Source organism: Lissotriton vulgaris, chromosome 4_1 (genome assembly GCF_964263255.1).
Source record: "Lissotriton vulgaris chromosome 4_1, aLisVul1.2, whole genome shotgun sequence".
Taxonomy (NCBI): Eukaryota; Metazoa; Chordata; class Amphibia; order Caudata; family Salamandridae; genus Lissotriton; species Lissotriton vulgaris.
Genome location: NC_141691.1, coordinates 305,331,131 through 306,484,563, shown reverse-complemented (window position 1 = coordinate 306,484,563; position 1,153,433 = coordinate 305,331,131).

Sequence of the window (1,153,433 nt, the reverse complement as noted above, 5' to 3'; positions counted from 1 at the left end):
GAGCATATTCTCTTCTTAACCTATTATACTCTTTCACACAATTTAGATCTGCACTACTCTTTGTCTCATCAAAATCAATCAAGTATAATCTAGATAAAGTTCTGACTCGAGATAAAGCAACATATGCCATACCCTCCTTGAACACAGTACTTCCAATATTCACCAAAGCACTATCTACACTTAAACCTTGAAATTTATGAATAGTCACTGCATATGCCAAACAAACAGGAAACTGTTTTCGGCGGACATATAAATCTTTTACAAGTAAAAATCGAGTCAAAGAACGACTCAATTGTTGTACTTCAATTTCATCAAATTTGATTTTCAAAAATTCAATATCATCTCTATTTAGATAATTTACAAAATCAACAACATAACCCATTGCCACATTTACTAAACCTCTTTCCACATGTAAATTACGTCGTAAAATTATCCGACAATTTAAACATGCATATAGATTATTTTCTAAACCAGCTGTTTTAGATCTTGATTTGTCTAAAGAATCCAATTTTAACTTTAACTTTTCTGACAAAACAATAGTAGCTCCTTCATGCTCTATTCTGTCAATAGCTTCCAGTTTAATAATTTCTTGATTTTCTAACTTTACAATTTTTTCTTCGAATATTGAACATTCTTTCAGAGTTGGCATCAAACATATTACGGATTGCTTTTCAGCAATTTTTCGAAATATATTCTCTGGAACAATATTTTAATTCGGAAACAAATTAGAAAGTAATCGTGCCAGTAAAGCTTCTTTGCCATGTTCACTAACTTTTCCAATTCTTATATCTTGAAGAATACTTTTATAATCAGCATTCTTTGCTTGTCGCACATTTTGAATGCGTTCTGAATATTCAAAATATGAGCAAATATTAACATTTCCTATGCTTCCCAGGAACTTCTGGTATCTTCATGTGTAAGGTTTTTAAACACTCGTTGTCCTTTCACAGGAGTTAGCTGTAGTGAATCTCCAAAAACGATGATGTGTTTGCCTCCAAATAACACATCATACTCTGTTTTAAGAATTTGTTGCATTCTTAAATGCACAAAGGCAAGCATTAAATTTGATACCATGCTTACCTCATCAATAATGAGAAGTTTCATTTTTTTTAGGACTCTAGATACTTCACAACAAGCTTCTCTAGATAGCTTGTGGTATTCTAATTTATTTTTGTGCTATACTGGCAGCATCAATAAACGATGTAAAGTAATCCCTTTAATGTTATGCGCTGCCAATCCTGTTGGAGCGGTAACAACACAAGAGAGTGCTGACTTCTTTTCTGTAGATAAGTTGCAATTGCTTTAAAAAGAAAACTTTTTCCAGTTCCTGCTTCTCCACTCACGTACAGTCGGACAGGTTTAAATGACGTACATGAGCACTCTTTTTTTCTCATGACATAAACCATGACCAAATCTGCTCTGTCACTTCATCGTATATTTGTTTTTGCTCAACATTTAGCTGTTTTTCCAATTCTTCTAAGTTTATTACATCCTCCTGAGCTTGTTCCATTGCTCTTTCCACCTCATCCATGGCAGTGGCTGCTTCGTTTTGAATAATTGGTCCTCCTTGTGGATCCTGACTCAACGAAGAAGAACTTTGACTATCTTGAGAACTGTCTCTAGCAATCTCTGCTGCAGTTGTAGCTTCTTGCTTTATTTCCTCGTTCAACATTTTCAATAATTAGTAAAAACAGGACATTCTATAGTATTTTTGCTTGCGTTGAATGAACCTTCATAACTGTCAAAATTTCAAAGTAGTTCCTCTTCTGTACACCACGGCTTAAAGAGTTGCAAAAGAGCGAAATAGTAAAATTCCCTTTTATCAAGAGTTTCGCAACTCAGTTTTTGATGATTAATCAAATGTCCTTTTCTTTTTTCACCAGACATCCTTCGGATCCAATCACAGCATATACTCCTTTATTGATATCTTCTGTAATATTCCTCTTAAAAGTATAGCTTTGCAGTACTTCATAGAGACAAACAATTTCAAGATGAATACTTCTATTTGGATAGTATGTATCCAACATATATGTCTTCAAAATATCTGTACTGTCTGGTTCGCTCTCTGCTAAATACTCAATTTCTTGTACAGATTTAAAAACTCCGTTTCGTGTTCTTGCAAGACTTAAACTCACCCAAATGATTGTTGTAGATTTGGAGTATAGACTTGCAGATGATAAGCAATCTGAACATTCATATGCTCCGATTTCTTGATGAGACAACATCTTCAAACTGTAGCTGTACAATTTCTTGCTTAGGCTCTTTTCATGAGAAATTTCTTCCCACATTTCCTTTAGCTCCGTCTTTTCAGATTTCGTAATGTAAGAAGTTACATATCAAGCCACAGCAATGAAGTTGTCTGCAACATATTGAATATCCATGTTCGCATTCCACATGGACAAAATGACTGGGTTATAGTCATTTATGTATTTTGACTCTTCATTTCTTCTTAGGATATAGGTATTTTTAGGTGATTTTCGTGTCACAGTATGTCGCAAAGATGACAAAAAATTGTTCACTCTTCCTTTTGATATTACTGGTCGTGGAAATCCAAAACGACATTTTGTGTAGAACTTATCCTTAGATTTGAACTTTCGACGACAGTATTTTCCACAACGATGGGTTTGAAACCGTAAAACTTGATGTCTTAAAGTGTTTTGTTCTGTACTTTTTGGTACAGCACATGTAGAATATTGTTCAATAAAACTCATCACTGTGTCATTCGAATCTGTTCCAAATTCGGGGGCATCTTTGATCCATAGCAGCATATGTATGTGAGGAGCACCTCTTGCTTGATACTCCTTTCTCCAAAAGAAATCCAGAACCTCTCCAAGAGGATGATTTTTGTTTGTTTGTGATAAAAGACACATTAGCTTCAAATCTATGATTAAAATACCTGCATACATTAACTGGACCCAAAGAGTACAGTTCTACAGGTGTTTTGAATTCTATATTTTTTATGTTTGCATTTCTCGAAGAAATTGAAGTAAGTCTTCCCAAGCATACTTGGCACAGCTAATAGTAAGGAACCATGTAGGAGTTCCTAAGTTTCTTATCATACATTTCAGTTCTTCATCACGATGGTACCAATACTCGTTAGTACCACGCTGACATGCCATGAGATTAATTAGCTGAGATTCCAAAACAGTGTCTTTCTGTTGGACTTTATCCATAAAGTCCCTTGCCGAAACATTTTGCAGATGTACTCCACGTTTTAGTATATGGTTCGCTGCAAGCTGCCAGCGCCATTCTAAAATATCTAGAAATAGCTTCAACAGGAATCACTAATAGATAAAGTAAAGCAGGTGCTCCAGTTGAAGGTTGTTAGACCTGTCTGCCTTTGGGTAGTCCCTCCAATTTATTATTTATTTTGTCCCCTTTTTGCCCCTCAAAACCCTTTCAATTTGTTTGTGTCCACTGGATTATTTTTACGGTGTTGTCCTGGGGGTTAGGTGCTCTTTGCCCTCATGGTTTTTTTCCTTGAGGCCTAGGCGCCTTTTCTGAATAAAAACTGAGGATACGTAAAATGGTGGCTACTAACTGCCATAACTGCCAACCTCTGAGAAAGCCCCATAGGATAACATAGAGCCCTTCCAGAACCTTCTGGACCCTACGGGACCCTGGGTGGACAGGCTATAAAAGGGCAGAGGTCAGTAAGCCATTTTGTGCAGTTCATTGAGCTTGAGGAGAGAGGCAGTGGTGTGGGGAGGTGGACGCGCAAGAAGTAGTTAGCTTGTCAATGGGATAGGCAGCCTCTTCGTGGAGACGTTCCCCCACTCGCCCCTGACCAAACCCTCTTGCTGGAGTCGCTGACTGGAGGAATCGGTTGATAACCGATTGGCCCCTTTCGACCCTCCGACTCCTGCTTTCTGAGTCGCTGACTAGAGGAAGCCCCCCCTCGCCAGATCACCTTACCGATTATTCAAAAGAAGACCGGAGAGAATCGAGGCGCCCTGCGCTGCCCGAGGAGCCTCTGAAGTGGAGGTGTGTGTCTTCTGAGACAGTGCCAGGCTTGGCGCATGGGCGAGGGAGCGCTGAACCTCACGCAGGCTCCGTGGTGCTAACATTTGTGAGGAGTTGGAGTAGTGCTGGGCGCTGCGCAGGCCAGGAAGCGAAGCAGATTCCTGCGCGGCTGAGGCGGCACCGGTCGGAGACGCTATTCTTCCGCGCATGGGCAGAGGCACCAACGACGAGGGATCAACGAGAGCAGCGCGGGTGACTGGTTCACCGGCAGCCCCAGTCTGGTCTCCCTTCGCTGCTGGCGTGAGTGTGCTGGTCCCGTTATCCGGATGAGGAGCAGCTGAGAAACGAGAGCGAAAGGACTGTGCCTCGCTCTACGCCAAGTAGCCCCAAGTAAGGTGGAGAAAGGGGGGAAAGATTGATGAGTGACTGGGGGAAGCGGGCCCCGTCTCCAGAGACCTCCGTAGTCCTGCCGGCTGAGAACTGCAGCTAGGATCGGCGGAAGTGAGTGAGAGGAGGAGTGCTCCCTGTTAACCCGGCCGGCTGTCAGCGGCTGAGTGAACTAAACCGCCCCAGCTGTATAAGACTGGTGGGCTCCCACTGTTGTAGCGGAGGTATTACCACATGGCTAGAGGTGAAGTCCTTTGAGGGCGACTGGTTAAAAGGGTTTCACCTGACAAAAGCATAAAGCTTAGAGATAACAGGGACAGTGAATAAACCGTCTTCATTAACAGGCCTTCCAGGAGCTATGAAAAGAGAACAGTTCCTTCTTGAGGGCAGAGTGAAAATTATCCTGCACAAAGTTTACAAAACAAGATATGTTCCTTATTCTGTTTACCTGAGCTGTGAAAGATCCCTGTGGGAGAATTCCTGTGTTATTGGAAACTGAGGCAGACATAACATGAGCTAGCCTTTGGTAAAAGTTAGATTTGGCTTGTCTGTCTCCAGTTATCATTGAGCGGGGTGAGAGTTAAAATTCAAAGGAATCAACTGTGAAAGTTCCTGAAATCACCTTTAGAATGCCAATGCTTTACTGAGGGAACTTTGTAGATTGATTTCTTTTAACCACTCCCATTTTCCATTGACTGTGTAGCACTGTTAGAAAACTGGTGGGTGAAGGAGTGTTGAACTTTGATGAAACTGACAACATAAGCATGATATGAATTTGTAAAGTGTTATTTAATAATCAAAGTGAAAAGGAATATAAGGAGAAATACTGGTGTAAAAGAAATATAGTGAAACAAATCTATTTTTATAAATCAATCCATATGTTTCCAAAACATTGGCGTCGTGTCATTTTTAGTGTGGAAGTGCACTAAGTTACATGGTGTTGCTCAACCTTTACACTTGTGTTTCTTGGAACTGACTGTCTTGCCCCAGGCCAGGCTACCCTATCTGATCTAGTAACAAAAGGTCCAACAAAGGTCAACTTAAGTTACACAATCATTAATCACCCCAAGTTTGGGGGTGAATAATGATTGTGTAACTGAATTTGAGCAGCACCTGCTTTACTTTATCTATTAGAGCTTCCTGTTTAAGCTGACTTTTTTAAATTATTTTAGAATGGCTCTGGCAGCTTGCTGGCGCCATTCTAAAAGAGTTACAAAAGTCAGCTTGAATTTTTGACCTAATCCCCGTTCGTGGATTTCCGTTTGCGGATTTTGCGGGAAATTCGCGAATCTCGTGGATTGCGAATTTACCGAAAATCCGCGGGTGGAACGGATTTTCCGCCCATGCTTATTCACTATCTCCCCCTCTGTGTAGGCCATTTAGCCTCTGCATGTAACTTTAATATCACCAAAATAGAATTAATCATATCATAATAGGCCTGTGCCGGCACTGACAAGGTACACACAGATGATAAAATAGTACAACACAGAATAAATGCTGGAAACAGTGACACAAATGCTACATGCAGAGAAACATTGGAGCATTTAGAGGGGGAGATAGTGAAGACAGACATAAAATGGTACACACAGAGGTTGCAAGACTTCAGGCAGAGAAAGAAAAGATTTAACATGATACTGCTGCGTAATACACACCAACAGCCATATCATAATAGGCCTCTGCAGATGCACATGAAAGAGGGCAGGCAGAGGGTTCAGGCAGAGGGAGAAGGTTGGTGCACACACAAAATGAGATAATGCAGGCAGAGACTAAACTGGTACAGCAGAAGATAGATGGTGCAGGGCTGCAGGCAGAGGGCCGGATGGTGCAGCTAGAAAAAAGACGGTGCAGAGAGAGGGTGAGATGTTTCGAGCAGAGACACAGATAGTGCAAGCAGACACAGACATGGTACACTCAGAGTATAAAATGGTAGAACACAGAAGAAATGCTAGAAATAGTGAGACAAATGCTACATGCAGAGGTAAATTGGAGCACACAGAGGGGGAAAAAGTGAAAACAGAGATAAAACAATACACGCAGAAGGAACAAGACCTCAGGCAGAGAAGGAAAAGATTTAACATGGTAGCGCTGTCTAATACACACCAGCAGCCATATCATAATACGCCTCTGCAGATGCACACGAGAGGGTGCAAGCAGGCAACAACACTGTTTCCCATAGCTCCCTGGTCAGTCTTGGACCTAGCTATCGTGACTACCATCGAATCACCCCTAATTAGGATGTGATCCCTGCACAAGCCTCCCTCCACATCTTTCTTATTCCTTGCGACCAGTTTGCTCACCCGCATAGCCCCATGGAACGTTAATGCGAAATCTGCCCGGAACAGAACTGCTTCGAATTGGGAGGAGCATGTCGTGACTAGTTTCGCCATGAGTAGGGACAACCTTTCTAAGCCAATCGGGTGCCTCTCGTCTTGCTTGCGAACCTCGAGGCGCTGCCAGCCGCGAAGGGCTTTTTTCGCCAAAAAGGAACCTGTTGGGTCTTTGATGCCATGCACCTGCGCCATGAATGAGATGGCCGCCCTGTGTCTATTGGCCGTTGCCGCTGATCGGCCTTCTCTGTGCAGTGCTACCAGGAACCCTAGGAAGTAATCCTCCTGACCCCAGTTCTGATTCCCTGTCGGACCCAAAAATGCACAATAGGAACAAAACGCTCCTTCGTATGCCTTCCTCGTCCTGGGGGCTAAGCTTGCTGCCACGAGGTCTTGTAATCCGGGGCACCGATTAGCCAGAGTGCTTCGGGGAATGGTGCCGCCGCTAGGTCCGCTGTAGGTAGATAACCCCTGAACGCCTGCATATGTGAACGAGAGAGTGCATCAGCCGCATGATTCAGTACACCCGGCACATGTTTCGCCCTGAACTGTACATTCAGTCTCATGCAAAGCAGCACAACTTCCTTCAACAATCTCAAGATCCATTTGCAGCGTGCTGCCTGATTGTTAATGCATTCGACAACAGTCATATTATCAGACCAAAATACAACAGAGCGGTCTCTGAACTCGTCCGGCCATGCCATCAGAGCAACAAAAATAGGGAATAGCTCAAGTAACCCTATGTTACCTGTGAGACCGCTGGTGTGCCACCACGTCGGCCATGTTTGCGCCGACCATCGATTACCAAAGATGGCGCCAAATCCCACGCTCCCCGCTGAGTCAGTCCACAAACGCAGCTCGTCCGAAGATGCTGGCGGCTTGTTCCACACTACTCGACCGTTGAAGTCCGCCAGAAATGCCAACCAAATGCGCATATCCTGGCGAACCTCTGCAGACAGTCTCGTGCGGTGGTGTCCTTCCTTGAGACCAACCATAGCTTGTGCAATAGAGCGTGAAAAGGGGCGGGATATTGGTATCACTCTCAAGTCAAAGTTAAGCTGACCCACTGTTTGCTGTAACTGGTGCAGGGTCACTTTCTCCTTACTAAGGCAAAGTTCCAAGGAAGCCCTAAATTTAGCTACCTTTCCCACTGGCAAACGGAAACATCCCTCCACAGAATCGAGCTCAATTCCCAGAAACTCCAGTGAAGTAGATGGTCCAACCGTCTTACCTGGTGCCAATGGCACTCCAAACTCCCTCATGAGCATGCAAAAGTCCTGTAGCGCCTGCGCACATTTCGTGTCGCCGGCTGCTCCCAAGAACAGAAAGTCATCTAGATAATGCATAACATGCCTATGCCCTGTGGCCTCGGTGAATGCCCACTCTAAAAAAGAGCTGAATTTTTCAAAATAGGCACAAGAAATGGAGCAACCCATCGGCATGCATTTATCCATGTAATAACTCCCTTGGAACGCAAAACCTAGCAAACGCTGATCCTGTGGGTGTACCGGGAGCAACCGGAACGCTGATTCGATATCTGATTTCGCCATCAGCGCCCCGGGGCCCAGGCGATTTAACATGGTGACGGCATCATCGAATGATGCGTACCGCACCGAACAAACTTCTGGGTCAATAGCATCGTTTACCGAGAAACCCCTTGGAGCAGACAGATTATGGATCAGCCTAAACTCCCCCGGGTCCTTCTTGAGGACCACCCCTAATGGGGAACAGATGAAACCCGCCACTGGTGGGCGCTGAAAAGGCCCAGCCACTTGGCCTAGGCTCACTTCTTTAGCAATTTTTCTCTCCACCACACCTGGATTATGCTGTGCCGAAAGCTGGTTTTTACAAAAAGGTTCCCCACGAAAATCCCCCGTCGGGATGTGGAAGCCATATAAGAATCCCTTCCTCAACACCCCAGAGACATAATCAGGGTATTTGTTTAACCAAGGAGTCATAGCCATGAGATCAACGGGAGTAGGCAATTGTACACAACGATCCACCTCAGTCTTGCTTGGACCCTCCTTTTCCTCCCGACCCGCTATTTTTCGATCTGCATGAACTCTCCGGGTGTGAGGAATTCCCACAACCCGCACACACATGCTTGAACCTACATGTACCTTGTGGTCTGTTACAGTTGCCTCTATTGAAGCCCCAACAGACCCCCCGCTTTCCACCATTCCCGCCGGTTTTCGGCTGGTGATCACCACCGGTGCCTGCTCGAAAGGGCACCGCGGGCTTTTGGCGGGAAACCCCCGACCCATTCCCACCTGGCGAGGATGTCCCTGCCGTCCCAGGCAGGAGCTGCTTATGCCAAGAAATTGAGTCGAGGCAATCCCATGTCAGAGAGGAATCATACTCTTTCGCTTTACGAAATTTCATGTCGTAACCTTTCCATTCGTCCCCCTCATACATTTCATAAAAATCCATTATACGTGCCTGATAACAAGACAGTTCGGTCAATACCTCGGGCTTACGTTCACCAATAATCGCAGTAAACATTGCAAAGGCCTTCGCCCAATTCGTTATCGTCTCCTCCACCCTGAACTCCGCCATCTTGGCGCGCCAGACGCTCGGGTGCCACAAATCTTTCTGTGTTTTAGCATATTCCATCTCGCGATGGTCAGTCAACAACGAAAACATATTGACATACTTGTCTGCCCATATCAATTCTTTCGTGGCCATCGGGATATGTTGAACCACCCTCTCCCACCTTGAGGGTAATGAGCCCTCCCCCGCCACTGGCAAAGCGAGCTTACCCGGTTCGGTCGTTGTTCCCGCCGTTTTCTCGAGACCAGCTGCCGGTCCTTCCGGTGTCACCTGTGGGGAAACAAGAGGGAGATTCACCTTCGTGGCATCTCGCGACTGCCGCAACTGCTGGATTAGTAATTTGGCCTCTTCGGCCGTGTCTCCGGGCGCCGTAGCACCCCCTGCCTTCTTATTGAGCCAGGCGGCCAACTGGATGGCCAATTCAGGAGGCATATCCTCATCGTTAGCGGGCGTAATCACAACCGGAATCGGTTGACCCGCGTCTGGGGTTGGTACTGGGTCATCAGCTGGTATGGCAGGGATGACCGGGGGCACCTCAGGGACCGGAACCTCCCCTGCAACCGCCCTCCTCTTGACCCGTTTCCCTCTACCCTCGGGGACGACTCCCGGCAATGCCGGGCCTATTACCTTCTTCGGGTTACCAGGCTTGTTCATTGCGGCCAGTTGGTTCTTGACGCCCGCCAAATCATGACCAAGCGCTGGGACTTGTCCGATGTTTCGTTCCATTCTCGCCATTCTGTTCACCAACATGCGAAGCATCTTGTCTGTCTCGGAACCCTTTCCTGCCTTCTTGCCAGACATGGTTTCGATTATCCACTCCGAGTCGATCAACACAGTCCTGGATCCTTCGCTGTAAAGTCACTGAAAGAGAAACACAAGAATTACAAGTTCTCAAAATTGCTCATTGTTCCGTCGAGGGCTCACGAGCAACGAGTGGGTGCAGCCTTCCAAGCACAGGAACAAGAGGACGCTTCTTCGGATTCCCGCTCTATTTATTCTTCTTCGGGAGGGCGTGTACCCTCCTCCGGTACGCCTACTGGGCGTGGCCATCGGTGTAGGTGTCTAGGACAACCCCTCTTGGGCGGGAAAAGGCGCGCCCCGGCTACGCCGCTTCGGGCATACCAGCCGAGACACGCCCCCTGCCCAAAATGGTTTCCCGGGAGGATCGGGGCACCCAACCATACGCTCGGGGGGACCGAGTGGTCGCCCCTTTCCATTTTCATCTCTCTGCTTATGGGGTACTCTTTCTTTTGATACTGTGTCTCATGTTTTGATTAAATGCTGTTATAGAAGTAGTGCTGTAAATTGGAAATGTATTTTCTGTCTGCACCATCACTCTCTCTCTGCCTGCACTCTCTGCCTGCATCCTCTCATGTGCATCTGCCGAGGCCTATTATGGGCTGGCTGCTGGTCTGTATTAGACAGCGCTACCAAGTGAAATATTTTCCTTGTCTGCCTGTAGTCTCACACCCTCTGTGTGTACTATTTTATCTCTGTCTTCACTATCTGCCCCTCTGTGTGCTCCAATTTGCCTCTGCATGTAGCATTTGTGTTTCTATTTCCAGCATTTCTTCTGTGTTCTACCATTTTATCCTCTAAGTGTACCATGTCTGTGTCTGATTGCACTATCTGTGTCTCTGCTTGAAACATCTAACCCTCTCTCTGCACCATCTTTTTCTGACTGCACCATCTGGCCCTCTGCCTGCAGCCCTACACCATCTATCCTCTGCTTGTGCCAGTTTAGTCTCTGCCTGCATTATCTCATTTGGTGTGTGCACCAACCTTCTCCCTCTGCCTCCACCCTCTTTTCTCTGACTGCACTTTATGTTTGTCTGCATACAGCCCTGTACCATCTATCCTCTGCCTGTACCAGTTTAGTCTCTGCCTACATTATCTCATTTTCTGTCTGCATCATCCCTCTACCTCTGCCTGTAACCTCTGCCTACACCCTCTCAAGTGCTTTCTTCATACTACTCTCTGTTTTATTAGACCTCCTCCTAGCAATGATCCAATTAATATAGATAGAGTACTGTGTACACTCTTGGGCAGATTAACACGCATATCTGTCCTCTTTCTTCTTGCATTGTGTCTCATGTTTGTCTGCAGTGCTGGCAAAAAACTAATGGTGCATATTGGAAATGTATTTTAGAGATGAGTCAGGTTTCTGCACTGTAATGTAGTGGTCATTTACATGGGCTGTGTTCTGTCTCTTAAACGATTTACTGTGGTAAATGTGTTTTGGTAAAATGTATGGTTTTAACATTTTTGACTGGGATCTCACTGATTGTCTGTGTAAATTAAAGAATTATATTTGCATCTTTTTCTATAATTGGCACATGTGTTTCCTCACAGTCTGCATCTCTCTGCTTATAGGGTAGTCTTTCTTTTGATATTGTGTTTCATGTTTTGATTAAATGCTGGTATAGAAGTAGTGCTGTAAATTGGAAATGTATTTTCTGTCTGCACCATCCCTCTCCCTCTGCCTGCACTTTCTGCCTGCACCCTGTCATGTGCACTGCAGCGGCCTATTATGATATGGCTGCTGGTGTGTATTAGACAGCGCTACCATGTTAAATCATTTCCTTGTCTGCCTGTAGTCTCACACACCCTCTGCGTGCACCAATATATCTCTGTCTTCACTATCTCCCCCTCAGTGTGCTCCAATTTGCCTCTTCATGTAGCATTTGTGTCTCTATTTCCAGCATTTCTTCTGTGTTCTACCATTTTATCCTCTGAGTGTACCATATCTGTGTCTGCTTGCACTATCTGTGTCCCTGCTTGAAACATCTCACCCTCTCTCTGCACCATCTTAATTCTGACTGCACCATCTGGCCATCTGCGCATCTATCCTCTGCTTGTACCAGTTTAGTCTCTGCCTGCATTATCTTATTTTGTGTGTGCACCAACCTTCTCCCTCTGCCTGCACCCTCTTTTCTCTGACTGCACTATATGTTTCTCTGCAAACAGCCCTGTACCATCTATCTGCTGCCTGTACTAGTTTAGTCTCTGCCTACATTATCTATTTTCTGTCTGCACCATCCATCTACCTCTGCCTGTAACCTCTGCCTGCACCCTCTCATGTGCTCTCTTCTTAATACTCTGTTTTATTAAACCTCCTCTTAGCAATGATCCAATTAATATAGATAGAGTACTGTATACACTCTTGGGCAGATTAACAAGCATATTGGGCCACTGTCTTCTTGCATTGTGTCTCATGTTTGGATGTAATGCTGGCAAAAAACTAATGGTGCATATTGGAAATGTATTTTAGAAATGAGTCAGGTTTCTGCATTGTAATGTAGTGGTCATTTACATGGGTTGTGTTCTGTCTCTTAAACGATTTACATGGTACACTCAGAGTATAAAATGGTAGAACACAGAAGAAATGTTATGTTATGTTATGTTATGCGTTTTTTATTTGGCGCACAGATGCTCCAGCTAAGGAGCGTCCTGGCGCCCGACAAGGCAGCTGCACAACACAACTAAATAATAAACAACATAAGTATACAACTAAGGGAATAAAAACGTTTTCACCGCGCGACGAAAGGAAAGCAAATCGCTCATAGCGCGAATTGCCGGGGGTAAGGAGTTCCACAGAGCAGCTGCACGCACTCGAAATGAGCGTCCACCGGCCCTACTTCGCTTGAAGCGCGGCACAACAGCCAGTTCGAGGTCTGCCGATCTTAAGGGTCGCGCTGGGATGTAATTGGCCAGGAGGGCCGTAAGGATCGTTGCCGGGGACCCCTTCAAGATTTTATAGGCGACGCAGAGGACCTTAAACTGGATCCGCTGGGCCACCGGAAGCCAATGAAGGTGCTAGAAATAGTGAGACAAATGCTACATGCAGAGGTAAATTGGAGCACACAGAGGGGGAAAAAGTGAAAACAGAGATAAAACAATACACGCAGAAGGAACAAGACCTCAGGCAGAGAAGGAAAAGATTTAACATGGTAGCGCTGTCTAATACACACCAGCAGCCATATCATAATAGGCCTCTGCAGATGCACACGAGAGGGTGCAAGCAGAGGGTGCAGACAAAAGAAGAGGGTTGCTGCAGAAAAAAAAATACATTTCCAAATTACAGCACTATCTGTGTACCAGCATTTATTCAAAACATAAGACACCATATCAAAACAAAGACTACTTTATAAGCAGAGAGATGCAAACTGTGAGGAGACACGAGTGACATTATAGAAAAAGGTGCAAATATGATTCTTTAATTTACACAGACACTCAGTGAGAACCTAGTAAAAACATACATTTTACCAAAACACATATACCACAGTAAATCGTTTAGGAGACAGAACACAACCCATGTAAATGACCACTACATTACAATGCAGAAACCTGACTCATTTCTAAAATACATTTCCAATATGCACCATTAGTTTTTTGCCAGCATTACATCCAAACATGAGACACAATGCAAGAAGACAGTGGCCCAATATGCTTGTTAATCTGCCCAAGAGTGTATACAGTACTCTATCTATATTAATTGGATCATTGCTAAGAGGAGGTTTAATAAAACAGAGTATTAAGAAGAGAGCACATGAGAGGGTGCAGGCAGAGGTTACAGGCAGAGGTAGATGGATGGTGCAGACAGAAAATAGATAATGTAGGCAGAGACTAAACTAGTACAGGCAGCAGATAGATGGTACAGGGCTGTTTGCAGAGAAACATATAGTGCAGTCAGAGAAAAGAGGGTGCAGGCAGAGGGAGAAGGTTGGTGCACACACAAAATAAGATAATGCAGGCAGAGACTAAACTGGTACAAGCAGAGGATAGATGCGCAGAGGGCCAGATGGTGCAGTTAGAATTAAGATGGTGCAGAGAGAGGGTGAGATGTTTCAAGCAGGGACACAGATAGTGCAAGCAGACACAGATATGGTACACTCAGAGGATAAAATGGTAGAACACAGAAGAAATGCTGGAAATAGAGACACAAATGCTACATGAAGAGGCAAATTGGAGCACACTGAGGGGGAGATAGTGAAGACAGAGATATATTGGTGCACGCAGAGGGTGTGTGAGACTACAGGCAGACAAGGAAATGATTTAACATGGTAGCGCTGTCTAATACACACCAGCAGCCATATCATAATAGGCCGCTGCAGTGCACATGACAGGGTGCAGGCAGAAAGTGCAGGCAGAGGGAGAGGGATGGTGCAGACAGAAAATACATTTCCAATTTACAGCACTACTTCTATACCAGCATTTAATCAAAACATGAAACACAATATCAAAAGAAAGACTACCCTATAAGCAGAGAGATGCAGACTGTGAGGAAACACATGTGCCAATTATAGAAAAAGATGCAAATATAATTCTTTCATTTACACAGACAATCAGTGAGATCCCAGTCAAAAATGTTAAAACTATACATTTTACCAAAACACATTTACCACAGTAAATCGTTTAAGAGACAGAACACAGCCCATGTAAATGACCACTACATTACAGTGCAGAAACCTGACTCATCTCTAAAATACATTTCCAATATGCACCATTAGTTTTTTGCCAGCACTGCAGACAAACATGAGACACAATGCAAGAAGAAAGAGGACAGATATGCGTGTTAATCTGCCCAAGAGTGTACACAGTACTCTATCTATATTAATTGGATCATTGCTAGGAGGAGGTCTAATAAAACAGAGAGTAGTATGAAGAAAGCACTTGAGAGGGTGTAGGCAGAGGTTACAGGCAGAGGTAGAGGGATGATGCAGACAGAAAATGAGATAATGTAGGCAGAGACTAAACTGGTACAGGCAGAGGATAGATGGTACAGGGCTGTATGCAGACAAACATAAAGTGCAGTCAGAGAAAAGAGGGTGGAGGCAGAGGGAGAAGGTTGGTGCACACACCAAATGAGATAATGCAGGCAGAGACTAAACTGGCACAAGCAGAGGATAGATGGTGTAGGGCTGCAGGCAGAGGGCCAGATGGTGCAGTCAGAAAAAGATGGTGCAGAGAGAGGGTTAGATGTTTCAAGCAGAGACACAGATAGTGCAATCAGACACAGACATGGTACACTTAGAGGATAAAATGGTAGAACACAGAAGAAATGCTGGAAATAGAAACACAAATGCTACATGCAGAGGCAAATTGGAGCACACAGAGGGGCAGATAGTGAAGACAGAGATAAAATAGTACACACAGAGGGTGTTAGACTACAGGCAGACAAGGAAAATATTTCACTTGGTAGCGCTGTCTAATACACACCAGCAGCCAGCCCATAATAGGCCTCGGCAGATGCACATGAGAGGATGCAGGCAGAGAGTGCAGGCAGAGAGAGAGTGATGGTGCAGACAGAAAATACATTTCCAATTTACAGCACTACTTCTATAACAGCATTTAATCAAAACATGAGACACAGTATCAAAAGAAAGAGTACCCCATAAGCAGAGAGATGAAAATGGAAAGGGGCGACCACTCGGTCCCCCCGAGCGTATGGTTGGGTGCCCCGATCCTCCCGGGAAACCATTTTGGGCAGGGGGCGTGTCTCGGCTGGTATGCCCGAAGCGGTGTAGCCGGGGCGTGCCTTTTCCCGCCCAAGAGGGGTTGTCCTAGACACCTACACCGATGGCCACGCCCAGTAGGCGTACCGGAGGAGGGTACACGCCCTCCCGAAGAAGAATAAATAGAGCGGGAATCCGAAGAAGCGTCCTCTTGTTCCTGTGCTTGGAAGGCTGCACCCACTCGTTGCTCGTGAGCCCTCGACGGAACAATGAGCAATTTTGAGAACTTGTAATTCTTGTGTTTCTCTTTCAGTGACTTTACAGCGAAGGATCCAGGACCGTGTTGATCGACTCGGAGTGGATAATCGAAACCATGTCTGGCAAGAAGGCAGGAAAGGGTTCCGAGACAGACAAGATGCTTCGCATGTTGGTGAACAGAATGGCGAGAATGGAACGAAACATCGGACAAGTCCCAGCGCTTGGTCGTGATTTGGCGGGCGTCAAGAACCAACTGGCCGCAATGAACAAGCCTGGTAACCCGAAGAAGGTAATAGACCGGGCATTGCCGGGAGTCGTCCCCGAGGGTAGAGGGAAACGGGTCAAGAGGAGGGCGGTTGCAGGGGAGGTTCCGGTCCCTGAGGTGCCCCCGGTCATCCCTGCCATACCAGCTGATGACCCAGTACCAACCCCAGACGCGGGTCAACCGATTCCGGTTGTGATTACGCCCGCTAACGATGAGGATATGCCTCCTGAATTGGCCATCCAGTTGGCCGCCTGGCTCAATAAGAAGGCAGGGGGTGCTACGGCGCCCGGAGACACGGCCGAAGAGGCCAAATTACTAATCCAGCAGTTGCGGCAGTCGCGAGATGCCGCGAAGGTGAATCTCCCTCTTGTTTCCCCACAGGTGACACCGGAAGGACCGGCAGCTGGTCTCGAGAAAACGGCGGGAACAACGACCGAACCGGGTAAGCTCGCTTTGCCAGTGGCGGGGGAGGGCTCATTACCCTCAAGGCGGGAGAGGGTGGTTCAACATATCCCGATGGCCACGAAAGAATTGATATGGGCAGACAAGTATGTCAATATGTTTTCGTTGTTGACTGACCATCGCGAGATGGAATATGCTAAAACACAGAAAGATTTGTGGCACCCGAGCGTCTGGCGCGCCAAGATGGCGGAGTTCAGGGTGGAGGAGACGATAACGAATTGGGCGAAGGCCTTTGCAATGTTTACTGCGATTATTGGTGAACGTAAGCCCGAGGTATTGACCGAACTGTCTTGTTATCAGGCACGTATAATGGATTTTTATGAAATGTATGAGGGGGACGAATGGAAAGGTTACGACATGAAATTTCGTAAAGCGAAAGAGTATGATTCCTCTCTGACATGGGATTGCCTCGACTCAATTTCTTGGCATAAGCAGCTCCTGCCTGGGACGGCAGGGACATCCTCGCCAGGTGGGAATGGGTCGGGGGTTTCCCGCCAAAAGCCCGCGGTGCCCTTTCGAGCAGGCACCGGTGGTGATCACCAGCCGAAAACCGGCGGGAATGGTGGAAAGCGGGGGGTCTGTTGGGGCTTCAATAGAGGCAACTGTAACAGACCACAAGGTACATGTAGGTTCAAGCATGTGTGTGCAGGTTGTGGGAATTCCTCACACCCGGAGAGTTCATGCAGATCGAAAAATAGCGGGTCGGGAGGTAAAGGAGGGTCCAAGCAAGACTGAGGTGGATCGTTGTGTACAATTGCCTACTCCCGTTGATCTCATGGCTATGACTCCTTGGTTAAACAAATACCCTGATTATGTCTCTGGGGTGTTGAGGGAGGGATTCTTATTTGGCTTCCACATCCCAACGGGGGATTTTCGTGGGGAACCTTTTTGTAAAAACCAGCTTTCGGCACAGCATAATCCAGGTGTGGTGGAGAGAAAAATTGCTAAAGAAGTGAGCCTAGGCCGAGTGGCTGGGCCTTTTCAGCGCCCGCCAGTGGCGGGTTTCATCTGTTCCCCATTAGGGGTGGTCCCCAAGAAGGACCCGGGGGAGTTTAGGCTGATCCATAATCTGTCTGCTCCAAGGGGTTTCTCGGTAAACGATGCTATTGACCCAGAAGTTTGTTCGGTGCGGTACGCATCATTCGATGATGCCGTCACCATGTTAAATCGCCTGGGCCCCGGGGCGCTGATGGCAAAATCAGATATCGAATCAGCGTTCCGGTTGCTCCCGGTACACCCACAGGATCAGCGTTTGCTAGGTTTTGTGTTCCAAGGGAGTTATTACATGGATAAATGCATGCCGATGGGTTGCTCCATTTCTTGTGCCTATTTTGAAAAATTCAGCTGTTTTTTAGAGTGGGCATTCACCGAGGCCACAGGGCATAGGCATGTTATGCATTATCTAGATGACTTTCTGTTCTTGGGAGCAGCCGGCGACACGAAATGTGCGCAGGCGCTACAGGACTTTTGCATGCTCATGAGGGAGTTTGGAGTGCCATTGGCACCAGGTAAGACGGTTGGACCATCTACTTCACTGGAGTTTCTGGGAATTGAGCTCGATTCTGTGGAGGGATGTTTCCGTTTGCCAGTGGGAAAGGTAGCTAAATTTAGGGCTTCCTTGGAACTTTGCCTTAGTAAGGAGAAAGTGACCCTGCACCAGTTACAGCAAACAGTGGGTCAGCTTAACTTTGCCTTGAGAGTGATACCAATATCCCGCCCCTTTTCACGCTCTATTGCACAAGCTATGGTTGGTCTCAAGGAAGGACACCACCGCACGAGACTGTCTGCAGAGGTTCGCCAGGATATGCGCATTTGGTTGGCATTTCTGGCGGACTTCAACGGTCGAGTAGTGTGGAACAAGCCGCCAGCATCTTCGGACGAGCTGCGTTTGTGGACTGACTCAGCGGGGAGCGTGGGATTTGGCGCCATCTTTGGTAATCGATGGTCGGCGCAAACATGGCCGACGTGGTGGCACACCAGCGGTCTCACAGGTAACATAGGGTTACTTGAGCTTTTCCCTATTTTTGTTGCTCTGATGGCATGGCCGGACGAGTTCAGAGACCGCTCTGTTGTATTTTGGTCTGATAATATGACTGTTGTCGAATGCATTAACAATCAGGCAGCACGCTGCAAATGGATCTTGAGATTGTTGAAGGAAGTTGTGCTGCTTTGCATGAGACTGAATGTACAGTTCAGGGCAAAACATGTCCCGCTTGTACTGAATCATGCGGCTGATGCACTCTCTCGTTCACATATGCAGGCGTTCAGGGGTTATCTACCTACAGCGGACCTAGCGGCGGCACCATTCCCGGAAGCACTCTGGCTAATCGGTGCCCCGGATTACAAGACCTCGTGGCAGCAAGCTTAGCCCCCAGGACGAGGAAGGCATACGAAGGAGCGTTTCGTTCCTATTGTGCATTTTTGGGTCCGACAGGGAATCAGAACTGGGGTCAGGAGGATTACTTCCTAGGGTTCCTGGTAGCACTGCACAGAGAAGGCCGATCAGCGGCAACGGCCAATAGACACAGGGCGGCCATCTCATTCATGGCGCAGGTGCATGGCATCAAAGACCCAACAGGTTCCTTTTTGGCGAAAAAAGCCCTTCGCGGCTGGCAGCGCCTCGAGGTTCGCAAGCAAGACGAGAGGCACCCGTTTGGCTTAGAAAGGTTGTCCCTACTCATGGCGAAACTAGTCACGACATGCTCCTCCCAATTCGAAGCAGTTCTGTTCCGGGCAGATTTCGCATTAACGTTCCATGGGGCTATGCGGGTGAGCGAACTGGTCGCAAGGAATAGGAAAGATGTGGAGGGAGGCTTGTGCAGGGATCACATCCTAATTAGGGGTGATTCGATGGTAGTCACGATAGCTAGGTCCAAGACTGACCAGGGAGCTATGGGAAACAGTGTTGTTGTCCAGCGCGTGCGAGGGTCCCCCACGTGCCCGATAATGTGTATAGAGGAATACTTGGCACTGAGGGCGGATACATGGGGGGGGAGTTTGCTGAGGCACATCGATGGCACCCCACTGACGAGGTTTCAGTTCCAGAGGGTGCTAGCACTGACAATCGCTGCGGCGGGCATGGACCCGTGCGATTTTGGGACCCACTCCTTTAGGATAGGGGCTGCTACTGAGGCTACAGCCAGGGGTCAGAGTGCAGAGGAAGTGAAACAGTTGGGACGATGGTCCTCGAATTGCTTCAAAAGGTATGTGCGATTGAACATGTTGTGAAGTCAAGTGACATGCACTCACGCTTCTTGTCTTCTGTTTGATTTACAGTTTCGCGAGCATGCCATGCGGGGTGGAATTTGCAGTCGACCCAGTACCAGGGGACCAGCGGTCATGGATCACCGTCTGAGGAGAGAGTGGTTTGGGTCGTGGGCCACTCATACGTGAGGCGGGCCGGGGACGTATTCAAAGCAGGTGACGCGACTCGCGCAGCTGGGGAATACGGGTACAGAGTGGCCTTCCACGGAAGGAGCGCACTCTGTATTGACCAATTCGAATCTTTTGTTGAGGGTCTCCTAGGGCGGCAGAGGTCACCGCCATCTGTAGTCATAGTACACCTGGGGGGCAATGACTTGGTGACACTGGGTAGACGAGTATTACTCGAGCAAGTTTTGTCTGCCGTTAGCTGGTTGGCAAAAAGAATCCCGGGGTGCACGATTGCCTGGTCCCACATGATTCCCAGGAAGGTATGGCGGGGGGGCCTTTCAGTGTCAGCACTGAACCATTCGGTGAAGAAGGTTAACAACAAAATTGGTAGATTGTTTCGCTCTGAGCAGTTGCATAGCATTCCTCATGGGTGTATTCGGGGTGATCACATGTATCTGAATGATGGGGTTCACCTGTCCCGGGAGGGGAATGTTTTACTCATAGGAGACTTCATAGCATGGCTAAGGGGTTTGAGGAAGCATGACCTTTAGGAGGAGTTTGGGGGGTGGTGGATAGCCGGTCAACAATCCGGCCTGTGGTGGTAAGGTCATGATCGGTGAGCAGTAATTTCAAGGTCCCTAGAGGGGGGCGCCACCCACTATGGATGGGAGCGCCCGGGGGGGAGGCGGCCATTGGCCCCTCCCACTGGGAGGCGGCACCCACTAAGGATGGGTCGCCTAAGGGGAGACGGCCATAGGCCCCTTCCAGGGGAGGAGGCGGCTATATGCCCCTCCTACGAATTTCCCGGGGCCCGGTTATCCGCGACGGCGGATATGATAGAGAGTGTGGGGATGGGGGGGAGTCCACGCTGTCCTTCCTACAGATACCTCACACGGGAGCTCGGACGACCTTTAAGATGGCGTCGAGCGGAAAGGGGGGCCCCCAACAAGACAAGGGAAATTAGAGTTGGCAAGGAGGGTACAGTCCTCTGCGCGGCCGCCACTCACACCGTGAGGGCGAGAGTTTTTGGTAGTAGGGATCTGACACCGGTTAAGACCTTGCCGTTGGCCCTTAATGCTAGGATGTACAATTTTAATTTAGAATGTATGCATTTGCAGGATGTTAGACTCGGCTAGGAAACCTTTGTATTAGAGATTTGTTAAGGTTAGCCAAAGAACATGTCTTCATCGAAATGTAATAAATGAAAATTGTACATGATTATGAAACTTTTATTTAATGTTTTAAATTTTGTTTCATATTTTAATAAATACGGCCGGGAGGGTGACTCCCTCCCGCCTTCCAAAAGTTCAGAACTGCGTCCGACTTCCCATCCTTGGGGATTGTGTTGGGAGGGGGTGACGGGCATCCCGGCCATACTGTGAGGAAACACAGGTGACATTATAGAAAAAGGTGCAAATATAATTCTTTAATTTACACAGACACTCAGTGAGATCCTAGTCTATAATGTTAAAACCATACATTTTACCAAAACACATATACCACAGTAAATCGTTAAAGAGACAGAACACAGCCCATGTAAATGACCACTACATTACAGTGCAGGAACCTGACTCATTTCTAAAATACATTTCCAATATGCACCATTAGTTTTTTTGCCAGCATTACATCCAAACATGAGACACAATGCAAGAAGACAGTGGCCCAATATGCTTGTTAATCTGCCCAAGAGTGTATACAGTACTCTATCTATATTAATTGGATCATGGCTAAGAGGAGGTCTAATAAAACAGAGAGTATTAAGAAGAAAGCACATGAGAGGGTGCAGGCAGAGGTTACAGGCAGAGGTAGAGGGATGGTGCAGACAGAAAATGAGATAATGCAGGCAGAGACTAAACTAGTACAGGCAGCAGATAGATGGTACAGGGCTGTATGCAGAGAAACATATATGGTTAACAACTAATCATCTGAAACTAAATGCCCACAAAACTGAATTCCTGCTAATCTCACCAACAAGGAGCCAACCTGAAGTAAAGGAATGGGTGAAATTGGTGACTGCGTTAAATTGCACTCCGACCCTAGTTAACTCAGCTAAATCACTGGGAATCACGTTAGATGAGAACCTCGACATGAAAGACCACATTAACTCAACGGCTAAGAGCGCCCGCTTCCATTTGAACTATTTACGAAAACTAAAACCCTTTATCTCTGAGGCGGATCTAAAACTGGCCACCCAATCGCTAGTTATCTCGAGGATTGAATATGGTTGTACCACATTAGCTGGCCTACCCAAGACATCCATAGCACCACTAAAAGCCTGCCTCAACGCAGCGGCAAGACTCATCACGGGAACGAAGAAATTCGATCATATATCGCCCCACCTGAAAGCCCTAAACTGGCTACCGTACGAGGCCAGAATTCAAATGAGAATGGCCTGTATAACCCACAAGGCGGTTCACTACAACATGCCTAGATACCTAGCCAAGAAAATTAAACTTTCGGGAGGCAACAGACCAAGCAGAAGTGCCAAAGAGCTGCTATTGCGACCGGCCTTCTTCCGCAAGAAAAGGACCTACGATCGGGCCTTCTCCGGAGCTGCACCCAGAATTTGGAATTCACTCCCTCCAAACATCAGGAAAATTCAAAATACGGAAATATTCAAACGGGAACTAAAAAGCCACTTGATGAGTAAATACCCTACGTAGAGAAACTACAGTATTGATATGAACATCTACGCCAAAGAGGAGGTACTCATCATGAATAATTGGAAGTTCAATATCAAACAAATGAAAGACTACCGTCCGAGCCTCGGCTACACACTGAACTGCTACCTCATATATTTGGGAGCCTATATACTGTATCTCACAGCTCAAACTATATAACCTCTACCTCACTTTATTATGTTTATGACTACTATGACAAGCTATATACTGTATCTCACAGCTCAAACTATATAACCTCTACCTCACTTTATTATGTTTATGACTACTATGACAAGCTAAACCTATGCAATTCCTAGTGGCTAACTAGATAGCCAATGATATTGATAATGTTATATAACCCTACCTCAACGAGCTTGAAGATATGACTATGACACAATCTGAGACCAATGCACCTCTCAATGCCTTTTATCTAGTCACCCTTTTACCTCACCGCTTCTACCTCATAACTGTCTGTTGTTATAATTGATGTGATAAGTGTCAAGTCTGTAATCTTTTATGTTAAGCGCTCTGATACCCACGGGTCTTGTTCGCGCTATACAAAACACTATAAATAAATAAATAAATAAATAAATAAATATGCAGTCAGAGAAAAGAGGGTGCAGGCAGAGGGAGAAGGTTGGTGCACACACAAAATGAGATAATGTAGGCAGAGACTAAACTGGTACAAGCAGAGGATAGATGGTGCAGGGGGATCTATGACAGAATTTCGACAGACAGAATTTCGACCTACACAAATATCGGCATAATTATATAGATTGCAAACATATCGACGCCCTATGTACAACATGGTAAGTACCAAAATATCGAAAAAATAATATCGATGTTCAAAATATCGTTGTCAAATATATCGGGTTTTTTTGGGTTTAAAATAACATAAAAAATACTTTAAATAATACTTATAAATTACTTAAACATATTTAAATATATTTAATAATGGTAAAAAAAATAATAACACATATTTATTAAAAAAATAATATTTACAAATCATATATAATATATACTTACTTAACAATAATTACTATTCCCACTCCAGTGGGTGCAACAATAGGGAAAACTGACCCTGAACCCAAAAAATATCCCTTTACCCAAGAACTGAAAACTGACCCTGAACCCTAAAAATACCCCTTTACCCAAAAACCCCAAACTGACCCTGAACCCTAAAAATACCCCTTTACCCAAAAACTGAAAACTGACCCTGAACCCAAAAAATACCCCTTTACCCAAAAACTGAAAACTGACCCTGAACCCTAAAAATACCCCTTTACCCAAAAACTGAAAACTGACCCTGAACCCTAAAAATACCCCTTTACCCAAAAACTGAAAACTGACCCTGAACCCAAAAAATACCCCTTTACCCAAGAACTGAAAACTGACCCTGAACCCTAAAAATACCCCTTTACCCAAAAACTGAAAACTGACCCTGAACCCTAAAAATACCCCTTTACCCAAAAACTGAAAACTGACCCTGAACCCTAAAAATACCCCTTCACCCAAAAACTGAAAACTGACCATGAACCCTAAAAATACCCCTTTACCCAAAAACTGAAAACTGACCCTGAACCCTAAAAATACCCCTTTACCCAAAAAACCAAAACTGACCCTGAACCCTAAAAATACCCCTTTACCCAAAAACTGAAAACTGACCCTGAACCCTAAAAATACCCCTTTACCCAAAAAACCAAAACTGACCCTGAACCCTAAAAATACCCCTTTACCCAAAAACCCCAAACTGACCCTGAACCCTAAAAATACTCCTTTACCCAAAATTAATTAATATTACGATTAAATTACTTCCCACCCTATTCCCCTATAAACCCACAACCCGCTCCAGTAGTAAAACATATAATTTAGTTAAAAATATACATAAATTATCAATTAATTATTCAATTATTCAATAAAAATAATTCATTGCCAATTAATATTTAATTGCAAAATAAATTAATCATTAAAAAATAATTATTTAATTACAAATAAATTACTTCCCACCCTATTCCCCTATAAACCCACAACCCGCTCCAGTAGTAAAACATATAATTTACTTAAAAATATACATAAATTATCAATTAATTAATCAATTAATCAATTAAAATAATTCATTGCCAATTAATATTTAATTGCAAAATAAATTAATCATTAAAAAATAATTATTTAATTACAAATAAATTACTTCCCACCCTATTCCCCTATAAACCCACAACCCGCTCCAGTAGTAAAACATATAATTTACTTAAAAATATACATAAATTATTAATTAATCAATTAATCAATTAAAATAATTCATTGCCAATTAATATTTAATTGCAAAATAAATTAATCATTAAAAAATAATTATTTAATTACAAATAAATTACTTCCCACCCTATTCCCCTATAAACCCACAACCCGCTCCAGTAGTAAAACATATAATTTACTTAAAAATATACATAAATTATCAATTAATTAATCAATTAATCAATTAAAATAATTCATTGCCAATTAATATTTAATTGCAAAGTAAATTAATCATTAAAAAATAATTATTTAATTACAAATAAATTACTTCCCACCCTATTCCCCTATAAACCCACAACACGCTCCAGTAGTAAATTAATCATTAAAAAATAATTATTTAATTACAAATAAATTACTTCCCACCCTATTCCCCTAAAAACCCACAACCCGCTCTGGTAGTAAAACATATTATTTACTTTTATATATTTTTTATTTATAAAAACATATTAAACACATATTATAACAATTAATTTAAATACTTAACAAAAATTTCTAACACATATTAGTAAATCGAAATTACTTACATCGATATATATGCTATCGATATAAGTAATTTCGATATTACTTACCTTAGGGTCGATATTCTGGCCATCGATATTCTGGACATCGATATTCTGTCCCTTCGATATTAGCAACTCGATATAAGTGTAAGTCGAAATTAAAGATTCGACATTTGACTGTATACCGGTGCAGGGCTCCAGGCAGAGGACCAGATGGTGCAGTCAGAAAAAAGATGGTGCAGAGAGAAGGTTAAATGTTTCAAGCAGAGACACAGATAGTGCAAGCAAACACAGATATGGTACACTCAGAGGATAAAATGGTAGAATACAGAAGAAATGCTGGAAATAGAGACACAAATGCTATATGCAGAGGCAAATTTGAGCACACAGAGGGGCAGATAGTGAAGACAGAGATAAAATGGTACACGCAGAGGGTGCGAGACTACAGGCAGACAAGGAAAAGATTTCACATGGTAGCGCTATCTAATACACACCAGCAACCATATCATAATAGGCCTCTGCAGATGCACATGAGAGGGTGCAGGCAGAGAGTGCAGGCACTGGGAGAGGAATGGTGCAGACAGAAATACATTTCCAATTTACAGCACTACTTCTATACTAGCATTTATTCAAAACATGAGACACAATATCAATAGAAACAGTACCCTATAAGCAGAGAGACTCAGACTGTGAGGAGACACAGGTGACATTATAGAAAAAGGTGCAAATATAATTATTTAATTTACACAGACACTCAGTGTGATCCTAGTCAAAAAATGTAAAACCATACATATTACCAAAACACATATACCTCAGTAAATCAGCAAGACAGCAAGAATGAGGGAGAGAGAAAGAGGGAGTAAATCACATGGAGAGAGGGGGTTAGAAAACAGGAGTAAAGGAAAGGGATAATGACAGTGATGAAAGAGATATGAGGGTAAGGAAAGGGGAGTGAGAAAAAAAAAACATATTAAGAAAAAAATATTAGGGAGTAAGTGAAACAGACGAATTTATAGAAAAAAAGAGGAAGAAAAAACAACAGTGGTGGAGAGAAAGGTAGACAGTGAGACAGAGTGAAAAAAAGAAAGTGAGTAACTTCCACATTAGAACTCATTTTTATTATTAACTTACACTGCACAACATATATCACCTTACAAATTAATAACTCACCCTTACATATGCTTTTGAAGATTTAGAACAGTGTCAATCACACACCAGATTTTCTTAAGCAGAATCTCTGAAATGTACCTCAGCCACTGCAACCACAAAATGGCCCTGATTCCCTCTAATTTTTACACATATGCCTATACTTGACCAATTAAATTTCTGCCCTCACAAATTTAAAACTAAACTAAAATTTTAATTGATTGTACATTTCAACACTATCAACCTTCCCCCACTGCTCTCTCCGCCTGTTACCATGGTAAATCTCCATAGAACACCTAACTCAAGTCAAAAGGTGAAAAGTGCATCTCTCAATGTTGCAAACCAAAGCAGCAAGTGTGTTTGACTTCTCAATATTCCAGCTTATCCTGTGCAATGTTCTTTTCAATTACTTTTTATAAACCAATAGAATTATTCCTTTTAAAAACCAGTAGTATGCACCCTAGTTTTCAATGTTAAATTATAAGAAACCACCAATCATTGCTTTTCTTTCAAGTGCACTGAATATCATCCACATTTTTTTCTAAACTCCAAGTTTTCAAACTGCCATTTCATTTCCACAGCCCATCTAAGTACAATCAGATCTGCCTTCAAGATGCTTAAAGTATAGATTGTAGGACACAGTTTTTTATTCTGGAGTGAAAGGTATGCAGCAAATAGATGCTTTCTCAACCTTGATTTACCAAATGTGGATATTATGTGGATTGGCCAGAGAGGATTGAGATGTCACCAATTGATGCCATTGGTAAAATCCTTTTTACATCTCCCACACCCTGACCTCATAATTGTGCACTGTGGTGGCAATGTCCTGTGAACTTTGACTGGGGTAGGTCTGGAAATGCTTTTAAAGGACACCTTTTGGCAATTGATGTCACTTTTTCCACAAACTGCCTTTGTATATTCTAATATATACCAAAGGCAAAAATGGAACTGGTCCAACCAATATTGTCCACAGATAGAGAAAGCAAGGAAACATGTGAATAAGTCTGTTTCTGCTTTCCTCAGAGACAATGGTATGGGTTCTATATACCACAACAACTTGCGCTACAACATGCAAGGCATCAATAGGAGAGATGGTGTACATTTCACAGATGAGGGGAACAGAATCTTCCTTTTAAACGTTAAACTCTGCATTCAAACTTATTATTTAGCTCCTTTTTGTTGTTTTTTTTCCCACCGTGCGGGCACCGTGCGTGCACCTCGCGATTTCTTTCAAGAAAAAAAATGTTTTTTTTACCTTTGGGGTCCTTTAGGGCCCCCCGAGAAGGCTTAGTGGGTTAGAGAGACTCTACCTTGCCCCCTTTTCCCGTTTTTCACTTTCGTTTCTCACTCTTTTCTGAAACTACACTAAATGAGGCTAGAGGGTGCGAGCACCGTGCGTGCACCTCGCGATTTTTTTTACATTTGGGGTCCTTTAGGGACCCCCTGAGGAGGCCTAAGGGGTCAGGGAGACTCTACCTTGCCCCCTTTTCACGATTTTTATCGTTCGTTTTTCACTCTTTTCTGAAACTACACAAAATGGCAGCTGAAAGGGTGCGACCACCGTGCGCGCACCTCACGACTTTAAAAAAAAAATGTTTTCTTTACCCTTAATGGTCCTTCAGGGACCCTCTGAGAAGACATAGAGGGTCAGGGAGACTCTACCCTACCCCCTTTTCACGGTTTCCACTATTAATTTTCACTCTATTTTGCCTATGCAAGTGCGAGCACCATGCGCGCACCTCGTGATTTAAAAAAATATATATATTATGTAGGGCCTTCAGGGTCCTACAGGGACCCCCTGAGAAAGCCTAGGGGGTCAGGGACTCTCTACCCTGCCCCCTTTTCATGTTCTACACCTTAATTTTGCCCTCTTTGCTGCCTAGAACTAACTAACTGCCGGCAAACACTTCCTGGTTTCCACTGATTAGAATGTTGACAGACGTCTAACAGCAAATCAGAACGGTGCGTGCTTATAGATATATATGTGTTTTCAAATTTATTTTTCTCAGCAACTACTGGAGAGATTAACACCATTTAAACAAAAGGGCGATTTGCAAATCAGACTCTAACATTTTTCCAAATTTATAGTAATCATGTTGAGCCGTTCGGACTGTAGCCGTGTCTAATCGTCCTATGGAAAATAACATGGGGAAAACACGTTTTGGGACCCCCCTTTTTTCTCAGCCCCCGCTTGACGAATCTTCCCAAGGCTTTCAGGGAAGGAGCGGGCCATCTTCTTTGCGAAATTCACAAAGATTAATCCACCGGCGCCAAAGTTATTCCCAATAGAATGTTGTGGATTTCCTATGGAAACTAGGTCCTAACTATAACTACCTACTGGCGACCACCAGTAGGTAATATATATATATGTATATATAAAACATGTTTTGGGACCCCCCTTTTTTCTCATCCCCCACATGACGAATCCCACCGAAACTTCTAGGGACGAAGCGGAGGGAAGCTGGGCTAAATTTTGGAAAATTTCACATTCATTCCTCAACAGGCGCCAAAGTTATTCCCAATAGAATTTTCCGGATTTCCTATGGAAACTAGGTCCTAACTATAACTACCTACTGGCGACCACCAGTAGGATATATATATATATATATATATTACCTACTGGCGGTCGCCAGTAGGTATATATAGTTAGGATTTTTTCTCTATGGGATTTTTGAAAATTCTATGTCTAATAACTTTGGCGTTTGTGGACGGAATTGGCTGAAATTTTCAGGAAAATGGAACATATTGTTTCTGAGCAGCCCCTGACAATTTGGGGGGGGTTTCATCAAGGGGGGGCCGAGAAAAAAGGGGGGTCCCAAAACGCGTTTTTCCCATGTTAATTTCCATAGGGCGGTTGGCCTCACTTTTAGCTCGAACGGCTGAATGGATTTGCACGAAACTTGGCAAAATTGTAGGGACTGTTAGCCCGATGTGCCTTTGCTAGGTCTCAATATATGTGCTCCAGTGGATTTTGAGTAATTTAGGTTCAAAAAAATATATATATCTGGGCGGAGCCTAACCACACATCTGATCTGATTGGCTGTCAGCACTTCATCCAAGAAGTGTTGGCAGCCATCTTGGGACCAATATACATGATAGCACCTCATTAAAAAGCATTGTAGTTAATAGAGGGTTTTAGGACTTTAGTTACATTATAAATCATTTGTTGATGGTACCATACTCGTTTTAGGAATTGTGGTGGGTTCTAAGGTGATTTTACCATGTGAAAAAGCCTTCTGCTGTGATATCATGAATATTGTTTGAAAGAAAACTAATATCTCATGATTTTCCCACAGTGGTTTGGAAGGGGATCTATAAGCTAAACTGAAAGCATATTTTCTGTAAATTCACATTATCTTTCTCAGTCATGTGAGAATGAAGTCTGACATTCTCAGTAAAACATGTACATCCAACAAGGACAGAGACTGTCAGTTGATTCCTTTGTGCTCTACTGCAGCCTCCTAAAGTGTTCTAAAGAACAACTAGAGCGCTAACAGTCCTACGTATTACAAAGGTATAGCACACCTGGAGCCATCGTGATGGGAATAAAGTGGTAACTCTTAAAACATTTAATTTAAAAAGGAACAAAATGAGGGGGTATATTATGCAATAGAAGGTATTATTAGTGCTGCAGAAAGAAAAATTAGGGCACATTTTGAGTGACTTTTCAAATCCTCTTCTATTTCATTAAAAAATTCTGACATGCAGTCTCCCAAAATGGCCACCAGAGACAAAAGAGCCCAAATGTAGCCCAAATATCACCCAGATGTAGCCCAAGTATAGCCCAATGACAGAATGTCCCAGAGTGTTCTAAAGAACAACTAGAGCGCTAACAGTCCTACTTATTACAAAGGTATGGCACACCTGAAGCCATCTTGATTGGAATAAAGTGGTAACTCTTAAAACATTTAATTTAAAAAGGAACAAAATGAGGGGGTATATTTTGCCATATGAATTATGATTAGTGCTGCAGAAAGAAAAATTAGGGCACATTTTGAGTGACTTCTCAAACCGTCTTCAATTTCATTAAAAAATTCTGACATACAGTCTCCCAAGATGGCCACCAGAGACAAAAGAGCCTAAATGTAGCCCAAATATCACCCAGATGTACCCCAAGTATAGCCCAATGACAGAATGTCCCAGAGTGTTCTAAAGAACAACTAGAGCGCTAACAGTCTTACTTATGACAAAAGTATGGCACACCAGAAGCCATCTTGATTGGAATGAAGTGGTAAGTCTGAAAACACTCAATTTAAAAAGGAACAACATGAGGGGGTTAATTTTGCCATAGAAAGTATGATTAGTGCTTCAGAAAGAAAAATTAGGGATCATTTTGAGTGACTTCTCAAATCCTCTTCTATTTCATTAAAAACATTCTGACATGCAGACTGAAACATGCACTTTGAATACCAGCAGCAGACGTCCCTGGTGAGCAGTAGCTTTACTACAGTGATCTAATGTGCAACTAGAGTGCTAACATTCAGAATTTATGGCAAATGTGTGACACATCTGAATGCCTTCTTGATGGAACCAAAGTAAACAAGCATTGAAAATGCAATAGATCTCGCCCTCGTTTAAGTTAAAGCCATTCTGTTTGTAATGAGGTGGCTTTTTAGCTTTGCTTTTATTAGTGTTTTTTCAACTTTCATGTAAATAACATGCATCTGTATGCATATAAGTATATGTATGCATACATTTATGTTTGTATTTATATAGATATACAGATGATATATGTTTATATATGTATGTATATATATATATTCACTGAAAAAACCATAGGTTATAAACCATATATAGTTAGGAATTAGCATTTACAAAACCTTGAAAATTCACTGAAAAAACCATAGGTTATAGACCATATATAGTTAGGAATAAGCATTTACAAAACCTTGAAAATTCACTGAAAAAACCATAGGTTATAGACCATATATAGTTAGGAATTCGCATTTACAAAACCTTATTTTACTCACACAAAACCATTGAAATTCCATATATAGTTAGTTGCACTAACTATATATCGCGCACCCGCAATCCACTGCTGATGATGTCACATATTACATCATTCATGACATGGTCAGTGACATCACTGATGACATCACTGATGACATCTCAAATGACATCACTGATGACAACATCCAGTGACTGTATGTTTCCGTAAAGTTAAAATATGTCTTACATATTGAAGAATGAGTGGATGTATAAGTGTCTGGATGAAGGATTTAGTAGGTGCATGACTGACTGTATGAGTGAGTGATTAAATGTGTCTCACTGAGTGCATGGGTTAGTGACTAAACTGTCTTAATTTGTGCATCATTATGTCTGTTGTTCTGTAAACTGTTGCATGTGTTGATAAGTAGCTATATGAGTAACTATATGGGTTATTGATTGGTTGCCCAAGTATTTGTATGGGAGACTGAGTGTGTGTGTGGGTGGCTGAGAGGTGTGTGACTCTGTGCATACATGTGTGAACAGTTGATTCACTAGATCTATGGGTTCAAAACTGCATGTGGAAACAGCTGTATGGGTGGTTGACTGTGTACGAGTGTATTGGTGAGTGAATGGATATCTCAGTGCTACATGTCAAAGTAAGTACATATGTAAAACACAGTACATGTGAGAGTTCACATATATAAATTACTGTGTATAAGAGCCAGTGAATGTGTGAGTGGCTGCATGGATCATTGTAAACTTGTATCAGTGATTGTATAAGACAGTAAATATGTGTTAGAATATGTTTGAATAAGTAAGGTGTGTATAACTGTATAGTTGAGCAATGGAGGTGTGATTGATTCTTAGCCGTGGGACGTCGGCGCGCTCATGCCGGCGCCGGCCTCAGTCTTGAAATGACCAAAATCCTGCAAGACTACCAACTTGATCAGTTCCGGTGGGACACCAGTATGACCCGGTAAGAGAGATTGTTGCCTCCCACCCCACTTTGACTGATGGTTCATGTCGGCAGTCCCCTCTGCTACCCTTCAACGAAAACTTTTGGACTGCCGAAAGAGGTCCCGGTCCAACCACGAGTTGGTGGAGACATTTTGACTATACTTGGACCTTCCTGACCTCACCCAAAATGGCGCCGGTACAAATGAAACTCTCAACTCCTTGTTGTGCCCCGATTGCTCAGCCTTGATATCATGAGATATGTATGCAGTTTTTAGCACATGAATTGATATGGGATAAGACTGATTATATGTTCGGACAATGAATTGATCCGGGATGGGTATTGATTATACGTTCGAACAATGAATTGACATGGGACGGGTACTGATTACACGTTCGGACAATGAATTGATATTAAGTTCTAATGCATCATTGATTACTGTATTTATTATTGAAGGTTCGAATTGTCGACACTTTTGGAACTTGCTCACAATGAATTATCGATATGATTTTGTTGCACTTGTCGCACTTTTTACTATGAAATCAACGACCACTGACTCTGTTATGTTTTCCACAAATAAATCCCCCCCCCCCCATTTACAGTTCCAGCCTGCTCCGTGGCCGGCCAACGGGGTTGTAGGCCCGTATTTGTGCACCAACATTTTTATTAAAGGTTTTTGAAAAAGCAAACGTAGTTGTAACGCGTAGACTGGTAAGTTTCGAATAAATGGCCACCGTTTCCGATTTTTTTTTTTTTTTTAAAAAGCAGGTGAAATGAAGCAGGTCAATTAGTTAAGGGTTAAAAAGTATAGTACGCAGAAACATTGAAAATATGAATGGTCCAGGTTTGTTGTATGTGTTTTTCATTTTTGTACAGCATAAAGCAATCGATAAAGATCCTGGTATTTAGCCTCTACTTTATATGCTACCTGTATCAGGGAAGTTGTTTTAAATGCCCCTAAGCCACCCCGAAGGAATGTCACCTGGCCCCCCTAGTACGAACGAAAACGACCCCGTACCACTGTAGGTTATCTCTCTTCCTCAAAAATGACAAAAATTACTTTCTAGGACGTTTTGGACATTGATGATTTTCATAGGATCTATTTATTAAAGTAATACTCATCTCTCCACATGAAATTAATTTTCCACATGCTACACAAGTCAATCTCATCTGCCCAAAGTTCTTTTGCAGATTTGGGACTGTTTCCCTTGCCTCTGACTCACTTATTGCTAAGTCATTGGTGGATGTTTTTGCCGGTCGGGGGTTATCCACCAAATCTCGAAGTTGCGCTTTAGAATAATTAAAAGGGTGCCACCTTTCCATGTGCCGATGCATGGTATGATTACCATAGCTATATTTTTTTTTGGTCCCTCTCGAGAGTTTTTTTTTGCAGATGAGGCAGGTAACGAACCTGGCATTAACTTTCTTTTCATGAGAAGGAAAAGAAAAAAATTGCCAGATAAAATTCACTTTTACATGGGACGTTCTTGGCATTTCTTTCAGAAACTTTTACATCACTGTGTCATTTCTTTGTCTATCCTGGTTAAAGCAATGTCCTGTTTAATATAAGCACTTCCACATAGGATTGGGTGCATTGTTATAAGGCATGCTTTAAAAGTGATTTAATGAAATGAGCGACATTTCACTGAGTGAGTTCAGCAACACTGATATATGAAAACATTGGTGGAAAATGATATTAAATGTTACATGGTGTTCTTTGCAGGAGTTTAAGTCCTTTGTTGCCGTGGCAATTCTGCCTCAGGATTAGGGGGCCGGGGGGCTGAGTGGTACTTGTATGATATGTAGAGTGAAATAAAAGGCTCTCCTCATGAGAAATAAAACTCTGTTCTTGTGTTCCTGCTCCCAGCGCCCGTCTCTTTATTTGGTAACCGTTCAAGATGGGAACTAAGTGGCATCTTGGGCCAGCAGCCTGGGCATCGGTTGTAATCTGGGCTGAATTTTCCACAGCACGGGGTGTGATTCTCAGGGAAGAGCAGCGCATATGGGAGGAGGTTTATGGCCCATACATGAGAGAGAGAGCGTGGGTGACCAGTGCATGGGGGAGATGCTTGCGAGGGTGGGGAGCCATGCTGGGGATCGGCGGCGTGCAGAGAGTGGGTCTGGTCAAGGCATCTAAAATGGCTGCCGTGCACGACAAAAGTGTGGCATTAGAAAAAAAGCAAGATGGCGCAGACAATGTTTATCAATACGGATTAATTTATAACAATTATTTTTAACAGTATATTTACTCGCAGTGTCAAAATGGCGGTCAACACTTCCTGATTTCCTTCGAATCGAATGTTAACAGAAGTCAAGCAGCAAAAAAAAAAAAAAATGCTCACGCGCAACCGCTGGAAGACAAGTATCAACATATATGAGCCTCCTCAACCACCCTCAGAAAACATAGGGGGTCAGGATACGTCTCCCATACCCCCTTATACCCAATACTCACATTGCTTTTCCTCCATCTTGTAATTTAATTAAATCGAAACACAAAATGGCGAATTCCCGTTTCGCTACCAGTTTGCGACCCGGTTCGCGAACCGAGAAGCGCTTCTACCGCGAAAAATCAATTTTTTTTTATTTGCCCCACGGGACCCTTTAATAACCCCAACATCATTCCTAGGGGGTCAAGAGGAGTCTACCTTGCCCCCTTTCATTAAATTCCCCCTTCGTTTTTCTCCTCCTCTTGTCTCTCGATCCTACCAAGAGACAAGATGGTGGCCGCACCGGACTGTTTAGAATGTTGACAGACACCGGAGAGCCAATCAGCTTCGCTTCGCAAAGCTCCATTACGCGAAAAGTACGCGATCTGGAGCGCTATCCAGGACGCTGTCACAGATATATCTGTTTTTTTAAACGTTAATTTCTCAAAATCCACTGGAGCACATATATTGAGACCCAGCAAAGGCACATCGGGCTAACAGTCCCTACAATTTTGCCAAGTTTCATGTAAATCCATTCAGCTGTTTGAGCTAAAAGTGAGGCCAAACGCCCTATGGAAAAATGAATGGGAAAAACGCGTTTTGGGATCCCCCTTTTTGGCTGCTGGCAGTCTGTTTGTACAAAATAATTGCTAATCATGGGGGTGTCATCACAATCTTCCCCCAATGCTGCCTAATGTCAAAAGGTCCCGCCCGCCGAACAACAGTCCAGCACAGGAACCGCTAAGTTCTGCAGCAGTGCTCCCCTCGACAGAGCCGGCCGAAATTTATCAGGTTCCACAAGTTTCCCATTGCGGGGTGCACTCCACATTCAACAATCCATAGGGTCAGAGAAGAACCAGGCACACTCGACGTCAGCAGAATCCTGACGTGTTTCAGGATAAACTCCCTTCCTCAAAGGCTGTCTGCAGCACAATAAAAGCCACCATACGGATTTCCCAGCGTTTTCCCTTCGTATTTATTTAAATGCATTTCAACATTCAATACAGGTGAGTAAGTGCACCAATGCTTTCTGGGATTGGGAGTCCATAAGTAAAACCCATGTGGGCTGCTGGCAGTCTGTTTGTACAAAATATTTGCTAATCACGGGTTTCTCATCACAATCTTCCCCCAATGCTGCCTAATGTCAAAAGGTCCCGCCCGCCGAACAACAGTCCAGCACAGGAACCGCTAAGTTCTGCAGCGGTGCTCCCCTCGACCGAGCCGGCCAAAATTTATCAAGTTCCACAAGTTGCCCATTGCGGGGGGCACTCCACATTCAACAATCCATAGGGTCAGAGAAGAACCAGGCACAATCGACGTCAGCAGAATCCTGACGCGTTTCGGGATAAACTTCCTTCCTCAAAGGCTGTCTGCTGCACAATGAAAGCCACCATACGGATTTCCAAGCGTTTTTCCCTCGTATTTATTTAAATGCATTTCAACATTCAATACAGGTGAGTAAGTGCACCAATGCTTTCTGGGACTAGGAGTCCATAAGTAAAACCCTTGTTGGCTGCTGGCAGTCTGTTTGTACAAAATAATAGCTAATCACGGGTGTGTCATCACAATCTTCCCCCAATGCTACCTAATGTCAAAAGGTCCAGCCCGCCGAACAACAGTCCAGCACAGGAACCGCTAAGTTCTGCAGCGGTGCTCCCCTCGACCAAGCCGGCCGAAATTGAGCAAGTTCCACAAGTTGCCCATTGCGGGGTGCACTCCACAATCAACTATCCATAGGGTCAGAGAAGAACCAGGCACACTCGACGTCAGCAGAATCCTGACGCGTTTCGGGATAAACTCCCTTCCTCAAAGGCTGTCTGCTGCACAATGAAAGCCACCATACGGATTTCACAGCATTTTTTCCTCGTATTTATTTAAATGCATTTCAACATTCAATACAGGTGAGTAAGTGCACCAATGCTTTCTGGGACTGGGAGTCCATAAGTAAAACTCTTGTGGGCTGCTGGCAGTCTGTTTGTACAAAATAATTGCTAATCACGGGTGAGTCATCACAATCTTCCCCCAATGCTGCCTAATGTCAAAAGGTCCCGCCCGCCGAACAACAGTCCAGCACAGGAACCGCTAAGTTCTGCAGCGGTGCTCCCCTCGACCGAGCCGGCTGAAATTTATCAAGTTCCACAAGTTAACCATTGCGGGGTGCACTCCACATTCAACAATCCATAGGGTCAGAGAAGAACCAGGCACACTCGACGTCAGCAGAATCCTGACGCGTTTCGGGATAAACTCCCTTCCTCGAAGGCTGTCTGCTGCACAATGAAAGCCACCATATGGATTTCCCAGCGTTTTTCCCTCGTATTTATTTAAATGCATTTGAACATTCAATACAGGTGAGTAAGTGCACCAATGCTTTCTGGGACTGGGAGTCCATAAGTAAAACTCTTGTGGGCTGCTGGCAGTCTGTTTGTACAAAATAATTGCTAATCACGGGTGAGTCATCACAATCTTCCCCCAATGCTGCCTAATGTCAAAAGGTCCCGCCCGCCGAACAACAGTCCAGCACAGGAACCGCTAAGTTCTGCAGCGGTGCTCCCCTCGACCGAGCCGGCCAAAATTTAGCAAGTTCCACAAGTTGCCCATTGCGGGGTGCACTCCACATTCAACAATCCATAGGGTCAGAGAAGAACCAGGCACACTCGACATCAGCAGAATCCTGACGCGTTTTGGGATAAACTCCCTTCCTCAAAGGCTGTCTGCTGCACAATGAAAGCCACCATATGGATTTCCCAGCGTTTTTCCCTTCGTATTTATTTAAATGCATTTCAACATTCAATACAGGTGAGTAAGTGCACCAATGCTTTCTGGGACTGGGAGTCCATGAGTAAAACCCTTGTGGGCTGCTGACAGTCTGTTTGAACCAAAATATTTGCTTATCACGGGTGTCTTATCACAATCTTCCCCCAATGCTGCCTAATGTCAAAAGGTCCCGCCCGCTGAACAACAGTCCAGCACAGGAACCGCTAAGTTTTGCAGCGGTGCTCCCTTCGATCAAGCCAGCCAAAATTCAGCAAGTTCCATAAGTTGCCCATTGCGGGGTGCACTCCACATTCAACAATCCATAGGGTCAGAAAAGAACCAGGCACACTCGATGTCAGCAGAATCCTGACGCGTTTCGGGATAAACTCCCTTCCTCGAAGGCTGTCTGCTGCACAATGAAAGCCACCATATGGATTTCCCAGCGTTTTTCCCTCGTATTTATTTAAATGCATTTGAACATTCAATACAGGTGAGTAAGTGCACCAATGCTTTCTGGGACTGGGAGTCCATAAGTAAAACTCTTGTGGGCTGCTGGCAGTCTGTTTGTACAAAATAATTGCTAATCACGGGTGAGTCATCACAATCTTCCCCCAATGCTGCCTAATGTCAAAAGGTCCCGCCCGCCGAACAACAGTCCAGCACAGGAACCGCTAAGTTCTGCAGCGGTGCTCCCCTCGACCGAGCCGGCCAAAATTTAGCAAGTTCCACAAGTTGCCCATTGCGGGGTGCACTCCACATTCAACAATCCATAGGGTCAGAGAAGAACCAGGCACACTCGACATCAGCAGAATCCTGACGCGTTTTGGGATAAACTCCCTTCCTCAAAGGCTGTCTGCTGCACAATGAAAGCCACCATATGGATTTCCCAGCGTTTTTCCCTTCGTATTTATTTAAATGCATTTCAACATTCAATACAGGTGAGTAAGTGCACCAATGCTTTCTGGGACTGGGAGTCCATGAGTAAAACCCTTGTGGGCTGCTGACAGTCTGTTTGAACCAAAATATTTGCTTATCACGGGTGTCTTATCACAATCTTCCCCCAATGCTGCCTAATGTCAAAAGGTCCCGCCCGCTGAACAACAGTCCAGCACAGGAACCGCTAAGTTTTGCAGCGGTGCTCCCTTCGATCAAGCCAGCCAAAATTCAGCAAGTTCCATAAGTTGCCCATTGCGGGGTGCACTCCACATTCAACAATCCATAGGGTCAGAAAAGAACCAGGCACACTCGATGTCAGCAGAATCCTGACGCGTTTCGGGATAAACTCCCTTCCTCAAAGGCTGTCTGTTGCACAATGAAAGCCACCATACGGATTTCCCAGCGTTTTTTCCTCGTATTTATTTAAATGGATTTCAACATTCAATACAGGTGAGTAAGTGCACCAATGCTTTCTGGGACTGGGAGTCCATAAGTAAAACCCTTGTGGGCTGCTGGCAGTCTGTTTGTACAAAATAATTGCTAATCACGGGTGTGTCATCACAATCTTCCCGCAATGCTGCCTAATGTCGAAAGGTCCCGCCCGCCGAACAACAGTCCAGCACAGGAACCGCTAAGTTCTGCAGCAGTGCTCCCCTCGACCGAGCCGGCTGAAATTAATCAAGTGCCACAAGTTGCCCATTGCGGGGTGCACTCCACATTCAACAATCCATGGGGTCAGAGAAGAACCAGACACACTCAACGTCAGCAGAATCCTGACACGTTTGGGGATAAACTCCCTTCCTAAAAGGCTGTTTGCTGCACAATGAAAGCCACCATACGGATTTCCCAGCGTTTTTCCCTCGTATTTATTTAAATGCATTTCAACATTCAATACAGGTGAGTAAGTGCACCAAAGCTTTCTGGGACTTGGAGTCCATAAGTAAAACCTTTGGGGGCTGCTGGCAGTCTGTTTGTACAAAATAATTGCTAATCACGGGTGTGTCATCACAATCTTCCCTTAATGCTGCCTAATGTCAAAAGGTCCCGCCCGCCGAACAACAGTCCAGCACAGGAACCGCTAAGTTCTGCAACGGTGCTCCCCTCGACCGAGCCGGCCGAAATGTATCAAGTTCCACAAGTTGCCCATTGAGGGGTGCACTCCACATTCAACAATCCATAGGGTCAGAGAAGAACCAGGCACACTCGACGTCAGCAGAATCCTGACGCGTTTCGGGATAAACTCCCTTCCTCAAAGGCTGTCTGCTGCACAATGAAAGCCACTGTACGGATTTCCCAGCATTTTTCCCTCGTATTTATCTAAATGCATTTCAACATTCAATACAGGTGAGTAAGTGCACCAATGCTTTCTGGGACTGGGAGTCCATAAGTAAAACCCTTGTGGGCTGCTGGCAGTCTGTTTGTACAAAATAATTGCTAATCACGTGTGTGTCATCACAATCTTCCCCCAATGCTGCCTAATGTCAAAAGGTCCCGCCGGCCAAACAGCAGTCCAGCACAGGAACCGCTAGGTTCTGCAGCTGTGCTCCCCTCGACTGAGCCGGCTGAAATTTAGCAAGTTCCACAAGTTGCCCATTGCGGGGTGCACTCCACATTCAACAATCCATAGGGTCAGAGATGAACCAGGCACACTCGACATCAGCAGAATCCTGACGCGTTTCGGGATAAACTCCCTTCCTCAAAGGCTGTCTGCTGCACAATGAAAGCCAACATACGGATTTCCCAGCCTTTTTCCCTCGTATTTATTTAAATGCATTTCAACATTCAATACAGGTGAGTAAGTGCACCAGTGCTTTCTGGGACTGGGAGTCCATAAGTAAAACCCTTGTGGGCTGCTGGCAGTCTGTTTGTACAAAATAATTGCTAATCACGGTGTGTCATCACAATCTTCCCCCAATGCTGCCTAATGTCAAAAGGTCCCGCCCGCCGAACAACAGTCCAGCACGGGAACCGCTAAGTTCAGCAGAGGTGCTCACTTCGACCGAGCCTGCTGAAATGTATCAAGTTCCACAAGTTGCCCATTGCGGGGTGCACTCCACATTCAACAATCCATAGGGTCAGAGAAGAACCAGGCACACTCGACGTCAGCAGAATCCTGACGCTTTTCGGGATAAACTCCCTTCCTCAAAGGCTGTCTGCTGCACAATGAAAGCCACCATACGGATTTCCCAGCGTTTTTCCCTCGTATTTATTTAAATGCATTTCAACATTCAATACAGGTGAGTAAGTGCACCAATGCTTTCTGGGACTGGGAACCCATAAGTAAAACCCTTGTGGGCTGCTGGCAGTCTGTTTGTACAAAATAATTGCTAATCATGGGGGTGTCATCTCAATCTTCCCCCAATGCTGCCTAATGTCAAAAGGTCCATCCCGCCGAACAACAGTCCAGCACAGGAACCGCTAAGTTCTGCAGCGGTGCTCCCCTCGACCAAGCCGGCCGAAATTGAGCAAGTTCCACAAGTTTCCCATTGCGGGGTGCACTCCACATTCAACAATCCATAGGGTCAGAGAAGAACCAGGCACACTCGACGTCAGCAGAATCCTGACGCGTTTCGGGATAAACTCCCTTCCTCAAAGGCTGTCTGCTGCACAATGAAAGCCACCATACGGATTTCCCAGCGTTTTTCCCTCGTATTTATTTAAATGCATTTGAACATTCAATACAGGTGAGTAAGTGCACCAATGCTTTCTGGGACTGGGAGTCCATAAATAAAACCCTTGTGGGCTGCTGGCAGTCTGTTTGTACAAAATAATTGCTAATCACGGGTTTGTCATCACAATCTTCCCCCAATGCTGCCTAATGTCAAAAGGTCCCGCCCACCGAACAACAGTCCAGCACAGGAACCGCTAAGTTCTGCAGCGGTGCTCCCCTCGACCGAGCCGGCTGAAATTTATCAAGTTCCACAAGTTGCCCATTGCGGGGTGCACTCCACATTCAACAATCCATAGGGTCAGAGAAGAACCAGGCACACTCGACGTCAGCAGAATCCTGACGCGTTTCGGGATAAACTCCCTTCCTCGAAGGCTGTCTGCTGCACAATGAAAGCCACCATACGGATTTCCCAGCGTTTTTCCCTCGTATTTATTTAAATGCATTTGAACATTCAATACAGGTGAGTAAGTGCACCAATGCTTTCTGGGACTGGGAGTCCATAAGTAAAACTCTTGTGGGCTGCTGGCAGTCTGTTTGTACAAAATAATTGCTAATCACGGGTGAGTCATCACAATCTTCCCCCAATGCTGCCTAATGTCAAAAGGTCCCGCCCGCCGAACAACAGTCCAGCACAGGAACCGCTAAGTTCTGCAGCGGTGCTCCCCTCGACCGAGCCGGCTGAAATTTATCAAGTTCCACAAGTTGCCCATTGCGGGGTGCACTCCACATTCAACAATCCATAGGGTCAGAGAAGAACCAGGCACACTCGACGTCAGCAGAATCCTGACGCGTTTCGGGATAAACTCCCGTCCTCGAAGGCTGTCTGAAGCACAATGAAAGCCACCATATGGATTTCCCAGCGTTTTTCCCTCGTATTTATTTAAATGCATTTGAACATTCAATACAGGTGAGTAAGTGCACCAATGCTTTCTGGGACTGGGAGTCCATAAGTAAAACTCTTGTGGGCTGCTGGCAGTCTGTTTGTACAAAATAATTGCTAATCACGGGTGAGTCATCACAATCTTCCCCCAATGCTGCCTAATGTCAAAAGGTCCCGCCCGCCGAACAACAGTCCAGCACAGGAACCGCTAAGTTCTGCAGCGGTGCTCCCCTCGACCGAGCCGGCTGAAATTTATCAAGTTCCACAAGTTGCCCATTGCGGGGTGCACTCCACATTCAACAATCCATAGGGTCAGAGAAGAACCAGGCACACTCGACGTCAGCAGAATCCTGACGCGTTTCGGGATAAACTCCCTTCCTCGAAGGCTGTCTGCTGCACAATGAAAGCCACCATACGGATTTCCCAGCGTTTTTCCCTCGTATTTATTTAAATGCATTTGAACATTCAATACAGGTGAGTAAGTGCACCAATGCTTTCTGGGACTGGGAGTCCATAAGTAAAACTCTTGTGGGCTGCTGGCAGTCTGTTTGTACAAAATAATTGCTAATCACGGGTGAGTCATCACAATCTTCCCCCAATGCTGCCTAATGTCAAAAGGTCCCGCCCGCCGAACAACAGTCCAGCACAGGAACCGCTAAGTTCTGCAGCGGTGCTCCCCTCGACCGAGCCGGCTGAAATTTATCAAGTTCCACAAGTTGCCCATTGCGGGGTGCACTCCACATTCAACAATCCATAGGGTCAGAGAAGAACCAGGCACACTCGACGTCAGCAGAATCCTGACGCGTTTCGGGATAAACTCCCGTCCTCGAAGGCTGTCTGAAGCACAATGAAAGCCACCATATGGATTTCCCAGCGTTTTTCCCTCGTATTTATTTAAATGCATTTGAACATTCAATACAGGTGAGTAAGTGCACCAATGCTTTCTGGGACTGGGAGTCCATAAGTAAAACTCTTGTGGGCTGCTGGCAGTCTGTTTGTACAAAATAATTGCTAATCACGGGTGAGTCATCACAATCTTCCCCCAATGCTGCCTAATGTCAAAAGGTCCCGCCCGCCGAACAACAGTCCAGCACAGGAACCGCTAAGTTCTGCAGCGGTGCTCCCCTCGACCGAGCCGGCCGAAATTTAGCAAGTTCCACAAGTTGCCCATTGCGGGGTGCACTCCACATTCAACAATCCATAGGGTCAGAGAAGAACCAGGCACACTCGACATCAGCAGAATCCTGACGCGTTTTGGGATAAACTCCCTTCCTCAAAGGCTGTCTGCTGCACAATGAAAGCCACCATATGGATTTCCCAGCGTTTTTCCCTTCGTATTTATTTAAATGCATTTCAACATTCAATACAGGTGAGTAAGTGCACCAATGCATTCTGGGACTGGGAGTCCATGAGTAAAACCCTTGTGGGCTGCTGGCAGTCTGTTTGTACAAAATATTTGCTTATCACGGGTGTCTTATCACAATCTTCCCCCAATGCTGCCTAATGTCAAAAGGTCCCGCCCGCTGAACAACAGTCCAGCACAGGAACCGCTAAGTTTTGCAGCGGTGCTCCCTTCGACCAAGCCAGCCGAAATTCAGCAAGTTCCATAAGTTGCCCATTGCGGGGTGCACTCCACATTCAACAGTCCATAGGGTCAGAAAAGAACCAGGCACACTCGATGTCAGCAGAATCCTGACGCGTTTCGGGATAAACTCCCTTCCTCAAAGGCTGTCTGTTGCACAATGAAAGCCACCATACGGATTTCCCAGCGTTTTTTCCTCGTATTTATTTAAATGGATTTCAACATTCAATACAGGTGAGTAAGTGCACCAATGCTTTCTGGGACTGGGAGTCCATAAGTAAAACCCTTGTGGGCTGCTGGCAGTCTGTTTGTACAAAATATTTGCTAATCACGGGTGTGTCATCACAATCTTCCCGCAATGCTGCCTAATGTCGAAAGGTCCCGCCCGCGGAACAACAGTCCAGCACAGGAACCGCTAAGTTCTGCAGCAGTGCTCCCCTCGACCGAGCCGGCCGAAATTAATCAAGTGCCACAAGTTGCCCATTGCGGGGTGCACTCCACATTCAACAATCCATGGGGTCAGAGAAGAACCAGACACACTCAACGTCAGCAGAATCCTGACACGTTTGGGGATAAACTCCCTTCCTCAAAGGCTGTCTGTTGCACAATGAAAGCCACCATACGGATTTCCCAGCGTTTTTCCCTCGTATTTATTTAAATGCATTTCAACATTCAATACAGGTGAGTAAGTGCACCAAAGCTTTCTGGGACTTGGAGTCCATAAGTAAAACCTTTGGGGGCTGATGGGAGTCTGTTTGTACAAAATAATTGCTAATCACGGGTGTGTCATCACAATCTTCCCCCAATGCTGCCTAATGTCAAAAGGTCCCGCCCGCCGAACAACAGTCCAGCACAGGAACCGCTGAGTTCTGCAACGGTGCGCCCCTCGACCGATCCGGCCGAAATGTATCAAGTTCCACAAGTTGCCCATTGAGGGGTGCACTCCACATTCAACAATCCATAGGGTCAGAGAAGAACCAGGCACACTCGACGTCAGCAGAATCCTGACACGTTTCGGGATAAACTCCCTTCCTCAAAGGCTGTCTGCTGCACAATGAAAGCCACCGTACGGATTTCCCAGCATATTTCCCTCGTATTTATCTAAATGCATTTCAACATTCAATACAGGTGAGTAAGTGCATCAATGCTTTCTGGGACTGGGAGTCCATAAGTAAAACCCTTGTGGGCTGCTGGCAGTCTGTTTGTACAAAATAATTGCTAATCACGGGTGTGTCATCACAATCTTCCCCCAATGCTGCCTAATGTCAAAAGGTCCCGCCGGCCAAACAGCAGTCCAGCACAGGAACCGCTAGGTTCTGCAGCTGTGCTCCCCTCGACTGAGCCGGCCGAAATTTAGCAAGTTCCACAAGTTGCCCATTGCGGGGTGCACTCCACATTCAACAATCCATAGGGTCAGAGATGAACCAGGCACACTCGACATCAGCAGAATCCTGACGCGTTTCGGGATAAACTCCCTTCCTCAAAGGCTGTCTGCTGCACAATGAAAGCCAACATACGGATTTCCCAGCCTTTTTCCCTCGTATTTATTTAAATGCATTTCAACATTCAATACAGGTGAGTAAGTGCACCAGTGCTTTCTGGGACTGGGAGTCCATAAGTAAAACCCTTGTGGGCTGCTGGCAGTCTGTTTGTACAAAATAATTGCTAATCACGGTGTGTCATCACAATCTTCCCCCAATGCTGCCTAATGTCAAAAGGTCCCGCCCGCCGAACAACAGTCCAGCACGGGAACCGCTAAGTTCAGCAGAGGTGCTCACTTCGACCGAGCCTGCTGAAATGTATCAAGTTCCACAAGTTGCCCATTGCGGGGTGCACTCCACATTCAACAATCCATAGGGTCAGAGAAGAACCAGGCACACTCGACGTCAGCAGAATCCTGACGCTTTTCGGGATAAACTCCCTTCCTCAAAGGCTGTCTGCTGCACAATGAAAGCCACCATACGGATTTCCCAGCGTTTTTCCCTCGTATTTTTTTAAATGCATTTCAACATTAAATACAGGTGAGTAAGTGCACCAATGCTTTCTGGGACTGGGAACCCATAAGTAAAACCCTTGTGGGCTGCTGGCAGTCTGTTTGTACAAAATAATTGCTAATCATGGGGGTGTCATTACAATCTTCCCCCAATGCTGCCTAATGTCAAAAGGTCCAGCCCGCCGAACAACAGTCCAGCACAGGAACCGCTAAGTTCTGCAGCGGTGCTCCCCTCGACCAAGCCGGCCGAAATTGAGCAAGTTCCACAAGTTGCCCATTGCGGGGTGCACTCCACATTCAACAATCCATAGGGTCAGAGAAGAAACAGGCACACTCGACATCAGCAGAATCCTGACGCGTTTCGGGATAAACTCCCTTCCTCGAAGGCTGTCTGCTGCACAATGAAAGCCACCATACGGATTTCCCAGCGTTTTTCCCTCGTATTTATTTAAATGCATTTGAACATTCAATACAGGTGAGTAAGTGCACCAATGCTTTCTGGGACTGGGAGTCCATAAGTAAAACTCTTGTGGGCTGCTGGCAGTCTGTTTGTACAAAATAATTGCTAATCACGGGTGAGTCATCACAATCTTCCCCCAATGCTGCCTAATGTCAAAAGGTCCCGCCCGCCGAACAACAGTCCAGCACAGGAACCGCTAAGTTCTGCAGCGGTGCTCCCCTCGACCGAGCTGGCTGAAATTTATCAAGTTCCACAAGTTGCCCATTGCGGGGTGCACTCCACATTCAACAATCCATAGGGTCAGAGAAGAACCAGGCACACTCGACGTCAGCAGAATCCTGACGCGTTTCGGGATAAACTCCCTTCCTCGAAGGCTGTCTGCTGCACAATGAAAGCCACCATATGGATTTCCCAGCGTTTTTCCCTCGTATTTATTTAAATGCATTTGAACATTCAATACAGGTGAGTAAGTGCACCAATGCTTTCTGGGACTGGGAGTCCATAAGTAAAACTCTTGTGGGCTGCTGGCAGTCTGTTTGTACAAAATAATTGCTAATCACGGGTGAGTCATCACAATCTTCCCCCGATTCTGCCTAATGTCAAAAGGTCCCGCCCGCCGAACAACAGTCCAGCACAGGAACCGCTAAGTTCTGCAGCGGTGCTCCCCTCGACCGAGCCGGCCAAAATTTAGCAAGTTCCACAAGTTGCCCATTGCGGGGTGCACTCCACATTCAACAATCCATAGGGTCAGAGAAGAACCAGGCACACTCGACATCAGCAGAATCCTGACGCGTTTTGGGATAAACTCCCTTCCTCAAAGGCTGTCTGCTGCACAATGAAAGCCACCATATGGATTTCCCTGCGTTTTTCCCTTCGTATTTATTTAAATGCATTTCAACATTCAATACAGGTGAGTAAGTGCACCAATGCTTTCTGGGACTGGGAGTCCATGAGTAAAACCCTTGTGGGCTGCTGGCAGTCTGTTTGTACAAAATATTTGCTTATCACGGGTGTCTTATCACAATCTTCCCCCAATGCTGCCTAATGTCAAAAGGTCCCGCCCGCTGAACAACAGTCCAGCACAGGAACCGCTAAGTTTTGCAGCGGTGCTCCCTTCGACCAAGCCAGCCGAAATTCAGCAAGTTCCATAAGTTGCCCATTGCGGGGTGCACTCCACATTCAACAATCCATAGGGTCAGAAAAGAACCAGGCACACTCGATGTCAGCAGAATCCTGACGCGTTTCGGGATAAACTCCCTTCCTCAAAGGCTGTCTGTTGCACAATGAAAGCCACCATACGGATTTCCCAGCGTTTTTTCCTCGTATTTATTTAAATGGATTTCAACATTCAATACAGGTGAGTAAGTGCACCAATGCTTTCTGGGACTGGGAGTCCATAAGTAAAACCCTTGTGGGCTGCTGGCAGTCTGTTTGTACAAAATAATTGCTAATCACGGGTGTGTCATCACAATCTTCCCGCAATGCTGCCTAATGTCGAAAGGTCCCGCCCGCCGAACAACAGTCCAGCACAGGAACCGCTAAGTTCTGCAGCAGTGCTCCCCTCGACCGAGCCGGCCGAAATTAATCAAGTGCCACAAGTTGCCCATTGCGGGGTGCACTCCACATTCAACAATCCATGGGGTCAGAGAAGAACCAGACACACTCAACGTCAGCAGAATCCTGACACGTTTGGGGATAAACTCCCTTCCTAAAAGGCTGTCTGCTGCACAATGAAAGCCACCATACGGATTTCCCAGCGTTTTTCCCTCGTATTTATTTAAATGCATTTCAACATTCAATACAGGTGAGTAAGTGCACCAAAGCTTTCTGGGACTTGGAGTCCATAAGTAAAACCTTTGGGGGCTGCTGGCAGTCTGTTTGTACAAAATAATTGCTAATCACGGGTGTGTCATCACAATCTTCCCCCAATGCTGCCTAATGTCAAAAGGTCCCGCCCGCCGAACAACAGTCCAGCACAGGAACCGCTAAGTTCTGCAACGGTGCTCCCCTCGACCGAGCCGGCCGAAATGTATCAAGTTCCACAAGTTGCCCATTGAGGGGTGCACTCCACATTCAACAATCCATAGGGTCAGAGAAGAACCAGGCACACTCGACGTCAGCAGAATCCTGACGCGTTTCGGGATAAACTCCCTTCCTCAAAGGCTGTCTGCTGCACAATAAAAACCACCGTACGGATTTCCCAGCATTTTTCCCTCGTATTTATCTAAATGCATTTCAACATTCAATACAGGTGAGTAAGTGCACCAATGCTTTCTGGGACTGGGAGTCCATAAGTAAAACCCTTGTGGGCTGCTGGCAGTCTGTTTGTACAAAATAATTGCTAATCACGGGTGTGTCATCACAATCTTCCCCCAATGCTGCCTAATGTCAAAAGGTCCCGCCGGCCAAACAGCAGTCCAGCACAGGAACCGCTAGGTTCTGCAGCTTTGCTCCCCTCGACTGAGCCGGCCGAAATTTAGCAAGTTCCACAAGTTGCCCATTGCGGGGTGCACTCCACATTCAACAATCCATAGGGTCAGAGATGAACCAGGCACACTCGACATCAGCAGAATCCTGACGCGTTTCGGGATAAACTCCCTTCCTCAAAGGCTGTCTGCTGCACAATGAAAGCCAACATACGGATATCCCAGCCTTTTTCCCTCGTATTTATTTAAATGCATTTCAACATTCAATACAGGTGAGTAAGTGCACCAGTGCTTTCTGGGACTGGGAGTCCATAAGTAAAACCCTTGTGGGCTGCTGGCAGTCTGTTTGTACAAAATAATTGCTAATCACGGTGTGTCATCACAATCTTCCCCCAATGCTGCCTAATGTCAAAAGGTCCCGCCCGCCGAACAACAGTCCAGCACGGGAACCGCTAAGTTCAGCAGAGGTGCTCACTTCGACCGAGCCTGCTGAAATGTATCAAGTTCCACAAGTTGCCCATTGCGGGGTGCACTCCACATTCAACAATCCATAGGGTCAGAGAAGAACCAGGCACACTCGACGTCAGCAGAATCCTGACGCTTTTCGGGATAAACTCCCTTCCTCAAAGGCTGTCTGCTGCACAATGAAAGCCACCATACGGATTTCCCAGCGTTTTTCCCTCGTATTTATTTAAATGCATTTCAACATTCAATACAGGTGAGTAAGTGCACCAATGCTTTCTGGGACTGGGAACCCATAAGTAAAACCCTTGTGGGCTGCTGGCAGTCTGTTTGTACAAAATAATTGCTAATCATGGGGGTGTCATCACAATCTTCCCCCAATGCTGCCTAATGTCAAAAGGTCCAGCCCGCCGAACAACAGTCCAGCACAGGAACCGCTAAGTTCTGCAGCGGTGCTCCCCTCGACCAAGCCGGCCGAAATTGAGCAAGTTCCACAAGTTTCCCATTGCGGGGTGCACTCCACATTCAACAATCCATAGGGTCAGAGATGAACCAGGCACACTCGACATCAGCAGAATCCTGACGCGTTTCGGGATAAACTCCCTTCCTCAAAGGCTGTCTGCTGCACAATGAAAGCCAACATATGGATTTCCCAGCCTTTTTCCCTCGTATTTATTTAAATGCATTTCAACATTCAATACAGGTGAGTAAGTGCACCAGTGCTTTCTGGGACTGGGAGTCCATAAGTAAAACCCTTGTGGGCTGCTGGCAGTCTGTTTGTACAAAATAATTGCTAATCACGGTGTGTCATCACAATCTTCCCCCAATGCTGCCTAATGTCAAAAGGTCCCGCCCGCCGAACAACAGTCCAGCACGGGAACCGCTAAGTTCAGCAGAGGTGCTCACTTCGACCGAGCCTGCTGAAATGTATCAAGTTCCACAAGTTGCCCATTGCGGGGTGCACTCCACATTCAACAATCCATAGGGTCAGAGAAGAACCAGGCACACTCGACGTCAGCAGAATCCTGACGCTTTTCGGGATAAACTCCCTTCCTCAAAGGCTGTCTGCTGCACAATGAAAGCCACCATACGGATTTCCCAGCGTTTTCCCCTCGTATTTATTTAAATGCATTTCAACATTCAATACAGGTGAGTAAGTGCACCAATGCTTTCTGGGACTGGGAACCCATAAGTAAAACCCTTGTGGGCTGCTGGCAGTCTGTTTGTACAAAATAATTGCTAATCATGGGGGTGTCATCACAATCTTCCCCCAATGCTGCCTAATGTCAAAAGGTCCAGCCCGCCGAACAACAGTCCAGCACAGGAACCGCTAAGTTCTGCAGTGGTGCTCCCCTCTACCAAGCCGGCCGAAATTGAGCAAGTTCCACAAGTTTTCCATTGCGGGGTGCACTCCACATTCAACAATCCATAGGGTCAGAGAAGAACCAGGCACACTCGACGTCAGCAGAATCCTGACGCGTTTCGGGATAAACCCCCTTCCTCAAAGGCTGTCTGCTGCACAATGAAAGCCACCATACGGATTTCCCAGCGTTTTTCCCTCGTATTTATTTAAATGCATTTGAACATTCAATACAGGTGAGTAAGTGCACCAATGCTTTCTGGGACTGGGAGTCCATAAATAAAACCCTTGTGGGCTGCTGGCAGTCTGTTTGTACAAAATAATTGCTAATCACGGGTTTGTCATCACAATCTTCCCCCAATGCTGCCTAATGTCAAAAGGTCCCGCCCACCGAACAACAGTCCAGCACAGGAACCGCTAAGTTCTGCAGCGGTGCTCCCCTCGACCGAGCCGGCTGAAATTTATCAAGTTCCACAAGTTGCCCATTGCGGGGTGCACTCCACATTCAACAATCCATAGGGTCAGAGAAGAACCAGGCACACTCGACGTCAGCAGAATCCTGACGCGTTTCGGGATAAACTCCCTTCCTCGAAGGCTGTCTGCTGCACAATGAAAGCCACCATACGGATTTCCCAGCGTTTTTCCCTCGTATTTATTTAAATGCATTTGAACATTCAATACAGGTGAGTAAGTGCACCAATGCTTTCTGGGACTGGGAGTCCATAAGTAAAACTCTTGTGGGCTGCTGGCAGTCTGTTTGTACAAAATAATTGCTAATCACGGGTGAGTCATCACAATCTTCCCCCAATGCTGCCTAATGTCAAAAGGTCCCGCCCGCCGAACAACAGTCCAGCACAGGAACCGCTAAGTTCTGCAGCGGTGCTCCCCTCGACCGAGCCGGCCGAAATTTAGCAAGTTCCACAAGTTGCCCATTGCGGGGTGCACTCCACATTCAACAATCCATAGGGTCAGAGAAGAACCAGGCACACTCGACATCAGCAGAATCCTGACGCGTTTTGGGATAAACTCCCTTACTCAAAGGCTGTCTGCTGCACAATGAAAGCCACCATATGGATTTCCCAGCGTTTTTCCCTTCGTATTTATTCAAATGCATTTCAACATTCAATACAGGTGAGTAAGTGCACCAATGCTTTCTGGGACTGGGAGTCCATGAGTAAAACCCTTGTGGGCTGCTGGCAGTCTGTTTGTACAAAATATTTGCTTATCACGGGTGTCTTATCACAATCTTCCCCCAATGCTGCCTAATGTCAAAAGGTCCCGCCCGCTGAACAACAGTCCAGCACAGGAACCGCTAAGTTTTGCAGCGGTGCTCCCTTCGACCAAGCCAGCCGAAATTCAGCAAGTTCCATAAGTTGCCCATTGCGGGGTGCACTCCACATTCAACAATCCATAGGGTCAGAAAAGAACCAGGCACACTCGATGTCAGCAGAATCCTGACGCGTTTCGGGATAAACTCCCTTCCTCAAAGGCTGTCTGTTGCACAATGAAAGCCACCATACGGATTTCCCAGCGTTTTTTCCTCGTATTTATTTAAATGGATTTCAACATTCAATACAGGTGAGTAAGTGCACCAATGCTTTCTGGGACTGGGAGTCCATAAGTAAAACCCTTGTGGGCTGCTGGCAGTCTGTTTGTACAAAATATTTGCTAATCACGGGTGTGTCATCACAATCTTCCCGCAATGCTGCCTAATGTCGAAAGGTCCCGCCCGCGGAACAACAGTCCAGCACAGGAACCGCTAAGTTCTGCAGCAGTGCTCACCTCGACCGAGCCGGCCGAAATTAATCAAGTGCCACAAGTTGCCCATTGCGGGGTGCACTCCACATTCAACAATCCATGGGGTCAGAGAAGAACCAGACACACTCAACGTCAGCAGAATCCTGACACGTTTGGGGATAAACTCCCTTCCTCAAAGGCTGTCTGTTGCACAATGAAAGCCACCATACGGATTTCCCAGCGTTTTTCCCTCGTATTTATTTAAATGCATTTCAACATTCAATACAGGTGAGTAAGTGCACCAAAGCTTTCTGGGACTTGGAGTCCATAAGTAAAACCTTTGGGGGCTGCTGGCAGTCTGTTTGTACAAAATAATTGCTAATCACGGGTGTGTCATCACAATCTTCCCCCAATGCTGCCTAATGTCAAAAGGTCCCGCCCGCCGAACAACAGTCCAGCACAGGAACCGCTAAGTTCTGCAACGGTGCTCCCTTCGACCGAGCCGGCCGAAATGTATCAAGTTCCACAAGTTGCCCATTGAGGGGTGCACTCCACATTCAACAATCCATAGGGTCAGAGAAGAACCAGGCACCCTCGACATCACCAGAATCCTGACACGTTTCGGGATAAACTCCCTTCCTCAAAGGCTGTCTGCTGCACAATGAAAGCCACCGTACGGATTTCCCAGCATATTTCCCTCGTATTTATCTAAATGCATTTCAACATTCAATACAGGTGAGTAAGTGCACCAATGCTTTCTGGGACTGGGAGTCCATAAGTAAAACCCTTGTGGGCTGCTGGCAGTCTGTTTGTACAAAATAATTGCTAATCACGGGTGTGTCATCACAATCTTCCCCCAATGCTGCCTAATGTCAAAAGGTCCCGCCGGCCAAACAGCAGTCCAGCACAGGAACCGCTAGGTTCTGCAGCTGTGCTCCCCTCGACTGAGCCGGCCGAAATTTAGCAAGTTCCACAAGTTGCCCATTGCGGGGTGCACTCCACATTCAACAATCCATAGGGTCAGAGATGAACCAGGCACACTCGACATCAGCAGAATCCTGACGCGTTTCGGGATAAACTCCCTTCCTCAAAGGCTGTCTGCTGCACAATGAAAGCCAACATACGGATTTCCCAGCCTTTTTCCCTCGTATTTATTTAAATGCATTTCAACATTCAATACAGGTGAGTAAGTGCACCAGTGCTTTCTGGGACTGGGAGTCCATAAGTAAAACCCTTGTGGGCTGCTGGCAGTCTGTTTGTACAAAATAATTGCTAATCACGGTGTGTCATCACAATCTTCCCCCAATGCTGCCTAATGTCAAAAGGTCCCGCCCGCCGAACAACAGTCCAGCACGGGAACCGCTAAGTTCAGCAGAGGTGCTCACTTCGACCGAGCCTGCTGAAATGTATCAAGTTCCACAAGTTGCCCATTGCGGGGTGCACTCCACATTCAACAATCCATAGGGTCAGAGAAGAACCAGGCACACTCGACGTCAGCAGAATCCTGACGCTTTTCGGGATAAACTCCCTTCCTCAAAGGCTGTCTGCTGCACAATAAAAGCCACCATACGGATTTCCCAGCGTTTTTCCCTCGTATTTTTTTAAATGCATTTCAACATTAAATACAGGTGAGTAAGTGCACCAATGCTTTCTGGGACTGGGAACCCATAAGTAAAACCCTTGTGGGCTGCTGGCAGTCTGTTTGTACAAAATAATTGCTAATCATGGGGGTGTCATCACAATCTTCCCCCAATGCTGCCTAATGTCAAAAGGTCCAGCCCGCCGAACAACAGTCCAGCACAGGAACCGCTAAGTTCTGCAGCGGTGCTCCCCTCGACCAAGCCGGCCGAAATTGAGCAAGTTCCACAAGTTGCCCATTGCGGGGTGCACTCCACATTCAACAATCCATAGGGTCAGAGAAGAAACAGGCACACTCGACATCAGCAGAATCCTGACGCGTTTCGGGATAAACTCCCTTCCTCGAAGGCTGTCTGCTGCACAATGAAAGCCACCATACGGATTTCCCAGCGTTTTTCCCTCGTATTTATTTAAATGCATTTGAACATTCAATACAGGTGAGTAAGTGCACCAATGCTTTCTGGGACTGGGAGTCCATAAGTAAAACTCTTGTGGGCTGCTGGCAGTCTGTTTGTACAAAATAATTGCTAATCACGGGTGAGTCATCACAATCTTCCCCCAATGCTGCCTAATGTCAAAAGGTCCCGCCCGCCGAACAACAGTCCAGCACAGGAACCGCTAAGTTCTGCAGCGGTGCTCCCCTCGACCGAGCTGGCTGAAATTTATCAAGTTCCACAAGTTGCCCATTGCGGGGTGCACTCCACATTCAACAATCCATAGGGTCAGAGAAGAACCAGGCACACTCGACGTCAGCAGAATCCTGACGCGTTTCAGGATAAACTCCCTTCCTCGAAGGCTGTCTGCTGCACAATGAAAGCCACCATATGGATTTCCCAGCGTTTTTCCCTCGTATTTATTTAAATGCATTTGAACATTCAATACAGGTGAGTAAGTGCACTAATGCTTTCTGGGACTGGGAGTCCATAAGTAAAACTCTTGTGGGCTGCTGGCAGTCTGTTTGTACAAAATAATTGCTAATCACGGGTGAGTCATCACAATCTTCCCCCGATTCTGCCTAATGTCAAAAGGTCCCGCCCGCCGAACAACAGTCCAGCACAGGAACCGCTAAGTTCTGCAGCGGTGCTCCCCTCGACCGAGCCGGCCAAAATTTAGCAAGTTCCACAAGTTGCCCATTGCGGGGTGCACTCCACATTCAACAATCCATAGGGTCAGAGAAGAACCAGGCACACTCGACATCAGCAGAATCCTGACGCGTTTTGGGATAAACTCCCTTCCTCAAAGGCTGTCTGCTGCACAATGAAAGCCACCATACGGATTTCCCAGCGTTTTTCCCTCGTATTTATTTAAATGCATTTCAACATTCAATACAGGTGAGTAAGTGCACCAAAGCTTTCTGGGACTTGGAGTCCATAAGTAAAACCTTTGGGGGCTGCTGGCAGTCTGTTTGTACAAAATAATTGCTAATCACGGGTGTGTCATCACAATCTTCCCCCAATGCTGCCTAATGTCAAAAGGTCCCGCCCGCCGAACAACAGTCCAGCACAGGAACCGCTAAGTTCTGCAACGGTGCTCCCCTCGACCGAGCCGGCCGAAATTTAGCAAGTTCCACAAGTTGCCCATTGCGGGGTGCACTCCACATTCAACAATCCATAGGGTCAGAGAAGAACCAGGCACACTCGACATCAGCAGAATCCTGACGAGTTTTGGGATAAACTCCCTTCCTCAAAGGCTGTCTGCTGCACAATGAAAGCCACCATATGGATTTCCCAGCGTTTTTCCCTTCGTATTTATTTAAATGCATTTCAACATTCAATACAGGTGAGTAAGTGCACCAATGCTTTCTGGGACTGGGAGTCCATGAGTAAAACCCTTGTGGGCTGCTGGCAGTCTGTGTGTACAAAATATTTGCTTATCACGGGTGTCTTATCACAATCTTCCCCCAATGCTGCCTAATGTCAAAAGGTCCCGCCCGCTGAACAACAGTCCAGCACAGGAACCGCTAAGTTTTGCAGCGGTGCTCCCTTCGACCAAGCCAGCCGAAATTCAGCAAGTTCCATAAGTTGCCCATTGCGGGGTGCACTCCACATTCAACAATCCATAGGGTCAGAAAAGAACCAGGCACACTCGATGTCAGCAGAATCCTGACGCGTTTCGGGATAAACTCCCTTCCTCAAAGGCTGTCTGTTGCACAATGAAAGCCACCATACGGATTTCCCAGCGTTTTTTCCTCATATTTATTTAAATGGATTTCAACATTCAATACAGGTGAGTAAGTGCACCAATGCTTTCTGGGACTGGGAGTCCATAAGTAAAACCCTTGTGGGCTGCTGGCAGTCTGTTTGTACAAAATATTTGCTAATCACGGGTGTGTCATCACAATCTTCCCGCAATGCTGCCTAATGTCGAAAGGTCCCGCCCGCGGAACAACAGTCCAGCACAGGAACCGCTAAGTTCTGCAGCAGTGCTCCCCTCGACCGAGCCGGCCGAAATTAATCAAGTGCCACAAGTTGCCCATTGCGGGGTGCACTCCACATTCAACAATCCATGGGGTCAGAGAAGAACCAGACACACTCAACGTCAGCAGAATCCTGACACGTTTGGGGATAAACTCCCTTCCTAAAAGGCTGTCTGCTGCACAATGAAAGCCACCATACGGATTTCCCAGCGTTTTTCCCTCGTATTTATTTAAATGCATTTCAACATTCAATACAGGTGAGTAAGTGCACCAAAGCTTTCTGGGACTTGGAGTCCATAAGTAAAACCTTTGGGGGCTGCTGGCAGTCTGTTTGTACAAAATAATTGCTAATCACGGGTGTGTCATCACAATCTTCCCCCAATGCTGCCTAATGTCAAAAGATCCCGCCCGCCGAACAACAGTCCAGCACAGGAACCGCTAAGTTCTGCAACGGTGCTCCCCTCGACCGAGCCGGCCGAAATGTATCAAGTTCCACAAGTTGCCCATTGAGGGGTGCACTCCACATTCAACAATCCATAGGGTCAGAGAAGAACCAGGCACACTCGACGTCAGCAGAATCCTGACACGTTTCGGGATAAACTCCCTTCCTCAAAGGCTGTCTGCTGCACAATGAAAGCCACCGTACGGATTTCCCAGCATTTTTCCCTCGTATTTATCTAAATGCATTTCAACATTCAATACAGGTGAGTAAGTGCACCAATGCTTTCTGGGACTGGGAGTCCATAAGTAAAACCCTTGTGGGCTGCTGGCAGTCTGTTTGTACAAAATAATTGCTAATCACGGGTGTGTCATCACAATCTTCCCCCTATGCTGCCTAATGTCAAAAGGTCCCGCCGGCCAAACAGCAGTCCAGCACAGGAACCGCTAGGTTCTGCAGCTGTGCTCCCCTCGACTGAGCCGGACGAAATTTAGCAAGTTCCACAAGTTGCCCATTGCGGGGTGCACTCCACATTCAACAATCCATAGGGTCAGAGATGAACCAGGCACACTCGACATCAGCAGAATCCTGACGCGTTTCGGGATAAACTCCCTTCCTCAAAGGCTGTCTGCTGCACAATGAAAGCCAACATACGGATTTCCCAGCCTTTTTCCCTCGTATTTATTTAAATGCATTTCAACATTCAATACAGGTGAGTAAGTGCACCAGTGCTTTCTGGGACTGGGAGTCCATAAGTAAAACCCTTGTGGGCTGCTGGCAGTCTGTTTGTACAAAATAATTGCTAATCACGGTGTGTCATCACAATCTTCCCCCAATGCTGCCTAATGTCAAAAGGTCCCGCCCGCCGAACAACAGTCCAGCACGGGAACCGCTAAGTTCAGCAGAGGTGCTCACTTCGACCGAGCCTGCTGAAATGTATCAAGTTCCACAAGTTGCCCATTGCGGGGTGCACTCCACATTCAACAATCCATAGGGTCAGAGAAGAACCAGGCACACTCGACGTCAGCAGAATCCTGACGCTTTTCAGGATAAACTCCCTTCCTCAAAGGCTGTCTGCTGCACAATGAAAGCCACCATACGGATTTCCCAGCGTTTTTCCCTCGTATTTATTTAAATGCATTTCAACATTCAATACAGGTGAGTAAGTGCACCAATGCTTTCTGGGACTGGGAACCCATAAGTAAAACCCTTGTGGGCTGCTGGCAGTCTGTTTGTACAAAATAATTGCTAATCATGGGGGTGTCATCACAATCTTCCCCCAATGCTGCCTAATGTCAAAAGGTCCAGCCCGCCGAACAACAGTCCAGCACAGGAACCGCTAAGTTCTGCAGCGGTGCTCCCCTCGACCAAGCCGGCCGAAATTGAGCAAGTTCCACAAGTTGCCCATTGCGGGGTGCACTCCACATTCAACAATCCATAGGGTCAGAGAAGAACCAGGCACACTCGACGTCAGCAGAATCCTGACGCGTTTCGGGATAAACTCCCTTCCTCAAAGGCTGTCTGCTGCACAATGAAAGCCACCATACGGATTTCCCAGCGTTTTTCCCTCGTATTTATTTAAATGCATTTGAACATTCAATACAGGTGAGTAAGTGCACCAATGCTTTCTGGGACTGGGAGTCCATAAGTAAAACTCTTGTGGGCTGCTGGCAGTCTGTTTGTACAAAATATTTGCTAATCACGGGTGTGTCATCACAATCTTCCCCCAATGCTGCCTAATGTCAAAAGGTCCCGCCCGCCGAACAACAGTCCAGCACAGGAACCGCTAAGTTCTGCAGTGGTGCTCCCCTCGACCGAGCCGGCTGAAATTTATCAAGTTCCACAAGTTGCCCATTGCGGGGTGCACTCCACATTCAACAAACCATAGGGTCAGAGAAGAACCAGGCACACTTGACGTCAGCAGAATCCTGACGCGTTTTGGGATAAACTCCCTTCCTCAAAGGCTGTTGCTGCACAATGAAAGCCACCATACGGATTTCCCAGCGTTTTTCCCTCGTATTTATTTAAATGCATTTCAACATTCAATACAGGTGAGTAAGTGCACCAATGCTTTCTGGGACTGGGAGTCCATAAGTAAAACCCTTGTGGGCTGCTGGCAGTCTGTTTGTACAAAATAATTGCTAATCACAGGTGTGTCATCACAATCTTCCCCCATTGTTGCCTAATGTCAAAAGGTCCCGCCCGCCGAACAACAGTCCAGCACAGGAACCGCTAAGTTCTGCAGCGGTGCTCCCCTCGACCGAGCCGGCAGAAATTTATCAAGTTCCACAAGTTGCCCATTGCGGGGTGCACTCCACATTCAACAATCCATAGGGTCAGAGAAGAACCAGGCACACACGACGTCAGCAGAATCCTGACGCGTTTCGGGATAAACTCCCTTCCTCAAAGGTTGTCTGCTGCACAATGAAAGCCACCATACGGATTTCCCAGCGTTTTCCCCTCGTATTTATTTAAATGCATTTCAACATTCAATACAGGTGAGTAAGTGCACCAATGCTTTCTGGGACTGGGAGTCCATAAGTAAAACCCTTGTGGGCTGCTGACAGTCTGTTTGCACAAAATAATTGCTAATCACGGGTGAGTCATCACAATCTTCCCCCAATGCTGCCTAATGTCAAAAGGTCCAGCCCGCCGAACAACAGTCCAGCACAGGAACCGCTAAGTTCTGCAGCGGTGCTCTCCTCGACCGAGCCGGCCGAAATTTAGCAAGTTCCACAAGTTGCCCATTGCGGGGTGCACTCCACATTCAACAATCCATAGGGTCAGAGAAGAACCAGGCACACTCGACATCAGCAGAATCCTGACGCGTTTTGGGATAAACTCCCTTCCTCAAAGGCTGTCTGCTGCACAATGAAAGCCACCATATGGATTTCCCAGCGTTTTTCCCTTCGTATTTATTTAAATGCATTTCAACATTCAATACAGGTGAGTAAGTGCACCAATGCCCTCTGGGACTGGGAGTCCATGAGTAAAACCCTTGTGGGCTGCTGGCAGTCTGTTTGTACAAAATATTTGCTTATCACGGGTGTCTTATCACAATCTTCCCCCAATGCTGCCTAATGTCAAAAGGTCCCGCCCGCCGAACAACAGTCCAGCACAGGAACCGCTAAGTTTTGCAGCGGTGCTCCCTTCGACCAAGCCAGCCGAAATTCAGCAAGTTCCATAAGTTGCCCATTGCGGGGTGAACTCCACATTCAACAATCCATAGGGTCAGAAAAGAACCAGGCACACTCGATGTCAGCAGAATCCTGACGCGTTTCGGGATAAACTACCTTCCTCAAAGGCTGTCTGTTGCACAATGAAAGCCACCATATGGATTTCCCAGCGTTTTTTCCTCGTATTTATTTAAATGCATTTCAACATTCAATACAGGTGAGTAAGTGCACCAATGCTTTCTGGGACTGGGAGTCCATAAGTAAAACCCTTGTGGGCTGCTGGCAGTCTGTTTGTACAAAATAATTGCTAATCACGGGTGTGTCATCACAATCTTCCCGCAATGCTGCCTAATGTCAAAAGGTCCCGCCCGCCGAACAACAGTCCAGCACAGGAACCGCTAAGTTCTGCAGCAGTGCTCCCCTCGACCGAGCCGGCCGAAATTAATCAAGTGCCACAAGTTGCCCATTGCGGGGTGCACTCCACATTCAACAATCCATGGGGTCAGAGAAGAACCAGACACACTCAACGTCAGCAGAATCCTGACACGTTTTGGGATAAACTCCCTTCCTAAAAGGCTGTCTGCTGCACAATGAAAGCCACCATACGGATTTCCCAGCGTTTTTCCCTCGTATTTATTTAAATGCATTTCAACATTCAATACAGGTGAGTAAGTGCACCAAAGCTTTCTGGGACTTGGAGTCCATAATTAAAACCCTTGTGGGCTGCTGGCAGTCTGTTTGTACAAAATAATTGCTAATCACGGGTGTGTCATCACAATCTTCCCCCAATGCTGCCTAATGTCAAAAGGTCCCGCCCGCCGAACAACAGTCCAGCACAGGAACCGCTAAGTTCTGCAACGGTGCTCCCCTCGACCGAGCCGGCCGAAATGTATCAAGTTCCACAAGTTGCCCATTGAGGGGTGCACTCCACATTCAACAATCCATAGGGTCAGAGAAGAACCAGGCACACTCGACGTCAGCAGAATCCTGACGCGTTTCGGGATAAACTCCCTTCCTCAAAGGCTGTCTGCTGCACAATGAAAGCCACCATACGGATTTCCCAGCATTTTTCCCTCGTATTTATCTAAATGCTTTTCAACATTCAATACAGGTGAGTAAGTGCACCAATGCTTTCTGGGACTGGGAGTCCATAAGTAAAACCCTTGTGGGCTGCTGGCAGTCTGTTTGTACAAAATAATTGCTAATCACGGGTGTGTCATCACAATCTTCCCCCAATGCTGCCTAATGTCAAAAGGTCCCGCCGGCCAAACAGCAGTCCAGCACAGGAACCGCTAGGTTCTGCAGCTGTGCTCCCCTCGACTGAGCCGGCCGAAATTTAGCAAGTTCCACAAGTTGCCCATTGCGGGGTGCACTCCACATTCAACAATCCATAGGGTCAGAGATGAACCAGGCACACTCGACATCAGCAGAATCCTGACGCGTTTCGGGATAAACTCCCTTCCTCAAAGGCTGTCTGCTGCACAATGAAAGCCACCATACGGATTTCCAAGCGTTTTTTCCTCGTATTTATTTAAATGCATTTCAACATTCAATACAGGTGAGTAAGTGCACCAATGCTTTCTGGGACTAGGAGTCCATAAGTAAAACCCTTGTTGGCTGCTGGCAGTCTTTTTGTACAAAATAATAGCTAATCACGGGTGTGTCATCACAATCTTCCCCCAATGCTACCTAATGTCAAAAGGTCCAGCCCGCCGAACAACAGTCCAGCACAGGAACCGCTAAGTTCTGCAGCGGTGCTCCCCTCGACCAAGCCGGCCAAAATTGAGCAAGTTCCACAAGTTGCCCATTGCGGGGTGCACTCCACCATCAACAATCCATAGGGTCAGAGAAGAACCAGGCACACTCGACATCAGCAGAATCCTGACGCGTTTCGGGATAAACTCCCTTCCTCAAAGGCTGTCTGCTGCACAATGAAAGCCACCATACGGATTTCACAGCATTTTTCCCTCGTATTTATTTAAATGCATTTCAACATTCAATACAGGTGAGTAAGTGCACCAATGCTTTCTGGGACTGGGAGTCCATAAGTAAAACTCTTGTGGGCTGCTGGCAGTCTGTTTGTACAAAATAATTGCTAATCACGGGTGTGTCATCACAATCTTCCCCCAATGCTGCCTAATGTCAAAAGGTCCCGCCCGCCGAACAACAGTCCAGCACAGGAACCGCTAAGTTCTGCAGTGGTGCTCCCCTCGACCGAGCCGGCTGAAATTTATCAAGTTCCACAAGTTGCCCATTGCGGGGTGCACTCCACATTCAACAAACCATAGGGTCAGAGAAGAACCAGGCACACTTGACGTCAGCAGAATCCTGACGCGTTTTGGGATAAACTCCCTTCCTCAAAGGCTGTTGCTGCACAATGAAAGCCACCATACGGATTTCCCAGCGTTTTTCGCTCGTATTTATTTAAATGCATTTCAACATTCAATACAGGTGAGTAAGTGCACCAATGCTTTCTGGGACTGGGAGTCCATAAGTAAAACCCTTGTGGGCTGCTGGCAGTCTGTTTGTACAAAATAATTGCTAATCACAGGTGTGTCATCACAATCTTCCCCCATTGCTGCCTAATGTCAAAAGTTCCCGCCCGCCGAACAACAGTCCAGCACAGGAACTGCTAAGTTCTGCAGCGGTGCTCCCCTCGACCGAGCCGGCAGAAATTTATCAAGTTCCACAAGTTGCCCATTGCGGGGTGCACTCCACATTCAACAATCCATAGGGTCAGAGAAGAACCAGACACACTCGACGTCAGCAGAATCCTGATGCGTTTCGGGATAAACTCCCTTCCTCAAAGGCTGTCTGCTGCACAATGAAAGCCACCATACGGATTTCTCAGCGTTTTTCCTCTCGTATTTATTTAAATGCATTTCAACATTCAATACAGGTGAGTAAGTGCACCAATGCTTTCTGGGACTGGGAGTCCATGAATAAAACCCTTGTGGGCTGCTGGCAGTCTGTTTGTACAAAATAATTGCTAATCACGGGTTTGTCATCACAATCTTCCCCCAATGCTGCCTAATGTCAAAAGGTCCCGCCCGCCGAACAACAGTCCAGCACAGGAACCGCTAAGTTCTGCAGCGGTGCTCCCCTCGACCGAGCCGGCTGAAATTTATCAAGTTCCACAAGTTGCCCATTGCGGGGTGCACTCCACATTCAACAATCCATAGGGTCAGAGAAGAACCAGGCACACTCGACGTCAGCAGAATCCTGACGCGTTTCGGGATAAACTCCCTTCCTCGAAGGCTGTCTGCTGCACAATGAAAGCCACCATACGGATTTCCCAGCGTTTTTCCCTCGTATTTATTTAAATGCATTTGAACATTCAATACAGGTGAGTAAGTGCACCAATGCTTTCTGGGACTGGGAGTCCATAAGTAAAACTCTTGTGGGCTGCTGGCAGTCTGTTTGTACAAAATATTTGCTTATCACGGGTGTCTTATCACAATCTTCCCCCAATGCTGCCTAATGTCAAAAGGTCCCGCCCGCTGAACAACAGTCCAGCACAGGAACCGCTAAGTTTTGCAGCGGTGCTCCCTTCGACCAAGCCAGCCGAAATTCAGCAAGTTCCATAAGTTGCCCATTGCGGGGTGCACTCCACATTCAACAATCTATAGGGTCAGAAAAGAACCAGGCACACTCAATGTCAGCAGAATCCTGACGCGTTTCGGGATAAACTCCCTTCCTCAAAGGCTGTCTGTTGCACAATAAAAGCCACCATACGGATTTCCCAGCGTTTTTTCCTCGTATTTATTTAAATGCATTTCAACATTCAATACAGGTGAGTAAGTGCACCAATGCTTTCTGGGACTGGGAGCCCATAAGTAAAACCCTTGTGGGCTGCTGGCAGTCTGTTTGTACAAAATAATTGCTAATCACGGGTGTGTCATCACAATCTACCCGCAATGCTGCCTAATGTCAAAAGGTCCCGCCCGCTGAACAACAGTCCAGCACAGGAACTGCTAAGTTCTGCAGCAGTGCTCCCCTCGACCGAGCCGGCCGAAATTAATCAAGTGCCAAAAGTTGCCCATTGAGGGGTGCACTCCACATTCAACAATCCATGGGGTCAGAGAAGAACCAGACACACTCAACGTCAGCAGAATCCTGACACGTTTGGGGATAAACTTCCTTCCTAAAAGGCTGTCTGCTGCACAATGAAAGCCACCATACGGATTTCCCAGCGTTTTTCCCTCGTATTTATTTAAATGCATTTCAACATTCAATACAGGTGAGTAAGTGCACCAAAGCTTTCTGGGACTTGGAGTCCATAAGTAAAACCCTTGTGGGCTGCTGGCAGTCTGTTTGTACAAAATAATTGCCAATCACGGGTGTGTCATCACAATCCTCCCCCAATGCTGCCTAATGTCAAAAGGTCCCGCCCGCCGAACAACAGTCCAGCACAGGAACCGCTAAGTTCTGCAACGGTGCTCCCCTCGACCGAGCCGGCCGAAATGTATCAAGTTCCACAAGTTGCCCATTGAGGGGTGCACTCCACATTCAACAATCCATAGGGTCAGAGAAGAACCAGGCACACTCGACGTCAGCAGAATCCTGACGCGTTTCGGGATAAACTCCCTTCCTCAAAGGCTGTCTGCTGCACAATGAAAGCCACCGTACGGATTTCCCAGCATTTTTCCCTCGTATTTATCTAAATGCATTTCAACATTCAATACAGGTGAGTAAGTGCACCAATGCTTTCTGGGACTGGGAGTCCATAAGTAAAACCCTTGTGGGCTGCTGGCAGTCTGTTTGTACAAAATAATTGCTAATCACGGGTGTGTCATCACAATCTTCCCCCAATGCTGCCTAATGTCAAAAGGTCCCGCCGGCCAAACAGCAGTCCAGCACAGGAACCGCTAGGTTCTGCAGCTGTGCTCCCCTCGACTGAGCCGGCCGAAATTTAGCAAGTTCCACAAGTTGCCCATTGCGAGTGCACTCCACATTCAACAATCCATAGGGTCAGAGAAGAACCAGGCACACTTGACGTCAGCAGAATCCTGACGCGTTTTGGGATAAACTCCCTTCCTCAAAGGCTGTTGCTGCACAATGAAAGCCACCATACGGATTTCCCAGCGTTTTTCCCTCGTATTTATTTAAATGCATTTCAACATTCAATACAGGTGAGTAAGTGCACCAATGCTTTCTGGGACTGGGAGTCCATAAGTAAAACCCTTGTGGGCTGCTGGCAGTCTGTTTGTACAAAATAATTGCTAATCACAGGTGTGTCATCACAATCTTCCCCCATTGCTGCCTAATGTCAAAAGTTCCCGCCCGCCGAACAACAGTCCAGCACAGGAACCGCTAAGTTCTGCAGCGGTGCTCCCCTCGACCGAGCCGGCAGAAATTTATCAAGTTCCACAAGTTGCCCATTGCGGGGTGCACTCCACATTCAACAATCCATAGGGTCAGAGAAGAACCAGACACACTCGACGTCAGCAGAATCCTGATGCGTTTCGGGATAAACTCCCTTCCTCAAAGGCTGTCTGCTGCACAATGAAAGCCACCATACGGATTTCTCAGCGTTTTTCCTCTCGTATTTATTTAAATGCATTTCAACATTCAATACAGGTGAGTAAGTGCACCAATGCTTTCTGGGACTGGGAGTCCATAAATAAAACCCTTGTGGGCTGCTGGCAGTCTGTTTGTACAAAATAATTGCTAATCACGGGTTTGTCATCACAATCTTCCCCCAATGCTGCCTAATGTCAAAAGGTCCCGCCCGCCGAAAAACAGTCCAGCACAGGAACCGCTAAGTTCTGCAGCGGTGCTCCCCTCGACCGAGCCGGCTGAAATTTATCAAGTTCCACAAGTTGCCCATTGCGGGGTGCACTCCACATTCAACAATCCATAGGGTCAGAGAAGAACCAGGCACACTCGACGTCAGCAGAATCCTGACGCGTTTCGGGATAAACTCCCTTCCTCGAAGGCTGTCTGCTGCACAATGAAAGCCACCATACGGATTTCCCAGCGTTTTTCCCTCGTATTTATTTAAATGCATTTGAACATTCAATACAGGTGAGTAAGTGCACCAATGCTTTCTGGGACTGGGAGTCCATAAGTAAAACTCTTGTGGGCTGCTGGCAGTCTGTTTATACAAAATAATTGCTAATCACGGGTGAGTGATCACAATCTTCCCCCAATGCTGCCTAATGTCAAAAGGTCCCGCCCGCCGAACAACAGTCCAGCACAGGAACTGCTAAGTTCTGCAGCGGTGCTCCCCTCGACCGAGCCGGCCGAAATTTAGCAAGTTCCAAAAGTTGCCCATTGCGGGGTGCACTCCACATTCAACAATCCATAGGGTCAGAGAAGAACCAGGCACACTCGACATCAGCAGAATCCTGACGCGTTTTGGGATACACTCCCTTCCTCAAAGGCTGTTGCTGCACAATGAAAGCCACCATACGGATTTCCCAGCGTTTTTCCCTCGTATTTATTTAAATGCATTTCAACATTCAATACAGGTGAGTAAGTGCACCAATGCTTTCTGGGACTGGGAGTCCATAAGTAAAACCCTTGTGGGCTGCTGGCAGTCTGTTTGTACAAAATAATTGCTAATCACAGGTGTGTCATCACAATCTTCCCCCATTGCTGCCTAATGTCAAAAGGTCCAGCCCGCCGAACAACAGTCCAGCACAGGAACCGCTAAGTTCTGCAGCGGTGCTCCCCTCGACCGAGCCGGCAGACATTTATCAAGCTCCACAAGTTGCCCATTGCGGGGTGCACTCCACATTCAACAATCCATAGGGTCAGAGAAGAACCAGACATACTCGACGTCAGCAGAATCCTGATACGTTTCGGGATAAACTCCCTTCCTCAAAGGCTGTCTGCTGCACAATGAAAGCCACCATACGGATTTCTCAGCGTTTTTCCTCTCGTATTTATTTAAATGCATTTCAACATTCAATACAGGTGAGTAAGTGCACCAATGCTTTCTGGGACTGGGAGTCCATAAATAAAACCCTTGTGGGCTGCTGGCAGTCTGTTTGTACAAAATAATTGCTAATCACGGGTTTGTCATCACAATCTTCCCACAATGCTGCCTAATGTCAAAAGGTCCCGCCCGCCGAACAACAGTCCAGCACAGGAACCGCTAAGTTCTGCAGCGGTGCTCCCCTCGACCGAGCCGGCTGAAATTTATCAAGTTCCACAAGTTGCCCATTGCGGGGTGCACTCCACATTCAACAATCCATAGGGTCAGAGAAGAACCAGGCACACTCGACGTCAGCAGAATCCTGACGCGTTTCGGGATAAACTCCCTTCCTCGAAGGCTGTCTGCTGCACAATGAAATCCACCATACGGATTTCCCAGCGTTTTTCCCTCGTATTTATTTAAATGCATTTGAACATTCAATACAGGTGAGTAAGTGCACCAATGCTTTCTGGGACTGGGAGTCCATAAGTAAAACTCTTGTGGGCTGCTGGCAGTCTGTTTGTACAAAATAATTGCTAATCATGGGTGAGTCATCACAATCTTCCCCCAATGCTGCCTAATGTCAAAAGGTCCCGCCCGCCGAACAACAGTCCAGCACAGGAACTGCTAAGTTCTGCAGCGGTGCTCCCCTCGACCGAGCCGGCCGAAATTTAGCAAGTTCCAAAAGTTGCCCATTGCGGGGTGCACTCCACATTCAACAATCCATAGGGTCAGAGAAGAACCAGGCACACTCGACATCAGCAGAATCCTGACGCGTTTTGGGATACACTCCCTTCCTCAAAGGCTGTCTGCTGCACAATGAAAGCCACCATATGGATTTCCCAGCGTTTTTCCCTTCGTATTTATTTAAATGCATTTCAACATTCAATACAGGTGAGTAAGTGCACCAATGCTTTCTGGGACTGGGAGTCCATGAGTAAAACCCTTGTGGGCTGTTGGCAGTCTGTTTGTACAAAATATTTGCTTATCACGGGTGTCTTATCACAATCTTCCCCCAATGCTGCCTAATGTCAAAAGGTCCCGCCCGCTGAACAACAGTCCAGCACAGGAACCGCTAAGTTTTGCAGCGGTGCTCCCTTCGACCAAGCCAGCCGAAATTCAGCAAGTTCCATAAGTTGCCCATTGCGGGGTGCACTCCACATTCAACAATCTATAGGGTCAGAAAAGAACCAGGCACACTCGATGTCAGCAGAATCCTGACGCGTTTCGGGATAAACTGCCTTCCTCAAAGGCTGTCTGTTGCACAATGAAAGCCACCATACGGATTTCCCAGCGTTTTTTCCTCGTATTTATTTAAATGCATTTCAACATTCAATACAGGTGAGTAAGTGCACCAATGCTTTCTTGGACTGGGAGTCCATAAGTAAAACCCTTGTGGGCTGCTGGCAGTCTGTTTGTACAAAATAATTGCTAATCACGGGTGTGTCATCACAATCTTCCCGCAATGCTGCCTAATGTCAAAAGGTCCCGCCCGCTGAACAACAGTCCAGCACAGGAACTGCTAAGTTCTGCAGCAGTGCTCCCCTCGACCGAGCCGGCCGAAATTAATCAAGTGCCAAAAGTTGCCCATTGCTGGGTGCACTCCACATTCAACAATCCATGGGGTCAGAGAAGAACCAGACACACTCAACGTCAGCAGAATCCTGACACGTTTGGGGATAAACTCCCTTCCTAAAAGGCTGTCTGCTGCACAATGAAAGCCACCATACGGATTTCCCATCGTTTTTCCCTCGTATTTATTTAAATGCATTTCAACATTCAATACAGGTGAGTAAGTGCACCAAAGCTTTCTGGGACTTGGAGTCCATAAGTAAAACCCTTGTGGGCTGCTGGCAGTCTGTTTGTACAAAATAATTGCTAATCACGGGTGTGTCATCACAATCTTCCCCCAATGCTGCCTAATGTCAAAAGGTCCCGCCCGCCGAACAACAGTCCAGCACAGGAACCGCTAAGTTCTGCAACGGTGCTCCCCTCGACCGAGCCGGCTGAAATGTATCAAGTTCCACAAGTTGCCCATTGAGGGGTGCACTCCACATTCAACAATCCATAGGGTCAGAGAAGAACCAGGCACACTCGACGTCAGCAGAATCCTGACGCGTTTCGGGATAAACTCCCTTCCTCAAAGGCTGTCTGCTGCACAATGAAAGCCACCGTACGGATTTCCCAGCATTTTTCCCTCGTATTTGTCTAAATGCATTTCAACATTCAATACAGGTGAGTAAGTGCACCAATGCTTTCTGGGACTGGGAGTCCATAAGTAAAACCCTTGTGGGCTGCTGGCAGTCTGTTTGTACAAAATAATTGCTAATCACGGGTGTGTCATCACAATCTTCCCCCAATGCTGCCTAATGTCAAAAGGTCCCGCCGGCCAAACAGCAGTCCAGCACAGGAACCGCTAGGTTCTGCAGCTGTGCTCCCCTCGACTGAGCCGGCCGAAATTTAGCAAGTTCCACAAGTTGCCCATTGCGAGTGCACTCCACATTCAACAATCCATAGGGTCAGAGATGAACCAGGCACACTCGACATCAGCAGAATCCTGACGCGTTTTGGGATAAACTCCCTTCCTCAAAGGCTGTCTGCTGCACAATGAAAGCCAACATACGGATTTCCCAGCCTTTTCCCCTCGTATTTATTTAAATGCATTTCAACATTCAATACAGGTGAGTAAGTGCACCAGTGCTTTCTGGGACTGGGAGTCCATAAGTAAAACCCTTGTGGGCTGCTGGCAGTCTGTTTGTACAAAATAATTGCTAATCACGGTGTGTCATCACAATCTTCCCCCAATGCTGCCTAATGTCAAAAGGTCCCGCCCGCCGAACAACAGTCCAGCACGGGAACCGCTAAGTTCAGCAGAGGTGCTCACTTCGACCGAGCCTGCTGAAATGTATCAAGTTCCACAAGTTGCCCATTGCGGGGTGCACTCCACATTCAACAATCCATAGGGTCAGAGAAGAACCAGGCACACTCGACGTCAGCAGAATCCTGACGCTTTTCGGGATAAACTCCCTTCCTCAAAGGCTGTCTGCTGCACAATGAAAGCCACCATACGGATTTCCCAGCGTTTTTCCCTCGTATTTATTTAAATGCATTTCAACATTCAATACAGGTGAGTAAGTGCACCAATGCTTTCTGGGACTGGGAGTCCATAAGTAAAACCCTTGTGGGCTGCTGACAGTCTGTTTGCACAAAATAATTGCTAATCACGGGTGAGTCATCACAATCTTCCCCCAATGCTGCCTAATGTCAAAAGGTCCCGCCCGCCGAACAACAGTCCAGCACAGGAACCGCTAAGTTCTGCAGCGGTGCTCTCCTCGACCGAGCCGGCCGAAATTTAGTAAGTTCCACAAGTTGCCCATTGCGGGGTGCACTCCACATTCAACAATCCATAGGGTCAGAGAAGAACCAGGCACACTCGACATCAGCAGAATCCTGACGCGTTTTGGGATAAACTCCCTTCCTCAAAGGCTGTCTGCTGCACAATGAAAGCCACCGTACGGATTTCCCAGCATTTTTCCCTCGTATTTATCTAAATGCATTTCAACATTCAATACAGGTGAGTAAGTGCACCAATGCTTTCTGGGACTGGGAGTCCATAAGTAAAACCCTTGTAGGCTGCTGGCAGTCTGTTTGTACAAAATAATTGCTAATCACGGGTGTGTCATCACAATCTTCCCCCAATGCTGCCTAATGTCAAAAGGTCCCGCCGGCCAAACAGCAGTCCAGCACAGGAACCGCTAGGTTCTGCAGCTGTGCTCCCCTCGACTGAGCCGGCCGAAATTTAGCAAGTTCCACAAGTTGCCCATTGCGAGTGCACTCCACATTCAACAATCCATAGGGTCAGAGATGAACCAGGCACACTCGACATCAGCAGAATCCTGACGCGTTTCGGGATAAACTCCCTTCCTCAAAGGCTGTCTGCTGCACAATGAAAGCCAACATACGGATTTCCCAGCCTTTTTCCCTCGTGTTTATTTAAATGCATTTCAACATTCAATACAGGTGAGTAAGTGCACCAGTGCTTTCTGGGACTGGGAGTCCATATGTAAAACCCTTGTGGGCTGCTGGCAGTCTGTTTGTACAAAATAATTGCTAATCACGGTGTGTCATCACAATCTTCCCCCAATGCTGCCTAATGTCAAAAGGTCCCGCCCGCCGAACAACATTCCAGCACGGGAACCGCTAAGTTCAGCAGAGGTGCTCACTTCGACCGAGCCTGCTGAAATGTATCAAGTTCCACAAGTTGCCCATTGCGGGGTGCACTCCACATTCAACAATCCATAGGGTCAGTGAAGAACCAGGCACACTCGACGTTAGCAGAATCCTGACGCTTTTCGGGATAAACTCCCTTCCTCAAAGGCTGTCTGCTGCACAATGAAAGCCACCATACGGATTTCCCAGCGTTTTTCCCTCGTATTTATTTAAATGCATTTCAACATTCAATACAGGTGAGTAAGTGCACCAATGCTTTCTGGGACTGGGAACCCATAAGTAAAACCCTTGTGGGCTGCTGGCAGTCTGTTTGTACAAAATAATTGCTAATCATGGGGGTGTCATCACAATCTTCCCCCAATGCTGCCTAATGTCAAAAGGTCCAGCCCGCCGAACAACAGTCCAGCACAGGAACCGCTAAGTTCTGCAGCGGTGCTCCCCTCGACCAAGCCGGCCGAAATTGAGCAAGTTCCACAAGTTGCCCATTGCGGGGTGCACTCCACATTCAACAATCTATAGGGTCAGAGAAAAACCAGGCACACTCGACGTCAGCAGAATCCTGACGCGTTTCGGGATAAACTCCCTTCCTCAAAGGCTGTCTGCTGCACAATGAAAGCCACCATACGGATTTCCCAGCGTTTTTCATTCGTATTTATTTAAATGCATTTGAACATTCAATACAGGTGAGTAAGTGCACCAATGCTTTCTGGGACTGGGAGTCCATAAGTAAAACTCTTGTGGGCTGCTGGCAGTCTGTTTGTACAAAATAATTGCTAATCACGGGTGTGTCATCACAATCTTCCCCCAATGCTGCCTAATGTCAAAAGGTCCCGCCCGCCGAACAACAGTCCAGCACAGGAACAGCTAAGTTCTGCAGTGGTGCTCCCCTCGACCGAGCCAGCTGAAATTTATCAAGTTCCACAAGTTGCCCATTGCGGGGTGCACTCCACATTCAACAAACCATAGGGTCAGAGAAGAACCAGGCACACTTGACGTCAGCAGAATCCTGACGAGTTTTGGGATAAACTCCCTTCCTCAAAGGCTGTTGCTGCACAATGAAAGCCACCATACGGATTTCCCAGCGTTTTTCCCTCGTATTTATTTAAATGCATTTCAACATTCAATACAGGTGAGTAAGTGCACCAATGCTTTCTGGGACTGGGAGTCCATAAGTAAAACCCTTGTGTGCTGCTGGCAGTCTGTTTGTACAAAATAATTGCTAATCACAGGTGTGTCATCACAATCTTCCCCCATTGCTGCCTAATGTCAAAAGGTCCCGCCCGCCGAACAACAGTCCAGCACAGGAACCGCTAAGTTCTGCAGCGGTGCTCCCCTCGACCGAGCCGGCAGAAATTTATCAAGTTCCACAAGTTGCCCATTGCGGGGTGCACTCCACATTCAACAATCCATAGGGTCAGAGAAGAACCAGGCACACTCGACGTCAGCAGAATCCTGACGCTTTTCGGGATAAACTCCCTTCCTCAAAGGCTGTCTGCTGCACAATGAAAGCCACCATACGGATTTCCCAGCGTTTTTCCCTCGTATTTATTTAAATGCATTTCAACATTCAATACAGGTGAGTAAGTGCACCAATGCTTTCTGGGACTGGGAACCCATAAGTAAAACCCTTGTGGGCTGCTGGCAGTCTGTTTGTACAAAATATTTGCTAATCATGGGGGTGTCATCACAATCTTCCCCCAATGCTGCCTAATGTCAAAAGGTCCAGCCCGCCGAACAACAGTCCAGCACAGGAACCGCTAAGTTCTGCAGTGGTGCTCCCCTCGACCAAGCCGGCCGAAATTGAGCAAGTTCCACAAGTTGCCCATTGCGGGGTGCACTCTACATTCAACAATCTATAGGGTCAGAGAAAAACCAGGCACACTCGACGTCAGCAGAATCCTGACGCGTTTCGGGATAAACTCCCTTCCTCAAAGGCTGTCTGCTGCACAATGAAAGCCACCATACGGATTTCCCAGCGTTTTTCATTCGTATTTATTTAAATGCATTTGAACATTCAATACAGGTGAGTAAGTGCACCAATGCTTTCTGGGACTGGGAGTCCATAAGTAAAACTCTTGTGGGCTGCTGGCAGTCTGTTTGTACAAAATAATTGCTAATCACGGGTGTGTCATCACAATCTTCCCCCAATGCTGCCTAATGTCAAAAGGTCCCGCCCGCCGAACAACAGTCCAGCACAGGAACAGCTAAGTTCTGCAGTGGTGCTCCCCTCGACCGAGCCGGCTGAAATTTATCAAGTTCCACAAGTTGCCCATTGCCGGGTGCACTCCACATTCAACAAACCATAGGGTCAGAGAAGAACCAGGCACACTTGACGTCAGCAGAATCCTGACGCGTTTTGGGATAAACTCCCTTCCTCAAAGGCTGTTGCTGCACAATGAAAGCCACCATACGGATTTCCCAGCGTTTTTCCCTCGTATTTATTTAAATGCATTTCAACATTCAATACAGGTGAGTAAGTGCACCAATGCTTTCTGGGACTGGGAGTCCATAAGTAAAACCCTTGTGTGCTGCTGGCAGTCTGTTTGTACAAAATAATTGCTAATCACAGGTGTGTCATCACAATCTTCCCCCATTGCTGCCTAATGTCAAAAGGTCCCGCCCGCCGAACAACAGTCCAGCACAGGAACCGCTAAGTTCTGCAGCGGTGCTCCCCTCGACCGAGCCGGCAGAAATTTATCAAGTTCCACAAGTTGCCCATTGCGGGGTGCACTCCACATTCAACAATCCATAGGGTCAGAGAAGAACCAGGCACACTCGACGTCAGCAGAATCCTGATGCGTTTCGGGATAAATTCCCTTCCTCGAAGGTTGTCTGCTGCACAATGAAAGCCACCATACGGATTTCCCAGCATTTTTTCCTCGTATTTATCTAAATGCATTTCAACATTCAATACAGGTGAGTAAGTGCACCAATGCTTTCTGGGACTGGGAGTCCATAAGTAAAACCCTTGTGGGCTGCTGGCAGTCTGTTTGTACAAAATAATTGCTAATCACGGGTGTGTCATCACAATCTTCCCGCAATGCTGCCTAATGTCAAAGGGTCCCGCCCGCCGAACAACAGTCCAGCACAGGAACCGCTAAGTTCTGCAACGGTGCTCCCCTCGACCGAGCCGGCCGAAATGTATCAAGTTCCACAAGTTGCCCATTGAGGGGTGCACTTCACATTCAACAATCCATAGGGTCAGAGAAGAACCAGGCACACTCGACGTCAGCAGAATCCTGACGCGTTTCGGGATAAACTCCCTTCCTCAAAGGCTGTCTGTTGCACAATGAAAGCCACCATACGGATTTCCCAGCATTTTTCCCTCGTATTTATCTAAATGCATTTCAACATTCAATGAAGGTGAGTAAGTGCACCAATGCTTTCTGGGACTGGAAGTCCATAAGTAAAACCCTTGTGGGCTGCTGGCAGTCTGTTTGTACAAAATAATTGCTAATCACGGGTGTGTCATCACAATCTTCCCCCAATGCTGCCTAATGTCAAAAGGTCCCGCCGGCCAAACAGCAGTCCAGCACAGGAACCGCTAGGTTCTGCAGCTGTGCTCCCCTCGACTGAGCCGGCCGAAATTTAGCAAGTTCCACAAGTTGCCCATTGCGGGGTGCACTCCACATTCAACAATCCATAGGGTCAGAGATGAACCAGGCACACTCGACATCAGCAGAATCCTGACGCGTTTCGGGATAAACTCCCTTCCTCAAAGGCTGTCTGCTGCACAATGAAAGCCAACATACGGATTTCCCAGCCTTTTTCCCTCGTATTTATTTAAATGCATTTCAACATTCAATACAGGTGAGTAAGTGCACCAATGCTTACTGGGACTGGGAGTCCATAAGTAAAACCCTTGTGGGCTGCTGGCAGTCTGTTTGTACAAAATAATTGCTAATCACGGGTGTGTCATCACAATCTTCCCGCAATGCTGCCTAATGTCAAAAGGTCCCGCCCGCCGAACAACAGTCCAGCACAGGAACCGCTAAGTTCTGCAGCAGTGCTCCCCTCGACCGAGCCGGCCGAAATTAATCAAGTGCCACAAGTTGCCCATTGCGGGGTGCACTCCACATTCAACAATTCATGGGGTCAGAGAAGAACCAGACACACTCAACGTCAGCAGAATCCTGACACGTTTGGGGATAAGCTCCCTTCCTAAAAGGCTGTCTGCTGCACAATGAAAGCCACCATACGGATTTCCCAGTGTTTTTCCCTCGTATTTATTTAAATGCATTTCAACATTCAATACAGGTGAGTAAGTGCACCAATGCTTTCTGGGACTGGGAGTCCATAAGTAAAACTCTTGTGGGCTGCTGGCAGTCTGTTTGTACAAAATAATTGCTAATCACGGGTGTGTCATCACAATCTTCCCCCAATGCTGCCTAATGTCAAAAGGTCCCGCCCGCCGAACAACAGTCCAGCACAGGAACAGCTAAGTTCTGCAGTGGTGCTCCCCTCGACCGAGCCGGCTGAAATTTATCAAGTTCCACAAGTTGCCCATTGCGGGGTGCACTCCACATTCAACAAACCATAGGGTCAGAGAAGAACCAGGCACACTTGACGTCAGCAGAATACTGACGAGTTTTGGGATAAACTCCCTTCCTCAAAGGCTGTTGCTGCACAATGAAAGCCACCATACGGATTTCCCAGCGTTTTTCCCTCGTATTTATTTAAATGCATTTCAACATTCAATACAGGTGAGTAAGTGCACCAATGCTTTCTGGGACTGGGAGTCCATAAGTAAAACCCTTGTGTGCTGCTGGCAGTCTGTTTGTACAAAATAATTGCTAATCACAGGTGTGTCATCACAATCTTCCCCCATTGCTGCCTAATGTCAAAAGGTCCCGCCCGCCGAACAACAGTCCAGCACAGGAACCGCTAAGTTCTGCAGCGGTGCTCCCCTCGACCGAGCCGGCAGAAATTTATCAAGTTCCACAAGTTGCCCATTGCGGGGTGCACTCCACATTCAACAATCCATAGGGTCAGAGAAGAACCAGGCACACTCGACGTCAGCAGAATCCTGACGCTTTTCGGGATAAACTCCCTTCCTCAAAGGCTGTCTGCTGCACAATGAAAGCCACCATACGGATTTCCCAGCGTTTTTCCCTCGTATTTATTTAAATGCATTTCAACATTCAATACAGGTGAGTAAGTGCACCAATGCTTTCTGGGACTGGGAACCCATAAGTAAAACCCTTGTGGGCTGCTGGCAGTCTGTTTGTACAAAATGATTGCTAATCATGGGGGTGTCATCACAATCTTCCCCCAATGCTGCCTAATGTCAAAAGGTCCAGCCCGCCGAACAACAGTCCAGCACAGGAACCGCTAAGTTCTGCAGCGGTGCTCCCCTCGACCAAGCCGGCCGAAATTGAACAAGTTCCACAAGTTGCCCATTGCGGGGTGCACTCTACATTCAACAATCTATAGGGTCAGAGAAAAACCAGGCACACTCGACGTCAGCAGAATCCTGACGCGTTTCGGGATAAACTCCCTTCCTCAAAGGCTGTCTGCTGCACAATGAAAGCCACCATACGGATTTCCCAGCGTTTTTCATTCGTATTTATTTAAATGCATTTGAACATTCAATACAGGTGAGTAAGTGCACCAATGCTTTCTGGGACCGGGAACCCATAAGTAAAACCCCTGTGGGCTGCTGGCAGTCTGTTTGTACAAAATAATTGCTAATCATGGGGGTGTCATCACAATCTTCCCCCAATGCTGCCTAATGTCAAAAGGTCCAGCCCGCCGAACAACAGTCCAGCACAGGAACCGCTAAGTTCTGCAGCGGTGCTCCCCTCGACCAAGCCGGCCGAAATTGAGCAAGTTCCACAAGTTGCCCATTGCGGGGTGCACTCCACATTCAACAATCTATAGGGTCAGAGAAAAACCAGGCACACTCGACGTCAGCAGAATCCTGACGCGTTTCGGGATAAACTCCCTTCCTCAAAGGCTGTCTGCTGCACAATGAAAGCCACCATACGGATTTCCCAGCGTTTTTCATTCGTATTTATTTAAATGCATTTGAACATTCAATACAGGTGAGTAAGTGCACCAATGCTTTCTGGGACTGGGAGTCCATAAGTAAAACTCTTGTGGGCTGCTGGCAGTCTGTTTGTACAAAATAATTGCTAATCACGGGTGTGTCATCACAATCTTCCCCCAATGCTGCCTAATGTCAAAAGGTCCCGCCCGCCGAACAACAGTCCAGCACAGGAACAGCTAAGTTCTGCAGTGGTGCTCCCCTCGACCGAGCCGGCTGAAATTTATCAAGTTCCACAAGTTGCCCATTGCGGGGTGCACTCCACATTCAACAAACCATAGGGTCAGAGAAGAACCAGGCACACTTGACGTCAGCAGAATCCTGACGAGTTTTGGGATAAACTCCCTTCCTCAAAGGCTGTTGCTGCACAATGAAAGCCACCATACGGATTTCCCAGCGTTTTTCCCTCGTATTTATTTAAATGCATTTCAACATTCAATACAGGTGAGTAAGTGCACCAATGCTTTCTGGGACTGGGAGTCCATAAGTAAAACCCTTGTGTGCTGCTGGCAGTCTGTTTGTACAAAATAATTGCTAATCACAGGTGTGTCATCACAATCTTCCCCCATTGCTGCCTAATGTCAAAAGGTCCCGCCCGCCGAACAACAGTCCAGCACAGGAACCGCTAAGTTCTGCAGCGGTGCTCCCCTCGACCGAGCCGGCAGAAATTTATCAAGTTCCACAAGTTGCCCATTGCGGGGTGCACTCCACATTCAACAATCCATAGGGTCAGAGAAGAACCAGGCACACTCGACGTCAGCAGAATCCTGACGCTTTTCGGGATAAACTCCCTTCCTCAAAGGCTGTCTGCTGCACAATGAAAGCCACCATACGGATTTCCCAGCGTTTTTCCCTCGTATTTATTTAAATGTATTTCAACATTCAATACAGGTGAGTAAGTGCACCAATGCTTTCTGGGACTGGGAACCCATAAGTAAAACCCTTGTGGGCTGCTGGCAGTCTGTTTGTACAAAATATTTGCTAATCATGGGGGTGTCATCACAATCTTCCCCCAATGCTGCCTAATGTCAAAAGGTCCAGCCCGCCGAACAACAGTCCAGCACAGGAACCGCTAAGTTCTGCAGCGGTGCTCCCCTCGACCAAGCCGGCCGAAATTGAGCAAGTTCCACAAGTTGCCCATTGCGGGGTGCACTCTACATTCAACAATCTATAGGGTCAGAGAAAAACCAGGCACACTCGACGTCAGCAGAATCCTGACGCGTTTCGGGATAAACTCCCTTCCTCAAAGGCTGTCTGCTGCACAATGAAAGCCACCATACGGATTTCCCAGCGTTTTTCATTCGTATTTATTTAAATGCATTTGAACATTCAATACAGGTGAGTAAGTGCACCAATGCTTTCTGGGACTGGGAGTCCATAAGTAAAACTCTTGTGGGCTGCTGGCAGTCTGTTTGTACAAAATAATTGCTAATCACGGGTGTGTCATCACAATCTTCCCCCAATGCTGCCTAATGTCAAAAGGTCCCGCCCGCCGAACAACAGTCCAGCACAGGAACAGCTAAGTTCTGCAGTGGTGCTCCCCTCGACCGAGCCGGCTGAAATTTATCAAGTTCCACAAGTTGCCCATTGCCGGGTGCACTCCACATTCAACAAACCATAGGGTCAGAGAAGAACCAGGCACACTTGACGTCAGCAGAATCCTGACGCGTTTTGGGATAAACTCCCTTCCTCAAAGGCTGTTGCTGCACAATGAAAGCCACCATACGGATTTCCCAGCGTTTTTCCCTCGTATTTATTTAAATGCATTTCAACATTCAATACAGGTGAGTAAGTGCACCAATGCTTTCTGGGACTGGGAGTCCATAAGTAAAACCCTTGTGGGCTGCTGGCAGTCTGTTTGTACAAAATAATTGCTAATCACGGGTGTGTCATCACAATCTTCCCGCAATGCTGCCTAATGTCAAAGGGTCCCGCCCGCCGAACAACAGTCCAGCACAGGAACCGCTAAGTTCTGCAACGGTGCTCCCCTCGACCGAGCTGGCCGAAATGTATCAAGTTCCACAAGTTGCCCATTGAGGGGTGCACTTCACATTCAACAATCCATAGGGTCAGAGAAGAACCAGGCACACTCGACGTCAGCAGAATCCTGACGCGTTTCGGGATAAACTCCCTTCCTCAAAGGCTGTCTGTTGCACAATGAAAGCCACCATACGGATTTCCCAGCATTTTTCCCTCGTATTTATCTAAATGCATTTCAACATTCAATACAGGTGAGTAAGTGCACCAATGCTTTCTGGGACTGGGAGTCCATAAGTAAAACCCTTGTGGGCTGCTGGCAGTCTGTTTGTACAAAATAATTGCTAATCACGGGTGTGTCATCACAATCTTCCCCCAATGCTGCCTAATGTCAAAAGGTCCCGCCGGCCAAACAGCAGTCCAGCACAGGAACCGCTAGGTTCTGCAGCTGTGCTCCCCTCGACTGAGCCGGCCGAAATTTAGCAAGTTCCACAAGTTGCCCATTGCGGGGTGCACTCCACATTCAACAATCCATAGGGTCAGAGATGAACCAGGCACACTCGACATCAGCAGAATCCTGACGCGTTTCGGGATAAACTCCCTTCCTCAAAGGCTGTCTGCTGCACAATGAAAGCCAACATACGGATTTCCCAGCCTTTTTCCCCTCGTATTTATCTAAATGCATTTCAACATTCAATACAGGTGAGTAAGTGCACCAATGCTGCCTAATGTCAAAAGGTCCCGCCCGCCGAACAACAGTCCAGCACAGGAACCGCTAAGTTCTGCAGCAGTGCTCCCCTCGACCGAGCCGGCCGAAATTAATCAAGTGCCACAAGTTGCCCATTGCGGGGTGCACTCCACATTCAACAATTCATGGGGTCAGAAAAGAACCAGACACACTCAACGTCAGCAGAATCCTGACACGTTTGGGGATAAGCTCCCTTCCTAAAAGGCTGTCTGCTGCACAATGAAAGCCACCATACGGATTTCCCAGTGTTTTTCCCTCGTATTTATTTAAATGCATTTCAACATTCAATACAGGTGAGTAAGTGCACCAATGCTTTCTGGGACTGGGAGTCCATAAGTAAAACCCTTGTGTGCTGCTGGCAGTCTGTTTGTACAAAATAATTGCTAATCACAGGTGTGTCATCACAATCTTCCCCCATTGCTGCCTAATGTCAAAAGGTCCCGCCCGCCGAACAACAGTCCAGCACAGGAACCGCTAAGTTCTGCAGCGGTGCACCCCTCGACCGAGCCGGACAAAATTTATCAAGTTCCACAAGTTGCCCATTGCGGGGTGCACTCCACATTCAACAATCCATAGGGTCAGAGAAGAACCAGGCACACTCGACGTCAGCAGAATCCTGACGCGTTTCAGGATAAACTCCCTTCCTCGAAGGTTGTCTGCTGCACAATGAAAGCCACCATACGGATTTCCCAGCGTTTTCCCCTCGTATTTATCTAAATGCATTTCAACATTCAATACAGGTGAGTAAGTGCACCAATGCTTTCTGGGACTGGGAGTCCATAAGTAAAACCCTTGTGGGCTGCTGGCAGTCTGTTTGTACAAAATAATTGCTAATCACGGGTGTGTCATCACAATCTTCCCCCAATGCTGCCTAATGTCAAAAGGTCCCGCCGGCCAAACAGCAGTCCAGCACAGGAACCGCTAGGTTCTGCAGCTGTGCTCCCCTCGACTGAGCCGGCCGAAATTTAGCAAGTTCCACAAGTTGCCCATTGCGAGTGCACTCCACATTCAACAATCCATAGGGTCAGAGAAGAACCAGGCACACTTGACGTCAGCAGAATCCTGACGCGTTTTGGGATAAACTCCCTTCCTCAAAGGCTGTTGCTGCACAATGAAAGCCACCATACGGATTTCCCAGCGTTTTTCCCTCGTATTTATTTAAATGCATTTCAACATTCAATACAGGTGAGTAAGTGCACCAATGCTTTCTGGGACTGGGAGTCCATAAGTAAAACCCTTGTGGGCTGCTGGCAGTCTGTTTGTACAAAATAATTGCTAATCACAGGTGTGTCATCACAATCTTCCCCCATTGCTGCCTAATGTCAAAAGTTCCCGCCCGCCGAACAACAGTCCAGCACAGGAACCGCTAAGTTCTGCAGCGGTGCTCCCCTCGACCGAGCCGGCAGAAATTTATCAAGTTCCACAAGTTGCCCATTGCGGGGTGCACTCCACATTCAACAATCCATAGGGTCAGAGAAGAACCAGACACACTCGACGTCAGCAGAATCCTGATGCGTTTCGGGATAAACTCCCTTCCTCAAAGGCTGTCTGCTGCACAATGAAAGCCACCATACGGATTTCTCAGCGTTTTTCCTCTCGTATTTATTTAAATGCATTTCAACATTCAATACAGGTGAGTAAGTGCACCAATGCTTTCTGGGACTGGGAGTCCATAAATAAAACCCTTGTGGGCTGCTGGCAGTCTGTTTGTACAATATAATTGCTAATCACGGGTTTGTCATCACAATCTTCCCCCAATGCTGCCTAATGTCAAAAGGTCCCGCCCGCCGAAAAACAGTCCAGCACAGGAACCGCTAAGTTCTGCAGCGGTGCTCCCCTCGACCGAGCCGGCTGAAATTTATCAAGTTCCACAAGTTGCCCATTGCGGGGTGCACTCCACATTCAACAATCCATAGGGTCAGAGAAGAACCAGGCACACTCGACGTCAGCAGAATCCTGACGCGTTTCGGGATAAACTCCCTTCCTCGAAGGCTGTCTGCTGCACAATGAAAGCCACCATACGGATTTCCCAGCGTTTTTCCCTCGTATTTATTTAAATGCATTTGAACATTCAATACAGGTGAGTAAGTGCACCAATGCATTCTGGGACTGGGAGTCCATAAGTAAAACTCTTGTAGGCTGCTGGCAGTCTGTTTATACAAAATAATTGCTAATCACGGGTGAGTCATCACAATCTTCCCCCAATGCTGCCTAATGTCAAAAGGTCCCGCCCGCCGAACAACAGTCCAGCACAGGAACTGCTAAGTTCTGCAGCGGTGCTCCCCTCGACCGAGCCGGCCGAAATTTAGCAAGTTCCAAAAGTTGCCCATTGCGGGGTGCACTCCATATTCAACAATCCATAGGGTCAGAGAAGAACCAGGCACACTCGACATCAGCAGAATCCTGACGCGTTTTGGGATACACTCCCTTCCTCAAAGGTTGTTGCTGCACAATGAAAGCCACCATACGGATTTCCCAGCGTTTTTCCCTCGTATTTATTTAAATGCATTTCAACATTCAATACAGGTGAGTAAGTGCACCAATGCTTTCTGGGACTGGGAGTCCATAAGTAAAACCCTTGTGGGCTGCTGGCAGTCTGTTTGTACAAAATAATGGCTAATCACAGGTGTGTCATCACAATCTTCCCCCATTGCTGCCTAATGTCAAAAGGTCCAGCCCGCCGAACAACAGTCCAGCACAGGAACCGCTAAGTTCTGCAGCGGTGCTCCCCTCGACCGAGCCGGCAGAAATTTATCAAGCTCCACAAGTTGCCCATTGCGGGGTGCACTCCACATTCAACAATCCATAGGGTCAGAGAAGAACCAGACACACTCGACGTCAGCAGAATCCTGATACGTTTCGGGATAAACTCCCTTCCTCAAAGGCTGTCTGCTGCACAATGAAAGCCACCATACGGATTTCTCAGCGTTTTTCCTCTCGTATTTATTTAAATGCATTTCAACATTCAATACAGGTGAGTAAGTGCACCAATGCTTTCTGGGACTGGGAGTCCATAAATAAAACCCTTGTGGGCTGCTGGCAGTCTGTTTGTACAAAATAATTGCTAATCACGGGTTTGTCATCACAATCTTCCCACAATGCTGCCTAATGTCAAAAGGTCCCGCCCGCCGAACAACAGTCCAGCACAGGAACCGCTAAGTTCTGCAGCGGTGCTCCCCTCGACCGAGCCGGCTGAAATTTATCAAGTTCCACAAGTTGCCCATTGCGGGGTGCACTCCACATTCAACAATCCATAGGGTCAGAGAAGAACCAGGCACACTCGACGTCAGCAGAATCCTGACGCGTTTCGGGATAAACTCCCTTCCTCGAAGGCTGTCTGCTGCACAATGAAATCCACCATACGGATTTCCCAGCGTTTTTCCCTCGTATTTATTTAAATGCATTTGAACATTCAATACAGGTGAGTAAGTGCACCAATGCTTTCTGGGACTGGGAGTCCATAAGTAAAACTCTTGTGGGCTGCTGGCAGTCTGTTTGTACAAAATAATTGCTAATCACGGGTGAGTCATCACAATCTTCCCCCAATGCTGCCTAATGTCAAAAGGTCCCGCCCGCCGAACAACAGTCCAGCACAGGAACTGCTAAGTTCTGCAGCGTTGCTCCCCTCGACCGAGCCGGCCTAAATTTAGCAAGTTCCAAAAGTTGCCCATTGCGGGGTGCACTCCACATTCAACAATCCATAGGGTCAGAGAAGAACCAGGCACACTCGACATCAGCAGAATCCTGACGCGTTTTGGGATACACTCCCTTCCTTAAAGGCTGTCTGCTGCACAATGAAAGCCACCATATGGATTTCCCAGCGTTTTTCCCTTCGTATTTATTTAAATGCATTTCAACATTCAATACAGGTGAGTAAGTGCACCAATGCTTTCTGGGACTGGGAGTCCATGAGTAAAACCCTTGTGGGCTGTTGGCAGTCTGTTTGTACAAAATATTTGCTTATCACGGGTGTCTTATCACAATCTTCCCCCAATGCTGCCTAATGTCAAAAGGTCCCGCCCGCTGAACAACAGTCCAGCACAGGAACCGCTAAGTTTTGCAGCGGTGCTCCCTTCGACCAAGCCAGCCGAAATTCAGCAAGTTCCATAAGTTGCCCATTGCGGGGTGCACTCCACATTCAACAATCTATAGGGTCAGAAAAGAACCAGGCACACTCGATGTCAGCAGAATCCTGACGCGTTTCGGGATAAACTGCCTTCCTCAAAGGCTGTCTGTTGCACAATGAAAGCCACCATACGGATTTCCCAGCGTTTTTTCCTCGTATTTATTTAAATGCATTTCAACATTCAATACAGGTGAGTAAGTGCACCAATGCTTTCTGGGACTGGGAGTCCATAAGTAAAACCCTTGTGGGCTGCTGGCAGTCTGTTTGTACAAAATAATTGCTAATCACGGGTGTGTCATCACAATCTTCCCGCAATGCTGCCTAATGTCAAAAGGTCCCGCCCGCTGAACAACAGTCCAGCACAGGAACTGCTAAGTTCTGCAGCAGTGCTCCCCTCGACCGAGCCGGCCGAAATTAATCAAGTGCCAAAAGTTGCCCATTGCGGGGTGCACTCCACATTCAACAATCCATGGGGTCAGAGAAGAACCAGACACACTCAACGTCAGCAGAATCCTGACACGTTTGGGGATAAACTCCCTTCCTAAAAGGCTGTCTGCTGCACAATGAAAGCCACCATACGGATTTCCCATCGTTTTTCCCTCGTATTTATTTAAATGCATTTCAACATTCAATACAGGTGAGTAAGTGCACCAAAGCTTTCTGGGACTTGGAGTCCATAAGTAAAACCCTTGTGGGCTGCTGGCAGTCTGTTTGTACAAAATAATTGCTAATCACGGGTGTGTCATCACAATCTTCCCCCAATGCTGCCTAATGTCAAAAGGTCCCGCCCGCCGAACAACAGTCCAGCACAGGAACCGCTAAGTTCTGCAACGGTGCTCCCCTCGACCGAGCCGGCTGAAATGTATCAAGTTCCACAAGTTGCCCATTGAGGGGTGCACTCCACATTCAACAATCCATAGGGTCAGAGAAGAACCAGGCACACTCGACGTCAGCAGAATCCTGACGCGTTTCGGGATAAACTCCCTTCCTCAAAGGCTGTCTGCTGCACAATGAAAGCCACCGTACGGATTTCCCAGCATTTTTCCCTCGTATTTGTCTAAATGCATTTCAACATTCAATACAGGTGAGTAAGTGCACCAATGCTTTCTGGGACTGGGAGTCCATAAGTAAAACCCTTGTGGGCTGCTGGCAGTCTGTTTGTACAAAATAATTGCTAATCACGGGTGTGTCATCACAATCTTCCCCCAATGCTGCCTAATGTCAAAAGGTCCCGCCGGCCAAACAGCAGTCCAGCACAGGAACCGCTAGGTTCTGCAGCTGTGCTCCCCTCGACTGAGCCGGCCGAAATTTAGCAAGTTCCACAAGTTGCCCATTGCGAGTGCACTCCACATTCAACAATCCATAGGGTCAGAGATGAACCAGGCACACTCGACATCAGCAGAATCCTGACGCGTTTCGGGATAAACTCCCTTCCTCAAAGGCTGTCTGCTGCACAATGAAAGCCAACATACGGATTTCCCAGCCTTTTTCCCTCGTATTTATTTAAATGCATTTCAACATTCAATACAGGTGAGTAAGTGCACCAGTGCTTTCTGGGACTGGGAGTCCATAAGTAAAACCCTTGTGGGCTGCTGGCAGTCTGTTTGTACAAAATAATTGCTAATCACGGTGTGTCATCACAATCTTCCCCCAATGCTGCCTAATGTCAAAAGGTCCCGCCCGCCGAACAACAGTCCAGCACGGGAACCGCTAAGTTCAGCAGAGGTGCTCACTTCGACCGAGCCTGCTGAAATGTATCAAGTTCCACAAGTTGCCCATTGCGGGGTGCACTCCACATTCAACAATCCATAGGGTCAGAGAAGAACCAGGCACACTCGACGTCAGCAGAATCCTGACGCTTTTCGGGATAAACTCCCTTCCTCAAAGGCTGTCTGCTGCACAATGAAAGCCACCATACGGATTTCCCAGCGTTTTTCCCTCGTATTTATTTAAATGCATTTCAACATTCAATACAGGTGAGTAAGTGCACCAATGCTTTCTGGGACTGGGAGTCCATAAGTAAAACCCTTGTGGGCTGCTGACAGTCTGTTTGCACAAAATAATTGCTAATCACGGGTGAGTCATCACAATCTTCCCCCAATGCTGCCTAATGTCAAAAGGTCCCGCCCGCCGAACAACAGTCCAGCACAGGAACCGCTAAGTTCTGCAGCGGTGCTCTCCTCGACCGAGCCGGCCGAAATTTAGTAAGTTCCACAAGTTGCCCATTGCGGGGTGCACTCCACATTCAACAATCCATAGGGTCAGAGAAGAACCAGGCACACTCGACATCAGCAGAATCCTGACGCGTTTTGGGATAAACTCCCTTCCTCAAAGGCTGTCTGCTGCACAATGAAAGCCACCGTACGGATTTCCCAGCATTTTTCCCTCGTATTTATCTAAATGCATTTCAACATTCAATACAGGTGAGTAAGTGCACCAATGCTTTCTGGGACTGGGAGTCCATAAGTAAAACCCTTGTGGGCTGCTGGCAGTCTGTTTGTACAAAATAATTGCTAATCACGGGTGTGTCATCACAATCTTCCCCCAATGCTGCCTAATGTCAAAAGGTCCCGCCGGCCAAACAGCAGTCCAGCACAGGAACCGCTAGGTTCTGCAGCTGTGCTCCCCTCGACTGAGCCGGCCGAAATTTAGCAAGTTCCACAAGTTGCCCATTGCGAGTGCACTCCACATTCAACAATCCATAGGGTCAGAGATGAACCAGGCACACTCGACATCAGCAGAATCCTGACGCGTTTCGGGATAAACTCCCTTCCTCAAAGGCTGTCTGCTGCACAATGAAAGCCAACATACGGATTTCCCAGCCTTTTTCCCTCGTGTTTATTTAAATGCATTTCAACATTCAATACAGGTGAGTAAGTGCACCAGTGCTTTCTGGGACTGGGAGTCCATATGTAAAACCCTTGTGGGCTGCTGGCAGTCTGTTTGTACAAAATAATTGCTAATCACGGTGTGTCATCACAATCTTCCCCCAATGCTGCCTAATGTCAAAAGGTCCCGCCCGCCGAACAACAGTCCAGCACGGGAACCGCTAAGTTCAGCAGAGGTGCTCCCTTCGACCGAGCCTGCTGAAATGTATCAAGTTCCACAAGTTGCCCATTGCGGGGTGCACTCCACATTCAACAATCCATAGGGTCAGTGAAGAACCAGGCACACTCGACGTTAGCAGAATCCTGACGCTTTTCGGGATAAACTCCCTTCCTCAAAGGCTGTCTGCTGCACAATGAAAGCCACCATACGGATTTCCCAGCGTTTTTCCCTCGTATTTATTTAAATGCATTTCAACATTCAATACAGGTGAGTAAGTGCACCAATGCTTTCTGGGACTGGGAACCCATAAGTAAAACCCTTGTGGGCTGCTGGCAGTCTGTTTGTACAAAATAATTGCTAATCATGGGGGTGTCATCACAATCTTCCCCCAATGCTGCCTAATGTCAAAAGGTCCAGCCCGCCGAACAACAGTCCAGCACAGGAACCGCTAAGTTCTGCAGCGGTGCTCCCCTCGACCAAGCCGGCCGAAATTGAGCAAGTTCCACAAGTTGCCCATTGCGGGGTGCACTCCACATTCAACAATCTATAGGGTCAGAGAAAAACCAGGCACACTCGACGTCAGCAGAATCCTGACGCGTTTCGGGATAAACTCCCTTCCTCAAAGGCTGTCTGCTGCACAATGAAAGCCACCATACGGATTTCCCAGCGTTTTTCATTCGTATTTATTTAAATGCATTTGAACATTCAATACAGGTGAGTAAGTGCACCAATGCTTTCTGGGACTGGGAGTCCATAAGTAAAACTCTTGTGGGCTGCTGGCAGTCTGTTTGTACAAAATAATTGCTAATCACGGGTGTGTCATCACAATCTTCCCCCAATGCTGCCTAATGTCAAAAGGTCCCGCCCGCCGAACAACAGTCCAGCACAGGAACAGCTAAGTTCTGCAGTGGTGCTCCCCTCGACCGAGCCAGCTGAAATTTATCAAGTTCCACAAGTTGCCCATTGCGGGGTGCACTCCACATTCAACAAACCATAGGGTCAGAGAAGAACCAGGCACACTTGACGTCAGCAGAATCCTGACGAGTTTTGGGATAAACTCCCTTCCTCAAAGGCTGTTGCTGCACAATGAAAGCCACCATACGGATTTCCCAGCGTTTTTCCCTCGTATTTATTTAAATGCATTTCAACATTCAATACAGGTGAGTAAGTGCACCAATGCTTTCTGGGACTGGGAGTCCATAAGTAAAACCCTTGTGTGCTGCTGGCAGTCTGTTTGTACAAAATAATTGCTAATCACAGGTGTGTCATCACAATCTTCCCCCATTGCTGCCTAATGTCAAAAGGTCCCGCCCGCCGAACAACAGTCCAGCACAGGAACCGCTAAGTTCTGCAGCGGTGCTCCCCTCGACCGAGCCGGCAGAAATTTATCAAGTTCCACAAGTTGCCCATTGCGGGGTGCACTCCACATTCAACAATCCATAGGGTCAGAGAAGAACCAGACACACTCGACGTCAGCAGAATCCTGACGCTTTTCGGGATAAACTCCCTTCCTCAAAGGCTGTCTGCTGCACAATGAAAGCCACCATACGGATTTCCCAGCGTTTTTCCCTCGTATTTATTTAAATGCATTTCAACATTCAATACAGGTGAGTAAGTGCACCAATGCTTTCTGGGACTGGGAACCCATAAGTAAAACCCTTGTGGGCTGCTGGCAGTCTGTTTGTACAAAATAATTGCTAATCATGGGGGTGTCATCACAATCTTCCCCCAATGCTGCCTAATGTCAAAAGGTCCAGCCCGCCGAACAACAGTCCAGCACAGGAACCGCTAAGTTCTGCAGCGGTGCTCCCCTCGACCAAGCCGGCCGAAATTGAGCAAGTTCCACAAGTTGCCCATTGCGGGGTGCACTCTACATTCAACAATCTATAGGGTCAGAGAAAAACCAGGCACACTCGACGTCAGCAGAATCCTGACGCGTTTCGGGATAAACTCCCTTCCTCAAAGGCTGTCTGCTGCACAATGAAAGCCACCATACGGATTTCCCAGCGTTTTTCATTCGTATTTATTTAAATGCATTTGAACATTCAATACAGGTGAGTAAGTGCACCAATGCTTTCTGGGACCGGGAACCCATAAGTAAAACCCTTGTGGGCTGCTGGCAGTCTGTTTGTACAAAATAATTGCTAATCATGGGGGTGTCATCACAATCTTCCCCCAATGCTGCCTAATGTCAAAAGGTCCAGCCCGCCGAACAACAGTCCAGCACAGGAACCGCTAAGTTCTGCAGCGGTGCTCCCCTCGACCAAGCCGGCCGAAATTGAGCAAGTTCCACAAGTTGCCCATTGCGGGGTGCACTCCACATTCAACAATCTATAGGGTCAGAGAAAAACCAGGCACACTCGACGTCAGCAGAATCCTGACGCGTTTCGGGATAAACTCCCTTCCTCAAAGGCTGTCTGCTGCACAATGAAAGCCACCATACGGATTTCCCAGCGTTTTTCATTCGTATTTATTTAAATGCATTTGAACATTCAATACAGTTGAGTAAGTGCACCAATGCTTTCTGGGACTGGGAGTCCATAAGTAAAACTCTTGTGGGCTGCTGGCAGTCTGTTTGTACAAAATAATTGCTAATCACGGGTGTGTCATCACAATCTTCCCCCAATGCTGCCTAATGTCAAAAGGTCCCGCCCGCCGAACAACAGTCCAGCACAGGAACAGCTAAGTTCTGCAGTGGTGCTCCCCTCGACCGAGCCGGCTGAAATTTATCAAGTTCCACAAGTTGCCCATTGCGGGGTGCACTCCACATTCAACAAACCATAGGGTCAGAGAAGAACCAGGCACACTTGACGTCAGCAGAATCCTGACGAGTTTTGGGATAAACTCCCTTCCTCAAAGGCTGTTGCTGCACAATGAAAGCCACCATACGGATTTCCCAGCGTTTTTCCCTCGTATTTATTTAAATGCATTTCAACATTCAATACAGGTGAGTAAGTGTACCAATGCTTTCTGGGACTGGGAGTCCATAAGTAAAACCCTTGTGTGCTGCTGGCAGTCTGTTTGTACAAAATAATTGCTAATCACAGGTGTGTCATCACAATCTTCCCCCATTGCTGCCTAATGTCAAAAGGTCCCGCCCGCCGAACAACAGTCCAGCACAGGAACCGCTAAGTTCTGCAGCGGTGCTCCCCTCGACCGAGCCGGCAGAAATTTATCAAGTTCCACAAGTTGCCCATTGCGGGGTGCACTCCACATTCAACAATCCATAGGGTCAGAGAAGAACCAGGCACACTCGACGTCAGCAGAATCCTGACGCTTTTCGGGGTAAACTCCCTTCCTCAAAGGCTGTCTGCTGCACAATGAAAGCCACCATACGGATTTCCCAGCGTTTTTCCCTCGTATTTATTTAAATGCATTTCAACATTCAATACAGGTGAGTAAGTGCACCAATGCTTTCTGGGACTGGGAACCCATAAGTAAAACCCTTGTGGGCTGCTGGCAGTCTGTTTGTACAAAATATTTGCTAATCATGGGGGTGTCATCACAATCTTCCCCCAATGCTGCCTAATGTCAAAAGGTCCAGCCCGCCGAACAACAGTCCAGCACAGGAACCGCTAAGTTCTGCAGCGGTGCTCCCCTCGACCAAGCCGGCCGAAATTGAGCAAGTTCCACAAGTTGCCCATTGCGGGGTGCACTCTACATTCAACAATCTATAGGGTCAGAGAAAAACCAGGCACACTCGACGTCAGCAGAATCCTGACGCGTTTCGGGATAAACTCCCTTCCTCAAAGGCTGTCTGCTGCACAATGAAAGCCACCATACGGATTTCCCAGCGTTTTTCATTCGTATTTATTTAAATGCATTTGAACATTCAATACAGGTGAGTAAGTGCACCAATGCTTTCTGGGACTGGGAGTCCATAAGTAAAACTCTTGTGGGCTGCTGGCAGTCTGTTTGTACAAAATAATTGCTAATCACGGGTGTGTCATCACAATCTTCCCCCAATGCTGCCTAATGTCAAAAGGTCCCGCCCGCCGAACAACAGTCCAGCACAGGAACAGCTAAGTTCTGCAGTGGTGCTCCCCTCGACCGAGCCGGCTGAAATTTATCAAGTTCCACAAGTTGCCCATTGCCGGGTGCACTCCACATTCAACAAACCATAGGGTCAGAGAAGAACCAGGCACACTTGACGTCAGCAGAATCCTGACGCGTTTTGGGATAAACTCCCTTCCTCAAAGGCTGTTGCTGCACAATGAAAGCCACCATACGGATTTCCCAGCGTTTTTCCCTCGTATTTATTTAAATGCATTTCAACATTCAATACAGGTGAGTAAGTGCACCAATGCTTTCTGGGACTGGGAGTCCATAAGTAAAACCCTTGTGTGCTGCTGGCAGTCTGTTTGTACAAAATAATTGCTAATCACAGGTGTGTCATCACAATCTTCCCCCATTGCTGCCTAATGTCAAAAGGTCCCGCCCGCCGAACAGCAGTCCAGCACAGGAACCGCTAAGTTCTGCAGCGGTGCTCCCCTCGACCGAGCCGGCAGAAATTTATCAAGTTCCACAAGTTGCCCATTGCGGGGTGCACTCCACATTCAACAATCCATAGGGTCAGAGAAGAACCAGGCACACTCGACGTCAGCAGAATCCTGATGCGTTTCGGGATAAATTCCCTTCCTCGAAGGTTGTCTGCTGCACAATGAAAGCCACCATACGGATTTCCCAGAATTTTTTCCTCGTATTTATCTAAATGCATTTCAACATTCAATACAGGTGAGTAAGTGCACCAATGCTTTCTGGGACTGGGAGTCCATAAGTAAAACCCTTGTGGGCTGCTGGCAGTCTGTTTGTACAAAATAATTGCTAATCACGGGTGTGTCATCACAATCTTCCCGCAATGCTGCCTAATGTCAAAGGGTCCCGCCCGCCGAACAACAGTCCAGCACAGGAACCGCTAAGTTCTGCAACGGTGCTCCCCTCGACCGAGCCGGCCGAAATGTATCAAGTTCCACAAGTTGCCCATTGAGGGGTGCACTTCACATTCAACAATCCATAGGGTCAGAGAAGAACCAGGCACACTCGACGTCAGCAGAATCCTGACGCGTTTCGGGATAAACTCCCTTCCTCAAAGGCTGTCTGTTGCACAATGAAAGCCACCATACGGATTTCCCAGCATTTTTCCCTCGTATTTATCTAAATGCATTTCAACATTCAATACAGGTGAGTAAGTGCACCAATGCTTTCTGGGACTGGGAGTCCATAAGTAAAACCCTTGTGGGCTGCTGGCAGTCTGTTTGTACAAAATAATTGCTAATCACGGGTGTGTCATCACAATCTTCCCCCAATGCTGCCTAATGTCAAAAGGTCCCGCCGGCCAAACAGCAGTCCAGCACAGGAACCGCTAGGTTCTGCAGCTGTGCTCCCCTCGACTGAGCCGGCCGAAATTTAGCAAGTTCCACAAGTTGCCCATTGCGGGGTGCACTCCACATTCAACAATCCATAGGGTCAGAGATGAACCAGGCACACTCGACATCAGCAGAATCCTGACGCGTTTCGGGATAAACTCCCTTCCTCAAAGGCTGTCTGCTGCACAATGAAAGCCAACATACGGATTTCCCAGCCTTTTTCCCTCGTATTTATTTAAATGCATTTCAACATTCAATACAGGTGAGTAAGTGCACCAATGCTTACTGGGACTGGGAGTCCATAAGTAAAACCCTTGTGGGCTGCTGGCAGTCTGTTTGTACAAAATAATTGCTAATCACGGGTGTGTCATCACAATCTTCCCGCAATGCTGCCTAATGTCAAAAGGTCCCGCCCGCCGAACAACCGTTCAGCACAGGAACCGCTAAGTTCTGCAGCAGTGCTCCCCTCGACCGAGCCGGCCGAAATTAATCAAGTGCCACAAGTTGCCCATTGCGGGGTGCACTCCACATTCAACAATTCATGGGGTCAGAGAAGAACCAGACACACTCAATGTCAGCAGAATCCTGACACGTTTGGGGATAAGCTCCCTTCCTAAAAGGCTGTCTGCTGCACAATGAAAGCCACCATACGGATTTCCCAGTGTTTTTCCCTCGTATTTATTTAAATGCATTTCAACATTCAATACAGGTGAGTAAGTGCACCAATGCTTTCTGGGACTGGGAGTCCATAAGTAAAACCCTTGTGTGCTGCTGGCAGTCTGTTTGTACAAAATAATTGCTAATCACAGGTGTGTCATCACAATCTTCCCCCATTGCTGCCTAATGTCAAAAGGTCCCGCCCGCCGAACAACAGTCCAGCACAGGAACCGCTAAGTTCTGCAGCGGTGCACCCCTCGACCGAGCCGGACAAAATTTATCAAGTTCCACAAGTTGCCCATTGCGGGGTGCACTCCACATTCAACAATCCATAGGGTCAGAGAAGAACCAGGCACACTCGACGTCAGCAGAATCCTGACGCGTTTCAGGATAAACTCCCTTCCTCGAAGGTTGTCTGCTGCACAATGAAAGCCACCATACGGATTTCCCAGCGTTTTCCCCTCGTATTTATTTAAATGCATTTCAACATTCAATACAGGTGAGTAAGTGCACCAATGCTTTCTGGGACTGGGAGTCCATAAGTAAAACCCTTGTGGGCTGCTGACAGTCTGTTTGCACAAAATAATTGCTAATCACGGGTGAGTCATCACAATCTTCCCCCAATGCTGCCTAATGTCAAAAGGTCCCGCCCGCCGAACAACAGTCCAGCACAGGAACCGCTAAGTTCTACAGCGGTGCTCCCCTCGACCGAGCCGGCCGAAATTTAGCAAGTTCCACAAGTTGCCCTTTGCGGGGTGCACTCCACATTCAACAATCCATAGGGTCAGAGAAGAACCAGGCACACTCGACATCAGCAGAATCCTGACGCGTTTTGGGATAAACTCCCTTCCTCAAAGGCTGTCTGCTGCACAATGAAAGCCACCATATGGATTTCCCAGCGTTTTTCCCTTCGTATTTATTTAAATGCATTTCAACATTCAATACAGGTGAGTAAGTGCACCAATGCTTTCTGGGACTGGGAGTCCATGAGTAAAACCCTTGTGGGCTGCTGACAGTCTGTTTGCACAAAATAATTGCTAATCACGGGTGAGTCATCACAATCTTCCCCCAATGCTGCCTAATGTCAAAAGGTCCCGCCCGCTGAACAACAGTCCAGCACAGGAACCGCTAAGTTCTACAGCGGTGCTCCCCTCGACCGAGCCGGCCGAAATTTAGCAAGTTCCACAAGTTGCCCTTTGCGGGGTGCACTCCACATTCAACAATCCATAGGGTCAGAGAAGAACCAGGCACACTCGACATCAGCAGAATCCTGACGCGTTTTGGGATAAACTCCCTTCCTCAAAGGCTGTCTGCTGCACAATGAAAGCCACCATATGGATTTCCCAGCGTTTTTCCCTTCGTATTTATTTAAATGCATTTCAACATTCAATACAGGTGAGTAAGTGCACCAATGCTTTCTGGGACTGGGAGTCCATAAGTAAAACCCTTGTGGGCTGCTGGCAGTCTGTTTGTACAAAATAATTGCTAATCACGGGTGTGTCATCACAATCTTCCCCCAATGCTGCCTAATGTCAAAAGGTCCCGCCGGCCAAACAGCAGTCCAGCACAGGAACCGCTAGGTTCTGCAGCTGTGCTCCCCTCGACTGAGCCGGCCGAAATTTAGCAAGTTCCACAAGTTGCCCATTGCGGGGTGCACTCCACATTCAACAATCCATAGGGTCAGAGATGAACCAGGCACACTCGACATCAGCAGAATCCTGACGCGTTTCGGGATAAACTCCCTTCCTCAAAGGCTGTCTGCTGCACAATGAAAGCCAACATACGGATTTCCCAGCCTTTTTCCCTCGTATTTATTTAAATGCATTTCAACATTCAATACAGGTGAGTAAGTGCACCAATGCTTTCTGGGACTGGGAGTCCATAAGTAAAACCCTTGTGGGCTGCTGGCAGTCTGTTTGTACAAAATAATTGCTAATCACTGGTGTGTCATCACAATCTTCCCGCAATGCTGCCTAATGTCAAAAGGTCCCGCCCGCCGAACAACAGTCCAGCACAGGAACCGCTAAGTTCTGCAGCAGTGCTCCCCTCGACCGAGCCGGCCGAAATTAATCAAGTGCCACAAGTTGCCCATTGCGGGGTGCACTCCACATTCAACAATCCATGGGGTCAGAGAAGAACCAGACACACTCGACGTAAGCAGAATCCTGACGCGTTTCGGGATAAACTCCCTTCCTCAAAGGCTGTCTGCTGCACAATGAAAGCCACCATACGGATTTCCCAGCATTTTTCCCTCGTATTTATCTAAATGCATTTCAACATTCAATACAGGTGAGTAAGTGCACCAATGCTTTCTGTGACTGGGAGTCCATAAGTAAAACCCTTGTGGGCTGCTGGCAGTCTGTTTGTACAAAATAATTGCTAATCACGGGTGTGTCATCACAATCTTCCCCCAATGCTGCCTAATGTCAAAAGGTCCCGCCGGCCAAACAGCAGTCCAGCACAGGAACCGCTAGGTTCTGCAGCTGTGCTCCCCTCGACTGAGCCGGCCGAAATTTAGCAAGTTCCACAAGTTGCCCATTGCGGGGTACACTCCACATTCAACAATCCATAGGGTCAGAGATGAAACCAGGCACACTCGACATCAGCAGAATCCTGACGCGTTTCGGGATAAACTCCCTTCCTCAAAGGCTGTCTGCTGCACAATGAAAGCCAACATACGGATTTCCCAGCCTTTTTCCCTCGTATTTATTTAAATGCATTTCAACATTCAATACAGGTGAGTAAGTGCACCAGTGCTTTCTGGGACTGGGAGTCCATAAGTAAAACCCTTGTGGGCTGCTGGCAGTCTGTTTGTACAAAATAATTGCTAATCACGGTGTGTCATCACAATCTTCCCCCAATGCTGCCTAATGTCAAAAGGTCCCGCCCGCCGAACAACAGTCCAGCACGGGAACCGCTAAGTTCAGCAGAGGTGCTCCCCTCAACCGAGCCTGCTGAAATGTATCAAGTTCCACAAGTTGCCCATTGCGGGGTGCACTCCACATTCAACAATCCATAGGGTCAGAGAAGAACCAGGCACACTCGACGTCAGCAGAATCCTGACGCTTTTTGGGATAAACTCCCTTCCTCAAAGGCTGTCTGCTGCACAATGAAAGCCACCATACGGATTTCCCAGCGTTTTTCCCTCGTATTTATCTAAATGCATTTCAACATTCAATACAGGTGAGTAAGTGCACCAATGCTTTCTGGGACTGGGAACCCATAAGTAAAACCCTTGTGGGCTGCTGGCAGTCTGTTTGTACAAACTAATTGCTAATCATGGGGGTGTCATCACAATCTTCCCCCAATGCTGCCTAATGTCAAAAGGTCCCGCCCGCCGAACAACAGTCCAGCACAGGAACCGCTAAGTTCTGCAGCGGTGCTCCCCTCGACCGAGCCGGCTGAAATTTATCAAGTTCCACAAGTTGTCCATTGCGGGGTGCACTCCACATTCAACAATCCATAGGGTCAGAGAAGAACCAGGCACACTCGACGTCAGCAGAATCCTGACGCGTTTCGGGATAAACTCCCTTCCTCAAAGGCTGTCTGCTGCACAATGAAAGCCACCATACGGATTTCCCAGCGTTTTTCCCTCGTATTTATTTAAATGCATTTGAACATTCAATACAGGTGAGTAAGTGCACCAATGCTTTCTGGGACTGGGAGTCCATAAATAAAACACTTGTGGGCTGCTGGCAGTCTGTTTGTACATAATAATTGCTAATCACGGGTGTGTCATCACAATCTTCCCCCAATGCTGCCTAATGTCAAAAGGTCCCGCCCGCCGAACAAGAGTCCAGCACAGGAACCGCTAAGTTCTGCAGCGGTCTTTCCCTCGACCGAGCCGGCCGAAATTGATCAACTTCCACAAGTTGCCCATTGCGGGGTGCACTCCACATTCAAAAATCCATAGGGTCAGAGAAGAACCAGGCACACTCGACGTCAGCAGAATCCTGACGCGTTTCGGGATAAACTCCCTTCCTCAAAGGCTGTCTGCTTCACAATGAAAGCCACCATACGGATTTCCCAGCGTTTTTCCCTCGTATTTATTTAAATGCATTTCAACATTTAATACAGGTGAGTAAGTGCACCAATGCTTTCTGGGACTGGGAGTCCATAAGTGAAACACTTGTGGGCTGCTGGCAGTCTGTTTGTTCATAATAATTGCTAATCACGGGTGTGTCATCACAATCTTCCCCCAATGCTGCCTAATCTCAAAAGGTCCCGCCCACCGAACAAGAGTCCAGCACAGGAACCTCTAAGTTCTGCAGCAGTGCTCCCCTCGACCGAGCCAGCCAAAATTTATCAATTTCCACAAGTTGCCCATTGCGGGGTGCACTCCACATTTAACAATCCATAGGGTCAGAGAAGAACCAGGCACACTTGACGTCAGCAGAATCCGGACGCGTTTCGGGATAAACTCCCTTCCTCAAAGGCTGTCTGCTGCACAATGAAAGCCACCATACGGATTTCCCAGCATTTTCCCCTCGTATTTATTTAAATGCATTTCAACATTCAATACAGGTGAGTAAGTGTACCAATGCTTTCTGGGTCTGGGAGTCCATAAGTAAAACCCTTGAGGGCTGCTGGCAGTCTGTTTGTACAAACTAATTGCTAATCACGGGTGTGTCATCTTCCCCCAATGCTGAATAATGTCAAAACGTCCTGCCCGCCGAACAACAGTCCAGCACAGGAACCGCTAAGTTCTGCAGCGGTGCTACCCTCGACCGAGCCGACTGAAATTTATCAAGTTCCACAAGTTGCCCATTACGGGGTGCACTCCACATTCAACAATCCATAGGGTCAGAGAAGAACCAGGCACACTCGACATCAGCAGAATCCTGACGCGTTTTGGGATAAACTCCCTTCCTCAAAGGCTGTCTGTTGCACAATGAAAGCCACCATACGGATTTCCAAGCGTTTTTCCCTCGTATTTATTTAAATGCATTTCAACATTCAATACAGGTGTGTAAGTGCACCAATGCTTTCTGGGACTGGGAGTCCATAAGTAAAACACGTGTGGGCTGCTGGCAGTTTGTTTGTACAAAATAATTGCTAATCACGGGTGTGTCATCACAATCTTCCCCCAAAGCTGCCTAATGTCAAAAGGTCCCGCCCGCCGAAGAACAGTCCAGCAAAGGAACCTCTAAGTTCTGCAGCGGTGCTCCCCTCGGCTGAGCCGGCCGAAATTTACAAAGTTCCACAAGTTGCCCATTGTGGGGTGCACTCCACATTTAACAATTCATAGGGTCAGAGAAGAACCAGGCACGCTCGACGTCAGCAGAATCCGGACGCGTTTCGGGATAAACTCCCTTCCTCAAAGGCTGTCTGCTGCACAATGAAAGCCAACATATGGATTTCCCAGCATTTTCCCCTCGTATTTATTTAAATGCATTTCAACATTCAATACAGGTGAGTAAGTGTGCCAATGCTTTTTGGGTCTGGGAGTCCATAAGTAAAACCCTTGTGGGCTGCTGGCAGTCTGTTTGTACAAACTAATTGCTAATCACGGGTTTGTCATCACAATCTTCCCCCAATGCTGCCTAATGTCAAAACGTCCGGGCGGTCGAACAACAGTCCAGCACAGGAACCGCTAAGTTCTGCAGTGGTGCTCCCCTCGACCGAGCCGGCCGAAATTTATCAAGTTCCACAAGTTTCCCATTGCGGGTTGCACTCCACATTCAACAATCCATAGGGTCAGAGAAGAACCAGGCACACTCGACGTCAGCAGAATCCTGACGCGTTTCGGGATAAACTCCCTTCCTCAAAGGCTGTCTGCTGCACAATGAAAGCCACCATACGGATTTCCCAGCGTTTTCCCTCATATTTCTTTAAATGCATTTCAACATTCAATACAGGTGAGTAAGTGCACCAATGCTTTCTGAGACTGGGAATCCATAAGTAAAACCCTTGTGGGCTGCTGGCAGTCTGTTTATACAAAATAATTGCTAATCTTGGGGGTGTCATCACAATCGTCCCCCAATGCTGCCTAATGTCAAAAGGTCCCGCCCGCCGAACAACAGTCCAGCACAGGAACCGCTAAGTTCTGCAGCGGTGCTCCCCTCGACCGAGCCGGTCGAAATTTATCAAGTTCCACAAGTTGACCATTGCGGGGTGCAGTCCCCTTTCAAGAAGAAGGAGAAGTGTGGCTCACTGGTTAGAGCAGGCATACCCTGAAGCAGAGGTCAGACCCGGGACCAGGGTTAAATTCCCGACACAGCAGGGTGTTGAGCTCAAATGTCCACGGACTCGATAATTCTCGCTTCGGTGCCTGACCTAATCATGGGTTCACACTCTGCAACTCTGGGCATTAAGCTTCCTTAATCTCCACAATGGCCCCCCGCGGCGGGATGCCTGGCTTTCACCTTGGGGATGCCCTTTAGGGGCTATCTCACAGGGAAAAACCAGGACGGGTTCCCAAGGCAAGCGCGGAGATACCCCTTCGGGGGTCAATTCGGGCGCTATATAAGAAACATAATAACAATCCATAGGGTCAGAGAAGAACCAGGCACACTCGACGTCAGCAGAATCCTGACGCGTTTCGGGATAAACTCCCTTCCTCAAAGGCTGTCTGCTGCACAATGAAAGCCACCATATGGATTTCCCAGCGTTTTCCCCTCGTATTTATCTAAATGCATTTCAACATTCAATACAGGGGAGTAAGTGCACCAATGCTTTCTGGGACTTGGAGTCCATAATTAAAACCCTTGTGGGCTGCTGGCAGTCTGTTTGTACAAAATAATTGCTAATCACTGGTGTGTCATCACAATCTTCCCCCAATGCTGCCTAATGTCAAAAGGTCCCGCCCGCCGAACAACAGTCCAGCACAGGAACCGCTCAGTTCTGCAGTGGTGCTCCCCTCGACCAAGCCGGCCGAAATTTATCAAGTTCCACAAGTTGCCCATTGCGGGGTGCACTCCACATTCAACAATCTATAGGGTCAGAGAAGAACCAGGCACACTCGACATCAGCAGAATCCTGACGAGTTTTGGGATAAACTCCCTTTCTCAAAGGCTGTCTGTTGCACAATGAAAGCCACCATACGGATTTCCCAGCGTTTTTCCCTCGTATTTATTTAAATGCATTTCAACATTCAATACAGGTGTGTAAGTGCACCAATGCTTTCTGGGACTGGGAGTCCATAAGTAAAACCCTTTTGGGCTGCTGGCAGTCTGTTTGTACAAAATAATTGCTAATCACTGGTGTGTCATCACAATCTTCCCCCAATGCTGCCTAATGTCAAAAGGTCCCGCCCGCCGAACAACAGTCCAGTACAGGAACCGCTCAGTTCTGCAGTGGTGCTCCCCTCGACCGAGCCGGCCGAAATTTATCAAGTTCCACAAGTTGCCCATTGCGGGGTGCACTCCACATTTAACAATCCATAGGGTCAGAGAAGAACCAGGCACACTCGACGTCAGCAGAATCCGGACACGTTTCGGGATAAACTCCCTTCCTCAAAGGCTGTCAGTTGCACAATGAAAGCCACCATACGGATTTCCCAGCTTTTTCCCCTCGTATTTATTTAAATGCATTTCAACATTCAATACAGGTGAGTAAGTGTGCCAATGCTTTTTGGGTCTGGGAGTCCATAAGTAAAACCCTTGTGGGCTGCTGGCAGTCTGTTTGTACAAACTAATTGCTAATCACGGGTGTGTCATCACAATCTTCCCCCAATGCTGCCTAATGTCAAAACGTCCCGCCCGCCGAACAACAGTCCAGCACAGGAACCGCTAAGTTCTGCAGCGGTGCTCCCCTCGACCGAGCCGGCCGAAATTTATCAAGTTCCACAAGTTTCCCATTGCGGGGTGCACTCCACATTCAACAATCCATAGGGTCAGAGAAGAACCAGGCACACTCGACGTCAGCAGAATCCTGACGAGTTTCGGGATAAACTCCCTTCCTCAAAGGCTGTCTGCTGCACAATGAAAGCCACCATACGGATTTCCCAGCGTTTTTCCCTCGTATTTATTTAAATGCATTTCAACATTCAATACAGGTGAGTAAGTGCACCAATGCTTTTTGGGACTGGGAGTCCATAAGTAAAACCCTTGTGGGCTGCTGGCAATCTGTTTGTACAAAATAATTGCTAATCACGGGTGTGTCATCACAATCTTCCCCCAAAGCTGCCTAATGTCAAAAGGTCCCGCCCGCCGAAGAACAGTCCAGCAAAGGAACCTCTAAGTTCTGTAGCGGTGCTCCCCTCGACCGAGCCGGCCGAAATTTAGCAAGTTCCACAAGTTGCCCATTGCGGGGTGCACTCGACATTTAACAATCCATAGGGTCAGAGAAGAACCAGGCACACTCAACGTCAGCAGAATCCAGACGCGTTTCGAGATAAACTCCCTTCCTCAAAGGCTGTTTGCTGCACAATGAAAGCCACCGTACGGATTTCCCAGCATTTTCCCCTCGTATTTATTTAAATGCATTTCAACATTCAATACAGGTGAGTAAGTGTAACAATGCTTTTTGGGTCTGGGAGTCCATAAGTAAAACCCTTGTGGGCTGCTGGCAGTCTGTTTGTACAAACTAATTGCTAATCACGGGTGTGTCATCACAATCTTCCCCCAATGCTGCCTAATGTCAAAACGTCCCGCCCGCTGAACAACAGTCCAGCACAGGAACCGCTAAGTTCTGCAGCGGTGCTCCCTCGGCCGAGCCAGCCGAAATTAATCAAGTTCCACAAGTTGCCCATTTGCGGGGTGCACTCCACATTCAACAATCCATAGGGTCAGAGAAGAACCATATTTACAACAAGGGGTGGTGAGGGACAGAGTCTCTGAATTAAACAGAATACTCTCACCCAGTCAAGAGATCAGGGCTAGATCCAACACCGTTTTTTAGCTCACTGCACCATCCCAGTTTCAGAACCTGGCTGTATGCAAATTAGTCTGTTCCTGTCCCAGTGCATGATGGGAACAGGGCAAACCAAATGCCAGAAACCGGTCCCCGGTAGCTTGTCTCCTTTCTGGTGAAGAATTGGCTTGGTAGTTTAGTCTGCCCTGTTCCCATGATGCACTGGGCCAGGGACAGACTGATTTGCATATAGCCAGGTTCTGAGCTGGGATGGGGCAGTGAGATAAATAACGGTGATGGATCAAGCCCTGATCTTTGGACTGGGTAAGAGTGGTCTGTTTAACTCAGACACTCTGTTCATCACCACCCCCTTTTTGTAAATCGTTTTTGGCCACTATAGGTGTGGCAGGGTATACTCAGACATGAGTCCCTTTCTCACTGCTCCATCAGGATTCAAGCAAGCCGGGCCGAAGAAGGCTGAAATGCCAGAAACCGGTCCCCGGTAGCTTGTCTCCTTTCTGGTGAAGAATTGGCTTGGTAGTTTAGTCTGCCCTGTTCCCATGATGCACTGGGCCAGGGACAGACTGATTTGCATATAGCCAGGTTCTGAGCTGGGATGGGGCAGTGAGATAAATAACGGTGATGGATCAAGCCCTGATCTTTGGACTGGGTAAGAGTGGTCTGTTTAACTCAGACACTCTGTTCATCACCACCCCCTTTTTGTAAATCGTTTTTGGCCACTATAGGTGTGGCAGGGTATACTCAGACATGAGTCCCTTTCTCACTGCTCCATCAGGATTCAAGCAAGCCGGGCCGAAGAAGGCTGAAATGCCAGAAACCGGTCCCCGGTAGCTTGTCTCCTTTCTGGTGAAGAATTGGCTTGGTAGTTTAGTCTGCCCTGTTCCCATGATGCACTGGGCCAGGGACAGACTGATTTGCATATAGCCAGGTTCTGAGCTGGGATGGGGCAGTGAGATAAATAACGGTGATGGATCAAGCCCTGATCTTTGGACTGGGTAAGAGTGGTCTGTTTAACTCAGACACTCTGTTCATCACCACCCCCTTTTTGTAAATCGTTTTTGGCCACTATAGGTGTGGCAGGGTATACTCAGACATGAGTCCCTTTCTCACTGCTCCATCAGGATTCAAGCAAGCCGGGCCGAAGAAGGCTGAAATGCCAGAAACCGGTCCCCGGTAGCTTGTCTCCTTTCTGGTGAAGAATTGGCTTGGTAGTTTAGTCTGCCCTGTTCCCATGATGCACTGGGCCAGGGACAGACTGATTTGCATATAGCCAGGTTCTGAGCTGGGATGGGGCAGTGAGATAAATAACAGTGATGGATCAAGCCCTGATCTTTGGACTGGGTAAGAGTGGTCTGTTTAACTCAGACACTCTGTTCATCACCACCCCCTTTTTGTAAATCGTTTTTGGCCACTATAGGTGTGGCAGGGTATACTCAGACATGAGTCCCTTTCTCACTGCTCCATCAGGATTCAAGCAAGCCGGGCCGAAGAAGGCTGAAATGCCAGAAACCGGTCCCCGGTAGCTTGTCTCCTTTCTGGTAAAGAATTGGCTTGGTAGTTTAGTCTGCCCTGTTCCCATGATGCACTGGGCCAGGGTCAGACTGATTTGCATATAGCCAGGTTCTGAGCTGGGATGGGGCAGTGAGATAAATAACGGTGATGGATCAAGCCCTGATCTTTGGACTGGGTAAGAGTGGTCTGTTTAACTCAGACACTCTGTTCATCACCACCCCCTTTTTGTAAATCGTTTTTGGCCACTATAGGTGTGGCAGGGTATACTCAGACATGAGTCCCTTTCTCACTGCTCCATCAGGATTCAAGCAAGCCGGGCCGAAGAAGGCTGAAATGCCAGAAACCGGTCCCCGGTAGCTTGTCTCCTTTCTGGTGAAGAATTGGCTTGGTAGTTTAGTCTACCCTGTTCCCATGATGCACTGGGCCAGGGACAGACTGATTTGCATATAGCCAGGTTCTGAGCTGGGATGGGGCAGTGAGATAAATAACGGTGATGGATCAAGCCCTGATCTTTGGACTGGGTAAGAGTGGTCTGTTTAACTCAGACACTCTGTTCATCACCACCCCCTTTTTGTAAATCGTTTTTGGCCACTATAGGTGTGGCAGGGTATACTCAGACATGAGTCCCTTTCTCACTGCTCCATCAGGATTCAAGCAAGCCGGGCCGAAGAAGGCTGAAATGCCAGAAACCGGTCCCCGGTAGCTTGTCTCCTTTCTGGTGAAGAATTGGCTTGGTAGTTTAGTCTGCCCTGTTCCCATGATGCACTGGGCCAGGGACAGACTGATTTGCATATAGCCAGGTTCTGAGCTGGGATGGGGCAGTGAGATAAATAACGGTGATGGATCAAGCCCTGATCTTTGGACTGGGTAAGAGTGGTCTGTTTAACTCAGACACTCTGTTCATCACCACCCCCTTTTTGTAAATCGTTTTTGGCCACTATAGGTGTGGCAGGGTATACTCAGACATGAGTCCCTTTCTCACTGCTCCATCAGGATTCAAGTAAGCCGGGCCGAAGAAGGCTGAAATGCCAGAAACCGGTCCCCGGTAGCTTGTCTCCTTTCTGGTGAAGAATTGGCTTGGTAGTTTAGTCTGCCCTGTTCCCATGATGCACTGGGCCAGGGACAGACTGATTTGCATATAGCCAGGTTCTGAGCTGGGATGGGGCAGTGAGATAAATAACGGTGATGGATCAAGCCCTGATCTTTGGACTGGGTAAGAGTGGTCTGTTTAACTCAGACACTCTGTTCATCACCACCCCCTTTTTGTAAATCAGAGAAGAACCAGGCACACTCGACGTCAGCAGAGTCCTGACGCGTTTCGGGATAAACTCCCTTCCTCAAAGGCAGTCTGCTGCACAATGAAAGCCACCATATGGTTTTCCCAGCGTTTTTCCCTCGTATTTATTTAAATGCATCTCAACATTCAATACAGGTGAGTAAGTGTACCAACGCTTTCTGGGACTGGGAGTCCATAAGTAAAACCCTTGTGGGCTGTAGGTAATATATATATATATATATATTCACAGAAAAAACCATAGGTTATAGACCATATATAGTTAGGAATTTGCATTTACAAAACCTTGAAAATTCACTGAAAAAACCATAGGTTATAGACCATATATAGTTAGGGATTAGCATTTAAAAAACCTTATTTTATTTGCACAAAACCATTGAAATTCCATATATAGTTAGTTGCACTAACTATATATCGCGGACCCGCAATCCACTGCTAATGATGTCACATATTACATCATTCATGACATGGTCAGTGACATTACTGATAACATCACTGATGACATCTCAAATGACATCACTGATGACATCACTGATGACAACACCCAGTGACTGTATGTTTCTGTAAAGTTAAAATATGTCTTACATATTGAAGAATGAGTGGATGTATAAGTGTCTGGATGAAGGATTTAGTAGGTGCATGACTGACTGTATGAGAGAATGATTAAATGTGTCTCACTGAGTGCATGGGTTAGTGATTAAAGTGTCTTAATTTGGCAATTCTTATTTATGTTGTTCTGTAAACTGCTGCATGTTTAAATCAGTAGCTATATCAGAAACTATATGGGTTATTGAATGGTTGCCCAAGTATTTGTATGGGAGACTGAGTATGTGTGTGGGTGGCTGGGAGGTGTATAAATCTGTGCATAGATGTGTGAGCAGTTGATTCCCTAGGTGTATGGGTTCAAAAGTGCATGTAGAAACAGCTGTATGGACAGTTGACTGTGTGCATGAGTATATTGGTGAGTGAATGGATATCTCAGTGCTACATGTCAAAGTAAGTACATATGTAAAACACACTCCATGTGAGAGTTGACATATATAAATAACTGAACATAAGAGCCAGTGAATGTGAGAGTGGCTGTATGAATCATTGTGAACTTGTATCAAGGATTGTATAAGAGAGTAAATATGTGTTAGTATATATTTGAATAAGTAAGGTGTGTATAACTGTATAGTTGAGGAAATGGAGATGTGATTGATTCTTTGCATGACTGACTAGGTGTGTGAGTAACTCCATGGATGTGTGACAGTCTGTGAGTGCCTGTTTACACTGAGTGTATCTAAGGTTATATTAGAGTCTGAAGATGTATTATCACATAAATGATATCATCAGTGATGTAATCAGTAATGTCAAATGAGATGTCAGTGATGTCATCAGTGATGTCATTTGAGATGTCATCAGTGATGTCATCAGTGATGTCATTTGAGATGTCATCAGTGATGTTATCAGTGATGTCACTGACCATGTCATGAATGATGTAATATGTGACATCATTAGCAGTGGATTGCGGGTCCGCGATATATAGTTAGTGCAACTAACTATATATGGAATTTCAATGGTTTTGTGCAAATAAATTAAGGTTTTTTAAATGCTAATCCCTAACTATATATGGTCTATAACCTATGGTTTTTTCAGTGAATTTTCAAGGTTTTGTAAATGCAAATTCCTAACTATATATGGTCTATAACCTATGGTTTTTTCTGTGAATTTCATTGGTTTTTTAAAAGCTAATATCTATAGTTGTAAAATATATTCTTCATTAAGTGACGTATCACGTAGCCCGTGAGACGCCTCATGATGCATCGCATAACAGTGACGTATCGTCTCTGCAGCGCAAACCAAACCCAAAACGTAAGCGCGCCAGAACACGCTTAAAGATATATATATATTTTTTTAACCTTAATTAGACAAAATCCACACGTGCACATATCACAAACGTTCAAAAAACACAATATGTCGGACTCCCGTTACGCTGCCGGTTAGCTGCCCAGTTAACGTACCAGGAAGCACCTTTACCACGAAAAATCGCAATTTTTTTTTCTTTTGCCCCGCAGGGAACTTTAATAGCCCCCTCATCAATCCTAGGGGTTCAGGAGGGGTCTGCCTTACCCCTTTCATTCATTTACACCTTTTTTTTTTCCACCTCTTGTCTCTCGATCCCACAGAGAGACAAGATGGCGGCCGCTCCAGACTGTTTACAATGATAACAGCCAATCAGCTTCTCCTCAGACTCCCGTTACACTGCCGGTTAGCTTCCCGATTAGCTGCCCGGTTAGCTGCCCGGTTCGCGTACCAAGACGCGTCTCTACGGCGAAAAAATCCGATTTTTTTTTTTTTTTGGCCCCGCGTGGCTTTATAATATCCCCCTCATCAATCCTAGGCGGTCAGAAGGGGTCTACCTTGCCCTCTTTCCTTCATTTCCCCCTTTGTTTTGGCCTCCTCTTGTCTCTCGATCCTACCGAGAGACAAGATGGCGGCCGCTCCGGAATGTTTACAATGTTGACAGCCAATCAGCTACTCCTCAGACTCCCGTTACACTGCCGGTTAGCTTCCCGGTTAGCTGCCCGGTTAGCTGCCCGGTTTGCGTACCGGGGCGCGCCTCTACGGCGAAAAAATCGGATTTTTTTTTTTTTTTGGGGCCCCGCGTGGCTCTATAATATCCCCCTCATCAATCCTAGGGGGTCAGAAGGGGTCTACCTTGCCCCCTTTCCTTCATTTCCCCCTTTGTTTTGGCATCCTCTTGTCTCTCGATCCTACCGAGAGGCAAGATGGCGGCCGCTCCGGACTGTTTAGAATGTTTACAGACATCGGAGAGCCAATCAGCTTCGTATCGCAAAGTTCCGTTACGCGAAAAGTACGCGAACCGGAGCGCTGCCCGGAGCGCTGTTACAGATATATATCTTATTTTAAACGTTAATTTCTCAAAATCCACTGAAGCACATATATTGAGACCTAGCAAAGGCACATCGGGCTAACAGTCCCTACAATTTTGCCAAGTTTCGTGCAAATCCATTCAGCCGTTCGAGCTAAAAGTGAGGCCAACCGCCCTATGGAAAACTCAATGTTAAAAACGCGTTTTGGGACCCCCCTTTTTTCTCGGCCCCCCCTTGACGACCCCCCCCAAATTTTCAGGGGCTGCTCAGAAACAAAATGTGCCATTTTCCTGAAAATTTCAGCCAATTCCGTCCACAAACGCCAAAGTTATTAGACATAGAATTTTCAAAAGTTCCATAGAGAAAAAATCCTAACTATATAGAGACAAGATGGCGGCCGCTCCGGACTGTTTACAATGTTGACAGCCAATCAGCTACTCCTCAGACTCCCGTTACACTGCCGGTTAGCTTCCCGGTTAGCTGCCCGGTTAGCTGCCCGGTTAGCTGCCCGGTTCGCGTACCGGGGCGCGCCTCTACGGCGAAAAAATCGGATTTTTTTTTTTTTTTTTGGGCCCCGCGTGGCTCTATAATATCCCCCTCATCAATCCTAGGGGGTCAGAAGGGGTCTACCTTGCCCCCTTTCCTTCATTTCCCCCTTTGTTTTGGCCTCCTCTTGTCTCTCGATCCTACCGAGAGACAAGATGGCGGCCGCTCCGGACTGTTTAGAATGTTGACAGACACCGGAGAGCCAATCAGCTTCGCATCGCAAAGTTCCGTTACGCGAAAAGTACGCGAAAAGTACGCGAAAAGTACGCGAACCGGAGCGCTGCCCGGAGCGCTGTTACAGATATATATCTTGTTTTAAACGTTAATTTCTCAAAAACCACTGGAGCACATATATTGAGACCCAGCAAAGGCACATCGGGCTAACAGTCCCTACAATTTTGCCAAGTTTGGTGGAAATCCATTCAGCCGTTCGGGCTAAAAGTGAGGCCAACCGCCCTATGGAAATTAACATGGGAAAAACGCGTTTTGGGACCCCCCTTTTTTCTCGGCCCCCCCTTGACGACCCCCCCCAAATTTTCAGGGGCTGCTCAGAAACAAAATGTGCCATTTTCCTGAAAATTTCAGCCGATTCCGTCCACAAACGCCAAAGTTATTAGACATAGAATTTTCAAAAGTTCCATAGAGAAAAAATCCTAACTATATATACCTACTGGCTATCGCCAGTAGGTAATATATATATATATACTATATATATATATATATATATATATATATATATATATTTATATATATATATATATATATATATATATATATATTCACAGAAAAAACCATAGGTTATAGTGGATATATAGTTAGGAATTTGCATTTACAAAACCTTGAAAATTCAATGAAAAAACCATTGGTTTTAGGCCATATATAGTTAGGGATTTGCATTTACAAAACCTTATTTTACTCGCATAAAACCATTGAAATTCCATATATAGTTAGATGCGCTAACTATATATCGCGCACCCGCAATCCACTGCTGATGATGTCACATATTACATCATTCATGACATGGTCAGTGACATCACTGATGACATCACTGATCACAACATCCAGTGACTGTATGTTTCTGTAAAGTTAAAATATGTCTTACATATTGAAGAATGAGTGGATGTATAAATGTCTGGATGAAGGATTTAGTAGGTGCATGACTGATTGTATGAGGGAGTGATTAAATGTGTCTCACTGAGTGCATGGGTTAGTGATTAAACTGTATTAATTTGTGCATCATTATATCTGTTGTTCTATGAAGTGCTGCATGTGTTAATCAGTAGCTATATGAGTAACTATATGGGTTATTGATTGGTTGCCTAAGTATTTCTATGGGAGAGTAAGTGTGTGTGTGGGGGTGGCTGGGAGGTGTGTGACTCTGTGCATAGATGTGTGAGCAGTTGATTCACTAGATGTATGGTTTCAAAAGTGCATGTGGAAACAGCTGTATGGGCGGTTGACTGTGTGCATGAGTGTATTGGTGAGTGAATGGATATCTCAGTGCTACATGTCAAAGTAAGTACATATGTAAAACACACTCCATGTGAGAGTTGACATATATAAATAACTGTGCATTAGAGCCAGTGAATGTGTGAGTGGCTGTATGGATCATTGTGAACTTTTATTAGGGATTATATAAGAGAGTAAATATGTGTTAGAATGTTTCAATAAGTAAGGTTTGTATAACTGTATAGTTGAGGAATTGGAGGTGTGATTGATTCTTTGCATGACTGTCTAGGTGTATGAGTAACTCCATGGATGAGTGACAATCTGTGAGTGTCTGTTTTCACTGAGTGTATCTAAGGATATATCAGAGTCTGTAGAGGTTCATCGTATTAACACATGAATGATGTCATCTGTGATGTTGTCAGTGATGTCATTTGAGTTGTCATCAGTGATGTCATCAGTGATGTCATTTGAGATGTCATCAGTGATGTCATTTGAGTTGTCATCAGTGATGTCATCAGTGATGTCACTGACCATGTCATGAATGATGTAATATGTCACATCATCAGCAGTGGATTGCGGGTGCGCGATATATAGTTAGCGCATCTAACTATATATGGAATTTCAATGGTTTTATGCGAGTAAAATAAGGTTTTGTAAATGCAAATCCCTAACTATATATGGCCTAAAACCAATGGTTTTGTCATTGAATTTTCAAGGTTTTGTAAATGCAAATTCCTAACTATATATCCACTATAACCTATGGTTTTTTCTGTGAATTTCATTGGTTTTTTAATAGCAAATATGAAAAGCTTTAAAATGTCAAGTACGTGATAGATAAAAACATTTTCGTATTTATGCACGCTGATGTGCTTTGAACGCTGCCCCCCCCCCCCCCTCCCCTCTTTTCTCTTAGTAGTACTCTCTCTTTGCAGATAGTGAACGGTAGTTAACGCAGGCCTTTGCCCCCGTTGTAATCCGTCGTGCCTGCTTGTCTCTCCATTTGATTGATTGTTATCCAAGCATTTACTGTTTTAGAATTGGTTCTCTTTGGATCATTCTCTATTTACAAACAAGCACAAAGTCGCAATACTCTGTTTAGTCTTTGCAGATAGTGAAAAATCGTGTAAAAAAATAAAAGTAATCGAGCAAAATCAGTAGGCCACTAATTGGATCTGTTTTTGACCTCGCTAAAATAGAAATATTAGGAACAACCCTTCATGAGAAATACGAAAATATTGAGATGAACTGAGCTCCACACCATGAGGGCTGCAAGACAGCTCGACTCCGTCACCCACCCCGCCCAAAATAACGACAAACCCTATGCAAATATTAAAAATATAGACAACACACCAGCAAAGAAACAGGGTAAAACATTTTATTAAATAACTATTTACATAACTATTTTATACTTTTTATTGCCCGATCCGGCTAGCTCAATCGATCGAGCATGAAACTCATGCACTCTGATAGCAAGCGTTGCTACTGATGCTATGCAGACCAAAACTGGTTTTCAGTTTGTACATTTTTCTAGATTTTTCAATCCAAGGTTGGTTGACTTTGTAGAACGATGGCTTCAGATTTTCAACATACGGTGTGGTGGCGCGGACTGGGAGGGGGCGCTTCGCTCCTGCCCCCTCCCCAAGTAAGATTTTCATACGTGAAAGTACGTTAATGGTTTTGGTCCCTGAGTTGCTTCAATGTCACTGCCATTCTCAAATGGCATAAGTTCTGGATGTTGGGTGCCATAGTTAAGAGTTCTGAGCAGTGCTTGTAACACTGTCTGAAGCTTATTTCCACCTACTGCAGCTTCACTATTCTCAAAGTAAATGAGTGTCGTTTGTGGACCTGACTGCATTTGAAAACAATGTTATATGGTACCTTCCTAAACCGCTTGACGGAGGCCCCTGAGGGGCGGTGTGATGGCCATGGACTCGGAGAAGACGCTTGGCTCCGACACCCTCCCCAAGTCTTATAGCACTGGTGTAGCCTGAGATCGCCCCCGACATACGCGGCCGGCTCCCGGGGTCCGGCGGAACTTTTTGCCTTTTGATGACTCTTCAATTCTGGACCTTGTCCCACAATCCGTTTGACCTGAAGACACGCTGTAGTGGGGCGCCCCTTTACCGTTTTAGTTGCCATTCCGCCCGCTTTTGCTACACTGTGCCTCTTCCGCCATTCAGCTGTTTACCGCCCGCTCTTGCGACTACAGCGTCTCGCTCACCATGTAGTTAAGTTGCTCCCGCTCTTGCGGTGCAGCGATAGGCGGCTGCCACAGGACTCTCAAAATGGCGGCCGGCTCTTCGGTTTTGGGCCTGGTCCAGTAAAATGGCCCTGGGACACCTTGGAACTCGGACGCTTCCCTGATAGGGCTTGGGTCCCATTCTCGAAAGCGTCCCCTCAGCCGTGAAGATTCTACAAAAGTCTTGGGGGCCTCCGACTCCCGCAGGCTTCTGGTGGGGAGCGGCTGCCATGATTGCTCGTGGAATGGCCACGACGGAGCTACGAGATGGTAGTGCTCTCATGCTGACGCCAGCTTTAATCTGAAACATCCAGAAACACTGTAGACTACCAATTCGATCAGTTCCGGTAGCGCCCAAACATGACCCGGAAGAGAAGAACTTGCCCTCCCCTCTTTGACTGATGGTTCTTGTTGCCTGTCCCCTCTGTTGTCATTTAACAGAACTTTTTGGACTGCTGAAAGGGGTTGTGTTCCGAACGCTGGTTGGTGGAGACATTTTGACTATATTCTTGACCTACGTTGTCGCGTAATGCGTTATATGACACGCCGCGTTAGCGCACCCGGAAGTGATCCGAGGCGCGGCGCGCAGCGCGTAACGTAAGCATAACAGGTCATGTAACTTGTTAATAAAACTTTTCATTGGTTCATTTTACTTTTGTTATTTTAATGATGAAAAGCTTGGTCATATGACCTAAAAATTACGCTTTTTATTGTTTTCGAACATTATTTTTTTTTAAACATATGTTATAATATTCCAGGCTAATGTACTTTCCCGGAAAATTTACAACTGTCCTGCAAGTAAAATATATTCCTTTTTCGAGAAAAAGGGCGTTTCTTCCTTCCATGACGGAGCCGTTGAGTAAAAGAGATTCGGCCTGCTGTCTTAGTCGCCGATACGCCTGATTATCAGATTCTTATCGATCACTTTATGTTGCAGAAATGAAAAACACAACTGCCCTTGACCATTTATCTTTACTGCGTTCCTACATATTATACCTTTTATCCGTCATGTAATTGGACTGCTTTATTTCACTTGCCTTTTACTGATTCGAAAACAGTGACTAAAAGTAAAAACTTTACCAATGTAAATACTACTACCGTGTTTTGTTTTAAAAACCTTTATTGTGAAAATGTCAGTATACAAATACGGGCCTATAACCACGTGGGCCGGCCATGGAGCAAACTGAAATCGTATATGATGAGGAGATATTTACACTGTAGAGGAACGTAACGAGCGGGCCATTAGGTTGCAAGAACAAAGGTGTCTAACAGTTGCGGAATCGGTGGACGTATATTTTGTAATTAAAATACGACAGGGCCACTTACAATAACATTTTCTAGATATACATTTGCGGGCAAGGAGTTACGAGTCCCATTTATACCGGCGCCATTTTGGGCGAGGCCGGGCAGGTCCAAGATATAGTAAAAATGTCTCCACCAACCATCGGCCAGACCAGAACCCCTTTCGGCCCTTTATGCTACAAGATGGTGTCTTCCATTCAGAAAATATTGTTGGCAGCATTTTGAAAGGAAACAGAAACAGCCATTCTCCTAGTGAGTTTCACATTGTTACATTTAGGAAGAATGTTGAAGAGTAGTATGTGGAAAATCTGAAGCCATTTTTCTACAAACTCTCAATCAGACTTGGATGGAAAAAAAAATCCTGAAGAATGTACAAACTGAAAACCAATTTTTGTCTGTATAGCATCAACAGCAACGCTTGAGTCAGCTTTGTGTCAAGCCGCCATTTTCATTCAATCAATAGCGTCCCCCTGCACACATTCAGGGACCTGGTCGTGTCTTCAGATGAAACGGATTGTAGGAAAAGAAGCAGAAAGGAAAAGGAAAAAAGTTCCGCCGGACCTCGGGAGCCGGCCGCCTATGTCATGTGCGACCTTTGGCCACACCAGGGCAATAGTGAAGCTGCAGCAGGTGCAAATAAGCTTCAGACAGTCTTACAAGCACTGCTCAGAACTCTCAACTGAGGCACTCAACGTCCAGGACTTGCCATTCGGATCTTGGCGCCTTGTGCTGGTTCCGACCTATTCACACATCGGTCCACTACTGACATCACCTCATAAGCCAACGGGGCACCCCACGCCGACTTTCGGCGCAGCATTGTAGGATGGCCACACCAGTGCGGCAACTTGCTGGACACAACCTCGGTGCCATCCGGATCTCGGCGCGTTCGAGTCACTGTGCCGGAAGAGTGACCGGAACTCAGCTGAACACGCCGACTTTCGGCACAGCATTGTAGGATGGCCACACCAGTGCGGCAACTTGCTAGACACAACCTCGGTGCCATCCGGATCTCGGCGCGTTCGACTCACTATACCGCAAGAGTGACCGGAACTCAGCTGGACACGCCGTCTTTCGGCGCAGCATTGTAGGATGGCCACACCAGTGCGGCAATTTGCTGGACACCACCTCGGTGCCATCCGGATCTCAGCGCGTTGTGCTGCCTTCGGCCTATTCGCACATCGGTCCGCTACTGACGCCGCCTCACGTGCCAACGGATTTTCTACGCTTTTTGTAGCCCTATGCCGCATAACAGGTCATGTGACTTGTTTATAAAACTTTTCATTGGTTCATTTTACTTTTGGTTTCCTAAAGATGGAAGGCTTGGTCATATGACCTAAAAATAACACTTTTCATTGGTTTAGAACATTTTTTTTTCCCAAACGATGAAAGCCCCACCTTGTTTCTGGATGTTTCAGACTAAAGCTGGCGTCAGCATGAGAGCACCACCATCTCGTAGCTCCGTCGTGGTCATTCCGCGAGCAATCATGGCAGCCGCTCCCCACCGGAAGCCTGCGGGAGTCGGGGGCCCCCAAGACTTTTGTAGAATCTTCACGGCTGAGGGGACGCTTTTCGAGAATGGAGGCCAAGCCCTAGCAGGCAAGCGTCCGAGTTCCAAGGTGTCCCAGGGCCATTTCAGTGGACCAGGCCCAAAACCGAAGAGCCGTCCGCCATTTTAAGAGTCATGTGGCAGCCGCCTATCGCTGCACTGCAAGAGTGGGAGCAACTCAACAACATGGTGAGCGAGACGCTGTAGCCGCAAGAGCGGGCGCAACTCAGCTGGATGGCCGCCACCTGGGGAGGCCCGTTCACGCCGCCTCCCCCACGCCCGGGCCGCCCCACGCCAATTTTCGGAGCAGCATTGTAGGATACCAAAACCAGTGCGGCAGTTTACTGGACATCACCTGGGTGCCATCAACATCTCAGCGCGTTCTGCTGCCTTGGGACTATTCGCACAACAGACCGCTACTGACGAGGCCTCCCCCCGCCCCACCCGGGACGCCCCACGCCAATTTTCGGAGCAGCATTGTAGGATACCAAAACCAGTGCGGCACCCAGGCGACATCACCTGGGTGCCGTCCAGATTTCAGCACGTTGTGCTGCCTTGGGACTATTCGCACAAAAGACAGCTTCTGACAATTGTTGCTTTTTTGGGTGAAAAATGTTTAAATGTTTTTACAGTTTTTGTTCCGTTCATTATAGTTAAAAGTTAATAAAGTTTTAAAATCTAACTTTGTTGGAGTGCTATATATGTTTAAAAAATCGGGTGAATGGGGCCTTGAATCGGGTTATTGTCATGTGTGGGCTTTGCAAGTGTACTGCTACAAGATCGGACATTTCAAACTCAAATGCACGTTCTTTTTCTTACCTTTCCGAAGCATGGAGCGCAATAGCAGGCAGAGAAAGGGTGATGCACGTGTTGAACACTGCCTGGCCTGGCAAGTTGCTGGCAGTGCCACCCCCGCCCGCTCCTGAAAGAGGGCACACACACACCGCCGCCCCGAGTACTTCACAAATCTTTAAAAGACCATGCGCTTGTTCATGAGGCTTAAATGGTTTATCACCCCTTCTAGAACCCCTGCATCGACCCTCTGACGTTTCCTGGAAGAATTAGCACGTAACACAATACCAAGCCCTGTCAGCTGAAACCCCCGAGAAATCATGGGGCATATTATCAAGGGGGTTTATTTCCGCTTTTTGGGCTTTAAAAGCCAAAAAAAAAGAGATAAAATTATCTCCCTATTACCAAGCTGTCGCTAACACCAGTTAGTGACATCTAAAAGGAGATAGCGACCATCTTGGGCCCCGCTTTGCATATCAGTGATATTTATCACTAATGACATGCAAAGTGGGCGTGCCAAGATTTTAGCGACTGGAAACAGTCCCTAACCATCGCTATCTCCTATTACCAACTTTTGGAGATATTCGCGCTAAGCGCGAATATCTCCAAAACCTAACACCTGCCCTGAGCAGTTTTAGCCATGTTATCCAATGGGAAGTGGATAACATGGCTAAGAGCATTTGCTGGATAATGCATGAATATCACTGACTTTTCAACGATATTCATGCATTGCGGCCGTTTTTTATCGCATTTGCGATAAACCTTGCTAATAGCAAGGTTTATGTGCGATAAAATTCGCCGATGTGCGGCGATAATTTTTGTCTCTAAACAAGTTAGAGACAAAAATTATCGCTAGTTGTTGGTAATATGCCCCCGGGTTTTTGCTTGCAGGAATCGGGAGGCGGGAGACTAGCACTGAAATCAGTAGTCTCACGCCTGAATCGGGAGGGTTGGCATGTCTGGATACTCTACAGCTGGGGCCATAAACTACATCCGCAGGGCTAGGTGATAGCCTGGGTCCGAACTGGACAATCGGACACAGAGGAAGAGGAGTGTCAGAGGGTGCGGTAGTGAATAGGGTGAAAGGGAGGTGTCGGGCGGGCACAGGGTGTGATTCTCAGAGAAGAGCAGCGCAGATGGGGGGAAGTATATGGCCCATGCATGAGAGAAAGAGCGGGGTGACCAGTGCGTGGGGGAGATGCTTGCGAGGGTGGGGAGCCATGCTGAGGATCGGCGGCGTGCAGAGAGTGGCCCTGGTCAAGGCATCTAAAATGGCTGCCGTGCACGACAAAATTGTGGCATTGGACAAAAACGCAAGATGGCGCAGACAATGTTTATCAATAAGGATTCATTTATAACAAAATATTTACTCGCAGTGACAAAATGGTGGTCAACACTTCCTGATTTCCATCGAATCGAACGTTAACAAACGTCACGCAGCAAAAAAAAAAAAAAAAGCTCACGCACAGAGCAGTTTTTAGCCATGTTATCCAATGGAAGGTGGATAACATGGCTAAGAGCATTTGCTGGATAATGCATGAATATCGCTGACTTTTCAGCGATATTCATGCATTGTGGCCGATGTGCGGCGATAATTTTTGTCTCTAAACAATTAAAACGAAGCACAAAATGGCGAATTCCCGTTTCGCTACCAGTTTGCGGCCCAGTTCGCGGCCCGTGAAGCGCTTCTACCGTGAAAAATCATTTTTTTTTTATTTTCCCCACGGGACCCTTTAATAACCCCAACAACATTCCTAGGGGGTCAAGAGGGGTATACCTTGCCCCCTTTCAATAAATTCCCCCTTCGTTTTTCACCTCTTCTTCTCTCTCGATCCTACCGAGAGATAAGATGGCGGCCGCTCCAGACTGTTTAGAATGTTGACAGACACCGGAGAGCCAATCAGCTTTCTGCGCGCAAAGTTCCGTTTCGCGAAAAGTAAGCGGACCGGATCGCTGCCCGGAGCGCTGTTACAGATATATATCTTGTTTTGAACGTTAATTTCTCAAAAACTACTGGAGCACATATATTGAGACCTAGCAAAGGCACATCGGGCTAACAGTCCCTACAATTTTGCCAAGTTTCGTGCAAATCCATTCAGCTGTTCGAGCTAAAAGTGAGTCCAACCGCCCTATGGAAATTAACATGGGAAAAACGCGTTTTGGGACCCCCCTTTTTTCTCGGCCCCCCCTTGACAAAACCCCCCCAAATTTTCAAGGGCTGCTCAGTAACAAAATGTGCCATTTTCCTGAAAATTTCAGCCGATTCCGTCCACAAACGCCAAAGTTATTAGACATAGAATTTTCAAAAATGCCATAGGGAAAAAATCCTAACTATATATACCTACTGGCGACCGCCAGTAGGTAATATATATATATATATATATATATATATATATATATATATATATATATATATATATATATATATATATATATATATTCACTGAAAAAACCATAGGTTATACACTATATATAGTTAGGAATTAGCCTTTAAAAAACCAATGAAATTCACTAAAAAAACTATAGGTTTTAGGCCTTATATAGTTAGGAATTAACATATAAAAAAACCATTGAAATTCCTCCTATATAGTTAGCTGGACATTTTATTGACATAAAACCCAATGAAATTCCATATATAGTTAGTTGCAATAACTATATATCGCGCACCCGCAATCCACTGCTAATGATGTCACATATTACATCATTCATGACATGGTCAGTGACATCACTGATGACATCACTGATGACATCATCCAGTGACTGTGTGTTTCTGTAAAGTTTAAAAATGTTTTACATATTGAAGAATGAGTGGATGTATAAGTGTCTGGATGAAGGATTTAGTAGGTGCGTGACTGACTGAGCGAGTGAATGAATGTGTCTTACTGAATGCATGGGTTAATGACTAAACTGTCTGAAAGTGTGCATCAATATGTCTGTTGTTGTGCAAGCTGCTGCATGTGTTGATCAGTAGCTATATGAGTGGCTATATAGCTTATTGATTGGTTGCCCAAGTATTTGTATGGAAGACTGAGTGTGTGTGTAACTGGCTGGGAGGCGAGTGGCTCTGTGCAGATCAATGTGTACTTGTATCAGTAATTGTATAAGAGAGTAAGTATGTGTTAGTATATGTTTGAAAAAGTAAGGTGTTCTGTGTTTAACTGTATAGATGAGGAAATCGAAGTGTGATTGATTCTTTACAGGACTGACTAGGTGTGTGAGTAACTCCATGGATGAGTGGCAGTGTGTGAGTGTCTGCATAGGTGTATGAGTGCATATGACAGTGTTGTAATAATGAGTGACTGTATGTACGAGTGATTGTATGGGTGAATGAGTGAATGTGTGCGTAGACGTAGGAATCAGTGAGTGCGTATGTAGTAACTGGTATTGGTGTGTCATGATGTCATCAGTGATGTCATTTGAGATGTCATCAGTTATGTCATCAGTGATGTCATTTGAGGTGTCATCAGTGATGTCATCAGTGATGTCACTGACCATGTCATGAATGATGTAATATGTGACATCATTAGCAGTGGATTGCGGGTGCGCGATATATAGTTATTGCAACTAACTATATATGGAATTTCATTGGGTTTTATGTCAATAAAATGTCCAGCTAACTATATAGGAGGAATTTCAATGGTTTTTTTATATGTTAATTCCTAACTATATAAGGCCTAAAACCTATGTTTTTTTTAGTGAATTTCATTGTTTTTTTAAAGGCTAATTCCTAACTATATATAGTGTATAACCTATGGTTTTTTCAGTGAATTTCATTGGTTTTTTAAATGCTAATATCTATAGCTTTAAAATATATTCTTTATTATACGACGCGTCGCATAACCGTGACGTATCAGCTCTGGAGCACAAACAAAACCCGTAACGTAAGCGCGCCGGTGCACGCTTACAGATATATATATTTTTTTAACCTTAATTAGACAAAATCCACCAAGCAAAAATCCTAACTATAGATGAACTTTTTAATATGCATTTTATCCAGAATTGTGGTTTTAATTCTTGTTTGCATTTTGACTTATATATTATGCAATGCCTATTTTATATAAATAAATATTTATTTATATATTTATTGCGCCGCACTTGCAGCGCTCAGTTATAGTTCCACCCTATGGGATTGCCCTGCACATGGCATTTTGGTTTTCGTAGTGAGCAGGTTTGTGAGTCCATAGTAGTTTTATTTTTCTCACACCTGACCTTTGACTCCCAGGTGAAGGTAGCAGTCAAGAAGACACGCTTCCAGATGTTCATACTGAAGAAGGTCTTCCTTCTTGTATTTAAAGACTGATAATGGACCTTTTGAACTTAGTAGGAAACATTTTGTGGTCCATGGGAGAATGAGATGGCATAGCTTGAATTCGAACCCATGGCCTGCTGGTAGCAACAGATTTCTGTAGCTAGAATGCAAACCCACGGTTTACTGTACTCTTAGTGCAGCCATCAAAAGTGCCCAATTGTAGAATTGGTGTTTTCTTAGCTTGAATTCCATGTTCTTATGGACTCATTATACCAATATTTCTCTCTGACTGAATCTAAATGTCCTTCTCTGTGGCTCTCTGTTCTCTGTATGATCCAATATCCATTGTATTTCACTCATTCTAATCTCTATTCTGTCGGGCTCTTTCTTTTTGTCAATTCTCTCCTGTTTCCTAACACTGTTTTCTATGCATCTCTTATCTCGTTTTCTCTGTTTCCTCGGCCCCCTTTCCTCTGCCCCCCTCTGTAGCTTATCTGTTTTCTCTCTGATTCTTCTATCAGGGTTCTCTCTGTCACTCGCGACCTATATCCGTTCTCTCTCTAGATTACTCTATTCTCTGTGTCTCCTTCCTCTGCTGCTGCTTCTTTTTTCATTGTGAACGTGTCCTTCCCTTTTCCTTTCTTCCGTCTCCTCTTCTTCCTCCTCAAATCATTGGTGCTCCCTTTTTTCCCCTTCATAGTTCACTAGTCTGTTTCCTATGTATCCTTCCATTTTCTCACTTTCCTGTCTCTTAGATTGCCGGCCTTTCTTTCTTGGCACTTCAAACAACTCTCTTTGAATTTGGCTCCGTCTTTCTCATGAACTGATTCAAGTTTTCAGGATCTTTGTGTGACTTGAAGAATTCAGCAATGGCATGGCACTTTGTTGAAGCGAGGTGTATATCGCCCAGATTAGGGCACGCGCCTGAGGTGTATATCGCCCAGATTAGGGCACGCGCCTGAGCTCCCTTCTGCTGCTGTCCAGGTGGTCCCTTGAGAAGAGGATGAACTTGGATTAGTGGTATCGGACCACGTGACCGGGCAGAGCAGCGAGCAGGGAAGAGAGGCCGGATGAGCATCTTCCTGCAGTCAGCTGCAGGCAGAGGCTGCCGTACCCTCTCTGAGGTGCTTTCAGACCCGGGCACCCGGCGCTAGGGAGACGGAGGCAGGGAGTGCAGCTCTGTTGACCGATAAGTCGTTCCCGCCTCATACTTGGAAAACGAGGGTGAAGCAGGCCGAGGCAGCAGGCCCTGCTCTGGTTACACGCTGAGGGTGCAACTTGCTGAGGCTCTCAGGTTGTAGGTACTGTTACCCATACACAAAGGCTTCCGAAACACGCCTTGGCACAAAGCGCCAGAAAGCCAGCGGAAGGTGCTTCGGGGCTGGCAGGTTCAGGGCAGGGCCACGCTGGATCCCGTGTGGAGAAACAGCACCGAAAGGAGACACGCGTGGGTGGAGGAAGTGCGGGAGGAAGGAGTGGACTAATGTGACCATGCTCTGGTCTGTGTCCGAGAGAGGAAGTCCTCGTCCTCGCTGTCCAGAGACCAGCCCTAAAGGTATGTTTTTTTACTAGGATAGTACGCAAAGGTTTGGGCACTCACTCCCATCACATTATATGCACCTACACAGGGTGGGATGCTTACTTCTGTCACAGTATATGCTCTTCCATCTCCAGGCAGCCCAGGAGCACGCACCTCCTCGTCAGGGATATTTGCAAAGATAGAAGCGGCTCCCGAAGGCTCTAGCTGCAACGGACAGCTCAGCAGCTCCGGCCTCGGGAGCACTGCAGAGTCATCCGCCGTCTTCCTTCCTCTCCCCTCGCGGCGGGGGCGGGCATTCCCGGCCGGCCGCGCTGGGATTGGCCGGCCGGCCCCAGCACTTCCGGGTCGCCGCGGGCAGCGCGGCGGCCCGATTTTAGGCAGGCAGGCGGAGACAAAAACGAGGTGGGCACTTAGCCGCTTCTCTTGCGAATGGGAGGGCTCCCTCCCATCACGGAGTCAGCCGCCATCATCCTTCTTCCCCCTCGCGGCGGGGGCGGACATTTACAGCCGGCCGCGCAGCACTTCCGGGTCGCCGCGGGCAGCGCAGCGGCCCAATTTCAGGCAGGCAGGCAGGCGGGGACAGTGCGCGCACGTGTGCGCGCTTATAGATATATAATTGAATTCAAATGCAATTTTCTCAGCAAATACTGGACGGATTTACACCATTTAAAGAAAAGCGTAATCTGCGAACCAGTCTCTTCCATTTTACCAAATGTCAAATAATTCCGTTCAGCCGTTCGGGCTGTAGCCGAGTCTAAAGGTCCTATGGAAATTAACATGGGGAAAACACGTTTTGGGACCCCCCTTTTTTCTCAGCCCCCACTTGACGAATCCCCCCCAAACTTTCAGGGAAGGAGCGGAGCGAGGTGTATATCGCCCAGATTAGGGCACGCGCCTGAGGTGTATATCGCCCAGATTAGGGCACGCGCCTGAGCTCCCTTCTGCTGCTGTCCAGGTGGTCCCTTGAGAAGAGGATGAACTTGGATTAGTGGTATCGGACCACGTGACCGGGCAGAGCAGCGAGCAGGGAAGAGAGGCCGGATGAGCATCTTCCTGCAGTCAGCTGCAGGCAGAGGCTGCCGTACCCTCTCTGAGGTGCTTTCAGACCCGGGCACCCGGCGCTAGGGAGACGGAGGCAGGGAGTGCAGCTCTGTTGACCGATAAGTCGTTCCCGCCTCATACTTCTAAAACAAGGGTGAAGCAGGCCGAGGCAGCAGGCCCTGCTCTGGTTACACGCTGAGGGTGCAACTTGCTGAGGCTCTCAGGCTGTAGGTACTGTTACCCATACACAAAGGCTTCCGAAACACGGCTTGGCACAAAGCGCCAGAAAGCCAGCGGAAGGCGCTTCGGGGCTGGCAGGTTCAGGGCAGGGCCACGCTGGATCCTGTGTGGAGAAACAGCACCGAAAGGAGACACGCGTGGGTGGAGGAAGTGTGGGAGGAAGGAGTGGACTAATGTGACCATGCTCTGGTCTGTGTCCGAGAGAGGAAGTCCTCGTCCTCGCTGTCCAGAGACCAGCCCTAAAGGTATGTTTCTTACTAGAATAGTACGCAAAGGGTTGGGCACTCACTCCCATCACATTATATGCACCTACACAGGGTGGGATGCTTACTTCTGTCACAGTATATGCTCTTCCATCTCCAGGCAGCCCAGGAGCACGCACCTCCTCGTCAGGGATATTTGCAAAGATAGAAGCGGCTCCCGAAGGCTCTAGCTGCAACGGACAGCTCAGCAGCTCCGGCCTCGGGAGCACTGCAGAGTCATCCGCCGTCTTCCTTCCTCTCCCCTCGCGGCGGGGGCGGGCATTCCCGGCCGGCCGCGCTGGGATTGGCCGGCCGGCCCTAGCACTTCCGGGTCACCGCGGGCAGCGCGGCGGCCCGATTTTAGGCAGGCAGGCGGAGACAAAAACGAGGTGGGCACTTAGCCGCTTCTCTTGCGAATGGGAGGGCTCCCTCCCATCACGGAGTCAGCCGCCATCATCCTTCTTCCCCCTCGCGGCGGGGGCGGACATTTACAGCCGGCCGCGCAGCACTTCCGGGTCGCCGCGGGCAGCGCGGCGGCCCAATTTCAGGCAGGCAGGCAGGCGGGGACAGTGCGCGCACGTGTGCGCGCTTATAGATATATAATTGAATTCAAATGCAATTTTCTCAGCAAATACTGGACGGATTTACACCATTTAAAGAAAAGCGTAATCTGTGAACCAGTCTCTTCCATTTTACCAAATTTCAAATAATTCCGTTCAGCCGTTCGGGCTGTAGCCGAGTCTAAAGGTCCTATGGAAATTAACATGGGGAAAACACGTTTTGGGACCCCCCTTTTTTCTCAGCCCCCACTTGACGAATCCCCCCCAAACTTTCAGGGAAGGAGCGGAGCGGAGCGAGCCATCTTCTTTGAGAAATTTGTGAAGATTCATCAACCAGGGCCAAAGTTATTCCCAATAGAATGTTGGGGATTTCCTATGGGAAACCGTCCTAACTATATATACCTACTGGCTATCCCCAGTAGGTAATATATATATATATTATATATATATATATTATATATATATATATATGTATATTACCTACTGGCGATAGCCAGTAGGTATATATAGTTAGGACGGTTTCCCATAGGAAATCCCCAACATTCTATTGGGAATAACTTTGGCCCTGGTTGATGAATCTTCACAAATTTCTCAAAGAAGATGGCTCGCTCCGCTCCGCTCCTTCCCTGAAAGTTTGGGGGGGATTCGTTAAGTGGGGGCTGAGAAAAAAGGGGGGTCCCAAAACGTGTTTTCCCCATGTTCATTTCCATAGGACCTTTAGACTCAGCTACAGCTTAAACCGCTGAAGGGAATTACACCAAACTTGTCAAAATGGTAGTGTCTGGTATGCAGATCACGCTTTTGGTAAAATTGTGTAAATCCCTCCAGTGGTTCCTGAGAAAATTAGAAGAGAAATCAATTATATATCTATAAGCGCGAACGCGTGCGCGCACCCCGCGATTTTTCGCGATTTTTTTTTTTGGGGGGGGGCTTGGGGGGTTTCTCTCTTTCATTTTAACGTTTTTATTTTAATTTCGAGGGTGCCCAACCCTCGTTTTGGCCCCCGAGATCACCGCCGCCGCCCGAGCTGCCTTAAGATGGCCGCCGCCTGGTTGTGGGCGGGGCCGGCGAAGGAGCCGCGCTCCGATTGGTCAAGGAGCTCTGACGGCGCGCACTCCACCCGAAAAGCTTACCTTTGTTGTCCTGATTTTTGTATTTTTCCTGTGTCCCACGTCGCAAGTAGTCAGATTTCAAAAAGGAATTTCTGATTGGCCTGCTGCTTCCCCTTTCTCCAATCAGCACGCAGGAACACGTTCCACCAATGAGACTGGAAGGAGCTGAGATTGCAGGAAGTGCCGCGAAATGTGCAGCCACAAAGCCCCTGCATTCTACTTTTGCTGCCTTTTCTTCCTGCTTTTATTTGAACGTTTTCCCGTAGTCTTGCTGGGAAGGACTGCTGGAATCTGCATGTGCCCCTCATCGCCGGGAAGGACTGTGTGCCCCTCATCGCCTCTCCTCGCTGAGAAGTGCTGTGGGTAAGAGGGCTTCTCGTAGGCAGGGGGGAGGAGAGGGGGGTTGTACTGATGTTCGCCCGTATTTATTTGTTCATTTGCAACCGAGGCGATATGTTGAGTGTAATAATGAGTCGCGTTTATGTAAATCCGCCACGTTTGGAAGGTCGCATTCCGAGGTGTAATCGCTCGGTTATGGCGCAGGCTGGCTGCTTTGCCTGTGTTTATGTATGCCGCTGCCTGGGTGATATATTGCCAGTTGCAGGGGCATAAACAATGCTGGCTCGCATTAGCGCTCCACAGATGCTTCTTAGTTATATATAAAGGTAATTGATGCGCATTTCGGCCTCATCTCACACCCACAATCCCCAATGCAAGATCCTGGAGAAGGAATCTATCAATAAAGCACGAGGGTACAAGAGCTTCCCTTTGCAGGCCCGCCCTGCCCCCCTCCTTGCACTAACCTTTTTATTTACCAAGTGCACTTATGATCACACTTGCTGCCTTCACAGAGAACCGGGCGCTTCTTGTGAGCAGAGCACAAACTCGTCCTGGCTGCTGCTCTTACTTAACACATACAATTATATTTTATTTCATGTGTAATTGTTCAGCAATACTGGGGCTGATTTATAATTGGCTATCGAGTTTTGCCTGTGCTTCCACCTATGTACAGTGCTGGTGTTTTATTGATCGCTGCTTTCATTATTTCAAAGTGTTGGCACATAAAGCAGTAAGTAGTTGAAGGGCTCTCTAGACAAGACAGGTAGGCCATCTTGTGTCACCTCCTCAGAGCACTGAGGGCCGGACTGCACATCACTGAAGCCAGGCAGCTGAAATGTTGGGACTCTGACCAATAAATAATTTTAGCCACATTCCAGAGGGCAGATCTTTGTATTACCTCTTTCTCATTCGTGAACATTATGATGCTGCGAGACTTAAACTACTTGTCAGACCCATGAAGTCGTCTTTCTGCAGCCACGCCAGCAGAACCCATTCCAGGACAGGAAAGTGAGTCACTTCTGCAAGATCACACAGACTGTTAGGAGACAACGAGGAGTCAAATTATCATCTAGCTAAAAAGTCTTGGTCATTGACCACCACTGCACTATTCCCAAGTGGTATTTGCCGTTTGAATAATGAAGACTGCTGTCTCAATGCAATTTCTTTTGCCTCAAATATAGCAATGTTTTGTGAAATAATAATTGTCTTACAAATAATGTTTACTCCATGGGCACTCTGAGCACATAACACAGGCATTACACCCAAGAAATGCAGGCTAGAATTGGTTCAGCATATACCCCACATACACCATGGCCAATGGTCCCACTTGTGGGGTGCTATAGTCTTTCAGTATTTCGCTGCAGGTCTGGAGTGGCTTCACAGATAAAGTGTGTGGGGAATGCACAAAGTACATCAACATAAGGCACCAAAGCCCCCAGGTTTTCCTTTGCACAGTTTTCACTTTTTCCCCTACAAAATTCTTCAAAGTAGCTGAACATATACTTTTCTTTCCACAACATAAATCTACGTATGTATCACAAATCTGTAGCCCACATGGTATGCACCCATTGTGTTGGACGGGCCCTGTGGCATTGGCTTCTCTAAGAATGTAGCGTGAAACTCTCCTACTCAAGTAGGTTTAGAAAGAATTGTACTTCTTCACTTTGTATTTCCTATTTGAAATGGCACAGACAAGACGGTATTAGTAAGCTGCTCTCTTAGCCCTGCAGGCAGGGGCAGGCATGTTACAGAAGAAACTAGAGCAGCAGGACCATCATCGTCGCGGGCCACACATCCTCCTGGGTCCTGGCCTTTCCTCTCACTATGTGTACATGGCGCCTGGCCATTGTGTCACTGGGGGCCGGCGGGCATGTCAGCAACTGGCGGGTTGCACCACTGCCAGACAAGGCAATGTGGAAGTATCAAAAGCAAACAAAATGCAATAGGTAGCAAACAGTACATTACAAGAGGAAAAAGTGACGTGTGCAAGTAACAAAAGCATACAAAGTACAATACAATGTGGCGAAAAAGAGGCACACCGTAACATTAATGTTGGTGGTGTTATTATCAATATGTCATGTGTAAAACAAAGCATCCTAGTAAAAACAATTTGCGCACATTTTATCTTGGAAAATTTTGTTATGCGACGCGTCATATAATAAAGAATATATTTTACAGCTATAGATATTAGCATTTAAAAAACCAATGAAATTCACTGAAAAAAACATAGGTTATACACTATATATAGTTAGGAATTAGCCTTTAAAAAACCAATGAAATTCACTAAAAAAACCATAGGTTTTAGGCCTTATATAGTTAGGAATTAACATATAAAAAAACCATTGAAATTCCTCCTATATAGTTAGCTGGACATTTTATTGACATAAAACCCAATGAAATTCCATATATAGTTAGTTGCAATAACTATATATCGCGCACCCGCAATCCACTGCTGATGATGTCACATATTACATCATTCATGGCATGGTCAGTGACATCACTGATGACATCACTGATGACATCTCAAATGACATCACTGATGACATCATGACACACCAATACCAGTTACTACATACGCACTCACTGATTCCTACGTCTACGCACACATTCACTCATTCACCCATACAATCACTCGTACATACAGTCACTCATTATTACAACACTGTCATATGCACTCATACACCTATGCAGACACTCACACACTGCCACTCATCCATGGAGTTACTCACACACCTAGTCAGTCCTGTAAAGAATCAATCACACTTCGATTTCCTCATCTATACAGTTAAACACAGAACACCTTACTTTTTCAAACATATACTAACACATACTTACTCTTTTATACAATTACTGATACAAGTACACATTGATCTGCACAGAGTCACTCGCCTCCCAGCCAGTTACACACACACTCAGTCTTCCATACAAATACTTGGGCAACCAATCAATAAGCTATATAGCCACTCATATAGCTACTGATCAACACATGCAGCAGCTTGCACAACAACAGACATATTGATGCACACTTTCAGACAGTTTAGTCATTAACCCATGCATTCAGTAAGACACATTCATTCACTCGCTCAGTCAGTCACGCACCTACTAAATCCTTCATCCAGACACTTATACATCCACTCATTCTTCAATATGTAAAACATATTTAAACTTTACAGAAACACACAGTCACTGGATGATGTCATCAGTGATGTCATCAGTGATGTCACTGACCATGTCATGAATGATGTAATATGTGACATCATCAGCAGTCGATTGCGGGTGCGCGATATATAGTTATTGCAACTAACTATATATGGAATTTCATTGGGTTTTATGTCAATAAGATGTCCAGCTAACTATATAGGAGGAATTTCAATGGTTTTTTTATATGTTAATTCCTAACTATATATGGCCTAAAACCTATGTTTTTTTTAGTGAATTTCATTGGTTTTTTAAAGGCTAATTCCTAACTATATATAGTGTATAACCTATGGTTTTTTCAGTGAATATATATATATATATATATATATATATATATATATATATTACCTACTGGCTATCGCCAGTAGGTATATATAGTTAGAATTTTTTCCCTATGGGACTTTTGAAAATTCTATGTCTAATAACTTTGGCGTTTGTGGACGGAATCGGCTGAAATTTTCAGGAAAATGGCACATTTTGTTTCTGAGCAGCCCCTGAAAATGTGGTGGGGTTTCGTCAAGGGGGGGCTGAGAAAAAAGGGGGGTCCCAAAACGCGTTTTTTGCATTGAGTTCTCCATAGGGCGGTTGGACTCACTTTTAGCTCGAACGGCTGAATGGATTTGCACGAAACTTGGCAAAATTGTAGGGACTGTTAGCCCGATGTGCCTTTGCTAGGTCTCAATATATGTGCTCCAGTAGTTTTTGAGAAATTAACGTTCAAACCAAGATATATATCTGTAACAGCGCTCTGGGCAGCGATCCGGTCCGCTTACTTTTCGCTTATCGGAACTTTGCGCGCAGAAAGCTGATTGGCTCTCCGGTGTCTGTCAACATTCTAAACAGTCCGGAGCGGACGCCATCTTGTCTCTCGGTAGGATCGAGAGAGAAGAAGAGGTGGAAAACGAAGGGGGAATTTAATGAAAGGGGGCAAGGTATCCCCCTCTTGACCCCCTAGGAATGTTGTTGGGGTTATTAAAGGGTCCCGTGGGGAAAATAAAAAAAAAATGATTTTTCACGGTAGAAGCGCGGCCGCGAACTGGTAGCGAAATGGGAATTCGCCATTTTGTGCTTCGTAAATTAAATTACTAGTTATAAGTGGGTGCGGGAGACGTATCCTAATCCCCTATGTTTCCTGAGGGTGGGTGAGGAGGCTGATATATGTTGATACATCTCTTCCAGCGGCTGTGCGTGAGCTTTTTTTTTTTTTTTGCTGCGTGACAGTCCGGAGCGGCCGCCATCTTGTCTCTCGGTAGGATCGAGAGAGAAGAAAAGGTGAAAAACTAAGGGGGAATTTAATGAAAGGGGGCAAGGTATCCCCCTCTTGACCCCCTAGGAATGTTGTTGGGGTTATTAAAGGGTCCCGTGGGGAAAATAAAAAAAAAATGATTTTTCACGGTAGAAGCGCTTCACGGGCCGCGAACTGGGCCGCAAACTGGTAGCGAAACGGGAATTCGCCATTTTGTGCTTCGTTAATTAAAGTACTAGGTATAAGGGGGTGCGGGAGACATATCCTAATCCCCTATGTTTCCTGAGGGTGGCTGAGGAGGCTGATATATGTTGGTACATCTCTTCCAGCGGCTGCGCCATCTTGCCTTTTTTCGAATGCCACAATTTTGTCGTGCACGGCAGCCATTTTAGATGCCAGGCTGGTTCCAGGCTATCACCTAACCCTGCGGATGTAGTTTATGGCCCCAGCTGTAGAGAATTCAGACATGCCAATCCTCCTGATTCAGGCGTGTGAGTACTGATTTCAGTGCTAGTCTCCCGCCTCCCGATTTCTGCAAGCAAAAACCCGGGGGCATATTACGAACAACTAGCGATAATTTTTGTCTCTAACTTGTTTAGAGACAAAAATTATCGCCGCACATCGGCGATTTTTATCGCAGATAAACCTTGCTATTATCGCAGAAAAGTCAGCGATATTCATGTATTATCGACCTAATGCTCTTAGCCATGTTATCCACCTCCCATTGGATAACATGGCTAAGAACTGCTCAGGGCAGGTGTTAGATTTTGGAGATATTCGCGCTTAGCGCGAATATCTCCAAAAGTTGGTAATAGAAGGTAGCGATGTTAGGGACTGTTTCCAGTCGCTAACATCTTGGCACGCCACTTTGCATGTCATTAGTGATAAGTATCACTGACATGCAAAGCGGGGCCCAAGATGGTCGCTATCTCCTTTTAGCTGTCACTAACTGGTGTTAGCGACAGCTTGATAATAGGGAAATAATTTTATCTCCGCTTTCATGGTTTTTAAAGCCAAAAAAGCGGAGATAAACCCCCTTGATAATATGCCCCACGATTCCTTGGGGGTTTCAGCTGACAGGGCTTGGTATTGTGTTACATGGTAATTTTTCCAGGAAACGTCAGAGGGTCGATGCAGGGGTTCTAGAAGAGGTGATAAACCATTTAAGCCTCATGAACAAGCGCATGGTCTTTTAAAGATTTGTGAAGTACTCGGGGCGGCGGTGTGTGTGTGCCCTCTTTCAGGAGCGGGCGGGGGGGCACTGCCAGCAACTTGCCAGGTCAGGTAGTGTTCAACACGTGCATCACCCTTTCTCTGCCTGCTATTGCGCTCCATGCTTCGGAAAGGTAAGAAAAAGAACGTGCATTTGAGTTTGAAATGTCCGATCCTGCAGCAGCACACTTCCAAAGCCCACACATGACAATAACCCGATTCAAGGCCCCATTCACCCATTTTTAAAAAAATAGATAACACTCCAACAATGTAAGGTTATAAAACTTTATTAACTACTAACTTTAACAAACGGAACAAAAACTAAAAACATTTAAACATTTCTCAACACAAAAAGCAACAATGGTTAGAAGCTGTCTTTTGTGCGAATAGTCCCAAGGCAGCACAACGTGCAGAGTTCTGGACGGCACCCAGGTGATGTCGCCTGGGTGCCGCACTGGTTTAGGGATCCTACAATGCTGCTCCGAAAATTGGCGTGGGGCGTCCCGGGTGGGGCGGGGGGAGGCCTCGTCAGTAGCGGTCTGTTGTGCGAATAGTCCCAAGGCAGCACAACGTGCAGAGTTCTGGACGGCACCCAGGTGATGTCGCCTGGGTGCCGCACTGGTTTAGGGATCCTACAATGCAGCACAGAAAAACAGCGTGGGGCGTCCCGGGTGGTGCGGGGGGAGGCCTCGTCAGTAGCGGTCTGTGTCCAGTGTCACATGGCTGACACAACATGTACGACAGGCACCCAGGTGATGTCCAGTAAACTGCCGCACTGGTTTTGGTATCCTACAATGCTGCTCCGAAAATTGGCGTGCGGCGGCCCAGGGGGGGGGGCGTGGGGGAGCCGGCGTGAACGGGCCTCCCCAGGTGGCGGCCATCTAGCTGAGTTGCGCTCGCTCTTGCGGCCACAGCGTCTCGCTCACCATGTTGTTGAGTTGCTCCCACTCTTGCAGTGCAGCGATAGGCGGCTGCCACATGGCTCTTAAAATGGCGGACAGCTCCTCGGTTTTAGGCCTGGTCCACTGAAATGGTCCTGGGACACTTTGGAACTCGGACGCTTGCCTGCTAGGGCTTGGGTTCCATTCTCGAAAAGCGTCCCCTCAGCCGTGAAGATTGTATAAAAGTCTTGGGGGCCCCCGACTCCCGCAGGCTTCCGGTGGGGAGCGGCTGCCATGATTGCTCGCGGAATGACCACGACGGAGCCACGAGATGGTGGTGCTCTCATGCTGACGCCAGCTTCAGTCTGAATGATCCAGAAACAAGGTGGGGCTTTCATCGTTTGGGAAAAAAAAATGTTCTAAACCAATGAAAAGTGTTATTTTTAGGTCATATGACCAAGCCTTCCATCTTTAGGAAACCAAAAGTAAAATGAACCAATGAAAAGTTTTATAAACAAGTCACATGACCTGTTATGCTTACGTTACGCGCTGCGCGCCGCGCCTCGGATCACTTCCGGGTGCGCTAACGCGGCGTGTCATAAAACGCATTACGCGACAACGTAGGTCAAGAATATAGTCTAAATGTCTCCACCAACCAGCGTTCAGAACACAACCCCTTTCAGCAGTCCAAAAAGTTCTGTTAAATGACAACAGAGGGGACAGGCAACAAGAACCATCAGTCAAAGAGGGGAGGGCAAGTTCTTCTCTTCCGGGTCAAGTTGGGGCGCTACCGGAACTGATCGAATTGGTAGTCTACAGTGTTTCTGGATGTTTCAGACTAAAGCTGGCGTCAGCATGAGACCACTACCATCTCGTAGCTCCGTCGTGGCCATTCCACGAGCAATCATGGCAGCCGCTCCCCACCAGAAGCCTGCGGGAGTCGGAGGCCCCCAAGACTTTTGTAGAATCTTCACGGCTGAGGGGACGCTTTTCGAGAATGGGACCCAAGCCCTAGCAGACAAGCGTCCGAGTTCCAAGGTGTCCCAGGGCCATTTTAGTGGACCAGGCCCAAAACCGAAGAGCCGGCCGCCATTTTGAGAGTCCTGTGGCAGCCGCCTATCGCTGCACCGCAAGAGCGGGCGCATCTCAACTACATGGTGAGCGAGACGCTGTAGTCGCAAGAGCGGGCGGAAAACAGCTGAATGGCGGAAGAGGCACAGTGTAGCAAAAGCGGGCGGAATGGCAACTAAAACGATAAAGGGGCGCCCCACTACAGCTTGTCTTCAGGTCAAACGGATTGTGGGACAAGGTCCAGAATTGAAGAGTCATCAAAAGGCAAAAAGTTCCGCCGGACCCCGGGAGCCGGCCGCCTATGTCGGGGGCGATCTCAGGCTACACCAGTGCTATAAGACTTGGGGAGGGTGTCGGAGCCAAGCGTCTTCTCCGAGTCCATGGCCATCACACCGCCCCTCAGGGGCCTCCGTCAAGCTGTTTAGGAAGGTAACATATCACATTGTTTTCTAATGCAGTCAGGTCCACAAACGACACTCACTTACTTTGAGAATAGTGAAGCTGCAGTAGGTGGAAATAAGCTTCAGACAGTGTTACAAGCACTGCTCAGAACTCTTAACTATGGCACCCAACATCCAGAACTTATGCTATTTGAGAATGGTAGTGACATCGAAGCATCTCAGGGATCAAAACCATTAACGTACTTTCACGTATGAAAATCTTACTTGGGGAGGGGGCTGGAGCGAAGCGCCCCCTCCCAGTCAGCGCCACCACACCGTATGTTGAAAATCTGAAGCCATCGTTCTACAAAGTCAACCAAACTTGGATTGAAAAATCTAGAAAAATGTACAAACTGAAAACCAGTTTTGGTCTGCATAGCATCAGTAACAACGTTTGAGTCAGCTTTGTGTCAAGCCGCCATTTTGATTCAACAAAGCACAGGCATTGAAAAAGGCTGAAATTCAGAACTCTAAACTATGGCACCCAACATCCAGGAGCTTGCTATCCGGATCTTGGAGCCTTGTGCTGTTTTCGATCTATTCACACATCGGTCCACTACTGACATCATCTTATAGACCAACGTTATGTAAATAGTTTTTTAATAAAATGTTTTACCCTGTTTCTTTGCTGGTGTGTTGTCTATATTTTTAATATTTGCATAGGGTTTGTCGTTATTTTGTGCGGGATGGGTGATGGAGCCGAGCTGTCTTGCAGCCCTCATGGTGTGGAGCTCAGTTCATCTCACTATTTTCGTATTTCTCAAGAAGGGTTGTTCCTAATATTTCTATTTTAGCGAGGTCAAAAAGAGATCCAATTAGTGGCCTACTGATTTTGTTCGATTACTTTTATTTTTTTACACGATTTTTCACTATCTGCAAAGACTAAACAGAGTATTGCGACTTTGTGCTTGTTTGTAAATAGAGAATGATCCAAAGAGAACCAATTCTAAAACAGTAAATGCTTGGACAACAATCAATCAAATGGAGAGACAAGGAGGCACGACGGATTACAACGGGGGTAAAGGCCTGCGTTAACTACCCTTCAGTATCTGCAAAGAGAGAGTACTACTAAGGCAAAAGAGGGGAGGGGGGGGGGGCAGCGTTCAAAGCACATCAGCGTGCATAAATACGAAAATGTTTTTATCTATCACGTACTTGACATTTTAAAGCTTTTCATATTTGCTATTAAAAAACCAATGAAATTCACAGAAAAAACCATAGGTTATAGTGGATATATAGTTAGGAATTTGCATTTACAAAACCTTGAAAATTCAATGAAAAAACCATAGGTTATAGGCCATATATAGTTAGGAATTAGCATTTACAAAACCTTATTTTACTCGCATAAAACCATTGAAATTCCATATATAGTTAGCTAACTATAAGCGCTAACTATATATCGCGCACCCGCAATCCACTGCTGATGATGTCACATATTACATCATTCATGACATGGTCAGTGACATCACTGATGACATCACTGATGACATCTCAAATGACATCACTGATGACAACTCAAATGATATCAATGATGACATCTCAAATGACATCACTGATGACATCACTGATGACAACTCAAATGACATCACTGATGACATCTCATTTGTCATCACTGATCACATCACTCATGTGATAATACAATGAACCTCTTCAGACTCTAATATAACCTTACATACACTCAGTATAAACAGACACTCACAGACTGTCACTCATCCATGGAGTTACTCACACACCTAGTCAGTCATGCAAAGAATCAATCACACCTCCATTTCCTCAACTATACAGTTATACACATCTTACTTATTCAAACATATAATAACACATATTTACTCTCTTATATAATCCCTGATACAAGCTCACAGTGATCGATACAGCCACTCACACATTCACTGGCTCTTATGTTCAGTTATTTATATATCTCAACTCTCACATGTATTGTGTTTTACATACGTACTTACTTGCACATGTAGCAATGAGAAATCCATTCACTCACCAACACACCCATGCACAGTCAACCGCCCATATAGCTGTTTCCACATGCACTCTTGAACTCATACTCCTAGTGAATCAACTGCTTACACATCTATGCACAGAGTCACGCACCTCCCAGCCACCCACACACACACTCAGCCTCCCATTCAAATACTTGGGCAACCAATCAATAACCCATATGGCCACTCTTATAGCTACTGATCAACACATGCAGCAGCTTACACAACAACAAACATACTGATGCACGAATTAAGACAGTTTAGTCACTAACCCATGTACTCAGTGAGACACATTTAATCACTCACTCATACAGTCAGTCATGCACCTACTAAATTCTTCATCCAGACACTTATACATCCACTCATTCTTCAATATGTGAAACATATTTAAACTTTACAGACACATACAATCACTGGATGTTGTGATCAGTGATGTCATCAGTGATGTCATTTGAGATGTCATCAGTGATGTCATCAGTGATGTCACTGACCATGTCATGAATGATGTAATATGTGACATCATCAGCAGTGGATTGCGGGTGCGCGATATATAGTTAGCGCTTATAGTTAGCTAACTATATATGGAATTTCAATGGTTTTATGCGAGTAAAATAAGGTTTTGTAAATGCTAATTCCTAACTATATATGGCCTATAACCTATGGTTTTTTCATTGAATATATATATATATATATTACCTACAGCCCACAAGAATTTTACTTATGGACTCCCAGTCCCAGAAAGCATTGGTACACTTACTCACCTGTATTGAATGTTGAAATGCATTTAAATAAATACGAGGGAAAAACGCTGGGAAATCCATATGGTGGCTTTCATTTTGCAGCAGACTGCCTTTGAGGAAGGGAGTTTATCCCGAAACGCGCCAGGACTCTGCTGACGTCGAGTGTGCCTGGTTCTTCTCTGACCCTATGGATTGTTGAATGTGGAGTGCACCCCGCAAATGGGCAACTTGTGGAACTTGATGAATTTCGGCCGGCTCGGTCGAGGGGAGCACCGCTGCAGAACTTAGCGGTTCCTGTGCTGGACTGTTGTTCGGCGGGCGGGACGTTTTGACATTAGGCAGCATTGGGGGAAGATTGTGATGACACACCCGTGATTAGCAATTAGTTTGTACAAACAGACTGCCAGCAGCCCACAAGGGTTTTACTTATGGACTCCCAGACCCAAAAAGCATTGTTACACTTACTCACCTGTATTGAATGTTGAAATGCATTTAAATAAATACGAGGGGAAAATGCTGGGAAATCCGTACGGTGGCTTTCATTGTGCAGCAGACAGCCTTTGAGGAAGGGAGTTTATCCCGAAACGCGTCTGGATTCTGCTGACGTTGAGTGTGCCTGGTTCTTCTCTGACCCTATGGATTGTTAAATGTCGAGTGCACCCCGCAATGGGCAACTTGTGGAACTTGCTAAATTTGCTAATACATATATATATATATGTATATATATATATATATATATATATATATATATATATATATATATATATATATATATATATATATATATATATATATATATATATATTACCTACTGGCGGTCGCCAGTAGGTAGTTATAGTTAGGATAATTTTCAATGTTAAATCTCAACATTCTATTTTGAATAACTTTGGCGCCGGTTGACGAATCTGCCTGAAATTTTCAGGAAAATGGTCTCATGGCGGTCCGGTCCTTCCCTGAAAGTTTGGGGGGGATTCGTCAAGCGGGGGCCGAGATAAAAGGGGGGTCCCAAAACGCGTTTTCCCCATGTTAATTTCCATAGGGCGGTCGATTTCACTTTTAGCTCGAACGGCTGAATGGATTTCCACCAAACTTGGCAAAATTGTAGGGACTGGTAGCCCGATGTGCCTTTGCTATGTCTCAAGATATGTGCTCCAGTGGATTTTGAGTAATTTAGGTCCAAAAAAATATATATATCTATAGCAGCGCACAGGTGCGCGCACCGGAGTGCGCTCCAGGCGCGACACGCGAGGTGCGCATGGAAAGCTGATTGGCTCTCGGGTGTCTGTAAACATTCCAAACAGTCCAGAGCGGTCGCCATCTTGTGTCTCGGTAAAATCGAGACATAAGAGGTGGCTAAAACAAAGTGGGAACTGACCATAAGGCGTCAGGGATAGACCCCTTTGACCCCCTAGGTTTGATGTGGGGGCTATAAAAGGGCCCCGCGGGGCATTTAAAATATTTTTTTTTTTTTCTTTTTGCGCGGGGGAAGCGCTCGGTGCGCGCACCAGGTAGCGCACCGGGGAGCGTAAAATGAGGGAAAAAGATGACAGAGTTTTAAAAAAATGAAGTTTTCATTTAGAAATTGGAGGTAGTTCTTAAAAGAACTTTTTTTTTTCTTCTTTTTGTTGTTTTATATTTTTTTTGTGTTTTTGGAACTTTTTAAACTTTTTTTGGCTTTTCAAAACAGTTTTATATTTTTTTTGTATTTTTTAGGGGGAGAAACAAAAAAAGGGAATTGAAACTGGCTCAACTGGAGCAAAAAAACAAAAAACCCAAAAAATTATTTCTTTTTGGGGCACTTGTGATTATCACCTGCAAGGACGATGAGCTTAACACTTTGTTCCCCATAGGAGATAAGCTTGCCACAAGCCTTACAAGTAATTTTAAAATCAGCAAATCTTGGCTGAATGGAAGGCATCACCTCAGATGTTTCTGGTTGCGAGGAAGAGGGTTGTTTTCTTTGGGAGGGGGTCCTTGATGACTGGGGGAGGTTACTGGCCAGTTCCCGGAACTCTGCGCGAGAGTAGTTGTTTGGATGCTTTCTTGTCATGTGCCGAATCATGGTATAGTTACCAAAAGAATATTTCTTATTTGGGTTGCCCCGTGAAAGTTCATCATTGCAGATGAGGCAAGTGACTTTGGGCGCATTCACCTTTTTTTGCCCCTCTGGGATTGAAAAAAACTGCCAAATGAAGTGTGGTTTGGGTTTATAAGGTGTGTTTTCTTCAGGCAGCCATCTTCTTCTCCCCTCCTCCTCTTCCTCTTCCTCCTCCTCCTGTTCTTGACCACCAATATAATTTGGAGCTGGTCCTCTTGGTGGTGGTGGTGGTGGTGGTGGCTGAGATGCACCTGCTGCTGCTGCTACTGAAGCCATTTTAAAGTACAAAAAGGTACAGAGAGTTCCAAACAGATCTTCCTCAGTCAAAGGACAAAGTCAGAATAAGGAAAAAAGGTGGGGGCTTTCATCATTTGGAAAACAAAACTGTCCTGAACCAATGAGAAGTGTTATTTTCAGGTCACAAGACCAGGGGCTTCATCATTATGAAACTAAAACTGTTATGAACCAATGAAAAGTGTTATTTTCTGCTCACATGACCCGACGCGCTTACGCTACGCGCACGGGGGCGCGCAGCGTAAGCGCGTCGGAAGTTTACGTTTTGCGATCGTATTCGTTCGAGTACTTCCGGGTGCGCTTACGCCGTGCGTATCACGCGGTCGCGGCTACGCGATACGTCACGATCATGTTTTCGTTTGCGATATTGGCGCTCACGAGACGCTCCCCGGAGCGCGCCCGGGGGCGCTTTTCAGAAATACGCTTTTCGGGGCGCACTCCGGGGCGCGCTCTGGGAGCGCTCCCCCCAAAAATTAAAAAAAAAAAATGGGTTAATTGTAGAGACAGGTAGCCCTATTTTGAAGTGGTTTGTAAAAAAATTAACTTTATAAAAATATGTATTGTGCTACATTGGGCTTAATATATGTTAGAGCCAAAATGTAGCCCAAATGTAGCCCAAAGTAGCCCAATGAAGCCCAAAGATGGCCACCAGAGATCAAAAATTGTAAATGTAGCCCAAAATTCAACTAGATGTAGCACAACTGTAGCCCAATGACAGAATGTACCAGAGTGTTAAAAAGAACAACTAGAGTGCTAACAGTCTTATTTATAAAGTGAAACTTATAGTAAGGAATTAGCATTTAAAAAACCTATGAAATTCACTGAAAAAAACCATAGGTTTCACACCAGTTATAGTTAGGAATTAGCATTTAAAAAACCTATTAAATTCACTGAAAAAAACATAGGTTTCACACCAGTTATAGTTAGCTGGAAATTTTACTGATATAAAACCATTGAAATTCCCACGTTATAGTTAGTCGGACTCACTATAACTTGCGCGTGCAATGCACTGCTGATGACATCACATATTACATCACTCATGACATGGTCAGTGACATCACTCATGACATCACTGATGACACCATCCTTGTGACACAGTGACAGACCTCCTTTCAGTGTAATGTAACCCATGAAACACATATTCAAAAATAGAAACTAATATTTTCAAAAAAGTGGATATACCCATACCAGTTACAACAACCAATTCAGTAATACCACCATCTAATACACATCCACTCATGTGTATGTATATGGGTTATTAGATATTTTTATTAGTATCAGTATGAGTGTCTATATGGTTTGGTGGGGGTATTACTTAGCACATAGATGCATGAGTGACTGACTCTTTGTTTGTATGTGTTTTGAAGACAACATATGTACAGGACTGTATGGGTGGATGAGTGTCTATATGTGTTTGTTAGTGAGTGAATGACTGTCTCACTAGTGTCTTTATCAGTAACTACATATGTTTTAATCTAGTATATATGAATATTGATGTATATAAGTGAGTATATGTGAGAGTAAGAGATTGTAAGAGTTCCTGTTTAAATAAGTATGTGTTTCTATAAGTGATTGTTTAAGAGAATAAATATGTGTAATTTTAAATAGAAGTAAGGTGGAAGTGTGTGTATAACTCTATATTCAAATAAATGGATGTCCAATAGTTTATTTGCACGTGTGAATATGTGTGTGAGTAACTTTTGGATGAATGTCGGTGTGTAACAGGATGTATAGGTGTATCACTTCATATGATGAGTGAGTATATGTATGAGTGACTATATAGAACTGTTGGTGAATGAGTGGATGTGTATATAGATAGTGGAATTACTGAATTGCTTGTTGTAACTGATATAGGTATCTCCATTTTTTTAAAAATTTCAGTTTCTATTTTTGAATATGAGTCTCAAGGGTTACATTATAGTGAAAGGAGGTCTGTCACTATGTCACAAGGATGGTGTCATGAGTGATGTCACTGACCATGTCATGAGTGATGTAATATGTGATGTCATCAGCAGTGCATTGCACGCGCAAGTTATAGTGAGTCCGACTAACTATAACGTGGGAATTTCAATGGTTTTATATCAGTAAAATTTCCAGCTAACTATAACTGGTGTGAAACCTATGTTTTTTTCAGTGAATTTAATAGGTTTTTTAAATGCTAATTCCTAACTATAACTGGTGTGAAACCTATGGTTTTTTTCAGTGAATATATATATACATTCTGTCCTTTAGTGACAATGTTCTATCAGCCTTATAGCCCTTCGTAGATGGGCAATACCTCTATTAAAGTCCCTCTCCCTTGTTAAAGGCCCTCGCATTCGGCTCGGGGCCTTTAACGCTGGAGAGGGCCTTTAATAGCCGGTATAGCCCTCTACGGCGGGCTATAAGGCTATATTAGATGTTTTTTTAGTATCAGTATGAGTGTCCGTATGGTTTAGTGGGGGTATTATTTAGCACATAGATGCATCAATGACCGACTCATTGTTTGTATGTATTTGGAAGACGGCATATGTGCCGGACTGTATGGATGGATGAGTGTGTATATGTGTGTGTTAGTGAGTGAATGACTGTCTCACTAGTGTCTTTATCAGTAACTACATATGTTTTAATCTAGTATATGTGAGTATTGATGTATATAAGTGAGTATATGTGAGAGTGAGAGATTGTAAGAGTTCCTGTTTAAATAAGTATGTGTTTCTATACGTGATTGTTTAAGAGAGTAAGTATCTGTAAGTTTCCTTAGAAGTAAGGTGGTAGTGTGTGTATAGCTGTATATGCAAATAAATGGATGTTCAATAGTTTATTTGCATGTGTGAGTATGTGTGTGAGCAACTTTTGGAAGACTGTCAATGTGTTACAGGATGAATAGGTGTATCACTACATATGATGAGTGAGTATATGTATGAGTGACTATATAGAACTGTTGGTGAATTAGTGGATGTGTATATAAATGGTGGAATTACTGAATTGGTTGTTGTAACTGGTAAGGGTATCTCCACTTTTTTGAAAATGTTAGTTTCTATTTTTGAATATGTGTTTCAAGGGTTACTTTACAGTGAAAGGAGGTCTGTCACTCTGTCACAAGGATGGTGTCATCAGTGATGTCATGAGTGATGTCACTGACCATGTCATGAGTGATGTAATATGTGACGTCATCAGCAGTGCATTACACGTGCAAGTTATAGTGAGTCCAACTAACTATAACGTGGAATTTCATTAATTTTATGTCAGTAAAATTTCCAGCTAACTATAACTGGTGTGAAACCTATGTTTTTTTCAGTGAATTTAATAGGTTTTTTAAATGCTAATTCCTAACTATAACTGGTGTGAAACCTATGTTTTTTTTTGTGAATTTAATAGGTTTTTTAAATGCTAATTCCTAACTATAACTGGTGTGAAACCTATAGTTTTTTCAGTGAATTTCATAGGTTCTTTAATAGCAAATTTTTATAGCTATGAAATGTAATATTTTCTAAAATGAATCCTATATTGTATATTTATGTAATACTATTTTTTATATATATTGTTCATGGTTTTTTTTAAAAACATTTTTTACCTTTGAGCGCTCCCGGTACGCGTACCGGTGTGCGCACCGGTAAGTGCATATTTTTGGGCGCGCCCCGTTGCGCGTACCGGGTCGCGTCCCGTTTGCGCACCCCCAAAAAGAGAAAAAAAAATAATGAAGGAGTGAGCATAAGGAAAGGGACAGAGAGAGTGGTGTAAAGAGAAAGAAAGCTAGAGGTAGGAACACACAGGGACTGTGTAATAGGTAGTAAGACAGAGAAAAGGTTTAAGAGGAAGTAACTGAGAAAAGGAAAATGAATAAGGGAGCAAAAGAAGAGAAGAAAGAGGAAGAAGACTAAAGCAGAGGTTCTGGGAGAATGTGAATGGGTGATGAAAGTAAAAGGAAGGAAAGTAAAGGATGGAGAATGACAGGTAGTGACCGAACTAGAGAAAAGGAACAGCGGTGAGTGAGGGAAAGATAAGAGCAGTGAGTGAAAGTAAAGAGGGGTGAAAGAGGGTGGAAAAAAGTGCAAGACATGGGGAGTCACAGAGAAAAAGAACAGAGAGAGTAAAGGAAGGAGTGACAGAAAGGCACTAAGTGAACTAGAAAAAAAAGGTAAGTGAGGGAGTGTGGGTGAGCACTGGCACTAAAAGAAGTTGAATGTGGTAGGAAAGTTAGGAAAAGAGTAACTGAGGGAAACAGACTAAGGAAACAAGGGTGAGGTAGGGTGAGAGAAAAGTAGTGAGGTTAAAACAAAAGGTGATGAGAAATAGTCACACTTACCATTTAATTAATGTAAACTTACTTTTATGTTTAAACTACACTTTAAATCTGTGAAAGACAAAAGAAAAACAATTATAATTAGTAAAATATATATTTTAAAAAAGAAGTAAAGGGTCAAGAGGTTAAAAATCTAAAAAAATATACTAAGAAATATAGCAAGAGTGAAGGATACAGAAACGAAAATAAAGTAATGTACAAGGACAAAAAAAGGGAAAAAGAAATAGAAGGAGAGCAAATTACTGAAGGTAAGTAAGATACCAAAACTAAATCAGGAAAGAGAAGTAAGTAAAAGGAGAATGAGTGAAAGGGAAAGGAGTCTAAATGAGGACCTATTTACAAGAAAGAGGAATGGAAGATGACTGAGAGTGACTAAAGGGGAGTCACAGAGTGAAGGGATGAAGGGAATGAGGTTAATATAGAATGATAGTGGAAAAAGGAGTGAGAAAGTAAGTACAAATAAAGACTAAGGGAAGGACTGAATGAAGTGCAGTACAATGAGTGAAGAAAGGAAAAAGAGTAAAGGAGCAAAACAAGGATAGAGAGGGGAAGAGAACTAAAGCAGTGGTACTGAGAGAATGTGAGAAAGCTGAAAAGTGGTGCAAGGGACAGAGGAAATGCAGACAGTTGAAATTGGATTGAGGGGTTGTGAACGAAGTGGAGTAAAGAAACAGCGATGAAACAAAATGAAAAAAAGGCAGTGTAAGTGAGTAAAGAGAGCTAAAAGTGGGTGGAAAAATGGAAAATGAGTGTGAGACAATGGGAATACAATAAAAATTACACAATGCAAACTACAGAATTATGTATAGAACATGTTAGATAGTTTATTTTTGCTGTTCTCAGAATATATTGAATTTCACTAAAAACAGTGAGTTCAATTTCTTCATCATATAACAGCGGGGAAAAAAACCCACAATCTAAAAGATTGTATTTTAAAAAACCCATATAAACTTACAAATTATATATGTACACTAATCTTTGATTCACTTACTTTTCCATGAGGCCAAATAGTAGATAATGAAGGTCCTTTTCGTAGGAACATTTTTCTGCTGTTCTCTTAAACTTCCATTTCATCGACTTTCTATAAAAAAAGCTCTAAGAACATCTGTAATAATTGTCAATGTTTTCATTTTCCTCCTTGTGTTAACTAAAAACTTATTGCTCATACCTTCAACTATCCTTACGGCCAAATAGTGTCAGATATATGAGTATATTTTGAAATTTCTCTAATTAAACTCTGAAATTACCGTTTACCCGAAGTTTTAAAAAAAAGCACATATAACATTTTCACAATCTTTTTAAATTCATATTCCCTTTTTTGATCACTCATGTTGAACATTTCCTATAATACTGATATCACTTACTATGAGATCCACTTACAGTACCTATTTGACATAAATAATTTTAAACATTAGACTAACTGAGTAACTAACTTTTATTAACTGCACCCGTCTTCATAGACCAATTACCTTTGCTAAAATTTTGGCTTTAAAAACACTAGGTAAGAATTTTTTAAGTCAAAAGGCAAACGTTGTTTATAAGTCAAATGAGAATAATTGCAGTAACTCCAACCTTTTTGACATTTTAAGTAGCATGTATAATGTCCTGATGTTGTTGAAGGACCATCATGATAAATAATAGCTACAGTTGTAAAAGTTCTTCCTGCAATTGATAACTGAGAAGCCACAACATTTTTGATACAAGTTGTCAATTTAGTTCCATCAGGTCTACATCGTTTAAAAACTAAAATCACATACTGACCATAACTTTGTATAAATAATGTGGACAGCATTGGACACTTACATTGGATGCACACCATATTATGATCAGCTGCTTTACCTAGATTATTAAATGGCACTGATTTGCAGTCTGGTAAAGTTAAACATATAAATCTTTCAGTGTCTATTCTCGTAGTACTTGATAAACTACAATTCTCGCAGTCATGCTGCCTTTGATAATAAAGGCTAAAAAGATTTTCTACATCTACACCTTCATCTTCCAAAACACCAAACATATATATTAAAAATTCCTGACAATCCTGCTGAATGTTCTGTGAAAATTTTTCTTGACCAGAACACATATCTAAAATATTTCGAATTTCTGTTAAACTTTCTATTATTGCTCTATCACTGCTACATTTCTCAAACACAGAATTCAATTAACCACACAATCTTTGATCCCGATTTTCAACAATCTGTTCTTGTAAAGTTTTAAGAAAAAAAACAACATTAACCACTACATTAGCATAGCAGTTGACACCAGAACTGTTTTCAAATTGAAATCCAACCACATCTTGAAAAGAACCCTTTTTTCTTTCTGCTTACAATTACATTTTCATCTACTTTTTGTCTTTTTGCTACTACCTCACTACAATTACTCTCATTTCTTCTTTTTCGGCCTACCACACGTTTTTCAATCAGAGGATATTGTGGCAAATGTGGAGCATACTCTCTTCTTAATCTATTGTATTCTTTAACACAATCTAGATCTGCACAAATCTGTGTCATGACACTTAATCAAGTACAATCCTGATAAAGTTCTGACTCGTGATAATGCCACATATGCCATACCCTCTTTAAACACTTCCAATGTTCACCAAAGCACTATCTACACTTTAACCTTGAGATTTATGAATTGTCGCCGCATATGCCAAAGAAACAGGAAACTGTTTTCGGTGAACATATACGTCTTTTACAAGCAAAAACCTAGCAGAACAATGACTGATTTGTTGAACTTGCTCAATGCCATCAAATTTAATTTTTAAAAATTCAATTCCATCTCTATTTCTATAATTCATAAAATCAACAACATGACCCATTGCTCCATTTACCAGACCTCTTTCAACATTTAAATTCCTTCTCAAAATGATACGACAATTAAAACACACATTCAGAGTCTTTTCAAAACCAGCTGTTTTAGATATACTCTTCTCTAATGAATCCAATTTTGGTTTCAAATTTTCTGACAAAATAATTGTTGCTCCCTATGCTCAATTTTATCTATTGCTTCTAGTTTTACAATCTCTTTATTTTTTAACTCTAACATTTTGTTGTTGAAGATGGAACATTCTTGCAGAGTTGGCATCAAACATATTCCAGATTTGTTCTCAGTAATTTTCTTAAAAATATTCTCTGGATGAATGTTTTCATTTGGATACAAATTTGAAATTAATCGTGCATGTAAAGCTTCTTTCGCATGCTCGCTTACTTTTCCGATTCTTACATCTTGTAGAATTTTTTTATAATCTTCATCCTTTGCCTGTCGCATATTTTGAAACAGTTCTGCATATTTGAAATTTAGCCATATATTAACGTTACCAATGCTTCCAAGGGATTTCCTGGTATCTTCATGCGTGAGCATTTTAAACGCTGGTTGTCCTTTTACTGGAGTCAACTGCAATAGATCTCCAAAAACAATAATGTGTTTTCCTACAAATAACACATCATACTCTGTTCTAAGAATTTTTTGCATTCTCAAATGAACAAAAGCAAGCATTAGATTTGAGACCATGCTTACTTCATCAATGATAAGAAGTTTCATTTTCTTCAGGACTCTTGAAACTTCAGAACACGCATCTCCAGATAACTTGTTGTAATGGAATGTATTATCATGCTCAACTGGCAGCATCAGTAAACGATGTAGAGTAATCCCTTTAATGTTATGTGCTGCCAGTCCAGTTGGAGCAGTTACAACACAAGACAGCGGGGAATCAGTCCTTTTCTGCAGATAAGTTGAAATTGCTTTAATTAGAAAACTTTTTCCCCGCTTCTCCACTTACGTACAGTCGGATAGGCTCAAATGATGTACATGAGCACTCTTTTTTCTCATGTCTGAATCCATGTTCAATCTGTTCTGTGACTTCATCATATATCTTTTTCTGCTCAACGTTTAGTTGCTTTACCAAATCTTCTAAGTTAACTACATCCTCTTGAGCTTGTTCCATAGCTCTTTCCACCTCATTCATGGCAGTGGCAGCTTCATTTTGGATAATTGGTCCTCCTAGTGGATCCTGACTCAATGAAGTAGAACTCTGACTATCTTGAGAACTGTTTCTGGCAATCTCTTCAGCAATTGTGGCTTCTTGCTCTATTTCTTCTGTCAACATTTGCAGATAATTTGGAAAAACAGGACATTCTATGGTATCCTTTGTTGCATTAAAAGAATCTTCGTAAAAGAGAAAATCTCCAAGGAGTTCCTCTTCTATACGCCATGGCTTAAAGAGTTGCAAAAGAGCTAAATAGTAAAATTCTCTTCTGTCAGGAGATTCACAACTCAATTTTCGATGATTAATCAAATGGCCTTCACTAGACATCCTTCATTTCCAATGACAGCATATTTTTCATTATTGATATCTTCTGTGATGTTCCTTTTATAACTATAGTTTTGCAGAACTTCATTCATACAAACAAGCGTTCTCAAGGTGACTACTTCTATTTGGATAGTATGTATCCAACATTTTTGTCTTCAAAATATCTGTACTAATTGGTTCTTTCTCCGCCAAATACTCAATTTCTTGTACAGATTTCAAAACTCGGTTTCGTGTTGCAGCAAGACCTAGACTCACCCAAATGATTGTTCTCGATTTGGCATAGAGACTTGCTGATGATAACCGATCAGAACATTCATATTCTCCAATTTCTCGATGCGACAACATCTTCAGACTGTAACTGTATAATTTCTTGCTTAGACTCTTTTCATGTGAAATGTCCTCCCACATTTCCTTTAGTTCTGTCTTTTCTTTTTGTGTGATGTAAGATGTCACATATCGAGCCACAGCAATAGAGTTGTCAGCAACGAACTGAATATCCATGTTAGCATTCCACATGAACAAAATCACTAGGTTGTAGTCGTTGATGTACTTGGACTCTTCGTTTCTTTTTAAATTGTATGTATTTTTGAGTGATTTCCTCGTCACAGTATGTCGTAGAGATGACATCAAATTATTTACTCTTCCCTTAGAAATCACTGGTCGTGGAAAAGCAAAACGACATTTTATGTAGAACTTTTCCTTGTTTTTGAATTTTCGACGACAGTACTTCCCACACCGATGGGATTGGAAGCGTAAAACTTGTCGCCTTAAATTATTTTCTTCAGTACTTTTAGGAACAGCACATGTTGCATACTCTTCAATGAAACTCATCACTGTTTCATCCGAATCTGATCCAAATTTGAGTGCATCTTTAATCCACAACAACATATGTATATGAGGAGCACCTCTCGCTTGATACTCCTTTCTCCAAAAGAAATCCAAAACCTCTCCAAGAGGAGGATTTTTTTTATTGGTAATAACAGACATCATAGCTTCAAATCTATGATTGAAATATCTGCATACATTCACTGGATCCAAAGAACACAGTTCTCCTGGTGTTTTCAATTCTATATTTTGTATATTAGCATTTGCCTCGCGTAGAAATTCAAGTAAGTCATCTCATGCATACTCAGCACAGCTAAGAGTGAGGAACCATGTAGGAGTTCCTAAGTTTCTTAGCATACATTTCAATTCCCCATGGCGACGGTACCAATACTCGTTTGTACCACGCTGACATGCCATGAGATTGATTAGATGAGATTCCAAAATATTATCTTGTAGATTGACATTTTCCATAAAGTCCCTTGCCGAAACATTTTGCAGATGTGCTCCACTTTAAAGTATATGATTTACTGCATATGAAAGTCCAGACAAGTCACTTTCATACAGTAGATGAAACAAATATGGAATGCATTGACGAAACCTTGAATCTTCAGCATATAATCTTAAAGTCCGGTATTCAGAAGCAGGAATTTGAACTGGTCGATTGTCATATCGTCCACCTCGACCTGTAGGAAATAGCTGTGGAAAACAACGAGCTTCCAAACTTTCTTCCCATACACTAATGGGCCTTCCTTTTGCTGCTTTCATTTGAAACAAGCCAATTGCATTCCCTATTACTTCTTTGGAATGCAAAGGATGAACAGTATAATGTTCATATATTTCTTCACCTCTAGACACATCAACTTTTTAAATTTGGCCGAGTGAACAATCACTGTCTTCTTCTGCAGCTATTTCCTCTGCTTCAACACATACATGTTTGTAGTACTCATTGTTTTTGACCAAATACAACGTTGCCTTTTTGACTTTCCTAACATCCACTAAATCTTGCCAGATATTCTTACTCTTTGTTGGAACCCCATTAACTAGAATAACTAAAGGTTCCTCTTCCACTTTTTCTACACCAATAATATCAATATTTTTCTTGAAATCTAGAGGGAAATAAACAACTCTTCCCTTTAATCCTCTCTGTAAATCTGAAGGAGGCAATTTCCCTGTCTTAGGCTCCATGCGAACAATTGCCTGAAAAGGATGGACACAATGAATCAAAATAGATTCATATGTATTTAAATCCATCAATTCAGAAGGAATGTCTACCAACTCCAGATTATTATAAACAGCTCTAGCAGGCATTCTGTTTTCATTTAATTTATTATAACAATATTTACAAATACGCTGATCAAAACTCAAATCAAAACAATTCTCTACCAACAAATAAGTAGCAAAATTCCTCCATTCACTATTATTTTCCATTTCACTTTTTGCATATAAATCAACTAACCTAGTCTGAATCTTATAATGAGTCTGTCGACAACACACACAAGTAAAATTAGGCCTTTCACATGATTTCAACTGAAACTTGCTAATTTCCTGGTCAAACTTTTCTGTACTTGAAATCTGTGCATTGTCTTCCACATTACCTTGTATTACTGTGTCAATTTCTACACTGTCCTCTTTTTCACAAAAATAACAAATCTCAATTTCTTCACAAATCTTCTTCACATGTAATTCAGTTCCATGCAAAAGAGCACTGTTTAACTGTTTAAGCTTAAGTGCTGGACTTTTTGCAAAATACAACCTTCTCACTAATTTCCTCATTTTGTTATGATGCACTGCTAACATCCTAAAATGATGAAAAACACTCTGACATACTTTTCTAGAAAGACAAGCCAATGAATGTCCATGAAAACCTGTGTTTTCTCTCACTCTGCAAGGATCTAAGTCTTGCAATATCTTCATTTTTTGTTTTAGACTATTCTTACTATATGTACGTAAGAAATTACGAAGCACATCAATAGAATCCTGTCGCACACTACAAATACTACTACATTTCCAATTGTACACTGGACCCTTAGTACATCTTCCTAAAACTTCATCACTTAATACCTCTTCTTCATCTCTAGACACAAGTTTCTCTTTTTCAATCGGACAACCATCTTTCACCTCATATGCTCGACCACTGGTGTCAACTGCATGCACTAAATCATTCTCCTGGAAGTAACTCTCCTCATTAAAAAATGGCTCACAACTTGAACTATGCATCCATTCTCCAGAAAAAACTTTACAAAAATGTGTTCGATTAATTACTCTTTTGAATCTACTGTTTGATTTGAAAACATCAATTGTCTTGTTAAGTGTCCTAATTCTATTGATTACTAAAATAAATAATTTGTTCTTAACTTCGAAAGCTTGATCAACAATCTTCTCTACATTTTTCTTTTTCTTATAAAAAGCAGCTCTCTGTGTACCTTTCCGAATGTTTTTTAATAAATTTAAAACTACCCTATTGCGAAACATTCGTTTATGTATATCCCTAAATTCATTTTGTCTTCTATTCCTATAAATAATATTGTCTCCTGCTGCAGTAGTAAGATTTTGGGGAGACCTCTCCTTTCTCTTCAAATTTACTGTCTCCTTCAGTAAACTCACATGTATATTTACATTTTTCTTTTATCTATAAATATTCCGAAGAAAGGACTATGGCCGGGATGCCCGCCACCCCCTCCCAACACAATCCCCTAAGGGCCAACGGCAAGGTCTTAACCGGTGTCAGATCCCTACTACCAAAACTCTCGCCCTCACGGTGTGAGTGGCGCATGCGCAGAGGACTCTACCCTCATTGCCAACTGTAACTTCCCTTGTCGTGGTGGGGGCCCCCTTTCCACTCAACGCCATCTTAAAGGTCGTCCGAGTTCCCGTGTGAGGTATCTGTAGGAAGGACAGCGTGGACTTCCCCCATCCTCACACTTTCTATCCGCCGTCGTGGATATCCGGCCCCCGGGAAATTAGTAGGAGGGGCATCTAGCCACCTCCCCCCTGGGAGGGGCCTATGGCCATCTACCCCTAGGCGACCCATCCTTAGTGGGTGCCGCCTCCCCGTGGAAGGGGCCAATGGCCGCCTACCCCCGGGCGCTCCCATCCATTCTGGGTGGCGCCCCCCTCTAGGGACCTTGAAATTACTGCTCATTGATCATGACCTTACCGCCCGACAAAAAAAAAAATACGACAGTTGTTTACCTACTAAGGAAGGAAAAAATTCTGACATAGCTTTGATGTGTCATCAACTGCTCTCTCCTACAAAGAAAAAACATTATCCTACAGGCAGAAGTCACATCCATATCTTAAACATTCCTTTAATTTTTCTACAAAGGAAAAAAGGCCTATCTCAGCAAAACTTTATTTAAACCAAACATTGCCATAAGGGGCTGGTGGGTGGGTCAAAATTGCCGCTTGTTCCGTCGAGGGCTCACGAGCAACGAGTGGGTGCAGCCTTCAGAGCACAGGAACAAGAGGACACTTCTTCGGATACCCGCTCTATTTATTCTTCTGCGGGAGGGCGTGTACCCTCCTCCGGTACGCCTACTGGGCGTGGTCTTCAGTGTAGGTGTCTAGGACAACCCCTCTTGGGCGGGAAAAGGCGCTTCGGGCATACCAGCCGAGCCACGCCCCCGCCCAAAATGGTTTCCCGGGGGGATTGGGGCACGTTCGGGGGAACCGAGTGGTTGCCCCTTTCCATATGGCCGGGATGCCCGCCACCCCCTCCCAACACAATCCCCAAGGATGGGAGAAGTCGGACACAGGTTTGAACTTTTGGAAGGCGGGAGGGAGTCACCCTCCTGGCCGTATTTATTAAAATATGAAACAAAATTTAAAATATTAAATAAAAGTTTCATCATTATGTACAATTTTACATTTATTACATTTCGATGAAGACATGTTCTTTGGCTAACCTTAACAGATCTCTAATACAAAGGTTTCCTAGCCGAGTCTAACATCCTGAAAATGCATACATTCTAAATTAAAATTGTACATCCTAGCATTAAGGGCCAACGGCAAGGTCTTAACCGGTGTCAGATCCCTACTACCAAAACTCTCGCCCTCACGGTGTGAGTGGCGCATGCGCAGAGGACTCTACCCTCATTGCCAACTGTAACTTCCCTTGTCGTCCGAGTTCCCGTGTGAGGTATCTGTAGGAAGGAGAGCGTGGACTCCCCCCCATCCCCAAACTTTCTATCCGCCGTCGCGGATATCCGGCCCCCGGGAAATTAGTAAGAGGGGCATATAGCCACCTCCCCCCTGGGAGGAACCTATGGCCGTCTCCCCCTAGGCGACCCATCCTTAGTGGGTGCCGCCTCCCCGTGGAAGGGGCCAATGGCCGCCTCCCCCGGGCGCTCCCATCCATTCTGGGTGGCGCCCCCCTCTAGGGACCTTGAAATTACTGCTCACCGATCATGACCTTACCGCCACAGGCCGGATAGTTGACCGACTATCCGGCCCCCCCTACTCCTCCTAAAGGTCATGCTTCCTTAAACCCCTTAGCCATGCTATGAAGTCTCCTATGAGTAAGTCATTCCCCTCCCTGGACAGGTGCACCCCATCATTCAGATACATGTGATCACCCCGAATACACCCGTGAGGAATGCTATGCAACTGCGAAGAGCGAAACAATTTACCAATTTTATTGTTAACCCTTTTCACTGAATGGTTCAGTGCTGACACCGAAAGGTCCCCCCGCCACACCTTCCTGGGAATCATGTGGGACCAGGCAATCGTGCACCCCGGGATTCTTTTAGCCAACCAGCTAACAGCCGACAAAATTTGTTCTAATAACACAGGTCTACCCAGTGTCACCAAGTCATTGCCCCCCAGGTGTACTATGACTACAGATGGCGGTGACCTTTGCTGCCCTAAGAGACCCTCAAAAAATGATTTGAATTGGTCAAAACAGAGCCCGCCTTTCCCATGGAAGGCCACTGTGTACCCGTATTCCCCAGCTGCGTGAGTCGCGTCACCTGCTTTGAATACGTCCCCGGTGCGCCTCACATATGAGTGGCCCACGACCCATACCACTCTCTCTCCAGACGGTGATCCTTGACCGCTGGTCTCCTGGTGCTGGGTCGACTGCAAATTCCGCCCCGCGTGACAGGCTCGCGAAACTGTAATTCAAACAAAAGACAAGAAGCGTGAGTGCATGTCAATTGATCTCTACAACATGTGCAATTGCACATACCTTTCGAAGCAATTCGAGGACCAACGTCCCAACTGTTTTACTTCCTCCGCACTCTGACCCCTGGCTGTAGCCTCAGTAGCAGCCCCTATCCTAAAGGAGTGGGTCCCAAAATCGCACGGGTCCATGCCCGCAGCAGCGATTGTCAGTGCTAGCACCCTCTGGAACTGAAACCTCGTCAGTGGGGTGCCATCCTTGTGCCTCAGAAACCCCCCCCCATGTAGCCGCCCTTAGTGCCAAGTATTCCTCTATACACTTTATCGGGCACGTGGGGGTCCCTCACGCGCGCTGCACAACAACACTATTTCCCATAGCCCCCTGGTCAGTTTTGGACCTGGCTATCGAGACCACCATTGAATCACCCCTAATTTGGACGTGAGCCCTGCACAAGCCTCCCTCAACATCTTTCTTATTCCTTGCGACCAGTTCGCTTACCCGCATAGCCCCATGGGACGCCAATGCAAAAGCTGCGCGGAACAGAACTGCTTCGAAATGGGAGGAGCACGTCTCATCCAGTTTTGCTACGAGTAGAGACAACCTATCTAAGCCAATCGGGCGCCTCGCATCTTGCTTGCGACCCTCGAGGCGCTGCCAGCCGCGAAGGGCTTTCTTAACCAAAAAGGACCCCATCGGGTCTTTTATGCCATGCACCTGCGCCATGAATTAAATGGCCGCCCTATGCCTACTGGCCGTTGCCGCTGATCGGCCTTCTCTGTGCAGCGCTACCAGGAACCCCAGGAAGGATTCCTCCTGACCCCAGCTCTGACTCCCTGTTGGACCCAAAAATGTGCAGTAGGAATGAAACGCTCCTTCGTATGCCTTCCTTGTCCTGGGGGCTAAGCTTGCTGCCACGAGGTCTTGTAATCCGGGGCACCGATTACCCATAGCGCTTCGGGGAATGGTGCCGCCACTAGGTCCGCTGTAGGTAGATAACCCCTGAACGCCTGCATATGTGAACGAGAGAGTGCATCAGCTGCATGATTCAGTACGCCTGGCACATGTTTCGCCCTGAACTGTACATTCAATCTCATGCAAAGCAGTACAACTTCTTTCAACAATCTCAAGATCCATTTGCAGCGTGCTGCCTGTTGGTTAATGCACTCGACAACAGTCATATTATCAGACCAAAACACCACCGAGCGGTCTCTGAAGTCGTCTGGCCATGCCATCAGAGCAACCCAAATGGGGAATAACTCCAAGAACCCAATGTTACCTGTGAGGCCGCTGGAGTGCCACCACGTCGGCCATGTTGGCGCCGACCATCGGTTACCAAAGATGGCGCCAAATCCCACGCTCCCAGCTGAGTCAGTCCACAGACCTAGTTCATCTGAAGACGCTGGTGGCTTGTTCCACACAACTCGACCGTTGAAGTCCGCCAGAAATGCCAACCAAATGCGCATATCCTGGCGAACCTCTGCCGACAGTCTCGTACGGTGGTGTCCCTCCTTGAGACCAACCATAGCTTGTGCAATAGAGCGCGAGAAGGGGCGGGCCATTGGTATCACCCTCAAAGCAAAGTTAAGCTGACCCACTGTTTGCTGTAACTGGTGCAGGGTCACTTTCTCCTTGCCCAGGCATTGCGTCAAGGAAGCCCTAAACTTGGCCACCTTTTCTATCGGTAAACGGAAACATCCCTCCACAGAATCGAGCTCAATTACCAGAAACTCCAGTGAAGTAGATGGTCCAACCGTCTTACCTGGTGCCAATGGGACTCCGAACTCCCACATGAGGATGCAGAAGTCCTGCAGCGCCTGCGCACATTCCGTATCACCGGCTGCTCCCAAAAACAGGAAGTCATCCAGATAGTGCATAACATGCCTATGCCCTGTGGCCTCGGTGAATGCCCACTCTAAAAAACAGCTGAACATTTCAAAATAGGCACAAGAAATGGAGCAACCCATAGGCATGCATTTATCCATGTAATAACTCCCTTGAAATGCAAAACCTAGCAAGCGCTGATCCTGTGGGTGTACCAGGAGCAACCGGAACGCCGATTCGATATCTGATTTCGCCATCAGCGCCCCGGGGCCCAGGCGATTTAACATGGCCACGGCATCATCGAACGATGCGTACCGTACTGAACAAACTTCTGAGTCAATGGCTTCGTTCACTGAGGAACCCCTTGGAGCAGACAGGTTGTGAATAAGTCTAAACTCCCCAGGGTCTTTCTTCGGGACAACCCCCAATGGGGAACAGATGAACTCTGCCACCGGGGGGTGATGAAAAGGCCCTGCCACCCGCCCTAAGCTGATATGGGATATCGTTGGGGTCCGGTTCAGAGGCTGAACACAGGTTTTCAGCGGGCTGCGAGCGTTGAGGGCGATGTGCCAGGTACGCTCCAACCCCCCTCCCGAGACCCATGGTGCAAGTAGCGCCCATTTTTAAAGTGCTGGTATACTCCTGATTTTGGAGTATTTTTGGAATGAGCAACCCGCTCTTCCTTTTTTCCTAAAGCACTTTTTCACTCCCCTTTTCACTTTCACGCCCCCAGGTTAGGGTGGACTATTAGAGTGTCCATACCGCCGGGGTATAGTCCTGACGAATGCCTTGGTAAATTGAAACCACCCTTATGGCAGAAACATGTTGACTGATTGTATTCTCTGAATTTAACCAATCCTAAACCTTGGCATCTAAATTCAGACACATAATACTCCACATTCGTGTCTTAGGGATCACATATTAAATTTCCTTTTTTTGATACCCTTTTAGACACTTTTAATTTTATTTACCCTCACAACACATCCCTCTTCACACAACTAGCTCCGTAGTCTTTCTGGCGTTGCAGCACACCATAGAGGCACTCGGCCTCTGTGGTGGGGCCCAGTGATGAAGCATGACACTGACTATGTCGGTGTGTGAGGACTTTCTTATCCACCCGAAGTGAGTGTGTGATCCTTATCCATCTCGCTCCAATTCGTGGCAGTACTGAGACTGACCGTACCTCTCTTTCATTGTTTAATTATATTCCAATATATGCCAAAGACAGAAATGGAACTGGTCCAACCAATTTTGTCCACAATTTGAGAAAGCACGGAAACATGTGAATAAATCTGTTTCTGCTTACATGAGAGACTATGGAATGGGCTCAATATACAACAATAACTTGCGTTACAACATGCAAGACATCTACAGAGGAGATGGTGTGCACTTCTCAGATGAGGGGAATAGAATATTCCTCCTGAATTTAAGACTGTGCATTGGAACCTACTTGTAGGTACCTAAATCAGTCACAGAACCCAAAAGCTCTTTTCTGAGCTACCCTACCTTTGATCACTCAAATGATTATCTTTTTCTAACTTTTTTCACTATTTTTCACCAGGGTACGCTCCCCTGTACGCTCCCCGGTGCGCGTACCGGGCGCTCCCCCCGCGAAATTGAATTTTTTTATTTTTATTTTGGCATATATACCCCTCCTAAACTCCCCTCAGAAAACCTAGATGGTCAGGAAGTGTCTACCGTGCCTTCCTTTTACCCATTCCCAACATTGTTTTTCCTCCATCTTGTGTCTCAATTCGACCGAAACACAAAAAGGCGGACTCCTGTAGCGCTAACCGGTGCGCGTACCGGGGCGTGCATCTGGAAGCGCTCCTAAAAAAATGTGGGAAATGTAATTACATAAAAACCACTGAACACACTTTCACCAAATATAGAATATGCCCTACTACATACCAGTCCCTACCATTTTCCCAAATTTGGTTAAATTCTATTGACACATTTAGGCTGTAGCTCTGTCTAAATATCCTGAGGTAAATTACATGACAAAAACACATATGAAAGTGTTAGAATTTACAACCAATTAAAATGTGACTTAAATTTTTTACTTTTATGTGCTGACATTTGATTGGTTATGTACATGAATATATATGAAAAATGAGAGGGAAACACAGCCATTTTGACTAATAGTACCTGAGGGACATTTCAAAAGAATTTTCACAGAAAACTTCAACTACTTTTAAAAAGGTAAGTTAATATTTTTGAAGGGGAACTATGTTGTGCACTCTAAGTTAATTTGACAAAACGTTTTCAGATAGTTATATACTGTCCCTCTGTAAGAGTAAGAGATTGAGATAGGCTTCACTGTTATAATTATGGATTGAGTTGGGATTCTCTGATATAATTATGAATTTACTTAGGCTTCATCACAGGTACTTTTTAATAGTTCTACTTCCTGCCTGAAACCATACACTGCCCAAAGATAACTTCACTTTTAAAAACTCACAAGTACCTGTCTGATCTTAAACCCAACAGTGCCCTATCTCTACTGATATATTTATTTTTTATGCAATTTACAGCAAGAAAATGGAAGAACAAAAGAAAATTAATATTTCATTTGAAATTAATATGGAAAACAATCCCAAGGAAGACAAAGATGAAATAGACTTTTTGGATCACTCTCTGGACCAAGACTTAATTTATTGTGCAGAAGAAATTGAATCATGGAATCCAAATGAGGACATACCTGATGAATTATTGTTGGAAATTCTTTTAGATTTTGAAAAATGACAGCAATAAATTGTTATTTAAAAATTTAAAGACATTATTCTTTTTAATATGTAAATTATGAAATAGTACCAAAATAGATATAATATAAAGTGAGACTTAAAATATACTGTGCAACTTTTTTATGTTACATAGTAATTTTGCTCATAGTTACTTCCATTCTCCCACTATATTATCTCCAATGTGTATTTAACATCTCTTTATCATCTCCTGCCTCCATGTTGTTTCTGCTTTCCTGACAGACTATGGTATGAATTCCATATACCACAACAACTTCTGTAACAACATGCAAGATATCTACAGCGGAGACAGTGTATAATAAATTTTAGACTCTGCATTGGTACCTACATGTTGGTACTGAATAATAAAAAAAAAACAACAAAATGAACAATTAATAAACATACAGTTTTTGAAAAGTCTGTCATTCTTTTTTCCTCATGGTACGCTCCTGGGTGCGCTCCCCGGTGCGCGTACCGGGGCCTCCCCCCGCCAAAATCGAATTATTTTTTATAATTTTGACCCTGGGGGGCCCTTTTATGGCCCCCATATCAAACTTAGGGGGATAGGGGGGGTCAACCCTGCCACCTTATGGTCAATTCCCCTCTTTGTTTTTGCCACCTCTTGTGTCTCGATTTTACAGAGATACAAGATGGCGGCCGCTCCGGACTATTTAGAATGTTTACAGACACCCGAGAGCCAATCAGCTTTCCGTGCGCAAGTCGCGTGGCGCACCTGGTATGCGCCCCGGTGCGCGTACCGAGGCGCTGCCATAGATATATATGTATTTTTTTGAACTTAAATTACTCAAAATCCACTGGAGCACATATCTTAAGACATAGCAAAGGCACATCAGGCTACCAGTCCCTACAATTTTGCCAAGTTTGGTGGAAATCCATTCAGCCGTTCGGGCTAAAAGTGAAACCGACCGCCCTATGGAAATTAACATGGGGAAAACACGTTTTGAGACCCCCTTTTATCTCGGCCCCCACTTGACGAATCCCCCCCAAACTTTCAGGGAAGGAGCAGGCCATTTTCTTGGAGAAATTCACGAAGATTCGTCCACCGGCGCCAAAGTTATTCCCAATAGAATGTTGCGGATTTCCTATGGAAAGTAGATCCTAACTATAACTACCTACTGGCGACCGCCAGTAGGTAATATATATATATATATATATATATATATATATATATATATATATATTTTTTTTTTTTTTTTCAATGAAACATGGTAAACACCTTTGATCTTTTCTATTCTAAAAGGCACTATGCCGGTATTATGTTGAAAATAAATTTCTGGGTTTGTTGTACCTCTCAAATGAAATATTCAACATTTATTTGTTTATATCATTGATTAATGAATTGTACATCCATTGTTTATATTTAATCCTTGGTTATTTTTTGATCACACTCATCACACATGAATTGTATATTGTTCTTGTAATTAGCAGTCTGTCTTTTTCATTCTCTTGCACTTGCAGGGTAGTCAGTCTATTTACTATTTCTATTATAAAATGAAGAGAGGGTGTGTACACTTTTCTGTATTGTCCCACCTTTATTTCCACTATATATGTGTCTAAAATGGCTCTGAGCGCGCTATGTGAACAAGCTCCCGAGTAGAGTTAAACGCGTCATCTCTTATTGAATAAATCGCCATTCTGCAACTCACTTGAGGCTTGATTGGTTTCTTGGCCTGATTTTCGCTGCACTCTGTGGGGCCATTGGAGGTCTAAACCTGTTGTGTTCCGCCGACCATTGACGGAACAGGGACTGCTTTTTTCATACATCTGCTTCTGGCTTTTGGATCCTCCTGTATGCTGAGCACGGCGTCGGCGCAGCTACTGGCGCCTTCGGTGCCTATTGGATTGGATTCGTTGGAATTGGCTCTCTGCTGTGCCCCCCGCTCGAGTGAGACTATCTGCAATCGAGGAGCTGAATTTTGTCAGTGAGGACCTGCGCTATTCCCTGCGCTCCCGGCAACCTCAAACAAAACAAGGCAATCAATCAGCCAGCGCAGGCACACCAGGAGGAGGATCTTCAAACGCAAGTACCTCGCGAGAGAGAACAAAAAAGAACTGGTAAAAATGACAAGCCTGATGGATAATACTGTCATCAACCTAACTAATCTCACTTTGACAAAATCCGAACAACAGTTACTCTCTCTTGGGCTGTCTTATTGTCCACCTAACAGATTTTCTTACAATCAGACACGCATAGATGTCTACAAGTTTATCCGCAAAATTAAGTTAATCAAATATTTCAAATTAGAATCAAAAAGGAATAAAACTCCACTTGCGGATACCTCTGAAGTATCAAGATCATCACTTCAGGTACATGACACTGCGGACTTACAGAATCTGTTAGACTTAGCCTATGAAAATGATTCTCAAACAAATCCCAGTGTGAGCCAAAGCACTGATGTTCATTGTTCAGTTGCTACACCTTTCCGCCCTAGATCTACTTTTTTACCGATCATGCCACGCGATGCAGTTGATGTATTCATCGATAGGGTGATTATAGAACTAAAAACACTGAATGGACTAACCTCTAATCAAAGGAGACAAGAAAACTATAATGACAACCAATACCACAAGCTTGTGAGTAAACTACATAAGGATGTCATAATTAAAAATGCCGATAAGGGGTTGTGGCAAACTAAGGATTACATTATCGAAGCTGAGAGACATTTACTCGACTCTTCATGTTACCTCATTTCAACCCAATTTGCCATGACACAGAGCCATGCTACAACTCGTAAAAAAATTAATGCATGGAAAAGACTGGGACTATTAACAAAAGATGAATGTAACTATCTCAACAACGAACATCCAGTCACGCCAGTTCTTTACTTCCTCCCGAAAGTACACAAACAATTGACACCCACTCCAGGTCGCCCCATCATTGCCGCCATTGGCAGCATGAACGAAAACCTCTAAAAGTACGTGGATTATTTTCTGCAACCCCACATGACAAATCTCCCATCATATCTGAAGGACACTACGGACTTTTTAAATAAACTTATGAATGTTGAATGGTGTGATAATTATCTTTTCCTGGGTATGAATATCGAGTCGCTCTATACCTCAATCCACCATCAGCAAGGAATCAATGCCTGTGAACAATATCTGAGCAGAAGAGACATTTGTTTTCGAGAGCATAACAGAATGATGCTCGAAATGATTAAAATCTGTCTCACCACTAACTTTTTCCGTTTTCAGGGCCAGATATACCAGCAGTTGCGAGGTGTGGCGATGGGCTCGTGTTTCTCCCCCAGCTACTCATGTTTACATGTGGGCTGGTGGGAGGAACACAAGCTCAAAACCACGCACCAACGATGGTTACCCAACATTGTCAACTACTGGCGTTTTATTGACGATGTTTGTATAATTTGGAGAGGTACAGTGGTGGAAGCTAATGCATTAGTGATGGATATAAATACAAATGAATTGAATCTCAAATTTACATCTACCATCACAACTGATACAGCAGAGTTTCTAGATGTTCGAGTGTTCATCAAAAATAACAAAATTGAAACCTGTCTTCACCGCAAGTCTACAGCAGGCAATGCAATTTTGTATGCTCAGAGCGCTCATCCTGCTCACACTATCAGCAGCATCCCCTATGGGGAGTTTATCCGCATCTGCAGGATTTGTAGTGACAAAGAGTCACTTGATGACTGTCTCAGAGAGTCCAAACAACGTTTTCTTAAGAGAGGCTATTCTGCTAAAATTCTAGAACAAGCCCTTCAGAAAGCATGTTCAATTGGACGAGATACATTCCTTGCACCAAAGGCCACTAACATTCCAGCCTCCGAATGTACTGTGAGACTTATAACCAATTTCAGCACACAGGAACGCAAGAAAAGACGTATCATCTGTACAGAATGATGTCATTCTTGGACCATTACTTTCAAAAACACCGACCATAACATTCAGAAGGGCACCCTCTATGCATGATGCAATAGACAGGCCAATGACAGAGGGTCCACTCAAAAAGAGTCTCGTGTATAAAACGGGATTCTTTAAGTGCACCTCCTGCCGCGCCTGCACATTCGCCAAAAACAGTACACACTATGTTACTGCTTTCAGTACAACACCTATACCCATTCGTGAATACCTTACCTGCAGGTCTGAATTTGTTGTGTATAAACTAAGATGCACTTGCAATCTTGAATACATCGGGAGCACTAAGCTCCCAGTACATCAACGTATTCTTCAGCACATTTGTGCAATCATCAACAGCGACAGCAATTATCCTGTAGCCAGGCATTTTCGTGCGATACATGACAAAAAACTCAAAGACTTTGAGTATACTGTTTTATGTTCGGTACCTCAGCCCAGTCGGGGTGGTGACCGGATGAAGCTACTTAGACAGAAAGAGTCACATCTTATACTGTCCTTGGATACCAAGGCCCCAAATGGCCTTAATCTGACGGAAGATCTGCGTAACTTCCTATAAACTGGCTTCCGTGCTGCCTTATCTATTGTCTTTGCCTTTCCTTAGGGCGCCCCCTTTTTCTCATTGTTACCATCTTGTTTCCACATTATTGTTGGCCTCTAGGGTGTGACTGCCTTGGATCAGTCACCAGCTGGTGACTATCCCACTTGTACATTTTTGTAAATAGAAATACATTGAAATATGATTCGGGAATAGAGTGTTCTATTACACTATTGCTATAGTAGCTTATATTAGTTGGTATTAAGATTGTCTTTCATTTACCATATTTTTTCGCTGTGTGCTTTCTTTAGATTAAGATTTTCTCAATTTTGTGGTTTAGTACATTACAATACTGTTTGTCTATTATGCTTTTTCAACATGTTATTTTTCACCACATCTCTGTCTTAGATCATCTTTATTAGACAGACAAGTTATCTCAGTTTGAATTTTATAATGTGATCATTGCTTAAATTATAGAATAAGTCACTATGTCGCAACATAAGCTGTGCTGTTATTCAATGAAACATGGTAAACACCTTTGATATTTTCTATTCTAAAAGGCACTATGCCGGTATTATGTTGATACGAAATTTCTGGGTTTGTTTTATCTATCAAATTAAATATTCAACATTTATTTGTTTAGAACATTGATTAATGAATTGTACATCCATTGTTTATATTTAATCCTGGTTATTTTTTGATCACACTCATTACACATGAATTGTATATTGTTCTTGTAATTAGCAGTCTCTCTTTTTTTATTCTCTTGCACTTGCAGGGTAGTCAGTCTATTTACTATTTCTATTATAAAATGCAGAGAGGGTGTGTACACTTTTTTGTGTTTCCACTATATATGTGTCTAAAATGGCTCTGAGCGCGCTATGTGAACAAGCTCCAGAGTGGAGTGAAACGCGTCATCTCTTATTGAATAAATCGCCATTCTGCAACTCACTTGAGGCTTGATGGGTTTCTTGGCCTGATTTTCGCTGCACTCTGTGGGGCCATTGGAGGTCTAAACCTGTTGTGCTCCACCGACCATTGACGGAACAGGGACTGCTTTTTTCATATATATATATATATATATATATGAAGAAAACGCCATTCTCATCCAAAGTCGAGTAGAATAACGAGAGTGAGCCCAGATTTAGTGCTGATTTTTCGGTGATTTATTTAAATATTCCACCAGCCATCCGCCATAACGCGTTTCACCTCCAAAAGAGGCTTGATCACATGACGTTAATCGAAACAAACAAGGGTTTTAAATACACCAAGACATGGGAGCGGCTTTGCGCTTAAAGTGACAAGTGCATATTTGGCATGATACTTTCATTTTTGCAAAATTGAGGGCAAGTGCCCAACATTTTCATATTCCAATCAAATCAAAGTAACGGTATAACGTATATCTATCAGTATTCAATTCATACATTGAAGAAAAGCATGTATACTCCAAGCACAATTCATAGAAAAAGGAAATGGATTGTCCCCTCTTATCAAAAATATATCTCTATATACAAGTGACTATTTCATACTATATACAATCTATTTATAAGAAGTGTTCCTTGAGAACTACCACAAAGTATATCACTGTATTATAAGTTCATATATATACACATCAATTGGTATTTACATATTTACACATTGGACAGATTTCCCATTACATAAAGAATCTATAAAAGCATGTGCATTCATGTATTACTCGTTGAAGTATAATTTCAATGAAAATTGTTTGTAATTTAATGCTGGATAGAGATTGCTTATTCTATAAAAGATTTATACCGTTACGACTGGACAAAATCAAATCATGACTGTTTGAGGCACCTTCCTTCTAAGTAATGTGTATAACCCTTGCAAGTAGCTGTGAACTCCAAAATATGAAAAAATTATAAATAAAGTGCCCGTGTGTGCATGAAAAAAATGAGAAAAACAATATATATCAGAAATGGATAGGTATTTCACAGAAAAATAGGGAAGAGGATTGCAGGGAACCCCAAGGAAAAATTGTTAAAAGTGTAATAGTTATAATAAACAATGAATTCTGAACAGTGTAAAAGAGCCTACTACAGCTGGAAATGACGAAGGAGGCCACCTTCAATCATAAAGTATAGGGTCAGGTCAAAAGGTACATCTGATTTAGAAAGTGACATTCATCTAAATCTCGGTTTTTCAAGATGATGGGAAGGCAGTTAAACGACCTTGAGACAAGTGTAAAGATCTTCACGATCATTTAATCCATTCGGGCTCTTGGTGTTCATTTCAAGAATGTATCTTGTCTCAAGTAAGCGCAATCTGCCCTCTCTGTCACCCCCCCGTTTTAGCGGCATCACCGTGTCTACCAGGTAGTATTGTAGAACACTCGGATCACTGTTGTGCACAGCCTCAAAGTGGCGTGCCACCGGGTATGCCTGGTCCTTGCTGCCTATGGCCCTAATATGTTGGAGTATCCGTTTATGTGCTGCTGGACGGGTACTGCCCACATAACTCAGGCCACATGGGCATTGTAGCACATAAACGACAAACTCCATCTTACATGTGAGCCTTTTCGAAATGGGGATTGGATTGTCTCTAAAGGGACTCATGTAATGGGTCTTGTTTATTCCTATTTTGCACGCTTTACAGAAGGCACATTTCTTGAAACCCGTGCTTAGTGCTTCCCATGTTCCTGAGATGGCGGGTTCAAGAAGGCTGCTAGTGAGTGCACTCGCCATTGAGGGGGATTTACGGAAGGTGATCTCCGGTCTGAGTGAAACATCACTCCCAATTACAGGGTCCCCCCTTATCAAGTTCCAATTTTTTGAAAATATCTTTATAATAGCAGAATGCTGTTGGCAGTATGGAACTATTACCCTAGAATTCACGTGGGTGTCAGCTACACTATCAGTGGGGTCTTTGCTCCTGGGTGTTAGAGCCTGCTCTCTGTAGACGGAAATCGTTTTTCTTATGGCCGTCTCAAGAACCCTGTCACTGTAGCCCCTTTCAAGGAGGCGTTTCCTGCACTCCTGCTGTGCTATTTGAAAGTCTGATTCTGTACTGCAGATTCTTTTCATTCTTAGCATTTCCCCATAGGGGATGCTATTAATTAAATGGCGGGGATGCTGACTGGTGGCATGTAGCACTGTATTGCCTGCAGTGTCCTTCCTGTGCAATCTAGTTTGTATTTTGTGGTTGTCAACATATACCTGGACATCAAGAAAATTTACAGTTATTTCATCAACATGGGAAGTAAAATTCAGGTTATACGAGTTAGCATTAAGTTGTTCTACAAAATGTTCGGCATCCGATTTTACGCCCTTCCAGACCATAAAGAGGTCGTCAATGTAGCGCAGGTATAGTGGCACATGTGATGTCATAATGTTGCCAAAAGTGCCCATCAGGACCCGCTCCTCCCAAAGCCCCATATGGAGGCATGCAAAACTTGGGGAGAAGCAAGCCCCCATTGCGACCCCTCTCATCTGTTGGTATGCCTGCCCATTAAAGAGAAAATAGTTTTGTTCCAAGCAAAGTTTTAACATGTCAAGGAGCATGCGATTATGATTGGAGCAGTTCTCTGATCGTTTAGACAGGTAATACTCAGCTGCTTTGATTCCATCACGATGTCTAATGGAAGTGTAAAGGGCAGTGACGTCCAGAGTCATTAAAATGTAATCACCTTCCCAGATGAGGTTGTTCAATTTACAGATGAAATCAGTAGTGTCCTTGACATATGATGGTAATCTTAGGACCCATTCCTTTAGAAAAAAATCTATATATTTGGAGATGTTCTCAGTTGCGCTGTTGATTGCCGAAAGTATGGGTCTACCCGGTGGTGAATTTAGGTTCTTATGTACTTTCGGCAACAAATATAAGGTGGGTATAACCGGACAGTCTTTTTTGAGGAATTTAAATTCGTCATTCGAAATTAATCCTGCACTTTTCCAGGCTACAAGTTTGGCATTCAGGTCAGACCAGGCTGCTTTAATGACAATGAGGTTACCTTTTCTGTAGCAGTCCAGATTACTGAGCTGTAATTCTGCTTCCTTGATATAGTCGTCCCGATGCCAAAAGACGATATTTCCCCCTTTGTCCGCCTGTTTTACAATAATGTCTTTATCTGCCCTCAATTTTCTAACCAGGCTATTGTAACGTTGGTTCTGTCGACTCAGAATGACATGTTTTTTGTTTGTGGCCGTATATAGATGTTTTAAGTCTTTGATGATAAGATCCTGGTAGAGGTCAATATTATCCTGGGTCATGATGGGAAAGAAAGTTGATTTTTTCCTGAAGGGTGTGGATGTTTGAGTTTCCATATTTTCCCTTTCAGCTTGTTGAAGCTGTGTATTTGTTAGCCCCTCCTGCTGCAAATTCCAGATCTCATTAAACGTTGTGTCCGCTTCCATTGAGAGAAGTGTAGGGCTGGCTGCCGCCACATTATCCCGTTGTTTGTATGGATGTGTACGGTGGTACTTGCTCAATTTGAGCTTTCTAACAAAACGGTAAGTGTCCATTCTGGTATTTGCATAATTCATGTTGCTGGGGGGGCAGTAAGACAAACCTAAGCATAAAATTTGTTTTTCTGTATCGCTTAAGATAATGTCTGTCAGGTTTATGATTGAGGTGCCGATGTTGAGGGTTGAGTTTGAAACCTGTTCCAACTTCCTCCTTTTCCCCGATTGCCCCTCTTTACTCCCGCAGAATTTCCTCTCGTTACATTTCCGGCGTTGGGAGCGTTTGAAATTTGCCCTCTGACGTTTTGTTGGGGAGTTTACTTTCGATTTCGATCTGAGAGTATCTCGGCGGCTCTCGCAGAGGCAATTTACCTCTTGTGCCGGCGATAATTTTGTAAACCCCTCTTGTAAGTTTTTTCTTCTCCTTTGCTCGTTATCAGAATCGCTTTCCGCCGCTGAACTCAGGTACGTAGATGAGGCCGATGCTGTTGCCTCCTGTCTTGCCTTGTGGTTGTTTTTGCCCACTTGTGCTTTTATGTTATCAAAGCGGCGCGCAAAGGTGAAGATTTGGCCGTGTAGGTATTCCAGCCTGTCCCTCTCAAATTTGAAGGTTTTCCGTTTTTTAATTATTTCTTCTTCTTTATATATATATATATATATATATATATATATATATATATATATATATATATATATATATATAAAGCAATCCTCTACCCACAGGCACAGGAAGACGACGCCATGTTCTGCTTTTGTCAAAAAAGTTTTACTTTACAAGTCGGCTGCTGGGACGCGTTTCGCCTGTTCACCAGGCTTGTTCACCACAGTGCGAGTAAAGTTTGCATTACTTAAAGCCCACTTACGTACAAGTACCCGGGAGGTCTTAACATGGAAGAAGATCAAAAGCAGAACATGGCGTCGTCTTCCTGTGCCTGTGGGTAGAGGATTGCTTTATACATAAGGATTTGGTCGAGTCAGTCCTTGACGACGACGCACTCTTCGATTTGGTGCTGCGGTGGTTGTGACTCAGCAGTGGATTGCGGGTGCGCGATATATAGTTAGTGCAACTAACTATATATGCGAATTTCAATGGTTTTGTGCGAGTAAAATAAGGTTTTGTAAATGCTAATCCCTAACTATATATGGTCTAAAACCTATGGTTTTTTCAGTGAATTTTCAAGGTTTTGTAAATGCTAATTCCTAACTATATATGGTCTATAACCTATGGTTTTTTTCAGTGAATATATATATATATATATATATATATATATATATATATATATATATATATATATATATATATATATATATGTCAACTCTCACATGTACTGTGTTTTACATATGTACTTACTTTGACATGTAGCACTGAGATATCCATTCACTCACCAATACACTCATGCACACAGTCAACCGCCCATACAGCTGTTTCCACATGCACTTTTGAACACATACATCTAGTGAATTAACTGCTCACACATCTATGCAGAGAGTCATACACCTCCCAGCCACCCACACACACACTCAGTCTCCCATACAAATACTTGGGCAACCAATCAATAACCCATATACTTAATCATAAAGCTACTGATCAACACATGCAGCAGTTTACAGAACAACAGACATAATGATGCACAAATTAAGACAGTTTAGTCACTAACCCATACACTCAGTGAGACACATTTAATCACTCACTCATACAGTCAGTCATGCACCTACTAAATCCTTCATCCAGACACTTATACATCCACTCATTCTTCAATATGTAAGACATATTTTGAAATTTCAGAAACATACAGTCACTGGATGTTGTCATCAGTGATGTCATCAGTGATGTCATTTGAGATAGTGATGTCATCAGTGATGTCATCAGTGATGTCATTGATCATGTCATGAATGATGTAATATGTTACATGATCAGCAGTGGATTGCGGGTGCGCGATATATAGTTAGTGCAACTAACCATATATGAAACTTCAATGGTTTTGAGTGAGTAAAATAAGGTTTTGTAAATGCTAATTCCTAACTATATATGGTCTATAACCCATGGTTTTTTCAGTGAATATATATATATATATATATATATATATATATATATATATATATATATATTACCTACTGGCGGTCGCCAGTAGGTATATATAGTTAGGATTTTTTCCCTATGGGATTTCTGAAAATTCTATGTCTAATAACTTTGGCGTTTGTGGACGGAATTGGCTGAAATTTTCAGGAAAATGGCACATTTTGTTTCTGAGCAGCCCCTGAAAATTTGGGGGGTGTTCAGCAAGGGGGGGCCGAGAAAAAAGGGGGGTCCCAAAACGCGTTTTTCCCTTGTTAATTTCCATAGGGCGGTTGGCCTCACTTTTAGCCCGAACGGCTGAATGGATTTGCATGAAACTTGGCAAAATTGTAGGGACTGTTAGCCCGATGTGCCTTTGCTAGGTCTCAATATATGTGCTCCATTGGATTTTGAAAAATTAACGTTCAAAGTAAGATATATATCTGTAACAGCGCTCCGGGTAGCGATCCGGTTCGCGTACTTTTCGCGTAACGGAACTTTGCGATGCGAAGCTGATTGGCTTTCCGGTGTCTGTCAACATTCTAAACAGTCCGGAGCGGCCTCCATATTGTCTCCCGGTAGGATCGAGAGACAAGAGGAGGCCAAAACAAAGGGGGAAATTACCATAAGGGGGCATAGTAGATCCTCGTTGACCCCCTAGGTTTTATGTGGAGGTTTTAAAAGGTCCCAGCAGGGCAAAAAAAAAATGATTTTTTTTTTTTTTGCGTGGTGAGCGCCTAGTACGCGAACCGGAAAGCGTTCTGGGCAGCGTACTATAAGGATAAAAGAATGATAGACTTTTCTAATACTGTATGTTAATTGTTTGTTGTTTTTGTTGATTTTTTTTTGTTTTCTTTATTTTTAAAGTATTTTTTTTTATTTTGATTGTGTTTCATAATTCATTAAACTTTCTAACATTTCATTGTCAGAAATTTCAAAATTGAATATATTTTGTATTCTATGAGGGTGTAACATGTCCTCATTTTTAAGCAGGTTATCCACTGCTTCAACACATTGTAGTAGTTCCTGGTCTCTACTTTGATCCATAAAATCATTGATTTGATTTACGAACTTGCTAGCTCCCACTCCAAGCTACTGATTCTTGGAGATTTTAATCTGTGGGCAGGCAGTTCCCTGGATAATGCATTTTTCTCCCTCAGCCAAGCTTGTATAGATATCAACTTAGAACAGCTGGTGAACGCTTCCACGCATCGGAAAGGCCATACTCTGGACTTGGTGTTTGCGGACCCTCAGTGGGTATCATTAGTTGACATCAAGTGCCAGTTTTGGACGGATCACTCTTTGATTAGGTTTTCCCTCTGTCCGGAGGACCCTACTTCGCGAAAGGCTGGACTACCCTTAGCTAAGCTAGAGAGACCTTGGTCCCGAATCCTCAAAACCTCTCCATTGCCGAACATTTTAGGTGAGGACTTCAAGCTTGGCAACACAGCCAAAGAAAGTTATACTCTCTTCTGCCAGTCCATATCGAGCTCGCTGGATAAGTTGGCACCCCTTCGGAAGTCTCGAGGGAGGGTGAACCGAGCCAGCCCTTGGTACACGAGTGAACTACGCCAGCTTAAACTTGACTGTAAACGCGCAGAAAGGGTCTGGAGGAAACAGTACCTAGACTCTGAGAAAATTGCATTTAGGTCTGCCATGCAAAAATACAAAGCTCAAATCAAGACGGCGAAAGCGACCTTTCTTGAATTTACTTTGAATCAGGCCCCAAACAAGACACAGGCCCTCTTTAAAATCGTTAAGGACCTTGCCCACCCCACGTGTGTGGCTAGTGCAGTCCCTTCATCGCAAGCTCTTTGTGATTCACTTGCGGACGCCTTTGAGGAAAAAATCCGTAAAATCTTAACAGGTCTGCAGGATCCACGGAATTCCACTACTGAGGAGGGAGCTACGGAGGAGGTGGCCAGTCGACCCCTGCAGAGGGTCACTCACCTCTGTCAGGAAGCTCCGGCCACGTCCTCTAGTCGACTCCGACCAGACGAGCAGCCCCCCAACTTGGGAGCTCCGGCGACGGAAGCCAGTCGACCCCAGCTGAGTAGCTCTCCTTCCCCTCTCTTGGATCAGGCCCTCGGCTTGGGAGCTCCGGCGATTGTGGCCAGTCGACCCCAGCCGAGTAGCTTTTCCTCTCCAGTCCTGGATCCGGCTCTCTGCTTGGGAGCTCCGGCGACTGTGGCCAGTCGACCCCAGTTGAGTAGCTCTTCCCTTCCCTCTTTGGATCCGGCTCTCTGTCTGGGAGCTCCGGCGATTGTGGCCAGTCGACCCCAGTCTAGCAGTCTCTCTCCTTCTTCTCTGGTTCTGGCTCTCTGCTTGGGAGCTCCGGCGACGGTGGCTAGTCGACCCCAGCTGAGTAGCTCTTCCCCTTCCTTTCTGGATCAGGCTTTCTGCTTGGGAGCTCCGGCGTCTGTGGCCAGTCGACCCCAGCAGAGTAGTCCCTCTCCTTCTTCCTTGGATCCGGCTCTCAGCTTGGGAGCTCCGGCGAGTGAAGCCAGTCGACCCCAGCTGAGTAGCTTTGCCCTTCCCTCTCTGAAGGAGTTTGGAGACTTAGCCCTTACGATTTCATCTGGTTCGCCTCTGGATCCTCTTCCTCCAAAACTATGGAAGGTGTTTCAAGAGGATCTCTTCCAGCCCTTGCATGCCATCTGCTGCCAGTCATTTGAGACAGGTATTGTACCGAGTTGCTGGAAGAAGGCAGTGGTATCTCCGCTTTTAAAAAAACCTACGCTCGACCCTGCGTGCTTATCTAACTACCGGCCAATCTCCCTGCTCCCTTTTCCGGTTAAAATCATGGAAAGATTGGTCACCCGCACTCTGTCCGGCTTTTTAGAAGGGAACACCTGGTTGGATGAGATGCAATTTGGTTTTCGCCCAGCGCATGGGACGGAATCTGCGCTGGTGACCGTGCTAGACAATCTGCGGGTGCGAGTTGACAGTGGTCGGGCAGCATTTTTGGTGCTGCTCGACATGTCGGCCGCGTTCGACACGGTCAGTCATCCCACCTTGATCTCTAGGCTGGAAGAATGCGGGGTCAAAGACAGGGCTAGGGATTGGTTAATCTCCTACTTGGACTGCCGTCAGCAACGGGTTTCGCTACCCCCCTTCAGTTCAGAGGAGCGGAGAGTGGGACAAGGTGTACCCCAGGGCTCAGCCATCAGCCCCATACTCTTTAATATCTACCTCCGCCCTCTAGTCCAGCTCATTAAATCTTTTGGTATCTCCGCATTTAACTATGCGGATGATACCCAGCTGGTCTTTTCTCTGGAGGGACAGGATGCAGTCACACTGGAGACTTTTCACCGGTGCATGCAGGCGACAGCGGAATGGCTCCGTTTGAACTCGTTACAGTTCAACGGAACCAAGACAGAGGTCTTGCACTGCTCCACCGATCGAGTTCCTCGAGATCTCCCAGCTGACTTTTGGCCTCCGTCCTTTTCAGAGACGGTGTCAGCCGCACAATCTGTGCGCAATCTGGGCGTGATTTTTGGGCCTAACCTGCAGCTGGATCTACATGTAAATAAGACCACCTCCACATGTATGATGCTGATTCGTATGCTGCGTAAGGTTCTACCCCTCCTCCCTGAGCAAGCCAGACCAGAAGTAGTGCGTTGTACCATCCGAAGTCGACTTGACTATTGTAACGCACTGCTTCTGGAGGCCCCGGTAACACTTCTGGGCAAGCTGCAAAGGGTGCAGAACATTGCTGCCAAACTCGCCCTCTCTCGCCCCTACCATAGCTCTTCTACGGCAGCGCTGCGAGAACTTCATTGGCTGCCGGTCCATCTGCGGGTGCGCTACAAAGCAGCGTGTATTGTGTTTAGGGCTATTCATGGCCTGGGCCCAATTCCTTTGGGGCAAATGTTTGCCTGGTATTGTCCATCTCGAGCTTTACGCTACTCGTCGTCCAGGCTACTGGTAGTTCCGCGCTTCCAGAGAGTGAGGATGGGCGGCCGCTCGTTCAGAGTAGCGGCGGCCAAACTCTGGAACTCTCTGCCAATATCCTTGAGAAGCCTTGAAGATCTTTTAGCCTTTAGAAAGGCTTTGAAAACTCACCTTTTTCCCAGGATAGGTTGAGCTACTGTTTTCGCTGGATCATGGGTCAAAAGCGCCAGGATGCCCTTGGTGGTGACAGGTTGCGCTATACAAGTATGCTACAATACAATACAATACAATAAAATCATCAATTTTTCCTTGGCTGCTCTCTTCCAGTATTTTTCTCAGTCCCTCTCTTCTCATACTTCTTCATTCTTATTCACTCATTCTGTCTCTATTAATGTTACTGTTTCTGAATGATCTCAAAAATTTTTTTAAAACAAGAACAGTAAGTATAAGGGTAGGAAACAGACAGTTATGTTACAAGAAAGACAGCTATAGGAAGTAAACAAAAGATACTGTTACTCGCAATCCACTGCTGATGATGTAACTGACCATGTCAAGAATGATGTAATATGTGACATGATCAGAAGTGGATTGCGGGTAACAGTATCTTTTCTTTACTCCCTATAGCTGTCTTTCTTGTAACATAACTGTCTGTTTCCTTCCCTTATACTTACTGTTCTTTTAAAAAAAAAAAATTTTTGGTTCGCTCCTGGTTCGCGTATTGGAGTGCGAACTGGGAGCGAACTAAAAGAAATAGAGGTTGGCAGAGTTTCAAAAATTCTACCAATTTTTTTTATAATGGGGAGGTAGTTCTGAAAAGAACTTTTTTTTTGGTTTTTGTTGTTTTAAATTTTTTTTATTATTTTTCTGAACATTTTTTATATTTTTTTTGTTTTTTCTGAACATTTTGTAATTTTTTTGTTTTTTGGGGGGAGGGGGGAAACAAAAATGATTTATTGAAAAGGGCTCAACAGGAGCAACGAAAAAAAGAAGAATTTATTTTTTGGGGCGTTTCGGGCAAACATGATTATTGATAGCTTTCACTATAAGAGTAATGCTACTTTCTCGGTAGCATATTAATTGGTTGCACCGCACGCACACTTGCTTTACTTCCCCCATGTCCATTTGAATGTTCGGGACCACCTCCCTCGCCTCTGGTCCCGATACTTCTTGGATGACAGATCTTCTCGCCATTGCCGGGGGATTTTGCTGTTCATCACGAAGCTGGGCAGCACTATAATTGTTTGGGTGCCACCTACTCATATGCCTGTGCATCATGTAATTTCCGAAACTGTATTTCTTGTCAGTCCCCCTTGAAAGTCGATCGTCGCAAATACGGCAAAACACATATCTGGCATTGACTTTTTTTTGCCCTTCTGGAAATTTAAAAAATTGCCAGATGAAGTTTTCTTTTCTATTGTACCTCCTGGGCTCCTCTGGCAAAAACTCAGGCTCTTCCTGTTCTTCCTCCTCTTCTTGATCTTCCTCTTCTTCAAAGATTGCTTGAGCAGGTGGTCCACTCTTCCCATGAGGAGGTGGAGGTGGTGGTGGGGGAACACTAGCTGAAGCAACTATTGAAGCCATTGCTCAACAATGAAAAAGGGTCTTTCTCTCACCAAGATGAAAATCAGAGTGAGGAAAGAAGGAGGGGTTTTCATCATTTGGGAAAAGCAAAAGTTCTAAACCAATGAAAAGTGTTAATTTTAGATCACATGACCTAGTATTACATCATTAGGAAACCAAAAGTGAAATGAACCAATGAAAAGTGTTATTACCGAGTCACATGACCTGCTGTGTTTACGTTTCGCGCTTTGCGCCGCTTTCCGGTCCGCTTCCGGGTCCGCTAACTTGGCGCGTCCAATGACGTATTACGCGACAACGCAAAACGTCATGCTAACGTAACAGTTACGCTAAAGGAACGTTTACCGGTTCGCGGACCGAGCCGCGGCTTTAAATTGAGCTAACGGAAAGCTGACCGGTTCGCGGACTGGGAGCGAAACATAAAAAAATTAAAAAAAAAAAAATTGTCTAAAAAACATGTAAAATATATTTTAAGATTTAAAGAAGAATACATTTTACAGCTACAGATATTAGCTTTTAAAAAACCATTGAAATTCAATGAAAAAACCATAGGTTAAAGACCATATATAGTTAGGAATTTGCATTTACAAAACCTTGAAAATTCACTGAAAAAACCATAGGTTATAGACCATATATAGTTAGGAATTAGCATTTACAAAACCTTGAAAATTCACTGAAAAAAACATAGGTTATAGACCATATATAGTTAGGAATTTGCATTTACAAAACCTTGAAAATTCACTGAAAAAACCATAGGTTATAGACCATATATAGTTAGGGATTAGCATTTACAAAACCTTATTTTATTCGCACAAAACCATTGAAATTCCATATATAGTTAGTTGCACTAACTATATATCGCGCACCCGCAATCCACTGCTGATGATGTCACATATTACATCATTCATGACATGGTCAGTGACATCACTGATGACATCACTGATGACATCTCAAATGACATCACTGATGACATCACTGATGACAACACCCAGTGACTATATGTTTCTGTAAAGTTAAAATATGTCTTACATATTGAAGAATGAGTAGATGTATAAGTGTCTGGATGAAGGATTTAGTAGGTGCATGACTGACTGTATGAGAGAATGATTAAATGTGTCTCACTTAGTGCATGGGTTAGTGACTAAAGTGTCTTAATTTGGCAATCATTATATATGTTGTTCTGTAAACTGCTGCATGTTCAAATCAGTAGCTATATCAGTAACTATATGGGTTATTGAATGGTTGCCCAAGTATTTGTATGGGAGACTGAATGTGTGTGTGGGTGGCTGGGAGGTGTGTGACTCTGTGCATAGATGTGTGAGCAGTTGATTCCCTAGGTGTATGGGTTCAAAAGTGCATGTAGAAACAGCTGTATGGACAGTTGACTGTGTGCATGAGTGTATTGGTGAGTGAATGGATATCTCAGTGCTACATTTCAAAGTAAGTACATATGTAAAACACAGTCCATGTGAGAGTTGACATATATAAATAACTGAACATAAGAGCCAGTGAATGTGAGAGTGGCTGTATGGATCATTGTGAACTTGTATCAGGGATTGTATAAGAGAGTAAATATGTGTTAGTATATGTTTGAATAAGTAAGGTGTGTATAACTGTATAGTTGAGGAAATGGAGGTGTGATTGATTCTTTGCATGACTGACTAGGTGTGTGAGTAACTCCATGGATGTGTGACAGTCTGTGAGTGTCTGTTTACACTGAGTGTATCTAAGGTTATATTACAGTCTGAAGATGTTCATTGTATTATCACATAAATGATATCATCAGTGATGTCATCAATAATGTCGAATGAGATGTCAGTGATGTCATCAGTGATGTCATTTGAGATGTCATCAGTGATGTCATCAGTGATGTCATTTGAGATGTCATCAGTGATGTCATCAGTGATGTCACTGACCATGTCATGAATGATGTAATATGTGACATCATCAGCAGTGGATTGCGGGTGCGCGATATATAGTTAGTGCAACTAACTATATATGGAATTTCAATGGTTTTGTGCGAATAAAATAAGGTTTTGTAAATGCTAATCCCTAACTATATATGGTCTATAACCTATGGTTTTTTCAGTGAATATATATATATATATATATATATATATATATATATGACAAGCAAGTCCTAAGAAACAGCATACCAGGCAAAAGTCTCCCCCAGCGCTTCTTAACAGGAACGGACCACAACGAAAGGTAGTTCTTTTAAAGTGCTGTTTTATTTTCCATCAACATGACGCGTTTCGACTAGGTCACCCCAGTCTTGATCACATGACATGCTTGAAAAGCCCACACCCTTAAATACCTAGTGGCTACAATGCACACACTCCCCCAATTTGGTATAGAAATAGAAAGCAGACTATAATTTTAAAGTGCTAAATAAATAACACACAATGTCATAAAAAAGCAATGAAAATGGAAAATCCAGGGCAAGTGCCCTAATCAACTATGAATATCCGCAAATGACTATTTCACAATAAAATTAATATACCAGGGAAGAAAACAAAGAGCCAACAATAAGGTACACCCAAAGTGAAGGGACTAAATGTAAAAATTATCACACTGTTAGCCCCAAAAAAATCCAATTAAAATCAGATGAGCAGATGCGAAAAAACATATCAAAATACAGCAACACTTGATGTCATAGGCCAATCGAAAAAATATTTTTGGGAAATTACAGTGATATAAATTTTGGAGTTATATCTAGTCATTCAGTATCTGTAATATAACTATCATATGTATAGAGAATATAGATCACAATAAACATTTGTGTATTTGGCCAATTCACTATACCCCTGCCAGAGAATCATTAGTAAAACTAGAACCCAGTTAAACCAAAAAAACTCATAAAACTAGAGTAAAATACATATAGCCAATAAATACAATAAATATTACATTTAAATATCTAAAACTCAACACTGATATATATACACACACAACAGTGTTCAATTATGAATAAAACTCCAAATTTGATTAATATTAAAAATCCATTCAATAAGCAGCAGAATCACAAAGATAATATTTCATCATATAGATAAAAAATAGATAGAAACATCTCAAAATTGATTGTAAACATAACAGACTATAATGCGTAGTTTAGAGAAAGTTGACTAAATCTTCCCCAGTGTTGAGCCCATTCGGCATTTTAGTATTGAGGCGCACAATATATTGACTTTCTAATTGACGAAGTTTCTTTTCACGATTTCCTCCTCTTATAGACTTCGGAACTGAGTCAATAACATAATATTTCAAATCCTGAAGTTTATTTTGATGCACAAGTTTAAAATGACGGGCAACCGGATAAGAGGGGTCTGAATTAACGATTGCCCGTAAGTGCTGCAAAATACGATTAAAAACAGGAAGTTTTGTGCTGCCGACATAGCATAGTTGACAACTACATTCTAAAATATAAACCGCAAAATCAGTTTTACACGTAAAATAGCCTGCAATTTGGTTAGGCATATTAGAAAAAGGATCAGTAAAAGTCTGTTTGTTTGTCCCAAACTTGCATGCCCGGCATGAACTGCATTTAAAAAAACCTTTCTTATTAGTGAGCCAGTTAACAGAACCAACTGACTCAGGGCTTGTTCTAACCAAAGCATCCCTCATAGAGGGTGCTCTCCTAAAAGTAATTGTAGGTTGTGTTGCAAGTTCCGGTGCTAATACTAGATCCGTTTTTAAAATAGGCCAATGTTTATTAACAATCTTTCTTACTTCTCTTTCTTGACTACTAAACGTGGTAATGAGCCTCACCACAGGTTTTGTTTGAACCAAAGAAATTGGAGAAACTTCTTCTGAATGTCACTGACCATGTCATGAATGATGTAATATGTGACATCATCAGCAGTGGATTGCGGGTGCGCGATATATAGTTAGCGCATCTAACTATATATGGAATTTCAATGGTTTTATGCGAGTAAAATAAGGTTTTGTAAATGCAAATCCCTAACCATATATGGCCTAAAACCAATGGTTTTTTCATTGAATTTTCAAGGTTTTGTAAATGCAAATTCCTAACTATATATCCACTATAACCTATGGTTTTTTCTGTGAATTTCATTGGTTTTTTAATAGCAAATATGAAAAGCTTTAAAATGTCAAGTACGTGATAGATAAAAACATTTTCGTATTTATGCACGCTGATGTGCTTTGAACGCTGCCCCCCCCCCTCCCCTCTTTTCTCTTAGTAGTACTCTCTCTTTGCAGATAGTGAACGGTAGTTAACGCAGGCCTTTGCCCCCGTTGTAATCCGTCGTGCCTGCTTGTCTCTCCATTTGATTGATTGTTATCCAAGCATTTACTGTTTTAGAATTGGTTCTCTTTGGATCATTCTCTATTTACAAACAAGCACAAAGTCGCAATACTCTGTTTAGTCTTTGCAGATAGTGAAAAATCGTGTAAAAAAATAAAAGTAATCGAGCAAAATCAGTAGGCCACTAATTGGATCTGTTTTTGACCTCGCTAAAATAGAAATATTAGGAACAACCCTTCATGAGAAATACGAAAATATTGAGATGAACTGAGCTCCACACCATGAGGGCTGCAAGACAGCTCGACTCCGTCACCCACCCCGCCCAAAATAACGACAAACCCTATGCAAATATTAAAAATATAGACAACACACCAGCAAAGAAACAGGGTAAAACATTTTATTAAATAACTATTTACATAACTATTTTATACTTTTTATTGCCCGATCCGGCTAGCTCAATCGATCGAGCATGAAACTCATGCACTCTGATAGCAAGCGTTGCTACTGATGCTATGCAGACCAAAACTGGTTTTCAGTTTGTACATTTTTCTAGATTTTTCAATCCAAGGTTGGTTGACTTTGTAGAACGATGGCTTCAGATTTTCAACATACGGTGTGGTGGCGCGGACTGGGAGGGGGCGCTTCGCTCCTGCCCCCTCCCCAAGTAAGATTTTCATACGTGAAAGTACGTTAATGGTTTTGGTCCCTGAGTTGCTTCAATGTCACTGCCATTCTCAAATGGCATAAGTTCTGGATGTTGGGTGCCATAGTTAGGAGTTCTGAGCAGTGCTTGTAACACTGTCTGAAGCTTATTTCCACCTACTGCAGCTTCACTATTCTCAAACTAAGTGAGTGTTGTTTGTGGACCTGACTGCATTAGAAAACAATGTGATATGTTACCTTCCTAAACAGCTTGACGGAGGCCCCTGAGGGGCGGTGTGATGGCCATGGACTCGGAGAAGACGCTTGGCTCCGACACCCTCCCCAAGTCTTATAGCACTGCTGTAGCCTGAGATCGCCCCCGACATAGGCGGCCGGCTCCCGGGGTCCGGCGGAACTTTTTGCCTTTTGATGACTCTTCAATTCTGGACCTTGTCCCACAATCCGTTTGACCTGAAGACACGCTGTAGTGGGGCGCCCCTTTACCGTTTCAGTTGCCATTCCGCCCGCTTTTGCTACACTGTGCCTCTTCCGCCATTCAGCTGTTTACCGCCCGCTCTTGCGACTACAGCGTCTCGCTCATCATGTAGTTGAGTTGCTCCCGCTCTTGCGGTGCAGCGATAGGCGGCTGCCACAGGACTCTCAAAATGGCGGCCGGCTCTTCGGTTTTGGGCCTGGTCCACTAAAATGGCCCTGGGACACCTTTGAACTCGGACGCTTGCCTGATAGGGCTTGGACTCCATTCTCAAAAAGCGTCCCCTCAGCCGTGAAGATTCTACAAAAGTCTTGGGGGCCTCCGACTCCCGCAGGCTTCTGGTGGGGAGCGGCTGCCATGATTGCTCGTGGAATGGCCACGACGGAGCTACGAGATGGTAGTGCTCTCATGCTGACGCCAGCTTTAGTCTGAAACATCCAGAAACACTGTAGACTACCAATTCGATCAGTTCCGGTAGCGCCCCAACATGACCCGGAAGAGAAGAACTTGCCCTCCCCTCTTTGACTGATGGTTCTTGTTGCCTGTCCCCTCTGTTGTCATTTAACAGAACTTTTTGGACTGCTGAAAGGGGTTGTGTTCCGAACGCTGGTTGGTGGAGACATTTTGACTATATTCTTGACCTACGTTGTCGCGTAATGCGTTATATGACACGCCGCGTTAGCGCACCCGGAAGTGATCCGAGGCGCGGCGCGCAGCGCGTAACGTAAGCATAACAGGTCATGTGACTTGTTAATAAAACTTTTCATTGGTTCATTTTACTTTTGTTATTTTAATGATGAAAAGCTTGGTCATATGACCTAAAAATTACGCTTTTTATTGTTTTCGAACATTATTTTTTTTTAAACATATGTTATAATATTCCAGGCTAATGTACTTTCCCGGAAAATTTACAACTGTCCTGCAAGTAAAATATATTCCTTTTTCGAGAAAAAGGGCGTTTCTTCCTTCCATGACGGAGCCGTTGAGTAAAAGAGATTCGGCCTGCTGTCTTAGTCGCCGATACGCCTGATTATCAGATTCTTATCGATCACTTTATGTTGCAGAAATGAAAAACACAACTGCCCTTGACCATTTATCTTTACTGCGTTCCTACATATTATACCTTTTATCCGTCATGTAATTGGACTGCTTTATTTCACTTGCCTTTTACTGATTCGAAAACAGTGACTAAAAGTAAAAACTTTACCAATGTAAATACTACTACCGTGTTTTGTTTTAAAAACCTTTATTGTGAAAATGTCAGTATACAAAAACGGGCCTATAACCACGTGGGCCGGCCACGGAGCAAACTGAAATCGTATATGATGAGGAGACATTTACACTGTAGAGGAACGTAACGAGCGGGCCATTAGGTTGCAAGAACAAAGGTGTCTAACAGTTGCGGAATCGGTGGACGTACATTTTGTAATTAAAATACGACAGGGCCACTTACAATAACATTTTCTAGATATACATTTGCGGGCAAGGAGTTACGAGTCCCATTTATACCGGCGCCATTTTGGGCGAGGCCGGGCAGGTCCAAGATATAGTCAAAATGTCTCCACCAAACATCGGCCAGACCAGAACCCCTTTCGGCCCTTTATGCTACAAGATGGTGTCTTCCATTCAGAAAATATTGTTGGCAGCATTTTGAAAGGAAACAGAAACAGCCGTTCTCCTAGTGAGTTTCACATTGTTACATTTAGGAAGAATGTTGAAGAGTAGTATGTGGAAAATCTGAAGCCATTTTTCTACAAACTCTCAATCAGAATTGGATGGAAAAAAAAATCCTGAAGAATGTACAAACTGAAAACCAATTTTTGTCTGTATAGCATCAACAGCAACGCTTGAGTCAGCTTTGTGTCAAACCGCCATTTTCATTCAATCAATAGCGTCCCCCTGCACACATTCAGGGACCTGGTCGTGTCTTCAGATGAAACGGATTGTAGGAAAAGAAGCAGAAAGGAAAAGGAAAAAAGTTCCGCCGGACCTCGGGAGCCGGCCACCTATGTCATGTGCGACCTTTGGCCACACCAGGGCAATAGTGAAGCTGCAGCAGGTGCAAATAAGCTTCAGACAGTCTTACAAGCACTGCTCAGAACTCTCAACTGAGGCACTCAACGTCCAGGACTTGCCATTCGGATCTTGGCGCCTTGTGCTGGTTCCGACCTATTCACACATCGGTCCACTACTGACATCACCTCATAAGCCAACGGGGCACCCCACGCCGACTTTCGGCGCTGCATTGTAGGATGGCCACACCAGTGCGGCAACTTGCTGGACACAACCTCGGTGCCATCCGGATCTCGGCGCGTTCGACTCACTGTACCGCAAGAGTGACCGGAACTCAGCTGGACACGCCGTCTTTCGGCGCAGCATTGTAGGATGGCCACACCACTGCAGCAATTTGCTGGACACCACCTTGGGCAACAGTGAAGCTGCAGCAGGTGCAAATAAGCTTCAGATAGTCTTACAAGCACTGCTCAGAACTCTCAACTATGGCACTCAACATCCAGGACTTGCCATTCGGATCTTGGCGCCTTGTGCTGGTTCCGACCTATTCACACATCGGTCCACTACTGACATCACCTCATAAGCCAACGGGGCACCCCACGCCGACTTTCGGCACAGCATTGTAGGATGGCCACACCAGTGCGGCAACTTGCTGGACACAACCTCGGTGCCATCCGGATCTCGGCGCGTTCGACTCACTGTACCGCAAGAGTGACCGGAACTCAGCTGGACACGCCGTCTTTCGGCGCAGCATTGTAGGATGGCCACACCTGTGCGGCAATTTGCTGGACACCACCTCGGTGCCATCCGGATCTCAGCGCGTTGTGCTGCCTTCGGCCTATTCGCACATCGGTCCGCTACTGATGCCGCCTCACGTGCCAACGGATTTTCTACGCTTTTTGTAGCCCTATGCCGCATAACAGGTCATGTGACTTGTTTATAAAACTTTTCATTGGTTCATTTTACTTTTGGTTTCCTAAAGATGGAAGGCTTGGTCATATGACCTAAAAATAACACTTTTCATTGGTTTAGAACATTTTTTTTCCCAAACGATGAAAGCCCCACCTTGTTTCTGGATGTTTCAGACTAAAGCTGGCGTCAGCATGAGAGCACCACCATCTCGTAGCTCCGTCGTGGTCATTCCGCGAGCAATCATGGCAGCCGCTCCCCACCGGAAGCCTGCGGGAGTCGGGGGCCCCCAAGACTTTTGTAGAATCTTCACGGCTGAGGGGACGCTTTTCGAGAATGGAGCCCAAGCCCTAGCAGGCAAGCGTCCGAGTTCCAAGGTGTCCCAGGGCCATTTCAGTGGACCAGGCCCAAAACCGAAGAGCCGTCCGCCATTTTAAGAGTCATGTGGCAGCCGCCTATCGCTGCACTGCAAGAGTGGGAGCAACTCAACAACATGGTGAGCGAGACGCTGTAGCCGCAAGAGCGGGCGCAACTCAGCTGGATGGCTGCCACCTGGGGAGGCCCGTTCACGCCGCCTCCCCCACGCCCCCCCCCCTCCGGGCCGCCCCACGCCAATTTTCGGAGCAGCATTGTAGGATACCAAAACCAGTGCGGCAGTTTACTGGACATCACCTGGGTGCCATCAACATCTCAGCGCGTTCTGCTGCCTTGGGACTATTCGCACAACAGACCGCTACTGACGAGGCCTCCCCCCGCCCCACCCGGGACGCCCCACGCCAATTTTCGGAGCAGCATTGTAGGATACCAAAACCAGTGCGGCACCCAGGCGACATCACCTGGGTGCCGTCCAGAACTCAGCACGTTGTGCTGCCTTGGGACTATTCGCACAAAAGACAGCTTCTGACAATTGTTGCTTTTTTGGGTGAAAAATGTTTAAATGTTTTTACAGTTTTTGTTCCGTTCATTATAGTTAAAAGTTAATAAAGTTTTAAAATCTAACTTTGTTGGAGTGCTATATATGTTTAAAAAATCGGGTGAATGGGCCCTTGAATCGGGTTATTGTCATGTGTGGGCTTTGCAAGTGTACTGCTACAAGATCGGACATTTCAAACTCAAATGCACGTTCTTTTTCTTACCTTTCCGAAGCATGGAGCGCAATAGCAGGCAGAGAAAGGGTGATGCACGTGTTGAACACTGCCTGGCCTGGCAAGTTGCTGGCAGTGCCCCCCCCGCCCGCTCCTGAAAGAGGGCACACACACACCGCCGCCCCGAGTACTTCACAAATCTTTAAAAGACCATGCGCTTGTTCATGAGGCTTAAATGGTTTATCACCCCTTCTAGAACCCCTGCATCGACCCGCTGACGTTTCCTGGAAGAATTAGCACGTAACACAATACCAAGCCCTGTCAGCTGAAACCCCCGAGAAATCATGGGGCATATTATCAAGGGGGTTTATTTCCGCTTTTTGGGCTTTAAAAGCCAAAAAAAAAAGAGATAAAATTATCTCCCTATTACCAAGCTGTCGCTAACACCAGTTAGTGACATCTAAAAGGAGATAGCGACCATCTTGGGCCCCGCTTTGCATATCAGTGATATTTATCACTAATGACATGCAAAGTGGGCGTGCCAAGATTTTAGCGACTGGAAACAGTCCCTAACCATCGCTATCTCCTATTACCAACTTTTGGAGATATTCGCGCTAAGCGCAAATATCTCCAAAACCTAACACCTGCCCTGAGCAGTTTTAGCCATGTTATCCAATGGGAAGTGGATAACATGGCTAAGAGCATTTGCTGGATAATGCATGAATATCGCTGACTTTTCAACGATATTCATGAATTCCGGCTGTTTTTTATCTTATTTGCGATAAACCTTGCTAATAGCAAGGTTTATGTGCGATAAAATTCGCCGATGTGCGGCGATAATTTTTGTCTCTAAACAAGTTAGAGACAAAAATTATCGCTAGTTGTTGATAATATGCCCCCGGGTTTTTGCTTGCAGGAATCGGGAGGCGGGAGACTAGCACTGAAATCAGTAGTCTCACGCCTGAATCGGGAGGGTTGGCATGTCTGGATACTTTACAGCTGGGGCCATAAACTACATCAGCAGGGCTAGGTGATAGCCTAGGTCCGGCCTGGACAATCGGACACAGAGGAAGAGGAGTGTCAGAGGGTGCGGTAGTGAATAGGGTGAAAGGGAGGTGTCGGGCGGGCACAGGGTGTGATTCTCAGAGAAGAGCAGCGCAGATGGGGGGAAGTATATGGCCCATGCATGAGAGAAAGAGCGGGGGTGACCAGTGCGTGGGGGAGATGCTTGCGAGGGTGGGGAGCCATGCTGAGGATCGGCGGCGTGCAGAGAGTGGCCCTGGTCAAGGCATCTAAAATGGCTGCTGTGCACGACAAAATTGTGGCATATATAGTTAGGATTTTTTCTCTATGGAACTTTTGAAAATTCTATGTCTAATAACTTTGGCGTTTGTGGACGGAATCGGCTGAAAGTTTCAGGAAAATGGCACATTTTGTTTCTGATCAGCCCCTGAAAATTTGGTGGGGTTTCGTCAAGGGGGGGCCGAGAAAAAAGGGGGGTCCCAAAACGCGTTTTTCCCATTCATTTTTCCATAGGGCGTTTGGCCTCACTTTTAGCTCGAACGGCTGAATGGATTTACACGAAAGTTGGCAAAATTGTAGGGACTGTTAGCCCGATGTGCCTTTGCTGGGTCTCAATATATGTGCTCCAGTGGATTTTGAGAAATTAACGTTTTAAAAAACAGATAAATCTGTGACAGCGTCCTAGATAGCGGACTAGTTCGCGTACTATTCGCATAACGGAGCTTTGCAAAGCGATGCTGATTGGCTGTCCGGTGTCTGTCAACATTCTAAACAGTCCGGAGCGGCCGCCATCTTGTCTCTTGGTAGGATCGAGAGACAAGAGGAGGCCAAAACGAAGGGGGAAATGAAGGAAAGGGGGCAAGGTAGACCTCTTTTGACCCCCTAGGATTGATGAGGGGGATATTAAAGTGCCCCGCGGGGCAAAAGAAAAAAAAAGAAAAATGCGATTTTTCGCGGTAGAGGCGCTTCCCGGTACGCCAACCGGGCAGCTAACCGGCAGCGTAACGGGAGTCCGACATCTTGTGTTTTTGGAGCGTCCGGTTTGCGTACCGGGTAGCGTTCCGGTAAGCATAACAAGGGGAAAACCAAGAGAAACAGTAAAATAAAATTTAAAGGAATAGATTGCCACCAAACTTGGCAAAATTGTAGGGACTGTTTGTTTGATGTGCCTTTGCAAGGCCTCAAGATATGTGCACGTGTGGATTTTGTCTAATTAAGGTTAAAAAAATATATATATATCTGTAAGCGTGCTCTGGCGCGCTTACGTTACGGGTTTTGTTTGCGCTGCAGAGACGATACGTCACGTTTATGCGACGCATCATGAGGCGTCTCACGTGGCTACGTGATACGTCACGTAATAAAGAATATATTTTACAGCTATAGATATTAGCTTTTAAAAAACCAATGAAATTCACTGAAAAAACCATTGGTTATAGACCATATATAGTTAGGAATTTGCATTTACAAAACCATGAAAATTCACTGAAAGAACCATTGGTTATAGACCATATATAGTTAGGGATTAGCATTTACAAAGCCTTAATTTACTCGCACAAAACCATAGAAATTCGCATATATAGTTAGTTGCAATACCTATATATCGCGCACCCGCAATACACTGCTGATGATGTCACATATTACATCATTCATGACATGGTCAGTGACATCACTGATGACATCCCTGATGACATCTCAAATGACATCACTGATGACATCTCAAATAACATCACTGATGACATCACTGATGACAACATCCAGTGACTGTATGTTTCTGTAAAGTTAAAATATGTCTTACATATTGAATAATGAGTGGATGTATAAGTGTTTGGATGAAGGATTTAGTAGGTGCATGACTGACTGTATGAGAGAATGATTAAATGTGTCTCACTGAGTGCATGGGTTAGTAACTAAACTGTCTTAATTTGTGCATCATTATTTCTGTAGTTCTGTAAACTGCTGCATGTGTTGATCAGTAGCTATATGAGTAACTATATGGGTTATTGATTGGTTGCCCAAATATTTGTATGGGAGAGTGAGTGTGTGTGTGGGGGTGGCTGGGAGGTATGTGACTCTGTGCATAGATGTGTGAGCAGTTGATTCACTAGATGTATGGGTTCAAAAGTGCATGTGGAAACAGCTGTATGGGCGGTTGACTGTCTGCATGAGTGTATTGGTGAGTGATTGGATTTCTCAGTGCTACATGTCAAAGTAAGTACATTTGTAAAACACAGTCCATGTAAGAGTTGACATATATAAATAACTGTGCATAAGAGCCAGTGAATGTGTGAGTGGCTGTATGGATCATTGTGAACTTGTATCAGTGATTGTATAAGAGAGTAAATATGTGTTAGTATATGCTTGATTAAGTAAGGTGTGTATAACTGTATAGTTGAGGAAATGGAGGTGTGATTGATTCTTTGCATGACTGACTAGGTGTGTGAGTAACTCCATGGATGAGTGACAGTCTGTGAGTGTCTGTTTACACTGATTGTATCTAAGGTTATATTAGAGTCTGAAGAGGTTCATCCTATTATCACATGAATGATAATGTGATCAGTAATGTCAAATGAGATGTTATCAGTGATTTCATTAGTGATGTCATTTGAGATGTCATCAGTGATGTCATCAGTGATGTCATTTGAGATGTCATCAGTGATGTCATTTGAGATGTCATCAGTGATGTCATCAGTGATGTCACTGACCATGTCATGAATGATGTAATATGTGACATCATCAGCAGTGGATTGCGGGTGCGTGATATATAGTTATTGCAACTAACTATATATGCGAATTTCAATGGTTTTGTGCGAGTAAATTAAGGTTTTGTAAATGCTAATCCCTAACTATATATGGTCTATACCCAATGGTTTTTTCAGTGAATATATATATATATATTTAGGTACTTATAGTTAGGACATAGCTACCATAGGAAATCCGCAACATTCTATTGGGAATAACTTTGGCGCCTGTTGAGGAATGAATGTGAAATTTTCCCAAATTTAGGCCAGCTCCGCTCTGCTCCTTCCCTCAAAGATTTCGGTGGGATTCGTCATGTGGGGGCGAGAGAAAAAAGGGGGGTCCTAAAACATGTTTTCCCCATGTTATTTTCCATAGGACGTTTAGGCACGGCTACAGCCCGAACCGCTGAACGGAATTACAGCAAACTTGGTAAAATTGTAGGGACTGGTAGGCAGAAGTGCCTTTTCTATATTTGGTGAAAATTGCTCCAGTGGTTTTTATGAAAAGCAAATTCAAAAACACATATATATCTATATGCCCGCTTTGAGCGCTAACCGGTACGCATACCGGGGAGCACACCCGGCGTGCCACGGAAGTGCGCGAGCGGAAAGCTGATTGGCTCTCGGGTGTCTGTCAACATTCCAAACAGTCCGGAGAGTCCGCCATCTTGTGTCTCGGTAGAATCAAGACACAAGAGGTAAAAAAAGGGGGAAATGATTAAAGGGGGGCAGGGTAGACACCCACTGACCCCCTAGATTTTCTGAGGGGGGCCTTAAATGACCAAGAAGGGCAAAAAAACTTTTTTTTTTTAAAAAATTCACGGAGTGCGCTCCTGGTGCTCGTACAGGTACGCGTACCACAAGGAAAAACAGAGGAGAAAAATGTAGTTTAAATAATGAATTTAGGGTGTTTAGAGGTAGGGTAGCTCTGAAAAGAGCTGTTGTGTTATATGGGTGAATTAAGTACCTACAAGTAGTATTTGTAAAAAAATAAAAATTTTAACAATTTTTAATTACTAAATATAAATTTATTGTTCTGAATTTCTGTGATTTGAAAGAACTTCTAACATTAATTCATCAGATATTTCGTCATTGGTAGTGTCCAAAAAAGAATCCTGGGACTCCATGAACTCCAAATATTCAATTAATTCTGATTCCAAAGATTCATCGTAAAAATCCCCCATGCCATCTCCTTCTTTAATAAGGTCTTCATTATGTGTATTCACATCAACTGGATCATTCAATTTGTCTATAATAGACGCAGAAATTTCAAAAACAATGTCAACTGACTCCTCATTAAGACCCATCATTACTCTTAGGGTAGTATAAAAAGAGAGAGAGAGAAAGACAGTGAGAGTAAGACATTTTTATATCAAAAAGCATTATTCCTATTAACTTAACCTGTGCAACATAGTACCCCTTACAAATTAACAACTAACCTTTTAGAATGCTGTTGAAAATTCTCACACCAGAAACTGAAAACCAAAAACTCCTCACAAATATTCCTCAGACACTGCAATCACAAAATGGCCGTCATTCTCTCTCATTCTTCACACTTGTATCCGTCCCTAACCAATCAAATTTCTTCACACACAAATACTAAACCTAACTAAAATTTTTATTGGTTATACAGATCAACACTTTCAAACTCACATAATCTTTACCCTACCCAAAAGGGGCTGGATAGAGACATCACTGATGACATCACTGATGACATCATCAACTGACAGCACTGATCACAACACTGATGACATCATTCATGTGATAATATGATGCACCTCCTCACACTCTAATCTAATCTTTGATTCACCCAGTGTTAAATACATACAGTCACTCATCAATACAACACTATCATATGCAATCAATCACACTCCCATTTTCTCATCTATATAGTTATATACACAAAACCTTACTTATTCAAACATATACTAACACATACTTACTCTCTTTTACAATCACTGATACAAGTACACATTGATCCATACAGCCACTTGCACAATCACCGGCTCTCATGTATAGTCATTTATATATGCCAACTCACACATGTACTGTGTTTTACATATGTACTTATTGAACATGTAGCACTGAGATATCCATTAACTCACCAACACACCCATGCACACAGTCAACCACCCATACAGCTGTTTCTACATGCACCCTTGAACCCATACACCAAGTGAATCATCTGCTCACACATCTATGCACAGAGTCACACACCTACCAGCCACCCACACACACACTCAGCCTCACATACAAATACTTGGGCAACCAATCAATAACCCATATAGCCACTCATATAGCTACTGATCAACACATGCAACAGCTTACACAACAACAGACTTAATGATGCACACATTCAGATAGTTTAGTCACTAACCCATGCATTCAGTAAGACACATTTAATCACTCACTCATATAGTAAGTCACGCACCTACTAAATCCTTCATCCAGACACTTATACATCCACTCATTCTTAAAACATATTTAAACTTTACAGAAACACACAGACACTGGATGATGTCATCAGTGATGACATTTGAGATGTCATCAGTGATGTCATCAGTGATGTCATTTGAGATGTCATCAGTGATGTCATCAGTGATGTCACTGACCATGTCATGAATGTTGTAATATGTGACATCATCAGCAGTGGATTGTGGGCGCGCAAGTTATAGTGAGTCCAACTAACTATAACGTGGGAATTTCAATGGTTTTGTATGAGTAAATTGTTCAGCTAACTATAACTGGTGTGAAACCTATGTTTTTTCAGTGAATTTCAAAGGTTTTTTAAATGCTAATTCCTAACTATAACGAGTGTTAAACCTATGGTTTTGTCAGTGAAAATATATATATATATATATGTATATATGCAAGTAAATTCGCCACATAAACTGAAGCAGCCGCCTCAGCCCTGGAATTGAATGACGAAAGAACAGACCCAATGTTGAGTGATTAATCGAGGTGTTTTATTTTCTCCAGCAAGCCTGCCGCCGCCATTACGTGTTTCGCTTCTTACAAAGCTTGATCACATGGCGAGTTGCTGAGAGCCAATGCCGATACTTAAAATGCAAATGCGCGCGCAAATTTCAAAATGGGTAACAACAACATGGAAAAAATACTTAATTCACATGTGTTACATCAAAATGCATATTCGCAATACAATGTTAGATGCACATACGACCAAAATATAAAATATATAAATACGTATTTAAATATTTTAAAACTCTGATATCTATCTCTGTATAAATACAGGTAAAACAATGAGTAAGGATGATAAAATCTGACATCCACCTAGTTCATACGATCTTTTGGTCTCACTGATAATCTCACATCCACGAATGTACAGTGAACATTGTAAACAATTGAGCCCAAGTGGTCTAAGACCCTAAGAAAATTGCTCTCATTTTTCAGTTATTTTCTTACTATCGGCAAATAAAGAAGTGCAAAATTTTATTATTCAAAAGTGCTGGTGCAAGTGCTGATTAAAATTAACAAAAACTATTCTTCAAATATAGAGCTAATAATAGATCCCCCAGATACCGCTCCGGGGTTGCCCTCTTTACTGCAAAGCTCATTAAATCAACATGTGAGGTAAAATCGGCACCTAAATATTATGAAAAAATTCATCAAATACAAACTAATACCATACTGAAAGTGCAAACTAACAATAGAGATACCCAATTCCCTGAGTCCAGAAACAACTCTTGAATATTATGTGCTGTTGTGAATCAAACCTATGGGATATTCCTGGCTACGTTTTACCAAGGTTGTATATCATCACTTTGTTGTAAACACTACAGGAACACCCTACTAGAATTCAATGCAGATGAGGTCTATAAAGTAGCAAATCGAAAACAATTTACAAACAAGTATATAGATCCACCGTTGCATTCAGCCCATAAGGTTGCTTACTGTCTAACTCCAAGATGTATCTCGTTTTGAGAAGGCGAAGCCTCGCATCTCGATTTCCACCTCTCTTCATTGGCCAAATTGAATCAATCACATAATAAGACAGATGCATGGGATTAGAACTATGCTTGTGTTCAAAGTGCCTAGCCACAGGGTAGGCCTGATCTTTGTTGTTTATAGCTCTAATGTGCTGGAGCACACGTTTGTGGACCGGCAGGCGAGTACTACCCACATAACTGAGTCCACAAGTGCACTCCAGCACAAAGACCGCATAGTCTGTTTTACAATTTAGGCATTTGGTCATTTCTCTAGGTGTTTGTGAGAATGGGACAACATACTTAGTCTTGTTGACCCCGTGTTTACACGCCTTACACTGTGTGCATTTCCTAAAGCCGCTGCCTAGAGCCTTCCAAGTGGTCGAAATTTGTGGTTCCGAGGTATTTTTGAGCAATGATTTGGCCATAGATATTGATTTCCTGAATGTGAGGAGTGGTTTGTTCAACACTTTATTGCCAATAATTGGATCCCCCAATATGAGGTTCCAATTCTGATTAAATATTTTTCTGATGGCTGAGTGTTGCCGGCTGTACGCTACAATCATGCGAGGTCTGATTACTTCCCCAGCCGGGGTTGTATCAACATCCTTGTTTTTAGGGATGAGTGCAATGTCTCGGGATATAAGCTGCGTATATATCCCAAGAACTCCGATCTCCTGAACAAGCGAATTTCCAGGCAAAGAAGCGGATAAGGACCACAAAATCGGTGCAGGTGAATTTTATTCGGTGCAGTCAGTCGCGATGACACGTTTCGCGCTACCAAGAGCGCTTGATCACATGACACAGTGAATCACTAGAGCATTGGTTTAAGTATACTGTCAACAAATCACGTGATACAGCCTACAAGTTACATTGATATAGAAAAGATACTATCTGTGTTGAAACTACAAATTATCGTAATATACATTGTATTCGATTTAGCGTGTTGTGCAACATTTGTAATAAATAAACACAAGCTAAAAACACAGTTCACTCCAAAATTATAAAATCACAATATAATTTGATATCTGTATAAAAAACCAATAACTCTAATAAATATGTGCAAAATGGTGCAAAATAGTGCAAGTTTAAAATTATTCAAATCATAAAGGATAGCAGCAATAGATTGTAATATGTGTGTTCCTTCACTGATTCTTAACTGTTTTAGTGTATTTACACAGTTATTTTGGACCAGAGAGTGAAACCACAATAACATCGGGCCCCCATGTTATCTAGATTTAAAGGAACCAGATTTTTAGTTTCATATGTAAAGTGCAGGTGCTTTAAGTAAATTAGGACTTTTGATCATTATGCCGGTATAAATACCGCAATTAAATAAAGAGGGGAATCACAGTGTTTATTCATGATGTATATTTGGTTTGTGATAGATGACATGAAAGGGTCCCCTATCTGTCATGGGTATGTCTAAAGAGATCGTCATATGCACCATCCACTGAATATGATGATTACACAAGAGATAATAAATAAGCCATAAAATGTAAAACCTTAAAATGGTTTGATAATAGCTAAAATTATTATTATTGCAATCTATTCACATAAAAGTGGTGCATAAAAGATCTCTTCACTTAAAATTCCATGAATATAAATATAAATATAATCTATATTTAAAACCCCAATTTATAAAAACATTCCTAAAATGTCTTGTTATTGTTTAGTACTCAACTTTTCAGGATCCCTATAGGTTACAAGAAGACACCTGATTATTGTTTACATGCTAGTGTGTTTAAAGACAAGTAAACAAATCTTCTGTCATGTTGAGACCTGACATATGTTTTGTATTTAATTCTAAAATGTATCTAGTTTCAAGGCGGTGTAATTTTTCTTTATTATTTTTGCCTCTCCTACTTGCAGGGACATAGTCAATGACAAAATATTTCAGCTCGCGGCTTTTTGAGTCATGCTTGGCTTTAAAATGTCTCGCAACCGGCTATGTATTGTCCCGGTTATTCATTGCTCTAAGGTGTTGCAGAATTCTTTTATGGACAGGGAGCTTAGTGCTCCCTACATAGAGCAAATTACACGGGCAAGACAGAACGTAAAATGCATATTCAGTTTTACATGCAAGTAGTCTGCCAATTTTGTGTTCCTTCAAATCAAAGGATGAAAAATAAGTGGTTCTTTTTTCACCTTGAGGGTAGGCTTTACATGATTTGCAGTTAAAAAAGCCTGTGTGTGTTTGTAACCAGCTTGATGACTCAATAACTTCCGGGCTGATTTTTACTAGCTCATCTTTCAATGACTGCCCTCTGCTGTAGGTTATCGATGGTCTTTTTGATAATTCTGCACCTATAATGGGATCACTTAGGACTAAGGGCCGGTTCTTTTTCATAATAGACTCAATTTTCCTGTGTTGCTTACTATACTGGACAATAATCCTAAATTCCTTGTTAGTCTCTGTATTGTTTATTTCCATAACTGTGTTGTTGGTATTATCTCCTATGCCTAATAGTTCTGACCTGTCTTTTTGCATTGATTTGGAAATAGCAGCGTTGAATATTTAATCTGAATAGCCTCTTTCCTTAAACCTCTTTTTACTTTCTTCTTGGGCTAATATTAGGTCGCATTCCTTACTGCGAATGCGTTTTAACCTCAGCATTCTCCGTAAGGAATACTGCTAACCAAATTGTTTACATATGAACTATTGGAATGGAGTGTGGAATTTCCTGCAGTTGACTTTCGGTGGAGCTTTGTCTCAATTTTGTTTTGTTCAACGAAAACCTCTGTATCTAAAAAGTTACTGCTGAGGAGCTTATATTGGCAGTAAAATGCAAATTGAGGCTGACTCCAAGCTCCCGTCTCATATCACAAATAAATCATCTATGAAACGTAGCCAAGTATTGATCTTGGTAGTCATTGTCTCTGCGTGTTCCTTCATGAGGACCAGCTCCTCCCACCAACCCATGTGAAGACATGCGTAGCTGGGGGAGAAGTTGGTCCCAATGGCAACACTCTGTAGTTGTCTATACAGAAGATTGTTGAACATAAAAACATTGTTGTTCAGACAAAAACCCACCATTTCCAATAACACATTCTTGTGTTTTGGCATGCTTCCCAAGGACTTTTCCAAATAAAAATCAAGTGCTCTAAGACCATCTGAAAGTAAAATACTGGTATATAGTGAACTGACATCTAAAGCTATCAGTAAGAAATTTGCTTCCCAATTGATGTCCTTTATTTTACGCAGGAAGTCACTGGTATCACTCACGTATGATGGAAGAGCTTTCACATGATTTTGCAAAAAGAAATCCACATATTGGGACGTATGTTAAAGGCACCCTTTTCTTGCCGAGTTAATGGGCCGGCCCGGGGGATTTCTCAAGTCCTTGTGCAATTTAGGTAAAAAATATATTGTTGGTACTACAAGAAAGGTATTTAATATATATATATATGTTAAATTTGTGTGGAACCGAGTCACAAGAAAACTGTAAAACAAAGTTGAAAAATAAGGAAAGGGGGCAGGGTAGAGACATCCTGACCCTCTAGGCCTACTCAGGGGGACCCACATGGATCTATAGGCCCCAAATTATTATTATTTTTTTAAATAAGAAATCGCGGGGTATGTTTATTGTACGCGTACGCGGTGGAAAAGGAAAAAAAACTAGAAGTCCATTTTATTCCTAATTAGCCCCCAGGGGGGCCAAATAGCGGGGGCATTTTATTTCCGTAATGGGGGACTTGTAAGGCCTCCGGAGACCCGTACAAAGCCACCGGGGTTTTATTTTGAAGTATGCGGGGGTCTAACGGCCCCCCTCCTCGCAGCCCCGGGGATCGGCACCCCCTCGGGGCTTATTTATAAATATTTTTTTTAAAAGAATGTTTTCAGCTCCCCCTCCGTCTCCCCCCGTAAATGTCCTGGGTACCGCCACCTTCCTGGGGCAGTAATATGTAAAAGTACCTTCCAGCCCCGGGGACCTGCACCCTCCGGGAATTTTTAATGTTGGGAGGGGTCACACAGCCCCCCTTCTGAAGCCCTTGATGGCCCTGGGGACCACCCACCTCCCAGGGTCAGCTCTTGCACGAGGTCCGCGTTTTGGGTGAAAAAGAAAAAAACGTGAAGCCCTCCTTATTGTTAATTAGCCTCCGGGGGGCCAAATACCGGGCGCAATATTTTTTTCATAATGGGGGGCCCAGAGGGTCTCCCCTGGGCGGGGATCGCTACCCCTGTGTCTTTAACTATATGTATGTGGGGAGGCTCATGGCCCCCTAGAGTTCCGGGGACCGCCTCCCCCCGAGGCCCTTCCCCCAGGCCTTATTTTTAAAAAAAATGTGCAAGGGGGTTGTAAATGTGGTATTTTGCTTTCCTTTCTGTCTTGTAGAGGATCCAGTGTAAATATAACGTTTTTTTTGTACAGCCAGTACCTTTCTGCTTGTTACCATAGTAACAGTTCATGGATCACTTGTGAGTACAGAGGTTAGAAGTTCACCACAATATGTTGCTAATTGAAATAGTAACTGTGCTGGAGACTTATATTTATTTTTTTCATAGGAACCGTTAGTCGTAGAAGAAGTCTTTGGAAAAGTTTTGTAAGCGATTCCTTCCTGTTCGGGGAGTATTAGGGTAACATGCTCCAGGGTATCATGCTCCAAGCAGGACTTTACATAGCTTTATGTTCATTGACTGTGAAGTATTAAAAGTATAAGTTTTGGCAGTCATTCCTTCCTCCTGTGAGGAGCAACATGGACATTTTATTGGCTAAAGTGTTCCGAGCACAAGCTTGCTCTTTATTGGGTGGGAACGGTTCACTGTTGTCAGTGATATTGTGATGCAGTTTCCAAAGGAGTATGGGGAAAGAAAGTAGTAGAGGGCAGGTTAGGAACACTATTAACTCTGTACAGTGGCCATAAGGTGGTGGAGAGGAATTATGAGGGAAACAATTTTTTTATATATTTCAAGGGCCATTTATATAATTTCCGTGTGGTGTATAAATCACGGCGGAAAAATGATAGTGTCTTGCGCTGTTTTTTTTAATCAAGTTTGTAGGTGATATACTTCTTAGGAGTACTATGTATTTATAATGTGGTGTTTACTTTCCTGATGGGGAGGTGTGGTTGCGCAGCAATTAAATCAGTCTAGGTTTGAAACAGTTTTTATTAAGCAAATACAAATAAACTTTCTTCAGAAACTGTTGCTGTATATATGAAAGGGGTGACAGTTAAATGAAATTTCATAAAATATCAGTTAAGCGTAGCCATACCCTCTTTTTTCTGCTATAATTTGTAAAAGTGTTGCCCCATATTCTTGATAATGTAAGAGGGCATCAGTTACTTTTAGATAAAGTAGAATAGAAGTGCTACAACAAACACTCCCGCACTACATTATCTCAGACCAAGAGAACAAGTAAAAAACACTTAAATACAAATGATTACATATTACATAGAAATTCATGCATTATTATTTGAAATTTGTATTCTGTACAATTCAGGAACGTGCTGTCGTAGTGCTTATAGGTTGCAGACTGTTCCACTAATAAATCACAAACTCAGTAAAGAAGATATAGGATGGTACTCTTATAATATAAATTACAGGTCCTATATATTCTTTAGGGAGAAGGTAAATAGGAACCGCAAATAAGAATAGAAATTAGAAAATAACATTAAACAATGTTGGGTTTATTAAATATTTAAAGTAACAAAGTATACATGATAGCTATATTTTTTGTTCTGCTGTTTTGTAAAATATCGTTCTTGAAAAAATATCTTTTAATATTTTAAAGTTATATTACAGATGGCGCTGACAAATCTCCCATTCCTCTTCTGGAGCAATAGGACAATCTATTACAATTTAACGATTTTTGACAACGGATCGTGAAGTCCACTAAGATCACCAAGACTGTTAATGTTAAAATATACATATTAACAGTATGTGATCTCTAGGGGAAAACACAATAATAAGTCAAAGATGGTGACGTTGATTGTAAATGTTTAGGGTTTGCGTCGACGGGTCACCAACACCTCTCAAGCTAAGTACAGTGTCAATATTATAATATAAAAACTCACTATGTATAAGTGAAAAGAAGCCAGAAAAGGAGCAATGTTTGTTATAATCAATCTGTTTCTAAAAAGAAGCTGCTGACGTTACAGAGTAAAAGCAAAAAACATGCAATAACATTTTTTTCTACATATAAATGTTCAAATATTGATAAATAGCCACAAATTATAACTAAGTACTATGCCCATGTCATATTGAAACAACTTACAACTCCAGATTATGTTTGTTGACGGAAAAAAAGAATACGATTTTAGAAAACGGAACCTGCAACATAGATTGGCGACTCAGAAATACCTCGCGAAAACAAAACTAATTGCACAGTAGGTGTGGTTTATATAGTTTCTGGTTGTTAAGTAGTCTACAGAAGGAAGATGTGGGTACGCCTATTCAGATGGCATGTTTTGCAGTTTACACGTGCCCGTGTTTTAACTGTTTTTGTTCTGCACATGTTCGGAAAAATTACAAACTCTGAAGCTGTAAAGGCTTCGATTTCTATCGTAACACGTATAAGGTAATATTATCTACATACGTTGGAGAGTTTAAAAATTGTTACTCGATAAAAAGTGTTCTTTGCATTTTCATCATTAAAAACATGTAAACAGAAGATATAAAAAAAATATCATTATCATTAGAAGAAAAAAAGATTAATAATTGTTATTATTATCCTTTTTAATTTAAAAAATGTTAGCATTTGTAAATCGTAAACCTGCCCTCGGAAAGGTGTGCTGGCGCTTCGGGCATTGGGAAGATTCATAAATAATAAATGATTTTTTGTATGCACCTGCAAACTTGGCTTTTAAACTTTCAATTGCCCAGTCTGTATCTTTACACTTCCTCCAAACAGTCTGCTACTGCTATTTTAGTATTGTGGTGAGCCTTACAGCAGTATGTGTTTATCTATACACTGTTTTAAAAGTGAAGCAGTTATACATTCAGCTCGACACCCTCCTTGGACAACTGTAATCATCCAGTCAGTATCTAAGTAGTCATGAAGGAAAGTAGACCATGGACTGTTTTAAACTCTTATAGACTATGCATGCAGTGTTCTATGCACCGGCAAACTTGTGTTTTATGGTTCAAGCCAGCAGAGGGGATTAAGGCTATTATGCCCGTACCGGTGACCAAGTTCCTAATGTATGTGTGGGTGCAGATGGTCTGGGATACAATCCCCTAGATCCCAAAGTTAGAAAACAAAAAATCCTTTTTGTTTTACACATCAAAATGCACAAGATGACCCTGCACACCCCAACAATTAGTTAATACAATATAAATGCTTAATATGCATATGTTCACAGAAGATCCAATTGTTCTCCCAAGAATATCCAAAGTCAGGTTTCTTCTTTAAGCAATCCTTTTATTCACAAATGAAGATAAAAACTAATAGCCAACGCATTTCGTCCATGACCGGACTTCTTCAGGGCTTAATTTAAATATATCTGTATTGCACAGCTTGAGATTGGTCTTCAAATTTGTGTTTTCAAAAATAGTTTTCAGTAAAAAAGGGGGAGATCATATGTTCGAGATGTGCCAAAGGTCCAATATTTTCAATAAGAATAAGGAAAAGTAAGTGCCGTACATAGGATACCGGCATCTCGTGGTTCGTGCGGTCGTCTGGTGTAAGACGCCACCAGACGACCGCACGAACCACGAGACGCCGGTGGTGTAAAGGTGGTGCATTGTTTGAGTTATGTTGCAAGTGCAACGCATCTCCAGCAATGCCCTGGGGCCCCTATGCTCAGAATGCTTTGTCAATCCTTACACCTGCTTCAAGCTAGTGCAGGGTTTTGACACAGCATGAGCCCAAAAGTGACAAAGTGAACCACTTTTAGGAGGTGTTCCTGCGCCAAAACGCCCCCATGTAGGAATGTCTCCTTCTGGTACCGGGATTTACAATAGACGCACCTCCCAGATACGTCACATTCTAAATACCACGCACCAGCAAATCAAATCAAATAAAATCATTTTTTTTTTATAAAGCGCGCTACTCACCCGCTAGGGTCTCAACGCGTAGGGAGGAGGGGTGGGGGGGAGTCGCTACTGCTCGAACAGCCAGGTCTTGAGTTGTTTCCTGAAGGAGAGATGGTCGTTGGTCAGCCGTAGGTGGGTGGGGAGGGAGTTCCATGTCTTGGCCACCAGGTAGGAGAAGGATCTTTCTCCGGTGGTGGCTTTGCGAATTCGTGGGATAGTGGTGAGGGCGAGGCTGGTGGAACAGAGCTGGCGGCTGAGAGTGTAGAATGTGAGGTGGCTGTTGAGGCATTTGGGGCCCATGTCGTTGGGAGCCTTGTGTGTGTGGGTGAGGAGTCTGAATGTGATCCTCTTGCTGACGGGAGCCAGTGCAGTTCTTTCAGATGGGCAGAGATGTGGCTGTGACGAGGGATGTCGTGCAGAAGCATTTTGTAAGCGCTGGAGTTCCTTCAGTAGTTTGGCCGTGGCTCCAGCGTAGAGGGTGTTCCCGTAGTCCAGTCGGCTGGTGACGAGGGCCTGGGTGACCGTCTTCCTGGTTTCGGTGGGCATCCATCGGAAGATCTTTTGGAGCATGCGTAGGGTGTTGAAACAGGATGATGAGATGGCGTTGACTTGCTTGGTCATCGTGAGGGATGAGTCCAGGATGATGCCCAGGTTGCGTGCATGGTCCGTGGGCTTGGGTGCGGTGCCCAGTGCAGAGGGCCACCAGGAGTCGTTCCAAGCAGAGGGGGTTGGTCCCAGGACAAAGACTTCCGGTTTGTCTGAGTTCAGTTTCTGGCGGCTGAGCTTCATCCATTCCGCGACGGAGGCTGGGTTTGGCGGTGGCAGGTCGTTGGTGAGGGAGAGGATCATCTGGGTGTTGTCAGCGTAGGGGATGATGCTTAGGTTGTGTTGGCATGGGATGGCTGCGAGAGGGCTCATGTAGACGTTGAAGAGGGTGGGCTGAGTGAGGGTCCTTGAGGAACGCCACAGAATACTTTGGAGGCTGTGGATCGGAAGGGGGGGAGGCGGACTCTCTGGGTTCTTCCGGCGAGGAACGAGATGATCCACTCCAGGGCCGTTCCTTGGATTCCGGTGTTGCTGAGGCGCTGTATCAGGGTGTGGTGGCATACGGTGTTGAAGGCTGCTGAGAGGTCCAGGAGGATGAGGGCAGCTGTTTCCCTGTTGTCAAGCAGGGACCTAATGTTGTTGGTGGCTGCGATGAGGGCGGTTTTGGTGCTGTGGTTTGCTTGGAAGCTGGACTGCGAGGGGTCGAGGGATCCGTTATTCTCGAGGAAGGCGGAGAGTTGTTTGTTGACAGTCTTTGATGACCATGGCAGGAAAAGGGAGGAGCGAGATGGGGCGGAGGTTCTTAAGGTCCGTGGGGTCCGCAGTGGGTTTCTTTAGGAGGGCGCTGAGCTCGGCATGTTTCCAGCTCTCCGGGAAGGTGGCAGATGCGAAGGAGCTGTTAATGATGTCCCGGAGTTGGGGTGCGATGATGGAGTCAGTTTTGTTGAAGATGTGGTGTGGACAGGGGTCGGTTGGGGAACCGGAGTAGATGGTGTTCATCATGCGGGTGGTGTCATCGGTGCTGACTGAGGTCCAGGTGCAGAGGGTGGTGCTGGGGGGCGCTGGTTCACTGGTTGGGTGCGTTGTCTGCACGCCGAAGCTGTTGTGTATGTCGGCGATCTTGCGATGAAAGAACGAGGCGATTGAGTCGCAGAGGTCTTGCGAGGGGGTGATGTCATTGTTGCAGGCGCTGGGGTTGGAGAGCTCTTTAACGATGCTGAAGAGTTCCTTGCTGTTGTGGGAGTTGTTGTCCAGTCGTTCTTTGAATGTTGTCCTCTTGGTGGTGCAGATCAGGTGGTGGTGTTTGCGGGTGGCGTTCTTGAGGACTGTCATGTTTTCTGTTGTCTGGATGCGGCGCCAGGCTTTTTCGAAGGTGCAGCAAGTTTTCTTAGAGTTTTTGAGGTCGTTGGTGAACCACAAAGTTTTCTTGCTGCCAGGTCTGGTGGGAGGGTTTTTCAGTGGTGCTGTTATGGTAGGCGTCCTCGGGATCGGTTTGAAGATTATGTTCCACCTCTCAATCTATCCAACGACTGGAATTGCCATTAAGGCACAGCACGTTGAACGGATTAAGCGAGGGACGTTTGGAAGGGGAGTTTAGGAGCCAGGAAGGAAAGGAAGGGGACAGCAGGGAGGGAGATCTGGAAAAGACAGAAAGAGAACAACAACTCATGAGTAACTGTTTTTTTTCGCTCCTTAATACAATAATAACAATTGTACCTTATACTGACTAAATACCTGTAAAGAAAAAGAATTCTTCAGGGGAGAGATAAATGATGTTGGATGTAGGGATATAGGTGCAGCTGCAATAACACAAAAAAGGACAGTGACTTGTAACCTCCTGTATACTGACATTTATAATAACAGTCACCCAGATACTATTCAGGACATGACATACCCCTAGCTCACTCCTTGTGCGCTTCACAGGGCTCGAGAGTTGAATACCACTCCAGATCAATCCCTGTTAATTAAAGGAGTAAAGAGATATAGGGATTACAACACCATCCTATTAGAACACCTCTTCATCACAATGCAAACAACAAAAGAAGTCGTCTAAGTGTTGGAATCACACAGAAACGCTGGCCGTTCAGTTTCAATCCCCTGGACTGAACTTCAAAGGTGGAGCAAAGTTTTTTCCCCACAAAGCAAATGAAGATTGAGCACAAAAGTATTTAGAAACCTCCGTGGATTATACACCATCCACAACACCGTCGGCCGACAATACCGCCCGGGACAATCCCAGAGAACCAAGGAAGGACTTAACCCTCGTAAACCACAAGTCAGCAATAGCCCTGGAAAGCCTCCTTCAGGACTCTAGAAAGTTGTAAAAACACCAAGAACACAAGCTGTCTAGGTGCAAGCACCCTTACCGCACCAAACACGAACTGCCAAAGGACGAACAGCTCGGACCGGAGAATTCCCGATGCTGAGCGCTGCGCCCCGTCTTCCTTATGCTTCCGCGATCAACCTCTCGCGAGAAAGCAAAGGATCATGGGAGTGGTAGTTCTCTTGCCGCGCCTGCCAGGAACTGTAGTCCATTCGCGCAGTGCGATCATGACAGTACATCCCCCTTACAGAGAAGGCGAAGTCAAGGCCCTGGTTTAGCAGGATGCTTCCTATGAAAGGCCACCACCTTTGCAGGGGAATGGAGCCCAGCCGCCGGCTCCCACGAATTCTCCACAGGACCGTAACCCTTCCAGGAAACCAAATACCACAGTTTACGACCGCGATACTTGGAATCCAACAGACGCTGGACCTCGTACTCAAGCACTCCATCCACCACCACCGGAGGAGGCCGCGAGTGACCCTTTCCTTGTGCGGGTTTCAACAGGGACACATGAAAGACAGGGTGGATCCGCAGATGAGAAGGAAGTTTCAGTTTCACAGCCACCGGATTCACCCTTTTTTCAATGGCATAGGGCCCAATGTAGTTAGGGTTGAACATGCTTAATTTCTTGAACCGTAGATTACGAGTAGACAACCACACCATGTCCCCTCTGCCATACAATGGTCCCTGTCTTCGGTGTCTATCGGCAGCAGTCTTGTATTGCGCCTTGGCCTTTGCAAGATGAGACTGAACCTTGGACAAAGTGTCACGAATGTGTACCACCCTACGTGCAACCTCAGGCAACGCAGGATCAGCTCGCGGATGGACAAATGGAAGGAACCTCGGATGCCTGCCATAGTTACAGTAAAAAGGCGTCTCCTTGGTGGAACCATGGATGGCGTTGTTATACGCCACCTCCGCCAGCCACAAGTGATCCACCCACGCCTCTGTACTTTGATCCACATAACACCTGAGATACTGTTTGAGTGTCTGATTCAGGCGCTCTGCTTGCCCGTCTGTTTGTGGGTGGAAGCTAGTAGAAAGGGCGGTCTGAATGTGGAGCATCGAACACCATGTCCTCCAGAATTGGGCCGTAAACTGCGCACCTCTATCGGACATGATCACGCTGGGCAATCCATGAAGACGAACCACTTGTGACATAAGCATATCCGCCAACTGCCCCGCAGTGGGCACTTGTGCACAAGCGATGAACTGCCCCATCTCGGTCAAGTAATCGACCACAACCAGAATCGCTGTACATCCTTGGTCTTTGGGCAGGCCAACTACAAAATCCAATGATATCCTATCCCAAGGAACAGAGGGAGTAGGAAGAGGTTGTAACAAACCTTGTGGACGTCCGTGATCGGACTTCATCCTAGCACATTGTTCGCACTCAGAAACCCACTTCCTGATATCAAGTCTCACAGAGGGCCACCAGAAATGACGGAGAACATGTTCAACAGTCTTGGCTTCTCCAAAAGGACCAGCACACGGGGAGTCATGGCACCATACAAACACCTGCCTCCGCAGCTGCACAGTTGGTATTAGTAACCTTTTGTTATGCAATGGAAGGCCCCCATGCATTGTCCATTCAGGATGTTTCTGTAGCCACATCTTCCATGAAAACGAGGAAATGCCTCTCTCCACACCCTTCAGAAAGGTGTCCGGCTGCAAAGCACACAGTACTTTACCAGGGTCGATGATGCTGGCCACCGGTGCCCCCTCAGGAAGAACCACGGACGACTGACGGGTAAGAGCATCTGCCTTGCGGTTCTCTACTCCAGGCCTGTAGGTGATGACGAAGTGGAAACCTGAAAAGAACATCATCCATCTTAGTTGTCTGGGGGAAAGATGACGGGCTGCCGTCATAAATTGTAGATTGCGGTGGTCTGTATACACAGTGACTATATGTTTGGCACCCATTAAAAAGTGTCGCCACTCCAGGAAGGAGTCACGGACCGCCAATAGTTCTTTCTCTGATATATGATAGTTCTTTTCCGCGGCGTTCAACTTCCGAGACATAAAAGCCACCGGATGAAGTTGCCCTGTATCAGCGTTTCTTTGGGACAAAACCGCTCCGATTGCCACTTCCGACGCATCAGCCTCCACTACATAGGCCTTGTCCGGATCAGGATGGGCCAAGATCGGAGCAGACACAAATGCATGTTTGAGAGCAGAGAAAGCAGTCTGTGCCTCCTCGGTCCATTTGAATGCAGTGCTTTTCTTTAGGAGATGTGTTATAGGGGCCACCAACTTTGAGAAGTGACCGATGAAGCGCCTATAAAAATTAGCAAATCCAATGAAGCACTGAACATCACGGACATTGCAGGGAACAGGCCAATTCGTTATTGCCGAAACCTTACGTTCTGCCATCTCCTGACCCTCCGGACTTAGGATCACCCCCAGGAACTCCACAGAACGTACATGAAAATCACACTTACTCAATTTACAATATAAGTGGTGCACTTGAAGTATACTCAATACTGTCTCTACATGATGGAGATGAAGTTCCTCAGACTCAGAGTACACCAATATGTCATCTATATTCACGATGACATATCGATCCAAAATCTCACGAAGGACGTCGTTAAGGAAGAATTGAAATGCCGCAGGGGCATTGCAAAGCCCAAACGGCATAACCAGGTACTCAAAAAGACCATACCTGGTTTTAAAGGCAGTCTTCCACTCGTCCCCCTGCCTCATGCGGACCAAGTGGTAAGCCCCTTTTAGATCCAACTTGGTGAACACAGTAGCTCCATTGACTTGTTCCAGTAGAACACTGATGAGAGGGAGAGGGTATCTGTTTTTAATAGTGATGGCATTTAATGCGCGAAAATCCACACAGGCCCTCAATTCTCCATTGGTCTTAGGAATAAAGAAAAGGGGCGATGCTGCTGGTGATTTGGACGGACGGATGAATCCCAATCCTAGCAACTTGTCAAGATAGGACCTCAAATGCTGTGTCTCGGGTTCGGTCAATGCATAAATACGCCCTGTAGGTACCACTGCCCCAGGTATTAGATCTATTTGGCAATCGTACTGCCTGTGAGGGGGAAGTTCTTCGGCATGGGTTTCACTGAATACCTTTGTGAACTTAGAGTATGCTGCCGGGAGTAACACACATTTTTCTGCAGCAGTAGCAATACTGGAGCCTCTAGACAACGCTCTAGCAGGAATCAGAGATGCCGCATGACAGTGCTCCAAACAGTGGTCAGAATCCATGATCAAAGTTCTGCTGCCCCAGTCTATGCTCGGATTGTGTTTCTCCAACCAGGGTATACCAAAAATCACTCCATACTGAGGGGCCCTGATCACGCTAAAGGTAATCATTTCCACATGTGCTTCCCCATACCACACCTCCAATGCTTCAGTTCTATACTCCACTGGACCCGTACTCAACCTCCTCCCATCCACCGCATAAACCACCTCAGGGGACTCGTTCTGTATCAATTCGATACCCTTGCTCTGGGCTTCCTGAATGTCCATAAACTTACCCGTAGCTCCCGAGTCAACCATGGCAGACATGACCACTTGTACACCTTCCACTACCATCCTAATGGGAAGAAAAAAATGTCCTTTTGATCCCACCTTAACGTCATGTAACGAAGGGACAGATAAAGGACTCCAAGACACCCCTTCTTGTGACCTAGAGTCCGTCAGTTTCCCGCCCCTGTGCTGTGGTTGAGGCTGCTCTGGGGGAGCGAAAACGGTTACCTTTGGGCTTGACGGGACACTCCCGTACAAAATGCCCACGTTTCCCACAATAGAGACAGAGACCCTGCTTGCGACGGGACTCTCTTTCAGCTGGGGTGAGGGCCTGTCTGACAGCTCCTATATCCATCGGTTCAGGGGCAGAAGCCGAAGGAGTTTCAGTTGGTTTGCTCCGCTCAACAGGAGGTTTTCTGCGAGTATCCCCTCTCCGTTCGCTCAACCTGTGATCTAGCCTCAACATCAGATTGATCAGATCCTCAACAGTAGCAGGTTGCGGATCAATCTGTGCTATGACATCTTTTAACTCCTCGCTTACTCCCTGATGGAACAAGGAGGCTTGTTTGTTCTCGGGCCAACTGGTCTCTGCTACTAACCTTCGGAAAGCGTTAATATAACCCACCAAATTTTAGCTACCCTGTTTCAACTCCAATAACTCACGATCTGCCGTGTAGGAGTCCGCCCTTCTATCAAAAACTCTTATAAACTCCTGTCTGAAGGATTCCCAATCATGTAACAGGGGGTCGTTACGATTGGCAAGTGGTACAGCCCACTGCACTGCATTCCCCACCAAATAAGAGATTGCAAAGGCCACTTTAGCCTGGTTGGTTGGGAAGGATTTAGGCTTACATGAGAAATGAAGTGCTACCTGCGTGAGAAACACCTGCACCTTCTCTGAATCCCCCTGAAAGCGCTCGGGGGAGGCCAAAGGGATAGAAACTGGCATTTCCACTACCACAGCAGTGGAAGGAGCAGGTACGCCCGCATCAAACGGGTTTCTTGGTAGACCATCAAACCTGGCCCGAAGGTCAGCTGTCTCTTGTCTGGATGCTGCTACTTCTATCTGTAAACTAGCCAAAGCAGCTATCACTTCCTCCATGGTAGCCATAAGGTTCAACCCGACCGGGAGGACAATATTCGTGGATCGGGAATTCTGTTATGGTAGGCGTCCTCGGGATCGGTTTGAAGATTATGTTCCACCTCTCAATCTATCCAACGACTGGAATTGCCATTAAGGCACAGCACGTTGAACGGATTAATCGAGGGACGTTTGGAAGGGGAGTTTAGGAGCCAGGAAGGAAAGGAAGGGGACAGCAGGGAGGGAGATCTGGAAAAGACAGAAAGAGAACAACAACTCATGGGTAACTGTCTTTTTTCGCTCCTTAATACAATAATAACAACTGTACCTTATACTGACTAAATACCTGTAAAGAAAAATAATTCTTCAGGGGAGAGATAAATGATGTCGGATGTAGGGATATAGGTGCAGCTGCAATAACACAAAAAAGGACAGTGACTTGTAACCTCCTGTATACTGACATTTATAATAACAGTCACCCAGATACTATTCAGGACATGACATACCCCTAGCTCACTCCTTGTGCGCATCACAGGGATCGAGAGTTGAATACCACTCCAGATCAATCCCTGTTAATTAAAGGAGTAAAGAGATATAGGGATTACAACACCATCCTATTAGAACACCTCTTCATCACAATGCAAACAACAAAAGAAGTCGTCTAAGTGTTGGAATCATACAGAAACGCCGGCCATTCAGTTTCAATCCCCTGGACTGAACTTCAAAGGTGGAGCAAAGTTTTTTCTCCACAAAGCAAATGAAGATTGAGCACAAAAGTATTTCGAAACCTCCGTGGATTATACACCATCCACAACACCGTCGGCCGACAATACCGACCGGGACAATCCCAGAGAACCAAGGAAGGACTTAACCCTCGTAAACCACAAGTCAGCAATAGCCCTGAAAAGCCTCCTTCAGGACTCTAGAAAGTTGTAAAAACGCCAAGAACACAAGCTGTCTAGGTGCAAGCACCCTTACCGCACCAAACACGAACTGCCAAAGGACGAACAGCTCGGACCGGAGAATTCCTGATGCTGAGCGCTGCGCCCCGTCTTCCTTATGCTTCCGCGATCAACCTCTCGCGTGAAAGCAAAGGATCATGGGAGTGGTAGTTCTCTTGCCGCGCCTGCCGGGAACTGTAGTCCATTCACGCAGCGCGATCATGACAGGTGCAAGGTCATTGGCGCAGTTGGTGAGCCACTGTGTGAGGTTGCGGGCTGCTTTGATGGGGTCTGTCGTGTTGGTTCGAGGGTTCTGGATGAGAGAGGTGGTGAGCTGGTCTGCGGTGATCTTGCTCCAGCTTCTGCGGGGAGACTGTTGCGGTTGGTGGTGGTGGGTTGTGGTTCTATTGAAGTTGATATGGACGCAGCTGTGATCTGTCAAGTGTAGTCCGGTGGAGTGGCTGAAGGAGATGTGCTTTCTGGAGGAGAAGATGGGGTCGAGCGTGTGGCCAGCGTAGTGGGTGGGGGTGTTCACCTGTTGCTTGAGTCCGAGGTTGGCGAGGTTGTCCAGCAGAGCGGCGATGTTGCAGTCATGCACCATGGTGCATCTTTTGCACCACCGCTGCGTCAGAAAAGTGATGCAACGGCGGTGTAAAAGGGGCACAAGGGGTTTGTAAATCTGCCCCTAACAAACACTTACAAATTCACCCAGGCAGTTTCACTGGCAGTGCATTCTTTTCGAATTGACTTTTATTATTATTTTACATAAAAAATATGAAATGTAACTTAAAAAATAAAATAAATATATTTATTTATAATAAAAATGTAGGAAATTAGTACAAAAAGAAAGAAATATAATAATTAGTACATTTTAAAATTATTTACAAAACCTTTCAAATTCACTGAAAAAACCATAGGTTTCAGGTACGTTATAGTTAGGAATTAGCATTTAAAAAACCTTAGAAATTATCTGAAAAAACCATAGGTTTCACACATGTTATAGTTAGCTGGATATTTCACTCATACAAAACCATTGAAATTCCCCTGTTATAGTTAGTTCAGCTAACTATGACTCGAACGCCCGCAATGCACTGCTGATGACGTCACATTTTACATCACTCATGATATGGTTAGTGACATCACTCATAACATCACTGATGACATCTCAAATGACATCACTGATGACATCACTCATGACATCATCCTTGTGAAAAAGTGGCAGACCTCCTCTCACCGTAATATAACCTTTGAGACATACATTCTAAAATCTAAACTAAAATGTTCAAAACAATGGAGATACCAATACCAGTTACAACAACCTATTCAGTAATTCCAATCTCTACAAACACTTCCACTCATTCACCTACAGTTCTTTATAGTCACTCAGACATGTACTCACTCATCATATGTACTGATACACCTACACATCCTGTTACACAATGACACTCATCCATAGAGTTACTCACGCACATACTCACACATGCAAATAAACTATCAAACGCCCATTTACTTGCATATGCAGCTATACACACACCACTACACTTACTTCTACAGAAACATACACATACTTACACTCTTAAACAATCGCTTATAGAAACACATATTTATTTATGCAGGAACTCTTCCAATCTCTTACTCTCACATATACTCACTTATATACTTCAATACTCACATATACTAGTTTAAAACATATGTAGTTACTCATAAAGATACTATTGAGACAGTCATTCACTCACTAACACACCCATACACACACTCATCCACCCATGCAATCCTGCACACATGCTGTCTTCAACATACGCACAGTCAATCAGTCATTCATGCATCTATGCACTAAGTATTATCCCCCACCGAACCATACAGACACTCATACTGATAGTCAAAAAAAACTAATAACCCATATACACTCTCATGTAGCTACTCACCAACCCATGCAGCCACTTATGCACAAAGTGAGACACTGATACAGATATTTACATATTTAAACAATACTCGCAAATACATGTTTTCACTAAGATACACTTAATAAGTCAGTTATACAATCAATTTTACAAAAAAACATTCATTTAGACACTTATTTACCAGGTAATTATTCCATCGAACTTTAGATATACATATATAAAAAATATTCATTTTTCAGAAAGACACACATTCACTGGATGATGTTATCAGCGATGACATTAATGATGTCATTTGAGATGTCATCAGTGATGTCATGAGTGATGTCACTGACCATGTCATAAATGATGTAATATGTGACATCATCAGCAGTGCATTGCGGGCGCGCAAGTTATAGTAAGCGTAACTAACTATAACAGGGGAATTTCAATGGTTGTATGAGTAAAATGTCCAGCTAACTATAACATGTGTGAAATCTATGGTTTTTTCAGTGAATTTCTAAGGTTTTTTAAATGCTAATTCCTAACTATAACGTGACTGAAACCTATGTTTTTTCCAGTGAATTTCAAAGGTTTTATCAATGATAATTTTAAAATGTATTAATTATTATATTTCTTTCTTTTTATACTAATTTCCTACATTTTTATTATAAATATGTATATTTATTTCATTTGTTAAGTTATATTTCATATTATTAATGCAGAAAAATCCAAGTTTTCAATCGGTTATGAAACGTACTCACTTGTGTGTTATTTTAAAGAATTTCCAGCGGCTTTATTTACTAAAGTTTGTAGCCAAAGCCCAAAGCGTTTCACCTCATCCAAAGGCGTGATTAAGCCTTTGGATAAGGTGAAACGCGTTGGGCTTTGGCTAAAAACTTTGGTAAATAAAGCAAGTGGAAATTCTTTAAAATAACACACGAGTGAGTGCGTTTCATTACGATTGAAAAATTGGATTTCGCTGCATATTTATCGTCTGACCCTGTCGATGAAAACGCACTGCTCTAAAATGTGAGCGCTGGCGTCACCTCGGGTCAAACTTGTTTTGCTTCATATTATTAATGTAAAATAATAACAAAACTAAATTCAATTTTTTTATTTATTAATTAAATAATTTTTTTCAATATATTAAAATTAAATTCTATATAATTCCTTTTTCATTTTTGTGGTTGTGATAATCGTACCGTACGCGTACGGTGATCGCACCATACTTTGTACAGGTAATTGTACTCTGCGCATACCAGCGCACACATTACGAATACACTTTGACATTACCCTTCACATTAATGCTTCCGTGTGACGTCATGTACGGCGCCCGGTACGCGTATGGCGCAAAAGTTTTTAATTGTTCAAAAACATATATTTATGTATTTAACGTACACATTAAGGGAAGATATTATCTAGGATAATCATGAAAATAGTTTTTTTTAACTTTTAATAAGCGTATATTACTTTTAGAAGCATTTACGCAAATCGCGGTGGTGCGTCGTAGATACTCGCATCGTAAGAGCAACGTAAGCGCACCGTAAGCGTACGCAAAGCCATGTGACTTTAAAAGAAGAGATTTGATTGGTTTATCACACTTCCTATTCCAACTGTTAAAAGACCCCTCTCACTTTAATCATTCTACTTTGACTTTCTAAGGAGAAGCATCTCTTCTGTGAAACTTGTCAAAAGAGAGAGAAGATCACCATGACTACACCAGTGGAGTCTTCTTCTAATCATTCTTCCGAGGAAGAATTTATTCCTGAAGAGCCTCCAGGGAAAAAAAAGAAGCTTTAATTTGGACATTTTTTACTTTCCCTGAAGGGGAAAAAAAGGTTAATGCACCCAAAGTAACTTACAAAATATGCAAGACTACTCTTTTGAGGGGCGATCCAACCAAAAAGTACTCGTTTGGGACAGCGAGTATGGTGCAACACGTAAAAACTCTGCACCCCAACAACTTTGCAAGAGCTGCAACATGAAGGATGCAGGAGAACCCACCGCCTGCTGTACCAAGTACATCAACTGCACCACCACCACCTTCGGCAAGCAGTCCACATCCTAACATTGATCCTGATTTTGGAGAACTAAAAATTCTTTGCATTTATAGCAATGAATTATTGTGTTATGGGGAACAGTCAATTGACCACATCAAAGGAAGGAAACAAGAACATTGTTGTCCACAACATTAATTTTTTATTTCATTGCTTTGTTCTCGTTGGACACTTTTTGGGTTGCAGTTTAATTTTTTTGTTTAAAAAAAAAACTTGGTTAAAAAAATACAATACAATACAAAACTAAAAAGACAAAAAAAACAGTTATTCTCAGAACTACCTCCACATGTCAAAGAAAGAGCTATACTTTTATGATAATGTGTAAAATTTTGTCTGAATGAATGTGTAGTGCATAAATGAATGAATGAATACATTCGTAGTGTATGGTGAATGTGAAAGTTCACAACTATAAGGAAATGCTACTGCATAAATCTTTAAGGTGTTTACCTATAGTATACTGTATTACTTCCGAAGCACTTGAATGTAACATATGCACATAAATATGTTACAAGTCTGTGCTTCAATTGGCACTGCTGGTGAAACTGCCTGGGTGAATTTGCCTGTGTTAGGGGTGGATGGATTTACAACCCCCTTGTGCCTCTTTTACACAGCTGTTGCATCACTTTATGATGCAGCGGTGGTGCAAAAGATGTGCATGTGGTATTTATAATGTAACACATCTGGAAGGTGCATCACATTGTAAAACCCTGCACCAGAAGGAGGCTTTCCTCCGTAGGGTGGGGGGGGGGGGTGTTCTGGCACAGAAACGCCTCCTAAAAGTGAAATCTTTAAGATTCCATTTAGTCACTTTTGGGCATATACTGTGTCAAAACCCTGCACCTGCTTGAAGTAGGTGTAAGGATTGACACAGCATTGTGAGCATAGGGCCCCAAGTGCATTGCTGGAGCTGCGTTGTGCTTGCAATGAAAGCCAAGCACTGCGCTGCATTCACAGCACAGATACATCACAAATCTGTGCCGTTTTTACCCCATAATGCACCACATTGTAAATATGAAGCATCCATGATGGTAATATCACAGTGCATAATAACTGGCATATCCCTAAGGATGTACCACTTATTGTACATCTGCCGATTAGTGTTTTAATGTAGTGAATGAATTATTACACGCTGATCAATGAGTCACTACAAAACTATAACAGGAGTGACAAAGTGTTTGGTGGAAGTGAAAGGATAGAGACTGAGATTTGAACATATAAAAGGCAAGTTTGCAGGTGCATAGAAGATTGCAAGCATATTCTATAGGAGTTTAAAGCAGTCCATGGCCAAAGGCCTACTTTGCCCCATATTACTTGGGTACTGACTGCATGATTACAGTTCTGTAAGGAGAGTGCATGACTGAATTTATAAGAGCTTCATTTTTAGCACAGTGCATAGATAAGGACATTTCTGCTGAATAGCTCAGTACAATACTAAATCAGCAATCACAGAGAGTTTGATTGAAGTGTAGGGATACAGACTGGGGAATTTAAGGTATATAAGACAAGTTTGCTGGTCCATAGAAGAGTGCATGCATAGTCTATAGGTTTTTGTAGCAGTCAATGCCCTAAGGCCCACTTTTCACCATGAGTACTTGGGTACTGTCTGAATAATTACAGTTCTGTAAGGAGAGTGTCTGGTTGAATGTATAGCAGCGTGTGTAAAAAAAGGAGGTATCCCCGACTAGAGTTCCTAAATCGGGATCATTAAGAAAGAACAAATATTTAGGAACATAGATTTCAAATGGACATACACTGACAACAAAAAGTTACAATACACATTGGAACATATTGTAAAAAAGGCGGTATTTTATTTAATAATGTGATTATTAAGGATCTGACTTTTTAACATTCATTGTTTATCAAACTTAGATTCTCATAATAAGCACTGTACATTTATCATACATCACAATACATTTTTATATAAAGATATACATTTCATAAATAGATTCAAGAGATACAAACAGTGATATATATATGAGGATATATGGTGTTGATCAAAAGAACATGGCTAAGAATAGTTGAACATTGCGTAAAATAGCAGTAGCAGAATGTTTGGAGGAAGTATAAGGATACAGACTGGGCAATGGAAAGTTTAAACGCCAAGTTTGCAGATATTTAGAAAAGTGCATTTATTATCTATAGGTTTTTGAAGCAGTCCATGCCCTTAGGCAGATTCTGCTGCATGACTTCTTGGGTAGTGGCTGAATGATCACAGTTCTCCAAGGAGAGTGTAGAGCAGAATGTATAACTGCTTCACTTATTTTACAGTGTATAGATAAGCACATATTGCTGTATGGCTCACTACAATGTTGAAACAGTAGTGGCAAAGTGTTTGTAGGGAGTTTAAGGATAGAGACTGGATAATTGAAGGTTTAAAGACAGGTTTTCAAGTGCATAGAAGAGTACATGCATAGTAAGTAGGAGTTTGAAGCAGTCCATATTCTAAGGCCTACTTTACTGCATTAATATTTGGGTACTGACTGGATGATAACAGTTCTGCAAGCAGTATCAAGCTGAATGTATAACTGCTTCACTTTTAGAACAGTATATTCATAACCACATTCTGCTGTATGGTTCACTACAATACTGAAACAGTAGTGTGAGAGTGTTTGGTGAAAGTGTAACTTACAGACTGGGGAATTGAAGGTATAAAAGGCAAGTTTGCAGGTGCATAAAAGACTGCATTGCATAGTCTATAGAGGTTTGAAGCAGTCTATGGCCTAAGGCCTGTTTTAATGCAGGAGTTCTTAGGTAGTGAGTGGATGATTACAGTTCTACAAGGAAAGTGTGTAACTGAATTTATTACAGCTTCAGTTTTACCACAGTGCATTGATAAGCAAATACTGCTGAATGTCTCACTACAATATTGAAACAGTAGTGTGAGCGTGTTCGGTGAAAGTGTAAGGATATAGACTGGGGAATTGAAAGTATAAAAACAAGTTTGCAGGTACATAGAAGACTGCAAGCATAGTATATAGAGGTTTAAAGCATTCCATTGTCCAAAGCCTACTTTGCTCCATAATTACTTGGGTACTGACTGGATGATTACACTTCTGCAAGGAGAGTGCCTAACTGAATTTAAAAATGCTTCATTTTTAGAACAGTGCACAGATAAGAACATTCTACTGAATGGTTCTGTACAATACTAAATCAGCAATGACAGAGTATTTCCTGCAAGTGTAAGGATGCAGACTGGGGAATTGAAGGTATAAAAGACAAGTTTGCAGGTGCATAAAAGACTGCAAGCATAGTCTATAGGGGTTTAAAGCAGTCCATGGCCTAAGGCCTACTTTGTTCCATAATTACTTGGTTACTGACTCGATAATTACAGTTCTGCAAGGAGAGTGTCTGACTGAATTTTAAAGAGCTTCATTTTTAGCACAGTGCATAGATAAGGACATTCTGCTGAATGGCTCACTATAATACTAAAACAACAGTAACAGCGTGTTTGAAGGAGGTGTAGTGGATACAGACTGGCAAAGAATTAAAAAAAGTATAAGAGAATCTATAAGTGCTATACTTTTATTACAGTGAATATTTTAATGCATAGTACTCAAACCATTATTATTATGTAATAATACATTTATTCTTGTAATATCTCTTAATAGAGCTTCTAAAATTATTTCATCAAGTATTTCATTTTCCTGGTTATCAATTTCGGAGGTTATATGATCAAACACAATATCATCTAATGCTTCCACAAAATCAGCATCCAAGCTTTCATCTAGGAAATCACAGCTGATATCTGCAGCACTAACTTCTTCATGTTCTTTCTCGCTGCCTGTGAAACGTATGTTTAGCTCTTCTATGAGACTGTTGCTAATTTCGAAACTGTCTTCCATATTGTTCTGTTGTTTTTCCATAATAAATTTCTTATGTTGTAGGTCCTTGTACAAAAACATAAACACTTCATGTTATTATTTTTTCCTAATACATAACACAAAACTAGGTTTATCAACTAGTTTGCCTTTTAAAAAATATTATACAAATAACATTCTCAACTACTTTATAAGATTATATAAATATAATTATTTATATGAATGTTCAGTTTTTAAAATTTCCAACATTTTCAAACCAGTCACTCCTTATCACTATAGGAAAAATCTCAGGCTGTTATAATAAAATGCAGTACTAAAAAAAGTACAATATGTCTATTCATCTTACCTGTCTCTAATAGTAGATGTGTTGTAGTAAAATACAAAGAATACTGGTACACTCAGTATATTTATTGTAAGTTTTTCAAATGCCTTTAAAAGATACAAACCATCTTTGCACACTGATGTACTCCATCCATGTTTTGTTACTTCAACTCTGTAGAAGCACATCCCATTGACCATTTTTAACAGTTACTTATACTTACCTTAAACATAATAAGTAATAAAAAAATGATATATTATAAAATTAGCATCTGTGGAAGACAAAAAAAACCAGTTACAATATATCTTTCACAACACAAAATAATTGGTAAAGCATTTAATTTGCCTTTTTGCTGTTCTCAGAATATATTGAATTTCACTAGAAACAGTGAGTTCAATAGTACTCATCACATTATAGCGGGCAAAAAAAGACAATCAATAAGATTATCTTAAAAAAACCATTCAACATTCTCAATAACAATCTATAAATAGAAATAAAACATATGTTAAATGTTTTTTCTAACAACAATTTCTTAAGTAACTATAAGATATCTCAAACAATCTTAAAAAAACAAAATACTATCATTAATTTTCATATACTGAAAGTAAATGAACTTACAAATATATGCTGACAAAATATACAACAAATAGTCCTTAATGGTTTTACATACTTTTCCTCATGGCAAAATAGTATATCTCAAATTCTTAGTTCAGAAGTTCCTCAGTAGTAATGCTCAGCATCCGTTTTCCACCTGTCTGATCCAAAACCACTGACATCATTTGTAATGTCCCCCAGGGCTTATCCCTCAACTTGACGCCATTCAACATCTACATGGCACCCTCACACAAGTGGCCCGCCATCATAACCTGTACATTATCTGCTAAGACAACGACACCCAACTCATCTTCTCCCTCACCAAAGAGCCACATTCCACCGAAAGATGTCACCAACTGCATAAGGATCAACTCTCTAAATCTCAACTCAGACAAACACCTACAACGAGTGCAACGAGTACGAAACACTTCCGCCCGAATGATCATCAATGTCCCCTGCTGCAGCCACATCACCCATCACCTGAGAGATCTACACTGGCTTCACGTTGACAAGAGGATCACCTTCAAGCTCCTCACCCTCACTTACAAAGTACTCTACAACACCAGACCAACCTACTTTAACAGCAGTTATCCTAAAAGGCCAACATTTTGTTCCTAAAATTTTGGCTTTAAAAATATTAGGTAAGAATATGGTAACTCTTTAGGCAAACGTTGTTTAAAAACCAATTGATTATCATTACAATGCATCTAACCTTTCAGACATTTTAAATAAAAACTGTCATTTCCAGATGTTGTAGAAGGTCCATCATGAAAAATAATTGCTACAGTTACAAAAGTTCTTCCTGATATTGATAGTTGAGTAGCTAGAATATTTTTGATTAAAGTTTCCAATTTCCTTTCATCAGCTCTACAACGTTGCAGCATTAAAATGACATAATGTACACATCTTTGTATAAATAATGTTGATGACATTTCTTATTTACCTTGGCTACACTCCATGTTTTGACTTGCTCCTCTAACTTGATTGTTAAAAGACACTGCTTCACAGTCTGGTAAAGTCAAATATATAAATCTTTCAGTGTCTATGTTAGTGCTACATGTAAACAAACAATTTTCACAGTCATGTTGCCATTTATAAGAAAGGCCAAAAAGGTTTTCAATATCTATACCTTCATCTTCTAAAACAACAATCTTGCCGAATAAATTGAGTACAACCAGAAAATTTGTCCAAAACATTTTGAGTATCAGAAACACTTTGGATTTTACTTTTATCACTACTACGTTTCTCATAAACAGAATACAGCAATGAACAGAATCTTTCTTCCTGATTTTCAGCAATTTCCTGTTGCAAACTTTCAAGAAAAAAAACCATTAACAACTACATTAGCATAGCAGTTAACACCAGAACTATTTTCAAACTGATAACCAACATTCTCTTCAACACTGTCCTTTTTCTTTTTTGCTTGCAATCACAACTTCATCTTGTTTTTTTCTTTCTCTACAACTTCACTACAGATATTCTCAAATCTTCTTATTCTACCTACCACATGCTTTTCAAATACTGGATATTGACCTAAATTGGGTGCATATTCTCTTCTTCACCTATTATACTCTTTCACACAATTCGCATCTGCACCAATTTTTGTCTCATCAAAATCAATCAAGTACAATCCAGATAAAGTTCTCATTCGAGACAAAGCAACATATTCCATACCCTCTTTAAACATGGTACTTCCAATATTCACTAAAGCACTATCTACACTTAAACCTTGAGATTTATGAATTGTCACCGGATACGCCAAAGAAATAGGAAACTGTTTTCTGTGAACATACAAATCTTTTACAAGCAAAAACCGAGCTGAACAACGACTAAACTGTTGTACTTCTCCAATTTCATCAAATTTGATTTTCAAAAATTCAATACCATCTCTATTTACATAATTAACAAAATCAACTAATTTACCCATTGCTCCATTTACTAAACCTTTTTCCACATTCAAATTATGTCGTAAAATTACCTTACAGTTTACACATGCATATAAATTATTTTCTAAGCCAGAAGTTATACTTATCGATTTCTCTAAAAAATCCAACTTCCTTTTTAACTTTTCAGTCAAAATAATAGTGATTCCTTTATGTTCTTTTTTATCAATAGCTTCCAATTTGATAATTTCTTCATTTTCCAACTTTAAAATTTCTTCATTGAATGTAGAACATTTACGCAGTGTTGGCATTAGGCAGATTACAGATTTTTTTTCTGCAATTCTCATATATATTTTCTCTGGAACAATATTTTCATTTGGAAACAAATTGGAAAGTAACCGTCTCTGTAAAGCTTATTTGCCATGTTCAGTCACTTTTCTTATATCTTGAAAAATACTTCCATAATCAGCATAATTTGCCTGTCGCATATTTGTAATAAGTTCCTTCTATTAAAAAAAAGACCAAATGTTAACGTTTCCAATGCTACCCAAAGACTTTCTGGTATCTTCATGCGCCAGTGTTTTGAACACTGGTTGTCCTTTTACAGGAGTAAGTTGTAGTATATCTCCAAAAACTATGACGTGCTTACCTCCAAATAATACGTCATACTTTGTTTTAAGAATTTGCTGCATTCTTAAATGCACAAAGGCAAGTATTAACTTGTCCACTGATGTACATTTGGATACGTTGAAATGATGAGCAAGAGCAATCTTTCTTTTCATGAAGTAATCAGTGGTCAATCTGTTCTCTCACTTGCTCATATATTAGTTTCTGCTCAATATTTAGTTGTTCTTCCAAGTTTCCTAAGTTTGTTACATCTTCTTGAGCTTGATACATTGCTGTTTCCACCTCTTCCATAGCAGTTGCCCCTCTCCCTGTATACCCACATCAACCCAGAACACAACGACACGAACAGGATTTGTCTTTGGAAGGCGGGGGGTTGCAAGACCCCCCGGCCGTATTTATTAAGATACAAAATATTAAAATTGTTAAACAAAATATAAAAATGTTATGCAAAAATATTCAGGAACATTTAGATACATTCATATCGACAATTGTGATCGGCTAGCCTTAACAAGATTCTAATACAGCTTGTTTTCTAACCGAATCTAACATCCTCATCTGAAAATTTTTACATACTAACATTTATGGCCATATGGCAAGGTCACTAACCGGTGTCAGGTCTTCCAAGCTGCGCCCTTACGCCGGTGCGCATGCGCAGCCGGGCCCGTTAATTTCCCGGTTCACCCCTGCAGCCGAGCCCGTTAATTACTCGGTCCAGCCATGCAGCCGAGCCCGTTAATTACTCGGTCCACCCATGCAGCCGAGCCCGTTAATTACTCGGTCCACCACATGAACTCCATATAACCAGTGAAGGAGGGCCCTAACTTGCGTTACCAGCTGCCCCTGAAGTTCTAGGAGGGGCCAGTGACCCCTCCTCCCCCTGGGCGGACACCTCCAAAGGATGATGCTGCCCCGTCAGACCTTAAAATAGCTGCTCACCGGTCATGACCTTACCGCATGTCCAATACCCTAATAAATACGACGACCTATGGAAAAAAGGAACTAAAGGACAGGTACGCTATCTACAACAACATCTCATGACATACCATCATCAAGCTACTATGGGAAAAAAGGCCTAAACAAAAAGCAAACATTAATATTACATTATAACACTTCTCCCCCAAACTCAGTACACAAGAGATATACACAAATACAGTCTACATTAAACATTCTAAGCGACATTTATGCTTCAATTATACATCCTAAAAGGGAAACACTTGAATAATACAAAACAGGTATACATAATGTGCAACACAGCTTTGTTCCAGGGATGGTGGGTGGGGAAAATTAGGAGTCCCCGAGCGCGGGGCACGACTCGGTGGGGGAGCGTCATGCGACAAGAAGAAGGGCCAACTGAGCGCTCCCCCCTCCTATATTCCCAGGGACGTGGGTAGAGGGCGGGCCGCCCCCTCCCCTCACCCCTCGGTGCCTGCCCCTTTGACCCGGAAGACTGCACCACGCCTCACGGATCATGGATTGGGCGCCGGCCGACCGGTGGTGTGGCGCACACCTCCCGTGTAATCATTGGACACTGGGAGATCACGCCCCCACACCACCGGGAGGCAAGGGGAGAGGGGATTGCAGCACCGCCATGCAGCGGGGGGGCCAAGGGCCCCCCTTTTCACATGGTCAGTGACGGCTACCGCCCCTCTCCCTGTATACCCACATCAACCCAGAACACAATGACACGGAACAGGATTTGTCTTTGGAAGGCGGGGGTCGCAAGACCCCCCGGCCGTATTTATTAAGATACAAAATAATAAAATTGTTAAACAAAATATACAATTTTTATGCAAAAATATTCAGGAACATTTAGATACATTCATATCAACAATTGTGATCGGCTAGCCTTAACAAGATTCTAATACAGCTTGTTTCCTAACCAAATCTAACATCCTCATCTGAAAATTTTTGCATACTAACATTTATGGCCATATGGCAAGGTCGCTAACCGGTGTCAGGTCTTACAAGCTGCGCCTTACGCAGGTGCGCATGCGCAGCCGGGCCCGTTAATTACCCGAGCCACCCCTGCAGCCGAGCCTGTTAATTACTCGGTCCACCCATGCAGCCAAGCCCGTTAATTACTCGGTCCACCCATGCAGCCGAGCCCGTTAATTACTCGGTCCACCACGTGAACTCCATTTAACCAGTGAAGGAGGGCCCTAACTTGCGTTACCAGCTGCCCCTGAAGTTCTAGGAGGGGCCAGTGACCCCTCCTCCCCCTGGGCGGACACCTCCAAAGGATGATGCCGCCCCCTCAGACCTTAAAATAGCTGCTCACCGGTCATGACCTTACCGCCACAGGCCAGCATTGTTACCCGACGATCTGGCCTCCCCCCTTCCTAGTCCTCAGAAAGGTCATGTTCACATCGCAAATCCCTCTAGCCATGCTAATATGTTGTTCAACCACAGAACATTCCCAGCCTCAGTCAAGTGCACCCCGTCCCGCAGGTAGAAATGCTCCCCCCAAATACACCCTTGAGGAATCGTCTGCAACCTGGGGGCTCGAAACAATTTGTCCAGCTGTGTGTTGATCCTCTTTACCGAGTGATTCAACGCCTTGACCGAGTCCCCCCTCGCCACTGCCAACGAGGAATAAGTTGCGACCAGACTACCGTGCAACCCGCGCATGATCTAGACACCCACCAGTGGATATGATTTCGTCTATCAGGATGCGCCTCCCTAGTTTGATCAAATCGTTCTCCCCCAGGTGAAGTATCACCACTGACGGGGGAGCGGGTTGCTGCGATAATATTTCCGCAAAGTAGATTGATTGATTGATTGATAAAAATTTATAACGCGCAGAACAATAACCCGCAGGTATCAAGGCGCCTAACAATACCATCAGAAAATTGAAACATACATCCTTACGCATAGGCTTGAAGAAAGAGGTGAGTTTTAAGGGCACATCGGAATTTCTGTAGGGAAGGCAGAGATCTAAGATCCAAAGGAAGATCATTCCACCATTTAGGAGCTAGGGTGGAGAAGGCTCTGCCACCCCACTTGGCTCTCCGTGTGCGGGGAACTGTCAGGAGCGATTTCTCGGAGGAACGCAAGTTCCTTCCGGGAATGCAATGGGAGATAATGGAGCAGACTCCCCTGTCGCTGTTTTGTGCAATGGCTCTATAGGTCATGCATAGGACTTTGAACCGTACTCGGTGTTCTACCGGTAGCCAGTGCAGCAATTTCCTGGCCAGCGTGGCCGAGGAGCGTCTGGGAATATCCAGAACAAATCTGGCTGTGGCATTCTGAACTACCTGTAAGCGCTGCAGGAGGCTCCTATTTAGCCCCGCATACAGCGCATTACAGTAGTCCAGACGTGAGCCAATGAGTGCGACAGCTATTTGATTTCTGGACTGCAAAGAGAGGTATTTCCTGATCCTTCGCAGGGTGTGAATTAAGCCCCAGCAGGTGGAGATGGTTCTACTCACCTGCCTCCTCATATCCAGGGCAGGGTCTATCATCACCCCAAGATTCTTAGCAGATGTTGTGGGGGAAGGGCACTGTCCTAGCGAGTCAGGCCACCAACTGGCTGACCAGATGTTCTCTTTCCCTCCAAACACCATCACCTCAGTCTTCTCCCCATTCAGTTTAAGTGAATTCTGGATCATCCAGTGACCGACCGCCTCCATACAGGATCTAAACTTGGAGGCAGTTTGTACATCTGAATGGGAAAGAGAGACGAGTATTTGGGTGTCGTCTGCATAAGAAACTACCTCCATCCCGAAAGTTCTTATTAGTCTGGCTAGTGGGGTCACGTAGATGTTGAATAGGGTCGGGCTAAGAGCCGACCCTTGAGGGACCCCACACAGCACTGGTCGGGATGGAGATAGGAACTCCCTCAGCTTGACTCTTTGTTCCCGCCCATCAAGGAAGGAAGTCAATAGATCTAGAGCTGCGTCCTTCACCCCCACATCCCTCAGGCGAGATGTAAGTACTGAGGGGGAGAGGGTATCAAAGGCGGCAGTTAGATCTAGCAGGACCAGGAGGGTGGTCTGGCCCCCATCCACTTGGGCATTAGGCAGTTCAAGTAGTCCTTGAACTGCCTAATGCCCAAGCCTCCCCTACCGAAGAAGGAAATGGAGAACCCCTTTTCCTCAGCCCTTCTCATCCTGTCACCTGAAAGAAATACATTTTTTGCACGCCGAACGTAGGAGTGGCCCACGATCCAAGTCACCACTGTCCGTCGATCTTCTTGTTGCTTGTGATGTGAAGCTGCTGTTTCTTGCTGACATTCGGTGAGTTCCTCTCCCGCGTGACAGGTTCGAGAAACTGCAAAACCAAGAGATACCAAGCGTAAGTCATCTGGCTATGTCACGAAATGTCAATACGTACATAACGTTTGTAACACTCAGAAGACCACCTCCCAATCCTTTTAACCTTTTTGACTGGGAGGCCCCTTACAACTGCCTCAGTTGCTACCCCGATTCTGAAAGAATGGGAGCCAAATTCTGTGGGATCCAGACCTGCTTTTGTGACCGCCAGATCCAGGACTCTCCTAAACTGATACCTAGTCAAAGGTGTACCATCCGTGTGACACAATAGTGCCCCCCCAGTATACCCTCCCGCTGCCTTCTGAAAGCCTAGACATGAGAGACTGGGCAACAAGGGTTGGTCCGACCCCGGTGAAGCACTATGGTATCTCCCCTTCCCTCCTGGTCGGTTTTCGATCTTTGAATTGTTACCCACATTGTATCATCCTGGATCACTACACAGCCCACTTGAAGGCCACCTATTTTGTCACCCTTTGATGCAGCTACTAGCTCGCCTATTCTTAGATCCCCATAGAACGCTGCTTTGAAAAGCAGCACCTCCCATGTCAAGCTACAGATGCCCTGGAGTGCTAACCATAGGGCTGTGAGCCTTAGCAGCCCAATTGGCTTTCTCGAATCTGTCGAGTATCCCTGCATGCGACGCCAGACCCTCAAAGCCTTATGTACTACAAACGTGTTCATAGGGTCCCTTAGGCCCCTGGCTTGTGCGAAGAAGGAAACTGCCGCTCTGTGCCTTTTTGCGGTGGCCACCGAGCGCCCTTCCTTGTGCATAAACTCTAGGTATGCAACAAAACTGTCCTGCGCCCAGCTAGCCTCCCAATTGCGCCCTAAGAAAGTACAGTAAGACAAGAACGCCCCTTCGTATGCTGTCTTGGTCCGGGGGGCTAAGCTAGATGCCACGAGGTACGGTAGTCTGGGGCACCAATCCGCCAGAGAGCAACCGGAAAAGGTGCTGGCGATGGGTCTGCCGCTGGAAGCTGCTCCCTGAATACCAGCATGTTAAAGCGAGAAAGGGCATCAGCTGCATTGTTGAGAACGCCTGGCACATGTTTGGCCCTGACATCCACACATTCCATTTCAAACATTGTAGCACAATTTCTTTTACCAAGCACAGTATGAATGGACACCGTGCCGCTTGCTGGTTAATGCATTCTACCACGCTCATGTTATCCGACCAGAACACCACCGATTGATTGCTAAGGTGCTCCGGCCAGACCATCAGTGCTACCCATATTGGGAATAGTTCCAGCAATCCGATGTTGGTGGTCAATCCCCACGACCCCCATTCTTGAGGCCATTTCTGGGTGACCCACTTGGTCCCCAGGATGGCGCCAAAGCCCACGCTACCAGCAGCGTCCGTCCATAAACCCAAGTATGCTGATGTCCTGGGGGGGCCCGGCCACACTATCCTGCCATTGAAATGCTCCAGGAATGCCGTCCATATCCGCATATCCTGGCGAACCTTGGCTGACAACCTAGTGCGGTGATGTTTCTCTCTCAAACCTCTCATAGCTTGGGCAATCGACCAAGAGAAGGGGCGTGCCATTGGGATGACTCGCAATGCAAAGTTCAATGGACCCACAGTCTCCTGTAGCTGCGGTAAGGTAACCCTCTCCTTGAGTAGGCACTGGCGCATGGCAGCCCTGAACTTAAACACTTTGTCCTTGGGTAACCTGAAGCACCCTTCCAATGAATCAATCTCGATGCCCAAAAATTCCAAACAGGTGGATGGGCCAACTGTCTTCCCAGGCGCTAGCGGAACAACAAAAGCCCGCATGAGCACGCAAAATTCCTGCAATGCCCAGGCACACTCCCGAGTCCTTACCGCTCCCAGAAAAAGGAAGTCGTCCAAATAATGCATGACCTGTTTGTGGCCCGTGGATTGTCTCATGACCCACTCTAAAAAAGAGCTAAAAGTCTCAAAATATGCATAAGAAATCGAACAACCCATAGGCATGCATTTGTCAATGTAAAATTTCCCATCAAAAGCTAAACCGAGTAAGTGGTGGTCCAAAGGATGCACCGGCAGCAAACGGAATTCCCTCGTCTATCGCATCATTCAAGGACGCCCCTCTTGGTGCCGATAAGTTGTGGATCAGACTAAACTCGCCCTTTTCTTTCTTGGGGACTACACCCAATGGTGAACACACAAAGTCGGGCACTGGGACTTCCAGGAATGGCCCAGCTATCCTGCCCAAGGACAATTCTTCTTGGATCTTAGCCATAACTACTGCAGGATTATGTTGTACTGATAACTGATTCCTACTGTGCGCACTGCCTGTGTATCCCCTTGCTGGGATCCGGAAACCTTGAGAGAAACCTTCATGTATTAGGGCAGCCGCAGCGTGGTCTGTGTATCTGTTCAACCATGGGATCATTGCCAGGACATTAATGGGGGAGGGGCCAACTGTGCATTCTACGCTATTCTGTTTTCTTTCCCCCTCTCTGATTCTGATTCCCACTTTTGGATCTGCATGTTGTCTTGGGATGGGAGGTGTGACCGCAGATTGTGCAGGCATGTCTGAATCTACATGTGCCGGCCGGCCTCGTATAGGAGCACTTATTAAAGTCCCAACACACACCCTTCCTTTCCCCGCCGCCTCCCCTATTCTTCCCTGGGAACTCATTCCCCGGCGCCGAACGCAAGGGCTGCTGGATTTTTGCGGGAAACACACTGGCTACGCTAGTGGGCTGGGCAGGAGCCGTGTTCCCTGAGAACTGCTTTTCCCACGACAGCGAGTCAACCTTGTCCCATGCCAATGACAAGTCAAATTCCTTCGCTTTCCTGAAATTAATATCATATTCCTTCCATGCTTCCCCAGGGTACTGCTCGCTCCACCATACAATCCTGCTCTGATAGCAAGCCATTGCCGCATGTACATTTGGAGGACGTTCAACAGTGATAGCCGTAAGGATGGAGAAGGCCCTGATCCAATTGCGCAGAGTTTCCTCCACCCTAAACTTCACACACTGTACTCTCCATTCACTAGGGTTCATCCATTATTTAAGCATTTTGGCATTTTCCATTTCCCTATTGTCTAATAGCAAAGAGAAAATATATATGTACTTTCCCGCCCAAATCATTTCTTTCACTGCCCGAGAAACATGTTGCGCTAAATCTTCGCTCCTAGACGGGATCGTACCGTCACCTAAGAGAGGCAGGGCCACTTCCTTACCATTACCGGACACTGGGACCGGTCCTGCGTCGCTTCAGTTGAGTGGCATCCGATCCTGCAGAAGAAGGAGAAACAGAGGCCACAGCTGCACTCGCAACTGTTCCCGCCCTAATCTTTTCCACCATCTTGGCCACCTCGGCGGCATGGTCGAGTGTTGAGGGCATCATACCCCCCTTCTGCAGCCAAGGAAGTAAAGCCGCTATCTGCGCCGTTAGCTCGGGTGGGATCAGAGCTTCGCAATTCGGCACTGCTGCCGGCACCACCGGCGGGGGGGGCCCCATGGGTGCCGGCACGGGAGGCAACGGAAGTGGACAAACAGGGGCGAGCGGTGCCGGCCCCACCGGAGGGGCCCCTGATGGCAAGGCAGGAACCGGTGCCATGGGAGCCGGGACTACCGGCTACGGAGTAGTGGGCACAGCCACAGGTGCAGGAGCAGGTGCACTGCACCTCGATCTCTTGGACTTGCTCCTTTTCGGCGAGGAGTCGGAATCTCCCTCTGGCAAAGGCGCAGCAATCTGCCGCTTGGGTCTACCGCATGGGCCTGTGATATCATCAATCCTTTCCATCACGCGAGCCTCTAGGCTGTCTACCTTATCCAATCTCTTATCCATGGCATTCATTTTACACATCATGGCCTGTAACATCAACTCCATTTTTGTCCCCTTAGCACCCTTGGCTCCCATCATTTTATCTATTGATCGACTCGCTTACTGCTCGGATTGGGAACCCGTGCACCCAGTACCTTCACGAGACGGAGGATGCGCAGGGGGCTATGAGCACCACGCAACTGCAACCGCAACACCGGCTATTCTGATTGTTAGGGGTGGCCAAACTCTAACGTAGACCCACCAGGCGGCCACACGAAGCAATGAAATGCAAGCCCTCCGCTCTCCTCTTACTGTCTACATCCTGCGTGTCCTACGTCCAGTACTCTACAGATCCACTGTACACCAGTATACCACATGAACGCTTCAGTCTGTACGATCCACGCTCCGTCTGTCTGCTTCTACTGTCGCGCTACCACACACTCCTAACAGCAATCCTTGACCTGAAAGATAAAACAGAAAATTAGGAGGCCCTGAGCGCGGGGCACGACCAGTGTGGGGGAGCGTCAGGCGACAAGAAGGGCCAACTGAGAGCTCACCCCTTCTTTATTCCTGAGGACACGGGGGAGGGCGGCCGCCCCCTCCCCTCACCCGTCCGCGCCCACCCCTTTGACCCGGAAGACTGCACCAGGCCTCACGGATCATGGATTGGGCGCCAGCCGACTTGTGGTGTGGCGCACATCTCCCGTGTAATCATTGGACGCCGGGAGATTACACCCCCACACCACCGGGTGGCAAGGGGAGAGGGGATCGTAGCACCGCCATGCGTGCAGGGGGGCCGAGGGCCCCCCTTTTCATTTTGAACAATTGGCTCTCCTAGTGGATCCTGACTCAACGGAGCAGAAGTTTGACTGTCTTGAGAACTTTGTCTATCAATCTCAGCTGCAATTGTAGCTTCTTGCTCAATTTCGTCTTTTCAACATTTTCACATAATTACAAAAATAGGACATTCTATAGTATCTTTATTTGCGTTGAAGGAATCTTCATAGCTCTCAAAATCTTCAAGTAATTCCAATTCTGACGCCACGGTTTGAATTGTTGCAAAAGAGCTAAATAGTAAAATTCCCTTTTGTCTGGAGTTTCACAACTCAGTTTACGGTGATTAATCAAATGTCCTTTTCTTTGTTTTACCAAACAACCGTCAGAACCAATCACGGCATATATACCATTATTGATGTTTTCTGTAATATTCCGTTTAAAAATATAGTTTTGCAGCACTTCATAGAGACAACTGTTCTCAAGATGATGACTTCTATTTGGATAATATGTATCCAACATATTAGTTTTCACAAGATCTGTACTTTTTGGCTCTTTTTCAGCTAAATATTCAATTTCTTATTCAGATTTAAGTACTCGATTTCGTGTTGCAGCAAGACCTACACTCACCCAAATGATTCTTCTACATTTGGAGTATAGATTTGCAGATGATAAGCGATCCGAGCATTCATATGCTCCAATTTCTTGATGAGATAACATCTTCAAACTGTAAGTATATAATTTAATTTCTTACTAGACTCTTCTCGTGGGAAATCTCTTCCCACATTTCTGATTTTGTTATGTAGGATATTACATATTGAGCAACATCATTAGAATTGTCCACAACATATTGAATATCCATGTTAGCATTCCATATGGACATGGATTGTAGTAATTTATGTATTTGCACTCTTCATTTCTTCTCAAGGTGTAGGTATTTTTTGGAGACTTTCTTGTGATAGTATGTTGCAAAGTTGACATAAAACTGTTCACTCTTCCTTTCGATATTACAGGACGTGGAAATCCAAAATGACATTTGGTGTAGAATTTTTCCTTAGATTTGTACTTTCGACGACAGTATTTCCCACAACGATGGCTTTGGAATCGTAACACTTGATGTCTTAAGTCCTTATCTTCTGTATTTTGGGTATGTCACATGGAGCATATTCTTCAATAAAAGACAACACAGTCTCATCTGAGTCTAATCCAAAGCATCTTTGATCCATATTAGCATATGTATGTGAGGAGCACCTCTCGCTTGATACTCCTTTCTCCAAAAGAAATCCAGAACCTCTCCAAGAGGAGGATTTCTTTTTATTGGTGATAAAAGACATCATAGCTTCAAATCTATGATTGAAATATCTGCATACATTAACTGGATCCAAAGAGCACAATTCTCCAGTTGTCTTGTATTTAATATTTAGTATACTTGGATTTGCCTCTCAAAGAAATTGAAGTAAATCATCCCAAGCATATTCAGCACAGCTTAGAGTAAGGAACCATGTGGGAGTTCCTAAGTTCCTTAGCATACATTTAAGTTGTCCATGGCGACGGTACCAGTACTGAATAGTACCACGCTGACATGCCATGAGATTAATTAGCTGACATTCCAAAACATTATCTTTCTGCTGTACTTTATCCATAAATTCCTTTGCTGAAACATTTTGATGATGTACACCTGTTTTCAATATATGGTTCACTGCATAAGAAAGTCTAGACACTCAAACAAAAGATAAAAAAAATACGGAATACATTGTCAAAATCTTGGATCTTCTGCATATAATCTTGATGTCCGATATTCAGATACAGGAATCTGCACAGGTCGGTCATCATATCGTCCTCCTTTTCCTGTTGGAAACAACTGAGGGAAAAAACGAGCTTCCAAGCTTTTTTTCCATACACTGATGTGACTTTCCTTTGCTTCTTTCATTTGAAATAACTCTATGGTATTCCCCATCACTTCTTTGGAATGAAGTGGATGAACACTGTAATGTTCATAGATTTCTTCAGTTCTGGACACATCCACTTTTTCAATTTGTCCAAATGGCGAGTCACTATCTTCTTCTACAGTTATTTTATCTTCTCCCACATACACATTGTTATAGTATTGATTATTTTTTACCAGATACAATGTTGCCTTTTTCACTTTCCTAACATCCACTAATTCTTGCCAGATTTTCTTACTCTCAGTAGGAACGCCATTACCAAGAATAACTAAAGGTTCATCTTGTACATTTTCAACACAAATTGTTTCAATATTTTTCTTTAAATCTAGAGGCAAATATACAACTCTTCCCTTAAATCCTCTCTGTAAATCTGAAGGAGGCAATTTTCCTGTCTTATGCTCCATACAAACAATAGCCTGAAATGAATGCACACATTGAATAAGAGTAGACTCATAGATATTTAAATCCATCAGTTCAAAAGGAATAGTTACCAACTCAAGAATATTATGCACAGCACTAGCAGACATTTTGTTCTTGTCTAATTTGTTATAAAATATTTACAAATACACTGATCAGACCTCAAATCAAAACAATTCTCTACCAACAAATAAGTTGCAAATTCCATCCACTCATTATTATTTTCCTTTTCACTTTTTAAATACAGATCAACAGTTGTGGTCTAATTTTAATAATGAGTTTGTCAACAACAAATTCAAGAATAATTTGGCCTTTCACCTGAAATCACCTTAAACTTTGTAATTTCTTGCTCAACATTTTCTGTACTATGATGTTGTACATTCTCTTCCACATTTCCTTCTATTAATATATCAATTTCTGCACTGTCTTCCTCAGGACCAAAGTAACTAACCTGAATTTCATCACAAACATTCATTACATCTGATACAGATCCACGCAAAAAAGCATTGTTCAACTTTTTTAACATTAGTGCTGTACTTTTTGCATAATACAATGTTCTGACTAAATTCCTCATTTGAGTATGATTTACTGCTAACATCCTGAAATGGTGAAAAACACTTCGACATTCTTTGTTAGAAAGACAAGCCAGAAAATGATCTTGAAAACCAGTATTTTCTCTCACTCTGCAGGGGTCTTGTCCTTGCAACATCGTAATCTTTTATTTAACACTTTTCTTAGTATAGTTACGTAAGAAATTGTGCATTAAATCAATAGATTCCTGTCGTACACTACAAATACTACTGCAATTCCAAGTATACACTGGAGCCTTAGGACGTCTCCCTAAAACTTCATCAGCTAACACCTCTTCTGCATTTCGAGGAACAATTTTCTCTTTCTCAATAGGACAACCATTTCTAACCTCATAAGCACGACCACTGCATGCAACAAATCATTACTCTGAAAATAACTCTCTTCATTAAAAAAGGCTCAGAACTTGAACTATGTTTCCATTCACCCAAAAAAACCTCAGAAAAACTACTTCTGGTAATTATTCTTTTCCACTTACTTTTGGCCTTCATTAAATGGATTGGCTTATCTGGGGATCGAATTCTATTGAATACTAAAATAAACATTTTGTTTTCAAAAATTCACTTAGCAGGTAAGTAGTGTTATTGTTACTTTTTCTTTCTCAGTGGTGGATCCTGGATCCAGAGCTGGTGCATCTCTTGTAAACAGTTGAAAGAATGCGTTTAAGTCATACAGGCGATTTTTAAGGAATATTTTTCGTTTGTAAAAATAAACACTTAGAAACTTTTCTGGTGGAAACCAGACAATGGATTCCTATGGAAGGAAATACAAGTTACTGGTAAGTATGGTTAGAATTACTTTTCAGGGGCAGTGCTGGGCTAAAAGAAGCAGCACTGAGATCACTCCTGATAACAGGTGAGTACCAGGTACCTCTAGTAAGCGCCACAGAGGTGTGTTGCAGAGAGGTGTAAAAAGGGGCATGGCCTCAGAACCCCACTCTGCAACGCAGCCCATTGGTGCATACTGGAGGTTCCTTGTGGGCTAGTTGGCCCCCAGGGACCCCCAGTATTCCAGGGTAATTCACTCCCCCCTCTGCAAATGTGCCAGGGGGAGCGTTTGGAGAGTGCTGCATGAAGGGGGCGTGGCCTCTGGTGCGATGCCAGTGTTTTTCTTCTTTTTTCTTTTTTTAGAAGGGGTGCTTTTTATGAAAAAGATGGGGAGGGGGGCTGTGTTGCCCCCCTTCTGAGGATTCTTTTAGCCCTGGGGACCCAATCCCCCAGGGCTCTGCCTCCTTTTTTCTTAAAAAACATTTGTTGTGGAGGGTTCCACGTGGCCCCCCTCCTGGGCCACCTCTGGCCCCGGGGGCCCCATTCCCCGGGGCCGGCCATTGATTTATTTATGTAGTTATTATTTTTTTCTTAATGGGATAGGTGGGCCATGTGGCCCACTCCAGGGCCACTTCTGGCCCCGTGGACCCCATCCTCTGGGGCCTAGCCTCTCGTTGGGGACCGTGGGGTGGTCCCCAATCCCCACCCGGTTCCTGCCGGCTCCCCGTGTCCTGCAGGAGCCGGCATTGCTTTTCTACTTGGGGAGCAGCTAACGTGCTGCTCCCCATGTTGAAAAGCAATAGTCTTTGTTTTTTGGAAGAGAGAGCAGGTTTCCAAAGTGGTTTGTTGTGGTAGGGCGGGAACCTGAGGCTTCCGCCCTACCATAGCAAACTACAGTGTCCCGGGGGTGGGCACCCTGGGACACTGCAAGGCTCCAGGAGGAGCAACACTTAACATTTAAAAGCCCCGGGGGAGGTGGTCCCCGGGGTTGGGGGTCCATCACGGACCCCCCAATTTAAAAATGTTATGCCCCGTGGAGGTGGTGATCCCCGGGGCATGTGGAGGGGCTTGAGCACCCCCACACAGGTTTTTTTTTTTAAAGAAGCACCGGGGGTGGCGGTCCCCGGGGCTGAGGGGGACCGTGAGCCTCCCCGCATACATAATGTTAAAGCCCCGGGGCTGGGGGCCCCCCTCTGGGCGCCCCATTATTATAAAAAAAAGAAGCCCCGGGGGGTGGTGGTCCCCTGGACTCTGGGGGAGCTGTGAGCCCCCTGCATATGTAACATTAAAGCCCCTGGGGTGGTGGTCCTTGGGGCTGGGGGGCCCCTCCTGTATCCCGGTTACTATTACCTACATTGCCCCCGGGGATTTGGCACCCCTAGGGGCCAATTACAAATAAAGCGGGCTTCTGGGGTGTTTTTTCACTGAATACGCGTATCCTACGTGCATATCACAAAAGTCCTTGTGGGACCCTCTGAGCAGGCCTAGGGGGTCAGGGTGTTTCTACCGAGCCCCCTTAGCGTCTTTTGCACACTTGTTTTTCAGCTGCATGGCTGCAAACACTTCCTGGTTTGTAGTGTTGACAGACAGTTGACAGCCAATTAGCATGCAGCTTGTGCTCGTAAAGCTACACGCATGCTCCTCGGAGGATACGCGTACCCTTCTTCATCCATAGATATATCTATTACTTTACTTTTTTTTCTCAGGAACTACTGCACAGATTTACACAATTTAACAAAAAGCATGAAGAGTGAACCAAACTCTACCTTTTTGCCAAATTTGGTGTAATTCCGTTCAGCAGTTCGGGCTGTAGCCGTGTCTAAAAGTCCCTAAGGAAAATTACATGGATAAAACAGGTTTTGATACCCCCCTCTTTTCTCGGCCCCCACTTGACGAATCACCTCAAAACTTTCAGGATAGGAGTGGAGCAGAGCGCCCCATCTTCTTGGACCGGCGCCAGTTATTTTAAATAAAATGTTGCGGTTTTCTTATGGGAACAAGGTCCTACTAACTAACTAGAACTACCTGCTCACAGTGAAGCGCCCACACGACGTTTTCAACTTGCACCTTTATTAGCATCAACTGGCAGCAACGATTCCAGCGCACAGGCACATGCAAGATTACTTTCAGCCTTCTGCAACGCGTTTCTGGAAACATTTATCCCTTCTTCATAGCTGGCTGTGGGGGCAAAATCCAGCTGCCTTACGTTCTCATCCTTATGACTCAGTGCGTAGTCCCACCCCCTGGGGCGTGCTCTAAAGTAGCATTGTGGTTCTTGTTGTGAAGATAAGTAAAATCCACAGTGGTATGGGCAACAATCCGTTAACCTCCCAAAATATGAAACCCATCAGGTTGCTTGCACCTCATTGCACCACACGCATTGCTTTACTTGCACCAAATTGACAGGTATCATCGTTCCTTTGGCGGTATCCCAGAAACAGGACACCAGGACCTGCCTCTTCAGCAGGGGGGCTGGTTCGTGACCGGAGCAGGCCACTATACATCCACAAACAAACTGCTCTCACAGTGAAGCGCCCACTCGACATTTTCAACTTGCACCATTATTCGCACCATTATTCGCATCAACTGGCAGTAATAAGTCTAGCGCACAGGCACATGCATGATTACTTTCAGCCTTCTGCGACACATTTCTGGAGACATTTCTCCCTTCTTGAACGTTTTGTGCGGTGTCCTCACTTGGGAGCAAGTAAATTTGGAAAATTGGGAGGCCTGCTCTGGCCACGAGGACGACCCCACTGCGGTAGCAGGTCCATGTGCCGCATACTGCGGTGCAACAATGGAACAACGTGCCTGCAGGCAAGGCATGCCCTGAATACGACCTGATGGGACAGGATGAAATTGTAGGGAGAAAAGAGGCATCCACTATGGAGTTTTTTTGCTGGAACCTACACTTACCAGAGTGCTTAGCGGGCACACGCCCAGGTGGGCGGGACTATAAATGAAAGTTTGCCCAACTACTACTTTGTGCCACAACTTCCCACATCACACCAGGCCGCCGAAGAAGGAAGGAATTCCGATACATGTATTGCCGATCACAGCGCTGAACTTCGCTGAAAGAACGTGCTTATAACCTGCAGTTGCATAACAAATAAAAAGGAACAAACGACCATTGTGTGCGGTGTCCTCACTTGGGAGGAAGTGCATTTGGAATATTTGGTGGCCCGCTCTGGCCACGAGGACGACCCCACTGTGGTAGCAGGTCCGTGTGCCGCATACTGGCGCGACAATGGAACAACGTGCCTGTTTGGGATGGCGAAAGTATAACTGTAGGCAAGGCATGCCCTGAATGCGACCTGATGGGACAGGATGAAATTGTAGGGAGAAATGCAGCATCCACTACGGATTTATTTTGCTGGAAACTACACTTACCAGAGTGCTTAGCGGGCACACGCCCAGGTGGGCGGGACTATAAATGAAAGTTTGCCCAATTACTACTTTGTGCCACAACTTCCAACATCAAGCCAGGCCACCGAAGAAGGAAGGAATTCTGAAACATGTATGGCCGATCACGACACTGAACTTCGCTGAAAGAAAGTGCTTTTAACCTGCAGTTTCCTAACAAACAAAAAGAAACAAACGAACGTTGTGTGCGTTGTCCTCACTTGGGAGCAAGTGCATTTGGAATATTTGGTGGCCCGCTCTGCCCACGAAGATGACCCCACTGCGGTAGCAGTTCATTGAGCCGCATACTCCAGCGCAACAACGGAACAACGTGCCTGTTTGGGATGGTGCAAGTATAACTGCAGGCAAGGCATTCCCTGAATGCAACCTGATGGGACAGGATGAAATTGTAGGGAGAAAAGCGGCATCCACTACGGAGTTATTTCGCTGGAAACTACACTTACCAGAGTGCTTAGCGGTCACACGCCCAGGTGGGCGGCACTATAAATGAAAGTTTGCCCAATTACTACTTTGTGCCACAACTTCTCACATCACGCCAGGCCGCCGAAGAAGGAAGGAATTCCGAAACATGTATGGCCGATCACGGCGCTGAACTTCACTGAAAGAAAGTGCTTTTAACCTGCAGTTTCCTAACAAACAAAAAGAAACAAACGAACGTTGTGTGTGGTGCCCTCGCTTGGGAGCAAGTGCATTTGGAATATTTGGTGGCCTGCTCTGGCCACGAGGTTGACCCCACTGCGGTAGCAGGTCCATGTGGTGCATACTGTGGCGCGACAACGGAACAACTTGCCTGTTTGGGATGGCGCAAGTATAACTGCAGGCAAGGCATGCTCTGAATGCAACCTGATGGGACAGGATGAAATTGTAGGGAGAAAAGCGGCATCCACTACGGAGTTATTTCGCTGGAAACTACACTTACCAGAGTGCTTAGCGGGCACACGCCGTGTGGGCGGGACTATAAATGAAAGTTTGCTCAATTACTACTTTGTGCCACAACTTCCCACATCACGCCAGGCCGCAGATGAAGGAAGGAATTCTGAAACATGTATGGCGATCACGGTGCTGAACTTCGCTGAAAGAACGTGCTCTTAACCTGCAGTTGCCTAACAAATAAAAAGGAACAAACGAACGTTGTGTGCAATGTCCTCACTTTGGGAGCAAGTGCATTTGGAATATATATATATCTATATATATATGCAGAAAATGTCAGTTCTCTCCCGAAGGCAACCCAGAAACAACGAACCACCAGACAGTGTGGAATGTGAGCAGAAAGATTTATTATCCCTTTTCTAAGCTCAGCATGATGCGTTTCGGGTAACCAGTACCCTTGATCACATGATGAGTCAGCAGTGCAAAGCAGGTTTTTATATACATTTTTTTCATTTTCGTTTTTTTCTCTCTTTCCTCTATTAACCATGTGACCATAGATAGTGTAAAAATACTTGTTGTGTAAAACACGCAAATCCACAAAGTTCATAATACAACATTACATCAGTTTTTAGCAGTATTTAACTTATTATCCAAACCTCATATAGCAGCATAAATAATAATATGCAAAGTGCAGGAATATTGCAAATTAATAACATGTAACTGGCAGTCAACCTTGTATAGCAGCATAAATGCATAATTTAGTTGTGCAAATCTCGCAATTGACAATAGTGCAAATATCAGAAATAAATAGTAATAAATATTGTTAAATAATATGTAAAACCCTATATTTACATAATCAATTAGCATAACTCAACGCAATAAGATATATTAATAATAATAAAATTGACTGGCTTCACTTTTATATGTCTGCATAAATGCTGAAATTCCGCGCTAGAGTCCCATAAAGGATATATATATATATATATATATATATATATATATATATATATATATATATATATATATATATATATATATATATATATATATATATATTACCTACTGGCGGTCGCCAGTAGGTATATATAGTTAGGATTTTTTCTCTATGGGACTTCTGAAAATTCTATGTCTAATAACTTTGGCGTTTGTGGACGGAATCGGCTGAAATTTTCAGGAAAATGGCACATTTTGATTCTGAGCAGCCCTTGAAAATTTGGGGGGGTTTCGTCGAGGGGGGGCTGAGAAAAAAGGGGGGTCCCAAAACGCGTTTTTTCCATTCATTTTTCCATAGGGCGGTTGGACTCACTTTTAGCTCGAACGGCTGAATGGATTTGCACGAAACTTGGCAAAATTGTAGGGACTGTTAGCCCGATGTGCCTTTGCTAGGTCTCAATATATGTGCTTCAGTGGATTTTGAGAAATTAACGTTTAAATCAAGATATATATCTGTAACAGCGCTCTGGGCAGCGATCCGGTCCGCTTACTTTTCGCTTATCGGAACTTTGCGCGCAGAAAGCTGATTGGCTCTCCGGTGTCTGTCAACATTCTAAACAGTCCGGAGCGGCCGCCATCTTGTCTCTCGGTAGGATCGAGAGAGAAGAAGAGGTGAAAAACGAAAGGGGAATTTAATGAAAGGGGGCAAGGTATCCCCCTCTTGACCCCCTAGGAATGTTGTTGGGGTTATTAAAGGGTCCCGTGGGGAAAATAAAAAAAAAATGATTTTTCACGGTAGAAGCGTTTCACGGGCCGCGAACTGGGCCGCAAACTGGTAGCGGCCGCCATCTTGTCTCTCGGTAGGATCGAGAGAGAAGAAAAGGTAAAAAACTAAGGGGGAATTTAATGAAAGGGGGCAAGGTATCCCCCTCTTGACCCCCTAGGAATGTTGTTGGGGTTATTAAAGGGTCCCGTGGGGAAAATAAAAAAAAAAATGATTTTTCACGGTAGAAGCGCTTCACGGGCCGCGAACTGGGCCGCAAACTGGTAGCGAAACGGGAATTCGCCATTTTGTGCTTCGTTTTAATTGTTTAGAGACAAAAATTATCGCCGCACATCGGCCACAATGCATGAATATCGCTGAAAAGTCAGCGATATTCATGCATTATCCAGCAAATGCTCTTAGCCATGTTATCCACCTCCCATTGGATAACATGGCTAAGAACTGCTCAGGGCAGGTGTTAGATTTTGGAGATATTCGCGCTTAGCGCGAATATCTCCAAAAGTTGGTAATAGAAGGTAGCGATGTTAGGGACTGTTTCCAGTCGCTAACATCTTGGCACGCCACTTTGCATGTCATTAGTGATAAGTATCACTGACATGCAAAGCGGGGCCCAAGATGGTCGCTATCTCCTTTTAGCTGTCACTAACTGGTGGGCCGCAAACTGGTAGCGAAACGGGAATTCGCCATTTTGGGCTTCGTTAATTAAATTACTAGGTATAAGTGGGTGCGGGAGACGTATCCTAATCCCCTATGTTTCCTGAGGGTGGCTGAGGAGGCTGATATATGTTGATACATCTCTTCCAGCGGCTGTGCGTGAGCTTTTTTTTTTTTTTGCTGCGTGACAGTCCGGAGCGGCCGCCATCTTGTCTCTCGGTAGGATCGAGAGAGAAGAAAAGGTGAAAAACTAAGGGGGAATTTAATGAAAGGGGGCAAGGTATCCCCCTCTTGACCCCCTAGGAATGTTGTTGGGGTTATTAAAGGGTCCCGTGGGGAAAATAAAAAAAAATGATTTTTCACGGTAGAAGCGCTTCACGGGCCGCGAACTGGGCCGCAAACTGGTAGCGAAACGGGAATTCGCCATTTTGTGCTTCGTTAATTAAAGTACTAGGTATAAGGGGGTGCGGGAGACGTATCCTAATCCCCTATGTTTCCTGAGGGTGGCTGAGGAGGCTGATATATGTTGATACATCTCTTCCAGCGGCTGCGCCATCTTGCCTTTTTTCCAATGCCACAATTTTGTCGTGCACGGCAGCCATTTTAGATGCCAGGCTGGTCCCAGGCTATCACCTAACCCTGCGGATGTAGTTTATGGCCCCAGCTGTAGAGAATTCAGACATGCCAATCCTCCCGATTCAGGCGTGTGACTACTGATTTCAGTGCTAGTCTCCCGCCTCCCGATTTCTGCAAGCAAAAACCCGGGGGCATATTACGAACAACTAGCGTTAATTTTTGTCTCTAACTTGTTTAGAGACAAAAATTATCGCCGTACATCGGCGATTTTTATCGCAGATAAACCTTGCTATTATCGCAGAAAAGTCAGCGATATTCATGTATTATCGAGCAAATGCTCTTAGCCATGTTATCCACCTCCCATTGGATAACATGGCTAAGAACTGCTCAGGGCAGGTGTTAGATTTTGGAGATATTCGCGCTTAGCGCGAATATCTCCAAAAGTTGGTAATAGAAGGTAGCGATGTTAGGGACTGTTTCCAGTCGCTAACATCTTGGCACGCCACTTTGCATGTCATTAGTGATAAGTATCACTGACATGCAAAGCGGGGCCCAAGATGGTCGCTATCTCCTTTTAGCTGTCACTAACTGGTGTTAGCGACAGCTTGGTAATAGGGAAATAATTTTATCTCCGCTTTCATGGCTTTTAAAGCCAAAAAAGCGGAGATAAACTGTGGTAAACACTATCTTCACTGTTCCTCTCTGGCTAGACAATACTACAATACCTATGACATCATAGAATGCCAGAGTATCTCTCTAGCTGGTTGTACCTCTCTATTGCCTGGTTGTGGCAGTTGGTCACCTGAGGCCCGCATCTTCATTTATTACATAAACCCCCTTGATAAAATGCCCCACGATTCCTTGGGGTTTCAGTTGACAGGGCTTGGTATTGTGTTACATGGTAATTTTTCCATGAAACGTCAGAGGGTCGATGCAGGAGTTCTAGAAGAGGTGATAAACCATTTAAGCCTCATGAACAAGCGCATGGTCTTTTAAAGATTTGTGAAGTACTCGGGGCGGCGGTGTGTGTGTGCCCTCTTTCAGGAGCGGGCGGGGGGGACTGCCAGCAACTTGCCAGGCCAGGCAGTGTTCAACACGTGCATCACCATTTCTCTGCTTGCTATTGCGCTCCATGCTTCGGAAAGGTAAGAAAAAGAACGTGCATTTGAGTTTGAAATGTCCGATCCTGCAGCAGCACACTTCCAAAGCCCACACATGACAATAACCCGATTCAAGGCCCCATTCACCCGTTTTTAAAAAAATAGATAACACTCCAACAAAGTAAGGTTATAAAACTTTATTAACTATTAACTTTAACGAACGGAACAAAAACTAAAAACATTTAAACATTTCTCAACACAAAAAGCAACAATGGTTAGAAGCTGTCTTTTGTGCGAATAGTCCCAAGGCAGCACAACGTGCAGAGTTCTGGACGGCACCCAGGTGATGTCGCCTGGGTGCCGCACTGGTTTAGGGATCCTACAATGCAGCACAGAAAAACAGCGTGGGGCGTCCCGGGTGGGGCGGGGGGAGGCCTCGTCAGTAGCGGTCTGTTGTGCGAATAGTCCCAAGGCAGCACAACGTGCAGAGTTCTGGACGGCACCCAGGTGATGTCGCCTGGGTGCCGCACTGGTTTAGGGATCCTACAATGCAGCACAGAAAAACAGCGTGGGGCGTCCCGGGTGGTGCGGGGGGAGGCCTCGTCAGTAGCGGTCTGTGTCCAGTGTCACATGGCTGACACAACATGTACGACAGGCACCCAGGTGATGTCCAGTAAACTGCCGCACTGGTTTTGGTATCCTACAATGCTGCTCCGAAAATTGGCGTGCGGCGGCCCGGGGGGGGCGTGGGGGAGGCGGCGTGAACGGGCCTCCCCAGGTGGCGGCCATCTAGCTGAGTTGCGCCCGCTCTTGCGGCTACAGCGTCTCGCTCACCATGTTGTTGAGTTGCTTCCACTCTTGCAGTGCAGCGATAGGCGGCTGCCACATGGCTCTTAAAATGGCGGACGGCTCCTCGGTTTTGGGCCTGGTCCACTGAAATGGCCCTGGGACACTTTGGAACTCGGACGGTTGCCTGCTAGGGCTTGGGCTCCATTCTCGAAAAGCGTCCCCTCAGCCGTGAAGATTGTACAAAAGTCTTGGGGGCCCCCGACTCCCGCAGGCTTCCGGTGGGGAGCGGCTGCCATGATTGCTCGCGGAATGACCACGACGGAGCCACAAGATGGTGGTGCTCTCATGCCGACGCCAGCTTCAGTCTGAATGATCCAGAAACAAGGTGGGGCTTTCATCGTTTGGGAAAAAAAAATGTTCTAAACCAATGAAAAGTGTTATTTTTAGGTCATATGACCAAGCCTTCCATCTTTAGGAAACCAAAAGTAAAATGAACCAATGAAAAGTTTTATAAAGAAGTCACATGACCTGTTATGCGGCATAGGGCTACAAAAACCGTAGAAAATCCGTTGGCACGTGAGGCGGCGTCAGTAGCGGACCGATGTGCGAATAGGCCGAAGGCAGCACAACGCGCTGAGATCCGGATGGCACCGAGGTGGTGTCAAGCAAATTGCCGTACTGGTGTGGCCATCCTACAATGCTGCGCCGAAAGACGGCGTGTCCAGCTGAGTTCCGGTCACTCTTGCGGTACAGTGAGTCGAACGCGCCGAGATCCGGATGGCACCGAGGTTGTGTCCAGCAAGTTGCTGCACTGGTGTGGCCATCCTACAATGCTGTGCCGAAAGTCGGCGTGGGGTGCCCCGTTGGCTTATGAGGTGATGTCAGTAGTGGACCGATGTGTGAATAGGTCGGAACCAGCACAAGGCGCCAAGATCCGAATGGCAAGTCCTGGATATTGAGTGCCATAGTTGAGAGTTCTGAGCTGTGCTTGTAAGACTATCTGAAGCTTATTTGCACCTGCTGCAGTTTCACTGTTGCCCAAGGTGGTGTCCAGCAAATTGCTGCAGTGGTGTGGCCATCCTACAATGCTGTGCCGAAAGACGGCGTGTCCAGCTGAGTTCCGGTCACTCTTGCGGTACAGTGAGTCGAACGCGCCGAGATCCGGATGGCACCGAGGTTGTGTCCAGCAAGTTGCCGCACTGGTGTGGCCATCCTACAATGCTGCGCCGAAAGACGGTGTGACCAGCTGAGTTCCGGTCACTCTTGCGGTACAGTGACTCGAACGCTCCGAGATCCGGATGGCACCGAGGTGGTGTCCAGCAAGTTGCCGCACTGGTGTGGCCATCCTACAATGCTGCGCCGAAAGTCAGTGTGGGGTGCCCCGTTGGCCTATGAGGTGATGTCAGTAGTGGACCGATGTGTGAATAGGTCGGAAGCAGCACAAGGCGCCCTGCACTGTTGAGCTTTTTTCAATGCCTGTTTTTTGTTGTTTCCCCTCCATCAAAAACAAAAAAAAATATATAAAACTGTGCAAAAATACAAAAAAATGTTTAGAAAAGCAGTGCTTGTAAGACTGTCTGAAGCTCCTTTGCACCTGCTGCAGCTTCACTATTGCCCTGGTGTGGACAAAGATCGCCCATGACTTAGGCTGATTGAGAGTTTGTAGAAAAATGGCTTCAGATTTTCCACATATTACTCTTCAACATTCTTCCTAAATGTAACAATGTGAGACTCACTAGGAGAACGGCTGTTTATCTTTCCTTTCAAAATGCTGCCAACAATATTTTCTGAATGGAAGACACCATCTTGTAGCATAAAGGGCCGAAAGGGGTTCTGGTCTGGCCGATTGTTGGTGAAGACATTTTGACTATATCTTGGACCTGCCCGGCCTCGCCCAAAATGGCGCCGGTATAAATGGGACTCGTAACTCCTTGCCCGCAAATGTATATCTAGAAAATGTTATTGTAAGTGGCCCTGTCTTATTTTAATTACAAAATGTACGTCCACCGATTCCGCAACTGTTAGACACCTTAGTTCTTGCAACCTAATGGCCCGCTCGTTACGTTCCTCTACAGTGTAAATGTCTCCTCATCATATACGATTTCAGTTTGCTCCGTGGCCGGCCCACGTGGTTATAGGCCCGTATTTGTATACTGATATTTTCACAATAAAGGTGTTTAAAACAAAACACGGTAGTAGTATTTACATTGGTAAAGTTTTTACTTTTAGTCACTGTTTTCGAATCAGTAAAAGGCAAGTGAAATAAAGCAGTCCAATTACATGACGGATAAAAGGTATAATATGTAGGAACGCAGTGAAGATAAATGGTCAAGGGCAGTTGTGTTTTTCATTTCTGCAACATAAAGTGATCGATAAGAATCTGATAATCAGGCGTATCGGCGACTAAGACAGCAGGCCGAGTCTCTCTTACTCAACGGCTCCGTCATGGAACGAAGAAACGCCCTTTTTGTCGAAAAAGGAATATATTTTACTTGCAGGACAGTTGTAAATTTTCCGGGAAAGTACATTAGCCTGGAATATTATAACATATATGTTTGAAAAAAAAATTATGTTCGAAAAAAATAAAAAGCGTAATTTTTAGGTCATATGACCAAGCTTTTCATCATTAAATTAACAAAAGTAAAATGAACCAATGAAAATTTTTATTAACAAGTCACATGACCTGTTATGCTTACGTTACGCGCTGCGCGCCGCGCCTCGGATCACTTCCGGGTGCGCTAACGCGGCGTGTCATAAAACGCATTACGCGACAACGTAGGTCAAGAATATAGTCTAAATGTCTCCACCAACCAGCGTTCAGAACACAACCCCTTTCAGCAGTCCAAAAAGTTCTGTTAAATGACAACAGAGGGGACAGGCAACAAGAACCATCAGTCAAAGAGGGGAGGGCAAGTTCTTCTCTTCCGGTTCATGTTGGGGCGGTACCGGAACTGATCGAATTGGTAGTCTATAGTGTTTCTGGATGTTTCAGACTAAAGCTGGCGTCAGCATGAGACCACTACCATCTCGTAGCTCCGTCGTGGCCATTCCACGAGCAATCATGGCAGCCGCTCCCCACCAGAAGCCTGCGGGAGTCGGAGGCCCCCAAGACTTTTGTAGAATCTTCACGGCTGAGGGGACGCTTTTCGAGAATGGGACCCAAGCCCTAGCAGACAAGCGTCCGAGTTCCAAGGTGTCCCAGGGCCATTTTAGTGGACCAGGCCCAAAACCGAAGAGCCGGCCGCCATTTTGAGAGTCCTGTGGCAGCCGTCTATCGCTGCACCGCAAGAGCGGGCGCATCTCAACTACATGGTGAGCGAGACGCTGTAGTCGCAAGAGCGGGCGGTAAACAGCTGAATGGCGGAAGAGGCACAGTGTAGCAAAAGCGGGCGGAATGGCAACTAAAACGATAAAGGGGCGCCCCACTACAGCTTGTCTTCAGGTCAAACGGATTGTGGGACAAGGTCCAGAATTGAAGAGTCATCAAAAGGCAAAAAGTTCCGCCGGACCCCGGGAGCCGGCCGCCTATGTCGGGGGCGATCTCAGGCTACACCAGTGCTATAAGACTTGGGGAGGGTGTCGGAGCCAAGCGTCTTCTCCGAGTCCATGGCCATCACACCGCCCCTCGGGGGCCTCCGTCAAGCGGTTTAGGGAGGTACCATATAACATTGTTTTCAAATGCAGTCAGGTCCACAAACGACCCTCAGTTACTTTGGAATAGTGAAGCTGCAGTAGGTGGAAATAAGCTTCAGACAGTCTTACAAGCACTGCTTTTGTAAACATTTTTTTTTTTTGTATTTTTGCACAGTTTTATATATTTTTTTTTGTTTTTGATGGAGGGGAAACAACGAAGCACAGGCATTGAAAAAGGCTCAAACTCAGAACTCTGAACTATGGCACCCAATATCCAGGACTTTCCATCCGGATCTTGGCGCCTTGTGCTGCTTCCGACCTATTCACACATCGGTCCACTACTGACATCATCTTATAAACCAACGTTATGTAAATAGTTATTTAATAAAATGTTTTACCCTGTTTCTTTGCTGGTGTGTTGTCTATATTTTTAATATTTGCATAGGGTTTGTCGTTATTTTGGGCGGGGTGGGTGACGGAGCCGAGCTGTCTTGCAGCCCTCATGGTGTGGAGCTCAGTTCATCTCACTATTTTCGTATTTCTCATGAAGGGTTGTTTATAATATTTCTATTTTAGCGAGGTCAAAAAGAGATCCAATTAGTGGCCTACTGATTTTGCTCGATTACTTTTATTTTTTTACACGATTTTTCACGATCTGCAAAGACTAAACAGAGTATTGCGACTTTGTGCTTGTTTGTAAATAGAGAATGAACCAAAGAGAATCAATTGAAAAACAGTAAATGCTTGGATAATAATCAATCAAATGGAGAGACAAGCAGGCAGGACGGATTACAACGGGGGTAAAGGCCTGCGTTAACTACTCTTCACTATCTGCAAAGAGAGAGTACTACTAAGAGAAAAGAGGGGAGGGGGGCAGCGTTCAAAGCACATCAGCGTGCATAAATACGAAAATGTTTTTATCTATCACGTACTTTACATTTTAATGCTTTTCATATTTGCTATTAAAAAACCAATGAAATTCACAGAAAAAACCATAGGTTATAGTGGATATATAGTTAGGAATTTGCATTTACAAAACCTTGAAAATTCAATGAAAAAAACATTGGTTTTAGGCCATATATAGTTAGAAATTAGCATTTACAAAACCTTATTTTACTCGCATAAAACCATTGAAATTCCATATATAGTTAGAAGCGCTAACTATATATCGCGCACCCGCAATCCACTGCTGATGATGTCACATATTACATCATTCATGACATGGTCAGTGACATCACTGATGACATCACTGATGACATCTCAAATGACATCACTGATAACATCACTGATGACAACTCAAATGACATCACTGATGACATCTCAAATGACATCACTGATGACATCACTGATGACAACTCAAATGACATCACTGATGACATCTCATTTGTCATCACTGATCACATCACTCATGTGATAATACAATGAACCTCTTCATACTCTAATATAACCTTACATACACTCAGTATAAACAGACACCCACAGACTGTCACTCATCCATGGAGTTACTCACACACCTAGTCAGTCATGCAAAGAATCAATCACACCTCCATTTCCTCAACTTTACAGTTATACACATCTTACTTATTCAAACATATAATAACACATATTTACTCTCTTATATAATCCCTGATACAAGCTCACAGTGATCGATACAGCCACTCACACATTCACTGGCTCTTATGTTCAGTTATTTATATATGTCAACTCTCACATGTATTGTGTTTTACATACGTACTTACTTGCACATGTAGCAATGAGAAATCCATTCACTCACCAACACACCCATGCACAGTCAACCGCCCATATAGCTGTTTCCACATGCACTCTTGAACTCATACTCCTAGTGAATCAACTGCTTACACGTCTATGCACAGAGTCACGCACCTCCCAGCCACCCACACACACACTCAGCCTCCCATTCAAATACTTGGGCAACCAATCAATAACCCATATGGCCACTCTTATAGCTACTGATCAACACATGCAGCAGCTTACACAACAACAAACATACTGATGCACAAATTAAGACAGTTTAGTCACTAACCCATGCACTCAGTGAGACACATTTAATCAGTCTTTCATACAGTCAGTCATGCACCTACTAAATTCTTCATCCAGACACTTATACATCCACTCATTCTTCAATATGTAAAACATATTTAAACTTTACAGACACATACAATCACTGGATGTTGTGATCAGTGATGTCATCAGTGATGTCATTTGAGATGTCATCAGTGATGTCATTTGAGTTGTCATCAGTGATGTCATCAGTGATGTCATTTGAGATGTCATCAGTGATGTCATCAGTGATGTCACTGACCATGTCATGAATGATGTAATATGTGACATCATCAGCAGTGGATTGCGGGTGCGCGATATATAGTTAGCGCTTCTAACTATATATGGAATTTCAATGGTTTTATGCGAGTAAAATAAGGTTTTGTAAATGCTAATTTCTAACTATATATGGCCTAAAACCAATGGTTTTTTCATTGAATTTTCAAGGTTTTGTAAATGCAAATTCCTAACTATATATCCACTATAACCTATGGTTTTTTCTGTGAATTTATATATATATATATATATATATATATATATATATATATATATATATATATATATATATATATATATATATATATATATATATTCACTGAAAAACCCATAGGTTATAGACCATATATAGTTAGGAATTAGCATTTACAAAACCTTGACAGTTCACTGAAAAAACCATAGGTTATAGACCATATATAGTTAGGGATTAGCATTTTCAAAACCTTATTTTACTCGCACAAAACCATTGAAATTTGCATATATAGTTAGATGCACTAACTATATATCGCGCACCCACAATCCACTGCTGATGATGTCACATATTACATCATTCATGACATGCTCAGTGACATCACTGATGACATCACTGATGACAACATCCAGTGACTGTATGTTTCTGTAAAGTTAAAATATGTCTTACATATTGAAGAATGAGTGGATGTATAAGTGTCTGGATGAAGGATTTAGTAGGTGCATGACTGACTGTATGAGTGAGGGATTAAATGTGTCTCACTGAGTGAATGGGTTAGTGACTAAACTGTCTTAATTTGTGCATCATTATGTCTTTTGTTCTGTAAACTGCTGCATGTGTTGATCAGTAGCTATATGAGTAACTATATGGGTTATTGATTGGTTGCCCAAGTATTTGTATGGGAGACTGAGTGTGTGTGGGTGGCTGGGAGGTGTATGACTCTGTGCATAGATGTGTGAGCAGTTGATTCACTAGATGTATGGGTTCAAAAGTGCATGTGGAAACAGCTGTATGGGCGGTTGACTGTGTGCATGAGTGTATTGGTGAGTGAATGGATATCTCAGTGCTACATGTCAAAGTAAGTACATATGTAAAACACAGTACGTGTGAGACTTGACATATATAAATAACTGTTGTACAGAACAGAGGACCCTAGTAATTAAGGATCGTGTGAGAAATAGACATACACTAAATAGTATGTATGACCTCTGTCCAGCCGGACAGCCGGAGCTATCCCTTCCTAGATATCCCAGACTCGGGATCTTCGGACTGCCGTAATGGCACGCATGGAGCCACTTATTTAACTCACTGTAATTTCTTCCTGCCGGCAAAGTTGTGTTTACATATCCATGCAGTCCGTATTATCCTAATACCGCCGAACACCAGTCTGGGACTCTAAACTATACACCAAGTTGCTTTGATAATGTTGAAATACTTTCCAAGACAAACATGATACATTGTTTTTGTCCTGATGATGATGCATGTATTCTCAAGCTGCATCGAAACGTCGTCGACCTTAATGCACCATATGTTTATTTGAATTCAAGAAATGTCTAGAACAATGGATTGCTACAAAAGTATTCTAGTCTGCAAAACTGAATAATAGTACAGACCGCTTTGTGCGCTTTTTTCGAAAAAATGTTGTCACTTGTTTTGTCTTGTCTCCTGTGGGTCACAGGTTGTGCCCACTTTTGTATAAATGTTGTATATATGAATTAATATAAAAAAGCTAATAAATTAAATCCTGTCCTGCTGGACAGAGGTCATACATACTATTTAGTGTATGTCTATTTCTCACACGATCCTTAATTACTAGGGTCCTCTGTTCTGTACAATAGCTTACTGCCCAAGGACCCTAGTGCTAATCCTTTTGGGTTTCCCTTGTCCCTCTAAAACAATATATAAATAACTGTGCATAAGAGCCAGTGAATGTGTGAGTGGCTGTATGGATCATTGTGAACTTGTATCAGGGATTGTATAAGAGAGTAAATATGTGTTAGTATATGTTTGAATAAGTAAGGTGTGTATAACTGTATAGTTGAGGAAATGGAGGTGTGATTGATTCTTTGCATGACTGACTAGGTGTGTGAGTAACTCCATGGATGAGTGACAGTCTGTGAGTGTCTGTTTACACTGAGTGTATCTAAGGTTATATTAGAGTCTGAAGAGGTTCATCGTATTATCACATGAATGATGTCATCAGTGATGTGCTCAGTAATGTCAAATGAGATGTCAAATGAGATGTCATCAGTGATGTCATTTGAGATGTCTTCAGTGATGTCATCAGTGATGTCATCAGTGATGTCATCAGTGATGTCATCTGAGATGTCATCAGTGATGTCATCAGTGATGTCATTTGAGATGTCATCAGTGATGTCATCAGTGATGTCACTGAGCATGTCATGAATGATGTAATATGTGACATCATTAGCAGTGGATTGCGGGTGCGCGATATATAGATAGTGCATCTAACTATATATGCGAATTTCAATGGTTTTGTGCGAGTAAAATAAGGTTTTGAAAATGCTAATCCCTAACTATATATGGTCTATAACCTATGGTTTTTTCAGTGAATTTTCAAGGTTTTGTAAATGCTAATTCCTAACTATATATGGTCCATAACCTATGGTTTTTTCAGTGAATTTCAATGGTTTTTTAATAGCAAATATCAAAAGCTGTCAAATGTCAAGTACGTGATAGGTAAAAACATTTTCGTGTTTATGCACGCTGATGTGCTTTGAACGCTGCCCCCCTCCCCCCCCCCTCTTTTCTCTTAGGAGTACACTCTCTTTGCAGATAGTGAAGGGTAGTTAACGCAGGCCTTTGCCCCCGTTGTAATCCGTCGTGCCTGCTTCTCTCTCTATTTGATTGATTGTTATCCAAGCATTTACTGTTTTAGAATTGGTTCTCTTTGGTTCATTCTCTATTTACAAACAAGCACAGTTGCAATACTCTGTTTAGTCTTTGCAGATAGTGAAAAATCGTTTTAAAAAACAAAAGGAATCGAGCAAAATCAGTAGGCCACTAATGGGATCTCTTTTTGACCTCGCTAAAATAGAAACATTAAGAACAACCCCTCACGAGAAATACGAAACTAGTGAGATGAACTGAGCTCCACACCATGATGGCTGCAAGACAGCTCGGCTCCACCACCCACCCCACCCAAAATAACGACAAACCCTATGCAAATATTATAAATATATACAACACACCAGCAAAGTAACAGGGTAAAAGATTTTATTAAATAACTATTTACATAACTATTTTATACTTTTTGTTGCCCGATCCGGCTAGCTCAATCGATCGAGCATGAAACTCATGCACTCTGATCTCCTTGGCCTCAGTCAAGCATTAATAGTAAGATTTTCATACATGAGTGTACTTTTTGCCTTTTGGTGACTCTTCCATTCTGAACATTTTTCAACAATCCGTTTGACCTGAAACTATTACACAAATAAAACATTTGTGAGTTTTAAATTTCCGGAGAAGTATAATTCACCAATAGCTTTCTCTGTAGATCTTTTTCCATTAACAATCCCAGTTCCATCACCCGCCCAGGATATCACTACTGTTAGTTGTCATTGTTGCTTCTGTTTTAATAAAAAATGTTTTAAGGTGTTTACTGTTTTTGTTGCGATGTATATATTTATAAGTTATTAAAGTGTTATAATCCTACTAATTTTTTATCGATTATTGCTCTTTGAGATATTCCCTGTCTACAAACAGAGAAGAATAGGAATATTCTGTCTCCCTTTGCAGATAGTGAAGGATAGGTAATGCGGACTTTTGTCCCCCGTTGAAATCCGTCATGCCTGTTTTTCTCCCCACTGATTGATTGATTGGCTGGACATTTATTGTTCAAGGAATAGTTCTTTCGAGGTATTCTCTGTTTACAAATAACGTGGAATAGAAATATTCTGTCTAGTCTTTGCAAGTAGTGATGGGTGGGTAATGCGGACCTTTGTCCCCCGTTGTAATCTGTCATGCCCATCTACTCCCCACTGATTGAGAAACTAGTTCCACCCGGACCATTTATTAGAGGTACATCATCTGGCTCAACCGGAGAGTACCCCTAATAAAGAAGACATATGTAAAATACAAAGTAATCACTGTATCCTGTTAAACAGAAACTTTAGCATGAAACACACTTGAAAAGGAAGGGAAAGAAATCGAACAAAATCAGTAGGCCACTGATGAGTTTTTGACTTCGCTAGAAATAAGAAACATGGAAGTGGTGAAAGAAGCCAAGCTTGATGTTACGGCAGCCACGAGGTAGCTAGGCTCAGCCACCCCCCCACTGCTCCAAGCATATCTGTCCCACCGCCCGCCACGCCCATTAACGGTAACATGAAATAGATACAAATCAGCAGATACCTACCCCCATTCCGGAAATTCCCGAAGTGCAACACGGCCACGGTTACGCCCATCCGGAAGATGAGGCCTCGACACGTGCAGGGCGGGGCCCAGCTAACCGCCATCAGCCGTGGGGTGGATGGCCCAAAATGTACTGGTCTCCCGATTCCCTTCTTCTGCCGCCTTGCAGGCCACGGGGGGATGTCTTGCCTCTGCCTCCGACCACCCCCCTCTTATTGCCTGGTCCGGACATCACGGATATCAACGCCAGATGTCGGCGTGGGGTGCGCTGGGAGGGAGAGGCGGCGCGAACGAGCCTCTCCCACCCCCACAGGTGGGGGCCCCTCAGCTGCACCCCCAACGCTCCACTCACCCAACAAAAGGGTCGTCGCATAAGGTGGACCAGGAGAGGAGCCGAGGCCGACGGTATCTTCTTCTTTTTTCAATAATGGCTGGGACAACACTGGGGGGATGTCTTGCACATGCCACCGACCCCCCCCCTGGGCCAGGAGAGGAGCCGACGCCGACGGGATCCCTCTTCTTTCCTTAATGGCTGCGACAACACTGGGGGGAGATGTCTTGCACATGCCACCGACACCCCCCCTCCCCTCGTATTTCCTGGTCTGGCCCGGCTTGGTATGAGCTCCCCGTTCGGTCCTGAAGCGGCGCCCTGCAGGCCACGGTGGGGGGATGTCTTGCCTCTGCCTCCGACCCCCTCCCCCCCTCTTATCGCCTGGTCCGGACATCACGGATATCAACGCCAGGTGTCGGCGTGGGGTGCGCTGGGAGGGAGAGGCGGCGCGAACGAGCCTCTCCCACCCCCCCAGGTGGGGGCCCCTCATCTGTACCCCCAACGCTCCACTCACCCGACAAGGGTTCCTCCACTCTTGCGATGCAGCGGCGCTGCACTCACCCGACAAAAGGTCTCGTCCACTATTGCGAGACAATGATGCTCCGCTCACCCAGCGGGGGTCTCGTCCACTGTTGCGGTGCAACGGCGCTTCTGAGTTCAACTAGAAAATGAGTCCTGCGTCCAGAAACGTTCTCCTCAACTTTGAAGATTCTATAAGAGCCACGGGGGCCTCCGACCCCCGCAGACACCCCCGATGGGGAATGACTGCCATGATCACCCACGGAACGACCACGACGTAGCCGCGGGACGTCGGCGCGCTCATGCCGGCGCCGGCCTCAGTCTTGAAATGACCAAAATCCTGCAAGACTACCAACTTGATCAGTTCCTTTGGGACACCAGTATGACCCGGTAGGAGAGATTGTTGCCTCCCACCCCACTTTGACTGATGGTTCATGTCGGCAGTCCCCTCTGCTACCCCTCAACGAAAACTTTTGGACTGCCGAAAGAGGTCCCGGTCCAACCACGAGTTGGTGGGGACATTTTGACTATACTTGGACCTTCCTGACCTCACCCAAAATGGCGCCGGTACAAATGAAACTCTCAACTCCTTGTTGTGCCCCGATTGCTCAGCCTTAATATCATGAGATGAGATATGTATGCAGTTTTTAGCACATGAATTGATATGGGATAAGACTGATTATATGTTCGGACAATGAATTGATCCAGGATGGGTATTGATTATACGTTCGAACAATGAATTGACATGGGATGGGTACTGATTACACGTTCGAACAATGAATTGATATTAAGTTCTAATGCATCATTGATTACTATATTTATTATTGAAGGTTCGAATTGTCGACACTTTTGGTACTTGCTCACAATGAATTATCGATATGATTTTGTTGCACTTGTCGCACTTTTTACTATGAAATCAACGACCACTGACTCTCTGTTATGTTTTCCACAAATAAATACCCCCCCCCCCATTTACAGTTCCAGCCTGCTCCGTGGCCGGCCCACGGGGTTCTAGGCCCGTATTTGGGCACCAACATTTTTATTAAAGGTTTTTGAAAAAGCAAACGTAGTTGTAACGCGTAGATTGGTAAGTTTCGAATAAATGGCCACTGTTTCCGATTTTTTTTTTTTTTTTTTAAAAGCAGGTGAAATGAAGCAGCTCAATTAGTTAAGGGTTAAAAAGTATAGTACGCAGAAAAATTGAAAATATGAATGGTCCAGATTTGTTGTATGTGTTTTTCATTTTTGTACAGCATAAAGCAATCGATAAAGATCCTGGTATTTAGCCTCTACTTTATATGCTACCTGTATCAGGAAAGTTGTTTTAAATGCCCCTAAGCCACCCCGAAGGAATGTCACCTGGCCCCCCTAGTACAAACGAAAACGACCCTGTACCACTGTAGGTTATCTCTCTTCCTCAAAAATGACAAAAATTACTTTCTATAACGTTTTGGACATTGATGATTTTCATATGATCTATTTATTAAAGTAATACTCATCTCTCCGCATGAAATTAATTTTCCACATGCTACACAAGTCAATCTCATCTGCCCAAAGTTCTTTTGCTGATTTGGGACCGTTTCCCTTGCCTCTGACTCACTTATTGCTAAGTCATTGGTGGATGTTTTTGCCGGTCGGGGGTTATCCACCAAATCTCGAAGTTGTGCTTTAGAATAATTAAGAGGGTGCCACCTCTCCATGTGCCGATGCATGGTATGATTACCATAGCTATATTTTTTTTCGGTCCCTCTCGAGAGTTTTTTTTTTGCAGATGAGGCAGGTAACGAACCTGGCTTTAACTTTCTTTTCATGGGAAGGAAAAGAAAAAAATTGCCAGATAAAATTCACTTTCACATGGGACGTTCTTGGCATTTCTTTCAGAAACTTTTATATCACTGTGTCATTTCTTTGTCTATCCTGGTTAAAGCAATGTCATGTAAATAGTTGTTTAAAAAGTTTTTTTTTAACGTGTTTACTTTGTTGGAGCGTTGTATATATTTATAAGTTATTAAAGTGTTATAATCCTACTACTTTGTTGGAGTGCTATATATTTTTAATGTGACACATAATTGTGAAGACTTTGAAGTACAAAAAGGCATCCCTGGAATCTTCCGCTTCAGGCTCGGTCCCACACACCCTTACAGTGAGAATCCCCTCCCCAATCACAATACAGGATCGTTATCAGATAGTAGGAACGCGTGTGGTGTGACGGATCTCATGAGGTGGGGGCCTTGATCTACTGTAACTCCTTTGAACAGGGGTGATTCTTTACAGTTGGGGCCATAAACTACATCCGCAGAGCTAGGTGATAGCCTGGGACCGGCCTGGACAATCAGACACAGAGGAAGAGGAGTGTCAGAGGGTGCGGTAGTGAATAGGGTGAAAGGGAGGTTTCGGGCGGGCACAGGGTGTGATACTCAGGGAAGAGCAGCGCAGATGGGGGGAGGTTTATGGCCCATGCATGAGAGAGAGAGCAGGGGTGACCAGTGCGTGGGGGAGATGCTTGCGAGGGTGGGGAGCCATGCTGAGGATTGGCGGCGTGCAGAGAGTGGGTCTGGTCAAGGCATCTAAAATGGCTGCCGTGCACGACAAAAATGTGGCATTGGAAAAAAAGCAAGATGGCGCAGACAATGTTTATCAATACGAATTAATTTATAACAATTATTTTTAACAATACATTTACTCGCAGTGTCAAAATGGCGGTCAACACTTCCTGATTTCCTTCTAATCGAACGTTAACAGAAGTCAAGCGGCAAACAAAAAAAAAAAAAACGCTCACGCGCAGCCGCTGGAAGACAAGTATCAACATATATGAGCCTCCTCAACCCCCCTCAGAAAACATAGGGGGTCAGGATACGTCTCCCATACCCACTTATACCCAATACTCACTTTGATTTTCCTCCATCTTGTAATTTAATTAAATCGAAACACAAAATGGCATAATTTCCGTTTCGCTACCAGTTTGCGACCCGGTTCGCGAACCGAGAAGCGCTTCTACCGCGAAAAATCCAATTTTTTTTATTTGCCCCACGGGACCCTTTAATAACCCCAACATCATTCCTAGGGGGTCAAGAGGAGTCTACCTTGCCCCCTTTCATTAAATTCCCCCTTCGTTTTTCTCCTCCTCTTGTCTCTCGATCCTACCGAGAGACAAGATGGCGGCCGCACCAGACTGTTTAGAATGTTGACAGACACCGGAGAGCCAATCAGCTTTGCTTCGCAAAGCTCCGTTACGCGAAAAGTACGCGATCTGGAGCGCTATCCGGGACGTAGTCACAGATATATCTGTTTTTTTAAACGTTAATTTCTCAAAATCCACTGGAGCACATATATTGAGACCCAGCAAAGGCACATCGGGCTAACAGTCCCTACAATTTTGCCAAGTTTCGTGTAAATCCATTCAGCCGTTCGAGCTAAAAGTGAGGCCAAACGCCCTATGGAAAAATGAATGGGAAAAACGCGTTTTGGGACCCCTCTTTTTTCTCGGCCCCCCCTTGACGGAACCCCCCCAAATTTCTCAGGGGCTGCTCAGAAACAAAATGTGCCATTTTTCTGAAAATTTCAGCCGATTCCGTCCACAAACGCCAAAGTTATTAGACATAGAATTTTCAAAAGTTCCATAGAGAAAAAATCCTAACTATATATACCTACTGGCGACCGCCAGTAGGTAATATATATATATATATTCACTGAAAAAACCATAGGCTTCACACCACTTATAGTTAGCTGGAAATTTGACTGACATAAAACCATTGAAATTCCACGTTATAGTTATTTGGACTCACTATAACTTGCGTGTGTAATGCACTGCTGATGACGTCACATATTACATCACTCATTACATGGTCAGTGACATCACTCATGACATCACTGATGGCACCATCCAGTGAATGAGTGCCTTTCTGAAAAATAAATATGTTTTATATATGTATATGTAAAGGTCGATGGAAGAATAAATGTTTAAATAAGTATTTCAATGAATGTTTTTTTAAAAAAAATTGATTGTTTAACTGGCTTATTAAGTGTATCTTAGTAAATACATTTATTAGCGAGTAATGTTTAAATATTTAAATACATGTATCAGTGTTTCACTTTGTGTATAATTGGCTGCATGGGTTGGTGAGTAGCTACATGTGTGTGTATATGGGTTATTAGATGTTTTTTTAGTATCAATATGAGTGTCTGTATGGTTTGGTGGGGGTATTACTTAGCATATAGATGCATCAATGACTGACTCACTGTATGTGTTTTGAAGACAGCATATGTGCAGGACTGTATGGGTGGATGAGTGTGTATATGTGTGTGTTAGTGAGTGAATGACTGTCTCACTAGTGTCTTTATCAGTAACGACATATGTTTTAATCTAGTATATGTGAGTATTGATGTTTATAAGTGAGTATATGTGAGATTGTAAGAGTTCCTGTTTAAATAAGTATGTGTTTCTATAAGTAATTGTTTAAGAGAGTGAGTATGTGTAAGTTTCCTTAGAAGTAAGGTGGTAGTGTGTGTATAGCTGTATATGCAAATTAATGGATGCTCAATAGTTTATTTGCATGTGTGATTATGTGTGTGAGTAACTTTTGGAAGACTGTCGGTGTGTAATAGGATGTATAGGTGTTTCACTACATATGATGAGTGAATATATGTATGAGTGACTATGTAGAACTGTTGGTGAATGAGTGGATGTGTATATAGATGGTGGTATTACTGAATTGGTTGTTGTAACTGGTATGGGTATCACCACTTTTTTGGAAAATGTTAGTTTTTATTTTTGAATATATGTTTCAAGGGTTACTTTACAGTGAAAGGAGGTCTGTCACTCTGTCATAAGGATGGTGTCATCAGTGATGTCATGAGTGATGTCACTGACCATGTCATGAGTGATGTAATATGTGACGTCATCAGCAGTGCATTACACGCGCAAGTTATAGTGAGTCCAACTAACTATAACGTGGAATTTCAATGGTTTTATGTCAGTAAAATTTCCAGCTAACTACAACTGGTGTGAAACCTATGGTTTGTTCAGTGAATTTAATAGGTTTTTAAATGCTAATTCCTAACTATAACTGGTGTGAAACCTATGGTTTTTTCAGTGAATTTCATGGGTTTTTTAACTGCTAATTCCTAACTATAACTGGTGTGAAACCTTTGGTTTTTTCTGTGAATTTCTTAGGTTTTTTAACTGCTAATTTCTAACTTTTTATAGGGCTTCATACCTATTTATTTTTTTGTGAATTTCTAAGGTTTTTTTTTCGCAAATGTCTATAGCGGAGAAAGGTATGTTTTTCTAAAAATGAACCCTATATTGTATATTAATACAATATATTTTTTTAAAAGTGTATTCATTTTTTTTTATATTTCACTTTGGTGCGCTCCCGGTGCGCGTACCGGGGCGCCCCGTCAGCGCACTTTTAAAAAAAAGAGAAAAAAATTATAATGAAGGAGTGAGCATGAGGAATGGGGACATAGAGAGTGGTGTACAGAGAAAGAGAGCTAGAGGGAGAAACACAGAGGGACTAACATTTCTAACATTTTAGAAACACAACACAGGACCTATGTACAAGTATTCACTTACACTACTGAAACTTAACTATCTGCTTTAAAATATTCTCCATAGAGCAAACAAGTCTCTATCTAAATTAAATAAATCATTACTTACCTTTACAAATGCTTTGGGAGATTGAAAACAGTGTCAGACACACACACCAATTTTTCTTTAGCAGAGCAAAAGGTGTGCACTCAATACACTGAAACCAAGACTAGCATAGAAAATCTCTAACTTTATACACATATGCCTTATTTCAACCAATCAAAAGTCTTCCCTCACTATTTTCAAACCAACACCCTTCCCCTCTCAGACCTTTCTATCTGTTACCATAGCAACTCCCTCCTAACTGAACTCTCAGGTTCAAAAGTTTATTCTACAATGTTGCAAATTAAGTCAGCAAGGATGTTTGACCTCTCAATACACCAGCTTTCCAGGGCATTATTGCTTTTAGTGACTTTTTCTTAAGAATTCAAATTGCTTCTTACACACAACACAACCATGCACCCTAACTTTCTGTTTTCAACTAACTGAATCCACCAATCATTGCTTGTGATTCAACAGCAGGGAAACTCCACAATTATTTTTCTGTAAACTCCTACTGTTCCAACTGCCATTTCATTCCCACACTTCATCTGACTGCACCAGAACCTTCTCACATCATGTATTCTGTATGGATTATTGGACATAGCTACATCCACTGGGCTCAAAGGTATGCAGCAAGCAGAAATTATCACAACCTTGATTTATCAAATGTGGAAATCAAGTGGATTGGCCAGAGAGGATTGAGATGTCATCAATTGATACCATTGGTGAAAACCTTTTTGCATCTGCCAAACCCTGACCTCTTAATAGTGCACTGTGGTGGAAATGATTTGGGCACTATGACTGGGGTTGGTCTGGAAATGCTTTTAAAGGACACCTTAGATCAATTGATGACACTTTTTCTGCCTTGGTATATTCCAATATATGCCAAAGACAGAAATGGAACTGGTCCAACCAATTTTGTCCACAATTTGAGAAAGCACGGAAACATATGAATAAATCTGTTTCTGCTTACATGAGAGACCGTGGAATGGGTTCAATATACAATAATAACTTTTGTTACAACATGCAAGACATCTACAGAGAAGATGGTGTGCACTTCTCAGATGAGGGGAATAGAATATTCCTCCTGAATTTAAGACTGTGCATTGGAACCTACTTGTAGGTACCTAAATCAGCCACAGAACCCAAAAGCTCTTTTCAGAGCTACCCTACCTCGGATCATTCAAAACGTTTATCTTTTTCTAACTTTTTTCACTATTTTTCACCAAAGTACGCTCCCCGGTACGCTTGCCGGTGCGCGTACCGAGCGCTTCTCCCGCAAAATTTTTCAATTTATTTTTTATTTTTTGTCTATATGAACGTCCTAAGCCCCCCTCAGAAAACCTAGAGGGTCAGGAAGTGACTACAGTGCCCCTTCTACCCATTCCCAACGTTGTTTGTGCTCCATCTTGTGTCTCGATTGAACCGAAACACAAAATGGAGGACTCCCGTAACGCTGCCGGTGCGCGTACCGGGGCGCACAATTGTAAGCGCTCCCTAAAAAAAGGTGGGAACGTAATTTACAGAAAAACCACTGGAGACACTTTCATCAAATAGAGAATAGGCCCTACTACATAGCAGTCCCTACCATTTACCCAAATTTGGTGGAATTCCATTGAGACATTTAGGCTACAGGCCTGTCTAAATATCCTGAGATAAATTACATGACCCAAACACATATGAAGTGTTAGAATTTACAACCAATTAAAAAGTTACTTTCATTTTCTACGAATATTTCCTGACATTTGATTGGTTATGTACATGAATATATATAAAAAAAAGAGAAGGAAACACAGCCATTTTGACTACTACTTCCTGAAGTACATTTGAAAAGAAATTACACTGACAAATTCAACTGCTTTCTCAAAGGTAAGTTGTTATTTTGGAAAGTGAAGTATGTTGTGCACTTTAAGTTAATTTGAGAAAAAATATTCTGTTAGTTATATACTATCCCACTGTAATAGATATAGATTGAGAAAGGCTTCTCTGTTATAGTTATAGATTGAGTTAGGCTTCCCTTGTATTATTATAAATTTACTTAGGCTTTATCACATACACTTTTTTATATTTCAAATTCCAGCCTGATACCATAAACTACCCAAAGATAGCTTCACTGTTAAAAAATCCAAACTGCCTGTCTGAACTTAAACCCAACAGTGCCCTATCTCTACTGATATATTTATTTTTTATGCAATTTACAGCAACAAAATGGAAGGAGAACAGGATATTTCTTTTGAAATTGTTTTGGACAACAACACAGAAGAAAGAATTGCTGAAAATGATGACTTTGATTTTATGGAGTCTCTGGACCATGAATTAGTTCACTGTGTGGAATCAATGGAAGCACAGAATGAAAATGAGGACATTCCAGACAATATATTGTTAGAAGTTTTATTAAATTATGAAAAAGAATCAGAAGAATAAATGTATATCTAATAATCAAAAATTGTTCGAGCCATTATTCATTTTTATATGTAATTCATCAAGTAGTTCCAAAATGTTTAAAATATAAAGTGAGACTTATAGTATACTGTGCAACTTTTTTGTATTACATAGTAAGTTTGCTCATAGTTACTTCCTTTCTCCCACTATATTATCTCCAATGTGTAATTAACATCTCTTTATCATCTCCTGCCTCCATGTTGTTTCTGCTTTCCTGACAGACTACGCTATGAATTCCATATACCACAATAACTTCTGTAACAACATGAAAGATATCTAAAAAGGAGACGGTGTATATTAAATTATAGACTCTGCATTGGTACCTACATGTTGGTACTTAAATAAAAAAATAAAAAAACGACAAAAAGAACAATTAATAAACATACAATTTTTAAAAGTGTCATTCTTTTTTCCCCATAGTACACTCCCCGGTCTGCTCCCCGGTGCGCGTACCGGGCGCTTCCCCTGCAAAAATCGAAAAAAACATTATTTTTTGTTTGGCCCCACAGGGCCCTTTTAAAGGCCCCACATCAAACCTAGGGGGTCAGGGAGGGTCTACTCTGCCCCCTTATGGTCATTTCCCCCTTTGTTTTGGCCACCTCTCATGTCTCGATCCTACCGAGACACAGGATGGCGGCTGCTCCGGACTGTTTAGAATGTTTACAGACACCCGTGCCCAATCAGCTTTCCATGCGCAAGTCGCGTGGCGCGCCCGGTGCGCTCCCCGGTGCGCGTGCCGGGGCGCGCTTACAGATATATATATTTATTTTAACCTAAATTACTCAAAATCCACTGGAGCACATATCTTGAGACATAGCAAAGGCACATCGGGCAACCAGTCCCTACAATTTTGCCAAGTTTGGTGGAAATCCATTCAGCCGTTCCGGCTAAAAGTGAGGTCAACCGCCCTATGGAAATTAACATGGGGAAAATGCGTTTTGGGAACCCCCTTTTATCTCGGGCCCACTTGACGAATCCCCCCAAACTTTCAGGGAAGGACCGGAGCTCAAAGAGGCCATTTTGAGGAAATTTTCAGGCAGATTCGTCAACCGGCGTTAAAGTTATTCCAAATAGAATTTTGAGATTTAACATTGAAAAAAATCCTAACTATAACTACCTACTGGTGACCGCCAGTAGGTAATATATATATATACATATATATATATATCACAAGAAATCTTCAGACCTCCACTTGCGCGCCGAAAGAAGAGGCGGACCCCACGATATCCAGGCAAGTTAATTTTATTCACAAGCCTTCAAAATGCAACCTTTCGAGTACTGGCGTACTCTTGTTCACACACCACATTTGTATTTTTGATTTTCTTTTATGTTGTTGGTTCTGACCCCACCTATGGGCCACACCTCCCATACGTGCATCACATGATCCAACCTGCGGCCCAGATTAAGTAATTTAAAGCAACAGTGCACCACTATGTATATAATGAAAATCACAGATGTTGGACTATGTCGCAATAGTACATTTAAAATCAATAGCGATAAACATAATGCCGCTAATGTCAATTCCACCACAGTGAACACTGTTGGGTAGATACAAATATATATTACTGTATGAATACATTAATAACTTTTTTATCTTTGCTGCCTAAATGCAGAAAATGATCCACTAACTGATTTAAAATGATATGCCTACATGCATAATTCATAACTCAATAAGCTAAATATATAATGGACCAATCAAATGTATAGACATATAATGACATTAGAAGCAAATTTAAATGCTAGGCCTGACGCAGTGCTGTTGAAACTTAAAACAGAGCTCAGCTGGATTATGTGCAGAAAAGGAATTGCCCCTAAATGCACCTTAGTGTACAACCGTGACTATAAGCTACAGTCCTATATATTTATTAAAATTTATACATTTATAAATTTCATACTTCATAAATATTAAGACCTAATCACAAAAAATTATTTACAATAATAAAAAAGTGCTCCTATATATTCACAGTGTAAAATAACCACCAAAAAGTAACCAAATACTATTTAAAAGACCGCATTGTTTGAAAACATAAACAACCAATCTAAAAACGGTAGAAGGACTGTAAGTCACCATACTAGAGTACAATATTGTTTATGTCATAATGTATATCTTGTGGATTACTCATATGTACTCCGTTGTAATGTACACAGTGAAAATTGCTGAAACCTCCAACATGGAGGTATGGCGGCCTGACTGTAGTGTGGATGCGATTGAACAGTAATTCTACAAAAAATTGGGCAAATCCTCAGTCGCAATCAACCCATCGGGTTGTTTGCTGTCAAGCTTGATTATGTACCGCGTCTCCAATCTGCGTATTAATTTATCGCGGTCGCCACCGCGTCTAAGAGGGGCAACAGCGTCAATTACATAATATGTAAGACAAGACAGATCCCTGTTATGTCTGATGTTAAAATGACGCGCCACTGGATATGCCCCATCGTGATTGACAATGGCACCTAGGTGCTGCAATATCCTGATATGCACCTGGGCGCCGGTACTGCCCACATAGCGCAGACCGCAGGTGCATGTCAGGACATATACAGCGAACTCCGTGCGGCAATTGTAATTGCCATGAATGGGTATTTCCGTGTTGGAGAATGGAGTGCTGTAATGGGTGATGTTTTTGCCATATTTACAAGCTCGACAGGAGAAACATTTATGGAAGCCTTTGCCTCCAAACAACTCATTGGCCCTGGGAAGTTCAGGGCTGGATTTAACCAGCTTATTGTGCATACTAACTGCACGTCTGAATGTCACCACTGGTCTATCAGGGGTCCTATCACAAAGAACACCATCTGTCTTGAGTATTGCCCAGTGTTTGTTGACAATGGATTGGATTTGGCGATGTTGCCTGCTGTAAGTTGTTATTAGTCTAACAGTGTCTGCACTGGCGTTAACGTCATGGGGTTTGGGTGCCAGCAGAGAGACTCTTGACCATTCTCTGCTCTTTTCTAATGCGTTGGATAAGCAACTTTTGCTGTAACCCCTTGCTTGGAGTCTTGCCATCATGGCAACTGCTCCCTCCTCAAATTTCTCCTGAGTGTTGCAAATTCTTTTTAAACGCAACAACTCACCCAGAGGGATACTGCTTATGACGTGTCTAGGATGACCACTGCTGGCGTGTAGAATGCTATTGCCAGAAGTGGGTTTCCGGTGCAATGATGTACCAATCACTGCAACATTAATGCTAATGCAGACATCTAGAAATTCAGCAGATGAAGTGCTGACGTTTGATGTAAAAAATAAATTGAAATGGTTGATTTTGAGAGCATCAACAAAAATGTTTGCACTATTTGTATCGCCCTCCCATACACAGAAAACATCGTCGATAAATTGCATCCAGTGCTTAATATGTTCAATACCAGGGAAGCTTATAGATCCCGCTCCTCCCACAGCCCCACGTGCAAGCACGTGTAGCTGGGAGAGAAGCAGGATCCCATAGCAACACCGTGTACCTGTCTCCAAATGTCCTTACCAAACAAAAAATAATTATGGTTAAGGCACCACTGCACCAAGTCACATAATATTTTGTTATGACTGTAGTATGCACAGGATTTTCGTCCCAAGAAATGTCTAATTGCCTCAATGCCCTGAGTGTGTTGGATACACGTATACAGTGACTCAATATCTAACGTGATAATGCACCAATTGTCTTGCCACTGTATGGACTCCAGCTTGGTCAAAAAGTCCCCTGTGTCCTTAATATAGCTGGGCAACATTTGGACGTGCTCCTGTAAATAAAAATCAATGTAACGTGAAATGTTCTCACCCATACTTTTAATCGCTGAAATGATGGGTCTCCCCGGTGTTGGATCTTTCATTTTATGCACCTTGGGAATAAGATACAAATGTGGCATAACTGGATGTTCCACCAAGAGGAAAGCACATTCAGTTGCTGAAATCAAGTTGCTTCTTTTGTAGGATAACAACATGTTTTTTGACTTTGTCCTTAGCATGCTTGTATTGGACACCATTGCTTTTCACATAGCAATTAACGTCTTCAAGTTGTCTCAATGCTTCCTTGATGTATTGTTCCTTTTGCCACAAAACAATGTTTCCTCCTTTATCAGAAGAATTCACAATTACTTCTTGGTTTTTTGACAGTTTTGCCATCAAATTGTGGTATTGTTTGGTTTGAAAACTGGACATATTGTTTGTACTTTGGATTTGTCTATTGAGTTTTTTCAAATCCTCGATGATGCACTCGTGGAAAATGTCCACTGCATCCTTTGGCATAACGGGGACGAATTTGCTTTTGGTTTTAAGGGGCTATCACCGGCCCCCTTTTGTTGAATGTCGATCGCTCGCAGCTCGCACTGCGTGTCAGGAATGTCCATATTGGTTGTCGGAGGAGCTGTTCCCATATTCAGATTGCAAAGTGTTATAAGCGTTCTGACCTCACTGGCTGCAACCAAGATAGATATAAGGCAGATATAATACACTGCCTTAGCTCTCTATATGTTACACATTACAAAATGGATGCCATTTGACTATGTGAAAGTGTACCTTTTTATTGGTCCTACATTTGTTTCTTACATGCCTATGTAATGCTTTCATTTTCCCCGGTCACATTGTGTGACCAAGCTCGCCTGGCGAGCGAAAGGCGTAACCTGGAATAAATATCATCACTGGTGCATGCCTTATCTCTGCGTGATCGCATTATTACAATTTGGTGAACTGGATATATATATATATATATATATATATATATATATATATATATATATATATATATATATATATATATCTCTATCTATCTATATATATATATATATATATATATATATATATATATATATATATAGATAGAGATATATATATATATATATATATATATATATATATATATATATATATATATATTTTCACTGAAAAAACCATTGGTTATAGACCATATATAGTTAGGGATTAGCATTTACAAAACCTTAATTTACTCGCACAAAACCATAGAAATTCGCATATATAGTTAGTTGCAATAACTATATATCGCGCACCCGCAATCCACTGCTGATGATGTCACATATTACATCATTCATGACATGGTCAGTGTTATCACTGATGACATCACTGATGACATCTCAAATGACATCACTGATGACATCTCAAATGACATCACTGATGACATCACTGATGACAACATCCAGTGACTGTATGTTTCTGTAAAGTTAAAATATGTCTTCATATTGAACAATGGAAGCATGTATAAGTGTTTGGATGAAGGATTTAGTAGGTGCATGACTGACTGTATGAGAGAATGATTAAATGTGTCTCACTGAGTGCATGGGTTAGTGACTAAACAGTCTTAATTTGTGCATCATTATTTCTGTAGTTCTGTAAACTGCTGCATGTGTTGATCAGTAGCTATATGAGTAACTATATGGGTTATTGATTGGTTGCCCAAATATTTGTATGGGAGAGTGAGGGTGTGTGTGGGGGTGGCTGGGAGGTATGTGACTCTGTGCATAGATGTGTGAGCAGTTGATTCACTAGATGTATGGGTTCAAAAGTGCATGTGGAAACAGCTGTATGGGCAGTTGATTGTCTGCATGAGTGTATTGGTGAGTGATTGGATTTCTCAGTGCTACATGTCAAAGTAAGTACATATGTAAAACACAGTACATGTAAGAGTTGACATATATAAATAACTGTGCATAAGAGCCAGTGAATGTGTGAGTGGCTGTATGGATCATTGTGAACTTGTATCAGTGATTGTATAAGAGAGTAAATATGTGTTAGTATATGTTTGATTAAGTAAGGTGTGTATAACTGTATAGTTGAGAAAATGGAGGTGTGATTGATTCTTTGCATGACTGACTAGGTGTGTGAGTAACTCCATGGATGAGTGACAGTCTGTGAGTGTCTGTTTACACTGATTGTATCTAAGGTAATATTATAGTCGGAAGAGGTTCATCGTATTATCATATGAATGATATCATCAGTGATGTGATCAGTAATGTCAAATGAGATGTCATCAGTGATGTCATCAGTGAAGTCATTTGAGATGTCATCAGTGATGTCATCAGTGATGTCATTTGAGATGTCATCAGTGATGTCATTTGAGATGTCATCAGTGATGTCATCAGTGATGTCACTGACCATGTCATGAATGATGTAATATGTGACATCATCAGCAGTGGATTGCGGGTGCGCGATATATAGTTATTGCAACTAACTATATATGCGAATTTCTATGGTTTTGTGCGAGTAAATTAAGGTTTTGTAAATGCTAATCCCTAACTATATATGGTCTATAACCAATGGTTTTTTCAGTGAATTTTCATGGTTTTGTAAATGCAAATTCCTAACTATATATGGTCTATAACCTATGTTTTTTTCAGTGAATTTCATTGGTTTTTTAAAAGCTAATATCTGTAGCTGTAAAATATATTCTTTATTATGTGACGTATCACGTAGCCATGTGAGACGCCTCATGACACGTCGCATAAACGTGACGTATCGTCTCTGCAGCGCAAACAAAACCCGTAATGTAAGCGCGCCAGAGCACGCTTACAGATATATATATATTTTTTTTAACCTTAATTAGACAAAATCCACACGTGCACATATCTTGAGGCCTTGCAAAGGCACATCAAACAAACAGTCCCTACAATTTTGCCAAGTTTGGTGGAAATCTATTCCTTTTAATTTTATTTTACTGTTTCTCTTGGTTTTCCCCTTGTTACGCTTACCGGAACGCTACCCGGTACGCAAACACTCCAAAAACACAAGATGTCGGACTCCCGTTACGCTGCCGGTTAGCGCCTCTACCGCGAAAAATCGCAATTTTTTTTTCTTTTGCCCCGCGGGGCACTTTAATATCCCCCTCATCAATCCTAGGGGGTCAGGAGGGGTCTACCTTGCCCCCTTTCCTTCATTTCCCCCTTCGTTTTTCACCACCTCTTGTCTCTCGATTCTACCGAGAGACAAGATGGCGGCCACTCCAGACTGTTTACAATGTTGACAGCCAATCAGCTTCTCCTCAGACTACCGTTACGCTGCCGGTTAGCTGCCCGGTTAGCTGCCCGGTTCACGTACCGATTTGCGCCTCTACGAGAAAAATCGCAATTTTTTTTTTTGGGCCCCGCGGGGCACTTTAATATCCCCCTCATCAATCCTAGGGGGTCAGGAGGGGTCTACCTTGCCCCCTTTCCTTCATTTCCCCCGTCGTTTTGGCCTCCTCTTGTCTCTCGATCCTACCGAGAGACAAGATGGCGGCCGCTCCGGACTGTTTAGAATGTTGACAAACACCGGAGAGCCAATCAGCTTCGCTTCGCAAAGCTCCGTTACGCGAAAAGTACGCGAACTGGTGCGTTATCCGGTACGCTGTCACAGATATATCTGTTTTTTAAACGTTAATTTCTCAAAATCCACTGGAGCACATATATTGAGACCCAGCAAAGGCACATCGGGCTAACAGTCTCTACAATTTTCCAAGTTTCGTGCAAATCCATTCAGCCGTTCGAGCTAAAAGTGAGGCCAAACGCCCTATGGAAAAATGAATGGGAAAAACGCGTTTTGGGACCCCCCTTTTTTCTCGGCCCCCCCTTGACGGAACCCCCCCCCAATTTTCAGGGGCTGCTCAGAAACAAAGTGTGCCATTTTCCTGAAAATTTCAGCCGATTCCGTCCACAAACGCCAAAGTTATTAGACATAGAATTTTCAAAAGTTCCATAGAGAAAAAATCCTAACTATATATACCTACTGGCTATCGCCAGTAGGTAATATATATATATATACATATATATTCACTAAAAAAACCATAGGTTTCACACTCGTTATAATGAGGAATTAGCATTTAAAAAACCTTTGAAATTCACTGAAAACACCATAGGTTTCACACAAGTTATAGTTAGCTGAACATTTTACTCATACAAACCATTGAAATTCCCACGTTATAGTTAGTTGGACTCACCATAACTCGCGCGCCCGCAATCCACTGCTGATGATGTCACATATTACAATTATGACATGGTCAGTAACATCACTGATGACATCACTGATGACATCTCAAATGACATCACTGATGACATCACTGATGACATCATCCATGTGATAATACGATGCACCTCCTCACACTCTAATCTAACCTTTGATATACCCAGTGTTAAATACAAACTACCATTCCTGAAATTATCGACACACCAATACCAGTTACTACATAAGCACCAATCAGCATGCCTTTCGCAGGAAAGCAGCATGCTCATTGGCTGTCAACACTTCTAACCAGGAAGTGTTGGCATTCATCTTGTGCTAGGTAGACCGAGGCACAAAAGAAGCTGAAAAGCAAACGTGTAGAATGCAAAATGGGGGCAGGGTAGAAAGAACGTGACCCCCTAGGTCTGCTCAGGTGGTCCCACAAGGATATTAACATATTTAAACGTTATCCGCTAATAGAATTAGCATTTAAAAAACCTTGTGAATTCACTGAAAAATTCATAGGTTTCAGGCCTTATATAGTTAGGAATTAGCATTAAAAAAACCTTGCAAATTCACTGAAAAACCATAGGTTTCAGGCCTTATATAGTTAGGAATTAGCATATAAAAAACCTTTGAAATTCACTGAAAAAACCATAGGTTTCAGGCCTTATATAGTTAGGAATTAGCATTTAAAAAACCTTGCAAATTCACTTAAAAAACCATAGGCAAATTTCTCCAAGAAAATGGCCTGCTCGGTTCCGCTTCTTCCCTGAAAGTTTGGGGGTGATTCGTCAAGTGGGGGCAAGAAAAAAGGGGGTCCCAAAACGTGTTTTGCCCATGCAATTTTCCATAGGGACCTTTAGTCAGGGCTACAGCCCGAATGGCTGAACGGAATTACACCAAACTCAGCAGAGAGGTTCGCAGATTGTGCTTTTTGTTAAATGGTGTAAATCCGTTCAGTAGTTTCTGAGAAAATTACAAGTAAAATCATAACGATATCTAGAGACGGAGTACGGCACGCGTACGGAAATCCGTACAATTACGAGCACGAGCTGCATGCTAATTGGTTGTCAACTGTCTCTCAACAATCCAAACCAGGAAGTGTTGGCAGCCATCTTGTTTGTCGCTAGAACCGAGTCACAAGAAAATAGTAAAACAAAGTTGAGAAATAAGGAAAGGGGGCAGGGTAGAAACATCCTAACGCTCTAGGCTTGCTCAGGAGGCCGTTCATGAATTTTTAGGATATATATATATATTTTTTTTTAAATAGAAAAATCGTTGGGTACGCATACGGAAATCCGTACAATTACAAGCACGAGCTGCATGCTGATTGGCTGTCAACTGTCTGTCAACACTGCAAACTAGGAAGTGTTGGCTGCCATCTTGTTGGTTGCAAGAACCGAGTCACAAGAAAATAGTTAAACAAAGTTTTGAAATAAGGAAAGGGGCAGGGTAGAAACATCCTGAATCACTAGGGTTGCTCAGGGGGTCGTTCATGGATTTTTAGGCTATATATTCGAATTTTTTTTAAAAAAAAGAAAAATCGCGGCGTACGCGTACGGAAATCCATACAGTTACGAGCACGAGCTGCATGCTGATTGGCTGTCAATGCTCCAAACTAGGGAGTGTTGGCAGTCATCTTTTAATGAAGTATGTGGGGGGGCTCATGGCCCTCCTACATGCCCCGGGACCGCCACCTTCCTGGGGCAGTAATATTTAAAAAAGGGGGGTCCGTGACGGCACGGACCTCCAAGCCCCAGTGATTACCACTTTTCGGGGCTTTTTAATGTTGCGAGGGGGTCGCCCGGTCTCCGTCCTGGAGCTCTTGATGGCTCTGGGGACCACCATTTCTCAGTTCCGACTCCTGCAGTGTCCCGGGGTGTCTACCCCGGGACACTGCCATTTGGTATGGTAAGGCGGGACCGTCGTGGCTCCCACTTTAGCACAGGAAACCGGTTTCCTATTTGCAAGAGAGAGCAAGTTAAGCTGCTGTGTCTTTCAAGTAGGAAAGCAGACTGCTTATCGTTAGAGAGAGCAGAATATAAACTGCTCTCACTGACAAAGCAATGCCGGCTCTCGAAGGATGCGGGGAGCCGGCTGGGACCGTGGGGGTATTGGTGTTTCCTACACGGTCCCTAATGATATTTTTTGATTCCCGGGGAATGAGTTCCTTTGCAGCTCCTTAAACATTCGTACATTTAATTTCTGCGAAATTCTTTTTTGTGTTGTGGAACAGAGTATTCCTCTAGTGACTTTGTCATCCATGTATGTTTTTTACTTTTTCTTTATTTGAATTGCGTTTTATTTACAGCATGTTTCTACCTCTCTTAAGAATGAGTTCGACAGCGTAGCGTCCGTTGCAGTGTTTTTAGTTTTTTGTTTTTTTTGCTTACTTACCAGTTTGTGTTTAAGATTCAGTGTCCTCTTTGTGTAGCTTTCCTTTGTGTATCTTTTGTGCAGCCTTATTTTGTGTATGTTGTTTTTTAATCTGAGTTTTTTTTATTCAGTGCTTCATCCAGTGCTCTGAATATAGCATTTTGCACATTGCGTGGGTTAGAGATAAACTTGGATAAGACTAAGTTTATGATTTTAAATCCCCCTAAACAGACCCGCCCAAACCCGGTCTTGAATGGTACTCCTCTGGAAAGAGTCAAGATCTTTGAGTACCTAGGTATTACTCTAACGGAAAATTACGATTGGGGTTCTCAGACAGTAAAGGCGGCTCTTAGGTTATCCCAAGTGGTGGGTGGAATCGGTAAAGTGCAGAAAACTTCCAATTCTAAGCCAGCGGTTCCGGTCATTGAAATTTATCGTCTCCAGGCCAGAATGGCTTCTATGTACGGGGCAGAATTATGGGGACATCAACGAATACCCAGCCTCATAAAGGTGGAACATACCTTCATGCGGAATTTACTGGGTGTCCCTGACAGCACACCACTTATCCCATTGTGTATGGACCTGGGGCTAGATCCTATAGAGGAGGCAGTAGCAGCAAGGTCAATGCGATACTGGAAGAGACTATGGTCAGTGCCTGAATTGTTTTTTTACAAAAAAGAATTTACAGAGGTATGGGCCCTCCTAAAAACAAAGAATATCCTGTGGCTTTTACATATCAGGGCACTTAGCAATCGGATTGGACTACCTGAGTTGTGGGACAATCCCAAAGAAAGTTGCCCAGGGATAACTAAGGCAGACCTGTTACGTCATCTAAGGCACTATGATTTATTAGCTTTGCATAGGAGTACAACTGTGGGAAGACTGACGGTAGAGTTCCTCCAAGTAAAGACTGAATCTAAAAAAGAGGATTTTTTGGATGTAATTTATCCCCCTATTGTTTTTGCTGTCTCACGGTTCTTATTTGGTGTGTGGCATAGACGGACACGTTTCCTAAAATAATCATGTTTATTTTTATACTCTATTCTGTGTATATTGATAACTACTAAGGTTTAATGCATTTTACATCTACATTTTATTGTTATTTATTGTTTTATCTATTTTATGCTTGCATGTATGTTTTTTATCTGCACTTTTATGGTCTGTGGTGACCGAGATAAAGTTATTAATGAATGAATGAGTATAGCAGTACATCTGTAGACATGTACTTTACTCCTTTTCTTTGCCTCCCTCCACCCTAATTGACAACGTAATGGGGTGAGTCAAAGCATGGCACTGGTGTCGTCATTGTTTTAAGTTTGCAACACAGTAGGTAGGATAAATAAATAAAGCACTTGACACAATGCAGAGTGAAACTATTTATTGTATTTCATTTTCAAATGTTTTCAAAATAAAATACACTCATGTGCAAAATATTGTTGCTTTATTTTCAAGATAAATATCTAATATAATTCATATGAATCACCACATATGCTGATATTACAGTAAAGACAAAATGAAGTGTTTATGCTTTTGTACAAGGACCTACAACATAAGAAATTTAGGGCCTCATTAGGATCGCGGATGGACTTGCGTCCGTCCGCGACCCCAGAGGATGAGGGAACGTCCGCATGGGCTGCGGCGTTCCCTCATGTGCGATTAGGATGTGACCGCCACCCTGGCGGTCACAACCTGGATATTTAACATTTACATGCACAAAGCGGCAGGCACCGCGCGGTGCCTGCCGCTTTGTGCAAGTAAATGCTGGGGGGTACCATAGGTACCCCCCATGTGCACCCCCACCCGCCAACACCCTGGGGGCCCGCAACGGGCCCCCAAAATCAAAAGTACACATGCTTTTCCACGGCGGAAAAACCGCAGCGGAAAAGCATGTTTACAAATGCTTCCTAATTTGGCTGGCGGTGTCTGATAGACACTGCCAGCCAAACGAGAGCTTTTCCGCCGTAGTTGTAATCTGACAGCGGCGGAAAAGCAGCGGACAGTAACCAAGACCCACCAGCCATCGTAATGCGGCGGTGGATCTTTGGTGAGTCCGCAGAGGATATTCCGCCTCCTCCGGGCCGGAGGTGGCTTCCCCCGGCCCGGAGGAGGCGGAAAATCCTCCATAATAATGAGGCCCTTAGTATGGAAAATCAACAAAACAATTTGGAAGACAGTTACACTCATGTACAAAATATTGTTGCTTTATTTGTGAGATAAATATTTAATATAATTCATATGAATCACCACATATACTGTTATTACAGTAGAGATAAAATGAAATGTTTACGTTTTTGTACAAGGACCTACAACATAAGAAATTCAGTATGGAAAATCAACAAAACAATTTGGAAGACAGTTTCGAAATTAGTAACAGTGTCATAGAAGAGCTGAACATACTTTTTACAAGTAGCGAGAATGAAGAGGAAGATATAAAAGCTGCAGATATTAGCTGTGATTTCCTAGACTAAACCTTAGATGTTGATTTTCTGGAAGCATTAGATGACATCGAGTATGATCATATGACTTTTGAAATTGATAATCAGGAATATGAAATACATGATGATATTATTTTAGAAGCTCTATTAAGTTATATGTTTTAAGAATACATTTATTAAAATGGTTTGAGACATTCATCTTGCAGAATTGTAATCATTCAGCTAGTACTGAAGTACTCATGTTACAAAGTGGGCCTTAGGGCATGGACTGCTCCAAACCCATATAAACTATGTATGCACTTTTTCATGCACCGACAAATTTGTCTTTTATACCTTTAATTGCCCAGTCTGTTTCCTTACACTTCCAGGAAACACTAATACACTTCTAAAAAGGCAGCAAGTGTGCAAATTTCTTACTGCCTTCGACTGGGGTAGTTGTTACAACAAAAAGGCTCGATAAAGGGCCTGCACTTTAAATAAAAATATGATATAGAATAGTTGATAACCATTGCCAAGAAAGGCAGCAAGTAGGTGTGTGTACGTGTAGATGGTATGTTGATTGAGTGGAAGATGAATAATGTAAAAAATAATAAAAGGCAGCAAGTGTGCAAATTACCCACTGCCATTCACGGGTAGTTGTTACCAAGAAGGCTCAATAAAAGGCCTGTACTTTGAATTAGAATAACAAAGAGAAGATTTGATAACCATAGACCATACTGGTTCTTTTTTAATATTGGTAGACTTTTATTGAGCTTTTAATTATACATGAACGGCAGGAAGTGTGCGAATTACCCACTGCCTTTCACGAGTAATAGTTACCAAGAAGGCTCAATAAAGGGCCTGTACTTTGAATTTTATTAAAAGAAGAATAATTGATAACCCCAGCCAAGAAAGGCAGCAAGTGTGCACATTTTTCACTGCCTTTGGCCGGGGTAGTAGCTATAACCAAAAGGCATGATAAAGGGCTATGACTTTTAATCACAATATGAAATTCAAGAATAATTGATAACCCCAGCCAAGAAAGGCGGCAAGTGCGCCAATTTCTCACTGCCTTCGTCCGGGGTAGTATCTCCATTAAAAAGGCTCGATAAAGGGCGTACAGTTTGAATCAGAATATGAAATTCAAGAATAATTGATAACCCCAGCCAAGAAAGGCAGCAAGTAGGTGTGTGTACATGTGGATGCTGTGTTCATTGATTGGAAGATGAATAAGGTAAAAAGTTAGAAATGTTGAAGATGCCCAAAGTAAGCATTGTCTTATCATGGAAGTAGATATTTGGATACTGAGCTCATTACAGACTGTGCATCAGAAGAAAGGATGCAAGTGTGGAAATTACGCACTACAAATTACGGGAAGAGGTTAAAAAGAAGGCTGAATAAAGGGTGTGCACTTTAAATTTGTATTAGAAGAAGAATCATTTATAACCCCAGTCAAGAAAGGCAGCAAGTGTGCATATTTCCAACTGCATTTGGTGGGAGTAGTTACAACAGAAAAGGTTGATACATGTCTAATGAGTAATGTTGAGGACAGATATGTTCCTGTTTTTTATGAAGTTGATAGACTGTTTCACATAACAGAAAACTTCACGCAATAAATGTATAGAAATGTAAGTTTACTAAAATGAAGATTAATATGTGAGTATGGACTGCTTGCTGAAGATGGTGCAGCAGCAGGTGGGTTGCCCTGCAATTTTTGTGTTGCAGCTAAAGCAAAGTTGTTGTGGTGCAAGTTCTTCACGTGTCACACTATATTTGCTGTGTCAAAGAAGTCTTTTTTGGATGGATTACCCTTTGAAAGAGTTGTTTGGTAAATTTGACAGATTACTTTTGGAGCATTAACCTTCGGCTGGAGTATTAGCTATGACAAAAAGATTTGATAAAGGGCTTTGACGTTCAATCAGAATATGAAATTGAAGAATGATTGTTAATTCCAGTCAAGAAAGGCAGAAAGTGTGCAAATTAAGCACTGCTTTTGGCTGGGGTACTTGGTACCAATTACATGACAATGTCAAAAAAGTAATGTTGAGCATAGCGATGCTCCTGCTCCCTGTATTTTATTAGCTCTGCAAAGTTATTTGGGGGCAAGTTCTTGATATATCGTATCATACTTGGTGTGTCAAAGGAGTATTTTTTGGATGCATCACTCCTTTAAAGAGTTGTTTGGCAAATTTTGCAGTTTACTAATGGACCATTACCCTTTTTGTGCTCTTCAGGTATAGTAAATAAGTTCCAAATTAGAGCTTTTTTTTCTTCTTTGGAGGGTCTTCAGGAATGAAATTTCTTTTTGAAGAAAAGCTGGAAGAGGAGTGCATTGCTTTTATTATGGTGATCTTCTTTCTATTTGACAGGATTCTCAGAAGAGATGGTCCTTCTTAGGAATTCAAAGTAGAATGAATAAAAAGGAAGGTATCTTTGAACAGTTGGAATAGGAAGTGTTATGAACGAATACACTATAATACATATACTTTCTGGCTTTTTTCAGTTAAATATTCAATTTCTTGTACAGATTTAAGTACTCAATTTTGTGTTGCATGAAGACTTAAACTCACCCAAATGATTCTTCTAGATTTGGAGTAAAGACTTGCAGATGATAAGCGATCTCAACACACATAGGCTCCAATTTCTCGATGATATAAAATTTTTAAACTGTAACTATATAATTTTTTAGTTAGACTTTTCTTGTAGGAAATCTCTTTTCACATCTCCTTCAATTCTGTCTTTTCTCATGTTGTTATGTAGGGTGTTAGATATCGAGCAACAGAATTGTTTGCAATATATTGAATGTCTATGTTAGCATTCCACATGGACAAAATGACTGGGTTGTAGTCATTTATATATTTTGACTTTTCATTTCTTTTTAAGTTGTATGTATTTTTTGGAGACTTTTTTGTGATAGTTTGTAGCAAAGATGACATAAAACTGGTCACTCTTCCTTACAATATTACAGGATGTGGAAATCCAAAACGACATTTGGTGTAGAACTTGTTCTTAAATTTGTAGTTTCGATGACAGTATTTCCCACAACGATGGCTTTGTAATCGTAATACTTGTTGTTTTCAGTCCTTATCTTGTGTACTTTTCGGTATATTACATGTGGCATATTTTCCAATCAAAGACAGTACAGTATCATCTGATTCAGTTGTAAATTTGGGAGCATATTTGATTCATATTAGCATATGTGTGTGAGGAGCATGTTTTGGTTGATACTCTTTTCTCCAAGAGAAATCGAAAACCTTTCCAAGAGGAGAATTTTTTTTTATTGGTGATAAAAGATATTATAGCTTTGAATCTATGATTGAAATACCTGTACACATTAACTAGATCCAAAGAGCACAATTCTCCAGGTGTCTTGTATTCAATATTTAGTATCTTTGGATTTGAGTCTCGAAGAAATTGAAGTAAATCTTCCCAAGCGTACTCAGCACAGCTCACATACACATTTTTATAATATTGATTAGTTTTTTTGTAGATACGTTGCCTTTTACACTTTCCTAACATCCACTAATTCTTGCCAGATTTTCATACTCCTAGTAGGAACGCCATTAACAAGAATAACTAAAGGTTGATTTTCTTCATTTTTTACACCAATTGTTTACATTTTTTATAAAAAAAATCTACAGGTAAATATACAACTCTTCCCTTTAAACCTGTTTGTAAATCTGAAGGAGGCGATTTTCCTGTCTTAGGCTCCATATGAACAAAAGCCTGAAATGGTGCACACATTTAATAAGAATAGACTCATAGGTATTTAGATCCATCAGTTCCAAAGGAATAATTACGAACTCAAGGTTATTATGCACAGCTCTAGCAGGCATTTTGCTCTCATCTAATCTGTTATAACAATATTTACAAATACGCTGATCAGAACCCAAATCAAAAGATTTCTTTACCAAAAAATAGGTTGCGAAATGCTTTCATTCATTAGTATTTTCCTTTTTAAATACAGATGAACAGTCCTGGTTTGATTTTTATAATGAGTTCGTTGAAAACAAATAGAGGAATAATTTGGCGTTTGAAGTGAAATCACCTTAAACTTTGTAATATCTTGCTCAAAATATTCTACAGTAGAACATTGTACATTCTCTTTCACATTTTCTTCTATTAATATCTCAGTTTCTGCACTGTCTTCCTGAAGACCAAAGTAGGTAAGCTGAATTTCATGAGAGTCATTCGTTACATCTGATACAGATGCACCGAAAAGAGTACTGTTCAACTATTTTTAACATTACGGCTGGAATTTTTGCATAATACAATGTTCTGACTAATTTCCTCATTTGAGTCTGATGAACTGGTAACATTCTGAATTGGTGAAAAACACTTCACCATACTTTTTTAGAAAGACAAGCTAGAGAATGACCTTGCAAATCAGTATTTTCTCTCACTCTACAAGACCATAGTCCTTGCAACATCTTAATCTTTTGTTTAACACTTTTCTTAATATAGTTATTTAAGAAATTGCATAACAAATCAATAGATTCTTGAGTTACAGTATAAATACTACTGCAATTGCAAGTGTTCCCTGAGCTTTAGGATGTTTCCCTAAAACTTCCTCAGCTAACACCACTTTTGCATTTTTAGGAAAAATGTTGTCTTTCACAATAGCACAACCATTTCTAAGCTCATAGGCACCACCACTAGTGTCAACTGCATGTAAGAAATCATTACTCTGAAGATAGCTGTCATCATTAAAAAAAGGCTCAGAACTTGAACTATGGCTGCATTCAAACAAAAAAGCCTCTGAAAAATTACTTCTGTTACTTACTATTTTCCACTTACTTTTGCCCTTCATTGAAGGGATTGGTTTATCTAGTGATCAAATTGTATTGATTACTATAACAAATAAAAAAATATTCAATTTGAAAACCATGTCAAGTAGATTTTCTAGTTTTCTTTTTTTTAGAAAATGCGTTTAAAAAAAATCTTCACTTTCTTAATTAAATTCATCACAACTGTATTATAAAATACAAGAATAATTTATAACCCTAGCCAAGAGAGGCAGTAAGTGTACAAATTTCTTACTGCGTTCGGCTGGGGTAGTTGTTACAATAAAAAAGGCTTGATAAAGGGTGTGTACTTTGAATACAGGTATGAAATAGAAGAATAGTTGATAACCGTAGCCAAGAAAGGTAGCAAGTAGGTGTGTGTACGTGTAGATGATGTGTTGATTGAGTGGAAGATGAATTATGTCAAAAATAAGAAAGGCTGGAAGTGTGCAAATAAATCAGTATATTCAGCTGGGGAAGTAGTTACAACAAAACGGCTAGATAAAGGGCCTTGACTTTGAATCAGAATATCAAATTGAACAATAGTTCATAACCTCTGCGAAGAAAGGCAGTAAATGTGCAAATTTCGCACTGCCTTCTGCCGGGGTAGTATATATGAAAAAGGCTTGATAACAATAATTGATAACTCCAGCTAAGAAAGGCAGAAAGTGTGCACATTTCCCACTGCCTTTGGACGGGGTAGTTCTTAAAACAAAAAAGCTTGATGAATGTGCAGTGACTGATGTTGAAGACAGCAATGCTCCTGTTTCTTGTTTTTGATGAGGTTGATAGACTGTTTCATGTAACACAAAAGTTGATCGCAATAAATGCATAGAAATTTAAAGTTTACCACAATCAAGATTATAATGTCAATATGGACTGGTTGCCGAAGATGCTGTTACAGCAGTTGATGTGCTTGGTGGAGCAGCAGGTGGGTTGCCCTTCAATCTTTGTGTTTCAGCTCAAGCAAAGTTGTTGGGGTGCAAGTTCTTCATGTGTCGCACTATATTTGCTGTGCTAAAGAAGTCTTTTTTGTATGGATCACACTTTGAAAGAGTTCTTTGGCAAATTTTACAGATTACTTTGGAGTATTAACCTTCGGCTGGGGTAGTAGCTATTACAAAAAGGTTTGATAAAAGGCCTTGATGTTCAATCAGAATAATAAATTAAGGAATAATTGATAATCCCAGCCAAGAAAGGCAGCAAGTGTGTATGTAAAGCAACAACGTTCTGTGGATTGTATTGATGCATGGTCCAAGCACAGCACATTAGTAGCAAAGTCTTTAAAATCAAGTTTTCTAATAAATAATAAATATTGGTTGTCTATTCACAGAAGTTAAAGTACATCTTTAAAAAGTATGATATATTGTTTTCTAAAAAAGTCATCTCATTCAATACGGTCACGTGGTGATGAGTTGTGGTGCACTGAGTTAGTAATACCTTTGGCGCTGAGCTTGAATGTACCTTGTGATGATGTGTGGTTGGGGGGAGGTACAGTGATTGAAGTAATGACTTTTGTTGATTGAATTCTGTAAGTTCCTCTCCGTGCCCAGACTCTGTATCAATTCCATTTAAAAAGACAGTATGTTTCATAAAACTGTTCACTCTTCTTTGTGATGATTTATGGTGCACTGAGTAAGTAGTATCTTTGGCGTTGAGCTTGTACGTTCCTTGTGCAGCGTAGATTGAAGGCAGTTGTTAACAGACATAGACAAATGGTTTTTGTCACTTATTTAAACAAAATGTGAACACATATAGTAGAATTGTGTCTGCATTAAATAATTGAAGGCTGAATTTCCTAGTGTTCAAACTTTAAGAAAATCCAAGGACATTGTGCAATTGTCTCTGTTTTAAGTAAATCAAGATTGTATTGAATGTTTTCAGTAGTGCTGGCACTCATGGTATCTAGTTGTGAACTCTTCTGAGTGCAGAATTGATTGAAGGCACTTATAAGCACCCATAATGAAGAGAGATTTACATGCAAAACTCAATTGAAGTGGTGGACCCTGCTGTCCGTAATGTACATTGAAGGTACTAATTGACACAAACATCAATGAATGCTATTTTGTACAGTTAACAGAATGTGAGGACACAGTATAATTGTCTCTGCCTTAAGGAAATTAAGGCTGAATACAATGCTGTAGTCTGTCGTCCTCCGCACAAGCTGATTCCATTATCTACTGGCTCCTGACAGCCTGCGATTTGGTCGCTCCCCTCAGGCGGGTGTCCTCCAGGCGTGCGAACGACGCAAACCGTTGGTTCAATGAGGAACTGAAGGCCATAAAATTAACTGTGCGCCACACTGAGCGGGCTTGGAGGCGATATTGTTGCCCTAACCTCAAAACCCAGTATGTCATCCTCCATTCTCAGTACAAAAAATCTATTTTGGCTGCTAAGACTGCTTACTTCTCCTCAAAAATCCTGGCAGCCGAAAATCAGCCTAGGGAAATTTTTTCTATTGTACACAATCTTGCCTTTTCCGACAGAGTCACCCTAAAACCCTCCCCTTCCCAGGACCTATGTGACTGCCTCAATACTTATTTTTTGGACAAAATTTCCAAAATTAAAGCCAATATCCCTCCCCCTTCTTTCCTTTGTTGACCCACAGTGTCCGTCAGTCGGGGCACGCCTGGATTCGTTCCCCCTCTTGACGGAAGAGTCTTTTCTCTCCCTCCTCCCCATGGTCAAATTAGGTTCCCCTTTAGACATCTGCCCTGCCCACATCCTCAAGCACATTTACTCGATTTGTGTTCAGCCCCCTCTCAATTTTCTTAACAGCTCACTGTCTCAGGGCATTGTTATTCAACCACTTAAAGCGGCCATCATTGTCCCCATCCTTAAAAAGCCTGGCGCGGACCCCTCCGCTCTTGTCAACTACCGCCCCATTTCTTTGTTGCCTTTTCTGGGGAAGGTACTGGAGCGCCATGTGACCAGAGCGCTCAGTACTTTTGTGGATGAGAACGGCGTTTTAGCCTCCCGTCACGCTGGCTTTCGCCCCGCAGACTCTACGGAGTCCGTGGTGTTATCGGTCCTCGACAACTTCGGGGAGGGTATGGACACTAACCATCCCCAGGCCCTGGTCCTCCTTGACCTCTCTGCCGCCTTTGGCACGGTTGACTATTCCATCTTACTCTCACGTGTCAGGGCAGCGGGGGTTGGAGGTTCGGCCCTGGTCTGGCTGTCTTCCTTCCTGAGGAACCGCACCCAGGCAGTGCGCCTGGGTGACTTTTTGGCGGACTTCCGGAAGGTACAATGCGGGGTTCCTCAGGGCTCCTCCCTTTGTCCCTTTTATTTAACTTGTATATCGACCCTCTTATTTTTGCCCTTCAGCAAATGGAGGTCTCCATCTACAATTATGCAGATGACCTTCAGCTTATTTTTAATTTGTCCCCATCCCCTGACTCCATGCTTAAGTTTCAGTCTGTTATGATTTTTATCCGGGACTAGATGAATTACAACCACCTAAACTCAGACAAAACTGAGCTTGTTTTGACAGGTGGTTGCTCCAGTCCTTGGACCTCCTTTTTTTGGCCCCCCTCCCTGGGTCCCTTCCCTTCTCCATTCTCTTCTGTGAAAACCCTTGGGATTAAGTTGAACGACCAACTCACTTTGCACTCCCAGGTTAGTCTAGTGGTGTCCTCCTCCTTTCTTTCACTCCGCACTATCCGTAAAGTTTCCCGTTTTTTTTCATTTTCTGCTTTAAAACTCATAGTCCTGGCGATGGTAATTTCTCGCCTCGATTATGGCAATGCACTATATTGTGGCATGCCCGCTTACAGTTTGCGGCGATTACAGCTCGTTCAAAACCAGGCCACTCACCTGGTTTATAATCTGGCTAAGTCCCACCATGTCACCCCTCTCCTTAAGTCCTTGCACTGGCTCCCTATCCGAGAACGAGCTGAGTTCAAGATGGGCTGCATTACTTTTCAGGCACGGGTTGGCGCAGCCCCTGCTTTCATTTCTTCGGAAATCAAAGTCTCTGCCCCTGTCAGGGAGCTGCGCTCTTCCTCCCAATATATGTTGCCAGTTCCCCGCTTTAGGCGTAAAAAGTGGGGGGGCACAACATTTTCTACACTTGCCCCCGCCTTCTGGAACTCTCTCCCTGCCCAGCTCAGATCTTCCACTCAATATTTACATTTCCGAAAGGAGTTAAAACTTTTCTCTTTGCACAAGCCTTTCCACTGTAATTGGTTTGTTCTGCTTCTCCCCTGATCTCTTTGTTCTCTGGGTTCTGCATACTACAGCGCCATGAAACCTCCAGGTGAACGCGCGCTCTATAAATGTTTTAAACTCAAACTCAAACTCAATGTAGAAGGAAAGCTAAATTCAAGTTGTGAACCCAGCTGTCCGCAGTGTAGATTGAAGGCCGTTGTTGACACAAAGATTGATGAATGCTGTTTTGTCACAGTTAACAGAATATGAGGACACAGTGCAAATGTCTGTCTTAAATAAAGCAAGGCTGAATTCAATGTTGTCCTTAGTGTAGATGGAAAGGTGAATTTAAGTTGTGAACCCTGCTGTCCGTAGTGTAGATTGAAGGCTCTAGTGAGCACAGTTATAGATGAATGCTTTTTTGGACATTTTTTTTACAAAATAGGAAGACATAAAATCCATTAGTCTCTACCTTAAAAAAGCAAGGCTGAATTGAATGTTTTCTGTAGTAGTGGAGCTCCTGCTATCAAGTATTGATTTGTTCTGGCCGCAGAATATATTGAAGGTAGTTGTCAGCACAGATATTGAAGACAAATTTAGTTCCAAAGCTGAATTCAAGCTGTGAACCCAGCTGTCCGCAGTGTAGATTGAAGGCAGTTGTTGACACAAAGATCAATGAATGCTGTTTTGTCACAGTTAACAGAATCTGAGGACACAGTACAATTGTCTGTCTTAAATAAAGCAAGGCTAGATTCAATATTGTCCTTAGTGTAGATGGAAAGGTGAATTCAAGTTGTGAACCCTACTGTCGGCAGTGTATATTGAAGGCTCTAGTGAGCACAGTTATAGATGAATACTATTTGTGAGATTCTTTTACAAAATCGGAAGACATAAAATCCATTAGTCTCTACCTTAAATAAAGAAAGGCTGAATTGAATGTTTTCTGTAGTAGTGGAGCTCCTGCTATCAAGTTTTGATTTTTACTGGCCGTAGAATATATTGAAGGTAGTTGTCAGCACAGATATTGAAGACAAATTTAGTTCTAAAGCTGAATTCAAGTTGTGAACCCAGCTGTCCGCAGTGTAGATTGAAGGCAGTTCTTGACACAAAGATGATGAATGCTGATTTGTCACAGTTAACAGAATCTGAGGACACAGTGCAGTTGTCTTTCTTAAATAAAGCAAGGCTGGATTCAATGTTGTCCTTAGTGTAGATGGAAAGGTGAATTCAAGTTGTGAAATCTGCTGCCTGCATGGTAGATTGAAGGGTTTAGTGAGCACAGTTATAGATGAATACTATTTGTCACATTCTTTTACAAAAAAGGAAATATAGAATCCATTAGTCTCTACCTTAAATAAAGAAAGGCTGGATTCAATGTTTTCTGTAGTAATGATTAACCCTGGGCGGAGGACTTCGCTACGCCCACGGAATGGGCGTAGTGCTGCCTACTCCGCCCTTTGCGAAGTAGGCGTAGCTGGCAGCACTACGCCCACTCCGTGGGTGTAGCGGAATTGGCCGCCACCTGCCTCCCTCCCGCCTTCCCCTACTACTCTATTTGTGTCACCAGAGCATTAATAAAGTAAATAAAACGCACTTACCTTGTCCGCAGGTCCGGGGCTCCCTCTTTTAATCGTGCGCCGCCATCTTGGATCCCAATGCGCATGCAACAAGCAAATGATGTTGAATATGGAACTTTTCTACAAGAAATAAAAATTGGAGAAATGAGTGAACATGGCAAAGAAGTTTTACACAGACGATTACTTTGAAATTTGTTTCCAAAAGAAAATATTGTTCCTAAGCTGGTAGCTACTTCTAAAATAATTGACAACCCCAGTGAAGAAAAGCAGCAAGTGTGACAATATTCTACTGCATTCGGCCAGGGTATTAGCTACAACAAAAAGGCTTGATAAAGGACCTTGACTTTGAATCAGAAAATTAAATTAAACAATAATTGGTAACCCAAGCCAAGAAAGGCAGTTAGTGTGCACATTTTTCACTGCCTTCAGCCGGGGTCATAGGTACTACAAAAAGGCTCAAAAAAGGGCCACGAGTTTGTATCAGAATATGAAATTCACAAATAATTGATAACCCCAGCCAAGAAAGTCAGCAAGTGTGCAAATTTCCCACTGCCTTCGGCCGGGGTAGTAGCTACAACAAAAAGGCTCAATAAAGGGCCACGAGTTTGAATCAGAATATGAAATTCATGAATATTTGATAACCCCAGCCAAAAACGGTAGCAAGTTGGTGTGTGTTATGTGTAGATGATGTGTTGATTGAGTGGAAGACAAAAAAGGTGAAAAATTAGAAAGGCTGCAGACGTGCAAACAATCCACTGACTTGTCTGGGAAGTGGATCTTTGGATTTCCACCTCATTATACGGATAGGGCGTCAAATTTTGCAGTTGGATGCTAAGAAATGGCTACCACAATGAAGGAAGCAATGTAAGTGCATTAAGGTACAATTGTGGGTGGTAGGGCTGAAAAATTACAACACCGTGCCCATTTCAGGGACTCTAGTTTGAATTAGAATAATACTTGGGAAAGGCTTCAAGAAAGTTAGCAGGTAGATGTGTTTGAGGTAGTGGATGCAGAATAAGGTGAAAAAGAAGAAAGGTAGCAGATGCAGAAAGAACCCACTGCCTAATAAAGAAAATGGGTGTTTGGTTTTCTAGTGCATTACAGACTGTGAGTCGGATTCCGCAGTGGGAGCCTGAGAAAGGGGTATCTCATCTAAGGAGTTAAGCAAGTGCACAAAGTGCACACACTGTGCGGTGGAAAGGACGCAAGTGTGCAAATTAGCCATTGCTATTCACGGGCAGTAGTTACCAAGAAGGTTCAATAAAGGGTCTGAACTTTGAATTACTTGAAGAATAATGGATAACCCCAGCCAAGAAAAGCAGCAAGTGTGAAAATTTCCTACTGCCTTCGGCCGGGGTATTAGCTACAACAAAAAGGCTTGATAAAGGGCCTTGACTTTTAATCAAAATATGAAATTCAAGATTAATTGATAACCCCAGCCAAGAAAGGCAGCAAGTGTGTAAATTTGTTACTGCCTTTGGACAGGGTAGTTGTTGCAACAAAAAGGCTTGATAAAGGGCCATGACTTTGAATCAGAATATACAATTCAAGAATAATTGATAACTCCAGCCAAGAAAGGCTGCAAGTGTGCACATTTCCCCATTTGCTTGTGCTGGGGTAGTATCTACATGAAAAAGGCTTAAGAAAAGGCCTTGACTTTGAATAAGAATATCAAATTGAACACTAATTGACAACTGCTGCCAAGAAAGGCAGCAAGTGTGCAAATATCCCACTGCCTTCGGACGATGTTGTTCTTGGAACAAAAAACCTTGATAAATGTCTAATGACTAATGTTGAAGACAGCGATTCTCCTGTTTGTTTTTGATGAGGTTGATAGACTGTTTCACATAACAGAAAAGTTCATCGCAATAAATGCATAGAAATTTAGGTTTAACAAAATCAAGATTTATATGTGATTATGGACTGCTTGCTGAAGATGCTGTTGCAGCAGTTGATGTGCTTGGTGCTGCAGGAAGTGGGTTTCCCTTCCATCTTTATGTTGCAGCTCCAGCAAAGTTGTTGAGGTGCGAGTTCTTCCCGTGTTGCACTATATTTGGTGTGCGAAAGAAGTATTTTTTGGATGTATCACCCTTTGAAAGAGTTGTTTGGCAAATTTTAGAGATTACTTTTGCAGTATTAATCTTCGGCAGGGGTAGTAGGTACAACAAAAAGGCTTGATAAGGGGTCATGACTTTGAATCAGAATATCAAATTTAACAATAATTAATAACCCTAGTCAAAAAAGGTAGCAAGTGTGCAAATTGCCCACTGTCTTCGGCCGGGGTAGTAGCTACAACAAAAATGCTCGATAAAGGGCTTGCACTTTTAATAGAAACATGAAATTGAACAATAGTTCATAACCTCTGTGAAGAAAGGCTGAAAGTGCGCAAATTTCCCACTGCCTTCGGTTGGGCTAGTTGATACAACAAAAAAGGTTGATAAAGGGCTTGCACTTTTAATAGGAATATGAAATTGAACAATAGTTGATAACTCTTGCAAAGAAAGGCAACAAGTGTACACATTTCCCACTGACTTCTACCGGGGTAGTATGTACATGAAAAAGGCTTGATAAAGAGCCTTGACTTCGAATCAGAATATGAAATTGAACAATAGTTGATAATCCTTGCAAAGAAAGGCAGCAAGTGTGTACATTTCCTACTGCCTTCGGACAGGTTAGTAGCTACAACAAAAAGGCTCGATACAGGGCCTGCACTTTGAATACAGATATGAAATTGAAGAATAGTTGATAACCATAGCCAAGAAAAGCAGTAAGTAGGTATGTGTACGTGTAGATGATATGTTGATTGAGTGGTAGATGAATAATGTAAAAAATAGAAAAGGCTGCAAGTGTGCAAAATATCCACTGCCATTCACGGGTAGTAGTTATCAAGAAGGCTCAATAAAGAGCCTGTACTTTGAATTAGAATAACAAACAGAAGATTTGATAACCATAGAGTATACTGGCTTTTTTAAAAAAAATATTGGTAGAGGAGAGTTTTGTCAAGCTTTTTTTTAAACATGAACGTCAGGAAGTGCGCCAATTACCCATTGCCATTCACGAGTAATAGTTACTAAGAAGGCTCAATAAAAGCCCTGCACTTTGAATTTGTATTACAAGGATAATTGATAACCCCAGTCAAGAAAGGCTGCAAGTGTGCAAATTTCCCACTGCCTTCGACCGGGTTAGTAGCTACAACAATAAGGCTTGATAAAGGGCCTTGACTTTTAATCAGAATATGAAATTGAACAATAATTGATAACCCCAGCCAAGAAAGGCAGTAAGTGTCCAAATTTACCACTGCCTTCGGCCTGGGTAGTAGCTACTTCAAAAAGGCTCAATAAAGGGCCACGTGTTTGAATCAGAATATGAAATTCAAAAATAATTGATAACCCCAGCCAAAAACGGTAGCAAGTTGGTGTGTGTTATGTGTAGATGATGTGTTGGTTGAGTGGAAAATAAAAAAGGTGAAGAATTAGAAAGGCTGCAGACGTGCAAACTATCCATTGACTTGTCAGGGAAGTTGATCTTTGGATTTCCACCTCATTACATGGATAGGGCGTCTAACTTTGTAGTGGGATCCTAAGAAATGGTTACCACATCGAAGGAAGCAATGTAAGTGCATTAAGTTACAACTGTGGGCTGTAAGGCTGAAAAATTACAACACTGGGCCCATTTCAGGGACTCTACTTTGAATTAGAATAATACCTGGCAAAGGCTGCAAGAAAGGTAGCAGGTAGGTGTGTTTGAGGTAGTGGATGCAGAATAAGGTGAAAAGGAAGAAAGGTAGCAGACGCGGAAACAAGTCACTGCCTTGTAAAGGAAATGGGTGTTTGGTTTTCCAGTGCATTATAGACTGTGAGTCGAATTCTGCAGTGGGAGCCTGAGAAAGGGGTATCTCATCTAAGGAGTTAAGCAAGTGCACAAAGTACACACACTGTGCGGTGGAAAGGACGCAAGTGTGCAAATTAACAACTGCCATTCATGGGTAGTAGTTACCAAGAAGGTGTATGTATATGTAGATGATGTGTTGATTGAGTGGAAGATGAATAATGTAAAAAATAGGTAAGGCTAGAAATGTACAAATTAACCACTGCCTTTAGCGGGGAAGTGTTACAACAAAAAGGCTCGATATAGGGCCATGACTTTGAATTAGAATAGTAAATTCAATAATAATTGATAACCCCAGCCAAGAAAGGCAGCGAATATGGGTGTGTACGTCTAGATGATGTGTTGATTGAGAGTAAGATAAAAAAAGGTGAAAAATAAGAAAGGCTACAGATGCGCAAAGTACCCACTGCCTTGTGAGGGAAGTGGATGTTTGGATTTCCAGTCCATTATACAGACTGTGCATCGGATTCTGCAGTGGGAACTTGAGAAAGGGGTAGCACATCTAAGCAACCAATGCAAGTGGACAAAGTACACGCACTGTTTGATAGAAAGGACGCAAGAAAGGTGGCAAGTGTGCAAATTTCTTACTGCCTTTGGACGGATTAGTTCTTACAACAAAAAAGCTTGATAAATGTCTAATGACTAATGTTGAGGACAGCAATGGTCCAGTTTCTTGTTTTTGAGATATTGTTTCATGTAACACAAAAGTTGATCGCAATAAATGCATAGAAATTTAAGTTTACCAAATTCAAGCTCAATATGTGAGTATAGACTGTTTGCTGAAGATGCTGTTGCAGCAGTTGATGTGCTTGGTGCAGCAGCAAGTGGGTTGTCCTGCAATATCTATGTTGCAGCTCAAGGAAAGTTGTTGGGGTGCAAGTTGTTTACGTGTTGCACTATATTTGCTGTGCCAAAGGATTATTTTTTGGATTGATCACACCTTGAAAGAGTTGTTTGGCAAATTTTACAGGTTATTAATGGTTGGTGTGTTTCAGTTAGTATGTGTCTGGACTTCGCTGGAATCTTGAAGGGACACATTAGGGCTTGCATAATACAGAAATACTTTGTACTTAGTGACATCCAATTCTATTTTATGATGAACGGTTGAATTCTACATCCGCCTTTAGGACTAGTGGGAGGGTAGCATTTTATAGTGTTTGACAGGTTACACTACATGTGTCCATGCAGCTAAAGAAAACTTAGCATGGTTATGCATGGGCACCCTCTCACACAAAACGTAGTACACAGTATTCAGGATTGTAAAAGCTTGCAATAGGAGTGACTGATGTGTTTATATATGTCAGTGAGAAAAGAAAAAAAGTACGCTTGTTTTACATTAGAGATATACAGACCTGAAAGAATATGCATGTCAATGCATGACATCTTTTTTGAAGGTATGGAAGAAAGCAGTGAAAAGGTGTTTAGAAACAATACTGTCCAGCTTAAAAAGTGTTCAATTGTTCTTTTTGTTGAGTGTAAACACACCTTTTTGATTATGACCATGGAATAGTGGTGTAACCATATCATAGATTCTATTGTCAGATATCTACCATAGTGATTGTGGAATTACCACTACTTTTTAGACTGCCATGAACAATCATGTGTAGAGGAGCGGTATTGCTTCTTGACTTTCAAAGAGGAGGAAGATTTAAATTTATATTTCAACACCTAAACAAAATAATTGTTGAATTTCAAAAAAAAAATTAAGTAGCAATGTTAGAGGAAGCCTGGTCCAACTCTAAAAGGATTGTGCAAATCGTGACAGCTAAAAGAAGTTTGTCTCAACATTAGTTTTTAACATAATTCAGACACAGCACTAGATTGCAGGAGTGTGCAAATGTCTACTTAGACATGTTGCATGCAATCATATGTTACTTAAAAAGATACATTTTTTAAATATCTAACCAGTAAAAGGTAAGTAAGATTTACATTTGGTTTTATAAAGTCAAGGTGGAGTCATCTGCTGCATTCCAGACATTGGGCCTGTTGGGAAGATAGTGTAAAGTAACTTGGTATTAAGATTGCATTGTTTAAAGGTCAATAGCTTTTTGAAATGAAAACTTTAAATGTATTTACATGGTAAACATATTAACTCTCATCACTTAGTGGAAACGTGGTGACAACTCCATTAATTTGAAGGGTGCATAGCTAGCTTTCCAACATGGTGGACTTAACTGTAAAAAGACCCTTGCAAATGCCTCAGTTATCTGAGGGAGAGTAACATAGCTTCTGTATTATACAAATGTGAACTTGAGAGTTAATGCGTTCTAAAGACTCCAAGGACTAATATCACTTAATTTTTAAATTCCGCATTTTCAGTCATTGAGGGTACTTACCATTAACCTTTGCACATATGTTGTTGAAGTATCTTGGTTGCAGAGAACAATACCTTTCAACAGTCTCTAAATGTAAAAAAAGATGTACATTAGGACATCATAACAGCAATGCTAACAATTGAAAACTTAGTTTGCAATATATTATGCATGAGTCTAGCTGTTTTTAGATCCAGGATTAGAGACAGTTACAACTATTGCAAACATATTCAAATGGCTTTATTACTAACAATATTGAAAATTCACAACTATGACAATATCTTACTATACTATGTTAAAAAGTAATGATATGTATTTATTTATGAAAGATCTTGTATGGAAAAACAAAATAAAGAAGAATCCAATGTTGAGGACAACACTAGAGTGTGAGATCTTATTTATCATTGAAATGTTAAAGTTAAACGTATGTATTACAGCTACACCAGAGCACACTCTATCATTATATCTGTAATCCTAAGCACAACCCAGGTCAGTCCAGAGAACAGAGATCACTGTGGGGCAGTCTCCCACCAGTGTACTTCTGGTGGGAGAGTGCCCCACAGTGATCTCTGTTCTATGGACTGACCTGGGTTGGGTTTAGGATTACAGATATAATAATAGAGTGTGCTCTGGTGTAGCTGTAATAATTTTTTGTTCTGGGCGTTCTTTGGTATTGAATATTATCGTTACCCTGGTGGGTGGGTACGTAAACACCATCTTTTGAGCACCTCCAACCAATAGGATTATACACTGGATATATAGACCTTGAATGTCCCAAGATGTGGAGACCATACAGCAAACTCACAACTTGTGTCATATTATTGTTTAAAGTCAAACGTGATGACTCCATTAGGTTCATTGCAATTTTCAGTCCATAATTCTTCAGAAATATTACATTAGTAAAAATCTGGGATACTGGCTGCTGAGTTGGGTAGCATTCTGCAAACTTAAAACATAATAACAAATGTATATGTTGAGCAAAAGTCGAACCTGAATGTCATACCAATCATAGGTTTTAGAGTAGAGAATTTCAGTACACACTTTGATGGGAAATTATTACTTAAAGATAAGTAACTGTGTAAGGAATGAAAATATACATACATTTGGTGTTGAGAGACATATGTTTGAGAGGAAGGTATCGATTAGTTGTAAAAATATATGAAAGCACACAAACTTCTAAAGACGAACCAATATGTACATCATACGCAATTGGGTATAGTATACACAGTTTACATGTAGCAGAATGTGGTGTACCTGGTACAGGTTGTGAAGATTGATCACGTTGTGAAAATTGATCACGTTGTGGAGATTGATCATGTGATGGTGAATTATCACTGGTTATGCTTCCTGCAACTTAATTTTGAAAAATTAACATTTCTTAAAGAAGAAATTCGTTTAACAACCTAACAGAAAAGTTTCTTAAACACAGTTAATCCAAAATAACTTTCTTACATTAATGTAATTTGAAAAATATGTTGTTTGCAGAAAGTTTAAGCGAGGGATATAGAGTACAGTCTATACAAATACAGAGGTAAGGGCTGTCAAATGGATGCACTTTGAAAAAATGACAGTTTAACAAAGGGCGCTCAGGCCCTGCAGTGATAGGCTTGATTTTTATATTTAGAGTTTCTTGTGTGGGTGGCACAGTTACTGTTGTAGGCCCAGTAGTAGCATGTACATGAGCAGTCTTGGTATACGTAACTATCAAGAGTAACATTTTAATCATGGACAAACAATTACTATTACACTTTCAAAAAAGGCAGCAATTGCACTTAAAGACTGATCATGAAGTGGTGAAGTGTCGAAAACATGTATATTGGCGAAAGCATGTTGTAAAAAGATGTACGATATAGGGAAAAATGGTTAGGTAACCAAAGACAAATAAAGGGTTCATACAACACCGTAGTGTCAAAGTTATAAATCCAACAAATATTATGAATTAAATCCATGGTAGTCTGAGGAGGCAAAACTTTCGTAGGCCAACTAGAGCACAGAAAAAAAACAACTATAGGTCACCTGAGGAAGCAAGAAATGCTAGGCCAGTGGAGGATTGAAAGGGAGCAAATATGATGATTACTTTTTGTTTAGTACACTCTGAAAGCATAGCCCATGTGCTTTTTGTGTGCCCAGTGTATAAAGCTCCTCGCCACAAATGGATCAGGCCGATCTGTATACAAAAGGGTATTCAGAGTGGGACTGTAGCACTCAGAATTCTCAAAACCGATTGCTCTGAAAGTATGGTGGTTGCGCTTGCCAAATTTCTAAAGTGGATGTGGCTAATACGAAGGGACAAGCTGAAAGTATTGCAGCCTCCATAAATAAAATCTGGTATTTATGCAGGAAAACAAATGGTATTAATTTTAATGATTTTATCAAACACATTATTTTTTTTTTAATCAGTCGTGTTGGAACACCCAATATGTGGATAATATCAATTGGATGATTAAATGATGTATTCCCCTGTAAATATCTAAAACAGATGTAATAATGATGAAATGTTGATTTTAATATGTTTATGTATGTCTTTTATTACTAAAAGTCGAAATAAAGACTTATTTGAATTAGAATTTGATTACGAGAGAGTATGTATGTTGAAACACAAAGCAGGTGGCGTAGCACAAAAATGCAACATATATATTTATGAAAGCACAATATGTATGAAAACAGGCCTTGGAAGGCCATGTGAGGCAGTAATAAATATTAAAATTCATGGGTGAAAAAAAAAGGAAAATAGAGCTGGGAGGGACACGTGGCACAGTAAAAAAATAATACTAATATGAATGCACAAATTGGACCTATACAGGCTAAAGCACAAGGCACAGTTCAAAAACAAGACACAGAAATTCATGCATGCACAATTTAGTTAGAAAAGGCCTAGTAGGGTCCCGTGACACAAAAGGTTATATGATGATCAACCATATATGATCAATAAGAATAGAGGGCCACGTGAGGTAGCAATAATTATTAAAAGTTACAGGACGATTAGGAGGGAACAAATACGATGAAGTACAAAGGACATGGAGCAAAAAATAAAGCAAAACAGAGCTGGGAGGGCCACATGATGCAGTCAAAAAATAATATTATTATGAACGCACAATTTATAAGAATACAGGCTAAAGCATGTGACACTTCAAAAATACGACACAGAAATTCATGCGCGTACATGTTATTTAGAAAAGGCCAAGGCGGGCTCCTTGACGCAGAAGGAAATATTATGATTAATTATATATAATGAATAATATTAGAGGCCTGGAAAGGCCACGTGAGGTAGCAATAAACATTAAAAGTCACGGGAGGATTAGGAGGGAGCAAATACGATGAAGCACAGAGCATGTGCCGCAGAAAAGTCAAGTAAAACGGCTGGGAGGGGCACGTGACGCAGCAAAAAAATAATATTAATATGAATGCACAAATTGGACCAATACAGGCTAAAGCGTGGGGCACAGTTCAAAAATAGTACACAGAAATTTGTGCACGCACAATTTATTTAGAATAGGCCTACAAGGGCCCTGTGATGCAGAAGGTAATATTACGATCAACCATATACGATCAATAACAATAGAGGCCCGGGAAGGCCATGTGAGGAAGCAATAATTAATAAAAGTTACAGGACAATTTGGAGGGAACAAATTCGATGAAATACAAAGCACATGGAGCAAAAAAATAAAGCAAAACGGAGCTGGGAGGGCCACATGAGGCAGTCCAAAAATAATACTATTATGAACACACAATTTAAAAGAATACAGGCTAAAGCACGGGACACGTCAAAAATACGACACAGAAATTCATGCACGTACAATTTATTTAGAAAAGGCCAAGGAGGGCTTCTTGACCCAGAAGGAAATATTATGATCAATTATATATGATAAATAATATTAGAGGCCTGGGAAGGCCATGTGAGGAAGCCATAAAAATTAAATGTCACGGGAGTATTAGGAGGGAGCAAATACGATGAAGCACAGAGCATGTGCTGCAGAAAAGTAAAGCAAAACTGATGGGAGGGGCACGTGACTCAGTAAAAAAGATACTACTAATATGAATGCACAAATTGGACAAATAAAGGCTACAGCATGGGGCACAGTTCAAAAATAGTACACAGAAATTCATGCACGCAGAATTTATTTAGAAAAGGCTTACTAGGGCCCTGTGACGCAGAAGGTAATATTACGATCAACCATACACTATCAATACGAATAGAGGCCTGGGAAGGCCACGTGAGGTAGCAATAAATATTTAAAGTCATGGGAGGATTAGGAGGGAGCAAATACAATGAAGTCCAAAGTATGTGTCGCACAAAAATAAAGCAAACCAGAGCTTTGAGGGCCATGTGACAGTAAAAAAAAACTATCATGCAGGTACAATGTATAGCTGCTTCTCCTACCTTTGCTTTTGTCGTCTCTTGTCTTGTCTTCAAAGGCTGGGGCTTTGGCTGGGCCTGGGTGGGTGGGCGTGGGCGACGCCGGCACTGTGGCTATGAAGGCCTGGCTGGAAGACAGCAGCAGTGACACCACGTTGAGTGTCACGAGTCCTCCTCCGCTCGAGCAAACAGTTTGTACAACAATTAACGACGATGAGAGTCTGTCTGTCACTGGAGCAAAGGCAAAAGAGAGCGTGGTTAGGTCACTATCCATTTTATATGGGAACTGCGGGGGTTGACCAAACTAAGTCCAGGGTCATCATTGGTAGCGTTTTCATGGTCTAGAAGAATGACGAACCTGGGGGACCTCCCATTGCTAATGTATTGGGTTCCAGGCTTAGTAATAGCAAGAAAGGTACGTGGTGATATATGGAAAAGTGTGGGCGGGCAAGGTTTTCATGTGCACATTGGCAGACCTAGAATCCGATCTCCAATGAGTGACCACTTGTAACTATTCTCGTAGCGTGCTCTGCCCTCTGATTTGACAGTGCAAGAGTGATTGCACATTAGTTTGTTTTGCTAAGCATTCTCACCGCATACTCACGCATGCGCTACGAATGCGATCCGACGTTACGCGTTGAATGAAAGCTCCCGTGTGGCGTCATGTACGGTGCCCCGTATGCGAAAGGCGCAAATGTTTTTAATTGCTTAAAAACATATATTTATGTTTTTAATGAACATACTAACAGGATACATTGTGTAGAATAGTTATGCAAATAGTTTTTTTAAACTTTAAACAATCATATATTACTTTTAAAAGCAATTACACAAATCGCGGTGGAACATTATGTGTACTTGCATCGTAAGCTCAGCGTAAGCGTACACAAAGCCATGTGACTTTAAAAGAAGGGATTTGATTGGTTAATAATAGTTCCTATTACAATTGTTGAAAGTTCCGTCCCATTTTAATCATTCTACTTTGTCTTTCTAAGAATAAGCATCTGTTCTGAGAATCCTGTCAAATAGAAGGAAGATTACCATAATAACAGCAATGGACTCATCTTCCAGCTATTCTTCAGAGGAATATTTCATTCCTGAAGAACCTCCGAAGAAGAGGAAAGAAGCTCTAATTTGGCAATTTTTTACTTTTCCAGAATGGCAAAAAAGGTTAAATCTCCAAAAGTAACCTGTAAAATTTGCCAGACAAGTCTTTCAAGGGGTGATCCATCTAAAAAATCAAGTATGGTGTGACACATGAAGAACTTGCACCGCAATAACTTTGCTTGAGCTGCAACACGGAGGTTGCAGGAGAACCCACCTGCTTTTGCACCAAGCACATCAACTACTGCAGCAGAATTTTCAGCAAGCAGTCCACACCCACAAATTGATCCTGATTTTAAGGACGTAAAAATTGTATGCATTTAATGTGATAAACTTTTGTGTTATAGGGAACAGTCTATTGATCTTATAAAACACAGGATGCAGGAGCATCGCTGTCCTCGACATTAGTTTTTTTTTTCATTCTTTTGTTCCGGTTGGACATTTTTTGGGCTCCAGTTAAATTTTTTTGGTTTAAAAAAAAAGTTTTGACAAAACACTCACAAAAAAGAAAACTAAAAACACATGAAAACCCAGTTATTTTAAGAACTACCTTCACTGATCAAAGAAAGAACTATGGGGTCGATTAGGATGGCGGACGGAAACGTGTTACGTCCGCCATGGTCGCGGAAAAATACTCCCGACCGCTCCGCGGATAATCCGCGGTAGCGATTATGATATAACTGACAGCAAACACCGACCGCGGCGGACGGATCACATCAAACACCGACCGCGGCAGGCGGATCACATGAAAAACCGCCAAAGGCGGACGGTACAACCTAAATTCCCTCCACTGTGGATGCAAACACCGTGGAAACAGGGCGAACCGCTGCGCGACCTGCAGAGGGTCCGGCCGCACGATCGGAAAATGGAGCCTGACTGCGGAAGGACCAAACAAACATCACCCCTGCCGTCAAACCGATTCTGTAACGGAAGTAAATGGAAAACACACAAAACAGGACACCCACCCACCTGACACACCCACCACCAACAACTAAACGCCCCAAGGCCTTCCCCCAACACAAACAAGTGCACCCAAGTCACCACACCCACAGAGCACCTGACTGCCAACAACCATTCCGACACAAGAACCACACAGAGTATAAAAGGAATCCCTCCCATTACCACGTTCCTTTGCATCATAGCACAGCTTGAAGAAAGAGGCAGAATACCACAAACAGCAGACACACACACACAAACACACACACACATAGACCTGCACACCAGCACACCCACCACACAAACCCCCACAACACCATCCCTACATACCACACACCTGCACACCCCGCCCCACACCACCCACACCTTGCACATCACACACCATGGCACCCAAGAAAACCCCCAAATTCACAGACGCTGAGTTGAAGGTCATGGTGGATAAAATCATCCATGTCAAACCACATCTATTCAGCAACTTAGTCCAGCAGACCACCTTGGCAACCAAAACCAGCATGTGGAACAGGATAGTGACCAGAGTGAATGCTTCAGGGACCGTGCCACGCACCAACCACGAGATCCAGAGGCGGTGGCATGACCTCAAGGCAAGGGTGAAAGGCATCAGGGCCAAGGACCACCTGCGGGCACACCACACTGGCAGCGGCACTCCCCCGGAGCCCATATCAATTTCAGAATGGGAGAAGAAGGTGCTGGGCATACTGCACCCTGAGAGCCTGGAAGGAATAGAAAGGGACTTGAACCTGGTAAGTACAAACCAATGACCACTATCACACAGCACTACAACTCCTAACAGGCCACCATGTTCACAGGGAGGGTGGGGTAGGGTGTGAGTCCAGCACTACAACTCCCAACAGGCCCCCATGTTCACAGAGAGGGTGGGGGAGGGTGTGGGTCCAGCACTACAACTCCCAACAGGCCCCATGTTCACAGGTAGGGTAGGGGTGGGGGGGAGGGTGTGGGTCCAGCACTACAACTCCCAACAGGCCCCCATGTTCACATGGAGGGTGGGGGTGGGGGGAGGGTGTGGGTCCAATACTACAACTCCCAACAGGCCCCCATGTTCACAGGGAGGGTAGGGGAGGGTGTGGGTCCAGCACTACAACTCCCAACAGGCCAGCACGTCTACAGGGAGGGTGGGGGTGGGGGGGATTGGTCCAGCACTACAACTTCCAACAGGCCCCCATGTTCGCAGGGAGGGTGGTGGTGGGTGGGGTGGTAGGTCCAGCACTACAACTCCCAACAGGCCCCCATGTTCACAGGGAGGGTGAGGGGGTGTGTGGGTCCAGCACTACAACTCCCAACAGGCCCCCCATGTTCACTGGGAGGGTTGGGGAGGGTGTGGGTCCATCACTACAACTCCCAACAGGCCCTTATGTCTACAGGGAGGGTGGGGGTAGGGAGGGGGATTGGTCCAGCATTACAACTCCCAACAGGCCCCCATGTTCACAGGGAGGGTAGTGGTGGGTGGAGTGGTAGGTCTAGCACTACAACTCCCAACAGGCCCCCATGTTCACAGGGAGGGTGGGGGAGGGTGTGGGTCCAGAACTACAACTCCCAACAGGCCCCCATGTTCACAGGGAGGGTGGGGGAGGGTGTGAGTTCAGCACTACAACTCCCAACAGGCTCCCACGTCTAGAGGGAGGGTGGGGGTTGGGGGAGGATTGGTCCAGCACTACAACTCCCAACAGGCCCCCATGTTCATAGGGAGGGTGGCGTAGGGTGTGGGGTGTGGGTCCAGCACTACAACTCCCAACAGGACCCAAGTTCACAGGGAGGGTGGGGAGGGTGTGGGTCCAGCACTACAACTCCCAACAGGCCCCCATGTTCACAGGGAAGGTGGGGGTGGGGGGGAGGGTTTGGGTCCAGCACTACAACTCCCAAAAAGCCCCCATGTTCACAGGGAGGGTGTGGGTCCAGCACTACAACTCCCAGCAGGCCCCCACGTCTACAGGGAGGATGGGGTTGGGGGGGATTGGTCCAGCACTACAACTCCCAACAGGCCCCCATGTTCACAGGGAGGGTGGGGGAGTGTGTGGGTCCAGCACTACAATTCCCAACAGGCCCCCATATCCCATCCCAGAGCAAGATGGAGTCTGCCTACCATGTGCTGACCACTGCATCTCCCTCTTCAAACTCATATGTAGGTAGCCATCTTCACAGGGGCACCATCCAATAGCAGGACAGGCCCACACATATCCAAGTATTGTCTCCCCACCCCACCCCACACCACCATAGTGCCCAGTACTGTCTAACACATAAATTTGGTGCCACCAACAACCATATCCTCATTCCCTACAAAATAGAAATGTAAAAACAACAAACCTGTCATGTCCACAGCATTGATTTATATACTTTTGTCCTTCAGGTGACCGAGACTTGACAGGAGAAACCAGCAGCCGCCAGCACCAGTCACATCCCTCACAGCCTGGACTCTCATGTGATGATCCGGTGGACACATCGGGTGCGGAGGATGAAGCTGGCCCAACTACACTCTCAGGGCCATCAGGCTCACAGGACATCCCTGCCTCCACCACCATCAACACTGGACCAACAGCAACTACTGCCACTGTGACCTGTGCAGCTACCACCACCACCACCACCACCACCACTCCTGCCACTGCCATCCTGCCTGACCCATCGGACGATGATGGACCATCAACATCACTGGCTAGTAGGGAGAGTGGACGGGTGAGGACACAGGTGACAGCCGAGGTCACAAACAGGAGTGCAGCTGCAAGATGAGGCCGTGAACAACACCCAGCCCATCCTGGGACAGAGACACTAGATGCCATCGCCAGAGTGGAAGCCTCCTACGAGCGGTCGCAGGCACAGGCTGATCGTGCACACCAAGACTCCATAGACTCCTGCCAGCTGTTGCGGTCCATGGACACCCGATTGGAACAAATTGTTGACATCATGGGGGAGCAAACAGCTCTTTGGAGGGAGTGGTTATCCCGCACTACACCACCACCCCCTCGCCCAAGTTGCCAGCGGGACAAGCCACCAACACCACCTCCCCCTCCCCCAAGTGGCCAGTGGGACAGGGTGGGCACCAACACCACCTCCCCCTCCCTCAAGTGGCCAGCAGGACAGGCCACCAACACCACCCCCCCTCCCCCAAGTGGCCAGCGGGACAGGGCACCAATACCACCGCCACCATCACCTAAGGCCACTGACAGGGAGGTTGTCCCAGAACAACCTGCCCCCACAGCTGGCACCGCTCCGGCTCCAAGACCGAGGGGCTGTCCGAGGCTGGATCCAGCTCACAGCAGTGGCAATGCACCATCAAAGAGGGGCCGCCACTGACTTCACCCTTTCTTGAGCCTGGCATTCACTCTGCGAACTATCTTGCACCACAAGGCCAAGAATTGGCACACGTCTGTTGGACTAGGTGTACATCACACAATGTGTTGTCCTCACAGTGTTTTCTTCTGATATGACCTTCAACTCTCACTTCCCCACCAGCAGCTATTTGTAAATATGCACAAACAGTAATGCACACCCTGTAAATAAACACCACGTAAACACTCAATGTTGTGTGACCTCCATGCTTCAATCAAAGGTTTGTCTTAGTATTTGTCATTACCAGGTGCAGGTATCAATGTACTTGACAATCATGTCTCTGTGGGAGTGACCTAGGGATAATGAGAGAACAACAAGCACAGGTCAGGAAACTGAATCACAACCATCACACCACACCATAAAGCAACATCCCACAAACCACACTCATCACAAATTAAGCGGATCACAGGACACACATCAGGGAGCATTGGACGTACACCATCTCCCACACCCATTTGCAAACAGAACATACCATAACAGGCACCATCCACACACCACATCCACACATCACCAGCGAACATACATCACGCTTTGAACACCAGCACAAGAGGTAGATACTCACATTCAAGTGAAGTAGTGAGCAATGAGCTGACGCCCCTGGTCCACACCTTCTTCCTCCTCACTATCCTCATCACTAGACATGGGTGGTATAGGAGGGGGAGCAACCTGTTGGTCTGCAGGGTCCATGATCAGTGTAATGTTATTGCATAAGGCCAGGTTGTGGAGCATGCAGCAGGCAACCACGATTTTGTATACTTTGCCGGGTGAGTTTGGCAGGGCCCCTCCGGTTTTATCTAGGCAGTGAAACCTAGACTTCAGCAGTCCAAATGTACGTTCCACCACCCAACGTGTCCTCTCATGGGTCTCATTGTAGCGCATTTCTCCTGGGGTAGTTGGATTCCGTAGGGGGCTCAGCAGCCACGGTCGGTTTGGGTATGCAGAGTCGCCTAGGTGGGGGGATGACAGACACATACATCATTACCAGGATTGGTGGGAACAGCATGGCACACATACAACACATTAGTCATCACAGCACACTCACCTACTAGCCATGCACGTTCTTGACGCAAATTAGCCATCAGTTGGGGGACAATGCTGCTCCGCAGGATGTGGGAGTCATGTGCGGACCCTGGAAACCTTGCACATACATGGGAGATGATGTTGTCAGCCAGGCACACCACTCGCATATTTATAGAGTGGTAGTGCTTCCTATTACGATAGACGGCTTCACGTGCCTGGGGTGGAATCAGACCAATATGTGTCCCATCAATGGCACCCACTACGTGTGGGATCTGGGCCAGGGCATAGAAGTCACCCTTCATTGCAGCCAGCTCTGCCGGACTTGGGAAATGGATGTAATCATCCTTGTAAGACATCATGGCAACCAGCACATCCCGCAGTACCATGCTGAACATGGATTGGGACATCCTCCCCGGCATGTCCAACTGTGTACTGGAAAGTGCAAGTTGCAAAGAAGTGAAGTGCCGCCATCACCTTTGCTGTGGGTGTAAATGCTCCTGGATATGGCCTGCGTGGCTGCAGATGAGGTGACAATTGGCCTACAAGGTCCTGCAATCTCCGTCTGTCCAGCCAGAATTTGCAAATTACCTCCTCTTCAACCATGTCCTCCAACACAGTGTATGGTCTATGCACATTTGGAGCCAACCTGTGTGGGAGTACATGGGAGCAGATGTCAATTGACCAACAACGCACATCTGGGCCACACCATCACATTTAGAACAATACAATACAAATTATACATGTTGCAGACACTGATTGTATGTGTGACGTGACCAAAATATAAGGCACTAAAGCTGACTACACACACAATGTACATCCACAAACAACATCCAGTGTGCAAAAATGTTGAATGTTACGTGCCTCTGACCCTCTGGGCCGGTCACCCCACGCACCGCGCTCGCTCCTCCTGTGTGAGGCCAGGCTGCCCCCGAGTGCCGCCGCTGCCCGCAGCTGTGCCCCTGGTTCCCGCCGAGGACCGCCGCTGCCTGCAGCTGTGCTGCTGACCGCTGCTGCTTGTGCTACCTTGCTGCCTGAGCTACCTTGCTCTGCAATCCTCCAGTTTTCGACTTGTGCGCTGATTGTGCCTGTACTTTATTTTTTTGTCTCTCTGTGATTGTATCCCCTCCCTGTGGCATATAGTCTTACTTGTTCATCGCCTTGTCCCCTGTTGCCCCTGTTGTGCTTAGCCCCAGCCGCGTTTTCCCGCCCCTCCCCGCTCCCCGCCGCTGCCCCCCTGCGGCCCCACCCCCTTCCCTCGGACGCACTTCCCATCGCCACCCTGCTCCCACCTCCCAGCTGCTCCTCCCTCGCTCCGCCCACCTCACTCTCCACTTATGGCAAAGTGGCAAACGCGCAGCGTTGACACGCAGCGAGCGCGCCGATTGTGCGCCGAAGGCGTGCCAAAGGTAAGCCTGTCTGCGCCCATCCGCACCTGGACCGGGCCCAGTGCCAGGACCCCTGGCTCCCGCCGACACCAGCCCACCCGCCGGACCTACGACGCCGCCGAACTCCACGCACTCAATGCCGGCCGTTTCCCGGGTTGCTACCGAGCCACCCCGAGACGCACCCATGGACCCTTCTGCTGCAACTCCTGCAAGTTCATCTGCATCCGGACCTGCACCACTCCAGCAGTGCCCAAGACAACGACGAACAACAGCAGCAGCCACCTGAAGCGCATCCTGCTCAACACCCGCTCCGTCCACAGACACGCCATCGAGCTCTGGAACCTGCTCGACACCACAGCCCCAGACGTCGCCTTCCTCACGGAAACCTGGATGAACGCCTCCTCAGCGCCGGACATCGCCATCGCCATCCCGGACGGCTACAAGATCATCCGGAGGGACCGCATCAACCAGACAGGAGGAGGCATCGCCATCATCCACAGGAACTCCATCCGCATCACGACCAACACCAATGACGCCCTCGCACCTGCCGAGCACCTGCACTTCCAGATCCACATCAACCCCAAGACCACCCTCAGAGGCACCCTCCTCTACAGACCCCCGGGACCACGCACACAATTCAGCGAGGACATCGCCGACTACGTCATTCCGCATGCCCTCCCCTCTGCTGACTACATCCTCCTCGGGGACCTCATCTTCCACCGGGAGAACAACAATGACCGCAATACCACCACCCTGCTGGACAACCTCGCTAACCTCGGACTCAAGCAACTGGTGACCACCCCCACCCACTACACCGGACACACAGTCGACCCCGTCTGCTCATCCAGCAAGGACATCGCCTTCAGCCACGCCACCGGACTCCACTGGACGGACCACAGCTGCGTCCACTTCAGCTTCAGAAGGACCACAATCCACCACCAACAGCAACAGATCGCACGCAGAAGCTGGAAGAAGATCACAGCCGACCAGCTCGTGACTTCCCTGAGCATGAACCCACCCACCAGCGCAACGAACCCCAGCCAAGCGGCCACCAACCTCACGAAGTGGATCAGCAACTGCGCAGACGACCTCGCCCCTCTGAGGACCCCGCCTAGCAGACTGGGCAGCAAGAAAGCCCCATGGTTCACCGACGAACTTAAGAGCTCCAAGAAGAACTGCAGAGCCCTTGAGAAAGCCTGGCGCAGAGACTCAACACCGGACAACATGACTGCCCTCAAGCTCGCCACCCAAAAACACCACCAACTGATCCACATCACCAAGAAAACTGCATTCAAGGAACGACTGGACAACAACGCACACAACAGCAAGGAACTCTTCAACATCGTTAAAGAGCTCACCAACCCCAACGCCGGAAACAACATCAGCCCTTCGCAAGACCTCTGCAACTCCCTCGGCTCCCACTTCCACAATAAGATCACGGACATACACAACAGCTTCCTCACTCAACCGACGCACGCCACGACCGAACCACCGCCCCCCACCACCACCCTCCGCGCCTGGACCCCGATCAGCACCGAAGACACCGTCCGCACGAAGACTCCATCCACTCCGGATCTCCGACCGACCCTTGCCCTCACCACATCTTCAACAAGGCCGACGCTGTCATCGCACCCCACCTGCGAGACATCATCAACATCTCCTTCAACACCGCTACCTTCCCGGAGAGCTGGAAGCACGCCGAACTCAGCGCTCTACTAAAGAAGCCATCAGCCGACCCCACCAACCTCAAGAACTACCGGCCCATCTCGCTGCTCCCGTTTCCTGCAAAAGTCATTGAGAAGACCGTAAACAAGCAGCTGGCTGCCTTCCTCGAGACGAACGGATCCCTCGACCTCTCACAGTCTGGCTTCCGTGCCAACCACAGCACCGAGACCGCCCTGATCGCAGCAACCGATGACATCCGAGCACTGCTCGACAACGGAGAAACAGCGGCCCTCATCCTCCTAGACCTCTCCGCGGCCTTCGACACTGTCTGCCACCGTACCCTAGTACAGCGTCTCAGCAACGTCGGAATCCAGGAGAAGGCACGGGAGTGGATCATCTCCTTCCTCGCCGGAAGGACACAGAGAGTCCGCCTCCCCCCGTTCAGATCAGAAGCCACCGAAGTCATCTGCGGCGTCCCTCAAGGCTCCTCGCTCAGCCCAACCCTCTTCAACGTCTACATGAGTCCCCTCGCAGCCATCGCACGCCAGCACAACCTCAACATCATCTCCTATGCCGACGACACCCAGCTGATCCTCTCCCTCACCAACGACCCCACCACCACCAGAGCCAACCTACACGAAGGGATGAAAGAGGTAGCCGATTGGATGTAGAACAGCCGCCTGAAACTGAACTCGGACAAGACGGAAGTCCTCATCCTGGGATCCTCACCCTCCGCCTGTGACGACTCCTGGTGGCCCCCCGCCCTAGGCAGCGCACCCAAACCAACAGACCACGCACGCAACCTGGGCTTCATCCTGGACTCCTCCCTCTCCATGACCAGACAAGTCAACGCCTTCTCCTCGTCATGCTTCAACATCCTACGCATGCTACGCAAGATCTTCTGGTGTATCCCCACCGAGGCCAGAAAGATGGTCACCCAGGCCCTCGTCACCAGCCGACTGGACTACGGCAACTCCCTCTACGCCGGAACCACCGCCAAACTCCAGAAAAGACTCCAGCGGATGCAGAATGCCTCAGCACGACTCATCCTGGACAACCCCGTCGCAACCACATCTCCGGACACCTAAGAGACCTGCACTGGCTCCCGGTCAACAAGAGAATCACCTTCCGTCTCCTCACCCATGCACACAAAGCCCTGCACAACCAAGGCCCAGTATACCTCAACAGCCGCCTCAACTTCTACGCTCCCAAACGCCAGCTTCGATCGACCGGCCACGCCCTCACCGCCGTTCCCCACATCCGAAGAGCCACCACATGGGGTAGGTCCTTCTCCTACCTCGCTGCCAAGACCTGGAACTCCCTCCCGACCCACCTCCGCCTGACCCAGGACCACCTCGCCTTCAGGAAGCAGCTCAAGACCTGGCTGTTCGAGCAGTAGCGGACCCCCCTCCCCTAGCGCCTTGAGACCCTCCGGGTGAGTAGTGCGCTATACAAATGCTTTGATTGATTGATTGATTGATTGATTGCAGACATGTTGAAAGGACTGCCAACATAACATGACTGATTGCTCAAGTGTGGAGAAGCGTCCCCAGAGACTCACCTTGACATGCACACACAACAAGAACATGGACCACACCTTCATTGACATCATGCACCCATGACCCCACCTACAATGCTCTGCATCCTCACATGACAGGCTTGGGCATACAACGAGCCACACACTAACGCATACCCAGTATGCATGTATACCACCATCAATGCGACTTGCACACACAAACCACACACTCACGACAGCTTCTGGATGTGGGTACACAGCCGTGATGTACTGTGTAGATGTGTACCAATAGAAACGTGTGACCTCAAAACCAAGACGTAAACACATAGCCATGCACATCTGACGCAACTTGGGCTTACCTCACTAGCCTATGTTCAACACTGGCAAGGTCAATAGTATGGCCACACATGTCAACAATGGACATAACTTATACACGTGTACACGGGCCATTGACATGACATAATGATTACTGACGCATTCCGGACATGTCCTGACACACATGTACAACTATGAACATTACATGTGTGTGGAGACATGCATTGTGTGTACACAAGACATCCGGTAAGCTTTCCCCCAACACATAAGATGATCCTTGACACTGCAATAGTGCATTACATTTTCTGAGTTGACAAGGACCATCACGGTCACACCCCGCAAACCGCATGTGCGCACTACCAAGACGGTGCATCATTTGAAAATCATCACTCACTGGCATCGCAATGGCGGACACGCATTCTGCGTGGGCGGGGCAGGCTAACACATACATTTGAATGGTCAAGTCGAAATGCCAGTTGGTATCCCCCCTTACAGTCACATAGCAGCACCCACCACAGACCGCCGGGTGCAGGCGGTGGGTGACCGCCCGGTGCAGTCGGTGGCTGACCGCCCTGTGTAGTGATATTTAAATTTTTATTTATTTGAGTCTCTTATATAGCGTGCAGCTACCCCAACGGGGTGTCCCGGTGCTCCAGAGGATGTAATGGCTCTTTCTTCCTGAGTGATTAGCAGAACAGGTATGTTTTTAATGCCTTACGAAAGGGACGTTCTTCTGGGATTGAGCGGATGGCCTGCGGACGTTTTTTCCAGTGGGATGCAGCACATGTTTGAAAAGTTTCCCGCATCTTTTTTAATCTCGGAGTAGTCAGGAGGTTTTTAGAACTGGATCGCATGGATCTGATGTTTTTATAGGGGCGTAAACAGGAGGAAAGATAAGCAGAACCCTTCCCCTTGATTGCCCTATGAGCCAATGTAAGGGCTTTGAATTCCACCCTTTTCTGTATCGGAAGCCAGTGAAGAGAGAGGCGATGTGGGGAGATGTGTTCTCTGTTGGAAATCCCACACACCAATTGGACTGCTGCATTCTGCACTGTTTGAAGCCGATGGCAAAGGCCTGCAGCAAGTCCGGTATATAGACCGTTGGCGTAGTCCAAATGCAATGTGATCAAGGCTTGGACAATAGTTTTCCTTGTATTACTGGGTAGGAAATTAATACGTTTCTTGACCATCCTTATTTTAGAGAAACAGGCGGCAGAAACCGTTTGAACTTGGTTGGGAAAGGAGAGAGAGGAATTCCACCTGACTCCAAGATTTTTTACAGATTCTTTTGGGGTGGGGGGTGTGCTTAAGTCATGTGGCCACCACAGATTAGAGTCCAGGGGGGATGATTGGTAGGAAAAAAGGACCTCTGTCTTTCCAGCATTAAGTCGGAGACAGTTTTGATCCATCCAACATGCGACTTTGCGTAAGCAGTCCTTTAAAGGATCAAATGTAGACTCAGAGATGCTATCATAAGAAAATATCAGCCAGGCATGGTTGCCCCTGGCTGCTTACGGGTGCAGGCGGTGGGTGACCGCCGGGTCCAGGCGGCGGCTGACCGCCCTGTGCAGTGATATTAGCATGGCATGGTTGCCCGTGGCCGCTCACCCACTGCCGGGTGCAGGCAGTGGGTTGACCGCCGGGTGCAGGCGGTGTCTGACCGCCCTGTGTAGTGATATCAGCCTGGCATGGTTGCCCCTGGCCGCTCACCCACCACCGGGTGCAGGCGGTGGGTGACCGCCGGATGCAGGCGGTGGCTGACTGCCCTCTGTAGTAATATCAGCCTGGCATGGTTCCCCCTGGCCGCTCACCCACTGCCGGGTGCAGGCGGTGGGTTGACCGCTGGGTGCAGGCGGTGTCTGACCGCCCTGTGTAGTGATATCAGCCAGGCATAGTTTCCCCTGGCCGCTCACCCACCGCCGGGTGCATGCGGTGGGTGACCGCCGGGTGCAGCCAGTGGGTGACCACCGGGTGCAGGCAGTGGGTAACTGCTGGATGCGGCCAGTGGGTGACCACGGGGAGCGGCTGGTGGGTGACCACGGGTGCGGGCGGTGGCTGACCGCCCTGTGTAGTGATATCAGATTGGCATGGATGCCCCTGGCTGCTCACCCACCACCGGGTGCAGGCAATGGCTTACCGTGGGATGCAAGCAGTGGGTGACCGCGGGGTGCGGGCGGTGTGTGAGCGGCCAGGGGCAAGCATGCCAGGCTGATATCACTACACAGGGCGGTCAGCCACCGCCTGCACCTGGCGGTCAGCCACCGCCTGCACCCGGTGGTGGGTGAGCAGCCAGGGGCAACCATGCCAGGCTCATATCACCACACAGGGCGGTCAGCCCCCGCCTGCACCCGGCGGTCACCCACCGCCTGCACCCGGCGGTGGGTGACCGGCCAGGACCTGCAGTCTGCAGTAGGTGCTGGAATGTGACTATAAGGGGGTACCAACTGCCATTCCCACTTGCACATTCAAATGTATGTGTTAGCCTGCCCTGCCCCTGTGGAATGCGTGCTCCGCCATTGCGACGCCAGTGAGTGAATTTCAAATGATGCACCATCGCGGTAGCGCACACATGCGGTTGCCGGTGTGTGACCGTGACGGTCCTTACACATGTAGCCAATGGAAACAGGTAACGTGGGGCGCGTAAGCTATTTCAAAAAATAGCGGAGGCCGTGCACCGCCACAGCAGGGCCAGTCATTGGCTCTTTTTGAATGAGGCAGCCCGGTAAAACCAATTGCTGCAGACGTGTGCCACTGATATCAGATCAGGACCATATATATGTGTGAATCTCTGCAGCACACATCCACTGCTTCCAGCCACTGCTGCCTGCACCTATCACCTGTACCTGCTGCTGCTGAGCAATCCACCAACTGCTGCCTGCACCCATCACCTCTACCTGCTGCTGCTGACCAATCCACCAACTGCTGCCTGCACCCTTCACCTCTACCTGCTGCTGCTGACCAATCCACCAAATGCTGCCTGCACCCATCTCCTCTACCAGCTGCTGCTGACCAATCCTCCAACTGCTGCTGTTGTGCCACAGTCCGGGACCCTGCCATGTCGAGAGTGCGAGAGATACGGTCTCGTCTCTTCACCTCAGTGGAGCTGGATGTACTTGTGGACGGTGTGCTCTGCCACTATGACCGGCTCTACGGTGCCCCTGGACAAGTGGTAAGTGCAGTGGGGGACATGTTGGTGTGCATGAGGTGGTCACTGACTCCTGGCTTCTGCAATCTTGGTGGTGTGCTGTGGGACCTTCACATGTGCTGTACTGTGCATGGCTGCTGAAGGATACGTGTTGCTCCTATCTGTGTGAATGTCCAAATGTCCACTGACTTTCCCCTTTTGTCTCCCATCATGGTAGGTCAAGCTGCACCTTCGCAAGGCCGTGTGGAGGACCATAGCACATGATGTACGGGCATTGGTGGTGTGCAAAAGGTGACACACACAGTGCCACAAGCGCTGGGACAACATCTCCAGGCTCAGCAAGAATGTGGCGTAGATGACAATGGGGCAGATTCCACCTTCATCCTGGCTTACACGATGCACCATGAACCCTCTGATGCTCTGTATCATTGCAGTGATGCATCCTGACCTGTTTGCCCGGTTGAGAGGGGATCAGCAGCAAACTAACGGTAAGCACACTGAATGTGTTTGTGACTTGTGAATGCATGCATGTATTGATGCCAGACGCAGTAGTGACATCCGTGGTGTGTATGTTGTGCTGCAATAGCATGTTGGTGCCATTATCGGAGTGTGCGTTGGCATCCATGTCAGCCAGGTGGACATACCAGTTGCATTGTAGTGCAGGGTCCCAGGACATGCCCTTGAGGTCTGTGTTCTCATGGCAACTGTTAGACCGGCCTCGTGGCGTTGTCCTCCCTGACCCGTAGCGACCCAAACCTGACCCGTGCACCACACCAGGCCTCTGATTATCACAGCCTACCCGGCCCACTCCTTCCATAACCCCACAGACCGCACTGGACTGCACCCGTCCTCACCCCCAATCGTCCAGGTCCCAGACGCACCCAAACCCTATCGGCCCGAAGGCCTCCGGTGACCAGTCCCCTGCACCTAAGATGGCCGCCCGGCTGGGGGGTAGAGAGCTCCCAGTGAGCGATAGAGAGAGAAGCAGTTTCTATCACACCTCCGGCCTCCCCCTGAGAGATGGGTTTCAATCGCCCCTCCGGCCTCCCTGAGGTCTGGCTCCAGGCCTGCTGTGTGTCTGGGATCCCTCCAGACCCAACTTGAAAGGATCAAAGGGCCGCATGGCAAGAAACCCTGACAAGCGACCCCCAGGTGCTAAGACCCCTGCCTGCGAGGACTCCGGACATCAAAGAGGAGCAGACCTATAACAAGGGGTGCTCTGGGACTATCGGCAGATTGAATCCTGGAACTAAGAAGCCCTACTGAAGTGGTCGCGGCTCAATGAAATCGAAGAAGAAATGACTCGGACCTTGGAACCTTGATGAGCCCTGCTGACATCGTCGCGGCTACCATCTGGTGGAGACGGACTTCTGCCTGAACCATCTGAGCCCTGCTGACGTGGTCGCGGATCCCTTGCAACCTTGAGAACACCTGAGCCCTGCTGATTGGATCGCGGCTCCCCAAAAGATCGTAAGACCTCCTATAACCTTGCTCGAGCCCTGCTGACTTGGTTGCGGCTCAGAGACTGTTCTGGTCCGGCTGGACCCAAGATCGTATCGTATCCCCCGGCTCGAGGATTGAGAGCACTACTGAACAAAGACGGCAGAAGAATTCACCATGAGTTCCACTGAAACCGATGCGAGTCCTAAATTCTGTGCGGAGCAATTAGAAGAGTATACACACAAAGAACTGAAGCAATTTTGTAAAGAACGAAAAATCGCTACCACTGGTCTAAACACCAAAGAAGATATGCAGAAAACACTGAAAGCCTGGGTGGAGTCCGGAGCCCCCCTTCCCCAAACAGAAGGAAATGGCGGAGAGGCAGAGCAGCCGGACGAAACCGAACTCTTCCAAAGGGGAAGCAGCAGCAGCACCCAGGTACGAAGCAGTGCACCAGATGGGGGCCTATCCCCGGAAGAGCTAGCGGACAGAGAGAGAAGCCGCAATCACAAACTTGAAATGGCCAAACTAAAAATCTAGGGCAAAATAAAATTGGCATAGAAAAAGCTAGCAGTAGAACAATTGCGAGTACAAGGGGAGTTAGAGGAGAAGAAACTCCAACGAGAGCACGAAGGGAAAAGACTTCAGCTGGAGCATGAGTGCAGCTTAAAGGAGATCGAGCTCAAAGCAAGGAGCAAAGAATCCCGGCCCCCGGGGAACCGAGAGACCGTTCCCCCGGTAGAGTCGAAAGTCCACATCCCAAAGGATGTGGTCAAAGAGTACTACAAGAACGATGACATCCGGCGAAGGTTGAAGGCCTACGAGGTAGCCATGACCTCCCACCGAGTCCCACAAAAGGATTGGGGGGCCGGGTTGTGGGGTCGATTCCTGAGCAAGGGGAGAAACACCTTGCTCGACCTGCCGTCCACCATGCAGACCTCCTACAGCCACATGAAAGAGGCCCTCTTAACTCGATACGGGCTCACCCCCGAGATGTATCGCCAGCGGTTCCAAGACTGCAAGAAGATCCCTGGCACCACGTGGGAGGAGTATGTGAACTTTTACAGTCGAGCCTTAGAAGGGTGGATCAAGGGCAGCAAGGTCACCACCTTCAAAGAACTATTTGATCTCATTGCTTGGGCACACTTGTCCACAAACTGCTTTGTGGAACTACACCAGCATCTGCTCAAAAGCAAGCGGCAGATCCAAGGAAGCTGGCCATCGAAGCAGATCGCTGGGTGAACACCCGGGTCCCCCGGGGCCCAGTAGGAGAATACCCCCGAAACAGTCAGGGACTGCCTCGCCAGAGAGAGGGGGAAACCACGGAAGACAGAGGGAATTCCTGTCAGGTCCCCAGGGTAGCCCCCTGAGAAACCAACCCCCAGGCTTCCCAGCCCCTCCTCCAGCCAATACCAGTCCTCCAGGTAGGCCAGGACCCCGAGTGAATATCACCTGCTTCCGCTGTCAACAGCTCGGGCATGACGCCAGTGTCCCCCAGTGTCCTATGGCCCAGCGATCCACCACAACAGTGCCCCCAGCCCGACAGATCTCCACCGTAGCCCTGGTGGAAGAGTTTGAGGACCCCCAAGAGTGGGAACCCACTGCCATGGCCCTAGTCTCCCTAGGAGATTGAGAAATGGTTCCCGGAGCCCCCCTACCTGCAAACACAAGAAATACCGGCAGCTAGTGACGGTTAATGGCCACCGAGTGGAGGCCCATCATGACACCGGGCCGAGCATCACCGGTGTCCTCGGTCATTTAAGAGGACCAAATCATCCCCAATGTAAATTAATAGTCGAATACCAACAGACTACTGGGCGCTCTACACTTAACTTTCAGGGTATAGTTTCTCTGGTATATCTGATTGGTGCTTCAAGAGCATGGATGTGTATCCAGCATCCACAACTCCCGCAAATGCAGAAACAAGCTAAACAATACCCTCTGAGCACTCTAATATCAATTTCCACTATGTTTAATTCTCTGGCAAGTGTCACTTAAATTTGTCCTCAGAAAAAATAGTCCAAATCTTCTCCAATCAAGGTTTCACAATTCTTCCATATTTATTAAATCTTCTGATATTCAATTTTGATGGCACATCAGCCAACACGTGCTTCGTCGTGCATCAATACAACACATTGACTTCCTCAGGGCAGCAACCAGATAAACAGTACCCAAAATTGCTACACGATCGACGTATGGCATACAATTAGAGGTGAAAAGAATACCAATCACCCACGGCATTGTGTCAGCTCTGCATAAATAAATAGAAAAAAGATGGAAGGTAGCTTTACCACTCCAAGTTTAATTTTCACCCATAGTATGTGAGTAAAGTTAGTGCAGTCCCATTCCAGAGGAGGGGAGTAAAGAGCACCTAATTCTATTCAGTTAAGTATGATATTCACCTAAATATCCAAAGGTTTCTCAAAGTCAATAAAATCCACAAACTCGATCCATATATCCAATCTAAGAGAGAAAACCAAAATAAATCTGTGCTCTTATCGCTACTCCTCTTTCATGTCCTATATACCCGTAGGTAATCCACTAGTTAAGTTCTATAAGCAGGGTCCCTCACAGGTGTTCTCACCACCCCCAGTTCATGTCCCTACCTAATTCGATATTGACATCTACAAGTTACCTTATAATTAGCTCGTAATGTCTTTTGTTGATTATATTTACATCAACACTTCTTATTTTTTTACTATTCTCCTCTAGCAGTTTCGCTAAACAAATATAGTCGCATTACTGGTTATGTTATACTCATTGTCGGTAATATATTGAAATTACACTCACCATATAAGTGTAAACCTTTTATCAAAATAGATTTCCTCCTGTCTTCATGTGTACACTAGTAATCACTACCACTGCAATGATAAGTAACTTCTATTATTGTCAACAATTACATATTCTTTCCAATTCAGATGTCATACGTGTAAGTTGATAGCACTCACGATCGGCATATAGCTCCTTACGTTAAGGGGTCCTCAGTCTCTCATGTATATCTACGGCAACAGTGCTCCTAAAACATAGTGCACAATTCTAAATTAATTATTCTCATACTTGAACATATCATTCCCTTAGTCCCACTGCTCACCTTATTACTTTTTTCAAGGTTATTTGGACCCCAACCAGTTGTTATATTATGTTCCTCTTATCTAAAATAACAGTAAGATAGTATAAGCCCTTGTCCTCTCTTTACTAACTCATTACTGTATAGATGCTGCTAGCACTCACCATCGGCAAAAGTCAACTTTGGTGTGGAGGTCTATTCTCCCATACTTTGCTAATATTCTCCCTGTAATGACATAGAGTAAAGAAATCTATGAAATCTACATTTATTTTGCCAACAATATCAAAAGGCCTCTATATCGTATGCTCACCAAATCTGTCTTTGGACGTTTTTCCAGACCACAACCGCTATATCAACGATTCCCTAAAGTTAAATATCAGAAGGCAATAATGAAGATGGGCATGTCTAATACTAATCAAGTTATTGCATCTGATAAAGAGCCGAGGATACGTTCTGTTACACGTACCTGACTCAGGGCAGCAACTATCCTTACTGCTCCGTTTGGCGTTCTACGTCCGTGCCATCTTGTAATGTATATTTATCCCTGACTATAACGGGCGCCATATTGTAGTTTGTCAATACGTCTCCGTGAAAGTAACATCTAAGAGTACTTAAGTCCCTCTTCGGTATTTATATTAGATAAGCTAATATTCCTACTGAAAACCAATCTATTCTCATACGCCTTCAATTTCATAAATTGTTGTCACACCCCATATTCTAACCAGCCAGAAACGCTATACTTTGTCTTTTAGTACACATAATTTTTAGTATATGCCAACAGCCAATAGCGCTTCTGATCAAGTACTATCTATCACGGCCACCATTAGCCTATATTACAAAGTCTCCATCCTACATTACTGCCCCTTACTAGATTTTCCATAATTAGGTTACATGTACCATGCATAAGAAGGTGAACAATGTGCATACACCCATATCCAAATTACTCATAATCTAATGATCTAAGTATAGGAGTGTAGTTATTCTTATTAGTCGTTAGGTAAAAGGAGAGTGAGAAAATGAAGGGTGCCTGTGCATGCCGGTTTCCCATGAGTCACAATCATAGTACAATTCTCTATTAGTTCATTTCCAAACTTTCAAGGACACATTCATGTATACATGACATGGTTATTCATATTCATATGCCTATTACCAATAGGAATCTATTACCCTGATACCTATTTTTCAATAATGATACAAGACATAATGTAATATACTCAGTATCCAATGCCAAAAGACAGGGTTTTGGTTTCGTGCATATGTGCTCTACCCATATGGCAAAATCCATTACATCTCTGATTTATACTCTCACCACATCAGTTTCCAGCTTCTTACATAGTATACATATATCTTCTACATATCCCAAGGCACATCCAATACCTTTAGTTGTGTACTCATACTAGTTCGTACATATGTCTCTCATTCTTGTCCCAGAAAAAATTGATATTCATTATCAATGTTAAGGCCCCTTTCTACCGCTTTAAGCTTCATAATCCAAATCACTTCTTTACGCCTAAGTTTCAGTCGTCTATTTCCCCCCCCGGGGTCTTGAGTCACTTGTTTAATTCCATGGTAACTAAATTGGTGTTCATGTTTCATCTCACTATTTTGTATGTAGTGTGCAGCTATGGGGTACCTCGTGTCTCCATTCTTCAAGGCTTGGAAGTGCTCCATCATTCTTTCTCTCAACCTTCTAATTGTGCTGCCTACATAGATTTTTCCGCATGTTCATGCTATTACATATACCACAAAAGTGGTTTCACAATTTTTAAAGGTGTCAATCTGGTATGTCTCTGATCCATTATACCTGAAATTCTGTACTTTTTTCTTGGCCCATCTGCATGAGTTACAGCGTCCACATTTGTGGAATCCTTTTGTCTTACTCAGTAGCCAAATACTCTGAGTTTTAACCGGGTAACTCGGGCTCAAGTCATTAGCCAGAGTTTTGCCCTTCTTAAAGGTAATTGAAGGTCTCTTGCTAATATGTGGCAACAAATCTTTATCCGCTTTAAGCAGATGCCAATGTCTATTAATAATAGAATATAACTTGTTAGATTCAGTATTATAATGAGTCACCAAGTGGACCTTTCGCTCTCTTTTATCAACATTCTTTTTCGGTATAAGAGTCTGTGGCCGTTTGAGTGCACATGCCCGCCTCCTGGCCTTGTCTATCACACCCATCTCATAACCTCTAGCTTCAAATCTCCTTGCCATGTCATGAATATTCTTGTGGAAATCCTTATCTTCAGAACAGTTCCTCCTGGCTCTAACCATCTCCCCATAAGGTATCGATTTAATCTGGCAATTAGGGTGACAGCTTGTTGCATGTAAAATTGAGTTGCAACTTGTTTCTTTTCGATACATTCTCGAACAAAGTCTCATATCCTGAATGTTAAGCTCTACATCTAAAAAAGTAATCTTCATCTAATCAAATTGTGTAGTAAATCGTAGGTTTACATTATTGTCGTTTAAATATTCAAAGAAACCATTCAATTGATCAAGGGTCCCAGTCCAGATCTTCAGGCAGTCGTCTATAAATCGAGCCCAGTATTGGATATATTCGACCCATTTGCGGCTCCCTGACCCGTAGCGACCCAATCCTGACCCGTGCACCACACCAGGCCCCTGATTATCACGGCCTACCCGGCCCACTCCCTCCATAGCCCCGCAGACCACACTGGACTTCCCTCTCCTCACCCCCCATCGTCCCGGTCCCGGACGCACCCAAACCCTATCGGCGCGAAGGCATCCGGTGACCAGTCCCCAGCACCTAAGATGGCTGCCCCAGCCCCAGCGTGACCTCGGCCCTAGACGCGACATGCCTGGCTGGGGGGTAGAGAGCTCCCAGTGAGTGAGAGAGGAAGGAGCAGTTTCATCACACCTCCGGCCTCCCCCTTGAGAGATGGGTTTCGATCGCCCCTCCGGCCTACCTGAGGTCTGGCTCCAGGCCTGCTGTGTGTCTGGGATCCCTCCAGACCCAACTTGAAAGGATCAAAGGGCCGCATAATGACAAGAAACCCCAACAAGCGACCCCCAGATGCTAAGACCCCTGCCTGCGAGGACTACGGACATCAAAGAAGAGCAGATCTATAACAAGGGGCGCTCTGGGACTATCGGCTGATTGAATCCTGGAACTAAGAGAGCCCTGCTGACGTGGTCGCGGCTCAATGAAACATTGAAGAAGAAACGACTCGGACCTTGGCACCTTGGTGAGCCCTGCTGACATCGTCGCAGCTACCATCTGGCGGAGACGGACTTCTGTCTGAACCATCTGAGCCCTGCTGACGTGGTTGCGGCTCCCCAAAAGATCGTAAGACCTCCGATATCCTTGCTCGAGCCCTGCTGACTTGGTCAACGCTCAGAGACTGTTGTGGTCCGGCTGGACCCAAGATCGTATCGTATCCCCGGCTCGAGGATTGAGAGCTGTGCGCCGTATATGCACCTGCATTGACCCTGATCCTTAAGACTGTCCCGCTACCCCTACCCTTACCGAGACTTTATGAGCCCTTGCTCTACTTGTAAATACGAACCTTGCGGATAATAAAGATCCTGAGATCTTGCTAGATAAAGATTACGTTCTTCAGAACCTATGGTGTGGTGTCTCTTTGTCGGGTGGTGCTAGCTCAGCGAGTACGATCCTAGATACGAGACTCTCCCACAGAAGGGTCTCCCGCCAGTGCTTGGCTGTATTCCTAGGAGAGGTGGGTCACGGGGTGGTCAGGCACAGATTCTGTCCTCTCCTCTGATCGCCCCTTCTAATAGCAACACATGTGTGGTAGTCTGCCTGCACTTGCCCTGTTTGTTAGAAGTACATGTTTCACAGGCACCCCCGGTTCTTTGACATGGAGATGTCTGGTTGGGGTGGTTCTTGTGCAGGATGGGGGCTACATGTTGGTCAGCAGTCAAGGTGTTTTGTTTTTGCAATTTACAGTACGTGAGTGTGGCACTTACGTATACCTCTTTTCTCTCTTTCAGCTTTGGCCGAAGGCACTGACCCACAAACGACAGAGCTACGTGGTGGCAAAGCATCAGAATCCGAAATCACACACACGTACACTGAGACTAAAGAGAGCAGCCCCGGAGAGGGGGACAGGACTGTCCCTGTAGGCTCACATGTGGAGACACCATCGTCCTCATCTTCAGACAGTGCTGGTGAGTCAGCACTGTTGGTAGACACAGGGAGTGGGCAATCTACACCTTCAGTCGGTACACAGCACACAGGGCCAACACTGCCAGCAACTGCCCCAAGTACTGCTCGTGCTTGCCAGAGTAAGGGGAGCAGAGTGGCCTTCGGTGCAGGCACCTCTGCCCCTGCCCCTGTGACACAAAGTGCCCTTTGTGCTGAGGCGGTTGATCTGCTGCGACAGCTGTGTGTAGGGCAGACCAACATGATCAATGCATTCCTAGACCACGATAGGAAGTCGGGCAGGTGGTAGCATTCATGGAGGGGATGCATGGCAATGTTGCTGGTCTACACAGAACAGTTCAGTCGTTATCCAACGCAGTGTCTGCAGCCATTCAAAAGTCGCAGACACAAGGTTCTACTTCAGTTCCCCCATCCACACCACTTGATGTCTCAGCGGAGAGTGACATTTCTGAGCAGGGCTCATTTTCGTGATATTGCACTAGAAGCAGCCACAGGCAGCAAGGCAGGGCATGGAGGGCACAGACACCATCCCCTAGGACAGGGAACTCTTTCACAGACCACAACATCATCTACCCTGGAGTTGACACACAGGATAATCAAGGGGTGTTGGGTGACAGGGATTCACATGTAACATAGGCACCCCCCTCCAAAGGTACTCCGAAGGCAAGGTCACCACCCAAGGCCAAGGACACTGCAAAGGACAAGGACACTGCAAAGGAAAAGGCACCTCCCAAGGCCAGGGACACTGCAAAGGACAAGGACACTGCAAAGGAAAGGGCCCCTCCCAAGGCCAGAGACACTGCAAAGGACAAGGACACAGCAAAGTAAAGGGCACCTCCCAAGGCCAGGGACACTCCCAAGGACAAGGACACAGCAAAGGAAAGGGCACCTCCCAAGGCCAGGGACACTCCCAAGGACAAGGACACAGCAAAGGAAATGGCACCTCCCAAGGCCAGGGACACTCCAAAGGACAAGGACACTGCAAAGGAAAGGGCAGCTCCCAAGGACAGGGACAGTGCAAAGGACAAGGACACTGCAAAGGAAAGCGGACCTCCCAAGGCCAGGGACACTCCCAAGGACATAGCAAAGGAAAGGGCACCTCCCAAGGCCAGGGACAATCCCAAGGACAAGGACACTGCGAAGGAAAGGGACACTACAATGTACCGGGATACTACAAAGGACAAGCCAACTCCCAGGGACAGGGCACCGCCCACGGATCAGGCACATTCCAGAGACAGGACACATCCTACAGGCAAGGCACCTCCCAGGGCCAAGGGTTCTCCCATGGACACGAGCTCCTTCAAGGACAGGCATACATCACCCCTGCATGCCCTGAGGCTGATGTTGGAGAAGGAACGTAAAACACATGTGTCAGCGGTGGAGTCCCCCCATACCTCTACTCCCATCCACAACCCGCAGAAGCAGAGGAAGGAGTACACTGTTGTTGCATCACCCATTACACATGATGCAGAGGGCAGAAGGCAGGGCCACGGAAACATCAAGCAGGGTCCAGCAGGTCCCCAGAGAGCAGACCCACACCAGCACATGATCCACCTTTGATGGGTGATGTTCATGATGAGGCCACACCACTCACCAGTCCAGTCATGTCCAGGGTGCCCTTCCATATCTCAAAGAAACGGAGACACACACCTATGACACCTGCCCACTCCACTGTCGCTCCAGTGCAGCTGTCCCCAGCTCCCAAGGGCACCCTGCCTCCTGGCCCATACAGCCCTGTGGCTCATCATTTTAGTGGTCCTAGTGGATCAGCTGCAGTTCACTCTCATGTGTCAAATAGTGGCACTGTGTCTGTTGTTCGCTGTCATACCTCATGTAGTAGCACTGTGTCAGTTGTGCCCTCTCCTGTTTCAGGTACTACCACTGAGTGTGTCCGCCACTCTCATGTCTCAGATGCTGGCAAGGTATTTGTTAGTCACTGTGCACGGTCATGTCCTGGCAGTGTGTCTGGGTCTATGGCTCATGTGTCAGTCACTAGAGCTGTGGCTGTGTCTCACACTCCTGTATCTGGTGCTGGCAGTGTGTCTGGGTCTATGGCTCATGTGTAAGTTACTACATTTGTGGCTGTGTCCCACACTACGGTTTCTGGTGCTGGCAGTGTGTCTGGGTCTATGGCTCATGTGTCAGTCACTGGAGCTGTGGCTGTGTCCCACACTCCTGTTTCTGGTGTTGGCAGTGTGTCTGGGTCTATGGCTCATGTGTCAGTCATTAGAGCTATGGCTGTGTCTCCCAATCCGGTATCAGATCCTGCCACTGTGTCCGAGGATACTAGGTCGAGCAGTCCACCAGATTCAGTGCTGTGAGGTGTAGTTCCCATCACTCACATGTCATTTTACTTGGTGTGTAGATAGTCCATTGTAACCACCCTTGCATTATTTATGTCCATGGGACGGGCTGCTTCACACACGTCCTTGTGCTGCCTCTGATGTAGCTGCTCTGTTACGAACACTGCCCTGTTGCTGTTAGGATGCTGCATTGTGCCCTCTCATGTGCTGCCTCTGATGTAACTGTTCTTTGCCATGGACTGTTGGTGCTCTGTGCCCCTCTCATGTGCTGCCTCAGATGTCCCTTCTGTGTGCTATGGACTGTTGATGCACTTGGCCCCTCTCATGTGCTGCCTCTGATGTACCTGTGCCTTGCCATGGACTGTTGAGGCTCAGTGCCCCTCTCATGTGCTGCCTCTGATGTACCTGTTCTTTGCCATGGACGGTTGATACTCTGTGCCCCTCTCATGTGCTGCCTCAGATGTACCTGCTCAGTGCCATGGTCTGTTGATGCACTTGGCCCCTCTCATGTGCTGCCTCAGTTGTACCTGCTCAGTGCCATAGACTTGTGATGCACTTCACCCCTCTCATGTGCTGCCTCAGATGTGCCTGTTCTTTGCCATGAACTGTTGATGCACTTGGCCCCTCTCATGTGCTGCCTCAGATGTCCTTGCTGTGTGCCATGGACTGTTGAGGCACTTGGCCCCTCTCATGTGCTGCCACTGATGTACCCGCTCTGTTACGAACACTGGCCTGTTGCTGTTAGGATGCTGCATTGTGCCCTCTCATGTGCTGCCTCTGAAGTACCTGTTCTTTGCCATGGACTGTTGATGCTCTGTGTCCCTCTCATGTGCTGCCTCAGATGTCCCCGCTGTGTGCCATGGACTGTTGATGCACTTGGCCCCTCTCATGTGCTGCCTGAGTTGTACCTGCTCAGTGCCATGGACTGTTGATGCACTTCACCCCTCTCATGTGCTGCATCTGATGTACCTGCTCTGTGCCTTGCCATGGACTGTTGATGCACTTGGCCCCTCTCATGTGCTGCCACTTGTGTCCCTGCTGTGTGCCAAGGACTGTTGATGCTCTGTGCCCCTCTCATGTGCTGCCTCTGATGTACCTGCTCTGTTATGAACACTGCCCTGTTGCTGTTAGGATGCTGCATGTTGGCCCCTCTCATGTGCTGCCTCTGATGTACCTGTGCTTGCCATGGACTGTTGATGCTCTGTGCCCCTCTCATGTGCTGCCTCTGATGTACCTGTTCTTTGCCATGGACTGTTGATGCTCTGTGCCCCTCTCATGTGCTGCCTCAGATGTACCTGCTCAGTGCCATGGACTGTTGATGCACTTGGCCCCTCTCATGTCCTGCCTCAGTTGTACCTGCTCAGTGCCATGGACTGTTGATGCACTTCACCCGTCTCATGTGCTGCCTCAGATGTACCTGTTCTTTTTCATGGACTGTTAATGCACTTGGCCCCTCTCATGTGCTGCCTCAGATGACCCTGCTGTGTGCCATGGACTGTTGAGGCACTTGGCCCCTCTCATGGGCTGCCACTGATGTACCTGCTCTGTTACAAAAAACACTGGCCTGTTGCTGTTAGGATGCTGTATTGTGCCCTCTCATGTGCTGCCTCTGATGTACCTGTTCTTTGCCATGGACTATTGATGCTCTGTGCCCCTCTCATGTGCTGCATCAGATGTACCTGCTCTGTTCTGAACACTGCCCTGTTGCTGCTATGATACTGCACTGTGCCCTCTCATGTGCTAGCTCAGATGTACCTTTTCTGTTGTATCCAGTACCCATGCTCCTGCCTACTCTAGGAGTTATTTACTAATATGTGCAATAAAACAATTTATTCATGTGTAGTGGTTTCTGTGTGTCATTCCTGGTTGTCTACTTGCATTGTTGATATATTGGTGGTATCGTAAATGCTGTTTTCCCAACATGCACCTCCCCCCTCCCGTCACAGCCCCGGCAGGTACTCCCCTTCCGGCAGCGATTGTTGTGTTTGCGTACCTGCGTCGTTGGCGGCGACGGTCCATGACTTGGTGGTGGTGGAGCACGAAGAGGATCGGAAATGCATTCAGAGCTGGGTCCATGACGGAGATCTGCCTGTGGTGGGTATCTCTCTGCAATGTTTTGCCTCTCCGCTGTGGTGAATCCGCCGTGTTCAGGCTGGTGGTTTTTCCACTGCAATTTGCTGTGTCTTATCCGCTATCGTAATTACATGATCAGTTGGAGACGTCATTCCGTACGGCGGTGTCTCTGGTTGGTTACGTCCACCCCGGGGTCGGGTGTATTTCCGCGGCGGTGCTTGTTCTTCCGCGGCGTACGTAAATTTGACAGTGATTCCCATCCTAATGTGGCGGACGGACTCAAAAAAGGAATTTTCCGCCTACTTCATGCCGGCGGACGTCCTTCCGTCTGCCATCCTAATGACTCCCTATATTTCTATGTTAGTGTATAAAAGTTTGTCGGAATGAATGTGTAGTTCATAAATGAATGAATGAAAACATTACTAGTGTATGGTGAATGTGAAAGTGCAGAACTATAAGGAAGTGCTACAGCATACATCTATAAGGTGTTTACCTATAGTATACTGTAGTACCTCTGAAGCACTTGAATGTAACATATCCATATAAATATGTTACAAGTCCATGCTTCAGGTTGCACTGCTGGTGAAACTGCCTGGCTGAATTTGTATGTGTTAGGGGTAGATATACAACCCCCTTATGCCTCTTTTAACACAGCCGTTATGTCACTTTTGTGATGCCCTGGTGGTGTAAAAGATGTGCCATGGTGTGTGGAAGGTGCATCACATTATAAAGCCCTGCGCCAGAAGGAGGTGATATCATAGTACACAATAACTGTCATATCTCTGGGAATGTACAACTTATTGTACATCTGCTGATTAGTGTTTTAATTTAGTGAATGGATTCTATTAAAGTAGTGTACAGATATGAACATAGTGCTGTATGGTCTGTACAATACTAAAACAGAAGTGTAATAGTGTTTATTGGAAGTGTAAGGATACAGATTGGGGAATTGAAGGTATAAAAGACAAGTTTGTCGGTGCATGGAAGACTACATGCATAGTCTATTAGGGTTTTCTCATGAACTACTTAACGGATTTACTCCATTTAACAAAAAGCACAATCTACAAACCGAACTCTACCTCTATGCCAAATTTGGTGTAATTACATTAGTGTATGCGTATGGTACGATGTTAAAGGAATTATAAAGAATTCAATTGTAATATATTGGGAAAAAAATTATTAATTTAAAAAAATAGTTCTCGATTTAGTTTTGTTAATATTTTATATTAAGAATATGAAATATTATGTAAAAAATGAAATAAATATAAATATTTATATTACAAATATAAGAAATTGGTATAAAAAGAAATAAATATAATTATTAATACAATTAATGATTAACATTTACAAAACCTTTGAAATTCACTGAAAAAACCCTAGGTTTCACACCTGTTATAGTTAGGAATTAGCATTTAAAAAACCTTTGAAATTCACTGAAAAAACCATAGGTTTCAGCCACGTTATAGTTAAGAATTAGCTTTTAAAAAACCTTAGAAATTCACGTTAAAAAACCATAGGTTTCACAGATGTTATGGTTAGCTGGACATTTCACTCAGACAAAACCATAGAAATTCCCCCTTTATGGTTATTTCAGCTAACTATAACTCTCGCGCCCGCAATGCACTGCTGATGATGTCACATATTACATCACTCATGACATGGTCAGTGACATCACTCATGACATCACTTGTTTGTGACCGGAGCTACATGGGCATCCGCTTCACAGCTTTCCTGGACTCCAACGTATTGGAAAGCTCTGGCCCCCGCATGAAGGAACAGTGCTCACATTGTTGGCATCGTTTGTGATTACATGGAGAGACCTACACATTGCTGCTGAGTCTCAGGATTTGCATGGGCCTTCACTTATGCGGTGAGACGTCTAAGGGGGCCCGGGAGGGGTCTTTGTGCTAAGAGGACACTTGTAATTTTAATCTGCACCTACACTCGTCATGTCTCTGATCGCCAGCACTCACCATGAGTTACAAGGAGTCAACAGCCAAAACACCTACCTGCAAGCCGAGATGGTGCATGCTGGGAGTTGGAGTCTGTCAAGTGGGACTACAATGAGGTTTTCACGCTATTGGTTGACTCTGCTGGGCCCCCACCAATGGGAGTAAGATGGATCGTTTGAATGCCGGCAGGCGTCAGTTTCTGGTATTTGGCATTTGAAAAAGTCAATTAAGACGAAACGCGTCATGCCAGCAATGCTGCAATAAAGATTTCCTCCTTGGATCCCCGTTGTGTCCCTTTGGTTTCTCTTTCTGTTGAGTGAGTGAGGAATTGTGTTGTGGCTATATATATATATATATATATATATATATATATATATATGTATATATATATATATATATATATATATATATATATATATATATATATATATATATATATATAGATATATATTACCTACTGGCGTGTCGCCAGTAGGTATATATAGTTAGCATTTTTTCCCTATGGGATTTTTGAAAATTCTATGTCTAATAACTTTGGCGTTTGTGGACAGAATCGGCTGACATTTTCAGGAAAATGGCACATTTTGTTTCTGAGCAGCCCCTGAAAATTTGGGGGGGTTTCCTCAAGGGGGGGCCGAGAAAAAAGGGGGGTCCCAAAACGCGTTTTCCCCATGTTAATTTCCATAGGGCGGTTGGCCTCACTTTTAGCTCGAACGGCTGAATGGATTTGCACGAAAGTTGGCAAAATTGTAGGGACTGTTAGCCCGATGTGCCTTTGCTAGGTCTCAATATATGTGCTCCAGTGGATTTTGAGAAATTAACGTTCAAAACAAGATATATATCTGTAACAGCGCTCCGGGCTGCGCTCCGGTCCGCTTACTTTTCGCGAAACGGAACTTTGCGATGCGAAGCTGATTGGCTCCCCGGTGTCTGTCAACATTCTAAACAGTCCGGAGCGGCCGCCATCTTATCTCTCGGTAGGATCGAGAGAGAAGAAGAGGTGAAAAACGAAGGGGGAATTTAATGAAAGGGGGCAAGGTATACCCCTCTTGACCCCCTAGGAATGTTGTTGGGGTTATTAAAGGGTCCCGTGGGGAAAATAAAAAAAAAATTATTTTTCACGGTAGAAGCGCTTCCCGGGCCGCGAACTGGGCCGCAAACTGGTAGCGAAACGGGAATTCGCCATTTTGTGCTTCGTTTTAATTAAATTACTAGGTATAAGGGGGTGCGGGAGACGTATCCTAATCCCTTATGTTTTCTGAGGGTGGCTGAGGAGGCTCATATATGTTGATGTATGTCTTCCTGCGGCTGTGCGTGCGCCATCTTGTCTCTCGGTAGGATCGAGAGAGAAGAAGAGGTGAAAAACGAAGTGGGAATTTAATGAAAGGGGGCAAGGTATTCCCCTCTTGACCCCCTAGGAATGATGTTGGGGTTATTAAAGGGTCCCGTGGGGAAAAAAAAATTGATTTTTCACGGTAGAAGCGCTTCCCGGGCCGCAAACTGGTAGCGAAACGGGAATTCGCCATTTTGTGTTTTGTTTTAATTAAATTACTAGGTATAAGGGGGTGCGGGAGACGTATCCTGATCCCTTATGTTTTCTGAGGGTGGCTGAGGAGGCTCATATATGTTGATACATGTCTTCCAGCGGCTGTGCGTGAGCTTTTTTTTTTTTTGCTGCGTGACGTCTGTTAACGTTCGATTCGATGGAAATCAGGAAGTGTTGACCGCCAATTTGTCAGTTCGATAAAATATTTTGTTATAAATGAATCCTTATTGATAAACATTGTCTGCGCCATCTTGCCTTTTTTCCAATGCCACAATTTTGTCGTGCACGGCAGCCATTTTAGATGCCAGGCCGGTCCCAGGCTATCACCTAGCCCTGCGGATGTAGTTTATGGCCCCAGCTGTAGAGAATCCAGACATGCCAACCCTCCCGATTCAGGCGTGAGACTACTGATTTCAGTGCTAGTCTCCCGCCTCCCGATTTCTGCAAGCAAAAACCCGGGGGCATATTACCAACAACTAGCGATAATTTTTGTCTCTAACTTGTTTAGAGACAAAAATTATCGCCGCACATCGGCGATTTTTATCGCAGATAAACTTTGCTATTAGCAAGGTTTATCGCAATGCGATAAAAAACGGCCGCAATGCATGAATATCGCTGAAAAGTCAGCGATATTCATGCATTATTGAGCAAATGCTCTTAGCCATGTTATCCACCTCCCATTGGATAACATGGCTAAGAACTGCTCAGGGCAGGTGTTAGCTTTTGGAGATATTCGCGCTTAGCGCGAATATCTCCAAAAGTTGGTAATAGGAGATAGCGATGTTAGGGACTGTTTCCAGTCGCTAACATCTTGGCACGCCCACTTTGCATGTCATTAGTGATAAATATCACTGACATGCAAAGCGGGGCCCAAGATGGTCGCTATCTCCTTTTAGCTGTCACTAACTGGTGTTAGCGACAGCTTGGTAATAGGGAGATAATTTTATCTCCGCTTTCTTGGCTTTTAAAGCCAAAAAAGCGGAGATAAACCCCCTTGATAATATGCCTCACGATTCCTCGGGGGTTTCAGGTGACAGGGCTTGGTATTGTGTTACGTGGTAATTCTTCCAGGAAACGTCAGAGGGTCGATGCAGGGGTTCTAGAAGGGGTGATAAACCATTTAAGCCTCATGAACAAGCGCATGGTCTTTTAAAGATCTGTGAAGCACTCGGGGCGGCGGTGTGTGTGTGTCCTCTTTCAGGAGCGGGCAGGGGGGGGGGGCACTGCCAGCAACTTGCCAGGCCAGGCAGTGTTCAACACTTGCATCACCCTTTCTCTGCCTGCTATTGCGCTCCATGCTTCGGAAAGGTAAGAAAAAGAACGTGCATTTGAGTTTGAAATGTCCGATCCTGTAGCAGTACAATTGCAAAGCCCACACATGACAATAACCCGATTCAAGGCCCCATTCACCCGATTTGTTAAAAATATATAGCACTCCAACAAAGTAGGATTATAAAACTTTATTAACTTTTAAATATAACGAACGCAACAAAAACTGTAAATACATTTAAACATTTTTTGACAAAAAAAAGCAACAATGGTCAGAAGCTGTCTTTTGTGCGAATAGTCCCAAGGCAGCACAACGAGTTCTGGACGGCACCCAGGTGATGTCACCTGGGTGCCGCACTGGTTTTTGGTTTCCTACAATGCAGCTCAGAAAAACAGCGTGGGGCGTCCCGGGGGAGGCCTCGTCAGTAGCGGTCTGTTGTGCGAATAGTCCCAAGGCAGCAGAACGCGCTGAGATGTGGATGGCACCCAGGTGATGTCCAGTAAACTGCCGCACTGGTTTTGGTATCCTACAATGCTGCTCCGAAAATTGGCGTGGGGCGGCCCGGGGAGGGGCGTGGGGGAGGCGGCGTGAACGGGCCTCCCCAGGTGGCGGCCATCCAGCTGAGTTGCGCCCGCTCTTGCGGCTACAGCGTCTCGCTCACCATGTAGTTGACTTCCGCCCACTCTTGCAGTGCAGCGATAGGCGGCTGCCACAGGACTCTTAAAATGGCGGACGGCTCTTCGGTTTTGGGCCTGGTCCACTAAAATGGCCCTGGGACACCTTGGAACTCGGACGCTTGCCTGCTGGGGCTTGGGCTCCATTCTCGAAAGCGTCCCCTCAGCCGTGAAGATTCTACAAAAGTCTTGGGGGCCCTCGACTCCTGCAGGCTTCCAGTGGGGAGCGGCTGCCATGATTGCTCGCGGAATGACCACGACGGAGCCACGAGATGGTGGTGCTCTCATGCTGACGCCAGCTTCAGTCTGAAACATCCAGAAACAAGGTGGGGCTTTCATCGTTTGGGAAAAATTATTTTCTAAACCAATGAAAAGTGTTATTTTTAGGTCATATGACCAAGCCTTCCATCTTTAGGAAACCAAAAAGTAAAATGAACCAATGAAAAGTTTTATAAACAAGTCACATGACCTGTTATGCGGCATAGGGCTACAAAAAGCGTAGAAAATCCGTTGGCACGTGAGGCGGCGTCAGTAGCGGACCGATGTGCGAATAGGCCGAAGGCAGCACAACGCGCCGAGATCCGGATGGCACCGAGTTAGTGTCCAGCAAGTTGCTGCACTGGTGTGGCTATCCTACAATGCTGCGCCGAAAGTCAGCGTGGGGCGCCCCATTGGCCTGTGAGGTCGCGTCAGTCAGTGGGGGCTGTGCGTCTCCCCCAAGATGGAGGCTCCTCGGCTGCAGTGGGGCGCCCTTTATCTTTTCACTCGCCGTCCAACTGAGTTGCGTCCGCACTTGCGGCTACAGTAGGCCGAAGGCAGCACAACGCGCCGAGATCCGGATGGCACCGAGGTGGTGTCCAGCAAGTTGCCGCACTGGTGTGGCCATCCTACAATGCTGCGCCGAAAGACGGCGTGTCCAGCTGAGTTGCGGTCACTCTTGCGGTACAGTGACTCGAACGCGCAGAGATCCGGATGGCACCGAGGTGGTGTCCAGCAAATTGCCGCACTGGTGTGGCCATCCTACAATGCTGCGCCGAAAGACGGCGTGTCCAGCTGAGTTTCTCCCGCTCTTGCGGTACAGTGACTCCAACGCGCCGAGATCCGGATGGCACCGAGGTGGTGTCCAGCAAGTTGCCGCACTGGTTTGGCCATCCTACAATGCTGCGCCGAAAGTCGGCGTGGGGTGCCCCGTTGGCTTATGAGGTGATGTCAGTAGTGGACCGATGTGTGAATAGGTCGGAACCAGCACAAGGCGCCAAGATCCGAATGGCAAGTCCTGGATGTTGAGTGCCATAGTTGAGAGTTCTGAGCAGTGCTTGTAAGACTGTCTGAAGCTTATTTGCACCTGCTGCAGCTTCACTATTGCCCTGGTGTGGCCAAAGATCGCACATGACATAGGCGGCCGGCTCCTGAGGTCCGGCGGAACTTTTTTCCTTTTCCTTTTTGCTTCTTGTCCCACAATCCGTTTCAACTGAAGACACGACCAGGTCCCTGAATGTGTGCAGGGGGACGTTATTGATTGAATCAAAATGGCGGCTTCACACAAAGCTGACTCAAGCGTTGCTGTTGATGCTTTACAGACAAAAATTGGTTTTCAGTTTGTACATTCTTCAGGATTTTTTTTTCCATCCAAGGCTGATTGAGAGTTTGTAGATAAATGGCTTCACATTTTCCACATACTACTCTTCAACATTCTTCCTAAATGTAACAATGTGAGACTCACTAGGAGAACGGCTGTTTATCTTTCCTTTCAAAATGCTGCCAACAATATTTTCTGAATGGAAGACACCATCTTGTAGCATAAAGGGCCGAAATGGGTTCTTGTCTGGCCGATGGTTGGTGGAGACATTTTGACTATATCTTGGACCTGCCCGGCCTCGCCCAAAATGGCGCCGGTATAAATGGGACTCGTAACTCCTTGTTGTGTACTGGTTGAACAACTTTGATATCACGAGATATGAATGCAGTTTTGATGCTCATGGCGGGCGGGGACGAGAATTGATTGAATATTTTGACATCCCTATTGATATTAAGTTCTGATGTGTTATTGATTACTGTAGTATTGAAAGTTCGAATTAACGTCACCCATGGTACTTGCCCGCAAATGTATATCTAGATGATTTTTTTGTAAGTGGCCCTGTCGTAATTTAATTACAAAATGTACGTCCACCGATTCCGCAACTGTTAGACACCTTAGTTCTTGCAACCTAATGGCCCGCTCGTTACGTTCCTCTATAATGTAAATGTCTCCTCATCATATACGATTTCAGTTTGCTCCGTGGCCGGCCCACGTGGTTATAGGCCCGTATTTGTATACTGACATTTTCACAATAAAGGTTTTTAAAACAAAACATGGTAGTAGTATTTACATTGGTAAAGTTTTTACTTTTAGTCACTGTTTTCGAATCAGTAAAAGGCAAGTGAAATAAAGCAGTCCAATTACATGACGGATAAAAGGTATAATACGTAGGAACGCAGTAAAGATAAATGGTCAAGGGCAGTTGTGTTTTCCACTCCTGCAACATAAAGTGATCGATAAGAATCTGATAATCAGGCGTATCGGCGACTAAGACAGCAGGCCGAGTCTCTTTTACTCAACGGCTCCGTCATGGAATGAAGAAACGCCCTTTTTCTCGAAAAAGGAATATATTTTACTTGCAGGACAGTTCTAAATTTTCCGGGAAAGTACATTAGCCTGGAATATTATAATATATATGTTTCAAAAAAAAAAGTTCGAAATCAATAAAAAGCGTATTTTTTAGGTCATATGACCAAGCTTTTCATTATTAAAATAACAAAAGTAAAATGAACCAATAAAAAGTTTTATTAACAAGTCACATGACCTGTTATGCTTACGTTACGCGCTGCGCGCCGCGCCCCGGACCACTTCCGGGTGCGCTAACGCGGCGTGTCATATAACGCATTACGCGACAACGTAGGTCAAGAATATAGTCAAAATGTCTCCACCAACCAGCGTTCGGAACACAACCCCTTTCAGCAGTCCAAAAAGTTCTGTTAAATGACAACAGAGGGGACAGGCAACAAGAACCATCAGTCAAAGAGGGGAGGGCAAGTTCTTCTCTACCGGGTCATGTTGGGGCTATACCGGAACTGATCGAATTGGTAGTCTACAGTGTTTCTGGATGTTTCAGACTAAAGCTGGCGTCAGCATGAGAGCACTACCATCTCGTAGGTCCGTCGTGGCCATTCCACGAGCAAACATGGCAGCCGCTCCCCACCAGAAGCCTGCGGGAGTCGGGGGCCCCCAAGACTTTTGTAGAATCTTCACGGCTGAGGGGACGCTTTCGAGAATGGGACCCAAGCCCTATCAGGGAAGCGTCCGAGTTCCAAGGTGTCCCAGGGCCATTTTAGTGGACCACGCCCAAATCTGAAGAGCCGGCCGCCATTTTGAGAGTCCTGTGGCAGTCGCTTATCGTTGCATCGCAAGAGCGGGAGCAACTCAACTACATGGTGAGCGAGACGCTGTAGTCGCAAGAGCGGGCGGTAAACAGCTGAATGGCGGAAGAGGCACAGTGTAGCAAAAGCAGGCGGAATGGCAACTAAAACGGTAAAGGGGCGCCCCACTACAGCGTGTCTTCAGGTCAAACGGATTGTGGGACAAGGTCCAGAATAGAAGAGTCATCAAAAGGCAAAAAGTTCCGCCGGACCCTGGGAGCCGGCCGCCTATGTCGGGGGCGATCTCAGGCTAAACCGGTGCTATAAGACTTGGGGAGGGGGTCGGAGCCAAGCGTCTTCTCCGAGTCCGTGCCATCACACCGCCCCTCGGGGGCCTCCGTCAAGCGGTTTAGGGAGGTACCATATCACATTGTTTTCAAATGCAGTCAGGTCCACAAACGACCCTCACTTACTTTGAGAATAGTGAAGCTGCAGTAGGTGGAAATAAGCTTCAGACAGTGTTACAAGCGCTGCTCAGAACTCTGAACTATGGCACCCAACATCCAGAACTTATGCCATTTGAGAATGGCAGTGACATCGAAGCAACTCAGGGACCAAAACCATTAACGTACTTTCACGTATGAAAATCTTACTTGGGGAGGGGGCAGGAGCGAACCGCCCCCTCCCAGTCCGCGCCACCACACCGTATGTTGAAAATCTGAAGCCATCGTTCTACAAACTCAACCAACCTTGGATGGAAAAATCAAGAAAAATGTACAAACTGAAAACCAGTTTTGGTCTGCATAGCATCAGTAGCAACGCTTGCTATCAGAGTGCATGAGTTTCATGCTCGATCGATTGAGCTAGCCGGATCGGGCAATAAAAAGTATAAAATAGTTATGTAAATAGTTATTTAATAAAATGTTTTACCCTGTTTCTTTGCTGGTGTGTTGTATATATTTTTAATATTTGCATAGGGTTTGTCGTTATTTTGGGCGGGGTGGGTGACGGAGTTGAGCTGTCTTGCAGCCCTCATGGTGTGGAGCTCAGTTCATCTCACTATTTTCGTATTTCTCATGAAGGGTTGTTCCTAATATTTCTATTTTAGCGAGGTCAAAAAGAGATCCAATTAGTGGCCTACTGATTTTGCTCGATTAATTTTATTTTTTTACACGATTTTTCACGATTTTTCACTATCTGCAAAGACTAAACAGAGTATTGCGACTTTGTGCTTGTTTGTAAATAGAGAATGAACCAAAGAGAATCAATTGTAAAACAGTAAATGCTTGGATAACAATCAATCAAATGGAGAGACAAGCAGGCACGACGGATTACAACGGGGGTAAAGGCCTGCGTTAACTACTCTTCACTATCTGCAAAGAGAGAGTACTACTAAGAGAAAAGGGGGGGGGGCAGCGTTCAAAGCACATCAGCGTGCATAAACACAAAAAAGTTTTTACCTATCACGTACTTGACATTTGACAGCTTTTGATATTTGCTATTAAAAAACCATTGAAATTCACAGAAAAAACCATAGGTTTTATGCCATATATAGTTAGGAATTTGCATTTACAAAACCTTGAAAATTCACTGAAAAAACCATTGGTTATAGACCATATATAGTTAGGGATTAGCCTTTTCAAAACCTTATTTTACTCACACAAAACCATTGAAATTTCATATATAGTTAGTTGCACTAACTATATATCGCGCACCCGCAATCCACTGCTGATGATGTCACATATTACATCATTCATGACATGGTTAGTGACATCACTGATGACATCACTGATGACATCTCAAATGACATCACTGATGACATCTCAAATGACATCACTGATGACATCTCAAATGACATCACTGATAAAATCACTGATAACATCTCATTTGACATGACTGATCACATCACTGATGATATCATTCATGTGATAATACCATGAACCTCTTCAGACTCTAATATAACCTTAGATACAATCAGTGTAAACAGACAGTCACAGACTGTCACTCATCCATGGAGTTACTCACACACCTAGTCAGTTATGCAAAAAATCAATCACACCTCCATTTTCTCAATTATACAGTTATACACACCTTACTTATTCAAACATATACTAACACATATTTACTCTCTTATACAATCCCTGATACATGTTCACAATGATCCATACAGCCACTCACACATTCACTGGCTCTTATGCTCAGTTATTTATATATGTCAACTCTCACATGTACTGTGTTTTACATATGTACTTACTTTGACATGTAGCACTGAGATATCCATTCACTCACTAATACACTCATGCACAGTCAACCGCACATACAGTTGTTTCCACATGCACTTTTGAACCCATACATATAGTGAATCAACTACTCACACATCTATGTACAGAGTCACACACCTCCCAGCCACCCATACACACACACTCAGTTTCCCATACAAATACTTGGACAACCAATGAATAACCCATACAGTTACTCATATAGCTACTGATCAACATATGCAGCAGTTTGTAGAACAACAGATATAATGATGCACAAATTAAAACAGTTTAGTCACTAACCCATGCACTCAGTGAGACACATTTAATCACTCACTCATACAGTCAGTCATGCACCTACCAAATCCTTCATCCAGACACTTATACATCCACTCATTCTTCAATATGTAAGACATATTTTAACTTTACAGAAACATACAGTCACTGGATGTTGTCATCAGTGATGTCATCAGTGATGTCATTTGAGATGTCATCAGTGATGTCATCAGTGATGTCACTAACCATGTCATGAATGATGTAATATGTGACATCATCAGCAGTGGATTGCGGGTGCGCGATATATAGTTAGTGCAACTAACTATATATAAAATTTCAATGGTTTTGTGTGAGTAAAGTAAGGTCTTGAAAAGGCTAATCCCTAACTATATATGGTCTATAACCAATGGTTTTTTCAGTGAATTTTCAAGGTTTTGTAAATTCAAATTCCTAACTATATATGGCCTAAAACCTATGTTTTTTTCTGTGAATATATATATAAATATCACCTACTGGCGGTTGCTAGTAGGTAGTTATAGTTAGGATTGTTTTCTATAGGAAATCCGCAACATTCTATTGGGAATAACTTTGGTGCCGGTTGAGGAATCTGCCTGTAATTTTCCTTAAATTTGCCTCGCTGCAATCCGCTCCTTCCCTGAAAGTTTGGGGGGATTCGTAAAGCGGGGGCCAAGATAAAAGGGGGGTCCCAAAATGTGTTTTCCCCATGTTAATTTCCATAGGGAGGTTGGACTCACTTTTAGCCCGAACGGCTGAATGGATTTCCACAAAACTTGGCAAAATTGTAGGGACTGGTAGCCCGATGTGCCTTTGCTATGTCTCAAGATATGTGCTCCAGTGGATTTTGAGTAATTTAGGTTCAAAAAAATATATATATCTGGGCCGAGCCTAACCACACATCTGATCTGATTGGCTGTCAGCACTTCATCCAAGAAGTGTTGGCAGCCATCTTGGGACCAATATACATGATAGCACCTCATTAAAAAGCATTGTAGTTAATAGAGGGTTTTAGGACTTTAGTTACATTATAAATCATTTGTTGATGGTACCATACTCATTTTAGGAATTGTGGTGTGCTCTAAGGTAATTTTACCATGTGAAAAAGCCTTCTGCTGTGATATCATGAATCATGTTTGAAAGAAAACTAATATCTCATGATTTTCCCACAGTGGTTTGGAAGGGGATCTATAAGCTAAACTGAAAGCATATTTTCTGTAAATTCACATTATCTTTCTCAGTCATGTGAGAATGAAGTCTGACATTCTCAGTAAAACATGTACATCCAACAAGGACAGAGACTGTCAGTTGATTCCTTTGTGTTCTACTGCAGCCTCCCAGAGTGTTCTAAAGAACAACTAGAGCGCTAACAGTCCTACTTATTACAATGGTATAGCACACCTGAAGCCATCGTGATGGGAATAAAGTGGTAACTCTTAAAATATTTAATTTAAAAAGGAACAAAATGAGTGGTATATTATGCCACAGAAAGTATTATTAGTGCTGCAGAAAGAAAAATTAGGGCACATTTTAAGTGACTTCTCAAATCCTCTTCTATTTCGTTAAAAAATACTGACATGCAGTCTCCCAAGATGGCCACCAGAGACAAAAGAGCCCAAATGTAGCCCAAATATCACCCAGATGTAGCCCAAGTATAGCCCAATGACGGAATGTCCCAGAGTGTTCTAAAGAACAACTAGAGCGCTAACAGTCCTACTTATTACAAAGGTATGGCACACCTGAAGCCATCTTGATTGGAATAAAGTGGTAACTCTTAAAACATTTAATTTAAAAAGGAACAAAATGAGGGGGTATATTTTGCCATTGAAAGTATGATTAGTGCTGCAGAAAGAAAAATTAGGGCACATTTTGAGTGACTTCTCAAATCCTCTTCAATTTCATAAAAAAATTCTGACATGCAGTCTCCCAAGATGGCCACCAGAGACAAAAGAGCCTAAATGTAGCCCAAATATCACCCAGATGTAGCCCAAGTATAGCCCAATGACAGAATGTCCCAGAGTGTTCTGAAGAACAACTAGAGCGCTAACAGTCTTACTTATGACAAAAGTATGGCACACCAGAAGCCATCTTGATTGGAATGAAGTGGTAAGTCTGAAAACATTTAATTTAAAAAGAACAAAATTAGGGGGTTCATTTTGCCATAGAAAGTATGATTAGTCCTTCAGAAAGAAAAATTAGGGATCATTTTGAGTGACTTCTCAAATCCTCTTCTATTTCATTAAAAAAATTCTGACATGCAGACTGAAACATGCACTTTGAATACCAGCAGCAGACTTCCCTGGTGAGCAGTAGCTTTACTACAGTGATCTAATGAGCAACTAGAGTGCTAACATTCAGAATTTATGGCAAATGTCTGACACATCTGAATGCCTTCTTGATGGAACCAAAGTAAACAAGCATTGAAAATGCAATAGATCTCGCCCTTGTTTAAGTTAAAGCCATTCTGGTTGTAATGAGGTGGCTTTTTAGCTTTGCTTTCATTAGTGTTTTATAAACTTTCATGTAAATAACATGCATCTGTATGCATATATGTATATGTTTTGGGGTGCCGAGAACACCAAGACCCTGGCCACTGCGGAGAATAAGTTCATTAGGGACTTAGTCTCACTCCCAGTTTCAACCCCTTTGTTACCACTATTTTTTGATATGGGTAAAAAATCAATTACAGATAAAGTCCAACTAAGGCCGCTGTTATACTGGGTACGCCTTAGAAGGACACAAGAACTTGCACAATATGCTCTAGTGTTGGATGAGTTAATTTCCCTAAATGTCGCAAATAAAATAAAGTGGCTAAACAAGCTCAAAACGCTGGTAATATCTATAGGTTTGGGAGAGTCCTGGGTCTCACAATGCCCCCCTGCCAAACAAGTTGTTAAAAAACTTTATTGGGATTGGGTTGAGGCTAAGGTTAACTCTAACTCAAATCAGGGAACCCTGACGTCCAACTTTTTGGATCATAAACCCTCAATGAAGCTAGAGCCTTTTTTGGATTTCATCCAATTACCCAGAGAAAGAACTTTGTTTTTGAAACTACGATATGGTATCCTGCCCCTTAAAAAATGTATGGAGGGGTGGAAGATCAAGGGAGGGCATGACTTAAATTGCCCTGGTTGCCCATGTCCAGAGGAAACCATTAGCCACTTTCTGTATGCATGTACAGCTTACAAGCATGTTAGAGCCAAATGGTTGAAACCAGTATGCAGGGAATTGGGAGTGAGGGATCATAGATCAGCCCTGCGTATTATTTCAACTAATACTGTCTCCATGTTTATTATCTGCGGGGTTGCCAAATATCTAGCGGGTGCTTGGTTAATTCGCTCAAGGTTGTTGGGCAATGTATAACTTTCTTTTTAGAAAGAATGTATTGTTTTTAACTTTGTTTTACCCTTGCTGTTCTGGATGGAATAGTAGTACTATTGGATGGGTTGTTTTATGTATTTCTTAAATGTTTGTACTTTTATGATATATATCTATCGAATAAAGTATGTACATATATGTATATGTATGCATGCATTTATATTTGTATTTATATAGATATACAGATTATATATGTTTATATATGTATGTGTGTATATATATATATATATATATATATATATATATATATATATATATATATATATATATATATATATATATATATATTACAACAATGTTTAAATCCCCAGAGGGAAAAAAACGATGGTCACACCTGAAAACTCGGTTTCTGCTCCTTTATTGATGAAAAAACAGCGGCTTGTAGCATAGTCCTGACATGTTTCGTTCCAACATGGAACTTCTTCGGAGGTAAGCCTTGCTCTGAGCACAACCAACGCCCGATGTTTTAAAATCATTTTGTTTGCCCCAATGGCATTCTTTCGTGGAATCACTTCCGTTTTTGAAATGGCTTGTGGGACTTGTGGTTGTGCTTTTTTCCGTTTATTTTGTTTCACAGTTCGATTTTTTTGCGTTGCTTTTCCTTTATTGGGTGTCTCTCTGCCGTTCTTTATCCATGTTGCCTTTAGATCTTGAGACATCTGTTCGAACCTGTGATCCAAAAAGAAACAGTTTTTAATTACGACCCTCCAGTGGGTAGAGCATTGTGCTGTTGATTTTTCCAGCGCGTGTTTGCACTGTGTGTTTGTTACAGTCCTTTTGTTTCCCCATCCGATTTGTTTCAAGTTCTGTTTCCATTTCTTTCATGTGTCTGCTCATGGCGTGGTTTTCCCATGTTGATTTAGGATTTCAAGACACTTACTCGGATGCGTGATTCAGAAGGCTGATTGCTTCCATCATTTTGGCAGAGAGTTTTCACGGGTCAGTCCACGTTTGGAACTGACGGGAGAGTCCTGGGTCTCACAATGCCCCCCTGCCAAACAAGTTGTTAAAAAACTTTATTGGGATTGGGTTGAGGCTAAGGTTAACTCTAACTCAAATCAGGGAACCCTGACGTCCAACTTTTTGGATCATAAACCCTCAATTAAGCTAGAGCCTTTTTTGGATTTCATCCAATTACCCAGAGAAAGAACTTTGTTTTTGAAACTACGATATGGTATCCTGCCCCTTAAAAAATGTATGGAGGGGTGGAAGATCAAGGGAGGGCATGACTTAAATTGCCCTGGTTGCCCATGTCCAGAGGAAACCATTGGCCACTTTCTGTATGCATGTACAGCTTACAAGCATGTTAGAGCCAAATGGTTGAAACCAGTATGCAGGGAATTGGGAGTGAGGAATCATAGATCAGCCCTGGGTATTATTTCAACTAATACTGTCTCCATGTTTATTATCTGCGGGGCTGCCAAATATCTAGAGGGTGCTTGGTTAATTCGCTCAAGGTTGTTGGGCAATGTATAACTTTCTTTTTAGAAAGAATGTATTGTTTTTAACTTTGTTTTACCCTTGCTGTTCTGGATGGAATAGTAGTACTATTGGATGGGTTGTTTTATGTATTTCTTAAATGTTTTTACTTTTATGATATATATCTATCGAATAAAGTATGTACATATATGTATATGTATGCATGCATTTATATTTGTATTTATATAGATATACAGATTATATATGTTTATATATGTATATATATATATATATATATATACACATACACATACATATATATAAATGCATATGCATATATATGCATATATATATGTGTATATGTGTGCGTGTAGAGAGAGGTAGAGAGGTAGAGGTTTAGAGGTAGAGAGGTAGAGGTAGAGAGGTATGGACTAGAAGAGAGAAGTAGAGAGAGGTAGAGAGGTAGAGAGTAGAGAGTGAGTAATAGAGAGTAGAGAGTGAGTAGTAGAGAGTAGTAGAGAGCAGTAGAGAGAGTAGCAGAGAGTGAGTAGTAGAGAGTAGTAGAGTGAATAGTAGAGTGAGTAGTAGAGAGTAGTAGAGAGTGAGTAGTAGAGAGTGAGTAGTAGAGAGTGAGTAGTAGAGAGTAAGTAGTAGAGCAAGTAGTAGAGAGCAGTAGAGAGTGAGTAGTAGAGAGTAGTAGAAAGTGAGTAGTAGAGAGTGAGTAGTAGAGAGTAGTAGAGAGTGAGTAGCAGAGAGAGAGAATAGTAGAGAGTAGTAGAGAGTGAGTAGTAGAGTGAGTAGTAGAGACTAGTAGAGAGAGAGTAGCAGAGAGTGAGTAGTAGAGAGTAGTAGAGAGTGAGTAATAGTTTGAGTAGTAGAGAGTGAGTAGTAGAGAGAGAGTAGTAGAGAGTGAGTAGTAGAGAGTAGTAGAGTGTGAGAAGTAGAGAGTGAGTAGTAGAGAGTAGTAGAGAGTGAGTAGTAAAGAGTGAGTAGTAGAGAGAGAGTAGTAGAGAGTGAGTAGTAGAGAGTAGTAGATAGTGAGTAGTAGAGAGTGAGTAGTAGAGAGAGAGTAGTAGAGAGTAGTAGAGTAGTAGAGAATTAGTATTAGAGAGTAGGGGAGTAGGAGAGAATAAGTAGTAGAGAGTAGTGGAGAATATTCCAAAGTTTGGCACAGCACCACTTGCACAATAAGTCCAATCAAATCATATCACTTAGAGTCCTTATTGAAGCGCTGAATCTTGGTGTATATTCAAATGCTTTTATTTTCCTTAAGTTTATGTACCAAAGCCAGCCGAAACATTTCGTTCTGTACAACAGAACTTCTTCAGGGCGTTCTATTTCCTTCAAGTTATGTTGGTATCCTATTGTCATATAACTAGATATTTCTTCCAAATGTTAGACGAGACGTAAGTACATTCTTATTCAAAGTGACTAGGTATCAATTTTACCCAGACAATGCGGGCAGACTTGAGTAATTTATAGCATCCTCAAAATCAGTCTTTCAAAAATTCCAAAGTATAGGACATGATAATCCAAATCCAAATGTTTCTCAAGAAAAGTCATTTTCAATCATTCGGAATATCGGTGTTTGGGCAGCTATGAGCCAGTATGCAAGGGGAATTAGTCCCCCCTCTGCAAAGGCGCCAGTGGCCTCCGTTGCAGAGAGGTGTAAAAAGGGGCATAGCCTCATTACACCTCTGTGCAATGCAGCCCCCTGGCGAATACTGGAGGTTCCAGGTGGGCTAGTTGGCCCCCAGGGACCCCTAGTATGCAAGGGGAATTAGTTCCCCTTCTTCAAACATGCACGGGGGCCGCGTTGCAGAGAGATGTAAAAAAGGGTGTGGCCTCATTACACCTCTCTGAAATGCAGCCCCCTGGTGCATTATGGAGGCTCCTGGTGGGTTAGTTGGCCCCCAGGAACCCCCAGTATGCAAGGGGAATTAGTTCCCCCTCTGCAAACGTGGCAGGGGGCTGCGTTTCAGAGAGTCAAGTCAAGTCAAGTCAAAAGATTTATATAGCGCGCTACATACCCAGAGGGTCTCAAGGCGCTTGAAGAAGGGTGGGGAATTACTTGTCGAATATCCAAGTTATAAGTTGCTTTCTGAATGCTAGGTGGTTCTGAGTGAGGCGAAGGTGAGTGGGAAGTGAGTTCCAGGTTTTAGCTGCCAGGTAGGAGAAGGACCTACCTCCCATGGTGGTTTTGTTGATGCGAGGTACAGTAGCAAGGGCTTGGTTGGAGGATCGTAGCTGGCGGAAGGGGGTGTAGAAGGAAAGTCGTGTGTTGAGGCATTCGGGTCCAAGTTCGTAAAGTGCTTTGTGTGCGTGGGTTAGGAGGCGGAAAGTAATCCTCTTATTGACGGGGAGCCAGTGGAGGTTTTTCAGGTGACCAGAGATGTGGTCTTTACGCGGGATGTCTAGTATGAATCTGGCTGAAGCGTTCTGGATGCGTTGGAGTTTTTTCTGGAGTTTTGCGGTGGTACCGGCGTATAGGGTGTTTCCGTAGTCCAGGCGGCTCGTGAACAGTGCGTGGGTGACTGTTTTTCTAGTTTCGGTGGGGATCCAGCGAAATGTTTTTTTGAGCATGCGAAGAATGTTGAAGCAAGATGATGAAACAGCGTTGACTTGTCTGTTCATAGAGAGTGAGGAGTCCAGGATGACACCCAGGTTCCGTGCGTGGTCCGTCGGGATGGGTGCTTTTTCAAGGGCCTCTGGCCACCAAGAGTCATCCCAGGCGGAGGGGGAGGTACCTAAGATAAGGACTTCTGTTTTGTCTGAGTTCAGTTTCAGACGGCTGTGCTTCATCCACTCGGCTACTTCTTTCATTCCTTCATGTAGGTTGGTTTTGGCAGTGTTAGGGTCTCTGGTGAGTGATAGGATCAGTTGAGTGTCATCAGCGTAGGAGATGATGTTGAGGTTGTGTTGGCGTGCGATGACCGCGAGGGGGCTCATGTATACGTTGAAGAGGGTGGGGCTGAGTGAAGATCCTTGTGGTACGCCGCAGATGACTTCAGTGGCCTCTGACTTGAATGGTGGGAGGCAGACTCTCTGGGTTCTTCCGGTGAGGAACGAGGTGATCCATTCCAGTGCTTTTCCTTGGATTCCGATGTTTCTGAGGCGCTGTAAAAGGGTGCTGTGACAGACTGTGTCGAAGGCTGCAGAGAGGTCGAGGAGGATGAGGGCGACTGTGTCTCCATTGTCCAGTAGAGTTCGAATGTCGTCTGTTGCTGCGATGAGGGCGGTCTCAGTGCTGTGTTTGGCTCGGAAGCCGGACTGTGAGGAGTCGAGGGATTTGTTGGTTTCGAGGAAGGCGGCGAGCTGGTTGTTGACAGCTTTCTCGATGACTTTGGCCGGGAATGGAAGGAGCGAGATGGGGCGGTAGTTTTTGAGTTCGGTGGGGTCAGCTGTGGGTTTTTTCAGAAGGGCGCTGAGTTCTGCGTGTTTCCAGCTTTCCGGGAAGGTGGCGGAGTTGAGGGAGCAGTTGATGACGTCTCGGAGGTGTGGTGCTATGATGGAGTCTGCTTTGTTGAAGATGGGGTGAGGGCATGGGTCTGTTGGGGATCCTGAGTGGATGGAGTTCATCAGGCAGATGGTGTCCTCAGTGGAGATTGGGTTCCAGTCATTAAGGATGTTCAAGGGGGGTGAAGGTCCTGCAGAAGGTTGGGTGGGTTGGTCTCCGGGTCGGTTGTCGAAGCTCTTGTGGATGTCTGCGATTTTGTTGTGGAAGAATGAAGCTAGGGAGTCGCAGAGGGCTTGAGAGGGGGTGATGTCGTTGGAGTTGGCTGATGGGTTGGCAAATTCTTTGACGATGTTGAATAATTCCTTGCTGTTGTGGGCGTTGTTATCTAGTCGGTCTTTGAATGCGGCTTTCTGGGCAGACCGGATTAGTTGGTGGTGTATGCGGGTGGCGTTTTTGAAGGCGTCCCTGGTGCTGGTGTTTGGGTCTTTTTTCCAGGCCTTCTCGAGGGAGCGACAGAGTTTCTTTGATTTCTTAAGATCATCGTTGAACCAGGAGGCGTTTTTGCTGCCGAGTTTGATTTGACGTTTTTTCAACTGTGCTAGGATGTCGGCGCTGTTGGATAGCCATTGGGTGAGGTTAATGGCTGCTTGGTCGGGGTTTGAGGAGTGGGCAGGGGGGTTTTGAAGAAGCGATGAGGAGATCTGGTCGATGGTGATTTTGTTCCAGTTTCTTGGCAGAGTAGGTTGAGGATGGTTGTGGGTTGTGGTCTTTTTGTAGATAAAGTGAACGCAGCTGTGGTCCGTCCAATGGAGAGCTGTGGTGTGACTGAATGAGACATGTTTACTGGAGGTGAAGATAGGGTCGAGTGTGTGACCTGCAATGTGGGTGGGGGTATTGACAAGTTGTTTGAGTCTGAGGTTGGCGAGATTGTCCAGAAGGGTGGTGGCGTTGCTGTCATTGCTCTTTTCCAGGTGAAAGTTGAGGTCTCCCAATAGAATGTATTCCTCGGAGGGGAGGGCGTGTGGGGTGATAAAGTCAATGATGTCGTCACTGAATTGTGCACGGGGTCCTGGAGGCCGGTAGAGGAGGGTGCCTCTGAGTGTGGTCTTGGGGTCGGTGTGGATCTGGAAGTGAAGGTGTTCGGCGCTGGCAAGGTTGACATCTGAGCTGGTTGAGATGCGGATGGAATTCTTATGGACAATAGCAATGCCTCCTCCTGTTTGGTCGGTGCGGTCCTTACGGATGATCTTGTAGCCTTCCGGGATGGCAATGGTGATGTCTGGGGCTGATGAGGCGTTCATCCATGTTTCTGTTAGGAAGGGGACGTCCGGGGAGATGGTGTCTAGTAGATTCCAGAGGTCGATGGCGTGCCTGTGGACCGAGCGGGTGTTGAGCAGGACGCATTGTAGGTGGTTGGTGTCAGATATCTGTTGTGTGTTCGTGGATGAGGAGTTGTTCTTGGTGCCCTCGAACTTACAGGTGTTGCAAGAGAAGGGTCCATGGGTGTGTCCAGGAGCGGCTTGGACGCAGTTGGGGGGACGGCCGGGGTTTAGGGCTAAGAGGGTGGTGGCGTCGTATGTAATGCGGGAGGGGTGGGTGGTACGAGGGCCAGGGGGTCTGGCGCTGGGCGCGGTCCAGGCGCGGACGGGCGTAGACGGGCTTACCTTTGGCGCACCTTCGGCGCGCATGGGGCGCGACCGCTGCGCGTGAACGCTGCGCGCAAGAGCATCTGACATAAATGGGTGGAGGGGGAGGGGCGAGGGAGGCTCAGCTGGGAGGCGGGGCGTGCTCTAAAGGACGGCCTTGCAGTGAAAACAACAACAACGAAATGGCGGCGGATGGTCAAGCACTATCAGCAAAGCGCCAGAGATGAGTGAACGAAGGCACAATGAAAGTGAATGCGCAGCAGTTATTTGTAAGCTGAAGGAATGAGGCAGACTTCAATACTTATCGTCCCAGTAGTCACAGTGCAATTATCGCGCAACAGGTTAAAATGCCAGATCCCAAGCGCAGCCCACCGAGAGAGTCACAGTGCAATTATTACGTTACAAGTTAAAATGCAGATCCCAAGCGCAGCACAACGATACCAATACAAGCAGGGAGCCAGGGGAGCGACCGCTCACAGCAGCGATGAGACAGTCACAGCGCTTCCGGGGACGGGAGCGCTGTATGTAGTCAGTGGGAGGGAGGCTCAGCTGGGAGGCGGGGCGTGCTCTAAAGGACGGCCTTGCAGTGAAAACAACAACAACGAAATGGCGGCGGATGGTCAAGCACTATCAGCAAAGGGCCAGAGATGAGTGAACGAAGGCACAATGAAAGTGAATGCGCAGCAGTTATTTGTAAGCTAAAGGAATGAGGCAGACTTCAATACTTATCGTCCCAGCAGTCACAGTGCAATTATCGCGCAACAGGTTAAAATGCCAGATCCCAAGCGCAGCCCACCGAGAGAGTCACAGTGCAATTATTACGTTACAAGTTAAAATGCAGATCCCAAGCGCAGCACGACGATACCAATACAAGCAGGGAGCCAGGGGAGCGACCGCTCACAGCAGCGATGAGACAGGTGTAACAAGGGGCTTAGCCTCATTACACCTCTGCAATGCAGCCCCCCTGGCACATACTGGAGGTTTCAGGTGGGCTAGTTGGCCCCCAGGGGCCCCCAGTATGCAAGGAGAATTAGTTCTCCCTCTTCAAACATGCACGGGGGATGCGTTGCAGAGAGGTGTAAAAAGGGGCGTGGCTTCATTACACCTCTCTGCAATGCAGTCCCCTGGCGCATACTGGAGATTCCTAGTGGGCTTTCAGGTCTTATATAGTTAGGAATTAGCATTAAAAAAACCTTTGAATTTCACTGAAAAAACATAGGTTTCAGGCCTTATATAGTTAAGAATTAACATTTAAAAAACCTTGCAAATTCACTGAAAAAACTATAGGTTTCAGGCCTTATATAGTTAGGAATTAGCATTTTAAAAACCTTTAAAATTCACTAAAAAAACTATACGTTTTAGAGGTGTTATAGTTAGCTGGACATTTCACTCATACAAAACCATTGGAATTGCTCCTATATAGTTAGTTGTACTAACTATATTTTGCGCTTATATCGTATGATCTCGGGTGCTTCCGGGTGCGCTTACGCCGTGCGTATCACGCAGACGCGGCTACGCGATACGTCACGATGATGTTTTTGTTCGCGGCAACAGCGCAAACGGGACGCTCACCGGTACGTGCACCGGGGCGCGCCGCAAGACTGCGCTTTCCGGTGCGCACACCGGTACACGCATCGGGAGCGCTACAGGGCAAAAAAAAAGGAAAAAAATGAAGAATATACATAAAAAATAGTATTACATAAATATACAATATAGGATTCATTATAAAAAATATTATATTTGATAGCAATAGAAATTTCCTATTAAAAAACCTTTGAAATTCACTGAAAAAAACATAGGTTTGAGGCACTATATATAGTTAGGAATTAGCATTTAAAAAACCTATTATGTCATGAGTGATGTCACTGACCATGTCATGAGTGATGTAATATGTGACGTCATCCACAGTGCATTGCAGGCGCGCAAGTTATAGTGAGTTAGTGAGTCCAACTAACTATAACGTGGAATTTCAATAGTTTTATGTCAGTAAAATTTCCAGCTAACTATAACTGGTGTGAAACCTATGGTTTTTTCAGTGAATATATATATATATATATATATATATATATATATATATATATATATATATATATATATATATATACATATATATATATATACATACATGAAACAAACAACCACCTCCCACAGAAGCTCTATGGAAGAAGGCACGGACTCGAGGTGGTTCCAGATTCAAATACAACTGTGGGCTCACCCATTAGCACTCCAGTACTCCTCCACAAACATATACATACATATATATATATATATATATACATATATATATATATATATATATATATATATATATATATATATATATATATATATATATAAAAACCTATGGTTTTTTCAGTGAATTTAATAGGTTTTTTAAATGCTAATTCCTAACTATAACTGGTGTGAAACCTCTGTTTTTTTCAGTGAATTTCAAAGGTTTTTTAAAAACTAATTCCTTTCTATATCGAGTTTCTAACCTACGATTTTTTTTATAAATTTGCTGTTTTGTGTAAGTATCAATTATTTATTTTTTATTTTTTATGATAATATTTAAAAAAAAACATTTTTATCATTTTTTCCTGGGGCGCTCTGGGTGCGCGCACCGGTAAGCTCTCCGGAAAGCGCACCCAGAGCGCTACTTGCGTTCGTGAAAAAAAATATGAATGAAAAGTAAATAATAAGGCAAGACATTTAGTACCATACATATAAAAGCAGTTTTTTTGAATAAGGAAATGAAAAGGATTTTGCATTTCCGTGAAACTATCAAAACGTCACTTAGGCGTGCCGCGTAAGCGTCCCCGGAAGCGCCTTCAATCGCGCCGCGTATGCGCCCCCGGAAGCGACTACGTTTGCGCCGCGTTAGCTCCCCCGGAAGCACTTTGGTGCGCGCAGCGTAAGCGCGTCAAGTCATGTGACCTTAAAATAACACTTTTCATTGGTTGCTAACAGTTTTTTTTACAAAGAATGAAATCCCCACCCATTTCCTTCACTTCTTCTTTCACTTTTGTGACTGAAAGACCTGCCTTTTTGCTCTCGGTTCTTTGTTGGATATCTTGGATTATCGTGGCTGCCAGAGCATCCAGCAGTGAAGATGACTCCAATGATTTAATTGATGAAGAGCCTCCTCAGCCGAATGTCAAAGAACATTTCATCTGGAATTTTTTTCCATACCTGATGACCAGAAGAAGGTAAATGCTCCAAAAGTGGAGTGCAGGATCTGTCACACAGTCCTTTCACGGGGTGACCCCACTAAAAAATATTCTTTTGGGAACTCCACAATGATTCGCTATGTGGAGAGGAGGCACCCCCAGAATTTTGCCCGGGAAAGTGTCAGGGCTCTGGCACAAGAGGTTCCCAGTGATGGGGCCTCTACATCAACCGGAGGACCAACAACATCGGTGAGGGGGAGATCACAAGAGCTGGTTCTGAACATTCAGCCTGCATTTAACAAAGGCGTCCTTAAATGCAGATACGGTGATCAGCTACTTTGCTATGGGGAGCAAAGTGTTCTGCTCATGATTCGAGCATTGGAGAACCATCGCTGCCGTTTCCAGCCCTAAATATTTTTTTTTTGCTCCTGTTGAGCAGTTTCCATTCCCTGTTTTTGTTTTTGTTCTGAAAAAAGAAAAAAGAAAAAAAAGGTTATTTTCAGAACTACCTCCAATTCCCATCAAAGAGCTATATTCTTAAAAAAATGAAAAAGAGTAAGTGAAGTGGAGTGCATTGATAAAGGAAAGGAAAATGAGTAAGAAAGAACAGAAAGGTATGAGAGGAGAAAGGAAGTGAAGTAGGGGGACTGAAAGAAGGTGAGTGTTGGGAAGGAAAGTAAGGAGAAGAAGAGTGAACATGGGGAATGTAGATATTCAAAGAAAATGTTGAAAAGGAACAGGGGTGTGGAAGGGTAGGAAAAGATGCACTGCTGGAGTTGCATCATTTTTGTGACACACTCCAGCAATGCATCACTTTTGCGCTTACAGATACATCTGAAATACTGACGTATCTGTAAGTACTTGCGACATAATACGTCATATATTTAATATGACGCATGACTAGAAGACTGAAGGCCTCATTTATGAGGCCATGCGTCACTTTTACGCCCCCGGTGCGTCACTTTTGTGACGCACCAGTGCTGTAAAAAATGCACCTTATTCAGTCATATTTACAAAGTGACGCATCTAGGTAGATGCGTCACTTTGTAAACCCCTGCGCCACATTATACCTACATCAGGTGTAATGTATGCAAAAGGGACGAATTGATGCAAGAAAGGGTCGTAGAGGTGACGCAGTGAAATCTATGAGATATCACTGCGTCACTTTTATGATGCTGTTGCGTCCAAATCTTGCGCCTGTTTCACAGCAGGCGTAAGACTGATGCAGGCCCTTTCACATGGGCCTGGTCCCATGTGAAAGGATGCATTGCTGGAGTTGCATCATTTTTGTGACACTCTCCAGCAATGCATCACTTTTGCGCTTACAGATACGTCTGAAATACTGACGTATCTGTAAGTACTTGCGACATAATGCGTCATATATTTAATATGACGCATGAGTAGAAGACTGAAGGCCTCATTTATGAGGCCATGTGTCACTTTTACGCCACCGCTACGTCACTTTTTGTGACGCACCAGTGCTGTAAAAAATGCACCTTATTGAGTCATATTTACAAAGTGACGCATCTAGGTAGATGCGTCACTTTGTAAACCCCTGCGCCACATTATACCTCCGTCAGGTGTAATGTATGTAAAAGGGACGTATTGATGCAAGAAAGGGTCGTAGAGGTGACGCAGTGAAATCTATGAGATATCACTGCGTCACTTTTATGACGCTGTTGCGTCCAAATCTTGCGCCTGTTTCACAGCAGGCGTAAGACTGATGCAGGCCGTTTCACATGGGCCTGGCCCCATGTGAAAGGATGCATTGCTGGAGTTGCATCCTTTTTTGTGACACACTCCAGCAATGCATCACTTTTGCGCTTACAGATACGTCTGAAATACTGACGTATCTGTAAGTACTTGCGACAAAATACGTCATGAGTAGAAGACTGAAGGCCTCATTTATGAGGCCATGCGTCACTTTTACGCCACTGGTACCTCACTTTTTGTGACGCACCAGTGCTGTTAAAAATGCACCTTATTGAGTCATATTTACAAAGTGACGCATCTAGGTAGATGCGTCACTTTGTACTTTTACGCCACCGGTACGTCACTTTTTGTGATGCATCAGCAGCGTAAAACATGCACCTTATTGAGTTATATTTACAAAGTGACGCATCTAGGTAGATGAGTCACTTTGTAAACCCCTTTGCCACATTATACCTAGGTCAGGTGTAATGTATGCAAAAGTGTCATATTGACGCAAGAAAGGGTCATAGAGGTGACGCAGTAAATAAACTGTGTATTCCCCATGCTACGGTCCCCGGTCCGCTCCCCGGTGCGCGTACCGGGCGCTCCCCCCGCGCAAATCGAAAAAAAAAAAATGTTTGTCCCACGAGGCCCTTTTATAGACCCCACATCAAACCTAGGGGGTCAGGGGGGTCTACTCTGCCCCCTTATGGTCATTTCCCGCTTTGTTTTTGCCACCTCTTGTGTCTCGATCCTACCGAGACACAAGATGGCAGCCGCTCCGGACTGTTTGGAATGTTTACAGACACCCGAGAGCCAATCAGCTTTCCGCACGCGAACTCGCGTAGCGCGCTGGTTCGCGCCCCGGTGCGCGTACCGGGGCGCGTTTATAGATATATATATTTTTTTGAACCTAAATTACTCAAAATCCACTGGAGCATATATCTTGAGACATAGCAAAGGTACATCGGGCTACCAGTCCCTACAATTTTGCCAAGTTCGGTGGAAATCCATGCAGCCGTTCGGGCTAAAAGTGAGGTCGACCGCCCTATGGAAATTAACATGGGGAAAACACGTTTTGGGACCCCCTTTTATCTCGGCCCCCGCTTGACAAATCCCCCCCAAACTTTCAGGGAAGGATCGAAACGCCGCGAGGCAAATTTTAGGAAATTTTCAGGCAGATTCCTCAACCGGCGCCAAAGTTATTCACAATAGAATGTTGAGATTTCTATTGAAAATAATCCTAACTATAACTACCTACTGGCGACCGCCAGTAGGTTATATATATATATATACTTATGTATGGATGCCGAGTCCAAGGACTGGGGGAAAACAGAAACCCAGCAGGTAGGAGTAAGACGCGAAATTACGGGGTGAGGAGGTGTGCAATACATTGCTCAGTATTCAATAACTGTTTAACACTGTGAGCAACGAAAGTCTTTTATATAATCTCCTCATGTTGGCCGATGTGGTAAGAGTGCAGGAGATGGCGGCAATGGAGATGTTCTCCAACACCCTCCCAACAACAAGTAAAGCCATGGAACCAAATAAAGAAAACCCACACATTAATATCGCAGTTCAAAGATCTATTTAAAAAACTTGATAAGAAAATGAGATCAGAACAAAACAAGTGATGGGAATCAAGGTCATTGCAGCGATATACTGATGTTGAAAGGATACCCAGAGGTCTGCGTATTTTAACTGTACCACGTTATGACGAGCCCAACACTGAGCTAATGAAGGAGTCGGCTGAATATAATCTAGAATCGTCACGCAGATTAACACTCAGCCAATTTATTGAAGGAAATAGAGGAAATTGACTCCCACTCTACTGAAAATAAATTAAAATCATTCACATAATTATCAATTAATCAATTAATAACATTTAATTACCAATTAAGAATTAATTAATTACCAATTAAATATTAATTAACAACTTATTCAAAATAAATAACAATAAATAAACATATTTATTAATTATAATTAAATTATTTCCCACCCTATTCCCCTATAACCCCACAACCCACTACAGAAAATAAATTAATATTATTCACATAATTATCAATTAATAAAAATGAATTATCAATCAAGAATTAATTAATTACCAATTAAAAATTAATTAACAATTTATTCAAATAAATACCAATAAATTCATTAACATATTTAATTAATTATAATTAAATTACTTCCCACCCTATTCCCCTATAAACCCACAACCTGCTACAGAATTAAACTACGCAAAAATTAAATAACCTAAAATTAATTACTTCAAATAAATTACAAAAAATATACACTTTTCTCACATATACTAACATACAAAACACTTTAAAAAATTCAATATTATTAAAAATTCGATATTTTTTATAACCTATATTATATACTTCGATATTTTGAATTTCTATATTTTAAAAATCGATATAACGTTAGTTACTTTAAAAAGCATTGTCAAAGAGCTCTCCAATCCCAGCGCCAGCAACAACATCTCACCGTCACAAGACCTCTGCAACTCCCTCACCACATTCTTTCACCGCAAGATCACAGACATATACGACAGCTTTGGACCCCAGACCCCGCCCCCAACCACCAAACCAACGACCCCCACCTCCAGCCTCAACGCATGGACCCCCATCAGCATTGAAGACACCAACCGCGTCATGAACAGCATCCACTCCGGCTCCCCCTCTGACCCTGTCCTCATCATATCTTCAACAAAGCCGACACCATCATCGCACCCCACCTTCGGAACGTCATTAACAACTTCCTCTCGTCAGCCACATTCCCTGAAAGCTGGAAACACGCAGAAATCAACGCCCTACTGAAGAAACCAACAGCGGACCCCAAAGACCTCAAGAACTTCTGCCCCATCTCTTCCCGGCTAAAGTCATTGAGAAGACCGTCAACAAACAGCTGAAAGCATTCCTCGAAGAAAATAACTTGTTCGACCCATCCCAGTCCGGAAACCGAGCCAACCACAGCACCGATACCGCCCTCATCACAGCCACCCATGACATCAGGACCCTGATGGACAACGGAGAGACAGCCACCCTCATCCTCCTCGACCTCTCGGCAGCCTTTGACACCGTCTGCCAACGCACCCTAATAACCCTCCTCTACAACACTAGGATCCAAGGAAAGGCCCTAGACTGGATCACATCGTTTCTCTCCGACAGAACCCAGAGAGTCTGCCTCCCACCCTTCCGCATCCGAGGCCTCCAAGATCATCTGCGGAGTACCCCAGAGCTCCTCACTCAACCCTCTTCAACATCTACATGAGCCCCCTTACCGCCATCGCACGCAAGCACAACATGAACATCATCTCTTACGCCGACGACACCCAACTGATACTCTCCCTCACCAAAGACCCCCTCACCGCCAAAGCCAACTTCCAGGACGGAATGAAAGATGTCGCAGAATGGATGAATCTCAGCCGTCTGAAGCTTAACTCGGACAAGACGGAAGTCCTCATCCTCGGACAATCCCCATCCGCCTGGGACGACTCCTGGTGGCCCATGATGCTGGGCACCGCACCGATAACCACGGACCACGCACGCAACCTGGGATTCATCCTGGACTCCTCCCTCACGATGACAAAGCAAGTCAAAGCAGTCTCGTCCTCATGTTTCAACACCCTGCACATGCTCCGAAAGATCTTCCGGTGGATCCTCACCGAAACCAGAAAGACGGTCACCCAGGCCCTCGTCACCAGCCGGCTGGACTACGGAAACGCCCTCTACGTAGGAACCACAGCCAAACTTCAGAAACGCCTACAACGTATACAGAACGCCCCTGCACGACTCATCCTTGACATCCCTCGCCACAGCCACATATCTGCCCACCTGAGAAACCTGCACTGGCTCACCGTCAGCAAGAGGATCACGTTCAGGCTGCTCACCCACGCACAAAAAGCGCTCCATGACTCGGGCCCGAATACCTCAACAACCGCCTGTCGTTCTACACTCCTACCCACCAGCTCCGCTCTACTAGCCTCGCCCTCGCCACCGTCCCTCGGATTCTCAGAACCACCACCGGAGGAAGATCGTTCTCCTACCTGGCAGCCAAGACATGGAACTTCCTCCCCGCACACCTAAGACTGACCAAGGACCATCTCACCTTCAGGAAACACCTCAAGACCTGGCTATTCGAGCAGTAGCGGCACCCCTCCCCCTCCCTTCAGCCTCTTGAGACCCTCACGGGTGAGTAGCACACTTTACAAATTGATTGATTGATTGATTGATTGATTGATTGATTGATTGATAGGTCAGATATTCACTTTTGCAAAACTTTATGACGCAATAAGGAAATCCAAGTTTTATGTTGATGACGGACTCACAAAATAGCCCTCAACAGCTGCAAAGGAGTTTGATCGCACAATTAACACCTCACAATCTGAAATCAGTTCAGGAGGAAGTGAATCTGATTCAGATATGCGTAAAGCAGCATCGATGGGACAAAAGCCCAAACCCTCACCAGGGGAGAAATTAAATTTTTTATGCTATGAAAGATGCCAAACACTACGCCCAAGGCCGCCCAGGAATCCAGAAGTACAAACTTAAAACAACGGCAGAGGCGCAAGGCATGCACAAGGAGAGCGGCCATGATGCAGATGCCGATAGGTGCAGTTGACAAATTGAACGGTGAGCGGTTAAATAAATATTTATGTACATATTCTACTGGCATTACTGGCAGGTAGTTACAGTTAGGACATAGTTTCCATAGGAAGAGCATTTTTAGCTTTGCTAATAACTTTGGCACCGTTTGACATATTCTCATGAAATGTTCAAAACTAGTGTGTCATTCACTTCAGTTGCTGTGTGAACTGTTTTAGGGTAATTCGTCAGCATTGGCTAAGAAAAATGGGAGGTCACAAAACACGTTTTCCCAATGCAATATTCTGTAGGGATTTTAGAAAGAACTATAGCCTGAAACACTGAACAGAGTTGCACCAAATTTTGGAAAAACCTAGATCTTGGTCCGGAAGGAGTACTTTTTTCTAGTTTGGTTTAAATCTGTCCAGTAGGTTTGGCGTTATTAAAGAAAAAAGATATATGTTTATGTAGAGACATGGATCCACAGTGGATTCACGTGCAAACAGCAATTCTGTGATTGGCTGGCCACAACCTGAGAGAAAAGTTGCACCCACCATTTTGTGAAATGGGACACGGTTCCTGGGGGGGGGCGATAAAGTAGACAAATGATATAAGGGTTCAGGAAGGATGTACCATTACCCAATGGACTGATGGAGGAATCCATAGGGAACCCTTCATGGGAAACAGTTTGAGGCTGAGTTAGAGTATTCTTGGATTTGTATTTTGTACAAGGGTTTGTTCTTGTGCTTTGTCTCTGTTTTAAGTACAAGACCAACGTGTCTGCATTGTCCGTGTAATGATTTGCCAGTTTGTCAGTGAAATCTTGAGTAATGGGATGGGTTCTTTCTAGGCAATTTGGTTTACAAAATTCATTGAGTATTTTAGAGAATTCTTTATTTGCACATTTAGCATTTAGAATTCTGTCTGAATAGTACTTTTCCTTCGCTTTTTTGATAGCTGACAGTAAATTTTCTGTAGGTGAAGTCTGTCTTGTTTGTTTTTTGTTTTGACCCAGGCATATTGTAGCTTTCTAATTTGTAGTTTTATGTATTTTATCTCTGTATTTCTCCAAGGTGCTTGTTTTCTTTTGTTCTCCTGTGTGATCTTGAGTGGCATCAGAATATCAAAAGCTTCATGTAGCCACTCATATAGTTTTTTAATAAAATGTATTGTTTTCAGATCTGTACTGGATGTTAGTTGTGTTTCTAAGTGTTCCAAATTGTGTTTGTTCCTCGGTCAAAAGGTGGATACATGTAAGGTGGTTTTAGTGTAGATCCTGAATGATTCAACAAGTGTGTGACTAATGCTTCAATAATTCAATACATGCATAGAGTGACCAGAAGCCTAAAGTGGTTGCTAAGAAACTACTCAGAATGGTCTCAAAGTGCTTATGACTTCTTTATTTAGGCGTATACAAGTATTTTTATTTGGTCTATTGAGCACAATCCCTGTTCAGGTTTTCCAACGTCTTCTTCTCTTTCAGGGTCTTTGGAGTTCCTTTCCGCCAGCACCCTCGACAGAAACAAAGAAGCAGGTAAGAGTCTGCCCTTGTTTTCTATAAGTATGTGTTACTCGTCCTACTATAAAGAGGGGAATATGCATTTAGCTACCTTTTTTAACTGAACATAAAATATATATATGAAAGCCTCAGACACCTATTAAGCTGCCTTTGGGCCTTCTGTCCCTCTTCTTTTAACCTGCAGAGGAAGGCATCTATCTGTTCATCCTTCTTTCTTTGTCTTATACTCTATTCTCTCTATCCCTCCCTTTTCTTTTCCTTTGTTTTCATTATTTGGTTAGCTTCTTATCTTGGAGATATCCTTTTCTTCCTTTCCTGCTCTGTGTTTTCCCCTTCTTTTTCTTTTCCTTTTCTCCTCCACTCTCCTCTCGTAGTTTGGCCCTAGTGATGGTTTCTTTCAAAGAAACGGGCACGCACCTTGCGTAGCCTTGCCCCTCCTGGGATGCAACGGGAACCTTTGGTCGACTGGCAGGGAGGGGACTCCTTCTCGGCTGGGTCTTCCTGTAGTCTCATGTACAGCACAGGCTCACTCTGCTTTGCTCCTTCCCGTGTTCTTCCCCAGGGGACATTCTCTTGTACCGCTTCCTCCTGCATCCCATCCTTAGTCTCTGTCTTCTCTTTCGTCTCTCTCCCGGTGTGTGCTTCCATCTCCTTCTTGATCTGGGTCAGATGCTACAACGTGACTCCTCCCATGTGCCTCACTTCCGGGCAGGCAAGGAAGAATGGACTGTCTGTTGCGTTGCCATCACCGGGCTGGTAGAATGAATAAATGAGTGCAATTCGAGTGCCTGTATTATTGCAAGAGTGCGTACATAGAATATAGGTGATTTATGCAGTGCATGGATAGTGCATACATGATTGTTTAATCCCATGCATGGCACCTAGCCTATTGGATGAGTGGATGAATAGTGTTTCAGTGATTAGATGCTGCCCGTTTCTTTTTGGCTGAGTGAACAGGTAGTGCCTTGATGCTTAAAAAACTACATGGATAGTGCCTGGTGAATTGCATAAGTGCATCAGTAGTGCCTGGCTAATTAGATGAGTGCATGTCTAGTGTCTGAGTGACTGCACAATTCCATTGTTAAAGCTTGAGAGATTGGATGAAATTAAATGTACTGCTGGGGTGACCATATAAGTGCAAGACTATTGACTCAGTAATTAAATTACTGCACAGGTACTGAATGGGTGATAGGTTTATCACGATGGTGACCTCTACATAATTAGATGAGTGCATGAGTTGTAAGTGGATGTTTAGATGGCTGCATAGGTTAAGCGCACTGTTATAATGATTGAATAGTTACAGCCTTGTTAATTGCATAAGTCAATAGTTAGTACTTAGGTGATTAGATGAATGTATGGGTAGTGCCTGCATAAGTCCTGCATGCCTGATTGTAAGAGTATATGTGTAGTGTCTGTGTAACAGAATATCGCCATGAATAGCGAATCACTGATTAGATGACTGCCGAGCAGTGGCTGGGTGATTTCATGAGTGCCTGAATACTGCCTGACTGACTGACTGTGAAAGTACCTTCATTGCTGTCAGACACATAACAGTTGGCACTATATTTCTGACTCATTGGTTATCTTCTGTCAGTATCAAACTGCCTGTTTTACTGTATATTTGTTTTTTCTGTGCTATGTGTGAGTGAAATCTAGGTATCACACTTGATATATAATTGCATACATGGCTCTCTATAAACATACATTGCTTTTTTACTGAGCATGCACGTGCATCAGTAAATTTCTAAAACGGAAAACAACATTTTGAAGTTTTTCAAGGCTCAAAACCTTTTGCAAATGGCATACCGACATCATTTCTCAAACTCTTCTTCTGCTTCTTCAGCATATCTCAAACAAAAGTTACACTTGAAATTAAGCTAGTACAAAAACTCCCAAGGCATTCTGCTCTATTAATCCTTTTCAATTTTAAACAAACAATGTTTAAAGAAAAACACTACCCTCGCCCTATACATGAACGTTTCATCACCCTTACTGAACATAGAACACCAGGTAAACAGCTATGTAATTTCTTAATAGAAGCCATCTTGCCAAAAATATATACCTCTCTGAATCTTTAAGTAAACTCCAAAGTCCCACTGTATATATAGCTATGTGCAAGTACCAAAACCATATCTCATCATCTAAGCACATGCAAAGCCGTCATATAAGTTAAAACCCACATTAACAAACACTTCCTAATACATAACTAACACGTATTACTTCTTTCTAATTCTAAACCGGTGGGCAAAATGTTCTCAGCTTTTATTTCTCACTACACTATTCCTGTTTAACAATGTTACTATAAGTACTACAACTCCCAGAATGCAAATAACATGTATCTATTGTGCACATGATGCTTAGACATTTACAACATTTACAACATTCTTAGTTCCTCATTGTAACTTCCAACAACACTATACAGCTGTTTTTCAATAAAATACACAATGTAATAAAGAGGCACTTATTAATTTGTTTCTGTTACTTTCCAAAACATTCACCACTAACCTCTTAAACAATACCCTCTAATAGATATAGTTTATCTCATATATGTTTCACATCACCGTGATACTCCTTTTAATCAAACTCCCAGATACATCTTAATTTCTAATGTACATGTTTAAAATAATTACAAAGGTATATACATACCAGTGAATTGAGTTTGTAGATTGTATTGTTGTTTTAGCTCTTTCTGGATAGTTTTGACATTATTAAGATTTGTAAAAACTTAGCCCAAGAATGGTACCCCACTCTCACACAAAACCACTCTAAAATGGCAACCTCTTTTAGACTACTGCATCTCCACTTGTGAATGGTTAGCATCTGTTAACCATTTCCTTCTCTCTCAAAACAAGGTTCCTGTAGGTACGTTTTCATAATCATCACAGAGTAATCGTGAATAAAACGTGAGTTCAAACCTTTATCTAGCTTCATTTTTCTAAAATGTAAATACTACAGAACAGTTTATTTCAAAGTCCTGAGTTGGAAATTAAAACTTGTCATTACTTACATTGTGTCATCACTTCTCAAATTTTTAAAAATTATTCTGTCTCCTTAACACCCATTCCCTAATAGAGTCTTCGCTCACTGTACCTTTGGAATCAGTAGGTCACAAGTTCACAACAAATTCTAGAAGGAGCATGCTGCTTCCAAATAAGGTAAAACAGGTGAGCTTTACTCCACAGATTCAAAATATATCCATGTCTGTATTTCATTTCTTTTCTCAAACAACAGCCACTGATAAGACTTCTTGCTAAGGCATTCAACACACTACCTAATTTTATTCACTTTCATTCTGACCTCATACAATTAAATATATAATAAAAAAGCCCTCCATTTAAACTGCTTTGGAAAACAACCTCATTCAGCTCCAGCCATCTCCTCACTACTATTGCTCTTTCACTTCAAAATGCTTTTCGTATGGAGTGTGAACCACAGCTATATCTAGTGGGCTAAAGAGGCTGCAAAAAAGAGAGGTCTTTACAGGGACTTGTGCTAAGCAAACAAATGATGGACGGAGTGCTGAATAAATCATACATTCACCACCAGTCAAGAGATGTGGGTTATTTCCTTCATTCTTTTGCTCACTATGCCACCCCAGTTTAGACCCAGCCATATGCAAATCAGTCTTGACCCTGTGCCTCATGGGAACAGTCCAGACCGAACTGCCAAACCAGGTCCTCCCTGGACGGAAACAAGCATCCTGGGACTGGTTTCTGGGTATTATCCTTCATCAGCCTGGCCAGCTTGAATCCAGTAGCACAGTGAGCAAGGGACCCACGTCTGGGAAAACCCATCCTACTTAGGGCAAAAAGTGCTACACAAACAAACTTTGGGATTGACAAATGTGCAGTTTACTTGGATTGGCCAGAGAGGGTGAAAGTTTCATCAGTTGCTGGCTTTGCTTAAATCCATTGTGGATTCCCAACCTCTTCAACTCATGATTGTGCACTGTGGTGGCAATGACTTAGGCACACTGACTGGGGGGCTGGAAATCCTAATGAAACAAACCTTTGCAGAACTGATGTTGTTTCTCCCTCATGCAGTCTTGGTGTACTCAAATAATTGCCAAAGACAGAAATGGAAGTGGTCAAATCAATTCTGTCCACAGATTGACAAAGATTGACAAAGCCAGGAAACATGTTAATAAAACTGTTTCTGCATTCCTCAGAGACCATTGCATGAAGGCAACAGGGTCTTTCTAAGTAACATGAAACTCTGCATCCATTGTTAAGTGTAGCAGCCATATACACACAACCAACAATCTTCGCGACGACGTTGAGATCCCTGCGGACACATCGCAAAAATGGAAAACAAAAGCAGACATTCAATGACCACCAACATATCAAAAAATAATGTGTAAAAAAATCCATTCTGAACATTGCCTTACACATACTACTATATACATAGTTCTTTCACAGTATATTTAAACTCATATTTTTACACTACGTTTCTTTAAAATCAATGTTTCATACCTATTTTCAGTTTTTGTGGTTATTAGGGACTTCTCGATGACGTTGTTAACCGAGACAATTACGCCTTTTTCATAAATTAAAAACACATATATGCACACATAATACAGTATTTTACACACTAGGGGTTTATTACTGTACACGTCAAACTCATGTTTTTCGAGTATATTTCTAGAACAACCATCTCTATAACCTATTTTCCGTTTTCGTGGTGAGGCCCAAGATTAATCAATCAATCAATCAATCAATCAATCAATCAATCAATAAATCATGGCATTTGTAAAGCGCACTACAGACCCGCGAGGGTCTCAAGGTGCTTGGGGGGAGGAGGGAAGCTGCTACTTTTCGAAGGTCAAGAGGTCTTTGGTCTGCCGCAGGCAGATGGGGAAGGTTTTCAATGTCTTGGCGGCCAGCTGGGAGAATGATCTGCCGCCGGTGGTCACTCTTCGGATGAAGGGGGATGGTGGTGAGGGCGCGGTCTGTGGAGCAGAGCTGGCGGGTGGGGGTGTAGAGTCTGAGACGGCTGTTGGGGTATGTTGGTCCAGTGTTGTGGAGTACCTTGTGCGCGTGGGTTAGGAGTTCGAAGGTTATCCTCTTGTTGATAGGGAGTCAGTGCAGGTTCTCTCAGGTGGGGTGTGATGTGTCTGAGGCGAGGGATGTCGAGGATCTGGCGTGTGGAGGCGTTCTGGATACGTTGACACCGTTTCAGGAGTTTGGCTGGGGTTCCTGCGTAGAGTGCATTTCCGTAGTCCAATTTACTGCTGACGAGGGCCTGGGTGACCATCCTTTTTGTTTCGGTAGGGGAGCCACCTGAAGATCCTGACAGCATGTGGAGAGTGTTGAAGCCGGAGGAGGAGACGGTATTGACCTGTTTCGTCATGGAGAGGATAGAGTTGAGGATGACCCCGAGGTTGCGTGCATGGTTGGTAGGTGTTGGGGGTGTTCCTAGTGCAGTCGGCCACCAGAATCGTCCCAGGCCGAGGGGTGGATCCGAGGATGAGGATCTCTGTCTTTTCCGAGTTCAGCTTCAGTCGACTGTTCCTCATCCAGTTGGCGACGGCCTTCATTCCTTCGTGGAGGTTGGTTTTGGCGATATGGTGGTCTTTGGTGAGGGAGAGGATCAGCTGGGTGTCGTCGGGGTAGGAGATGATGTTGAGGTTGTGCCGTCATGTGATGTGGGTGAGCGGTGCCATGTAAACGTTGAACAACGTTGGGCTGAGAGATGAGCCTTGGGGTATGCCGCAGATGATTTCGGTGGCTTAGGAGCAGAAGGGGGGGAGGCGGACGCTCTGTGTTCTGCCAGAGAGGAAGGAGGTAGTCCAGGGCCTTCTCTTGGATTCCGGCGTCATAGTGGTGTGTTCATAGTGTGTGGTGGCAGACCGTGTCACAGGTGGCTGACAGTTCCAGGAGGATGAGGGCCGTGGTTTCTCTGTTGTCTAGCAGGGACCTGATGTCATCGCTGGCAGCGATGAGGGCAGTTTCAGTGCTGTGATTGCTGCAGAACCCAGACTGGGACGGGTCTAGGATGCTGTTCTCCTCGAGGAAGCTGGTCAGTTGTTTGTTGACTGCCTTTTCGATGATCTTCATCGGGAACGAGAGCAGGGAGATGGGTCGGAAGTTCTTGAGGTCCTTGGGGTCCGCCTTGGGTTTCTTGAGTAAGGCATTGATCTATGCGTTCTTCCATCTCTCTCCGGGAAGGTCGCTGTCTCGAAGTAGATGTTGATTGTTTTCCGGAGAATAGTTGCGATAGTGCTGCTGGCTTTTTTGAAGATGTGGTGTGGCAGGGGTCTTCCGGGGATCCGGAGTGGATGGTGTTCATGATCTTGATGGAGTCGTCGTCGTTGATGTTGGTCAGGAGATCAGGCTGTTGGTCCGGGTTGTGGTCATGGTAGCAGGGGTCTCAGTGGTTGCCGGGGTGGTGGTGGCATTGAAGCTGTTGTGGATGTCTGTACCTGGTGATGGAAGAAGGTGGCAAGCGAGTAGCAGAGGTCTTGTGAATGTTGGGATGTCATTGGTGTTGGAGCTGGGGTTGGAGATTTCCTTCACGATGTTGAAGAACTCTTTGCTGTTGTGTGCGTTGTTGTCTAGGCAATCTTTGAAGAAGGTCCTTTTGGCAGATCTGATGAGGTGGTGGTGTCTGTGGGTTTGCGTTCTTGTGAGCAGTGTAGCTTTCGGGTGTTCATTCATCGGTCCAGGTTTTTTCAAGTTTTTGGCAGGTTGGTTTGGAGGCCTGGAGGTCTTTTGTGAACCAGCTGGCTTTCTTCCTAGTGTGGGGGTTGGAGGGCTTCCTGAGGGGGGCGAGGGTGTTGGCGCAGTCATTGATCCACAGTTTGACGTTGTGGGCGGCAGTGTCGGGGTCGGTCGGATCTGTGGTTGGGTTCCGGGCGAGGGTGGTGGAAAGCTGGTCTTCTGTGACTTTGCTCCAGCAGCGGTTCTGCATTTGTTGGGTGCAGTGGTGCATGGTGGGTTTCCGAAAGGTGAAGTGGATGCATCAGTGACCGGTCCAGTGGAGCTCGGTGTTGTGGTCGAAGGAGACGTGGGAGCTTGCAGAGAAGATGGAGTCAAGCATGTGGCCGGCGGAGTGGGTGGGTGTAGTGATGAGTTATCTGAGTCCGAGGTTGGCGAGTTTGTCGATCAGGGTGGAGGAGTTGGTGTTGTTGTTGTTTTAGAGGTGGAAGTTCAGGTCCCCGAGAAGGATGTAGTCCATTGAGGTGAGGGCATGTGTGCTGACAAGGTCGGTGATGGAGTCACTGAACTGTGCCCTGTGGTCCGGGTGTCTGTAGATGAGGGTTCCACTGAGGGTGGTGTTCGGATCGGTGAGGATCTGGAAGTGCAGGTGTTCTGCGGTGCTGAGGGTGTCGTCAGTGTTGGTTGAGACTTTGAGAGTGTTCCTGTGGACGATGGCGATTCCTCCTACTACTCCATTGGTGCGGTCCCTTCATGGGATCTTATAGCCTTCCGGTATGGCTATGGCCATGTTGGGTGCTGAGGAGGGGTTTAGCCAGGTCCCCGTCACGAAGGCGACATCTGGGGTTTTGGAGTCCAGTAGGTCCCAGAGTTCCACGGCATGTTTGCGTGCGGAGCGGTGTTGAGAAGGATGCATCTGAGGTGGTTGGCTTCTTTGGTAGGTGGGTTGGCGGGCCAGATCCTGGTGAAGATGCAGATCCGGCAGGAGAATGCTCCATGGGTGCACTTCGGGGTGGCCAGGCAGCAGCTGCGTGATCGTCCGGTGTTGAGTGCGCGGAGGTCACTGGCGTTGTAGCGGAGGCGTGCGTTGTGGCATTTGTGAGGGCCAGGGGACCTGGCGCTTGGTACAGTCCAGGCGAACACGTGCGCCGAACGGGCTTGCCTTCAGCACACCAGTGGCGCACCCGCTGAGCGCAGCCGCTGCGTGCCTGGGGAGGAGGGAGGGAGGAGCAGCTTCTGAGCGGGACGTAGGGGCAGCGAATGGCAGTCTGGGGGGTGGGCCGCAGGGGGATGCAGTGGCAGGAAAGGGAGTGGTGGACATCGCAGGGGCAAGGGCACAGAATTCCGGGGGCACAGGGGAGAAAAATGGGGCACAGAGCAAGAGGCACAGAGGAAAAAAACGGGGCACAGAGCAAGTGGCCCAGAGGCAAAAACGGAGCACAGAGCAAGAGGCAGAGAGGAAAAAAACAGGGCACAGAGGAAAAAACGGGGCACAGAGCAAGAGGCACAGTGGAAAAAACAGGGCACAGAGCAAGTGGCACAGAGAAAAAAAGGGGCACAGAGCAAGAGGCACAGAGGAAAAAACGGTGCACAGAGGAAAAAAAGGGCACAGAGCAAGTGGCACAGAGGGAAAAATGGGGCACAGACCAAGAGGCACAGAGGAAAAAAGGGGCACAGAGCAAGTGACACAGTGGAAAAACGGTTAAGAAAAGGGGGTGGTGATGAACAGAGTGTCTGAATTAAACAGACCACTCTTACCCAGTCCAAAGATCAGGGCTTGATCCATCACCGTTATTTATCTCACTGCACCATCCCAGCTCAGAACCTGGCTATATGCAAATCAGTCTGTCCCTGGCCCAGTGCATCATGGGAACAGGGCAGACTAAACTACCAAGCCAATTCTTCACCAGAAAGGAGACAAGCTACCGGGGAACGGTTTCTGGCATTTCAGCCGTCTTCGGCCCGGCTTGCTTGAATCCTGATGGTGCAGTGAGAAAGGGACTCATGTCTGAGTATACCCTGCCACACCTATAGTGGCCAAAAACGATTAAGAAAAGGGGGTGGTGATGAACAGAGTGTCTGAATTAAACAGACCACTCTTTCCCAGTCCAAAGATCAGGGCTTGATCCAACACCGTTATTTATCTCACTGCACCATCCCAGCTCAGAACTTGGCTATATGCAAATCAGTCTGTCCCTGGCCCAGTGCATCATGGGAACAGGGCAGACTAAACTACCAAGCCAATTCTTCACCAGAAAGGAGACAAACTACGGGGGACCGGTTTCTGGCATTTCAGCCGTCTTCGGCCCGGCTTGCTTGAATCCTGATGGTACAGTGAGAAAAGGACTCATGTCTGAGTATACCCTGCCACACCTATAGTGGCCAAAAACGATTAAGAAAAGGGGGTGGTGATGAACAGGGTGTCTGAATTAAACAGACCACTCTTACCCAGTCCAAAGATCAGGGCTTGATCCATCACCGTTATTTATCTCACTGCACCATCCTAGCTCAGAACCTGGCTATATGCAAATCAGTCTGTCCCTGGCCCAGTGCATCATGGGAACAGGGCAGACTAAACTACCAAGCCAATTCTTCACCAGAAAGGAGACAAGCTACCGGGGACCGGTTTCTGGCATTTCAGCTGTCTTCGGCCCGGCTTGCTTGAATCCTGATGGTGCAGTGAGAAAGGGACTCATGTCTGAGTATACCCTGCCACACCTATAGTGGCCAAAAACGATTAAGAAAAGGGGGTGGTGATGAACAGAGTGTCTGAATTAAACAGACCACTCTTTCCCAGTCCAAAGATCAGGGCTTGATCCATCACCGTTATTTATCTCACTACACCATCCCAGCTCAGAACCTGGCTATATGCAAATCAGTCTGTCCCTGGCCCAGTGCATCATGGGAACAGGGCAGACTAAACTACCAAGCCAATTCTTCACCAGAAAGGAGACAAGCTACCGGGGACCAATTTCTGGCATTTCAGCCGTCTTCGGCCCGGCTTGCTTGAACCCTGATGGTGCAGTGAGAAAGGGACTCATGTCTGAGTATACCCTGCCACACCTATAGTGGCCAAAAACGATTAAGAAAAGGGGGTGGTGATGAACAGAGTGTCTGAATTAAACAGACCACTCTTACCCAGTCCAAAGATCAGGGCTTGATCCATCACCGTTATTTATCTCACTGCACCATCCTAGCTCAGAACCTGGCTATATGCAAATCAGTCTTTCCCTGACCCTTGGTTCTGCCCTGCTTTTTGTATGCTGCAAGCATTTACAGCCAGTGTTCCAAGTCTAAACAGTCTCTGCTCTGATTTTAGATATTTCATAATGAAAGAACAACCTCTAAAGTCTCAGTGCTTAATTGATAAAAGTGAATAAGTTCAATGTCCAAGGTTCATCTTAGGAGCTGTTGCTGCCAAATACCGGGATGGGCAAATGCCAGGTGTACCGAATACCAAAACAGCTGACTTTGATCTGATGCTTCTTTATTTGCCCACCCTACACTTCCTGTCTCTTTATCTTATACTTGCAGGTTAATTTTACAATCCTGCTTTTACCATTTGTCGTGTTTTCCCTATCTTTCTTTTATCCTTCTTAATTTTCTCCTTTATTTCCCTGAATCGAAGTCTGAAGAAGGAAAATATGTTTTAGTGGCCAAAAATAAATGCAGGTACAACCCACCTGCAATCACCAGCACAAATAAAGTAGTGAAATAAACCGTTTTCCTTTCCTGATGCTTGATATGGTGAGGTAAGGATGAAGACATTAATGAGTTCAGTGCATAGCGATCATCCGATTTCACATTTGATGTTTATAGTTTGCACATAAAGGACTTTAGACACAGAGAGAGCTCTAGTGTTTTTATATGCTGGAACACCACCGAATAACAGCTACTCCAGCTCTGGCCAATGTAAGAAGATGACCCATTGAAAATACGCAAACATTATAGTCTTTTGCCCACATGCATCAAACTGAATTGCATTCGCAAACGGTGCAAATCACAAAATTCGGCCGTTTGCGAATGCATTTCCTGTTTTTGAGATGCATCATTCAAAATTGTATTTTTCTCAATGTGAGAATTTGCAATTGGTTTTGCGATTCCTTAAAAACTCGCAATTTTAAGGAATCGCAAAAAAATCTCAAAAAAGTGTATGCATCAAAAATCGCAAATTGCGATTTTTCAAGGAATCGCATTTAGGAATCTCTAAATTTAGAAGTACTGGGAGCAGGTGGTAAATTTTTTTATTTTAAGGGAAACATGTGAAATCAATTATTTGGGTACTTAAGGGGTTGTTCATTTGCAGTACACCTCTTGGCAGCAGTCATTTTTCTTGCACGTCGCTGGAGGTTGAGAGCAGCAGGAAGGAGAAGGAGGATGCTTAGTGAAAGGATATTTAGATTGCGCATTACTTTGTTTGGTCAGACACAGGCAGAAAGATATGACAAGTATAGGTTGAATGCTGACTCCATAATAGATCTAATTGCTGAATTAGACCCAATATTACGCAGAGAAACACGTAGGACCCTAGCCATACCCACCCATGTGAAGGTCTTATGTTGTCTACACCTTTTAGCCTCAGGTTCCTTCCAGGGAGTAATAGCAATTGCTGGAGGGGTTTCACAGAGTGCACTTTCAAGATTTTTCCAAGATTTCCTTAATGCAATACTGATAAGGATACAGCATCACATTCATTTCACTAGAAATCAACAAGAGTTGTTGGAAACCAAGTTGGACTTCTACAACATGGCTAATTTCCCTCATGGCATAGGTTGCATAGATGGAACCCATATTCCCATTTGTCCACCATCTACCAATGAGTATATTTTTCGCAACAGAAAAAACTACCACTCTTTAAACATCCAAGTAATTTGCAATTCAAAAACAATAATCACAGACCTAGTTGCAAGTTTCCCTGGGAGTGCCCATGACTCCTATATATTCAAACATAGTGCCATCCATGGGCGACTGTTGTCTGGGGAATTTGGAGATGGATATTTGCTTGGTAAGTCATGCTCTATTGCTCAAATTACATTTCTTTCACATTCTGTTACATGATAACTTAACTGCCATTACAATTTTTTTAACTCTCATAGGAGACAGTGCATATGGTGTGAGATCATATATACTGACACCATACCTCAATCCATCAACCCGTAAGCAGCAGAACTACAACCATGCCCATATTTCAACTAGAAATGTAGTGGAGCGGACCTTTGGGGTCATGAAGTCTAGGTTCAGGATACTGCACAAAACCGGTGGAGCATTGCAATATCGTCCTGATGTATGCTGCAAAATAGTAGCGACATGTGCCATCCTGCACAACATTGCCACACGGAGAGGCTTGGAACTGGATGTAGATGACATTCTACCAAATAATGACAACCAGCCACAACAACCACATGCAAGAATGCGCGGTCCAGATGCCGCTGAAGGAAGGCGAAGACGAGCAGAAATCACAGAGCATTATTTTTAAAAACAGGTAAGAAGCCAGGTTATGTTCATGAATTCAGATTGACTTTAATTCAAAATGAGAAGAGCAATAATGATAAACCAAGGAAACATGAAAGCAAAAGAAGTTGAAAAGAAAACAACATGTAGCTTTTAATTTTCAGCTGTTTCAGGCCAGTATTGGCAAGTTGTCAATCATTCATTAGTCTTTAAATTTATTTTCCCCCTCTCACACCTAAAGCTTTGCTTTTAGTATTCCTCAAAGCTGTAGATGTGTTGCCCTGCAGTGTGACATGTCTTGTACTGCGTCGTCCAACCACTGTTTGAGTTTTTGATGCTGTTCTTGCTTCTGCACCATCATTTGCATTGCCCCCATGTGTTGATGGAAGCACACGCATGTCTTCCTGCATGACCTCCTTTGAATTAGTGTTGGAAAGCATTCTTTTAGACAGGGCCTTGCAACATTTCCTTAAGTCCTTTTGCATACACAGTGTAGTAGTAATAACTTTGCCATTGGTATTGCATAAGCGATGGATAGCTCTGGTGTAAGTGTGTATGCTAGAGAAGATTATCAGGTGCCTATTGGCATTAGCAATGTTCTGTGCCTCTATTGCATCACACATTCTTTCCATGGCTGTTGCCATGCGCTCAAGTTTTGTACTAGTCTCCACATGTGCATTTTCCATCACAGAAGTCATTCTGACAAGGCTGTCACTCATGGTGCTAATGTTGCTTTTGATGTGGTTCAGTTGGCCCTTCATGACCCTGATGCCTTTGCCTTGCAGCCTTTGAACTTTGAGGAGCTTCTTCTCCACCACACTGGCCTGGCTCTCATCTTGTGAGGACATTGCCTGGCTTGCAGGACGTGATCTTCTCCTGTAAAATTGTTGCAGTCTACTGCGCTGATTTACAGTTTTTTTTTACATTACTTCCAACTGCTTGTTGCAAATGTTCATGTGTATTTATCTGTTCATCACTATCAGAGTCTTGCAGTTGCTGAACCCTTTTATTTTTTTTATTTTTTCCTACTGTTGGTGATGAAATATTTTGAGTTTGGACTTGCATTTCCTCTATGTCTGTATTTACATTGTTGTCCAAATCCATGCTTTCCCTCTCTTTCAGAAAATCTACAAATTGAAAATATATGTATAGTTAACATTATTAATTGTATGTGATTTCCCTTCTAACTTTAATAAATTACATTTTAAATTCAAAATAAACATTTTCTTTATGTTGAAATTCGTGTATTCTCATATGCTGTGACTTCTTAAGTAATTTGGAATCATTCAATTTAAAGAAATTGAAAAAAAAAAGTTCAAGGAAACTACATCTCCCACAATGCAATGCTGCAATGCAGACTCCCATTAATTACTATGACTCTTTTTGTGTGTGTTTCAGAGTACATGCTGGGGATTAATTATATCATTTGAGTTAGAATCAAAAAGCAAGTGTCTGTGACATATTTTCAGTAATGACATTTAAAATTACAACCTTACCTTGCGAAGTACCAGGTTGTTCAGAGGTATCTATGTTGGTCACTCCTACCACTGCTTCAGTGAGCAGGGTCCCCTCAACCATCTCCTCCAGTGGGGTGTTTGGTTTATCCTTTGGGGGCCCTCCACCTGTCTTGTTAGCATGTTTAATCCTGCTTGCAATTTTGTCTTTAGCACGGCTGCGCAAGTCATACCAGCGTTTTTGTAAATTTGTGTTATCTCTGTGGGCAACCCCCACAGCATTCACTTTTGATTGAATGGCCTGCCACAGTCTTCTCTTCACTCCTTCGGGGACCTTCAAGGAATCCTTGCCAAAAAGCTGGTCATGCCTCAGAGTGACCTCTTCAATTAATATTTCAAGTTCCTGGTCACTAAACTTTAATTTTCGTTTTCTTGCATGCAGGTCTTCCACCGCACTTTCTGCAGCCATTTCTCCTTCAAGGGCACACCAAACACACTCCTCCTGTAGCTGAAAGCAGAGCTCCAACTGCCAACAGCCACTCCTGCAGTTTAAAGTGAACTTCAGCTGTGTGTAATCAGTGTACTGGTTTCCTCGGTGTGTCCTCATTGGTATGCATCAAATTGCGAATTCGCAATTTGCGATTTCGCAATTTGCGAAATCGCACTGAAAAAAATTGCAATTTTCTTGCGATTCGGTAAAAAATGCGATTTTTACCGAATCGCAAAAAAATTGCGAAAAAAATGATGCATACCATTATGCGATTCGTAATTTGCGATTCGGTAATTTTCGCAAATTAGGAATCGCATAAAATAACTTTGATGCATGTGCCCGTTAGCCTGGGTTTCAGATGGTAGCACTTGTGAGAAAGCAAACCACTTATGCTAAACCACATAACTCCAAATAAACATTATAATAGGGTTGCAAGTAGGGCTGCATAGTTGCCAAACCGTCCATAAGTGATAGTTTAAGCAAGGCATTGCCTGCTAAGAATTGTAGTTTTGCTTTTAACTTAGTGAGAACGGGTTAGAAAAAACCATGTGGTTGGCTCCAAAGTCAGAGATACGTGATGTTGTCGCTCAAGATATGGGGTTACTTGGCTATGCCATTTAGAGCGGTCCCATGTTACGTAAGACAACAACACTTTGAATTATGCCATTTCAATGTTGAAAATGCAGGATCCAGAATACAATGTCATGTTGGTGCAAACACATAACTATGTGAAGATGTTACCCATTAAATGGAGTCACCTCACAGCTCAATGGCAAAGAAGATCTGGGCTGTTTCATGACCGTTCTAATGGTGAGGAGCATTCGATTATAGGGTGAAGGCGAGGACCTCAGTGACCTTGATTAGATTCTTCCAGGACTTGTGGCAATTTTGGGTTGGGATGTCCATGTGTACGTGTGGGTAATGAGGAGGAGGGTCACTGGCACTTCTGTCTTATTACAGGGGATACACTATACCGGTATAGCAAAGCTGCGCCTAGCTGAGGCTTTTGAAATAGAGACTGTGTGTGATTCGACATGCCATATGCCCAGACAATATAGTCAACAGTAGTTGCACACCCATCAGATTTATATTACCGATACCTCAGCAAGAGGGTGTGTTTCATATATTTCATTTTTCAGACACATTAGTTTTCATTTGGTTTATGAAATGGCAAAGAAACCATTATGTGTGTTACTTCTCATGGCACAATATTTAACATGGGTACGATTTCTAAATGAAATGTGAGACAATAACATTTGGAAAGTATGATTAAAGGGTACTTCTGGGTCTTTCCTTTCAAAAACTATATGTAAAGTGTGAGAAAGAGCCCTTTTTTGCATGGCCATCCCCATTTTTTCGACTGATGCCGCTGGTCTTTTGACTCCAACTCCTAAGTGGCTTAATTAACTTTCTCATACGATCATAGTATATGGTGCAGGAAATATACCTGTGGCATAGAAAGCTAAATGTCACCTGTGGAATGTAGTGCTTGTCCTTTACATTGGTGTAACAAGGAAAACATGGTTTCAGGCCTTTCATGCTAGCTTGACTGCTGAAGTTTAAATCTGCATCCCAACCTCTCAAAATAACAGTGATGCATAATGTCCAAGATGTTGGTCCACAAGTTACCACCAATTTGGCGAATAATACAAAGATCCTGGAAATCCGTTTAATATCATGGAATGTAAATGGTCTGGGAGATAAGATTAACCCCTTCCATGCGGCTGCGATTCCCCTGGTGTGCTGTAAACAACACTTCCAGGGGCGGGCCGTGGCGCACCCCAGCCGTCATCAGCACACGAGCATGGAAGTAAATGACGGCTGGGGTTCGTCATCAGCATGGAAGGGGTTAAACAGGGTATAGTCCTCCAATATTTGAAGAGGTATTCCCCCAAACGTGTTCACTTTGCAGGAGACCCATCTTCTTGGGAATGCATGTAGAGCACTAGACCGCTGGGGTTTCAAAGTGGCTGATTTACAATTATTACATTTGTAATTTTCCAATACTGGATTTGGACCATCTAAGCTTTTTTGGATGAACGCATTTGCTTGTCTCATCCTAGATCTCACTAAATGGTCTTTTATATTCTTGTTTCTGTGGTATGCAAATAGTGGTCTTGGCATCTCTGCTGTTGTTTCTGATTTGTTTATATTCAAAATAATCCAACTAGAGCACACCGCTTGTCTCTTTCATTTCCACCAGTAAACGTCCTGTATCATGTTTAACCACATCCGTGCGGCCAAGATTTACTGCCAGTGCTGAGCCCTAATGAAAACGGGCGTGGTCATGACGGAACGGTTCCGTCATCAGCACAGCCCGACTAATGCTCATGACGGAACCGTTCCGTCATCAGCATCGAAAGGGTTAATGATCACATCCAGATATTCGAAATAGCTGTTACTAATGTTATGGGTGAAGTGGACTTTTTTGTCACAGAGGTTTATCCAGTCCAGAATCTTATCCAGTTTCTCTAATGTGTCTACCCATATGAAGAAGACATCATCTATGAATCTGGACCAATTGGTCACAGACTCACAAAACGGTGCCACTTCACTGTAGATAAAGGAATTTTCAAACAGAGACATATATATATTTGCCACTATCGGTGCACATGAAGCACCCATGCTTACACCTTGTTTTTGTTTAAATAATTGGGTATTAAACTCAAACACATTATGCATTATGGCATAAGCGCTTAGTGCCTTCTTCTAAGTGCTGTACACAATGACTGCTGTTATTTTTTTTTTAATGCCACTCCCACCTCGAACCCCAGTCTTTTGGGGTCTTATGTGTGAGGTTCTAGCTTGGGAGGGGGGCGGGAGGCTCCCCTGACAGTGGTGTGTAGGAGAGAGGTGCTGGCTCTTATATTAGGCACGGAGGAACACCAGACAGAGTTAGAGACTCTTAGGAAGAGGGGGAGAGGGGAGGGGGTGGTTCTGGGAAGAGGGCAGAAAAGAACAATCCTTGGAATAGAAGGCATATCATGTCCTTCCCGTCAGTGGGGGAGCCGTGCCAGGGTGAGTCAGTGGCAGTCAGCACCGGGGCTGGCATGGAATCTGCCGCACTGCATCTGTCCATCACCTCTCTGGCCCATCTCGCCTTCTGTTTTAGGTTTAGCTCCAAGGCAGCTTTAGTTTTTCGCCGGCGTCATGCAATAAAAAAAATATTAAATACATATTTAAAACGTACACCTGTCTTTCACATATTGCTCCTGCCCCCCACATCCTCGGACAGTGGGTCTCTCTTTTTCAGCAACTGGCTCTGTCAGTGACAGCATTTAGCCTCATCACCTGTAACCATCAGCCTAGCAAGTCGCGCACTCCATTGTCATGACTGGTCAGATAATACTTGATGCAGCTAGTGCTATTTTTCTCCACTATTTATTATTTTATTTATTGTTTAGCTATTTTTTCCAATTCATACTGTATCTTCAGCTTACAGTACTTCAAAGACAATGGTGCCTTTCCATTGCGCCAATAACAATCATACTTGTGCATTAAGGACAGAAAGGGTTTCCATACCTTTTCCAAATATACACTGGCCTGGTAGGACGCACCCATAATGATCTATTAAAATCAGATTAGCTGCATTCTTTTTTTTTAATCTTCTTGTCTGCATATTGATACTCCGAGTTTCCTTTTGTTTTCTTCCTTTATTTTTATGGTATAAACTTGCAATACAAAATTGCACTAGCCTGCCAACTCCAGACACGCTGGCGTTGCCAACGCTTGCTTTTTCTCTTGCCTCAGTGTCCTTCTTCTCTGATCCTGTCTCCTCTCTCACTGTGTCTTTCTTTCTCTTTTATTTCGTCACCGCTCACACTTCAAACTGTGCTGCTTTCCCTACCTCTGGCTTTCATTCTCCCTCACCGCATGTAGTAAAAGAAAGTATATATACGTTTCAGTGGACCCCTGCCAGCCGGTGACCACTGCACCTGATGCACATAGCCTATGCCGCAGTGGAGAGGGGAGTAAGGTGCTAACTGTAGCTTTCCAGTTGCCATACAGAGGGAGCTTCAACTTAAAGCTGACATCTTTCCTAAAGAGAAAGGTTTGGCAATTGTTCTGATAAATCTGAACAAGCATATGCAATGCAATAGGTCTCGCCTTTGCAACAGTTTGAGCTATTGGCATTGCCTTTTAATTATGAGCTATGAAAACCTACAAGTGGTGAGTAAACACACGCTTTGTACTTATAGTCCTTGCTTAAGAGAGGCAAGACAGGCAGTATAAGAGGTGCAGTTACTGACAGCCTTGCTTCTCGTAAGCAGCGACGGCCCATGTAGGGCGTTCCACTGGGCGGTGACGTGGGTCGGGGGAGGGGCAGGGTGGGGGGGTGTAAAATACGGGAAATGGACGATTACAAGTAAGTAACATAAAAAATAAATAATACAAATTTTGTTGCAAGTACTGCATCGCATTTGGCGTAGCAGTGCGCGCAACGAAATTCGTTTTATTTATTTTTTACGTTACTTACCTGTAATCGACCGTTTCCCGTATTTTACACCCCCCCACCCTGCCCCTCCCCTGCCCCACGTCACCGCCTGGTGGAACGCCCTACACGGGCCGTGGCTGCTCGTAAGCAACAACTATAAGTACAAAGTGCATGCTTACGTACCGCTTGTAGGTTTTCAAAAATCATAAATTAAAGGCCTTATCATTTACAATGCCAATAGCTCAAGCTATCGCACATGCGAGATCTATTGCATTGCAAATGCTTGTTCCTAATACATCCGTGAACTTTGCTTATATAGTACATTGCTGGGGGCCTCAAATGTCCTCGAAGGTCACCCGGGGGTAAACAGCATCAACAACGGCTTGACACCACCATGGGGCCAGCTACTAGAGTCGTTAGACTGAAAGACATTATCGCAGAAGGTGAATACCGAGAGAAATGATAGCAATCTACGGGGGATGAGGAAGGGGTTGGCATGTTGTATAGCAGATAAACTGAGGAAAATTGGAAACAGCACAAGAAGCACAATAAAGAGCGAAAAGAGAAAAAAATAATGTAGTGTGCCTAAAAGAGTGGATGTAGAGGCGATTACAATGAAAATACCAAACATCATCAGCGTAAACACATGTCAATATGTGGACATAAATTAATTGCATTAAATAACTCGAATCTTACTCAAGGAAACGCAAATAAAACAGATGCTCATGTGTATATGCAAAGATCTAAAATAGTTTATGGCGCTATATATATGTTTACATTCCTTTGCTCAGCGCTTTAATGTTTTTTTTACCTTACTGGGTCTTTTGACTTGGTTCTTGTACATTACTACTATTGATTGTAGGAATTGTGATTATTCATTACAATGATCAATTAAGTCTTAAAAAGTTAAATACATATTTCCTGCTAGAACAAAAACTACACATATCAATATTGGTCTGAGATATAGTAGATCGAGAAAAAAAAATCCATGTAGTCTTTGTTGCAGAATTAACAGGAATTGGGGGTAAGGTACGGAAGCATTGAGTCCAGGGGGAAAAGAATACAACATTCATGAGGGATGATTGAAGGGTGCAGCGCGTAGAGAGTATTCAGGTGCCCCCACATGGCACCTTTCATCTACTCTGTAGTTGTAGAAGTTTCATTTTATTTCAATACAACATAAAAAGTAAGCAATGGATAAATGTAAAGCATATTTGCATTGATCTACAGATGAAGGAAGTGCTTTTTTTTGTGCACTCTGTAGTGGTACAAATGTGTGACCTAAAATGAGGGGGCATTGCATGTGTGTGTGTGTTTTGGCATTTCTGAAGCACAAACCTAGCTGGCTAGCAAGGGAGCGCTGTGCACGGGATAAGCTTCAATGGGACTATATAAGGAGGGAAGCGACAAAGGGAGGAGTTAGAAGGAGTGAAGTAGTGAGAAGTCAGCCTGTAAAATGTCGTTTCTTGAAGGGGTGGAATTTAAGTTTCTTGTAGCAAAATAAGTAGTTCTGATTTTGAATAATGTTTTGTTCTACATTCTGGGACTGTTTTCTTGCTCCTCCAGTGTTTAGTCTCTAATCTGGGTATGCTGGTGTGTCTCATCTGGCATGGAACTCCTTATATTGTAAATTTGTTAGCTAGGTGGAACTGCTCTTGAAGATGATCCGGGCTTCCAGGGGCTGCGGTTGAGGATGATGCTTTGTAGATCCTTCATCTAGAGCATGTGGTCTGAGTTCTCCCACCTCTTGATGAGCCGAGCATCTGCATGAAGGATACCTTTCACGGGAGTAAGAATGGTCCTTGGGATGCCCTTAAGCAGGCGTTGCCTCATTTTATTTCTGAGAGGACTTGGGGGCTTATTATCAAGGACCTTATCTCCGTTTTTTTGGCTTTAATAGCCATAAAAGCGGAGATAATGTTTTCGCCCTATTAACAAGGCAGTGCTAACATGCATTAGCGCATGTTTTCAGCATTGTTACAGACGGCTCGTTTTGTATCTCTAACGAGATGCAAAGTGGGCGTTTTGTGTCAAAATAACACAGAAAATGTCGCTAACTGCACTTCTTATTACCAAGCCGGCCCAGGACACCCATAGCGATAAAAAAGCAGCGCTAAGCATGGTTATCGTTATAACCTAACGTTGCCATCCTTGTTTGAATGCATTCTATCCAGGTTTTGAGTCTTATTGGCATGGTATTGAGCCTTGTGATATGACATGTAATCTCATTGCTCAAATGTGCTGTTCATGCTGCACTTAAGTAGCACTTTGGTAGTTATCGTAAGTGAAAATAGCTAGAACATGGGGATTAATCGAGATGTGCATTGTGGGGATGGATTTTAATGTAATACAAATGCTGGAGTGGCACCTGCTGATATACATCCTCAATGGCCTTACTCCTGAAAAAATGATCAGCATGGTATAGGGATCATGAGGACATTAAATTTGAATCTTGTTCAAGAATTCTTCTACCTACACATTGCCCACAATCCTTGCATCATCACCTTATGTACCACCACCACTACTCAACCAAAGATTTTTCTGCAGCTAAGTACATAGGAACGAGATTAAGTAGCCCCAGTCTCAAAGTGCCTTTGGGGCTGCAATTGATTTGCCAGCATTTGCAGATTTCCTAAATGCTTTATTCACCTATCTAATTAAAAAGTTTCAAGAATCCCTGGGCAGGTACGCTAGCTTTTCATCATATGTCAGAAAATGCTGGTTCACTTATCCTCTGTCTTTTCTGTTTTTCAGCAGGTTATGTATGTAGAAAGAGCACTGCACAGATCTGCCTGACCCTAATCTGCTTCACGTAGATCTGCTCTGATGTTGGAAGGCTGCTTCATTGTAGTTTACCACAGGGACTTGGATTGTCTTCCCTTCTCTCTCATTGAGAAGCACTATTGATCACATGATGCAACATACATCTAGAATTATAGTTGAGGGCCGAGCTTGGGCAAGTGAGCTCATGGGGGATGTACACATTTATCAATTGTAACATGACAAGAGAGTATGGGCCTGAATAAGAGTGGGTTGCTGTTTTCTGACCACAGCATAAACCCCTGTTTGTTCAGGAGTTGTAACAACGTGTTTGGTTGTATCCAACACATCTGATGATTTCTGAATGCATAAATACCTCAACCTCAATTTAATTTCAGCAAACCAACCCTGTGCAAATGTAACAGGGGACAAGCATACAGTATTTACCGCATCATGCAGATTTTGGTGTGGTAAACACCAAAATCCGCTTTTTATTTCCCACAAACTCGTAATAGATGATGTTTATCATAGCTGATAAATAACACACAGTGTAGTATCATTATTTATCAGGTGAGATACATAGTAATTGTAATCAGGGCCTTAATGTGAGAAACCAAAGGATATATCATATGTTGTGCCAATATATGGTAAATGCTTTGGAATTTAAAACAGAAGAAATATATATTTATCATTCAATGCTTATTGCCATCTGTTTCTATGTTCGCGGAAAATTCTAATAAATCTATGACATCCATAGGATGGAGAAAAAAGTACAAAGATAAACAGCTTCTTCAGATTTATGTCAAAATGATGAAGACATTGGGAATGTTCACACAAATCTATGAAAAGATCAGAGTAGTTTGTATTGAACTGTGTGACTTTGCATTCCCCATCATCAACTTACAAGACTTCTTTTCAGAGACAGGACGAGAGGACCAGTTGTGCAATACAAGTGTTATTGAAATAAGGAAAAAAAAACATTCACCCAATTCTCCCTGCTCGCTATTTTTTCAATTTGGAATGCCTGGTAGCCTGCACAAGGCAATTCTCCCGAAAGTTGGCAAAATGGAACTATTTCTTGGCACCAATTTGAAATGATTGCCCCATTTCCATACAGCGAGGGTCCCAAGTGGATATGGCCGCGAGGTGCCATGACTGTCTGAAAGACATTGCTGGCTGGATGGCCTCCAACTGCCTTAAATTGAATGCATGGAAGACCGAGGTCATTATATTTGGGAACAACCCTAACATCTGCACACCTAATATGTGGCCTGAAGCCATGGGAAAGCTACTAACCCCCACTGGTAAGGCAAAAAATGTGGGTATGATCATGGACCAGAAACTTAATTTCAGGGATCAGGTAAGCGGAGTGGTTTGACCTCCTTCCATATCCTTAGGATACCGAGAAAAATCAAATTGTTTCTTCCAGCCCATGGTTTCAGGACAGGAGTCTCAGCCCTCATTTTGTCACGCTTGGACTATGGTAACAGTTTGGTTGCATTTGCAAATTATCCAACTCGTGGCAAATTATGTGACAAATGAAGAAAAACCACTACTATGTGGTAAAATCTGAAGCCACAGATTCACATAAATATTATGTGGCTTACCATTCTCTATTACTTTTATCAACACTTTTTTCATGAACGGTAAGCCAAAACAATATAATTATAATCTGTGCCCATTGCTATTTTACTCAATCTAACTACAGCAAAATGAACATTTAATCTAAAAAATACAAATTGGCATCTTGGGGCATAACACCTTGAGGGCAATATTGCACCATATTACTCGTTCATGTTGCCTCTGTGTGTGTGTGCATGTATACCCATTGCTTGACCATTGCTTGCATTTTGAAAACTTACTGAAGCTTTATCTCTTTTTAAGTCATTATTGTCACACGATGCCCAATCCAATGTTTTATTTTCACTCACTACTACCAATGTCTGTTGTTTCCATTGCCCACTTGTTTTTATAGGCAAAAAATATTTATAAAAACATATCAAAAAATAACCTTTTCATAGTTAGTAGAGGATATACACAGAGGCAGGCAGAAATGACAACAAAGTAGTGGAAGCATTATCACTCAAATTCACAATTCACATATTTTGAAACAAATGAAACTTAAACTGATATAAACATATCTCACAATCGTAATACATCTTATAGCATGAACAGCAGACACAAAAACATTAAAAACAGGATGATGCACCAAAATCTGAGCTCACCAAAATGCCCAAAAGAGGAGAACACATATCTTCTCTGATAGCTTTTTCGTTTGTAACCTTCCATTAGTGTATCAGACACTATGGTTATTTTGACATTTTCAGTCTGTTAGACAATTTCAGAATAGCCACATTATTGGATGCACTGATTGATAACAGCGGCATCTGTGCGCCTCTTCACCTTAGGGAGTCGGTGAATATTGTTTTGCTGATGGTTTTGCGTTTCTGGCTGAAAGTCTGGTGAAAATAAAAAATCCCAGGAGCTACCGATTACATACTGCTGTATAAAATATGAATGCTCCTGCTAGCCGCGCTGACCTGATACGACGGCACGTTGCTCTGCTGTTACAAACGTGCTATTGCTGATCAAGAAATGGTTTTCTCATTGCAATAAGCACATGGCGAGTCCTCGTTTTGGTGACTTTTACGTTTATTGGGGTTGTAGCTGATATTTGCTGATTTTGCGGCACTTTTTTGATTTTGTTTATTATTTTTAGAACTTGATTTATTTTCAGTAAACGTGTATAGGTTTACATGGATAGTGTCAAATTCACCCTAGATGCATGTGTTAGCTGCACATGGCAGAAATAACGTACTGTTGTTGGAGTGTGCTCTGGCAATTACATGAGACTTTTGTTTAAGGGATATTTCTCCAAATACTTGTTGTTTCATACATTGGTAAGCGTGCTTAATTATAGACCTATGACTTAAGGAACTCCACACAACAAGCCATGTATGTCTAAGTACATTCGTTTTTCCTTCAGCCACCGTTTATTGGATTCTACTCATTCAAGTCGTTGTAGATAATGGCTTGTCTTTTCACAGTGTGATTTAGCGACACTAAGGGAAAACTATGAAGAGGTGTCTTTTATACTCAGCAACAATATACAACAGCAGGGCACAAGTCCTAAAAAACAGAAGTGGGGGGACTAACCAAGTTAATCAGAATGCAAGTGGCATCACGGTGCGTGACACCACAGCGGTTGTGACTTCATGGCACGTAACATCACAGAACGTGACATCACAGGAAGTGGCATCATAAGAAGTGACATCCGATCTTAAGGCCTCACATATATGTTTAAGATATCAATCATTAGTACTTTGGAGCATATTTTGAGTATCCAGGGCAACCCTCCAGATTTAGGCATAAGATTCACACTTTTGTAAGCTACTCGTAAAATAATGCTGCCTTTTTTCTGTGTAAACACCCTCTACCCATAGTGCTTTAAAAGAACAAATAGTGGTACTTAAATTATTTCAACACCTCCTCAGGGGTGGTATCACTATATAAATTACATTTATTTTGTGTAAATGTAGGGAAAGACCAACACATTTGACATTCCTACAGTGAACGCATATCTTGTGAACAGGGACTGAACAAAGTGAAAAGCTGCCTCTCTTAAGTAAGTGTGTAGTGCTAACAGGGTGTGAGCCTTTGTTTCCCCTCTGCTGCATCTGCATCTAGGTGTGAGGCTCCTGACTGCTCCCAGCCAGGAGACTCCAACAAAAGGACACCTGATGGCCTCTCAGATTCCCCCTTTGTTATAAGCTCAGCAGGAGTCTGAACTGAGAAGGCCTCCTCACTGCCTGCATGTTTTTTTTTAAGTTTGATTTATTGAGGAAAAGAAAAAGGGGAGCGGGAGGGGAAAGGAGGGGGATAAGAGTTACAATAAGTAGATGGATGAAATAAGCAATACAATAACAATTTCATAAAAAGTAAGCATAACAAGCATGAAGAATTATGAACATATCATATGAATATAAATAAAAAGTAAAATACATTATATTGAGACTCAATAATTATAGCAATCAAATAATAATAAAAACATGTAATAAGAAAATCATAGGGGTTTGCGTACTTCAACTGTTGCAGAATCTGAAGAGGGATGTGCAGGAGCAGAGGAAGAGAGATATGTTACCAAAGGAAGCCAAATCAGGTCACGTTTGACAGCTAGGGAGATGGGAGATATATATAATTGGTATCTAGACGATGATTAAAACAGACCGCGTTCCACCAAGACTGATAGGAAATATTTGCAGCCTGTTTCCAGTTTGAAGTGATGATATGAAAAGCTACAGCAATGAAGAGGTCGAGTAAAGGGTAGTGGTTGGGAGAAGAAGGAAGTTCCGATGAAAGGGAGCCTTGAAAAACTCATGAGGGTGATAAGGGAACCTGGAACTGGAATTTTTTTTGTATTTGCTTCCAAACTAGTTGCCAGAACTGGGAGGTAGTAAGGCAATCAAACAGCATATGCTTGAGATCAGCAGAGGGGCAAGGACAAGACCAGAAGGTAGAGGGAGTTTCTGGTGAAAAACGGGATAAAGCAAGTGGAGTGAATAAAGTTCTGTGGTAAATGAAGTATAAAGTTTGGGTAGTGTTAGCAGCTCTAGAGGTCTTATGAAGTTTTGTCCACATTTTATCCCAAAAGAGTACAGGCCAACTCTGAGAAAAGTCCAACTCCCCGGCAAGATTAACGCGAGACTTCAGTCTATCATTGGTAAAACGGAAAGAATTATACAGAGCAGATGCAGAAGGAGAAGTCTCCAGTAAAAGAGAAGTGGATCTGTGGTCTAAAGGAACATCGTTGGAAGGTGAAAGAGAGCGAAGATAGGAGATCAATACTGGATAAAGGGCAGTGTATTGTGATCGAGCAGAAGCAGGTAAAGAGAAAAGGGATTGAAGTTCCTGGAAGGAGAGAGGTGCATCCTGAGTAAGTAGTTGAGAAATCCAACAAATTCCTCGGGGATGCCAAGTCTTCCAATAAATGGTGCGATTACGGATTTTGAGAAGTGAGTTATTCCAGATCGGTTGTTCGTGAGTGGAAAGGAGGGAGGGATAAGATAAAGATAAGTAGGGAGAAAGAAGATTACGAGAATGCGAAATAACAGGCGTGCGAAGACGAGTTAAAGAAGACGTAAAGGACAAGAATTTGCGGAAGGTAAAAGGGGAAATAAAAGAGGATTCCATAATTAGCCAGACAGGAGGATAATGAGGCAAATTAGATGAAAACCAGCGAATTGATTGCTTCAAGGAGAAAGCTCGGTGATATTCTTTAAAATCAGGAAAACATACTCCAGAATGAGCTTTGTCCCTTCGCAGGGAGGCAAGAGCTATTCGAGGGCGTTTACCGTTCCATAAAAATTTCAGTAATAAAGAGTCAATCTTTTTAAAGAAAGAAAGTGGAATGTGTAGAGGGAACATGGAAATAGTATAGAGAAGCAAGGGGGATAACATCATCTTTATAGAGTTGAGCCGGCCCCACCAGGACAAACAGAGCGGATGCCAACGAGTGATAGCCGTGTCCATTTTCTTGTAAATATAATCAAAGTTTAGTTTGAGAGTATCAGATAATAGAGGAGCAAACCAGACCCCTAGGTATTTGATTTTAGATGGTTGCCATGAGAAACCTGTACAAGAAAAAAGATTTTTCTGGCAAAGAGGATTCAGAGGCAAGATTTCACACTTGTCTGCGTTCAAGCGGTAACCAGAAACTGCAGAGAAGGAAGAGACCTGCTGAAGAAAAGAAGGATTAGAAGTAATAGGATCGAGCAGTAAAAAAGAATATCATCGGCATAAACCGAGAGTTTGACTTGTTGGGAACCAAATTGAAAACCAGAGATACTGTTATCTAGGCGGATTTTAGTAAGGAAGGGTTCTAAGACTAAAACAAAAAGTAAGGGGTATAAGGGGCAACCCTGTTGAACCCCTCTATGTAAAGAGAAATAGTCCAAGGGCATCCCATTCACAGAAATAGAGGCTTGAGGATCGGAGTAAAGTAAAGAAACAATAGAAATGAATTTGGGAGGGATGCCAATCCAACGCAAAGCCTGAAACATAAAATCCCACCCAATCCTATCAAAAGCTTTCTCCGCATCTAGGGAGATAGCTGCGAAAGGAAGAGTCAAAGAAGAAGCCTTACTAAGTATAATAAGAAAAACCTGAGAGTTATCGGAAGAGAGACGCCCCTTGACAAAACCAGATTGTTCTGGGCCAATTAGTTCTGGTAAAAGGGGATCCATGCGTAATGCTAATATCTTCGCTAGAATTTTATAATCAGTGTTAAACAAAGATATTGGTCTGTAATTTTTGCATAAGGAGTGATCCTTATCCTCTTTGAGAATTAAGGAAATGGATGCTTGTTGAAAAGAACCGCTAGAAGAACCGGCATCAGAGAAAGATTGAAATAAGTGTAAAAGTTTAGGAAGAAGGAGAGAAGCAAAGTGGCTATAGAATTCGATAGTAAATCCGTCAGGGCCTGTAGATTTGCCATGACGAATTTTAGAAACAGCATGGAAGATTTCAGAAAGCGAAATGTCCTGTTCCAGGGTGTGAAAGTCAACATGTGAAACCGAGGGAGATGGGAGAGAATGAAAGTAAGAGAGGAGATCATCAGGCATCGGAACCTGTTCTGGAGTATAAAGGGTATCGTAAAATTTGACAAATTCAGTGAGGATATCTTTATCCTTAAATGTGGATTCTCCGGAAGAAGTCTTAATAGATTGAATTTTTGTGCGTTACTCACGAATCTTTAAATAATTGGCCAGAAGCTTCCCCATTTAATTCTTACCTCCAAAATATTTGTAGTTACATTTTAGCAGAATATTAGAAGCAGCGTTGGTTGTGAATTTGTTAAAAGAGATTTTCGCTTCAATAAGTGCTTTAAGGGAAGATTCAGATTTAGAAGCATAATAGGCAAGTTCTAAAGCTTTAATATCAGCCAACATTTTCTCCAATTTGGCCTCTCGAAGTTTCTTCCGCCGAGACACAAAATTAATAATAAAACCTCTAGAGGCTGCTTTAAAAGAATCCCAAACCATAACAAAAGGGGAGTCAGGAGTTTGATTCAATAGAAAAAATTCCTTGGCAAAGGCAGTGAATTCGGTAGAAAAGGTGGGTTCCAAAAGCAGCGCATTATTGAATCGTCATCTGCCAGAGTGGGGAGAGAATGGGAGTAGGTCAAGATCTACAAAAACTGGGGCATGGTCGGAAAGCAAGATGGAGCCAATTTCAGAACGGACAGCGTGTTGGGACAGGGATTTACTAAGAAAGATGTGGTCAATGCGGGATTGGGATTGGTGAGGAGGGAAGAAAAAACTATATTCTCTAAAATCTGGGTTACACAGTCTCCTAATATCTACTAAGACATTGTTTTGAAAATAATTTACAAACTGAGTGTGCATTCTAGAGGAAACAAAATGGACTTTTGAGTGGCGGTCAAGGAAGGGGTGAACAATCTGATTACAGTCTCCACTGAGAAGTATGTAATCCCCAGAGAGGGAAGACAGCTTGGTAGAGATAGAAGGCCAAAAGGATCTATCGATCCCAGTAGGAGCATACACATTAAAAAGGTTGAGTGGAATGTTATCTATGAGTAAAGTAACAATAAGCCAACGGCCATCATCATCGCATTCATGAGTAATCGAGGAAACGTGTAACTTTTTATGCAACAAAATTACAACACCATTCTTTCTAGATGTTGTAGGAGAGCAAATAACATGACCCACCTAACAACGCTTGAGTTTCAGAGCCTCCGGCTCAGCAAGATGAGTCTCCCGAAGGAGAGCAACATCAGTTTTAAGTCTTGCCAAATGTGAGAGAACCCTCTGTCTTTTAATGGGATTTTTTAATCCCTTAACGTGTCGTTACACAGAACAGAACAGTTTGGAAAAACAACTAAATGCAACATGCTTATTAATGCATAAGAAATACATCGGAAAAAATTGAGAAAAATGGAAAAATAGTGACGAAGAAAGAAGGATGAGAGAAAAGGAAGAGGGAAAATAAAGATGTGAGGAAAAATTAGAAAAACTGTTATAGAGTTAGGAGTGAGTCTGAGAAAGAAGAGAAGAAAAGAGAAGGAGAGAACAGGGAGAAAGTGAAAGAGAGTTCAAGAGTAAGAGAGAAAGAAAAAGGACAGAGACAAAAACGAGCAAAGAGACAGTACAAGTCCGAAACGAACGACAGAAAGACATACTTACGAAAACTGAAAAAACCCAGAACAGGGAAGGGGGAGGCGGTGGCGGGAGATGACAACGACAACAACCAGAGCGGACATCAAACCTCTAGTACTAGAAATCTAATGGGCACTATAAGAAAAAGTAGGACACACCAGGATGAAGATGAGTAGGGGAATATCTGAAGAAAAGAGAGAAACATTAGGGAAAATGCAAGGATCTTACAACAAAACATGAGTGAAAATGTAATGTATATTATATAAAACATTAAAGTAGGAAATAATCATAATATCAAGAAACTGCATGTGAAACAGACCAAACAACGCCAAAGAAGAAAAAGCTGAACCACAATATAGCAAAAACAATAAGACAACGGATAAGAAAGCCTCTCAGCCAGGTCTGGAGGTATCCATGACATCAGGACTCTGCTGGCGAAGGAAAGCTTGCAAGGCCACAGAATCTTCGTAAGTGGTTGTTCTGTCTTTATAAGTGACCTTGAAGAGACAGGGGTGTAAGAGACCATATCTGGCATTAAGGGCTCTTAACTGCGGCCTTAGATCTAAAAACTTTTTCCTCCGATCTGTGGTGGTCTTGGAGACATCCTGCAAAAGTTAAAGGCGGTGGCCTTCCCACATGATTTGCTTTGTGAGCTTGGCGGCTGAAAGGACCTGCAAGAGGTCAGTATACTGCAAGAACACCATAATAACACCCCTAGGCTTGGAAGCAACCTTAGGGCCCAGTCGGTGGGCTCGCTGAATGTTAATGGAGGACAAGGCCGGCGCGTCCAGGATCTTCGCAAGGAAAGATTGGAAGAAGATGGTAGGGTTAGACCCTTCTGTGAGTTCCGGAAGACCATATAAGCGTAGGTTGCTCCTGCAATTTCTATTTTCCAAATCTTCAGTTTGACGCCTGAGGAGATGGATCTCAGCCTCTATTGAAGGGATTCGGGAACAAGTAGAATGCAGAGAATCTGATGACTGCTCTATGTTTGTGACACGCGAGTCCAGAGATGCCCATTTCGCTTGCATGTCCTGCATGTTTTTTGTGGTGGCCTCCATAAATGGCTTGAGGGCACGTAGTTCCTCCAGAATGAGATCCATAGAGGAAGATGAAGAGTTATTCCCAGGAGACGGTGAATCCTTCTTCAGACACTTGGATGAAGTCAAGGAAGGCTGCACCTTACCTCCATTTTGAGCCTTAGGAATGGCCCCATGGGCAGAGTCAGACTTCGAGGGCTTGCCTTCCTCCATTTCCTGGGTAGGTGAATCGGACTCAGAACCAACAGGTAATTTCGGTAAATTCGTGAGCTTCAGAGTGCGGAGTTTCCCCATATAAGCCAACCGGAGCAGAGATGCAAAGATAAGAAGTCAATTGGAAGTAGGAAAACTCCTTAGCATAGGAAAGTGCATGGAAAGCGATGAGAAGTATCCTGGTAGAGGAAGATATAAAGGTTCAGCACCAAGCCATGATCAGAAGAGTGAGAAATATGTAGCAGAAAAATAGGCATGAAACCAGGGAGAAAATTATCTCCGATTGAGAAGGGAAATCAAATGCGCCATGAAACAGATTGTGATGGTTGTTACTAAAACGCGCAGGAGAAGTAAAGTAGTAGGGTTAAGTCCCGCCAAACACAGCACTCCAAGGACTCACAAAAGTACGTAGTCAGTCTCTCAGGCAGGATTGAATATGAGAGGAGCTGTGAGGAAGTGCGCGTTGAGCATGAATTGACTCCCTGGAAGTAACCTTTGAAGTAGAACTTCCTGACGAAATACTTCAATGCATAGTACAACAGAAGCGCAGTCAGAGGCTGAGAAGCACTGCAAAGTTACATTTCATAGCTGTGGTTCATAGAGGCGGGAAAAGAAACAGGTGACAGGTGAGGAGATGCGCAGTAGTCGCAAAATGGCACCCAAAAGCAACGTAGGGAGAAAAAACGCCTCAGAAGGCCAATTGCACAGTCAATGAGGCTCACCAGTGATGATCAGTGCGGTAGAGGTCCTAAACTGGACAAGGGAGTGTGAGAAGAAGCATATGTGCCTACGAGCTGGCCACCTCTGAAATCTGCGGCCGGCGCACAAAATGGCGGCTGCAACCCGCGAAGACGAGACCCTCACACAGCCGTCGTGAAAGTCCACGAAACCGGGAAACAATGAGGGCGCTAAGCTCTCCTCATGTTCCGGTTCACGGGACAGGGCGCAAAATGTCCAGAGTCATGGGGGAAGCTGCCCAAATTGAGAATTAGATGAAGGTCGATGCCGGAGCTCCCGGTTCACGCCGCCATCTTGGATGGTGTCCAAGCCACGCCCCCACTGCCTGCATGTTGTTGCGGATCAAAAGCAGGTAACAAAGTGCAGGCGCTGCAGAATGTGTCCCGGTGTTTGCAAATTACACCAGGACAAATTCAGCATATTTTTCAGTGGGGCCCAACTTCTTGACAGGGTGTACAGCGTCCACCCTGTGAAAATAGTGGGTGGACACCGTCCACCAGCGTGTACCACGACTCGTGCCCTGCACAACATAATGTAGCTGGATGCATAAAATATCTTTCATGCAGTAATGTTCTGATTTCGATTATGCTTCACACAAATCTTGCCTTCTTTGAGATTAGAGTGGCAGCCATGGTGGTGAAGGAATTGAAGCCACAAGAGCTCCACTTGCATGGCATCAGGAGACTAGATACCCAATGACATGGGCGTAGACACAGTGACTCTCCGATGGGTGTCTGCCTCTGATGAAAGCCTGAGATGACCCATGTGAGTAGTTCCACCCAAAGGCGGTTGCTGCCTGACTGAAGTGTACAGCCAGCAGCTACAGTGGCATGGTGGTCAGTACCAGCATCACAAGCTCATCACCACCTGTGGTTCCCCTCCATACCTGTTTCCTCACCATTGCCCCTGAGCTCTGCAGCTCCCTGCCCGGGACACTCCTCGTGCTGTGCGACCACTTGTGCACAGAGCTCTTCGAGATCCTCTGGATGACCCATTGGTATGTTGACAAAATCTCATTTTTAGAATATCATCATGTTTAAATATTGCATCCTATACTTCATCTACAAAATATTGCCCAATTGAAGTGAATAATTGTAAATTTACACTAAGTAGGCCATATTTTTCAAATGAGATTAAGTATGTAATATTTACATCAGACAATATTCTTATTTACAATATTCTGACACATAACCGATCAATCTCCTGCAACCCTCACCTTGGACTGTGCCAACTGGGACTGCAGAACGTGATGTGAACTGTCACCTGTCTAGAGAGTGTACCAACCACAACACATCTGCTGGCTTTGCTGTATTGTTTGTTGCTGTAACTTTCACACTTTGGTGCAGAGAACCTGGGCCAGAGTCTCAGATTCTGGCAAGTACCCCGTACTATATTTCAAGTCTTACTAGCTACTTACCAGTGGGGTCGTAGCTTGGCGCCGATGGAGTGAGCAGCAGTCACTGCGAGCTTCCGTCGGCCAGCCGCCATCGCCGAACATCCTGATCCCCTGAGAGGGGCACAACACACCATGGCACACCCCCATAACTGGGACCGAGAAGAAGGCACCCAAGAGATGAAACAAGCTTCCCTTGTGGCCGCAAACCACTGACATTTGACCGTGGCAAGCGCGGCAGAGTGCAGGATTAAAATGGCGGCACCCAGCAGGGATTAAGGTGACGGGACAATGCTAGCTGCCTACCGCATCATGTGAGGCTTGAGAGCTGGAGCAATGCTTCTTTTGCCCTCAGCAAAGTTCGACCCCCACGGACCAGTGGGCCCCAGAGATGCCCCCTACATACAAGCGCCTGGGATACCAGATGCCATGCCAGTGGTGCTAAAATGGTGGTACAGACGGCGATGGAAGAGCTGAGTGTCGCAGAGGGACTTGAGATAGGCCCCATAGGGCCCCACCATCTGACAGAGAGCTGCAACTTTGGTGGGACTCCCCCAAGCATGGTGCTTGAAGTGCGCGCTGCAGTGCAGGTGGCATGATGAGAATATGAGCCCAGAAAGGGATGAAGCTCGGGCGTGCACTGGCTGCCCATGGGAGCCAAAGTTGGAGGTGATGAGTCTTTGGCTCACTTCCTCCTGTGCGACTTTCAGGGTGCAGGACTGGAGAGCACCGTAGGACGAGTGGATCAGGCACCTTATGAGCCCATGTCCTTACCCGGGCGGCCTAAACACGCATTGCTGAGGAGAAGTGCTGGGGGCTCCTGTCCAGGACCTGGAGCGGGTGAGAGCTCCTCAGGGGCCAGGAACCTACTGGTGACAGCGGACACCATGGACGGTGAGTGGGGAGGCCTGGAGCGGGTCCTGCATTAGGATTGGCGACTCTGGGCACACTGCATGGCAGCCGTTGATGCCAGTGCCCTACCGGGCTGGTATAACTACGGGGGACTACTGAAAGCGACGAGCGCAAATCCGGTGAGACCAATTTCGGGTGCCCCATGAGTACGGAAGGCACCAGAGGTGTCCCAGTGTGTAAAGACACCATGGGGGAAGCCCCAGAAGAAGAAGGACAAAGAAGATCCCACCATGAATGCACCTGCAGAAGAAACTGTGAAGGCCCAGCAGCAAGAGGAACACCCTGCAGCCACCACACTACTGGACATCTTGCAGGCTATCACCACGTCTAGCGAGCGCCTGGAAAACAAGATTGACTCTTTGAGCACAGACATGGGTTTGCTCAGAAACGATCAAAAGAAATTGGCAGACCGAGTCAAATCAATTGAGGGGGAACTTGCTGAGGCACTGCCTGTACTCACTGACTTGCAGCAGCAAATGACCCTGTTAGAGGCAAAGGTGTGAAGGTTAAAGGACAGAGCTGAAGATTCCGAAAACAGGTCACGCAGAAGCAATCTGAGGATCGTGGGTCTGCCGGAAAAAATTGAAGGCCGTAGCATGACGGATTATCACGAAAAATACATCATAGAAGAGTTAAAACCAAACGGCCTTTCAAACTTTTTCGCCCTGGAAAGCGCACACTGCGTCTAAACCACTTGCCAGGTGCCCCGCCAGGGGTGGCGATAGCAAAACTCCTACAGTACAGTGACCAGGACCACATTTTGACCCAGGCACGCATCAAGAGAGACACGCAAGTGCACAATTCCACGGTGGGCATCTTTCCGGATTTTTCACGAAGCTCCTACCGGGAGGTGAAACAGAGGCTGCCGCAACTGGATTACAAGTACATGACACAATACCCGGCTACCCTGCGAGTTGTGATGGCTGTGGGCACGGAGTTCTTCAGAACCCCTCAAAAGGTGTCTGACTGGTTAGACAACCATGGTGGTGTGGAGCGGCCACGGAACCTGGCGAAAGGGGGAAGACTAGGACACCGACCCAGGAATCAGAGAATTGGGGCGGAGACCCTGGCGCCTTCACTGGTGGAGACACAACTCGAAAGGCTGAACTCGATGCACATGGTGGCTCAGATCAGCGTCGGAGTGCAGAGTCAAGACCAGCCAGAGGACAGCAGAAATGTGGCAGACACTGGTTCGGAGGGTGGGTCCAGTGACTCTGAAGCGCAGAGTGAGCCACTCCCAATTGTAACACCGCAGATGGCAGATGTCATCATCTAGAAGTGCACAATGGCGACCTGGAGGTGCAGAACTTGCTCACTGGGGGGCGCTCCTGCAGCTACATTCAGGTGCAGGGGTACAAGAGGGAGGACTGCTGTGGGGTGGGCCTCTGACGCTGCTGAGAAGATAGCGATACAAAAGGGGATGATGGACGGAGCGTTTGAGCAAATCAGACACTCACCCCCAGTCAACTGATCTGGGTTTAATCCATCACCATTCTTTAGCTCACTTAGCCACCCCAGTTCAGACAATGGCCATATGCAAACCAGTCTGACCCTGTGCCTCATGGGAACAGTCCAGCCCGAACTGCCAAGCCATGTCTTCCTTGGACTGAAAACAAGCATCCTGGGACTGGTTTTGGATTCATAATCCTCATCAGCCAGGCTATCTTGAATCCAGTGGCCAAGTGAGCAAGGGACTCATGTCTGAGCATACCCTGCCAACTTAGGGCGAACAAAGCGATACAAAAGGGGATGATGGACGGAGCGTTTGAGCAAATCAAACATTCACCCCCAGTCAACTGATCTGGGTTTAATCCATCACCATTCTTTAGCTCACTCAGCCACCCCAGTTCAGACAATGGCCATATGCAAATCAGTCTGACCCTGTGCCTCATGAGAACAGTCTAGCCCAAACTGCCAAGCCATGTCTTCCCTGGACCGGAAACAAGCATCCTGGGACCGGTTTCGAAGAAATAATCCTCATAAGCCAGGCTATCTTGAATCCAGTGGCCAAGTGAGCAAGGGACTCACGTCTGAACATACCCTGCCAACTTAGGGAGAACAAAGTGATACAAAAGGAGCTGGACAGATACCATGAGGCACAGGGTCAGACTGATTTTCTGTCATATACGCTCCACAGGATCCGGATGATGATCATAAGGCCCACCTCCAAACGTCACAAACACTCCGATTTATATCAACAGAGTATTTGAGCCATTAGGTGAGGGGTAAATATAAAATAATAAACAGGGAAGGAAAGGAAGGGGTCAGCTGGAAAAGGGAAGTACCTGGAACGACAAAACATACAGAGATAAGAACACCGTTCAGTCAGCAATGCAAACACCAAACGTACTTCCCTAATAGACCATATACCTGTGTGTATAAGCTGGACTACTGAAATAGGCTTCTCAGATTCCCCTCTTGGCAGTAATGCTTGTGTCCTATATGAAATATAAACTTGTAAGACCATTACCATATCTACAACTGAAGCAAGAGGATCTAGTAAGATTCCCCCTATCCTACCTTTGGTCTGTAGTTACTCTCTTTGTATAATGGGTTCCTGAGGTGGATTTCCACCAATGATATAGAAAAAGGACTGAGGTGAGAAAGTATATGAGCACTTAAGAAGAAACACAGAACACAGTAATGCGTGGGAGGCAAGAACCACAACACTCCGCTCTGCTTAATCCACTGCAGTCTGCGAGGTCAGCAAATAACACACAGATACTATAAATGAAGATGTCCAAATGACAGAACGGGATGTTTGTTGAATAGTACTATTCCAGACCAATACCATAAGAGCACAACATCCCACGAATCAATAGTTCATTCATACGGCAATGCGTAGCTGCGACCGCCACCGCGCTCGGCATGCAGGCTTAGTAAGTTCACACACAACGTAACAAGACGCTTGTTCTGGTTACACGGAGCTGCAACCGCCACCGCGCACCACCTACTCAAAGTAGTTATGGATATGTAAAACCAACGTGATAACACACAAAGTACAAGAAGACACGGCGGCGTGTGGTGCCCTCTACCACTCCGCTCCGCTCTTCTACAACGAACTCAAAATAATGAAGTATCTTCCGATACTAATAACAAAACAGCAGCGTGTGGCGGAAATACCACCGCGCTCCGCTCTACCATGCACCAACCAAAGGAGAAGGCGCGGCAGTTCCTTCACTGCTCGCTTCCCGAAAACGGCAACCCGTGGCAGCAACCACAGCGCTCCGCTCAATGTCGGTCTCTGAAAGGCAGAGAACCGCTCCTACCAAATTGCCGAATAAAACAAACGACAGCGCCCCAGGCGTCCTCCACAGAACAGCAGGGAAGAGACCTTCTTCACCGTCGAGTCCACACCCAGAATAACACGCAACAGGAAGCGTGTCACACAGTCTCATATAGCCTCAGCCGAGGCTTCTGGGGATTGTAGTCTTTCCTGCCTAAAGCTAACTTCCAAATATTACCGCCGTCCTAGCAATGCAATGCAGGCTCTTAGACGGATCCTGACATTTGCATATGGCCATGTCTGAACTGGGGTGGCAGAGTGAGCTAAAGAATGGTGATGGATTAAACCCAGATCAGTTGACTGAGGGTGAGTGTTTGATTTCCTCAAATGCTCCGTCCATCATCCCCTTTTGTATCACTTTGTTCGCCCTAAGTTGGCAGGGTATGCTCAGACGGGAGTCCCTTGCTCACTTGGCCACTGGATGCAAGATAGCCTGGCTGATGAGAATTATGAATCCGAAACCGGTGCCAGGATGCTTATTTCCGGTCCAGGGAAGACATGGCTTGGCAGTTTGGACTGGACTGTTCCCATGAGGCACAGGGTCAGACTGATTTGCATATGGCCATGTCTGAACTGGGGTGGCTGAGTGAGCTAAAGAATGGTGATGGATTAAACCTACATCAGTTGACTGGGGGTGAGTGTTTGATTTGCTCAAACGCTCCGTCCATCATCCCCTTTTGTATCGCTTTGTTCGCCCTAAGTTGGCAGGGTATGCTTAGACGTGAGTTCCTTGCTCACTTGGCCACTGGATTCAAGATAGCCTTGCTGATGAGGATTATGAATCGAAACCGGTCCCAGGATGCTTGTTTCCGGTCCAGGGAAGACATGGCTTGGCAGTTTGGGCTGGACTGTTCCCATGAGGCACAGGGTCAGACTGATTTGCATATGGCCAAGTCTGAACTGGGGTGGCTGAGTGAGCTAAAGAATAGTGATGGATTAAACCCAGATCAGTTGACTGGGGTGAGTGTTTGATTTGCTCAAACCCTCCGTCCTTCATCCCCTTTTGTATCGCTTTGTTCGCCCTAAGTAGGCAAGGTATGCTCAGACGTGAGTCCCTTGCTCACTTGGCCACTGGATTCAAGATAGCCTGGCTGATGAGGATTATGAATCCGAAACCGGTCCCAGGTGCTTGTTTCCGGTCCAGGGAAGACATGGCTTGGCAGTTCGGGCTGGACTGTTCCCATGAGGCACAGGGCCAGACTGATTTGCATATGGCCATCTCTGAACTGGGGTGGCAGAGTGGGCTAAAGAACGGTGATGGATTAAACCCAGATCAGTTGACTGGGGGTGAGTGCTTGGATTGTCAACGCTCTGTCCATCATTTCCTTTGGTTTTTCTTTGTTCGCCATAAGTTGGCAGGGTATGCTCAGATGTGAGTCCCTTGCTCACTTTGCCACTGGATTCAAGCAAGCCGGGCTGAAGACGGCTGAAATGCCAGAAACCGTTCCTAGGTAGCTTGTTTCCGGTCCAGGGAAGGCATGGCTTGGCAGTTCGGGCTGGACTGTTCCCATGAGGCACAGGGTCAGATGATTTGCATATGGCCATGTCTGAACTGGGGTGGCAGAGTGGGCTAAAGAACGGTGATGGATTAAACCCAGATCAGTTGACTGGGGCTGAGTGCTTGCATTGTCAATGCTCCGTCCATCATTTTCTTTGGTTTTTCTTTGTTCGCCATATGTTGGCAGGGTATGCTCAGACGTGAGTCCCTTGCTCACTTTGCCACTGGATTCAAGCAAACCGGGCTGAAGATGGCTGAAATGCCAGAAACCGGTCCTCGGTACCTTGTTTCCGGTCCAGGGAAAGCATGGCTTGGCAGTTCGGGCTGGACTGTTCCCATGAGGCACAGGGTCAGACTGATTTGCATATGGCCATGTCTTAACTTGGGTGGCAGAGTGGGCTAAAGAACGGTGATAGATTAAACCCAGATCAGTTGACTGGGGGTGAGTGCTTGCATTGTCAACGCTCCGTCCATCATTTCCTTTGGTTTTTCTCAGTTGATGCCAGAACCAACCATTCCCTGAGGGCTGGTTTACACTCACCCCACACGCATCCAGCACAGACGTCACTGGATATTTGACCGTGGTAATAGAAAGGAGTCGAACACATGTGCCCCTACCCACTTCCACTATGTATCTGTGTCTGTGTGTTCATTATCTATGCATGATACTGCCCATGGACTGTACCTCATTACATTATGCTGTAGACAGCGCATGCCAGCATGTTACCTCTGGCAGTGGGGAAAACTTCAGTTATGTAACTTTCAGATGCATGGCTTTCACAGGTGGAAGGCTACTTTACAGACCATGAATATTGATGAAGATGATGGTTGCTTGTGGTGTGTAGTGTGAGATATGTGTACATACCAAAAAGTTTTCAAAAAGCTCTCCAAGCAGAAGAGGAGTGTCTCATCAAATGCTGCATAGAGAATGACTAAAATGGGTGGCGTTCTCTAAGTGTTCCAATGGGAAATGTTATGAACTAATCAAATGCTTCCTTTTAAGGTCTCATGGAAATCATGCACCCAGCGTGCAAGGAGACTGCACCCAAAGCAATTTTGAGAAAATGTATTTACTATGATAAAAGTTTATTACAGTTAGATATATATAAATGTTTAAAATATTTTACATTATCGCTTGCTCTCATATACACTTCGAAGTTAGATATAGTTTTGAGACATAAAAAAAAAATGAGGGCATGGCATACCCGGTGCGACACCATATGTCTATGATGTAACACAGGGCCTGGCAGCGTGCACTCATTGCTTGTGCAATGCGCAGCATTTACGACCCCCTATGTACATGACGTAACACGCGGCTTGGTACTGTGTACCGTCGCATTCCAAAGTAGCAGCTGGTGCGACCTCTCACATATATGATGTTACCCGGGACGCAGTGCCACAAACCCATCAGATACGAAATGCGGATTATCTACAAGATTAGCAATATGGCGGATAGGATTTGCATGCTGATGGAGCTTGGTACACTACTGGTTCGGGACTCTAGTTTTTTCTACAATAAAAAAATGACATGCATATTTTTTTAAGATATAAAACATTACATAGTTTTTAAAGTTATAAAAAAGGATAATAGAGTACCAAAATATTATAAAAAAATAGAAAAAATATAGTTTTTATAAAAATATGAAATTAACATTTAAAAAATGTTCCAAATTCACTGAAAAACCATAGGCTTTACAGACATTATAGTTAGGAATTAGCATTTAAAAAACCTTTGAAATTCATTAAAACACCAAAGGTTTGAGGGACGTTATAGTTAGTTGGACATCGGACTCACACAAAACCAGAGAAATTCTCTCATTATAGATAGTTGAGCTAACTATAACTCGCGTGCCCGCAATGCACTGCTGATGATGTCACATATTACATTAATCATGACATGGTCAGTGACATCACTGATGACATCACTGATGACATCTCAAATGACATCACTGATGACATCATCCAGTAAATGTGTGTTTCTGTAAAATTTAAATATTTTTATATATATCTATGCAAAGGTGTATTGAAGAATGAGTGGATTCACAAGTACCTGAATGGATTATTTAGTAGGTGCGTGACTGACTGTATAAGTGAGTGATTGAACGTGCCTTACTGAATGCATGGGTTAGTGACTAAACTTTATGGAAGTCTGTATTAGTCTCTCAGTTGGTGTGTGTTGGACTTGACCCTTTTTACAGGGTCATCCCTGAGCTTTTTGCCTTCCTCCTATATTTTTTCTGACCTGTTGCTTGCTATTTTATGACTCTGGGCACTTTACCACTGCTGATCAGTGCTAAAGTGCACATGTTCTCCCTATTGTAAATTAATGTATGTATTAATTAGTGATTTAATGATTGGCTATTTGGTTTACTCGTCAGACCCTAGTACAGTGCACTGAGTGTGCCCAGGGTGTGTAAATCCAAAAGCTGTGGGAGGGCATGCAGCACTGGTTGTGCCACCCACAGTAGCGGCCTTGTAAAACATGTCTAAGGTCCGCCATTGCAGAGCCTGCATGCAGCCTGGTATTGTCATGCTGACTGGGCAAGTACACCCACTTCATATTAGTCACCCCTATGGTAGGCACAAGGGCAAGGTGCTTTGTAAGTGTAAGGTAGGACAAGCCCTGATGTGTGTGGCATGTCCTAATAGTGAACTACAGCCATTTTCACTATTGCAAGGCTACCTGTTCTCCACAGGCCAGAATGGGCTATTAGAATTATTACATTTTATAATCCTGACAGACTCAGAGAACATTGTAGAAATTCGAGTTTAGTATGCCTGGACTCAGAATAATAAAATACTTCTTTTAGTAAAGTTTATTTTAATATTCTGTGTTTGCAAATACCTCTTTTAGAAAGTAGGTATTTGCTTGCCTAACCATGCCTTACCAGGCCCTTGCCCATGAAACTCTGGCCACTTGACAGGCGACTCCCCCAAGTGCGTCAGGGGCTAATGCACACAATATCCACAAAAAGATTTCTCTTCATACCAGAAACCAGAGGGACACAGCGGGGATTCCAGGAAGAAGGCGTTTATTGAAACACTGTCGGCATGACACGTTTCGGTGAACTGCCTTATTCATATGCTTTACATCAGTGGTTTGCATCAGTCCGTTGTTTGAATAACGATCAAGCTCCCATTTGTGGAATCCCAGCTGAGTTACATTGCTTGAATCTTCATTGCAGTCCTACTCGGCAGACTGAGGTTCCCAAACTGCTCCATCACTGCTGAAGGGGAAAATGCTTTCAGGTAACTTCTTAAATCTCGTGGTGAGTTGTGGATAAATTAAACAACGTAATATATATATATATATATATATATATATATATATATATATATATATATATATATATATATATATATATATATTCACTAAAAACCATAGGTTTTAGGGACGTTATACTGAGTTGGCCATTTGACTCATACAAAAACGATTAAAATTCCTCCGTTATAGTTAGTTCAGCTAACTATAAATCGCACGCCCGCAATGCACTACTGATTACATCACTCATGACATGGTCAGTGTCATCACTCATGACATCACTGATGACATCTCAAATGACATCACTGATGACATCATCCAGTGAGTGTGTGTAAATAAATCTTTTTTATATATGTATACCTAAAAGTTGATGGAAGAATAAATGGGTAAATAAGTGCCTAAATGGATGTTTTTTTTCTAAAACGGATTGTATAACTGACTGATTAATTGTATCTTAGTGAATACATGGGTTAGTGAGTAATGTTTAAATATGTAAATATTTGTACCAGTCTCACACATTTTTGAATAAGTGGCTGCATAGGTTGGTGTGTAGCTACATGAGTGTCTACATAGGTTATTATTTGTTTTTTTGATTATCAGTATAAGTGACTCAGTGTCTATATGTTTCAGTGGGGGATATTACTTACCGCATAGATCCATGAATAAGAAACTCATTGTTTAAATGTGTTTTGAAGACAGCATGTGTGCATGACTGTATGTATGGATGAGTTTGTGTATAGGTGTGTTAGTGAGTGAATGACTGTCTCAATACTGTCTTTATGACTAAGTACATATGTTTTCAACTACTATATGTGAGTATTGGTGTATATAAGTGAGTATATATGAGATTGAGAGATTAGAACAGTTCCTGTATAACTAACTATGTGTTTCTATAAGTGATTTTTTAAGAGAGTTAGTGTGTGTATATTTCTGTACAAATAAGTGTAGTGGTGTATGTATAGCTATATATTTGTAAGCAAATGGATATTTGAAAGTTTATTTGCATGTGTGAGTATGTGTAACTCTATGGATGAGTGTCGGTGTGTAACAGGATGTATAGGTGCATGAGAACACATGAAGAGTGACTACATGTACGAGTGACTATATAGAACTGTTGGTGAATGAGTGGATATGTATGTAGATTTCGGAATTACTGAACAGTTGTTGTAACTGGTATTGGTATCTCCATTTTTTGAAATTTTTAGTTTCAATTCCTAAATGTCTGTATCAAGGGTTAGATTACGCTGACAGGAGGTCTGCCACTCTTTCACCACGATGATGTCATCAGTGATGTCTTTTGAGATGTCATGAGTGATGTCACTGACCATGTCATGAGTGATGCAATATGTGACGTCATCAGTAGTGCATTGCGGGTCCGCGAGTTATAGTTAGCTGAACTAACTATAACGGAGGAATTTCAATGGTTTTGTATGAGAGAAATGTCCAGCTAACTATAACATGGGTGAAACCTATGGTTTTTTCAGTGAATTTCTAAGGTTTTTAAAATGCTAATTCCTAACTATAACATGGCTGAAACCTATGATTTTTTCAGTGAATTTCTAAGTTTTTTTAATGCTAATTCCTATCTATAACTTGCCTGAAACCTATGGTCTTTTCAGTGAATTTCTAAGTTTTTTTAAATGCTAATTCCTAACTATACCGTGCCTCAAACCTATTGTTTTTTCAGTGAATTTCTAAGGTTTTGAAAATAATAATTTCAAAAATGATTAATACATTTTTATTGTAAATACTTATATTTATTTTATTTTTAAAGTTACATTTCATATTTTTAATGTAAAAAAATAACAAAAGTAAATTCAAAAAGAACGCACTGCTAGTGAAACTGTCTGGGTGAATTTACAACACCCTTGTGCCTCTTTTACACCGCCGTTGCATCACTTTTCTGATGAAGCAGTGGTGCAAAAGATGCACCATTGTATGTGGTATTTAGAATGTGACTTATCTGGGAGGTGCGTCACATTGTAAATACCTGTACCTGAAGAAGACATTCCTACATGGGGGGTGGTGGGAGGTTGGGGGGTGTTCCGGCGCAGGAACACCTCCTAAAAGTGACTGACTGAAATCTACAAGATTTCACTCTGTCACTTTTGGGCTCATGCTGTGTCAAAACGATGCACTACCTTGAAGCAGCTGTAAGGATTGACACAACAGTTTGAGCATAGGGCCCCCAGAGCATTGCTGCAGATGTGTTGCACTTGCAACATAACTCAAACAATGCACCACCTTTACAGCACAGATACATCACATATATGTGCTATTTTTGTCCCATGGTACACCGCATTGTAAATACAGCACTTCCATGGTGGTGATGTCACGGAGCACAATAACTGACATATTCCTGGGGATATGACAGTGATTGTATATGTGCCCATTAGTGGTTTAATATAGTGAATAGATTACTACATACCAATGAATGAGTCACTACAAAACTAAAACAACAGTGTCAGTGTGTTTGGTGGAAGTGTAAGGATACAAACTGGTAAATTGAACATATAAAAGACAAAGTTGCAAGTACATAGAATACTGCATACATTGTATATAAGGGTTTTGAAGCAGTCTATGCCCTAAGGCATATTGTAATACATGAGTACTTAGGTAGTGAGTGGACGATTACAGTTCTGCAAGGAATGAACCTGATTGAATTTATAACAGCCTCAGTTTTACCACAGTATACAGATAAACACATACTGCTGAATGGCTCAATACAATATTCAAACAGTAGTGTGAGAATGTTTGCTGCAAGTATAAGGATACACATTGAGGAATTGAACATATAAAACATAAGTTTCCTGGCGCATAGAGCAGTGCATGCACAGTCTATAGAGGTGTGAAACAACCTATGGACTAAAGCCTCTTTTAATCCATGAGTAGCTAGATACTACCTGGATCATTACACTTCTGCAAAGAAAGTTCCTCACTAAATTTATTACAGCTTCAGTTTTACCACGGTACAATGGAAAAGAACATACTTCTGACTGGCTCACTACAATACTAAAACAGCAGTCTCAGAGTGTTTGGAGGAAGTCTAAGGATACAGACTAGGAATTGACGGCATAAAAACAAGTTTGCGGGTACATACAAGACTGCATGTATACTCCATACGGATTTTAAGCAATCCATACCCTCAGACCCACTTTGCATATTTTAAATCAATACAAACATTTAAAGAATATATAACTGAATCTATAGGTGCTTCCCTTTTAGTACAATAAATACATTAGTAGATAAAGCTCAAACTATTATTGTTATTATTATTATTATTATTTTTAAACAATAAATGTATTCTATTAACATCTCATAATTTAACACACATTCCAATAGAAGTTCATCAGATATGTCATTCAGATCAAATCCCTCGTTAGCAGTTTCTGAATTAATTTGTTCCAAATTTTCAACATAATTTAATGCTTCCAGAAAATCTCCATCAACGCTTTCATCTCCTACCGTTACCTTATTTCAATTTTGGCTTCAAACTGCTCATGTAGCTTCTAAAATGTATACATTTCTATCTTCCAACACTTCTGTTCAGCATACTGTTACCCAACAAAAATGGTTGTGTTATTTTGCTCATGATCTTACACAACATATTTCACCAGATTCCTGGCAGTTAATTGGGAGGTTAACTCTGCGTAATAAAATTGCCCCTTCTTTAATTCAGTCTAAGTTCTTTTCTATCAATCTCCTTCATTGGACTCCAGTTCGCTTGCATTCCCTGTCTCTGAAGGAGGATGACCTATGTTGGAGCTGTGGTTAATCGGCTGGTAATTTTCCACATATGTTTTTTGAATGTTCTCTTCTGCAATCCTTTTGGAATATGGTACATAAGCATCTTATGTTAATATTTGATGTTTAGTTCCAGCTCTCCGTTCCCATGATTATGTTGGGTCCTTTGGCCTCTCCAATCCCGTTGCCTCTAGATTCCTTAGACCTACAACTAATGGATCTTCTATTAACTGTTGCTGTCAAAGTGATTCTTATGGAATGGAAGTCTTTTTCCTCAGTCTCATATCATACCTGGTGGGCATGAGTTTCTTTTTTGAGAAGTGCACACACCTCGGTTGATGAGGCCCATCTCTCTCCTTCGATTTCTAGTGGTGTTTGGAGAGCTTTAGAAGCATATATGGAGTTAGCCTCCAAAGGTTTGGTTGCTCAATATCCCTTTATGTTACCTGATTGAGTGTGTGTTTGTTTGTAGAGCCCCACAGGAGTTTGTTTATCTATCTTTTCTTCCCTCTCTCTTCCTTCCCCGCTCTCTTCCTCTTTTCGTTTATCTTCTCTTTCTACTTTTCTCCTTTCTCTTGCTATTTCTACTTTTTCTATTGCATAGTGATACTGTTGATGCTTTTTTATTATTCTGGTCACTAATTCCTTGTTTTCTACAATAATTATATGCAATTTATCCAATGAATTGTTTGTAACCTGGCCCCCATTGTTATATTACTCTTTATCGATACTCATCACCTGTATTCATTTTTATTATGTTTTACTATTTATTTACTGCCTTAAATTCTAATAAAACTTTTTTGAACTTTAAAAAAAAAAAAAAAAAGCTTTCATCTTCAAAATCACACCTCACGTCTGCAGCACTAATTTCCCCCTTTTCACTGTCATTGCCGTGACAGATACGATTACTTCTTCAATTATACTCAAGATAATATCCAAAATCTCCTGAGTATGAGGCTGTTCTCTTTACTTAATTTTTCCTTTATGTTCTTGCTACTTGTATAAAAATATAAACAGTCAATTTTATCACTTTTCGCAATATATAATACAAAACCACCATTTTCACCTATTTTGGCCTCCAAAAAATACTATATGAATACTATTATCTAGTAACATTCCATTAGTAGAGTTTTAGTTCTTTGCAAAGTTATATAAATATAATTACTTATAAGGATATCCTGTTCTTAGCTTTTCTTAAATTTCGAAACAAGTCACACCTTATGACTATAGGAAAAGACACAGGCTATTATAGTAAAATACACGACTAAAAAATGTAGAATATGTCTATTCACCTTACCCATTCTAAAATACTAAATATGTTTTACTAAAATGAAAAAGATACTATTCAATGTCCAGAATAACACTGTGTATCTGTGTATATTTAGACATCATTATCACACTACTTTGTGAATACTTTATGTGTTTACTCTATCTCTATTACTCATCTATAATTTAGTCTAACCCTACTAATTACCTACCCCTTCGACTTTCGAACTAGCCTCCCCTCTAGTATTTATCTGCAACCTTGTAGCTTGCGGTTCTTTATTTTTCTCACTGCTTATAACCTATAATAACCTAACATTCATTAACCTAGCCCTCTCAGTTTATTGTCTAATTTTTATACTATTAATTTCCTTGTGTTCTTCTACTAACCTTTCTTTATGCAGTTGCTTGTTATCTATTCTATCAATCCTTGAATATCTTGTGTTTTTCACTAATGTTCTTTCTTAATTCAAAAGTCTGTCTAGTATTCCTTACTCAATGTGTTCTTTTCCCTTAAGACCTTGCTCAACACGAATGTTATCATTTCTTGTTTTAAGTTATAGAAAATACTTTGACTGAATACATTCAATATTGTCTATAAAGTCAGGTAAGTTTACTTACTTACTAACTTGTCATACAAAGTTCTTTAACTATCTCAGAAATATTTGCACTTTCTCTTCAGGAATGTCTAAGGAGCAATTGAAAACGAGTCTGAACTCTGGAACGTCTTCGGTGAAGTGCGCACTTGTTAGTGAGCGCGCTCCTCACCAAGGATTCCCCACAAGTCTGTGGTAAATGACTAGATCACTACTGCGTCTTTCAGCCACGACCCATGGAGGGAGTTGCGGTAGGGCTGGCAGGCGGGTCGGGGGAGGGCAGGGTGGGGGTTGATAAACAACGGAATCTGGATGATTGCAGGTAAGTAAACAATTAAATTAATAAAATGAATTTCGTTCCGTACCCTGTATCAAAGGCACAACAAAGGCCATCAAAGATTTTGACCTTGGGGATCATTGTAAATCCCCCTAAGCAGTCCTACGGGATCAGGAAGTCCTATAGCAAATAGCAAACTTTTCCGATCAATCTACACACTTAATCTACACACATATACAAATGAATAAAAAATCATATTTATTTCCACATTAAATTAAAAAAGAAACACACTTTTATATTGCTTGAACTTTTGCACCCATTCCAACTGACAAAACTTTCAACCCTTCCCCCATTCCACAATCTCCCATATACCATAGAAACACTTCAGGGAACACCTAACTCAGCACACAGGTGAAAAGTTCATCATACACTGTTGCAAAATAAAACAGCAAGTATGCTTGACTTGAGAATATACCAGCTTATCTTATGTAACGTTCTGTTCTATCAGTTTTTCTTAACCAATTAAAATAAGGCTTTTAAAAAACAGAAACATGCACCCTAGTTTTCTGTAAAATGTTGTCAAACAACCTATCATTTCTACGCACAACAGAAAAGAATTCACAAAGACCTACGTTTACCAAATATAGACATTAAATAGATTGGACAGAGAGGGTTAAAGTGGCAGCAATTGATGCCATTGGTGAAATCCTTTCTACATCTCCAACACCCTGATCTGATAATTGTGCACTGTGGTGGCAATGACCTAGGCACTTTGACTGGGGTAGGTCTGGAAATGCTTATGAAGGACACATTTAGAGAATTGATGGCACTTTTCCCCCAAACTGCCTTTGTCTATTCTAATACATGCCAAAGGCAGAAATGGAACTGGTCCCACCACTATTGTCAACAGATTGAAAAAGCTAGTAAACATGTGAATAAATCTGTTTCTGCCTTTCTCCAAGAATATTGAATGGGGTCCATCTACCACAACAATCTGCGTTTCAATATGTATGACATCTATAGGAGAGATGGTGTACATTTTTCAGATGATTGCTATTCCTCACAGAGAGCAGCTTACATGCTTACATTCTAATTTCAAACATGATTTCAACAGTTTCTTTTTTATAAAATAATATAGTACTGCACGCTAAAGCAGAAAAGTCAGCACAATTATGATAGAATACAAAATATAAAAAAAATATATACTTCAACACTCAACAAACTCGTAAGCAGAGTACACAGTTTAATTTAAAAGCACCCTACCATAACTAGTTTTTGAAAAGCATTGTACAGCAAAATGCATCACAAAATAGACTACATACATGCTGACTCTATAACGCCACATAGAAAAAAGAAGGCCGCTCTTACGCTACTAGGAAAACACAACAAAAGTACAAGTTCCAAACTTCCATTGTAGTGATTTCTTAGTTGCAGATCTAGTTGTCAGATCTACACACACTCGGTCATGGCTGGTATACACCCACACCACACCCATCCAGCGCATTCGTCACTACACACGTGACCCTGTCTATAAAAAAGACGGAGCGCACGTGTTGTACGCCATTTTAGAGTTGTTCCCAAAGCACCGAACAAGGGGCCCACTACTACATGTTTGGCACCTTTGGTCACTGAGTTAGTGGTGCCCGAAGCACTGAGCGGGTGAAGAACTTGCGATGATGATGATGGGAGAACGAGCATGTCGTTAGCCATACAGATATCAAGACTCAACACCATATATGAGACTTCTTTGTTGGAGATCGTGACTACATCATGAAGAAACTGTCGTTTCCGCAAAAGGTAAGCAGTGACACTTGAGTACGCATCAGAAGGAGTCAAAGGGTTGTAGCTGACTACATACAAAAATGCACTCCTATCTAATGTATTAATTTACATTTTCTCAAAAAGAACCATGAGCCATATTATCAAGCAAAGGCGATACATTATCGCCACTTTTATCGGCAGGAAAATGCGATAAATGGGCGAGATAATATGCCCTTGTGAATTCCCATAAAAGCCCAGGTTATGGTGTTAACCTGGGCTTTCATGGGAATTCACAAGGCCATATTATCAAGCCCATTATCGCCACTTTAGTGGCAGTTTCCTGCCGATAAAAGCGGCGATAATGTATCGCCCTTGCTTGATAATATAGCCATCTTTTTTTTTTCTTTTAGCCCCAATGCCCCCACGATCCCAGACGGCTCCTCACGTCCTACCAATCTCCTTTCCCACTTGAAAGAGAGAGCAGATTAACTTGCTCTCTCTTTCAAATAGAAAAACGGTTCGCTGTGGTAAAGTGGGAGCGGCGACGGTACCGCCCTACCATACCAAGAGCAGTGTCTTGGGAGTATGCACCACGACACACGGCATGAGCCGGCCCTGAGAAATGGTGCTCCCCAAGACCATCGAGGGTTCCAGTAAGGGGACCGCGCGACGCCCTCCCAACATTAATAAGAAAACCCAGACCGTGCAGGTATCCGGAGCTGGAAGGTTATTTTAAAGGATACTGCCCCAGAAAGGTGGCATTCCCTGCCACGTGTATGGGGAGAGAGGGAGGGAGAGCTCAAAACATATTTTTTTAAAAAGCCGCGAGGGGTGCTGCTCCCCGAGACTGCGGGGAGTAGGACCGTAACCCCCGCATACTTCAAAATAAAACCAGACGAGTGGCGTTCCCCAGTGCTTGGAGCACCTTACAAGCCCCCCATTATGGAAAGAAAATGCCCCCGTAATTTGCCCTCCCGGGACCTAATGACTAAAGCGGACATCTCGGTTTTTTTCACCTTTTTCACTGCGTACGAGTACTGCACGAGTACCCCGCGATTTTTTATTTAAAAAATATATATAAATTGAGCCTAAAGATCCATGTACCACCCCCTGAGCAAGCCTATAGGGTCAGAATGTTTCTACCCTGTCCCCTTTCCTAATTTCTCCACTTTGTTTTACTGTTTTCTTGTGACTCGGTTCTCGCGACAAACAAGATGGCTGCCAACACAGTTCTGTAAAGGTGTCCTTCATAAACATTTCCAGACCTACCCCAGTCAAAGTGCATAGGTCATTGCCACCACAGTGCACAATTATGAGGTCAGGGTGTTAGAGATGTAAAAAAGGATTTAACCAATGGCATCAATTGGTGCCACTTTAAACCTCTCAGTCCAATCCATTTAATGTCTACAGGTGGTAAACCCAAGTCTTTGTGAATTCCTTTCTGTTCTGCGTACCTTTGACTCCAGAAAATATAGCTGTGTCCCACAATCCACACTCTAAGCATCTTGAAGAGAGGTCTGGATGGTCTCTTTAAATGAAATGGCAGTTCGAAAAAAAAGATTTTTCTAAAATGGTGGAGAAGTGGAGTTGTGAAAAAAGCAAAGAAATGACTGGTTGTTTGAAAACATTTTACACAGAAAAAATATTTATTGGTTAACAAAAAGTGATAGAAAACAATGTTACTTAAGATAAGCTGGTATATTGACAAGTCAAGCACAATTGTTGTTTTGATTTGCAACATTGCTTGATGAACTTTTCACCTGTGTGCTTAGTTAAGTGTTCCCTGAAGTTTTTCTATGGTAATAGGCAGAATGTGGAATGGGGGTAGGGTTGAAAGTTTTGTCAGTTGGAAAGGGTTCAAAAGTTCAAGCGATAGAAAAGTGTGTTTTGATTTAATGTGGAAATAAATGTGAGTTGTTATTTATTTGTATATGTGTGTACATTGAGTGGGTCGATTGACAGGAAAAGTTTGCTATTTGCTATAGGACTTCCTGACCCCCTAGGGCTGCTCAGGGGATTTCACAATGGTCAAATCTTTTATTATTATTTTTTTAAATCACGGGATAGACATAGGGTATGTGTACGCTGTGAAAAAGAAAAAAAAGTCGAAACCCGCTTTATTGTTAATTATTTAATTATTGGTAATTCCAGGTGCAATGTTCTTGTTTATATTGAGGGACCCAGAGCAGCCCCCCAACCCCGGGGCCTGCCACCCCCGGAGTTTTAATGATATGTACGCGGGGGGCTCATAGCCCCCCGCAGCCCTGGGGGATCACCACCCCCTCCCGGGCTTCTTTTTAAAAAAACATTTTTAAAACCTGTGTGGGGGGGCTCAAGCCCCATACACGCTCTGGGGACCACCACCCAGGGATATTCGATGTTGGGATGAGGGCTGCGTGGCCCCCCTCCTGGAGCCTTGTGGTGGCCCTAGGGACCGCCACCCCCCAGGGCCAGCTCCTGCAGCATCCCGGGGTGCCCACCCAAGGGCCACTGCAGGAGCTGGCCCTGGGGGGTGGGGGTCCCTAGGGTGTGGTAGGGCAGGAGCCTCGCAATCCCGCCCCACCATAGCAAGATGCTTTCCTATTTGGAAGAGAGAGAAGGAAACCTGCTCTCTCTTTCAAATAGGAAAACATATTGCTTTTTATCAGGGGGAGTAGCATGTAAGCTGCTCTCTCTGATGAAAAGCAATGCTGGCTCCCAAAGGGTGTGGGGAGCCGGCTGGGACTGTGGGGGCGTTGGGGCTCCCCCCACAGTCCCCAACATTTTATTTGTGCCCCGGGGGATGGGGTCCCCAGGGATAATAAAAATTAGTGATAGGGGTATTTTTTTACTGTATATTTACAGTACAAGTACCAAGCGCTGCCGGACGACGTATCGTGTGAGGTTCCTAAGTCGTCCCGTATGCGTACCTTAGCAAGAAAAAAAGAATTAAATAAATATGTGTTACAGATATTTTTTCAAGCTTATGTGTTTAGATGTTGGTTGGTTCTAAAAAGAGCTTTTCTCTTTATTGGTACTCATAAGTAAGTACCTTTTGCAGAGTCTAAACTTGTTGAAGAGGAGTGTTTTACAGTGTTCTGAACTTTTGACCACTCTGGACAGTTGACTTTTTCATGATCTGTTGGGGTAGGGTTCAAAATTATATCAGTTGGAAAGGGTTGAAATGTTCAACCAATAGAAATGTGTCTTTGGTTTTGAATTAACGTGTGAAGCAATTTGATTTGTTATTAACATGTATATATGTGCAAATTGAGAGGGAAAATGTGCCATTTTCTGGTTTTGCTGCGAACACTGAAAGTAGAGAGATTCTGTATAAGAATATTTGCTGTGTGAGTGGCATTCATCTAAATCTACAAATCAATTTGAAAGGTGAGTTGATAACTTGTAAAGAAATGTATGTGGTGTATTTTGTTTTTAGTAAGAGTAATGTGTTTATCCTTCTAAAGTGTATAGAATCACATTCTGAGTTTGTCTGCATTTGGATAACTATTGTGATAAAACCATTTGGTAAGTTAATGTGTTTAGTGAGTCAGCTTTGTGCAATAAAGTGCAGTACTAAAAAATTTAGAATGTGTGCAGTCAGGTTTTCAGTTGTAGAGTAGTTAATAGTGTTGCTTATTTAAAATTAGGCTTGTGTTCTAAATCTACAATTTTCCAGTCAGTATACATATACTACTGTAAATTCTCTGGAATATATTTATAAGCCTCTTGTGCGTCTTTGTGCTTCCATTGCGTTACTTATTTGATGCAATGTTCGCACAACTAATGCAGCAAATTGTTTATGTATTTTCAAAATGGTTGTACAGTAAAATGCAGTAATTATATGTCTGTTAAGTGTGCACTCATATTAGCCCTTCAAGAGTAATTTATTGTGTTTTTTCTCTAGAATCAGACTTGTGTTCTAAATCTACAATTTCTCAGTCAGTATGCATACACTGCTGCATACACTCTGGGCAGATTTACAAGGCCCTTGCGCATTTTTGTTGTTCTATTTTGTCAATTTTTTGATGTAACGTTGGCAAACAAAATGCAGCAAATTGCTTATGGATTTCCAAAATGAATCAGGGTTGTCCACTGAAATATAGTAGTTATATACATGGAATGTGTTCAGTCACTTAACCGTTTCTAGACTAGTAAATGTGTTTTGGTGAAATGCATGTTCTTATTTTTTTTTGTCTAGAATCGCACTGTGCGTTTGTGTGCATTTAGCAATTATATTTGCTCCTTTTTCAACATTCCCCCTCTCTCTCCTTATACTACCTCCTCTTACCTGATATTCCTCTCATCTCCTTATACTCCCCCCTCTCCTCTTACTCTTCCCTCTCTCCTTATACTCCCTTTCTCCTCATATTCCCCCTCTCCTCCTACTCCCCCTCTCTGTCCTCATTCTCCCCCTTTTTCCTCACACTCCCCCCTGTCCTCATACTCCCTCCTCTCTCCTCTTACTCCTCCCTCTCTTCTCATACCCCCCTCACTCCTCATACTTCTCCCATCTCTTCATACTGCTCCCTCTTTCCTCCTAATCCCCCCTCTCCTCATACTCAGCCCTCTCCTCATACTCCCCTCCCTCCTCATATTCCTTTCTCTCCTCAGACTCCCCCTCTCCCTTAATACTACCCCTCTCTTGATATTCCCTCTTTTCCTCATACTCCCCCCTGTTAAGATACTCCCCCTGTCCTCATACTCCCCCTCTCTCCTCTTACTTCTACCTCTCTCCTCATACTCCCTCTTCTCCTCATATTCCCCCCTGTCCTCATACTCGCCCTCTCTGTCCTCATACTCCCCCTCTCCTCATATTCCTCCTCTCTCCTCATTCTACCCTCTCACTCCTTATACTCCCCCTGTCATCATACTCTCCTCTCTCTCCTCTTACTCCTCCCTCTCTCCTCATACCCCCCTTCTCCTAATATTCCTCCCTGACCTCATACTCCCCCTCTCTGTGTTCATACTCCCCTTTCTCTCCTCATAGTCCTCCTCTCTCTTCATTCTCCCCCTCTCTCCTCATACCCCTTTCTTCTCATACTGCCTCCTCTGTCCTCTTACTCCTCCCTTTCTCATCATACTTACCCCTTAACAATTCCCCAGTTAGTATACATACACTGCTGCATACACTCTAGGGCAAATTTACAAGCCCTTTGCGCCTCTTTGTTGTTCTATTGTGTCACTTTTTTGATGTAATGTTGGCAAAAATAATGCAGCAAATTGAATATGTAGTTGCAAAATGAGTCAGGGTTGTCCACTGAAATGTAGTAGTTATATACATGGAAAGTGTGCAGTCATTTAACCGTTTTAGAGTAGTAAATGTGTTTTGATAAAATGTATAGACGGCAGGGAGTTAGTATTTAACCGGGCTGGAGGCAGGCGTGCAGCGGACGACTGTGAGTGCTGCTAGCGCTGTTCATTTTTAAAATTACAATCCTGTATTGCACTGTGTTTTTACCTGTGTTGCTGCTACCATTTCGCACCAGGCACATTGTTTTGACCTGTCCTCAGGCTCGTGCGCTCCGACCCCGGTCCACCACAGCTGACGCTGATTGAGTAGAGGGTGTACAAGCACGGCCTGACACACACCCCTGGCACGTCGGACGCGAGATCGCAGGGAGTCAGTACGTAACCCAGCATGAAACAGGCGTGCAGCGGACGCGCTCAGCGGGCGTGCCACTGGCACGCCAAAGGCAAGCGCGTCTGCACCCATCCATGCCCGACCGGGACCAGGGACACAACCCCTGGCTCTCGGGAGGGGGCACCCCACCGCTATACGGCCTTGCAGCTAATTGGCCTCAGAGGTATACAGGCATGTCACCATAAACTTGGACCCCCTTTTTAAAAAAATAAATACCCTCATTGCTCTCTAGTCCTGCACGCAGAGAACCCCTATGAGAAGACCCCTCCACCCATACAAAAGTTTAAAATGCTCCTGCTTAATTGCCGGTCCATGACCAAACATGCCACTGAAATTAGACTAATCCTGGAGGAAGAAAACCCCGATGTATTTTTTCTGACAGAAACTTGGCTCAACAACTGCTCAGATCCAGTGGTTGTCCGAGCTCTTCCACCAGGCTATGCCATAATGAGGCAAGATCGTCCAAATAACAGAGGAGGAGGGCTCGCTATTATACATAGGGACTGCCTCAGCTGCTGTGTAAAAGAGGGGTCGACCTGTGATTGTGAGAGTCTCTCCTTCGCTATTGGTTTCTCGCAAACTAGCACCTTCTCTGGGGTCCTTATCTACCGACCCCCAGGAGCCCTGGGAATCTTTATTATTGACCTTCCAGAAAATATAGCCAGTGCAGTAAGCTCCTTGTCCAACTTCACGGTTCTGGGAGATCTGAACATTCACTTTGATGATGCCTTCTCTTCCAGCACAGGGGAATTGGTTGATAACCTAGGGGTCCTAGCCCTCAACCTGAAAGTGGATGGCCCAAGCCACCTCTAAGGTCATTTGTTGGACCCCATTTTTACCAACGCGGACTTAATAGTCGATAGCCCAATCCCTTTACCTTGGAGTGACCACTATCTAATACCCTTTACCTGGTCCATACCGACCAGTACGTGGCCGGAGCCTTCCACAAAAAAACCTGGACGAAATTCTTGTAGAGTCATGGGCAGATATTCTTAACAACACACGACCAACATTAATGGGTGACCCTGAATCAGCAAACCTAGAGATTAACGCTTGGCTTGAAGTCTCTTTAGACTTGGTGGCCCCCAAGAAACTCAGGAGCAATAAAAAGGGCTTAAAAAAGATAGCATGGTACACAGCCGGCCCTAGAGAACTTAAACTTAAGTGTAAACAAACAGAGAGACAGTGGAGAAAAGACTTTTCGGAGGAAAAAAAGTGAATCTACAGAAAAGCAGTAAAATTGTATAAACTGGAAATTCAAAAAACCAAAGCCGAATACTATGAAACTTTAATTTCCTCAGCCACCAATGCCCCTAGAGAAATGTTTATGATTTTTAAAACAATCACAACCCCTACACCACCAGCTCCCCCTGTAGCTGATACACTCAAAGTCTGTAACGACTTAGCAGAATTTTTCCATACAAAAATTCAATCCATCTACCTAACCTTTCCTTCGCCTACCATCACGCATATTCTCACCCAGATGGATAATGAGGGGGGACAATTAGCTACCATGTTAGGTGCCTTCCCTCCTATGAGCCTGGACTCTCTAATAAATCTTCTGAAAAAATTAAAGTCAGGATCTCCCAAAGACATGGCTCCTCCTGCCATCCTAAATCTAGTCTCTCATATAGTCGCCCCCAACATTTTAGAACTCATCAACCTATCCCTAAGCACAGGCAAGGTTCCATCTTCATGGAAGCAAGCCATGGTCAGAGCACTGCTGAAAAAGACAGGAGCCGACCCAGATGTGTTTGCCAACTACCGTCCCATTTCCTTGCCAGGAATTGCAAAAATCACAGAGAAGCATGTGAATGGGATACTGTCCTCCTGTATGGAAGAGAACAGCTGTTTTCATTCCACACAAACAGGTTTTAGACCCCAGCAGGGCACAGAGACAGCCTTGATCGCTGTCACTGAAGAAACCAGAAAAAAATATGGACACAGGAGGTTCGGCGGCTATTATCCTCCTGGACCTAAGTGCAGCCTTCAATACCGTTGACCATCGCCTGCTTATCTCTAGGATTAGATAGGCGGGGGTATCGGGGGTTGCACTTGGTTGGCTGGAGTCCTTCCTTGATGGCCGCTCATTTCAGGTCTTTGAGGAAAACTTTACCTCTAAAAGCTTACCCTTGCATTGTGGGGTGCCACAGAGCTCATCTTTGAGTCTCACCCTTTTTAATATTTATATGAGTCCTTTGGCAAAAATTGTTGATCCCCTTGGCATCCGAATTGTCACATACGCGGATGACACCCAGTTGATAGTATCCCTCAACCAACCGGGACATGACCCAGACAATATAGCCAAAAGTCTTAAAAATATCTCAGCCTGGATGGAACACTCCTTCCTGCAACTGAATGGAGCAAAAACTGAAGTAATGCTCCTGGGTTAAATTCCTTTCAGAGGGGTCCACTTAGACTTGGCCTAACTGTTTGGGCACATCACCCAACCCCAAAGATCAAATAAAGAGTCTTGGCGTCTGGCTGGACAATAAGCTAAGCATGAAATTCCAAGCACAGAAGGTTGCAGGATGCTGCTTTGGTTTGCCTAGGATGATGAATAACGTTTTTCCGTTATTAACCTGGGAAACAAAGAAACTAGTGGTCCAAGCATTAATTTTCTCCAGCTTGGACTAAGCTAATGCTCTTTATGCTGGTTCACCACGGTCCACAATAATGAGACTACAGATAGTCCAGAATTGTGCTGCTAGATTGCTTCTGTATATCCCCCACAGAGAGTCAGCCAGAGCAGCCATAGCCTCTCTTCATTGGCTGCCTGTCACCGAGAGGATTTCATTTAATGCCCTCTGAATTACTCACAAGATCATGACCAAGAAAAGCCCAACAATCTTACAGTCAATCATTGCCCCATATCCTCCCAACAGAGCTTTTCGCTCTACAAACAAACGCCTGGCTACTATCCCGAGAATCTACAGGACCAGAAGTGGGGGCCAACACTTCTCATACGTGGCCTCCAGAAGATGGAACACTCTCCCCGACCACATTTGATTGGAAGAAAACCATTTGGCGTGTCGTAAACAGTTGAAAACATTTTTATATCCATCCAGTTAAAGGGTACACTCTTACAGTCAGTTCCTTAGCGCTGGGCGGCCTCATGGTATCCATGCGCTTTACAAGTGCCTTTTTCATTTTATTTTCATTTCATGGTCTCATATTTGTTTACTAGAATCACACTGTGGGTCTATGTAGATTTAGTAATTATACTCACCCCTTTTTCTATATTCCCCCCTTTCTCCTCATACTCCCCCATCTCTCCTCATACACACCCCTCTCTCCTTATACTTCCCCTCTCTACTCACACTCCCCCTCTCTCTCCTCATACTCTCTGTTCTTTCCTCATACTCCCACCTCTCTCCTCATACCCCCTTCACTCCTCATACCCCTCCATCTCCTCATACTCCTCCCTCACTCCTCATAGTACCCCATCTATCCTAATGCACCCCTTCTCTTCTCATACCCCCCTTTTCTCCACATTCTCTCCCCTCTCTTCTCATACTCTCCCTACTCCCCTCATACACACCACTCCCTCCTTATACTCCTCTTTCCTCCTCATACTTGCCCCTCTTTTTCCATATTCTCCCCTCTCTCCTCATACTCCCCCCTCTCTACTCACATTCCCCCTCTCTCTCCTTATACTCCCTACTCTCACCTGATATTCCCCTATCTCTCCTCATACTCCTCCCTCTCCTCATATTTCCCCCTCTCTCCTCTTACTCTTCCCTCTCTCCTCATACTCCCTCTCTCCTCATATTCCCCCCTCTTCTCATACTCCCCATCTCTGTTCTCATACTCCTCCCTCTCTCCACATATTCCCCCTCTCTCCTCATACTACCCCCTGTCCTCATACTCCCCCTTCTTCTCATACTGCCTCCTATGTCCTCTTACTCCTCCCTTCCTCCTCATACCTCTCCCTTACCAATTCCCCAGTTAGTATACATATACTACTAAATACACTCTGGGGCAAATTTACAAGTCCTTTGCACCTCTTTGTTGTTATATTGTGGCACTTTTTTGATGTAATGTTGGCAGAAATAATGCAGCAAATTGCATATGTATTTGAAAAATGAGTCAGTGTTGTCCACAGAAATGTAGTACTTATATACATGGAATGTGTGCAGTCACTTAACCATTTTTGAGTAGTAAATGTGTTTTGGTAAAATGCATGGTCTCATATTTTTTGTCTAGAATCACACTGTGCATCTATGCACATTTAGGAATTATACTCACCCCTTTTTCCATATTCCCCCCTCTCTCCTCACACTCCCCCTTTCTCTCCTAATACTCTCCCTTCTCTCCTCATACTCCCCACCTCTCTCCTCATACCCCCTTCACTCCTCATACTCCCCCATCTCCTTATTCTCTTCCCTCTCTCCTCATTGTACCCCTCTCCCCTAAGACACCCCCTCTCTTCTTATACTCCCCTTTTCTCCACATTCTCCCCATCTTTTCTCATACTCTCTCTTCTCTCCTCATACACACCCCTCTCTCCTGATACTCCTCTTTTCTCCTCATACTCGCCCCTCTTTTTCCATACTCCCCCTCTCTCCTTATACTCCTCCTCTCTCTCCTCATACTCCCCCTCTCTCCGCACATTCCCCCTCTCTCTCCTTATACTCCCTCCTCTCACCTGATATTCCCCTCTCTCTCCTCATACTCCTACCTCTCCTCATATTTCCCCCTCTCTCCTCTTACTCTTCCCTCTCTCCTCATACTCCCCTTCGCCATATATGCCCCCTCTTCTCATACTCCCTGTCTCTGTTCTCATACTCCTTCCTCTCTCCTCATATTCCCCCCTCTCTTCTCATTCTACCCCCGTCCTCATACTCCCTCCTCTCTCCTCTTACTTCTCCCTCTCTCCTCATGCCCTCTCACTCCTCATACTTCCCCATCTCTTCATACTGCTCCCTCTTTACTCATAATCCCCCCTCTCTCCTCATACTCACCCCTCTCCTCATACTCCCCCTCTCCCTTCATACTCCTCCCTCTCCTCATATTCCCCCCTCTCCTCATATTCCTTTCTCTCCTCAGACTCCCCCTCATCCTTCATACTCCACCCTCTCTTCATATTCCTTCTTTTCCTCATACAGCCCTCTCCTCCTATTCCCCCCTCTCGTTATACTTTTTACTGTCTCCTCATACTACCCCCTCTCTTCTTATACACCCCCTCTCTCCTTATATTCCTCTTTTCTCCACAATATTATCCTTCTCTCCTCATACTCCCTCCTCTCTCCTCATACACACTCCTCTCTCCTTATACTCCCCCTTTCTCCTCATACTTGCCCTTCTTTCCACATACTTCTCCCTCTCTCCTCATACTTCTCTCTCTCTCCTCACAGTCCCCCTCTCTCCTCACACTCTCCCTCTCTCTCCTTATACTCCCCCCTCTTTCCTCATTCTCACCTCTCTCTCCTCATACTCCCCTGTCCTGATACTCCCCCCTGTCCTCATAATCCCCCTCTCTCCTCTTACTCCTTCCTCTCTCTTCATACTCCCCCCCTACTCATTTTCCCCCTGTCATTATACTGCCCCTCTCTGTCCTCATACTCCCCCCTCTCTCCTCATATTCCACCTCTCTCCTAATTTTTCCCTCTCTCTCCTTATACTCCCCCTTGTCGTCATACTCTCCCCTCTCTCCCCGCTCTCCTCGTACTCCTCCCTCTCTCCTCATACTCCCCCGTCTCTTCATATTCCTCCCTGTTCTCATACTCTCCCCTCTGTGTTCATACCCCCCAGTCTCTCCTCTTACTCCTCCCTCTCTCCTCATACTTCCCCTTCTCTTCATATTCCTCCCTGTTCTCATACTCTCCCCTCTGTGTTCATACCCCCCAGTCTCTCCTCATATTCCTCTTCTCTCCTAATTCTCCCCCTCTCTCCTCATACTCCCCCTTCTTCTCATACTGCCTCCGCTGTCCTCTTACTCCTCCCTTTCTCCCCATACTTCCCCCTTACCAATTCCCCAGTTAGTATACTTACACTGCTGCATACACTCTGGGGCAAATTTACAAGCCCTTTGCGCCTCTTTGTTCTTCTATTGTGTAACTTTTTTAGGTCATGTTGGCAAAAATAATGCAACAAATTGCATATGTATTTGCAAAAGGAGTCAGGGTTGTCCAATGAAGTTTAGTAGGTATATACATGGAATGTGTGCAGTCACTTAACCGTTTTAGAGTAGTAAATGTGTTTTGGTAAAATGCATGGTCTCGTATTTTTTGTCTAGAATCACACTGTGCGTCTGTGTACATTTTGGAATTATACTCGCCCCTTTTTCCATATTCTCCCACTCTCTCCTCATACTCCCCCCTCTCTCCTCATACACACCCCTCTCTCCTTATACTTCTCCTCTCTCCTCACACTCCCCCTCTCTCTCCTCATACTCTCCCATCTCTCCCCATACTCCCACCTCTCTCCTCATACTACCTTCACTCCTCATACTCCCCAATCTCCTCAAACTTCTCCATCTCTCCTCATAGTACCCCCTCTCTTCTACTACACCCCTCTCATCTTATGCTCCCCTTTTCTCCACATTCTCCCCCTCTCTTCTCATATTATCCCTTCTCTCCTCATACACACCCCTCTCTCCTTATACTCATCTTTTCTCCTTATACTTGCCCCTCTTTTTCCATACTCCCCCTCTCTCCTCATATTCCCCCTCTCTCTCCTTATACTCCCTCCTCTCACCTGATATTCTCCTCTCTCTCCTCATACTCCTCCCTCTCCTCATATTTACCCTCTCTCCTCTTACGATTCCCTCTCTCCTCATACTCTTTTCCTCCTCATATTCCCCCTCTTCTCATTCTCCCTGCTCTGTTCTCATACTCCCCCCTCTCTACTCATGTTCCCCCCTCTCTTCTCATACTACCTCCTGTCCTCATACTCCCTCCTCTCTCCTCTTACTCCTCCCTCTCTCCTCATACCCCCCTCAATCATCATACTTCTCATACTTCCCCATCTCTTCGTACTGCTCCCTCTTTCCTCATAATCCCCCTCTATCCTCTTACTCACCCCTCTCCTCATACTCTCCCTATCCCTTCATACAGGCCCTCGTCAGCAGCAGACTGGACTTCGGCAACGCACTCTATGCAGGAACCCAGCCAAACACCTACAACGACTACAACGCATCCTAAAACTTCTCGCCCGACTGATCGTCAATATCCCCCGCCGCAGCCACATCACCCCCACCGGAGAGACCTACACTGGCTCCCCGTCGACAAGAGGATCACCTTAAAGCTTCTCAACCACTCTCAAAAAAGCACTCCACAATGCCGGACAAGCCTACATGAACAGCTGACTCAAATTCTATACCCCAACCCGTCAGCACCGCTCCACCAGTCTCGCCCTCGCCGATGTCCCCTGCATCCAACTAACAACCTCCGGCGGCAGATCCTTCTCTTACCTCGCCGCCAAGACCTGGAACAACCTCCCTACCCACCTACGTCTTACTCAAGACCTGCTCGCCTTCAGAAGACTCCAGAAGAGCTCGCTCTTCAAGCAGTAGCAGCACCCCTCCCCTCAGCGCCTTGAGACCCTCACGGGTAAGGAGCGCTCTCTACAAGTATTCTGATTGATTGATTGATTGATTGATACTCCTCCCTCTCCTCATATTCCCCTGTTTCCTCATATTCCTTTCTCTCCTCAGACTCCCCCTCTCCCTTCATACTCCATCCTCTCTTCATATTGCCTCTTTTCTTAATACTTTCCCCTCTCCTCCTATTCCCTCCTCTCCTTATTCTTCTTACTTCCTCCTCATACTACCCCTCTTGTCTTATACAACCCTCTCTCCTTATATTCCTCTTTCCTCAACATTCTTACCCCTCTCTCCTCATACTCCCTCCTCTCTCCTCAAACACACCCCTCTCTCCTTATACTCCCACTTTCTCCTCATACTTGCCCCTCTCTCCTCATACTCTCCCTCTCTCCTCACACTCTTCCTCTCTCTCGTTATACTCCCCCTCTCTCCTGATATTCTCCCTCTTTCCTCATTCTCACCTCTCTCTCTTCATACTCACCCTGTCCTGATACTCTCCTGTGTCCTCATACTCCCCCTCTCTCCTCTTACTCCTCTCTCTCTCCTCATACTCCCCTTTCTCCTCATATACCCACCTGTACTTATACTCCCCTCTCTGTCCTCATACTCCCTCCTCTCTTCTCATTTTCCTCCTCTCTCCTCATTCTCCCCTCTCTCTCCTTATACTCCCCCTGTCGTCATACTCTCCCCTCTCTCCTCTTACTCCTACCTCTCTCCTTATAGTCCCCCTTCTCCTCATATTCCTCTGTCTTCATACTCCCCCTCTCTGTGTTCATACTCCCCTGTCTCTCCTCATATTCCTCCTCTCTCCTCATTCTCCCCCCTCTCTCCTCATACTCCCCCTCTCTCCTCATACTCCCCCTTCTTCTCTTACTGCCTCCTCTGTCCTCTTCCTCCTCCCTTTCTCCTCATACTGCCCCCTTAACAATTTCCCAGTTAGTATACATATACTGCTGCATACATTATGGTGCAAATTTTCAGGCCCTTTGCGCCTCTTTGTCGTTCTATTGTGTCACTTTTTTTGATGTAATGTTGGCAAAAATAATGCAGCAAATTGAATATGTAGATGCAAAATGAGTCAGGGTTGTCCACTGAAATGTATTAGTTATATACATGGAATGTGTGCAGTCACTTAACCGTTTTAGAGTAGTAAATATGTTTTGGTAAAATGCATGGTCTCATACTTTTGGTCTAGACTCGCACTGTGCGTCTGTGTACATTTAGGATTTATACCCACCCCTTTTCCATATTCTCCCCCCTCTCTCCTCATTCTCCCCCTCTGTCCTCATACACACCCCTCTCTCCTTATATTTCCCCTCTCTCCTCACACTTCCCCTCTCTCTCCTCATACTCTCCCTTACCTCCTCATACTCCCACCTCTCTCCTCAGAACCCCTTCACTCCTCATACTCCTCCATCTCCTCATACTCCTCCCTCTCTCCTCATAGTACCCCCTCTCTCCTAATATTCCCCCTCTCTTCTTATAGTCCCTTTTTTTGCACATTCTCCCCCTCTCTTCTCATACTCTCCCTTCTCTCCTCATACACACCCCTCTCTCCTTATACTCCTCTTTTTTCCTCATAGATGACCCCTCCTTTTCCATATTCCCTCCTCTCTCCTCATACTCCTCCTCTCTCTCCTCATACTCCCCCTCTCTCCTCACATTCCCCCTCTCTCTCCTTATACTCCCTCCTCTCACCTGATATTCCCCTCTCTCTCCTCATACTCCCCCCTCTCCTTATATTTCCCCCTCTCTCCTCTTACTCTTCCCTCTTTCCTCATACTCCCTTTCTCCTCATATTCCTCTCTCCTCATACTCCCCTCTCTGTTCTTATACTTCCCCCTCACTCCTCATACTCCCCCGTCTCCTCATATTCCCCCCTCTCCTCATACTTCCCCTTCTCCTCATATTTCCCCCTCTCCTCATACTTCTTACTGTCTCTTCATATACCCCCTCTCTCCTTATACACCCCTTCTCTCCTTATATTCCTTTTCTCCACATTCTTCCCCCTCTCTCTCCATATTCCCTCCTCTCTCCTCATATACACTCCTCTCTCCTTATACTCCCCCTTTCTCCTCATACTCGCCCCTCTTTTCACATACAGCCCCTTCTCTCTTCACACTCCCCCTCTCTCACCTCATACTCTCCCTTCTCTCCTCACAATCCCTCCTCTCTCCTCATACCCCCTTCACTCCTCATACTCCTCCATCTCCTCATACTCCTTACTCTCTCCTCATAGTACCCCCTCTCTCCTAATATTCCCCCTCTCTTCTTATACTCCCTTTTTCTGCACATTCTCCCCATCTCTTCTCATACTCTCCCTTCTCTCCTCATACACACCCCTCTCTCCTTATACTCCTCTTTTCTCCTCATACGTGCCCCTCCTTTTCCATATTCCCTCCTCTCTCCTCATACTACTCCTCTCTCTCCTCATACTTCCCCTCTCTCCTCACATTCCCCCTCTTTCTCCTTATACTCCCTCCTCTCACCTGATATTCCCCTCTCTTTCCTCATACTCCCCCTCTCCTTATATTTCCCCCTCTCTCCTCTTACTCTTCCCTCTTTCTTCATACTCCCTTTCTCCTCATATTCCCTCTCTCCTCATACTCCCCCTCTCTGTTCTTATACTCCCCCCTCTCTCCTGATATTCCCCCCTCTCTCCTCATGCTACCCCCTGTCCTCATACTCCCTCCTCTTTCCTCTTACTCCTCCCTCTCTCCTCATATCCCCCTTACTTCTCATACTTCCCCCTTCTCTTCATACTCCTCCCTCTCTCCTCATAATCCCCTCTCTCTCCTAATACTCACTCCTCTCCTCATACTCCTCCTCTTCCCTCATACTGCCCCCTCTCCTTACACGCCCCCTCTCCTCATATTCCCTCCTCTCCTCATACTCCCCATCTCCCCTCATACTCCCCCCTCTCTTCATATTCCCTCTTTTCCTCATACTCCCACCCATCTTCATATTACCCTCTCTCCTTATATTTCTTACCGTCTCCTCATACTACCCTCTCTCTCCTTATACACCCACTCTCTCCTTATATTCCTCTTTTCTCCACATTCTTCACCCTCTCTCCTCATACTCCCTCCTCTCTCCTCATACACACTCCTCTCTCCTTATACTCCCCATTTCTCCTCATAATCACCCCTCTTTCCACATACTCCCACTCTCTCATGACACTCTCCCTCTCTCTCCTTATACTCCCCCTCTCTACTAATATTCCCCTTCTTTCCTCATTCCCACCTCTCTCTCCTCTGCTCCCCCTTGTCCTGATGCCCCCCGTCCTGATGCTCCCCCTCTCTCCTCTTACTCCTCCCTCACTCCTCATACTCCCCCTTCTCCTCATATTCCCCCCTCTCCTCATACTTCTCCTTCTCCTCATATTCACCCCTCTCCTCATAATTCTTACTGTCTCTTCATACTACCCCCTCTCTCCTTATACACCCCTTCTCTCCTTATATTCCTCTTTTCTCCACATTCTTCCCCCGCTTTCTCCATATTCCCTCCTCTCTCCTCATACACACTCCTCTCTCCTTATACTCCCCCTTTCTCCTCACACTCTCCCTCTCTCGCCTTATACTCACCCTCTCTCCTGATATTCTTGCCCCTCTTTTCACATACTCCCCTTCTCTCCTCATACTCCCCTCTCTCCTCATACTCCCCCGTCTCTCCTCACACTCTCCCTCTCTCGCCTTATACTCACCCTCTCTCCTGATATTTCCCCCCTGTCCTCATACTCCCCCTGTCCTCATACTCCCTTCTCTCCTCTTACTGCTCCCTCTCTCCTCATACTCCCCCTTCTCCTAATTTCCTCCCTGTCTTCATACTCCCCTTCTCTCCTCATATTCCTACTCTCTCCTTATTCTTCCCCTCTCTCCTCATACTCCCCTTCTCTTCAAACTCCTTCCTCTCTCCGCTTATTCCATCTTCTCTCCCTATATCTCCCCCTTAACAATTCATACACTGCTGCATACACCCTGGGGCAGATTTGCAAGCCCCTTGCGCCTCTTTGTTGTACTATAGGGTCACTTTTTTGATTTAATGTTGGCAAAAGTAATGCAGCAAATTGCATATGTATTTGCCAAATTAGTCAGGGTTGTCCACTGAAATGTAGTAGTTATATACATGGAATGTGTGCAGTCACTTAACCGATTTAGAATAGTAAATGTGTTTTGGTAAAATGCATGGTCTTATATTTCTTGTCTAGAATCACACTGTGCGTCTGTGTACATTTAGGAATTATACTCGCCCCTTTTTCCATATTCTCCCCCTCTTTTCTCATACTCCCCCTCTCTCCTCATATACACCCCTCTCTCCTTATACTTCCTCTCTCTCCTCATACTCTCCCTCTCTCCTCATACTTCCCCCTCTCTTCTTACACTCTCCCCTCTCCTCATACTCACCCCTCCCCTTGTACTCCCCGTCTCTTTATACCCCCCTCTCCTTATATTTCCTCCTCTCCTCATACTCCCCCCTCTCTCCTCATATCCCCTTCTTTCCTCATTCTCCCTCATCTGCTCATACTCCTCCCTCTCTCCTCATACTCTACCCTCTGTCCGCATACAACCCCTCTCTCCTTATGCTCCCCTTTTCTCCACATTCTCCATCCTCTCTTCTAATACTCTCCCCTCTATCCTTATACACACCCCTCTTTCCTTATACACTTCTTTTCTCCTCATACTCGCCCTTCTTTCCACAAATTTCCCACTCTCTCTTCATACTCCTCCTCTTCTCCTCACACTCCCCATCTCTCTTCTTATACTCCCTCCTCTCTCCTTATACTCCCCCTCTCTCCTCGAACTCCTCCTCTCTCTCCTTATGCTCTCCCTTTTCTCCTCATACTCCCACCTCTCTCCTCATAATCCCCCCTCTCCCCTCATACACCATTGTCTCCTTATACTCCCCCCTCTCCTCATATTTCCCCTTCTCCTCATACTCCCCCTCTCTCTTCATATGCCCTTCTCTCCTCATACTCCTACCTTTCTCCTCATATTTCCCCTCTCTTCCTATACTCTCCCCTCTCCTCATACTTACCCTCTCCCCTCATACTTCCCGTCTCCTCATACTCCCCCCTCTCCTCATATTTATCCCTTTCCTCAAATTTTCCTCCTCTCCTTATACCCCCTTCACTCTTCATACTCCTCCATCTCCTCATACTCCTCCCTCTCTCCTCATAGTAAGCCCTCTCTCCTCATACACCCCCTCTCTCCTTATACTCCCCTTTTCTCTACATTCTCCCCCCTCTCTTCTCATACTCTCCCCTCTCTCCTTATACACACCCCTCTCTCCTTATACTCCTCGTTTTTCCTCATACTCGCCCCTCTTTCCACATACTCCCCCTCTCTCTTCATACTCCTCCTCCCTCTCCTCATACTACCCCCTCTCTCCTCACACTCCCCCTTTCTCTTCTTATACTCCTTCCTCTCTACTGATACTCCCCTATCTCCCCTAATATTCCCTCCTCTTTTCATACTTCCCCATCTCACCTTACTCTTCCCTCTCTTCTCATACTCTCCCTTCTCCTCAAATCCCCATCTCCTCATACTCCCTCTATCTGTCATCATACTCCCCCTTTTTCTTCATACTCCCCCTTCTTCTCATACTGCCTCCTCTGTCCTCTCACTCCTCCCATCCTCATCATACTGCCCCCGTAACAATTTCCCAGTTAGTATACATACACTGCTGCATACATTCTGGTGCAAATTTACAAGCCCTTTGCGCCTCTTTGTTGTTCTATTGTGTCTAATTTTTTATGTAATGTTGGCACAAATAATGCAGCAAATTGCATATGTATTTGCAAAATGAGTCAGGGTTGTCCACTGAAATGTAGTAGTTATATACATGGAATGTGTGCACTCACTTAACTGTTTTAGAGTAGTAAAAATGTTTTGGTAAAATGCATGGTCTCATATTTTTTGTCTAGAATCACACTACATTTAGGTATTATACCTGCCGCTTTTTCCAGATTCGCCCCCTCTCTCCTCATACTCCCCCTCTCTCCTCATACACTCCCCTCTCTCCTTATATTTCCCCTCTCTCCTCACACTCCGCCTCTCTCCTCATATTCCCTCCTCTCCTCATACTCACCCTTCTCCTCATATTCCTCCCTCTCCTCATACTTCTTACTGTCTCTGCATACTACCCCCTCTCTCCTTTTTACACCCCTTCTCTCCTTATATTCCTATTTTCTCCACATTCTCCCCGCTCTCTCTCCATATTCCCTCCTCTCTCCTCATACACACTCCTCTATCCTTATACTCCCCCTTTCTCCTCATACTCGCCCCTCTTTCGACATACTCCCCCTTCTCTCCTCATACTACTCTCTCTCCTCATACTCCCCCTCTCTCCTCACACTCTCCCTCTCTCCTTATACTCACCCTCTCTCCAGATATTCCCCCTCTTTCCTCATTTTCACCTCTCTCTCCTCATACTCTCCCTGTCCTCATACTCCCCACTGTCCTCATACTCCCCCTCTCTCCTCTTACTCCTTCCTCTCTCCTCATACTCCCCCTTCTTCCATATTCCCACTGTCCTCATACTCCCCCTCTCTTTCCTCATACTCCCTCCTCTCTCGTTATATTCATCCTCTGTCTTCATTCTCCCCTCTCTGTCCATATACTCTTCCCTGTCGTCATTCTCTCCCCTCTCTCCTCTTACTGCTCCCTCTCTCCTCATACTCCCCCTTCTCCTCATTCCCCCCTGTCTTCATACTCCCCCTTCTCTCCTCATATTCCTCCTCTCTCCTTATTCTCCCCCTCTCCTCATACTCCCCCTTTTCTTCAACTTTCCTCCTCTCTCCTCTTATTCCTTCCTCTCTCCTCATATCTCTCCCTTAACAATTCATACACTGCTGCATGCACCCTGGGGCAGATTTGCAAGCCCCTTGCACCTCTTTGTTGTTCTATTGTGTCACTTTTTTGATGTAATGTTGGCAAAAAGAATGCAGCAAATTGCATATGTATTTCCAAAATGAGTCAGGGTTGTCCACTGAAATGTAGTAGTTATATACATGGAATGTGTGCAGTCACTTAACCGTTTTAGAGTAGTCAATGTGTTTTGGTAAAATGCTTGGTCTTATATTTCTTGTCTAGAATCACACTGTGCGTCTGTGTACATTTAGGAATTATACTCGCCCCTTTTTCCATATTCTCCCCCTTCTTTCCTCATATTCCCCCTCTCCTCATACACACCCCTCTCTCTTTATACTTCCCCTCTCTCCTCATACTCCCCCTCTCTCTCCTCATACTCTCTCTTCTTTCCTTATACTCCCACCTCTCTCCTCATACTTCCCCCTCTCTCCTTATACTCTCTCCTCTCCTCAGACTCACCCTCTCCCCTCATACTCCCCGTCTCTTCAAACCCCCTCTCCTTACATTTCCTCCTCTCCCCATACTCCCCCCTCTCTCCTCATACCCCCTTCTTTCCTCATACGCCCCATCTGCTCATACTCCTCCCTCTCTCCTCATACTCCACACTCTGTCCTCATACAACCCCTCTCTCCTTATTCTCCCCTTTTCTCCACATTCTCCCTCCTTTCTTCTCATACTCTCCCCTCTCTCCTTATACACACCCCTCTTTCCTTATACACACTCCCCATCTCTATTCTTATACTCCCTCCTCTCTCCTTATACTCACCCTCTCTACTCACACCCCTCCTCTCTCTCCTTATACTCTCCCTTTTCTCCTCATACTCAGAGCTAATGTTCCTGGGAAAAAGTCAGGATCTGAAACAGGAGGACTGGTGGCCGGCCGAGTTGGGCACTGCCCCGTCCCTTCGGACTCAGTAAAAAGCTTAGGAATACAATTGGATCAGAATTTGTCTATGAAGAACAACGTCAGCAACATAATGAGCTCCTGCTATGATAGCCTCTGGCTGTTACGGAAACACCTGAACGGTGGTCCAGGCCTTGGTAATCAGCCGGATAGACTATGGAAATGCATTGCTGGTGGAAGTGGGATAGGCGCAGCTAGCAAAGCTTCAAGTTATCCAAAATACAGCGGCCCGGATGTTCTTAAATCGTCCCCCTGAAACACCATCTCTTCCGCTATTGAGGGAATTACACTGGCTTCCAGTTAAAAAGAGATCCTTTTTCAAGACTTGCTGCATAATATATAAGGCAATAAGGGAAACAGGCCCTAAATATCTACAAAATAAACTCCTCAAATTGACATCTTGCTGTAATTTAAGATCTAATGGAAAGGCTCTTTTATCGATTCCACTTATTCAACGGACCCACCTGGGAGGTAAAGCCTTCTCTTATGTTGGCCCCAAATACTGGAACTCCCTTACAGAAGCCCTGCGTAAGTCACCATCATATCTGACTTTCAGGAAACACCTGAAAGCCTTCTTACTCTGACGCTTTTTATTCTGGTTCTTTGACGTTTTCAGTAATCTCTCTAGGCAGCGCGGAGATGGCCTCGGGTGAGTCATGCGATTTATAAAACCCCAATAACAATAACAACTCCCACCTCTCTCCTCATACTCCTCCCACTCTCCTCATACTCCCCACTCTCCTCATACTCCCCCTCTCCCCTCATACTCCACTGTCTCCTTATGCTCCCCCCTCTCCTCATATTTCCCATTCTCCTCATACTCCCCCTCTCTCCTCATACGCCCTTCTCTCCTGATATTCCTTCCTTTCTCCTCATATTCCCCCTTTCTTCTTATACTCTCCCCTCTCCTCATACTCACCCTCTCCCCTCATACTCCCGGTCTCCTCATACTCCCCCCTCTCCTCATATTTCCCCCTTTCCTCATATTTTGCCCTCTCTTCTGATACCCCCTTCACTCCTCATACTCCCCCATCTACTCATACTCCTCCCTCTCTCCTCATAGTACCCCCTCACTCCTCATACACCCTCTCTCTCCTTATACTCCCCTTTTCTCCACATTCTCCCCCCTCTCTTCTCATACTCTCCCCTCTCTCCTTATACACACCCCTCTCTCCTTAAACTCCTTGTTTCTCCTCATACTCACCGCCTCTTTCCACATACTCCCCCCTCTCTCTTCATACGCCTCCTCTCTCTCCTCATACTACCCCCTGTCTCCTCACACTCCCCCTTTCTCTTCTTATACTCTTTCCTCTCTTCTGATACTCCCCTATCTCTCCTCATACTCCCTCCTCTTTACATACTTCCCCCTCTCTCATCTTACTCTTCCCTCTCTCCTCATACTCTCCCTTCTCCTCATATCTCCCCTCTCCTCATACTCCCCCTCTCTGTCATTATACTCCCCTTTTTCCTCATATTCCTCCTCTCTCCTCATTCTCCCCCTCTCTCCTCATACTCTCCCTGTCCTCATACTCCCTCTTCTTTCCTCTTAGTCCTACCTCTCTTCTCATACGTCTTCCTCTCCTCATACTCCGCCCTCTCCTCATACTCCCCCCTCTCTCCTCATATCCCCATCTCTCCTCATACTCTCCTCATCTCCTCATAGTCCTGCCACTCCCCTCATACTTCCTCCTCTCTCCTCATACAATCCCCTCTCTCCTCATACACCCCTACTCTCCTTATACTCCCCCGCTCTCCACATTCTCCCTCTCTCTCCTTATACTCCTCCTCTCTCCTCATACTTGCCCCTCTCTCCACATATACCCCCCTCACTCCTCATACTACCCCTTCTCTTCATACTCCTCCCTCTGTCCTCATAATCCCCCCTCTCTCCTCATACTCCCTCCTCTCCTCATACTCCCCCTCTCCCCTCATACTCCCCCTCTCCTCTTACCCCCCTCTTTCCTTATACTCCCCTTCTCCCCACATACTACCCCCTCTCCTCATTCTTTCCTCTCTCCTCATTATCCCTCCTCTCTCGTACTCCCCCTTTCTCCTCCTGCTCCCCCCTCTCCTTATATTTCCTCCTCTCCTCATACTACCCCTCTCTCCTCATACACCGCCTCTCTCCTTATATTTCTCTTTTCTCCTCATTCTCCCACCCTTTCCTCATTCTCCCTTATCTCTCCTCATACACGCTCCTTTTTCCTTATACTCCCCCTTTTTCTTCATGCTCACCCCTCTTTCCTCAACTCCTCTCTCTCTCCTCACACTCTTCTTCTCTCTCCTTATACTCCCCTTCTCTCCTGATATTCCGCATGTCTCCTCATTCTCCCCTCTCTCTCCACATACTCACCCCTGTCCTCATACTTCCCCCTCTCTCCTCTTACTCCACCCTCTCTCCTCATTCATCCCCCTCTCCTCATACTCTGTCCTCTCCTCATACTCCCCCTCCCTCCTCATACTCCACCCTCTTTCGTCATACACATCCCTCTCTCCTTATACAAAACTGTGTCTCCTTATACTTCCCTCTCTTTACTCATTCTCCTCCCCCTCTCTTCATATTCTCCCCTCTTTCCGCATACTCCTCGTCTGCCCTCATACACTGAAGCACTTATAAATTCAATCAGGCACTCTTCTTACAGAAGTGTAATCATTTAGTCAGTACTTAAGTATTGATGCAGTGAAGTAGGCCTTAGCAGATGACCTGCTTCAATCCCTTATCCAGAATATATGCATTCTTCTATCCATGTGCACTCTTGTGTTTCACATCTTCAATTCTCCATTCTGTATCCTTATACTTCCATCAAACACTCTGTGACTGTTCTTGCACTATTGTAGTGACCCATTTAGCAGTCTGTGATAACCTTTTCAGTGCACTAACACTCAAGCACTTATTAATTCAGTCAGAACTGTAATCATTTAGTCAGTACTGATGCAGTGAAGTAGGCTTTAGGACATGAACTGCTTCAAAGCCCTATCCAGTATAAATGTATTCTTCTATCCACCTGCACACCTGTGTTTCACATCTTCAATTCTCCATTCTGTATTTTTATCCTTCCACCAAACACTCTGTGACTGTTCTTGCAGTACTGTAGTGACCCATTTAGCAGTCTGTGATAATCCATTCACTGTAGTAATACTCAGGTCTTAGGAGATGAACTGCTCTAAACCCTATCCAGTACATATGCATTCTTCTATCCACCTGCACACTTGTGTTTCACATATTTAATTCTCCATTCTGTATTGTTATACTTCCACCAAACACTGTGTGACTGTTCCTGCAGTCTGTGATAATCCATTTACTGCACTAATACTGAAGCACTCAAGGACCCAGGACCACCTCTCCTTCAGGAAGAAACTCAAGACCTGGCTTTTCGAGCAGTAACGGACCCCTCCCCCCAGCGCTTTGAGACCCTTCGGGGTGAGTAGCGCGCTATACAAATTCAGTGTTTGATTGATTGATAAATTCAGTCAGGCACTCTTTTTACAGATTTGTAATCATTTAGTCAGTACCCAAGTACTGATGCAGTGCAGTAGGCCTTAGGCCATGGACTGTTTCAAACCCCTATCCAGTATATATGTATTCTTCTATCAACCTGTACACTTGTGCTTTATATATTCGATTCTCCACTCTGTATGCTTATACTTCCACCAAACACTCTGTGACTGTTCCTGCAGTCTGTGATAATCCATTTACTGCACTAACACTGAAGCACTTATACATTCAGTCAGGCAATCTCCTTACAGAACTGTAATTATTTAGTCAGTATCCAAGTACTGATGCATTGAAGTAGGCCTTAGGCTTTGGACTGCTTCAAACCCCTATACACTATGCATGCAGACTACTATGCACCTGCAAACTTGTCTTTTATACCTTCAGTTCCGCTGTTATAGTATGTGTTTCCCCTTGTACTGTTCTAGTGATGCATTTAGTAGCATGTACTAATCCATTCACTGCTGAAATGTTTAACTACTGATAAATTCATTAAGGTACTATTCTTCCAGATGTAGTTCTTGAAAGTTTTATGCAGTATGTATGCACTTCTCTTATCCGTTACACAAGTGTTTTTTATACTTAGTCATTTTACATTGTATTTATTTAGTAATAGAATAGTATATTTCATATATTCATTTTTATAATGTTATATATATTTTTATAACAGATTCTATTCATCAACACTAAAATAAATTCATCATGCCTTCAAAAAGTGAAAAGAGGAAACAACATTAAAAAGCTTATTATTTAACCCCTTCCATGCTCATTACAAGCTCAGCTCGTCATGCAGCACAGTGCTCCTGTGCTCATGACGAGCTGAGCTCGTCATGACCACACCCGTTTTCATTGCTGTCCAGCACAGCAGGGGAAACTCTCAAGCAGCAATGTGGTTAAAGTGAAGTCATCCACAAGATTTACCTGAACAACAATGTGTGAACAAAAAGAAAACAACTCCTGGTAAGACAACAAAGGTTTTTTTGAAGAAGTTATCAAACACTAGGAGTAGTGTGGACAGTGTGAAAAATATAAACAGTGTATCTGCAACAAAAAAGAAAAACAAGAGAAAAAATAAAAACGATGGCAAATCATCTTCTAAACAAACACTGTATAGTAAAAGGAGGAAGAATCAATTTCAGGACATTAGAAAAAGAATGTTTTATAATAGAGATGTTTTAAATTTGATGAAGGAAATGAAGAAATGTATAGAAAATATAGTTGAGAAGCCTTTTGAATTGAAAAAGAAGTTGTTTATTTTAGTAATCAATAGAATTCGATCCCTAGATAAGCCAATCCATTTAATGAAGGACAAAAGTAAGTGGAGAAGAGTAATTAACAGAAGTAATTTTTCTGATGTTTTTTTGGGTGACTGGAAACATAGTTCAAGTTCTGAGCCTTTTTTTAATGAAGAGAGTTATTTTCAGAGTAATGATTTGTTGAATGCAGTTGACATTAGTGGTCGTGCTTATGAGGTTAGAAATGGTTGTCCTATTGAGAAAGAGAAAATTATTCCTAGAAATGCAGAAGAGGTGTTAGCTGATGAAGTTTTAGGGAGACGTCCTAAAGCTCCAGTGTACACTTGGAATTGCAGTTGTATTTGTAGTGTAAGGCAGGAATCTATTGCTTTTTTACGCAATTTCTTACATAACTATACTAAGAAAAGTGTTAAACAAAAGATTAAGATGTTGCAAGTACTAGGCCCTTGGAGAGTGAGAGAAAATACTGGTTTGCAAGGTCATTCTCTTGCTTGTCTTTCTAAAAAAGTATGTTGAAGTGTTTTTCACCATTGTAGGATGTTAACAATACATCATACTCAAATGAGGAAATTAGTCAGAACATTTTATTATGCAAAAAGTCCAGCACTACTGTTAAAAAAGTTGAACAGTGCTCTTTTGCATGGATCTGTATCAGATGTAATGAACGTTTGTGAAGAAATTGAGGTTAGGTACTTTGGTCCTGAGGGAGATAGTGCAGAAACTGATACATTAATAGAAGGAAATGTGGAAGAGAATGTACAACATTGTAGTTCAGAAAATGTTGAGCAAGACACTACGTGATTTCAGGCGAAAGGCTAAATTATTATTGTATTTGTTGTCGACGAACTCATTATAAAAATCAGACCAGTACTGTTGTTCTGTATTTAACAAGTGAAAAGGAAAATATTAATGAGTGGAAGGAATTTGCAACTTATTTGTTGGTAGAGAATTGTTTTGATTTGGGTTCTGATCAGCGTATTTGTAAATATTGTTATAACAAATTAGACGAGAACAAAATGCCTGATTTAGCTGTGCATAGTAATCTTGAGTTGGTAAATATTCCTTCTGAACTGAAGGATTTAAATACCTATGAGTCTATTCTTGTTCAATGTGTGCATCCATTTCAGGCTATTGTTCATATGGAGCCTAAGATAGGGAAATTGCCTCCTTCAGATTTACATACAGAGTTAAAGGGAAGAGTTGTATATTTGCCTCGAGAATTAAAGAAAAATATTGAAACAATTGGTGTGGAAAATGTAGAAGATAAACCTTTAGTCATTCTTGTTAATGGCATTCCTACAAAGCGTAAGAAAATCTGGCAAGAATTAGTGGATGTTAGGAAAGTGAAAAAGGCAACGTTGTATCTGGTTGAAAATATTCAATACTATAAAAATGTATATGTGGGAGAAGAAGAAATAACTGTAAAAGAAGATAGTGACTCGTCATCTGGAAAAATTGAAAAAGTGGATGTGTCCAGAACTGAAGAAACCTACAAACATTACAGTGTTCATCCACTTCATTCCAAAGAAGTGATGGGGAATACTATAGAGTAATTCTAAATGAAAAAAACAAAGAGAAGTCCCATTAGTGTATGGGAAGAAAGCTTGGAAGCTCGTTGTTTCCCTCAGTTGTTTCCAACCGGGAAAAGGAGGACGATATGATAACCGACCTGTGGAGATTCCTGGATCTGAATACCGACATCAAGATTGTATGCAAAAGATCCAAGATTTCGACAATGTATTCCGTATTTGTTTCCTCTTTTGTTTGAGAGTCATTTGTCTGGACTTTCTTATGCAGTCAACCATATATTGAAAACAGGTGAACATCTGCACAATGTTTCGCCAAAGGAATTTATGGATAAAGTACAGCAGAAAGATAATGTTTTAGAATCTCAGCTGATTCATCTCATGGCATGTCAGTGTGTTACTAATGAGTATTGGTACCTTCGTCATGGAGAACTTAATGTATGCTAAGGAACTTAGGAACTCCTACATGGTTCCGTACTCTAAGCTGTGCTGAATATGCTTGGGATGATTTACTTCAATTTCATTGAGAGGCAAATCTAAATATAGTAAATATTGAATACAAGACACCTGGAGAATTGTGCTCTTTGGATACAGTTAATGTAGGCAGGTATTTCAATCATAGATTTGAAACTATGATGTCTTTCATCACCAATAAAAAAATCCTCCTCTTGGAGAGGTTCTGGATTTCTTTTGGAGAAAGGAGTATCAAGCGAGAGCTGTTCCTTACATTCAAATGCTAATATGGATCAAAGATGCCCCCAAATTTGGAACAGATTCGGATGATACTGTGTTGTCTTTATTGAACAATATGCTATATGCGCTATACCCAAAAGCACAGAACAAAAGGACTTAAGACAACAAGTTTTACGATTCCAAAACCATTGTTGTGTGAAATACTGTCGTCAAAAGTACAAATCTAAGGACAAATTCTACACCAAATGTTGTTTTGGATTACCACATCTTGTAACATCTAAAGTAAGGGTGAACAGTTTTATGCCATCTTTGCGACATACTATCAAAAGAAAGTCTCCAAAAAATACCTACAACTTAAGAAGAAATGATGAGTCAAATTACATAAATGAGTACAACCCAGTAATTTTGTCCATGTGGAATGCATAACAAAATCAGAAAAGAAGGAATTGAAAGAAATGTGGGAAATGATTTCTCACGAGAAGAGTCTAAGTAAGAAATTATATAGTTACAGTTTGAAGATGTTATCGCATCGAGAAATTGGAGCGTATGAATGCTCGGATTGCTTAGCATCTGCAAGTCTATTCTCTAAATCTAGAAAGCTCATTTGGGTGAGTCTAGGTCTTGCTGCAACACGAAATCGAGTACTTAAATCTGTACAAGAAATTGAATATTTAGCTGAAAAAGAGGCAGAAAGTACAGATATGTTGGATACCTATTATCCAAATAGAAGTCATCATCTTGAGAGCATTCTATGAAGTGCTGCAAAACTATATTTTTAAACGGAATATTACAGAACACATCAATAATTGTATATACGCTGTGATTGGTTCTGAAGGATGTTTGGTGAAACAAAGAAAAGGACAGTTGATTAATCGCCATAAACTGAGTTGTGAAACTCCTGACAAAAGGGAATTTGACTATTTAGCTCTTTTGCAACTCTTCAAGCCGTGGCGTTCAGAATTGAAATTATTCTGAGATTTTGAGAGCTGTGAAGATTTGTTCAAAGCAACTACAGATACTATACAATGCCCTGTTTTTGCTAATTATGTGAAAATGTTGAACAACGAAATTGAGTAAGAAGCTGCAATTGCAGCTGAGATTGCTAGAGACAGTTCTCAAGACAGTCAAACCTCTGCTCCGTTGAGTCAGGATCCACTAGGAGAACCAAATGTTCAAAATGAAGCAGCAACTGCCATGGATGAGGTGGAAATAGCAATGTATCAAGCTCAAGAAGATGTAACAAACTTAGGAAACTTGGAAGAACAACTAAATATTGAGCAGAAACAAATATATGACCAAGTGGGAGAACAGATTGACCATGGATTACTTCATGAAAAGAAAGAGTGCTCTTGCTCATCATTTCAACCTATCCGAATGCACGTGAGTGGACAAGCTGGAACAGGAAAACATTTTTTAATTTAAGTAATTTCAACTTATCAACAGAAAACACCTGAGTCGCATTTGTCTTGTGTTGTATATTAAAGAAATTACTTTACATTGTTTATTAATGCTACCAGTAGAGCATGAAAACAAATTGGAATACCACAAGCTATCCGGAGAAGTTTGTTGTGAAGTTTCAAGAGTCTTGAAGAAAATGAAACTTCTCATTTTTGATGAGGTAAGCATTGTATCAAACTTAATGCTTGCCTTTGTTCATTTAAGAATGCAGCAAATTCTTAAAAGAGAGTATGACGTATTACTTGGAGGAAAACACGTCATAGTTTTTGGAGATCTACTACAACTTACTCCTGTAAAAAGGACTACTAGTGTTAAAAACACAGGCGCATGAAGATACCAGAAAGTCTTTGGGAAGCATTGGAAATGTTAACATTTGGTCATATTCTGAGTATAAGGAACTTAGTACAAATATGAGATAGGCAAATGATGCTGATTATGGAACTATTCTTCAAGATATAAGAATTGGAAAAGTGACTGAACATGGCAAAGTAGCTTTACATAGACGATTACTTTCCAATTTGTTTCCAAAATGAAATATTGTTACTGAGAAAATATATATGACAATTGCAGAAAACAAATCTGTAATCTGCTTAATGCCAACACTGTGTGAATGTTCTATATTCAATGAATACATTTTAAAGTTGGAATATTAAAAAATTATAAAATTGGAAGCTATTGATCAAATAGAGCATGAAGGAATCACTATTATTTTGACTGAAAAGTTGAAGAGGAAATTGGATTCTTTAGAGAAATCGATAAGTAAAACTGCTGGTTTAGAAAAGAATTTATATGCATGTGTAAATTGTAGGGTAACTTTACAACGTAATTTGAAACTGGAAAAAGGTTTAGTAAATGGAGCTATGGGTAGAGTTGTGGATTTCAATAATTACGTAAATAGAGATGGTATTGAATTTTGGAAAATTAAATTTGATCAAATTGAAAAAGTACAACAATTTAGTCATTGTTCAGCTCGGTTTTTGCTTTTAAAAGATTTGTATGTTCTCAGAAAACAGATTCCTGTTTCTTTGGCGTATGCAGTGATCATTCATAAATCTCGAAGTTTAAGTGTAGATAGTGCTTTAGTGAATATTGGAAGTACTGTGTTTAAAGAGGTTATGGCATATGTCACTTTGTTTCGAGTGATAACTTTATCTGTATTGTACTTGATTGATTTTGTAAGAAGAGAATATGCACCCAATTTAGGTTAATATCCAGTATTTGAAAAGTGTGTGGTTGGTAGAAAAAGAAGATATGAAAATATCTATACTGAAGCTGTAGAGAAAGAAAAAAACAAGATGTAGTTTTGATTGCAAGCAAAAAGAAAAAGGACACTGTTGAAGAGATTGTTGGTTATCAGTTTGAAAATATTTCTGGTGTCAACTGCTATGCTAATGTAGTTGTTAATGTTGTTTTTTTTCTTGAAAATTTGCAACAGCAAATTGTTGAAAATCGGGAAAAAGATTTTGTTAATTGTTGCATTCTGTTTATGAGAAATGTAGTAGTGATAAAAGTAAAATGCAAAGTGTTTCTGATATTCGAAATGTTTTGGACATGTGTTTGGGTTCTACTCAATATACACAGAATTTTCAGCAAGATTATAAGGAATTTCTAATGTATACGCTTGTTGTATTGGAAGATGAAGGTATAGATATTGAAAGCCTTTTTGGCCTTTCTTATAAATGGCAACCTGACTGTGATAATTGCTTGTTTACATGTAGCACTAACATAGACAGTGAAAGATTTATATATTTGACTTTGCCAGACTGTGAATCAGTGTCTTTTAACAATCTAGTTAGAGGAGCAAGTCAAAACAAGGAGTGTAGCCAATGTGAATCACAAATGTCATCAAGATTAGTTATACAAAGATATTGACCGTATGTAATTTTAATGCTACAACGCTGTAGAGCTGATGGAAGAAAATTGGAAACTTTAATTAAAACTGTTGTAGCTACTCAAGCATCAACATCAGGAAGAACTTTTGTAGCTATAGCAATTATTTTTAATGATGATCCTTCTATAACATCTGTACATTATACTGTTTATTTAAAATGTCCAAAAGGTTGGATATATTGTAATGATAGTCAATTGCTTTCTAAACGACGTTTGCCTAAAGAGTTACCAAATTCTTACCTAATATTTTTAAAGGCAACATTTTAGGAACAAAATTTGGCCTTTACGGATTACTGCAGTTAAGGTAGGCTGGTTTTTTGGGAGTGAGGGTGAGGAGCTTGAAGACGTGGAGGCAGTGTAGGTGTATCAGGTGGTGGGTGATGTGGTTGCAGCAGGGTATCTCTGCAAATGCATCCCTAATCTGCCTAGCGACCTATGCTAAGTTCAGCCTACATCCATTGGTTTGGCCTAATATCTGTTACTATGGTCATTATACATATAGCGATAAAACTCAGGCTATGTCCACATCCTTTCCATATACTACCCTCCACTCCATCATGGCCGCCCGACCAACTAGTGAAACCACATAACCTACCAGGGAGTTCTACTTCCTGTTTGGAAGTTTGGACCGCACCCGGTTTGCTACTTAATGAGGAGGTAGACGACCAGCTCTCCACTATCCTGACCCGGTGAGAAGGGTAGGCATAACTGGCCCTGACACAAGCAGTAGAAAGTAAGTGTACCACCGGTACAGCGACTAACTTCACGAATCCGTTATGATTAAACTCTCTGCTGCACTGTAGTGCCCCCTGACACAGGTTTAATTTTCTTAACGCCGCTTAACCTTAATACCATCCCACCTCTTCCTTCCCTCCTCAGCCCTAACCTCTATTGCTTCTCCCTTGATGTCAGACCCATCGGGTACTGTTGACACCCACAACTCTAACTTTTAGGTGAGTAACAGTACTACCGATCCCATGGGTCAGTGATTATATTCAAATGGATACTGCTGCTACCAGTTTTTAACTTGTTTTTAACCACATACTAGTCACTATCTTCACTAGTATATCACTTTTTCACAGTGTGTTCACGGTCACAACAGGGTCACATGTTGTTACTTACCTGTGGTCATGTTCTCCTTTATCTCCCCTTTCTAGGCAAGAGCAGTGTCATACAGGTAGTACAACTTATGTGCTGTATTGGAACTGATACTAATCATTAGGTCATGTTTTGTAGATCGTAGTTTTTTACTAGGTCCTGAAGTATCGCAGTCAATGTACTAGAAGCGAGAAACATGTTGACCACACCATTTGCACTTTAGCCCAGGTTCACTCTGGGAAACCACAGTTCCCATGAGCACCGGCTATTTTTGATTTTACTTGTGGCAGAGGACCACCAGAATAAAATTGTTTTCCGGTACCTTGTGCCACATTTTATCCTCACCCACACTATCTACTCTGTCCTGGCCCCTCACCCCCACTTCACCCATAGGCACTTGGATAAAAGATCTCCGATAAAGAGCCCCTCTTTGAGGTGAGCCAGTTGGGCATTGCACCGCCTGCCCAACTAGGAGCATTGCCGATTATGAAGCATGACACTCGCGTGGGTGAGGCCATTATATCCAACAAATTGGATACCCAGGGATGGTCCTCCATTGAGCACTAGCCCTTATACCCTAGTGACCTTTTCCTTCTTTCTTTCCATAGGAACAGCCCAGTCATCTCTTTTGTTGCCTACATTGATGATCAGTCTGGCGGAGGTGTTTTGGATTTGTTGTAGTCGTTTTAGGTGTTTGGCTGGAATTCCTGTGTAGAGTGTGTTGCCAAAGTTTAGTCTTCTGCTGATGAGGGCCTGTGTCACTGTTCTTCTTCTTTCGGTTAGGATCCACTTATAAAAGTTGCATAGCATGCAGAGGGTGTTGTAGCAGTACAAGGAGACTGTGTAGTCTTACTTACACATGGAGGGGGAAGAGTTGAGGATGAATCCTAGGTTGTGTACATGGTCGGTAGGTGTTTGTACAGTTCTTAGTGTAGTCAGCCACCTGGAGTCGTCCCAGGCTGAGGGGTTGGGTCTGAGAATGAGGACCTCTGTCTTGTCCGAGTTCAGGTTTAGAGAGCTGATCCTTATGCAGTTAGCAACCCCTCATGGATGTTTCTTTTGGTGGTATGTGGCTCCTTCGTGAGGGAGAGGATGAGCTGGGTGTCACCGGCGTTGGAGATGATGTTGAGGTTGTGATGGCCAGCCACTTGTGTGAGGGTGGCCATGTAGATGTTAAATAGCGTCGGGCTGAGGGATGAACCCTGGGGGACGCCGCAAATGATTTCAGTGGTTTTGGATCAGAAGACTGGGAGGCGGACACTGAGGATTACTATTGACCAACTTCCAAACTAAGGATTTTACACATACTATTTGGCCATGAGGAAAAGTATCTAAAACCATTAAGGACTTTTTGTTGTATATTTTGTCAGCATATATTTGTAAGTAACATTATTTACAGTGCATGAAAATTTATCATAATGTTTTGTTATTTTATGATTGTTTGAGATGTCTCATATTTACGTAAGAAATTGCTCTTAGAAAAAAACATTAACATATGTTTTATTTCGATTTTTTACATTGTTATTGCGAATGTTAAATGTTTTTTTTAAGATAATCTCATTGATTGTCTTTTTTTTGCCCGCTGTTATGTGATGAGTACAATTGAACTCATTGTTTCTAGTGAAATTTAATATATTCTGAGAACAGCAAAAAAGGCAAATGAAATGCTTTACAAATTTTTTTGTATTATAAAATATATATTGTAACTGTCTTCCACAGATGCTAAATTTATAATATATACTTTTTTATTATTTATTATTTTTAAGGTAAGTATAAGCAAATATAAAAGATGGTCAATGGGATGTTTCGTCTACAGAGCTGAAGGAAGAAGAGATGGATGGAGAACATATCTGTGCAAATATGGTTTGTATCTTTTAAAGACATTTGAGAAAGTTAACATATATACTGAGTGTACCTGAGGACCTACTATCTTTAAACATATATTTAAAGAATGCCAGAGACTTTCATTATAGAGATCTTTAAAATGGAACAGGGCTTCAGAACATCTTTCTGCAAAGTACCAGTATGGTATTGAATAGAAATACATTTGACTAGTAGAGAACAGAAAGTTTTGGGATTAAAAGAGATCAAATTGTTCTACATAAAATATGTCACATAAAGTGATTTCTAATACTCTTTTATGTTTAGAAGGACAGGATAAGTTACTGTGTGTAGTTTTTCTTCTCTATGTAAATATGTCCTCATCATACATAATACTTTGTGTTGAAGTGGTGTTCTATACCTGTTGCTGTGAGTATTTTTGACTTATATAATGAATCACTACTTGCTAATTATGTTAAAAGGTGAGTACTGGATAGGTATTTAAGAATTGATGTGTGTGAACCAGTATGGTATTGAATAGAAAGACATCTTTGACTAGTAGAGACCAGAGAGTTTTAGGATTAAAAGAGATCTAATTGTCCTACATAAAATATGTCACATAGAGTATTTTCAAATACTCTTTTATGTTTAGAAGGACAGGATAAGTTACTGTGTGTAGTGTTTCTTCTCTATGTAAATATGTCCTCATCATACACAAGATGTAGCTGTGAGTATTTTCGACTTATATAAGGAATCACTATTTTCTAATTATGTTAAAAGGTGAGTACTGGATTGGTCTTTAAGAATTGATGTGTGTGAAAACACATGAAGTATTCAAAAACTAGTGTGATAATGGTACCTAAATACACAGATACACAGTGTTATTCTGGACAACCAACAGTATTCCTTGCATTTTACTAAAACCCATTTACTAGTTTGGAACAGGTAAGGTGAATAGACATATTCTAAATTTTTATACTGCATTTTACTATACCAGCCTGAGTCTTTTCCTATAGTCATAAGGAGTGACTGGTTTCAAAATGTAAGAAAACTTAAGAACAGGATGTCCTTATAAGTAATTATATTTATATAACCTTATAAAGTACTAAAACTCTAATGTTGGAATGTTATTATACAATGGTATTTATATAAGATTTTTTAAGGCCAAAATAGTTGATAATGCTAGTTTTGTATTATGTATTACGAAAACTGATAAAATGAAATGCTTATGTTTTTGTACAAGGGCCTACAACAGATTCATTATGTAGAGAGAACAGAACAATACCGAGGACACTTTGGAAATTACCAACAGTCTCATAGAAAAACTAAACGTACCTCCCACAGGCAGCGAGAGTGAAGAACAAGAAATTAGAGCTGCAGATATGAGCTAAGATTTCCAAGATGAAAGCTTTGATGCTGATTTTGTGGAAGCATTGGATAATATCGAATTTTTCGAAGATATAAATTCTGAAATTGCTAACCAGCAAAATGATGTCAATGAAATAGCTGATGAACTCCTATTAGAAGCTATGTTAAATGATGAGATGTTAGAAGAATAAATGTATTGTTAAATAGTAATAAAGGTTTGAGCACTATCTACTAAAGCATTCACTGTACTAAAAGTGAAACACTTATAGATTCACTTACACACTCTTTACAATATTCTATAGATTCAAAATATGCAAAGTGGGTCTCAGGGAATGGATTGCTTGAAATCCCTATGCACTATGCATGAAGTCTTGTATCTACCTGCATACTTGTCTTTTATACCTTCAATTCTGTAGTCTGTATCCTTACACTTACATTAAACACTCTGCCACTGCTGTTTCAGTATTGTAGTGAGGCATTCAGCAGTATGTGTTTATCTATACACTGCTAAAAGTGAAGCAGTTATACATTCAGCCAGACACTCTCCTTGCAGAAGTGTAATTATTCAGTCAGTAACCAAGTACTCATGCAGTAAAGTAGGCCTTAGGGCATGGACTGCTTCAAACCCTTTTAGACTATGCATGCACTCTTTGCATCTGTAAACTTGTCTTTTACACCTTCAATTGCCTAGCAATTGAAGCCTTACAGCTCCACTAAACACTCTGACACTGCTGTCTCAGTATTGTAGTGAGGCATTCAGCAGTATGTGCTTATTTATGCACTGTGCTAAAAGTGAAGCAGTTATACATTCAGCTAGACACTCTCCTTGCAGAAGTGTAATTATTCAGTCAGTACCCAAGTACTCATGCAGTAAAGTAGGCCTTAGGACATGGACTGCTTCAAAACCCTATTTACTATGCATGTACTCTTCTATGCACCTGAAAACTTGTCTTTTAAACCTTTAATTGCCCAGCCTGTATCCTTACAGGTCCACTAAACATTCTGGCACTGCTGTTTCAGTATTGTAGTGAGGCATTCAGCAGTATGTGCTTATCTATGCACTGTGCTAAAAGTGAAGCACGTATACATTCAGCCAGACACTCTCCTTGCAGAACTGTAATCATTCAGTCAGTACCCAAGTAGTCATGGAGCAAAGTAGACCTTAGGCCAAGGACTGCTTCAAACCCCTATAGACTATGCATGCACTCTTCTATGCACCTGCAAACTTGTCTTTTAAACCTTCAATTGCCCAGTCTGTATCCTTACACTTCCTCCAAACATTCTGCCACTGCTGTTTCAGTATTGTAGTGAGCCATACAGCACTATGTGCTTAGCTATACACTGTGCTAAAAGTGAAGCAGTTATACATTCAGCCAGACACTCTCCTTACAGAACTGTAATCATTCAGTCCGTACCTAAGTACTCATGCAGCAAAGTAGGCCTTTGGGCATGGACTACTTCAAACCCCTATAGAATATGCATGCACTCTTCTATGCACCTGCAAACTTGTCTTTTAAACCTTCAATTGCTCAGTCTGTATCCTTACAGTTCCACTAAACACTCTGACACTGCTGTTTCGGTATTGTAGTGAGGCATTCAGCAGTATGTGCTTATCTATGCACTGTGCTAAAAGTGAAGCAGTTATACATTCAGCTAGACACTCTCCTTGCAGAACTGTAATTATTCAGTCAGTACCCAAGTACTCATGCAGTAAAGTAGGCCTTAGGACATGTACTGCTTCAAACACCTAATTACTATGCATGTACTTTTCTATGCACCTCAAAACTTGTCTTTTAAACCTTTAATTACCCAGTCTGTATCCTTACACTGCCTCCAATCACTCTGCCACTGCTGTTTCAGTATTTCAGTGAGCCATTCAGCAGTATGTGCTCATCTATACACTGTGCTAAAAGTGAAGCAGTTATACATTCAGCCAGACACTCCCCTTGCAGAACTGTAATAATTCAGCCAGTACCCAAGTAGTCATGCACCAAAGTTGGTCCTAGGGCATGGACTGCTTCAAACCCCTATAGACTATGCATGCTCTCTTCAATGCACCTGCAAACTTGTCTTTTAAACCTTCAATTGCCCAGTCTGTAACCTTACACTTCCTCCAAACATTCTGCCACTGCTGTTTCAGTATTGAAGTGAGCCATTCAGAAAAGCAACACAGCGCCAGCAATGCTCTTTGAGACCTATGCTCACAATACTGTGTCAATCCTTACGCCTGCTTCAAGCAGGTGCAGGGTTAGGACGCAGCATGGGCCGAAAAGTGACTAACTGAAATCTTGTAGATTTTACTCAGCCACTTTTAGGAGGTGTTCCTGCACTGCAACCTCCCCCCACACCCTCAGCGCAGGAATGTCTCCTTCTGGTACATCGATAAAGAATGTGATGCACCTCTCAGATGCGTCACATTGTAAATACCGCACAACATGGCGCATCTTTTGCACAAGCGCTGCATCACAAAAGTGATGCAACAGCGGTGTAAAAGAGGCACAAGGGGGTTGTTAATCTGCCCCTAACACTTACAAATTCACCCAGGCAGTTTCACGAGCAGTGCAAAACAAAGCATAGACGTGTAACATATTTATGCATATATGTTACATTCAAGTGCTTTGGAAGTACTACAGTATACTCTAAGTAAAAACCTTATAGATTTTTGCTGTAGCACTTCCTTATAGTTCTGCACATTCACCATACACTACTAATGTATTCATTAATTCATTTATGCACTACACATTCAATCAAACAAGGTTTTACACACTATCATAGAAATATAGCTCTTTTTTTGACCAGTGAAGACAGTTCTGAAAGAACAGTTTATTTGTCTTTTTGGTTTTGTAATTTTTTTTAATTTTTTTAAGTTATATTTTTTTTACGTAAAAAAAGAAACTGCAACCCAAAAAGTGTCCAAAAAGAACAAATCAACAAAAACAATAAAGACGTGAGCAACGGTGCTCCCATTTCGGCCGGATAATTAAGTCAACTGACTGCTGCCAATAACAGAGAATCTCATTGCAAAATTTGCAATGGATTATTAGATCCACAAAATCTGGTTGGATATCCGGGTGTAGACTGCTTGCTTGTGGTGGTGGTGCAGTAGAAGTGCTGGGAACAGCAGGTGGAGGGTTGTCCCGCAGCCTTTCAGAGCAAGCTCTCGCATAAATACGAGGGTGGAGATTTTTTGCATGGCGCACCATGCTTGCTGTTCCAAATGAATACTGTTTGCGGGGGTCGCCTCTGGAGAGTGTAGTGTCACAAATTTTACACGTGACTTTTGGGGCATTCACCTTTTTTTGTCCATCAGGAAAGGTGAAAAATGTCCAAATGACAGCCTGTTTCCCATTTTTCTGATACAAAAGGGGGTGGTGATGGACGGAGCATCTGAACCAATCAAACACTCACACCCAGTCAACAGATCTGGGTTTAATCTATCACCGTTCTTTAGCCGACTCTGCCACCCTAGTTCAGACATGGCCATATGCAAATCAGTCTGACCCTGTGCCTCCTGGGAACAGTCCAGCCCGAACTGTATTGCTTTGTTCGCACTAAGTTGGTGGGGTATGCTCAGACGCGAGTCCCTTGCTCACTTGGCCACTGGAATCAAGATAGCCTGGCTGATGAGGATTATGAATCTGAAAATGGTCCCAGGATGCTTGTTTCCGGTCCAGGGAAGACATGGCTTGGCAGTTCGGGCTGGACTGTTCCCATGAGGCACAGGGTCAGACTGAATTGCATATGGCCATGCCTGAACTGGGGTTTGCTGAGTGAGCTAAAGAATGGTGATGGATTAAACCGAGATCAGTTGACTTGGGGTGAGTGTTTGATTAGCTCAAGCGCTCCGTCCATCATCCCCTTTTGTATCGCTTTGTTCGCCCTAAGTTGGCAGGGTATGCTCAGACGTGAGTCCCTTGCTCACTTGGCCACTGGATTCAAGATAGCCTAGCTGATGAGGATTATGAATCAGAAAACGGTCCCAAGATACTTGTTTCTGGTCCAGGGAAGACATGGCTTGGCAGTTCGGGCTGGACTGTTCCCTTGAGGCACAGGGTCAGACTGATTTGCATATGGCCATGTCTGAACTGGGGTGGCTGAGTGAGCTAAAGAATGGTGATGGATTAAACCCAGATCAGTTGACTGGGGGTGAGTGTTTGATTTGCTCAAACGCTCCGTCAATCATCCCCTTTTGTATCGCTTTGTTCGCCCTAAGTTGACATGGTATGCTCAGATGTGAGTCCCTTGCTCACTTGGCCACTGGATTCAAGATAGCCTGGCTCATGAGGATCATGATTCCGAATAGGGTCCCAGGATGCTTGTTTCCGGTCCAGGGAAGACATGGCTTGGCAGTTCGGGCTGGACTGTTCCCATGAGGCACAGGGTCAGACTGATTTGCATATGGCCATATCTGAACTGGGGTGGCTGAGTGAGCTAAAGAATGGTGATGGATTAAACTCAGATCAGTTGACTGGGGGTGAGTGTTTGATTTGCTCAAACGCTCCATCCATCATACCCTTGTGTATTGCTTTGTTCGCCCTAAGTTGGCAGGGTATGCTTGGATGTGAGTCCCTTGCTCACTTGGCCACTGGATTCAAGATAGCCCGGCTGATGAGGATTATGAATCCGAAACCGGTCCCAGGATGCTTGTTTCCGGTCCAGGGTAGACATGGCTTGGCAGTTCGGGCTGGACTGTTCCCATGAGGCACAGGGTCAGTCTGATTTGCATATGGCCATATCTGAACTGGGGTGGCTGAGTGAGCTAAAGAATGGTGATGGATTAAACCCAGATCAGTTGACTGGGGGTGAGTGTTTGATTTGCTCAAACGCTCCATCCATCATACCCTTGTGTATTGCTTTGTTCTCCCTAAGTTGGCAGGGTATGCTCAGACATGAGTCCCTTGCTCACTTGGCCACTGGATTCAAAATAGCCTGGCTGATGAGGATTATGAATCCGAAACCTGTCCCAGGATGCTTGTTTCCTGTCCAGGGAAGACATTGCTTGGCAGTTCGGGCTGGACTGTTCCCATAAGGCACAGGGTCAGACTGATTTGCATATGGCCATGTCTGAACTGGGATGGCTGAGTGAGCTAAAGAATGGTGATGGATTAAACCCAGATTAGTTGACTGGGGGTGAGTGTTTGATTTGCTCAAACGCTCCGCCCATCTTCCCCTTTTGTATCGCTTTGTTCACCCTAAGTTGGCAGGGTATGCTCAGACATGACTCCCTTGCTCACTTGGCCACTGGATTCAAGATAGCCTGGCTGATGAGGATTATGAATTCAAAACCGGTCCCAGGATGCTTGTTTCCGGTCCAGGGAAGACATGGCTTGGCAGTTCTGGCTGGACTGTTCCCATGAGGCACAGGGTCAGACTGATTTGCACATGGCCATGTCTGAACTGGGGTGGCTGAGTGAGCTAAAGAATGGTGATGGATTAAAGCCAGATCAGTTGACTGGGTGTGACTGTTTGATTTGCTCAAATGCTCCGTCCATCATCCCCTTTTGTATCGCTTTGTTCGCCCTAAGTTGGCAGGGTATGCTCAGACGTGAGTCCCTTGCTTACTTGGCCACTGGATTCAAGATAGCCTGGCTGATGAGGATTATGAATCCGAAACCGGTCCCAGGATGCTTGTTTCTGGTCCAGGGAAGACATGGCTTGGCAGTTCTGGCTGGACTGTTTCCATGAGGCACAGGGTCAGACTGATTTGCATATAGCCAAGTCTGAACTGGGGTGGCTGAGTGAGCTAAAGAATGGTGATGGATTAAACCCAGATCAGTTGACTGGGAGTGAGTGTTTGATTTGCTCAAACACTCCGTCCATCATCCCCTTTTGAATCGCTCCTTTTTTCCTAAGGCTGCTCTGCAACAAATTCCTCCTCTGATGAGTGTTCTGAAGAGGATTCCACAAGTGCAGCCATATTGAAGTTGGTTTCTAAAATTACTAGAGCTCCACAGAAGTGATGGTTCTCCTGAGAAAGTCAAAGAAGAATGATTAAAATGGGTTGGGTCTTTTAACAGTTGGAATAGGAAGTGTTATGAACCAATCAAATCTCTTCTTTTAAAGACACATGGCTTTGCGTACGCACGGGGTGCGCTTACGGTGTGCGTACCGACATTGTATTGCCGTGATTTGCGTAATTGCTATTAAAAGTAATATACGCTTATTAAAAGTTGAAAAAACTATTTTCATGATTATCCCAGATAATGTCTTCACTTAATTTTTACATTAAATACATAAATATATCTTTTTAAACAATTAGAAACTTTCGCGCAGTACGCGTACGGGGCGCAGTACAAATGTACATTACGTCTCGCGGAAGCGCTGATGCGACGCGTAACGTCAAAACGTATTCATAATGTATGCGCGTGTACGTGCATAGTACAATTACCCGTACAAAGGATGTTGCGATCACAGTACGCCTACCGTACAATTACCAAAAAAAATACATTGGAAAAAGAAAATATATAGAATTTAATTTTAATATATTGAAAAAAAAATAAAAGTAATACAAAAATTATTTTTTAAATGTTTTTTATTATTTTACACTAAAAATATATAATGTAACTTAAAAAATAAAATAACTACAAATAATTATTATAAAAAATGTAGGAAATTAGTATAAAAAAATGAAATATAATAATTAATACATTTAAAAATTATCATTTACAAAACCTTTGAAATTCACTGAAAAAAACATAGGTTTCAGCCACATTATAGTTAGGAATTAGCATTTAAAAAACCTTAGAAATTCACTAAAAAAATCATAGGTTTCACACATGTATTGTTAGATGGACATTTCACTCATACAAAACCATTGAAATTACCCGGTTGTAGTTAGTTCAGCTAACTATAACTCGGGGGCCGCAATCCACTGCTGAGGATGTTGAGGTTCCGTGACGATTTGAACCCGTGTTTTCAATATTGTCGGAAATACATAATATTGGTATCAGCGAACCGCAAATGATCCATTTAGCATATCCTGGTGTTTTCGCTATGCTACGAGCAAGAGTACTCCTGTAACAGACACATTTGTGATCTACCCATGGCATCCATCTTAGATCATGGCAGCCATTTGGTGTTTCTTGCCCTCACATACGCAATAACCTCTGATCACTTCATTTCAATTAAGGACACGTAGCCTTAGCCGGAGATTCACCTCTCTAGTGACACGTGCACCTTAGACCAGAACACGCTGTAGCTGCATGACTCGACAAAGGCTGCCTCCTCTGCCCGAGGCCAGTCCTGCTGAACTGGTCCTCGTGTCCGTTGGCCTGATCACGATTAGGCGGCCGAAGCCGGTAGCCTTGCCCATTTACAACCCACAAACATCCCTTATCCTACTTTCCTATCTTCCACACCTGGCTCCGTTCCTTTCTTTCCAAATCTTTATTAGGGGGAGGTAATGAAATTTACGATGAGGCGGTCCGGCTCTTGAATGCAATATTGACAAGGGATTGTGATGAACTAGTGGGAACCCCTCTTCGTAATGTTTGGCATCAGATATTATCGACGGTTCCTGTGTAACGCCAAATATTTATTGTTTAGGACACAAAGGTTCTGGGAATGTATTACATGTAAAGAATTTGCCTCAAGCTCAAATTTTAGTATATAAGGAGCAACCCTCTTTGTACAAATCGAACAGGCTCCTAGACACTGCCCATGCGTAGTTTCTGTGACTTCTGTGTCCCTGCAGTAATAAACCTTTGGTCTTTGACGCCACCATCGAGAAGCCCGACGTCATTCGGTACCGGTCCAAAAGCCTGAAGAGTTCGAGAAGTTTCGTGTGAAGATTCCTGAGGGAGGCGCCCCACTTCATCGATCCCGGCATATCGCAAAAGTGGCCCGAAGTTCTCTTCCACGAGGGTTCCCGTTCAGGACGGCTGCAGTGGGCCGTTGCCTTGACCGTCGCCCTGTCTTGGACCCGAGGTGCAGTCCTTAGTACGGCGAAACGTGACGGGTTTCTCCTTGGTGACGTCTTCAGTGCCTCAGTTAAGTATTTAGTGGTTGCTAGCTGGTTATTTCATGAGGGTTGTTGAAATCCTTTTTGGTTCTTGGTTTGGTTTGGTTTCGTAAGATTATCACTGGTTGTTGTTCTGGTTACGATAATCTATTTGGTTTAGTTTGGGTATCGATACATCAGTTCGCTTTTGGTAGGCCTAAGTTCTTGGTTCAGGTGCACATATTTGTTTCTTGTTTTGTTCGTTCTGTGTTCCGGATTGCAAAATGGTAAGTCGGAGAAATTGTATGTTGTCTTGTTTTGGTTGCAACAGTGATTCACGATTGGAGGACTCATGTCTGGTTCCTCCGATTGGGACTCCCTTATATGATCTTTACTGTAAGCATGGTGTGGGTCCTATATCTTATAATGAGGTGTGGGTCCGATACACTGAAAAGGATGGTGTCCTTAGTTGGCCACTGCATGGTAGTTTTGAACCCGAAATCCTTGACAATTTAGAAGTGAAACTGTTTAAGAAGAAAGCCCGGCCGGCAATGTTTGATTCTTTCCGTTACTGGCGAAAAGAATCTAAACAGAGAGAGATTAAAAGGTTGAAGAAAGAACAGAAAGAGCAAGAGTTGACTTTAGAACAAGCGGCTAAGCAGCTGCAAGTCAACGAGTCTGAGAAGGCCATAGAGGTGGCCATTAGAGAGCATAATTTAGCGATCGACAAGTGCTATCCTGCCTTGCCATCGAAAACAACTAAGATACTGGAGGATCACGAAAACGATCCTCTGTTGTCTTACTTGTTACGGTCACCTCCACCGTATGCACAAGGTGCTACGGCTCCACCTGTACCAAATGTTCAATTGCCGGTTGCTGGACAACCTGGTATTCCTGCTCCTGCCCCTCAGAATCAAGCTCCTGTACCTCCTGTGGTCAATGTGAATGTTCCTACGGCACCTCCTCTTCCTGGGTTGCCGACTTCTCTACCTATACCTGTATCGCTTACACCTACTGTTCCGCAAGCTATCTTCCTCAATACTCCTACTGTTCCGCTATCTGTTCCAACTGCTACTGTGTTCTCTGCATCTGCCAGTATGTTGACTCCGCTTTCTGTTCGTCGAAGAATCACTGATTCTGTCTCTAGCATTCTATCTCCTTTCTATAAAACTTTAATTAAGACTCCTACTTCTGACTCTGTACAAAGACGTAGTCAGCTCCCAAGTACTGAGGAACGGGGAATATTAGATTCCACGGCTCTCAGATGGATTTTGAAAAGTAGGAGATATAGCACGAGAGATGTACTAGATACATTTATGCAGTGGAATGAACCAACGCAACGATATGTTTTTGACGAGATGTGCTCTCTTTTACGTGAGGAACTAGAAGAAGATGACTCTGAATCGAATTTAGAAGACTTAATCAAGGTTCAGAAAGAGTTTGCTGCAGGAATGATAGTAGGTCAAAATATAAAAGAAGCGATGGAACTGATTTTAAGTTATAGGAATGATCCATCACTTCGTTCACCGAGAGACTTAGAGAAAGGTAGTACGAAGCAGAATCGCCAATATCCAATGAGGGAGGTTCCTCCAATTTGGCGCGAAGCTGTGCAAGCTGATGCCATTAATGGTATTGCAGCCGCTCCGGCGCAATTCCAAAGAGTGTGGATACACATTCTGTGGAAGCGAGCCGAAGTGTTAGCAGTGAAGCAGGCCTTGCCAGACCCGCGTAAGAATCCTGCTGGATATTATAAGGAATTAGCGCAGACAGTAGAGGCTTGTGTAATGAATCTAGCGGACATCGACATGTTATTTGGGAATGTAGTACCACAACCAATTTGGGCTAAGATACGTAAAGAGAATCATCCAGTTGCCCTAGGTGGTGATTGGGCAGCTATCATTGCAGCAGACGGTCAGCAAATAGGTGGTTCCAAACCCGAACCTCTAATTGCTAATCTTCCAGGTAGGATAATAGACTTAATGAAGACTCTGATGCCCGCATTGCGTGTTAATTGGGACAAGTTGTCCGCATGCAGGCAAAAGAAAGACGAAAGTGTCTCCGACTTTTTCACGAGGTTCGAAGAGACTTTTGTAGATCATAGTGGTCAGGATATGAGCACAGAAGGAGGACAGAGACTGTTTGTCGATAAATTCGTACATAATTTGTTACCTGAGCTATGCAATAAATTAAAAGATTCCGAGAGTGCGTGGGCTGTTTCTACAACTGCGCAAATACTTGCAACTGCACAGTATTATGAAAATAGGGATAAAGAGGAGAAAGAGAAATCAGATAAGAAAATGAAAGATTTAAAGACTAAAGTTATTTTGCAACAAGCGTATCCGCCTCGCATGAATCAGACTAATACACAGCAAGGATCGTATCAAAGGACAGATTATAGTTCACCTAGGCCACAATACCAGTGGAACCAGTGTGCGTATTGTAAGAAAGAAGGTCATTATAAAAATGAGTGTCCAGTCCTAGCGCAAAATAACGCAGCAGCAGCTCAGAGAGGTCGTGGTGGTTTTGTGCAGAATTCTAGAGGTCGAGGACGAGGTGCTATGCCTCCGCAGACAAATGACCGCCCTTCCAATCACTTTGATCAACGAAATGGACAGTCTGCCCAACAAAATAGATCTCAACAATATCATGTTGAAGACTATTGTGAAGTGGATGAGGGATTTCAACAAAATGGGTACTAGGACAGCCATGGACAGAGAGAGGGAGTAGTATCAGTACCAGTGGATCAGAGTGGGCCTTTTGTCGCAGTAGCAACATCAGGTGTAGTCGAACCGTTTCTGTTGGATACTGGTGCCGCAAAAAGTTCTATCATTCATGCGAAACTCCCTGGCGCACCTTTGTCCGGCTTAACAAATGTTTCTGTAGGTTTTTCAGGCGCCCCTGTTTACAACCCGGTATCTGGTCCTTTGCCTATTTCTGTTGGACCGTGCCAATTGAAAGCACCCCTGATTTTGACGACAGGTTGTAATGAAAATCTTCTTGGTTTAGACTTGTTAAAACGCCTATATGCGACATTTTACTGTTCTCCGGAAGGAGTACAGCTTACGTTGGGTAAAAGAATCACCTCTCCGATGTACTTGTCTATGGATGCACTCCCGCCAGAGCTGCGTTCACTCCCTGATACTCTTTGGGCGACTGGTCCTAACGATGTAGGCCTTTTAGAAATACCACCATATGTAGTCACTTTGAAAGCAAATGTAAAATTTCCACGAATTCCTCAATATAAGATCTCTAATGAAGGTGAACGTGCACTTTTATTGATTGTACAAGATTTGATTAAGAAAGGTGTGGTTGAAGAAACTAGAGGAAATGTCTGTAACAGTCCTGTATTACCGATTTTGAAACGAACTGACCCGACAAAGCCTCCAGTATATAGGTTTGTCATTGATCTCAGAGAAGTTAATAAGATTGTGGTCCCGCAGTTTCCTGTAGTTCCAGACATTACTGCCTTGTTAACATTGATTCCTGCTACAGCCACATGGTTTTCAGTCATCGACTTGAAAAATGCCTTTTTCAGCATTCCAATAGCCGAAGAAAGCAGAGATATTTTCGGCTTCTGTCTAGGAGGTCGAAGCTTCAGATTTAAACGCGCTCCACAAAGCTATTGTGAGAGCCCATCAATTTACAGTCAGGCATTAAAAAGTCAGTTAGATTCTTTTGTACTTCCTCAAGGTTCTGCTCTAGTACAATATGTAGACGATCTTCTAGTGGCTGCCGATGACGAGGAAACTTGCAAAGCAGCTACAATTTCGTTATTGCATCATTTGTCCAGTTTGAATCACAAGGTATCACCTTCGAAAATGCAATATTGCTGCCAAGAAGTGACCTACCTAGGTCATCTCTTGTCAAAGGAGGGAAGGAAGTTGACCCCAGAGAGAATAAAAGCAATTACGCAGATGAGTGTTCCTCGCACACAGAGAGAAGTGCGTGCCTTTCTAGGTATTACCTCTTACTGTAGGCAGTGGATCCCAAATTTTTCTCTTTTAGCAAAACCATTGGTAGCTTTGACTGGGAAAAATGTTCCGAGTCCGGTGCCATGGTCTGCTGAATGTCAGGAGAGTTTTTCTGAGTTACGAAATGCACTTTGTTCAGCCCCTGTATTGGGTACACCCGATTACAGCAAGCCATTCACGCTCTATGTTCACGAGAGAGAAGGTTGCGCGTTGAGTGTTCCGACACAGAAATTTGGTGATAAACAACGCCCTTGTGCGTATTTTTCCTCAACATTAGATCCGGTAGCTAGAGCGTTGCCTAGTTGTTTGAGAGCTACAGCGGCAGCTGCGGCTTCCATTCGACAATCTGCTGGTTTGGTGATGAATAACATGCTAGTGGCCATGGTTCCTCATGCTGTGGATACACTCATGAACAGAACCAAGACACAACACCTTACCAGTGCGAGATTATCTGGCTACGAGCTGACATTGCTAGCGAGTCATATTCAGATCAAAAGATGCAATGTATTGAATCCAGCAACACTGTTGCCGGCTAATCAAGAGTCGAGTGATTCCGAACCCCATGATTGCTGTTTCAGAACCGAGGAAGAGACAAAAGGACGAATTGATTTAAAAGACACCCCATTGTCAGATCCAGATGGCACGTTGTATGTTGACGGGTCATGTTTTAAATTGGAGAATGGTGATGTGACTGCTGCTTATGCAGTAACGACTTTGAGTACGATTGTGGAGACTGCAAGAGTGAGTCAGAATTCTGCCCAAGCTGCAGAATTAATAGCTCTAACAAGAGCGTGTGTTTTAGCTAAGGGAAAGAGAGTGAATGTGTTCACAGATAGTCAGTACGCGTTTGGCGTGGCCCATAATTTTGGCCGTTTGTGGAAAGAAAGAGGTTTCATTACGTCCCATGGGACTAAGATTCAACATGGTCAGTTAGTTAACGACTTGTTGGAATCTCTAACCTTGCCGACTGAAGTTGCAATTGTGAAATGCAGTGCTCATAAAGCAATCACGGATGATGTTGGTCGTGGGAATGCTTTTGCTGATGAGACCGCTAAACAGACAGCTAGAGATATGATGAGTAGAATGTATGTTGCTACGTCTGCAAGATGGATTTCTGAGTCTGGAATGTGTGAGGATACAGTGGAAAGTGTGAAAGAAATTCAGAAAGAGGCAACTGAGGAGGAAAAACGTGCATGGAAAGAGAGTACGGGTAAATTGGACTCGAGTGGATGTTGGATTGATTTGTCGAAACAACAGCGTTGGATGTTGCCTGATGCGTATGTGCTTGCAGTGGTGACAATGGCGCATGGAGTAGCGCACATAAGTTCTAAAGGAATCTGTAAAATGTTGGCTCCGGTCTGGAAGAATGATGGGATTAGTAAATGTGCAGAGAGAGTGGTGAAAAATTGTATGGCATGCCTGATGCATAATCCTGGCAAGGAAACCCCAACTCCTGCTGGTCACTTCGCTCCTCCTTCCTGCCCCTTTGAGGTAATTCAGCTAGATTTCATACACATGGATCGTTGTAATAATCTAAAATACGTCCTGGTGGTAGTTTGTGCTTTTTCCAGATGGATCGAAGCATATCCACTAAAGGACAATACTGCCCTATCAACTGCCAAAATTCTTCTCAAAGAATATTTCCCTAGGTATGGAATGCCACGGATTGTATGGTCAGATAACGGAAGTGAGTTTATAGGGAAAGTTATGCAGAGTGTGTGTGCCGGTTTGGGCATTAAACAGAAGTTTCACAGTGCAAACCATCCCCAGTCTGCTGGTTTGGTTGAGGGTTACAATGGCACCCTCAAACTAAAACTTGCTAAAATACAGGCATCCACGGGTTTATCCTGGCCAGACGCACTACCCTTGGCTTTGTTATCGACGAGAGCAACTGTGCATTCTAGAGTAGGGCTTAGTCCATACGAAATTGTTTTTGGCCGTCCTGCGAATGTTTGGGGAGTGCCTAGGCCGAAAGAATTTTGTTCTCTAGAATATCCAATGTTGATTGATTACCTTTACGACTTGACTGCTAAATTGAGTCTTATTCACCAACAGGTTTTCGATGCATTGCCAAAGCCTCCGGAGAGTCCAGGTCATCAGCTGAAACCCGGCGACCACATTGTGGTCCGAAATTTTACGAGGACAAAGAACCTTCAGCCCAAGGTGCTGCTTGCAACGAGAACTGCCGTTCGTGTGGCTGGACGTAAGCACTGGATACACGCAACTCATGTCAAACGTGTACCTTTGCCACTTCCTTACGACGACTGGGTGAAGAAGGGAATTGGTGCCTCTGAATGCGAGCAAACACCCAAGTTTATCCCTTTCAGCGATGCCGAATTGATAACTGACACTCCGAACTCTGACTCTCCTCCTGAAAAGACTCCTTTGAACTCTGAACATTTGCCCTCTGCATCAGAAAAAACTCTGTCATCTGCGAACCTGAACACTGCAACAGCTACTAATGATACGTTATTTTCCGATCAAACAGTTCCTGCAAAACTAAGATACAACTTACGATCTCGTAATATGGACAAATAAAGCAGGAAACTGCCTATTGTGATATTTGAAATTTGAACTTTTGCCTTCAGCCAGGAAGTTTGCTATTGTTTTATTGTTTTTAAAAATTGCCTTGCCGTCTGGGTAGCCGTAGGGTCGTGGCTGTGTGCCTAGTTGAATCTGCGGGGGTCTGACACAAGGTCGATCTTTCTGTTGGTTCTGGGAACTCCCAGGGCTGATAGAGGCATTTTCATCTACGTACACATCATCAGTGGTCGCGAGCGGATTGTAGAAGATGGAGCTTCCTGCGCTGCAACGAGAAAATGTGATTTATGTTCGCAGAAACAGACTTTACAGAATTCTTCACAGCAAATGCTTTCTGATACAATGTGCCATTACATTCTTGATTGTTTTGATAACGTTGGTGGGTGGAATCGTCTTTGGTATGAGTTTAATCTTTGTGCCAGTCACTACAGTACCTCCCCTTGATCCTGCTACTTCTACTGTTTCTTCTATACACTCTTTTCACTCGTTTCCTGAACATGAGCAAGCTCGACGCTCAGAATTCATTAATAACACTTTTGTACAGCTCTTGCACCAACACCAACTGGTAGTTAACACTACAGACTGCTGGGTGTGTGGCTTGATACCCCACACTATGGATAAAGGTATTCCCTATCTGGTTTTGCCTTTCAGCTATAATGGATCATTTCAGGCCCTTCAAACCATCTTTGCTTATGCCCTTGAAACCTATCCTCCGCGTCCACCACGTTCCACTAAATATAACTCTGCCAACAAAGCTTTAGTCCAGGGAATTATTGACATGATCAAGGACGTCAATAATACTCCATCTTACCCTAGAGACGAATTGCGAGTATATTTGAGTTGGAATTCTTCAGAGTATCACCTTAGTTTGGGAGAAAGCAAACGGAAAAGCTCCACTCCAATCTGGGTCGTACCTCACCGAGGTCAGGTCTGTTTGCAAGGTAATGGGAGAAATCCGAGAGCTCAGCTAGGGAGGAGTGAGTGCGTAGAGACTTACGTGTTTCCGTCTAACTCTTCCCCTGCTTTTCTTACTGCTAGGGGTACCTACTTCATCTGTCAAGACAGAGCATATACATGGTTGCCTGCTGACTTTTCAGGTTCATGTTATATTGCCCGATTATTGCCTCCAACATACACTGCTTCATCTGATTATCACAAGACCAGAGTAGCAAGAGGTGTCTTCAGCAAGGAAGATACCGCTGGTCAGGAAGCTGGAGACTTCTTCAAAGGTTTCCTTCCGTTCTGGGGGCCTATGGCCAATAGTAGAAACATACGTCAGCTAACACGGGTAGTTGAATCTACTATTACCGAAACTGCTGGTGCCCTTAGCAATTTGACAGCTGAGCTTCAGGCGGATAGGCTCATGACGTTGCAGAACCGTATGGTTCTAGACGTAATACTTGCAGATCGAGGTGGTGTATGCAGAATGATCCAATCGAGCTGCTGTGTCTTTATTCCCAATAATGCTCCAACAGTCTATGAGGCGATCCCTAAGCTACACCAGATTTCCGACTCTATACACGTAGACAAGGGAAACTGGTCCTTCATGGAGTGGTTTTGGACTCTGATATCAGCGTGGAGATGGAAGGTTCTTATGGTCATTGGTGTCATCTTAGTATTCCTATTCTCATGCTGCCTGATTATCCAGTGTGGTCCTGCTCTGTGTAGTCTTTGTGATGCAACCTGTTTTAGGAAACCACCTGCGTTTGGAGAAAAGGCGCGAGAAAGGATGATGATACAACAACATGTCACTGACCTGATGAGCATAGAATTAGACTCTGACATAGACTGAGTAATTGCCTATGTAAGGGCAAAAGGAGGGTCTGAGGTTCCGTGACGATTTGAACCCGTGTTTTCAATATTGTCGGAAATACATAATATTGGTATCAGCGAACCGCAAATGATCCATTTAGCATATCCTGGTGTTTTCGCTACGCTACGAGCAAGAGTACTCCTGTAACAGACACATTTGTGATCTACCCATGGCATCCATCTTAGATCATGGCAGCCATTTTGTGTTTCTTGCCCTCACATACGCAATAACCTCTGATCACTTCATTTCAATTAAGGACACGTAGCCTTAGCCGGAGATTCACCTCTCTAGTGACACGTGCACCTTAGACCAGAACACGCTGTAGCTGCATGACTCGACAAAGGCTGCCTCCTCTGCCCGAGGCCAGTCCTGCTGAACTGGTCCTCATGTCCGTTGGCCTGATCACGATTAGGCGGCCGAAGCCGGTAGCCTTGCCCATTTACAACCCACAAACATCCCTTATCCTACTTTCCTATCTTCCACACCTGGCTCCGTTCCTTTCTTTCCAAATCTTTATTAGGGGGAGGTAACGAAATTTACGATGAGGCGGTCCGGCTCTTGAATGCAATATTGACAAGGGATTGTGATGAACTAGTGGGAACCCCTCTTCGTAATGTTTGGCATCAGATATTATCGACGGTTCCTGTGTAACGCCAAATATTTATTGTTTAGGACACAAAGGTTCTGGGAATGTATTACATGTAAAGAATTTGCCTCAAGCTCAAATTTTAGTATATAAGGAGCAACCCTCTTTGTACAAATCGAACAGGCTCCTAGACACTGCCCATGCGTAGTTTCTGTGACTTCTGTGTCCCTGCAGTAATAAACCTTTGGTCTTTGACGCCACCATCGAGAAGCCCGTGTTTCTGTTTATTTGTGCACCAAGACAGGTGGAACTCCGGGGTCTTCGGGTGTTGTTCCCTGACACCTCTGGACGGAACCAAAAAGTCCAGAACTCCAATGTCTAATATTACATCACTCATGACATGGTCAGTGACATCACTCATGATAGCACTGATGACATCTCAAATGACATCACTGATGACATCACTGATTACATCATCCTTGTGAAAGAATGGAAGACCTCCTCTCACCCTAATATAACCTTTAATACACACATTGAAAATAAGAATTTAAAATGTTCAAAACAATGGAGATACCAATACCAGTTAGAACAACCTATTCAGTAATTCCAAAATCTACATACACATCCACTCATTCACCAAGAGGTCTATATAGTCACTCGTTTTTTTTTTGAAGATCTGTTTATTAGCATAGTGATTGGAGCAGTTACATACATATTTGGGAATAGCAATAATCAGAATGTCACAATCATATGTCTGCTCAGTATTTACAGGTGCTTAGTATCATTGATTTTTCAGTTTCGTGCAGAACCATTGCAACTGAACATTCCCTTAACCTACCCACCCCCTCCCCCACCCGCAGAGATCCCTCCCGGCACTCTACAAACATGCGTATGATTGCGATATTTACATCCTGGTCACTAGTTGCTCCGTATAGTACAGTTTAGTGGTGTTCGTTTTACCCACACACTTGGGCAGGCTGGGATAGAATCGCCAATGGTACGGGGTTCGCCGTACCTCAGCACAGTGCACCTTATATCGTGAATGTCCTGAGGGGTTGGGCCCAATCAGCCCGCGTGTATTGAGTTATCCGTATCTCCTTCGCCCTCCTCCTCCCCAGCCTCAAAGGTCCCCAGTACCTTGAACCAGTCTAGGGAGATCAGTGTTTTCCTGAGACCTCTGTGTTCCTCTCGCTGCAGCGCCTCGCCTTCTGCCTTGCCCCACCTTATTACCTCTTCTTTCCATAAATCCGGGTCAGGGGGTCTGGGGGATTTCCACCTCATCGTGATTGCTCGCTTCGCTAGTAATAGGGCTAAGTCTGTGAAACGTGTCGCCACAGTCCTAGTGCGTGTCGACGGTCCCAGGCCTAATAGTGTATGTTCTATGGTGAGCGATTGGGACAGGGTGCCAGCACTCTCAAGCGTGTCAGCGATGGTGGCCCAGTAATGGCCTAACTTGGGGCATTGCCAAAGCATATGTAGCAGTGATGCGTCGTCAGCGTCGCACCGGGGGCAGTTGCTACTCGCGTCGGGGAACATCATGTGCAGGCGATGTGGGGTCAGGCAGGCCCTATGTAGTAAAATCAGCTGGATAAACTTGTATTTGGGGTTTCTGGCTACCTTCTTGGGAAACTGGAGGATGCGTTCCCATTCTTTTCACGCAGTGGCCTACCAATGTCTCCTTCCCATGCTGCTCTGAGTAGTGTTAGCGGGACCGCCCTTACAGTTTTTATGCTAGCCGTGAGCCATTTGGTTAAGTGGCCGCCCGTGCCCATAAGGTAGTGCATCGTTATCAGGGGGTTAGTAGTTGGCTCTTGTCCTTCAGGCGCCCAGGTGTGCGTTATATACTGACGAAGGCCTGCGTGCAGAAGGAATGAGCCTCTAGGAACGCTATTCACAGTCCTGAAATCCATAAAGGACAGTAGGTGCCCCTCCGCAAACAGGTCTCCCACATGCGTCACACCTGCGTCCTGCTATGGCATTAGCCTGTTTGTCGTGAGCATGCTCGAGCCCAGCGGGATGCCCAGAAGCGGTATCGTGGGAGCATACGATGTCACGGGGGAAGTGTATTTCACTGCCTTCCGCCAATATGTCACCGCCAGCCGGAGGAGTGGCGGGGCATCTCTCGGTATGTTCGAATGGGGTAGGAGCAACTTGTGCATGTCCCCTCTTTCATGTTCCCTCCCTGTTATGTTGATCTCCTGAAGGTTGCGGCCCGCCACCCAGTAGGCTAGCCATTGTAACTGGCACGCATAGTTGTATGCCCTAAAGTCTGGAAGGCCCATACCACCGGAGCCTGAGGGGAGCTGCAGTTTAGCTAGGCCAATACGTCTGCGCCCGTGTCCCCATACAAGTTCCGTAAGTAGTGTGTCGAGGTGTTTAAATGTCGCAGCAGGGATCAGGAATGGCAGGTTGGTGAAGTGGTAAACAAGGCGAGGGAGCATTACCATTTTGGAAATGGCCACTCTGCCAGCAACAGAGAGGGGTAGTGTCAGCCAGAATTGGATTTGTGACTTCAGTGCTCTCAAGGTCCTGCCAAGGTTGCCGTCAATCATCATGTCAGCTTCCCTGTAGATGTGCATCCCTAGATACCGGAAGGTGGTTCCTGCTATTTGAAACTCGTGTTGGGCGAAGGGTAGGGGAGCGGAAGAGTCTGTATTCCTGAAGGTGAATCCATAAGACTTGGGCTCGCTTATGGTAAGGCCTGAGATCTCCCGAAAGTCCTCAAATATTTGGGGTATGGGGCCCATGTCGCCCGCAGGTCCCGAAGGTACAATAAGATGTCGTCGGCATAGGCGGACACAATATGTGCCGTCCCATGTCTCAGGATACCATAGCGGGGGGCCATTGCCCTGAGTCTGCAAAGCAATGGTTCGAGGGCGAGGATAAACAGGAGAGGGGAGAGCGGGCAACCCTGCTGGGTGCCCCTGGCTATAGCTATAGGTCCCGAAATGTGCCTGGAGGTGCGCACTCTCGCTGTAGGGAGAGTGTACAAAAGCCTGACCCAGGCAACGAATTCGGGCGGTATCCCGAATTTTAAGAGTGTGGCAAACATGTAGTCCCATCTAAGGGAGTCAAATGCCTGTCTCAAATCTAGTGATATGCAGCCCTACGGGTCCGCGTCCACCCCGTTTTCTAACATCAGTTGGTCTAAGCGTCTGAGATTCATGGCCGTGCTCCGCCCTGGCACAAAACCACATTGGTCGGGGTGGATCAACTGAGGTATATATTGTATTAGTCTCGTCGCCAGTACTTTGCTCAAGATCTTCGAATCAGTATTCAGGAGTGACAGGGGTCTGTAGTCGGCCAGCTGTAGCCCGCTTTTGCCTGGTTTTAAGAGGGATGTGATCAACGCTTGCATAGATTATTGTGGTAGGGAGGCCGACCGTAAGGCTTCCAAATAGAGAGCATGCAAACGCGGGGCCAGGAGATCTATGAATGTTGTATAGAATTCGGCCGGGAGGCCATCAGTTCCAGGGACCTTGTTCCTAGGGAGTGCTCGTATCGCCTGCCTAATTTCCGCTAGTGAGATGCTGCGCTGTAGATCCTTTCTTTGCATGTCGGTGAGTTGGGGCAGGACCAGTTCCCCCATAAAGGTCTCATAAGTGAACTCCGACTGTGGCGGTGGGGGGCTATACAGCGTGGTGTAATAGTCTTTGAACGCCGTATTAATCCCTATTTGGGTGGTGGCCGGGTTACCTGTTTGGTCCAGTATTTCTAAGATTGGGTGGCAAGGTGGGGAGTCTTGCAGGAGTCAGGCCAGGAGGGTGCCAGCTCGGTCTGCCTGTGTATGCTGCCTATTTGTGTGTTCTCTGTAGTCTATGCGCCTCAAGTCTTCTAGTAGCTCTGCATGACTAATGTGAGCCTCCTGTAATGGTGTGAAGTGTGCATTGGTGCCCGCCGCCTCACTCTCCAGGGATGCTAGGGAACCCTCCACCTCGCTTAATTGCCTGATGACCTCTTTCTTTCTACCCACTCGGGCTGCCATCGCTTCCCCCCTTAGGCAGACTTTAAATGCGTCCCATTCGATCTGCCGGGTGCTGGCTGTGTTCGCATTTGTGGTGAAGTAGGTGTCTATAGTGTCGGATAGGGATGATCAGAAGGCTGTGTCTTCAAGCAGGTCGGGGGGTAGTCTCCAAGCCGGGATAGGGGGCAGCAGCTTGCCCCACTGCCAAGTGAGCTCAACAGGTTGTGGTCGGACAGGGTTTTCCCCATGTGTTGGGTTTGGACAATGGAGGTCGTCAGGGAGCGGGAGCAGAAGATATGGTCAATTCTGGTGTGGAGCTGGTGGGGCAGGGAGAAAAAGGTATATTCCCTCTCCTGTGGGTGTGTGCTGCGCCATGCGTCTGCCAAATCCCAGCCCTCAGCCCAGCGTGTCAGAGCGCCCGCCTGTTTCCTGCTCTCAGTGGCCAATAGGGGGGGGTGGGACCTATCTAATGTAAGATCGAGTACAGCATTGAAATCCCCGCCAATGATCCACAGATGGTCAGCCCAAGCAGCAAGTATCCCATTTAAAGTTAGCAAAAATTCCGACTGGCCTGTGTTCGGTGAGTACACACAACCTAGTACAATGGCATCCCCATCTAATAAACCCCGCACAAATACATATTGCCCCTCCTTATCAATCTTTTGTTCTAACGCCTTGAAGGGGACAGAGTTGCGAAGCCAGATCGCCGCCCCCTGGAGAACGCAGAATAGGAGGTAGCAAAGAGCTGTCCTCGCCATTTTTTGCGCATCTTTACATTTTCAGCACTGTTCAAATGTGTCTCTTGCAGACAAGCTATCTGTGTCCCCCTACGGTTAAGTTGTGCTAAAATTCTGTGGCGTTTGTGTACCGAGCCCAGTCCCCTCACATTCCAGGTGCACAAATGATAGGCATTAAGAGGTCCCATAACCTTCTGTGCGTGGTGGTAAAGCGGAGCTCATGAGTGACCATGTCAGGTTCGTCGTGGTAGTAGGTGAGAGTGCCTCGTGAACGTATATCCCCTTAACTAAAAGGTCCCCAGGCCAACGGGCTCGGGAGCCAAACAAGGGTGCCCATCGTGGGCACAAGTCAATGTGTTCCATATTCAGAACGGGGCGAGTAGGCCTCCGTTGACTGTCACTTGATAGCCCGCTCTGGCATGGTAGCCCTTGACAGGGTGTGCCCTTCTGCAACCCACCAGTTATGAGGAAGGGGGGTTGGTCATACGTTACCACCCGGAGAGAACCAATCGTGTCGCCAATCAGAACTCCGCTGCCATCTGGGCTGTGATCTTTGGGAACAGTTGCAGACTGTCCACCGACCCGGAAACCTCAGTGTGTGTGTCGGTGGTGACGGTGATCCTGTCCCCGGTTGCTCCCGCGTCGTGTGCGGCCAGCGCTTCCTCTGTTAGTCGCATCCGTGGTGCTTGAGACTGACCTGCTGCCTGATCCCCCGGCCGTTGGGTATTCGCAGGTGCGCTTTGTGCGGGGTGTTGTTTGGAGGTGGAAGGATTGTCTCGTTGGCCCTGCGAGGACCTGTGACCCCCACTGTGTTCATCCACGAGTGGGTCTTGGGAGGCCGGAGGGGTGAGTGTGACTTCCATCCATTCCTCCGCCTCTTCCGGCGAGTCGAAGAAGTGGGATTTGTTACCGTGCAGTATCTTGAGCCTTGCAGGGAATAAGAGCGCATATTTCATATCTCTGTCTCTAAGTTTGCGGTTCACCCCCATGAAAGTGGATCTGGCTCTTTGCACTGTGGGCGTGAAATCGGGGTACACCGATATGTTTTTATCTTCGAAGCGTATAGGTGCCTTCTCCCTTGCCGCTCTTAGAACAGTGTCTCGATCTTTGTAGTGGAGCAGGCGCGCAATCAGTGGTCGAGGGGGCGCCCCCGGTTGCGGGGGACGCAATGGCATCCTGTGCGCTCGTTCCACACTGTACAGGGCCGTAAGGTCTTCCTGGCCCACCAGGTTCCGGAGCCAGTCCTCCACAAATTGGGTGGGATCCCTCCCCTCGCTTCTCTCCGGAATACCCAGGATGCGGACGTTGTTGCGGTGGGCACGTCCTTCCGCGTCGTCCACTCTGCCCCACAGCTGTTTGAGCTATCTCTCCACGGTCTCCAGTTTCGTGGAGTGCTCCGTCTGCTGGGGTATGAGGTCACTCAGCGCTATCTTCTGTTCCGAGACCCGCTCCGCCAACTTGTTATGGTCAGCCCGCAGTAGGGAAAGGCTAGTCGCCATGCTGTCTATGCGTGATTCCAACGCCTCGCGTGTGGCACGTATTTCGTTAAGGATCCCTTCCCAGTTGGCGGGATGATGTCCGCGTTCGAGGAGGCCAGTGGGTCTTCGGAGCCAGTGGACTGCATGTCTGCTGGAGCGCCCTGGTCCTGGTTCCTGCCCCTGTGCCTACCCATTGACCTGGTATGCAGGGCGACGCCGGGGCAGCTGCAGCCGTCGATCTCACCCTCCACACGTGTCCACGCAAAGGTGCCGGGCTGCGATGTCAGCGTGTTCTGGTTTTGCTGGTTGCAGGCTATCGCGGCGTAGTCCTCAGGTTGAGCCTGGAAGTATGTTGGTCAGTGCATGCAAGGATGGCGTTTGCCGACTGGTCGCAGCATTGTCATAGGGCGGGGTGGTGGTCCACTCGTGGTCCTGGTAGTCACCAGTGGCCCGGCCGTGTAATGTGTATGGGGGAGTCCATGCGCCGTTGATTACGACGAGGAGGGATCTCTGTAGTGGCCGGGATCGTGGTTAGCGCCGGGCTCTCAGTGTGGCATCAGCGCTCTGCAGCGCGCGTCTTCTTCCTCCCGCGTGTGCCCGGTTGCCCCAGCGCTGGTATGTAAGGTCGCCGGCCCCACTGCAATATTGGCGTGTACTGACCGTGGGTGTGTGCTGCCTTGGGTCTCCCGCTGCGTGATATCCTCCGTCGCTGGATTCTGGGGTGAGCAGGCTGCCAAGCTCAGAGTCCCGGGGGCCCGGACTCGGCTCCGGGGTGCAAACAAAATGGCGCCGGCAGGATCACCCAGATGCCGGCTGCCCAGCGCCCCTCAGCGCGTTGTGCAGGAAGCGGACTTGGGTCCGATGTGCCGACGGCGGGTCCCGCACCCTTCCAGACCCGTCCTCCTCACCGGTGGGGTCGAGGGCGCCGGCGCTTCAGCCGGGCTTAGTCAGGTGGCGGCAGGCCCGGAGTCCCGGGCCGTCCAGCGGGTCCCACTGCGGGAGGAGGCCAGCGGGTGTTCAGCAGCCTGGTGGAAGAGGCTGTGGAGCTACAGGCGGGGTGGGGGGACCCCTCCGTGTGTCCTGATATCGCAGTGAAAATTCCGCCGCACCTCTGGTCCGGGGGTCCGCCTGGAGCGAGTCGGCAACGCGGGGCAGGACAGGCAGGTCATAAATCGAGGCCTCGGCCTCACTCTGGTCTTCAGGCCGCAACAGGCTCCACAGTCACGGCGCTTCACCATCGAGGGCCGGGGGGGAGCAGCACCCCTCCGCTGTACGCCGTTCGCTCCCGGGGCTTCTACACACCGTGTGCAGGTGGGTTGCCTGTCAGGATTGCAGGATAATTGGCTAGTATTGCGGGCTAAGGACGGAGCTCCGGAGCTACACGTCCACCATGATCGGCTCTTGGCCACGCCCCCCCTCCATATAGTCACTCGTATATGTACTCACTCATCATATGTACTCATACACCTACACATCCTGTTGAAAACCTACACTCATACATAAAGTTACTCACACACATACTCACACATGCAAATAAACTATCAAACATCCATTTACTTGCATATACAGCTATACACACACAACTACACTTACTTCTACAGAAACGTACACATACTTACTCTCTTAAAAAATCACTTATAGAAACACATACCTATTTATACAGGAACTCTTCCAATCTCTCACTCTCATATATACTCACTTATATACATCAAACCTCACATATACTAGATTAAAACATGTGTACTTACTCATAAAGACACTATTGAGACAATCATTCACGCACTAATACACCCATACCCACACTCATCCACCCATACAGTCCTGCTCACATGCTGTCTTCAAAACACATACAAACAGTGAGTCACTCATTCATGCATCTATGCTTGAAGTAATATCCCCCACCGAACCATACAAACACTCATACTGACACTCAAAAAAACAATGAATAACCCACATACACACTCATGTAGCTACTCACCAACCCATGCAGCCACTTATACACAAAGTGAGACACTGATACAGATATTTAAATATTTAAACATTACTCACTAATACAAGTATTCACTAAGATACACTTAATAAGTCAGTTATACAATCAATTTTACAAAAAAAAATCCATTTTAGACACTTATTTACCCATTTATTCCTCCATCGACCTTTAGATATACATATATAAAAAATAGTTAATTTTCAGCAAGACACACATTCACTGGATTATGTCATCAGTGATGTCATTTGAGATGTCATCAGTGTCATGAGTGAAGTCACTGACCATGTCATGAGTGATATAATATGTGACGTCATCAGTAGTGGATTGCGGGCGCACAAGTTATAGTTAGCTGAACTAACTATAACGGGGGAATTTCAATGGTTTTGTATGAGTGAAATGTCCATCTAACTATCACGTGTGAAACCTATGATTTTTTTCAGTGAATTTCTAAGGTTTTTTAATTACTAATTCCTAACTATAACGTGTGTGAAACCTATGTTTTTTCAGTGAATTTGCCAAGTTTTTTAAATGCTAATTCCTAACTATACCGTGGCTGAAACCATTTTGTTTTGGCGAAAAGACACACCAGCACCGACAGTATCACGGCGGGCCACAGCGGGGTTTCTCCAAGCCCAATTCTATACAAACAACAGTTGTTCTTCGATATCTTGTAAACACGCTGAAGCCCATTTGGTTCCTTTGTGAAATGTATTCAGGCACAATCACCCGATGCGTTTCGCAGCAGCTGCTGCTTGTTCACGGGTACGGGTACTGACATACTCAATAAAGTTATATGTTTTGTTACATCATGTGATAATTCTCACCAAATTGTGAAGAAAGACTTCGTGACAATAAAAACGTTTGTAACGTTTGTATCGTGATACACATTGTTACATTCTTAGGTTCAAACATTGTGAACACATTTAATTAATAAATCTTTAAGCATGACCTATATCATTATTCCATTTTCAAACCGGTGCTAGGCAGTGGCAGCAGGTCCATAGGGGCGCCAGGGCGGCGCCCCACAAAAGAAACTGCTCACTGTCTGCAGTTCGGGCAACGAAATGTAAGCAGACAGATTGACAGTTTTCAATTTGGCTGTTCACATTGCCGGCCGGGCGGGTGAAAGTGCGAACGTCAATGCACAGTGCATGCAGGGGAGGCGGGGGAGACTTGGGGGAGCACTCGGAGCAGGAGTTCGGAAGATGGTGGTCAGACTGCGCATGCGAGTGAGGGGCGTTACTTCTCACTCACATTCACAAACCATTAGGTATGCTGCGCATGCCTAGTGTAGCATGCAGGCTTATGAATAGGATACTGCTTGGGCGGTGACGCATTTTTTGGCAATGTCGCCCCATGCCCTATGAAATGCCAGGATACAAAGTAGGTAAACAAGAGTCAGCTACCTCCCGTCGCATACAGTCTCCCAAGTTGGCAGTTGAGTACGAAAAAGAAAAGAGCGGGGAGAAGTTAGCTCCACGTTGCAGAGGAGACACACGGGACCGGAGGAGAATGGAGATGCCTGGTAAGTTTATTTTTTTTTATTGTATTCACTATTATGTGCTCGGAAATAACTTCATGAAATTCAGCTTCCGCACCAATTGCAGCAGGGATTCCCGCCATGCTGGTCGGGCTTCTACATTTACATTTCACCAGAAAAATCACAGTTGTGATTTAACGCACATTTTGTAATTCCAATTTAGGCAGAGACTTTTGTTTATGCCCACATCTGAATTAGAACAGGAAATAGAATATGGGATACTGAAAGAAGTTACTAGAACACAATCTTTAAAATGCTTTCTCAGTTGAAGGTATTTTCGAACACGGTTTGATTTTTAGCTTTTGGTTTGAACTGATCGGTTGCCTTCTCACTCGCTTAAGGCCGCTGGGCTGGCTTGTTGTAACGCATGGGTATATTAGTGGCCAAGCTTTGCTCACTTATAGCAAGTTCTTGCACATCGAAGTCTTTCTGTACAAAAAACACGTTTCATTATAACTTGCACAAGATCTACTAGCCTGTGGGAAACTTTGCCTTGCGGATGACCGGAGCACTGTGTGGAGGCTCTTACCCTTCCTGACTCTCGTCGTGGGATTTCTGCGAGGGAAAACTCTACTCCTTGCAGGATCCGCTGCGCGGGTCCCGCTGCGCCTGCACCCACTGAGGGGCTCGTGTGGGGAGTAGAAAACTTTCTGGACCATTTGCATTCCGGCAGGGCTGCGAGCAGCCCAGCAGGGACTCCATTGCCCAGGAGTCCCTGCGTGTCACACCTGTGGCCGCTCTCCCTGCCGTCCACGCCCCCTGCCCTACCCCAGCTCTATTTTAAAGATAGAAGTTACCGCTGCGCGGTAGCGAGCGGGAGCGACCGGGGCGAAGACCGGGCAAAGAGCGGGCCGTCTGAGGCCGTCAGGGACCGAGGGAGGCTGGGCTGGGCCCACCCTCTTTCGCCTGCACCTTCTTGATCCTACCTGGACTGTGGTATAGGCTACGAACATGCCCTCGCCGGCCCCAGGTGAGACCCCATTAAGGGCGGGGGGAGCCAACACTGGGACTCTGGACAACTACTTCAAGTCGGCTAAGGGTGAAGGGGGAAAGGAAAGCTCCCTAGAGAAGCGCAGGGCCGAGCGTCGTCGCTCCATTGAAAGCATGAAAAACAGACCTCTCAGTGAGAAAATTCCATATCCAATCTCCCAAGATAGCCCTCTTCATGGTAGTCAGGATCCATCGACCCAAGAAGGTGTCCCCCTACTATTACGGAACAATGTCCCTAGTCCCGGTACATTCCCCGAACAGACCTCGGAGGCTATCCCACTCTCAACTCCTACTAGTATGGCTATTGATTTAGTTACCCAAACACCCCCTGCAGCCAAAAACAAGAAAAACAAGTCCAAGCAAACTGTTGTGGTGGAGGTGCATGGCCCTCCACCCAACAAGCGCAGAAGGAAGACGAGGGGTGGGCAGAGGAAAACTAAAATACCCCATTCAGACTTTGGAAAAAATCACAAGCCGGCTCACACCCCAGATAGGTCTAGAGAGAGGGTGCACATTGTTGCTCCCCCTAAGGGTACCAGCACTCTTATCGCTGTTGCTAACAGCGACCTAGGGGCTAACCCGCTCAACACAGCACCCCCTGCTACATCTTTGGGGAATAAAGGAATTCCTACTTAGATCACTCCTGTTGCCTATTAGCGAGAGTCTAAAAAAAGTAGAGATCAGGCTTACCATCCTAGAGGCAACCTTAACTAGCCTGAGCACCACGGTTAGCAAGCAGACCAAAACCACTGGGCCCAATCCACCTTCAGGAACCCTCCCCCACTTACAAAACCCTCCCTCTAATGTAGGACACACTCAGGGCGCTGCTGTTGCTCCCCCTTTGCAGCCACTCATGGCTATCCCAGTTTCAATTCCACCCAACATTCTTAACGCCACGCTCCCCCAGATAGCAGTTCCAGCCCCACACAGCTTCACTCCAGGCATAAATCCCAGGGCCCCACCAAATGTCAGTAACTCCCCTCCTCCGTCTGCCAAGCCCGCTCCCAGACCACGGAGACCGGACATGCCACCAGAAGTTAACAGCCTTATGGTGATGCTGGCGGGTGCCCCTCCTCTTGAAAGGGGCGAAAATAAAATTTCCAATCACTCAAGAGGAAAGTCATCAAATGGCTGAATTGGAACAGACCTCTACCGCCCCATTTCAACAACGAGATCATTATGGTCAGAAGGGTACCATGGCTGGGAAAGACGAGGAAAACAATAATAGGGGACTGCATTATGGTGTCTTTTCGAGACCCTGGCACTGTCTTACATATCTGCGCAGGGTCAAACAGATCATTGGATTCCACCATACAGACTCTGCCAGTCTCCTTTTTCTTTCCCCCCACTCGCATGTACCATGACCCTCCACAAGGACACTGGACAAGGATAGAACGGAGACCCAGATACAAGGAATGTGCTGCACGCCCAGTTTACCAACCACCTGATACACCCTTTTTCCACTACAACCGTTTCAACTGTTTGAGTGGGTTGGACGGGGTTGATTGACTGTCCTCAAATTCAGACCCCAACCCTGTGATCCCGGAAAATGGTCCCTGCGATCTCTCTGAGCCAGCTGGATTTACTGCCGACAACGTTCCCGAGGTAGGAATTGGTGTAGTATCTGGCATTGGCTCCCCCCATACTTCCATTCCTGCAACCCCTCCTACTGAGCACCTGAGACTAATCTGGTGGAATGTGGCCGGACTAGCTAGCAAGCTGACAACTCCAGACTGGGTAACTTATATTGAGACTGGGGACGTCTGCATGTTCCAGGAGACCTGGGCAAGGGAGGAATACATGCACCAGGGCTACCAGTCATTCTCCATCCCGGCCAGGTGGGAGGGCAAAGGCCGCCCTTCAGGTGGACTAACAACGTGGGTGGCATCACACCTAGGCTGCGATGCTTCACGTTTACCGGTGCCATCTGATGATATCCTTGTGGTTTTACTGTCCTGGCCGAATCAAGCGAAACTAGCCCTGATTAACATCTATTCCAGGCCAGTGGGAGTTGCCAGGGAGTCGCCCACCATTGACGAACTCTCGGTTTATTTAGCCGAAATACCAAGAGATCTACCCTATGTAGTGGGAGGGGATCTAAACTCCCACTTTGAGCCGCTGCCTGGCCTCCTAGAGGGTTTCCCGATGGAAGAAGAGGCCAGGTGGTCAGTACCTTCGGTAGAAGGCCCTCCTCGGAAGGCATGGACTCCTGTAGCATTGCAGATCACAGCTCTCACCCTAAAATTTGGAATCAGAGCATGTAATGGGCGTACTAGTTCGGATGTACCTAGCAGAACCACCTACAATAGAGCGGGAAGAGAATCCCGCCTGGACTATGTCTTGGTACAGATAGTGAACTGGCCATCTATCAAGGATTTTAGGGTTACCGAAAGGCTTGATAGCGATCACAATGCACTTGAACTTGATCTCATTCACCCCGGCCTTCAAATTTCTACAACTTCCGGGGAGGAGAATAAAACTGAACTTTTACTGGCCAATAATTGGAGAAGAATCAGGTGGGAAAAACTAGCCTCGAGCCAGGAGAAACTCCCGAGGCTATATGCAGGGTTAATCCCTATTCTAGAGAGTGTGGGAGATCTAGCCAATCAAGCGGGCAACAAAGAATCACTTTGCAAATTATACCAGGCTCACGAGGACCTCATAAAGGGCGCCGCCCCCATCCTCTTCAGTAAAGTACAGAATCAGAGGAGGGGACAGCTACACAAATCCTCTTGGTATAATACAGCCTGCAGAAAGGCAAAGGGAGAACTGCTTGACAATATCAAGGATGGCTTAGGGGGCGAGAAGCTAAGAGAAAGCAGACGGGCATATAAAAAACTAATTGCCCATGCTAAATCTGAATAGGAAGAGAACCGATGGGAGGAGCTTACTAATTCCCTTGCAAAAAGAGACCACCGAATGTTCTGAGAGTAGTGAACGGGGGGTCGGGGAGCCTCCACTCAGCCATTGAGCCTAACATCGCAGCAGGGGTGTGGCTGGCACACTTCCAAACCCTTTATAGCTCTGAGTTGGGAGTAACCAGGAACGACACTGGCATTGGCCGGGCCGATTATGAGGGGGATCCAATAACAGTGGGAGAGGTTAAGGCAGCATTAGCAGGACTCACTTCGGGTAAGGCGCCAGGACTGGACGGCTTGCCCGGGGACTTGTTCAAGCAGGAGCCCGATGTTTGGGCCCCCTACCTTGCCGTTCTGTTTAACGGAGTTCTGAGCAGCATGGAAATCCCGAGTACTTGGCTGGGGGCAGAGGTGGTTCCTATATTCAAAAAGGGCTCGCCTCTGCTCCCAGCCAATTACAGACCAATCAGTTTAATTGACGTATCACAGAAGCTGTTTGGTAGGGTACTGTTGAACCGGCTTCAGGATTGGGCAGAAGAAACGGGTGTCCTTAGTCCCTATCAGGCGGGCTTTAGAAAGGGAGTTTCCACAGTGGACCAGGTCTTCCGATTGAACATCATCTATTGGAGGGCAGCGATATTCGAAGGCGGCAGCTTATACACAATATTTGTGGATCTGAGGGCCGCCTTCGACCTGGTGCCCAGAGGGAAACTTTGGAGTGTCCTGGCCAAGATGGGCGTACCCCCGGAAATCCTGATAATCTTACAGAGATTGCATTATAACAACTATGCTCGAGTGAGGTGCGGGAAGTCCGGGGAATTGACGGATAGATTCCCCGTTGACAGGGGGGTTAGACATGGCTGCGTGTTGGCACCGACCCTGTTCTGCCTATTTGTCAACGGGGTAATCGCCCATCTGAATGGCACTGAATATACTGACGCCCCAAAATTGAACGGTAGCAGGGTGCCTGCAATCATGTTAGCAGATGACACCCTGCTGCTGTCTAAAACCCCTATGGGGATTCAGAGGATCCTCGACTCATTTGTGGCCTTTTGCACAGACAGGGGCTTAGAAATTAATGCTGCAAAAACCAAGTTCAGGGTCCTGAATCCAAGCCAAAAATTGCACCCGAACCCACAACTGGGAGCGTCACAGCTAGAGAGAGTCTCCACCTTTGAATATCTAGGTGTAACCCTGAACGAAAGCATGTCCTGGGGACCACATCAGACTAGGGCCAACCTCAAACTAGTACAGACCACTGGGGGTATCGCCCGGATGATGAAAAGCTCCACATACCGTCCATTGGGGCCGCTCATTCAGATCTATAAGACGCAGGCCAGGGGCGCTACTATGTATGGGGCGGAACTATGGGGCCATACATCCTCCCGCAGTCTGTCTTTAACTGAAAACAACTTTATTAGACAGATAGTTGCTCTCCCGCCCAGCACCCCGCTCCTTCCCCTGAGGCTGGATCTGGGACTGAGACCAATAGCTGACGAACTAGGTCTCAGACCCATAGTCTTCTGGCGAAGGCTTTGGAGCAGCGAAGAACTCTCCGCTTATAGGGCTGAATTGAGGGAGCTTCTAACCCATCCCAAAGCGTTACAGATCCCCTGGATAAATTATATCCAAAAATCCTGTACGAGACTGGGGCTCCCCGACCTTTGGTCCGATCCTGCTAGCGCCTCACTAAACATCTCACGGAGAGCTTTGGTCAATGTCTACCATGAACAGAAACTAGTCACTGACTTGGACTGTCAGGGGGAGGGGTCATTAACATCTGTATTTGCGTTAAGCAAGGACTCATATAGGCTGGAGAGGGTTCTGGACGCCATGTCCCCCGTGTTGGCCAGGAAGTCAAAAAAAGTCAAAAGTCAAAAATTTGTATAGCGCACTACATACCCAGAGGGTTTCAAGGCGCTCAGGAAGGGGAGGAGGATTATTTGTCAAATATCCACGTTTTAAGCTGCTTTCTGAACGCTAGGTGGTTGTGGGTGAGGCGAAGGTAAGCGGGGAGTGAGTTCCATGTTTTAGCAGCCAGGTATGAAAAGGATCTGCCTCCCATGGTGGTCTTGTTGATGCGAGGTACAGTGGCGAGGGCTTGGCTGGAAGAACGTAGTTGGCGGGAGGGGGTGTAGAAGGACAGTCGAGAGTTGAGGCAATCTGGTCCGATGTCGTAGAGTGATTTGTGTGCGTGGGTAAGCAGTCGGAAAGTGATCCTCTTATTGACGGGTAGCCAGTGGAGGTCTTTAAGGTGACCAGAGATGTGTTCGTTGCGTGGGATGTCTAGTATGAGCCTGGCTGAGGCGTTTTGGATTCGTTGGAGTTTCTTCTGGAGTTTAGCGGTGGTACCTGCGTAGAGGGTGTTTCCGTAGTCCAGTCGGCTCGTGACCAGAGCGTGGGTGACTGTTTTCCTTGTTTCGGAGGGGATCCAGCGAAATGTTTTTCTGAGCATGCGAAGAATGTTGAAGCAGGAAGAGGATACGGCGTTAACTTGTCTGTTCATTGAGAGTGAAGAATCCAGGATGACGCCAAGGTTCCGTGCGTGGTTTGTCGGGATGGGTGCTTTTCCGAGGGCTTCCGGCCACCAGGAGTCGTCCCAAGCAGAGGGGGATGTACCTAAGATGAGGACTTCTGTTTTGTCTGAGTTCAGTTTCAGACGGCTTTGTTTCATCCATTCGGCAACTTCTTTCATTCCTTCGTGTAGGTTAGTTTTGGCGGTGTTGGGGTCTTTGGTGAGTGATAGGATCAGTTGGGTGTCATCCGCGTAGGAGATGATGTTGAGGTTGTGTTGGCGTGCGATGGCCGCGAGGGGGCTCATGTATACGTTGAAGAGGGTGGGACTGAGTGAGGATCCTTGTGGTACGCCACAGATGACTTCAGTGGCCTCGGACTTGAATGGTGGGAGGCGGACTCTCTGTGTTCTTCCGGAGAGGAAGGAGGTGATCCATTCAAGTGCTTTTCCTTGTATTCCGATGTTTCTGAGGCGCTGTAGAAGGGTGCTGTGGCAGACTGTATCGAATGCTGCAGAGAGGTCGAGGAGGACGAGGGCGACTGTGTCTCCATTGTCCAGTAGAGTTCGAATGTCGTCTGTTGCTGCGATGAGGGCGGTCTCAGTGCTGTGTTTTGCTCGGAAGCCAGATTGTGAGGGGTCGAGGGATTTGTTGGCTTCGAGGAAGGCGGCGAGCTGGTTGTTGACGGCTTTCTCGATGACTTTGGCCGGGAGTGGAAGAAGCGAGATGGGGCGGTAATTTTTGAGTTCGGTGGGGTCCGCTGTTGGTTTTTTCAGAAGGGCGGTGAGTTCAGCGTGTTTCCAGTCTTCTGGGAAGGTAGCGGAGTTGAAGGAGCAGTTGATGACGTCTCGGAGGTGCGGTGCTATGACGGAGTCTGCTTTCTGGAAGATGTGGTGAGGGCATGGGTCTGTGGGGGATCCTGAGTGGATGGAATTCATCAGGCGGATGGTGTCCTCAGTGGAGATTGGGTTCCAGGCGTTAAGGGTGTTCACGGGGGGAAGATGGTCAGCAGATGGTAGGGTGGGTTGGTTTCCGGGTTGGTTGTCAAAGCTGTTGTGGATGTCTGCAATCTTGTTGTGGAAAAAAGAGGCTAGGGAGTCGCAGAGGGTTTGAGAGGGGGTGATGTCGTTGGAGTTGGCCGAGGGATTGGAAAATTCCTTGACGATGTTGAAAAGTTCCTTGCTGTTGTGGGCGTTGTTGTCAAGTCGATCCTTGAATGCTGTTTTCTTGGCTTTTCGGATCAGTTGGTGGTGAGTGCGGGTGGCGCTTTTGAAGGTGTCCTTGGTGCTGGTGGTTGGGTCTTTATTCCAGGCCTTTTCAAGGGAGCGGCAGAGTTTCTTGGACTTCTTGAGATCATCGTTGAACCATGAGGCTTTCTTGCTGCCAGGTCTGCTTTGACGTTTTTTCAGTGGTGCTAAGGTGTCGGCGGTGTTGGATAACCAAAGGGTGAGGTTGGCGGCGGCTTCGTTGGCGTTAGAAGAGAGGGCTGGGGAGTTTCGAAGGAGCGATGCGGAGATTTGGTCCGTGGTGATTTTGTTCCAGTTTCTTTGCAGGGTAGGTTGGGAGTGGTTGATGGGTTTCGGCTTGTTGTAGGTGAAGTGAACGCAGCTGTGGTCGGTCCATAGGAGATCCGTAGTGTGGCTGAAGGAGACATGATTGCTGGAAGTGAAGATGGGGTCGAGTGTGTGACCTGCGATGTGGGTGGGGGAAGTGACTAGTTGTTTAAGTCCGAGGTTGGCGAGGTTGTCCACGAGGGTGGCGGTGTTGTGGTCGTTTATCTTTTCAAGGTGAAAGTTGAGGTCTCCCAGAAGAATATAGTCTTTGGAGGGGAGCGCGTGTGGAGAGATGAAGTCCGTGATGTCTTCACTGAATTTTGCGCGGGGTCCTGGTGGTCTGTAGAGGAGAGTGCCTCTGAGTGTTGTTTTGGGGTCGATGTGGATCTGGAAGTGAAGGTGTTCGGAGTTGGCGAGGTTGGCGTCAGAGCTGGTTGAGATGCGGATAGATTTCTTATGGACGATAGCGAATACTCCTCCTGTGTGGCTGGTACGGTCTTTACGTCTGGTACGGTAGCTGTTTCTCCAATGGAGATATGGCACATTGCCTTTCCGATCCTTTACCAGCTCCTGGTCAACCCCGCCCTCCTCCAAGCAGTGCCCGGCATGCTCTTGTGCGGAGGAAAGCGACCTACACGTGGTCCTGTTTTGCCCAACTTACAAGGCAGCCAGGAAGTATTGGCTCCTTCCACTTATTAGAAATCTTGGTTGTAGGGAGTACCTCCCGATGTACAGAATTCTAAAAACCGATGTCTCAAGTCCAATCGTGTTTGCATTAGCAAAATTTCTTACCAATGTCTGGCACACCAGCACCCGCATTCTGAAGTCGCAGGTTTCTACTCAAAGATAAGTCTACAATTTTAAATGTAACTTTAGTAGTTTTTAAAACACAGAAATGAAAAATTTTACAGTGTATAACCTTGTACTGCTTGTGGATGATTTTATAATGGTTGTATATGTTGTTTTTATTGTATATCTTTGATGGCCATATGGCCGAAATAAAGATTGATAAATAAAAAAAAATAACTTGCAAATGAGTCAAGGTCAAGGGGAGTGGTGTCGTGACATGATGGAAGCATATCGTAATGTCAGTGGACCTTTGAGGCATTCTTTTTTGGGGCGAGAGTACAAAGCCCCAATAAATTATTGAATGTAATGCAGTAGGAGGCTTAATTGAAAAATCATCTCTATCCTGCTAACAGGTACACAAAGGAGCCAATAGGAAAGGGTAGAGTTGCGAGAATATCCAGCTGGATTAACCACAAATGTAACACTCAGCTAGACAGTTACCCTGTTGTGTAACTACCTTCCCCCCCCCCCCCCCCCCCCCAGCCCCCTTCCTCCCAATATGGACGGCCAGTCTTCAAAAACCGATTGGGACAGCGCTGCATACGCCTCGCCAGTTTCAAATTCCACCAGCCGCCACTGGTGCTAGGCCGTCAAAATAAAACACCAACTGGCCATGTACTAAACATTATACATGTCTAATGAGCATTGGGTCACTGTTTATGCAATTTATAATCATTGCAAATCAAAATATAAGGGAAAATAAAATTGTCATTTTTGAATCCCAGTCGAAGCCTCGAACACTCGTCATAAGGAATCGAAAGGAGTTTTGTTCCGCGGATATATCAATGGAGCCACGGGAAGTGTGTAATTAATGTGCAAAGTTCATTGAGGATATAAGTACACATCTATTGCCCACGTGGGCTAAATTCTCATTAAAACAGTATTGCCGCGCTTTGCAACCTTACAGTTCGATATATAACGTGCATTGCCCCATGAACTGGTAGTAATGTAATGAAGCTTCGATCTTAACCTCTGCCCCAACAAGCTTTCGTCTTTATGTCACTCACCTGCATTTTATGTTTTCTCTGACTTTATCCAGTCTGTGTTACTTCCTTTCTCTCGGGTGCCCTCTCAATTAATTTCCTCTATCCAAAGGCTAAATCATTCTAAAAAATAAATTACAAAAATGGCCAATGTCTCATTTGAGCCTCCAGCCTATCATGGAGTGCTTAGTGGCTCATTTCACAGCGGGATGGCTGTTGGGCAGCTGCTCAATGGAACAGGACAACAATGCAACTAAAACAATAGGAACTGAAAGGCACACATCAAAATAAAGTAAAAGATACAAAAAATGGTAATGGGAAAACTTTTAAAATACGTCCATAAAGAAAATTAGGATTTAAACTACCAAAGCTTACCAAATGAGAAAGTCAGAAACCCCTTCAGCCCCAGAAACAACACAGCCGTTGCCAATAAATCTGAATCGAGGAGTGGAGTACAGTGTTGTACAATGAGACTTTCAGTGAATTTCCATCTGAACCACAGTTCTGTGGGTCGAACAAGCCCTAGATGATGCGTGTTGAGAGCTGTTGAATATAGGTGCAGTTTGCTTGACTCTGACTTACAAGTGGTTTCAGCTCTGGGTTGAACATGTCATGCCTCTGATCTGAATAAGTCGAAACATCTATCAGGGTATTTTGAAGCAGCTGAAGCTTCTCTCCATAGAATCATGAGGCGATATGCATTGTAACCTGGATGCAGATCTCACCAGCATTAGTCTTGATCCTCAGCTTTAAGATGCTGAACCTTTGACTCAAGACTCAGACCGTTGTCAGTGGTCTTACTGGGTCTACATATCAATGCTGCCATGGCAATGGGCATTTCCAATTGCTTCGTGGCTGCCATGATGCTCATCCAAAAATTGGAAGGGTAATGCACTTTTACCAAAACCGAATGCCAATGACCTCCTTCATGTCTGGTTTTAATGAGACCAGTTCACTTGATCCAGGGTTTCTTTAATCAACAACCCTACGTCACAGGCATAATGAACCTTGAGCCCCCCCCCCAACCCCCTGGAAATACATGCAGAGGGCCCCCTCCCTCCGGACCCCTTTAGGAGTTCTCAGGCTAGGGGCTCCCCACCCGTACACAGTGCCAGAGGATACCCCCCAGAGCTTAGGGCCCTGCACTCTGGACCCAATCAAGAGCTCTCAGGCTAGGGGCTCTCACCCCTGCATAGTGGACTACAGGGCTTATGTTACGCCACTGCCCTACGTGTTCCAGAATCCTCCAGTAGGATGCCATTACAGGTTTAAATATGCCTGTGACCGGGCTTACCCCAGCTGAGAATCAATTACTTAAAGTAAAAACTCCAGAGAAAGGGCGCATCAAACTCTACTATTGTTCTCTCAAGCAGTTATCATATATCATTTTGCATCAGGCATAAATGTTTTTTCCTAATCCAAGCTAGTTTAGAAGTGCTTGATAGCAAACACGTTTGCAAAAGGGAAGCATGTATGCCATTTTCTTTGATAATTGTAAATCATGATTATAATACCTTTTTGGTAATATATTGCAGCATGTGTATTGTCCTTCATACTCCACCAAGATTCAGAAACACTTCTGTTTGGGCAAGTAATAGCCAATTCTGTTAGTTGTGAATGGCTGGAACTGTTTTGTTTTGTTGAGTTGTTGTGATGAAAGAGTTTGGGTGTGGCGAATAAGGTGTAGAGGGAGACTACAAACATGCTGTGGTGAACTTGTTGCTGCTCTTAAGGTATGGAGTGAAGCAGATATATGAAAAAGAGATAGAGGAAGATTTGTGCACAGCTTCCTGTGGTCATTTCACACTGTCCTTAAATCAGTTACTGGTGTTCCACCATTCCAAATGCTAAAAGATAGATTTCTGAGAACTAAAATGTTTCGTAGTTGGATGGGGGTGGCGAACCTCGGAGGGTAGATTTTGACAGTGTGAATGAATGCATCCAGATGAACAAATCTGACTACAAAAACAGGGATGATACCAAACACAGGGTTAAGGAAAGCAAGCTTATGGTGGGTGAATGGGTCGTGTTGAGACCTCTTGACAGAAGAAGAGGAGGAAATAGTACATTTTTAAAACCTCTCAGAGTCATTGTGGTGACACTTGAGGATGGTAGAGTGTGGAGCATGGATGGGATTTCCAAATGTAAGGACTACTGTATTGGTGGGTCATCACGTGATGTGACTCCTTTTTCCAGATCTGATACTCAAAAGGAACCCATCACCAGGTTAAGCAAACGTCTTGTTCCAGTGTGGCACAAACATTATGCTTTCAAGTTATCCCTCATAGGAAGGAGATGTGTTGAGATTATGTATTTCTCGTGGAGACATTCTGATGTTGTAAAGAATTGTTCTGCTGTACTCTTGTTTAGTTTTCCTAAAGTTACTAAGAAATGTATAGAGGTGTTTTTCCTCTTGTCATCCTGTTTCCTTTGGTCCTTCTCTTCCCCCCTAGTGTTTGCCACTATGGAATGTTACGGTCATTTTCCAGGCCGTTTGAGTCAGCTGGAGGTTGTGTGGAGCCGAGAATAAAGTCTCTTTTAAGATCTATATTTGTTATCATCATTTTAACACTTCTCTTCTGCAGAGTTCAGTTTATTGGATAAGCAGTTACTGGTAGGTTGTGCCTTGGTCTAAGTGGGAAGTGTTGTATGTTATACATGAGATGCTGTGACTTTAATGTAATCTACCCAAGAGTAGCAGAGGAGTAACCTACTGGAAGGCGCAGTTTTCAACCTTGAATAAGAGTTGACTCTTGTGAACCCTATCCACTTGAAAGTACAGTTTTTTATATGAGGAAATACCTTAAGGGTTGTGCCTAGCAGTAGAGGAATTGTAACCCACTTGGAGATTTGACTTTCAAACCATCAAGAGGAATAGGAGTTTATGAGGATAACACAATACCAACAGAGATGAAACTCATTGGCAGGCACAACCTCCCAATTCCTCCACAGATATTGGCAAAAGCCTCTCACCACCACTGGGCAGATACAAAAGTCTGCATATGTTTTCATGTATGTAGTTATAAGAATAAACCAGAGTCCCAAAACAATGTCAATATAACAAAGTGTTTTTAACACTTATATTACCCAGCCGCAGTAGTTAGGTCAGCGTTTCCATAGGAAATAATTGTTTTGTGTTGCTATCTTTGGCACCGTTTGATTTATCTCCACAAAGATTATCTAAAAAACGTGCTCTGTTTTACCAAGCTTGTGCATGGAACCTTTCGGGGTGATCCGTCAAGCAGGACCCAATAAAGAGAGGGTTCTCAAAATGCAAAATCCCCATGCATTTGCCATAGACTTATGCACAGAATTATACCAAATTGGTCAGGAAGCTAGATCTTGGTGCACAGATTGTTCTTTTTGTGAAATGGTGTACACCTGTTCAGTAGTTTTTGAGAAATTAAGGTTAAGAAATTATTGTATATCTAGACAGTTAAGCTTGAGGGATTCTCGCAAAATTCCCTTGGACTCAGTTAAAAACCTAGACAATTCTGATTGTCCCAAAGAGCTTTTTTCCTTTGGCCCATCTTGCTCCTTTAGGATTCAGACTCCAAAAGGAGTGAGAGCTCTGATTGGCTGCTAGCAACATGAGAAAATTGTTTCTTGCAGCCATTACAGGACTCAGGGACTTTGAACCTGTTAGAAATGTATTTTCTGGTTGCCAGAGGTATGCACCCTGTGCAAGCAGGAATCATCACTCTAGTCAGGGTAAGCTAGATACACACTTAAAGATAACCTGTGCTCAAAATCTCTGGTAACTTGGTACAGAACAGTCAGGCTTATCTAAGGAGGCAATGTGTGAAGTATTTGTGCAAAAAACACACACAGTAACACAATGAAAACACCACAAAAGTACATCACACCTGGTTAGAAACATAGATAATATATGTATGAGTAAAACTAGACGAAAACAACAAAAATCCAACAAATGGAACTGGAGTTATGAATTAGTAAAGATTGAATAAAAATGTAGGAGCTAGAGTCTTAAAATGCCAACTTAGGATATCTGGTCACACACAATCTAAGGGTCAGGCCAACCATGATGCAGGGCAGACTGGGTACAGTACTCATGCAGGTCCAGCTGAAAAAGCACCTTTGATGGAGGAAGCATGGATGTTGAAGACTCAATACAAGAAGCAGAGGAGGTGACGCATCGTCATCAATCTCTATAATGGTGGCAATGCGTTGGTTCCAATCCACATATTCAATGAAAACTTTGTCGGCAAACTCCTTTTCGATGCAGGCAATGCATCATCATTTAGCTGCACCGTCTGTCGTCACTGAGCCGCGCAGTCTATCAAAGCGATGTTGCGGATCAGCAACAGTTTTGGGGTGGAAGGGCAATGCATCACTTTGGGCAATGCACCCGTTTTGTTGGATAAGCACAGCAGAAGATCACTTTGAAGGGCCCAGGAGTGGATTGGCACCACTCAGAACGGAAGGACATACTGATGGTAAAGTCCAGGTACTGTTGTGAAGTTGTAGGAAGTCTTTGGTGTCCCTCATACCTCAGAACAGGGGGCAAGCCAGTAAGCTCTTTGAGTCACTCTGGATTCAAGTGATATGGGTCCAGTCCTTCTCCTCAGCAGGGCAGAGGGTAATAAGTAGCAGTAAATAGGCAGGACATCAGAGCAGAAAAGCAGTTCTTCCAGAGCAGCAGTCCCACAGAGTGGCAGCTTCTTGCAGCAGCACAGCAGTTCTTCTTCTTAGCAGAGATCTTCCCAGGCTCAGAAGTGTACTGTCTTGGTAGTCTTGGTAGGATGGGAGGCCCAGTATTTATTTGCAGTTTTCCCAATTCAAGTGGGGGTGACTTCAAAGAAGGGTCTTTGAAATGTACATAGTTCCTTTCTCCCCATCTCTGGCTCCTGACAGTCAGTAGGGAGTAATCAGCTCTTTATGTGGGAAACAGGGCACTGCTGATTCAGGTGTAACTGTCTGCTCCCCCATCTCTTCCTTCCCAGGAAGAACTATCAGAATGCAATGATTTAACCCTTCCTGTGTTTGTGGCTGTCTAGAGGGAATCCACAAAGTGTAACTGTCACCCACCCCAGACATGTATTGGAGACAGGATGCAAGGCACACAGAACAGTAATGCCCATTTCCTAAAAGTGATTCAGAAAAGGGGGTGGTGATGAACAGAGTGTCTGAATTAAGCAGACCACTCTTACCCAGTCCAAAGATCAGGGCTTGATCCATCACCGGTATTTAGCTCACTGCACCATCCCAGCTCAGAACCTGGCTATATGCAAATCAGTCTGCCCCTGGCCCAGTGCATCATGGGAACAGGGCAGACTAAACTACCAAGCCAATTCTTCACCAGAAAGGAGACAAGCTTCTGGTTGTTGAATATTTTGTCCACCCTAAGCGTGGAAGGGTATACTCAGATGTGAGTCCCTTGCTCATTGCACCATCAGTATTCAAGCAAGCCGGGCAGACGACGGCTGAAATGCCAGAAACCGGTCCCCGGAAGCTTGTTTCCTTCCCAGTGTAAGAATTGGCTTGGTAGTTTCGTTTGCCCTGTTCCCATCATGCACTGGGACAGGAACAGACAAATTTGCATATAGCCAGGTTCTGAACTGGGATTGTGCAGTGAGCTAAAAAACGGTGTTGGATCTAGCCCTGATCTCTTGAAATGTTAAGTCAAAGTAACAGTAAATTGTGCACATAGGCCCTGCAGTGGCAGGCCTGAGAAAGGTTTGAAAGTCTACTTGGGTGGGTGGCGCAATCAATGCTCGCAGGATTTAGTTTACAGGCCCTAGATATATGGTATACCACTTTACAAGAGACTTACAATTAAACTAATATCAATTGTGTATACACCAATATTACCATGTTTATGGCAGAACCATATGCACTTTAGCACTGGGCAGCGGTGGTAAAGTGCTCAGAGTCCTAAGGCCACATTGTTAAATTAAGGGGAGGAGGCCTAACTCCTGTCCATATTCGGTCTGGGTACCGAATCCCCTGTGGCCCTATTTATTAGTATGGGGCAAAATATATGTAGTATCCCAACAGGTATAAGTAATAGAACAATTAGACATGATATGCAAAAAGCATTATCTGGAAAAAAGGAAACTCAATACATCCGTAGAAAGTGCCAGGGGCATCATGTTTATCAAATATAAAAGAAACGGGGTTTAGTACAGTTGTAGCAGCACTGTAGATAAACAAATGATACAACCCAAATTGTACTTGGTGCGTGCAAAGTGCATACGGTGAGCAAGGTGGTGAGGCAAGTGACAAAGTGATCAGCTTATAAGGCGCAGTGAAACTTGGTGTCAATAATATACAGTGGTTTATATACAACCATATGGCTTTAATTGGTTTCAAGGTAAGTTGTTCAAGATGTAGCTTAGTTGATGTTAACAGCGGCCCCACTGAATCCGGACTACGCCCGACTTGTCTGGATTCAGTGGGGCCGCTGCTGCTACTCAGGAGATTCATTCCCGCTGACGCTGATCACCAAAGGGATCAGGCCTTGGCCACTTCTTGACGTGCCCAGTTCCGACGGGCTAGAGGTCACATCGACGCCTCTACAAGCTGGAAGAGACACTCTGTCCCCAAGGTTTGCCCAACGCTTGACTTCCAGGACCATTCAATGCTTCTAATTGACTGACAGCACTTACAGATGAGGTGTCTCGTCCGTACAAGCACTGTTCTTCCTCGTTCAGCCCAGTCCTGAGGATGATCCCTACTCACGCGGATTGAAACGCCGTCGACTACTCAGCCTAATAATAGGCGCAACCCACAATATGGCAGATGTTATCATCAACTAAGCTACATCTTGAACAACTTATCTTGAAACCAATTAAAGCCATATTGTTGTATATAAACTATGGTATATTATTGACACCAAGTTTCACTGAGCCTTATAACCTGATCACTTTGTCACTTGCGTCGCCACCTTGCTCATCGTATGCACTTTACAGGCACCAAGTACAATTTGGGTTGTATCATTTGTTTATCTACAGTGCTGCTACAACTGTACTAAACCCCGTTTCTTATATATATATAAATATGATGCCCCTGGCACTTTCTACGGATGTATTGAGTTTCCTTTTTTCCTTGCAGATAATGCTTTTTGCATATCATGTCTAATTGTTCTATTACTTATACCAGTTGGGATACTACATATATTTTGCTACTTTCTACCCCAATCCCAACATTGTTGAAGGGTTCTTACTCCTGTTGTATATACATTATTAGTATGGCAGCACACTGTCCCCCTCCCAGATCTGTATTTGACCCCAGGGACAGTGTGATTACTCCATAGGGGCAAGGGAGGCTGACCGCCTGCCAGGCAGCAATTATTCCTCACACATTATGTCCTCAGACAGCAGGTGTACTGCTTTAAGGCATGGTTTAATGCGATGACCAGCTGGGGCTGTTCATCTCAACTGCATATGCCAGGCTAGCCGGTATTTGGCTTGTGGCCGTTGTTCTTGGATGGAGCAATGTGTTTGTCTGTCCTTGCAGTGCTCTTAAGCTATTTACTAATATGAATAGCATAAGAGCGCTATTTTTATTGGTTGAGGTGCGTGGTGTTAGTTTCCCCATGTGTCATATGCACAGCTCTTTTCAGTGCAGTGTACAGCATGGTGGATTTTAAAGAGTCAACCTGCAGTGTGAAAATAAGATAAGGTAAGATGATTACTGTAATGTAAATGTAAATGTAACTAGTGCTCATGTAAAGCGATTCTATACTGTTAGATTGACTTCTCGCTATGTAAATATTGGAGAAAAATGATAAACATTTGTAGTAGCTGCATAAAACTTCTAATGGCCTTGTGACAACATAAATATATATACTATGAATGCCTCACCATTTTCAAGAGACACCAGCCACTACTGCTCAGAGACCCTATCCCCGGGATCAACAATATTTTTTTAGCAGAAGGGGGCCATGTAGCACCCTTCCCTAAACCTTTCCCTGTTCCCCAGGATGTCACTTTTTGAAAAAGGGAAGGGACAGCTTTATTGACCCTGGGGCTACATCCCGGGGCCCAGGTCACTTGATGTGTCTCGGCGAGCCCACCACCCCAGTAGACAGCAGTTTTCCTGCCCCATCGTGTAGTCAGGGAAACTTGTTTGCACCCCCCTGGCAGGAGCATTTTTAAAACTCTCGTCCGCTGGGAGCAAACACAAAGTTTGCTCCCAGCGGGCGGGAACTTTGAAATTGCTGCCACCAGCTGGCGGTAGACTTGAGATTTGTAGTGCAGGCTTCCGCACCATAAGGGGAGCCAATGGGGCCACATGGGCCCTGAGGCTTCAACTCACCTACTTTAAAGGTATGCCATGAGGGAGGGGGTCGCTACGGCCATGATAGTCTTAAAATTAGATGGCTTAAGTGCTGAGTCCATGGTTTTACCTTTTAATTGCTGCAAGTATGCAAAGGCAGTCAATTGCCTACAAGCCCAGTCTATTTGGCCCCACCCTTTCTACCTTTGTAGTATGCAATGCCATTCCCACAATTTCCCAGGATGATGGACAGTGTGCTTTCTCTACAATTGCACGTTGACAAACAATCTGAAATCCTTGGTGAAGGTGAATGCATCATTGATTTATTGGAGTGCAATCTCTTTTGTAGTGACTATCCAAGACAAGTGGGTTCTTTCTAGTTGTCCTTTGTTCTGAGTGCAGAGTCCATGGTTCTCCCTTTTACCATTTTAATTCCTGCTGAGTATGCATAGGCACCAAATCCCTTAGAAGGGATAACCATTTAGTCCTACCCTTTCCATGTTAGTAGTTCTGCTTGTTTGGCTCCACCCCTTCCATCTTAGTAGTATACAATGGTGTTCCCAACATTTTCCAGGCTGATGGACAGCTCACCAGGGTAATCAGAACCTGTTTCCTGCTGATTTTTATGAAGCTTTCTTGAAGCAGCGGAAAATGAGGACATCTCCACCAAACAAAGAAGTACTGACTCCATATAATTAAGAGGATGTACCCTTCTTTGGTGGAGATTCAACTTTTTGTTGATAGTCTTGTAGTCTTGTCTTCACGAGTATTCATTGTGTCACTGACTTCTGTATAAAGACGTTTGAGGAACAATCACATTGCCAAAATTACACATACAAAAGGTCAAGGGAAGACATTTCCTCGTTGTCCTTTACACAGCTGTAGTGTGGAGAATGCACTAGACAAAACCAAAGTTTAAAGTAACGTTAGAGTTAGGTATGATAAACAGTAAGTATGGGCGAAATTTGCGAATTCATGCGAAATGGCAAAAAAAAATCCACGAGTGTGCGAATTTTCCCGCAAACTCAGGGATTTTTGCGCCATTTGCACAAATATGTGACCACGTGTGCCTGTAACTTTTCCAGCGCGCCAAAAGGTGCAGAGGTCCCTTGAGTGACCTGGCCATTATATTGGGGACGGACGGGAAGACATTTCATATCGCTAGTGTGTGGTGGACTGGGCCAAATGGGCGGGGCTTCTATGCAAATTCACATGCATCTTGTTTATAAAGGTCAGAGACAGAGCAGAGCAGCAGATGAGGAGAAAGCAGCCTCCTGGTCACAGGAGCTACACAGGGATGGCGCTCGGGAAACTCATGGATGCAAAAATATGTTTGGCACAGGACCCCAGAGTCCTTCAGATGTCTAAGATAGCTCTGCTGCGCATGTTGGTACAAAGCCATTCTGATCCTGCTCAGTAGGTTCAGGCGCATGCAGCTGCTGCTGCTGGACAATGTCCCATCTCGTACTAAACTGTCCCGTACAGGCATATGCTGGCACTGGGCAGCAGGGTGCAGTGGCATGCGGGTGTTCCACGCCTGGTACATGCGCATACCGGTGCCAGGGGGGACACGTGTTTATTGGTGCTGTGTAGCAAGTTATGACTTTATATTTTGACTGCACCAGACGGTGGTACCACCTACACGGATCAGGAGCATCCAGGCACCAGACTTCATGGTGCAAGAGAATATTGGTGCTGTGCAGTACGGGTATATATCTACTGAGGGCAAGTGGGCACTTAGCACAATGTGTGCTCACACCCAGAGGGCTCCCAGGCAATTTAGCACAAATGATTTTCACACTGAGAGGGCTCCGGGGCAGTTCAGCAGCACGGGGGCTCACTAAGCATGGGCAGAAAATCCGTTCCGCTCGTGGATTTTGCGGATTTTCGGTAAATTCGCGATCCGCGAATGCTCGCGAATTTACTGAAAATCCGCAAATTCGCACGCAGCGGATTTTTTTTTCTTGGTGATACAATTTTGCGGCGTGCGGCGTAAGTTCGCAATTGCGAACATGTAGGTGCGGCGGGCAGCAACAATCTCGCACTCGCGAAATTACAAAATTTGCAATTCTGCACAAGAAATCCACTAGCAAGTTTAAGTTTAAAATATTTATTGAGCGCAACATACACCTGAACGGTTTCTTGGCGCTAAAGTAGAGGACAGCCCACTGAGCGGGGACAGTCACTGAGACAGGGCTGAAAAATAAAGGATAGACTAGGGAAGAGCCTGAGGGAATAAAAAGGTCTTCAAAGCTTTGCGGAAGGCGGAATAATCAGTGAGGGACCTAAGATAAAAAGGGAGAGAATTCCAAAACATGGGGGCAAGAATGGAAAATTTTGAGCCACCCTGTTTTTTTTTCCGGTAACGGGGCACATCTAGGAGGAGTTGGGCCGAGGAACGGAGGTTTCTGCCAGGGACATAAGCCTTGATGGCCGATGATATAAATAGGGGGGCCAGGCCAGTCCTGGCCTGGAACACCATGCAGCCTAGTTTAAACAGGGCACGCTCCCGCACCGGGAGCCAATGAAGAGTTTTCAGGAGGGGGGAGGAGTGGTGGAATTTAGGGAGACCAAAGGCAAGACGAGCAGCCTGGTTTTGCACTAATTGCAATTTACGGAGGCTATACTGAGGGATGCCATTATACAGAATGTTCCCGTAGTCCAGGCGGGACAGGACCAGTGCGGACATAATTAGCTTGAGTGCAGGGAAGGAAAAGAAACGGGAGATAGAGCGAATAGTGCGAAGAGTAAGAAAGCAAGAAGAAACCACAGAGCCAATCTGGGAGTGCATAGTGAGACCAAGAGTCTTAACAGAGGAGACCGGAGTAGGAGGAGAACCAAAAGAGGGGGGCCAGAAAAGAGAATTCCAGGGACTGGAACAACCACCCGTCACCACAAGTTCCGTTTTATCGGGATTGAGTTTCAGGTGGTTGAGGTTCATCCAGTCCCTGATGAAAGATAAAGTAGATTGGAAATTAGAGATAGAGTCAGGAGTAGAAGAAAGATTAAAGATGAGCTGGAGGTCATCGGCATAGTTAAATACCGAGACCTCCAGGTGCTGTAGAGAAAAGATGAGCGGAGCGATGTAAAGATTAAAGAGTAAAGGAGAGAGAGAAGAACCCTGAGGAACACCGCACTGGACCTGGCAGGGGGTAGCTGAAAACTCCCCAAGATGAACCGCCTGGGTCCGGTCCCTCAGAAAGGACGAGAGCCAAATGAGGGCTGATCCTCCTATGCCCGCCGCCTTGACACGGGAAAGCAAGATGGAATGATCCACCGTGTCAAAGGCGGCGGACAAGTCGAGAAGGACCAGCGCCTGAGATCTACCGGCGTCCATACCCTTGTAGCAGGGTTTCCGTTCTCCCACAGAACTGTGCATAGAGATCTAGAACCTCAGTGAGTTAGGATGATCCAAAAACTCATCTCAGTGTCAGAAATCTCCTTACCTGGCTAGCTACAGTGTCTCATGGATCATTATGGAATGATCCATGTCTTAGACAAACCAGAACATGATCTTTAGAATACCTCAGGAATCGTGGAACACATGAACACTCTTTCGTTATATAATCATTTCAAACCAAAACTGAGAGTCAAAGAACACAAGTGCAAGTTTGAAATATTTATTATTCAATGCAAAGTTCTCAAACGCAGTATCTTGTATAATACCAAAATGCAGATTATAAAAATCAGAGTCAGCAGCATAGTCACTAATCCATAGTAAGCAAAAGGTGCTAGCATGTTATAATGCAAAATCTATAGAAATCTATAACACCAATATTTTGCGCACCCTATCTAGCATATTATTTTATATCTAAGAAGGTCTCATTCGGGCTTTAGCAGGGCGGCCCCATACCTCTCAATGTCAGTAGGAGCAGTTCACATCAACAGCTACCAGCTCTCTTCATGCGCAGCACCAAGTGTCTGCGTTCATTCCGTGTATCTCTATCTTAAACCCGCGTAGAGCCCAAAATGTTGGCATCAACATTATTTGTGTTATGTCTAATGTGGTGCGAGGATCAAGCCTCCCAGCAACCTTGTGTTAGGTTAATTTTAGAGTGTGCAGCTCTCAGTGTGCAGACAGTTGTACCAAGTGTACCAGGCAAAGCTGATAGCATAGAAATAACATATTATTCTCAAATAAACTACCTCACCGCTTCTAGGGTGAAGGCGACAACAACAAGTATGTGTTGTGTGCAAAACTGAAGCCGAAGGAAAAAAGGCTGTTTAAACATGTAATGCACTCATGCTAACTTAACGCAATATATGTAACGAAGTATCCATATGACACCCCCCCATTGGTCCGAGCACCGTCAAACATAAGGGAAAAGGCATTACTAAATCAGATACAAAAATTGAAAGCAAAGTTCAATAATCTTGAGCTAAAATAAGCTAAAAATATGTATGAATGAATATGTATGAATGCCTACAGTGGCCTCAATTCTAAAAATAAAAACAAAACTTTCGAACCAAAAGTTATTCGCCAGGTCTCAAAAATATGAAAGTAGGACCAGGTCGCATCAATCCAAATGTCTGTAAGAGAAAAAACAAGGCACTTATCCGATATCCAAAGTCATGTGCCACAATGACGTTATCCTCAGCGACATCACGTGATTGAATTCTCCATCAGCTGAACACACTCCATCTCTCCAATTCAGCGAGGGGAAAGTCATATTTCACAACAAAGCACTCCTCCCAGGTATGTCATGAATGGAAAGTATATGCAAAGAAAGTTGCAACAGCCTCCAGCATGAAATCACTGCCATCATCCGAAAACAGTTCAGCAATCCAATTCAGCAATGGGAAAGAACATACGTGCTCCTCCAGCATCGGATCCTCCTGTAACGCCAGAGGACAACTCGGTGGGTTCACCAGATCGCTGTGTGTCAGAAAGGCATCCGCCGCTGCAGAGATCTCCCATTGGCCCAAAACTCCATTTATCGCTGCCAAGGCCATAACTCTTTCGCCAGAACAGATCAGCTCATGAGCCACCATGGGACGCATTAGTTGATCAAAATCGACGCCAGGAGCAGTCCTCAAGCATAGGCACAAATCAATGGCCCAATCGAACTCGCAGCTCAGGCAGTGAAACACAGGTTGGACACACGTGAAGTCGGTGAACCGAAATGACAATCTATAGGCCGTGCTTAATGCTGCAAGCGGCAATGTTCCATAGTAATTGAGCATCCGATTACGGCACAGTGTCAGGAGGCGTTGAACGGCGTCTTGCGCAGGATGGGCATCCATGTTTTATGAAGAAAAACACCAACAGAATGCCTGCGGCTACAGCCAGCAACACAGGTAGTCCACCAAACAAGCTCGAAAAAATAGTGTGGAAAAACGTGGGAATGATACCAAAAACTTTTTCAAACGTAGTCACGAGGCCACTGCTCACTAACTTGAAAAAATGTGCAAGCCCAGTCGTTGAAGAAGCATTAAAATTCTGGTGTACCAGCTCGCAGAAATGAAACGGCAAATCAGTATTTAAAAGCGCCTGCACCTCTGTGCGGGTGTTGGCTATGTGAAGGACATAAGTTTCCCGGGCCGAACTCAGGGTCACTTGTTTTTGAGACAAAAGGGCCCTTATTCTGCTTAAACCATTGAATTTTGCTTCCAAGGTTGGAATCCGTGGCCAGATGGAGACATCTAAAGATCCATGCGTGGGTGGGTATAGAACATTCTTGCAGCACACCACACGCTCTGATACAGTTACCACATAAGCCACACCAATTAATAAACCACAACATAATTCGTTGTTTAAAAGCAAATAACTACCATTAGCTAATGATGTGAATGTGGGAACCACTGCTGGAACTGGCGTGCCTTTTAAAACACATGCTAAATTTGGACGGTCCTGATTACAAGAACCGTGTAACTGAATGTGTCTGCATATTAATGAATGGTCAGGTGACTGTGTGCATTCCTCACCATTAAGATTCACTTCTTTCCCATCCTTCAGACATCTGTATGTGTATGGTAATGACCATGCCTCATGTAGGAATGCATTGCCTAGTGGTTCATATCGTCCTATAGCAATATACCGCATACAGTTAGTAAATTTATATAAAGGAAATGGTAATGTAATTAACCCATGAATAAGCCACATGGCAGTAGTGGTTTCAGCAACAGAAAAAGGCAAGGATTCTAGCTTCTCAATATGTAACATAGAAAATGATGCATCACGCATTGAAAGCATGCGCTGTTTTTCAGTAAGATTAAAAGGAGCGAAAAGGGATGAAACGTTCAATGAGGTCCAGGGAACTCGACCAGCCTTAATTGTCTGTAGAGTCCAGGCAAACTGCATTACAGAACGCAATGATTTTGACCATGGTATAACGTGGACACTTCATCATGTACAATATCAACAACAGAAGAAACAATATTATCCAATGTGTAAATCCTGGAAGAAAGCATGTTAATACTGTTATCGACCACTGCAAGCACTTTTTCCAAATTGGCTTGATCAATAGCCCTCAGGCGTTTAGCTGCTTCGACTTGTGAAAATTTCCAAATTTCATTATAAACAGCATAAATAAAGCGTTTAGACCTACCCATAGTCGGGCCTTTTATAAAATCATTTAGCTCTATATTCTCATTCAACTTGGACAGATGCAGTTTAACTGCAGCTAAAGTGGAATGTTGTAACCAGTTCTGACACAATTTGCCTACTGAATAAGTTGTAACAGTGTGATCTGTGTCAAACCTGGGATCTGGCCTGATTTGAGTAAAACCTTCAGACAAACCCATAAAACGACGTTAGCAAGAATCAGAGCTTCTTTGCCACAAAAGCCACCCATCTGGATCAAAACTGGAAATATTAATGGAGGAATTCTGCAAAAGTGCTTGAATCCCACTGATGGATAATGTAGTGAAATTACTCCAACCTGAATATTCTTCCAAATCAGGGATAGTAGGGGCATTTAATTTTTTAGATGTAGCCAATCCAAAACATGTTGTTTGGGAAATAGTCGAATTTAAAAATAACATGTGATTCGGGATGAGACATGCACGATGCAAAGCCTCAGTGCCTTGTACCTGCCAATCTTTGGTACCCCAAACCGATTTAAGGTCAATAGCCTCCTTCCATAACTCATAGCCATCCACAGATAACCTTTCTAGAAAGGACTTTGAATACAGCAATTTTGTGTCAGTTAGTCTAACTTTGTGCATGAATTTCTGGTTCACTTTAAAATAAAACGACTCAGGATTTGATTGATTAAAATCTGTAAAGTAAGAGTATTTTCCCAGAAACGTACTTGAGCTCCCCTGTAAAGGAGTAGGGCAATGTTCCCACTGAGTGTAATTCACAGGAACCCGCCTGGAACTTGTCTTGTGCAAGAAATGATTTCCATAATGTTGGTAACAAAACAAATCACCATAATTGACAGAATCTAAATACAAATCCTCATCATCAAAGGCCGCATAATATTTCAAATCAGAGAACAATGCTTCTACGGCCTGAAGATCCCAATCATCAGAACGAATATTTTGCTTAATCACATCTCCCATGTTTACTCTAAGCACATTAGGAACATTAATAACCTCTGTGGGGCCATGTATCTGAAACCTAACCGCATCCCACACAATCCCATCAAGGACAGGCCAAGCAGTAATCTCTACTGAATGTGAGTCTCTCTTTAGTCTGTGTGCTGAATGTGAGGAGGAAAGAGGGGCCAATGTTCCATTAAGGTACCGAATTCCTGTTCTTTCTTTCACATAATGGCCATCGATCAGGCGGAAAAAATAAAACACAAAACCAATTGACATAAAAAGATAAAATGAAAATAGTATCAGCCAAATGTATGTCCAAGGTGGAACTAAAAAATGTTTTTTAAACAACGTGGCATATTTTGCAATAGTCGATGGTTTCTTTGAAAGTTCCGAATCAGAGTCAAAAGAGAATCTGGACTGGTTAGCCAAACGAGCATGTAAATCGGACATAGATAAATCAGCAGGATCTGCATATGTCACTTCATCAATGTTAGTAACAGGAATAGTATTTAATAAAGGACTGGATATGGCAGGCATCTCGAGGGACACCTCCTGATCTGCACCAGATGTTATAGCCAGCACAGAGTGGCTCACCATGGAAGGACAGGATACAGCCGGTGTCATGCTATGAAGAATCGGCCACCCTGTGTGTCTTGACATTGTCAATAGAAATAAATCTGTTTTCTTTACGACCTGGAAGTGGTGGTAAAATGACTGTTCTTGTGCCCTTCACTCCAAGGACTCGAACCGGCGCTCGATATGAGGGACCAAACTCTTTCTTGTTATCGATCTTCTCTCGAACCAGTTCTCCAACTTGGGGTAGCCAGCCAACTACCGGGATCTGCAACGCATCATCCGACGTGGAGGGCAAGTGTTCCTTTGCAAGACTGTCTCTGGTCTTTTGTAGATCCTGTAAAACATTGCAATGTTCATCTACGTCAAAGGCCGCGGCCTGGGCCTGGCAGTCTGCACCATCAAGGTCAGGGACGTACATCTTGATACCAAAGAGCATTTCGTATGGGGTCCGCCCACCCAGAGACCTTCTAGGGAGATTATTAAGCGCACGCTGCACGCCATAGAGGTGGGTCAGCCAGTTTCTACCAGTGCCTATAACACGGGCTGTCAAAGATTGCTTTAAGTCGCGGTTCATTCTTTCTACTACAGAATTGCCCTCAGGCCTGTAAGGACTTGAAAACTTCACCGGAACGGCTTACCCACGCACACAAATCACTCTACGACATCGGACCAGATTGCCTCAACTCTCGACTATCCTTCTACACACCCTCCCGCCAACTACGTTCTTCCAGCCAAGCCCTCGCCACTGTACCTCGCATCAACAAGACCACCATGGGAGGCAGATCCTTTTCTTACCTGGCTGCTAAAACATGGAACTCACTCCCCGCTTACCTTCACCTCACCCAGAACCACCTAGCGTTCAGAAAGCATCTTAAAACATGGATATTTGACAAATAATCTTCCTCCCCTTCTAAGCGCCTTGAAACCCTCTGGGTATGTAGCGCGCTATACAAATTTCATGACTTGACTTGACTTGACTTACGATCACAGCCACAGCCACAACCCCAGTATCCCATACGGCGTGAAGCTAAAGCTTCGGTCGCGGCTATCCTTGAACAATTGGAATATCAAGGTGTAATTGAAACGTGTGTGTCACCAATGAATAATCCCCTTTTTACTGTTAACAAGCCGGACGGCTCATATCGTCTAGTTTTGGATTACCGGCATTTGAACTCGCATTGCCGTAACTGTGCAGTACAGAATACTCACGGCTCTGCCCTAGTAAATAGTCTTGAGCGTAAACGGTTCAAAACCACGCTTGACATTTCCAATGGTTTTTATGCACATAGATTAGATGGTCTAAGTTCCCAATGGACCAGTTTTACGTGCGGCGGCGTACAAAAAATGTTTAAACGACTCCCAATGGGATATAAAAATAGTCCTGGAGTGTTTTCCGCCCGCATAGTCTCTCTTTTGGAGAGTTTCGATCCAGTTGCATGTTCGTATGTGGATGACATTTATCTCACAGACGACGAACTTTGGGTGCATCTGTGTCGAGTAAACAGCATAATTTGTAACTTTGCAGACATGGGTTACAAGTTTAACTTTGCAAAATCACACATTGCGGAGTACACAGTGTTGTTTCTAGGTTATGAACTTAACCATGAAGGAAAGGGATTGGCTCCTCACTTCCTGGAGAAGTGCGCGCAGTGTTCCGGTGATTTGAGGCCTTTTGACTTTCTTTGGATCACTTTTGGATTAGAAATCAACTTTCACAAGTAAGTTTGTTTGGGGCATTACATTCGCTGTTCTGCAGAAAAACGAGTTTTGCTAAAAGGAAAGCACTCAGCAGGTGCAAAAGTTCAAATTCATCATTAGTAACCATTCCCTGTAGTGCTTCCTGACTGGGGCCCCTCCAGAGTTCAGTTGCTAGTTGCAACAATTGTATGACCCTGCTCTGACCCTCACAGCCGGATCATAGAATAGCTACAAGTAGGCCACAAAGGTCCTGGAAAAAAAAATTGCACTGCAACAGAAAGCAAATTACAGATAAGGAAGCAGGTGCCAGACTGGAATTTTAAAACAGTGACACTTTAATAAATCAACCCCAAATTAATTCATGTCAGTTGAAGCAGGGCAGGTGTGCTTGCTTTTCCCCCCATAATCTACAGTGATGATGATGAGCCAGAGGGTGGCATTGATGTACCAGAGGGTGGCATGGGTGAAACAGAGGGTGGCAGTGTTGAAACAGAGGGTGCTGTGAACCTGTGATGATGAACCAGACGTAGAAACAACATAGCCGCGACCGTTGCATGCCGACAAGTAAGTTCACAATTGCGAACTGGTACAAAATCCTCGCGAACTGGCAGAAACCCTTGCCAACACTATAAAAACAAAAAAATCCGCAAATTCGCTTGAATTCGCGTATTTTACGGATTGCGAGCTCGCAAATACGCAAATTCACGAACGCCAGATTGGCAAAATTCACCCATGCTTAGGGCTCACACCCACAGGGCTCCGGGGCAGTTTAGAAGCGTCACCCTCTGGTACACCACTGCCACCCTCTGGTTCATCACTGCCACCCTCTGGTTCACGACTGCCACTCTCTGGTTCACCACTGTCACCCTCTGGTTCATCACAGCACCCTCTGGTTCACCACAGCACCCTCTGGTTCACCACTGCCACCCTCTGGTTCATCACTGTCACCCTCTGGTTCATATCTGCCACCCTCTGGTTCATCACTGCCACCCTCTGGTTCATCACAGCACCCTCTGGTTCACCCCTGCCACCCTCTGGTTTATCACTGCCACCCTTCTGGTTATTCACTGTCACCCTCTGGTTCACCACTGCCACCCTCTGGTTCATCACTGCCACCCTCTGGTTCATCACAGCACCCTCTGGTTCACCCCTGCCACCCTCTGGTTTATCACTGCCACCCTTCTGGTTATTCACTGTCACCCTCTGGTTCACCACTGCTACCCTCTGGTTCATCACAGCACCCTCTGGTTCACCACTGCCTACCTCTGGTTCACCACTGTCACCCTCTGGTTCATCACTGCTACCCTCTGGTTCATCACAGCACCCTCTGGTTCACCACGGCCACCCTCTGGTTCATCACTGTCACCCTCAGGTTCATCACTGCCACCCTCTGGTTCATCACAGCACCCTCTGGTTCACCACTGTCACTCTCTGGTTCATCACTGTCACCCTCTGGTTCATCACAGCACCCTCTGGTTCACCACTGCCACCCTCTGGTTCATCACTGCCACCCTCTAGTTCATCACTGCCACCCTCTGGTTCACCACTGCCACCATCTGGATCATCACTGTCACCCTCTGGTTCATCACTGCCACCCTCTGGTTCACAGCTGCCACCCTCTGGTTCATCACTGCCACCCTCTGGTTTATCGCTGCCACCCTCTGGTTAATCACTGTCACCCTCTGGTTCACCACTGCCACCCTGTGGTTCATCACTGCCACCCTCTGGTCTTTAATAGACAATTTTAATATCATTTGCCTTCAGGAATGCTGGGAGCAGTTTGAAGTGCATATTAATGGCTTTCACACTTTCTTTATGCCAGCAAAGCAGTCAAGCAGGGGTAGAAACTCAGGAGGCCTCTGCACTTTTATATCTAACACTCTTAACATAACAGTTACGCCACTTATCAGGGGGTGTAACTATTACCAGATATTTTTACTTAAATTGGAAGGCAATCAACAAGTCTCTTTGATTAACCTTTATAACAACATTCCCAGGTCCGAATTTAATAAAGTTCTGGAGGAATTAGTAAATACCCCAAACTGTACACCCGAAACTGGACAGGTTGATAATTGTGTCATACTTACTGGTGATCTAAACTGTCATCTCTGTCCTTACAGTGATTCTGATATATGCGGGTTGGTTAACCTAAAGAGAGATCCGTGCACCCACTTCGAGCATACGATGAGCGGGAGCTCATTCGATAACTTACTATTCCAGTGGGACCTGGGGTTTGTAAATGAGCTTTGCAGCCCACGGGCCGCCTTATTACCCACTTTTAACGGTCGGGGACACCGGTCAGTGATTGACTTTACACTGATCTCTAATAGCTATCACAGCAGTGTTCTCAGTTTTAATACTGAGGACATTGCAATGAGTGATCACTTCCCGATCAGTACAACTTTGAACCTGGGCTGGAGTGGCAGCCACAGTAATAACGTAGCTGAAAACTTATATCGTCACGGGATAGCTTTGGCTAGTGTGAACGGCTATTCCATTAAGTGGAACAGAGTTGAGCCCAAAGACTTCCTAGCTAGTCTGATAAAATGTCAGTTTACCGACTTTATGATATTTCTAACGGAAAGTGCTGATTTTCAATCGGTCTTATCAGCTTTCCAAAAGATCTCCGAGCAGATCTCCAAAAAATTAACAGGCACGGCCCGGGATGGTCCAGGTCGCAAGGTGGAGGGTTGGTTCGATGCTGAGTACAGTACAGCGCACTCGCTCTTAAAGAAAACACTTAAAAAAGAACCAAAAAATACCCAGGACATAAGAGGCACTACAGCACACTATTATTCTGTTTTAAAGAATAGGAAAAGAGCATTGAAGGAGGCAGCATGGGAAGCACTTCATGAGGCTTGCGCCCTGAGAGATAACACTGCCTTCAGGAGAGCTGTAAATGCCCCTTTCTTCGTTGAAAGGAGTACAGATTTGATAGAGATCGCCATAGAGGAAGATACATGGGTAACCCACTTCACTGAGCTGTACAAGAAAGTTGATTTAGAGTGTCCGGGGCACTGTGAACAACGGGGTGACTTACAGGCTGACATCTCGGGCCTGTTTCCCCTAGACTTCGATTTTACTCTATCGGAAGTAAAGCTAGCAATTTCAGAAAATTCTATTGGTAAAGCGGCTGGACCAGATGGTGTCCCTATAGATATTTATGAGTCTACCACAAACTGATGAACACGCCTCCTGACCAATGTACTTAATAGCTGTAACAAAAGGGGTTTCCCATTGACCGGGCAGGAAGCAATAGTAGTACCAAGATTCAAAAAAGGAGATCGAAATGACCCGAAGTGCTATAGGCCCATTTCACTACTAGACTCTTTGATGAAAATTGCTGTTAGAATAATATTAAATAGACTACAACTATGGGCAGATGAAACAGGAGTTCCTTCCAAGTTCCAGTATGGTTTTAAAGCAGGTCTGGGTACGGTAGAGCAAGGTTTAAATTTGGCCCTAATCACGGGTAAATATACCACGGCAAAAAGAGGTAATTTATTTATGACTTTCGTCGACCTTAGTTCGGCATTCGACTGTCTAAGCCACGATATTCTGTGGGACACCTTATTACTTCTTGGCATTGAACATAACATTCTTAATTTTATTAAAGAACTGTACAGAGGGGCAGAGGCAAAGGTGCGCTTTGGGAAGAAGGGAGAATGTACATCTAAATTCCCTATAATGAAAGGTGTCCGCCAGGGTTGCATTCTTGCACCCTTTTTATTTAATTTGTACATCAACAGTGTGGCGAAACAATTAATGAGCCAGAATCTGGATTTTCCCCAAATTGAAGGAGCCCCGGTACCTATTCTATTGTACACAGACAATGCGGTTATAATGGCAAGGACCCAAGTGGGCCTCCAGAAAGCATTAATCATTTTTTCAGATTATATGGGATCTCGGGGTCTAAAGATTAACATTGGGAAAACCTATACCATGTGCTGCTCGCCAAAATCCAACATCTAATGTAATACCTTTTTAGAACAGTCAAAGATAGAACTAACCAGTACTTTTTCTTATTTAGGGATCGTTTTTAATAAAAAGGGTACTTGGACAACAGCCATCACCACCGCCTTTTGTACCACCAAAGAAAGTTAGCATTTTCCCGTGCAATTGGGGCGGTAAAACATTTTGCCAATAAGCTGGGGGGAAGGCCGGTTCGGATTTTGCTAGATATTTATAAAGCAAAATGCAAGTCAACTGTTATAAATGGAGCAGGTATTTGGGGGGTCACTGACTGTCAAGCAATCCAACTAAGGGAAAATGCTTTCCTGCGTTACATTCTAGCAGTCCCTGAATCCACATCCACCTATGTTTGCTATAAGGAGCTTGACTTTGTTTATATCTCTGATTTAATAAAGCTAAGCCCTCTTTTGATATGGCACAAGGTGTGGACTTCTATAGAAACTCAGTTTAACAGGGAAATAATCCAGGATTGTCTAAAACTACAGGGGGCACAAAAAATTGCCTGGTTCTCCTATCTAAAGGGATTTCTAACAGACATAGGATATCCTGAGTTTTATGATACTCCGTCCACACTGACCTCCATTAACAGAAAGGCATTGAATGAGCTTTGCCTCACGTTTCTGGAGGACACACATTGGCGGATGGAGGGGAAGAAGGTCTCTGTCATCCAGAACCAACTAATCCTACAAGATCCTGGCATGCAAGGCTATCTAACCTCTGTCAGGAGTTGTTACAGCAGAATGTTGTTATCAAGGTTAAGGGCAGGTAGCTTTTATAGGCTGCTGACTTTTCCAGAAACAAATAGTTGGTCGAGAAATCTTATTCCGTGTCCCTGTGATGACACTTCTGAGCAGTCTCTAAAACATTGCATTTTATTTTGCAAGTTTTACTCACATTGCAGAAAAAGATATCTGTTTCCATTATTAAAGAACTGGGGTCTGAGACAGTGCAGACCTGCTCTCTTTAAAATTCAAATGCTACAAGATGAAATGACAATGTACTTGGTATCCATGTTTTTAAAGAGTATTGTTAGATGTAGATCCCCCATGCGATGACTTTTTTAACTGAATCGTATCTGCTACTGTAAAAATGGTTTTAAAATTATTTATGTATTCTACTGTGCTTTTATGATTCCATTTTTGTAATCGGATAAAGCTATATTTGACTTTGACACTGCCATCCTCTGGTTCAACACAGCACCCTCTGGTTCACCACTGCCACCCTCTGGTTCATCACTGCCATTCTCTGTTTCATCACAGCTCTGTGTTAAAAGTGGCACCTGCCACTTGAGGTAAATATTGCCTATGAAGCTATCTGGTAGATGGACTTCAGGGCATTACTCAGCCAGAAGACGTTACTCGTCACCACAAAGGATTATGTTGATAAAGGTAGAAATTCATTCGGTCATTCTGGTAACAGGGCATCGCTCCAAAATCAATACTGTCCCACATACCCAGTTTTCCTTTCCATCACAGCAGCAGGTGTAGCTTTGGATCATCATACCTATCGATTACCTTTCGCTTATTCAGCACACAGGAGTGCTCAGGTTAACCACCTTGTGCCCACAAGGTTTTGCACGTACTTTTCACTTCCTGCCCTTCCTGGACAGTAGGGGCAGCACCCTAATCATCCTAAATGACTTAACTTTCCTGGTACACCCCATTGAATACCTCATCTTACCTTCGGAGTGCAGCGGATTCCTATCCTTTATCAGTCATTACCTTCTGTCCATCCGCCTCTGCACCCACTCATCTAAAATTATGTCTTATACAGACATAGCCAACTTAACGTCTAACAAAGCAGACACCTTTGAATGTTCCACTGAGGACACCGAATGCATCTACACCCTCATTCAGGAACCCGAGTGTGTTACTTCCAGTACAGGATCAGTACAGTCTAACATACGACAACTTTTATATGCAGCCAAAAGAGAGATCAACCAACGCCTACACGCGAGAACATTCATTCGCTATCATAAAGTGTCGAGAATTCCGAGAGGATTATGTATACCATTGAAATCTACTCTATGCAAGAACAATATTAAATTTACTAAAAGGTGGTACGGAATACTCAACAAGTGTTCACTTGACCTCATCTTACTCATTGTTGAAGAACTATCTAAAATGCTTGAAGACCTTACCACAGACATAGCTCAGCTCAAAGCTGAACTCAGTTCTAAACTCATCGGAGACGAATTGCGTCAAACTTTAGAAAATGTAAACGTTCAATTGGAAAAATATACAAAAGAGATCAATGAGCGCAAACTGCGCAAATTCAAACGGGATACCGTAGACTACAAACTTGGGGAGGTATACAACTGGGCTGAAATATATGCGGCCAGACGACAACAGAGATCACAGTATAATAAATCAACTGAAGGCGATACATCTTCCTCAGATGGCTCCACACGCACTCGACAACCAAGACAAGACACAAGACAACCTGCACGTCCAACCCCACCGCAACAAGGAGGCGTTCCCTTCAGTCAACCGCCTCAAAGTGAGGCATCGACCAGCCAACCCACAACTCAAAGTACTGGACCGGTGCCTTTTTTAGGGGTAGGCACAGATGCAACCGGAGATCCCGGAGAACGCAGTTCAACAGAGAAACAGCATCCCATCGCTCAATCGACGAGGAGCCACAGAACCTAATCATAAATATTTCTAGCACAAACAATTGTACCACTCAAAACAAGGTTTTGCAAAAAGGGACCTTGTTTGTCCCTACTTACAACACTAATGATCTTGAAATTCAAACAAGCTTATACAAGTTCATGCGAAACCTACGTCTACGGCACTTTTTTTCTAACGTTTGTCCAACCTCTGTAACCATTGAAGAAAATACTATTTTGGATTTACGTCCTAAAAGCACATTTATGGCCCCAGTGAGCCATAAAACTTTGGACATATTTGAAGCCTTAGTACATAAAGATCTGGATAACATCTGTCAAACTACAGTACGACACAAACAAAACCTAACTAGACATGAAAAAATTGCTTTGAATCAACTAGCTACCAATAGAGACATCATGATCTGCCCTGCAGATAAGGGCGGCTCTTTGGTCATCATGGACACCCAATTCTACCTCGATAGTGTGAACAAACATTTGACAGAGATGAACACCTACATGGAAATAAATTCCGACCCCACTAAAGAATATGCTGCCATTCTCCAGATTCTCGTTGATAAAGCTGTATCTACAGGAACCTTCACCACCAAAGATCTCAGTTACCTTATCAAATCTCATCCCAGCATTCCATATCTGTACATGATTCCCAAAATCCACAAACACCCGATTAAAGCTCCTTTCAGACCTATTGTCAGTACATGTAACTCCATTCACGAACCAATCGGCACCTACATTGATCGTCATCTACAACCTTCTGTTAAACAAATGGCCAGCTACCTTCAAGATACCACAGATTTCCTATCTAAACTCAGTTCCATTACCATTGACCCACAAACACCTGTTTTGCTGTGCACCATAGACGTGAACTCACTGTTTACTTCCATCCCCCACAATCTAGGTATTCAGGCCGCGGAGGCGGCGCTACTCAAAACCAACAAACCTCATGACCTGCAAGTTTTCCTCATGGAACTCATTGAATTTACTCTCATGCACAGCTATTTCAGATACCGTAACAAATTTTACAGTCAACTTTCTGGAGTAGCCATGGGCAATTGCGCTGCCCCATCATATGCCAATCTCTTTATGCAGGATTTTGAAACCGAACACATTTTGTCTGTACCACATTGGAAAAACCATCTCCAAATCTAGTATCGTTACATTGACGATATCTTCCTAATATGGACTGGCACGGAAGAACAATTGATTTTTGCAATCAGTCATCTTAACAGCGTTAATGAAAGAATTCAATTCACGCATCATCTCAACCACACCAACATAGCTTTCCTGGATGTAAATATTACCTTGAAGGTTCACAAACTTGAAACATCCATATACATCAAACCCACAGACCCGAATAATTACCTACATTACTCCAGCTTTCACCAACCCAGTCTCAAAACACATCTACCTTACTCACAACTACTAAGAGCAAAAAGAATAGCTTCTACTGAAGATTCATTTACACAGGACAGCACTAACATCATGAATACATTTTCCAAAAGGGGTTATCCACAACGAATCATTGCAGCAGCTTACCAACGAGTGACCTCCATTGACCGTTCTTCGTTACTGAAACCAAAATTGAAAACAAGGTCTGATACACAACCCAATGTGTTCGTCTCCAAATTTTCTACCAAAAGCTACCTAATCAAAAAAAGTATCAAAACTCACTGGCAAATTATACAACTAGAACCTGATTTCAACAATCTATTTAATGACATGCCCATTTTTGCTTACCAACGCTCCAAGAATTTATGGTCACTAATAAAACCACGCACCATTGAACCTGCAATATACAAAGGAACCATTCCCTGTCACAATTGTCCAAATTGTCACAACATCATTCCAGGGACCAACATTAACCATCCCAGTTCTGGCAAACAGATTTCACTCAAAGCCAACGCCACTTGTGACACCACAAACTTGGTGTATCTCTTAAAGTGTCCCTGCGGACTACCCTACGTAGGGAAAACGGAGCGTAAGATAAAGACTTGTTTGAATGAACACAGGAGTAACATTAGAAACAAAAATCTTAAATCTTGCATGTCCGCTCACTTCAGCCAGTTAAACCACAATAACAGCCAAATTCGCTTTCTTGTTCTTGAAGTAGTTGATAAACTTGAGGGCATTGACCCCAAAAAATATTTACTACAACGAGAACTATTCTGGATCTTTAAACTTGGTACCACCGTACCAAAAGGACTCAACAAACGTCTGGAATTTAGCAGCTTTCTTTGAAAAACATTACACACCTGATTGACATATTGTCTGTTGGTTGTTCAACATTTTGTGCATGCATAATTTAATGCATTTCATTCATATATTGAATACTGGTGTAGATCCTTGTATATACTTGTTTTCCTTCTTACCTGTTTGGTAAACCCCTTCATATTTTCTCACACTGCACTTCTTTCCACACCTTATATATCTCTTATTTTTTTTCCACCTATATACATTTTTTTCCACCATTATTATTTTTTTACCATCATTTTTACTATCGTTTATTAACCTTTATATGGTTTTTCTTTCAGCACTCCGACTTTTGTCTTCATACTCTTCTATACCAATTTCCTTTCTTCCATCGTTCTTTAACTTAACTTTATTTCATTACTGCGTTACATTGCTCACGGCTTCACCCGCAGTTGCCCCTCTTTCTATTTCTTCTACCGCACTGTTCGGGAATGAGTTCGTTTTCTATCATCACTCACTCCACACATTAAGGCGCATGCGCCGAGTAACTAACCAATACCGCGTTTCCCTGATGGCGTCTTTCAGCCGTAACTTTACCAACTAATCCTGACATCTTTGGTAAGCACTTTTTGTTCACCATACTACTTTTATGTAGTTGAATATCCACATTGTTCTCGTGTGGACTTCACTTGTGTGTACGCTTGCATGGGGACCTTGAGACTCCATCGTATGACGCCATGTCACTCTTTTCTCGCCTTAGGGAGAACGCTTTGGTATCTTTCACACACGTTTTATGACGCCTTGTCACTCTTTCGTTTTCGGGTGCACGCTTTTGTATCTTATACATACGTTTTCCTATGCATGATTTTCAAACCGCGATTTCTAGTTTTTTCTCAAGACGCTTCATTTTCTAACACGGGTTATTTTCTAACACGGGTGATTGACTTGCTATGACTTTCCCAATACTATCGACCTTATCAACTTTTTGGGCTCCCACCCGCATGTTGACACACTCTCTCATTCAGTATCGTTTTTTACCCCTGACTTTATTAGTTTTTTCTTTCCATTACACTCGGCCCCTGACTGATGTACTTCCTGTTTACTTGTTTACAGCATCAACCCCCTGACGAAGAGCTATGCATTGGGGATTTGTACTACGTACATGATGCCACTTATGGAATTTTTGGACACTATCATGTGATAAAAACTTTTGCTTCGTTTTCTTCTACATGAAGACTATCTGGATTACAATTTGTGATTACACATCAAACTAATTGAATGTGATAAAGTGAATAAAACTTTGGATCATCATACCTATTGAGCACCTTTCGCTTATTCAGCACACAGGAGTGCTCAGGTTAACCACCTTGTGCCCACAAGGTTTTGCACGTAATTTTCACTTCCTGCCCTTCCTGGACAGTAGGGACAGCATCCTGATCACCCTAAATGACTTAACTTTCCTGGTACACCCCATTGAATACTACATCTTACCTTCGGAGTGCAGCGGATTCCTATCCTTTATCAAAGATCAAACAAAGACAAGAGGCAAGCAAACAAACAGTGATAAGTGCAGAACAAGCCTTAGCATATACGAGCAAACAAGCATTTATACATGAAAAACAAGCATTGGTAAATGCAAAGTAAGCATTGACGAAGACAAGAAGCAGGCAAACAAGCATTGGTAAATGCCAAACAAGCATTGACAAAAGCAAGAATTAAGCAAACAAGCACCAGTCAGTAAAAAGGTGTCGGCGACATAGTCGTCCAGAAATGTTGTAGTGTAGTTCCTATTTTCCCTATAGGCCCTGACATTGGAATAACATAAACAGCAGGGTAGACGTAGAAGTGCGGTCTTTCAGGTCTCTACTGACTATGCTAAACTTAATTGGGTTTGTACAAACTAGCTCAGAGGTCACTGGTAACTTTCTTGACTGAATAGGAAGTGATCAGCTTCCCTGGCACAGACTAGAAGGGATTCAGTTTTCCAACAACCGCATAAACATGACAACTTTGCTCCTTAGAATAAGAGTCAATCTCTAGAGTTGTGTGAAACAATAGACAGTTATTTTACTCAGTCAGTTGTGCAGATTACTTTCACCATTGTGCAGAGAATAGAGAGACGGGCGTTTTCAATAAAAGATATTATTTATTGAACAGTCTTTCTTCTCATGCAAGAGAAATGAATTGCCACAATTGCAAGACTTGTTACTATAAAAAGTGCGTACAGTAAAAGGAGGATTGCGAAATAATACTGTAAAAGCATTTATATGGTTTCTTAGCCATACAATAGTGAAAATGGATAAAATAATTACATTCATATATACATTAGACTAACATACTCAACTGGTGCTTCCAACTACGCCTACCCCAGTGTACCTGACCTAAGCCTAATACTTGGGAGGGAGTAAGTAGCAGTTTAAGTTAAGTTGGTTTTGCCAAGGATTTGCTTCAAGAATTCTCTCTAAGGGTTTAGTCAACACCATACCTCTGGAATAAAATGTTGGAAGTCTTGTATCTCCTTCCAGGACTCGATATCCCAGTTTACCCGCAAGGGTAGGCTGGAAACGCCGGAGCTGGATTTTCTCGGCAGGAGAAAAGACAGCGTCTCTCAGCGCGTCAAGGAGGAGGAGGGGCAGCATCCGTGGGCTTCTAGCATCTGCTGGGCTCTGCAAGGGACAGCTGTTTGGCTCCTGTATTCACCACACCATCGCTCTTGCTTAAGGCAACGTTGGTAATATTTATACATGAAAGGTGCCTTGTTTGACGTAAGTTTTTGGACATAAGACGTCAATAAAGATGTCACAAGAACCGGTTTTTCTTACAGTGCTCATTAGAGTTCTATTACTAATCAAAACATAGCAAGCGGGGCTTTCCCAGGTTGCTGGGGGTTTTATCTTGTTGAAGAACTCGGAGTGTAATCTACGAATCTAAGATAGTGGCTTCTGCTGTGTCATGTACTGTAATGAGCTGCAGAGGCGAGTTTCTGAAATATGGCTGAAATATGGCTCTGATCGTTTATGCCATTATAGGGGTATGAATGGATTATAGCCGTATAGGGGCATAAGGTCACAATATTGATCGGGGTCCTAGATAGAACACGACAATGTTTAATCCACCACAACAGAATGGAGACGGTGCAGCAGCTGCACCAACTGCGACTGGAGCTTCGCATCTGCGTCCCCCAGAACCGTAGACTCTGGTTGCTGGAGGAAGCATGGGGCCCAGATGGCAAGAGTGGTTTGAAGATTTTGAGGACTATATTGAAGGATCAAAAGTCACGGGAGTTAGAGACAAGTTAATTGCACTGCGCAATCTAGTGGGAAAGGAAGTATGCAAAGTGATCAAGGACTTGCCAACGGACGATACACGAACCTATGACAATAATAATAATAATAATAATAATAATAATAATAATAATATTAATAATAATAATCCACATTTGTAAAGCGCACAGTCACCTGTTAGGGTCTCTAGGCGCTGGGGGCCGTCGGGAAGATTAAGCAAGCCCAGAGTCACATGGTGCTGGGCTAATCTGTCGCCCGTGCCAGGGATAGAACCGTGATCCCCAGATTCAGTCGCCCTAGCAGATTCCGGAGTCAGTCGCCCTAGCCGCTGCGCCACACCTCTTCCCATGATGTTTACTGATTCATAAACAGTCACCATGGGCAAGTAGTGGTTAAGGAAGATCGCCCAAGGCCCAGCAGTTCACCCTGGCTTACAATTTTACTTTGGATTCAGCCATTTCTCTGTAAGTGACAGGGAGGCAAGGCAGGGAGCTGTGGTTAAGATGGGCTCCAAAAGCTTGGATGCATGGATATTTGGTCCAAGTGAAGCTCCAAGATTATGGGCCGTTCACCACATGAAATTGTAGCATCATGCAGCATCACTTTCGCAAAATGTTGCATCAGTTTAGCCGCATTCCTTATTCATCATCACACTTAGAAATGGTTTTGAAAATTGAAGTCCATCTGCAAGAATTTGTCAGTTGGGCAAAGGGGGAGGCAAGGCTTTACAATTTTGGATCCCGTGATGGTGAGTTTGGTGAGCTCCCAGAGAAGTCTGATTCTTGTCTTGCCAAGAATCTCTGAGCAGGCCAAACCATTAAATCATGCCCACTGAGGTTACATTTTGTGAGCGAGCCTTTGCACCTGGGCCTACCCTTCCAGAGACAACAATAAGATTTTAAGTCCCAACTCCTATAACTTAGTGCAAAATGTCTACATCTTAATACTGGTGCTACAAATATCTCTAAATATTCAGGGGTTGCTTCTAGTACATTGGGCCACTGGGCCACGGTTTCAAGCGGTAAAAATTCTTTTTTGTTCACTTTCTTAAGGACCACAGCTAAAAGTCCAGTTCCAAATGATCTTACTGGTTCTTCTTCCATAGATTACCTGGGCTCTTTTATTCTGGCTGGTCTTCAAGAGTCCACCACCCGTAACCCCGAGAGTAGCTGTTCTAGAGTTGGGATTCAAGAGTTTACGAGAATACGCTCCTCGGTCCTTTCTCAGGGCCTTGGCCCTTGCCAAGCCTTTCTTGCAATTTTTGCCAGGTAGACCTATCTATTATAGACTTGCTCAAGTGAGGTAGTGTTTTCATTCAGTGAATATGGAAGAAGCCCAATTCCAAAGACAACCTGTACCATCCTATGATGTAGCTGGATTGAAGCTATTCTGCAAAACAACTGAATATTCAAGAAGGGTAGCAGAGATTTTAAGAAAGAAGGAATGAATCAAAGAGCTAGGAAAGAAGCACTTGCTTTCCAGGTTTGCTCCTGTGTTTCAGTGAATGAAGAAGGTTATACACAGTATTTCCGAAATGCTTAACATTGCTGTGAACTCCCCTGCTTCATCCAAAATCTCAGCAGCCCTGTTCTCCCTCCACCCACCCGCCCCCTTACCGACAGCTTTCATTGTAAGTAGAATGTCTTTAGTTGAAACATCTATTTTTAAAATAGACTGGCTGAGCCTGAAGAAGAGCAAATCGAGGCACAATACAAATTGTGTAAAAGCGCAAAAGAGGGCTGGGGGGTAATAATGTGATATACATTTTGATGGAAAAGAAGGAAAGGAGAGAGAGACAAACAAGATATTTTGATGGTGTGAGGAAAGAACATATATATAAACCCGAATGGAAGGGCGAGGAAGCTGATAAAAGAGATAAGCCACAAACAAAGTGACATGGCAAGATATGAGTTGATGCAACATTTTCTCCTAGCCAGGGCACTTTACTGACTCCTTGCTTTTTGAGTAACATCTATGTGGCAACTCAAACATCCTCATTCTCTGTAATTTAAACTTCCTTCTTTAATGTAAATCCACTTTCAAAGTGGTTATAATTCATTGAATTTTTGATGAGAGACTCTGAGAAATTCATGGCTGGTGCTGATGTGTTTATTCTTTTCTCCGCTTCTATTGGTTCAACTCAAATATTCTCCAGTTCGATCTCTTTTCTTCACGAAAAGCTATTTTTAATACAATCAGAGAAAGCGTGCAAATTAAAAAAAATTTGCATTTTATTTTCAGTGTAACCTACTGACTAGACCAAGAATTAGTTTATATCTTCAGGAACGCTTGAACGTGACTAATAGCCCACGTTTTTGCATGAAGCCACTTTTTAATGTGATTATTGCATATATCAAGTTGGTGGTTTGGTAGCAAACATTGTCCTTGCCGTCTTTCAAATATTTTTGCTTGAACAGATAGAAAACCAGAATTCCAGTGCCGTCCCAAGAGTTAGTAGGCCCTGGGGTACAAATGTTTTTGGGTCTCCCCTAAGCCATGGGTGGCTTCCATCTTTATTCCTCTTCCCTTATTATCCCTACGACAGCCCCGACACACAAGTGATCAGTCCCCTGTCTTTACCACCACCGACCACTGTCAATGTCCCATTACCCAACCCCCAACCCACTTATGGTGGTTGGTCCACTCTCAGTACCAAGTAGCCATACCATCTGGCAGACACTGTTGATACCGACCCCGCCTACAGGGTGATACTGCTCCAAACCTTCCTGTGGGGTTACTAGTTCTCACAGGCATAACGAAACTTGAGCAGGCCCCCCTGCAAGCAAAATGGAGGGACCCTCTCCGGAATCAATAGGGAGCACTCACCCAGACTACTGTGCTGAGGTGGATCCCTGGAGCTTGGGGCGCCCACCCGCACCGCAGGGGCTGCCGGGGCCTGTGTTACGCCACTGAAAGTAGTTCTGGTAACTTTGTTATATTTTTTCAGACAACTCCCCCATTCATTCCACTCCTTTCCTTTATTCTATTTACCAAAAACAAGAACATTCAAAGTCTATGTCAGCCTTGCCAAGTCTCATTGGCTTATCAGGTTTAAGACAAATAATTTAGTTTTTAATCAATCTACTCAAATCGATCTTTCATGGCTTTGCAATGTTTCTTTTACTGAAACTGCTTGCAGTCAGTCAGCCAATCATCTTTATTCGATTCAACGTACCATAAAAGTAAATAAGATAAACATTTAAAAATACAAATCACAGTACAAAATGCATAAGATAAGTTACTTTCATTTTGATGCATCTCATTATAACAAAAAACCATACAGTTAAGACAAAACCGAGGAAGCTAAAACCTCCAAATAGTCCGCAAAGAGGACACATAAAGGGTCACCAAGTTACCCAAGATGTTTTGATGTCTAATTATAAGAAATGTGTCTGATCTGCATAAAACCGTAATAGTAAAAATTTAACACATGTAGGGTCAGCTCCTAAATTGAGGAAGAGCGTCGCCCCACATGCTGTCACAAAAGAAACGTGGATTATGAGTGATACATCTTCCACCAGGCCCGTCAAGAAAAGGAAGAGATGATGAGCACCTTCATATCTAGGCTACGCCGACTGTCTCGGTATTGCAGCTTTGACGCATTTTCAACGGAGGATGCTATCCGATTGCGAGTCATTGATGGGTGTCACTCAGAAACACTTCGAAGGCGGTTGCTACGGAAAAGCCACAATCTCGATGAGATTGAGGAGACAACCAGGGTGCATGACCAAGCGGAAGAGCATGCCAAAAGGATGGAAACAGGGCGTAGTGAAAGAAGAGATCAAGCATATTGGGTGCAAGCTCACAGCACTCGCAGAAGATCAAAAGAACGACAGAGAAAGTCCCGGCCAGTATCCCGCCATCTATACACAAGACGCAGACGGTACGAGTCTGGCCGGAGAGACAATAAACCAGATCGCTCAAGGAAATGCTATTGATGTGGGTATGACTTCCCGCATATAGATGCATGCCCAGCGATGGGTCAGCAATGCCGAAAGTGTGGACGGAAGAATCACTTTGAGGTGATGGGTGGAGTATACAGCAAAGAAAGAATGAGGGAAACTACAAGATCGTCTTGTCCGGACACAAGGCGACATTATGCGCAAGCAGTACAGGATCGAGCCAAGTCATCCTCTCGTTCGTCTCACTCCAGCAGGGAGTCTCACAGGTCCCAATGGATGAGAAGGTCGCTGAGAAGATTGTCATCGAGAGAATCAAGATCAGCATCTCTGGAATCAGAATACACATATGAGTACATCTGCATGGTAGCGGACCCGTATCAACTGAAGAAGTATCCCCCATTGGACATAAGTGTGGGAACGCATGCAACTAAATTTGTGTTGGACAGCGGGGCGTCACTGAATTACATCCCCGTAACTTAGTATAATAAAATGAAGCCGTCACCCCTCTTGAGTCCGGCACATGTCAGAGTGTTCACCTGGATGTCTAAAAAAACTCTTTCATGTCTGGGCAAGTTTGCAACGACACTCCAACACAAATCCACCTCTGTGCTACATTCACGTCATTGAAGGTCCGGAAGCTGATTGCCTCCTCAGTCTGCCTACTGTAGAGCGCCTATGGTTAGTGGAGATCTTATACCGAGTCAGTGATGATCCGGACATTATCCACAAGTTCCCCAAGTTGTTCACAGGGCTTGGGTAAATGAACAAATGTTTGATTTGACTACCCATCAATGAGCAAGTGCATCCTGTGGCACAACACCCTTGGTGAGTGCCTTTTCATCTTCAGCAAGCGGTGGAGGATGAAATTCAGGAGTTGTTGAAAGCCGACATCATTGAAAGAACTGACAGCCCCACACCCTAGGTATGACCTGTCGTCATATTGCCAAAGAAGGGCACCCCTGAGAAGGTGCGTTTATGTGTGGACATGAGGCTCCCCAACACCGCCATAGAAAGAGAGCATCACCAAAGACCCCATTTGAGTGACATGATATCTGCTCTGAATGGAGCAAGAGTCCAAACTTGACTTAAACAAGGGGTACCACCAGCTAGAATTACATGAAAAGTCGCGATACATAACAACGTTCACCACCCATCTGGGTTTGTTTCGGTACAAATGGCTTGAGTTTTGGTGTCTCCTCCACGGCGGAAATATTTCAAGAAATCATTCGTCAGACCATCAGACACATACCCAATATGCTGAACTACAGTGATGACATCTTGGTGTATGGGTCAAACACCCAGGAACATGAGAAAGCATTAGATCGGGTATGCCATGCTCTCCTGGAAGCCAACCTTACCCTCAATACGGACAAGTGTGAGTTTCATCAATCCACTCTCAAGTTTTTCGGACTTGTGTTCTCTGGAGTCGGAATGAAGCCTGACCCAGAGAAAGTGACAGAGCTCAACGACACCAAGAGCCCCCAGGATGTGAGTGACATCTGATCTTTTCTGGGCATGGCCAGCTATTGTGCCAGATACATAAAAGATTACGCTACCATCAGCCACCCACTACGAGCCATCACCAAGCAAGGACAACTGTTTGTTTGGACCCCACACTGTAAGCGAGCATTTCAAAAGATTAAACAAGCTGTAGAATCAGCGCACAATTTGGCTTACTTTAGCCCCAAGAGGAAGACGGAGATAACGGTGGATGCCAGTCCAGTGGGACTGGGTGCAATACTGGCTCAGTATGATAATGACACTGATCAACGATTGTGGCCTATGCCAGCCGCAGCCTATCAGACACTGAGAAGGCTTATTCCCAACCTAAAAAAGAAAGCCTTGCGGTTGTCTGGGCCTGCGAACATTTTCATGTATTTATCTATGGCAAACATTTTACTATGGTGACTGATCATCAGGCGCTGGTCACCATCTTTGGAAACCCCAGAGCCAAGATGCCACCTCAAATCGAACGGTGGGGTTTGCGCCTACAGGAATACACCTACACAATAATGCACAAACCGGGGAAGTCAGCGAATCCTGTGGATTACATGTCCCGACATCCTCAGCATCCCAGGTCTCACCTCCCTCAATCGCGGAAGAGTATATACACTTTGTAGTGGGCATAGCCCGGCCACTGGCTGTTCCTCTGGAAGCGATACAGGAAGCCACTGCACAGGACAACATTCTTCAGAAGGTGGTGCGTCAACTGCGAACACACCGCTGGAGACATGACAGAGAAGAAGAAAGGAATGACCCTCAGGTTCATCAAGAAATGCAAGCGTTCAGGCACATCAGCGAAGAGTCATCTGCCACCTCAGAGGGGCTCCGACTGAGAGATCATTGGATTGTCATCCCGAGGCAGGTACGACAAGGCGTTATCAACTTAGCCCACGAGGGCCACCATGGAGTGGTCGCAACGAAAAGAGCTCTCCGAGAAAGGGTGTGGTTTCCACTGCTGGATCAAATGGTGGAGCTCACCTTAAAAGACTGTCCTCAGTGTCAATTGGTCAGCCACGGAGATCCGCCTGCTCCTCTCCAAATGACTAAGCTGCCCAGTGGGGTATGGCAAGAGATTGCCATGGACTTTTATGGACCCCTCCTGTCAGGCAAATATGTCCTGGCAATAATGGACGAATACTCGAGGTTTCCAATAGCACAGTTTGTATCTTCCACTAATGCCTCCAGCACGATTGCTGTGCTAGATGAAGTATTCGCTACCTGGGGCGTCCCCAAGGAACTCCAGACGGACAATGGTCCTCCTTTCAGCGGACATGACTTCAGTGAATTCGCGAAGCACCTCAACTTCAGGCATCGCAAGATCACGCCCTTGTGGCCACAGGCCAATGGTACCCTTGAAAGATTCATGGCGACTTTGAAAAATACCTCTCAACAAGCTACCATGGACAAAAGGGACTTACAGGTGGCTCTCAATGAGGTTTTGAGAGCGTATCCGACTACCCCACATGCCAACACAGGAAAGTGTCCTGCCACGCTCATGTTGGGGCGACGCATTCGAACGCAGATCCCGACATGGGAAGGAGCGCTGTGACCCGTGTCTCCTGCACGTGCCCATCAAGAGCTGGTACTGGCTGATTACGCTGGTAAGAGTAAAATGATAGTTTATGTAGACACTCGGAGGAGGGCCAAATCTCCATCTCTTCATGAAGGAGACTGTGTGGTGGTTAAACAAGATCAACTAAAGAAAACGGACTGCAAATTCAAAGATGAACCCTTGGTAATCACTCAGCAGAAAGGTACGATGATTACGGCGGAGTCATAGAAAAGACGGATTACACGAAATGTCTCGCATTTCTAAAAGTGTACACCTGCCATGAGAGAGGCTCTTGACAGAACACCAGACCAACGAGAATTAGAGGAACCTGGTCAAGTGGTTGCAGTACAGAGACCTGAAAGTCAGACTGAAGTTGCGGCTGGAGATCTTGGCATGAATCTCCATCCTAGAAGGAACATTCAAAAGCCCAAAAGGCTAATTGAAGAACTCTAATCAAGTCAGTTATTTATTTTGTTAAGAAAGGGGGAGATGTAATGATGTGAGCAGTCTAGTAGCTGGGTGTGGGTGGAGCTAGGGGGTTGGAGGAAGAGGAGGAGCGAGGACAGGAAAGGGGCAATTAGAGTAGGGACAGGGACGAGTGAGGAGTATGATAATAAAGCTCCCTAAATATAAAGTAAGTGTCTTTCTTCATTTCATGCAAGACACTACACGCGTGGTGGTAGAAGCAGCATCAGGTATGTTTTATTTAATTTTTTTATCATTCCACCCCCGTTCCCTTCGCGCAACCTCCACCTGCCAGCGCACTGTTTAAATGCGTCAGCCACCACTGGATGAGAGTACCAGAAGAGATGGGATTTCAGAATATGTCAAAATGCAAAAGTTTGTATTGGCTTTGCTTCCTGAAGACTGGTGTGAGTAAGTGTGACTTGTTCTTGTTGTACCCCTGTCTTACTCGTAAATTTTAAGAGTACGTCAAGGGCAGTCCTGTCTTACTTATGTTTTATTTATGGAAATCAAAAGTGCTACAAGAGTAGGCCACAATCTGTGTGTTACAGGCCCATTGTTTTCTGAGCTCCTCTGGAATTTTCTTCGAAGAATTTAAGGTTAGCATCATGAAAGCTTTCACTCTCGTTATGACTTTTTCCACTTTTGGAGAAGCAATAGACATTAATTGCTACATCAGAGCGTTCTTGTGGTCATCTAGAAGGCTACCTTGCTTTTTAGATGACTTGGGCTTGTCCATCCAACCCCTTATGGACCACAGTATTTGCATTTGCCAGCAGTCATTCCAAGCATGTCAGAATGAGAAAAAAGAGAGCATGACATAGCGTGTTAGTTACTATCCTTGCAGAGGTATTCTGCATGACTTGTATGTTTCTGTGACACTAGCCCCATAGACATTTCAAGATAACTATTCTCTAATAAATACTATTCCCAAACAATTCCCCAAAAATTTTAAAGTAACATTGATAACTGAAATTATTGCATTACTTTGATGCTCCTTCTGTAAAAGAGAGACAAAGATGACACTGGGCCAAATTCCGAATCTGACGGTCCTCGGACCACCAGACTTGTGCTGGGGGCTGTGGTGGCAGTCTTATAACTGCCAAATTATGACCCTAGTGAGTGTACCTTATTGAGACTGCCAACTATGCTGGGGAACTGCCTTGCTGTGGCGCTGCAGTCCAGAAGCATCCATTGGCTTGACAGAACCACAGTTTTCCCACTAAGCATATTCTGAGCTTCCTCTACACCAGGGTTTTCATGGGGGTTCTTGCTCCATGAAAACCCTGGTGGAGAGGAAACACAGGAGGCCCTACAGGGCCCCCTTTTGCCTCACACCCTGTGGATGCAGACATGGGAGCACAACATGTCCATGCCATGCTGGAACTGTTTTTGATGTTCCCATTGCAGTGCCTATTTCATGGGCGTCACTGGGGGAATGCCACAGGAATCACCCACTAATCACCAAAAAAGTCAATATACGCAGGTTTGGCAGTACGGCAACCGGGCCATCCCGCCACCGCACTGTCAAACTCGTAATTGGCTTCTGAGGGATGTGGGCTTTTCTCCTTCTGTAATTAGATTCTATTCTGATGCTATATAAGTCCCTCACAAAAAGAAGCATTTATTTGGGGAGAGTATGCTGAGAGTAACTTTTTAAAACGTATTTAGAGTCAAAAAATGGTTTGACATCCATGATTGAATCTCTTGAAGACATTTTTATTTATCATTAATTTTTCTAAAGATCGATGTATTATTTTATTTCTATTTTCTATTTCAGGATTTGGTGAAGCGCAACAGCTACCCCGGCAAAGGGGTGTCCCGGCGCTAAGAACAGGTGCACAGACTGAGGGGAGATGGGGAGAAGGGGAAACTAGGGGGCGGGGAAGAGATGAGTTTTAATTGCTTTGCGGAATACTGGAAGGGAGTCGATGGAACGAATGCCGAGGGGGGAGATCGTTCCACAGTTTGGGGCCAAGGACGCTAAAGGAACGGCCTCCAGTTCGGCAGAGCCGGGTCCTAGGGATAGTCAGGAGGAGTTGGCTGGCAGAGCGCAAAGCACGGCCAGGAACGTAAGGTTGGGCGAGGTTGCGAAGCAGAGGGGGATTTCCTAATTTAACGATCTTGAAGAGTGTGACTAAGGCCTTGAATTGAATTCGACGGTCCACGGGCAGCCAGTGGAGCTTACGGATGGTAGCTCTGGCTGAGCATCTGCGTGGGAGGCCGACCAGCGTTCTGGCTGCCGCATTTTGGATGCGTTGGAACCTAGCAATTTCCGTTTTGTTGGCTCCCAAAAGGAGGACGTTAGCGTAGTCCAGGCACGATAGAATGGTGGCCTGGACGATAAGCTGGCGAGCCTTAGAATCGAAGAGCCCGAGTATGGGCCTGAGGTTCCTTAGAAGGCCTATGCAGGTGGCTGCCACCTTTTTGGTGTGGGACTGGAAGCTAAGATTGGCGTCCATCCAGACTCACAGATTTTTGACGCAGTTTTTGGGGAGTGGGGTGGCGCCTAGGGATGACGGCCACCAGTGCTCGTTCCAGAGGCTGGTGTTACGGCCTAGGAGGAGCACCTCGGTTTTACCGGCGTTGAGTTGGAGGTAGTTGTCCGTCATCCAGCGGGCCACAGCAGTCATACCCTCTTTAAACTTGGATGCCACGAGGGACGGGCTTTCCGAGAGGGTGACAACCAGCTGGGTGTCGTCGGCGTATGAGACCAGCGTGAGCCCCCACTCTCTAGCCACGTCTGTAAGTGGCTGGACGTATAGATTAAAGAGGGAGGGGCTCAGCGCTGATCCCTGGGGGACACCTTGAGCGATAGGGTGGGATTTCGACAGAAATGGAGGAGCCGACACTTTGAAGGATCTATCCTTAAGAAAGGATTGGAACCATGCAAGGGCGAGACCAGTCACCCCGGTCAGCTCCAGACGTTTTAGAAGGATGTCATGGGAAACCGTGTCAAATATGATTTCTATCAAAATAACTTGTGTGAAGGCTTAAAAATCTTCAGTTGTCTCCAAGTCGTAAACCAATGATGACTTGGAGCCATCTACAAACTCAATGTCTCCAACATTGAAAAAGTCATCTGTGGTGTATGGAAAAATTTTGACCCACTTTATTCCTGGTCTGTCGATTTGGGGCTACTTCCTAAAATATCTAAGGGAGTAAGAAACCTTGGTATAACAATTGAGTCCAAGCTATCAATAAAGGCCCAAGTGGATAAGTTGGTAAGATCCAGCTTCATTATTATGAAAAGTGTTCCTCAAAACCCCAGCATAAAAGAAACAATCCATGGGTGGAACATTTTTCTCTGTTCAAGAAAAGCAGTCAAACTATGGAATTCATTACCTCAGACATAAGAGTCATGGACAACCATCTTACATTCAGAAGGTTACTCAAGCGTTGGCTCTTTCCTATATGACCACCATACTCAAAACACAAATGTACAGCAAATGCTCGTGTATGTAAACATGTATAATTACATTATATGTATGCATTTGGATATGTGCTTTTTATTGTACAAATGTATATACTACATATGCTCATGAGTCTCTGTTTAATTTGATCTTAATGTGTAAATATGATCATAACAATTGTATTTTTACTATTTAATGCTGGGGAAAATATAAAAAATATGAATAAGAACATAAAACGACCTAAAATATTAATGAAAATAAATTCATTTGTTTTATGTGCAGCACAGCCTGAAAGCCTGAGTTTTTTTATATTTATCCATGCATGTGCACATGGGACTATATACAATACAATTTCATATCCCTTTATTATTTTTCATCTACATGTATACCTTTTTAATGTAGTTATCATTCTATACATTTATGACTTTACTCCAACTGTAGATACAAAATGATCAACTCTCTCCAGTTCCGTACTCTGTCTCATCCTATACCTCTTTCAATACACCCTCTGACTCATTACGAGCCTCATTTTACTACTATGACTTCCCAAAAATCCCTTTTTAGACTCTTCCTTCCTCTATCCTGCCTTTATCTTATTCAATCCAAGACTCACATGTCCACCGCTCCAATTAACAATGTATACTTCCCTATATTAATCTGTCACTAATCCACTTAGGTTTCTGGAGTAGCGTGCTACTCACCGACAAGCTTCGTCAGAGGTAGCAAGCGCTATATAAATATAATTACAATAAGCATGGCAGACTTTACCGAATCAATATCGAAGTCCCAGTTCTGAACATCTAGCGTTGCAGATTACGTATCTCTAGAGTCTAAAAACTGACTGCTATTCCACCAGGGTAGTAGATGCAGCTCTACAAACGCCTTCAATTGCAGAACTTGCTGCCTTTATTAATACATTTGAAGATTTTTTTTTTATTTAAACGGTCCATAACTACTAGGCAAAAAGGGATCCAGTAATTGATGTTCTTAACCAAAATTTAGAAAAGGGGGTGGTGATGAACAGAGTGTCTGAGTTAAACAGACCACTCTTACCCAGTCCAAAGATCAGGGCTTGATCCATCACCGTTATTTATCTCACTGCCCCATCCCAGCTCAGAACCTGGCTATATGCAAATCAGTCTGTCCCTGGCCCAGTGCATCATGGGAACAGGGCAGACTAAACTACCAAGCCAATTCTTCACCATAAAGAAGACAAGCTACCGGGGACCGGTTTCTGGCATTTCAGCCTTCTTCGGCCCGGCTTGCTTGAATCCTGATGGAGCAGTGAGAAAGGGACTCATGTCTGAGTATACCCTGCCACACCTATAGTGGCCAAAAACGATTTAGAAAAGGGGGTGGTGATGAACAGAGTGTCTGAGTTAAACAGACCACTCTTACCCAGTCCAAAGATCAGGGCTTGATCCATCACCGTTATTTATCTCACTGCCCCATCCCAGCTCAGAACCTGGCTATATGCAATCAGTGCATCATGGGAACAGGGCAGACTAAACTACCAAGCCAATTCTTCACCAGAAAGGAGACAAGCTACCGGGGACCGGTTTCTGGCATTTCAGCCTTCTTCGGCCCGGCTTGCTTGAATCCTGATGGAGCAGTGAGAAAGGGACTCTGTCCCTCACCACCCCTTTTTGTAAATATTTTTGTCCACCCTAAGCGTGGAAGGGTATTCTCAGATGTGAGACCCTTGCTCATTGCACCATCAGGATTCAAGCAAACCGGGCCGAAGACGGCTGTAATGCCAGAAACCGGTCCCCGGGAGCTTGTTTCCTTCCCAGTGTAAGAATTGGCTTCTGTAGTTTGGTATGTCCTGTTCCCATCATGCACTGGGACAGGAACAGACTAATTTGCATACAGCCAGGTTCTGAAACTGGGATGGTGCAGTGAGCTAAAAAACGGTGTTGGATCTAGCCCTGATCTTTTGACTGGGTGAGAGCTTTCTGCTTTATTCAGAGACTCTGTCCCTCACCACCCCTTTTTGTAAATATTTTTGTCCACCCTAAGCGTGGAAGGGTATTCTCAGATGTGAGACCCTTGCTCATTGCACCATCAGGATTCAAGCAAACCGGGCCGAAGACGGCTGTAATGCCAGAAACCGGTCCCCGGGAGCTTGTTTCCTTCCCAGTGTAAGAATTGGCTTCTGTAGTTTGGTATGTCCTGTTCCCATCATGCACTGGGACAGGAACAGACTAATTTGCATACAGCCAGGTTCTGAAACTGGGATGGTGCAGTGAGCTAAAAAACGGTGTTGGATCTAGCCCTGATCTTTTGACTGGGTGAGAGCTTTCTGCTTTATTCAGAGACTCTGTCCCTCACCACCCCTTTTTGTAAATATTTTTGTCCACCCTAAGCGTGGAAGGGTATTCTCAGATGTGAGACCCTTGCTCATTGCACCATCAGGATTCAAGCAAACCGGGCCGAAGACGGCTGTAATGCCAGAAACCGGTCCCCGGGAGCTTGTTTCCTTCCCAGTGTAAGAATTGGCTTCTGTAGTTTGGTATGTCCTGTTCCCATCATGCACTGGGACAGGAACAGACTAATTTGCATACAGCCAGGTTCTGAAACTGGGATGGTGCAGTGAGCTAAAAAACGGTGTTGGATCTAGCCCTGATCTTTTGACTGGGTGAGAGCTTTCTGCTTTATTCAGAGACTCTGTCCCTCACCACCCCTTTTTGTAAATATTTTTGTCCACCCTAAGCGTGGAAGGGTATTCTCAGATGTGAGACCCTTGCTCATTGCACCATCAGGATTCAAGCAAACCGGGCCGAAGACGGCTGTAATGCCAGAAACCGGTCCCCGGGAGCTTGTTTCCTTCCCAGTGTAAGAATTGGCTTCTGTAGTTTGGTATGTCCTGTTCCCATCATGCACTGGGACAGGAACAGACTAATTTGCATACAGCCAGGTTCTGAAACTGGGATGGTGCAGTGAGCTAAAAAACGGTGTTGGATCTAGCCCTGATCTTTTGACTGGGTGAGAGCTTTCTGCTTTATTCAGAGACTCTGTCCCTCACCACCCCTTTTTGTAAATATTTTTGTCCACCCCAAGCGTGGAAGGGTATTCTCAGATGTGAGACCCTTGCTCATTGCACCATCAGGATTCAAGCAAACCGGGCCGAAGACGGCTGTAATGCCAGAAACCGGTCCCCGGGAGCTTGTTTCCTTCCCAGTGTAAGAATTGGCTTCTGTAGTTTGGTATGTCCTGTTCCCATCATGCACTGGGACAGGAACAGACTAATTTGCATACAGCCAGGTTCTGAAACTGGGATGGTGCAGTGAGCTAAAAAACGGTGTTGGATCTAGCCCTGATCTTTTGACTGGGTGAGAGCTTTCTGCTTTATTCAGAGACTCTGTCCCTCACCACCCCTTTTTGTAAATATTTTTGTCCACCCTAAGCGTGGAAGGGTATTCTCAGATGTGAGACCCTTGCTCATTGCACCATCAGGATTCAAGCAAACCGGGCCGAAGACGGCTGTAATGCCAGAAACCGGTCCCCGGGAGCTTGTTTCCTTCCCAGTGTAAGAATTGGCTTCTGTAGTTTGGTATGTCCTGTTCCCATCATGCACTGGGACAGGAACAGACTAATTTGCATACAGCCAGGTTCTGAAACTGGGATGGTGCAGTGAGCTAAAAAACGGTGTTGGATCTAGCCCTGATCTTTTGACTGGGTGAGAGCTTTCTGCTTTATTCAGAGACTCTGTCCCTCACCACCCCTTTTTGTAAATACTTAACCAAAATTTAGCCATGCCTACTTAAGCATCTGAAATCGGGCCTGGCGCAAAATATGCACCAGCTGTTTCTCACACTCTCATTGATCATGCTAGTGTTAAAAAGCCATTTTCGCTCGAAGCAAAGGGCAGCAGTGCATTGCATGAGATATATACAAGATGCACCTACGGTACAAGTTTCAGCGCGAAAACAGCCGCCCAAGGGGAAGCCACACAGAGCATGCAATTTTGCAGAAATTACACGTGTTACTCGGAGGAATATAAATCGATATTCCACTTGTCTCCTACTTGCACCTACCTTCATTCGGTGCTAGGATTTCACATAGAGAAAGGTCACACTCTTTTAGTAGATCTGGTGTTGTATTGTATTTGGCCTGTAACACCCCTTGCATGGATGATTGGGTTCAGTCCTTTTTTTTGGCTAAATTATACATTGATATTTTGTTTCTCCTATAAAATAGCAAGTCTGGATTTACTTTCCTGCTAACCCCACTGATAACTCAGATCGGTACTGCAATTCCTAAACTCGAAATTAAACCATGTATTGGAGCCACGACTCTAATAGTGAAGATACTACAGTAAATGTACAGTTTGTCTGCTCAATTGTCGTTCATGTGGACAGGTTGACTGGTTCTAGGGAATGTCTGCCTGTCCTAGGCAACTGTCTATTGCTTATAGTTCAGGTTCACAACTGCCCGCCAGTATCTATATGTTGCATTTCTCTCATTTGTTCTGGGTCAAAGTCGAATGGTGAAAAATAAGTCTCTGTCTCAAAAAGAGAACCGGTGCCCACCACCTTTTTGCGCTGGCACAAATTAAGCAATACTCACAGCCTCCTCTGCCAGGAGAGCCAGTGCCTGCAACAAAACCTGCAAAGTTGAGTTGACACTATCTGCTCCAAGAGCACGTACCGACGAAAACACGCAGGAGAAACCACAGCCAGAGTAAAGGCTGACTTAAGCTCCATGCGTTCCACTCTGTTTTTGTCTGGTCTGCAAAGTAATGATTTTAATAATTTATATTTTGCTGCCCAGGACTTCCATTCGGTGTTGCTTCTATTCAGTCAGTGGCTGCGAAGCAACAGTCACTGCAGACGTGTGGCAAGGTTTCTGTTCCCTGCACAGGCTCTCAGAGTCTCCACCCAATCCAGATGCCACTCTCATGCTATACCAATCATGAGAGAAGAGCCAGGATTAGCCTTAGGGGGATGGTATGATGCTCGCTCAAGCACAGGGAGCCTGTGCCTTTTCCCTACCTGTCTGTGCAACAGAGCTGGGTTGGAAAAATATAAGTGCGCATGTCTGTTTGGCTAGCCCAAGATGGCCTGCTAAACTGGCATGTGCTCTTACAAGTGCCCACTACTCCTTCTCCCAGTCCCTACTCTGTCAATAGAGGATTGCTTGGCCCTCCCTGCATTGTCTGAGCTCATTTCGGCTCAGTGAAAGATAAAATGATAATAAGATTGTTTTATTAACATCCATTTTTCGTCTTCTGGCTTTTCGCAGGGGGACAATGCTCCAACCCATTACGGAGGAGCTGTCGTGGCATTTTGATTGCCCTGAAAATTAGGTAGGTGGAATGACAATTTATTGTGCAGGTTAGATAAAACCATAGTGTGAATAAAACTATCCCTTGGCTCGTTTAGATAAATATTGAAGCCCAAATACTCGTCTTGGACACAAGCACTTACAAATTAAATCATAAACATAACAACTTACTAGATAAAACCATAAACATTGTTATTAAATTCAAGCCCATATTAGCCTACTTTACACATTGTGAAAGCAAAAAGATGGAAACTAAAGCTATATGTGACCTGCTACCAAGACAGTACAAATTAAACAGCATGTTAGGTAGGTGTGGAAGGAACTTTTGGAATTGCACTCTGCAAAATTACATAAAAACTCAGTGATATTCTGCGGAGTTCAGCCAATGGTTCGAAATGTGCATGTCGCGGTACAATTTAGCTCTAGGGGCGTGTTCTGCGATGAAAAATCATTGCAAACAGCACCAAGTGTTGTGTAAGAGCATGCAACCATTCGAGTTGATATTGCTGCCGCTCAGTTAGAAAGAGTAGCCAGCCCTCTGACTGTGGACGCACGTGGCCACCCTTGTTAGAAAATCCAGCCAGACGTCTTGTTAGAGACCAGAAATCATGTTAGAGGATGCCAAATCTCGCTGGCCAGCTCACATTTTTGGAGCCATGTGGGAAAAAATTCCACCATGCGGCAATTGGTGGAATGTGTGTTACAAGAGTAATACAGAGTGACTAAATTCCACTGATTCGGGGATCAGAGTGAAATTTCCTGCCCAGGCCTACTGTTAAGTTCTGCATACATACATAAAACACAGTTAATAACAACAGCACACAGTTTATAACTCTAACCCAATTTATCGGTCATATGCTTATCAACTAGAGATATGGATGGGTCCAGCCAGATACAGACTTTATGATCCCCCACCCAACCTCCCCTCCATTTTATGAAATAGAGCAAGCGGTCCTGAAGAAGGTGGATTGAATCATATGTATCCACTGAAACATGCGTCGCCTGAACTTTTTTTCCAGCTGGCGGCATAACCATGGACATTAATGAAGAATTTTCACCATGAGTTTGTAGTAGCAAGCCATTTCTAGCAGAAAAACAATGAATGTGATGTGATGTGTGTATGAGTATGTTTGGTATGCAATGACTGTATGTGAGGTGAGTGCAAATGTGATTTTGGGATATATTTATTTTGTATATGTGTATTGCAATAAATACGTATACATTTGTATATCCAATTGAAGTATAATAATGTTTAATCACCTATGACTTGTTTTTGCATACATGGACACAGTAAAAATTATGGTGGTGTCACCACTCAAAAAAAGCAATAGAAAAAATAAGATTTAATAACAGATAGGAGAAAATTATAAATAAAAAAAAGCAATGTATGTATTTTTGTAAGTTATTCTCTGATACTTTATAACCAAGGGATAGCCGATCAGAGCTCTTTGTGGCCAGAAAATAATTAAGGTTGGTGGAGTGGAAGGTATTTGTATATGTATATTTCTGTTTTCCCCTTTTCTCCCAGACCTCATAATTTCAAATTAAGGGGTACCTACGGTTTAGTGTGATGACCACAGATAATCCTTGAAAATGTGGACTGCCTGCGGAAAATGTAGCCCTGAAGGCTTGTTAGGTTGGATCTCAAGTTTGTCATCCAGAGAAGGGGAGTCGTGCTAACATGAAATATTGAAATATTTCCCCCCTGACCTCTGGGGTTCTGGGAAAGCAAAGCAGACGTACGTGGCTGCAGGATGCCGCTCAACCTTTTACCAAGACAAGTTTGCACATTGAAAGTCACTTTGAGCAGCTTGATACATGCTACATATTTACACATCTGACGCTGTTCTGAATTTATCCCATCCCAGGTGCTTTAATGGAAATGTTATGTAACTGACTCAACCACAGCCCATGTGTCCCTTCTAAATCGACCCAGTTACTAGTCGTCTTTCCTTCAATAACAATTGAAAGACAGTGCTGTCATCTGGTGGATATTTAGGATAAAATACTGATTTGCTTTTTGCTATATTTTTCCCTCCCCCCAGTGTCACTTTTTATTCAGTCTTGAAATTATTGTTATAACGTTTAATGACATCTATAATTTTTGAAGTAATGTGCTTAATCACAACTTGTTTATTTTAAACTTCGCGCGTTTTTGATTGTGGTGTCGCACAGGCCTCACTATCAAATATTAGACACTAAGGCGTATTATTTACCCACTCTAACACCTTAGTCCCCGACAATCATTTGTGAAATTTCACAAGCTCATCATCTAAGCAAGTTAATGTGATTTGTCAGTGTGTACATCTGGGACAAAAGGTCTGCCATCTGCTGCACTTTGCAGCATATAAATACGAAACACCATTGTCATCATAAGTCTGCCTCAGGATAGCCACGACGCTTGCTTTTCGCGGTTTTTAAAACAGTATTTTTTCTAGAAACATAGGCACATCTGACTAGAATACGATTAGGCGATTAGGATGCTCTGGGTTCAGTGAATGTTGGTGTACAGTAATGTTAATTGGGAGAAAACAGAATAATGTATTAGTAAACAGAATGGAAAACATAGAAGAAATGAATCAGTTCTGAATAGAGGCTTTCATGGCTGATCATTGATTATCGTTCTTTTGGTGCCAAATATTTATAATATAAGTATAATACAGCATTTTAGTAGCAAAACAAAATCCTGATTTCGTTTTGTTTAGTTGCTTTTTTATACAAAATCAAGTAAAAAAAAAATTGAATTTATATTTAAACTTTATTATTAATGTAAGAGGTGCCCCACCACAATGTTCTCTTTGTCTAAATATTTTAATAAAAGTAATAAAGCACACAAATGCATACAGATGTCATAATCATGAAACAATCGCAGCTGGGAATCATTACAATTCAAGACAGCAACGAGATGAAGCATGTTAATGAAAAGCAATCTTTGTCTCGAGAAATGTTATTGATTTTCATAACCAACAGAGATGCACACAGTAAAAGATAATAGTACCACAACTATTGCACAGCGCAGGGGATAATTACAAAAGAGTGTCAGAGATGAAAGAAAGCTACAGGGACAGCTATCTATTGTGATGGGGGAATATGGCCTCTAAAGATCAATAGTACGGACTAGCAACGCACAACGGTTATGATAGAAACACCAGGTATTTCATGAACTAGAATTCAGCAGCAGTATGAAAAACGTTAATGAAGCCCACCCAGTTATAGCAGACACATATGTGTACCCCAGTTATAGCAGACACAAATGTGTACGTGATTCCTAGCAGACTTGCTGATCTTACGTTTCACCATCATGACTGTAGTGTCCTGCTAGGACACAGTCTAGTTGTGTATATGTAACCCTACACTAAACACCCACCCACCACAGACGTCACTGGGTCAGGTGACGCTGTTAATAAAAGAGCCAGAGCGCACGTGCTCGTGGCCAGATCTGCTATCCCTAACTGGTGTCCGTGTGTCATTATTCCTTCCACCATGTGGGCCTAGGGCCCAACACTACATTGGCGACGAGGTCGGTAGTGAGGCCCACGTGTGCCTCTGCCAAACATCCCGGAAAAAGGGGGAGAGAGCTGCCCGCCTGCAGGGCACCCCCTGTAGCAGGGCGCAAAGCGCTGGAAAGCCGGTGGGCACGTCTGAGCCCCACAGCCTGCAGCGACCGGGAGGCCCACCGCACCAGCCTTCAAGGACGAGCCGACGGCAAGACCATCCTGGCGGATGACATCAACACCCCCGAGGACATCATGAGAGACTTGGCGGTGAGTCCGTTGGCAGTTCGGCAGCGACTCCTTTGCGCGGATCATGTGAAGCCCGCACGGTCCACCCGGTCCCATCGTGTCCGGCAAGAGGGTCCTCCCAGCGTCTCTAGTGAGAGAAGAGTCCAAGCAGGAGAGGCCAGTCTTCGAGGCTCCAGTGAGAGAGGAGTCTGGCAAGGAAGGCAAGTCGGAAGTTACTTGGCCGGACGGAGATGTGAAGGCATCAAGATCAGCAAATCCAAAGAAAGACCCCTCGTGACATAGTCGTCTCCTACAACCAACAAGCGTTGTCATCCACTGGACTAGGAACACCTGCGAGACCCCTCTAGGGTCACACCCATCCTGCTCCCTGCTCCAAGTGATGAACACTGCATATAAGCGTCAACACAGCAAGACACGGATGATCTGAAGTACACCGCCGAGGTGAAGCTCATCTGACTGATTTTATAGTTTTGGAACTTTCAACATTCTCCCAGCTGATCGCCTGAAGAAGATCTGTTGGGGCTATCAAATGTCATTGTTCTGTTTTCTTGCAGGTTGGACTTTCGCTTTTTCCTTTCATTAAAGTTTGGGAGGAATGTAGTGTCCTGCTAGGACACAGTCTAGTTGTGTATATGTAACCCTACACTAAACACCCACCCACCACAGACGTCACTGGGTCAGGTGACGCTGTTAATAAAAGAGCCAGAGCGCACGTGCTCGTGGCCAGATCTGCTATCCCTAACTGGTGTCCGTGTGTCATTATTCCTTCCACCATGTGGGCCTAGGGCCCAACACTACAATGACGTTAGTGGCATGCTTAATATAGTCGAATGCACACCCCAATTCATTTACTTTGAACACTCTGATTGCCATCGAAAGATTATCGGAGGGATTACAGATTTTAGAGTTTGCATTCCTTTCACTATATTACTCTAATGCAAATGACAACAAAGCAGCAGACTAAAAATCTACACAAATTAAATTTTTAGCTTTTTTACACAACTCCTGCACATGACGGCGACTGATTAGGGTGGTGGCAGCACCTTGCTACATCGTTTTGGAAAGGCGAGCAGACTGCAAGAGACTCTCTTCTGCTCACTCGCTCTCCGCAGTATCACTGCAACAGCTTATTTTAAAAAAGTTTTACAAACAATTGATTTAATAATTGTGCTGTGTGCTGATTAACTAATTGTACTATTTTAAAATCTTTGTGCGCTGCTTCCCGGCCTCCCTGTGCCACGTTCCACCGCGGCTTGTTGGTGCCGATTGCTGTGGAGGGCCAGGTCGGGTGCCATCTTTGGTGAGTCCCGGACCCCTGCTGGACTCGAGTTAGCCGTCCAGCTGGGGGAGGGGCATGGGCCTTAAATAGCGATGCACCTTAGAACGTGCAGCGGTCTCGCGCAGCGGGCGCGCCGTCTGCGGGCCGAAAGAGCGACAAAGGAGGGCCGTCTGTGCCCGTCCGTGCCTCGGATGACACGGGGCCAGCCATTCTGCCGGGTATCCCCCACGCAGGAGTGTGACCAGTAGGGTCAGTTATTCTCGTAGTGACCTTCTGAAGCTTAATTCGGCAGCTGGAGGGGGTCTCTGCAAGCGGGCCGGGCGGATTGCACTACTGGGAAGTGAACAAATTGTGTTTTTTTGCCCCAGCCTATTCTACCCACATGATTAGGCAGTGGATCAGGCCCTACTGCGATTAAGGCAGGGTTAATTAATGCTAGATCCATGGTAGAACACGCAGCTGATATTTTTGAAACACTCGCCGACGGACAGCTAGAGCGGAGACGTGGCTTACCAACACATGCACTCCGATCATGGAACTCGCTGTCCCTAAAGGTTTTAAGATTGCTAGAGTTGACAGGATCACAGGCAGAGGGGGCAGGCTAGCAGTAATTTATAGGGAGGGGTGGCACTTCTCCACTGAGCAGTCCGATGAAGTGGCTGACGGAGAAGTACTCCATTTCTCTCTTATTATCAATTCTCATTTTACCCTAGGAGGATCACTGATTTATAGGCCTCCAGGCTATGCTAGCCACTTTATTGATGTTTTGGAGGAGTGTATAGTGCCATGGGCCCTGAGCTTTCTGAAATTTCTTCTGGTAGGCGACCTCAATATTCATGTAGATGTCCCTGACTCTACTGAGGCCCGCCGCTTGGGGGAAATTTTCGATTTCGCTCAACTTAAACAGTGGGTGGATTCTCCGATCCATGTTGGTGGTCACCTCTTGGACCTAGTCTGCTCTAACTTTCCCATCAAGGCACTAAGTTCAGAAAAAGTGACGTGGTCTGATCATGATCTTATCAGGTTTTCATGGGAGGTGGAGGATGTAGGCAGAACGGCTTATGCACTGCCCATAAGCCACCCCCAGAAGATCAATTTGGTTTCGTTCGGCCAAGCCCTATCTAGAGCCCGTCCGACGCTTACCCCTGAGATAGGCGAGGCGGTTAGTGGCTTTAATGGGTGGGTGCTGTAGGCGGCTGATGCTTCTAGGAAACATACTACCATGTCAAGGCTCCGCCGCACCCCCTTCCAACCCTGGTTCTCCCCCGATTTGAGGGTGTTGAAACTGAGGTGTAAAAGTTGGAGCGAGCGTGGAGACACGAGTATAGCTCGGAGACAAAGGCCGCCCTGCGTACAGCCCAAAAGGACTAAAATACCGCTATTAAGACAGCTAAAGGCAGCTACTATGCAGGGAGAATCGCTAGAGCGGAAAATAACAGTAGAGAGATTTTCTCTATTGTTAAAAGCTTTCTATCCCCTGTTGCTGACACAGCCACATTCCCTTCCTCCATTCAATGGTGTGAGGAATTGTCTGACTTTTTCATTAATAAAATAGCAAAGATTCAGAAGGACCTGCTTTCTGTGCTGCCAGAAGTCAGCACAGTGGCTGGTTCCCCCCCTATGCTATGTCACTGCGGTACCCAGCAGTTCACGGATTTTTTTGTAGCTGCTGAATGTGATATATTGACACTTCTTCAGTCCCTCAAATCGGGCTCACCCTCGGACCCCTGCCCTGCCCGGGTGCTTTCAGAAGTAGCCAGTACTGTATGCAGTGAGGTCACCCAGATAGTGAATCTTTCTTTATCCTCAGCAACGGTTCCTACAGGCTGGAAGCAGGCAAAGCTTTTGCCGCTCTTAAAAAAACCAGGGCTGGATGCTGCTGTTCCAGGGAATTATCGTTCTACATCCCTTCTGCCAGCATTGGCAAAAATCTGTGAGAAAGTGGCTTTTCGCCAACTCGAGAACTTTGTTGAGACCTCTAATGCCCTGCATCCAGCTCAATCGGGATTCAGGGCAGCCTACAGCACTGAGACAGCTCTGGTTGAAATGGCGGAGGCAATCCGGGAGTGTTTGGACGGTGGCGGCAGAGCGGTCCTGATTCTTCTGCACCTCTCTGCCGTGTTTGACACCGTTCCCTAGGAGCTCCTCCTCGCCAGGCTGTCTGCGATCGGCATTGGTGGCTGTGCCCTGGCCTGGCTAACATCGTTCCTATCAGATAGGACACACCAGGTCTGGATGCCGCCCCATGCCTCAGAGCCTAAACCACTTCTCACTGGGGTCCCCCAGGGCTCCACTCTTAGTCCCCTACTGTTCAATGTTTACATCACTCTCCTGGTGTACCTGGCGGAACAGTATGGGGCTAAGATTATTGGTTATGCCGATGATACACAATTGTTGTTCACCTGGCCGGACGATCATCTGGATACCACAGCAGTCCAGCTCTGTTTGTCCTCAGTCTTTCGCTGGCTGACTATGGCTCAGCTGAAATGCAATAAGGACAAATCCGAGGTCCTCTTCCATGGTTCTTTTCCTTCCAGCTTTAAAAATTAGCTATGGCCCCCGAACATTTCCAGTCCTAAGGTGATGGGTGACCCCGCTAAAAATCTTGGTGTATTGTTTGGGAAAGATTTAAGATTCGATGATCACATAAGGAAACTATCAGGGACATGCTTTGCTACCCTGAGAACGCTGCGAAGATTCTTCCCACTGCTTCCCAGAGAAGCAAAAGAGACTGTTGCCCGAGCTCTCATTTTATCAAGACTGGATTATGCGAACGCTCTGTTCAGCGCTATCCCTGCTTATCTGGTTAAACGCCTACAGGTCATCCAGAACGCCGCTGTCCTCCTCCTGTTTAATGTTCCAAGATGGAAGAGCGTTTGCCCCCACATGCGCAGCCTTCATTGGCTGCCAGTGGCACAGCGCATTCTATTTAAATCCCTAGTGCTATCGTTTAGAGCAACTCATGATCAAGGGCCAGCCTATTTGAAGAAACAGTTCACCTTCTATGCCCCTCCACGTGCTCTTAGATCTTCCTCTCTGTTTAAGATGACTCTTCCTCGCTTCAAGCAGACTAGACTAAGGGGTCAGTCTATAGCCGTGGTAGCTGCCCGGGCTTGGAATGCCCTTCTCCTTCACCTGCGCTCCATTCAGTGCGTAGGGCAGTTTAAGAACAGTCTGAAAACTCCTTTATTTACCGGTGTGGCTAAAGCTGGTCCCCGCTCTGTCTTTCTCTGCCTTTTGTCCATCGCGCCAGGATACTCCCAAGTAATAGAGCGCGCTATAAAATGGTTTATACATACATATACATACATACATGACTGTGTTGTCCTGTGGTATGCCTATGAACACTTGTGGAATTCATGTACGGAATAAAATGATCTTTAGCAAACACCCCAATCAGTGGGGGCACAAAGCAGGATGGTTTCTTCCGAGAGAAATATGTTCCTTTATGGAAAAAAAACAATGATTTTCTTTAACAAATATCAACATATATATATCTGTGGTCATGCAAAAATGAAAGCCATAAATAAATGACAGGTTGGAGGGGGAGTGGTGGGTAGCACTGCTGTTGATACGCATGCCAGTTTGGCTGGCTGTCTAAGGGTGGCCAAACCAACTTGCTACTGAAACTGTCTCCAACCCAGCTGTGTTGCCGGGATTGGAGACAGGCTCCCCATCTCACTGGGAGCGCAAACTGACAGCACTCTGGCCAATCCTGACTCTGCTTCGAAACATGAGAGCAGCATCAGTATTGGCCACAGGGGAGCCTGTGAGCCTCTGCAGTGCAGCAACAGAAGAGCACTGAGTTGGCAATGTGGAGAGCGGTGAGAGGCAGGTAAGTGATTTAATTTTTATTCATGTTTTGTCCCCCACCCGCCGGCCACTCTGTTCTGATACCAGCTGCCACTTAATTACAGGGCTGCTGCTTCAACCCTGTGACTATTGCAGGTTTCCAGGAGCACTCTAAATCTCCTCCAATGTAAGACAGATAATAAGCAAGTGCAAATATCTGATTTTCCTTTTTTTTAATCAGTATTTCAGACTCCTTGAGTGATCCTCATATGAGGACTTTTATCCTAGAAATGTTCTGCTGGCTTAATATATTTTAATAGATTTTCGTGGCTCTATAATTATTCCGTTGGGTCACGCATATTGTCAATATCAGAGACTTCTTTAAAAGGGCAACATAAATATTGCATATACAATATCAGACATGGTTTTGCAGTTGGTGCTAAAAGATGTACCACAGTGTTAAATCTATTTCAGGTATAAAGTAGTTCAAATGCACAAAATTATTGATTCAAGACTAGCATTTAGGTTTAATCATGTTTATTTAAAGTTTTTCAAAGTACAACATTGGGTGGGAACACCGACCTTACAGTTCTCTCGTGAGTTCCCCATCTCCACCTCCCCAACACGAACCAACTGTGTCCCTTCATGCAATCTGCAATTTTGTATTTTCCTTGAGTAAATCGGTACTCTCATCATCAATCAGTCTAAGCACAATTAAATGGTTAGGGCAAGTCACATGGATGTAATCCTGTGACACACATGTAATTATTAGGCCCCAATTTTTCTGGAAATGTTTACCCCTATTTTCCATTTCATAGGCAGCCTTCCCTGTTAAAACCCACAAATCACAAATTATGTACCCATATAATAAAGTGGGGAACTTCAGCCTTTTTCTATAGTGTGAGTTGTTCTGATTCCATGGATGGACAAAGGAGATCGTTGTATCTCTAATAGTGGCCCTCTTCTAAAGAGCAACCCAGCAGCACTACCAATGGGCATCTTGAAAGGGCAGATCCTGTGATTTTAAGAATGCTTTTGAGAACCTCATTCCAAATACAATTCGAGATACAAACAGCTTCTACATAATGTGGGTCACTGTGCCCTGCTCTCCACAACCCCAAAAGCATAAGCTAGAAAGTTTTGCGTTAATTTGATGTTAGTTCTGTTGGGTGAGGTGCCACTTGTATAAAAGTTTATAGTTTGTTTACATTATGTGTACCTCATAAAGTTGCTGTGCTTACATATTATTTTGTCAAATTGATCTTTATCTAGGGAAATCTATAGCCCCTTCGCCCTCTGTTGTTGGTCAGGGAAACTGATATCATCTTTCGGGTTCCTCATTATCTTACATTTTAGACATATGGCCTGTGTTTGGGCAATTTGTATCTTGATTGTCTTCTTAAATGGTGTGAGATCCAGTATTGCTCCCTGTGGAGAAGTGTGGCTCACTGGTTAGAGCGGCAGTCCCTGGTGCAGAGGTCTGGCCCGGGACCAGGGTTCAAATCCCGCATCGGCTGCCTCGGGTGATCTCGGTGGTTCTTGGGCTCATAATTCCTCGGACCTAATTTCTCACCTCGGTACCTACTCTGAACATGAGTCCCACGCTGCAACTCTGGGCAATAGCTTGCTTAGTCTCCACAACGGCCCCCAACAGCACTAGGGATGCCTGGCTGCACCCCGGGGATGCCCAGGAGTGGACATTTCACAGGGAAAAGCCAGGACGGGTTCCCTAGCGGTATGAGTACAGCGCCAGGATACACTGGTTTCCGGGGTAACAGAGCGCTTTACAAATACGTTTACATTTACATTTAATTTGTGTCTGCATCACCAAATACCACACCTATGGGTATCTAAAACTATCCTTATGCTGGCCAAATTCTCTTTCAATTTACTAAAAAGTGTTTGACCTTTGTAAAGTAGATCTCTACCTGTATCACAGCGTCTCTCCCTCCAATTCACAAAAGCATTAATGTTCATTCCTTGGGAAAAATGTGCCTTAGTTATTAGGGGTGTGAAAGGGGCAGAGTAGGACATAATAAACTCCCTTGATCATAGTTAATTCTGCACTTTTTTGAGTTCAAAATAGTTTATTGATTATTAGCCAAGCAGTTAAGTAAGAACATACATAAATAGTGCTGTGGCTGTTAGGAGCAAAAGCTATGAAATCGTAACATACCAATATCACTAGTAACGTACCTAAGCATATCAGAAAAACACAAGTAAGTAATAACCCTAAAAGAAATAAAAATAAATTAAATTATTAGGGCTACTCCAAGAAAGGCGAAAGTGATATATTGTGAACATTACAATGTATTAGAGGCAAATATGTAAGAGTCAAAAGTATACCATGTAGTGTAAACAAGCATTGAAGATGTCTCATTTGGGGATAATGAAGAGGAATTTCCCTTGTCAACGAAATGTTATCCAATCCTACCAAGCATGCAGAGATAATAGACCAGCATCTTTCTAATTCAGGGTAATAGATTTAACAGCCGTAGAAATAAGCAAGTCAAATAACCTACAATCATAATTGGGAAAGTGGGTAAGGCAAAGCATGAGATTTACAGATCATGACATTGAATGACAAGGAGAGTTGAACTTTAAAAAAACTTTTCAATATTTCTGCAAACTTCCGTCCAAAAATTAAAAATGACAAAACAATCATACAGCACATGTTTTACAGATCATAGTGGAAGTTTAAAATGCCAACAATTTGGTGTGTCAAGTAAATTTGCTTTGAACATTTTAACTAGTGATCAGTGACAATTATATAAAAGAAACACATTAGCTTGTAAAATAGATGCTGGTGGAAAGATAGCAATATTTCTCAGCCAAACAGATTTCTGTTGGTCTGGTGATAGTCTAAATTCCATTTATTTAGTACAGTAAAAGAGGAGTCATTCCTAGTCAGTGTTTTGTATACTTTATAAGCTAATTCTTCTGAATGACTAAAGAGGTTTATGCAAGTTCCATAACAGGCAACTTAGTTTATGGAATAGAGTTAAAATAAGTATTAAGGATAGCATTATTTAGTAATTCTTATTTATAAAAGTCTGTTTGGGGAAAGTGAAATTTCAAATGTAATTCAATGAAGGTATACAACACGTCTCCTTGTGAAATATCATCAATGTAAAAAATACCTGCATGAATCAATAAGTTCATTAAAAAAAAGTTTATTACGTTTTGAACTGGGATCATACCAAATGAAACCTTTTTTCATCAAAAGATAGTAGAGCAATTATTGTGGCACTTTAAAAATAGGTGAAACTTTACCAAATTTTGCGTCAACCATAGCTAAAAAAGATGGGCCTGCTATCATATGTAGGAGCTCTTTTACCTGTATTCCTTTAGCTGATGTGGAGATAGAGGGGACGGAAAGTCTGGGCTTTCTCTTAACTCTCTCAGCTCAGCAATCCATAGTAGGAGTAGTAATTTATCGCCCTCCTGGTCTGGCAAAGAATTTCCTGGACTCGATTAGTCATTCTATTTCTCCCATTGCAGCTAAATATAGCCATTGCACTGTTTTGGGGGATTTTAATATCCTCATGGATAAATCTCTGGAGCCTGATCCTATTAGACTATATGCATCTTTGGATATCTTTAACTTGACCCCGTTTGTATGTGGTGTTAGGCAAGACAAAAGCCACATACTGGACCAGGTTTTTTCCTCTAATCAGATTCAGGTGGATGCCGCCTTAGCCCTAACCTGGTCCGATCATTATTTGATCAATGTTAAAATCTGCAGAGTTGCCATAAGGCCTCAACCTTTAGATATAGCCAAGGCAAATCATTGTTCTAGATCATTTCACTTGATAACACCCGAGGCCATTCAGTTGGCTTTGCAATAGCTGCTGATTCTCTTAAGCGGCATCCTGGAACAGTATGTAAAGGTTTTAGAGGACTGGCTTCAGCAACAAGCCACTGAATTGGCCCCCTCTTGTGTGAGACCTGCCAAATCTACTCGAGTCTCAGCCCCTTGGTTTTCTGAGGCTCTTAGGGACAGTAAAAGAACCTGTGAATATCGTGAAAGGGAGTGGCGGAGGAATCATAATCCCTCAGACAAACGGATTTACAAACAGGCATTGAACAATTATTATAAGAGTTTATGCGAGGCTAAGAAGCTTTTTCTTTCCACAAAAATAGATATGGCAGCTAATCAGAGTAAAACCCTTTTTAACATTGTAAAAGCTTCACCTAGCCTGCCTCTATAAGCCAACCGTTTGCTTCTACAAGTGACTGGCTCACCTAAGGATCCTTGCCCAGCAAAGGTTTTACCTTCACTAGCAGATGTGATTAATCCCTGCGTGAATACTATTCTGAATACAGCTCTACATGAGGGGCTGATGCCACACAGGTGTAAACATGCAAACTTCCATCCATTTTTAAAAAAAACCTTCAGCAGATTCTGAGGTAGCATGTAATTATAGACCTATCTCGCTTTTGCCTTTCTTTTCAAAGGTTCTAGAAAAATGTGACTATAAAGTCTTAACGAACTATGTGGAGACTAATGACTTGCTGCACTGTAGCCAGTCGGGTTTTCGAGCTAACTTTAGTACCGAGACGGCTTTATTGGAAGTTGCAGAAACTATTAAAGCTGAATTGGACAGAGGAGGCAGTGCCGTTTTGGTGCTGCTGGACCTCTCTGCAGCTTTTGATACAGTGCCTCACACCAGACTGCTGCAAAAGACTCAGTGACAGCTGTATTGGTGGCGCGTTGTTGAGTTGGTTTGCATCTTTTTGGGCTAACGGTTCTCAAACCATCTGGGCTCCTCCCTTCTCAGCGGCAGTTCCCCCTCTGAATGTGGGGGTGCCTCCGGGCTCTATTCTGAGCCCGACATTTTTTAATTTGTACATGGCCCCCTCGCCCCTCTTGCTGAGAGTTTTGGTGCCAAAATAGTGTCATGGACTGATGACACTCAGCTGTTGTTTACCTGTGAGAGGGGCGCTGAGTTTGATGCCAACTTAATTAACACCTTCTCTCTCTAAAGTCTATTTTTGCATACATTTCAGTGTTGGTTAATGAGGGATATTGGTCAATCATTAGTAATTAAAGTAGGGTTGTCTTGTATTGGTAAAACAATAATGATGGAATCTTTGAAAGAGCCATCAACAGTAGGTTAGTTAAAACTCATGAAATGAGAGTAAGGTTGTGGAAAGTTGTGTATGAAAAAATGTATTAAGTTCTGCTGGTTACTGTCAGGGCCTGGTGATTTATTTGAGTTAAGTGGTTTGTAAGCCAGTTAGATTTCTTGGATATCAATCGGATTTTTTAATTTGAGTTGATCTTTTATAAAAACTTGTGGCAGTTGCCAATTTGTAAAAAATGATCATTGACATGGTCTTGTAGGACTGCAGGTTTGTCATAATGGGAAGAGTAAAAGGATAAAACTCCTTCCCAATATCTTCTGCTTTAGGAAGTAAAGCACCATCTGATTTTCTGACAGAACAAATTAGATTTGTATCCTTTTTAATTCATAAATAATTAGCCAAAAGGTTTCCAAATTTATTACAATTAAAGTAGTAATTGGCTTTTTTCTTAGCAATGATCAATCCTGCCCTTTTACTTAGTGAGTTGTTGTATTGGTATCGTAGCTTTTGGAGTTGATTTAAATTTATTATTACAGGAAGTGATAAAAAAATCTCTAATTAAGCTAATTGCTTCTCTAGTAAAGAGAATTGATATAAGTTTTTATTTTTATGTGCCACAAGGGATAGAGGTACACCTCGGACCTATGCTTTAAGGTCTCCCAAGGAATGATTTTAGAAGTCCCATCTGGGTTATTTTTCATAAAATATTTTTCTGTATAAATAAAAATGTAAATGTTTGTTTGTTCAAAATCTTAAATCTCCGAAAGTTCTTCACCGATTGCTTTGAAATTTTGACACAGCGTTGGATTCGATTAAGCGCATGTTTCTATATACACAACATTGGATTAGAATACGCGTGTGTCCAATTCATGTGTGTTTTTAATCGAAAGGCCGAACAGACCCTACCTATTTGGTTGCTGCACAAAAACGACAAGGGACACATAGAGAGAATAGTCTACATATATTAGGATGGAGAGTTGGTGTCAGGATGGCAGACCGGGATGTGGATGAAGGGAGGGGGGATGAGTTGGTTCACTTTGCAACATTAAGAAGGGACGTATAGAGACAATAGTGCAAGATTAAGAAGGGACACATAGAGACAATAGTTTGCATATATTAGGATCAACAGTTGGTGTCAGGATGGCAGACCAGGAAGTGGGTAGAATGAGGGGGGAGGAGTTGCTTCACTTTGCAACATTAACGCGTATTTATATATACACAACGTTGGATTGCGCTTACTCTTTTCTTTCTCATCCATTTAACCAGACTGAGCCACAGCAACGCGTGGCCAGGTACAGCTAGTTAGGCATAAAATAATCACTTACGGCAGTAGATATTTTATTAGAGTCATCTTGATACAAAACTATAGCAGTGTTCATTCTCCATCTAGTCTAAGGGGAATGAATGAATGAATGAATGAATGAAGGGAATCTTATATCGTGCAACTAACCCCGAAGGCATCAAGGCACCTAACAGAAAAAGCCTTATGAACAAATGAAGAGTAACTACGGGTACACCCTTACAAACAGCCATGTTTTCAGTGCTTTACGAAAAAGCGGAACGGAGGACTGAGATTTGATTTCACATGGAAGGGAATTCCATAGCTTAGGGGCGATTGAGGAAAAAGCCCTACCGCCCCATTTACTCTTACGGAAACGAGGTACCACCAGTAGGTTCTTTGAGGAGGAGCGTAAGAGTCTGCTCGAAACGTAGGGTAGCAGCAGTTTCTTGACCCCCCCCTGCACCCTTCCCAGAGAGTGCGCTGTGGGTCAGGCAGAGCGTTTTGAAGATAAGCCTCGCTTTAATAGGAAGCCAATGTAAGGCCATCCTGGCTGCCGTTGATGATGCTAATCTGGGAGCATCCAGAACAAATTTGGCTGCCGCATTTTGAGCAGTCTGAAAACGCTGAATCAAGCTCTTATTCATGCCGATGTATAAAGCGTTACAATAATCTAGTCGCGAAGCGACAAGTGCTACCGCCACTTGCTTCCGCGCCTGAGGGGACAGGTAATGTTTTATTTTTCGGAGTATTTTAATGATGCCCCAGCAGGTAGCAACAGTTCTGTTAACCTGCAAGGTCATGGAGAGGGCAGGTTCAATCAGTACTCCCAGGTTCCGTGCTGACCCCGTGGGAATGGGACAGGTCCCCAGCGAGGGCGGCCACCATTCAGGTGACCAGATGTTATTGTTAGGGCCAAACACCAAGATCTCAGTCTTCTCCCCGTTCAACTTTAATGAATTGTAGATCATCCACTGGGACACTGCTTCCATGCAGTTCCTAAAGTTGAGCGGGGATGAGCCACCCGAGTGGGAGAGGGACACCAAGATCTGTGTGTCATCCACATAAGAGACTACCTCCATCCCAAAAGATCTAATTAACCTGGCAAGCGGGGTCACATAGATGTTAAACAGGGTCAGACTTAATGCCGACCCTTGTGGGACTGAAAGAAAAACGAGGTTTTTGAGCGCACTGCTCCTTTATCGGTGTGTTGTGTTCTAACTTATGGTTTGTGACTTTTATCAATTTTTGCGTGCAGTCAAGGCGGCGCCTCTTGCCTTCGGACACCCACTGAATAATCCAAAAAGTTGTGCTTCCCACTGACAAAGTGGAAGCATCCCCTGACGCACAGCCGTTAAATCCTACTGGGAGTCACCCAGAGTTCCTCAAAAGTTCAAAACAAATTTCTGAATGTTTGCATGTTTCTTTATTTTTCAAGAAATATCTTATTTGATTAAATTCATCAATTTTTTACTTTTGAATGCATTTTAGTAGTATTCAAGTCCAATGCATTTCGGTCATTTAGACCTTCATCTGGGACCACATGAGCTGAAACAAGGTATAACAAAAGTCGTGTCACAAAACGTAAGAAAAATAACAATGCATAAGAGAAATAACATGGTACATATTCATTAACACTGCCATATTGCTAATAGTGACTTATTGTGAGATACACCCCAGTGCACAAACCAGCTTCTGTGTCATGGTGACAATTTATCACAAAAAACGCCCGTATGGGCACTCACATTTGTAGTATTTGCCAGCGTCTCATGTATTATGCTTGTGGTCGCATGGATGAAACTGTCAAGGAGAATGTGTGGATAACTTCAATATAGAACCTTTGTTCGTAATTCTAAATACTCGAAAACCGAATTTAAACTCTGTGTATAATTAGCATGTTATTCACTTACTTTCTCGACGCATAAATCAGCGTCTCCTCTCTCCTAGTCTCAGTTAGATAGCACGGTCAGTCTTCCGGCATCCACTAGACGCCGGTCCAATCATTTCCCATATAGCTCTCACTGCGCTAATCGTAATTCACACAGTCACTGTGATTGGACGATCCCCGGTCATGTGATCGGGGTAGCGTCCAATCCTGGTCTGTTTCTAGTCTAAAAGCAAAACATCTCAAAACGTAAATACAAACCTGGCATTGTGTAAATTCATCAAACAGTGAATGTTTTGATAATGCGTGAACAATGTCAAATAAACAGTAGGAATAAAGATAAAAGGTAAAACATTAGAAATATTCAACAAAAATATAACTAGAAATGGATGGCTACTGCATCCTCCAGTACGGGTAAGGCAGAGCACAGAATGTGCTTAATTCTACATATTACCAAGTTCATAAATAGCACATGAATTCTATCCGGTCATTGAGTCGATAGGGCTTGTGGGTATTCAACAGATACATCCAGCTATTCTCCCTCTGAAGGAGAAATCTGTTGTTATCACGACCTTCTCTTTTTTCAATTACTTCCAGGATCGTAAATTGGAGTTGGGAAACATTATGTTTAGCTTCGTTGAAATGCAACGCTATTGTGGACTTCACATTAGCCGTTCTTATATTTGATTTGTGTTCGTTTAATCGTGTTTTGATTTTTCTGATTGTTTTTCCCACATATGCCTTTCCGCATGGGCATTTAAGCATATAGATGGCGTTGCTCGTGTCACAGGTAGCATTGACGTGTAACTTTATATTGTGTCCCTTCATAGGATGTGTGATCGTGTTTCCTCTTATAATGTTATTACAGTGACCACACTGCAAACATGGTCTTGTTCCTCGGTACATCTCGTCTTTAGAACTCTTTTGTTTCAACAGTTCTCCTAGATTTTTGCTGCGAGTAAAGGCAAAGATTGGCTGTTGTTCGAAACTGGGTTTAAAGTCAATTTCCGCTCTAAGAATACTCCAATGTGTCCGTATGATTTTTTTGAATCTATGACTCATGGTTGAGTATTTCGATACCACTGTCATTCTTTCCTGTTTGTTCTTAGTTTGTGTTTTCAATAGTTCTGTCCTCGGTATCTTCTTCACTTTCTCAATGGATTGTTCAATAAGAATATTGGGATATCCTCTTTTTAGAAATCTGTCACCCATCGCTTTCAAGGTATGGTCAACTTTACTCTCCTCCGAGGTAATTCTTTTTGCTCTCATCATCTGAGATATCGATAGATTCTTTTTTAGTGATTCTTGATGAAAGCTTTGAAAATGAACAGTGTTGTTTCTATCAGTTGATTTTCTATGCATTTCCGTTTCGATTTTTCTTTCTTTTAGACTAACTCGCACATCCAGAAATGTTATCGTAGATTTAGAAGTTTCCCATGTCAGTTGAATTCTGTCGTTTTTCTGATTTAATTCCATTAAGGCATGCTGTAGTGTGTCTTCTGTGTTCTTCCATATTAAGAATATGTCGTCTATGTATCGGACAATTATTTTCAAATTGTTTGTCCATGCAGGGTTGTTTAGTATGTGCTCTTCTTCATATGCCTTCATGTATAGATTCGCATATACAGGGGCCGCACAATTGCCCATCGATGTTCCGACTAGTTGTTGGTACCATTCATCGTCGACCTTAAAGTAACTGTGGTATAGCGTAAAAATTATCAGCTCTAGAAGAAAAATTTGCATAGATTTATCATGATCAGTTGCCAGGATGGCTTGTTCCATTGCTTCGATGCCACTTCCGTGGGGTATCGAAGTATATAAGGACTTCACATCCGCTGTACAAAGAATCAGTTCCTCATCGTCTTTAAGCTCCAACTGGTTTAACTTAGTCAAAAAGTCGGTGGAATCTCTGATGTATGTCGTCATGTTCTGAACTGAAGGTTGCATGTATTTGTCTATGAATTTCCCTGTGGCTTCATGTATGCTGTTTTTAGTAGATACAATGGGACGCAGTGGAGGGTCCCATAAGTTCTTGTGCACCTTGGGCATCATGTAGAACGTCGGGCTGTTAGGATTTTCTTTCAACAGAATTTTTTTTGTTTTATCATTTATAGTACCATTCTCCCTTGCTTTGTTGATTATTTCAGTCAATTTTTTGGTAAATTCTTTAGTGGGATTTAAGTTCAATTTTGAATAAGTGTTAGAATCAGCTAAATGTTCTTCGACTTTCTGTTGGTACATAGTAGCTTGCATTATAACAAGGGCTCCGCCTTTATCAGCCTTGGTGCATATTATCTCTTTGTTCTCAGCAAGTTTTTTCAAGGTATCCAAATCTTTATTGGTCAGGTTTCTACGGGGTCTTTTTTCAAACTTTTATCTTGTTCAAGTCTTGCTTCACCATGGTTTCAAATAAGTCAAGGGTTTTATGACTTGATGGTGCCATAAAAGTACTTCTGGCTCGTAATCCTTTTAGTTGATCCTGTTCAGTTGCCAAGGGTTTATCCACTACGTGGTCAAAAAAATATCTCAACCTTAGTTTCCGCATTAGCTTGAAAAAACTAATTTCCAGTTCCAGTGGATTCGTCAAGGTGGTGGGAACAAAAGAAGTACCCTTTTCCAAGACTGTAAGTTCTTGGTCTGTCAATTTGTAGTTCGATATATTGATCACTAGGTGGGTGTTGGTGTTGTCTTCTTTTTCTCTTTCTCCTTTATTTTCGTTGTCATGCTTCTTGTATTTGGAGGTTCGTTTTCTCCTCCCGGATCTCCTTGTGGGTCTGGGCCTTCGACTAAAAAATGATCCTCTGTGGTACCACTTGTTGCTGAGGTTGTAGGTTCTTCAGTGGGCTTGTCTGTTCCAGTGGTTCCCTTCTTGGTGGTCCTTTCTTCATTGGATTGTGCATTCTGTGTTGTTTTCTTAGGTGGATAGTTTCTATTTGGAGGTGGTTTGTTGCTGCTGTCGCTTCCTGATGATGAGGTATCGGTGTATGGGGTATACGGGCGATTTCTTCTTCTTTGGGCGTACACATCTGCCCATGTGTACACCTCCCCAAGCTTGTAGTCAAGCGTGTCCCGTTTAAATTTTCTTAATTTTCTCTCATTCACTTCTTGAGTATGACGATCTATTTGTTCTTTAGCGTCCTTTAAGGCTGCATCTAGTTCTTCCGTGGTCATCATTTTTGACAAGTCTTCTGTGAGTTCCTCCATTTCTTTGGTCAAGTCTATCAGGATAAGCGAAAGTTCCTCTATAATTAGTAGAATGAGATCCAATGAACAACGATTCAAAATGGCGTACCATTTCTCTTGGAAGGGCTTGGAGTTTTTGCAAAGGGATGGCTTGAGGGCAATTCTTAGGCCTCTGGGTATGCGTTGAGCCTTATGGTAGCGGATGAGCGTACTTGCATGTAATTTTTGGTTAATGTGGCTCTTGGAGATGTAGATCAGTTGTTTCAAATTTTGTGCCTTTGTCCTACTGGAAGATGTTTGAGTCATCTCTTCCTGAATTAGAGAATAGATTCTAGAGGCTTCCCCCTCTTGAAATCCAAACGTGTCTGCCCTTGCTTCAGTACTCTTTGTAATCTCTTCATACTGCATTTTGGCAGTTTTTATTAGTTTGTGGTTTTGCGTGCTGCTCTCCTACGTGGCAAGAAAAGCTTCAGAACTGAAAGAAAAACGAGGTTTTTGAGCAACGCCATCTATATGCTTAAATGCCCATGCGGAAAGGCATATGTGAGAAAAACAATCAGAAAAATCAAAACACGATTAAACGAACACAAATCAAATATAAGAACGGCTAATGTGAAGTCCACAATAGCGTTGCATTTCAACGAAGCTAAACATAATGTTTCCCAACTCCAATTTACGATCCTGGAAGTAATTGAAAAAAGAGAAGGTCGTGATAACAACAGATTTCTCCTTCAGAGGGAGAATAGCTGGATGTATCTGTTGAATACCCACAAGCCCTATGGACTCAATGACCGGATAGAATTCATGTGCTATTTATGAACTTGGTAATATGTAGAATTAAGCACATTCTGTGCTCTGCCTTACCCGTACTGGAGGATGCAGTAGCCATCCATTTCTAGTTATATTTTTGTTGAATATTTCTAATGTTTTACCTTTTATCTTTATTCCTACTGTTTATTTGACATTGTTCACGCATTATCAAAACATTCACTGTTTGATGAATTTACACAATGCCAGGTTTGTATTTACGTTTTGAGATGTTTTGCTTTTAGACTAGAAACAGACCAGGATTGGACGCTACCCCGATCACATGACCGGGGATCGTCCAATCACAGTGACTGTGTGAATTACGATTAGCGCAGTGAGAGCTATATGGGAAATGATTGGACCGGCGTTAGTGGATGCCGGAAGACTGACCGTGCTATCTAACTGAGACTAGGAGAGAGGAGACGCTGATTTATGCGTCGAGAAAGTAAGTGAATAACATGCTAATTATACACCGAGTTTAAATTCGGTTTTCGAGTATTTAGAATTACGAACGAAGGTTCTATATTGAAGTTATCCACACATTCTCCTTGACAGTTTCATCCATGCGACCACAAGCATAATACATGAGACGCTGGCAAATACTACAAATGTGAGTGCCCATACGGGCGTTTTTTGTGATAAATTGTCACCATGACACAGAAGCTGGTTTGTGCACTGGGGTGTATCTCACAATAAGTCACTATTAGCAATATGGCAGTGTTAATGAATATGTACCATGTTATTTCTCTTATGCATTGTTATTTTTCTTACGTTTTGTGACACGACTTTTGTTATACCTTGTTTCAGCTCATGTGGTCCCAGATGAAGGTCTAAATGACCGAAATGCATTGGACTTGAGTACTACTAAAATGCATTCAAAAGTAAAAAATTGATGAATTTAATCAAATAAGATATTTCTTGAAAAATAAAGAAACATGCAAACATTCAGAAATTTGTTTTGAACTTTTGAGGAACTCTGGGTGACTCCCAGTAGGATTTAACGGCTGTGCGTCAGGGGATGCTTCCACTTTGTCAGTGGGAAGCACAACTTTTTGGACCCTTGTGGGACCCCACATTGCACAGGTAGGGATGGAGATAGGAACTCTCCCAGCTTAACCCTCTGTACCCTCTGGTCCAGAATGGAGGCCAACAGACTCAGAGCTGCCCCTTCCACCCCTATCTCCCTTAGATGAGAAGTTAAAACCAAGTGGGATAGGGTATCGAAGGCGGCTGTGAGATCCAAAAGGACCAGGACGGTGGTATGTCCCTGGTCTACCTCCATACGGATGTTGTTCAGTACAACCGTAAGGGTTGACTCGGTACTATGGTGTCCCCTGAAGCCGTGTTGGGATTGATCTAAGAGATCCGAGGAGTCAAGAAATGCCGCCAGATGTTGATTGAGATGCGTCTCCAGCATCTTTGCCGGCGCTGGGAGCAAAGAAATGGGGCGATAATTCTTAAGCACCTCGGGATCTAGTGAAGGCTTCTTTAGAAGGGGCTTGACCACCGCATTCTTCCATTGAGATGGTAAAGTGCCCTCTCTCATAGCCCTATTCGTGATGTCAAGCAAAAGAGGGGGTAAGGGGTCTCTGCACTCCTTCAGGACTTTAAGGGGACAGGGGTCCAATGGAGACCCAGACCTAGTCTTGTTTAAGAGCAGGGCAAGCTCCTGATATGATAGAGGCGGAAACTCTGACAGACTCTTGGAGGTGGTGGGAGAGAGCTCCTTCGAGAGCGGAGAAGAGGGGACGGGCGGGGGAGGGGTGACAGATCTTTGTAATTCAAGATTCAGATAGATGTCCGCAATCTTCGAGTGGAAGAATCCTGCGATTTTGTCACAGAATTCCTGGGTGCTTACTACAGGGTCCGGCGTCTGTAGCGTACAGAGCGAGTCCACTATTTTAAAAAGATCCCTGGGAGAGGAGACAGCCATTGTCAGATTAGCAAAGTACTCTTGCTTAACTCTGATGATCTCCAACTTGTACTCCATGAGGAGTTTCTTGTGTTTTTCCCTCTCCTCAAGGTTCCAACTCATCCGCCAGAGCCTTTCTTGCTTCCTGCACCCTTGTCTCATGAGCCTGAGGGTCTCCGAAAACCAGGGTGCAGAGGGTTTCTTTTTCGCAGAATAGCAAGAGGAAAGAGGAGCCAGCACATCGACTGCTACACTAATGGCTTTGGACAGTTCCGAAGTGGCTAGATTGATATCCTCAAAGAGGGCAGTTTTATAATTTTGCATCAGTGGGGCCAAGGAGGAACTCGTAATTTTCTTAAGATTCCTCCTGAATTTGGTTTGACTAGGGACACCAGTCTTTGCAGGCGTCACGGCGACCAAAAGCTCCAAAGGAACAGCAAAGTGGTCAGACCAAGACAATGGAATGGGATCATCTATTTTGAGTCTCTCGTCATTAGAGAAGACCACATCCAGTATATGACCTGCCTGATGAGTGGGGTGTTTGACCAATTGTACGAGATCACATGCTTTAGAGTCAGGGTTATCTAAATGAAAGTTTAAGTCACCAAGAACTGTCAGATTGGCAGCTCCGAAGTAGGGCTCTAGAATATTAAGAAGAGACTGACTAAAGTCTGTCCTGGACCCAAGGGGTGTATACACCAGGATACCCACAAAAGGAGCGGCATCGGGAGATTTTATAAGAAAGTGTAGGGCTTGAAAGAGATTGGAGGGCCTGGAGAGTTGAGTAGTGTGACAGGTGTGGGAGGTCTTGTAGAGGATTCCAAGTCCGCCTCCTCTACGCCCCACTCTATCCAGTCTAGCTAAGGAGTACCCATTCGGCACTGCCTCGACCAAATCAGGTCCCGAGGACTCAGTGGCCCAGGTTTCGGTAAGGAACACCCATGTGGGCTTTCTTGCTGTAAAGCGATATTGTTTTTCACTAGGGATCTAGTGCTAATCAGAAAGCCCGATTCCTTCAGAGGAGGCAACATAGGGGATGTGACAGAAGAGGAGGGGGGCCTATAAGGGCAAGTTGCCGATGACTTACCACAAGTGCTAAAACAGGTACAGTAAAAGGCATCTCGGAGAGTGTCCGGCAAGCAGGAGAAGTGGCATGGAAGCCATGCTGGTCTCAAACGGGCGAAATCCTGATAAGAATATAAAGGACATGTCACGAGAGACATACCGAGTACACCCAGGGACCGGAGTCTCCCGCCCTTTAGCCCGTCCTTAGCGTGGATGGGCGCAGACGGGCTGGACTCTGGCGTGACTCCGGCGTCACTACGGCGGAAATGCTGCACGGAAATGCTGCGCGTAGAGAGGGTACCTTTATTTGCAGGTCAGCGTGTCCTTGTGACAGCTGGTCTGCTAACCCAAATGGTGCCGTCAGACGTCCAAGTCTCCCCCCAAGATGGACACCAAAAGCGTAGATGACTCAAGGGACCCACCGAAAGCGCGGTGTTGTTCCAATTATAGTGCAGGTAGAGGGACTGCGCCGAGCATCTAAGATAGGGTAAGTGCAAATTAAAATTAAAGCAAATAAGAAAACGGGAATTTTAAAAACGCTATCGCGTATGCAGCAACTCCGCCCTGCAGCGCGCTGTCTGCTGTCTTGTCCAGGCGTACAGGGAGGTACTAACAGGAGAGCCCGCCTAGAACGCCCGCCTTATATGCAGGTCAACGTGTCCTTGTGACAGCTGGTCTGCTAACCCAAATGGCGCAGTCAGGCGTCCAAGTCTCCCCTCAAGATGGCCGCCAAAAGCGTAGATGACTCAAGGGACCCGTCGAAAGCGCGGTGTTGTTCCAATTATAGTGCAGGTAGAGGGACTGCGCCGAGCATCTAAGATAGGGTAAGTGCAAATTAAAATTAAAGCAAATAAGAAAATGGGAATTTTAAAAACGCTATCGCGTATGCAGCAACTCCGCCCTGCAGCGCGCTGTCTGCTGTCTTGTCCAGGCGTACAGGGAGGTACTAACAGGAGAGCCCACCTAGAATGCCCGCCTTATATGCAGGTCAGCGTGTCCTTGTGACAGCTGGTCTGCTAACCCAAATGGCGCCATCAGGCGTCCAAGTCTCCCCCCAAGATGGCCTGCCAAAAGCTTAGATGACTCAAGGGACCCGCCGAAAGCGCAGTGTTGTTCCAATTATAGTGCAGGTAGAGGGACTGCACCGAGTATCTAGGATAGGGTAAGTGCAAATTAAAATTAAAGCAAATAAGAAAACGGGAATTTTAAAAACGCTATCGCGTATGCAGCAACTCCGCCCTGCAGCGCGCTGTCTGCTGTTGTCCAGGCGTACAGGGAGGTACTAACATGTGTAATTGTTCTGACCGACTTTTTCGGCCCTTCCTTGAGGGAAGGTGATTGGAAGTGACTTCAGTCTACTATCATTCTAGTGGAGGGATTAGAACCGTAAATAGAGCCTATTCACAAGGCGTGTTGATATAATTCCATACCCTTTTCCTTAGATCAGGGCTTATAAACTAATGTTAGGGGATAGATTCATTAGTATTAGTGATAATCCGTCCTTTTATAAGAGTATTAGTATACCTTCTATGGAGTTATGCTTATTTCGGGCCTTGTAGGCCTCAAACGGGAGAGACTCCATCTTTCTTTCTGCCCCGGCAGCTTGAGATGCTTCTAGGTCAAATGTAATGTTTTAGTTACGAGGTGTTGTTCGCTTGGAGAGAACCGGCTCAGGCTGGCCCTTATCGAAAGACTGTATTTTTCTCCATTCCGAGGACACAACATCAGGCCGGCCGGCTGGGAACGTGTCCTTGGTACAGGGAGGTACAAGAATTTGGTGGGTGGCAGGTTACTGGCCGTAACTTTCCATGAAGGAACAAGCTTCCATATTAGTGAAAGCATGAGGCAGTGATTTAGTCAGTCTGTAGCCGTCAGCTAGCCGTTAGCATCAATGCCAATAATTATTTCAGGGCAGACAGTCGCCATTTTAAAGTCCGAGACAGATCGAGAAGCTGTTACTCTCTTAGAAAGATTGAAGTTATTTTAGCTGGAGCAGCTGGCGAGCTTCGAACTTTAGGTCAGAGCATACAGAGTGAAGCAGTTAGTTAAGGGAACGAATACCAGAGTGGCTGAAACTAAGTTATAAGATCGAAGCCGAGAAGTGAAGATGGTCAGCAATTGAGAGGAGAGAGGAGTAGTGCAGAACAGCCAGAGAGAAAGCAGCTGATGAGAGGAAGGTTCCAGTGACTTGGAGGGAGGCGAAGGAGACAGAGCATAGCGGTGCTGACGTGTATCCGTGACTGCAGAGGTGTGACCTTAAAGACGAGCCAAGGCACAGACGAGAAAGGAACCCAGATGACTGCTCAGTCCAGGCTTCATATTAATAAGGTGACGTCGACCCTTTCTTATTAGCGTGCACATTCTAACCTTTCATTTTCCTTTGCAGGCTATATGTTATAGTATAGTGTTACATTGATATTGTTGTTCTGATAAATAAAGTACCCCAGTTCTTAGTGAACCGGCATGTGCCTCTTATTCTTATATGAAAAGGTAACCTTGTCTTCTAGTCAGGTACTACTGTCTGAACAGATGCTACCCCTGATCAGGTAAGTAGTAACTGAATAATTAGGGAGAGAGGAGCTCTTGAAGTAGAGGATAGGTTGTACATCATATAATTCGGCTATCATTGTGTGACCCATAATATCATAGTATTATACCTTTAGTAAATAGCGAGAGATTCCCCAATATGGAGAGCTAACGGTATTCATAGGAAAGTGATCGTCGTTGGGAGACGGCATTAAAGAGAGCACCAGGGGGGATACTGGTGTGTATATACCCACAGGATTGTGGCTTGTAATGTAAGTAAGTGAGCACCAGGGGGGATACTGGTGTCTATACCCACAAGATTGTGGCTTGTACGTAGATAAAAGAGAGTACCAGGGAGGATACTGTTATGTATACCCACAAGATTGTGGCTTGAGTGAGCACTGGTTGTGGCCAGTGTGTAATGGTATATAATCAGAACTGCCCCAGGGTAGAACGGTCTGGGCCTGAGTTGCCACGAGACTAGCTGGTATGAGTGTGATATTGTAGAAAACTTAGGCATGTACATTGCTAATTTCCCATCTTTGGGTAGGAGACATAGATACCTGTTGCAAATAGGTCCTAAGGAGGGAGGTGATTACGTTCCGGCTGGGTTGGTTGTGCTCTGATGAGCTGATTCTATCTGGTCAGAGAATCCGGTCGTTACAGTAATGTAAGATAAGAGAAAATAAGATTAAAGCATGGCCTTAAACATTGATTTGTTCAATTTTAGGATTGGTAATTGTAGTACATAAATGTATTGAGGCAAGCAGGTAATCAAGTCTAAAAAAGGTACAAGTCAGGGTAGAAAAAAGGGATACATTTCTTGGCTGTAGAATTGGGTAGTTGCCAAAAATCAACCAATTTTGTGGAAGAAGAAAGTTTTGAATGAATTAACGGATTTAGTGGGCTTAAATTTGAAAGTAGACAATCCATCTAAAAGGGGATCACAGGTAAGATTAAAATCACCCTCATGATAAGAGGGACATTACCTAATTTTATGATTTCAGTAGTAACAGTTTTTCAAGAAACAGTGTCATCCATGGTGGAAACCTATATATATTAAAGAGATTAGTGGTATGTTCACCAATTTTGATTTGTGCATGTACAAATGTACCATCTGAATAATTATGATGCAGTAACAATTGGATTTGAAAGTTTCATGAGAACAGAATGCCATTTTATTATTGGGTCCCATATATCTTTGGATTTAACAATTTAGCATTAATACAGGATTCTTAAATGAGACAATTGTCAGTCTTAAAACGTATTTAAAAATGTGAATATTTTACGCCTCTTGACTGGATGCCGTAAATCTTTAATATTGTGAGAAACAATACCTAATTTATGTTGAGTGTACATATTATCATAGAAAGCAGTTTAAAAAAAAAGCAAGACAGAGAACTATAGTAAGCAAAGTAGACCATATAAACTAGGCAAACACGACACACAAAACATTCAGTGGTCATATCTCAAGACCTCATACTATGTAAAGCTATGGAAACAGAGGTACAAAGCAAAATAGAACACACTGCTTAGACCTGCTATATGAATAGATGCATATAATGTATTGTGAGGAACCAAATATTCCAATAGACCTGAAGCTTTTGAAACCATTTCAATGGGATTACGTTGATCTATATATATTATCGTCTGAAAGGGAGGAAAAACATGTAGAAATTTATTTTTTCCAAATATGCATTGGGAAAAGGTCAAAAAGGTCATATATGTATCCTACAGCTTTCAATCGAGGTCATATATCCTAATAGCTTCACAATTTATATCGCAAAATCTGAATGAATGTACACTTTGAAGCCTTCTATTAGTAGTGTCGGAAATCCTCTTGCCGTCTTCCTGATAAGTAGAAGATGATAATGTTGCTGAAATTTGAAGAAGATCAGTCTGGACTTTGATCTGTGAGAATTGTGTTGTGAAGGGATACAGTGAATGTTATCAATTTCAAACTTTTAAAGGAATTTGATCTTGAGAAGTTTAGACAACATAGACTCCAAGTACAGTCAACAGGTTTGGCCTTCAATATTTACTGGAACTCGAAAACTGTGCAAATTCTATTGACAGTTTCTGTTCTATAAGTCCACTGAAGGTTTTTGCATTGCAGATATCTGATTACCAATTGTGTCAAAACTGTAACTGGTTGGTATCGCAAATTTTGGTCTCACATTTGGATAGAGTAAAGGGACTGCTATAGATTGTGTTCTAACATAACCAGCATTAGAACCAAAAACAATCCCTTTAATTTAGAATGTCACTAAATATGCAGTGCTTAGAATAGCCAATGAGAAAAATGCAATGAGGCAGGAAGTCCCCCTGAAGTGCAGTCGGAGTATCTATAAACCACCTCCTGCTGAAGAGGAGGGCGGCAATCTGGAGCTCTGTATGAGGAGCGTGTTTGTTGGAGGCTCACACGCACATCCGCTCACCAATACAGCAGGCACCAACATCAATAAAAGACCCTGCAAAATGATTCTTAGAAGAACAGTAGCATTATGGTGCATGGGGGAAAGCCAGTTCATTCCCCATGTCACTGGAACATTGTTGCATGTGCAGGCAAATGACGGAGCTCATAGTGTAGAAGCCATCTACGTTTGCAAACTACTATAGTCTCTCTTCATTTCACATGTTTAATGTCAATTTCGTTATTGTGTATATGTGGTCTCTTTGCATTTTCGGTATCCATGCTACTTCACAAAGGGATCTGCCTGCCAGTGCATGATCTACATTGCCCCATTTCTTTTATGTTCTATGCGAGGCCTCTCCAGTAAACAGCGAATGTAAGACGCCTAATAATACTGAAAGAGGTCTTATAGGTATCCCTTTCTGGTTATAATCATTCTCTGTTTCCCTAAAATTCTTGACTTGCAATATATAATGTGTGCATAGTCTTTGATATGTGAGTATGTCTTTATTTGAGATTGTCAGCAGGAGTGCTCTGAACAAGTAGAGTGTCTTATTAGGGGAATCAGACTATTAACAACCTCAGCAAAGATATTTGATGTATTCACCAATTGTGCAGCTCTGCTTTTAGCATACATGTGAAGCATGATGTTACTGTTTGTGTCTCTGTAAGGGTTTTAGGTATTGTAATCCTGGGTATTTCATTCCATTTTTATGCCAGCTGTTGGAATGTTGATTATTAGTAGGGATACGCATGCACCTACGACTAGCAATAAGGCCACAAACACAATATAAGGCCCAGTCAAGTTCTCAATAAAATAGTCACTTGCTCAAGCACTAGCTGGCTGAGAGCAGGCAGGTTTAACTTAGGAGACAGGTGAATAAAGTATTCAAAAGCACCAATATAGTAAATAAGTAGCACACAACACACAATAAAAAAGTCAACCCACTTTATAAAGATAGTAAATATTTTTAAAATGACACCAAAATGAATAAAATCCATGGTAGGGAACCGGAGATATGGATTTTTAAATATTGAACACTTTGTAGTGCTTAAAACCAATAGCACCAAATTGGTATATATGGTCAGATACACTAAGCGGGAGGCCTCAGTCAAGATTTTACCATCACACTTCAAAACTTTTCTGGAGAATTTTCTCTTGTCGTTGAGTGAGGCTTCACTTCTGGCTGGGATTTGAGTCGACAACAGTGGCTTGGATGTGCATGAGGCCTCGGTGAAATCCTGGAACTCTTGAGCTCCAGAGCTTTCAGTGTGATGAATACGAAATCCAGGCCAAGTCACAGTTTGACTTCAGCAAAAGTTCTCCAAACTTCAGGAGGTGCTTTTTAAAGTTCCTTTTGGGGTATAATGTGTCCACAAACAACATCCTAGGTTCCAGAGTCTCTGAGTTGCTCCTCGGGTGTTGGAACTCCAGTTCCCACAATATACCTGGCCGAATCTAAGTCCAGTTGGAGGTGGTCAGCTGGATTCTTCTTGCTGGAGATGATGCAGGTGGAGCTCTTTTAACCTGTTGCTTTCAGGGAACCCACTCCTTCCCTTTTTAAATCAAGGCAAAGTCCTTATGGCTGTAGTGCAGCAGGCACTTTCATTCAGAGTGCAGTCCTCTTGGTGCCAGCCAGGGTTTCAGCAGGGCAATCCTTCTTCTCCTCGTAGTTTCAGGCAGGGGATATGGGTGGTTATGCAGCTCTCACATATTTATTCAGTTTTCTTGGGCCACAAGCAGGGATCCCCCCTGACCAAGCAGGTACAGTGTGCCACCCAAATGTATGACAGTTTCCTCCAAAGTGTGGCATATTTGTGTCCCACAAAGAACTGCACTTTCAAATTTAAAATGGAAAAACTTTCTCCTTGATGTTAGGATATGGCCAAGCCAACTTACTGACGAGTTTCGTTTTCCTTAAAACTCCCCTCCAGACCTTCTGCAAATCCCATTCATGGGACTCTCATCTGATTGGGAGGTACAGGAAGAGGGGGTAAGCTTGGCTTGTATCCTTCCTGTGCTGCTCTCTTTGAAGACCATTTTTTACACAGCCTCCTTCTTGGCAGGTTCTCTGCAGCTGCAGATATTCCCCCACCAGATGACCTTTAACTCTATGCAGGTCTATAATCACAGTCTGGCTCAGCCTTTCAAGAATGGCCAATTAGAAGAGGTTACTAGAAGGATGGATTTTGGCTCATAGAAAAGAAAGTTCTATAACTTCTCTTCTGTAGTAGTTATGACAAATTCATCAGTGGCAACTTTAAATATTATTTTAGCTCACTCATGACAATAGTTATACTTTATTACAGTATTCCCATGTTAACCTAAGGAGATAAAATTATACAATAGGGAAACAACGAAAATGGTTGTTTTCTCTCACCAAGACATATAAAAAATCTTTTAAAATGTCCCTGCTTATTTTTAAATGGCACCCTACCCTGGTGGCACCTAGGATAGACTTCAAAACGATTAAACTACCTTAATTTTACATCTAAATTACCCAAATTTAGATGTAAAACTAAGGTAGTTTAATAGTTTTGAAGTACCTTTAAATCCAAAGTCAAATGTACATATAATTTCAATTTAAAAGCAGCTTGCAAAGCTGGGCTGGCTTTTAAAATGACCGCAGGCAACACAGAAGTGCACCCTGAAGTGCATTAAGTCTGCTGGGCCTCTAAACCCACATGCCGTACCATATACTAGGGACTTGCAGGTAGGTAATCAGTACCAATTATAATTACACCTAATTACCATATACCTTTTAATCAGGGCACTGTCCCTTGGCCTGGTTAGCAGAGCCCAGGGCCCAGTCAGAGTCAGTTACCATACCAACAGCATCAGTCAAAAAAAAATTGGGTTGATCAAGGCAAAAAGAATGACTTTCACACACCAACTAAACAATGTTTCACGTTATAATTTGTGCATAATATGCATATGGGTATTGATATTCAGGGGTATTTGGACAAAATAAATAATAAAAGATGGATTAAAGGTGCAGAGTACTGGAGTTATATCTTATGACAATGACCAGATCTCTGAAGAAGCCAAATTATACATGGAGAATCTCTATACCGGGAATAACGATGAATTAACCCGAGGTGCAGTTAATTGGCTAGAGGGGCTCTATCTTCCACAGATAACGGAGGCATATAGTGCTTTTATGAGCTCTGCCATTAAAGAGGGGGAGGTCCACAATCAGCTGAAAAGAATGGCCAAAGGAAAGGCAGCCGGCCCAGATGGGCTCCCTGTAGAAGTATTCCAAATAGGCTCTGATATAGTTGTCCCTGTTCTTACGTCCCTATTTAATAAAATCCACCTGGCAGGTGAGCTCATTCCACAAACTTGGCTGGAGGCCACAGTTACATTGGTTTTGAAGCCCAATAAGGATCCCCGGGTCGTCGAGTCCAATAGGCCAATCTCGCTGCTGAATACTGATTATAAAATCTTCGCAGGGGTTCTAGCAGCGAGATTGGCTAAAGTAATTAAATCTGTAGTACACGAGGATCAGAGAGGGTTTATGCCGGGTAGGCAGTTGAACGAGCTGACTTTTTAGGCTGTTGCTGCTATTGATTTTGCTACAGATATGAAACTCCCTTTAACCATCATAGCGATTGATGCCGCCAAGACCTTCGATCAAGTCAATTGGTTATACTTGTGGGAAGCACTATCTGGATTTGGTATCCCAACACATTTTTTAGCATCTATAAAAGCACTTTATCTTAATCCTAAGGCCAAGATTCTCGTTAATGGCTTGCTCACAGATTAGGTCCAAATATTCCGCAATACTAGGCAGGGGTGCCCCCTCTCTCCATTATTGTTCAATTTATATATCGAACCTTTAGCTATTCAGTTAAGATCTGATGTTTTGATCAAACCCTTTTCTATAAATGAATTAGATTTAAAATTTGCTCTATATGCGGATGATCTTTTAATGTTCACCTCCAATCCAGAAGTAGCAATCCCCAGACTTTTTGACCAAGCAGAAGCCTTCGGGGAGATTTGGGGGTATAAAATAATAAAGGAAAAACAGAGATCATGCAGTTGAATCAGGAGGTGGTATTCTTTGAAGCGAAGCCTCAGATGAAATACCTCAGAATACATCTGGTCCAGGACATCACCAAGACATCTGAAGTAAATCTGGATAGAGTTTATAAGGATATGTGCGAGCTCTGCATCGTTGGACCGGGCTGTCATTAAATATCTTCGGAAGAGTGAACTTAATAAAGATGGTTATTTTACCTAAAGTTACTTTTTTGTTTAACTCAATACCCCTAACTTTTAGTCCAAAAGCTAAAATACAGGGAAAAATCTGATTTTTCATTAGGAACTCAAAATCGCCTAGAATCTCCTTGAGAAAATTGAGGAGAAAATTGAAAACAGGAGGACTTGCAATGCCAGACATACTTCATCCTTGCCACTCTTTTCATTTTAAAAATTTCAGACTAATGGCATGTAAAGCTGATACGTCTTCTTTGGGCCGTTTATTTCAGGCATTATTACTTGGCATCCCCCAAGGACATGAATTCTTCTTATTTAAATTCGGGGACCCAAAATTTTACAAGAAGGTAAGATTAAAAGTGTTAGGCGCAGCCCTGAAAAATTGGTTATTTGTAAGAAAAAAGCTCGGAATCCCGTATTACGCACCTCAGGCCCCGATATGGGACTCCCCGGGGACACCAGAATGCCTCAAGGACCAACTATCGATTCCCCTCAAAGTAGCTGGCATTATGCAGTGGAAGGACTTACAAGATAACTCACAGCTCTTGGGGTGGGACTCCCTTTCTAGGCTGACAGGAGGAACTCTTACTGGGTTTAAATACTACCAGCTATCTGGCCGGTGGGCTACTACATCATGGGATTTCACATCTAGCCCTAAGTTTGACTTGGTAAATAGAAAGGGGAGATGGAAAAAAGAGATTTCCTTTTGGTATGATGCCTTGATTGAGAGAGATTAAGTCAAAGAATTAGAACTCAATAAGCTGTGGGGGGCAGCAGAAGGCCTAGATTGCAATAACATAATGGTCCTGTGGGGGGATTCCTTTAGTATGCTAAATACAGTAGTGAAGTCCGCTCCCCTAAAACGAAACTACCTATTCACTCTGTATAGAGCATATATATCTCCTAAAAAACTAGTAAAGATCACGTGCCTTGAATATTGCTTTCCACGGTGCAATTTTCCCGCCGCCGATGTTTTGCATATGTTTGTGGAGTGCCCAAGACTTACACTTTTTTGGTCTAAAATTGAAAAATTTATAGTTGAAGTTTTGGGCATACCTTTTGTGATTACACTGAGGATGATCCTCTTTGGCTTAGATGTAGAGTATCATCTCAAGTATATGAGGATCAAATTCATCTTCTACCTAATGATCTTAGCTAGGTGGGAAATATGCAGGGCCTGGAAGTCTGAAAATGCCCCTACTTTCTCTGATTGCCTGAAATATATTATATACTCTTGTAAGTCTGATATAGCTCGTGATAGCTCTAGCCAAGATAAGATCTGGGCGGCCCTTGTGGCCAGGCGGAACAGATGAGAGTATTCCGATGATTACACCTGGGTACTGTTGGCGTTTAGTCTCCATCCTAAACCAGGGCGCTCTAGTTTAAAAGGTATGGAGTGGATAAAGCGAACAGATAAGACTAGAGGGGTTTCCCTTCTCCTCTCTCCTTTGGTACCAAGTTTTTGATGCTGGAACAGCACGACGTTGGAAGGAGAGGAGGAGGTTCCCTATCTAGAATACCCACTATTGGTATATGAGGAATAAAAAAAAAATAATGTCCCTGCTTATTTTTAAATGGCACCCTACCCTGGTGGCACCTAGTATAGACTTCAAATCTATTAAACTACCTTAGTTTTACATCTAAATTACCCAAATTTAGATGTAAAACTAAGGTAGTTTAATAGTTTTGAAGTACTTTTAAATCCAAAGTCAAATGTACATATAGTTTCAATTTAAAAGCAGCTTGCAAAGCTGTGCTGGCTTTTAAAATGACAGCAGGCAACACAGCAGTGCACCCTGAAGTGCATTAAATCTGCTGGGCCTCTAAACCCACATGCCGTACCATATACTAGGGACTTGCAGGTAGGCAATCAGTACCAATTATAATTACACCTAATTACCATATACCTTATAATCAGATCACTGTCCGTGGGCCTGTTAGCAGAGCCCAGGGCCCAGTCAGAGTCCGTTACCATACCAACAGCATTAGTAAAACAAAAATTGGGTTGATCAAGGCAAAAAGAATGACTTTCACACACCAACTAAACAATGTTTCACTTTATAATTTGTGCATAATGTGCATATGGGTATTGATATTCAGGAGTATTTGGACAAAATAAATGATAAAAAATATTGTGCTACAGAAATATTGTGTCAAGAATATCGGATTTCATAAATATCATGGACAGGAATATTGGAATATCGATGTAAAAAGTATAATTTCAAGTGTTCTTTCAAATATCGATGTAAACAATATCAATGTAATAAACATAATTGGATATAAATATTGTTTTTTTGGGTGTAAAATAGTATGTAGTGCATTATTTTGATTTTAAATTTGTGTTTATATTTTTTAATGTTTTAATTTGAGATTTTTTCATTTATTAAAATGTTTTATTTGGATTAGTTAATAGTTTCAATTTTTTTTATATAGAGTATTTTTGGGTAGTGGGATGTTGGGAAAATAAGGGATAAGGGTGGGGAGACTTAAAAATTGTGTACTATATTTTAAGTTAAGATTTTATTTATATTCATATTGCTTTATTAATTTCTTTTTTTTTAATGATATATATTTAAAAAACATTTAGGCCCTCATTAGGATGTTGGGTGGACCGCTACTGACAGGCCATCAGCAGTGGTCTGCCCAACATCTAGGTCAGTGGTCCGACTGCCGAATTACAATACCGGCGGTTGGAAAGCAGGGGGCGAGGGGAAAAATACCCACCTGCAACAGGCTTGAATGAAGGCGGTGCCAGTGCAGGCCCCGCCATAGGGATAACAATGTCCTTTTCACTCCGCCTTTTCATAATGGTCCCACCTCCATACAAAGGCTGTCTGTTTAGAAAGGGACTTTGGGAGCCCCTAGCAAGGCCCCCGTCCCCCAAGGGCCATCGCTATATGGCCAGAGAGGCACATGTGATACCAACATCTCTTTTTCTACTGCAGCTTGTAATGTGGCCCATTTCTGGGCTGCAGCAGAAGCCACAATAAAAAAAAAGGCATGCTTCTGACCACCCACATGACAGTCGTATCGTATTATGGAGGATGGGACCGGTGACTACTTGTCGGGCGGTCCTATTCCCACTGTGATGGCAATTGGATGCTCTTCCGAATGCCCTTAATGTGAAATAAAATATTATTTAATGTTGTTTTAAAATAAAGTATTAACAATTTAAAATCATTTAAAATAGTTTTGATTTTTGTAATTTTTAGTTGTCTTTTAATTATTGGGATTTTTACCAATCAATCAATCAAATCAATCTTTATTTTGATTTGAAGAATCATAAAAGAGCATGACAATAACATTCTGATTTGAACACATATATTACATGACTTCTGAAAGTATAGTATGTATGAAGGGTAAAAATACTAAATACATCTCCAGGATAAAAGATTTCCAAAGTAAATAAGTGACATTTGTCACTAAAACATCTTTCATTTGAACTAAGTGAAATGTAAGATGTGTGAAAAAATAATGCATCTAGAGAATTATTTGATTGAATTATTATAAAATATAATGTCACATATCATTGGTTGAAATAATTCATAGTCAACATTAAAATCCATTAAATAGCACAAAATAAAATTAGATGTACAGCTTTAAAATTTTAACCCTCTCTTTTTCTGTTTAAAGCTCACTGCTAGTAAAAATCTACTAACACCAAATACAATACATCGTGAGCTATCTGTTTTTAATATTCTTAGAGCCTACAGATATTTCCCAGTCATCAAACTCAGGCACAGTAGCTTTTCCATTTCCCTCTTAGATTGACACATACTGGACAAAAAAATAGGATGTGTGCAATATCTACCTCTATGTCCAAGTGTCATAAAGTAATTTTGGATTCCTTTCCCTCTGCTTGTTGGAGCCAAAATTTGGCTGTGAATGAGCTAATCTGGAGTGTCTCATATCGGAATTTCAAGTAGAGGGTTTTTGCTAGCTGAGGTTTATTTTCATCCAAGAATGGCTCAAAACTAAGAATCAATTTGAAAGATAAAAATTGTGTGGTGAGTCTCACTGATGTACAATCAAGTGTAACATTATTCAAAATAAAATTCCAATAAGTGTGTTTAATCTCTTTCTTTGAATCTGTAATCAGTGAACTAGGGTCTACCCAGAACCTGTTCAAACCCAACTTAAAGAAACAGTTTTGCATGTGGGTAAACCAGGGGAATGTAAATTGATCGTCGAGTTCCAGTAGCTCTTTCAAACCCTGGCTATATATACTTATTTATTCAGTGGTCCAAATTCTGACCCAATAAAATAGATGTCTCATTGTAGCTAAATGCTCCAATCTTTTGATACCAATTTCATAGGACAGAAAAATCAATGAGGTATTTAGGGGCAGTGATGTAAGCATCTGCATACATTTGTTTTCCCCTAATATTCGCAGAATTAAATTTTTGCCACACCATAGCTCGGATCCATAAAGGGCAGCTGTTTGGGCTCTGTGCCAATGCCCTACTACCCGAAACGCCATGTAATTGCCTTTGGCTCAGTAGCTTGCTGTTTTTTGACTATTGGAATGGAATTTTGCAACTAAATTGTCTTTACCCTTTTTATATGTGGTTTCCAAAACAGTTTCAAATCAAGCATCACTCCAAGATAAACAAAATTGCCAACACACACCAGTGGTATATGGTCTAGAACTAGTTTGCTATTAGTTGTTTTGTGTGGTCCATATATTTGGCCTTGGTGGGATTTATATCTGGGCCCTTTAACCTGCAGTATTGTTTAAAACTGTCCAGTAATCTGTGTAACTCCCTGGAGGTCTGAGACAATAACATTGTATCCTATGTGACCATTAGAGCACACATGTGAAACTCTCCTAGCTTTGGGAGTCATGGGTACACCTCTGCAAATGCTGGACTAGGTCATAGACTCGGGCCTGAAATCACCCCTGCCTCACCCCCCTCCGAATGAGGATAATCTCAGTAACCCCCACACACCCAGGCCCCATGGCACATTGGCCAAATTCTCTTGATGAAGCCTCACTATTTGTAATAGGATTTCCTCTGGAACTACCTGGTATCTAAGGGTTTCCAATAAAAGGGCCCATGATATTGAATCAAAAGCTGCTTTCAAGTCAATAAATGTAATGTATAAGTGTCCTGATTTCAGCTTGGAATACTTGAAGGCTATACATGAGATTCTGAAGGCTTGATCAATTGTACTTCTGTTTGGCCTAAAGCCTGCCTGGCACGGTGAGACAATATCATTCTCTAGTATCCAATCACCTAATTTGCTCAGGACTTGCTTAGCAAAGAATTTATTTTTGGAGGGTATCTATCAGGCTAATTGGCCTATAATTGGCCAGATCATCGTTATGGCCCTTCATATGAATGGGAACTATCTCTACACTAAGGGTGGGCGTAAAATCCGTTTCGCGGGCGAATTTGCGGATTTTCCGCAATTTCGCAATCCGTGAATCTCGCGAAATCACGGTAAAATCCGCGAATCAGAGGGGACGAATTTTCAGCCAAGCAAGGGTTACAGCAGCAGGTGCAAAAGTTGACCCTAATTTCTTTGTAACCTTTTACAAAAGTGTTACAAACAAATTAACTTCAACTTGGACACCTGCTGCTAATTGCTTCCTGGCGCCTTGTTGCCTACTTGCAACTATTCTCTGACCCTGCTGTGACCCTTGAAGCAGGGTCAGAGAATAGTTACAAGTAGGCAACAAGGCACCTGTCCAAGGAATTAAACCTCCTCAGGAAGCACTTACAGATATAAAAAACAGGAAGAAGGGAGAGGATGGCAAATACACCCATTTTGAGTTGTCAGGAGGGGTTAAACTAAAAGAGACCTTTACAGCACAATTTTCATATGCATTTTGCTAAAAATAAAAAGCTGTATGTTCTGTAGGGGCAACTCAGGAATCTGGCCCTTCAGAGATCCGGCCTCTCTTTCTTTCTCTCGTTCTCTCTCTCCCTCTCTCTTTCCCTCTCTATCTATCTATCTATCTATCTATCTATCTATCTATCTATCTATCTATCTATCTATCTATCTATCTATCTATCTATCTAGCTCTCTCTTCCTCTCCCATAAACAACTGCATGGGTAACTTCGCTATGCAAGCGGCAGACGCAAAAATCCCCACAAACACGCAAAAAGCCCAGCGAACACGCAAAAAACCCTTGAACACGCAAAAAAACAAAAATCCGCAAATTCGCACAAATTCGCGAATTCGCAAATCCGCAAATTTGCGGATCGCGAATTCGCAAAATTCGCCCATGCTTACTCTACACCCTTCCAGGATTCTGTAATAGACGTACCGCCGGCCACTGCATTACTTAGTAGATTTACATATGGTGCCAATATTTCTGGGGCCTGCTTGAATAAATTTCCTGGTATCTTGTCAGGTGCGGGAGCTTTCCCTAGTTTAATTGTCTGTAGCTAGTCTAGTTTCTTCCATACTAAAATGAAGTGTTGGTTTTGATGAACTGTGAGAGAGGACATCAGTGGAGACAGTAAGATTCATACCAGGGTCAGTAGGCTTTGCATATAACTCAAAGAAATGCCTGAATAAAGTCCCAGGGTCCAGAAATTGTTCTGTGCCAGTCCCACCCCTTCTGTTGCAATGTGCAACAATTTCCAGATGGATGACTAGTCATTGAGTCTGGCTTGAATAATAAGATCTTTCCAGTTGGCATCTTCCCAACTCCTTAATGCTATCTTCTGCATCCTTTTGTATCGTCCCTCAGTTGTCTGATTTGCAACACATTTTTGTCTTTGAGGGCCACTAATAATCTTTGTTTGGCTGAGGAGCATTCTTTATTGTACCAGGGAGTTATACATTAGCTCTTTGGCCTTGATTTCCAGCCTGTCTTTTGTGATTTTGTTAGGACAGCTTTTATCCTCTCAGCCAGATGGTGATGTATATGCATTATGGGTATAGACGCTAAGCTTGCGTCACTATAATGGAAAGAAAACTTTATAGATGCTTGTAAGGGGCACAACTTGGTCAAGGATGGAGGACCATTTAACTGATCTTCGGTTGTTGCTCACTGACAGTGGCGGTGACCTAGTTCCTTTAATACTGCGGTATGTTGTATGAGTAGCAATCAATCTCCCTGACAAACGTAAACATAATGGGAAATGGTCACTATCTCTTCTATTGTCTACCTTAAAATCATGTATGTGTCCCCAATGTGCCACGCTTACCATCATATAATCTAGTCTAGATTTTGATGTGCCCCTACTAGAGGTATTGGAACATTGGCTGTCTGAAGGGAATCAACCATTGCATGCCCTCAATCCTCTTTCTATTGTGAAATGGACTAATTGCATGGCTGCTATAGGACACAGCACCAGGGAATTTGTAGCTAAAAGGGGAATACCTCTAGCCAGCTCTTCATCATCAAAGATTGTTCCTAGCCCCAATCTTCATCCTCAAAGATGGTTTCTAGCCCCTGGAATTTTTTTTGTAGCGGGATATTTGGTTTATAGGGGATAATGGTGGGGAGGTTTTTTAAAAGCTGTATCGTAATTTTTTTATTTAATTTTTGTATATGCCAATTGTTTTATTAACTTTAAAATATATTATATTATTTTATATTTTGTTTCAGAAAATTGATGTGAAATAAGACATTTTAATGTTTTTTAGAAAATAAAATATTAAATAATTAAAATTATTATTTTTTAAATTGGAAAATGTTTCTAAAATATCATATTTGTATTTATGTACGAATTTAAATTAAAATTATTAGACTTTTTATGACATTGTAATATATGTTTAAAAATTTTGAAGATAAATTAGAATTAAATTGTTTTTAAAAAGTTGTTACAATGTTGAATATTTTTAAAAACTTGATGACATTATTTATTACTTTGGCTTATCTGGAAAAAATGTATTTGCACCTTTTAAAAATGTACGGTGGAGCATAATAATTTACATTTTGGAAACTTTATTAGTAAATTCAAAGTAATTTTTATTTTTTTATATTAAATACTAATAGATGAAATTAGTGTGTTATAATATAACATTTTAGAAAAATGCACAACTATCTTAAGTATGATAAAGTGTTGAATATTTTAAATATAATATTGCAGGTATTTAGATTGGAGTAGGAATACTAATTGTGAACCCTTTTACTGTCCAACCCCTTCTCCAAACTGGTTTCAGTTGGAGTAGGAATAGTAAATGTCCCTATAGTACCACTAAAAACCCAACAACCTGCATCTAAAATTATTTACATAATTAACATATTTAATTTTCAATTAATTAATTAATATTAATTAACAACTTAGGGGCTGATTAGGATGACGTCCGCCTGCCACCCTAGCGCTGCTGGGACCGGCCGCCAGACGTGCAGCAGTACCACACCACTGATTAGGATGCGACCGCCACCCTGGCGGTCGCATTCCACATTTCCAACATTACAGCGGTTGCCTACAGCAGCACCTGCCGCAATGGTGAAAAGGCATGTTGTGCATTTCCATTTACTACATGGCAAGCACCAAGCAGTGCCTCCCAACTTGTGCATGGGAATGCAGGGGGATACCATGGGTACCCCCAAGTGCACCCCCCACACACCCTGGGGGCCTGAAACGGGCCCTCAAAGCACATTCCGGCCAGACCTTTTAGTACAAGCATCATAATATGGGTGGTGGTGCCTACCATATTATATCCCTGTTCCGCCCGGCCAGCAATCGTAGCAATTGCCGACCGGCGGAAAAGCAGCAGATGGACTTTCTGTCCGCTTCGATAACCCACCATAATGATATGGCAGGGTAAATCAGGTGGAGATGGCGGGCGATCGCCACCGCTGGCCATCCTAATCACCCCCTTAATCTTAATGAATTAAAAATAAACTACTTCCCACCCTTTACCCCTATAAACCCCACAACCCACACCGAAAAAAATTACTCAATTCCCAAAATTAATTACCAATCAATTAATTATTATTAATAAACAACCAATGAATAATTAATTATTAATACATTACATCCCACAATTAACACTATAACATCTCAATTGAATAAATATTAATAAATAAAAAAATAATCATTCATTTATTATAATTAAATTACTTTCCACCTTATTCCCCCATAAACCCACAACACGCTAGGGAACTAAAAAATGCAAAATATGATTAAAATAAAATTGATAACTACTAAAACTGGAATACATAGATTAAAAAGCATAAACAATTCTTATACAAATATAATACATCACATATGTTTAAAATATATACTAAAAGACATACGACTAATTTAAAAATCCAAATTTTAAACAACTATATTTTTGAGAACGATATTAAAAATAACATTTCTTGCCTTAAAATGTATATATTTAACCACAATATTCTTGATGTCGATATTACGGATTCACGATATTTAGGACTCAATATTTCTTTAGTTTGACATTTCCAACTCAATGGTTTGTCTTCAAACCGTTTAGATTGGAGTGGGAATAGTAAATATCGTGCTTTAGTGTCCAACACCTTCCCCAAATTGGTATAGGTTAGATTGGGAATAGTTAGTGTTACTTCGTTAATTCCCAACAACTTCCTCCAGTTGGTTTAGATATGAGTGGGAATAGTTAGTGTTACCCCTTTAGTGCCTTATACATTCTCCGAGTTGGTTTAGATTAGAGAGGGAATCATAAATGTCACCCCTTCAGTATCCAACACCTTCCCTGAGTTGGAATAGATTGGAGTCGGAATAGAAAATTTCACCCCTTTAGTTTTTCATATTTTGCCCGAATTTAGTATACTAAATAGATGTAACATACTTTTTTTAACATTTTCATAATTTTAATTTATTGCATAATTTATATTTTGTGAAACATATTTGTACACCAAAATAATAGCAATTTAAAAATGAAATAAATGTTATTTAATTGTAAAAAACAGAAAATAGATTTTATACATGTTTGTATAATATACATTTTCCCATGTTATTTTACATTAAATAATATTTATTTAACTTTTTTATGTACTTTTTTTAGGATTGTATTAATTTTTATTTTGTAGAATAGAAATACAGCGTAGTCATCGCCTACATCCAATGGGCGGTGAGGAGAATAGAGAAGACAGAAGATAGGAGATTCAAGGTGCAACCGCAATATACAGTTGGAGAAAATAAGACAGTGTATCATGCTCACAGATAATGTTACACAAAATATTTCCTGTCCCCATTCCACCATGCAAAAGTATTAAGTAGTTCAAGTTCAAGTTCAAGTTCAGAAATTTGTATAGCGCACTACTCACCCAGAGGGTCTCAAGGCGCTTGGGGGAGGGGGGTATTTTACTTATCGAATATCCAAGTTTTAAGTTGTTTTCTGAAGGAGAGGTGGTTCTGTACAAGGCGGAGGTGGGTGGGGAGAGAATTCCAGGTTTTGGCCGCTAAGTAGGAGAAGGTTCTACCTCCCATGGTGGATCTATGGATGCGGGGAATTGCGGCGAGGGCTTGATTGGATGATCATAGTTGGCGGGTGGGGGTGTAGAAGGACAGTCGCGTGTTGAGGCATTCGGGTCCTAAGTCGTAGAGGGCTTTGTGTGCGTGGGTGAGGAGACGGAACGTTATTCTCTTGTTGACGGGAAGCCAGTGGAGGTCTTTCAGGTGACCGGAAATGTGAGCTTGACGGGGAATGTCCAGTATGAGTCTAGCTGAGGCGTTTTGGATGCGCTGGAGTTTTTTCTGTAGTTTGGCTGTGGTTCCGGCGTAAAGGGTGTTTCCGTAAAAGTAGCAGTCAATTCAATTCAATTCTTCTTTATTGTATGATTACCTAAAATCATTTACAAATAAAACACATGTTAAGTCATAAATAAAAGCATTTGGTTAGTTAAAAAGTCTAAAAAAAATAAAAAACATCTGAAAGAGAAGGCAAGATACAGCATAAAAAAGGAGCAAGACTCAAAGGCATTGGAGCGAAGGCGTGCAAAAGTGCAATACGATGACATTTACATCATGAAAAAAAATTTTTGTATGAATACATCTAAAAAGTAAGACAAGATGCGGAGTGAAAGTTGGGCGTACTGTCCAATGATGATAGTTGAGTAAAAGTTCAAAAGCGTAGGTACAGAGTCGTAATACCAAGGCTGCCACAACAGTTGGTGATGTCAATCAATCAATCAATCAATACGCTTGTAGAGTGCGCTACTCACCCGTGGGGGTCTCAAGGCGCTGGGGGGTGGGGGGAGTGCTGCTACTGCTCGAAGAGCCAGGTCTTGAGTTGTTTCCTGAACGTGAGGTGGTCCTGGGTCAGTTGTAGGTGGCCTGGGAGGGAGTTTCTAGTTTTGGCCACCAGGTAGGAGAATGATCTTCCTCCGGCGGTGGTTCTGTGGATCTGTGGGATGGTGGCGAGGGCAAGGCTGGTGGAGCGGAGTTTGCGTGTTGGAGTGTAGAACGTGAGGCGGTTGTTAAGGTATTCAGGGCCTATGTCGTGCTTTATGTGTGTGGGTGAGGAGCCTGAACGTGATCGTTTTGTTGATGGGGAGCCAGTACAGGTCTCTCAGGTGGGCTGATATGTGGCTGTGGCTGTGGCGGGGGATGTCGAGGATGAGTTGTGCGGATGCGAACTGTATGCGTTGGAGTCTTTTCTGAAGTTTGACTGTGGTTCCTGCATATATGGCGTTCCCGTAGTACAGTCGGCTGGTGACGAGGGCCTGGGTGACCGTCTTTCCAGTTCTGGTAGGGATCCATTGGAAGATCTTACGGAGCATGCGCAGGCTGTTCAAGCATGAAGATAGGATGGTGTTGACTTGTTTGGTCATCGTGAGAGAGGAGTCCGGGATGAATCCCAGGTTGCGTGCGTGGTCAGTGGGTGTCAGTGGGATGCCCAGTTCTGTGGGCCACCAGGAGTCTTCCCAGGCGGATGGGGATGGTCCGAGGATGAGGACCTCTGTCTTGTCTGAGTTCAGTTTCAGACAGCTGAGTTTCATCCATTCAGCGATGTTTTTCATTCCTTCCTGGAGGTTGAGTTTGGCTGTAGCTGGGTCTTTGGTCAGGGAGAGTATCAGCTGGGTGTCGTCGGCGTATGAGATGATGTTGTGTTTGCGTGCGATGGTGGCGAGGGGGATCATGTAGATATTGAAAAGGGTTTGGCTGAGCGATGAGCCTTGGGGTATGCTGCAGATCATCTCGGTGGCCGTGGAGCGGAAGGGAGGGAGGCGGACTCTCTGGGTTCTATCGGAGAGGAACGAGGTGATCCAGTCCATGGCTTTACCTTGTATCCCGGCATTGTGGAGGCAGGTTATTAGGGTGCAATGGCAGACTGTATCAAAGGCGGCACAGAGAGGTCTAGGAGGATGAGGGCGGTGGTTTCCCTGTTGCCGGTTAGGGTCCTGATGTCGTCGGTGGCTCCGATGAGGTCGGTCTTGGTGCTGTGGTTAGCTCGAAATCCGGACTGGGCTGGGTCGAGGGATCGATTGGCCTCGAGGATTGTGGTCAGATGTGTACTGACGATATTCTCAATCACTTTCGCCGGGAAGGTAAGAAGAGAGATGGGTTGGAGGTTTTTGAGGACTTTAGGGTCCGCTGTGGGATTCTACAGTAGGGCGTTGCTCTCTGCGTGCTTCCAGCTCTCTGGGAAGGTGGCGGATGCGAGGGAGTTATTTATGACATTCCGTAGGTGGGGAGTGATGATGGTGTCGGCTTTGTTGAAGATGTGGTGAGGGCATGGGTCGGAAGGAGAGCCGTAGTGGATGGTGTTCATAGTGTGGGCGGTGTCTTCGGTGCTGATGGGACTCCAAGCGCTGAGGGCGGTTGTAGGGGGCATTGGATTGGTGGCTGGGGGTGGAGTCTGGGCGTCGAAGATGTTGTGGATATCGGCGATCTTGCGGTGAAAGAACGTGGCGAGGGAGTTGCAGAGGTCTTGCCACGGTGCAATATCGTTGCTGTTGGCATTGGGATTGGGGAGCTCTTTTACGATGCTGAAGAGTTCCTTGCTGTTGTGTGTGTTGTTGTCCAGCTGTTCTTTGCACAAAGTCTTTTTGGTGGTGCGGATCAGCTGGTGGTGTTTGCAGGTGGCATTCTTGAGGGCTGTCATGTTTTCTGTCCTCTGTTCGCGGCGCCAGGTTTTCTCGAGGGTTCAGCAGGATGTCTTCGACTCTGTGAGGTCTTCGGTGAACTATGTTGTTTTCCTGTTGCCAGGCTTGCCTGGAGGGTTCTTCAGTGATGCGAGGGTGTCGGCGCAGTTGATGATCCACTGTGTGAGGTTGCAGGCTGCGTCGTTGGTGTCAGTGGTGGTGATAGGTGGGTTCTGGTTCAGTGATGTGGTTAGCTGGTCTGCGGTGACTTTGCTCCAGCATCTAAGGGGGATCTGTTGCGGGCGGTGGTGGGGTGTGGTCTTCTTAAAGGTGAAAGTAGATGCAGCTGTGGTCGGTCCAGTGTAGTCCGGTGGAGTGGCTGAAGGCAACCTGGCTGCTGGCAGAGAAGATGGGGTCGAGCGTGTGGCCGGCATGGTGGATGGTGTGTTCACCAGTTGCTTGAGTCTGAAGTTGGCGAGGTTGGCGGTGTTGTTGTAATTGTTGTTCTCTAGGTGGAAGTTCAGGTCCCCTAGGAGGATGTAGTCTGACGAGGCGCAGGCATGTGGGCTGATGAAGTCGGCCATGGCTTAACTGAATTGTGTATGTGGGCCCGGCGGTCTGTAGATGAGGGTTCCTCTGAGGGTGGTCTTGGGGTTGGTGTAGATCTGGAAGTGTAGGTGTTCGGCGTGGTGAGGGCATCTTCGGAGTTTGTCGTGACGTCAATGGTGTTCCTGTAGATGATGGCGATTCCTCCTCCGGTTTGGTTGACACAGTCTTTTTTCGGGTGATCTTGTAGCCGTTGGCTATGTCGATGTCGTGGGCTGAGGAGGCGTTCATCCAGGTTTCTGTGAGGAAGGCAACGTCTGGTGTTGTTGTAGCGAAGAGGTCCCAGAGTTTGCGGCGTGCTTGTAGATGGAGCGGGTGTTGAGCTGGATGCACTTGAGTTGGTTGTTGTTGTTGCCTGGTCTGGGTGGTGGAATCTAAGTTCAGAGGCAGGTGAATTTGTAGGTTTGGCAGGAGAAGGGTCCAAGGGTGCGCTTTGGAGTGGCTTGGTAGCAGGCAGATGGTCAGCGGGGTTGAGTGCGTGGAGGGTGGTGGTGTCATATCTCAGTTGGGTTTCTTGGTTTCTGCGGGGGCCAGAGGGTCTGGCGCTGGGCACGGTCCAGGCACGGACGGGCACAGACGGGCTTGCCTTTGGTGCACCTTCGGCACCCCCGCTGAGCGTGGCCGCAATAAGAAGGACTATGGGATGGAAGAGCAGCTGGGAGGTGGGAGCGGGTCGGCGAATGAGGCACCAGGGGGGTGGGGCCACAGGGAGGTAGTGGCGGGAATTTTGAGGGAGGGGAGCGGGTAGGTGGCAGGGGGGAGGTCACGGGCACAATGGGCGACGAAGGCAGCAATGAGGTGAGCAGTAAAGAGAAAGTAGGAAGGCAGTACAAAGGCACAGAAGGAAAAAGGAAACAGACAGTCCAAGGCAAAGTGGACTTCACCTGATTACAGGCAGCACAGAGGGCAGCGGGACAGCGGCAGCACAGGGGGACCATGTGGCGGCTGAGGGGGTGACCTACCTGGTGACAGGGTCAAAGGCTTGTGTATTATTTTGCTGTTATCTTCTATTCTTTCGTTTAGCGTAGAGTCATTCCAGCTACCGCATAGAACTTCCCAATTCGAGCAAGCTCCATCGGCACTGTGGTGGTGTAGATAAACCTTAGAGCCTCCTTGCATGATCTTACTCCATTTTTGATGAGCATAGTTCTTAGATATAGGTGCCTTGGGCTTAACAAGACTGGACAGCAGCAGATGCAGTGCTCTGCAGATTCTGTATAATATTGACACAAACGACATCCACTGCTTCCTGATCGTGTTTTTTTCCAGTGTGCCCTGTTCTCCTGTATTGGTAATGTTAACAGCCTGGTCCACAATACATTCTGTAGGGCTTGCCTGCCCTATCCTCCTGTCAGGTATGGTTGACATGGGATAGCTTTGTGTGAGTAGGCAAGGCCATCTGCGTTTCGAATGGATCTGATCCATTCGAGATACTGTTATCTTGAGGTGATCTTTCCCTGCTTCTTGAGTAGGTTTTTAGGACGGCCGTTGTTAATTGAGTGACCCTCAGTAGATCAGCTAGCAGTCAGTGTGCCTGCTGTTAGGCGAAGGACTCTCAAATATATTGGACAAGAGAGCTCACAAAAAATTGTATTTCAAACAAGGGCCCCACTTTTTCACTACCTAGGTAATGTATGGTCTACATTCGCTGTCAGTTTCTCCATTCTGAGTAAGTCCCAGATTTTGTGTCCAATATGCATGCGTGGGTATGATGTCTGTTCCTCATCTTGACAGGAAAACGTGTTTCACAGCACATAGGACCAGGGTTATGGCTCTCCCCTTAGAGGATTGTAAGAGGTATGTTAATGCATTGGGAAGTCACAAAAGAATGTTACTGGGGAAGCGGGGCAATTCAATGTTAAAGATATGATCAATGCCTGCAAGAACGTCCGACCAATAGTGATGTAATTCAGGACAGTGCCATAATAAGTGGGATAACGTGCTGTAGTGATTGTAGTGGCACCAACATCTATCATCACTTCCCCTTTTCCACTTAACCAAAAGGGAGGGTGTATAGTACCAATGGTGGACAACCTTAAGAGTCTCTTCCCCTGAAGTGCTACATGCCAAGGTGTGGGTGCGCCATTGAATATCAGCCCATTCTTTATATGAAAATTGGCGCTGGCCCTCCAGCTCCCATCTTGTTCTGGCTGGTGAGGCCAGGGGTTTAGCAGAAGTGTCCAAGAAGGCGTAAATGTCCAACAGGAGGCGTTGGTCGTCCTACCGCAATAGAAGCTATTGTTCAAATGGGGTGAGCGGCCTGCTTGCATGTGGACTAATCGGTGGATGAGTCACCAGTGGTGGATGGCAACATAGTGCCAGCACTATGTGGCTGCCCAAAATCCTGTTGAACCCTTGAGAACTCTAGCAAGCTCTTTACATCAAAAAGGTCCCCAATGCATTTACAGTTTGCCTCCTGCCACTGGGGATATGCTGTACTCTGCAGTGCCGGGGGAAGTCTGCATTTCATATGAGAGGAGTAAGTGGTAAAATGGGGGTTGAGAGTTGTTTAAGAACAGAGAGTTTATCCCATGCCCCAATAGTAGCTCTTACCACCGGAGATGTATACACTCCCAGTGGACGATTTATCCGCGGAAGCCACAGCTTCTTCCATACATGAACACCCACCACTGCCTGGTCTGGAAAAACCAATGCTTCTCTGTGTATGGGTGTTGCCATTCCACCAGGAATCGCAGCTGAGCTGCCTGATAGTAGCGCTATAGGTGTGGTATGCCAGTCCACCCATAGCATAGATACACATGCTCCCTGGCCATTCTAGCACACTTACCCCTCCAAGATAAAGATTTCTAAAGAGTGTTGTTCAGTACAGAAGGTGGCGGTTGAAGTGACATCGCTTGCAAAAAGCATATACATACTTTTTTTAAACATATTTATTATTTGTATATATTAAATACTAGTATATATTTTATACTAATATTTAATTCATACTTTATAATTTTTGGAACATTTTGTACAATATTGTTTGACAGGTTTAACATTTTTAATAATTTATTACATTTTTTTCACATATATTTAGTAATATTATAAACAGTTGTATATATTTAACTGTGAATTTATTTGTTTTGATATAATATTTAATATTGTCATTTTGCATTTAAATCTTTATAGCAAACATTAATGTTTTAGATGCATTTATTGAGTATTTTATAATATTCACAGTCTACTGCAATCCACCACAAAAACTCCATCCACAGCATCACAACAGCTAACTTCCAAACAAGGCCCTTGAGTGACTCACAAAATACAAATTGATTGAACCTGAATTGCAAGCACAGAGAAAAGAAGGTGTCAAAGAAAAGCTCCAACTAATAGACCATTTAGTACTGAAGAATGAAGCCAGTACTATAGTTGAATCCAAGGAGCAAATACCTCAGAAAGTGAATGTAGTCTCTCCACTCCCTAGACAGTCGAAGAAACATTGCATGCAGAAACTACTTGACAGTTACAGAAGTGAAAGCCTTGTCATTGGGTAAGGGTTTGCATCAGTGCTAAAAGTCATTGGTCATGGTTGACTGAGAACTAAGTGCAATATGAGGCTGACCGTTTTCGAGCACAGGTTGGATAAATCAATCAGGTTTGTCTTGGTCAAAGATTTTACCTTCTCAATTAGGGCCTGATTTAGATTTTGGAGGATGAGTTAATCTGTCACAACAGCGACAGATATTCTGTCTGCAGAAATATACATCCCATTATATTCAATGGGATTCATATTTCAGTGGACGAGATATCCTTTACTGTTCAGAGTAACCCGTTGGACAAATTCTAAATCAAGCCTTTAGTCCTTTAAATCTGAATCTCCCACAGAGTACACTTATAAAGCCCTCAGTACCTAGGGGGAATCACACTACCAATACCGCCACCACCAATACCTCCACCCATACCACCACCAATACCACCACCACTAATACCTTCACTGCCAATACCACCACCAATACCACCACCAATACCAACACCACCACTACCACCTCCAATACCACCACTACCACCAATACCTCCACCAATACCAATACCATCAACACTAATACCACCAATACCACCACCACCAATGCCAATACCACCACCACCAATACCAGCACCAATATACCCACCACCAATACCACCACCAAAACCACCATCACCACCAATATTACCACCAATACCACCACTAATACCACCACCATCACCAATACCACCACCACCAATACCACTATCATCACCACTACCACCACCAATATCACCACCACCAATACCCCAAATACTACCACCATCAATACCATCAATATCACCCCCACCCCTACCACCAATACCACCAATACCAATACCAATACCACCCCATCACCAATAACACCACCACCACCAACACCAATACCACCACCAATACCACCACCATGACCAATACCACCAATACCACCACCACCAATACCATGACCAATACCACCACCATCAATACCACCACCATCACCAATAGCACCACCCCCAATACCACCACAACCACCAACACCCTACCACCAAACCACCGCCCCCACCACCAATACCACCACCACCACCAATGCCACCACCACCACCAATACCACCACCCTCAATACCAGTACAACCACCACCAATACTAATACCCCCACCAATACCACCACCACCAATACCAATACCACCACAACCAATACCACCACCACCAATACTAGCACCACCATCAATACCAGTATCAACATCACCAATACCAACAGCACCACCCCAGTGCCTCTCACTCACTAGTAATATTAGGGGCACTATACGAGGTCGGAGCTGCAGCTGAGACCTACCCTCCCTCAATGCCTGCCATAAAGCACAGCCCGCCCTGCACCTGGAGGTGAAGCCAGGGCCCTACTATAGCTGGAGTGGTTTGCTACTATGCCAAAGATAGCAATGACATTACGCAATGCCACACTGCACACTCAAATCAAAGAGATGACAGGAAATAGCACTCCCTCCCACTCTTCCTCCTGAGCTGCAACAGTGTGATCACAGAGCGAAAGGTGTTGGAGCGCTTTGTTAGTGTTTATAGCTCAGATCATATGTAACTCTCACTTCACACTTTGTGTCTGTGTAATTTACAACACTTACACTTACACTTCTTCTTCACTGCACTATTTATCACTACTGTGAAGTCGTTGCAGGACGTCTCTTTATCTGGTATTTACAATCTAACAAGCAGTCAAGAAGGGCATTTATTGCAATGTAATAGGTCTCACATTTACGAGAGTTTAAGCTATTAGTATTGTAAACGAAAATGCCTTTTATTTATGTGTTAAAACCCAAAACATAAATAGAAGGCATTGTCATTTACAATGCCAATAGCTCAAACTCGAGTGAATGAAAGACCTATTGCATTGCAAATGCTTGTTTTTCTATTCAGGTGAGCCTATTGTTTGCTCCTTTGTGAGTATTTGATATTTCTATAGAAGGCTACTTACTAGCTGTTAAAAGCTAATGAACCAATAAAAATTAGCTCCCAAGAGCTTTAGGAATGGAAAGGATAAATGTTTTTCTTAATATTTACATCTGATTTCACAATTGAATTAGATTTTTAATAACAATTAAAAATAGTATAATTCTTTTTCTAGATGGTTCCATTTCTGAGATACAGTATTAGTATTTCAATCTATACTTTGATTTTCTACATAGGACATCTAGGCCTGTCACAGTGAAAAATAGCTTCTGGGAGTGATTCACTGTAAGGGTAGGTTAACATTACATTTCTACATGTCTTACTTTTAAATACTTTGCATCCTGCCTTTTGGGTCATAAGGCTTACATAGGGTGACTTATTCTCATTCAAAAGGGAGGCCTTTACCTGTGAAAATTGTTTATTTTGTCAGATCTAATTATAGTGTTCACACTGCTATGGTCAGGCTACAGTAGTAGGTCTGAAGCCCTGTTTGCACTGTCATTGTACTTAATGGCACACTATGTACTGCAGTTCACTTGTGGCATTTAACGTCCAAGACCCAGGTACAGTTTATACCATATATTAGTAACTACTAGGGAAATAAAATATGCCAATTAGGAGTATGCCAACTCGACCATCTTAAGGGAGCATGGGCACTTTACTACTTTTAACAGGGGTTAAGTGTACAGAATTCCAAAGCCAACAAAAATGTAGCATCCTGCAAAAGTTAAATATTCAGGGGTGACCACAGAAAAAAGGTAGATTTCCTACACTTATATGTATACAAAATGGCAAACTTGATTAATTGTATTATGGCACTGCTGTTTCATGTCCTGAGATGAGTTTGTCAAGTCATTGAACAATACATCCTCGTTATCCTTGTCGGTGACACAGAACAGTAGAACTCAGTAGAGCACCAGTACCATCATCATCTGCAAAACAGACAAATGGTAATTTGATAGCTTAGAAATTAATAAAAACTTTAAACCTCAACTTATGACAGCGATCTCTAATTCTGCGCCAACTCCGTCTCTCGGCTGACATATTTGTGCTACCATGATAGAATGGAGCACAAATCAAAATTCATCAACTAACAACAGTTTAGAGTTCAGTCAATGATGAGAGGTTTGGTAAAGTTTTACAGGCTTATTTCTCATTGAGAGATTTGCAAAACATTTTTGTCTTATTCACATTAGTCAGACAGATACAGTTACAGAAATCTCAAGAATGATTTAGGGCCAGATGTATCAAGGCTTTTGCGACTCGCAAAGGTCGAAATTAGCAGAATTTCGGCCTTTGCGACTCGCAAACGGCCTTTTAGCATGATTTGGAATGTAAGAAAAAATCGCAATTTAAGGAATCGCAAAAAATTGCGATTCCTTATTTTGCCATAGCATTTAAGGAATCGCAATGTTTGCGATTCCTTAAATGCTATGTATGTAGCAATTTCAATTTGCGAATTTGGGTTAAGAAATCGCAAATTACCACCAACTTGTAGCTGGTGGTAATTTGTAAGCCTGGGCGGGCAACTTCGCTACGCCCACGAAGTGGGCGTAGTGTTTCCTACTTCACCCTTTGCAAAGTAGACGAAGCAGGCAACACTACACCCACTTCGTGGGCATAGCGAAGTTGCCCGCCACCCGCCTCCCTCCCGCCCTCCCTAAATGCTTAAATGACATTATAAATGAATTATAAAACCACTTACCGTGTCCGCCGCACCCCCGGGGCTCCCTCTCGTCATCGCGCCTCCGGCGCACGCGTCTTGGATACTAATGCGCATGCGCGACTGCCCGCCCCCACCACCAATACCACCACCACCACCAATACCACCACCATCAATACCAGTACCACCACCTCCAATACTAATACCCCCACCAATACCACCACCACCAATACCAATACCACCACAACCAATACCACCACCACCAATACCAGCACCACCATCAATACCAGTATCAACATCACCAATACCAACAGCACCACCCCAGTGCCTCTCACTCACTAGTAATAGTAGGGGCACTATACGAGGTTGGAGCTGCAGCTGAGACCTACCCTCCCTCCATGCCTGCCATAAAGCACAGCCCGCCCTGCCCGCGCATGCGCATTAGTATCCAAGACGAGCGCGCCGGCGGCGCGATGATGAGAGGGAGCCCCGGGGACACGGCGGACACGGTAAGTGGTTTTATAATTCATTTATAATGTCATTGAAGCATTTAGGGAGGGTGGGAGGGAGGCGGGTGGCGCGTACTGGGGCTACGTGAAGTGCGTGGGTGGGCGTAGTTTCTTGATCACTTCACGTAGCTTCGCAAAGCCCTACTACGCCCACTACGCCCAGGGTTAGTAATTTGCGATTTCTTTTAAAAATGCCCTATTTGGCATTTGTAAGGGTGGCATGTGAGGCACATACATGCCCATAGGGCATGTTTGTGCGCCACATGCACACACATGTAAATTTCAGGGGTGCAGCAGGGTGTCTTTGAAACACCCCTGCACCCTTGAAATAATTCTCAAATTGCGATTAGCAAATTGCGAATTCGCAATTTGAGAATTATGGCACTATCATTCCTATGGGCCTCCTGGCCCATAGGAATGCATTGGAAATAATCCTTATCTGCGAATTCGCAAATAAAGAATATTAAGGAATCGCTAAAAAAATAGCGAATTTGTACATACATTCCATTTTGCGAATTCTAAATAGCGATTCGCAAAAAATCGCTATTTAGAATTCGCAAATCGGAATCTTGATACATCTGCCCCTATGTTAGAGTAAGCATGGCAAATAGTGTGTTCCATAATAACCCATTTCTTAATCTAAAAGGAACTAACTTAACCGAGCATGAATCCCATAAAGACTTCCTTTTGCAAAAGAGCAAGGGTTTCAAGCACCAAGCTAATAGATGCAAGAAAGCAAACTCCTCATTAAGAGCAGTTCTGGAAACTCAGCCGAGTTCCTCGATAGTTGCAGTAGCAACTTGTAATTCAACTTAAAAGGAAAACTAATCACAGCAGTAGCTATGATCTAGCATAAAGAAAGAAAGTCTCCTCAGGAAGGGTAATGAAAACAAAAAAATCACCATTAGCTGTAGCTTACAGTGATTCGGACAAGCAGAACAAGGTGCTAAAGGGTATAGCAGTGCATAGAATGCCTTTACTCTCTACATAGTAACACATACTATATAGAAAGCACAAAACATATGATTGAAAAAACAGGTAATTAAGTCATTTTGAGACAATAAAGAAGGATCTTCTAATGGCCCGTCGCCTCTCCTCCCATGGAAACATACGAGTTGACGTAAACCTATTTGGAGACTGCTTAAAGCTTTACACAGTAGATACATTTGAAGACGGTTCTCACAAGAACCTTCAATAAGTCTATTCTGTTAGTTGTTCAATGTCCCACTGTTCAATGGACTAGTGTAATAAATGAAACATTTTCTATTCGCAATGTCCCGGTTAGATCATGAGAAGCCTTTACTTCAACAAGCCTTAATTCTATTAACATTTTTATTTATTATAGCACATAGCAGGTGACTTGATTTAATACAATGGAATCATATGGTGTGAGGAAAGAAAGAAATACATTTTCATGAAACAGCATGTTTTTTGACATTGACGCGTACTATAGTTAGATACAAAAATACATCATTAGTTCTAAAAGCCATTTTTTATTGAAGGGAAGGAAAAGGAAGAGAAATAAGGAGGAGGAATAAAAAAATGGGGCCTATTCATGTAGGCACAATGAAAACGGGGGCTTTCTGCTGAATAATGCGCTCCACGTTTGTTTATACACATTTAAGAAATGCACATATTCCTATGGTTTGTTTTCGTCAAGCATTCTCTACACAATTGTCAAGGTACATTTTAACATTTGCGTATTGTTAATATAGTCTAAATGTTTCAGCTCTATCAAAGGCATCTCACCTTGTCAGTGCTACCAGCTGGGTCCACAGCATAGTGGTCATGACTACCACAACTAGAAGCACCGCCATTGTTTTGTGTAGCCCTGCAACAACTTGCACTCAGTTGGCACCCTCATACTGACTGGCTAAATCACAGTCAGCAAGCCTACCGCTTAGACTATCAACACTGTTCCTACATGCCATATCTCCACAGTAGCAAAGGGCATCTATGCACTGCTACAGAGCATTCCTTTAATTGCCCTAGCTCTTTCTGGGGCTTCAATTACTGCCACTGTGGCCATAACTAAACCCTTTTTGGCTGTACTCATTCCACTAAATGCCACAAATGTATCTATGCAAGAAAGGTGGAGGAAACCGGAGGGGTGGAAACAGGCAGTGGTACTCCCGCTCCGGAAGAAACCCGACATTGGTTTTGAGGTATTAGAAAATCTGAGGCCCATCTCACTCCTGCCTTTCCTGTCCAAAGTGGCGGAGAAGGTGGTAAATACCCAAATCATGAAGCATGTGGAGGAGACGGGATTGCTCCACACCACGCAGTTTGGCTTTAGACCACGTCACTCTACTGAGTCCGCCCTGCTTATGGCAACAGAACATCTGAGACAGGGCGTAGATGAAGGCCAAACTATGGCCCTGATCTTGCTTGACCTCAGCGCGGCGTTCGACACTGTAGCACATACCACCTTGCTACAGTGTCTGAACAGAGGTGGCATCGCTAACACCGCGCTGAGATGGATCCAGGCCTTCCTCACGGGGAGAAGTTTTCGAGTGAGGCAAGGCGACTGCTATTCTAAAGGGGTACACCTGGGCCAAGGCGTGCCTCAGGGCTCGTCCCTGAGCCCGACCCTTTTTAATATGTATGTCGAGCCTGTAGCCTCCATTATGGAGAGCCATGGACTCCAACTGGTTTTGTATGCCGATGATACGCAACTGTTTATCTCCCTGTCACACGCGCCCTGTCTTGCTGCAGATGGCTTCCGGTCGTGCATGAAAGAACTTGCCGAGTGGATGGCCATCAACTGTTTAAAACTCAATGGCAGCAAGACAGAGGTGTTGGTGGTAGGGAGAGCCCAGTCTGCCTGGTCATCGGCATGGTGGCCACCATGCTTAGGACCAACTCCCACCCCCTGCCAGGAGGCTAGAAACCTGGCGGTATGGTTTGACGCGGGTCTTACTTTCGGGCCCCAGATCAATCGGGTGGTCGGAGTGTGCTTTGGGGTACTGAAGAGATTGAGGAAAGTCCTGGACCTACTCCCGATTGAAGCCCGTCAAACCCTGGTACATGCTTTGGTGACCGCCAGGTTGGATTACGGGAACCTGCTGTACCTGGGGGCACCAGAAAAAAGCATGGCACGCCTCCAAGTGCTGCAAAATTCGGCAGCACGTTTGATCCTCAGGCTGCCCAAAAGGGCGCCTTCGAAGGCGGCCCTGCAGAAGTTACACTGGCTTCCTGTGAGGTGCAGAGTGGAATACAAAGCCCTCTGCACCTGTCACCGGATCTTGAATGGCAGGGCACCTCGACCATTGAGGAAACTGATTGAAGTTTACGAACCTGCTCGCGCGCTCAGATCCGCGGGTGGGGGTCTGCTGAGGATCCCCAGGGTTAAGAAAGCCCGCATGGGAGGCAGGTCCTTTAGGTGCCTAGCGGCAAACTCCTGGAATAAACTCCCAGTGGACCTGCGCCTGGAACCTGAGGAAGCGAGGTTCCGAGCGAAATTAAAAACCCACCTCTATGCTAAGTAACTGCCTGCTCTGCAGCTGTGTACAGTATAAAAGTCTGTGTTTGCTGTGTAGGGGTATTTGATGGGTTTGGGGAGATGCCTAGTGACAGCAACAAAACCACAATTCCACACACTTTAAATAGGGTTGACAGTTTTATGTTTTAACCCCCAAAGGCCTGTCCTCTGTTGGGCTGTCATAGGAGTATGTTGGTGATGCAACTGAAGTAGGGTCCGTAATCCACATACTTAAGATCTGTCCACCTTAAAATTGTAAGGGGAGATCTTGGGTTTGGTGGAGTGAGTGCTCTGTCACCGTTGCGATGGAGTACCTGCTCTGCCAAACTCTAAATCAGCACCTTAGTCTCTGAAATGGAATTTTAATTCTTCCAGAGGAGCAAGGTTGTACGTTGTATCCAGTGAGGTGCTCTCAAAATTAGATCGCTGTTGGATAAAGTCGGATGATTTCTGTGAGAAAATCTCTGATTAGAAAATCTAAATTTCCACCTGCAGAAGTCCTCTTGTCAGTCAAATACTTTTCATGTCTTTGACTGGTCAAGATTTCTACGTGTGTGCCTATTATCTTTTTTGGAACTCAAAATCCTTCAGCAGGTCAAGCCTGGAGGTTTTATCCAGTTAAGTCCTCTCAAAGTCAACACCTTTATCGTGGGAGCCTGCTGAGTTCTGGGATGTCCAAATATGTTAAAAGTGCAGTGTTTTCAGACTTTTTGGAGCAGTTTCAGTTGGTCTATTCTGAATCTCCCAGGACCTCAAGGGCAGCGAATTGGGGCAAGGACTCACTTCATCAGAGGCCAGCATCATGGTCCAGTCCCAGTCCTGTTGCTATATGTCAGCTGGATACTCTAGGGAAAGACCTATTGCAGTGTTTGGTGTCCATATAGGCACACAGATTCTACTTCTAAGTCCTGGGTACAAGATGGAGCAAGCCTCGACCCTCCGGTGTTCATGCAGGTCACAGACAGTAGATTCAGTCCTCTTCTTTGCTTCCGCAAATCCAGATGTGTTCTGATGAGCTGGAGTAAGGTGCCACATTTATAGGATTCACCAGCCTGAGGGTGGGGGAGCTCGTTGACACTCTATAACCAATGAGAAATAAGCTCCTAAGGGCATCCTGTTTGCCTTACTGCACACTATCTAATAGTGCACTTTTCTGTGTAAAATCCAACATGGCAGCACCCTTCATCCCTTGAAGGTGACTGGAAGCCCAGGCATGGGTGTGTCTAGGAAATGAGCTGTTTCCTGCTCCACAACCAGACTTAAGCGGTTCGGAGACCAGCCTCCCCTCCCACTGTGTTGGTAACAAGATGGCTACTGTTGGCCCAGGTAATTACACTTAACTATGAATGGGCACGACTCACCAGATGCCTTTCAAGTTAATGGAGGTCCTAACCCTCCCTAGCTGCCCTTCTTTAGCTGAGAGGAGTCATATACCTTACATCCAAGTTTTCCTGCCAAAAGGCCTAAGAAATTATTTCTGCTTTGAAAGTACCTCATTATGGTGAAGCACTGACAGCGGCCATCTATATGCAGGCTAATGCAAAGTAATTATCCAGCTGGAGTCTAAGGTAGACAAAGTCTAACTTTAACTTTTTTAAAGTTACTTTTTCTGAATAGTTATAAAAAATCCAACTTCTACTCTATCACTTTTGTTGGAGTCATTGTGCTATAGGATATGTTGATGTATGTCTTTAAGACTTTATATGTATATGTTTTTAGTATATATTTATATATATATTGCATGTTCTGAATGTGACTTGAGTTAGTTTGTGGATTGTAAATGCCCTAAATAATCCTATTCTATACAAAAGAACCAAATCACAAGCTTCATTTCTCAGTACATAAAATAGTGCTGCCATAGTATAATTTATTTACTACAAAATGCAATTCACACAGCTACACGTGTAAGGGTCTGATTCACAAAGGTACATTTATACTTTGGGCCAAGTTTACACTTACTGTAGTACCTTTACTACTGTTTTAGTATTTACTAACTACAAGTGTAATTTTACTTTTAGTAATTTTACAAGTGTTACTTTACTACTAGTAAAATTACTAATGGTGAAATTACACTCGAAGTCTGTGAATACCAAAAAAACAGTAATGTTGCTACAGTAAGTGTAAACTTACACAAAAGTGCAAACTCACCGAACTTTGCTACTATTTGGTATTCCCAGACTACATGTGCAGTTTTACTACTATTAATTTTACATGTGTAGTTTTACCTCATAACACCTAGGTACTTTGACCCCCAAACAAACCTGTCTGTGCATGACAAACTGCCGCATAAAGAAATTAGTAAGTGGGGGAGATGACTACACTGTCGAAATATGTGTAAGTGAATCAAGCACCTTGAGGGTTAAGAATTTGTACTGTAGCCACGTATGACTCCCGATACCCTAGACTACTGGAGGAAAGGGCAGACTTCACAATCAAATAATCTAATCAGAGTATGATTAACATTTTAATTAAGTATGCTGAATTGGATTGGGCCAGGATCTGAAAAAAGATTAGTGATCTTAATAAGGAATTGGAGAAAAAAATGGTCAGGAAGCGGTTATGAACTTACGACAAGAATGATGGATAAATTACTTAAATGCGGCAAAAAAAAACAAAGTTTAAAAAACATCAGACCCTTCACAGGGATAAAAGAGATTACATTGAGGGTAGAATCACGACCTTTTCGAGGAAATATGATTTTTATGAAAGGAAATGAGACAGGAGGATGTGCAAAAACAACATGACTTGATGACCAGTGAATCCAGGTCTGATAAAAGGGCCCCCCTATATATCCTACAGGGGCTCCAGAGGGTCCAGTCTATAGCGGCCAAGCTGGCACTTAAAAGACCTCGCAGTTCCTCCACTACGTTGGCGCTAAGAGATCTACACTGGTTGCCAATTGGGAGTAGAGTTGCCTTCAAGTCCCTGTGTATCGTGTACAGAGCCTTGCACAACACAGGACCTATCCCTCTACAGGAAAGGCTCTCCTGGTATAGTCCTTCCAGGTCCCTGCGCTCTGCTAGCCAGAGTCTGGCAGCTACTACCAGGATCAGGAGATCGAGGATGGGAGGCAGAGCGTTCTGTACCTCTGCCTCTAGGCTGTGGAATGAGCTTCCCCAGAACATCAGACAAATAGACACCCTACTGGGTTTCAGAAAGAGCCTAAAAACCTGGCTGTTCGCCAAAGTATAATCCCCCTGACTCTATTTATTAGCTCTGGCGGCTGGTTTATATGTCATGACAGCTAGTGTATTGTTTACCATCTGATTACCATCTGATTACTTCTTGTTTGGGCGCCAGGATACCCGTAGGGTGACAGTTGCGCATTACAAATAATAAATACAATACAATACAATACAATACAAAAGTACTGACCTGCATGTCCCTCTATGGCTGGATTTAGTTTTTCAACAAATACTGCTTTCTTCGTCAGGCAGACAAGCTAAAAAAGGACAAGCCTCCTTTAAAGAGAAAAGGAAAAGGGGCAAACAAAGAAAACGCATGAGAAGGGAGGACCGAGCCCTATCACCATATGGCAGGAAAGGGCGTTGCCCTAGGAAAATAAAATGAAGGATCGCAAAGTATTAATAATGATTAATCTATCTAAAAGGGAACTGAATATCATCATAGTGATCAAACCCATGGACAAGTGGGAGGAAAAGTGGTTGTTATAGAAACCATGACGTATGACAATTGAGCCAAATGTATTATTATGAGAATATTTCACCTGAAGTATACAGGACATCAGAAATGAAGTATAATGATCTCCTCTTTGAGTGGCGTGATCAGAGCTTCTTGGACTTTGACAAATATATATGTATATATATTCACTTAAAAAACCATAGGTTTCACACCAGTTATAGTTAGCTGCAAATTTTACTGACATAAAACCATTGAAATTCCACGTTATAGTTAGTTGGACTCACTATAACTTGCGCGTGTAATGCACTGCTAATGACGTCACATATTACATCACTCATGACATGGTCAGTGTCGGCCGGTCCGGACTGTTTCGAATGTTTACAGACACCCGAGAGCCAATCAGATTTCTGTGCGCACCTCGCGTGTCGCGCCCAGGGCGCACCCAGGTGCGCGTACCAGGGCGCTGCCATAGATATATATATTTTTTTAACCTAAATTACTCAAAATTCACTGGAGCACATATCTTGAGACATAGCAAAGGCACATCGGGCTACCAGTCCCTACAATTTTGCCAAGTTTGGTGCAAATCCATTCAGCCGTTCGGGCTAAAAGTGAGTTTGACCGCCCTATGGAAATTAACAATGGGGAAAACATGTTTTGCAACCCCCCTTTTATCTCGGCCCATGATTGACGAATCCCACCGAAACTTTCAAGGAAGGACCGGAGCTCCGCAAGGCAAATTTGAGGATGTTTTTTAGGAAGATTCGTCAACCGGCGCTAAAGTTATTCCAAATAGAATTTTGAGATTTTGCATTGAAAAAAATCCTAACTATAACTACCTACTGGCGACCGCCAGTAGGTAATATATATATATATATATATATATATATATATATATATAGATATCTATATATATATAGATATCTATATATATATATCTATATATATATATATATATCTATATATATCTATATATATCTATAAATATATATATATATATATATATATATATATATATATATATATATATATATATATATATATATATATATATATATATATATTCACAGAAAAAACCATAGGTTTTAGGCCATATATAGTTAGGAATTTGCATTTACAAAACCTTGAAAATTCACTGAAAAAACCATTGGTTATAGACCATATATAGTTAGGGATTAGCCTTTTAAAAACCTTATTTTACTCGCATAAAACCATTGAAATTCCATATATAGTTAGATGCGCTAACTATATATCGCGCACCCGCAATCCACTGCTGATGATGTCACATATTACATCATTCATGACATGGTTAGTGACATCACTGATGACATCACTGATCACATCTCAAATGACATCACTGATGACATCACTGATGACAACATCCAGTGACTGTATGTTTCTGTAAAGTTAAAATATGTCTTACATATTGAAGAATGAGTGGATGTATAAGTGTCTGGATGAAGGATTTAGTAGGTGCATGACTGACTGTATGAGTGAGTGATTAAATGTGTCTCACTGAGTGCATGGGTTAGTGACTAAACTGTCTTAATTTGTGCATCATTATATCTGTTGTTCTACAAACTGCTGCATATGTTGATCAGTAGCTATATGAGTAACTGTATGGGTTATTCATTGGTTGTCCAAGTATTTGTATGGGAAACTGAGTGTGTGTGTATGGGTGGCTGGGAGGTGTGTGACTCTGTACATAGATGTGTGAGTAGTTGATTCACTATATGTATGGGTTCAAAAGTGCATGTGGAAACAGCTGTATGGGCGGTTGACTGTGCATGAGTGTATTAGTGAGTGAATGGATATCTCAGTGCTACATGTCAAAGTAAGTACATATGTAAAACACAGTACATGTGAGAGTTGACATATATAAATAACTGTGCATAAGAGCCAGTGAATGTGGGAGTGGCTGTATGGATCATTGTGAACATGTATCAGGGATTGTATAAGAAAGTAAATATGTGTTAGTATATGTTTGAATAAGTAAGGTGTGTATAACTGTATAGTTGAGAAAATGGAGGTGTGATTGATTTTTTGCATAACTGACTAGGTGTGTGAGTAACTCCATGGATGAGTGACAGTCTGTGACTGTCTGTTTACACTGATTGTATCTAAGGTTATATTAGAGTCTGAAGAGGTTCATGGTATTATCACATGAATGAGCTCATCAGTGATGTGATCAGTCATGTCAAATGAGATGTTATCACTGATTTTATCAGTGATGTCATTTGAGATGTCATCAGTGATGTCATCAGTGATGTCACTAACCATGTCATGAATGATGTAATATGTGACATCATCAGCAGTGGATTGCGGGTGCGCGATATATAGTTAGCGCATCTAACTATATATGGAATTTCAATGGTTTTATGCGAGTAAAATAAGGTTTTTAAAAGGCTAATCCCTAACTATATATGGTCTATAACCAATGGTTTTTTCAGTGAATTTTCAAGGTTTTGTAAATGCAAATTCCTAACTATATATGGCCTAAAACCTATGGTTTTTTCTGTGAATTTCAATGGTTTTTTAATAGCAAATATCAAAAGCTGTCAAATGTCAAGTACGTGATAGGTAAAAACTTTTTCGTGTTTATGCACGCTGATGTGCTTTGAACGCTGCCCCCCCCTCCCCTCTTTTCTCTTAGTAGTACTCTCTCTTTGCAGATAGTGAAGAGTAGTTAACGCAGGCCTTTACCCCCGTTGTAATCCGCCGTGCCTGCTTGTCTCTCCATTTGATTGATTGTTATCCAAGCATTTACTGTTTTACAATTGATTCTCTTTGGTTCATTATCTATTTACAAACAAGCACAAAGTCGCAATACTCTGTTTAGTCTTTGCAGATAGTGAAAAATCTTGAAAAATCGTGTAAAAAAATAAAATTAATCGAGCAAAATCAGTAGGTCACTAATTGGATCTCTTTTTGACCTCGCTAAAATAGAAATATTAGGAACAACCCTTCATGAGAAATACGAAAATAGTGAGATGAACTGAGCTCCACACCATGAGGGCTGCAAGACAGCTCGACTCCGTCACCCACCCCGCCCAAAATAACGACAAACCCTATGCAAATATTAAAAATATATACAACACACCAGCAAAGAAACAGGTTAAAACATTTTATTAAATAACTATTTACATAACTATTTTATACTTTTTATTGCCCGATCCGGCTAGCTCAATCGATCGAGCATGAAACTCATGCACTCTGATAGCAAGCGTTGCTACTGATGCTATGCAGACCAAAACTGGTTTTCAGTTTGTACATTTTTCTAGATTTTTCCATCCAAGGTTGGTTGAGTTTGTAGAACGATGGCTTCAGATTTTCAACATATGGTGTGGTGGCGCGGACCGGGAGGGGGCGGTTCACTCCTGCCTCCTCCCCAAGTAAGATTTTCATACGTGAAAGTACGTTAATGGTTTTGGTCCCTGAGTTGCTTCGATGTCACTGCCATTCTCAAATGGCATAAGTTCTGGATGTTGGGTGCCATAGTTCAGAGTTCTGAGCAGTGCTTGTAACACTGTCTGAAGCTTATTTCCACCTACTGCAGCTTCACTATTCTCAAAGTAAGTGAGGGTCGTTTGTGGACCTGACTACATTTGAAAACAATGTGATATGGTACCTCCCTAAACCGCTTGACGGAGGCCCCCGAGGGGCGATTTTATGGCATGGACTCGGAGAAGACGCTTGGCTCCGACCCCCTCCCCAAGTCTTATAGCACTGGTGTAGCCTGAGATCGCCCCCGACATAGGCGGCCGGCTCCCGGGGTCCGGCGGAACTTATTGCCTTTTGATGACTCTTCTATTCTGGACCTTGTCCCACAATCCGTTTGACCTGAAGACACGCTGTAGTGGGGCGCCCCTTTACCGTTTTAGTTGCCATTCCGCCCGCTTTTGCTACACTGTGCCTCTTCCGCCATTCAGCTGTTTACCGCCCGCTCTTGCGACTACAGCGTCTCGCTCACCATGTAGTTGAGTTGCTCCCGCTCTTGCGATGCAACGATAAGCGACTGCCACAGGACTCTCAAAATGGCGGCCGGCTCTTCAGATTTGGGCGTGGTCCACTAAAATGGCCCTGGGACACCTTGGAACTCGGACGCTTCCCTGATAGGGCTTGGGTCCCATTCTCGAAAGCGTCCCCTCAGCCGTGAAGATTCTACAAAAGTCTTAGGGGCCCCCGACTCCCGCAGGCTTCTGGTGGGGAGCGGCTGCCATGTTTGCTCGTGGAATGGCCACGACGGACCTACGAGATGGTAGTGCTCTCATGCTGACGCCAGCTTTAGTCTGAAACATCCAGAAACACTGTAAACTACCAATTCGATCAGTTCCGGTAGCGCCCCAACATGACCCGGTAGAGAAGAACTTGCCCTCCCCTCTTTGACTGATGGTTCTTGTTGCCTGTCCCCTCTGTTGTCATTTAACAGAACTTTTTGGACTGCTGAAAGGGGTTGTGTTCCGAACGCTGGTTGGTGGAGACATTTTGACTATATTCTTGACCTACGTCGTCGCGTAATGCGTTATATGACACGCCGCGTTAGCGCACCCGGAAGTGATCCGCGGCGCGCAGCGCGTAACGTAAGCATAACAGGTCATGTGACTTGTTAATAAAACTTTTTATTGGTTCATTTTACTTTTGTTATTTTAATAATGAAAAGCTTGGTCATATGACCTAAAAAATACGCTTTTTATTGATTTCGAACTTTTATTTTTTTAAACATATATGTTATAATATTCCAGGCTAATGTACTTTCCCGGAAAATTTACAACTGTCCTGCAAGTAAAATATATTCCTTTTTCGAGAAAAAGGGCGTTTCTTCGTTCCATGACAGGGCCGTTGAGTAAAAGAGACTCGGCCTGCTGTCTTAGTCGCCGATACGCCTGATTATCAGATTCTTATCGATCACTTTATGTTGCAGGAGTGGAAAACACAACTGCCCTTGACCATTTATCTTTACTGCGTTCCTACGTATTATACTTTTTATCCGTCATGTAATTGGACTGCTTTATTTCACTTGCCTTTTACTGATTCGAAAACAGTGACTAAAAGTAAAAACTTTACCAATGTAAATACTACTACCATGTTTTGTTTTAAAAACCTTTATTGTGAAAATGTCAGTATACAAATACGGGCCTATAACCACGTGGGCCGGCCACGGAGCAAACTGAAATCGTATATGATGAGGAGACATTTACATTATAGAGGAACGTAACGAGCGGGCCATTAGGTTGCAAGAACTAAGGTGTCTAACAGTTGCGGAATCGGTGGACGTATATTTTGTAATTAAATTACGACAGGGCCACTTACAAAAAAATCATCTAGATATACATTTGCGGGCAAGTACCATGGGTGACGTTAATTCGAACTTTCAATACTACAGTAATCAATAACACATCAGAACTTAATATCAATAGGGATGTCAAAATATTCAATCAATTCTCGTCCCCGCCCGCCATGAGCATCAAAACTGCATTCATATCTCGTGATATCAAGGTTGTTCAACCAGTACACAACAAGGAGTTACGAGTCCCATTTATACCGGCGCCATTTTGTGCAAAGCCGGGCAGGTGCAAGATATAGTCAAAATGTCTCCACCAACCATCGGCCAGACCAGAACCCATTTCGGCCCTTTATGCTACAAGATGGTGTCTTCCATTCAGAAAATATTGTTGGCAGCATTTTGAAAGGAAAGATAAACAGCCGTTCTCCTAGTGAGTCTCACATTGTTACATTTAGGAAGAATGTTGAAGAGTAGTATGTGGAAAATCTGAAGCCATTTTTCTACAAACTCTCAATCAGCCTTGGATGGAAAAAAAAATCCTGAAGAATGTACAAACTGAAAACCAATTTTTGTCTGTATAGCATCAACAGCAACGCTTGAGTCAGCTTTGTGTGAAGCCGCCATTTTGATTCAATCAATAACGTCCCCCTGCACACATTCAGGGACCTGGTTGTGTCTTCAGGTGAAACGGATTGTGGGACAAGAAGCAAAAAGGAAAAGGAAAAAAGTTCCGCCGGACCTCGGGAGCCGGCCGCCTATGTCATGTGCGATCTTTGGCCACACCAGGGCAATAGTGAAGCTGCAGCAGGTGCAAATAAGCTTCAGACAGTCTTACAAGCACTGCTCAGAACTCTCAACTATGGCACTCAACATCCAGGACTTGCCATTCGGATCTTGGCGCCTTGTGCTGGTTCCGACCTATTCACACATCGGTCCACTACTGACATCACCTCATAAGCCAACGGGGCGCCCCACGCCGACTTTCGGCGCAGCATTGTAGGATGGCCACACCAGTGCGGCAACTTGCTGGACACCACCTTGGTGCCATCCGGATCTCGGCGCGTTCGAGTCACTGTACCGCAAGAGTGACCGGAACTCAGCTGGACACGCCGTCTTTCGGTGCAGCATTGTAGGATGGCCACACCAGTGCGGCAATTTGCTGGACACCACCTCGGTGCCATCCGGATCTCGGCGCGTTGTGCTGCCTTCGGCCTACTGTAGCCGCAAGTGCAGACGCAACTCAGTTGGACGGCGAGTGAAACGCTAAGGGGCGCCCCACTGCAGCCGAGGAGCCTCCATCTTGGGGGAGACGCACAGCCCCCACTGACTGACGCGACCTCACAGGCCAACGGGGCACCCCACGCCGACTTTCGGTGCAGCATTGTAGGATAGCCACACCAGTGCAGCAACCTGCTGGACACTAACTCGGTGCCATCCGGATCTCGGCGCATTGTGCTGCCTTCAGCCTATTCGCACATCGGTCCGCTACTGACGCCGCCTCACGTGCCAACGGATTTTCTACGCTTTTTGTAGCCCTATGCCGCATAACAGGTCATGTGACTTGTTTATAAAACTTTTCATTGGTTCATTTTACTTTTGGTTTCCTAAAGATGGAAGGCTTGGTCATATGACCTAAAAATAACACTTTTCATTGGTTTAGAAAAATTTTTTTCCCAAACGATGAAAGCCCCACCTTGTTTCTGGATGATTCAGACTGAAGCTGGCGTCAGCATGAGAGCACCACCATCTCGTGGCTCCGTCGTGGTCATTCCGCGAGCAATCATGGCAGCCGCTCCCCACCGGAAGCCTGCAGGAGTCGAGGGCCCCAAGACTTTTGTAGAATCTTCACGGCTGAGGGGACGCTTTCGAGAATGGAGCCCAAGCCCTAGCAGGCAAGCGTCCGAGTTCCAAGGTGTCCCAGGGCCATTTTAGTGGACCAGGCCCAAAACCGAAGAGCCGTCCGCCATTTTAAGAGTCCTGTGGCAGCCGCCTATCGCTGCACTGCAAGAGTGGGCGGAAGTCAACTACATGGTGAGCGAGACGCTGTAGCCACAAGAGCGGGCGCAACTCAGCTGGATGGCCGCCACCTGGGGAGGCCCGTTCACGCCGCCTCCCCCACGCCCCCCCCGGGCCGCCCCACGCCAATTTTCGGAGCAGCATTGTAGGATACCAAAACCAGTGCGGCAGTTTACTGGACATCACCTGGGTGCCATCCACATCTCAGCGCGTTCTGCTGCCTTGGGACTATTCGCACAACAGACCGCTACTGACGAGGCCTCCCCCCGCACCACCCGGGACGCCCCACGCTGTTTTTCTGAGCTGCATTGTAGGAAACCAAAAACCAGTGCGGCACCCAGGTGACATCACCTGGGTGCCGTCCAGAACTCAGCACGTTGTGCTGCCTTGGGACTATTCGCACAAAAGGCAGCTTCTGACCATTGTTGCTTTTTTTTTGTCAAAGAATGTTTAAATGTATTTACAGTTTTTGTTGCGTTCGTTATATTTAAAAGTTAATAAAGTTTTATAATCCTACTTTGTTGGAGTGCTATATATTTTTAAAAAATCGAGTGAATGGGGCCTTGAATCGGGTTATTGTCATGTGTGGGCTTTGCAAGTGTACTGCTACAGGATCGGACATTTCAAACTCAAATGCACGTTCTTTTTCTTACCTTTCGGAAGCATGGAGCGCAATAGCAGGCAGAGAAAGGGTGATGCAAGTGTTGAACACTGCCTGGCCTGGCAAGTTGCTGGCAGTGCCCCCCCCCGCCTGCTCCTGAAAGAGGGCACACACACACCGCCGCCCCGAGTACTTCACAGATCTTTAAAAGACCATGCGCTTGTTCATGAGGCTTAAATGGTTTATCACCCCTTCTAGAGCCCCTGCATCGACCCTCTGACGTTTCCTGGAAGAATTAGCACGTAACACAATACCAAGCCCTGTCAGCTGAAACCCCCGAGGAATCGTGGGGCATATTATCAAAGGGGTTTATCTCCACTTTTTTGGCTTTAAAAGCCAGGAAAGCGGAGATAAAATTATTTCCCTATTACCAAGCTGTCGCTAACACCAGTTAGTGACAGCTAAAAGGAGATAGCGACCATCTTGGGCCCCGCTTTGCATGTCAGTGATATTTATCACTAATGACATGCAAAGTGGGCGTGCCAAGATGTTAGCGACTGGAAACAGTCCCTAACATCGCTATCTCCTATTACCAACTTTTGGAGATATTCGCGATAAGCGCGAATATCTCCAAAAGCTAACACCTGCCCTGAGCAGTTCTTAGCCATGTTATCCAATGGGAGGTGGATAACATGGCTAAGAGCATTTGCTCGATAATGCATGAATATCGCTGACTTTTCAGCGATATTCATGCATTGCGGCCGTTTTTTATCGCATTTGCGATAAACTTTGCTAATAGCAAGGTTTATCTGCGATAAAAATCGCCGATGTGCGGCGATAATTTTTGTCTCTAAACAAGTTAGAGACAAAAATTATCGCTAGTTGTTGGTAATATGCCCCCGGGTTTTTGCTTGCAGAAATCGGGAGGCGGGAGACTAGCACTGAAATCAGTAGTCTCACGCCTGAATCGGGAGGGTTGGCATGTCTGGATTCTCTACAGCTGGGACCATAAACTACATCCGCAGGGCTAGGTGATAGCCTGGGACCGGCCTGGCATCTAAAATGGCTGCCGTGCACGACAAAATTGTGGCATTGGAAAAAAGGCAAGATGGCGCAGACAATGTTTATCAATAAGGATTCATTTATAACAAAATATTTTATCGCACTGACAAATTGGCGGTCAACACTTCCTGATTTCCATTGAATCGAACGTTAACAGACGTCACGCAGCAAAAAAAAAAAAAAGCTCACGCACAGCCGCTGGAAGACATGTATCAACATATATGAGCCTCCTCAGCCACCCTCAGAAAACATAAGGGATCAGGATACGTCTCCCGCACCCCCTTATACCTAGTAATTTAATTAAAACGAAACACAAAATGGCGAATTCCCGTTTCGCTACCAGTTTGCGGCCCGGGAAGCGCTTCTACCGTGAAAAATCAATTTTTTTTTCCCCACGGGACCCTTTAATAACCCCAACATCATTCCTAGGGGGTCAAGAGGGGAATACCTTGCCCCCTTTCATTAAATTCCCCCTTCGTTTTTCACCTCTTCTTCTCTCTCGATCCTACCGAGAGACAAGATGGCGCACGCACAGCCGCTGGAACACATATATCAACATATATGAGCCTCCTCAGCCACCCTCAGAAAACATAAGGGATTAGGATACGTCTCCCGCACCCCCTTATACCTAGTAATTTAATTAAAACGAAGCACAAAATGGCAAATTCCCGTTTCGCTACCAGTTTGCGGCCCAGTTCGCGGCCCGGGAAGCGCTTCTACCGTGAAAAATATTTTTTTTTTATTTTCCCCACGGGACCCTTTAATAACCCCAACAACATTCCTAGGGGGTCAAGAGGGGTATACCTTGCCCCCTTTCCTTAAATTCCCCCTTCGTTTTTCACCTCTTCTTCTCTCTCGATCCTACCGAGAGACAAGATGGCGCACGCACAGCCGCTGGAACACATATATCAACATATATGAGCCTCCTCAGCCACCCTCAGAAAACATAAGGGATTAGGATACGTCTCCCGCACCCCCTTATACCTAGTAATTTAATTAAAACGAAGCACAAAATGGCGAATTCCCGTTTCGCTACCATTTTGCGGCCCAGTTCGCGGCCCGGGAAGCGCTTCTACCGTGAAAAATATTTTTTTTTTATTTTCCCCACGGGACCCTTTAATAACCCCAACAACATTCCTAGGGGGTCAAGAGGGGTATACCTTGCCCCCTTTCATTAAATTCCCCCTTCGTTTTTCACCTCTTCTTCTCTCTCGATCCTACCGAGAGATAAGATGGCGGCCGCTCCGGACTGTTTAGAATGTTGACAGACACCGGAGAGCCAATCAGCTTCGCATCGCAAAGTTCCGTTTCGCGAAAAGTAAGCGGACCGGAGCGCAGCCCGGAGCGCTGTTACAGATATATATCTTGTTTTGAACGTTAATTTATCAAAATCCACTGGAGCACATATATTGAGACCTAGCAAAGGCACATCAGGCTAACAGTCCCTACAATTTTGCCAAGTTTCGTGCAAATCCATTCAGCCGTTCGAGCTAAAAGTGAGGCCAACCGCCCTATGGAAATTAACATGGGGAAAACGCGTTTTGGGACCCCCCTTTTTTCTCGGCCCCCCCTTGAGGAAACCCCCCCAAATTTTTAGGGGCTGCTCAGAAACAAAATGTGCCATTTTCCTGAAAATTTCAGCCGACTCCGTCCACAAACGCCAAAGTTATTAGACATAGAATTTTCAAAAATCCCATAGGGAAAAAATCCTAACTATATATACCTACTGGCGACACGCCAGTAGGTAATATATATAGATATATATATATATATATATATATATATATATATATATATATCTATATATATTACCTACTGGCGATAGCCAGTAGGTATATATAGTTAGGATTTTTTCTCTATGGAACTTTTGAAAATTCTATGCCTAATAACTTTGGCGTTTGTAGACGGAATTGGCTGAAATTTTCAAGAAAATGGCACATTTTGTTTCTGAGCAGCCCCTGAAAATTTGGTGGGGGTTCGTCAAGGGGGGGCCGAGAAAAAAGGGGGGTCCCAAAACACGTTTTTCCCATGTTAATTTCCATAGGGCGGTTGGCCTCACTTTTAGCCCGAACGGCTGAATGGATTTCCACGAAACTTGGCAAAATTGTAGGGACTGTTAGCCCGATGTGCCTTTGCTAGGTCTCAATATATGTGCTTCAGTGGATTTTGAGAAATTAACGTTTAAAACAAGATATATATCTGTAACAGCGCTCCGGGTAGCGCTCCGGTTCGCGAACTTTTCGCGTATCGGAACTTTGCGAAGCGAAGCTGATTGGCTCTCCGGTGTCTGTCAACATTCTAAACAGTCCGGAGCGGCCGCCATCTTGTCTCTCGGTAGGATCGAGAGACAAGAGGAGGCCAAAACAAAGGGGGAAATGAAGGAAAGGGGGCAAGGTAGACCCCTTCTGACCCCCTAGGATTGATGAGGGGATATTATAGAGCCACGCGGGGCCCCAAAAAAAAAAAAAAAATCGATTTTTTCGCCGTAGAGACGCGTCTTGGTACGCGAACCGGGCAGCTAACCGGGCAGCTAACCGGGAAGCTAACCGGCAGTGTAACGGGAGTCTGAGGAGTAGCTGATTGGCTGTCAGCATTGTAAACAGTCCGGAGCGGCCGCCATCTTGTCTCTCGGTAGGATCGAGAGACAAGAGGAGACCAAAACAAAGGGGGAAATGAAGGAAAGAGGGCAAGGTAGACCCCTTCTGACCCCATAGGATTGATGAGGGGGATATTATAAAGCCACGCGGGGCCAAAAAAACCAAAAAAAATAATCCGATTTTTTCGCCGTGGAGACGCGTCTTGGTGCGCGAACCGGGCAGCTAACCGGGCAGCTAACCGGGAAGCTAACCGGCAGTGTAACAGGAGTCTGAGGAGAAGCTGATTGGCTGTTATCATTGTAAACAGTCTGGAGCGGCCGCCATCTTGTCTCTCTGTGGGATCGAGAGACAAGAGGTGGAAAAAAAAAAGGTGTAAATGAATGAAAGGGGTAAGGCAGACCCCTCCTGAACCCCTAGGATTGATGAGGGGGCTATTAAAGTTCCCTGCGGGGCAAAAGAAAAAAAAAATTGCGATTTTTCGCGGTAAAGGTGCTTCCTGGTACGTTAACCGGGCAGCTAACCGGCAGCGTAACGGGAGTCCGACATATTGTGTTTTTTGAACGTTTGTGATATGTGCACGTGTGGATTTTGTCTAATTAAGGTTAAAAAAAATATATATATCTTTAAGCGTGTTCTGGCGCGCTTACGTTTTGGGTTTGGTTTGCGCTGCAGAGACGATACGTCGCGGTTATGCGATGCATCATGAGGCGTCTCACGGGCTACGTGATACGTCACTTAATAAAGAATATATTTTACAGCTATAGATATTAGCTTTTAAAAAACCAATGAAATTCACAGAAAAAATCATAGGTTATAGACCATATATAGTTAGGAATTTGCATTTACAAAACCTTGAAAATTCACTGAAAAAACCATAGGTTATAGACCATATATAGTTAGGGATTAGCATTTAAAAAACCTTATTTTATTTGCACAAAACCATTGAAATTCCATATATAGTTAGTTGCACTAACTATATATCGCGGACCCGCAATCCACTGCTAATGATGTCACATATTACATCATTCATGACATGGTCAGTGACATCACTGATGACATCACTGATGACATCTCAAATGACATCACTGATGACATCACTGATGACATCTCAAATGACATCACTGATGACATCACTGATGACATCACTGACATCTCATTTGACATTACTGATTACATCACTGATGATATCATTTATGTGATAATACATCTTCAGACTCTAATATAACCTTAGATACACTCAGTGTAAACAGGCACTCACAGACTGTCACACATCCATGGAGTTACTCACACACCTAGTCAGTCATGCAAAGAATCAATCACAGCTCCATTTCCTCAACTATACAGTTATACACACCTTACTTATTCAAACATATAGTAACACATATTTACTCTCTTATACAATCCTTGATACAAGTTCACAATGATTCATACAGCCACTCACACATTCACTGGCTCTTATGTTCAGTTATTTATATATGTCAACTCTCACATGGAGTGTGTTTTACATATGTACTTACTTTGACATGTAGCACTGAGATATCCATTCACTCACCAATATACTCATGCACACAGTCAACTGTCCATACAGCTGTTTCTACATGCACTTTTGAACCCATACACCTAGGGAATCAACTGCTCACACATCTATGCACAGAGTTATACACCTCCCAGTCACCCACACACATACTCAGTCTCCCATACAAATACTTGGGCAACCATTCAATAACCCATATAGTTACTGATATAGCTACAGATTTAAACATGCAGCAGTTTACAGAACAACATAAATAATGATTGCCAAATTAAGACACTTTAATCACTAACCCATACACTCAGTGAGACACATTTAATCATTCTCTCATACAGTCAGTCATGCACCTACTAAATCCTTCATCCAGACACTTATACATCTACTCATTCTTCAATATGTAAGACATATTTTAACTTTACAGAAACATACAGTCACTGGGTGTTGTCATCAGTGATGTCATCAGTGATGTCACTGACCATGTCATGAATGATGTAATATGTGACATCATTAGCAGTGGATTGCGGGTCCGCGATATATAGTTAGTGCAACTAATATATATATATATATATATATATATATATATATATATCTATATATATATATATATATATACCTACTGGCGGTCGCCAGTAGGTAGTTATAGTTAGGACCTAGTTTCCATAGGAAATCCTCAACATTCTATTTGGAATAACTTTGGCCCTGGTTGAAGAATCTTAGCGAATTTCTCAAAGAAGATGGCTCAGTCCGCTGCGCTCCTTCCCTAAAAGTTTGGGGGGGATTGGTCAAGTGGGGGCTGAGATAAAAGGGGGGTCCCAAAACGTGTTTTCTCCATGTTATTTTCCATAGGACCTTTAGACTCGGCTACAGGTCGAACGGGTGAATGGATTTATAAGAAATTTGGCAAAACTGTACAGTCCGGCTCGCAGATTACGCTTTTTTTGGAATGGTGTAAATCCGTTCAGTAGTTGTTGAGAAAATTAAAGTTAAAGTCAATTATATATCTATAGGCGCGCACACGTGCGCGCACCCAAGCGGCTGCGCGTGAGCGGTATTTTTTTTGGCTGCGTGACGTCTGTTAACGTTCGATTCGAAGGAAATCAGGAAGTTTTGTCCGCCATTTTGTCACTGCGAGTAAATATATTGTTCATTTCAAAGCGTTGAAACATGGAAAGGGAGAAGGTAGAGATTGTCTTCCTGCGTAGGTTTTCTCAGGGTGTGCAGTAAGGCCCTTAAACGCGAAAAGATATAATTTTTCTCCGAAAAAAAAATACGGGGTGCGCGCACTCGGTCGCGCATACCTATTTACAAGAGTGTGAAAATGGAGGTAAATCAGAAGTTTGAGTGCTTAGATATAAGGTGGCTCTGAAAAGAGCCCTTGTGTTAATTGAGTGTTTTCTGCATTTATAAGTAAGTACCGATGCAGAGCCTGATGTTGCAGAGGAAGATTCTGTTTCCCTCATTCGTGAAATGAACACCGTCTCTCCTATAGACGTCTTGCATGTGGTAGCGCAAGTTGTTGTGGTAAATAGAACCCATGCTATAATCTCTGAGGAACGCAGAAACAGATTTATTTACATGTCTCCTTGCTTTCTCAAATTGTGCACAATGGTGATTGGACCAATTCCATTTCTGTCTTTGGCATATATTGGAATATACCAAGGCAGATCGAGGAAAAAGTGTCATCAATTGTCGAAGGGTGTCTTTTAGAAGCATTTCCAGACCTACCCCAGTGATTGTGCCTAGATCGTTCCCACCACAGTGCACAATTATAAGGTCTGGTTCTGGGAGATGCATAAAAGTTTTCACCAATGGAATCAATTGGTGACATTTCAATCCTCTTTTGGAAATCCATGTTATGTGTACATTTGGTAAGCTGAGGTTGCAAATTCGTCTGCTTACTGCATATTTTTCACTCCAGTGAATATAACTGTGTCCTATTAGCCAGACCTTCATTTTCAAGGGATTTGTAGTCGTCCTCCGATCGGTTCTGGAAGTGGAATGGTAGTTAGAAGTTGAAATTCTAAATAAAGAAAAAGGAAGAGGCTGGGTGTGGTTTAAAAAATAAAAATGATTGGTTGATTGTAAGAAGTGGAGATTGAACAGTACGTTGCATGTTAATGTTTATGTTAAACGAAAAGTACTATTGGGTGTGAAAAAACAAGACATGTAACAGAGTTGTGGATTGGGAGGTGTTTCTGGAGGGAAAATAGTGTTATTAGTTAGCTGTAGAATGTTGAGACATGAACTTTTGACCTCTGCCTTCAGCAAGGTGCAGAATGAGGTGTTACCATGGAAACAGCCGGAGATGGCAGTTGGTGATGGGTTCACTCTTTGGTGCCTCTGCATCTGAGTCTGTTCTCTGGTGGCTGGAGGACAACTGTTTGTTATTGTGGAGATGAAAGGGTGATAATGAGAGAAATACGACATAGCGTCTGGCCTGTAGAAGCGTGGGAGCAGTGATTAACTCTGAGTAAAGCGGAACTGTGTCGGTGCTTAGTAACAGTAAAAAAAAAAATGTTAACAGTGGTATAACTGTGTTTACGGTGCGCGACCTACTAAGAAAGAGTTCACGGGCCGTAATTGGCTTGGAGGTTCTAGTATCAGTAAGTGAGTTCAAGAAAAGAAAACATTCAGGACTTTATTTATGAAGGCCTTGCGCCACCGGTGCGTTACTTTTTCCCATTTTAAAAAATGAGGCCCCGGCGGCGGAAGGTCTTCATAAATAAGGTCCTCAGTGTCTACAGTTAAGGTTATGTGGAACCCATGAATAGTTTTCAATATGAAATCATTTCAGTTGAGATTATGGATTAAAAGAGAAACCGTGAATATTTGAAATGTTTATTTAGAAATGTACTATTTTAAAGGCAAATCATTATGTAATCTGAGTACAGAAATTGCAAAAAACACAGTAATTGGTATTGTCAGTAGTACATGGAATACAAGCGCTATAGTTGAAGAAAAATGAATATAGTTGGAAAAAAACATTGTACAGTCTTATAAGGAAGTATATTATATTTTAATAAATGGAAGAAGGTTTGTGGCCTTTCAGTTTAGGAACGATATATGAAAATGCAAGTGGTTATACATCATTACTTTATGAATCAGCTGTCAAACAACACGAAATCATAATGTCCATTGTTAGTAAAGCAAATAGGTCTGTTCTTCAAAAGAAAATATGGAAAATAACGTGAAGAATATAGAAAACCAAAAGGAAATGAGGACGTCAATGGGTTGTTTGAGAGTTATTGAAGCATTGTTTAGGCAAAATAGGTAGTTTCTGCTTGTAACAGGAAATCAGTTTTATCATTTGAAATTATGTCAGCTATCCAATGGAAAAGAGTAAAGCAGTACTGATAATCTCTTATAATCGGAGCCTCTTTTACCATCAGAGTGCAGGTCGGTGGGTTTTCGATGTAGCTCGCTGTTAGGAAAGAGTTAATTGTCCATTGTGTAGGCAAAGTATGCAGCAAGTGCCTCTAACATGAAATCACTGTTATCATCTGAAAACATGTCAGCCATCCAATTGAGAAGATCAAAGGAGCATTCATGATCTGTCATTATTGGAGCGTCTTTTACCATCATTGGGCAGCTCGGTGGGTTTTCGATGTAGCTCTCTGTTAGGAAATCTTGCGCCGCTGCGAATATATTCCAATGACCCAGAACTCCTTGTATCGCTGCAAAGGCCATAAACCCTCCGTTGTAACAAAGCTGTTCATGATCAAGTAACGGATTCATGAGGTGATTGTAATTCGGTTCAGGAGGTACCAAATTGCAGAGACATAAATCCAGGGCCCACGTGAAATCACAGCTCAGGCAAAGAAATACAGGCTGCACACAGGTGAAATACGAATATCGAAATGATAATCGATATGATGCATTCAAAGTCGAGAGTGGTAAGATGCCGTAGTAGTCAAGCATCCTCTGGCGAAATAGTTCTAAGTGGCCCGGCTCGTTTGCGAAGGCAGGAGGGACATCCATTTTGAATTTCCCAAGATGGTAAAGGAAACGGCGCAGCACCGCTGGTTGTATATCAACTCCACAGAATTAGGTCGCCGGCTATGCAGTGGAGAGAAGCAGAATGACTTGATACATTTTCTAAGAGTCTAGTCACTTATATATTGCTTAGTGGTTATTAAAAAAGTAGCTTTTTTTTAACTGGAGGATGCGTTAAAAAATAAGGGAGTGATTTGAGGGAGTTGTAAAGCAAGGTCAATTTTTTTTTACATCAATGCTGTTTTCTGTGAATGTTAGCTTAGTGAAAGATATGTGTGTGAGCAGATGCAACGTTCAGTTTTAAATGTGACAATGGCGGTCTTGTTCATGTCTTCCGATTCAAGGTCGGTATTCGCTGCCAAATACAAAGATTAAGAAACGCATGCTTGGGGTACATAGTGTGCATTCTTAAAGGAAAGCAAATGAAGGGTTATTTTTACCGCGTTAGCATTGTCGTACAAAAAGTTATAGTGATTTCTATTATATGTGAAGAAAGTGTCACTGATGAAGGCTGAAAATAAATCCTTATAAATGATACGGACTGGTGTATTTTAGAAAAGGTTTGTAACATTACATGAATTGTGTAAAAAAAATAATGTAATTGAAAGTGTATGGTTTGAAAATGAAAAGTAGAGGTTTATAGTTCATGTTTTGAAAGCAGTTCTAGAGGGTCAGAAGAAAGTGTATGGTTTGAAAATGAAAAGTAGAGGTTTATAGTTCACGTTTTGAAAGCAGTTCTAGAGGGTCAGATGCATGATAGATTTATTAAAAATAGAACATGTTTTAAATAGTATTTTGGAAAAAATATGTGCCTTTATGTACTATTTACATTATGTGCCTGTTGCGTATTCTTTGAGTTTTAGTAATCCTGTGTCTTATAAGTTTTCTAGGGGGGGTTTGAGGTTCATGGTGGGTTTGGGCAGGGAGGGTAGGTTGGGGGTTTGTAATAGGGGGTTCGGCTGGGGTGGAGTGTGGAGTTTAGTGAAAAGTGAGGGGGGCGGGGAGTTACGGTGTTTGGTAATGGAGCAGAGTCAGAGGACGCCACATTTGTGTTATGGGCTGCCACGTAAATATGTATTTATTCTCAGAGGTTGTAGCAGGGTTTCCGTTCTCCCACAGAACTGTGCATAGAGATCTAGAACCTCAGTGAGTTAGGATGATCCAAAACTCATCTCAGTGTCAGAAATCTCCTTACCTAGCTAGCTACAGTGTCTCATGGATCATTATGGAATGAACCATGTCTTAGACAAACCAGAACATGATCTTTAGAATACCTCAGGAATCGTGGAACACATGAACACTCTTTCATTATATAATCATTTCAAACCAAAACTGGGAGTCAAAGAACACAAGTGCAAGTTTGAAATATTTATTATTCAATGCAAAGTTCTCAAACGCAGTATCTTGTATAATACCAAAATGCAGATTATAAAAATCAGAGTCAGCAGCATAGTCACTAATCCATAGTAAGCAAAAGGTGCTAGCATGTTATAATGCAAAACCTATAGTAATCGATATCACCTATATTTCGCGCACCCTATCTAGTATATTATTTTATATCTAAGAAGGTCTCATTCGGGCTTTAGCAGGGCGGCCCCATACCTCTCAATGTCAGTAGGAGCAGTTCACATCAACAGCTACCAGCTCTCTCCATGCGCAGCACCAAGTGTCCACGTTCATTCCGTGTAACTCTATCTTAAACCCGCGTAGAGCCCAAAATGTTGGCATCAACATTATTTGTGTTATGTCTAATGTGGTGCGAGGATCAGGCCTCTCAGCAACCTTGTGTTAGGTTAATCTTGGAGTGTGCAGCTCTCAGTGTGCAGACAGTTGTACCAAGTGTACCAGGCAAAGCTGATAGCATAGAAATAACATATTATTCTCAAATAAACCACCTCACCGCTTCTAGGGTGAAAGCTACAACAACAAGTATGTGTCGTGTGCAAAACTAAAGCCGAAGGCAAACCGGCTGTTTAAACATGTAATACACTCATGCTAACTTAACGCAATATATGTAATGAAGTATCCATATGACACCCCCCCATTGGTCCGAGTACCGTCAAACATAAGGGAAAAGGCAATACTAAATCAGACACAACAATTGAAAGCAAAGTTCAATAATCTTGAGCTAAAATAAGCTAAAAATATGTATGAATGAATATGTATGAATGCCTACAGTGGCCTCAAATCTAAAAATAATAACAATACTTTTGAACCAAAAGTCATCCACCAGGTCTCAAAAATATGAAACGTAGGACCAGGTTTCATCAATTCAAATGTTTGGAAGAGAAAAAACAAGGCACGTATCCAATTTCCAAAGTCATGTGCCACATTGACGTTATCCCCAGCGACATCACATGATTGTACTCTCCATCAGCTGAACATAGTCCATCCCTCCAATCCAGCGAGGGGAAACTCATATTTCACAACAAAGCATTCCTCCCAGGCATCTCACGATTGGAAAGTATATGCAAAGAAAGTTGCCACAGCCTCCAGCATGAAATCACTGCCATCATCCGAAAATAGTTCAGCAATCCAATTTAGCAATGGGAAAGAACATACGTGCTCCTCCAGCATCGGATCCTCCTGTAACGTCAGAGGACAACTCGGTGGGTTCACCAGATCGCTGTGTGTCAGAAAGGCATCCGCCGCTGCAGAAATCTCCCATTGGCCCAGAACTCCATTTATCGCTGCCAAGGCCATAACTCTCTCGCCAGAACAGATCAGCTCGTGAGCCACCACGGGACGCATTAGCTGATCAAAATCGACGTCAGGAGCAGTTCTCAAGCATAGGCACAAATCAATGGCCCAATCGAACTCGCAGCTCAGGCAGTGAAACACAGGTTGGACACACGTGAAGTCGGTGAACCGAAATGACAATCTATAGGCCGTGCTTAATGCTGCAAGCGGCAATGTTCCATAGTAATTGAGCATCCGATTACGGCACAGTGTCAGGAGGCGTTGAACGGCGTCTTGCGCAGGATGGGCATCCATGTTTTATGAAGAAAAACACCAACAGAATGCCTGCGGCTACAGCCAGTAACACAGGTAATCCACCAAACAAACTCGAAAAAATAGTGTGGAAAAACGTGGGAATGATACCAAAAACCTTTTCAAACGTAGTCACGAGGCCACTGCTGACTAACTTGAAAAAATGTGCCAGCCCAGTCGTTGAAGAAGCATTAAATATCTGGTGTACCAGCTCGCAGAAATGAAACGGCAAATCAGTATTTAAAAGCGCCTGCACCTCTGTGCGGGTGTTGGCTATGTGAAGGACATAAGTTTCCCGGGCCGAACTCAGGGTCACTTGTTTTTGAGACAAAAGGGCCCTTATTCTGCTTAAACCATTGAATTTTGCTTCCAAGGTTGGAATCCGTGGCCAGATGGAGACATCTGAAGAACCATGCGTGGGTGGGTATAGAACATTCTTGCAGCACACTACACGCTCTGATACAGTTACCACATATGCCACACCAATTAATAAACCACAACATAATTCGTTGTTCAAAAGCAAATAACTACCATTAGCTAATAATGTAAATGTGGGAACCACTGCTGGAACTGTCGTGCCTTTTAAAACACATGCTAAATTTGGGCGGTCCTGATTACAAGAACCGTGTAACTGAATGTGTCTGCATATTAATGAATGGTCAGGTGACTGTGTGCATTCCTCACCATTAAGATTCACTTCTTTCCCATCCTTCAGACATCTGTATGTGTATGGTAATGACCATGCCTCATGTAGGAATGCATTGCCTAGTGGTTCATATCGTCCTATAGCAATATACCGCATACAGTTAGTAAATTTATATAAAGGAAATGGTAATGTAATTAAACCATGAATAAGCCACGTGGCAGTAGTGGTTTCAGCAACAGAAAAAGGCAAGGATTCTAGCTTCTCAATATGTAACATAGAAAATGATGCATCACGCATTGAAAGCATGCACTGTTTTTCAGTAAGATTAAAAGGGGCGAAAAGGGATGAAACGTTCAATGAGGTCCAGGGAACTCGACCAGCCTTAATTGTCTGTAGAGTCCAGGCAAACTGCATTACAGAACGCAATTGATTTTGACCATGGTATAACGTGGACACTTCATCATGTACAATATCAACAACAGAAGAAACAATATTATCCAATGTGTAAATTCTGGAAGAAAGCATGTTAATACTGTTATCGACCACTGCAAGCACCTTTTCCAAATTTGCTTGATCAATAGCTCTCAGTCGTTTAGCTGCCTCAACTTGTGAAAATTTCCAAATCTCATTGTATATAGCATAAAGAAAGCGTTTAGATCTACCCCTAGCTGGGCCTTTTATAAAATCATTTAGGTCAATATTTTCATTCAACTGGGACAGATGCAGTTTAACTGCATCCAAAGTGGAATGTTGTAACCAGTTCTGACACAATTTGCCTACTGAATAAGTAGTAACAGTGTGATCCGTTTCAAACCTGGGATCCGGCCTGATGTGTGTAAAAACTTCAGACAAACCCAAAAAACGACGTTGGCAAGCATCAGAGCTTTTTTGCCACAAAAGCCACCCCTCTGGATCAAAATGGGAAATATTAAAAGAGGAATTCTGTAAAAGTGTTTGCATCCCACTGATGGATAATGTAGTGTAATTACTCCAACCTGAATATTCCTCCAAGTCAGGGATAGCAGGGGTATTTAATTTTTTAGATGTAGCCAATCCAAAACATGTTGTTTGGGAAATAGTTGAATTTAAAAACAACATGTGATTCGGGATGAGACATGCACGATGCAAAGCCTCAGTGCCTCGTACCTGCCAATCTTTGGTACCCCAAACCGATTTAAGGTCAACAGTATCCTTCCATAACTCATAGCCATCCACAGATAACCTTTCTAGAAAGGACTTTGAATACAACAATTTTGTGTCAGTTAGCCTAACTTTGGGCATGAATTTCTGGTTCACTTTAAAATAAAACGACTCAGGATTTGATTGATTAAAATCTGTAAAATAAGAGTATTTTCCCAGAAATGTACTTGAGCTCCCCTGTAAGGGAGTAGGGCAATGTTCCCACTGAGTGTAATTCACAGGAACCCTCCTGGAACTTGTCTTGTGTAAGAAATGATTCCCATAATGTTGATAACAAAACAAATCACCATAATTGACAGAATCTAAGTACAAATCCTCAGCATCAAAGGCCGCATAATATTTCAAATCAGAGAACAATGCTTCTACAGCCTGAAGATACCAGTCATCAGAACGAACATTTTGTTTAATCACATCTCCCATGTTTACTCTAAGCACATTAGGAACATTAATAATTTCTGTGGGGCCATGTATCTGAAATCTAACCGCATCCCACACAATCCCATCAAGGACTGGCCAAGCAGTAATCTGTACTGAATGTAAGTCTCTCTTTAGTCTGTGTACTGAATGTGAGGAGGACAGAGGGGCCAATGTTCCATTAAGGTACCGAATTCCTGTTCTTTCTATCACATAATGGCCATCGATCAAGCGGAAAAAATAAAACACAAAACCAATTGACATAAAAAGATAAAATGAAAATAGTATCAGCCAAACATATGTCCAAGGTGGAATTAGAAAATGTTTTTTAAACAACGTGGCATATTTTGCAATAGTCGATGGTTTCTTTGAAAGTTCCGAATCAGAGTCAAAAGAGAATCTGGATTGGTTAGCCAAACGAGCTTGTAAATCGGACATGGATAAATCAGCAGGATCTGCATAGGTCAGCTCATCAATGTTAGCAAGAGGAATAGTATTTAATAAAGGACTGGATAAAGCAGGCATCCCGAGGGACACCTCCCGATCTGTACCAGATGTAATAGCCAGCACAGAGTTCCTCACCATGGAAGGACAGGATGCAGCCGGTGTCATGCTATGAAGAATCGGCCACCCTGTGTGTCTTGACATTGTCAATAGAAATAAATCTGTTTTCTTTACGACCTGGAAGTGGTGGTAAAATGACTGTTCTTGTGCCCTTCACTCCAAGGACTCGAACCGGCCGTCGATATGAGGGACCAAACTCTTTCTTGTTATCGATCTTCTCTCGAACCAGTTCTCCAACTTGGGGTAGCCAGCCAACTACCGGGATCTGCAACGCATCATCCGATGTGGAGGGCAAGTGTTCCTTTGCAAGACTGTCTCTGGTCTTTTGTAGATCCTGTAAAACATTGCAATGTTCATCTACGTCAAAGGCCGCGGCCTGGGCCTGGCAGTCTGCACCATCAAGGTCAGGGACGTACATCTTGATACCAAAGAGCATTTCGTATGGGGTCCGCCCACCCAGAGACCTTCTAGGGAGATTATTAAGCGCACGCTGCACGCCATAGAGGTGGGTCAGCCAGTTTCTACCAGTGCCTATAACACGGGCTGTCAAAGATTGCTTTAAGTCGCGGTTCATTCTTTCTACTACAGAATTGCCCTCAGGCCTGTAGGGGCTTGAAAACTTCACCTGTACTCCCAACGAAACCATAGCATCCTTATACGCCTTAGAGGCGAAAGCCGGACCCTGGTCCGAATGGAAAGTACCACAAGCAAAGATTCCCACAAAGACACGCAAATCCTTAATGACAGTTCGCGAATCAGCGCTTCGATGCGGCCATACCCATACAAAGCGTGTGCATGAGTCAACTGCTACTAAGATGTATTTAAAAGCAGTATCAGAAGAAAAAGGACCGCAGTGATCCAAATAAACGCAACCAAGCGGTTTATTAGAGATGCACAACTGTGTCTGAGGCGGACGCGCAGCAGTAGAAGGCTTAATCTGCTGACAAATGTCACACATAAGGACATAATCGCGCGTCTGTTTGTACAGTCCCCGCCACCAGAACCTCTGTTGTAGCTGAGATACAGTGGCTGAGACGCCCGCATGCGCAGACGCCACACCTTCATGAGCCGCTGTAATCAGAGAAGCTCTGCGATCCGAGTTGGGAACTAAACGCTCTCCAACTTCAGGAATTTTCACATAAGGAACCTTATCGGGACTTAAGTGGTATGTGTACTTCGAAGGGAACCCCGCAGGATATTTACCTCCCTTCGCCGTGGCAGCAACAGCCGCCAAGATGTCATCATCTATTTTGCTTTTGGACCTCGTGACCGCTGCAACTAAGTATTTTGATACCGCTGACTTCGCTGCTTCATCAGCAAGCGAGTTGCCAACAGCGTGGACTCCCACGCGCTGGTGGCCGAGAGTATGAATCACAAACACGAGCGGCAGTTTCTCTTTAAGTTCCGCCACTCGGACCCAGATCATTTTATGTTTTATTGTGCTACCTTTGGAATCACGAAAATCATTCTGAATCCAAAAGAACAAGTTCTCATTGTAAGACTGGACACAGTAGTAAGAATCACTTACGATTAAAGTCGTCACACAAGGATCAGCGTACTCCAATGCAAGCATTAGAGCACGCAGCTCAGCTAATTGTGCGGTGCAGTCCCCAAGCGTCTGCGTGTGCACGACGCTGGACTTGAACTCATCGTTCACCATGGCACCGACCACAATGGCGCAAGCGGAAACGTAGGCATGTTTAGAGCCATGCGCAACCTGCGCCGAACCATCCGTGTAAATGATACAGTGGAAATCCTCCAACGGTCGCATTGCTAAAGGAGCAGGATGAACAAATTCATACTGTAAATACTCCTGCGACCGTAAAGCGGCGTCAAAAATAAACGTGACATCCTGAGATGTCAAGGATGTAGCCCACTGAATCCACCGAGGGTGCAAAGCTTTAGAATTTGGTACACTGGCTTTCGTGACCGCCTCCAAGGCTGGACACGGGGTGACAACCAACATGCGCTTTCCCTGCGACAGGGCACGTTCCTTAAGAATTGCCATCTGCACAGCCGTTAAAACTTTCTCCACAGTGGAAAAACGCAGTTCAGCCGAAGTGTACAAGTGTGACTTGTAAGCAATAGGTACAGTATCCCCTTCATTAAAAGTCAGGTACGTGAAACCTACCGTCCCAGGGATAATTCTTATCACCAGGTTGGTCTGGTTATCACGGGTCTGTAAGTAGTCAGAAGTGAGCAAATCAGCCTGCAAGGACTGCAGAATGGCTGAATGCTCAGGCAGCCAGCATGATTTGGAAAAAGATGGTTGTACCAAGGCATATAAAGGCCTGATACGCTGGGCATATTCCGGAATGTATGTCCTCCCGAAATTTAAAAAACCCAGTAAAGACTGTAATTTTTTCAGAGTTGTCGGAGAGCGCAACTGCGCGCACTTCTCCAGGAAGTGAGGAGCCAATCCCTTTCCTTCATGGTTAAGTTCATAACCTAGAAACAACACTGTGTACTCCGCAATGTGCGATTTTGCAAAGTTAAACTTGTAACCCATGTCTGCAAAGTTACAAATTATGCTGTTTACTCGACACAGATGCACCCAAAGCTCGTCGTCTGTGAGATAAATATCATCCACATATGAACATGCAACTGGATCGAAACTCTCTAAAAGAGAGACTATGCGGGCGGAAAACACTCCAGGACTATTTTTATATCCCATTGGGAGTCGATTAAACTTTTTTTGTACGCCGCCGCACGTAAAACTGGTCCATTGGGAACTTAGACCATCTAATCTATGTGCATAAAAACCATTGGAAATGTCAAGCGTGGTTTTGAACCGTTTACGCTCAAGACTATTCACTAGGGCAGAGCCGTGAGTATTCTGTACTGCACAGTTACGGCAATGCGAGTTCAAATGCCGGTAATCCAAAACCAGACGATATGATCCGTCCGGCTTGTTAACAGTAAAAAGGGGATTATTCATCGGTGACACACACGTTTCAATTACACCTTGATATTCCAATTGTTCAAGGATAGCCGCGACCGAAGCTTTAGTTTCACGCCGTATGGGATATTGGGGTTGTGGCTGCGGCTGTGACCGTAACGGAATCTCATGGCTAGGGGACAATTTATCCCAGCCACACTGATTCCGGTACACAGCCGGCGCAAGCGCCAGAGCCCACTCTTCTGCAAAATGCAGCGCTTCCACTCTCGGCACAGTGTGCGCGAAACTGGGGAGGATTACCTCCTCCCCTCGTGGAGCTGCGAGAACAAAAGGTGGGGGCCAGTCAGCCTCCGAAAGCAAAATGTCATACGTATCCGAAAGATTCTCCCAAAATACCCCTTTTACAGTTCGCTGCATGTCACCTTCAATTAACAGGACAATTTCAAAAAGTCTTTCAGGGGGAGCAACATGTGTATCAGCTGTTTCAATCACAATAAAAGTCTCAGTCGCTGTCACCTTCAACAGTGGACGGAGGGCCTCTCTCACTATGGTAATCTCCGCCGCGCTGTCCAGCAAGGTCAGAGCCCACGTCAGATTCCGAAGCCGCGTTCTCACTATCTGGGGCATATCGATGCGCCGTTAAGGCTGCGACTTTCTTCTTGGCAAACTGCGGTCTCTTTGGCGTAGAGTCGTCTCGCTGATCCCCTTCACTTCGCGTGCGGGGCTGGCCACGTCCTTGCTGGCCACCCCTGCCCCTGCCGCCCCCTCCACCACCGGTTGACGGAGCCGATGAGTCCTGAAAGGAACGAGGAGAGCGTTGGTCAGATGCCTGATATCTGTCAGGCGATTTAATCGTAGCGCGATCGCGCAATTCATAAACTCGATCCGACTGCGCAGGTTGTGAAGGCGCCGGACTAGAAACCTGTGTCTGTTGTTGTTGTTGCTTACCCTGATTCTGTTTTTTAGGCCAATTTTGTTTTTTGGACTTGGGCTGTCCACCTGTTTCCGAAGACTGTCCCTGGGGCTGCTTCTTTTCTTTTTCAAGAAAAACCTTTGCACCCTTAGAATTGCGGCCAACCGTTTTATAAGCCGCCACAATAATTCTTGCCAGCTGACGGGGTTTCTCGGCATCGGGAATTAACGCCAGACCATTGGCCACTTGAAAGTTCACAGCATCCCCTTTTACATTGGCAAGGATAATACCGCAAACTGTCTCAAATGAACCGTTCAGGCGCATACCCAACTCAACCGCCGACTCAGGTCCGTGATCATCCTGAACACGTTTGAGGATCGCAGACAGGTTCGACACTGTCGGTGTGCCAAAGCACCTCGAGTAAACCGCTGCAAAAGTCTTACCCCATGTTTCACAGTCAGCAAGTTCAGGGGCTAAATCCTTCGGTAAACTAAGCGTAAGAATCCGGTGTTTTTCACCCGGAGTCGTATTAGGAAACACAGCCTCCAGCTGGTCGAATTTCTCGGCAAGCCAGTAAGGAAAATCATCCTTATTGTCTGGCTTTCTGCCCATTACGGAATTCACCAAGACAGGACTGATTTTCAAACCAGCCTGTTCCGCTCGAAGCTGCGCACCTGCGGGGGCTGCGCCATGTATATTACGACCAATGTAATGAACAAGCGCTCTAATCACGTCAACCGCGACATCATGCAGACGCCGCAAATCACCCACATTACAAGTGGCGCGATTAGGATGAGGAGTAAATCCGCCCAAGGCGGGCCAGGCTGTGCCCGGAATGGACAACGGACCTAACCTCGGAGCCGTTAAAGAGTGGGGTAGGACGCCACCAAACCAAACTCCGTGCTGCCAAGCATCGATAGGTACTTCCAGTGCCCTGTACGGAGCATAAGCCGCCGGTACAGCCGAGGCAGTGTATGAATGGTAGACGCCCGAATTAGCGTTTACTTCCGGAAACGTCACCCAGGAATAAAACAATTATTACGGGTACGCGTGTTTCGCACTCACCACTAGAACCACAGCCAAACCTTCCGCCGGGACATTATATGCCCGCAAGTGGTCGCGAACCGCGACGCGGCTATGCTGCGCTATGTCCACGGCCATGGTAGCACCGGAAGTGAAAAAAGGACAAAGAACACTTTGTAGCACAACTGGGTAGTAATTCAAAGAAACCGTTTAAAGTAGAATTCAAGCTTGAAAAGACCTATTTCAAAAATAGGTAGGTTTTTCCGACACCACCGTTTACCGGAAACGGGAATGAAGGTGTTAAGGTTTGAATGATATACTACTCGAGTGTCATGAAATACGGCCAACCAATCCGTTGGGCGCCATGTAGCAGGGTTTCCGTTCTCCCACAGAACTGTGCATAGAGATCTAGAACCTCAGTGAGTTAGGATGATCCAAAACTCATCTCAGTGTCAGAAATCTCCTTACCTAGCTAGCTACAGTGTCTCATGGATCATTATGGAATGAACCATGTCTTAGACAAACCAGAACATGATCTTTAGAATACCTCAGGAATCGTGGAACACATGAACACTCTTTCATTATATAATCATTTCAAACCAAAACTGGGAGTCAAAGAACACAAGTGCAAGTTTGAAATATTTATTATTCAATGCAAAGTTCTCAAACGCAGTATCTTGTATAATACCAAAATGCAGATTATAAAAATCAGAGTCAGCAGCATAGTCACTAATCCATAGTAAGCAAAAGGTGCTAGCATGTTATAATGCAAAACCTATAGTAATCGATATCACCTATATTTCGCGCACCCTATCTAGTATATTATTTTATATCTAAGAAGGTCTCATTCGGGCTTTAGCAGGGCGGCCCCATACCTCTCAATGTCAGTAGGAGCAGTTCACATCAACAGCTACCAGCTCTCTCCATGCGCAGCACCAAGTGTCCACGTTCATTCCGTGTAACTCTATCTTAAACCCGCGTAGAGCCCAAAATGTTGGCATCAACATTATTTGTGTTATGTCTAATGTGGTGCGAGGATCAGGCCTCTCAGCAACCTTGTGTTAGGTTAATCTTGGAGTGTGCAGCTCTCAGTGTGCAGACAGTTGTACCAAGTGTACCAGGCAAAGCTGATAGCTAGAAATAACATATTATTCTCAAATAAACCACCTCACCGCTTCTAGGGTGAAAGCTACAACAACAAGTATGTGTCGTGTGCAAAACTGAAGCCGAAGGCAAACCGGCTGTTTAAACATGTAATACACTCATGCTAACTTAACGCAATATATGTAATGAAGTATCCATATGACAAGGTTTATTATATTAAGCATATATATTAGCATGGTGGCTCTTGTCGTTTTGTGGTTCTGTGTATGTTTATAATGCTGGCTCTGTAGTTTTTGTTTATGGACCTTATTGCGACACACAGGGGACCCACGTTGCACAGTTGGAGATCAGAGACTTAGGAAATAAAACTTTATAATTGTAAGGGCTGTAAGCGATAGAAATCGCCCGTTCTCGGTGTAAAAAATATCACCGCTATTGGTGGTATTTTCTACGGTGTTAGTACTCGAAGGAGACTAGTAACATATATGTGAAAAAAAATTATGTAATAGGCTCATCATTTTACATTATCTTGGAAAACAAAAGTTGCTTTTACATAGCAATACGTCTCTTATAATTAAGGGACGGAGTGTATATAGTGCTATTTAGTACTCTGCTATGTGATTGATGTCGAATATTTCATAAGAGGAGGCTTTAAAAGTTTTACGATAAACTGGTTTTCTAGGGAAGTGGGTGGAGTGTTCCGTGTAAATTGCAGAATAGAAACTAGTAAGAACCAATTGGAAGTGTTGTTTTAAAGTCACATGACTGCACATGCGTGTCTCGACGCGATAGGTGGGTGCGCGCACCCGGTCGCGCACTATAAGAAAGCGGCGAGAGTTAGTTCTGAAAAGAACTTTTTTTTTTTTTTTTTTGGAAACAAGTGTTATGATGCTTTTGATTTCTTAAAGTTGCGACGACATTTTTCAGTATGTCATACTATCCAAATAAAGTGAAGAAATTTAACTTTTCTTGGAGCATTTATGACTCTCAATTATTTGTTTAATTAGAGTAAAGCTTTGCTCTCCGTATACAAGAAGTTCTCCACAGTTCGTGCATTTCATGTGCACGTTCGCCAGATATGGTCTCAAGTCCATCTCAGCACTCGATGGAGATACAGGTCGTCCACCGGAAGATGTGTTGATTACTTCTGATGGTAATAGCGTGGCCACCGTTTTTCTTGTCAAAGGTGGTCGCTCATTTTCATCAGATTCGGAAGATGAATGCGGAACGGTAGCCATTGTACCGAAGTCTTCGGGAAGATGTTCGACGTTGTTGTCTCTTGAGAGTAGAAAAGAAAGTGATGGTAGTGGGTGGAGTGCTGCGTGTAAATTGCAGAATAGAAACTACCAAGAACCAATTAGAAGTGTTGTTTAGAAGTCACATGACTTCACATGGGAGTGTCAGGTCCTGTACGCGATAGGAGGGTGCGCGCACCCGGTCTCGCACTAAAATAAAGCGGCGAAAAAACATCTTATAATATGCTCTTCGAGCATGTTTTGGTGGAAAGAGTTAGTTCTGAAAAGAACTTTTTTTTTTTTTTTGGTAACAAGTGTTTTGATGCATTTTATTTCTTAAAGTTGCTATGATATTTTTCAGTATGTCATACTATCCAAATAAAGTGAAGAAATTTAACTTTTCTTGGAGCATTTATGACTCTCAATTTTGTGTTTAATTAGAGTAAAGCTTTGCTCTCCGTATACAAGAAGTTCTCCACAGTTGTTGCATTTTATGTGCACCTTCGCCAGACATGGTTTCAAGTCCATTTTAGCACTCGATGGAGATACAGGTCGTCCACCGGAAGATGTGCTGATTACTTCTGATGGTAATAGCGTGGCCTCCGTTGTTCTTGTCAAAGGTGGTCGCTCATTTTCATCATATTCGGAAGATGAATGCGGAACGGTAGCCATTGTACCGAAGTCTTCGGGAAGATGTTCGACGTTGTCTCTTGAGAGTAGAAAAGAAAGTGATGGAAGTGGGTGGAGTGCTGCGTGTAAATTCCAGTATAGAAACTACTAAGAACCAATTAGAAGTGTTGTTTGGAAGTCACATGACTTCACATGGGAGTGTCAGGTCCTGTACGCGATAGGAGGGTGCGCGCACCCGGTCGCGCACTAAAATAAAGCGGCGAAAAAATATCTCATAATATGCTCTTGGAGCACGTTTTGGTAGAAAGAGTTAGTTCTGAAAAGAACTTTTTTTTTGGGGGGGGGGAAGAAGTGTTATAATGCTTTCGATTTCTTAAAGTTGCTACTACATTTTTCAGTCTGTAATACTATGAAAATGAAGTAAAGAAATTTATCTTTTCTTGGGGCATTTATGACTTTCAATTTTGAGTTGAATAAGAACGAGACTCTGCTCTCCGTACAAAAGAATTTCTCCACACTCGTTGCATTTCATGTGCACCTTCGCAAGATATGGTCTCAAGTCCATCTCAGCACTCGATGGAGATACAGGTCGTCCACCAGAAGATGTGCTGGGCACCTCTGATGGTAATAGCGTGGCCAGGGCTCTTGTCGATGCTTTTGCATAATGCTCAGGGTGCCTTTGTTTAACATGCCGCAGCATGGTGTGTATAGAAAAGGAATATTTTCTATTTGGATTTCCCCTTGAGAGCTCCGAATTGCATATCGTGCAGGTTACTTTTGGCGCATTCACTTTCTTTTGATCTTCAGGATAAGTGAAAAATTGCCAAATGAAAGATTCCTTTTTTCTTCTTAACGGTGGTCGCTCATTTCCTTCAGATTCGGAAGATGAATCTGGTAGGGCAGCCATTTCAGCAAAGTCTTCCGGAAGATGCTCGACGTTGTTGTCTCTTGAGAGTAGAAAAGATTGTGAGGAAAGTGGGTGGAGTGCTGCGTGTATATTCCATAACAGAAACTACTAATAACCAATTGGAAGTTTTGTTTTCAAGTCACATGACTTTACATGCGCTTCTCAGGACGTGTAGGCGGTGATACTATCTAGTTACGAACGTGATTACATACTTAGGAACTAGCATTCAAAAAAACTATGAAATTCACTGAAAAAACCATAGGTTTTACACACGTTATAGTTAGGAAGTAGCATTTGAAAAACCTATGAAATTCACTGAAAAAACCATAGGTTTGACACCAGTTATAGTTGCCTGGAAATTTTACTGACATAAAACCAATAAAATTCCACGTTATAGTTAGTTGGACTCACTATAACTTGCGCGTGTAATGCACTGCTGATGACATTACATATTACATCACTCATGACATGGTCAGTGACATCACTTATGACACCATCCAGTGAATGTGTGTCTTTCTAAAAAATAAATATGTTTTATATATGTATATGTAAAGGTCGAGGGAAGAATACATGTTTAAATTATTGTCTTAATGAATGTTTTTTTCAAAAAGAAATGATTGGATAACTGGCTTATTAAGTGTATCTTAGTGAATACATATATTAGCGAGTAATGTTTAAATATTTGATTATATGTATCAGTGTTTCACTTTGTGAATAACTGGTTGCATGGATTGATGAGTACCTACATGTGTAGGTATTTGGGTTCTTAGATGTTTTTTTAGTATCAGTATGAGTGTTTCTATGGTTTTATGGGGGTATTACTAATCACATAGATGCATGAATGACTAACTCTCTTTTTGTATGTGTTTAGAAGACACCATATGTGCAGGACTCTATGGGTGGTTGAGTGTGTATAGTTTTATATGCAAATAAATGGATGTTCAATAGTTTATTTGCATGTGTGAGTAACTTTTGGATGATTGTCGGTGTGTTACAGGATGTATAGGTGTATCACTACATATGATGAGTGAGTATATGTATGAGTGACTATATAGAACTGTTGGTAAATGAGAGAATGTGTATATAGATGGTGGAATTACTGAATTGGTTGTTGTAACTGGTATGGGTATCTCCATTTTTTTGAAAATGTTAATTTCTATTTTCCAATATGTGTTTTAAGGGTTACCTTACACTGAAAGGAGGTCTGTCACTCTGTCACAAAGATGGTGTCATCAGTGATGTCATGAGTGATGTAATATGTAATGTCATCAGCAGTGCATTACACGCGCAAGTTATAGTGAGTCCAACTAACTTTAAGGTGGAATTTCATTGGTTTTATGTCAGTAAAATTTCCAGCTAACTATAACTGGTGTCAAACCTATGGTTTTTTCAGTGAATATATATATATATATATATATCTCTCTCTCTCTCTATAAATATATATATATATATATATATATATATATATATATATATATATATATATATATATATATATATATATATATATATATATATATATACAGAGAGAGATATATCTATCTCTCTCTCTCTCTATAAATATATATATATATATATATATATATATATATATATATATATATATATATATATATATATATATATATATATATATATATATATATATAGAGAGAGAGAGAGAGAGAGAGATATATATATATCTATATCTCTGCCACTCCACTCCGCAAGCAGGACGCAGGCGCTCTCTTCTCCCGAAAAGAAACATGGAGCACAGACCCAAGTAAGTGAAAAAGTTGTTGGTTTATTGAGCTATTACTCAGACGGCCATTACGCGTTTCGGTACTGACGTACCTTGATCACATGACACAGTAAATGGTCACCTGGTTTCTTATATACCAACATTTAAATTTTTTTCTTTTTTGGTGATGCAGTTTTAAAGTGACAGTGCTCTTATTTTTACAAATCTGTACTCTTGGTGTTTTAACATTTGTTGGCTTTATAGGGCATTGTTATGCAACATTTCATGTCGGTCTAAATACCATAAGATACATTGTATAGAAATATGTACATATTCAAGCCATATTTACAATTGTTCCTGTGCAATTTTCGCAATAAAGTGCATTTGATCGCGGTATAAATACCTTAGAGCATTTCATACAGGAGTGTTATAAATATATAAATAAATAAATATATATATACATTTGTTAAAAAAAAAAACATTTTTTCTTTCAAGCTCTGTTCCTCTATATACATAAAGTGCAAGAACGCATGTGCAAATTTACGCTTATACATGTTTTTGTGTTACATATTTGTAGTATCTTAGCGATTTTTTATGATTTTTATAGAGCCAATTGTATACTCTTGGACAGATTCTAGTGTGGTTTAAAAATCCTGTTCAGAAGCCTCTGATGAGGATAATTTTGTAAGTGAAAAAGAAAAAGTGTTGTTGTGCAAATGCTGGTGACAGAAAAAGAAACAGAAAACTTCCTAAAAAGTGTTACACCTTACAATTCATAATTTTTTATATTTGAATAGTTTTTTTTAAAAAACAGTTACATTTAAAACCTTTTGTTTTCTATTTCATGTTTTATGTTGAGGCTCTATTCTTCGTGATTACACTTGGATTCAGTCAGATTTACCAGAGTTTGTTGTATATATGTGTGTCCTTTTATTCTATCTCCTCTGATATACTCCATTTTAAGATTGTTGTTATTACATACTCCATGACTATTCTTATAGGCTCGTATACAGATCTTCAGTTAAGTTGAGCCCATACGGATGTTTAGAATCCAGCTTCAATATGTAGCTGGTTTCTAATCTTCTTAATTTCTCATCCCGATCCCCTCCTCTCTTACTTGGGGGTATTGTGTCAATTAGGTAATATTGGAGTAATCTGACATCTCCCTGGTGTTTTTCATTAAAATGACGGGCAACTGGGTAGGTAGGATCTTTGTTCTTGATTGCACGTATATGTTGCAATATTCTTTTATGTCCCTGCAATTTCGTGCTTCCCACGTATTTTAAATTACAGGGACACTCGAGGATATAGACCACATATTCCATTTTACACGTTAGCATATGTTTGATTTGTTGGTCACCTTTTCCAAATGCTAAGGTAAAGCTCTTTTTGTTCACTCCATTTAAGCAAGCTTTACACGTTTGACATTTGTAGAATCCTTGTCTCTTGTTAAACCAGTTCTTTTTGGGGATTTCTACTGGATTGTTCACTACTAATTGGTCTCTCATATTTGGGGCTCTCCTATGAGTGACCGTTGGCTTCTTCGGTAAATGTGGACCTAGTATTGGGTCATTTTTTACCAATGGCCAGTTTTTTCGAATGATACGACTGATTTCTTTATTTTGTTTATTGTAGCTTACAATCATTCTGAATTCGTCATCTTTTGGTATCGCTGTTTTTGATACTTTCGTGTTTGTCTTTGCTAGTGCTGTTTCTAGGAGTGAACTTCTGTCTACCTCGTTACTTTTTGTTATTGCATTTTCAATGCATGTTCTTGAATACCCTCTTTCTAAGAATCTGTTTTTACTTGACTCTTGTGCTTTAGACAGTTCTTGCTGTGTGCTACATATACGTTTGATCCGTAACATTTCCCCATATGGAATGCTTTCTACTAGATGTTTAGGGTGATGGCTGGTTGCGTGTAAAATGGAGTTTACAGCTGTTGGCTTTCTGTGTATTTTTGTCTACAAATTGCCATGTTCTATATAGACCTATATAGACCTCAACATCTAGGAATGTTACTTTGGTGGCGCTAATATCTGCAGTAAAGTTCAAGTTGGTTAAGTTTATCAATGAATGTTGCAGCCTCTGTTTTTGTGCCTTGCCATATAATAAACAAATCATCGATATATCTCCACCAACATTTCACATGGTCATTCAGTGTGTTATTGAAATTACGATGGAGGATCAATTCTTCCCACCACCCCATATGAAGGCAGGCGTAGGCATTATTTTCCATCAGATTAAATGCTGCCATCCTACTGTAAAGACAGTAAAGATATTCTTTTTACTAAAATGCCAGATGCCAGTTGAGAGGATCAAGATTGATGCCACCTTCTACTCTACCTATTTTGATCACTAGTTTGAAGTATAGGCCTGCAAACATTTTTTTTAAACTTGGGACCAGATGTACTAACATTAGGAATATCAATTTCCTAAATGTGATTTGGCGAGAATCACAATTAGGAAATCTGTATTGATTCTCCCCAAATCACAATTAGGAAATCGGTATTGCTGATGTATTAAAGCTCTTTGGAGTTTCATTAGCAATTCCTAGTGGGTCTCAAATAGACCTAATAATATTTTAATGAATTAGGTTGCAATTTGAGACCCATTAGGTATCACAGCCATCACAGGAATAGTGGCCTGCTGAGGTCAACAGACCACCATGTCTGTGATTGCTTTTTAATAAAGCAATCTTATTTTTTTCAGTGGAGCCTATTTTCCTTAAAGGAAAACCAGATGTGTTTAAAAAGAAAAAGTTTAACTTTGCAGTTTTATTTTTAGTAGGCAGTGGTCAATGGGATCACTGCCTGCTCTTCAAAAGTAATTGTTTTCCATTCTCAAAGGGGAAGGTGTCCTCTGGGGACCCCTTCCCATTTTTGAATGGGTTACCACCGCCTTGAAGGAGTCAATAAAATATAAATGTTTTACAACCATACATCCCATTCAGATTCAGTATATGGAAGAGAGTCCCTAAACACACCCCTGCCAAATATCGAATCGCAAACACAAATTGCGATTCAGTAACATGTTACCAAATCTCAAATTGTGTTTTGTACATATCTAAAAGCATTGTAGCAGTTTCGAATGGCAAAAATGCTTCATACATGTGACCCCTAAGTCTGTTTCTTTCTATGAGCTTAATAGGATGTTGTATAGGATTCGATAACTGTTTAAAGTAAAATATCTTTCTTTTAGATGGTGTGCATTACTAACAACACACCAGGACTACAATGGGCATCTGCTTTGCCTCCAGCTCCACAGATCTCATGATAGTGAAGAGAGGAGAAGATGGTCTGGATGGACCATAATGAAGAGTTCAGTAAGAATGTGAGCCTATGGACTAGATATATTGGTGACCTATTGTTGGTGACCTGGTCAGTCCGGTCGCTCCTCCTGCCGCGTGGCCCATTCCGAGTGTGACAGTTCTCCTCCCACTGCCGCTGCCTCTGCCAAGAGTAGTTTTGTGCCCCTGTTAGGTCCGTCCCCCTGCCCCTGACTTTTCCTCTGTGCCTGCTTCATTTTTCACATTGTATTCTGTATTGTTTCATTGCTGTTTTTCTCATCCCTCCTCGTGTTGGTTTTTGTTGCCCCTTGTCGCTCCAGTTCTCCCCTGCACCTCGGTGCCGCTGCCCCACCCCGCTCCCTGCCGCTGCTCCCCCGCGGTCCCACCCCCGCTTCCTCTAGCATCACCGCATCATTCCCCCCCCCACTCTCCACCCATCTCTCACCTCCCAGCTGCTCCTCCCTCGCCCCGCTCTCCCCCAACTCTCCATTTATGGCAGAGTGCATGCGTACGCGCAGCCGATTGTGCGCCAAAGGCGCGCCAAAGGTAAGCCCATTTGCGCCCGTCCGTGCCTGGACCGCGCCCAGCGCCAGAACCCCTGGCCCCCGAAGAGGCCAGCCCGCCCACCGGACTTAAGACACCGCCACCCTCAATGCACTCAACACCGGCCGAATCCCCGGCTGCCACCGAGCCACCCCAGGACGCACCCACGGACCCTTCACCTGCCAATCCTGCAAGTTCTCTTGTATCCGGACCTGTACCGCACCCGCCAAGCCGACCCCCAGCAGCAACCACCTGAAGTGCATGCTGCTCAACACCCGCTCCGTCCACAGACACGCCGTGGAGCTCTGGAACCTCCTCAACTCCACATCTCAAGACGTCGCCTTCCTCACAGAAACATGGATGAACGCCTCCTCAGCGCCCGACATCGCCATCGCCATCGCCATTCCGGACGGATACAAGATCACCCGGAAGGACCGCGTCAACCAGACAGGAGGAGGCATCACCATCGTCCACAAGAACACCATCCGCATCACGACCAACTCCGACGACACCCTCACAGCCGGCGAACACCTGCACTTCCAGATACACACCGACCCCAAGACCACCCTCAGAGGCACCCTCATCTACAGACCCCTGGGACCGCGCACACAATTCAGCGAAGACATCGCCGACTTCATCAGCCCGCACGCCCTCCCCTCAGCTGACTACATCCTCCTAGGGGACCTCAACTTCCACCTAGAGAACAACAACGACAGCAACACCACCACCCTGCTGGACAACCTCGCCAACCTCGGACTCAAGCAACTGGTGACCACCCCCACCCATAATGCCGGCCACATGCTTGACCCGGTCTTCTCCTCTGACATCTCCTTCAGCCATGCCACCGGACTTCACTGGACAGACCACAGCTGCATCCACTTCAGCTTCAGAAGGACCACGCTCCACCACCACCCGCAACAAGTTCCCCGCAGCAGCTGGAATGAGATCACCACCGACGAGCTAGCCACATCCCTGAGCCAGAACGCTCCCGACAGCTCAGCGAACCCCAACCAAGCCGCCAACAACCTCACAAGATGGATCACCAACTGTGCAAACGGCCTTGCTCCACTGAAGACCCCCCCGTGAGACCCGGCAACAAGAAAGCATCCTGGTTCACCGACGAACTCAAGAGCTCCAAGAAGAACGGCCATGCCTTCGAGAAAGCCTGGCGCAGAGACCCGACAACAGACAACATGACCACCCTCAAGCACGCCACCCGAAAACACCACCAGCTGATCCACACCACCAAGAAAACCGCATTTAAGGAATGACTAGACAACAACGCCCACAACACCAAGGAACTCTTCAACATCGTCAAAGAGCTCTCGAACCCTATCGCCAGAAACAACGACACCACCCCATCACAAGACCTCTGCAACTCGCTCGCCGCGTTCTTCCACAACAAGATCGCAGATATACACAACAGTTTCAGCACACAGCCGATGCACCCCACGACCGCACCAACGCCCACCACCACCACCCTCCGAGCCTGGACCTCGATCAACACCGAAGATACCATCCGCATGATGAACTCCATCCACTCCGGATCACCAACCGACCCCTGCCCGCATCACTCAAGTACACAGGTCCGAGCTGATGGGTCGCACGGAAAGAGAGAACTAGTGTTTTAAACATAATCCGATGAGCAACCGGAAGCCAATGGAGACTGCGTAGGTGAGGGTGGACGCTAGATCTCCTGGGCAACTTGAACAAAAGTCGTGCAACCGCAGTTTGGATAACCTGAAGCCGTTGGGTCAGATAGGCAGGTAAGCCGTTAAACAGGCCATTCGCATAATCAAGCCTAGTAAGTATTAGAGCACGTGACACCGTCTCTTTGGCCTCTTTCGGAAGGAGTGGGAAAAACCTGCGTAAGGCTTTGAGAGTGGCAAAACACACTCCCGGAAGTTTATTAATATGGTCCTCAAACTTAAGATCATTCCCAAACCAGACCCCCAGGTTCTTAGCTGGGCCACAAATGGAATTGGGGCAGGGCAAGTCTCGTGGCCATAGGTGGTCTCTGAAATTATCGGGAAAGGAACCATAGAAAAGAACCTCGAACTTATCTTCATTACACTTGAGTTGGGCAAGTGCTAACCAGCAAAAGACAGATGATTGGCAAAGTCGGATTGCCAACGTATCCAAATTATCCTTTGACCAGGTGAACAAAATTTGGGTATCATCGGCGTAGGCCATTATTTTAGCCCCAACTGTTCTGCCAAATAAATCAAAGGAGTCAGATAAACATTGAAAAGCAGGGGGCTCAAAGTAGACCCCTGTGGAACTCCTGTAGTGAATTTCTTAGGTAAGGAGGCATGTGGTGGCATCCAGACCTGTTGCGTCCTATTATCCAGAAATGACATCAGCCAGTCAAGTGCTAATCCGGAGATGCCAACGGCAGCTAGTCTGGTAAGAAGTAGGGCATGGGGCACTGTATCGAAGTGTGCAGATAGGTCTAGTAAAATCAGAACCGCTCTGCCACCTCCATCAAGGCACTCCCGAATCGCCTCAGACATCTCAACCAGCATTGTTTCAGTGCTATAAGCAGCCCGGAACCCTGATTGAGCCGGGCGCAAAGCCTGAGATGATTCAATAATGTTGTCTAACCGTCTAAAAGCGATCTTCTCACAGACTTTCACCGAGGTCTGACCTCTACTGATGGTTTTCTATCAAGACAGTTAATTAGAGGCAGTTGAACAGAAAAAAAATCTCGAAGCTGAAGTAGACAAGTCCTAGGGCTGATCTCCAGAGCACACAAAGCACATACACATATAAGAATATACAAAAGTATATACAAAAAGTCTTGAATGCTCAACCTTACAACAACAACAACAACAACTCAAAAGCTTGGTTAGGTTGCTGCTGATGGCCTGGGGTGGTTTCACACCTATTAATGGACATTGGCAGTTCAAAGCCTCCGACCACAAGTTGGTTTTTAGCTTGTTTTCCATGCCACTGTGTGATATCGGCTCCTCACAGAGTGACACTGTAAAGGGAGTAAAGATTGGGGGTCACCTGGTGGCATTGAGTGAGTTGATAGATCTTAGGATTGTGCACTTTTGAAAAGCACCCTGATGTGCAAATACACATTGCCCACAACCCTCAACAGGGAAAATGTATCCCCTTTGTAGAAAGATACCTCTTACCTTACATCAAGTTTGTGGGTGATCCACTCTCTTTCGAAGAAATACAGTTATTCCAAATGCATCCATGATGGAAATATATCAGACATACGTTTGTAAATGCCCATAAGATTGTGGGCATTTTTACAATAAGTTTGAAGGCAAACCACACCTTGTTTCTCTTGCTCCCTACCCCTTGCATGTGTTATTACTTCTGCGTTGTTCTTGCATTTGTTGAGGAGAAATATGCAGTAGAAATGCATTTGAACATTACATGTATCTTCTGTATGTAGCTGTAAGACTATGTATTATTGCACTGCACTGATATGTAGAATTCTGGTAAATGTTGGGACAATTTCATCACCTAAAAACATATTGATCCCTGATTGGGATTTGATTCAGGGCACTGAGAGGAAACTATGATTGGTATTATGATATTCCATGGAAATCACGGATGAAAGTCTCAAATGATGAATATTTGTGCATATTTTATAACTTCAGAGATTGCTCGTACAGGAAGCATGCCACCAGATCAAGAAGTAAATAAAATAAAGTTTAGTCCAACTTTGTCTAATATTTGTTCACCAAATCTCAACAGTGGTTATTAACACTGACTGCCCTATTCTGCTACAAGGGATTCTGCCACTGCTTCAGTTAACTGACTGTGATAAACTTCCCATGGTCCTGGTGCGATCTTGCCTGATTACTGTAACTTTCCTAATGATGGTTATCAGTGGCGTAAAATGAAGGGGCCCTCCAGACGCTCCAGACCCAGTCAGGAGCTCTCAGGCCATGGGCCTGCCACCCGTGCACAGTGAGGGAGGGGCGCCCTAGAAGCCCCCATCAATCCCCTCTCCACCCCCCATCCCCTGCAGCGCAAGGGATTTTCTGGCTATTGTTATGCCAATGGATGGTGTACCTAAGAAAGCGATCATGGAACACCGAAAACTGCTTGCAAAGCAACCAGATGCTGCCTGAACTTAATAAGTTCGGCTCACCTCACCTGGTTCTCATAAACCATAACTATGGTATGTGGGCAAAAGGAGTAAAGTACAAATTACTTTGCATCATCCTTTACTGCTTGTGAGAAAAAGTTCTCAGAGTAGTTACAATATCTATCTTCATACTATAAACGGTTCTGAAATTCAGGCCAGGCGGTGCAAACATTGAGAACAGATTTGCAGGATCCATGGAGGAAATATTTTCGGATTTCCATTGTTGTTTTTTTTTTTAGTTTATTGAATATTAAAGAAAATCATGAACAGAAACAGGAATGAAAAAACAATCAATATGATAAATCATCAAACTATACAATAATGGGAAAGATGAAGGAATTGTATACATTAAATATAAAGAAATAAATAATGAATGTATCTAAAATCATACATATGGAACGACAAAGCAAGCATAATAAATTACAAAAACAGAATATATTAAAACAATATGTAAGAAATAACAATAAAGAAACATTAGCAATTAATGTTTAGAAAAAGGCAATGGGAGAATTAAGGTGGTTTGCGTACCTCAACAGAATTAACATCATGGGTATTGACTGATGGGGCGGATGAGGAGAGATAAGTTACTAAAGGGAGCCAAAGGAGGTCTCTTTTAATTGCTAGGGAAATGGGGGAGACATAATTAGTATCTAGCCAGTGATGGAAACATACCACGTTTCACCATGAACTGAAAGAAACATTAGTGGCTTGTTTCCAATTAGAGGTAATGAGATGGAAGGCAATAGCTATCAAAAGATCAATGAGTAGGTAATGTTGGTGAGACTGGAGGAGTGCAGGGGATAAAGAGCCTAAAAAGATGTGAGTGAAGGAAAAAGGAATCTGAAATTGAAAAAATGTTTGGAGTTGAAGCCAAACTAATTTCCAAAATTGGAGAACAGGAGGACATTCAAATAGCATATGTTTAAAATCTGCAGAAAGACAGGGGCATGACCAGAAAGTAGCTGGGGTGTCTGAGGAGAAGGTCAATAAAACAAAAGGAGTAAAGAGAATTTGGTTATAAATAAAATATAAAGTTTGGGTAGTATTGGCAGCTCTAGAGGTTTTATGTATTTTAGACCAAATTTTGTCCCATAAGACAGTTGACCATTCTAGTGAGAGGTCACGTTCCCAGGCTAATTCAAGTTTAGTTTTGGATCTGTCAGCAGATAAGTGAGCAGAAATATAAAGAAATGATGAAGATATTGAAAACAAGCGATGGGATTGGAATTAGAGATCGTTAAGGGTTTAAGATAAGACATGAGAATGGGAAGTAAAGTGTTGTATAGTGATCGGGAGCTAGGGGGTAAGGAGAATTGATATTGAAGATTTGAGAAAGAAAGGGGAAGGTTATGAGAGAGAAGTTGAGAGATCCAACGTAGACCATAGGAGTGACAAGTTTTCTAAAAGTAAGTACGGTTATGGATCTTAAGCTGTTTAATATGCCAAATGGGTTGTTCATGTGTCGAAGAGATAGAGGGATAGGAAGAAGATAAATAAGGAAGAAGGAGTTTGTGAGAGTGAGAAATGATAGGATTGTGAAAGCGGGTCAGGGGAGACGTGAGAGATAAGATTTCACGGAAGTCAAAAGGAGAGACAAAAGTAGACTCTATTTTTAACCAAAGAGGAGGATAGAAGGGAAGATCAGTGGAAAGCCAACGGGACGTTTGTTTGAGAGAGAAAGTACGATGATATGCCTTGAAATCAAGGAAAGGAATTCCAGATTGAGATTTTTCCTTCCTTAAGGAGGCAAGAGCGATGCAAGACCATTTACCGTTCCACAGGAACTTTAGCAAAATAGAGTCAATCCTTTTAAAATATTATTCGGGGATATGTATTGGGATCATAGGAATAGTATATAATAAAAGAAGTGACAGCATCATTTTGATAGAAATTAAACGTCCCCACCAGGACAGAAAAAGTGGATTCCAACGAGTGATGGCAGTATCCAATTTCTAGGAGATATAATCAAAATTTATTTTCAGAGTGTCAGATAGGAGAGGAGCAAACCAAACTCCTAAGTATTTAATTTTAGTTAACTGCGACGAGAAACCAGAAAGATCGAAAAGATGTTTTTGGCATAAAGAATTTAAAGGGAGAATTTCACACTTATCTACATTAAGACGATAACCAGATACTGCGGAGAAAGAGGAGACTTGTTGAAGAAAAGAAGGAAGAGAAGAGATTGGATCTGAGCAATAAAAAAGAATGTCATTGGTATAAACCGAAAGTTTAACTTGTTGAGAGGCATAGTGGAAACCAGAAATAGAATCATCCTGGCGGATTTTGGTAAGAAAAGGTTCCAAAACTAAAACAAATAATAAAAGAGATAGAGGACAGCCTTGTTGAACACCTCTTTGAAGGGCGAAATAATCCGAAACTACACCATTAACAAAAATCGGCACTTGAGGACCAGAATAAAGTAAGGAGATAAGAGAAATAAATTTGGGCAGGAAACCTGCCCAAGAGAGAGCCTGAAACATAAAGTCCCAACTAATTCTGTCAAAAGCTTTCTCAGCGTCCAGAGAAATAGCAGCTAGGGGAAGATCTAGAGAAGAAGCTTTTACTGAGAATGTCGAAGAAGACTCAGGAGTTATCAGAGGATAAACGGCCTTTGACAAAACCAGATTGTTCAGGACCAATTAAATCGGGTAATAAAGGATCCATTCGAAGGGCCAGAATCTTAGCCAAGATTTTGTAATCGGTATTAACTAAAGAGATGGGTCGATAGTTCTTACATAAAGAGTGATCTTTGTCATCCTTGGGGATTAAACAAATTAAGGCTTGTTGAAAAGAGCCGCTCGACAGACCAGAATCAAGAAAGGATTGAAAGAAAAGTAAAGGTTTTGGTAAAAGGAGAGAAGCAAAGTGACTGTAAAATTCAATAGTAAACCCATCAGGTCCAGGGGCTTTACCATGACGCAATTTTGAGACGGCGAGGGAAATTTCCAAAAGTGAGATATCAACAGTAAAAGATCCAAAATCTACATGGGTTGAAGGTGGAGGGGGAATAGATTGGAAGCAGGAAATGAGATCAGCTGAAGTAGGAACAAGTTCTGGAGTGTAGAGATTTTTATAGAAAGTTACAAATTCATTAAGTATATCTTTATCTTTAAACAAAGAATCACCAGCCGAAGTTTTAATCAATTTAGGTTTTGTTCGTTATTTTCAAATTTTTAAATAAATAGCAAGCAGTTTCCCCATTTTATTTTGACCACCATAAGATCGTGAATTACATTTCAATAGCAAATTTGAGGCAGCGTCAGTGGTAAATTTATTAAAAGAAATTTTGGCTTCAATGAGATCCTTGAGAGAAGATTCGGTGTTCGAAGAATGATAGGCAAGTGCTAATTGCTTGATTTTAGTGAGTAGTTGAGCAGATTTAGCCTCATTAAGTTTTTTCTTGTGCGAGACAAAGTTAATGATAAAACCTCTAGAAGCTGCCTTAAAGGAGTCCTATACCATGACATAAGAGGAATCGGGAGTGTGATTAAGTAAAAAGAATTCAGATGTAAACTTAGTAAATTCTGTACAGAAAATGGGGTCGAGGAGTAAAGAATTATTGAACCTCCACCTGCCAGAATGGGGAGAGAAGGGAATGAGGTCAATATCAATGAGTAAGGGAGGGTGGTCTGAGATCAAAATGTAACCAATGTCAGAGTGAATAGCATTTTGAGACAAGGATTTGCTAAGAAAAATATAATCGATGCGTGATTGGGAGTTATGTGAGGGAGAATAAAACTATACTCTCTAAGGTCGGGATTACATAATCTCCCAACATCTACTAATGCATTGTTTTGAATAGTTTTGGTGAATTGGGAGTGTATCCTAGAGGGTAAGAATTTAACTTTGGAGTGGCGGTCAAGGATAGGGTCATAAATTTGATTGCAATCACCACCAAAAATGATATATACATCTGAAAGGGTAGCTAATTTATCAGAGATAGAAGTCCTGAAAAGCTTCTCAACACCAGTAGGAGCGTAAACATTGAAAATCACAATGGATATTTTATCAATAAGCAATTTGACAATTATCCAATGACCATGAGCATCACAGACTTGAGAAATTACAGAAACATTTAACTTTTTGTGAAACAAAATTAAAACTCCATTTTTCTTATCATCAGTGGGAGAAAAAAAAACATCGCCCACCCAACAGCGTTTAACTTTTAAAGCTTCAGCTTCTGAGAGATGAGATTCCTGAAAAAGGGCAACATCAGTCTTAAGTCTAGCAAGATGTGACAATACCCGTTGCGTCTTAATCGGGTTATTTGATCCTTTAACCTTCCAAGTAGTAACACAGAATTAAAAGCTGAGAGGAAATATAAAGCGATAACATGCTTACTGAGTCCATAAAGAAAGAGATATGAAAGAATAAGTAACAGAAGAGGAGAAAGGAATTAAGAGCGATATAAAAGAAGAAAAAGGAGAGAGAAAGAAAAGAAGGAAAGATCAACGATGATTAAGAAAAAGAATAGAAAGAGATAAAGACAGTACATGTCCAAAACAGACGACTGAAAAACATACTTACGGCTACAAACGTGGAACAGGGGTGACGGCGTCAAAATACGACGGCGACAACAGCGAGAGCGGCAACCAAACCTCTGCTTACAGAACAGTAGAAAAAACACTATAAAGGACCAATGGGACAACATCGGGATAGGATAATTGAGGGGATATCTCATCTTGGATGTCAGGCAGCAGCGTTTCCTGGTCGAAAACTGCCAGTGAAGTTTATGCAAATCAGCGAGAAGCGGAGGTTGGCGCAGGAGCTTCACCGCTACACCGCCATCTTAGGCGACGCCTAAGCCACGCCCCTGGATTTCCATTGTTAACTGTTTAAATAATGTGTGGAACATGTTTGTAAAAGAGACAAAGTTTAGACGCTAAATCGTGGCAAGAAAATACCTGATAACTTCCTCATACACTCGCCAACTTTGCCCATGGTAACCAGAACACAACCTATGGCAACACTGACAGCCTTGGTTATGATGAAGAACACAGTCTATTGGGGGGTCGAAACATGTAGACGTTAGATTGAGAAAATGGCGCAGCTTGTAATTCATTGTTTATAAAATAATCACAGGGAACGTTCTTGAGCGCTCACCAGTGCGGCTAAACAGCAAAGATCTCAGGAGCACACTACTTTAATTTATTCATTCAAAGCGTGTATGCCAATAGCCAAAATATCACAGCCAGTAAAAACAACTGTGATACAAACATTTGGCTGAAAAAATGGTAGATAACTTCTTTTCATAATACCAGTATTAACACGAATTGATGATGGGTTACAACTACGATTTGATTTATGCATTGGTACTTATTAGTCACTAATGTTCAATCGGTGAATACATCTGAAGAACAACCTTCTTTTGGTATGTGTGTTCTATGAAATAGTTCTTCAAATGATTTTGTAGAGCTCTGAATCTTTAAAATATTAGTCTAAAAAGCCAGTTGCATTTGAGGCACTTTGATTCAAAGTTTATAGAAATGTATGTAAGGTAACATTGTACGAGATGTGATCTAATAAATTTTCCACTAACATTGTTCATAAAGTTATAGCACAGAATGTCATCGTATTCTTTGGGGTACCATTTTTTATCTGACACTTAATTCAGCCCTCACTCAACTGTGTACATGGGCTACAGCCCTTTTTTAGGTCGAGGCATTCAGTAGTCGAGTATGCTGTGTAAACCTTGCCCCCTCTCCGCCTATACTTTTAAACTGGCTGGTGTCTTTGTCCTTAGTAAATGCTGGCTTCCAATTCATTAAGAGGCTTGTTAGTCCCTCCTTGTTACCGCCTTGTCGCCATTTTTTAATTCCCATGATGACTGGACCTTTTACTTGGCTCCGTACACAGTCAGATTTATCTAGGGGATCAGCACTAGTTTGTTTATGGGCACTTATGAGGACAATGGCGGATGCTATTTTATTGTATTTGTATCCTGAAGACGGCGCCAAATTTAGGCACACTGCTTTCAGTTTATTTATTTTTTAACTTTCCCAATGAGCAAGGGTCCTGCTTCAAGGACACCGCTCTCAGTTTGGCTCTTTAAAACTGAGCGCGACGCTGCTTCAAGGACACTGCGCTCTATTTCTTTCTTTAATTTTTTTACTTTAACACTGAGCGTGGTGCCCGCTTCAAAGACACCGCGTGCAGTGTTAAAGTTTAAAAAAAAACGAGTGCGGTGTCCCTAAAGCAGCATCATGCTCAGTGTTAAACTTAAGCAAGCATTTGCAAGGCAATAGGTCTTGCATTTCCGCAAGTTTAAGCTATTGACATTGTAAATGACAATGCCTTTTATTTATGTTTTAATAAACAAAAATAATAAGCATTGTCATTTACAATGCCAATAGCGTAAACTTGCGTAAATGTGAGACCTATTCATTGCAAATGCTTGTCTTTATAACCCAAGGGAGGTGGGGCATGGCAGTGAGTGGCAAGGAGCAAGATCCCGACTGGGCCATAAATATTTTGCACACCTTGCCATCTCACTTTAGACACAACCATACGCAAAGCAGTTTTCACCCTGCTCCAATAGGAACAGTCGAGTCCAAACTGCCAGCCCAGGTCCACCGTGAACCAAAAGAAAAGTAACTCAAGATGGTTTTGCCAATATAAGGGATCCTCTGTTGAATCTAGCTTGTTCCAGTGGCACAGTGTGCATGGGACCCACTTTTGGCCATACCCGTTCGACTTAGGGCATATCAATGAAACACAGAAAAGCAACGAGTAAAGGAATGATGAGCTAGAATTCTAAACTTAGTGATATTCATTGGTTAGACTTACTGCATGATTCCTCCTAACTCATTTTGTGTGTTTGATGTAATGCTCTAAGTGGCCAAGCATTTGCCTAGACATGGGTCCCCTTCTCTCTGTGCCATTGGAACCAACCTACACCTGAATGACGACCCCTAATGGGGGCAAAACTGGACTTGGGTTGATTGTGTTCTGGTTCAGAGAGGACCTGGCCTGACACTTTAGACTGGACTGCTCCTATTGGAGCTGGGTTAAAACTGATTTCCATATGGGTGGGTCCAAACTGAGTTGGTATGGTGGACAATAAAAGATGATTTTGAATGCTGCCCAAGTGATTGTTAGTCGTTAGACCTATTGCAAACATTCCCCCCACCACCTTTTGGTTGTATGCTTGTCCGTAGGCTTAGTGTGCTCTGCCCCCTATTTTGCCGGTCATGTGAATTAGGTTATGTCCATATGGGGGCTCTACACATACCTGATGACATAAGGTCAGGTGTATTCCCTGTACCCAGCCTTTCCTGTGCACCATTGAAGGTCATGAAAACTAAGCATGAGTGGAAAATCCGTTCCGCTCACGAGTTTGCGGATTTTCGGTAAATTCGCAATTCGCGAGATTCGCGAATTTCCCGCAAAATCCGTGAACAAAAATCCGCGAATGGAACAGATTGGGTCAAACGTTCAAGCTGACTTTTGAAACTCTTTTAGAATGGCGCCAGCAAGCTGCCAGAGCCATTCTAAAATAGTTACAAAAGTCAGCTTCAACAGGAAGCTCTAATAGCTAAAGTAAAGCAGGTGCTGCTCAAATTCAGTTACACAATCATTAATCACCCCAAACTTGGGGTGATTAATGATTGTGTGTCTTAATTTGACCTTGAACTGGAGCACCTGCTTTACTTTATCTATTAGTGCTTCCTGTTGAAGCTATTTCTAGCTATTTTAGAATGGCGCTGGCAGCTTGCCGGCGCCATTCTAAGTGGGGCTGAGGGCAGAAGGGCACAAAAGTGGGACAGAGGGCAGAAGGGGACAAAAAATGAGTGGGGCAGAGGGCAGAAGGGCACAGAAACAAAGGGTACAGAGGGCAGATGGGCATAAAAAACAAGAGGGTGGTAGTGATTAAGGAGGCAAAAAAAAAACTGCAAAATTGCAAAGCACCTCGCGAACACCCGCGAACACGCAAAGCGCCTCGCGTACACCCGCGAACACGAAAAAATAAAGAAATCCGCAAATTCGCGAATTTTGCGGATTGCCAATTCGCAAATCCGCAAATTAGCTAATTGACAATTTGCAAAATTCGCCCATGCTGTTTCTCCCGAAGGCCCGGAAACTCTGCAGGTGTGTGAGGCATGGATCCAATTTGACAGTCCTTCATACTTCACATCTGTATTTGTCACCAAATCGATTGACCTTTCCAGCAAGCATCAAGACAGTTCTTCCTCATGTGCTTCCGAACAAGTATCCAGTCGTTAGGACACAGGTCGTGGCAGAGGTCCTCTGAGGTCGGGGCAGTCGCAGCTTCAATCTGGTGGGACACAGAATGGACCACCTCAGCCAGTCCTTTGCAATAATCAAGGATCAAAAAATTAGTGATCTTTTTCAGTGCTGTAGATGGAACTACATGCAAACACACCGCCCTCCCCATCAGGATATCAAGTGGCGAGAATCCTGTCTTCCTAATGTGGATGCTACGTGCACTCGTCAACACCAAAGGCAATATATCAGGACATTTCAGGGACATGGATGAACAGACCTTTGCTATTCACATCTTGAGAGTTCCATTGATTTGTTCCACAATACCTGATGCCTCAGGTCTGTAGCTACAATGTAATCTCTGATCAACTTGTAAGGCAGTACAAAGCAGCTTCATAATCTCACTTTGAAAATGCGTTCCTCTATCCGACTCCAATGAAGTTGGAAATCCGAAACAAGGTGTCAACTCTCTAAGTAACAGCTTTACCACAGTGAGGATATCACACCTTCTCGTTGGGTATGCTTCCATACACCGTGAGAAAACACACGCCACCACCAAGATGTACCTTAATTCATTGCACCTATGCATCTCAATGAAATCAAGCTGGATCCCATTGAAGGGACCACAGATTTCCCAATGTGACTCAATGCACCCACAGTCTACTTTCCAGCATTGATCTGTTGACATGAAACACATCTGTGACACACTGCTTCAGCAAATGCACGAAACCGTGGATTGACCCACGTCTATCTGAATACTTGCACCATGGCATCTCTCCCAATTTGAACTGCTCCATGGAACTGTCCTGCCGTAGGGCACAGTGAATCATCTGGCAACACTGGTCGGCCATCAGTTGAAACCCAAAGGCCATCATCTCTCTTCTTACAACCTGCTTTAATCCACCTAGCTTCTTCCTGTTCTGACACTTCTCCCAGCGGACCCTTGACCTCATCGCAAGTGTCCGCTATGGCCAATATCATGCTAAGCTTGTTCTATTTGTGCTCACTCCAGTATATTCCCCATTGAAAATACATCCTTATCAGCACAGAAATGTGCAACTTCATCATCATATCTATTGCCCAGTGTCACAAAGTCCTCCCCCTTCCCATGAGCAATGCACTTCACCACAGCTATCTCCTTTGGTCATTGTAAGGCTTCCAACAATTATCTCACATATTCCCCATTTCTGATGGGAGAGCCCGATGACGTTAAGAACCCCCTCTGTGACCATAGCTGTCCAAAGTCATGAACCACACCAAACCCATATTGGCTAACGGTGGAGATGGTGACTTGGATCTGATCAGAGACCAGGCATGCACATGTCAAGGCAAAGATTTTAGCTACCTATGCGGCGTATACTCCCTGTAAACGAACAGCTTCCACAACTCCAGAAATAGTACAGACAGCAAACGCTGCTCTCAAATGACCTGCATTGTCCCTTAAGCATGAACCATCCACAAAAAGGATTTCATCTGATTCAGGCAGAGATTCATCAACAATGGTGGGTCTCAGTTTGGTGCAAATTTCAGATACATCAATACAGTCATGGTCTTCACAATCTTCATCTTCAATGTTTGGAATAGGCATCAAAGTAGCAGGATTCAGTACAGAACAACTTTTTAGAGTCACATTCTCTGAGGCAAGTATGACTTGCTCATATTGTGTGAATCTGTTATTCATCAAATGCTGTGTCTTGGTTCTTTTCATCAGAAGCTCAACTGAATGTGGAACACATACATTAAGAGGTTGACTCATCACAATACTCTCACACCTTTCAATGCTGACACCTGTTGCAGCAACTAATTATGGACATCCGGGAAATGCTAAAGCTATGTGGTCTAATGTAGCTGAAAAGGAGGCAACTGGTCTACAGACACCTCCATGAGTCTGTGTGAATAGACAGTGTCAAAACCTCACGCTCACAACAAAATAATGAGAATGATTTGTTGTAATCAGGCATTCCTAGAGCCAGAGGACAACACAGGCTTTCTCTCAGCTCCAGAAATTCAACCAAACAGTACTGGATCACTCACATCCTTGTGTGCCAAACTCTGCAGAGGATTCATTTCCAATGAGAAGTTGGGAATCCACTGACAGCAGTGCCCAACCACTCCCAGAAAAATCCTTACTTACTTTTGTGTGGTAGGTGCATTCATTTTCATGATCGCCTCAATGCGGTCTGGTGACACCTTCCTCTTGCCCTTCTCAATGCGATGACCCAAATTCTGACCCAAAATACTGAACTTCAGGCAAACAGTACTGGAGTTTGCTTGGGGACACCTTATGTCCATTCTCTGCCAGGTGATTCAACAGTACAACAGTATAAATCCTACATGCCTCCTCCGTTTCTGATGTGATCAGGAGGTCATCAATGTACTGCACAAGAACTGAACTCTGCGGTAGTACCAGACTCTCAAGATTCTTTTTCAAAATCTGATTAATAATTGATGTACTCTCAGTATACCCTTGGGGGATGCAGCAACATGTTAACAAATAATTTTCTAAATGAAAAGCAAACAAAAATTGGCTTTCCTCGAGTAAGGGTATTGAAAAGAACGCCTGACATAGATCAATCATTGTAAACCCTTCGGCCTCACAAGAAATTTGAAAAAGGATCACTGATGGATTCGGTACCACATGGCAACATGGAATTACAATCGGGTTGACCCTTCGAAGGTCTTGCACGATTCTGAACTTTTCACTTGGCTTCTGCAATCCCATTATAGGGGATTTACATGGGCTCCCCATGATTTCCCTCAAAATGCCCAGTTCGATCATGGACTCAATCACTGGCTTGATTCCTGCCACAGTTTCCAGCATCTGGATGTACTGGGGCGTTCTTGGGAATTCAGCAGTCGGCTTGATCTGTATCCTAACTGGCTCAACCCCTAGAATCAGTCCTATCTCTTCTCCTGTAAAATCCCAAACCACCGGAGAGACTGAGTCCCTCAAGTCATAGGGCAGATCTTCAGTTGTCAACACGGGAAACATCTCTATGCAGAGATTCTGATTTGCCAATTTGAATGAAATGTCATCATTGTTAGTCTGCAACTCCACTCCCTTTGGTGTGCCATAGATAGTTCAATTCAATTTGAACAAAAGGTCACGACCCAACAAACAGACTGGGCTTGAATCGCACACCACAAATTGGTGTTGATACTTAAAGGTTCCTATTCTCACAGGTATCTCATCTGTCAAAGTATTGGTCATTCTCTCATTAGCAACTCCTACAACTTGGATCGATTTTCTCACTAGGGGTAGGTTTGGGGCTACTGCAGACTTCTTAGTAGAACTGGTAGCACTAGTATCAATCAAGAATGTGATGGGATTACCATCTAAATCTGCCTCTACATACAAACCACTCTGGTCTACCTATAAGACTGCTCCAAGGGTACAGTCTTCCTCCCCCCTCAGGCACCATCATTGTAATGGATCTAGATCTAGAACTCATCTAAAATTTCGATAAAAGGCATCTGTTGGTACACTTGATTCCCCTTTGGGATTCTCGGAGGTTGGAGAACTTGAACTTGTGGACTCAAACCCCTTCTGTGAACGGACCTAGGTCTTGTTACAGTATTTTCGACCCCAGGTACCTGTACTATCACCTCATCCAGGATCTGATTTGCTGGATTTAATTGACACTTGTGCATCCAATGCCCGATTTTGTAACATAATGACATGCAGTGGTTCACTTTAGGGTACCAAAGTGTATTCCCACCTTAGAATCTAGGGGATTCCCTCTTTCCTGTTCCGCATGAGCCTACGAATTGTTGGTCCCTCCATGATTGTTTCCCTGCTTCCGTCCCAATGTTCCTCCACTCAGCTATACTTGGTCTATCCTATCGGCATTCCTCATCTGGACTAGCATTAGCTCTTCCTTTAAGTTCCTCTGCTTTGAATCTACCTCATCACTACAATATCTGGCATTCTGTAGAATCTCATCCAAGGATATGCTTTGCCAACACATCAAATGCTGCTGGATCATGAAGCTAATTTATGGTCACAACTGTAAGATACATTTGGAAATTAACTGTCCCATGTGCTTTGAATCTAACATGTCCATCCCACTGTACTGCTTAAAGGCTTGCAAAAGCTGCTCCTAGTAGGCATGTACTGATTCCTTAGGCTCTTGGGTAGTCCAATCTATTTTTACCCAATCAATATCGTGTGGTGAAATCTTGGACTGTAACCATATGATTGCCTGCTCAAACCTTTTCCTAACCAAAGGTGAAGGACCATACATTAAGGGGTCTCATCCAGCTTCAGTGAATGGCCATTCAACTGCAACTTTACAAGCAGACCTCAACTCGCTCTGTACTACAATGTCAAACAAAGTATTCAAATCAATCCTCAATACCTTTGAAATCTTGACAAAGCGATCAACCTGCTTGTACCATTCAATAGGCTTTTCCCTCAGCTGAGGAAAATCATTCATAAAATCACTCCTGCTCCAAGGCACATGCACATACCCTCTGCTTGGTACCTCTCACAAAGGGTAAGCATCTACTCCTGCTATCCCCCTTCCCGGAGGCCGCGTTTCTACTATCCCTTTCTTTACGTTCTTTTTCTTGGACATTTCCTCCCACTTGTAAAGCATGCTCCATGTGCGTATCCCTACAATCAATTCTCAAATGTGGGCCTTTAATCCTATGACTCTTTTCTCTTTGAATTACTGATCACTGTTATTTAACACATGATCTCCCTGTAACATTTTGGTTTTTGACAAATCCATATCATACTTTTGTTCTACTTCCTTCTCATGTGCCCTCCTTACTTTACGAGTAACATTCTTTGCCATAAACAACAGCTCATCTTGTTCATAAAGTTCTATCCTTTCCATGGGCAAATTTCCACTTATTAACTCATGCACTTCCACCTCTAATCTTACCATGTCTAGCACCTTGGCCTTTACTACAGCCTTAATTGTTCCCTGACTTGATGCACTACTCAGTTCTTCGCTTTCACTGTTCTGAGTCCTATGGGGTTTCCTTCTGCTACGGTCCGTGGAACATACTGACTCCCAGAAATTCCCTGATCAACTCCTCCTCCTGTTGTCTTCCCCATGGGTCATCTAACTGGAGCTTCCCACATCCCCAAATAAGAACATGAATCTGCCAATGACACTGATCTTACTGCACTAGACCCAACAGGCCCCCACAGAAGAATCGGCAGTAGCCGGCAACAGAGTACTACCTTCTATAGGCACCAAAAATGGGCGATTCCCGCTTAAAGTACCATTTCCTTCAGAATTAAACCTCTCGCCTACTCCTGATTCGGACTGCCTACTGCTTTCCCCCTCCTTTGGGTCATACTCTGACACTATGGGTCCAATAGTGACATGTAGCGAAGGGGCTTCCGGCAACTGGGTAACAGCATTAACTCCGTTCATCTCAGTACCCCTCAATGCTGGTAACCCTGTTCCTTTAATTCCGGTGAAAATCTTCCCTACTACTCTTGCACTAGGGCTCCTCTCTGGATCTCCCATTTTCTCCATAAGTGCTCACCTTCCCTCATCTGAATCAGGATTGTATGGTGGAGGTCATTCTGCTAGCAACCTATCTAACAAGCTGTCATCAGTGTCTCTATCATCCTCGTCCTTCCTCTTTAGAGCGTCTCCTGTTGTCACTAATAGTGGAAATAGCATCTCTCCCTCGATGGTGTCTACCCTCTATTTCTTCAACTGTGTGTCCCATCGCACATCTTGATATGCCTTCATTGTCATTTTCATCCTTCCCTAACTTTGCTCTCTACTCTTTGCCCGATGCTGCTCTCATCCATGCATCCAATGCCTTAAACTGCATTGGTCTAGATGGAGGTAGCAATGAGGCCATCACTCCCTTCAACTGGTACAGCACTTCTAACCTAAATGAACAATACCATGGAAAAACCAGATCTCCCTCTTCTTTGGTAATCTTATGTTAATTTTGAAGCCAAACTATGGTATGGAGTCCTACATTTGTGCCCATATAATGTGCTGGGGTATCCTCGGGTGGTGCTTCCACACCCACTCGAGTCACTAGTCCTCTATTTCCCCTATAAAGATCTCATAACACTCTGAAGCATTGCATGATTGAATCAAATTCTTTTACCCACAAGAGGTTTTCATTTCTACTTCCTGATTAAAATCTACCAATCCCAGTGCCGCTTTACACCAACTGACCTATCTCAGCGCGGCACTCTCCGATGTCACTCTTTCTCCTCACACAACTGTTAACCCTCCTTCGCAACCTCACTTTACACATTCATGCACTTCGGTGTCTGTCCATCAAATGACCGGACGGTCTTGAGTAATTGTCTGATTCTCCTCTATTTACTGCCTGTTCGCAAAACGACCTGGCAGCTACATGTCAGACTGTCAATGAAACAACCAGACAGTCATATATATAAAATCGATAGGATCCAATCTCTTAAACCATTCACACAGCGAGACCTGCATTGGCCACTCGAATCGCTGTGGTCCGCCCTTGTTCAATAGCATCCTACGCAATAGTGCTTCACGACTCCCACAATCACAGGTCAGACAATTACATCACTCTGTATCTTCTACACCTCAAATCTATCCAGGGATCCTAGGCTACTCGTCAAGCCTGACATCAAAACCAAATTGTATTTCATGGCCGGCACGCGTTCGACCCAAACCCACATTCACTCGACTCTCATCCCAACTCCGCAAGACATCACACAATAAAATCATCACCACAGTCTAACACACAAATATCTATTCATACCCACTCCACCATGAACCGTTATTTCCGCCGCACCATCGTCTGTCTCCACCAGGTCCCGTCGCTCTCCGCTCTCGATCTTTTGGGCTCTCTATTTTTGGGATCTTTGAGCTCTGTTGGCATAACTCACTCATCATAGGCATCCACAAGTTCCTTTACCTGATCTAGTCTGGCAGTGAGAAGGTCTAGCTTGTTGTCGATAGTTTTCATGCTAGATTTCATATCTATAAGTAAAGAGAGAATGTCCTCACCTGGTAGTGTTGAATTTGCAGCAGGTTCCTCCTGCCCCTCACCATCCTGCGAGGATTCTCCCAGACGCATATGGCGCCACCCAAAGAAAGACAGTGTGGACTGTTTGGCTTCTGATTTGCCCATGAGTGGTCGTCATGGTCCACCCCCACACTGTGACTCCGGTCTGGCTTTAGCGTGAACAATAGTCGACCAGATCCCACTTATAGGAGGTCCCGGCGTCAGCAGTCCACCAAATGGGCGAAAACAAAGTGGTAGTGTCACCAGCAGATGACAGTGCCATTACAAAAATGGAGTTGCCCAATCATGGTCCGGGACCTGGGTTCAATGTGATACAGAATACAATGGTCCTAAACTTGTATTTTTGAAATACTGATATATATCAAATTCACAGTAACGAGTACAAAAATAAATTTCAAGAGCTTCAATACTTAAGCTCACAGTGATCAATACTTTGCAAAATATAGTTTTAAAGGAAAAGAAAGTGCAACAACCACATTGCTTTGGTCTCACACCCGGTATTTATTATATATATATCACAGGGTAAACGGTTAAATATTTGCTGTATCTTGTTCGGTGCAAATTCGGGAAGGATAGGTTGCTCCAAAGGGAACGTGTAGAGAGAGTAGGTGAAGGGTGCTCCAGAAGTGAAATTAGAATCACAAAAGGGTGAGGAAAAAAGCTTAAAAACATTTATTATTGGACTGGTCATACATCCCGGTCTACTGAAAACCTGGCGGTGGGCAGGGATCACGATCATGCGTCGTACCTCGGGGGGTGCAGGGCAGGAGCCTCATGTTGAGTGCAGTCGGCTAACTAGCTGTGCAGGGGGAGCTGGCCAAGGGAGAAGGCTGGATAGTGATGCTATTATGCAGTAACCCGCTGTCCAGCCGCAGTGCCCAATGATAGTGCTCTTGCACGAGGCGGGGTGCATATGGTGTAAGGCACCCTATCCCCCTCACGAGCCACAGCAAATCCAGCTCTCCCTGCCCACCGGCACAAGTATGGGGCCAATCTAATATGGTTCGCCATCTCGTGGCCTCCAGGAGTGTCTCAGGCTGGCTGGGGAGTCACGGAGACAAAACCAGCAGTAGAGCAGGCGGGGGCGCAGGCGGAGGGGGGAAACCACATTGGTTGGCTTGCCGATTTTGGGCCCACAGGGAGGTCAGGGGACGTACCCACCTACACAACCAGCCCCCACACACCCTCCTGATGGTCAGTGTGGCCTCGCTCTCCTCCGGTCATCCCAGGCAGATCGCATCAGCAGGTGGAGGGTGCTACTTTGTCGCAGCAGGCCACACATTGTTACTGGCAGTCTTGGCGTCCCACCATTCCGGAATTCGTCCAACGCTGAGCTCGGCTGCCAGGCCCGCACTTCACCTCTCTCTTCCAGGCCAGCCCGCAGTTCGCTGTGTACGTAGGCCAGGGGCTCTCATCAGCATTCACAGGTGGAGCAGCTTGTGTCTGTCAGCGTGCAGCCAGGCCCCCACGCTCAGCCTCCGACCATGCTCTGCAGTCAGCATGGCGGCTCCAGCTCTCGCCTGGCTGTACCACCGTTCACAGACCTCCTGGCTAATCTGGCGTGCAGGGCAGCGTGGCAGGCCAAAGTTCTCAGAGGTTGCCTGCCGTTGTTTTGCGGGTTCCGGGCTAGAAAAAGACCGCCATTGGAGGTTGGTGTTTTGGTGGTACAGCAGGGGGACGTTCTCGTTTAAGCAGCACGGGTACAGTCCCTCAGCACGTCGGAAAATGGCAGATTTTGTCACCCAGCCGGCAGAGCCAACTTAGAGTACAGCAATTTTGCAGCCAGGCAAAGCCAAGCACCCCACCATTGACAGGATTAAAAGAAGAATGGGTATATTGGAGAGATTATATCTCCATTACCTCTGCTGCCAGTATCAACATGTTTCAGCCTCTAAGAACCGCCCCAACGGGTCAAAGGCCTTCTTCAGGATACAGATCCTTTGTGACCGTCAAGGTCGAGAGTGGCGTGGTTGGCAACGTCACTCGGAGGCAGGGAATAAGAAGTGGGGCCTTTGCCTACTTACAAAATTCCAATATTACAGGTATCTTCCCAAGAGTCCTTGTGGGTCATGCCATCCACCTCGAGTGCAATCTCATAGATAGCTTTCCATGGTATAGTGATGTTTCGGAACTTTACCATGCTGGCCTTGATTCCCAGGCCTTCTCCGGTGTGAAACACAGCAATTTCTCTAATTGATTTTAGCCCATTATGTATCTCCTTCTCTCCTTGCCTAACTAATAAATCAAAGGCATTATTCTAGCTAACAAGGTGCTTCTTTCATCTGCAGCACAAAATGTGCGAAAGAACAACATCCACAGCACACATGAAATTTAAAGTGCTATTTCTAAAGCGAGAGCTTCCAGGGAAATTGCATTTGAGGCCTACAAGAGCTAGATAACATAGGAAAATGGTGTATGAGCTTCGCGGAATTGCGTAGAATAGAAGGCACATTCAGTTAACCGCGAGTCGGATGACCCCTGGTCATCTGACGTCAAGTGGGCGTGTGCAGAGGACGGCCGGGGGCCATCCAAACCATGCACACATGGAATTCCTCAGCACCACAGAGAAATTCCGGCCGGAGCGAAGCGGCTAATATTCTTACCTACGTACAAAATGACACGTTAATAAACATTTTCATACATGAATAATTGTCAGTTGCACAATACAAGTACTTCACATTGATGATTTTTGCTAGTTATACTCACTTTCTATGTTAATTTCTTCAAAATACCATTCAACAGCCTAATACACATCACGATTCATTTTATTACATTTCATGATCCTAACATTTTATGTTAATACAACAAAGGATTATATGCGGATGCGCTCTACATATGTGATTATAATGCACCCCTACAATTGAAATGCGGTTTCCACTTCATCACAGGCAACGCGGACAATGAAACAATCATGGGTTTGAAACACACTATTCTTTTAGGCCAGTAGGCACTTCTTCAGGCAGAATGCCATTACTCAAAGCGCAACATAGCCAATCGTTGAAGTTTGTTGGCCCATTAACATTCACTACATCCTGTCGTGGACAGATGCAAATGTTAATAAAGCTCATATAGACCAAAGGATGCTGATGGCTAATACACATCAACTCTATACACATACATATATGCATATTTTCATTTATTAATATATGTGAATCCTAAATGCAGGTGACCGTAGCTAGAACTGTCTGAAGACCAGACCTAAAAAGACACATTTTTGCTTGTGCATTGAAAGATAACTGATAAAAGCCTTTTGTTCCCAGTGAGGAACTTTGCTTTGATTTTTTCTTGGATACATTGGAACAAGTTAGAGTGTCTTGCACGAATGTTGAAAACTTCAATTCCAAGTGAGCAGGAAAGAACGTAATTCTGCTATTTCCAGGGTAACACCGAAACCAGTTAGCTTATTTAACTAGTAAACTGAGAGCTTTAGTTTCCAATGTTGGTTGAGAGAGCACTGCTTCAGAAGCTGATTTTGCCACTCTTTCCATAGCAATAGAGTGTGCTGCATATTAAGAAAACGCTGTTTGGTCACAAATGTGGTTAGGCAGCTGCACCAATCAAAAAACAGTACGGGGTTGATTACAATGTCGGGCAGAATTCCTTCTTCCTGACACCATCTTGTGAACTAGACCGACTGACCTCGGGTCGGTGGTCCCGACCACCTAATTTGGATGCGACATTTCTGTATGGGAGCATGTGTTACAGCTGTAAAGCGGCCATAGTACATGCTCCCATAGGAAAAAGTGTGAAACAAAGACGGTTTTGGATCCTACATCTACCCAGCCCGGATCTCAACAACAGAGTAAACAGAACATGATGGCTGGATATGGAAAATACAAATCATTAATAACAGCAACGCAGTCAATATGCACTACGTAACCACAGTCTTATGTACCAAAACAAATTTATTTTCTTTTTATCTGGTTTTCAAAGTTTCAAAAAACACACGGGCAAACCAAAGACTGTCACGACAGTGAATTCATGGGTACAATATCTACACATATACAAAAATACAAATATAAAGGATTTACAAAATGAATAAAGCACAACAAATAAGGACAAATTAAACTGACACACCGAAAGCAAATGAAGTAATTCAGTATTCAAAAATTAATTGCATTTATATACAGTGAAAAATTTGTGCGAGAAGCAAGGGTACAACCAGTCCATGGGGATGTGAAACCAAGGGACAGGCGGGGACAGATGGAATGGGACGCCTGCCTGCCTGACAAGACTGTGGTTCAATGTTTATATTGGGTTGCACAACTAGGATCCCAAGTGGTGGATAATGTCTTTTCCTAGTTGCACCCTTTTGAGTAACCACAGGGTGGAAGTGTCAACGCGTTTCGAACCGGGCTATTGGAGGTTCTCTTCAGGACGGGGACTGGGAACAGTGAGTCTGCACGTGGCAAGGAGTATGCCGTGGTGTCGGTAATTCACAATGGAAACGAGTTTCTGTGGTTATCCGAGCGTTATTCTTGTTGATATGTTGCCCGCCGCGCGGTGCAAACTCGACAGGGAAAGCGGCTCACATTGTAACCGTATTGTTTTTGAAGGCTTAATAAGTAGATTAAACGGAATAGGGCGTCTGAACACAGAGGCCAATTCGGAGCCGGCGGGCGGTGTCTCAATGGGCCGGGACTTGTTTCGAAGGATTCAATCTCTCTCGACCTGGTAAACACACAGTCTCTCAGTCAACATTGAACCACAGTCTTGTCAGGCAGGCAGGCGTCCCATTCCATCTGTCCCTGCCTGTCCCTTGGTTTCACATCCCCATGGACTGGTTGTACCCTTGCTTCTCGCACAAATTTTTCACTGTATATAAATGCAATTAATTTTTGAATACTGAATTACTTCATTTGCTTTCGGTGTGTCAGTTTAATTTGTCCTTATTTGTTGTGCTTTATTCATTTTGTAAATACTGTATATTTGTATTTTTGTATATGTGTAGATATTGTACCCATGAATTCACTGTCGTGACAGTCTTTGGTTTGCCCGTGTGTTTTTTGAAACTTTGAAAACCAGATAAAAAGAAAATAAACTTGTTTTGGTACATAAGACTGTGGTTACGTAGTACATATTGACTGCGTTGCTGTTATTAATGATTTGTATTTTCCCTATCCAGCCATCATGTTCTGTTTGCCCCATAGGAAAAAGGGCGGTGGTGCTAATCCCTGCACCCTGTGGCAGGCACCTTTAGGTGCCTGTCACGGAGTGCAGGGATTAACAGGGGGCTCCCAACTGGAGGCTGGGCACACAAGGGGGGGCCCTGCTAGGGGCCCCCAAGCATGCTTTCTGACAGGGTTTCCATGTCGGAAAGGCTGGCATGGCAACCCTAACAGAAACCGTGCATCATAATCCCAAGGGTGGAAAGACCGCCCTTTGGGATTTAGGGCCTTCCTCCAACTGGCTGATGGGCTCCTTGAGCCCGTCAGAAGCCAGCCGAAGGGATCAACCGGTTTGAATTCTGACGGCTGATTAATAATCAGCTGGTCGGAAATGAAAACCGACGATGGTGGTTGGAAAGCTTCTGACAGAAGGTCGAAGGGTTTCCGACTGCCATTGTAATAAGCCCCTTAGTGTCCTAAAACATGTCCATTTATGGGTCATGTACTTTGGAATTATCGTGTAATCATCTCGGGTACATTCAACAAGATGGATGCACTGCAAAGGGGATTTTGCCAGAGCTAAGAATGCTTTCCACAGATAAAGTGCAGCTTTTACTGAAAAAGCACTAGCAACAGTTTCATTTTTAGCAGAAACATTCAGAGTCCTGTAAGTGGTCTGCCCACTTTAAACCATGTGCATACCTGCTAACTAAAACAGAGATATCACCAGTCGAAAAGGGGCGGGGTCCTGAAGACTGAGAAGTACCTAAGAGGCACGGTTTCCTCCACACACCCTCAGCACCCTCCTCCAGATAGAAGAAAAAAGCTTTGTTGAGTCTGGTGCCAATATCCTGGGGCATTTTAATACCCCTTCATGCACATCAGCAGTTCAAAGCCTCCCAGTTGAACATCCACTGTTACAGTGGTTTCCAGCTTGTTTTCCCTCTCACCGTGTGATATTGGCTGTTCACCATGTGACTGTGAGAAGAGAGTCGACATTTTGGGCCATCATTTGAGCTGGCAGGTCTGCCTATGCATAGCACCATGAGAGGTCTACATGCTGTGGCATCCTTTGTCTTCTGCTCAAAAGGTGCATAAACATCTAGTGCTCCATGAATCTCTGGTATAATTGTTCATGGAGTTTACCAAAAAATTAACAATGTCATACTACGTCCCAAACAAAAAGCACCAGTTTCCACTTGGACATGCATAAGCCAGCACTGTGTCACAACAGAATAAATAGTGATCTGCCACAGAGACACAGACTGTGCACACCTGCATGCCTGAGCAGGAGACAAACAGCCACAGTGAAACTTTCAACTTATCTGGCCTTTTAGAGTTATGTTATAGATCCCTGCAAGGTTGGGGCAGTCCCATACCAGTTAGGGGCAATCAAATTCCCTCAACCTTTGGATGCATGTGTAGGACTCAGCATCATGTCCAAAGCCACAAGGGTTTGCTATGTATATGCTGAGGATCACTTGTGCACTGAAAAACAAGGTGCGCAATCATTTTACTGTTAATGGACACTTTGATAAAACGAAGCTGAGTGTAATTATGTTAATGTTAAATACCAGGAAATCTTGAAGTGAGAAAGGGGGTAGTTGGTTTATGGCAGTGTGAGCTCTTTTCAAGCAACAGACAGAATCTTGTGTTTGCTGCTCCGGTAGCTTGTCACAAAAGCAGTCATGATAAACTTAAAGGCAATGTTGAAAGTATTTAAACAGCACGCAAACAATAATAAAGTGAAAACACAACAGAAGAAATATCCCTTGCCAATTTAAAAAAATAGAATCAAAGTTAATAAATTATTTGAATTCAAATTGACAAAACTCCCATCCGTATAACTGGAGTTATGAATATTTAAAGGTTTTAGTGCAATCTAAACAAATTTCTAAGAAAAATGTTTGAGAAGGTAAAGTACAGCAGGCAAGGCAGCCAGCGGTGTTCAAGGAGAATGTGCCATTGTTCGGGAGTCGTTGGACGAAGTCACTGTGAAGATTTCTTTGTTCAGGCATAGTCTGTTTTTTTAAAGTCAAAGATCTCCAGTGAAAAAAAGCTGCAGGCCGAATCCAAAGAGAGATCCAAGAGGCCGGATACACATCCTGAGAGGAGCAGCTGAACAGGACTGGAGTTGGTGCTGCAGAGAAGAATGTATCAGGAACTACCGAGAAGTCAGTGTCAAAGACCCCACAATTCTTACCTTTGACTTGTGAAGTAATCTCGCAGAGACTATATGAGCTACCACCACCGGACCCACCTTACCCCAATGTAAATGTAAAAAAAATTGATACTTGTATAGCGCACTACTCACCCGCAAGGGTCTCAAGGCGCTTGTACAAATACCGCTGTGGAACCCATCCTGGCTTTCCCTGTGAGGCGTCCACTCCTGGGCACCCCCAAGGTGGAGGCCAGGCATCCTTAGCGTTGAGGGGCCCGTTGTGGAGATTAAGCAAGCTATTGCCCAGAGTTGCAGAGTGGGACTCCATGATTGGAATAGGCACCAAGGCGAGAATTATCTGGTCCGTGGAATTTTGAGCCCAAGACCCGCCGAGGCGGGGAGTTGAACCCTGGTCCCGGGCTAGACCTCTGCATCAGGGTCTGCCGCTCTAATCATTGAGCCACACTTCACCAATCTGGCTACAAACAGGCTAGGACGGCGATGGGCACGGGGAAGGAAGCCAGAGAATGCTGGGGTGTTCTAGCAGCCCGGTTAAGGAACCCCCCTCTGTCTGGGGACTATCCGTGTGCACCAGAAAACTGAGAAGAGAAAGAACAGCACCTTTAGAAGGAACACAAAATCACAATTCCACCCCCCCTGCTCTTACTTCTCATGTACATGCAAAAATTGTGTTTACCTGTTTAGGAAGACACCAGGCAAACAAGGAATAGCGCTCCAGCGCGGTTTGTTACTGCACAAACAAAGTGTTAGTGCTCAAGCGCGTGGCAAGGCAAAAATAATGCAATAGTGCTCCCGCGCGGTTCCCCCCAGAAAGCAACAAGCGCTCCAGCACGGTTTGGTAGTGCACAAACAAAGTGTTAGCATTCCACTGCATGACAAAGCAAAAACAATAGCGCTCCAGGGCGGTCCCCCCAGAAAGCAACAAGCACTCCTGCGTGGTTTGGTACTGCACAATCAAGTATGAGTGCTTCCAGGTCGTGGCAAGGCAAAAATAATCAATAGCGCTCCAGCGCGATCCTTAACTCGACAACAAAGTCTCAGCGCTTCAGCGCGAGGCAAGGAAAAAGGAATCACAAACATCAGTGCGGCAAGGCAGTTTAGCCGAGCTGAGGATTAGCGCGTTGGCGCTGGCAGCAAAGTAGGCTTATCTGAACGCGCAACAGCGCGAAGAGGCAAAACAAAACGGCCTGGCAAGTGAAGCGTCAGAATGGCAAGGGATACCTTATCCAAAGCTGAGGACAGCTGAATCCACGAAGCGCCGATCAGGTGGAAACCGCGGTTCATATGCGGTTTCCCCGCGGAAGCGCTTGAAATCACAGGCAGCATCCGGAGTGTAGCTAGACTGCTAACTCCTCTGAAACAGAAGTCGGGTTTTCCGATTTTCTGATGTGGTGCGGAGCAGCAGACCCTCCCGCATTCACACAGGAAGACCTACCCTGACTTTCCCTGATGGAACATGACAGCACCCTCAACCAAACACAATCCCCCCCAAAAACACCCAAGACTCAAACATGGGTGGCAGGGCATGGGCGAAGGGGATGCCTAACATGAAAAGCCCAAACCAACCGGGGAGCATTTCATACATGAGACAAGGGCTCCCAGGACATCACCTCTGGACCATAATCCTTCCAGTCCACCAGATAGAAGAGCCTACCCTGGGTGCGATGGGAATGGAGGATAGCCCCGACCTCGTACTCCATGTGGTCATCCCTCAGGATAGGAGCAGGAGAAGAGATGACACAGTCGGGGTGAACATCACGCAGGAGGGAGACATGGAAAACAGGGTGCACCTTCATGTGCGGCGGTAGAGTGAGTTTCATGGAAACACGATTAATCACCTTCTCAATAGGAAAAGGATCTAAGAAACGGGGCAGTAGCTTCTTGGAACCATGCACATTGAGATTACGTAAGGAGAGCCACATTCTGTCTCCTTTTTTGTAGGCAGGTTACGGTTTCCGGTGTCTGTCAGCACAGTGTTTGTATGTCTCTTTGGCCTTAGCTAACTCAAAACAGGCTTGCTGCCAGAGATTGCGGAGCAAGGCATGGTACTCCTGAACGGTGGGCAATGAACAGGTCAAACTCTCCTCCCAGGGTACTGTATGTAGATGCCTCCCATGGAGGCAATAGAAAGGAGACATGCCTATAGCCAAATGTGTATTGTTGTTATAGGCGTATTCCACCATCCATAGTACTTCTGCCCATTCCTTGTCCGTCGCCAGCAGCAAGCAGCCCAGGTATTGTTCCATGGTATGATTCGTTTTCTCTGCCTGACCGTCGGTCTGAGGGTGATAAGCCGACGAAAGGCGGACGTTCATGTACAGAGCTGTACAGACTTCATTCCAGTAACGAGACACGAACTGTGGGCCCCTATTGGTGATCAAGACAGATGGTATGCGGGGCAGGCATACCACTTCGTGCAGAAAAACCACTGCCAGTTTTGTCGCAGAGGGCAGCTTTCAAAGCGGGACAAAGTGTGCCATCTTGGTGAGGTGATCCACTATGGTCAGGACAGAGGTGTAGTCTAATTTGGTAGTAGGTAATTCCACCACGAAATCCATGGAAATGGTGTGCCAAGGATAGGGAGGAACCGTAATGGAATGCAGCAGACCTACAGAGGCTCCCGGCATGTTCTTTCCCTGTGCACAGACTGCAGAACGGGCTACGTAAGATTGTACGTCTGCCTCCATGGTAGACCACCAGAAGTGCCTTTGCAACAGGTCCATGGTCTTATGGTATCCTGGATGGTTGGACAGGGGATGGTCATGACACCAGTGCGAGGCTTGTTGTTGGTTGGCAACCCATGGTAGGTAGTATCTGTCTTCTTTGTACATTAGGCTGTTCCTTAGAGTGATTCCTTTGTGTGCTCCCACCAGGGTAGCAGGATCCACCTGGTTGATGTCATCTTGTAGTTGGGTGAGGAAGGCAGAGGACAAGACCACACCTTGAAAGCAGCTATCAGGAATGATATGATCTGGCTCAGCAGCTGGTATGTTATCTTCGTTCTCTTCCAGGTGGGATAATGCGTCGGCTATGGCGTTCTCCCTGCCAGGTCGGTACGTAATAACGAAGTTGTATTTGTTAAAGAACATGGTCCAACAGAGTTGTCTGGCAGTCAGTGCGTGGGCTGAGCATAGAAACTGCAGGTTTCTGTGGTCTTTGTAGATGGTCACTGGGTGTTTAGCGTCTTTCAGTTAATGGCGCCATTTCTCGAACGCTGTCTTAATGGCCAGCAGTTCCTGGTCCGATATAGTGTAGTTTCGTTCGTCCGGTTGCAGTTTTCTTGAGTAAAAGGCCACATGGTGTAGTAGACCCGTTTTGACGTTTCTCTGTGACAGCATGCCACCTAGAGTGCCTTATGAGGCATCCGCTTCCACTAAATATTTCTTTTCGGAGTCTGGATGTATGAGTATGGGAGCCATAGTAAACTTCTTCTTAAGGTCCAGAAAAGCGTGTTCTTCTGCGGAATCCCAACTGAACTCGACCCCCTTTCATAGAAGCTTGGTGATGGGACTTACTACACCAGAAAAACCTGTGATGAAACGACGGTAATAGTTAGAAAACCCCAAGAACCACTGGACTTGCTTCACTGTAGTCAGGGATGGCCATTGCACAATGGCTTCCACTTTCTTGTTGTCCATCGGAATGCCTGCAGGGGTGATGATGTGTCCCAAGAACTCAACAGCAGTGACATGGAAGACACTTTGAAGTACAAACCATGTTGTTTACAATTGCTGTAGGATGGCCGGACGTGTTGAAAGTGTTCAGTTGTGGTTTGCGAGAAGAGCAGAATATCATCGATGTACACGATGCAGTATCGGTCGAGGTATTCTCTGAGTACTTCATCGATGAAGTACTGGAACGCCACCGGAGCGTTGCAGAGCCCGAAAGGCAGGACCTGGTATTCAAACAGACCGAACTTGGTTCGAAACCCAGTCTTCCATTCATCACCCTTCCGGACACTGACAAGATGGTAGGTCCCACACAAGTCCAGTTTGGTGTATATGGCGGCGTTCTTTACCAGGTCCAGCAGGTTCGATATCAATGGTAGCAGGTACATGTTTTTTATTGTGATGGCATTCAGAGCGCTAAAGTCTATGCAGGTCCTTAAGTCACCCTCCTTCTTGGTCACAAAGAAAAGAGTAGAGGACACCGGTGACCTGGAATGACGTATGAAACCACTATGCAGGTACTCATCGAGATAGGAGCGGAGGTGTTCGTTTTCCTTTTCTGTGAGGGAATATATCCGACTGCAAGGAACTTTGGAACCAGGAATCAGGTCTATCCTGCAGTCAAAGGAGCGGTGAGAAGGAAGGATATTGGCCCATTTCTTGTTGAACAACGCCGCAAGATCCAGGTAGGCATCCGGCAGAGTTCCATTGGCTACCATTCCTGTTCCAATCAAGGGTAGAGCATGGACCCGCAATCCTCTGTTTCCTTAAGAATCATTAGCTGTGTAACAGGAAGATGTGCACACAGCCAAATCCAAGGACATACTTACAGACGCCCAATCGATCCATGGGTTGTGGTGCACTAACCATGGAAGACCCAGGAAATTGAGGCGCATCAATGACATCAAAGGCGATGGTTTCTGAGTGGTGGAATTTAAATGTTATCAAGACATCCTCGGTTTGGAACCGGATGAGGCCGGAGGTAAGATCTGTACCATCCACTTCCTTGACTGTTTCTGGTTTGGCTTTTTGTACGGCGACCATTCACAGGTCCTTCATATACGGGTATCGATGGAGTTGCCGGTTGCTCCAGAATCCAGAAGTGCGGTAACCCGCCATTCCTGACCAGTCTGTGCTCGTAAGTTAACCTCCACACCCAAATGTTGATTGCCTTGAAAAAAGGCAGGGGTCGCGGTCTCATCGGATGAACAACCCAGTAGTTTAACCCCTTTGTCTACTGGGTTTCTTGGTTTCCCGACTTGGCACATCTGGATATGGGTAGTACAAAAGGTCTCCTGCCTCTTGCTCGGGCAGGTTTCACTGGGCATTCCCTCTCGAAGTCACCACTTTTACCACAGTATGAACATTGATTCAGTTTTCTTCTTTTCTCTCTCTCTTCCATGGTAAGAGGCCCCTGGACTCCGCCTATTTGCATAGGTTCCGGTGCATCGTTTAAGGGCACTGGTTCTTCTTTGTTTTTTTCCTTGTACGCTAAGAACTGGTTGTCACTTCCTTTGACCTTCTCGGTCTTCTGTTCCTGTAATCTGTAATTCACCTTGACTACAAGATCTATGAACGCTCCTATCTCATCCGGTGGTTCGGGCATCTGTCCTTTAAAGTCTTTAAGTTCATCACGCAACCCCCTGTAAAACACAGACACCTTCTTGGACTCGGGCCAATGTGCTTCAATGACTAGTCTGCTGAAGATGGTAATGTAATGGAGCAGGTCTGTGTTACCTTGGCTCAGATTGAGTAGTTCATTGTCTCCGGCTTGTACAAAGGTGTGGCGATACTGGTAGATTATACAGCATAGGGTCGTCGTTCTTGACCAAGGAGATGGACCACTGGGCGGCATCGCCCCCCATAAAGGAGAGTATAAAGGCTACCTGGCTGCATCGTCAGGAAAGGCAGCTGCTTGAGCCATGAAGTGCAGATGGCATTGGTGAAGGAAGACACTGTACTTGGTACTTTTGCCATAAAAGTGTTCGGATGGTGCCAACTGGACAGGGTGTGGTGCTATGACTTGGATGGTGTTATCTGGGTTAGCAGGGGTGGAAGCGCAATCAAAGGTAAATGTAGGTAGACGTATTAACCCTTCCTGTCTGACTTTGGAAGGGGAAGGCCTACCCCAAGGGTTGGCAGCGTCAACAGCCATCTGTCCTTGAAGGACAGCCATGTCCTGGCATAGGCTAAGGTTTTCTGCCTGGATGCAGGCGATCAAGGCAGCTATGTCATGCAGGGTGATTTTGGGATCGCTCATGTCACCCGGGCAAGATCTAACACTTGGGCTTCGGATTCTGTCAAGGATCCCTCAAGTCTTACCTTTGACCTGTGCAGTAATCTCGCAGAGACGATATGAGCTACCACCACCAGACCCACCTTACCCCAATCTGGCTACAAACAGGCTAGGATGGCGATGGGCAGGGGCAAGGAAGCCAGAGAATGCTGTGGTATTCTAGCAGCCCAGTTAAGGAACCTTCCTCTGTTTGGGGACTATCCGTGTGCACCGGAAAACTGAGAAGAGAAAGAACACCCCCTTTTAGTAGGAACACAAACACACAATTCCACCCCCTGCTCTTACTTCTCATGCACATGCGAAAATGGTATTTACCTGTTTAGAAAGACACCAGGAAAACAAGGAATAGCGCTCCAGAGCAGTTTGTTATGGCACAAACAAAGTGTTAGTGCTCCAGCGCGGGGCAAGGCAAAAATAAAGCAATAGCGCTCCAGCGCGGTTCCCCCCAGAAATCAACAAGCGCTCCAGTGTGATTTGGTACTGCACAATCAAGTATGAGGGCTTCCAGCTCATGGCTCACGCCCTCCCCTCCCCTCCGAGGACTACATCCTATTGGGAGACCTCAATTTTCACCTGGAAAAGAACAAGGACAACAGCGCCACCACCCTTTTGGACAACCTCGCCAACCTCGGACTCAAATAACTTGTCACTTCCCCCACCCACATTGCAGGTCACACACTTGACCTTATCTTCACCTCCAGCAAACATGTCTCATTCAGCCACACCACAGCTCCTCACTGGACGGACCACAGATGCGTTCACTTTACCTACAATAAGACCACAATCCACAACCACCCTCAACCCACCCTGCGTAGAAATTGGAACAAACTCACCATCGACCAGATCTCCTCATCGCTCCTTCTATATCCTCCTGTCCACTCTTCAAACCCTGACCAAGCAGCCATTAACTTCACCCAATGGCTATCCAACAGCGCCGACATCCTAGCACCATTAATAAAACGTCAAATCAAACTAGGCAGCAAACACGCCCCCTGGTTCAACAATGATCTTAAGAAATCCAAGAAACTCTGTCGCTCCCTCGAGAAGGCCTGGAAAAAAGACCCAAACACCAGCACCAAGGACGCCTTCAAAAACGCCACCCGCATACACCACCAACTAATCCGGTCTGCCAAGAAAGCCGCTTTCAAAGACCGACTAGATAACAACGCCCACAACAGCAAGGAATTATTCAACATCGTCAAAGAATTTACCAACCCATCAGCCAACTCCAACGACATCACCCCCTCTCAAGCCCTCTGCGACTCCCTAGCTTCGTTCTTCCACAACAAAATCGCAGACATCCACAACAGCTTCGACAACCGACCCGGAGACCAACCCACTCAACCTACTGCAGGACCTTCACCCCCCTTGAACATCCTTAACGACTGGAACCCAATCTCCACTGAGGACACCATCCGCCTGATGAACTCCATCCCCAACTGACCCATGCCCTCACCACATCTTCAACAAAGTAGACTCCATCATAGCTCCACACCTCCGAGATGTCATCAACTGCTCCCTCAACACCGCCACCTTCCCGGAAAGCTGGAAACACGCAGAACTCAGCGCCCTTCTGAAAAAACCCACAGCGGACCCCACCGAACTCAAAAACTACCGCCCCATCTCGCTTCTTCCTTTCCCGGCCAAAGTCATCGAGAAAGCTGTCAACAACCAGCTTGCCACCTTCCTCGAAAGCAACAAATCCCTCGACCCCTCACAGTCCGGATTCCGAGCCAAACACAGCACTGAGACCGCACTCATCGCTGCAACTGACGACATCCGAACTCTATTGGACAATGGAGACACAGTCGCCCTCATCCTCCTTGACCTCTCCGCAGCCTTCGACACAGTCTGCCATAGCACCCTGCTACAGCGCCTCAGAAACATCGGAATCCAAGGAAAAGCACTGGAATGGATCACCTCGTTCCTCACCGGAAGAACTCAGAGAGTCCGGCTCCCTCCATTCAAGTCAGAGGCCTCGGAAGTCATCTGCGGCGTGCCGCAAGGATCGTCACTCAGCCCCACCCTCTTCAACGTGTACATGAGCCCCCTTGCAACTATCGCTCGCCAACACAACCTCAACATCATCCCCTACGCTGACGACACTCAACTGATCCTCTCACTCACCAAAGACCCTAACACCGCCAAAAACAACTTACACGAAGGTATGAAAGAAGTTGCCGAGTGGATGAAGCACAGCAGTCTGAAACTTAACTCAGACAAAACAGAAGTCCTCATCTTAGGCACCTCCCCCTCCGCCTGGGATGACTCTTGGTGGCCAGAGGCCCTTGGAAAAGCACCCATCCCGACGGACCACGCACGGAACCTGGGCGTCATCCTTGACTCCTCACTCTCGATGACCAGACAAGTCAACGCCGTCTCATCATCTTGCTTCAACATTCTTCGCATGCTCAAAAAAACATTTCACTGGATCCCCACCGAAACTAGAAAAACGGTCACCCACACACTGGTCACGAGCCGCCTGGACTATGGAAACACCCTATACGCCGGCACCTCCGCAAAACTCCAGAAAAAACTCCAACGCATCCAGAACGCTTCAGCCAGGCTCATACTAGACATCCCGCGTAAAGAACACATCTCTGGTCACCTGAAAAACCTCCACTGGCTCCCCGTAAATAAGAGGATTACTTTCCGCCTCTTAACCCACGCACACAAAGCACTTTACGAACTTGGACCCGAATGCCTCAACACACGACTGTCTTTCTACACCCCCTCCCGTCAGCTACGATCCTCCAACCAAGCCCTTGCCACTGTACCTCGCATCAACAAAGCCACCATGGGAGGTAGATCCTTCTCCTACCTGGCAGCTAAAACCTGGAACTCTCTTCCCACTCACCTCCGCCTTACTCAGAACCACCTAGCATTCAGAAAGCAACTTAAAACTTGGATATTCGACAAGTAACTCCCCACCCCCTTCTTCAAGCGCCTTGAGACCCTATGGGTATGTAGCACGCTATATAAATTTAGACTTGACTTGACTTGAATCATTAACTTGACAACAAAGTCTTAGCGCTCCAAGCGCGAGGCAAGGAAAAAGGAATCACAAACATCAGCGCGGCAAAGCAGTTTAGCCGGGCTGAAGTTTAGCGCATTGGCGCTGGCAGCAAAGTAGGCATATCTGAACGCACAATAGCACGAAGAGGCAAAACAAAACGGCCTGGCAAGCGTAGCATCAGAACGGTTAGGGATACCTTATCTAAGGCTGACGACAGCTGAATTAACGGAATCCGCAGCGCCGATCGGGCGGAAACTGCGGTTCAAATGCTGTTTCCTCCGAAAGCGCTTGACGTTACAGGCAGTATCGGGAGTGTAGCTAGACCGCTAACTCCTCTGAAACGGAAGTCGGTTGTTCCAATTTTCGCATGTGGTTCAGAGCAGCAGACCCTCCCGCATTCACACAGGAAGACCTACCCTGAAGGAACATGACAGTCAGACCAACCAGCAATGCATCTTGGGTGGATCCCCAAGTAGATAAATGCTGGTTTCCTCTCAGTTTTTAGAACACATTTTTGCAAAAAAGTCCCAAGTTTGGGATTTAGGCTAGATGGGCACCTTTATCACCGCTTCCAAGGGTCCAGGACTGGGGGGCACCATGTGAGGAGGAGGACTCACTTCAGGCTGGATCAAGTTGCACTTGATGTTCTTGGAGTATTTTGTGTCGCTGTAGCTCTAGACAGGAGGCCAGCAAACTAGCCCTTGGAGACACTCTGGTGGCCTCGGGTTTCACCAGAAAAGCAGGCCTCAAGAAGCACAGGGCAGAATGAGGGTACAGGGAGGGCTTCAGACATTTAGGCAGTCCTCTTGATGAGCAGGGTAGTCCTCTGAAGTACACAGCAGACCTCAGGCAGCAGGGCAGTCTGCAGGTCCAGAAGTGAACTGAAGAGTGAGTGTGAGGGTACTAGTAGAAAACTGGCGTTTTGTTGCAGTACCCCGTCACTTTTTGACTATTATATCATGCAACTTTGACATAATGTGTACTGGGTTCCTGCTAACCAGGTCCCCAGTACCAGTGTTCTTTCCCTAAATTGTACCATTGTTCCACAATTGGCACCCTTTAGGATTCCTGTAAGACCCTAGCAAGTGGTACCTCTGGTACATAGGGTCTTGGGACTAAAGAAGGTCCCTAAGGGCTGCATCACACATTTTACCACTCTAAAGGGTCCTCACCAAGCTCATGCAAAATGCCTTTGCGGCCTGCATGTCTTGGTGCAGATAAAAATGTAGAGTCAACATGGCACACATCCCTGTGTGCCATGCCAGCAAAACACTACATGTGGTATAGGTAAGTGACCCGTACAGCAGGCCTTACAGTCATAAGGCATGGTGCACTATACCAATGTGTGGGCATATCTGCATGAGTGAATGTGCCCTTCTGATATCTTCACCACCCCCTTTTGTACCGCTTTGTTCGCCATAAGTTGGCAGGGTATGCTCAGACGTGAGTCCCTTGCTCACTTTGTCACTGGATTCAAGCAAGCCTGGCTCAAGACGGTTGTAATGCCAGAAACCGGTCCTAGGAAGCTTGAATCCGGTCCAGGGAAGGCATGGCTTGGCAGTTCAGGCTGGACTGTTCCCATGAGGCACAGGGTCAGACTGATTTGCATATGGCCATGTCTGAACTGGGGTGGCAGAGTGGGCTAAAGAACGGTGATGGATTAAACCCAGATCTGTTGACTGGGTGTGAGTGTTTGATTGGTTCAGATGCTCCGTCCATCACCACCCCCTTTTGTACCACTTCTGATATCTAAGCAGATCCTTAAATATTACAAGTACACATGAAAGCGATGACAAGTAAGTGGGCTGGACACTTGTGATTATGAGGTCCCCAGCTACATGATGCCTTCTCTGTACCCAAAGGTTTTTGGTACCAAACACCTCATCTTGATAAACCCACACTGATGCCAGTGGCAGATTTATTAAACAATGTACCCAGAGGGCACCTTTGAGGTGCCCCCTGAAAACCTTCCTACTATTGGTGTGCTGACTGACCAGTCTTGATCAACCAACCCCCATAGACAGGTTTATGACCTCCTGCGGTGAGAGCCTTCACTCTCAGAGACCAGGAACAAAGCCTACTCAGGGTGGCGGTGTTCACAGCTCCTCCCCGCAGTATGTGAATTCAAGGGCAGGAAGCTTCAAAGGCCATGCTGCCTTTGATAAGGGACAGAGGCCTTTCCTGAAAGTGGAGATGCCCCCCCATCCTTCTCCAACTTTCTGTGACAATACAGACCGTAAGATTAGTAAGATTAGGAGGTGTGCACACATGCAGCCAGAACCACCCCTAGGCCGGGTCAGCTGATGTGTAGCATTCTAGGTTCAGGGCTATGCCTACTTCCCATAGGAAGTAGTCATATAGGGGCTGACACCTAAGGTAGGTAGACCATTGGATACTACCTGTCACTCCCCTTAAATGCCCATAAATTGAGCATTTTCGTGGCACCCCTGATCCCAAGAAATACGGTTGAAGAAGAGGCACTGCCTGGACTGAACTGCAGCGCAACTGAGGGCTTTTGGTGAGAAACCCTGTCCACCCTCAGCCCTCTCACAACAATTGTGACAGAGTCACTCGTCCTCAAGCTGGAGAACTACCAAAGCCATGGGTAGCCTGCCAGCGCTTCGAAAATTACCTACAGTCACCCTTAACGTAGAGGAGGTACTCCCCTGCAGTCCGCAGTCACCATCAAGCAGTCTGGTCCACCGCCTAGCAGCTCCCTGGCCCGACCGATGCTGCAGATGACCAGGAGAAGGAACTTGTGCTCCGGAAGGTCATATCTGTCTCCCCTCTGAGTGTGAAGATACCAGGACCCACCCTAGCCATTCTTCACCAACCCCAGGGTATTGGACCCTCTACATCTAACACCAACAGTTAGAGTCTAGTCTAGATTGCCACTGACTACTAAGAAGGGGGACCCCTGGCTAAATAGAGGCAGGTATACAGGGGAACAGCAGAGAGCAAAAGAACTACCTGGCCCAACTCATGAAACTAGGCCCCAGGGTGGGGTCCTTAGGTACACACACTGTCGCTAGAGCAAATCAAGTGCAGACAGAGTCACTCACACCAATTTATACAAAACATTATTATTTCATTAATTTTTAACACTTATTTCAAACAAGTTGGATGCTTAGCATAATACTAAACAATGCATCAGACATCAATAACAAAATACTTCAATATATCAAGTCCCACACTCCTGTTTTATACGGCACATTCAATCCTTCACATATTCCCAAGAATCGTCACGCATACCCATAGCTCAATCACACAATTCACAACACATTCAAAGATAAAAGAAATAAAGAAATGCCACAAGATGGTCCTGAAACAGAATGGTACAAATCATTATGGTTATGGGGGTAGGGGTAGATTTAGTTCAGCTTCCCCCTCACGAACAACATCAACGCGCGTTTCGGTGTGTTGCCCCAGCCGGGGCTACACCTTCATCAGGGTGAAAAAGGAACCAAAAATGGAGGGAGGGACAAGATACCTGTAAATATGAATATGAAAAAATAAATACACATTTTCAAGGTAATGACTAGACTTTTTTCAAGCAATGAGATATATACCTCATGATAAGATGCATGCTTCATATGCTCCGGGAACACCATAGTATAATGAAGAACAGTAGAAATGACAACTGAAATAGCACATTAAACATGGCTCATAGTCAGTAACATAAGGCAACAAATTTTACTCAAAAATCTGTCACATCTACACTTACGTTCAACACAGTAACAAGAAAGATATCTATGACACCAGAGAAGGGAAAAAAGGGTAAAAAAAACAGGAGCAAGAAGAGTGGCACAAGTGTCAGCATTCAAAAACTGTTAAAGCAAAAATATTCATTAATAGGGACAAGAAGAAGGGCACATTCAAGGTTTCAAAAGAAAGTGGCTTTATTGCCAATAAAGCTGCAGCTGAGACAATTTGCAGGAGTGCAAAGTGGTCTGGTGTTACAGAAAGAAATCAGTCTTTATATACGTTCACAGACTCTTGGCATGTTATGAATTAACTATTACATCATGGTGTGACCATGCTAGAATTAGGTCCACGTGTACATTACAGTATCAAGGTGCATTTCAGAAAATGTCTACGTTCACATTTTACATTATTTGCGACGCATCTGACCATTCAGCTACAGGTTAATCTTTAAACCACCACCTCCTGACTTTCAGCCTTGCCTTGGCCGGTTATCTTGAAATGTCAATATGCAATGTTGGTCTACTATCAGCAGAGGCCCGTGTTTTCTGCTTTCTAACACAAATGACGTACTTGCTATCTGTGCTATCTGTGCTGAGCAAACAATTCGCCTCTTCACTTAACCGAGCAAGGGCAGGCCAAATTTGTCACGTCCTAGGTCAGCGAGCGATTCCTAGAAAGGGCTCGCTGAACTGACTGAACTGGCTCTGTACATAGGTGAAAAGCTAGTGAATCATTAAACAACTTGGAGCTACAACAGAATGGGCACGTGCATGTTCACTTGCCTTTCTTTCCTGGTTTCAGCTAAATTTCAGACAACTTAATTTAACCCTCTGTGCACCAGCTGTGCACCATGGAGCAATATTTCATTATGACTAGTGGGCTCATTTTGATTGCAAGCAGGTTAATAGACAGAAATTAATATAAACTACGGTTCAATTTTAATATTTTCGTTCAATAAAGGCCAACTAATTTTTCATCTTTTACAAACCGACCCTTTGAACCTCAATTTAAAATAATTTCATCACGCAGCATATCACAATTTAATAATTATATTGTTCATTCTTATCATTGTCAGAAATGTCTATGTTCATTAACTCAGTAGTGACTGTTTGCATCAGCATTCTTTCTTTTTCCTTTAATTTCCTCACTTGGCATTTTGTCAGCTGTCCCAATAGTTGACAGCACATTGGCAGGCAATTAACTAATAGACAACAGCCTATTATTAGTAGGAAAATTGTTATGAACACCATTCCTATCTTCCAACCCAATGCGCTCAACCAACTCCAAAGTGAACCTCCTATATCCCATGTACCAGAATCCTGATGTGCTTCTACACCTATATGATGCAATCTTTTTATTGCTTCCCTGACAGTAACAGAGGAGTCCGGGACATAGGTGCAACAGGACGCCCCTATAATTGCACAGACTCCTCCCCTTTCTGCTAGCATCATGTCGAGAATCATTCTATTTTGTAACGAAACTAATCTCACAGCTTGAAGCTCTACTGTAATATTTTCAAGTATACTTGTTGTTTCATTTATTGTTGCTTCTAGTAGCCTGGATAATCTACGTATATCCCTGGAGTTGATAGCAGGACCAATCCATGGTATCACTCCTTTAAATATGTCACCCGCTATCTGTGATGCTGTATCTCTTTGATCCACATCCACACTTCTCCTGCCTCGCCGTGGTGCATGTCTTTGCATGTCCCTTCGTACTTCTTTTGTGTCTTTTATTGCTATAGCAGGTAATACAAAACCTAGGTGACAACAACCACCCCAATTTGTTGGAAGCCATGTATAAGCCTTTTCTCCACAAATGAAATAAATTGAGTCACCTACGTAGAGTGGAATGCTAATATTTCCGGCCGTCATTTCAAATGTCATGTTACAATTTGTACTATTGCCCACCTGATAGGTCCCATTACTCTTAATACATATACTCCCTATTGCGTTGTGTTTTCTTAATTTTAACTTCAAAAATAGTATATTCTAATTTGCCTCTTTTGATGGGCCTACTATCTTAATGCTTGTATTCTTATTTGGAAAGAGCGGAGTAAAGATGTCAGACAGGGGAAATGTTGCATTTTGTTCTATCACTTCCGTGCAGTTCCCTAGTGTCAGAATATCTGCCATACATTTGTTATATAATGTTCCTGCAGGTAGGCCATAGTTGTCCCTGCACCAGCAGTACTTTTCTTTAAGTTCTGCAAAACAGCTATCAGTTCTATTTTTACTATTGTTATGTAAATGGCATAACAGGATGCTGCAAACGGTAGTGGGACTTGAACCAGGGGCAAACTTTGGTCTACAGAAGCTGGGAATTGCAAACATATCCAGCAATCTCCCCTTGTTAATATCTTATTGGTATGATGCATCAAAGTCACAAAGGAATTGTGGTGCATATCTTCTCTGTGGGCTATTTCTTCAGGTGACAAAGTGTATGCAGGTATTGTAGCAGGTGTTGTTGGTGTTGGGATCAACTTTTCCATGGGATAAAACACATCTAATAGATATACAGTAATTACTGCTAATAATAACAGACAGAATATCACCCCAAATATGCACATTTTAGACTTGTACCATTTTTTCTTCATTTTTAGAACTGTATTTTCCCTATCCATATCTATCTATTCTTATACTTTCTTTAATTGGATGTAGTGCTATTGATGACACTATGTTGTAAATTATCACTATGAATCTTTACTATAATATAAGCTAAACACACAAAAAGCATAAACACATATAAGGTGAGGCTGTAGTATAAAATATATTGCGAACAGCTATTCGTTAATATTTAAGATGGTCTCTGAGTATTTTTTGGTACTTCTCTCCTCCCAAAGATATGCATGTAATTCCTGTAAGACACGACCCTTTGATCATGAATATCAATTGTTAGTGCAGCCACTTTTACTTTTACAGGAGTGTCCACTATACCTCACCCCAAATGTATCTTTCTGAAGCTGGCTGTCCTGATGATCTGGAAAAAGTCCCTTGCTGGTTGCTGCAGCAGCACGGGTGCTCGCAGTGACAGAAGGACCCGCAAATTCCTTCTGGATCCGTTCAAGTCCTTTGCTGGTTGCTGCAGCAGCACGGGTGCTCGCAGTGACAGAAGCACCCGAAAATACCTTCTGGATCAGTTCATCTACTAATTGCTGCAGTGGCACGGGCACTATGCAGTTACAGGAGGACTCGCAAATACCTCCTGGATCAGTTCATCTACTCAACATTGTACTGGCCCACTTTTTACTAGGAACTTCCCTGATCAATTGTTGTAGTCTCTTCCTGTTATGCAGACAGGCTGTTATTCCTGGTGGTAGTGTGCAATATACCCTAGTTTATTTTTCTCAGTCAGCAAGTACTCTATTCAAGGCTTCTTGTAATGCTATACTATTTAAATCTTGCATTAGTTGGTATTCTAGCTGATTAAATACTTCCTCAAGGTAACTGAGTGCGTCTTCGTTGTCTTCTTCACTGCTATTCTCAAGGTCAAACATTGTTGTCAAAATATCTGTTAGGATAATATCTAATAGTAGTACTTCATCTATTTCCTGCAGAAGATCTGGTACCAGAATTACTGACATGTCATCTCCTTCTTCTTTGTAGACCTCAAATTGTACCTTTTTTCTTCTTTGATCAGTTCTGGTGTTGGCATGTGCTGCTGACCTGGGTCTTGGCTGGATGCAGTCTCAGGAGGTGCCCTCTTGACGTGGCTGGCGTGAATCCAAGATTTGTTGTTGGTGCACTTCACTGCTGTCTTTGTAGCGAGCAGTACCTGCTGCGGTCCTTTCCAGCGAGCTTGGAGACAGTTGGACCTCTGGAATGCTTTGATGAGCACCCAGTCACCGGGCTTGAACTTGTGCCCCTCGACCTGCAGCGGCTCTGGAAGGGCTCCCTTCACGTGCTGGTTGATAGAAGCAAGAGTACATGTAAGTGACATGCAGTAATCATTCAACAGTTCATTCGTCATCATAGGCAGAGCATTTTTGTCTGGAACTCCCCAAGCTACCATTGGCAACCCAGTGACTATTTCGTGTGCACTGAGTTTGGTCTTGGCATCTGGTGTGCTCCTCATGCTCATTAGGGCAATAGGTAAAGCATCCATCCAGGTCAATTTTGTGTCAGCACATATTTTTGCTATTTTGGCTTTGAGCACGCCATTTTTTCTTTCCACTGTTCCAGCGGCCTCTGGATGGTAGGCGCAGTGTAGCTTCTGCTGTATTCCCAAGGCTTTGCATGTAAGCTTTATTAGTTCATTACAGAAGTGACTGCCATTGTCTGAAAATGTTGTTTTTGGGACCCCAAAACGTGGGATCAGCTCCTTTATCAGGCACTTGGCTGTTGAGATGGCATCATTGCGTTTCACCGGATATGCCTCTATCCATTTTGAATACATGCACACCACCACCAGGATATACCTATATTTATTTGTAGGGGGCATCTCCACATAGTCTATTTGCAGGGCTTCAAATGGCATTGTTGGTTTCTGAAAGTGGCCTTTGGGTACTGGAGCAGTCTTACCCACATTGTACTGTGCACATATCATACATGTTTGGCATATCTCCTGTGCTATTTTTCTTATGTTCTTGTTCACCCAGAATTTGTCCATGCAATTTACAATCGCATCCCTGCATATATGTGCCGGGCCATGCATGGCCAAACACATAGAGTAGACCATCCTGTCTGGTAACATATATTTATCCTTGGCGTCATTCATCCAACATCCTTGAACAAATGACCCGTCCTTTGACCAACCCATCTGTTCTTCTGCTGTTGCTCCTTGTTGTTGTTGCATTAGTCTTATACCTTCACTTGTTAGATCTAGTGACTTCACTTCATCAGGTAATTCTTGGACCGTTAGTACTAGTGCTGAATTATTTCTTGCTGTCTGTTTTGCTGTTATGTCAGCAAATGCATTTCCCTGGCCTACCTTGTCTGTAACCTTTTTGTGAGCGCTGCATTTAACTATGGTCAATTTCTTTGGAAGTGCCAGGGAGTTAAGTAATTTGGTGATAAGCACTCCGTGCTGTATCTTTGTGCCTTGTGAGGTAATGAAACCTATTTCCTTCCAGAGTCTTCCAAAGGAATGTGCCACATTAAAGGCATATTGGCTGTCTGTATATATGTTAACACACCTTCCTTCAGATAATTCACAAGCTCGTGTGAGTGCCACAAGTTCTGCTGCTTGTACAGACAACTCAGGTATCTTACAGGACTCAACTACAGTTTTATTTGTTACAACTGCATAGGCTGCTGATGTATTTCCATCCTCTGTTCTAAGGCAGGAACCATCCACCCACAATTCTCCCTCTGCATCTGCATAGGGTATATCAGTCATGTCAATTCTCCCTTTTGTTTGCTCCTCAGTTAACAAAATACAATCATGGTCTGAGTCCACTAGATCATCAGTGGGGATAGGTAACAGAGTGGCAGGGTTAAGCACATTGCATTTGTGAAGTGTCACATGTGCTGCAAATAAACAGATCTCATACTGTGTGAGCCTGGCATTTGTGAGGTGCTGCGTACGTGTCTTATTTAGTATCAGCTCTACGGCATGTGGAACATAGACATCAACTTCATGTCCCATTATTATACTTTCTGCACGTTGTAGTGCTAAGGCAGTTGCTGCAACAGAACGTATACAGGAAGGTAAAGCCTTGGCTACAGTATCCAAGGTGGCAGAGAAATATGCGCATGGTCTTTTGTGGTCACCAAACTGCTGGCATAGAACCCCAAGAGCACTCCCGTCAGACTCATGAACATAGAGTTGGAAAGACTTAGAATAGTCTGGTAGGCCTAAAGCAGGAGCAGAGCAGAGAGCTTGCCGAATGGCAAGGAAGCTTTGTTCATGTTCTGGCAACCACTGAAGGGGTTTGGGCGTGTCCTTGTGGGTCAGGGCCAATAAGGGTTTTGAAATCAAGGAGAAGTTAGCAATCCAATGTCGACAATAACTGGCCATGCCTAAAAAGGCTCGCACCTGTTTTTGGGTGCGTGGCACTGGTGTCTGTAGAATCAATTTAATGCGCTTATCATCCAATCTTCTCTGCCCTTTCGACAGGATGTGTCCTAGGTAGGATACTTCCTGTTGAACAAATTGAATCTTTTCTGGTGAAACTTTGTGACCACGTTCAGCTAAGAAATTTAACAAATTAATGGTGTCAGTTGTACATTGTGCCTCAGAGATGCTACCAAGCAGCAGGTCGTCTATATATTGAATTAGCACAGAGTTAGGTGATAAATTGAATGTGTCTAGTTCTCTCTTTAAGGCCTGGTTGTAAATGCTCGGGCTTTCTGTGAACCCTTGAGGGACCCTACAGAAGCAGAACGTTCTCCCGCCTATAGAGAATGAAAAGAGGTACATGCTACCTTCATCTACTGGAATGGAGAAGAAGGCATTCTTCAAATCCACCACAGAAAAATATGCCATTTCTGGTGACAGTGTTGACAATATTGATACTACATTTGGGACGACCGGGAACTGTGGCACCACTATTTTATTAATTTTTCTTAGATCAACTATGAATCTGTAGCTTTTTTCATTAGTATTTCCATCGCTCTTTTTTAAGACCGGAAGAATAGGGCTGTTACAAGGACTGCCTGATATTTCTTTAACAATCCCTTCTTTTAGTAAGTCAGCTATTATATCCTGCAATCCCTTTAGACCCTCTGGAGCAATTTTGTACTGTGGTATTCTTGGTAATTTTACATTCTTTTTGACTGTAATTGTTACAGGTGTGATGTTCATTTTCCCTGTGTCATTTTTGTGTTTTGCTCATATCCTTGAATCTATCTGATCCATTATTTGTGCGGCAATATTTTGTATTACTATTGATAGGAAACAGTTGCCCATTTCCTCTGTCATTGGTCCATCTACTTCCAGGAAAACTCCGTCTGCAGTGCACGTAATAGTGGCATTCATCTTTTTTAGCAAATCCAATCCCAACAAATTAAATGCACATTTGTCTGATATAAGGAATGAATGCGTGTCCTGAATTGGGCCTATACTGTATTTCAAGGGTGCTGAAATTGGGTTTGTTACAAGTATGTTGGTGAATCCCACTGACTTATTTATTTTTCCCGAGAGAGGAACATCTGGAAACTTTTTCTTGGTCAAGGAGGAATTGGTGGCCCCTGTATCTATTAGTAATTCTACAGGTGTACCTTCAATCTTACCCCTCACATATGGTCCAGTGGGATCTACAGGGATTACCATCCTCTGTATTAACTCTCTCGGGCCCCCCTATTGTGCATAATAGTCCCATTCCCCTTGGGGCCCTTCCTGATATATTCCATCATAAGGGTGATGCACCTGCATTTTTGGTATTTGTTCATTATCAAAGAAATTTGTGTTGGGGGGATACTCTGTAGGGCCATGTTGTGAGTCACGTCCTTGCTGTTGATATCCAGCTCTTCCCATGCTCCTTCCCCGGCCTCTTGATCTTCCCATCCCACCCCCTCTTTGTGACTGCTTGACGGGGTGTGGGCATTGAGCTCTCCAGTGATCCTGACCTCCACAATTAAAGCATCCTTGTGTGTGTGCGTGTTCATTTGTGGTGGTATGCTGTGTAGGGGGAGTAGAAAATGACCTTTGTGGGCCCCCACAGCCTCTTCCTCTACCCCTGCTTCTTTGTCCTCTGCCGCTATACTGATTTGCTTGCTGAATCAAAACTTTAGTTTTTAACTCTTTTAATTTGTTATTTTTACTTTCCAACTCCTTTTTACCTAGCATTTCGTAATACTGTGCTAATTGTAAAACTTCTGTTAGTGGTTTGCATGACCAAGTAGGGTTGTACTCTAGAATCCCTTTTTTAATTGATGGTTTTAAATTATTTACAAAACAAGAGACAAGTGCACTTTGTGTTGCTTCCTTTTCAGTATCTAAACCACTTGAAGCTGTGAAGACTTTCTGTATTCTAGCGAAAAACCCAGATACTGTTTCTTCAGTGTCTTGAATGCATGCATTTAATTTTGACCAGTCTATTTGTTTTCTGGGTACCAGTGTATTTACTTTAGCCATTATTTTTGCTGGTAAGTCTCTAATATCATCTGATATATCATCTCCTCCTTTCCTTGTTACTGAAGTTATATCTTCCCATTTTATTTTAAAAAATTCATCATCCTCTCTCCTTATTTTCCCCAAATGTCTGGTGGCAATATTATAGAAAACATTTGTTCTATGTCATCCAGTGTGAGAGTGCTAACTCTTAGTATTATTTCTGTCTGTCTGTACCATTCTTCTCTGTCTTGTCTAATATCTGGAAACTGAAGTGCAAATCTATGTAATTCAACATTTGACCATGGTGTGTGCACTTTAATAGTGGGCTTCCCTTCCTGACTACCTGGTACTTCTCTTAATGGCATGGTGTGAGTAGGAGAATGAGTACTAGCTTCCTCATCTTTACTTTTTTTAAGTTTAGTACATTTTCGTTCTAGTATCAGAAGTGTATCTATCCATTCAGCTAATATCTGGACAGCATTTAATATTTCTGTGCTTGTTGCCCCTATATCCTCTATTGCTGCTGAGATTGTGCTGTTATGAGCACGGGACAATCTGTCCAGTTGGGGGTAGCTGTCTTCCTCAGGCCAATGTTTGTCCCATTCTTTAAACCAGTTGTAACTTTTCTTGTCCAACTTTTCCAAAGCACTGCGTTGAAGTGCAGGCGTGAAATCAGTAGGGAAGCGGCTTTTTGCACTACGCCATGTAGAAGTACCATTTTTCATAACCTCCATCACCCACTCGTGTATTATTTTCTGTTCTTTTTCTGATATTTTTGTTCGTAACCCTGGTCTACCAGAGGTAGAAAGAGGTGTATCTTGAAGTTGTACAGGTACTGTCTTACTAGTTGGTGACGTAGCTTGTGGTGTGCGTGTGTGTGATGCTGATGAAGTTTGTGAAGTTTGCATTGTTTGCGGGCTGTATGGTGGTGGAGTTGTTAATAATGCCTCTATTACAGGATCTTCAGTATGTTCCTGTTCTAAGGGAGCATTAGGTAGAGTGGGGTATACATCTGGTATTGGCTTGTGAACTGTAAGGCATTTGTCTATTTCCATTTCTTTTTCCCTACAACTTGTTACACATCTTTCTTTTGCCTTCTCCCTATCATGTGCCAAAGCTTTCCCTTTCGTTGTCCTAGGTTCCCCTGGCCATCTGTTAGCGGCGTATGACCGCCATGCATGAAATGCATCCCATTGTAATAAATGTACTTTCTTCCCTTTCTTTTCACGTTCCCTTAAACAATCTTCTAAATAAAGCATTTTAGCTCTGTCAAATGTTCCATATTCTGGCCACTGTAGATCAGGATTTTTCCTGGTATAATGAGTCCATTGATCTAGATGAATCGCTGTATGGTACCCTTTTTTCCGTGACACGTACCATGCTGGTGTGCCACGAGGAGGTGTTGGTTGAGTGACATCTAAGGCTGCCCTGCGGCCTTTAGCTGTGCTCAAAAATAGTTTGCTTAGCATAGTGAATTTTATTTAGTTACTAAATTTATTATTTTGTTATTTCCTTTTTATTTTAAAGTGCACTTAAAATACACTATTGTACACTACTTTACACACTTTTTTATACTATTTTTCAGTACTTTTGCAAGATACAGTTGTACGACCTATTTCAACAATATGCACATGTACTTATATTTTTTAGACGTCTTTCAGAAGCATGCTCTGTCTAAAGGCGACCACCCACGGTCCCTGTCCTGTCCTTGGGATCCTTATAATCTTTCACAGGTTGGACAGTCCTCCTCAGGCACCTATCTTAAAGGCGCCCTCAGACCTCCCCTAGAGACCCCTAATGAATCTCAGTATGTACCTTCTGGTGTATTTTAGAAAAACACTATTCAATTGATAAAATTGAGTTCAGTGCAGTTAAGCACTGCCTACCTGATCATCAGACCAGTTGTATGCCGTTGTATGCACCCTTCTTAGCTGTGGCAAAATCACCTGATGGCTCAAAGGAAGCTGGTGGTGTCTTTTGTCAAAGGCTTATCAACGGGAGCCTTGTCATCTGGGCGTGTCAGGAAACAAGTCCTCTCAGTAGCTGCGCAGAATACACCGAGACAGGAAGGCTCCTGAAGAATCCAAAGATAGCAGTTCTTTATCCCCTGCAGAGACCATCAGTTCCTGTCGAGTCACGGCGCCATCTGTTAAAGCAAAAATATTCATTAATAGGGACAAGAAGAAGGGCACATTCAAGGTTTCAAAAGAGAGTGGCTTTATTGCCAATAAAGCTGCAGATGAGACAATTTGCAGGAGTGCAAAGTGATCTGGTGTTACAGAAAGAAATCAGTCTTTATATACGTTCACAGACTCTTGGCATGTTATTAATTAACTATTACATCATGGTGTGACCATGCTAGAATTAGGTCCATGTGTACATTACAGTATCAAGGTGCATTTCAGAAATATGTCTACGTTCACATTTTACATTATTTGCGACACATCTGACCATGCAGCTACAGGTTAATTTTTAAACCACCACCTCCTGACTTTCAGCCTTGCCTTGGCCGGTTATCTTGAAATGTCAATATGCAATGTTGATCTACTATCAGCAGAGGCCCGTGTTTTCTGCTTTCCAACACAAATGACGCACTTGCTATCTGTGCTATCTGTGCTGAGCAAACAATTCGCCTCTTCACTTAACCGAGCAAGGGCAGGCCAAATTTGTCACGTCCTAGGTCAGCGAGCGATTCCTAGAAAGGGCTCGCTGAACTGACTGAACTGGCTCTGTACATAGGTGAAAAGCTAGTGAATCGTTAAACAACTTGGAGCTACAATAGAATGGGCACGTGCATGTTCACTTGCCTTTCTTTCCTGGTTTCAGCTAAATTTCAGACAACTTAATTTAACCCTCTGTGCACCAGCTGTGCACCATGGAGCAATATTTCATTATGACTAGTGGGCTCATTTTGATTGCAAGCAGGTTAATAGACAGAAATTAATATAAACTACGGTTCAATTTTAATATTTTCATTCAACAAAGGCCAACTAATTTTTCATCTTTTACAAACCGACCCTTTGAACCTCAGTTTAAAATAATTTCTTCACGCAGCATATCACAATTTAATAATTATATTGTTCATTCTTATCGTTGTCAGAAATGTCTATGTTCATTAACTCAGTAGTGACTGTTTGCATCAGCAGGAAGTAGTCATATAGGGGCTGACACCCTAAGGTAGGTAGACCATTGGATACTACCTGTCACTCCCCTTAAATGCCCATAAATTGAGCATTTTCAGGGCACCCCTGATCCCAAGAAAGACGGTTGAAGAAGAGGCACTGCTTGGACTGAACTGCAGCACAACTGAGGGCTTTTGGTGAGAAACCCTGTCCACCCTCAGCCCTCTCACAACAATCGTGACAGAGTCACTCGTCCTCAAGCTGGAGGACTACCAAAGCCATGGGTAGCCTGCCAGCGCTTCGAAAATTACCTACAGTCACCCTTAACGTAGAGGAGGTACTCCCCTGCAGTCCGCAGTCACCATCAAGCAGTCTGGTCCACCGCCTAGCAGCTCCCTGGCCCGACCGATGCTGCAGATGACCAGGAGAAGGAACTTGTGCTCCGGAAGGTCATATCTGTCTCCCCTCTGAGTGTGAAGATACCAGGACCCACCCGAGCCGTTCTGCACCAACCCCAGGGTATTGGACCCTCTACATCTAACACCAACAGTTAGAGTCTAGTCTAGATTGCCACTGACTACTAAGAAGGGGGACCCCTGGCTAAATAGAGGCAGGTATACAGGGGAACAGCAGAGAGCAAAGAACTACCTGGCCCAACTCATGAAACTAGGCCCCAGGGCGGGGTCCTCAGGTACACACACTGTCGCTAGAGCAAATCAAGTGCAGACAGAGTCACTCACACCAATTTATACAAAACATTATTATTTCATTAATTTGTAACACTTATTTCAAACAAGTTGGATGCTTAGCATAATACTAAACAATGCATCAGACATCAATAACAAAATACTCCAATATATCAAGTCCCACACTCCTGTTTTATACGGCACATTCAATCCTTCACATATTCCCAAGAATCGTCACGCATACCCATAGCTCAATCACACAATTCACAACACATTCAAAGATAAAAGAAATAAAGAAATGCCACAAGATGGTCCTGAAACAGAATGGTACAAATCATTATGGTTATGGGGGTAGGGGTAGATATAGTTCAGCTTCCCCCTCACGAACAACATCAACGCGCGTTTCGGTGTGTTGCCCCAGCCGGGGCTACACCTTCATCAGGGTGAAAAAGGAACCAAAAATGGAGGGAGGGACAAGATACCTGTAAATATGAATATGAAAAAATAAATACACATTTTCAAGGTAATGACTAGACTTTTTTCAAGCAATGAGATATATACCTCATGATAAGATGCATGCTTCATATGCTCCGGGAACACCATAGTATAATGAAGAACAGTAGAAATGACAACTGAAATAGCACATTAAACATGGCTCATAGTCAGTAACATAAGGCAACAAATTTTACTCAAAAAATCTGTCACATCTACACTTACTTTCAACACAGTAACAAGAAAGATATCTATGACACCAGAGAAGGGAAAAAAGGGTAAAAAAAACCAGGAGCAAGAAGAGTGGCACAAGTGTCAGCATTCAAAAACAGAACTAAAGAACTGAGAAGCGGTGATAGCACAAGGCAAATGCCTACCTATCACCAGTCCCATATGTGAAACAGAAAAAAGGGGCTTAGTGTAACGAAGTTTCAAATCGCCTACCAACGGGCGAGAGGACTGTAATTCGCCAAAGCCGGATGCAAGGTAGAAGGCACGGGACTAAAGGCTTTAATGGCTTTAAAACGATTGCTCTACTCTAAGGCACAAGAATAGATTAAAAAAAAAAAACGTTTTGGAGCTCTCGGGGGGGGGGGGGTGTAGGCACAGATATAACCTCCTGAAAGCCACCCCAGCACAAGATGTATTGGCTCGATACCTACCAGGTAATTTCCAAATGGTTCCTATGCTAGAAACGATCCAGGGGTTCACTTTCTTTTCGGGCAGACAGGGCACCACTCCTACGCTCGAACCAAAGCTTCCAACGTTTTAATTTTCCAATCACAGGTTCTAAGGCAAAATGGATATAATGTAAACCAAAAGGTAACTTAGGCTCTCATATCCAGCGCAAGCGCCTACATGTAATGCTTTCGGTGCACAAACTCACAATGTGCATAGGAGGATCCCGGGATCAAACATGGGTGCACCACGGCGTTCTATAGCGCCTTTAGTAGCAAATCCTCCAAGTCTAGGGGACAACCTGTCGCCCAACTGCTAAAAAAAAAAGGAGCCAGCACTCTACAGCAGGGGGACGCAAAAGGGGCAACCCACAGAAAAAAGCCAGAGAAATAAGGATAAATGTAAATATAAACCTACGATACCTCTACGCCCTGCATCTAGGAAAGCACGAGGACTGCCCAGCACTTGGTGCCATGGTCACACAAGCGGGTAAGTGGGGGCTGAAAATTCCTGCTGCTAGTGGTGGAGCATGCCCACTAAACTACCCCAGGCTCAGGGAACAATAAACCACAAGGTGACACCCCTAACGCCCGGAATCGGGCAGTGCGGCAGGATCACATGCGGCGTAATTTACGGACAGCAAATCCCCTAAGCCTGCCAGAGCCGCAGAGGGTAAACCCACTTACCAGTTGGCATATGCTGCAGCTGCACGACATCGGGGCGCAAACAGTTGGGCTCCTCGCTCATAAATTAATCCTTGAGGTGCATGACGGGCTAAGCGGATAACATCCATTTAAATCCTAGAAAGCTCAGCCCCCTGGCATGACGATGTATGCTAAGGCAGCGTCATAGAAAGGGGGAGAGGCGCCCCGGTCGGAGCGAGAATAGAGTAAGATAATGCAGCCATATTGGAGCACCAAAAAGGGGGCTGAAAACAGCCTCCAACGCCCAAGATAGTTCAAAAACAGGAGTGTGGGATTGATATATTAGAGTATTTTGTTATTGATGTCTGATGCATTGCTAAGTATTATGCTAAGCATCCAACTTTTTTTAAATATGTGTTAAAAATTAATAAAATAATCCTGTTTTTGTATAAATTGGTGTGACTGACTCTCTCTGCACTTGATTTGCTCCAGCGACAGTGTGTGTACTTAAGGACCCCGCCCTGGGGCTAGTTTCATGAGTTGGGGCAGGTAGTTTTTTTGCTTCTGGATGCCACTGAACCAGGACCAAGCAGCCTTTGAGGGACTTCAGCATCACTGAGATCCACTTCATGAGTGGTCCAGCTGCCTTGATTTTTCCCCTGCCAGCTGCTTGTACCCCACTGCGGGAGCATCTTTGCGCACCCTGCCCAGCCGATTTAATCACTCTGCACATTACAGGGCTACTTAAGTGGGTGGCACAATAGTGCTGCAGACCTACCAGTAGCATTTAAATTACTGACCTTGGGTATATGACATGCCACATTACTAGTGATGCTTTTTTAAATCAAATAGGACAATCAGGAGTAAGCTAATTTTAATATGTTTTAGGAGTGAACACAAGCACTTTAGCACTGGTTAGCAGTGATAAAGTGCTAAGGCCGAGAAAAACAAATTCAGCAAAACAGGATGGGAGAATGCAAAGGGTTTGGGGGAAAACCACCCTACGTCTGACAGGTCTAACACTTGACCACTAAAGTTCCAGCTCCTAATCTTGCACTAAAGACAGTGAAAATCAGCCATATTGGGGGGTTGTTTGATACAGAGCTGGAAATTTCCCAATCCCGATTCTGTTGTAGGACTGAAATTTCCAATCAAGATTGGGGAATTCTAATCCCAAATCCTGTCACAACTATAACTCATGGCTAGAAAGGTTTTTGTTAGTAAAATATAAAAATATTAATTGATGCAAAGAAAATACTAAATTGCAGTAAAGAATGCCTGATGAGTTTGCCCTAAACCAAACATGTCATGCACAAAAGAGACTGTTGGTCAAAATAACTAGCATTGGACACAGAATGCCTAGAGCAGGCTTCCCTTAAGGCTAGAAGCAACTCAATGCAAAACAGAAACGGGTATTGCATCATTCTATAGCTATAGTCATCAATGGAATCAGACTATAATGAGAAATTGGGAATTAGGGTTTTCGACCTCTCCTGAAATGGCAAATCCCTTCCATCCTACAATGACCCCAGTCTTTACTCTTTAGATCCCATAAACAAGAATGTCAAGCATCATGGAAACCCCTTTCTCCTGGCCAACATTCTGTCCCACTTTGATGGTGGCAATGCCAAACTAACTGATCTCCTTGACCCCAAACAAATCCCACTCAAAATTGCATACTATAAATCTGCCCCTACTCACTGGAGAACAAAAGAGATATCAAATCAGCTCCACACCTAGAAAAGTCCGATCAATCCCACTACATGCATTAACAAATTAAAATCCTTGGCCTCATCTACAAAGCCCTAAACCCACAAAACCCTGACTGCCCAGCAGACCTCCACCTGCCATACCGTACCTACCAAAAACCCAGTCAGCTGGTCCTGGAAATACATAAACCAGAAAAGGAAAAAAAATGTCAATCCAACCAAGACAAAATTCTTGGTTGCCAAGAGCAACAAACAAGACAAAAAATAAATCTGGCTCAATGACATGAACCTTGGTGGCTTTGACCCCAGCTCTCACTGAATGCCAAGTTGCTTGGATTCACCTTGAACACCAACTTCACCCTCAAAAAACACTTGCGAAAGAAACCAAAGAAGGCTTGGTGCCAGCTTTGAAAAAATGTCAATTTTTGTATGATCACCTCCCTTTTTTGCTGTATTTTATTGCTGTTTTTATAACATGCACACTGGAGCACTGATTTTCAGTGCCCAGTGTTTGTGCTCTGACCCCCCTAAAACATGTTGAAGTTGACTAATCCCTGATTGTTGTATGTAACTTTTCCACAATTTTATAGACTACAGGACAGTAATAGACCCATGGCATGAAAACTAAAATGTCACGTGTGGATCTGAGCATTTATTGTGCCATCCACTAGTATGAGAAAGGGAAATGTGGCTTTAGGCCTACCATTGTAGCATCTTGCTGCAGTGTAAAACCTGCCTTGTGACCTGTAAAAATAACCCTTTTTGATGGGTTAAAATCTCTCTTTTAAGTATTAGTGAGTAAGCCTTAGACAGGCCTCGCAGCACATAAGGTAAGGTCCATTGTATATGTAAAAGTGGGTCATGTAGAATCTTTTTAACCTGTTTTTATCGGTATTTCTTCAGAGAAAAAACAGCGAGGCAATGACCTCGAATAGGGAATGCAGAGGTGGGGGTACAGGGAAAGGGAAAGAGGCACATTTACAGAGTCAGTATAATGTAAAAGCCATAATGACAACAGCATTACATCATATCACTTTTAAGCCAGGGCTACATGGAAATAAGTACAACATGTGGGGGAACCATGAAGCGATACTCCACTCAGCAGGCTAATACCATAGAAAAAGACCACAGTGCACAGGGAGCACTACCATCTCGAGAGATCAGCCAGGGATGTGTTTCTCTGGGCTGCCTGGCACTTACTCTGATCTGGCAGGGGGATCCACGCAGGGTGAATCCCTCCCAGTCCCACGTGTGGTGGGGTCTCTTTGTTTAAAGTAGGGTATCAGTGCCTCCAAAATGTCTTTCGGGCAGGACCTCTGTGGCATCATGTCCCAGTATTTAGATAGTTCTTCTGGACAATAGATTGCTTTACACAGCCAGGTGTCGGCCTTGGTGTGGTGCGCCTGGCCCATTGTAGAGCATAGCTGTAAGGCGTCAGAGTCCAGAGGGACATCTTTTACATAGCCCAGGAGTCCAACTAGGGAGTATGGTATACACCTCAGGACAATATCCCAACACCCAAAGATTCTACCAAGTGAGATGAAGGAAGGAGGCTTGCAACGCTGAACAGTTCAGGCAGCGCGCCTCATCCACCAGTCCCATTGAAAATAGTTGTAGCGGGAGGGGTATAATTTATGTAGGAGCTTGAAATAAATAGGATGCAGCCTGTAATTAGGTGACAACACCGCTGTCTGGCTGAAGCAGTACGTCCACTGCGCGTCTGTGATGAATGGCACGATGCCAAGATCCCAAAGGAATGCAGGCCGCCGGAGCATGCACTGGCACCAAAATCTGCATCGTCGAATATAAGCAAGAGACTAGTATATCAGATGAGGCGCTTGGTAGAAGTTGTTCAAGCGAATGAAGCATTGGCAGCGGCACAGGGAACATGGGGGGCAACGCTTGGCAGGTAGCCGCTACTGGTGATACAGCAAGAAGCTCAGTGTGGTGGGCTGAGAGCGGCCTCTACCATTGCAAAGGGGATCAAGAATTGACCATCTGGATAGTTGTTGGCAAATATGGTGAGTCTGCATCCATGTGCACATGCTTTAGCGCCATCTTCTTGAAGCGCCAGTATCTGGGGCTTGTGCATAAGGAGGACAGAGGGGGCATGGAGACAGGGCAATTGTGTGTGGCATTGCATACCTTCCGGAGCCCACTGCGCACACTCAACTGTGTTTATTCAGGTTCATCAGGCCTGGAAGGATGATAGAATGCAGTGGGGTCTCATCTAATCAGCCTGCTGTTGTAGCCTGCACGAATCTCTTTGGACATCACCGCTCGCGGAACCCGCTTCGCGGGTCCCGCATCGCCATGGGACTCTGACCTTCACCTGGAAGCTGCCTGTGAGTGTGGACTTGGGCAGGAGGGCTGCGAGCAACGGGTTCAGGACTCACTTTCCCAGGAGTCCCTGGAAAACCCGCGATCGACACACCTGGGCTGCTCTCCCTCACCGCCACGCCCCCACCGGAACGAGATAAAGTATCCCGCCCGCTGTTTCAACGTGGGTCTCATCTAAACAGCCTGATGTTATAGCCTGCACGAATCTCTTTGGACATGACCGCTCACGGAACCCGCTTCGCGGGTCCCGCATCGCCTTGGGACTCTGACCTTCACCTGGAAGCTGCCTGTGAGTGTGGACTTGGGCAGGAGGGCTGCGAGCAACGGGTTCAGGACTCGCTTTCCCAGGAGTCCCTGGAAAACCCGCGCCCGACACACCTGGGCTGCTCTCCCTCACCGCCTCGCCCACTATTTTACTTGGAGGTTGTACAACATAAGAAATCCCTGTATCTTGCTGCGCGGGAGCGCCCGGGGCTAAACCCGGGCAAAGGGCGGGCCCTCTGTGGCCCTCAGAGGCCCGACGAGACTGGACTGGGCACAGCCCCCTGGCCGACAGCCATTCCGGTGATATTGTAATAGAGTCCACATTGCTTGATTATTAATAGCTGTTACTTCTTGTTGAATGTCTTTCCCTCCATTAAGCTCTGATCCAGCTATGCCAGACAAGCAAGGGGGTTTGCTAAACAGAACTTTGGACAATTATTTTACAAAGCCTGCTGCTGACACCCCCAAGGGAACTACTCTAGAAGAGCGACGAGCGGAACGTCGCCGTTCCGTAGAAAGCATGAAGAACAGGCCAGTGATTGCTCCATCTTTACCTGCTATTTCCACTGATGAGGACAGTCAGAATGTTAATGATAGTGTACTTTTGCCGGAAAGCCAGTCATTAGCACTGAAAGATACCACGCTCATACACAATACTTGCCCAACACCGATCACGAATGGCCTCCCCTCTACTAATCACACAAGCACTCCTAATACAACGAAGCTACCGATTGCCCCTGCTCCTATTCTAGGCAAAACAACACGACATAGGGTTAAAAAAATAATGCCTACGCCTAGAATTTATGGTCCACCCCCGAATAAAAAACGGCGGAAAAGGGGGGAATCTCAAGAAATAAAGTTGAGCCACTCCGATTTTGGAAAAAAGACAAAGACTTCTGCTGAAAGTGCTAAGGCCTTAATAGCCATAACAGAAGGAACTAATACTCCACCTCCACCCTTACTCAATACGCGTATAGACAAGGAGGCTAGCCCAGATACTATTGTGGCTGACAATGCGCCCCAAGCAGTTCAGGATCTAGTTACACTGCATAGTATAGAGAGCTTAATTAGAAGTTATTCAGTAGCAATCCTAGAGAGATTGAACAAAGTGGAGGATAGATTAGGGAAAATCGAACAGGAATTGGGAAGTAAGGGAGTTGCCATCAAGTCAACTGTAAGTAATGTTACACAAACCACTACATTGCCAATCCAACTTATTATAACTGCCCCAACTCCTGCTTTAAATATGAACCCATCTACTTCGAAGCACCCTGAAAATAAGATCACTAAACAACACAACCCACCTTCCACGCTGCCACAAGATAAACCCGATCAGATCCCGGCTATTCCAGCCAGTAATCCACCTAAGGCCATGGCGAGTTCATTATTGGGGAGACCAACAAATGAAATGAAATGAAATGAAATGAAATGAAAAAAATATTTCTAAAGCGCACTGCGGCCAAGCGGCTTCCTGGCGCTAGGGACAAATCAGTATAAACAGAGGATCCCAAAGAATTTAACCAGGGAAGGCCTGAAGGAAAAGGAAAGTTTTGAGAGCTTTACGAAAGTGGGAAAAAATAGGAATAGAACGAATAGAAAGAGGGAGATTGTTCCAGATCTGAGGGGCCCGCACGGAGAATCGGGTGCCCCCGGTGCGGGATTTGCGAAAGCGTGGGACGCGAAGAAGGGAAAGGGAAGAAGAGCGAAGAGAACGGCTGGGGGCATGGGAAGAGATTAAAGAGTTAATGAAGAGCGGGGCAGAGCGAGAGTGCGCCCGAAAGGCCAAACAGGCAAGTTTGAACTGGGACCTAAGGTGAACCGGAAGCCAATGGAGGGTCTTAAGGGCCGGGGAGATGTGGGCAGATTTAGGAAGACGAAGGATGAGGCGGGCCGCCTGGTTTTGGATAGCTTGGAGACGGCGAGTCTCGTAGGCAGGAATGCCTACGTACAAGCCGTTTCCATAATCCAGGCGGGATGTAATCAAGGCCGTGATGATGGTTTTGAGGGCGTCAACAGAAAAGAACCGGGAGATCTTACGGATAAGGCGAAGGGAAGAGAAACAAGAGGACACAACGGAACTAATTTGGGCATGCATGGATAGATCATTGCTGATCTTGATGCCCAAAGTCCGGACAGAGGGAACAGGGGAGGGAGGGGGGCCAAAAGAAAGGGGCCAGTGAACGGGGGACCAAGGATTAGACGAGCCACCAGTAAGGACGAGCTCTGTCTTATCGGGATTGAGCTTCAAATGATTGAAGCTCATTCACTGAGAAATGAAGACAAGAGTGGAGCAGAATTTAGGAAGGGAGTCAGCAGGGGATGAGAGATCAGAGACGAGCTGGAGGTCGTCTGCGTAATTGTACACCGAGACCCCCAGCTCAAGAAGGGAGGAAACAAGAGGGCGGATGTAGAGGTTGAAAAGAAGGGGGGAAAGAGAGGAACCTTGTGGGACCCCAGAAGTGACCGGAAGGGGAGGAGCAGAGAAATCAGAGAGGTGAACTGCCTGAGATCTGCCCTGAAGAAAGGACGCGATCCCGGAGAGGGCCGTGCCCTGGATGCCCGCTGCGCTGACACGGTCGAGAAGGATGGCATGATAGACCGTGTCAAACGCAGCAGACAAGTCCAAAAGGACCAGGGCCTGGGGGAGCTTACTGTCGGCCTTCCCCTTGAGTTCATCCAGGACCGCGAGGACCACACTCTCAGTGGAGTGGCCGGGTCGAAAACCCGCCTGGTGGGAGGCCAGGAGATGGTTGTCCTCAATGTAAGCGGAGAGGCAAGAGGTCACATAGCTTTCGAGAATCTTCCCTAGGTAGGGGAGAAGGGAGATAGGCCTAAAATTAGATGGAAGGGAGGGGTCCAGGCCAGCTTTCTTCAAGATAGGAAGAACAATGGCAGATTTAAAGGAAGAAGGGACACAACCCAAAGCCAAGGAAGAATTGAGAAAGGAAAGGGGGGGGACGGGACAGCTGGTGTAAAGGGTTCTGAGGATCCGTGCAGGAGCGCAGTCCGCAGGGGAGCCAGACTTAACCTTGACAAGCAGGTCAAGGAAGAGCTCAGATGAAATTGGGTCAAAGTGATCCAGAGCAGAGGAAGGCGGGTGAAAATGATCAGATGAGTCAGGCCGAGGCACAATAGGAATGTTGGCCTTGATGGTGATGATTTTATTAATAAAGTAGTCATTCAAAGAGTGGCAAAGAGATTGAGAGGGGGCAGGGGAGAGAGAGGCGCGGTCAGAGGTGGCAAGACTGTGCACTAGAGAAAAGATCTCGCGAGATTTGTTGGCCGAAAGGGCCACTCGCTCAGTGAAATATTTGAATTTGGCCGCTAAGATAGCTTTTTTGTAGTTATTGAGGAGGGCTTTGTATTTGAGGCGGAGGGTAGGGCAATAGTTGCGTCGCCAGTGACGCTCCGAGCGCCTGAGTTCTAATTTCAGGGATTTGAGGTCGCTGGAGAACCACATGTGAGCGTCATGGCGGCGAGCATATTTAATCTTTTTAGGAGGAGCGGCCTGGTCGCAAGCGGAAGAAAGCCAAGCGGTGATGACATCCGCCTGACTTTCCAGAGACAGGTCAGTCAGGATAGGAGCAGATGACGACAATAGGGAAGAGAGATCATAAAGATCAGTCTTATTCCAGCTCCGAGCCAAGATGTTTTTAGGCAAGGAGGCTTTCTCGGCTTGGGCCAAGTGAATGGGGAAGGAGATCATGAAGTGATCCGACCAGACACAGGGAAGAATAGAGGTGGCCGAGAGATTACAACGTAAGGACCAGATTTGGTCCAGGATATGACCGTGGGTGTGAGTAGGGGCCAAGACGTGAGGTGAAAAATTAAGGGACCGAAGTGTGGCAGAGAAATCTTTGGAGGAGGAGTCCTCCCTCGGATCACCCGGCCAGAAGTTAAAGTCTCCGAGCAGAAGCAGCGAGGAATTGTTTACAGCCAAAGTGGCCAGGAGGTCCTGCAGGTTAGATACAAATGATGGCATGCTTTGAGGGGGGCGGTACATGAGTACCACCGTAAGAGGAACCGGGAGATTAAGAGAGCGAGCCACCAAAAAATCAACACTGGGTATGCGGGGGTGCGGAAGAAGCTGGAATTTCATAGAAGAGCGAACTATCATCGCCACACCACCGCCAGTTTTACCGTCGGGCGGTCAGCGCGAAGAGCATAGTAGGAGCTAGGGAGGATAGCAAGAAGATCCGGGAGTGAGTCAGAAGAGAACCAAGTTTCGGTGAGGAAAAGGAAGTCGGGGGAATCAGTATCCAAGAGGTTGAAGAGGGCTAATTGATTTTTAACAGCAGAGCGAGTATTTAGAAGGATAGCCGAGACAGCAGGAGAACCGGAAGTGGTGTCAGTAACAGAAGACGTATGGGAAATAGAGGGAGTGGGAGAGACGGGGCACGGACAAGAAGGGTTGGGAACATAGATACCGTGCGAAGATAAGTGTTGAACCTCGGAGGGGGAGAGAGGGACAGGGGCAGAAAAGGAAAGCAGTTGTGCAGAAGAGTACGCCAGGGGAAGGACAGAATCTGTGGCCCCTGGTCCCGGCCCGTCGCGGACGGGCGCAGACGGGCTTAACTTAGGCGCAACTTCGGCGCGCCTTCGTCGCGCCCGCTGCGCCCGTCCGCTGCGCTGCCGGGACTGGCCAACCATAATATAGGGACACATGAGGGGGAGTGGCTAGGGGGGAGTGGCCCAAACGCTGCACCGCTGACCCAGAGCCGCCCAACAAGGGAGTCGGATGGTACTAGCCACAACTGGGGGAGACCTAAACGGGTTCCACTCCCAGAACTCCCGCCGAAGGCAGTACCTTTTGTTGTAGTTCTTACAGGGGTGCCTGTGTTAGAACCAAATAAGCGGGAGGGTTTTGCACAACTGAAGAACAAGATTATGCATTGGCTGAGTTTATGTAGGCCAATTATAAATAACATCAGTGGCGATATCGTTCACGTTCGCCGTCTTCAGTGGTTGGGGGGCAGACCCAAGGACATGGACGGTGATGTGGTGGTAGTAAACTTCAGGGACCCAAATGCTGTACAATACATATTAAACTGGCCACCAGGTAGTACCAACAACCGCATAATTCCCAGACCACTGACATATTTTTACCCAAGGTCAGTGGTGTTCCCAACCCAGCACCAACCACCCCAGCTTATAACAACACAAACCCATCTGCATACCTATCCCTCGACCACACAGAGTGTTAGGAACCCCCAATATGTGCCCTATCCTATGTTAACCCCAGACCCCTTTGGGTGGAATTATGTACCAGCTAGACCCAACAATGCAAACAATAGGAGAATGGATCATCTAAAACCATTCACACCTATGGAGACCGCAAATAGATTTGACATATTCAGTGGCCTAGATGATTGTGATTGATGTTTTTTGAGTCTGGGGGGTGAGGAAAGTGGAATACACACTTCTAGTGTAAAGGGCATTGACAATGGAGTTGAAGTGTTGGGGAATACTGGGTTCTCGCCTTTGTTCAATCTGGTTGCGATGGATGGAATCAGTCAGGGAGAGGGCCATAGAATGCAAACAACTGGGGAAGCACCCTTGGTGACCCAACCTGAGATCCTAGTTGGAATAAGGGAGCCATTAAAATTAGGCCCCGAGATTCTAACTAGAACAAGGGAGCCTGTAAAATTAGTCTCCTGGAACATAGCCGGAGTCGTAAAAAATCTAAGGGACCCAGATTGGGCGAGTTTCATTGATGTTTTTGATTTTTGTTTGTTACAGGAAACTTGGGCAGTAGTCACACCACACAGACTTTGGTATAAGTCTTTCGGAATAGGCGCTATCCCATCTAGAAGTGGAAGGCCCTCTGGAGGATTATTAATTTGGGTGAAAGTAAATCTAATGGTTCAAATTGAGGTGCTGGATACAAATTCTCTTGACATATTAGCTTTAAAAATAACCACACACGAAGGGAAAATTCTTTTACTAATAAATGTCTACAATAGACCAACACCCTCATCAAGAGATTCACTAACATTATCCAAATTATACTGTTTTTAAAGTACACTAGATGGTAGGGAGGACCAAGTCACCTTGGCCGGTGATTTAAATTGCAATTACGAACCTATCTTGGGCCTTTGTGATATTTTTGAAGAGGAAGATCAAGCCAACAAAATCCCTGCCCTGGAGAATGTGAAACCCGTAAAATGTTCGGTTCTGGCACTCCAAATAATAAAATTATGCACAGAGTATTGCCTCAGGGCTTGCAATGGACGTTTTCCGTCTGACAGCTTGAAAAGACCAACCTTCAGTAGGAATAATTACAGAAGTAATTTGTATTTTGTGATCGATTCTATTTCCATCTGACCAAATATTCTAGACTTTGAGGTAAAGGACAGGCTAGAAAGCGACCACTTTCCAGTAAGTCTTTTGATGGAAGCCACCTTGCTTGAAGGAGCAATTTCCTTTCCCTCAGCAGATGGTAGTAATGGTGATAATATTGAGATCCACATTAGCAACAACAGACGAGCACTCAAATGGCCATTTATACTAGACCATGGTGAGATTCTCGCAGAAATATATACTCTCTTTGTAGAGACCCTTGGCTCATACATAGGTCTTACGGTAGAGGAGGTAAATCCAATCCATTTTCTGTCACTACACAAATTTTTTTTTAATGAATTAAAAATTTTAGTTACCAAAATGCCCAAGAACAACCAACAAAATATACAGAATCTGTCCCATAGTAAACCTTGGTATGGCAGAACCTGTAGAGAATCCAAAAGGGCTCTTTTAGTAGCAATTAAATATAAGTCTCCCTCGGACATACAAATAGCAAGGAATAACTACAAGTTAGTACAAAAGGCTTCTAAAATAGCCTGGGAGGAAGAAAAATGGGCTGATACGCTGCTGGCTGCTAAAACAAGTGACATTTCAGGCTTCTGGAGGCTAGTAGCCAACGGAAACCATGTAGGGAGAGTGGCTAAGGACATCTACCTGAATGAGCTAACATGGACTAATCACTTTACTAGTCTTTATAAAAAATATGATGATGCTCACATGGATTTGGATGTCCCACGCTACGAACACCCCACAGTTTGTCTGGATTTTACATTAGGCGAAACCGAGCTGGCAATTAGCCAAATAAAGTCTGGTAAAGCACCAGGTCTAGACAAGATCCCAGGGGATTTATATAAGCACGATCTAAAAGTATGGGCACCATACACAAACCTTTTGTTTAATGAGTTATCCCTTACCTTAGATTTCCCCGAAAGTTGGAGAGGAGCTGAAATTGTTTAAATCTTTAAAAAAGGGGATAGGATGGATCCCTCTAACTATCGGCCAATCAGCCTGATGAACATCCTCCAGAAAATTTATTCACGACACATTTTAACTTGTGTCAGTGACTGGATGGAGGGAAATGCAATTTTAACCAAATTCCAAGCTGGTTTCCGATGTAGAGTAAGCACAATTGACCAGATATTTAGATTTTGTTGCCGTTATTGGAAATACGTATTAATTAAAAAGGGTCACTTATATGTTGTTTTCGTTGATTTGAGGGCAGCATTTGATTTAGTGCCACGCAATCTTTTATGGAAAATGTTGAGTGCAGTAGGGTTGCCAATCAGCTTATTAGTTCAGATAAAAGAGTTACACGAAGGGAATTATGCGAAAATTCGATGGGGTCCAAATGGGGAACTTACCCAAAAAATCCCTATCGAGCGTGGCGTTCGCCAAGGCTGTGTACTGGCCCCCACGCTTTTTTCGCTTTTCATGAATGACATCCCGTCACACCTAGAGGGATGCAAAAATGACTCTCCAAAACTGAACGGAGAAAGGGTAACATCTTTACTATTCGCTGATGACACTATTTTGATTTCCCAAACTAAGAAAGGTCTCCATGCACTACTGAACTCTTTTAGCGAATACTGTAGTAAGAAAGGACTGGAGATAAATTGGAAAAAGACTAAATGTATGGCCCTAAATCCAACAAAAACCGACAAAGGCTGTTTATTATTGGAAGGAGTAAAACTAGAATCGGTCTCCCAATTCTCATATTTAGGGGTTACACTAGATTCCAAATTTTTATGGAGAGCACAAATGGAAAAAAGCAAGGTGGCATTCGCCCAGAATGCAAAGCCAATCCTTAGGGAGCAAAGTCTGAGTACTAGCAAAGCTGTCTCTCCGGCAATTGAACTCTTCAAATTTAAGGTACAACCAGCAGTGCTATATGGCGCAGAAATATGGAGACCAGTGTCTAAGGATACTTTCAGTGTCCTGGACAATAATTTTATGAGAAGCCTGGTAAGGGTCCCAAGAGGCACTCCTTTAGTGCCCCTTCAACTAGACCTAAACATCAAAAGAACCGATCGCCATACTATAATTCGGCCACTGATGTTATGGGTTAGATTATGGCGGGTGCCCGAATTACACGACTATAGGGACGGGCTAAAAGAAATCATGGAGCCAGATAATTCAAAAACTATCCCATGGCTAAAGCATGTTAAAAACTGGTTTAGTAAAATAGGCCTAAAACATTTTTGGGAGAGCCCAGAGCAATTACCGCCCAACTTGAAACTCATTTTAAAAAGGGATTTCTGGAGCTTCATTGCTAATATGACATTAAGTGCCTCAACTGCTGGAACGCTAGTAACAAGCTTTTTTAGCTTTAAGGATGAGCCATTATTCGAGACCTTTATGGATGAGAAAGAGCCCCTTCTTGCCAAAACTCTATTCCTAAAATTAAGTTATGGGAACCTTTTAATAAAATCAACTTTGGCACGTTGGGCAAAGAGGCCTAATGCCCCATCCTTAGTGACTGATGATATTTGCTCCATGTGTGAATGCCACCAGATCGAAAACGAGTCTCATATTTTCTTCTTTTGTCCTGCTTATGTATTGGCTAGGAAAAGATGGATAAAACCACTATGCCTATTGTTGGGCGTGAGATCATGTACACAGGCTTTGAGAATCCGTACAACTAACACAAACCAAACAATAATATTTAGTGTTAGTAGATTCTTACATTCAATCTTTTTCCTAAGGAAAAAAAAAGGGTCAACAGTTGTAAATAAAATGTATCCATAAAAATAGGAATAATTTAGTAATTAGTGGGGGTTTCTTTCCTTTTCTAGTATCTTATTGACGTTTGTGCTTGATTTTCTCTTATTATGAAATGTATTTTAGTGATGGTTTTTTAAAAATGTTTATGTAAAAATGTTGTTTTAATGTAATGAATGTGTGGTGACTCTTTTATGGCAACTATGCCGAAATAAAGAAATTTTGACTTGACTTGACTTGAATGCAGTGGACATCGAACATGGACCTGCCAGTTCTGCCTCCACTGCCGTGTGGGGCTGAAAGCGCATAGGGAAGAGCAAGAAGTGGAGATACTGTGCTTGAGCACATAGGGTGTAGAGTTTCATGTTGGGTACATTGAGGCCTCCCTGCTGGAATGGTGGTGTGATTCTCAGTTGTTTTCCAGTCCAGAACAGGGACACGAAATTGAAGCTCAAGCACCGAAGGAAGTGTGAGGTGAGTAGGAGCAGGATATTGAGGAATAGATATAATAACAAAAGCAGCAGGACCATTTTTGCAATCATGATCAGGCCCGTGAGGGGCAATGGCAGCCAACTCCAACCTGGGACTTGTTTCTCCAAAGATGTCATGGCTCTACTATAATTTACCCGCCAAAGGTCATAGAGGCCGCGACTTAGCCAAATCCCTAAGTAGCACAACGATTCCGAGGCCCACTGCTATAGGTATTTTGATTTGAATGGCTGCATACCCTCAGTGAGAGGAAATACTATGGATTTTGCCCAGTTCATGTCGATTCCAGAGTAGCCCTAAAACTAGGGGTGGGCGGAAGTCGCATAATGGACTTTCGCGGAGAGGCACGGAGATTGAACCAATCTCATTGCCTCTCCACAAATTTCCATTAAGTGACACCCGCCTGCCGCCTGCCCGCCTCCCGCCTACCTCCAGCCTGCCTCCCGCCCGCAATATTAAACAGATTAAAGTCTAAAATAAGATTTAATAACACTTACCCTATCGCGGGGTCATCTTCCTGGTCTATCGCTCCTTCTTCTTGAAACTGCACATGCGCGGGAGCCTGCTCATGCGCATTCCTCGCAGTTTCAAGAAGAAAGCACGATAGACCATGAAGATGACCCCGCGGTAAGGTAAATGTTATTAAATCTTATCTCTGAATATTCCAATTCGAGAGATATGAGGTTGTCCTTGAGTCTAGCCAGTTGCACCAGGATTGAGAATTCCCACCTACTCTGCGATGCATGCACCCTAGACAACCACTTTGAAAGCCTCCCATAGTGCCAACAGGGATGAGACAGACCCAGCGTTGGTAGCAAGATAGTCAACGATGACTTTGCGAATCTCGACTCTGAAAACTTTCACACAGCACCCCGGGAGCTAGGGACCAGGTATAGGCAGTCAATGGCAGGGATAGTTCCAGCAGAATTGGTGGATGGTCTGAGAGTGTGCGGTGTAATTGCGTCATCTAGATGGTCAAGTTACGAGCATCTCATGTAAGTAGCCAGTAGTTGATTCATGACCATGCGCCTTGTGCTGTCGTGATAAACGTGATCTCCTCACTGCTCGCTTACTGTAGCCACCCAACATCAGTCAAGTAATTATCCCTCATCAAGGTGTGGAGCTGAGAAACCTTGTTAGGGTTGGATGGCTGGAATCTGTGGACTGTGCCAGTGATGAGGATGTAATGCCCAGCGGCGTTGCAAATGGACTGTGTCAGGTGCCAAGGGACATGTAGAAAATGAATGGTACCATATCCCTATTGTGACAAGGCCCTAAAAGCGATCTTTACTGTGGCAGACCTAGCTGTCCTATGTAGAAAACCAGAGAACAGATTTAAATATGAATGAAGTATTTTATGAATAGGACAAACTAGAAAAACGATGAAATCACTGTGATTAATACTTATTAAACTCCAAATCAATGGTGAAGACAGATTTGTAACAAATATTAAGGAAAATGTACTTTTAGAAAATTATCTTTTACATGCCTGAACTGTCAGAAGGCTAATTAGCATAAGCATCTACTAGCTTCCAGCCCGTCCTCAAGCCTGTGGCTAAGGGCCTGGAAACGAGTTTGGTGGTGCGGGAGAGGACCGCCAGGCCACCGCTCCTCTCCCACACCTCCAAACCTGTGCACCACTCGCCTGCCAGATTACAAGTTTAAAGTCCTCTGGCAGACGGGTGGCATGGGGTCCCACAACAGTGCCTTTAACACCACAATGGAAACGCCATACAACGTTCCAGCATGGCATGGACTGTTAAGTCCATGCCATGCTGGAACTTGGGAGCATGCACACAGTGGCACACATGTTGTTCCTCCTGCATGCAACTCAAGGTGGAGAGTCACAATGGGGGCCTGCAGGGCCCCCTTTCTTTCCTCATGCCACTGTTTTCAGGGAGGAAAAACCTCCATGAAATCAGTGGCAGTGAGGAAAGTCGTAGTATGTTTTGCAGGGGCCGCGGCAGTACCTTCAAGCATATTCTGGCCTTATGACCACCACAGTACCCTGGCAGCGGTGGCGGTCCATGGCCGTTCGACAGCCAAGGTTGTAATTGGGCAGTTTGGCGGCTGGTGCGGCGGTGGCTGGACTGCCACAATGAGTCTGGCCGTCCTAGGCCCTAAAAGGGGGCAAAAGGTGTGAACTGCCTCCCAGGTGCAAACCATAGGCTGACCTGAAAAAGCAGAGGTGTCTCCTCTGACTTTCAAATCATATTGAGATTGGTTGCTGTGGGCATTCACACTGTCAAGTCCTGCTTAATAGGCCAATTTAGCCCTATATGACACTAGAGGCGCACTCGAAAGGTAGGAGGTTTTCTCGAGAACAGTTATAGTTTTACAATGTAAGTCTGGAGTAAGGGAGTGAGTTCCATTTTTAATGCTTTTGAGGATGAACCAATTGCTCTATCGCCAAATAGTTTTGCAAATCTCATTTTTTATCTAGTGCTAACAGTGAATTTCAGTTTTCTAGTTGAAAGATGGTTAGTTCAGGATAGCCTGGTATCAATCGAAACTCTGAGATAATCATATTGTTTGACTGTTAATACCCAACATGTTTTCTTACTTTCCCATCCATACACAATGAACTTCATTTGTGCCTGGTTAGCTATTAAAGGTTATTCTTATTCAATTGACATAGGCGATGTTGTAAGGCTGTTCTCATGTGTGATAAGATCACCAAATCATCGGCACATGCCGAATGCGAAATCCTTTGCATTCTCAGTTTCGACGGTATTCCTTGAACGAGGCTGAGAAATTCGGGCAAGTCAGGTATTTACAAGAAAAATTGAAGCGAAGCCAAAATGCAGCCTTTTTTATGATCGTTACAAGAGTGGGTTTGCGTTGACAAAGGAATATCGGTGGTATGTCGGATTCCTTCAGTGTGCAATTTGATTACAAAGTGCAGAAATGATAAGTCAATTCCCCAATTTCTAAGCTTATTTCACAACCGTTGGTGATCTACCATGTCAAAGGCTGAGGAGTAATCCACAAAACAAGCACATGGGTACATTTTATGTTTTAACAATCTTTTCACCAGAAGAGAAAATGCAACAATATTATTAATTGTGGAGCAACCTGAGTTAAATCCAGTTTGAGTCAGTGGTAATAAATTCTGATTTGTGGCCCTCAAGGCCTCTTCATCGTACGTATTCTGAGAGTTTTTTTGTGAATATTCACAACGGCGTGCTGAATTGCAGATTTGTGGACCACAGCACCAAACTATTTAGTAAAGTTTTAGCTATACGTTTCCCTTCAAAGTCAAAAAGAGCAATTAATCGATAATGTCTCTGGTCCTGCTTTGAACCCCTTTTTGTATTGGTTGGACAACTGCTCCTTTCCATGCCAAAGGAACCACCCCGGTGGAAATTACATTTGAAAATAGGTGATCCAATAATAAACTCCAGAGTGGGACACCGAGTTTGACCAGGCCGAATGGTGTTCCAATTTGGTCTGCTGCTTTTGAAGGGCAAGAATTTTTAATTAAATCTGTTATTTCTTTCAGAATAATTTTTAAAGCTGATGCATTAAGAGGTCTACTTGTGTGATGTTGATATTTGACGTGTATAATGCTTTTACATGTGTGCCCCAATTGTCATTTGGGAGGAACAAGACATTTGTAGATTTCCTTTTCCATGTCCAATTTGAGTAAAAAAAAACTCTCATTATGAGTATTTATAATTATAATTAGTGGCCCAACCCTTTCGTTGATTATCCTGCTTTCTTTCCATTATTATCAATAACCTTCTTGGTATACACAAACTGTGCTCCATTGCAGTAGGCCTCATATCACACCTAGGTCCCAGTCTACTGCAACCATTATCTACCACTAGTGCTTTGCGCTATTTGGTACGATTTTCACTTTTCTTATCTTTAGTTCCCCTTATTGTATTTTTGTCATTTTGGTGTTATTTTGCTAATTGCATTTCTCTCTTATCTCAATGAATACATGTCTCTGCTGGTCACCCTGATTAAATCCTTGGTAACTACTACTACTTCATATGCAACCGACACCCAATTGATCTTGTCTCTGGACAAGGATTCCATCGGCTATAAGAACTGTTTTACTCAAGTCCTCACTTGGATGAATTGTAATCAACTTAAGTGCAATACAGATAAAACAGAAATTCTTCTGTTGGGAAAAACAACTTTTCTCTGCCAGGGACTTGTGGTCAGATGTACTTGCCAGCCTACCCTCTCCAAAAGCAAGGAATCTAGCAGTCAAATTTGACAGTGATATATGGTTTGGTCAGCAAGTTATGACAGCATCTGGAACCTGCCTCTCCTTCAGCAAGGGCCAGATGCACGACACGTTTTTGCATCCGAAACGAGTTTTCGAACCTGTTTGTGCATGAAAAAACATATTAGGCCTTGTACATAGCCTATGTAGCGAGTAGCAAATTTTTGCAACTCGCTAAATAGGTTTTGTGACTCGCTATTTGGAAATAGCGAGTCTCAAAACAATGTACTAATGTTTTGCAACAGTAATTGCGGTCTCAAAACACTCGCAATTACCACCTACTTCAAGTAGGTGGTAATGCATTTGCAAATGGGAAGGGATCCCCAGGCACCATTTCTGCTTTGCAAATGCATGCAAAATAATTTTTTAAGGGCAGGCAGTGGTCCCAGGAACTACTGCCTGCCCTTAAAAAATGAAGCGAAAACTTTTCTTTTTCTTTTTTAAATGCATCCCGTTTTGCTTTAAGGAAAATGGGCTGCATTTTTTTTTCAAAAAGCTGCTTTATTAAAAAGCTGTCCCACACATGGTGGTCTGCTGAGCCCAGCAGGCCACCATCCCTGAAAGGGCTGACATTCACAATGCGCTCGCAAATTGCGAGAGGCTCATCAATATTAATGAGCCTCGCAATTTGCGACCCAATTGAGAATCACAAAACTGTCTAAAAAGACTATTGTACATTTCATTTAGCACCTCTCAATTTGCGACTCGCAATGTGTCGCCAATTGCGAGGCATTAAATTAAAGGGTTGTACATTTGGCTCCTCTTAAAACCTTCTTTGTTTCTCCCTCTTGTGGCCAGGAAGACAGTAGCGCATGCTTTAAATACCACTAGGATCGACTATTGCAACAGACTTAAATTGCAGATTGTGCAAAATGCCACAGCTCAACTGGTTCATTAAAATACCTCATGGGAGTTCCGCAGCCAGGTAGCTTAGGGTTCTTCAATGGCTACCAATGGAGAAAAAGATCCTATTTAAACCTTTGATATATGCTTTCAAAACCTTCCATCAAACTATACCAAAATATATTTCTTACAGATTCATCAATTGTGAAATCCAAAGAATTTTAAGATCCACCAATATCAAACTTTTACTGGTCCCCAAATTTAGGCTGGTCATCATAGCTGAACTGTCTTTCTCTTTTTTTTTTTTAGCTAAAGCCTGGACTAATCTCCCTCTTCCCAGAAGAATAGTGGGAAATGAGGCAACATTTAGAAAACATCTTATGACTTGGGTATTTTTTTTAACATAGGCATGCCTTACAATTCTTTGGACTGTTTTCTTTTTTAGTAAGCAGTGTATATGGAATGGTATTTGCACTCTTTGGTCTAGTGCCAGAATTCTCCATTGGACTGACACTGCACTTAAAAGTTAGCCGTTTCATTCCTTCTCTCTTTTTATAAATTGGAATAGGATTTTTATAGTGTTGTTTTTTTTACTTTTTTACTGTTTTGGTACTTCTAAATGCTTTATATATTTTCTCCAACCTAAGCCTGTCTGCTCTGTGCTACAGCGATCAGGGCTTCCACTGAGGTTTAAATTACTGAAACATTTCACTGGACCTAACAAGATAGTGACTTTATTACTTGTGGTGAACAACTACCCCCCTCCAGTAAAATAACACTTTTGCACACCAGCTCTATCTTCTAAAGAAAGTCAAGCCATTTGTTCCAGAGTGCAACTTTAGAACTACCCTACACACTGCTGCACGTCTCATATAGGGCTTCTTCCCCATCTTGGTAGAACTGTATTGGCTACCCTGGCTGACCCTCACCATCTTTAGCACCAGCTACATTATTTGCAAAGCCATCATGACAAACACCCACACATATCTTGCAGATAAAGTCACCACTGCTGGTGGTTCTTGGTACACCCGAAACCAACACACTATCAGACTGATGTGCAGTCCTTTTCCATCTATGCTTCCAGGGCCTGGAACAACATCCCCATATTCATCAGGACCTCCTCAATGCTACTCTAATTTAAGAAAGAGTTGAAGACTCACCTCTCTAAACAACTATCTATCATAATGCATCAGTGGCTTCTGACAATTCGACCTGGAGGGGCAGCTGGAGATTTTTTTTAAAAATATACTTACCTTTGTCAGCCAGCCACCACGATCTTCTGCTCCCGGCACTCCAATATCCAGGAACACAGGCTCCCAGACTCCCCACATAATCCCAATGCTGCTCTCATGCTATTACTCCCAGCATGAAAGCAGCACTGGGATTAGGCGGAGCAGGCCGGTCTCATGCTCTAGCAGGGTGTGGGAGCTTGTGCTCTGAGCACTGAGGATATCTCCAAGGGAACATCCTGGCGATATTCAAGTGCACATGTCGGTTTGGCTGGTGGTGGACAGCTGGCCAAACCGACATGCATACTTTCAATGCATACCACCACTCCCCTCTGCTGCTGACACGACATGGCCCTGCCCCGCCCTAGGCTCGCCAGATTAGAAGTCGAAAATAAAATGACAATTAAAAAGTTTTATTGCCATTTTATTTTTCTTCTGCCTGCTGCATTTCAACAGTCGGGCGATGCTCCTCCACCATAGCCGAGAGCAGCCCCTGTTGCAATGCATTAACTGTCCACATCCACAACTTAGCTTGCTCTCCTATTACTTGTTGACTTCAGGCTAGTATTTGACCATGTAAAGTGCTCTGCTGTCTTTTGGGTTGGTGCAATCTATAGAACTGCTATATACACATGTACAAGAAAACAAGCTTTTCTTGTTTTACATCTCAGTATGGACGAGTCTCTCTTTCACGTAAGAAAAGAACTATAAATCCTAATCTTTGGAAAAACTTTTGAATTCATCCCCTCACCCTGAAACCTCATCTGATGGTTGCATTGATGTTGATGAAAAGAAAGTACATCCTGTAAACGTGTGACACCTTGAAAACTAAGTCTAACTGTAAATATGATGTATGTTCTCATCCTCTCCTTTTTTTAAATCTTACTTCTTCTACAACCTTCAATTGATGATACGCAACTCCGAGTTACGCTAAGATATGCATGCTCTATACCAGCATTTCCCAAGCTGTGGACTGGAACCACTGGTGGGTCACCCGCTGATTATTGGTGGGTAAGGACATCCCTTCAGAGACAGAAGTCAAATGTCAGGCGATGTCTTTTGACACATTGATACTTATTCTTTCCTATTCTTTCTCTGGCTGCAAAGTATGAGGAGTTTTTAAAGTGAACTATGTGACAATCTTGCTGGTGTAGAATGTGTGTGAAAGCAAATGCGGTAGGATGCAATTGTTTCGCAAAAAAAACCATAATTTGAATACCTGTAAACTGTAACTATGTATTCAGCAATTAAGAAAGAAAAAATGAATCATTTTCTTGTAATTCTGAAGTTGGCTGATGACACACATTTTAATAGGATCAAAGTAAATCAAGACTCTTCCCATGGTGATGCACAAATGAGAAATATTCACTGGAATCTGATTTCCACACTTTGAGCCTGATTCACAAAGGTAAAATTACACATTTGTGTAAGTGTACTCTTTTTTGATATTCACAGAACTGTGATTTACAGTACCTTTAATACTGCGGAGACTCCATAATCGGGCGCAGAACTCCTGACCTAAAAGGATAAGCCTGTTCTTTTTTTATATCTGGAGTTCTCCGCCCGAAGTGTGGAGTCTCTGAAGTCGTAAAGTTAGTATTAAATCACAGTTTTGTAAAAACTGAAAAAGAGTAAGCTTACACAAACGTGTACGTTTACCTTTGTGAATCAGGCTCAATATCATTTGTATGCTCTATTGTTAAATTAGTAAGACTCTTTGCGCAAACTTAGTGGCTATGTCAGTAAATGACAATTTGCTAACACACAAGGCTTTAATTACATTCATAAACCACCCTACCTCATGCCATTAAAAGTCTGAGGCCGTGAAAGTTTGTCAACATTGGGTCAAGGTTCAAAAAGTTTTGGGAAGCACTGCTGTACACAAATACCAGCAAATTAAACATAGATAAAATAAACACTTCTATTTGATTGGCTAGACTGGCAACTTGGACTTGCTACATTGGTACTTGAGACCAATTGACTTACTCCTCTACCTCAAGGTCAGATTGGGGCCTGCAAAGTAAACAAACATCTCAAAGAATAGTGCCCCTTCCTCAACTACATCAATTAAAAGTGATATATGCAAGCAATAGGGTGGTTGCGAGAAAAGGCACTGTTGCAAAAGTGTAAACAAGTATGACAGATTTTGGGTTTTACAGCATCCCTTATTTTGCATATAATTACTCTGTAATGTGTCAAATTTTATACATTCTGACCTGGCAAGGAAAAAGACATTCAGCTAATTTTCTGCGAAAATGTAATTATTTGGGATAAAATAAAATGGAGTCCAAACAGCCAAACACCTCATTTGCTTCTGCGTGGGCCGACGTTAGTAAGCAGAGGTTTTGTTGGTGTTTCAAAAGCACTGACATGTCAAAGGTTATGATCTACATTGCTCTGAGGCCTTATTGCTCTGTCCAGATTGGGCAAAGAGTAAAAGAGGTGAAAACCCTTGCTTCTGCGTGTTAATCTTATTTCGACTGTCTTCTTTTTTTTTTATTGAGCAGGGCTTTCTTTCGCCTCTCCTCTGCCTCAAAGGGATGAAAAAAAGAAAATTTTGTCAGCACTCCTGTTTCTTTTGTTGTTTCCTTTTTCTCAGAAGTCTTTTCTGCTTTTAACCTAATCCCAGTCATGCATGAGAGAACAGTTGTGCTCTGTTGTTTGTCTGTTCTGCTAGTTTTGAAGCAGTAGGGCTCCCCCTTTGTTCTCTTTATTTTCTGAACACAGAAAGGTATAAGAGTGGGAGTAGTGACTGAAAGTCTGAAGCGAAGACACCGTCTATATTTATTTAGATTGAATCACATTTTTCCCGCCTTGGAGATTGTTGAGGGTCTATGACAACATCAAAGAAGATCACAGCCCCATTAACATAAATAGTTTGAACTTCTATCAATAAGATTTTTTTTTTAACCAGCACATTTTGCAGTCCACACAGCGGCCTATGACTTTATTTAACAACTCAGGAATTTCAATCCTTTGCCATTTTTCTTTGAAGATCTGTTGTACATAACACTGCTAAGTAAAGGCGACATGCACACAATTGTGAGCAAAGCAGGAGTTTTTGGGGTCCGTTCAGAGAAGGTATTATTTTTATTATATGTCTTCAACATCATAAAGCTATATGCAGCTGCACTTTGCTATTTAGTCAGTGGAACATCAGCACTTTTCTGTGAGGTTGCCTCCTGTGTTTTTATCTCCATCCTTGTTAGTGAACACAAACGGATGTAAAGCAAATCATCAAACACTATTGGCTGAAATAAGCACAATTCCATCTGTTTCTCCTTCACAGCTCTGGAAAAAAATCTTTTTATGATATTAGTATCCAGCATACCCTTCCCCTTTGTTGCCATGGAGACGCGTTGAGCCTGGAAAGTCCCACATGCTCTTTCTGTGAAGTTTTCCAAAACTGTTTTGATTCATTTTTTCCGCTCCCTCCAACTTCTTGCTCACATAGGATGCGTCGGCTTTTGTTTCACATTTGATTTATGGCAGGTCGCTGTCATTCCAAATGGACGCGCGTTTCGTGCGGCGCCTCCACTCTATTCTAATGGAAACAGAAAAATAGTCCATGCAAAAGAAGTCTGAAAGAGTTGGTTATTGTTGCCCTCTGGATTTCTGCTCTCTGTGGTTGTCGGGGCTAATTAAAACGAATTCAGACTTCTCAGTGGGGGCAAGGCAGAGCTCCGCAGGAAATTATGATGGTAAAAGTCTTCCTGTCGAGCACTGCACTTGGCACTACAAAGTGCCCGGGCCCGGGTTACCTGAATAGGGGTGAATTAGACCAGACAAGCGCATCATCCCACTCCTGAATCTATTAGAGCCATATACAAGTGGCAATTGTTGATTGCAAAAATGGGATTAAGAGGCTCTTCAAGGCAATTGATTTTCTTCTGAGAACAAAGAGAGGAAAGAGAGGCCTAGTTTGAATCACACAGCCTTAAAGTCCCGTGAATGAGTTCCACTCCAGACATTTGAATTAAAGCGAGCAATCAGACATCCCCCATGGGGGCACGCAGGTGAGGCGAGTACACTGCTGGGGGGGGGGTATACGCAGATGCTGCATGCTACACATGAACTAAGTGCGTACGCAGATGCACCCAGCATAAGTAGGGACAGACACAGTATACAAACATTGCAATAGAATCAACAGAAACCCCGCCAGAGCGTATTTTACAGTCCCACAAGGGGGATCCTTCGTTTTAGATACAAGGTGACAAATGAATGTCAGAGCCCAAGACACATCACACAATTTTCATTTGGTTCTCCTTAGTTTATTGATAGTTTAATTCAATTGATTCCAGATCGCATGGGTCATAAACAGATCACCATGATGCATTTGATAAAAGCAAGGGAGATTATCTCTCATAGTATAAATATCAGACTTTATATAATACATACACGTCCCACACATTCCCAGGCAACCATACTAGACATCACACTATTTTCACACTCAGAGAATCAATCATCCCCATGGGGGCACACAGGTGAGGCGAGTACACTGCTGGGGAGGGGGGCGTTGGGGCGGGCATACGCAGATGCTGCATGCTACACATGAACTAGTGAACTAGTGGAGAGTTGTCTCAATGGTTAGAGCGGCAGACCCTGATGCATAAGTCTAACCCGGGACCAGGGTTCAATTCCCGCCTTGGCGGGTCTTGAGCCCAATTTCCTTGGACCTGTTATTTCTTGCCTCGGTGCCTATTCTAATCATGGGTCTCACTCTGCAACTCTGGGCAATAGCTTGCTTAATCTCCACAACGGCCCCAACAACGCTAGGATGCCTGGCTTCACCTTGGGGGTGCCCAGGAGTGGACATTTCAAAGGGAAAAGCCAGAAGGGTTCCACAGTGGTATTCGTACAAGCGCCGAGATACCCTCATGGGTGATTTGTGCGCTATACAAGTACTACTACATTTGCATTTAACTAAGTGCGTACGCAGAGGCACCCAGCATAAGTAGGGACAGACACAGTATACAAACATGCATGAACATGTTGCTTTTCTTTTTAGTGTGATCATAATCTCCTAAAAAAGGATAGTTGTAAACAGTATCCACTCACTATCTACGCTCACTTAAAATAGGCCATGTTCATTGAAATGAATCGGTCAGGCAATGTTGAAGCATTCACTTGCATGGTGTTGTAATATGTCATGTATATGTTTGTTGCGCTTAGTATACCTGATGAGGCGCTGAAGGTCTGGGCGCAAGGTTAGCACGCCATATTAGCTAGCGGTTGTGGTGGGTTGTAACAGCGTGGGTTTGTGGTTTGCCTATGCAGGGAAGATTTTGATGTTGTAAGGGACGACCAGAGTGGTGTGTAAATATAGCAATGTGTTACTGCGATTGTGTTGTATGTAAGGCATCTGAAAAAAAATCAAACTGAATTAAAACTACATACCAGACAAAAAATGTCGCCGAGGTTACTGCTGTCCTGTTGCAACACCTGCATTTATTTGAGAAATGTTGGAAGCTGATGCATGCATGTCAGCGCTGTTGGTACCTGGACAGCTTCTTGCATTCAATGGCTGCTGGAACATACATTATGGCATGAGGTTCTCACTTTTTACAATCCATCTCGCTTTATGTTGCTGGCAAAGAAGTATCTAACTCATTATTTAGTGCAGATATTCATTTATGATCAGAGAAAAGTGGAATGAATACCAAAATGTACTGTGCATACTACCACTCGCTTAAAACCGGATACATTACATCAAGCAAGAATCCGTGGGCCTAATTCCGAAGTTGCTTCTGTGAGTAGTGGTGTCTTACTCCACACCTGGGTGTAGACTTGTTCCTGAATGTCCAGTCCTTCTTCACAAAGCACTTTCCCATAGTATGTGTGTCTTATTCCGCACCTCATTGGAACTCACTCATTCATTTTTAAGGGACATGGACTCACAGAACTGATTCTTAAAGTTTTGTTTTTCATGAGTCAGCATGTCTTACTCCTAGAAGCTCACATGTAAGTCACTCCAAATTCCAGAGTCAGGCATAACTTCACCAAGAATACCACTTGTTCATTAGGCCTGGTAAGTCACGTGTTATGCAAACAACAGACAGGAGTAAAATCTAATTACAAACATAAACCATTTTGGGAATTGGGGCCTCAGTGTGTGACGAGACAGCTGGACAGAATTGTAAGATGCGTTTGTTTGGCTTTGCAGTGGTGGCATGCAACACGACTTACATATGCATGTTAACATGTATACCACACACAACAGAACCTGGAATGTTTAAGGGTGAGCAGGCAATATGCCTCTATTAATCAACTAATTGCATTGTACGTATGTAACTATGCTTTGAAGTACCAAAGGCGGAGTTCCTTCAACTAGAACGTGAACCTGCCAAGTAGACACTTCAAACTGAGCCTTGAAGCATGCACTCAACCCAGCGTGCTATCCTATCAGGATTTGCCAAGACCAATGTGCAGTTACAGATTAACAGACCTAAATGCCTCAAAACGTGCGCCACATTACGATTGAAATGCAGACAGATACAAGCTTTGGGTGAACAGTATCAGCACTGCGCGTGCCAAGTGGATGTGAGAGGACGAAGCCCTCCGTGCTATTGACTTATTTTGAAATCAATATTTAGATTTTAAGAGCACAATACATTCAATTTACCAAGCAGTGACCATGAGAAATGTCTAGTTCTTCAATGTTCACATCTAGACAGAAACAGGGCCCTTTTTCTGAATCTGCTTACAACTAGTGATGATTAAAGCACCATAATGCATATTACGAAGTGATTTACGAAATGTAGTCGGAACACCGACTAAAAGCCTCTTAGGAATGAATGGCAGCAGAGGCATCTGGGCAATACATTAAGAGCAATGATTGATTGTCAGGAGCTACAAGGAAGCAGATCACAATATGTCCTCTGACCCTACGATGCCAAAGTATAATAGCAAAGTATTGCACATTTGATGATTTTTTATGTTAAACAATAATTTGTTCTCAATCAACACGTAGTAATTCCTAAATGACCTAGTTGGGATGCGAGGCTAACACAATTGGGGTCATATATAGCAACATTTAGCGTCTAGAAACCAGTAAAATCAAAATAAATACATTTACATATAATAATTATGTCTCGTGGCAAAGCTTATGCAATTATAAATTGAGCACCTCTCTTTAGTGAAAGCAAGTAGGAGCTCAACATGTTCTACATTGCTATTGAGGGATGTTTGTAGTGACAATATAAACAAAGAGGCCCAACCCAGGACCCCAGGATGGCAGTATGGCACCATACTACATGTTACTTGCTTTAAATGTTTTACATTATTTATTCTTCGATGATAGCTTGAAAAGTGTTGTTCTTTCGAAACAGGGAAATGATTATTGTTTATTGACAACAATAAATTAAAAGCTGTACTACTTTGTTTGTTTGTAGTACAAAGAAGAGAAAAATAAATATGTAATTGAGAATGTAGATCAATAGCTTTGCTTTCCTAAAGCATATTCTTTCTGTAGTAGGGAGAGCTTGTAGCAGCTGTTCTCTGCAAAGTGCAGCTAACAAAAGATAGTGATTGGAAATAGAATGTTCAGGTTTTGTTTACCTTTTAGAAAACAGATTAACCCTTTGACTGCTGGGCCTTTCCAATTCCCATTGCTGAGCCCTTTTGTTTTGGCTATTTCGGGTGGTGTGCACTCAGGGCTCCATAAAAGTTTTTCACAGAAGGTATGTATGCCAAATTTGCTTCATTTTTTTACATCATCCTGGGGATTCTAATGGTACCCAGGGTGTGTAGTTTCTCCTGGAGGAAACTGAGAAAATAGGCAAAATATAGCTACATTTGGAGTTTTGGTAGAAAAATAGGAAAAAAGTACTCCGGAAAAAAGTGGAACATGCAGAGCTGATGAGAAAACATTTTTTTGTAATCACACTTTTGGTATTTTTTCAAATAGGTAGCACTTTTTCCTATTTAGATGCTCTTAAACTACATTCAGTTTATGGTAGAAACCAGTATGAAACCCCTGGATGATCCAGGAAAGCTATAGATTTCAGAAAAGTTGATAAGATTCCAAAGTTAACAAGGGTTCATATGTGTAGATCCCTCAAGGTTTTCCCCCCCAAAAACTAACTGTTGAAACAAAGAAATATTGAAAATGAGTAGAAAAAAGCAGCCATTTGTGACAACGTTTTCATCTGTAACTTTTTGTCACAGTGGCCTATTTACAAAAACAATAAACCATTATGTCTGCTAGACCATTCTAGTTGCCGAGATATATAGGTTTTGTAGGTTTTGAAGAATCCAAGGTACCCAGAGCAAACAACTCAGCTACACCGTAGAATGGTTTTTCCTTATGTACCGAGTATAAACCAATTCATATGGTGAAATATATAAAGTATATGTAGAAGAGAGGCAGAAAGACTGATGCCCCATTTATTTGGGATGGGGTATGGCCATGCCCATGGTGGGCTGCCTTCACCCCTGTATTTAAAAATAAAAGGTTTTCCCATGTGTCAAGTGGACTTTCTTCCCCTGGTAGCTCCCCAGGAGTAATTACCTTAATTTGACCCCACCAGAGCAGTAAGACTGGTGCCCCAAAAATGCTTTCCCTGGCATCTAGTGGGCTTTCTGCTCCCCCAGTGGTAGATCTGTGCAATTACCCCCAGCTTCCCTGGGGGACAGAATGACTGATGGCCCATTTAATTGGGTTGGGGGCATGGCCATGTCCATGGTGGGCAGCCCCCACCCCTATTTAAAAAAAAATGCTTTCTTTGGCATTTGATGGGCTTCCAGTCCCGAGGGGGTTATTACCCTCATCATGCTCCTGGGGGAGAAGAGAGGGGTTGAAAGACTGATGCCCCATTTTTTGGGGATGGGACATGGCCATACCCATATTGGGCATCCCCCACCCTTATATTAAAAAAAAAGATTTCCTGGCATCTGTGGAGATTTCTGCCCTCACTCATAGGAGTAGATGGGTTTAATTACCCCATCTGTCCCCTTGGAGGCAGAAAGAATAATAACCCATTTTTTGGGGGTGGGAGAATGGCCATGCCCATATTTGGCAGCCTCATCCTTATGTTTAAAAGAAAACCTTTCATTGGTGTTTAGTGGACTGTCTGCCCCCGGGGGGCCGAATGACGGAAATTATGCCATCCGTCCCACCAGGGGGGGAGACATACTGGGGCAATTACATGTGCTGGGGGAGCACAAGCCCTTGCCTAATGTGCTGCTCCCCCATCACTGGTGACTTGTGGGTGGATCCCTGCTTGGGGATCGCTCTCCTGTGGGAATCCCCAAGCAGGGATCCACTGGGCAGAGATAACATTGGAAAGAAGAAGTTCTCTATTTTCTAACAATACCTATCTCAAAGGAATCAGTGTTCGTGGGGCTGAGACATGCCCCTGAGCACTGAGTAAGTGAAAATAAAACCATCCCATTGGCTTATTTTACTTATTATTATTATTATTATTAACATGGTATATAGTGCAACAGCTACATACACAGGGTTTCCTGGTGCTCTTGCTACAGGTCAAGGTCTTGTGGGACACCACCTAATCAGAACATCCAAGTCTTCAGCTGTTTTCGAAAGATAGACAATGTGGTGCAGTTTCTCAGGAGTTCCTGAAGATGATTCTACATCTTGGGGCTAAGGTAGGAAGAGAACCAACGTCCCATGTGTGTCAGTTTGACTCTGGAAACAGTACACAGGGACAAGTTACTAATGCGCAGCAAGCGGGCAGGATCTCACCAGTTCCTGAAGATACCATGGGCCATACTTGCCCCAACCATGTGCACATAGCAGAAAGCTTTAAATTGAATCTGCTTCTCCAAAGCGAGTCAGTGAAGCTCTCGAAAAAAGGGCTGATGCCAAAGCACAGTTTTGGAGCCGGTAAGAAGCCTAGCAGCTGAGTTCTGGACCTGCTTGGAAATGCCTTGGGAGGCCATATCAGCCTCTAGGTAAATGATGTTGCCGTAGTCCAGTCATGAAAGAATTAAGGTCTGGATGACTGTCCTTTGGTCGGAAAATGGGAACAGCCAAATGATATTTCCAACCATTTCAGGACACCAAAGTAGGTTGTGGCAACTTTAGCCACCTGAGGCTTCATAGACATCTTCTCATCCAGCCAGAGGCCAAGGTTCTTCACCTTGAGAGTTGGCTCTGGAACTACCCTCAAGATTTCTGGCCAGTTCTGTGGTTCCAATAACAAAGGGTTCCTTCTCAGCACTAGTAGCTTAGTGTTGCAGCAATTGCGTTTTAGTGACTTGCTGTTCATACACATAGAGGTCAGACAAAGGCAGGAGTTTAAGGACTTCAATTTGTGGCCCTGCGCAGATGATAAGAAGAAATTCGTTTGTGTGTCATCTGCACATGAGATTAGAGTAAAGCCACAGCTCTACACTAAGTCCACAAGTGGACGGACATAGATGTTAAATATCATCAGACTTAGGACTGATCCTTGAGGAACTCCAGAGGTAAGGGCATGGGATTTTGAGGCACCATTGGTAAGAAAACCTGGAAAGGGAGTTCTTTTAAAAAATATATCATCCATGACATAGCTGTTTCTTGAAGGCCCAGGTAAGCCAATCTCTCTAGCAGAGTGTCATGTGACACAGTATCGACGGCCATGCTGAGATCAAGTAAAATCAGCATGGCAGTCTCACCCTTATCCAGGAGCCGTCTAAGATGTTCTTCACACTTACACAGGGACACGTGTAAAAAAAGTTTGGGACTACACAAAGGGGGAGAGTTGCTTATTGAAATATTTCTCCATATGAAGACATGGAAATGAGTCTATATTTTGACCAATTGATGGGGTCCAGTATTGGTTTCTTCAGGTGCACCAGAAGGGCCTTTAGGTGCCCCTCAAGTCTCGCCCAATGGCCGACACCCACACTGGAGAGGTAGTATGGCCATTGCAACTTTTACACAAAAAAAAACTACTTTTACAAAAATGATTAAACAATGGACTATTTTGTCTGTTGTTATTAGAAAATCCCATATTTCAGCGGGACATGTGAAACATTTTTCATTTTTCACAGTGTTCTGTGAAATAGTTTCCGTATTTCATGGGTCCCCATGATATAGATGCATTTTGGGCAATAAAAGCAACCAAATATCTATCTATCTATCTATCTATCTATCTATCTATCTATCTATCTATCTATCTATCTATCTATCTATCTATCTATCTATCTATCTATCTATCTATCTATCTATCTATCTATCTATCTATCTATCTATCTATCTATCTATCTATCTATCTATCTATATGTCTATCCATGTTTAGTGCACTGTGGTATGCATTGGCATTGTTGAGAGTCTAGAGCAGAGGTCCTCAATCTGAGGGGCGCGACCCCCAGGGAGGTTGTGGAGTCCTTGGAAGGGGGTCGCAGATTCTGTCAGAGCATGCAGTTCCTTGAAACGCGTGGTTTGCCTTAGTGGCATAGGACTGATTGAGGTTGCTCACGGCGGAGGCCTAATTCACAAAGAGGGGTGAAAAACATCAAACCCTCATTAACAAGTAAAAAGTCTTTTAAAAACCTGTTAAGTACTCGGGTGCAGCTGTGTGTGTGCCAGCGAAGCAGTCTCAGCCCAGGATCACATACACGAGGGGCAGGGCGGGGTGGGGTGGCTGGGGGAGGAGGCTGTAGCCCTTTGATTTCAATGGACGTTGCACGCCTGGAGCTGTGGGTCTTCCCAGTAAAACACGTGAAAGGCTTCCTCCCCTCCGACATGTCCCATAAATCATTGGTTCAAGTCCCACGAGCCCTCATACCTGGCGCCTGTGCACCTGTGCGGGAGAAATGCCCCTGAGAGACAGTTCTTCACTGTGAGATGTTGTTACAGCCTGTCTGCCCGCCCCCAGGAGGGAGGCACTGAGATGCCCTCCCATGAGAAAGGAAAGAGGAAGAAGACCAGAGAGATACTGACCCCCCCATGAGAGAGGGACAGAAAAGGTGGATGGATGAATGATGGGTGGAAGGATGAAAGGGTGGATGGATGAAGGATGAATGTATGGAAGGATGAAAGGGTGGATGGATGTATGGATGGAAGGATAAAAGGGTGGATGGATGTATGGATGTAAGGATGAAAGGGTGGATGGACGAAGGATGGATGGATGTGTGAAAAGGTGGGTGGATGAATGATGAGTGGATGGATAGATAAATGGAAGGGTGGATGGATGAAGAATGGATGGATGTATGGATGTAAGAATGAAAGGGTGGACGGATGAAGGATGGATGAATGGAAGGATGAAAGGGTGGATGGATGAAGGATGGATGTATGGATGGATAAAAGGTTGCATGGATGAATGATGCATGGATGGATGTGTGAAAAGGTGGGGGGATGAATGATGGGTGGATGGATGAATGGATGGATAAAAGGGTGGGTGGATGGATGAAGGATGGATGTGTGGATGGATAAAAGGTTGCATGGATGAATGATGGATGGAGGTGTGAAAAGGTGGGTGGATGAATGATGGGTGGATGGATGAATGAATGGATGGAAGGGTGGATGGGTAAAGGATGGATGTATGGATGTATGGATGGAAGGATGAAAGGGTGGATGGATGAAGGATGAAAGGGTGGATGGATGAAGGATGGATGTATGGATGGAAGGATGACAGGGTGGATGGATGAAGGATGGATGGATGGCTGTGTGAAAGTGTGGGTGGATGAATGATGGATGGATGGATGTGATGAAGTCTAACAGGCGCATTTATGGTTGTCAATAGGTGATGATGAGGAGTACCAGTTTCTAGAAACTTTTGTCGGAATGGGGTCCTTACACCTAAAAAGGTTTTAAAAGGGGGTCTCTGCATCAAAAAGTTCGAAGACCTCTAGTCAAGAGTGTACCATGAATCACAAGACGTGAGCCTTCAGTGGATGATGATGATGCACTTCTGCTCCCTCTACAATGCTGAGTAGTCGCATATTACAGTCTGATCTTTTGCATATTTGGTTTCTGGTATAAATATTTGATTGAAAAAAATTATTTACCGAAAGCTAAAATTTCATAGATTAAATTTGTGTGGTAAGGTTCTAATGATATTGAAGTGGTCTTTAGATTATTAAGAGAGTTGTTTCCCCATGTAAAGTCATTGTAATGCAATCTGAGAGCCAGTAAACAATAATTTTTTCTTGCCAGTTTCTATGTAAAATGCTAAATGAATTTGCTATTCATTCTGTAATAATTAAGATGTGCTTATTAGCATGTGTGCTTTAAATAACATGACAAATACATGAAGAGAGATTACATAATGGGTAACTTTATATTTTGGGTGTGTTCTGCTATTAAGGTGTTCAGCTGACATCAAGAACCAGGAGGCCAAACCATAGGTTAACCATTGTTAAAGTGCATTTATAGTTCTGAATTCAAACTCAAAAATCACTGAAATGTATATAGATAGTACCACAATCCATAACTCCATACCAGCCATGCAAGCTATAACTCAACCACCAAATACAATGCCTATGCTTTACACCAACAATTAAAAGCAGAATGTAACTAAACAACGACCCATAATCTAATCAGTAAATTAATCTAAATTAGGAGCAATCTCCGTCAAAGTGTAAGGGTAATGTGATATGCAATCTAATCTGTAGGATGATTTATACATTTGGAATGCGTTTATGTTATTAAGTGTGAAGTCATGAGCACTGCGTATACAAATGTGATATAAATAAAGCGAACCATAGCTCAAATTAACCTTTGTATTTTTCAGTGATTGTTTTTTTAATCATACACCACATGCAACAATTTCATGCACCTAAACAACCATGGGCAGCCAGCCTCCCTCACCGTGCACAGCTTTTGACCGTGCACAGTGGAGGTTGGCTCGAGGGGCTGCAGCCAGTCACTCCAGCCAATCCTCCCAGGACAGGCAAACGCTCTTGAGCATGGCATTTAGCCCTGCATAGCAGGCGTGGGCCAAACCTTGGCTTTTAGCTACATCTGTCACACAGTCCTCTAAGTGAGGCAATCCCCACTGCAACAGACTTTGGCATTTTGTAGCGGATTGGGCCGCAGCCAACCTGGTCATCTGCCCAAGCCGCAGTTGTGGTACAGTGACCCATTCCACTGTAAGTGGCCACCCCCTGCTGCGAATGACCTTTGGCAATGCACAACGTGGGTTGGTGTCAGGGACTGACTGGACTGTGCACAAGCCCCGTTTAAACCCACAGTGTGCGGCCAACACACTGCACGTGGCTGTTGGTCAAGTGCATCTGCAGTGTCCTGAATACGTTTAACCATTTTTTAATGGTTTGTAAATCCTGAAGCCCAAGGAGGATCTGTGGGACCCAAGGATGGTTCAGCATTTGAAATTCCAGCATAGGATTTGCCAATTACGAATTAAAATGAATTATTTGATATTTATCTTAATGCTGAGGGTACCATTGGGGTCCCACCACAAAGGCCTGAAGGTCATGGTAGGTACACCTTCTCCCTGTGCCCCTTTTCTATTTCCGAACACTGTGCTCGGTGTAGCCAATCAGCGCCAACCAATCAAAAAGCAGTGGACAACAGTAGAAAAAGCTCCCAAGCCCTATGGTGTACATTATTTTTCTTACTGAATTCACGAGCTTTAGCATATCAATTCTGATCCACAAATGTATTGTCCAGCTATATTTAACATTTAACATCTTTGCGCTCTGACCAGAAACATTTTAAACTCTGAATTCCCAAAACGTTCTGAGCAGGTTTACAACAAACCAAGCAAAGGAACTTTCTTGAGTAAGATCTGTCTACACATCATGTTTGGTGTAATTCCGCTCATTGTTTATTCTGTATTGAGGAGAAAGAAATCATATGGGAGTTAAAATAGGAAATGTCATCTCCCGCCCCCCCCCCCCCCCCCTGCCCCCGTACTTTTAGGGCCCTGCTTGACAGAGCTGTTCGCAACTTTTTTCGAAGAACGGAAAGTGGATGCACTCTAGAAAAAAAAAGTTGTGCACAGATTTCAAGGGAAACTCTGAAGTAACGATAATTACACAGGAGCAATAACCACTATAAATATTATATATATATATATATATATATATATATATATATATATATATATATATATATATATATATATATATATATATATATATATATATATATATATATATATATACATACATATATATATATGTATATATATATATATATAATATATATATATATATTATATATATATATATATATATATATATATATATATATATATATATATATATATATATATATACATATATGTACATATGCAACAATCCCTGCCTTCTCTCGCCTGGAGCCCGGTCGCCGGATATATATACACACATATGCGTACATATATATATATATATATATATATATATATATATATATATATATATATATATATATATATATATATATTCCTTAATATAATTAAAAAATGACTAAACATACATACAGATGAACATGTTTTATTCAAACATATTTAGCTAGTATTATATTCCATTGTAATTAGCTACTTCTCCAGCTCCCCTTTCTTAAAACCGTGCTTTCACGAGTTAATCGATGACATAAACCGAAGTCTGCATTATCAAAGTCTAAGAATAGTTATTGCGAATGAGCAATATTCCAAGGAAGCAATGCATATCGCCCGTATCGAGTGATGCTTTTGTTTGCCCGAATATCCCGCTATCCATCATGTCATAATCAATGCACTTTCAGGATTCGCCCGAGCCGGTTGTTTGGCCTGTGTGTCCCTCTTTGCCTGTTCTGACTCTGAACAGGTTCATTCAGCTGTTGTCTGCTAAGCCCTACAGAAAAGAACAATGGCTTCTGATCTGCCTTTTATGGCTTCTTGGGACCGGTGGTCCGCACTATAGCCCCGACCATTGATTAACCGGAGTGAAAACAAACGACACATGGCTAAGATGATGTTGGAGGAGGATTGAGGCCACTTCATTAAGGGTTTAAGAGGGAACCTTTTCTTCTTCTGGGCTTGTTCGAAACTTTTCAGGTCTCCATATAATCACGTAATTCTCTCGAAGTAACAAGAGAAGCTTGCTGCACAGCGGGGGGCCTTTTGACACGTGACAACTTAGAAAGATAAATTATATATAAATTTCTTCATGGTTTTGTCTAGAGCAAACCAATTTAGCTTTACTCTGTCAAACTATTTTATTAGTTTCTCAATGGACGTGCGCGCGGCTACACTGTTCCGTTTTTCACCAAGGAGCCAAAAGACAAGATTTAAAAAGTTTCATGTCTAAATCGTCCAGTTTAATAGCAATGTCATATGCAAGGCACTCGAATTTATTATTTTTTTAACTAGCCAATTCTAGAGGAAATGCTAGAAAAGCAACAATTGCATCATATCACCATTAAAGACAGTTGGTCGGTCCTTTCTGTATTCTGCCAAATTTTGTCAGCCCATTTTGTAACATAAAGAGCTGCAGGAGATGCCATATGTTGGATAGTATTAGATGTATTAGATAAAAATGGTACTGGACATGAACATGAAACTCCCTAATCCTGCAACGAATGTTTCGCACCCGTGCCAACTGACGTTAAATAAATAACTATAGATCACAAACTCATAGCATAAATGAAATAGCATATATTTTGATTAAAAGGATTCTTTATAATGTAGATTTTGCGTATCCTACATCTGTCATAATTTCTATTTTTTTTATATTACTCGGTATTAAAGAATACTTAAATACACCACCTCCTTCCTACAAGGGGCACCCTTCATGTTCTTCTCTGCATTTTAAGAAAACATCCATAAAAAAATCATCCGAAGAAGTTGGAAAAATAATTCTTATTTAGGACCGTCATTCATACATTCAAGCCATGTTTTACCTAAATGAGTAGTCATACCTTTTTAGGTCCATGTTCAGAGTAAACTTGTTTTAGCGCATATGTGTTTGACCCACTAAGAGGCCACTACTGGTCTAATTGAGTAATCAACTACATATACTCAGATGACAACATTGCCTTACTTCCCGGCAGTCACCCAGACAAAACAAGAAAGCGAAGTAGGGGTACAAATCATCTAATGCACACGACACACCCAAAGTACAAGGCAGGACCTCCCTGCTCATGCCTCGTGAGGAGTGTACTAAACAAAGCACGCAATGTACACTTTAAAGCAATAGAATGAATGTGCATCAAGAGACTATCAAGCAATATGGCACAGACAGCATCTCTGACACTCGATTCCCAGCCCACACTATTGTTGTGATGTGAAAGCTTCAAATTCACACTCAGACACTAATGTATGTAAAACTACCACATATGTGACAATGGACTCAACTTGTTGCTGTTCCCTGGTGAGAAATTATCTGACCAGGTCGTTAACATATTCTGTTCCACTCCACGAACCCCTTTTTATTGTTCCCAGCTAGGGAATCCATTAAATTAATTTTTTCTACTAGCCAGGGAATTTTTAACTATTCTATTTGCGCTCACTTATTTAGATCCCTACACCCCTATCACTTACCACTTCTTCACTATCCTTACATCACACATAGCCTACTATCAAGAATCAAGTGCTCCCGCGTAGCTCGTAGGTCGCAGCACGCCCGCCCCGTAGAGGGACGGGAAGACCCCCATGATGAAGCATGACACTAAGGGATTCTTAGTGTGTGAGGGGTATTTTAAAAACACATAGTGCTCTCAATTTGCCATTTGCAAAGGGAGTCTCTCTCACTACCTTTTCACTGCATAGTTGAAAACATATATATAAAAAACATTTTTTCTCTCTTCACATTGATAGAATCTCTTTGTTTTTTCATACCTGTTTGGAGGGTGATTCTATCACCACCACCTCTGTACTTTCTCAATTGTTTTTGGATAACTTCTGACACAACACAGAAATGTGTTTGTCATAACGCTGTTCAGTAAAAAAAAATGACACGCAGAAATAGAATGTGTGCATATCACAGAGCCTGTTGATTCAAAGGCATGAAACCCAGCATTTACATGTGTGCATATCACAGCACTGCTGGTTGACTACTGGACACACTCGTGATATTACAATAACCAAAAAGCAAATGTTGTTCATATCAGTGTGGATCCACTGAAAGAGAAACCTTCCTTTAAAAAGATGTCTGCCCACGAAACGCTGTAACTGATTGTTTAGCGTGCATGACAACAATAAAGCCAATATTTGTATAAGCAGATTTGAATTCTTGTAAGTTTTGTGAAGAGAAACGAAATGGCCGCCACGCAACACTGTCTCCTGTAACAGAGCATGCCCGGCTGCATCACTGTGAGTGTCCATGCAATAGATGCCTGGCCTGTGATGCGGTACATAATAAGTGGTCCCAGTGCAGTGGTAACATAGAAGTTAAATGGGGGGATGCAAATTATTCAAAACAACATTCAAGCTATATATGAACGAGGCTGATATTATCCCAATGTTATTTGATCACATTGAAAGAATGCATTTATGCAAGGAACAAATCTTATGTCACATATAAGGATAGCATCTTTGAAAATGGTAGTGCGCGATAAGGAGGGAGGGGGTGATTGAGAAGTGATAGTGAAAGATTATAAGTGATGGTGACATATAATCACTAACAATTCTAGCATGTATTCTTCATATGCCAAATAGTCTAGTAAAATTTCATCAAAGTACACGAAATGTTATATATCAATGCAATAAAAAAACAGAACTACACAGTATATTGATTTACTGTTTAGTAAACTGGCAAATGTTGAAGTGTCGACGTTTCGACCCCTTTTGATGTGTAGGTATTTCAAACCTTGCTCGCGGGGTCTTCCTCAGGACAAAAGAAAAGTGGTAAAAGATAGGGGCACCTAAAGAGACAAAGGGATGATGTATAAACAACCTAGAAGAAAGGTGAAATTAAAAATTGCCCCAAATAGGTGGGCAAAGTTAATTAACATTTACCAGTAATCTAGGGGCGGTGGGAACTCACACGTAACAATCACGGAGGAAAGAAGGGCTCCGTAGTTCTTGAAAGGGTATTCTTTAAGTAGGAGTGAGAAGACGCCTGTTGAGACAAGGTGTCAGTCAGCCAAACTCAATGGTGCTTGATACAAAAAGGTAAAAAATGACAATATTTACAAGGGCACCACAGACTTACTGAAAGTGTATTGAAAGTAGTCCCCTCAATGGGAATGCATCTGTGAAGGTCGGGCTCTGGAGTCCCAAGAAAAATGCTTGAAAATGTTGGTAGCCTTCAGTCAATCAAGTGCGGGAAGAACGAATTGATCGAAGGGGAGAATAAAAAACAGCTAATATTTGCGTCTTGAAACTCCTATTTCCAAACTGAAAAACCAAAGTTAGGAAGGCCTAAGGAAGCGTTGATTGCGAAACAGCGCCTGTCTTAGAGAACATGCTTCTAGTTAAGCTTGTCACTATGGTGCAGTGAGCTGTATGCAAGGATTAATAAAAGGCTGTGTTGTTAAAAAAGCAATACAAAAAACAATAGAGGAGTATCCTCTCGAAGGCAGAGAAAAAATTCTCAGGACCTAGGCTGAAGTGCTCTAGTTAGCACAATATGCCCCAACCTGTTCGCGGATAATGCATATCCTTGTAGAAGACCCCTCACTCACCAACCTAGTTGGTGACATGCTTCATCATCGGGGTCCCACCCCATAGGCCGAGTGCCTATAGGGTGTGCTACGACACCTGACTACAGTGGAGCTGGTTAGTATTTTCTTTTATGTGTGCATAACAATCAAAACAGTGAGTTAAAAAGGGCCAAAACTACTCACTACAAGTATTTATTCTTGAGTGCTTGAACCCTTATTAAAAACTGTGTGGCACCTATGCCTAATTAGGTAGACTTTGGTGTCAAAAGTAGTGTTAAAAATAGCTAAGTGTGCTATGTGAGGTGTGATATTTACAATGCTATTGATTAAAAAGGTCTACATGTTTCAACCATTGTATATATTCATTGGTTTTCGTCAGGACCGTGTTATTGAACTGGGTGGTCCACACACGCTAAGGTGCGTCCTACCCTAGTCCAAGTTAGAGTACACAAATTGCGAACTCGTGTAAAATAATGCGATTTTCTTTTTGAGAAAAACCTGTAAGGAAACAGGAAAACAAAAAACAGGAAGGGGTCACATACCGGGGTAGACAATACACATGTACTGCATTTAACATACATATTGCTAATCTTAGCCCCATTCAAGACAATAGATGGGTTCATGCCAGCATTTCAAATGAGACAATAGGGTCCATCTATTGTGGTCACGCAACAGTGCTTCAGTGTCTTTACCGGACTGTGCCTTATCAATAAAGAACTAGTGCCAAGAAGAGGTGTCGGACTGGTTTTGGCATCTGGGAAAATAGTGTAAAAGGGGGCGGCGTACTATGGGTGAGTGATTTTTGTGGTGCTGCGATGTGGACGGCTGCAAAGAATTGTGAGCAGTCGTGACGTCGCATTTCTTGAATCGCGACTTATTTTTAGCTTTTAGCTTACGCTTTGTTGCGGCACTACCGCTTCATGGGCACCAGCGTTTCCAAGACGGCAAGAGTCCGTCTCCTGTAAGTTGATAAAGAACAAATGCCCAATGTAAGTTTAGTGGCTGCTTAGTTTGGACAATTAAGTTTGACCTGCGCGATCGTGTTGCGGAATCATTTCCGCATTCAGGTCAGCCCAACGGTACTTACTTGCAGCTTCTGATCATCAGGCGGAAAAACCTACTTGGTTCCGGCTGGAGGTGCCCCGAGGAATGACCGGGTTGTTCGAGGATACCAATAAAGTAACCCGAAGCATTTCCTGGTTAGGCGTGGCCTCGTCACGTGGTTTGAGCACGTGGGTGGTGGTAGACCAATCAGATTGTTTAGCAGAGAAAAAGTGGGTGGAGTTATCCGTCCCCGGAAGTCCAGTCGAGGACTATTTACGTTGCCATGGAGATGGCGGTAGCTTTTGTTTTTAATATGATTGGGAGATTTTACAGAAAAGAGGACAGAATCGGGATTGACAACCACAGGGATTGTTTGCGCAATATTTACTGATTGTTCAGAGTTGAGAATACATAGTTAGTTTCACAGTACATACGAGGACAGGTTTTTTAAGACATTACGCTGTTCCACGGGATATTGTCATTCAAGCCTGACTTGTGGGTGGAGAGTCTGTAAACCCACCTCTATTCTTTTTCAAATAATCGTTGTGTCAGGTTAGCTCCTGGCTTGACTTGTTCGATAATTGTCCATTGAAGGTCATCTGGTGTGTGACCTGCGGACAAGAAATGCTCTGTGAGTCTGGTATTGGTCTTTTTGCACCTGATGGTGCTTCTGTGTTCACCAATCGGTAACTTGATCTTCCTACTCGTCATTCCTACGTAATGTAGGTCACACGGGCATGTAAGTCTGTAGATGACATTTTCACTATTGCAATTAGTTTGCCCTCTAATTGTCCAGATCTTATTTGGTTCCAACTGTAATGTTTTGGTATTCTTGGTGTATGGGCAAACACTACAACTACCACATTTATAGTGGCCTGTCACCTTCGGTAAACCCCATAGATTAGTTTGTGTTTCTTTTTCTGGGGTCTCCTTTATTGGTCTCGTGTTGACTACTCTGTCTTTTATGCTCCGTGCTTTTTTGAAAGAGAATAGTGGTTTCTCCCACCTCAAATTGCCTGTGTTCAGGCTATTCCAGTGTTTTTTTATTATTCTGGAGACATCATTAGATATGGTGTTATAAGTAGTGACGCATGTCAGGGGGATTTCTTCAACTGTTTTGTTTGTATGTTCCAACAAAGCTGCACGTGGTTGATTTCGCGTTCGCTTTTGACTTTTTTGAAGAATTTTGTTAGGATATCCCCGGTTGCGCAATTTTTGAGTAAGATCTTGGGCTTGGTTCTTATAATCCCCCAACTCACTGCAATTTCTGCGGATCCTTAAGTATTGCCCATATGGTAAATTCTCACGTAAGGGTCTGGGGTGGAAGCTTTCAAATCGCAGTAGATTGTTTTTAGATGTTGGTTTATAGTGGGTAACAGTTGTCAGTTTTCCTTCCTTTTTCGTGATCGTTACATCCAGAAACACCAATTTGTTTGGGTTTTTTTCATAGGTGAACCGTAGGTGGTCGTCACAGGTGTTTATCCAGTTAAAGAAGGAGGTTAGGGAATCCTCAGTGCCTTTCCATATGGTCAGCACATCGTCGATGTACCTACGCCATATTAGGATATTGGAGCTATAGGGGTTAGTATCACTGAGGATGTATTTTTCTTCAAAGTCATATACGTATAATCCCGCTATGCTCGGTGCAAAAGAGCTGCCCATCGATGTTCCCCCTGTCTGTAGAAATATCTGGTCTTCAAACTCAAAATAATTTCTTTTGAGTGCCAATCTGGCACATTCCAAAATGAATTGCCTGGGGGTTCTGGATGTCCACTCTTCTTTTTCCAGCGCTCGTCCTAATACATCCAGGGTAGCATCCTGGGGGATACTGGTGTACAGGCTCTCAATGTCAAAACTCACCAGGATTGTGTCATTTTCCACGGTGAGTTGATCCAGTAATTGTAGTAGACTTTTGGTGTCTTGGAGATACGTGCTTGTCTTTTGCACCATAGTTTTGAAGAACACGTCGCAAAATTGCGAAAGTGGTTCCAGAACCGACCCTAGTCCAGAGACAATCGGTCTGCCGGGGGGTGGTGTCTTGTTTTTATGTATTTTGGGGAGTGTATAGAAGTAGGGGATTTTCCCTTCACTTCTACAGAGGAAATCCGCCTCTTGTTTTGATATGAAACCCTCTGTTTCACCATGTTCCACTAGTGATTTTATTTCGCTTTTCAGGTCTTCTGTTGGGTCCATAGGTAATCTGCGGTAGCTGTTTTGGTCTGCTAAAAGTCGGAGACATTCCGTTTGGTAAGCTGTGCGATCTTGCACAACAATGTCTCCGCCTTTGTCTGCAGGCTTGATGACAATGGTATCACAATTTCGCAAATTTTCAAGGGCAATTCTTTCTTGCTTTGTCAGGTTCATGAATGGTTTTTTGGGGTTCGTATTCTCAATATCGTTGAAGACAGCTTGTTCGAAAGTGGAGATCTCCACAGGAATCAGGTGTGGTGGTGGTGTAAATGTGGATTTTGTCCTAAGTCCTGTTTCATTAGTATCCAGGTTCTCTTCCGTGCTAGTTCTTTTTTCAAAAAAAGCTTTCAGTCGTAATTTACGAAAGAAAGACGAAAGTTCACAGTGAAGTCTAAACTTATCAAGGTTTGCCGTGGGTACAAAGCCTAAGCCTTTCTTTTAGGACTGATCCTTCTGCTGTGCTCAAGGGTCTGCTTGCGAGGTTTGTTACTAGGTTCTCCGATTGCTCGGCCCTGCTTGCTGCGGGTTGTGCCTGTTCTGGTTCGCATTCGGGTCTTCCGCTGCCCAGTGCACTTGACCCCCCTGATTCTGTTTTTTTCTTCTTCCCCGTCCTTTCCCGCCCCGGCATAAAAAAGGCGGCCTGTAGGGGTTAGGTTGAAAGAAAGGTTGCTGGAAGGGTGGTTGCCAACCATACATCGGAATGTTTTGTGGGTGGTAATAAGGGTTAGGAAGCCCTTGTATTGGCATTGGATTGAAGGATGGCCAATTTCCATGTCCTCTACCACGTCCTCTCCCCCTTTGTTTTGTGCTTCCTCCACTCGAGTTTCCACTGGAGTTAGATGTGTTACTTGATGCATTGCTAGTCCCTGAGTGTCAAGAGACAGTCTGCAGAGTTTTAATAAAAGAGGGAGACAGTGTCAGAGTAGGAAGCGCAGCGTGCAGGTAAAATCATCATGTCTACTCAGTGTTATGCATGCACGGCAGAGCTGAAAAAACGGGGTTTATAATTAAATGTGTTGCAAAAAGCCCCGAATGTGACAGGACAAAAGTCAAAAATAAGAATGACGACGTGCTAGAGTTAGAAACACATTGTGCCATACGAGATACGACCCCATTGTGTCTCATCAGAAGTTAGAAGTAAAAAACAGCTATATTCCTGCTGGGCATTGGCGCATTAAAAAACACAGTCACAGGTGGAGAAGCGTGGCTCAATGGTTAGAGCGGCAGACCCTGATGCAGAGGTCTAGCCCGGGACCAGGGTTCAATTCCCCGCCTCGGCGGGTCTTGGGCTCAAAAATTCCATGGACCAGATAATTCTCGCCTCCGGGCCTATTCCAATCATGGAGTCCAACTCTGAGCAATTGCTTGCTTAATCTCCACAACGGCCCCCACAATGCTAAGGATGCCTGGCCTCCACCTTGGGGGTTCCCAGGAGTGGACGCTTCACAGGGAAAGCCAGGATGGGTTCCACAGTGGTATTTGTACAAGCGTGTTGAGACCCTTGCGGGTGAGTAGTGCGCTATACAACTATCAATTTACATTTAGTCAACGCCAGTGATGACTAGTAGGTGAAAGGGACAGTCCTGAAAAATGGCTAAATCATGGTCAGGGAAACCAAAAGTGACTCTGCTACTGCGGGTTGCCGCTGAGAGCGGGTGACAGAAAGTAAAATGAAATTTAAAGCTGCATAGGGCTCATGAAAATAAAGATTGATATTGCTAAAAAATAATGCAGTCATCATGCTAAGTTTAGTATTCTTAGTGAAAGGGCGGTTCTAAAACTGCGCAGAAAGCTGATGGTTACTCACCCGGGGACAGCCTTTAAGCTCAGACAGGAACAACTGGCATTCACAGTGCTCAGGTTTGACATACATGCCAACATTTCAGAAGAGCAAAGAGGGAGATTAAAAAAAAACAAATTGGGAGAATGGGGCCTTGAATCGGGTTACTGGCATCTGTGGGCTTTGGAAGCCTGCTGCTGCAGGATTGGACGTTTGAAACACAAATGCACGTTTTTTTTTACCTTTCAGAAGCATGGAGCGCAATGGCAGGCAGAGAGAGGGTGATGCAAGTGTTGTGCACTGGCCTGGCAGGTTGCTGGCAATGCATGCTCCACCCTCCCTCCCCTCCCCCCCCACCCTGTGTGACAGCCCGGGCTGAAACTGCTTTCTGCACACACACACAGCCGCTAACCCCCCCCCACCCCCAGTACTTCACAGGTCTTTAAAAGACCATTCCCTTGTTAATGACGCTTTGTTGGTTTTCCACCCCTTCTAGAGCCCCTGCATGGCCACTCTGACTATTGCTGGAAGAATTGGCACTTTACACAATACCAAGCCCTGTCAGCTGAAACCCAGAGGAATCGGGTTTTTGATTGCAGGAATCGGGAGGCAGGAGACTAGCCTTCAAATCGGTAGTCTCACGCCTAAATCTGGAGGGTTGGCATGTCTGGTTTGATATACTACAGATGTTACGCGTCCGGCCTGCACGAGGGCACCATGCGTGTCGCGTCTAACTGGCATCTGACGTAATTGAAGGAAAGGCAATGCGGCACGGACGCTGAAGTGTACAATTAAATGCGTAAAGAGGTGAAAGGCTCACAGTATTTCAAAGTTTCAACGGAGTGTCTAAATGGGGAATAGTGAGTCGCAAAGGCTTCACAAGAAGGTATAAATTAAGTACAGAGAGGTGAAACAGCAACCAGGCATTAATTATAGTCACACTGTGTGCATCTGGCATCCTGCGTGCTTACGAGGGGTGTTTTTTTAAATTGACAAAAAGCAGCATTGGTGGTCACATTACAAGGAGTATACCAATCATATTACATTGCAATGAAGAGTTACATAATGAAATAGAACACAGGATGGCCATATTACTTATTTGACAGGAGACATGGCATCATGGTGTTGCATAGAGTATTAAAGAACAGTTGCTACAAATATCATTACCATCCAAACTGGTTCAGAGATGGAACATTGCCTAGTGTAAAGCTTTCATGAAATAGTTAAAAGTGAAACACATATGTTACATAGAGATTTTTACAATCAAACAAAATACTTTTTCACGTGTGTGTTTGTTTCGTAAAGCACATCACAAACCGCAAGCGGAACTTTTGCGACATGGCTGAAAATATGAAGATTATTACATATGACCATAGTATCAGTAAGTCGATTTAGGTGTGGACTACTAATGTCTTGAATGGGGGGAATATGATGACTCGATGATTCACTGAAATAGGTCTCTCGGTCTGTACATGCAAGTTGGGCATTACTAGTGTCCAATTCATTGAGTCCATTGGTAATGCTGTCAAATTGGATCATCCATTTTGATTCTCTTACGTTCAGGATGGAACCAATATACCCTCCTCTGGGGCCTAGTTCTGCGTTTTCCAACACTAGCTATTTTATTTGTTCTGGGGTGTGGCCTTGATTGGCAAAATGTTCAACCAGGGGGGCACCCTGAACCTGACACCAAATCCTGCTTTGACGTTGAAATATTCTCATTTTGACCTTCTGCTGGGTCTGCCTAACAAACAGTAAATCACAAGGGCAAATAATGTCATAAATACCATTTGTCGAATTCCAATTGCTGAACGATTGTAGCTCAATCCTGTGTTGCTTGTATATGAAGGTTTTCTTCTGGATGGTGGTGGCACACGCCTTGCACTGACGACATTTATGGTGTCCCTTGATTGCTGGCAAATTCCACATAGATTGAATAGTAGAGCTCTTTTCTGTCTCCAAGAAAGAATGCACCATGTGGTCCTTGATGCTTTTTGCTTTCCTGAATGCATGCATTGGGGGTGTAGGTTGTTTAATATCATCAGACACTAGACTCCAATGTTTATTTATCACTTTCTTTATGGCATTTCTCCTTGTTGAAAACCTAGTCACGCACATCAACCTTTGAAGTGAGATGTCTCCTCGATCTTTCGTGGTTAGTAGATCCTCATGGGGGCTGAACCATGCCCTCTTTTGTGCTCTCTTACCATTCTCCTCGGGTAGCATCCCCAAAGCAGTCTGGAACATAGATCTCCAGATTCTTCCAAGTAGTCCATTTTTTTTGAATAATTGCGCCTGATACGCAACAATTGGCCCACCGGGAGATTGTCTCACAGCGCCCTTGGGTGGTGGCTGTTTTCCTCAATAATGAATTACGATCCGTTAGTTTACGGTATAGAGTGGTGTACAGTTCATTGTTGTCACAGCAGATCTTGACGTCTAAGAATGCAATTTCCATGGAGGTAGATTGCAATGTAAATTTGATGTCTGGGTCACACTGGTTGTGTCACTTATGGAAAAGATTGAGGTTGGTTTCACTTCCTGTCCATATCATCAAGATATCGTCTACATATCTTCTCCACACATCGACCCTCAGTTGGTAGGGATTGTTCTTAAAGATGTATGACTGTTCAAAATTGTCCATATAAATAGTGGCAAGGTCTGGGGCGAAGGCTGTTCCCATCGCCACACCCTTGGTTTGAATGTAGTAGTGACCTTGAAAAAAGAAAAAGTTTTTCTTCATTGCTATAGTCAATATACCGATAATGAATTCAGTTGGCACTTCCACCGGTGCTGGTCGTTGGTTAAGGTACTTAGTTATGACTGCAAAAGCCGGGTTCTGCGGGATGCTCATGTAGAGAGCTACCACGTCACATGTTACTAACATCTGCTGAGCTGGGTTGTATGGTCGTCCATCAATTAGAGTTATTGTCTGCATAGTGTCCCTCAGATATGCATTTGTTTTCTCTCCTATGGGCTTTAAAAAGAAGTCTATGTATCTGCAGAGAGGCTCCAACAGTGACCCACAACCAGAAACTATTGGGCAACCGGGTGGGTTGGACATGTCCTTGTGGATTTTTGGTAATGTGTAAATCGTGGGAAGACGTTGGTGTAGTTGATTCAGATATTAAAATTCCAGTTTGCTCAAGAAGCCTGATTCCGATACTTCAGAGGTAAGGTTCAGGATTTCTGTAGCCAAACCCTTAAAGGGATCTGATCTTAGTTGGGTGTAGCTTACCGCCGGGAACTCCAGAAAAAAAATGTCCACCACGCAACAATGTTTCTTGTAACAGAGCGTGCGCGGCTACGCTAGTGTGAATGTCCGTGAGGGAGATGCCTGGCCTTGATGCAGGGATTCTGCTCAGTCACAGAACTGTGCACAGAGACTCAGGACCTCAGTGAATTAGGGTGTACCAAAACTCACCATAGTACCCAAAATCCCCTACCAGACTAGCCTCAGTGTCTCATTAGCTCTTCGTCCTATAGCAAAGTAGCCAATGATTAGACAACCCAGAATATGCGACTTAGATACCTAGAACACTCTTTCGTTATACTCTCATACTAGTCCAGAACAGGGAGTAAAGGGAGACACGAGCAAGTTTAAAATGTTTATTTTAACGCCGTGATCTCAGGTGCAGCATCTTAGCTAATACAGGCAGACATATGATAAGAAATAAGATTGTCAGCATAGTTACTATTCCATAAAATGCAAAGGGAGAAAGCATGTTATAATGCTAAATGGAAACAGGTTTCACCCTCCCTTGCTAGTAGGTTATTTTATAACTAAAGAAGGTCTCTTAGGCTTGCATAGGAGACCCCATACCTGAGAGTTTAACAGGAGCAAACCACATCGAGTTCAGCACCAGCTCTCAGCATACAAATGTTCTCCAAGTGTATTCAGTCATGCCTACACAGTGTATTATTAAAGGCGCCAGTATCTGAGCTGTTCACAGCTGCATATATGTCATGTCTAGAACGTGCGCTGATCAGTTCGAACAAAAGCAACTGTGTTGATATAACCTTGAAGGCCGCGGCACTCACTGTTCAGACTATGCTTACAAATCAAGTCTAGCAATGTGGAAAAACAAGTTATTCTCATGTGAAGCAAAACTCGCAGCCTAACGTGAAACAATAACTAACGTGCGTGCTGTGTGCAAAAGAAAGCAAAAGGTAAAATGGCGTTTTAACTTCTAATAAGCTCATGCTAACTTAACACTGTAGAAATGCAAGGCTCAGCTACACTACACTACACTTGATCGGAGCACGGATAAGAAATGTGGGCGCAGCAGGAACGCAGAGTTCAAGTTCAAGAAATAGAATCAAGTTCAAATTTGCCATAATGGAAAAACGGGATCAAAACTCTGAATTTTGAAAAAAATCTCCAAATATGTAATTACTTTTGGGCATAGTAAAGCCAATAGGCCTAAAAAAACTAGCAAAAAAAACTGTTGTCCAACATGTGTCTCCAGTCATGAATAAGAGAGAGCAGGAAATGCACCTCACTCCAATAGTGTATGTGCACAGTACGTTGCAACAGCCTCCAACAGGAAGTTATTGTTCTCATCTGAAAACATTTCAGCCATCCAATTTAGTAAAGGAATGAACATACATGTTTCCCAAAAACCAGAGCCTCTAGTACCATCAGAGGACAACTCAGATTTACTTCAATATAACTACGTGCCAAGAAATCATGCGCCGCTGCAAAAATATTCCAACGTCCCAGGACTCCCAGCATCGCTGCAAAGGCCATAATCCCGCCGCCAGAGCAAAGCAATTCATGAGCAACTAAGGGGCTCATCAGTTGATCATAATCTGCGTTGGGAGACACCGTACTGCAGAGACACAAATCCAGAGCCCATTCATAAATCGCAGCTCAGGCAATGAAAGACAGGCTGGACGCATGTGAAAAAGGAAAATCGAAACGATAATCCATAAGCTGCACTCAATGTAGCAAGAGGCAGCGCTCCATTGAAATTAAGCATTCGGATTCGGAGCAGGAACAGCCGGGGCAAATCGTCTTGTGGCACAGGATGTGCATCCATTCTGAAATAAACAAAGTAGCAGAAGCACTCCGCCAACTAGAGCAAGCATCAAGGGAAATCCACCAAAGAGGCTGGAGAAAATCGAATGAAAAAATCCCGGGAACACACCGAATATAGTTTGGAAAGAAGTCACAAGGCCACTACTAACAACTTTAAAAAAGTGAGCCAGCCCTGTTGTCGAGGAGGCACTAAAGATAGTGTGAATTAACTCCCCGAAATGTAGGGGCAGATCGGTATTTAATAAGGCATGCACTTCTGTGCGGGTGTTTGCCACGTGAAGGACACATTTTTCACGGGCAGAAGTAAGGGCGACTTCTTTCTGGGACCAAAGATCTCTTATTTGACTCATCTTGTTAAACTCGTCCTTCAAGCTCGGAATCGACGGCCAGATGGAAACATCCAGATTCCCATGTGGAGGAGGGAACATTACCTTTTTACAACAAACTACATGTTGGGAGACGGTAACGATCAAGGAATTCCTGCCAGCATCCCACAACAATCTTCATTATTTAAAAGTAAATAACTACTGTTTGCTAGTAATGTGAATGTGTGTGTGATAGCAGGTGTGGGTGTACCTTTTAAGACACAGGCAAAATTAGGTGCATTCTGATTGCACGAGCCATGCAATTGGATATTCCTACACACTAACGAGTGATCAGGTGTTGTTGTGCAATCTTCACCATTCAAATAAACCTCTTTTCCCTCCCTCAGGCACCTATAGGTAAATGGTAGTGACCAAGCTCTATGGAGATAAGTGGTACCCAGAGGTTCATACCTGCCAATACCATAGTACTTCATGCAAGCTTCGAATTTGAACAGAGGGAAAGGTAATGTTATTGGACCATGTACGAGCCACACAGCAGAATTTGTCTCGGCCACAGAAAACGGCAAAGGTTCTAACTTTTCAATATGTAACATAGAAAAAGTTGCATATTTCATAGGCATAAATTGCTGTTTTTCAGTCAAATTAAAATAATGAGGACGTGTTCATGTAGTCCCAAGGCACTTTCCCAGCCTTTAACGCTTGTAAAGTCCATGCAAATTGCATAATGGAACGCAATTGATTTTGGCCATGGTACAAAACACAGACATCTTCTTGCAAAATATCAACAATAGATGAAACAATATTATCTAATGTGTAAATGCGGGAAGAAAGTGTGTTAATGCTGTTATCTACAACTGCTAGCACTTTTTCTAAATTAATTCAATCTATATATAGCTCTTAAGCGGGAAGCAGCGTCAATCTGGGACAGTTTCCAAACTTCGTTGTTGTTGGACAGGCCTTGTGGCATGCCCGACTCCTCCCCGCATGGCGGGTCGCGGACCCCTAGTACCCCTGTTACGCGGACAAGAACAACACCTGCAGCCAGCTGGGTCGACACCCAGCTCTTCCCCGACAGAATATTGGCTCATAATCATGACGTTCTCGGCTGGCCCGGGTCCCCTCCCGAACCTCTGTACCCGGCCCAGCCGCCATCTTGGACCCTCCACGACCAGGCCTCGTGGCCTCGGGTCGACCTCAGCCCCAGGCCTAGCCCAGCCCCGACATCGAGGCACCACCATCCACCCAGGGGGTGAAGAGACCACTTGTCGGGTCAATGGGAGAAGGAGTGTCGATGGCTCCCCTCCGCCAGGTTTCGATCGCCCCCAGCCTCCCTGGGCGCTGGCTCCACCCCCCTGCTGGGTGTCTGGACTCCCTCATCCCAGACCTCCCGACCTCCAAGTGCGAGGGTCCGGACATCAAAGGGCACCAGACCTATAACTGGGGCAGCTCCAGAGCAGGAATACAGTTGTATCCTGGAGTCGAGAGACACCAAGACAAACTCATCCTTGGAGGCCTGCTGGCGCTGCCGCGGCTCCTCTTCATGAACCCTCTTGAAGACCTGCTGGCACTGCCGCGGCTCATCTTCGTCGTGAACCATCTTGAAGGCCTGCTGGCGCTGCCGCGGCTCATCCGCTTCGTGAACTAACTTGAAGGCCTGCTGGCGCTGCCGCGGCTCATCCGCTTCGTGAACCATCTTGAAGGCCTGCTGGCGCTGCCGCGGATCATCCTCTTTGTGCACCATCTTGAAGGCCTGCTGGCTCTGCTGCGGCTCGACCTCTTCGTGAACCATCGTGAAGGCCTGCTGGCGCTGCCGCGGCCCCTACTTGTGAACCCTCCAGCTCGAGGATTGTGAGCTCCACACCTGCTACCCCTGTACCGGACCGGTACTGAGACTGTCCCGCTACCCCCTTCCCTTAAGAGACTAGAGTTGACGGGATCCTCACATCCTGGTCCTGCTGTATCGTCAAGCTACTACCTTGCCTAAGAATACCTATAAAAGTGTACCAAACGTATCTTTGTGTGGTGTCCATCTGTGGGGGGGAAGTTGCTCGTCAGTACGATTGAAGGAGAGGGCCCTCGCCAGGAGACCTCTCCCCCATGCTCGGCCGACCCCCTCCGGGTCCCCGTCTAACATTGGTGGCCAGCGGCGCGATCCGAGCCAACGCATAATCGTACAGAGAGTAACTCACCCCACGACACACAGCAGCAATGTCGACAAAGGAGAGTGGAACAACCGCAAAATTTCAGATAGAACGGCTGGAAGAATACAGCCACAAATATCTAAAGCAATTCTGCCTAGATTTGGGCATCGCTACCACGGGACTAAGCACCAAGGATGACCTCAAGCACGCCTTGGAGTCTTGGGTGGAGACAGAAGCGTCCCCACCCCAAAATGAAAACATTGAGGCCACAGAAATGCTTACCACAACCGTAGAAGAACGAAGAGCGGGCCTCTCGTCCGAAGAGGCCCGAGAACGGGAGAAAAGCCGACTCCACGAGTTAGAGCTGGCTCGACTTCGCTTAGATGGAGAACTAAAACTGCCAGAACAAAAGATAGCCCTCGAACACTTGCGGCTCCGGGAAGAACGAGAAGAGAAAAAGAGCCAGAGGGAGCTGGAAGAAAAGAGACTATCGTACGAGCATGAGCGCAATTTAAAAGAGCTAGAAATTCGACGACAAAACAAAGACCTCGGCATCCCCGAGAACCAGAGCTCCGCTCCCCCTACAGACCCCAAGGTCCACATTCCCAAGGACGTCGTCCGAGAATACTACAGGAACGACGATATCCAGCAATGGTTTAAGGCCTACGAGGTAGCCATGATCTCCCACCGAATCCTGCGAAAAGACTGGGGGGCCGGGTTATGGGGAAGATTCGTCACCGAAGGAAGAGATGCCCTGCTACAGCTCCCCGACCACGAGATGACATCCTACGAACACATGAAGGCCGCCCTTCTCCCTCGCTATGGGCTCACGCCCGAAATGTACCGGCAGCGATTTCGAGACTGTAAGAGAATCCCCGGTACCACCTGGGTGGAGTACGTGAACTTTTTTAGCCGAGCCTTCGAGGGATGGATCAAAGGCAGCCAGGTCACTACCTACGAGCAGTTGTTCGACCTTATTGTGTGGGAGAACCTCTCCAATAATTGTTTCGTGGAACTAAGGCAGCATCTCCTCGATAGCAAGCTGACCGAACCCCGGAAACTCGCCATCGAAGCGGATCGATGGGAGAGCACCCGGGTCCCTCGGAGTTGGCCAGGCGAACAGAACAGAGCCTCCCAAGGGCCCCACCGGCCACGGGGGGGAGGAGGAGGCCAGGGTCAGGGTCGGGACACCATTACAGTGCCCCCCGCTAGCAACACCCCGCCCCCAGCCGGAAGAGGAAACCCTCCGACGCAACCAGGATTCCGCTCCAACGTTGTCTGCCACAAATGCCAGCGACCCGGCCACTACGCCAATGATCGAAACTGCCCGAGAAACCAGAGTCCAGTGAACCGCCAGATCACCGCTGTCGCCCTAGGAGAGGAGCAGGGCGAAGAAGAACAAGAAGAGCATGAACAATACCAGCCCGATTGGGAACCTGCCGCCATGTCCCTGGTCTGTCTAGGGGAAAGGGACATGGTCCCGCGGGCCCCCATCCCCTCCAACACGCAGAAATACAGCCAGTCGGTCACCATAAATGGACGCCGGGCGGAAGCCCTCCGTGACACAGGGGCCAGTGTGACCGCCGTCCGCTGCCATCTGGTGACCCCTGATCAAATCCTACCCAATGTACTTTGTCCAGTGCGGTCTGCAGACAACTCTGAAAGCCTGTGCCAGATGGCCCGCGTCCCCTTCGAGTGGGGGGGGTGTCGGGCATGCTGACAGTGACCGTCCGAGACGATGCCCCTGTGGACTGCCTCCTGGGGAACGACCTCAAGAGCTCCCCCTGGGCAGCCGTTGAGCGAAGAGAGCACCTGGGGATGCTTGGCCTCCCTGAATGGGTCTGTGCAACGACTCGATCCATGGCCGCCCGCGCCATCCCCCTCAAGGAGGAACCAGAGTGGCCCGAACCTCCTCCGCCGATCATAGCCGAAGAAACCACACCTGAGCCTGGTCCTCGAGGGCTCGACAGCGAAGAACCTGACCAACCCCAAGACCTCCCGGAGCTGGCCCAGTGGCGCCAAGAAGGTGGCCCCTCTCAGGAACAGTTCCGCCAAGAACAAAGAATGTGTCCCTCCCTCGAGGGGCTCCGACAACAAGCCATAGCCCAGAGCGCCGGGGATGCCTCGGGGGCCCACTGGATCTACTGGGACAACGGGCTGCTCTACAGTGAGCAAAAGATTGCCGAACTGGGGGCCAGCCGGGTGCTGGTGGTCCCCCTCCGCTTCATAGACTTCCTCTTGAACCTGGCACACGATGTGCCGCTTGCCGGGCACCTGGGGCAGGACAAGATGTACAGCCGCCTGGTGACCCATTTCTACTGGCCGAAAATGCGGAATGATGTAATGAACCACTGCCGGGCCTGCCCCACCTGCCAGGCCAGCGGGAAGAGCGGCCGGAAACTGAAAGTCCCCCTGCAACCCTTTCCCATCGTCACCACCCCCTTTGAGCGGGTGGGAATCGACATTGTGGGGCCCCTAGAGCCCCGGACAGCACAGGGTCACCGGTTCATCCTTGTCCTGGTGGACCATGCCACTCGCTATCCCGAAGCCATCCCTATCCGGACCGTGACAGCGCCCGTGGTGGGCCGAGCCCTGATGGGGATCTTCTCGCGAGTGGGCTTCCCCCGAGAGGTCGTCAGTGATCGGGGCACAAACTTTATCTCCAGATACAGAAGTCCCTATGGCAACAGTGCGGGGTCACCTACAAATTTATGACCCCCTATCACCCGCAAGGAAACGGACTAGTAGAACGATTCAATCGCACCCTCAAGGGGATGATCATGGGCCTGGAAGAGCCCCTACGCCGCCAATGGGACGTGCTGCTCCCATGCCTCCTGTTTGCCTACAGGGAGGTCCCCCAGCAATCCCTGGGCTTCAGCCCCTTCGAGCTTCTGTATGGGCACCCCGTCCGGGGCCCACTCAGCCTGGTCAAAGAAGGGTGGGAAGTGACCCCTCAGAAGACTCCCCCTGATGTGTACAAGTACCTTTTGACCCTCCGGAACCAGACCCGGCGGTTCAGAGAACTCGCCAAAGCCAACCTCGAAGCCAGCCAAGAAGACATGAAGCGCTGGTATGACCAAAATGCCTCATCCATCGAGTTCGAGCCGGGACAACAGGTCTGGGACATAACCTTGCGCCCTCCAGGACAAAGGGACGGGACCCTTCAAAGTGGTGGAGCGCAAGGGCCCCGTCACCTACCTGGTGGACCTGGAATCCCCCCGAAACCCTCTCCGTGTCCCCCACGCCAATAGACTTAAGCCCCACTTCGTACGCTCTGAACTTAGCCTCCTGATGGCTACCGACAGTGGAGCTGAGGAGGACTCCGAGCCCCTTCCCGATCTCCTGAGGAACCTCGAAAAAGACGGCTCCGTGGAAGGAGTCCACCTCTCCGATGCCTTGTCCCCAGCGCAACGCCAAGACTGCCAAGACTTGCTACACCAATTTGCCGACCTATTCTCCCTCATCCCTGGGGTCACCCCCTGGTGCCTCCACGATGTCGACACTGGAGATAGCCCCCCTATCTGGCACCGGGCGTACAGGGTACCTGATAGAGTACGCGCCTGCATCCAGTCGGAGGTCTCCAAGATGCTGGCTCTGGGAGTGATCGAGCCCTCCGACAGTCCCTGGGCCAGCCCAGTCGTGCTGGTCCCCAAGGCCACCGCCCCTGGCATCGCCCCAGAGCTCAGATTTTGTGTGGACTATCGGGGTCTGAACGCCGTCACCAGGACAGACGCTCACCCCATTCCCCGAGCAGATGAACTGATCGACCGCATGGGGGCAGCCCGCTACCTGAGCATCTTTGATTTGACAGTGGGCTATTGGCAGATCGGCCTCACCCCTGGGGCCCAGGAGCGATCCGCCTTCTCCACCCCAGATGGCCCCTACCACTTCACGGTGATGCCCTTCGGAATGAAAAACGCACCCGCCACCTTTCAGAGGCTCGTAAACAAAGTCTTGGCGGGACTGGAGGAGTTCAACGCCGCCTATCTGGACGATATTGCCGTGTACAGCCACCAATGGGCAGAACACCTCCAACACCTCCGGGAGGTCCTGATTCAGGCGTGGGAGCACCCGGTGACCCAAACAGAGGTCGGAGCCTTCCTGGGGCTCACCGGATACTACCGGCGCTTCGTAAAAGACTATGGCAGCATTGTGGGGCCCCTCACGGAACTCACGTCCAAAAAGAACCCCCCCGAAAGTACACTGGACTCCCGAGTGTCAGGCTGCCTTTGAGAAACTCAAATCCGCCATGTGCACCGCCCCCGTGCTCCAAGCCCCAGACTACAGCCAAGAATTCATAGTACAGACGGATGCTTCCGATCATGGCATTGGGGCCGTCCTCTCCCAACTCAACACCAAGGGAGTTGACCAGCCAGTGGCCTTCATCAGCCGACGCCTGTTGGCCCGAGAACAACGCTGGAGCACCATCGAGAGAGAGGCCTTCGCCGTGGTGTGGACCCTCAAGAAGCTCAGGCCCTATCTCTTCGGTACCCACTTACGGGTGCAAACAGACCGCAGCAATGGCTGATGCAGATGCGGGGAGAGAATCCGAAGTTGTTACGGTGGTCCATCTCCCTGCAAGGGATGGACTTCACTGTGGAGCATCGCCCAGGCCAAGACCACGCCAACGCAGACGGCCTGTCCCGCTTCTTCCGCCTCGGCGAGGAGATTACCCAAGAGGATGGGTGACTCTCCCTGCCTTCAGCTGGGGGGAACGCATGTTGGACAGGCCTTGTGGCATGCCCGACTCCTCCCTGCATGGCGGGTCACGGACCCCTAGTACCCCTGTTCCGCGGACAAGAACAACACCTGCAGCCAGCTGGGTCAACACCCAGCTCGTCCCCGACAGAATATTGGCTCATAATCATGACGTTCTTGGCTGGCCCGGGTCCCCTCCCGAACCTCCGTCCCCGGCCCAGCCGCCATCTTGGACCCTCCACGACCAGGCCTTGTGGCCTCGGGTTGACCTCAGCCCCAGGCCTAGCCCAGCCAGACATCGAGGCACCACCATCCACCCAGGGGGTGAAGAGACCACTTGGCGGGTCAATGGGAGAAGGAGTGTCGATGGCTCCCCTCCGCCAGGATTCGATCGCCCCCAGCCTCCCTGGGCGCTGGCTCCACCCCCCTGCTGGGTGTCTGGACTCCCTCATCCCGGACCTCCCGACCTCCAAGTGCGAGGGTCCGGACATCAAAGGGCACCAGACCTATAACTGGGGCAGCTCCAGAGCAGGAAGACAGTTGTATCCTGGAGTCGAGAGACACCGAGACAAACTCATCCTTGGAGGCCTGCTGGCGCTGCCGCGGCTCCTCTTCGTGAACCATCTTGAAGGCCTGCTGGCGCTGCCGCGGCTCATCCGCTTCTTGAACTAACTTGAAGGCCTGCTGGCGCTGCCACGGCTCATCCGCTTCGTGAACCATCTTGAAGGCCTGCTGGCGCTGCCGCGGCTCATCCTCTTCGTGCACCATCTTGAAGGCCTGCTGGCTCTGCCGCGGCTCGACCTCTTCGTGAACCATCGTGAAGGCCTGCTGGTGCTGCCGTGGCCCCTACTTGTGAACCCTCCAGCTCGAGGATTGTGAGCTCCACACCTGCTACCCCTGTACCGGACCGGTACTGAGACTGTCCCGCTACCCCCTTCCCTTAAGAGACTAGAGTTGACGGGATCCTCGCATCCTGGTCCTGCTGTATCATCAAGCTACATTGCCTAAGAATACCTATAAAAGTGTACTGAACGTATCTTTGTGTGGTGTCCATCTGTGGGGGGGAAGTTGCTCATCCGTACGATTGAAGGAGAGGGCCCTCGCCAGGAGACCTCTCCCCCTTGCTCGGCCGACCCCCTCGGGTCCCCGTCTAACAGTTGTAAATAGAATATATACACCTTTTGGATCTGCCAGAAGCAGGGCCCTTGACAAAGTCATTCAGATCAACATCGCCAGTAAATTTAGACAAATGAAGCTTAACTGACGCTAAAGTGTAGTGTTTGAGCCAATTCTGACACAGTCTGCTTACGGAACAGGTAGTTACAGAATGGTCTTTCTGAAAACTAAGTATGGGCGAAATTTGCGCGAAAGTGAATTTGCGGTCCACAAAATCCGTGAATTTGTGCGAATTTGCGGATTTTTTTATTTTTGAGTGTCCGTGGGTTTTTTTTCAGCGCGCTGACCGCGAAGTTACCCATGCGGTCGTACAGGGGTGCAGCCATCTTGTTTTCAGTGTTCGCGTTGCGTATTTCCATTTCCGGGCGCTCGTTGCATGCTCGCGTTGGGCATTTCCTACGTGTGGGGCGCAATTACATGTTTGCGTGCGTTTTTGCATGCTCGTGGGGAAATATCGCGCAAACTTACACACGTGGTCGCAATAGGCGTGGCCATCTTGTTTTTCATTCATTGCTATGGTTCTGGGCAAGCTTTTTCAATCCTCCCCTAATCTTTGCAATCCTTTGCTTCTTTGTACTTTTTAAAATCTTTTTTACTCATTATCTATCCCTCTATTTTTCTACATCTATATTTTGTGTTTTTTTCAACTTTTCGTTACTTTAAAAACAACTTTTTTTACCTCTTTTATTTTAGTTACTTTTTCCCTATTCTTTCCTATTTTTTAATTTCACTTTCCTGTCCAGGCCCATGGCAGAGGGTACCGGGAAGAACACCAAGGGGAAGGGTCCCACACCCCGTATCGGGCTCCCTTGCGGGTGATTAAGGGGGGAGCAAGTAGTAGCCATGGAGATCTTCAACGCAGTGGAGGTGGCTGCACTGATTTTCTATGTCCAGCACCACCTCCCCAAGACCGTCGCGGCAGGCGGCAGGCTCGGTGCCGGGTATGGGCTCTGGGAGCATTGGATGCTATGGGGGAAGTTGTGCCGGGCCATGTATCGGGAGTCTGGGGTCCGGTGCTCCTACAACCAGGCAACGCAGCGGTTGTGCGACGTCCTGGACAGGGAACACAACCTGCTCGACCTGCTAGGCATCGAGATCCCTGGGCTTGTTGAGTAGTAGTATCTATTTAATTACTATCCTGTTTTCTACTGCTCTATGTTATCATATTGCAAATGTTTGTTTTTTCTGGAGAGCAAAAATGCTGCTGATTACATTACAGGTAAATTATGTTGCAAAATCTTCTGTGATTGCAGGTGCACTGCTCACCTGCTCAGTGGCGGTGCTACTATGCTTACTTGTTTTCAATTTTGTGCTCATTTGGCCTCAGTGATTATGTATGAGTGTGCTTTACTGAACTGCGTAATGATAGACACTAGAGAATACATTGCAGGAAACTTATGTTTCAAAAGCTTCTGTGATTGCAGGTGCTCGCCTGCTCACTGGTGGTGCTACTATGCTTACTTGTTTTCAATTTTGTGCTCATTTGGCCTGGGGGATGTTTATGTATGTGTACTTTACAGAACTGCGTAATGCTAGGCATTAGAGACTCAAGCCCAGTTCTTCCTTTGTACTCCTGCCACTAAGAAGAGATAGTGGTGGTGATCATGTTGTACTGTGTCTGTCACTTTGCATACTGCGGAGTGCTGCTTGCCGGTCCTAGTAGAATCTTTTTGTAGTTGGTTTAGTGAGTTACATTACTTTACAAGTAGACGGTCCACGAATCCAGCAATACTATATCCTAGTAGACCACATTAGATATGGGTCAATAAATTTTGTGCAATTGTTGTCTATTTCCCAGAAATAATTTATTATTGTTTTTTGAAATGTTTGATTTGGTTGACAACAATCATCCATGTTTGTGTCTTTCTTTCATGTTGTACATCAGCTTCCCCCAGCGGCAAGAGGACACAATAGGAGGTAGTGGCACTGGCGGAGCAGGAACATCACCAGGAAGGCCAGGATAGGTCCACCAAGAATTCCTCTGCTGGCCCCAGTAAGTTTTCCTGTTAATATTAATAATTATACTTCCCTATCTTTAACAGGACCTATTTTTTCCAAACGTTCCTCATTCTATTTTTTCCTAAATCGTCTTTGATCTTCTTGTAGACTGTTTCTAAATTCTTATCCTGCCTCTACTATGACTCCCTGCGGTACTACTCGATTATTATTAGTCTGTCTGTGTAGTTAACTAAGCTTGCACAGTTGGCAAAATGTGTTAAACAAAACTCCTAATCTATTCAGCAATAGCTCTATGCACTGAGTGCAGTCCTCTGGTTTGTCCATAATGTCTATTGAAGTCTTCTAAAAGTTTATGCTTTGACAAATCCCAAAAATAAAATGTCAAAGGCCACCAAGAATAAGATACTAGTTTACTTTTTGATTGGATAGGAGGACAATACATATTACCACTGTTGCAGGGACTAGTCTGCACAAACAGAACTATGGACAAGAAATAGGGCATTGGTTATAAATTATAATATGTGCAGTTAGAATTTCCACATACCTCAGTCATAACAGAAGTTGAACCCCCAATCTCCTTACTGACTAGCTAGTGTGTCAGAGTCATTATGTAGCTCCCAAATGCAGCGATGATCCCCAATGATTATACAACCCAGAACATAAGACTACGGAGTCAGAGTCCCGACCTCTCAGAGCCACGGACTCATGCTTGCAAATAGCAAACTCTTTCGCTCACTCACTCATGACCAAAAACCAGAGTCTATGTAAGTTTTAAAGCTTTATTAAAAGTAAAAACATTTATTAAAATCAACTTCATATAAGATAAACAGTGAAGGATTCAAAACTGAAAAGTGGCTGATTTCACGCATTAATTGTGGGAGAGCCCTCACCTGGTTGGAACTTAAAGTCTTGGTGGGAAGGAATCGTTGACGACTCCGTCCAACATGATATGATGATGATCTTGCTCTTGTTCTTAGAAGGGAAGCTTCTGTCTGTCACGAGAAAAATGGTGCGTGTCAAAAAGCAAGCATTCATCAGTTGTGCCAAAAAGTGTAGCATCACATGTTATGGTTAAGCATAAATAAAAAACACCCTTCCTTGAAGAAAGGGAAATTTGTAGTTTAGACTAGAGTCACAAATTAGTACTTTTGTTTATGTAGTACTAGTAACATTTTTTCAATCCTAGACAAAATAGGGAGTGGTGTATATGGGATCTAAAAATATGAAATGTATTTTCTAGGCGGTACATTGGCACAGCCAAGCCCAAGTGCCGGGGCCAGCGCGGAGGTGGGCACTCCAGGGTTGGATGTGGTGCAAGAGCCATCAGGAACTGCTGTGGTAGATGCCACTGGAGTGGCGGGCAGTGGTAAGCAAAGCTATTATATTCGTTACTTATTGAGATTGCAGACTGCAGAGTGGGCTTTCTGCAGGGGTGTATAGTACAAGTGCGCTTTACTGTTAAGAAGACGTACAAATTTAGAACTAGGGGGCATATTATCAAGGACTGGTGTTAAAATTATCGCCATTTTATCGGCAGGAAACTGCAGATAAAACGGTGATAATGGTCTTGATAATACGCCCTTGTTAATTCCCATAGAAGCCCATGTTAACAAAAGAACATGGGCTTCCATGGGAAATAACAAAGGCGTATTATCAAGCCCATTATCGCCGTTTTATCAGCAGTTTCCTGCCGATTAAATGGCGATAGTTTTAACACCGGTCCTTGATAATATGCCCCTAAGTTTTTGTCAACCAGGTAGAAGACATTCCCCCATGACTTCTCATCAGCAATAGCATTAGTGGGGGGAGTTGACAAGTAACCAATGGCCTCCTCTAAATTTGACTTCAACTCAGCTGTGAAAGTTTTATCGAGAAGCCAAGTCAGATCAGAGATGAACTTGATGGATGGAATTAATGAAAAGGGAAAGAAGGGTGTAAGGAAGGACGAGCAAGTTAAAAGTAATGACTGGCAAAGAATGATACATGTTTTTGAATGCTGCCCGAGGTGGCTGGGAATATGATGCATGGCCGGTTAAAGGCTGAAGCAAGGATGGGTGGAAGGAGAAAGGAAAGAGGACTACCTGGGTGGGTGAAACAGAAACTGTATGTGTGCTCATCATATCCTTTGGTTCAAATTCAAATGTTAATGCGAGTCAAGCATGAATGCACGGCTGGCAGTTTCCAAAATAAAATAAAAAGGTCGTTTTTCTGTGAAAAAAGAAGAATGATTGACATTCACTTTGAATGGATGGATGCCTGGATCATGGTACTCGGGTGCAAGTTGACTCCGCTTGCATTATGCCGGCTTCCACAAGTTTACGTACCAATTTCGCTAAACAAGAGAGAAGAAGAAGAAGACTGGTGTACGTGTCTGAGTGTACTGTCTGAGTCTAATGTAGTGAGTCCATATATTGCAAGTAGAATTCCTGAAACTCCCACTAATGTTAGAGCAGAGGCTGACGAAGTGGGAGGTTAGATAGATACAGGCCACAAATGTTATGTTTTGTGCTTGCAAGCTGCTAGTGCTACTGTGACACAACTTTCTGCTGAATTATTTTGTGTTAATCTTAAATAGCATTGGTTACAGTATGTTTTTCTTTCTTCATATAGATACTCCTTCCAAACTAACATGAAAGGAGCTGGCTAGACGGGCACGGAAACGGAAGCTGGAGGTGATTGGCTCCAAATATCGGCGGCTGGTGGCCCAGGAGGAGGAGGACACGCAGTGTCAGTCGACATCTACAACATCCACGACAGCTGCATCCTCCTCCGCTCACCCTGGGTCATCCAGTCAGAGCAAGCTTTTAGGGGTACGGAGCCGTGGTACAGCAGCCACCCACCACCGCCAAGCAGCAAAGAAATCAGCTGCCCCCCACAGTAGGTGCAAGGCTGGTCTGCAATGCTTGACCCTCAGGGTGTCCAACCTAGAGCAGGAGGTGGAGAGACTGAAAACCCTGCTCAAGGACCTCTGCAGGGAGCATCGGGACCACCTGGCCAAAGGAAACCGCCGGCGGCAGTAGAGGAGGAGTGACTGTCCCTTGCCCCTTTTTTAAAGACTTTTGGGGGGTTGGAAATTGGGCTTTGGGGAAATGGAACTTTTTTCGGGACATTTCATGGACATTGGTTGGGGTTAGGGAGGTGGGTGGGTCGGGTCTTGTGGGTTAGTTTATTTTTGTTAGGGTGTAAATAATTATTTATTTTCAACTTAAACATAGCATACACGTTTTTATTGTTTTGTGGGGGAGGCGGGGGGGGGGGTTAACTCAACTGTACGTTTGTTTTCCTGAAACTTAACTGGCTGGTTGATTCAAATTGTCTATTTGCCCACATTTTTAGAAAAGTGCCACTGACAGAGTAAGTAAATTCAATTGTCCTACTACTTTACTAGTACTAACGTCAGTCTCTCCTCTCCTCCTACTCCATTTTTCTTCCTCCCCCAAAATGCTTTGCTTACCTATGATTCGTGTTTGAGAATAGGGCAAGGCACAGGGCTGGGTGCATGGCAAATGGCAATTAAGGTTGAATCCTGGACAGATGAAATGTCATCGTTGTGGTGGTGGTAGTAGTAGTGGTACACTACACACTGATAGTAGCAGCATATGAAAAAAAGGAAATGAAACATTGAGTGGGCCGAGGGTAGCATTAGAACAGTACGATAGATAGTACAGTAGACAGTAAGAACATATTCCTTCACCATCCTTGAAATTTATTTTCTGTTGCTTTTTCCCTATCCTCCCCAGCAAGTGTGTGGAATTATTGTTGTCATTTAGTCGCACCTCAATGAAAACCACACAGCCCGGGGGGAACAGGGTTAGGGTTTGAAAATTGGATGGGAATGGGGTTTTTTGGGAAAGTTTTGTGGAGAGAGGAAAAAAAACACAGCATGGACAAACAACAAATGATGAAAAAAAAATCTTTGGATACGAAGATATCCATAAATCTTTTAAGGGACATAAAGGAAGTGCATGCACTACTGCATGCATGAAGTTGTTTGCTAAATGGATGGTTAGGTTTCTGAAAAGAAGTACTACAACTTACTAACTTTGAAGAAACAATGTGACAGTAGATGGCTTCAGTAATTAAGCAATTTCACTTGCCTATCTGCCCTTAGAGAGAATAAACACTTAGTAGTACATTAAATTAGTTTTAAAAATAGCAAAGAAAAACTTATCAAATAGCTGGAGGGATAAATTTGAAGCAGATAGCAAACAAATGCACAGAGTAACACTCATAGAAGTTCACAACAATAACATTATTTAAAAGATAAGGAGAAGTGAAGAGGATACCGTAACTGTATGTTGTAGTTGTCCTGTTCAATTTGGGAAGTTGCATGCATCTAGCCATTCCTCTTCTTCGCGGTACTCCTCACTTCCAACTGATGCTCCCTCGATCAATCTTGATGACCAGACACACTGTCCACTGCCTGCCTGGCGGGTGCGGAATTGTGGATCGCTAATGGTAAGCCTGAGTTAATCGTTTTTCCCATCGCACAGGGTAAAAGCCTGCCTGTAATTGTGGGTGGAAAAATAGGAACTGAAATTAAAACACCACGGAGAAAAAAATATAATTTACGGTTTGCTGTAGTGCAAAAATAACACTTTCAGTTTCAGAGGCGACAGTATTACATACAAGCATCATCATTTCTAAAGCGCATACTCTGAGTCTCCTTTTCAAAGATAGTAATTAGCACACAGCAGACCAGGGCCATGCAGACTGTCAAGGCAGGCACCACTGAGTGAAGCAACCTGATGTAGCATACCTCTTTGACAGACAGACAAAGCATATCTAATTGTATGCAGCAAGAAACATAGCCACAATTTTACTTGAACTGCTGTCTGGACTCTGACATAACAACACTGCACTGGCTCGACCACTCCATACCATGACTAGACAGACATGTAGTTCTGCCGTAGTTGTTGTTGACTGGTTTACCTGTTTGCCACTCATGAAATGGCCATAGTTCTTCCGTAAACCGACGATGATGATCCATCCATCCCAGTGAGTGACTGTAAAGAAAAAATATATTATGTAACTTTGATCATCAAGACTCATCATCATCATGGTATATTGCCAAACTCAATGTTGTTCATGCAGTCGCAGTCTACACACACAGTGAGTCCAAGGACATTTTGCATGTTAAAAAATGCAACGTAGTGGCCCCTGCAGTAGAAGAATTTTAATTAAGCAAGATAAAAAAACACAGAGTAGACTTGATTTACATTTAGTGTGTAAAAGATTAAATAATAACAGAAGACATATAATGGTTCATTTCATGCACAACAAACAAATGGCAATTGCTTTTCTCAGAGCCAGACAGCCAGTGCTGTCCACTGCAGTTCATGTCATCTCATTATTCATTACATGTTCCACTTTTTGTCCGCATCAGACAGCCTCTCGTGTGTGTCAATCAATTTCAGAAGTAACTGTCAGCAATCAGCATATAGTCAGTAATTCCAGTCAAACTTCTTTTGAGGGGACTCGTCTATGAAGCAACAGTTTCTTCATTCTGCGTAATCCAACCATCTGCCTTGAGGGAAATGGATAGGGGGAGTCTAGAGGAGGCGGATAGAGGAGCATGACAGAGTTGTGAACTTCATGATTGCAGACAGCGGCACCTTCAAAAAGGAAATAAGACGAAGACAGTGCTGCTGATGGATTTTTGAGTTTTGTTGTGGTAAAAGTGGCAAAACAAAGAAAGACACACAGGAGTTAAAGTGAATAAGGAGTCAGGACGAAAAAAAAGGAAGTCAGTTTCAGGCCTAGGTGTCAGGGAAGTAGAGCTCGCCCTAAAACTCTGTAAATTGAGATGGGAGTAGGTCAGCTAACAGAGAAGAACTTCTGTCACGTAAGTCGGTGTCCTCTTCTTCCTGCGTGCGTTCACGTATTTTGTAATCTGGTAGTATGAACTGCTGATTCCTCTTGATCATTGTTAACCTCTCCACATTTTTGGGCGGGAGGCGGGTCCTTTTTGAAGTTACAATGGCACCAGCAGCACTGAAAACACGTTCAGAAGACACACTTGCGAGTGGGCAAGACAAATAATTTAGAGCCAGGTTTATGATCAGTGGCGATAGAGGCCTTTTCCCATACCAATACAGCAATGGGTTCTGATTAACGAAGACCTCTGTTGGGTCATCTAGATAGGCCTGCACCATCCACTCAAGGTTCTCCAGGGGTGCTCCACTTTGCATGCCATCTGTGGCCTTTGCATCACTCGAACGAGCAAACCCTTGATGAGTTAGCCAATCTGCTTCCGACAATATTATGGCTGGGCCTGGTGCAGGTGAGGATGATGATACGGTTGCTGGTGTCGTTAACAGCTGTGAGGGAAAGTGACTGCCTTCGGCCACAGATTCAGAAGTGGACCTTGACGCAGGATGGCCTGCTGATTCAGTAGTACTTGAGGTGGTTCCTTCAATTTTCCGCTGCTCTTTTTCGAACCGAGTGGCTGATAGAGCTAGCCAATGTTTGTACTTTGAAACATCTGCTTCATTAAAAGTAATGAATGATTTTCTGGCCACTGCCTTTTTGTACAGTGGATCCAGAATAGTGACACAAATGTAATATTGTTCTGTATGTATTTTTTTAAGCCATTCATTGTCAACTAGGCGGGTTAATAATCTCACAAACAACTGATATGCGTCTTGCTTGTCAGTCTCACCTTTGAACATTGAAGACACCGCCTTCAGTTGGTGCTTCAGCTTGCGCAACAATGGGAGAGCTTTGCCCAAAGTACAGTCCTCCCTGCTGACTTCACATGTGAAGACATCTAAAGGATGAAGCATGTCTGTCAGGCTTTTAACTAGCTTCCATTCCTCCAACTCTAGCCTCATGTCTTTCATAGTTGAACCCTGTGCAAAGACATACGCATTGATTACAAAGCACTGCTCAGACAGACGCTCAAGCATGTACTTCCAACGTGTTACCACCTCCTGGGTGAGTCCTCTGAGTGGCAGTCTACGTTCACGTTGCATGTTCCTCAGCTGCTTCCGGGCCTTAAAAGAATGGCTGAAATGTGTGCAGATTCTTCGGCCGGTGGTCAGTAACTTTCTGACTGTGTTTTCTTTTTTCAAGAAATCTTGCACAACAATGTTAATACTGTGTGCCAAACACAGCACTCTGAAATAGCAACCATCATGCATGGCCCTAACTATATTACTGCCATTATCCGTGGAAACATAACCAATCAGGCGCTTACTTGGATGCAGCCACTCATAGACCTTACTCTGAAACTAATTCAAAAGGTTTAGTGCAGTATGAGATTTCTCCATGGCAAACATGGCTACTGTTGCATGTTCCCGAGTAGTTGAAAAACTGTGTCCGGGTCAACATCTGCATATAACTTGTCTCTAACCCCTGCAAAAGAGACCCAGTGTGCAGTGATTCACAGGAAATCAAGGGCTTGGCAACTGGTACTCATGTCTGTTGTCAGGTGGATAGTGTGAACAGCACTCTTCTGCAAAGCTGCCCCAATCATCTCCAGCACATCTTGTTGTTGTGCTGAAACCGCAACTCTGGCAAAGTAGGACCGGCTAGGAACCTGCCATTTAGGGCAGACTGTTGCCACACATTCTAGAAAACCCACCCCTTCCACGAAAGAAAAATGGAGAAGGTCCAGTGCAAACATTTTAGCCAGCATTGATTATAAAGACATGCCGTAGGGTGGTTGCGTTCAAATGGCGCATCCGACCAAAACATGCTTTTAATGGTGGTCTGGACCGTTTTCATATGTGATGATGATGATGATGATGCAGACTTCTTCAACCCAGTTAGGCTCATTGATGTACTTTTTCGCATTGGTGTCTCTCCCAGATTCTTTGTGTGCCTCATACATGTTGCCGGGGTAGAGGGTGTGGGCGCTACCACTGCAGTGCTGCTGCCAGGGGTACTGGGTATACCAGAAAAAATGTCTGTTGCTTCTTCACTTCCCCCCTGCACGATCAGCCCCTCGTCATCATCATCAGATGCAATATGAATGGATACATTTGGATTTGTTGTACTTTGGCTTCCCGGATCTTCCTTAAGTGCACCTCCCAAATGATAGTGTGGTGTTTTTGGAGATGACCTCTCTGGCCTCTGGTATCATAGTTGGTACCAAGCTTACCCCGACTAACTACAGTTTTACAAATCAAAGAAACAACCATGTTTTCTGCCTTTTTGCCAACACTAAAGAAGTCCCAAACTGGGGACTGGAGATGTCTGCTGGTGGTGAAGATGCTACTTTCAATGCCAGATGAAGTGGAGGATGGGCGTGGCTAAATTTGACTCTGTTGTGCACTTACAGCACCACTACTTGAGGTAATGGAGGTCGAGCTGGATGGAGGTCCCTGCCGGCCCTTCTGACGAGAAAATATGGAAGCTGTAGGTCGTGTTGGTGTAATAGGTAACTGTGTTGGTGGTGGTACCAGTGCCACGCCGCCCACTTCCCGCTCAGCCGCAATTCGGGATAGGGTAAAAATGTCTGTCTGCTGCATGCCGGCTGGGGCTGGAGTGACGACTGTGATGACTGGGTCATCGTCAGACTGTTCATCAGCAGCAAAATACACCACTTCTTGTTCGTCGTTATCACCCATAAGTGAAAGCCTTGCAGGAACCTTCCCTTTAGTCTTACCTACCTTTGTCGGCTCATGGCATGCCACACTCTCAGACTGCATTGGTGGGTTCCAATCAACATCAAGATCATCAGAAGGAAGGGGGCTTGAAGAAGAATTTGTAGTAGCCCTCCTTGACCTTTTTCTTGCTGGGGATCTGGAAGACAATGGATCATCATCAGGAGGAGTGGCCTCCTTGGATGAAACCTCTGCTTGAATCTCGATCTCCTGATGTGCCCCTACTTCTGGAGGATCAAACATTGTTGGCAGTTGTGCCGCTCCATGTGCCTCTAGTTGCGCCTCTCTATGCGCCTCTCCATGCGCCTGTCCTTGCGCCTCTCCTTGCGCCTCTACTTGCGCCGCTCCTTGCGCATGTACATGCGCTTGTACTAGTTGCACCTGTGGTTGTTGTTGCGGCTGTGGTTGTTGAACACTCGTCAAATGAGTTACACCCTGCATTGATTGGATGCTACTTTCTTGCGATGAGCCAACATCACTGGTCGATGGTGATTGAGCAATTCAAGTGGCTCCCTCTGCAGCACTCTTGGTCTTGGACCTAACTTGGCATGGTGGCACTGAGCCCAATGAAGCGGAGGTGCTGCTCCCAGCTTGGTCCCCGGCGGACCCTGCTGCTGCAGGCATAGTTTTATTTTCCTGAAAAAAGTGTCTGTGGGCACACCAGTCTCCTTGGTAAGTGGCGGCACTTGCTTCTTCTGCTCCTTCTTACTGGCAGTGGCACTGGCAACTTTCTTGGTAGAGGAGCTACGGCCACCTTTCTTTGTGCCCATCTTCTTCAGATGTCAAAAAAGCAGGCCAATGTTGCACGAGTTGCAGAGTTGTCTGTGCCCACACATGACGTCACATGACGTTGTGCTGCATACACCACTGCAGGACTTCTTCCTGGCACTGATGAATGATGAACAATGACTGATGTGGTTCTCTTGTGCACCTAAAAGCAGAGGAAGCTAGAGGAACATCAGTTAAATAAATGTCGTGCTTCAATTAATATTTGCAACTAGGCATTTATTATTATTACCACACAACCAAAGACCCAATATAAAAATAGCAATTCTAATCAAAAGTGGATGTTTACATTAATAGAAGAGAGACCACACAGAGTGAGTTGTTTCATGCACCACTCACTACCCCTGGGCATAATGGATGAATGCAAGTCAAACTGGTTGCAGGCCTGAGCACACTCCCTGGCTTCAAAATGGCCCCTTGACCCCCAGCCACAAGGCCAGGCCCTGCCTGGACCAGGCCTCAAAATGGCCCATACCCACATGGCCAGGCCCCAACAACACCCCAAAAAGTAAAAAAACACATAAAAATCACCACAATCTAATGCCATCCATGCCCTCAATGATGTTTAAATTCAAGACACCCCAAAGAGAGACTTGGTCCATGCACCACTGAGTACCCCTGGGCATATTGGATGAAAGCAAGTCAAACTGGTTGCAGGCCTGAGCACACTGCCTGTCTTCAAAATGGCCCCTTGTCGCCTAGCCACATGGCCAGGCCCTACCTGTACCAGGTCTCAAAATGCCCCCCACCCACATGTCCAGGCCCCAACACCACCCCAAAAAGTAGAAAAACACACAAAAATCCCCACAATCCAATGTCATCCATGCCCTAAATGAAGTTTAAATTCATGACACCCCACAGAAGGAATTGGTCAATGCACCACTGAGTACCCCTGGGCATAATGGATGAAAGCAAGGCAAACTGGGTGCAGGCCTGCACACTGCCTGGCTTCAAAATGGCCCCTTGACCCCCAGCCACATGGCCAGGCCCTGCCTGTACCAGGCCTCAAAATGGCCCCCACCCACATGGCCAGGCCCCAACAACACCCCAAAAAGTAAAAAAACACATAAAAATCACCACAATCTAATGCCATCCATGCCCTCAATGATGTTTAAATTCAAGACACCCCAAAGAGAGACTTGGTCCATGCACCACTGAGTACCCCTGGCATAATGGATGAAAGCAAGTCAAACTGGTTGCAGGCCTTAGCACACTGCCTGTCTTCAAAATGGCCCCTTGACCCCCAGCCACATGGCCAGGCCCTACCTGTACCAGGTCTCAAAATGGCCCCCACCCACATGTCCAGGCCCCAACACCACCCCAAAAAGCTGAAAAACACACAAAAATCCCCACAATCCAATGTCATCCATGCCCTAAATGAAGTTTAAATTCATGACACCCCACAGAAGGAATTGGTCAATGCACCACTGAGTACCCCTGGGCATAATGGATGAAAGCAAGGCAAACTGGGTGCAGGCCTGCACACTGACTGGCTTCAAAATGGCCCCTTGACTCCCAGCCACATGGCCAGGCCCTGCCTGTACCAGGCCTCAAAATGGCCCCCACCCACATGGCCAGGGCCCAACACCACCCCAAAAAGTCTAAAAACACACAAAATAACCACAATCCAATGCCATCCATGCCCTCAATGATGTTTAAATTCAAGACACCCCACAGAAAGATTTGGTCCATGCACCACTGAGTACCCCTGGGCATAATGGAAGAAAGCAAGTCAAAGTGGGTGCAGGCCTGAGCACACTGCCTGGCTTCAAAATGGCCCCTTGACCCCCGGCCACATGGCCAGGCCCTGCCAGGACCAGGCCTTAAAATGGCCCCCACCCACATGGCCAGGCCCCAAAAACACCCCAAAAAGTGGAAAAACACACAATAATCACCACAATCCAATGCCGTTCATGCCCTCAATGATGTTTAAATTCAAGATACCCCACAGAAAGACTTGAAACATGCACCACTCATTACCCCTGGGCCTACTAGCTAGTGTGACTTTACAGGCCCCCCAATGTTTTTAAAAAAAATCCACATATAACAGTGAGCTAAAATTCCATGACATAAACGAGATTTAAGTTCAACAAAACTCACAGAAACAGTTGTATCATGCACCCATGACTAACCCTGGGCCTACTACTGGATACTGTGGCTACCCACAATATATTTTTTTTAAAGTTGTGAAAAAGTTTTAAAATTGTACTTGCAGCAACTGCAATGCCCCAAACAAACAACATCAACTTACTTGTAAAATGAAATCTCAAATCCAAAAGTGGTCCAAAGTCCAAAATGTCCTCAAATCCAAATATCCAGCAGCAGCCACAAAAAGTAATCCTTCCAGCTCCAGATCCAAGTGATAAGTGACCAGGACAAGGACAAAGCACTGGGAGGAGCCTGCTGGACAGGAACCGGAAGTAGGAGACTCTGGGGCACTTCCTTCCTCCCACCCCCCAAAAAATGGACTCCTTGCACAAAAAAGTACAGCCAAATGTCAATCTGAGGAGTTATTCTGATTAAAATCATCATTTTCAGAAGGTTTATGCTGCCTGCGGTAGATTTCTTGTGCAGAATTGCAATTTTTGCAAGTTCGGGAAGGCGAGCTGTTCAAATCTCCCGCCGGAAGTCAGCTGCGCAGCGCATCTATGTGTTCGCAATTGTTTACTCCCGCGATGCATGATCGTGGGCCCTTATGACGTAGTCGCGTTCTCAAACTCTCGCAGTGCAAGATCACGGATCGCTATGACGTACGTACTACGTAATTGGGCTATTCTTCCAATTCTGGAAAAGAAGGAGCATTTAATTTTTAGTAGTAGCCAATCCAAAGCAGGTGGATTGTGAAATAGTCGAATTCAAAAACAACATGTGGTTCGGGATGAGACATGCACGATGCAAAGCCTCTGTGCGTTGCACTTGCCAACTTTTAGAACCCCAAACAGATTTAAGATGAATTGTATCTTTCCACAGTTCAGAGCCCCCAATAGCCAATCGGTCGTGAAAGGACTGGGAATATAATAATTTCATGTGGGGGAGTCAAACTTTGGAAGAGGACGTTTCGGTCATCTTAAAATAAAATGCATTAGGATTTGACTGATTGAAATCAGTAAAATATGTGAATCTCTTTAAAAGAGAATTCGAGCTGCCTTCCACAGGAGTGGGACTATGTTCCTATTGCGTCTAATTAACCCTATTCCTCCTTGGTTTGCCTTATGCAGGTAGTGATTGCCATAGTGTTGATAACCGAACAAATCACCATAATTAGCTGAATCTAAGTATAAATCCTCAGCATCAAAAGAAGCATAATACTTCAAATCTGAAAACAAAGCCTCTACGGCTTAAACATCACAATCATCAGAGCAGGTATTTTGTTTAACCACACCCCCATAGAAACTCTTATTATATTCGGGACATTTATAACCTCTGTGGGACCATGTATTTGAAATTTAACAGCGTCCCATACAATCCCATCTAAAACGGGCCAAGCAGTAATGTTTACAAAACGCAGGTCCCTCTTCAATCTGTGTGATGAGGAATGGGGTGCCAATGTTCCATTAATATGTCGAATAGCAGTCCTCTCTTCAACGTAGTGTCCATTCACAAGACGGAAAAAATACACCACAAATCCAATTGACATAAACAAAAACATTGAAAAAAGTACCAACCAAATGTATGCCCAAGGATGAAGCAAAAAATGTTTTTTAAACCATGTTGCAAAAACAGAATGTTTTGAAGGGGACTTCGATGTGGTAGAGTCAGTGTTAAATGAAAATCTGGACTCAGTGGCCAAACAGGTTTGTAAATCGGGCATCGATGAGTCTGTGGGGTAAGTATACTCAGTCTCATTACATCCGGTGGGGTATTCAATAAAGGACTTGAAATTGCAGGCATCTCAAAGGCAACATCAGGCCTGTTGTTAGGAGCTGGAGCCAAAACAGAATTTCTCAGTATCGATGGACAGGAGACCGCAGGTGTCATACTAAGAAGAATCGGCCACTCTGTGTAATTTGACATTGTCAATGGAGATGTACCTTTTTTCCTTTCGACCTGGAAGTGGAGGTAAAATGACTGTTCTTGTACCCTGGACGCCAAGTACAGGAACTGGAGCTCGATATGGGGGGCCAAATTCTTTCTTGTTCTCGATCTTCTCTCGGACCAGTTCTCCACCTCGGGGTAGCCAGCCAACTACCGGAAGCTGCAACGCAGCATCAGATGTGGAGGGCAAGTGTCCCTTTGCTGGACTGTCTCTCGTCTCTTTTAGATTCTGTAAAACATTATAATGTTCATCTACGTTAAAGGGGGCAACAGCCGCAGCCTGGTCTAGACCATCAAGGTCTGGGACAAACATTTTGATACCAAAGAGCATCTCGTATTCGGTCCGCCCACCCAGAGACCTTCTAGGGAGATTATTAAGTGCACGCTGTATGCTATTGAGATGGGCCAGCCAGTTCCTGCCGGTACCCATAACCCTAGCTGTCAATGATTGCTTTAAGTCACGGTTCATCCGCTCCACAACACTATTACCCTGAGGTCAGTAAGGAGACGAAAATTTTACTTGGACCCCCAATGAACTCATGGCATCCTTGTACGCTTTAGAGGTAAACGCTGGACCCTAGTCTGAATGGAAGGTGCCACGCGCAAGAATTCCCACAGAGACACGGAGATCTCCTATGACAGTTCGTGAATCGGCACTTCGGTGGGGCCACACCCATACAAAGAGGGTGCAAGAATCAACTGCAACTAAGATGTACTTATAAGCAGTATCTGAAGAAAAAGGTCTGCAGTGATCCAAATAAACACAACCAAGTGGTTTATTGGAAATGTCCAACTGTGTTTGGGGCGGACGCGCAGCAGATGAAGGCTTGATCTGTGGACAAATGTCACATTGAAGGACATAATCACGCGTCTGTTTATACAGTCCCTGCCACCAAATGCGAAGTTGTAACTGAGATACAGTGGCCGAAACGCCCGCATGAGCGGATGCAACACCCTCGAGGGCAGCTGTAATCAGCTCTAATCTGTGGTCCGCGTTGGGAATCAATCTGTCACCAACGTCTGGTATTTTCACATAAGGAACGTCTTAAATGATAAGAATACTTTGAAGAAAATCCAGTAGGATATTTACTTCCCTTCTCAGTAGCGGCAATTGCTGCCAAGATGTCATCATCAATCTTACTTTTGGAACGTGTAACTGCTGCAACCAAATATGTTGAAACTGTTGTCTTCGCTGCCTCATCGGCCAAACTATTGTCAACAGCGTGAATTCCCACACGCTGATGACCAAGAGTATGAATTACATACACTAGTGGCAGGTGCTCTTTAAATTCACCCACTCGAACCCAGATCATTTTATGTTTTATTGTGCTACCTTTGGAGTCACGATAGTCGTTGTGAGTCCAAAAGAACAGATTGTCATTGTAAGACTGGACACAGTAGTAAGACTCCCTCACAATAAGAGTATTCACACCAGGGGCTGCGTACTCCAATGCAAGCATCAGAGCACAGAGCTTCGCTAACTGGGAGTACATTCCCCTAATGTCTGTGTATGCACAACATCGGACATGAATTATCCATCCACCATGGTGCCAACCACAATAGCGCAAGCTGAGACGTATGCATGCTTAGACCCATGCGCAACTTTCGCAGAAACATCAGTGTAAATGATACAATGGAAATCCTCCAAAGGGTGCATAGTCAAAGGGGCAGGATGAACAAATTCATACTGCAAATACTCTTGCGACCATAAGGAGGCATCAAAAATGAACTTGACATCCGGAGACGTCAATGATGTTGCCCACTGTATCCACCGTGGGTGCAAATCTTTAGAATTAGGTACGCTGGCCTTCGTCACAGCCTTCAAGGCAGGATATGGGGTAACAACCAACATGTGTTTTCCCTGCGACAGTGAACATTCCTTCATAATCGCCATTTGCACTGCTGTCAAAACTTTTTCTACAGTGGAAAACTGCATTTCAGCCAAAGTGTACAAGTGTGACTTGTAAGAGATAGGTACTGTGTTACCTTTGTTAAAGTAAGGTACGTGAAACCCACCGCCCCAGGGAGGGATCTTATCACCAGGTTGGTGTGGTTATAACGAGTCAGTAAGAATTTAGATTCTAGCAGATCAGTCTGCAAAGATTGCAAAATGGCTGAATGTTCAGGCAGCCAGCACGATTTGGTAAAAGTAGGTTGTATCAAAGCATATAGAGGCTTGATACGCTGGGTATATTCGGGAATGTAAGTACGCCCGAAATTCAAAAATCCCCGCAAGGATTGTAACTTTTTCAGCGTTGTAGGAGCGTGCAGTTGTGCACATTTCTCCAAGAAGTGAGGAGCCAATCCTCGACCTTCCTTATTGAGCTCATAGCCCAGGAACAACACTGTGTACTCTACAATGTGAGACTTTGCTTAGTTACATTTGTAACCGAAGTCCGCAAAATTGCAAATTATGCGGTCAACACGGCACAGATGCGCCCATATCTCGTCGTCTGTGAGATAAATGTCATCCACATACAAACAGGCATCCGGGTCGATTCTCCCCAAAAGAGAAACTATACGGGCAGCAAACACACGCAGACTATTGTTATAGCCCATTGCCAAACGTTTGAATTTTACTGTGTGCCACCACTGGTGAAAGCAGTCCTTTGCCTACTGAAATCGGAAAGATTGTGGAAAAAAATCAAGTGTGGTTTTAAACCTTTTACGCACAAGACCACCCACCAAAGCAGAGCCGTGGGTATCCTGTACTGCACAGGTACGGCAATGCCTGTTTAGATGCTGGTAATCCAATACCAAACTGTAAGAACCGTCAGGTTTGGTCACAGTAAAAAGAGGGTTATTCATCGGAGACACACAAGTTCCAATCACACCTTGATATTCCAATTGTTCAAGGATTTCTGCGACTGAAGCTTTCGCTTCACGCCGCATGGGATATTGAGTTTAAGGCTGTGTCATAGACAGCAAGGCAATATCATGTTGGGGGGAGAGCGTAAGGCATTAGACACTTGGAAGTTCACCGCATCTTTCTTTATATTAGAAAGGACGAGATCGGAAACTACATCAAAGGAGCCAACGAGTCTCATTCCCAATTCAACAGCAGCCTCAGGTCTGTGTTAATCTTGAACGCTTTTAATGACCGTCGGTAGGACAGCCTTTGATGGAGTGCCAAAGCACCTCGTGTACACTGCCACAAAGATTCTAAGCATGGGCGCAAAATCCGTTCCGCTAGCGGATTTTCGGCAAATTCGTGATCCGCAAATTCCTGCGAATTTGCCAAAAATCCGCGAATCCGCGAGCAGAACGGATCCGGGGGAAAAAGTTCAAGCTTCAAGCTTGTAACTATTTTAGAACGGCGCTGGCAAGCTGCCAGCACCATTCTAAAATAGTTACTAAGTTAGCTTCAACAGGAAACACTAATAGATTAAATGCAGGTGCACAGCAAAGAGTGGGGCAGAGGGCAGAAGAACTCAATAACGAGTGGGGCAGAGGGCAGAAGGGCACAACGAGTGGGGCAAGGGGCAGAATGGCACAAAAACGAGTGGGGCAGAGGGCAGAAGGGCACAAAAAACGAGAGGGTGGCAGTGATGAACCGGAGGGCGCATCGAGGTCTCGCACAAAAAAACCCCACGAACACGGAAAACGCCCCACGAACACGCCAAGCGCCCCGCGAACACGCAAAAATAAAAAAATCTGCAAATTCGCACAAATTCGCGATTTTTGAGGATCACAAATTCGCAAATCCACAAATTCGCAGATCGCAAATTCACAAAATTCGCCCATGCTTAAAAGATTCTACCCCATGACTCGCAGTCACCGGCTTCAGGAACCAAGTCCTTGGGCAAACTAATGGTAAGAATTCTGTATTTTTCTACCTGACTCGAATTAGGAAATCTGCTTCCAGCTGGTCAAATTTCCAGCAAGCCAGAAAGGCATATAATCCTTATCCTGGGGACGGTTGCCCATAAACGCATTAACCATGATGGGACTAAGCTTCATCCAGCTCGGTCCAGCTGGGAGTGCTGCAATGCCAGGGGCCCCGCCATGCAAATCGCGGGTAATATATTGAACCAAGGCCCTAATAACTCTAATTGCGGAGGTGTATAGGGGCCTCAAGTCAGCAACGGGGACTGTCACCCGCACGAGGATTCAGGGTAAATCCAGCCAAAACAGGCCATGAAATGCATGGAATGGACAAAGGACCTAATCTAATTGCCGTTAAACTGTGGGGAAGGGCGCCATTAAATCAAACACGGTGCTGCCATGCAGAAATCAGAATTTCCTATGTACTATAAGGAACATATTCCCCGGGCACGATTGTGTTAGTGTAAGTTAGAAACACCTGAGTAGCCACATCCACTGCTGGAAATGTCACCCATGAGTAGAAGATGTCAAACGGGTAAGCTACCTCAGCACTCACCACTAAAATAACTGCCATACCCTCCAAGGGAACGTTATAAGCCTGCAAATGATTGCAGACCGCAAATCGACTATGCTGTGGTATGTCAACTTCAGCCATAACGACGAAGTTAAGAAAGGTACAATGCAAAACAATGTAGCACAACTGGGTAGTAATTCAAAAGGAAACCATTTTGAAATATTCAAGCTTGAAAAGACCTATGTAACTATAGGAAGGTTTATCCGACACCAATAGTACCCAGAAACAATAGTGAGGGGGTTAAGGACTGATAAAAGCACTACTCAAGCGTCATGAATTAAGCCCACCAGCGTATGGGCGCCATGTTGCAGGGATTCTGCTCAGTCACAGAACTGTGCACAGAGACTCAGGACCTCAGTGAATTAGGGTGTACCAAAACTCACCTTAGTACCCAAAATCCCCTACCAGACTAGCCTCAGTGTCTCATTAGCTCTTCATCATATAGCAAAGTCAGCAATGATTAGACAACCCAGAACATGCAACTTAGGATACCTCAGGTAAGATGGGAAACATGAACACTCTTTCATTATACTCTCATACCAATCCAGAACAGGGAGTAAAGGGAGACACGAGCAAGTTTAAAAATTTTATTTTAACTCTGTGATCTCAGGTGCAGCATCTTAGCTAATATAAGCAGACATATGATAAGAAATAAGATTGTCTGCATAGTTACTATTCCAGAAAATACTGTCACACTTAGGCGATAGGCTGTTTGCATAGGGAATGAATATTGGACTTCAACTCCCAGAATACATGCAGCGCAAATCCTACTACTCTTTCTCTCCCTATCTAAACACCCTCCTCCCTCTCTCTGGTGCTTGTCACCTGTGGCCCTACGTGGTAGTTCCTGGGGAAGAGTTTATTTTCCTTTGTTCCCTTGCTTCTTCATAATCGGAGGGTTATCGTCCCGCTTTGGATTTCAAGTTGCCGGGATATTCTTGATCTACGCGTTCGCGCTGGAGCGCGACCGTGTTAACTGCCTCGCAGCGGATTTTCAGGCTGCCTGAACTCTTTGTGACCCGCGTTCGCGCTGAAGCAAAATCGCATTAGTAACCCGCGTATTTTTTATTGAAGTGATTTTAAGTTCTCCGAAGTCGGGAACAGTTGTGCCATTGCGACATCTGCGCCGCTGCAGACTGAGACGCTGTATGCAAAGCAGCCGGGCTCGAGCAGGAAGGCTGCAGACAGATTAGAATTAAGGAGAGCAGATGCGCTGGAGCGCCACGGACACCAAGTTTTATTTTGTATGATTTTTGAGCCAGTGAAAGGCTCTGATAAGAAGGAGACTACTTTGGTGCTTTTGGGTGTTCATGCCTAGTTGGATTCATAGCAACTTGTTCAAATGTATATTTTTAGCAGGCATATTAGAGACAGCTAAGTACTTTATTCTGTTTCTTCATTTCATTGTCCTTACCTGGAAGGTGGGGTCCTAGATTGATAGCATTATCTCAGTCCTTGACAGAAGCTAAAAAAGAAAACCTTGTTTATTTTCATTCCTTCATTTTTACCTTTTGAGCCTTTTTGCTTGTATTGATTGTGGCAGACTATCAATGTAAGTGAGGTGGATATATGTATCTTTTGATGACTAGTTTACATGTATGAGGGATGGACAGGGTTCCACTCACAATATATTATATTGTGTCTTAACTACAGGAAACCTGGGGCGAGTACAGAAGTGAAGACTACAACTTCAGATGCTCGCCACGCAGTGTTGTTGGTGCCACAACTTTATTCTTTCCTTTGTCCCTTTTTACCCTTTTCCCAGCTATGGTATAATCGGTGGAGTTACATCCATATACTCGCAGGTGCTGCCATAGAAAGGGGAAAAGGGTATCTTAGCATCACTCCTGCTGTATCCGGCTTCAAGGTTAGTGAACCTTTTGATCTGTGACAAATACAAAGGGAAAAAGCATGTTATAATGCTAAATGGAAACAGGTTAAATATATACCTATATTTCACCCTTCCTTGCTACTAGGCTATTTTAGAACTAAAGAAGGTCTCTTAGGCTTGCATAGGCGACCTCATACCTCAGAGTTTAGCAGGAGTGAATCACATTGAGTTCAGCACCAGCTTTCAGCATACAAATGTTCTCCAAGTGTGTTCAATCATGCCTACACAGTGTATTATTAAAGGCGCCAGTATCTGAGCTGTCCACAGCTGCATATATGTTATGTCTAGAACGTGCGCTGATCAGTTCAGACAAAAGCAGTTTTGATATACCCTTGAAGGCCTCGGCACTCACTGTTCAGATTACGCTTACAAAGCAAGTCTAGCAATGTGAAAAATCAAATTAATCTCATGTGAAGCAAAACTCGCAGCCTAACGTGAAACAATAACTAATGTGTGTGCCGTGTGCAAAAGATAGCAAAAGGTAAAATAGCATTTAAACTTCTAATAAGCTCATGCTAACTTAGCACTGTAGAAATGCAAGGCTCAGCCCCACTACAGCCGGTGACGTGATGCAGGAAACTCCTCCCTTGCTAATGCGCCCAAAGCAGTTCATCATACGCATGGTGTGCCCAGCTCATTACCCAGTGTGGGAAATTGGTACTTGTGTGACTGGCAGCGGAGGCTTCGTAGGCAGGTAAGATCCAGGCAGGCTGCGGGCAGCACTTACTGCTAACTGTGGATGTGCCGTGCTTACAGTTTTCACTTCTTTTTCATAGAGAATATTGAGTATGCAGCACACCTAGGATTGTTGTCGCTTTTTCAAAGGGTTGCAGCTGGCATTTTAATTGTTGCCAAAATTGTGGTGAAGTAAATTCAAGTAGTCTGGCCCGGTAATAGTAAGAATTCTGTTTATTCACTCAACCCAGCTTCCTAGCTGCAACTGTCACCTAGAGGACATTACAGGCTTTATCCTTCTGCATTCCACATTCCAACGTTGGAATGCGGAATGCATCACAACACAACTACCCAGTAAACAGACTGCCCAGTCCTACTCCAACACATTAATAATTGTAAATATTCATGCATATATAAGTATTCATATATAATTCAACTGTGATTTGTCATGTGTTTTGAAACATCGTGTTGCACCCCCATAACCCCTGTTGCCTATATTCCTCATACATATGGGTAAATTAACAGTATGCTAGGCATCTTTCTTGTGCAACCAAATTACATAAATGGAAAATTATATTGCGTTTATAAAGCATTCTGATGTGTTATTTCCACCTTGGTTCTGTTCTGGCAAGTCAGCCTCTCCTGAAGCTCTAAACTTCTAAATTACCTCATATCCCCTCCCTCGCTTTCCTTCATTATAAACATGAGGCATTCCTGCCTCACCAGACACCCATACCATGTGATTTCAGTCACCAATAAAAATCACCATCCCCCCTCCTTCCTCCTGTGTTTTCTTAGTCTTACCTTTGGACGTGCATACCCCATACTGGCCGTGTGATACAATTGTTTTTAACTTGATTTCCTGGATTTCTGCTGATGCAGGGGTTCGGCGACATGATGGGCATACTTATTGGGCACTGGGGGCCAGCCTGATTGGCGTAGAGACCTTGAGGTGCTGTGCTGGGGACTCGCGGCGTGCTCCTTTCCGGCACATCTATTGCAAGCCGGGAAAACAGGGTTACGGGCTCACAGTGGCTTGGGCTGTGCTTTCGGGTTGGCAGCCAGCTCAGGAGGCTGCAGTGATTGGGGGACAGCACGGCACCACTGCTGACAGTTTCCCTCAACTGACAGTAAGAGCCTTGCGTGAGATTGTTTTCAATTTGTTCCTTCATTAATTGGTAGCAGGGTAAAGGTTTGCAACACACTTCTTCTGACTTGTTTGATGTGATGTTGTTTCTGCAGGAGGGAACTTCTTTGGGGTTGAAGGCTGCCTCCCTTAAGCTTCAATGGGCTACTATTATGGCTTTTTGGGGTTCTTGGAACAATCTGTCTGATCCAGAGGGTTTGGTAGGGTGTCCTTTTAAGGAATTGAAAGAAGAGTCTTCCTTCTTCCCAGAAGCACTTCTCTTTGTGGCATCTCTCTTTAGTTTTGGGAGCATTGATGGCTCCTCCGTTTGAGTCCCTGGAATCAGTGGATTTGTGTTTGTTGTCCCTTAAGACTTTTTTTTTCTTGGCTTTTTCATCCGCTAGGCCTTTGTGTGAGATGGGCGTTTTGTCTTTTAAGCATCCTTTTTGTTGGATTTTTTATGGCAGCATCATTTTGAGGCCTTTCCTTTCCTTTCATCCTAAAGTTGATTCCCAGTTCCATAGGGATCAGAAGTTGGTTTTCCCCTCCTTTTTTGAGTCTCCTTCTTCAGAGGAGGAAATGTGACTGCATTGTTTGGATGTCAGGAAGGCTCTTCTGATTTATTTGGATAGGGTTGCTTCCCCTCAGCTTTCCGATTCCTTGTTTGTGAATTTTGGCTCAGTGAAAAAGTGGTTACGGCCTTCCACCTCTTCCTTGAGTCAGTGGGTTCAGACTCTGATTTCTCTGGCCTACAAAGCTTATGATGAGGTTTCGGCCTTGAGGGATCAGAGTAGGTCCACAAGGTCTATGGCTACCTCCTGGGTTGCGGTTCAAGAGGCTTCCATTGCTGAGATTTGCAGGGCTGCCACTTGGGCTTCCCTGACTTGACTTTTGCCTCTCATTACCGAACTTTGCAGGAGGGGGACTGGTCTGAGGTGCTTGGGTCTAATGTATTGTCAATTGGCCCATGGGGACATTGTGTCTTCCCTAACATAGCATTAACACGTTGCAGACAGTACACTGCTTTGCGCATGTTACTACATGACTTTATTTTTTGCAACTGCGTTGTTCGTAATTTTCACATGAAATCCAACTTCTGTGTTCATTCTCTGCAGGTTCCTGGGAATTAGTCTGTACATTATGAGCAAGGTGGATAAACAATGCCCCTTGTTATTCTGTTCTGGTCAGGCCCTAGCACCTAGACAAAACATGCCAATGCAGCTGTTGTGTGGGAAATTGTACATTGGGCTTTTTGGGATACATGCATAGGTGCCATACGCTTGGAGAGGGACCGTTTCAGGGAGGAGAGTGAGGCAGAACCTATGATGTAGATCTACCATCTATAGTCTAAGGCACAGCTTTCCAAACTTTTCATGTTGGTGACACACCTTTTAGACAATCTTCATCTTGTGACATGGTAATGCGAGCGAGCGCAGCGAGCAAGGCCGAACCACCTAAGGGGGACTCGGGAAGCTTCTCCCCCGAGAAAACTTAGTAAAAATAGTAGGCAAATGGTGCATTTTCAAGCAAATTTGATAAAGCAGGAAGGTTAATAAAGCAATTGTTAATCTGTTCTAACAAAGACAGCGTCGCCTCTCCTTTCTCCGCGTTCTGCATCACAATGCAAACGTCCAAGAGAGCATTCGCCCTAATCTGCCCCCCGCAGACATTGTCGTGCGACATATTCACACATGGCAGGCGACACAGTACTGTGTCGCGCCACAGAGTTTGGAAAACTCTGGTCTAAGGTATGGGATCTGCAGACAAAGCCCAGCGATCTTCTTCTCTATAATAATACAGTTTCTGGGCAAGGGGAGGGAGGTTAGGATATATTGTCTTTTCATAATGACATCCCCTTTAATGATTTACAGACTAGCTGCTATGCTGATCATATTTGTATTATGCATGTATCTGCTTGTTGTGGAATGTATACTGCATACTAGAGCACGTTAGTTAGAATAAATATTTTAAAGTTGTCTGTGTCTCTGTCAGATCTTAATGTGGACAAGCACAAGAGTGCGAGCGAAAGGGTGTGTCTTGCAACCGCGATTATTGAGAGATTTGCAAGTGTTGTGTTCTGGGGTGTCTAATCACTAGTTTCTCTGTAAGTGAGTAGGAGAGCAAGTGAGACACTGCAGCTAGTCGGTTCTGGGCTAATGGGTACTACGGTGGTAGGATGACTCAGTCCCTATACACTATGGTCCCATAAGCCAATGCATAGTTCTGCTTTTTGGGCAGAAGCCCTGCAACAGTATTGTTCACTGTGGTGTCTGAATAGTGGCACATTATTTTCTGTCTGCATTGTTTAATAAACATGTTTTTGTGCATTGCCAATTTTAGTTGTCCTGTTTGGCTTTGTACATCAAAGGTTTGTAATGAAGGGAAGCAAGGGAGTGGACGATGAGGTAATGCTTCAATTACTTACCGGTAATTACATTACACTGAGTCCTCTTCCCTTGCTTCTATTCATTACATCCCTTCCTCCCTCCCTGGTAGTCCAGGCCAACTATTCATTGGTACTGTGTCGGGTTACATGGTATTGCAGGAGGACGGAGCTGTGAGGCTGATTTCTTTTATTGGTGATAGAAATCATGTGGTAATAGAGTCTGGTGAGTCAGGTATACCTAATGCTTGCAATGAATAGAATAGAGTGAACAGGACTCAGAGTAATGCAATGACTGGTAAGTAATTGAAGCATTACTCAGTAAGGCAGACTCTCTCAAAACTGTTCATGAAGGTTAAGTATTAAAATCCCAAAATTATTGAACTTTTATTCAGAAACGAGCTCCATGTCAAAGTGTTGCCAAAAATAGAGTCTCACCCACGTAGATTGTTTTGGTATTTAAGCCCCTCTAAATGCAAAGAGTGCTGAGCTTGAACACCAAGAAGACCTGCCCAAACCACTAGAGCCCAGGCTGTAAAACTGAACGACTGGGAGTTCCAACCAGAATATTGTGCTTCTAACAGCCACTGTCAGAGATCCATCTCTACCCCTGGAATGCCTGCATGAAAGTATTAGTGGGTGTTTCTTGTATTAGGGCAGTATGTTTAATGGTTAGCAAACTCTTCATGCCCCTTATACTAGGCTCATTTGAAATTTCAATTACACCACTGTAATTTCAGGCATTATACCTACCACTTGGTGTAATGAGGGGTCATTCGGGTAAAAATGCTTTTATGAAAATGGGGAGAAAGCATGATGCTCTTGTACCGGGATTTGTTTTCTTTTAATCGACTTTTTAATAGCAACATCCATTTCTGACATCCAAAATGGATGCAAGGATGAATTGTGCATTAAAATAGAGCTCAAAATACCAGCTCTGTGTTTGGTTAAGTGAACATTTTATGAAAATGTACACATTACACAAAAGGAAATAACACAAATTTCGCACAACCATTCTTATTCCCGTAAGCAATGTAAAGCAAAGTGGGAGCAATTAGTCACTTAAGATAAAGTATGTTAACACACAGTGTTCTTTGTAGTAGTACCTTCTGCTTTGACGATATGTAACGATTTGCAATTGCAACATAGCAATTCACATTTATTTTTGGGTCATTCCAGCTTGAAAAAGACAGTTCAATATAGCCTTAGAGCCCCCAGTAGTGGACTCTAAAGGTCTTTAAAGGCCCGCTCTAGTGTTTTTGGCTCAGCCTTTAACAAGGAAGAGGACCTTTAAAAGTTGATAGAGCCCATTACAGAGGGCTATATACGGCTATTAGAATATTTCACCCCTAAAGGGCAGAATGTTCAAATTTGTAAAACAAAGGCCTCATGGAGCCCGAGGGGATTGGAATCCCCTCGGGTTCTGTGAGGCCTTTGTTCACAACAACAGCTGTGAAGAAACCGGTTGATGCTCTGTGCTTCTACCAGCCATTTGAAGCCTGGAGCTCTCCACTGTCCCTAATGGAGTGCTCAACAATTAAATGTTCTAATAGTTAGTAGATTTATCTTCTCTTTTGTTCATTCTTTGTGTACTCATGCTAGAATTGTATTTGGTTTAAAACAATATTTAAAGACATTGACTGTAACATTATAATAGGCTGGACAGATGATAAAGTTGGGAAAATTGAACTAAAAATGAGAGGCGAAAAGGTACAAAAATGCATTGCCAGAAGGAAGAAATGTAATCTAAAATCTGGATGAGCTTAATACTGTAAAGATGTGGCCTGTAATCAGTATTTTGGTTAGAAACAGTACAAAGCATAGGAAGATTAAAATAGATGAGAGTATCATATAAATGACATATTAAAAGCTAACAGCCCAGCCAGCTGCCCATCAGACCCCTGCCTGCCACAAATTTTCACAAAGTCAACATCGGAGTCTATCACATTCAGCAATATCATCAATAACTCCTTAAAAACACAACCTTTCCCAGAGATATTAAAGATGGCATACATTCACCAACTAATTTAGAAGAACAACCTGGACCCTCAAGACCCCAATAGCTTCAGGCCATCCTTGAATGTACTTATCCTTAGCATATATATGTAAAGAGCAGTTATTCAACAGATATCAGAATTCATCGAAGAAAACAAGCTACTCTCAGACTGCCTAACAGCATTCTGCCCAGGAAAAGGGACCAAATCCACTCTAATCACAGTTTAAGATGATTTAAAAAAACACAGTTGACAAAATGGTTTAGCTGCATTGCTGTTCCTGGACCTTTCAGTAGATTTTGACAATTTACCTTATTAGATATTACTTCTTGAAATGAAAGAAGTCGGGATTAATGGCATCACTCTTAACTGGATTTCCTCTTACCTAAATAACAGATCATGCCAGATTCACAGAACACATTTCTCTACAAGCCCTTACTACATAGAAACATGAGTTCCACAGCGATCAAGTATCTCACCTCTACTTTCTTAACATGTATTTGTAAGTACTATTAAATTGTACGAACAATTTCACACTTACCTGCTACAACTAGGCAGATGACGCATTGATCATTCTCAAACTGGAAAATCATAAAGATGTAGGAACATCTAAACCTAACACCTTCCTCAATGCCATGATGATGTAGAATCACCTCAAGCGAAATGATTTAAAACTGAAATATTCCTCATCTTTGCACATTGACCCAAATACATCCTCTTATTACCATTTTCTTCTAGAATATAAAGAGAACAGATAAAATCCCAGTTTGTCTAAAATTCACCTCATCCTTCCATAAAAACATGTAATTGTAAACGCATACAAAATGAATTACTATACTATCCACTGATAAACCTGCTTATTTCCATTCCTCTCCTGGGTCCCATTCTCTATACTGGTCTCCCGGCTGCTGAACCCCACCAGTCGTCGTACTACTGGTGGGAAAGCATCCCCCCTCCGGCTTCAAAAACATAGTAGTCTCACCAAATACAGTCAACACAAATTTCCTGTTTACAAAAATCCTGCTGACCATTATTCCCATCCTTTTACCACATTCATCAATCAACGTACACAATCCGTAGTTTTCCAGTCACTCACGTAATCCGTAATAACTTCACGCTTCCGTGACTCCTGCTCCTCTGGTGTTCATACTGCAGAAACATGGAAAGCAACTGCTGTTTATTCTGTGGAGAGAAACCCCATGGACTGCTCCCCATTTGTACCCAGGATAGAAGAGTGGACTCCAAGGCCTAGTTGGGTAGCTCCTGTTCAGCTATGGGAACACAAAAACTGCAAGAAGCCGAAGTCTCTGCTGAATCCAGCTGACCAGTTCCAATTGGCTTTGACCTGGACCCTGCCGGTGGTTTCTGGGAGATTAAGCTCTAACCACCCAAGTGTTTCCCAAAAGATCCTCGTTCCCTGCTGGTGTTAGAGTGCACCATTTCTCACGCAAAACTGCACGAATGGACAGTTAGAAATATTTTTCAAACTCTCTGCAAAAAGACCCAGACGCTACCACATGACCACTGCTGAGCGGCAGCCTCTTTTGTCGAACTGCCGATCAGACTCAACTTGCTATTTCACCCAACTGAAAGGATCTCGACTTCCAGAAAAGTTTCTAAGTCAGAATGTAGAAGGCTTCACTGGGACCAACACCAAGCAGCACCCCTTTAATGACAACATCTTCCTGGCCCTGATCTTTGGACTTCGCCCTCTCTGAGTGCTCCTGCCTTTAATGTCGAAAGCCTCAAGCTTCTTACAAAGAGCAAAGCTCCCACCGAGGTTCTGTGCTTCAGTTGGCTGCCACAAATGAGTTTCTCTTCAGATCCAGCTGGTACCCTAACTCACCAATGACCTCATTGACAAAGAATTTCTTCAGAAAATAGACTTAATCAGAAGATAAACTTTCCACTGGGAGGAATCCGTTCCCTGTATATTCATGCCCTTCATCATACTCAGCCTTAACTATTGACTTTGACTTGATCTAAAACGACTAGATGCGCTTGGTTGACGCTTTGTGCTTTTTGGGCCTAGAAACATTTAAAACTTTGAAAAATTATATCTCATGCTCCCTACATCTGATTTGTATTGTTTGTATGCCTATTTTATTTCAATTTTCCTCCATGTTTATTAATTGGAGTGGGATTTTTATTGTGTTGTGTTTTCTACTTTTTATCTGTTTCTGGTACTCATAAATGCTTTATGCGTTTCTCCTAAGTTAAGCCTGTCTGCTCTGTGCTACAGACAGCCACTGGCAAATAAGCAGGTAGTAGCAGGACTGGGAATGCATGGGATGGATGATCTTCATGGAAAGGACTTCCTACATTTTCATGGCACTCTTTGGGAGTTCCCCACTAGACATCTCTGCTCCACCCATAAGGCCCTGGCCACCATCCAGGGGATCCACAGGACCACTGCTGGAGCAAGATCTTTCTTCTACCTTGCTGCAAGGACCTGGAACTCCCTTCCTCTGCATCTCAAGCAATAATCATCTTTGCCTCAATTTAGGAAGGACCTCAAGACCTGGGTCTTTTACTGAACAGCAGAACCCCGCACCCCCTGCAGAACGTGAGACCCTTATGGGTGAGTAGTCATGCTTTATAAAACCCTGATTGTTTGATTGATCTTCTGCAGTGCAGCAGCAGCTTATGGAGGCTGCAATGGAATGGAATAAAAGTTAAGGAGGCTTGCAGCAGGATGGACGTGGTTATAAAGAGGCTAGTAGTGTTAATGTTAGAAGTAGAATATAAAGACGGCGATTATCACACTGTTCACCATCTTATGGTCATAGATGTAAAGGCACGGCTTCAGTGAGTCATATATTAGGCACTACCACAAGTGAGCAAGTGGGAATGGTACAAAGGGCAAGAGAAAGTTGGCTGGAATGGGTTATTTTGTAGTTGATGGTATAAACTGAATCTTTAGGTACTAAGGATAGCTCAAATTTGGGCTTGCTAATATTGAGAGTGATTTCCTGGGGGCAGTGTTCGCTGTCAGCCTTTTCCCCTATCCGAAATGAGGCCATTTGATGGAATGAGGATAATGAAATAAAGGTGTAATTCAATATTTTACTAATTCTTGTCATATGGAATGTTCTCACTGGCGGATTATCTCCAATAAATCTCCAGTTTAGTGCTCCGATGTTGAAGATCTCGAGATTCTCTAATATCTGCCTATCTAACTTGGAGTCTTTGGATATTTGTGGACTCTCTTGGAGCGGTATTTCCGAGGCTATGTTTTGAAAATGATTCTCATCGTCTGTCGAGGTTGCCCATCAAATTAAGATTGAAGTAACCGGTGATCATAAGATCTGTTGACGGTGTTTCACTTATGCATTCCTCCAGGTACATACATAATTCTTTTGCAGCCTTTAATTTTCTCTTTGGATGGATATAGACATTGATCAATGTAAGATGTATTCCCTCCATGCCTGGTTGCAAAGTGGAAAGGTTTACTGCCATTGACTAGGGAGAGGTTGGTCCAACTTCTTTGATCACATAGGCACTTGTGGCTGAAACATAGGTCACTAGACCACCTTGAACGTGCCCATATTTTGCTATCCTCACAGCACTGGTAAAAAAATGCAGAAAGCCATGAACGTGCGGGGGCTCTGCTTGCCATGTTTCTTGGGCCACAATATCAAAAGATCTTATGTAACTGACAAAGTCTGGATAGGACATTTTAGAGGCCAGGCCATTGATGGTCCACGAGCATATTCTAAAATGGTTACGCCCTATCGATCTTGAGTGTTTACTTGTTTGTCAATTTGCATGATTGTTTAATGTTCTGGCGATCCTTCTTAGATCGATTGGTCCTGTTTGAGGTGATGCACCATCTAAAATACGTCCCATGATTTGGAGATCTTCCACACTTCTTGCACCGCCTGGCCCTATTTCTCCTCTAAGTACTGATATTCCGGATCTGTTAAAAGAGTTCTGTACTCTATCTGTTACTGCTGGAATTAGTAAATCAGGATATCTTGGTTTTACATAAGGAGCTATTGTTATCCCCCAATTTTTAAAAGTTTGAGTCTCTGCCAGTATTTTATGTGCAACTAGAGATGTTGTCCAAGTTGCTTTTGTCTTTTCAACATTTGTTCCGTCTTCCACTCTGAATTCGCTTGAGACCAGGTCCAAGGTTGTCACACCAGCCAGGGAGGGAATGTGGGATAACAGCCGTAAAATATTGCCTCCATTCAGTATATCATACCTACCTTTTGAGACATAGTCCGGTTTAAGCCATGTAATGTTTGTTGTATTTCTTAAATATTCGGGGTTCCTGATCTATTTGTTGTCATTGCTTCCTTGTCTAAGTTTGTGTCCTTGTGTTGCTCTCAGCAATGCTTGGTATGTAGAGGCTACTGTTTCATCACTCACTTTCTGACAGAATGTTTGTTGTCCTCTTGTGTTTAACCTATGGACCTCCTCTCCATGACCAAGGACAACTAGCTCAGTTCCCGGACCCATTACGTGTGCCGGTGTTTCATCTCTCAGGTTTGCCCTCGTATGTATAGATGTAGACAATTGACTAATAGAAGCCAGTTCGCTATCATTTGACTCTTTAAAATCACCTCTTGTTATAATTTCTGGTAATTTAGGTAGTATATGCTGGTTGCTTTCTCTCTCAAGCTTTATTCCAGTTGTTTGTGTAGTATTTGTTGTTTTGTTGATGATAGAACAAATCATGGTGTTGCGCTTTTCTCGTTGGTTCTGGACTGGCTCAGTGAATTTATTTTCTTTTATTATTGGTGGTGGAGGCAAGCTAGTCCCTTCCTGATGCGGAACTTCTCCTTCTTCATTCTTGTTGGTGTCCTTTTCAGGCTCTCCTTCTTCATTCTTATTGGTGTCGTTTTTGGGCTTGGATTTGCCTTGATCAAATTGCGATGTCGACCAGAAAAGACGCTTGAATCCCTCTTGATTTAAATTTATTTTTTGATTTCTGCCTTTACGTTTTTCGCTCGCCTTTGTTTTGCAAACATTTGTTTATCAACCTTGTCTTCCTCTGAGACTACTGGCAATTGTTCATTTGCTGGTTTGGTTTCTTTGGCCTCGCCTCTTCTTTTTGGATCGTGTGGATCTGTGGATCCTTTATCCCGGGGCATACTTTTTTAATGACTTTTGTTGATCCTGTATTGTTCAGTTTGTCTATTTCATTCACAATGCGGCCTTCAAAAGAATGCTTATCTGTTTCAGCCTCAGTTTGTCTGTCGAACGAATGCTTGTCTTGGCCTTGCAGGGGATTTTTAAGTTGTTTGCATAAGTCAATCAGCATTAATGGAAGTGAGGCCAGTTTGTCACTGATTGGCCACATCCACAACCCAAAATCCTACTTTGAGATTGGTCATACTTGTTTTGTAGGAGTGTATTTAGTGTGCCCAGCTTCCCATCAATGGCAACCACAAAAACAGCCAAGGTATCTAAGAGTGTCAGCTGGGTGTCCATCTTATATGACTGGTAATGGAGGACCTCTACCAAAAGTTGCATTGTTTTTTAACAAGCTAGACCAAGCAGTTCCCTGAATTGAGTTTTTTGTAGATCCCTCCTCAAGAGCTGGATTTATTGTCTCTATTTGATCTTCTTTTGTTTCTCCCCCCACATGTGGTTCCTGATTTTGTTCACTTATCTTTCCAGCGTTTTTGCAATAAGCCTGCTCCTGCATTTGTCTTGGGTGTAAGCGGCCATAAGGTCTTCCCACTCTTCTTTTCCCACATATGAGGAGACCTCTGTCTCTTCTGTCACTTCTGCTGAGTTTTTCGCTGACATCTCCTCTTTGTGGCCCCCCTGCATTTAGCTCTATTTTATAATCTGGTGTTTGTTTGTTTGGTTGTAGAATTGGGGTAGGCGCTACCAGAGTGAATTCCATTCCTTCCCGTACCTCCCTTATCCTCGTTTGGTTGGGGTCAGTACTCCTAGACAGTGTTTTTGCACTTGGACTTATTTGACTGTAAATCGTTGGTATATCAATTATAGCGCAGTTACCAATTGTGTTTTTACTGTACGTCGGTCAACTATTGCCAGTTGTATCAAAGCTGTTTACTTGATTTTCTCCTTGAACATCTTTAGGCATTTCATTTGCTTCATTCGTCCTGTGTACTTGGACTAACTCAACAACAACTGTCTGTACGTTGCCTGTAGTTTCACAGCTCATCCGAGTTTTATTGTGTTGAGGAGTTGATGTTGCCTGTAAGGGGCTGATGACTCTTATGCTAGCATTACTAATTGTGCTAGGACTTCTTCTTTTATAAGTTGTTTTCTATGCGTCGGTAAATTGTAGAGGTTGTTTTGGCTGTACTGGCTGAAGAGGTGATTGAAGGCCTGGTATTTCTCTTGTGGTTGAAAGTAAAGTGTCCCCCGCATTTTTTAGAAAAGAAAATGTTGTGAAGATTTTTGGTTGATACGAGAATTTTCTGTTTTTTGGCTTGTTACATATCTCCAAATTTGAAGATTGCCCACCCTTTTCTAACACTGAAGTGTTTCCATCTGTGGTTATTTCTATAAGGAAGCAGTTCTTCTGTGTTGCAGGGCTAGTTGTAGGTGGTGGTTCATCCCTGGCCCCCTCGAGTATCTTGGTGGTTCGCTTCTGCTTTTTTATTATCCCTTTGACCATTGTGCTACCATGGACGCGACTTGACCTCATGCTATCCTTTACTTGCTCCAAATATTTTGTACCTGGCAGTTGGTGTCCAACGTAATGCAATTGGGCTATGTTTGACTTGTTTAGATAATGGATGACTGTGTCAGGCACGCCATTCTTGCCAGACACTGTTACCACCCTACCTACAGTTGACTGATTGGTTAACACTTGTATCGATCAGTAGGTGAGTTACTGGTTGATTGGTTAACATTTGTATCCCTCAGTAGGTGAATTACAGGTTTTGTGGTGAAATAAAGAAAGAAACAGTGATACTTATGTTGTTCTCAAAGCAAGAGCAAGAGAGAAGAACCATTGGTCCGATCAAGTTCCAGTTCAAGCACACCCCGCTTTCACCGCTCACCTCTGCTCTGTTCTCCTGCTCTCCGGACACACCGTTGCTTCTGCTTCCTTAGTTCTGCACCAGTGCCGCTGCTAAAGAGCTCCCCTCCAAAGTTCGCTGTGGGTTCACTGTCCCGCATTTCTGCCATCTGCAAGCAGTAGTGCTTGCTTCTCCTCTTCTCCCTGCTTGTCACCTCTTGCCGCTAAACAGTGCACGGGTCACTCAGTTACTGGCTCACTGACTACTATCCACCATTTGTCACCACTCCCCCCTCTCCCCCTCCCTGCTATCCACTCCTGAAGACGGGGGGGGGGGACCGGGGTGGTAGTATGATGCAGACGCAAAAACTAGCACTGGCACTGGTGCCGAACCTGGAAGCTGAATGCAGGGGCTGTTAGTCGTCCACGGAGAAACCCAAGACTGCCGTGGCAACCCAGAGGAAGAGGTAGGGCCAGTCAACCAGCTGATTCGGATGCAGAGGCTGCTTATTGTCCCCTCAATCCAGTCTGGCTGCAGTGCTCCAGCTCAGGTTCAGGACTCCTGCAAGCTGCTGAGTCAGCTGTGGTCCGCTGACTCAAATGGCGGCCGCAGCAGGAACCCGGAGCACGAGCTGCCCCAGCCAACAAGCCAACAAGCAGTCAACCGCAGCTGTAGCCGCACCCACAGCCGCGGTCGAACCGGCAACAATCAGACAATCAGTCAAGCCACAGCCGCGAGCAACCATGATCGAGCCGCGAACAGCGGCAGCAGCAGTGGCGGTTGGCGGCTGGGGCAACAACGAACGGCTCCCCATACTCTCCGGTGCTCCGGTACTCCTCAGGCTCCCAACAAGCACCCAACAGTCGACTCGCTGCAGTCATGGGCATCCGCAGACATTTTTCCAGAGGGGGGCAAAATGTTAACGTCATCACCATCCTCCGACATGATGTGTGCCAGGTGGGGCACAAGAAACACTGGGGCGCAGAACTGGGATAGACTCAATTAAATGCCAGGAATCCAGGACATGTGACTGACCCTGCCACAGGCAAACAAACACCGCATGTAGGGAAACCCTAAACTTTCTGACAAGGTGTCTGCTAGGTGTGCAGATTTCTGGGTCCTGGTTGCATCGGCCCTAGAGTTGGCCCTTCCCAAGGGTCCTGTGACCTCAGTGACTGTTGTTCTAGGGTGTGCTGCTTCATAGGCCTACCCGCAAGACTGGAGGTGAACTTCAGTATGGATATGGTGGATAAGCCTTGAAGGTTAACCTACACTTGTCATGCTAGGGTCCACCTACTAGTGCGAAGACACCAGGGGCCTCATTTATGAGGCTGTGCATCACTTTTACACCACTGGTGCGTCACTTTTTGTGACGCACCAGTGGCGTAAAAAATGTGCCTTGTTGCGCCATATTTACAAAGGGATGTGTTAGAACCGGCTGTCTCTAGTTGGCAGAGGTATACACTTCTGGGAAATAGGGACACACTTTTTCTAGTCAGGGCAAGGGGATCACACCCTTTGATAACCCCTGCTCACCCCCTCGGTAGCTTGGCAGAGCAGATAGGCTTATCTCGGAGGCTGTGCGTTAAGCATTTATGACCACATACAGTAATAAAGTGAATGCACTACAAATGGACACGACACAGTAGTATTATAAAAATAAGTATTTTTATATAAGGCTTAGCACAAGACCAAATAACGACAACAATGTACACAATCTTAATAAATACTTTGGGAAGGGAAAAATAGTTCAAAGGTAGTTTCTTCTTTAGCACAAAGTCTTTAGTATCAAAGCAAATCTTCTTTTTGGAAACACAGTTCTTAGCAACAGGGTAACTCACACGGGAGCTACACGACGTCGAGGCAAAGTAATCCAAAGATTCGGCGTCGACCGCGAGGAGCGCTACGTCGAGCCCGGAGTCACACGGACCCCCAACAACACAGTACCTTGGAAAATGAAGCACACGATGATCAGCGGCGTCGAGCAATCCGGCGTCGCGTCTTCGGCGTCGATCAGGCCTCAGCAGGCGTCGTTGTCGATGATGCGGTTGCAAAGTGTGAGCAGCGCTCACGGCGTCGAGAGGGCACGAGGGCGATGCGATCAGCAGCGGTGCAGACACGAGGTCCTTTGGAGCTGGAGCCGAACTCACTACTCACTGGCATTGCTGCTGGTGTCGATCGGGCCGGGCGGCCGGCGTCGAGGAAGCGGGACACCGGAGCTGTTACTCACTATGTCGAGCTGGATTCAGCGACGTCCGTCGGCATCGAGATTGCTGGTTCTTTCAGAGGTGCTGGATTCACAGGTTCCAGCAAATAGCACTTTAAGCAGGTGAAGTCCTTTAGCCCTGTGACTTCAGCAGGAGACTGGCACTCTTCCAGTCCTTGGAGATTTTCTTAGCAAGCGTGAGAGTACACACACAGTTCCTCTCTCCTGGTTCCTTGGCAAAAATAAAGAAGCACTGCATGATTCCCCCCAGCAAACAGCACACTGGCAGAAGGGGTAGGCAAGTCCTCAGATCAGCAGGCCTCTTGTCTTTGGTTACAAGGTTCCTTGTCAGAAGTGATCTAAATTCTTGGTTCAGGGGTCCTTCTCTTATACCCCCTTTCGGCTTTGATCCCTTTGTCCATGCAGGGGAATTTCCCAACATCCTGGGTCTGTTGTGGGTGGAGCCAGGCAGAAGCACCTGGCCTATTCATTGCGCAGGGCTGGGTCCTCAGACGCCCAGCAGGAGGTGGAGCCAGCATTGACACTGGCAGGAGCAGAGCTATCGGCCTCCTGGCAGGAGGTGGGGCTAGGATCGTCCATGGCAGGCACAGAGCCATCAGCCGCTTGGCAGGAGGTGGAGCCAGCATTGTATCAGGCAGGGCAGGCTATCAGCAACTACTCTCCCCCTACTCTCAACGCAAATGTCCCACTCATCCCACACTGACTCACCCAGACCTCTGGAGCCACCCAGCTCCTGTCACACACACGCAAGACCAGCAGAAACCAGCAATGGTTAGACAAGAAAATAGACACTTTCTAAAAGTGCTATTTTCGAACCCAGAGTCCAAAAACCATCCACACCAACGGATGCGTAATTAAACCCCGAGTTCAGGGAGACCAAACTCGACATTGCACCATGCTCCCCGAGCCAGCTAGGATCATAGCATTAATAATCCCGGCGGCCCATCCTAACTAATGGAGAGCAGGCTACCTCGCAATAGTGAAGAACGAAGATGGCTGTAATTCACTATTAGGACATGCCAACTTGGTCAGGCGTGTCGTACCTTATACTTACAATGCACCCTGCCCGTGGGCCTACCATAGGGGTGACTAACATGAAGTTAAGGGAAGGTTTGAGGGACTGGCAAGTAGGTATACTCGCGCAGCCCGCGTGACAGTACCAGACTGCACGTGGGTCTCGCAATGACCGACCCGTAGACATTCATTTACGAGGCCGCTCTTGTGGGTGGCACAACACGTACTGCAAGCCCACGAGCGGCATTTGTATTTACAAGCCCCGGCACTCCTGGTGCACTAGACTAGGGACTGACAGTAAACCAAATAAGCCAAACATGGATACAATCGATACATCAATTTAACATCGGGAGCACTTGCGCTGTGGCACTGATCAGCAGTGGCACAGCGCCCAAAGCATATACCAGCAAAAACATCGTAAAACAGTGGAGGCAAACAGAAAAAATGGAGGAGAGACTCAAGCCAATGATGTCAGGTCTAACAGGATGCATCTAGGTAGATGCGTCACTTTGTAAACTCCTGCGCCAAATTATACCTGCGCCAGGTATAATGTATGCAAAGGGGGCGTATTGACGCAAGAAAGGGTCATGGAAGTGTCGCAGTGATATCTATGAGATTTGACTGCGCCACTTCTAGGACTCAAATGCGTCAAAATCTTATGCCAGCCTCAAAGCAGGCGTAAGACTAATGCAGGCCCTTTCACATGGGGCTTGCCCCATGTGAAAGGACACATTGCTGGAGTTGCGTCGCTTTTGTGACACACTCCAGCAATGTGTCACTTTTGCGCCTACAGATACGTCAGAAATACTGACATATCTGTAACTCCTTGCGACATGATGCATCCTACTTTAAATATGACGCATCATTGGTGTCGCAAGGAGGGCGCAATGAAAAGTGATGCATTGCTGTTTAGACGCAGAGATGCGTCACTTTTCATAAATGACTCACAGGACTTCTAAGGTGTTGCAAAGCCTTCTAAGGTCTAGCATGTGATTGTGCTCTGGCAGGAGAGTGGTCTGGTGGACTGGTTATTAAGGCTGAACCTGATTCCCAGTTCCAAATTCAGCAGCTCTGACCATAGTGCTACATCCTCTCCCCCACTGAACACCGTACTGTCCCACTGAGAAAAACTCCCACTGTCTTCAACTACAACCCAATTGTTGCCCGCTATAAACACCTGGATGCAGCTCAAATTAAATTACGCACTAGACAAGAGCAATTTGCAGCCTACAAAAAAAAAAGTAACAACATCCTGGAAAAAGTAAACACTAATAGGGAATGCAAAATTTAGCAAACCATGGGAAATGTAAGCAGGAACAACATGTTTACCTTAATGCTTTTACACTCACTATTCAGAAATCAGTGAATGCTTTTGCGTGAAAAGTTAAGGACACGACCACAGGGCCCTGAAGGGACCCATTTCAATGGCCATTGCTTATATCCTTACAAATGTAAGCAGCATGGTAAAAAGACCACATCCCTGGACGCAGAGCCGCAGCACATATTTTGTTTTCGAATCCACACATTGCAGTACCTCCAGGATTGGTGCACCAGGTTCAAGTCCAGGGAAAACAAAGACAAGAAAACAAAAATAGCGCTTCACTGACAAACTCTGTAAAAGTGACGCAAATGTGTTTCAGTGTAAATAAAATCAGTTTGGCAAGTTTGCTACCACTCTGACTTACTTTATTTAGTTATTTATCTATTTTTCATATTTTTAGCCTTTTATTCCAAATGCTGCACTTAAAATGTCAGAAAAATACGACATTTCCAGCAAAAACGTCTTTCTTTTTTGGATCCATTTCACAGGGAAGCAAATGAAAAAAAGGAGAGGAAAGAGAGTGAGAACCCCGTCTTGAAGTCACGGTTTTCATGGGTGTCCGGTGGGGGGCAAGGAGGGTCGCTCCAGGGGGGGCAAGCGCCCCTCCTTGCCTCCCCTGCAGACGCCCATGGCTGCAGTACAGGTATCCGGGGAGCCTGGGGGGACTCTGGCCACTAGTTAACCGCCTTGCTCTGCCTCTCGATCTCCGCACGTCTGATCTGGGAAGTCTTCCTGCGATTCCAAACAGAACTAGGAGAAATGTTTTCCTACCTGACGCCTGCTGTGGGGGGGGGGGGGGGGGGATGTAAGGTTTTGGCACTGCCCAAGGTTTACATGGTTTTGTAAATCTGGGGCAGTGTCAAAATCCATGGGCATTGTGTGGGAACACCCACTGCAATGCCTATGGAAGGCCATCTTGACATAGAGTAAGGCAACACAGTGATTTGCACTGTTTTGTCTTAATACATATCTATAAGGGCATGCAAAGAGACAAGCAGGGGGACTTTGTCTCACCTCATAGTTATGACTCTGATGCTTGTGCCGCCGAAGCTTAAACAAAACTGACACTCCAGCGGCGCAAGCCTCTCATAAAGCAGCCCCAATACATTTTGTTTGTTTTTAAAGTCTTTCACCATTAGGTAGCTACATATAAAAAAATAATGGGTAGCTTTCATGAAAAATACATTTTAAAAGTTGTTACTCAGTGGGAAATGCACTATATAGTCCATTATAAAAGCTCTATTAGTTAATGCACTACATAGGTCTGCCTGTAACTATAGAGGTACAGAATGATATTTGGTTGGTTTAGTGGAAAATAGGGACTTGTGAATTTTAGTGCTAAGAGATCACAGCCTGTGACAGAAAGCACTGTGAATGTGTAAGTCATTATTGTATTCATGCATTACACACATTACACTATAGACTGCTACAAAATGTGAAAGAGTTTTAGGATAAAATGGAGCTTCCAAAATGTAGATTTGTTTAATATCAGACCATAATTAATGCATTCTTGTTTTTTTGCATAACTGTCCCTTCAACACCTCCTCAGGGGTACTAAGCACACACACTGGGGAGCCCAGTTGCGAACCACCACACAAAAAATATACACCTTTTCCATCACAATTCTTGAAGTGATTCGAGCAATTGAAGCCAGAGCCACTCCCAAGCATCCTTTAAATTTGCAGATTAACTCCTAATGTACATTTGCATTTCATTCAGGCAAGAAAGGCACACTGGTATGAAGGCTTATTTGAAGGATTGTCTTACCTGTCTGCCGGGCCTCTTCGTTTTACAGCACATGACACTCAATTAACTTCAGCTGAAGCATTTTAATGATGGCAGTTGACTTTGTCCAAAATGAAGAGCACATTTTGTATTCCAGGCAGAAGTCAGTTCTTAAAGTGCACCCCCCTTCCCAGGACTCCGGGGCCCCCCTGGGGGGAGCGCACCAAAGATTTAAGACTTTTAGTCTAGGGTGTTGTCGGACTTGTGCACTGTTTTGAACATTGGACAGGATAAATTGAAAGGTATCCCTTTGGGGGTGCATTATCCTGGTTGCCGTAGGATGCATCAAGAGTTTAGGATGAAGCAAGCTCCAACGCCGGTGCTGAAGAGCACCAACGTATTGATGAACAATAGGAGCTTGTACCAGTAAGGCTCTGACGGACACTGGGAACACATACCTTTACGATAATTTTTGTTGCATTTCTCTCCTTGCTTAATCATGCATCCCTTTGGTTGGCCTATTACTGAAGTGAAACAGCCATTTGCACCACTACGTTCAATGAGGAGTTGGTCGACAAAGAGTAAAATAGTTTGCATACTAATTATTGTGATCGCACGAGCAACAATATTTGGAATATCTTGGTTTCTAGAGGAGATATTTCCTACACATTCCTTGGTAGGTACTACTACTACCACCCCCGAGCACATTTTGGTTACTCTAGCCCCCACAAAGAAGCGCATAGATTGTCTTACACTAACAATGTATTTATGCAAATGTTGAATCATGCTCATAATGTGTCCAATACAACTAATTGCTGGGTTTGTGGATTGCTCCCTTCAGTCACTCACAAAAGCGATAACTTGTTGTCAATGCCAATGTCGTATATAGGCTGCTGCGAGGGTTGGTATCAATTGTTTCGGATGGTGTAATTCGAATTTCATCTTTCTACTTTGGGTATGACATCCACTGATTCTCATACTGCGCATGAATATGTACGCTTCTGTCAAGGGTTTACCCCTATAGTACCTGCAGGACAAGGGACTTTGTCCTCAAAGTCATGTGTGAACACATACCATAAAGTGAATAACAATGCCTGGTTTTGAATGGAAATGGCTAATTTACAATGGTTAACACATTTGAGTACTTTCAATCCTTCTGAGCTCGAAATATTACCAAAGATAAACTGATACCTGTGTCAGTGGTCAATACGACAGATAGTTTTTTGTCCAGTGGACTGGGGTGATAAAGGTGGAAGAGAGTAAATGTAAATTCACCTACAAGCGGAATACAACTAATAGTCCACCTTTGATCCTGCCCCATAATGTCTATTTTGTTTGTGGGTCACAAGCTCTCATCTGGCTCCCGAGGCGATGGTCAGGTACATGTTATCTCTCTTTTCTTCTTCCCCCTGTGCACGTTTCCCCATCTAATTATCATAAAAATCATCAACTGCAACGTAGAAGTTCCTTTCAGACTTGAGTCAAAAGTGTTGTTGACACAAAGGTTATAGATCAACTAGACACCTCTGCATAGCAGTTTGGGAATGCTATAAAGGGCCTACTACCTTCTTGGGGCCTCAAGGCTAATAGCCTTCAAATTTGTCAGTTAACTAGAGTTGTTGAGGGGGTTATCAATACAACCACTGGGATAATGACAAACATTACTGCTGAGCTCCAGGCTACGAGATTAGTCATTTTGCAGAACCGGATGGTGCTAGACGTCATACTTGTGGATAGGGGAGGGGTCTATTGTGTCATTAGCAGCAGCTGTTGAGTTTACATACCAGATAACGCTCCCAATGTGTAAGCAGCTATATAAAAATTACATAGACTCACGTCTGACATACACCAGGAAACAGGTACTTGGACACTATTGAGGTGGTTTTGGAACACACTCACATCTTAGGTTAGGAAGATTCTCACCTTCTTGGCTGTGGTTGCTTCTTTACATGTTGCCTATTTAAATTCCAAAAGACCAAGGCAGCAGACCAGGTCAAGCACTCCAGATCTTATAGTTCTAAATTTAGGGTGGTGCAAACTACTTCCTCCACCTGCTACCAAAAGGTGGATAAATCAGAAATATACAAACACAAAATGGAAGGTGCACACAATTAGAGTCACAAAAAGCAGTAATGTATTAAATGTCTTCTTCTTTATTTAGTAATATTCATTGGACATAGGCACAGCCAACGCGTTTTGTTCCATTTGCCTTTAGGAACTTCGTCAGGGCAAAAGAATGTATTTCTGTACTGTTGCCGTTGTTGGACAAGGTTATAAGGATCAATCCAGCAGTAACCAAATGTGGGTCAGAGTCTTAAGATCTGAAAGGACGGCGTCCTCACTAAGAAAAGATGAATCTAATTGGGATCCTAAAGGTGTCTTCTAAGTAGGCCAAGGCTGTCTGGTGTCAGGCATTGCCCTCATGCTTAATGCTCAAGAACAAGTAGTCAATAAACTTCAGCTGGTCCAAAACACGGCTGCAAGACTCGTCACAGGCACACCCAAATTTAAACCTATCTCAAATATCATTTGCAAACTTCATTGGCTACCGATCAGACAGCGAATTAAATTCAAAGCCCTTTGTATTGCTTTCAAAAGCATTCATGAAAAAGCGCCTTCTTTTCTTAAAGATGCCCTTTGCCCCTATCGACCATCACGCTGATGCTAACCTTCTGAAAGTAGTCAAAACCAATAAGGCTACTAGTGGAGACAGATCCTTCGCAGTAGCAACGGCTAAACTATGGAACACCTTGCCAGGTGATCTTAAGAACATTCCTACATTACTATCATTTAGGAAGCAGCTGAAGACCTGGCTATTTAATCACTAGATTCCACCATTTCTCGGGTCTAACCTTCAGTCTTCTGTCAAAGCGCCAAGACACCCATGGGTAATCGTGCGCTCAATAAATTGCATAAAATAAAATAAATAAATAAATAAATAAATTGTTGTTCGACCTTGTTCACAATGTTCAGACAAAATCCCAGGAACCTGCAGTGCGTGAAAACAGCAGTAGCTTCCTATGTGAAAATTTAAAAAGAGGTATTTGCTAAATAAACTCATGTAGTAACGTGTGCAAAGCAGCAGACTGTCTGCAGCATGCTCATGCTAACTTAAAGAAGATGACGATGTCCCCGTGGGCCATGTGATAGAGCAGAGATCCAGAGCAAGACTAAATATGCGCCACTACACAATTAATCACAAACACACAGATCAACAATTTCCGCAATTCTTTGACCAAGAACAGCCCATGCAAGACTTCAGATTGGAAATCTTAATTACTAAATTTAAAGCAGTGAGATAAAAAGAAAACATGAATTGGCTAAAATGCAAATATTTGACTCATTCAAAGCCCTGACTAATTAGCATTGTTCTAAATAAATAATTAGAATTAAGAATTAGGAGCCCAATAAAAAGGATGGGGCACTAATCAAATATTCACTACTAGCTTAAACATATGGCTCCATATTTGTGACACAATATCTATTATAATAAACCTGGTACATAAATTCTTCCAACTAGAAATGGTGTATGGTTTGCAGTAAGCAAAAAATATTCGTACATGTTGTGTGTTAAACCAAAATTGTTATCGTAGTTATGCAGAATATGAGCCCTAATTTGTAAATGGTGCAGCCCTGAGGGTCTGATATCACAGGACTTACATATAAATTCATCAAAGTCCCCTTTTGCAAGTCTGTATTAGCGATTATTAAGGAATCGCTATTACAGACTCGCAAAACGGGATGCATGTAGAAATCACAATTTTTTTTGCGATTTCTACTGCTTCCTTAAATGCGATTCTTCGCAATTTAGCGAGTTCTGTAATAGCGATTTTTGCATTTGGGATGATGAATCCGGCCGTATTCTCAGAATCTGGCCCTTTGCGAGCCGATTTTACTTTGATGAATCTGGCCGTAAGTTTGCAATATCAATACTAGGTGATATGCATGGTAGATGTACAATCTTCTTCTACCTTGCCCCTTGCTCATTCTCTCACAAATATTGTGCTTCTGCGGACTTGTTTTGGTCTTTTTGATTATTCGTTTTTTCAGTTAAATTTGAGTTTGTTGTCATTGTGAAGTGCCAAATCCAAACGTCCCTCCTCCAACCCATTACAGGATGGCCACCCTGTTTAGAATCTGTAGCCACGCTGGATACAGCGCGCTGCAGGGGTAGTTAGTGGCCAGACACCAGAGAAGGCTGCTAAATGCTTGCAGAAGAAAGGGAGCCGAGTCTGAAAGGGCGCTCTGAAAAAAGAGAAAAAGAAATACATGAAAGGTAAACTCCAAAAATGAATACTAAGAAGAGGGACTACTATAATGGCGTCACATCAGTTCTGGCACTGAAGTACACTCAGTTAAGGTGGCAATAGAGACATGTGCTGAATTGGCCTGAACCATTGCGGCTGCTGTTTGCCTTCTTGGGTGTGGTAAACAAGGACGCAAAACGTGAATAATACTTCCAGACAATTAGTTGAAAAAGGACTGACCTAAAGCACCTCTATGTATACATGCATGTATGTATTATTTTTATTATTTGCAAGAGCCTAGCAGACAGCTAAAGTTGTCGGGACAGATCTCAACATATTTGATAACACGTCAAAGTAGCCTGAGGTCTACAGAGGAGAACACGGAGCACAGAAATGCACGCGTTGCTGATTCTTGTGTGTTCCTTTAACCACTCTTAGCACCACGGTTTCTTTGATTGTGCAGATCAACTGAGCCCACTCGTGCAGGCGAACCATTGCATTAACGCCCTGGCCACTTCCGGTTATTAATGAACAACAAAGCCAGGGTCTGCTCATACCTGACAATTTGGGAGCGCTCTGTTGACGATGTGGAGCATTTTTGATTTGCATTTTATTTCAGCTACATAAGACAAAGCCTCGAAAGCACACCTCATGTACAGCTGTTGTTTGTTCTGATGATTGCTATCAGCGGTAATCCTAATTAGCTAACAATCAACCCCCTCTTTCCGCGCACTAACCCTCTACTGGCCCAATTTAAATCTCTTGTCAGCAGAAGTGTAATCTGGTTAGCAGTTGCAGCGAATCTCTCTATTCAGCTTCACTACACACCGCCACGGCCCAGTGCCAGGCACCTTTTACTGTATGACAGCAGCAAACCCTGAACATTATTTATTAGACAGTTTATATTACACGCCTGCAGGTATTTATTGCATTCTGCTAGAGCGCTTCGCGTTAATCAACCTCTATCGCTTTCAATCTGTGCGGGTAATTTCGAGAGCTATCGCATTCATCATGTCGAAATTCCACAATTATCTTTATAGAAAGACAAGATTTGAACGTTTAATGTTACTGCTGCTTCCCGCTTTTATGCACATAAATAATCAATCATAACCATGCAAATGATTATGAGACTATGTATATCAACTCTATGGTATCCGGATGGTAGCGGGGCCGAATTTATCCGAACAGCTTGATTGCAAAACATAGGCTCGCTTCATAGTGATTTCCAGCACTTGGCTAGCTTCCTGAGTGCTGCGAAGCCTTGAGAATCCACTAATTTTTTCAACAACATTGCTTTGTACTGTGAAATGTGTAGTTTCGTTTTCGCCGATTTAAGTATGGATTTTATCCCAGCATGCACAGCAGTGTTGCATGAAAAACAGGGCTGACCGAAGGTGACACGTGACAAGAGGTCCCTGAGCAGGCATGGATCGGATTTGGTTGCTATTTTATTTAAAAGGTACATAGTGTTCCACATTCGTGCTAATAATATTGTCATCAGCAATTAATATGAGCATAATTTGAACTGCGGACCCATAAATATGTCTCGGGTATCAATCTTCACTTCTAACCATTTTGAAACGCTTTTTAAAAATGTCCACAATACAGAAATTTCTGAAACGAAATCTAAGCTGAAGAGCTATAAAAAATGAAGCGGGAAGCCACATCTGCCCAGCTGTGCCTGAAATCAATTTTCCACTCATCTCCTGCCTCAGTACATCAATAGGTGTCAAATGGAAATGGTTAACATGACTCTTGGACTGCAGGCCTCTCGTAAACTCCTTTCCACTGATATGTCAGAGACTCTAAATAGGAGGCGTCTGGTTCCACAATCTCGAATTATGATGTGTTTAAAAGCAAAAAGTTAACTTCTGTTTCATCATTGTTTTCGGGAAAAGTGTCAGTCCCAGAGTCAAAACAACGCCAATGATTAAAACCTCCTATTCGAGAATTCTACAGCTTCCTGTTTCTTGAATAATACAAGAAAGTGATGTTTTTGTGGTGTGTTTCCAAGATTTTAGAAGCCATCCTGCATTGCTGACATCGCTTGGAGGATGTTGAAAATATGTTGTGGGAGAATCTCTGCATGCTTTTCTTGACATATGCAGTCTTTGAAGTGGGATCCCTGTGGTCTAGTATATGTCTTAGCAGCCTTTAGATGCCAGAGTGCGAGGAGTTATTTCCAAAAGCGCAAAGCAGGATATATGATCTGGTTCTCTAAACAATGTATATACTGTTGTGTATGGCAAGCAAGTAGATGACAAATTACATTTCCATTGTTAAACCCAATCACATTGGGATGTGTGAGAAAAAGAACAAATGAAAACAGCAACATAAATAAAATATACATATGTCCCTGCATGGCCAGTCCACTGGTAACATGGCCCATTGGGATGCAGTTGGTTGTACAGACTGTACTACTCACTCCATATGATCAGATTCGAAGCACCTTTTGAGGTCTCGATTACAGAATGCCTAGGTTATAGGTCTGGCATCTTAGACCTATTATTTACAACGTGACCCACCTAAAGAGCGCTTGGATCAGCCCATTGCTTATGGCTTGTGGGCTTCCATGTCTACAGCTGTTCTCTGTTCTTTCCTTTCGTCCCTATTCTTGTTCCATCTATGGAGCTTTTTTTCTTTAAATCGTTTTTAACTGGATGACATATCCTATTTTTTAAATTTGTCTTTCAGAACTCCATGATCACCTGCCCACTCTCTATTTATTTTTAGCGGTGGCCTTTGTCACAAGACTATTGTTTTATTTTAAAGAAAACCAATACATAATATACATGCATAGAGGTTATTTTGGCGAGTGGACTTCATTAATTGGTATGTTAAATTGTCGGTTTTGCTTCCTATCATCACAGCACACAGCATGGGGAAATAGGTCACACTTTACACATTGGCTCCCTTGTCTATGAGCAACTGAACAACGCCTGTGCACGTTGTTCATACCAACCTAAACATAGTTCCTTTCTTTTCTGTAACAAAGTTGGTTCAAAAAGTATTTTGTATATTATTTATCTTTGTATATTATTTATTTTTATATAAACTGTAAGTACCCCACGGCTGTCCTCCTCGTATATATGTACACACTGTGTAGGTTGCTCCAGCCCCCAGAATGCTTGAAAAGCAGTCTTCTATTGCCACTAAATTTACAAGTGTGTCATGTGCATAAGATCCCTCTCTCCTCCCCTGTCTATTGTTCTTGCTTTTTGCATCCATCCGGTCAGCACACTATGCAGGGCAAAGGTACGCCTATTATTTATTTAGTTTTATTTAGCATGAAATGTTGCTGCTCAAGCACTGGTGTAATTTCTACCACATCTAAGACCAGGTGTTTTAGCTTAGGTGAAGAAAATACACTTGAGGGATTTTGTGCAAAGCGAGAGTGGATCTAGTAACATGCATTCTTCTGCCTGATCTCACCATGGCAGGGTGCTCAGATGAAATTGTGTGTCATGGTAGGCATGTGCCAAGGCTGAGGTGAAAGCTAGTTGTCAAAGATACCTATAAATAGGAAGTCTCTACTGTAGAGTTACTCACTGCCCACCATGGAACTGCAACCCAGAACCCCGGCAGCTAGCCTCTCACCGGTGGAGATAGTCATTGTTACTAGAGCAGATTCACATGGCCTAATTGATGATGCTGTTTCTAGAACAAAGAAAGCAAGGCCTAGCCTGATGATGAAAATGAGGGGACGTCATCTACAATTAAGATAAATGGCCAAGCGGCACATTTATAGGAACATATGAGGCTGATGTTGGATTACCAAGAGACCGTAACTCATCCAGATGAATTTTGTTACTAAAAATAAAACCCCATCAGTAGATGATCTTCCTATACATGAGATCATCCAAGATATGTATTTAAAAGTGTGTAAGGACATTGGCAACATTGGTTTTCCATGTTTCCTTTCCAAAAGGTACCCTTTGGAGATGTTTAAATAGAAATATCCCCGGATGCCAAAAGTAAATACAGTATTAGCTTGTATGTCCTTTCAAGCATCTCTGGCATCAGAGGAAGAGTCATTGTCTGATCTTATGGACAAAAAAGTAGGGGCCTCTCTAAAGAGGTCATTTGCAGCCTCTAACTTTGCTCTTCAAGCAGCCACGTATGCTGCTTACTCTTCACAAACTTTGTAGAAGGACTTTCAACTCCTTTTTAGGTCTCGCCTGGACATCGCATCCGAAGGATGCGTCCAGGCTGGAGACTTATAGTCGTCTGACACGGGGGAATGAGGACACGAAACTGTGACGAGCGGCTGGATTGAGCTGCGTGCACGCGCGTCAACATTCACGCATGCGCACATCACAGCCACACGCATACACAGCACTCACGCATGCGCACATACACACGCATACACAGGCACACCCCCGTCACCTACACGCATACACAGAGACCCCTCCACACACACCAGCCCCTCTCCTCTCGGCTCCACACACACGCACACGCATTTACACTTACACAGACACGCAGGCACCCAGACAGGCAACCCCCCTCCCCCCCCGTCACACACACGCATACACACAGACTCCAGGACACATACACATACACACACACATGCACGCTCACACACATACACAGTCCGCCGCCGCGCGCACACACAGATGCCTCCCCCCCCCCCCCCCCCAAACAAGGCGAAGCCCCACTCACCGGCATCCTCAGTGCAGCGGCTCCCACCGGCAGCAAGACTCTTCTTCCCTTCTTCGGCACCGGGGCGCAGGGTAGGCTCCTGCCTGCTCCGGTGCTCCAAACAATCGCGGCTCTTCCGTGGGAGGCGGGGTAGGCTCCCGCCCTCCTACTTCCGGTTGTCCCGCCCGGCCTGCCTGACTTCCTGGTCGCAGGCCGGCGCAAAACGCTGCATAAAAAATGCTTACAACAAAGGCTGCTTCTCAGTTTCCGCGACCGCGCTCCGGTTACCGGCGTCTTGTGTTTTTTCTTTTTTAATTGCGAGCCTTATATTTTTCAGTCTCAATTAAGTGCATACTATTATATAACTGAGTTAAGGTCCCGCGACGAGGGGCTGAGCAACCGTAGTGGCGAAGCGAACCTGACCTGTGAGGCGGCCTGATTGCTGTGGCGGAGCCGGAATCGCGGCGCGACAGACCGAGCCCGGGCCTCATTCAGGTGCGGAGAGAGGCGTCCGCGAAGTAGCAGCAGCTCCGGACTGAATTCCGGCCGCCTTTACCAAGATGGCGGCCGTTTGAGTGAGGTTCCGGACCACAGACGCGGAGACCGAGGGAGAAGCGGAACGGGTCCCACCCGCGAGGCACGGCGCTTGGTGGAGGTGCTACCCGGGAGCGGAGAGCGGGGGGATCCCTTCACCTCCCCCCCGCACCCCTCCCCCTCCAACGACGAAAACCGCGGGCGCTTGGATCGGCGGAGCTGGTCCGTTCCCGCAGGCGAGATTGGACGCCTACAACGGAGGTGAGCCCAGGAGTCAAAAGCGGAGGAAGGGACCGCTTGGGGGGAGGCCTTGCGCCAGTGGCCTACCGGTCCGGTGCATACCCCCGAATTCCCATTAGTGCCACCCGCATCGACGGAGGTGCCCTCTCCCCACCCCCCATACACACATTCCCGCCTGTGGAACGGCCGGTGGGGAGGACACACGAGACACGGGGGCAGGCGACAGACTACGGGAGGCACCAGCAGCGGAGGCTGACCCCGCCAGGGACGACACTAGCAAGGAATCGGGGCCACGCAGGGAAGGGAGAGCAGAACGATCACGAGAGCGGCAGGGGGTGAGACTCCGGACATTGCCCCCCCTCCCCCTACGTGACAAGGCACACAGCCGAACGGGGAAGAAGGCCCTGAAGCAGCAGTGGGGATACTAGGAACTGGAAGAAGAGATAGTGCCCCCCCCCCCCCCCTGCACCAGGGGTCATTGTGAGAGGACAAGCGCTACACGGGAGAGGGCCGGACCATATTCACGAACCAGGCGGAAGGAGAAGGGATGAGATAGCCACCTCAGCCAACCCTGACCTCAAGGGCCACACGGAGATAGACCACTTGCAAACGCACAACACGCCCCTGCTGGCAGAGACCCGCCTGGGATAGCTCCAAGGGACGGGCTTCGGAGCGACTGAAGACTGAGCACAGGGAAGAAAGACACCTGGATACGACGAGGGGGGTGGCAGGATCGCCCCACCCGGAACCCTGAGGTGGGTGCAGAACCAGACAAGCCCGATACTGTGCGTGCAGAGTGACAGTGAGTGCGGAGTGACAGTGAGTGCAGAGTGACAGTGAGTGCAGAGTGACAGTGAGTGCAGAGTGCGTGCAGAAACAGTGAGTGCAGAGTGCGTGCAGAGTGACAGTGCGTGCGGAGTGACAGTGAGTGCGGAGTGACAGTGAGTGCGGAGTGACAGTGAGTGCGGAGTGACAGTGAGTGCAGAGTGACAGTGAGTGCAGAGTGACAGTGAGTGCAGAGTGACAGTGAGTGCAGAGTGACAGTGAGTGCAGAGTGACAGTGAGTGCAGAGTGACAGTGAGTGCAGAGTGCGTGCAGAGTGACAGTGAGTGCAGAGTGACAGTGAGTGCAGAGTGAGAGTGAGTGCAGAGTGAGAGTGAGTGCAGAGTGAGAGTGAGTGCAGAGTGAGAGTGAGTGCAGAGTGCGTGCAGAGTGACAGTGCGTGCAGAGTGACAGTGAGTGCAGAGTGACAGTGAGTGCAGAGTGACAGTGAGTGCAGAGTGACAGTGAGTGCAGAGTGACAGTGAGTGCAGAGTGCGTGCAGAGTGACAGTGAGTGCAGAGTGACAGTGAGTGCAGAGTGACAGTGAGTGCAGAGTGACAGTGAGTGCAGAGTGCGTGCAGAGTGACAGTGCGTGCAGAGTGACAGTGCGTGCAGAGTGACAGTGAGTGCAGAGTGACAGTGAGTGCAGAGTGACAGTGAGTGCAGAGTGACAGTGAGTGCAGAGTGACAGTGAGTGCAGAGTGCGTGCAGAGTGAGAGTGAGTGCAGAGTGAGAGTGAGTGCAGAGTGAGAGTGAGTGCAGAGTGAGAGTGAGTGCAGAGTGAGAGTGAGTGCAGAGTGAGAGTGAGTGCAGAGTGAGAGTGAGTGCAGAGTGCGTGCAGAGTGACAGTGAGTGCAGAGTGACAGTGAGTGCAGAGTGACAGTGAGTGCAGAGTGCGTGCAGAGTGACAGTGAGTGCAGAGTGACAGTGAGTGCAGAGTGACAGTGAGTGCAGAGTGACAGTGAGTGCAGAGTGACAGTGAGTGCAGAGTGACAGTGAGTGCAGAGTGCGTGCAGAGTGACAGTGAGTGCAGAGTGACAGTGAGTGCAGAGTGACAGTGAGTGCAGAGTGACAGTGAGTGCAGAGTGACAGTGAGTGCAGAGGGACAGTGAGTGCAGAGTGACAGTGAGTGCAGAGTGACAGTGAGTGCAGAGTGACAGTGAGTGCAGAGGGACAGTGAGTGCAGAGGGACAGTGAGTGCAGAGGGACAGTGAGTGCAGAGGGACAGTGAGTGCAGAGGGACAGTGAGTGCAGAGTGACAGTGAGTGCAGAGTGACAGTGAGTGCAGAGTGACAGTGAGTGCAGAGTGCGTGCAGAGTGACAGTGAGTGCAGAGTGACAGTGAGTGCAGAGTGAGAGTGAGTGCAGAGGGACAGTGAGTGCAGAGGGACAGTGAGTGCAGAGTGACAGTGAGTGCAGAGTGACAGTGAGTGCAGAGTGCATGCAGAGTGACAGTGAGTGCAGAGTGAGAGTGAGTGCAGAGTGAGAGTGAGTGCAGAGTGAGAGTGAGTGCAGAGTGAGAGTGAGTGCAGAGTGAGAGTGAGTGCAGAGTGAGAGTGAGTGCAGAGTGACAGTGAGTGCAGAGTGAGAGTGAGTGCAGAGTGAGAGTGAGTGCAGAGTGACAGTGAGTGCAGAGTGACAGTGAGTGCAGAGTGCGTGCAGAGTGACAGTGCGTGCAGAGTGACAGTGCGTGCAGAGTGACAGTGCGTGCAGAGTGACAGTGCGTGCAGAGTGACAGTGCGTGCAGAGTGACAGTGAGTGCAGAGTGACAGTGAGTGCAGAGTGACAGTGAGTGCAGAGTGACAGTGAGTGCAGAGTGACAGTGAGTGCAGAGTGCATGCAGAGTGACAGTGAGTGCAGAGTGCATGCAGAGGGACAGTGAGTGCAGAGGGACAGTGAGTGCAGAGGGACAGTGAGTGCAGAGGGACAGTGAGTGCAGAGGGACAGTGAGTGCAGAGTGACAGTGAGTGCAGAGTGCGTGCAGAGTGACAGTGAGTGCAGAGTGACAGTGAGTGCAGAGTGACAGTGAGTGCAGAGTGACAGTGAGTACAGTCATTCAGCACCACCACATTATCACTCAGAACCACCACAGCATCACTCAGAACCACCACAGCACCACTCAGCACCACCACAGCATCACTCAGCATCACTCAGCACCACCATAGCACCACTCAGCACCACCACTGCATCACTCAGCACCACCACTGCATCACTCAGCATCACCACAGCCCCATTCAGCACCACCACAGCATCACTCAGCACCACCACAGCACAAATATGTTCTCTCAATGTTTCAAGCTTTATTACAAATGTCACAAAAAGATGTTATTATTTCACTTCTGTTCTTGGATTTTGTTACAATAAAATACACTGAACATAATCTTCACAAAAGTTATTTACAAAAGTTTAAGCTATTGCCATTATAAATTACAATCACTTTTATTAAGTATTAAAAAAAATTAAAAGCCATTGTTATTTGTAATATCAATACATCTAAGTCACGTAAATACAAATGTTGCATGACAAATGCTATAGGTGTCACATTTGCGAAAGTTATAACTATTGGCATTGTAAATGACAAAGCTATTAATTTAGCTATTTTCAAAACCAACACATAAATGAACATTTGGTGAATTTCCATTAAAATATTTGACTTTTTTACTAAGATATTATTATACTGTTTTATGCAAACAAAATTTAGATACTGCATAAATAACTTTAATAAAACATATTTTATATGAAGCTTTTTATGTAAAAAAAAAACTATAGCATAAAGCAAAAAACAATTGCCATTTACAATGCTAATAGCTCAAACTTAAATAATGCGAGACCTATTGCATTGCAAATGCTTGTTAATTATTTGCTGTGTAGGAGAGTAGGGTCTGCAATCCTATGATCACCCAGATTTTTTGCTTTTGTTTCACTGGTTTACGACTTTCTCTGGCTGTGGGCCTGCCAATCAGACCCACAGCCTGGCTGTTCTCTTTCTAAATTACGAGATGTACCCTAGGTGCATTTACCAATTGGTACTGGGCCACCTTATAAGACCCCGTAACGCAGGGCATAGGTGTACCCAGGGCCGCCAGGGGCTGCAGCATGTATTATGCCACCCCTGGCTGGCCTCCTAAATTTGACACAACTGGCTGCATGACAGCTGGGGCGAAGACGTGTAATCACCCTTTGCTTTAGATATAGTAGCTCTATATCTAACCATACAATGGACACCCGAGTTCCTATCAGTCACTCCTATGGCAGGCCTTAACAATCCTGAAGGCAGAGTGCGTGGGCTCGTGTGAACTAGGTTCTGGCCTGAGCCGAGCCCGGTTGCAGCTTGCGGAGTCAAGGTCCAATGGCTGTTCCATGATAACGCGTACCACAGCGGTAACTTCGGTGTCGCGTTATCAAGGCATGTCGAGTAAGGTGTCATACGAATCGGGATGCTGCCCCCTCACCAATTCTGGCGACGAGGTTAGCATTCCGCCCTTCTAGAGGGACACGACATGCACGTAACTGTGAACCCCGGTTAAAGTTAACTAAAGCCTCAGCTCCACAAAATGGATGCTGCCACCACAGACACGAGTCTGACCTCCTGCTGCTGGGAGTCCTTCCAGCGAGGAGAGCTTGGACAAAGGGTTTCCTGTCGAGGGCGGTGTTCGCACCGTCCCAGACAGGGTTTGTGTATTCTGGGTAGGTAGGGCTTTTGCGAGAAGGTGACTGCGGAGTGGCACCCCGGTGCTCACTACGCATCTGCCGGTTAGAACCAGTTCCAGGGGCACCAGCCCTGGCCTGGGGAAGTCCGGCAGGGGAGAGGGGTGTAACTACCCCCCTTCCTGGTCCCACCCTTAGGGCAGGACCTAGTCATGTACCCACCCCTTTCTTTAGAATAAAGGCCGGAGCGGGGACCCTTCCAAATTAGATCATCTTTAAATCAAGAACTACTTTCTACGAAAGGACATTCAAGACTCTTCTCAAGATTTCTCCCTTGTGACTAAGGAGTAGTCACCCTGCATCAGCGGGCACCATCTAAGAACTCTGCGGTTTGCTGTAAGTCCTTCCTCAAGGAATCTGACGGCCCAGCTCGACGAGAACCGGCTTCCCTGGCACCTCTGACCTCTACCCACGCCATCAGCTCAGCTGTGATCTGTGGGTGCGACGAGACCTCGAGGGACCGGCCATCATCAGAACCTGCACGCTCTTAACCAGCACGACCATCGAAGCAATTCTCTGGTGAGTGCTCTGGGGTCCGAGAAGCCCCGACCCTGAGCCGCTCCAGCACCGAAGCGCAGTCTCCCAGCATCTCCACGATCTGCGTGGGGCCCTTCTGCATGCTGCTCAGCACGTTGTCTGGTCACTAGCCGCTGGCTTGTGCCCTCCTGTGACGACATCCGACAACCAACGCTGCTGGTCTGGTTGCTCCAGACTGGCCTTTGCTCCCATCTTTGCGGGAAGCACCCCGGACCCTCCTGGTCCCCTCAAGACGCCATTTTAGGCCCACCACGTGGCCCTGAAATCTGCCAAGGCTTGTTGCCCCAATCCTGGGCCCAGCGACGCCGACAGCATCATCCTTCGTGGGACAGCTCGCACCTCCATCCTGGTCGCCGACAACGCCTCCTGGTCCGTGAGACTGCAGAGCCTAGCGTCGCCCACTCACCTAGTCGAGGTGACGGCCACCCGGTGCCTTCCTGGTACCCTCTGACTACTGGCTAGTAGTACGAACTTGGTCCCCTCTGCTTTCAGGTGTCAACGATCTCTGATCCAGGCTTGGATCTCTACGAACTATTCATCACTGGTCGCCGGCCAGCAACTCCTTTTCTTCCGGCTCCTGGCTCGTCAGCGAAGACCCCGACGCCTGTAAGACTTGTGCAGCCGCAGCCCTCGTGGCTAGGTAATCTCGGCATTTCGGTGCCTGCATAGCCTCCTTACTCTAGGGTCCCGAGTCCCTCGCTTCCGACTTGCCTTATCGGGTCCGCCCGAGACCTCTAAACTTTCCGTGTCCTCGGACACTTGTTTTAATTGTGCACTTGAAGTATTTTCCTAAGAGATTTGGTTTGTGCTTAGTACCCTGTCCTCATAAAGAGTACAGGGCTGTTGTGATTCTTAATAAATATCCTGTTTATTTTCATAACACTTGTGTGGTGTCCTTTCACTTGGTGTTCAAGGGGTACATGTGTGGTAAACAGCTAGCTTAACACGCCCTCTCGAGTCTTTAGCCTTAGACTGCTCGTATCCACGCTACTAGGATAGCTGGTCTATAGGTTGACTTACAACCAAACACCATAAGGGTCGTTGGAACGATACATAGCGGTCGCTAGAATAGCGAACGTTGCATATCGGGCCAACTTCTCACATTGGTGAGCAGCGGTTGGGATTTGAGCTTGCTGTTGTTTTACCACACGTATCCTAAGAATATCTTGTTGAAAGATCACATAAGTACTGTTAGTACATATAACTAAAGCTTAGAATACTCTGAGTTCTACTGAACCAGCTGTTGCAGCTCCTCAAGGCTTAGCACACCTTGGCTGCAACTCTTAGCAAGGGAACAGTAGGCAAACACATAGTGTAGGTAGGTGCATCACTTACACCACACTAGAAACAGTATGTCGGACAAAGGAGGAAACTCTGAGTCTCCCCTTGTGTCAGTTGACCCTCCACAGGTCATCCCTTCAAGATATACTGTGCTGAGCTTCAAGGAGTTAAGACAAGTGTGTCACTCCAGGAAGATCAAGCAGGGGTCTAACCCCACAACGTCCTTTCTGATTGGTCTCTTAGAGACTTATGATGCCAGAAAAGCTGAGACCCTTCCCAGCTCTTCTAATCCAGAAGGAGACATGCCTCCCCTCGAGGGAACCAGAGACGATCCTGACCTCATCCACCTCGCAACTGAGAACGAAGATGTGGAGGATGATGAGGATGAGGATCCCTCTGGGGATGAGGCAGATAAGGGACAGGTAGAAGTCGTTAGACTAAGCAGGTCCAACTTAAGCAAACATGACAGTGGTACTGGGGGACCCCTGGGGCCACTATCAGGTCAGCTTAACATTGGGAATGGACGAGCCAGATCTCTGTCAAGGGACTCTGGCAGATCCCTTCAAACCAATGGCTCTCACAACTCTTCTCAAAGAGGGATGACGTCCCCTCAGAGGAGAGTATACGAAGCTAAAGAAAGGGCAGCTAATCTGAGGATTGAAAGGGAAGAACTTGCCCTGACCAAAGAGAGGCTTGCCTTTGCTAGAGAGCAACAGTTAAGTGGGACAGTCCCCACTGGTGGCAGCATTATACCTAGCAATAGGGAAAGGAGTTTTGATACGAAACACCTTGGTAAGATAGTGCCCCCCTTTAAACAAGGGGACGACATCCACAAATGGATTACTGCTTTGGAGAGGGCCTGCACTGTGCAAGGTGTACCCCAGAGTCAGTGGGCAGCTATCTTGTGGCTCTCCTTTGAAGGAAAAGGAAGAGACAAGCTCCTCACCACAAGGGTAGAGGATGCTAATAATTACCACATCTTGAAGAATACACTCGTTGAAGGGTTCGGCCTAACCACTGAGCAGTACAGGGTGCTGTTCAGGGATACCCAGAAAACGCAGTCTCAAGATTGGTCTGATTTTGTCGATTGTGCCACTAAGGCTTTTGAGGGCTGGTTGCTGGGCAGTAAGGTTACTGATTACCAAGGATTGTATAATTTGATGATGAGAGAACAAATTTTAAACAATTGTCAGAACCAGTTGTTGCATCAGCATCTTGTCGACTCGGATCTGACCTCTCCCCAAGAATTGGGAAAGAAGGCAGACAGATGGGTTCGTACAAGAGTTAAACAGAACCAGGGCCAGAATCAAGGTGGTCAGAAGAAAGCAGACCAGAAGGGTAAAGATTCTAAGGGGGAACAAAATGACCAGAAGTCTTCGACAGGTCCCCAACAACCCAAAGAGGGTGGGGGTCAGGCTCCCCAAAAGAAGAAAGAAGGCCAATCCAAAAGATGGTGCCAGTACTGCAAAAGTAAATCTCACTGGTTTAGTGAGTGCACCAAGAAAGGAGGAGGGCAGACTCCTGCCACTGCAGCCCCTAAGGCACCTGCGCCCCCTAGTACAGCCAGCAGTGGTAGTGTGCCTCCCAAGGGTTTAGTAGGGTTAACCCTGGGTTCTGAGGGGCGTGACAACTTAGTTGGCACACTCACTCAGGCTGTCCTTGTCAGTACCGGGGATGTGGATATGTCCCCTGACGTAAGTCCCAATACTTTGGGCAAATACAGACAGACGCCTTTCATAAATGGAAAAATGGCTCAGGCCTATAGGGACACTTGTGCCAGTGTCACCATGGTGACACCTAACTTTGTGGACCCTGGACAGATCATGCCAGGTACAGAATTCCTGGTGACCAATGCAAGCAATGTCACTACCAATCACAGTATGGCAATTGTAGCTTTCTCCTGGGGAGGGGTAACTGGCCAAAAGAAGGTTGTAGTTAGTCCAGACCTCCCAGTGGATTGTTTGTTGGGCAATGATTTGGAGTCATCACAATGGTCAGAAGTGGAGCACCGGACTCACATGGAAATGTTAGGTTTGCCAGCACATGTGTTCGCTGTGACCAGGTCACAGGTCAGGAAGTGCCCCACTGAACAGGTGCTGGATCCTGGAACAACGGACCAGACACCTCCCAAGAAAAAGAGCGGTAGGGTTAAGGCTGCGCCTTCCCCCTTGCCCCAGGTCGTGGATCAAGTCTCAGAGGAGGCTGACCTACAGGAATTGAGGGAAACTGAGCCTAGGGAGTTCGAACTTGATCAAGTTGAATTCTTGGGTTCAGGGGGACCCTCAAGGGAAGACCTGGGGAAGGACCAGTTAGACTGCCCTTCTCTTGAACCCCTCAGACAGCAGGCTGCTGCTGAGGCTGCTGGGAACGCCACAGGTACCCACAAGGTATACTGGGAAGATGGACTCCTGTACACTGAGTCAAGAGACCCCAAGCCTGGCATGACCAGGAGGCTGGTCGTACCCTTGTCTCAGCGTGGTTTCCTACTTACCTTGGCCCACGAGATTCCCTTAGCAGGTCACTTAGGCCAGACGAAAACGTGGGACAGGCTTGTCTCACACTTTCACTGGCCTCATATGAACGAAGATACCAAGGAGTTTTGCCGCTCCTGTGTCACTTGCCAAGCCAGTGGTAAGTCAGGTGGCACGACAAAGGCCCCCCTTATACCAATGCCTGTGGTGGGGGTGCCCTTTGAACGGGTGGGGATTGACATCGTCGGTCCCATGGAACCACCAACGGCGTCAGGGCACAAGTTTATACTGGTGGTAGTGGATCATGCCACCAGGTATCCTGAAGCTATTCCCCTTAGGACCACTACAGCACCTGTTGTGGCAAGAGCCCTAGTTGGAGTATTCTCCAGAGTGGGCTTCCCTAAGGAGGTCGTCTCCGACAGAGGTGCAAACTTTATGTCGAGCTACTTAACTGCTATGTGGAAGGAATGTGGTGTCAACTACAAGTTCACTACACCCTATCATCCACAATGCAATGGGCTTGTTGAGAGATTCAACAGGACCCTGAAAGGGATGATTCATGGACTACCTGAAAAGCTTCGGCGTAGATGGGACGTCCTGATTCCCTGCCTTTTATTCGCTTACAGAGAGGTCCCACAGAAGGGGGTTGGCTACAGCCCTTTTGAACTTTTGTACGGGCATCCTGTGAGAGGACCCCTATGTTTGGTGAAGGAAGGATGGGAGAGACCTCTCAAAAAGCCTGCAGCCAACATAGTGGACTATGTGCTTGGCCTCCGCTCGCGGATGGCTGAATACATGGAGAAGGCATCTGAAAACCTTAAGGCCAGCCAAGAACTCCAAAAAGCTTGGCATGACCAAAAGGCTGTCTTGACTGTTTACCAGCCCGGACAGAAGGTGTGGGTGTTGGAGCCAGTGGCCCCAGCAGCACTCAAGGACAAATGGTCCGGGCCCTACACCATCCTGGAGAAAAAGGGAGAGGTCACCTACTTGGTCGACCTGGGAACTCCCCGGAGCCCCCACAGGGTGCTTCATGTCAACAGGCTCAAGGCATATGTCGACAGGAAGGACATGAGTTTGCTCATGGCCCTAGATGAGGGACAGGAAGAGGAGAGTGACCCTCTCCCCGACCTGCTCACTCAGAATCCTGACGATGGATCGGTCGATCGTGTTGTCTTTTGTGGCAGTCTCTCCGAACATCAACAGAAAGACTGTAAACAGGTTCTTCAGTCTTTCAGACGTATGTTCTCTCTAACACCCAGTCAGACCGATTGGTGCACCCATGAGGTTGACACTGGTGACAGCTTGCCCGTCAAGAGTAAAATCTACCGGCAGCCTGATCACGTTAGAGACTGCATCACGAGTGAAGTGCAGAAAATGTTGGAGCTGGGAGTCATTGAACCCTCGGATAGCCCTTGGGCTAGTCCCGTAGTTCTAGTGCCGAAACCTCACACCCAGGGTGGTAAGAGAGAGATGAGGTTTTGCGTAGACTACAGGGGTCTCAATGCAGTCACTAAGACTGACGCCCACCCAATACCAAGGGCAGACGAGCTTATCGATAGACTGGCTTCGGCCAACTACTTAAGTACGTTTGACCTGACAGCTGGGTATTGGCAAATCAGGTTAGCTGAGGACGCCAAGCCTAAAACCGCATTTTCAACCCCTGGTGGGCATTATCAGTTCGTGGTGATGCCCTTTGGTCTGAAAAATGCACCTGCCACCTTCCAAAGGTTGGTGAATCAAGTCCTTACTGGGCTGGATGACTTCTGTGCGGCGTATCTTGACGATATTGCTGTCTTTAGCTCCACCTGGGAGGATCACCTGGTCCACCTGCGGAAAGCGTTAGAGGCTCTGCAAGCAGCAGGCCTCACTATCAAGGCCACCAAGTGCCAGATAGGGCAGACACAGGTTGTATACCTGGGCCACCTTGTAGGTGGAGGCCAGGTTCAGCCACTGGAGAGCAAAATACAGTCAATCAGGGACTGGGCTCCTCCAACCACCCAGACTCAGGTTCGAGCTTTCTTGGGCCTGACTGGATACTACCGGAAGTTTGTCAGGAACTATGGTTCCATCGTGACACCATTAAACGAACTGACAAGCAAGAAAATGCCAAAGAAGGTTCAGTGGACAGCGAGCTGTCAAAAAGCATTCGATGACCTAAAGCAGGCCATGTGCACGGCGCCTATCCTTAAGAGTCCGGACTACTCCCAACCATTCATTGTCCAAACAGATGCTTCTGAGTTGGGTGTGGGAGCTTTTCTTTCTCAACTGAATTTTGATGGTCAAGACCAGCCCATTGCTTTTATAAGCAGAAGGCTGACCCCTAGAGAGAAGAATTGGTCAGCTATTGAGAGGGAGGCCTTTGCTGTGGTTTGGGCCCTGAAGAAGCTGAGGCCATACTTGTTTGGCACTCACTTCAAGATTCAGACTGACCATAAGCCCCTCTTGTGGCTAAATCAGATGAAGGGTGAAAACCCCAAACTGCTTAGGTGGTCCATTTCCCTACAGGGGATGGACTTTACAGTGGAACATAGACCTGGTACTGATCATGGCAATGCCGATGGGCTCTCCAGATATTTCCACTTAGAACAAGAAGACTCACCTGGTCAAGGTTAGCTTATTGTTCCGACGTTTGGGGGGGGGGGTCATGTAGGAGAGTAGGGTCTGCAATCCTATGATCACCCAGATTTTTTGCTTTTGTTTCACTGGTTTACGACTTTCTCTGGCTGTGGGCCTGCCAATCAGACCCACAGCCTGGCTGTTCTCTTTCTAAATTACGAGATGTACCCTAGGTGCATTTACCAATTGGTACTGGGCCACCTTATCAGACCCCGTAACGCAGGGCATAGGTGTACCCAGGGCCGCCAGGGGCTGCAGCATGTATTATGCCACCCCTGGCTGGCCTCCTAAATTTGACAAAACTGGCTGCATGACAGCTGGGGCGAAGACGTGTAATCACCCTTTGCTTTAGATATAGTAGCTCTATATCTAACCATACAATGGACACCCGAGTTCCTATCAGTCACTCCTATGGCAGGCCTTAACAATCCTGAAGGCAGAGTGCGTGGGCTCGTGTGAACTAGGTTCTGGCCCGAGCCGAGCCCGGTTGCAGCTTGCGGAGTCAAGGTCCAATGGCTGTTCCATGATAACGCGTACCACAGCGGTAACTTCGGTGTCGCGTTATCAAGGCATGTCGAGTAAGGTGTCATACGAATCGGGATGCTGCCCCCTCACCAATTCTGGCGACGAGGTTAGCATTCCGCCCTTCTAGAGGGACACGACATGCACGTAACTGTGAACCCCGGTTAAAGTTAACTAAAGCCTCAGCTCCACAAAATGGATGCTGCCACCACAGACACGAGTCTGACCTCCTGCTGCTGGGAGTCCTTCCAGCGAGGAGAGCTTGGACAAAGGGTTTCCTGTCGAGGGCGGTGTTCGCACCGTCCCAGACAGGGTTTGTGTATTCTGGGTAGGTAGGGCTTTTGCGAGAAGGTGACTGCGGAGTGGCACCCCGGTGCTCACTACGCATCTGCCGGTTAGAACCAGTTCCAGGGGCACCAGCCCTGGCCTGGGGAAGTCCGGCAGGGGAGAGGGGTGTAACTACCCCCCTTCCTGGTCCCACCCTTAGGGCAGGACCTAGTCATGTACCCACCCCTTTCTTTAGAATAAAGGCCGGAGCGGGGACCCTTCCAAATTAGATCATCTTTGAATCAAGAACTACTTTCTACGAAAGGACATTCAAGACTCTTCTCAAGATTTCTCCCTTGTGACTAAGGAGTAGTCACCCTGCATCAGCGGGCACCATCTAAGAACTCTGCGGTTTGCTGTAAGTCCTTCCTCAAGGAATCTGACGGCCCAGCTCGACGAGAACCGGCTTCCCTGGCACCTCTGACCTCTACCCACGCCATCAGCTCAGCTGTGATCTGTGGGTGCGACGAGACCTCGAGGGACCGGCCATCATCAGAACCTGCACGCTCTTAACCAGCACGACCATCGAAGCAATTCTCTGGTGAGTGCTCTGGGGTCCGAGAAGCCCCGACCCTGAGCCGCTCCAGCACCAAAGCGCAGTCTCCCAGCATCTCCACGATCTGCGTGGGGCCCTTCTGCTCGCTGCTCAGCACGTTGTCTGGTCACTAGCCGCTGGCTTGTGCCCTCCTGTGACGACATCCGACAACCAACGCTGCTGGTCTGGTTGCTCCAGACTGGCCTTTGCTCCCATCTTTGCGGGAAGCACCCCGGACCCTCCTGGTCCCCTCAAGACGCCATTTTAGGCCCACCACGTGGCCCTGAAATCTGCCAAGGCTTGTTGCCCCAATCCTGGGCCCAGCGACGCCGACAGCATCATCCTTCGTGGGACAGCTCGCACCTCCATCCTGGTCGCCGACAACGCCTCCTGGTCCGTGAGACTGCAGAGCCTAGCGTCGCCCACTCACCTAGTCGAGGTGACGGCCACCCGGTGCCTTCCTGGTACCCTCTGACTACTGGCTAGTAGTACGAACTTGGTCCCCTCTGCTTTCAGGTGTCAACGATCTCTGATCCAGGCTTGGATCTCTACGAACTATTCATCACTGGTCGCCGGCCAGCAACTCCTTTTCTTCCGGCTCCTGGCTCGTCAGCGAAGACCCCGACGCCTGTAAGACTTGTGCAGCCGCAGCCCTCGTGGCTAGGTAATCTCGGCATTTCGGTGCCTGCATAGCCTCCTTACTCTAGGGTCCCGAGTCCCTCGCTTCCGACTTGCCTTATCGGGTCCGCCCGAGACCTCTAAACTTTCCGTGTCCTCGGACACTTGTTTTAATTGTGCACTTGAAGTATTTTCCTAAGAGATTTGGTTTGTGCTTAGTACCCTGTCCTCATAAAGAGTACAGGGCTGTTGTGATTCTTAATAAATATCCTGTTTATTTTCATAACACTTGTGTGGTGTCCTTTCACTTGGTGTTCAAGGGGTACATGTGTGGTAAACAGCTAGCTTAACACGCCCTCTCGAGTCTTTAGCCTTAGACTGCTCGTATCCACGCTACTAGGATAGCTGGTCTATAGGTTGACTTACAACCAAACACCATAAGGGTCGTTGGAACGATACATAGCGGTCGCTAGAATAGCGAACGTTGCATATCGGGCCAACTTCTCACATGCTGGACAATAAGGACCTGACAGTAATGCAAACATGGAGATTTTGAAACCATTTTTTTAGGATAATTCTTGTGATCTCCTATGGTATTCAGCAACATTGGCAGGGGCATCAATCGCCATCAGGTGACATTTGTGCCTAAAACCTTGAAAACTAGATTATTTACAGAAGAATCTAATTATGTGGGATAAGGACTTTTTATCTCAGCTTGATTATTCGGTTACAAAGACGGCAAAGGAGAAAATGGTGTTGTAGCCATTCAAGGGTTTCCACACAAATACATTTTTCTTCAGAAATGTATTTCATTTCTAGTTCATTCAATAACAAGCAACCCTTTCGGGGTCTAGCCCGAGGTTGGGGAGTCATGCTTGCAGGAAAAAACCCAATCACAGCTGTAGAACCACAACAGCTGACTAAATGATAACAAATATTATATGGTGGGAGGGGGATTTCAAAAGACTTAGTTAAGAGACACTCAGACCCACAAGGAGTTGAAGCCCTACTGCAGAAAGGGGCATAACACCAGCTCATCAGAAAGAAAATAATTAAGACTTTTACTCCAGTATGCTTTTAGTTCGGAAGCCAGGAGGAAACATGTCAATAACATGAAGTTCAAAATTATATCTCTTCAACAATTTATTCCTATGATAGCGGTAGGAGATTACCTAATGGCACTTGACCGTCAGATCATATTTTCATGTCTTGATCCATCATGAATTGCAGAGAATAAGATGTATAATTAATTTAATTTAGAATTTAGCTTATATGCCGCGAAAGGTGCTAAGAAACGCAAAACATGAATGTGTATTTGGGGGCATTTTTTTGATTATGTGAATGTATAAGAATGATCAATGCATTTTTCTGTTTTGATACTGTGGAAAAAAGGAATAGCAGAGGTTTCTTTGTATTGTGATAGTGGATGACCATTATCAGTTACAGGTCCTTCCGTTTGGTCTGGCAAGTTCACCACAAGTCTTCACAAAGGTACTAGCTGCGGTGGTTGCACAATTTTACTACCAAAGTGTGCACATTTATACATTTTTATATATTTGGCTAACTGTGCCATCTTCTTAGTCTAAGGCTCAAACCCATGCCAAGATGGTTTGCAAGACACTCTCACCCCTGGGCTTCTTACTGTATGAGGAAAAGTCTGATCTCATTCCTATTCAACACAAGAAGTTTATCGTTTCAGAGAAAGCAATGGCGTTCCTGCCACAGGAGAGAGAGGAAAACATGCAGTTGCATCTGCAAAGTCTCCTACGGCAATCTTCAGTCACATCTCGAGAATGGCTATGGGTTCAGGGGATGATGTCAGCCTGCACAGCAGTGGTCCCTTGGGCTCCATTGCACCTCACGCCTTTCGTCCAGGATGCCCTGGCAAATTGGTCTCCAGCCTCAGCAGGTTAAGGGACGATGATTCCAGACTCTTCTCACTTGGTTCTCCCTTCTTCAGTGGCGGGTTTCTCCTCAGCATCTGATAGAAGGGGACCCTCTTTCAGAATCCCTTCAATGTGTTTTAGCAACAGACACCAATATTTAGGTTTGGGGGGCCACTCTAGGCAACCAGAAGATGCAAGGGAGTTGGTCCATTGTGGAACCACACCATTCATCCAATTAAAGGGAGTTTGCTGCAATTGGGAGAGCTGTGCACAGCTTTTTGACTTACCTGTCCTCGAAACTGGTTCTGATAAGAATGGATAATCAAGTGGCGAAGTCATGCATAAATTGTCAAGGGGACATGAAACATCTGAAGTTAGCCGCTTAGCCAGTGACATTCTCCTATGGGCAGAGAAGCATATTCTTTCACTCCTAGCAATGTGAATCCCAGAGGCAGAAAATGTCCAGGCAAACAGTCTGAGTAAGACCACCTCTCTGGGGAACCCCACACGGGAAAAGATCCCCATCAATGCACGGCCCACCACGGGTGCTGTGATTGTCCTGAGAGGGACTGCTTCCGGGTACCGGGTGGCATGGTCCATCAAGACCAGGATGAACCTGTTGCCTAAGGCCATCTTGGGGTCCAGGGGCCCTACGATATCGATGCCAACCCGCTCGAAAGGGGTGCTCACCACTGGGAAGGGTTGAAGGGGGGCCTTCAACTTCATTCCAGTCTTGCCACTAGCTTGACAGGTTTGGCAAGATCTGCAAAAGGAACCGACGTGCTTCCTCATCTGGGGCCAGTGGAAGTGGGTGACAAGCCTGTTTAGGGTCTTGTCTTGCCCCAGATGTCCTGCGAGAGGCACGTCATGAGCCAGGCCCATTAGGAAGTTTCTGAAGCGCTCGGGTACCACCAGCACACGGGCTGCACCGGGCTCAGCAAACTTAGGCTCGCTATAGAGTAGGTCACCTTCCCAGTAGACATAATGATCTTTGACTGCTCCACCTGCTGCCTGATCTACAGCCTGTTGCCGCAGACCAATGAGGGAAGGGCATTCCTTCTGCACCTGGCAGAACTCCTCCCTGGAGGGACCACCCTCTTGCTGCCAATGGGTCAGCTCAGGTAGGTCTCCCAGTTCGGCTACCTGTTCCCCTGTAGGTTCCAGGGCATCCCCCTCAGGTTCTGCTCTCTCCTGGACCGTGGGAACAGCTGGGGCTGGTTTCCCGCGCCCTCTGCCTCTTCCTCTCCTGGCAGGTCTCTGGGCCACTGTTTCAGGCTCCAGTTCTGCTGATTCACCCTTACTGGCTGCCGTAGCACGCGTGGTCACGCAGATCCACGCAGGCAGACCCAACATCTCCAAGTGAGTTCGGTGTTCTATGTCCTTCCATGGAGAACTCTCCAGGTCGTTACCTAACAGACAGTCCACAGGCAAGGCATCACTGACCACTACCTCCAAAAGACCAGAGACTCCTCCCCATTCAAAGGAAACCTTCGCTAACTTGCAGAGGCGCACTGAGCTGTCAGCGGCCACTACAGGGCGGAGTACGCCAGGGATGATTTGCTCGTCAGACACCCACTGACACCTCACGGATGTCACACTGGCTCCGGTGTCTCTCAGTGCTTCAACCTCCCTCCCATTGATGGTCACCTTCTGCCCATATTTCTTAGTGTTGGAAGGCAGTAAGGTTTCCGGGACCATCTCTCGGTCTCCTAGCGAGACAAGGGTCATGACCGCTAGCTCTCCCCAATCACTAGAAACCAAATCCCCACCCAGAGCTACACTAGCTAACGCTGGCGCTGGAGCACCAGTGGGTGCGGGCTTCTTCTTGGGACATTTCGGAGCGATATGGCCCACCTCGTTGCAGTGATAGCAGGTAGGGGGACCCTGGTTATTTCTCTTGTCCCGCCTACCCTTAGAGGGCCATGGCTGTTTAGGCTTGGGGGTTTGGGAATCCTTTTCCAGGGAACTACTTTGGGGCCCTTGCGAGAACTCCTTTTGGTTACCCTTGTCCCCCCCACTCTTCTGCTGGGGACCCTGCCCACCTTTGGCTGTGGTACCCACAATTCCTCTGTGGACCCTGGTACTAGACCAGCGGTCCGCCTCCTTAGCAAGCTCAATGGGGTCGGTCAGCTTGCTGTCTAAAAGATGCTGGCGCAGCTCTGGAACACAAAGACTACTCAAGTGCTCCCAACTGATTAAATGCAACAACCCCTTCAAATCAGTTACTCTACTGCCCTTCATCCAACCGTCCAGTGCACGCGAGTACCCATTCACACACTCCATCCAAGTCTCAGACTCTTTCTTCTTGGAGTTTCTAAACTGCAGTCTGTACTGCTCTGGAGTAAGGCCATACCTGAGACATAAGGCCTCCTTCATATTGGGGTAGGTCATGGCACCTGTCAACTCTAAGGGCTCTAGAGCACTCCTCCCAGACGCCTCAAAATGTTTCCACAGGCCCGCCCCCCAATATTTGTCAGGCACATCATTCATCTTCAATGCAATCTCATACGAAGTAAACCAGGCATAAATATCCTCACTCCTATGGTAATTCTGTACCAGGTCTTTGGGAATATATACTTTACCCCCATGCACTGGCTGTGCGCTGCCACCATTTGAACTGGCATCCGCCTCCTTGTTTTGCAGATCCAGCTCTCTCATTCGCAACTCGTGAGCCAAAAGCAATTTCTTTTCCTCTAAGGCACGGGCATTCTTTCTCTCCTCCGCTGCCTTCTCGACTTCCAATTGCTTCATTTTCATTTTCATGACCTCCAGGTCATATTCTCTTATTCTTTGATTTTCCTGTAACTCTTCCGGGGTGAGGCCCCTACTGGAGTGGTTGCTGCCAGCTCCTGAGCCTACTCTGCCCACTGGCAGGTCTTTGCCTTGAAAAGCACTGTCTACATCCTCAACCTCATTTCCTTCCTGTGCTTCCCAATAGGTTTTAAAGATTTTCTGCAGCTCCTCCTTCCTGTAGGCGCTCTTTATGGGGCACTCAAACTGCTGGCAGAAGTACCTAAGATGCTTTACCGGGTAGGAGTACAGATCTTTAATCGAGAATTCCAAATCTAGCTCTGCCTCCTCACTGGGCGCTTTCCCATTCAGAGACATGATGCTTACCGCAGAGTTACTCAACAACAGAATGCAAAAACTCAAAAACCAGTAGTATGCAGTGGCGTAATGGTCTGCACTCACTAGTGATGTACACCAATTACTGTGGGTCAAGTACAAATACAAGCTCAAATCCCACCGCCTGACCACCAATGTTAGAACTGGGGGTCTCTAGTTGGCAGAGGTAGGTACCAATGTCCAAATAGGGACCCTTGCTTCTAGTCAGGACGAGGAGATAACCCTCTTAGATAACCCCTGCTCGCCCTCAAGGTAGCTTGGCCGGAGCAGTCTAGGCTAACCAGAGGCAATGCGTTAAGTATTTGTACCAACACTCACAGTAACACAGTGAAAACACCACAAACTGATTCCACAACAGTTTAGGAAAATAACGATATTTATTCTAAACTACATAAGACCAAAACGGCAGAGATCCAACATACACAATGCAAGGTTACGGTTTCAAATGAGTTCTTTAGGTTGTAATCAAAGTTCTTTAAGTTAAGATCCAATAATCCACAGATGCGTGAAAAGTTCACAGTTGCGTCATGTTGACTCACAGTACCTTTTAGATGCAACAAAGTTCCACAAGCAGGAAGCTGGTGCAGTGGAAACAAGCGATGCGTTACTCCTGAGACCCTGGGGAGGCGATGCGACAGCCCCGCTGCAGCAGCGGGCGTGCGGCGACGAATCCGGTCTGTAAGGGGAGGAAGGCAGCTTGCGTAGATTCCGGTGCGTAGGTTCCGTGGGAAGTCTGTTCTCGCAAAGGCACGATGCGATGATCTCGTAGGGGCTGCGACGATCTCCGGGGCGACGATGCGCAGTCCAGCGGTGACCCTCTCTCTCGCAGCTCCTCGATGTGATGTTTTCTGCGACGATGTTCGCAGCGACGTGATGCGGTCCGCAAGCAAGCGGTGCGGTGATCTCACCCAGCGACAGGCTCTGCGACGACACTCGCAGCGATGTTCGATTCCCCTGCACCGGCCTGGTGCGTCTCGCAAACGAAGGGTGCGACGGACTCGGCAGCGATGTTCGGTGCTGCGCCGATCTCGGCCCTCGTAGCGGCGGGAAACTTCTCGCACTGTCGGGGTTGCGCTCCGCCAGCGAGCGATGCGACACTTTTCAGCTTCACAAGTTTCTCAGCTTAGTCTCAAGCTTCCCAGATCAGGTTCGACTTCTAGAGGCCCCACAACTGGCTCAAGCACTCTACGAAGGACAGAACTCTCTCAGCAGAGTTCAGGGAGACTGGGGGTGAAGTCCTTTTGTTCCTGGGACTTCGGAAACAGGGAGCCAGCTCTTCTCGGGCCCTTGGAGATTCCTTACAAGACAGGGGACACAGCTCACAGCAAAGTCCTTCCCCTCTCCTTGGCAGCAAAGCAACAGCAGGTCAGTCCAGCAGAGCAACAGCAGGACAGTCTTCCTTCTTCAGAGTCAGCTTTCTCCTTGGCAGAGGTTCCTTCTTGATTTCCAGGATGATCTACTTTTCTGTTGTCAGGGGTCCTGTACTTATACCCCTAAGGTCTTTGTTCTCTCTGTGCAGGTGGGCCCCTGAGCCCGGTCTGAACCAGTTCTGGGTGGATCCTGAGCACCTTGATGTGCTGGCTGCATCTTTCCTTTCAGAGTGAGGGGCAGAGTCCTCAGCCGCCCAGCAGGAGGTGGAGCCAGCCTTGTGGCAGGCAGGCACAGCCCTATTCAGCCCAGGTGCTAACTCCTCCCACCACTCAGGTAGCAATTGCTCCACTCAGCCTAGCGCTGACTCATCCAGCCTCTGGGGCATTCCCCAGCCCCTGTCACTCACAAACCAGACAGTCAATACACAAACATTCCCAGGCACACAGAAGGGTCAGACAAGAGAACAGCAACTTTCTAAAAGTGCTGTTCTCAAACACAGGATCTAAAAACCACCTTTCCTAAAAGATGCGTTATTAAATTCTGAGTTCAGGGATACTAGATACTTATGTCCTATCTTGTTCCTATGGGAAGAAATGCCGTTAACCACTGTAGCCAGCATCCCCCATGTTAACCTATGGAGCAAGATAGCCTTACAATTGTGAAAGACGAAAATGGCTGTAATTCACTACCAGAGCATGTCACCTGCACCAGTGCATGCTCTACCTTTCACATACACGGCACCCTGCCCAGGGGGGTACCTTGGGCCTTCCATAGGGGTGACTGATGTGCACGAAAAGGGAAGGGTTCGGCCTGGTCAGCGGGGACACGGACAAGGAGGACATGGCAGTTCTAAACTGCCCGTAGGCGCTGCAGTGGCAGGCCCGAGACACCATTTTAGGGCTACTCCTGTGGGTGGCACAATCAGTGCTGCAGGCCCACGAGTAGCATCTGTCATCACCGGCCCTGGCACACCCAGTGCACTTTACGAGGGACTTCATGGTGATACAAATATGCCAAACATGTATATCCAATCAGAATAACACTTTATATAGGGAGCACTTACACTCTGGCACTGATCAGCAGTGGCAAAGTGTCCAAAGCATCTAAACCAGCAAAAACGAATCCAGCACAGCATCGAAAAATACAGGAGGCAGAGGCAAAAAGATAGGGGTAATCACGCCAAAAGATGTCAGGTCTAACAGCACCATTGTAGCAATTTGAGTGTCTGGTTAGATCATGATTTATTCTTGTTTCTTTCACAAACAATGATAACAAAGCACATTGTAAAACTAAAAGACTTATTAACTAAATACTTAACTAGTAAAACAGCTACATAAGTGAATGATTTTACATTATAAAAAATATTGCTAGCATGTGGCAGCCACATTTAGGTGATAGCATTTGTTCCTTATTTTGTGACATAGACTTGCAGACACAAATAAAGAAAAAAAATAACCATTGTGAAAAGTTAGCCTGGCATATGATGTCCACTATTCTAGTAGGCACCTTGCACCAGTCTAATCGACCCTTAATGATGGTGGTTGTAAAGTCAACCTTATAGACAAGCTATCCTAGTGGTAGCATGGAACAGCAGTCATAGGCTAAGACTTCAGAGAGCATGTGAAGCAAGCTGTTTTACCAATTATAATCCCTGAATACCAAATGAAAGGACACCACACAAGGTATATATCACATATATATGTATTTATTTCTAACACAACCCCCTTTGCACTTTTTATGAGGTCAGAGGTCAAAGTACATCACAAGTTACTCAGTTAGCACACGACAAGTTGCACAAATACAGTTATGCCCTAGGGGACTCACAAACCATATACTAAGGAAGTGGTATAAGAACCACGTGAGAGTTAGACAGCAGGCCTAGGGCCTGTAAAATCCTTGGGACTACACTAAACAACCAAAGGTTAGGAAGTAGGAGGCCCACTGGAGACGTGTGCAGTGTCTAAACACAGTCGCGAGTTACCATTGACTTATAATGGGAAACAAAGAAGTTGCAAAGTTACTGTTTATGGACACTTCTGGATGGACTACGATAAAACCCCTTTAGAGTAGGACACTTCGAGAGTCAAGACCCACAGGAGCACCGGAGTACTCGTGTTACCTCACCCAGGGAAGCCGGGTGCGTAGGTGCCTTTTGGTGTTGGGTTTCGTCGCCGTTTTCTTTGGAGATCTGCAAAGGAGAGCTGCAGGGGACCAAAGGAAAAGTGTCCGGGTGGATCCAAGGGTAGATCTAAGATCTGAAGAACCTGAAAGCAGAGGGGACAGAGTATGGGTCACTAGCCAGTGACCAGGAAGGAACCAGGCGATGTTGCATGCTTGAAGGTAAAGAATGTGAGTTTGTCTCTTCAGCCACGAGGTCCAGGAGGCATCAATGATGACCAGGCACTGGATTCAAGCTGTAACACAAAGGATCTAGTTGATTGCAGTGTCGGTATCCGGATTAGACCCAACAAGCCTTGGCAACCGCAACCCACGCAGGATGTCAAGATTGGCTCTTTTACAGACCAGCAAGGTCTGTGGCGCTTCTCCTTTGAAGGGAAGCTGAAACAACCAGGAAAACAGTTTAGTTAAAAAAATAGTCTTCAGGGGGCTCACTAGCCAATAGGTAAGGAACTGGGAAGACGCATCAAGCTAAAATGCAAGAGCAAGCCCCACGCAGCACTAATGGAGTGTGGAGAGCTGAGCTTCGGAGCAAATGGCGCTCGGGTCTGGGACTTCTTCTATCCCAATGCGCAACTGCAAGGGTACCTCGGTAGTCGAGCAGTTAGCAAAATGCAGGATGTCCAGGGTGTCCGTTCCCACATCTCTCGTGTCCGCCATGGGTCTCAGCTTTGCTTTGGATGTGGGTTAGAGAAGTCTGAGAGTCCAGTTCCTGTGTCGCTGAGTCTTCGGGTTCCGGCAGGAGCATCGACAAAGCAGACAGGCAAGTTACTGGTGGTGTCTGTTTGCATAGGGTGGTCACTACTTGACCACAAGGGAGATATCTTCCGTTTTCTAGTCAGAATAGAATGTTGAAGGTCCAAATGTTCTGTATCAACATTTATTTCCAGGATAATCTAAAGTCCTGGGGACACAGCTCCTATACTTATACTAAGCTAAGGGGCTAGATTACCTGCCTAGGTCCCTCCTATGGGTGGACCTGTGTAGGAGGTGGTTACACCCCTTTGTCTTTGTCCAGTTTCGCGCCAGAGCTGGGGCTGGAGTGCCCCAGCAACTGGTTTGAACCGGGCTATGCATGGAGCACCTTGTGTGCCCCAGGCAATGTCTAGATGCATTCACTGAATGCAGCCCTCCCTTCCCAATACACAAAACCCCTGTCTGGGGAGTTGCTGACACCTCCCTGGACAGGAAACCTATTGTCCAAGTCACCCTTGCTGGAGTTTCCCTCAGCAACAGGAGGTCAGACTCGTGTCTGTGGCAGCAGCATCCATTTTGTGATGCTGAGGCTCTGTTTACCTTTAACTGGTTAAAGCAGTAACATACATGTCTTTTCCCTCTAGAAGGGTGGAATTCTACCCCCACCACCAGAATTGGTGGTGGGGTAGTATTCCAAAGTGTTTGACACCTCACACGACATGTTTTGATAAAGCCAAACCAAAGTTAGCATTAACCACGAGGATTATAATGCACTTAAGAGTATATGGTATGGCTATATCATAGAACAGCTATAAGGAGATGGTTCCGAAATCTGCAGAGGGGCTCAGCTCATGCTAGGGCACCCTCTCACATAAAACCAAGCACTATGCCTCCAGGATTGTCGAGGTCTACCATAGGAGTGAATTATAGTTGCATATTTGTCTATATATATAAGGTAGATATAGGTATACTATATCTAAGTAAGGGGTGATTACACCACCTTACCAAAGCTGAGTGATCAGCCTTTGGTGTCAGTTTGGAGGGCCAGCCAGGGGTGGCATAATACATGCTGCAGCCCCTGGTAGGCCTCTGATGCACCTATACCTTGGGTACCTATGGTACACTATACAGGGGCTCACAAAGGTGACCCAATACCCAATCGGGTATGTACCTAAAGTACATGGTATCAATTTAGAGAGAGAACAGCTGGGATGTGGGTCTGATTAGCAGGCCCACAGCCACACTAAAGTAAAAAAACAGAGAATCACAGCAAAAAGTGGGGGTGACCATAGGAAGCAGACCCTACTCTCCTACACCCCCCACCCCAACGCAGGGGCCTTAAACTAACCTTGAACAGTTGAGTCTTCATGTTCTAAGTGGAAATATCTGGAGAGTCCATCTGCATTGGCATGGTCAGTCCCAGGTCTATGTTCCACTGTAAAGTCTATTCCCTGTAGGGAAATGGACCACCTAAGCAGTTTGGAATTTTCACCCTTCATCTGATTTAGCCACAAGAGGGGCTTATGGTCTGTCTGCATCCTGAAGTGAGTACCAAACAAGTATGGCCTCAGCTTCTTCCGTGCTTAACCCACAGCAAAGGCCTCCCTCTCAATAGCTGACCAACATTTCTCTCTAGGGGTTAGCCTTCTGCTAATAAAAGCTAGTGGCTGGTCTTGACCATCTTTATTCAGTTGTGAAAGAACAGCACCTACCCCCAACTCATAAGCATCTGTTTGGACAATGAATTCTTTGGAGTAGTCTGGACTTTGCAGAATAGGAGCAGTGCACACTGCCTGCTTCAGGTCATCAAATGGCTTTTGACAGCTTACTGTCCACTGAAGTTTTGTTTGGAATTTTCTTGGAAGTTAAGTCATTAAGGGGTGTCATTATGGAACCATAACCCTTGACAAATTTCCTGTAGTTCCCAGTCAGGCCCAAGAAAACGCTGACCTGTGTCTGGGTGGTGGGAGCAGTCCAGTCCTTTATGGTCTGGATCTTGCTCTCCAATGGTTGAACCTGACCTCCACCTACAAGGTGGCACAGGTATACAACCTTGCTCTGCCCTCTCTGGCACTTAATAGCCTTGATAGTTAGGCTTGCTTTTTGCAGGGCCTCCAAAACATTTGTCAGGTGGATCAGGTGATCTTCCCAAGTGGAACTAAAGACAGCAATATCATCAAGATAAGCTGCACAGTAGTCATCCAGACCTGAGAGGACTTGGTTCACCAACCTTTGGAATGTGGCAGGTACATTTTTCAGACCAAAGGGCATTACCACAAACTGATAATGTCCTCCTGGGGTTGAAAATGCTGTTTTGGCTTTTGCATCTTCAGCTAGTCTGATCTGCCAGTAGCCAGCTGTCAAGTCAAATGTACTCAAAAACTTGGCAGATTCCAATCTGTCAATGAGTTCATCTGCCCTTGGTATTGGGTGGGCATCTGTCCTAGTGACAGCATTGAGGCCTCTGTAATCCACGCAAAACCTCATCTCTCTCTTACCATCTTGGGTGTGAGTTTTAGGCACCAGGACTACTAGACTGGGTCAAGGGCACTCTGAGGGCTCAATGACTCCCAACTCCAACATCTTTTGGACCCTTGTCCCGATACAGTCCCTGACATGATCAGTTTACCTGTTGATCTTACTTTTAACAGGCAGACTGTCCCCAGTGTCCTCTTCATGAGTGCACCAGGTAGTCTGACTTGGAGTCAGAGAAAACATATGTCTGTAGGACTGTAGAACTTGTCTGCAGTCCTGCTGCTGTTGGTCAATGAGGCTGCCTGCCGAGGCTGCCTGCCTAGGCTACACCATCAACTGAACCATCATCAGGGTTCTGAGAAAGCAGCCCTGGGAGAGGGTCAATCTCCTCCTCCTGTCCCTCATCTGAAGCCATGAGCAAGCCCATGTCTGCCCTGTCAACATATGGTTTCAATCTGTTGACACGAAGCACCATGTGGGGGCTCCTGGGAGTTCCAAGTTCAACCAAATAGGTTACCTCTCCCTTTTGCTCAACAATAGTGTGGGGTCTATACCATTTGTCTTGGAGAGCTGTTGGGGCCACACGCTCCAACACCCACACTGTATGTCCTGGCTGGTAAACATTCAGCACAGCCTTTTGGTCATGCCAGGCCTTTTGCAATTCCTGACTAGCCTCACAGTTTTTGGATGCCTTTTTCATGTACTCAGCCATCCTGGAGCAGAGACCAAGTACATAGTCCACAATGTCTTGCTTGGGAGGATTGAGCGGTAAGTCCCATCCCTCCTTGACCAGACAAAGGGGTCCTCTTACAGGATGCCCAAACAGAAGTTCAAAAGGGCTGCAGCCAACCCCCTTCTGTGGGACCTCTCTGTAAGCAAACAAAAGGCAGGGCAGTAGGATGTCCCATCTTCGCCTCAGCTTTTCAGGTAGTCCCTTAATCATGCCCTTTAAAGTCTTGTTGAATCTCTCCACCAGACAATTGCACTGTGGATGATAGGGTGTGGTGAACTTGCACTCCTTCCACATAGCAGTCAAATATCCAGACATAAAGTTTGAAACTCTGTCTGAGACAACCTTCTTTGGAAAACCCACTCTTGAGAAAAGTCGCAGGAGGGCTCTTGCCACAACAGGTGCTGTTGTGGTCCTTAGGGGAATAGCTTCTGGGTATCGGTGGCATGATCCACTACCACCAGAATAAACCTGTGCCCAGAGGCTATTTGGGGATCCATTGGTCCAACAATGTCAATCCCTACTCTCTCAAATGGAACCCCACCACAGGTAGTAGTATTAGGGGGGCCTGTGTGGTGCCACCTGATTTTCCACTGGCTTGGCAGGTGTGAGGTTCTGAAAATTACGAATTCGTTCGTGCTCAGCCTCCATTTTGAGATCGCCGCCATTTTGTGTTGCCCTCACTCAGGCAGCTCGGCGAACGCAGTGTTTTTTTCATTTCTGCTTTACGTGTCAGATGGCTTCTTTGCCTATGTTTACTAACGAGTTTCAGGGTCTGGCCGAGTACACTAATTCCTGTCTGAGCTGATTAATCCCCGTCCGGACTACATGTCATTTCACACCATTGTTTCCTTTAAGTTATCTTATCTGCTGTCCTTCGCTACAAGTCTCATGCATTCTCCTGTTTCTCGACTGTCCTTCTACGACATGCAGCTGTGTTTTCTCTGCTAGCAAACTGTGTTTTCTCTGCTAGTAAATTGAATTGTGTGGATTCACTTGTGATTTGCTTAAGGGGTCGAGTGACAAACATACTCGGGAACTTAAGTTGTTTTGGACTTAAAGTATTGTCTGCAACATTTGCCTATAGCTCATGTTCGTGTGTGATTGCATTTTTGCATTGTGTTGACGATATATAAACCTGTGCACCACGGAGTTAAGTGGCAGTCTCTTTTGAACCTCGTTGTATTGACGACCTCTAAGACCACTGTACTAACTGCAGCTAATAAATACCATCTTCTACGCCTGACGAAGAGTCTGTGTCTCTGTTTTGACAAGGCAGGTGAATCCCCGGGATTTAGGTGTACCCTGCGCCACCAGGCCTTAAGGTTCTCCAACTGGCGCCCAACGTAGGGCGACTTCAGCGGTAGTGGTTGAGCCCGAGGGTCGTGAGGAGCCCCGCAGGAAAACTCCGGAGGAAGCGCACCACATAATCGACATCTGCATGTCGGAAGTGGACCGAAGGTCTTTGACGGCTCGGCTACTCCTCTCCGACGGCTGCTGACGACTGCTGCCCTGACTGTCGCCCTGCCTTGGACCCTTCTGAAGTTTTGGTAGAGCGAGACGATAGACGGACCTTCGCTGGCGCAGAACAATTTTTTAGTTAAGTATTTGGTGGGTCGCTCCCACAGACCTTTGTTTTATTTTTATTCTTAGTCTGTGTTCAGTCATTGCAATAACTGAAGCCAAGGGGTAAGTACGATTGCACTGTGTCACTGATTTATACCCTTTGTTGTTTGTGATCAGTCTAGAGAAGTGACGATGCCTGGGCTGAGTAAGTTCAAAAGATTTTGTTGTTTGGGTTGTACAAGGGATTCCCAGTTGGAGAAGTCATGTCCGATTCCTCCGGTTGGAACTCCAACTTATGAGCTCTATTCAAAACATGGTATTGGTCCCATTACCTTTAACGAGACATGGGTCCGATATACGAAAAATAGTGGAGTTTTGAGTTGGCCACAGAATGGTAGCTTCGATCCCGCTATATTGGACAATTTGGAAACAATCCTGTTCAGGAGAAAAGCCCGGCCGGCTATGTTTGACTCCTTTCGCCTTTGGCGTAAAGAAGCCAAACAGAAAGAAATTAAACAAGCGAAAAGGGATAAGAAAGCACAAGACATGTCAGTCCTTCAGGCTGCTCAGCAGTTTAAAGATAACGAAGTAGATGATGCGAAGGAGATATCAGAGAGACAACATCGTGTGGAGATAGATAGATGCTATCCGATGTTGCCTACTTCCTCTTCAGATAAAAGTAAGGAATTAGAAGAAGATCCCCTAATGACTTGCTTATTGAGTTCAACTCTGCCCTATGTTCTCAATGCGACTGCGCCTCTGTTACCCCTTCCTGTTGCTCAACAAGTGGTTGCTCAATTACCGATTGTCCAGCAACCAGCTCAGCCCCTTAAGTCTTCTTTGTCTACTTCTGCTTTGCCTTCACCGCTTGTACTTCAGCCCGCCTTCTCCTTCTTCTATTCTTCGACATACTGCGTCTCAGTCTCCATTGCCTTCTACATCTGTAATACCCCCTATTTTGTCAAGGGATTCCCCTGTTTCACAGACGAGGATAGCAGATGCTGTTACAAATTTCTTTTCGCCTTTTGTTAGGTCCCTGAAAATGTCTCCAGCTTTTTCTAGACGACAGTCTCATTGTCAGCTTCCTTTTACGGATGAGAAAATAGCTCTGGGTTCTCTCACTCGCAAATGGATTGAGCATGGGCCAGAATATACTACAGATGATATCATGAGTTGTTTTCATCAATGGGGGGAGCCCACGCAGAGATATGTTTTCAACATCATGTGTCAAACTCTTATCAAAGGTTGGGAAGATATGGAGTTAGATACAGTCCCTTTGGACCTTCTGAAATTACAAGGTGATTTTGATAAAGGTTTTATTGTAGGACACCGAGTTGAGGAAGCTGTAATTAGACTCATTGCGTTTCGAACAATGTTTTTATCCCTGTCCTTTTCTGAGGTTGATTCTGTTAATAAAAAGGGTAGTAAGAATTATCCAATGCGTGAAGTCCCTCCCGTATGGAGAGACGCGGTGGTTGGTCCACCTGATGTCCCTGCTCATTTCCAGCGCATGTGGGTTCATGAACTCTGGAAAAGGTCTGAAGTATTGGCGCTTAAGCAAACTCTTTCCGACCCCCGTACGAATCCTGCTGGATATTACAAAGAATTGTCCCAAACAGTTGATGCTTGTATCATGAATTTGTCCGATATTGATATGTTATTTGGGAATGTTGTTCCACAAGGTATATGGGCACGGATTCGTAGGGAAGATGATTTGGCCGAATTAGGTGGTGATTGGGCTGCTATTAGAGCTGCGGATGCCAATCAGGTGGGTGGTGCAAAGCCCGAGGATTTGATTACAGGTAGAATAATTGAATTAATGAAGACAATGATGCCGGCGGTACGTGAATTGGGATAAGTTGGCCGCGTAAGCAAAAGAAGGATGAAAGTGTTTAGGATTTTTTCACTCGTTTCGAAGAAACGTTTATAGATCATAGCGGTCAGGATTTGAGTGTAGATGGTGGCCAGCGATTATTTGTGGACAAGTTTGTATATAATTTACTCCCCGAATTATAGAATAAACTGAAGAGTTCTGAAAGTGCATGGGCTATCTCTTCTCCTGCCAAAATATTGGCTACTGCACAGTATTATGAGAATAGGGATAAGGAGGAGAAGGAGAAGCAAGAGAAGAAAAATAAGGATTTGAAAACTAAAGTTCTTTTACAACAAGCGTATCCGCCTCGTTCGAATCAGCATCAGCAAAACACTCAGTATCAGCAGCCTCCACAGTTCCAGAGATTGTTGCAAAAACCTGAGTATTTTATGCCGAGACCTTCATTAGGTCCTAATTAAGGGTGGGCGGGAAACTTCGCTACGCCCACGAAGTGGGCGTAGTGTTGCCTACTTCGCCCTTTGCAAAGTAGGCGAAGCAGGCAACACTACGCCCACTTCGTGGGCGTAGCGAAGTTGCCCGCCACCCGCCTCCCTCCCTAAATGCTTACATTAATTTATAAAATAATTATAAAACCACTTACCTTGTCCTGCCGCGTCCCCAGGGCTCCCGCTCGTCATTGCGCCGCCGGCGCACGCGTCTTGGATGGTAATGCGCATGCGCGCCCGCCCGCGCATTTCTCACGAGAAATGCGCATGCCCGGGCGGCCGTGCATGTGCATTACCACCCAAGACGTCCGCTCTGGCTGCGCAATGATGAGCGGGACCCCGGGGACGCGGCAGGACAAGGTAAGTGGTTTTATAATTATTTTATATATTAATGTATGCATTTAGGGAGGGCGGGAGGGAGGCGGGTGGCGCGTAGTGGCGCTACGCGAAGTGCGTGGGTGGGCGTAGTGTTTTGCCCACTTCGCGTAGCTTCGTGAAGCCCCACTACGCCCACTACGCCCAACCTTAGTCCTAATCAATGTGCATATTGTAGGGAGGAAGGACACTTTAAAAGTTATTGTCCGGTCTTATTACAGTGTAATAACGGGATGTCTGCTTCTCGAGGTCGTGGTAATTTTCAGACAGGATCTAGGGGAAGAGGATGAGGTACGCCCTCTCAGGAGCAGCGTTCTCGTGTCCCATCTACATCGAATTACTTTGACCAGCAGGCAGTTCCGTCTTCGCAGTATTACAACGATGATTACTACGTTGAGGAAAGGGCTGACAATTTTCAGACCGAATAGGACAGCCAAGAACGAAGTGAGGGAGTTGTGTCGATTCCAGTAGATCAAGATGGGCCATATGTCACTGTTAATACAATGGGTGTCTCAGAACCATTTCTTTTGGATACTGGAGCGATGAGAAGTTCGATTATTCATTCTAAACTCCCTGAGGCCCCTTTGTCTGGCTTAATTAATACTTCTGTGGGATTCTCTGGTGCTCCAGTTTGTAATCTGGTTTCTTGCCCCCTGCCTGTTTCGATAGGTCCTTATGATTTGGAAGCTCCACTGATATTGACAACTGGTTGTAACGAGAACTTATTGGGTTTAGATTTGTTAAAAAGGTTGCATGCAACATTGTATTGTTCCCCTTCTGGTGTGCATCTCACGTTGGGAAAAAGATTAATGTCCCCTATGTATTTATCTCGGGACAAGTTTCCACCTGAGTTATGTTCTCTCCCAGAAAGTCTTTGGGCCATGGGTCCGAATGACGTGGGTCGTCTTGCGATCCCACCGTATGTCGTTACAGTTAAGGATAATGTTCGAATGCCAAGCATTCCTCAATATCATATCTCTAGTGATGGAGAGAAAGCATTATTAGCTATTGTTGATGACTTCATTCAGAAAGGTGTGGTTGAAGAGACTAGAGGCAATGTCTGTAATAGCCCTGTTCTCCCGAACCTTAAAAGGACGGATCCTTCACAGCCTCCTGTCTATAGATTTGTTATTGATTTAAGGGAAGTCAACAAAATAGTGGTACCGCAGTTCCCTGTTGTTCCGGACGTTACAACCTTATTGACGATGATTCCTGCTTCGGCAGCTTGGTTTTCAGTGATCGACCTTAAGAATGCTTTCTTTAGCCTTCGCATTGCTGAGGAGAGTAGGGATATTTTTGGTTTCTCTTTAGGCGGCCGAAGTTTTCGCTTCAAGAGAGCTCCTCAAGGCTATTGTGAAAGTCCCTCTATTTACAGTAAGGCTCTTAAATGTCAACTTGATATGTTTCCTTTGCCTCCAGGTGCTACGCTTGTTCAGTATGTGGATGATTTGCTGGTGGCTGCTGCTATGGAAGATGTGTGTAGGAGTGTAACTGTGGCGTTGTTACATCATTTGGCTGCTTTGAATCATAAAGTATTGCCCTCCAAGTTACAGTATGTCCGACAAGAAGTGACCTATTTAGGTCATCTCTTGTCGAAGGAGGGAAGGCGATTGACCCCAGAACATATTCATGCTATTTCACAAATGTCTGTACCCACCACACAGAGAGAAGTGCGTGCGTTATTGGGTATCACTTCCTATTGAAGACAATGGATTCCTAATTTTTCTCTCTTAGCGAAACCATTGGTGGCATTAACGCTGAAAGATACACCCCATACGCTCCCTTGGACGGATGAATGTCAGAAAAGTTTTGTTGATTTACGTACTGCCCTGTGTTCTCCTGCAGTGTTGGGTACCCCATATTATAGTAAAATCTTTACACTGTACGTTCATGAGAGAGAAGGTTGCGCGTTGTCAGTCTTGGCACTGCAATTCGGAAATAAGCAAAGGCCATGTGCCTATTTCTCCACTACATTAGACCCAGTAGCTAAAGCTTTGCCCAGTTGTCCTAGAGCTTCAGCAGCTGCCGCAATTTCTATTAGACAGTCTGCCGGATTAGAATTAGATAACACACTCATTGTTATGGTTCCACATGCAGTGGATACTTTGCTAAATAGGACCAAGACGCAGCATCTCACGAGTGCTCGTTTGTCTGGTTATGAGCTGACACTTCTAGGAGCCATGTACACATCAAAAGATGTAACACATTAAATCCAGCTACATTGTTGCCACTCCCAGATGAGAAAGATGATCAGGAAAAGCATGAGACAAAGGGGAGGATTGATTGAAATGACACTCCGCTCAAGGACCCGGACGGGATCCTAAGGGTGGACGGTTCTTGTTTTAAACTTCCAAATGGAGAAACCACTTCTGCCTATGCTGTTACTACATTATGCACTATTGTTGAGATGGCACGTATTGGACATAATTCAGCCCAAGCAGCTGAATCAATAGCTTTGACTAGAGCATGTGTACTGTCGAAGGGAAAGAGAGTGAATGTGTATACAGATAGTCAGTATGCGTTCGGTGTTGCGCATAGTTTTGGAAAGTTATGAAGGGAGAGAGGATTTTTCACCTCTCATGGGACAAAGATTCAGCATGGTCAGTTGGTAACGGATCTTCTTGAGTCTCTTACTTTGCCAGCACAGATAGCGATCATAAAGTGTAGTGCACATAAGAAAATCACAGATGATGTGGGTCGTGGAAATGCGTTTGCAGACGAGATAGCGAAAGCTACAGCTAGAAACACCACTAGTCGAATGTATGTGGCAGGCCCGCAAACTGGGTGAGGGAAATTGGAATGTGTGAAGATATGATTGAATGTGTGAAAACGATTCAGGGAAAGCTACTGAGAAAGAATTGAGTGTTTGGAAAGAAAGGACAGGAATGTTAGATCCAACGAGTTGTTGGACAGAGTTGTCAGAACATCAGCGATGGTTGTTACCGGACGCTTATGTGTTGCCGGTCGTGACTAGGGCTCATGGCCCAGCTCACATTAGTGCAAAAGGCATATGTAAGCTTTTGGCTCCGGTATGGCAGAATGAAGGAATTCAGAAATGTGCAGAAAATGTGGTTAAACATTGCATTGTTTGTTTAATGCATAACCCAGGGAAAGGAACCCTAACTCCAGCAGGCCATTTTGCTCCTCCGTCATATCCCTTTGAGGTGTTGCAGATCGATTATATTCATATGGATCGCTGTAACAACCTTAAAGTTGCTCTGGTGGTGGTATGTGCCTTTTCCTGCTGGATAGAGGCCTACCCCTTGAAAGGTAACACTGCTTTGTCAACTGCTAAAGTGCTAATTAAGGAATTATTTCCTAGATTTGGTTTGCCGCGCATTGTCTGGCGTGACAATGGAAGTGAATTTGTGGGCCAGATTATGCAGAAAGTGTGTTCTGGTCTTGGAATTAGGCATAAATTCCATGCAGCAAACCATCCACAGTCAGCGGGTTTGGTTGAGTGTTACAATGGTACGCTCAAACTTAAGCTGGCGAAGATTCAAGCCAGTACAGGTCTTGCTTGGCCTGATGCCCTGCCCCTAGCTCTTTTGTCAACCAGAACTACTGTGCACTCTTGTATGGGACTTATCCCATATGAAGTGGTATTTGGACGCCCAGCAAATGTTTGGTGTGCCCCTCGTCCCAAAAGATACTCATATATACCATATCCTTTGTTAATTGACTATTTGCACGATTTGACTACTAAATTGAGTGTTATTCGTCAACAGGTACAAAGTGTTCTGCCAGAGGCCTCCACAGACCCAGGTCACACCATCGTTCCCGGCGACTGGGTCTGTGTGAAGAACTTTCAACGGACCAAGAATTTGGAGCCTAGGTGGCCCCCACCTACGCAGGTGCTGCTCGCTACTCGCATGGCTTTCAAGGTGGTGGGAAAGCGCAACTGGGTGCATGGAGTGCACTGCAAAAAGGTGCCACTTCCATTACCCTTTGACCAGTGGACTTGTTGTGGTGTAAGAGAATCAGACACTGCAGCTGTTCCTTGTTTCGTCCCGTTCAGTGATGCTCAGATTTATGGGACTCTGTCTGAAAAAGCGGATGACAACATTCTTCAAGCAGCTGTGCCTGTGCATCGTCGAATAGACACCACCAACCCAGAAATACTGTTTAAAGACCAGACGTGCCGAGCAAAACACGCTACAATTTAAGGCCAAGACCCAACGAACTGAACTCTTGAACACTTTTTATTAATTAAAGACATTATTTTGTTCTTTTTGCTTTTTTTATGTAATATTAGTATTAGATGTGCCATCTGTCTCCGTCGCAGGGTCACGGTAGGAGACTCAGACTGTAACCTGATTCTGTTCTTTAGTAAGCGGCTAGTGCCTCAGGTATACAGAAGTGATTAGCTGAGTGATTGGAGAAGAGTGCCGTGAGCGACATTTTTTTTAGATAAAGATGGATGGTACAATAATTGTAGGTAGGGAAAATAGGAAGCGAGAAATGAGAGTAAAATATTGTAAACTATTACGTAGCCGATTTGGCGTAGCTTTGTGTGTTCTTATTTTTTTGTGTATTTTATTAGCCTGCACAGGATGGATTATTCATATGTTACAATCAAGGAATGTTGCTAATACTACGACTTCTTTGCCTTATCGACTTTCTGTCTTTTCACATAAAAGGCATACTTTACCCCCACATGAACAGATAAGGACAGCCGAGTATATGAATAATACGTTTATTCAGTTGTTGCATCAACATCAGTTGGCCATCAATATGACTGACTGTTCGGTGTGCAGACTCATGCCACATAATACACAAAAGGGAATGCCATATCTGATTCTTCCTTTCTCATGTGACGGTTCAGCTTGGGCCTATTTGACAATGTTTTCGGCTGCATACCAGAACAGACTTAGAAGCCCTGTGAGAACCCTGGGGAATGGATTAGATTTTAGTCATAGTTCCTTAATAAAGTGGTGATGGCCAAGATTGTAGAGAAGAGCAAGAGGGAGGAGATTTCCTTAAGGGATTCCTTCCCTTTTGGGGTCCAATGGTTAACAGCAGACACATTAGGCAATTGGTTCGAGTGGTTGAGACCACTAATAATGTTACTGCAGGTGCGATAGTTAACATTATAGCAGAGCTTCAAGCAGACCGTCTTATGACGCTTAAGAATCAAATTGCACTAGACGTGATTCTAGCAGATCGAGGAGGTGTCTGTAGATTCATCGGATCTAGTTGCTGCATTTATATTCCAGATGATGCTCCAGCAGTATACAAGGCCATTTCCAAATTGCACACGGTCTCCGAGCCGATACATCAGGATGAAGGAGATTGATCTTTTATGGGATGGTTGTGGGGAATACTGTCAACTTGGGGATGGGAAATCTTTACGTTCATTGGAGCAATTCTAGCTGTCATATTCTCTTGTTGTTTGTGTGTTCAGTGTGGTCCTGCAGTGTGTAGCCTGTTGGCTACTCTGTGCGCCCCACGATCTGCTGCTCAGAAGACAGAGAATATTAGAATGATGGTGCAGCAACAACTTGAAGATTTCATGAATATCAGTATTGACTCTGACTTAGATAAGCATGAGTTAGTTTGTTTTGCCTGAGTAATGGCAAAAGGAGGGACTGAGGTTCTGAAAATTACGAATTCGCTCGTGCTCAGCCTCCATTTTGAGATCGCCGCCATTTTGTGTTGCCCTCACTCAGGCAGCTCGGCGAACGCGGTGCTTTTTTCATTTCTGCTTTACGTGTCAGATGGCTTCTTCGCCTATGTTTACTAACGAGTGTCAGGGTCTGGCCGAGTACACTAATTCCTGTCTGAGCTGATTAATCCCCGTCGGACTACATGTCATTTCACACCATTGTTTCCTTTAAGTTATCTTATCTGCTGTCCTTCGCTACACGTCTCATGCATTCTCCTGTTTCTCGACTGTCCTTCTACGACACGCAGCTGTGTTTTCTCTTCTAGCAAACTGTGTTTTCTCTGCTAGTAAATTGAATTGTGTGGATTCACTTGTGATTTGCTTAAGGGGTCGAGTGACAAACATACTCGGGAACTTGAGTTGTTTTGAACTTAAAGTATTGTCTGCAACATTTGCCTATAGCTCATGTTCGTGTGTGATTGCATTTTTGCATTGTGTTGTATGATATATAAACCTGTGCGGCACGGAGTTAAGTGGCAGTCTCTTTTGAACCTTGTTGTATTGACAACTTCTAAGACCACTGTACTAGTAGTAGCTAATAAATACCATCTTCTACGCCAGACGAAGAGTCTGTGTCTCTGTTTTGACAAGGCAGGTGAATCCCGGGGATTTAGGCGTACCCTGCACCACTGGGCCTTAAGGCTGCGGTTCTCCAGGTGACACAGGAGCGACAAAACTCCTTGGTGTCTCCTGACATGTGGGGCCAGTGAAAGTGAGGGACAAGCCTGTCCCAAGTCTTGTTCTGGCCAAGGTGTCCTGAACGGGGAATATCATGGGCTAGTGTGATAAGGAAGCCCCTGAATGCCAAAGGTATGACCAACCTCCTAGAAGCACCACGCTTGGGGTCTCTAGCCTCTGAATACAGGAGCCCATCATCCCAATAGACCTTGTGGGTCCAACTAGCATTCCCAGCAGCCTCAGCAGCAGCTTGCAGTCTAAGGGGTTCAAGAGAAGGGCAGTCCAACTGTGCCTGCCTGAGATCTGCCCTGGAGGGTCCCCTGTCCCAAGAAACTCAACCAGATCAGGCTCAAGCTCTTCTAGGATAGTGTCCTCCTGGGTCTCACAATCAGCTTCCTGAGAAGGCTGATCCTCTTCCTGAGGCAAGGGGAAGGCACTGCCTTAACCCTACTGCTTCTCCTCCTGGTAGGCAACTGGTCCATTATTTCAGGATCCAGGGCCTGTTCAGTGTTGCAATTTTTGACCTGTGACCTGGTCACAGCAAGGACATGTGCTGATATACCTAACATCTCTTCATGGGTCCTATACTCCACTTCAGACCAGACTGAAGATTCTAGGCCATTGCCAAGCAAATATTCTACAGGGAGGTCTGAACTAACAACAACTCTTTTGAGGCCAGTTACCCCTCCCCAGGAGAAATTAACGGTGGGGGGGATTGTTTTCCTGGACAAATTAAAATACAAAGTAGAGCTACTCCGACAACTTAATGTGACTGACTATTATAAACTGCTTGCCAAAAATCCCAAGCTAGAATAGAGCAAAAAGATACATGCCCCTAGCAAATCAGGCATGGAAGAGGGAAGACTTAGTGAAAAGAAATTACTCTTCCTTAATAATGATGATCCCATTGTACTGGCAATATATATTTTCCCTAAGGTACATAAGAATGTGAGTGATCTTCCAGGACATCCCATTATTTCTGATGTAACTTGATTTAAAAACCTTTGGCACAATACGCTGATTTCTTTATGAAAACCATTTGTAATTAATCATAAAACTTATATTAGAGAACAACTGGTGTAATTAATTAAGAATCTCCGGTTGAACCTACTGCAGAATTTCTTGTGACTATGGATATAAAGTCTCTATACCCATATACCATAACAAGAGGCTCTCTTTTTACTTGAAAACATCCTGGACACCAGACCACATCCCCATAATGTCCCCACGTCATTTATTTTGGCATTTACAGAATTAGCATTACGTAATAATTATTTTTTATCTTTGAACATCAGTTCTATGAACAAGTGAAGGAAGTTGCAATGGGGACTATCTTTGCTCCAGATATAACCTGTTGCTGCCTTGATAGTCCCCAAAGCAAACCGCCAAGAAACATCCCGGTGTACATGAGCTATAGAAATTGTTATTAACATAACACAACAAATATCTATAGGTCGGACTTCGGAACTAAATTACATTTTAAACTGTGACTCCATACAAACTTCTCATTAAGAAATGGATGCAATACATAGATGATGTTTTTCTTATCTGGCAAGGGAACTCCGATTGCCTTCTTGATTTTCAGAGATGGATAAATACGTGTAACCCTAATCTACAATTTACCATTCAGTATGACAATTGAAATATGAATTTCCTTGATATGACTATCAAAGTAGTAAATAAGCAGTTATGTACAACTCTGTTTACAATACCTACAGCGAGAAACACACTGCTAAAATGTCTGTTTCGCCACAGCAGACATTCCACCACGGCGCAGGAAAAAAAGGACGCGTGCGCAACTTGGACGGCCCCCAGCCGTCCGACGCACAGGTCCACCGTGACGTCGGAGGGCAGGAGGCCGTCCGATGCATAGCAAAGGATGTGAGAGTCATTACCCCAAAGCGCTTGAAGATAATCTACCATTTGGTCAGTTTTTGCCCTTATGCTGCAACTGTTACAAAAAAGAAGATTACTTCCTTGAGGCTGCCAAAGTGAAAAAAAATATATAGCTCGAGGTTAACCATCCAGGCTTCTCAAGAGATCTATCAAAAGAGCTTGGTACAATGACAGATAATCCTTTCTTAAGATCAAAGATAGACCCACTGAATCTGGTCTAGCCAGTTCAACAACATTTGGTACTCTTTCAAATAAGATCAAAGAAACGGTTTGTAAAAACTGGAATCTCTTACACAGCATCTCCGAATTTAAAGAAAGACCACTCTGCATTTAAAAGAAGCTCCAATTTGAAAAACAGGTTGGTTAAAGCATAGGAAGAACCTAAAAAATCCACAATTCAACAAATGCTTCAATTGACTCAAGTGGTGGGACATTTTAAATGTAATAACTGAGTTGCTTGCAGTACGACTTCAACAATACAATTATTTTAGATCAATAGTATAAGTTATCAGTTCAAAACCATTTCTAATTGCAGTACACGTAATGTTGTTTACTGCATTAAGGGGGTCATTATGATGGCGGACAGAAACGTGTTCAGTCCGCCATGGTCGCAGCAAAAATACTCCCGACCGCTCCACGGATAATCCGCGGTAGCGATTAGGATATTACTGACAGCAAACTCTGACCGCGGCGGACGGATCACATTCAACACCGACCGCGGCGGACGGATCACATGAAAGACCGCCACAAGCGGCCGGTGCCACAGAAAGACCCTCCGCCGCGGACACATTCACCGCGGAAACAGGCCCAACCGCCGCAAGACCTACGGAGGGTCCGGCCGCACGATTAGGATAACCCCGCCATCCCAACGGAACTCCCCACCTCCCACGACCGCCGCAGAATCATCTAGAAATGGAGCATGACTGCAGGAGGACCAAACGAACATCACCCCTGCCGTCAAACCGATTAAAAAATGGCGGACGGAAGTAAATAGAAAAAACTCTAAACAGGACACACACCCACCTGAAACACCCACCCCCAACAACTACACACCCCATGACACCCCCCCAGCACAAACAAGAGCACCCAAGTCACCACACCCACAGAACACCTGACTGGCAACAACCATTGGGACACAACCACCACACAGAGTATAAAATGAATCCCTTCCATTACCACAATCCTTTGCATCACAACACAGCTGGAAGAAAGAGGCAGAATAGCACAAACAGCAGACACACACAAACACACATACAACCTGCACACCAACACACCCACCACACAAACCCCTACAACACCAGCCCTACAAACCACACACCTGCACACCCCACCCCACCTCACCCCACCAACACCTTGCACATCACACACCATGGCACCCAAGAAAAGCCCTAGTTCACAGAGACTAAGTTGAAGGTCATGGTGGATGAAATCATCCGTGTCGAACCACATCTGTTCGGTTACCTAGTCCTGCAGACCACCGTGGCAACCAAAACCAACATGTGGAACAGGATAGTGACCAGAGTGAATGCTTCAGGGACTGTGCCACGCACCAAACATGAGATCCAGAGGCGGTGGCACGACCTCAAGGCGAGGGTGAAAGGCATCAGGGCCAAGAACCACCAGCGGGCAACCCACACTGGTGGCGGCACTCCCCCAGAGCCTATACCATTTGCTGAATGGGAGGAGAAGGTGCTGGGCATACTGCACCCTGAGAGCCTGGAAGAAATAGAAGAGGGACTTGAGGCTGGTAAGTACAAACCAATGACCACTATCACACTGTCATGGTATGCCTTGCACAACTGCCAAGACATATCTCCCAGGCTCCAATCCATGCTTGTGGACCACACAGTCACCTAAATGTGAAGGCCTGGGCACAAATGCACCCACCATGACCAAGCACAAATGTTGCCTCCTACGATCCCAGGTGTGCATGTTGTCAAAGCAGCCAACACCACAACTCCCAACAGGCCTCCAAGTCTACAGGGAGGGTGGGGGTGGGGGGGGGGGTGTTTCCAGCACTACAATTCCCAACAGGCCCCCATGTGTATAGGGAGGGTGGGGGGGGTCCAGCACTGCAACTCCCAACAGGCCCCCATGTCTATAGGGTGGGTGGGTATGTGGGAGAGAGACCAGCACTACAACTCCCAACAGGCCCCCATGTCTACAGGGAGGGTGGGGGTGGGGGGGTCCAGCCCTACAACTCCCAACAGGCCCACATGTCTACAGGGAGGATGGGGGTGGGTGGGGGGTGGGTCCAGCACTACAACTCCCGACAGGCCCCCATGTCTACAGAGAGGGTGGGGGTGGGTGGGGGCGGGTGGGTCCAGCACTACAACTCCCAACAGGCCCCCATGTCTACAGGGAGGGTGGGATGGGTGAGAGACCATCACTACAACTCCCAACAGGCCCTGATGTCTACAGGGAGGTTGGGGTGTTGAGAGACCAGCACTACAGCTCCCAACAGGCCTCCATGTCTACAGGGAGGGTGGGGTGGATCCAGCACTATAACTCCCAACAGTCCCTCATGTCTACAGGGAGGGTGGGGGTGGGTGGGGGGTGGGTCCAGTACTACAACTCCCAACAGGCCCCCATGTCTACAGGGAGGGTGGGGGTGGGGGTGGGTGGGGAGATGGTGGGTCCAACACTACAACTCCCAACAGGCCCCCCTGTCCCAGCCCAGAGCAAGATAGAGTCTGTCCACCATTTGCTGACCAGTGCATCTCCTCCTTCAAACCTACAGGTAGGTAGCCATCTTCACAGGGGCACCATCCAATAGCTGGACCGGACCACACGTTTCCAAGTATTGTCTCCCCACCTCCACACCACCATAATGCCCAGTACTGTCTACCGCACCAACATGATGACACCAACAACCATGTCCTTATTCCATAGTAATGTGTAATGTAACAACAACAAATTCCTTGACTGCTGACCAACATGTAGCACCCATCCTGTACACAAACCACCCCTACCAGACATCCTCATGTCAAAGAACCGGGGGTGCCTGTGAAACATGTACATCAAACAAACAGGGCAAGTGCATGCAGACCACCACACATGTGGTGCCATGGGAACACAGACCTCAATTGCATGTCCTGGTAACCCTGAACTACAATGCAACTGGTATGTCCACCTGGCTGACATGGATGCCAATGCTCACTCCGCTAAAGGCCACAACATGCAATTGCAGCACAACATACATACCCCGGATGTCAGTGTGGCTCAATGATTAGAGCGGCAGACCCTGATGCAGAGGTCTAGCCCAGGACCAGGGTACAATTCTTGTCCCTAAGGTGATCGCAACTTGACAGGCGAAACCAGCAACCGCCAGCACCAGTCGCCCCCCTCACAGCCAGGACTCTCTGGAGAAGAATCCATGGACACCTAGTGTGTAGAGGACGATGCTGGCCCAAGCACACTCTCAGGGCCATCAGACTCCCAGGACATCCCTGCCTCCACCACCTTGGCCAGTGTCACAACACCAATACCTGTCATTGTGAGCTGTGCAGCTACCACCACCACCACCACTCCTGCCTGTGCCACCCTGCCTGACCTATCATCCCATGATGGGCCATCGACATCTCAGGCTAGCAGGGAGAGTGGACAGGGAGGACACAGGTGATGCCACAGGTCACAAACATGAGTGCAGGTGCAAGGCGAGGTCGGGAACAACACCCAGCCCATCCTGGGACCGAGACCCTGGATGCCTTTGCCAGAGTGGAAGCCTCGTACGAGCAGTCGCAGGCACAGGCGGATCGGGCACACCAAGACTCGCTACAGACCTGCCAGCTGTTGGGGTCCGTGGACACCCGATTTGGTCAAATTATTGACCTCATGGGGCAGCAAACAGCTCTTTTGAGGGCTTGGTTATCCCGTGCCACACCACCTCCCCCTCCCCCAAGTGACCAGCGGGACAGGGCACCAACACCACCGCCACCATCACCTGAGGCCACAGACAGGGATGTGGTCACTGAACAACCTGCCCCCACAACTCCGTCCGAGGCTGGATCCAGCTGAGAGCAGTGGCAATGCACCATCCACCCGCTCGAAGAGGGGCCGCCACTGACTTCACCCTTCCTTGCGCCTGGCATTCACTCTGCGAACTATCTTGCCCCACAATGCCAAGCATAGGCACACGTCTGTTGGACTAGGTGAACATCACACAATGTGGTGTCCCCACGGTGTTTTCATCTGACATGACCTTCAACTCTCACTTCCCCCAACACCTATTTGTAAACATGCACAAACAGTAATTCACACCCTGTAAATAAACACCACGTAAACACTCAATGCTGTGTGACCTCCATGTTTCAATCACAGGTTTGTCTTAGTATTTGTCATTACCAGGTGCCGGGATCAATGTTCTTGAGAATCATGGCTTTGTGGAAGTGACCTAGAGATAATAAGAGAACAACAAGCACAGGTCAGGAAACTGAATCACACCCATCACACCACACCATACAGCAACATCCCACAAACCACACTCATCGCTAATTAAGCGGATCACAGGACACACATCAGGGAGCATTGCATGTACACCATCTCCCACGCCCATTTGCGAACAGAACATACCAGAACAGGCAGCATCCACACACCACATCCACACATCACCAGCAAACATACATCACGCTTTGAACACCCGCAAAAGAGGTAGTTGCTCACATTCAAGGAAAGTAGCGACCAATGAGCTGACGCCTCTGGTCCACACCTTCTTCCACCCCACTCTCCTCATCACTGGACGTGGGTGGTATGGGAGGCGGAGCAACCCGTTGGTCTGCAGGGTCCATGATCAGTGCAATATTATTGCGTAAGGCCAGGTTGTGGAGCATGCAGCAGGCAATCACGATTTTGTATACTTTTCCTGGTGAGTATTGTAGGGCCCCTCCGGTTCTATCCAGGCAGCGAAACCTAGACTTCAGCAGTCCAAATGTATGTTCCACCACGCGACGTGTCCTCCCATGGCCTCATTATAGTGCGTTTTCACCTGGGGTAGTCGGATTCCGTAGGGGGCTCAGCAGCCACAGTCGGTTTGGGTACGCAGAGTCGCCTACGTGGGGGGATGACAGACACATACATCATAACCAGGATTTGTGGGAACAGCATGGCTCACATACAACACAGTAGTCATCACAGCACACTCACCTACAAGCCACGCACGTTCTTGATGCAGATTAGCCATCAGTTGGGGGACATTGCTGCTTCGCAGGATGTGGGAGTCATGTGCGGACCCAGGAAATCTTGCACACACATGGGAGATGATGTTGTCAGCCAGGCACACCACTTGCACATTGATAGAATGATAGTGCTTCTGATTGCGATAGACAGCTTCACGTGCCTGGGGTGGAACCAGACCAATATGTGTCCCTTCAATGGCACCCACTACGTATGGGATCTGGCCCAGGGCATAGAAGTCACCTTTCACTGCAGCCAGCTCTGCCGGATATGGGAAATTGATGTAATCATCCTTGTAACACATCATGGCATCCAGCACATCCCGCAGTACCATGCTGAACATGGATTGGGACATCCCCCCGGCATGACCAACTGTGTACTGGAAAGTGCCTGTTGCGAAGAAGTGAAGTGCCGCCATCACCTTTGCTGTGAGTGTAATTGCTCCTGGATATGGCATGTGTGGCTGCAGATGAGGTGACAATTGGGCTACAAGATCCTGCAATCTCAGTCTTTCCAGCCGGAATTTGCGGATTACCTCCTCTTCAACCATGTCCTCCAGCACAGTGTATGGTCGATGCACATTTGGAGTCCTCCTGTGTGTGAGTAGATGGGAGCAGATGTCAATTGGCCAACAACGCACAGCTGTGCCACACTATCACATCTTGACCAACACAATACAAATAATACATGTTGCAGACACTGATTGTATGTGTGACATGACCGAAATATAAGGCACTACAGCTGACTATACACACAATGTACACCCACAAACAACATCCTGTGTGCAAACATGTCCAATGTTACGTGCACACATGTTGAAAGAACAGCCAGCATCACAAGACTGAGTGCCCAAGTGTGGACAAGCGTCCCCACAGACACACATGGACGTGCACACACAACACAAACATGGACCACACCCTCCTTGTCATCATGCACCCATGACCCCACCTACAATGCTCTGCACACTCACATGGCAGGCATGGGCATACAACAGGCGACACACATACGCATACACAGTATGCATGTAACCCCCCATCACTGCTACTTGCACACACAAACCATACACTCACAACAGCTTCAGGATGTGGGTACATAGCCTTGATGTACTGTGTAGATGTGTACCAATAGAAACGTGTGACCTCAAAACCAAGACGTCAACACATAGCCATGCACATCTGACGCAACTTGGGCTCACATCACTGGCCTTTGTTCACCACTGGCAAGGTCAATAGTATGGCCACACATGTAAGCAATGGACATACATGAGACACGTGTACACGGGCCATTGACATTACATAATGATTCTTGACGCATTCCGGACATGTCCTGACACACATGTACAACTATGAACATTACATGTGTGCGGAGACATGCAGTGTGTGTACACACGCCATCCAGGTACGCCTTCCCCCAACACATAAGATGATCCTTGATACTGCAATAGTGCATAACATTTGCTGCCTGGTCAAGGACCATCACGGTCACACCCCACAAACCTCATGTGCACACTACCATGACGGTGCATCTTTTGAAAATCATCACTCACTGGCATCGCAATGGCGGAGCACGCATTCCGCGTGGGTGGGGCAGGCTAAGACATACCTTTGAATGTACAAGTTGAAATACCAGTTGGTATCCCCCTTTCAATCACATAGCAGCACCCACCGCTGACCGCCGGGTGCGGGCGCCCACCCACCGCCAGGTGTGGGTGGTGGGTGACCGCCGGGAGCGGGTGGTGGGTGACCACTGGGTGCGGGCGGAGGTGACCGCCCTGTGTATTGATGTTAGCCTGGCATGGTTGGCTGTGGCTGGTCAACCACTGCCGGGTGCGGGCGGTGGGTGACCGCCCTGTGTATTGATAATAGCCTGGCATGGTTGGCCCTGGCTGGTCACCCACCACTGGGTGCGGGCACCCACCTATTGCCGGGTGTGGGCAGTGGGTGACCGCCGGGTGCGGGCATTGGGTGACCACCCTGTGTATTGGTGTTAGCCTGCCATGGTAGGCCCTGGCCGGTCACCCACCGCCCGCACCCAGAGGTCACCCACCACCCACACCCAGCAGTCACCCACCGCCCACAACCAGCGGTGGATGATCGGCCTGGCCCGGCGATGGGTGACCGGCCAGGCCCGGTGGTCTGCGGTGGGTGCTGCAATGTGACTGAAAGGGGGGGTACCAACTGCCATTCCCACTTGCACATTCAAATGTATGTGTTAGCCTGCCCAGCCCCCATGGAATGCGTACTCCGCCATTGCGACGCCAGTGAGTGTTGAATTTCAAATGATGCACCATCGCGGTAGCGCGCACATGCGTTTGCCGGTGTGTGACCGTGACGGTCCTTGCACATGTAGACAATGGAAACAGGTAACGCAGGGCACGTAAGCAAATTCAAAAATAGAGGAAGCCGTGCACCGCCACAGCAGGGCCAGTCATTGGCTCATTTTGAATGAGGCAGCCCGGGAAAACCAATTGCTGCGGACGTGTGCCACTGATATCAGCTCAGGGCCCTATAAATGTGTGAATTTCTGCAGCACCCATCCACTGCTTCCAGCCACTGCTGCGTGCACCCATCACCTCTACCTGCTGCTGCTGAGCAATCCACCAACTGCTGCCTGCACCCATCACCTCTACCTTCTGGTGCTGAGCAATCCACCAACTGCTGCCTGCACCCATCACCTCTACCTGCTGCTGCTGAGCAATCCACCAACTGCTGCTGTTGTGCCACAGTCCTGGACCTTGCCATGCTGAGAGTGCGAGAGATCCGGTCTCGTCCCTTCACCGCAGCGGAGCTGGATGTCCTTGTGGACGGCGTGCTCCGCCACTATGAACGGCTCTACGGTGCCTCCAGACAGGTGGTAAGTGCAGTGGGGGACATGTTGGTGTGTATGAGGTGGTCACTGACTCCTGGCTTCTGCAATCTTGGCGGGGCTTTCACATGTGCTGTACTGTGCATGGCTGCTGAAGGATACGTGTTGCTCCTATCTGTGTGAATGGCCAAATCTCCACTGACTTTCCCCTTTTGTCTCCCATCATGGTAGGCCAAGCTGCACCTTCGGAAGGCCGAGTGGAGGACCATAGCACATGATGTACGGGCAGTGGGGGTGTGCAATAGACGACACACACACTGCCACAAGCGCTGGGACGGCATCTCCAGGCTCAGCAAGAATGTGGCGGAGATGACACTGGGGCAGATTCTACGACCATTCCGGCTTGCACGACGCACCATGACCCCTTTAATGCTCCGTATTATTGCTGTGACGCATCCTGACCTGTCCGCCCGGTTGAGAGGGGAGTAGCAGCAAACTAGCGGTAACCACACTGAATGTGTTTGTGACTTATGAGTGCATGCATGTATTGCTGCTCAGACACAGTAAAAATGTAAATTGATACTTGTATAGCGCACTACTCACCCGCAAGGGTCTCAAGGCGCTTGTACGAATATCAATCAATCAATCAATCAATCATAACACTTGTACAGCACGCTACTCACCCAGAAGGGTCTCAAGGCGCTTGGGGGAAGGGGGCCCCTACTGCTCGAACAGCCAGGTCTTGAGTTGTCTCCTGAAGGCGAGGTGGTCCTGGGTCAGCCGAAGGTGGATGGGGAGGGAGTTCCATGTCTTGGCCGCCAGGTAGGAGAAGGATCTGCCTCCGGCGGTGGCTCTTCGGATGCGTTGTATGGCGGCAAGGGCAAGGCTGGCGGACCGTAGCTGGCGGGTGGGCGTGTGGAAGGTCAGGTGGTCATTGAGGTACTTGGGGCCCAGGTTGTGGAGAGACTTGTGTGCGTGGGTGAGGAACCTGAACGTGATCCTCTTGTTGACGGGGAGCCAGTGCAGGTTCCTCAGGTGGCCGGAGATGTGGCTGCGTCGAGGGATGTCCAGGATGAGTAGGGCGGAGGCGTTCTGGATGTGTTGGAGTCTTTTCTGTAGCTTGGTTGTAGTTCCGGCGTAGAGGGTGTTTCCGTAGTCCAGACGGCTGGTGACGAGGGCCTGGGTGACCGTCTTCCTAGTTTCGATCGGGATCCATCGGAAGATCTTGCGGAGCATGCGGAGGGTGTGAAAGCATGAAGAAGAGACGGCGTTGACTTGTCTGGTCATCGAGAGGGAGGAGTCCAGGATAAAGCCCAGGTTGCGTGCGTGGTCTGTTGGCTTGGGGGCGGTGCCCAGGGCTGGGGACCACTAGGAGTCATCCGAGGCGGAGGGTGATGGTCCTAGGATGAGGACTTCCGCTTTGTCTGTTCAGTTTCAGGCGGCTGTTCTTCATCCACTCGGCAACATCTTTCATCCCTTTGTGGAGGCTGGTTCTGGCGGTGTCGGGGTCTCTGGTCAGGGAGAGGATCAGCTGGGTGTTGTCGGGGTAGGAGATGATGTTGAGGTTGTGTTGGCGTGCGATGGCTGCGAGAGGTCTCATGTAGACGTTGAAGAGGGTGGGGTTGGTTGATGATCCTTGCGGGACGCCACAGATGACTTCGGTGGCCACGGAACGAAACGGGGGGAGGCGGACTCTCTGTGTTCTTCCAGTGAGGAACGAGATGATCCACTTTAATGCCTTCTCTTGGATGCTAGTGTTGCTGAGGCGTTGGACTAGGGTGCAGTGGCAGACAGTGTCGAACGCAGCCGAGAGGTCCAGGAGGATGAGTGCCGCTGTTTCCCCGTTGTCGAGAAGGGCTTGGATGTCGTTGGTGGCTGCGATGAGGGCCGTCTCCGTGCTGTGGTTGGCTCTGAAACCGGACTGCGAGGGGTCGAGGGATCCATTCTTATCGAGGAAGGCGGGAAGTTGTCTGTTGGCGATCTTCTCGATGACTTTGGCCGGAAAAGGGAGGAGCGAGATGGGGCGGATGTTTTTGAGGTCGGTGGGGTCCGCTGTTGGTTTCTTCAGTAGTGCGCTGAGCTCGGCATGCTTCCAGCTCTCCGGGAAGGTGGCGGTGTCGAAGGAGGTGTTGATGACGTCTCGGAGTTGGAGTGCGATGGTGCTGTGGAACCCATCCTGGCTTTCCCTGTGAGGCGTCCAGTCCTGGGCACCCCCAGGGTGGAGGCCAGGCATCCTTAGCGTTGTGGGGGCCGTTGTGGAGATTAAGCAAGCTATTGCCCAGAGTTGCAGAGTGGGACTCCATGATTGGAATAGGCACCGAGGCGAGAATTATCAGGTCAGTGGAATTTTGAGCCCAAGACCCGCCGAGGCGGGGAATTGAACCCTGGTCCCGGGCTAGATCTGCCGCTCTAATCATTGAGCCACACTGACATCCGTGGTGTGTATGTTGTGCTGCAATTGCATGTTGGTGCCATTAGCGGAGTGAGCGTTGGCATCCATGTCAGCCAGGTGTACATACCAGTTGCATTGTAGTGCAGGGTCCCAGGACATGCCGTTGAGGTCTGTGTTCCCATGGCACCACATGTGTGGTGGTCTGCATGCACTTGCCCTGTTGTTTGATGTACATGTTTCACAGGCACCCCCGGTTCTTTGACATGAGGATGTCTGGTAGGGGTGGTTCGTGTGCAGGATAGGTGCTACATGTTGGTCAGTAGTCAAGGAGGTTTTGATTTTGTAATTTGAAGTACATGAGTGTGACACTTAGGTATACCTCTTTTCTCTCTCTTTCAGCTTTGGCCGAGGGCACTGACCCACAAACGACAGAGCTCAGTGGTGGCAATGCATCCGGATCCGAGATCACACACACGCAGACTGAGACTGAAGAGAGCAGCCCCAGAGAGGGGGACAGAACTGTCCCTGAGGACGCACATGTGGAGACACCATCGTCCTCATCTTCAGACAGTGTTAGTGAGTCAGCACTGTTGGTAGACATAGGGAGTGGGCAATCTACACCTTCAGTCGGTACACAGCACACAGGGTCCACACTGCCACCAACTGCAACAAGTACTGCTCGTGCTCGCCAGAGTAGGGGGAGCAGAGTGGCCTTCAGTGCAGGCACCGCTGACCCTGCCCCTGTGACACAAAGTGCCCTTTGTGCTGAGGCGGTTGATATGCTGCGACAGCTGTGTGTAGACCACAATAGGAAGTTGGGGCAGGTGGTAGCATTCATGGAGGGGATGCATGGCGAGGTTGCTGGTCTCCACATAACAGTTCAGTCATTATCCAAGACAGTGTCTGCAGCCATTCAAAAGTCGCATGGACAAGGTTCTACTTCAGTTCCCTCATCCACATCACTTGTTGTCTCAGCGGAGAGTGACATTTCTGACCAGGCCTCATTTTCGGGGTATTGCACTAGAAGCAGCCACAGGCAGCAAGGCAGGGCACGGAGGGCAAAGACACCATCCCCCAGGACATGGAAATCTTTCACAGAACACGACATCAGCTACCATGGAGTTGACACACAGGATCCTCAAGGGGTGTTGGGGGACAGGGATTCACATGTGACACAGGCATCCCCCTCAAAAAGTACTCCTAAGGCAAGGGCACCTCCCAAGGCCAGGGACACTCCCAAGGACAAGGACACTGCAAAGGAAAGGGCAACTCCCAAGGCAAGGGACACTCCCAAGGACAAGGACACTGCAAAGGAAAGGGCACCTCCCAAGGCCAGGGACACTCCCAAGGACAAGGACACTACAAAGGAAAGAGCACCTGCCAGGGACACTCCCAAGGACAAGGACACTACAAAGGAAAGGGCACCTCCCAAGGCCAGGGACACTCCCAAGGACAAGGACACTGCAAAGGAAAGGGTACCTCCCAAGGCCAGGGACACTCCCAAGGACAAGGACACTACAAAGGAAAGGGCACCTCCCATGGCCAGGGACACTCCCAAGGACAAGGACACTACAAAGGAAAGGGCACCTCCCAAGGCCAGGGACACTCCCAAGGACAAGGACACTACAAAGGAAAGGGCACCTCCCAAAGCCAGGGACACTCCCAAGGACAAGGACACTGCAAAGGAAAGGCACCTCCCAAGGCCAGGGACACTCCCAAGGACAGGGACACTACAAAGGAAAGGGACGCTACAATGGACTGGGACACTACAAAGGACAAGCCAACTCCCAGTGACAGGGCACCACCCATGGATCAGGCACATTCTAGAGACAGGACACCTCCTATGGCCAAGGCACCTCCCAGCGTCAAGGGTTCTCCCATGGACACAAGCTCCATCAAGGACAAGCATACATCACCCCTGCATGCCCTGAGGCTGATGTTGGTGAAGAAACGTAAAACACATGTGTCAGCGTTGGAGTCCCCCCATACCTCTACTCCCATCCACACCCCGCTGAAGCTGAGGAAGGAGTACACTGTTGTTGCATCCCCATTACACATGATGCAGAGGGCAGAAAGCAGGGCCTCAGCAAACGTCAAGCAGGGTCCAGCACGTCCCCAGAGAGCAGACCCACACCAGCACATGATCCACCTTTGATGGGTGATGTTTCTGATGAGGCCACACCACTTACCAGTCCAGTCATGTCTAGGGTGCCCTTCCATATCCCAAAGAAATGTAGTGACACCTGCCCACCCCAATGTCGCTCCAGTACAGCTGTCCCCAGCTCCCAGAGCCACCCTGCCTCCTGGACCATACAGCCCTGTGGCTCATCATTTCAGTGGTCCTAGTGGGTCAGCAGCAGTTCAGGTCTGGGTCTATGGCTCATAGGTCAGTCACTAGAGCTGTGGCTGTGTCTCACACTCCTGTTTCAGGTGCTGGCAGTGTGTCTGGGTCTATGGCTCATGTGTCAGTCACTAGAGCTATGGCTGTGTCTCCCAATCCGGTATCAGATCCTGCCACTGTGTCAGAGGCTACTAGGTCGAGCAGTTCACCAGATTCTGTGCTGTGGGGTGTAGTTCCCATCACTCACATGTCATTGTACTTGGTGTGTAGATAGTCCATTGTAACCACCCTTGCATTACTAATGTCCATGGGACGGGGCACTTGACACACGTCCTTGTGCTGCCTCAGATGTACCTGTTCTGTTATGAACACCGCCCTGTTGCTGTTAGGATGCTGCATTGTGCCCTCACATGTGCTGCCTCTGATGTACCTGTTCTGAACACTGCCCTGTTGCTGTTAGGATGCTGCGTTGTGCCCTCTCATGTGCTGCCTCTGATGTACCTGCACTGTTGATGCTCTGTGCCCCTCTCATGTGCTGCCTCTGATGTACCTGCTCTGTTCCTTGCCATGGACTGTGGATGCACTTAGCCCCTCTCATGTGCTGCCTCTGATGTACCTGCTCTGTTATGAACACTGCCCTTTTGCTGTTAGGATGCTGCATTGTGCCCTCTCATGCGCTGCCTCTGATGTACCTGCTCTGTGCCTTGCCATGGACTGTTGATGGTCTGTGCCCCTCTCATGTGCTGGCTATGATGTGCCTGCTCTGTGTCTTGCCATGGACTGTTGATGCACTTAATCCCTCTCATGTGCTGCCTCTGATGTACCTGCTCTGTGCCTTGCCATGGACTGTTGATGCTCTGTGCCCATCTCATATGCTGCCTGAGATGTACCTGCTCTGTGCCATGGACTGTTGATGCACTTAACCCCTCTCATGTGCTGCCTCAGATGTACCTGCTCTGTGCCTTGCCATGGACTGTTGATGCACTTAGCCCCTCTCATGTGCTGCCTCTGATGTACCTGCTCTGTTATGAACACTGCCCTGTTGTTGTTAGGATGCTGCATTGTGCCCTCTCATGTGCTATCTCTGATGTACCTGCTCTGTGCCTTGCCATGAACTGTTGATGCACGTATCCCCTCTCAAGTGCTGCCTCAGATGTACCTGCTCTGTGCAATGCCATGGACTGTTGATGCACTTGGCCCCTCTCATGTGCTGCCTCTGATGTACCTGCTCTGTGCCTTGCCATGGACTGTTGATGCTCTGTGCCCCTCTCATGAGCTGCCTCTAATGTACCTGCTCTGTGCCTTGCCATGGACTGTTGATGTTCTGTGCCCCTCTCATGAGCTGCCTCTAATGTACCTGCTCTGTTATGAACACTGCCCTGTTGCTGTTAGGATGCTGCATTGTGCCCTCTCATGTGCTGCCTCAGATGTACCTGCTCTGTGCCTTGCCATGGACTGTTGATGCACTTAGCCCCTCTCATGTGCTGCCTCATATGTACATGCTCTGTGCCTTGCCATTGACTGTTGATACTCTGTGCCCCTCTCATGTGCTGCCTCAGATGTACCCGCTCTGTGCCTTGCCATGGACTGTTGATGCTCTGTGCCCCTCTTGTGTCCTGCTTCAGATGTACCTGCTCTGTGCCTTGCCATGGACTGTTGATGCTATGTGCCCCTCTCATGTGCTGCCTCGGATGTACCTGCTCTGTGCCTTGCCATGGACTGGTGATGCTCTGTGCCCCTCTCATGTGCTGCCTCAGATGTACCTGCTCTGTTATGAACACTGCCCTGTTGCTGTTAGGATGCTGCATTGTGCCCTCTCATGTGCTGCCTTTTATGTACCTGCTCTGTGCCTTGCCCTGGACTGTTGATGCTCTGTGCCCCTCTCATGTGCTGCCTCTGATGTACCTGCTGTGTGCCTTGCCATGGACTGTTGATGCACTTAACCCCCCTCTCATGTGCTGCCTCTGATGTACCTGCTCTGTGCCTTGCCATTGACTGTTGATGATCTGTGTCCCTCTCATGTGCTGCCTCAGATGTACCTGCTCTGTGCCATAGACTGTTGATGCACTGAACCCCTCTCATGTGCTGCCCCAGATGTACCTGCTCTCTGCCTTGCCATGGCCTGTTGATGCACTTAGCCCCTCTCATGTGCTGCCTCTGATGTACCTGCTCTGTGCCTTGCCATGGACTGTTGATGCTCTGTGCCGCTCTCATGTGCTGCCTCTGATGTACCTGCTCTGTGCCTTGCCATGGACTGGTGATGCTCTGTGCCCCTCTCATGTGCTGCCCAGATGTACCTGCTCTGTGGCATGGACTGTTGATGCACTTAACCCCTCTCATGTGTTGCCTCAGATGTGCCTGCTCTGTGCCTTGCCAAGGACTGGTGATGCACTTAGCCCCTCTCAAGTGCTGCCTCTGATGTATCTGCTCAGTGCCTTGCCATGGACTGTTGATGCTCTGTGCCCCTCTCATGAGCTGCCTCAGATGTACCTGCTCTGTGCAATGGACTGTTGATACACTTAACCCCTCTCATGTGATGCCTCAGATGTACCTGCTCTGTGCCTTGCCATGGACTGTTGATGCTCTGTGCCCCTCTCATGTGCTGTCTCAGATGTACCAGCTCTGTTATGAACATTGCCCTGTTACTGTTAGGATGCTGCATTGTGCCCTCTCATGTGCTGCCTCAGATTTACCTGCTATGTTATGAACATTGCCCTGTTGCTGTTAGGATGCTGCATTGTGCCCTCTCATGTGCTACCTCAGATTTACCTTTTTTGTTGTATTCAGTGCCCATGCTCCTGTCTACTCTAGGAGTCATTTACTTATATGTGCAATAAAACAAGTTATTCGTGTGGAGTGTCATTCCTGGTTGTCTGCTTGCATTGTTGATATATTGGTGCTATCGTAAATGCTGTTTTCCCAACATGCAACTCCCCCTCCGCACATCACAGCCCCGGCAGGTACTCCCCTTCCGGCAGCGATTGGTGTGCTTGCGTACCTGCGTCGTTGTCGGCGACGGTCCATGACTTGCTGGTGGTGGAGCACAAAGAGGATCGGAAATGCGTTCAGAGCTGGGCCCATGACGGCGATCTGCCCGTGGTGGGTATCTCTCTGCAATGTTTTGCCTCTCCGATGTGGTGAATCCGCCGTGTTCAGGCTGGTGGTTTTTCCGCTGTGGTTTGCTATGTCTTATCCGCTATCGTGATTACGTGGACGGTCGGAGACGTCATTCCGTACAGCGGTGTATCTGGTTGGTTACGTCCGCCGCGGGGTCGGGTGTATTTACGCGGCGGCTCTTGTTCTTTCGCGGCGTACGGAAATTTGACAGTGCTTCCCATCCTAATATGGTGGACCGACTGGCCGCGGCTGGCGGACTAAAAAAAGGCTTTTTTCGCCTACTTCAGGCCGGCGGTCGTCCTTCCGTCCGCCATCCTAATTGACCCCTTAGTGTCCCTGAAGACTACCTTATATTAGTAAGACAACACAACCAATACGAAAACGAATATTACAACATCAATCAAGAATTTGTTGTATGGTAGAGCATGCGCATTGGCTGAACACTATACATCTAAATGTCATTCTGAGAAAGAAATGCTTTGGTGGGTTATTGATGTGATCAAACCAACAGTGAGATCTACAAATCTTGACCGTTTGTTGATTATAAAAGAAAATCGCTTGATTTGTAATACGGACAATGTACATAAGGTATTACATATAGCAGTAGAATGACAAAGTCTTGTACATATTTGTTAAATTATATGCTTCTAAGATCTCCATTGTATTGATCTTCAATAACAAAAGTTGTATAATATTTGCCACTTAACCTCTGGTAATATCCTAATATCTATTGTAACTCGGTAAGATCACAAAATATTGGATGTATAATATCCTATGCAACAGTCAATTTAAACATTGGGTGATTGTGAGCATTGTTTTCTTTTTAAGATCTTGTCAATTAATCTTATTGTACTGTATATAATATAACTTTTCATCCAAACCCGAATATTAGCTGTTAATGTAACTTAGGATCGTAAGATACTGACTTCTGTGACATGAAAAAAATATGTATATAATATTTTAAGGTACCCTTAATACTAATGATACTAAAAGCAACCTTTATCTGTCCACTGGGACATTTACTACAATATTCTTAGGAATACTTTTGCATGTATTACTTTGTTATTACTAACCATGGTATCACTTCACGTGTAGTCTTTTCTTCTTCTTTTTACATTAATATTCTTGGATTATGGACAGCTTTTTTCCTGGAAAAGACTGTCTCATAAAACACCAATGATTCCCAATGACCAATGAGGTTAATTAACCCATAACTGTGTCATTGGTATAGCTTTGCTATCTATGTCTTCTTGTGAGACATGCTTTATATCTGAATGAAATAGTGTCCACACTTATATGATTTGCTAATTTACAAACTACAAAAAGATTCTTTTCATAATCTTTGTTGTATGTGTGTTTTTCTATTGATGATGATGAGCTTCTTGGATAGTCTTTCCTCTTTAATTAGATATTATAAGATGGTGGTTTACATTTTTCCTTCAAAAAATACTCCTTGATTAATTTGATTTACCTTGTGATGTTTGTGGAAAACTCCTTAAACTTTCGGTATCACAATAAGTCCAACTGCTTGAATGAGATTAATGAATATCGCTTCTGTGATATTTGAAATAAAATTCTTCAGGTGATACAGTCTCTAAATCAGTACATGATGGCTTTGATATCTAACCACTCGGGCATGATTTTCAACTCAGACACCTCCGCTGACATTTTCATTTAGCACTATATTTACTGTGAATATGCTGGCACCTAAGGAAATGTTTATTGTATGGCTGTTACTTCAATATGGAGCACTCCGTTTTTTGATTTTGTGCTACTTCGAATAGCCTAAACCCTGGGGCCGCGCATGGTATTCTAATTCACCTTGGACTCTCTTTGCAACCGTGAGGCAGACACCGCTTGAATGAGTCTAATAAATATCGCATATGTGCTCTTTTAAATAAAATGCTTCAAGTGATAGAGTTTTTAAATATGTATCATTACATGGAAGCTTTAATTTTTTTTTTTTAGTTCAACAAGATTTTATTGAGAGAAATAAGGATCCAAATAATAGCAGTCAAAATACAAAGAGGTGATACATTCCAATATGAGTAGAACGTGAAAAAACAAACATGGATATCATTTGATCAGTAACTCAATTATATGTAAATAAAATTAGAAAGAAGGGAATCAATATGGAGTTACCAATATAAGTCAATAATGGGTATATCGTGCAGAACGTGGAACATATCAGTCTCTGAGATGAGGGTAGGGGCAGGGGAAGAAACAAGAGCAAAAGAAGGAAGGAAGGAAAGAAAAGAAAAATAGCAGTAGAAAGAAAGAACGGGATGAGAGGACAGGAAAGAGGGAAAAAGAGAGAAGGAATCCCACAGGAATAGCCCAATGCAACGTAACTAGCAGACCAAACATTAAGTAGACAAACCAACAGGAAATCGAGGGACTACACCTTGCGAGGAGAGTTCCATGTATTCATCCAGGGATGCCCAAACCCCACTCGAAATGGAAGGCGATAGGTGTGCTAGATCTACTGAGGTGTGAGCACTGCGTAAGAAGGAAACCCATGCCCACCACGTATGGTAAGAGACTGATGAGAAAGATTTCCAATCCATAAGGATAACCTTGACCGCAATAGATAAAAGAAGATCTAACAGCTGTAATTGCAACAAATCAAGGGGAAGGGGCGTAGGAGCAGCCCAGGGACCTAATATAACTAGAGGAAAAGGGAGCTGGAGCTGAATGTCAAAGATAAGAGATAAATGTTGCTGAATAAGGTCCCAGAAAGGTTTAAGTAAGGAACAATTATAGAACATATGAGGGAAATCCCCCGCCTCCAGGCCACAACTCCAACAGAGATCATCTTCTTTAAGGTTGAGAGAATGAAGACGTACAGGTGTCCAGTGGAGTAAGTTAATCGAGAAAAACTTGGACTGTATTAGGGAAGGAGCTATTTTGTTACGAAGCGCAAATTTGCTAATGGATTGCCAAGCTTCAGATGATAAATGATCTGTAATATTGTGATCAAAATGACGCATCCATTTTTGTTGTGCACCCGTCTGGTCAGGAAGCGAAGTAGAAGATAGAAACTTATATATGTGGGAGGCAACATGACCAGCTTTGAGCCAAATACAAAATAGCGAAATGGTAGGGGAGGAGGGGTGAAGACGAGTTTTTGAGATGGCAACCTTGATTTTAAGAAAGGTATAGAAGTCTAGATTAGTTAGAGAGTGTTTAAGCGCTAAGGTAGAAAAAGGTAAGGGCTCCCCAGAATCACTATACAGATGTTGTACAAGACAGACACCTTTCGTAGCCCAATATGACATGAGGGTGGGAGTGATATTAAGTTTAATTTTGGAATTACGCCAAATGGAAGACCATCTAGTTTTGTGCAGAGGAAATGCCAGCTTCCTGTCTACTTTCTTAATTGCGGTAATTGTATCAATAATTATAGAGCGGGAAAACAGAATGTGCAAAGTGGAAGTAGTACAGAGAGAGGCAATTGGTAGAGGTGCAGCTAAGTCCTGTTCTATGAGTAGCCATAAAGGAATATGATGGGATGGGGGAGAAAACCATAAGGCCCCCTGAGAGGCCAGGAAAGCCGTCTGGTATTTTTCCCAGTCCGGGAAATTACAACCCCCCATATCACAGGGTCTACGTAAATATTTATATGCTAATCGAGCGCGTTTACCATTCCAAAGAAATTTGGCGGTGATACCATCGATTTCCCGAAAAAAAGAGTCGGATAATTTCATCGGAATCATGGATGAGACAAAATTAATAATCGGCGTGATCATCATTTTTAGGGTTTGTAGGCGACCCCACCACGAAATATGTTTCGGAGACCATGTATCCAGAAGACGACGAACCTTAGTAAGAGTTTGAGATTCATTATAGGCAACCGTGGTATGTAGCGTGGAACAGAAATAGATGCCTAGATATTTGAGATGGGTAGATTGCCACTTAAAGCCAGCCGAACCCATATGAGCAGGAAAACAGTAGGCATTTAAAGGGAACATTTCTGTCTTATCCCTGTTTAGAGTGTAGCCGGATACTTTAGAGAACAAAGAAATGGTGTCAGAGATAGCAGGGATGGCCAACGCTATATCATCTGAGAAAATGAGAACATCGTCAGCGTAGGCAGCGGTTTTAAGACAATGAGGGCCAAAAGAAAATCCTTTGATATCAGGATGTAAATCAATCAGCCGAAGGAGAGGATCAATAGATAACAGAAACAGGAGAGGGGATAAGGGACACCCTTGCCTCGTGCCCTGGCAAAGATTAAAAGAAGAGGAGGTAGCACCATTAACCCTAATATTAGCTTTAGGTTGGGAGTATAAAGACATTACCATGTTAATAAAAGAGTCTCCGAGGTTATGTGCACATAAGACAGCTCGAAGAAAAGGCCAAGAGACCTTATCGAAGGCCTTTTCCGCATCGAGGGCTAAGGCCGCGGCAGGTAGTTGGGATCGCTTAGCCGCTCCAATAATATGACAGAAAGTGCGGATATTGTCTCTTGCCAGTCTACCCTTAACAAATCCAGTTTGGGAGGGATGGACTAGATTAGGAATAAAAGATTCTAGATGTTTAGCCAAGATTTTAGCAAAAATCTTCGCTTCCATATTAAGAAGCGAAATAGGGGGGAAATTCTTAGGATCTGAATGATCCTTACCTTCTTTCGGGATCACTACTATTGTGGCATCAGCAGCTGTACCAGAAACAGAACCATTACGAACGAAAGTGTCAAAGACAGCTTGTAGCTTAGGAACAAGTAGCGGAAGAAAGGTTTTATAAAATAAGATCGGGTATCCGTCTGGACCAGGAGCTTTCCCCGAGCGGGTGGCCTTGATAGCAGCCGCTATTTCCTCCGGTGAGATAGGAGCATTCAGAGTAGAGCGATCTCCTTCTGAGACTGATTGAATCGGAATTGATTTTAAAAAGTCTTGGCACTTGTCAAAAGAAGCCTGGTTAGAGGGGGTGTATAATTTGTTATAGAAATCGCGAAAGACTTCAAGAATTTCCTCAGTTTGGAATTTGGTAGAGCCAGTGTGATCTTTAATAGAAGAGATCTGGGAGGACTTATAGGAAGAATCTTGGAATTTTAATGTGGCAGCCAAGAGTTTCCCAGCGCGATTCTTTAAAAGTAACTTCTTGGACTTTTGCGCCTGGAAGCCAATATGAGCTCTTTTAGTGACAATAGTATTGTATTTGTATTTTAGGAGCTTAATTTGTTGTAGGATAGTCGGATCTTTGGTATGTCTAAAGGAGGCCTCCAGAGTTTTGATGTTAGAAGATAAGTCAGTAAGTTCCCCCTTAATCGCCAAGTTACGTTTGGACATGCATGCTATAACTTGGCCCCGAAAAGTACACTTAAAAGAGTCCCATAAAGTTATTGGAGAAGATACAGAGTCCTCATTTTCACGGAAAAAAGTATTTATTTCCGTGGAGAATTTATCCACCTGGGCAGAGTCATGTAACACTTCCGTATTAAGTCTCCAGGAACGACCACGCGGTTTTGGCGCAAAGGACGTAAGCGTAAAAGTGACCGCAGCATGATCAGAAATGACAATGGGATGAATCAGCGGAGAGGAAGAAGCTGAGACAAGAGAGGAGTGAACCAGGAGATAGTCAATACGAGAGAATGAGGAATGAGGGGAAGAAAAGAAAGAAAAGTCACTGCCAGTGGGATTATGGAGACGCCAAATATCATGCAAGTGAGCAGTGGAACACATGTTAATCATCTGTTTATGTGCTTTAGGCGGACGAAACTGGAATGCAGAGTTCCTGTCTAATAAAGGATCCATTGGTAAGTTAAAATCGCCACCAACAATGAGATTGCCAGCATGAGGGGTGTCATGCAATTTTTTAGAAATGGATTTCCAAAAGGCTGGATTATCAACATTCGGGGCATATATATTCATAACAAACAAGTCATGTTGTCCATCCGACAATTTAGATAGAAGCCAGCGACCCTCAGAATCATGCTCAGAAGAGATGATTGATAATCCTGAATTCCTCGAGACTAAGATAAGCACACCATTGCGTTTACCAGAAGCATCAGAACAAGACACATCCGACACCCATTCTTTCTTTAAAAATAAAGCTTCTCTACTGGTAATTTTAGATTCTTGAAAGAGGACTAAGTCTGCCGAGAGCGACTTACAGTAATCCAGGATTTTAGATCGTTTCACTGGATGATTTAATCCCTTAACATTAAGGGATAATACATTTAAACCTGGCATGGAACAAAGGGGGATACAAACGGAGAGACCATTGATGACAGACAAAGAACGGGGTGCAAACAAACAGTGGACCAGCTATTAAGCAAAATAGATGTTACGGGAGCAACCATGTGGGAAAACCAGGAAAAAAGAAAGGGCAGAAGAGAAGAAAGACAAGAAGAGAAAAAGAGAAGAGGCAGAGGGGGAGGTCTAAAAGAGACCCATATCATGCAAGGGAGAACGTGGAAAGGGCGAGTAGGGGAACCGTATTAAGAGCAAAAATTGGTAAGGAGAAACAGCCCATTATTAGAAAAAAATCTCATGAAAATAAATAAACCATATGAGAAACAGCCGAACTCAGTACACATACATTTTGAAAATGAGGAGCTGAGATGCTATAAGAGGAATAATACACTTCAGGGTAGATTAGCGATATCATAACATGAACAAGATCATATAATGAAGAACAATTGAATAAAAAAATGCAAAAAAAAGCTTAATTATGCAATAAACAACCTAAATAATATGTAACATTTCATAAATATAATGACGAATATGCAACGAAATCACATATTAATAATAACAACAATTACATAACTATACTATATAGTGGAATCGTAGAAGGAAAAAAGATAAGTGCCAGAGAGGAGCATATAGAGACAATGAAGAGACCGAGATGGAAGAGGAAAAGGAGCAGAAACCGTAAGGAGAAATCTACTCCGCTATACTAGAACGATACCTAGCATAAGGTAAAGATGAGAAAAAAAAAAAGTGCTAGTGACAATAGAAATAGTATATTAATTACAACCAAGAAATCTGCACCCAATAACTATAACAAGACAAGTACCATGCAAAGGATAGACCAGAAAAAGAGGCTGAGAGGACGGAATTGAGAAGGAAGAAGGGATTCAAGAGTAGTATGGAGAAGAGAAAGAAAAGAAAGAAAGTACAATAGCAGAGGAGTAAATTAGCGTGTAAACACTACTAGAAAGAAAGAAGAGGAATTCATCCTGAAAGCAGCACAACCACAAGTATAGAGATAAACAAATCAGGTCCCTGAGGCCCCAGGAGCCTGCATCGTTGCTCTTTGAATCTCCATCTCTATCTCCTCCTGGTTGTCTAAGAACGTTGTCAAGTCTGCCGGTTCATCGAAGACCCTGGGACGTCCTTTATAAGTGATGCGAAACTTGGATGGACCTGAAAAGGAAAAAGGAATGCCCAAATCGGTGAGACGTTTCCGAAGGTTCAAGAAGCCTTTCCGTCTTATGACTGTGTCTCTGGCAAAGTCTTGAGAAATGGAAATGCGATGACCCTCCCAGTTGAGTTGTTTAATCTTGCGCATATGAGACAGAATCAGTTCAGTGTGTTGATGTCGTAAGGGCTTAAAAATGATTGCTCTTGGCTGGGTGGCTGCCTTGGAACGAAACGTTGGAACACGGTGTGCTCTTTCAATCTCAAAATCTCTGTGAAAAGATAGCTGGAGTGTATCCGGAATCCAATGAGATAGGAACTCAATCATAGAGGAGGATGATTTCTCTGAGTCCTCCGGCAGGCCAAAAATACGGAGATTGGATCTCCTATTACGGTCTTCCTGCTCCGTGAGGTCCCTGCGCAACGCCACCATAGAACGCTCCAGTTGAGAAAGGGACCTGGATTGCTTTTGCATCCCATCCTCTGCAGAACTTATTCGTGTTTCTGTTGCTGATACACGAAGAGAAAGGGCTTTAAAGTCATTCCGGATAGCAGACACTTCTACTTGCAGTAAGTCAGTGTTAGTTTTTGTTGACTGCGCAATTTCATGAACTTCATTCAGGCGCGCCAAAATGGTGTCCAATGTGGAAGCATTGTCTGCCTGAGGAGATTCAGGCGTCGGAGAGACTGACTTAAGTCTTTTTAAAGATGCGCCCAGGTCCTTAGAGTCTTTGCTGCTCAATGACCGACTCATAATGACAAATGACGTCGCAGGAGCCTGAGAGAATACACTGGAATAGGCTGGAACACCAAAGTTGCGCAAAATATGTAGATTCAGTGTAAAACAGTGGCAGTTTACGCTCAAAACTCGCAAAGCAAGAGTAGCTGTTCAAATATGAGCAAAGTTGCGTAGGAAATCTCTTCAATAAAGCAAAACGGACACCTCCATGAAGAATATGAGAGAAAAAATAAAAGCGAGCAGCTCAAAAAACCAGCCAAGAAGCAAGAAAGTAACATTAAGGAAAAAGCATAAATGTTACCATTTCAGTCGTCGTGTGTAGAAACCCTCAGCCGAGCGCTGAATACCGCAAGTTTGTATCCGCTGCGGCGCCTCAGAAGTCCGATGACAGGAACGTCATGCGCGACAAAATGGCGGTCGCTCTTCAGGAATGCGAGCGCCTGTGAGGGATAATTCAGGAAACATATCCTCGGTGGCTGAGAACTCGGAAAAAACAGCGTTGTGAAGGTCACTGCATGTTCCGCCGCTGGTGAGTGAAGTTTCAGGTCCAAAGGGCACGAAGAAGCGGAAAGAAACGCTCTACGGGACCAACTCACCCCGGAGCTCAAGCGCGACACGCCATGCTACAGCGGCGCGCAAGCCACGCCCCCCATTACATGGAAGCTTTGATATCTAACGGTGCAGAGTAGAAATATCGCTGCAAAAATATTGTGGGACAGACATATCGCCGCAAAAATATATTGAAGAAGAAATATCGACAACAAAAATATAGTTGACAAGAATATCGAATTATAGGTAAGTAATATCGATTACATAAATATATTTGTAATAAATATAGCTTACAAAAATATCGATTTAATAATTTAATGTATTTTAGTGTTTTTAATGAGAATTGTTTGTCATTTTATTGTTTGCTTTAGAGTTTTACTAGTTGTTTTTTTTAAGTTTAATTCTGCGTTTTTAGTTCTGTAGCGGGTTGTGGGTTTATAGGGGAATAGGGTGGGAAGTAATTTAATTTTATAAAATGTATTGAATAATTAATGTGTTAATTGATTAAATAATAATTGTTTAATAATTAGTTGTTAATTAATTTCAATTAGTCAATTAATAAATAATTAGGTTAATTGTTTAATTCATTTTAAGTGTGTGTTGTGGTCTTTATATGTGTAAATTGTCTGAAGGGTGGTAAGTAATATTATTTTTATTGATTAATTATTAAATACTTTTAAATTAATTACCATTAATTAATTAGGAATTATTCATTGTAATTTTGTAATTCATTTTAGGTGTGTGTTTTGGTGCTCATATGTGTAAATGGTGTGAAAGGTGGTAAATAATTAATTTCCTATTGAATAATTAATAAATAATAATACATACATTTTTATTAACTAATCAGTAATTATTACATTTCATTCTGTAATTAATTGTAGGTTTGTGTTGTGGATTTTATACTATTAAATAATGTGTAATTTGTTATTACCTTTGTTAATAATAATATATTTACATGTATATATTAATTATGTTTATATTGGAAATAGAATTTTGTTAAAATGTTGCTGGTTTTGTTTTTCATTGTTTTGGGATCCAGCTCTTTCCCTACTGTTGCACTCAATGGAGTGGGAATAGTAATTTTTACCCTTCGCTGTCTAGCGCTTTCCCTACTGTTGCACTCACTGGAGTGGGAATAGTAAATTTTACCCCTCTGCTATCCAGCACTTTCCCTACTGTTGCATTCATTGGACTGGGAATAGTACATTTTACCCCTCCGCTATCCAGTGCTTTCCCTACTGTTGCATTCAATGGAGTGGGAATAGTAATTTTTACCCCTACGCTATCCAGCGCTTTGCCTACTGTTGCACTCACTGGAGTGAGAATAGTAATTTTGACCCCTTCACTATCCAACGTTTTAACTACTAGTGTTTTTATTTTGTTATTAAAAACATGTATTATTTTTTGAATAGTTTAATGTTTTAATTAAATATAGAATACTTTATTTGAAATTATTTATGTGTCTATTTCATTTTTTATTTTTTTTTGTCCTCATTTGCCTTCCCTTCCCGTAAGGGGTCATACCAACCACCTTGCACGGCTTAAAGACGTGATTTGATTTTCCGATGGTATATGTGTCCCAAAACAGAGAAGGAGTATATTTAGCTCTATCTAGGTGTTTTTCAACCTATAGGACCCAATCGATTCTAAGCTGGCCCTGGTCCAAGAGCATTGATGGCATAATCATTGGACCCGGGAAAAAAAAAACCCGGGTTCACTTCCAGTTAATCAAGAGATCCCAAAAGGCCAAATTACGTTTACTAGCAGTTCTTTTGAGGTCCATTTTAGATGTTTCATATAAAGAAGAAAGCCACTGAGAATGTAGAGGGGGAGTTTTTTCTATCCACTGAATACAGATCTGTCTTCTTGCCAATAAAATCGCATAAAAAAGGAAAGATTTCTCCTTGCCCTTAATATTGTCTTCTGTTCCAAAGATGACAAGTGGAAGAGTAATTGACAAAGATGTATGAAGGATAGAATTCAGACTGTTCTTCACCTCTTCCCAGAAGTTCAGGAGACCTGGACATTCTAGGAACATATGTATGTCATTTGCACCTACCATGTTACATTTGTTACATTTTTTGTCTGGTAGGAATTTAGACAGTTTTAATGGTGTTATGTATGCACGGTGAATTGAAAAAAGATGGTTATGTCTTATCCATGCGGGTTTTACCGTTTTATACAGTAAGCCACAAGATTGTGGCCATTTCTCATCACATGGAGTGTCAATCACCTTTCCCCATAACTCGTCTGGTAATTTAAACTCCCTATCATTTTCTTCTAGAATCTGCCACTACCAGGTGGCTACTTCTTTTCCTCCACTGGGTCGCTCTACCAGCATTTGTTCTAGTGCGTTAATTTTCCCAATGTGGAGTCTGTACGGCTTTGTGATCTCACCCAGCTATCTAGTTGGATATATTTAAATCTAGATATTTCTGTTCCTACTAGTTCTTGTAATTCGTTCCAGGCTATTAATTTCCCATCTATGATCAGTTGACCCCCTAGTAATACCTGCTTGTTTTATGGTATTTGAAAGCCTATCTTTCAAGAATGATGGTAAACCAGGTGAGTCCCAAATTGGAGTATACGTAGAATAGTATACCAAGCCTATTTTTTTCCTTATATTATACCAATTTTTAGCCCATGATTGTGCCATTTTAAGTTTTTTTGAAAAATGTATAATTTCCGAATTTCAACATAAATCCTTCTGGTGTTAAGTTTGCCCCCAATATTATTGCTTTGTACATGGAATTAGAAGTTAAATTGGATGGTGTTTTCAGTAACATTCTCGAGTGTGACATCTGGAAAGCCCATGAGTAGTACAACAAGTCTGGGAGTGCAAGACCCCCCTTTTCCCTTCTTCTTCTTAATTTCTTCCATGCTATTCTTGTTGTTTTGTAATTCCATATAAAAGAATTAATTTCTCTTTGAGATTTTTCCATTTGTTTCTGCTCAAATGCGATTGGGATTGTATTAAAAATAAAAGTGAACTTGGGGAGGATACACATTTTAACTAGATTTACTCTACCCGTTATAGAGAGTGGTAGATGTGACCAAGACTTTAAAAGTTTCTTACTTTCAGTATGTATTCTTTCTAGATTATTTGATCCGATTTTATCCACTTCCTGTGTTATTCTTACTCTTAAATAGCACATAGATGTTGAGATGTTTGCCTCTAACTGGATATTTGGAAGATTCCTTACCATTATCTCTGTCTTGCTAGAATTTATGTCGTATCCCGATATCTGACCAAAATCTTTCGCACAAGCGATAATAACTGGGAATGCCTTAACTGGGTCAGATGTACATACCAGGATATCATCCGTGTATAAAGCTACCCGCTTTTTCCACTCTCCATAGCTGAAAGATGGAATATTAGCCTCGTTCCTAAGCATTTGAGCGAACGGTTCTATATATAAATTAAAAAGGAGTGGGGAGAGCGGGCAGCCCTGCCTTGTGCCTCTGGTTATATTGAATGCATCAGTTAGAGCCCCATTGATCATTATCCTTGCAGAAGGTGTATTATATAGTAGTTTAATTGTTCTGCGAAAGCCTTCCCCACAGTTACATTTTTTTAATACGTCATTTAGATTGAGCCAATTGACTCTGTCAAACGCTTTTGTTGCGTCTAGGGTCAGGGTAGCTAGGGGTTCAGAGGTGGCAGTTGCAATGTCTATGGCCCCCACCAGTTCATGAGTTAACTCTGCTAACTGTCTGCCTTTGATGAATCCCTTTTGATCAGGGTGGATGATACTACCAATAACACTAGCCAAGCTTGTGGAAATAATGTTTGTAAAAAGTTTATAATCACTATTGAGAAGTGATATTGGTCTGTATGAACCACACTCTAATGGGGATTTTCCAGGTTTAGGAATAAGCACTATAATAGCTTCTCCCCTAGATTTGGGTGGTATGTCGCCATTTAGTAAGATTCCGTTAAAGAGTACCTTGAGTTCTGGGGCTATAATCTGTTCAAGAGATCTGTATATTTCTCCTGGCAGGCCATCCGGCCCTGCCGCTTTCCCCTTTTTTGAGTGACGCATTGCTTTTATAACTTCTTCCTCCGAGATCTCTTTCTCTGGTGATGAATTTTGATTTGTTGATAAAGTTGGAAGTACGATGGAATCTAACCACCTATCTCTTGCTTGTTGATTGTTAGAGAGATCTTCTTTATAAATCTCCTCAAAAAATTCATAAAATGCCCTTCCTATTTCTTGGTTAGTAGATCTAGTCTCTGTCTCCCCTGCAACCTTAATTTCTCTTATATAGTTAAGGGCTTTGTCAGTTTTTATTTTCCATGCCAAGATTTTTCCTGAAGCTTCTCCAAACTCAAAGTGGGAAGATTCACTCGCTTCCCACCTCTTATGTACTCTTTCTTGCAGAATATTTTCTAATTGATATTTCAATCCGGCCAGCTTTAAATGATCTGGAGATGTTACTACTATCAGATCCAATCTTAATTCTAGAAGTTTCATGTCCTCTTCTATTTTCCCAATTTTCTCATTATATTTTTTCCGTCTATAAGAGGCACTGTTTGTGATCTGCCCCCTTAAGAAGGCCTTAAATGTCTCCCAGACCACTGTAGGGGTGGCAGAAAATGTACTAATATCGAAAAAAGATATAGCTACGTCTGATAAAAACTTGACCTCTTCCTCCTCCAACAAAATAGTCCAATCAAAAGACCAGGAAGGATGTTTAACTGAGCTATCTCTTCTTAAGGTAAATTCTATCGCAGAGTGATCTGATAGATGTGATGGTAAATAATTTATTGATGCTAGGGTATCCTTTAGACAGTAGCTAAAAAAGGCAGAATCAATTCTGGATTTATGCTTAAAGCGGCTATTTCTAAAGGATACTCCTGGCTTATTGCCCACTTTTTCTCTCCACAGATCCGCCAAACCTAGATGTTTCATAATTAGTTTGAGAGTTTCTCTTGATTTTACCATACTAGCGACTCTGGATTTATTCGATTTATCTAAAGCTAGATCAAGAACAATATTGAATTCTCCTATCCAGATTATTGGATCCTGAGTTGATATTAATTGATTTCTTTCGGCATCCAGATGTGATGGGTCATCAGAGTTTGGACCGTAATAGCCAACCAATGTTCTATTCTGACCCTCAAGTGAGACTTTGACTATCAACCATCTTCCTGTCTTATCTTCCTTACAGTCTAGGATTTGTGCTCTTGCAGCTATTTTAAAGATAAATATAATCCCTCTCACATTTGCTTTGTGGTCAGTGGAGCAAAATTTATCTATCCATCTATGTTTCTTGAGTATAGTATTAGCCTCTGATTTAAGAAGGTGCGTTTCCTGCAACACCATGATCTGCGCATGCGAATCTCTAAGGTATTGTAGAATCCTGTCTCTTCTTCCTTGCACTCGCAGACCATTGACAATCCAGGACATGAAATTTAAGTTTGTCATAATTTGACTTCACCCTCTACCTTCCTCTTCTCCTTCTCCTTCATTTTTGACTTAGGGATTTGATATTTATCTAACTTTAATATATTTTTGTTTACTTGCTGTGAACGGTTGGTTTGTGAAACCTTAGATTGATCAGACATATGAGGATTTTTTTATTTTCTTGCCCCCCTCCCCCCTGGGAAACCCCCCCTTACTTATTCTGGCTCGGTGTTGAGCCAGTCTCCACCCGCCAGTAACCTGTCCTTCGCTCCTCTACCACCTTTGGTGAAAAAACAAAACAATAGCCGTATCTAGTTCTAATTTATAGAAAACAAAACATACTAGAAGATAAAAAGGGATGAATGTGAGGATATGCTTAGCTTTTGTTTTTTGTGTTTAAAGAAAGTGAGTGTATGTGCTCTTAATTTTTTCATTTTCCTTTGTGTTTATTTATTTATTTATTTTATTAATTACCTTTTTTTTCTTTTCGATATACATTCCTTTTCCCTCCATTCCCATTTTGTTCCTTTCTTTTTTTCCCTCCTCCTCACCCCCTTATTTATTTTGATTTTTTCCTCTTTTTTTAATTTCTCTATTTCATTTTATAACTATTCATATTCATACTCAATTTGTCTTGTGCGCCAGGGCTTGAGCATGATCCCTAATAGATTCAAGTAACTCATCCGCGTCATGAGTGGAGCGAACATTGTGCATCTCATTGTTATATATAATCCAAAGAAAAGCAGGGAATCTCATCTGGACCGTTGCGCCAAGTGACCTGAATTTATCCATACGTTGCCCCAGCTCCCATTGCCTCTCTAGGGTGGTCTTTGAGAGATCTGATCGTATCTCAAACACGAAATCTGGACCCTTTATGGAACCTGCTTTTATGGCAAGGTTTAGGATTTTGTCTTTAACGGCGTATGTTAAAAAAAATTAACTAGAACTTTTCTTGGCTTAGTCTTTGCAGGATTCATACGAAAAGGGTCCCTATGTATTCGCTGGATGTCTTTTTCCAGGTCATCTATCGTTTCTTCCAAATTCAATGTATCTTTTATAAGGTGTACAATGAATTTCTTGTCCCTCCGGTATCTTGAGGAGTCGGATATTGTTGCGTCTAGAGTAGTTTTCTAACATTTCGATTCTTTCTCTCATGTCATCCCCATATCTTTGGAGAGTATGAATTTTGGATCTAGCTGCTTCTAAATTTGTAGTCAGTTGGCACACTGAACTTTCCAATGCCTCCGTTCTCTCACAAAGGCCTTCAAGTTTGGGGAAACATGGCGGCCCCAGGCTAGACGTGGCTTGCACGCTCGCCCAGACCTGAGCCCTTCGCTATCCTCTTGAGCGGTATGCCGTAACCGAAACCAACATTTGCTAGAGATTCTTCGGGGGAAAAAAGCTGCTAAAGAAAAACCAAAGCATTTGACCCACTTTCCTTTTCTCGTCTTCAACACGGAGAGGACGCTGGATGTGCCTGCCACTTGCACCGCTCATCTACGCCTCCAACTCTCCCTTCTGCTGGGGTTGGGCAGCCGTGGAGATTAGGCGCGGCCGGGCGGCCGCAGCGAGGAGCACACACACGGCAACTGTTACCGGAGGTTTAATCGGAGCTGGAGGCAGAGGCAGGGGAGTAAAGAAAGAAACGCCAGGAACTGCGTTATTATCCACCCTGGAGCCAGAGAAGTTTGAGGAGGCGGAGGTGGGCGGGGAATTGAAAACAAGAAGGCAGAGGAGGATTGTTCACTTAATCAAGGGGGGATTTTTCATCAAAATTCAAGTAAGCTTTTTAGTTTATTTGGAGAGGCGCCCAGCGAAGCTCAAAATAAAAAGGTGCTGGATATACAAACGAGGGTCACTAGGAGTAAAACAAAAGGTAGAGGAAGGGATAAGGAGTTTGGGTTGGAGAAAGAACTACAGCTCCCAGAGTGCACCATCGAGGGAGATACAAAAAAAGCCTAGGAACTAAAAAGAAAGCACTGGAGTCTCTTAAGACAGGCATAATACATCTAAACAGTCTAAAAACAAGAGTAAGAGCAAGAGACCCAAAGCCCCCAAGGACATAACTCCGTCACTGCGCTCATACTTCAGAGCGCTGCCGCAGGTGCTGCAGATTACACAAGACATGGCAGAAGCTCTGAAAACTCAGCAGGACAAACAGTCTGAACAGTCTGAACATGGTGTGGCGGTCAGATCTAACTGACACTATTCTGCCTGGGGGGGGGGGGGGGGGGAGTACTAGAAGCCCTTTTTGATGATACTCGGAACGGTCTAACTGAATTACATATAGAACATATTGTAGTGAATCAGGAAATTGTAAACTCAAAGGATACATTAGAGTAGGAAAGTTTAACAAAAACTAAATTGGGCAAGAATAAGAAGGCTACTCCTCAAAACCTAGATCCAGTGATCGGAAATGCACTTGAAGCAATTGTCTCTTCGATATCAGAGATGAGAGAGGAAATAAGGCAGGATTTCGCAATATCTAAGATGAATCAAGCTGAGATCAGAGGTCTATTTAATTTTTATATAATTTAAAAAGTTTATAAATTAAATAATGATAATAGTTAATAAAATTTGTTTGTGTTTTTATTTATTAAATTAAGTTTATTTGTTATAATTAGTTAAAATATATATTAAAGCTAATTTATTTTGTTAATAATATGAATGTTATTAAATTTATTTTAAGTTATGTTATTTTTTAAAGTAGATATTTTTTACATCTATATTTTTTACATCGATATTTTTGAGTTGATAGTACTGTACCTACCTGTTTAAGTAATTAAGATGCCCAATTACCTATCACTCTTTTAGAAAGTTGACATTTTCTTGTCCTAACCGTCTAGTGAATTCTGCCTGTTCCTGGGTCACATGATTAGGTGTAGTTAACCTTTGTCTATCACTGCCAGACAGTGTCACAATAGTATTGACAGGATGGCTATCTCAGGCAAAATGGGAGGACTGAGCTGTCACCTACCACACGTGCACTTCACAGGTACTGGCTGAGCTCACACTCAAAGGGCTTCATACAAGCCTCTTGTACCCCCAACATACAGTGACCAGTGTAGGGAGGCAGGAAATTCCAGGCACTTCTGTAGGGGGCAACCACAGACGTTTCTCCCACTACAAAGCAAGCACCAGGTATAAATATTTGACCCTCAAACTCAACTCTTCAGTACACTCTTCTGTGGATACTACAGAAAAAAGACGCCCTGCTGCCTTGATGCTTGAAGGAAGACTGGAACTGCTCCCTTTATTCCTGGCTGAGTCACTTCAAGGGTCAGCTTACTGACCTCTTGTTCAGAGCTACAGGACATAACAAGCTCCAGAGGGCATCTCTGCAACTGCCCAGCTGACCTGCTGCACTAGACCTGCCTGAACCTAAAAATTGACCTGCCTGAGTCCTGCTGGCCTCTGTTGGAGTGAGTTCCTGATCCCAAGTGGTCCCTCCTTATTCCTGATCACTTGGCTGGAATAATAGAGAGCTCCTCCTAGCCTAACTGAAGTTTCAACCAAATATGACACAAAGGAATGAGAAGCCCTGAAAAGCCGTGCCACAGCTGGAAGCTTCATTAGAACTGACGCCACGCAGCGCAAAGTCCCACAAAGCTTTGCCACACAGCTGCTCGCTCAATCAGATCTGATGCAGAGTGATGCACAGTCCTGCAAAGTCTCACTGCATAGCTTTATTGGAACTCACACTGGACCACATAAAGCCTTGCAAAGCAACACTGCACAGACCTTGCACGACGGACATAAGATACAATGCTCAGTGGGCCAAATTTGGCCCTATTTCCGGCTTGCCCTCCATCATGGTTCGCCTGAACCTGTGACTTTCTCCCGGTCCAGTACGACCAGAGACACTTAGTTGGCACTTTGTGCCTTTTGGCATTACTTTTAACTAAACCATTAAAAACTGCATATTTCCAGTTCTATTGATTGTATTTTTGTCATTTTGGTCGTTAATAATTTATTAAATTGTGCTCTATTTTCCTAAATTGATTTGGGATTTTACTTATATTGTGTTTTCACTGTATGCCTGTTTGTGTGCTGGATACGTACTTTACACATTGCGTTTAAGGTAAGCCTGACTGCTTTTGTGGCAAGCTACCGGAGGGTTAAGCACAGATTAATTTAGTGACTTTAGTGGTTCACCCTGACGGGGGAATGTTCACTCCCTCCTCAACCAACAACCCAATTTCTCACAGACACTGCACTAGAAGTCATCTGTACATGTGCTGTAGGTTCCGGAGTAGTGTGGCAGTGTGATCCAAAACTGTTTCCCAGGACACCTTTTTATGCACCTTATCAAATGTTTTTGCAGCTAGTAACTGCCTATCCTGCTTCTACAGCATCTATATGGTCTGGTGTTTTTGTACAGGAGGAGACCTGGTATGGGATGAAGACCAGAACCTTTATCAACTCACAGAACAGCCACTATCTTTCAGGGGTTTGCAGCCAGGCAGTCAGGGAAATGGATGGCAGGATAATTCTCTGCAGTCCTGAAAGCCATCCAACACGTGGGATGAATTTGAAAGGGACGAGAATGAGATGCCAAGACAATTCTTGTGTATTCTTTTTGCGGATGGAACCTGCATTTATCCTACTAGACGTCTGTGCCTGGTATGTTGTGGGTACAGTGCTTGCTTGAAATGGCATTTTAGTGTTTGATGTGGGAAGACACTGGTAATTCCCTTCCACACTCCCGCACTCACCCCTAACCTTCAGCGCCCAAATTTAGTGTGGTCAAAGACTTTCCCCATCTTGAAATTACCCTGATACATTTTATTTAGGACCGTTCTTAACATTCCTTTCAGGACTGTCACTGTAAAAGGGCAGAGAGGGCTGCTAAGAGTGCTGCAGAAAAGAAGAGAACGCCAAGCAGAAAGGTTTTTCAGGACATTGAGGTTACTTTAAGGAAGAAAGAAAAAGGTTTCAATTCCATGACTAGCCAGACTAAGTAAAAGAAAATAAGTCAGGCCTTAAACCTCCCTCCACCTTTACTCCCAGTCTGGAAGAGGTCGGCAATGAGGTAGGAACCTTTGAAAAAACAGTCACCCTTAAAATAAATAAAATCCTTAAATTCATCCCGAGGGGACATGGAAACATGACTAATACTGAGGAAAAAACTCTGAAGTCCCTTGAAGTTGATGATACCCTCACCGTTAAAGCCTGTGATATGGGTGGGGGTATTGTCATCTTTGATACTTCCAAATATACTGAGAAAATGAACACTTTACTCTCTGCCACTGAGTATTATAAAAAAATAACTAGAAACCCTGAGCCAGCTCCGAAACGCCGCATCCTTCGGCTGGTAGAGAGAGGTGCTAATAATGGCCATATCTGTGACAAGGAAGCTGAGTTCCTGACCCCCACATTTACCAGGATGGCCATCATTTATGGGGTCCCTAAAACCCATAAGAACCAACTTGACCCACCCTTGAGGCCTATTGTATCCACGATAGGATCGGCCACTGAGCCCCTATCGATATATATTGACCAATTCCTCAAGCCCTTGGTCTCCTCGTTAGATTCCTTTATCAAGGATACTGGCCATTTTATCTCGAAGGTGGAGGGAACCCCTTACCAATCCAACCGGGAACTCCTGGTCACCCTGGACGTGGATTCCTTATACTCCAACATTCCCCAGGAGGGAGCCCTGGCAGTCTTGCAGGACATTCTCACCTCTAATCCTGACATTGATAATGCCAGCTTCATCATGGATTGTCTGAAAATAGTTTTGATGGAAAACTATTTCAAGTTTGACAACAATTTTTACTATCAGGTGGGTGGAGTAAGCATGGGCGCAGCTTGCACTCCTAGCATCGCTTGCCTATATGTTGGTGCATTCGAACACATCAATGTGTACAATGAGATGGCCCCATTCTACGAGAATGTGCGGGCCTGGTCCCGCTTTATTGATGATGTGTTTTTCATCTGGGAGGGTGATGACACCACCCTGAAGGAATTTATTGCATGGCTCAATGCAGTGGACCCCAACCTAAGGTTCACCAGTCATTTCAACTAGGACAGAATAGAATTCTTGGACCTATGGGTTGAACATCGTAACCAGCAGATCTCGGTCTCATTGTTTACTATACCCACCGCCCGTAACACTACCCTCCAGTATAGCAGCTACCACCCCCGATGCCAGCGAGATAACATGCCCTTCAGCCAATTCCTCCGTATCAGGAGGAATTGTACTGATATCAGGGATTTCCTTACCGAGGGTGATATCCTCAAGGATAAGTTGTTACAGTGGGGCTATCCTTACCGGCTGGTAAAGGATAGCTTTAAGCGAGCCCGCTACTATAACCGGGAATCCATGTTCGAACCCAGGACCATTAGGACCAAGGAGTCTATTTTATGTATCACCAAACATTCAACCATCAACAATAAATTAAGACAAGCAATCAACTAGAGCTGGTTCTTGCTTAACTTGAATCAGGATCAAAGTGCCCTACCCAAACCAATTTTCGCATTTAAACGAAACAAAAACCTTAAAAACCATTTGGTGAAAGGTAAAGTACGTGGATCAGAACCTTTACTCCAAAGCTCCATCACGGGCCCCTGTCCAGTGACTGGCAACCACAAATGTAGTAAATGCCAAGCTTGTCACAATGCAATAGTGGGAAATATAATTAACACCCCCACTCGCACCATCAACCTTACCAAAATGACAAACTGTTGTTCCTCCAACATCATCTACATCATCTTTTGCCCCTGTAAATTACCCTATGTTGGTGAAACAGGGAGGGAGATCCGCCTACGCATTGGGGAACACAAGTCCAATATACGCACGAGCAAGAGGGTAGCCCCCTTAGTAGAGCATTGGACTATCAAGGGCCATTCTGAAACCGACTTAAGGTGATCCATATTGGAAAAAATCCAGACTCCAAATGGCGTTGACCCCACCTCTCAAAGAAAAAAACGTGAGGTCTTTTGGATCTTCTACCTCAATAGTATGGAGAAGGGCCTCAATGAGGATTGCCCATGGGCCAATGCCCTACTGTAACTCCCTGCCTCTCTTTTCCTCCTGTCTTAATGTCCTCCAACTGATTGATACACATTGATGCTATTCGACAAACTTGCATTCATATTTAAACTGAATACACTCATCAGCGCGATCGAGGGATGCCTCTTCCCCACCCCTGTAATGAGGCCCCTATATACCTATTCTTTCCGCTCTCCTTTGTGTTTGAAAAAATCTGCTATTTCTTTTTATTTTTTATTTTTTATTCCATTTTATTTTCTTCCTTTTTTCACTCCGTTAGTAAATTATCGTCCATACGTATTGGCACCTTGTTGTTGTATACGCACTCACACTTAGGGAAACGCCTATTCGCGAAATATGTGTATCTGCCCTGAGAAGTCCCCACTTTGAATTGTGGGTTGTTTACTCGTCTTCCAATATGGCCGCTCCATTATTCACGGGTAGACATATTTCTTCCGGTCCTTTGTTTATGTCCTCTATGCGTCAGCTACCTCGCATTACTACAGCTGGTCTGAGTTAAAGCTGAGGTAAATCTCTATAAAAAGTCGTATGGCTGAGATACCCGCCACCCCCTCTCAACACACTCCCCAAGGATGGGAGACAGGAAACAGTTCTGAACTTTTGGAAGACGGGAAGGAGTGACCCTCCCGGCCGTATTTATTAAAATATGAAACAAAATTAAAACATTAAAATAACAGTTTCATCTTATGTACAATTTCATTACCACATTGCGATGTTTGGCTAACCTTAACATATTCTCTAATACAAAGGTTCTCCTAGCCGAACTAACATCCTACCAAACTTTAACTTGAAATTTTGAAATTGTACATCCTAACGTTTAAGGGCCAACGGCAAGGTCGTAACCGGTGTCAAGATCCCTAAACCAGAAACATCCCCCTCACTTGTGAGGGGCGACCGCACAGAGGTGTACCTCAAGTGCAACTACCAATTTCCCTTGACTTGACGGGGGCCCCAATAAACTTGTCGCCACTTAAAGGTCGTCCGAGGACTCGTGTGAGGTATCTAGAAGGTAGCGTAGACCCCCTCCCAAACCCCACACATCTTACCACATCTGCCGTCGCAGATATCCTGGCCCCGGGAAATTCCCCAGGAGGGGGCTGTAACCCCTCCTACCCAGGAAGGGGCCTTGACCGCCTTTCCTTTCCTTTCGGCGGCCCATCCTTAGACGGGACCGCCTACCCGTTGAGGGGCCGATGGCCACCTCCCTCGAGCGCTCCCATCCGTAATGGGTGACGCCCACTCACAGGGATCTTCCAATTAGTGCTCACCGATCATGACCTTACCGCCCGACCAAAATAAATACGACAATTCTAGCTAAATTACTAAAATGACTAAATTACTAGAAGACAGTAACAAACAGCTTATCAACAAGCAAGATTACGGATCAAACCAGTGCAGGATCACTTTATTTGAGAGCATACTACGAATTGACCATTCTTTATTGCATAATCAAACTTATCACGATCATCATCACAACCTGCAAAAAGAAAAATTAGCGGTACCACTTCAAACTTTATTTAAAACCACTCGCTGTCCTCAGGGGCTGGTGGGCGGGTCAAAATTGGCTCTTCGTTCCGTCTCGAGCTCACGTGCAGCGAGGGGGTGCAGCTTCAGAGCACAGGAACAAGAGGATGCGTTCTTGTCTTGTTGCTCCTTTTATCCGTCTTCAGGGCGGGCGTAAACCCGCCCCTGCCTGCCCCTTCGGGCGTGGCCGGCCTCGTCAGTGTCTAGGCCAGCCCACTCTAGGGCGGGAAAAGGCGCGCCCCGGCTACGCCGCTTCGGGCATACCAGCCGAGGCTCGCCTCCCGCCCAAAAATGGCTTCCCGGGGGGCTCGTGGTACTCCGCCATACGTTCGGGGGGACCGAATGGTCGCCCCTTTCCATATGGCTGAGATACCCGCCACCCCCTCTCAACACACTCCCCAAGGATGGGAGACAGGAAACAGTTCTGAACTTTTGGAAGACGGGAGGGAGTGACCCTCCCGGCCGTATTTATTAAAATATGAAACAAAATTAAAACATTAAAATAACAGTTTCATATTATGTACAATTTCATTACCACATTGCGATGTTTGGCTAACCTTAACATATTCTCTAATACAAAGGTTCTCCTAGCCGAACTAACATCCTACCAAACTTTAACTTGAAATTTTGAAATTGTACATCCTAACGTTTAAGGGCCAACGGCAAGGTCGTAACCGGTGTCAAGATCCCTAAACCAGAAACATCCCCCTCACTTGTGAGGGGCGACCGCACAGAGGTATACCTCAAGTGCAACTACCAATTTCCCTTGACTTGACGGGGGCCCCAATAAACTCGTCGCCACTTAAAGGTCGTCCGAGGACTCGTGTGAGGTATCTAGAAGGTAGCGTAGACCCCCTCCCAAACCCCACACATCTTACCACATCTGCCGTCGCAGATATCCTGGCCCCGGGAAATTCCCCAGGAGGGGGCTGTAACCCCTCCTACCCAGGAAGGGGCCTTGACCGCCTTTCCTTTCCTTTCGGTGGCCCATCCTTAGACGGGACCGCCTACCCGTTGAGGGGCCGATGGCCACCTCCCTCGAGCGCTCCCATCCGTAATGGGTGACGCCCACTCACAGGGATCTTCCAATTAGTGCTCACCGATCATGACCTTACCGCCACAGGCCGGATAGTTGACCGGCTATCCGGACCCCCCACAACTCCTACCTAAAGGTCATGTCTCAAAGTCCTCAGCCAAGCTATCAGGTCTCCTATGAGTAACTCGTTCCCCACCCGGGATTACTGAACACCATCCCCCAAATACATACTGTCCCCTTTAATGCAACCATGCGAGATAGAATGCAGTGTACTTGAACGGAACAATCTACTCACTTTATTATTAATCTTCCTTACTGAATGATTCAGAGCAGAAACTGAAAGAGCCCCCGCCACACTTTTCGTGGGATCATATGGGACCATGCAATCGTGCACCCTGGAACTCTTCTCGCTAACCAACTTACAGTGGAAAGCATCGCCTCAAGAAGAAGTCGTCTACCAGCGGTCACCAAATCATTACCCCCAAGATGTACTATGACTACAGCCGGCGGTGACCTCGTCCGCCCTAACAAACCCTCGAAAAATGATTGAAACTGGTCAATACAGAGCCCGCCCTTTCCGTAGAAGGACACACTGTACCCGTATTCCCCAGCCACGTGAATCATGTCACCTGCTTTGAATACGTCCGCGGCACGCCTCACGTATGAGTGGCCCACGACCCACACCTCCTTTTTCACAGCCGGTGATGTTTGACCGCTGGCCCGGTGTTGGGTCGACTGCATAGTCCGCCCCGCCTCGTAGGCTTGCGCAACTGAAAACCAAACAAAAACAAGAAGCATGAGTACATCATTACAGCTTCACAACATGTGCCACCGCACATACCTTTTATAACAGTTGGAGGACCAACGCCCCACACGTTTAACTTGTTCGATATTCAGACCCCTGGCTGTAGCCTCCGTAGCAGCCCCTATCCGAAAGGAATGGGTCCCAAACTCGCCGGGGTTCAAGCCCGCAGCGGAAATCGACATCGCAAGCACCAGCTGAAACTGAAACCTCGTCAGTGGGGTGGCGTCAGCGTGTCTCAACAAGGTGCCCCCCCATGATGCCACCCTTTGCGCTAAATATTCCTCTAAGCAACTTACCGGGCACATGGGGGACCCGGGAATCCTTTGTATGACTATGCAATCTCCCATCGCACCCTGATCGGTCTTGGACCTGACAAACGAGACAGTCATTGTCTCCCCTCTGACCTGAACGTGCTCTCGGCACAGTCCCCCCATCACATCCCGCTTGTTCCTCGCCACTAATTCGCTTACCCGCATAGCCCCATGGAATGCCAGCGAAAAAGCGGCTCGGAATAACACCGCCTCAAACTGGGATGAACATGTTGAAGGGAGTACCGATAATAACAGGGCCAGCCTATCCAGACCTATCGGGCGCCTTTCATCTACTCTGCGGCCCTCAAGGCGTTGCCACCCACGTAGCGCTTTTTGTACAACGAAAGACGCTGTCGGGTCCTGGATCCCATAAGCCCTTGCCACAAAGGAGATGGCTGCCCGATGCCTCTGGGCCGTAGCCACTGATTTGCCTGCCTGATGTAGAGACAGCAGGAAGTTTACTACCCACTCCTCCTGGCCCCAAAGCTCCCCTCTAGCAGTCCCCAAAAAGGACAAATAGGAACGGAACGCCCCTTCATATGCCTTCCTCGTCCTGGGTGCTAAACTCTCTCCCACGAGGTTTCGTAGTTCGGGGCACCGAGAGACCAGAGAGCTTCGGGTAAGGGTGCCGCCACCGGGTCCGCTGTGGGCAGAAAACCCCAGAAGGCCTGCATACGGAAACGAGAAAGGGCATCAGCCGCTTGGTTCATCACCCCCGGCACATGTCTTGCCTTAAATAGCACATTCAATTGCATACACAACAAAACAATTTCTTTGAGCAGTCTCAGAATCCATTTGCATCGTGCCGCCTGGCTATTGATACACTCAACCACGGTCATATTATCGGACCAGAACACCACAGAGTGATCTCTGAACCCCTCAGGCCAAGTCTTCAAGGCCACCAGAATGGGGAACAGTTCAAGAAAAGCAATGTTACTTGTCAGCCCACCCTCATGCCACCATGACGGCCATTTTTGAGCCGACCATTGTGTGCCAAATATGGCCCCAAAACCAATGCTCCCTGCTGAATCTGTCCACAGCCCCAGCTCCTCGGAGGACACCGCCGGTTTGTTCCAGACAACTCGACCATTGAAATCCGCCAGGAATGCCAACCAAATGCGCATGTCCTGACGAACCTCTGCCGAGAGCCTCGTGCGATGATGGCCCTCCTTCAGGCCGACCATGGCCTGAGCGATCGAGCGGGAAAAGGGGCGGGCCATTGGCATTACTCTTAGGGCAAAATTCAACTGCCCCACCAATTGTTGTAATTGATGTAGGTTAACCTTGGACTTACTAATACACGTTTCCAGGGATGCCCTGAACCTTAGCACCTTGTCTCCCGGTAAACGAAAACAACCTTCCTCAGAGTCGAGCTCGATCCCTAGAAACTCGATGCAAGTCGAAGGACCCACCGTCTTACCTGGTGCCAATGGCACACCAAAATGATTCATCAAGACACAAAAGTCATTCAAAGCCTGACCACATTCCGGATCCCCGGCTGCCCCCAGAAACAAAAAGTCATCGAGATAATGCATAACCTGTTGAAACCCCGTCTTCCTTGTGAAGACCCATTGCAGGAAACAACTGAATTTCTCAAAATAGGCACAAGATATAGAGCACCCCATTGGCATACATCTATCCATGTAATAGTGACCCTGAAACATGAAACCAAGAAGACGCTGATCGTCTGGATGTACCGGGAGCAACCGGAACGCTGACTCGATATCAGATTTTGCCATCAGCGCACCGGGCCCCAGGCGATTCAATATGGCTACGGCCTCATCGAAAGATGAGTATCGTACCGAACACACTTCCGGGTCTAACGCATCGTTTACGGAAAGACCACGTGGGGCTGACAAATTATGTATCAGCCGAAACTCACCCGGGTCCTTCTTGGGCACCACCCCTAAGGGGGAACAAACAAAGTTAGTAACCGGTGGCACATCAAATGGACCGGCGACTCGACCTCGAGCCACCTCCCTCCCAATCTTCTCCTGTACCACGGTCGTATGTTGCAAGACTGATATTTGGTTTTTACATTTCGCTACACCCTGAAACTCCCCCACTGGGATGCGGAAACCATATGAAAACCCGTTCCGCAACATCCCAGCGGAAGCGTGATCCGGGTATTCGCTGAGCCAAGGAATCATTGCCATGGTATCAATCGGAGTAGGTAAAGGCGCCCCTCGGACTATTTCAGACCTGTTTGGCGCCTCCTCTACCCCCGTTATCACCCGTTTTGGCTCTGCACATGGACTCAGGATGGGATGATTGCCCACACCCACTACATTCGTGCCTAAATTTGCATGACCCCTGGGGCCTCGTACATTTGCCCTTGTTAAAGTTCCAACAAATCCCCCTTTTACCTGTGGTGCCGTTCGGCCTCGAGTGGTAGTCGTTACTCGTACCTGATCGAAAGGGCGTCCCCGCATATTGGCGGGAAAACTCGCCCACACTACTCCCTACCAATGGCAAATTCAACATACCAGTATCCTCCATTTTTGACCATGACACAGAATCGTAACAATCCCAAGTTAAGTTTTTATCATGTTCTTTCGCTTTTCTGAAAATATTATCGTAACAGAACCACTGGTTGCCCCCATATGACACGGAATACCCCATGATCCGTGACTGATAAATCGGCAATTCGGGCAGTAACTCGGGCCTACGTTCACCCAGAATGGATGTAAAAATCCCCCACGCTTTGCCCCAATTGCCAATGTTTTCATTTACCTTAAAGGCGGCCATCTTTGCGCGCCAAACACTCGGATGCATGAGTTCCTTTTGGCTCTTAACATGCTCCATCTCATAATGATCGGTAAGCAACGAGAAGATGTTTACATACTCCTCTGCCCATATCTTTTCTTTAATAGCCATAGGGACATGTTGACCCAACTTTTCCCTTCGTGAAGGTGCAGACTCATCTCTTGCAATCGGCAATGGCCGCTTACCTGAACCAGAAGCTGTATCTGCGACTGAGCCCGTCCCAGGTGGTTTTTCTACCGCCGCAACCGGCGCGATAACTGGCGATGCTACCTTCGCCGCCTCCCTCGTTTCGTGCAGTTGCTTCATCAACACCCGTGCTTCGTCAGCCGTGGCGCCCTCGCTATTTTTACCCAACCACGCTGCTAATTGTGCCGCCAGCTCGGACGGCATATCCTCCCCGGACACGGGGGTGACCACCACGGGAATCGGATTCCCCTCTACCGGCACCGGAGTCGGCCCTTCGAGTGGGGTACAGGGAACCGGGACGTCTCCCCCAGCTGCTCCCCTTTTGGGCCTCTTGCCTTTTCCTCCCGGAGCTGTTCCCGCCAAAGGACGTTTCGGTCCCCCTTCCTCGTCTTTATCCGCCATTCGCTTTTTTAGGTCGGTCACCTCTTTCATAAGAACACGCAGCATCTGGTCGGTAGTCATTCGTTTTCCAACTTTCTTAGGCATTCTCCAACAGAATATCTGTAAAACAAACAAGAAAGATTAACACGCTCAAAATTGGCTCTTCGTTCCGTCTCGAGCTCACGTGCAGCGAGGGGGTGCAGCTTCAGAGCAAAGGAACAAAGGAACAAAGGAGCAAAGGAACAAGAGGATGCGTTCTTGTCTTGTTGCTCCTTTTATCCGTCTTCAGGGCGGGCGTAAACCCGCCCCTGCCTGCCCCTTCGGGCGTGGCCGGCCGCGTCAGTGTCTAGGCCAGCCCACTCTAGGGCGGGAAAAGGCGCGCCCCGGCTACGCCGCTTCGGGCATACCAGCCGAGGCTCGCCTCCCGCCCAAAAATGGCTTCCCGGGGGGCTCGTGGTACTCCGCCATACGTTCGGGGGGACCGAATGGTCGCCCCTTTCCATTATCCCTGCAATTCCTCTGCTGATTCTCTGCCCCCGTATGTGCTGCCGCCGGCGCTGACCGGACGTGCTTCAGACTTCATCTCCTCAGGTATGACTATGCCTCCTATCGTGCCCTGATGTTCCGTAGCTCCCTTCTCCCATCCGAGCTTATTATGTGAACTGAGCCAAAACGATACTTCCGTTTTCTTATCTTTGTTCACAGATTGCGTCCCCCCAGCCTCCTTCTATCCCTTAAGGAATCCCTGCATTACGAACAAGCCGTTCGTTCTTTTTTTAAAGGGGAAAAGACATTCACCAGGTAAAGATACTTGTTTTTATTTTTCCTTTAGGCGTCCCCTTTATCCCTCCAGGACGTAAACGACATTATGTCCATCCCCCTGACACCCGCAAATTTTTTTACAGATTATACGTCGTGTGCTTTTGCCCATCCCTAAAGGAAACCCTGCATCTTGAGGTAAGGATACATGCCTGCATTCCCGGGCAATCGACCTATTTTCCTCAAGATAGCCTCCATCCAGAACCGGCTCCTTTATACCAGGGATACTTTCATCCGTGGACTAGTTAAGAAACAACTTTATTTACATGTAACTAATAAGTTTGAATTTCCCTCCAGGCCTTGTGTCAGCTGTTTGCCTGTCGGCGTCATGCGTCTACTCCAGCACATATAATTTTTTACGAAAAACGGAATCCAATCTACGGAGCTGTTCTCTGCTTTACCAGGTGCATATTACCACCTTGATATGGTGGGACTCTATGCTGCAGAATCCCTTACACTGTCAGTCCAAATTATTTATCCCTATTTCCTCCTTCCTTAGGGAACCATCAATTGCGTCGCATTGGCATCTACAGCAGATCCAGTCCTTTTACCTATTTTGGGCAATATATTTCAATCTTCTGTGGTTCTGAAAATTCCGGACCCTGCCATAATGGTGTACCAAGGCCTAAACACTCGTGCAGAAAATATCATCATACCACGACGAATTTGGTATCAATAGACCGGTAATGATCAGGACATTATGCCTGTGTATTTTCATCACGATACAATGATGCATGCAGGAGTTATTGGCAAATTCATTCTGAGCCCACAGGCTCTAGGTTGTGAACAAGCGTCCATTTTAGTTGTTGCCCTTTACATAGGCATATACATGAGCCAATGATTCTTAAAGGACACGTATTCCTTAGCTTGAGTTCTTCCTGACTCCCATTTGACCTGAACAGGCTGAATCTGCCTACGTGATGTTGGCCTCACCAAACCAGTCCATGCCCTCTAGTCAATCTATATTAAAGATCTGAGCAACTTGTTGTGTACATTGGCCTGAGCAAGATTAGAAGGCCGAATACAGTAGCCATGCCTGTTTATGACCCACAAGCATCCCTTATCCTACATTTCTATCTTCCACACCTGGCTCTGTTTCTCTGCTTCTGGGCTTTTACAATGGGGAGGTGACTGTTTATATGATGGGGAGGAAACCAGTTCTATTGTGAGCTCAACCGGGCCTGCACAGGAAAATATGTGAAGTTTGACATATGTTCATGATGGAAGATGGGTTGGTCAGTTTGGGCAAGTAGAATGGAATTCATAATTATAGCCTGCTTTGTTATGGTACCATGGGAGCGACCTACAATGATGTGTGTCACAACAAGAATGTGAGCCTAGGGCCAAACTTTTTGTATAAAAGGCCTGCCTGAGAAAGCTCAGGCAGGCTCCCTCTTTCAATTGTAAAACTACGGTTGGACGACGAAGCCTCATAATTAATTATAATAAAGATGTCTTTTAATTTTACAGATTGGCTGTCAATTTCCTTTGCTGCTTTATTATGCAAACTGCTGGATAGATCCCTGGTGGGGAGAGTGAGTCATTTACCACTTTTCTTCAGTTGGCTGCCCAACTCGGGGCCTTATCATGGAGTGGTTATCTACAGGAGTATTTTGTCAAAGGATGGAAAAACTGCTGGGAAAGACAAGACAGAATTCTACCAAAAAGAGGTACTCTGGGCACAGGGTTTTCTGGGGGATTATCTGTCTCTGTGGCCTAGTATGTTTTTTTGATTTTTCTGACTTAAAACTCTCCTAAAGATGTCACTCCTGACTAAGGAACCCATTCTTTTTTTTTTGCTGTAAGTATTTTTAAACAGACTGTTAGTGCAGTGGGGAATTGACAGTTATAATCTGGACAAATATTTGTGTATATGCAAATTGCAATTTGTATAGGCAGTTGAAGAGATATTTTCTCCATCTGTTTTAGTTGAAGAATAAAAATGGGTCGCTCCCAGTCCTTGGTTATTTATTGGTCGCAGAAATGTGACGCAGTCCTTGGTTATTTATTGGTCGCAGAAATGTGACGCAGTCCTTGGTTATTTATTGGTCGCAGAAATGTGACGTTTTGGTTTGGGTACCGGTACATTTGGTTCAGTTGGTAGGCCTTTTGGTTGCTGTGGTTCAGATTATCGTTGGATAATCTTCCTCAGTATTGGTTCCTTGGTTTTATTTGAACACTGCAGTATTCAAAAACCGTGGGTCACGTACATTTGCGTGTATATCGTTGGAGATAGCCCCATGAAGTTTGAAACCCGACTAGTGAGCGCAGATGCCTGGTCGCGGTATTTTGTTTGGTATTAGTATTGACTAGGTTGCAACAAAGGATTCCCGGTTGGAGGATTCGCGTCTGATACCTCCAGTTGGAACTCCAATTTATGAGCTCTCTTTAAAGGTCTGTGAGGCTGTCTCTTTTGCAGCCTTCTGGAAATCTGTTGAAGAATTTAAAAAAAAATAGGAACTAAAACGTTTTTGTTGTAAATATGGTTTACAACTAGTTTTGGCAGGTTATTTTTGAACACAGTCTTTAGGCTGTTCCTTGTTCCCGTCCTAAGTGTTGACCTATGGGTTAAAATGTGTGTTTAAATGTCTATGTTGTTTGAAGGTTTTCTTGTACATTGCGACGGCGCTATGTACAAGAACTGCGCGATTTACAAGAAATGTTTAGAGCGCGCTGCTTTGTGTGTCCTGAGTGTTTGACCCCCCTTCTGTTTTGTGTCTGGAATGAGCTCAATGTATGTATGTGTATGGGTCACCTTCAATAGATGTAAATAAGGCTCCAAAGAAAAAAATGAAAAAACGAAATTGCCTGTTCTTTAGACGCACAGTGTTAGATGTTCACAGCCAAGTCTTTTCAGCTGCAGTATATCTAATCATTCAGCCAGCACCTCTCTAGTTAAACACGGGTGGTGGAATTTTGCAAACAGTCCTTTTTAAATAAATGTGGCGCAATCATCTCACGCATTCCCAGTTAGGCAGCTGCGCCTAGGCTTGTGTGTTAATATGTATCTAAATAATAGGCAAGGGATGTAGTGAGCATTTTATATGTAGAACAGTCACAAATAGCAATAAATAGGCTTCATTAGAATTTTTTTATTAATTATGAAAAATAATTATTAAAAACAAAGTGCTACAAAAATCGGTTTTTAATATTTGTGAAGCTTAACACTCATGCTATGACCCCCTAGCATTAAAATGTTTGATTTAAGTTATGTTGTACCACGAAAATGACCAAACACTTCTGTGCGCAATTTCCCTTACCCCAGGCGCAAACAAGCTCATTTCTATAAGGTATAACTTAGTATTTTCAAAAGCATTTCTCGTAAATTGGGTAGTAGACATTCTAGTAATACCCATTAACCAATAAAATTATAGAATATTTATTTCTTAGTATCCAGAATACAAAAGTCGATTTTCACATGAATAGACTGTTTTGAATGGTTTCAGGGCCCTTTTTAAAGCGTCTCTTTAGTAAATGCATACATTTAGACCTTAATATATATATTTGCAAGTTGTGCCTTCTTATGATTCAGCGAGTCAATGTGTCATAGAATTGCAAGAAAAAAAAGAGAGAAAATATTGTTTTAAATATAGTGAAATATTGCAGGTTATGTGGAAGTGGTTAAACCTACTGGCCTTGTCAGCTTCAGTTTCCACGAGCAGGGGACTGGCAGAACCTGTATAACATGTTCCAGCAGTAGCGGCTGAGATGTTATCTTGTAAGGCTGTCTTGTTGACATTTGTGACCTTTTAATTAGGGCCTCGCCTGTGGAATGCAGCCTGACATGGTTAAACATGCATCTGCCTCTTTGTATTTAAATCCCTGTCCCTGCCACGGTCCTGACCTGAGGTCACTTGAATAGCCTGACTTGTTTAAAAGTGCCTTCTTAAAGCGTTACAAATTTGACATTAGCTGGGATGGGGTTTTTGTTTTTGAACTAAAATGAGCAGAGGATGCAGGGCACATGTACAGCAATGATGATTGCATTTTAGCCAAAGAATAAATATTAGCTCCAGCATGTTCCCACAAAACGCTTGTTGTTCTGTAAATTATGTCATCAACACATTTATCTCAAATTAGAAATACGGCAGGGCTGACACAAGCATTGCATCCCGCTAATAATAATAAAAGGAACACTATTTAATTTGTAAAACTGCAGCCTCATTTGTCAGTACCCTGAAGGAATGTACAGCCCACACGTGGTTTGCATAGCTCCCAGTTGCTTTCAAAATGCTGCACACAAGCGCTTTATATGAGATGTAGTTGATGGTATATGATTTAAATCTGTAACCTTCATTCATTGCAGGCTGGCTTGTTCTCATTTGCCGCATTCACATTACATCTGCGTTAAAAGCGCACATCTGAGATAATAAACAAATAAGGAAAGGTATTCCTCATGCAAAATTGTAGCACCTGCACTTCATGTCTTACAAATTAAGCACTGTGTAAAATGAAGGAACATGATTTAAAAAGGGCAAATGCAAAAGTGATTTCTTTGAGAAGACAAATATCAAACATTCTGCTAAATGATCTGTAGAACTGGTATATGTGTGTCTCCATGCTAGGAACGAATTTTTTTTAGTTAAGTTTATTTGAGAAAAAGAAAAACGAAGTGTTACATTGAGTTTTAGATAGGCAATAAGTAGAAGCCCTTCCCCAAAATTCTGCAACTTAAAGGCCTTAGGCCTGAGTGAGAATGCGCGTTTTTGCAAGGTACATGGAAAATAGGTTACAGGTAAGTAATGAAAAGTTTTTGTATGTCACGTTGTGTCATGTTTTGTAGTCTGAGTCTGATAAAAAGGGTTATAATTGATGTTGTTATGCAAAATGTGTGTGTTGTGTATCTTTTCTGCTTCTTCCTACAGATAATTCATGGATTAATTCACAAGACACGTGAGTTGGCTGGGTGAAGAGAAATGTTTTTTTTTGCGTAACCTCTTTAAGAAAAAATGTGTGTGTTTATGTTTCATTTATACATTTGGTCCACTGAAACGCGTTATTTGACACAGCGACACTATATTTTACAGCAGAGTATCAATTACCTGATGCCCTGCTGTCAAAAGAAGGGCATGTGCCATGGAATTATGTCTGGGCTGTTTTTCTTTGTGTTTTATATACAGCAAGTATATCTGATAGCTTGATATGTGTATTTTTTTTAATTTTTTGTGTGTATGTTCTGTTCTATGGTGCTACTTTGAATTACAAGTTCCCCTGTGTTGTGAAAGAACACATATGACGATATGCATTGTTTCACAATAATTTGGATGAATTTGTATTAAGATAAATTTCACAGATATGGATCTCATACTGTGAGCAGTAAGGCAGCAGTTTTTCCAGTGCACGCCTAAATTTGGCTGTAATAATTTTTTAAAGAAAACTAAAATGATATACTGGATCATAGATTGCCATCCGTTGTTAGTCACTTAACTGCCTTTTTCCTTAAGGACAGGCAGCTCTGCATTTATGTATCCTTGATTGGGCCTAAGGATGGAATTATAGATCCGTGACTAAAGGTGGCCTAATTTTGATATCGCATTTTTTTGATCGCATTTTTTGATTCCTGAATAAGCCTATGGATTCATTTTTTTCGCTGAAGAGACAACTGAACATTAGTTAGAATTATCGTGTAGGGTATAGATTGTCAGCGGTAGAGTTAAAATTCTGTAACATTGGTCTTTTCATGTATCCCCGTGCTCTTGGTGCTGTGTCACATGCCTTAGGCCACCCAAGCAAACTCTTGTCCTTCCTATAGATTTTTCTTTTTGCTTCTTCCCTGACCAATGTTGCATCATGTTTAGTTATTGAAGATTTTAGTTGTGCCCTACTTCCATTTTTTCCCTTCTCCATCTTCCTTTCACCAGTCAGCCCATTTATTATTATGGGTGTATTGTTCATGTTCACACTTTTAGACTGCAGTAATGTATTAGGAACCCCCCTTATGCTACATACCATTCCCTTTTGTGTGACCAGACTAGTTTTCGAGAATTTTCTTTAGGCCCACTTCAAATGTCTTTTCAGACTGACTGTCAGGATAGTGATAGCCTGGTTAAATGACCCAATACAAGTTTTCCATCTCAATAGGAGATATCTCAAGTTTACATTCTTTTTAGTACGGCATATTTTTATGTCTATTTTTAATTTTTCAGTTCCCTTCTGTTTCTGCTGTTTCAATTTTTTAATAAGATGTGTTCTAATCATGCAGATACCAGGACTCTCTAGTTCTTGTCCTCTTGTCTGCACAGTTGATCATTAGCCTTTGTATTACATAGCGCACTTAATGCACATTGTTTTAAAAAGGGACTTTTCTTCATGTCCTTGATAATGTGTATTATGCCATTGCTCTATTTAAGATGTTCTAGATAAGGAGTTTAGGAACACCTAGGCTTCATCATTAAGGAGAATATGTATTTACCCCATTAAATAATGTATCCAATTAGATAATGCCACTGTATGAGGGCATCCATTTAGGTTGCCATGACGAATTGCCACTCCTTTGCAGATTGCAGGCCACTTGCTTGCAGCCCTCTTGTCAAAAAGCCAACCCATGAACTGTTTTTATATCTGACTTGAAGGAAACTAACAATTGTGTTACACTTCCTATATCACTAGGTTCTGCGGGAATCTTCCAGAGTCAAAAAGGAAGAATGGTACCCTGCAGACCGGTAATCAAAAAAGCCTGGTCCCCATCAGTAAACATGGCAGACGACTACAGACTTCTTGGCCTTGCAATTCCTGACAGCAATCAGCAGCGTGAACAGCAATCAGCAGCGTGAACAGCAATCAGCAGCGTGGGCAGCGGTCATCAGCTGGACAGCGATCATCAGCGTGCCTCCAGTGGTACCTCCTAAGCAAGCCATTTGTTTCATCAGAAGGCGTTGTGAAAAGAAAAGAAAAAAGGAGCTGATTTTCTGTTTTGCCTCAGAAGTTCAGTGCAAAGATGCGAAGGATCCCTGCTTTTGATGGCAGGACTGTCATCCACTTTGTGCAATTTGTTCAAACTGTCATGTGCTTGAACCTCTGACAGCGCGCGGTCCCCTGACCCCTTGGCCCGAGTTTTGGCCTCACCCACACCTCTTTTGCTTTGCACCAGCGGAACGGCGGTGCACCCAAGCATCCACGTTTGGAAAACGGCACTACATTCTGGTGCCCATGAGAGAGCAGCTTGAGCGTCCTCTGACACTAAATGATGAGTGTTGGAGTCTGAAAGTTCTGCTGACCTTGCTGATTTTGCTAAGTAGTGCTTGGATCTGCACGAGATGCTTTGTGCCCTTGATCAATGAACAGCACATCATTTGTAGTGTCTGCCACTAAGAAGAGACACTGGTGCATTGTTTTGAACATTGAGACTTTCAAGTGAGCTGTGAGTGTTTGCCCGGAGGGCACTCGTACTAAACAGTATTGTCTTCTCATGAAAAAGCCTGAATTGAAGAGGCCCAACGCGAAGAAGACACTGGAAGCTGATTTGATGGACAATAGAAGCCTGCAATGAGAGGCTTTGGCGGACTCTGGGTATTTTCTGTGAGCTTGCATAGAATTGGAGTTTGGAAACTAATTTTTGCTGCTTTGCTGGCATTTGTTTTAAAGTACTATTCTGTTTAGTAAAAGCAGAATGAAGTCTCTCTGTGGAAGTGTATCCCTTTTTCATCTGAGAGCATTGATCAGGAACGCCACTGTTTCACTTGAACATATAATAGATTACTGAAATGCATAGGAAGCTATATAAAATGTTATTAAATTCTAGGATTTGCTTTTTGTTTAGGATTATGCAAGTATTTTGCATTTGACTTTTGTTTTTCTTTTTCTCTTGCTTTTTCTGAAATTGTATTATGGTTTTTTGTTAAATTTTTGATTGGTTACCATTTGCCAGTTGCAGGGTCACGTAGGAGTACCAACGGTTCAGTTTGTGACCTGAGTAGTGGCAGTAGGCCTGCAGGACTTGCAGTGTCCCTATGACCTGCTAATAATCACAGCTGAAGTACTCTATCAAGATCGCGTGAGCGACATTAGAAAATGGAGATTGTATTGAGGAATGACGATAAAAAGCAAGAGATGAAAAACCGAAATTATAGAATATTGTTCTCTAAGTGCGGTATAGCTCTATCTATTTTAATACTTTTATGTATTTTATTGGCTACTATATTTTGGTTTGTTTCTTCTACACAATTGACGTCTGCACCAACTTCCCAACATACTCTTTCTTTCTTCACTGTTTTTTTCACATGACTTTCATGTTTTACCTGAACATACATTGGTTAGGCCAGAGTTTACTGATAGACCTTTCTGTACAGCTTCTGCATCAACACTAGAACATCACTAATTGTTGGGTGGGTGATCTTATACCACATACTACAGATAGAGGTGTTCACTATTTGGTCCTGCCATATATGGTCTTTGTACCACTACGTGTGTAAGAAGACTTGTCCCGAGAGAGTTGCTAAATAGTAAGATAATACTACAGCAACCCCTTGATGATCTGATAAGTATAGACCTAGAATCAGACTGACATGGGTTTAGGTTATTGCCTATATAAAGGGCAAAAGGAGCGTCTGTGGTTCTGAAAATTCCGGACCCTGCCATAATGGTGTACCAAGGCCTAAACACTCGTGCAGAAAATATCATCATACCACGACGAATTTGGTATCAATAGACCGGTAATGATCAGGACATTATGCCTGTGTATTTTCATCACGATACAATGATGCATGCAGGAGTTATTGGCAAATTCATTCTGAGCCCACAGGCTCTAGGTTGTGAACAAGCATCCATTTTAGTTGTTGCCCTTTACATAGGCATATACATGAGCCAATGATTCTTAAAGGACACGTATTCCTTAGCTTGAGTTCTTCCTGACTCCCATTTGACCTGAACAGGCTGAATCTGCCTACGTGATGTTGGCCTCACCAAACCAGTCCATGCCCTCTAGTCAATCTATATTAAAGATCTGAGCAACTTGTTGTGTACATTGGCCTGAGCAAGATTAGAAGGCCGAATACAGTAGCCATGCCTGTTTATGACCCACAAGCATCCCTTATCCTACATTTCTATCTTCCACACCTGGCTCTGTTTCTCTGCTTCTGGGCTTTTACAATGGGGAGGTGACTGTTTATATGATGGGGAGGAAACCAGTTCTATTGTGAGCTCAACCGGGCCTGCACAGGAAAATATGTGAAGTTTGACATATGTTCATGATGGAAGATGGGTTGGTCAGTTTGGGCAAGTAGAATGGAATTCATAATTATAGCCTGCTTTGTTATGGTACCATGGGAGCGACCTACAATGATGTGTGTCACAACAAGAATGTGAGCCTAGGGCCAAACTTTTTGTATAAAAGGCCTGCCTGAGAAAGCTCAGGCAGGCTCCCTCTTTCAATTGTAAAACTACGGTTGGACGACGAAGCCTCATAATTAATTATAATAAAGATGTCTTTTAATTTTACAGATTGGCTGTCAATTTCCTTTGCTGCTTTATTATGCAAACTGCTGGATAGATCCCTGGTGGGGAGAGTGAGTCATTTACCACTTTTCTTCACTTCCTACAGGTATGATGTGACTCTTAATAATAAAGAGCCCTCCCTCCCCCATGTGCTCTACATAAAACTATCCCTAGGAACGAGTATTTATCCTGTTCAAATATTCTCATTACCCTATCCCCTCAGATGTCTCAAGACCCTGACGCCCCGGTATACTCGTGTTAAACAGATATAACTTACCTTGAACGAGAAGACTCCTCTACTTAAAGCTAGTCTAGCTCAGTAGTCACAGGTAACTTACAGGACTTTGAAGCTGTAGCTACTCTTAAACTGCATGGTCTGTTGTTTTGTTTTGCACCCCTCTGTCTGTTCACCATTATTCTTGTGCACTTGAAACATATATATTTGCGTATGTTGTCTTTTTAGTTTAATTTTTGTTTGTTGGCCTAGTCATTGCTGTTGGGCAATCAGGATGTCATCATCATTGTAGTCACTAATTACTCGATATTTATGTGCCCCGAACCCTTGCAAGGATGCTTTCTAAAATCATGTTTTTAATATATTGCCTTATACAGATCGTTCACCTCCTTTGTGGTTCCATTTGCTCCACCTTACTTTGCCCTGATGAAGGTGTAGCCCCAGACGAGGCCACACACCGAAACGCGGGTTGGCGTCTGTTCCTACTCTGGAACTCACAGAACCAACCAGGATACCCAACCATCGGTCTCCACTCCATCAAAGACCATCCCTGCATAGTGTTGTGTGATGTGTGAATGTCTAAGTATGTGTGTAGTTGGTATGTTTGTGTGGAGTAAGAACCACTGTTAATTTTGTTTTGCTGCTCTTTTTTATATTTATGCATATATTTATTCATTGGATTGTTTCAACTCATTTATAAGAAAAATTAACTTTAAAATAAAAAATAATTTTGATAAATCGGAGCCAATGTATTTCTGAAGTGTCCTTCGTGGGTTCTGAGTACGTCACATAATATAGTGGACCTCGTCGAGGCCATCTATTAGACCTTAGAGGGCAGGTTCTCCTCTCTTGTTTGATAAGTAAAAGATATGCCTTACAAACTAAGAATAGGTCTGTAGAAAAGGACTGGGGCGAAAACTCTTCTGGACGCTGTAGCAGATGTGACAATAGTGCGCTATATTATGCAACAGATTCTGGTGATTAATTGGACTAAAAAATGTATACAGGTTGAAACTCCAGATGTACATGTAAACCCTCCAAAATGGGTTTATAATGTAAAAACCAAATTGAGGAGGATATAATATTCCCAATATAGCATTTGGAAGCAAGTAATTAAATGCTTTCTCATTCAATGGATTGTAGTTCTGTTTTACACGATTGTCAATGGGCTATTAGAATAGTCATGGTTACACTGATAATAATTATATTACGGATGATGACTTCGAACAACACGTGTCTAGGGTGGACCAAATAATAACAATAAGGACCACACATGGTTACAAAATTAACTGTAAAAAATACAAATGATCCAGTGAGTGTAGGAGTCTGGCACAGCACTTCTTTAATAACTGTGCAAAAATACATCCTCCATATATGTTAAGTAAAATACAAGCCTTGATGGGATTTTCTTTACTTCAGCAGGACTTTCTTGCCCCATTATGCTGAGTGAGTAAAGCCTTTGAAATGCCTAATTTCTCTCATGGTTTCTGAAAAACCACTGGATAGAGAAACACACAGCTATCTTACATGAACTTCAAGTAAAAATATTTGAGATTAAATATTTGCAGACATAACCAATCTATTTATTAGAATTGTTCCCAATTCATCAGGCTACACATACATAATTCACAACAAAGAACTGACAGTTCTATTGCTTACAAATCACATTTATATGCCACTGCTGAAGTTTTCTTCTTTCCCATAGAGAACATTCTTATTGAGGAGGAAACAGCTATTCCAAAGAGCGCCATTTTACGTAGAGGAAACAAATAATTTCTCATCGTTTCTTTTCTTCTATTCCTACATTAAAAGTAGGAACAAAAGCAAACATTCCTAATGATTGCTCTCTATACTTTTGTTGGATGCAGTGGGCTGCAATGTCGGGAATTTGAGAGAAAGGTAAATTGAAGTTGCTGTATACAATTCAATTCAAAAGTGCTTTATTCGAGTATTACTCATAAAAGCAGACATACAAACACATAATAAAATACAATTAAATTACAAGATCGAATATGACATAAGCACATTGAACATAATAAAGGAATACAATCACATTTTAGCATACTTCAGTACAATCCTAGGTGCAAAGTTCATTTGATAAAAATCAGGTTAAAAAAACAATCCAATATCACTATTAAAAGTCAGTAACATTTTTTAAATTATTCATCCAACAAGACACCTCGCGTGGGAACGGAACAGAGAATAGATAATCTAGCAGTCTCTGTTCAACTAACTAAGCAGAGAGTAGTTACCCTACTAGCAATCTCTGCCTAATTACCCACGCCCACCCCAAATACTTTGCAGTCGCTATTATAATCCAGGTTAGGGAGGTAGATTTTACAATACGCAAGGCTACCATACTACTTTTAGTACCCAGATTTCTACACATAGGAGCCAACCAAACACGTCTGGGAGCGGAATATACATAACAGGAGAACAAGAAATGACCTAACGTTTCCTTTCCTTCCCCACATACTGGGCAAGTAGCTGGACCTCCATCTCTCCACTTTGATGTTAAATTGCGTAGAGGTAGAGAACCAGCCCTCATTTGGAAAAACAGTTTCCTATCCATGGGTTTCGTTATAAAATCCCAGTACATTTCATACGTAGGAAACAGCTTAACTTCAAGGAAAGCAGTAGTCATAGACCCATTGTTAGTACTAAGCAAGCTCCTGTTTTCAACCCGTTCCCAGAAAAGATTTTTTATAAATAACTTAGATGGAAAGGATGACCCGGCTGGATCGGACCATAGTTCATTTAGTCCTATTTCACATAATGCTAATTTTAGTGATTTAAACCATCTAATTTTGTTAAATCGGTCCGCTTTGATAACATCAGCAAACCCTTCTGCATAATGTGACAACTCAGGGGTGGTCCATATTCTACGCCAATATAATATCGGACGAAGTTTACACATTGCCGAGATTTCTTTCCTGCCAAGGTCATATCTAAGAGGCAAGAGGGGACTGCTCTGTGGGGTACCTGTGAGTTTCCGAAGGACGTTATTCTCCGATGTCTGTAACTCCTGGAGGTTTTCTTGCCCCCACAACTCTGCCCCATACAATGCTGACCCTATTGCCTTAGCCTCGTATATGATCAATGGGGGTTTAATCGGTTTGGTCAATGATTTACTATGCTCCTTGATGATGGTACCAGCCAATTGCTTATGTCTTAGAACTGCAATGTTTAGATGTTGGTTCCATCTATTATCATTAGAAATATGAATCCCCAGGTAAGTAAAGGAATTTACTACTTCAAGGTAACGCCCACTCATGGATATTTTAGATTTATAATTTCTATAAGGATTAAAAACCATGAGTTTTGTTTTAGCTGCGTTTACCTCCAAGCCGTGGTCAGTACAAAATTTGTCAAAAATTACCAGTGCCTTTTGCAGACCGCTGGGGGATTTCGATAAAATTAAGGTGTCGTCAGCAAACATTAAAATAGGAACTTTTACACCTGCGAGAGAGGGAGCATCCACAGCCTGAGATTGCGTACGGGAAACAATGCCATTAATAAAAAGAGTAAACAATGTTGGTGCCATTGAACAACCCTGTCGAACCCCACGCTCAACAGGAAAATCGATAGTGTCATTTCCATAGCCACCCCATTGGATTTTAGCGTAAGTACCCTCATGGAGTCTCATGATCAAGGTCAACAGAGTCATAGGGACCCCCAGAGCTGCCAGCACCTCCCACAATTTTGCCCTAGGCACCAGGTCGAATGCAGCCCGTAGGTCAACAAATGCTGCGTAAAGACTACCTCCACCCAGTACCACAGTCCTCCACTGGATCAATTGAAAACGGAAGACCTGGTCCACAGTGCTGGTTGCTCTGCGAAACCCAGCCTGGAAAGGAGATAGAACATTCTGCTCCTCTGCCCACTCAAACAAATTGTTAATAATCACACGCCCTACAACCTTTTGAACAGTGTCAATTAAGCTGATAGGGCGGTAATTACAAGGTTGGGCACGATCTCCCTTTTTAAATACTGGAATAATGACAGCACCCCGCCAGGATACCGGAATTTCAGCACCCCTAGCAATGTGATTTAGTAATAAGCAGATGTATTTGCTCCACCTATCGGTGTCATTTAAAAAAACATCCGCAGGGACTCCATCAATGCCCGGAGCTCGGCCACTGTGAACAGATTTCAGGGCAGACAGTACTTCACTCTGAGCAAAGATATCATCATCTGCGAACAGGTAAGTAAGGCAGGAACTGTTACCGAGTTGGTCCCTGGAGGAATATTGTTCGCTAAAAAATTTGACCCATGCATCATGAGAAACGTTGTTATTGGGAGCTTCAGGGGGCCTATCGTGACCCCATTTAACAATGTGCCAGAATTGTCTAGAGCATTTACGATCGCTTGCACATTTTAACTTCTGCCAGTGTGCTTCGTCCCATTCTCTTTTAGCCCTGGCAATACAATTTTTATAGAGCTTCCTAGCAGATCGGATCTCACCCAGGTTGTTACTCTTAATGGCGGCTCCTAGGTTGGATCTTGCCGCCCTACAATCCTGATTATACCACTTTGCAGCTTTATATGGGCAAACCCTCTTGTTATGTACAGGTTTTAGGAAGTAACTTTTAACTTCATTAAAGAGAGTCGTGTGTGCTTTAGTTATGTCTTCATATCCCTGTGAGGTCCCAGCTACGCTCTCTAGGGCCGCAATGGCCTTGTCTGTCGCTGCTCCTATTTTTCCGAGGACCTGCTGATCTGTCCTGACACCTGACCATCTTAACCTGCGCATATTGTTAGTTGGAACAATCGTCGGGAGCAAAGGTTGGTCAGAAGGGGTTGGTGCTATTGCTTTAAACGACCACCAATTATGAGAGACACATAGAGGGTCATGGTCGCTTTCTGGTCTTGCTGTTACCACCATGTCACTAACAGATGACCACATAGATATGCTGCAAATGACATAATCAATGCGACTTTTGTTTCGCCCGTTATTAAAAGTCATGGCAGGGACACGATCTGACTTGGTTCGTCCATTCAGGGCTCGTAGCCCATACTCCAGGCACATTGCATTTAAGCCTAGTATGTCAGCCGTCCAGCGAGTTATCGGGGGAGTGTCTAATGTGGGGATATCCCATAGCTTATCTTCCTCTACCCCGAGAGGGGAGTCACCAGTGATGAGAGGTTCAAAAGTGCGATTTAAATCGCCTGCAATTAGAATGTTTTTTCCTGCAGAATGTATCTCAAGGAGATTAAAGAGGCTCAAAAGAACCTCCGATTTACCTTTGTTTCCACCTCTAGCATAGATGTTATAAATATCTATGGAGATGGGTAGATCACTAGTGAGTCTGATGAGCTGGATATCTTTTTGGTCAAGCTCCACACATTTTACAACAATTTTTAAAGACTGCCTGATCCATATAGTAAGACCCCCCATCGGACGCCCTTTAGGGCCCTTAGAAGCAGGAACGTGAAAATTTATATACCCCAAAGCAAAGACAGGGTCACACGCCCATGTCTCTTGGAAGATGCAAAGATCGTACTTATTAATAAATCCAAACCAGTCAGCACAATCCAACTTGGAACATAGTCCAGCCACATTCCAAGACAAAAGATTCCCTGTGTTAGTTATCATGACAGAACTAGGGCGTGTAATAGTCTCATGCATCATCTTTCCACCAATATCATTAGAATTAATATTTCCATTGGATGGGCCTGCTAGATCCTCAAAGGAGTACCCCTTAGTACGATCTTTAGTTAAGTAGCTGGCCTCACCAATAATGCTTTCATCACAGACAATCAGTGGCATTGTGTTACAAATAGATGGTTGTCAGTCACAAGCATTCAAGTTTGATAATGCAGAGAAACGATTTTCCAACCCCAAGCCCCAGTCCACCGAGGCAACATCCTTCCTCCCCCTCTTGGTTACAATGTTCCATTTGGTTCTCAGAATACTTGAATTCGGACCACTTCCCTTCCTTGGGTAAAAGAAGTCCAAAGTCAGTGGAACAATTGAGGTTGATCTCCGCTGTGGTGGTAAAATGTTGGGCAAGATATTAGGCAAAACCCCTGGGTCAGAAAAGTGAAGGACAACACACTCCCCTTTAAACTTTTTGACCCTGTCCCCAATCCACTGAACCCTTCTCGCATTTACGAGCTCTTCCGAGAGTTGCTGCTTACCCCATGGAGAAATTACCATGTTGTTGGTCAACCATGATAGAGATTTATTTATTAAGGAAGATGTAGTTTCGTGTTCACCTTGGGCCAAGGGAGGGACGTTAGCAAGGACATGTACCAATGGGGAAGCTTCAACTACAAGCTCAAAAGTCCCTTTCTCAATGATTGGGTCAACAGCAGCGGGAACCGGAATCGACACATTAGGAGCATCACCAGGGAAGATAATCTTGGGTGCCATTAGAGGATTTGATGCAGGGGTAGGGATGAATCCACTATTAACTACAGTGACTGGTTTGCTCAGAGTAGACTCAATCCTAGAAAAAACAATTTCCGGGAGTTTACCTACTTCACCCAGGGGTTTTTCTAATAAACCTTCTAATCGGTTAACCTCGAAGGTTAACTTATCTATTTTACTGACCAGAGGTTTAACTACACCTTTGATTTTTGTTTCCATCAATGACAGTAGTTTGTTAAATTGGGCATTTGAAAGTGTAACATAAGCCTCACTAATCAGATCAACCTCCTCTTCCTCTGAGACTTTCCTCGGAAGGTTTGCTACTTTGTTCTTGGCTGACCTTAAACCCTCCCGTTTTGCCATAAGCTTTTGGTTTTCCCCATTAGACCTCGGGGCTAAAATGGGTGCTGCAGGGGAGATTTGGGACTCAATGCTAGTGGATATCTCTATCAAAGCTTCATTAACACTATTGTCTTCAATACCAGCAACAATACCACTAGGCTGGATGACAATAGTATCAGGAAGAGAATCAAGCATTTCACCATTTGAGCTACTATTGATCTGAAGCGCAAAAGGATCATCTGACTCGATATCAATGAGGGGAGATTGGGTGGATGAATCTATTCCCAAGGAGGATCTCCTATCACTATTGATTCTTTCTACAACTTGTACAAGATAGTTGTCGATAGTGTTATTAGGAGTAGCTTGCTTTTTCGGAGGCATATTTCACTAAGCACAACAGTTACAATTGGAAGCACAAAAATAATATTGTCCGAGGTGAGCAACAACTGCAACTATGTATATATCCGATCTAACCAAGACACCAGGCCCAACCCAACCTTGGCCAACCTCGGACGGCCTCAGACGGCCCGCCCTTTGTCCGGGCTTCGTCCGGGCGTCCCGCTCGCGTCCCGCGTTGCGACCGAGCCCCTCCTTTGTAGCGCCTCCAGGCGCAAGATTATGACGCGTTCCTGGAGCGCCGGTGCAGAGGCCCCTGGGAAAGCGAGTTTCTCCTCGCAGCGACCGCAGATGGTATCAGTGCGGCGGCGGGAGAACTCGTCAGGCGAGATAAGGTGAGCAGCTGGTCTCCTGCAGCAAGCGGTGAGTTCCTCAGTCAACGTGTAGACTTGCAATGCCCCTCAGTCGGATTGCAACAGCCACTATTGGCCGGGCGAGCCCCTCCTTTGTAGCGCCTCCAGGCGCAAGATTATGACGTGTTCCTGGAGCGCCGGTGCAGAGGCCCCTGGGAAAGCGAGTTTCTCCTCGCAGCGACCGCAGATGGTATCAGTGCGGCGGCGGGCGAACTCGTCAGGCGAGATAAGGCGAGCAGCTGGTCTCCTGCAGCAAGCGGTGAGTTCCTCAGTCAACGTGTAGACCTGCAATGCCCCTCAGTCGGATTGCAACAGCCACTATTGGCCGGGCGAGCCCCTCCTTTGTAGCGCCTTCAGGCGCAAGATTATGACGCGTTCCTGGAGCGCCGGTGCAGAGGCCCCTGGGAAAGCGAGTTTCTCCTCGCAGCGACCGCAGATGGTATCAGTGCGGCGGCGGGAGAACTCGTCAGGCGAGATAAGGCGAGCAGCTGGTCTCCTGCAGCAAGCGGTGAGTTCCTCAGTCAACGTGTAGACTTGCAATGCCCCTCAGTCGGATTGCAACAGCCACTATTGGCCGGGCGAGCCCCTCCTTTGTAGCGCCTCCAGGCGCAAGATTATGACGCGTTCCTGGAGCGCCGGTGCAGAGGCCCCTGGGAAAGCGAGTTTCTCCTCGCAGCGACCGCAGATGGTATCAGTGCAGCGGCGGGAGAACTCGTCAGGCGAGATAAGGCGAGCAGCTGGTCTCCTACAGCAAGCGGTGAGTTCCTCAGTCAACGTGTAGACTTGCAATGCCCCTCAGTCGGATTGCAACAGCAAAACTCTATGTAATTGCACTGCACAGCTTGCAGAAATGCATGCCTTGATGCATACACTACAGAAGGCTGATCCATCAGTTCCCACAATTATAGTGTTAGAATCATTTTTTGGACCTGGAATTCTTCGTGTGGTTTCCCGCTAACTTTTTGCTTCCGACCCTCCTGTTTTTACTGACTTGGGGCCTCATTATGAAGGTGGTCGGATAAGAGTTCGATCACCATTGTCTCAGGCTCAAGACCGCTCAACAAGGAATTGCTGCCCGACAGCCCAATTATGATACAACAGTAGTGCAGGCAGTCGTAAAAATGCCATTTTCTACTGCGGCTTGTGCTTGGTCTGGAAAAGGGCAGCAGCACAAGTCACAGTGGACAATGGCATCTTTTAAACATCCATGCACCTTTTGGTGCCTGGCACAGGGTGCATGGATGTTTGGGGGCACTACAAATGCCCCCCAGGCCACATAGCAGAGGCCCACAGGCGATGCGGCCCTGCAGTTGCCTCCCAAAGTCACTTTCTGACAGGCTTTCCATGGCGGTCGGACCGCCATAAAAACTGACTGAAACTGACATCCTAAACCCTACAGCAGTGTCTCAGCAGGCACCGCCTTGATTGTAGGTATTAGGCTCCAACCGGCGCCCCACAGGCTCCCCTGTTGGAGGCGCGGTGGTCTTTACACTCTACTCGATGTGCTCGATTCGCTGGTCTCCTAATCCGGTGGTCATACCGCTGCCTCAGATGTTGGAAGGACCTGCCCAACATCATAATTACACCCTTTATTTTTTTCTGGCCTTAGGACTCTTTGCACATTACGACTACTAACCAGTGCTAAAGTGTTTCTACTCTCTTCCTAAAACATTTTAACATTGATTTACTTTTAAGTCCCTAATAAAGTTCACTACATTTGCCCAGGGCATGTAAACTAAATGCACGTAGTGGGCCTGCCTGATTATTATGGTTTATATTTTGCTTAAATGTATTTATTGTATTATTGTGCTTTTATGATTTTACTCTGAAAATCGGATAAAGCTTGTTTTGAATTTGAATTTGAATGCAAGTAGTGGGCCTGCAGCACTGATTGCACCACCCACTTAAGTAGCCCTTTAAGCATATGTCAGGCATGCCATTGCAGAGCCTGTGCATGCAGTTTAGCCTGCCAAGTCGACCTGACCAAGTATACATTTTGCCAGGCTCAAACCTTCTATTTTAATACACATAAGTCATCCCTAAGGCAGGCACTGGACAGCCCCAAGGGATGGGTGCAGAGTTTATAAAGTTAGACATGCACTTTTCAGCTTTAAATTGCTCAGTAGTGAAAAACTCTTCAATTCATTTTTCACTACTGCGAGGCCTATCTCTCCCAAAGTATAACATTGGAAATTCCTTATTACATTTTGTAAGTATAACTTCAAATGGGAAGAAATGACTCCATCTAAGTTTTGCGTCTTTGGAATCGCAATCTTAAAATACTAACTTATGATGAAGCCAGATTTTAAATTGCAATTCTGCAATCACTATAAGAAAGTTGGCATTTCCTCACCGTAACAATTTAGTGCCTGCAGCCTGTCTCTGAGTCACATGGCTGGGTGTAGTTGGCAGATGGGCTTTGTGTAGTCCTCCTAGACAGCCACACACAATGTAAGCTTAGGTGTGACTGAATGGGTCATCACTGATGGGATTAGGGGCACTGGGCCTAGTCTCACTAACACCTGAAAAGACTGTGTCCTGTCCCAAGCTTCAATGACAATGCTGGACTCAGCATCACAGCATTGCAGCTTCGTTGACCCAAGGCATCACCAGCTGTGCACCACACTCTGATGCCAGACTTGGCATCGCCAGCTCCATCAACGGGATACTTGATGGAGAAGCAACAGGACCTCGCACTGCAGTCCAGCCGCATCCTGGAGCCGCTGCATCGCTTTGGCTGTGCGGAGCATCTTCGACACTGATCCACGCAATGCTCCACCACCAGAATTTAAGGTACTTTGTTCAGTGGGCCTAAATGGGTACCAGTAGGCAGCCCATGTTCGATCGCAGTTGTCCTGAATTTGTAACTTTGTCCTGGACCGGTTAGACCGGATATTCCCTTAAGTGATTTGTGCTTTCTGGCGCTATTTTCACTATAAACTTTAAAGTTCTATATCTCCAGATCTAATAATTGGATTTTTGTCTTTCTGGACTTGTTTTATATATTAAACTTTGCTCTATTTGCCCAACTTAGTATGGGATTAGCTTAGCTTGTGTGGTGTTGTCACTGTTTACCATTTGAAGTGTTGCATAAATACTTTATGCATTTCATCTACGTTATCCCTGATTGTTCTGCACCTAGCTATCAGGGGGTGAGCATAGGTTAATCAGTGGCTTGCTTGTGCCTTACTCTGACTAGGAGTCTGGTTGCTGCTTGAGCAAGGCTCACACCCCAATCAACCAGCAACCCAATTGCTAACAATCATCTTTCTATGTCCAAGGGTTCAATGTCGAATTAGCACATTGGCAGCTGAATGTATTCAGAAATTTAAAATGGAAACCTATAAAAAATTAACAGCTGTGGAGAAAGGTAGTTATATTCCAAGAAAAGCATCCTTTGGCCAATGTTCACTGTACCAAGGGTAGGGTGTTTAAATATCGATTACACTAATATCGATGTAAAAAATATAGTTGTATAAATATAATTTACATAAATATCGACACCCTATACCTAAACAGGTAAGTACATAAATATCGACTCAAAAATATCGATGTAATAAATATAGATGCTAAAAATATCGACTTTGTAAATTAATTATAATTACATTAAATAATTATTTAATATAAGTACTATTAACAAAAGACTTTACATTACTTTAATATTTTAACTATTTTTTACTAATTAACTACACTTTATCATTATAAACGTAATAATTGGTTACATATATTTAACACATAAAATTATATAACAACAATAATACATACATTTATTTAAAATATTATAAATATTATTAGTTAAAACATTTCATAACGAAGGGGTAAAAAATACTATTCCCACTCCAAAGGATGCAACAGTAGGTAAAGCGCGTGATAGCGTACGGGTAAAAATTACTATTCCACCTACAGAGAGTGCAACAGTAGGGAAAGCGTTGGATAGCGTAGGAGTAAAAATTACTATTCCCACTCCAAAGGGTGCAACAGTAGGGAAAGGGCTGGATAGCTTAGAGGTAAAAATTACTATTCCCACTCCAGAGGGTGCAACAGTAGGGAAAGCGTTGGATAGCGTAGGGGTAAAAATGACTATTCCCACTCCAGACAGTGCAACAGTAGGGAAAGAATTGGATAGCGTAGGGGTAAAAATTACTATTCCCACTCCAAAGGGTGCAACAGTAGAGAAAGCGTTGGATAGCGTAGGGGTAAAAATTACTATTCCCACTCCAAAGGGTGCAACAGTAGGGAAAGCGCTGGATAGCTTAGGGGTAAAAATTAATATTCCCACTCCAGAGGGTGCAACAGTAGGGAAAGCGTTGGATAGCGTAGGGGTAAAAATTACTATTCCCACTCCAAAGGGTGCAACGGTATGGAAAGCGCTGGATAGCGTAGGGGTAAAAATTACTATTCCCACTCCAGAGGGTGCAACAGTAGGGAAAGCGTTGGATAGCATAGGGGTAATAATTACTATTCCCACACCAGAGGGTGCAACAGTAGGGAAAGCGCTGGATAGCGTAGGGGTAAAAATTACTATTCCCACTCCAGAGGGTGCAACAGTAGGGAAAGCATTGGATAGCGTAGGGGTAATAATTACTATTCCCACTCCAGAGGGTGCAACAGTAGGGAAAGCGCTGGATAGCGTAGGGGTAAAAATTACTATTCCCACTCCAGAGGGTGCAACAGTAGGGAAAGCGTTGGATAGCGTAGGGGTAAAAATTATTATTTCCACTCCATAGGGTGCAACAGTAGGGAAAGCGCTGGATAGCATAGGGGTAATAATTACTATCCCCACTCCAGACGGTGCAACAGTAGGGAAAGCGCTGGATAGCGTAGGGGTAATAATTACTATTCCCACTCCAGAGGGTGCAACAGGAGGGAAAATGCCAGAACTAAAAAAAAAAACACCATCTGTCAAATTTAGTATTACATTTAATTTAGTTTATAAACTTATTTAATATATACATTAAAATATATTATTATTAACAAACACCTACACACCTAAAAATAATTAATCATTTTTATTGATTAGTATTGTATTTTCTAATTTTTTAAATAAATAATTATTTTTCAGCTTTCACACCATATACACTTATAAACACCACTACACAACAAAAAATAATTTATTAGTTGTAAAATTGAAATGAATTTAATTATAATTAAATAATCATTAATTAATTACTTATTCAAATAAAATGTAATTACTTCACTACATTTTCTATTAAATATTATAGTACACACACCTAAAAATAATTAACATAATTAATTACCATAATTAATTATCAATTAACCAATTTAAATTAATTAACTAATAATTATTAAAATATTTATATTAATTTAAATTTTTAATTCATCAATTATTTAATTATATATAAATTACTTCCCACCCTATTCCCCTATAAACCCACAACCAGCTACAGAACTTTTAACACTAAATTCAACATAAAATACATTATTCACTAATAAAATTCTACAAAATATACTATTTTAATTAACAATACTCATTAAAAACATTAAATTACTTATAATTATTTAATTAACGATATTTTTGTAAACTATGTTTTTGTAAATGATATTTATTTCTACTATATTATTGTTATTATTGTTATCGATATTTCTTACCTGTCTGTCGATATTCTTGTCAAACTATATTTTTTACATCGATATTTCTTCATGTCGATATTTCTGCGGCGAAATTCATGTAAGGCGATATTTTCCCGGCGATATTCCCGCTCTGCACCGTACCAAGGCCCATACAAGTGAAGGAATTCATGGTAACCGTAATTGTACAGCCGACTTAGCCAAAGAGGCAGCGGTTCGTACTTTTAAAGTATCAGCAGTAGCCAGATCTCAACCCCAATTCAACCATATTGCCAGTGATACAAGGAACAGGTAAAGATGCGAAGCCTCCTGGTGACTTTTCCTGTAAATACCCCTACTCCAGTAGTCAATGTAACACTCCCCTGATTTCCTTTCCTGGAGTAGCAGAAGATCTAATCCAATATATTTATTTTAAATCTGTCTATCTAAAGCTGCACATGAAGCATTAGCATCTACCCACTCTGGCATGAGTGCCACAGTAGCGTTCTGCAGCAAAGATACTGGTGGCCTTATGTATCTAAGCAGACTAAAACCTATGTAAAACAATGTAATATCTGTGTCCATGTTACAGCCAGAAGGTGTAGCCATATAGCCAATCAATATTGAGCTATACATTTTCTAATTTGACCCCAATTCCTGCTCCTTTAGCTAATCATCCCGACCAGAGGTATAGTAAATATAGAATGCCTGACAGCACTTCCGTGTGGGGGGACTGCAAGCCCCAGGAGGATTCGATGCTGCTCTTTTCCTGCCTGGAGGCGCTTGAAAGGCATTTTGCGGCACCTACTGCACGGGAGCCGACAACGCCGGACAGCATTTCCTTGTGGGGGGACTGCAAACCCCATAGTTCCTAGCAACAGGAAGCGCCAACACTGCCCTTTTCACGCCTGGAGGCGCTTAAAAAGCATTTCAAAGCACCCGCTGTGCTGGACATGCATGGGCGCGCCCGGACCAAGGGCGGGCTCATCCACGCCTGTCGGAGGCTTGGCTGGGCCCCCCACTAACATCTGGCCCTACGGAGAGAGAAACTTCCAGCCTTCAGGCACCCTGTTATCTCCATAGACTACCATTATTCCCCCAAGGCATTTGTTAAAACGTATTGATTTCCATAATTAGCAAGCGTAAAGGCTGCATCAACCATACAGAAGTAGTGGGAACTTTGGATGCCTTCATTTCAAGGGCTGAGTCAATACTTAGCCATGAGATAGAGCTAACAGCGCGGATCACCGAGCAGGGAGCGGGGACGCCTTTAAACCTACCTGTGTGCCGTGAGGGGAACGGCCGACGCCCAGGTTAATCCAGCCGTGAGGGGAACGGCCACCACCAGTTTCCTACCGCCGTGAGGGGAACGGCCAGCGCAGCACTACAATCCCCAGCAGCCCCGGCACCTCGGCGCTCCAGTGACGCTGACGCAGCGCCTGCCAGCGCTTATCAGCGCGGATCACCGAGCAGGGAGCGGGGACGCCTTTAAACCTACCTGTGTGCCGTGAGGGGAACGGCCGACGCCCAGGTTAATCCAGCCGTGAGGGGAACGGCCACCACCAGTTTCCTACCGCCGTGAGGGGAACGGCCAGCGCAGCACTACAATCCCCAGCAGCCCCGGCACCTCGGCGCTCCAGTGACGCTGACGCAGCGCCTGCCAGCGCTTATCAGCGCGGATCACCGAGCAGGGAGCGGGGACGCCTTTAAACCTACCTGTGTGCCGTGAGGGGAACGGCCGACGCCCAGGTTAATCCAGCCGTGAGGGGAACGGCCACCACCAGTTTCCTACCGCCGTGAGGGGAACGGCCAGCGCAGCACTACAATCCCCAGCAGCCCCGGCACCTCGGCGCTCCAGTGACGCTGACGCAGCGCCTGCCAGCGCTTATCAGCGCGGAACACCTCCCGCATCGCGGGACGCGCGCGGGAGTCGCCGGGCGGAGCCCGGGCAGAGGGCGGGCCGTCTAAGGCCGTCAGCGGCCGGAGGAGGACGGGACGGGTCCAGTCCCCTAACGCTGTTATCAACACAAGGTATTTGGTAGTTCTTTCACGATTGACTCTGTGTTTGTCCAACCATTCAAAAGACTATTGGAACGGGAGAAAACCAGACTGTTTATCAGCTACATGTTGCTATTGATTCATAGACTGTGAGACTACGCATATCTTGCCCTAGGCATCTGGTACTTGCTAACTTGTACACTTTTTGCACTGTTTGATTGAGTCTCTATACCTTCGAATTTACGGGGTGATAATACCCTTAGCTACTTCTACCTACCGTAAAAATATGTCTACAAGGGGAAGTCGCAGTAGAACTGCAGCTGCCGGGGGCAGCAGCAAAGTTAGCAAAACAGGCCCTATTGACAACTTTATAATTAAAGCCAACGATGCCATAAATCAGGGTATATCCCTTTTGGAACGTAGGGTCTCACAAGATCTTGCTCATGCAAGACGCTCCTCTCTGGGACTTATTGCTTCTGCAACTACTCCTATCCAGGTTTTGCCCACTAATAATAGACCTTTACTAAACACTTGCGTTGATATCCACACCATCCCCAATGAAGTAAATCTATCTGCCTCCATTCCCCTCATAGATTCCGATACAGACATCAGCTTAGATTTGGAAAAGACTCCTGACCTACACATGACCCCCTCACCTGAAATTATATCAGTAGAAAATACTAGGGAATTAAGGGGAAGACGTGAGGGTGCCATCCAAAAATTACAACACAATCAAAACGCATCTACGTCTAAAGCCCCTAGGGTCAGCAAACATCAAGGGGAAGAAACTAGTATTAACCCCAATTCAAATATAAGTAGGACTGTGGAGATAGCTAATGATCGAGATGATTATGATGCTGGGAAAGGGAAAGAAACGGAACAACAGGAAGGGCCAGTAGCAAAGGATGGTAAAATGATCGACCCCACTGAATTAGTGAACGACTATATATTGGCAAAACTGGGTGAACTTCTTGGAATTTATCTATCCCCTATTGAAAGCAGGCTCAGCCGGATAGAAAAGCATCTAGCAGAACTAACTACGCCCATTAAGAGCTTAGCTAAAGTAACCGTTGCAAAGGATGCAATTCAACCTACTCCTAAAGCAGTAGGTCCCGTTTTGAATGTCTCTCAAGTACCATCCACAAATAAAGCCAATTCATCCAAACCTGCCCTGATACCACCGAAGGGGATAAGTGTCAGTCAACCAATAGCCAGATGTAACAAGGCAGCCCCAGTAATAACGAAGGATAATATTACAAAACATGTAAACGTCCCAACGGTGGGCCAGCCCCCGAATTCCGGAGGTGGTTCCATCCTGGCCCAACCATTACAAAAAACATCTAGACAGGCTCCTTCACGCATTAATTTACCACCAGAATGCGGGGCTTATGTCCTTGTTCTAGTTAATGTATCTAAATTAAGGAAGGACCAAGAAGAAACTCCCACATCTCTCAAAAATAAAACCTTACATTGGTTAATTGCAAATTGCAATTTCCCAATAGAAGGTGCAAGAGAAATTATTAATACTCAGCGGGTGGGTTGGATAGGCCCACTTAGGAAAAAGTTTGAGGGTGACTGTGTTACAATAAATTTCAAAAATCCACAGTGGGCAGAGAAAACATTAGCAAACGCCCCATCACCCTCAACTCGGGAATTTAATACTACACTCCTTCCATTAGGCTATTTTTACAGACATTTGATACCCCAGAACCAAGTTATGGAGAGCAATCCTATTACTACCTATCAAGATTTGAATTTTGGTGCAAGATTCAAATCACCGCTCTTCTTACAAAATCAGGACCTTGGTCATTTGAACGGCCATAATAATTGGCGGAATCGGATGCCAAACCAGATGTCAATGTTAGTACCCCCCAGCTACCCTCCGCATCACTTTCAATTCCCAAACATGCAGCAATCTAACTATAGAGATGGATCCTATCCTGCCCTTGACCTTTATTCGTTTCAACCGTCATTCGAAGCAAGGTCAATATTTAACATCCCTACCCATAATCGTTTTGATTATTTTTCCAACTTAGATGACCAGGATTGACTGAACATAACGCCAACAAAAGATATTGATAGCCTAACTATAGTCAACACACCAGAGGGACATTTAGTTCCGGTTGTACATGCTCAGGCTTCAGTTGACACTGTAGAAATCCTGGAATTAATGCCTGTTGATGGCAATCAACCTGCAGTTGTTAATATCATTTCTGAAAAAGCAGGGAGTATTTGTACTAGGGTTAAGTCAGCTAACCATCGCAACACTCATGGGCTATCAATCTTAAGTTGGAATGTCGCAGGACTAGAATCCAAACTATCGGACCCTGCATGGATTAAGATAATCAATGATGCGGATATTCTTATGTTTCAGGAAACATGGGCTGTTGGCAATTTGTATATTGAGGGCTATCACTGCTTCAGTCTAACATCGCCCAAACCATGCTTTGGCCGAGCGGTGGGTGGTCTTTTTGTTGGGATCAAGATTCTTGCAGGTGGTACAATCAAAAACCTGCAGTACGATGGTCCGGTAAACCCCAACATCCAGATTCTTGAGTATAAGTTGAAGTCAAAGACCATAATCTATTTAATAAATTTTTATAACAATGATTTTTATCATGTACCGAACAAGAACTTTTTGGCACTATCTAAAGTTTTAAGAAATTTGGAATGTTCCCTCGCAGCAGACAAAAAGTCATGTATTTTAATAGGGGGTGATTTCAATGCAAAATTAGCAGTGAGCGCTGGATCTGTTAATCAAACTTACTCTGACCCAGCAGAGCGCAGGGGTTCTGAATTGTCCAAACTCCTCATTGAATTTGATTTAGATGATGCTTTGAGTGTAGGACATAAATATGATTCCCATTACGCTCCTACATATACTGGTGGGAACAGTAGTTCCACTATTGATTATGTTTTTACGTCATCACTGCTAACAGATTGTATAGTAAAAACTTCTGTGGTACAAACACCCCTTAGCGATCACAATCCACTGGTTGTAATTTTGGATCTTGCCCCAAGCCCGATTTTTGAAAATCTAAATGGTGCAAGGGACATTACCCCATCAATTGATGGCCTTCGGTTAAAATGGAGGGGAGTAAATTGTGAGGCTATTTTAACAAATGTACAATTGCTATACCCGCATTTGATTGATTCTTGTAAAGCTCCAAGTAATAACTATGATCAATTAATTGCTGATTTTGAAATCTTGTGTTCAGCCATCAAAACTCTTTTGTCTGTTCCACTACCCATAGAAGGTAAAGAGCCAAGGTGGTTCGACTCGGTATGTTCCCTGGCAAATAGAGAATTAAGAAAGGCTCTCTCTATGAAACCTAGGTGTAAAGCAACCGTTCAATTAGCTAGGAAACACTACAAAGCTAAAATATCAGAACGGAAGGCCAATTTACTTTCCGACCAATGGGACTCTTTGGTAATTAGTGCAAACTTGGGTGGTAGCGGCCCATTTTGGTCAGCTGTCAGAAAAACACGGGAAATGGGAAAGAAACTTACCCAAATTAGCTGTAACATAACAAGTACAGCATGGGAGACCCACTTTTCTGGCATCTATGCAGCCCCTACAGAGGAGTATTTTCCACCTACTCCTGACCAATCAGGTGGTCTATTAATTTTAGAGCATGAAGTTAGAATAGCTATAAAAGAGAGTCTGGGAAATAAGGCACCCGGACCAGATGGTCTCCCTATTGACATCATTAAATATGATGTTGATTTGTGGACACCCATATTCCTTAATGTCTTTAATAGTTTACCAAAAACAGCCATGCCAACTACCTGGACCACCAGCATTATTGTCCCTATTTACAAAAAGGGAGATAGGTCTGATCCCGCGAACTATCGCCCTATCTCCCTTTTGGACAATACTTTAAAAGTTTTGGGTCGTATAATCTTTCATAGAATATTGGACTGGGCAAATGATACTGACCTTTTAGATCCATGTCAGATGGGGTTCCGTAGTGGGGTAGGAACAGTGGAGCAATGCCTAAATTTAAAACTGATAATTGACAAATACAGTGCCGCCCGCTCCTCCCCCACTTACCTTGCATTTATGGACCTCTCGTCCGCTTTTGATCTTGTCAATAGATCAAAGCTTTGGTCCATTCTTTCAACTAATGGTCTTGATAACACTCTGGTAAATTTCCTAGCCTATCTCCATACTGACCTGAAAGCACGGGTACGTATCGGGATGGGCGGAGAGGTATCGGGAGCCATTGAGATAGGGAGGGGGGTGAGACAGGGGTGCGTTTTAGCACCCCTGTTGTTCATCATTTATATTAACGGCTTATCCACCTGTCTGAAAAAAGTTACCACAGATGTCCCATTTATTTTAGGGAAACCACTTCCAGTGCTTTTATATGCAGACGATGCGGTGCTTATGGCCCGCACTCCTAATGCCCTTCGTCTGCTTGTACATAGTTTTGTTACGTTCATGGAGGATCTGGATTTAAAGGTTAATTTTAAAAAATCTTTTATTATGTCCTGTGGCCCTGGCAAAAGGAAACTTAACACTATACAGTTAGGTTCAGATAAATTGATATCTGTCCCTAAATTCCCATATCTAGGGTTGGTTTTCGCTGCGAACGGCTCTTGGAGTGGGCATATGGCCCACGCCGCGAGCAAGTTCTCGAAAGCCAACAACTCTGTTTTAAGTCTCCCACGCCCAAAGAAAATAGGTGCCACCAGGGCTATTTTAAAGATTTTTAAATTACAGTGCGCACCTGTTGCCACGTATGGAGCAGAGGTATGGGGATCAAGAAACAGTCCCTGCATCCAAAGTGAGGAGAATCGCTTCTGCAGGAAAGTATTGGGTGCACCAATCTCCTCATCCACCTTCATTTGTCATAGTGAATTAAACATTCCATATATTAGCGATTTTATTAGAGCAAGACCGGCACTCTTCTGGATCAGAATCTGGCGGAATGAAGCTGCTGCTCTTACTCAGAACATTATAAAGGACTGTTTAAGTAGCGACCATGGAATGAGAATTCCATGGTTGTCTGAAGTTTCAAAATCTCTGAATGAAGTTGGAAGAGGAACTTTGTTTACTGATCCTACAACCATAGAATTACAGGATAAAGTTCAGGTTAAGAATGCACTATATGCACTTTACAATAATGAAAGGCTTAGAAGCGAATCACAAAAATCAACTGTAACGAAATATATAGGCAATGGATTGTGTGGATCGACTCTACCGCCCTATCTCTCGCTGCCTATGACTAGCTGGGAGAGATCATTGTTGTTTCGTTTAAGGGCAGGAACAGTAAAATTCATGTTGTCATTTCCACTAGGGCACTGTCACAGTGTTGATTCTACCCTATGCCCCTGTGATGGCGTGAGCATTCAGGATGATTTGCACTTTCTATTTTTTTGTAAATTTTATTCTGTGTATATTAAATGGTTTTTAACTCCGTATTTTAAAAAATCCAGACCACGGACACTTCAAGACTCATATAATATGTTAATTGCCTTGGACAGTGATGAATTGACTTTTCGTGTCAGTTCTTTTTTAAGACTGGCTATACGAGCACGCAAAATGATGGAAAACCCTTGAGCATGGTAAATCAGCTTTGTTAGTTTTATTATGGAAATTTAGCATATTGTTTTGAAATATATTGTACTGTCACTGCACGGAATGGTATGTTACATGTATACTTATTTTTTTTTTTTTTTTTTTTTTTTTTTTTTTTAATTCCTATTTGTATGTATATATATTACTATGGTTTGTTGATGAATTTTGTTCGGTACTTTTATGAATTTTAAGGAATTCGAATAAAGGTCTTTTGAACTTGAACTTGAGTGGTGACTCTCACTGAACCCACTGACTTTGCAGAGCCGCTCATCGCTAGGCCCCCAAAATCTGGGCAGAATCCCGCGAATTCCCCCGCCTACTCCAGCCCAAAGCCCAACTCCGCCTCACCATGTACCAGATCTGGACATCCCCCCATATGATGCTACAAATGGGCCCAGCACATGAACAAGGGTTGGGGTTTCTAAGTCTCATAATAATGACAACATGAATGAACCACCAGTAAAGCAGAGGAGGAGCGTGGGGCCACAAAAACATAAACCCACAAACAGGTCTTTTTTGGCTAAACCTAAAGGGCACAGTGAACCTGAACAGGGGATAATTTCTGACTGGGCAATGTTGTCCTCTCAGTCGGGTGGAGAGGAGTTTTGGGAAAAGAATGTAGACCCTGGTCACTGTGTTACTAACTCTACTCCAGCTTAAACTATCAGAGATTGAAGAGAGACTAGCTAAATTTGAGGGCTTTGGTAAACTGGGATACCTTCATACACAATATTTCCGCTCTGGTATAGAAGGACAGTTGACTTATCGTGAGACGGAGGTTGGCCCAAGAGTACTGATAATTGCAGGAGATAATCCATCTCAGCTACTTCAACTGAAAACGCATCATAATATGAGCCTGAGTACCTTTGTCCCTGTTCTCCACCCACATGGGCACACCACCATAGAGCGAACAATTGGAAACCCTTCTAATTTGAGGGAACCTATATCTACTTCCCTCTTCCCTCCTAGTAATGTCTCAGATTGGCGGCCTTAATTACTGGGTGGTTTGCTAACATCTCAAAACAGGGGAAAATTTAGAGGGGCAGGCCCAAAACAGGTACCAATCGCTGCATTTAATACCTTTAGCGGCACCCCTCGTATTAGTTCTTGGAAACGTTCCCATCTTGAGGGAGGGCCAGTTTGAAACCATGATTCAGTTAATCAATAAATCTCTTCACTGGCTGACTGCTCACACAACAGGCCTGACAAGGGGAGGATCTCGGTTAACCAGCCAAATTATTATGGCAAGAAGGGTAGGGTGGGTGGGACCAACCCAAAAAACACTGGGAGGCGACTGTGTGGTACTTAATTTCAATAAGCCATCAATATCGAGATCCCTCCTGTTTCAATCACAGAGAGCACCACCTAAGGGTACCTAGATCCTAGCACTCCCATCATGGCCATTTCTATACCCCTTCCCCTCAAATGGGTCTAGAACTAACATTCTACCATAGGGTGGACCAAGAAAACTCTATCCCTCAGGGCAATTCAGGCATACACTTCACGAATAGATATGCCCCTCTTTCTGGTATGGACCGCTGTGACTGACTGCACCCATGGCTAGCAGATGGGCCTACCTTATTGGAAGTCGTACTGTCTGACTTCATTGAGCCCCGTAGGTCCATGACTATTGCATGAACAATAAGGCAGAGTTGTAAGATGCACCTTCCTATGCGAAGTATGGACTTAGAGGGCAAAGGAACTCTACCAAAGGATTTTATGGCACTATCGGCAGCAAATTACCCCACGTCCAACAAGCAAATTGAGGGTTTTAGTATTGTTTTGGTCTAAGATTGATAATCCTGATTGGAGAGCTTTGATTGAACAATATCATATTGTTTGTTGCCAAGAGACCTGGACAGTGGATCCTTTGCATGTTGATGGTATTGCCTCCTATCATATATCAACTATCCCCACTGGAGGTGGTAGAGCAAAAGGGGGCTTGGTCGATTTCATATCATTGGCACTGACAGACATCGCAATAAGAAAACTGTGTGAATCTCAATACTATCAGTTGCTTTTAATTATTACATCAGAGTCATGTGATTTGCTTTTAATTCATTTTTGTTATAATATTTTTTATCCAACTGTAACAAATATTGTAGGTGACTTATAGGATGTCATAACCTATGCCCAGAAAAAACATAGAAAGGATCTGCAAATAATTTGGGCGGGAGTTTTAATATAGGAACTTGAGATCCTAGGGTCCTGGAATCTGTGACGAGAGGGATCAGTTCCTGAATCATTTTAAACATACGCCATATGGGGATAAACTGCATAGAGTTTGTGTTGTTGTTGAATGATTAATATTCTGCACAGTACATTATTTGAACTCTTTGGAAATTTATGTTAGCAGGCACATTTTGGAAAGCTTCTATTTGGGGAACCTACTGTTTCAGGGCGCCGCTTCTCTCCCTGTTCCACCGCAGCTTGTGCTGTTTGTGTGGAGGGAGCATAGCGCGGTACAGAGGGAGTGAAGCACACTCACTTCCAGGGGCCATCTTGGAGGAGGTGACGATCTAGTGGTTGCACTAGGACCGTTATCAGCCTCCTATTTAGTGCGAGGAAACTTGCCGCGCTGCGATATTACTGACACAAAAGTCCCTGATACGCTGCTGAAGCTGTGGCTGGCACAACTGCATAATCTGCATTTTTAAAAATTCGCCGCTTTGACTGTGTTGTTGAATGATTAATATTCTGCACAGTAAATTGTTTTAATTCTTTGGAAATTTATGTTAGCAGGCACATTTCGAAAAGCTTTTAATTGGGGAACCTACTGTTTCTGGGCACCGCTTCTCTCCCCGTTCCACCGCAGCTTGTGCTGTTTGTCTGGAGGGAGCATAGCGCGGTACAGAGGGAGTGAAGCACACTCACTTCTGGGGGCCATCTTGGAGGAGGTGACGGTCTAGTGGTTGCACTAGGACCGCTATCAGCCTCCTATTTAGTGTGAGGAAACTTGCAGCGCTGCGGTATTACTGACACAGAAGTCCCTGACACGCTGCTGAAGCTGTGGCTAAACAAACAACACCGCTGCCAGTGCTGAAAAAATCAGCTTGCTCTACTATTTTTAAGGGAAGAACATTGGTTGTTATGAACAAAACATAATAACCTGCTATTGACTTTGCAAAACATACAATTCTATTGCTCTTTTTTACTTATCTCAGAATTTTTACGCAATATTTTTGTGCGTGGAAATATAAATGAGACAATCTCGATTATATACATATAAACACATACATCAAAGAGAGAAAATGTGACTATAACAGGAAAAATATTTACAACACGCTGTACATTTCATTCATTCTTGGCAAACATTCATACACCACCACTAACCACATACACACATATGTAGGTTCCAGTGTCAAAAATGCTACTGCAAAAGTAAAAAATACAGACAAAATTTTTTTCAATGTAAAACAAATTAATTTGATGATCTGTTGCAGGAAAACAATCCTTTTGCTATTTACAGTCCAATCTGAAGTTCTATATGACCCAGAACCAGATCGGTCGACGTGTTTCGAACCTCAATAATTCAAGGGTTCTCCTCAGGACCAATAGTGTTGCTAAAAAACAAACAGACACCAACTTGAGTTTGGCTTCATTCTACGAGCCTGACACCCCTATCTGCTAAGGAACCCTGATGCCCCTAGTCATACCTCAAAATCTTGGGTCCAAGTTGACCACCTGTATGCCACAAAAGATTGTGTTTCAAAGTCACATCAGAAGGAGCTGGAAAAAGAACAGTGACCACTTTTAGACAAAACATTCAGCCATATGACCAACAGACTCTCTCATCGTTTCGCAAAAGATTACTCACCCGCTCACGCCACAGGTTCCTACTCGCAGAGGCCGCTACCACTGCTGAAAAAAGAGACCGTTGTTACACGGATGGTCTCCTAAAGTGAATAAACTTTGTTAGATGCATTGGAGCATCGCCTACCTTGGGTGGGCGGGTCGCCCTCGTTGAAGGTACTTCGTGTATTTCTAAATACTGTCTGGAAAAAATACGCGTGTGTCAGCTAATTACGGAAACCCTAGCTAACTGTAGAGCTTATTTCGTGGCCCCGTTACGGTGTCCTCCTTACCGTATTAGTGTAGTTCTTTGATGCGAATTATTCCGCTTTCCTCACTCTGCTCGACTGCTACTGTTGTCAGTGCGGATTGCTTCTGGTATATGAGCCAATATCCGGCTAAGGCTACTGGGAAATGTAGTTTTTACAGCCATATGGGGATAGACTGGTTTATGTAACCCGCAATTCAATGTTGATTTACTCGCGGATCTGTAATACGCGCAGTCCTGCGAAGAATACGAGTGGAGCTAGACTTATGATGATATATCCAAATGATATGCTGAATGATGGTCAATAGTTCTTTAGGAATTCGGCTTATAAATCTCTAAAATCTCATTCAGTCCTCTAGTAGCAGTATTGAACTTCAATATCAACAGCGCCTCTCGTTGGTTTAATCGTGATTCCAAATCTCCACCACGGGGATCTCTTTCTATTTTAGACAATACTGTCCATTTCAAATCCATTTGGTCATGGTTTTTGGACACCCTGTGGTTCACTAATGGTGCATTTTCCACAGATCTTCGAATCCTTGATTTGTGCTGCGTTATTCTCTGTCTGACTTCTTGTGTTGTTTTTCCTATGTATAATAACGGGCACGGACAAACAATTGCGTAAACCACATTCCTGGTCTTGCAGTTGGTAAACATATCATGTGTCCAATGGATGTTTTCAAATGTGAATACCGAGTTTTCTATCGTCTCGTCGCAGCATGTACAAGTACCACATTTGTGGTGCCCTGTTGTGAGTGGTAAACCAAAAAGATTTTTCCATGTGGGGGCTTTTTCAATGGGGAGAGCCGCCCGAACTATGTGATTTGCCACACTTTTCTCCTTCTTGTAAGCGAATAAAGGTTGAGCTACAAAGTCCTCATGTAAATCTTTCAGCAGATGCCAGTTCGATGTTATCAATTTTTTCAATTGATGGGCTGCAGGACAAAATGTTGTTACGCACACCAGCTTTTTTAGATCTGGTTTAATTTTCTTCTCCAGCAAGTTCTCCCGGGGTGTCCACCATGCTCTTTTCAAAGAGTTTTTTAGTAATTTTTTTTGGATACCCTCTCTGCATGAGGCGATCCTTTAGGTCATTTGCATGTTTGAAATATTCTTCTTTTGCCAAGCAATTTCTGCGGATCCTCAGAAATTGCCAGAATGGTAAGTTCTGTCTTAAGCTACGCAGGTGGTTGCTGGTGAAATGAAGGGCTTTGTTCCTATCTGTAGTTTTGCGAAAGAGGGTGGTACTTAAACCTCCTTCACATGGTACCACTTTAACATCCCAAAAAGTGATGAATTTGTTGGATGCAGTGCAACTGAACTTTATATCATTAGACCTTGCATTAAGCCAACCCACGAAATTGTTGAGTTCCTCATGTACTCCCGTCCAGAATAGGAATATATCGTCGATATACAGCATGTAGTTTGAAATATACTCGCTGAAAGGGTTGTCATTATACACAAATTTCTCTTCGTATAATCCCATGAAGAGGATCGCTAATTCCGGTGCGAACGGGCAGCCCATCGCTACTTCCTTCGTTTGATAAAAAAATTCAGAATCAAACGTGAAGACATTTTTTGGGAGAGCAAATGTTGCCAGTTCCAAGATGAAGTCAGTGGGGACTCTCGTCGGTTTTTCTCTTGTTTCCTGGAAAAAAGCCAATGTCCCGAGAGCCTGTTCTTGGTGAATCTGGGTATACAAAGATACCACGTCGAGCGTTACCAGTAGTTGCTTAGAGTCATCGAAATGTACCATGGCTATTTCATTTAGAAATGCTGTGGTGTCCTTCAGATGCGATGGAATTTTTTCTATGAACGGTTTTAGAAAGAAATCTATGTATTTCGCAACAGGTTCAATTAAGGAATCGCACCCCGACACTGTGGGTCGGCCTGGCGGATTAGTTTCGCTTTTGTGCATTTTGGGTAGCACATAGAAAACAGGTGTTCTAGGATGCTTATTTTGTGGGAAAGCCAGTTCCTTTGGACCGACAAAACCTTGATCAAATCCTCTTTGGATTATATTGAAAAGTTGGTTTTGTAATACAATTGTGGGATTTTTTCCAATGTGTCTACAGCAATTGATGTCATCTAGTTGTCGGAGGACTTCCGGTTTGTATTTATTGACATCCCAAATTACAACTGCTTCCCCTTTATCTGCCTGTTTAACCACCAGTGATTTATCATTCTTTATGGAAAACAAGGCCTCCTTTTCACTTTTGAGTAAATTATGTTTGACATAACTTCTCTTTTTCTCAATCTCAGTTATCCCTGATAAGATGGTTCGTTCGAAAGTTGTAACCTCCTTCGGGATTTTTGAGCCAAATGGGCAAAAGGAAGATTTCTTTCTAAGTCCAGTGACTTCCACTGTACATACTTCTGGTGTGTCTGTGAAAAATGTTTTTAAACGAATCTTCCGACAGAACTCCAGTATTTCCAACTTCTTTTTGACGAAGTCTGTGAATCTAGATGGAACAAAATTAAGACCCTTCGCCAATAATGCTGTTTCTGCTGATGTTAACACTCTGTCTGAAAGATTAAAGATGGGGGATTGCTCTAAGACTTGTAGTGCTGACGACGGGTTGTCATTTCCCATGGTTGCGCAAACCGCGTCCGTCCCCTGCCTCTCTGTTGGCCTCGACCTAAAAAAGGCGTTTGTTGATGTTGTTGTTGCTGCTGCGGATCTTGTTGGGTACCTTTTCTACTCGGATAGAACCTAGTAGTCGTGTTTGATTCACCTTCCGATGAGGATGATGTATCCGAAAACGTTACAAATTTGCGGCGTGAGCGTCCTTGATTGTCCTGAAGGAAACACCGCGAGTCAGAGCGTGTGTAAAACTCTTTGTTTAAATAAGGATATGTGGACTCCAAAGAAAAATTCTTTTTATCAAGGTCGAATTTGTTGCTTTTTTGTGTCACTGTAAAGTCTTTAAACTCTAAGATTTATTTTTCTACTTTTTCCAACAGTCCCTTGGCATACGTGATTAATTGGTTATCCTGAATCTCTTTCTCCAAATTGGCAATATCCTCCAACTCCTTTAGTGAAATTCTATGCGCAGTCTCGATGGTTAAGACCATTAGGTCTCGGCTGCATTTAGTTTCGATTCCACTAAAACCTTTTTTGTAATCGTGATCCTCTGTAAAAACCACTGGGATGTTGGAGATTTGGAGCCCTGATGGAATCGTGCCCGCTCGCAAATGTTGTAGTAGAAAGTGACCGTGTAGGTCCGTCCTTATTTGTTTTTTACGAAATCTGATGAGTTTTTCCGACTCGTTTTGGGTTTAAGCGGTAAGACTAAGGTTAGCAGATCCAAAAACAGGGGGGTCTCTTATTAGGTTCTGAATATGTTCCTCGCTATACGCAAGCGTGTCTTTTTCAGCCATACCATAAATAGACAAAACAATCTGACAATTTAAACAGTGAAACAAACAAAGAAGAAGGGAAAGGTTACTACAAACCATGCACCAAGCCCAAACCTTGGGAAACCTAATTGAACAACAGGTTTACCCTGTGGCAGCTAATCCTCTGCCCAACAGGACCTCGCGGGCAACCTACCCGCTCTAACAGCAAGACAACACTAAGGGTCTTGGCTCTTTACACAGCGAGGCTGAGCAAGCCTAAACTAAACAAACAACACCACTGCCAGCGCTGGAAAAATCAGCTTGCCCTACTATTTTTAAGGGAAGAACAATGGTTGTTATGAACAAAACATAATAACCTGCTATTGACTTTGCAAAACATACAATTTTATTGCAAAACATACAATTTTATTGCTCTTTTTTACACATCTCAGAATTTTTACGCAATATTATTGTGCGTGGAAATATAAATGAGACAATCTCGATTATATACATATAAACACATACATCAAAGAGAGAAAATGTGACTATAACAGGAAAAAATATTTACAACACGCTGTACATTTCATTCATTCTTGGCCAAACATTCATACACCACCACTAACCACATACACACATATATAGGTTCCAGTGTCAAAAATGCTACTGCAAAAGTAAAAAATACAGACAAACAATTTTTCAATGTAAAACAAAATTAATTTGATGATCTGTTGCAGGAAAACAATCCTTTTGCTATTTACAGTCCAATCTGAAGTTCTATATGACCCAGAACCAGAACCAGATCGGTCGACGCGTTTCGAACCTCAATAATTCAAAGGTTCTCCTCAGGACCAATAGTGTTGCTAAAAAACAAACAAAGAGACACCAACTTGAGTTTGGCTTCGTTCTACGAGCCTGACACCCCTATCTGCTAAGGAGCCCTGATGCCTCTAGTCATACCTCAAAATCTTGGGTCCAAGTTGACCACCTGTATGCCACAAAAGATTGTGTTTCAAAGTCACATCAGAAGGAGCTGGAAAAAGAACAGTGACCACTTTTGGACAAAACATTCAGCCATATGACCAACAGACTCTCACACCGTTTCGCAAAAGATTACTCACCCGCTCACGCCTTGGGTTCCTACTCGCAGAGGCCGCTACCACTGCTGAAAAAAGAGACCGTTGTTACACGGATGGTCTCCTAAAGTGAATAAACTTTGTTAGATGCCTTGGAGCATCGCCTACCTTGGGTGGGCGGGTCGCCCTTGTTGAAGTTACTTCGTGTATTTCTAAATTCTGTCGCGAATAAATACGCGTGTGTCAGCTAATTACGGAAACCCTAGCTAACTATCAAGCTTATTTTGTGGCCCCGTTACGCGTGTGTTCGCCGCTTTGACTGTGTTGTTGAATGAATATTATTCTGCACAGTACATTGTTTTAATTCTTTGGAAATTTATGTTAGCAGGCACATTTTGGAAAGCTTTTATTTGGGGAACTTACTGTTTCTGGGCACCGATTCTCTCCCTGTTCCTCCGCAGCTTGTGCTGTTTGTGTGGAGGGAGCATAGCACGGTACGGAGGGAGTGAAGCACACACACTTCCGGGGGCCATCTTGGAGGAGGTGACGGTCTAGTGGTTGCACTAGGACCGTTATTAGCCTCCTATTTAGTGCAAGGAAACTTACCGTGCTGCGGTATTACTGACACAGAAGCCCCTGACACGCTGCCGAAGCTGTGATTGGCACAACTGCATAATCTGCATTTTTTTAAATTTGGTGCTCTGACTGTGTTGTTGAATGATTAATATTCAGTACAGTACATTGTTTTAATTCTTTGGAAATTTATGTTAGCAGGCACATTTTGGAAAGCTTTTATTTGGGGAACCTACTGTTTCTGGGCACCTCTTCTCTACCCGTTCCACCGCAGCTTGTGCTGTTTGTGTGGAGGGAGCATATTGCGGTACAGAGGGAGTGAAGCACACTCGCTTCTGGGGGCCATCTGGGAGGAGGTGACGGTCTAGTGGTTGCACTAGGACCGTTACCAGCCTCCTATTTAAAGCTCACGTGGGGCCATCAAGCAGCGGACGCGCGCAGCGGGCGCACCAAAGGTAAGCCCGTCTGTGCCCGTCAGTGCTGCGGCCGGGCGGAGGGCCGATCATGCTGCCCAACCAGCCCAGACACAGGGCCTGAACAGGGATTTTATACTATCACTGAATAAATATGCAACCCAGTGCCATGATACCCTAAAGGTGGACAAATGGGAAGGACCAGTCTGCTGTCGACATTGTAAGACAGTGCTTGCCCGGGAACAAGCCCCAATAGGTAAAAATGGGCCTACTGTCCTTTGGGGAGGGCTCATAAATGCTAGGTCAATATGTAAGAACGGGTCACACATTTTCAACCTAATCTCAGAGGGCAAACTTGATTGGCTCTTCATTACGGAGACATGGCTGAAAGCCTGGTGTAACCCAGACATCGCACTGGCCCTTCCGCAAGGCTATCTAATTCAAAGACTTGACAGGCAGGAGCAACGCGGGGGGGGCTCGCAATTATCTACCGCGATGCCATGAAATGCACCATACATTCATTATTAGACATAAAGGGGAACATCACTTACAACGCATTTATTACAACGCACTACCATTACAACGCAACCATTACAACGCAAACCATTACAACGCATTGCGCTGGGGGCGCTCTAGGATAGGGAATATATTTAATTTACTATCCAACACCTTCCCTACTATCCACGGGGACTGGAGTTGGAAAAGTAAATTAAATAAATCACTATCCAGCGCTTAAAAGCACTATGCGTTGTAGTGGTATGTGATGTAAAAACCGTGTTGTAACAGCAGGCGTTGTAATAGCCTGCGTTGTAACGACACCAATCCGACATAAAAGGGGCAGAAAGTATGGGGTTTTGCTTGCAGACCCATGAGTCTTTTACTTTCTCAGGGGCTATAGTTTACCACCCACCAGGCCAACAAAAAGATTTTCTGGAGAGTATTGGGGAGGTGCTCAGCAATCTTACCCTCAGATTTGCCAACTTTACGCTGCTAGGCGATTTAAATCTTCACCTAGACTCTACCACAGATTCAGGGGCAGTTTGCTTTAGGTACATAACAAAGGTCCTTGGGCTCAGCCTGCTGACTCTGGATCCTACCACAAAGCGGGGCATATCCTGGATTGTATCTGCTCTAATTTAGATACTCTGAAGGTTAAAACCCCCCTGTGTGCAGACATGGTCAGATCACAAATTCATCCCATTTGATCTCATAGTGGAAGGCAATTGTGTAGAGAAACGCTTTAGTAAAGCGGGTGGGTGCGCCCAACCTGGCTGGAAAAAGATAATTGCCAATCCTGACCTTCCAGGGAGAGCCAATGACAGTAAACCTATAATGACTGGCCACACTGTAACTGACAATAAACGCTTTTGTGATTGGACCACTGAACTCAGTGGACCCGTGGAACCTATCGGCTCAGACAACCTACACGGACGCAAAAAAGTGTCTGCTCCATGGTTCTCACTGTCTTTGAAGGAGAAACTAGGTGAGGTCAGAGCGCTGGACGGAGGTGGCACCAAAATTATGAGGCAGAGGATCTCAGTATTTATAAAACAGCCCAGAGGCAGTATCATGCCTTGATTAAACTCGCCAAAAAAGCATATTATCTGGAAGCCATTACCTCCGCTAATAACCGACAAAAAGAGATCTTCAGGATCCGTTAACAGTTTTAGGAACCCCAGAGTGTTCTCGCAGGACATTCCGCCCTCATCGACCCTCTGCAATACCATCGCCAAATACTTTGAACAAAAGATACAAGACATAATCAAAGACTTCCCTCAACCGGTGTTATCCCCCCTGATGGTGTGTATGGGAAGGACTCCAGGACAGTCTGGTTTAAAATGTTCTGCCCCATCAGTCTAGAAGAGTCCCGCCAGGCTATACTAGCTAGTAAATCTTGCTTGCTCTTCAACCCCTGCCCCCGATGTTTCTACGAGCTATAGTGGACATGGTGAACCCTATTATTAACGGCATCATTAATTCCTCACTTTCCTCTGCTGAGATTCCCAGGGAATGAAAACTCGCAGCTGGAAAGCCCCTACAGAAAAAATCTCTAGCACACCTGACAACGCTTTCGAATCTCCATCCCATTTCATTACTTCCAGTACTATTTAAACTGACGGAAGCATTCGTAAATAAGCAACTCACCAAGTTTCTGGAGGTTAATGATATCCTGCAAACTAGTCAGTCAGGGATCAGGGCCCAGCGCTCGACGGAATCTGCCCTCCTGTACACTGTGGAGACCTTGCAGGCCGCCATAGAGCAGGGGAAGAAAGCCGTCCTGATTTTACTCAATCTATCAGCGGCTTTCAATACGGTCTCGCACTCTATATTGATAGACCGCCTGGTAACATCGGGGATAGCAGGAGTGGTGCTGGAGTGGCTGAAAAACTTTCTCAATCAAAGGCGGCAAGTCACCGTTCTAGGAGAGTTTTGCTCTGAAGAGAAAGCCTTGGAGACAGGGGTGCCGCAGGGCTCTAGTTTGAGCCCTGTACTTTTCAACCTGTATATGGTCCCCCTGATCGAACTAATCTCATCCTTCCAGATTAGCACAATTTCGTATGCTGATGATACTCAGCTAATCCTAGTGCTGGATAGAGAGGTACCGAGCAGAAAAAAATCTTAAAAACTGCCTCGCAGCCACCTTTGATTGGATGAGGAACAATCACCTCAAGTGATTGGCACCTGTTTTAATATCATCAGAGGTCTCAGGACATTTTTTGACCTTCTTCCATTGGCAGCCAGGCAAACGGTGGTGGTGGCACTTATATCACCTAGGTTGGATTACTGTAACAGCCTGTATGTGGGAGCTTGGGTTAACCATTTTTCAGAATTATTTTCCCCTGAGCCAAGGAGAGTTAAGTTATCGCCGGCCACAGAAATTCCCTGTGATATAGGAGTTGTCCATGCCCTAAGCAATTCAGTGGAGCAAGGTACTATTAGCTATAGAAAACAGTCACCCAGAGAAAGCCCCGGGAACATATAGAATTCCTGTGGACCTATATAAGTATTTACCAGAATTTTGGGCCCCAATAATTACAAATGTTTTAAAATCTGCAATAGTACGCCCCCTAGTCAAGTCCTGGCAAAAAGCTATTATAGTGTCGATATTTAAAAAGGGGGATAAAACCAAACCCCACTGTTATCGCCCAATTTCTCTGCTTGATAGTTCGGTTAAAATATTGGGCAGGGTAATTTTGCCTAACTTGGGGCACTGGAACATCAGATACTTTCAATCTACCAATTTGGCTTCTGCAAAGGACTTGGAACTGTAGATCAATTTTTCAATCTGGTTTTATTTGTTATATGTTATATATGTTATGTTATTTATGGATCTTGTATAGCGCAACGGCTACTCCAAAGGAGTGTCCTGGCGCTTTGTGCTACAGACCCTGAAAACAGACTGAGAAACATAACAGCAAAAAAGTTAAAAAACAGAGAACAGGATAACAGAGCTCTAACCAGAAAATAACCAGGTCTTAAGACCCTTCCTAAAGGCAAGCAGATTGGATTTTGTTAAGCACAAAATGGCTGTGTCAACTTAGCGTTTATGGACCTAACCTGTGCCTTTGACCTAGTGAATCGTAGCCAACTATGGTCCATAATGTTAAGAAATGGGGATCAATGGAGCAATTGTCACCTTGCTCAGTACTCTTCATGGATATACCTCAGCCTCAGTACGCTATAACAATCAGTGAGATTTGACGGAAGGATTCTCTTCAGATATTGGGGTAAGATAGGCCTGTGTCCTGGCCCCATTCCTCTTTTTACTATACATTAATTGGCTGGGAGACCAACTATGAAAGGTGGGAAAAGATATACCAAAATGTAATAAATGCCAAATCCCCATTCTCCTGTATGCTGATAATGCTGTCCTGATAGCCAGGACAGCAAATGGCCTATAAGTGCTGTTAGATTAATTTAATGAGTTTATGAACAATCAAGGGCTAAAATTAAATCGCACAAAATCTTTCATTATGAAATGTGGCCCAAAAAATGCCAAAACAAGGGGGGGGGGCAGGAAATTGAGAAGGTTCCATATTTACCTATCTGGGGATACCATTTGATGCTGATTTTAATTAGAAACATGTTTTAAATATTAGAATTATGCAATTTCAGAAATCTATTGATGCTTTTTTTAGATTTGCTAAAAGACTGGGACATGAGCCAATTAAGGATATATGTATCTACAAGAGTAAAAGTCTTTCTGTAGCAACCTTTGGGGCCGGGGTGTGGGGACACGTAAATTACAAATCACTCCAAGTAGCAGAGAACAAGTTTCTAAGAAGACTTCTCTCAGTGCCTCAGTGTTCTGCCGTTTCTGTCTGGCACAAGGAAGTTGGTGTGACTTATGTGAAAGACTTTATAGCGATTCAACCATTGTTGCTGTGGTTAAAAACAGCTCATGTTTTCTTTTAGAGATCATTCTGACTCCAGCCTCGCCAGTTTTCGCCACTGTCTGGGTGAAGTATGTTCTTGGATGGCGTCTAACCATCTTCGACTCAATACTGACAAGACGGAGGTTTTGTTTTTTAATCAAAGAATTACAATTCCCTCCACCTTGTGGTGGCCGACTGTATTGAACCCTCCCCCCATTCCCGTTCACACTGCTCGCAACCTGGGTTTGCAGTTTGACGATGCTCTGTTGTGTAGTCCCCAAATTAATAAGGTCACTGCTGCCTGTTTTGTGAAACTGCGGATGATGCGAAAGATCTTCCCTTTTCTGCCATTAGATGCTCGCAGAACGGTCATGCAGGCCTTAATCACATCACATTTGGACTATGCCAACAGCCTCTACACCGGGGCCCCCAATATCAAATTGAACGTTTACAGATCGTTCAGAACGCGGCGGCGAGGCTGATTGGCAATATCCCTTTTCGGCACTCGGTTGCAGCCTACCGCAAAGAACTACACTGGCTTCCAATCGCCAGTCGCATCAAGTTCAAAATGCTAACTCTTGCCTTTCGGGCCCTCAACGGGACAGGACCAGACTACTTACGCAAAGATTAGCACTATCCCACTCAGCCCGATCTTTGCGGTCGAACAACTTGCGCCTCATTGTTGTCCCTCGGTTCCGTCGCTCCAGAATGGACGGCAGAGCCTTTGCAGTTATGACGGCTAAATTATGGAATAGCCTCCCCTTAGATCTTAGATTTGCTTCCTCTGAAACACTCTTTCGTAGCCGTCTCAAAACTTGGCTATTTTCACTGTCGCGCGCTCTACAAGTTCCATAAATAATAATAATAATAATAATAATAATAAAAACCTGGAAGAATCCAGAGGCTGCTCACCGCAGAATAATTCTGACAGATTGCATTAAACTGGATAATATCCTGCCTTAGGTATGTTAAAACGTGTTTTGCTAATATAGGTGTCCCAGAGTATTATTCAAAAACAGATATGTTAAAAAATGTTTCACCGGTCACTATAAAGTCACTTTTTTAATCAAAGCTATGTCCGGGCTGGCCCTATATGTAGAAAGACTGGCACGCCAGAGCGCCTCTCACAACTACAGAGAGACTCTGTACTGCACTTGCAAATTGACTTAAATGAAAGAAGGACAGTTTTTGATGCTTTTCCTATCCAAGTCACATGGTTTGCCTCACTTCCTGTTTGTCGGTGTGATAATTGTTCACCTCAAAGCACTTTGCACTTTATTTTCTTTTGTAGACTTTCCACCCCCAGAGGAAACAGTTCATTCGTCCTTTATTACTTGTTGCAGGGATTATGAATTATAAATTGGCAATGGAGTTTTACTCTCCCTAGGAACAGTTGAGATCATGTATTGTATTTTAAATTTCCTTTTTACCGCTTTTAAGATTCATAGTAGATACTGATTTTTTTAAATCCTGTAAATTTAGATGTGCTGTTTTCAAATGAAATTGTGTTTGTACTTCCTTTTTATGGCTCTTTTATGGTCAAAATAAACTATTTCTGAACTGAACTGAATACATATACATCTGTAACTGTCACCACTCACAGTGTGCCTAAACTGTGCCACAATGGTTAGCACACACCAGCCTTGTGGCTGTGAATGATCATTTGTCCACAATTACTGAAAATATGGATTTCAATTACTTCCTCTTGGATCCACACCAAGCTAAATTTAAACACTCTCCGTTGGCAGCAGAATGTACAATTCATAACGAAACACAAAGACATTCAGAAAAAAAGCCTGCTAACAAATTGAAAAAGAAATAATGCAAACCATATTTTTAATTATTCATTATGGCATGCAAACACTCTCTAAATTAGTGTACTCTATAAGTGCTAGAATGTCATCAGCCCTCGACCTTCTAAAAAAAGACCTAAATCTCCTACAACCTGAAAAAGCTCCATTGCGCGCTATTACACAGCTAACTTGGGTGCTACAAACATTAAATTCTGATAAAGTGCCTTAGCAGCTCATTAAAAAGAGTGACAGATTTAATCCTGATCTCCACACAAAGATTTATGGTTACAATAGAAGCCACACTCTCCCTATTAAGTATTGAAGAAACAGAAGATGCCCCTTTTCTGTGGTAGAAGACTCACACATTATATGGCTCCCACGTGGATTAATTCACTGCCTGTGACTGCCTTTAATTTTCCTGAGTGACAAAAATATAACTCCTTGGTTTGGTATGAAAAAATGCACAACACTTTTCACCACCACATGTGGGAGTTCGAATTTGTTTGTTACACACAAGAGAATCCTGCATTCATAAATAGAGCTAGATGCTCTAATCTTTTAGGTCATTCCCTCCTTTGCAATGCCATCTTACTACATGGAGCGTGTACGTATGTATATATATATATATATATATATATATATATATATATATATATATATATATATATATTCACAGAAAAAACCATAGGTTTTACACACGTTATAGTTAGGAAGTAGCATTTAAAAAACCTATGAAATTCACTGAAAAAAACATAGGTTTGACACATGTTATAGTTAGCTGGAAATTTTACTGATATAAAACCAATGAAATTCCACGTTATAGTTAGTTGGACTCACTATAACTTGCGCGTGCAATGCACTGCTGATGACGTCACATATTACATCACTCATGACATGGTCAGTGACATCACTCTACCCCTGCTTAACGCTTTGCTGTGACTCGGTGGGGGTGCGGTTTGGGGAGCGGAGGAGACGCCGGCATTGTAATTAATTGATGCCAGTATCCCGCAAAAGAGTTCATCACTTACCCTCGCAGATTTCCCAGAGCAGTCCACAGCATTCTGGGACATGGAGTACAGATGCATGGGGCGTCCTCCATGTTAATCAGCTAAGAACATGAACTATTGCTGCTTGAGGGGGCGGAGGTTACTGACATCATGCAGGAGGGGCCAGCAGCATTAAAACCTTGACCAACGCCCAGCTCCTGCTCAAACCATTTGGCGCTGAAGAAGGCGACAGAGATCGCCGAAATGCATTCGCCTCAGAGATGAATTTGGTTTACCTGCAATAAAGGACGCCTCCACTGCCTCCCCTGTTGTAGTCTCTTCTTCTTGCCTGTGGAGAAGGTTCTTGCATACATTTTCAGCACGAGTGCCAAGTCGTGCTTTAAAGAGATCCCCGCACCAAAATATGGCCCCGGACATACTTGGATTCCGCTTCGGTGGTGATGTCTGTACCTAGGTTACTGGGAGTACCGGGACCCACCACTGGATTTGGCAAACAATTGGGCAGTGTTGGAGTAATTCTACGCCACATTGGGTGAGCTGGACTTCCGGATCTACCCCTGCTTAACGCTTTGCTGTGACTCGGTGGGGGTGCGGTTTGGGGAGCGGAGGAGACGCCGGCATTGTAATTAATTGATGCCAGTATCCCGCAAAAGAGTTCATCACTTACCCTCGCAGATTTCCCAGAGCAGTCCACAGCATTCTGGGACATGGAGTACAGATGCATGGGGCGTCCTCCATGTTAATCAGCTAAGAACACGAACTATTGCTGCTTGAGAGGGCGGAGGTTACTGACATCATGCAGGAGGGGCCAGCGGCATTAAAACCTTGACCAACGCCCAGCTCCTGCTCAAACCATTTGGCGCTGAAGAAGGCGACAGAGATCGCCGAAATGCATTCGCCTCAGAGATGAATTTGGTTTACCTGCAATAAAGGACGCCTCCACTGCCTCCCCTGTTGTGGTCTCTTCTTCTTGCCTGTGGAGAAGGTTCTTGCATACATTTTCAGCACAAGTGCCAAGTCGTGCTTTAAAGAGATCCCCGCACCAAAAGATGGCCCCGGACATACTTGGATTCCGCTTCGGTGGTGATGTCTGTACCTAGGTTACTGGGAGTACCGGGACCCACCACTGGATTTGGCAAACAATTGGGCAGTGTTGGAGTAATTCTACGCCACATTGGGTGAGCTGGACTTCCGGATCTACCCCTGTTTAACACTTTGCTGTGACTCGGTGGGGGTGCGGTTTGGGGAGCGGAGGAGACGCCGGCATTGTAATTAATTGATGCCAGTATCCCGCAAAAGAGTTCATCACTTACCCTCGCAGATTTCCCAGAGCAGTCCACAGCATTCTGGGACATGGAGTACAGATGCATGGGGCGTCCTCCATGTTAATCAGCTAAGAACACGAACTATTGCTGCTTGAGGGGGCGGAGGTTACTGACATCATGCAGGAGGGGCCAGCGGCATTAAAACCTTGACCAACGCCCAGCTCCTGCTCAAACCATTTGGCGCTGAAGAAGGCGACAGAGATCGCTGAAATGCATTCGCCTCAGAGATGAATTTGGTTTACCTGCAATAAAGGACGCCTCCACTGCCTCCCCTGTTGTGGTCTCTTCTTCTTGCCTGTGGAGAAGGTTCTTGCATACATTTTCAGCACGAGTGCCAAGTCGTGCTTTAAAGAGATCCCCGCACCAAAAGATGGCCCCGGACATACTTGGATTCCGCTTCGGTGGTGATGTCTGTACCTAGGTTACTGGGAGTACCGGGACCCACCACTGGATTTGGCAAACAATTGGGCAGTGTTGGAGTAATTCTACGCCACATTGGGTGAGCTGGACTTCCGGATCTACCCCTGCTTAACGCTTTGCTGTGACTCGGTGGGGGTGCGGTTTGGGGAGCGGAGGAGACGCTGGCATTGTAATTAATTGATGCCAGTATCCCGCAAAAGAGTTCATCACTTACCCTCGCAGATTTTCCAGAGCAGTCCACAGCATTCTGGGACATGGAGTACAGATGCATGGGGCGTCCTCCATGTTAATCAGCTAAGAACACGAACTATTGCTGCTTGAGGGGGCGGAGGTTACTGACATCATGCAGGAGGGGCCAGCGGCATTAAAACCTTGACCAACGCCCAGCTCCTGCTCAAACCATTTGGCGCTAAAGAAGGCGACAGAGATCGCCGAAATGCATTCGCCTCAGAGATGAATTTGGTTTACCTGCAATAAAGGACGCCTCCACTGCCTCCCCTGTTGTGGTCTCTTCTTCTTGCCTGTGGAGAAGGTTCTTGCATACATTTTCAGCACGAGTGCCAAGTCGTGCTTTAAAGAGATCCCCGCACCAAAAGATGGTCCCGGACATACTTGGATTCCGCTTCGGTGGTGATGTCTGTACCAAGGTTACTGGGAGTACCGGGACCCACCACTGGATTTGGCAAACAATTGGGCAGTGTTGGAGTAATTCTACGCCACATTGGGTGAGCTGGACTTCCGGATCTACCCCTGCTTAATGCTTTGCTGTGACTCGGTGGGGGTGCGGTTTGGGGAGCGGAGGAGACGCCGGCATTGTAATTAATTGATTCCAGTATCCCGCAAAAGAGTTCATCACTTACCCTCGCAGATTTCCCAGAGCAGTCCACAGCATTCTGGGACATGGAGTACAGATGCATGGGGCGTCCTCCATGTTAATCAGCTAAGAACACGAACTATTGCTGCTTGAGGGGGCGGAGGTTACTGACATCATGCAGGAGGGGCCAGCGGCATTAAAACCTTGACCAACGCCCAGCTCCTGCTCAAACCATTTGGCGCTGAAGAAGGCGACAGAGATCGCCGAAATGCATTCGCCTCAGAGATGAATTTGGTTAACCTGCAATAAAGGACGCCTCCACTGCATCCCCTGTTGTGGTCTCTTCTTCTTGCCTGTGGAGAAGGTTCTTGCATATATACATATATACATATATACATATATATATATATATATATATATATATATATATATATATATATATATATATATATATATATATATATATATATATATATATATATACATATTATATAATATATATATATATATATATATATATATATATATATATATATATATCCAAGAAAGCTCCTTCAACGAAAGAGAAAGGCCACAACAGGGGAATCCTTCAAAGCGCTTTAATATGCTGCACAAGCCAGAGCGTCTATTTTACTCTATGGCGCACCCTCTATGGCGGATGCATTTCGGCGTGGTCTGCCTCTTCAGCGCCAGGTGCAAGTGCTCGTGTGTGGGGGCGTGAGTCGAGGTGTAAATGTCCTGCCCTCTCCTCGTTTGCAGACCGCAGCTCCTCCCACGCCTATGCTTTCCCAGCGTGTATGCCTCCTGTAGCCTGTCTGGTAGACAGCGCCTACAAGTCCCAGCATGCAGTGGCAAAGTCTGGTAGGTATATGCGGGAATGAGGTGGGGGAAGATTGTATTACTCCAAAAGTCAGCAAACAGTCCTTCAAATCCAGAGCACTGTAGCGCAGCAGCGCTTCCTCGGGTCCCCAAACGCTGCACCCCCTCAACAAATGAATCCTTTCTGATGTGGGCAGGCTTGGAAGTCCTACCTGCCCCGTGGCGTCGTAGACCTCCACACCATCATACTTCTTCATCCGCTGGGTTGGGGGACTCTGTGAATTCCGGTACCCCGGAGAAACAACAAACCGCAAAGCGGAATCCAGTGAACACAGAGCCACTTGAAGCAGCGTGAGCCTTTAGCAGCGCGACACTGGATAGCGCGCTCAATTGTATCCAAGAAAGCTCCTTCAACGAAAGAGAAAGGCCACAACAGGGGAATCCTTCAAAGCGCTTTAATATGCTGCACAAGCCAGAGCGTCTATTTTACTCTATGGCGCACCCTCTATGGCGGATGCATTTCGGCGTGGTCTGCCTCTTCAGCGCCAGGTGCAAGTGCTCGTGTGTGGGGGTGTGAGTCGAGGTTTAAATGTCCTGCCCTCTCCTCGTTTGCAGACCGCAGCTCCTCCCACGCCTATGCTGTCCCAGCGTGTATGCCTCCTGTAGCCTGTCTGGTAGAAAGCGCCTACAAGTCCCAGCATGCAGTGGCAAAGTCTGGTAGGTATATGCGGGAATGAGGTGGGGGAAGATTGTATTACTCCAAAAGTCAGCAAACAGTCCTTCAAATCCAGAGCACTGTAGCGCAGCAGCGCTTCCTCGGGTCCCCAAACGCTGCACCCCCCTCAACAAATGAATCCTTTCTGATGTGGGCAGGCTTGGAAGTCCTACCTGCCCCGTGGCGTCGTAGACCTCCACACCATCATACTTCTTCATCCGCTGGGTTGGGGGACTCTGTGAATTCCGGTACCCCGGAGAAACAACAAACCACAAAGCGGAATCCAGTGAACACAGAGCCACTTGAAGCAGCGTGAGCCTTTAGCAGCGCGACACTGGATAGCGCGCTCAATTGTATCCAAGAAAGCTCCTTCAACGAAAGAGAAAGGCCACAACAGGGGAATCCTTCAAAGCGCTTTAATATGCTGCACAAGCCAGAGCGTCTATTTTACTCTAGGGCGCACCCTCTATGGCGGATGCATTTCGGCGTGGTCTGCCTCTTCAGCGCCAGGTGCAAGTGCTCGTGTGTGGGGGCGTGAGTCGAGGTTTAAATGTCCTGCCCTCTCCTCGTTTGCAGACCGCAGCTCCTCCCACGCCTATGCTGTCCCAGCGTGTATGCCTCCTGTAGCCTGTCTGGTAGACAGCGCCTACAAGTCCCAGCATGCAGTGGCAAAGTCTGGTAGGTATATGCGGGAATGAGGTGGGGGAAGATTGTATTACTCCAAAAGTCAGCAAACAGTCCTTCAAATCCAGAGCACTGTAGCGCAGCAGCGCTTCCTCGGGTCCCCAAACGCTGCACCCCCCTCAACAAATGAATCCTTTCTGATGTGGGCAGGCTTGGAAGTCCTACCTGCCCCGTGGCGTCGTAGACCTCCACACCATCATACTTCTTCATCCGCTGGGTTGGGGGACTCTGTGAATTCCGGTACCCCGGAGAAACAACAAACCGCAAAGCGGAATCCAGTGAACACAGAGCCACTTGAAGCAGCGTGAGCCTTTAGCAGTGCGACACTGGATAGCGCGCTCAATTGTATCCAAGAAAGCTCCTTCAACGAAAGAGAAAGGCCACAACAGGGGAATCCTTCAAAGCGCTTTAATATGCTGCACAAGCCAGAGCGTCTATTTTACTCTATGGCGCACCCTCTATGGCGGATGCATTTCGGCGTGGTCTGCCTCTTCAGCGCCAGGTGCAAGTGCTTGTGTGTGGGGGCGTGAGTCGAGGTTTAAATGTCCTGCCCTCTCCTCGTTTGCAGACCGCAGCTCCTCCCACGCCTATGCTGTCCCAGCGTGTATGCCTCCTGTAGCCTGTCTGGTAGACAGCGCCTACAAGTCCCAGCATGCAGTGGCAAAGTCTGGTAGGTATATGCGGGAATGAGGTGGGGGAAGATTGTATTACTCCAAAAGTCAGCAAACAGTCCTTCAAATCCAGAGCACTGTAGCGCAGCAGCGCTTCCTCGGGTCCCCAAACGCTGCACCCCCCCTCAACAAATGAATCCTTTCTGATGTGGGCAGGCTTGGAAGTCCTACCTGCCCCGTGGCGTCGTAGACCTCCACACCATCATACTTCTTCATCCGCTGGGTTGGGGGACTCTGTGAATTCCGGTACCCCGGAGAAACAACAAACCGCAAAGCGGAATCCAGTGAAAACAGAGCCACTTGAAGCAGCGTGAGCCTTTAGCAGCGCGACACTGGATAGCGCGCTCAATTGTATCCAAGAAAGCTACTTCAACGAAAGAGAAAGGCCACAACAGGGGAATCCTTCAAAGCGCTTTAATATGCTGCACAAGCCAGAGCGTCTATTTTACTCTATGGCGCACCCTCTATGGCGGATGCATTTCGGCGTGGTCTGCCTCTTCAGCGCCAGGTGCAAGTGCTCGTGTGTGGGGGCGTGAGTCGAGGTTTAAATGTCCTGCCCTCTCCTCGTTTGCAGACCGCAGCTCCTCCCACGCCTATGCTGTCCCAGCGTGTATGCCTCCTGTAGCCTGTCTGGTAGACAGCGCCTACAAGTCCCAGCATGCAGTGGCAAAGTCTGGTAGGTATATGCGGGAATGAGGTGGGGGAATATATACATTACATATTATATATATGGATATGATTTATAAAGCATGACTATCACTCTGCAGGAGCATTTTGGTGCTATGCAGAAGAATGTCATGAGCTCAGGTGGATGCAGCTATCATAACTATGAGCAAATTAAATCAGAGAGAAGCAGAGAGAATCTGTGGCTCTGAAAATCCAGGTTTTCAGGGACTGGCTGAAGGAAGGTTCTGAGCGAATGAACTGGAGATGACGAGGGAGAGTATTCAATGCTTTTACCCCAAGAACAACTACTTATCTCCCTCCCTTTGTTTTATACATAAACGGTGTGGGCTTTAAAAGATTGTTTGTAGTAGACCTCCTTGAAGGCAGGAGTTAGGTGTAAATTGATTGCTACACTTGTTTCATCCATTCCAGCCTATCACACACTCCTGAGTTATGGGTCTTATTTAATCATTTAAAATGACATATGTTGCAGAATGGCCCAAGGTCAATTTTATCTTTTAAAGATATCTGAGATAGAAAAAATGCTGTGGGGTAACCTTTTATCCTTCTCTCAAAAGAATATTGGGAAAAATCTTGCGACCCATAACAGAAATGGATATTATGCAGCTAGGTAAGTTGAACACATTTGTTGTGATATTGATGCATAAAGAGACCCCTTAACCTGGGTGGTGGAAACCTTTGACTTATAGACAGCCAATTCTGCTTTGAATTCAGGGATTCAGAATCTCCTGCAAAACCAGCATCCTACTCATTTTGCAGATTTTATACACCCTATATTTAATTCATCAAAAACAACAGGCATAGTGTATTTTAGCTGGAGCATTGGATCTAGCTTGCTGACTGGTTTTAAGGCATTTTTTGGACTTTGTTTTTCATTCATAATTTTTCAGTCAAATTGGCAAATTTCTTACAATACTTCTGATCCTCTTTTATGGCATTCTCATTTTTTCCTGATTACGAAATAAAACCAGTTTTATCTCCAGAGTGAGCTTTGAGTATGCACATCCCATGGAGTAGCAGTGCAGAGAAACCCTAGACTTATATCATTATTATGTTTGGCTCACTGCACTAAACAAGCTTTGCCCTCTATCCATCTACAAAGTGAATGCTTTGCAAGTTTAGTAAATTATAACTGTTTAATTTCAGTTGTTTTGTGATTTAAAATCATAGTTTACATATTATTATTACAGGGCCTAAGTATAAACTCTCTTTAACCTTTTTTTTAATTTTTACTTTTTTTTAACATAAAGTAAGATCTTAATTATACCACCACTTTAATCTTTGCTTTTACCAGTGAATTTCAGGGGGTTGTGATCACAATCAACTAACAACAACACTGAGCATACTATCATTAAAGTAAGAGATAAATAAATGCAAAATCCAATACATTAAATTCACCTCAATAAAGTAAAACATATCTCAAAGTGAATACACAGGAACAAATTCATAATACATAACATGTAGCATTTTAAAAAATGTAAAACAAACGTTGGCTACAGGGTGGAAAGAGGGATGAAAAAAACAGTAGGAGTGAAAACAAGAGAAAAGGAGGTGTGATAAAAGATATAAAGGAAAAAGCAAGAAATTATGACATATTATGGCTTCATGGAGGTTTAAGAACCTCAACAGTTCTAGTGGAGACTGTGTTATGCTGAGATAAATAGAAAGTCAATGAAGACCATAACAGGTCCTTTTTTATGGCAGTGCACAGTGTGGGCGAATAGGTGGTGCCCAATCTATGATTATGACAAATCAAGTTCCACCAGGCAAGAAATGAAATATATCAGAATGTTTCCAATTAGAAGTAATAACTTGAAAGGCCAGCACCAGCAGAAGATCAACCAACATACCATGAACCTTATCACCGACCAAATATCCAAACAACTTGGGGAAAGACATGAAGAGTGGTGCAAGAAGCAGTAATAGAAAACAATTGGGACAATTTGTGCCAAACCAAAAGGAAAAAAACCTTTGGACACAAGAAGAACATATGAAGAAGATATCCAGCAATTATAGTTAGGCAGTAATTTCTTTTTAAAAAGAGAACATGAAGTTTAAAACAACCTATGAAAAACAATACATGGTCTGAGTTGTACTAGATGAACGAGAAGTATGATGACATTTGTACCAAAGTTTGATTTATTAGGGTATGGAGAAGTAAGACTGCAAATCTTGTTCCCAAGATTCCTCAATTTTAGATTTAATCCTGTCAGAGTCTGAAGAAGAAAAACTGTTTTTATATAAAAGAAGCTTTAACCTCAACAGAAAAACCATATGGAGATGTGGGAGAGGTGGATTATTGAGAAGAAATTGATGAAGGGTTAATGACACTTTGTTGAAAAATATCCAAGCGAGAGCCATATTTAGCCCAAAAAGAAGGCATGTAAAAACAGGAGTGTAATTTATCAAAAGAGAGGAATCGATTTTCATGAATGATCTGGTAAAGGGACACAAGACCATTATTCAAAAGAGGAGACCATTTAAGAGCCCTCTGAGCTATGGTAATATTGTGATTACACCAAATAGGAGGGAAAAGCAACAGTTGAGAGGGGGTACACATTTGCAAAATAAATCTTTTAACAACACTGCTATAGTGTATCAGTAACGGAAACTACATAGATCTGGGTTTCTGAGCCATGAGAGAAAATTGGAGAAAAGAAAAAGGAAGAATTAGCAAAAGTTCAAGAGATAGCCAAAGCGGATGGGAAATGCAAGGTGAACCATCCAATAAAGACCAAAACTGCCTAAGGGTGAAAGCAGAATGATATCGAGTGAAATTAGGGAAAGTAACACCACCGTATGATTTGGAATTTTTAAGCTTGGAAAGAGAGATTCTAGCTATTCGCTTGTTCCATAAGAATTTTGATAGAAGACCGTCAATGGATCTGAAAAAAGTAATCGGTAACTAGCATGTGCAATCACAAATGAATAATAGGTAAGAACATCATGTTAATTGTATCCAATCTACCCCACCAGAAAAGGTACAAGGGTGACCATTGAGCGGATAAGGTAAGGATCTTATGTTTTAAAGTGACTAAGTTAGCGTGCGCAGTATCTTTGATAGAGGGAGAGAAAAAATAATTCCCAAACATTTAATTGTAGAAGAGTTCCACAGAAAACCCGTATTATTAAACATATCTGTGAGACAACATTTATTAAGCAGCATTACCTCTGACTTATCAATATTGAGACTATAACCAGAGACTGCAGAATAGCGGCTAAAATAACATCTTGACTATCTGCTATCGAGTGTCGTTAAAGTATTAAGTGAATCTATATATTTTTCATTCTGTCCTGTGCTATATATATATATGTATGCATATATATATATATATATATCTATATATATATATATATATACAAAAAATCAAGGGGGGGAGGTAGAGCGTTGATCCTGTCAGTCTCCTTTGTTTAACAGTAAATCATAGGGGAAGGATCACTTGTCCTGCGTAACCAGGGTATGCAGGTTGGTACGTGGTGTCTCACAAATGAAAAGACCCTCATACACTTGTATCTTAGATGGTCATAGTGGTATATGTTGTCTCCCCGCTTTCATACACGTGTGTGCATAATCCTTGGGTCAGTATTTATGCAACCTCCGCCTGGAGGATTTACCCTTGGTTAAAAACAGTAGTGATCGTGGATAGAAGTGCTCAAGATGTGAGTTAAAATACCGGGACAGCCAGATGTAGGACTTTATTGGGTCTGGATTTGGGTAGCCCAAGTGAGGGTGGGTAATTGAATATTGTGCAGCTCTTGAATAGTTAGGAATTCAAGTGCACTGCATATTGTGTTTAAAAACGGTCGACATGTTTCAGCCTCGTTGCCTATATAGGTCGGTGGGCTTTCTTCAGGATCAGTGCAGAAAGATAGGGAAAGTGAAAAATAAATGGAAGAATGACCTGATTTCAGTCAGTCCTTGGTCGCATTGTACCTGCAATGAAAAATGTTTACATACAAAAAAGACGGGGGTAAGGGGTAAGAGGGAGACACAACACGTGCGTACAAACAATGAACAAGTTAAAAACTGTATAGATTCTAAACAGCTTTAAAATGGCAATACTTTAACAAAGGTTCACACTCCAAGATGGTGTCGACTCTTTCATTCTCATGCCTGGTGGAGGTGGTAGCATACCGGCGGAGAGTTGTTATTAATATTGTTGGCCTCGTGTGATAGATGGCTGTGAGCTATATACGTGGCGCATTAAGTGGTTACGGAAGGCTAAGATTATAAATGCGCTTAATTATTAGGAATAGCGGGGTTGTTTTGGCACAACTGGGTTCATAATGACCCGGATGTTGCAGTCGTTGGGATTAGACGGTAGTTGTTAAGTGCACGTACCTGGTGAAATGCGTATGTGCACTTCTTCGGGTCGGGGGCATGGGAGAAGGTGCCCAACTGTTGGGAGGTGAGGAAGAATGAGAAAGGATTAAATTAAGATATTTAGAAAAGGGTTGTAAATTCCCACTGGCTAACGGTGGAATGCCTCCCAATACCTGTGGCGTGACTTCTCCTGCGTAGCTTGTGCTATCGCTGCCTCTCCTCACCCGGATATGCTGTTGTGAACTTCCTGGTTCCTAATAAGGCTTTCGTTTGGAAAGGGTAGAGATACTATGCGAATTTTTAGAAGAAAGACTGCTGACTTGTAAAAGTCGTAACTTTTGATCAAACGTGGGTGGTAATCGAGTTATGAATATATAGCTCATTTGCGGGCCAATTATTTATGCCTTAGTGTTCAGAAAGCAGGCTTGATATATATAACTCATCTTAATAGTGAGTCAGGAAATTAGGGGAACAGCACTCAAAGTTTTGATTGTGTGGGAACCCCAGATTATTTATTGAGGCTGAGCAAAGGGATGTTATCATTCAGCCCCTCAGTGTCAGTTTTTAATCTGTGTACCCAACGTTGTTCTTTTTCGAACAGGGTTTTGGCCATATTACTGTCCAAAATGACCCACTGTAGATCAGTAACAGTATGTCCTGCTTCAAGATAGTGGGTGGACATTTTTGTAGTACTTCTTTTGCAGTGGATATTGCTCCTGTGCTTGCAAAGGCTCTGCTTTGCTTTCCTGCAGGTCATCCCAATGTATCTCATTTGGCACGGGCATGTGATCATATAGATCACATGGCTAGTTTGGCAATTTGTATGTCTCCTCATTGTCCATTTAAAATTGGGCAGTAGTTTTATCTCCTTGGTTGGTTGGGTGAGGTGACATACCGAACATGTGCACCAGGGGAAGTGTCCTGTTATGGGAGGGTTATCCCATAGGCCCGTTCTCTCTTTTAGTTTCTTTGGTGGAGGTCTTGTGTGGACCAAAGGATCTTGAAGGTTGCGACTCCTTTTGTTCGCAAACCTTGGTTTCTGCCAGGTTAGTGTGTTGGATGTCAGTATTCTCCAATTTTTATTGATGATTTTTTTGATTTCGTTCGTCACTGGGCTGCATGTCGTTACGCAGGTGATGACATCCTCTTGTGGTTGTTTCGGTATTGTTTCTAGTAGGGTTTCTCTTGGTTGATTGCGTGCTCTCTTTTTACATTTGTTGATGACCGATTGTGGGTAGTCTCGTACTTTCAGTTTCTCACAAAGGGCATTCGCTTGTTTCTTGTAATCTGAGGTTTTGCTGCAATTCCTCCTTAGTCTGAGGAATTGGCTGTATGGAAGGTTTTCACGGAGGAGACGTGGGTGAAAACTTTTGAAAGAGAGTAGGCTGTTCTTGGCTGTGGGTTTGAAGAAGGTACGGGTTTGTAGGGTATTGTTTTCTGCATACAGATTGATGTCGAGAAAGTCTAGACTCTTATTGTTGGCCGTATAGGTGAATTTAAGGCAGTTATCTAAGGAATTTATCAACTAAACATTGGACATTTTCAAAACAAAGTGTGAACTTGCGGAATTCTGCAGGACACTGAAATTGAAGGCATTTTTCAAAAACTCAACCTGCCCTCCCTAATGAAGGTGACACAACTTTGAGGAACAAATCAACCTTCTGCCCCTTAAACTCTCAAGTTCCAATTGAAATTACTACTTTTGAACAAGCAATAATGAAGGAAGTGGATGCATTAAGTCAACAACCACAAAAAATGTTCCACAATATAACCAGAGCAGAACAACAAGCTCTATCAGGTCTGAAGAACGATGGGGAAATCGTCATAAAACCGTCCGACAAAGGCGGAGGAATCGTAATCCTAACATCAACCGGTTACGACAAACAGTGCATGGACATCTGGCTGTCCGGGTATTTTAACTCACTTCCCGAGCACTTCTATCCACAATCACTTCTGTTTTTAACCAAGGGTAAATCCTCCAGGTGGAGGTTGCATAAATACTGACCCAAGGATTATGCACACACGTGTATGAAAGCGGGGAGACAAAATATACCGCTACGACCATCTAAGATACACGTGTATGAGGGTCTTTTTTGATTTGTGAGACACCACGTACCAACCTGCATACCCTGCTTACGCAGGACAAGTGATCCTTCCCCTATGATTTACTCTACATATATATATATGCACCAACGATCTTCATCACCTCCGAAAAATGGCGAAATGAAGACACGGACCCCAGGCTGTCGGCAAGGTAGATTTTATTGTTGACCTCTATACATATATATATATATATATATATATATATACATACATATATATATATATATATATATATATATATATATATATATATATATATATATATATATATATATATATATATATTTATATGTGTATATATATGTATATATATATATATATATATATATAGATATATATATTTATCACAACAACGATTCCTCACTTCGAGGAAACATGGAGTAGCACAAACAAAGTCTTTAATCCACACCAACCTCCGCTTTCTTGATCACGGCAGCGGAGGCTGTTGAAACGTGTTGGTTTCTTTTGCTTTGCTTTGATACCCCATGGATTAAGAAATAAAGAAATAAGAACTTCACTTGGTGTGGATTAACGACTTTGTTTGTGCGACTCCATGTTTCCTCGAAGTGAGGAATCGTTGTTGTGATTGATAGCGGTTGGGCTCAACCGCAGGAGTAACGCGGCCATAGCAGCAGCGCCTATCGGGAGAGGAAAAGGAGCCATATGGTTGAATATATATATATAAACACCAAACAATTCCCACCACTTCCGGCGTGCGGTGAGGAAGGAACTCAAACCACCACAGCAAGTCAGGCAAGATACAGATTTTATTTGCGTTTCTTCTCCAGCCTGCAACATATATATATATTGAAACATCAATGTTGCCCCTAGAGATGCCTCATACAGTGGGGGATGCAGCACACCACCATGGAGGCAGCAAATCTATCCGCAGGCTGCATGAGATCCAAAGAGCCAAACAAGTTTCAAGCTTCAAGGAGCTCTGGATCACTGGCAAATAATAAAGGCAGGAAACAGCCATTGAGAACATGCTCTTTAATGTGTGCAGAGACCCGCCCCCGTGGACATAGTGGAAATGGCATGTGCTGAATGCTAATTGGCTTATTAAGAGGCTTTTGAGAATTCGTGAGAATTCCAATAGAATCCCAGGTTTACACCAGAACATGCTAATGCTGTCCTTGATAATATGCCCCCAAGTTTGCTATGGCAGGGCGAGAGCTCTCACTCTTGCATAGCAAACAGCAATGTTAAAAAAAATCTTCCGGTAAGATAACAAAGGATTTTGAAGTCCATTATCGCTGTTCTAGTTGTAGTTTACTGTTGTTAAAGCGGCAAAAATGTTATCGATGTCCTTGTAATTATGCCCCTCAGTTTTGTAATGTCATTAATCCCGTCTCCCATTTAAATAGACACAAAGTATTTAGTGAAGTGTATTGTGAATCGTGAAGCTGTCTAATTGTGGTCGATAAAGAATTCAAAGAGTTGTGTACTTCTTTTGCTCAAAATTTACATAGGGGCAGATTTACAAGTTCCTTGCGTCACTATTTCATCACTTTTAACATGGGAAAAGTGATGCAAAAGTTGCGCCAGGGGCTTGTAAATCTGCAACACAGTGTTCGGTCTTAGTTTGCTTTCCTCTCTGTCATGTAGAGGATCCTGGTTAAATATAACGGTTTCTGCACAGCCAGTACCTTTCAACCCTACCCCCAAACTGCTTACTGCCTGATACCATAGTAACAGTTCATGGAACACTTAAGTGAGCACACAGGTTACAAGTTCACAACACAATGTTGCTAATTCAAACAGTTACTGTGCTAGAGTTTTTAACATTTTCCATAGGAACCTTTAATCGCAGCTACAGACTCTGGTAAAGAGTTAGCCTCAGTATTATACTTCTAGTTATAAACATAATTTCTATTTGTAATTGTTTAATGTTTTTTAAGTATATGATTATCACACTAAATAATAGTGAAATGTTGACAGACAAAGAAGACGTATATACTTTTAAAAAAAATAATATTTATTAAAACAACAATAAATAACTAGAAATGTATCTTTAAGATAACAATATAATAAATAACTATAAACATAACTTTAACATAACAATATAATAAATATAATAAACAAAATGTGAAATGGACTCCAATAGAAGGAGGGTAGGTAACCTGCAAAACAAAAATGAAAATAAGTGTTTCAAATTAGAACGATGTTACTGAATGAGGTCAAAGATCACAAATTAAGGTAACACTTGGCAATATATGTTAATTTGCACTTCTGCAGTGTGCCTGATACATTCCACCTCTCTTAAAGGCCCGCGTTGAAGAGGTGTCTGTAAGGATGTGCCTACTGCGTCAGATTTACAGTATGGACCAACAGGTCTTTTAAAATGATTCAGAGATGGGACAGAATTAGGTATGAGATCATGTCATTATACAGGACAATATTGTTTATTTCGAACACATTTAATCGGAGGCATTTTGTATCTAGGCCTCTCTGCTTACCTTGGGAGAACACTGTGGCAAACAGAGTTCACAACTTGAAGTCTGCTTTGGTTCTACACTGCAGACTGTATTAAATTCAGCCTTGATTTGTATATCAGCAGAGTGGACAGCAGCCTCCATATGTTTAAAAGAGAAAGAGAATCAATGTGAGATAGAATGAGAGAAAGAGAAAAAAAGCAACATTAAATTTGTGAGAGAGAAAAAATTAATAGATGGAGCAGGAGAGGTAGTGTTAATACTGGAGAAAATCTTCGTAGCTCACATTTTTGCCTCCGTTGTGTGTACAAGCACGTGCCGGTTCATAGTGCAATCTCAAGTTCAGTGATCTGAAAGATAGTGTAGAGTTAGTAATAGCAGAGTACATATAACTGCACAAGTATATTTCTGCTTTATGTCTTTGCACACTCAGGATACTGTATTACATCAACTTCTACTGCAAGGAGTTGTCAGTGCGCTCTTTTTCTCCCAGAGTACTATACCCCATGCACTCCAGCTGCAAAGCGGTGAGTTCTCATTTCTTGCACCCATTTGGCTCCCAGAGTCCGAAGATGAGTTTCTTTTTTTTCTCACTCATGGGGAAGATTTACAAGCTTCTTGCACCAGTTTTGCATCACTTTTCCCATGTTAAAAGTGACGCAAAAATCACTGCCCAGAGGTAATTGTACATTCCTACGTAGTAAAGCTGCTGCACACTACCCACTCTCTGTGCCCACAGGTGACTTGTCTTTGCTTCGGAAACAAGCTTCTTTGCTCACCTTGTGCCATTGGTGTGATTCAAAGAGTGTGCACCATGTATCAAAGCAGCCTTCTCAGACGATGTTACGATGGCCAAGCACCATCGCAGAATTCTCGAACGTTGAGCTTTGGAGGTGTTGGGGGGATGCCAATTTGTGAAACACAACCAATAAGATAAAAAGGAAGTTAACATTGTGCCTTATTTCTATATCAAAGGAGAGAGGAAGTGAAAGAGTGACTGAAAAGAATATTCACAGCTCACCTTTCTGTCACTGGTGTGTTTTGCACCACGTGCCGTGACATAATGCACCCTGAAGCTTTACATCTAAAAGATAGTAAAAGAAAGATGTCATGATTGGTAATTGTTACTATCTTAATGTGGAGTAGAATTACATCACCCTTTCACACACCATCCATCCCGCATTTAAAAAACAACTATTTGTACAGTTCCAACTTGTTAAATAGGCTTCGATTTTTGAAAAAATAGCATAGTAGTAATGTTTTTTATCCAGTTGTGAAAGCAAGTGGTGCGCAGTGATATAGGTGGTTTCGATCATCACGAGCGACGGACATTTGACCAATTATAAAAACGTTCCTGCTATTTGAAAAAAAAATACAAATGCAATAAGATACGGTATATAGGACTGCCTACGCCTAAATCATTGCATTGCCTTTTTGTATCCAGTCTGCTGCACCCCATCTACTCCTTCCGCTGCACACTCAGGCCTCACTGCTCTCCTTTTGGTGGGCAGGGTACATTCTACATCATGCAGTCCCGCTCTGCCACCATGAAGTCTCAGATTTGGTATCACTATGGCAAAGGACATACTCGTGCACCTATCTTCATCGCAGGTTCCTCACCTGCTCAGTCTTGTGGTACCACTAACTCAATGCCCAAAGAGGCCTCCCATGTGGTAGTGCTGGGCCCCCCTGCTCTGTAGTCCGGGCTGACATGAGGCATCCTAGCCACTAGGACGGGCCATCACAGTGCTTTCGATGGGAGCAACTCTAAAGTGGCATAGAGCATGTGCGCCCCGTATTTTTTATTGGTAGGGTCACAGGTGTAGTGTCATATGTGCTGGATGGGTATGGTGTAGGTGTATACCAGCCATGAGAGAGTGTGTGTGTGCCATTCTAACAACTAGACCTGGAAGTAAGAAATCACTACATTGGAAATCTGGGTCATGTACGTACCGTTGTTATGTTTTCCTGAAAGCGTAAGCAGAGTAGGCTGGACTGACGTATGACAGTGCTGCGCGGGGCTGTGAACAATGACTCCGGAGCTATGGGTGTAGTTCTGTCATGAGCTATAGGGAAAATCTACTGATTTCGGTGTCCATGTTTTAGTGCGGCTGTCAACCGGGTCTTACACTCAAATGTGTCGTTATGTCTGTAAAGTCCCACAATATGGCTAATAGGGAAGGTACAGGGTATCACTGACCCTATATCATCCATAGACGCACACATAAAATATGGTGGACATGACGCATTTCTGCAAATATGAATGTTTGTTGTACATTCAGTGGAGTGCTGTACCTGTAGTAATACAGGGCTGTGAAAGGTTTAGGTTGCAGGTTTTGGCACATGAATGACAGATAATATATATACGTATGTGGTCATTCAGGTATACTGTTAAACTCGGTGCTGGAAATCATTGTTCGAGCCTCCGAGTTGCGTTCACATCCTGTTATTGTAGAGTAATGACGTAATCAACGCATGTCTAAAAATATACTGTAAATACGGTGGTCATTTAAATTGTTGATATAGTTTTAGGTCGACTTCGCGCTATATAAATATGCTAAAAAAAAACAAGAAATAGTACACATTTATACATTGACTATACAGTTTATTTGCAGTATTGTAACGATCCAATTTGTACATTCGTGTTTGTAGAATGAGTGAGAGAAAGTTATATAATCTAAGTTTTTGTTATTGGCAGAGGTAAGATGGTTGCATACGCTTTTTACTGCACAATATAATGTGGTAGGGCACAGGAGCAGCATTATTTACACATAATAAGTACACAGACACAGATAGATAGTTGAAGTGGGTATGGGCAAGTTTGCTGACTCCATTTTATTACGTGGTTGTTGGTAACAAGTGGAATAGTAATCATGATATCATACACAGATATTCAATTATAAACGGTTTATGACTTCTGCTGTACAAAGGTAGGAGCACGATAAGTGAAATAATACACAGCAGATTCTATTGCAGAGGGTTCATGAGTTGCGGTGCACTAAGGTAGGATCGGTTTGTGTGAGCCTCCGATGATACTTAGTTCAGGCAGAATGCACTGGTAAGAATGTATTTTGGCAACTGAATGTTGCCTTAATAATGCTGCATGGCATTTATTTATGGTGCACTAAGTCAGTGGTATGTATAGTGCAATGTGTGCTGCCTACTGGACTGCATCATTTGTAACCACCATTGAAATAAAAGATGAAACATGTATGGAATACATTGTCGAAAGATATATGTTTCAGGGACATTATAGTTCAAGTTGTGACCTGTGGTCTCGACAGTGTAGACTACCATTGAGTGTGTTTTTGCACTTGCAACATGAATTTTGTTTTTCAACTTAACCTAGGACTGACATAAAAGTAGTTTTTGAAGGAAGGCTACTAAAGGGATATTATGTAGGTTTGAGGGACGTTATACCCTGTTTGGTACTGCACTCTATAAATAATGAATGATGAATCAGTTGCATTCGGCTTGAATGTGATGTGGCGATGAACTATTGTGCACTGAGTTAGTAGTATCTTTGGGACTGAGTGTGTACATAACCTGTGATGATGTGTGGTCCGGGCAGGCCGCACTGAGGGTAATGTTTTTTGATGACTGAATTTTGCCTTAATTAAGCCTCATGGTGATTATTTATGGTGTACTGAGTTAGTGGTACGTCTGGTGTTTAGCGTGTGCTCACCCTGCAATGATGCATGGTCTAAACGGGCTGTACTCAAAGCATTGACTGTTGCATACTGGACTGCATGTACTTTGTGTCAGGTTATGCTCCGCAGGATCCGGTCATTGCTATTAGGGGTCCACCTCCAGATGTTACAAACACCCTGAAGTATAATAACAGGTTGATCGAACCATCAGGCGAGGGAAGGAAGGGGAAGGATCTGCAGGGAAAAAGGATCTCAAATGACACAATCAAATAGTTATACATAAACTATACATGAAATGCTACTCTCAAATGGTCTCACTATAAGGAATTATACCTGAAATGTGTCAAAGAACCACTTAAACATCAAAGTATCCTAGATAGATCCTGTGGTCTGGATCATATCTGCAAACATAGAAAATAGCCATAAGCTTCAAGTACACTCATTCAGGTTCTATTATACTTGTTAGATGCCCCCCAGAATGCCACATCTCACATTGGACACCTGGCAACACCCAGGGAGAAAGTAAAATAGTCGTGTATGAGTGCAGTTCTCTTCTCCAAATCCAAAGAAATAATGTTATCAAATGAAAAGACCTTATCCTGAGTTTCCACAAGACTTCGGGAAACTCCAAGGTTGCAGCAAGTCAAAAGATCCTGGAAAACTAATTACACCTTAGGACTGTAGTTGAATATCCACCACAATGCTCTCGACATTATTCCAATGTGTAAACATGACACACGGTAACTCATGGTTTCATCACCACTGAGCTCCGCTGCCCCAGATACCTCTCCTGAGGTATTGAATTAATATACCAAAATCAGTGCAGGAAAAACGGCAATGGGTGGCCTCCAGACACACCGCGCTCCTCTTCAGAAAATAAGAGGCTATGTACTGAACCAGAACGGTAGCATGTGGCAGGCAACACACAGCGCTCTGCAGGTATAGAAATTCAGGCACTGGGACGCCAAAGGTACGGTAACGCATGGTCGGCCGACACACCGCGTTCCGCACTAAAAGCCTCAAAAGGTAATTGCGCAACAGCGCGACTCAAGAACTCACCCTCTACCTCCAGAGATGAGGGAAGGAACAGCTAATTTCAATACTCTCCAGCCGAAGAGCATGGAACTTCGTGACGTGTAAACAGGAAGCATGGTCACGAAAGGAAACAGGAACAGAATTAGTCGCATTCGCTCTCTCGCGTCTAGTCATTAAATACCTCTACCTCACTAAGGAATCATGGGGGATGTCGTTTTTTACTTCGGTAGGCGCAAACCCCACGAATCCTGACAGTATGCCCTCCTCCTCAGCGCCTCCTAGGGGCAGGCTTGTAAGGGAACCTCGTATGGAAGCGACAAACAGCTGCGGGTGCATGGATGTTCGCACACAGCTCCCAATAGTCATCCTCCGGCGAATAACCCTTCCAAGAGACCAAGTACGACAGAGCCCCACGACGCCACTTAGAGTCTAAAATACACTTCACTTCATACTCACAACCACCATCAACCAGAACTGGCGGAGGAGCATGACACACGAAAGACAAGGCAGGTTTCAGCAGACTACAATGGAATACAGGGTGGGTTCTAAGAGAGGCCGGCAATTTCAGCTTAAATGCCACAGGATTAACCTTTTTCACAATGACATACAGCCCGATAAATCGTTGATGAAAGACACTGCGTAATTTTCAATCAGATGTTCATAGTTGAGAGCCAAACCCTATCGCCCACCTGATAGTCCGGACCATCACTACAATGTTCATCCGCCCATCGCTTGTACTCTCTTTTGGCTTTGACCAGATGTTTAGTGAGTTGGCGTTGTAGCGTGTGCAATTTCTTCATTCTACTATATACCGTCGGCTGTTCAGACACACCTTCAGGTATACAGACAGGAAGAATACAAGCATCGAATCCTTAGGTTGCATAAAAAGGGGACACACCCACAGAACAGTGCCAAGCGTTGTTATAGGCCGGCTCCGCCATCCACAACAAAGAAACCCAAGAATCCTGAGCAGCGGCCACATAACAACATAGGTATTTTTTCAGAGTTTGGTTTAGTCTCTCAGTCTGTCCATCCGTCTGAGGATGGAAACTCGTGGACAATGATGACAATATTTGCAAGGCCTGACACTAGTACCTCCAGAATCTAGCTATAAACTAAGTGTCCCTAATCGGAAATAATCACTTCGGGTATCCCATGCAGCCTAATGACTTCTGAGAAAAGCAGTTGAGCTGTTTGCCCTGCCGTAGGAAGGTGGATACAAGGTATGAAGTGCCTTAACTTGGTGAGGCTATTTACCACCACTAGAATAGCTGTCTTACCTTGATCTGGTGGCAACCCAGTGACAAAGTCTAGGCTGATGTTTTGCCAAGGTTTACAAGGGGTTGGCATTAACATCAATTTCCCCTTCTTTCTGCCAACATCATTCTTGGATCAGGCACATTGTGCCACCCAGGATGTAATGTCTTTTTGCAATGTTTTCCACCAGAAGTGTCTTTGTAGCAAACATGTAGTCTTTAACGCTCCCTGATGTCCTGCCAAAGGAGACATATGACACCATTGGAATGCCTTCTTTTGCAATTCAATAGAAGGTAAAAACAGTTGGTTATTAACAAAAGGCAAACCCTGTCTCATGGCCCTATCTTCCTCCTTGGCAGCCCAAGACCCCCAGCTAGTGGCAGACTTAGCATTCCTTATCTGGTTCAGAAAGTTCTCTGCACTTATGACACAAATGACCTTGGAGGGCTCAATAATGGATTCCAGAGCAGAATGAACAGAGGAATCCTCTTCCTCCTGGATAATGCGTCAGCTTTCCTGTTTTCGCTCCCAGGTCTATATGTTATTACAAAGTCATACTCTGCGAAAAACAGCATCCATCTTATTTGACGCTGTGTGAGGTGCCTGGCTGTCTTCATAAACTGAAGATTGTGATGATCAGAGTAGACAGTAACGGGGAAAACAGCCCCCCAGAGATATTGTCTCCATTCTTGGAAGGCTTTCTTAATTGCTAGCAATTCCTTCCCAGATATGGTGTAGTTTCTCTCAGCTGAACGTAACTTTTTAGATAGATAAGCCACTGGATGCAATTGTCCCGTGTTCTGATCTCTTTGTGACAATATTACCCCTTTTGCTTCATCTGATGCATCAGCTTCAACTACATATGTAAAATAGATTTATAGTCGTGTATGAATGCAGTTCTCTTCTCCAAATCCAAAGAAATAATGTTATCAAATGAAAAGACCTTATCCTGAGTTTCCACAAGACTCCGGGAAACTCCAAGGTTGCAGCAAGTCAAAAGATCCTGGAAAACTAATTACACCTTAGGACTGTAGTTGAATATCTGCCACAATGCTCTGGACATTATTTCAATGTGTAAACATGACACACGGTAACTCGTGGTTTCATCACCACTGAGCTCCGCTGCCCCAGATACCTCTCCTGAGGTATTGAATTAATATACCTAAATCAGTGCAGGAAAAACGGCAATACGTGGCCTCTAGACACACCGCGCTCCGCTTCAGGAAAGTAGAGGCTATGTACTGAACCAGCACGGTAGCATGTGGCAGGCAACACGCAGCGCTCCGCAGCTAAGGAAATTCAGGCACTGGGACGCCTGAGGTACGGTAACGCGTAGTCGGCCGACACACCGCGTTCCGCGCTAAAAGCCTCAAAAGGTAATTGCGCAACAGCGTGACTCAAGAACTCACCCTCTACCTCCAGAGATGAGGGAAGAAACGATAACTTCAATACTCTCCAGCCGAAGAGCATGGAACTTCGTGCCGTGTAAACAGGAAGCAAGGTGATGAAAGGAAACAGGAACAGAATTATGCGCATTGGCTCTCACGCGTCTAGTCATTAAATACCTCCCCCTCACTAAGGAATTATGGGGGATGTAGTATTTTACTTGGGTAGGTGTGATCGATGGTTATCAATTCTTCAGCAACAAAATGATCAGAATCAGATGATTCTTCCACTGGTGTAGCTGTTTTAGTCTCCAAAAAAGAAATTCAGGTTTCCATGAAAAAAAAGTGAGGTTCAAATTGTTATCTGTGTTGTCAGCAGTGTAGATTGCCATTAAGTGTGCCTTTGAAGGAAGCATACTGAAGGGATACTGTGTAGGTTTGATAGGTGTTATACTTAGTTTGGTATTGTACTCTGCAAATAATGAATCAATAGTCTATTTAATTGTGAGTTTTGATGACCGCAGTGTAGGCAAGAGGCAGAGGTTAGCAAGAGCCCACGGCCATGCGGTGTTGAATAGAGCTGCACAGTATTGGTAATTTAGCGTGTGTGCAACTAGCAATGAAAAGTGGTACACAAAGTTAGTGGCACCTGATGCAACAATGTTAATAAAATCTACTTTTTGTCCTTTTACTGGAATAAGTTGCAGTAGATCTCCAAAAACTATGATATGTTTTTCTTTAAATAAGACATCTGAGTTAATGCGGCTATAGTATAGATCCAAAGCTGAATTGAAGTTGTGAACCCTACTGTCTGCACTGTAGATCGAAGGCAGTAGTCAGCAGAGATATCGACAAATTATTTTTGTCCCTTATTTTAACAAAATCCGAACACATACAGTACAATTGTCATTGCATTAAATAAATCAAGGTTGAATTCCTTACTGTCCGTAGTGTACATGCAAAGCTGAATTCAAGTTGTGAACCCTGCTGTCAGCACTGTAGATGGTAAAGCAGTAGTCAGCACAGACGTCGGCAAATGATTATGGTCACTTATTTTAACAAAATTTAAAGACATACAGTACAATTGTCTCTGCCTTAAATAAATCAAGGCTGAATTTCCTACTGCCTGTAGTACAGATGCAAAGCTAAATTCAAGTTGTGAACCCTGCTGTCCCCAGTGTAGATCTTAGGCTGCACTGAATTATCTGTAATGTACTCCATACATTGACTTTTGCATACAGGACTGCATGAACTGGTATCAAGTGGTGAACTCTGTTGATCGCAGTGTACATTTGAAGGCAGTACTCAGTATAGACATTGAGGAATAATTTTTGTTGCATCATTTAACAAAATTATCTCTGCCTTACATAAATCAAGGGTAACTTCAATGCTCCATAGTCTGTAGTGTAGGTGCACAGCTGAATTCAAGTTGTGAACCCTGCTGTCCGCTTTGTAGATCGAAGGCAGTAGTCAGCACAGTTATAGACAAATGCTTTGTGTCACATCCTTTTACAGAATCAGAAGACATAGAGTACAATTGTTGCTACCTTAAATAAAGCAAGACCTGATTCAATGCTGTCCGTAGTGTAGATCATAAGCTGAATTCAAGTTGTACACCCTGCTGTCCGCAATGTAGATCGAATGTAGTAGTTGACACATAGACGACGAGGAATGCTTTTGTTGTCACATACTTTAACAAAATCTGAGGACACAGTACAATTGTCTCTGTCTTAAATAATTCCAGACTGCATTCAATGTTGTGTGTAGTGCTGATGCACCACTGGTATCAAGTTGTAAACTCTATTGACTGCACTGTAGATCGAAGGCAGTAGTCAGCACAGATATGGATAAAGAATTTTTATCACTTATTTTAACAAAGTCTGATGACATAGAGTAGAAATGTCTCTGTATTACATAAATCCAGGATAACTTCAATGCTGTGCTTAGTGCAGATCCAAAGCCAAATTCAAGTTGTGAACCCTGCTGTCCGCAGTGTAGATCGAAGGTAGTAGTCGATACAGACATAATTATTCAGTGCTGTGGTGCTGAGTTCGGAATGGGCCCGTATCGAGGAGGCACATGGTCAAGGCTGTTGCCACGTGGCAGGGTGAGGACCTTTGCTGTGGCAGAGTCTATTCTCTTTGCAGAAATGAACCACGCCCAAAGTGTAGGCTAATTATTTATACTCTTACGCTGGATTTGTGTAAGTTGGACCAGCCCACCACGCTTCTGCTTAAAAGGGGGGAGAGACAACACATCTACATGACCAAGATATTCCCCAGTGTCTGAGATAATATGATTGAGTCCACTGTGCAAAACAATACAGGTATCAATACTATATTTTCACGTGGAAAAGATTTTTGTTTCTATAGTGAGTTGTGTGTAGCATTTCACCAGTACACTTGGGATTCTGTAGATTATTGTTGATGTGGGAATTCACTCCCTTATACATAGTTGGTTGCCACATCTCTGAACATTCAGCTATTGTGCATTTGAAAGGAAGGTCTGTTGTCCTGTTTTGTGCTGCCTCTGCGGTAGTAGGGGGAGGGATCCAAGGGGGTGGTTCTGGTGGCTCTGGGTGTTGTGATTTTGTTGGGTGTCGGAGGTGTATGATTAGTACCTCTATCACATATTCGTCTTTAAATATGGGTTTGAGTTGGGTGTAATTTATGCAGTAGATAGTTGACATCCTTACACCAGTTAAATGTTGATGCTAATTTGTTACTGGTAAGTGGAGCTATCGACTATTTTTTTAGTGGTTTGTGGCGATTTTGTTGGCGGAAGGAATTATTTGAAGAGTGGTGATATTTGCAGTTTTTACTAGGATGAGATTGGGATGATAATTAAAAAATATAGAAAAAACAGATATGCTTCATAAACATTATAATAAATAATTATCATTTAAAAAACCTTTGAAATTCACTGAAACAAACATAGGTTTCAGGCAGGTTATAGTTAGGATTTATTATTTAAAAAACCTTAGAAATTCATTGAAAAAACCAAAGGTTTCAGGGATGTTATAGTTAGCTGGAAATTTCACTTGTACAACACCATCCTCCGTTATAGTTAGTTGTACTAAGTGTAACTCTTGCGCCCGCAATCCACTGGTGATGATGTCACATATTGCATAAATTATGACATGGTCAGTGACATCACTGATGACATCACAGATGACATCATCCATGTGACAATCAGTGACACCTCATCATACACTACTATAACCTTTCATCACTCACTGTAAAATACAGAGTACCATGTTTGGATACATTGACACAGCAATACAAGTATCTAAAAACCCACTCTGTGATTTCTACAACTACACACACATCTAATCAATTAACTATAGATTCACTCATACATGTTGTGATTGACCAATAGAACACTATCAAATATCCTTCTACACCTATATTGACATTACACACCAGCACACATCCTATTCAGTTATGCAGTCATCCTACTCACTTTTGCAAACAATGTATCTTATTTACATTTACTCAGCTACACACTAATACAAATAGCACTTTATTTATTTATATATATAGTAACTCATATTTAGGGCCCCATTAGGATGACGGACGGACCTTGTCCGCCCGCCACCCTATCGGTATTCTGGACCGTCCGCCATAAGGGCGGGGGTCCTGTTGGGGGAATTAGGATGTGCCCGGATGTTGGGCGGAAAAGAGGCGGGCGGTGTTTGCCTCCGCTGCGGTCCCCCCGCCATTGTAATGTGGCGGGGGGGATCGCCACCGCCACCATGGCGGTGGCGATCCGCCTGATATCATAATGGACCCATAGTGTGGAATGAAATCACTATTAGAAGTATACAGTTATCTAAACAGTCACTCATGCAATCGATGAGTTTTATGTATACCTATTTATATACAACAACTGTCACATACACTGATTTTTATTTTTTCTATTTTGTTGGACATGTACCATTGAGAAATATATTTGCTCATCACCACACCCATAAAGATATTTACTCGCCCAAACAACTATTAAAACATGTAGTCTTAATGTCATATACCTACTGAATTAACTATTCACATATCTTTGGGCATTCACAGATCTCCCACCGAACCACACACACATTCACTCTCCCATACAAATAGTCAGTTAACTAATCAATAACTAATATAGACTTTCACGTAGCTAGTAACCAACTGGTGCAGCAGTTTACACAACAACTGACCAAGTAATACAGATATTCACACAGTTTAGTCACTATCCACTATATTTAGTGATACACTATAAATTACTCAAGTAAACAATCAATCACACTGCTACTAAATCCTCTATCCAGATATGTATATATTTCCACTGATTCTTCTATGCAGATTGGTGTATACATAATACATATTTAAATAACAAACCAAACCAATTCACTGGATGATGTCATTAGTGATATCATTTGAGATGTCATCAGTGATGTCATCAGTGATGTTACTGACCATGTCATGAATGATGTAATATCATCACCAGTGGATTGCGGGAGCGAGAGTTACAGTTAGTACAACTAACTATAATGGAGGAATTTCAATGGTTTTGTACAAGTGAAATGCAAGCTAACTATAAAACCCCTGAAGCCTATGGTTTTTTCAATTAATTTCTTGGCATATTAAATGTACTTATAAATCCCTTGTAGAGTGGTATACCATATACCCAGGGCCTGTAATTTAAATGCAATTAGTGAGCCTGCAGCACTTGCTGTGCCACCCACTTACATAGCCACATAAAGCAGGATTTGGGACTGCCATTGCAGCCTGATACAGGTTTAAACTTTCAATTTGACTTTGTTATATAATTCCACTTGCCAAGCCTTAAACACTGCTTTTATTGCATAAATGTCACCCCTAGTGTAGTTCCTAGGTAGCCCAGAGGGCAGGTTGCATTGTAAATAAAAGGTTTGACATGTACTTGTAAGTTTTACATGTCCTGGTAGTGAAAAACGTACATTCATTTTGACTGCTGCGAGGCCTACCTCTCCAATACTTTTTAACCGATTTTACCACTGAGTTAAATGACATCAACACACAACCCCCAAGGTTAGCTCAAAGTCAGATATCCAGCCTATTATACACGGATGATGTCATACTCTTTAGTTATACTAAGGTGGGAGTACAACGACTTATTGATGGCATCTCTAAGTAGTCTAAGGGAAACGGTATGTACATAAACGAAGCAAAGACCAAGGTAATGGTTATCACAAAAAATGTACGACTAAAACCGGCACATAAATGGATCTTGCAAGGTAAAAAGTTGGAGCGAGTAGCTGACTATAAATACTTGGGTGTAACTTTCAAGATAACGGCAAGTTTGAGACTCAAAAACTCGTTATTACAAGGAAAGCGAACTCCCTCATTGGGGCATTTAGAGCAATCCAGAAAACCATAGGAGAGTGTCTTATCGCCCCTTATTAAAAACAATTGCAGCAAAATTACTGCTTACTCTAACATATGGCAGCGAGGTGCTCAACGGGAAAGACGCAGAGATCATCAACACCTCAGTCACTAAAACGTTTAGAATTTTATTTTCTCTCCCATGGAACGCCTCACAAGCCCAAGTGAGACTGGAATTTGGGCTAAACAACCAATGCTATGCAAGGAAAGGACACACATTGAAAGTGTGGAACAGAATAAAAAACGATCAGGACAACGAAATGTCTTGTCTACTGTGGCAAGAAATAAAAAATAATAGGAACCTAACTACCAGCTCCTATTTAAACATAGCAATCGATGAATTTGGTATAACACATATTTGGAACACCACCGTTGTCCAAGAGAGCTTAAAAAACAGTAAATAAACTTACTGATCATCTCTCCTTGATAAAGGACAAAGATAATTTTGTTAAAAGAAAGCATGCATGGCCGATTGTGAACGGATTCAAGAAAAAAAAAGGTCAAATCTACCTGGAAACTTCATGGTCGAAAAAGAACTAACACATTTTTATGAACGCTAGGTTTGGCTATCTTCCAGCCTTATGCCACTTGGCACCATGGAAACGAGCAAATGATAACTGTCTATGCAGGTAATGTAAATCAGGACAAGAAGACAGCTTACACTTATTGTGTCTTTGTTCGGATCTGGAAGTTGAAAGAAAAAGTACACTTAAGAAACTGTTTAATGAACGGGGTGTAAGGACTTGTAGGCAGGCTTTAATGGCGAGTTTAACTCCAGAAGACCTACCAATTAATTCAGCTTTCGTCAAATTCCTTTATATGGTTAAAAAAAAAGTTGGAAGCCTGTACTTGATTAAATTATGGAGTGTGTTAATACGAACCTACCGAATAAACCTTAAAAAGAATTTTAAATGATTGACTATTATATCATCTAATGTGTACAGTAATTATCTAAGACTTATGAAAATTATTTGAACATATGGATTGTTTTAGCATTTTATATCTGTAAATGTTTTAGTTGCTTTTTGTAAGATTTTAATTAATCAAACAAATAAAAAAAAAGACTCTTCGATCTACCTCTTAAATAGGATAACATTGCGTTGCCTTCTTACATTTAATAGGTTCAAACCTTTGATTTGATTTGATTGTTGTCAGAGAAATTGTAATTAAAAATCCTCTTTAATGGTAAAGCCAGATTTTAAGTTACAATTTTGAAAAGGCACTTCTAGAAAGTTCACTAAATAAAAGGTGGTATAACCCTAAGACCCACACAAAACAGCAATAAAGTGAAACTTTGGCCCCCTCGGGGGAAGTGTAAACATCAACGTCCTTGGAAAATCCAGAAAGCCATCACAAGATTGGTGTTACCAGGATACAGGATACAAATCAAATGTATTTTGTTTCCAAAATAAAAAAAATGAAAACAATATGTATATTTAGGAGCACACATTGCATTACAATAAGATGCTCCAACAGAAACTATGCAGCAAAAGTAAGTGAGAGAACTAGAGTGTGCAGGTGCCACACACAAAGCACATATACAGAACTGGTGGGTGATCTGCATGTACATTTCATTAACACTGCTCTAAATCAGAGTGTGATGTTCCACATCATGATTAAAATTAGTCCACTAGTTGACAAATGTACTAGTTATTAATCATGATGTCGAACATCATACTCCAATTTAGAGTGATGTTGTTTCTGTTGGAGCACCTTATGTAACGTAATGTGTTCCTAAATATATATATATATATAAGAATCCACGATCCTGAAGCGCCAAAACCAGCAAACGGACACAGTATATATATATATTCACAGAAAAAAACATAGGTTTCACACCAGTTATAGTTAGGTGGAAATTTTACTCGCATAAAACCATTGAAATTCCCACGTTATAGTTAGTTGGACTCACTATAACTTGCGCGTGCGATGCACTGCTGATGACGTCACATATTATATTACTCATGACATGGTCAGTGACATCACTCATGACATCACTCATGACATCTCAAATGACATCACAGATGACAACATCCTTTTGACAAAGTGGCAGACCTCCTATCAGCATAAAATAACCTTTGACACACACATTCAAAAATAGAAACTAACATTTTCTTAAAAAAGGAGAAACTAATACCAATTACAACAACTTATTAGGTAATTCCAACATCTACATACACATCCACTCATTCACCAACAGTTCTATATAGTCACTCATGCATGTACTTACTCATCATATGTACTCATACACCTATACATCCTGTTACACACTAATACTCATCCATATAGTTACTCACACACAAATTCACACATGCAAATAAACCATTTACTTGATTATACTGCTATATGCACACCACTACACATACTTCTACAGAAACGGAAACATATTTACTCTCTTAAACAATCAATTATAAAAACACATACTCACTAACCCACCCATACGCACAATCATCCACCCATACAGTCTTGCACACATGCTGTCTTCAAAATACATACAAATAGTGAGTCACTCATTCATGCATCTGTGCTCTAAGTAATATCCCCCACCGAACCATACAGACACTGATACTGATACTCCAAAAAAGAACTAATAACCCAAATACACGCTCATGTAGCTACTCACCAACCCATGCAGCCACTTATACACAAAGTGAGACACAGATACAGATATTTAAATGTTTAAACATTACTCGCTAATATATGTATTCTCTAAGATACATTTAATAAGTCAGTTAACCAATCAATTTTACACAAAAAAACATCCATTTAGACATTTATTTACCCATTATTCTTCCATCAACCTTTAGATATACATATATAAAAAATATTTACTTTTCAGAAAGATACACATTCACTGGATGATGTCATTAGTGATGTCATTTGAGATGTCATCAGTGATGTCATGAGTGATGTCATTTACCATGTCATGAGTGATGTAATATGTGACGTCATCAGCAGTGCATTGCACGCGCAAGTTATATGAGTCCAACTAACTATAACGTGGGAATTTCAATGGTTTTATGCGAGTAAAATTTCCACCTAACTATAACTGGTGTGAAACCTATGGTTTTTTCAGTGAATTTAATAGGTTTTTTAAATGCTAATTCCTAACTATAACTGGTGTTTTCAGTGAATATATATATATATATATATATATATATATATATATATATATATATATATATATATATATATATATATATATATATATGTATATATAACATTTCTATGTCAAAATGAAACCCCTCATTTTGATGCCTTTTCAAATTAAATGTATTAAGTGTTACCACTTTATTCCAATCAAGATGACTTCAGGTGTGCCATACTTTTGTCATAAGTAAGACTGTTAGCGTTCTAGTTGTTCTTTAGAACACTCTGGGACATTCTGTCATTGGGCTATAGTTGGGCTACATCTGGCTGATATTTGGGCTACATTTGGGCTCTTTTGTCTCTGGTGGCCATCTTGGGAGACTGCATATCAGAATTGTTTTAATGAAATATAAGAGGATTTGAGAAGTCACTCAAAATGTGCCCTAATTTTTCTTTCTGAAGCACTAATCATAATTTTCTATGGCAAAATGATTCCCCTCATTTTGTTCCTTTGCAAATTAAATGTTTTAAGTTTCAACACTTTATTCCAATCAAGATGACTTGAGGTGTGCCATACTTTTGTCTTAAGTAAGACTGTTAGCGCTCTAGTTGTTCTTTAGAACACTCTGGGACATTCTGTCATTGGGCTATAGTTGGGCTACATCTGGCTGATATTTGAGCTACATTTGGTTTTTTTTTGTCTCTGGTGGCCATCTTTGGGCTACATTGGGCTACATTGGGCTACATTTGGGCTCTAACATATATATAGCCCAATGAAGCCCAGCATATATTTTTTCAAAGTTAATTTTCGTAAAAACCACTGGAGCATATATCTTGAGACATAGCAAAGGCACATCGGGGTACCAGTCCCTACAATTTTGCCAAGTTTGGTGGAAATCCATTCAGCCGTTCAGGCTAAAAGTGAGGTCGACCGCCCTATGGAAATTAACATGGGGAAAACACATTTTGGGACCCCCCTTTTATCTTGGCCCACGCTTGACAAATCCCCCCAAACTTTCAGGGAAGGACCGGGGCGCCACGAGGCAAATTTGAGGAAATTTACAGGCAGATTCCTCAACCGGCGCCAAAAATATTCACAATAGAATGTTGAGATTTTGCATTGAAAATAATCCTAACTATAACTACCTACTGGCGACCGCCAGTAGACAATATATATATATATATTCACTGAAAAAACACATGTTATAGTTAGCTGGACATTTCACTCTTACAAAACCTTTGAAGTTCCCCTGTTATAGTTAGTTCAGCTAACTATAACTCGTGCGCCCGCAATGCACTACTGATGATGTCACATATTACATCACTCATGACATGGTAAATGACATCACTCATGACATCACTGATGACATCTCAAATAACATCACTGATGACATCATCCAGTGAATCTGTGTCTTTCTGAAAAAGAAATATTTTTTATGTATATCTAGAGGTTGATGGTAGAATAAATGGGTAAACAAGTATCTAAATGGATGTTTTTTTGTAAAAATGATTATACAACTGACTTATGTATGTATACATGTATATATAAAACACAGAAATGTTTCTTTATACAATTTTACAAATTCATAAATAATATTTTATTAGTATGACAACATTAAAATATATAACCCATTATAAACCCAAAATGTATTCTGATTATTAAAAAAAGAATAATTACTCAAATATTAAATACAAATGTTTTATTTTTTTAATTTAATATAAAAAACTACTCAACATTATCCCTTATAAACACAACATCCCACTCTCAAACGAAATATTTTTGAATAAAAAATGTAAAACAAGAATTACATTTACATTAATATGTTTTTAAACACTCCCCACCCTTATCCTCTATAAAACCAACTCCTAAAAAAATTATTATAATTTACTTTTAAATTGTTATTAATTTAAAAAAAAAATCTTTTTAAAACTCTCCCCCCTCTTATCCCCTATAAACACAACATCTCAATACTGAATAAATAATTATAATTTCTTTTAAAATGTTAAATTTTTATTAAATAAAAAAAAATCTTTTTAAAACACTCCCTACCCTTATACCCCCAACATATATAAATCCAATATCCTGCTCCTAAAGAAATTAGTATAATTCAAAACTTTTTTAACAATAATTAGCAATTATTACAATATTTAACATGTAAAATAATAAAACAAATACTAAAATGGTATATTATCAAGGCGATATTTTGGAAATCAATATTTATCACAAAAATATTTTTAACAACGTATAAATAATAATAAATTATTATTAACATCGATATTTTAAACATCAATATCTTTTGCTAGCGATATCTAAAACTCAATATTATGTCTGTCGATATCAAAAATTCTAAAATGTGTCTATTTTCCGTGTGTTAAAGGAGACAGTCAGGGTTACAAGGTGTAGGAGTAAAATACCCTTCATAGAGCAAAAAAATCTACTAGAAGGCTTAAAATGTATTAACTGCAAGTAACAAAATGGTCTCAGGGTTCAAAGCAGTAATCCACTTACCTATCTACATAAAATATAAATCTGTTGGTTGTGGCTTGGCAAGCCATCATGGCGAATGCAGTTTAGTTGAGCTCCGTACATCCACGCCGTAATCTGCCTGATATCCATTCAAAATTATGCCTAGAGACGACTCATCTTCCTGTACCATTCGCCTCTTCATTCCTTGCGTATGGAGACCCTTTCGTGGGGGCTGTGGAGTGAGTGGTAGCAACGATTTCATCAGGTCTCCCACCCTTTGTGCTGATTGCCGCTCCTACCGTCACATCTTGCCTGTAGCCCGCGGAGCGGAACTGCAGTGGCGGGGCCTCCCCGAGGCCCGGGGAGGTGATATTGAGGAGGTAATGCCTTGGGCCACCCCATGAGAAGCATTGCTGAGGAAGATTGTGCCAGTGTGAGGGAGTCGCTGCCACTCCTCGCTCGCTCTGGAGCTGCCATCTTCCCAGTGCAATGCTGGCGCCACTGCGGAGCGGGTCCTGTGGTGCCGCCTGAGTCCCTGCTGGCCGGTCCCTGCCGAGGGGGCTGCAATCTGGTTGGTGCCCCTAGAGTGCTTGTAGTGTGGCTCTGTCTATGCTGCAGATGAGATTGAGGCCCTGGAGGATCGGCCCAGCAAGGCTGTGGATGGTGGATCAAGGCCGGGTCGCAGCCTCAGAGGGTGCATGCTCATACAGCTACCCCTCTTCCTCCATCCATCAACATGCGATCTAGATACTTCGCCATCCTTATCCCTGCTCGATGGAGCAGCTACTTACCTCGGTGATGTGGGCTCATCATTTCGGCCGCCTGCCCCTCCCGTGCACGGCCCTGGCCATTCCTCCAGATGGGCAAGGGCGGGCCAGCTGGGGTTGGCCCATCGACCAATTTACTATGGCTACTGAGGGTGCTACAAACGGAGATGGGAGTAGCTCAGCTATGGACAACGCGGCCCTCCTGGTGGCAATCAACAGTGTCCGAGACATGCTTGATGTAAAAATTGGCGCATTGGGGACCAAGGTCCCCTTTTGCCCCAGGACATCCACAATGCTTTGGACTGAATCATTGAGGCAGAAAAGAGGGTCTCAATGGTGGAAGATTCTGTGACCTCCCTCAGGAGAAGGTGAATAAGCTCACGGTTGTGACACTAGAACTGGCCTCTAGTGGGGAGGATGCCCTACGGAACAATCTGCGCTTCATGGGCCTGCTGGAGGGCTGCAAAGGGTCTCCAAGATGAGCTTCATCACTAAGTTGCTCACAGCTATCCTACCTAATGATCTCCTATCCTTGACCTTTGTGGTTGAGCGGGAGCACAGAGCTCTGGTGCAGAAACCCCCTCTGGGCGTAGCCCCAAGACCTGTCATTGCAAAGATCATGATCTATGCCGACCGTGATGCTATCCTGAGATTTGCCAGGTCGCATAAGGACAGTTTTGTACATGAAGCCCCCTCTATCATGATATTCCCGGATGATACGCGCCGGGTCCAACAGCAATGCCAATCCTACATGGCTGAGAATTGCAAACTTGAACATACAATATATGCTGCTATATCCAGCTGGTATGCGCGTAATCTATAATTCCTAGTCCTTCATCTTTGACACTCCAGAGGTGGTCTTCACCTGGACAGATAAACGACAGCAGCTCCGAGTGAACTCTCCATCGGCCATAGACTCAGACTTCTCTCGAAGCTCCGCAGCCGCGATGCAACAAGTTCCAGAAACTGCGAGGGCCGGGATCAGACAAGATGTCAGCAAGCCCTGAGCTACCGCCCTGAAAATTCTGGACTGTTCCGCTGATCATGCGGCAATCCGTAGGGCACTATAACTGTTTAAATTTACATTAGTATTGTACTCTCTGGCGGGCGTGGGAGCTCGAACATGGTTTGTTATCCAAGGACTTATTGCACTCCCCGTGTTCATAGAGTTATGGGGAGGGGTGGGCACATTTGGTCTGAGACCTGGGGGTCCCCCGGTGGGGGTCTGCTGTTCTATGCATCGCGACAGATGCTCCTTGTTTCTGGAATTGTTGGGTGGGGTGGGGGGGTTTCTTAAGGGATAGTAGTATTGCAATGTTAGTACATTTTCATTACATGCAGACAGGGGTTATTTTTATTTTCTTCTGGGCAGATCAACTTGTTCTATCTATCTCCTACCTAGGATTTAATGATACCTTATGAAGCGAACCCCTCGGAGACCTAACGATGGTCTCATGGAATGTTTGGGGGTTATTGAATAAAGTTAAACGAGGCGCAGTCCTACTACAGGCGAAAAGGTATGGGGCACATATCCTGCTTTTACAAGAGACCCATTTATTAGGAACAAAAGCCCTGTGCCTTGCCCAATTTGGCTTTTGTCACATTTAGCATGCAGGGTTCACTAGGGGTTCCAGGGGGTGGCTGTTGTTATTCACCGCAGGGTTCAGTTTTAATACACAGCACACAGGGCAGATCCACGAGGCCGATTCCTCTTCATCACAGGTACGATGTATGGCGAACAGATTACCGTCAGCAGTATCTATGCTCCCCCTCCATTAGGTGCGACTGTCATTGAAAAACTTCTGGGGGTATGGGGAATTATTCTTACTGGCCTATCTCTGCTAGGGGGCAACTGGAATGACACCATGGGGACATTGGATTGACAGCGCAACCTAAATATCCCTAAAACGCCGGGCCCAACAAAATTGCAAACATTGGCTTTGACCCTAGGCTGGGCGGACATATGGTGTGAATTTCACCCCACTGAGTGTGACTACAGATACCTTTCGGTGGTCCATGGATCGCAGTCCCGACTTGATTATTTTTTTTGCCCTCAGGTATTTCTCCATAGATTTTCCCAGGTACTGCATCAACCCGGCAGACTGTCAGATAATTTCCCGATCACTATGCAATTTCACACATGCTCACGCAAGTCCCCATGTCCCCTTGGCAGCTCTGTAGTCCCGCAAATCAAGATATGCTCAATACGGCGATCACTACTTATTTAGCAGACAATGGTCCTTCCGCCCCTTCCAGCAGCCTTCTCTGGGAAGCCCTTAAGCCGACCGTCCGCGGCTCCGAAATTAGTTATCATACTAAAGAGAAACATCCTTCGCCGTAATTTGATACTTGCACAACAGGATATCTATTGAATGAAGCCAAAGAGATCTGGGAGGCTTCACAACATCGGATATATCAGGGGGTGATAAATCCAATAAAATGCTCCTCAGACTGTGCCAAGCAGATAGTACCCTGGCCGTTACGCCCACTATTTGAGGTCCAAATGGGTCTATATACACAACACCGGAGGGTGTTGCTGGGGAGTACGCGAGGCATTTCACATCCCTAACGCCCAGAAGGAGCAGATCTCTTAAAACTCATCGCGGAATTCCTAGTGGACATTCTGCCTTGCCGGCTCTCTGACTCTGTCCGGGAATGACTAGAGGCATAGACTGGCCCCCTCAATGTGCGACACCCTGGTTGTGCCCCGGGTGCCAACTGATTCCCCATGGAATTCCTCCGATCACACATGTCACTTTTGGGGCCTCACTTATTGGTGGCCATTGTGGAAGCCACAGACCTGGCAAGTCTGCTAATGGACTGGCGATACGCGGAGATTGTGCTCTTTCTCAAATGTGGTTGACCTCCAGAGGACCCCTCCTCTTATTGCCTCATCTTCCTTATTAATTTTGAACCAAAATTGCTAGGAAAAGTCCAGGCAGATCGCCTTCGGGGGTGTATCACGGACCTGATCCACCCTGATCAGTCTGGCTTCATGCCCCAGAGAGCCACAAGGCACAATTTCAGACGAGTCCATAACACCATCGCTGCTGCCCCTACCTTGGACCGACCCGCTGCTCTGTTATTAGCTGATATTGACAAAGCTTTTGATTGCTGAGCTGGGTCTATCTTTTTCAACTGCTCGAGGCGATCAATTTTTGGCCTTGCTTCCTGACATACATACACCTGTTATATACAGACTTAACGGCATCAGTTCGGATTGCGGGACACCGCTCACACTCTTTCCAGATCCAGAGGGGTACCCATCAGAGTTGCCCACTATCTCCATTGCTATTCACCCTTGCAGTCGAGCCTCTAACAGCCTGGGTCAGAAGCGACCCGGTGCTCAGGGGGTTTGATTGGTCCAGATCGCGGTCAGATCGTGTAGCATTATATGCTGACGACATTCTCTTTTTTGTGACAGACCCTTGGTACTCTGGACCCCGTATACTGGAAATTCTGTGGGTACTTGGTGGCACCAATGGCCTCCACACCAATCAGGCTAAGTCCATCTTATTCCCAGTGTGTGGACACCAGGGTCGCGAATCATAGGCCACACAGCTCTCCAGGGCTACAGATAGGGTCAAATATTTAGGGAACTACATCTCCTCATGCTCCATAATTTCATGAGCACACAATATTACCCCATTGTTAACTAGCCTTCAAAATGAAACAACAATATGGTCCACTCTCCCCCTCTCCCGTTACGGGCGCTCAGCCATCTTTAAGATGGTTTCTTTGCCTCAGATCCTATACTGCCTCCAAAATCTTCCTCACCCTCTCCCTCACGCTTGGTTTATGCATGTAAATGCCACACAAAACAATTTTCTCTGGGGAGGTGGAGCAGTTCGTGCGGCACTTTGCACTTGTGCACAGTCCACTTGCTGTGGGGGATAGCGGCAGCTGATATTTACTCCTATTATGTTGCGTCTCACATCCTTGTAATCAATGAATAGTGGTATAATTCCCCTACAGATCCGGCATATGCTATTGAGCACACTGCAATAGAACAAGTCCCTCTTCTACACTTATTGTGTAGGTCCACAAGCTTGGCCCAATTACTACCGGCTGGCAGGGTAGCCATACAGTTATGGAGGGCCAAGACCAGAAAAATGGGGTGGAAAGGGAAACTCACTCAGCAAACTTCCATGTGGCATGGCACCCACCTCCATACAGCAACTACACTGTGCGGGTTCCGGGGATGGGACCTGGTGGGGATCTCGACCCTTGGGGATGTATGACGGGGCACTACCCTAAAATCATTCCAACAACTACAGACAGACTTTGACCTCCATAAGTCACTATTTTATAAATGTTTACTTCTCTGCCACGCACTCTCCCCCTGGTCCAAAATGTAGAGGCTCTCAAGTTCCAGCCATTAGAGGGCTAATCTGCTTATGGGGGACCTTGGTCTACACAAATTCAGACAAATATATCAACACTGATGACACACACTTCAACCACCCATGACAAAACCTGACTTGCCTGCCAGGCAGACATTCCTGTATTTACAGATGATGATTGGGCTGGAGCGATTGCCAGCCTGAGGGTCGCTGCAGTCTCCACACGATACTGGCTCATCCAGTTCAAATACTTACATAGTGTACATTGAACTAGGGTCCAACTGTGGCACATGGGGGTTATTCAGTCCCCAGTGTTTCCGAGGTGTAGCTGGGAAGATGGGTTCCTCCTACATACGGTTTAGAGCTAAACAGCTTTGCAGCCCTTTTGGAACAAGGTTTGGTCATGTCTTAACGAGGTGCTGGGGTAGGTGCTTCCACTAGACCCACAACTGTTTTAATTACATTCCACAGATGACATTTGGGGAAACCACTATAAACAGCATCTGATGCTCCTTGCCCTTACTTTTGCCAAGATCAATATTGCACAGGGATGGAAGGGATCATCTCCCCCGACCATAGGCAAATGGAAGAATGAATTGGATAAATGTATGGGGGCCGAGATGTCCGTCTCTGAAGCCCGGGAATGCCCCAGAATACATTGCAAAATGTGGACAAGGTGGGCTACAAATGGAATTGTCCTGCTCCCCCCAGCCCAATGAGGATCCGTGAGTGGCACCCTCTGATCCCTGACGTGTATCACCCGATGTTATATCATTTGGTCATAATATTGCTCTGCTATGATGTATATTTAGAATCAGATGAATCATGTACTTTATCATGGACATTGACAACTGTCTGCATAATGGATGTAATATTGTTTTATTTGCATGTTCGGCAGGTATTGTTCATTTTCATAAAAAATGCTTACCGATGCAAATATTATCCTTATGCTCACACGGATCAATGTAGGGCTTACGCCTGTTATATTGCAAAATAACCAAATAAAAATTGTTTGAATAAAAAAAAAGATATAGATAAATCTGTGATCTGCATGCTACGTGACATACTTTGCAGGAGACAACCTTTGTTTAAACATATTTCATTGCATTTTCAGTTGGCACATCTTATAACAAGAATATATCAGAGCTTCACTCAGTGAGGTCACTTCCTGTGATGCCACGCATCGTGATGTCATGTGCTTTGATGGCACTTGTCATGATGTCACTTGCATACTGCCTAACTTGGTCAGCCCCCCCACTTCTCTTTTTAGTACTTGTGCCCTGTATATAGAGATGCAGACTGAAAGGACTTCAAAATACTGTAATCCTTTAGTTGATTTAGGATGTTTCAGTTGGGCATGGGTTCTGTCTGGATGACCGTCTTCTCCATAGATTCTGGCCACAGCATATTTTCCAATATGTTAAACCTATTTTCTGCAAACTCACACTTTTCTTAAAGGTCAAGTGATATATTGTATAGTGTCCATATATCACATGCCTACTCGTGTGTCTGCGCCATCCGTGCGAGTTGTGCTAGGCTGTGGCCCATGGACCTGGCATCTCTGGCTACGCACAGCCTTCTAATGTATGCTTCAGTGCCTTTCATACAGCTTCATATTGTTCAACTATACCCACAGTGATGTTAAATCCGGTTCTCTGGCCCTTGTATCTAGGGTCTCCGGATCACCCAGCATAACCTGTATGTCATAGCCAATTACAGTTCAGTCTATGCCGGCTATGGCCTTCTCGGTAGGTGAATGTTTATGCTACGTTTATATCTTGTGTGAGCAAGGTGGGGGAAAAAAAAGTATGAAGTATAAAATAAAACGCATCACAACATTCAGTAGCATGGGGAAGTGTGTATCAACTGTGTATAAAAGGACTGGTGGAATCTCATTGTGTCCCAAATTTTGATTGGATGGATTGTAGGGAGTTGGATGGATCGTAGGGATATATTATTTCGAGCAGAGCCATTTTCCCGTTTACTATGAGGAACCAGCAATTACAATAAACATCTTTCCTTGACAAAGGTCACCAACTGCTTAAGAAGCCCCCAGATGCATCTTGGGTGACAAGCATCTTTCTTAATGATTCAAGATTTTATTTCAACTCTTTTTTGTTCAAACAGCCTATTTTTCTGAGCATCCAGGTCTGACATACATGAATATATTTCCTTGGAGAGCACTTATTCAATCATTTTCATCTTATGGACATTATCTATCATTCTTTGAGCACAACATTCTGAGGTGGAACTACTGATGAAGACAGGTTTCTGTCAAAACGCGCGTACAGTCACTTTGGTAACCACCCAAAAGAGTCAATCATTCATCAATTTGTTGATTTTTGCGACATCCATTACAAATCCAATCATGATTGTCAAAAAGATCATATACATCAATATGATTATGTATATGTGGTATGCTTGTGTTTGTGAATGAATGTGGTCAGAATGTTGTGTATTTGCCAGTCTCTGCATGATTGTGTCTTGTAATAATGTGTGTTTTATATTTATCAAAAAATGATATTTAACAAATAAAGTCTTTTCTATTTTTCTATTTTTTAGTGTCACTATTGTTTTTTTACCTCATAATGATTTGAGGGATTTAACTGTTTGAAGTAGCCCTAGAGCATTTACATTAATGGATCGTAGGGACTTTCCAGAAGCCTTTAACTAGAGAACAAAGGCTTGTTGGGTGATCACAGAGTGATAAACATTCCACATAGTCTATATTCTTTCAATTGGTCGTATCTCATTACTATCATCCTAAAGTCTGTCCTATCTGATTATTCAAATAAAGACCTGCTTTTATATCTGTAATTTAAGTGAATCACTTATCCATTGTCTCTTCTGAGCCAAAATGTTCAGTCAATAATCCTTGTAAAGAGATGGGGTGGGCTCTTTTCAAGAAGAGTCAGTACAGTCACACTCACACGGAATGCCTGTGATGCTGGACAGGTAGCTAGAGAATCTACACCGAGGGTACTACACTGAAGAAGGTGCAATACAATAGAATACTGATCTCTGGAAATTTCTATGTGTTGACTACTAAATGAGCTGTGTGCCACTCTGCCAAGTATCAATGTACACAACACTGGCTAGCAACGGGTTTATGAACCAGGAAAGGTGCTGGACAATAAACATATATAATTTACTATTCCCATTCCAATTTATATTAAGTCAGGGAATCTGCTGGACACTAAACATATATCATTTACTATTCACACTCCAAACTACTAGAGTCCTACTTTAGTCCATTTTCCACTCTTACTGGCAATGAACATGAACTTGGAGCCACCTTTGTTTATGCCTAGATAGAGAATTTGGTAGTCTGGCTAAATAAATAGTAGCAAATAAACAAAGGAAGAGTGTCCGTCGGAGAAGCATTTAGAAATGATTATAGCACGTAAGATAGGAGGCCAAATGTAGGTGGTCAGATGACCAGACCAAATTTCAAGAAAAAATGCTAGATTTTTTCAGGAAACCCTCACTCACCCTAGTGGTGACATGCTTCATCATCGGGTCCACCGGGAGAGATCGAATACCTCCCCGGCGTGCTGCGACGCCAGGAGACTGCGGAGCAGGTTTTTGTGAGAGTGAAGAGTGAAAAAAGGTTAAGTGTAATTAAAAATGTCTAAGGTTGTGCCAAAAAATCATTTATTAACTGGTCAACCCGACATAATAAAATTAAATTAACTATGTGCAGGGAAAACTAACCAAATAAAATATACTGGTGTTTCCCTGTTAGGGGAAGGTCAACATGTTTCTGCCCTTGGTATGTGTGAATTTACAGGGCTTTCATCAGGACCAATTTGCGAGTGTTACCTTGACAGGAGTGGGCGCACTAAGGCCCACCCTGCCAAAGGCAGTGAAAGTTAAAAATAGCACTATGTGTAAAAATGGTGCATAAAAGGTACAAACTAATAAGTTTGGGGATTTACCTCTATTACGAGGAACCTAGAAGTCTGTGAACAGATAATGAGACAAACAGACAAAAAACAAAACACAGAAACAAAAAAATCAATCAATATTGATCATTTCTCATGGCCATTACTCCAATTAGGTGGCGTGATACATGCTGGCAAACCTATCAATGGCCGTGGCCGAGATGGATGGGATGCGAAGTAATGGTTGTGCCCAAAGCCGGGGTGATGGGCCTCAACTAGCGCCAAGAAGTGTAGTCCAGCGCAATACGTTGCACATTGGATAAGGCAACAAATGTATGAATGGAGACTTACAGTGTTAAGTCCAACCGTGTGGGAAGCCAAGAGAGGCTGCCCGTAATTACAAGACTACCTATAGTAGGGCGGCGGAGAAATAATCCCCGAGGTGTTGAGCGAAAAAACAGGGCTACAGTGTAAATACCGGTAACTCTGCTGGCCGTGACTTTGAGTACTGATTAAGCACACAAAATAAAGGAGCGTAAAAGTGAAACAATCCTCACTTGTACACAAAGTGAACCACGCCCCATAGATTCAGGAGGGGGGTGGGAGCGACAATGGCACACCCTAATTTGGGAAGGAAAACAAACAAACACGGAGGATTAAGAGACCTGGCAGAATCTCATACACATAAACTTATCTTTAGGAAGATGTCCAAAGAAGCAATCTTACGCCCGCAACGCTCTGCACCCTCTCGGCACCTAGCTGTCCCTCGCTGGATCTCGTGGATCCTGAGCGAAGGGCGAGCCTGGCGTTTAGAGGGAGGTGGCAGAGCGTTCGCCAATGGGAAACGGTAATCCAAAACGAGGCTTGGAATGCAAGCCCCGTAGTCCCGCGAGCGGAGGGCTCGAGGCGGGATTCTATTACCGGATAGAAACGAGGCTTGACAAGCAAGCCTTGGATTAAGAGATTTGAAAAAGAGGCTTGGAGAGCGAGTGTCGGTCTCAGTTGTAAAAACCATAACAACAACAATGCCCCTGTTTGGAAAGGAAATAAATGGTTGTTAATGGTAAGCAAAGGCAGAATTTTCTGGTACCGCCAAATTATTAGCTTCAAAAATGGATTTGGGAGTTATCAGCTGTAGATCTCAACGCTGATAGAGATGAAATATGTACCATTAAAAGCCATTCATAATGCTACAGAGTAGGTGCTAAGTGAAACCTACGCCATTTGAGTGCGTGGTTCTAAGCGCAAGGTATTATAAGTGTTCATCCCAGACTCTGGCTACAGAAAAAATGCAGTACTAGAATGAAAGATCACAGTAACTGACTCATGATAGTGCTAATGATAGTGCTAATGTTTTAGAACACAGGCCTAAGGTATTTGGTCATTCAATCCATGGATGTGAGTGCTGAGTCTGTATACCCAGCGCTGTTCTTTCTCAAATAGGATATTGTCTCTGTTCCTGGGGTTGCTGACCTGTTCGATGACTGTCCAGGTCATATCATTAGGGGTGTGATGTGCCTGCAGAAAATGTTCGCTGAGTTTAGTAGTCACTTTTTTACAACGAATATTGCTGCGGTGTTCACCAATGCGTGTCTTGACTTTACGTGTTGTCATACCCACATAGCGTTTAGCACATGGGCAAGTAATCAGATATATAACATTGGTAGAGTTACAGTTGGTATGAGATTTTTGAATCCATACTTTGCCGGGTTCCAAATTGAGTTGTTTGGTGTGGGTGGTAAGATGACAAACACTACAGTCAGTACAGGGAAAATGGCCTGTAATGGGAGGCAGGTGCTAGGGTTCTGTGACAGACCAAGTGAGTGTAGATGGTAATGAGCATGATACAGGTCTTGTATGCACCAAGGCATCTTTGAGGCTCCTGCCCTTTTTAAAGGACAAAAGCGGTTTCTCCCAATCACTCATGTTGCTAGTGATAATTCTCCCGTTTTTATTGATAGATTTTTTGACGTTATCTGAGAGTGTGCTGTAGGTAGTCACACATGTGAGTGGCACATCAGTGTTTGTTTTCACGTTTTCCTCCAGGAGGGCATCGCGGGGTTAATTTCGGGCCCGGGTCTGGCCTTTATTGAGGATTCCTTGCGGATAACCCCTTTGTTTCAATTTTTCAGTCAGTACTTTGGCCTGGGCTTTGAAGTCAGTAGTATTGCTGCAATTCCTTCTTAAGCGGAGGAATTGTCCGTAGGGCAGGTTTTCTCGCAGGGGTCTTGGGTGGAAACTGCTGAACTCCAAAAGATTGTTTTTTGCCGTAGGTTTATGATGAGTCACAGTAGTGAGAGATGTTCCCTCTATCCTTATTACTACGTCAAGGAAGACAATTGATTCTTTACTGTGATTGTGAGTAAATCTCAGATAAGGGTCAAGGGTATTGACCCAGCTCAGGAACTGAGTAAGACTGTCTTCATTCCCAGTCCACAGGAGGAGAATGTCATCAATGTACCTCCTCCATAATCCTATGGAGGAGGCAAAAGGGTTGGTTGCAGGTAAGATGTGTTTGGTTTCAAAATCATACACGTACAGTTGTCCTTTATATTCAAAATAATTTTCTCTGAGTGCCATCCTTGCACATTGTAAAATGAATTCCTTTGGGGTGGTGTACTCCCAGTTGACTGTGTCTAGTGCTTTTGAATTTGGTAGTCTGGCTAAATAAATAATAGGTCATGACCTTTGACAGATATATGGTGGTGAAGTGTTTCATGTATTAGTGTAAGGGATATATATATATATATATATATATATATATATATATATATATATATATATATATATATATATATATATATATATATATATATATATATATATATATATATATATATATATATATATATATATATATATTTCATCCAAATGCCCAAAAGCTTTGCAGGACGCACTCGGCAGCAAGCCTTCCTTTCGGCGTACCTGTGACAGCTGGTCCCACACCCGGATTATTTTTCGTTTGCCTTACGCGTTTCGAGACCTCACGTCTCTCATCAGAGGCAGCTTGCACAATTGAGTGGCAAGTTGTTCCTTTTAATTGTTCACATTCATGCGCCACAATAGATGTTCACGCCCACTTAAAGTTGCGTATATCATGAGATTTGCATGCTGGTAGTTATAGTCCAGAGGAACACTTCATTGTTTTACCTTTAGTAGGTTCCAACTCACATTGTGTTGATAAAAGCTTGTATTTACTTGGTAGGATTCGGAGTGTTTCGGCCAGCAGATTTTTGTCAGACTCGCTGCGCTGATCAGGTTTGAACATGGTTTCAACCACAGCCTCTTAAGGTTTCAAGATGGTGCGCCTTGCCACGACGAGGGCCGCCGTGTAATTTATTTCATCCAAATGCCCAAAAGCTTTGCAGGACGCACTCGGCAGCAAGCCTTCCTTTCGGCGTACCTGTGACAGCTGGTCCCACACCCGGATTATTTTTCGTTTGCCTTACGCGTTTCGAGACCTCACGTCTCTCATCAGAGGCAGCTTCCACAATTGAGTGGCAAGTTGTTCCTTTTAATTGTTCACATTCATGCGCCACAATAGATGTTCACGCCCACTTAAAGTTGCGTATATCATGAGATTTGCATGCTGGTAGTTATAGTCCAGAGGAACACTTCATTGTTTTACCTTTAGTAGGTTCCAACTCACATTGTGTTGATAAAAGCTTGTATTTCCTTGGTAGGATTCGGAGTGTTTCGGCCAGCAGATTTTTGTCAGACTCGCTGCGCTGATCAGGTTTGAACATGGTTTCAACCACAGCCTCTTAAGGTTTCAAGATGGTGCGCCTTGCCACGACGAGGGCCGCCGTGTAATTTATTTCATCCAAATGCCCAAAAGCTTTGCAGGACGCACTCGGCAGCAAGCCTTCCTTTCGGCGTACCTGTGACAGCTGGTCCCACACCCGGATTATTTTTCGTTTGCCTTACGCGTTTCGAGACCTCACGTCTCTCATCAGAGGCAGCTTCCACAATTGAGTGGCAAGTTGTTCCTTTTAATTGTTCACATTCATGCGCCACAATAGATGTTCACGCCCACTTAAAGTTGCGTATATCATGAGATTTGCATGCTGGTAGTTATAGTCCAGAGGAACACTTCATTGTTTTACCTTTAGTAGGTTCCAACTCACATTGTGTTGATAAAAGCTTGTATTTCCTTGGTAGGATTCGGAGTGTTTCGGCCAGCAGATTTTTGTCAGACTCGCTGCGCTGATCAGGTTTGAACATGGTTTCAACCACAGCCTCTTAAGGTTTCAAGATGGTGCGCCTTGCCACGACGAGGGCCGCCGTGTAATTTATTTCATCCAAATGCCCAAAAGCTTTGCAGGACGCACTCGGCAGCAAGCCTTCCTTTCGGCGTACCTGTGACAGCTGGTCCCACACCCGGATTATTTTTCGTTTGCCTTACGCGTTTCGAGACCTCACGTCTCTCATCAGAGGCAGCTTCCACAATTGAGTGGCAAGTTGTTCCTTTTAATTGTTCACATTCATGCGCCACAATAGATGTTCACGCCCACTTAAAGTTGCGTATATCATGAGATTTGCATGCTGGTAGTTATAGTCCAGAGGAACACTTCATTGTTTTACCTTTAGTAGGTTCCAACTCACATTGTGTTGATAAAAGCTTGTATTTCCTTGGTAGGATTCGGAGTGTTTCGGCCAGCAGATTTTTGTCAGACTCTCTGCGCTGATCAGGTTTGAACATGGTTTCAACCACAGCCTCTTAAGGTTTCAAGATGGTGCGCCTTGCCACGACGAGGGCCGCCGTGTAATTTATTTCATCCAAATGCCCAAAAGCTTTGCAGGACGCACTCGGCAGCAAGCCTTCCTTTCGGCGTACCTGTGACAGCTGGTCCCACACCCGGATTATTTTTCGTTTGCCTTACGCGTTTTGAGACCTCACGTCTCTCATCAGAGGCAGCTTCCACAATTGAGTGGCAAGTTGTTCCTTTTAATTGTTCACATTCATGCGCCACAATAGATGTTCACGCCCACTTAAAGTTGCGTACAACATGAGATTTGCATGCTGGTAGTTATAGTCCAGAGGAACGCTTCATTGTTTTACCTTTAGTAGGTTCCAACTCACATTGTGTTGATAAAAGCTTGTATTTCCTTGGTAGGATTTGGAGTGTTTCGGCCAGCAGATTTTTGTCAGACTCGCTGCGCTGATCAGGTTTGAACATGGTTTCAACCACAGCCTCTTAAGGTTTCAAGATGGTGCGCCTTGCCACGACGAGGGCCGCCGTGTAATTTATTTCATCCATATGCCCAAAAGCTTTGCAGGACGCACTCGGCAGCAAGCCTTCCTTTCGGCGTACCTGTGACAGCTGGTCCCACACCCGGATTATTTTTCGTTTGCCTTACGCGTTTCGAGACCTCACGTCTCTCATCAGAGGCAGCTTCCACAATTGAGTGGCAAGTTGTTCCTTTTAATTGTTCACATTCATGCGCCACAATAGATGTTCACGCCCACTTAAAGTTGCGTATAACATGAGATTTGAATGCTGGTAGTTATAGTCCAGAGGAACACTTCATTGTTTTACCTTTAGTAGGTTCCAACTCACATTGTGTTGATAAAAGCTTGTATTTCCTTGGTAGGATTCGGAGTGTTTCGGCCAGCAGATTTTTGTCAGACTCGCTGCGCTGATCAGGTTTGAACATGGTTTCAACCACAGCCTCTTAAGGTTTCAAGATGGTGCGCCTTGCCACGACGAGGGCCGCCGTGTAATTTATTTCATCCAAATGCCCAAAAGCTTTGCAGGACGCACTCGGCAGCAAGCCTTCCTTTCGGCGTACCTGTGACAGCTGGTCCCACACCCGGATTATTTTTCGTTTGCCTTACGCGTTTCGAGACCTCACGTCTCTCATCAGAGGCAGCTTCCACAATTGAGTGGCAAGTTGTTCCTTTTAATTGTTCACATTCATGCGCCACAATAGATGTTCACGCCCACTTAAAGTTGCGTATATCATGAGATTTGCATGCTGGTAGTTATAGTCCAGAGGAACACTTCATTGTTTTACCTTTAGTAGGTTCCAACTCACATTGTGTTGATAAAAGCTTGTATTTCCTTGGTAGGATTCGGAGTGTTTCGGCCAGCAGATTTTTGTCAGACTCGCTGCGCTGATCAGGTTTGAACATGGTTTCAACCACAGCCTCTTAAGGTTTCAAGATGGTGCGCCTTGCCACGACGAGGGCCGCCGTGTAATTTATTTCATCCAAATGCCCAAAAGCTTTGCAGGACGCACTCGGCAGCAAGCCTTCCTTTCGGCGTACCTGTGACAGCTGGTCCCACACCCGGATTATTTTTCGTTTGCCTTACGCGTTTCGAGACCTCACGTCTCTCATCAGAGGCAGCTTCCACAATTGAGTGGCAAGTTGTTCCTTTTAATTGTTCACATTCATGCGCCACAATAGATGTTCACGCCCACTTAAAGTTGCGTATAACATGAGATTTGAATGCTGGTAGTTATAGTCCAGAGGAACACTTCATTGTTTTACCTTTAGTAGGTTCCAACTCACATTGTGTTGATAAAAGCTTGTATTTCCTTGGTAGGATTCGGAGTGTTTCGGCCAGCAGATTTTTGTCAGACTCGCTGCGCTGATCAGGTTTGAACATGGTTTCAACCACAGCCTCTTAAGGTTTCAAGATGGTGCGCCTTGCCACGACGAGGGCCGCCGTGTAATTTATTTCATCCAAATGCCCAAAAGCTTTGCAGGACGCACTCGGCAGAAAGCCTTCCTTTCGGCGTACCTGTGACAGCTGGTCCCACACCCGGATTATTTTTCGTTTGCCTTACGCGTTTCGAGACCTCACGTCTCTCATCAGAGGCAGCTTCCACAATTGAGTGGCAAGTTGTTCCTTTTAATTGTTCACATTCATGCGCCACAATAGATGTTCACGCCCACTTAAAGTTGCGTATATCATGAGATTTGCATGCTGGTAGTTATAGCCCAGAGGAACACTTCATTGTTTTACCTTTAGTAGGTTCCAACTCACATTGTGTTGATAAAAGCTTGTATTTCCTTGGTAGGATTCGGAGTGTTTCGGCCAGCAGATTTTTGTCAGACTCGCTGCGCTGATCAGGTTTGAACATGGTTTCAACCACAGCCTCTTAAGGTTTCAAGATGGTGCGCCTTGCCACGACGAGGGCCGCCGTGTAATTTATTTCATCCAAATGCCCAAAAGCTTTGCAGGACGCACTCAGCAGCAAGCCTTCCTTTCGGCGTACCTGTGACAGCTGGTCCCACACCCGGATTATTTTTCGTTTGCCTTACGCGTTTCGAGACCTCACGTCTCTCATCAGAGGCAGCTTCCACAATTGAGTGGCAAGTTGTTCCTTTTAATTGTTCACATTCATGCGCCACAATAGATGTTCACGCCCACTTAAAGTTGCGTATATCATGAGATTTGCATGCTGGTAGTTATAGTCCAGAGGAACACTTCATTGTTTTACCTTTAGTAGGTTCCAACTCACATTGTGTTGATAAAAGCTTGTATTTCCTTGGTAGGATTCGGAGTGTTTCGGCCAGCAGATTTTTGTCAGACTCGCTGCGCTGATCAGGTTTGAACATGGTTTCAACCACAGCCTCTTAAGGTTTCAAGATGGTGCGCCTTGCCACGACAAGGGCCACCGTGTAATTTATTTCATCCAAATGCCCAAAAGCTTTGCAGGACGCACTCGGCAGCAAGCCTTCCTTTCGGCGTACCTGTGACAGCTGGTCCCACACCCGGATTATTTTTCGTTTGCCTTACGCGTTTCGAGACCTCACGTCTCTCATCAGAGGCAGCTTCCACAATTGAGTGGCAAGTTGTTCCTTTTAATTGTTCACATTCATGCGCCACAATAGATGTTCACGCCCACTTAAAGTTGCGTATATCATGAGATTTGCATGCTGGTAGTTATAGTCCAGAGGAACACTTCATTGTTTTACCTTTAGTAGGTTCCAACTCACATTGTGTTGATAAAAGCTTGTATTTCCTTGGTAGGATTCGGAGTGTTTCGGCCAGCAGATTTTTGTCAGACTCGCTGCGCTGATCAGGTTTGAACATGGTTTCAACAACAGCCTCTTAAGGTTTCAAGATGGTGCGCCTTGCCACGACGAGGGCTGCCGTGTAATTTATTTCATCCAAATGCCCAAAAGCTTTGCAGGACGCACTCGGCAGCAAGCCTTCCTTTCGGCGTACCTGTGACAGCTGGTCCCACACCCGGATTATTTTTCGTTTGCCTTACGCGTTTCGAGACCTCACGTCTCTCATCAGAGGCTGCTTCCACAATTGAGTGGCAAGTTGTTCCTTTTAATTGTTCACATTCATGCGCCACAATAGATGTTCACGCCCACTTAAAGTTGCGTATATCATGAGATTTGCATGCTGGTAGTTATAGTCCAGAGGAACACTTCATTGTTTTACCTTTAGTAGGTTCCAACTCACATTGTGTTGATAAAAGCTTGTATTTCCTTGGTAGGATTCGGAGTGTTTCGGCCAGCAGATTTTTGTCAGACTCGCTGCGCTGATCAGGTTTGAACATGGTTTCAACCACAGCCTCTTAAGGTTTCAAGATGGTGCGCCTTGCCACGACGAGGGCCGCCGTGTAATTTATTTCATCCAAATGCCCAAAAGCTTTGCAGGACGCACTCGGCAGCAAGCCTTCCTTTCGGCGTACCTGTGACAGCTGGTCCCACACCCGGATTATTTTTCGTTTGCCTTACGCGTTTCGAGACCTCACGTCTCTCATCAGAGGCAGCTTCCACAATTGAGTGGCAAGTTGTTCCTTTTAATTGTTCACATTCATGCGCCACAATAGATGTTCACGCCCACTTAAAGTTGCGTATAACATGAGATTTGCATGCTGGTAGTTATAGTCCAGAGGAACGCTTCATTGTTTTACCTTTAGTAGGTTCCAACTCACATTGTGTTGATAAAAGCTTGTATTTCCTTGGTAGGATTCGGAGTGTTTCGGCCAGCAGATTTTTGTCAGACTCGCTGCGCTGATCAGGTTTGAACATGGTTTCAACCACAGCCTCTTAAGGTTTCAAGATGGTGCGCCTTGCCACGACGAGGGCCGCCGTGTAATTTATTTCATCCAAATGCCCAAAAGCTTTGCAGGACGCACTCGGCAGCAAGCCTTCCTTTCGGCGTACCTGTGACAGCTGGTCCCACACACGGATTATTTTTCGTTTGCCTTACGCGTTTCGAGACCTCACGTCTCTCATCAGAGGCAGCTTCCACAATTGAGTGGCAAGTTGTTCCTTTTAATTGTTCACATTCATGCGCCACAATAGATGTTCAAGCCCACTTAAAGTTGCGTATATCATGAGATTTGCATGCTGGTAGTTATAGTCCAGAGGAACACTTCATTGTTTTACCTTTAGTAGGTTCCAACTCACATTGTGTTGATAAAAGCTTGTATTTCCTTGGTAGGATTCGGAGTGTTTCGGCCAGCAGATTTTTGTCAGACTCGCTGCGCTGATCAGGTTTGAGCATGGTTTCAACCACAGCCTCTTAAGGTTTCAAGATGGTGCGCCTTGCCACGACGAGGGCCGCCGTGTAATTTATTTCATCCAAATGCCCAAAAGCTTTGCAGGACGCACTCGGCACCAAGCCTTCCTTTCGGCGTACCTGTGACAGCTGGTCCCACACCCGGATTATTTTTCATTTGCCTTACGCGTTTTGAGACCTCACGTCTCTCATCAGAGGCAGCTTCCACAATTGAGTGGCAAGTTGTTCCTTTTAATTGTTCACATTCATGCGCCACAATAGATGTTCACGTCCACTTAAAGTTGCGTATATCATGAGATTTGCATGCTGGTAGTTATAGTCCAGAGGAACACTTCATTGTTTTACCTTTAGTAGGTTCCAACTCACATTGTGTTGATAAAAGCTTGTATTTCCTTGGTAGGATTCGGAGTGTTTCGGCCAGCAGATTTTTGTCAGACTCGCTGCGCTGATCAGGTTTGAACATGGTTTCAACCACAGCCTCTTAAGGTTTCAAGATGGTGCGCCTTGCCACGACGAGGGCCGCCGTGTAATTTATTTCATCCAAATGCCCAAAAGCTTTGCAGGACGCACTCGGCAGCAAGCCTTCCTTTCGGCGTACCTGTGACAGCTGGTCCCACACCCGGATTATTTTTCGTTTGCCTTACGCGTTTCGAGACCTCACGTCTCTCATCAGAGGCAGCTTCCACAATTGAGTGGCAAGTTGTTCCTTTTAATTGTTCACATTCATGCGCCACAATAGATGTTCACGCCCATTTAAAGTTGCGTATATCATGAGATTTGCATGCTGGTAGTTATAGTCCAGAGGAACACTTCATTGTTTTACCTTTAGTAGGTTCCAACTCACATTGTGTTGATAAAAGCTTGTATTTCCTTGGTAGGATTCGGAGTGTTTCGGCCAGCAGATTTTTGTCAGACTCGCTGCGCTGATCAGGTTTGAACATGGTTTCAACCACAGCCTCTTAAGGTTTCAAGATGGTGCGCCTTGCCACGACGAGGGCCGCCGTGTAATTTATTTCATCCAAATGCCCAAAAGCTTTGCAGGACGCACTCGGCAGCAAGCCTTCCTTTCGGCGTACCTGTGACAGCTGGTCCCACACCCGGATTATTTTTCGTTTGCCTTACGCGTTTCGAGACCTCACGTCTCTCATCAGAGGCAGCTTCCACAATTGAGTGGCAAGTTGTTCCTTTTAATTGTTCACATTCATGCGCCACAATAGATGTTCACGCCCACTTAAAGTTGCGTATATCATAAGATTTGCATGCTGACAAAAATCTGCTGGCCGAAACACTCCGAATCCTACCAAGGAAATACAAGCTTTTATCAACACAATGTGAGTTGGAACCTACTAAAGGTAAAACAATGAAGTGTTCCTCTGGACTATAACTACCAGCATGCAAATCTCATGATATACGCAACTTTAAGTGGGCGTGAACATCTATTGTGGCGCATGAATGTGAACAATTAAAAGGAACAACTTGCCACTCAATTGTGGAAGCTGCCTCTGATGAGAGACGTGAGGTCTCGAAACGCGTAAGGCAAACGAAAAATAATCCGGGTGTGGGACCAGCTGTCACAGGTACGCCGAAAGGAAGGCATGCTGCCGAGTGCGTCCTGCAAAGCTTTTGGGCATTTGGATGAAATAAATTACACGGCAGCCCTCGTCGTGGCAAGGCGCACCATCTTGAAACCTTAAGAGGCTGTGGTTGAAACCATGTTCAAACCTGATCAGCGCAGCGAGTCTGACAAAAATCTGCTGGCCGAAACACTCCGAATCCTACCAAGGAAATACAAGCTTTTATCAACACAATGTGAGTTGGAACTTACTAAAGGTAAAACAATGAAGTGTTCCTCTGGACTATAACTACCAGCATGCAAATCTCATGATATACGCAACTTTAAGTGGGCGTGAACATCTATTGTGGCGCATGAATGTGAACAATTAAAAGGAACAACTTGCCACTCAATTGTGGAAGCTGCCTCTGATGAGAGATGTGAGGTCTCGAAACGCGTAAGGCAAACGAAAAATAATCCGGGTGTGGGACCAGCTGTCACAGGTACGCCGAAAGGAAGGCTTGCTGCCGAGTGCGTCCTGCAAAGCTTTTGGGCATTTGGATGAAATAAATTACACGGCGGCCCTCGTCGTGGCAAGGCGCACCATCTTGAAACCTTAAGAGGCTGTGGTTGAAACCATGTTCAAACCTGATCAGCGCAGCGAGTCTGACAAAAATCTGCTGGCCGAAACACTCCGAATCCTACCAAGGAAATACAAGCTTTTATCAACACAATGTGAGTTGGAACCTACTAAAGGTAAAACAATGAAGTGTTCCTCTGGACTATAACTACCAGCATGCAAATCTCATGATATACGCAACTTTAAGTGGGCGTGAACATCTATTGTGGCGCATGTATGTGAACAATTAAAAGGAACAACTTGCCACTCAATTGTGGAAGCTGCCTCTGATGAGAGACGTGAGGTCTCGAAACGCGTAAGGCAAACGAAAAATAATCCGGGTGTGGGACCAGCTGTCACAGGTACGCCGAAAGGAAGGCTTGCTGCCGAGTGCGTCCTGCAAAGCTTTTGGGCATTTGGATGAAATATATATATATATATATATATATATATATATATATATATATATATATATATATATATATATATATATATATATATATATATATATATATATATATATATATATATATATGTATCACAAATTACCTCCTTTAGTCCGAAGTAAGCCAGGACACCCGGATTTCGTTTGCAAAATTTCTTAGCAGAGTGAAAAAGTGCGATGCGTTTCGCCGATAAGGCTTGCTCACGCTCGTCAAACAAACAATGACAGCCATTTTTTAAGTGCTCAACACACACCCCCAGTGTACACAAATCATCACCAAGGTAATGCGGGCTGCCATGTTGTGTAGGTACTGGTAACACTGCTACATATCGCATACAATGTCCCGATATCATAATAAAGCATTGTATCTTAATGAGAGCAATATAAAACATTTATCAGTTGGACACCATGATTGTAAACATAAATTCGATGATAACGTCTCGTGTTCTCACATGCTAAATGCTTTGCAGTCAAACAGCTTTTAGGTTTACACATAATTGAACAAATTCATATTTAGTCAAATATACCCAAATATGCCACGCAATCCATCTATAATCTAGACCAAAAGTTGCGATCACATGTTATATTTCTACACCCTGGCAATCATTGGATGCTGCATAGCTGACCTGTGCTACGCCCAATGTGATTGGATCCCGTTGCTAGGAGACGAGATGTAAACAAAGTGTTGGTTGTACCCATAGAACTAATTAATAGAGCCCAAGTGGGCAAGTAAATTCAATTTGCACCCGATTTTAAGTATCAAGCGTGCACGTTGTTTCTAGATCATGTGTCCGCCCAGGTGGGCTATTGTTTTTTGCCAACAGATGACTGGTGCATGTTAATTACGGAACACAGAGTTAATTTCCAATTTTTCCACAATCTAGAAAAAGGTTCTTAGCCCAAGTGGGCATACATAGCCCCCTACCACATCGGGCTTTGACACGATGAGTAAATGGTGTCCAAACAAAGTCCATGTTCCACAAATTCATTGTATCCAGCAGTACCCCGCAAAACCTGTGAAAAAATATATAATTAAACTTGTAAAATTAAAATCATTAAAATACAGACAGCGGATTTTCTAATTCCTGATATAAATGAACATACTTATTCTTCATACAAATGAACTGACAGTTCCTCACTAGTATTCAACCCCAAAGGAGTCAGACATTGAAAGTCAATTATATATTTGGACTCCAGTTTTCTCATAGACAGTTCATAATTGCCACCTCTTATTCCCAGATCCACACAATCAATAACCACCATACGTAGCTTGGTCTTGTCCTGCATATGATATTCAAAGAAGTGTCTTGCGACCGGATATTGTCTGTTATGATTCCGTATCGCTCTCAGATGTTCTAACACCCTCTTTTTTGCCTCGTGTTTCGTACTGCCCACATACCACTTGTTACATGGGCAAATTAATACGTATACACTGTATGGGGTATTGCAAGATAGTCTTTTTTTATGGTAAATTCTCTAGAAGTTCCTGGTATCCATAAAGTTTTACAATCTTTGCTGAACTTGCACGCCTTACATTTCTTACAGCACGCAAACCCAACATTTATAGCATGGTCTGGTTGACTCTTGTCAGTTACGTAGTTATTGCTGAGCTCATCCCTTAAGGATTTGCCCTTCCTGAATGTAATCTGTGGATTCACACCTAGATACTTTTTAAGATGTTCATCAGTATTTAAAACATGCCAGTGTTTCTTGAATACCTTTCACGAAGCTCATCACTTTCAAGACAGAAAATCAAGACTGCCAGTCCCACAGTGACGAAGAGTTGACCTAAAAGAGTGCTGGTGCAAAGGTGGTTTATTCAAGTGAAGCCAGCGCTGCTGCCATGATGCGTTTCGCCTTTGAAGAGGCTTGATCACATGACAGTGATATTTTGCAATGTTCGTATATAAGGATTTTTTAATTGTCGGATGACACTTGAAAGATTTGCTTAAAGTTTATCCAAACAAGCAAAAAAAATCGAAAATATAGAAAGTGTATAGGAAACTGATGATAGTATGTTTTCTATGTCTATGATCACATGTGGTGTAGAGAAAAAAAGATATAAGAAAATTGTAAGCTCTTTACTGACAATCTGTGAACAAGGGCGGATGCCCGAAATGCGTCAGATTCAGCGGCTCCATTAAATAAAAAATTGTGTGCCAGAAACATTGGATTTGCGTCATCTTTGTGCTCGCTGGAAGCGCGGAGGTGCAGGAGACGAAATTTGGTTTTGTATATATATATATATATATATATATATATATATATATATATTTATATATATATATTCACTGAAAAAACAATACTTTTCACACCAGTTATAGTTAGCTGAACATTTTACTCATACAACACTGGGTGTATCAAAGGTTAGATTAGAGTGTGAGGAGGTGCATCGTATTATCAAATGGATGATGTCATCAGTGATGTCATCAGTGATGTCATTTGAGATGTCACCAGTGATGTCACTGACCATGTCATGAATGATGTAATATGTGACATCATCAGCAGTGGATTGCGGGCGCGCGAGTTATAGTGAGTCCAACTAACTATAACGTGGGAATTTCAATGTTTTTGTATGAGTAAAATGTTCAGCTAACTATAACTGGTGTGAAACCTATGGTTTTTTCAGTGAATTTTAAAGGTTTTTTAAATGCTAATTCCTAACTATAATGAGTGTGAAACCTATGGTTTTTTCTGTGAATTTCAAAGGTTTTTTAAAAACTAATTCTTTTGTATATCAACTTTGTAACCTACGATGTTTTTTTTTAATTATTTCTTTTCCCCGTGGTGCGCTCAGGGTGCGCGTACCGGAGCGCGCACCTGGGAGCGCACCCATCGCTTACCCCGCGAAAATTTAAAAAAAAAAAACGTTTTTTTGACCTTCAGGGTCCTTCTAGGCCTCCCTCAGAAAATCTAGGGGGTCAGGGGTTGTCTACTCTGCCCCCTTTTAATTATTTCCCCCTTTATTTGTCACCTCTTGTGTCTCTGTTCTTCAGAGTCACAAGATGGCGGACTATGCAGACCATTTAGAATGTTTACAGACACCCAAGAGCCAATAAGGTTTTGAAATTTAGAACCAATTAAAATGTTTCTTTGCATTTGAATTTGTGTGTGATGAAGTTTCATTGGTTTCTACATGAATATACATGAGAAATGAGAGGGAAACACAGCCATTTTGTGATAGTACTCTTTGAGGTACATTTGTGAGGAATTTTTGGTGTTCTATTTCTGGAGTGAAATTTACACAGTACTAACTCTTCAACTGCTTCTAAACGGTGATTTGTTAAATTGTAAGGGGAATTTATTACTTGATATCTATTACTAAAAACGAAAAATTAAAGTGATTTTTTTCCTGCAATTTACAGCAAGAAAATTGAAAAGAACGTGGATCTGAATGAGGATACTGTTGATATTAATTTTGAAATTTCTGCGACTTTTGTGGAGGCGAGTTGTATTGAGGTCTTGAATGATCCTGTTGATAACACTATCCATGATGAAGACCTTTTTTAACAGGAGATGGAATGGAGGATTTTAATGATGCTTGCAGAGACAGAGATGGTAGATTGCATGTAATATCGTGGACATGTGCCTAAGATCACACTGTGAGTGAAGCTTGATTTTAAATAGATGTGGATGTATCAGCTTTAATGTCAAACATTGCGCACGCAGCTTGTAAATATGCCAATGAAACTAATACACAATCTCTGTATCAACTTTGTAACCTACGATGTTTTTTTAAATTAATTTTATTCCCCGTGGTGCGCTCAGGGTGCGTGTACCGGAGCACGCACCTGGGAGCGCACCCAGCGCTTACCCGCGAAAATTAAAAAAAAAAAAAAGATTTTTTTACCTTCAGGGTCCTTCTAGGCCTCCCTCAGAAAATCTAGGGGGTTAGGGGTGTCTACTCTGCCCCCTTTTAATTATTTGCCCCTTTATTTTTCACCTCTTGTGTCTCTGTTCTTCAGAGTCACAAGATGGCGGACTATGCAGACCATTTAGAATGTTTACAGACACCCAAGAGCCAATAAGGTTTTGAAATTTAGAACCAATTAAGATGTTTCTTTGCATTTGAGTTTGTGTGTGATGAAGTTTAATTGGTTTTCTACATGAATATACATGAGAAATGAAAGGGAAACACAGCCATTTTGTGATAGTACTCTTTGAGGTACATTTGTGAGGAATTTTTGGAGTTCAATTTCTGGAGTGAAATTTACACAGTACTAACTCTTCAACTGCTTATAAAAGGTGAGTTGTTAATTCGTAAGGGGAATTTATTACTTGATATCTATTACTAAAAACGAAAAATTAAAGTGATTTTTTTCCTGCAATTTACAGCAAGAAATTTGAAAAGAATATGGATCTGAATGAGGATACCGTTGATATAAATTTGATGGTAGATTACATGTAATATCGTGGACATGTGCCTAAGATCACACTGTGAGTGAAGCTTGATTTTAAATGGATGTAGATGTATCAGCTTTAATGTAAAACATTGCGCACGCAGCTTGTATATATGCCAATGAAACCAATACACAATCTCTGTATCAGCTTTAATGTCAAACATTGCACAAGCGGCTTGTAATATGCCAATGAAACCAATGCACTATCTATGTATAAGCTTTAACATCAAACATTGTGCAAAAGTCTTGTAAATATGTCCCTCTTTATCTTATATTCCATCTCAATTGATACCATTACTGAAATACTTTATGCATCTCCCACACCATTTCATATGGTTTTCTATCTGCTATTCCTATCCCTCTCCATACATCCACTGCTTCCACCCATGCTAAAGGTTGCACAAGGCGCTTCCAAAAAAGGAGCATATTTACAAGTCAAATGAAACCATTACACAATTTCAAAACCAGCATTGAATCGAAGCATAAACAACAATTTATAAAGAAGTCTACCTTATAAACACACAGCTATGTCAAAGATTGCGCACACAGCTTGTAAATATGCTTCTCATTTTTTGTCCATTCTATCTCAATTTATGCCATTAAAAAAAAGCTTTAAACATCTCTCACCGCACTTCATATTCTTGTCTAGGTGCATATTTAACGTTAGCACTCTAGTTGCTCATTAGTTCAAGCTTCACTCACAGTCTAATCTTAGGCAGATTAATTGGATTTTAGATATAATGTACCATGTCTGTCACTGCCAACAGCATGTCTGACACCAAGGGCAAGATCTATTGCATTTTCAATGCTTGCTTACTTTGGTTCCATCAAGAAGGCATTCAGATGTGTCACACATTTCCCATAAATTCTGAATGATTGACATTAATGCTGGTCCAGAGATAGTGGAAAGGTTTCATTGGCATACTTACAAACCGCTTGCGCAATGTTAGATATAATTTACTAATTAATGTTATATCTTGTTTATATATAGGTGGCCTGTTTTTGGCCTGTAGATACAGAGAAATAATTTGTGCAGAGACACACATACTGCTTGCAGAGACAGAGATGGTAGATTACATGTATGTTATGTTATGTTATGTTATGTTATTTTTATTTGTACCACGCACAGCTGCCCCAGCAAAGGGGCTTCCTGGCGCTTTGAGAAGGTAAACACAACACAGCATTAAAAGCGGGCAGAAAGGAGAAGAGACACAAAAGATGAGCTAAACAAATGAAAAGGTCTTGATAGCCTGTCTAAACTGAAGGAGCTCATTGATGGCCCGGATTTGTGGAGGAAGAGAATTCCACCAGCTCGCTGCCAGGACTCAAAAGGAGCGGCCACCAATTCTGTTCAACTTAAAACGCGGGACCACTGCTAAGTTCTGGCCTAGCGATCTATGAGTGCGAGAGGGAACATAGGGGATCAGCAGTTTCTCCAAGATTTGTGGGGAAGTACCCTTGAGGATTTTAAATGCAAGGCAGAGAACCTTGAATCTAATCCTCTGCTGCACAGGGAGCCAGTGGAGAGAGCGCAGGGCATTGGACACCGAGCACGGCCTAGGCAGACCTGTCACCAGTCGGGCCGCAGCGTTTTGAACCCGCTGGAGCTGCAGAAATTCTGACTGGTTAACCCCCGCCAGTAGGGAGCTGGCATAGTCCAGCCTGGACAGCACTGATGCTTGGACGACGAGCTGTCTTGTGGGTGCATCAAAGAATTTGAGGATAGGTCGAAGTCCTCTGATGATGCCATAGCAAGAAGCCACCACCTTCTTGGTATGACAGATGAAACTCAGAGAAGGATCAAGCCACACCCCCAGGTTTTTTATTTCTGCCGCAGGGAGGGGAGTCACACCCAACTCCGAAGCCCACCATTTGTCACCCCACAAAGCCACCTGTTTACCAACCACCATAATCTCTGTCTTCTTGGTGTTTAACTGGAGACAGTTGGAGTTCATCCGTTAGCCACTTCCCGTGGACATATATCATGGACATGTGCCTAAGATCACACTGTGAGTGAAGCTTGATTTTAAATAGATGTGGATGTATCAGCTTTAATGTCAAACATTGCGCATGCAGCTTGTAAATATGCCAATGAAACCAATACACAATCCCTGTATCAGCTTTAATGTCAAACATAGCAGACGCGGCTTGTAAATATGCCAATGAAACTAATGCACTATCTCTGTATCAACTTTATTGTCAAACATTGCGCAAAAGTCTTGTAAATATGTCCCTCTTTATCTTATATTCCATCTCAATTGATACCATTACTGAAATACTTTATGCATCTCCCACACCATTTCATATAGTTTTCAATCTGCTATTCCTATCCCTCTCCATACATTCACTGCTTCCACCCATGCTAAAGGTTGCACAAGGCGCTTCAAAAAAAGGAGCATATTTACAAGTCCAATGAAACCATTACACAATTTATAAACCAGCATTGAATCCAAGCATGAAAAACAATTTATAAAGAAGTCTCCCTTATAAACACACAGCTAACATTATGGAAAAAGGTAAAAATATAATTCCTTAATTCACACACTCACTATGATACTAGTCAAATATCTTTAAGCTCTCTATCTTTTTTAAAAGAATCATTACGCACCTTTAAAAATGCTTTGGAAGATGTCAAACAGTGTCCGTCACAGTCAACAGATATTCTTAACAAGAATCTCCGAACAATGCTTCCTTCAGCTGGAGCCTTTCAATAATGGCACAGATTCTTTCTCATTTCAGAGCCATATTCTTGTACATAGCCAATAGAAATTGTTCCCACACAAATTCAAAACCAAACTGCACTTTTTAATTGGTTGTACATTTCAAGACTTTGAAACTCACATAACATTCACCCATCACCCCAGTATTCATTCACCAATTAACCATGATAACTCCCTCTTAAACCAGCACACAGTTCACAAGTTCAGCATACTAAGTTGCAAAACAATCCTTCAAGGCTGATTGACCTCTCAATCTACTAGCTAATGAAATGCAATGTTTCTTTAAATGACTTTTTCTCAACAATTGAAATGACTTCTTACGAAAAAAAAGCATGCACCCTAATTTTAAGTGGAGATTTTTAACAAAGCACCAATCATTTCTGGTTAGTTATCTGCACTGATTCCCAAGCACTTTTTTCATAATCAAATTGCCATTTCATTTCCACATCTCATCTGACTAGAAGCACATCCACCTTCAAAATGACAAAAGTCTGGTTTGTGGGTCATAGCTATGTCCACTGGAGTCAAAATTACGCAGCTAACATAGGTATTTACAATCTTGATTTACCAAATGTGGACATTGTATGGATTGGACAGAGAGGATTGAGGAGTCACCAATTGATACCATTGGTAAAATCCTTTATGCATTTACCACACCCTGACCTTATAATTGTGAACTGTGGTGGAAATGATTTGGGCACTTTGACTGGGGTAGGTCTGGAAATGCTTTTAAAGGACATCTTTGGGCAATTGATGTCACTTTTTCCAAAAACTGGCACACATCAGACTGTAACACTAGTATGGTTGTGTATGCTATTAAATGCCCCTGCGGGCTGGTATATGTGGGGAAAACCACCAGAAAAGTAAAAGTCCGCATTACGGAACACAAAAGCATGATTAGAACCAGCAACCTGAAGTCTAACCTAGCCATGCACTGGAAAGACAGACAGCATACCATCCCTCAACTGCGATTCACAGTGTTAGAGAGTATAGATGATCAGTCACATGCTGACACCAATCGCCTATTGTCCCAGAGAGAAACACATTGGATCCGTAGTTTGAACACGCTTGAACCTTGTGGGCTCAATGATAAAATCGAATTTATGTGTTTCCTGTAATGTATATTTATTATAATTGTCATCATGTAACTAATTTCATACAGCATGCAATGCCACTTTGTCATAACAAGGATTCATAATTGACTTATGTTATCTATCACATTGCTCATATCTACTGTTACATTTGCATCTCATTAAATACCACATCATTACATTTTTTCTCATCTTTCCCATTTGGCAAGACATCACTATAGACTATAACACATAGTGCTTATCGCCTCCAACACCATTCCAAGATGGCGCCCGTTTTCGCATAGCAAGTCCTTTTTCGACATCTAGTAATCAGGCGGCGGTAGCTTTTAAGACTCCATACTCCCATTGTAGACTGCGCAAGACGACGAGAGAAGGGCGAAACCAAACCGCGTTAGGTAAGCGGAAGTTCAGGGGCAAGATCAGGGAGGCACACGAGTGAGCGGGTAGTAACGTTTTGAAATTCCCCATAGCATACTAACTCACGGAGAACTAACTCGGAGCACCCCTGAGGGCAACCCAGCTGCAAGGGACCCACCGAGGCTACAGAGGTAGGCGATACCGCTTGGGGGCAAGGGTAGGAAGGCTTCTCCAAACGCAAGGGAGAGATTGTAACAACATCATATTACTTCTTGTACAGCTCAGAACACAGGAGATGATTTCAACATCGAGCTTCATGATAGTGAATCCACACATATGGGATACACGCCAGACAAGAAAGGTAGGCGACATTTTAACCACATAGCTTTTAATAGCATCCAAATAAAGTGGTTTATAGACAGTCATGAGATGTTTACTTATTTTTTCAGGAAGGTGATAAGCTCATCTTTTCGAGTTGTCAATCACATTTGCTAATAGTCAGGTAGGCTGACTTACAGTCAGTGCAGTTTATGTATATATGGTCACTTTATGGTTTAGTAGACTTACACATACAGACACCATGGTAAAGATAACAATGGGACTCGTTATGACAAACGGGCACTAGGTTTTGCATGTACACAAGGTGGAGATCTAGGCTCCCGCAGTTTAAATTTTGATTATTGTTATTGTGTTGGCTTTATTTGTAGTATTCCCCTGATGAAGGTATCCCATACCGAAATGCATTGGGACTGACAAGCAAATGATGTTAACAGGAACAAGTACATGATGTAATGTATTTGATGAAGACAGAACACAAAGAAAAAACTGGCATTAAAGCTACTAAGTGTTTCAATTTCATTGTTTTGATTCTTGACCCCAACACGAAGGGGCATGGACAATATTTCAGCAATGGTTGTTTACATTTTGATTTACTGTTCAAATATTGAAATGTGGTGTCACATTTAAGTGTGGTTTACGTAGCACCCCACGGGGGCCTGTGCACAGTGCGTCGCTTTCAAACAGTCTCTGTTTGGTCATTTGATTTTCTAATATATGCCAAAGGCAAATATAGAACTGGTCCAACCAATTTTGTCCACAGATTGAGAAAGCAAGGAAACATGTAAATAAATCTGTTTCTGCTTACCTCAGAGACTATGGTATGGGTTCCATTTTCCACAACAACTTGCGTTACAACATGCCAGACATCTATAGGAGAGATGGTGTGCATTTTACAGATGAGGGGACTAGAGTTTTCCTCTTAAATATAAGACTCTGCATTGGTACCTACTTGAAGGTACAAAAAACACCCACTTAACACAACAGCTCTTTTCAGAGCTAACTTACCTCTAAACACTTCACATTATTTTTGAACTCTATTTTTTTACACTGTTTTTCCCCGTGGTGCGCTCAGGGTGAGAGCGTACCGGAGAGCGCAGCCAGCGTGAAAATTTCAACAACAAAAAAAGTTTTTTTCGCTTCATGGTCCTTCTAGCCCCCCTCAGAAAACCTAGGGGGTCAGGGGGTGTCTACTCTGCCCCTTTTTAATCATTTCCCCCTTTCTTTTTCACCTCTTGTGTGTCGATTCTACCGCGACACAAGATGGCGGACTCTCTGGACTGTTTAGAATGTTGACAGACACCTGACAGCCAATCAGCTTTCCGCTCGCGCACACTCCCCTAGCGCGCCCGGTGCGCTCCCCGGTACGCGCACCTGTGAGCGCTCGGAGCGCGCCTATAGCTATATATGTGTTTTTGAAGTTAATTTTCATAAAAACCACTGAAGCAATTTTCACCAAACATAGCAAAGGCCCATCTGCATACCAGTCCCTATAATTTTGCCAAGATTAGCGTAATTCCGTTCAGTGGTTAGGGGCAGTAGACTTGTCAGACCGTCTTATGGAAATTAACATGGAGAAAACAAGTTTTAAGACCCCCCTTTTTTCGAAGCCCCCACTTCACGAATACCCCCGAAACTTTCAGGGAAGGAGCGCAGTGGAGCTGGCCGAAAATTTGGAAAATTACACACAAATTCCTCAACCAGCGCCAGAGTTATTCCCAATAAAATTTTACAGATTTATTATGGTAGCCAATCCTAACTATAACTACCTACTGGCGACCGCCAGTAGGTTATATATATATATATATTTATATATATATATATATATATATACATATATATATATATATTTATATATATATATATATTACCTACTGGCGTGTCGCCAGTAGGTATATATAGTTAGGATTATTTGTCTATGGAACTTTTGAAAATTCTATGTCTAATAACTTTGGCGTTTGTGGACGGAATCGGCTGAAATTTTCAGGAAAATGGCACATTTTGTTTCTGAGCAGCCCCTGAAAATTCGGGGGGGTTTCATCAAGGGGGGGCCGAGAAAAAAGGGGGGTCTCAAAACACGTTTTTCCCATTCATTTTTCCATAGGGCCTTTGGCCTCACTTTTAGCTCGAACGGCTGAATGGATTTGCACGAAACTTGGCAAAATTGTAGGGACTGTTAGCCCGATGTGCCTTTGCTAGGTCTCAATATATGTGCTCCAGTGGTTTTTGAGAAATTAACGTTCAAAACAAGATATATATCTGTAATAGCGCTCCGGGCTGTGCTCCGGTCCGCTTACTTTTCGCGAAACGGAACTTTGCGATGCGAAGCTGATTGGCTCTCCGGTGTCTGTCAACATTCTAAACAGTCCGGAGCGGCCGCCATCTTATCTCTCGGTAGGATCGAGAGAGAAGAAGAGGTGAAAAACGAAGGGGGAATTTAATGAAAGGGGGCAAGGTATACCCCTCTTGACCCCCTAGGAATGATGTTGGGGTTATTAAAGGGTCCCGTGGGGAAAATAAAAAAAAAATATTTTTCACGGTAGAAGCGCTTCCCGGGCCGCGAACTGGGCCGCAAACTGGTAGCGAAACGGGAATTCGCCATTTTGTGTTTCGTTTTAATTAAATTACTAGGTATAAGGGGGTGCGGGAGACGTATCCTGATCCCTTATGTTTTCTGAGGGTGGCTGAGGAGGCTCATATATGTTGATACATGTTTTCCAGCGGCTGTGCATGAGCTTTTTTTTTTTTTTTGCTGCGTGACGTCTGTTAACGTTCGATTCGATGGAAATCAGGAAGTGTTGACCACCATTTTGTCACTGCGAGTAAATATTTTGTAATAAATGAATCCTTATTGATAAACATTGTCTGCGCCATCTTGCCTTTTTGTCCAATGCCACAATTTTGTCGTGCACGGCAGCCATTTTAGATGCCTTGACCAGACCCACTCTCTGCACGCCGTCGATTCTCAGCACGGCTCCCCACCCTCGCAAGCATCTCCCCCACGCACTGGTCACCCCCGCTCTCTCTCTCATGCATGGGCCATATACTTCCCCCCATCTGCGCTGCTCTTCCCTGAAAATCACACCCTGTGCCCGCCCGACACCTCCCTTTCACCCTATTCACTACCACACCCTCTGACACTCCTCTTCCTCTGTGTCCGATTGTCCAGGCCGGACCCAGGCTATCACCTAGCCCTGCGGATGTAGTTTATGGCCCCAGCTGTAGAGAATCCAGACATACCAATCCTCCCGATTCAGGCGTGAGACTACTGATTTCAGTGCTAGTCTCCCGCCTCCCGATTCCTGCAAGCAAAAACCCGGGGGCATATTACCAACAACTAGCGATAATTTTTGTCTCTAACTTGTTTAGAGACAAAAATTATCGCCGCACATCGGCGAATTTTATCGCAGATAAACCTTGCTATTAGCAAGGTTTATCGCAAATGCGATAAAAAACGGCCGCAATGCATGAATATCGCTGAAAAGTCAGCGATATTCATGCATTATCCAGCAAATGCTCTTAGCCATGTTATCCACCTCCCATTGGATAACATGGCTAAAAACTGCTCAGGGCAGGTGTTAGCTTTTGGAGATATATTTGCGCTTAGCGCGAATATCTCCAAAAGTTGGTAATAGGAGATAGCGATGTTAGGGACTGTTTCCAGTCGCTAACATCTTGGCACGCCCACTTTGCATGTCATTAGTGATAAATATCACTGACATGCAAAGCGGGGCCCAAGATGGACGCTATCTCCTTTTAGCTGTCACTAACTGGTGTTAGCGACAGCTTGGTAATAGGGAGATAATTTTATCCCTGCTTTCTTGGCTTTTAAAGCCAAAAAAACGGAAATAAACCCCCTTGATAATATGCCCCACGATTCCTCGGGGGTTTCAGCTGACAGGGCTTGGTATTGTGTTACGTGCTAATTCTTCCAGGAAACGTCAGAGGGTCGATGCAGGGGTTCTAGAAGGGGTGATAAACCATTTAAGCCTCATGAACAAGCGCATTGTCTTTTAAAGATTTGTGAAGTACTCGGGGCGGCGGTGTGTGTGTGCCCTCTTTCAGGAGCGGGCGGGGGGGGGCACTGCCAGCAACTTGCCAGGCCAGGCAGTGTTCAACACGTGCATCACCCTTTCTCTGCCTGCTATTGCGCTCCATGCTTCGGAAAGGTAAGAAAAAGAACGTGCATTTGAGTTTGAAATGTCCGATCCTGTAGCAGTACACTTGCAAAGCCCACACATGACAATAACCCGATTCAAGGCCCCATTCACCCGATTTTTAAAAAAAATATAGTACTCCAAGAAAGTAGGATTATAAAACTTTATTAACTTTTAAATATAACGAACGCAACAAAAACTGTAAAAATATTTTAAAAAATTTTGACAAAAAAAAACAACAATGGTCAGAAGCTGTCTTTTGTGCGAATAGTCCCAAGGCAGCACAACGTGCTGAGTTGTGGAAGGCACCCAGGTGAAGAACCATCCCTTCTTTAAACCCCATGGTGACCAACTATAGTTTCAATGAGTGCTATGTCCCAGGTTTTACATAAAGTAGTGTTTACCTAGAGTGGTGCTGTGTAGGACACTCTGAATGGAAATTAACCAGAACTATAACGATAACAACAACAACAACAATAATATAACTTTTATGCCCAAATTACGCAAACATTTAGCTAATCTGCTAAAGGGGGGAGTCGCCATTTCTTTTGATAATTTATTCACCCATCCGTAGCCTCTCTAATCTCCATTACGTGTTTCTTGCTGAAATTAACCAGAACTATAACCATAACAACAACAACAACAATAATATAACTTTAATGTCCAAATTACGCAAAGATTTAGCTAATCTGCTAAAGGGAGGTGTCGCCATTTCTTTTGATAATTTATTCATCCATCCGTAGCCTCTCTAATCTTCATTACAATATGTTTCTTGCTGTCGCTAGCTGATGAAAAAACTAAAGTGATAACTTCCTCATCCTTATTTTGTCTTTCTTTGTTCCTTAAGATGTTATCTGTGTCAACCTCTTCCGAGAATGCTGATGCGTTAGGGATTTCCTTGTGTTTCTTAATAGCATTGGTGTTTGCACACTTCTTTGTCAATTCTGTGAACATGATAACTGCTTCATAAACAGACGATATCTTTGTTAAGTCATTAGTGTTAAGTGTGTCTGAAACTACAGTGCCCTTCTGTTTTTCTTTCTTCAGGCTCTACAGAGTTTTGTGTGTTGTTCTTTTGAGCGACAATTATTCCAGAGGTTTCAGGTTCACTTGTTTTGTCCTGCAGTGAGTTAACAGCTTTAGAGACTTCATGTTTATTTGCTATGTCCTGCTGTGCGTCAACTGCTTCAGAGACGTCAGCCTCATTTGTTATGTTTGACTAGATCCTGGACCTGCCCGGCCGCGCCCAAAATGGCGCCGGTGTAAATGGGACTCGTAACTGCTTGTTGTGTACTGGTTGCCCAACCTTGATATCACGAGATACGTATTCAGTTTTGAAGCACATGGCGGAGGCTCGTCTGCTGTAGTGGGGCGCCCCTTTATCGTTTCAGTTGCCATTCCGCCCGCTTTTGCTACACTGTGCCTTTTCCGCCATTCAGCTGTTTACCACCCGCTCTTACGGCTACAGCGTCTCGCTCACCATGTAGTTGAGTTGCTCCCACTCTTGCGGTGCAGCGATAGGCGGCTGCCACAGGACTCTTAAAATGGCGGCCAGCTCTTCGGATTTGGGCCTGGTCCAGTAAAATGGCCCTGGGACACCTTGGAACTCGGACGCTTGTCTGCCAGGGCTTGGGTCCCATTCTCGAAAGCGTCCCCTCAGCCTTGAAGATTCTACAAAAGTCTTGGGGGCCCTCGACTCCCGCAGGCTTCCGGTGGGGAGCGGCTGCCATGATTGCTTGCGGAATGGCCACGACGGAGCTACGAGATGGTGGTGCTCTCATGGTGACGCCAGCTTGAGTCTGAAACATCCAGAAACAAGGTGGGGCTTTCATCGTTTGGGAAAAAAAATGTTTTAATCCAATGAAAAGTGTTATTTTTAGGTCACATGACCTAGTCTTACATCATTAGGAAAACAAAAGTAAAATGAACCAATGAAAAGTTTTATTAACAAGTCACATGACCTGTTATGCTTACGTTACGCGCTGCGCGCTGCGCTCTGGATCGTTTCCGGGAAGCTGCGCCTTGCGCACCGGAGCACTTCCGGGTGCGCAAACGCGGCGCGTCATATGACGCATTACGCGACAACGCAGGTCCAGAATATAGTCAAAATGTTTCCACCAACCAGCGGTCGGAATACAACCGCTTTCAGCAGTCCAAAAAGTTCTGTTAAATCGCAAGAGCGGGAGCAACTCAACTACATGGTGAGCGAGACGCTGTAGTCGCAAGAGCGGGCGGTAAACAGCTGAATGGCGGAAGAGGCACAGAGTAGCAAAAGCGGGCGGAATGGCAACTAAAACGGTAAAGGGGCGCCCCACTACAGCGTGTCTTCAGGTCAAACGGATTGTGGGACAAGGTCCAGAATGGAAGAGTCATCAAAAGGCAAAAAATTCCGCTGGATCCCGGGAGCCGGCCGCCTATGTCGGGGGCGATCTCAGGCCACACCAGGGCAACACGACTTGGGGAGGGGGCAGGAACCAAGCGCCGCCTCCCAGTCCGCGCCATCTCACCGTCCCTCGGGGGCCTCCGTCAAGCGGTTTAGGGAGGCATCGTATCACATTGTTTTCCAATGCAGTCAGGTCCACAAACGGACCCCACTTACTTTGAATAGTGAAGCTGCAGCAGGTGCAAATAAGGTTTAGACAGTGTTACAAGCGCTGCTTAGAACTCTGAAGTATGGCACTCAACATCCAGGACTTATGCCATTTGTGTAAGGCAGTGACATCGAAGCAACTCAGGGACCAAAAGCATGAACAAACACTCACGTATGAAAATCTTATTTGGGGAAGGGGCAGGATCCAAACGCCCCCTCCCAGTTCGCGCCACCACACCGTATGTAGAAAATCTGAAGCCATCATTCTACAAACTCTCAACGCTTGCTATCAGTGCATGAGTTTCATGCTCGATCGATTGAGCTAGCCGGATCGGGCAACAAAAAGTATAAAATAGTTATGTAAATAGTTATTTAATAAAATGTTTTACCCTGGTACTTTGCTGGTGTGTTGTATATATTTATAATATTTGCATAGGGTTTGTTATTTTGGGCGGGGTGGGTGGCAGAGTCGAGCTGTCTTGCAGCCATCATGGTGTGGAGCTCAGTTCATCTCACTATTTTCGTATTTCTCATGAAGGGTTGTTCCTAATGTTTGTATTTTAGCGAGGTCAAAAAGAGATCCAATTAGTGGTCTACTGATTTTGCTCGATTACTTTTATTTTTTTACACGATTTTTCACTATCTGCAAAGACTAAACAGAGTATTGCAACTTTGTGCTTGTTTGTAAATAGAGAATGATCCAAAGAGAACCAATTCTAAAACAGTGAATGCTTGGATAACAATCAATCAAATGGAGAGACAAGCAGGTACGACGGATTACAACGGGGGTAAAGGTCTGCGTTAACTACCCTTCACTATCTGCAAAGAGAGAGTACTACTAAGAGAAAAGAGGGGAGGGGGGGGCAGCGTTCAAAGCACATCAGGGAGCATAAACACAAAAACGTTTTTACCTATCACGTACTTGACATTTGACAGCTTTTGATATTTGCTATTAAAAAACCATTGAAATTCACAGAAAAAACCATAGGTTATAGTCCATATATAGTTAGGAATTTGCATTTACAAAACCTTGAAAATTCACTGAAAAAACCATTGGTTATAGAACATATATAGTTAGGAATTTGCATTTACAAAACCTTATTTTACTCGCATAAAACCATTGAAATTCCATATATAGTTAGATGCGCTAACTATATATCGCGCACCCGCAATCCACTGCTGATGATGTCACATATTACATCATTCATGACATGGTTAGTGACATCACTGATGACATCACTGATGACATCTCAAATGACATCACTGATAACATCTCATTTGACATTACTGATCACATCACTGATGATATCATTCATGTGATAATACCATGAACCTCTTCAGACTCTAATATAACCTTAGATACAATCAGTGTAAACAGACAGTCACAGACTGTCACTCATCCATGGAGTTACTCACACACCTAGTCAGTCATGCAAACAATCAATCACACTTCCATTTCCTCAACTATACAGTTATACACACCTTACTTATTCAAACATATACTAACACATATTTACTCTGTTATACAATCCCTGATACAAGTTCACAATGATCCATACAGCCACTCACACATTCACTGGCTCTTCTGCACAGTTATTTATATATGTCAACTCTCACATGTACTGTGTTTTACATATGTACTTACTTTGACATGTAGCACTGAGATATCCATTCACTCACTAATACACTAATGCACACAGTCATCCGCCCATACAGCTGTTTCCACATGCAGTTTTGAACCCATACATATAGTGAATCAACTACTCACACATCTATGTACAGAGTCACACACCTCCCAGCTACCCATACACACACACTCAGTGTCCCATACAAATACTTGGACAACCAATCAATAACCCATACAGTTATTCATATAGCTACTGATCAACACATGCAGCAGTTTGTAGAACAACAGATATAATGATGCACAAATTAAGATAGTTTAGTCACTAACCCATGCACTCATTAAGACACATTTAATCATTCTCTCATACAGTCAGTCATGCACCTACTAAATCCTTCTTCCAGACACTTATACATCCACTCATTCTTCAATATGTAAGACACATTTTAACTTTACAGAAACATACAGTCACTGGATGTTGTCATCAGAGATGTCATTTGAGATGTCATCAGTGATGTCATCAGTGATGTCACTAACCATGTCATGAATGATGTAATATGTGACATCATCAGCAGTGGATTGCGGGTGCGCGATATATAGTTAGCGCATCTAACTATATATGGAATTTCAATGGTTTTATGCGAGTAAAATAAGGTTTTGTAAATGCAAATTCCTAACTATATATGTTCTATAACCAATGGTTTTTTCAGTGAATTTTCAAGGTTTTGTAAATGCAAATTCCTAACTATATATGGACTATAACCTATGGTTTTTTCTATGAATATATATATATATATATATATATATATATATATATATATATATATATTACCTACTGGCTATCGCCAGTAGGTATATATAGTTAGAATTTTTTCTCTATGGGACTTTTGAAAATTCTATGTCTAATAACTTTGGCGTTTGTGGACGGAATCGGCTGAAATTTTCAGGAAAATGGCACATTTTGATTCTGAGCAGCCCCTGAAAATTTGGGGGGGTTTCGTCAAGGGGGGCCGAGAAAAAAGGGGGGTCCCAAAACGCGTTTTTTGCATTGAGTTTTCCATAGGGCGGTTGGACTCACTTTTAGCTCGAACGGCTGAATGGATTTGCACGAAACTTGGCAAAATTGTAGGGACTGTTAGCCCGATGTGCCTTTGCTAGGTCTCAATATATGTGCTCCAGTAGTTTTTGAGAAATTAACGTTCAAACCAAGATATATATCTGTAACAGCGCTCTGGGCAGCGATCCGGTCCGCTTACATTTCGCTTATCGGAACTTTGCGCGCAGAAAGCTGATTGGCTCTCCGGTGTCTGTCAACATTCTAAACAGTCCGGAGCGGACGCCATCTTGTCTCTCGGTAGGATCGAGAGAGAAGAAGAGGTGGAAAACGAAAGGGGAATTTAATGAAAGGGGGCAAGGTATACCCCTCTTGACCCCCTAGGAATGTTGTTGGGGTTATTAAAGGGTCCCGTGGGGAAAATAAAAAAAAAAATGATTTTTCACGGTAGAAGCGCTTCACGGGCCGCGAACTGGGCCGCAAACTGGTAGCGAAACGGGAATTCGCCATTTTGTGCTTCGTTAATTAAATTACTAGGTATAAGGGGGTGCGGGAGACGTATCCTAATCCCCTTACTAGTTATAAGTGGGTGCGGGAGACGTATCCTAATCCCCTATGTTTCCTGAGGGTGGCTGAGGAGGCTGATATATGTTGATACATCTCTTCCAGCGGCTGTGCGTGAGCTTTTTTTTTTTTTTTGCTGCGTGACAGTCCGGAGCGGCCGCCATCTTGTCTCTCGGTAGGATCGAGAGAGAAGAAAAGGTGAAAAACTAAGGGGGAATTTAATGAAAGGGGGCAAGGTATCCCCCTCTTCACCCCCTAGGAATGTTGTTGGGGTTATTAAAGGGTCCCGTGGGGAACATAAAAAAAAAATGATTTTTCACGGTAGAAGCGCTTCACGGGCCGCGAACTGGGCCGCAAACTGGTAGCGAAACGGGAATTCGCCATTTTGTGCTTCGTTAATTAAATTACTAGGTATAAGGGGGTGCGGGAGACGTATCCTAATCCCCTATGTTTCCTGAGGGTGGCTGAGGAGGCTGATATATGTTGATACATCTCTTCCAGCGGCTGCGCCATCTTGCCTTTTTTTCGAATGGCACAATTTTGTCGTGCACGGCAGCCATTTTAGATGCCAGGCTGGTCCCAGGATATCACCTAACCCTGCGGATGTAGTTTATGGCCCCAGCTGTAGAGAATTCAGACATGCCAATCCTCCTGATTTAGGCGTGTGACTACTGATTTCAGTGCTAGTCTCCCGCCTCCCGATTTCTGCAAGCAAAAACCCGGGGGCATATTACGAACAACTAGCGATAATTTTTGTCTCTAACTTGTTTAGAGACAAAAATTATCGCCGCACATCGGCGATTTTTATCGCAGATAAACCTTGCTATTATCGCAGAAAAGTCAGCGATATTCATGTATTATTGACCTAATGCTCTTAGCCATGTTATCCACCTCCCATTGGATAACATGGCTAAGAACTGCTCAGGGCAGGTGTTAGATTTTGGAGATATTCGCGCTTAGCGCGAATATCTCCAAAAGTTGGTAATAGAAGGTAGCGATGTTAGGGACTGTTTCCAGTCGCTAACATCTTGGCACGCCACTTTGCATGTCATTAGTGATAAATATCACTGACATGCAAAGCGGGGCCCAAGATGGTCGCTATCTCCTTTTAGCTGTCACTAACTGGTGTTAGCGACAGCTTGGTAATAGGGAGATAATTTTATCTCCGCTTTCATGGCTTTTAAAGCGGAGATAAACCCCCTTGATAATATGCCCCACGATTCTTTGGGGGTTTCAGCCGACAGGGCTTGCTATTGTGTTACATGGTAATTTTTCCATGAAACGTCAGAGGGTCGATGCAGGGGTTGTAGAAGAGGTGATAAACCATTTAAGCCTCATGAACAAGCGCATGGTCTTTTAAAGATTTGTGAAGTACTCGGGGCGGCGGTGTGTGTGTGCCCTCTTTCAGGAGCGGGCGGGGGGGCACTGCCAGCAACTTGCCAGGTCAGGTAGTGTTCAACACGTGCATCACCCTTTCTCTGCCTGCTATTGCGCTCCATGCTTCGGAAAGGTAAGAAAAAGAACGTGCATTTGAGTTTGAAATGTCCGATCCTGCAGCAGCACACTTCCAAAGCCCACACATGACAATAACCCGATTCAAGGCCCCATTCACCCGTTTTTAAAAAAATAGATAACACTCCAACAAAGTAAGGTTATAAAACTTTATTAACTACTAACTTTAACAAACGGAACAAAAACTAAAAACATTTAAACATTTCTCAACACAAAAAGCAACAATGGTTAGAAGCGGTCTTTTGTGCGAATAGTCCCAAGGCAGCACAACGTGCAGAGTTCTGGACGGCACCCAGGTGATGTCGCCTGGGTGCCGCACTGGTTTAGGGATCCTACAATGCTGCTCCGAAAATTGGCGTGGGGCGTCCCGGGTGGGGCGAGGGGAGGCCTCGTCAGTAGCGGTCTGTTGTGCGAATAGTCCCAAGGCAGCACAACGTGCAGAGTTCTGGACGGCACCCAGGTGATGTCGCCTGGGTGCCGCACTGGTTTAGGGATCCTACAATGCAGCACAGAAAAACAGCGTGGGGTGTCCCGGGTGGTGCGGGGGGAGGCCTCGTCAGTAGCGGTCTGTGTCCAGTGTCACATGGCTGACACAACATGTACGACAGGCACCCAGGTGATGTCCAGTAAACTGCCGCACTGGTTTTGGTATCCTACAATGCTGCTCCGAAAATTGGCATGCGGCGGCTCGGGGGGGGGCGTGGGGGAGCCGGCGTGAACGGGCCTCCCCAGGTGGCGGCCATCTAGCTGAGTTGCGCTCGCTCTTGCGGCCACAGCGTCTCGCTCACCATGTTGTTGAGTTGCTCCCACTCTTGCAGTGCAGCGATAGGCGGCTGCCACATGGCTCTTAAAATGGCGGACAGCTCCTCGGTTTTAGGCCTGGTCCACTGAAATGGCCCTGGGACACTTTGGAACTCGGACGCTTGCCTGCTAGGGCTTGGGCTCCATTCTCGAAAAGCGTCCGCTCAGCCGTGAAGATTGTATAAAAGTCTTGGGGGCCCCCGACTCCCGCAGGCTTCCGGTGGGGAGCGGCTGCCATGATTGCTCGCGGAATGACCACGACGGAGCCACGAGATGGTGGTGCTCTCATGCTGACGCCAGCGTCAGTCTGAATGATCCAGAAACAAGGTGGGGCTTTCATCGTTTGGGAAAAAAAAATGTTCTAAACCAATGAAAAGTGTTATTTTTAGGTCATATGACCAAGCCTTCCATCTTTAGGAAACCAAAAGTAAAATGAACCAATGAAAAGTTTTATAAACAAGTCACATGACCTGTTATGCGACATAGGGCTACAAAAAGCGTAGAAAATCCGTTGGCACGTGAGGCGGCGTCAGTAGCGGACCGATGTGCGAATAGGCCGAAGGCAGCACAACGGGCCGAGATCCGGATGGTACCGAGGTGGTGTCCAGCAAATTGCCGCACTGGTGTGGCCATCCTACAATGCTGCGCCGAAAGACGGCGTGTCCAGCTGAATTGCAGTCACTGTTGCGGTACAGTGACTCGAACGCGCCGAGATCCGGATGGCACCGAGGTGGTGTCCAGCAAATTGCCGCACTGGTGTGGCCATCCTACAATGCTGCGCCGAAAGACGGCGTGTCCAGCTGAATTGCGGTCACTGTTGCGGTACAGTGACTCGAACGCGCCGAGATCCGGATGGCGCCGAGGTGGTGTCCAGCAAATTGCCGTACTGGTGTGGCCATCCTACAATGCTGCGCCGAAAGACGGCGTGTTCAGCTGAGTTCCGGTCACTCTTCCGGCACAGTGACTCGAACGCGCTGAGATCCGGATGGCACCGAGGTGGTGTCCAGCAAGTGGCTGCACTGGTGTGGCCATCCTACAATGCTGCGCCGAAAGTCGGCGTGGGGTGCCCCGTTGGCTTATGAGGTGATGTCAGTAGTGGACTGATGTGTGAATAGGTCGGAACCAGCACAAGACGCCAAGATCCGAATGGCAAGTCCTGGATGTTGAGTGCCTCAGTTGAGATTTCTGAGCAGTGCTTGTAGGACTGTCTGAAGCTTATTTGCACCTGCTGCAGCTTCACTAGGTCCGGCGGAACTTTTTGCCTTTTCCTTTCTGCTTCTTTTCCTACAATGCGTTTCATCTGAAGACACGACCAGGTCCCTGAATGTGTGCAGGGGGACGCTATTGATTGAATGAACGCGCCGAGATCTGGATGGCACCGAGGTGGTGTCCAGCAAATTGCCGCACTGGTGTGGCCATCCTACAATGCTGCGCCGAAAGTCGGCGTGGGGTGCCCCGTTGGCTTATGAGGTGATGTCAGTAGTGGACTGATGTGTGAATAGGTCGGAACCAGCACAAGGCGCCAAGATCCGAATGGCAAGTCCTGGATGTTGAGTGCCTCAGTTGAGATTTCTGAGCAGTGCTTGTTGGACTGTCTGAAGCTTATTTGCACCTGCTGCAGCTTCACTAGGTCCGGCGGAACTTTTTTCCTTTTCCTTTCTGCTTCTTTTCCTACAATGCGTTTCATCTGAAGACACGACCAGGTCCCTGAATGTGTGCAGGGGGACGCTATTGATTGAATGAAAATGGCGGCTTGACACAAAGCTGACTCAAGCGTTACTGTTGGTGCTATACAGACAAAAATTGGTTTTCAGTTTGTACATTCTTCAGGTTTTTTTTTTCCATCCAAGTCTGATTGAGAGTTTGTAGAAAAATGGCTTCAGATTTTCCACATACTACTCTTCAACATTCTTCCTAAATGTAAGAATGTGAAACTCACTAGGAGAACGGCTGTTTCTGTTTCCTTTCAAAATGCTGCCACCAATATTTTCTGAATGGAAGACACCATCTTGTAGCATAAAGGGCCGAAAGGGGTTCTGGTCTGGCTGATGGTTGGTGGAGACATTTTGACTATATCTTGGACCTGCCCGGCCTCGCCCAAAATGGCGCCGGTATAAATGGGACTCGTAACTCTTTGCCCGCAAATGTATATCTAGAAAATGTTATTGTAAGTGGCCCTGTCGTATTTTAATTACAAAATGTACGTCCACCGATTCCGCAACTGTTAGACACCTTTGTTCTTGTCACCTAATGGCCCGCTCGTTACGTTCTTCTACAGTGTAAATGTCTCCTCATCATATACGATTTCAGTTTGCTCCGTGGCCGGCCCACGTGGTTGTAGGCCCGTATTTGTATACTGATATTTTTACAATAAAGGTTTTTAAAACAAAACACGGTAGTAGTATTTTCATTTGTAAAGTTTTTACTTTTAGTGACTGTTTTCGAATCAGTAAAAGGCAAGTGAAATAAAGCAGTCCAATTACATGACGGATAAAAGGTATAATATGTAGGAACGCAGTAAAGATAAATGGTCAAGGGCAGTTGTGTTTTCCACTCCTGCAACATAAAGTGATCGATAAGAATCTGATAATCAGGCGTATCGGCGACTAAGACAGCAGGCCGAATCTCTTTTACTCAACGGCTCCGTCATGGAAGGAAGAAACGCCCTTTTTCTCGAAAAAGGAATATATTTTACTTGCAAGACAGTTGTAAATTTTCCGGGAAAGTACATTAGCCTGGAATATTATAACATATGTTTGAAAAAAAAATATTGTTCGAAAATAATAAAAAGCGTAATTTTTAGGTCATATGACCAAGCTTTTCATCATTAAATTAACAAAAGTAAAATGAACCAATGAAAAGTTTTATTAACAAGTCACATGACCTGTTATGCTTACGTTACGCGCTGCGCGCCGCGCCTCGGATCACTTCCGGGTGCGCTAACGCAGCGTGTCATAAAACGCATTACGCGACAACGTAGGTCAAGAATATAGTCAAAATGTCTCCACCAACCAGCGTTCAGAACACAACCCCTTTCAGCAGTCCAAAAAGTTCTGTTAAATGACAACAGAGGGGACAGGCAACAAGAACCATCAGTCAAAGAGGGGAGGGCAAGTTCTTCTCTTCCGGGTCATGTTGGGGCTCTACCGGAACTGATCGAATTGGTAGTCTACAGTGTTTCTGGATGTTTCAGACTAAAGCTGGCGTCAGCATGAGACCACTACCATCTCGTAGCTCCGTCGTGGCCATTCCACGAGCAATCATGGCAGCCGCTCCCCACCAGAAGCCTGCGGGAGTCGGAGGCCCCCAAGACTTTTGTAGAATCTTCACGGCTGAGGGGACGCTTTTCGAGAATGGGACCCAAGCCCTAGCAGACAAGCGTCCGAGTTCCAAGGTGTCCCAGGGCCATTTTAGTGGACCAGGCCCAAAACCGAAGAGCCGGCCGCCATTTTGAGAGTCCTGTGGCAGCCGCCTATCGCTGCACCGCAAGAGCGGGCGCATCTCAACTACATGGTGAGCGAGACGCTGTAGTCGCAAGAGCGGGCGGTAAACAGCTGAATGGCGGAAGAGGCACAGTGTAGCAAAAGCGGGCGGAATGGCAACTAAAACGATAAAGGGGCGCCCCACTACAGCTTGTCTTCAGGTCAAACGGATTGTGGGACAAGGTCCAGAATTGAAGAGTCATCAAAAGGCAAAAAGTTCCGCCGGACCCCGGGAGCCGGCCGCCTATGTCGGGGGCGATCTCAGGCTACACCAGTGCTATAAGACTTGGGGAGGGTGTCGGAGCCAAGCGTCTTCTCCGAGTCCATGGCCATCACACCGCCCCTCAGGGGCCTCCGTCAAGCTGTTTAGGAAGGTAACATATCACATTGTTTTCTAATGCAGTCAGGTCCACAAACGACACTCACTTACTTTGAGAATAGTGAAGCTGCAGTAGGTGGAAATAAGCTTCAGACAGTGTTACAAGCACTGCTCAGAACTCTTAACTATGGCACCCAACATCCAGAACTTATGCTATTTGAGAATGGTAGTGACATCGAAGCATCTCAGGGACCAAAACCATTAACGTACTTTCACGTATGAAAATCTTACTTGGGGAGGGGGCAGGAGCGAAGCGCCCCCTCCCAGTCAGCGCCACCACACCGTATGTTGAAAATCTGAAGCCATCGTTCTACAAAGTCAACCAAACTTGGATTGAAAAATCTAGAAAAATGTACAAACTGAAAACCAGTTTTGGTCTGCATAGCATCAGTAACAACGCTTGAGTCAGCTTTGTGTCAAGCCGCCATTTTGATTCAACAAAGCACAGGCATTGTAAAAGGCTGAAATTCAGAACTCTAAACTATGGCACCCAACATCCAGGAGCTTGCTATCTGGATCTTGGAGCCTTGTGCTGTTTTCGATCTATTCACACATCGGTCCACTACTGACATCATCTTATAAACCAACGTTATGTAAATAGTTTTTTAATAAAATGTTTTACCCTGTTTCTTTGTTGGTGTGTTGTCTATATTTTTAATATTTGCATAGGGTTTGTCGTTATTTTGTGCGGGATGGGTGATGGAGCCGAGCTGTCTTGCAGCCCTCATGGTGTGGAGCTCAGTTCATCTCACTATTTTCGTATTTCTCAAGAAGGGTTGTTCCTAATATTTCTATTTTAGCGAGGTCAAAAAGAGATCCAATTAGTGGCCTACTGATTTTGCTCGATTACTTTTATTTTTTTACACGATTTTCACTATCTGCAAAGACTAAACAGAGTATTGCGACTTTGTGCTTGTTTGTAAATAGAGAATGATCCAAAGAGAACCAATTCTAAAACAGTAAATGCTTGGACAACAATCAATCAAATGGAGAGACAAGGAGGCACGACGGATTACAACGGGGGTAAAGGCCTGCGTTAACTACTCTTCAGTATCTGCAAAGAGAGAGTACTACTAAGGCAAAAGAGGGGAGGGGGGGGGTGCAGCGTTCAAAGCACATCAGCGTGCATAAATACGAAAATGTTTTTATCTATCACGAACTTGACATTTTAAAGCTTTTCATATTTGCTATTAAAAAAACAATGAAATTCACAGAAAAAACCATAGGTTATAGTGGATATATAGTTAGGAATTTGCATTTACAAAACCTTGAAAATTCAATGAAAAAACCATAGGTTATAGGCCATATATAGTTAGGAATTAGCATTTACAAAACCTTATTTTACTCGCATAAAACCATTGAAATTCCATATATAGTTAGAAGCGCTAACTATATATCGCGCACCCGCAATCCACTGCTGATGATGTCACATATTACATCATTCATGACATGGTCAGTGACATCACTGATGACATCACTGATGACATCTCAAATGACATCACTGATGACATCACTGATGACAACTCAAATGACATCACTGATGACATCTCATTTGTCATCACTGATCACATCACTCATGTGATAATACAATGAACCTCTTCAGACTCTAATATAACCTTACATACACTCAGTATAAACAGACACTCACAGACTGTCAGTCATCCATGGAGTTACTCACACACCTAGTCAGTCATGCAAAGAATCAATCACACCTCCATTTCCTCAACTATACAGTTATACACATCTTACTTATTCAAACATATAATAACACATATTTACTCTCTTATATAATCCCTGATACAAGCTCACAGTGATCGATACAGCCACTCACACATTCACTGGCTCTTATGTTCAGTTATTTATATATCTCAACTCTCACATGTATTGTATTTTACATACGTACTTACTTGCTCATGTAGCAATGAGAAATCCATTCACTCACCAACACACCCATGCATAGTCAACCGCCCATATAGCTGTTTCCACATGCACTCTTGAACTCATACTCCTAGTGAATCAACTGCTTACACATCTATGCACAGAGTCATGCACCTCCCAGCCACCCACACACACACTCAGCCTCCCATTCAAATACTTGGGCAACCAATCAATAACCCATATGGCCACTCTTATGGCTACTGATCAACACATGCAGCAGCTTACACAACAACAAACATACTGATGCACAAATTAAGACAGTTTAGTCACTAACCCATGCACTCAGTGAGACACATTTAATCACTCACTCATACAGTCAGTCATGCACCTACTAAATTCTTCATCCAGACACTTATACATCCACTCATTCTTCAATATGTGAAACATATTTTAACTTTACAGAAACATACAGTCACTGGGTGTTGTCATCAGTGATGTCATCAGTGATGTCATTTGAGATGTCATCAGTGATGTCATCAGTGATGTCACTGACCATGTCATGAATGATGTAATATGTGACATCATCAGCAGTGGATTGCGGGTGCGCGATATATAGTTAGCGCTTCTAACTATATATGGAATTTCAATGGTTTTATGCGAGTAAAATAAGGTTTTGTAAATGCTAATTCCTAACTATATATGGCCTATAACCTATGGTTTTTTCATTGAATTTTCAAGGTTTTGTAAATGCAAATTCCTAACTATATATCCACTATAACCTATGGTTTTTTCTGTGAATATATATATATATATATATATATATATATACAGGGACATTTGCTATTGGTATTTGTGCCAGAAGGGGCGGGGCAGCGCCAGACAAAACAGGTGGGGTGTGATGCTGCATCAGAAAAATTGCCGCCACCTGCAGCAGCTACACCCGTGGCGCTGAAGAAGGCTGTTTCCAAGCCGAAATGCATTCGTCTCATAGCGGGTGTTTAAGACTTTTCCGACTTGCTGTCTGAGGAATAAAAGCTTTTCATACCTGTCCCCTTGGCTGGCCTCTTCACTCTCGTCGTGGGCGGAGGTGATGGATTGTTATATATATATATATATATATATGCCGAGAAGAGCCCCTCCAGATGAAAGGACCGAAGGACACAATGGGGATGAAGGTAAGCCTTTATTTTCACGCAGGTTTAAGCATAATGCATTTCGGCATTTTCATTTTCGCCTTCCTCAGATGCCTTTGCTGCATGGGATTGCTTCAGCTCCCTCTCTCAAATTGCGGAGTTCCAAAAGTGATTGGAGTGTTTCCGGCCCCGCCTAAATAGTTGCAGCTGTTGGTCAGTGCTGGACGAACTCGGTTTTCCAGCATGCAATGCAGTTACAATCCAAAAAGCGGAGTAGCGCTTCAGTGCGCCCTGTGAGGCCAGAGAGGGGGAGAAGGCTGTGTGTGTGCCGCCAAAGTCCCAAAATTAATGTGCAAAGGGTTACCTCGAGTCCCCTACGCCTCAACCCCCTGAGCAGTTCCAGACCGGGCCGTGACGGAAAGATACAGTGATCCAGCGTCCCCGTGACTTCACGGACTGCGGGTAGCAGCAGCTATTGTCCGACGTGCTCCTGAGGTTGGCCAGCAAACTACCAATCCCTTGGTCTCACAGATTCATGTTGCCATGTTGCCTTCATTAGTTGCCGGCCGATTTCCGAGGCGGATCCTTCATTTGCACGCGCCAAGGCACAGCTCGTGGAATTGATGCCGAGAAGAGCCCCTCCAGATGAAAGGACCGAAGGACACAATGGGGATGAAGGTAAGCCTTTATTTTCACGCAGGTTTAAGCATAATGCATTTCGGCATTTTCATTTTCGCCTTCCTCAGATGCCTTTGCTGCATGGGATTGCTTCAGCTCCCTCTCTCAAATTGCGGAGTTCCAAAAGTGATTGGAGTGTTTCCGGCCCCGCCTAAATAGTTGCAGCTGTTGGTCAGTGCTGGACGAACTCGGTTTTCCAGCATGCAATGCAGTTACAATCCAAAAAGCGGAGTAGCGCTTCAGTGCGCCCTGTGAGGCCAGAGAGGGGGAGAAGGCTGTGTGTGTGCCGCCAAAGTCCCAAAATTAATGTGCAAAGGGTTACCTCGAGTCCCCTACGCCTCAACCCCCTGAGCAGTTCCAGACCGGGCCGTGACGGAAAGATACAGTGATCCAGCGTCCCCGTGACTTCACGGACTGCGGGTAGCAGCAGCTATTGTCCGACGTGCTCCTGAGGTTGGCCAGCAAACTACCAATCCCTTGGTCTCACAGATTCATGTTGCCATGTTGCCTTCATTAGTTGCCGGCCGATTTCCGAGGCGGATCCTTCATTTGCACGCGCCAAGGCACAGCTCGTGGAATTGATGCCGAGAAGAGCCCCTCCAGATGAAAGGACCGAAGGACACAATGGGGATGAAGGTAAGCCTTTATTTTCACGCAGGTTTAAGCATAATGCATTTCGGCATTTTCATTTTCGCCTTCCTCAGATGCCTTTGCTGCATGGGATTGCTTCAGCTCCCTCTCTCAAATTGCGGAGTTCCAAAAGTGATTGGAGTGTTTCCGGCCCCGCCTAAATAGTTGCAGCTGTTGGTCAGTGCTGGACGAACTCGGTTTTCCAGCATGCAATGCAGTTACAATCCAAAAAGCGGAGTAGCGCTTCAGTGCGCCCTGTGAGGCCAGAGAGGGGGAGAAGGCTGTGTGTGTGCCGCCAAAGTCCCAAAATTAATGTGCAAAGGGTTACCTCGAGTCCCCTACGCCTCAACCCCCTGAGCAGTTCCAGACCGGGCCGTGACGGAAAGATACAGTGATCCAGCGTCCCCGTGACTTCACGGACTGCGGGTAGCAGCAGCTATTGTCCGACGTGCTCCTGAGGTTGGCCAGCAAACTACCAATCCCTTGGTCTCACAGATTCATGTTGCCATGTTGCCTTCATTAGTTGCCGGCCGATTTCCGAGGCGGATCCTTCATTTGCACGCGCCAAGGCACAGCTCGTGGAATTGATGCCGAGAAGAGCCCCTCCAGATGAAAGGACCGAAGGACACAATGGGGATGAAGGTAAGCCTTTATTTTCACGCAGGTTTAAGCATAATGCATTTCGGCATTTTCATTTTCGCCTTCCTCAGATGCCTTTGCTGCATGGGATTGCTTCAGCTCCCTCTCTCAAATTGCGGAGTTCCAAAAGTGATTGGAGTGTTTCCGGCCCCGCCTAAATAGTTGCAGCTGTTGGTCAGTGCTGGACGAACTCGGTTTTCCAGCATGCAATGCAGTTACAATCCAAAAAGCGGAGTAGCGCTTCAGTGCGCCCTGTGAGGCCAGAGAGGGGGAGAAGGCTGTGTGTGTGCCGCCAAAGTCCCAAAATTAATGTGCAAAGGGTTACCTCGAGTCCCCTACGCCTCAACCCCCTGAGCAGTTCCAGACCGGGCCGTGACGGAAAGATACAGTGATCCAGCGTCCCCGTGACTTCACGGACTGCGGGTAGCAGCAGCTATTGTCCGACGTGCTCCTGAGGTTGGCCAGCAAACTACCAATCCCTTGGTCTCACAGATTCATGTTGCCATGTTGCCTTCATTAGTTGCCGGCCGATTTCCGAGGCGGATCCTTCATTTGCACGCGCCAAGGCACAGCTCGTGGAATTGATGCCGAGAAGAGCCCCTCCAGATGAAAGGACCGAAGGACACAATGGGGATGAAGGTAAGCCTTTATTTTCACGCAGGTTTAAGCATAATGCATTTCGGCATTTTCATTTTCGCCTTCCTCAGATGCCTTTGCTGCATGGGATTGCTTCAGCTCCCTCTCTCAAATTGCGGAGTTCCAAAAGTGATTGGAGTGTTTCCGGCCCCGCCTAAATAGTTGCAGCTGTTGGTCAGTGCTGGACGAACTCGGTTTTCCAGCATGCAATGCAGTTACAATCCAAAAAGCGGAGTAGCGCTTCAGTGCGCCCTGTGAGGCCAGAGAGGGGGAGAAGGCTGTGTGTGTGCCGCCAAAGTCCCAAAATTAATGTGCAAAGGGTTACCTCGAGTCCCCTACGCCTCAACCCCCTGAGCAGTTCCAGACCGGGCCGTGACGGAAAGATACAGTGATCCAGCGTCCCCGTGTATATATATATATATATATATATATATATATATATATATATATATATATATATATATATATATGAAGCACAATCCTCGAACCTCCACACTGACAACGCAGCGCGGCGAAAGAAGAGGGCAGACCCCACGTTTTGCAGGCAGGATGATTTTTTATTTGAGACCCTTCAAGTGACGCGTTTCGAGTACCACGTACTCTTGTTCACACACCTTTTGAAACAGTCCACCTTCCAAATTTATATGCTTTTTTTCCCTGACCCTTCCTAAGGGCCACACCTCCTGTTGTGTATCACATGACTATTGCATAGAAATAGAAATGAGTGCAAACTTTAAACATGGGGAATACAAACGACTGGAATTATAGTGAAGTCACAAATCATGATAGTGCTAATTGAATGTCAGATTGTTTACGCATATAGTGTATAATACATTATATACAAAAATACATCCAATCACCATATCAAAAATTCAGTCGTAATGTTTACAACCAAAAAGTACATATATCATTATGAACATAGTCTTATTCCCAATAGACGTTATTGCACAGATTTCTATACCGGCCTATCAAATATCGTAACTGCTTGAATGCAGAAGCACCCGACCTGCGAGCTATAAAAGTATTAGTACTGGAAAAATCTCTGCTTGAATGCAGTAGTCCAAATTGACAGATATAAAGTGCCTAGTGCTCATGTACAAATTTGCAATCCAGTATCAAAAATACAAACGTTCAAGCCTTAAATCATGTAATGGTACATATAGGTGACAGCTAAATTGTGTAATGCCCATGAGCTAATATCTACAATATTTATTAAAATTCATAATTCATGAATTTACACATTTCATAAATATTAAGACCTATGTACAACTATTTACAAAACTACAAGTGCCTAAATATATACAATGGATGTGACTTAATCACCTCTAACTTGTGCTCATGTTGTGTATATGCTCATACAAGTGCTGAAAATAATAGCTAAATGGGAAAAAAGAATAATTAAATATTATGTACAGTCCCTAAAAAAGGATTTAGAAAGGGAAAAATATATAGGGGACAAAATATTGGCAGTGTAACTAAAACACATGTATTAACAAGGTATATACAGTGTATATGGTTTATCACTGTCTGACAAGTATGTTAAATCCCAAAAGCTCAATGGGCTATCATCAATCAGAATTTTTTGGACACATTCCGAAAAATATATATGCTGTCACGTTAGTTCAAGACTTAATAATCAGACAAACTTCACCCTTTTAGATGTGTACGGAGGAGAAATGTATCTAGGGGGAAATCTACGCCAATTGGAACAACCAATGATTACAAGAAGTTGTGTAGGTCCTCAGTCGCGTTAAGTCCATTAGGTTGTTTACTGTCTAACGCTACAATGTATTTGGTCTCTAATCTTCTGAGGATTTTGTCCCTGTCTCCCCCGTCTCAGAGATGGTACCGCATCTATGACATAGTATTTTAAACATGCCAGGTCCCTGGCGTGAACCATGTCAAAATGACGTGCCACGGGGTAGGTGGGGTCATGATTGACTATTGCCCAGAGATGCTGCAATATCCTCACATGCACTTGTGACCTGGTACTACCTACATAGTTCAGGCCACAGGTGCACACTAAGACATATACAGCAAACTCCGTACGACAATTGTAGTTACCCCTGATGGCCACCTTGGCGCCGGAGAAGGGATTGTCATAATGGGTGGTGTTTTGCCCAAATTTACAAGCGCGGCACGAGCTGCACTTAAAAAAGACCTTTTTGGTGAGCCAGTCACTGCCACTTACTAGCTCTGGGCTAGATCTGACTAATTCACTGTGCATGCTGTATGCTCGTTTGAAGGTGACCACCGGTGTATCAGAGACTCTAGAATTCAAAACACCATCAGTTTTTAAAATAGGCCAATGCCTATTGATGATCGCCTTGATTTGTCTCTGTTGGCGGCTGTACGAAATGATGAGTCTTGGCATTAGATCACTGTTATCAATCTCAGCGGGTTTGGGTGATAGAAGGGACACTCTAGATCTTTCTTTTGCTTTTGTTAGAGCTCTAGAAAGGGTTGATTCCTTATAGCCCCTGGCCCTCAATCTTTCCAACATCGCTTTCGCTCCTTCATTGAACTTTTTGTCACCGTTACAAATTCGCTTAAGTCTGAGGAGTTCCCCTAGGGGGATACTCTCGATTACATGCCTGGGGTGACCACTGCTGGCGTGTAAAATACTGTTGCCAGCAGTGGGTTTTCGGTGTAACGAAGTTACAATGTTATCCCCCTTAATGTCAACCTGGACATCCAAAAATTGAGCTGATTCTTTGCTGATGCTGGAAGTGAAAAAAAGATTGCTGGAGTTGGTGTTGAGTGCATTGACAAACTGCTGTGCATTCGTCATATCGCCATTATATACACAAAAGACATCATCAATAAATCTCATCCAGTACAGGACATTATTAAAACCCGGTGTGGCCACAAGATCCCGCTCCTCCCACCAGCCCACGTGTAAACACGCGTAGCTGGGGGAGAAGCAGGAACCCATGGCGACACCCCTGGTTTGCCTCCAGATATCTTTACCATACAGGAAAAAATTGTTGTTAAGACACCAGCTTACTAGATCACTGAGCATCTTGTTGTGACCATAGTACTCACATGTTTTCTGTCCTAAGTAGTGTCTTATCGCCTCAATGCCTTTACTGTGTTCAATGCAGGTGTACAATGATTCAATGTCCAATGTAATAAAGCACCACACTGCTTGCCATTGAATCGCGTTGAGTTTGGACAAAAAATCGCCGGTGTCCTTAATATAACTGGCCAGACCTTTGACATGCCCTTGCAGAAAGTAATCGATATAACGGGAAACATTTTCACCCACACTTCCAATTGCAGAGATGATTGGTCTGCCTGGAGTTGGGTGGCGCATTTTGTGGATTTTTGGAATTAAATATAAATGAGGCATCACGGGATTTTCCACATGAAGGAATTCATATTCTTCAGATGAGATCAACTGTTCCCGTTTATAGGACAATAGCATGCGTTTTAGAGTATCTCCAGCTCGCTTGTATTCAATTCCGCTGCTGATCTTATAATAATTATTGTCACTCAGTTGCCTGGATGCTTCCATCATATAGTCTTTTCTAGGCCAAAGAACAATGTTTCCTCCCTTGTCCGACGTATTGATTACTATGTCCTGGTTTTTACTGAGCTTGGCCATTAGTTGGTTGTACTGAACAAGTTTGGAACTGTGCTTTTTTTCCCTTGTATGTCCTTGTTTATGTATTTGACGATTAAGAGTTTTCAAATCCTCTACCACACACTCGTGGAATATGTCCACGGCATCCTTTGGCATAATTGGAACAAATTTGCTGGCTGTCTTGAAGGGGCTTTCCCCTGCTCCCCTTTGTGCCACATCTTGTGGGACACCCCCGCGCCGCACGACCACCAGCTGCTGCGTGTGCCCCTTAGCCTTGTCCCTGCCGCGCTGCCTGCCTCGCCGCCGGCTGACTCTGTTGTCGTTTGTTTTTATTTTGTTTTGTCCGACATTTGTGCTTGTCATACTGTTTTGTATCATACTGCATTTCTTGCCCGTGTTAGCGTTTTTTTTCCCTTAGTGCCTGTTTATTTTTCAGCTTTTTCAGCTTGTGTCCTTCCTGTTTGGCCGCCTACCTCGCCGCCCTCCGTCTTCCCTCCCCGCTCCCCGCTTCCCGCCACCACCGCAGACCCCGCCCCTTTTTTCCTTCTGTTCCCTCCCCGCTCCCGCCTCCCAGCTGCTCCGCCCACCCGCGCACTTGGCCTTTAAATGGCGACCGTGCGACACAGGTAAGTGTGACCCACTTGTGGGACACCCCCGCGCCGCACGGCCACCAGCTGCTGCGTGTGCCCCTTAGCCTTGTCCCTGCCGCGCTGCCTGCCTCGCCGCCGGCTGACTCTGTTGTCGTTTGTTTTTATTTTGTTTTGTCCGACATTTGTGCTTGTCATACTGTTTTGTATCATACTGCATTTCTTGCCCGTGTTAGCGTTTTTTTTCCCTTAGTGCCTGTTTATTTTTCAGCTTTTTCAGCTTGTGTCCTTCCTGTTTGGCCGCCTACCTCGCCGCCCTCCGTCTTCCCTCCCCGCTCCCCGCTTCCCGCCACCACCGCAGACCCCGCCTCTTTTTTCCTTCTGTTCCCTCCCCGCTCCCGCCTCCCAGCTGCTCCGCCCACCCGCGCACTTCGCCTTTAAATGGCGACCGTGCGAACGCGCAGCGATCACGCGCAGCGGGCGCGCCGATTGTGCGCCGAAGGCGCGCCAAAGGTAAGCCCGTCTGCGCCCGTCCGCGACCGGATCGCGACCAGCGCCAGGACCCCTGGCCCCCGAAGACCCCGACCGACCCGCCTGACGTACTCCGCCGCCACCCTCATCGCTCTCAACTCCGGCCGACTCCCAGATTGCCATCAAGCCACACCACGACGCACCCACGGACCTTTCAGCTGCCACGCCTGCAAATTCACCTGCATCCGGACCTGCCTCACACCAGCACCCGCCAAGCCGAACACCAGCAGCACCGACCTCAAGTGCATCCTGCTCAACACCCGCTCCGTCCACAGACATGCCATCGAACTCTGGAACCTCCTAGACGCCACAGCCCCTGACGTGGCCTTCCTCACGGAGACCTGGATGAACGCCTCTTCAGCTCCCGACATCGCCATCGCTATCCCAGAGGGCTACAAGATCGTCCGGAGGGACCGCAACGCCAACCAGATGGGAGGAGGCATCGCCATCATCCACAAGAACACCATCCGTCTCACGACCAGCACCGACAACACCCTGACCACCGCCGAACACCTGCATTTCCAGATCCACACCAACCCGAACACCACCCTCAAAGGCACCCTGATCTACCGACCCCCTGGACCACGCACACAATTTAGCGAGGACATCGCCGACTTCGTCAGCCCGCATGCCCTCCCCTCCGCTGACTACATCCTCCTGGGGGACCTCAACTTCCACCTGGAGAACAACAACGACCGCAACACCACCACCCTGCTGGACAACCTCGCTAACCTGGGACTCAAGCAACTGGTGTCCACCCCCACCCACCTCGCCGGACACACACTCGACGCAGTCTTCTCTTCCAGCACAGACATCGACTTCAGCCACGCCACAGAGCTTCAATGGACGGACCACAGCTGCGTCCACTTCACCTTCAAGAGAACGACGACCCACCACCACCAGCAACAGGCCGCCCGCAGAAGCTGGAACAAGATCACAGCAGACCAGCTCGCCACCTCCCTGAGCCAGCACCCTCCTGCCAGCTCAGCGAACCCCAGCCAGGCCGCCGACAACCTCACGAAGTGGATCAGCATCTACGCGGACGAGCTCGCCCCTCTGAGGACCCCGCCCAGCAGACCCAGAAGCAAGAAAGCCCCGTGGTTCACCGACGAACTCAAGAGCTCCAAGAAGAACTGCCGAGCCCTCGAGAAAGTCTGGAGAAGGGAACCTACACCGGACAACAGGACCTCCTTCAAACTTGCCACCCGGAAGCACCACCAGCTGATCCGCGCCGCCAAGAAAACAGCATTCAAGGAACGGTTGGACAACAACGCACACAACTGCAAGGAACTCTTCAACATCGTGAAAGAGCTTTCCAACCCCAGCGCAGGAAACAACGACATCACCCCATCGCAAGACCTCTGCAACTCCCTCGCTTCATACTTCCACAACAAGATCGCGGACATACACAACAGCTTCAACAACCAACCAACGCACACCATGACCGAACAGCCACCCCCCACCACCACCCTCCACGCCTGGACCCCGATCAGCACCGAAGACACCATCCGCACGATGAACTCCATCCACTCCGGATCACCGACCGACCTCTGCCCTCACCACGTCTTCAACAAGGCCGACGCTGTCATCGCACCCCACCTGCGAGACATCATCAACACATCATTCGACACCGCCACCTTCCCTGAGAGCTGGAAACACACCGAACTCAGCGCCCTACTCAAGAAACCAACAGCGGACCCCACCGAACTCAAGAACTACCGCCCCATCTCGCTCCTCCCGTTTCCTGCCAAAGTCATCGAGAAGACCGTCAACAAGCAGATGGCCGCCTTCCTCGAGACGAACGGATCCCTCGACCCCTCACAGTCCGGCTTCCGAGCCAATCACAGCACCGAGACCGCCCTCATCGCCGCCACCGATGACATCCGAGCCCTGATGGACAATGGAGAAACAGCGGCCCTCATCCTCCTAGACCTCTCCGCGGCATTCGACACGGTCTGCCACCGCACCCTAGTACAGCGCCTCAGTAACATCGGAATCCAGGACAAGGCGCTGGAATGGATCATCTCCTTCCTCGACGGAAGAACACAGAGAGTCCGCCTACCACCGTACAAGTCAGAGGCCTCCGAAGTCATCTGCGGCGTCCCTCAAGGATCATCTCTGAGCCCCACCCTCTTCAACGTCTACATGAGCCCCCTCGCGGCCATCGTACGCAAAGACAACCTCAGCATAATCTCCTACGCCGACGACACCCAGCTGATCCTCTCCCTGACCAACGACCCCGCCTCCGCCAGAGCCAACCTGCACGAAGGGATGAAAGAGGTAGCCGAGTGGATGACGACCAGCCGCCTGAAACTGAACTCTGACAAGACGGAGGTCCTCATCCTGGGCTCTTCCCCCTCCGCCTGGGACGACTCCTGGTGGCCTCCCGCCCTGGGCACCGCACCCAAACCGACAGACCATGCACGCAACCTGGGCTTCATCCTGGACTCCTCCCTCTCCATGACCAGGCAAGTCAACAACGTCTCCTCGGCGTGCTTCAACATCCTACGCATGCTACGGAAGATCTTCTGGTGGATCCCCACCGAGACCAGGAAGACCGTCACCCAGGCCCTCGTCACCAGCCGACTGGACTACGGCAACGCCCTCTACGCCGGTACCACCGCCAAGCTCCAGAAGAGACTCCAGCGGATCCAGAACGCCTCAGCCAGACTCATCCTCGACATCCCACGAACCAGCCACATCACCGGACATCTGAGAGACCTTCACTGGCTCCCCGTCAACAAAAGAATCACCTTCCGCCTCCTCACCCACGCACACAAAGCCCTACACGACCAAGGCCCGAGCTACCTCAACAGCCGGATCAACTTCTACGCTCCCAAACGCCACCTCCGATCAGCCAACCACGCCCTCGCCGCCGTCCCCCGCATCCGAAGAGCGACTACAGGGGGAAGGTCCTTCTCCTACCTGGCCGCCAAGACCTGGAACTCCCTCCCGACCGACCTGCGCCTGACCCAAGACCACCTCTCCTTCAGGAAGAAGCTGAAGACCTGGCTGTTCGAGCAGTAGCGGCACCCCCGCTCCCCCAGCGCCTTGAGACCCTACGGGTATGTAGCGCGCTCTATAAGTGTCACTGATTGATTGATTGATCTATGGCGCAAAGTTGGTCTTGCGTATTGGAAGTATCATCGTCATTCACGTTAGTAGAAGAACCTGATCCTAATTCACACAAAGTCAAAAGAGTTCTTGCGTTGCTTGCCGAAGTTAGGGTAGCGTCACCAGGCAAGTGACTGGTTTCAGTACGGTTAGTTTATTTTGCCTGTGGTTTAATTGCAAAGAACTTTTTGAGTTTAAGTTTTCTAATGAACAGAAACACGTCCGCTCTGGTGCCTGTGTAGTTGAACAAACTTTCTGGACAATAATTTAATCCGAGAGACAACAGCTGTTGTTCTGCTGTTGATAAAGTTAAGTTAGATAAATTGGTAATGGTGCTTGCCATTTCTATTGCTGTTTGTTGTTCTTTTTCTTCTTGTACCAGGGCTTCTTTTTGTTTTGCTGCTGATTTGGCGCGTTGCCGCCTTGCTTTGCGCCTGAAGTTACGCCGCTTCCTGCGCCACTGTTTTGCGTCCTCGGTCTCAAGGTTCTGAGTCGGTCCTCTACTAAAAAATCGACCTCCTCTCCTAGGTCCAAGACTGTTTGTAATTCATTGTCCTGGTTGAGACTGGCTATTGAACCATTGGTGCTACATGAGCTAGAAAGAGACACAGTGTCTTGATCAGAAGCATTCATAGTTGCTTGTTCCTTTCCAACATTGGAATGTTGCGCCAATTTTGCTTGGTTGGTTAGTTGACACTGTTTTCTTGCCTGGTCAAATTTTCTTGAGAACGTATACATTCTATCTGTTTCATAGTCCTCAAAGTCTCTCTGAAATTTGTTGATTTTCCGCAATTTTATTCTTTCTTCATGTTTCAGCAATCTTTCACCAATTTCTTTACGACTTTTTTGAATCAAAGTTTTAATATCAGTTTCCTCGTGTTTGTCCAGTTCCTCGTTGATTTTTTTAATTTCCTCTAATAGGGTTGCTCTGTCCAACATTGCATATTTTATCAGTATCTTGATTAGGTTCATTGATGCAATAAGGTTGCTTTCTCCCCATTCTTTTAACATGGCGGGGTTTGGGTCCACGAAACTGGGGGCAAGCAATATCCGTAAACCTCTCGGCACCCTTCCTGCTTCTTCATATTTAGTCAGGGACTTGTGCTCCCACCACTTTGTGACTTTGGATTTGGACTTCTTTTCTAGCGTTTTTAACAGTTGTTTGACGTCTTGATCAACAGAATTAGTAACCGTTACTGGCGTTTGTTTGTTAGATGCGCCTCGAGGCAAGTTGTTGTATAGTAGCGCCGCTGCTGCCTCCCTTTCCTCGTCCACATTTATGGACATTATTACGACTGTCTTTGTGGTGTAAAGTAGAAGGGATTTAAAATATTTGAAACCGGCTGTTGCCTAGCCGATGCAATGTACTGCCGCCTGGGTTGAAAACGCTGCCTTCTCACCTGCTCTCCGCTTAATTGGATGTCCGTTACAGCGCCGATGCTTCCGCTGGTAGCCGACCTCTCCGATCTGTCTCCAAACGTTGCTCAGTGCCGTTTTGGAATTCCTTTCAGCTGCAGGGGGTTAGTTTCGCCGTATTATTCCTTTCCGGAATGCTGCTTCCAACGTGGCTGTGAAGGCGAAAACCGCTTGACGAGAAGGGGGTACTGCTACCGGAGACAACCAGCTTCCGGAAATTAAATGAAGCACAATCCTCGAACCTTCACACTGACAACGCAGCGCGGCGAAAGAAGTGGGCAGACCCCACGTTTTGCAGGCAGGATGATTTTTTATTTGAGACCCTTCAAGTGACGCGTTTCGAGTACCACGTACTCTTGTTCACACACCTTTTGAAACAGTCCACCTTCCAAATTTATATGCTTTTTTTCCCTGACCCTTCCTAAGGGCCACACCTCCTGTTGTGTATCACATGACTATTGCATAGAAATAGAAATGAGTGCAAACTTTAAACATGGGGAATACAAACGACTGGAATTATAGTGAAGTCACAAATCATGATAGTGCTAATTGAATGTCAGATTGTTTACGCATATAGTGTATAATACATTATATACAAAAATACATCCAATCACCATATCAAAAATTCAGTCGTAATGTTTAAAACCAAAAAGTACATATATCATTATGAACATAGTCTTATTCCCAATAGACGTTATTGCACAGATTTCTATACCGGCCTATCAAATATCGTAACTGCGGGTGTTTAAGACTTTTCCGACTTGCTGTCTGCTGTCTGAGGAATAAAAGCTGTTCATACCTGTCCCCTTGGCTGTCCCCTTGGCTGGCCTCTTCACTCTCGTCGTGGGCGGAGGTGATGGATTGTTATATATATATATATATATATATATATATATATATATATATATTACCTACTGGCGGTCGCCAGTAGGTAGTTATAGTTAGGATTGTTTTGCATAGGAAATCCTCAACATTCTATTTGGAATAACTTTGGCCCTAGTGGATGAATCTTTGTGAATTTCTCAAAGAAGATGGCTCGGTCCGCTGCGCTCCTTTCCTGAAAGTTTGGGGGGGATTGGTGAAGTAGGGGCTGAGATATAAGGGGGGTCCCAAAACGTGTTTTCTCCATGTTATTTTCCATAGGACCTTTAGACTCGGCTACAGGTCGAACGGCTGAATGGATTTATAAGAAATTTGGCAAAACTGTAGAGTCCGGTTCGCAGATTACGCTTTTTTTAGAATGGTGTAAATCCGTTCAGTAGTTGTTGAGAAAATTAAAGTTAAAGTCAATTATATATCTATGGCGCGCACGCGTGCGCGCACTGAAGCGGCTGCGCGTGAGCGGAATTTTTTTTGCTGCGTGACGTCTGTTAACGTTCGATTCGAAGGAAATCAGGAAGTTTTGTTCGCCATTTTGTCACTGCGAGTAAATAGTAAATATATTGTTCATTTCAAAGCGTTGAAACATGGAAAGGGGAGAAGGTAGAGATTGTTTTGCTGCGTAGCTTTTCTCGGGGTGTGCAGTAAGGCCCTTAAACTCAAAAAGATATAATTTTTTCCCGAAAAAAAATACGGGGTGCGCGCACCCGGTCGCGCACATCTATTTACAAGAGTGTGAAAATGGAGATAAATCAGAAGTTTGAGTGCTTAGATATAAGGTGGCTCTGAAAAGAGCCATTGTGTTAATTGAGTGTTTTCTGCATTTATAAGTAAGTACCGATGCAGAGCCTGATGTTGCAGAGGAAGATTCTGTTTCCCTCATTCGTGAAATGAACACCGTCTCTCCTATAGACGTCTTGCATGTGGTATCGCAAGTTGTTGTGGTAAATAGAACCCATGCTATAATCTCTGAGGAACGCAGAAACAGATTTATTTACATGTCTCCTTGCTTTCTCAAATTGTGCACAATGTTGATTGGACCAATTCCATTTCTGTCTTTGGCATATATTGGAATATACCAAGGCAGATCGAGGAAAAAGTGTCATCAATTGTCGAAAGGTGTCTTTTAGAAGCATTTCCAGACCTACCCCAGTGAATGTGCCTAGATCGTTTCCACCACAGTGCACAATTATAAGGTCTGGTTCTGGGAGATGCATAAAAGTTTTCACCAATGGAATCAATGGTGACATTTCAATCCTCTTTTGGCAATCCATGTTATGTGTACATTTGGTAAGCCGAGGTTGCAAATTCGTCTGCTTACTGCATATTTTTCACTCCAGTGAATATAACTGTGTCCTATAAGCCAGACCTTCATTTTCAAGGGATTTGTAGTCGTCCTCCGATCGGTTCTGGAAGTGGAATGGTAGTTAGAAGTTGAAATTCTAAATAAAGAAAAAGGAAGAGGCTGGGTGTGGTTAAAAAAATAAAAATGATTGGTTGATTGTAATAAGTGGAGATTGAAGAGTACGTTGCATGTTAATGTTTATGTTAAACGAGAAGTACTATTGGGTGTGAAAAAACAAGACATATAACAGAGCTGTGGATTGGCAGGTGTTTCTGGAGGGAAAATAGTCTTCTTAATTTGTTGTAGAACGTTGAGACATGAACTTTTGACCTGTGCCTTCAGCAAGGTGCAGAATGAGGTGTAACCATGGAAACAGCCGGAGATGGCAGTTGGTGATGGGTTCACTCTTTGGTGCCTCTGTGTCTGACTCTGTTCTGTGGTGGCAGGCGGACAACTGTTTGTTATTGTAGAGATGAAAGGGTGATAAGGAGAGATATACGACATAGCGTCTGGCCTGTAGAAGCGTGGGAGCAGTGATTAAGTTTGAGTGAAGCGGAACTGTGGCGGTACTTGGTAACAATAAAAATTTTTTTTTAACAGTGGTATAACTGTCTGTATGGTGCGCGACCTACTAAGAAAAAGTTCACGGGCCGTAATTGGCTTGCAGGTTCTAGTATCAGTAAGTGAGGTTGAGAAAAGAAAACATTCAGGACTTTATTTATGAAGGCCTTGCGCCACCGGTGCGTCACTGTTTCCCATTTTAAAAAATGAGGCACCGGCGGTGGAAGGTCTTCATAAATAAGGTCCTCAGTGACTACAGATAAGGTTATGTGGAACCCATGAATAGTTTTTCAATATGAAATCATTTCAGTTGAGATTATGGATTAAAAGAGAAACCGTGAATATTTGAAATGTTTATTTAGAAATGTACTGTTTTAAAGGCAAATCATTATGTAATATGAGTAAAGAAATTGCAAAAAACACAGTAATTGGTATTGTCAGTAGTACATGGAATACATGGAAATAAGCAGTTGAGATGTGAAATAGCGTTTACAGTTATAAAAAACTTGTTTATAATTTACACATTAATTAGGGTACATGTAGCATATATTAGCGAGTTTTGCATTGAGTACGTTTGAAATAACCTTAGATAAGATATGCAATAGAATTGTTGAGATTAGACTGTAAAAAAAAAAAGTTGAAAATCGAGTAGCTGAAGAAACAAATGTAGTCCACATAAAAGACCAAAATTTAAACAACACGAAATCATAATGTCCACTGTTAGTAAAGCCAATAGGTCTGTTCTTCAAAAGAAAATATGGAAAAGAACGTGAAGCATATAGGGAAGCAAAAGGAAATGAGGACGTCAATGGCTTGTATAAGAGTTATTGAAGCATTGTTTAGGCAAAATAGGTAACTTCTGCTTGTAACAGGAAATCACTTTTATGATTTGAAAGTATGTCAGCTATCCAATGGAAAAGAGTAAAGCAGTACTGATGATCTGTTCAAATCGGAGCCTCTTTTATTATCAGAGGGCAGCTCGGTGGGTTTTCGATGTAGTTCTCTGTTAGGAAAGAGTTAACCGTCCATTGTGTAGGCAAAGTATGCAGCAAGTGCTTCTAACAGGAAATCATTGTTATCATCTGAAAACATGTCAGCCATCCAATTGAGAAGATCAAAGGAGCATTCATGATCTGTCATTATTGGAGCGTCTTTTACCATCATTGGGCAGCTGAGTGGGTTTTCGATGTAGCTCTCTGTTAGGAAATCTTGCGCTGCTGCGAATATATTCCAATGACCCAGAACTCCTTGTATCGCTGCAAAGGCCATAAACCCTCCGTTGTAACAAAGCTGTTCACGATCAAGTAACGGATTCATGAGGTGATTGTAATTCGGTTCAGGAGGTACCAAATTGCAGAGACATAAATCCAGGGCCCACGTGAAATCACAGCTCAGGCAATGAAATACAGGCTGCACACAGGTGAAATACGAATATCGAAATGTTAATCGATATGAAGTATTCAAAGTTGAGAGTGGTAAGGTGCCGTAGTACAGAAGCATTCTCTGTCGAAATAGTTCTAAGTAGTCCGGCTCGTTTGCGAAGGCAGGAGGGACATCCATTTTGAATTTCCCAAGATGGTAAAGGAAACGGCGCAGCACTGCCGGTTGTATAGCAACTCCACAGAATTAGGTCGCCGGCTATGCAGTGGAGAGGAGCAGAATGACTTGATAAATTTTTTAGGAGTCTAGTCACTTATATATTGCTTAGTAGTTATCAAAAAAGTAGCTTTTGTTGAAGTGGAGGATGCGTTAAAAAATAAGGGAGTTATTTGACCAAGTTGTAAAGCAAGGTCAATTTTTTTTTTACATCAATGCTGTTTCTGTGAATGTTAGCTAAGTGAAAGATATGTGTGTGAGCAGATGCAACGTTCAGTTTTAAATGTGACAATGGAGGTCTTGTTCATGTCTTCCGATTCAAGGTCGGTATTCGCTGCCAAATACAAAGATCAAGAAACGCATGCGTGGGGTCGATAGTCTGCATTCTTAAAGGAAAGGAAATGAAGGGTTATTTTTACCGCGTTAGCATTGTCGTTTAAAAAGTTACAGTGATTTTCATTATATGTTAAGAAAGTGTCACTGATGAAGACTGAAAATAAATCCTTATAAATAACAGGGACTGGTGTATTTTAGAAAAGGTGTGTAACATTACATGAATTGTAAAAAAAAAATAATGTAATTGAAAATGTATGGTTTGAAAATGAAAAGTAGAGGTTTATAGTTCACGTTTTGAAAGTGGTTCTAGAGGGTCAGATGCATGATAGATTTATAAAAAATAGAACATGTTTTTCAATAGTATTATGGAAAAAATATGTGCCTTTATGTACTATTTAGATTATCTGCCTGTTGCCTATTCTTTGAGTTTTAGTAATCCTGTGTCTTATAAATTTTGCAGGGGCGGTTGGTTTGAGGTTCATGGTGGGTTTGGGCAGGGAGGGTAGGTTGGGGGTTTGTAATAGGGGGTCCGGGTGGGGTGGAGTGTGGAGTTTAGTGAAGAGTGAGGGGGGCGGGGGGTTAGGGTGTTTGGTAATGAAGCAGAGTCAGAGGACGCCAAATTTCTTTTATGGGGTGCCACGGAAATATGTATCCATTCTCAGAGGTTTATTATATTAAGGATATATATTAACATGGTGGCTCTTGTCGTTTTGTGGTTCTGTGCATGTGTATAATGCTGGCCCTGTAGTTTTTGTTTATGGACCTTATTACGACACACAGGGGAGCCACGTTGCACAGTGTGAGATCAGAGACTTAGGAAATAAAACTTTATAATTGTAAGGGCTCTAAGCGATACAAATCGCCCGTTCTCGGTGTAAAAAATATCACCGCTATTGGTGGTATTTTCTACGGTGTTAGTGCTCGAAGGAGAATAGTAACATATATGTGAAATAAAATTCTGTAACAGGCTCAGCATTTCACATTATCGCGTGAAAACAAAAGTTGTTCTCACATAGCAATAAGTCTCTTATATTTAAGGGACGGAGTGTATATAGTGCTATTTACTACTCTGCTATGTGAACGATGTCGAATATTTCATAAGAGGAGGCTTTAAAAGTTTTTCGATAAACTGGTTTTCCAGGGAAGTGGGTGGAGTGTTCCGTGTAAATTGCAGAATAGAAACTAGTAAGAACCAATTGGAAGTGTTGTTTTAAAGTCACATGTCTGCACATGCGTGTCTCGACGCCTGTACGCGATAGGTGGGTGCACGCACCCGGTCGCGCACTAAATGTAAGCGGTGAAAAACCATCCTATAATATGCTCTTGGAGCACGTTTTGGTAGAAAGAGTTAGTTCTGAAAAGAACTTTTTTTTTTTTTTTGGAAACAAGTGTTATGATGCTTTTGATTTCTTAAAGTTGCTACGACATTTTTCAGTATGTCATACTATCCAAATAAAGTGAAGAAATTTAACTTTTCTTGGAGCATTTATGACTCTCAATTTTGTGTTTAATTAGAGTAAAGCTTTGCTCTCCGTATACAAGAAGTTTTCCACAGTTCGTGCATTTCATGTGCACATTCGCCAGATATGGTTTCAAGTCCATTTCAGCACTCGATGGAGATACAGGTTGTCCACTGGAAGATGTGCTGATTACTTCTGATGGTAATAGCGTGGCCTCCGTTTTTCTTGTCAAAGTTGGTCGCTCATTTCCTTCAGATTCGGAAGATGAATGCGGAACGGTAGCCATTGCAGCGAAGTCTTCGGGAAGATGTTCGACGTTGTTCTCTCTTGAGAGTAGAAAAGAAAGTGATGGAAGTGGGTGGAGTGCTGCGTGTAAATTCTAGAATAGAAACTACCAAGAACCAATTAGAAGTGTTGTTTTGAAGTCACATGACTTCACATGCAAGTGTCAGGTCCTGTACGCGATAGGAGGGTGTGCGCACCCGGTCTTGCACTAAAATAAAGCGGCGAAAAAACATGTCATAATATGCTCTCGGAGCACGTTTTGGTAGAAAGAGGTAGTTCTGAAAAGTTCTTTTATTTTTCTTTTTTTCTTTTTTGGAAACAAGTGTTATGATGCTTTTGATTTCTTAAAGTTGCTACAACATTTTTCAGTATGTAATACTATGAAAATGAAGTAAAGAAATTTATCTTTTCTTGGGGCATTTATGACTTTCAATTTTGAGTTGAATAAGAATAAGAATAAGAACGAGGCTCTGCTCTCCGTACAAAAGAATTTCTCCACACTTGTTGCATTTCATGTGCACCTTCGCAAGATATGGTCTCAAGTCCATCTCAGCACTCGATGGACATACAGGTCGTCCACCAGAAGATGTGCTGGCCACCTCTGATGGTAATAGCGTGGCCAGGGCTCTTGTCGATGCTTTTGCATAATGCTCAGGGTGCCTTTGTTTAACATGCCGCTGCATGGTGTGTATAGAAAAGGAATATTTTTTATTTGGATTTCCCCTTGAGAGCTCCGAATTGCATATCGTGCAGGTTACTTTTGGCGCATTCACTTTTCTTTTGATCTTTAGGATAAGTAAAAAATTGCCAAATGAAAGATTCCTTTTTTCTTCTTAACGGTGGTCGCTCATTTCCTTCAGATTCGGAAGATGAATGCGAAAGGGCAGCCATTTCAGCAAAGTTTTCCGGAAGATGCTTGACGTTGTTGTCTCTTGAGAGTAGAAAAGATTGTGAGGAAAGTGGGTGGAGTGCTTCGTGTAAATTCCAGAACAGAAACTACTAAGAACCAATTGGAAGTCTTGTTTTCAAGTCACATGACTTTACATGCGCTTCTCAGGACGTGTAGGCGGTGACACTATCTAGTTACGAACGTGATTACATACTTAGGAACTAGCATTCAAAAAAACTATGAAATTCACTGAAAAAACCATAGGTTTTACACACGTTATAGTTAGGAAATAGGATTTGAAAAACCTATGAAATTTACTGAAAAAACCATAGGTTTGACACCAGTTATAGTTAGCTGGAAATTTTACTGACATAAAACCAATGAAATTCAACGTTATAGTTAGTTGGACTCACTATAACTTGCGCGTGTAATGCACTGCTGATGACATCACATATTACATCACTCATGACATCACTGATGACACCATCCTTGTGACACAGTGACTGATCTCCTTTCACTGTAAAGTAACCCTTGAAACACATATTCAAAAATAGAAACTAACATTTTCAAAAAAGTGGATATACCCATACCAGTTACAACAACGAATTCAGTAATTTCACCATCTATGTACACATTCACACATTCACCAACAGTTTTATATAGTCACTCATACATATACTCACTCATCATATGTAGTGATACACCTATTCATCCTGTTACACACCGACAGTCATCAACAAGTTACTCACACATATACTCACATATGCAAATAAACTAATAAACATCCATGTATTTGCATATACAGATATACACACACTACCACCTTACTTCTAAGGAAACTTATACATATGTACTCTTTTAAACAATCACTTATAGAAACACATACTTATTTAAACAGGAACTCTTACAATCTCTTACTTACTGACTTATATACATCAATACTCACATATACTAGATTAAAATGTATCTTGTTACTGATAAACACACTACTTAGATAGGCATTCAATCACACACATATGCACACCCATCTACTCATACAGTCCTGCACATATGCTGTTTTCAAAAAACATACAAACAGTGAGTCAGCCTTTGATGCATCTATGTGCTAAGTAACACCCCCACCAAACCATACAGACACTCATACTGATACTAAAAAAAACATATATTAACCCATATACACACACATGTAGCTACTCACCAACCCATACAGCCACTTATACACAAAGTGAAACACTGATACATATATTTTAATTTTTAAACATTACTCGCTAATATATGTATTCACTAAGATACACTTAATAAGCCAGTTACCAATCAATAAAAAAAAAAAATCCATTTAGACACTTATTTAAACATTTATTCTTCCATCGACCTTTACATATACATATATAAAATATATTTATTTTTCAGAAAGACATACATTCACTGGATGTCATGAGTGATGTAACTGACCATGTCATGAGTGATGTAATATGTGATGTCATCAGCAGTGCATTACACGCGCAAGTTATAGTGAGTCCAACTAACTATAACGTGGAATTTCATTGGTTTTATGTCAGTAAAATTTCCAGCTAACTATAACTGGTGTCAAACCTATGGTTTTTTCAGTGAATTTCATAGGTTTTTCAAATCCTATTTCCTAACCATAACGTGTGTAAAACCTATGGTTTTTTCAGTGAATATATATATATATATTAGATGTTTTTTATAAACAAATTTGATTGCTTCCTGTTAAAACCAATCTATTGATGGTTTTCTAGATTTGCCAAGGAAGTTTAGGTTTACACTGCCCACGAGGCGACAATTGTCTCACTTAATTACTTTTAGAAAGTTGTCATTTGCCCGCCCTAAGCAATTGGTGCCAGCAGCCTGTCCCTGGGTCACCTGACTGGGTGTAGTTGGCAGTTGAACTTTGTTAATTCCTACCAGACAGCCGCACAATAGCGGGATTAGGTGTGCCTTGATGGGATATAAATTGGTAAGATGTAGAAGCAGAGCTTTGCAAAGCACCAGTTGCAACTACATTGGCTGTGCTCTGCCTTCACACAAGGGACTTGTCACACCTGTATTGCTCATACAGACAGCTTGGAGACAAAGCAGGGGAAGCAGAAAACTTCAAGCACATCAAAGGGAATGCTCTAATAATGTCTCCTACTTTAAAGAAGGCACCAGGTATAAATATAAGACCCTCAGACCCACTTTTCAGTTCATTTTCCGGACCAGGGGAAGGGCTCTCAGAGGACTGCCTGCTGCTGTGGCCTACTGTGTACTCCACAAGACTGCTTTTCTGCACCTGGAAGGACTGCTTTGATGCCTGGAGCATGAAAGCTGCCTTAAACCCTCAGAGGCCAGTCCTCCTGCTTGAACCCTGTTTAATCACTTGAACCCAGGACTATCAGAGTGACTACAAGGACTAGTTGGCTGTCCTCCTGATCAGAGCCTCAGGGACAGAAAAGGCTTCAAACATCTTGAACCGACACCTGGACCCAACCTGAGTGAGACCTAATCCCCCAAGTGGTGCCCCTCCAGGACTGAACCATTGATAGTGGTGGTGGTGTTGAAGGTGCCCAGACAGCCAAAATAAAAAAATGGGAACTGGACACCTTTTGGCTAAAAGGGACTCTTAGAACCGAGAGAATACAGGGCCCATCTGCTCATGTATCCACCCAAGGTGCATTGCGGGTCAGCCTGACATCGCGGCTGCTTTCAATGTATTCTTCTCTGCTGCCGCAAATCCTGTTCAGTGGTCCTTCACTAAAGGGGCACCCGGCCTCGTGAAACTCTCCTCAGCAACAGGCTTCAGACTCATCGCCCTGGGGATTTTCGACTTGCAAAAAGGAAACTAAGGGGTACATGCATCAAAATGCCTTTTGCGATGCATGAATGTGTTCCAGACAATTTCGGTAAAGGCAATTTCTTGCGATCTCCTAAATTGCGATTGCATTTAAGGAATTGCAATTTGCGATTCCTTAAAAGCAATGCAAGAAGCACTTTGAAATAGCAATTTCGCTATTTGGGGCTGCAAATTACTGAGAAATTAAACTGGTCAGTAATTTGCAGAAACTTTGACACATACACACATGCCCTTGGGGCATTTGTGTGCGCAACATGGGTGCACACCACAAGTTCAGGGTTGCAACAGGGTATACTTTTGACACCCTTGCACCCTTGAAATTGCATGCGCAATTTGCGAGTACCAATTGGTACTCGCAAATTGCGCATGCAATTTCCCATTCATTCCCATGGGCCTATAGGCCCATGGGAATGAATGGGAACCAATTCCTTGATTGTGACTCGCAATTTGTGAGTCACAATTAAGGAATGTTTATGAATCGCTATTTTTATAGCGATTCCTATATACATTTTGTGAGTCCTTAATTCTGATTCCTCAATAATCGCAATTAAGGACTCGCAAAATCATACCTTCAAGCATGTGTCCCTAAGTCCGCACATGGAAATCTTCACCGTGATTTCATCCAGCGGCTCACTAGCAACAACGCTCCCTCCTCGGACACTGCCCTCAGCCTTGCTGCACTGAACTTTACCTTAGCAAAACACTTTTCTTCCTAATTTCTTCTGATTCCAAAGGTAAGTGCTGACCAAGCAAAATTCACTTTTTATATCTGACTCCCACTCCATCTTGGTCAGCTATATTGTTTTTTACTTTCACCCAGTCTTGCGTGTTTAGATGTACACAGTTGGTACTTTAATCATTAAGGTACTATTTATTACTTCACATTAAAGAATAAAAATAAATCCAATTCTAGTGATTGGATGTTTACCACTTTGATGTTGAATAGTTTAATAAAATGTACTCTATTTTTCTAATTTGGTATGGTATTTTTGCAGTTTTTTTGCTTTTTCTGTGCTGTATTCAAGCTTTACACATTGCCTCTAAGTTAAGCCTGTCCGCTTTTGTGCCAAGCTACCAGAGTGGTAAGCACAGATTAATTTAATGACTTTGTGGTTCACCTTGCCTGGTATTGTGGCTGTTGTTTGAACAGGGCCAATCCCCCCATTCATCCAACTATCCAATTTCTCACAACATAACACAACTCAACTCAGCATAACAACACATATCAGCACAAAACAACACTAGACATAGCAGCACATAAGAACACAACACATCACAACGCAACACATAATAACACAGATCATATAATGTACTTTAATTCACTAGCCTGGATGATCGATTCCTTTGGACTGAAATTCTAAAGTTGAATGGAGTAAAAGTGAGATGTTAGGGTTAGTGAAACCATCGACTCCACTCCCATCTATGTGCTGGCCAGATAGCCTAGGATTGCCTCCCTCTTTAACACCAATTGTAAAGAGCCTAGGAATTAAAATTGACTCTGCACTATCCCTAAATGAGCAGGTGCGGATGGTCACTAAACACTGTGTATTCTAATTACATTCTTTGAAACGTGTGCTACATGTGTTTATGCCATTACAAAATGTTACAATCTTAAATGCATTGATACAATCTTGACTTGACTATTGCAATTCCATTTACTTGGGTCTTCCAGATTATTTAATAAGGAAATTGCAATCAAACCAGAATTTTGCAGCAACATTAACCTCAGACGTAAATTTACATTTTCATATTGGCCCATTTTCAGCCAATCTTCATTGGTTACCGATGAGGGAGATAATTTTACCTCTTTCGGTCTACTGCACAAGGTAGTGTATCAGACAAGCCACAAAACTCTTGAACATTTCAAGCTATACCATCCTCTGCAGTCTTTAAGATAAGCTTCCTAACTAAATTTTCAATTCTGAGATTTAAAAGGAAGACAGTAGGAGGCAGGACCATCTCAGTAGTAGCTGTACAGAAATGACATGGGCTGCTTTGAAGTTTAGAAACCTTTTCTGACTTTTATATCAGACATATTCAAAGAAATTGGAGCATTGGGGGAGCGGTTGTAGTTGAACTGTGATACCGAGTTGTTTGTGCTCATTTTGGGGGTGCGTGAGTACAAGGGTGAAGTTCACATCTCTGTGTTGCTTGGTGAATTTAATGCTGTTTTAAAATGACTGTATGTTGACTATTTTTTAAATTCTTAAATTCGTTTTTACACTGTAGGCCTGAGTACAAGGGTGAAATTCACCTCTGCTTTTTGCAGGGTGAATCTGATTTTGTTTTAAAATTACTGTATTCTGACTATATTTTAAAATCCCTAAATTCTTTTTTACACTGTGGGCTTGCACTTTTGCTTTTTGCACACTGAGCGGAGCGCCCTCTTTCCTGCGCTCAGTTGGGACACTTTAAGGTGCCAATTTGAAGGGTGAGCGGACTAGCTTTAGTTGTCTGGCTCCCCTGGTGCCTATTTAATGGACATTGCACCGCTAACGCGCAGCAGACGTGTTCAGTGGGGACCCCAAACGCAAGCCCATCCCAATTGCTGCCAGCGCTAGCCACGCTGCCTCAAATAGGTAGCGGTAAGTTAATTTGTAAATCCACAAAACCTGATTATTCAAGATCACTAATCAATTAACGGATGGCAGAAGCAGTTTAAACACTATCTCTGCATGTGGGCTGGCCTTTACAAATATTGTCCTTCACCTCCCGATCCAAGTGTTAAATTTCTACTATTTGTCAATACACCAGATGGCATTTCATCTTGTGAACATCAAGACCATCAAAATCAACCCACTGAAACACTCAGTAATGGGAATAAGGCAGTAGACAGTGAAACATTGGGGGAATGAGTTGAACCCAATTTGAAGCTCGAGGTCCTATATCAGGTTTTATAACTGATGTTTACCCATTTTGTTTGTCCCCAGTCACTTCATAACTGCATACGGAGCAAGACCACTGACTCATTGTCAGTGAAATTGCTCTCCCAACCTCGCAGCTCCACCATTAAGTGAGGTGCCCCTGCCCCTGCACTCTTGAGTGTTGGTGATCGAGGCCCTCCTCCACCCGCAGGTTTCCCTGCGCCTCATCCCTGGTGGTCCAGTGGACCTCTGTCTCCTTTCTTTCTTTCTGCTCCTTCACTCATTTTCTCCCCTTTCTATCTTTCACCTTTCTGCACCTCTGCTCTTTTGCGCCTTATTTCTGCCCATTTTCCCTTTCTCTCCCTCTGCTCCTTCACTCGTTTTCACTCATTTTTCTCCCCTTTCTATCTTTCACCTTTCTGCACCACTGCTCTTTTGTGCCTTATTTCTGCCCACTTTCCCTTTCTATCCCTCTGCTCCTTCACTCGTTTTCACTCGTTTTTCTACCCTTTCTATCTTTCACCTTTCTGCTCTTTTCTGCATCTCTGCTCTTTTGTGCCTTATTTCTGCTTATTTTCCCTTTTGTCTTTATCCCTTCTTTCCTCCCTTTACCTTTCCCCGCCGCTGCTGCCCCCGCGGCCCGTCCCCCCCCCCCAGCGCGACCGGCCCAATCCAGCTCCCCTCCCGGCTTCCGCCTCCCAGCTGTCCAGCCCTCCCCGACCCCTACTTAATGGCGGCCACTGCGGGGACAGGCGAGCAAGACCACTGACTCATTGTCAGTGAAATTGCTCTCCCACCTTCGCAGCTCCACCATTAAGTGAGGTGCCCCTGCCCTTGCACTCTTGAGTGTTGGTGATCGAGGCCCTCCTCCACCCGCAGGTTTCCCTGTGCCTCATCCCTGGTGGTCCAGTGGACCTCTGTCTCCTTTCTTTCTTTCTGCTCCTTCACTCGTTTTTCTCCCCTTTCTATCTTTCACCTTTCTGCACCTCTGCTCTTTTGCACCTTATTTCTGCCCATTTTCCCTTTCTCTGCCTCTGCTCCTTTACTCGTTTTCACTCATTTTTCTCTCCTTTCTATCTTTCACCTTTCTGCACCTCTGCTCTTTTGTGCCTTATTTCTGCCCATTTTCCCTTTCTCTCCCTCTGCTCCTTCACTCGTTTTCACTCGTTTTTCTACCCTTTCTATCTTTCACCTTTCTGCTCTTTTCTGCATCTTTGCTCTTTTGTGCCTTATTTCTGCTTATTTTCCCTTTTTTCTTTATCCCTTCTTTCCTCCCTTTACCTTTTCCCGCCGCTGCTGCCCCCGCGGCCCCTCCTCCCCCCAGCGCGACCGGCCTAATCCAGCTCCCCTCCCCGCTTCCGCCTCCCAGCTGCCCAGCCCTCCCCGACCCCTACTTAATGGCGGCCACTGCGGGGACAGGCGAGCAAGACCACTGACTCATTGTCAGTGAAATTGCTCTCCCACCCTCGCAGCGCCACTGGTGCACCGAAGGCGTGTCAAAGGCAAGCACGTCTGCACCCGTCGGCGACCCGTCCGCGACCAGCACCAGGAACCCTGGACCTCCGCCCGCCAACGCTACGACCCAGCAGCACTCCACGCACTCAACCCAGGCTGCAACAACAACTGCAAGCTAGCATTACCAGCCGACACCCATGGACCCTTCAGCTGTCACCGCTGCCGGCACACCTGCAGCACCGCCAAGAACACGGATCCAGCACAACCCGTCCACAAGAACACAACCGAACCAAAGACCCTGCAATGCATCCTCCTCAACGTCCGATCCCTCCACAAACACGCCACCGAAATCTGGGACCTCCTCGACAGCACCACCCCAGATGTAGCATTCTTCACCGAAACCTGGACCAACACCACCTCGGGACCGGAAATCGCCATCGCCATCCCCCAAGGATACAAGATCTCCAGGAAGGACCGCCCCACCCACCCAGGAGGAGGAATCGCCATCGTCCACAAATCCAGCCTCCGCCTGAGCACCCTCCCTGACGAGTCCACAAAACTGATGGAACACCTTCACTTCAAGATACTGGCCAGCCCCACCACCGCCATCCGAGGAACCCTCATCTACCGACACCCTGGACCCCGCGGACCCTTCGCCAACTCCATCACGGACATTATCGCCCCGCAGGCCATCGCATCCACCAACTACACCCTGCTGGGAGACCTCAACTTCCACCTCGACAATCAACTGGACCCTAACACCACATGCCTCCTGGACAACCTCCACAACATTGGACTCTGCCAGATAGTGACCGAGCCCACGCACTCAGCAGGACACACCCTCAACCCCCTCTTCACTACAGGAAACTCCATCACCTTCAGCCACACCACCAAACTCCCATGGACCGACCATCGTTGCGTCCACTTCACCTTCAGAACACCCACCATCCACAGACACCAGCACCTGCTTCCACAAAGAAACTGGGCCAAAATATCCGATGACCAGCTCACCTCTTCACTCAACAACTCCACCCCAACCATTGCGGAAAACGACAACCCCAACACCGCAGCCCGAACCCTGCATAGATGGATCTCGGACAGCACCAACACCATAGCCCTCCTCAAGAAAAACAACAATACCCGTGCCAAGAAAGCCAGATGGTTTACCACTGAACTTCGAGAGTCCAGGCACACATGCCGCCGCCTTGAAAAGACCTGGAGAAACACCAAATCCACAGAAGCCCACAACAACTTCAGAGCCGCCACCAACGCCCACCACCAACTCATTAGAGAAATGAGGAAAAAAGCGATTGAAGACAGAATCTCCACCCACGCACACAACAGCAAGGAACTCTTCAGCATCATCAAGGAGTTTGCCCAACCCACCAGCGAGTCTACCGACATCCCTCCCTCACAAGACCTCTGCGACAAACTCCGCATCTTATTCCACTACAAAATCAAGAGCATCTACAACAACTTCACGAAGACAACCAACACACTGAACCCTCACCCACCACCCCCGACACCCGGAAACCAGCGACTGATGACTGGACAGCCCTCACCACCGAAGACACACTGAAGACAATGAAGTCAATGCACTCAGGGGCCCCCACGGACCCCTGCCCCCACCACATCTTCAACAGAGCCGCCAACACCATCGCACCCATGCTCTGCCACACCATCAACCGCTCCCTGGCGACCGCCTCGTTCCCCGACGACTGGAAACACGCCGAGGTCAACCCCCTCCTGAAGAAACCCTCAGCGGACCCCACCGACCTCAAAAACTACAGACCCATCTCCCTGCTCCCGTTCCCAGAGAAAGTCATCGAGAAAGCCATCAACAACCAACTCGCCACATTCATTGAAGAACACAACATCCTCGACTCCTCCCAATCCGGCTTCATAAAAAACCACAGTACGGAAACCGCCCTCCTCGCCGCAACAGACGACATCCGCACCTTACTGGACAAAGGAGAAACAGTAGCCCTCATCCTCCTCGACCTATCAGTGGCGTTCGACACAGTCTCCCACCGCACCCTAATACGCAGACTCTACGATGCAGGAATCTAGGACAAGGCCCTCGACTGGATCTGCTCCTTCCTCTCTGGCAGGACGCAGTGGGTCAGACTCCCCCCTTTCCTCTTGGACGCCACACCTACCACCTGCGGAGTCCCCCAGGGCTCCTCCCTCAGCCCGACGCTCTTCAACGTCTACATGGCTCCACTTGCCCCCATCGTTAGAACCTACGGACTCAACATCGTGTCATACGCAGACGACACCCAGCTCATCCTCTCCCTATCCAACGGGCCCAATACCGCCAGACGCCAAATGGATGAAAACCAGCTGCCTACAACTAAACACCAACAAAACAGAAGTACTCATCAGGGGCCCAAACCCCGACGCCTGGAGCGACACCTGGTGGCCCATCACATTCGGAAACCCACCAACCCCCACAGACCACGCACGCAACCTGGGAATCATCCTGGACTCCGAGCTCAAAATGGACCGCCAGATCAACTCTGTCTCATCTTCCTGCTTCCACACCCTCCGCCTCCTTCGTAAGACCTTCAAATAGATCCCCCTCGAACACCGAAAGACAGTCACTCACGCCCTGGTCACCAGCAGACTCGACTACGGCTACGCACTCTACGCCGGAATAAACAAAAACCTCATCCGCAAGCTACAGAACATCCAGAATGCCGCCGCAAGACTGGTCCTCAACCCGCCAAAACACTGCCACATCTCCCAGCACCTGTGCACACTCCACTGGCTCCCCGTCGAGTCGAGAATCACCTTTAAGATGCTCACCCACGCACACAAGGCCCTCCATGGCACCGGACCAGCATACCTGAACAGCCGACTCAAATTCCACGTACCCCAAAGGACCCTACGATCAGCCCAGCTTTCCTACGCCGTGGTCCCTCGCACCAGAAAGACCAGATCAGGAGGTCGCTCCTTCTCCTTCCTCACGGCCAAAGCATGGAACACCCTTCCGCTCCACCTCAGACAGACAACATCGCTCCCCATCTTCGCAAGAAACCTCAAAACCTGGCTCTTCGACAGAGCCCCTCCTTGATGGAATGGAACCTGCACCCCCACTGCCCCCCCACCCCTAGAGCCTTGAGACCCTCACGGGTGAGTAGTCGTGCTTCAACAAACTCCTGATTGATTGATTGATACATTACGACTACATAAACCCCACAAGAATACCCTGTCGGCAAAAAAATGTAAATCACTACATGGTATACCGACTTAGGTACTACTGTATAGTGGGCAAGCGAGATAAGCCTATTGTGACAGCCTAAGTAGTTTGAACTGGATGTAGCCACATCTCTCTACCCGCTCTGGTACCCCAATACACAACTGGGATGCCAAGATTTACACCATATAAGTCAGAATATGTAATAACATACCAATATGGCCCACGTAGCAGAGCAGAAAGCATGTGAAGCACAATATGCCAATGCCAAGATGTCAAGATACACACAATATATGTTAGAACACAGAATGAATGAATGAATGTTGGATTTATAGAGCGCGGGGTTACCCCGGGGCGTCCCAGCACTGTACCACTGGGGAACCCGTCCTGGCTTTCCCTGTGAGCTGGTCCCTTTACTGGGCATCCCCAAGGTGCAGCCAGGCATCCCCCGCAGTGATGGGGCCGGAGTGGAGACTAAGCAAGCTATTGCCCAGAGTTGCAGCGTGGTTAGAGTGGCACCGAGGCGAGATTTATCGGCCCGCTGACATTAGTTCTGCACCCAGCCGCGTCGGGAATTGAACCCTGGCCAAGGGGCCGGCCTCTCCCTCCGGGTCTGCCACCTCTAACCGTTGAGCCACACTTCTCCAACAGAATACTGTTCCAGTATGCCCACTTGGTTCTGTAGAAAGCATGCGAAGCATAACATGTTAAAAGTGCAGCTTAGATGCCAAGATACACACAATTTTAGGTATAGCATGACACATTGTTCCAATATGGCCCCCGTGGCCGAATAGGAAGATTTTGACACACAACATGGGGCGTGGAATTGAATGAGGCCAAGGGCGAGACCCAGGTAACACTTAGGGCTTTACTTTTGAAAGGACGTGTGCAAGGTGACTGCGAGGGAAGCAGAGGCATCCACGACCGCGGTAAGAGGGAACCAGAAAGAATGAGAGGTATGTCTGCCCGCTGTGAGAGAGCGAGCACGCGATTTCGCAACAACATGCAAGGTGCTTTCAAAAAGGTGTTACAGCTGAGTGAGATTGTGTGAGAGACGAGAGAAGGTGACATAATTAAAAGGTACGGTGCAGTGGTAACATAATGGCTCCCAAGGGAGGGGGGTATGATGAACTCACGAAACACAGTAAAATGTATGGAAAAGTGAGAGCAGGGTTGTTAAAAACAATATGGCTCGTAGGGCACAGCCACATGATTAGAAAAGTGTGTACTTACTAAGATATACATGTATACACCTACAGGTATATGTGCGGCCACCTTGATTATCTTCATGGGATGCGTGGCTAAAAGGTGTGAGCACCCTGTAACGGTGTGTTGTGGGTACGAGAGATGACAGCAACCACCTGGTAAATATGATATCTCCACAGACTTGCATGCGTTAACCTTCTGGCAAAGCAGTAGGTCACTGATTAGTATGTGTTTTCAATGGTTGGCACCTTTTTTTTAGTCATTTGCCAATCACCACAGGCTAAGCTTGAAATACTAGTGAGGTGAAGACTGGTCTCTGAGCCCTGATGAAGTTTCCGCAAATAGATAGGCAACAAAACATGTCAGCCTTTTTTAATTGAAATGATCAAATACATTCTGTTCTCTTAATCTGAGGGTACTCATGGCACCCAATAAAGGATTTTTGTTTGCAAGTGAGTTACACCTAATTTTTAGCTTGGAGAAGCCAATTACTTTCTTTCTGTCTTTCCACGATGGGGCCAGGTTGGTATAGAATGACACAAACTCTTACAGTGCATTCTTATATACACCACTTCTTTCTTATTTACCTCATAAATTCGGGACACTTTCCTTTTTTCTTTATTGTTTAGAAAGTTATCAATGATGATAGTGTGGGCAAACTGGTGAGTACAAACCAGCAGCTCCCTTCGTGATGCTTACGTAGGGTACTTTCTGACCTTGCACACATTTTTTCTTCTTTCTATTCACAAGATGAAATGCCGCCTGGTGTATTGACAAATAGTAGAAATTGAACACTCGGGTCGGGAGGTGAAGGGCAATAATTGTAAAATCCAGCCCGCAAGCAGAGATAGTGTTTAAACTGCTCCTGAGATCCATTAATTAATTAGTGTTCTTGAACAATCAGATTTTGTGGATTTACAAGTTAATGAGTGGGGGGCAACCTGATAATTATTTACCCCTTTTGCTACTTTTTGTGTATGAGCGGTAAGTAAATTACCTGGCCTTGTGATTCCCTCCTGGACTTAAGGGGGAACCAGTGTTTAGGAGACCAGGGCACTAACCTAGTGAGTATTGGTTTCCCATACCATTGCAAGACTTGCAAATTTACCTTAGATGACCGATAGGGGCAACCCAGAGCAAGGGCATAACTCCCGGAACTCAGAAGTTGTTGGCAGGCAGAATTAGAGCCTGTCCGATCAATTGCAGATCACTCCCCTAACCTGCAGGCAAAATCTGGTTATCACTAGATCAGGTGGCACCTGTGAGATCAGTTAGGTCCCGGATAGAATCCCCAGCTGCCCCCTGGTTCTCGGCTGACCTCATAACGGAAAAGAGCAGATGTAAAACAATGGAGCACCTCTGGAGGAAAGATTATAGTCCGGGGGCTAAACTGGCCTATAAGGAAGCCTTGAAAAAGCTATGCAAACTACTGCGGGAGGCTAGAGGGGAATACTTTGTGAAGAGCATTAATAGCACAGAAAACTCTGGTAAAGAGATATTTAGAATAGTTAGCTCCTTCACCAAGCCTTCTGCGATGTAGGGTAATATACAGCCTACCCCCTCTCTGTGCATGAAGCTATTGGACTTCTTTGAGGACAAAATGCAGAAGGTATATGCCACATTTACAGCAGGGGATAAAATAACTGAGCCACAGTCACAGGGAATCCTAAATACTAAGGGCACCCTCTCAAATTTTCTCCCTATTTCCCAGCATGAATCAACGGCTGAAATCATGAAATGCAAGTCTGGTTCGCCTGAAGATCCATGTCCCCTGAAGTTGTTGAGGACATTGGCTCACTTGATTAACTCTGTGTTAAATCCCATTTGGAATACCTCACTTTCCACCTGCATTTTCCCTGATATTTAGAAACATGCTTTGTTACTGCCTCCATTAAAAAATTTGAACGCTGACCAGACGAAGATTAGCAACTATCGCCCAATCTCACTACTGCCAACACTTGTGAAGATGCTGGAAAACTGATGCAACATCAACTCGCCAATTTTATAGAAGGATGTGACATCTTGCACAGCACTCAGTCTGGTTTCCTATCAGGATTCCTCACCAAGACTGCACTGGTGGAGGTGGCGGAGTCTGTAAGAATGATGGTAGACGCCGGGGCTTCAGCAATGCTGGTCCTTTTAAATCTGTATGCTGCATTCAACACGGTTGCATACCCAATCTTACTGGACAGACTCAAACAGCTGGGCTCACAGGGGGACGTACTCTCCTTGATCCAGTCTTATCTTAGAGACAGCTCTCAAAGGGTCTTTCTCCAACCCCATCAATCGGAACCTAAGCCACTGGGGTGCAGAATGCCTCATGGCTCAGCCCACTGCTTTTCAACACCTATCTGGTGCCACTCTTCTCTATCATTGCTTCTTGGTAAGTGAAGGCAGTCTCCTATGTGTATAACACCCAGCTGTTGTCATCTTTTAAGGATCACCCTGCTGATTCTTTTACTAGATTTGGTGTTTGAAAGTCATTTCAATCTAGATGAGTAATAATAGCTCAAAACTGAACCCATACAAGGCAGAGGTCTTGTTTTTTGGCCAGACATCTCCTCTCTCGCCGGACTTGGAAATGGGATTGCCGCCTTTACTGGCAAACACAGCAAATAAACCTGGGCATCAAATGGGAGACAGACCTCTCTTTCTCAGCCCTATTCCATCATATATCAGCCTCAGGCTTTGGGAAGTTGAGAAGTTTGAGGAAATTCCTGCATCTATTGTTGAAGGATTGTCGCAGGATCAAAGTCCACGCTACTGTGACATCTCGGCTAGACTACGCAAACTGTCTTTACCTTGGGCCGCCTGCCTATCTGATTAATACATTACAGATGGTACAGAATGCAGCAGTGAGATTATTTCATCGAGTCCCGTTCCGTCACCACATCTCTCCGCATATCAGACGGCTTCACTGGCTACCTGTAGCTAAAATGATAGAGCTTAAGTCCCTGACTCTGGCCTTTTGGGCTTTGCAAGATGGTGGCCCAGACTATCTTAAGCGTAGGTTCAGCGTATACCAACAAGAACACATGCTGAGATCTAACTCCCAGCACCTGCTCTGTGTACCTCGTTTTGCTAAGTATCGGATGCAGGTCCTTCACTGTGGGGACCGTAAGACTGTGAAACTCCCTGCCTTCACATATGCACCTGATCAAGTCTGACATGAGTTCAGAAAGACCTTGAAGACTTGGCTCTTCAGCCAGTGCTAGTACTTCGGTTGGACCTCCCTCACCTGCTGTTGACCACGAAGCGCTGGGACACCTCTGCTTGAGGTTGCTGTTGTGCTCTACAAATGCTATTATTATTATTATTATTATTATTATTATTGGGGTCTATGTTCATGACATGATTTAGTGCCAAGATTCCTCAGTAGTGGTGATAGATGCACTTTATAAACAATGAAATCATGAACACATAACAATACTACACATATTAACAAACCATATAACGCATTACAATACAACACACATCACAACATGGAACAACTTTAAGCAATATTGCTCACAAACCATATGATTGTCTTTTCCATCTGTCCAATATTGGAGAAGTGTGGCTCAATGGTTAGAGCGGCAGACCCTTATGCAGAAGTCTAGCCTGGGACCAGGGTTCAATTCACCGCCTCGGCGGGTCTTGGGCTCAAAATTCCACAGACCTGATAATTCTAGCCTCAGTGCCTATTTCAATCATGGAGTCCCACTCTGCAACTCTGGGCAATAGCTTGCTTAAGCTCCACAACAGCCCCCACAACGCTAAGGATGCCTGGCCTCCACCTTGGGGGTGCCCAGGAGTGGACGCCTCACAGGGAAAACCAGGATGGGTTCCACAGCGGTATTCGTACAAGCGCCTTGAGACCCTTGCGGGTGAGTAGTGCGCTATACAAGTATCAATTTACATTTACATTACATTACATTTACAATATTAATAGAGACATCCACCACCATATCCGCATCCCCAGTTATTACAGCCTGTAAACGGTAGATCAATAAAAATATACTATTGCTTGCTAAAATATTTTTGTGTGCCAGAAGCAACTTTTGTTTGTCAAAACTGTTTATGTTATTGCCAAAAAAATATAAAAAACAGCAGGATAGATTGAGTCATACAAATCTGTCTCTATAGTACATATCTAAATATAAAGTCAGCATATCATATTTTACGGAATCAACTAGTTCTACCAATGTGTAGAAGACCCTCAGCTGGGGTTGCAAAGGAAACAACAAATCCTCTTATCCCTCCCTCCCCTTCCCCAAACTTCCCAAGTTATCTGTGGTATGGCGGAGCTTCCATTATCGCTACCCTGGGGTTCAGAGCACCGGATTGGGACCGGACTGGCAGCACCCTTGGAGTGGGCCCTTCGACTCCCACCCCCTCACCCGTGGTGCTCACCTCCTCCTTTAGAACTGCAACAAGCATAAGGCCCTCGTCCTGGTCGGACATGCACAGAGTTGTAGACCCTTCGAAAAATTTTGGACCAGGCCTCCCCAAATATCTTCAAAATTCTTGTAGGTGTCTTTTTCATTAAATCCACCATATGCTCCATAGTAACCTCTCTCCAGAACTGTGCACTCTATTAGGTCATGGAGGGTGCCTCTTTGATTTTTCATGCCGCTGCCACCGCCATTGTCGCTTCCTCTAGAGACATCCACATTACTGCTTGGTCCCCTACAGTTTGGTACTTCGGGGATTCACTTCTGAGAGCTAACAATAAAAATCCAGGATCCTGTGGGATTAGATATCCTAAAATGTCCTTGATCTGGGCTAGTTTCTTCTCCCAGAACGGTTGAATACCTTGGCAATCCCACTAAAAATGCTGAACGTCCCCTAACATACCACAGCCCCTCCAGCATAGGTCAGATACATGAGGGGAGAATTTCTTAAGTTTATTGGGTATTGGTACCCATCAAACATATGTTTATAATGGGCCTCCCTTATGCCCATGGAGTGGTTAAATCTAGGGACGTCCCTCCAGAGCTTGGACCATCGGGCCTCTGAGATGGTTTCTCTTAGCGTTGCCTCCCAGAGTTCTACATGCACCGGACGTGGGGAGATCAAGGAGTCGAGCAGGAGAGCATATAAGGTCAATATATACCCCTTAGTCCTTCCCTACACCTGGCAAAGTTTTCAAAAGGAGTCAGGGCTCTGGTAGCTGCCTCCCGTACCGCCAGCTGTAGCACCCAGAGGGCTAACTGGGTTTAGCAAAACCATTCTGTGACCGGTAAGTGAAATTCCTGTTGGCAATGTTCAATGGTGAGAATGTGTTCGTTGTGGAACCGGTCGGAAATTGTCAAGCATCCGCACTTCCCTCCAGGCCTCAAAAGGACCTAACTTTTGTGCTGGTGGAAATGCAGCATTAAAGTGTACCAATGTGAGCGGTGAGGGGAAAGGCATCCATGTGAATTGTTGGATGACCTCATCCCAGACCCTGAGAATAGCCCTGTGGGAGTGCTACGGTAGGCGTTCCTGGGTCTGTCCATCTTTGGATTCCACAGACGGTCCTAAATGTATTTCCCAACTTTAGCCCTATCCATATAGAGCCAGTGCTTGTCTGACTACCTGGCCGACCACTCTGGAATCATCCACAGCTGCACCACTTTTAATAAAGATTAAAGACTGGTAGGGCATGGCACCCGCAGATCTAGGTAGGCATATTAACGTATATGGTAGTCAGGCCCTGCAGTTCTGCCAAATAAACCTGATCATTAGAATATGCAGTGCTGGAGCGAAGCTGCACTCCAGTGCAATGGGGAGACACTTGTATAGGTGGAGCAGCTTAAGTTGTATAGTCCTCTTCATTACCTGGATTCTCCCCAGCCATGACATATATAGAGGGGGCCTCCTATGCAAGTCAATTTTCAGTTGCTGAAGTATAGGGGGGATAGTTGGTCCTAAAGAGATCCCAAATCTCGAGTTGATTTTGATGCCTAGGTAGGTGAAAGGGTGTATCTCTTCTCAGGGCATCTAACTCAGGGGTGTGCAGCATCAGGTTGTGCAGAAATGATTTGGTTAAGTGAACTTTAAATCCCGCCATCCGTTCAAACCATTTCAGATCAGGTAAAAGCAATGCTGGTGATTGCTGGGGCAATGTCAAAGGCAGCAGGACATTGTCCGCAAATAGTGACACCTTATGTTTTATGGAGTGAAACGGTATGCCTTTGATCTCCCGGTTCACCTAAATCTTAGCTGCTAATGGTTCTATGCTTAACGTGAATAGTAACAGCAACAAGGGGCATCCTCATCCTGTCTCCCTTGCCAGTTGAAAGAGGTTGGAGCTCACCCCATTTACCAACACTCTAGCACTTGGCACTGCATATTTGGTCTTAATCATAGTTATGAATTGTTCACAGAAGCCAAATTTATGTAGGGTGTGGAATAGAAACTGACAGTCCATCTGGTCAAAAGCCTTCTTGGCGTCTACTAGAAACTAGACCACCGGGACCTTTTTTTTCAGTGGCTTTCTCAATTAAATGAAGAATTCTCTAGATGTTGTCATGAGTTTGCCTACCTTTTATACATTGTGACTGATCAGGATATATTAGGTCAGGAAGCAGGTCTTCTAATCTGGCAGCCAATATCTTCGAGTACAACCCTGCATCTATGTTTAGAAGGGCTATTGGGTAGTAGGAGCAATAAATTGCTGGATTTTTACCGGGTTTTGGGATAAGGGAAACTAGGGCCTCACCCATGGATGATGTAACTGCTCCGGTCCCCACCATTGAGTTCAAGAGGGACACTAGGTGTGGAGTGATTTCTGTGCCATATGCTTTGTAAAACTGGGCTGTCAGCCCATCCGGCCCCTGAGATTTATTCGGTTCAGGTTCTTGTTGGCCTCCCTCACTTCCTCCTCTGTGATGGGGCTGCACAAGACCTCATTCTGCATATCAGATACTCATGGCAGGACTACTTCTTCTAAGTACTTTTGTTGGACCTGCCTGCTAGGTTCCTGTGCTGAGTATAGAATCTTATAGAAGTGACAGAAGGCCTTAGCTATACCGGCATCTGAGATCCTTGTGTCTCCCCCTCATCGTTAATATCTCCTATGTATTTTTACTCCATTTTAAACCTTAACTTCCTTGCTAGGTGGGTTGCTAACGTGTTGCCGTGCTCATATGTTGTGCATTGAAGACACAACATGGTAAGTTCTCCCCTAATATTATATATGGAATTAAGTTTCCCTCGTAACGTCGTCACTTGCTGTTGGAGGGTTAAGGAACGGTTTGCCTTATGTGATTGCTCTGCCACTTTTAGCTCCACTTCCAGAGTTTGTCTCTCTTGTATTCTCTGTTTATTTAGGGATGAGTTCAGTGCTACACATTGTCCCCTCAGGACTGTTTTAAAGGCATCCCAAAGGGTGGAGTACGAGGTTTCTTGTAGGGCATTTGTCTGAAAATAGTCTTTAATGGACTTTCTCAGGGCAACTCGCAACAGGCGATCCAGTAGAGGAGAATTGGGAAAGAACCAACTGCAGTATCTAGGTGGGGGGGGGGGGCCTCCCTGTCTAATATCATGGCCAGTGAAGCAAGATCCGAGATTGCAATGGGGTGGAAGGTGATCATCTGTAAGGCTGAGATCAGTGTGCTACTCACAAAGACATAGTCCAATCAGGGGTAGCTTCTATGAGATTGCGAGTAGAATGCATAGTCTAGGTCTTTGGGTGTGGCTGCCGCCACACATCATGGAGTCCTAAGTTCCCAAACTCCCTCTTTAACATTTTTAGCAAGCTCCCGGTGCTAGATCTATGAGGCTGTGTGCTGTCTTCCCTTGCATCCCATGTGAGGTTAAAGTCTCTCATGAGGAGAATGTCGCCATCTGCAAAGCTCCCCATCATAGAGAGAAATGTATGAAGGAATGCTACTTGATTTGTGTTAGGCACATATTGAGAGGCAATGGTGCATTTAGGCCCGTGCAATGTGACTTTAAATAATATTATTCTTCCCTCCTTGTCTGTCTTGAAACCTTCCGGCTGAAACTGAGATGAGGAGTGAAAGAAGAGTGGAACCCCATTCTTTTTGGCAGTTGCAGAGGAGGTGTTTTTTATGTTTTAACCTATGATGTTCTGAGCGTTTAATATGTGTCTCCTGCAGAGCCACCACATTGTGCCTTTGAGACCAGCACATACTTCCATTTTCTGAATTTTCGCAGGAAAAAATTCAACCCGGTCACATTCCAAGTAAGGGTTGTGATCTCCATGACCTTCTATCACAGGTGTATATCATCTGACAACTCTATCACTTGTCCTACCTCTCCCCACTCTGTTGTCCGGATGCCCCCCATCTCGGCCCACCCACCCTAGTATCTCAGTATGAAGCTTTGTAAGTCCCGTACCCAACAAAGAAAACTTCACAATTTGAAGAATTAAAATATGAAAGTTTCTTCCCAAACTCACCATTCCTTCAGACTTGTGTCCACTCTCAAAAGTATAATTCAATACTTGTTAAGGCAAATTAGCCCATGTCAGCTTAATAATACTCAGGAATCCAACCCGCCCTTTCAGGAGCTCCCTCCAGGGAGCCCTGCTGCTGTTTGCAGCTGTGCTGACTAATCACCATCCCCTGTTCACCTTCCTCTTGCCTGTAATAATCATGGTTGGAGTTCTTAGCTAACCGTTTGCTTGACTGGCTTCCCCCTTTACAATTCAGCTTAAGGACCTATTTTGCCTTCATCTGGACCATTACCACTCTCTTTTTCTTTCCCATTGTGAGCAGCAACATTTTCCCCTTTCCCGAATTGAGTGAGCCACTGCCTTTGTGGTCTTTGATCTACTGGTGTCTCCCCTGAAGGCCCGCTCCTCCTGTTAGTAGACTCTCCGCCAATGTTGTTAGGCCCAAGATTTGCAGCACCTCCTGGAGACCTGTGACATGATGTGCTTTATTGTGCCACTCAAATGCCAGACCAAAAGTGTAGGTCCATCAATACCTTTTGCAGTCGCATTGCAGTCTGTCAGTCACTGGCCGGATGAATAGGCGCCTCACCAGGGCTGCAGGGGCTACATCTTGGAAGATGGAACATGAGGCCCCCTAAAAGGTCACTTCACTGAGATAGCATGCTGCCTGAATAATAGCATCCTTGACCTTGAAGGAGTGTAACTTGTCTAGCACATCCCTGGGTCGTCTCTTCTCCCCAGGTAGAATCGGTCCCTCTCTGTGAACTCCATAGAGCTTGATTTTTAGTTGTGTGTTTCCCAGCAGGGTGGCAAATAGAGACCCTCCACAAAGGCCTCAAAATCTGATCCCTCCCCCCCCTCCAGCAAGTTACTTAGGCATATGTTGTATCTTCAGGACCTGTTTTCCAGATCCTCACTTTTAAGTATGGACTGCTCTAGCTGGGTAGTAAGCCTTGTTGATGCCTCCTCCACCTGGATTGTGCGTTGTTCCAATTCTTGGAGCTTATTTTCCAAGTCCTGAGTCCTATCCCTAACTGAGTCGACGTCCTGTTGCAGTGTCACTAAGCGGGAATTAATGTCTGCGCAGACCGATTTGAGAGAGGAAGCCATATCTGCCTTTGGGTCCTCTCGCAGTTCACATTTGAAGGGGTGGGTGTTAACCTGTGGTCTACCACCAGTGTAAAGTAGTTGAGACCATGTTACCCTGGTTTTTCTTTGGTGGCATAGACACTGTCAGCTGACAGGCACCGCAGCGCCCCTCCTGTGCTGATTCTTCCTCCACCCAAAGGGGTTTGACAACTCTTGACCTTTCCGCCGCTTCTAGGTGTCCCTTTCATTTGCCAACGTCCTTGACCTGAGAGGCCTTTACTAGTCCTCTCTACTCTTCTTTACTCTCTTGCTTTTCCACACCCTGAAGAGTTGTGGCGGGCCCGTCTGCACTCTGTTCGCTCCTTTGGTGTTTCCACATTATGTTGATGTCTGTTCACCCTCCAGCTCTCTAACCTATATTATGTGTTGGGTCTGTTCTTGTTCAGGGCAGTGAGTCTGCATTTTCCCAACAATATACATCCATTTAGAGTTCAGGCGGTGAGGTCATCTCTTCTCCCTCACCATCCATTCTAGTGGAATTCCTTTCATTCCTCTGGTGTACTGGGATGTGGCCCCAGGCTTTAGTTGCTCGCCGGCCTGGTGCCGCCTCTGCTTGTGCTGGAAGGGTCTTCGGTTGCGTGGCACAATCAAGACTCAGTCGCCATCTTGATGTCAGGCATTGCATTGTCTCACATGCCTCAAAAATGTCGTCTCCCCATAGGAGGCTGCTTTCACAACCAGTGAGTCCTCATGCCTGGTGCTCATGAGCCCCCCTGATTCCAGCTTACCAGGATGCCAGTGGTCACAGGGGCACAATCTGCCGCTTCAGTGCTGCCCCGACTGCTGGTGCGAGATGGCCCGCTCTATTGAGCTACCATCAGAGTCCTGCCAGTTTACAGGTTTCTGGTGTAGCAGGGGGGTCCCCCGCTCCCTCTACCTCTCTGTGCCACCATGGACTCAAGCCGTGCTAGGTTCTTTGCTCCTCCTGTGATGGGGGCTCTCGCAGTCCTGCCCTCTATCAGCAACCGCCTCCAGCTACTTCGCACACCCTCAGTAGCCATGTTCAGACAAGCGGTGCTCACATATCTCAAGCTCAGACTCTCTCTACCTTCCAGGGTATAAAATTCCAGCAGTGCACCCCCTATGATAGCGTGGATTCCGGAGTTTAATTGCAGCTCGCAGCAAAACCCTTGTGATTACTTCCACTTGGCCATCTTGGTTGGCCACTCCCCCAGAAGTCACTTTTAATGATTCATTTGTGCAATTGTCCTTTTTTCTTCTTTGTTTTTATAGTAGTTTTTATATCAATCATATGCTTTAGGAATATTCTTCCTTGTGGATAAAAGATCGGTTTCACCGTAAAAAGCGCTCCACTATGACCCATTCAATTTTTATTTATTATGATTTCAAATTCCGAAGATTTCTATATAAAATACATGATTAAAACACAATTCCATGCACCAATAACTTCAAATAAAATTACAGATTCTCATTTTCATTTAAAAAGACATGAGCTTTAGGTAATAAAGTTGCCGTATATGGATTATTACCAATTTATACAGATTGTTTAAGGTAATTCTATCCTAAAAACATTCAATAAAAAAAGAACAATTTTTCTATTCACTAAACTATACTCTGCATCCAACAACTTAATTACGATGCAAGTGGTCCTTTAACATACACACGCTTCTTTCAAATTACAGCACACTATAGTTTATCTGAAAAACCTGATTAAGTAAAGTATATCATAACCTAAAAGTCAGTAACATTAACTTATATAATGAAACTTAGGCCTGATTCCGACCTAATTTATTGAGCAACAGGAAAATTAATATATAGTTGTAATCTGGAAATGAATATTAGACAACACAATACATTTGAAAAAGTGCACATATTTGGTTGTAAACATAAGAACTTGGACTTGAGGGCTGGAAGACGGGAAAAAGTGCAAGTGCTCTTTGCGTCTTATTTTGGAAAGGCTATCCCAATTATTACTAGCAGCAAAAAGTTTTCATAAGGTGCGTAATAAAGTGCACATGCTCTGAGCATCCACTATGGAACACTCTTTACCAACCATTAACTAGCAGCAAAAATATCATGTAAAGTGCACGTAAGACGTTGAACAAGACGACTAACATGTCAGAAAAAGTGCAAGTGCTCTGTGCAACTTTTTGGGAAAATCTTTCTCAACCACCCCTAGCAGCAAGAAGTTTTTATAAAATACGCAATAAAGTGCAAGTGCTCTGTACATCCACATAGAATGGTCTTTACCATTAATAACTAGCAGCATAAAATTTCTTAAAAAGTGCACATACACACTTATAAATTTAACTAATCATACAGGATAGCCGATGACAGGAAAGTATAGTGGTTATATTTACCTTGTCTTTCAAAATCTCATCAATTTCAAGGATAGGATCATTTTTGCTTATACTGAATTCATCTGCATATCTTTGACAGTCGATAAAAAACTCTCTTGTGAGTACTTTTGATCTACTTACATTTTATGTTAGCTTATTGTTGAATCTCTTATCACTGTTATTATTGTAGTCCATGTGTTTATTGTTTCATGCTCTTCAGTGGGTCTTTATTTCTCCTACACAGCACAGTTTTCTGGTTCATATTTTTTGTTGTTGTTCACTTGTTGATTTTTCAAAATACTATTATTTGTATATTGGTACTGACGTATTTCCTTTACAACTATATTGTGGTTTTTTTGATAAAAAATATTTTCCAATTTGAGATTTCCCTATTTTTTCACCTGTGAATACTAGACAAGTGGTGTCTATTCTTTCCTCTTACTACCTAATCCAAATATGTGTTCAATTCCTCATCTTGGTTCAAAATGTTTCGGCCTAAGTTCCCTGTTTGACAAAAAATCTTTTTTTTCTTGAAACAGAACACTTTATTTTTAAAAGAGATGCAACCAAGTACAAACAATCAAATAAAGTAGCAACATGCTGATTAACAATAAAAGAGTCAAATCCATATAATAGAAAAGAAACGTAAGAAGAGTCAAAGTGGTTGCATATATGAAGAAGGTTACAATACCTATCATAGAAAGGACGATAAAAGAAAACAAGATAGCATAATAATAACATGACTAAATATGCAATATAAAAACAAGGGAGGTTAATACGTTGTAAAAGATATCAACAATTTAAGGAATAATGGCTCAAACATGCAATTAGAAAATAAAAAATAATAAATAAATAAATAAAATAATATACCAATAAGACGATTCATGGTGGTTTGGGGACTTCCTCCAGTAATGGATGATGTTGGGCAAACTTTTGTGCAGAAGTATCTAAGAAAATAGTTACAGGGGACCACATATGTTTTCTTTTCAGGAGCAAAGACATAGGAGAGACATATGCACGATCTAGTCAATGGTTGTTGCAAACACTATATTGCCAGGCTTGAAAATGTATAGATTGTTTGCAGTTTTTTGCTATTTGTTGAAATGCAATTGCAATCAATAAATCTACAACATCTGCATTAAATGAAAAGGCTTGCCAGTGTTCAGATAATGTACGTAGAAAGATGTTGATAGGTGAAATAGAAAAATGAGTGTGAAGGACTGCATTGATTTGAGACCATTCCTTCAGCTAGAACTGGTGAGTGAGGGGACAAGATAAAAGCATATGATATAAATCAGCATGAGGAGCATTACATGACAAAAGATTTGGGACAATTGTGGATTTAAATTTATGTAAAGACATTGGAGTAAACATAACTCGATTATATAACGAAAGAAAAGCGTTTGTGTCCTACTGGCTGATCTATAAGTTTTACGGAGTTTTAGCCATCCTTTATCCCAAAAAACAGTGGACCATGAAGTGTGAAAGTCATGTTCCCATTGGAGTTCTATGTGAGTTTTAGTTTTGTGTTGGGGGAGGGTGTTGAGAAATGTGTAAATATATGAAGCACTAGATTGGGCACTTAAAATGGTAAGAATAGTACTTACTTAGGTAATAAAGGAGGTGGAATAGAAGATATTGAGGACAAGGAGAAAGATACAGTTTGGACTAAAATCTTAAATTTGGTTTAAAATGATTTTGGCAATTTATAAAGAAATTGTGCTTCAGAGAAAGTAAAGAGAGTATTGCTTTGGGTAAATTTAATGGGTCCAAAGGAGACCTTTGTCTTACCAAGCCTTCTAAAAAATGGGTTGGTTTTGAATTTTTTTAAGGCGATTATGCCAAATCGAGTAGTTAAGAAATCAGTCTTTATCTGAGAGGTGTGTGAAATTTGAAAGGAATGATGTGCGTTATGGGTAGTTTTATGCATAGGAGAAGATAAAAATTGTGACTTGTGGGTAAATGTAAAATATTATTCGAAAGAGAAGGGAGAACGGAAAGAAAGTTTGATGTTTTTCCACAATTGAGATGGATCAGAGATGAATTGGTTTAAAGGTTTATAAAGTTGTTTAAGAAGAAAAGCATTATGGTAAAATTAATAATCAGGAAAATTAACTCCAGCGAGCGATTTATTACATTTGAGCATGACTAGGGAGATACGTGTTTTTTTTCTTATTCCATAAAAAGACAGATAAAATAGTGTTAATATTTTTGAAAACATATGAGGGAAAGTTGAGGGGAATAGTAGACATCACATAAAAAATAACAGGACCGAGCATCATTTTAATAGTGTCATGTCTTCCCAACCAAGATATAGGGGATTCCATTTAGAAATAGATGTAGATAATGTGGAGAGAACTTGAGTTATGTTTAGTGATAAGGTCTGTTTGATAGAGGGGGAAAACCAGAGACCTAAATATTTCATTTTTTGGGAATTCCATAAGGAATTAGTGGAAGCAAACTCTTGCTTAAAACACAAGATATTGAGAGGGAGAACTTCAAATTTATCATGATTCAGGTTACAACCACAAATTAGATAGAAAGCATTGACTTCAGCAGTGAAAGATGCAATAGATTGTTCTGGCTTAGACATGTATAACAAAATATCAGCTGAATAGACACTCATTTTAATATGAAGTTTATCATGTTGAAAGCTATTTATGTTAGTTTTTTGTTTGATACTGGCAAGAAAGGGCTCTAGTGCGAGAATGAAGAACAGTGGGGAAAGGGGACAACTTTGGCGGACACCTCCTTGTAAAGTAAAAGAGTTAGAGATGGAGCCATTGGGAAAAATAGAAGCTTTGGGTGAGGTATATAATAAGGAGATATAAGAAGTCAATTTGGGCCCAAAGCCAAACCAGGACAATGCATGGAAAATAAATGACCAATCCATGTGGTCAAAAGCTTTTTCCGCTTCCAGAGAAATGGCTGCAAGTATTTGTTGAATTTGTGTAGTATATTAAAGAAAGTTCTAATGTTATTAGAGATATTTCTTCAATTAATGAAACCAGATTGTTCTTTACAAATAATGGATTGTAAAAGGGGTTCTAGTCAAAGTGCAAACATGTTGGCAAATACTTTATAATCAGAATTAACTAATGATATTGACCTATGATTTTTACAAAGGTGAGGGTCTCCTTCTTCCTTGGGGATTAAGCAGATAAGAGAATCCTGAAATGTACCACTGGAGGCATTAAAGTATGAGAATAAAGAAAGAAGATAAGGAAGGAGGGATTTGGAGAAGTGGGAGTAGAATTCTATAGGAAATCCATCTGGACGAGGTGCCTTTCCTGTTTTAAGGAGTTTTAATGCATGAAAAATGTCTTTTATAAAAATATCCCATTCCAATGGTAAAAAGTCAATATCCGTGGAATTTTTTTTCGTATCGAAGCAAGATAATTTTGTATGTCCATGGAGTCTGGGGTGATTTCAGGGGTATCAAGAGAGGTGTAGTATTTTTTTAACTCTTCCAAAATCTCTAAATACTTAGTTGCTGGAGATGAGTTAGAATTTAAGACAAAGCCAATATTAGTCTTGTCTTTCTTGATCTTAAGATACAAGGCAAGAAGAGTGTCAGCTTTGTTTTGGCCGCAAAAATAATGAGTACTGCCTCTGAGGAGATAAGAGGTGGCATTCTCCGTAGATAACTTATTATATTTAAATTTCTCCATAATACGAATATTGCAATCGGCTTAGAGTTAGTGGTTGTATAGAGTAATTCCAGAAGTTTAATAGTTTTAAGATTTTCATTTGCTTTTTGGGATTTTTTTTGGCAACATAAGAAATATTAAAGTCTCTGGCTGAAGCTTTAAAGGTGTCCCAAATAATAGAGAAAGATAAAAAAGAAGATATCTTACATTTAAAGAATTCAGTGAATCATTCCTCAAAAGAGGAAGTGAAAGTTTGGTCAGCTAACAAAGAGGTAATAAAATACCATCATTTATTAGTGACACTAACTGGGAGCAATTTTAAGTCTAAAATTCCTGCTGCATGGTCCGAAATCAATATAGATCCAATATCTGCTTGCAATATATATTGTGTTAATGCTTTGGAAACAAAGAAATAGTCTAAGTGTGTTTGCGAAAGGTGAGTGGGTGAGAAAAATGTGTTTTCATGGAGTTGTGAGTTACAAAATCTCCAGGCGTCAATAAGAGATCTATGGGAACTAAGAGTGATAAAGTGTTGATGCATTTGAGAGGAGCTGAAAGGTGTTTAGGATGTGCGGTTAATGTGTGGGTCAACATCTAAGTTGCAGTCACAACCAAAATAACATATGGTGTAAAAATAGACATTAAAAGGGAAGAAATGTGTGGCCAGAAATTACCAACGGGTTTAGTGGGAGCATACACATTAAACAATGTAATAGGAATGCCACTGACTTTAAAATGAACAATTAACCATCGTCCTTCATCATCTGAGTCCTGAAAAAGAAGGGATACTTTAAGTTTTTTGTGACAGAGAATCTAAGTCCCATTTCTTTTGCTTGTACCTGGGGAGGTAAAGACATTCCCCACCCACTGTCGCTTAAGTTTTACAACTTCAGAAGTAATTAAGTGGGATTCTTGAATAAACACAATATCATATTTAAGATTAGATAAATGGGTAAGAACCCGTTGCCTTTAATAGACGTCCCCAAACCTTTAACATTTCAGGAATTACATGTAACATCATTAATCAGCTATATAATATAAACATTTGTAGAATAATACAGCACAACAAGAATGCAATAATATCTGCACTATTTAGAGAAACAACAAATGATCACTCCAACAGACTTAAGACAAGATATGGAGTAGAAAATATTGAAATAGAAGAAATAAAGAAATGAAGAGAGGGAAAAAGGAAAGAGGAAAGATGAAAGACGAGGGAGGAAAATAGATAAATAAAATAAATAGAAAAGACAATAAAACATACAGAAAACTCAAACATGTGTGGAGGGTGTTGAGGCCCCAGGGAGAAGACGAAATAGCCAGCCACAAAACTCCAGGAGAAACCACGAGGATGGCAGTATTTCAGACAAACAATATAACAATGGGTGGAGCACGGAACTGCATCTGGTAGGGAGAGACATAAGGAAAGGAGATAAGTTAATCAAATTATATCATAGAAACATAGTAAAATTACAGTTATCTTTCGTAATGGAGACAAAAATTATCAGTTAGACGATGATCTTGCAAACTCCATGGATTCTGCTCTACAACTGTCAAGAAATTGTTGAAGTAAGGCTGGAGCTTAGTATGTGGTTGTTTTAGTCTTATAGCACCAGGACACCCACAGGTAACAGTGCGCTCAATAAATGTTATAATGATAATAATAATAAGTCACCTCAAGGAGGCAAGGATGAAGTAGATCAAATCTGGCAGTCAGGTTATATAAAGCTAGTCGCATGACTAAGAAGCTTTTCCGTTTGTCTGCAGCTATTTACGCATAGTCTTGAGAGAAAAATAACTGGGAACCTTGCCATGAAATGCAACATTTGATTTTGACTGGTTGTAGGACCTTCAACAAATCTGTATATTTTAAAAAGTATAGTATTACGCCTCTTGGTTTGTGCTGGGTAAATGAATTCTGAGGAGAACGACCAAGTCTATGCGCTCTTTGTATGTTTAATTTTAACCCCTTCGATGCTTGTGACGGAACCATTCCGTCATCAGTCACGGTTGGGCTGTGCTGATGACGGAATGGTTCCGTCACGACCGCACTCATTTCAATGAGGGGCAGCACAGGAGGGGAATTCCATTAGCAGCGAAGGTGTTAAAGATTCCGTAAAATCAAGGACCTGTGGCAAAACGGTTTGAAAAAGGAAAATGGGAATGGAGGTTTTATACTTGCTTCTGTAGTTGCAGGATTCCTGGTTCAACGACAATCTCAAGAACTCCAAGAAGAACTGCCGCACCCTCGAGAAAGCCTGGCGCAAAGAACCGACTACAGACAACATGACTGCCCTCAAGCACGCCACCCGCAAACACCACCAGCTGATCCACACCACCAAGAAGACAGCATTCAAGGAACGACTCGACAACAACTCACACAACAGCAAGGAACTCTTCAGCATCGTCAAAGAGCTCTCCAACCCCAGCGTCGGAACCAACGCCATCACCCCCTTGTAAGAACTCTGCGACTCACTCGCCTCGTTCTTCCACAGCAAGATCGTCGACATACAGAACAGCTTTGGCACACAGACCACGCACCCAACCACAGAACCAACGCACCTCACCTCCACCCTCCCCGCCTGGACCTCGGTCAGCACCGAAGACACCGTCCGCACAATGAACACCATCCACTCCGGATCACCAACCGACCCATGCCCACACCACGTCTTCAACAAGGCCGCCTCCGTCAACGCACCCCAACTCCAAGACGTCATCAACTGCTCCTTCAACACCGCCACCTTCCCGGAGAGCTGGAAGCATGCCAAACTCAGCGCCCTCCTGAAGAAAGCATCAGCAGAGCCCAAGAACTACTGCCCCATCTCGCTCCTCCCTTATCCTGCCAAAGTCATCGAGAAGACCGTCAACAGACAGCTTGCCGCCTTCCTCGAGACAAACGGATCCCTTGACCCCTCGCAGTCCAGCTTCCAAGCGAACCACAGCACCGAAACTGCCCTCATCACTGCCACTGACGACATCCGAGCCCTGCTCGACAACGGGGAAACAGCGGCCCTCATCCTCCTGGACCTCTCCTCAGCATTCGACACTGTCTGCCACCGCACCCTAGTGCAGCACCTCAGCACCGTCGGAATCCAAGAGAAGGCTCTGGAGTGGATCATCTCATTCCTCGCTGGAAGAACCCAGAAAGTCCGCCTCCCCCCGTTCAGATCCGAGGCCACCAAAGTCATCTGCGGCGTACCACAAGGTTCTTCACTCAGCCTCACCCTCTTTAACATCTACATGAGCCCTCTCGCGGCCATCGCACGCCAACACAACCTCGACATCATCTCCTACGCCGACGACACTCAGCTGATTCTCTCCCTCACCAACGACCCAGCCACCGCCAGAACCAACCTACACGAAGGGATGAAAGACGTAGCCGAGTGGATGAAGAACAGCCGCCTGAAACTCAACTCAGACAAGACGGAAGTCCTCATCCTGGGACCATCTTCCTCAGCCTGGGACGACTCCTGGTGGCCCCCTGCCCTGGGCAGCGCACCCAAACCATCGGACCACGCACGCAACCTGGGCTTCATCCTGGACTCCTCCCTCTCGATGACCAGAAAAGTCAACGCCGTATCATCTTCATGCTTCAACATCCTACGCATGCTCCGTAAGATCTTCCGTTGGATCCCCACCTAAACCAGGAAAATGGTCACACAGGCACTTGTCACCAGCCGACTGGACTATGGAAACACCCTCTACACGGGAACCACAGCCAAACTTCAGAAGAGACTCCAACGCAACCAGAACGCATCCGCACGACTCATCCTGGACATCCCCCGGCACAACCACATCTCCGGACACCTGAGAGACCTGCACTGGCTCCCCGTCAACAAGAGAATCACATTCTGACTTCTAACCCACGCACACAAGGCTCTCCACGACCTGGGCCCCAGGTACCTCAACAACCGCCTGACCTTCTACACTCCCACCCGCCAGCTTCACTCTACCAACCACGCCCTCACCGCCGTTCCACGCATCCGAAGAGCCATCATGGGAGGAAGATCCTTCTCCTACCTGTCAGCCAAGACATGGAACTCCCTCCCCATCCACCTCCATCAGACCCAAGACCACCTCTCCTTCAGGAAGCAACTCAAGACCTGGCTGTTCGAGCAGTAGCAGACCCCCCTCCTCTAGCGCCTTGAGACCCCCCGGGTGAGTAGCGCGCTATATAAATTTCTTGATTGATTGATTGATTGATTGATTGATTTCTGCTTTCATAGGATGAATTTGTTGAGAGGATATTTGCAGAGATTTCATTTGACGTTCCACTAAATTAATTTTCATGTCAAGAGCAGACCATTTATCTTCTAGGGCTTGTAAGCGTATATCCTCCAAATAGAGGTTAAGTGATTGTATCTCATCCAGAAACAATTCTAAAAAGGCTGGCAGCGGGGATGTGGCTGGTAAAGGAGGATCATTTTTAATTCTCTTAGTAGATGGCAACGCAGAGGAGGTAGGCACTTTAGAAACATTATTCCCATTTGGCAACGATGGATGTGGAAGAGGAGTAGTAAACGAGGGCAAAATGGCTGTTGTGTCTGTAAAGCGGGAAGTGCAACTTCTTCTGATTCATTCATGTCACTTTACAATACCGAATAAGGGTTTGAAGTAGGTATGGTAGTGGATTTCAGGACGTGGAGATGGGATGGATGTTGAAGCAGCACCTCTACCAGATTTAATTCTCCTCATAGACATGTGCGTCACAGTAAGAGAAAAGAAGTTACTGTATAAAAAATTTGAGAGAGTTGCTATTCAAATTTGTGGAGGCTTACCTATTCTTGTGTATTTTGAAACATTAATTGGGTTTCCACAATGTGAAGCTAAATGGCTGTGTGCACAATAGTGCACACATTAAAGAAAACAGGAAGATGATGCTGTTGGCAGATCCAGAAAAAATGGCATTTGCAGAGAAGGAAACTTCAGCAATAATCGTTGAGAAACAGAGCCAAGAGGAATATTGGCAAGCTAATCATTATGTCTCTTCAGAAATGACAGAGAGCGCAGCGGAGCCGATAACGCCACACATTTGAAGTGGAAGAGGCGTTATCGGGCTTCCCGCGGGCTGTGAAGGGCGTCATTCAAATCCAGAAGAGTTCATGGAGAGAGTCTTTGGGTCTTTGAAGGTGTCAAAGACCCAAACCTGTCAAAACGAAATTCCTCAGGTCTCAATGCGAAGCGGCGTCAACCAGCCACCGTCTTCCTTGGCGCCAAACCATGCCCCATTGACTAAATATCTTGATTCCAAAGCTCTTAGAGTACATTCTCTAACTTTACCTCTTACTGATTTAGATCAATTGTAAAACATTTTAGCACTTTACAAATGTCATCATGATGTGCTTCACAATGTTTGACCATAGTGTAGCGTCTATCCTTATTCACCATACCCTGTATATGCTCCAAAATTATTTTTTTTAACATTTTTTAACATTCATTCATTCATTCATTTTTTAACATTCATACCGTGCTTCCAAATTGTCTGGAATTACATGACTAAGTGGCAGAGACATCGGCCGTAGGCGCCCCCCTGGAGACGAGCTATTTTTTTGGCCACAGGTCTCTAAAGTAGCATCGACCGACCTGTTGCGGGCCTCAGAAAGCATTATAGCATATAAATCAAACATTAAAGCATAGATGTACACCGTGGACCAACAGCTCTTGGGATCAAACATCCGCTCATAGAGTCTGAACACAGGCACCCAGCAGAGTAATACCGCTAATAATTGTCTAGAAAGAAACACCAAAGACACAGATAATGAGAACCCCCCGGTTTTAATAGTATGTATGTACCTGTTTGTTGTCCAGTTCCATGTTGGCCCTGAAGAAGGTGAAGTAAAGTAATGACACAACCGAAACGTACGTAGGCCCTACACACCAGAGACCCTCACAAAAAATAAAATCAAACCCCGAAGAAAGAAAGGAAAGGATTACAAAAGACTACTAATCCTTACAATAAAAAGGAAGACTTAAAACTACGGGTTCAATTATACCTTGAGGAGTCTACTATAGGACACATCATATGGTTTTCACTTTTTTCATTGTGTTTGTTGTGTTAGTAATGTCAGGACAGTCAGTATGAAAGATTGAGTACGTATGAATGATGGTATGAGTGAGTGTATCTATATATGTATTGCTTAGGGGTTCCTGTCAAGACATGATTTAACCCTGCATTTTAAACTCATTGTACATATGTCACCATGTCACCGTATTGTAATGTTGATAAAATAATTACTAAAAAATGAGAAAAATAGAACTGTTATGAAAATAATAGAAAATAAATGAAAGAAATAAAATACAAATACTAAGTCTAAGTGAATGATTTCATGTTTCTTGTTGCATCCTGTATGAAATTTCGAAGAGACTTTAATGCTCAGGTGTAAAGATATATAGGTCAGAATAGAGGTTTCCCCTTATTCTTGTTATCACATGACTAATTCTACAAATTTGCTATAACAGCTTATCTTCATTTTATTTCTTGATTTTTTGTTTCATAATGTTTGAATCAAGTGCAACATTGCACGCATTTATTTTAAACTACTTTTTTTTGTTAGTCATTATTCATGCTTTGATTTATAATTGTAATGGCCTCTTGCAAGCATATATTTAATTGATGATACTCTCTGGATTGTATTAATACTATGATCCTTACCTTCCCTTTGTCTTGATTGCTTAACCTGCCCTGTAAATTCATTGATATCCAAAACAAGAATAAACTATTTTAGTACTACACCTGTAAAGTTTGAGTATATGATCCCTAAAATGACACTGTATGCCTTGTGATAATCTTTGTATTTATTGATGATTGGAACATTGGAACTCCTTAGAGCTGACATATCAATTAAAATTTTACAGCATATGTATACCTGAGATAAAATACTTATTTCTATACCAATAAATACCATCAGTGATTCATAAGTTAAAGCAGCGACACAAATGACTGTTAATATAACAATTTAATCAACATAAGGAACACATATTAGTCGTACCTTTCTTCCGAACAAGAAACAACCACTTACCTGCCACTGTCACTAATTTAATACCATATTGTGAATGAAAAAAATTACTGTGTAGATTATTTGCGTTCTTCTTGTTGAATATATTGTGTGAGTTTGTAATCATTGGAAGGATGACTCCATAAATAATATGAACGTATGTAAAAATCAATAACCTTGATTGTAAATGCTTCCCCAGAATACTTCTCTAAATATTGGGAACACTTTGATATCTCAAGACATAGCAGATGTTTCCAACCTTTGTGATAGACATCTGGCTGCATTAACCAAGTACCTTTTTTGTCTACCAAAGAATGGTTTGAACAACGAGGAACCCATACTCTCTTTATCTAAATTAATGCCACCATTACAAGTTTTCTGAGAGTCATTTGGCACCCTGGGACTAGTGGGGCCTAACCTGAATGTCGCCTGCGGTGAATGAGAAATAACCACTACCAGTAGAGAGAGGGAAGTGGGACTCGGTGGCATGCCTATCTACCACTTGAGCACTGACCTCAGTAGACAATGTTTAATATTTGTATATGCTGCATCTTAGTTTGTGTCCATATACACAGTCTTCTTTTTTCATAAAAACAAGCATTTGACTGGGTAATCATTTGTTCCTGCAATTGAACATATTTTGATTTGTGAGCATGTGTTCACTCCATGCATCTATCTCCTCCTGAGATGATTTGGACTGTTTGACCCACGCTACTACTGAGAGTCAAGTGCTGAAGGGCTACTTGGCCCTGTTGCTCAGGACCCCTCGTAGGTCGGGCCCCAGGACATCAGGAGTAAAAGGCCTCAACGCTCATGGTCAGTCCTGCTGGCCCAGTGGCCCTCTGAAAGGGGCTCTGACACCATTAAAGTTCAAAAGAGAGTAGCTCCTCACCTTTTTTGTAACCACAGGTCAGTGCAGTCTAAGGATCATGATAATTTTCCAGCTATTTTCTCAATTTTAATTTGTGTTTTGTATGAATAAAACAAAGAAGGACTTTGGGTCAGTCCTCTTTATCCGTTGGTCTGTTCAACTATTATTCACATTTTGTTTTAACCCGCCACATCAATCAACATGGGGTAATAGACCAGCTCACCTTATTTACTGCACTGTAAATTATTGATTTTAGCCTGCTTTCATGTGTACATCCACCTAAACTGAATTAGTTCGTGGGCCAATAGTTTCTTCTTCCTGTTCGTTATCCTTTTTATATTTTTTTAAACATCCTTCTGAGTTTAAACTATGTCTTCAAGTTACATTAATGAAGTGCAAGTCCTACATTTTCTTTCTGCCAATAAGAAAAATGTTTTCCTATTATGTGCATCTTATATTCTGTTCAATTCTATTCTATTAGCGTGCATTCTATGCATTCAGCCTTTTCTAGGTACAGCTGCCTGCTAAGAACCAAACATACTGTTCTACTCAAATTATTTGGAATGGTTAATTTTCTTCTAAATATTTTTTTTATTTCAAGCACGTGGCTGGCAGATTTAGTCACCCTTCATGTTTACTTTTTCGTTCCCATTTTTGTGGCATATACTTGAAGTAAAAGGAACACAAGTATTTTTTCCTTTGTAACCGCCTGCCAAAGCCAGACCTAGGCGCTTTTTCTGGAAGTGTGGAGGTGCTCATCACTCAACTTTTCACCCCCCTCCATCTAAGGTACCTGCTGAAAGAGAGAATGGAGCACGCTGAACACAGTAGACGCTTCTGATCTTTTATATCTCATACTTTCTATCTCTGCAAACCCTCCATCATCCTGCTTCTTGCAATGAACTGATACAAGCAACTGACTCATGCATGTCCTAAGTGTTTCAAAGTCCCACTGTGAATTATTTAAATATATCCATGGGTCCTTGCACTACCTATATAGTACTATTGGGGTGTCCTGGCTATATTCTCGAAAAGGGTGAGCATGAGTGTTGTCATAGGCATGTGTTATGTTTGCACCTTTTATTTTTATTTTTGAAACACAAGCTTTACTTATAACTGTAGGGAAGTTCAATAATGGAATGCAGCTCTATCAATGAAGATCATTTGTTCTATTTTCCATACTGTACAAAAAGTAGAATATATGATATATTAATCAAGAGGCATACAAAATATTAGCATTATCTTCAATGGTGGCATATGCTGTGCGAGTGGTGATTGCAGCACAGTTTGCACAAACTCTTTTGACAAATATTTACTCCTCTTCCAATACTTAATGAAGCAATAGCAATTGTGTTGTTATGTTTTTGTGAGTTCATTCTTTTGCACTTCTTTCTAATAAACTTTGTCCAAAAATATAACTAATATCAATTTCATGAGTTTTAGTATTAGGCTCACAATCTTACCTTTGGTAACAATGTACAAGAGTGTTCATGGGGTGGTAGATGCCGTTGTGTTCACAACGATATTGCTATCCATTGTGGTTCCTTCTTCAACTGACACATGATGTGCTCCAGAAAATACAGGATCTAAGCAGTTCTCCAGAAGCAAAATTATTCGAGAACTGTTCTGTGAGCTAAGGGTTTAATTGTTGTGCTAATTTCCTTCTCATTTTGCCCTCCTGCAAATTGTGAAAGGCACATCACTTGTAATGAGCGATGGGTGGATCAATTCCCTTTCAGAGCCTCAAGTAAGCAGTCACTGCCTATCAAAGTGAGCCCTGATGCATCAACCTACAGCAGGTGTACACAGCTGACCTGCATACCCACCGACACACTCCCATTGCCTTTCTTGCCTTCCCAGGACCCACAAGCCCATACACGCCTGCATGCCCTTTTATACTGCAGTGCTCAGAAAAGCAAAAGTGTTTGTTCCTACATGTCTGGCTGGCGGTACCAGCCTCTGGTGTCTTCTGATGTGGCAGAGACAGAGCCTGAATGCCTTTCCCTGACAGCTGCTCCAGGTCAGCAGAATACCCCTTCGGCAGCATTGAAAAGAAGCAATGCAGATGAATAATGAAGCAGAAAACTGCAGGATATAGACTTGCAGAGGTCTTCATGTAACTTCCCTCACTTGTGAGGAATTCTATGAGGATAATATAGATATTGAGATAGCTCTTTTGACTTTGGAAAGAAACGCGCATTCCTGTGCCCAAAAGATCCCCGGCAGTCTTGGCCTATGTAATTAGCTGTGTGCATTCAGACTCTGGCCACACAGTCTACATATGCAACAGCGGCAGCCCTGGTGGTCAGTGAGCAGTTTTTGCCTCTTCAATATGCTAACTCCTTTCATTATTGTCCGTAGGGCATCTGCCTTTAACATACAGGGTACGTTTCACTGTTTCTAAAATTGTGCCCCTTGACTGGGCATCATTAGCCACACTGTTGTTATTTGCCACATTAATATGGTGCCTACTCCTTCTTGCCTGTCCTGTGGTAGAGGCTGTGGGCTGCAAGGCTGGAGAACTATTATATCACTTTAAACAGGACCCCCAGTAGAGTGCATAGGACCCTGCTGCTAAGTCCTTATTATAATTACCTAAATAATGCAACTGGCAAATGTGTGTGGAATGGGCCACCAGAGCACAGCACTCTGCTGTTTTTGGCTAGGTCTGTGGTTTAGAAATTCAACATACATACATACATGCATACATACATGCACACATGCATACATATGCACAGTGTCAAAATTGACACTTGGGTCAAGGAGGATAAGAGCCACTTTAAAATGCTGCCTCAGTATCAGGGATTTGATGAAAGCACACAATCAGCATCATCGAGTAGATCATGAATAGCAGCAAAATCCAAAATCTGGCGGTTAATCTCTTTCTCTAAAATGTATCTGGGGAGAAGAAGCAGCAAATTAAGTCTGAAGTTGCTAAACACTGATGTCAATTTAATTAAAACAAGAGGGTCAAGACATAGGACTGAAATTGAATCACACACAAAAAAGAGGAGAGGAAAAAACTCCTAGCCCAAACTCCTCTACAAATATCCACATACACAAAAGTTGTAGTATTTGAATGAACACTATCATTTTTGGTGGCATGTGCTAAATATTTAAAAACTGCCCTCACCCACAATTGTGGCATGCTTCATCATAGGGCTTGCTAAACTAAACCCCTGGCAGACCAACGCCTGGCGTGGAGCAAAAGGGAATGGGGAGACAATGCAAACATAGACTTAATGGGGTGAAAACAAATACTTGTGCAGAGCATAAAGTCTAAAACTGGCTCAGAAATATCTGCTTCTATGCTTTAATACTGGATTTCCTGGTCAGGATTAAAATAGATAATTGATGGTGGTGTCAGGGATTTTAAGTAGTCCCTCACCGCTCCTAGCTGCATGTTTGTCTACATAATTCAGCCGATATGATATAGCCCTAGCACAGGTTTTTATGCCTTTCATCAGTATCTAAGATCCACTATATTCCCCTTCTTTCCTACGTTGCTTTTGTAGGTAGAGGGTAGGCCCACTTTAGTCTGGGGCTGCTTAAACATACTGCGGTAGTACCGAGCTGTGAACCCAGATGAAGATCTGGCTCTAATCTTCTTCCCTGCAGCATTAGTGGTTGTAGCATTGATGGCATAAATCACAACTTTAATCACCTCTTTGGAGAACTTAGGTGCCTCAAGACAAACCCATTTCAGCTGCACATGGATCAAATCATTAAGGTTACACTGCTGGAACATTTGAAGAATGGCTTTCAATCTGAGACCAGTGATTGAAGGAGAACTAATAAAACATGGAAACACTTGCAAGTGTTTGGCAGTGGGCATTCACATCTCATATTTGCTGGGGAGGGTGTAGGTTTCTGGCTGTTTGCATTTTTTATATGCTACTTTGTCGTTTATACTGTGCATGGAATGCAATTGTCTCTATTTTTGAGTGTTGGTGTTCTTGATTTTGTGCCCTCCATCTTCAAAAGAAATCCTGCCACTGGTTTCATCTGTCAGATTTTCTTTCTTGTATCGTGTTTCATGAATTTGATGACCATTTTCCTTTGCTTCCTAAGCAAGAGCATACAGCTGAAATCACTGCGACCATGGAACTCTATTCCCAGCATTGGCTTACCCCCCCCCCCCGGGTTACTCTATCATCAGAAAAGACAGGACAAGGAGAATAGGGGGTGGACTAGCGATTATTTTAAAAAATGAACTCCAACTTTCCCTTGTCAAAAACCCCAACTGCAATACCTTCCAAAACCTTGAAAACAAACTTAAGTCTAAAGGTTTTCCCCCGATTCGACAGCATAATATCTATCATCCACCTGGTGACCCACCCCCCTTTTGACGAGAAACTATCTGAACTTCTTATCCAATCTTCTCTCTCTAACGCAAAAAATCTCTTCGTTGGAGATTTTAATCTCCACTGGAACATGACTGATGACTCCTCAGTCAACCTCCTCAAAAATCTTCTTGAAATCAATGAACTCAAACAACTCTGCCACTCTCCCACCCACTTCAATAGAGCCACTCTTGACGCCATCTTTACCAGCAACAACTTGGCTTCCCTCTCTAACATCATCCCCATCGAATGGTCTGACCATCACCGCATTTTGTTCTCTATCGCAAACATGGACCAACACTCCGTCACCAACAACATTCCAGCCTCCAAATGGACCAGAAATCTTAATCGCATCCCCCCCTGGTGAACTTGATTCTAAACTCCAAACACAACTTCTGCTCACCCCCAGAAACATTCCATCTAAATCATGGTTCAATTCCTACCTCAGAGACGAAAGGCGTGCTCTTATGCTCTTAGACTCGCAGAAAGATCATGGTGACAACACTCTTCCCCCGCGCATTTTGCTCTCCTCAGAACTGCCAGAGCCACATATAAGAAACACATATTCATGTAGAAGGCCTCCTTCTTCTGTACTCAACTTGATCAAGCAAAAAATCGACCCAGAGAGTTGTTCAACATAGTTCGAAATTAAACCTCCTTGGCCCCTGCAACTCTGACGGCCACACAGGGCCGGACTAGCTACCAGGGCGTTTTGGCATGCTGCCGAGCTGGGGGCTGATGTCACTGCGGTGGGGGTTAATTTTGCTGAGGGAGGCCTGAGTGTGCTTCAAAATAAACAAAGCAGGATGAATTTTGTTTAGCGCACGCAGGTCCCCATCAACTAAATCAGCCCCCAGCTCAGCCGCATGCCAACAAGCCCAATAGCCAGTTTGGTCCTGCGGCCACAACTGACTGATGTGAAGAAATTGCTAACTTTTTCTCTGAAAAAATTGCCATTACAGACCAATCCTTCCTGGCATCTCCCCCTTCATCCCCTATCTATCTATGACTCTACTTCTCAACCTCCCTCCCTATTAACTCTCCCCCTTCCTCCCTCCTGCCCCTACCCCTCCGGATACAAGCCTTTCTAACCCACAGTCTAAAAACAACCCTCCTGGCTCAATTTCCACTCCATAACAGAACTCGAAGTCTCTAACATCATCTCCAAACTTGAACCATCTTCACACACCAAAGACCCTCTTCCTGCTAACCTTGTTCAGGAGCTCAGGAGCTCAATCACATGATTGCTCCTTTTTGGGACTCTATCATCAACTCCTCCTTTACCTCGGGATGTGTCCCCCCCTCCCTCCAACTCGGACAAATCACTCCCATTCCTAAAAATCCCTATGCTGACCCTAATGACCTAAATAATCTCTGCCCCATCTCCAACCTCCCCCTCCTTTCTAAAGCTCTTGAAAAATATGCCCTTTTTCAACTGGACAAACACATTGACTCCTTCAATCTACCCGACTCATTACAATCTGGATTCCGAAAAGGCTGCAGTACAGAAACTGCCATACTAAGTATTGTTGACGACATCCATCACTCTCTTGACAATGGCGAGACCTGCCCACTCATTTCCTTCACCTCTATACAGCATTTGATACGGTTAACTACCCTGCCTTACTTAATGCGCTCTAAGTTAGATGTGGCCATAATGGCCTGGTACTTAAATGGTTCCCCTCCTTCCTGCAACACAGAACACAACAAATCAAAATCTACAATTGCTTCTCCAACCCCACACCAGTCTCCCTCGGTGTCCCCCAGTGTTCTATACTCTCCCCCTCGCTCTTTAACCTCTTTATGGAACCCCTTACCGTCATTCTAAAACAAGCTGGAATCAACTACCACCTCTATGGTGATGACACCCAACTTTCCTACAAGATTAAATACCACTCCGATGTTCTACACCTTAATAACACCCTGTCTAAAATCCAATCCTGGTTCCACTCCAACCATCTCAAACATGACCCTAAAAAATTAAATCATTATCTTCTCTCCAGAAAACAACCTTCTACCTATCCAAACATGGATCTCTGACCTTAATGCCCTCAACCGTCAGCTCACTTTATCAAGCTTAGTAAAATCACTTTGCGTCAGTATTGACAAAAGCCTAACCACCCAGGCCCACATAAAAAACTTGGCCAAAGGAGCGCTCTTTACCGTAGGCCATCTCAAGAGAATCAAACTCTTCATCCCACCTTACGACTTTCAATCGGTCGTCCAATTACTGTCCTCTCAAGAATTGATTATGGTAACACCCTCCTCTCCGGAAACCCAAAAGTTCACGTATCCCCACTCAAATCTGTGCTAAACCTAGCGGCCAGGCTGATCACTGACTGCAAATGCTTAAACCACATCTCCCCAGCCCTGAAGGCCCTTAAATGGCTGCCCATCGAAGGCAGATCCACCTACAAGATGACATGCAGTACGCACAAAGCCCTTCAGAAAAAAAGCCCCACTCTAACTGATAAACTCAACAAAGCAGGATTTGCCCGACCGTGGAGCACCAACACCCTCCTCCTCGTCGCACCCCTGACAAAAAAGTAAACCACACAATCTTGCTCTTTCTCCGGATATGCCCCTGGCATATGGAATGCCCTCCCCAAAGACCTGCGCTGTAACACCTGCTACATCATATTCAAAAAATACCTCAAACTGCACTTGCTTAAGAAATATTGGGTTCCATAATCCTTTCCTTCCCCTACTTTTCCCTCCCCTCCTCCTTTTCCTCTCCTTTTCCCTCCCTGCCTTTCCCCTTTTTTCACCTTCTTCATTCTGTACTCCCACGCCTTAATTACTACTCCCCCTCCTTTGTCTATTCTTCTCTACATCATGCACGCCCCCAATCCCTCCACCCTACTACCTCCTAGCCCTACTCCATCTCAGGACACTATATATTACTTGACCACTTGTACCCATTTATTTACGTTTCTTTTCCCCCTCGCTGCGATATATGTTAATTTGTATTTTGCTACTTGTTCTCTTCAATCGAAACTTTGTGCTCTCCATGATTTGGAGAATTGTAGTATGCCTGTATTATCTTCACTCATGCAAAGTGCTCTGATACCCCCGGGTCCAGCCAGCGCTATATAAAAACTTTACAATTAATATATAAATAAATAACATTCAGAGTACGGTGACACTGAGGTATCTCGGGAACTTCAGTAAAAACGTTTTTTCAAGTAACCAAGAAGACATTCAGTTTCCGGGACCAAGCCAACCATACATTCCTCAGTCACACCTACAGCCATCACAGAGGCTAAAGAATTATGTTTTGTAGACCTCAATGTGGCATGAGGTATTTGTTGAACCAGTTGGTATCTAAGTTCTGAGTTGGGAAGAGTTGCAGGGTGGCACCATGCACCCATGTAACTATTCATTGGATTCACTCATACCTCAAGGCCGGGCACAGCAAAGCAGATAAATAAAATGTAACATGACTAGTTTGAATCAGTCCTGTATTAGGAGCACAGGAGTGGTGCAAATAATTGCCAGAGATTAAAAAAGGCTCAAAAGACAGACATATAGGCCCAGCTCACCTGTGACATCTTAAGAGTCTATTGGCCTTAGGGAAGAAATATTTTGGGACCTCCTGTTTGGAGAAAATTTTAATTAAGTACCCATTTGCTGCTATATCAAGCCCTTATGATGCCAAACAATGTTGACTTATGTATAATACTTACAAAAAACAGATACATGGGAAAGAAGTTGAAAGCTAAAGTTTCCTGATATCTGCTAGCCAGATAGTATCAAATGAAAGCTTGAACAACCATTTCCAAAGCCCTTTCGCTTAGGTCTTGGATCTATATTTGTTTCGATTGAAAACAATATTTTAAGTGGAATCAGTCAGTTTGTTTATCTCATTATATAAAAGACACAGGAAGGGTGACTTGGTGGTGGTTTAATGCAGTAGTCCATAATCGTTAAGTAAGAGAGAGGTTTTTAATCACCAACAATGGAGGTGCAGGGAGAACGGTTAAAGATCTAGAAAGAAAGAGGAAGGACAGGTGATATAGCAACTGAATTAGACAGAGGAGTGATAAAGGGAGGTGAGATGGTTAAAGATATATAGGTCAGCATAGGTGGAAAAAGGTAAAAAGAGAAGGGTGAATTAAAAGGGGTGAGGGTAAGTAAGGGGAAAGGAATGGCACTGAAAAATGTTGTTTTAAGTTATTTGCTACCAACTGTCTGAGAGCATGAGGGTAAAAGTAGGACAGGCCAAGCACGAATTCAAAGTTTATTTTAAGAATGCCCAGCAATCAATTTCAAAACAAACAACAGCAAAGCTGAGAGGTCTAGTTTTGATTGCAGATATATTGGCTTTGCAATGCTTTTGTGCTTTGTAATTATTTTTGTAAAACATTATTACAAAAACATTTACATCTGTGTACAAAGAGAAATGGATGCACACATGAATGAATACGAGGACAGCTTTCTAATATGTCTGTAATAAAGTTATACTAAATGTCTTCTTAGATGGCCATATCCGCATGCCCATGTATGGGCAGCCATCTTGGAAGCATTTTTGTGATAAAGTTTTAGAAAAATACTCCCATTGTGACTCCTGTGTATTTGAGCATGAATTCATGTGCTCTCATGGACAGCTATCTTATTTTTGTAACAAAGTTTTACAAAAATACTTCAAAGAAGGCAATCTATTCATGTGCATGCGCAAACACAATTAGCCATCATTGATGTATTTTTGGAAGAAAGTTTTACAAAAACAATTCCAAGATGGCTGCATTTGCACAAGGGGGCAGCCACTAATGATTGCCAAAAAAGGCATTCTCAAATTTGGTGGCTGCCAACAGTGCGTGTGCTTCATGTTGTGAATTGCAACCAGCAGCAAGGGCACAGTAGCTGTGCCTAGGAAGTTGCCATGCCTTATTTCAAAGAATGGTAAAAAAAAAGTGAAAAGAAAAACCATTTATTAATTCAAATAGAAAGCACATATTATAATGGAAGGTAGTCTCTGGCGCTAAAAGTGTGCACTTTTCTGTGGATATGCACGAGCTGAAAGTAGTACTATCCCAATCACTTTACTAGGGGCTCTTGGAAGGTGGGGGCCCTGGGCACTTACTAGCTTTGCCTATGCCAAAAAGAAGACCTGCAGCCCATGCCATCTCAAGTTCTAACATCCAAATGGAGATTTTGGAATAGGTTCTCAAGGGAAAATAGTTTGTAAATATTGTTCAAACCTGCCCAGTCTACCTAAAGTGAGTATTTTCTTGTTGATATGATGATGGGTGAACTTTTTCAATAAGATGAGGATCAACAATCAATGTTTAATGCTTGTGAACAATAGAGACTGATTGATATTAGGTACTGATGTGGACATTGATTCTCTATTAAGAGCCTATAAATCAGATCACATTCAATCTGCTCCCTCTACATTCAATATACAAACATTTCCCTCAAATTTGTTTAGGGAACCAAGTGTCCACCTCAAATCTGCGAGCAAGAAAAACGTATTAACTGTCCAAACATCACACCTCCAAAATGGTGTGACCATATCTCACATCAAATCAATGCTTATTAATTGCACATCAGCTGTAAGACATGCAGCTGATATTGCAGACATCATACTCTCACATGAACTAGACCTTCTGATACTAACTGAAACTTGCCCAATTGTGCAACAAGCCTACACATAAGAAATGTTCAACTATAGATCTTATCATAGCCAAAGATAACATCATACAACTTGATGAGATACCACCTTGCAACTGGTCATATCATCTCCTAATCTCATTTTGCACCATGGAAAAAGCACTGATCGGGCGAGGACAACCTCGTAAAAACAAACAATGGTTAGAAAGCTGAGAAACATCAACAATAATGATCTTACCAATATGAGCAATAATCCTCTTCCTCCGCCCCCCAAACATGACACATATGGACAAACTCACTGATCTCTACCTTCAGTCCATGACGGATATTTTCGATGCACTTACTCCTCTGCATCTCAAAGAATCTATAGCAAACATTCAAAACCTTGGTTCAACTGCTCTCTAACCCCCAGATGCATCAACAACCCAATTTGTGATTCCTCAATTGCGAAAAATACCGATTCCCTATTAAGGAATAGCAAAATGGAATGCATCAAGAAATCACTAAAAATATAGCGATTTCTTAGAATTCCTTAATTGCGAGTCGCAATTAAGGAATACCTCCCCATTCATTCCTAAGGGCCTAGAGGCCCATAGGAATGAATGGGAAGACAATCTCAATTTGCAATTCGCTATTGCGAATCGCAAATTGAGAATCGCAAATTGAGATTGCGATTTCAAGGGTGCATGGGTGTCCAAAGGACACCCTGTTGCAACCCTGAAATTGATCTGTGCACATATGTTGCGCACACACATGCTCTTAGGGCATGTGTGTGCGCAACATGAAACTTTGAAAAATGCACTTTAGTGCATTTTTCAAAGTTTTTGCAAATTACCATGAAGTTGTACTTCATGGTAATTTGCGTGCCCTATTAGCGAATTCGCTATTTTTAAAACTTTCATGACTTGCATTTAAGGAATCTCAATTTGAGATTCTTTAAATGCAAATAATCGCAATTTAGCGAATACTCAATTTGCGATTATTGCATTTAGGATGATGCATTCCAAATGCAAAAATACCGTTCGCAAACGGACAGATTCTGAGAATCTGCCCCTTTGCAAGCAGATTTTTGTTTGATGCACCTAGCTGTTAATGAGGAACAACATAAACTTAGGCTTGCTGAAAGATCTTGGAGAACTGTTTCCTCCCTAGCTAACCTCAAACAGCTAAGGAAGACAAGAAATGCTTATAACAAACACCTATGAAGTGCTAAATCTGATCACTTAAGATCACAGCTTGACAAAGCCAAAAACAGACCTAAAAACATTTTAAAAAACATCAATCAACAATCAAATCAACCCTCTCATCAACTCTTGACACTTAAAGACTCAATTTCAAGCAGTGAGGAGTTCTCATCCAACTTCATTGAAAAATCAAGGAAGATCAAATTAGATTTACAACTCTCCTTACCAGACTTACAGAATCAAGCTCACTAGACCCAAACTTCAGGTTTACCCGGCAAAAGTCATTGAGAAGACCACCAACAGACAACTAACCCACTTCCTGGAGGAGAACAACATCCTGGACTTCTCCCAATCCGGTTTCCGCAGCAATCACAGCACTGTAACCACCCTCATAGCCGCCACCAACGACATCAGGACCCTGCTGGACAACGGCAAAATCACAGCCCTCATCCTCATGGACCTCTCGGCCCCCTTCAACATCGTCTGACATCACACCCTGTGCATATGCCGCCACGACACAGGGATCCATGACAAAACCCTCTCCGACTTCACTGGAAGAACCCAGAGAGTCTGCCTCCCCCATTCCGATCCGAAGCCACAACAATCACCTGCAGCATACCCCAAGGATCATCCCTCAGCCTGACCCTTTTTAAGATCTACATGGCACCTCTCACCAACATCGTCCGAGCACACAACCTTAGCATCATCTTATACGCCGAAGACACCCAGCTGATCCTCTCCCTCACCAAGGACCCGGCCATCGCCAATTTCGACCTCCAAGAGGGAATGAAGGCAGTCCCAGACTGGATGAAGTTCAGCCATCTGAAACTGAATTCCAACAAGACGGAGGTCCTCATCCTCGGCCCCACCCCCTCCGCATGAGATGACTCATGGTGGCTGGCCACATTGGGAGCTGCCCCGACACCCACCAACCATGCATGCAACCTGAGGTTCATCCTGGACTCAATGCTCTCCATGACCCAGCTCTCCATCAACGCTGCATCCTCCTCCTGCTTCAACACCCTCTGCATTCTCCACAAGATCTACAGATGGATCCCCACTGAAACCAGAAGGACGGTCACCCAAGCCCTCATCAACAGCAGGCTGGACTACGGTAAAGCCCTCTATGCGGGAACCACAGCCAAACTCCAGAAAGACTCCAACGCATATAAAAAGCCTCTACATGCCTCATCCTCGGAATCCCTCACCACAGCCACATCACTGCCCACCTGAGAGACCTGCACTGGCTCCCGGTCCAAAAGAGGACCACCTTCAAGCTCCTCACCCATGCTCACAAAGCACTCCACAACACCGGACCAGCATACCTTAATTATGGCTCACCTTCTACACACCGAACCACCAGCTTTGCTCCGCTGACCTCGCCCTTGCCACCGTCCCATACATCCGCCGAACGAACACCGGCGGCAGATCATTCTCCCACCTCTCTGCCAAGACATGAAACACCCTCCCCATCTACCTGCGTCAGACCCAGGACCTGCTGACTTTTGGGAGACTCCTCAACTCCTGGCTGTTTGATCAGTTGCTGCGACATCACCCACCCCTTCCAGTGCCATGCAACCCTCACAGGTGAGTAGAGCGCTTTACAAATGTTTGATTGATTGATTGGATAAGCTCTCCTCTGATTGTTTTTGACACCTGTACTCCAAAAATGATGCTTTTGGAATACTTCGGACTACCCGACTATGCTGAGCTGTTTAACATCTAAACTACATTAAAACCTTTAAATCACTTCAACAATCCTATGCCCACCAAATTCTTTATTGAGCTTACCTTATCCAATATCCTTCTCTGGTCGAAAAATGTACATGAATCCCTCATCTAAGGCCCCATTCCAGATTGCCTCAAGATTATACAAGTCATCCCCATACCAAATAAACATAAAGCAGACTTATCCGATCCTAACAACGTCCGACCTATATCAAATGTCATAACTCTATCCAAACTACTTGAGAACTACATACATACACAACTCTGTAATTACATTAAACAGTTTCAACTCCTTGACCAATACCAGTCTGGCTTCAGGCCTGTACACAGTACTGAAACCATTTTAACACACAATTTGGACGATGCCCGAAGAATACTTGACCAGAACAAACCTTACCTACTTCTCCTTCTGGATCTCTCCTCAGCGTTTGACATGGTCAAGCACAACAAATACATTGACCTTCTGGAAACAAGGATGGGGTTATCAGGTCCAGTCTTCAATTGGGTTGTCTCATTCCTTCAAAGTAAAACTCAAAGAATCAAAGTCAACCACAACCTTTCAAACAGTAATCTGGTCTTAATTGGAGTTATACAAGGATCCACGCTCTCACCAACTCTTTTCCACCTGTATCTGGAACCTCTCATCGAAATTCTGAAACGGACTAACATATAATATCATTTGTGTGCAGATGATGCTCAACTGTATATGAAAATGTCTTTACTGGACGACATCACTACCCTAAACTATGCTCTTTTAAAAACCCAACAATGGTTATCCCACAACCACCTTTTGCTAAATACACTCAAAACTGAATTCCTCTCTCTTGCTCCCCACAATACTGCTCCAATTTAGTTCTGGCTCAAACAACTAACATCCCTCAACTACACCCCACATGTTGTTAGCTTCACTAGATCACTTGGCCTAATCCTGGGCAAATGCCTGTATATGCAGGATCACATCAGTGCTACGACAAGAGGAGCCAATAACCAACTCGGCATATTAAGGAAAATCAAACAGTTCCTACAGCCACTGATTTACAACAAGCTGTCCAATCCCTTATTATCCCTTATTATCTGCCTTTAGACTACATAATTGCGACCCTGGCTGACTTATTATGGGCTCAAGAAAGCATGACAACATCACACGTGAGCTAATCCAACTAAACTGCCTTTCCCTTGAAGCAATGATCAGGTATAAGATAGCCTGCTTAACACACAAAGCACTGCATCAGAACACACCAACTTACCTGGCAAATAAACTTGAACTATTGGGTGGGAATCGCGCCCCAAGATGTTCAAACACTCTACTGCTGAAAGCACCAAAGTTCAAAAAGAAGAGAACCAACAACCGCGCCTTTTCCGGTCTTGCTCTGAGAATATGGAACCCTCTCCAGCTAGAAATCAGACCAATCCCCGCGACGTCTACATTTTAAAAAAAAGCAAACGGCCTGCTCATGAATAGCTACATGCAACAATAGTACTGTAGCCTCACAAACTATGTAAATGTACATGTATTTATATAGCGCAAATCGCCCACATCGCAGGCATCTATGCGCTTGCTTAGGGAACCCGTCCTGGTATTCCCCTGTGAGATACCCCAGCAGGGTATCCACAAGGTGAAAGCCAGACATCCCGCCTCGAGGGGCCGTTGTGGAGATTAAGCAAGCTATTGCCCAGAGTCGCAGAGTGTGAACCCGTGAGTCGAGTAGGCACTGGAGCGAGAATTATCAAGTCCGTGGAATTATTGTGCCCAACCCCCGTCGAGGCGGGGAATTGAACTCTGGTCCAGGGCCTATCTCAGCTTCCGGGTCTGCCGCCTCTAACCCCTGAGCCACACTTCTCCACTGTTTGAATTGACCTTACAGTCCTGCCCTCCCTTATCTAAGATGCAATCTACATCATGTTAACTCTTGATATGTCTATTTTTTGTCTTCAATGTGCTTCTGCTATATATGCGTAGTTATCTATTATATTTTGCTGCTCTAGCTTAAACAGCAGGCAGTATTGTACAGCACTCTGATACCCTGCCAAGTCATATTTGCGTTTTATAAAACTTTTCAAATAAATAAATAAATAGGGCAGTTCAAAGAGTGGTTGCTTTTTTCAAAATCCAGCTTTGCGAAGGCAATATGTTAGCATTCAACAGTTAATATATCAAAGGTATGATATGCAGTATCTATTGGCATCATGATGGTCTTTGAGAGAAAAAGGATCATTATATGTTTCTTTAAAAAGCGTGCAAACTATTGTTGCTTGATAGATTTCAAAATATCTCTGCATGACTAGTTTTCAGTTGATATTGTCATATCTGGGCCACAATGTGCCAATCACCACCAAAGTAATTCCTATTTCAGTTTCCGCAAGATAGAGCAACCTCAATCCACTGGGAAGTCTGTCTGAAGTTCAGTATATTGAGGTGTAGGAGTGCAGTAGGAGCTATGACTAGAAGAAACATAAATGACCAAGGAACGTGAGTGTAAATATAATTTTGAGGCAGAGAGCTTGCCTTAATAATTGTATAACACACGGAAACTGCAATCCATGTATAAAAGCCCATCTCTCATTTTCTTATTACAGTCAACTTGTGACGTCTCTAGTCGCATGAAATAAAGGAGTGATGTACCTGTTCGACTGTAAAAAGTTAGGACAGTTGAATTCGGCATCACAATTACACTGCCAGACTCAGCAGCCGGGGTAAAAGTCAGGCCACTGAGCTTAATTATAGCCCCAGTGTAAACAAGGAAAATAGGAACTGTCTTTTTCCTTCTTCTCAAATGAAAAGCGTTCAGCAGAAGGGAGATATTTGTGGCAACACGTGTATTTATTTGCACCATATCAGCTATTACAGGAAAGATAGAATTTCAGCTTTTTTCAACAAAGTATTAATTAATCTAAGTAAATCCTCATATTGTTTGGCCAAAATTATTGACTGCTCGTTGGTGTGTTTAATGTTGCAGTACAGATTGTCCTTTTATTCTTTCTGTCTACAACGAACAATAAAGAGTAAGACACTATTGGGGCTATTCACAAAGGTATTTTACACTTGTGAGTAATTTACATGTGCAATTTACTTTTACATTTTTCAGTAACTGTACTACTTTTGGCCTTTTCCAAAATCTGTGTGTAATGTTAGTCAAAAGTATAGATTTGTACATCTCAACCATGTGAAAATGAGGGAGAATTTACATGTGTAAGGTACAACTGCTAAAAAGAAACAATTAGGGGTCTATTATTATGCCGGGTGGATCGTCACCACCCGACTGGTGGTGGCGATCCGCCCGCCATAAATCCCTGCCCGACTGCCATTTACCCCCACCATATTACCATAACGGGGAGTACCGCGGCAGAGGTAATCAGCACGATTACCGGCAGAGCGGCAAAAGCCCACAATATGGTGGCAGACATATTATGATGCCTACGGTGGGTTTGCCTTTCCATGGCAGAGATTCCGCCATGAAATGGCATATGGTAAATCACTTTGGGGGCCCGTTGCATGGGTATTGGGGGTGTGGGTGGCTGAACTTGGGGGTACCTATGGTACCCCCCTTCATTGCCACTCACAAGGTGTCAGGCACTGCACGGTGCCTGTCACATTGTGCATTGCAATGCACAACAAGCCACTTTAACATTGTGGCAGGTGCTGCTTACAGCACTGCCTGCCACAGAGATAAAGATGTCAGATGCGACCACCAGGGTGGCGGTCACATCCTAATCCGCCCCGCGGGAATGCCACACCTCTGGTGGCCGGTCCCGTTTTCCGTTAATATGACGGGCTGACATAGTCCGCCGGCCATCGTAATGGGTCCCTAAGTACTACTAGTACTGGAACACCTTCACATGGAAAATAACGGAGGTAGGGATCTAAAATAACACACTATAGGATAATTTTTTAAATAAATTAATATAATTTATTATTGATAAAAATATCAAAAAAATTATTATTATTTAATTTTAACATATTTTGACAAATGTCTTTACATTTGAAAATTAATCTAAGAGTATAGTTTTAACAAAACATAATTAATTTAGTTGCAATTAATTCTATTTAGGATTTGTTTTGTTTTTATTTTTAACTACAGCATATTATATTTAAATTTAGTAATTTTATTTTAAAATTGAGTTCATAGTCCTGGAGCATTGTTTTTCTGTTGTTCTACATTCAAAATAAATTTTAAAAAGTAATTTACAGTAATATGTACCATACAGATGTTTCTACAATTATTTTCATTTATTTTGGTAAAGTTTAAATACAAAAAACAAAAAAACCCACCTAAACTAATCTTTTTATTATTTTGTATTAACTGTCAAAACAATAAATTATATCTATATATTTTTGACCTATTTTAAAATATTTAACTCAATTTAGCAATATTTTCTACTGAGTTTTATGTTAAGCCTCCATCCCCGTTATTTTCTATGACAATGTGTTGCAGTAACAGTGATTGGCCATGTGTGGTGCTGGATTTAGTTCAGCTGTGAGCTGGAATTATTTACTTGTATTTTGAGCTATTTTCTGGCTGTAGTAACTTTAGAAGTGTAGTTTGTGTATAGCAATAGGTTTACTCTTTTGTGGGCGGTTGTGCATCCCTCCTTAAACCTTCCCTTATCCCCTCTTTACTATTCCCTTAACCCCACCTATTTTGTAGTAAGAATGCCACGTTTGTCAACAACTCCCCTTGCCCTCCTACATATATTACTAAGGGGCCGATTATGATCTCGTTAGGAAAAGCTCCATACGGAATTCGGTTTAAGCAAATCCGATTCGGAGCCTATCCTTCCGACCGAATCGTCCACCTTTCCAGAAGACTAAGTACAATGCAAGGAACGCATCCGGGCTGACCAAATCGGTTCCAAATGCAATTCAGGTAGTCCGAATCGTTCGGAGCCGAATCGTGCAGCTCAATTAGATTGGTTTCCGAATGAAAGAGTACGATGACCGGTTCTGACAGCCGTACCGACTTGGTATTGACAAGATGAAACAACTTTGGGAATTGGACTTTGGGGGCCCATAGCAGGCCCCTTCAACCAGGGCCCTCCAAATTGGTCACAGGGGGGTACCCATGGGTTACCCCTTTCAATGCATGCACAGCGTGGGGTGCCCGCCACATGGTGCACGCTTTTCCCCACCCACCCGTTTTTTCAATGGAAGCCTGTGTTCATGTTGGGTACACTGGCTCCCATTGAATTCAATAGGAGTTCTACCAAACCAAGTCTGTAAACACATGGACACATCGTGCTCGGTCTTTGGGCCTCCCGGAGTGCGATTTGAATGGAAAGCATTCACAATCCGATTTGCTGGGAATGCTTTCCTAATGAGATCGTAATCAGCCCCTCAGTAGTAGATTTTCTAGTGTGAGGTTGTTCCCAAGGACAATATAGGAGAGGCGGAAGAAGAGATATACACTTGTCTGTTTGTGAATTGTATTTTAAAGTACGTTAGTAGTACTATTATTGTACAACTAAATGGACGACCAAATTAGGTTTGAAAAAAAAAACCCAAGTGATTTGAGAAGCTTTTGGGAAGGGCGACGTTGTGAACATGTACTATAAGACATAACATTTCTTCTGCCATATATTAAAAGTAGATATTCCACCTGTAGAATTTGAGGTATTTGGCAACTCCATGTTAATGTTGTTACTCATGAATCTTTAGAGATGCCAGTGCAAATGAGATTTGGCGTCTCCTGAGCAATTTTCTAGCAAAGGCTGTCTGGAGAGGTTGAGATCAGAGGACTGCTCCTTGAATAGATTTGCTGCCACTCAAGTAGATATTCTACTCGGGTGACAGCATAATTAACTTGAATGACTGTGCACTCTTGCTCACTGCAGATGCCATTTGAGCCGATTTTTTAGCATTGCTTGTGCTACTGGCGCTAATTTGCAGTGCAGCATGCATTTTCCCACACATTGGTGGAACTCTGCTGAGTTTTTTATTTAACTCTGTCGAATTCCTCAGACTGAAACTCCGTGAGTTCAGCCCACTCCTAATTAAAAGGATATTGCATGCCACTTCGGTTGTCCATGACCTTATAACGAGACTCTGGTCTTTGACCTCAGTCCTCTAGATTTCAATGGAGGTCCTCAATGACTTGCAATATCTTTACAATAGAAGGAGAGATTCTTGGTCCCATAGAGAGCATTCAATTCTTTTGCTACGCAACTGGCTTATTTTATTACAAGGGAAATATTTTGCCCTTAAAAGTTGCATTATTCATTCAATATTTTCAGAAAAAGTGTTTATGCTTTTCTGAGAATGTTATTCTACAAGGTAAAATACACCATCGATTTTCTGTTGCTCACCCTTAACCTCTTTCAGGCCACCGCATTTGATAAACCAATTGAAATGTGTCAAAGATAGTGTCCAAAGCACATGAAGTAAAATGCTTCCAAATAAAAATCCATCCCAGCTATTTCCATTGGTGTTAAGAAAGAATATTGAGTTGGAAATGTTGACTTATACAAATATCGAGTTGGAAATATTGTGATTCAGAAAAATCGACAGCAAGATTATCGTGTTCGAGAATATTGAATTTAAGGTAAGAAATATTGTTATTAAAAATATAAAAGTCACTATTGGTTGCAAAAATATAGCTTTTTAAAATATCAATTTTTTTAATTAGTGTTATGTATTTTAGTTTATATTTTAATGTACTTTTGTGTGTAAGTATTGATTATGTTTTTTGATATATGTGTTACATTTTTATTAGTAATCAATTTTAAGTTAAATTACAATTACATTTTCCGTATTGGGTTGTGGGTTTATAGGGGATAAGGGTGGGAAGTAATTTAAATATAATAAATAATGATTATTTTATATTTATTTAATTTTGATTTGATAGGGTTAATTGCCAGAAGTCATTTATTTTATATTAATTATTAATTGGTTGTTCATTAATATTAATTAATTAATAACTAATTATGCTAATGGTGTAATTTATTTAGGTGTAGGCTGTAGGGTTTACAGAGGTAAAGGGTGGGAAGTAATTTATTCTTGATTAACTAATAATTAGTTGTTATTTATATTCATTAATTGTTCGGAAAATAATTATGGAAATTGTGTAATTACTTTTACCTGTGGATTGTGGGGTTTAAAGGGGTAAAGGGTGGGAATTCATGTATGTGTAATTAATTAATAACCATTTGTTAATGTATACTAAGTGATAATTAATTATGTAAGTGTGTGTTTTTTAAGTGTGGGTTGAGGGGTTTATTGAGTAAAGGGTGGGAAGTTTTTTATTTTTAATTAATTAATAATGAGCTCCTAAAATGAAATAGTTGATTGAAAATTAACAAGGGAAATACTATAATTAATTTTAGGTGCAGGTTGTGGAGTTTATAGGGGTAAAGGGTAGTAGGTAATTTATGTCTAATTATTTAATAATTAGTTGTTAATTTATATTAACTAACTAATTGTCAATTATGGTAATTGTGTGCTTTTTTAGGTGTGGATTGTGGAGTTTATGGATTAAAGGGAGTTAGGTAAGTGATTTTTAATTAATTAATAATTAGTTTTTATTTATATTGATTAATTAATTGAAAACTAAATATGGAATTTGGGTAATTAATTTTAGTTTTGGGTTATGGGGTTTATAGAGGTAAAGTGAAGGAAGTAATTTATGTTTAATTAATTCATAATTGGTTGATCATTAATGTCAATTAATTCATTGATATTTAATCAGGGTCATTGCTTATATTTTTTGTGTCTGGGTTTTAATTTTTTAGGGGTAAAAAGTGGGGAGTGAATTAATTTTACTTACTTTATTATAAGTTTTCATATACTATTGGTTTTTTAATTGAAATCACGTTTTAATTGAGCAATTAAGGTTTTTACAGTCTAATTTTACCATTGGTTTGTGGGGATTATAGGGATGATGTGTGGAAAGTTAATTCATTTTTATGAGTTTTAATTTGTTTTTTAATTAAGAATAATTCTTTAGTTGTACTTATTTATGTTAATTGTGTAAGCACATTTAAAAAAAAATGTAGATGTGGGTTGTGAATTGTGTAGTATAATAGGGTAGGAAAAAATAAAGCAAATGTGTGTGATAACTAATGTCTTTGATACTAAATCATTTCTAAATGAAAATATTTATTTGTTTGAAAAAATATATATATATTTAATAATATGATATTTGTAGGTATTTGTCATACACATTTAACATTATGATATGTTTTTTTAGATTTAAAGTATTAAAAATATTTGAATTTTAATTTGTAATGTATTTATATATGTTTTTATTTATTTTGTTTTTAAAATATTTTTGTTGTTAATATTTTGTTTGTTTCTACTTTTGAACTGACTGGAGTGAGAATATTAATTGCTACCCATGATTGGAGTGGGAATAGTAAAATGTATCTTGCCAAAATCCAACACTTTCCCTGCTGTTCCAATCATTGGAGTGGAAATAGTCATTTTTACCCCACTGCTATCCAACACTTTCCCTAGTGTTGCACTCATTGGAGTGCGAATAGTAATTTTTACCCCTACGTAATCCAACAATTCCTCTACTGTTGCACTGACTGGAATGGGAATATTAATTTTGACTTCTCTGCTATCCAACACTTTCCCTACTGTTGCACTGTCTAGAGTGGTAAATTTAAGTAGAAAAATATGTTTTAATAGTTTAATTTCTTAATTTATAATAGAATGTTTTTAATGGATGTTATGTTATTGATATATATATATATATATATATATATATATATATATATATATATATATATATATATATATATATATATATTTTTTTTTTTTTTAATATAATTTTAAAATTATAAAATAAATTAAAATAATAAATAATATTTATGACATCAATATTTTTCCCCAATATTTTTATACTTACCATTATAAGTATAGGATGTAGATATTTTTGTATGGGGATTATTTGAGTGTCGATATTTTGTCAGTGTACCAATTCCAATGTCTTCCAATTTAGATAGGGAAGTGTTTCAGGTAGTCAAATAGCTAAAGTAACCACTATAAAAGCAATGTTCTTGCTCACATTGAAAGGAATTGTCCAATACACCATGATTATATTCTCTTTGTCGAAACCTTATAATTTAATGACCAGGGACTCTCCTTCAATGATTGATTGATACAGTTCAAAGAATTCACAGAAAATAAACAATTTTCTATTGGCAGCCCATGTGGTTCTCTTGCTGAGCTTTGTCAAGCCAGGTTAATGAAATCTTAGCTCCATTCTGACCCCTCAACCTTTGTCATTATTCCGCATTTTTATAAAGCAGGGAGAAGTACTTCACTCTTCACTCCTGGGAATCAACTATCGTTAAACAATTTTCAAAGACACCCTCTCTGACCCTAAATGATCATAACAACATTTGCCTGATTTTGCATCCATCATACATTGGAAAATGTTTTAAGAACCTGTTGCTTTGCCAGCCACAAGCATACATCAAAGTCAATGCGAAACTGGATTTTTTCTAGGCAGGCTTCTGTCCTGGACACCTAGTTGTCTATTACGATGTCCGCCCTCCACCGTAATGGAATGCGGGATCCTCCGCCAGGGGTGCTGGGGTGCTGCACCTGTAATTAGGATGCCACCACCACCGTGGCAGTGGCATCTCTCATTCCCAGCATTGTGGTGGGCAGCACTAACAGCACCGCCACCACAATGCTGGAAATGCACGTTGTGCATTTGCAAGCACAATGTGACAGGCACTGCGCGGTGTCTGCCACGTTGTGCATGCAAATGCAGGGGGATACCATAGGTACCCCCCATGTGGCCCCCCAACACCCTGGAGGTGTTCCATGGTGGTGTTTCCATGGCGACAGCAGTGCCATGGAAAGGCTGCTCTTCACCTTCTACCTAATATGGATGGCGGTGTCTTGCAGACACCGCCACCATATTAAAGATGTTTTCCACCTGGTCGATGAGGCGACTGGCGGAAAAGCAGCGGACAGTTTTTCTGTCTGTCGCAGACCCCCCAGCCATCATAATATGACAGGGTTCTTTCTGATGTGGATGGTGGGCGGTTTGCCCCCACTGGGCCAGCGGTGGCTACTGCCGGCCCGGCGGGGGCGAACTGCCCGCCATCCAAATACACCTCCTAATTGGTGGTACTGCATCATTGGATGACCTTCAATGACTGGTGGATGGCAAAGGTGTTGCAGCTGTTGTGTACTGGAATCCTTTAGCCCCATTTAACACCACTGATGATGTCATTCTTGTTACCAGATTCTAAAAAGTGAGCATTGGAGACACTAACCTTAAATTGATTAAGCCTTTTTTTATCGAGATAGAGGAAATTGTCAAATTACTCCTCTTTAGATTGGAAGTCATGGAGATTGGCTGCAGGGCTGTTTTGTGATTGCTTTTTAGCATCTATATGCTCTTGCACTATCTGGGTGCCCAATAATTTTTGTACACCGATGATAAACCAGCTAACATTCAGACTTGGTCCCACAAAGCTGTCCATCAGTCCAGTTCAGCTCTTCAAGATACTTCCACCATCGACCTATTAACAGTACTCCAGTGGATGTCATTTCACTTCCTGAATCTATGACAGAGCTCATTATCACTGAAAACAAGGATAAATGGATTCCATCTGCCTAGTGTGATGCGATTGGTTCCATTTCAATTCCATCTAATGTAGTACGCAGCCTGCACATTTATTTACACTGACCTGCAACCTGAGACACAAATTTCAAGGCACAAGTATCAAAGGTTATTAGCACATGTTTTGGCAAATAATACTGCTATGGAAAAGTTTACCCTTTCTAAATAAAGAGAAACATGTTGGCATAGCCAGTGCTCTAATTGAATCCCAGTAGATATATCTGTCTCTTCCAGGCAAATAGACACAAATATTACATCTGATGTCAAATGCAGAGGCCAAATTCCTGACTGGGACCAAGAGAACAGACGACATTATATTTTTTCTTAACGCTTGGCACTGACTCCAAATTCATCATCACATTCTTTTTTTTCAATTGCAATGTCTTTATTGGGTTTTACAGAAAGACAGTAATGCATCAGAGGTACATATCACGAATTGCAATAAATTGTAAAAACATGCTACAAGCAAAAATTATCTCACTTGGTCCAAGCTTATATCGTTAGACACCAGACAATGTGGAAAAAACAGTGCATCCAAAAGCTTGGAATATAGTAATTGTATACATTCTGTTTAAAGACATTGGTAGACCCTGCTGTAGCCACCTATAGTACCTCTACATACAAGTATGGGGTAGGTCAAGGCCATAATGAGCCAGTGTTGATAAGTGGAGATCAAGTGTGGAAACCAATGTACACCTTACTGTTGTATGGGTAGTAATGAATTTTAATAAGTGCTAAAGCTTCTCAACCGGAGATGTGTAAAGGAAATGGGAAGGGAAAACTTCTGGGGGTTTATTGCTGGTGTAATAATTGTCAAAAATGTCTCCCTGTGTTGTGGTCTCCAAGGGGAGTGCTGGTGCGCAATATTATCTCACCCTTCTTATATGTGTTATCCAGTTCAATCATGCCTAGAAGGAGGAGGCTGTTGTATCTTTCCAATTACTGAGTACAGATTTATGAGCCACAGTTCGGAGGATGTCTCGTAACTGCATATAATTAGATGATTGTAGCTGTGGATCCAAGAATCCATTGGTGAAGGAGGTAAAATCACATTTAATTTGGAAGCAAAATAATGATGAGATAGTCAAATATTTTATCCCAAAATAGGGAGACTGAGCGGCAATGACAAAGAAGATGAGACAATCTACCGATCTCCTCGTTCCAATTCCAGCTAGTAAGGTCCTCCTTGAGGGACAGCTTGTGAAGACCTGAGGTTGTCCAGTATGAACCCTGAATTTTTTGAGAAACAACAATTTTCCATATCAGTTTTCCATATCAGACTCCAGTTGCCGGGAGAAATGCTATTGATCGCAGTCCATTTCCTTTGTATGACAAGGTTAAGTCGAGTGAATTTGGGATATAAAAATGTGTAGAATTTGAAAAGTTGGTGCCCGATCTTTTTAAAGGAATTTATAAGTGTAGGTAAAGAGGATTCCTGATAGGCACATTTGAATTTGGCTATGAAAGCCTTGAGTTTAAGGAAATTGTAATAGTCTATATCCTCTAGTTTATACTGGTTTTGGATTTCTTTAAAGGCGAATGGGGAGTTCTGTGTGCTGAGCTGTTTAAGAAAGTGGATGCCCTTGTTGGACCAGAGTTTCCAGTACAAGGGGTTCCCACTTATTTTAAATTTGGGATTGTTCCATAGAGAAGATAGGTTAGAATGCTTTATTAGTGTTTAAGAGTTTATCTCTTTTTAATATTGCCTGTTTTTTGTTTTTGAATATATATTTAGAGTGGTGTGAAGGCTTAATTATGGTAGATAATAGCAAAATGGGATTGATATCCTCCAGGATCGCTTTTTTTACGGAGAGCCATGAAGGAATATAATTTAGTACGGGGGAGAACCCAATGGAACCCTGTTTGGCTAGAAGGCGGATTGATAATTTTAAAAATTTGTCAAATTTACACCTTACAGATTAACAGGAAGTCACAGTTTCTTAGCTGTAATCCTAAGGCATTTGTTTTGGAGAATTAAGTTCCCTGAGACCGTGAATAATTTGTGATGAAAGTCCTCTGATAGAGTTAAAGGTAGTTGACCATCTGAGTCACAATCATCTTAATCGTCTCAATATACCCCCACCAGGTGAGAAATTTAGGATCCCACCAATAAATCCTCTATTTTATATAGCATCCTTTTCCATTGTGTTGTGATTAGTTTCTTTTAAGTTTATAGCTTCCTACTGAGTAGTAGCTGTCAATTGTATTTATGAGTGCTTAAATAGATGATTGGGCATTCTCAGGCATGATCAGGATATCGTCCGCATAAGCCACAACCCTCAAAATAGTCCTGTTAAAGGCAATGCTGGAGATCAAGTTATTTGACTGGATGTTATGGAGTAAGGGTTCCAAGGCAAAGATGAATGGGGAGGAGGAGAGTGGATATCTATGCCTCATTACCTTCTCCATTGTAAAGGTAGAAGAAATGAGCCCACACCCCAAAAAATATGTGAATTGTTGTTAGAAATGCTGTTCTTCATGAAACCTAGTTGAGATTGACCAATTAAGTGTGGTAAGTAGGGTTCTAGTCTTCTGTCCAGAATTTTTAGAATAAATCTTCGCATCTAAATGTTTTATTATAAATGTTGGATTCTTACCCTCTTTCGGGAGAACCACTATAGTGACTTCACTTGTAGTTCCTGAAATAGGACCAGAGACAGCAAATTGATTGAAAAGCTGTTCACATGTGGGGGTTAGAGAGAACGAGAATTTTTTTATAGAAATTTGCAGTAAAACAATTGGTCCCGGTGCTCTGTTCAGCTTAAGTGATCCGATGTCTGAGATTATTTTGTCTGCACTAAGCGTTGTTGAGGGGCTGCTTATCATTCTTGGAAATTTGAGGTAGATGTATTTTGTCTAAGTAAACCCTGCAATTTACAATAGAAGCCTAGGAGTCATCTTAATAGAATGACTCATAGCATACATCTAAGATATTTTGCAGGTTTTCTTGTTTCTCGTTTGCTTTATCTTTAATTGCCGCAATACATTTTTTGGTTTTGTTTGTGTTTTAGACAGGATGCAATATTTTCACTTTTAATTCACCTCCCATAGTTGTAAGCTTTTAAATTTATTGATCCAGACACTTGTTTTCTCACGCAGTATTCTGTTGTATTCATATTTTTTGTTTGTTAGGAGGATAAGAGTAGAGACATCCAGAGTAAGTACATGAAGTGGCTCATGCTGCCTAATTTGATTTTCCAACCCAAATTACTTACTATTACTTATTATTATGGTCTTTATGTAATTTTGCTTGTATATCTATTAGAGTGACTCTAAAAGTGGAGAGTGATACGTCTGCATATTTATTGTCACTTATATAATTCAGTATTTTGTGTTCTATGGTTTCTCTGAATACATCATTTTTAATAGTTTCTCCATTGAAAAGGTTGTATTTTACAAGTTGGTTTTGCATCAGTACCTTTGAGTGTCAAGGGTATATATGAGTTGTCGTAAGATGGCCTAAGGAGAATATCTGTTTGATTAATGAGATATGTATACGAACTTGAGACACTGAGACAGTCAATTTTTGAATATGATTTATGTCTATCTCTGATGTCAAGATGTTGGAGTCTCCAAATCTCTAAATCTCGAGCATAACTTTAGAATATCTGTGTGGGACTTTGGTGTGTGGTGTGGGGATTTTTACTGTTTGACCAGAATTATTTATAGGGAAAGATTAAAATCACCCCGTTACAATCAATTAATTTCCTGGGATATGATTTAGTGTTACATATATGGAGTTACAGAAATTGGGATAATCCAAACCTGGACCATAAGCTTTGATGCATGCATGCATAACATTGTCATTTTTACAGTGTTTTGTGATTATCTATCTATCTGCAGTGTCAACATCAGGGAATATTATACACAAGTCCAATTTTCTGAAGATCAGGGTCTTCACCTCGTTTGCTTTGTGTGTTGTGGGGGAGCATAGAACCTCATCTATCCAATTGTTCCAAAACGAAGACCCTCAGCAGCACCAGGCGCAATGTTAAATTGCAAGATACAACCGCCATGGTGGCGGTTACATCCTAATTTGGAGTGCAGGACCGCGCATGCATGGCAGGCGGTCTCGATCGATATCACAATGGTGGGCACACTCCGTCCGCCATTGTAATGCCTCCCTAAGTTTCTTATAATAGGAGTATGTCAGCTTTGAGTTTAAATAGAGAATTCTCAATTTTCTTATATTTATCAGGATGGTTGAGTCCCTTTATGTTCACCGAAACCAGATTCAGATTTTCAGAGAGAGGTGAATTAGTCATAACGGAAGAGTACTTTGGTAATATGGGAGTACATAAACATTGGACTTATTGAGGGTGTGTAGTACATCTGAGAGGACGAAGGACCAAAGAGATCTAGAGGGTGCAATGATTGTGTAACTGCACTCAGGGTGTACGAACATTCTGCATATGTGGGTCTGTGTAGAAACAACCTGTTGCAAAGTGTAGTCGATAGGAGACACAAGGTTTGGTTTGCAGTGTCACTTTAATTGGTGTAAGGGAGAAAGGAATATACAGTATAGTAGTACTTATATATAAGTAAATACCTCAACCTAGGCAATAAGAGAGTAACAATCCAAAAGACCCACCCACCTGCCTGGCCAATCCCCTCCCAGCCCACCCCTAACAATAAAGTCTGGAGAGAAGATAGAGAGGCTTCAGCCCAATTGGCTGTGGAGTTGTCAGAATAATTATAAAACTATTGTGGTCCTAGAATGGAGTTATGATAAAAACGATCATTACATGTACCCAACATTTTAGGTGGATGTATGCAAGCGTTGGTTGAGTCTTTTTCCCAGTGTCACTTAATACCAGGAATAGAATATGCCAAAATAACTTGCATAACATCATAGACATAACCATTGTAGATTTATAAGTAATGTAACACATGTAATACACCGTACTTTATAGCCCAATAACTCAAGAACAGGGGTACAACGTAACCAGCACAACATTCTCAAGTAGCATGCCATATATGAGACCCTATACAGCATTAGGGGACATCATCTGTTCTTGGGACCTTAACCTGGAGAGGATAGGGTTGTAAAACTACAGCTCTATATGTAAAAAACCCTCAAACTTGTGGAAAAGAGGCTGCCACTTGTAGTGGTACTATGATATAGTGAGAACATACCACATTGTAAATCAGTACTAGATACATTTGGTAGAACTCGATCATTAAACATAGCATGATAATACACATAAGATAAACTTATCTGCCTCCAACAGGAAGACAAACACAATTCTGGAGCATGTAGATATCAGAAGGCTCTCAGACAGTAAAGGGCTCATTAGGATGTCATTTTCTGCCCTCCAGCAGCAGTCCTCGCGGCCGCCATATTACAATAAGCAAACATAGCCCATTTCGGGTCCGCATGGTGCTACATGAACCGCCATAAAAATGCGCCCACCACCGCGGCGGTTGGAGCCAATAAAGAACCACTGATATGCGGACTGACGCCCAGTCCGCCATACAAATCAGGATGCCCCAAGCAGCCCATCAAACCGCAGCGGAGAAACCACCTAACCTGAAGAACCGGGCCTGGTGGCGCAGGGCATGCCTTAAATCTAAGAGTTCACCTGCCTTGTCAGACAGAGACAGGAGACACTCTGTTAGGTGTAGAAAACGAGGTTTATAAACTGCAGCTAAGCACTGTTGTCCCAGAAGTACAGAGTAGGTTCTCAGGAGACTGCCACTTTATTCCGTGGCGCACAATCTTTTATAGCACACATATTTACAATGTATACTCCCAATACATACAAGGCTAGCCAATAGGAAAAGTTGGAAAACAAGCTATCAAGTGTCCTAAATATGCCCTTCTTTCAGACCCTGTGTGTCACCCCTCCCTAGAAGCTAATCAGTACTATTGCCTACAATCCAATTTGCAGGTGGCAGGATGTATTTGTGTGCCTCAAAGGATAGTTGTGTGATAAGAGAATACAAGGAGAGAATAGCGAAGGCCAGTCGGATAAGATAAAGTAAGGAAAGAATAGGGAGAGCCAAACAGTCAGTCGAGACAGGGATCAATCAACCTAGACATGGATTAGTGGACGCAGCGAGACCCTGACATCGGTTTTGTAAACAGGGTGTTATTTTTTACCAGAAGAGACACGTAGCAGCTGGAAAACGCAAAAACACTCAGTTCGCCCTGCTGCCTGAGTGAGGGCAACACAAAATGGCGACAGGACACAAAATGGCGGCCGAATACAGGACGGAGTTGAAAACCGAAGAACCTCAGACCCTCCTTTTGCCATTACTCAGGCAAAACACAAAGGACTCAAGTTAGTCTGAGTCGATGTCAATGGCCATGAGGTCGTCGAGCTGTTGCTGCAACATCATTTTAATGTTCTCTGTTTTTTGTGACACAGGCCTTGAGACACTCATGGTGGCACAAAGACCGCAGATGGCAGGGCCACACTGTAAACAAAGACAACAAGAGAAAATGATGGCCAAAACCATTCCAAGAAAGGTTAATACCTTCCATCCCCATGTGGACAGTAGTCCCCAAAACCATCCCATCACAGACCAATCTCCTGTGTCCTGGTGAATCGACTCTGAAATTACGTGCAATCTAGAGATGGCTTGGTTTACCGTAGGGGCATTATCAGGAATATAAATGCAGCAACTATACCTGATCAATTTACAGACTCCTCCATGATCTGCAAGAACAATGTCTAGAACCATCCTGTTCTGCAAAGTCATAAGGCCATCCGCCTGAAGTTCGGCTGTTAGATTACTCAAGGCTCCAGAAGTCACATTTATGGTAGCCTCAACAACACAAACTAACTGTCCAATGTTTCTGCTATTGGCCATTGGACCCTAGAAAGGAAGGAACCCTTTGAATAAGTCCCCTCCCTCTTGTCCTGCTGTGTCTTTGGAATTGATAACCCCTCTGCCATATCTATTTCTGTGATGATCTGAAGTAGCAGTGTATGTCGGAGGGAGAAGAAAAGCCACATAACACGTTCCTGAAAAGTAGGTGGGAAGCCACGTGTAGGCTCTGTCGTGGCAGACAAAGTATGTGCCCTGAGACTGCACTAACGGTGAAGAAACCTTGGGTGAATAGATGTATGTATGGGAACAAACACTCTTTTCCTGTTGGTTTTTAATATTTTGACCATTTATCTGTAAACACAAATTGCCTCGATGAGGTATGGTCCAAATTGGTGGGGATCTCCTTCATCTAGCCTTATCTGTGAGGCTAGTAACGTAACGAGTCACATTCCAACCATCATACGCTTGTTTCTCATCAACAGGGATCTTACCACTTTTGGCAATTCTAGCCATAGCCACTATTCCCATTGTCAAAGAACTATGACTAAAATCTGTTCCACCACCTTATGGACCAACAGGAGGATGTCAAAGTTGATTCTGGTATGCATTGGAAAACATGGCCAAATAGGCCCTAGCGGAACCTTCGTAAGAAAACGGAAGGACTAAATATGGCATCCCTCTCTCTGTGTTATGGGGCATGAGTCCACAAACCCAACAGTCAGTAGTATTGACTGCCAGTTGGTGCTGATGCAACAGCTGGATTAATGAATTGTTAAAGTATTCTGTTCTGCTTATTTGCTCTGGAAGTGTATGGAACTGATGCGGGGAAGCAGTAGTGGAAAAAGGCAAAGAAACAGAAATAGGAACAGGTGCTTGCTGCATAGTGTGAACAACCCAACCCACACAAGCCAATAAAATACATGAACATATTAAAATGCACAAGGTTACACCACATGGACTAAACAACAGTTTCTTATATTTACTTTTTATTTCTTGCTTTTTATCATTCTTTTCCAATTTAATATCTCGATCTTCTAAAGCGTTGCTCACGGTAATCTTCCTAGATCACTTAGTTGTGATTATTAGCCTGGGAAGTAAAGAATCCTCTTTCCTTCCAAAAACGACCAAAACTATGAGCCACGACAAAGGCGTATTGGCTACCGGTGTAAACATTCACTCTTGTGATGCAGGTCAGACAAATGACGCAACAGTGAAACAGTCACATTCTTACAAACATCCTCTGAATCAGCAGCGACCAACAAATCATCCACATACTGAATAAGAGTGGCACCTGGGGGCAAAGTGAAAGCATCAAGATGAGATTTCAAAGCCTGACTATAAATGGAGGGACTCTCACAATAGCCTTGAGGTGCACGTTTGAATCGCAAACTTCGGCCTCCAACACACACGCTTTCGTCAAGGCAATCAGCTCAGCTGCTTGGGCTGAATTCTGTCTAATGCGTGCTGTCTCCACTAATGTATACAAGGTGGTAACAGCATAGGCTGAAGTTGTCTCGCCATTGGGAAGTTTGAAACAAGACCCATCCACCCATAGGATCCCATCCTGGACCATGAGTGGTGTATCTTTTAAGTCTATTCTGCCTTTCGTTTCCTCCTCTGTACGGAGAAAACAATCATGTTGTTCTTGGGTGTCTTTCTCTTCTGGAGTAGGTAACTGTGTTGCTGGTTTCAAAGTATTATATTGCTTGATGTGTATATGACTAGCCAAGAGCGTCAGCTCATATCCAGACAAGCGGGCACTCGTGAGATGTTGTGTTTTCGTTCTGTTCAGAAGAGGATCCACTGCATGTGGTACCATAACAACGAGAGTGTTATCCAGTACCAATCCAGCAAATTGACGAATGGAGATCGCTGCTGCTGCTGTAGCTTTGAGACAACTAGGCAATGCCTTGGCTACTGGATCCAATGTAGCCGAAAAATAGGCACATGGCCGCTGTTTGTCTCCAAATTGTTGCGTTAAAACTGACAACGCACAACCTTCTCTTTCATGAGCCTTCTCTTTCATGAACATGTGAAAGGATTACTGTAATCCGGAATACCTAGCACAGGGGCAGAACACAAGGCAGTACGTAAGTTAGAAAAACTCTTCTGACATTCTTCAGTCCAAGGAAGAGGCTGGGGTGTGTCTTTCAGAGTAAGTGCCAGCAGAGGTTTAGCCAACAAAGAAAAAATTGGAATCCACTGTCTACAATAAGAGGTAATGCCCAGAAAGGCACGCACCTCCGTTTGTGTGGATGGTACAGACATTTGTGCAATTGCTTGAATACGTTCTGGGGTTAATCGCCTTCCCTCCTTCGACAAGAGATGACCTACGCAGGTAACCTCTTGGTGGCAATATTGTAGTTTAGAGGGTGACACCTTGTGATGCAGGTCAGACAAATGACGCAACAGTGAAACAGTCACATTCTTACAAATGAGGAAATATAAATTTTATGGTCAAGTTGTGTTCCCTAGCGTGTACCCCACCGTCTCCATGTACGAGTTAAAAGTGCATGTAACTTCCCTCCTGTACCAGCTATGAAGACGCAAATACATTTGCGTCTAACGTTAACATGTCCTCTTTCAGACCCACCCTGAATGGGTCGAATGGTCCGTTCCTAAGTATGCCATGCCAACGTCTTTTTGTGGTGTACTTCTCCGTTTTTCAGCTCTAGCTGAGTAGGCCCTGAATTTCTGCCACCGAGCCTCTTTTCTGGCTTCTGACTCCAAGGGCCTCTGCCCAGGCTGCCTCTGTACCCGTGAACTCTGACTTACTTTCAGCGCGGCCCCTCGCGCTCAGCTCAGCCTGCTGCCTGCCAAGATTGACTATAACCTTCGAGTTATCTGTTCCGCTCCCCGAAAATACATTCCTGCCTGCTAGTTTCAGTAAACATCCCCCTCAGCTGCAGAGCCAAAGGGCCGGCCTGTCTCTGTGCAAGTAATTCAAGTAATTCATAGCCCTTGTTACCATGCTCCCATGGAAGGCCCATGCCCCCACGCTTCTCATGCAGACACTTAGGCGCTTATACACGCACTCACAGTTAGTATAGAATAGCTTTTGCCCTAGAGACCTTTCCGTCCAGATAACATGGTTTCTAAACATCAGATATCAGATATGATAGAAGTACAAATTGATCTGACATGCCAGACTTCTGTCTCTTTCCGTAAGTGTAAATGTCAAGTCCCCTGCACCCTCCAGTTACACGTCATTCACACGTCATACAGCTGCGCGCGCATCCAAGTTTCCAATTTCTGCTGACATTGCAACATTTCTGTTAGTGCCACCCCTTTTGTGACACCTACCTGTGACGTTTCTAGCACACACCTCCAGTTCCCGCCTAGTCCACGCCTTCTGATTACGTACTAGTAACACGTGTATACTGTTATCTTGTTTTCTCTCAGCTGTTACGCCTACTATAACTGTTTCCTATGACCTGAATTAAGTATATAAGCGATGTACTGTTAATAAAATGCAGCGCGCTCTCTATCCCTTCTGACACCCCTGTGGTGGTCAGAACATGATATCCTGGTCTTGACCATTCCTTTTTAAGGAATAAAACCCCTAAGAACTCTAACACCACGGACTCTGTTTTCTTTCTTTCCGATTGAGTTATTATTGATTAAGTACTTACCTGCATAGAAATTAAGAGAGTAAATTAATTATTTACGTCATTTTGGCGCCCGAACAGGGACCCCTCCCCCACCTCACGCGCCGGTTGGTGCGTTGCAAGCTATGTCCCCTGCCATCCGTTAGATGGAAACTACGCGTACCGGTGAGGTAATATAAATTTTCTGGTCAAGTTGTGTTCCCTAGCGAGTACCCCACCGACTCCGTGTACGAGTTAAAGTGCATGTAACTTCCCTCCTGTGCCAGCTATGAAGACGCAAATACATTTGCGTCCAACGTTAACATGTCCTCTTTCAGACCCACCATGAATGGGTTGAATGGTCCGCTCCTAAGTATGCTATGCCAACGTCTTTTTGTAGTGTACTCCTATGTTTTTCAGCCCTGGCTGAAGTAGGCCCTGAATCTCTGCCACCGAGCCTCTTTTCTGGCTTCTGACTCCGAGAAATCTCTGCCCAGGCAGCCCCCGTACCCGTGAACTCTGACTTACTTCTAGCGCGGCCCTCCGTGCTTGGCTCAGCCTGCTGCCTGCCAAGATTGACTATAACCTTCGAGTTATCTGTTTCCCTCCCCGAAAATACATTCCTTCCTGCTAGCTTCAGTAAACATCCTTCCTCAGCTGCAGGGCTAAAGGGCCGACCTGTCTCTGTGCAAGTAATTCATAGCTTCGTTGCCATGCTTCCATGGATGGCCCCATGCCCCACGCCTCTCATACAGACACTCAGGCGCTTATACACGCACTCACAGCAAGTATAGAATAGCTTCTGCTCTAGAGACCTTTCTGCCCAGATAGCTTAGTTCCTAAACATCAGATATCAGATATGATAGAAGCACAAGTTGATCTGACATGCCAGACTTCTGTCTCTTTCCGTCAGTGTAAATGTCAAGTCCCCTGCACCCCTCCAATTACACGTCATACAGCTGCGCACGCATCCAAGCTTCCGATTTCTGCTGACATTGCCACATTTTCTGTTAGTGCCACCCCTTTGTGACACCTATCAGTGACGTTTCCAGAACACACCTCTAGTTCACGCCTCTTGATTACGCACATATACCACGTGTATACTGTTATCTTGCCTTCTCTCAGCTGTTACGCCTTCTATACTGTTTCCAATGATGCAAAATAAGTATATAAGCTATGTACTGTTAATAAAATGTAGCGCTCTATCCCTTCTGACACCCTGTGTGGTGGTCAGAACATGATATCTTGGCCAAGACCATTCCTTTTTAAGGAATAAAACCCCTTAGAACTCTCACACCACGGACTCTGTCTTTTTTCATCCGATCTGAGTTATTATTGATTAAGTACTTACCTGCATAGAAATTAAGAGAGTAAATTAATTATTTACGTCATTTTGGCGCCCGAACAGGGACCCCTCCCCCACCTCACGCGCCGGTTGGCGCATTGCAAGCTCTGTCCCCTGCCATCAGTTGGAAGGAACATACGCGTACCGGCAGGATTTCCTGCATCTCCCTCTGACCCACGGAGGTGACGAAGACTGCGATCAGTGCCCAGACGAGGCGGTGAGGAGTGCGGAGGATCCCGACCAGAGCCTAGCCGAAAGAAGCAAGGTCCGAGGTGTCAAGAGGCCCACCAGGTTTCCGAAGTTTTCCGAAAATTTCCGAAGTTTTCCGAAGTTTTCCGAAGTATCGAGTCGAGTCCAGTCGAGTTTTCCGAGGCCTTCTGTTTCCGTGCTTCCCGGTGAGTACCATTGCTGGGTCGTATCTAGACGGGTTTGGGTACGCAAGTCCGGTCTGCACTGTTTTTAGGCAGTGTATCTGTACTGTTTAGCAGTATATCTAGTATTCCGAATTTCTGAATTTTTGCACTGTTACAACAGTGTATCTGTACTGTTTAGCAGTACATCTAGTATAGTGGGGTAGTCATCTATGTTTTAAATGTTTTTGTGATTAATGTCGTGGTATGAATGTGATTGTTTTCCTTGTGCATTATTGTGTTTTCTTGCATAAATAGTTACATTCAGAATTAAGTATCAAGGATCGAGCATTTCAGTATCAAGTAGGCACAATGCCGTTTTTCAACAAGTTAAAGCAGATAGGAACTAGGAAAGGGATGTTAGAGGAAGAAATTCCAATCCCCCCTAGGGACACTCCAGGTAATTTCATGTATAACAAACATGGCATAGACGCCATATTGTATCTAGAGTTATGGACCGATTATACCAAGCACCTAGAGGAAAGATACCGATGGCCAGTTAACGGAACATGGGATGCCGAGTGCATCATAAAGGTAGAAGAAGCATTACGGAAAAAGAAAGCCAGACAATCGCAGAAAGACGCCATAGAATTTTGGCGTAAGGAATCACATAAACGTGCTGAAAGGGCACTCCGTAGAAAAGACAGACTTAAAGAATCAGAAAAGGCCCAAGAAAATGAATTAGTTATTGAAGGAATTCGGGTAAAATCAGAACAAATAGATCGCATCCGAAATAGCCAAACGAACAACATGTATCTTTTGGCCGAAGGTACACCTGACGCCATTTCAGAAATACCGAAAAATTTACCGTCACCATTAGTTCCAACTAAAGTAATGCACAAGACTACTAAAGACATATTCCTAAATTCATACTTAGACGATGTAGCACCAGCTTACACCAATCTGCCAGTTCGTGCCCTGCCTATTGACAGGGACGGGGGTGGCACTCCACCCCCAGGTCACGTTCCGCCGGTACCGCAACAGACCTCCCCCGTTCCGCCAGCCCCGCCACTTCCCGTAATCAAAACTGACCTACCGAAACCACGTTTGCCTGATCCACCTAAACGACAAGTTCAAGTTCAGATACAGACTCCACAGGGAGGTAATGTACAAGCGTCCGCTTCAGGAGGTGCGACCGCGGGTCCTCAGACCCCGCCACCAACTCACAGATTCAATCTCAGAGATATGCAGAGTCCTCTCACGTACAGGTCTCCCCACTCCTCTAATTCATCCCGCCTTGACGCATTAAAAGAAAACATGTCAGTTTGCAGATATGATCCAGTACCCGGAAAAGACGATTTAATGATATTGGCATCATTACGGTTAAGATCCGCTACTGATAGCTTGTTATGCTATGCAGGAATGAAGGATCGTCTAGACAGAATATATGAGTTCGTTCAGACAGGAAAGGACTCTGACAGTATTAAGGATGCCATAGAGAAACAGAAAGTTGGCATGCAAGCACTGATACTACGATTTTTCATAAATTGTCTAATAAGAGAACGAGACAGGCCCGGAACAGATCAGAGTGAATTAGACGCATTGAACAAGTGGGGTCAAAATATAGCTGATGGAAGACATGACAGACAGAATTGCATAGACTCTATGTACAAGAAGATTAAGAAAGCAGTGATAGCAGTACACCAGAAAGAGAAAGAAAAGGCTTCCTCCGAGGAGGAAGAAGTACAGGAAGAATCCGAAGAGATATAGGCACCATAGCATATGTAGGTAAGGGAACTTACCTTAGGAAGGGTATCCGTCCAGAGAGCAAGAGAGTTTTCTTCTCTGCCTTAACAAACCCGAATTCTGCTGAGCATCAGTTCCAGGAAACTGATAAAAGGCTTCGAGATCGAGTTGGGTACCATGTACTCAATTCTATGGATGAACAAGAACTAGCCCGATCAGCTGTATCATGGGCCGAAAATGCAGACATATATAATGATGACACAGTAGCGCAGACATTTCTGAACCTCTCCCCCGACGAACAGAAATTAGCAGGTGTATACATGATTCAGCGCCTTCTCATTAAATACAGAAAACATTATTCCGATCCAGGTCCCTTACACGAGACACTAGAAGCACTACTGATGGATAGATGGAGAGGTCTAAGCACTATATTAATTCAAATAATTCTAGAACAACGACACAGATATGATACCTTTGTAAGCTCTGAATATGTTCCCGCCCCACCTCCAGAAAGGAAAATGTACCACATGCAATGCGGGGGTGGTATTGAAAGTCAGAACCCCTTACGAGAAGTGCACCCTGTTATGGGTGAGGATAAAACTTTGAAACGCGTGTATGTACACACGCCTCTGACTAAATTAGAACTGTTAGAAATGAAGAAACTAGTACCATGCCATGATAAAGACCCTGCAGGGTTCCATAGAGAGCTTAAAGACATGTTATTAATGGGGGACTACACATATGATGATATCATGAAAATGTTGAAAGTATTATTGCCTACGGGTATATTCGAGAAATTAAAGGAAAAGGAATGGGAGGTGGGAGACACAAAAATTGACTGGGCAGAAATAGAGGAAGAAGAAAAGAAACGGGTCCCAGGGTTAGGCCTTGGGGACAAAACTAAAGCATTACCAGGTTTGATAGTACAGGTCCTGCCCAGATTATTGACAACTAGAAAGGAGGATTGGGATGCAATCTCGTCCTGTAAACAGAAACATGATGAAGATACCAGTGACTTCTATTCAAGATTCGAGAAATGTTTTATTATTAATAGTGGCCTCCAGCCAAGTAGCGAGTCGTACCCACATCTTTTTGTATCAAAGTTAGTCGAGAATTCCCTACCGTTAGTTAAAAATAGAGTGTACAAGGTCGAGAGTACATGGCAAGCAAATACGCCATCCCAGATGTTACAAATGTTACAATATCATCAGAACAGAATTAGAGAAGAACAAGATCAGGAACAAAAACGCATGAAAGACACAAAGATGAAAATGTTAGTAGCTCAGACAGTCCCATCCGACGGACACAGAAAGGGTACGACCCAGACAAGTCACACTGCAGCTCCCGTTAAAGGGACATGCAATTATTGCAAGCAGCCAGGTCACTACGTACACGAATGCCCAGTTCTGAAACATAACATAGCGACCGGTAAAACTAAAGAAAGACCGCATCCGCCTAGACAAGACCATAACCAGCATCAGTCTACACAGAATACACAGCCTATGCATGCTTCCTCGACTCCAGCACAGACCGTAGCAGTACCACAGCCACAGCCCATTGCCGCAACTCAGCAAGTTTCACAGCAGATGTACCAGTATGCCCAGTCTGCTTACCCCGAATATTCCCGATATACATGAAACAGCCTAGAGAGGGAATGTGGCTTGCCTCTTATTGAGATTCCTGTAGATCAAGAAGGTCCTTATGTACACAGTCAAGTATTGGGAAAAGACAGAAAGTTTTTAATTGACACAGGGGCAAGTCGCACTACAATAAGTCATGATGAAGTTCCAGGGGCACCCCTCTCAGGCTCACAGAATGTTTCCCTGGGTTTTTCAGGACAGCCTATTGTAAATGAAGTATCCGAACCAGTCCCCCTGGCTGTGGGTCCATTATCACGTGTTACAGACCTGTTACTCACGAAATCATGTCCAGAAAATCTGTTAGGAATTAAAACATTGAAGGCTCTAGGAGCTATAATATGCTGTTCCCCGGAGGGAGTTAGACTCTTTCTGCGGGATTTCAAGGGTCATTATGTTTTGCGTGAATTTGATGTCAGATTAAAAAATGTACCTGATTACTTGTGGGCAAAAGGCCCAACTGATGTAGGTTGTATGCACATTACACCATACCGCGTTACACTCAAGGCAGGTGCTGTATTACCCAGAATCAGACAATATAAGTTACCACCCGATGCTGTAGTGGCTTTACTGAAAATCATTGAAGAGCTCATTGCCCAAGGAGTGGTCGTCGAGACCGACTCCAATATCTGTAATTCACCCATCATTCCGATTCTTAAACGTACTGATCCCAATGCACCGCCAGTATATCGGCTGGTGATTGATCTTCGAGAATTGAATAAATGCATTATTCCACAGTATCCTGTGGTCCCCGATATCTCCTCTCTATTGACTGCTATTGATTCAGAAGCAACGTTCTTTACTGTAATTGATCTCAAGAACGCCTTCTTCAGCGTGCCTATTGATCCAGAGAGCCAATATCTCTTCGGATTCAGTTTAAATGGACGCAGTTTCAAATTTTCGCGCGCTCCTCAAGGATTCACAGAAAGCCCCAGCATCTATAGTCAAGCCCTGAAAAGACAACTAGATTGTATTCAAATGCCAGTTAACACCGCTTTACTGCAATACGTCGATGATCTGCTGATCACCGCACGAAGTGAGCCCGAATGTGAAAAAGCATCACTGACAGTCCTACACTTTCTGGCCGACAAGGGACACAAGGTGTCTCCTTCGAAGCTACAATTCTGTGTTCAGCAAGTTGTGTACTTGGGTCACTTGCTGTCCAAAGTGGGGAGACAGCTCACTCCCGATCGCATCCAGTTAATTGCAAATATGCCACAACCCCAGACACAAAAGGAAGTGCGGGCCTTCATAGGCCTCACCTCGTACTGCAGACAATGGATTCCCCAGTATGCATTTCTAGCAAAGCCACTCATCCAGTTAACGACACAGGAGGCAGCGACTTCGACTGCCCTCCCTTGGACTCAAGAACACACACAAGCTTTTGAAGACTTAAAGAAAGCCTTATGTCAAGCACCAGTTTTAGCAACACCATGTTACAGCAAACCGTTTACACTTTTTGTTACAGAACGTGACGGTACAGCATTGTCTGTCCTCACTCAAGATCAAGCAGGTTCACATAAGCCTTGTGCTTATTTTTCTAGTACATTGGATTCAGTAGCCCAAGCACTCCCTGCGTGCTTAAAGTCAGTAGCAGCAACAGCGTTAGCAATAAGACAAAGTGATTCAATTGTTTTAGGTCATCAGTTAACAGTTCAAGTACCACATTCTGTAGAGGTTTTGTTAAACAGAACCCAGACTCAACACTTGACTATAGCACGACTGACAGGTTATGAATTAACACTATTCCAGCCACACATAGAAATCAGACGCTGCAGTATCCTGAACCCCGCAACACTATTACCAACAGTTATGACAGATCCAGCCCCACATGATTGTATAGAAATCATTAATGCAGTAACAAAGCCTAGACGAGATTTAACAGATGTCCCATTGACAAATTCAGACCTGACACTTTATGTGGACGGTTCATGCATGAGAACAAGTACAGGAGAATTAGTGGCCGCGTATGCCGTGACCACTGAAACTGAAGTTAAAGAAACACATCGTATTGATACACTGTCTGCTCAAGCAGCAGAGCTCATCGCTCTGACCCGAGCTTGTATACTAGCCAAGAACAGAAATGTTAACATATACACTGATTCCCGTTATGCCTTCGGAGTTGTACACGACTTCGGAGTCCTCTGGCAAGAACGAGGTTTCCTGACCTCTCATGGGGCCAAGATTCAACACGGTCCCCTCATTCAAGCACTGTTAGAAGCAATACATTTGCCCTCGGGCATATCAGTCATGAAGTGTAAAGCACATACTAAAGTTACAGATTCTGTTTCCCAGGGTAACGACCTGGCAGACCAGACAGCAAAACATACAGCACTGACTCACATCCAGATTACTGATGTGACAAAGACAATAGTACCGACAAAGTGTATGACAGTTAGAGATCCCGCCCTAGACGTAATTGACATTCAGACACATGCTACTCCAGATGAAATAAAGAAATGGACTGAACTAGGAGGGATTCAGACAGATCAAGGTTGGGTGACGAAGGGAAAATCTATATGGTTTCTCCCTGACTCAATGGTTCAAGTCATGATAAATACAGCACACAGCCCGGCACATCTAGGAGAGAAGGCGATGTTAGACAGTTTACAGAATCTCTGGTACAACAAACACTTACGAGCAGCAGCAAAACAGAAAGTGCGTACTTGCATGATCTGTTGTCAGTTCAATCCAGGTAAAAGCGTCCCTGTAGAGCAAGGAGGATTTCATCCTCCCGATCACCCTTTTGAAATCCTCCAGATGGATTATATCCAGATGAACAGTTGTCGAGGTTTTAAATATGTCCTTGTAATCGTTTGTGTTCTGTCCCGCTGGACCGAAGCATACCCAGTCCCAGACTACACTGCTCCGACCACTGCCAGACAGTTGGTTCGTGAATTCTTCCCACGGTACGGTTTGCCCCGTGTCGTGTATTCAGATAACGGACAGCCGTTCTCGTCCGAGTTGATGAAACAGGTTTCCCTTTTGCTAGGATATCAGTGGAGGTTCCACTGTGTCCGACATCCCGAAGCAGCCGGCCTTGTAGAAAGGCATAATCAGACACTAAAAATCCGCCTTGCCAAAATCTGTCAGGAAAAAGGGGTCGACTGGATAGTCGCCCTGCCCGTGGCACTATTCTACATGAGAATGGTCGCCCACTCAAGATCAGGGCTATCCCCGTACGAAGTGGTCTTTGGCAGACCACCGAATATGTGGGGGACGCCCATTCCGAAGAAAATAACTGATGTTGATTGCAATATGTTGACAGATTACCTTGCCTCCTTGATGTCTGCACTCCAATCATGTCGTTCACAGGTTGCCGCAGCCTTCCCTGACAACACCGATGTAAAGGCGCATGAGGTCCGTCCTGGGGACCTGGTACTCGTCCGGAATTTCGACCGGAAAAGTCCGCTGGAACCCCGTTGGAAGTCTCCGAAGACCGTCCTCCTTACAACCAGGACCGCCGTGAAGATAGAGGGGAGAAAGGGGTGGGTCCATACGAGTCACATCAAACTTTGCAATGAACTAAAAAACGGACTAAAACAGGACTCTGACTCGTCCACCCCCACCAAAGACTGTGTTGAGGAAAAGGACTTTACCGTTACCGAACGAGAAAAGACTCCCCAAGAACTGTACCGTATGAAGCTCCGATCTAGCAAGTCAGACAGTTTAATTGTTTAAGTCCTCCCCTAGGTGAATCGGTTAAATAGTTTCTGACATGTATCCCCTAGATCGAGATAGAGAGAGAGAGAGAGAAGCAAAGAAACGTACATACTGTAAATCACTGCGTAGTCACTGTATAGTGACGTTGTTAATAATGTTTTTTCTAAGTATTCTAATTATTATTGCCAGCATTCTGCTACCTATATATTGGCCTATTTTCAGGCGTGAACAATCTGTTTACAATGTCTCTGCTGAACACACTTTTAGTGAACTTCCTGCACATGAACTCTCTTACAGACTTGCGCTGCGCAACAATACATTCATTAGTATGTTACACCACTCCCATCAGACAAATAATGCTACAGACTGCTGGATATGTGGCCGACTCCCTCCCTACCAGAATTACAAGGGAGCTCTGCCCCTCTTTCCGTACCCGTTCACTCACAATGGCTCCTGTGGAGCATGGTTTAAAATAATTAATTCCTTATATCCTGATATTGCTGTTTTCGATGGGGGCTGGGTTTGGGGAAACTTGAATTTAGTCCTGCTCAACGTCTGTTACCCTGATAAAGAGGGACTTCCCACTCGAATAGGAACTGATCTAGAAAATGAAGTATATGGATTAGGTAATTACACAATTAGCCTTATGATCCTTACTGTTGAATCCGAAGCTGCTCCAGTTCTGCCCCATATGTTAGTATTACCAGTCACAGGTGAACTATGTGTTAGCAAGAAAGGTTCAGTACACGTAGGTCATAGTAAATGCACTACTGTGGTCGAATTCAGTGACCATGGTAAATCGTCCTTTAAAGCTACCAGTCACTCCTATTTTGTTTGTGGTCATACCGCATACATACGTTTGCCTCCAGACTGGGATGGTACCTGTTATATTGCATTCCTTCTGCCACCTGTTTTTCTAGCTCCCCCAGATTACCATAGAAATACGAATCTAGTACAGAATAGACCCAAAAGAGATATTCCACTTGTCGACTACACAGAAACGGCATGGGAACAGTACACTGATTTCAATAAAGGATTCTTTTTCTTTCTAGGACCTGTCCAAAACAGTAAATTAATACGTAGATTAACTAGAACACTCGAAGCAGTAGTACATGAAACTGCCTCCGCCTTAGGTAACTTAACAGAGGAGCAATCTGCTATACGGGTTGTTGTCCTTCAAAATCGTCTTGTAATTGACGTCATCTTGGCAGATAGAGGTGGAGCCTGTAAGGTCATCGGGTCAAGTTGCTGCGTTTTCATCCCACAAAACGCACCATCTGTCTATCAAGCTATTACCCGTCTGCATAAAATTGCAAAACAGATACATCAGAATCCAGGCACCTGGACTTGGTCCGGTTGGTTCTGGACTACGTTAACAGCTTGGGGATGGAAGATCTTATCATTCCTAGGCATTGGCCTTGTTATAGTATTCAGCTGCTGCCTGTGCCTACAGTGTGGGCCAGCGATATGTGGACTGTGTGCCACATCGTGCATTGAACATTCCAGTTGTCTCTCGAACAGTCAAAGAAAGAAAGATGAACATATAATGTTACAAGAACAAACCGATCGATTTATGAGGATCGATATATCATGAAGGGTCCGTAGGGAACAAGGAGGGAATGAGGTAATATAAATTTTCTGGTCAAGTTGTGTTCCCTAGCGAGTACCCCACCGACTCCGTGTACGAGTTAAAGTGCATGTAACTTCCCTCCTGTGCCAGCTATGAAGACGCAAATACATTTGCGTCCAACGTTAACATGTCCTCTTTCAGACCCACCATGAATGGGTTGAATGGTCCGCTCCTAAGTATGCTATGCCAACGTCTTTTTGTAGTGTACTCCTATGTTTTTCAGCCCTGGCTGAAGTAGGCCCTGAATCTCTGCCACCGAGCCTCTTTTCTGGCTTCTGACTCCGAGAAATCTCTGCCCAGGCAGCCCCCGTACCCGTGAACTCTGACTTACTTCTAGCGCGGCCCTCCGTGCTTGGCTCAGCCTGCTGCCTGCCAAGATTGACTATAACCTTCGAGTTATCTGTTTCCCTCCCCGAAAATACATTCCTTCCTGCTAGCTTCAGTAAACATCCTTCCTCAGCTGCAGGGCTAAAGGGCCGACCTGTCTCTGTGCAAGTAATTCATAGCTTCGTTGCCATGCTTCCATGGAAGGCCCCATGCCCCACGCCTCTCATACAGACACTCAGGCGCTTATACACGCACTCACAGCAAGTATAGAATAGCTTCTGCTCTAGAGACCTTTCTGCCCAGATAGCTTAGTTCCTAAACATCAGATATCAGATATGATAGAAGCACAAGTTGATCTGACATGCCAGACTTCTGTCTCTTTCCGTCAGTGTAAATGTCAAGTCCCCTGCACCCCTCCAATTACACGTCATACAGCTGCGCACGCATCCAAGCTTCCGATTTCTGCTGACATTGCCACATTTTCTGTTAGTGCCACCCCTTTGTGACACCTATCAGTGACGTTTCCAGAACACACCTCTAGTTCACGCCTCTTGATTACGCACATATACCACGTGTATACTGTTATCTTGCCTTCTCTCAGCTGTTACGCCTTCTATACTGTTTCCAATGATGCAAAATAAGTATATAAGCTATGTACTGTTAATAAAATGTAGCGCTCGATCCCTTCTGACACCCTGTGTGGTGGTCAGAACATGATATCTTGGCCAAGACCATTCCTTTTTAAGGAATAAAACCCCTTAGAACTCTCACACCACGGACTCTGTCTTTTTTCATCCGATCTGAGTTATTATTGATTAAGTACTTACCTGCATAGAAATTAAGAGAGTAAATTAATTATTTACGTCACCGGCAGGATTTCCTGCATCTCCCTCTGACCCACGGAGGTGACGAAGACTGCGATCAGTACCCAGATGAGGCGGTGAGGAGTGCGGAGGATCCCGACCAGAGCCTAGCCGAAAGAAGCAAGGTCCGAGGTGTCAAGAGGCCCACCAGGTTTCCGAAGTTTTTCCGAAGTTTTCCGAAGTTTTCCGAAGTGTCGTGTCGAGTCCAGTCGAGTTTTCCGAGGCCTTCTGTTTCCGTGCTTCCCGGTGAGTACCATTGCTGGGACGTATCTAGACGGGTTTGGGTACACAAGTCCGGTCTGCACTGTTTTTAGGCAGTGTATCTGTACTGTTTACCTTCAATTATGACAGATCCAGCCCCGCATGATTGTATAGAAATCATTAATGCAGTAACAAAGCCACGACGAGACTTAACAGATGTCCCACTGACAAATCCAGACCTGACACTTTATGTGGACGGTTCATGCATGAGAACAAGTACAGGAGAATTAGTGGCCGCATATGCAGTGACCACTGAAACTGAAGTTAAAGAAACACATCGTATTGACACACTGTCTGCTCAAGCAGCAGAACTCATCGCTCTGACCCGAGCTTGTATACTAGCCAAGAACAGAAATGTTAACATATACACTGATTCCCGTTATGCGTTCGGAGTCGTACACGACTTCGGCATGTTATGGCAAGAACGAGGTTTCCTGACCTCTCATGGTGCCAAGATCCAACACGGTCTCCTCATTCAAGCACTGTTAGAAGCAATACATCTGCCTTCAGGTATATCTGTTATGAAGTGTAAAGCACATACTAAAGTCACAGATTCTGTTTCCCAGGGTAACGACCTGGCAGACCAGACAGCAAAACATACAGCACTGACTCACACCCAGACAACTGATGTGACAAAGACAATAGTACCGACAAAGTGTATGGCAGTCAAGGATCCCGCTCTAGATGTAATTGATATTCAGGCACATGCTACCCCAGAAGAAATAAAGAGATGGATTGAACTAGGAGGGATCCAGACAGATCAAGGTTGGATGACGAAGGGAAAATCTACATGGTTTCTCCCTGACTCTATGGTTCAAGTCATGATTAATACAGCACATAGCCCAGCACATGTAGGAGAGAAAGCAATGTTAGACAGTTTACAAAATCTTTGGAACAATAAACACTTACGAGCAGCAGCAAAACAGAAAGTGCGTACTTGCATGATCTGTTGTCAGTTCAACCCAGGTAAAAGCGTCCCTGTAGAGCAAGGTGGATTTCATCCTCCCGATCACCCTTTTGAAGTCCTCCAAATGGATTATATTCAGATGAACCGTTGTCGAGGATTCAAGTATGTCCTTGTAGTTGTTTGTGCTCTGTCCCGCTGGACCGAAGCATACCCAGTCCCAGATTATACTGCTCCGACCACTGCCCGGCAGTTGGTTCGTGAATTCTTCCCACGATACGGTTTGCCTCGTGTCGTGTACTCAGATAACGGACAACCCTTCTCGTCCGAGCTAATGAAACAAGTTTCTTTACTGTTAGGATACCAGTGGAAGTTTCATTGTGTCCGACACCCCGAAGCCGCAGGCCTTGTAGAAAGGCATAACCAGACACTAAAGATCCGCCTTGCAAAGATATGTCAGGAGAAAGGGGTCGACTGGATAGTCGCCCTGCCCGTGGCACTGTTCTACATGAGAATGGTCGCCCACTCGAGATCAGGGCTATCCCCGTACGAAGTGGTTTTTGGCAGACCACCGAATATGTGGGGGACGCCCATTCCTAAAAAGATCACTGATGTTGATTGTAATATGTTGACAGATTACCTTGCCTCCTTGATGTCTGCACTCCAATCATGTCGTTCACAGGTTGCCGCAGCCTTCCCTGACAACACTGATGTAAAGCCGCACGATGTCCGTCCTGGGGACCTAGTATTGGTGCGAAATTTTGATAGGAAGAGTCCGCTGGAGCCCCGCTGGAAATCCCCGAAGACCGTCCTTCTCACCACGAGGACCGCCGTGAAGATCGAAGGGAGAAAGGGGTGGGTCCATACGAGTCATGTGAAAAAATTTCATGAACTGAAACCAGACCGAGACTCGTCCACCCCCACCAAAGACTGTGTTGAGCCAAAAGACTTTACAGTTACCGAACGAGAAAAAACTCCCCAAGAGGAGTACAGGTCGAAACTCCGATCTAGCAAGTCAGACAGTTTAATTGTTTAAGTCCTCCCCTAGGTGAATCGGTTAAATAGTTTCTGACATGTATCCCCTAGATCGAAATAGAGAGAGAGAGAGAGAGTACAAGAAACGTGCATATTGTAAATCACTTCGTAGTCACTGTATAGTGACACTATTAATCATGTTTATTCTGAGTGTTTTAATTATTGTTGCTAGCATTCTGCTACCTATCTACTACCCTATTTTCAGGCGTGAACAATCTGTTTACAATGTCTCTGCTGAACACACTTTTAGTGAGTTACCTCCACATGAACGATCATACAGACTTGCGTTGCGCAACAACACATTCATTAGTATGTTACACCACTCCCATCAGACTAACAATGCTACAGACTGCTGGATATGTGGCCGACTCCCTCCCTACCAGAATTACAAGGGAGCCCTTCCCCTCTTTCCGTATCCGTTCACTCACAATGGCTCCTGTGGTGCATGGTTTAAAATAATTAATTCCTTAGATCCTGATATTGCTGTTTTCGATGGGGGCTGGGTTTGGGGAAACTTGAACTTAGTCCTGCTCGACGTCTGTTACCCTGATAAGGAGGGACTCCCCACTCGAATAGGAACTGATCTAGAAAATGAAGTATATGGATTAGGCAACTACACAATTAGCCTCATGATCCTTACTGTTGAATCCGAAGCTGCACCAGGTCTGCCCCATATGCTAGTATTGCCAGTCACTGGTGAATTATGTGTCAAAAAGAAAGGTTCAGTACACTTAGGTCATAGTAAATGCACTACTGTGGTCGAATTCAGTGATCATGGTAAATCGTCCTTCAAAGCTATCAGTCACTCTTATTTTGTTTGTGGTCATACCGCATACATACGCTTGCCTCCAGATTGGGATGGTACCTGCTATATTGCATTCCTTCTGCCACCCGTTTTTCTAGCCCCTCCTGATTACCACAGAAACACAAATCTAGTAAAGAATAGACCCAGAAGAGATATCCCACTTGTCGACTACACAGAAACGGCATGGGAACAGTACACTGATTTCAATAAAGGATTCTTTTTCTTTTTAGGACCTGTCCAAAACAGTAAATTAATACGTAGATTAACCAGAACACTTGAAGCTGTAGTACATGAAACTGCCTCCGCCTTAGGTAATCTAACAGAGGAGCAATCTGCTATACGGGTTGTTGTCCTTCAAAATCGTCTTGTTATTGACGTCATCTTGGCAGATAGAGGTGGAGCCTGTAAGGTCATCGGGTCAAGTTGCTGCGTTTTCATCCCACAAAACGCGCCATCTGTCTATCAAGCTATTACCCGTCTGCATAAAATTGCAAATCAGATACATCAGAATCCAGGCACCTGGACTTGGTCCGGTTGGTTCTGGACAACGTTAACTGCTTGGGGATGGAAGATCCTATCCTTCCTAGGTTTTGGCCTTGTCATAGTATTCAGCTGCTGCCTGTGCCTACAGTGTGGGCCGGCGATATGTGGACTGTGTGCCACATCGTGCATTGAACATTCCAGTTTTCTCTCAAATAGACAACGGAAGAGAGATGAACAAATTATGTTACAAGAACAAACTGATCAATTTATGATGATCGATATATCATGAAGGGTCCGTAGGGAACAAGGAGGGAATGAGGAAATATAAATTTTATGGTCAAGTTGTGTTCCCTAGCGTGTACCCCACCGTCTCCATGTACGAGTTAAAAGTGCATGTAACTTCCCTCCTGTACCAGCTATGAAGACGCAAATACATTTGCGTCTAACGTTAACATGTCCTCTTTCAGACCCACCCTGAATGGGTCGAATGGTCCGTTCCTAAGTATGCCATGCCAACGTCTTTTTGTGGTGTACTTCTCCGTTTTTCAGCTCTAGCTAAGTAGGCCCTGAATTTCTGCCACCGAGCCTCTTTTCTGGCTTCTGACTCCAAGGGCCTCTGCCCAGGCTGCCTCTGTACCCGTGAACTCTGACTTACTTTCAGCGCGGCCCCTCGCGCTCAGCTCAGCCTGCTGCCTGCCAAGATTGACTATAACCTTCGAGTTATCTGTTCCGCTCCCCGAAAATACATTCCTGCCTGCTAGTTTCAGTAAACATCCCCCTCAGCTGCAGAGCCAAAGGGCCGGCCTGTCTCTGTGCAAGTAATTCAAGTAATTCATAGCCATTGTTACCATGCTCCCATGGAAGGCCCATGCCCCCACGCTTCTCATGCAGACACTTAGGCGCTTATACACGCACTCACAGTTAGTATAGAATAGCTTTTGCCCTAGAGACCTTTCCGTCCAGATAACATGGTTTCTAAACATCAGATATCAGATATGATAGAAGTACAAATTGATCTGACATGCCAGACTTCTGTCTCTTTCCGTAAGTGTAAATGTCAAGTCCCCTGCACCCTCCAGTTACACGTCATTCACACGTCATGCAGCTGCGCGCGCATCCAAGTTTCCAATTTCTGCTGACATTGCAACATTTCTGTTAGTGCCACCCCTTTTGTGACACCTACCTGTGACGTTTCTAGCACACACCTCCAGTTCACGCCTAGTCCACGCCTTCTGATTACGTACTAGTAACACGTGAATACTGTTATCTTGTTTTCTCTCAGCTGTTACGCCTACTATAACTGTTTCCTATGACCTGAATTAAGTATATAAGCTATGTACTGTTAATAAAATGCAGCGCGCTCTCTATCCCTTCTGACACCCCTGTGGTGGTCAGAACATGATATCCTGGTCTTGACCATTCCTTTTTAAGGAATAAAACCCCTAAGAACTCTAACACCACGGACTCTGTTTTCTTTCTTTCCGATTGAGTTATTATTGATTAAGTACTTACCTGCATAGAAATTAAGAGAGTAAATTAATTATTTACGTCACAAACATCCTCTGAATCAGCAGCGACCAACAAATCATCCACATACTGAATAAGAGTGGCACCTGGGGGCAAAGTGAAAGCATCAAGATGAGATTTCAAAGCCTGACTATAAATGGAGGGACTCTCACAATAGCCTTGAGGTGCACGTTTGAATCGCAAACTTCGGCCTCCAAGAGAGAAGCCAAAAATATCCCTACTCTCCTTAGCAAAGCAATAGGAATGCTGAAGAAAGCATTTTTGAGGTAAATAACTGAGAACCAGACAGCTGAAGCAGGTATCATTGTGAGCAAGGCAGCGATATCTGGGACGACAGGAAACTGGGGTAAAACAATTTTGTTGACCTCCCAAAGATCAATCACAAGACGATATACAGGAGGCTGAGAAGTATCAGTGCGTTAAAGAACAGGTAGAACAGGATTATTGCAAACATTTCCTCTTGTTTATTCAACCACACCATTCTGAACTAAATCATAGACGATAGCCAACAAAGCTCTTTCACCATCGTTGGAAATTTTATACTGAGGAATGTGTGGTAATTTAACATTAGGCTTGACAGTAAACACGTAAGGTGGAATTTGGAGCAGACCAACATCATTCGGACCCGTAGCCCAAAGCGTAGCAGGAAGGGAATGCAATTCGGGTGTTTTAGACTCAGCACGTCCATGTGGTGTTTATTTCACTTATCTTGTTTCCATCCATCCCGCAAAGCTGAGCACATTTTCACTTGGTTTACCAAGTCACCCTACCACTGATTTGAGATCCCTTCACTCTCATGTTGTTTGAGCCTGAGTATCCACTCCTGAATATTATATACTTTGCTTATGGATTGTGTACCAGTCCCCTGAAGACAGGCACAAGTCCCAAAATGCATTGGGACGCAAGTTCCATAATCGGATGAATTGTTAAAAGATGCACCATTAATGAAGAGATGTTATGATTTGGATTCCATTCTGATGAATTTAATCTGGAATGCATACTATTGATTAAACTTTCAGAAGAATTTCATTGATTTTGATTTATTACGTTTTGGCACAAACTGAACTACAAAGAGTTTAATTCTCTACAGGAGTGCCACCAAGGGCACAGTGCCATTTGATTCGACACTGATCCTCATTTTCGTCACATTCAAATGTGCCCATGTGACTAGGAAGACAGGCCATCATAAGATGACTAAAATCTTTGAGAGCTATAAAGAGACCTAATTGGTTGGATTGTTTTACAAGAGATGTTGACCTAAGGTACGTGGTCCATATATAAGAGGGCCTTTGATGAGGAACCAGTCACGTGTGGGTGATAAGGGCTTTAATGGTGTGTAGTGATCTTGAGTTAATACAATTTCTTGGACCTCTAATTGTTTAATATACCCCGGTCACTTTGGGTGTTAGACTTAATTCATTATGTGCTGCCAATTACCTCGACGGAATCAGATTACATTTGTTGGACCCGGCCCATTAGGCAGGTTCATCCCTAGACTTTTTGCGTTTTCCTAGCCTATTTATGGAACCTGGTGTTGGTGATTTTAGGCCTCTGCGCACTTTTTCACTGTGGTACAGTGTAAAGTGCATGAGCTCTCTGTATGTGTGGTGAGTGACCTGCCCTCCCATAGGAATGAATGGGGAGTATGTATGCCCATGGTAGTTCCTGGTGTGTGGGGAGTGCAGGGGCGAGTTTGGTATGTATCAACTCGTGAGAGTGAATGCTGCAAAATGATGTATGCAACGTGACTGTGTCTAGTCTAGAAGTCCTACTTTTGGAATTTGGCATATTTGTGTAGGTTGTTGCTAGCGTGTGATTGGCTGGTGAGCCTGGCCCAGAGTGCATGGGCCTGCTTGTGGATTGACTGTCTGGTTTGAGGATGACAGGGTCTGGAGAGCCCAGGAGGTTGTCTGAGTCAGCCCATGGATGAAAGGCAGCATCTGCTGCCAGGGAAGTGGGAGGAGATGGCACCTGATAGTGAAGGGCTGTTCCTGTGTAACTACAAAGCTGGCTCCACCTCCCGCTGGGCGACTGACACCTCTGTCCCTGATACTGAAGGGGACTTCCCTCTAAACCAGTCCAGCTGGTTCTCACACTGCCTGCTTCAAAGGACTTCAAAGGTTTTGCACTGTATAAGAAGGGGTTGTATCCCCTTCCAAAATGTTCTTGTTTTCAACTTGAATCTGCCAGGAGCATGCTGCTGCTGGGGCTCAGGGGGATCCCTGGGCCCTGCCCAGCTCCTGGACACTTGATGGACTGCTGGGGGACTCTTCCTGGCTGTCCCCCTGCCTGGCTGCATCTTTAAGGACTTTTGCTGGGCTTCTTGAGCTTTCTAGGGACCCATCTTGCTGTAGGGGTCTGCCCTGGGGACCTTTGGCGCCTGGGAGCGCTGTGCTGTGATCCTAGCGCTTGAGAGCGCTCCTGGCGGCGTTTTGAGCGTTTCGTTGCACGCATCTTGCGTGAGGATTGGCGGGTGCCACCCCGCTTATTGGATTATTTACTTTGCGAGTGCCCACCTCGCTTATTGCCAACTTTGCTTTTAGTTCGGCTGCCCACGCCGATATCTTTAATGCCTGCCCACCTGCCTGCCTGAGCGCGGCCAGCCGGAAGTCCCGCCCCCGCAGCCCGAGAGGAGAGAAGCTGCCCGGGGGAGAAGAAGAAGGACGAGTGATGGCGGCTGGTCTGCAGGGCTCCCGTGAGCGGAGGGAGCCCTGCAGCGAGAGGAGCGGCCGAGAGCGTCTGAGCGGGCCGGCGGGGCTCCGTGGTGGAAGAGGAGCCCCGCGCTGGCCAGAAGAAGGAGCCGCTGCCCGGATGAGCCCCGCACAGGAGAGCCCGGTGAGTCTGGGCTGGGGCTGGGCAGAATGGAGCAGGGGAGGGGCGCCGGGACACATTGTCCGTGTCCGCCCCCCCCCCGCAGTAGCGCGAGTTCGCGCTGCTTGTTTGTCGGAAGCCATGAGGGCTTCAAGGGCGGCCCCAGTTGGCAGTGGGTCGCCCCAACGTGTTTTGAGGGCCCCGTGGGGTCCAGTGTTGGTGGTGCAATTAGGGCGGCCCCAGTTGGCAGCGGGTCGCCCCAACGCAGTCCAGAGCCCTGAGAGGCTCCCTGAAGGCATGTTTTGTGCCAGAGCCTGAGAGCTCCAACGACCCCCCCCCCCCCGCAGTCTGAGAGAGCCTGTGTGGCTCAGAGGGGCCATATTTTGTCCAGAGCCTGTGTGGCTCCAGCGTGGCGCAGTTTGCGCCTGAGGGCTAGTGAGAGCCCTGCCGCAGTGTTGATGATTTTCCCAGCTTTCCAGCAATTAGTGGGCAGCTGCACCGTTTAGGCCTTTCTGTGATGTACACAGTTGCCCAGCACTTTGTGGGCAACTGCCACGTTTAGGCTTTTGTACTCTGTGACTGGCGCTGCATGGCAGCGCGCCCTGACATTGGACTCAGGGCATCTTTGCCCCACAAGGCCAGTTGGCCTAGGGACTGCCACAGGTAGTGGCTTATGTAGTGTTGGCGCAATGTGATTTCTATGCTTTTAGATAGTAATTGCCTACTGTGTGTTTTTGCGCTATTGACTTATGTTATGGCACCGCTGAATGTTTATGCATTATGTGTCTTCTTCCCATGCGCTGCACCTCTGAATGGTTAGTCATCATGTGTCTTCTTGCGCTGCACCCCTGAATGTATTTTATTGCATCATGTGCTCTATTCTTAACACCTCTGAATGTTTATGGCATCATGTGTTTCTCTTTATTACTCCTATGAATGTGTTTATGCATCATGGGTAATGTGTCATTTTCCTAGACCCCTAAATGCTGAGTGATACTTAGGTGGTTGTCTTTTCTACTCCTCTGAATGTAGGTTTATTGCATCATGAGTAATGTATTCTTTCTTAGACCCCTAAATGCTGAGTGATACTTAGGTGGTTGTCTTTTCTACTCCTCTGAATGTAGGTTTATTACATCATGAGTAATGTATTCTTTCTTAGGCCCCTAATGCTGTGTGATACTTAGGTGGTTCTGCTTTCCTAGTACAGGTGGTCCTAGTAAGGTCCTGGTTCCTGTTACCAGTGGTTACTGGTTGTTATCTTTGATTATTATTTTATGTTACATTCATTCTAGAAGTGATTTTATATTCTACATTTTATCTAGAAGTGCTATATCTGAATATGACAGTGGCCCTTGTGGCCCTGTCTTGTGTACATAATCCCTGTGAATATTGCCTGTGCCAGTTGGCACAATGTATATGTGTGATTTTATCTGATATGTTTTTACAATACAAAAGTTATTTTTATAATAACCTTGTGTGGAGTCTCTTTTGTGGTGTGCCTAGTATGTTGTTGCTGTTGTGCGCTGGCGCAAATGCTTTACACATTGCCTCCGAGTTTAGCCTTACTGCTTGTGCCAAGCTACCAAGGGGGTGAGCAGAGGTTATCTTGGCGTGTGACTTCCTTGCCCTGACTAGAATGGTAGTTTCTGCCTGGCTTTGGCGTCAGCCTTAGCCTACCAGAAATAGCCAGTTCTAACAACATTGAATTGTTTTTTAAGAGTTTTAAGCCTCTTTGTTGAGTGGTGTGTGTTCACATGATAATAGAATTGATGACTGAGATTACACTAATAGTCAATTTACATCTTAACCTATAGGAATTCATTGGTTGAATTGCCCTAAAGTCCTGAAGATGCCTGAACTAAGAAAAAGGCTGAAACACGTCGACTGCATATATAAAGGCATCAACATAAGAAAATCGAGATACAATATATGTCATTATATGAATAAGGAACCTGATATATTTTAGAGGGAGAAAGGAATTGACCCTTTGAAGCTCTTATATGCTTTTTGTTGATGACTGGATATAGGGAATGTTGTGACATAATTATAAGTCAACGTCCTTCTATTGAAATAGTTGTGGGCTGTTTAGACCAGCAAATTGGTTATTTTTTAAATGTTGTTTGTTTGTATTGTATAAATTGTGTATATTTGTGTTTGTGTATATGTTTTGGTAAAAATATGTGCTACTAAAAAGAAAAAAATAAGCTTTAAGAAATAATAAACAGCTTTAATATTTCTTCTAGGAGTGATTAATGTAACTTTAGCTTATATAGGAAAACAAGTGCTTTTGATTCAATTGAGATTTATTTCTTTATGACCATGATTCTAGGTTAGGAAAGGACAATTAGTGGCTTCTTTTCTATAATTAAGTTATATTTATCAAAAAAACGTTTACCATAGGCATTGCTTTAGTTTAAGTTCCCTGTAGGAATCAGCGGCGTGTGTTAGAAGGTGGTTTTGACACTATGGGCCGCCTGGATTTTTTGCTTTTTGAGCACCTACTTGTTGAGCTTTTATTGTGGGGGAGCCTCATAAATTAGGACTCACCCACAGTGAACTCAGGATGTAAGGGACTGCATGGGGATTTTACTGGTGTCCCCCTAGCTTGGCCAGGCCACTGCACAGAAGCTGGAGTAAGGGACACCGGGCTGGTTACATGCAGACACAAGTATACATGCGTGTGCACATGCGTAGGGCCTGCGCAGGGGAGATTCCTAGTGTGTGCAGCCAAAGAGAAGGTGCAGATAGACATGTGCAGTAGGACTTATGCAGAATTGGGTGGTGACATGGAATAGGCTTTATACAGTGGGAAGAAACATGCCAGGGAAAGTCAGTGTGCTTTACAGTGTGTATTCAATTATTCTCTTAAGGAGATAGGGAGCACATGGGCTAGTTTTACTTTCCGAAGGCCTACAGATTCCAGACATGCACTAAAGTCCATTGTAATGGATGTGAAAAAGAGTATTCTGCAGAGTCCAAAGTCATATTTGTAGTGCTTTTGGGTCATTCAGGACTGTCATATTTCTCAGAGCCAGCCATAGCCAGACCCTGGATGAGGGCTGACTTCAGCTGGATGGATTGATAACCTTTCTTTCACAAGCTAAGGTCTCTTCTCCACAAAGAGAAGATGGGTGGGGCTACAGGCTCATCCTTCAGCAGCTATCACTGGGTGCCAGGCACCAGGCTGCATCAAGGAGGGAAGGCAGCGAGGGGGGAAGGTTTTTTTTGTCAGAGACACTGGACAACGCCATCTTGAACAAACCCAGAGGCTGGACAAGAAGGAGGGAGCAAGGGAGGTGAAGTGATGTGTCGCTGTTTGATAGGACAAACTGAGACTAACTTCCAACCCCCAACTCAACTTTTAAAAGGTGCTTGCACAGGAAGAGAAGCTCTCTCTGGGGTGTGGTCTGCTGAGGCAGGAGGTGCTGGAGCTTGACAATGGACAGTTGGAGAGAGGAATCCCCTGAATGCCCCCTGGGCCCTGAACCGCACAAGGAGAAGAGTCCAGGGCCAGTGCGCAGAAGCAGGGGCCTCTGCGCAGAGAGAAGAGAGGCTCAGGAGGAGAGCCAGGTGAAAGGCTGGTACAGGGAGCCAGTGAAGACCGCTCCCTGCAGGGTGCACCCTCTTGGAGAAAAGGAGGGTGAAGAAGACTGCTCCCAGTGGCTGGTGGACGCCACCAGGAGCAAGAAGACGTGAAAATGAAGAAGATCGGACCCCCAGGGGCTGAGATATTGCCCTGAAAGTTAGGCGACCTTTAACCCCTAAGAAGACCAACAACAAAGCACATGGGGCTCTGTCACCTGTATCAGAGATGCCCCCAGGGTGTGTCAGGTCCCAGGGGCTGCCCCCAAAGAGAAGTCAACCCTGGTGAGGGGGCGCCGTATCGCTACCCCCATGAATGTGACCAAAGGGGGCCCGGGACCCCATCCCTGGGCCCAAAGCAAAGTCGGGAAGCACTGTCACGCTCCCTGTAATTATATCCCCCCATGGGAGGGCCAGGAGCCCACCCTGGCCTCCACCGACAAAGAGCCACCGGGGAGCGCCGTTGCGCTCCCCGTTACGAGGAGGATGGGCCCGGGACCCCATCCCCGGGCTCCAAAGTACAGGAGGAGGCTGGGGGAGTACAGCTGTACTCCACCCAAGATCCGGCAGAGCTGGGGAGATCTACGCATTTGCCAGCAAGCGGGCAGACCAGCCTGGATGCACCGGCTCCCGTGGCCGCCACCCGAGGTGCGGGCTGAGCAAGTAGCAGGCAGGAGCAGCTAGGGTGCGCTCTCTGGGCTACCCTCAGCCCAGCAATTGGCATGGGGTGCCCGGGTGGGAACCGGGACCCCGCAAGCAGTGGAGGAGTAGCACTGGCCCGGGTGGCTCCAGGCTCCGAGAAACTGCGTAAGCAGCTGGAGGTGGACTCCCCGAGCTGTCTGACTCACCTGGGGATCCGGGTGGGACCAGACCCTCTAATGGGCTTCAGACGTGGCCGGAGGCCCACTTCGCGGCTTTCCCTGAAGCAGCGGGAGAGCCGCTGCTCTAATATGCGGCAAAGCCCAAAATTGCCTTGCAGGCCAGGACCAGCTTGCTAGGGCAAAACAGCGTTTTACGGCTTGTTGTGTCCCCAGGAGAGCAGGGTCACCACCATATGTGTGCAAAGGTGCTAGGGGAGCTGCTGGAGAAGCGCAGTCTCCCCCCTCAGCATGAAGAGGAGTCCCTCCCTAAGTCTCAGGGGGACTTGAAAGGATTAACTCCTCAAGGGCTCAGTCAGAATTTAACACCTTCTAGGCTGGCACTTTTGTTCTAAAGCTGAGGGTGTATTGAGAAGTGCATCAAGGAGTAAAGGGCTGAGCTGGGAAAATCTGGAGAAAGGCATCCCCTGGAGGTGAAGAGATGTATTTGCACCCGTAGTGCATTTACTGAGGTTATTTCTTTCAGAGGGACTGAAGGCCACATGTGTAATGTGAAGTACATGTATGAGGTGATGTCTTAAGCAAAGTGGGGTTATGTTGTCAGATATTCCTGCTAGGGTGCCTGGCTGTATATGCATAATCCTATGATTCTATCTGTGATGCCTTTAGTGGCTGTAATTGCCATGCATTCTAACGATCCACAAATTTGATGAGTAAGGTCATTCCAAAGTGTTGCTTCAACATGTATTCTAGCTGCTGCGCTTAGGTGAAGAACCCAGACTGCTAGCCCTTGAAATATGGAGGTGCATATTTTATGGTCAGTAGGAAATGCTCAGTCAGGGTTATGTGTCACCAAGGCAGGGTTACCTATTTTAAATGCTGGTTGAGATAATGGGGGTGTCGCCACTGGGATGGTGCCAGTGCGCAGGGCCCTCACTCCAGGTTATGTTCAACTTACTGCATTGGGGACAAGATGATGTGCATACATGGGAGTGGTGGTACTAGACCCCACCTCCCCTGTTGGAGGGGTGGAGATGTTATGCAATGCCAAAAAGTAATTCCAACAGCTTACGTATATTTGTAAATTGGTGCATAGTATTGGGTAGTGTGTGTGTTTTATAAATGTACTCTTACTTTTACAAAGCAAAATACAGACTGGACAATCAATTCTTGAGTGTTATTTCTGCGCACCTGCAAATGGCGATTACTAGCCCACACAACCTCCTTTGAGTAAGCCTCAGACTGCTTTGCAACGCTACCCTCTGAGAGTCAGGCGCTACAATTGGGTGTTTGGTTCCCAGTGCAGGATAAATGTTGTCATGTTATTTGTGCAGGCCTCACAGATGCTGCCTCGTTTTCCAACACCTATCCATATTCAACGTTATGTCCTTCCTAATACAATGTGGCTCTCAGTCTACTCCAATAGGAGACCTCGGGCTTGGGGCAAGTACCCCGACCCTGGTTAAGGCAGTATATTGAAATGAATGTGAGGGGTTAGGACCTAAACGTGCCTCCTAATGCCATGCACCTACTCTATCTATTTTTATAATCTTCAATTTGAAATCTACAGTCTCTTCTCAGTAGGATACCCACCACAGCAGTCTTATTTCCAGAAGAAGAGAATGCCAGTGAGGGGAAGATACTAGATCAAAGGTGGGAGTGATCTGGAGGAAGCAGCTAGGTCTCTTGCAGGAGGGCCACATCTGTCTTTGGGAGTATGAGTTCATGGATTATAGATTTCCTCTTTTTTGGGTGATTTAGAACCCTGACATTATATGTGGTTAATACAAGGTGTAACAAGTCAGAATATGGGTGACGTGGTGACAGCATTTTGAGAGATATGCCATTGTAACGATCTCAGGATGAAGGTTAAGTGTGAGAGTATAGAATATTTCCCCAAAGGCTGAATTCCAAAAACAACATTAACTATATTAACCTCAGTAAAAAAGTACCTATTCCCATCCATAGGAACCATAAAAGATTCTTGATATAAAACAGGGTACCAGCTGAATGCAGAAAATTTTAAAATGTAAGCATAAAGGGGAAGTGCTACTCTTCGACCAATAAATGCTCCCCTGATAGGTGAAAGTTAGCAGTGTGTAATTCTAGCAGGTATTGTACAGTGCCGCAGATCCTTCCCAAATGAAACAGAACCAGACTAGTCAGGGTGCCATCTCTGATCTGTACTTGGTGTATTAGACATCTGGCCATGAGGTAAGTCTGGTGATGGAATTTGGAGATGTGCAATTACTATTATGCAACCGTTCAGTATTTCTTAACTTTTCAGAGTTGGTTAAGTCTGCTTCTGTGAAATAGAGACCTTGCACCTCTTCCAGGGCAGGGGAGCTCTGCCACTTGATTATCTTTTGCCCCATTGATTGGTGGGCTCAAGCCAGGGATCGGGCAGGTATCACTCTGGGAATTTTGACACTCTGGTCTAACTGTCTTAATATAAAATGATGCAGAAGGGATGACCGCACTTGTAGTGGATGGCTTTGCTCTGCAGAAAGGATATATCTGGCTTGAGTGCTCTCCTTTCCTGAATGCTTATAATTAACTAGTGGTGGAAGATCTTGCAGTGCCACACTTTATCCTTGAAATTGGGTATGCAGGCAAGTTTGTCCAGGGGCCCTCTGGGGCTCACCTCATTGGGAGAAGCTTTGTGAGCCCTATATATGCTGGGGAGCCCCTCGTCTGTTTTTTTGAGGATAGCTTCTTAGAGACCTTGAACATCGGGCTTGACGTATCTTTGCTCTGTGCCTCTAGACATGCCTCAAATGCGAACGTTGCACCGGCATGATCAGTTTTCCAGCTCTTCTCTCTTTTCCTGAACAGTGATAATTTGGTAATTTAATTACAGAAGGCAAGGGCTGTAGTGTTATAGATCATGCATTCTCCCATGCTGCATAGCTTTGAGTATGTTAATGTGCTGCATCTATTTTTGTACCTCTTTGAGGTCCTTGCATAGTCTTTCTAGACCTCAGTGCAGTGATTTCAGATATAATGTCTTGGAAATACTGCATCATGAAAGTTTTTATTACTGCTTCAACCTGTTCACTTTCATGGGTCTCACAACCAGCCATTGTTTGTCTGGAACGGCTACTCCCATTAGTGCAGTGTCCAGGGGTCTGGATCGTATTATCCGCTCATCTCTCAGTTGCCTAATTCATGAAGTTCTTCTGGTGTAGGAGTCTGGAGGCTCAGCTATAGCATGGTATACCCCTAGAGTATGCAGATGATTAGGAGCTAAGTTGTCCCAGGAAATATGCTCTCACATGACGTACTGGTTGTAAACCTTGCTGCCACCAGTCATGGAGCCTGGCCCGCTCATGATATGTCTCACCTGCAGGTGCAGCATGAGGAAGAGTAAATATGTTTGTCCCCATGGAATTCCATATTTATTCCTGCGCATAAGAGGTAAAAGGTTTTGGACTTAACTGGCAGGCAGCAGCAAGACACATAGCCCCTGTCAAACAGCTCTTAGAGTCGGCCAAGGGTTCCGCTCCACAATACTGGGTATATCTAGTTTCCTGTACTCACACAGTGAGTAGAGGGGAGTTCCAGGCCTCCCCAGTGTCCAATATCCCTGCAGTCTCAAGGGCCCAAAGAGGTACAACAATCATCACATTTCTACCGTGGGCACCTTTCTGGATCAGGGGGAGCATCCCTCATTTTCACATGTCTAGTGCCATCTTGACACAAGATTAGTCTCCCCAAGTCACGTTTAAAAGCCAAGTTATAGGAGTATAAGAATCACATATCATTTTTGTTCATTGTTTTCCTGATATACATGTTTTCTGATATATTTATTTCTGCTTGTGGCTGATTGTAGTAGTCTGTATTATCAGTTGTTTCTAATTCATTAAATCAATTTTAGCCTGCCTCCCTTTGGGGCCCATGAGCCCTGGAGGGACAACAGGTATTTATTCATTGCTGTGTTCATCTTTTGCCTGCCCCTTCTTTACCTCCCAAAGGGGCTACAGGGGTGTCACCTAGAATGATACCATGTTGTTTGGTATTCATTTAATACATTTGTATAATCATGAATGACCATGACTTGTATTGCATTGACAATAATAAACAGGTCTCCCTTTCTTTATTCCTATTTTTATTGCCTGCAGGTACACAAGACACTGACTAGGATGGACCGAAGTCCGTGAATTACTTGACACCAGAGTCCAGAGACCTCTCTGCTAAATACTTCTACTTGCGATGCTTATCTATACAAAAAGTAAAGAAGATGGCCCTAAAGAAGGAGGGTCCTTCCAAAAACATGGGCAGTAATGAGAAGTAAGTATGGGCTGAAAATCCATTCAGTTCGCGGAATTTGAGGATTTTTGGCTAATTTGCGGTCCGCGAATTGGGCGAATTTGCCCAAAAATCAGCAATTCGCAATCTGGTGGATTTTTTTGCCTGGTTGCGCTTCAAAAATACAATATCGCGTGCGGCGTTGACTTACCGTGAGTCTGAGTTCGCCGAGTTGTTTTTCTTCCCGGTTTGCTTGTGCTGCGCCATTTTGGATCTTGCTGCGTGATCGCGCGAGACTTTTCGACCGCGAGTACGTCATAGCGGTCCGCCATCCTGCACTGCGAGAGTTTGAGAACGCGACTACGTCATAAGGGCCCGCGATCACGCATTGTGGGAGTAAACAATTGCGAACACGTAGATGCCACACGCAGCTGACTTCCGGCGGGAGATTTGAACAGCTCGCTTTCCTGAACTTTCAAAAATTGCAATTGTGCACAAGAAATCTACAGCAGGCAGCATAAACCTGAAAATGATTATTTGGATCAGAAGAACTCCTCTGATTGACATTTGGCTGCACTTTCTTGTGCAAGGAGTCCATTTTTGGCGGGGTGGGAGGAAGGAAGTGCCCCAGAGTCTCCAACTTCCTGTTCCTGTCCAGCAGGTTCCTCCCAGTGCTGTGTCCATGTCCTGGTCACTTTTCATTTGGATCTGGAGCTGCAAGGATTACTCTTTGTGGCTGCTGACGGATATTTGTATTTGAGGACTTTTTGGACTTTGGATCACTTTTGGATTTGAGATTTTACAAGTAAGTTGGTGTTGTTTGGGGCATTGCAGTTGCTGCAACTACAATTTCAAAACTTTTTCACAACTTTAAAAAAAATATATTGTGGGCAGCCACAGTATCCAGTAGGCCCAGGGTTAGTCATGGGCGCATGACACAACTGTTTCTGTGAGTTTTGTTGAACTTAAATCTCATTTATGTCATGGAATTTTACCTCACTGTTATATGTGGGATATATATGTTTTTAATGGTGGGGTGCCTGTAAAGCCACACTAGCCAGTAGGCCCAGGGGTAGTGAGTGGTGCATGGACTAAGTGTTCCTGTGGGGTGTCTTGAATTTAAACATCATTGAGGGCATGTATGGCATTGGATGGTGGTGATTTTTGTGTGTTTTTCGACTTTTTGGGGTGTTGTTGGGGCCTGGCCATGTGGGTGGGGGCCATTTTGAGGCCTGGTCCAGGCAAGGCCTGGCCATGTTGCTGGGGGTCAAGGGGCCATTTTGAAGCCTGGCAGTGTGCTCAGGCCTGCACCGAATTTGACTTGCTTTCATCCATTATGCCCAGGGGTAGTGAGTGGTGCATGGACCAAGTCTTTCAGTGGGCTGTCTTGAATTTAAACATCATTGAGGGCATTGGATTGTGGTGATTTTTGTGTGTTTTTCGACTTTTTGGGGGTGGTTTTGGGGCCTGGCCATGTGGGTGGGGGCCATTTTGAGGCCTGGTGCAAGCAGGGCCTGGTCATGTGGCTGGGGGTCAAGGGGCCATTTTGAAGCCAGGCTGTGTGCTCAGGCCTGCACCCAGTTTGATTTGCTTTCATCCATTATGCCCAGATGTAGTGAGTGGTGGATGGACCAAGTTTTTCTGTGGGGTGTCGTGAATTTAAACATCATTGAGGCATGGATGGCATTGGATTGTGGTGATTTTTGTGTGTTTTTTTAATATTTGGGGTGTTATTAGGGCCTGGCCATGTGGGTGGGGGCCAATTTGAGGCCTCGTCCAGACACAGCCTGGCCATGTGGCTGGGGGTCAAGGGGCCATTTTGAAGCCATGCAGTGTGCTCAGGCCTGCACCCAGTTTGACTTGCTTTCATCCATTATGCCCAGAGGTAGTGAGTGGTGCATGGACTAAGTCTTTCTGTGGGGTGTCTTGAATTTAAACATCATTGAGGGCATGGAAGCATTGGATTGTGGTGATTCTTTATGTGTTTTTCGACTTATTAGGGTGTTGTTGGGGCCTGGCCATGTGGGTGGGGGCCATTTTGAGGACTGGTCAGGCAGGGCCTGGCCATGTGGCTGGGGGTCAAGGAGCCATTTTGAAGCCAGGCAGTGTGCTCAGGCCTGCACCCAGTTTGACTTGCTTTTATCCATTATGCCCAGGGGTAGTAAGTGGTGCATGGACCAAGTCTTTCGGTAGTGTGTCTTGAATTTAAACATCATTGAGGGCATGGATGGCATTGGATTGTGGTGATTTGTGTGGGTTTTTTGACTTTTTGGGGTATTGTTGGGGCCTGGCCATGTGGGTGGGGGCCATGTTGAGGCCTGGTCCAGGCAGGGGCCTGGCCATGTGGCTGAGGGTCAGGGGGCCATTTTGAAGCTAGGCTGTGTGCTCATGCCTGCACCCAGTTTAACTTGCTTTTGTCCATTATGCCCAGGGGTAGTGAGTGGTGCATGGACCAAGTCTTTCTGTGGGGTGTCTTAAATTTAAATATCATTCAGGGCATGGATGGAATTGGATTGTGGTGATTTGTGTCTGTTTTTCGACTTTTCGGGGTTTTGTTGGGGCCTTGCCATGTGGGTGGGGGCCATTTTGAGGCCTGGTCCAGGCAGGGCCTGGCCATGCGGCTGGGGGTCAAGGGGCCATTTTGAAGCCAGGTAGTGTGCTCAGGCCTGCACCCAGTTTGACTTACTTTCATCCATTATACCCAGGGGTAGTGAGTGGTGCATGGACCCAGTCTTTCTGTGGGGTGTCTTGAATTCAAACATCATTGAGGGCATAGATGGCATTGGATTGGGGTGATTTTTGGGTGTTTTTCGACTTTTTGGGGTGTTGTTGGGGCCTGGCCATGTGGGTGAGGGCCATTTTGAGGCCTAGTTCAGGCAGGGCCTGGCCATGTGGCTGGGGGTCAAGGGGCCATTTTGAAGCCAGGCAGTGTGCTCAGGCCTGCACCCAGTTTGACTTGCTTTCATCCATTATGTGCAGGGGTACTCATTGGTGCATGAAACAACTCTCGCTGTGTGGTCTCTCTTCTATTAATGTAAACATCCATTTTTGATTATAATAGCAATTTTTATTTTGGGTCTTTGGGTGTGTTGTAATAATAATAAATGCCTAGTTGCAAATATTAATTGAAGCACGACATATGCAACATTTATTTAACTGATGTTCCTCTGGCTTCCTTTGCTTTTAGGTGCACAAGAGAACACATCAGTCATCGTTCATCATCAGGGCCAGGAAGAAGTCCTGCAGCGGTGTGTGCAGCACGTCACGTGACACCATGTGTTGCCACAGACAACTCTGCAATTCTTGTAACTGCGGCCTGATGTTCTGACAGCTGATGAAGATGGACCCAAAGAAAGGTCGCTGTATCTCCTCTACCAAGAATGTTGCCAGTGCCACTGCCAGTAAGAAAGAGCAGAAGAAGCAAGTGGCGCCACTTACCAAGGAGACTGGTTTGCCCACAGACACTTTTTTCGGGACAAAAAACTACGCCTGCAGCAGCGTGGTCCGCCCGGGACCAAGCTGGGAGCAGCACATCCGCTTCATTGGGCTCAGGCCACTACGCCAAGTTAGGTCCAAGGCCATGAGTGCTGCAAGTTCAAGTTCAAGTTCAGGAATTTGTATAGCGCACTACTCACCCAGAGGGTCTCAAGGCGCTTGAGGGAGGGTGGGTGCATTACTTATCGAAAAGCCAGGTTTTTAGCTGCTTTCTGAAGGAGAGGTGGTTCTGTGTAAGGCGGAGGTGAGTGGGGAGAGAATTCCAGGTCTTGGCCGCTAAGTAGGAGAAGGATCTTCCTCCCATGGGGGATCTATGGATGCGCGGAATTGCGGCGAGGGCTTGATTGGATGATCGTAGTTGGCGGGTGGGTGTGTAGAAGGACAGTCGTGTGTTGAGGCATTCGGGTCCTAGGTCGTAGAGAGCCTTGTGTGCGTAGGTGAGGAGACTGAACGTTATTCTCTTGTTGACGGGAGCCAGTGGAGGTCCCTCAGGTGGCCGGAAATGTGAGCTTGACGGGGGATATCTAGTATGAGTCTGGCTGAGGCGTTTTGGATGCGTTGGAGTTTTTTCTGTAGTTTGGCTGTGGTTCCGGCGTTTAAATAGTATTTCCATAATCCAGTCGGCTAGTGACCAGTGTGTGGGTGACTGTCTTTCTTGTTTTGGTGGGGATCCAATGGAAGATTTTTTGAGCATGCGTAGGATGTTGAAGCATGAAGATGAGACGGCGTTGACTTGTCTGTTCATCGAGAGGGAGGAGTCTAGGATGAAGCCCAGGTTACGTGCATGATCAGTAGGTATGGGTGCTGTACCCAGGGCCGGTGGCCACCATGAGTCGTCCCAGGCAGAGGGGGATGGTCCTAAGATGAGAACTTCCGTTTTCATAGGGGTCTGCTGTGGGTTTCTTCAGAAGGGGGCTGAGTTTGGCATGTTTCCAGCTTTCCGGGAAGGTAGCAGAGTTGAAGGAACAGTTGATGACATCGCGGAGTTGGGGTGCGATGATGGAGTCTGCTTTGTTGAAGATGTGGTGGGGACATGGGTCGGTTGGTGAACCTGAGTGGATGGAGTTCATCAGGCGGATGGTGTCTTCAGTAGTGATTGGGTTCCAGGCGCAAAGGTTGTGAGAGTGCTGTTTTGGTTCCGAGGTGGGTGGAGTGGTCTGTTCTTTAGACTGGTTTTCAAAGCTGTTATGTATGTCGGCGATTTTGTTGTGGAAGAAAGAGGATAAAGAGTCGCAGAGGTCTTGGGAGAGATTGATGTCGTTGGTGCCGGCGGTGGGGTTGGTAAATTCTTTGACGATGTTGAATAGTTCCTTGCTGTTGTGGGCGTTGTTGTTGAGTCGATCCTTGAATGCTGATTTCTTGGTGGATCGGATCAATAGGTGGTGTATGCGGGTGGCGTCCTTGAAGGTGGTCAGGTTGTCAGTGGTTGGGTTTTTTCTCCAGGTTTTCTCGAGGGTACGACATAACTTCTTGGATTTCTTAAGGTCATCGTTGAACCAGGGGGCTTTTTTGCTACCTTGTTTGATCTGATGGTTTTTCAAGGGTGCTAATTCGTCAGCGCTGTGGGTGATCCATTGTGTGAGTTTGGTGGCAGCTTGATTTGGGTTCTATGATATGGCAGGAGGGTTTTGGTTAAGCGATGTGAAGAGTTGGTAGGTGGTGACTTTGTTCCAGTTTCTTCGAGGAATAGGTTGTGGGGGGTTGTGGGTCCTGGTCTTTTTGTAGCTGAAGTGAACGCAGCTGTGGTTCATCCAATGGAGAGCTGTGGTGTGATCGAAGGAGATGTGTTTGCTGGAGGTGAAGATAGGGTCGAGCGTGTGTCCAGCTAAGTGGGTAGGGGTGTCAACAAGTTGTTTGAGTCCGAGATTGGCCAGGTTGTCTAGAAGGTTGGTGGTGTGGCTGTCGTTTTTCTTTTCCAGATGGAAGTTGAGGTCTCCCAGTAGAAAGTAGTTCTCGGATGAGAGGGCATGTGGGCTGATGAAGTCTGTGATGTCTTCGTTGAATTGTGTGTGGGTTCCTGGTGGTCTGTAGATGAGGGTGCCTCTAATTGTGGTCCTGGGGTCGGTGCGGATCTGGAAGTGAAGGTGTTCGGCGGTCGTGAGGTTATCGTCGGAGCTGGTCGTGATTCGGATGGTGTTCTTATGGACGATGGCGATGCCTCCTCCTGTTTGGTTGGTGCGGTCTTTTCGGATGATCTTGTAAGCGTCCGGGATGGCTATGGCGATGTCGGGCGCTGATGAGGCGTTCATCCAGGTTTCTGTAAGGAAGGCGACGTCCGGCGATGTGGTGTCGAGTAGTTCCCAGAGTTCAGTGGCGTGTCTGTGGATCGAGCGAGTGTTCAGCAGGATGCACTTCAGGTGGTTAGAGTCGGAGCTGTGATTGGAGGAAGTGGATTTGGTGTGGGTCCTGATGCAGGTGAACTTGCAGGAGTGGCAGGCGAATGGTCCATGGGTATGTCCTGGACTAGCTTCGCAGCATTGTGGAGTGCGTCCGGGGTTAAGGGCAAAGAGGGTAGCGGCGTCATACGTTATGCGGGTGGAGTGGGTTTTGCGAGGACCAGGGGGTCTGGCGCTGGGCGCAGTCCAGGCGCGGACGGGCATAGACGGGCTTACCTTTGGCGCACCTTCGGCGCGACTGGGGCGCGACCGCTACGCGTGAACGCTGCGCGCAAATACATCTGTCCTAAGAGGGTTAGTGGACGGGGGAGGGGCGAGGGAGGAGCAGCTGGGAGGCGGGAGCGAGGTGGAGACCCGGGCAGGGAGGCACAACAACAACAACAAAATGGCAGGCAGCCTAAAATGAAACAGGGAGCTAATATGATGCAAATGGCAGTGGCACCGGTACAATCAAGCACGCCTCGAAATCTACGGGCAACGCATCACAAATGAAAAGAAACTGTACTAACAGCGCTCTTTGGCGATCTAGCGCTACGATATCACAAAGATTAAAATGAATTAGCAGTCAAGGCAGTCCAGCGCTACGATGTCACAATGATTAAAATGAATTAGCAGCCAAGGCAGTCTAGCGATATTATGTCACAATGATTAAAATGAATTAGCAGTCGAGGCAGTATAGCGCTACTTATGTAAATGAGCAAAATAATACAGCAATTCAAATGAGCAAATTAATCCAGCAATCCAAATGAGCAAATTAATCCAGCAATAGCCGCGGTGATGCGGTGATGCGCTACGATACCAGGCTGCAAGGCAGGCACGGCGGGGAGCAGCGTGGGGAGCGACCGCGTCTGTAGGAAACAGGACGGTCACAGCGCAATCTCGTGAGAGCGGGCCTAACAGTATCAGTGGGAGGGAGGAGCAGCTGGGAGGCGGGAGCGGGGTGGAGACCCGGACAGGGAGGCACAACAACAACAACAAAATGGCAGGCAGCCTAGAACGAAACAGGGAGCTAATACAATGCAAATGGCAGTGGCACCGGTACAATCAGGCACGCCTCGAAATCTACGGGCAGCGCAGCACAGATGAAAAGAAACTGTACTAACAGCGCACTTTGGCGATTTAGCGCTACGATGTCACAAAGAATAAAATTAATTAGCAGTCAAGGCAGTCTAGCGCTACGATGTCACAATGATTAAAATTAATTAGCAGTCAAGGCAGTCTAGCGATACTATGTCACAATGATTAAAATGAATTAGCAGTCGAGGCAGTCTAGAGCTACTTATGTAAATGAGCAAAATAATACAGCAATTCAAATGAGCAAATTGATCCAGCAATCCAAATGAGCAAATTAATCCAGCAATAGCCGCGGTGATGCGGTGATGCGGTGATGCGCTACGATACCAGGCTGCAAGGCAGGCAGGGCGGGGAGAAGCGTGGGGAGCGACTGCGTCTGTAGGTCACCATCGACCAGTGATGTTGGCTCATCGCAAGAAAGTAGCATCCAATCAAGGCAGGGTGTAACTCATCTGACGAGTGTTCAACAACCACAACCGCAATGACAACCACAGGTGCAACTAGTACAAGCGCAAGTACATGCACAAGTAGAGGCGCAAGTAGAGGCGCAAGTAGAGGCACTAGTAGAGGCGCATGGAGAGGCGCATGCAGAGGCACAACTAGAGGCGCATGGAGCAGCACAACTGCCCACAATGCTTGTTCCTCCAGAAGTAGGGGCACATCAGAAAAGCGAGATTCAAGCGGAGGTATCATCCGAGGAAGCCACTCCTCCTAATGATGATCCATTGTTTTCCAGATCCCCAGCAATAAAAAGGTCAAGAAGTGCTACTACATGTTCTTCTTCAAGTCCCCTTCCGCCTGATGATCTTGATGTTGATTGGAATCCACCAATGCAGTCTGAGAGTGAGGCTCGCCATGAGCCGGGAAATGTAGCTAAGCTTTAAAGAAATGTTCCCGCAAGGCTTTTACTTATAGGTGATGACGACGAACAGGAAGTGGTGTATTTTGCTGCTGATGAACAGTCTGACGATGACCGAGTCATCACAGTCATCACTCCAGCCACAGTGGGCATGCAGCAGACAGACATTTTGACCCTATCCCGAATTGCTGCTGAGTGGGCTGTGGGTGGCGTGGCACTGGTACCGCCACCAACGCAGTTAACTACTACATCAACATGACCTACAGCTTCCATATTTTCTCGTCAGATGGGCCGGCAGGGACCTCCATCCAGCTCGACCTCCATTACCTCAAGAAGTGGTGCTGTAAGTGCACAACAGAGTCAAATACAGCCACGCCCATCCTCCACTTCATCTGGCTTTGAAAGTAGCACCTCCACCTTACCAAAAGGCAGAAAACAAGGTCGTTTGTTCGATTTGTAAAACTTTAGTTAGACGGGGTAAACTTGGTACCAACTATGGTACTGGAGGCCAGAGAGGTCATCTCCAAAAACACAACACTATCACTTGGGAGGCGCACCTAAGGAAGATACGGGAAGCCCAAAGTACAACAAATCCAAATGTATCCATTCATGTTGCATCTGATGATGACAAGGGGCTGATCGTGCAGGGTGGAAGTGAAGAAGCAACAGACATTTTTTCTGGTACACCCAGTACGAGGCACACTAGGAGTCTGGGAGAGACACCAATGCGAAAAAGTATATCAATGAGCCTAACTGGGTTGAAAAAGTCTGCATCATCATCATCGTCACGTATGATAACGGTCCAGACCACCATTAAAAGCATGTTTTGGTTGGATGCGCCATTTGAACGCAACCACACAACGGCATGTCTTTATAATGCAATGCTGGCTAAAATGTTAGCGCTGGACCTTCTCCCTTTTTTCTTTCGTGGAAGGGGTGGGTTTTCTAGAATTTGTGGCAACAGTCTGCCTAAATGAAAGGTTCCTAGCTGGTCCTATTTTGCCAGAGTTGTGGTTCCAGCACTTCATCAAGATGTGCTGGAGGTGATTGGGGCAGCTTTGCAGAAGAGTGCTGTCACACTATCCACCTGACAACAGACATGTGGAGCAGTTGCCAAGCCCTTGATTACATGTGCATCACTGCACACTGGGTCTCTTTTGAAGGGGTTAGAAACAAGTTATATGCAGGTGTTGACACGGACACAGTTTTTCAAGCTACTCAGAAACATGCAACAGTAGCCATGTTTGCCATGGAGAAATCTCATACTACACTAAACCTTTTGGATAGGTTTCAGAGTAAGGTCTATGAATGGCTGCAACCAAGAAAGTGCATGATTGGTTATGTCACCACGGATTATGGCAGTAATATAGTTAGGGCCATGTCTGATGGCGGCTATTTCAGAGTGCTGTGTTTGGCACACAGTATTAACATTGTTGTTCAAGATTTCTTACAAAAAGAAAACACAGTCAGCAAGTTACTGACCACCTGCCGAAGAATCTGCACTCATTTCAGCCATTCTTTTAAGGCCCGGAAGCAGCTGAGGAACATGCAACATGACCATACACTGCCAGTCAGAGGACTCATCCAGGAGGTGGTAACACGTTGGAACTCAATCTTCTACATGCTTGAGCGTCTGTCTGAGCAGTGCTAGGTAATAAATGAGTATGTCTTTGCACTGGGTTCTACTATGAAAGACATGAGGCTAGATTTGGAGGAATGGAAGCTAGTTAAAAGCCTGACAGACATGCTTCATCCTTTTGAGGTCTTCACGCGTGAAGTCAGCAGGGAGGACTGTACTTTGGGCAAAGCTACCCCATTGTTGCGTATGCTAGAGTACCAACTGAAGGCGGTGTCTTCAACGTTCAAAGGTGATACTGAGAAGCAAGACGCATATCAGTTGGCTGTTAGCCTATTAACCCGCCTAGTTGACAATGAAAGGCTTAAAAAAATACAAACAGAACATTATTACATTTGTGCCACTATTCTGGATCCACGGTACAAAAAGGCAGTGGCCAGCAAAGCATTCATTCCTTTTAATGAAGCAGCTGTTTCAAAGTACAAACATTGGCTAGCTTTGCCAGCCACTCAGTTAAAAAAAGAGCGGCAGGAAATTGAAGGAACTGGTAGGAGTTTTACTGAATCAGCAAGCCATCCGGCATCAAGGTCCACTTCTGTCGCCGAAGGCAGTCACTTTCCCTCACAGCCGTTACCGACACCAGCAATCGTATCATCATCCTCACCTGCACCAGGCCCAGCCACAATATTGTCGGGAGCGGATTGGATAACTCATCAAGGGTTTTCTCGTTCCAGTGATGCAGAGGCACAGATGGTACGCAAAGTGGAGCACCCCTGCATACCCTTGAGTGGATGGTGCAGGCCTATCTGGATGACCCAACAGAGGTCTTCTTTAATCAGAACCCATTGGTGTATTGGTATGGGAAAAGTGGTCAATGGCCACTGATCACCAACCTGGCTCTAAATTATTTGTCTTGCCCACTCGCAAGCGTGTCTTCTGAACGTGTTTTCATGCTGCTGGTGCCATTGTAACTTCAAAAAAGACCCGCCTCTTGCCCCAAAATGTTGAGAGGTTAACAATGATCAAGATTAATCAGCACTTGAATCAGCACTTCATACCACCAGATTACAAAATACGTGAATGCACGCAGGAAGAAGAGGACACCGACTTAGGTGACAGAAGTTCTTCTCTGTTAGCTGACCTACTCCTTGACAAATCGAATGCTTAATGCTTACGCTGCTGTGTCCTTCGCCTTCAATACTATTTCTTATAGTAGCCATACTCCACGCAACTAGTACTTATATTTTGAATACTTTAGCACTGCTTAGGCTACAATTTATGGCACTGTTGTCTACCGTACTATCTATCATACTGTTCTAATAATACGCTCAGGCCACTCAATGTTTAATTTCCTTTTTTTCATATGCTGCTACTGCTAGTGTGTACCCTACTACTACCAGCACAACAATGACATTTGATCCATCCAGGATTCCATACCCAACCTTAATCACCATTTGCCATGCAGCCAGTCCTGTGCCTAGCCCTATTCTCAAACACGAATCACAGGTAAGATAAGAATTTTGGGGAGGTATAATAATGGGCTAGGACTTGGAGGAGAGGAGAGACTGACAGTAGTACTAGTAAAGTACTAGTAGGGTAATTGAATTCACTAACTCTGTTAGTTGCACTTTTGTACATTTTTGGACGTTTAGATAATTCATGCCGGTAAGTTTGAGGAAACCAAACGTACAGTAACCCCCGCCCACCACCACCCAAAATAATATGAACGCGTATACTATGTTTAAGTATGTAAAATAAATAAATATATTTTCCCTAACAAAATTAAACTTTTAAAAAAAGACCCAACTCACCCCCCTTCCTAACCCCAACCAATGTCCAAATGTCCTTCAAAACTCCCTTTGAATCCCTAACACCCAATTCCCCCCCCCAACAGTCTTTAAAAAAGGGATAAGGGACAGTCACTTCTTCCGGCGGTGTCCTGTGGACAGGTGGTCCAGCATCTCTCTGCGGGGGTTCCGGAACTGGCGCTGGAGCTTCTCTACCATGCGCTCCAGGGAGTCCACTTTCCTGCGGAGGCGGCGCTGACGTGCCATCCAAGCTCTGGGGGGGGGCAGCTGGTGTTTTACTTGCTGCTGGAGGCTGCTGGCTGGTAGAACCGGGGGCACTGGAGGAGAATGCAGTTGTTGCCGCCTCCTCCTCCTGCTCCCGAGCCCACAGCCACCGATATTCACCACAAATAGCCTCCAGCTTCTGGGCCCTGGCCCAGACAGCCATCTCCTTCCTGGTGAGCATCTATATGAAGAAAGAAAGAAAAATACTGTAACCTATACTCTTTAATATTAACACAAAATAATTCAACAGAAAGTTGTCTCACAGTAACACTAGCAACTTGCAAGCACAGTATAACATTTTGGCATGTTTCTGTCTGCCATCTTTGTAAGCCTGTAACATTAGTGGAAGTTTCAGGAATTCTACCAGCAGCACTATGGACTCACTACATAGTCAGAGAGTCAGAGAGTACACCTGTCTTCTTCTTATTGTCTCTTGTTTTGCGAAAGAAATTACTTGTACATGAACTTGTGGTAGCCGGCATAATGCCAGCTCACTCAAGAAAAACAGACACAAGCCATGATGACGCAGACTCGCATTACTTTAAGCAGTACATGCAGGTAGGGATAGGGAAGCTCTTACCTTTCTATAGGGGGGCACTGGCCATACTCGGTTACATCAAGGGCTACTGCTCAATGTAATTTATATTTCGTACTGCCCCCCAGCACGTGACTACTACAAAAGGAAAATGAAGATTATTCATTTCTGATCAAATATCCTGCCGATCACATGATCTTTGCTTATATGATGGTTGACTTTAGGTGCTTTGTTTTGATAGATTGGGTGAACAACAGCGATAGTCCACCCATGACACAGCTGAAGGAAAATTATTAACATAGGGAGTGAGTGTGGTACCCATAATTGGCGGAGGAAGGGACTTGACTAGATATTATGTCAACTATACAATACGTACACAATATATGCTGTGCTTGCAAAGAAAAATACTGTACAGTTAGTCAAGGGAGTATTTCTGAACAATCACAACTTCTAGTATTTGGATTTCCTCTGCTTTGCTACTCTGGCACGGACATGCTGTTCAAAGTAACACTCTTCATCCACTGAGCGTCTGCTCTACATACACCTCTGCTATCTATGAGGAAGAAGATACCATCCAAGCTTCCAAAGTAAACGTCTATCATTCTTCTTAATGTCTCAACTGTACCAACTTTACTTTTTCCCAACAACCAACTAACACCCTTTGGTAAACCACCGTCTTGACTTGCATTTGAGTTTCACCCAAATGATATATTGCAATGCACACCACACATGCATTTTCTGATTCACCCACACAGGCAGTCATCTTTTCTTTCTCCTCCAACCATCCTTGATTCAAGCAGCCATGCATCTGATTCCTTCCGATCAGCCACCTCTGCCTGCATTCAAAAACACGTATCATTCTTTAAAGTCATAAATGTTACGACTCGCTCCTCCTTCCTTTCACCCTTCTTTCCCTTTTCGTTCATCACATCACTCAAGTTCATCTGATATGACTTGGCTTCACGATAAAAGTTTCCCAGCTGAGTTGAAGTCAAATAGAGGGGGCCATTGCTTACTCAAGAACTTCTGCCGCTAATGCTATTGCTAAGTTAAGGGTGACTTTTTTCTCTGTGATTGGCAAAAATGTAGTTTAAAATTACTAACTGTTCTTAACAGTACAGTGTACTTGTACTAGTGTACTGTCTACTGTACAGTACATCATATACTCCTTTGCGAGCCTACTCTAAAATGTCAATATGTAAAGGGTATAATAACTTACCACTGTCCGCCGCTGCTGAGCCATCCCCCAAAGCTCCTCCTGGTGGCACTTGTGGGGCCGCCGCATCACCCCCTGGAGTAGTGGGCGCCTCCGCACTGCTGGGCCCGGCACTGGTGGTGGGAGGTGCCGCATCCGATGTTGTGATGACGCCTAGAAAAAACATGTCATATTTTCAGATGCCATACACCACCCCTTATTTCGTCTCGTAATGGAAGAAAATGATAATAAATAACCTATTTTTAATTATTGGGAATAAAAAAAAGTGACGATTTTGGGGAGGGTGTTAACCTTTTATATGCTTAGCCATTACATGCTGCACTTTTTGGCACAACTGATGAATGCTTGCTTTTTAACGGGCACCATTTTTCTAATTACAGATAGAAGATTCCGGTACCCATCTGCCAACAAGAGCTTTTCAATTCACCACCTACTCCTGTCCTCATCACCACCAGTACTTGAAGATCAAACAAGGTGAGGGCTCCCGCACAGTTATTCTAATAATTAGATGTGTTAAGTTGAAGTATATTGATTCTAGGGAAGGGTGTTTAAACTTTAACGTAAAGATTCACCACTGCTCACTTGGAATACTGCGCTATTAAAAATAAAGAAATTGTTTTTTTATTTCTTATTTGAAAATAAAACTTTAAAACTAAAGAACACTGTGTGGTTTTTGTTAACGAGTGAGTGAGCGGAAGGGTTTGCACTACTGCACTTTGCAGGCATGCTTCCGTGACTCTGATAGGTCAGGTCTCGGCGGTAGTCTTCTTCTGTTCTTCTGGGTTGTGTAATCATTGGTCAGACACACTAGATAGTCGGCCAGGTGATTGGGGGTTCAACTTCTGTTCAGACTGAGGTATGTGGAAAGTCGAACTGCACCTATCATCAACAATACCCTATTTCTCTTGTCCACACTTCTGTACGTGCAGAATAGTCCCTGAAACACTAGCGGTATGGTATGTGCTCCTATCAAATCAAAAAAGCCAACTACTAGCTTATTCTTGGTGGACACATTGACATTTTGTTGTTGGAAATTGTCAAAGAACTTACATTAAGAAGACTGAAATAGACAGCAAGGGCATTCCAGAGGACTGCACTCAGTGCCTAGAGCTATTGCTGAATCAGAGTTTTGTTTAACACCGTTTGCCGACTGAGCAAGCTTAGCTACCTACACAGACAGACTCATAATAATTGGAAATAGCAATAGCACAGAGAGTGATAGTAGAGGCAGGATAAGAATGTAGAAACAGTCTACAAGAAGATTAAAGACTATTTTGTAAAAAATAGAATTAGGAAAAAGTTTGAAATGAATAGGTGCTGTAAATGTAAGGGAAGTATAAATATTAATATTAACAACAGAACAACTGACCGGGGCCAGCAGAAGAGACCGCAGAGGACAGATCCTGCCCACCTTGTTCCACCGGCGTCGCTGTCGTCCTCTTGCGCCTGGGAGTTGCTGATGAACATGAAATAAACACAAACATGGATAATTGTTTTTTTTAAAATATTTGATTTCTTTGACCACAATCTAAAATTATCTCGGGGAAACAAATTACCAACAATTGCACTACATGTATTGACCTATCTGATCTGGTCAACTAGTAGGATAGTACAGTATTGCTGGATTTGCAGACCGTCTACTTGAAAAGTTATGTAAATCACTAACTAAACCAACAACAAAAAGGTTCTACTATGACTGCCAGCACTCAGCAGCATGTGACGTGACAGACACAGTCCTTCATCATGATTGCAGACCACTAAAAAATATCCTACTACTAATAACAAGTCATAATATTCTCAACCTATCAATCCACCACTATCTCTTGTTCTTAGTGGCAACAGAAGTACAAAGGAAGGACTAGACTTGAGTCTCTAGTCTCTCTAGCATTACGCAGTTCTGTAAAGTACTACACTCATACATAATCAGGTCAAATGAGCACAAAGTTGCAAACAAGTAAGCATAGTATCAATGCCACTGAGCAGGCGAGCACCTGCAATCACAGAAGCTATTAAGTTAAACATTAATTTACCTGCAATGTAATCAAATCGGCAGCATTCTTGCTCTTCAGGAAAAACATATATTAGCAATATAATAACACAGAGCAGAAGAAAACAAAGTAGGTATTAAATAGCTACTCGCCAAGCCCAGGGATCTCCATGCCTAGCAGGTCAAGCAGGTCCTCCTCCCGGTCAAGGAGGTGGGCCCACTGGTGCGTCGCCTGATGGTAGGTGCGCCGGACCCCCGACTCCCTAAACATGGCCCGGCACACCTTATCCCAGAGCTGGTGACGCTTCCAGAGGCCATACCCTGCACCGGGACTGCTGCAAAGGTCTTTGGGAGGTAGCGCTGAACATAAAAGATAAGTGCGGCCACCTCCACCGCACTGAAAATCTCCCGGGCCAAGACATCCTCCCCCTTAATTGCCCTCAAGGGAGCCAGGTACTGGGTGCGGGACCCTTCCCTTTGTTCTTCCCGGCTCCCTTTGCCGTGGTCCTGGACAGGAATGGAAATAAATAGGAAAGAGAATAGGGAAAAAGTAAATACAAGAAAAGATTTAATAAATGTAGTTTTAAAGTAACTAAAAGTAGAAAAAAACACAAAATATAGATGTAGAAAAAGAGAGGGATAGATAATGAGTAAAAAAGATAAAAAAAAGTTCAAACAAACAAAGGATTGCAAAGATTGAAGCAGGATAGAAAAAGCATGCCCAGATCCATAGCAATGAATGAAAAACAAGATGGCCGCACCCATTGGGACCGCGTGGGTAAGTTTGCGCGATATTTCCCCCGTGAGCAAGCAAAAATGGACTCGATGACGTAATTGCTCCATGCACATAAGAAATGCCCAACGCGAGCATGCAACTAGCACCCGGAAACGGAAATACCCAACGCAAACACTAAAAACAAGATGGCCGCACCCATGTTCGACCGCATGGGTAACGTCCCAGTCAGCCCGCTGAAAAAAACCCAGCGAACACGCAAAGCGCCCCGCGAACACGCAAAAATAAAAAAATCCACAAATTCGTGGATTTTACGGACCGTGAATTTGCTTTCGCACGAATTTGCGTACCTCGAATTTGCAAATTTCTCCCATACTTAATGAGAAGAAGTCTGCTACTAGTACCACTGCTGGTATCAAGCCCTCATTCATTCTCCAGCAACACAGAATACCTATTGGACCCTACCTAGGGGGTAAACTCACCCCTGGATCAACAATGGCACCCCCACCATCACTAAAATCAATAAATGTATCTTTTTGTGCTTCAATGACAGCTGCCATGACTGACAGCAGAGAATTTGAAATCTAATTGTCCCAGCAGAAATTCAAACCTTTTTCCCAGCAAACTCAACAGCAACTTGAGTCTGTTGCACTTGAGCTTCTGGAGGTAGATGAAAAACAGGAAGCTGAGTTTGCTACAAAGGAGTGCAATGTTGGGATTGGTCTTCCACTCAACACATCAGCTTCACTATCTCCTCCCAAGAGAAAAAGTAACACTCTCCCATCTTCTTCAAGCCCCCCATCATAAGATTGTGATATGGATTGGCCCCTCGAGTCCCTCCATTGAGCACAAAGAAAAAGGTAGGATGTCAAAAGCTTTGAACGCTAGCAAGATGAATCAGTTCCTGTCCATGTGGAGAGTGGCACAGAGGAAATGCAGGTTGCTTCTATTCAACATGCTCAAATTCATAGAATACCATCAATTTCATCTCCTTCCATCTTTTCGAGAACCTTAAGACCTACAGCAACCAGCATCTATACCGCAGCCGCAACCCACACTATGGAAAGTATATAAAATGGGAGACCCAATAAACCCTTGGAGGCTTGGGCAATTAAACAATGAAAGGTACAGAGTGCCTACAAGGGGTTTTGTTTACAGAAAAATTGTGTTAATTTGAAATTACTCTAGCCGTGAGTCCTAAAGGAACATTTACCAAAGTGTCATTTGACGACAACAATTAATGCAATTCAAAAGCACAAAACACACTGGAATATCCTATTCATTTGAAAATATCAGTATATTTATATAGCAAGAATAAAAAGGAGTACAAACACATAAACAAATTAGCAATCGGTCATGAAAGAGGAAATATCAAATTCATCCAATGATTCATGACAGACATCTATTACAAATAAATCAAAGGTGACAGTGTGCCCCTAATGGGAACGTCCCCTAGTCACAGCAGTGTCCCAAGCTAGGGTTTCTCCGACTAATCCGTAGTTTGTTGTGAAAGGTTTAAAAAAGACTGTGCCAATTTAGATGGTTATATTGCATTATTTTTCTTTCTGTTGTGCGAGTTAATTTGCACTCAAAACACATGTTGTATCATAATCCAATGCATTTCGGCCTTAAAAAGCCTTCATCAGGGAACATGTATCTACAAGTAAATATATAGCTTCAATACACGAGGATCTGCCTAGATTGTAATTTCCTAACAATTGTGACTATGTGAAATCCTACATTTTAAAAAAAACGTGTGGACTTATGAAGTCCTCGGTAATCTGTGTATCGATTCAGTAGCAACATAATCAAAAACCTACCCCATGGAAAAATAATGATGAAATGTGGGATTCAAATAGTTAACAGAGGTGAATTATGGGCAGGGGAATCGTTTGTGCCTGTCGGAACATGCATAATGGCAGTGCCGTCACCTTTAAATAAACGCTTTTGTAAGTAGTGCGGCGAGAGTGCTCGTGCTATCTTAACTAATTAGGAACGCGCATTCTTAAACCAAATATTTATGCCGTGTGTGCTAAAAGAAGAACTCAATGTTCGCGCATTACCGAACACGCCTGTTTGTGTAGCCCCATTAAAGGGTGCGGTGACTTACTCGTACAAGTAACGTTGTATAGCCCGGTTAAAGGGTGCGATTACTTTCTAGTGCAGGTAACGTAGTTGGTTCCTCTGTCTGTGTGTTTGAACTGGGGTGCTGGTGAAAAAGCTTTTAAATGCGGAAGTCAACAGCAATGTGGTGAATCAAGTGACTGACATTGTGAAAGGACTATTCAATCTCCAAATACGGGTGCCATATTGGAGTGGGCAACAAACTAGTGCTCAGTGCATGACTATATGCAAAAGTACTTAGTAAAATAAACGCAATAGAGTCTGAAGGGACATATTAATGGGTTATCCTGCGTTGGACTATCTAAGATTTCAAAGTGGGTTAATTTTTTGGGAGATACTGCAGAGAAAAAATATACAATATTTACAAGATTTACAAGGATGCCATTTTTACAGATAACAACTATATTCCACTCTATCGTTCATCCTGAACGGTTTTAGAGTTTCAAGTCTGTGTATCCAATGGTTCTCTCTTTGCAAAAAATGTTTGTTGTTATCTTTTCCTTTAGTTTTGGGTATTATCTCCAGAATAGTGGATCAGAGTTAGCTTGTGCTGTGTGATTCCTCTATGAAGTGACACGCTACAGTAGATTTCAACGATTTATTTCGTATGTTGGATTTGTATTAATTCATTCTGGTCTTAATCGTCAGTTCAGTTTTTGAAACATAGCCCTGTCCACAAGGACATTTTAATAAATACATCACATTCATAGTGTTGCATGTGGCCAATACCCTCAGATTTATGGTTTGACCTTTTCTTGGATGAATTATTGTAGCTCCCCTCATGGCGTTATTGCTGTTGCTACAGTTGTAGCATGGAACTGTTCCATTGTATGGGTTTATGTTTTGCTCAGTTTTGAACTTCAAAATTTCTCCCAAGTAGCTGGCTTTTTGATATGCAAAGATTGGTTCTTCTTTGAAGATATTATTGAAATCTTTTTCTTGTGCTAAAATGGACCAGTGTTTCTTAATGATATTCCGGTATGCTTTACTTTTCGTACAATATTTAGATATCACCACCACTCTGGTGTTTTCTTTTTTAGGATTTTTTTGCAAGAGTTCCTGTCTGGTTTTTTGACTGAATTTTTGTACTCCTTTTTATTCTTGCTATATAAATATACTGATATTTTCAAATAGGAAATTCCTGTGTGTTTTGTGCTCTTGAATTGCATTAATTGTTGTTGTGTAATGACACTTTGGAAAATGTTCCTTTAGGACTAAGCATGGGCGAATTTTGCGAATCTGGCGTTCGGGAATTTGTTTATTAGCGAACTCGCAATCTGCAAAATCTGCGAATTCTAGTGAATTTGCAGATTTTATTTGTGTGTTCGCAAGGGTTTCTGCCAGTTTGCGAGGGTTTTGTACCAGTTCGCAATTGCGAACTTACTTGTCGGCACGCAACGGTCGCGACTATGTTGTTTCTACGTCTGGTTCATCATCACAGGTTCACAGCACCCTCTGTTTCAACACTGCCACCCTCTGTTTCACCCATGCCACCCTCTGGTACATCAATGCCACCCTCTGGTTCATCACTATAGATTATGGGGGGAAAAGCAAGCACACCTGCCCTGCTTCAACTGACATGAATTAATTTGGGGTTGATTTATTAATGTGTCACTGTTTTAAAATTCCAGTCTGGCACCTGCTTCCTTATCTGCAATTTGCTTTCTGTTGCAGTGCAATTTTTTTCCAGGACCTTTGTGGCCTACTTGTAGCTATTCTATGAGCCTGCTGTGAGGGTCAGAGCAGGGTCATACAATTGTTGCAACTAACAACTGAACTCTGGAGGGGCTCCAGTCAGGAAGCACTACAGGGAATGGTTACTAATGATGAGTTTGAACTTTGCACCTGCTGAGTGCTTTCAGTTTTGCAAAACTCGTCTGTCTGCAATTTGGCGGGATTCCCGGGGTGCGAACTTGCGCTAGATCGAATTCGGAAGCCGCGAATTTGTGCGAATATGCGATTTGTTTTTTTGTGGCGTGTTAGTTTGCAAGGTTTTGTCCGTTTTAGCGAGCCGCTTGTAGCGCAACGGCCCGAAGTTACCCTCACGGTCGTTCACGGCCACGGCCATCTTGTTTGCATGAAGTATTTCCGTTTCCGGGCACGATGTGTAATCTCGCAAAGTGTGCGGCTCGCTAGTACAATTTTGCGTGTGTTCACGAGGAAAATCTTGCGCGAACCTACCCACGCGGTCGTGAACGGGCGTGGCCATCTTGTTTCTCATTCATTGCTATGGTTCTGGGCATGCTTTTTCTATCCTCGCTGAATCTCTGCCATCCTTTGCTTGTTTGAAGTTTTTTTTAATCTAGTTTACTTATTATCTATCCCTCTATTTTTCTAGCTCTATATTTTTGTGTTTTCTGCTACTTTTGGTTAATTTTAAACTACTTTTTTTAAACTCTTTTCTTTTCTTCTTCCCTATTCTATTTTCTTTATTATTTAGCTTCCTTTCTGCCCAGACCATGATAAAGGGAGCCGGGAAGCATCCCGAGAAGGGGAAGGGTCCCGCACCCCGTGCCCGGCTCCTATGCGGGCGTTTGAGGGGGGAGCAGGTCGCACCCCGGGAGATCTTCGGCCCGGAGGAGGTGGCCGCACTAATTTTTTATGTTCAGCGCCGCCTCCCTAGGACCATCATGGCAGGCGGCAAGATCGCTCGCGGGTACGGGATCCAGGAGCGCCGGAAGCGGTGGGAGAAGGTGTGCCGGGCCATGTACCAACACTCTCGGGTTAGGCGCACCTACAACCAGGCCACCCACCGTTGGACGGATCTCCTGGACCAGGAACGCGATCTGCTCGACCTGCTCGACCTTGACATCCCCGGGCTTGGTGAGTAGTAGTAGCTATTTATTTACTACTCTGTTTTCTCCTGCTCTGTGTGTTATTATATTGCAAATTTTAGTTTTTTACCAAGAGCAATAATGCTGCTGATTACATTGTAGGTAAATTATATTTCAAAATGTTCTGTGCATTTCAGGTGCACTGCTCTCCTTCTCAGTAGCGTTGCTACTATGCAAATTTGTTTTCGATTTTGTGTTCATTTCATTGGCCTGTGAAATTATGTATGAGTGTAGTTTAAAGAACTGCGTAATGCTAGACACTTAGGGTCAGATTTTTAATTACCGGCGCATCCCTGCAAAGTAGCAGGGATGCGCCAGTAATTGTGTGCCACGCCACCACCACCCATGGTGCGCCGTATTTACAATGCGGCGCACCATGGGCCCAAAACGTCACCAAAGCGTTACGCATCTGTGTCGTAAAGGCGGCGCATTGCTGGAGTTGCGACGCAATGATGGCGAAGCTCCAGCAATGCTCTGGGGTGCCCTATCTCCCCAATGCTGCGTCAAGCCGTACGTCTGCTTCAAGCAGGCGCAGGGTTTGAGTCACGCATCATTGTCCTCAAAGTAACTGATTGAAATCTTGTAGATTTCCCTCAGCCACTTTTAGGATGCGTTCCTGCGCAGGAACGCCCTCCCTTGCGCCAGAACGCCCCCTGATGGCGCAGGGCTTTACAACGTGATGCATCTCCCATATGCGTCACGTTGTTAATATAAGCAGCACCATGGCGCCTCTTTTGTTCTGCCGCTGCGTCACAAAAGTCACGCAACAATGGAGCAAAAGAGCCGCAAGGGGCTTCTAAATCAGCCCCTACAGACTCAAGTCCAGTCCTTCCTTTGTACACATGGCGATAAAAAGAAATAGTGGTGGTGGATTGATAGTTTGAGTATTTTAATGACTGGTTAATGTAGTAGGAAACTTTTTTGTGTTGTCGCTGATCTGCAATCACGATGGACTCTGTCACTTCGCGTGCTGCGGACTGCTGCCTGCCAGTCCTAGGCGAACATTTTTAGTAGTTTGTTTAGTGAGTTACATAAAAACTTTCCAAGTCGACGGTCTGCAAATCAAGCAATACTAATAACGTAGTAGACCACATGAGATCGGTCAATATATCCCGTGGAATAGTTGTCTATTTGCTATTTCGCCAAAATATTTTGTTATTGTTCTTTTGAAATGTTTGATTTGGTTGACAAATATCATCCATGTTTTCTTGGCCTTTCTTTCTTTCATGTTGTACATCAGCTCACCCCAGGGGCAAGAGGACACAGGAGGAGGAGGCTGCTGTTCAACAGGATGCAGGCCAGGATCGGGCAGGCGAGGGCTCCTTTGCTGGCCCCGGTAAGTTTTAATTTTAATATAGAGTACCTATTTTTTCCTAGCGTTCCTCATTTGATTTTTTCTAAATCGTCTTTGATCTTCTTGTAGACTGTATCTAAATTCTTATCCTGCCTCGACTATGACTACCTGTGGTATTACTAGATTATTCTTATTAGTCTGTCTGTGTAGCTAACTAAGATTGCACATTTGGCAATTCCATTGGACTCCCATTCTAGTCAGTAAAAGCTCTATGCACTGAGTGCAGTCCTCTGGGATTGTCCATAAATGTCTTTTCAAGTCTTCTAAATGTTTATGCTTTGACAATTGCCAACAATAAAAAGGTGAATGATCACCAAGAAAGAATAGGATACTACTTTACTTTTGGTTTGGATAGGAGGACAATCCTTTCTACTACTGTTGCAGGGACAAATCTGCACAAACAGAACTATGGACACTAAATAATGCGTTGCTTAGCTTATCAATTATAATAGGCGCTGTTAGACTTTCCACATACCTCAGTGATAACAGACTTTGTAGTTGAACCCCCAATCTCCTTACTGACTAGATAGTGTGGCAGAGTCATTTAGCTCCCAAAGTCAACGATGATTGATCCCCAATGATGATTATCCAACGCAGGACAAGAGTACGGAGTCAGAGTCAAGAAGTGTCAGAGGCACGGACTCATGCTTGCAAAAATTGCAAAACCTTTAGCTCAGCCACTCTAGTCTGGAGGACCAACAACCACAGAGTCTATTTAAGTTTAAAAGCTTTATTAAAAGTAAACACATTTATTAAAATCAAGTTTGTCATAAAACTAAACGTTTAACTGAAAATGGAAAAGTGCTTAGTGCTGACGATTAATTGAACACATTTCTTTTGGACGAGCCGAGCTCTCACCTGGTTTGAACTTGATCTTGCTTGTGTTCTTAGAAGTCAAGCTTCTGTCTGTTAGGAGAAAAAGTTGTGCGTGTTAAAAATAAAAAGCAAGCATTCATCAGTTGTGCCAAAAAGTGCAGCAGGACAACAGCCTTCCCTGGAAAAAGGGACATTTTAACTTTAGAGTAGACAGTCACAAATTATTACATTGTTTTCTGTTTTTTTCACATTTCTTTATTCCTAGACCAAATATTATATAGTAGTGAGTGGTGTATTCTAACATTCTTAAATGTACTTTGTAGGTGGAACATCTGGTGGGAGGGCCAGCGCGGAGGTGGTGGTGCTGGATGAGGAGAACAATTCTGGGGAGGAGGCGGCGATGCAAGTGCCGGACAACACCAATGTGCCTGTGAGGGTTCACACGGTGGTGGCAGGCAGAGGTAAGCTATATATTCCTTACTTATTGAGATTGAAGACTGCAGAGTGTGCATTCTGCACGGGTGTATTATAAATCAACCTGGTAGTAGCCTCCTCTAAATGTACTTCGACTTAGCTAGGAAGTTTTTGACGAGAAGAATCCCAATCAGATCTGAGATGAACTTGATGGATGGGATGAACGAAAAGTGAAAGAAGGGTGTAAGTAAGTGTGGTAGGACGAGAAATTTAATGATGACTGGCAAAGAAGAATAATATGTGTTTGCTTGGTCCCCGAGGTGGCTGGGAAGGAAAGAATATGGTATGGTGCATGGCTGGGTGAATGATGAAGCAAAGATGGGTGGAAGGAGAACAGCCTGGGTGGGTGAAACAGAAACTGTATGTGTGCATATACTTTGAATGGATGGATGCCTGGATCATGGTACTATTTGACTCTTGGATAGCATATGTGTATCTAGAGAGAGTAGACGGTCACAGGATGAATTAAGTGTTACTTTGAAGAGCATGTACCACCGCACCTGCACGTCCGTTCCAGTGTAGGAAAGGCAAGGAAAAGAAGTTGTAATTTTGTCCAAATACTACCATGAATAGTAGCAGTAGTTTGTAGTGCAACTGCAAGGACAGCATATATCCGGTTATTACGGTGGACACTCCCTACCTCTCTTAATAAGTTTAGTTTAGTAGTAGTACGACATTCATGTGTGGGTGTATCACTGTTCACTCAATAAAAAGCAAAGCACCTAAAGTCATCCCATATGTAATCAAATACATCCCATGTGAAGTGATAGATAATCAGATTATTTAGCTTCCTCATTTTCCTTTTCTAGTACTCATTTGCACTGTAGGGTGAAAGTTAAATTAATTAAGAAGTAGCCCTTTCAACAGAGTATTCTCAGTGCCACCCGTAATAGAAAAGTAAGAGCTTCACCACCTGCATGTACTGGAGCTGTACAGTAACGCAAGTCTGTCTCACTCATCATGGGGTGCGTCTGTTTTTCTCGGGTGCAAGTTCACTGCGCTGGCATTATGCCGGCTTGCATAAGATAACGTACCAATTTTCCTAAACAAGAGAGAAGAAGAAGAATAAGACTAGTGTACTGTCATAGTCGACTGTAATGGAAGTCCATAGTGCTCGTAGAATTTGTTCCTTAAACTCCCACTAATGTTAGAGCAAGGATGAAGAAGTGGGAGGTTAGATAGATACTGGCCTCAATAGTTATGTACTGTGCTTTCAAGTTGCTTGTTGTACTGTGACACAACTTTCTGCTCAATCATTTTGTGTTAATCTTAAAGAGCATGGGTTACAGACTATGTCTTTCTTTCTTCATATAGTTGCTCCTTCCAAATCAACAAAACCAACAAGGAAGGAGCTGGCTCTAATGGCCCGGCAACGGAGGCTGGATGCCACTGTCTCCGAATATCTGTAGCTGGTGGCCCTGGAGGAGGAGGACACGCAGTCTACTGGTACAACATCAACTGGGACAGCTGCATCCTCCTCCGTGCCCCCATGGGCTGCCAGCCAGTGCAGTGCTCCAGCGGTACTGAGCCGGGCTACCAAAGCCAACCGCCGAGCAGCAAAGACAGCAGCTGCCCCCCCCCAGGAGTTGCAAGGCACGCCAGCACCGCTTATGCCTCAGAGTGTCCTACCTGGAGCAGGAGGTCCTAACATATAAGACCTTGGTGGAGGGCCTCCGCTCCGACCATGCCATCCTCTGCAAGGAGTAAGATGCCCTGGCCGCTAAAGTGAGCAGCATCCTGCCATAGTGTCCCTTGCCCCTTTTTTAGAGACTTTTGGGGTTTGGGAATTGGGAGTTGGGTTGGTTTTGGGACTTTTGAAGGACAATCGTTGGGGTTAGGGAGGGTCTTGCGGGAGATTATTTTGTTAGGGCTACACAAATATACTTTTTGAAACTTTATCTGAGCATACCTGTTTTTTACTGCTTTTGAGTCTGGTGGGTGGGGGTTTAACAGAAAGTTTGTTTTCCTGAAACTTAAGTCTGTGTCATTTTCTTCCTTTAAGTGTAAATGGCTAAATGTTTTCAACACTAAGCGCCTCTCACAGAGTAACTGAATTCAAGAGTCCTAGGACTTTAGTAGTACTACCGCCAATCTCTCGTATCTCCTAATACTCCATTATACTACCTCCCACCAAACGCTTATCTTACCTGTAATTTGTGTTTGAAGGTAGGGATAGGCCCAGGGATGGCTCCACGGGAAATGGCGATTAAGGTTGGCAATCCTGGGCGGATGAAATGTCCTCATTGTGGTGGTACTAGTGGTGTGACACAGTGGCAGTTGCATGCCTATGGAAAAAAAGAAAATGAAACCTGCTTTGTCCTTACTGGAGCATTACAACGGTACGATAGAGAATATAGCAGGTGACAGTACACTAGAACAGTGCCACAATGTAGCCTAACAAATGGTAAAGTATTGAAAGTATAACTAGTACTTGCGTTGAATTTCTTTGACATTGGCTACTACTACAAGAAATAGTACTCAAGCTGAGTAAGTCTTGCATATATCCTCAGATTCCTTCACCAGCCTGTTGCTATGACCTTATCCTCCCTAGCAAATATGTGGAATTATTGCTGTCATTTAGTCACACATCAATCAAAACCACACAGCCCGGGGGAAGAGGGTTAGGGTTTGGAAAATGGATGGGAATGGGGGGTTTCTTTTTGGGTAAGTTTTGTTGAGAGAAGAAAAAAAAGCACAGCATGGACAAACAATAATTGAAGATAAAGAAATATTTGGGTACAAAGCTAACCATAAATCTTTTAAGTGACATAAAGGAAGTGCATGCACTACTGCATGCATTGTTACTGAAAAGTAAGTAGTACTTTCGACAACCGTGAATGACAGAATGCGACAGTACAGGGCTGCAGCGTTTTCACTTGCCTATCTCTGCACTCAGAGAAACACTTCTTACATTAAATTAGGTTTAAAAAATAGCCGAAGTAAAACCTATAGAATGGCTGTAGGGATCAATTTAGAAGCAGAAAGAGATCCAAGAAATGCAGAGTCACACTCATAGAAGTTCACAGCAATACCATTACTTAAAAAAACATTAGAAAAGAATGGATACTGTATCTGTATGTTGTTGTAGTTGTCCTGTTGAATTTGGTAAGTAAGTTGCATGCATCAAACCATTCCTCTAATTAGCGGCACTCCTCCATTCTAGCTGACGCTCCGTCCATCAATGTTGGTGACAAGAAGACACCCTGTCCACTGCCTGCCTGGCGGATGCTGAATTGCGGCCCGCTAATGTGAAGCCTGACTTCATCCTTTTTTTCTCATTGCACAGACTGAAACCCGGCCTGTAATTATTGATGGAAAAACAGGAAGTGATATTAGAACACCACTGACAAATAAATATAAGGTATGTACGCTGTGTAGTGCAAAAAGTCACACTTTGAGTATCCTAATAGACAGTACAATATTTTTGAAAGTGCGTATCTGTCTGAGTCTCCTTATGAAGGATACATAAGTATGGGCAAATTAATTTAGCAGATCTTTCCCTCAAGCTAGGTGTACTGTAAACTGTGTTTTAGAACAAAATTAGACCTTTCCAGCAGTGCTCCCACCCGGACCCTTACTAAAGCCAGTCGCAAAAATGTAGAAGACCCCCAATCAGATCTCAATAAACGAGGCCTAGTTGAAAACTGGTGACAAAATGTACTTTGAAAGTAACAGTAGGCCCAAATACCCCCTTACCCACCGTGGATTGTATTCAAACCACTTGCAAGCAAGCAAAAGTATCGATACCCAGCATCGCTCCAAGACTCGCAAACCCCCCTACAAACAGCCCCCCACCCAAACACATGCAATACAAATACTGCTAACCCTAACGATCCCTAAGTTAAGAATAGTGGCAAACGCTTTCTTTAACTCTGCCAAATCCCCCCTTTCAAACCATGGATTTTCTTCAAATCACTTGCAACCAAAATTACACATTCCCACGAGTGCTCTAAGACCCCAGAACTCAGTTGCAAAAATCTAGAACACCCCGATACACATGCAATCCTGCTGCTAGGGCTAACTCTAACGAACTCTAAGTTACAAAAAGTGACAAAAGGCTTTTCCGCATGGATTGTGTCCAAACCACTTCTATCCGGTATTAGACCTTCCCAGCAATGCCCCAAAACCCGCCAACCCACTTGCAAAAAAGCACAACACCCCCAAACAGCCAAAAAGGAAAATCTCATACTTACTTACAATATTTATCGACCTTCGGTCCAAACGCGCTGTGCAGCTAGGTCATAACTCCCGTTTTCCACCACGGATTTCCTGAAAAGCAAATGCAATCAAAATTAGACTGTCCCAGCAGTGCTCCCAGACCCCAGAACCACCCACAAACACCCAGAACCCTCCCAAAGAGCACCTCAGAGGCAAGCAAGTCAGCAAAAACGCAAAGAATTTTTGCCTCCGATTTGGTCCAAACCACTTTTATCCGGTATTAGAGCTTCCCAGCAATGGCTCCAGAGCCGTCAACCCAGGCGAAAACTAGTAGAAGACCCCCAAACAGCCAAAAAGCAAAAGTACAAAAATGGGGACTTAGTCATTTTCATGGCAATTTCCAAAATCACTCCGCGCGCGCTCTGCAGCTAGGCCCTAACTCCCCTCTGCCACCAAGGATTTGCTTCAAACCTCTTGCAATCAAAAGTATCCATACCCAGCAGTGCTCCCAGACCCCGAAACCCACCCACAAACACCAGGAAGCCCCCCAAACAGGCCCCCGAAAACGCTACATTGAGCAAAATGTCAGAAATAGCAAAAAAAAATTCAGCTTGGATTTTGTCCAAACCACTTATATCCGGTATTAGACATTCCCAGCAATGCCTCAAGACCCGCCAACCCACCCGTAAAAAAGCACAACACCCCCAAACAGCGAAAAAGGAAAATCTCATACTTACAATATTCATCGGCCTTCGGTCCAAACACGCTGTGCAGATAGGTCATAACTCCCGTTTTCCACCACGGATTTCCTGAAAAGCAAATGCAATCAAAATAAGACTGTCCCAGCAGTGCTCCCAGACCCCAAAATCCACCCACAAACACCTGGAACCCCCCCAAAGAACACCTCAAAGGCAAGCAAGTCAGCAAAAACGCAAAAGAAATTTGCCTCCGATTTGGTCCGAACCACTTTTATCCGGTATTAGAGCTTCCCAGCAATGGTCCCAGAGCCGTCAACCCATGCGAAAACTAGTAGAAGACCCCCAAACAGCCAAAAGCAAAAGTACAAAAATGGGGACTTAGTCATTTTCATGGCAATTTCCAAAATCACTCTGCGCGCGCTCTGCAGCTAGGTCCTAACTCCCCTCTGCCACCATGGATTTGCTTCAAACCTCTTGCAATCAAAAGTATCCATACCCAGCAGTGCTCCCAGACCCCGAAAACCCACACACAAACACCAGGAAGCCCCCCAAACAGGCCCCTAAAAATGCTACATTGAGCGAAATGTCAGAAATAGCAAAAAAATGTTCATCATGGATTTTGTCCAAACCACTTCTATCCAGTATTAGACCTTCCCGGCAATGCCCCAAGACCCGCCAACCCAACGCAAAAAAGCACAACACCACCAAACACCCAAAAAGGAAAATCTCATACTTACAATATTTATCGGCCTTCGGTCCAAACGCGCTGTGCTGCTAGGTCATAACTCCCGTTTTCCACCACGGATTTCCTGAAAAGCAAATGCAATCAAAATTAAACTGTCCCAGCAGTGCTCCCAGACCCCAAAACCCACCCACAAACACACAGAACCCCCCCAAAGAGCATCTCAAAGGCAAGCAAGTCAGCAAAAACGCAAAATTAATTTCGGCTCCGATTTGGTCCAAACCACTTTTATCCGGTATTAGAGCTTCCCAGCAATGGCCCCAGAGCCGTCCACCCAGGCGAAAACTAGTAGAAGACCCCAAACAGCCAAAAAGCAAAAGTACAAAAATGGGGACTTAGTCATTTTCATGGCAATTTCCACAATCACTCCGCGCGCGCTCTGCAGCTAGGCCCTAACTCCCCTCTTCCACCATGGATTTGCTTCAAACCTCTTGCAATGAAAAGTATCCGTACCCAGCAGTGCTCCCAGACCCTGAAACCCCCCCACAAACACCAGGAAGCCCCCCAAACAGGCCCCCGAAAACGCTACATTGAGCGAAATGTCAGAAATAGCAACAAAAATGTCATCATGGATTTTGTCCAAACCAGTTCTATCCGGTATTAGACCTTCCCAGAAATTCCCCAAGACCCGCCAACCCACCCGCAAAAAATCACAACACCCCCAAACAGCCAAAAAGGAAAATCTCATACTTATAATATTTATCGGCCTTCGGTCCAAACGCACTGTGCAGCTAGGTCATAACTCCCGTTTTCCACCACGGATTTCCTGAAAAGCACATGCAATCAAAATTAGACTGTCCCAGCAGTGCTCCCAGACCCCAAAACCCACCCACAAACACCCGGAACCCCCCCAAAGAGCACCTCAAAGGCAAGCAAGACAGCAAAAACGCAAAAAAAATTTGCCTCCGATTTGGTCCAAACCACTTTTATCCGGTATTAGAGCTTCCCAGCAATGGCCCCAGAGCCGTCAACTCACCCGCAAAGAAGTAGAACACCCCCACAAGTGCAGAGTCTTTCTTCATTGGGCGTAATCCAGCCCTCTTGAGGTTCCGTGACGATTTGAACCCGTGTTTTCAATATTGTCGGAAATACATAATATTGGTATCAGCGAACCGCAAATGATCCATTTAGCATATCCTGGTGTTTTCGCTACGATACGAGCAAGAGCACTCCTGTTATGAACACATTTTTGATCTACCCACGGCATCCATCTTAGATCATATCCGCCATTTTGTGTTTCTTGCCCTCACATATGCAATAACCTCTGATCACTACATTTTGATTAAGGACACGTAGCCTTAGCCGGAGATTCACCTCTTTCATGACACGTGCACCTTAAACCAGATCCCGCTGTAGCTGCATGACTCGACAAAGGCTGCCTCCTCTGCCCGAGGCCAGCCCACCTGAACTGGTTCTCGTGTCCATTGTCCCGATCATGATTAGGCGGCCGAAGCCGGTAGCCTTGCCCATTTACAACCCACAAACATCTCTTATCCCGCTTTCCTATCTTCTGCACCTGGCTCTGCTCCTTTCCTTCTGGGCCTTTATTAGGGGGAGGTAACGAACTTTACGATGAGGCGGTCCGGGTCCTGAATGCAATATTGACAAGGGATTGTGATGAACTAGTGGGAACCCCTCTTCGTGATGTTTGGCATCAGATATTATCGACAGTTCCTGTGTAACGCCAAATATTTATTGTTTAAGACACAAAGGTTTAGGAATGTACTAACATGTGAAATATTTGCCTGGAGCACAATTTTTAGTATATAAGGAGCAACCCTCAATGTACAAATCGAACAGGCTCCTACACACTGCCCATGCGTAGTTTCTGTGACTTCTGTGTCCCTGCAGTAATAAACCTTTGGTCTTTGACGCCACCATCGAGAAGCCCGTGTTTCTGTTCATTTGCGCACCAAGGCAGGTGGAACTCCGGGGTCTTTGGGTGTTGTTCCCTGACACCTCTGGACGGAACCAAAAAGTCCAGAACTCCAATTGGCGCCCAACATGGGGCGACGTCATTCGGTACCGGTCCAAAAGCCTGAAGAGTTCGAGAAACTTCGTGTGAAGATTTCCGAGGGAGGCGCCCCACTTCATCGATCCCGGCATATCGCAAAAGTGGCCCGAAGTTCTCTTCCACGAGGGTTCCCGTTCAGGACGGCTGCAGTGGGCCGTTGCCTTGACCGTCGCCCTGTCTTGGACCCGAGGTGCAGCCCTTAGTACAGCGAAACGTGACGGGTTTCTCCTTGGTGACGTCTTCAGTGCCTCAGTTAAGTATTTAGTGATAGCTAGCTGGTTACTTTGTGAGGGTTGTTAAAAATCCTTGATTGGTTCTTAGTTTGGTTTGGTTTCGTAAGATTATCACTAGTTGTTCTGGTTACGATAATCTATTTGGTTCAGTTTGGGTATCGATACATTAGTTTGGTTTTGGTAGGCCTAAATTCTTGGTTCAAGTGCACATATTTGTTTCATGTTTTGTTTGTTTTGTGTTCCAGACTGAAAATGGTAAGTCGGAAAATGTTGTCTTGTTTCGGTTGCAACAGTGACTCACGATTGGAGGATTCCTGTCTGGTTCCTCCGATTGGGACTCCCTTATATGACTTATATTGTAAACATGGTGTGGGTCCTATATCCTATAATGAGGTGTGGGTCCGCTACACCAAGAAAGACGGTGTCCTTAGTTGGCCACTGCATGGTAGTTTTGAGCCCGAGATTCTTGATAATTTAGAAGCGAAATTGTTTAGGAAGAAAGCCCGGCCGGCAATGTTTGATTCTTTCCGTTACTGGCGAAAGGAATCCAAACAGAGAGAAATGAAGAAATTTAAGAAAGAACAGAAGGAAAAAGAAGAGTTAACTCTAGAGCAAGCAACTAAACAGCTGCAAGATAACGAGTGTGAGAAGGCTATAGAGGTGGCCATTAGAGAGCATAATTTAGCGATCGACAAGTGCTACCCTGCCTTGCCATCGAAAACAGCTAGGATACTAGAGGATTCCGAAAACGATCCTCTGTTGTCTTATTTGTTACGGTCACCTCCACCGTATGCACAAGGTGCTACGGCTCCACCTGTACCGAATGTTCAATTGCCGGTTGCTGGACAACCTGGTATTCCTGCTCCTGCCCCTCAGAATGTAGTTCCTGTACCTCCTGTGGTGAATGTGCATGTTCCTACGGCTCCTCCTCTTCCTGGGTTGCCGACTTCTATACCTGTATCTGTCTCGCTTACACCTACTACTTCACAAACTTTTCTTCTCGATACTCCGACTGCCTCGCTATCTGTTCCTACTTCTACTGTGTTCTCTACGTCTGCGAGTGTGTTGACTCCACTTTCTGTACGTCGAAGAATCACTGATTCTGTGTCTAATATGCTGTCTCCTTTCTATAAAACTTTAATTAAGACTCCTACTTCTGACTCTGTTCAGAGACGGAGTCAACATCCAAGCACTGAGGAACGGGGAATTTTAGATTCCACGGCTCTCAGATGGATTTCGAAGAGTAGAAGATATAGTACGAGAGATGTGCTAGATACATTTATGCAGTGGAAGGAACCAACGCAGCGGTACGTCTTTGATGAGATGTGCTCGTTGTTACGTGAGGAAATAGAAGAAGATGATGTTGAATCAGACTTGGAAGATTTAATTAAAGTTCAAAAAGAGTTTGCTGCAGGAATGATAGTGGGCGATAATATAAAAGAAGCGATGGAACTGATTTTAAGTTTTAGGAGTGATCCATCTCTTCGTTCACCGAGAGATTTAGAAAAAGGTAAAATGAAGCTAAGTCGCCAATATCCTATGAGGGAGGTTCCTCCAATCTGGCGCGAAGCAATACAACGTGATGATAATGCGGGTATTGCAGCTGCTCCTGCACAGTTCCAACGAGTGTGGATACATATTCCATGGAAGCGAGCTGAAGTGCTAGCAGTGAAACAGGCCTTGCCAGATCCGCGTAAAAATCCTGCTGGATATTACAAGGAATTAACGCAGACAGTTGAGGCTTGTATAATGAACTTAGCGGACATCGATATGTTATTTGGCAATGTTGTTCCTCAACCAGTCTGGGCTAAAATTCGTAGGGAAGATCATCAAGTAGCCTTAGGTGGTGATTGGGCAGCCATCACTGCAGCGGATGGTCAGCAAGTAGGTGGTGCAAAACCTGAGCCCCTAATTGCTAACCTTCCAGGTAGAATAATTGACTTAATGAAGACTCTGATGCCTGCGTTGCGTGTTAATTGGGACAAATTATCCGCATGCAAGCAAAAGAAAGACGAAAGTGTCTCCGACTTCTTCACGAGGTTCGAAGAGACTTTTGTAGATCATAGTGGTCAGGATATGAGCACTGAAGGAGGACAGAGACTGTTTGTCGATAAATTTGTGCATAATTTGTTACCTGAATTATGTAATAAATTAAAGGATTCAGAAAGTGCGTGGGCTGTTTCTACAACTGCGCAAATACTTGCGACTGCACAGTATTACGAGAATAGGGATAAAGAGGAAAAAGAGAAATCAGAAAAGAAAACGAAAGATTTAAAGACTAAAGTTCTTTTGCAGCAGGCGTATCCGCCTCGTACGAATCAGTCTAATACACAACAGGGTTCGTATCAGAGGACAGATTATAGTTCAACGAGGCCTCAATATCAGTGGAATCAGTGTGCGTACTGTCGAAAGAGGGTCACTACAAAAATGAATGTCCGATCTTAGCGCAAAATAATGCAGCAGCAGCTCAGAGAGGTCGTGGTGGTTTTGTACAGAATTCTAGAGGTTGAGGGCGAGGTGCTATGCCTCCGCAGACGAATGATCGTCCTTCCAATCACTTTGATCAGAGAAATGGACAGTCAGCCCAGCAAAATAGATCTCAACAATATCTTGTTGAAGACTATTGTGAAGTGGATGAGGGATTTCAGCAAAATGGGTACTAGGACAGCCATGGACAGAGAGAGAGAGTGTTCCACGCACACAGAGAGAAGTACGTGCCTTTTTAGGTATTACCTCTTACTGTAGGCAGTGGATCCCAAATTTTTCTCTTTTAGCGAAACCATTGGTAGCTTTGACTGGGAAAAATGTTCCGAGTCCGGTGCCATGGTCTGATGAATGTCAAGAGAATTTTACTGAATTACGAAAAGCATTGTGTTCAGCTCCTGTATTGGGTACACCTGATTACAGTAAGCCATTCACGCTCTACGTTCACGAGAGAGAAGGTTGCGCGTTGAGTGTTCTGACACAGAAATTTGGTGATAAGCAACGCCCTTGTGCGTATTTTTCATCAACATTGGATCCGGTAGCCAGAGCGTTACCTAGTTGTTTGAGGGCTACAGCGGCAGCTGCGGCTTCCATTCGACAATCTGCTGGTCTGGTGATGAACAACATGCTAGTGGTCATGGTTCCTCATGCAGTGGACACACTCATGAATCGAACGAAGACACAACACCTTACTAGTGCGAGACTATCTGGTTACGAGCTGACATTACTAGCGAGTCATATTCAGATCAAAAGATGTAATGTATTGAATCCAGCAACGCTGTTGCCGGCTAATCAAGAGTCGAGTGATTCCGAGCCACATGACTGCTGTTTTAAAACGGAGGAAGAGACAAAAGGACGCATTGACTTGAGGGATACTCCATTATCAGATCCAGATGGTACGCTGTATGTGGACGGGTCATGTTTTAAATTGGAGAATGGTGATGTGACTGCTGCCTATGCAGTAACGACTTTGAAGACGATTGTGGAGACTGCAAGAGTGAGTCAGAATTCTGCCCAAGCTGCAGAATTAATAGCTCTAACAAGAGCGTGTGTTTTAGCTAAGGGAAAGAGAGTGAATGTCTTTACAGATAGTCAGTACGCATTTGGCGTGGCCCATAGTTTTGGCCGTTTGTGGAGAGAAAGAGGTTTCATTACGTCCCATGGGACTAAGATTCAACATGGTCAGCTAGTTAACGACTTGTTGGAATCTCTAACCTTGCCGACTGAAGTTGCGATTGTAAAGTGCAGTGCTCATAAAGCAATCACGGATGATGTTGGTCGAGGAAATGCTTTTGCTGACGAAATTGCTAAACAGACAGCTAGAGACATGATGAGTAGAATGTATGTTGCAACGTCTGCAAGATGGATTGCTGAATCTGGAATGTGTGAGGATACTATGGAAAGTGTGAAAGAGATTCAGAAAGAAGCAACTGAGGAAGAGAAACGTGTATGGAGAGAAAGTACGGGCAAGTTGGACTCGAATGGATGTTGGATTGATTTGACAGAACAGCAGCGTTGGATGTTGCCTGATGCGTATGTGCTTGCGGTAGTGACAATGGCGCATGGAGTAGCGCACATAAGTTCTAAAGGTATCTGTAAAATGTTGGCTCCAGTCTGGAAGAATGATGGAATCAGTAAGTGTGCAGAGAGAGTGGTGAAAAATTGTATGGTATGCCTGATGCATAATCCTGGCAAGGGAACTCCAACCCCTGCTGGTCACTTCGCTCCTCCTTCCTGCCCCTTTGAAGTAATTCAGTTAGACTTCATTCACATGGACCGCTGTAATAATTTAAAATATGTCCTGGTGGTGGTCTGTGCTTTTTCCAGGTGGATAGAAGCATACCCACTGAAGGACAATACTGCCTTATCAACTGCCAAAATTCTTCTCAAGGAATATTTCCCTAGATTTGGAATGCCACGGATTGTATGGTCAGATAACGGAAGTGAGTTTATAGGGAAAGTTATGCAGAGTGTATGTGCAGGACTAGGATTGAAACAGAAATTCCACAGTGCGAACCATCCCCAGTCAGCTGGTTTAGTGGAGGGTTACAATGGCACCCTCAAACTGAAGATAGCTAAAATACAAGCATCCACGGGTTTAGCCTGGCCAGACGCACTTCCTTTGGCCTTGTTATCAACGAGAGCAACTGTACATTCTAGAGTGGGGCTTAGCCCATATGAAATAGTCTTTGGCCGCCCGGCAAATATCTGGGGTGTGCCAAGGCCTAAGGAATTTAATTCTCTAGAATATCCTATGTTGATAGACTACCTTTACGACTTGACTGCTAAATTAAGTCTTATTCATCAACAGGTTTTCGATGCTTTGCCAAAACCTCCGGAGAGTCCAGGGCATCAGCTGAAACCGGGAGAATTTGTCGTCATCAGGAACTTTGCGAGGACAAAGAATCTTCAGCCACGCTACGTCGGTCCTTTCCAGGTCCTATTTTCAACGAGGACAGCAGTTCGTGTGGCTGGACGCAAGCACTGGGTGCACGCGTCCCATGTTAAGCGTGTCCCTTTGCCGCTTCCTTACGACGACTGGGTGAAGAAGGGAATTGGTTCCTCCGAATTTGAAAGAACTCCGAAGTTCATCCCTTTCAGCGATGCCGAATTAATAACTGACACTCCAAGCTCTGACTCTCCTTCAGAAAAGACTCCTCTTAACACTGAACATTTGTCTCCTGCATCAGAAGAAACTCTGTCATCTGCGAACCTGAACATTGCAACAGCTACCAGTGAAACGCTTTTTACTGATCAGACAGTACCTGCGAAGCAGAGATATAACTTGAGAAGACGTAACATGGACAAATAAAGCAGGCAACTGCATACTGTGATGCTTTTGAAATATTGAACTTTTTGCATTCAGCCAGGAAGTTTGCTATTGTTTTATTGTTTTGAAATTGCCTTGCCGTCTGGGTAGCCGTAGGGTCGTGGCTGTGTGCCTAGTTGGATTTGCAGGGGTCTGACATACGGTCGATCTTTCTGTTGGTTCTGGGAACTCCCAGGGCTGATAGAGGCATTTTCATCTACGTACACATCATCAGTAGTCGCGAGCGGATTGTAGAAGATGGAGCTTCCTGCGCTGCAACGAGAAAATGTGATTTACGTTCGCAGAAACAGACTTTTTAGAATTCTTCACAGCAAATGCTTTTTGATGCAATGTATCATTACATTCTTGATTATTTTAGCAACATTGGTGGGTGGAACTGTTTTTAGTATAAATTTGATTTTTGTGCCAGTTACTACAGTGCCTCCCCTTGATCCTGCTATTTCTACTGTTTCTTCTATACACTCTTTTCATTCGTTTCCCGAACATGAGCAAGCCCGACGCTCAGAATTCATTAACAACACTTTTGTACAGCTCTTGCATCAACACCAACTAGTAGTTAACACTACAGACTGCTGGGTGTGTGGCTTGATACCCCACACTATGGATAAAGGTATTCCCTATTTGGTTTTGCCTTTCAGCTACAATGGATCATTTCAGGCCCTTCAAACCATCTTTGCTTATGCCCTTGAGACCTATCCTCCACGCCCACCACGTTCCTCTAAATATAACTCTGCCAACAAAGCTTTAGTCCAGGGAATTATTGACATGATCAAGGATGTCAATAATACTCCATCATACCCTAGAGACGAACTGCGAGTGTATTTAAGTTGGAATACTTCAGAGTATCGCCTTAGTCTAGGAGAAAGCAAGCGTAAAAGCTCAACTCCAATCTGGGTCGTACCACACCGAGGTCAGGTCTGTTTGCAAGGTAATGGGAGAAATCCGAGAGCTCAGCTAGGAAGGAGTGAGTGCGTTGAAACTTATGTGTTTCCGGCTAACTCTTCCCCTGCCTTCCTTACTGCTAGGGGTACCTACTTCATTTGTCGAGACCGGGCATATACATGGTTACCTGCTGACTTTTCAGGTTCATGCTATATTGCTCGATTGTTGCCTCCAACATACACTGCTTCATCTGACTACCACAGAACCAGAGTAGCGAGAGGTGTCTTCAGCAAGGAAGATACCGCTGGTCAGGAAGCTGGAGACTTCTTCAAAGGCTTCCTTCCGTTCTGGGGGCCTATGGCCAATAGTAGAAACATACGTCAGCTAACACGGGTAGTTGAATCTACTATTACCGAAACTGCTGGTGCCCTTGGTAATTTGACAGCTGAGCTTCAGGCGGATAGACTCATGACGTTGCAGAATCGTATGGTTCTAGACGTTATACTTGCAGACCGAGGTGGGGTATGTAGAATGATCCAATCGAGCTGCTGTGTCTTTATTCCTAATAATGCTCCAACAGTCTATGAGGCGATCTCTAAGCTACACAAGATTTCCGACTCTATTCACGTAGATAAGGGAAACTGGTCCTTCATGGAGTGGTTTTGGACTCTGATCTCAGCATGGGGATGGAAGGTTCTAATGGTCATCGGTGTCGTCTTAGTATTCCTATTCTCATGTTGCCTGATTATCCAGTGTGGTCCAGCTTTGTGTAGCCTTTGTGCTGCAACCTGTTTTAGGAAACCACCTGCAGTTGGAGAAAAGGCGCGAGAAAGGATGATGATACAACAACATGTCACTGACCTGATGAGTATAGAACTAGACTCGGATATAGACTGAGTAATTGCCTATGTAAGGGCAAAAGGAGGGTCTGAGGTTCCGTGACGATTTGAACCCGTGTTTTCAATATTGTCGGAAATACATAATATTGGTATCAGCGAACCGCAAATGATCCATTTAGCATATCCTGGTGTTTTCGCTACGATACGAGCAAGAGCACTCCTGTTATGAACACATTTTTGATCTACCCACGGCATCCATCTTAGATCATATCCGCCATTTTGTGTTTCTTGCCCTCACATATGCAATAACCTCTGATCACTACATTTTGATTAAGGACACGTAGCCTTAGCCGGAGATTCACCTCTTTCATGACACGTGCACCTTAAACCAGATCACGCTGTAGCTGCATGACTCGACAAAGGCTGCCTCCTCTGCCCGAGGCCAGCCCACCTGAACTGGTTCTCGTGTCCATTGTCCCGATCATGATTAGGCGGCCGAAGCCGGTAGCCTTGCCCATTTACAACCCACAAACATCTCTTATCCCGCTTTCCTATCTTCTGCACCTGGCTCTGCTCCTTTCCTTCTGGGCCTTTATTAGGGGGAGGTAACGAACTTTACGATGAGGCGGTCCGGGTCCTGAATGCAATATTGACAAGGTATTGTGATGAACTAGTGGGAACCCCTCTTCGTGATGTTTGGCATCAGATATTATCGACAGTTCCTGTGTAACGCCAAATATTTATTGTTTAAGACACAAAGGTTTAGGAATGTACTAACATGTGAAATATTTGCCTGGAGCACAATTTTTAGTATATAAGGAGCAACCCTCAATGTACAAATCGAACAGGCTCCTAGACACTGCCCATGCGTAGTTTCTGTGACTTCTGTGTCCCTGCAGTAATAAACCTTTGGTCTTTGACGTCACCATCGAGAAGCCCGTGTTTCTGTTCATTTGCGCACCAAGGCAGGTGGAACTCCGGGGTCTTTGGGTGTTGTTCCCTGACACCTCTGGACGGAACCAAAAAGTCCAGAACTCCACTCTGCTTTGAGGGAAATAGGAGTCTGGAGGAGGAGGATAGGGGAGCATGTTCTTTGAACTTGTGAACCTGAGGAATGCAGACTGCGGCACCTTCAAATCAATAAGCAAACAAGTGAAGACAGTTCTGCTGATGGGCTTGTTTTTTTGATTAGGTGATTAAAGTTTTAATTATATTACCTGTGCAAAACAAAGAAAGATAGACACACAGGAATAAAAGTGAATAAGGACGAAATAGAAATGTATTGATTCATTGTCTCATTTTCAGGGCTCGGTGTCAGGGAATAAGAATAAGAGTTTGTCCTCATACTCTGCGAATTCAGGCAGGAGTAGGTCAGTGTCACCTAACAGAGTAGAAATTCCCTCATTTACGTTGCTGTCCTCCTCGTCTTCATCCGGCGTGTGTTCTCGTACTTCGTAATCTGGTGGTAGGAGGTGCTCATTCATCTTGATCATTGTTAAAATCTCCACATTTTTGGGTGAGAGGCGGCTCCGTTTGGAAGTTACAATGCCACCAGCAGCACTGAAAACACGTTCAGAAGACACACTTGTGAGTGGGCGAGACAAGTAGTTTATAGCCAGGTTGGAGAGCTGTGCCCACAATTCTTTTTTCCCATGCCAATAGCCCAATGGGTCAGCATAAACATAGACCTCTGTTGAGTCATTCAGATAGTCCTGCACCATCGACTCAAGGTTCTCCAAGGTTCCTCCACTTTGCTTACTTTTTGCTGGGACCTTTTGAGAACCAAACCCAATGAAAGTTAGCCAATCCTCTTCTTCACCCAATGTTACTGTTGTGTCTGGTGCAGATGATCCGGTTGCCGGTGTCTTTAACGGCTGAGAGGTCACTTGTGCCACAGCCACAGGTGCAGAAGTGGATTCTTTTGACTGGGGATGGCCTGCTGATGCTGATGTACTCCCTTTTCCTTCAATTTGCTGCCGTTCTCTTTCAAACCTCATGGCTGACAAGGCTAGCCAACGTTTGTACTTTGTAACATCTTCATCATCAAAAATAAAGAATGCTCGGCCTGCCAGCGCCTTTTTGTAGCGTGGATCCAGAATAGTAGCACAAATGTAATGCTGTTCTGAGTGAATAATTTTAAGACGTTCATTGCCAAGTAGGCGCTCTAATAATTTCTCCTCCAAAACAAAAGCGTCTTTCTTTTCTTCATCTTTTTGAAAATTAGAAGACACCGCCTTCAGTTGGTGCACCCAGCATGCGCATCAATGGGATAGCTTTTCCCAAATTACAGTCCTCCCTGCTGACTGCACGCGTGAAGACCTCAAAAGGACGAAGCATGTCTGCCAGGCTTTTAACTAGCTTCCATTGCGCCGCATCTAGCCTCAGGTCCTTCTGAGCTGTACCCAGTGTTAAGAAATAGTGATCGAGTACCGTATACTGCTCATACAGACGCTCAAGCATGTAGAAGGTTGAGTTCCAACGTGTTGGCTCCTCCTGGATGAGTGCTTTCACTGGCATTCGATGTTCATGTAGCAGGCTCCTCAGATGCTTCCGGGCCTTAAAAGAATGGCTGAAATGGTTGCACATTCTTCAGCAGGTGGCCACTAACTCGCACGCTGGACTGTCTTCACTCAAGAATTTTTTAACAACCAGGTTTATACAGTGCGCCAAACACGGCACTCTGAAATAGTGACCCAGATCCATGGCCTTAACTACATTGGCGCCATTATCTGTGGAAACATAACCAATCTGGCGTTTTTTTGGGGACAGCCAGTGAAAGACCTTTGTGTTAAACTCATTCAAAATGTTTTCTGCTGTATGACGTTTCTCCAAGCCAAACATGGCTAGTGTTGCATGTCCCATGCCATCCATGCCCTCCATGATGTTTAAATTCAAGACACCCCACAGAAAGACTAGGCCCATGCACCACTCACTACCCCTGGTCAAAAGGCCACAACAACAGCCCCAAAAATCGAAAAACACAGAAAAATCAGCACAATCCCATGCCATCCATGCCCTCCATGATGTTTAAATTCAAGACACCCCACAGAAAGACTAGGCCCATGCACCACTCACTACCCCTAGTCAAAAGGCCACAACAACAGCCCAAAAATCGAAAAACACCGAAAAATCAGCACAGTCCCATGCCATCCATGCCCTCCATGATGTTTAAATTCAAGACACCCCACAGAAAGACTAGGCCCTTGCACCACTCACTACCCCTGGGCTTAATGATGGAAAGCTAGGCAACATGGTTGCAGGCCTAAGAACACTGCCTGCATTCAAAATGGCCACTTGCCTCCCAGCACATGGCCAGGGCCTGCCTGTACCAGCACTCAAAATGGCCCCCACCCACATTGCCTGTCCCCATGAACACCCCAAAAAATCGAAAAACACAGAAAAATCAGCACAATGCCATGCCATCCATGCCCTCCAAGATGTTTCAATTCAAGACACCCCACAGAAAGACTAGGCCCATGCACCACTCACTACCCCTGGTCAAAAGGCCACAACAACAGCCCAAAAATCGAAAACACAGACAAATCAGCACAATCCCATGCCATCCATGCCCTCCATGATGTTTAAATTCAAGACACCCCACAGAAAGACTAGGCCCATGCACCACTCACTACCCCCGGGCATATTGGTTGAAAGCTAGGCGAAATGGTTGCAGGCCTAAGAACACTGCCTGCATTCAAAATGGCCACTTGCCTCCCAGCACATGGCAAGGGCCTGCCTGTACCAGCACTCAAAATGGCCTCCACCCACATGGCCTGTCCCTATGATCACCCCAAAAAATCGAAAAACACAGAAAAATCAGCACAATCCCATGCCATCCATGCCCTCCATGATGTTTAAATTCAAGACACCCCACAGAAAGACTAGGCCCATGCACCACTCACTACCCCTGGTGAAAAGGCCACAACAACAGCCCAAAAAATAAAAAAACACAGAAAAATCAGCACAATCCCATGCCATCCATGCCCTCCATGATGTTTAAATTCAAGACACCCCACAGAAAGACTAGGCCCATGCACCACTCACTACCCCTGGTCAAAAGGCCACAACAGCCCAAAAATCGAAAAACACAGAAAAATCTGCACAATCCCATGCCATCCATGCCCTTCATGATGTTTAAATTCAAGACACCTCACAGAAAGACTAGGCCCATGCACCACTCACTACCCCTGGGCATAATGGTTGAAAACTTGGCAAAATGGTTGCAGGCCTAAGAACACTGCCTGCATTCAAAATGGACACTTGCCTCCCAGCACATGGCCAGGGTCTGCCTGTACCAGCACTCAAAATGGCCCCCACCCACATGGCCTGTCCCCATGAACACCCCAAAAAATCGAAAAACACAGAAAATCAGCACAATCCCATGCCATCCATACCCTCCATGATGTTTCAATTCAAGACACCCCACAGAAAGACTAGGCCCATGCACCACTCACTACCCCTGGTCAAAAGGCCACAACAACAGCCCAAAAATCGAAAACACAGACAAATCAGCACAATCCCATGCCATCCATGCCCCCCATGATGTTTAAATTCAAGACACCCCACAGAAAGACTAGGCCCATGCACCACTCACTACCCCCGGGCATAATGGTTGAAAGCTAGGCGAAATGGTTGCAGGCCTAAGAACACTGCCTGCATTCAAAATGCCCACTTGCCTCCCAGCACATGGCAAGGGCCTGCCTGTACCAGCACTCAAAATGGCCCCCACCCACATGGCCTGTCCCTATGATCACCCCAAAAAATCGAAAAACACAGAAAAATCAGCACAATCCCATGCCATCCATGCCCTCCATGATGTTTAAATTCAAGACACCCCACAGAAAGACTAGGCCCATGCACCACTCACTACCCCTGGTGAAAAGGCCACAACAACAGCCCAAAAAATAAAAAAACACAGAAAAATCAGCACAATCCCATGCCATCCATGCCCTCCATGATGTTTAAATTCAAGACACCCCACAGAAAGACTAGGCCCATGCACCACTCACTACCCCTGGTCAAAAGGCCACAACAGCCCAAAAATCGAAAAACACAGAAAAATCTGCACAATCCCATGCCATCCATGCCCTTCATGATGTTTAAATTCAAGACACCTCACAGAAAGACTAGGCCCATGCACCACTCACTACCCCTGGGCATAATGGTTGAAAACTTGGCAAAATGGTTGCAGGCCTAAGAACACTGCCTGCATTCAAAATGGCCACTTGCCTCCCAGCACATGGCCAGGGTCTGCCTGTACCAGCACTCAAAATGGCCCCCACCCACATGGCCTGTCCCCATGAACACCCCAAAAAATCGAAAAACACAGAAAATCAGCACAATCCCATGCCATCCATGCCCTCCCTGATGTTTAAATTCAAGACACCCCACAGAAAGACTAGGCCCATGCACCACTCACTCCCCCTGGTCAAAAGGCCACAACAACAGCCCAAAAATCGAAAAACACAGAAAAATCAGCACAATCCCATGCCATCCATACCCTCCATGATGTTTAAATTCAAGACACCCCACAGAAAGACTAGGCCCATGCACCACTCACTACCCCTGGTCAAAAGGCCACAGCAACAGCCCAAAAATCGAAAAACACAAAAGAATCTGCACAATCCCATGCCATCCATGCCCTCCATGATGTTTAAATTCAAGACACCCCACAGAAAGACTAGGCCCATGCACCACTCACTACCCCTGGTCAAAAGGCCACAACAACAGCCCAAAAATCGAAAAACACAGAAAAATCAGCACAATTCCATGCCATCCATGCCTTCCATGATGTTTAAATTCAAGACACCCCACAGAAAGACTAGGCCCATGCACCACTCACTACCCCTGGTCAAAAGGCCACAACAACAGCCCCAAAATCGAAAACACAGAAAAATCAGCACAATCCCATGCCATCCATGCCCTCCATGATGTTTAAATTCAAGACACCGCACAGAAAGACTAGGCCCATGCACCACTCACTACCCCTGCTCAAAGGCCCCAACAACAGCCCAAAAATCGAAAATTCCAAAATTGTAGTTGCAGCAACTGTAATGCCCCAAACAAACTTACTTGTGAAATTTCTAATCCAAAAGTGATCTAAAGAAAGTCAAAAAGGCCATCAAATCCAAATATCCAGCAGCATCCACAAAAAGTAATCCTTCCAGGTCAAGATCCGAATAAAAGTGACCAGCACATGAAGAAAGCACTGGCAGGAGCCTGCTGGACAGGCACAGGAAGTTGGAGACTGTGGGGCACTTCCTTCCTCCCACCCCGCCCCAAAATGGACTCCTTGCAAAAAAAAGTGCAACCTATGTAAATGTAAATTGATACTTGTATAGCGCACTACTCACCCGCAAGGGTCTCAAGGCGCTTGTACGAATACCGCTGTGGAACCCATCCTGGCTTTCCCTGTGA